At 32.9% G+C, this 1,153,433-nt stretch overlaps 1 protein-coding gene and 4 pseudogenes across 4 annotated transcripts; 3 read left to right on the forward strand and 2 right to left on the reverse strand.

Annotated features, from left to right (window-relative positions):
• Positions 1-57,291: 57,291 nt before the first annotated feature.
• Positions 57,292-58,283, reverse strand: LOC124102772 (cofilin-1-like; annotated as a pseudogene).
• Positions 58,284-117,943: 59,660 nt separating this feature from the next.
• On the forward strand, positions 117,944-124,519 carry LOC124102708 (long-chain-fatty-acid--CoA ligase 6-like; annotated as a pseudogene).
• Positions 124,520-132,503: 7,984 nt separating this feature from the next.
• Fstl5 (follistatin like 5) lies at positions 132,504-913,701 on the forward strand. 4 transcript variants are annotated; one of them, XM_058583868.1, is made up of 16 exons: positions 132,504-133,173; positions 177,271-177,412; positions 258,744-258,777; positions 409,347-409,595; positions 536,207-536,403; positions 559,807-559,927; positions 671,394-671,560; positions 728,224-728,344; positions 775,880-776,041; positions 780,323-780,457; positions 803,830-803,856; positions 812,687-812,805; positions 828,926-829,075; positions 843,879-843,986; positions 847,817-847,941; positions 911,097-913,701. In XM_058583868.1, the coding sequence occupies exons 2-16, from the start codon at positions 177,287-177,289 to the stop codon at positions 911,797-911,799; spliced, it is 2,544 nt and encodes an 847-aa protein (XP_058439851.1). In that variant the 5' UTR covers positions 132,504-133,173; positions 177,271-177,286; the 3' UTR covers positions 911,800-913,701. The 4 variants fall into 4 exon arrangements, with proteins under 4 accessions (XP_058439851.1, XP_058439852.1, XP_058439853.1 ...); XM_058583869.1 differs by having other exon boundaries at positions 258,747-258,777; XM_058583870.1 differs by lacking the exon at positions 803,830-803,856 and having other exon boundaries at positions 132,505-133,173.
• Positions 397,025-400,431, reverse strand: LOC124102667 (thioredoxin-dependent peroxide reductase, mitochondrial-like; annotated as a pseudogene).
• On the forward strand, positions 592,082-596,651 carry LOC124102668 (small ribosomal subunit protein RACK1-like; annotated as a pseudogene).
• Positions 913,702-1,153,433: the final 239,732 nt, after the last annotated feature.

Genomic DNA, 1,153,433 nt, shown 5'->3' on the forward strand with positions numbered 1-1,153,433 from the left:
AGCTTGAAAAGTATTGGTATTAGTTCCTCTTTAAAGGTTTTGTAAAATTCTGCTGTATACCCATCCGGTCCTGGGCTTTTCTTAGTTGGTAGTCTTTTGATGGTTTCTTCTATTTCCTCAATTGATATTGGTCTGTTTAGGTTGTCTATATCCTCCTGACTCAATCTGGGCAGATCATATGACTTCAGAAATTTATCGATGCCTTCACTATCTTCTAATTTATTGGAGTATAAGGATTCAAAATAATTTTTGATTATCTTCTGTATTTCTGAAGTGTCTGTTGTGATATTGCCTTTTTCATCCCGTATGCTAGTAATTTGAGTTCTCTCTCTTCTTCTCTTCGCTAGTATCGCTAAGGGTCTGTCGATTTTGTTTATTTTTTCAAAGAACCAACTTTTAGTTTTGTCAATTTTTTCAATTGTTTCTTTTGTTTCGATTTCATTAATTTCAGCTCTGATTTTAATTATTTCTTGCCTTCTACTTCTTTTGCTGTTGTTTTGCTCTTCTTTTTCTAGGATTTTGAGATGAAGCATGAGATCATTTATTTGTTGGTTTTTTCTTTTTTTAAGGAATGAACTCCAAGCAATGAATTTTCCTCTTAGAACTGCTTTCAATGTGTCCCACAGATTCCAATATGTTGTGTCTGTGTTTTCATTAATCTCTAAGAATTTTTTAATTTCCTCCTTGATGTCTTCTATAACCCATTGATCATTCAGTAACCTATTGTTCATTCTCCAAGTGATGTATGCTTTTTCCTTCCTTCTTTTATCGTTGATTTTCAGTTTCATTCCATTATGGTCAGATAGGATGCATGGTATTATCTCTACTCCTTTATATTGTCTAAGTGTTGCCCTGTGACATAATATATGATCTATTTTTGAGAAGGATCCATGTGCTGCTGAGAAAAAAGTGTAACTGCTTGATGTTGGGTGGTATATTCTATATATGTCAATTAAGTCTAGGTTATTAATTGTGTTATTGAGTTCTATAGTTTCCTTATTCAACTTTTGTTTGGAAGATCTGTCCAGTGGTGAGAGAGGTGTGTTGAAGTCTCCCATGATTATTGTATGGTGGTCTATTAGACTTTTGAACTTGAGAAGAGTTTGTTTGATGAACATAGCTGCGCCATTGTTTGGGGCATATATATTTATGATTGTTATGTCTTGTTGGTGTATGGTTCCCTTAAGCAGTATGTAGTGTCCCTCTTTATCCCTTTTGATTAACTTTGGCTTGAAATCTATTTTATTTGATATGAGTATGGACACTCCTGCTTTTTTCCGAAGTCCATATGAGTGATATGATTTTTCCCAACCTTTCACCTTCAGCCTATGTATGTCTTTTCCTATCAAATGCGTCTCCTGTAGGCAGCATATTGTTGGGTCTTGTTTTGAGATCCATTCTACTAGCCTGTGTCTCTTAATTGGTGAGTTTAAGCCATTAACATTTAGGGTTATTATTGAGATATGGGTTGTTGTTCCAGCCATATTTGTTTATTTATGTTACTAAACATGGTTTGTTTTCCTCTTTGATTATCCCCCCCCCTTTACTGTCCTACCTCCCACTGTTGGTTTTCATTGTTATTTTCCATTTCCTCTTCCTGTAATGTTTTGCTGAGGATGTTTTGAAGAGATGGTTTTCTAGCTGCATATTCTTTTAACTTTTGTTTGTCGTGGAAGGTTTTAATTTCATCTTCCATCCTGAAGCTTAATTTCGCTGGATACACAATTCTTGGTTGGAACCCATTTTCTTTCAGTGTTTGAAATATGTTATTCCAGGATCTTCTAGCTTTCAGAGTCTGTGTTGAAAGATCAGCTGTTATCCTGATTGGCTTGCCCCTAAATGTAATCTGCTTCCTTTCTCTTGTAGCTTTTAAAATTCTCTCCTTATTCTGTATGTTGGGCATCTTCATTATAATGTGTCTAGGTGTGGATCTCTTATGATTTTGCACATTCGGCGTCCTGTAGGCTTCTAGAATTTGGGATTCTGTCTCATTCTTCAAGTCTGGGAAGTTTTCTCGTATTATTTCATTAAATAAATTGCTCATTCCTTTGGTATGGAGTTCTATACCTTCCTGTATCCCAATGACTCTTAAGTTTGGTCTCTTAATGTTATCCCATATTTCTTGGATGTTCTGCTCATGGTTTCTTAACAGTCTTGCTGAGCTGTCTATGTTCTTTTCAAGTTGAAATACTTTGTCTTCATTGTCTGATGTTCTATCTTCTAAGTGTTCTACTCTGCTGGTAGTACTCTCCATTGAGTTTTTAAGTTGGTTTATTGCTTCCTGCATTTCTAGGATTTCTGTTTGTTTGTTTTTTATAACCTCTATCTCCCTGTATAGTTGATCCTTTGCTTCCTGGATTTGTTTGTGTAATTCCTTGTCGAAGTGATCTTTCATTGTCTGATTTTGCTGTCTAATTTCTTCCTTGATACTCCAGATCATCTGAAGCATATATATCCTGAATTCTTTATCTGACATTCCATCTGCTGCAGCTGTTACCTCTTCTAAAGTTGAGCTGACCTGCATTGCTTGTAGTCCTTTCTTTCCTTGTCTTTTCATACTGCTTGCGTTTCTTTCTTCTTGGTGAAACTGTCGTGTTTTTGAAATTTTCCCCCCCCCTATATATTTATGTTGCTCTTGTATAGTTGAAAATTCTCCCTTGCAGGTGCGGGCAGGGGCTCTGCTCTGCCCCTCCTCCAATTGGTGTGAGGTGTCTACCACGCCCGCGGACCCCTGGGCCTGATCCGCTGTTCTGTCGCAGGTCTGCCTACCTTGCAGGTGGGGGCGAAGGCTCTGCCCTGCCCCTCCTACCACGCCCGGGGACCGCTAGGCCTGATCTGCAGGTTGGTCGCAGGTCTGCCCACCTTGTGGGCAAGGGTGTCAGTTCCGCTCCGCCCCCACTCCAATTGGGGTCACTTGACCACCACACAGGCGAGCCGCTGGGCCTGATCTGGGCGCGGGCTAAGGCTCTGCTCTGCCCCTACTCCAGTTGGGGTGAAGTGTGTACCACGCTGGCAGGCCGCTGGGCCTGATCCACAGGTCTGTCGCAGGTCTGCTTACCTTGCCAGCGCGGGCGGTGGCTCTGCCCTGCCCCTCTTACCACACCTGCAGACCGCTGGGCCTGATCTGCAGGTTGGTCGCAGGTCTTCCTACCTTGCGGGCGTGGGCGGCGGCCCCTCTCCTTGCCTCTGGCTCGACGACAAAGCGAGAGAGACTCGGGTATCTGTGACTCACCCTCCCTACCAGGGGACCAACTGTTTCCGTCGCCGCTGGCACCGATGAAGTTTTCTCCTCGGCTGCTCTCCGATGACATCAGATCTCTGCCATGCTGGCATCCCCTGTTCTATGGCTGAATCCCATTTTCTTCTCTTCCAATAGGCGGAGCTGTGCCCTCTGAGCTGAGCTTCTGCCCTCTATGTGCTGACAGAAATCCCTGTACGGTGGCTCCTGGGAGTCTCTCAATCCTGTTAGTCCAGAGCCCTTTCACTTATCCGGCCCCTCCCCCTGTTCCTCCTCCCAGCCAGCCAGCCAGGTCCTGTTCACCAGAGGCGGTTCCCCAAGGATCTGATTACACTTGCAGCCCCACCGCGTGTCCTATATCCCGAACGATGAACACCCTCTCTGTCATTCAATTAAGCCCCAGTGCTGTGGTGGGGTGATCTGGGAACCAACAGTTAAATTTTTCAGGACCCCTTTGGTGGGCACGCCCCCAGAAACTGGCGGCTAAGATCTTGGGTGTCGCCGCTGGTGTTAAGGGGAGGTGGGGATCTGGAGTCCCCTCTGCTTCCCTACAGACACGCCCCCGGTGGTTTCCTGGCTGCTTGTATCTGGAGGGGGTGGGAGTCACACACCTGGTAATGTGGATTCCGCTGGGAAGGAATTCTGTCGGCAGAACTCTGGTGATGTCACCACTCTGCTATGGCAGGCCCCAGGCTCCTTGCCAGAGTGTCCGAAGGGAGGGGTGGGACTGGTCTGTCTCTGGTTGGTTTCAGCTCCCGGTTTGCTATTTCATGAAGGCTTGGCGAGAGACCTCTTCCTAGAGTCCCTGCACCGCTCCTGCTGCGCTGCGCTGCGCCTCGGAGGCTATCCGCCCTGACGCAGGCCGCGTGCAGGCAGCCGACAGTCGCCGAGTCGCGCGGGCAGCGGCTGGCGGGTCTGGACCTCTGCGCTGCGTGGCGGAGATTCACTCGTCTAGCGCAGACTGTCACCTCCAAAAATCCTTCCAATTCCCGGCCGGTCTCTCTTTAGTGGAATTTTGCTAGGAGTTTCTCAGCAGGTCATATCTAAGCGTATCCATGCGTCTCTCTGACCCCTTTGTTGAGGAGGTACTGAAAGCGCTGCCTCCCCTCTCGCCGCCATGTTGGATCCCCCTCAAATAGTGCATTTCATAAGTTCCTGGATGGCTGAGAAGTATACAATTCTTTTGAAAAGTGGGTGAGTACCTACTGTGAAAGGGGAGGGGAGCAGATGAACACATGAGGTTCTTCTTTGCCAAGCTTCTTTGGGGAAATTTAAAAGTTTTGAATCTAAATTAGTTTCTTACAAGTTTTTGTGGCTGGGTTGGTGTTGTAGTTTAGTGGTACAGCACTAGGCCATCATACATGAGGCCATAGTTTTGATTCTCAGCAGCTCAAAAATATTTATATGTGCCTGTATACACACCAGAATTTTCTTAGGTACCTCCATTGTTTTGAAAGCCCAAAATTAAGGTCAACCAATTATAAAATATCTGATGTATTCTTTATACAACTAAGAGCAGTTTTTCACTACAGATCCTGTTTTTACTTGTATTTTGTTATCATCTTTTTAAAATTAATTTTTAACTGGGATAGCAATACAAAAGCAGATGTTAATAGAGTAGTGTGATGTTTTGATACAACTACACATTTTATGATGTTTAATCAGGCTAAATGTATCTATCTTCTCAATTATTTATCATATCTTTGTGGTAAAACATTAAAAATTCTTTAATTTTTAGTTTTTGAAATGTACAGTACATTATTTTTTTCTATGTCATTCTACTGTGCAATAATGCAGAAAGGCTTCTTCTGTCCAACCATAATTTAGTACCTATTGATCAACTTTTCTCCACCCCACCACTCAGTCTCTTCAGCATATTATAATCCCCATTCTTCTCTCAACTTTTATGATATCAATATTTTGTTATTAGAGATGTTTGTTTGTTTATTTATCTATTTATTTTTATTTGTTTTAATTAGTTATACTTGACAGTAGAATGCATTTATGCACTTTGATATATCATACATAGATGTGGTATAATTTCTCATTTTTCTGAATGTATATGTTAAAAGAATCATATTGGTTATTCAGTCACAAATATACATACAGTAATAATGTCTGCTTTATTTTATTATCTTTTCTATACCCACATCCCCTCTCCTTCCCTCCTATCATTTCCCTCTACCTAATCTAAGGTAATGCTATTCTTCCCTAGTGCCCTCTCGCCTTACTGCGAATTAGCATCCCCATATCAACATTTTTATATTTCACACATGAGCGAAATTATGAAATACTTGTCCTAGGAATTTTAATTATGTTTATTTAATTGCTGCCTTTCAAAATTATATTTTGCTTTTCCTATGAACTAAATTATATATTGTATCTAGTGTATTAGAAAGACAGTTCTTATTTATCTTGTTTCTAGTATATTAGAATGACAGTTGAGCTGTCATTCATTAACAAACAAAGGTATGCACTTATTGTAATTATCATTCTAACTTTCAGATGTATAATATCCCCCATTTTCTTAATAAAGAAACTGAATTAGAGACGTTTTGGAACTTGGAAACTTGTCAAGTTCACAAAGTCATAAAGTACATCTCATATTTGTCTATCTCCAGCATATCTGCATACTTTGTCCTATTTTTTAATTGATTTTGTTTTAAAATATATGTTTAATTACTAGAGCAGCAATTTAATTTTAATAGAACTGGAAATCTTTATCTACTTATTTATAGACATTAGGTTTTTCTTCAAACTAAATTTAAAGATATGTTATTAAATAAATTTCCACATAAAGGTTTTTAAATCATTAGGAACTAAAGATGAATCATTTTAAAATAAAACTAAATTTGGGTTGTATATATATTTAAAATGTTACCTGTTTATTTGAATTACAGTGAATATTTTGTGTTTTTTGGGAGAATGATCATATATCTTTGGTATAATTCTCTCATTTCAACCTAAGTTATGTTCACCCACGGTACAGTTAATAATAGGATCTCCAGTTTTCCTACTACTGAAACCAGAAGTATAATCCTTATACTTTGTACTATAATATTATATTAATTTCTATAGATTGAGGGTAAAAGTTATTAATATTTTAATAATCTGAGAGTGAGTAGAAGTAATTCTATACTTTGCTGGCATAAGGTAATTGTGTAGTGATTTAAAAGGTGTTGGTCAAAGTGACTGTGTTTTTCAATGGGATATTATTTGTGATCTTCCAAATATACATTAGAGGAAAGTTTACAGCAGTCTGCTCTGAATATATCCTGTGCTGTGGTTAACTAAGGAACCAATAGAGGAACAAACATGGTCCCTATACCAACTGGGCTTAGATATATTATGATCTGAGTTCACCCTCAAATTCAATTAAAAAATATAAACAAACTATAGAAGACAAACTAGAGAGTGGTATTCTAGCAACTTAAAAATTCTGTCCTCTCAACAAAAAGCCTATTTTGCTTTTTTTTTAATGGTGAAAATACTCCTACATAAACAGTTTTTAACTATAATAGCAAAGTTATGTAGGAATGTACAACAGCATTCTATTATATATTTCTTTCTCCCTTATACATTCAATAGACGAGATAACCTCAAGAGTTTCCATAATAGTAAGTTCATTTTAAAACATGGAAAGTGCTATATGTAGAATATGATATACCTTTGTGTTTTACATCATTTATTTAATTTTAAGTTTATGAAATTACTTATTTTAAAAATAGTTGTATTTTACAACCAGTCTGTAAAATTTCCTAATTGTGTAATTTTAAGTTTGATTACTAATTGGATGATACTGCTTTACTCAATGGACACTGATTTAGTGTTAATCATGTCTAAAAGACAACATTTGAACTAGTGTTTAACCAAACACCCAGGTACCACTGTTATAGTCTAAATTTGATCAATACAGGTTATAGGTTATAGATTATAGATTAGACATTATAGATTAATGAAATATTAATTAGTAAGAGTAATAGGATTATAAGATAAGTGTAAGCTTATGGGTCTACTATAGTTACAGGTAGTTACAGATTAATATAGAGATGGATATATGTTATTAGAACAGTAGTTCAGTATAAAAAATAGCTATCGACCTGTATAGACAAGGATAAGTATAGCCATGGTGAGTTCATATTTACGATTCCTGTGTGAAATTGTTGCACAAGTTGTGGTAAATGTTAAAAAAAATGTTTTTCTGTACTTTGTGTACCCACAATTGGGGGTGTGCACCCACAATTGAGGATGTGAAATGAGGATATGGTTGTCTGTTTCTGCTCTGCCAATGGCCTTAATCAGCCCCTTTACTCCACTTGCTTGTTATTTACAAAATTTTGAAAATTTCATAGGATGTGGTCTTCTATCATAAGTATTTTGGCCACAAACAACTCAATGTTGTTCATTCAGAGAGTCACTTGGACTCTGTTAGACACAGCCATTGGCTAGGAATAATTGGCAAAGTAGGTAAAATAAAAATTATTTGATATGTTTCCAACTTGGACTTAGAGTGTTTTCTGAGCAGTCTTCCCATAACATCATAATATAGCTAAGTCAACACATAAAAATTATACATTGAAGTCTCCAACTGAGAACATCTTAAAATCAAAACCTAGTGACTGTATTTCCCAAGAATATGAGATAGTTTTCCACAAGAGAAAGTCTGACTGAAATTATTTATCTCCATTTCATCTACAACCACAAAACTAGGATCTTAAATAGAATAAGATATTCTCCATGTTTGTATAAATATGTCAAAATATGCTCTACTTCCATGAATAGCTATAAAGAACAAGAGTGTCACCTGTAGTGACTGTGGAATTTTAATGTAGCTTCTGAGAACAGTGGATTTCCAAAGAGGCAAGAACAGAGTGGAGCAGGATGTCAGATGAAAAGACATTAGTGATGTTAGCCAGGAACAAGCTCCTTGAAGGAAAATTCAGGTGTTAGTCTTTTGTCAGAGCCAAAGAATCAGTAGTAAGTTTATGAAAGAACCAGTTACAAACTTCCCTGCTTCTGTTACATTTCCCCTCTACTTTGTTGCTTCCCAGAGGGTCAGGGACTGAGAGAAAATAAATAATGGAGGGTAGAAATGTGACAGTAAGAAAAATGGAGGGACCGAAGCTGTATTCTTGAACAATGAATTTGTGTGTGTGTGTGTGTGTGTGCGCGCGTAAAGCAAGCTCTGTTTAGGTGAGATTAAGCTACAGCCTTGAAATCCTCCTATAGAGTGTGGCTGGATGCTCAGATAGTCATCAGATCCATATCTATGCCTTAAAGTGATCACAAACCACTTTGTGTTTAAGCAAGTATCACCAGGGAAAGAAAAAGCCTTTGCCCAAGTGAAGGAAATGGACTTTCTTTATTTTATATCTGAAAAGTAAGGTAGGAAACCAAAACATTCCAAAAAAATTAAATTAAAAAAACCTTTCTGATTATCATTTGTTTAAAGAAAGACAAACTTAAATCAGGATATTTTAAAAATCTGAGTCTATAATGCCATATTATGTACTTTACAAGTATATGAAATAACCAATATTAATCAAGAACAAGAAAGGGTTTGGAAAATAAAGTTAATTTAAGAAAAAAAATGAGGGGGATAAACAGCTGCATTTATAAATCCCTTAACCCCAAATCATACTCATACATGAAAGAATATAAAAAACAATTATGATACTTAATTATTCTAAATGATGACTTCTATTGCTCAGGCTAATTTTAAGTGCTACTCTATTTCTCAAAATATTTTCCTTTTATTTTGTAAATACAAAATTTGATATTTTATGTGGAATGATCATTTGTTTTGTGCCTTTATTTCAATGGGATCAAATAATTTGATTGAAAGAATACTGCAGAATTCATTTTTAGGCTGAGGATATATACAGTTTGATGGTAAAGCATTTGCCTAATGTGCACAAGGATCTGAGTTCAATCTCAAGCACTTACACACACTTATTTATATTGTAAATAACAAGGTAAATTGCAGTAAAATTTCACCAACATGCTGCTTCTTATTAGAATGTTAATTCTATAATGCAACTTTCCATAGACAAAATAGTAAAAGAGAGGGTGAGGGTGTAGCTGATTGGTAGAGTGCTTGCCTTGCATGTGAGAAGCCCTGGGTTTTATCTCCAGGGTTGCACAAAGATAAAAGTAAACAATACTGAAAAGAAAGAAGAAAGGAAGCAAAAGAAAGAAAGATAAGTAATAGAGATTTGGGACATAAAATACCACTAAAAACATAGATATATGAAAAGACCCTATATCCCACATGTCTTACTTTGGAAGAACATGATTGCATATAATCTCCAATAGCACATATTGTAGTTAAGTTCATTATAATACTCCATGCCCTGGTACTCGGCACACAGGAGTGCTTACTTATTTCCAAAGAACAAATTTAGCTCTTTACAGCAAATACATATAAGTTTGAAAACATCTCTAAGTTTGGAAGTTGTAAATCTTCCTGAACTTTGTCCTCGAAGTCATTTTCTAGAAACTCATATGCCCTATCAGGATGTGATTATTCTATCATGCTGTTAAGATAAATTATTCCTATCAGCTTCAGTGAGTTCCTGCCTACCATTTATCTTCTTGATTTCCACCTTCAATGCCAATGTGTGATATACTCAACAAGCTTAAAATTGGTCAAGGTCACTAAATAAATGGTCTTTGGAGATGGGATGGACAATCAGATTTTTACAGCAGTTAAATAAAGTACTTCAGATTTTTGACAAGTGACCACTCATCGTCCAGATAAAATTCTCAAGGTATTAAACTGCTCAAAGAGTATGATCAAGAGAAAATCCAATCTTGATCTTAAGATCATTATTACTACTTTCAGTAGACACAATACTATGCTTCTACACTGCAAGGAGCACAATTTTGAAGTAGAAAAAATACCACTATTTCTACGAAGTACTCAGTGCAACATACTTTCTTATGTAATTGTATATGTGTCTGTTTTTTTTTTCTCAATTGACTTAGAGAATCTCATTTTTCTTTTCCATTTAGCTCACATAATTGATTACTTAATTATGATAATTGGGAAAATAGTATGTGTTTCTTATCATAGTATTCTTCCATTCACAAAAAGGATACTATGTCATGGATTGATTAGTTTGAAGAACATTCTACTGGGCTAAATATTTGACTATTAAAGTTTTTAACATGATTAGACTATATATTCAGGCAATTTGTCCTCTTTATTCTTAGTTTTTTTAAATAATCAAAATGGTTAATTCCACTTGTAGTTACTGAGGAGAAGACAGTAACTTCTCAATTAACAAATGTTATTTATTCTCACTCTCAGCATCAAGAAATATTTCTGCTATGATCTGAAAAGGTCTAGATTGTGCAGCTTCAGCCTACTCTTTGTTAGGTATCAGAGACAAATTTTACTGTATTTGTTGCTTCATATTTTTGTCAACTGGTAAAGAAGTTGTCACTATACTCTTAATTTATATTGTATGAATTTATATGTTTTTGGTAGTAATAAATTATAGGTGCAAAAAGGAGACCTGAGCTACATGAGCTAGCTACTGAAGAAAAGCTAAAAAATTAACTTGTCTCCCTGCTTTCCCATTATTCATTTCTATTCACTTGAGAACAGCCTTGTGTGTAGGATCAATATAGATTAGGTATTCCTCATTTTCTGGCTTGTAATACTTTGCAATATGTTCTTATTACCACACATAATAACCCAATTCTTATCAGTATAACATTTATTTATATATTGGGGCCTCTTTCTCAGTAGCTAATAAGAGTTCTTTAATTTCCCTAGATTCAACTTTTAAAGAATATCTTAATAATTTTTATATAGATTAGAAAATAACTTTATTCTATTAAACTAATGTATAAACCTCAAAGGATTTAGCACATGCTTATCATAATAACAACCAGAGGCTTAGTCAGTGGGGTTAACTATCTACAAAATTTTGGTTTATGTATGAAGGCATGTTTTTTTTTTTTCTAGAAGGTCTTCTTTCTTTTTATTCAATTTTATCTCTTTGAAAACATGTTATAATTTCAGCTTAACATCTTAGCACTTACTTTCTCCTCTTGGGTCCAAGATCAATATCTCAGATAAATTATCACAGATACAAATGTTTTTAACATACCAAAAAAAGTGAACAATATTCAAAGACTTATAATAAGTTTGTGGGTTGTTTTCTTGAATTAGTCTGTTTATTAATTTAAAAATCAATTGACTGAAAAGTATATTACATAATTCAGGTAAATGATGAGAATGAAGCATTTATCACAAGATCTTATAATTCCAGTAATTTTGTGTCATTTAAGTAATTGGTAATTTTGTGTCATTTAAGTCAGAATTGGGTCGGATCTGTCCTATAAAGCTACATTAACATCCATTGTATACACAGAATGATCCTGTGTATACAATGAGGATGGATATACAACTTGAGGGTGGATGAGTGGATATAGGTTAGTAATCCATAATCCTTTGTGTTATGATGGAGATATAAATTTATACTGATTAATTCTGTTTTACATGGTACCTGCTGCGATAAGATAGGCAGAGAAAGGGTAATTGACTCAGCATGAAGAAAATGAATCATCAAGGAAGACTCCCTATAGAATCTTCACCTTGAGTGAGTCTATAATAACTTAGAAGAATTTGCCAACACAAGACAAAGAAAAGTTTAGGAATAGAGGGTGCTATTGTTTTGTTCTTAGAGGTCACCTAAAGGCTCATGTGTGGTGAAAGCCTCATTCCCCAGAATGGTGCTACTGGAAGCTTTAAGAGGTGGGGTCTAGTAGAAGGTCTTTGAGTGGTTAGGGGTTTTTCAGAGAGTGAATAGTGGGGACCCCAGCACTTTTGTCTTTCTCTCTCTTTCTGCCTAGGCTTGAGATGACTGGATTTATCTGGCATGTAATTCTTGTCATTATGAGCTGCCTTGCTACAGGCCCAGAAATAATGGGGCTAATTGATCATGGGCTGAGATCTCCAAAATTCTGAGCCAAAATGAACCTTTGTCTTATAAGTCAATTATCTAAGGAATTTTTTTGAAGTGACAGAAAGCTGACTAACAGAGGTAAGGAAGAAGTCATTCAAATAAAAGCGAGAATAAAGACTGTATGAAACACAATGGCCTGTACAAGATATACAAGCAGGGTATGTATTACTCTAGTGACCCCAGAAATTATAGTAAGGTTTGAGATGGATTTCAGAAGAACAGTTTTCAGGTCTTTGGTATCAAACTATAATAAATGATCCTGAATTAAATGAAATGAACAGAAACCCTAATTATCAAAATATCTTTATGCTTTTACCCATATTTCTGACACAGTTCATTATATATGACTTTTATGTAACATAGAAAAAAATATAAAGTATTTTGCAGAAGACAAATCTTCATCAATATGTTTAAATACAATATAAAATGAACTTGTTGAACAGTTTTAAAACACAAAATAGCTAAATGTTTTTTAAAGAAAAGAAAACACTGCTGGAGTTTCTGTTTTAACAAAAGTGTACAATGTACTGTGAGAATTTTTCCTTAGGTATTCCCAGTATATCTTAGTGAATACTTAAATGTCAATATTTACTAATTATAAAATGATGCAATATTATGAAACAAAAGAATATGTCAGTCATTAAATTTCTTCAATAAAGTCCTCCAAGAAAAGGACTCTGAGGCAGAAGTTTGCTTAAAGGTGATTTTGGGTAGTGGCTTGGAGAATTATTTTTTTCCTTTTTATTTAACAAATTTTTTAGAAAAAAATTAGTTGTTAATGGGCCTTTTTATTTATTTATTTATTTATTTATTTATTTATTTATTTATTTATATGTGGTGCTAAGAATCTAACCCAGTGCCTCACAAATGCCAGGTAAGTGTTCTACCACAGAGCCACAACCCCAGCCTAGGGAACATGTTATAAAGGAGATGAAAGTAGGACAGGGCCAAGGGAGTGGGTGATCAGTATGGACTTGCAACAGAGGACTCAGCTAAGCTGGAAGCTGAGAATGGTTTTTCACAGTAGTCCTGAGTGTAAGCAAAGTTGCCAGACTTTAAACCCTCCTATGAACCAGTGTTGGGCTATACTGTAACAGTAGTTCACCTCTGCTCTGAGTATAGTCCTTGCTGATGTACCAGTGAGGCTTCTTTAAAAATTGATATATATTTTCCTCTTTTCCCTCTCCCCATCCAAAATCTGAAGGAAATAGGTTGACCTTTCTTTCCCATCCTAGGGAGAGTTATCAGTCCTTGAGCACACCATCCCCCACAGGAACAAAGTAATTCAGACTTGAGCGATGGTACCAGAAGATCTAAGAAATTAATATCTCCCAAATTAACAAGTGAATCACTCTCCCCAATCTCCTCCAACACATACAGAGAACACCTGGAATGGAGCCTTTGAATTACCTCTTTAAAAACAAAACAAAACTCTTTTCCCCCTGATGGGCAGAATCACAAACTCTAGGAAAAAAGTCCCCTGTGTTTCTCCCTTGCTAGTGATAAAACGTTTTCCTTTTTCTCAAAACCTCCTTGTTGGATTGGTATCATGGGAAAAGGACAGAGTTTTCAGTAACAATATCAATTTTGTTAAGGAAAAATTAAAAAGAACTCAGCTGAGAGTCATTAGCAACCAAAGTTGCAGTGCTAAAAACAAAACCAAACACACACAGGCAGGGTTCTTATCCATGAGTGGGGAATTTGACAGTTTACTACCTCAGTGAGCACACTGTATCCTTGGGTACAGTGAACCACTTTATGCTTTGAATATAGCCATTGCTGCTGTGCCACTGCAACATACTTTTTTTAAATGGACACATTTTTATCTCTTCCTCTGTCCCTTTTCCTCCCTAATCTCTCCCACTCCCTAATCTCAGGGAAAACAGAATTACCTTTCTTTCTCTGCCCCTAAATACACACTCACCATTGGAAGGAAGTAATAGAGACTTTGGGATGGTACCAGAAGACCTCTGAAGTGACCATATCCCAAATTAACAAGTAAATTACAACTCCAACAGAGAACACCTGCAATGTAGCCTTTGAGTCACTTCTTTAAAAGCCCCCTGCACCTGCTGATGGGCAGAATCACAGCCTTTGGGACAAAAGTCCCCTGTGTTTCTCCTTTGCTAGCAAAGCAATAAACTTCTTTTTCTTTTCTCTCAAAACCATGTCTTCATTATTGGATTGTCATACAAATGAAGACAGAGCTTTTGGCAACAATTTTGGCACTCCACATGGATCCAAAAGCAGCCCCCACTTCAGTTTTCCTGGGAAGGCCTGGATTTCCAAGGAATCCCACTTCCATGCTGAGGATTCATGGAGCTGGTAAACTTGTTAAGGCCCAACTGCAGGAGAGTTAGGAGACAGATGAGTTTGCCTTGGGTTAAACCAAGGAGCTGTTTCTGTGAGTGAAAGGAGAGACTATAGAGACCATCTCAGTGAAGCCAGAATTAGACAATCAGTATAGATAGGTAAATCAAGTCAGGTCAGATCAAGGAGGCCAATTTGAAAGAGTCAGAAAGTTGGAGACTGCCCCCTGAGGGATTGAAATATTAATTCCTTCAGAGCCCATCCTCCACCCTCATCAAGAATCTGCCCCTGCTCCAACCTGTTGCTAAGGTAACCTGTCTCAGGGATTGTCCCTCCCTACAGAGAGTAGTAAATTATTCTCCCTTCCTCCTTGACCCCTCCAGCCTGTCTGCTTCTCACCTTTTTGTCATCCCACTGAGAATTTCCTGGGTCTAGTCAACTATGCAGGAAGAAGAGAGATAAGAGGAAGTGAGTCTAAGACCTATTAATAAAAAATGCAGGCCTGCCTCATTTCATGGGATACAAAGATTCCAGCTATGGCCCCCTTCTCCCTTCTGGGAGATGTCTATGTTACCCCTTTTTAAACAAACACTGTTTCATATGCTGGCCTTGGTGTGCTTCTCTAATGTTATACTTCAATATTTGAGGGAGAAGGACTCATCACTTGTAACTGAAAGTATCACCAGCAGCTGCAAAAGTTCCTTTTGCTTTGAGAAACTCCTGTCTTTTCTTCCTGAATAGTATAGTTTGCTCCATCATGGTCCACTTTGAGAAAAAATGAAAATAAACTCAGAAAAATATCAACAACTTGAGCCATTCAGTAAGTCCCCTGGTGTCCACACTGAGACTCTTAATTCTACACACCTGGTTTCTCTTTGTGGAAACATCTGTTTGGGGGACATCTGTGGCCCACTGGTGTGAGTAAGATTCATGTTGAGTGGGACTCAAGAACCTAAGGATATGTAATTCCTTTTGATCTGTCCTGGGTTCTCACTTCTTTGTTGGCCTTGGGTTGAGAATTCCCTCTGGCTTTCTGCTTTTTTTGTTCTATAGTTAGTCTCTTGGGAAAGATTTTGGCTAGTCAATTTAAAGATTCTGTCTGTTGGCATGGTTTGGGGGGCTCTTCGTACAATCTTGCAATTGCAGTCTGTCAGAGGTAAAGTGAGTTTCAGAAACGGCCACTGTTAGGTGGAGGGGGCTAAAGAACAAAACACCAAGCAACCTGCTTGCATGAAAAAAACACCAATCAGGCACCAATGGAACCACCTGTCAATCAGTGGGATCTCCTGGCCAATCCTAGAGGATGGGCTCTGAAGGAATTAACATTTCAATCCCAAACAATCCCAGTAGGACAAGGGACTCTAAAAACCCTTCTTCCTGTTCCAAGCCCTCGCTTTCTGGCCTAAGCCCAATAAAAATTCCAATGCAGTCCAGCCCCAGCATGCTTCTCTTAGATCCACTCTGCTGGTCTGAGAGTTCCACCCAGGAGTGAAATGTTAATAAAGTCTTGTTCAGCAGCCCTTTTAAATCTGCCTCCTTTTGGTCACCACTGCCTGACCTTACATCTGGTGCCAAAACCTGGGAGGACTTTTTGGGCCTTCCCCATATCTCATATCTGGGGTAGAGGTCACCCTCCTCTTCAAATGAACCAGGAAATTCCTAAGCTGCTCTTTCTTTTCTTCTCCCTTCATACAGCCTGACAGAAGTGGGTAAGTTCCCTCATTTTCCATGACCTTCCAGCCCCTCTCCATTTATGGGGGGAGCTATCCAAAAGTCATGCGTGTGCCATAGACCCCCACCTGTTCCGTTCAAGGTTCCTGGGAACTGTGGAGATGTCCCTATTGTGCAAGCCACTTCAATCTGTTTGGGACCCCCATGGGTTGAAGGGATGCCTCAAATACCACCTGGCCACTATTCGTTTCTTGGGTGAGTGCTATCAGAATTTGGGATGCCTTTTTCTGCTCCCACCCACCCCAAGGGTGCTGGAAGGTCATGGGAAACACCGAGTCCTCCTTAGACCCTAAAACTCTTTTGAGTGTCTATATTCAAATTTTGCCAAGTTAGGACTCATTGAAGGCCTACACTGTAGCCACCTGGTCTTTTACTCCACTGTGGCCTTGCCCCAGTGTGACTTAGACAATGCATCACAGTGGCCCCCAGAAGGAACATTTGATTTTAAACCCTCACTGAACTGGACAATTTCTTACATCTGGACGCATGTTCAGGCTTTTTGAGGTCCACTCCCATCCCCCCCCCCACCTGTTCTGCTAAATTTTCCTTGCTAGGGAACTCCTTTCACATTGTTCTTCTACTTCTCCTTCCTCATTCTCAGATCCACCCTAGCTGCTCTCAGCCCCACCTTCCAGTCTTCCCTCTCCCCTCCCAGGCCAATCCTCTCTTTCTTCCCCTCCCTCACCTGAACCCCTCCCCTCCTCCCCTCCTCCTACTATCACAGTTCCTCCTCCCCTACTCCAGGACCCTCTTCCTCTTTTCCCTCCTTTTCTGTAGCCTTGACTCCTCTGGCCACTTCTTCTACTGATAAACCCTTTCCTCTCCCCACACTCATTTTGCTCTTCTCCTGTCAGTGCCCACACCTGGTCCCACCAGATCCTCTTACCAGCTAACCCAAAGTTCCTTTGTCCTCCCAGGGAAGTGGTTGGTGCCAAAGGGATTTTCCGAGTACACATCCCATTCTCACTTCAAGATCTTTCCCAGATGGAAAAGTGCCTTGGATCCATATCTGCTGACCCTTCTCCTTATATTAAGGGATTCTGATACCTCTCACAGACTTATGATCTTACCTGGCATAACATTTATGTCATTCTCTCTTCCACCCTTACCCCCTGATGAGCGAGCCCACATCCAGCAGGCCGCATGAGATCATACTGATCAAACTCATCAAGCAGATATGATTCTCCCCACTGGTGAAGCAGCCATTCCCCTACCCAAACCCAACTGGGAGTATCAATATGGCCAACAAGAAAGATGGGAACTGCAACCCTGATGAGTCACCTGATCTGCTGAGCCAACCAGTGCATGTTTTCAAAAAAGACTCATTTGAGATAGAAATGTCCCTGATGAATATGGTCAGCCAGACCCCAACCAATCCTGGCAAGTGGCACCACTGGTAGAGAAAAGCTAAAGAAGGCAGGAGGTGTCACACATGTCCCCAAGAGTGATCTGTGAGGAATCTCAGCTGATTCTTAAGAGTAGATAGGAACAAGGTCAGTTTTGACCAATTTTATCTTAAACACCTGGCAGGTGTTTAAGACCTAAAATATAGCCTAAAAACAGGAGAATATAGCCTAAAAACACAGTCCTACATGTACATTTAAAAGGAAAATCAATGAGTTTTTAAATGTTACTTAAGATGTACACTTGTGTCAGCTCTACCAAAAGTAAGTAAAGCTGAAGGCTATAAAGAAATGGTTCTTGTGTGAGAGTGCCTAGTATTAATGAGCACAAGAATTGTGAATTTTTCCTGAGTTAATTTGAGTTTGATTTCATAGACCTACCAATCTTCCTAACCTTCTACATTGATCAACTTGATCTGTTTTTCTCTGATAAGATTATGAGTCACTGTCTTCATGGTTTTCAGAGACTGGCTGAAATTATTTTCAAAAAGGTAATGCTTTGCTATCTTTATTTTTGTCTTAGCATAATCCCTACCCTATGTGTACCCTGCCAAGTAACTTGCCATTGGCCACTCTGGACTTTTGAACTGCACTGATACTGAATGCCCTTAACTTTCTACACCCCACCCTCTAGAGAACAAGGACTTTAGTTTACTTCCCCAAACTTTGCTCCCTTTCAGCAGGAAGAAGTTGGGAAATGCCATCACCCATTTTTCCATAGAAATGGAATGTCAAAGTTGATAGTGAGAAAATTTAACAGTGGTTCATTTTATGCTTTGAATATAGCCATTGCTACTGTGCCACTGAAACTTATTTATTTATTTAAGTGGACACTTTTATTTCTCTTCTTCTCTTCCTGAACCTTCCTAATCTCTGTCTGTCCCTAATCTCAGGGGAAATAGAATTACCTTTATTCCCCATCCTAGGCAGAATTATCTGTCCCTGATCACACACCCACCAAAGTAATCTAGACATTGGGATGGTACCAGAATACCACTGAAATGACTATTTCCCAAATTAACAAGTGAATTACACCTGGACTGTAGCCTTTGAATCACCTCTTTAAAATCCCCCTACTTGTACTGATGGGCAGAATAATAGCCTTTGGAACAGGAGTCCTCTGTGTTTCTCCTTTGCTAGCAAAGCAGTAAACTTCTATTTCCGTTATCTCATACCTGTGTTCTCATTATTTGATTGGCATCAGGGACAAGGACTGAGGTTTCAGCAATACTTGTACTGCTTCAAAGAGAAAATTCACACTATCAGAGAAAAGCTAGCTGTCTCAGGATTTTCATGTATTTCTTTCCCTGGAGAAACTCACTAATTATAGGTTCCTGTGACAAAACTACAGTTAATGGCATTAAAAAAATGGCTTTAAGACCACAACTAATAAACAGTGCCTCCTCTCTGTTCTAAACAAAATCCCATAACACTTGATTAGCACTTTTTATGGTGTAATATGTTTAACTTGCAGAATGACCTAGACTCTCATCTTTGAAAGTCCCCAAATTCCTGAAAATCTTGACTTCTCTGGTGGTAATGTAACAATGGTGTACTCTATGCTTTGAATTTAGCCCTTGCTGCTCTTCCATTGTATTTTATTTTTAAAATTGACATGTTTCATTCTCTTCCACTTTCCCCACTTTTCCTTAATCTCAGGAAAAAACAGAATTACTTTTCTTTTCTATTTTAAGCAAATTTGTCTATGGTGGATTTATCACCCAAAATAGGAACAAAGTAATCCATACTTTGGGGATGGTACCAGATCTCAGAATTGACTGTCTCCAAAATTAACAAGTGAATTACAACTCCAACAGAGAACATGTGGAAGATAGCCTCTTTTTTCTGTTTCCTTGGCATCCATTTAAAATACAAATTTAACAGTCTCATGTCAGACTGATCTCAATCATCCTTGAAACAGTTTCCTGTTCTTTAACTGTGGTCCACTTTATGATTTGAACATAACCCTTGTTGCTCTGCCACTGAAACATATTTTTAAAATGGACATGTTTCTCTTGCTCTCTCCCTGCTTCTCCCTAATCTACGGCCTCCCTAATCTCAAGGGAACAGGATCACCTCTACCCCATTGTAGGCAGAGTTTTATGTCCCTTGAGCACACACCCACCACAGGAATGAAGCAATTCAGACTTTGGGGATGCTACCAGAAATTTTCAGAAATTACTATCTCCTAAATTTACAAGTGAATTACAACTTTGAGAACATGTGGAATGTAGCCTTTGAATGACCTCTTTAAAAGCCCCTTGATCACATTGATGGACAGAATCATAGCCTCTGGGATAGGAGTCTCCTGTGCTTCTCCTTTGCTAACAACGCGTATATCTTCCTTTTCCTTTTTCACAAAACTGTGTCCTTTTTATTCAATTGACATCAGGGAAGAAATACTGAGGTTCCAGTAACTGTTTTACTCCACAACCAATGGCTAAAGCTGATGACTAGTGATAAAACCTAGTTTCTCCTGCCTAGTGGATTGTACTACCTGGTATTACCATCTCTTAGAAATAGGCATTAAGTTATTTGTATATAAACTTACAGTAGCTTGCATCTCTTGTTATGTGTTCTCCTCTGCTTGACTCTTCATTCTGCTTCACATGGCCAGACATAGAAGATTGCCTTCTTGACTTGTAAAAACTTTTTTACCAAGGTTCAGTAGTAAAAATCTTTGAACTTGTTGCCTGCCATGGTGCTGTATAAAATCTCTGTCTTCAGTCTAAGGGACTAGAATCTATTTCAAGACGGTTTTCTCTGGGATTCTAGGGAATACAGAAAGTCAGCTTCTAGCATCCATTTAAAATACAAATTTAACTGTATAAGGCTAGAAAAATCTACTAACTGAATATATTCCATGATGTATGCAGGAAGGCATCCTAGAACAATGACTAAGAACAATGGCTAAGTTATGTGGATATAAAATGAACCTAGGCCAGACCAGGGCCATAAGTATGTCTGCCAGTGTAAATAACTTTTCCATGTTAGATACTCCCTTGTCTTTGTTTGGACAACTAGGCATCAAGTCTTGGTCCAGATAAAGAAAGTATCCTGTGAAAGACACTGTGTCAGTACCTACATCCAGCTCCCTTTTATTTCTCCTTAGGGCAATATTCCTAGCTTCTCTGATATTGGAACCCCAATTTAGCTGGGACCTCTCCAAACTCTCCTCTCCTTGCCTGCTGATCTTTGGTACATGAATTCTGAAGTGATCAGGTACCAGTCATACCTTAAGTTTGAAAAGATCTTTCTGTATCTTCAGGTATAAGTTAATAGGAATACATGTTATTGGGGTTATATACAGCCTCACTTTGCTTTTCCCTTTATCCTCTGCCTTCTGTTATTTTACTGTGGTATCATACATACTCACTGTAATCATAGAACTCAGTTCTATGTTTGGTGTCACCTACCTAGAGAGTCACCATGAATTCCTTAATAATTATTTTATCACTTTCATTAATACAATTTCTATTGCTTTGTAATTGGGATGCCTTCATGGATATAATGTGAAATATATTCAGTTAGTAGATTTTTTGACCCTTATATATTTAGATATTAGTACATAAATATTTTGTATATTTTCTGCTGACATATGTGTGTCTTCTGATCTCTTCTACCATTTGTCCCAAGAGGTCTACAATTTTTACATCTCTTGGCATGGGCATTACTTCTTTAAGGTTTTCTGTTGTTTTTGTTCTACTTAGTTGTACTTGACAGCAGAATGCATTTCATACATAAATTCATCAGACACAAAAGGAGTCAACATTTCAGTTCTCTGGTTGTATATGGTGTAGAGACTCACCATTCCTGCAGTCATACATCTACTTAGGGTAATGATATCCATCTCATTCCACCATCTTTCTATTCTTTTTTTTTTAAATTTTTATTGTTGGTTGTTCAAAACATTACATGGTTCTTGACATATCATATTTCACACTTTGATTCAAGTTGGTTATGAACTCCCATTTTTACCCTGTATACAGATTGCAGAATCACATCGGTTACACATCCACTGATTTACATATTGCCATTGTCTGTTGTATTCTGCTGCCTTTCCTATCCTCTACTATCCCCCCTTGCCTCCCCTCTCCTCCCTCTTCTCTCTCTACGCCATCTACTGTAATTCATTTCTCCCCCTTGTTTTTTTTCCTTTTCCCCTCACTTCCTCTTGTATGTAATTTTGTATAACCCTGAGGGGCTCCTTCCATTTCCATGCAATTTCCCTTCTCTCTCCCTTTCCCTCCCACCTCTCAATCCCTGTTTAATGTTAATCTTCTTCTCATGCTCTTCCTCCCTACTCTGTTCTTAGTTACTCTCCTTATATCAAAGAAGACATTTGGCATTTGTTTTTTAGGGATTGGCTAGCTTCACTTAGCATAATCTGCTCTAATGCCATCCATTTCCCTGCAAATTCTATGATTTTGTCATTTTTTAATGCAGAGTAATACTCCATTGTGTATAAATGCCACATTTTTTTTATCCATTCGTCTATTGAAGGGCATCTAGGTTGGTTCCACAGTCTTGCTATTGTGAATTGTGCTGCTATGAACATCGATGTAGCAGTGTCCCTGTAGCATGCTCTTTTTAGGTCTTTAGGGAATAGACCAAGAAGGGGAATAGCTGGGTCAAATGGTGGCTCCATTCCCAGCTTTCCAAGAAATCTCCATACTGCTTTCCAAATTGGCTGCACCAATCTGCAGTCCCACCAGCAATGTACAAGTGTACCCTTTTCCCCACATCCTCGCCAGCACTTGTTGTTGTTTGACTTCATAATGGCTGCCAATCTTACTGGAGTGAGATGGTATCTTAGGGTGGTTTTGATTTGCATTTCTCTGACTGCTAGAGATGGTGAGCATTTTTTCATGTACTTGTTGATTGACTGTATGTCCTCCTCTGAGAAGTGTCTGTTCAGGTCCTTGGCCCATTTGTTGATTGGGTTATTTGTTCTCTTATTGTCTAATTTTTTGAGTTCTTTGTATACTCTGGATATTAGGGCTCTATCTGAAGTGTGAGGAGTAAAGATTTGTTCCCAGGGTGTAGGCTCCCTATTTACCTCTCTTATTGTTTCTTTTGCTGAGAAAAAACTTTTTAGTTTGAGTAAGTCCCATTTGTTGATTCTAGTTATTAACTTTTGTGCTATGGGTGTCCTATTGAGGAATTTGGAGCCCGACCCCACAATATGTAGATCGGAGCCAACTTTTTATTCTATCAGATGCTGTGTCTCTGATTTTATATCAAGCTCCTTGATCCATTTTGAGTTAACTTTGGTGCATGGTGAGAGAAAGGGATTCAGTTTAATTTTGTTGCATATGGATTTCCAGTTTTCCCAGCACCATATGTTGAAGATGCTATCCTTCCTCCATTGCATGCTTTTAGCCCCTTTATCAAATATAAGATAGTTGTAATTTTGTGGATTGGTTTCTGTGTCCTCTATTCTGTACCATTGGTCCACCCACCTGTTTTGGTATCAGTACCATGCTGTTTTTGTTACTATTGCTCTGTAGTATAGTTTGAAGTCTGGTATCGCTATACTGCCTGATTCACACTTCCTGCTTAGAGTTGTTTTTCCTATTCTGCGTCTTTTATTTTTCCATATAAATTTCATGATTGCTTTCTCTATTTCTACAAGAAATGCCATTGGGATTTTGATTGGCATTGCATTAAACCTATAGAGAACTTTTGGTAATATCGCCATTTTGATGATGTTAGTTCTGCCTATCCATGAACAGGGTATATTTTTCCATCTTCTAAGATCTTCTTCTATTTCTCTCTTTAGGGTTCTGTAGTGTTCATTGTATAAGTCTTTCACCTCTTTTGTTAGGTTGATTCCCAAGTATTTTATTTTTTTTGAGGATATTGTGAATGGAGTGGTTGTCCTCATTTCCATTTCAGAGGATTTGTCGCTGATATACAGGAATGCCTTTGATTTATGCGTGTTGATTTTATATCTTGCCACTTTGCTGAATTCATTTATTAGCTCTAGTAGTTTTTTTGTAGACCCTTTTGGGTCTTCTAGGTATATGATCATATCATCCACAAATAGTGATAATTTAAGTTCTTCTTTTCCTATTTTTATGCCTTTAATTTCTTTTGTCTGTCTAATTGCTCTGGCCAGTGTTTTGAGAACTATGTTGAACAGAAGTGGTGAGAGAGGGCATCCCTGTCTTGTTCCAGATTTTAGAGGGAATGCCTTCAATTTTTCTCCATTCATAATGATGCTAGCCTGAGGCTTAGCATAGATAGCTTTTACAATATTGAGGTATGTTCCTGTTATCCCTAGTTTTTCTAGAGTTTTGAACATGAAGGGATGCTGTACTTTGTCGAATGCTTTTTCCGCATCTATTGAGATGATCATATGGTTCTTATTTTTAAGTCTATTGATGTGGTGAATAACATTTATTGATTTCCATATATTGAACCAGCCTTGCATCCCAGGGATGAATCCCACTTGATCATGGTGCACAATTTTTTTGATATGTTTTTGTATCCGAGTGGCCAGAATTTTATTGAGGATTTTTGCATCTAGGTTCATTAGAGATATTGGTCTGTAGTTTTCTTTCTTTGAAGTGTCTTTGTCTGGTTTAGAAATCAGGGTAATGTTGGCTTCGTAGAGTGAATTTGGAAGTTCTCCCTCTTTCTCTATTTCCTGGAATAGCTTGAAAAGTATTGGTATTAGTTCTTCTTTAAAGGTTTTGTAAAACTCTGCTGTATACCCATCCGGTCCTGGGCTTTTCTTAGTTGGTAGTCTTTTGATGGCTTCGTCTATTTCCTCGATTGATATTGGTCTGTTTAGGTTGTCTATATCCTCCTGACTCAATCTGGGTAGATCATATGACTTAAGAAATTTATCAATGCCTTCACTATATTCTATTTTATTGGAGTATAAGGATTCAAAATAATTTCTAATTATCTTCTGTATTTCTGAAGTGTCTGTTGTGATATTGCCTTTTTCATCCTGTATGCTAGTAATTTGAGTTCTCTCTCTTCCTCTCTTCATTAGCATGGCTAAGGGTCTGTCAATCTTATTTACTTTTTCAAAGAACCAACTTTTAGTTTTGTCAATTTTTTCAATTGTTTCTTTTGTTTCGATTTCATTAATTTCAGCTCTGATTTTAATTATTTCTTGCCTTCTACTTCTTTTGCTGTTGATTTGCTCTTCTTTTTCTAGGATTTTGAGATGAAGTGTGAGATCATTTATTTGTTGATTTTTTCTTTTTTTAAGGAATGAAGTCCAAGCAATGAATTTTCCTCTTAGAACTGCTTTCAATGTGTCCCATAGATTCCGATATGTTGTGTCTGTGTTTTCATTTATCTCTAAGAATTTTTTAATATCCTCTTTGATGTCTTCTATAACCCATTGATCATTCAGTAACCTATTGTTCATTCTCCAAGTGATGCATGATTTTTCCTTCCTTCTTTTATCCTTGATATCCAGTTTCATTCCATTATGATCAGAAAAGATGCATGGTATTATCTCTACTCTTTATAATATCTAAGAGTTGCCCTGTGACATAATATATGATCTATTTTTGAGAAGGATCCATGTGCTGCTGAGAAAAAAGTGTAACTGCTTGATGTTGGGTGGTATATTCTATATATGTCAATTAAGTCTAGGTTATTAATTGTATTATTGAGTTCTATAGTTTCTTTATTCAACTTTTGTTTGAAAGATCTGTCCAGTGGTGAGAGAGGTGTGTTAAAATCTCCCATAATTATTGTATGGTGTTCTATTAGACTCTTGAACTTGAGAAGACTTTGTTTGATGAACATAGCTGCACCATTGTTTGGAGCATATATATTTATGATTGTTATGTCTTGTTGGTGTATGGTTCCCTTGAGCAGTATGTAGTGTCCCTCTTTATCCCTTTTGATTAACTTGGGCTTGAAATCTATTTTATTTGATATGAGTATGGACACTCCTGCTTGTTTCCGCAGTCCATATGAGTGATATTATTTTTCCCAACCTTTCACCTTCAGTCTATGTATGTCTTTTCCTATCAAATGCATCTCCTGTAGGCAGCATATTGTTGGATCTTTTTTTTTATCCATTCTACTAGCCTGTGTCTCTTAATTGGTGAGTTTAAGCCATTAACATTTAGGGTTATTATTGAGATATGGATTGTTCTTCCAGCCATATTTGTTTATTTATGTTACTTAACATGGTTTATTTTTCCTCTTTGATTATTTTTCCCTTTACTGTACTACCTTCCACTGTTGGTTTTCATTGTTATTTTCCATTTCCTCTTCCTGTAATGTTTTGCCGAGTATGTTTTGAAGAGATTGTTTTCTAGCTGCAAATTCTTTTAACTTTTGTTTATCGTGGAAGGTTTTAATTTCCTCTTCCATCCTGAAGCTTAATTTCGCTGGATACACAATTCTTGGTTGGAACCCATTTTCTTTCAGTGTTTGAAATATGTTGTTCCAGGATCTTCTTGCTTTCAGAGTCTGTGTTGAAAGATCAGCTGTTATCCTGATTGGTTTATGTTGAGAGCCACTGCCAAAGGGGCCCCAGCAAAATTCCAGCTGCCAGCAAACTTCCAGCTGCTGGCTGATGATTGGCTCACAGCGGCCCCAGCAACATCTAGCTGATTGGCTCCTCGGCCCCAGCAACATCTAGCTGATTGGCTCCTCTGCGGTGATGCTCATTGGGCTGTTTCCCTGCCCTTTCAGACCACGGAGCTGCTCATTGGGGGACTTTTTTGGCTCCGCCCACGTGACCCAGCCAATCGGCCTCAAGAGCAGGAGGATTGTGGGAGGTGGGGAGAAGCTTGTGGGGGAGAGAGAGGCTTGTGGAAAGCCGGTGGTGGCAGTTGAGGCTCTGAGGGTTTTTCCTGAGAGGCTGTTTTGTTTGGCATGTGTGGTTCTAAAAATAACGTTAGTTTCTTTTGACAAGTGGCTCCTGATTGTGCCCAGCCAGACTGCGGCATTTGGTGGCTCGCACGGGGAGCGACTGAGGGTAAGTGAAACTGCTCGCCCCTGAGGGCAGGGCGAGAGGATGGGTAGCCATTTTAAGATTCCTCTTTTATTTTGCTTCACTTTTGTTTTAAGTTGCCTGTCCCTGGAGATGAGTGAGACGGAAGAAAAACCGCTCACATCTGAGGAAAAACTATTTACATCTGAGGAACAGATAGGGAGAAAGGACGGATGCCCATGTCAGGAGGATAGAAAGGCTATAATGACTTTTTGTTGTTCCCTTTTTATTTCATTCTGTCTCGGTTTTGTTTGGCGTCATCTTGTTGGGTTGTATTATAGTAGAAATATGGGATCAGAAATTAGTAAAAAACAAACTGAAAGAGTGTTAAGTAAATTGTTAGAGGAAGGAGGCATCCCAGTAAAATCAAGAGCAATCAGGGCATACGTTGATACAATACAAAAATGTAGCCCATGGCTTTTTAAGGAGGAGTTGTTAAATATATCACAATGGAACCATCATGGTGAAGATTTAAAAAGAATAGAAAAGAAAAGCCCAGGGACTCTGGCAGTTGGCACATTGCCATTGTGGACATTCGTATCTTGTTTGCTTAGTCCAAAGCCTTCAGTTCAGACAATGGTAGAGGAAGGAGAAGACATAATGATTCAAGTAAAAGAGAAGGTCTCTCAAGTTAGTCAGACAGAGGAAAAGATTCAAGTAAAAGAGAAGGCCTCTCCACCTAGTCAGACAGAGAAAGAAAGTGTAAAACAGAAAAAGCCATCAGGGGGAAAGTTACAACAGGAGACTGCTACTAACACCTTTCTATCACCAGAGGGTGTAAGTGTCCAACCAACAGCACCACCTCTACAGGAGACTGCTACTAACACCTTTCTATCACCAGAGGGCGTAAGTGTCCAACCAACAGCGCCACCTCCATATGCTGGGAGGCCCCCAACCCCCGCAGTTGATAGTTGGGATCCTGAGACAAGATCTCAAATATTAACATGCCCTGTATTTGAGGCAGGAGGGCAGCGATTTTACCAAGTTTTAAATTTCAAAACAGTGAAGCAGCTACAAGAGGCTGTAACAACCTATGGTCCTCAAGCACCCTTCACTGTAAGCATGGTCGAATCCATTAACAACTTGAACATGACGCCAGCAGATTGGGCTAATATGTGTAAAGCTGTGCTAAATGGAGGACAATACCTGTTATGGAAGGTTGCCAATGAGGAATTTTGCAAGGAGACGGCTAGGCGAAATGCAGCAGCTGGTTATCCTCAGAGAAATCTAGATATGTTGTTAGGAAAGGGACCTTATGAGGATCAGCAGCAACAAATTGCATATGATCCTGGCGTATACGCACAAATTGCTGCAGATGCAATTAAGGCATGGAAGACTTTACAAGGACATGGAGGTTTACAAGGTCAATTATCTAAGGTAATACAAGGAGCTAATGAACCTTATGCTGAATTTGTAGATAGGCTTATTCAAACAGCTACCAGAGTTTTTGGGAATACAGAACAAGCAATGCCATTACTAAAACACCTGGCTTATGAGCAAGCGAATCGTTGGTGCAGAGATATCATTAGACCATGGAAACATGAAGATTTAAACACATATATTAAATTATGTAGAGACATTAATGAACAAGAGCAAGTTGTGGCAGCTGCAGTAAAACAGGCTTTAGATGCCAGAGACATTAATGAACAAGGGCAAATTGTGGCAGCTGCAGTAAAACAGGCTTTAGATGCCAGGCCAAGAACATGCTACAATTGTGAACAAACAGGACATTTTAAAAGGAATTGCCCCATTGGAGGAGGGTTTAACAAAACTAGGTATCAAAGGAGTAGAATACCAGGTATTTGCCCACGATGCCGTAGAGGGAGACATTGGGCTAATGAATGCCGTTCTCAAACCACCATAGAGGGTACTCCATTATCAAAAAACAAACAAGGACCAGGTGTTTATCCACGATATCGTGGAGAAAGGCATCGGGCTCCATTGCCAAAAAATGGATAGGGGGGCCCACTGCTCCGGGGCCCAAAACCACAAATATACGGAGCACTGGAGGAACCCAGCAACCCCATCAGGGTAGTGCCCAGGACACATTGTCCATCAGATCCCTCATCAGACAAACCAGAGGGAGCGCAGGGTTGGACATCTGCGCCTCCGCCAGAGCAGTACTAACTCCAGAGATGGGAGTTCAAATCATTCCCACAGGGGTGAAAGGACCTCTTCCCAAAGGAACAGTAGGCTTATTATTGGGACACAGCTCTTCTACTCTAAAAGGACTTATGATAAGTCCTGGGGTAATTGATCCCGATTATGAAGGTGAAATAAAAATTATAGCCAGTTCTCCAAAGGGTATATCAGTAATTTCACCAGGAGATAGAATAGCACAGTTACTAATAATACCCAGCCTACATGATAAATTTTCCAGTCGTACTGTAGAAAGAGGTTCCAAGGGATTAGGCTCCACAGGTGTAGATTTGGCTATGCTTTCTTTAAATTTAGATTCTCGCCCCATGCTAAAACTAAATATTCAAGGACATGAATTTAATGGGCTACTGGATACAGGTGCAGACCTTAGCATCATCTCTCGTCAAGAATGGCCAAAACATTGGCCATTACAACAAGCCACTCAAACGCTTCGAGGCCTAGGAGTGGCGACTAATCCCCATAGAAGTGCAATGGTATTAGATTGGAAGGATCCTGAAGGATGTGAAGGAACTATACAGCCATATGTATTGGATCATCTTCCTATAAATTTATGGGGACGAGATGTCCTAGATCAATTAGGTTTGACATTAACAAATAACATCAACCAAAATGCACCCACTATTATGACTAGACAAGGTTTTAGGAAAGGAAAAAGATTAGAAAAACAAGAACAAGGTATAGCAGCACCAATACAAATAGATCAAGGAACAGACAGACATGGGTTGGATTTTCAGAAAGGGCCACTGAGACAATAAAAATTACTTGGAAATCAGAAAGACCAGTATGGGTTCCTCAGTGGCCCCTGACTAAAGAAAAGATACAAGCAGCCCATGACCTGGTCAAACAACAATTAGCAGAAGGACATATACAACCTTCTGTATCTCCCCATAATACTCCCATTTTTGTCATCAAAAAGAAATCTGGTAAATGGAGATTATTGCAAGATTTAAGAGCCATTAATAATGAGATGGTTATTATGGGACCTGCTCAATCAGGGATTCCTCAGTTGTCTGCTTTGTCAAAAACCTGGTATGTTTTAGTTATAGATATTAAAGATTGTTTTTTTTCAATTCCAATTCATCCTGAGGATAGTCCACGTTTTGCATTTACTATCCCTGCACTGAATCCTGAAGGTCCTGATCAGAGATATGAATGGAAAGTACTCCCTCAAGGGATGGCTAACAGCCCAACTATGTGTCAAATTTATGTTAACAAAGTAATCCAGCCACTTAGAAATCAAAATCCTGAACTACAAATATTTCACTATATGGATGATGTATTATTAGCACACAAAGATAAAAACACATTGCTAGAATGTTATGCCACACTTACAAACTTATTAAAAAATTATAATCTAGAGATAGCAATAGATAAAGTACAATTAAATTTTCCAATTAATTATTTAGGAGTTCTATTATCCTCAACCATGGTCCGTCCACCAAAAATTCAAATACGAGTAGATCAACTCAAATCACTTAATGACTTTCAAAAGTTATTAGGAGACATAAATTGGATAAGGCCTTATTTAGGTATACCAACAGGAGAGTTGGGACCTTTATTTGATATCCTAAAAGGTCCATCAGATGCAAATTCACCCCGAATGTTAACGCCTGAAGCAAGAAAGTCATTAAAAATCATTGAAACATATATGGAAAATATGCATTTGGATAGAATTGATGTAAGTTTGCCTTTATTATTTATTGTACTACCAACAAAAAATATTCCTACAGGAGTATTTTGGCAAGAAGGTCCATTATTATGGATACATTTATCTTATTCTCCTAACACTATTCTTACTAGGTATCCTGAGGCTCTAGGACAATTAATACTCAAAGGAATAAAAGCAGCAAAGGGAGTGTTTGGAATTTCTCCCAATAAAATTATTACTCCATATACTATGAATCAAATTGATGAGTTAGCTAATGAGTTAAATACTTGGGCAATAATCATGTGCAAATCTAATGTTTCATTTGATAACCACTTACCATCTAATCCTTTATTGTCTTTTTGGTCATTGCATCCTGTAATTTTTCCAAAAATGACAAGAAAAACACCTATCATGAATGCTCCAAATATATTCACTGATGGGTCAAATAATGGTACAGCAGCAGTAGTTACCCCTGATCAAACTTTTACATTTTTAGTACCCAAACAATCAGCTCAAAAGGTAGAGCTTAATGCAGTTTTACAAGCTTTTGTGATGTTTAAAGATTCTGTATTTAATTTATTTTCTGATAGTCAGTATGTAGTTAATGCTATAGTATCTCTTGAAGATGCTGGTAGGATTTTCCCTTCTTCTACTGTTTTCTCTTTGCTTTCCACTATACAAAGTCTAATCTGGGACAGAAAAGATCCATTCTTTATAGGACATATCAGGGCACATACAGGATTGCCTGGAGCCCTTAGTTTGGGCAATGATTTAGCAGATAAAACTACACATGACATACATATTTTCTCTACACTAGAAGAAGCTATAAATTTTCATAAAAAGTTCCATGTCAATGCTAATACTTTACAAAAGCATTTTAAAATAACTAAGGAACAAGCTAGACAAATAATAAAACAATGTCAAAATTGTGTGACCTTTTTACCACAAGTTAATCTTGGAGTCAATCCTAGAGGATTGATACCTAACCATATTTGGCAGATGGACGTCACACACTTGCCAAAATTTTGGAAAATTAAAATATTTGCATGTTACAGTTGATACTTCTTCTGGATTTTTGATGGGCTCCCTTCATGCCGCAGAAAAAACTAAAGATGTTATAGCTCATTGCTTACAAAATTTTGCCACTGTGGGTGTTCCAAAACAGTTAAAAACAGATAATGCCCCTGGTTATACTTCTACCTCTTTTAAACAATTTTGCTCAACATTTGGCATTACTCATATAACAGGAATCCCATACAATCCACAGGGACAAGGCATAGTTGAAAGAGCTCATCAAACTATTAAAATGTACTTATTAAAGCAAAAAGAAGGAATTGGGAAGGGGTATATATTCCCCAAAGATAAACTTAAAATAACCCTTTTTACTCTAAACTTTTTAAATTGGGATTCATCAGGACTTAGTGCTGCGGAAAGGCATATGTGTCCAAAAAATGTACATAAGCCCAAGGTACTTTGGAAGGATATTCTAACAGGACAATGGAAAGGTCCTGACCCAGTAATTGTCTGGAGTCGGGGGTCTGTTTATGTGTTTCCACAGGGAGAACAGCAGCCGATTTGGATTCCAGAAAGATTAACTAAAGCGATTTCTACAGACCAAAAAGAAGATGATTTGGCTCAAATCCATAACAACTGATATCCAAAACTCCAGTTTGGCTATTCTTACATCTGCAACAGAACCAGGATGCTTTTTTCAATATCTATTTTATTATTGCCCTTTGCCATATCATGAAGTTCTATTTTGTTTTTTGAGCTCATACAGACCTAGGTTAATGTTTTGCTGATCAGTTCTATTTTTTGACTATAGAGTTTTTAAACATTGCAATGGAGATTTCACCTGTAAAAAGTTATAAGGCCTTTACTATAATGTTATGTGTTGTATGTATTATATTATGTGTGCACACTTGTGTTTTGTGTTATATGTTTGAATGTATGTATGTCCATATATCATATAAGATGAGCGCTCATGATAAAATGGATCCAAATATTTTTTTTTTCACGTGATTTATATGGTTTAATTTAAATTGGGTAAACAACTGTTGAGGATTGTTTTAATATGTAAACAAAAAAGAAGGTTAACAGATCTGTTTGTTTACTTTCACCTTTCCTTTTCATTATATTTAATAATTCTCTTAAAGATAATGTAAATTGTTAAGAAAATTGTTTTCTTTTAATGCCTTCTGTAATGTTACATAATTTTTTCTTTAGCCATTATTGCCAGAATTCCTATCTTCATCCCAGTGCCGGTGAAGACAATGTAAATTGTTAAGAAAATTGTTTTCTTTTAGTGCCTTCTGTAATGTTACATAATTTTTTCTTTAGCCATTATTGCCAGAATTCCTATCTTCATCCCAGTGCTGGTGAAGTCAAAGATAAAACCAATCTACAGCTTCTACAATAGCCATCACTGAACTGCTTGCAGAACTTGCCTGGACACATTGTGAGCTCACCTGTATGCATTGTGAACTATCTGTTGGTACAGCGAATTGTGGTAGTGCTGGAGTATTTTTGCTGATGGTGTCACCGGTGGTACAATTTTTCAAAGGAGCCCTCAATTGGCTTAATGTCATGGCATTTTGCATCCTCCTCTACTAGTGATGGTCTAAAATTTGGGGGCCAACAGAGGTGAGGCAAAGAACCTCACCCCCCCACAGGTACAAAGGCCTATCCACAAGTATGGCTGTATGCTGGACCGGTAGTCAGTGACGGGTATGATCCAATTGCAGTGGTACCAACCTAAGACAGGAGGCTGACGCCTAGAGGTCAGTTCATCCGATGACGGGTAAGGACCATATGTTGAATTGGACTGCCTAACAGACACGGTCCCTAAGCCACATGCTTGTTGTTTAAACAGAGAGGGGGAGATGTTGAGAGCCACAGCCAAAGGGGCCCCAGCAAACTTCCAGCTGCCAGCAAACTTCCAGCTGCTGGCTGATGATTGGCTCACAGCGGCCCCAGCAACATCTAGCTGATTGGCTCCTCGGCCCCAGCAACATCTAGCTGATTGGCTCCTCTGCGGTGATGCTCATTGGGCTGTTTCCCTGCCCTTTCAGACCACGGAGCTGCTCATTGGGGGACTTTTTTGGCTCCGCCCACGTGACCCAGCCAATCGGCCTCAAGAGCAGGAGGATTGTGGGAGGTGGGGAGAAGCTTGTGGGGGAGAGAGAGGCTTGTGGAAAGCCGGTGGTGGCAGTTGAGGCTCTGAGGGTTTTTCCTGAGAGGCTGTTTTGTTTGGCGTGTGTGGTTCTAAAAATAAAGTTAGTTTCTTTTGACAAGTGGCTCCTGATTGTGCCCAGCCAGACTGCGGCAGGTTTACCCCTAAATGTAATCTGCTTCCTTTCTCTTGAAGCTTTTAAAATTCTCTCCATTCTGTATGGTGGGAATCTTCATTATAATGTGTCTAGGTGTGGATCTCTTATGATTTTGCACATTCGGCGTCCTGTAGGCTTCTAGGATTTGGGATTCTGTCTCATTCTTCAAGTCTGGGAAGTTTTCTCATATTATTTCGTTGAAAAGATTGCTCATTCCTTTGGTATGGAGTTCTATACCTTCCTGTATCCAAATGACTCTTAAGTTTGGTCTCTTTATGTTATCCCAAATTTCTTGGATGTTCTGCTCATGGTTTCTTAACAGTCTCGCTGAGCTGTCTATGTTCTTTTCAAGTTGAAATACTTTGTTTTCATTGTCTGATGTTCTATCTTCTAAGTGTTCTACTCTGCTGGTAGTATTCTCATTTGAGTTTTTAAGTTGGTTTATTGCTTCCTGCATTTCTAGGATTTCTGTTTGTTTTTTATAACCTCTATCTCCCTATATAGTTGATCTTTTGCTTTTTGGATTTGTTTATGTAACTCATTGTCGAAGTGATCTTTCATTGTCTGATTTTGCTGTCTAATGTCTTCCTTGAGACTCCAGATCATCTGAAGCATGTAAATCCTGAATTCTTTATCTGACATTCCATCTGCTGCATCTATTACCTCTTCTAAAGTTGAGTTGACCTGCATTGCTTGTGGTCCTTTCTTTCCTTGTCTTTTCATACTGCTCATGTTTCTTTCTGCTTGGTGAAACTGTTGCATTATTGAATTTTCTCCCTATATATTTATATTGCTCTTATATAGTTGCAAAGTCTCCCTTGTAGGGGTTGGCAGTGGCTGTGCTCCTCCTCCAATTGGGGTGATCTGTCTATCTCACCCGCGGGCTGCTGGGCCCCTTCTCCAGGTCGCGTGGTCTGCCTACCTTGCGGGTAACAGCTGGGCCCCTCCTCCAATAGGGATGATCTGTCTACCATGCTGGCAGGCCGCTGGGCCTGTTCTCCAGGTTGCAGGTCTGCTTACCTTGCAGGCGCAGGTGGCGGCTGTGCCCCTCCTCCAATGGGGTGATATTTCAACTAGGCCGGCATGCCGCCGGGCCCCTTCTCCGGGAGGCGCAGTCTGCCTACCTTGTGGGCAGCAGCTGGGACCTTCCTCCAATTGGGGTGATGTGTCTACCACGCCGGCGGGCCGCTGTGCCTGCTCTGCTGGTCGGTTGCAGGTCTGCCCACCTTGCAGCCACGGGAGGCGGCTCTGCTCCGCCCCTCCTCCAATTGGGGCGATTTGTCTACCACGCCGGCGGGCCGCTGGGCCTGCTCCACCGGTTGGTCGCAGGTCTCCATCTTTTCTATTCTCATAACCCTTCCCCACCCTCCCCTTTGCCCAATCCAGAGTTCCTCCAATCCCCATTCCCCCATCATAGATCAGCATCCACTAATTGAGAAAACATTTCACCTTTAGTTTGGGGGGTAGGCTTACTTTGCTTAGCATAATATTCTCCAACTCCATCCATTTACCTGCAAATGCCATACTTTCATTCTCTTTTAATTCTGAGTAATATTCCACAGTTTCTTTATCCTTTAATCTATTGATGGGCATAGAGCTTGGTCCCACAGTATAACAATTGTGAATTCAGATGCTATAAACATTGATGTGGCTATGTCACTATATTATGCTGATTTTAAGTACTTTGCATATAGATGGAGGAGTGGGATAGGTGGATCAAATGGTGGTTCTGTTCCAGATTTTCTGAGAAATCTTCACACTGCTTTTCAATGTGGTTGCTCCAATTTGCAGTCCCACCAGCAATGTATGAGTGTACATTTTTCCCACATCCTCTTTAACACTTATTATTGGTTGTATTCTTGATAACTGCCATTCTGACTAAAGTGAGATGAAATCTTAGTTTTGATTTGCATTTCTCTAATTACTGGAGATGTAGAACACTTTTTAATATATTCATTAATCACTTGTATATTTTCTTCTGAGAAATGTTAATTTATTAATTGAGTTGAGTTTGTTATTGTTGTTGTTGGTGGTGGGGTATTAAGTTTTTGAAGTTCTTTATATATCCTGGAGATTAGTGATCTATCTGATGTATGTGTGGTAAAAATTTGCTCCCATACTGTAGGCTCTCTCTTTACCTCAATGATTGTCTCTTTTGCTGAGAAGAAGCTTTTTAGTTTGAATCCATAAATCCATCCTACTTATTGATTCTTGATTTTATTTCTTACACTTTAGGACTCTTGTTAAGGAAGTCAGGGCTTAATCTGATATGATAAAGATTTGGGCCTAGTTTTTCTTCTATTAGGTTCAGGGTGTCTGGTCTAATTCCTAGGTCCTTAATCCATTTTGAGTTGAGTTTTGTGCATGATGAGAGATGTTTAATTTCATTTTGCTACATATGTATTTCCAGTTTTCCTAGCACCATATGTTGAAGAGGCTATTCTTTCTCCAATGTATGTTTTTGGCTCCTTTGTCAAGTATGAGATAATTGTATTTATGTGGGTTGGTCTCTGTCTTTTATTCTGTACCATTGTTCTACATGTCTATTTTGGTGCCAATACCATGATGGTTTTGTTACTATTTTTCTGTAGTATAGTTTAAAATCTGGTATTGTGATGCCTCCTGTTTCACTTTTCTTGCTATTTATTACTTTCGCTATTCTGGGTCTCTTACTTTTCCAGTTAAATTTCATGATTGCTTTTTCAAGTTCTATGAAGAATGACATTGGGATTTTAATAGGAATCACATCTTCAAGGTTTCAATAAATACTTTAGAAGTACGTGGACTGACTTTTCTAAATTATTATATATGTTTGAAGAATGCTTCCATAGCAATATCCTCTTGGTTAATTAAATTTATATAATAAATTTATGATTCAGAAATTTTAGGATCCAGTTTCAAACATTTCACATACTCATGTGTTAGATATGTCTCATATCTCCTTTCTTGTATAAACTCTTACCTTGTTTAGACTATTCAACACTTCTTGACTAGGTTATATTATGACTTGCTCCTAGTTGCTGATTTGGTAGTCGACAAAAGTGAGGTCATACATTTTATTACAACCCATCTTCCCACATAAAGACATATACTAGTTTTTAATGTGGATCAGAAGTTGATTTATGTGGACCCAGAATGTTTGGAAAAATTTAATATTTTACTCAGCTTTTATATTGCTGTAACCAAAAGAGCTTACATGGTCAAATTTAAAAGAGGAAAAGTTTATATGGCATGTGTGGTTTCAGAGGGTTCTGTCCATACATGTCTAACTCCATAACTGAGGCCTGAGGTGAAGAATAACATTATGGTGAAAGAGTTTGGAGGAGGAAATCAGCTCTGGGAATGGCAATTGGAAGGAGACAGAGGCTGCTCCTCAGGTACAAAATATAAATCCCCAAAGTATGCTCCCCATTACATACCTCTTCTAAGCTCACAATACCTGCCTACAGTTAGCAGACAGTTAATCCATATCAGATTAATGCAATGATTTGGTTAAGACTGTCATAATTTAATCACTCATCTCTAAACTTTCTTGCATTACCTCACATGAACTTTTGGAGGATAACAAATATCCAAACTGTAACATCTATGGATTCAGGAAATTTAAATAACTAAGTGTCCATTAAAATTTAGTCTCACATTTAAAAATGAACTTGTTCTGTATATAACAGAGTATTTTTATATGACAAACTTCCATTTTCAGTCTTTCTTTACTTATTCTCAGAAAGTTTGTTATATCCAAATATTAATTTGGTTTAATAAATTAATTAAGTCTTGGGCTTGAGTCACATTTTCTTTTGTTTACTTTTCCCACCAAAGCAATATTTAAGAGCCTATTTTTATTCTGCTTAAGACACCTTCTGTTTTCACATCATATTAAATTAATGATTAAGTACTATAAAATTTCATTGTCTTTCTGTATCACCAAGACCAAGAAAGATCTATTTTATTTCACATCCATTATAATTGCTATTTTCCCCCAATCCTCTAAAACAATTAAGACAGTGTACCACTTAGTTCTCTCCTACCAAACTCTATGACATTCAGCTTACCACCAGTGAAAAATGTAACAAACATATGGCATATTGTGTCAGGAATACAGCATGCCATCATGACTCCATCATACCCAGTAATTACAAGAACTTCATTGCTGTATGACCAATGCATGATAAAACAGAACCTGTAATCCTATTATGGAATGTTTTTTAGAACTGTCTTAAGTAAGAATGTGTCCTTAACAGAACACACATTATGAAGCAATATTTTGTGTGAAGGAGAGTTCTGTTAGAGATGACACTGAGAGAAGAATGTGGAAAAAAATGTCTGGTGCAACTAAACGGTTTATCTGGAAGAAACTCACAACAAAACACTTGGTTCCATGGGGAGTGCTAGTTCAGAGATGGCTTTCTAGAGATTTTGTCTGTTAGGGAAAGCCTTTAGCCTTTGTATTAGTCATTCATTTTGGCTTCCCTAGAAACAAGTATAATCTTTAATAAGGCAGCTCCCTTTCACAAACATTAGTTCCCAGAGGTGAAGTAGAGTGTGAGTCATTAAGAGCAAACTGTGAACAGCTGGAAAAAGGAAGACCATGGTACTAAATGATATAAGGTTGTGTAGCACAACCTCCATATTTTGGGATTTTAGAAGAGTTAATATAAGGAAATGTAGCATATTTAAAAAAAATATAACTTTTCATAGTTTCCTCTTTTTTTTATAATTACCATATAACCTTTACTGGAATTCTTTAAAATACTTCTTGTGTACACATTCTATTAGGGCAGCTTTTACAAAGGGTAAGACAGAGGGCTTATCCTTTTCTTTTTTTTTAATTGATTTTATTATTTTTAAAAAATACAATCCTTATTACACATATAGAGCACAATTTTTCGTATTTCTGTATATAAAGTATGTTCACATCAATTTATGCCATTGTACAGGTACTTTTTTTGTATTACAATTCTTAATACACATATATACCACAATTTTTCATATCTCTGATTGTATATAAGGTATAATGACACCCAATTCAAGTCTTCATACATGTACTTTGTATAATGATGACCATCATATTCCACCATCCTTGCTAATCACCTTCCCCCTCCCTTTCCTTCTCACCCCTCTTCTCTATCTAGAATAATCCAATCCTCCCTTGTTCTCCCTCCCTACCCCCCATTAGTCACCACCCTTATATCAGAGAAAACATTCGGCATTTGTTTTTTGGGATTGGCTGACTTCACTTAGCAGTATCTTCTCCAACACAATCGATTTACCGGCAAATGCCATGATTTTGTTCTTTTTTAATGCTAAGTAATATTCCATTGTGTATAAATGCCACATTTTTTTTTATCCATTCATCCACTCAAAGACATCTAGGTTGACTCCATGGTATAGCTACTGTGAATTGTGCTGCTATAAACATTGATGTGGCTGTGTCCCTGAAGTATGCTGTTTTTAAGTCCTTTGGGTATAGTACGAGAAGAGGAATAGCTGGGTCAAATGGTGGTTCCATTCCCAGCTTTCCAAGGAACCTTCATACTGCTTTCCAAATTGGCTGCACCAATTTGCAGTCCCACCAGCAATGTATGAGTGTACCTTTTCCCCCAGATCCTCACCAACACTTCTTATTGTTGTCTTCATAATAGTTGCCATTCTGATTGGAGTGAGATAATAACTTAGAGTAGTTTTGATTTGCATTTCTCTGATTCCTAGAGATGATGAGCATTTTTTTAAATATATTTGTTGATTGATTTTATATCCTCTTCTGAGAAGTGTCTGTTCAGGTCCTTGGTCCATTTATTGGTCGGGTTATCTGTTTTTGTTTGTTTGTTTGTTTGTTTTGTGCTTAGCTTCTTGAGTTCTTTATATACACTAGAGATTAGTGCTCTATGTGATGTGTGAGGGGTAAAAATTTGCTCCCAGGATGTAGGCTCTCTTTTCACCCCACAGATTGTTTCTTTTGCTGAGAAGAAGCTTTTTAGTTTGAATCCATCCCATTTATTGATTCTTGATTTTAATTATTGTGCTATAGAAGTCTTATTAAGGAAGTTGGAGCCTAATCCCACATGATGAATATTCGGGCCTACTTTTACTTCCGTTAGATACAAAGTCTCTGGTTTAACTCCTAGGTCCTTGATCCATTTGAGTTAAGTTTTGTGCATGATGAGAGATAGGGATTCAATTTCATTTTGTTGCATATGGATTTCCAGTTTTCCCAGCACCATTTGTTGAAGATGCTATCTTTCTCCAATGCATGTTGTTGGTGCCTTTGAATAAAAAAAATATTTAATTTGGGGTGTAAGTTTTTGTGTCCTCTATGCTGTACCATTTGTCTATCAGTCTGTTTGGTGCCAACATCATGCTGTTTGGGTTACTATTGCTTGGTAGTATAGCTTAAGGTGTTTTTTTTTTTTCTTTTAAGGAATTAACTTCATGCAATGAATTTTCCTCTTAGTACTGCTTTCATAGTGTCCTAGAGATTTTGATATGATATGTTGTGTCTGTGTTCTCATGTACCTCTAAGAATGTAAATGATGTCTTCTGTAACCCATTGTTCATTCAGTAGCATATTGTTCAATCTCCCTGTGATGCAGAATTTTTTATTCTTTATTTTGTGATTGATTTCCAATTTCATTCCATTATGGTCTGATAAAATACATGGTAGTAGCTCTTCTCCTTTGTATTTGCTAAGAATTGCCCTGTGGCATAGTATATGGTCTATTTTTGAGAAGGATCCATGTGCTGCTGAGAAGAAAGTGTATCCACTTGACGAAGGTTGAAATATTCTACATATGTCAGTTAAGCCTGTTATTAATTATGTTATTGAGCTCTATAGTTTCTTTATTAAACTTTTGTTTGGAAGATCTGTCCAGTGTTGAGAGAGGTGTGTTAAAGTCTCCCAAGATTATTGTGTTGTGGTCAATTTGTTTCTTGAACTTGATAAGAGTTTGTTTGATGAACATAGCTGCATCATTGTTTGGGGCATATATATTTATGATTGTTATGTCTTGTTGGTATATGGTTCCCTTGAGCAATCTGTAATGTCCATCTTTATCCCTTTTGATTAACTTTGGCTTGAAGTGTACTTTATTTGATAAGAGTATGGACACCCCTGCTTGGTTCTGCAGTCCATGTGAGTGGTATGATTTTTCCCAACCTTTCAACTTCAGTCTGCATATGTCTTCCTATTAAATGAGTCTCCTGTAGGCAGCATATTGTTGGAATTTTGTTTTTAATCCAATCTGCTGGCCTATGTCTTTTGATTGGTAAGTTTAAACCATTAACATTTAGGGTTACTATTGAGACATGTTTTGTATTTCCAGCCATATGTGTTTATTTCTGTTTTTTAACTTGACTTGGTTTTCCTCTTTGATTAGTTTTTCTGTTAGCACACTACCTCCCTCTGCTGATTTTCATTGTAGTTTTTTATTTCCTCTTCATGAAATATTTTGCCAAAGATGTTTTGTAGTGCTGGTTTTCTAGCAGTAATTTCTTTTATCTTTTGTTTATCATGGAAGGTTTTTATTTCATCTTCAAATCTGAAGCTTAATTTTGCCTGATACAAGATACTTGGTTGGAACCCATTATCTTTCAGAGTTTGAAATGTTGTTCCAGGATCTTCTAGCTTTCAGGGTCTGTTTTGAAAAATCTGCCATTATCCTAATTGATTTACCCCTATATGTAATCTGATTAATTTCTCTTGTGGCTTTAAAAATTCTCCCCTTATTCTGTAGGTTCAGCATTTTCATTATATTGTGTCTTGGTGTGGATCTGTTCTAATTTTGCACATTTGGTGTCCTGTAGGCTTCTTGGCTTTGGATTTCCATTTCATTCTTCATGTCTGGAAAGTTTTCTGATAATATGTCATTGAACAGATTGCTCATTCCTTTGATTTGGACCTCTATGCTTTCCTCTATCCCAATTACTCTTAAATTTGGTCTTTTTATGCTATCCCATATCTCTTAGATATTCTACTCATGGTTTTTATCATTTTCACTGTGCTGTCTACTTTCTTTTCAAGATTATATACTTTGTCTTCATTGTCTGGTGTCCTGTCTTCTAAGTTGTCTATTCTGCTGGTGATGCTCTCATTTGTGTTTTTAATTTGGTTTATTATTTCTTTCATTTCAAGGAATTCTGTTTGTTTATAACCTCTATCTCCCCATAAAGGTAATCTTTTCCTTCTTGGATTTGTTTATGTAGCTCATTGTCAAAGTTATCTTTCACTGCCTGTATTTGTTGTCTAATGTCTTGTTTGAGATTCAAAACATCTGAATTATGTAAATCCTGAAATCTTCCTCTGTCATTTTTTCTGCTGTTTCGGTTAATTTTTCTAATGATATGTTGTCTTGAATTGTTTATGGTTATTTCTTCCCTTGTCTTTTCATGTTGCTTGCATTTCTTTTCTGCTATGTAAGACTGGTGTGTTATTGTTTTTACCCTATAGATTTTTAGTGCTCTTGTATAGTTCCAAGATCCCTCCTTTGTGGGGAAGGACAATGTTGACATCACCTTTGAGTAAATTATTGTTATTAAGACATTATTAGTTAATCTCAATGTCTAGAAATGTTGGATTCAATTATATAAAATATAATCAGTAGTTTTATAAATGAGGTACAGTTTCTGGTGGCAGAACTGGGGGTCCGGTGTATGACATTATGTTAAGGGGGAAAGATGTGTGGGTATGGGGTTAATATAACTTAGGAAATTTGGAGGAGAACTCTAATAAAGAGGGTTATTAGCAGGGAAATAGACAGGAGGTAATTTAGGGTAGAAAAATACATGGGAGGACAATAGAATGCATAAAAACAAACACATGTATTTAAAAAATTACAAAAAGTAAAAATAGTAAAAATTAGGAGGTTGAAAGGGGAAGAGAGGGAAGAAGAAAAATAAAAAGGAAAGAAAGAAAGAAAAGAGAGAAAAAGATTTTGAAAAGGGGTGGCTTATGCAATTCCTCTATTATATTATTCTAGTGACTCAGTTCTTAAAGTTCTATTTCATGCAAAGCTCTTGGTTTCACATATGTTGGGGTTGTGAGGACCAGAGAAGGAAGGGTAGAGGAGAAAGAAAGAGGATAAAATGGACGAGAAGAAAACAAAAAAAAAACAAACTAACAAAAACAAACAAACAACAACAACAACAAAATACTCTTAGAGTTCCATTTTCTTCTCTTCTCTTCCAATAGGTGGAGTTGTCCATTCCAAGCTTGAATCTCTGCCCTCAGGGTGGTGTAGGTAAAGAGTGTGAGAAGATAATGCCATATTAGTGACTGTGTAACCGATGTGATTCTGCAATTTGTATTTGGGGTAAAAATGGGAGTTCATAACCCACTTGAATCAAATGTATGAAAGATGATATGTCATGAGCTTTGTAATGTTTTGAACAACCAATAAAAAAAATAAAAAAGATTGTGAGAAGACTGAGCTCTTCCTCTCTTGCCTGGAGCTTCCCTAATCTTGGTCTCTCTGAGTTGCTCCCAGTTTTTAGACCCCTTTCCTCTCTTGCTTATCAGGTCTCAGCTGTGGGGCCTCTTGCCCTCTGCCCTCGGATCACATCAGGTGGGCAGAGCCCTGGTCGCACTGTGCTCCTGTTCAACTGAGAGCTGATTTTGTGCTGATAGTTACTGTACCAAGTTATCACAGCTGGGAGTAGGGGGAGTTGGAAACCAGGTACCTATTCAGTCGCAGATCCACATTGGTAGACACACCCAACAAAAGATGGCGAGAAAGGTTTTCCAAGATGGGGTCCATCTATTTCCCCCATGTGGTGTCTGGTGAGGTGGGGAGAGCTGGGATGTCCTCGTGCTGTGCCTAGAATGCAGTCTGGTGAACTGTGTGGGAGGGGAGCATAGTCTGGAATTCTGCTGTTCTGCAGAGGTGCTGATTTGGTGTTTCTGCTCCGTAGCTTGAGAGACATGACTGTGCTCAAACTGCAGGCTTTGAGACCAGAGTCTGGAGTCTTACCTAAATACAGAGGCTCAGAGTTCTGCCCGGTGCTTGCAGCTCTGGTGAATTCTGCGAAAATCCGCTGTATGGGGTCCCGTCACATGCTCTGGGATGTTGTATTCAGTTAATGGCGAGACCCTGTGGAGAAGCTGCCTGATAGCTTTCTCGGATTTATGCACAGAGCAGCCAGAAATGGTATCTCCTCTACTCCACCATCCTGGGTCCTCTAGGTTCATAGTTTCTTATTCTTGCTGGATTATGGTTTTTTTTCAGAGCTAAAATGAAAATTTTTTTAATATTAAATTGCTATTCATTTCTTTGAAAGAGAAAAAGAAAATGATAATTGAGTCTTAGATTGTGTGAAAGTGAACAAAAAGCAAATTGATTTATTTAAGAAAGAAATATGACATAGTAAAAGAGAAAACCATGACTCCTCTTAATTTATAATTTTTATATTTCCAACTTTATATTCATGACACATATGAAATGAGTTTACAATAATTTTGAAACACACCTAAGAAATGCAGACAAGTATAAATAACATAAGCTATGGAAAGGTTTTCTTAAGAGGATGGACATCTAGAAATAGGTGTAATATATTATATCCAAGTAACAATCCATATATATCAAGCTTTTTTATACAATTCTATTTGCCTATAAGTCCTTTCTAGAAATGTAAGCTCCTTTAGAAGAGACCACATGTCAAAATTGTTCCTATAACCACACTAGCACATTCTATGAAGGCTTGCTCTTCACTGTTATATCTTGAGTGTGTTCAGGAATAAAACATATAATATTTCCAAATATCAAAGATGAAAGACACCCTCTGTTAAACATAAAAATGGTGAAATATGAATAATACAATACAATATATATATATATATATATATATATATATATATATATATAACCACAAAGAAATTATAGTTATCTAATGGTATCTATTTTAAAATAGATTTGGAAAATTACATCAAAAACATACAATTCAGGTCATCACAATCAAATTTACTTTTTATAAAGCACAAACATTTCTTATAGCATATATTTGAGATTATGTATCTCACAAATTTATTATGAATGTTAGAATGCTATACAGTTATTTTAAGATCAACTAGGCAACTTATTTTAAACTTGAATATTGAACATTATGTAAAAATGTAAAGTTTAAAAACAATAATAGTGTTTTAGGCACTCCTATTCAAAAATTTATGAGAAAATTATAATAATTTTAGTATGGTGCTAAATTCATGTCTTTTAACAAGACTGGGGAATTTTACTGAATTACACCACTCTTATTACAATTGCCAATTCACATTATTTTTTTTCTCAGGTTGATGTGTACATTCATAGTTATTGCCAGACTTTCATTACTACTGTTCCCTGTCATTTTTCATCAGAGTAGGATAGAAAACCAGAAAAAAGTACTTACCATGATAAGGAATACATAAAAGCAATATAGCCAATAAAACAAAATGCTCCAACTGGTGTCCTTTGCATATTCCTATAACATTAGAACTTAGAAGAAGAATATCATTTTTGTATTTGTTCTCCTTCTGTTATTATTTTAACTTAAACCATATGAAAATATGATCATGATCTATGATTAAACAATGTATGATCATGCAGAAATTTATTAACTAATATAGTAAATTAAAAATCAGCCCCTAATTTTATTCCCCTTTTCATAATTCACAGAAATAACAGAAGTCACAGATATTTGACTTTGGTGAAGTTATGCCAGGGGGAATTTTAACCTAATATTTGACATTGTCTATTGGTGAGACCCATTGTCTTATGTGTTAATTCTTTTAGTTGATAAAGCTTCCCATATAGAGTCAAACTAATTCTTGAATGTCTGGAGTGCAGATGTATTTTCTGAGTACATGCAACTATCAAAGAACCCACTTAGCAGTTTATGCACTTAAGAGTGGTCAATATCATTATCAAGTCTGTTGGGCCATTCTGTCCTCCAAGTGAAGTATTCAGTCTTTCCATATCAGTAGCTATCAACTTATGGAGCTATGTCAATGATTTCTATAAAACCACCAAAAGTGGATGTTAAGGAAAAATGCAATGTAAGACAATAAATCTTATAGATTCTCTCCTTAGTATATGTAAAAATACCCATTGGTTATTAGAAAATAATTATATGATGAATAAGAGGGGCATATCATAAAAGTAAAAATAAGATTGAATAATCTGAACTGTATTGAAACTTTCATTGGTAGTCATTGGTAGTTTGAATTAAAATTGTGAAAGTGTTGTGCATAAATCAAAATATAAAACTAATCACAAACCCCTAAATTGATGGAACACAGTCAATGATATTGCAATTGGAATATGATAAGAAACCTGACAGTTATACTAAAGATCAAAGTAAACTCAAATCAAGGTTTTTCCCAATATGTTTATTACTGAAACATATAATGAAAAAAATCATCCACAGTGTGCTTGTTTCTTCCAAGATTGAAAAAAAAAAGAAAAAAGAATACCATTTTTTTTTGTCAGCATTACCCCAACATGATCTGTGAAAAGTTAATATTTCCCATTAACAATAGGGGAGTGAGAGCAATCAAATTATGTTATTTTCATACACAAATATGGCATAATGAATCCTACCACGATGTATAATTTTAGTGTGCCAATAAAAATATAATTTAAAAATTTTAAAAATAAAATTAATGTTTTGATCATGTGAGATATGTTTGCTTAGATCTTGTATCTAGCTGTAACAATACTTCATGGTTTCTTTTAGTAGATATATAGTTGCAAATTAAATTCTACCAGTTATATGAACTTAAAAGATTTGTAAGTTAGGAGGGAAACCAATGCTGTTTTACTTGAGTTTTCTGTTTTACATATAATAGCAGCTTGTGAGAGACTAGGCATCTCCCTATGTATCCAGCAGCTTCATGGACATTGTAGATTAAGTTGCAGCTTTATTATCCTGGTTTTAGTATCCTCAGCTCAAGAGCTTCTGCAATGACATTGATTCTCATTTAGTCTTTCTAATAATTTTAACTCATTGCTATTTTAAAAGTCTTTCTGTTTATAACAATAAAGTAATTTTGATTTTTGGAACAAAGCTCATTATCCAAAGTCCTGGCTTAATATTGATAAATCTGTGATAAAATTCTTGGATCTGAATTTTTTTTACTCAATTATTAAGTGAACAATTGAAATATGTCTTCAACATAACCCCTCATAAGATCCATTCTCTAAATGTTGGCAAAATGAAGGGACCATTAAAAATTGTAGAGAAGAGTATTATATATGTTTCAATAAAACATGTATTTTTTTAAAAAAAGACAGAAAACTTGAAATCACTGATTGTATTCCTTATATGAATCTTTGGTACATAGTAACAGATGAACATTTTTTTTCATAAAAAAAAATGAAAATAAAAACATCATGAAAAATATCATGAAAAGAAAAACATCATGAAAAACACTGCTAAAAATTTTTTCAGATACAGGCTAATTATTCACCCACTATTTCAATTTATTTGAATAATTTGTAAAAGAGAGAGAGAAAGAGAGAGAGAGAGAGAGAGAGCGAGCAAAAAAGCCATACAAGTCTTACTGATGTCAAATAAATGCTCTGTTCAGTAATAATATTCATACTCTTTGTACACTATCCTCTACAAGAGCTGGAAGAGAGTGCTTCCTAAATGACAGGGAGGACCAAAGTACTCTTCTTCCATAAAATTGACAGAGGCACAATAAGGATTATGCAGAAAAATTCAATTTAGCATCAGGCACTCTACTAGGCACTGTAAACATTCTTTTATATGTAAAATAGTTTAGAATTAATTTTAGTAGGGCTCTATTGCTGATAATTTTTTAAAATATTATTTTAGTTGTAGATGGACACAATACCTTTATTTTATTTTTATGTGGTGCTGCGCATTGAACCCAGTGACCTTCACATGCAAGGCAAGCACTGTACCACTGAGCCACAACTGAGCCTGAACTAGTGTTCAGGACCTAGTGTTCAGGGATTTTTATCTTATTTTCTTTCAGCTTTTGAAAATATGTACTATTTCTTCTGTTGAGAAGTAAATTTTAAGCTTATTACTTCTATTGAACTTTATTCTTTCAAATTTATTTTCTCAACAAATTTCATAGGACATAAACATTATTACTTGTCTTTGAGTAGAAGTGAGCTAGAAAGCAGACAAAAATAGCTACAAAATATTTGACATTTCAAAATTGAGTAATATACTTCTATAAGTCAAAGAATAAATCACAATGAGTATCAAATAATACTTTGAAGTTAATGTTAATAAAAGGAATTCATGGTAAAATTTGACTGTTTCAGCTAAATAATGCTTAGTGGAAAAGAAATTTCTTTAAATGTATATAGTAAAAAAAAAAAACTAGGCTAAAAATCAATCAACTAAGCTTCTAATTTAAGTAAAATTGTAAAAAAATGAAATAAAAAAATTTTAGAAACTTAAAAAATAGGAAAAAATTCAGCTATTAATCAAAAATTGTGTTTAAGACTAATAAAAGTTATCTATCTATCTATCTATCTATCTCCAGTAAAATATGGGAGAAATATGTACAAATTAATAAACAATATTATTATTTAAAATATTACCTATATTCTAAGTGCAACAGAGTAACATATATCTGTAATTTCAGTGGCTCAGGGAGCTAAGTAAGGAGGATCACAAGTACAAGGGCAAACTCAGCAATTTATGGAGACACTCAGAAACTTAGTGAACCCTATCTCAAAATAAAAGTAGAAAGGGCTGGGGATGTAGCTTCACTGTAAAGATCCACTGGGTTCAATTCCCACTACCTAAAAATATAAAATAAAAAAGATGTAGTAAATAAGCATGAGCAATTTTTAATTCATTTTTTATTGATCTTTTAAAAAATAAATGTCAGTGGAATGCATTACAATTCTTATTACACTTATACAGCACAATTTTTTTATATCTCTGGTTTTATATAAAGTATGTTCACACCAATTCATGTCTTCATACATGTACTTTGGATAATGATGTCTATCACATTCCACCATCCTTGCTAATTCCCTTCCCCCTCTCTTTCCCTCCCACTTCTCTGGCCTATCTAGATTTCATCTATTTCTCCTATGGTCTCCCTCCCTACCCCATGATGATTCAGCTTCCTTATATCAGAGAAAACATTCAGCATTTGTCTTTGGAGGATTGGCTAACTTCACATAGCATTATTTTAGCTATTGTGAATTGTGCTGCTCTAAACCTTGGTGTGGCTGTGCCTGTAGTATGCTGTTTTTAAGACTTTTGAGTATAGACTTAGGAGAGGGATAGCTGGGTCAAATGGTGGTTCCATTCCCAGCTTTCCAAGGAATCTCGATATTGCTTTCCATATTGGCTCCACCAATTTGCAGTCCCACAAACAGTGTATGGGTGTACCTTTTTCCACACATCCTTGACAACAATTATTGTTGTTTGTCTTCATAAATAGCTGCCATTCTGATTGGAGTGAGATGGTATCTTAGAGTAGTTTTGATTTGCATTTCTCTAATTGCTAGAGATGATGAACATTTTTTCATATATTTGTTAATTGATTGTATAACCTCTTCTGATAAGTGTCTGTTCTGGTCCTTGGCCCATTTGTTGATTGGGTTGTTTGGTTTTTTGTTGCTTAGCTTTTTGAGTTCTTTATATACTCTAGAGATTAGTGCTCTATCTGATGTGTGAGGGGTAAAAATTCGCTCCCAGGATGTAGGCTCTCTGTTCACCTCACAGATTGTTTCTTTTGCTGAGAAGAAACGTTTAAGTTTGTTTCCAACTCATTTATTGATTCTTGGTTTTAATTCTTATTCTATAGGAATGGTATTAAGAAAGTTGGGACCTAATCCCTCATGATGAAGATTAGGGTCTACTTTTTCTTCTATTAGACACAGAGTAAATGGTTTAATTCATAGACCTTAATCCAATTTGAGTTGAGTTTTATGCATGGTGAGATATAGTGGTTTAATTTCTTTTTTTTTCTTTTCTTTCTTTCTTTCTTTTTTTTTTTTTGCATATAGATTTCCAGTTTTCCCAGCACCATTTGTTGAAGAGGCTATCTTTTCTCCAATGCACATTTTTGGCACCTTTGTTTAATATAAGATAATTTTAGTTTTGTGGGTTAGTCTCTGTGTGCTCTGTTCTGCATCATTGATCTACCAATCTGTTTTGGTGCCAATTCTATGCTGGTTTTTCTACTATTTCTCTGTAGAATAGTTTAAGGTTTGGTATGGTGATGCAACCTGCTTCACTCTTCCTGCTAAAGATTGCTTTAGCTATTCTGGGTCTCTTATTTTTCCAGATTAATTTCATAAATGCTTTTTCTGTTTTTATGAGGAATGCAATTGGAATTTTGATTGAAATTACATTAAATCTGTGTAGTCCTTTTGGTAGTATGGTCATTTTGATAATATTAATTCTGCCTATCCAAAAACAAGGTAGATCTTTCCATCTTCTAAGGTCTACTTTGGTTTCTTTCTTTAGGGTTCTGTAGTTTTCATTGTATAGATCTTTTACCTTTTTGTTAAGTTGATTCCAAAGTTTTGTTTGGTTTTTTTTGGTGTGTGTGTGTGTGTGTGTGTGTTGTTGTTGTTGTTATTGTAAATGTGGTAGTTTTTCTATTTTCTTTTCAGAGGATTTGTCACTGATATACAGTAAGCATGAGGAATTATAATACCGCAAATGGAATATAAAAATAGAAAAATTGTAACTGTGATAAAGAAAAAACAGTAATATATCCTATAAATATATATACTATCTTGATATTATATATAACATATTTATATAATTATATTAAAACATATTTATATGATAATTATATATAATATCAAGGTAGTATATTATTTTCTATATAAACTGTAGTTTGTTTTTAAAATTAAAATTGATAGCAATCTAAATTCCAAAAATAGAACTTCATAAGTATTATGCATTCATTACAAATAAGAACTATTAAAGTATAAATTAAAAAATGTTTATAAATTTATAATAAACTTTAATGTTACTTTTATGAATTAGCAAAACATTTAAAATAGATAAGTATTGAATAAGGTAGCTACTTCTTAAGAATCAGTGCATACCTAAAACTTTATCTTCCATAATTTGCTGCTTTTTGAAATACGTTCAAAGGCTACTTTCTTATTATTTAATTTAGAAAAATTGCATTTATTATTTAGAAACATCTCATGTAGTAATACATATGAAAACTTTCTCTGAATTAAAATAAATTTTATAATTTCTAAAATAAACAATAAAATGACAATATCAACTTTATAATCATAGAGCCCTTACAATATGACAAATAAGATATCAATACAACCATATGAGGTAGGTATTAATAATATTATTAGCATGGAATTTAAGCCTTTTCATGTTTAATTTTTAATTAGTTCTGAGTTTGATGCTATTAATAGCTTCATTTTACAAATATGAGAACTGAGTCACATGGAAAATAGCTAACAAACCTAAGATCATAATTATTTTTAATTGTCATACACAGTCCTCAAATCTAGATATGTTTGGCTCCAAAACTTCTGTATGTCACTGCCATAGTATGTTGATTTGCCCACTTATATTTTATAGTTTTTCTTAGTTTTTGTGATAAATATATAAGACTACATTAGATAACAGCTTAGTTATTATTGAAGAAAAACCTTTATTTGAAACACTTTTAGAGAATTTGATAAAATAGGTATATTTATAAGACAAAGTATATTACTATGATGGTATACCAGGTCACAAATTATGATTTTAGTATTTAAGATGAAGATACTTGATAAAACTTACTTCTGATTAAACTGGTGACCTTAGAGATAGTCTCTATGGTTCTGCTTTAGACTCTTAAAATACTTTATTAGAGATATTTTTTAAAAATCTGTTGAATTATGTAATAATCTTTGACTATAACAAAATATACCAAATATACTTTAAACAGATCTGAATATTAGAAATATTAGATCTGAATATTAGAAATATTAGAAGATGGCTGGGTGGAACCAAAAAGGAATTTAATATTTTTTTTTAGTACTAGCAATAAGCCAGGCATGATATTGTTCTTTATAAATGGCACTTCACTTAAGCTAATGACGATATGAGATATGTTTTTACTGTCTTTGTTTTATGAATAAAGGCATAGGATTTACAAAGTAAAGAGAATTGACTAAGTCCACAACCAGTTTAACAGTTAAATTTATATTTAAATCTTAGTCTAATCCAAATATTACTTCCACTAATGTACTGTAATATACAGAGGAAATGTATATGTAGGACTCAAAATTAGTTTAAGGAAAAAAAAAAACTACACTTGATTTCTTTAATATTAACATGACATTGAGAGAAACAGACCTTAAGACTAGGTAGGATAACATGGGTGACATTCTCAAAATTATTCTACTTCACTAGATCATAAATGTCAAACAGTCCAAATTTCTTTTTATTATGAATTTTGTCACAACATTGCCTTTAACAAACCAATAGAATCACCACATGGTAAATTTGCTCTAGTTTTTGATTTAATTTTTAAAATTTTATTTTAATTACTATTAAATACTACCACATGTTAACATTCAATTAAATAGATCACCTGAATGAAAATAATTTAATACTTGATGTTGAAAACAATAAAAATGTTTGAGGCAAGATAGAAAAAAATTAAATATGATGTCATCTAATTTCCAACATATTAAATCTTTTTCATTGAATTTAATTTTGTACATTATTAACATAAGAAAATCATACAATCAAGAATCACAATGCTACTTTGCATTTGACATGGTATGTAATAACATCAGATAAAATGGTGGCAAGCTAACAAATATTAAGCCTATTTTAAACAATGTAGCAATTAAAAATCAAGTAATCACTTTGGTCAAAGTCTTCTCCAATATTATTTCCTTGTACATGTACATAGTGAGATAAAATATGAAAAAGAAAACAAAAATATAAGGAAAAAAAGATTTAGCTCCATAAAACAGTACAGAAATGGCTTCATTTTATGTTTCAATTATGTATTTTTTAATTTGTTGTAATTTGTTATACATGACAGTAGAATGAATTTTGACACATCATACAAAAATGGAATCTAATTTTTTATTCTTCTGGTTGTACATGATGTAGAACTACACCAGTCATCTAATCATATATGGACATAGGGTAATGGTGTCTGGTTCATTCTACTCTTCTTCCAAACCTCATACCCCACCACTCCCTTCACTCCCTTCTGTCTAATAAAAAGTACCTCTCTTCTTCCCTAGCCCTCCCCCATTGTGAATTAACATCCACATATTAGAAAAAATGTTTGGCCTTTGTTTTTTTGGAATTAGCTTATATTGCTTAGCATGATATTCTAAGAAGCTCCAACCATTTACCTGCCAATGCCAAAATTTCATTCTTCTTTGAGGCTGAGTAGTATTCAATTGTGTATACATTCCAGTTTTTTTAATCCATTCATCTGTTAAAGGGCATCTAGGTTGTTTTCATAACTTAGTTTTGCAAATGGAGCTGCTATAAACATTGATGTGGCTGCATCACTATAGTATGCTGATTTTAAGTCCTGTGGGTATATACTGAGGAGTGATATCTGGGTCAAATGGTGGTTCCATTCCAAGTTTTTTAAGGACTCATACTGCTTTCCAAAGTGGGTGCACCAATTTGCAGTGCCACCAGCAATGTATGAGTTTTTCTTTTCCCCTACATCCTTGTCAATATTTATTATTTCTTGTATTCTTGATAATTGCTCTTCTGACTGGAATGAGATGGGATCTTCGTTTTGCTTTGATTTGCATTTCTCTAATTGCTAGGGATGATCATTTTTTCATATATTTGTTGACTGAGTGTATTTCTGCTGTGAAGTGTCTGTTGAGTTCCTTTGTCCATGTATTGATTGAATTATTTGTTTTTATAGTATTAATTGTTTTGAATAATTTGTTTTTATAGTATTAAGTGTTTTGAGTTCTTATACATTCTGGAGACTAACACTCTATCTGAGGTGCAGGGGGCAAATATTTTATCCCATTTTGTTAACTCTCTCTTCATGTTCTTGATTGTTTCCTTTGCTGTGAAGAAGCTTTTAGTTTGATAGTGTCCCATTTATTGATTCTTGATTTTACCTCTTATGATGCTTTAGGATTCTTATTAAGGAAGTCAGTTTCTAAGCTGACATGATGAAGGTTTGGGCCCACTTTTTCTAGGTATGGGACCTCTATCTGGTGCCTAAGTCTTTTATCTACTTTAAGTGGAGTTTTGTGCAGTGTGAGTAATAGAGGTCTAATTTCATTTTAATAATATGGATTTCCAGTTTTCCCAGTACCAATTTTGAGGAGGCTATATTTTCTCCAATATGTTTTTGGCACATTTTTCTGGTAGGAGATAACTGTATTTATGAGGGTTTATCTTTTTGTCTTCTATTCTGTAATATTGGTGTATCTGTCTGTTTTGGTGCCAATACCATGCCATTTTTTTGTTACTATGGTTCTGTAGTACAGTTTAAAGTCTGGTATTGTGTTGCCTCCTGCTTCACTCTTCTTGCTAAGGATCGCTTTGACTATTCTGGGTATTTTATTTTTCCAAATGAATTTTATAACTGCTTTTTTTGGTTCTATGAAGAAATCATTGGGATTTTAATAGGAATTGCATTAAATCTGTGTAATACTTTTGGTAGTATGGTCATTTTGACAATATTAATTTTGCCTATCCAAGAGCATGGGAGATCTTTCCATCTTCTAAGTTCTTCTTAAATTTCCTTCTTTAGTGTTCTGTAGTTTTCATTGTAGAGGTCTTTCATCTCTTTGATTAGATTGATTTTCAACTATTTTATATTTTGATACTATTGTGCAGGGGTACTTTTCATAATTTCTATCATTGGAGGCATCACTGATATATAGGAACCAATTTGATTTATGGGTGTTGTTACTTTGCTGAATTCTTTTGTGAGATTCAGAATTTTCCTGGTAGAGTTTTTGGGATTTTCTAAATATAGAATCATATTATTAGCAAGTAGTGATAGTTGAGTTGTTATTTTCCTATTGGCATCTCTTTATTTCTCCTGTGTAATTCCTGTGGGTAGAGATTCAAGAACAATGTTAAATAAAACTGGTAAAAGAGAGCATTTTTTCTTTTTTCAGTTATTAGAGGAAATGCTTTCATTTTTTTTCCATTCAGAATGATGATGGGCTTGGGATTATATAGATAGCTTTTACAATTTTTAGGTATATTCCTTACTATTGCTAATTTTTCTAGTGTTTTGAACATGAAGTGGTGTTGTATTTTGTAAAATGCTTTTTCTGCATCTATTGAAATGATGTCTTGTTTTTAAGGCTATTCATGTGATGAATTACTTTTATTGTGTATGTTGAACCAATCTTGCATCCTGGGATGAACTTCACTTTATTGAGGAGTTTATATTTTTAATATGCTTTTGTATGCACTTTGTCTGAATTGTTGAGAATTTTTGTATATATATTTATCAGGGATATTGATCTGAAGTTTTTTTTCCTTGTTATATCTTTTTTTTGATTTGGTATCACAATGATAATAGCTTCATACAATGATTTTGGAAGGGCTCTCTTCTTTTCTCTTTCATGAAATAATTTGAGGAGTAGTGGGGATAATTATTCCTTGAAGGTCTTGTAGAGCTTGCCTGGGAATCCATATGGGCCTGGGCTTTTACTAATTCATAAGCTTTTGATGGTCTTTATTTTAATTGCTTAAATTTGATCTGTTTAAATTGTGTATGTCCACATCAGTCAGTTTGGGTAAGTCATATGTCTCTAGCAATTATTTGATGTCTTTGAGATTTCCTATTTTTGTATGTGGAGGGGTTAGCAGGGATTGAACTCAGGGGCACTAGAACACTGAGCCACATCCCCAGCCCTATTTTGTATTTGATTTGGAGACTGGGTTTCACTGAATTGCTTAACACCTTGCTGTTGCTTAGGCTGGCTTTGAACTCATGATCTTCCTGTCACAGCCTCCTGAGCTGCTGGAATTATAGGTATGAGTCACCACACCCAGTGAGATTTTCTATTTTATTAGAGTATAAATTTTCAAAATAGTTTCTGATTATCTTCTGTAATTCAATAGTGTCTGTCATGATATTTCCTTTTTCATCACAAATTGTAGTAATTTGAGTTTTATCTCTTCATTAGGATGGGTAAGGATTTATCAATTTTATTTATTTTTTAAAGAACCAATATTTTTTTCAATTTTTTGAAATGTTTCTTTTGTTTCAATGTTATTGATTTCAGCTCTGATTTTAATTACTTTCTGTCTTCTACTGCTCTTGGTGTTAATTTGTTTATCTTTTACTAGGGCTTTGGGATGTAGTATTAGGTCATTTATTCATTGCATTTCTATTATTTTAATAAATGAGTTCAATGCAGTGAACATCCGTCTTAGCACTGCCTACATAGTGTTCCAGAAATTTTGGTATATTATATTCAAATTCTCATTTACCTCTAAGAATTTTTTTTTTATCTCCCCTTTGATATCTTCTGCTATCTATACATCATTCAATAGCATACTATTTAGTCTCCAGGTATTGAAATAGCTTCTATTTTTTAATTTTATCACCAATTTCAAATTTCAATTCATCGTGTTCTGATAGAATGTACAGTATTATCTTTATATTTTTGTATTTGCTAAGAGTTGTTGTGTGGCCTAAGATATGGTCTAATTTACAGAAGGATCTATGTGTTACTGAGAAGAAACGGTATTCACTTGTTGATGGATGGAATATTCTATATATGTCTGTTAAGTCTAAATTATAGATTGTATTATTTAGTTCTATAGTTTCTTTGTATAGAAGATCTATCTAGTAGTGAGAGCAGTGTGTTAAAGTCAGTATTATTGTGTTGTGGTCTAATTGTTTCTTGAAATGAGAAGGGTTTGTTCAATATATGTAGATGTTCCATTGTTTGGGACATAAATATTTATAATTGTTATGTCTTGTTAATGTATAGTTCCCTTAAACAGCATGTAATGTCTTTCTTTGTCACTTCTGGTTAATTGTGACTTAAAGCCCACTTTATATGTTACTAGGATAGACACCCCTGCTTGTTTATATGATCCATGTGATTTTTTTTCATCCTTCCATCTTTTATCTTTGGATATCTTTTCCTAAGGTGGGTCTCTTTGAGACAACATATTGTTGGGTCTTTCTTTTTTTCAATCCAATCTTCCAGCCTATATCTTTTTATCAGTTTAAGCCATTAATGTTCCAATGTATATTGAAATATGATTTGTATTCCTAGTCATTTTTTTTCTGGTTTATATTTTGAATTAGTTTCTCCTTTGATTGAATATTCCTTTATTGTAGCTCCTTCCTTTGCTGGTTCTCTATCTCTCTCACTTTCTTATTTTTTTTTTCATTTCATCTTCTAGGAATATTTTGCTGAGAATATTCTATAGTGCAGGTTCTCTAGTTGTAAATTCTTTTAACTTTTGTTCATCATAGAAGGTTTTTATTTTATCTTCAAATCTGTAGCTTAATTTTGCTGGACTTAAAATTCTTTTTTTTTTTTTAAAAAAAAAGACTTTTTATTGTCTTTTTTTGTTTGTTTGTTTGTTTTTTGTTTTTTTTAATTGAAGTTTGCTTACTGGTCCTGCTTCCATGAATGGTCAATTCCAAGAGAAAAGGGAAGGGAACCAGCCGGCACAGGGAGGGATCATCTCCACAATATTCCATTTATACACAGAACTAAACAGACAAGCACAGAGTCAATACTGTGGTTAGAAATTGGCAGCCTGGGATGGGGGAGGAACAGGTGGGAAATAGGGGTGTCATTAAAAAAAATACAGCCCCCCCAAACTGGGTGCCTGGGGGAAGACTTGGTCTGTTTCAACCCACGAGGAAACAGAAGATCAAAAGCAGTTTGGGAAGGCCAGAACTGTCAGGGATGGAGGGAGGAGGGTGGTCCAGGGGGTGGGGGAGCTGTTTGGCAACTGGGGTGAAGGGAATGTCCTCCCCCTGTGGGGATCCCACCAGCCCCTCTGGTCTGGCAGGAAGGGGGCAGCCTGCAACCCCCTAGGGCAGGTCTGGGGCTGCCAGATGCTCCAGTTATGGGGCTGGAGGGGGCTCACAAAGGCTTGCCCTCCAGAGAGATGACAGCAGTGCCCCCCAGTTTTTCAGCCAGGTACAGTGGTGCTTGACCTCCTCATAGCAGTTTGCTTGTAATTCGTGCTTGATTCTTTTTGATGGTGTCCTTGGAACTGGCATAGATCATTTTGCTCTTAAGGGGTGCAGATTCAGGGGCCCAGAAAATAAACACCAGGTCCTCCTTCTTGCTCTCCTTGGTCTTGGAGGTCGCGTCACATAGGGCATAGCGGCAATCCTTGTCTGGCAGCAGCTTGACAAAGGTGGCCTGGGGATCATCCACAGTCTGGCCCACATCACCTACAAGGATCTCCTTGCCCTCCTCCAAGATGATGTTCTTCTTGTCCTCACTCAGGCAGAAGAGCACTGTCTTCTTACGTTTCTTCACTATCTCTGGTGTTGAAGACTTGCGTACCTTCATATTATTGAATACCTTGATGACACCATCAGAGACAGTCACAGCAGAAGCCATGTTTCTAGAAGTGAAAGGAAGACTGCAAGAAGAGCCTGTGAAGATGAGAGCCGCCACAGCTGCTGCCGGGATCCAACTGAACCTGGATTTAAAATTTTTGATTGGCACATATTTTCTTTCTGAGATCAAAATTCTTAGCTTTGAGGGTCTGGATTGAGATATCATCAGAGATCTAAATTGATTTCCCACTAAACATAATATAATATTTTTCTCTCTCAGCTTTTAAAATTCTATTCTTATCCTATATGCTAGGCATTTTCATTATAATGTGCCTTGGTGTGGGTCTGGTAATTTTGTATACTTGAGATACTATAAGCTTCTCATATTTGATTTTCCATTTATTCTTTAGGTTTGGGAAATTTTCTGATATTTCATTGAAAAGATTGTTCTTTTCCTTGGTTTGTATCTCTCTGCCTTTATCTATCCTGAAACATCTTAACTTTTTTTTTCATGTTGTACCCTAATTCTCAGAAATTCTGTTCATCATTTTCTACCATATTCTCTGCATGGTTGACTTTATTTTCAAGATTATATATTTTATCTTTGATGCTTAGGGGTCTGTATTTCAAGGGTTCTAGTCTGTTGGTGATGTTTTCCATTGATTTTTTTGTTTGGTTTATTGATTCCTTCATTTTGAGAATTTATGTTTTTTTTTTTTTCTTTTTCAGAATCTATCTCATTATTGAAGTGATATTTTACCTCCTGAAGTTTATCTCTGATTTTACTCCTTGCACCATCCTCTATGTCACAGATAATTTTAACTATGTACATTTTAAACTTCTTCTCTTACATGTCTTCTACTGTATTGTCAATGGATCCTATTATTGGAACATCTTAGTTTGTTAGTGGCACTTTATTCCCTTGTTTGTTCATCTTGTTTTTAATGTCTGTCCATTTAGCCTTGTGGATCTGAATCAGTATAGCTTCTACCTCGTAGACTCACAGTGTCCCTGAAGGTTTCCAGTATCTCATGTTTAAGGGGGAGAAAAATAATAAGAATACCTGATGCAAACAATATACAGCCTTAAACTTAATAGCTCCTATTTAGATTTTTATAGTTTGTCAAATTAAATAGAAATTATGTGTTCAATTATTGTCTGCAAATGTTTATAAGGAAGGAGGAGAGAAGATAGAAGTAAAAAATTATAGGAAGAAGGAAAGAGGAGTTAATAGAGATTGACTGTTAATAGGAGAAAAGAGAGAAGGAGAATCCAGGGAAACAGATAAGAAAGAAGAATATATATATATATATATATATATATATATATATATATATATATATGAAATATTTAAAAATAAAAATAAAAATAAAAGAATACACAATAAAACTATAATAAATTATTTAGACATCCCATTCCTCACTAAACTGATGCATGAAAAATACTTGATTTCAAAAATAATAAAAAATATGAAAGAAGAAAAGGAAAAGAAAAGAAAAAAGAAAGGGGGAGATATCTGTGCACACTCAAACAATTTTTTCCACTAGCGTTCAAAAGTTTTTCAGCTTCCCTTCTCAACATTTAGGTGGTGTTGTCTGAAGTTTAATGTTAGTTCCACCCTCAAGACGGTTTGTGTTCTTAGGTTGAGAGTGTTAGTTCTGGAAGCAGAACTTGTAGAGGTGGGATGTAGGCTTAGTTGTACTCCAGTCTCTTGTTTTTTTGTTTTTTTTTATTAGTTGTTCAAGACAACACAATGATCTTGACATTTCATACATTTGCGCTAAAAGCATGCAATGGAGAAAGGATAACATCTTCAACAAATGGTGCTGGCAAAATTGGAAATCCATATGCAACAAAATGAAATTGAATCCCTTTCTCTCACCATGCACAAAAGTTAGCTCAAAATGGATCAAATAACTAGGAATCAAACCAGAGACTCTGCATCTAATAGAAGAAAAAGTTGGCTCTAATCTCCATCTCATGGAATTGGGCTCCAAATTCCTTAATAGGACACCTATAGCACAAGAGTTAAAACCAAGAATCAACAAATGGGACATATTCAAACTAAAAAGTTTTTTTCTCAGCAAGAGAAATAATAAGTAAGGTAAATAGGATGCTCCAGTCTCTTCACTGGGAGCCTATTGTTCTAGAGATTTTAAGTCAGCCTACCTCCAAAGCCCAAAACTTGCTTGTTCATTTTGGAAGACTGCAGCCAGGAATTTCCTTTGGTTTCCACTCATGTGGTATAGGAGCCTGTTCTTAGCCCACTGCTCCACCTGCAGGCCCTGTGATTCCTGGTCTCTGATTCAGTATCCAGTCTTTCTCACCCCTGTCCTTATAAATTTCCAGTCAGGCACTGCTCTTCCAGTTGGTCCTGCAAAGAGCCAGACTGGAGGGGGAGGGTTAAACCAGGTGGGTTTCTAAAACCAGTATTCCCCTTTGTAAACTTGTCTTCATGCTTGATTTTCTTCTGGTCACTTAGGCACACTCTCTGTCACACAGAGTGGGTTTGACCAGCTCATTTTTCAGTCCATACTCAGGTCTGCCAGAAATTGGCTACTTGAACTGCCAGCCCCCATGCCATGGCTGCAAAATAGTTCTTTCTGCTGTCCTCCTTGCATGCCACTAAGAGGAATGGTGGCTTTCCTCTTGTATATGGATACGGTGTAGCACAACACACTGTAATTTCAAGAATTGTCTTTGATCTGTAAGCTCTCTGTACCCTGACATGTCTAAGTCTTTCTGAGAATGGAGGTTCTTTTAATTCCTTTTTTTTTTTTTTTTTTTTTTTTACTGTGCTCACATAGGGAATGTTCTGTTTTGTGAGTTTAGCTGCTGCTGCTGCTTCTGGGGGGCTGGGGATCTTTCCCCTTATTTTTTTATACAAGATCTCCTGAGCCCCTGATTTGTTTTAATGTCCAGTATTAAATTCCATCAAAGTTCTCCCTATTCTTGATCATTCGGGTGATCTTGTTGAAAAGCTGCCTGTCTGCTTTTCTTGGTTCATGCCACAGACCCACCTGGGAAGTGACCCCTCTATTCCTTTATCTTCCTGTTATCTCTCTAATATATTTTTTTCCTGTAGTTTACACAAATAAAAAGAACAGCTATGCAGGAGAGTGCCAATTATTTTTTATGGTCTTTTTCTTATGCATCCTACTTTTAGACTACGGGGAAAACAACTGGATCTGCAAACATCAAACTCACATTAGAGTTCTGCATTTTCTTCCAATTACTGTTTATTTGCCTAAAACTCTGGTGATTCATAACTCAATTTATGCATTGTTTACCAGCCTTTCTCTCATCATTCTAATTTATTCTCTAACCAACATCAATTGTTTTCATTCAGTTTACTTACTCCAGGTGCTAGGGATTGTTCCCCTTTTTGCTTTATTGGACATAGAATGAAATAACAAACTTAAAGATATTTTCCAGTTCACAGTTATTTCCCCTCACATGAGAGAGAGACTTGTACATGCCTGAACGATTGTGAGATCTAATTTGTATTCCTCTTGTGCTGAGCAATTCCCTGCAGAGTCCTGAACAATCAGTTGTATATCACAGCACTAAGACTAGCAATACTCCACCCATATCTGACATTCATTTGATTATTTCAAAAATGTCCTTGTATCTCTTTCTATTCTTCTTGATGAAGAATAGACACAATTTGATGAATTGTGCTTCTGTTCTATGTGTTTGTTTTTCTCATTATTGTTTAGATTAGAAACAGAAGATGACTTAAATTTTACTCATCATTTTCTCTTGATTTTCCCTTTTGTGTGTGACATTCCTAAATATATTTAGATTCTGTCTAAACTTGTAACTTGTTGTGCCATTGATGAAATCATATATGTAAATAAAGTTAGTCATATGAATTATTAATATTTTGAGTAATATTCTCATGGGATAATTATCTCCTCCTTTAAATCAATAAAGATTATTAAATTGATAACAAAGTATAAATATATTTTTGTGGCTTTTTGGACTTCTGTTTCTAGTTACATGTTAATAAATTTATTTAGCAGGAAAGATGTTTACTTCCCTTAAGAATTCCAAAAAATTTCAATATTTTTCTTACAAACATATGTCAATATTTAAACTAAAAAATATTAACTTTACTATATAATACCAATTAGTATTTATGAAGTGAATATGATTAATGTTATTTCACTGATTTAGCATATACTCTTAGAATATATACTAAATTAATACTCTAAAAATTATACATGAGTGTTTATTTGAAAATGCTAATTGTCCCTATATGTGGTCAGTTCATATAATGAAAATACATGAAAAATTGGAAAATACAACTTAGTCATTTAATAAAATCTAATGGGCAGTTACTTTGCGTCTGATACTTGATGAAGTATTTGGAATGAGAAGATGATGTAACAATGACAAATATGAACAAGTAAATATTTTTCAACTATTATAATAAATGGTTTCATAAATTTCCAAAGAAACACATATATGAGCAAATAATTCTGCCTAACTAGAGTCATGGAAATTTGACCAGGTTTAAAATCTGAGGTATGCTGTAGAGAATATAAAGGATGACATTTTTAGTAGGGTGACCAGAAACAAAGACATGTAAGTCATCGAACATAACTTAGGTATTGGCTTCCTTGAGCCACCGTAACAAAACATAACAAACCAGGTGGTTTAAAACAACAGAAACTGCACACAGAACATTTTGCTGGAAATATCAGCCTGAACTTTAAGAGACGGGAAGAGGCTGAAGTGATGGCATGAGATATAAATGATGGATGTGTCCTTTGGGTTAGCTGACATTGCTTACTATGCAACATAGTAGCCACTAATCAACTTTTCATTCTCTCTTCTTCCACTGTGGTCTCCCCAGCTTCTGGCAACTGAGCTATATCTAAAACAAAATAAACTTGAAAAACCAACCCCCTCAAAAACAAACAAACAAATTTATTTTTCCAGTTTTGAGATCAAGGCAAGGACATAACCCATTTGAAGCATCTAGAGGTGATGCCTTGCTTGTCTCATCTAGCATTAAATATTTCTGGAGTCCTTGATGTGCTTTTCCTTTAGATTGTACTACACCAATGTCCTTCATGGGGCTTCTTCCCTCATATACTTTGTTTATTTTAATCTTCCTAATCTTTTGAGAGTACTGGACACTGGAACTAAAATGTACTCTAATCCAGTTCATTAGAACTTGATTACATCTTCAAAGTTTTAATTTCCAAATCAAATTGTGTTCTTAGATACTGGGATTAGTATTTGAACATATTTCCAGATGATACAATTCAACTCACAACAAAGTTCCACCAAGGGGTCTTTGGAAACAAATTTAAAGCAATTGCCAAGACATACAAATAAGGAGGAAAATTATGAAATCAGCAAAGGTTTTAATCCAGATATCTACTGAAGTGCTAATTTTTGCTTTACAAAGTTGAATGTTAGACAGCTGTGGAAGATGAATTGGAAGGTGAGAATGCTCTGATGTCAGTAGAGAAGAACTACCAAAGACTGGCAAGAGGAGAGAGAGGGGGAAAAGAGAAAAAAATAAATAAAAAGATGTGCTTTTAGTGACAAAAAAGATTGTGTGGAGGGAGAAGAGAGGAGAAAGTGAACTTGATGCAAATATTGGTGGGCAGGTGATTCAGTGAAAAGTAATTTCACACACAGTAAGAGAAAATAAGAGGAGTCTTGGGACAGTGAATTAGGAAGAAGAAAGCGCATTATGTTTCAGTTTTCTACAAGTAAACCTTGAAACTTGGGGAAGATATTAATGAAAATATGTTCCACTGGCAGCTGGCAATATTAGCCTGAATCTGAGAAACAGAGAGAGGCTAAAGTGATGGCATCAGATATAAATGATGGATGTGTCCTTTGGGTTAGATGACATTGCTTAGATTTATTCAAACAAGAAAAGGAGAAAACACTGTGTCAAATAAGGCATTAGTATAATTTTCATGAAGAAATCTGTATTTAAACTATTTTAAAGTTTAAACTAGTTAAACTGTAAAAATTTAAATCACTTAAAACTAGGCAGGAATTAAAAGTATCTCAATAAATGTTATCATTATAATCATCATCATCATTATTGCTCAGATAAAATATACTTAACTTTCTATAAGTCTGTCAGGAAATTGAGTTGCTAGACCATCATAATTTTAATGAAGCTTGTATTGTAAAGATGTATTAGATTTACAGAAAAATGTGGAGATAGTATAAAAAGTTTATATATTTTTTATTCAGACTTTAAAAAGTCTAACATTCATATGGTACATCTGTTACAATTTGTGAAACAATATTGTCACATTGTTACTAATTATATTCCAAATTTTTTATTTTATAATTTCTTAGGTTTTTACCTAATATATTTTATAATTCCAGAATCCCATCCAGAATACCAAGTTATATTTAATAGCTATACCCCTGGGTTTCTCTTAACTGTGACAGTTTCTGACTTCCCTTGGTCTTGATGAACTCCTTGGCCAGTAGTAAAAATACTTGTCAGATATTTTGTACACAATGTTCAGTTGGGAATTTCCTCTTGTATTTCTTATGGATTATGGGAAAGAAGACCACAGAAATAACTTGCCATCTTCATTGCATCACACCAAAGATACATATTATAAACATGATTTTCACCTTTATTGTTGACTTTGCCTGACTAGATAGTATTGTCAAAATTTCTCCCCTGTAAAGTTAAATTTGCACCATCACCATGAACATCCTGAAAGAAAGTCACAATGCACATCCCATAGTGAAGGAGTGGAGAGTTTTACTCCCCTTTTGATAACGGAGTATCCATAAAGAATTATTTGGAGTTGTTCTGTGTGGGACATTTATCTTTTCTCCCATGCTTACTTATTTATCTAATCATCATTGATATCAGTATGGAATCAATTATAGGGATTTTTTTTAAGACAGAGAGAGAGAGAGAGAGAGAGAGAGAGAGAGAGAGAGAGAGAATTTTAATATTTATTTTTTAGTTTTCGGCGGACACAACATCTTTGTTTGTATGTGGTGCTGAGGATCGAACCCGGGCCGCACGCATGCCAGGAGAGCGCGCTACCGCTTGAGCCACATCCCCAGCCCCTATAGGGATTTTTTTAACAAGTTCTTTTGAAAAGCTCAGGGAACTGGTTGCTCATCTTGTATGATTCATTTTTATTGTTGTTGTTGTTGTTCTAAAATCAACCATTTGCCAAGGATCCCTGATTCCTTCTATTTAAAACTAGCAATATAAACAGATTCTAGTAGGTAAGTAAGATTATTGCAATGGAGTGCCATTGTTTCTGAATTTTCTTCAGATGATAGAGCAAAAAAATATATATTTGTGTACATTTTCTGTGTTTATGCATATGCTTATAATATTTTCTACATAAACTTTATATAAAGCTAAGCATGAGTATTTGTTGATTTCTTTATCTTTAAACCATCACCACATATATTATTCTAGCTTCTCTTTTCCCATAACCTCCTAATCCAACAGCAAAATGCTCAGCTCCCATTATCCCTCATCCATTTATTTGTTTGTTAAATTCCAGGATTAATAAATGTACAATAGTATTAGAATTGTTAACCCATATCCCTGTGAAAAAACATTGTTACCCACTAGAGGGCAGAATTTATGTAAGTTCCTTTTGCTTTTACTCTAAAATTCTTCAATCATGTCAAATATTTTTTAGGTTAATACCTTTCACATTTTCAGTAAGGCCACTTTATATATTCATATAGAGTTTAATATTTTAGCAAGAAAACTTAAAATAATTATTAAATCCACCCACAATTTATATTTTATAAAGAAAAGGAAAAGAGAAAACATCATTCATCAATAGTTTTGAATAATAGCAGTTCTAAATGAACCACTTTGCAACAGCAAAACACAGTTTCTAATGGTCTTATGAGATGTTCATTTAGTATTGTTTTAAAATTGTCTTTGTTGTGGTGAGAACATAGTTTTATGATTGCTTTACTTAAGTGGGATTATCCACATGATTTTTCAGAAAATTTAGGAAGACAATAGTGACATATTTATTTTAAAATTTCTGTGCAACTATATTTCTAATATTATAATAGTTAAAAATAACAAGCTAACAACTTGGAGTAAAGCAAACCAATTTGTAATGTCTTCCGGTAAATTCAATTTATCCTTTTGTTTATATTACCAGTAAATATTTTAGAAAATTCAACAGACTGAATCTCTTGAGTTTACAATACCAAAACGCATCACACAACAACCCAACGTGTAGAAAAATCTTATCCTAATGAACAGTTTATGTAGTCGTAAATTGGAAACATGCTCTGTCATTTTAGTATTTTTAATACATTTCAAATATGTTTTCTGTATGTTTGTTTTTTGGCACCAGGGATTAAACTCAGGCTAACTTTACCCCTGAGCTACACTTCTGGTCCTTTTTACTCTTCATTTTAAGAGAGGGTGTCACTAAGTTGCTGAGGTTGGCCTGGAACCTGCAACCCTCCTGCCTCAGCTCTTAATTACAGTAGATGAGAGCTACCATGCCTGGCTCAAATATTTTTTTAAAAGAATAATTTGAATTTAACGACAATAACAACTGAGGATTTGGGGCATACCACGGAATATGTTGTGGGGCAGGGACATTTATATCCCCAAGGCCATGCCCCCAGTAACCTACTTTTTCTTTTCTGTCTAAATTATCTTATTTTTATCGAGCACCTATTGTTTATCAGGCACAATGTTAAATTTTGGAAACACTATAAGTAAGACAAAATCTTGTTCTCGTGGAATTTATATTCTAGTGATAGAGACAGAAAATATACAGGAAAACAACTTAAGTACCATCTCTTTATTTTTCTTGACAATGCATCTCAATTATTTTTTTTCTGTATTTCTATACTGATGATTTGTCTCAAAAAATTGCATGCTTACTTATACATTTTTTAAAAAGGAGAATTGTTGAAGGGATACAGCACTTTATTTTTGAACAAAGAAAGAAAGATTTGATGATATATCACTGCTATTTTCAGTATCATGAGGATGAAGGCAGTGATTAGTGATCTTAAGGAGAATTTGTTGGTTACTCCAGGAAAGCAGATTTGGATTCTACCTAAGCAACTGTTTTATTTAGTCAGCTATCTGAATACCTAGATTATAACTTCCCTATTGATATGGGTAGTCAGGCAAGTTTCAAGGAACTTCTGGACTGGTACAGTACAGGAATATTAAACTATCAAAATGTTTTATAAGGGTCTTCAAGGTTCTAAGAATCAATAAATTTTGTGTTTTGATCTGTATTTTTATGTATAAGTCATTCCCCATTACACTAGAAGCTAATTGTAAGAAGGATCCAACCTCCATTCCCCTCTTGTGTTTATTTTATTTATTTATTTTTCATTAGTTGCACATGACAATACAATGATCTTGACATATCATACATTTGAATCAAATGGGGTATAATTTCTCATTTTTCTGAGTGTACAGGTTGCAGAATCACATTGGTTATACAGACACGTACATACATACGGCAATACTAGTGTCTATTTTATTCTGCTGCCCTTTCTATTTTCCCTTCCCCTCCACTCCCCTCCCATCACTTCTCTCTACCCAATCTAATGTGACACATTTCTTTTTTTTTCTCACATCATCATACATATATTCTGTATAACGATGAGGGGTCTCCTTCCCTCTTCCGTGCAATTCCCCTTCTCCCTCCCATTCCCTCCCACCTCTCTGCCCTATTTAGTGGTAATCTTCTTCTCATGCTCTTCCTCCCTACCCCATTTTGAGTCACCCCCCTTATATCAGAGAAGACATTCGGCATTTGTTTTTTAGGGTTTGGCTAACTTCACTTAGCATAATTTGCTCTAATATCATCCATTTCCCTGCAAATGCCATGATCTTGTTATTTTTTAGTGCTGGGTAATATTCCATTGTGTGTAAATACCACGTTTTTTTAATCCATTAATCTATTGAAGGGCATCTAGGTTGGTTCCACAGTCTAGCTATTGTGAATTGTGCTGATATAAACATTGATGTGGCTCTGTCCCTGTAGTATGATCTTTTTAGGTCTTTTGGGTATATAGTTCAAGAAGGGGAATAGCTGGGTCAAATGGTGGTTCCATTCCCAGCTTTCCAAGGAATCTCCACACTGCTTTCCAAATTGGCTGCACCAATTTGCAGTCCCACCAGCAATGTATGAGTGTACCTACCCCCCCCCCCAATCCTTGCCATCACTTGTTGTTGTTTGACTTCATAATGGCTGCCAATCTTACTGGAGAGAGATGGTATCTTAGGGTGGTTTTGATTTGCATTTCTCTGACTGCTAGAGATGGTGAGCATTTTTTCATGTGTTTGTTGATTGATTGTATATCCTCCTCTGATAAGTATCTGTTCAGGTCCTTGGCCCATTTGTTGATTGGGTTATTTTTGTTGTTGTTGTTGTTATTTAACTTTTTGAGTTCTTTGTATACTCTAGAGATTAGAGCTCTATCTGAAGTGTGAGGGGTAAAAATTTGTTCGTAGAATGTAGGCTCTCTATTTACCTCACATATTATTTCTCTTGCTGAGAAAAAACTTTTTAGTTTGAATTCGTCCCATTTGTTGATTCTTGGTTTTAACTCTTGTGCTATAGGTATCCTGTTAAGGAATTTGGGGCCTGACCCCATGTAATGGAGATTAGGGCCAACTTTTTCTTCTATTAGACGCAGAGTCTCTGGTTTGATTCCTAGCTCCTTGATCCATTTTGAGTTAACTTTTTGTGCATGGTGAGAGAAAGGGATTCAATTCATTTTGTTGCATATGGATTTCCAGTTCTCCCAGCACCATTTGTTGAAGATGCTATCCTTCCTCCATTGCGTGCTTTTAGCACTTTTGTCTAATATAAGGTAGTTGTAATTTTGTCAATTGGTCTCTGTGTTCTCTATTCTGTACCATTGGTCTACCAGCCTGTTTTGGTGCCAATACCATGCTGTTTTTGTTACTATTGCTCTGTAGTATAATTTAAAATCTGATATCACAATACCACCTGTTTCACTCTTCCTGCTTAGAATTGCTTTAGCTATTCTGGGTCTCTTATTTTTCCAGATGAATTTCATGATTGCTTTTTCTATTTCTGCAAGGAATGCCATTAGGATTTTGATTGGAATTACATTGAATCTGAAAGTGGTTTTGGTAATATGGCCATTTTAATAATATTAATTCTGCCTATCCATGAGCAATGTATATTTTTCCATCTTCTAAGGTCTTCTTCTATTTCTCTATTTAGGGTTCTGTAGTTTTTGTTGTATAGAACTTTCATCTCTTATGTTAGGTAGATTCCCAAGTATTTTTTTTTTTTGAGGATATTGTGAATGGGGTAGTTGTCCTCATTTCCATTTCAGAGGATTTGTCACTGATATACAAGAATGCCTTTGATTTATGGGTGTTGAAAGGTACAACAGCAAATCTACTTGGAAAATATTGACACAAGAAAAATAGTGTTACTGTATCATTGATCTCTACTATTCTTATAGATTTAAATAATATCTATTCTGGGAAGACCAATATAAGCTCAAATTCTCCCCTGAACTCTGTATTCATATATGCAATTGCTTATGCAACATTTTTAACAGGATACTACCTTAAATTTAGTAAGTATAAAACAGAACTCTACTCAGCCCTCTTTACATTAAAATCATATTGATTTAAATAAGCATCAATATTGTCCCTCTCGAAGCATAGCCAAATCTTCAGTCATCTTTTTCTCTTCTCTCTTATAAAACCCATAAGAAAATTCAGTCGGATCTGTCATCAGCCACTATCTAACACTGTCTCTACTCATTTTTATGAACACCATGTTTGCAGCCATATGATCTTTCTCTGAACTTTGGTTTATGGTTTGTCATTCTTCTTCCTATATATCTTCAGTCTACAATCAACATAGTGGCCTGGCTGATATTGTATAGTGTAAATTATAATGTCATTACTTTTTGCTCCAAACTATCTAATCCCACCAGTAACACACTTGCAGTCAAAGCTAGGTTTGTTTAGCTTACTGCAAGCAAGAGAAGGTGTACATAAAAAGAAACCTGGGGAGTCTCAGTAAAACAGAACTTATAGGGAGGCACTCATTAGAAAATTATAAAGATTGGGTAAAGCAAAGTCTGTTATTGATTAAGTATTGTCAAAAAAAGAGGGCAGTTCATCAACTGGGCATCTCATTGTCTTTGTTCAGAAGGCAAGAATGGTGTGAGAGTGATAAGGAAGCAGCAATCACAAATAAGAAACTAAAATAACTGATTATTTTTATTTATTTTTTTACTTTAGTGACAACATTTGTGATCATTTAAACAATGATGGACTTTTTCAGGATTACATTAATCCTAAATTTAGAATGTCAAAAAAAAATCAAGGCAAATGCAGAATATTTAAAAATTGTACAAAATTATGCCACAAGTCTTATAAAATTATTTTGGGTACAGGCATTCAAGTGGAGAATGGAAATTGTACAGTGTCTATGTAAGCATGTTTAGTGAAATTTTTCTTATTTAAGATAACAAATAAATCTAGGTATCTAAGTTTTAATTTTGAAAATATTATCATAATATAATATCCATTCATTCAATATAATTATTGTTTGCTATGAAAATAGCAAAAATCTAGTATTTTAAATATCCATATTTTTATATTGTAAAATGAATAACTTGGGTGGTCTCTTTCAGGTTTCCTAGGATAGAGTTTTCAACCTCTTTAAATGCTTCTATTTATGCTAATGAGGGGACTTATGGTGAGTACCTCATAGTTTTGAGGTGTTTTCTAGCTGTGTTGGCAAGAAATGTGGCTATGGTGTTTGTATTTCAAGCCAGATGATGTGAGCTTGACATCTGGGGAAGAAATGATGAATATTGATTCAACTGTCATGGGAGAAGAAGTATCTCTGAAGAAGGGTCTGAGAAGTTTCAGAAATCAACTCAAGAACAACAGGATTCTTGGCTAACATGAACAAGAATTTCAGCAGGCACCAGTCAGAGACACAGACAGAGGTTTCTTCAGGAAAGTAGATAGACATTAAAGGGGAATGAGAGTCATATTGAGAGTGAGGAACATGTTCTGGGGGTTCCCAGCATTTTTTTTAAAGGAAACTTGGTGAGGTTGGGCATGGGAAGGTAAACAGGAATAAATATCAGTCCATTCATCTCAAGAGAGTGTCTGATGGTCTGGTAAATCTCAGGATCCTTAGGTCGACATGATCAATAGTGATGGAAACTCTTAATTTATATACTTCTCAAGATATTGTATCTCTCCTTGAATAATTTATTTATTTGGGTTGTTAATTAAGAGGAAAAGGTAGATTTACAGATTTACAGATTTTCCAGGAATTTGGGAGTAAGTGGCCTGGAAAAAGAGACTGGCTTATGGAATAACAGATCTAGAAAAAATGCAAGAAAATTTTGAATTAAAACCTTATTTTCTTGTCCATCTTTTATGTCTCTTTTCTACTTGTTTCTTAATTCTCCTATCCTATCTCAAAATAACATGCAATATTGCAATCCATCAAGGTTACATAATGAAACTTCACTAAAAGCATTGGAAACTTAGTTAACTAAGTTCAGTTAACTTTTCTGGTAGGTGAACACTTTGATGTGCCAAGATAGATACATCCTCATTCTATGAATATTTATTACATTATATAATTTAGCCACAGGATATGTTCCAAACATTGTTACTGCTTTGTATTAAAAAATACACATGTATTTTTTCATGTACTACATAATCCATTATCATGTGTTAACTTTTTAAGTACCTGAAAGTAAAAAAAAAAAAAAAAAAAAAAACTTTAAATCATAAGAGCTTAAATGATTACTCATGCACATTTGAAACACTGATTTTAGTTCTTAATAATTACTAATTAAATGTGTGTGTTTTAATAAATGAATAACCTCATTTTTAATCTTTACTTAATTCTAATGCACTAAAATTGGTAGATTAATGATATATACATTTGCAATCCATTAATAAGTGTAACTCACAGAATTATCAGACAAAGAAAAGGGGAAAATAACAGATTCATAAAAGATGCTTGCATTACAATAAACCTGGGAGCATGAGGAGCTGAAATAAGGCCTTTAACATGTCAAATAAAACACCATCTCAGAAAGATCAATATGAGCAAAACACTCATTAGGTGAAATAAAATCCTTGTGTAAACAACTTTAAATAAAAGAGAATGGCATTAAAAAACAAGGAAAGAAAAGTTCAATCACTTTCCTACATACATCACCACGATTCAGTTTTCCTCCTGATCAAAATGAATATATTGTTCTCAACTTTATTTTTTCCACTCTGAAGAATTTATTTATATAAGCAGTTAAAACTTACTTCATTTCTCGGAGCCACTTCATTTTCCAGAGTCAACAGTTCTTAGATTATGTTTTTGTTTTTTTCTTACTGCTTTATTAAGATACAATTTACATATGATGAAATGCTTCATTTTAAAGTGTACAGTTAAAGTGTTTTTGAGTATGTATATTCAGAGCTGTGCAACCATCATCACACTCCAATTTTAGATATTGTCTTCAGTCTATAAAGAAATTTTGTATGTAAGAGCAGTGTGTCCTTATTTTCCCCTATCCTAATACTTGGCAACCACTAATATATTTTCTATCTCTGCAGACTTTTCTACTCTAGGTATATATTTGCGCTTTTAATATGTATATATGTGTAGCATATAATTGTATGTGCTCTTTGGCTATTAGTTTCTTTCACTTAGCATTCTTTCAACATTGTTGCATACTCAAATCTTAATTCTTTTTTTTATTGGAAATAATATTCTATTAGAGGATGTACTACATTTTCTTTATTAATAAGTTATGAACAATTGTTTTGATACCATTTTCAGATTATTATAAAAAATAAATAATGCTTATTTAAACAGTTGTGTATGAATGTTTACCTGTGCATATTTTTAATTACCTTGTTTACATACTTAGGAGTAAAATTGATGGATCATTTGGTGACATTATATTGAACTTTTTGAGTAATTGTTAAACTATTTTTCAAAGTGATTGAGCATATTATTTTCTTCTCAGCAATGTATGAGGTTTCTGCTTTCTTCACAAAGTTGCAACACTTGTGGTATAGTTTTTTAGAAACAAATAACTCATCCTATTATGTAGAAAATGTTACCTTAGGTAACTTAGTGGTACCTAGTGACTAATTATATTGAGTGCCTTTTTATGTGCCTAAATGTTATTTTCTGTTTTGGAGAAAAGTCTACTTATATGTTTTGCTCATTTGTTTTAGCTGGATTGTCTTTAATTTTTGAGCTGTAATTTTTTTTTTTCAAATATTTAAGGTATGAAATTCATAATAGATATATGATGTACGAATATTTTTTCCACTATGTGGGTTTTATATTTATTTACTTTCATCTTTTAAAGGCAATTTCTTTTAAATTTGATGAAGTTAAATTGATCTATGTATTTGTCACTTGTACTTTGGTTTCTTAACTAAGATCCAATTGCTTTAGCTTCTACATTTTAATTTAATTTTTACATGAAAGAAAATATGGATCCAGCTTCATTTTTTCACATATAAACATACAGTTGCTGAGCATTATTTCTTAAAGGGAATAGTATTCCCATTATGAATTACCCAATTACCCCAGCTAAAAATCAACAGATGTTAATTGTAAGAATTTAATTATTGATTTTCAATAGTGTTTCACTGATTTATATTTCAGTTCTTAATCCACAGTTACATGGTCTTGACTACTTTGACTTTATACTGAACTTTGTTATCAAGAAATACAAAATAGTTGTGTTTCTAAAAAGAAGAAAATATAGGGCCAATACTTCATCTTGTCAGTTTAGGAACCAAATTTCACAACAAGACTTCTAAAGCACAAGAAGTAAAATTAAGAATCAATAAACAGGATGTTATCAAACTAAAAGCTTCTTATTTTTCTCTTCTCACCAACTTACAATTATAGTCTTTAATTTCTATTCACTAATGTTAATTCTACACATCTGGACCTATGTATCATTCTTTTATGTTGAGAATATAGAGTTTGGGAAGTGTGGAAATATTGGAATAAGTGTGTAGTATGAAAATTTAAAAGGCTGTTCTTTAAATTTTCCCTCCTGGTTACATTGGTGGAAATATTTTCAGTGACAAATACAAAAGGAAGAAAAATAGTTTAATTGTTCTGCCAACAAATAGGATAGCTCATAAAAATGACCTGAAAAAAGTTTACCTTTTTAACATTTTATAGTTTTAACAACACATAGGCATGTGAGAGTCACAATTACTTCTAAAGAACTGATAATGTTGGTACACCATGTTTGTTAAATTACAATTTTCCCTGTACACAATCAAAAGAAAAAAAAAATACCTTTTCATTATTTGGCAGATAATTAATGTTTTGTGTTTAGAAATTAGAATGATAATATATTTGAGAAATTTTCCTGAAAGCTGTTTAGTAGAATTTTCCAAATAGATATATCAGTATTTAAAAAAAATTACAGTAAAACTTTAATTCATCTCAGTATGATACCTTTCATATCCAGAAAAAAAACCTTGTACACAGTGCTTTTAAAATGGTGAATTACTTTTTGACACACTAATTCTATTTCTATCAGTAGTATAAATATATCCCTCTAAAATTACAAAAATGGTGACAGGCATAATCATGCCTGTTACTTTGCAACATTGTATGGAATTGCAAAATATGGAAAGCAATCTAAATGCCCATTCATAGGAAATGGTTGAGTAAGCTTTTCTACATACTCACACTAAGCACTATGCAGTTTGAAATGGAGTGAGGAAGATTTTTGTGATGTGACATCCAGTGATTTCCAGGACATGTTGTTAAGTGAAAAAATAAAATCAGAATATATAGTCTACTCTTTCATATTAGAATAAATTAAATGTAAAAACAAATGGTGGACATTTAGGTTGTTTTGAGGGTTTGGCTATTGTGAATAATGCTGCAATAAACTTGGGTGTGGAGATATCTCTTCAAGATCCTGCTTCAAATTACTTTGCTTCAAATTATGTTCAGGTATATGATTAGTAAATCTTATGCTAATTCAATTTTTAATTTTTTGAGAAACTAACATACTTATTTATCCTGGCTGTACCATTTTACATTCTCACCAACAAAATAAAAGGGTTCCAAATCTTTTCATATCCTTGCTAATATTTGCTATCTCTTAAAAATATAACAGCCAATCTAATTGGTGTGAAGTGATAAAGTATTCATTATAACCTTAATTTTCATTTCCATGGTGATTCAGAAGATCAAGTAATTTTTATGCATATGTCATAATTTGTATATTTTATTTGGGAAATGTCTGTTCATGTCTTTTACTCATTCCGATATTTTATTCATTTTTCTATTAATTTATGAAGTGCCTTATATATTTGGTATGCTATTTCCTTTGATTTGTAAATACTTTCTCCCATCTCATAGAATACTTTACACTCTGTTGATTTTCTTTTGTTGTAAAGAAGCATTTAAGTTTTATGTGGTTTCACTTTTCTAACTTTGCTTTTATTGCTCAAATTTTGATATCATGTCCAAGAATTCAGTTCACAAAAGACAAGATATAGAAACAATCTAAAAGTATACCAACAAATGAATGGATTAATCAATTGTAATGAGGACATATAGTGGAATATTATGCCACCTTAAAGAAAGAAGACATTTTTTCCATGTTTGGAAATGTGGATAAACCTGAGGACATTATTGATTGCATAATAAGCTAGTCACACATACACAAATACTTAATGTTTGCACTTGCATAAAGGACCTAAAGTAGTCATACTCATAGGAACAGCAGATTATGGATTGCTGGGACCTGAGGAAGAGGAATAAATGGGGATTTACTGTTCAGTGAATATAAGATTTTGGTGCTGCTAAAAGTTCCAGAGATCTGCTGTACATTATTGTTTCTACAGATGACAAACACCATAGTGTGCACTTAAAAATTTGAAAAATAAGTGGATCTAATTTAAATGTTTTATTACAATTAAAAAACACTTTTACTCAATTGTGAAAAAAATTAATAAAGGAAAATATAAATGAGAAATTAAGAATTTTTATCCATAAAGGATTATTAGAAAATGGAAAGAAAGAGGGACAAATGGCAACACAGTAGCAAAGATGAGGAGAAAGCAACATTTTTCTCATTATATCTTTTTTGTAGAGTTCTACCTCAGAATCTTAGTAAGGTTTTATACATGCTTCACATACTCCAAATAAAAGCCATTCAAACCCACCACAATATGGAAAGATTTAAAATGGGATACAATCCCTCGCAAATGAATCTAACCTTAAAATAAATAAGTAACATGACCACAATGAAGGAGTTGGGAAAAGGAAGGAACTAAAGCTAAAGATAGTATTTTCAAGACTCTATGGTAAAGCTTAAACACAACCTAATTATAAATACTGCAATTTCATTGGTAAAGATATTCATATTTCTAAATTAATCATGTACACACTAGAATTGAGCAAATAAGTAAAAATACTGAATATAACAATTAGGCTCACAATATTATGGAAATTACAATATTAGATCAAAAAAAGGAGGGAGTGGGGTAAAATTAACCCTGTGGAGTTGAATTGGTATCCAAGATGTCACTATGTGTGCCTAGATCTGGATAGATAGATAATAGCTAGATAAAGGAAAGAATAAATATGTATATGAACAAACAAATATAGAATTATAGATGTGTGGATATGTGTGGGTTAATATATATGATAAATTTCCTAGTCTTAACAGTGAGAGGAAATTGAAGTGAAATTTCTCATAGCCAAAGTCATGTTTAAAGCCTATTCTTGGTTTATAAATTGTGTTCTTAAAAAAAAGAAGAAGAAGAAAAGAAAATCTTACAAATCTTGCAGAACACATTGATTATAAAGCAGGGGAGAAAAACTATCACATGAATATGAAACTTATTTTGGTGTCACATGAAAGGAAGTACTAGAGAAGGAGGGAGAGAGAGAGGGAAGAAGGAAAGTATGAAAGATGGAAGGAAGGAAGATGTATGGAAGGAATTAAGGGGAAGAAAGAAAAATTATTAAAAGAACACAGGAACTAATTTGAAAGAGTCTTTATTGGCTAATGGTGGAAGAGTTTGTCACTGTAACATAATTAAATACTAATGGTTTTAGATTATAATGGATACAATAAAATACATATGCATATGTCCATATTGACAGTAAATAAATGCACAGGGAGAAAGCTCTCACTTATACTAGAATTATAGTTAACAAATGTAGAACAAAAAAGGATTAAAAAATCACGATGATACCAAAATTTCAGTTACAACTAAAGACAAGATCCAACTATAGATAGTACTATTAATAATTAATACTTTAAAGAAAAATTCAAATTCATAATGGCAAAGTATCTCCCTCAAGAAGTTTATTAAATAAACAGGGAGTCACTTCAGAACAAATAAACAAAACCAAACCACATTAGCACAGTGATTGAGGTCAATTTACCAGTAATAGTATGAACAGAGGATCCCTGACTTAGAATCGTTCCACTTAACGATAGAAACTAAACTCTTAATTCTGAATTTTGAGTTTTTCTCATAGTAACAGTATACAGTATGATTCTCATGATACTGCACAGAAGAAGCAAGCTACCAAGAGATCAGGAAGTAATCAATGGATGCACTACAGTATAGAGTGCTGCTAAGTTATGGTAAGTTAAGTGTAGTAAATGTATTTTTGACTTACAGTAATTTCAACTCTCTATGGGATTATTACAATGTAATCCTATCACAAATAAAGTAACATCTCCAGTGACATCTTAAACCTCATAATATGGTGCATAGAGATGATGCAATATATTCCTGATGTTCATATCCAAAATGCATAACCTCACTGCATCATGGAAAAAATATCAAACAAACCCAAATCAAAGAACATTGATTAAATAATACACTGTTCAAAAGTTTAAAAAAGGAAAGACAACAGGAGACTGGGAAATATTATAGACTACAGGAAGCACAGGAATGTGTGGTTCTGATAGAATTCTAGAATGGAAAAAAGGATGGTAAATAAACTGGTGAAATTCAAACAATGTTTTTGTTTTGTTATTAACTCTAATATCTAATGTTAATTAACTCTAATGTTAGTTATTTAGTTCTAATAATTGTACTATAATTATTTCAATGTTAGTGGATAGTTGGTAAAGTATATATGAAAACTTTTTCACTATTATATTATTCTTCCATAAGTATAAAATTAATTCAAAATGTCAAGTTAAAAAATAAAATCAATTGGGGCTGGGGATGTGGCTCAAGCAGTAACGTGCTCACCTGGCATGCACAGGGCACGGGGTTCAATCCTCAGCACCACATAAAATAAAGATGTTGTGTACACCGAAAACTGAAAAATAAATATTAAAAAATTCTCTCTCTCTCTCTCTCTCTCTCTCTCTCTCTCTCTCTCTCTCTCTCTCTCTCCCCCCTCTGTCTCTCTCTTAAAAAAAAGAAAAGAAAAAAATAAAATCACTAGACTAAATTACATGGCTAGACAAATGATAGATTAGTGGATATCTGTAGAGTTTAGAACAAAGAAAACACAAATCTAGGGAGGAAATTGCATTTACCATGATGTTATTTGCTGTCTCCAGGTAGCCTAAAGCCATGTCTTTAATGAAGTCTTACTTAAATGGCACAGAATAGCCTGAGTAAACCTCCAAAACAAGGAAAAGATCAGACATTATATCTTTAATCAAAGGTTACACATCTAGTGGGAATAGTGGGAATGCTAGATAATTTCTCAGAATGTATCTGGGACACTGGAATGCTCTAACTTTGTTTTGGGGTGGTTGAAAAGTAGAAAAACCACAAAATGAAAATATAAGTAACACACATGAAAAAAAGGAAAAACAGATTTTTCACAATAGACCTCATAACTAATAGAAATGTGATCCTGGGTTGATGGTATTCAAAGCTTATGGCACAACCAGATACTTAAAAAAAAAAATGGACCTGAAAGAACTACCAATGATCAATATACATAGACCACACTAAAAAACAAAGGCCCCCCCCCAAAAAAAAACCTTACAAATTAACGGAATTGAATAAAAGTCAGCAGATAAACTCACAGAATATATCTTAAAAATGTATTTGATTTGTTTTAAAGACATTAAATAAAAATAGATATAAAAGTGACAAGAGTATTTTGAAAAAACTAACCAAATAGAACTATATGAAACTATAATAAAAATGAAAATAAATACTTGAGACATGAATCCAGAAGATTAGAGGAAGTGATAACTAATAAACTGGAAGAAATTGCACAAAAATAAAGATGATGTGATTTATGCATAACTAAAAATGAGTTTAAGCAAAGCCACCAAAATATTGCATAGTTTATGAAATATAATGATTAAAAAGTGAAGTACAGCTGTGGCATGTAGTTGGAATAGAAGACTATAAAATTGAAAAGAATCCTATTTATGTGGACTACCACATAACTCAAAAGTGGAGAAAAACATCACAGTAGTAACCACAGAAGTGGGATGGATGGACAGAGTATAAAAATCATTTTGAAAAAGGCACATGAGAGCTTGATGGTCCATTAGTGAGGTTTTAGTAGCATTTTTTTTCTGATTTTTTTAGTTTTAATGAAACTATAAAAATTGGTGGGCACTTTTAAAATTAAAAAGTATTTAAAATTATACTAGATTATCTTCTTTTTGTAAACTACTAAGTATTAAGTGTCAGAAACTTTACAATAATTTTTAGCAATTAAGAATATTTGGATAGAATAAACAACAAGGGCATAACAATCATAGTACATTAATAGGTGAAAAAGACTACAAAATGTCAAAAAAGAGAAACTAATTATTAGTTCTCATGTCATGTCTTATATAGCCACATAACTAGATGTTAGCCACTGACTAAAGTACTAAGGATAAAATATGAATAAGATAAAGTCCCCATTCTCAGAAAACTAAGGAACTTAGATGGGAAAGTTTACACATAGAATGAATACATAACAAAACATATGAATACTGTGTAACTCTCAACAAAATGCTAACCTAGTATGACGCATTTTGTCATGTATCTCTCATCTCTCTAGCATTCAGCTGTGATCAAGTCACTGATACAGAGATGTCAGTGTTTTAATATATGTATTTTATACACATTCACTCTGGAAATAAGCAACTTTTAATGTGTCTTTACTGAGAAAATTTGTTTATAAATTCACTAAAAATATTTTGGATGTGAAAAAAAACAATCTTATGCACTTCCTTGACAACAATTCATATACAGTATCACTTTGATGTTCTGGTATAAGCTATTCAAATCTGTACTTTCCTTTTACATTACTAAATAATATTGGAAATAGGCGTTTTTTATTTCATACACTCTTGAAACAACTCATTGCTAACATCACTCACTAAAGAAAAGAACCAGAGATTTTATATTATATGAGTATCATATTGTTTCCGGACCAAATGTGAAGAGATTAATCCGTCTTAAAATATTTATTTAGAAAAATTAAACTTTTAAGCTGGACATAGTGGTGCAGACTGTAATTTCAGCAACTTGTGAGGCTAAGATAGGAGAATCACAAGTTTAAGCACAGCCTCAGCAACTTACAGAGGCCCCCAGCAACTTAGTGAGACCCTGTATCAAAATTAAAAAGGGGTGGGTATTTAATTCACTGGTAAAGTGTCCTTTCATTCAATTCAAAATTCAAATAAAATAAAATAACATTTAAGAAATATTTAATATAGTCAGACCCTATTTTGTATAGTAGCAGGGGATCATAAAAATGATCATTGTAGCAAAGCCACATATAGGAATCTTAATAATCAACATGAGAAATTATGACTCGGTTATGACCTTGAAATTTTTAATCAAAATCTTAAAAATTCTTCTTTGGTCACTTATGATAAATGTACTGGAAAATGAAAAAAGAAACATAATTATTTATTCATACTTTAAAATATAACCAGAGATGTGAAAAATTGTGCTCTACATGTGTACTATGAATTGAAATGGTTATAATAAATTAGAGTAAATAAGTAATTTTAAAAAAGAAATGCAAAAATGTAAAAAAAAAATCAAAGCCAGCCTCAGTGACTTAGTGAGGCCTTAAGCAATTTAGCCAGATCCTATCTCCACTTAATAATATAAAAAGGGCTGGGGATATGGCTCAGTGGTTAAGTTTCTCTGGGTTCAATTCCTGGTACCAAAAAAAAAATGAAAGAAAGAAAGACAGAAAGAAGGAAGGAAGGAAGGAAGGAAGGAAGGAAGGAAAAAACATTGTAATTGGAATGGCCTTTGTAAATTATATTTGAAAAAATAAAGGAAAATAAAGTTATATAATATAACATTGAGAACTAACATTGTATATTTCTTTGTAAAAAATGTCAAGAGTAACATCAGCCGTGTTGGTTTCCTCTTCATTGTATCACATAGTGTAAAACAAGTCTGTTTCATTTGCTTTTCTGTTTGAATCAGTTTCTAACACCTTGTCCCTTGTGTTTTTATTGTTATGAAATATCTCCTAGAGTTCCCTTATCATGGAGGTTCTCATCCTCTGGGATGTCCCCATCCTTTTCTTCGCTGTGCATTTCCTAATTATGTCAACATGATGACTAGGACTGTTTTTCTGGCTTCTCATCTACAGTCACCTGAAAGCTGGCACTGCTGACACCCCTAACCCAGCTATTTCTGCCAAAGTTTCACTTTTGTTCAATTTGAATTTCCTTACCAGCATTTGTCACTTTTCATTGTTATGATAAACTTTCATCATAGATGGCCACTCCCTTTTTCTTTATCCACTTCAGGAAAATGTCACATGGGTTTATCATTGAGTAAATAGAAGGCAACACAACTAAGCGCTTTCTAGTGTGTGACCTAAATTTAACAGAAGAACAGAGACAAATCCCTATAAAAGTTTGAAAACAAGTGACATGATATATATCTGTTATTTCCTTAATGTTTGCTTACTGAGGATTTGACGGTGAAATATGAACTTCACACAATTATTGAGAGCTAATAGTCCATAGTAATTGAAAATCAAGTCATGCTGTTGAGACTTATATACCTAAACTCTGGTAACTAAAATTCATGCAAATTGGAAAATGAAAAAAAAAAAGCTGTTGTTTCTACAAAACAAAGTATATGAGATGGATAAAAATGTTATTTTTTATGAACACTTTCCAAAAAGGGCTAATAAACAAGATATCCATAGAATCTTGTTGAGACAGCTACAAAAAATGTGGCTTTGTGTGTCTATAAAGTTTAAAACATTCATTTCAAAGCCTGAATATAGTTAATATTATGTCCTTTGATCACCTTTTAATGTAATAATATTATTTCAGTTAGTATCTAATATTACTAAAAATAGCAAGCACCCAAATTTTAACAAAGAAGTGAATTGACTTGAGAAGAATGAGTATTCTGTTGTTGGCTGGAAAGTTTTCAATATGTCTCTTAGCTCCAATAAGAAATCAAGTTCAATAATTTCTTATTGAATTTCAGCCTGGATGGTCTATCTGTTGCTGAAAGTAAGGAATTAAAATCCTCTACTATTATTGCTTCGTAGTCTGTTTCCCTCCAGTCACTTACTTTTGCTTTATATACTTACATGCTCATATGTTGGGTGCATGTATGTTTACAAATATGTTTATATCCTTTTGACTAATTGTCCTCTCTTTTTTTAAAGTACATAATTATATTGTTTGTTTTGACAGTTTTTGACCTATAATCTAATTGTCTGAAATAAGTATAGCTGTTTCTGTTCTCTTTGGGTTCCCATTTTCATGGCATATACTTTTCATCCCTCACTTTCAGCATATAAATGTCCTTGAAGGTAAAGTGAATCTATTTTAGGTGGCACACAGTTGAATCATGTTATTTTATCCATTTAGTCATGTTACTACCTTTTCCTTACAGAATATGCTACATATACATTTAACATAATTATTAATAGGGACTTGTACCATTTTATCAATTGTTTTCTGATTATTTTATAGATTTTTTTCTTTGTTCCTATTGTCCTCTCTTGCTTTTTTCCTAGTATTTATTTATCTATTTATTTATTTTTAATTCTTCTTAAGTTCTTGGGATTAGACAGGCCTTTGCCTGATAGATGAATGTTCTACATGGAGTTATATTCCAAGCAATTTTTAAAATTTTGAGACAGGTGCTCTTTAAATTGCTAAGGTTGGCCTCAAACTTGCTATTCTCCTGTCTCAGCCTCTTGATTAGCTGTGATTTCTGACTTGCACCACCACACCTGCCTCTTTCAGGATGTTCTATGCTTACATAACACACATAAACACATAATCTTGTTTAAAAAACAAAATTGGGATTATAAAATACTGGATATTGTACTTGTCTTCTAGCAGTTCATAGATAGTTTTCCAAGTCAATTAAATAAAAGTCAGTCATTTTGTTGCTGCACAAATCTTCATTTAATTGATATTCTTATAGGCTGAATTATGTGCTTCAAAACATTCATTGAGCCCTAACCTCATTATGACTGTATTTGGCCTTGAAGGAGGTAATTATGGTTAAATGAGATCAAACACAGGGCCCTATCAGGTTGGAGTAGTGTCCTTTATAAGAAAGGGAAGGTCCAGGTATGGTAGCATATGCCGGTAATTCCAGCTATGTGGGAGGCTGGCAAGTTGGAAGCCAACATGGGCAACATAGAGACCCTGTCACTTATAAGAGAAACACTGGGAGTATACCTCAGCAGTAAAGCACATGGTTGAGGCCCTTAAATTGATCCTCAGTATTCAAAAAATTTTAAAAAAATCTTATTAAGATCTTATTCCTGACTCTATTTTTTCTTTTCTAGGTTCTCTGAAGACTTCACATTAATCTAATGCTTTGGTGACACTGGAGTACTTTGTGTATCCTAAAGATTTTATTATTTATTTTACCTGGATGCCCTTGCTAACAGGATTCTTTGATTTTATCATTTAGTAGTAGCCACTCAATCCCCTGAACCCCTGTAGTAATTTATGCCTTCTCTCCATCATTTCATTCTTTTGACTTCATTAAATTTTGTCTGACATCATCTCTACTAGATGCTAAGTAAACTACTTGAGGGCAAGTCTTTAATCCCTGCTTAGCAAATGACAAAGAGCATGCTCAAATATCTGCTCAGGGATCTCTCTATATCTCACATAAAACAGAGCCAGGTCCTGTTTCAAGTGGTAATAACAATTTGAATAAATAAATTATGTTCCACTTCTATCCATATCCCTCTGACAATGTAGAGAAAAAGAAGACTAAATACACTTATTTTTTTTTTCTTTTTCTATGAGATTGGGTCTCACTACTTTGCCCAAGATGGCCTCGAACCATTTGCAATCCTCCTGCCTCGACCTCTCCAGAAGCTCAATTATAGAGACATACTACAGTGACTGGAAAAGAAACACATATAAATGGGCAAAAGAACTAAAAAGACAGTTATCAAAAGAAGATATATAAAGGGTTAAAATATGTGAAAAAAATGTTCAACATTTGCAGCAATTGCAGAAATGCAAATTAAAATTGCATTGAGATTTCATCTCACTGAAGTCAAAATGGCAATTATCAAGAATACAAATTATAATAAATGTTGGTGAGGACATGGGGGAAAGGGTATACTCATACATTGTTGGTGGGACTGCAAACTAGTACAACCACTCTGGAAAGCAGTATGGAGATTACTAAAAAAAAAACTAGGAATGGAACCTACATATGACCTATCTGCCCCATTACTTGGGATATATTCAAAAGATTTAAAATCAGCATACTATAGTGATACAGGCACATAAATGTTTATAGCAGCATAATTCACAATAGCCAAGGTATGGTATAAATCTAGGTGTCCTGCAACAGATGAATGATTAAGAAAAAAATGTGGAATATAAAAATAAAGATGGACAACACATACATTAAAAAATACTCAAAATCTCCAAGTATCAGAAAAATGCAAATTAAAATCACAGTGACATTTCAGTTTAAACCTGTTAGATTGGCTATTATCAAAAAATGAATGATAAAAAGTGTTGGCAGTGATGTGGAAAAAAGAGGAAGCTTGTATACTATTTCTGGTATTGCAGATTGATATAGACCTTTTGGAGAACAGTATAGCGAGTCCTCAAAAATATTAGCAATAGAATTACCAAACAATCTATAATTTCTATTTTGAACATACATCCAAGGTAATTGAAACCTGCATATAGTTTCAGCATGGTAACTATAGTAAAAATGTATATTTGAAAATGGCTTAAACAGTGGATCTTAAATACTATCACAACAGAGAAATGATAAGTATTTGCCTTAAAACCTAAGATAGTATAATATATAGAAGAGAGATTTATTCAGCTCATAGTTTGAAGGTTCGAAAGTATATAAGATCGGGTGACCTCAACATTCAGCCTCTGTTAAAGACCTCATGGTCAATGGCATCAAAATAATGGTAACATCTTTGGAAGAAATGACATGGTGAGACAGGAAGCCAGCCTTACTCTTTTTATAACAATACACTCTGTGTGTGTGTGTTGCTGTTATTGTTGCTGTTGATATAACCTATCACCTTTCAAAGGGAAGGCAAGTATTTTATTGCTAAACTACAACCCAGCCCCAACAGTTGACTCTTGGAGGAACTAATCCAGGTCCCAGGAAACTTACATCAATCTCTTCCAAATGTGGTACCCCAAAAGACTTAAGCATCTTCTGTTAGGCCCCATGTCTTAAAGATTCCACCACCTTTAACATCAACATAGTGAGCATCTATCTTTCAGCAAATGAACTCTTGAGGAACAAGCCATAATAAAACCATAGCAGTATGTAAAATGATAGCTATGTTAATCAGTCTGATTTAATCACTTCATATCATACAATAAATATACAAAATTATTTATTTATGCTATTTTCAATCAAAATAGCATAAAACTTACATGAATTAAGACTACAATTGTAACTGCTTGCTAATTCTTAATTAACCAGAAAATATTGGTGACAGCATCTAGTTCTTTAAGTCAGAGAACATTGACACTAGAATATTAATGTCTTTCAATTTGATATACTTTATTAAATAAATCACATGGCTTATACTCGAAAATTCAGTTTAGTTCATTGGCCATATAGGTTTTTGTTGCTGTTATTTCAAAACTTACAACAGCTGTTATGTATTCTTAATTAAATTTTCTTGTTTTCCTCTCAAAACTACTCAGCTCCAAGAACATTGGCATAACATTGATAAATCTTCACATATTTATCTTTAGTATTAAAAAGTCTTTTTATCTGTCTCTTACAAAATAACACAGAGAAATGTTCAATAAAAATATTTATTTCAGTTAAATGCAGTAGAATCATGTGTATAAAATTATGGAATGGGACTTGGCTTAATCTCAAGATGACATATGATCGCATACTATTTATTTGTAAAAGAAAAAAAAATAAAAGGAAACCAAGATCAAGAAGAAAATGTATAGTGTTTTATTTTATTTTTATTATTTTTTAAAAAATTTTACCATTATATTACAAAAGATGTGACATAATCAGGAACTGCTGTTAAATGGACACTCACGGATTGGCATTAATTTAACTCATTTGGTCTACATTTTAATTTATGAAATTTTCAGGTGGCTATAACTAGAATACTTGTGTTACATTGTCATGCTTCAGGTGCTACCTCTTCAGAGGTGCTACCTCTTTCTAAATTCCCTTTAGAAGGATTCATAGCTTTCCCTTTTCTTTTGTTTACGGGAGAAATTACAGCCTTTATGGCCGGTGGGAGTGAGCCAGTGTTGCTGCAGTAGGATGACTGCAGGTCATTCTGGCAGGTGGATGAGGCAGGGTGGTCTAACAATGTTTATAAATAGAGACACAAAGAAAACTGAAGGCAGAAGAAACAAAAAAGCACCTCTTGCTTTTTCTTATGTTCTTCTTTCTTTAGCATCAACCCAGCATCACCACTTTACCCCACTTCCATCATCATTTAGAGTACCAAATTCTAGGGTTTCCAAAACGTTTTTAGTAGACAATTCAGGTGTTTCATGCTCCCTTTTCAGATGTCTAAATTCCTGATTCAAGAGTATTCTCTGAAATTCTGAATTACCTGAAGATGACCTAATCACTGAACTTCAATCTAATTAATACTATACTTAAAATATATTGAGAGAATGAAAACTGTATTTTTGATGTTGAGTAATGGCAAAATATTGTATGATAAAAACATATACAAAATAAAAAGTAAAAAGTAAAAAACAAAGACAAAATCTAAAATGGAGAGAAATTCAACAATAGCAATATTGGTATATGTAGAGTTACATAAGTAAATGCTAAAGCACCTGATAAAAGAGCAGAAATAAAATTCTTAGAGCATTTATAAAGGGAAAGGGGAAAAGTGGGCATATTTTAACAAACCTTACTTAATTATTTAATAGTTTAAAGTAAAACGTACTTTATACTTTGATAAAAATAAAAACTAAAATATCAAGTCAGGACACTAAGTCTATAACATAAAGTATACTTATCCTAAAAAAGAGAAAACTTGATATTAAATTGGAACTTTAAATTTATTTCCACAGTAATCAAGACATAAATATTTATAGGAAATTTTATTAATATTTTCAATGCTAGGGGCTGGAGATGTGGCTCAAGCGGTAACGCACTGGCCTGGCATGCGCAGGGCTCTGGGTTCTAGCCTCAGCACCACATAAAAATAAAATAAAGATGTTGTGTCCACCAAAAACTGAATAAAGTAAATATTTTCAAAAATTCTCTCTCTCTCTCTCTCTCTCTCTCTCTCTCTCCTCTTCTCTTCTCTCTCTCTTAAAAAATATTTTCAATGCTATTTTAGCTAATATTATAAGAAAATTTAAAATGTGTATAGGTTGTGCATTACAATAATGGGCTCAGAATCATGGTCAATTAAACAGCATTCATAATGCAATTTCAAATTCATATATATCCTGGTCAGAGCTATTAATTCTAGTAAAGTTTACTTTAATTGAGTGACATGTATTTTTGTAATTACATACTGAGCTGAATTTTCACATATTGTCCTTAAAGAAAGTTATTATACCATGGTTTGACATTGACATGAAACCTCTATTTTGTGCACAGAGATCCTGGAAAAAGTAGTGAAAGAAGTGCATTTAATGTAGATAAATAAAACAAATATGTGTTGTTTGAGAAATGTCTAAAATTTCATGTTTTCTTTTAAGAAAATAGCAAAATGGTATATAAGACTTGAGAAAATAAGAAACACAGAAGTATTTAAAACTATGTAATATTTGGTCATTTGTGATCAAATGAGTAAAATTGTTTCCTATTACAAGTTGTTCAACTGAGAGAAATTGCCAACTCTTTAGATAATAAAATCTCAAAATAATGAGACATGGATTTGACCAATTTATGATTTGTGTATTACTCTCATCAAAGAAAGAAATATTTTGTTTTTTTAAATTCTGCTAATTTTTAAAAGATAATACTTAACTTTCAGCAATACATGGTCAATGTGAGAAAAAAAATAGAACTTTGATTTAGTCAAAAATGAAATGCTGTGGTTGTGTTTTGGATCTGGAATGAACTGTATAAAGCTCATGTTGGACGCATGATCTAAAGTGCACAGAAGGGACTGGGGTTGTAGCTCAGTAGTAGAGAGCTTCCCTAGCATGTGTGAGGCGCTGGGTTCAATGCTCAGTATCACATAAAAATATATACAACTTAAAATTTTAAAAAAGTGCAGGAAGGTCCAGTGATGGGAATTGTAGGCAATCACCTAGGCTGTGAGAATGGATTGATAGCTAAATAATAGACTAGTGGAAGGTAGCTGTAGGTAGGTGGCACTTGGCTAGAAGAAGTAGGTTACTGGGGCAATGGCTTGGGGGATTATTTATGTTGTTCCTGGCTCATTTTTTTTCTCTCTGCTTCATGTCTATCATGAGCTGGGCACTTTTCCTCCAACATGCCCTCCCACTATGATTTTATAACTCATCTCTGACCCAGAGATAAGGGGAGTCCTGAGATTTCTGAAACCAGGAGTCCAAAATAAACCTTTTCTCCTCTAAATTGTTTTTTTGTGAGACAGTTTGTTCACAGTGATGAAAAATTAGCAAAATTAATAAAACATCAGTGTACTTCAACATGCCTAAAAATTATATAGTCAGTCCTAAAGCTGCTAAGAAAGTCAATAAAGACAATTTGAGCTGTTTTTTTTTTTTTTTTCTTGTTTGTATCCTTTTAACTTCCTTCTCTTGCTTGGTTGATCTGGCTAGAGTTGCTAGGACTATGATGAATCGGAGTGATGAAGGGGGCATTCTTGTCTTGTTCCTGTTTTTAGAGGAAATAGTTTCAGTTTTTCTCCATACAGTATAATATTGACCTTGGGTTTGTTATGTATATATTTTACAATGTTGGGGTGAGTTTTTTCTTTCCCTAGTATTTCTGGTGTTTTAACATGAAGGAGTACTGTGCTTTTTAAAATGTTTTTTTCTGCATGTTTTGAGACAATCATGTGTTTCTTGTCCTTTAGTCTATTTATGTTGTGAAATGCATTTATTGATTTCCATGTGTTGAACCAAAGTTGCAAACCTTGGGATGAAACTCATTTGATCATGGTACACTTTCATTTTAATGTGTTTTTATATGATTTTGCCTAATATTTTATTAAGAATTTTTGTATCTATGTTTACCAAGGATATTGGTCTGAAGTTTTCTATCCTAAATGTGTTTTTGTCTGGTTTTGGTATCCGGGTGATACTGGTTTCATAGAACAAGTTTGGCAAAGTTTCCCCCTTTTCTATTTCATCAAATAATTTTAGGAAGATTGATATTTGTTCTTTTTTAAAGATGTGGTAGAACTTGGTTGAGAATCCAGTCTACCCAGTCCTGAGCTTTCCTTTGTTGGAAAACTTTTGATAGATGCTTGATCAGTTTAAGTTTTCTATATCTTCATGATTCAATTTGGGTAGGTCATGTCTCTGGGAATTTATCAATATCTTCAAGATTTTCTAGCTTATTGTAGTACAAATTTTCAATATAGTTTATGATGAACCTCTGGATTTCAGTAATGTCTGTGGTGATATTTCCTTTTTCATCTCAAATTTTGTTAATTTGAGTTTTATTCTTTCTTTTGGTTAATTTGGCTAAGAAGGTTTATCCATCTTGTTAAATCTTTCTAATTTTATTCCATTATCATCTGAGAGAATACAAGGTATTATCTCTAATGTTTGTTTATTTGCTATGATTTGCTTTGTGACCTAAAATATGGTCTATTTTAGAAAATTTTCCATGTGCTTTTGAGAAATAATTGAATTCATTCACAGATGCATGAAATATTCTATGGATGTCTGTTAGATCCTTTATTTAGAAGATGCAAACACCTCCACCATAAGACTTCTAGAACTCATAAATGAATTCAGCAAAGTAGCAGGATACAAGATCAACACTCATAAATCAATCATGTTCCTAAATTTCAGTGATAATTCTATTGAAAAGGAAATTAGGAAAACTATCCAATTCACAGTAGCCTCAAAAAAAAAATACAAATACTTGGGAATCAGTCTAACAAAAGAGGTGAAGAAGGTACAATGAAAACCATTGAATACTGAAGAAATTGGAAAAGACTTTAGAAAATGTAAAAATCTCCCATGTTGTATAGGAAGAATTAATATTGTCAAAACTGCCAAACTTTCAAAAGCACTATACAGACTCAAATGCATTTTTCACAGAACTAGAAAAAGCAATAATGAAACTTATTTTGAAAAATAAGAGATCCATATTAGCCCAAACAACTATTAGAAAAGTGAAGCAGGGGGCATAACAATATTGGATCTAATGTTATACTCAGAGGTATATTAACAAAGATAGCAGGCACTGGCACCAATAAAGACATGATGATCAATGGAATAGAGTAAAAGATACAGAGACAAACCCACATAAATACAGTTATCTCATACTAGACAAAGGAGCAAACCATACATTGGAGAAAACATAGCCCTTTCAACAAATGGTGCTGGGAAAACTGGAAATCCATATGGAGAAGAAGGAAATTTAACCCCTATCTCTCACCCTGCACAAAACTCAACTCAAAGTGGATCGAAGACTTGGGAACCTAGGATTTACAGAGAGAAATCCTATAACTGGAAGATGAAAATGTAATATTAACACCCCAACATGTTGCCACAATAATTAACTTGCTTAAGAATATTCCTAATTGCAAGAAATAAAATAAAATATCAATAAGGGGGATGGCATGATATTAAAAAATATTCTCTCACAGAAAAGGAAACAATAATGTGAAGACAGAGCCTACAGAATGAGAGAAAACCTTTGCCACCTGCTCCTCAGATAGGAAATTAATATCCATAATATATGTAAGTCAAAAAACTTGATACCAAAATAATAATAATAACAACCCAATCAAAATATAGGAAAAAGAATTAAACAAACATTTCTCAAAATAAGCAATATGGATGGTCAACAAATATATGGGAAAATGGTGAACATTTCTGGTAATTAGGGAAATACAAATCAAATCTACACTGAGATTTTATTTCACTCCGGTCAGAATGGCAATTATCAAAAAGTGCAAATAATAATAAATATTGGCAAGGATGTGAAGGAAAGCATACACTCAAATGTTATTGGTGGAACTTCAAATTAGTGCAAAAACTCTGGAAAGCAGTATGGAGATTCCTCAAAAAACTAGGAATGGAACCTTCATATGACCCAGCTACCCCATTCCTTGGTATATAACCAAAAGATTTAAGATCAGCATACTGTAGTGATGCAGCCACATAAGTGTTTATAGTAGCACAATTCACAATAGCCATACTATGAAACCAGCCTAGGTGCAGGTCAACAGATGAATGGATAAAGAATAAAGAAATTGTGATACACACACACAAACACACATCACATCACATACACAATGTAGTTAGTATTACTAAGCCATAAAGAAGAATGACATTTTGGCATTTGCTCATGAATAGATAGAACTGGAGAGCTTGCTTAAAAAAAAAAAAAGGAGTCAATTTGATCAGCTTTAGTTGCAAAAGCCATTGCTTCATTGTGATTCTATTACCTTGTTTAATTTTAAATTGTAGCATAAGAAGGATGATTACACCATGAAGAGAAAATGTTAGTATAATAACTGAAAAGAAACATTAGGGTAGGTAGATAAATATAACTAAGAACAGGCCTACATAATGTTACTAGAACCATACTTAATTCATAGTTGAATTTGTACCCAAAGTTCTTCTTGGATGAAAATGTTTCCAATGCTGATTTTTGTTCAAAAATTAATGATAAAAAAGTTATCCTTAGACAGACTCATCAAGTAGAGAGTAAAACAATATTAAAAATTCCTATTGGGTAACCAGTATCACCCTTTCAAAGCTGGAAAAAGCATTACCAAAAAAAAAAAAATCACCACATAATAGTAAATCTAATTCAGCAATACTCAAACATGTGAGAAAGCAGGGCAAATGAAATTGAGTGTTATATCAACACTTAAATCTTATTAAATATTTTATCATGTTAACAGAATTAAGAAAAAAATCCATGTAATTCTCTCAGCAAATGCACAGAAATCTTGTGAAAAATCCCATATTCATTTTTTATTTTAAAAAAGTTTCAACAAAGTTGAAATAGAAGGTAGTTACCTTAATTTTCAAAAGGACACCTACAAATATCCAATAATGGAACATGTCTAGTGGTACAATGTCGCACACTTTCCATATATGATCAGGAAAACAAATAATTCTGTGATGCTTATCTGCCCATCTTCTATTTCCCAATTTACCAGAATTAACTCAAAAAAAGAAAAATAAATTGAGTGCCTAAAAAGCATAGAGAAATTGTAGATGAGATGGTAGTTTATACAGAAAATTCTAAATTTGTGTACACTTTGTTGCAACATCAAAGGGAATTGCTCAATTTCTTAGAATTCTGAGATATAAAAATATCAATTGCACTTCTATGTATTATGAAAAGTTGTAGTTCTGAAAACCAAGTAATACCAAAAATTGACAGTGAAGTATCAAAAACTAGGAAGAAGCAAACAGAGATTAAAAGTAGCCTGGCCTAGGTGACAGAACCCTGATTTCAAATGTGTAGCCTCTAGAACTGTGGCACAATAATTTAGTGTTTTAAGCCAACTGGTTATTGTGCTTTGTTACAACAGCCATAGGAAACTAATACAGTGCTTGAGAAATAAAAATAGAAATATATGTCCACAATCAGACTTGAACAAGAATGTTGTTCACTTTCTTTCTTTTTTTTTTCTTTTTTTTTTTTTTTGGTGGCGAACCTAGAGGAAACAATAAGGAAAAATCATGAACAGAAAAATAGAAAACAAATCATGATGCAATGCTACAATAGGACATACCAGTCAAGATAAGATAACCTCAAAAACATTATGGTAAAGAAAAAAATCCAGATGAAGAAATGAGATGTTTTATGATCCCGTTGATATGAACTTTAATGTCGGATGCATGGGAACTTTCTTGGTTGGGAAAAATGTTCTGTGTCTTAATTGTCTATGTACACCCTCCCCACTTCCTAGTATTCACATCACAGTTTTTGTCACCTTCATTTTGCTCACCCCCTGCATTCCTGTCATACTGACCTCTTCTGCTTCTAAAATTTATTGGGCTGATTCTACATCACAACCTCTGCTCTCACTATTCTTTCTGGAGCCCTGTATTTTATTTTATTTCATTAGAGATGCGTTAAATTGTTGAGGCTGGCCTTGAACTCACAATTCTCCAGCCTAGGCCTCCCAAACTGCTGGGATTACAGGCATGCACCACTCTGCAAAACCAGACATATTAATTTATAAACAATTTAGTTTGGTGGTTTCTTTTAGAAAAAATTAAGACAATTATTGGTAGCTTTATAAAGAAAAATAGTCATGGGTTAAAAAAAATAAAAAGGTTAACAAGTCTTTGATAGTGCTGGCTACTATATGATTGCATACTTTTTAAAATTACTGCTTTGAACTTGCTTAGCATATAATTTTAACAAATTATTGTTTACAAAAGGAAGCTACTACTGTTTATTTCATATTCTTAGTATTATAATACTGCTAGTAGAAAAGTTGAATAAAATATGATTAATCAATCAACAAGTACATGAAAAAACGCTCATCATCTCTAGCAGTCAGAGAAATGCAAATCAAAACCACCCTAAGATACCATCTCACTCCAGTAAGATTGGCAGCCATTATGAAGTCAAACAACAAAAGTGCTGGTGAGGATGTGGGGAAAAGGGTACACTTGTACATTGCTGGTGGGACTGCAAATTGGTGTGGCCAATTTGGAAAGCAGTATGGAGATTCCTGGGAAAGCTGGGAATGGAACCACAATTTGACCCAGCTATTGCCCTTCTTGGACTATTCCCTGAAGACCTTAAAAGAGTGTACTATAGGGATACTGCTACATCGATGTTCATAGCAGCACAATTCACAATAGCTAGACTGTGGAACCAACCTAGATGCCCTTCAATAGATGAATGGATAAAAAAAATGTGGCATTTATACACAATGGAGTATTACTCAGCCCTAAAAAACGACAAAATCATGGCGTTTGCAGGGAAATGGATGGCATTAGAGCAGATTATGCTAAGTGAAGCTAGCCAATCCCTAAAAAAACAAATGCCAAATGTCTGCTTTGATATAAGGAGAGCAACTAAGAACAGAGCAGGGAGGAAGAGCATGAGAAAAAGATTAACATTAAACAGGGATGAGAGGTAGGAGGGAAAGGGAGAGAGAAGGGAAACTGTATGGAAATGGAAGGAGACCTTCATTGTTATACAAAATTACATATAAGAAGATGTGAGGGGAAAGGGAAAAAAAACAAGGGGGAGAAATGAATTACAGTAGATGGGGTAGAGAGAGAAGATGGGAGGTGAGGGGAGGGGGGATAGTAGAGGATAGGAAAGGCAGCAGAATACAACAGTCACTAGTATGGCAATATGTAAAAACATGGATGTGTAACCAATGTGATTCTGCAATCTGTATATGGGGTATAATGGGAGTTCATAACCCACTTGAATCAAGTGTATGAAATATGATATGTCAAGAGCTTTGTAATGTTTTGAACAACCAATAAAAAATATGATTTAATATTTACACTACAACACAAAGATACAGAAAAAAATGATTTCTTATTTAAAACACTCATATTAGTAGTGTTAATAGTGCATTGTAACCAAATATAGGAATTTGGTTACAATTAAAAAATAATAAAAATTAATTTTTTAAAAGCAACAACTATGACCATTAAGAACACAGTGAATAGTAACTAATTTTTAAATTTATAACCATCTAAGGGGAATATTTTCTCTTTTAGTGATTCAGTTTTTGTTTCTATTTTGTGTATGAGTGTGTGTGTGTTGTGTTGCTGGGGATTGAACCCAGAGCTTTACACGGGTGTGCATGTATGCCCTGTTAAAATTAAATATTGGCTCTAAAGCCAAAATTAGACAGGCAGCCAGTATAGATAGGTAAATTAAATCAGGTCAGATCAAGGAGGCCAATTTGAGCCAGTCCTGGAAGTTGGAGACTGCCGCTGAGATTGAAATGCCTTCAGAGCCCTTCCTTCATTCTATCAAGCAACCTACCCTTGCTCCAAACTGTTGCTAAGGTAATCAGTCTCAGGAAATGCCCTTCCCTACATTGAGCTGTAAAAGTTGTTAATTAATGTGTCCTGGGCTGCTTCATCCACCTGTTTCCCACTTTTTGGTCATCTCATGGAGCATTCCTGGGCCTACTCACCTGTGCAGAAAGGAGAAAGATAAGGGGAAGAGAGCAGGAGAACAAAGGAAGCCTAAGACACATAAAAAGACGTAACATGTCACTTCTTGGAATACCAGGATACTAGCTATGGCCCTCTTCACCCTCTTGGGAGAAGTCTATATTACCCCTTTTTAAATAAACCCTGCTTTATATGCTTGCCTTGTTGTGCTTCTCTGATGTTGTACTTCAACACGTGATGGAGCAGAGAACTTGTCACGTGGCACCAGTAACCTTTGGTATCAATCCCATACATGTCTCCTTCCATTGTGCACATTCCTTCCATTACAAACTGTTCTCTTCTGCTTCTTTGTGTGTATACACACATACATACACACACACAACCACACACCCATACATTTAGAGAATTAAAAATTACATTTTCCACTGTCTTTATAAGTCAAAATATGTTGTTCTGAAATTTGTATTTTATTGTGTTTACATTCATCTAAGTTAAATAGACAACCACATATATTTACAGTTATGAGGTTCCTTTTCAGTTTGGTAAAAAAAAAATTTGTAATTTAATTCATGGAAAATGGGCTTACAACTCTGCTCCACATTGTTGCATGACTTTGGCAAAGTTAAATCATTCCCATGACTCAGCTTCTGCATTGGTATAATTTACATATGTGAGTCCCCACAAATACATACTGAAGTCCTAAATAAACTTAAGTATTTTTAGGTTTCAATATATGCCTCTATTGTTTAATAAATAAGTTGTTGTTATTTTTTTCTTTTCTGACTGAGGGGAAAAAATGTATCTTCTTGCTTAGAAAAGAGAATGCCTTTGTTAAATGTCAAATAAAAGGTTTATCAATTCTTCTGGGTGTATTTGTTCTCACTACAGAGAAGATGACAAGATTTGGGTTCTGGATATTAGATAACAGGGACAATCACACCAGGGATAATCACACATCATAACAGGACAATCACCTCAGAAGATTTTAAATTAATGAACTAATGTCTAAATGCAAAGTCTGATCTCCTTACTCAGTATAGCTCCTTAGTGTCAAGCTGGCAGGTATGGGTCCACTTACATCACAAAGTATACTCACCCTGACACATTTTCTAAGTAAACCTTAAGTTAAAAGAGTAGGGGAGGGGTTATGGGGTGGTAGAAGACCATGAAATGAGATGGGCATTATTACCCTATGTATGGGTATGATTGCACAAATGATGGGATGTTCTATTATGTACAACAAGAGAAATGAAAAGTTGTGTTCCATTTGTGTAAAAAAATAAAAATTAAAAAAAGAATATTATAACATAAGCCAAGAAGAGAAACACTATCATAGGTTTCTGTTTTTCAAAGTTCAGTAATCATTTTGCTAGATACATCATCACCAAGAGATCTCCAAAGTGAATAAAATAATCACATAATAGACATCAAAATAAGTTGAAACACTATTTTTTGACATTTAAGTGAAAAAGGAAGCCTATAATAACATATATCACAATTATCAGTAATAGATAATGTGATAATAGATATCAGAATGAACATATTTATAGAAAAAGTAACACTAATTACTCCTCAAATTTTAATGACTCATTTAAGGTATTAATTACTTTTCAGATATTCAGTATATATTTTATAAAATCCTTATATCCTGAATTAGGATTCAGTAGACTATACATATTTTGTGCAATTAGTGCTGTTTTATGTATAAAATTGAGAATGAAAAAATGATATGCTAAATGTGACTTTTTATATTCATTAAAAATATCAATAGCTACTAATTTTGATGATAACCTCAACAACAGATTTTTACATGCTGATTCTTTCTCAAATTGGTTATGACTGATAAATTAATATAGGAAAAAGTCATCGGCAACATAAAATTCTTAGTAAATACCTTTCTCTTTACTCACTAATGGAAAATGTCTTAGTATGACAATTACAAAGGTTTACTGCAATTTAGTATATAAATTTATGCATAACACTCCAAATTATCCACCTCTATCCACACAGATTATTGTCTATCCAATGGTGAGTCTCCTAAATTTCATCTTCTTTGAAAAGTATCATTACAGTTATTTTCTGAATATAAACTATGGAAAACTAATAATATTACTTCTCTAAATCGGTTTTTAAAAATATGAAAGTGTATTTTTATTCATCATTATGTAAAAAGTTAGTAACAAATCAAATATATTACCAATTTCCAAGAGGGAATTTTTGATGCCCTTTACCAGGAAATGCCTGATGAAGTGGTTTGGGTTAGTCCATTTGTGAATACTGTGTTGTTTCTTATCAGATTCTGGGCTCTTTGAAGAATGGAATTAAATGCCAAAATTACTTACAAAACAATGTTTGAGGTGGAGCATGATAATGTATACAAAATTCCATTGGAAGTGTTGAGGAGACAGACAAGAGACTTCTAACTTCCCTTTGAAAATAAAAGGATTATTTTTCTAAATAAGACAAAATAGAAGCAGTCTAATTGATGTGGTTTTCAAAAGGTCAATAATAATATTTTTCTTTTTTTACAATTTTTTTAATATTTATTTTTTAGTTATAACTTGACACAATATCTTTATTTATTTTTCATGTGGTGCTGAGTATCGAACACAGGGCCTCGCACATGCTGGATGAGCGCTCTACCGCTGAGCTACAACCCCAGGCCCAATAATAATATTTTTTCTATCTTCTATTATCATACACTTTTGTAAAATTTCTGATTGTTATGGGGAGTTGATCTATTTCAGTGACTAGAATGAAATAGACCAATTCACATGACACAAAGTTTATCTCTAAGAAAGAATGTCCATGTTCTTAACATTCTAAGCATCCAAAAGTTATCTTCAGGTTCCAAATCATTTGAATTACTTTTTATAGTTACTTCAGTAATAACATTTAGATGGTTTAATCCCAAATCAAACCATCTTGGGTAGTGATTCCTTAGCTATGTCTGTAGAATTTTGGGTGGCCATACCTCAAGCATGTGGGGTAAGAAATGCTATTCTACCAAGATCTCAAATACTGTCATCACTACTCCTAATAACAAATCAGGAATTCTACAATTACATAAAATTGGAAGTATTAGGATGAAACCTTACTTTCATAGTTATTATTATGTACATGTTTATTATAATAATTATTAACATTGATTCTGATTTTGTGTCAATAATTCTTAATTTGAAAAGACATAACAGTAGAATTCTCATAGAGCATACTGATTAATAAATTTTCAAGTTGTAGACATTATTTTTATACTCATTCAGGTTTTTATGCTAAGTTAAACCATTACTTAAAGAAGGCAGAATTTCAAGATTACAGTTTGAGCTGAGGGATTTTAGGGTTTTAAAAATATGACTAGAAGGGTAAGATTGATAATTAAGCATTATTAATTTGGAACTTGTTATAATGCAGAGATGAAAAGGTTAAAGCTTCTTTGCCAGTAAAAGATGGTTCAGAATAAATAAAATGTATTTCAAAATGGCTGGATACAGTGATCAACTGACTTTACTGCACAGTGTTAAAATCCTTCCAATATTTTAAAATATTAGTCACAAAAACAGCTTTGCATGCTTATGTGTAGGGCATGATGTAACATGTGGGGCATGTTGCATCAAAAAGGAGGAAACCTGACTTGATGTAGGGCATGCAACATGTGGGGCATGTTGCATCAGAAAAGAGGAAACCTAACTTGCTACCTGCTTCCAGGTTCTGGGGCCACATGTGGCTAAGAGAGCGCCTGGTGATCAGCCAGAAGGCATTGCCTGGGTTGTGACAAAAAATCAGACCACCTCTAGGTTAGGCTCAGAACCCTTCCACCCTTGTGGACAGCTCCTTCTCCTATTACTGCCTGTAGGATGGGTGTACATGAGCTCTCCCCACCCTGCTGACCTTTATCCTGATTGGCCCCTGTACATTATATTAGCTGTGTGTGTTTTCTCAATAAACTGAGATCCTGCTTTGACTGGTCTCCCTGACGTGTCTGATTGTCCTCCGGTGGGGGAGGGCTGGGTGCAGGCGGTCAATCCTTCCAGGTCGGGGCATGCTCTTCCAATCTCCCGCAGGTCAGGAGGGAGACATGTGTGTGTGTGTATATACACACATGTGTGTATATATACACATATACATACATGCATGTGTATATATATATATATATATATATATATATATATGAATATATAAATATGTGTGTGTGTGTATATATATATATATATATATATATATATATATATTAGTGGTGGCATTTGGTGTACCCTTCCATCACTTACATGTTTAATCTTTATTAGGAAGTAAACAATGATACCCTTGCTTACTGATATAAGTAAAGATATATATCAAGAATATGTCTGGTATATGTTTTATATATGTATATGTAAAAGTCATGTATATAAATATAAATTTCTCCATATTGACTGTGGCAATTTGACAGGGAAATACAATAGATTATACTTTTTTTTAGGAAACAAAAATTATTTTTGAGCAAAAGTCTAATTACTACATATAAAATATATTATTTGCAATTTTGAATGGATATCTGTGAAAGAATAATCATCATGAGAATAACAGTGATAAATTCCTCTAAATTAAACACTTTATTGAATCATTAAACCACAAAAACAAAGATTGTTGAGATAAACATAATAAAATAAAGAAATGCAATGTGATAGGAAATTAATAATCTATTCACATGTATATTGTAAGGTAAAAATTTAAAAAAGGAAAACAAGACGCTAGAAATAAATTTTATTCTGCTGGATCAAATGTCTAAGGAAACAAACATGAACAAAACTAACATTACTACCATCAAATGTAATTTGATAATTTTAAATACAGGAAACAGACTCTTGCTGTTTTGATTTTAAACTGTGGAAAATGTTATCTAAATATAAGCTAGATTCATTTCACATTGATAATATTATTCAAATTAGATATTTTTTCAATGTAGACTATTTCAATAAATTCTTTTATAAAATAATGAATTGATTTTAGCTTAAGTAGTAGAATATCCTTTCAATATATGCCAGAGATATTCCTGTAGGCAACAATTCATTTTTTACTTCCTAATCAAGATGTAATTTAATGTGTCTGTAATCTTTTGATGAAGAACACATCAAGTGCCATCTCTAATTATAAAGCAAGTCTTCAAAAACCCCAAATTCTTAATTCTTAAGGAAAACATGATGATATGGAAATTTAAATGAAAAATCAGTTATACTTTATGTGCATAGCACTTAAAAATAATGTTGTTTGTGTGTTTTCCAAAGTTGTAACAAAAATTCCCCACTGAATTATAATCATTTTATATGCACATCCATCTGAAAGTTCCTATTTTATTGGTTCAATATTATATTCAAAATTGTTAAATAGGAGAAGTAAAAATTGAAAATTTCCACGGAGAGTTATGCAAACAATTTTAAGTGACATGTTGATTAACTATTGTGTGTCAAAGAGAATAAAACTACTACATTGTATTGATTGCCAGTTTTCCAGGTTGATAGCATATATTTTGTTCAATGACATTAATAGTACAAGAAGGTCAGCAGCATTATTTGATAGCTTAATATATACCATGTATCTGTGTTTCCTCTCATTTTTTTCTCACAAAACTTGAAAGCAACAATCCACAATTTACTGATGTGAAAACTGTGGTGAATAGTCAGTACATAAAATAATTCAGTTTTTATGAAAAGGATCATTGGAAATTTTAAAAGAAATAATAGAAGGTTCTTGTCAACGCATGGAATGACCATACTTTTCCCATCCAGCCAAGGCAACGCTGGCTGACACTTGTTGCCTGAGAGTAATTAGTCATGATTCTTTCATTCTCAACTCTTTTTAGTTGGCAAATTCATGGTCACTGGAGTAATGGGACAAGATTTTTAGTGGATAATGACATGATATGTGTAAAACTTTAGAAAAATTCACCTGAAGGAGATTGTAGAAAGGAGTGAAGATAAGAAAGAACTAAAGCAGAGAGATCAATTTTCTACTTCAATCTTCAAAAGAAATACTAAAAAATTTGAACTAGGACTGGGACAATGGAAGAGAAAGGAGGATATATTTGTCAAACTTTCCAAAGCAATGTTATAGATATGGATAATAGAAAATGGACACTAAACAGTTCTTAAGAGAAAGGTTGAGAAGTTAATGGCAATTTTAAGGTTTGGCTCCTGAGTCACTGATGATATCACATTGCCACTTTATGAGAAGGCTTTTTCATTAGGTTTTGGAACATTTTTAAAGTAAACCATTTTAATTATTATGAGTTCAAGTATTAGGATGCCAATTTCCTGAATTTCTAGCATCTATGTCACTTTTGTGTATGGTTAATTTTTTTTTAAAGAGAGAGAGAGAGGAGAATGAGAATTTTAATATTTATTTTTCAGTTTTCGGCAGACACAACATCTTTGTTTGTATGTGGTGCTGAGGATCGAACCCGGGCCACACGCATGCCAGGCGAGCGCGCTACCGCTTGAGCCACATCCCCAGGCAATTGTGTATGGTTAATTTTAAAGACTGGATTAACATAGAAATCCAGATTCTCTAATATTTTAAAAATTGATAATTGTTTCCTCTTTGCTTATGTTCCTCTGTACAACACTCCTTCCAGAATAAGCAGTATTTTACAGTGTTAAAGTGGTGGATTACCATGGTGTCTGTCACACCTTCCCATAGCATCAGCATTATTCATAATGAAAGTTAGAAGTCCTAGATTACTATGATCAAATTTATTCAACATAAACAGTGCTGATGTGCATTGCATTTCATGGTAAAATCAGAAAAAATAATACTAACAAGTAAATATCAGTGAAAGACTAAAATTTTCATAAAATAATTTTAATGTAACTTTGAGAATAAATCATTGTATTGTATTTTTCTGAATAAAATGTTTAAAAAATTTACCTAGAAAGTTAATACTTGAAGAAAATTACACATAATTAGACAGTAATAGTGGGGTCAATGAAAAAAAATAGATGGGATGTAAAATAAAGGGGCCTTATTAGTGCATTCCAGGGATTGGCATTATTCTTTTATTTGGAGATTCTGAATGGATATGTAACATTTGGGATTTTATAAGTCTATCACTAGCTCTGCTTATATTTTCCAATTATGATTAGGGATTTGAATTTTAACTTACAAATGGAATAAAATGTGATACCAAGGATAAAGCCATTGGGTATTTTCTTGAGTTATCTGTGCAGAGGGCAAAGGCAGAGGGAGTGATTAAAAAGAATACCTTTATCTCCGGGAAAGAAAATATCTACAGTGGGTCCCAGTAAGGTATGAACAAGAAAAATCCTATCAATAGTTATCATAAAATCCTATGTACAAGAAAAAAATACTATGGGGAAACTCAATCAAAATAACAAGTGGTATCATCATCTTAAAACAGCTTAGCTACAATTGCTCATGGGTTTATGAAATGAGTGAGAGATAGTACACAAAGAGATTTATAAATCCAATGTTTATAAGCAACCCAAGTCATAGGTAAAAATAATTGCACTACCACCCTTATTATAGCTGTTGTTACTAGCATTTTAATGTACCAGCTTACCTGCTAAGCAATTTACTGCATCACAATGACACTGAATAATAGTAATAAATTTTCCATTTTACAGATAAGTGAAGTGAGGCTTGCAGGATGACACACCTTGCTAAAGTCAACTCTGCTCAAGGAAAGTTGGATAGGCAATTCTATGGTTTCAGACAATTAATATTATATCTTTAAGATATATCACATTCTGAACCCACATATTTTCTAAAATCAGTAAAATTCTGGATCTTGAACTCCAGAGAATCTCTACACTTTAATAATTGAGTATTTAATAAATAACTATTTTATCAGACATGTCTTGCTTATACTTCGAAAGGTCTGGATTGATAAGCCAATATCCACTTTTATCTTTATCTTTGGATAATTAAAGGCCTTTGTTCCCCCAGCTATGATCAAATCTATTTAACATAAACAGTGTTGATGTACTTTGCATTTCATCGGAAAATCAGAAAAATTATAGTAACAAGTAAATATCAGTGAAAGACTAAAATTTTCATAAAATAATTTTAATGTAATTTTGAGAATAAATCATTGTATTCCTCTGAATAAAATGTTTATGAATTTTACCTTTTGATCATAAAATTGGAATTTTATAAGGTAAAACCAAAACAAATAAGCACATATTTTAAGGAAAGTATCTTAAGATGGTAACAAACTGATGCACTTTTGCTTATATGTTTTTAAACTGCAAGTCCTATTTGTTTATTTAATTTTTAACTTTTAAAACTTTTCATCTTTTAATTGATATTTGAATTATTCTTGATTGATATATAATATTTGTACATATTTACTAGGTTCAATGTGATGATTTTGATTGATAGGTACATTGGATAATGATCAGTGCAGTGTTCTCTCTTAATTTAATTTTATCTTTCAAATAAAACAAATATTCTCTAAGTATTTGTATAAAAACTACTTAAATAACAAACACCTTTCTTTGCAATTTCTTAATAGTATATTCCTAAAAAAAATTCTATCTTCTATCTCGTTATGTTTTCAGATTAAAATTTTCTGTGGAAAACTTTGGTAGGGAAATGTAATTTGACTAATCAAAGTTTAAAAAAATACCTTTTAATAAAAATCACTTTAAATAAAGCTCTATCATAGAAATTTAATAGTAAAGCACACTATAAAAGTTGCTAAGGATGTAGTATATCTTTTCCTTTGACACTCCACATGTGTCTCTGCCCATTTTCAACTTGTTCTTTGTCTCCTGGGGCTGAGACATGAGTTGTATTAACGGGCTTTTCAGTTGATTTCAGCAAATGTGGTACCCTGAAAGAACAATCTAGAAATGGGAACTGGCAATGCCAATTTAGTCTGAGAGATTTCAATGGCTGGCTGCATACACCTAAGGTCTCCTCTCCCTAACTCTCTCATATGTGGGAAGTAACTCTTCTCCATCTCATCTACCTCTTCCGCACCATGAGAGTCAATGGATGAGAAAAGACACAGGACATGCTATTCCTGGTTCATTTCAATACCATTTGTACTAAGGTTGCACTAACAAAGTACTAAGTGTGAGGTGGCTTAAACAACAAAGATGTTTTGTCTCATGGTTCTGAAGGTTAGAGGTCTAGGATAAAGGTATCAGTGGGGTTGTTTCCTTCTGATGCTATGAAGAAGAAACTGCTCTGTTTTTAGCAATCACTAACATTCCTTGACTTGTAGACATGTCATTCCTCTGTCTGCCTTCTTGTTTACATGGCTTTCTCCCTATGTATGTGCATGTCTCAATGTTCCAACTTCTTTTCAAAGTCATACTGGACTGGATTCCACCTGATAACATCATTTTTACTCCATTATCTCTGTAAAGATCCATTCACCAAATAAGATTATATTCTGAGGTACTGGGTGTAAGGACTCCAACATACAGCTTTTAGAGATTACAATTTAACTCCTAATACTTTTTCCTCAACTTTATAAACAATCCTTTTATTAATCCCTCCTCATTTATGAAACTTTAGTATACTACTGATTCCTTAAAACAGAGTACTTACTGAAGTAAAATTAATGCTATAATACCTTGAATATTCTTTAAGAATAAAAATTCCTATTCTAAGATCTAGGAAGTTTAAGACTACATATTTATTTCCTATGGACAAATATGTGTGTAGAACATAGATCATAATATTTTGATTACAGAAATCCAAGTATAAGAAATCAACATTGATTCCCCTTGTCTTAAAGTATAAACTCCTTTAGGAAATTATATGAATTTTCATAGCAAAGCTTCTGGAATTTTGAAGTAGACAAATAAGTATAGTTCAAATCATACTATGAAAAATTCTTATATTTTAAAAATATTAGTATTAAATAAACTATTAGTTATTTTTGCATAATCAAAGACTAATGAAGTAATGTGATTTATTTATGCTACATCAATTTATAATTTTTATCACCTTTCTCATTATCAAGACATTTATTGAAAATACAGTAAATAGAGAATTAATCAATTAGCAAATATAAAACAAGTGCTGGCTGTTTCATGGTACAATACTCCACACTACAGTAGTCAAACAAATGTGAGAAAGGTGGCAATACAAAGAGTTTAGATGGAATATAATAATTATCAAATAGTGAGAAAGTGTTCTAGTTAAAAACAGAAAAACTTGATCACAGAACAGGAAGGTAATTTTATGATGGAAATGCTTGTAAAGTAGAAGTGAAAATGAGGATTATTCCAATGTAAATAAATGAAAGCAGGGCTGGGGATGTGGCTCAAGTGGTAGCACGCTAGCCTGGCATGCGTGCAGCCCAGGTTCTATCCTCAGCACCACATACAAACAAAGATGTTGTGTCCGCCGAAAACTAAAAAATAAATATTAAAATTCTCTCTCTCAAAGGGAAATTGCATGGTAATGGAGGGAGACCCTCATTGTTATACAAAATTACATATAAGAGGTTGTGAGGGGAATGGGAAAATAAACAAGGAGAGATATGAATTACAGTGGATGGGGTAGAGAGAGAAGATGGGAGGAGAGGGAGGGGGGATGGTAGAGGATAGGAAAGGTAGCAGAATACAACAGTTACTAATAGGGAATTATGTAAAAATGTGGATGTGTAACCGATGTGATTCTGCAAGCTGTATTTGGGGTAAAATTGGGAGTTCATAACCAACTTGAATCTAATGTATGAAATATGATATGTCAAGAGCTTTATAATGTTTTGAACAACCAATAAAAAAAATTAAAAAATAAAAAAAAATAAATAAAATTCTCTCTCTCTCTCTCTCTCTCTCTCTCTCTCTTTAAAAAAAATAAATAAATGAAAGCAAGCCAACTGGCTCACTGAATGCTTTGATACACTTTTCAACTTTTTAACAATCAGATGTCTTGGAGGATGTATGTATGGTAAAAACATTATGTATTAGGTAATGTTATTCTTCTAAGATATCCCACATCATAAAAAATAAAGATAAGTTACCTTATAATTGCATATTTGGGAGTAAAAAAAAAGAATAAAAAGGAAAATAAGAATTACCTTTAGGTCCTATAATGCCTGGAATCATAGAAAAAGAATGAGTATGCAGACTAATGTTTGCAATAAGAAGAATATTTTAATTCTTAGAGGACCTTACCATCTCCTCTATGTTTGTTTCAGTGTCATGCTTCTAGGAAACAGGAAGTCAGCATGTGTGAAAGCAAAGGTGGGGAGAAGGCAAGCTTACATTATCAAGGAAGGGATGATGAAAGGGGAACCAGAATTTATGAAGGTTATGGTTGAATCAGAAGAGACACAGGGGTTTAATTTCATTTTGTTGCATATGGATTTCCAGTTTTCCCAGCACCATTTGTTAAAGAGGCTATTTTTCTCCAGTGCATACTTTTGGCACCTTTGTTTAATGAAAGATAATTGTAATTTTGTGGGTTAGTCTCTGTGTTCTCTATTCTGCACCATTGGTCTACCACATTGTTTTGGTGCCAACACCATGCTGTTTTTGTTACTATTGCTCTGTAGTATAGTTTAAGGTCTGGAATAGTGATGCTACCTGCTTCACTCTTCCTGCCAAGGATTTTTTAGCTATCCTGGGTCTTATGCAACAAAATGAAATCAGATCCCTATCTCAAACCATGCACAAAACTCAACTCAAAGTGGATAAAGGGCCTAGGAATTAAACCAGAGATTCTGCTTCTAATAGAAGAAAAAGTAGGTGCTAATCTTCATCATGTGGGATTAGGCCCCAACTTCCTTAATAAGACTCAGATAGCACAAGAATTAAAACCAAGAATCAATAAATGGGATGGATTCAAGCTAAAAATTTCTACTCAGCAAAAGAAACAATCTGAGGTGTATAGAGAGCCTACATCTTGGGAGCAAATCTTTACCCCTCACACATGATAGAGTACTAATCTCTAGGGTATATAAAGAACACCAAACGCTAAACACCAAAAAACAAACAAACAAACAAAAAAAAAACCCTACAAATAATCCAATCTATAAATGGGCCAAGGATGTGAAAAGACACTTATCAAAAGAGGATATTCAATCAATCAACAAATATATGAAAAAATGTTCATCATCTCTAGTAATTAGAGAAATTCAAATTAAAACTACTCTAAGATACCACCTCACTCCAATCAGAATGATGGCTATTATGAAGACAAACAACAATAAGTGTTGGTGAGGATGTGGGGAAAAAGGCACACTAATATATTGCTGGTGGGACTGAAAATTGGTGCAATCAATATGGAAAGCAGTATGGAGATTCCTTGGAAAACTTGGAATGGAACCACCATTTGACCCAGCTATCCCTCTCTTAGGTCTATACTCAAAGGACTTAAAAACTGTATATTACAGGGACACAGTCACATCAATGTTACACCAGCAAAATTCACAATAGCTAAAGTGTGGTATCAACGTAAATGCCCTTCAAGTAGATGAATGGATTTAAAAAATGTGGCATACATACATACATAATGGAATTTTACTCAGCAATAAAAGAGAATAAAATCATCGCATTTGCAGGTAAATGGATGCAGTTGGAGAAGATAATGCTAAGTGAAGTTAGGCAATCCCAAAAAAACAAATGGAAAATGTTTTCCCTGATATAAAGTGACTGACTCATAGTGGGGTAGGGAGAGGGAGCACAGGAGGAATGGACAAACTCTAGATAGGGCAGAGGGGTGGAAAGGGAAGGGAGGGGACAGGGGGTTAGCAATGATGGTGGAATGTGATGGACATCATTATCCAAAGTACATGTATGAAGACATAAATTGGTGTGAAATACTTTATATACAGAGATATGACAAATTGTGTTCTATATGTATAATAAGAATTGTGATGCATTCCACTGTCAAGTATTTAAAAAATAAAAGCAATTTAAAATTTTTTTAAAAAAATTATGAGTTATTACATTGAAAACACATGGCTGTGACATGAATGGAACATCAAGAAAATTAATGTTTATTTAAAATACTTATTTTACTTTAAATAAAGAGACACAGGAATCTACAGTACTACAGACTAAGGGAAACATAACTTTAAAGGTACAAAGAAAAAGGAAGCGAGAATGAATGAAGATAAAAAAGTTGAAAAGCAAAAACATTGTATATTAAATTTCAATGGAGGGAATAAATTGGGACCAAGTGAAGAAAAGGAAGCAAAATTAGGGAAGCATGACTTTTTATTTCCCAGTCATTCAAATAAGGAGTTGCCCTCATTTTATAGTTGAGGTTGACTGGATACCAAGTCTTAGAAGGAAAGCATAATAGGTAAAAGAAGGATTTATTAATTGAAGTGATTATTAATAATCATAGAGATTACCAAAAACTCAAGCAATAAATTTGGTCTCACTGGTCACCCATGAACTTTGCTTCCCTTAAGTCCTCCCACATGAATTCAAACGTATTTCACATCTACCCACCTCTCTTTGGGAACCAGTTCTCCTCAGATGACAGAATATAGCAATAATATTGACCTCTTCCACTGATGACATGGAAAATCAATCTGTATTATCTAGAAATAGTTTCTGAAAAATCTCTTCTACAGCATAGCTACCTATAAACCTTAGGAACCGCATTACTCAAGCCAATGTTCCCATTCTTTTCTCTAGAAAGAAACAAACTAAACAAACAAACAAACAAAAAAGCATTGGTCTAGGATATAAACCTAACATTTTGCCTTAGAGAGACATCTGCTGGCAACCATCTTTTTGTTTTCTGCTTCTGAATTTGGATACTGAAGATACTTCGCATAAAAAGATTCTTGTGTTTCAATCTTTCTGTGATTGGCTTACTTCACTGAGTGTAATGTCCTTAGGTTCATCCATGTCATAATATTTTACATAATTTTTTTCTTAAAGCTGAATAATATTTCATTTTTGAACAATCCATAGTTATTTGCTCATCTCTAGATCAACATTTAGTTTGTTTTCACCACTTAGCTATAGTTAATCATCTGTGATAAACATGAAGAGTGTGCAAATATTTTCTTTAGATCCTGCTTTTAATACTTTTGAGAATATATCTTAAAATGTAATTGATGGATCATTGAATTATTTTATTTTTAATTTTTTGAGGAGCCTACATACTGCTTTCCACAGTTGTTAGTCCATTTTGTGTTCCCACCCAAGCCAGCATTTGAAATGTGTGTATATATATAATATATATATATTATCCTCAGTGTCTATTATAGCACCCTGCCAAAAGAAAATGATCAGTGAGTATTTCTGCAATGATTACACTAATAAATAAATCAACAATAAAATTTTTCCTTTGTTTTCCATAGCAATATTTTAGTCTAAAATCTGCAAGTGGTTTATTTCAGGTACATTTACATGACAATGATAATCTAATTCAGACACATAATTTATGTACATATGCAAATGTAATTTGAAAGCAAGTCCTGTTTTTGTGAAATATTATTTTTTCATATTTGGAGAATGGACATGAAACATGGTTAAAGTTGATTCACTCTACAGTAATCCATCTTTGTCAAAGTATTTTATGAAAGTGTGGAGTTAAAGCAAATGCAATGGGGCTTTTTAAAAAAAGTAAACTTCTATAATAGATGAGGTGGAAAACATTGAGAATCTTCAACTCTTCTTTAATTAGGATTGATTAAATGTTAAAATGATAATGAAACAAAAGAATTGGGACCATGAATTGAAGATATATATAGGTAAGAAGGAAGGTTATCTGTGAACTGAAACTGAAGGAACAGCCCTTCTGAAGTCATCTGAGACTGTCATGGGGTATATTATGCAGCTGAGTGAACCTTGTCATTTGCATGTAGTCAATATATAAAACAGTGTACCAAATAGGTCCTGATTAATGTAAATATGTATAAATAACCAAACAAAACATTTCATTATGTGTGCACTGAATTGTTACACTAAGTCTAAGGCATCTGATCACTTAAATGTTTTTAATAAATTTTCTATACTGGTTTGTCTTGATATTTTATGCTGAAATAGTAAACCTAGCAAGTACAACATATTAATCTACAAGACCTATTTTAAAATGTGTTATTTCTCTTTGTTTATAATTTTAATTTCTTTCTTATATTTTTCTGGCTAACAGAACATTTTTATTTATTCAGTATAAAATGTCCTCATAGAACTATTTTCAGTAATTTAAGCAGCTTTCTGAAAATAAGTGATGCTATAAAACTCTTTGGGCTAACATTTTATAAAATAACTTAGTAACATTGCGTTTTTATTCATAATTGCTCTGCACCATTGAGGATAATTTAAAATCTAATTGATTTTATGTATGACACCTACATTATATTTGTTCTACATTTCTTCTTCTACAGTGATTACATTACCTTAATCTCTGTTTTTATGTAAAATAACTGGACCCTGTACATAATATTTAAATCTTATAGTACAGAAATATTTATCCTATTGCCACAGATTTTCTCCTGTTTATAAGTTACAAATGTCATATATATGTCATTGTATGAGACTATTGTTATTTAAAAAGATATACTATTTTAATATCTTGTTTATTAATTAATTAATTTTTTTGCCTATTCTTTTTTATTATTGGTTGTTCAAAACATTACAAAGCTCTTGACATATCATATTTCTTTTTTTTATTTTTTTTTTAATTTTTTATTGTTGGCTCTTCAAAACATTACATAGTTCTTGATATATCATATTTCACAATTTGATTCAAGTGGGTTATGAGCTCCCATTTTTACCCCATATACAGATTGCAGAATCACATCAGTTACACATCCATTGATTTACATATTGCCATACTAATGTCTGTTGTATTCTGCTGCCTTTCCTATCCTCTACTATCCCCCCTCCCCTCCCCTCCCCTCCCCTCCCCTCCCCTCTTCTCTCTCTGCCCCCTCTACTGACATTCATTTATCCCCCTTATATTATTTTTCCCCTTCCCCTCACTTCCTCTTGTATGTACTTTTGTATAACTCTGAGGGTCTCCTTCCATTTCCATGCATTTTCCCTTCTCTCTCCCTTTCCCTCCCACCTCTCATCCCTGTTTAATGTTAATCTTCTTCTCATGCTCTTCGACCCTACTCTGTTCTTAGTTACTCTCCTTATATCAAAGAAGACATTTGGCATTTGTTTTTTAGGGATTGGCTAGCTTCACTTAGCATAATCTGCTCTAATGCCATCCATTTCCCTGTAAATTCTATGATTTTGTCATTTTTTAATGCAGAGTAATACTCCATTGTGTATAAATGCCACATTTTTTTAATCCTTTCATCCATTGAAGGGCATCTAGGTTGGTTCCACAGTCTAGCTATTGTGAATTGTGCTGCTATGAACATCGATGTAGCAGTGTCCCTGTAGCATGCTCTTTTTAGGTCTTTAGGGAATAGACCTAGAAGGGGAATAGCTGTGTCAAATGGTGGCTCCATTCCCAGCTTTCCAAGAAATCTCCATACTGCTTTCCAAATTGGCTGCACCAATTTGCAGTCCCACCAGCAATGTACAAGTGTACCCTTTTCCCCACATCCTCGCCAGCACTTGTTGTTGTTTGACTTCATAATGGCTGCCAATCTAACTGGAGTGAGATGGTATCTTAGGGTGGTTTTGATTTGCATTTCTCTGACTGCTAGAGATGGTGAGCATTTTTTCATGTACTTGTTGATTGATTGTATGTCCTCCTCTGAGAAGTGTCTGTTCAGGTCCTTGGCCCATTTGTTGATTGGGTTATTTGTTATCTTATTGTTTAATTTTTTGAGTTCTTTGTATGTTATGGATATTAGGGCTCTATCTGAAGTGTGAGGGGTAAAAATTTGTTCCCAGGACGTAGGCTCCCTATTTACCTCTCTTATTGTTTCTCTTGCTGAGAAAAAACTTTTTAGTTTAAGTAGGTCCCATTTGTTTATTCTTGTTATTAACTCTTGGGCTATGGGTGTCCTATTAAGGAATTTGGAGCCCGACCCCATGATATGTAGATCGGAGCCAACTTTTTCTTCTATCAGGCGCAGAGTCTCTCATTTGATATCAAGCTCTTTTATCCATTTTGAGTTAACTTTTGTGCATGGCGATAGAAAGGGGTTCAGCTTCATTTTGTTGCATATGGATTTCCAGTTTTCCCGGCACCATTTGTTGAAGATGCTATCCTTCCTCCATTGCATGCTTTTAGACCCTTTATCAAATATAAGAAAGTTGTAATTTTGTGGATTGGTCTCTGTGTCCTCTATTCTGTACCATTGGTCTACCCGACTGTTTTGGTACCAGTACCATGCTGTTTTTGTTACTATTGCTCTGTGGTACAGTTTGAAATCTGGTATCACTATACCTCCTGATTCACACTTCCTGCTTAGAATTGCTTTTGCTGTTCTGGGTCTTATATTTTTCCATATGAATTTCATGATTGCTTTATCTATTTCTACAAGAAATGCTGTTGGGATTTTGATTGGCATTGCATTGAACCTATAGAGAACTTTTGGTAATATCGCCATTTTGATGATGTTAGTTCTGCCTATCCATGAACAGGGTATATTTTTCCATCTTCTAAGATCTTCTTCTATTTCTCTCTTTAGGGTTCTGTAGTTTTCATTGTATAAGTCTTTCACCTCTTTTGTTAAGTTGATTCCCAAGTACTTTATTTTTTTTTTGAGGATATTGTGAATGGGGTGGTTTTCTTCATTTCCATTTCAGAAGATTTGTTGCTGATATACAGGAATGCCTTTGATTTATGCATGTTGATTTTATATCCTGCCACTTTGCTGAATTCATTTATTAGCTCTAGTAGTTTCTTTGTAGACCCTTTTGGGTCTTCTGGGTATATGATCATATCATCCACAAATAGTGATAATTTAAGTTCTTCTTTTCCTATTTTTATGCCTTTAATTTCTTTTGTCTGTCTAATTGCTCTGGCCAGGATTTCGAGAACTATATTGAATAGAAGTGGTGAGAGAGGGCATCCCTGTCTTGTTCCAGATTTTAGAGGGAATACTTTCAGTTTTTCTCCATTTAGAATGATGCTAGCCTGAGGCTTAGCATATATAGCTTTTACAATGTTGAGGTAAGTTCCTGTTATCCCTAGTTTTTCTAGTGTTTTGAACATAAAGGGATGCTGTACTTTGTCGAATGCTTTTTCTGCATCTATCGAGATGATCATATGGTTCTTATCTTTAAGTCTATTGATGTGGTGAATAATGTTTATTGATTTCCATATATTGAACCAGCCTTGCATCCCAGGGATTAATCCTACTTGATCATGGTGCACGATCTTTTTGATATGTTTTTGTATCTGATTTGCCAGTATTTTATTGAGGATTTTTGCATCTAAATTCATTAGGGATAATGGTCTGTAGTTTTCTTTCTTTGAGGTGTCTTTATCTGGTTTGGGAATCAAGGTGATATTGGCCTCATAGAATGAATTTGGAAGTTCTCCCTCTTTTTCTATCTCCTGAAATAGATTGTAGAGGATTGGTATTAGTTCTTCTTTAAAGTTCTTGTAAAACTCTGCTGTATACCCATCCGGTCCTGGGCTTTTCTTGGTTGGTAGTCTTTTGATGACTTCTTCTATTTCCTCACTTGATATTGGTCTGTTTAGGTTGTTTATATCATCCTGACTCAATCTGGGTATTTCATATGTCTTAAGGAATTTATTGATGCCTTCACTATCTTCTATTTTATTGGAATATAGGGTTTCAAAATAATTTCTAATTATCTTCTGTATTTCTGTAGTATCTGTTGTGATATTGCCTTTTTCATCCTATATGTTAGTGATTTGAGTTCTCTCTCTTCTTCTCTTCATTAGCATGGCTAAGGGTCTGTCGATCTTATTTATTTTTTGAAGAACCAACTTTTAGTTTTGTCAATTTTTTCCATGGTTGTTTTTGTTTCAATTTCTTTGATTTTCGCTTTAATTTTAATTATTTCTTGCCTTCTTCTACCTTTGCTGTTGTTTTGCTCTTCCTTTTCTAGGGTTTTGAGATGAAGTGTGAGCTCATTTATTTGTTGGTTTTTTTCTTTTTTTGAGGAATGAACTCCAGGCAATGAATTTCCCTCTTAAAACTGCTTTCATTGTGTTCCATAGATTCTGATATGTTGTGTCTGTGTTTTCATTTATCTCTATGAATTTTTTGATTTTCTCCTTTATGTCTTCTGTAACCCATTGATCATTCAGGAACATATTGTTCATTTTCCAGGTGATGCAGGATTTTTCCTTCCTTCTTTTGTCATTGTTTTCCAGTTTCATTCCATTATGATAAGTTAAGATGAATGGTATTATCTCCACACCTTTATATTTACTAAGAGTTGCTCTATGGCATAATATATGGTCTATATTTGAGAAGGAACCATGTGCTGCTGAGAAGAATGTATACCCACTTGATGATGGTTGATATATTCTATATATGTCAGTTAAGTCTAGGTTTTGATTGTGTTATTGAGTTCTATAGTTTCTTTATTCAGCTTTTGTTTGGAGGATCTGTCCAATGGTGAGTGCGGTGTGTTGAAGTCACCCATAATTATTGTGTTATGGTCTATTTGATTCTTGAACTTGAGGAGAGTTTGTTTTATGAATGTTGCAGCACCATTATTTGGTGCATACATATTGATAATTGTTATGTCTTTTTGGTGGATGGTTCCTTTTAACAGTATATAGTGTCCTTCTTTATCCCTTTTGATTAACTTAGGTTTGAAGTTGATTTTATTCGATATGAGTATGGCCACTCCTGCTTGCTTCCGACGACTATGTGAGTGGTATGATTTTTCCCAACCTTTCACCTTCAGCCTGTGAATGTCTTTTCCTGTCAGAGGAGTCTCCTGAAGGCAGCATATTGTTGGGTCTGTTTTTTTAATCCAAGTTACTAGCCTATGTCGCTTGATTGGTGAGTTTAAGCCATTAACATTTAGGGTTACTATTGATATATGGTTTGTACTTCCAGTCATGTTTATTTATTTATTTATTTATTTTAATTTGGCTTGTTTTCCCCCCCTTTACTGAGTTACCTCTCACTGTTAGTTTTGGGTGCTGTTTTTCGTTTCCTCTTCTTGTAGTGTTTTGCTCAAAATGGTTTGCAGTGCTTGTTTTCTGGCTGCAAATTCTTTTAACTTTTGTTTATCGTGAAATATTTTAATTTCATTGTCAAGCCTGAAGCTTAATTTTGCTGGATACAGTATTCTTGGTTGGAATCCATTTTTTTTCAGTGTTTGAAATACGTTGTTCCAGGATCTTCTCTCTTTCAACGTCTATGATGAAAAATCAGCTGTTAACCTGATTGGTTTACCCCTGAATGTAATCTGCCTCCTTTCTCTTGTAGCTTTTAATATTCTCTCCTTGTTCTGTATGTTGGATATCTTCATAATAATGTGTCTTGGAGTTGGTCTATTATGGTTTTGTATGTTTGGGGTCCTGTAGGCTTACAGAATTTGGCAATCCATTCCATCTTTCATATCTGGAAAGTTTTCTAAGATTATTTCATTCAATAGGTTGCTCATTCCTTTGGTTTGGACCTCTATACCTTCTTCTATCCCAATGACTCTTAAGTTTAGTTTTTTTATGACATCCCATATCTCTTGGATGTTTTGGTCATGGTTTCTTACCAGCCTTTCTGCCTTGGCTATAGTCTTTTCTAGTTGATAAACTTTGTCTTCATTATCTTATGTTCTGACTTCTATTTGATCTAGTCTATTTGTAATATTCTCATTTGAGTTTTTGATTTGGTTTATGGTTTCCTGCATTTCTAGGATCACTGTTTGATTTTTTTAAATCTCTGTATCCTGGTAGAGTTCATTTTTTGTTACTTGAATCTGCTTAAGTAATTCATTTTCAAAGTATACTTTCATTGTTTGGGCTTGCTATCTAATGATTTCTTTAAGATTCCATTCCATCTGAGTCAGGTATGCCTTTTTTCTGTCCATTTTTCTGATGCCTCTAGGTTCTCTTGTAAATTTAAGTTATCCTGCATTGTTTGTAATCCTTTTTTCCCTTGTTTTTTTCATGGTGCTCACATTACTTTCCAACTCTTTGACTGTTATGTTTCTGTTTTCTCCTATAAATTTGTTTTGGTTTTGTATAGTTCCAAGATCTCTCTTTTGTGTTGGGAGACAATGTTTAGAGATGTTGGATTTAACTGTGATTTAAGGTAAATTCATTAGTTTCATTAAAGGCCTACAGATTTTGATGGCATATAGAGAATTGAGGCTTGAACTTAGGATTTTATGTTGAGGTCGGGCGATTTGATGGTGTGGAGGTTAGTATATCTTAGTTTCTTTGGGGGGTTGTTCAAATGCAGGCGGATATTAACAAGAGAATAGACAGGAGTACTTGGGGGCTTAGGCGGACTATAGACCGTCTCCTAATATTCATCTATTTACATTTAGTAAATTACATGTAATCAGAGTGGTCATGCTTGGGAGAAAAGATAGGGAAAAGGTAAGGAAGCAAACCAAGAAAGAGAGAGGGAGAGAAGAAAGAAAGAGAAAAAAATAGAAAAGAAAAAGAAGAAATGATAAAAAAATAATAAAATAAAGTAAAATAAAAATTACATTTTTTTTAAAAAAAAGCACTGTTAGGCTTCTATTTTCTTTGCTTCCAGTAGGTGGTGCTGTGCCTTCCGGACCAAGATTTTGCCCTCCGGCTGTAGGAAACAATCCATATGAGGCCACTCCCTCCTCCCCCACCTGGTGTCTCTCCAATCCTGTTCACTTAGGTTTATTCCTGGCCTCTAGTCTCCTTGCTTCTCCCGCCAGACAGGCCTTCCCAAGTGTGATACCTCTCCGCAGTTCAAGCTACACGCTGGGCCTGCAGATTCCTGGATGTGGAGTGCACCTATTGGGAACCTGTCCCCTATTGTTTTGATTCCCTCTGATAGCCACTCCTCCGAGAGCTGGCGAGACAGGTTTCGTTTCGCCGCTGGTGGGAGGGGGGAGTTGGAGTCAGGTTGCTTTACCTTTCCCCACACCTTTATTCATGCTCACTCTGATAATCAAAGCCCCAGAAAGCCAGGGAGAGATTTTATGCGATTTCCCCATTGTATGGGAGAAGGGCTAAATGTCACACACCTGTTCTATTACTGAACTTGCTGCGATGAGGTCGGATCTGTCGGAAACTGGCAATGGTGACGTCAGCTCTCCAAGATGGTGGCTGTTGGCTTCCTCAGTGGGGTGTCCGGTGTGGAGGCAGATCTGGACTGTTTCTCTCCCCCATCTCAAACCCAGAACTCAGCCTGGAGTACTGTGAGGGCACAGTTGGCAGGACCCCACAGAATCCGTAGCACCATTTCTCTGCATTGCTGGCACGTCGGCACGCAGGCTCCGGCTGTGGGGCTGGCCGCTGATCAATCAGCCTGAATTTCCAGGCGCACGGTTCACTCATGATTGAGCCGCAGATACTAATCCTCAGGTGTTGGAAATCCTTCCTCCAGGTTTCAGTGCACCCCAATTTTGCTGGAAATTCCTAACAAGATTGCTTCTGGTCGCTCTAAACTCGCTATTCCCCTGTGCAGTACATGGGGTACACGGAGGTGATGCACTCTATTCGCCTCCATCTTCCTTCTTTGTTTATTAATTTAGTTTTTTTGTGGTGCTGAGGATCAAACCAAGGCCTCTTCACATGATAAGCACACACTTTACCACTGAGGTGCCACAGAAGGGCTATCACATTGATAGCAGCTAGTCAATTTCTTTACAGTTTGGGCCTTTTAACAAATACCTTAAATAAAATTCAAAATTGTTAATTTTCATATGTTTGTCAAACCATTCCACCCAAACATTACTATTTAGTTATTTGACCTGAGTCTATATGTTGTCATTTTGTAATAGACATGTGTTCTACATCAGTTTGAAGACTCACGCAGGCACTATCCCACATTTTTTATTTTATAAATTGATAAACATTTGTCCCAGTAACAACATATTGCTAAAAAGGAACTGAATTTGGGTCTATATAAGGCTAACAAGTATTGGTTCTTCAGTGTTTTCAACTTACACTATGTAACTTTCCATTTAATTTAAAAGTTCTATACCTCTAAGTTTCACTATAAATATCTAATTTATCCTCATTTCTTGCTCTCTCTCCCCCCTATCATTTACCAAGGATAAACATACACTAAGACCCAACAGAAATCTTTATAGAGTAAGCTGAGATAACTAAGTTCTTGCCAGAAAGTTGAAAGTTATTAATCAGAGGGAATATTCTTTCTCTTAGGTAGTAAACTTTCCATCAACACTACTTCTGAAACCTGGTGTATCTTTTTCTCCCAAACATTCATAAAATATTAATTTAATAATTTAGATATAATTGATTATAAAGTTGCAGTAATATTAATGCACTGATTAATAAAAAATCAAATGATTAACTAAAATATATCAAGCTTCAAATATATTTAGCAAATGATGATGATACTACTACCCTTACTGACAACAAGAATTCAGAGGAACAAATATTGAGATATTCATGCTTTCTGAAGTTATTGATTGGACTTGTATTTGCCAATTCCAGTGTAGGAAATGAAAATATGGCATTGAGGAAAAAAAAAGTCAAATTCTCGTTCAGTAATTAAAAACAAATAAATGTATATATTTCTAGATTTATGTTTACTATGAGCCAGAACTTCATACATTACATATGTCAAACTTTATGAGGGGCTGGGGTTATGACTCAGTGGTAGAGTGCTCACCTCACATGTGCAAGGCCCTGGGCTTGAGCCTCAGCACCACATAAAATAAATAAATAAATAAAACAAAGTTATAAAACAAACAAAAAATACTCTTATAAAAAAAACTTATGAATGTAGTTATTTTCTCTGAAGTGATCACTGTGTAGTGATTAGACAAAGGGAGTTTCTAAAAATTCCAATAATGTAATAATAGGCATCTTGAAAGAATTCAGAAGTGGTTCAAAGGAAGGAAGTTTCACAATCAGTTGTCAAATTAGTTTAAGTTCCATGAAAGAAATGACATTTGATTATTTGATTGTTATTCTAGCTTCTTTCTGATTCAAGTACTTTAAGTTATAAATATTCATCTGAGTATTGTTTCATCCCAGAGAGCCTTACATTTTAAACTGTTATTATCGCTTAGTTCTCAAATATTCATCATGTCGGCTTGGGGTCTGACTTCCTTAACAAGACTCCTAAAGTACAAGAAATAAAATAAAATAATCAATAAATGGGATGGATTCAAACTAAAAAGTTTCTTCTCAGCAAAGGAAACAGTAGATAATGTGAAGATAGAGCCTACAGATGGGGAGAAAATGTTTACCACATGCACATCAGATAGAGCATTAATCTTCAGGATATAAAAAGAACTCAAAAAACTTAATACAAAGAACAAATAACCCAATAAATAAATGGGCTAAGGAACTGAGCAGACACTTCATGGAAGTTATACAATCATCAAATATATGAAAAAATGTTCAACATCTCTAGAAATTAGAGAAATGCAAATCAAAACTATTCTAAGATTTCATTTCACTCCAGTCAGAATGGCAAGTATCCAGAATACAAGCAAAAGTATGTGTTGGCAAGAATGTGAGGAAAAAGATTCACTCATATATTGCTGGTGGGAATGCAAATTGGTACAACCACTACGGAAAGCAGTATGGAGATTCCTTAGAAAACTTGGAAAGGAAACACCATTTGACCTAGCTATCCCACTCCTTGGATTGTACCCAAAAGACTTAAAATTAGCATACTGCAGTGACACAACCGAGTCAATGTTTATAACAGCACAATTCACAATTGCTAAACATAAAACCAATATAAGTACCTTTCAACAGATGCATGGATAAAGAATTAAAGACTATTATGCTAAGTGAAATAAGTCAATCCCAAAAAACCAAAGGTCACATGTATTCTCTGGTGTGTGGATGCTGATCCATAATGTGGGAATAGGGGGCTAAGAAAGTTTGGATTGGGCATAGGGGAGTAAGGGGTTTGGGCTGGGAAAAATGGTGGAATGAGATGGACATTATTTCCCTATATACATGTATGATTGCACAAATGGTGTGACTCAGCATCATAGACAGTAGGAGAAATTAGAAGCTGTGCTCCATTTGTGTACAATAAGTCAAAATGCATTCTGCTGTCATGGATAACTAATTAGAACAAATGTGTATATATATATATATATATATATATATATATATATATATATATATATATGAGGATGTTTCTTGAATGATCCATATATAGGACAGCCAACTGAGGGGAAAACCCACCCCAAATATGGGCAATAGGTTGGAGGCCTGATAGAACAAAAAGATTTTTTTTAAAAAAAAGAAAAACAACAACCAGGAAGCAGAAGCAGATCCAAACTCTATTATTCTTAAACAGTGCTTAGGTTGATGCTGCTACTACCTGGGAACATCTGACTCTAGCCCTTCAGTCTTCAAAGTGGACTTGACTCTCCAGAGAGTTTCTTGGCCTTTGGTCCTGGACTAGAGCTGCATCATTGGTCCCACTTGTCCTGAGGCTCCAGCTTCTTGGACTGAGCAGCAACTGGTTCCTCCAACTTTCCCGCCTAATGTGGAGGGAGAGTGAAAGGGAAAGAGGAAGTACTGGGGACTGAATTAAAACAAATTATATTCCATGCTTTTAAAATTATGTAAGAATGAATGTTAATGTTATGTACAACTAAAAAGAATCAATAAAAAAGAACAATTTATTTTTTCTCAATTTTCATTTCCATTCATATTTACCTTGATTCTGATATGTTTCTCCAGTTTGTTAATTTCTTATTTAAAATGTATTTTTCATTCTTGAGCATGAAGTTCCGAAGATAAATAATAATTGATTTTGTATACATTTATTCTACAATTGGAACATTCTCTTAAAAATGTAACTTATAAAATGGTATAAATCTTGGGAATGTATTTTATCTTACTTCTTCATATCAACTTTACTATAAAGCTAAACACAAAATATTTTCAATAAAACCATGTTAAGTGAGAGAGATATATTTTCATTCAATTTAAGGGTATACTTATAATTATTATTATTTTTTAATTGGTTTTCAAATAATTTTTGCATATTGATAGTCTCTCAGATTTATCTCTTTTTTGCTTGGGTCATAGGTGGCGTTAGTAATATTACTTCTATCCTAATAGGAAGTCATATACAGAACTGTAGAACCAGCAAAAAGGTTTGCATTTTAATTTTTCTTCAAGAATCCTTCCAGTATTTTCTCTTGCCATAGTAACTTCACATTTCAATACAATACCTATCACATAAAGGAGTCAATAGAATAACTCTTGATCTTCCAAAGGAAATTTTCATGAACATTTTTGTTAATATCTTATTTAAATCAAGTTTTATGAAGTTTATGCAATTATTTTGAATCTTGATGTTATTTTCTCTGAATTTTTATTAGTTTAGACATACTTATGATAATCAATTTCTTTGCCATTTCCTTTATTATCTTTGTGTTAACTATCATTTGTTTTTATCTAAGTTCCATACCTTTTGTTTCATCTTATCCCCCTCTAGCATGTCCTCAACCTACATGTCACTTCCCTACAAAATGTCATCATTCGGAAACTCAAATTTCTATTTTTTTTGTAATTCATAATACTCAAATTAATTTCCATTAACTGCTAATTCTATTACTATAAAAAAATTAGGATTAATATTTGTTGAGATTAAATCCCTGAGAAATACCATGTCAGAAATGCAGAGGCAGAGGAGTCATAGAAGGATGGAAGGAAGAAAAGGGGGAGGGAGGGAGGAAAAACAAAGGGAAAAGTAACATAAAAGAATAGATAAAGGAACAGACTGAAAATGATCAGGCAATTTGATTATGACAGTAGGATGTGTGCCAGAGGCACCAAAAGAAGAACGTCTTTCAAGTCAGAAGTGTTCAACAGCATTAAGTGGCTCTCTTGTGTGTGTGTCTCCTTCTTTCCCTCTTCCTCTCTCTCTGTTTCTCTCTCTTCCCAACCACCAGAAGCATTTGTCTTCTCACCTCTAGAGAAGATTTCCCACTTTTGGAGAAGAAGCACAGGGGATCCTGCATACACTGCAGCTTCCTAAGCTGGGTGACTTGGGCTGGTTTTTCTGCAGCCTCTCAGCCACCACCCTCAGCATAGGTACACTGGCTGCCATCCTAGCCACTGGTTCACTCACAGGCCAAAGGCCCTGGAACCACCATCAACCTCCTGATGCAGTCAGAAGAACTGGAGGACAGTGGCAGGGCCCAGTGATCTGTGATTGGAGGGAACTATCTTACCCACTTAGCTACTACTATGATGATGCCAGGATCATGTACCAGGTGTTCTGCTGTAGGCTTAGTATCTCAGGGAATGAGCCCTGATTTGGCTTCAGGAAACCCAAGCATCTGTATCAGTGGCTATACTACAGGAGGTGGCCAATAGAACTGAAATTCTGAAGTCCTGACTTCTCCAGCACAACTGTAAAGCAAGTACAGATCAGTTTATTGAGTTTTTTTGCACAAAATAAACCAGAATGGATCATTGCAGAATTGTCTCATTATATGTATTCCATGGTGGTGCTGTAACTTTATGACACCTTGGGCCTTGGAGCTATTCCTGCATCACCAATACCCTGGATATAATACCATGGTTTTATGGATAATACAATGATTTTATAGATAAGCCTCAGAAAAATATGCTTCTACTAGAGCATGTGGAGAACAAGGAGACTCTAGGGCTCAAGATGATTGCCCTCATGGAGTCATTTGTGGATGCCCTGAAAGAAAAGAGTGCAGAAGCTGGAGGTGGTCATCAAGTCTATTCAAGCTGTGGAGGACTGTGATGGAGTGAATCACCATGCTCTTGTGATCCCATAGCCTGATGACCTCTCCTTAGTGTGTTTCACAAATGGTGCAACAGGGAACCCTGAAGGTATGATTCGCATCCATCGGAACATGGTAGCTGATTTCTCAGGCTTTCTGAAAATGACAAAGTGATTTTTCTGAGGTAGGATGATGTGCTCATGTCCTTCCTGCCGCTGGCTCATATATTTAGAGAGTAATCCAGTCCATTCTCTACTGCCAGGGAAGGTGTGTTGACTTCTTTCAGGGAGACATCTACCTCTGATGACATGAAGGCTCTATACTTTACCATCTTCCTGGTTGTCCCACAACTGCTGAAATGGATGTACAACAAGATCTTCAGCCAGGCAGACACTTTATTAAAGCACTGGTGTTGGAGTTTGCAGCAAAATGCAAGCTGGCTGAAGTTCAGAGTGGAATCATCAGTAATAATACTAACTGGGATGAACTATTCTTTAATAAGATTCAGACCAGTCTTGGTGGATGTGTGCGGAGGATTGTTACTGGAGCAGCTCCTCAGGTAACTACATCAACTACCTCACCAGCAGCCCTGGGATTTCTTCTGGCAGCTCTGGGGTGCCTGGTTTCTGAAAGTCATGGACAAACCAAGTATACTGCTAGATACGCCTTCACCACACCTGGGGACTAGACCTCAAGGTATGTGGGGGCACCTATGCCCTGCAATCATATCAAGCTTGATGTGGAGAAGCTGAACTACTGCAACTGCAAAGGAGAGGGAGAGACCTGTGTGAGAGGATCAAATATGTTCAAAGGCTATGTAAAAAATCAGGACAGAACAAAGAAAACACTAGACACTGACAGCTGGCTTCATATTGGAAACATTGGAGAGCCCAGGACAGGAGAAGTGTCCTAAGACTTATTGAGAAATAATCATTTTGACCCTGACTAGAGCAGTTTTTGAACAATATTTGGAGTGGACATGTTAAGCAGAAACAATTTATGAAGTGAAGGGAAAAGGGGAAAATGAAGAAAGTAATTGGAAACATGACTGTCTTCTATAAACATTATGAACATTATGCTTTTCTAGAGTAGATTACTTTATGAACAATAAAACAAGAACATTTATTTTCTGTTGCCTGGAATGCCTTTTTCTTTTCTGCCAAGTTATCCTTTGTTTGTTTGGATAGAATTCGTTATCCCTATACCCCCTGCTGTGATTTGGATAAGTATATTGCAAAGACCTGTTTGTTGAAGGCTTAGTCCCCATGCTGTGGCACTGTTGGCACGTGGTGGAACCTTTAGGAGGGAGTTTGGACCTAATGAGAGCTCTGTAAAATAAATAAGCCTATCTTAGGAAATCAGTATACTTCAAGAAATCAGCAAACATGTAACTAAGTTGCTTGTGGAGGACTAATGCCTATACAAGTATTTCAAAATCAATTACATAGCTTGCAATATAGCAGTTAACTTAAACTATTTATGCTATGGTAACAACAAATATCTAAACTCAAATCTCAGTTTCCTAAAACTAATTTGAAATCACAGAGCCCTAAAACAACTAAAATGCATTTCTTGCGTGTGCTCCTTGACCATAATGGGTCTGCAAAGGTCTCTTGGTTTCTGGTTGTTCTTTAAGTTCCCAGCCTGATTGAGCTGCCATATTCCCAAATACTACATTTTATTTTTTTTTTTGGCAGAGAGGGAGGAATCTACAATTGCCCACCAAAAACTAAAGTGGACTTTTATGTATACCCATAATTCTTTCCACAAAAGTGGGCACATGACTGTACTCATTGGAGACCACAGAGTATGATTCAAACACATTCACAGAAGGGGAGCTGGTATTATTTGTTGATCAGCAGTAACAAATACCGAAGAGATGTATCATGTTTGAGACTCCAATATATTGGAACTGTTTTCAAGTTTCTTCCTTGGCATTTTTTGCTCTTTCCAGTTCAAGTAATTTCTGTGTAATATCAACAAACAAAAATAGACACTGAAGAATGAAACTTCAGGAAAAGCAGCAGAAACATATTCGTTTTATCCCTTAGCCACATTTCCTCTAGTTCTCTTGCCATTCTTGTTCCAAAAGTGGGACAGCTGCTTTAAGCCATATGCTTTGGAAGGATCTTCTATACAGGAAAAGCTAAAAAGAATAAAGAAAAATCAGTGCTATTTGCTCACTTCGCTAAATAGTTTTCACTAATCGCTTTCATGATTATTTGTTTTGTACATGAAATTTTACTAGTTTACACCTGATATTTTATTATGAATTTTTATTTTAACATCATATTAGAATTTTAGGGATAGAACTGCTGATATATAATATTTTATGACTATATATATACATGTACACATGCATCTATGTATAATATATTAGAATATAACATATTACATGCATCTATGTATAATATATATTAGAAAAAAATGCTAACAAACTCCAGGTCCTTTCTCATCTTTAACTTTCCTGCGTCTTTTTTTCTAGCAATTAAATATCACACTTTGTGCAAAATTATCTATCTAGCCAAATATACAGATTACTTCCATTTTAACATTATTTTTCCTTGTATGTTATCTTTCTGAACTCAAGACATAGAGCTATATTCTTCATATCCTTGTACATTCTGCTCTCAAAAATTATAATGTAAAATATTAATATGTGCTGTTTTTGAGATCTGAAAGGTCAATTATTTTGTTTCTCATAAAAATTGAAAAGTTCAAATAAGATATTGATGGCAACTAGTTTGAACGTATCAGATTCTAAAACAATTAACATAGATTTTTAAAATGTTAAAATGGTCAATATTACATTACAAACATTTTGTAAGATCTATTTCTATACTATATTTGTTTTAATGTACTTGCTTAATACTTTAAATCCAATAACAAACATGAGAGATTTCCATTATAAATCTCTTCATCATCTTGCATATTAATCATCATTTCTTGGAAATACATAACTGTGGAGTTGTGTGAAGTCAAATTTCCATGTGTAATACTAACATTGGCCAATAGATGCCCTAAGAGTTCTAAACACAAGAACTCTCAGAATTAAAATTGCGTATTTGAACATCAGCAATTTCATATGCTCTGTTTTCATAGTTCAGTTACACTTGTGAAATGGCACCATATTTTTAGATTTTAAAGACTCTTAAGATTACCAAACCCCAAATTACTTCCCCAAATTTTATTAAGGTAATAGAAGAAAGAAAAGGAAACTTTTACAGAATTGATTTTAAAAACTAAATGAAGGCACCAATGCATCTGATCCATTTAAATTATTACTTCTGATTTCATTAATGCAGCCAACACTATTGTTACTCTGCTACTAGCTGTTATATAAAATGTTTAAAATTATACTGAAATCAGAATACACATGGAGCTTAATAATAGATGTCATTTTAATTATAGGTCTCAACTTCTGGATTATTTTAAGATTAAAATTTGTTCATAAAGAATAAAGGTTACTCAAGCATATTTATTATATAATTCTAGCAAAATAGAACTATGTTTTTCAATTTCTACCTTTAGTTCATGAAAATTTACTCTCAAGTGGTTTTCTCTGTTAAGCCAATGACTAAATATTTTTTTCTGTGCTTATCTCCATGTCTAACATCCTCCTAATGAGGCTATCTAAAATTACGAAGATACATACCATATAATGATATTTTGAACCATTACTTAATTATATTTACTATAAAAATATTTCCTTAATTCATCATTTCAATTTACATTTCATTTTATAAAGCAGCATTTTTTGAAACTACACAAGCCTAAGAATTCTGTTCATGAACAAATTAATAGATGCCAGCAGTTATTGAAACTTATAGTTTACAAACTAGTATAAAAAAAGAAAATATTATTTACCAAGACAAAACAGAAACACAGAATATAACTTTAGGGGGAAACTCAGAGCAGTATCACTTGGAAGGTAGGAGAGTGTACCTGTTAAAGAGATGATTAAATGAGGAAGATGAAAAGTTTTACATGTAATCTAGAAAAGGTAATTTAAGCCTGAGTCTGCCAAATCTGTCTGTACATTTTCTTTTCTCATGATATGGTTATCTAATAAGCAGGGTTATTTTTCCCTCCAATTTAGAAGATAGACATACTTTATCATAGAAAATGTTAGGCTTATCATAAAGAAAATATTAGGCACACACACCAACCATAGTACAAACTTTTGATTACAATCTGTAGTGGTCTTTTGCATGGTCCATCACTACGTTTAATTATGAATTTGCTTTAGTCCCTTATAGTTGCTGATAATGAGCAAAGTTATTCCTTAAAGCTTAATCTACATATTTTTATCCAATGTGCTAGGTTTTATCTTTCTGATTGAACAATATTTCTTAAAGCATGTTTAATTTTTTTCTATTTAATATCACCTCAATGAAGATTAACATCAATGAATTCCTTGAACATCTATATTCATACTATGCATTTGTCCATGTGCTTGTAGAGTTTGAAAAGTCTATTTACACAATGGAAATTAAAGTTCATATGTGCATTGATCTGAGAATTTGAATGATAGAATAGAGTTATATCTAACATTTAGCATGGTATTTTTGTAGAGTACCTCAACAATTTTATGAAATGAACCATTTAATGGTGAATTCACATTTACAAATCAAAAGCTTTTTTTTAAAGTGTATGATCCTATGTGCTAAGGTAAATATTAGTGAAAAAAGAACTGTATTCCCCATGATTAAATTTAGCAGTCTGTTATATGAAATCAATGTAAATGTCTGGACTATGATAGAAAATAGATACAATTAAAAAAAAACTCAAATTGCAACACGTGTTGAGAGTTTTAAAAATCAAACTAATATAATCTCAAAAGATGTAATTATTGCAAATATTGTTTAGATCACATATGTCTAATTGTAATGAAAGTATTCTCTATATCATTAGTATTGGAGTTTTAATTCTGAAATCCTACATTTTATGTCCATATTTTGAAGAAAATGCATTTGAAAATTCTCATTAGAACATGCTACCCCTACACACACATTTGTACAAAGATATGTCTAAGGTCACAATTCTGGGTTAGCTAAGAAACTCAGACATGATATGTATCCACATTCTACCAAAAGTATTATAATATATTTAAATATTCTATGAAACAACAGATAGCTAGTAAACTGTTAAAATAGAACATTAAGATAAAATAAAATAGATAAAATGCATGAATGAAACTGAAGTATCAAGAGATAAAAGAAAGAAGGGAAAGAAGAAGTAGAAGGAAAAAAGAAGAGGAAGTAAGAATTGGAAAATCTATATTTTCAAATGTCAAATATAGAATTTATATTTAACATTGTATATTTAACATTAGGAATCTCTACAAAAAGGCTAAAAGATGAAAGCATAAATTAAATTTCATCCATTTTTTTCTTAATAAAATTAATCTTTAAATGCTCTATCTATTCTTTAAAAGCATTATATGCATATGTATTATAAGGAGAGAGCACCAGAAGTTAGATTGCAAGCAACTTGGGATTTCTAAGAATCATATTTATGCTTATGTTACAATCATTTTGCTCTCGTTAATTAGAGAAGATTTGGGGGATTCAATGCTATGAATTTTTTTCTGGATTTGCTTTATTTTGAGCCCCCCAAATTACCTAGCAAAAGTACTGCATCTTAAAAGCCAGGCTCTGTGCACATGCCTGTAATCCCAATGGCTGCGGAGGCTGAGAAAGGAGAATTGTGAATTCAAAGCCAGCCTCAGCAATGTGGAGGCACTAAAAATCTCAGTGAGACTCTGTCTGTAAATGAAATACAGGTTGAATGCCCCTGAGTTCAATTCCAGGTACTAAAATAACAACAAAAACAACAACAACAATAATAATAATTAGATATATATATATATATATATATATATATATATACTTCATCTTTGCTTTTAAAAATAAACATGTTCTTTGTTTGCAACAAACCTCATAATTGCCTCAAAAATTAAATATACATTTATTATCTTTACCATATAATTCTAATATACAAATACATAAAATAATTGTAATTTAAAAAGAAGTTTATAGAGTCTGGTAGCACTACAGAAGTCCAAAAAAATATGCACACTCAGAAAGCCACAATGCAATGAGTTTCATAATTTCTAAGTGTTACAGTCTAATATGTTTATGTAAATTATCCAAGTTAAAATCCTTATGTATATGTTGGTTTTGTAGCTTTTAAAATATTTTCCCTGAGTATATTTAATCAATATTTTAATTGGGGGCTGGGGATGTGGCTCAAGTGGTAGCATGCTTGCCTGGCATGTGTGCGGCCAGAGTTTGATCCTTAGCACCACATACAAAGATGTTGTGTCCGCTGAAAACTAAAAAAAAAATAAATAAATATTAAAATTCTCTCCCTCCCTCCCTCCCTCTCTCTCTCTCTCTTTAAAAAAAAATATTTTAGTCATCTTTGCAATGATCATTTGAAACTAAAATGCCACTATCTTTTTAGCATTACTTAAATTTTATTGTTACAACTGTTTTAAATATCTGAACAGTAATTAAATGCATGACTGCCTGTCAAATATCGTAGTATTTGACTTATATAGTAAATGACTACTTAAAGAGGCCCATTCTGACTTCTTTTCATTTCAAAGGTTGCAAGTGAAATTTACTTGGTACCTCTCTTAGCCTCCTATTTGCTCCTAGTCACCCCTCCTCTCTTCCAACCTAATTACCTTAAGATATTTTTTTCCACAGTCAGAGTAACCAGTAACTAAACACCAATTTATTTTTCTTAAGAGGAAAGATCTTAAGATTTTGAATTTTAATTGAATTTTCAATTGTAATATAGAAATTTGAGAAGTTTTTAAAATTCTAATATGGGTTCACAGAATGACAGATATATAGAGAACTGTAGAGTTAATTTGATATCATCCTCATATTCTACAAAATGATGGACGTGATGAAACAGTTAAAAAAAAATGCCCTTAGTCACATTGCCATTTAGGACAGAACAAAACCCAGATTCCCCTAGGGCAGGATACAATGAGAGCTCTCTATGCTTTATCTGCATTTATGCAAGTTTGTGCATGCTTCCACAAATAGTTTATTTCTTTAAATTTTTATTTCTTTTCCTCTCTTTCGTTCTTTTTAAAGATGGTCTGAAAGTGATCTCATTTCCCTTTCATGTTTGGAAGGTAGTTTCATGTTACAGTTTCATCCCCAAGGCTTTTGAATAATAGTATGACTGCTTTGATTGAACTCATTGCCCCAAACACCCTGATCACTGGAGAAAATGGAAAGATAGTGTCCACTAAACAAATGATAGAGATTTTGGCAGAATTTTTTTAATGAATGTGTAATATACCCTACATATCTCTACAGTATATTTTTAAGTTTTCTCTGACATTTTGGCATAATGAAAATGAACCAGATAAAAATACCATGTGTGCCATAGACTGCCTACTGAATCACTCAGTATGTGTGATGTGTGTGTGTGTGTGTGTGTGTGTAATGAGTAAGATAAAGATGCATGGCACTTGTCAATTATATATTAATATGAAATCAGTAGCTGTCAGAGGAAAATAAAGAATTGCAGATTACCCAGAATGTAAGAATTATGATCTAACATTATTAAAGTGACATTCCTAGGAATTTGTGTATTTGAGAAACAAATGGCAAGTTCTCAAATAAAACTGCAAAGAATGGGTTATGTAGGTGCAAAGCAGAAAAAAATGAAAGTTCCCTTAGAAGTAAAATTACTCCATTTTTTTCTCATTTAATAAAGATAAAGTAAGAATTTGGGGCTAAACGGCCAAAAAGTAAGTTGATTAAAGACCCTGAGTACACTAATGAGCAGGTACAGTGTGACATTATATTAGACTTCAGAAATATCATGACTCATATCAGTATGTGTGCCTTCTGATGGAAAACAATGTGTTAAATGCTGGTTTTTTTTCTTTTTTGAATAAGCAACTTTATTTTGAAAAATGCATTATCTAATTTAAGACAAATTAGACTTACATTTATATGCCCATTGCATTGTACAAGTAAGTCATGTTAGCTGTAGTTGAATTGTGTGGACGGTATGTGAATAATGACCCTTCTGGATGATTGATTGTTTCAGTTCACTAAAAGTGTTTGTTTACAAGTTTAAGCAGTCTGTGGAATCTGGCATGGCAGGCACCCTTTCTCTTGCTTGTCAAAGCTCTTAGAGCTTCACTGGGACAAGAAACATCACATATACTGAGAGAATTGCTAAAGGCTATGAAATGCTTCCAGCATATCCCATTTTTTCGTAGAACAATTGATATATTAGACATAATAAATATTGCATAACCTTCAGAATTTTGGCAGTGGAAGTTGAAGCTGGGAACTTTTTTTTTCCTCGTTATTAAAATGATTTTTTTATAACCCCGGAATCGCCAACTGTATACTGTTTGATAATATATATAAATCATAAAAATAAATAAGGACGGCTCTACGGGTTTTATAGAAGCGTATATGAAGTCTGATATGTACAAGGTAACATTCATGTTAATTTCTTTTTAAAATTCTCTTTTCAAACGGTGATAAACATTGCAAGTGTTCACGTCTTCTCCTTGGGTTCGGAAATGTTTTTTTTTCTCCACACAAGTTTCTGCAGCAGCTCCCCACAGCAGCTCCGTGAACCGAGAGCAGGAACCCAAATAAAGATCCTTTCCGCTAATCCAAGGTAGGAAGAAAAAGCAAAGTTTGACCAGGAAGATCAAAAAGGATCAGGGATTTGGAGAGGAACAGATTAAAGAATTCATACCAATTTTCAGTCTCCTCCCACCCGCCTTACCCCCTCCTCTTCCACCCTCTCCTCCACTGCCCTCTCTCTCCGTTCTGTCTTCCTGCTAGAGCTGTGCCAGCAGCGATCCTCGGAGTGCACAGAAACGGCGGTCCCAGGGAAGGCAAAGACTCAAGCGACGCGGAAAGCCTTTAGTTTCTGCTGGACAGATTGTGAATGAATCTTGAAGTCCAATGATGCCCATGCTGATTTTAAGCTTGGATTTTGTGGCCTTGATTGCCGCAGCTGACCCCAGCAGAAGCCCAGTCAAAGGGGCGGCCCCTCACCTCTCAGCGAGTTGATATGCAAAATAGTTACGTCAGAAGGTGGGGGCGGGGCTCCCCGGGCTTGAGTGGCAGCAGCTTTTGCCTGGGAGGAGGCGCGAGAATCAGCCTGGTTCAGTGACTGAGACAAACTGGAGGTGAGCGGAGCTGGTGCTGTCCACTGTGCTGTCGGTGCTGAACCTGGGACGCGACGCCAGCGGACCCGTTGCTCCAGCACCTGGAGGCAACGCCCTCTTGCACCCTCTGTGTCCTGTGGGACCTGCTTTACCAGCAGGACCCATATCAACTTGACAAAGGAGTGTATCGGACGTGGGAGAGAGTCCTCCGTTTTGCAACCAGGGCGCCCATTCAGGCGTGACTTTAGAGATTTCTATAGTTTTAGAACAAACTATTTTGGTTTTTTCCAAGCTAAGACGATCTTTTTAATCTTTTTTTTTTTTTTAAACTGTGATTCACACATCCACATCCTTTAGGAATCTTTCTGGGGGACTTTTTTATTACTTAAAATAAGGTAAGAAAAGAATATTGCTATAAATGTTTACAAGTGGGTTAGAAATGCAGATTGTTATAATATTAAAAATAAGTTATGCTTATTTTTATAGTTTACATTAGGACTTTGGAAATGATTGCAAAATATATTTAATAATGCTATTTTCATTATTATTAGGAGAGCATCCGTTGATGGTTATGTATCAAATTCTAGAGGGGAAGTTGAGAGCTTTGCTTTCTGTGAAGTTCTTATCATCATGTTATATCTTTCTTTATGAATGCAAATATTTTAGAGCAACACTCCCAGTGTGGCTCAAAGGACAGAAAACATTTAATGCAAGTTCCCCAAAATGTAAGCAAATGACATTAAATCCACTAACAATTTGTTCAATTTGAATGCACTGATATCTGTTTAATAAATATTACTTCCCGTATTTGAAGCTGGAACTGCAAAGTACAGAGCTCTCTTCAGATTTTTCTTGGAGGGGAGGAGGTAGAGATAAGAACATTTATACTACTGCTGGGTTCATTTAGATGTGTTGTTATGCAGTAGATCCAAATAAAACTTGCGAAACAGTCTGTGAAAATTCAACACCCAAGGTCATGTGTATTTTCAAGTTGGGGGCTGTTTTTTTCTGCTATTGACTAGTAAATGTCATCCCCTCCCTACCCCCTCAGGTTAGAGGTGGATGTAAATGGGAAGCTCTGATTTAATAATACAGTATTAGCTTGTATTATAGTCTCTACTGCTGTTGGTAATTGAATGGAACTGGGAAGCATGGGTTGAGAAAATGTCTTGCTATTTCAGCAATGTTTAACCTCTTGGATGCTTAACAGAGAGCTTTTCTCTACTTAAGAGATTTTTCTTTTGAAGCTATGTTGCTTTTGTCAATGGGCAGTATGTTCTGAATGTGTATGGAGAAAGAATTCAGTGTGAATAACCACTTAACAGTATTTCTCATAGTGAGAAATTATTAAATGATAGAAGTTATCTTATTCCTTGTGTTTGTTATTATAATTCATGACTTAATTTAACAGGCATAATAAACAGAATTCTGATCTTTCATTTAGGTCATTCCATGGCATTAGATTAATTGATGGCTGGAAAAACATGAGGATTGTGTGACTATACAGTCCATGGATAGAGTTCAGGTTGCAATTAGATGTCCTATATTAATAGGAATGGGTTAAATATCACTCTGTTCCATGTTTAAGTGTCTCTAAACTATGTTTTTCAGCAACTAGAGAATAGAGTAAGTTTAAATATTTTTGTATTTTAAATAGCATAAAAATTTTATTCTACTTACATAGAGTTACTAGAATGGACTCTAATTTTAGTGTTTTTTATTTTCAATAATTATCTCTTTGGGTAGATTTTTAAAATTTTATTTATAACACAGTCCTACATGACAGAGATTGCTATAAGAAATGGATAGTGTTGTAAACACTAGTGGTCAAGGGTAATTTCTAAGAAAAGGATAGTGTTGTAAACACTAGTGGTCAAGGGTAATTTTCTAAGTTGTTCCCATGTTTTACCCTAAACTAATACTCTTTGTGGGATTCATGTTGGTCATGTGATCTGTGTTTAAGTATTAATACAAATTATTAACGTTCATCAAGAGAGAATAAATAAATAAATAATAAAAGAGAGGAGGCTTATAAAGCATTCAGCTACAGAGTTCATATCAAGCAATCTCCTGTAAGTATATATAGAATCATTCCGTACTACTCTTCATTTTTAACTTTTCTTATAAAACATTATAGTGAAATAAATATTCAGAGTGTAGGATTTTGAACAGAACTATTGGTTTTTTAATTTAATTTTATTTATCTTGAATATTAATGTCATCTTAATTTTATAACTTACTTGTAAAGCAGTAACATATGTCCACATTATGTTGTTTTAAATGTACATTGTCTTCTGTTTGTACAAAGTTTTTCAAGATATATGCATAAACTGTTACCTTGAACTATCAGTATCTGAGATTTGTTCACATGAAATTTAATGCGACAATGAAACATTAAAACATCTGAATGTTTTAATTAAACCATTAACATTAAAAACAAAATATGATATTGACAACAATAATGCTATACATTGATTCAATGACATTGAAGAACTATAACATTACATACATTTTTTTTTCTGATTTTCCTACACATTTAGCTTTGTATATTTTTGCAGTAGATAAAATTTAGTTCCCATAATAAGCCAAATTACTATGTAAGAACATTATTTAGATAGAGAATAAAGTGCCAACTCTATACTATTAAATTACAAACTTTGAAACATTTATTGAAGATAGTCAAATGTAGTAATTCCTTAATTATTTCAGAAAATGACCAAATTTTGAATACATAACTTCTTAATGTAAAATAAGAATGAATATTTACTAACACAATACTGGGTAGCTTGTTGAAACATTAGTTTAGTCCAGTGACTCTATAAATGTAGCGCTGTTTGCTTCAAAATGATGAACTTTGACAAAGTGTGGTTAGAAAATTATCGATATAGTTTAATTATATGTCAAATGACATACTCAAGTTGTTTTTTGTAGTTGTTTCTCAGTTTCTTAAATAAGCACATCAATCAAACCAAAAATTTTAAACTCAAAAATGAAATTACTGAGTAGATTTATATTTTTTCCTTACAAATAAGATAAATTCTTACATATGTTTTATAAATTTAAGATAATGATAAATAAATTTAGGTTTTCTGTTTTCAAGGCTATGTTTTGCTTTATCTTTTTCTGTTTACTAACATGGCCAATGGAAAAATGCAACAAGTAATAATAAATAAAAATACTCTAAAAAGTTTATAAGATATTTTGAAGAAATTTTGAAGTGATATATATGAGATAGTGACTATAGTTTATTGAGAATTTTCTTTGAATAATGGATATTTATTATGTTTAAGTTATATTTACCAAGGAGACCCAAAGGCCTTAAATGATATATCCTATCAATCTTTAATTTCTTTGCCCAATTGCTGTAATAACTCTAGTACTTTTTGTTATTCAATATATTGTAAAGCTCAAAAGACTATTGAACTAATAGGATTGGAAAACATTTCCTGTTGTTAGCATCATTTTAACAGCCAGGTGACCAATTACCCTTTATCAAACAGACTTAATCACCTTCTGCTTCAATGCTTCCAATACCCTTTGGGTGTAGTCTACTTAAGGTGAGCTTTAAAATCCCTTGTGGAAATACCTCAGTGTTCCAATTAAATTGCTAACACACAACCAAGCAATTGGTCCCTTTGTGCTTTAAATCCCATTAGTATTGAGGAATTAATATTATTACAATGGATACACAATGTTTTGGTAAACTCAGTGTTCCAATGAGGTTTAATGTATATTTTCTAAAAGAGGAAGAATTAAATATTATCAATAGTCAATGAGAAACTGTGTGTGTGTCTATGTGTATATGCATTTTGGGTAGATTTTTACAGCTTTGGGAATGATCTAGAACATACAAGTTCAAGAAATGTTATATAAGCCATAATACAAAATAATTTTTAGTGGCAAACATGTCTTCTAATTATTGTTTTTTTTTAAATTTAGATTAGTATGCTTAATGAGATATCAGTTTGTTTGGTTTTGCATAAAAGTGCCATTGAGAAGCTATCAAACTCAGTGGCAAGGGAAGGGATTGTGGAAATGAAAATTTGCAGGAAAAAGAAAATAAAGTGTATGTGTGCACAATAAAAAGTGTAGAGTACCATGTAAATACTGAGGAAAATATGAGTTTCAATAAAGGATTTGAAGATTTTTGCCTATAAAAGAAAGACCTGTAAAAGAGATGGGGTGGTTCCTACGTATCTTCTGGTAATAATCCATACATTTCTCAGGAACAGAGCCTGGATATGTCCTACACATAAAATGTTTTTATTCCTTCTATATCAATGTTTTGATACATAGATGTAAAACACGGGAAGAAAAGCAACTTAACATTGAACTTTCTTCCTTTAAAACCAAGTAATTAATATTACTTTAATGTGGCTTTTGGTATCATATTATGTAAATCTCTAAAGCAAAGTGGTTGCTTAGTGAGTTCATTTGCATGTCAATACACAGAATATTATTCTCATTCCTAACCAGTTCACAGCACTGTTTGCAATTCTAAATCCAATGCAAAAGATTTAGAAATACTTTTTTTATTCAGTTTTATTTAAATCTATTCATCATAATTGACCATTAAAAGAAACTATCTTTAGCATTATATTTCCTTTGTGAAGTAGCAGCAAGTTACCAATTAAAATATATACATCTGAATGATGGTCCCCAAAGATAATGATGAAATGGAAATATTTATCTTTCATCATTGGACCACTTATTCAAAACTTGACCACTGAGTCACAACCCCAGCCCTCCTCCCCCATTCTCTCTCTCTTGCTTTAGAAATATGGTCTCTCTAATTTGCTTAGACTTTGCTAAATTGTTGAGACTGGCTTTGAACTCACAATCCTCCTGCCTCAGCCTCAGGAGCTGCTTGGATTACAGGCTTGCTCTATTGCACCTGGCTAGATAGTGTTTTAATGACAATAATGATTTTATTTTTTATAAGTTCCTTAAGCCATAAAAGTAAAGGTCCTTACATACTTGAAGAAACAAGTTCCTATGTGTCCTCTGTGATTATATGTCTATTTTTCTCAAATCCTCAGAAATTAACAGATTCCTTGATGTAGTCAGCCTGAGCTGCCTTGTTCAGGAATAAGGAGGATAGAGCCTTTCATATTTCTAAAGACAAGGGTCATCGAGTTGCTACCAGTGAAATATATACTACATAATACCAGAAAACCTACTCATATTTGAATATTTGATCTTTTAGTCTGGATTTGCTTGTTCATCTGTGAATAGAAAGCAGACAGAAATAGAAAACATTCTAAGTATTAATAGTATACGGAATATATTTTACTCATGTTAGGTCATTTTATTCATATTAAGACATTTAACATTTACAGAACTGTGTAAAGTTGGTATTCATTGTAGATTTAAGAAACCAGAGCTCATATCAAACATTTGTACCTCTCCATCTATGTTCACACAACTAGGATTAGGTGGACCAAAAAATCAAAACAAGCTCACCAGTCTGTACAGACCTTCTGTCTCCTTTTAAGTCAGATATTCAACTGGGTCTGCCTTATTCAAAACTATTTTTCCCCTTATGCTTCTCTCTTTGTGAATGTCTCCTATTACTTCTGCAAGACTTTTCCTCAATCATTAACTTATATTAAAGTTATCTATTGCATATATTGTTTAGTATGTATGCTTTCAAATATATGATGTCAGAGGTCTAAGGATTTTCATATTTATATATTGTTATAAGAGAGCTGCATTTTTTGATCTCATAGGCCATTCAAAATATTAGTAGCAGCCAATGTTTTTCTTTGTAACTCAAACAGAACAAGCAACAGTAGAATAGAGAGGTTAGTTCCTAAGAGTTCAAGTTTTATTTTTCCCCTAATTGAACACCACTTTCAAGAACAATAAATACATGGTTAACTTAAGCCCACTTCAAGCAATCAGTACTTGTGTTACCAACTGCCACTCAAATTGAAAACTTCAGATCAGATAGCTGCTAAAGTATTGAATAGACTGTGAAATTAAATAAAAGAAGCAAAATAAAATCACAGGCCTTGAAGCCCAATACCAAAAGAGGTGGTTTAAGGTGGGTAGTTGACTCTTTAGGAAACATAAAGTACTTCACTTTACTGTTTCTAGTTCTATTTGAGGTAAAAAGAAATATTGACCACTGGTTGCTGGTCTTCATTTTCATCTAACATTTAGGCTGACTGAGAAGAGGTGACCACAGATGGTGGTAATTATAATATAGCTCCCAAGGGAACTGCAGAGTTGCATCAGATTCCCCAGTGAATCCCCATTATACAAGTTTTTTGTTGTCTTACAAAATGGATCCCAACGGAGATAGAAAAGTTTGATTTTCTGGAGAAACTTTAAAGTGGCGTGTTGATAGGGACTTTTGTTTAATATATTACCTGGTTAACAATACCCACAGTTATCACTTTTAAATGTAGTTTGATATAAAAAGTTGATACTTCTGAAATTTTTGCACCATTCTGTCTTCTGTATTCATTTTCCTTATTCTCTGTAGAGTCCTCTAGGAAGTCCTTTCAGGCATCAACCACAATTATGTTCTATTCACAGATACTTTCCTAATCTATAGCTGTGGATGAGACTGGAACTCCATTAATGTATTTACAAAGATGTTCTGGATATTTAACTCTGATTTCATCATGATAAATTCCATGAATTCATCATCTCATCTCTAACATGATCCTCCATCCTAATTTTTTTTTGTCAAAGACATATTCTTTTTCCATTTACCTGTTTCTGAAAATTCATAGATATCTTAAACTTACAACCTTTTTTTTCTATACTACATGAAGCAAAGTCTCCTAACTTTTGACATCCATCCCTTTGTAATATAGTTTTATACAGTTTTACATTCTGTATTCTTTCATCTTATCACTTTTACCTTGGCTAAGACTGTACAAACTCAAATGGAATCATTTTGACATTCTACATTGACCTCTCTTATTCTTGTTTCTTCCTGCTGGAAAATTAATTAATAGTAATAATAACAGTTAAAATTTTTGATTATTCTAAATATACCATGTATACTGTTGATTATCTACAAACATGAATTTATTTTATGTGTACAATATCCTAGATGTGGATATTGAGAAACCAAGGCTCGAAGAGTTATGTTGTCTACACAGCTGGGACTCAGATCAAATTTTGTCTGAAACCAGCTGCATGATCAGATCATAATCATTATTCTTTGTTGATAGAGATGTCATACCTCTTCTATATTTCTCCTGATTAAAGTAAGCTTTCATATGCCTCTGTGTTCCAAGATCATCAGTATATCTGTAATTTTTATTACATTGAGTCGAGATCTCCACTGGCTTTTAATTTATTTCTGATTGGTTTTATATGTTGGGAGTAGTCAGTTTGATTTTTAATTGACTCATATGTTCTAGAAACCTCTGTAAAACAAAGATAAATCAAAACTATAACAGAATTTCCTACCACCATATATATTCAATTTCCTGTCTGAACTGATTGTATTTTTAGTAATTCTCACTTAGAACACACTCCTTTATATCCAGTCAACTTTTTTTACAGTTATAAGAGCAGATTGTGTTCACATGTACTTTTCAGAATCTCTGAAGTTGTTATGGAAGTAAATGTCATGTCAGTGTCATGGTATCACCAAGACATTCATTTTTGAACAAACATATTTGTTTTCCATTGTTAAAATAAAAATTACTGCAAGCTTAAGGGCTTAAATGTGCAGTTTCTGATGGTTCCTCTCATGTATATCAGGAATTTGTCATGATTTAGGGTATCTGTTCATGATTTAGGGTTCTCAGTTCAGCATCTTAACAATCTAAGTTTCAACCAGGGCAGGGTTCTTGTGTGGATCTCAAGTTTCTCCTCCAAGATCATCTGTTGTTATCAAGATTCATTTCTTAGATCCAAGAAACTCATGAAAGCTTGTTTCTTCAAGGGTAGCAGAAGATTTCCCTATTTTCAGTTTCTGATCTCTAGAACCACTTTTAAAGGGCTGGAACAACTAGCATAATATTCCCTCTAATACACAGAGTCCACTCATTTGAGACTTCACATCTTTAAAATTTCTTTCTCTTGGATTCAGAGATAGATTGCATCACCTTTACAGAATACTGTAGTTAAAAATCAAGTTATTGGTCCTCCCTACTCATAAGGTGAGGTAACTATAAGAATCTGGATTGTCAGAATTCCTGTTACAATTCTACCTACAGTATCTGGTGAGAGTTCTACTTGAACTGCAGAGTCTTTTTTTCATTGCTATAATATTGTGAACTCTTCTTTCTGGGCCCAAGATTTGTGACCTTCACTATGCAAAGTAGAGTCTGGACTTGCTTTTGTATTTTAAAACATATCTAACACTATTCTTCCTAGTTAATCTCTTTATAAGAAAAAGTTTGAGTGTTCTTTTCATGTTTAAAAATTGTGCAATTTAAAATTATTGCATATATACATATATGCATATATATATATTTATACATAATTTAATGTTTATTTGAGTTTATTCTTTTTTGTTTTTTTTTACAATGTAGTATATTGAAAATGTAAGATCATACTGCATTTGTATGGTGCTTTGTGCATGGATGACTATAATAGATTTATGCTGTGGGATTTTGTTAATGTTTTTAGATTTTAGATTTTGGTAGTGTACCATTTCCCTATTCTTGACTTTGGTATCTAATTGAAAACCACACAAAAAGTGTTTTATTATTACCTTATTTCATGAAACAGAATCCTCTCATGTATATCAGGAATTTGTCATTAACACCATGCTTTAGAGATAATACAGAACATAAATAAAAGATAAAATGATATCTTACTTTTGGTATTTTGAGAAAGTACAAGAAATTTATTTTATATTTACTTTGAAAGAAAAACTTCACATTTCAAAAGAACATCATCTTCAAAAGAATATTACATGTATGATAATAATAATTTTCCTTGTTTGTTTAGACTAAAAATTGGTAAGTAATTAGACTATTATATTTATGAACATTGAGTAGAAAGGAAAATGTCACTATACTGGCATCTTTTATAATTTATACATAATTAGGTAATTTAATATTGACATAAGCTAAAGAAGATTAGTTCAAATTCAGTTTTTAATTTTCATGTAAATAACAACTTACTTTAAATAATTAACATCATATTAATTGTAAGATTGTAATAAAAATAAATTTAATAAACATTATGTACACATGCTCTTTCAGGTGCTAGGATTGAACACTGATGAGAGAGGTAGAGAACTGGTGTATTCTTTCTGCCAAAAGACACATTAAGCAAACAAAAAAGATCACGTGTAATGCCTGACATTCTCAATCTTTTTTTTTTTTTTTCTCTCTTACTGGGTATTGAATCCAGGTGCGCTTAGCCACTGAGCCATATCCCCAGCCCTTTTTTATTTTTTATTTTGAGACGGGGTCTCCCTAAAGTGCTTAGGGCCACACCACATTGCTGAGGCTGGTTTTGAACTTGCATTCTTACTGCCTCAGCCTCCTGAGCTGCTGGGAGTAAAGGTCTGTGCCACCTCACCCAGCTGACACTGTTAATTCTTTTTTTTTTTCTTTTTTTGGAGGAGGGTAACAGAGATTGAACTCAGGGGCACTCAACCACTGAGCTACATCCCCAGCCCTATTTTGTATTTTATTTAGAGACAGGGTCTCATTGGATTTGTTTAGTGCCTCACTTTTGCTTATGATCTCCTGCCTCAGTCTCCTGGGCCACTGAGATTACATGCATGCACCACTGTACCTGGATGACACTATAATTCTTAATGTGAAAATTAAAACAGGTAAAGATTGCTGAGGGATAAGAGAGCTACCTAAGATAGTGATTATCTTAGGCATGATTTTGTGCTATTCTAAACTAACATTACTTATGGGGTTTTGTTTGGTTTGTTTTGCTTGGATTTTGTGTTCCTGAGAGTCAAACTCAGGGCCTCCAGCATTCTAGGTAAGTATGCACTCTATCACTGAATTGCGTTCTTCACTTAATGTTATTCTAAAAAGTATCAATACTTTTATTCATAATTATAAAACTGATAAAAAAGGATATTAGTACACCCCAGGGATTTCAGAAAAGAACTTATCATTCATTAAGCAATCAGTAATTTTAGGTTGGAAGAATGTTAAATACTAAATATTCACTCATGGAAAAAAATATTATGATTATCATATCTGGATTTGATCTGATACCTTAAAGTCCTCCAGAATGAGCTTTAATTTGTAAAATAGCACTCATTCTCAAGTGTCAAATTGTTGGCAAAACCCACAAGGCTTATATCTTGAAAAAAAATAATTATTTTCTGAAATTTGTAATTTTCTCAATGAAATTAGCTTCCATTTTTGGCAATATAGTATATTTAAAATAGGTTTATGAGGTCATATTCTTTTCACTTTTAAACACACTATTCAGGGCATTTTGCAACTAAATCTATGAGTTAAAGCCAATTTCTGAGAATAAGTTTGTACTCTTTGTAAGTAGTACAGTTTACTTGTTCAGACCTTTATATTTTTTTCATAGAAAGTTTAAGTGCTCTAAAATCTATGTTTCTTCAAGGCAGTGATTGAGTGAGCTGGTATTTATTTCAAATGATTCACTATCCAGACAGTATGTCATTATTAGGGAAAAGAGAAATGTTTAGAATGCTTTTTTTAGTCTGTACATACTCGAGAAACCCCAGTGTTTATCATCTTTATGCAATTGTGTTCTTTTTCCAAAACATATTACATCATAGGACCATGTAAGGCAACAGCAAAAGAAAATAATAGCAACAAAAATGCATCTACAACTTTACAAAAAAAAAAAGTAACAATTAAATCCATAATATCTCAATCTTTTGGCAGAGTATCAAAAGTTAGTGCATTTACAGAAAAGTAAGGCTTTATAGAATTTGTACAAATTGTGCCAAAGCCTTGCATAAATTGTTTCTTTTAGTAAGATTTTTTATACTGCTATAATTAATTGAGCTAAAAAATAAAAGAGAAAAAAAAACAAAGGGAATAATTTCTATAAAAGACTTTTCGTTTTAAGCCTGTATCTTTTCAATTTGTGATAGCAACAATTTCAAATAAATAATCTTTTTCAGTTATTTATTTGCTTTTTGGCAAGTGCTGTATTTCCTCATGGTTCCTGAGGCCCAAAGAAGTTGAAAGAATTTTACTGAGTGTGTTTGCCTGTCTATGCACAAATAGTATGACTTAACTGAGAATATCGAGAGGAGAACTGTGTACCCAGCTGTAAAAACTGCTCTAGATGCTAGCACTCTACCAGACTCTCATTAGTTATATGTGTTTTGCTGAACATCTCAGTAACAACTGGCTAAATATCAGTAGAGGGAGCTCAAGAAGGCATAAAGAATATTTTGAAACTGGTTTTTGAATGCCACTGTGTTTTTCCTCAAAAATAGTCTTCAGGTATAGGAAAAATATATGATTTTTACATGCAAAATAACCCTTATGGAGTTGTGAAATTCACAATTATGTATATATTTGCAGAAGCTACACCATCTTTCTTTAAACGTCTGTGTCCTACTTGTTATTGACTGCAAATGGGTTTGATTTATAAATTTTTTAAACACTGTAAAAACCCTACTCTGTGATTGAGACTTTTATTCTCCTAGTTTTTCTTAGAAGTGGGTTCTTGATACAGAAAATAGAATGTGAAAAGAAGGAAAAGAAGTCTCCTGTCCTGAAATACAGGAGACATCTTTAAAACTTCAAGAGATTTAAATCTGTGATAATCATGACAGGTCACATTCTAAAACTTTGATGTTTAGCTTAACTGTATTGGACTTAAACATTGGTTTTGTTTTATGCTAGTACCTTCTAAATTTTTTAAAGTGGTACAAGGCTAAGTACATCAATCCTCAGAAACTGGTAAACAGATCTGATGTTTTCAGTTAGCAACAACATATCAACAGCTGTATCTCAATTTAGATAGCTTAGAAATTTGAATATAGTAGCTATCTCAGATTATTTATGATTGGGACTATGCTACATAATTTTTACAATCTTGCTCAAAATGTAAAACTTGTTAATTTAGATTACCTTTTCAACTAAAATTATTATTGATTTCTATTTATCAGAAAGTATGAAATTATACTGTAAGAGTTCAGTTGAAAATGAACAATGCTGTAGAATGAGCTATTTAATAGCATTTTTTTTAAAAAGGTAAAAAAATTATTTCTAATGTTTTAACATAGCTTCATTGTGATAGTATAATTTACTCCTGATTCAGTAACCAATTGATAGATCTATTTTTGCATAATAATGTTTTTTAAATTAATTGACTTTTTCAATATGATATTTAATTTAGTAAAACCATGTTTACTGAGATTAGATAACAAATATAACAAAATTTTTATATTAATTACTATTATTTGACATGAGGTTTTTATTTGAATGTCTGGAGATCTATAACTTTAGGGGGTTGGGGGGTTACCAAGGATTGAACTTAGGGGCACTCAACCACTGAGCCACATCCCCAACCATATTTTGTATTTTATTTAGAGTCAGGGTCTCACTAAGTTGCTTAGGGCCTACCTCACTTTTGCAGAGGCTGACTTTGAACACGAGTTCAAAGTCCTGCCTCAGCCTCCTGAGCCATTGGGATTACAGGTGTGTGCCACCACACCCGGTTTGAGATCTATAATTTTATAAAATGTATCTCTGAAATTCAATTTATACTTCTATGCTTGTTATAACATTTACCCAGAAGTTGAATTACTTGGTAAAAATCACAGGACAACTTTAAAAAAAAAATAGAAATAACGATTGTTGCATTATTTTCTATAATGATTACATCAATGCATTTAGACTAGTTATTGTTGAGATATTTGACCATATTGTTGTATGCTATGATTTTATTAATTCAACAGTGCAGATGCCCTTTCTAGATTTTATTTATATTTGCTGGTTAGTAGATATGATGTTTTAACACTTTTCATAGAAGTCATTTTTCTGTTGTAACATTTCATTTTATGACTTTGTCCATTAATCCAAGGGAAACTTAATCTGATTGTACAGAATCTATGGAATTGGATTCTATGAAATAATAACAATTTTATTTAGAATTATTGTGCCTTAGGTACATTTCTAGACATCACATGCTGTTTCATTAAAACTTTAGAAGAACTTTTAAGGTAGAAGCACAGTTCAGCCCAAGGCTTCCGGGAGATTATAGGAGACAATATTACAGATAAGATACACATAGGTCTCTTGGAATCTGAAGGCCCCAAACTTGCTTTGTATGTACATATTAAGACCCCTGCAACTGTAGTGGCATGTAGTCCATGAAAGTTTTTTGTTTTTTTTTTTTTTGTAATATCTAAAGTGTTCATTAAAAATACATTAGGTCCAGTAAATTTTTCCAGAAAGTACTTGGGTTTTCAAAAATACAAGTAATTTTATTGTGAAGTAATTTTACCTCTTACATGTCTAATTCTAAGCAATATATTATTCTGATATGATACTGATCATTCAATATTCTTTAAGTATAAGGTTGTAAGTTGTTAGCAAAAACCAAAAACACCATGATGTAAAACTTTCCCTAGAGGGAAAATAAAATTAATTTTATTAATTTAATTAAATATCTTTGCTTTTTTCACTCAGGTATTTTAAAAATACCCTTTCTGTATAAATAAATACAAATATACAAGCTAATTTCCATATAGTTTTTAAAAATTGATACATAATAATTGTACACATTCATTGACTATAGTATGATAATTTGATACATGCATGCAATACATAAAGACCCAACAAGTATAATTCAAACTTTCTCTCCTTAAACATTTACTATTTTTTGTGTTGGTAACCTTTAAATACCTCTCTTCTGGTTCTTTATAAAATATATAATAGATTGTCATGAACTGTAGTCACCCTACTGTGCTATACCATTTGAGTTTGTCACCAAATGGTGAAATATCAGAACTACTCTTTCTGACATATTGAAATGTTTTATCTTAATAACAGATGCCAAACTGAGCATAATATTTGAACTAATTTAATACTTTTAGTAAATATTTACTTATACCTAATACTATAAACTTAATAATACAATACAGTAGCATTTTTACAAAGAACCAAAATATTATTAAAACCATTTGTGTATATATATATATATATATATATATATATATATATATATATATACACACACATGTATACACACACACACACATATATATGTACACGAAAGCTGACTAAATGGAAAATATAAATAAATACAAATATACAAGCTAATTGAATATACATTGACTTATAATTAGGAAGAAATCTGTTACTATGTAATTCAGTAATAAGATAACTAAGATGAAGCTATTTACTTTTACTTAGAATTATAGTCAATTATATGTGGATCTCATTTTAATTACTACACACTTTCATATTTATAGACAATCTTAAACAGATATGTTCAGTCATTTCATTTGGGGGGTGTATTTTTATATTAACTTTTGAATATTTGAACTCTATTTCCAAGCCACAGTACAATGACCACAGGGTGAATGATAAGAATCAAAAGTTTCTGGTTCTGAATTTCTAGTATTTTTTCTCAAGTAATCTCGAGTAGAGTGACCACTATCATTGTTTACTTGCTTGCTTTATGCTTTTGAGAATACTGCAAAACGTGGTTCTTCTTTCAAGAATTTACCTCATTGTTATCATTATAGCAGTTAAAATGCATTTTACATTATATAAGCTACATTCATTTGTAAAGTGGTTTGACAGACCATTCCGTTTTGAAATGCAGGTTAATAACCTGACTCAGAAAGCAAAAGTATAGTCATAAATCACATAGACTTCAAGAAATTCCATGTCTTATTTTGAGCTACAGTATAAAATACTTTTACATGTTTAAGATGAACATCAAAATCTTAATTACTATAGTGAAATTGTGAAATAGTTTAGTTTACTTATTGAATATACCTCCATTTTAAGGTATGGTCCAAAATTTTTTTAAAATAAATATTCTACTTAAATAAATTGATTGGTAAAAATTTCAGGAAATTCAACCTAATCTCAGCACTGGCCTTAGAGAGTATCCATTAGTATATTCTAAGCTGCACAAAATTATAAATTTTGAAGATAGTTTTGACTCTTCTCATTATAAGAACATACAGAAAGATTTTACTGTCAGGTTCTCTTGAAATTAGGTGTGGTCCTGCGACTTTGACCAGAGGAAAAATAACAGAAAGACAGGGTTACCTTCATCTGGAAATAAAGAGCTGATTCATTATTCTGTGTCTTCCCTTACTATGGTGTATTCTGCTACCCAAATTGAAGTGAGCCTGTTGAATTTGGATACTGTTTATTAGATTTTTGTTTTAAAAATAGCTCCATTTAAAGAATTTTTCCCAATTAGAGCTCAGTAGATGTCTAATACCAGCAAAAGCACAATTTAAAAAATTTTAATGTTCCTGAGATTTTGAAATTGCTCTGTAACACAGACAGTCCATACATACTGAATAGGAAACTCTATAAACTTTCATTTTATAAATATTAAAAAAAGAATTTTTTTAAATAGAGTTTAAATTGTTTCTTACTAGTAATATCCTAAGAGTATTCTGTCCTGTTTTTAAATATGCATCTGATTCTTATTTTTTAGTAGTTGATAATTAAAATATTTCCCTTTTACTATTTGTTAAAAATAAGCTCTCACATTATTTATGCTTACCTTTCAAATAAATATGTATGTCTATATAGATTTACATTGTGTATGTGTGTATGTGTGTGCTGGTAGGGAATGTGTGTCTACTCAGGAATATATTATATATCATGGAAACTTTAAAAGATTATTGAGAATTCTCACTTTTTAATCTAATGCCATGAAGAAAAATTTGTGTAACTGTTTACCATTTAGAAATAGCTTTTAATTCTAAAGTGTACATTTTTATAAGAGTTTTATAAGGAAATTCCAAAATAAAAAATAGATTTTGAAAATAACAATTAAGCCTACTAATTAAGAGGCCCTGGATTCAAGAAAAAATAAATTAACTAAGTAAAAATTGAAGTAGGTTCAATTAATATGTATATACCATACTTAATTCGTTTTTGCTTTTCTATATTGATTCTTTTCTGGAATAATGCATTCACTTTTTTTTCTTGTTGCTAGTTATACTTGTTCTCTTCATTTTATTTTTCCTATATAGTGACAAATTAACTTAGTCTGTATTGATGAGGTACAATGTGGTGTTATGACTTTTGAATACACTGTGGAAAGATTAAATTAAATTAGTTAATATATATCTATTGCCTTAAATATTTAAAATTTTATGATGAAAACATTAGAAATTTACCCTACTAGCAAAATTGAAATGTATAGAACTCAATTATTAGCTATATTTACCATGCTGGACAATTGATATTAGAAATATCAAATTTATTCCTTCTAACTGAGGCTTTGTACTAATCAGTTTTTCAAAAGAAACATGATGTCCTTGATGTTTACAATCCCATTGTTAAGAAAGAAGCACAGCTTTTACATTTGGTTTCATCCGACAGCATTGTTTAAAAAATTAAGTTGAGGTTGATTTCATACTAATCATGCACTCTGGTTTTGAGTGATTGTATACAACATAGCCTATTCTGACATATTTGATTGTAATGAATGGAATATAGCTCAAATAGTAACTTAGAAATAAATTCCATTTAGAATAGCCTCGTGGGAGAAAAGTTCAAATTAAATCCTCTTAGTGCATTAAAATGCAAATATAAGAAGGCAATCCAATTGAGTTACATCGATAATAGAACATATAACACAAATGGAAATTCCTCCCAAATAATTAAGTTATAGCTATATAAATCACTGATGTGTGCATTTGAATTTTATTCCTTTTGTGCATGCTTGAGAGTTCATTAACTTTGGATCACATTCGAATATGTTTTGTTTATCTCTCACAGACCATTCTCTAGGCAAGTCCTTTTCCCAAATGAGGCCAGTGAAGACCCTAGACTTGCATTCACATACTACTACTACTAAAGCTTTAAACTCTTCCAGCTGGTTTTGTTTTAGACATACTTATGGAAGCTCTGCAATTGGACATCACCCTGGAATGATTAATATCTTAACTTTTTCCAGTAAATAATTTTAACTGTAAAGTACACAATATCATGCAAATAGTAACATTCATACTTTAATACTGAAAGGAACAAAAACTTTACAGAAATTTCTGTTTAGAAACTCTTCAAAAGCATGCTTCTCCTGGTGTGTGTGTGTGTGTGTGTGTGTGCGTGTTGTCAGGTATGATGTCATCTTTGTTGTTCAGATTTGAGATTAAAAGCCTTAGTATTTTAAGCTGCATATAACGATATAAAAATCCAGACACATATTTTTATTTATATTTTTAAATTTTTTATTTTATATTTTTGTTGTAGGTGGACACAATGTTTTTATTTTATTTTTATGTGGTGCTATGGATCGAACCCAGTGCCTCACACATAGGCAAGCACTCTACCACTGAGCCACAACCCCAGCTCCTTGGACACATATTTTTAAATGTAAAACCTATGCAATTTCAATGCTAAGCTACTGTTACTGAGAAAAATAGAAAATACTGTGCTTTGAACATTTAAGTTGTCAATGATAACAATTGTAGAAGAATTTTTATGGAGCATTAATAATTGTGTTGACCACTAAACCTGAAAGATCTTTAGTATACTTATTGATCTTGAAAAACAATCATCTGATCTCTGACTTAACTTATATAAAGGACACTGGGGACAAAATAAATTCATACAATATTAACAAAATGAAATTGAAATATAAAAAGTTAAAACTAAGAAAGTGAATAGTTTTTCGATGTCATTTTTTATCAGTGACATGAAAAACTAAATAACCCACCATAAGGAAATGACAAATGTTTAAGGAGATAATTTTACCCTGATTTGAATATAACACAAAGTACACATGTATTGAAACATCAGATAGTATCTCATAATATGTACAGCTTTCATGTATCAGTTAAATTTTTTAAGTAAATATAAATTGCAGATTGTTAATGCTGAAGTGATTTTTCTAATGTTATATATAATGAGATATCAGCATTTTTTAGCAATGTCTTATTTTAAGAAATTGCTAAACAATGATAGACATTACCTATGAAGCTTTAAGTGATTATATCAGAAAAATATTTCAAAGATACAAGTGTTTCATTTTCTCATTCAACAGTCACAATAGTAATACTGTAGCTATCATTTGAGAGACCAGTGTGTGTCGATACAATGTGTTAGGTGTTATTCCTGCATGTAATGGTTTGGATATGAAATGTTCCCCAAAGATCTTGTGTTGATACAGGAATACTCAGAGGTGAAATGATTAGGTTATGAGAGCTGTAACCTAATCAATCCATCCTTGTTTGCATGGATTAAGTAGGTGGTAACTTCAGGAAGATAGTTGATGACTGGAAAAGGTAGGTCACTGAGGGCATGCCCTGGAAGGTTTTTCTTCACTGCAGCCCTTTCATCATTCTCATTCTCTCTCTCTCTCTCTCTCTCTCTCTCTCTCTCTCTCTCTCTCTCTCTCTGTGTGTGTGTGTGTGTGTCTTTCTGCTTCTTGCTACTGTGGGTGGAGCAGAGCTCCTCTGCCATGCCCTTTAACATAATGTTGTGCTCACTGAGGCTGAGAGAGCAATTGAGTCTGATGACCACGGACTGAACTTCTGAAACCACAGACCTCAAATAAATTTTTCCTCCTCTAATTTGTTCTGGTCAGGTACTTTAATCATAGTAATGAAAAGTGGACTAACACAATACATAAACTTATTTGGTTCTTGAAATAGTTTCTTACGAAGGAATGATAACAGAAAAAGGCTGAAGTAGAGCTTAAATAATTTGACTAAAATCTGATAACTAATAATTGAGAATCAAAATAATATTTGTGCAAGTATGCATACATACCTAAAGAATGCTTATTCTTTGATCTTTTACTTTTTAAAAAGTTTTAGAATATATCAATTACTGTCACACATCTTCCCATAGTACTCAAGGGAATTGCTCCCAGAGTTCTCTGCTCTGTTTTCTGCCTCATCAATTTGTTCAGCTCTGCTGGATCATTTTCACAAGCATAAAAGAATAGAGTGATTTTTTCTCTCCTTAAATGCAACAAACAAGAAAACTCTCTTCATAATGATAATTCTTCAGCTATCATTTCATTTCTATTCCTTATTTCATAGCAAACTTTCTTGAAAAACTGTCTCTGTACACTCTTTCAAATTTCTCTTTATGCATTCTCTCTTGAAACTACCCTACCTTCCTTTCAAGGTCAGAAATGACCTACACATTAGTGAATATCTTGGTTAATTTTTAGTTCTCAATTTGCTTCAACTATTAAGTGATTTACTGTGGTTGATTATTTTCTCACCCTTCAAATATTTACTTCCTCACCTTTTAGGACATTGCAATTTCATTTTCTTCCTGACTTGAAAATCACACTTTCCATTTCTGTTGTAGCATATCGTTTGGCCCGTACTCCAAAGCAGGATTTCTAAATAGAGTTTCCTAAATTTGATATTTTTAAATTTATTCTGATTAGCAGATTACATGAAAATAGACTGCATTTGACACATCACATATAAATGGAGTATAACTTCTCATTCTTTTTGTGTATATGATGTAGAGTTACACAGGTCATGTAATCACATATGCACATAGGATAATAATGTCCCATTCATTCTACTGTCCTTCCTACTCCTATACCCCCTCCCCTCCTTTCACTCCCCTTTGTCTAATCCAAAGTATCTCTGTTTTTCACTATCTACCCACTTCATGTGAATTAGCATTCACATATCAGAGAAAACATTCAGCCTTTATGGATTCAGTGATTCTTCATTGTGGAGTTGTCCTATACATTGTAGAATGTTCAGTAAAATATTTGTCCTCTACTCACTAGATACAATAGTATCTATTTGCAGATAGTATATTTGTGTGAGTGTGTATATATATATATATATATATATATATATATATATATATATATATATATATATTTGTGTGTGTGTGTATATATATGTGTATATATATATATATATATATATATATATATATACACACACACACACACACACAAATATACTATCTGTATAGTATGTTTCCCATTGTGACAAAGAAAAATGTCTTCAGATATTGGTAAATGTTCCATAGAGGACAAAATTGCTCTGGGTAGGAAACCACTAAATAGTGGAATATTGTCAAAGTACTACTGGAAATTCTTTTTTTTTTTTCTGCATGAGTATGCTTCCTTGATACTCACATTAGAATTCATGACTTTGAAAGTCTGCTGCATAATTGGGGCTGGACTTTTCTCTTCACCTTCAGACTTGCATAACCAATTACCTCCCCAGATCTACATTAAAATACCTATGAGTCCCCTTCATCTTCATGTTTCGATAACGGAGCTGCTAATCTATGTTCCCTCCCCCTACTATCATAAAAATTTGCTTTTGTTCAGCTCTTGCTTTCTGTTCAGTCTTACAGATTTTTTCATTTTTCTAAATAATTATGCCAACCCAGCATCTTGAGATAATGCCAATCACCTCTTTTTCTGCTAGTCTTTCTATCAAATTAATAATTCTTTTAGGTTAATTGCTCTGTATGTGTGTATAAATATATGAATATATATATATATATATGCTTTACACTTTAGATATATATGTGTGTGTGTGTGTATATATATATTATTTTAACAGAACATTATTTTATCATCTCCACTTCTGTTTTCCTCTTCCTCTCCCCGGATTGTTACTCTTAATACTAATTGCTTTGCTTTTATCCCTTCTCTCAATGTCTCATAGATATGTTAGTCTGGGTAATCTTATAAAATTGTAAGGCGATGTCCCTCCTGGGTCAGATCCTCAAGAGACTTCCTATTTCACTCAGAGTAAAAGTCAATGTCATTAAAATGACCTGCAGTGGCTTACCTTATTAGTTGTACTAAATAGTTTTCTAAAGCAAATGCATGGATTTATGTTTACATCAACAGTGTTTGATTTTCTGGTAGCTTCATATTCTGACAATATATGATATAGTATCAGACTTTTTAATGAAATCACCAACAGCTTGTAGTATAATGATATGTAACTAATGTTACTTTACATTTATATACAATAGTAAAATGAATGCATTTTAAAATATCAACTGAGCTTTTTTATTTTATTTATTTAATTTGATACCAGGGATTGAACTCAGGGGACTCGATTACTGACCCACACCCCCAGCCCTATTTTCTAGTTTATTTAGAGACAGGGTCTCACTGAGTTGCTTAGTGTTTCACAGTTGCTGTGGCTGGTTTTGAACTTATGATCCTCCTGCCTCAGTCTCCTGAACCTCTGGGATTACAGGCGTGTGATGGTGCCTTAGCTCAGGTGGACTTTTATATATTATTTTCTATAAAATTCTTATTCGTGTCTGTTAATTTTTTTAATAAAATTTTTGATGTCATGCTCTGTATAGACATCTTTTGCTATTGACACACAAAGCAAACAATCTTTCAGTTATAATTTGTTCATCTTCTGTTAGTGCCATTCTTTCATTTAGTGAAAGTCTTATTTGATTTATAACTGAATTTTGTGATCTTTTACTTTATAATGCAAACTTCTTTCTATTTGTTTTAAAAATTTCCTCCTTACAAAAAGTCATAAAGAAAATTTCCTGTTTTACCTTTTAAGATTTTTTTCACTGTTTTTTCACAATTGATGGGTGTAGATTAGTTGTTGTGCATTGTGTGGAGCAGGAATGAACATAGTTTTTTATACTGCTATTGAATTTTTCTACTGCAATTTGTCAAGGAAGTAATACAACTATGTACAAAGTCTGGTCTGAAAAAGAAATTTCTGTGTACAGTGCATTTGTCTTTGTCAATGGTGTGTATGTTTGTGTGGTATAAACACACACACAACAATTTCTTCATTGATATATCTTAAAATCTGATTGAGAATATCTCCTCACTGAGTCTTTCCATGAATATTTTGACATTGGTGACCCTTTTGCTTCCATGTGCAATTTAAAATCAACTTTATAAAGTTCTATAAATAAATTAATACATTGAAATTCAATTAGACTGGGATTTCAATTAGAATTGCATTGATTCTATAAGGTAGTTTGAAGAATATTGACACATTTATGCTAGAGTTCTCTTAAAAAACAGAGTCAGTGTCTCTATTTATTTTAATACTGCTTAATGTTTTTAATAAAATAATGTTTTTTTTCCATGAAGCACTTCTGTGTATTTTTATTGATAATTTGTCATTTAAAAAATGATGGAAATGAATAGTGTAGCTAAAAGATTTATAATACTTGTTGTATGTTGAAATTAATTCTCTTTTTCTTTTAGTTGAGTTTTATTTGTATTAATAACAAAAATACACTAGGAATTTCATATGTAAACAATCACTTCAGCAAAATCAAGTAGTTTTCCTCAATTTTCTAATTATTATAGATTGTATTTTGTTTTTCTTTTGTAAATTGTACCAACTAAGACTGCAATACAATTCCAAATATAAAGAAAAATAATGAACATTTTCTCATGTTGATGGTCTTATTAGAAATCATTTTAGGAAATATGACATTCGATAAGTTTTAAAAAAATTTTTAAATAGACATGCTTTTATTAGGTTAAACACTTCCTTTCTATTATTAGTGTGCTAAAAGTTTTTATTATGCATCATCCTTAATTTTATTAAATGAATTGTACATGTGTATGCTGCGATGAACTCCAATATCAGTGCCATTTTAATCAATAAATGTCAGTTATAATCAAATCAGTGAATTTCATTAACTACTTAAAGTTCTAAAACACTGAAACATTCTTTCCACTATTCTATGCTTTCTCAATAAAACTTTTTAAAAAAAAATTATTTTAGAAAACTGCTCCAAAATCATATCAGAGGTAGATTTTTGAAATTCGAACATTACTTAATACATCGAAGAAAAGAAATTCCTTTGTCATTTTATATCTATGGTATATCGGTGTATATAGTATACATATATATTTATATGTCATTTTCTTATCATTTCTGTTTTCATAATGCTGCTTCTTGGCAATCAAGGAGTTAAACAAAACTTTGGAATTTTCTGTGGCCTTTTCTTTTGCTTCCCTTTCTCAGACCCCACTTCCCATGGCCCTAGAATAAGTTGCAGTTAGGATTAAGAAGCCAGGATACTGTGGTCATGGACAAATGCTCAAACTTCCATTATCCCTAAATCTAATCTTTATCCCACTAGAAAGTTTATATTGATTGATTCTACTTGATTTACAAATATATTAGTTTATGATAAATTATCTATTATCTAAAAAAATATACTAGTATTATTTACAAAAAACTAGGGATATCATTGGAAAACAAAAGCTGTTTTTCTTGTAAGTTTTTACCTCATTAGTAAGCATGCTAATTATCTAATAAATGCTATCTGTTCAAGAGTTTTTATTGTAAATTTGTAAATAAAATCAATAACTACTGCCAAAGAGTAACTCACTTTCTACATTAATTATAAGACACTTATTGTTACAAATTCTGAACTAGTCATTGAGGGAAAAAAAAAAAACAAACTACCTTACAAAGATATCCTAATGTGGAAAGTACAAAAATTTAAGATATGATTCCAGATATCATGAAAAGTTAAGGTACAATGCATCTCTGATATATGATCACTAGCCATTTTAGTTGTCCATGTTTTGCTGAAATTTCTTGCTCCCAAACCAGAATTATGTTCTAACAATGATTTTTATGATCTTGGCATATTTAATCCATGGATATTTTGGAATTTTGCTTTTTAATTTATTTAAATTGAATTTAATTTTAACTGAAACAAACATAAAAATTATACATGTCAATGGGGTGTAATGGAATGTTTTGATATATATATATATATGCAATGGGCAATGTTTAAGTCAGGTTAAACATATCAGTCTCCTGAAATATTTATTATTTTCTTATTGTGAGAACATTCAAAATTTCTTTTTCTAGCTTCTGCTGTACAATAGCACACCAGAACTTCTTAATCTAACTGCAATTTACTACTCATTGATGAATCTTTTCCTCTTCCTCCCTCCTCCAACCATCCCCAGCCTCTGGTAGTCCTCATTCTGTGCTCACCTTCTATCAGCTTTTTAAAATTACACATATGAGTAAAATCATTCAGTAATTGCTTTTCTGTGCCTGTTTTATTTTACTTAATGTAAGGATCTCCAGATCCATCCATTCTGTTGCAAATGACATGTGTTCATTCCTTTTTATGGATAGACAGTATTCTACAATGTTTATGGACCACATTCTTGAAGAATTAACTATACATTAAATATGCATTTTATTATTAATTGGACCATAAAAAAGTATTTTTGAAGAAAATAGCTGAGAAAATTTAAGTGCATATTAAATAAACTTTCTTCTTTGTTTGCTATGCTGCATATTTCTTTTTAAGTTTTATTTTACTTAGTGCTTATTGTCTGTAACTGGGCTCCTTGCATTTATTTACAGCAGCCTATTTCAAACTTTAATCACAGGTCTATTCATCATTAATGTGTTCTTTTATAAAACAGAAATTGTTGTTAAATATATTTATGAAACCCTGCATTCTATGACTTTCTCTTGGTATTTCCAATACCTTATCATAGTGAGGTCTCTAAGAACTCTTCTCAGAGAACTTTTGTTCTCTCAGTTTTCCTAAATTTTATTTGACTAAGTCTGTTTCTTCCTATATGAATCAAGTTATTGTTTACTGCTCTGAAGAATGCAGTTTGGAAGATATAGTTTTAGGAAAGAAATGTGTAATTTTGCAATAATACTGGAAATTGAATGACTTCCCTTTGGTATATACATGTCTATATTTACAAGAAAATAGGGTTTTCTTGTAGAGAGTTACAGTTTTTCTAACTTATTTGAACATTGATCTAGCCTACTGCTATGAGTCCTATTTAGGCTTATTGGTTAATACTCTAACTAATGCTATAAACCCCTTCCTTATCTCAACCCACTTTGCAGGAAACTTATGTCCTCATTCTCCAATTGTAAAATGAACACTTTTAATATATAATTTTTTGGGGTGCATTTTTCCTTAAAATTAAACATTATAGCCTTGTTAGTTCTCCAGAATAGACTTCAGTTCCTTTCCTTTTCCACTAATTAGTGGGATATCATCAGTCTTCACAGTCAAGCTCAACCATCTCAGAGATGTGGTATCATTTCTTTCTTTTCTATTCCTTCCTCCCTCACTCCCTCCCCTCCTTTCTTTTTCTTTCAGCTTATAACATGCTGTTTCTGATATACTGTGTTTGTATCAAAGTGGAAAACAATAGTAAGTGGTCACATTTACAAATCTGGGAAGAGAAGATCTATGAAGAATTCTGATTGTGGAAAGATTAGCATATGTATATCAATCAAAGTCAATAGTGCATGGATATTCAGGTAGAATGGAATAGAAAATCATTAGCAATAGAGAAATAGAATAGCAACAAAAGAGAGGGAGAGAAACTTTAAACACCACTCAATCTGATACTAGTGAATCATGAATATGAATCCTTTATATAATGAGAAAAAATGAAATATATTATGTAACAATAAATAATTGTTTTAAATAAAAATAAAATTGAGGTATTCTATTTTTAGGTTATTGGTATAATAAGTATAAAATGTTGAACAAAATTGTTCAAATAAATAATAACAATACCTGAGTAAACCCACTTTGAGGGCTTCACTATTCTGATTGGCACCATCATGTTCTAATTAAGTACATAATTGTCAAAACTCCACTTGTACTCTGCTGACGATACACAACCACCAAGCTAAGAGCTAAAAGAAGTTTTAAAAAGTAGAAAGCAAAGCATTAATTTATGTAGCTTCTAAGTTGGCACATGCTAATGCTTTCAAAATGTAGAATAGCTTCAATTCCCACCAGTTTAGCAGCTGACATGATTATGTTCATGAATCCTCTAGGAAATTGAGGAAACAGTAATAACAAGCCTAGTTAACAAGAGAAGAAAAAGACTGCCTGGCTGGCTGTGTAAGTTTCTCGTGTTAACACTGATTATAAACATCAGTGGTGGTAAACACAGCCATTCCATGAGATTGAGCTCTGAACATTTTTATAGGAAAATGAGATCAGCAGCCATGATTCCATTTTATTAAAACAACTCTTCTGAGAACTCTGTAGCATAATACTTTTGTTCTCCCTTCTTCTGGCATGTGAACGAGACTATGGAATTACAATCTCCAAGAGCTAAATGGGAAAAATTAAGTTGCTCATTTTTTCCCCAATGTTATTTAATTGTTAAAAAATACACTTTGGAAACCGTGAACTACTAAGTTTTTTTTTTTTTTCTTTTCTCCTAGATACATTTCATACACACATTACATCATTTTAAAATATTCTCAGGTGGTCCCCTATGTCATTTAAGAGAAAATAGTGTGTAATTGCTAGCCTGAAGGCCATCAACCAATTTCAGATTAATCTCCATCTTCTAACATGTGAAACTTCAGGAGCAGTGAAATCACATATTTTAAAACTGATGACTTTGAGTTACTGAGCATATCTCTAGGCCCCTCTAACCAAAATTATTCTTCCTCACTATATTTCCACCAAGTCTCTATAACTTAACATGCCATCATGCTTGAAATTTTCAGGATTATTCTTATTTTTCAACGTTTTAAAAAATGTTTGTACTAGGAGGTTGAACCCAGGAGGGCTTAATCACTGAGGAAAACCCCAAGGGTCCCCCGTGGTTTTTTTTTTTTTTTTTTTTTTTAGACAGGGTCTTGCTAAGCTACCTAGAACCTCTCTAAATTGCTGAGGCTAGCTTTGAACTTTCATCCTCCTGACAGCCTCCCAAGCTTCGGGAATTACAGGTTTGCACCACCTGTTTCCACCAATAATTATAAAGAGTCTACCATATGACTAGTCCCAGTTGAAACACTGACCCTGTCTGAAAAAGGGCTAAATTTTAAAGTCTCTAAGTATTACCAATATGTATTTAAAATAAAATGTTGTGTATAATGTCCCCTCTGACACCAAAAAAAAAAAAAAAAAAGAGCAGAAAACAGGGTGAGAAGAAGAGAAAGGATTTGAGGAAGAGTTAATTAAAAGCTGCCAGTAAAGACTGGTGTAAGTCTATCTCATCTTATGGATGTGCTGTAGAAAACTATTAGCAAGAACCATAGAGCTGAGTTTCCAGAGTGTCCTTGTAACACACTCTGTGACCATGAGACAGACCTGCTTCAGTCTCACTTCCTTGATGTGTAATGTTAACCAGACTTTAACTCCTCTCTTATTTTCTATGTCATTTAGAATCACATGCATCATGAAAAGCTCAAATGCCTATGAAAATACTAAGATTAAATTCAACACTATCAGCTTCTGAATAACTAGAATCCCATTACTACCACTTTTTCTCTGTTACACTTTGAAGTGGATTTGAATTATTTCTAATAATAAACAAAATTTAGATTTTACAAAACATAATTGTAACCAATTAACACATGCAAGAGTTTACTGGTTGATAATCTTGAGAATCACCTTCCTCTTCTAGAAGATGGAAAAAGCTCCTCTGAGAAAGTAGACAGCAAACCACTCAAAGAAATTTAAATTCCTGGAATTTTCTTGAGTTCATCTTCTCATTTATGTTTCTGAAGATTATTTCAAATCTCACCAATAGCAAATATACTCTATTGCCAAACTCTAAGAAACCATTTACAGGGTAACTATTTTAATGCCAGTAACAATTTCATCTCCATTGGAAAGACTAGAATTTTAAAATTCTGAAGCATACAGAACTTTGCATCTGATGGAGCAATGTACTCTCTACAATTTTTTTCTGACCCTTAATATTGTAAATGAGGGTACTTCCATAGTTAAAAATTCTGCCACCCCCTGTTTAAGTAGAGAGGGTAAAACAGAATATAGACACTGAAATTCCATTATTTCTTAGATTATATTCAGTCTACAATGTAATTACTCACAAATATTTTTCCAGAACTTGGTATTCAGGTTTTAGTTCATGTGAGCTGAGTTTAATCACCCCTATCCCACCCCCAGGAGTTTAGATACTACAGATCAGTGTTTCCAGTGGGGCTTGCCTCCTCTGTGTTGTAATCACCTGTAGTCCCTGTGTAAAATGCAGATTCTTAAATTCATCTAAGACCCCTGAAATCAGAGTCTCTTTTTTTGAGCATAAGGACTGTTAATAAGCAGTCTGTACCTTTAATTCTCTTACCCATCAAAATCTGAAAATGTAAGTAATGTTCTAAAATCCACTAGTCTAAGAGCACAGAGAAAGGAACAGAGAAGACTGAGAAAGACAAGAAGGTGTGAGCTGGCATAGAATAGTGGCAGTGTTGGTGCTGTCACCACTGGCCCTCCCGATTTGTGCCTTCATAAAGCTTCTGAATTTAATTCTGCTTGTATCCTTCCAGCCCAGGGAATCTTCTCTCAGTGAGACATCCCTGCTATTGTAGGTACTATCCAATTCCATGGAATAATTTTATATCATTGTGACATTTGATTACTATAATCTCTGAACACAGAGTTGAAACATTTATCTACAATCTCCAGAGAACCAAAGTTTATCTTTGAAAACGTGTATGCACTTTGAAATGATGCCACCAGATGGCCAATTTTAGAAAAGATCAATGAACTTGTTTGTAAGTGGTCAAAGGTTTCCAACATTTTGAAACTCATTGGTTTTTCTATATTAAGATTATTTTTTATGTTGTTATAACTACAATCCATGTATTTTTACTGGGTAAGTGTAAACAAAATTTTTAATTGACTACTGCACTTAATACAAAATATGCAGAGATCTTTAATAGCACCTCACAAGTAACAGGGCACGCTACTCTCCCCAATGAGAAACTGTATCTTAGAACCACTGAAGTGAATGAGATGATACCCGAGATTCAAATTCTATTCCATTTGAGTGGCGACTGTTTTGTAATGTGTTCCTCTTTAAGTACATCTCAAGTTTTCTAAAATGTACTTAAACATCTTGGTTAACACAGCAGACAATGGTATATAAACCCACTGGACTATGACATTTTCAATGAGCATAATGCAAATGCGTTGTTAATTCACATGCTATTTACGTAGTCTATACGATTTTGGGGTAGAAAATGTGCCTTTAAAATAATATGTGCTTAAAAGAAAGTTTCCTTTTAATTTTAATATATCTAATGAACAATGAGGTCTAAATTTACTGTTATTAGGACTGGAATGAACATATTAATGAAGAGTATTTTACATCATAATCATAATGTAATACATGTTCAATTCAGAATCATTAGTAATATTCAATATTTAATTCCAGGTCTTTATTATGGAAATACAAATCAGGTAGATATTTTTAAAGACATACAGCTATTAATATTTTACTTAGTGAACTGATAATTAATTAGAAAATCTTTATTTTTGGTCATCATGTATAGCAAGGATCCAAATTCCTTGTGAACATGGTCATCTTCTAGGTCTCAGTTTGAGATTTTTGCGTGTATAATATTAAATTTAATTATTCATATAAAGTATTTAATATGAAGCCTGAAATAAAGCAATCATTTACTAGTAGTGTGCTATTTCTGTTAGTATATTATGTTAAACATTACAAGACTTGATATATGTGTAATTTTAAATACCAAAAGCAAGAATTATAAGAAAACCATACTCATATAGATTTTTTCTTATTTAATGTAGACTATTAGTCATTTGGAAAAAAACTTATTTTTATTGTAAGAATAAAAAGCTTTTTTTTGTATAGGTGATAAATATTTGTTTCATGCATTTTTTCTAAATAGTTACATAGAAAGTAATTACAATATTTGGACTCAAATAAACTTTTAAAGATTTATACTTTGCAAATCCATGAATCTAGTTATGCATTTGATGAGGGGTTAATTTATAGTTATAATGAAACATTTTATATACATAATGCTAAATGTATGGGGATGCCATTTCAAAATATGGACTTAAATAAGTAGTGAGAACAAAGAACAAAAGGAAGATTTTTCAACTGTCAGATACAGATGAGTTTTTCCTAAACTCTTTGTCAAGTGCTCAGGGATAGCAGAATATGATCATTTTACAAGACCTTCAGTTTGTTGCTTAAAATCGCAGTGATTTCAGGAAATGAAAAATGCTCAGTATCTGCAGACTATCCCTTTAGCTTCCTTAGAATTTTCTTGCTTTTTATTTGTAATCTCACTATGTTGTCTTCCTAAAATATATTTATAGTACTAGCATGTTTCCTCTTTTGAAAAGAACACATTTTCAATCTTGTGAGGAATTAACTATCAAAGGATTTGATGGCTTTGTCTGATTAAGCTCTTCCTCTCCTCTCTTCAGAGCATATAAATATCTGAATACTATCTCTAAAACTATAAATTTTGGAAAACTTTGTTTTATCATTTATTTAAATTTAAGCATAATATGCTCACTCATCCAATACAATGGATTATTACTTAATTTATACCAAATTAATGTGTAAGACAAATATAAGATACTATTTTCTTCTTCTATTCCCCATTTTATTCTGTTTTCAACACGGAGTTATGAGATATCTTGTCTAACCAAAAAATTTTTATGGTAATTTTATGGTAATTTCAAACTATTTCACATTTACCTAATGCCACATTTGAGCTTTTGTTCTAGTTAATCCCTGAGTGTTTAACTGTAATATTTAGAGTTGAGAGCTTTGGAGGTGAATAAGATTAGAGAGGTAATGAGATTGGAGTCCCCATGATTGAACCTGGGAAGTTTATAAGAAGAGAGAGAGAGAGACCAAAAGATTCAAATGTGTGCTTCCTTCTCTTATCATGCAATGTGCTATGCTTCCTGGAGGCTTTGCCACCAAGGCATCCATCCCCAGATTCAGTCTCTCAATTTTGGGCCAAACCATAAATAAGAGCCAAAATAATTCTCTTTCTCTATAACTCACCCAGTCTGTACAATTGTGTTATTAACAATAGAAAATGAATTAGTACATAGCAATTTTTAAATATCTTCTCTGGGATAGAAGGTAAACAGTATTATATTGATAATTTTGATTAATATGTGTTTACTGATTGCTGTGCTTTAAAAATATGCAATGTAATACCAAGTATACTGTTTAAAAAGTTTTTTTGCCCCCAATTATTACTTATGTAAGGAATCCAGTAGAAATTTATTTGAAAATCTCAAATCTCCAATGAGTTATCTCAGAATTGTTTTAAAATTTTAAAAGACATTGAGAATTGCAGAATTACAAGGGTAATGAATCAGGTCTTGCTTGGGTTGCATGTTGTTGCTGGATTGCCATTATTTGGCTTTAGTTTAGAAAACAGCATCTTGATGCAGTTACCTGCAAACTCTAATTCTATGTAGTTAAATTTTGTGTCAAGTCTATCTCTAAACTTGATTAGAGAAAATAACCCCCCAAATATCTTCTGCAACATTCTTGGAAATCAATTGGTTACCCATGTTTTGCCTTTATTAGGCTTTAGGGGCATCTATTTAAAAAATTTATATTAGTCATATATGAAATACTTAAGGTAACTCATTTATTAAAGATGAATGGTTTATTTAGCCCATGTTTTTGGAAGCTCATGTTCATAGTTGGGCAGTTCATAACCTTGAGTTCAAATGTCTGATGCTTCCTCCATCAGGCTGAACCACCAAGTCTCGGCCTTTTCTCTATTTCTGTGCCTGTCTTTTTCCTAATCTCCTCATTGACTGGATTGGTTACCCCTGAATAAAAGTGTTGTGCAGGGCGTGACAAGAGAGATCCTACAATCCCTTTGGAGGGCAAAATGACCTAAGGATTTACCACTAGGCTTTACATCTTAGAAGTCCACAGCACCTTGTTGTACTGCCACACTGGGGCCTAAGGCTGTACAAATATGGACTTTGATGGGACACTCAACCAAACCATAGCAATCCACAATTTAGACTGAACTGGCATGTGTAATGTACCTAAATGAAAGTATTTGGAGTTGATTGTTATCAAGAATGTGAAAGCACATCTATAACTGCGTGTGAAAGCTGTAAATATCCAGTAAATACTTTTGTTATAAAAAACATATATCAGTTTTTTATCTTTTGTTTTTCTTTCATATGATATAAAATATCATATCATATGAAAATATGATAGAATTTGGTTAAAGTGTGACCTTTTATCTGTGGTTCATGTTTTTAAATTTGAAACATTGGTACAAAATAAAATTTAAATTCTCTTATGTTGCTTGCTGAGAATTAACTGTACTTTTGTTGTGCTAGTTGTTCCTGAATTGTATATGACAATTGGCCACTACTGACCACATAACAGCATACAGCAATTCCAACAGCTTTAGCTTTTCTTGTTAAATTTCAACAACTCTTGTCTGCTTTGGTTCAAACTTACAAATAATGTGCTCAAGTCCTCAGTTGACTGACCTAACTGAAGTTTATCTGGAGGGCTGGTTTACAGAAAACACATTTTCTGTATTTTTTTGTGATAACATGGAGGTTTTCATCTGAGAAACTGTGAAAATCCTCATTGTGGAACTAGGTAATATTAAATTTTCTTCCCTATTTGGGCTGCACACCAGCATGGACAGCTCTCTTCTTTTGAGATACTTCTGGGCAATTTCTTGGGTCACAATGACTTCTACCAACTGTGGACTCCATTAGATTCTCTGCCTGGTTTTCTGAGAATGAACTAGAATACCTCTGGGACCCAGCTAACCCTAATGAATGGACAAATTTTTCCCATGACATTTCAGTTTTAAATACAGAGGAAATTAAGTTGTTCCCTGTGTAGCACTTCATTGTTAAACAGTGACAGATTTTTTTTTTCCTTGTACAATAAACGTAGTCCCAGATATAAGGAGCACAAGCTGCTAGAGACCTTAGTATGGAACAGGTTGAATTTAAAATCTTCCTGACATTGACAAAATTGTAATGATTTTTTTAATAGCAAATAAAATTTGTAACATAGTACCTTTGGGATTTTAGGCAAAGTCAGTTCTAAGAGCTCCATTCTTCCTTAATTTACATTTTAAGTGCTCGTCAAGGTAGAAGGCAATGAATTCAGGAGACAGATCCTATAATAATTTCTTATCTCTTGGATCAGGGAAGGGTCTTCAAGGTCATGTAATATATTATAATTTTAAAAGTATTAAGACAATATTTTTCTCATTATATCAAACACACAGTTTAGATACAGACTATGGCAATAGTCTTTTATGTACAACAAATATGACATTATAGTGAACTACATCCATAATGTCTAGTAGAAAACAATTAATCAAGAATCAACATGATTGATTACTTTCAGTTTGCATGATAACATTCACTTTGTACTTAGTCTAAAAAGAAATACAATTTTTTTTTTTACAATTTTCAGTATACACATATATTCCTTAAACACTTATGGAAAATAATGAGAATATTGTGTGTTTGAAACTAAAGTGAGGAAAGGTCAAGTAATGTGAAAACTCCTAAGCAAGTAAATTGTTTCAATGAATGTTTTGGTGGTAGAGCCTGTATTATCCTGGGATGAGAATAACAATGCAATGCAAGTGTCAAGTTAATCTATTTTTAAGCAGAGCCAGAAACAAAATCATATCTTTAAACTTTTAACCTATTGTTCTTCTTACTATATCATGTTGCTGTTCAACATTAAAAATATTTGTCCTGAATTGGTATAACATTTAGAAATAAATATTTTCAGTTCACCAAGCATAAGAAGAAAGTGCCTGGTGTCAGACTTCTGTGAAAATAAATTAAAACTTGAAAATTTAATACATAAAATAAACTTCAAATAAAGATATAGGAAAAATATCGAAGTCACTTTTTTCATAATGTCACACATAAGACAGGTTAGTATATAGCAGAGAAAAGCTAACTGCACCATAATGAATTATAACACAATTTTGGTCATATTAGGGCATGATTTTAACCAGTCATTGTACAACATGTTGCAGACCTCAGCATTTAACACATGGGAGATTGGTGATCCATAAAGTACATGTACCAATTTACATAATCTAGAATATTTATTTTAAAATAACTCAGAGTGCTCCTTGTGAAGAGAAAGCCAACAGCAGATGAATTGAGCCATCTAAAGAACTGAATAAAATTTGATCTCATCTTAAAATAGTCATACAGAATTAATTTCACTCGAGGCTACACATGATGCATATTTTGACCCTTGTAGCCCACAGACCTATTCTTAGAGATGGAAAATGAGTCACTGTATGTTGTGTTGCTTTTTTTCTGCCTAATCTTGAGACACTAGTGTATATAATTTGAAGTCCAAAATTACTGCAAATTTGGACAACTTTAAGAAATTCGTTGGTTGAATCAGCTAAACACAGTTTCACTTTGTTTCACAGCTGTTGAAAGTATTTTAGAAAGATCCAACCTGTACTATATATTATCTATATGTACTTTAACTGTAAGCATCTACATAATTATGAAACTATATTTATCTACCTAAATATCAGTAGTTATAGATATATTCATAAACAATTTTTATATATTTATAAGAGGTAGTTAGGTAATTATAACTATAAACATCTATCTATAACTCTAACAATAAACGTATATAATTACATTCTCAGTTAAGATCATTATGATGAACCAAAGGTACCGAAAGTATCTTTTCCAAAATTTGTACTTAAAGTCTGTGTGATTCTCTGAAGATGTTTACCTATCCTTTCAGTTGGATTCGAAAACTCCAATGAATAGTAAATGAAAAAAAGTCAGAAATTTAACATTTAAAATAAATTTCTTACAAAAATATTGAATATCCAAACCTCTTGTGGCTCAAAGAGATTTATCATCTAGATAATACTTTAGAAACAAAGGTAACTGTACATGTACTTCCTAATCACAGTGAGTAGGTTCTAGCTAAGAGAAGGGTATCTAGAGTTGTAGTGTTTAAATGATACAGTACTGGGAATCAGGATTGCTTTATCGTATACCTGCTTGTTATCATGGGGACACCATGATAATTTCACTGATTGTTATTTCACTCATATAGCAAAAGCAATGGTCTCTCTTTTTTTTTTTTCTGTTGTTATCTTGTGTACTGTGTTGTACTATGGTTCTATGTTTCATTTAGATATTTGCCTTTACCAACCTTTTGAGTGCCCCAGAGAATTTACTAAACTGCAACATAAGTTTTGTAAGCAAAGATAGTATTGAAAAACAATACTAAACAAAACCAGGTTAAAACCTAACCTGGTTTTAATAATGTGGCATTTTCATTAATACCATTTGTATAAAACAAAATACACATAGCTTTTAAAAACAAGCAGAATTCAGCATGAAGTTTCTTTTAGTGAAAACTGAAATTATTACACATTTTACATTTCAGTCCCTCTAAAATGGCAATGAATATATTGTATCTATATTTAGCTTCATTTTTCAGATTCAAATTAAAATAGTTATTGAAAGATATAATTGATTATAATCTATAACTGTTTTGTTCAACCATATTAATGAGTGAATGTCATTGAAATAAAAGTTCCTTCTTCTTTGAAAAAGTGGAATTAAATCAATGGTCATAATTCCTTTTACCTAAAACTTAAAGTTCTATACTGATCCCATATTCTAAGAAAAATGTGTACTGAAGATATAGTAATTTTTCAACATACATCATTAGAAAGAAAAAGGTTTGGACAACTTCACCATGTGAAATAGGCCATAGAATTAAGAATTAAATACATTTCAATGTTTGTTTGCATACATATAGATTTGAAAGTCTTCCCTGTATGATCTGAACACTGGAGTCCCAAAGCTATTGCACTCTTTTTATCCTAGCATGTTTATCATGTATATTATTTACCTTTATTTTTTTAACCTTTATTTACACTTGCAAGGTAATTATTGTCTACTGCAGTACTATTCCGTAAGAGTACTTATTTGTTTTTCTCTACAGCTACCTCTTAAATAGGAGATCTTATACCTGTGTTATCATAGGTGTCTCTTAAGAAAGGAGAAATATAGAACCGAACTGTGAGTCAAATTTGATTGATGTCAGCTTGGCTCAGATGAACACTTTCCCTCTTTAAGCAACACACACACACACACACACACACACACACTCACATACATGTTATATTACATATGAGCACTAATACCTTTAAAAACATATTTGGAGAATAAAATACCATATGGCACTTTCCAAGTATGTTTAGTAGTATATTTGTAGTCTGGTTTTCCTTTCCTGCTTTGTCCTATGGCTATACAAAATGGAAAAAAAATATATATTAGTTTTGTTCTTGTTATTTTTAAATAATGCTTGTTAGAATGAGGAACTGAAGTTCGTAAATAATAGAGTATCTCCATTGTTCTGACAAGGAGAATCTACTTGACTAATGAGAAGAAACTATTGTCTTTTGTAAGGCTGGATTCTTTGGAAGTCATTTTAGCATCTTTAGACAGTTAATCAGAACTCAACTACAGAATTCAGAGTAGTAGGTGTGAAGTTAAAGTGGGTCAAAAGATAAGAGGAACTGCTATAGTAGACTTGCCTAGTGAATATGAGATAAGTCTCTCTGGTCCTTCCAATTTTAGGTAAGCCAAGGAATGAATGGTTTGTCTGGATTGACAAGTGAGGCTTTTTCAAAGAAATTTCTCACTGAAACCTCAGTTTTGATCCAGGCATAAAAGAAAAGTGTTTTGTGACAACTGCAACTTAATTTCTAGGCTTATTTCAGAGTTGATTTGAACAAGAGTTTCCAGTGGAAGAGAATAATGATAATTTCCTAATGTATACCTACTATTTCAAGTTGATCACTTATCAGCATTTGTTTATTCATTCATTTATTAATCCAAAAATATTTATTGAGCTCATACTATGTGCCAATACTGCTCTAATTTACAAAAATTGTGAACAAAATCCTGTCATTATGGAATTAACATAATTGGATACAGAATTTTTTAAAAAATAACCAATTAACATGTAGCATGTCAAACAACAATACGCTTTGTGGTTTATAGTCATGACATCCCAATGAAAATTTCTGTGTATCATTTTTCTAAAATTACCATTTTACCAACATCATTTTCTCTATCTCTTAGAATATTCAACTTTACATTTCAACTTAACCTTCCTGAGAGCTTCATATTTGGATCCCTTGCCTCTCTAACCACATCCTCTATCTCATACCTGGATTAGATGATTTATAAATGCTAAGAACACTAGGTGACTCTTTTCTGAACTTTAGGTTCCTATGTCCCAATGCCTTATTAATATCTCCATTAGGACTGCTATAAGACATAACAAAAAACAAATTATAACTTTCTCCTTAAACTTGTCCTTCCACATACCTTTGACAATTTTATGAATCTGCTCAGAAGGCCTGACAAAGAAAGGATTGAAATTGTCTCTTGAAACATCTACTGCTGTTTGGCAGCAGTTTTCCAAAATAGAGTGAGCAGTTTTCCAGGATGGAATGAGATGCTATCCAAGGTACTCCAGGAAAAATCCTTCTAACACTCGACTTCTCAAAAACATTTGTTTATCTTAGAGATACTGCTTCATCTTGATACTCTTTTCTTTCATAGTCATTTCTTTCATCATCTCAGATGCTGCATTTTGTTCTTAGACAATACTTTAACACTTCTTTTACACATTCAAATCCAAATCTTCCAAATTTGAACCTAATAAATAATGCAACTTCTCTAAATCCTACCACCACCAGCATTGTGGCATGCTATAGCATGTGGTGAAAAGAAAACAGTTTTATTCTGAAAAAGTAATGCTAGTTTTTAAAAAAGAGAAAACATTTTTGATGTTCTGTGTCATTTTAAAGTCTAACTTTGTTTACCCAAAGTTAGGCAAATACTTTTTAGATACATGCACTTTTGTTTTCTCTAAGTTAATAATGAGAATGCTTTCTGACGGTTCATATAATTGTGGAGGTTATAAGGAGAAGGCACAGGATCATCATTTTGCCAGCTGTTCTGGCTACTTTGTTTTACTCATATGCTTTTCAATGTTGCCAGTGAGTGGTCAGCAAACTGCCAATTAATTGTGAAAACCTATCAGGTAGTCAGAGGTTACTATACCAAGAAAGTGAGATCATGAATCTGTTCATCATGAAATCTATTACTGCTAAGCTACAAGAAATTTCCAAAACAATTCTGTGGATAACTTAACTTTTCAATGTATGATAATGACATTCTTAGATCCTATAGGTGGAGAGAAATAAGATGAAGAAATTTATTTTGTGAGTATCCATTAAGAAGAGCTTTTTGTTCAGTATGCTATTTGATAAATATTTAATTGGACTTAGCTTTTTTTTTTAGTGATATTTCAATAAAGAATGCATTCAAAGTACCTTTTCACAAAACATAAACACAGAAACTAGTCTGGTTCTCTGCTTCATCTTTTAACTGTTCACTCTACACTGCTGAGCTCAAATGACTATCTGTAATACAAATCAGAGTTCTTCTAAGGAAGGACAAGTTATATTATTATTTTTTAAATTTTTAGTTGTATATGAACTCAATGCCTTTACTTGTTTTTATGTGGTGCTAGTATCAAACTCAGTGCCTCACACTTGTGAGACAAGTACTCTACCATTGAGCTACAATTCCAGCTGCTGATTTTTCATACTAGTTCTAGTTAGCTTTATTTGTGATAGTGAGTAAAATAACTTCAATTATATAACTTGCTGAGATCAAGCATATGTATTATTTTTACATAACTTTTTATTATTTCATTTTGTTTTTATATATGTTATTTTTAGACTTGAAAATCATAGGAATATCAATGAAGATAATCATGATAAATAATATAATAAATAAGAGATAGATTAAAATAATACAAATAAGTTGTAGGTACATTCATCCAAAACTTAACCATTGAGATATATTCTGAGAAATGCATCATGTTATATTTTCATACATGTTATATGCTCATGTTATATTTTATGTTATAATAATACATGTTATATTTTCATCATGTAAACATCATAGAGTGTACTTACACAACTAGACAATGCAGCTTACTACAATACTGGTTATATGGTGCCTATTGTTTCCATGTTACAAACCTATATACATGTAACTGTATTGAATACTGTAAGCAATTATAACACAGTGGTAACCATTTTTGTATCTAAACATAACTGAGCATAGAAAAATACAGTAAAAATAAGGTATGAAAGATTTAAAAGTGATACACTAATATAGAATGGATCCTGCAGTACAGGATGTTATTCTGGGCATGTCAGTAAGTGAATCGTAAATGAATGTAAAGACTGAGGACATTACTGTGCACTAGTGCAGACTTTTTTTTTTTAAGGTGGTAACTTTTTATATAGCTTTATTTTATTCATTTATGTTTTATGTGATGCTGCGAATTGAACCCAATGCTTCAATGTGCTAGGCAAACACACTCTACCACTGAGCCAAAACTCAGCCCTAGTGAAGACTTTTTAAGTACTGTGCACTAAGATTATACTAAATGTTTAAATTTGTTTTCTTTTTTCAATAATAAGTTAACCTTAGCATAACATAACTTTTTTTTTAACTTTATAAGCTTAGATTTTTAAAAAAAAAAAATTGACTCTTTTATAATACTTCCCTTAAAACATGCTCATTGCACAGATGTACAAGCATATTTTCTTTCTTGGTATTCTTAGTCTATGACATTTATTTAATTGTTTGTTTGCAAAAGTTTTTGTTAAAAAACTCAGAAACACATATTAGCCTAGGCCTCCTCAGTGTCAGGATTATCAATATCACTGTCTTTCATCTCCCACATCCTGTTCTGTTGGAACGTTATTGTATGTGCTCTATTTTGATAAGAATGGCAGCACAGTAGATATGCTTACACAAGAATCTCCATGGGCATGTGCGGAATGCATTTCATAAGATCTCTGTGACATCACTAAGCAATGAAAGTCTTCTGGTTCCATTATGATCTTGAAGGAACACCATGGTGTGTAAAGTTCATCCTCGACTGAAACAGTGTTAGACAGTGCCTGACTCTACACACCGACATTTAGTCAACTTTTAATGAGATTTAAGGCATATATTTCCATATTACTGCTTTTTGTAGAAAAAATATTATAGAGGAAAATATTACAAGATAATGTTTTTCTAATTATTAATGTATGAAAGTTTACTCACCGAAGATTAATGATGTCTTTGGTAACCTATTAAATTAATTAATTATTAATTTGCTTTGTGTTTTATTGTGGGTGAAATATTTGTAATATATGTATGTATGGATGGATGAAAGAAAAAGAGGACAGGAGGGAGATAGAAAAAGAGAGGACAGAAAAAAAGAAATCTTTAAATGAACACTTTTTGTAAGTTTATGATCACATCTGTAACCCAGAATCATGCTGTGATAGGATTGGTTTCTGCCTCTTGCTTACTCCCCTGGTGGATGACAGAAATCGTAAATGTATTCAGAGTCCTGTAGAAACTATTTCTTTCCTTGAGCAGGTCCTTTTTGTTTTATTCTTGGGCTCTATCTTCAATTTAATATATTCCATTCAATTGTCTTCTAAATAAATATTTACCTCTGAGAGAAAGATTAGACTATACATCAAAATGACAGAAAAGAGATGGATTGCAAATGAAAATATTTCGTTTTCTCAGGTTAGTTTTCAGATGCTTTGTGGCAGTAATGCAAATAGGAATTGCATTCAACATTGTCCCACTGCAAAGATACATGATCTTAACTCTTGCCCTCCAATACCAGATGACATTCTCTTATGCATTCATTTCTTGAGTGTCTAGTGAGTGCCAGGCTATCTGCTAGGTCCAGAAGATATAATGTTGAAAAAAAAATAGAATTTCTCTATTCATAAAATTTGAAGAAGACATATACATAATATAGTGAAGATAAACATAGTTAAAATAATTATATTAATGAGGTGTAGTAAATGCTCTCAAATGAATGAAAATTGCTCTAAAGAATGAATAGTAACTCAGTCCTGGTGTTATGAAAAGAATTCCAGAGGGAGTTGTTTGTTTTGTGAGGCATAATAAACAGGAAAAGAAAGATATATTCCAAGTGAAGTAAATAGCTTATAAAAGCCTTATAACAGAAATAGCCAGAATGACTTCAAGAAACTGAGTAAAGGATTTTATGAGCAGAAAATATTTTGAGAGAGCGAGAAAGATACACATGAAGAGAGGCCAAACTCTGGGGGGAAAGATCAAGTCCACTATTTATTTATTTATTTATTTCATCTTAAGAATATATGGGATCCCAGTGACATTTTTCATAGAAATAGAAAAAAAATCATTAAATTTATTTGGAAAAATAAGAGGCCCAGAAGAGCCAAAGCAATCCTTAGCAAGAAAAGTAAAGCAGGAGGTATGAGAATACCAGACCTTAAACTATACTACAGAGCTATAGTAACAAAAATGGCATGGTATTGGCACCAAAATAGACTTGTAGACCAATGGTTCAAAATAGAGGACACAGAGAGAAACTCATATAAATATGGTTATGTCATATTAGACAAAGGTGCCAAAAACTTTCATTGCAGAAAAGATAGCCCGTTCAACAGATGGTGCTAGCAGAACTGGAAATCCATATGTAGCAAAATGAAATTAAACCTCTATCTCTCACCCTGCACAAAAATCAACTCAAAGTGGATCAAATACTTAGGCACTAGAACAGACACCCTGCACCTAATAGAAGAAAAAATAGGCCCAAATCTTCACCATGTTGGCCTAGGATCTGACTTCCATAACAAGACCCCTAAAGCTCAAGAAATCAAATCAAGAATCAACAAATGGGATGAATTAAAATTAAAAAGCTACTTCTCAGCAAAGGAAACAATAAATAACATGAGGAGAGAGCCTAAAAATTGGGAGAAAATCTTTATCACATACACCTCCGATAAAGCATCAATCTCTAGGACATATACATATAAAGAACTCAAAAAACCTAACACCAAAAAATCCAAATAACCTAATCAATAAATGGGCTAAGGAAATGAGCAGACACTTCACAGAAGGAGAAATATAATCAATCAACAAATATATGAAAAAGCATTCAACATCTCTAGCAATTAAAGAAATGCAAATCAAAACTAAGATTTGTCCTAATGGAAAAGATATAGAATACAGGAAACAATAAATTTTGGTGAAGATGTGGGGGAAAAGGCACAATCATACATTGTTGGTGGGACTGCAAATTGGTGAAACCACTATGGAAAGCAGTATGGAGATTCCTTGGAAAACTGGGAGTGGAACCACCATTTGACCGAGATATCGCACTCCTTGGTTTATACCCAAAGGACTTAAAATCAGCATATTACAGTAATGCATCCATATCAATGTTTATAGTGGCTCAATTCTCAATAGCTAAACTATGAAACCAACCCAGAGGTCCCTCAATAGATGAATGGATAAAGAAAATGTGGTATATATACTCAGTGGATATTACTCAGCTTTAAAGAAGAATGAAAATATGGCATTTGCCAGTAAATGGATGGAATTGGAAAATATTGTGCTAAGCAAAATAAGCCAATCCAAAAAAATGAAAGGCTAATGTTTTCTCCAATGTGTGAAGGCTAATTTACAATAAGAGAAGGGGCACTAGAGAAGAATAGTCTTATCTTAGATTAGGTAGAGGGAATTGATGAGAGTGAAGGGGAGGGGATATGGGGATAGTAAACATAGTAGAATGAAACATGTATATATGCGACTACATGACCAACATGATTCTGCAACATGTACACTCAGAAAAATGAGAAATTATATCCCATGTATGTATAATATATCAAAGTGCATACATGCATTCTATTTTCATGTATAACTAATTAGAAAAAATTAAAAATTAAAAAAATGGGAATGTGCTTTTTATTCATGGGCACCTTAACACGGTCACTTGGACTTTTGTGGAGGATGTATTTAAGATACCAGAATGCATATGGAGTGCTAATAAGTGTACAGTGGAAAGTTTAGGTGAGACATGCCCAGATATCTTGACCTACAATGCATTTGGGAGGGACTAAAGATGGGAGATATATTTAGAAAGGACATCTAACAGACCTCAGTGATAATTTTAATATGAAGAATAAGGGAGAGGAAAAGGTCCAAGATGACCCCTCCTTTTTTTCTGGCTTGGGTAAGTAGATGAATGACAATTTGGGGATGCATGACTTCATGTGAGGGTGTGCATACAACGAAGAGTTGTTTTCAAACATAATACTTAACTTTTGAACAGACTACTTATGCCCATCTAGAGATTGAACAAGAAGCTATATATACAATTAAAACCATAGACTATGTTGAGATAAAACTATGCTGAGAGAATGGAGTAGCAGTGAGCGGTTAGCAGTGAGATTTGGTAAACCACAATACTTAATGAAACAAGAAAGAAGAAGGATAGAACAACAGAGGAAAGAAGGAGTTTCATGAAATCTACAGAAACACAGGGGATCAAAGGCTAACAGGTGTCTAATAAGAAAGGGATTAAGAATGCCCACGAGTTTCCGTAATATTAATAGTATTGGTTATCTATGTGAGAACTAAAAGGTGACTTTATGAAGTTATGGGAGCAAAAGCAAAACTGAATTGGACTAAGTGAAGAAAATAAGAACAATACTTACATGGCTTTCAGAAATCTTGGAAAGAGGAGAGAAATAATCTTGAATGATTTCAGTATGTTTAAAGGTAGAAGAAAATAATTGAGATGGAGTTTAGGAAACAGTTAAGAGCAGTATTAATCAATTGGTTTAGTTTCTCAAGAGGTTAGTCTTATACCATGACTTAGGTAGAAAAAAAGAAAAAAAAGAAAAGAAAAAGAAGAAGAAGAACTTTTCTACTGTCCTCACAGGAAAGTAGGTATCTTGATGAAAAGTGGTAAAGTAGAAGACAGTTGAACTCAGAGCATAAACTTGTGGGTTTTGAAAAGGGCTTAGTATTTGGATGATAAGATTATATCATTCTACAACTCTTCTGGTCTATTCTGAAACATATGATTTTTAGTTTAAAGCATTTATAGAGGGATATTCTAAGAAATTTCCTTTTAAATGCTACTAGGAAAAATTCATTAATAACTAAATATAATATAAATTCATTAATAACTAAATATAACCAGTATAAAAATTCTGTTGTACTAAGTTTATTAAGTACCTATCATAGCAGTCTATCTTATTAACTTTCAGTATTTATCTGTAAATTCTAATAAGTAAAACTTTTTGAGACCTATTCATCAAATACATTCAAAGAGGAGATTAAGATTTATAAGTAACATTGGTGATTGTATTAGTATTATGTAGAGATACTTGGAAAATTAATCATAGCTTAATATCTTTTCCCTTTTTTTTCAACCGTTTATTAACTTTTTCAGTGGATTTTTATTAGGTAGTGTATTTCTTCTTATTTCATGTTCTGTAAGGCTGAGTGAAAAAATAAACAGCACTTGTTGTTATCAAAGATATAACCTTATAGAGATGCTTATCTATTATGAATTCAACTGGTAACTTCCAGAAAGTTTTGATTAGATCTATGGAGATTTCTACATTATACTGAATATTTCTTAATATACTTCTTCACTATATAATAAATTTTCTCTGATTATTGCAATTCTAATTTTGACAGGTGAAAGTCAATAAGGATGTTTAAGCACTGGTCAGCTGTTTTTGTTCTTTGGTGCATTTTTCTGGAGTCAGAAGGAAGACCAACAAAAGAAGCAGGATATGGCCTTAAATCCTACCAACCTTTAATAAGATTGCGACATAAGGTACTGTCAACATTCTGAATCTACTCATTGTGCTTACCAATTATGAGCTAAGCTATTAGTTGTTACGTTTAATTTTCATTTAGGACCATTTATTTCAGGATATGCTTTCAGTAATTTCCATTTTAATAAAAAAAAAAAACACCATTTAAAAACAGAAAATTGAAGTAAAGTTAGAAATTTATCATTGGGGAATTAAATACTTCTTAATGAAGACTAGAAATAGGCCCTTTAAAAATATATTATTGAAATTTTTATGAAGTAATAGCAATGAATTAATAAAAATAAGTAAATGTGTTAATACCTAAACAACCAGATAATATTTTTATTCTTTTAATAACAATTTTAAGACATTTTTAGAATAAAAAAAATAGTGATATGGTCTAGAATTTACCAAAAAGATAAAATAAGATGTGTAAACCACCTTCAGAAATATAGGTTAGCAAAATTTTAGCATTCATAGAAAATATTAGATATTTTAATTTAATTAAAAATCACAATATTAATTTGTTAAATTTAAAATTAAAGTTAAAAGTATTCTATGGGCAAATACTGCTTTATGTGATACACTTTCAACACTGAAAAAAACTATATTTAGGTATACTATAAATTATATAAATACAATAAAATAAAATACAGCTTTTTTTTTTTCTGGTACTGAAGATTTAACTCAGGGGCACTTAACCGCTGGGCCACAGTCACAGCCCATTTTTGTATTTTATTTAGAGACAGGGTCTCACTGAGTTGCTTAGCATCTCACTAAGTTGCTGAGGCTGGCTTTAAACTTATGATCCTCTTGCCTCAGTCTCCAGAGCCTCTAGGATTATAGGCATGTGCCACCATGCCCAGCCAAAATACTAATTTTGTTTTAATAATTGCCCATGATACTGCAAATAACAGACTAAAGGTATTTCTTTATTAACTCAAAGAAAAGTTTATATATACTTGTTTAGTTTTCACAGAAAGTATAAAAGATCAAGAAATGTCATGCTAATTATGGGAGAAATTTTTTCTATTTGTGAAAAATTTGTTATGCTATTGTCTTTATATGAGACTTTTGAAAGAAACAAATATAGATTTTCTTCCTTATACTCAATACATGATATTAGCATTTTATGTTGTGTACAATTTGTTGTAATTTTTTCATAATTATCAAAATGTTTTGTTAATATGGCTTCTACAGTGATTGTTATGTTCCAAACACCAAGTTAGGCTCCTAAATATATTATTTTAATTAATCTTCAAAACAATCTGTAAAAGATAAAACATACCAATTTTTGTTTTGTAGACAAGACATTAAAAATCTTAGACTAAGAGATTTTCGGAATGCACACTCTATTAGATATACAAATTGACTATACCATGAAGGATAGATTTGATGACCATAGAAATAAATAAAATGTAAAAATATAATTCAGTATCACAAATTATTGTGACCATTTATGTGAAAGTAAATACATCTTAGTCTCTAGTGTGGATAGATAATTGGCTATATTCTACTGTTTTTAATTATCCATGCTATCCCCTACCTCATGAACTTTTAATTAGATTTATCTTCATCCAAACTTTAAAACAAAATTACCACTTTCTGAAAGCTTCCAGAACACATTACTGATACAACAGTTTGGCTGACACTATTACATAATCACTGAATAAATATTTATTCTGTGCTGTTTGTCCATCCTAAGTTTTGTCTCTTGAGGTTAGGAATTAAACCTCTTTCATCTTTTTGTTCCTGGTATCTTGAGCATATTAAATACTATTGAATTAAATTATTGACAGAAAAAGGAGAGGTAGTATGTATAACTACACTTTTCTGATTATTTCTCTACAACATAATACCACAGGTTTTTATGCATCTGTAAAATTTATACATTTATAAACAAATTATTTTAAGTTAAATTTACATGTGAAAATATCAACATGCTGTGCTATATAAACTCACAAATATTTTAAAAAAAGAAACAGCACACTGAATTAAACTTATTTGAGAAGCACTGATACCCACCAAAAATGATCTAAGTTACCTTTCAGTGTTTTTCAATCTGTGTGTCTTTATTTCTAAACAGTATTTAAAAATATACAATGGTTGAAAGTTAAAAGCACAAGAGGCAGAAATTGTCATGTTAATATCTTACTTTCAAAGAACTTTGGATAGAAGTGAGATTAAGCTATAAAAGGCAACATGTCTGTGTGTGTGTGTGTGTGTGTGTGTGTGTGGTGTATGTGTGTGTTTATGTGTGCGGGAAAGAGAGAGAGAAAGAAAGAGAAAGTCAAACAGAAATTGGATATTCAACTGGAGTAAAGAGGATCCCTGAGATGTACAAGTCCCTGTAATCCCTACCAGATTCCTTCCATTCATCATCAACATACCTTCTTGCTCTGCTAGAACTACCTTTTCTTTTCAGGGACTTTGAAGATTACACTATAACCTTTATTTTTGCTTGTGTCAATCACTATAAGGAGTCTGGGACTTCCCAGTGATTGTTTTACCACTGCATTCCCATTCCCGTTAGTCTTAGGTCACTTTATCAGTGAGGCTTTCTCCAACCATGACTGAAAATAGACAGTCATAAATATTCCCTATCTCACATTTATTATTCATTTACATTCAGAAAGTTTATCACCATTTGCAACACATACATTTTATTTATTTTTAGTTTGTGGGATGCTGCTATGGTTTGGATCTGAAATGTCCCCCCAAAGATTATGTATTGAATGATTGGTCTCAGTGCAGCTATTGCAAAATGATGGAAACTTCAGGCAGTGGGATCTAGTTGGAAGAATAAGATCATTGGAGCCATGTTCTTTTATTTATTTTTTAAAGATTTTTTTTTTTGCACAATACCTTTATTTATTCATTTATTTTTATATGGTACTTAGGCTCAAACCCAGTGCCTCATATGTGCTAGGCAAGCACTCTACCACTGAGCTGCAGCCCTAGTACTGGAGGCATGTTCTTTAAGTGCGTATCTTGTCCTTGACCTTTGCTTTATCTTTCTATTTTCTGGCTTTCATGCCATATGCTCCCTGTTATAATTTTCTACGTTATCATGGACCTAAATCAGTGGTCTATGGAATAAAACCTTTGAAACTGTGAGCCAAAATAAATCTTTCTTCCTTTAAGTTATTTTCTCAGGTATTTTGTCACAGTGAATAAATGTGAAATAACTAACTCTGATAACTAGCATAATGCTAGTTAAGAATAAGATTATATATTTATTACATATTCATATTTGTATTGATGGAATTAATAACTTCTCCTTTTCTAATATGTATCAGAATAAAATAAATAGAGTGATACTTGAAATTCTAAAAATCAATGATTTTAATAGTTTTGTATAAATTAATTTCCTTCAACCTTTAAATTTTGTACAGTTTTATTTTAATTGCAACAGATACAAATATCTATAATTTTGTAAGACTGAGAGAATACATAAAGAGATTTTCCATTTAGCTTAAATTTCTTTAATTTTAAATTTAGTTATTAACTAGAAAAGCATAAAATAAATAGTAGACACAGCTAAAACTTTAAGTCTGATTAGTCATTTTCCACATATTTTGCTAAAAGTGTCAGTACTTGAATCTGAAAAAGTATATATATATAGAACTAATTTCCACAAGATATTTATGTGCCACTTATATAATAAATTCTATTTTGAGAGTAGAATGAAATGTGGGACTTATTTGTCAGATTACATTGAAATACTGCAGATTTAAATGTAAATATATGCATATATATTTACATCATTTACAATTATATGTACACAAAAATGTGATTAAAATTTATTTGTCTATATCTTGCTAGACAAATGATTAACACATGAATCTGTCATATTAATTATAGAGATCTTAATTATTATCCACAGATATATGTCTGGGGGAATTAAAACACATGTGTTTTACCCAATATGTTTATCCAACATCATTTATAGAACATGATATGAGGTAATTCATTAGCACTCTAGACTTATAAGATGCAATCATGATTCCAAATCCCCAACGTGATTCCTTTTCTTATTATTATATTAATTTAAACATTGCATACTTATAGAGTGCAAGGTGTTTTCACATACATTAATTATTTTAATTTAATCTTGAATAATATTTCTGGGATGCAGGAAATACTATTCCAGTTTATTCAAATGACATCATTAAAACTCAGGGAGGTAAAGTAACTTTCCAAGGACAAGAGAGGTCAATAGCTGGAACCACTGAGATAAGGAAGAGGCAGGTAACAGCAAACATAGGTCAGAGGTGGGGGGGCGAAAGACCAGAAAACATAAAGATGATGATAGTAAACTGTCTGACAATTGTCTCAAGAAGAATTATCTTATGTTCTTACAGATTGTGTTTCTTTTACCCCTTCATGAGCAAGCTAAACTGCTCTCATATTCATTTCTGAAATAAATATCTTCTCTTATTGGTTGCTATAGCCCTTTATCAGACCAATTTTCCTGTGAGATCTCATTAGGAAACTCTAGTGACCACCTTATTTACTGACTTGTTACCAGGGACCTGGCTGTTGAGTAAGGTGTAGTAATTCTTACTGCCCTGTGCATTTGGGAGAAAGATTCCCAAAATCTTCCCAAATTTGATCTATCTCTAGAATTGATGTAGTCAGAGTAGTTGATATTTAACTAGACTTAACTGCGTCACCAGGCACTACTAGCTTTATTATACACATTAGGTCCTTTAATTATATTGATATTTTCATAGGGAAAAAGGTTTTATCTGAATTTTATAGATTGGAGAACAAGAGTTCATGGGTGTTAAAAATCATGTAACTAGAAAGCAAGGCACTATTATTTCAAAACATGGAGAATGTAAATAATTTAATGTAGATTACAAAATGAGTATTGTCTATAGGACCTGTGTGCCAAATATTTCTTGTTTTTTTATCCACCCCCACCACCACATTCTGGCTAAATGGTGATAAAGTAGGATTACATGTCTTAGTCACTTAGTGCTTGGATGGGACCATGCATATAGTCATGGCCAAGCAGTTGAAAGCCCAGGAGCCATGAAATGCATTGGGATGAATATTTGACAATAATTTTAAAATATTTTGCAACTGTTTTTTCTTTAATCTGACAAATAGCATCTGTTCAAGGTGGTGGTTGCTAAAACATTCAAAATGTCTAAATGACTATAATGAACAAAAACATACTGTCAACTAGAGGTTGATCTACAATAAGAAACGAAGGAAAAAAAACCTTGCTATTTTAAATTATTGAGATTTGGGAATTGTAATTGAAGGTAAAGCGAGGAATGAGAGACAGGTAAGCGAGAAATGAAAGACAGAGACCAGACAGAGATACACACAAGAGTTTATTTGTCAGAGCTGACAAATAAAGTCCATCTCCTTATAGCAAAGAGAGGCAAAACAAAGCTTGGGTTCTGGGACTTTTATGGGAGCAGGCTCAGAAATCAGAGCCTGGCAGGTCCTAATGCAGGTGTTAGGGGTTGGGTTGGTATGAGAGAGTGGTGAGCCTTTCTCAGAAACACCCTTGTGTGGGAAAGCGAAACTTTTTCCTTAAAATGGTAGTTGTCACTTAAGATGGCCATCCAGATGCTAAGCAAGGACCTTATAGTTATCTTAAAATATCCCCAGTTTATCTTCACAAGTAAATATAGCACTAGTATTTAAGCCAATATCACCACAATTCTTGTGTTGTTGTTTTTATGTACATTTTTTGTTCCCCATTTCATTTACTTTGTTAGGCTTTTCTTACCTTTACTTCTCTCTTCTTTCTTTTTTCTTTTCATTTCTTGCCTGGTTGTAATTTCCCAACACATTTTAACTCCCTGTTGTATTTATAGTACTGCAGCATGTAGGCACTAATATTTCAGCTTGCCAACATGCACCCTAATTGGTTGACGGTACATCCTCTCAGGATCAGTACCTTATCTTACAACTCTTTTCTTACCTACAGCACCAATCACACTGCTACATTGTTTGCTGATGAAGACTTATCAAAGTCAGGCTTGGGGGAAGATCTTATGAGGGCAGAAGGAATGTTCTTTGAATATACCCAATGGAACCACTTAAAGTCTTTTAAATTCTTCTATGTCTATTTGCCCAGAGAACATTGTGTCCAACTTTATAGTGTAGAGCTCTCCTGCACATGTAAATTGATTTATGATTCTTTTACTTCATAAATCAAAATGTCTGCCAGTGAGGGTAGTTACTGTGTAAATGGGGCAAAGATTATGCATAGTTTAGTAACTCCAGAAAGCATTGCTTTTCACAGTGGTACAGTCTACCACAAAAAAAATGATTTGTGGGATATGATTTTTTTTTTCTTTTACTTTTGGTAGTCAAAGAGTGGTAGATATGGCTTAGTGAAGAATAGTAGGAGAGAACTCTAGGGAAAGAGACAGACATTAAAGGAAACATCAAACTCTCACTGCTCAGAGGCTATGCACTTTCAGGGAAACAAAGGAACATTATTTCCTGAGAAAAAGTTGTCATATCCTTTTTGAAATAGCTGACTGCTTGTAGTGTGTTCCAGGGAAGGGCCTTTAAAATGCTAATGCATTTTGCTGAGGTCAGGAAGCAATTTGGACCACCATCTGAGAGTGAAACTATAGAGATTGATAGGAGTTAAAAGTAATAGTTAGGGGCTAAGGTTGTGGCTCAGTGGAGTGCTCCTCAAGCATGCTTGAGGCACTGAGTTCGATCCTCAGCATCACATAAATGTAAAATAAAGATATTGTGTCCACTTAAAATTAAAAAAAGAATAAATATTTTTTTAAAATAAAAGTAATAGTTAAAAAATTTAATAAATTAAACGTTAAGGAATATTCCAACTAATCTATATTGATAGGTTCATTCTTTATTCTAAACAACTAAATTGCTTTTGAAAATAAGAATGTTTTTAAATTTTTTAATAATTAAAATCCCAGTACTCATACTTTTGATTGTATAACAAGTATTAAAAAACAATTTAAAAATCTGAGTCTGTGACAAATAAAATCAAAGTACAGATAATAATTCCATATTCTTTATAAAGGAGAAATAATCTAAGAAATCTCATGAATTTTTGCAAAAATGTTCTCTTAGTCACTCAAGAGGTCTACATAATAAACAAAAGGCAGATGAGTGCAAAAGTCTCAAATACACAAGACAAATCACTCTGCATATCTAATGCACAGCATGATGACTACAATTAACAATACAATAGTGTATGTTTAAATTTTTAAGGGGTTAGACACACAGAAAAAGAAATGATAAATATGTGATGTATATTTTAACTAGATTGATGGTGATGATATTTTCACTACGCATATGGATATCAAAACATCAAGTCCTACAACTTAAATGCATACAATTGTTGTCAATTATACTTAAGTAAAACTGAAAACAACAACAACAACATTAAAAAGAGAAACTCTTTCTCGACTAAAAATGGCCTTTTCTTGAACTTTACTTGATAGGCAAGATGTTTTCTTAATGCTGTAATTCTTATGCTAAAAGCCTGAAAAGAACTATTGTAATGAGAACTCTGTTGACAAAGGACCTTTTTTTTCTGAGCTCCTCTACTTTCTCTGTCTTCCAAACACTGGTAGGATAGGAAAAGATATACTAGTGAATAACTTTGGCAAGAATTTGTGGGTCTGAGATTTTATCCTCTTTGTAGCTAATAAATTCCCCTGATACATGTCAACTGGACAGTGACAGAAGATACAATACTGCTGGTTCAGAGACAAAGGATATTATATTGTTCACAACAATGGCAGAGTTCAATATTTGAGCCAATCATCTGTGCCCAATTTTCAGGGGATAATGTAAAGAGAGTCATTTTTCCAGCATGCACCCTCATATATTAAACAAGAAGATGCATAAGTTGAAGAACACTACATCTATTGTTTGGGCCATAAGCCCATATCTGTCCTCTCAAAAAGAGAGACATTATCTCTATTATACTGGACAGTATTCATTCTTGTCCTTTGCCCTAAATAAGTATACAATCTTGGTAATATAAGAATATATACACAGTATACAACCAGAGATATGAAAAAATTTGCTCTATATGTATAATATGAATTATAATGCATTACATTGTCATACATAACAAATTAAATTTTTTAAAAAATGAGATAATGGTTAAAAAATAAAAAGACATACACCCACTTGCATTTTGCTTCAGAGGGAAGCATTTTCTCAATGTTCCAATACTATTTGCTATATAAAAATTCTTGAACTGGTAGTCTAGAGCAAACATTAGTGTCTCTGCTTATCAGATATGCATAAACACCAGAAACCCATGGTTGAATTATCTTCCAGTACATACTGAGAGTATCATCTGTAGCAAAAGAAGTCAGAACTGCCACTAGGTAAATCTGAGTTCCAAACTAAACGCTGTGTGGGGAAAGTTGATTTTAACACTAAGTACGTGGTTATAGTTTCATTCTTCATACTACCTTTTTGACATGGTAACTTTGTTCTTTTTTAAAAATAAAAAGTTTTATTGACTTTTAGGTTTCTTGTTTATATATTTATTCTTTCAAACCAAGCTGTATTTACTCATTCAGGAGAAAACTGGCATTTTGCTTAAATAAAACAAGTAAATAAGGGATATACCTGGGTTCTAACATATTCAGGGTAAGAACCTACTGGAGAAAATTGTCTTTTAGTCCCTTTGATAATTAAAATTCACTGCAGTAGTCTTATTACAGTTCTATACATGGATTAAAAAAAGGATGCTCCTTTATAATCTCTGTGACCCTACATTAAAAATTTTTGCTTAAAGCTTTAAAAGTAGTCCTAATTTTAAAAAATTAGAGTTGCTTTCCTTTGAACAATTTTAGTTTTAAAATGCTAAAAATATGATAATTTATCACTCTATTTATAATATTTCAACACAAATGTACCAAAGTATTTAAATAAAGTCAAATTTATATAGTACATTAGAGCCAAACTTCTCAGATTCCAGAACATTGCAATACCACTAAAATATGGATTTTCTGGTGAGATGAGGTATAGTGCTTTCTCTTACCTCATTTCTCTCTCTCTCTCTCTCTCTCTCTCTCTCTCTCTCACACACACACACACACACACACACACACAAACACACACAATCTTTGTAGTTACAAAATATATGGCTTTTCCTCTATTTCCATAAACAATCATTGATGCCTTTTCTGATAAATCAGCACCCAAATACTAGGTTGTAATTACCATTCATTTCTCTCTGGTTAACTTTTAAGCCTTCTTATCATTAAATCTATTTGTCAGTACCCACACTTTTTGTAGAAAAGAACATGTGCATATTGGTTTTTTAAGAAAAAAAAACTATTAATTCACCTAGATCTACATAGATTAAGTACATTTTCGTGACTCCTATTTAAAAAATAAAATAGAGGTGTTGTTGTTTGTAATAGGTTTCAGCGTCAATACTCTAAACATGTACTTGTAAAAATAAAAAGGTTATGAGTTAAGAACAAGTGAGAAAGATACATTTATCTAATCTTTAAAATTAACATATTGGCAAGCTGCTATATTCAGTTACTACTTCAATGTGTAAATTAATTATAAGTTGTTTTGCACATCTTAAATTATTAAAAATTCTATCATGAATTCAATTAGCAATGCTCTGTGTTACAAATGAAAGGAAATATCCTGATTCATGAGCTTGACATTCAACATGTTTAGTGATTAAATCCCTGTGATATATAAACCACAATAAAAAAGGGTGGTATTATTTTTAGACACTATTATTCACTGACATATTTCTTGCAGGTAGGCTGAGTTAAGGTTTTTAGATCTACAAGATAATATAAAATATTCAGTCCATTTAATACACACACACACACACACAAGTTACAATGAGAAGACTGAGGACCTAAAAGTAAAGATTTTTGCTAAATGTTACACAGCCAGGTGCTGTTCAGCTGAAATTAGAAGCAGGTTTTCTTTCTTGCAGAAGAGTTATTTGTTTTCTACAATCTGTACTCAAATTGACAAAGGTACAGTTTTTATCAACAAAAATATACATTCAGCAACTATTTATGATATACCTACTATACACAGAATGTTGAACAAAACATCAAATTGAATTCTACTTAAATACACAACTTAGTTTGCACTATGACTATTGGTGAAGCAAACATCTCAAATACATTGATTAAAAACACAATTCAAATACTTGCTTACATATCTAACAAGAAGACTGTCCAGGGAGAGCCAGTGCAAAATTTGTATTAGATGACATAGTCCTCTAGGAAAATATGTAGAGAGTAACTAATTATATTTGCTATACTAAGCACAAGAAAAACTTAGTTTAAGAAGTTTAACTAGCCACCAGGGTCCCCTTCAAAGAAATGAAGAAACAGATAGACATTATTACCCCATATACATGTATGATTACACTACTGGAGTGACTCTGAACCATGTACTGTCAAAGGAATGAAAATTGTGCTTCATTTGTGTATTATATGTCAAAATGTGTTCTATTATAAAATAAATGAATTAATTAATTTTAAAAACCCAAAGAAATAAAAATATATTCAAAGATATATCTGTCAATCATTATACAACCAGTTGGTGGAAACATTCAACAATAAATGTCTATTTTCTACACACAGTATGAAGTTTGCTTCTACCAGAAATCCTGGAAGTGATGTTTTCTTCTGAGTTGGGGCCCTCTTTTCTTTTTTTTTATTTATTAAAAAACAGATTTCAAAGTTTACAACTGTTCAAAGAGTGTAAAAAGAGTTCCCATATACAAAGACACTTCATAATTAATATCCTGTACCACAATGGTACTTTTTTTCTATAACCAGTGAACCTAAATTGATACATTATTATTGCCCAAAGTCCAGAGTTTGCAATAGGGTTTACTTTTATGTTTTACACTATATCATGTTAGATAAATATATGATGACATTAATCTGCCATTATAATATCACAGAGTTAATTTCACTGTCCTGAAAATCTGTGCTCTGATCATTTCTATCACTTAAAAACTCAGGCAACCACTTCTCTTATTAGTTGTTTTGCTTTTACAAGAATGTCAAGATAGCTGGAATCCTATAGTGTTTAGCCTTTGCAGATAAGCCTCTTTCACATAATAATATGTATTTAAGATTCCTCTGTGTGTTTTCATGGCCTGATAGTCCATTTTCTGAATGTAATGCAGTTTATTTATATATTCATGTACTGAAGGACATTTAGTTGCTTCCATGTTTGGGCAATTACAAAGAAACATGCTATAAACATCCATGTATAGCTCTTTCTGTGTATATGTTTTCAGCTCACTTGGATAAATATCAAGGAGTTTTGAAAGAAATTGTTAAACAGTCTTCCGATTTTTGCATTCCCACCTGCAACAAATGACAATTCCTGTTATTCTACATCCTCATTTATATTTGATATTGTCAGTGTCTTTTTTTTTTTCGCTGTGTTACACCTGGATATTTTGTTTATACCTGGACATGAGTATAAATGTGTGCCAATATTAATACTCACAATTTAAAACTATAAAAACCTTAAGTATGTATGACACAATAATATAATATTTTACTAAAATACAATTGAAGATTGTTTCATATATGAATATAAACATGTAAACATACACATATGTAAGCACATATATTTGCACATATCTCTCTATATATCAAATTAATTTCACTAGTGCTTCACTGTTAAAAAAAATTTAGGAATTTCTATCTTCCAGTATAGTCAATTGCTGAGCTATGAAAGATAATCAGTTACACTTAATTTAAGATCTAAGATGGTATTTCCCTAGTATGTCATCTCTGTAACTCATTTCCTCAAGAAAATTAATTATATACAAACCAGAAATACAGAAACAGCATTGCAAGAGGATTAAGTCTCCAAATAGACAAAGAAGTAGTAAACAAATATAACTATTTTAATGACAAAATATCTCTTATTTTTTATCTAATATTTTAGAGTTTTACCAACTTTTAAAAAATGTGTGACTATTTCATTTTGAAGAATATGACAGTAGAATATATTTGATACTAAGTTCTAGCTTCCTATTAGTACTGTTAAGTACAAACAGATACTAATAGAGTTTCAACAATAAAGCATTCATTTGTTGATTCTATTTTATCATTTGAATATTATTAACTTTTTATAATTTCTATATTTATCTAAATTTTATTTTGGATTTATGGATATATGAATTATATGTGAATAAATTTTATAAGTCAGATTATTTCTTCTTATTTAAGCAATGATAAATTAAAAAAAATATTTAAGGCTGTCTTTTACTTGTCCTTATATGCTATTCCATGACTTTTAATGAGCATGCTTTTTGACTTAAAAGGAAAGGGAAAGTAGACATCTCATTCAGAGCTATAGATTAATATTTTCCATACCATTCTGTGCATACCTTTAAGGTCATTTGTCTATGACCAAGAAACAATGTTGAACATGGAAAACAACCAGAAGTTGAACAGAAAATCTACTTGATTCCCTGCTCTTATTGCTCTTAAGTACATTTCTGACTATAAGTGATTCATTAAAATTTTTTCCTGATTAAATATTTCTGTGTTTAAATAAAATTAAATCATTGGAGGGATGTTCTTAAATCTCCTACCAATATTTTAAAATTTGAAAATAAGTGACTGGGGTTATAACTCAATGGTAGAAAACTTGCCTAGCATGTGAGAGGCCCAATCCTCAGCAATAAAAAAAAAAAAAAAAAAAAAAAAAAAATAAGGATGATTGTGAAACTCTATTCCTGGAGAGAAAATTAAATATTTGGAAGCACAATTGCATACACTAATATTACAAAAACATCAATGAGAATTAAAATTGAAATATGACTTATCTGTATGAGGTTACTAACATTTTACTAATGAGACACTTATATCCTAATTTTCATGTGGCCAACTTGCTAAGATCAAGTAGCATAAACTTGGAAACAAAACTCTGATCTTTAAGCAAAATAAGACAATCTCCAAAAAACAAAGGCTGAATGTTTTCTCTGATAAAAGGATACTGATCCATAATGGTTTTGGGGGACTAGGGAAGAATGGAAGAATTTTGGATTGGGCAGACGGCAGTGAGAGAAGGTGAGGAGGTGGGGAGTGGGAAGGTTGGTGGAAAAAGATAGACATTATTTCCATATATATATATATATATATATATATATATATATATATTTCTGATTGTGGGACCAGTGTGACTCTGCATCATGTACAATGAAGAGGAATGAGAAGTTGTGCTCCATTTGTGTGTACAATGTGTTAAAAAGCATTCTGTTGTCATGTATGTATAATTAGAACAAATAATAATTAAAAAAAAACCCTCTGGTCTTTTCACAAAGAAAAGGCAATCATTTCACATATTAGGGATAACTTTCCTAATACATTTGTTTAAAGCACTTTCATATTATTTGCACACATGTGCTTTATGTTTGCATTTTATATATAAATATATTCACCACAAGCCTATTTACATTAATTGTACTAAATTTTCAGGTATTATATAGAAATGATTTCTTCAAAATTCTTAGTTGCATAGAAAGTGTGTTCTCAAAAAATAAGGCACATTGAGTAGAGTCACACCATTTGTGTCTTCATACATGTACTTAGAGTAATGATGACCATCTCATTCCATCATCTTTCCTATATTCATGTCCCCTCCCTCCACTTTGCCCTATATGAAGCTTATCTAATCCTCCCATGCTCCACCCCATCCCCATAATGAACTAACATCCTTATATCAGAGAAAACATTCAGCATTTGTTTTTTGGGGGATTGGATTACTTCATTTAGTATCATATTCTCCAACTCCATCAATTTACCTGGAAATGCCTTGATGTTATTCTCTTTCAATGCTGAATAATATCCATTGTGTGTATATATATATATATATATATATATATATATATATATATATATATATATATATCACATCTTCTTTATCCATTCATCTACTAAAGGACATCTAGGTTGATTCCGCAATTTAGCTATTGTGAATTGTGCCGCTATAAACATTGATATGGCTGCATTCCTGTAGTATGCTGTTTTTAAGCCCTTTGGGTGTAAACTGATGAGTGAGGTAGCTGGGTCAAATGGTGGTTCTAATCCAGTTTTCCAAGGAATCTCCATACTGCTTTCCATATTGGCTACTTCAATTTGCAGTCCCACCAGCACTGTATGAGTGTACCTTTTCCCCCACATCCTTGCCAACACTCATTGTTACTTCCATTCTTGGTAATTGCCATTCTGACTGGCATGAGATGAAATCTTAGAGTAGTTTTGATTTGCATTTCTCTAATTGCTAGAAATGATGAACATTTTTTCATATTTGTTTATTGATTGTACATCTTCTTCTGAGAAGTGTCTGTTCATGTCCTTGGCCCATTAATAGATTTGGTTACTTATTTTTATGGTGTTAAGATTTTTGAGTTCTTTATCCTAGAGATTAGTGCTCTCTCTGATGTGTGTGGCAAAAATTTGCTCTCATTCTGTAGGCTTTCTATTCACCTCACTGATTGTTTCTTTTGCAGAGAAGAAACTTTTTAGCTTGAATCCATCCCATTTATTTTTTTTAAATTTTTTTAATTTTTATTATTAGTTGTTCAAAACATTACATAGTTCTTGACATATCATATTTTATACATTTGATTCAAGTGGGTTATGAACTCCCATTTTTACCCCGTATACAGATTGCAGAATCACATCGGTTACACATCCACTTTTTTACATATTGCCATACTAGTGTCTGTTGTGTTCTGTTGCCTTTCCTATCCTCTACTCTTCCCCCTCCTCTCCCCTCCCCTCCCATCTTCTCTCTCTACCCCATCTACTGTAATTCATTTCTCCCCCTTGTTTTTTTTTTTTATTTTCCCTTGCCATCCCATTTATTGATTCTTGGTTTTAATTCTTGTTCTCTAGGAATCTTATTAAGGAAGTTGGGGCCTAATCTGACATGATGGAGATTTGGGCCTACTTTTTCTTCTATTAGGTGCAGGGTCTCTGGTCTAATTCCTAGGTCCTTGATCCACTTTGAGTTGAGTTTTCTGCATGGTGAGAGATAGGGGCTTAATTTCATTATGTTGCATATGGATTTCCAGTTTTCCCAGCACCATTTGTTGAAGAGGCTATCCTTTCTCCACTATATGTTTTTGACACCTTTGTCTAATATAAGATAACTGTATTTATGTGTAAAATGAATTGAATTGCATTCTGATTTTATACATAACAAATTAGAAAAAAAAACCCAACAGGATCCTTGTGATAATAACTCAAATGTGTATGGAGATACCAAGGGGTGGGTGTTGTTCTAAAACCTTATTTAATCCTCACATTAGTGCTATCAAGCAGATGCTATTATCATCTCCTCCTTATAGATAAGAAACAGAGAGGTCAAGTGACCTCCCCAAGGTCACAGAAGTTAAATTAAAGTGGCACAGCTGGGATTTGAACCCAGGTAGTTTGACTATTGAGTTCAGGCTGTTAATCTAAATACACCGATGAGTATTTTAGTATCAGGAACTTGTTAAATGGTTCCATGAAAGAAAATGTTGCTTCTCTCCCATGACTCTATCATTGAAGCCTGGATCCTGGGCACACTCATCCTGGCCTGTCTCCCCTCAGAATCCTTTGCCGTCCAAAGGTGATGGTCTGAGTCCCTGTGTTGAGAGCCACAGCCAAAGTGGCCCCAGCAAACTTCCAGCTGCCAGCAAACTTCCAGCTGCTGGCTGATGATTGGCTCACAGCGGCCCCAGCAACATCTAGCTGATTGGCTCCTCGGCCCCAGCAACATCTAGCTGATTGGCTCCTCTGCGGTGATGCTCATTGGACTGTTTCCCTGCCCTTTCAGACCACGGAGCTGCTCATTGGGGGACTTTTTTGGCTCCGCCCATGTGACCCAGCCAATCGGCCTCAAGAGCAGGAGGATTGTGGGAGGTGGAGAGAAGCTTGGGTGGGAGAGAGAGGCTTGGGGAAAGCCGGTGGTGGCAGTTGAGGCTCTGAGGGTTTTTCCTCAGAGGCCTGTGCTGGGGACACTGCCATGGCTCCTCTGGGCCAGTTGTCAACTGGGCATCTGGAGACCTGGGCACAATTCCCAGATGCTCCATTAGAGGCCCGTCTGCTCATTGGAGCTCATAGAAAGAAAGAACCTATGGGCCTCCTCTTCTTCCTGAAGGAGCCTCCAGTTCCAGGGTAGAGTTTTCTGTTGCTAAGGTTAGCTGGATCACCCCTAGGTTTTTACACAAACCCTTTCTCCTCTTCCACTGAGCCCTGTAGAGCCTAAGGTGGAAGACAGCTCGGTGAAGGGAAAGACATTGGACCTGGAGGAGATGACGTGGGAGGTCCTTGTTAATCTACCTGGGCCTGGGCCTGTACCCGGGAGGATGATCTCCTCAAATGCAGAAATATGTCCCCCATCCCTGCCATGCTGTGTGATGGCCTAACCCTAACCCTAACCCTCCTGCTGCTACAAATCCTTTGAAAAAGGAGGCCCTTCATAAAATTATGTTTTGAAGAGACTCGAAATTTAGAAACATATGTATATATGTGTGTGTGTCTATAATACATGCATATATGTGTATGAAATATGTGTTTATATACATGTGCATATATAATATAAACAAATATTTGTATTCTAAAAATATGTCTTTTATCTCTCACTGTTTGGGACCATCGTCATAGTAAACAACAATCCCTTTAGGAACGTACATTGGATTAGTTTATGTGCGATAAATACCCAGTATTGTGCCCGGTATCCTTCTCTTTGGAAAACTTTTCCTTGAGATCTTAGGATTTATCCATTTGATTGACATAATAAAGCCTCTTTATTGTCCTCCCAGAAATCTATATTCATTTCCCTTGAGAACATTATTTTTGTGAAAAACTCATGGTCAAGTCATTGGGAGAAAACTGCCTATGATACTTCTGTGGAACCTGAATGCACAAGAGCACATTGAAGTCGGAGGGCAATTCTAAACTTAACCTAGTATTTCCTAACTGAATGGACTATAAAATTTTTTGAATACCTCCTTATATTCTGAGAAACACAATTTGGGAAAATACACTCCAGTAGCTTGAGAATTAATCACTGTTACATATATTAGAGTGATGCCTTCTCTTGAAACTGACTGTGTTAAAGATATGTCTTAATATTATTTTACACTTTTAAATAATAAAATACAATAAGTGCATTGTTCATTTATAGAAGTTCATATTTAAGGGTTTTTGTTTTCCTAAAAAGAAAATATTCACATTATATATTAAGAATTATAGTACAGATTTGAACCATGTGCTGGCCATGTAGAGAATGCCATTCCTGAAAATATTTTTATTAGTACCCAGTATGTATGTTATAGAAAAAAAATTGAAATACTCGGATTTTTAATTGGTAATTAAATTATCTTAGGTGTAGTTAAGTACATAGCTTATCATAGTACATTTTAATAAATTTTATATATGTATGGCCTACATATACATACATTGCCACCACTCAGATTATAACACAAAACATTTCCTACAATTCATTTTTTTCAACTTTTGATCAATATCATTTTGATCAATATCATTTTGTGAATATCACCACTGATCTGGATTTTTTCACCATAAATTTGTTTTGCCTTTGCACTTTTTACAAATAAAGTCCTACAGAATGAATTCCAACATGTTTAGCCTTTATTTATTTTTTTTCTAAATGCTGAAGTATTTTTTCATGGTGTCAAAAGTAGCAGAAGTGTATTATTTTCATTACTCCTCAGTGCTTCATTATACTAAATTTACAATTTCTTATCCCTTTTCACTTGAAAATAAATTTGAGTTGCTTCCAGTTTGGGGCTATTATGATATCCTTGAATATGCATTTGTTGAACATATGGCCTCATATCACTTGGAGTGAAATTGTTAAGTCATCGAACCAGCATTATGTTTATATTTGGTGGATAATTTTAAATAATTTTTCAAAGTGTTTGTATCAGCATATTTGTTTTTATGAAATATTTCAAAATGGATTTTAGAAGTTTTTTTCTTTTAATTTTAGCACTTTCTTTTGTTTACTTAAAAAGAGAAAAATGAGATACATAGGGAGAATTGTTATTGCTGCCAAATGTTGAGCAAGCCAAATTAGAGCATGATTAAATGACTTAATACTTATTAGTCAAGTGAAAATATGCTGAAATTGAGGCTCTGGAATTCTTTTTTATTGTGTCTGTTTTTGAAAGCACAGTGAAATAAAAACTTAATGCACATTTTCTGTGATATTTGACTCATAAAAAAGTTATTCCTCAGTTGTAAATTTACCTGAAATTATAAGCAAATCATAGTGCTTCATAGTTCAAAATTTTCTTAAAAATATTGTGTCTTGTATTGGCAAAAACATGGCCTCTGCAACAATGGTGCTGGTAAAACTGAAAATCCATTTTCAGCAAATTGAAATTAAACCACTGTCTCTCATGTTACACAAAAATCAACTCAAAGTGAATCAGGGACCTAGGAACTAGGAATTAGACCAGAGACTCTGAGCCTAATAGAAGAGAAAGTAGGCCCAAATTTTCATCTTTTGGATTAAGTTCTGACTTCCTTAACAAGACTCCTAAAGTGCAAGAAATAAATTAAAGAATCAATAAATGGGATGGATTCAAACTAAAAAGCTTCTTCTCAGCAAAGGAAACAATTAACAATGTGAAGAGAGTGCCTGCAGAGTGGAAGAACATCTTTACTACATGCACATCAGATAGAGCACTAATTTCCAGAATATATATAAAAAACTCAAAGACCTCAACATCAAGAGAACAAATAACCCAATTAATAAATGGGCTAGGGAAATGAATAGTCACTTCACGGAAGAAGATAAACAATTAATCAACAAATACATTAAAAAAACGTTCTATATCCCTAGGAATTAGAGAAATTGCAAATCAAAACTACTCTAAGATTTCATATCTCTCCAGTCAGAATGGCAATTATCAAGAATACAAGCAACAACGAGTGTTGGCAAGGTTGTCAGGTACATTGCTGTTGGGAATACAAATTGGTACAACCACTATGGAAAGCAGTATGGCGATTCTTTGGAAAACTGGAATGAAACCACCATTTGACCAAGCTATTCCACTCCTTGGTCTATACCCAAAAGACTTAAAAACGACATACTATAAGAACACAGCCACATCAATGTTTATAGAAGAATAATTCACAATAGCTAAACTATGGAACCAACCTAAATGCCCTTCAATAGATGTATGAAAAAAGAAACTGTAGTATATATACACAATGGAATATTACTCAGTCTTACTCTGGCATTTGCAGGTAAGTGCATCCAGGTGGAGAATATCATGCTAAGCCAAGTAAGCCAATCCCCAGAAACTGAAGACTGAATGTTCTCCCTGATAAGAGGATGCAGATCCATAATGAGGTTGGGCATGAGAAGAATGGAGAAAGTTGGGAAAAGAGGAGTGTGGAGAGGGGAGGGGATATGGGGTAGGAAAGATGGTGGAATGAAATGGACATCATTACCCTAGGTACATGCATGACTATACATATGGTGAAACTCTTATATTATACTACCAGAGAAATGAAGAGCTGTGCTCCTTTTCTGTACAATGAACGAAAATGCATTCTGCTGTCATGTATAACTAATTAGAACAAATAAAAAATAATATTCCTGTCTTTTAACATGGAAGAAACAGTGGTTATTTATTTAAATCTTACAAATTTTTGTACATAATACAAACACTGAAGTTCTTAACATTATTTATTTAATTATTTCACATAAAATTATCTTTTGGGTATGAAGCTTCATAAATATGAATTATAAATAACTTTTTAAAAGAAGGAATATGAAGTTGCTGTCACCTTTCCTCAATTCCTACCTGTATTACCTTCAGTATTATATTTTTGAAATATTTGCTGATAATTCTATAATTTAATTGAATTCTATAATTTAATTTTATTAAAGTGTTGTGATTTTTCAGCAGATCTTTAACTTGTCAACATATTAGTTCTTAAACTATTTCAAATGTTAAGAATCTGATAACAGTGAAGCAATTACTAAATCAACAAAGCTAATAAACACATATAAAAATGAGCACTGTCATATCTTGGCGATTTTCATTTCTTTTTTAATGAGAACACCAAAATATTATGGCTACTGTCATAATTCATACCTATATTTCTAGTCATTCACATATTGAATGAAACTTGATACTCAATTTGCCAATTATTTTTCTCATAGTATTGATAATGTTACTAATGAAGACATCTGAATGTAGCAGTCATGGAAACTATCTTAGTTTATAAAGCATAACCCCCTACACCACTAAAAGACTTAAACTCAGCTTTCTTTTGAATTATGAGCCAGATTCCAGAGCTTTTAAATAAAGCTAACATTTTATTTCTTTCTTACCAGACATAGGAAAACTACTTCTAAATCACTTACTTACATTTTTGTACTATTGCTGTTATGAAGAATATAATTCAGGAGAAATTATTTCTGGCAAGAAAATGAACATCTATTGGGAATTTTTCTACTTACATTATAAATGATAATAAATACTCTTGACTATGGACAGAAAATTTTTGTTTAGTATCCTCAAGATTGCATATTATGTAAACATGTAGAAAGATATTTTGTATTTATGTTCAATTTGTTTCTTTTTAATGATTTAAGGGTATTTAGGAAAAAAAATTACAAGAGTAGAACAATTGTACGGACCACCAAATAGGTTGTTTTCAATTTTGACTGCATGTTAATATCGCATGGGAACATAGAAACATACAGATGCATGGGTCTTTTAGAAATTTAAATCACAGTTTCTAAGTCTGGACCTAGACATTTATATTTATATAAAGCTTCCTGTGTCATTCTATAGTGCAGCCAGAGTAGAAAAGCCATTGTAATAATGGCCCAAAATCAGTATCAAAGGGTGGAATGCAAAGAAAGCTTTAAGAATACTGATTTGTGTTTAAAAAACAATTATAAGTATTAAATTTAGAAATATTGATAATTCTGTTATATATATGTACATATTCTATATATAAACTTATAGAAGATTATGATAATAGAATTAATAACAAAAATGGTGTCATGTGAAAGTAAATCCACTCTGATGAAAACATTGTGCTAGTTATAAACACCTTTCTTCCTTCATTCCCTCCACTTTCTTCCTGTCCATTACCCTCCCCTCCCCTTTCCTGCTTTTCTTCCTACCATTTTTCCTTCCTTCCTTGTTCTGTTTTGTTTTTACTGCTACAGTTGTTGACAGACCAAATAAAATAATGGCACAACAATACTGAGCAGATAGAATGTGAATATATGGTACATAGAGCAGGATGGCTATAATATGTACATGATATAAGTAAATGGCAATAAAGCCTTTAATATATCAGGCTACAAGTAAGCCTGAGATAATGAACCCCAAGCAATAATAAGAACAGAATTTCCAGAGGGAATGGCTGTATAATGTCTCCAATTAGTGCAACTATTTTCCAGGTTGGCTGGGGACAAAGTCCAGGAAACATTTAATGACAATCTATGGTGAAAGAGATCCCAAAGGAGCCTAACACCCGTGGGTCTATTCATAACTGAGTGAAAATATACAGGTTTATGTCATAGCTCATAGCAGTTAGAGATTTTGCAAGATGCCTATTTGAGACTTATTTAAAATCTTTCACTATTAATATAACTTTCTAAAGTATGTATTGGTGTAGATATTTCAACTGTAGGTAGTAATAATACAGTGATGGAAATGAAGAATCATTAAGCAGAAAACCTGAGGTAATTGCAGAATGCAATGCATTACATAAGATGGTCAATTAACCTGGTTTTGAGGGCAGGGTAAATGAAGGAACAACTTAGTTGAAACGTGAAAGTGAGATATTGGAGTCACTGAATAAGATGAAAAAAATAAAAGTGTTTTAAATAGAAGAGAAGACAGACCCTGAGAATCAGGTCAATATCTTCAAATAATAAAACTATATGTACTTGCATATTGACATGGGGAAAGGAACAAGTATTTATACTTTTTAATTAAAAAATACATAATTTTATGTATGCTGCGTAATTAAAAATGTAAATTCCTTATTTCAAAATGCAGAGGGAAAAGGCAGAAGCAGAGACTCAGTTTAAAGACAGAGGAGGCAGATAGATAATGGGCCATATATTAATCAATAGTACAAGATATATTGATAGAAAATGACATTCAAGGGACTGGGGTTGTGGCTCAGTGTTTGAGTGCTCGCCTAGTACTTGTGAGGCCCTAGGTTCGATACTCAGCACCACATAGAAATTGATAGATGAAATAAAGGTATTGTGTCCAACTACAACTAATATATATATATATATATATATATATATATATATATATATATATATACACACACACACACAAAAGAATATTTATAATTTGTCAACTAATTTTAAAAATCATTAAAAGCAAAGAGTTCGATTAAAATTCTATAAAATTACCTATAAAGGAGATGAATTGAGGCATACAGTTAAGCTAATATTTATTAGATACTCCAGAAACCTTAGATTTTAACAAAATATATATTAATTCACAACTTGTCACATCTGTTTTATTTTGAGTTTATACTTGTCATGATATTTGAATATCTTAACTTGCATAATTTATGAAAGATGGAGGAGGAGGAGGAGAAAAATAAGCTAGAGGTTAACTAATACTACTATTCATGTTTTGGAGACATTTGTAAAAATCAAATATTATCTTGGGAGTATTCCCCTATTCCATTAACAAGGAAGAAACTTTGGTATATTATATCATAGTCCAATAACAACATCAACAATAACAAGTGTAGGGAGCTGCAACTGAACGTTTCTGAACTGTCCTGTGGCAAAGGTGAAGGTCCTTGTGGAGAACTCTTGGGGCTAAGATGCCAGAAGGGGGTGGTCCAGTTGCTATGGTGACGCCCTGTTCAATAGGTGATTTTGTGCTACAGAGCTATTCAATTCTTGACCTGGAGTTCCAGATGCCAGCTGCTGGGGATACAAAGTTGTGGGCACAAGCGGACACTCATAATTGGGCTGCTCATACTCGTGACCCTGGCTCTGCTTGCTTTGAAGATAATGATAAAACTTCTATAATAAACGTGCTGAGCTTGCTTGTTGTCCGTCTCCCTCCAACAGAGGCAGGCTGAACCACCAAGCCCCAGACTTCTCCTCTACTTCTGTGTCTGTTTGTCTCAATCCTCCTCATAGCCCAGTTCATGTAACCCTGAATAAATTGTCCCACTGGTCACTACAAACAACGATTTTTTGGCTAATTATTGATTGATTGATGCTTCCGAGGATTGAATCCAGGACCTTGTGCATGCTAGGCAAGGGCTGTACCACTGAGCATCATCCCCAGGACTCTTAGCCTTTTAATGGTTGTAAACTTAGCTGAATATATTTCAATGCCATAGAAATTTTAATAGTGATGCTAAGTACACATAGTTTGATTTAATGAGAGATATGGGATTGTGGATTTAAACTATCCAATACTATTTTGACACCTACAATGCAGCACACTAATAGGAAGATTCATAGCAACTCTAAAAGGTTTTTATTAAGGAATATGTTGACGTGTCTACAAAGCAAAATGACAATGGAATACTTAACTTATGTCTACATATATATGTTCCAAAATTCTAGTGGCTCTAATGTTTTCTGCAATATTTGAGAATAGAAGTTTGGATCATTAAATAACTTTAATCAGAGTGATATAGAGCCTCTGTCTTTGTTTCAAACATAAAATACTTTTTCTATCTTATATTTTCATTTTCTAAATGAAAGGTGTACCCATCCCTTCACATTTCCTCCTCATTCCTCCTCATTCCCTTTGTCATTATAAAAATGTAGAATTATTTGATCAGACATACAAATCATAATTAATGTTTCAATGTTCTATAGGTCAGTACAGAACATGATAAACCAATAAAAATGACTGAACATGTTTAGGTATGATTTTCATTTACTGGATAATCTTATATAAGACACATTCATAGAAAATGCCTCTGTGGTGTTTCATGTGGGCAGATTTTGAATTTCATTTTTATTGCTTTACTCAAAGACAAAAAAAAATTGGTTTGTTTCCTTTGGGTAGAAATAAAGTAGTCATGATGGTGAAGAACATAATAAATCTGGAATCAAGTTCTGGAATCTGAGTGGCTGCATTTTACACATTAGCATTGCAACATTTCTTCACATATTTTCTCAAATTTGATGCATTGGTAAATTAAATTTTTATGGATAAAAATAAAACAATTTTTCCATCAGAAAAAGTTATCACTTTCAAATACTCAAATATTCCAGTTGATATTCAGAGAATAATGTGTATCTTTATATTATGTACAAGCTTGTATTTAACTGAACCACCAGATATATTACATTCTATTTGCCTTAAATATTGAACACTGCTAAGGTATTAACTTCATGCTTATAAATCTAAAATTATGTTATTATTTTCCTAAATGGAATTTTGTTGAGTACATAGGAATGACATTTCAGCTCTTTGAAAAAAATATAAAAATCTATAGCTCTCATAATGATGAACAGTTGGGAAATCAAAAGAGGAAAAATAAACCCTCAGGCCAACTGCACTTGGAATAAACCATAAAAACTGCCACAATTCAACATTAAAAAGGTAATAAACAGGAAGCACATTTCAGATGGTGTTGATTTTCTCAATCATCCCACAGAGATATGAGCCTTAATACTAAAATAATAAAAATAGCATACCACATTTTCATTACACCAGAATTGAGAGTTTTACAAATGTAACACATATTGTTAATATTGTCATAGATTACAGAGTCAGAAAAAAACTGAGTAAATAACACCCATTATCAAAACTGAAGTTTGAGAAAATAACAGCAAAATAAGGGGATGATGAGAGATAAGAGAAGGATGGGATAAGAAAGAAAGAGAGAGAGAGAAAAAAGAGATTATAAAAATAACAGCAGTGATATAGGGGATGGAAATTATGTAAAAAAAAAAAACTGAAGTATATATTATATGCAGCCTGAGTTACAACAATTTTTGATTTAGCCTGGACTCTTAAAAAATTTGTATTTAAATGTATACTTTAAATGCACTTTGATGATTGTGTAAAAACCACTTTAAGTTTATTAAGTATGAAGGAAGAGAGGGAAACAAATATTAAATATTACATTTAGCTCCTACCTTGACAAAGCTATATTGCTAATAACAGAGTCAACTTTAGAGACCACCTATTAACACACTACCCATTTTTTAAAACACTGCTTATTTTTGCAGTTTGTTTTGCATTGCTTTAGGACTTCCTGCTTACTGTAGCTACATGTGCAACTCTGTGATGTAAATTACATAGTGACATTTATAGATCAAAATCACATAGCATGAGTCTGATATCTCAATGGTACCACATCCAAATCCCTGTATTTCAGTATCCTAGAGAGTGCATCCTTGGAGATATGGTGAATCATCACCCAAGTGCAGAACTACTCAGTGGCAGGCCACCACATCACAGTAGGAGTTAGGAGTGCACCAGTCTACACTATCACAAGAATCATTATCTTTCTTTTCCACACTACTCTTGATAACATTTCCTTTTAAGAGCCTGGTGCTTTAATGTGTGGATAATTATTATACATGGATGTACTGGATATGCAATGGATACTGAAGACAAATATATATTTTACATAAACTTACATATATATTTAAGTTATAAATTTTATACATTAATTATCAGACTTGAAAGCATACTTGTAAGCAATTGAGAAATGTTAAATATTTTATTTTTTCATAAATTATTATATGAAAATATTATCTTGCTGAAATCTTATCCTGAAGCTAAAATACCCTTGTTATTAAATATTATTTAATTTTAGTGAATTTAAGAATTTTTTAATACTTATTAGATATTCACATTTTTACAAGTATATAAGGAATAATTAATATGCTAAAGACATTAACACTTTGGTCCTACTTTTAAAGAAATCTCCCAGTCTGTTAGATAGCCTCAAAAATTATTAGTGAATAGTACTAGTGTTTTCAGGGATGAAAACCTATGTTATTTGGCTGGGGTTGAGGCTCAGTGGTAGAGTGCTCACCTAGCATGCATGAGGCACTGGGTTTGATCCTCAGAACCACATTAAAAAAAAAAGATATTGTGTCTACCTAAAAAAAAAAAATAAAAATAAAGAACAAAAGAAAATCGAAGTTACTGAGTCAAAATAAATTTCTCCATTTTATTAGCCTTTACAATCACTATTATTTTTTAAGAAAACTCTCTTTACCTCATATTCATGGTGTGCTAAAGACAAAATGCTCTCCTAAAATATTTATTCTATAATTTACACAATTGAATAATTTCTTTTTATAGTGAATAAATATGCATTGCAAAATGTTTGGAATACATTTTATTGTTTTTCTTTTATTGATGATTGAGTTATAAATCTCTCTCTCTCTCTCTCTCTCTCTCTCTCTCTCTCTCTTTTCCCAGTGATAAGCCAGTTTTTCAAATGTTATTTGAAAAATTTTCAACTTCTTTAAATGCTTTTGAATAAGTTAAATGGCAATGTAAAAATATAAATGAATCTAGGAGGTAATACTCTAAATATTTAAGAATAACTATTCCATGGGCATTGACCAAATTGAAGGACTGTTGCTGTGTCCATATAAGCTAAAAATTAATCCAGTAAAATTCTGTGTGTGTAATTTATATCGCTGATGTATCTATTTATTTCAGTATACATAATACAATTTTATTGAATATTGTTTTATGATAGTCTTTAACACTTAATATATACATTTCACATTCTAATTACTCAGAATTCATTTGTTATAATACTTTTCCACAAATGCATTGAAAAGTGTATCTAAATTATACAATAATTTATTGCATTAAAGTTATTGATCATATCAAAAGTTTGTTGTCATACATACCAGTCAATTTTGCTTTGATATAAACTTATAAAATATCTGTCAATTAATTTTCCCCTTGTGTCTCTCAACTATTCATAGTTCTCCTGATATTGATTTCCATGTTTTCTTAGGTTGATTCCTAAGACTTTTGCATGTTATGTTATTATAAATTGTAGTTTTTACAATATTGAAAGTTCTTCCTTGTAGGTATATAAAAAATATGCCAGATTTTTAAAATTAATTTTGCAACTAGCCCAGTTAATGGATTCTCCTCTAGGCCCTCATATATTTCCAATTTATGATCCTGTGTTTTCCAGTGAGAAAACTTCTAAGATTTTTTTTTCTTCATAATTTAATTATCTCCTTTAAACAAAACTCTATAGTCTGGCACAAGCTATTTGAATGAGAATATATGTTTGGTTGTATTCTTAGAAAGAAGCAATATTTTGTCCCAAAGTTGAACTATCTCAGTTTTTGTCATGCCTTGAATAAAGTGATGTACATATCATTTATCTTTGTGGGAATTAGAAGGTGTCAATGATGATTGTTTACTGGCTTTGATAATTCTTCATTTGAAGATTTGCATTATACTTGCTAACCCATGAAAACACCAGGCAGTCATCATGTGTTACCCTACATGTGTTCTCTATATTTTTCCAATTAGTCTATATTAAATCAATATTGTAAAAGATTATGTCCGGCTATATTGTTTGAAATATAAAAAGTGGTAAAGTAGTGTTTTATCTCTATAATGAATATTCTCTTTTTGAAACAAATGTCTCTCTAAGCATTTGGCATTGTGTAAACACTAAACACTGTCAGCTGCTTTAATTGATAATGCCTGTTTAACAAACTGATAAAATTTCACTATGAGCTGGCTTTAAAATTACCATTTACTTTGTATTTCATAGTGATTTACTTTGTGTTATGCACTGAGGCATTTTTTGAGGTTTTTTTTTTTTTTTGGTGGTTAGTTTCTGTGTGTTTGGATGCTAGACAAGATTCAACAAGAATACATATACAGGGGAGTATGACAAGTCAGGACGGCTAAAGTATATCTTGTTAGGAATTTCCAGCAATAGTGGGGTGCGCCGGAACCTGGAGGAAGGATTTCCATCGCATGAGGATCGGCTACGGGGACTCAAACGCGAGAGGTTTGTCGCACGGAGGGTAACACTACTTATTCAGCAAATCGCCCCGCGTCTAGAGTCTGCAAGGCGCGCTGGGATAGAGACGCAGGGTTACAGCGCTGCAGTTTCTGCCAGACGCGCAAGCACCGCACTCAGGGCTGAATTCTGGGTTCGAGACGGGGAAGGAAGCGGTCCATCTCGGTTCTCCACACCGGTCAGACCACAGAGGAGGCCAGCAGCCACCATGTTGGTAAACTGACGTCACCACACCTGTTTTTGACTGACCGCAGCTCATTCAGCCATAGAACAGGTAATTTCAGGCTGCAATTCGCCTGCGGCTTGCAGACAGATTGCTAGGGTTCAGCGCCTGGGGGCTTCTTAAAATCTGATCTTATCGGAGTGAACACGGAGCGCGGGGCGGCCGAGTCCCGGCTCCCGGAACCGTCCCGGAACCGCCCTGGCTCCGGGCTGCGGAGCCTGCGGAGGCTGCTTCTTGGACCCTGCTAATATCAGAGCAAACACGAAACACCAAGAAGCCGAATTCCAGCTCCCGGAGCTGAGCCCGCGGGGACTGCTTCTTGGAGCTTACACTTATAGGAGCTTACACCGAGCACAGAGCGGCCGAGTTCCGGCTCCCGGAACCGTCCCGGAACCGCCCTGGCTCAGGGCTGCAGAGCCCGCGGAGGCTGCTTCTTGGACCCTGCTACTATCAGAGCATACACCAAACACTAAGCGGCCGAATTCCGGCTCCCGGAACTGAGCCCGCGGGGGCTGCTTCTTGGAGCCTACACTTATAGGAGCTTACACCGAGCACGGAGCGGCCGAGTTCCGGCTCCCGGAACTTCCCTGGACCGGGGCTAGGAGCCCGCGGAAACTGTGTCTCGGTCCGGGTCCTGCTGAGGGCAGGTCAGGACTCACCCATTGCTTGGGTTGCCTGGCAAGGGGAACGAAATGCTGCCATTCGCATAGGATACCAACATGGCAGAGATCTGATGTCAGCAGAAAGTGGTGGAGGAGAGATCTTCATCAATACCAGCGGTGACATAAGCAGTTGGTCTCCTGGTAAGGGGGGTGAGGCTCAGTCACCCGAGTCTCCTCAATTTGTCCTCGAGCCAGAGGGAAGGAGCCGGGCCGCCGCCAGCCCCCGGAGCAGGCCCAGCGGCTCGCCAGCGTGGTGACCGCGTGACCCCAATTGGAGAGGGGGCGGAGCGGAGCCGCCACCCACACCCGCCAGGTGGGCAGACCCACGACCCAGTAGTACATGGGCGTGGTAGGAGGGGCAGGGCAGAGCCGCCCTTCGCGCTTGCAAGGTAAACAGACCTGTGACAGCCTGGCGGGTCAGGCCCAGTGGCCTGCCAGTGTGGTACACACGTCACCCCAACTCGAGTAGGGGCAGAGCAGATCCTTATCCCACGCCCGGATCAGGCCCTGCCGGTGTGGTGGTCACGTGACCCCAATTGGAGTGGGGGTGGAGCGGAACCGCCACCCGTGCCCGCAGGGTGAGCAGACCAGTGATCAACCTGCAGATCAGGCCCAGGGGTCCGCAGGCGTGGTAGGAGGGGCAGGGCAGATCCGCCGCCCGCGCCTTCAAGGTAGGCAGACCTACAACAGACCGGCGGATCAGGCCCAGGAGCCTGCCGGCGGGGTACAAACACCACCCTAATTGGAGTAGTGACAGAGCAGAGTCGCCTCCCTTGCCAGGAACAGACCCAGCATCCTGCAGGCGGGGTAGTCACGACACCCCAATTGGAGTAGGGGCAAAGCAGAGCCTCCACTCGTGCCCGAAAGGTGGGCAGATCTGCGACCGACCAGCAGGACAGGCCCAGTGGCCTGCTGGTACGACAGACACGTCACCCCAATTGGAGTAGGGGCAGAACAGAGCCGCCACCAGCTCCCAGAACAGGCCCAGTGACCTGCCGGCGTGGTAGCCACGACACCCCAATTGGAATAAGGAGAGAGCAGAGCCGCCGCCCGCACCTGCAGGAAAGATACGCAAGCAGTATGAAAAGACAAGGAAAGAAAGGACCACAAGCAATGCAGGTCAACGCAACTTTAGAAGAGGTAACAGCTGCAGCAGATGGAATGTCAGATAAAGAATTCAGGATATACATGCTTCAGATGATCTGGAGTATCAAGGAAGACATTAAACAGCAAAATCAGACAATGAAAGATCACTTCGACAACGAATTACGCAAACAAATCCAGGAAGCAAAGGATCAACTATACAGGGAGATAGAGGTTATAAAAAACAAGCAATCAGAAATCCTAGAAATGCAGGAAGCAATAAACCAACTTAAAAACTCAATGGAGAATACTACCAACAGAGTAGAACACTTAGAAGATAGAACATCAGACAATGAAGACAAAGTATTTCAACTGGAAAAGAACATAGACAGCTCAGCAAGACTGTTAAGAAACCATGAGCAGAACATCCAAGAAATATGGGATAACATTAAGAGACCAAACTTAAGAGTCATTGGGATACAGGAAGGTACAGAGCTCCAAACCAAAGGAATGAGCAGTCTATTCAATGAAATAATACAAGAAAACTTCCCAGACTTGAAGAATGAGACAGAATCCCAAATCCTAGAAGCCTACAGGACGCCGAATGTGCAAAATCATAAGAGATCCACACCTAGACACATTATAATGAAGATGCCCAGCATACAGAATAAGGAGAGAATTTTAAAAGCTACAAGAGAAAGGAAGCAGATTACATTTAGGGGCAAGCCAATCAGGATAACAGCTGATCTTTCAACACAGACTCTGAAAGCTAGAAGATCCTGGAATAACATATTTCAAACACTGAAAGATAATGGGTTCCAACCAAGAATTGTGTATCCAGCGAAATTAAGCTTCAGGATGGAGAATGAATTTAAAACCTTCCACGATAAACAAAAGTTTAAAGAATTCGCAGCTAGAAAACCATCTCTTCAAAACATCCTAGCCAAAGTATTACAGGAAGAGGAAATGGAAAATAACAATGAAAACCAACAGTGGGAGGTAGGACAGTAAAGGGGGGGGGGAAACAATCAAAGAGGAAAACAAACAATGTTTAGTAACAGAAATAAACAAATATGGCTGGAAGAACAACCCATATCTCAATAATAACCCTAAATGTTAATGGCTTAAACTCACCAATTAAGAGACACAGGCTAGTAGAATGGATCACAAAACAAGACCCAACAATATGCTGCCTACAGGAGACGCATTTGATAGGAAAAGACATACATAGGCTGAAGGTGAAAGGTTGGGAAAAATCATATCACTCATATGGACTTCGGAAACAAGCAGGCGTGTCCATACTCATATCAAATAAAATAGATTTCAAGCCAAAGTTAATCAAAAGAGATAAAGAGGGACACTACATACTGCTTAAGGGAACCATACACCAACAAGACATAACAATCATAAATATTTATGCCCCAAACAATGGTGCAGCTATGTTCGTCAAACAAACTCTTCTCAAGTTCAAGAGTCTAATAGACCACCACACCATAATCATGGGAGACTTCAACACACCTCTCTCGCCACTGGACAGATCTTCCAAACAAAAGTTGAATAAGGAAACTATAGAACTCAATAACACTATTAATAACCTAGACCTAATTGACATATATAGAGTATACCACCCAACATCAAGCAGTTACACTTTTTTCTCAGCAGCACATGGATCCTTCTCAAAAATAGATCATATATTATGTCACAGGGCAACTCTTAGACAATATAAAGGAGTAGAGATATTACCATGCATCTTATCTGATCATAATGGAATGAAACTGAAAATCAACGATAAAAGAAGGAAGGAAAAAGCATACATTAATTGGAGAATGAACAATAGGTTACTGAATGATCAATGGGTTATAGAAGACATCAAGGAGGAAATTAAAAAATTCTTAGAGATAAATGAAAACACAGACACAACATATCGGAATCTATGGGACACATTGAAAGCAGTTCTAAGAGGAAAATTCATTGCTTGGAGTTCATTCCTTAAAAAAAGAAAAAACCAACAAATAAATGATCTCATACTTCATCTCAAAATCCTTGAAAAAGAAGAGCAAAACAACAGCAAAAGAAGTAGAAGGCAAGAAATAATTAAAATCAGAGCTGAAATTAATGAAATCGAAACAAAAGAAACAATTGAAAAAATTGACAAAACTAAAAGTTGGTTCTTTGAAAAAATAAACAAAATCGACAGACCCTTAGCGATGCTAGTGAAGAGAAGAAGAGAGAGAACTCAAATTACTAGCATACAGGATGAAAAAGGCAATATCACAACAGACACTTCAGAAATACAGAAGATAATCAAAAACTATTTTGAATCCTTATACTCCAATAAATTAGAAGATAGTGAAGGCATAGATAAATTTCTTAAGTCATATGATCTGCCCAGATTGAGTCAGGAGGATATAGAAAACCTAAACAGACCAATATCAATTGAGGAGATAGAAGAAACCATCAAAAGACTACCAACTAAGAAAAGCCCAGGTCCCGATGGGTATACAGCAGAATTTTACAAAACCTTTAAAGAAGAACTAATACCAATACTTTTCAAGCTACTTCAGGAAATAGAAAAGGAGGGAGAACTTCCAAATTCATTCTATGAGGCCAACATCACCCTGATACCTAAACCAGACAAAGACACTTCAAAGAAAGAAAACTACAGACCAATATCTCTAATGAACCTAGATGCAAAAATCCTCAATAAAATTCTGGCGAATCGGATACAAAAACATATCAAAAAAATTGTACACCATGATCAAGTAGGATTCATCCCTGGGATGCAAGGCTGGTTCAATATACGGAAATCAATAAATGTTATTCACCACATCAATAGACTTAAAAATAAGAACCATATGATCATCTCGATAGATGCGGAAAAAGCATTTGACAAAGTACAGCATCCCTTTATGTTCAAAACTCTAGAAAAACTAGGGATAACAGGAACATACCTCAATATTGTAAAAGCAATCTATGCTAAGCCTCAGGCTAGCATTATTCTGAATGGAGAAAAACTGAAGGCATTCCCTCTAAAATCTGGAACAAGACAGGGATGCCCTCTCTCTCCACTTCTCTTCAACATAGTTCTCGAAACACTGGCCAGAGCAATTAGACAGACGAAAGAAATTAAAGGCATAAAAATAGGAAAAGAAGAAATTAAATTATCACTATTTGCAGATGATATGATTCTATATCTAGCAGACCCAAAAGGCTCTACAAAGAAACTATTAGAGCTAATAAATGAATTCAGCAAAGTGGCAGGATTTAAAATCAACACGCATAAATCAAAGGCATTCCTGTATATCAGCGACAAATCCTCTGAAATGGAAATGAGGACAACCACTCCATTCAAAATATCTTCAAAAAAAATAAAATACTTGGGAATCAACCTAACAAAAGAGGTGAAAGACTTATACAATGAAAACTACAGAACCCTAAAGAGAGAAATAGAAGAAGATCTTAGAAGATGGAAAAATATACCCTGTTCATGGATAGGCAGAACTAACATCATCAAAATGGCGATATTACCAAAAGTTCTCTATAGGTTTAATGCAATGCCAATCAAAATCCCAATGGCATTTCTTGTAGAAATAGAGAAAGCAATCATGAAATTCATATGGAAAAATAAAAGACCCAGAATAGCAAAAACAATGCTAAGCAAGAAGTGTGAATCAGGCGGTATAGCGATACCAGACTTCAAACTATACTACAGAGCAATAGTAACAAAAACAGCATGGTACTGGTACCAAAACAGGCGTGTGGACCAATGGTACAGAATAGAGGACACAGAAACCAATCCACAAAACTACAACTATCTTATATTTGATAAAGGGGCTAAAAGCATGCAATGGAGGAAGGATAGCATCTTCAACAAATGGTGCTGGGAAAACTGGAAATCCATATGCAACAAAATGAAACTGAATCCCTTTCTCTCGCCATGCACAAAAGTGAATTCAAAATGGATCAAGGAACTTGATATCAAATCAGAGACGCGCCGTCTGATAGAAGAAAAAGTTGGCTACGATCTACAGTCGGTGGGGTCGGGCTCCAAATTCCTCAATAGGACACCCATAGCACAAAAGTTAATAACTAGAATCAACAAATGGGACTTACTCAAACTAAGAAGTTTTTTCTCAGCAAAAGAAACAATAAGAGAGGTAAATAGGGAGCCTACATCCTGGGAACAAATCTTTACTCCTCACACTTCAGATAGAGCCCTAATATCCAGAGTATACAAAGAACTCAAAAAATTAGACAATAAGAGAACAAACAACCCAATCAACAAATGGGCCAAGGACCTGAACAGACACTTCACAGAGGAGGACATACAGTCAATCAACAAGTACATGAAAAAATGCTCACCATCTCTAGCTGTCAGAGAAATGCAAATCAAAACCACCCTAAGATACCATCTCACTCCAGTAAGATTGGCAGCCATTATGAAGTCAAACAACAACAAGTGCTGGCGAGGATGTGGGGAAAAGGGTACACTTGTACATTACTGGTGGGACTGCAGATTGGTGCAGCCAATTTGGAAAGCAGTATGGAGATTTCTTGGAAAGCTGGGAATGGAGCCACCATTTGACCCAGCTATTCCCCTTCTTGGTCTATTCCCTAAAGACCTAAAAAGAGCATGCTACAGGGACACTGCTACATCGATGTTCATAGCAGCACAGTTCACAATAGCAAGACTGTGGAACCAACCTAGATGCCCTTCAATAGAGGAATGGATAAAAAAAATGTGGCATTTATACACAATGGAGTATTACTCTGCATTAAAAAATGACAAAATCATAGAATTTACAGGGAAATGGATGGCATTAGAGCAGATTATGCTAAGTGAAGCTAGCCAATCCCTAAATAACAAATGCCAAATGTCTTCTTTGATATAAGGAAAGTAACTAAGAACAGAGTAGGGACGAAGAACAGGAGAAGAAGATTAACATTTAACAGGGATGAGAGGTGGGAGGGAAAGGGAGAGAGAAGGTAAATTGCACGGTAATGGAAGGAGACCCTCAGGGTTATACAGTGGAGGGGGTAGAGAGAGAGGAGGGGAGGGGAGGGGAGAGGTGGGGAGGGGGGAGGGTGGATGATGGGAAAGGCAGCGGAGCACAACAGACACTAGTATGGCAATTTGTAAATCAATGGATGTGTAACTGATGTGAATCTGCAATCTGTGTATGGGGTGAAGGTGGGAGTTCATAACCCACTAGAATCAAAGTGTGGAATATGATATGTCAAGAAATTTGTAATGTTTTGAACAACCCACAATAAAAATTAAAAAAAAAAAAAAAAAAAAGAATACATATACAGAAAGAAGAAAGAAAAGAAGGATGGAAGGAAGAAAGGGAGGGAGGGAGAGAGAGAGAGAGAGAGAGAGAGAGAGAGAGAGAGAGAGAGAGAGGCAAAAGTTTTATTCCCCGACTTAAGTAGCTAAGGTTTACATTTAATATGATCCTGCTGTGCCCCAAGTTCCTACCATTGCTGTGTTGAAGTTTAGAGATTCAAATGATTCTGGAAACCAAAGAAGTAACATAAATGAATGAATTGGGCTTAGTGAGTACTGCAAAAAAACTGTGATATTTAGAGAAAAAGATAAATGCTTAAATGCTTTCATCATTAAGGAATTTGAAGAAGTGAAAAGCTAAACCAACTCGTTTATCATAAAATTGAACAAAAAATAAATCAGATAAAAGCAAGAATAAGAAAAGAGTAAAATATAAGTAAGCCATAAAATTAGCAGAACTAGTAAATATATCCTAAAGCTATTACCTTAAGTTAATAATAATAAAAAATAATCCTCTTTTTAACCTGACCAAAAACATATCTGAACAACAGGAAAAACAACATCTCTCTGACAGGAGAGATGACAAGAATCATAAGCAATTTTTGCAGCAAATCAATAGCATCAATTTAAAAATTTAGACAAAATAGATGATTTCCTAGAAAAATGCAAAGTCTGAAAATCAATCCAAATGAAAGTGGAAATCTCATTCTACAAACAGTGTAGAGAAGATTGGAGAGGAGATTAAAGATCAACATTGATAAAGGCACCTAAACCAGATGGCTCTAGAGCTGAGTGTTATCTATCTGACATTTAAAAAAAACTAGATAAGTCCAAAGGTATCACAATTCAAAAAAGAAGGCCACATTTTCGCACTGGTATAAAATAATTCAATCTATAACATTGATATTAGTTCAAGTTTTATAAAATACTCGGAAAGCAAAATATTTTTTGCAGAATATATTGTCCACTTGTATGAAGTGTCATTAGGACTAAAGGTAGTGTGGGGAGTGGTGGTGCTTATTGTTTACTAAACTCTAGAATTCTCTGAAATATCCATTCTTAAACACTCAAGAAGTTGGTGTGTGTTTGTGTGTGTGTGTGTGTGTGTATTATGTGTGTATGTAAGTGGGAAGGGAGGGAAAGGGAGTTAGAGTAATTTTCTAATTCCATTTTCATATTATATATTTTCTTCAGTTTACACTATCTGTGAACAAGGTGCTATTCTATAGATGAGATCTTATATCAACTACATGGTGTTGTTAAATAACAAGTAGTATGCTTTTTTTCTGTGTCCTCCACAGAAACAAAGGAAGAGTTTAATCACTTTTCTAATGTCTAATGCAAAAAGCATTTGCTCTTGTTTCCCACCTATGTGTATTTGCCTTTGGAAAGACAAAGACAAATGATTATCTGTGTTTCGTTTTCCATACATTGTGTGATTTATCTGTGTTCTATTCAATGATGGAGAGAATCACTTCACAAATTGGCCTTTGACTAGGCAAATACCAGGCCAAAAATAAATGGGAATTAAATCTTTCTGACTGAATTTTTGCCTCTGATCCACTTCATTAGCAGAGGGTCCTCCCCAAGTGGCCCCTTGAACTTCTGGTTTCACTGTGATCCATTATATCATGTCAGTTTTGATTTACTCGAGACGTTGCTAGTTAAGAGCATTCGGTACTGCTGACCCAGGAAAACTTCAATTTTGTGTAAAGCCCAGCATCACTAGTCCTTCACCAGCTGGATATAGATGAAGTGTGATTAAATATTCATTATTAAATTATTATAATGCTTCCTAAAGTGAAATTTATTTTGAGGGCAGGGATAAAACTATGCCCTAAAATGAACTTTACAACTCAATCAACCTAATGGCATATTTCAATCTCAGAATTTTCAATTCTCATTTTGGAAAAAATAAAATAAAATCCCATGGATATGTTTGCACAAAATAATAATGTTTAAGAGCAACAAGTCTTATTGATATTTAGTTAAAACCTTTAAATTTGAGAAATTTAAGTATACCAGAGTCCATTTATTTAATTTATACAGGACTTGTTGATTTTTAATTCTACAGCCATGATATTTAATTCTACTGTACAAAGTTTGTTTGTTAATTTCACATCAAAATCCTTAACAAGAAACATAACACGTGAGCAAACATGATAGCATGGGAGTTTTGGCCAGAGTCAGTTTCAAATTCTTGACTCTCAAGTTAAAATAAGAATGCCGTTTTCTAAAATAATGAAACAAAAAACTATATTATAGAAGATACACAGGGAATCCATCAAATAAAATATTCTTTCAGCACTATGTTGTTTGAAGAGATGTTTCTTGGAACATGATGGACAATGTAGAATATTTAAAGGTTCATGTGGAGCAACAAAGAAATACTGTGCATGGGAGAGTAGCATAGTTTTCCTGAATGTAATTTATATTATATTAGTTTTTGAAGAGTTGTAATACTTTCAGTTATGCACACATCGCTTTTTTTTGCCACTTTAATCTTTTAATTGTTTCTCTGAAGTGCATATCATGCAATGATCTCCTTGACCAATAATGATGTGTTCCTAAAACCAATAATAGTATCTTGCCCCTCAAACCACACTCTAGTATTACATCAAATCCAAAGACAGTTAAACATTCTAAAAGATCTTAACAATTTGGTAGTTTAAATAATCTTATATAGTTTTTCCTTCTGTTATATCATTATTACAAATGACTTGGACATTCTAAATTTATTCATTTTCTCATTTACATGAGTTTTCCTTTTGGGAATTAAAGTGTCTTGAGGATGCCCTTGTCCTACTCTGAATAAGAGGTGATTGAACTATAGCTCAATAAATTAAACATTATTTTTTACAATATCTAAAAATTTGCACATGTAGGTAAAATAAAATCAAACATGAATCTTTACTTAATATATTTATTTTATTGAGTTTTAAAAACCCTTAGTATCTATAATAGTAATATATATATTATATATATATATATATATATATATATAAAATAAAAACCCATGTGCTCATAGCCATTTACAGAAACATTAATAATTTTCTATTCCAGAGTTCTATTAATAGTTCTATTTATAAAAATGAAAAAACAAAAAGAAATAACAAAGATCTTATCTCTACTTCTTCCTTCTTTCTACCTTGTCTCCAGAAATCAATTTCTTTATTTTAAATTTTTTTTTAGTTGTAGATGGACACAATACTTTTAATTTGTTTAATTTGTTTTTATGTGGTACTGAGGATTGCACCCAGTGCCTCACATGTGCGAGGCAAGTGCTCTACCACTGAGCCACAACCCCAGCCCCAGAAGTCATTTTCTTTGTAGTTGATATGCCCAGAATTATACACACTGAACTATGTTAGTTATAGGATGTTTCTTGGAAAAGATATTAATTGCATCAATTGAGTCATACAGTCTTAACTGGATATGCCCTAACCTGAAAGTTAAATTAGGAAATTAACCACCACCTTTATACCTTATGTAAAACTTTAGGAGAAAAGTAAATTAATATAAGAAAATTTATTAATTGTTTTTATAAGAATAGAATATAGAAAGGAATGCAGAAAACACAGTTTCTATGATTTAAAATTCTCAACTGATCACATTATATTTAATGTTTAAAATATCCTTTCTCCACTAATCACAAAGTTTTTGGAATCCTTAGGTAATATCTAAGTCATTTGAATTTTGTTGTTACTATTGCCGTCACTGTTGTTGAGTTTTCTTCAGTAAAGTACATACACAAATTTCTTTCCTGAAGCTCCTAAGTTCCTAAGTGATTTTGTTGAATTAGACTGCTATAACCTTTCATCAATATTTACCAATGCATGTTGAAAGATTATGAATTACTTCTGAGAATCTTCTGAGTTCCAGACAGACACATGTGCCTTAATTCTCTTTCTTTACTAATCACAATCAGTATCCCTACTTGCTTCTTTCTGCAATTGCACAAAGGTATAAAATTATCAAGTGGCAATTTAAACATCGGTACAGCAGAAGCTCTCTTCGTGGCCTAATGGGAGCATTCCTCTCCTGAATACTAAAGTAACATAATTCAAAGTCAGAAAAAAAGGTTAGCAAAACTTGAGAATAGATTATTAAATGTAATAGTGAGAACACTTCTCCCAATTATTCCTTTGTTCCCTGGTCTCATGAGATATAGAAAAACAATTTATTGGTTACCTACTTATAGTATCTATCTCACTGCATACCATGAAATCACAAGAATTATTTCCTGATGGCTGGTGATATAACTGAGTACTTAGTAAAATAAACTATTACATATCGCTGTAAAGCCAGCTGCATTTAGATATCGGGGTTCATGATAAAACCAGTGAATTTTATTATCACATTGATCACTTCAGTAAGCAAAAACATTGCTTACTGAAAATATAAATCCACATCCAGATTATTCTCTAATCCAGAGTGGAAAAATCTTACCAATTCCATTACAAAATATAATCAATACAATTAACCTACAATAGGTAGTTAGCTAGTCCCTGTATGTACAGGTGCTATATCAAGAATGTAGAGTTGGGCTGGGGATGTGGCTCAAGCGGTAGCGCGCTCTCCTGGCATGCGTGCTGCCGGGGTTGGATCCTCATCACCACACATCACCACATACAAAAAAAGATGTTGTGTATGCCGAAAAACTAAAAAATAAATATTAAAATTCTCTCTCTCTCTCTCTTAAAAAAAAAGAATATAGAGTTGGCACTAAGCAATTCAGTGAAACCCTATCTCTAAATAAAATATAAAATGAGGCTGGGTTGTGGCTCCGTGGTCGAGTGACTCTGAGTTCCATCTCCACAATGCCCCCCCCCCCCCAGAATATAGAGTTAATTTATGCTATTAGCATAATTTCCATGTGTTTCAAGAATGCTAGTGATCAACTCACCAATGCCTTTAAAAAGATTTTGTGGCCTAGTAGTGCAAGGGACATGATTAAACACCTTGGAGTGTAGCTAAAAGGAATTCTTTTTACTATCACCTTGAGTCTTTTATTTAATCTTTCACACTATATCACAGAAGTTTAGGACACACATTATTCAATTTAAGGCACTCTTGATTGTAGTACTGTTGTTCAGTAAATCAAGTAAAAGAATCAACAGTCATATTCAGAAACTAGCCTAATAAATCCAGAATACTCATAATTATGTCCATAGTGATAAATATGGTCTAATCTAAAGTTATTTTTCTTCCTTTCTAACCCATTATTTTTACTATCATGCCCATATAAGTCTTCTGGGTTTTCACTGATATAAATCACCAATAGTTTACAGTATTAGGGATTTGTTTTTCTGTCAGATTTTGTATTTTTCCAACTAGGCCATGCTGGATCTGATATTAAAGGGTCAAAAAAATACTGTTATGAGATTTTAATGCAGTTACCTTGAGTGAGGTTATTACAATATGTTTAAGCAAGGTCAGAAGTAGTTAGGTTAGACATGTTGCTCTGTTTATGTGTTGGAAATTTGATCCCTAATACAGTAGTGTTGGGAGGTATTTGGGTAATGAGGGCACTACTATCGTGAATGGATTAATGATATTATCTAAGGGGAGGGGAGGGGAGGGGGGATAGTAGAGGATAGGAAAGGTAGCAGAACATGACAGTCACTAGTATGGCAATATGTAAATCAATGGATGTGTAATTGATGTGATTCTGCAATCTGTATATGGGCTAAAAATGGGAGTTCATAACCCACTTGAAGCAAAGTGTGAAAGATGATATATCAAGAACTATGTAATGTTTTGAACAACCAACAATAAAAAAAAAGAAAATAAAATAAAAGCAAAAAAAAAAAAGAATTAGAGAGAACCAGTTGGGCACGATAATGGTCTCTCATTCATTCTTGTTCTTCTACTAGGAGATAATACAGCAAGAATGCCTTCGTTGAATTCTAGTCTTTTAATATTGAACTTACCAACCTCCAGATCCATGAGACAATACATTTCTATTCATCATAAAATACTCAGATTCATACATTCTATTACAGTAGCATGAGAAGACTAAGACAAATAGAGAACTGATTCAAAGGGAGATTCTGTAGGCTATATCTGAAGGTATATTAAATGGGTCCTTCATAATTTTCAAAGACTTCTCCCCAACAAGCACATTAATTCAGGTAAGGAACAAGTATAAGTAATAAATTCATGCTGCAATTTAGTCACCTGTAAATTAGATTCAATAACTGATTTTTGACCACATCAACCCTATGTCTACAAAATATGTTATTTTAGAGCAGTTTATAGCCCTGTAGGTTCTCTCATATGAACAAATGAAGGCCTTGTGTTTTATATTTTTAAATTTTTTTTTCTGTAGCCAGAAGCAACCAGTGTCCCAAATACATACGTGCATTCTTCCTTTCCACCACATATTATATTCCAATGGTCACTTCACTTGCTGAAGATTTGCCTTCACTGGCATATTTCATTGTGTGATCTCAGGTGATAATATATATAACCATTTGCTACGGAATATTTGTGCTTCTCACAGCTGAAGAAGCAGAGCTTAAGAATTCATATGTTTTTGAAATAGCCTACACCAAACCTGTTGAAGCTTTTCTTAAAGGAAATTAATGCCATCTTTATTAATACTGAAAATCAAACAAACCTGCTCTCTATTCCAAATGTAAAAATTATCTTCATCTTCCAAAACTGTGTACTATATAAAAATCTGTCCATATTATCTGGAAAAAGGCAATGAGTTCTTTGCTCAAAAAGAAAAAAAAAATGTCACAAACATCAGATATTCATAGAGAACTATATCCCCAACAACAGATTTTGAGATTTTAGTTACAGCATCCTGTTTCTGAATTTAGTAGTCTAGTTGAAACTTCATTTTTTTTTTGGTCAGTCCACCCAATGATTTTGTAAGTATGTATGTAAAATCTGTCTTCAAGTAAAGAAGGTCCCTGGATCCCTGACATAGGATTTTTTTTCTTTACCATAGTGCAAAAGTGATACATGTTCAGTAGAAATTCTTTAATTTTATTTTTTTTAACTTTTCATGGGCTAGTGATATGTAATATGAATACTGTCTTGAGGTGCTGGGCAGCAATGGGGTATCACAGTTTTCAGATAGGTGATCGGAATTCTAAACAACTGATTAAATTTCAGCATAATGTGTTGCAAGGCTATGATGTTTGGTGGACAAATGTGTAAAATGCATTTTCACAACAAATTTTTAAGTTAAAGTGGTTTTCTTGTGGTGGAAAAACATCTTTAAGTCAAGGAGCAATGTGTTTGTGATTATACTACCAAGAATCATTTTTTTCCTTCCTGCTATAGTGTATGTTTTAAGTTGATTTCCCAGAAATAAATGTTGGGTAGAGATTTGCATGCTGTTGGTCATTTTGAGGACGCCATTTAAATAATGAGGAAAACAAATCTGTTTAGAGAATGAAGTTTAGTTAAATGAAATTGCAACAGAGACCATAATCATTCCTGTAGACAGTCATGGAGTTGTGACTGTCTTCAAAGATGGCCCAATGTTTAGAAACAAAGTGACGGCCACTGTAATTCTCTTATTAACCACTAGTCACTTGTTGCTACATATACATAAAAGATATGTAATAGCATCTGCATGGATGTCTTATCACTGCATTAGTGAGGTGGTACGATATGATCACAAAAAGAAAAGCCTGAGTCTCAAGTTTTTGTTCTGGTATTAATAATAAAGTTATGATCTAGGAGACTGTTGTCTTCTACCAACATCGGTGAAACTGTGGAAGACTAACTCATTAGTATGCTAGTAGATTTTCATAGATATCAGGAAACTATTAGAGTTTGCTACCACAGGAGATGCTCTCCTACCCCTGGGACATGGCTGTTTGGATTCCTTGACTCAGATCCTCAGAGAGTTGATATCTGAACCTTGGAATGATCATCCTGGCCCCTTGGCTGTATTTAACAGTGTTCTCACATGAATTTTATGCATCAATAACCTCAAGAAAATGGTCTATCTCAAACTACTCGAAATCTCATGTGAGTTCATCTAATAGGGAAAATCCAATGCATATTTAATCTCTGGTGGACAAGAAACTCAAGAAGTGTAAATTTTACTTTTTCAGTCTATTGAACCAACAGTATGGACAGGAGGTGAAGAGATCAGAAGGTGAAAGATACAAGCTGTTGAGATGTATCCTAGGGCGTTTCCCTTTGAAAAGCTTTAGCTTTTGATTCTACTTGAGCCCTCACAATATATTTACCCAGAGTCAAGTTGTATGTTTTCATCCTGGTTTTCCTAAGGCACAGATATTGTATATTTGAAACCATCTTTGTGAGCACAAGATTATGGGTATGTGCTTTCAGAGAGCTCCCCAACCCTCAGAACTAAATCAGGTTGATATATATATATATATATATATATATATATATATATATATATATATATATATATGTTTTATATATATATGTTTTATATATATATATATATATGTTATATATATATATATTAACTAGGTTATAATCGAATATTTATTACATTTTAATTGTTTGCTATTGTGTCAATAATTAGACTATAACTACATTATTTAAAATGTTTCTACTGGGAGGTACCTGTATTTATCATGACTTAAAACTTGATTTTCTCCAAAGAACTACTTCCACATTTTGAAACAAATTCAAGTAATGTTTTCATTTATTAGAGTGTTAGTAGATAATTACTTTTGAATTCATTTGTTGATGATTTTTCCTTATACTATTTCTAACAGATTTTAGAGCAATGCTATCTTTATTGATTGCTCCCTATTATTTATTTCAACGCTATATTTTTAAAAATATTCATAATTGAATTTCTGTTGTTAACATTTTATTATTGTTCTATGTCTGTGGTGATGGCAAAGGGAAGATATACTTAAATTTAAAAAGCACTTGGACTTGGACTTTGCACATGTGAAGAAATATTATAATCTATGATTGGATTTTTTGTACTGTTATATACTGTTTTGTCTGTTGAACTAATGTCAATTAAACTGACATTCATGATTGAAAAACAACAAGAATACCTGCTGTGTCATTTATTTCTAATAGGACACTTTTGTTTCAAAGTTCCTTATATCAATTTCTATAGATATTCATATCATTTCGATATCACATAAATTAGGGCAACCATGCCAATCTATGATAAATGAGGCCAATCCGCATTCAATATTTGTGTCATGAATATTTTACTGGTCTCTTTCCATTTTGGTATATTATAAGAATATTATATATAAAAGGTGTAATGAAATTAATGCACAGGGAAAGGAGTTCCAGTACTGACACCCTTCTTAAATGATTATTTCTTATATACCATTGTTATATGGGACTAACCATGTGGCATGCAAGCCTTTTTTTCATTCTTGAAATAGCCTTTTAACATCACATTGCTTTTTCACCAAGTTCAAACAGAGGATTGTGTTCTTTCTCAGTGTATTATGCATGTGATTCTGTAGGAGGAACAGTAAAAGTGAACGTTTCCAAAGATTCTAACTCAGTGTTTATTTCCCCAATATTCCTCTTATCTTATGCAACTCTGGGAAAAAATGCCTCCTTTTTGAAAACAGAAAACACTGTTAAAAACTGATAAATATTTACACATGCAATAACCATTCCTTTATTTCCAAGAGGAATAATTTTCTTTCTGCTGACAAAAGACTTAGATTAATATTTCTGATAATGGATTTCAGTATAAAGATTAGGAGAAAAATACAATGACATTGAACAAATCTTGTCTTTGTTTTCTGTTCCTATAACTGAATTTCTCATGATGGGCACTTTATAAAAGTGAAAGTCCACAGTCTGGAAGCTGCAAAGTCCAAGTTGAAGTGGTGCATCTGGTGAAGGCCTTCTTGCTGTTAGGAATCATCCACAGTATCACAAAGAGGAACAGGACATCACATGATGAGAAGTGTGCCTATGAGAAAATGAGACCAACTGAATTTTATTAAGATTCTCCCTCAAGATAGCTCATTGAGCTGTTAAACCATTGTTTCATGAAAGGATAATCAACTTATGAAGAAAGAGTTCTTAAGATCTAATCACCCCTTAACAGTCTCCCTTGGTTATACCTCTTAATAATTTACAATGGAGATTGCATTTCAACATGAATTTTGATAGAGATATACTAAGAACAACAATTCTCTCATATAAGATGAGATACAATATGATTTGGTGGTGGACACAGAGAAGTTAAAATTGTATTATTGTAACCCTCAAAGAAACAAATAATAATTTTTATGAGGTGAAAGTGTTGTAGCTAGTAGTAAAAAAAAATCTGAAAATGGACCACAGATTTAAATAAATGTTAACTGTAACAAACTTTCAAAAACTATGAAATTCCTAGGAGATAACATAAGAGAAAATCTGGATGACTTTGGGTGGTTGAATCATATTGCAGTTGTATTTTTTATTTTTTTAAGTATCCTCCATGAATTTTTTCATAGTAGCCAGACCAATTTACAGTTTTACATATCACCAACAGTGTACAAAGATTCAACATTTATTATCTCTTATCTTTTACATAATAAGCATGCTATCAAGAATGGGTTGTTCTCTCATTGTAATTTTGATTGAAGTTTCTCTAAAAAATAGTAATATTGAACACTGTTTCCTGTTGTTATTTGTATTTCCTCTTTGAAAAAATAAAATGTCTGTTCAGGTCCTTTGCCCATATTTTAGAAGTAAATTATATTGTGTGTATATGATACAATACTGTGGGAAAAATATAGATAACACAATATTTATTAGAGTGAATTAGATTAGCATATATACCTTCTCTTTTACTTTTTTTTGTAAGAAAAGCAGATAAAAATATACTTATTCAACAAAAAATTCTAAATGCAAATTCTTAGCAAAATGTCCTCCAGGAACCCCTCCCCGCATGTTGCTTCAAATAGTAGGGTCCACTGTCCTTTTTTTTTTTTCAGGCTGAATAATAATTGTAGGTATACACATAATCACATCACATTTTCTTTATCTATTCATAAATCTATGGGCATTTAGGTTGTTTCTATTTCTTGGCTGTTATCAATAATGATGCCCTGAACATGGGGCTACAGATACTCTTATGAAGTAGTGATTTCTTATCCTTTGTGCATATGCCCCAAATAAGCCACAGGGTCACATGATAGTTTTATTTTTAATTCCTTTAAGAACCCCCATACTCTTTTCTATAATGAATGTTCAATCTACATTCCCACCAATGATGTCTGTGGTTCCTTTTGCTCCATATCCTCATCCATGTTTGTTTTCTCTTGACATTTGGATAACATCTGTGATTATTAGTGTGAGGTGATTTGTCATAGTGTTTAATTTGCATTTCTCTGATGATTATAAGGTGTTGAGTAATTTTTCATACACTATTAGTGATTTTTGTAATTTCTTTGAAGAAATGTCCATGTCTATTGTCCACTTTTTTTCACCTTAGGAAAAAAACCCTTAAATTGTTACTTGTTTTTCTGCTTTTGTGATTTTTACTACTGAGTTTTTTGGACTTTCAATATATTTTGGATACTAAACCCTTGTCAGACATGCAGTTTACAAACATTGTCTCACATTCTTAGTTATAATTTTATGGATTGTTTTCTTTGCTGCACAGAATCTTTTCAGATTGATGTGGTTTTACTTGTTTATTTTTTTGTTTTGTTGCCAGTGAATTTGGTGTCACATTCAAAATAATAGGAAGGAAGGAAGGAAGGAAGGAAGGAAGGAAGGAAGAAAGAAAAGAAAAGAAAAGAAAAACTGTCAGGGCCAACACTGAAGAACATGTTTCCTACATTTTTTTCTTGAGGAATTTTATTCTTTAGAGCTTACACTAAAATTTTGTGGATAATGTAAAAGTCCAATTTGATTCTATTCCATGTAGATATTTAGCTTTCCCAGGACCATTTGGTGAGAAGTCTTCCTTTCCCCTTTTTTGTATTCTTAATTCCCTCAAGATTAATTGAATACACACGTGGGGCTTATTTTTAAGCTCTCTATTTGAGACTTTCTTTTAGTCTATGTATCTGTATTTATGACAGGACCATACCATTTTGATTTCTATAAAATCAGAGAGTAAAAAAAAAAAGTATACATGGAACATCTAATGTTATAATATTTTGAATCATAAAAACATTCTTATAAAATGTCATTCTATTATAAAAATGTGCAAAGGAGACTCAGTGGAGAAAGGATAGTGTTTTTAACAAAGAGTTTTAGAAAATTGTTATTCTCACAAAGTGGAGAGGTTTGAGGTAGAAAGTGATCTTTTTCGCATTTTTTTTTCTAAAGGGTGTATAGCTCATGGTATTTCTTGTATGCTACATTGGTCAAGATTCTCCAGAAAATCAGGACCATATATGTGAATGCTATGGATAAGCTAAACACCATGCATGTATATATGAAATTGGCTTACACAATTCTGAAGTCTAAGAAGTCCCAAAATTACAGTTGGCAAATTGGAGACACAGAGTTGATGCATATCTGTAGTCTGAGAGTTGGTGGACTCCAGATCAAAGATAGCAAATGTTTCAGTGCAAAACTACAGGCAGCAAAAGACCCCCGTTTGAACTCAGTCTGGAAGACTTCTTTATTCCTTTCTTTTTATTATTCTCAGGTCTTTATTTCATTGGATGAGAATTTAATTCACTGGGTTCATTCACACAAGAGAGATAAATCTGGCTTACTCAGACTACCAATTCAAATGTCATTTGAATTAGAATCCAGAAAACATCAGAGACACAAAGAAAAATATTTGAACAAATGTTTGGGCATTCTGTGACCCAATCAAGCTGACATATAATTTTAAACATTGCATGTGTCCTCTTTGATAAAACTTCACACTCTTATAGTAATGAGCTCCAGAGGTATTCAAAGGTCTCTTTGGTAAATAAATAAATAAATAAATAAACAAACAAATAAATAAATAAATCGGTGTAAGATATTATCCCAAGGAGAAAACAAGAGGCATAAATATGAGTAGGAATATATATGATTATAGTAGAAACTGTTGAACAAATTCAAGCAGGGTTACCAAATGAAAATAGAGTGAAATAAAATACTAAGGAAAGTGTATTTATTTTTCTTTTTTCTTTTCTGTGGCAGGGAGTAGGAGGGGAATGCTGGAGATTCAATCCAGGGCCACTTAACTGAGACACATCCTACTGGCTTGGCCTCTCCTGTCACTGGGATTACAGGCATGCACCACCATGCCTGACTGAACAGTGTTTTATTTTGTTTGTCTGTCTTTCATTAAATTTATATGAAGATAGATTTAGGAAGTTTATACAAGTCTCTGATAGGGAAACACAGGAATGAAAAAAAATCACTTAAAGTTGAGAATTAGCTTCATAAATAGTAAGAATAGTTGACTAGAAAAGAATCATGACATGGATACCTTTATTAACATAAGAAAAACTCATTAATGGAGCATAACTCTTCTAACTCAAATCTCTCAAAATAAACAATTTGTTTTGTTATAAAGGAGCACAGAAATTAAATTTTTTAAAGTGACCACAGTTAGTTTTGGTCAAATAAAACTCAGATTTTAGAGAAGAGATTTTTCTATTATTTAACTATTCAGGTCAAATTTAACCTAGCTCATTCTCACATATAATGATATATATTGTTTTTCTTTTAAAAATTATCATATGGATTTGGAATTTTCACTAAGATTTAAGAGGAGTGTAGTTTTTACCATGATTTTCATTCCAGGACAAAGAATTCTAGTTGAAGTACACATTAATCAATATAGGCTGTCAGCAAGAAGCCGGAAGTCATTAAAATAGGTGTTTTGAAATTAAAATGCAATCACCGGAAAACAGAAATGTAAATGTTTTTTATAGGTGGAAAACAGGAATATAAATGTTCTCTTGTATAAGGAAAGTTTATAAAAACTGCAGTGGAAGCGGACTTTCAAAAAGTGTGTACATTTGAGGATGAAAACTGAAGGGAAACAAGTTCTTAAAAATAGCTCAAAATTTCCTAGATGAGAAAAATTAAAGAAGAATGATGGATGGTTGGCTAGGGGACAGCACTAATGAAGTAAAATAACAACAAATAATAATAATAAACACATGATAATTAAAAGACTCTCTCCAGAAGAATTTAGGACATATGAATCATTAAGTGATTTTAAGAAGTAACAAGAGCCAGTTATGTGGTGCAGGCCTATAGTTCCAGCAACTGGGGACACTGAGGTAGGAGGATCGAAAATTGGATATCAGTCTCAGCAACTTTGCGAGGCCCTAAGCAACTTAATGAGACCCTATCTCAAAAAAAAAAAAAAAATCAAAAAGGTTTAGGATGTGGTTCAGTGGTTAACCACCCCTAAGTTCAATTACCAGTGCCTCCCCCCCAAATTTTTTTTTTATTTTTAATATATATAACATAAAGGAGAATTTTGAAAGTTTTGCTTAAAGTGAGCAAAAAACTCAGTTAAATTAATGTGAATATTTATATGTATGTCATATATATATATATATATATATATATATATATTTGGTTTTTTAAATATTTTAAACTACGTTCATTCTACCCTTTAATTTCAAAGACCAATAGGAGAAAGATAACAAATTATTGTTAAATAATTGATTAAATTATTAATCAATCCAACATTGGCTTTTTATTTAGAATATTATGACTAAAAAATAAGTTTGGAAGATATCAGGTTTGTGAATGCAAGCTGTTCTAATGAAAGAGTATAAGGGAAAATAAAGAAAGTGTGTGTTATCTACATTTATGTAAGTAAGGCCAGTACTGTGCTTCATAGAAAAGACTACTTTTTAGGAAATCCTAACCACAATTCTTAACCAAAGGCAACATATTAAAAATTAAAATTAAAGTTAGAAATTCCTATTTCTGTATACACTGTCTGCCTTATGAGTATATGTTCACTCTTGAAATGAAATTTCTTAATTGCTACTTAGAAATTCATGCCATTGAACAGAAAATTCATGAATAGGTGAAATCTTGGTTTTTATTTGTTTATCTATAATAAAAGTTACACCATTTGTATAAATGTTTCTAATCAAAAATAATATTTCCTATGTGTAAATTAAAAATTTTGATGTCATTGATATAATTGAGGTCCCTTGAAAATATTCCTTGATTCATTTTAAAATTGAAACTAAAAAATAAGTCTCACAACTGTTAGCCATTTATTAGATTATTAGAATATTAGAAAGTTTAATATTCTAATATGTATTAGAATATTTAATGATATATATTTAAAAAGATGCTTTTAATACATTCACCATTTGAATTTTTTAAATGGAAGGCAGTCAAAAAAAAATAAAAAGAAATTACAAAATTTCAATATCAATCATACTAAATTGAGGAATTATAGAAAATCCATTGCATATTTAACCATAATCTTATTGTGTTGATTATACTATTGCATATTAGTCTTTACCTCTATGTGTTTATGCACTAATCACCTCCAGATAGAGCTGCCTTCATGGTCAAGTAGCGTAATCTTTTGCATACAGTCTAGTGTTTAGAAAGGCTTCAAACTTGGATTTAAAACTCTGCTGTTACCATTTTGGAATTCTCAGTTTTTGAACAAGGTGCCTTGTATTTTCATGTTGCACTAAGACCTACAAATTATGTAGCTGGTTCTAACTCTAATCAATAAATATTTCCTTTAGTTATTTCTGGAGTTCTTAGAGTGGTAGTACTTCCGGTGTGCTTTTGCCTTTCCGTGCAAGCATAATGGCAGCACTAAGTTCTGAATGCTTGCTGTTCTTAACATCATCTCCCAACACTCTGGATGCCTGAGGCATTTTTATGCACTGACCTAGAATGAATCATTGCACATGTCACCTGTATTCCAAAAAGCAGTAGAATCTCAAAAATAATCCTTCAGCAAAGCAGTTTTTTGAGATTCATGATTCTCTTTGTGACTACCAGGAAGGCTGGACAGGGAAGTGGCCTCCTTCAATTCTCCTCCATCACTCAGTGACTACTTATTTGACTCCTGTTATTTATCATACTTTACTTCTTTACCCCCCTCATTGTGTTTCTTTTATTTTTTCTTTCTATTCTTTGTATTCTAGAATCTTCTAGCTTTTTATCTTCAAAGTCCTTGATTTTATTTTAAGCACATAAATAGTAAGTAAGCAAACAAAGATCATTTTTAAACCACCAAAACATGGAATAATAAATGGTGAAATACATATTTAGAAGTTGAGGAATGTTGCTGATCTAATTTTCAAATACACTCATAACTCAGTTTAGGCAAATAAATGTTACTTTGTTACAGAGGCATAGGTGGAATTTTACATGATTCCCTACATACAAAGAAATCAATAGTTGGCTTATAGGTGTTTAAAGGGGAGAATTGATCAATTCTCACTAATATATTTTATATCAGACACAATGTTGATTTTTTACTTGAGAATTTATTGGTATCAAGTAACAGATACCATTTAAACAAACTCAAGTCCTAAAAAATGGTCACCTGTTATCTAATTTAGCTAGGACTGCTCTAAAAAAGTACAATAAACTATCAGCTAGAGCAACAGGTATTTACTGGCTTGTAGAGTCTAGACATCTGAGATCAAGGTATCAGCAGATTTGGTTCCTTCTGAAGGCTATGATTAAAGATTTATTCTAGGACTATCTTCTGGTCCCTAGTAGCTTGTTTACAATCTTTGGAGTTACTTGTAGATGTTTTTTGCTCTTTGTCTTCATACCATATTCTGTCTGTATGTATCTTTGTCTAATTTTCCTCTGTTAGAAGGACACCAGTCTACTTGGATTAGGGCTCATCCTAATGATGTCATTTTAAATTTATTACCTCTTTAAAGACTGTCTCCAATTATGGTTAGATTCTGAGGTACTAGGGTTGCACTCTTACCTATTTTTGAAGTGACACAATTCAACCTGTAACACATGTCTAAACAAACAAGGAAAGGAACCCAGAAGAAAAAAATTATAGAAAAGACATTTCATACCTTATTATTGTGTGGATTGTCACTCATTTTAAAAGAATACTTATAGAAAGAAGTAGAGGTTTTCAAACATGAAGTGAATTATTTCATATTCTTGGTATCTGATTCATAATTTTCATTCTGAGGAATTGAATATGGCTATTTTGAGGCATGAGAACCTTTTTTAGAAATTTCATTTTATTATGACAGTTATTAATAAAAGAACATATTTTTAAATTTTTCATGGCATAAAAGCATGTGATACATTAAAATTGTTCTCAAATAAATCTGTTCCAGAATATATGTAAAAGATTATTAACAGGATATGTGATATAATTCTTGAATACATAGTTTCTCTTGGGTTGCAAAAACAGGCAAAGAGTAAAAAGGTAAAAAAATGATAAAGATCAATCCAGCATTGTAATACACACCTGTAATCCCAGCTACTTGACAGGCAGAAGTAGGAGAACTACAAGTTTGAGGCCAGCCTGTGGAACTTAGCAGGATCTTGTCTAAAAATAAAATTAGAAAGGGCTAGGGATATATAGCTCAGTGTGAGTGCACTTCTCTAGCATGTGCAAAGCCTTGGGTCTGAAAAAAAAAAGGTGCAATCCAGAGAAAGTCAACCATGCAATGGGTGGCAGGCTAGAATGAAACAGAATAAAAGTGGGCAATACTAAAATATAACATATACAATATATTATATGAAATCAACATCAGAATATGAAAACTGAAGTTGATAAGAGTTTTTGTAAAACAAAAGTAAAAATAGACTATTTACTAGCATATATATCAGAGATACCCAAGCGTTTGTGTTAGGTTTCCCTCTTTGTAACAAAATTACTGACTTACACAAATTATAAGGAGGAAAATTTTATTTGGGCTTATAGTTTCAGAGGTTTTATGGTTTCTGGACCTACTTTGGCCTATGGCAGCACAGTACATCATGGTGAAGCACATAGCAAAAAAAAAAAAAAAAAAAGGAAGAAAGAAAAGAAAAAAAAAGAAAAGAGCAGGAGTCGGGGTCCCAATTTTCCTTTCATGCTCATGCCTCCCATGACCTAACTTTCTTCCATTGAACCCCATCTCTTAAAGTTTCTGTCAGTTCCCAATAGTGCCACACGCTTGGTATTAAATCTTCAAACCATAGCCTTTAGGGAACACTTAAGATCCAAACAAAAATAGTAATATTTATCTAATTTTATTCTTATAAGAAAATAGGAGAATGCTCTAAATTTGAATTAGAGACATAAAATCACAATTCTATAATTCGAAGATTCTGTGAATTATAAAGTTTCTACTATGCTATGATGCTTATAGTCTGACCATTAATCTGCTGATTTGACTATAGATACAATGTAAGGGCATTATTAATTTTAAACTTTATAATGAAATATCTCAGCTAAAGTTTTTAAGAAAGTAATATATCAGGTTATAGAAAGTAAAAATTTAAGGATTAAAATTAACAAAACTAAAAATACAAAATTAACTTAATCCCAATAAACACAATTCAACTGATTGAAACTTTCAATCATGATTTTATTATTTGTATTTACTAATATAGATTGATTTATATTTGCTAATATGCTTTTGAGAGAAATGATAAAGAATGGCTCCCTCGAGGAATTTATTTGAGAGATATTTTAGATGAAATATATTGACTCGATTCATTCTCTTTCTGTAGATTCCAAGAAAGTCTTCATTTTAATAAGTTCCCCTGTGATTCCTAAGCACAGTAAAATTTGAGAATTTCTGTAAGATGTTTTCAAAATTTGACCTTTATCCAGAAGTCAGACATCTGTGAATAAGTTTCTGATCTTTTAACCTTGATCTTCTTTGCAACCCATCTTTCTCCATGGACTCCACTTAAAATTTGAGTGTGATTTTCTCCTGTCTTCCCCACGTTTATATTAAATGTTTCTCTTTTGTTGGAGTTCTAGATTATGCTACTTATAAACCATTATTAGCCTTTCTATTTCACTGTGATTCTTAACTTTTTCTGACCTTTGTTATTGTTTGTGCACTGGCCTGGCAAACTAATATTACAGTGTTTTTAAATGGAATGTGAATTTCACATTGTGCTTGAAAAATACTGATGAAATACATAGAGCTAATAAATAAATAATAACTTATTTTTCTATCAGTTTTCTTTTTGGTTTTCAATACGATGATGTAATTAGAGCTCTGAAACTCATTATTATATTGCAATTTAATTTTTATTTGACTCTGAACTAATTTTAAAATTTGAATGTTTTTACATAACTATAGTACTAATATGTAAGAATGTATAAGTACACCACGATGCTTGATGTTTTAAAAGAATTTTTTGAATTTATTAGTATAAAAGCTCTGTACATGTCTCCTGATTCTTGTTTTCTCTTAATTCTGTTTTATTACATAAGTCATTTGACACCTTTTGGGATTGAAATACCAAATAATTTTAGATTTCCTGAGTTCTTTTGACATTTTCTCAGGTTTTTAGGAATTTGTACTGATTTTATATATACAGTTTTCTAGCTATTAATCATTTAAAATATTCTTTATTTAATCATTTTAAATATTGTGAGATTTCTAACTTATTTTTACAAGTTTTCCATTATTTTAAAATATTATTTCTTTTCTTATATTTGAAATTGAATCATACTTGTTCAAAAATCAAAGGATTATTGAGTTTTCATTTCTGATATGATCATGCCATTAGTTTGGATGTAATAATGCATTATATTATTAAAAACTTTTAGGTGTACTGACTTTCTTTCCTAATTATGGGAATACTGTAAATGGGCCTCACTTTCTTTTGCCTATGTTTTTTTTTGACTCAAAACAAGCACTATCTCCTCTTTGCGTTAGGTCACAAATCATACTCATTGTAATTTCTATGTCAACATGATAAATGTTCTAATTGAGCAGATAACAAATTGAAAATGTAAAGCTGATCATGTTTATGCTCACTTTTTGAAAATTGATATCAGGTTCTGATATACTTTTGTCTTATTTGATATTCTTGCTTTCTTATGGGAAATGATTCAGATGAAACCTCTGTATTCCCTACTTAGATTTGTTTCTATCTTTTGGAAAATGAACTTTTGCTTCCTCAACACAAATATCAGAGAACATAAGTTCCTCATCTACCATCATCTCCATCTTCACCTACCTCATTTCCCGGGCTCAGCCTCAAAACCCTTGTTTTATACCTTATCTAGACTATAATTACAAATGGAATCAATCAAGTATCCACACACATGTATAACAGATAGATAATAAATTTTTAAATATATCACACTATTCCAGATGTATTTATGGCATATTACCTTGCTATTGTCCCATATCCTCCAGCATTACATCTTTCAAACAGAAAAAAAAATGTATTGCTATATCATAAAATTAATGCTGATTTTAAAGAGCAATTGTAGGAATGTATAATAAATTCACAGGTGCATTTTTATCGTCTCTTTAAGCAAAGTAGTTGAAGTAGTTGTAAATATATTTAATTTTTATACTGTTACATTATGTGGAATGCAAGAACATTATAATTAATGAAAAATATGAATACATAAATCTGTTGAAATAGCTTTTACCCATATGAATGATTACTAAACTATCCTTAGATTTTTTTTGTTTTAATTTTGGCTCAGGGGATTTTATTTTCAATAATGTAATGGCAGGGAATATGGAGAGTTTATCATAAGAGTAGCCTTCTATAACTAAAGCTCTGAAGAGAAACCCAGATTAAAAAGGAATAAACAGAGGGAAAGCTTTTGCAATCATAATAGAAGCTCTGATTTAGTGAAATGAGGTTCTTGGAATTTAAAGATTAGATAAAAATAGAAGCTGCTTGTCAGCTCCTTTCAGCCGTGGTGCTAATCGGGCAGATGGGCTACACACTCCAGCTGGGATGTTCTATCCCCTCTGGACCTATTTGCAACCTGCTGCACACAGGTCTATTTATGTGAAGCAGCAGTTTAAATCATATCCTGTGAAGATGCACAAAATCAAATGTCTCAATGTATCAACATATTTGCTTCTGTGATAATGAAATTAACAACAGACATTTGAAGTTAAATAATTCCTTTTATTGATTTAAGAGATGGAATTTTGTTTTTAGACACATGTCTTTTTTTCTTCAGTTTATTGGAAAATATTTCAGATACTGAATAAAATACAAAAATGAATTAATTAAGCCCTGTGAGTCCAACACAAAAATAAGAAATAACATATTAACAATAATGTTCAATTTGCTTTGTACTTCTCTCCAATTACATTCTTTACTGGTGCACTTCTGCAAAACAAAAATATTTTATTTTGAGTTAAACATTCCCACTTACATTCTTTGATGTATGTTATATCAATAAACAATGAACATGATTTTGCATGTTATAAAATGTTACATAATATTTTCTTTATCCATACTGATTTCCATAGCTTTTACCCATTTATTTCCTCTATAATTAATATCACAGATACAAATATGCTACAATGGTCGTGTGAAAAACAGGTAGTTTCAAATTTTTGATTACTACAAACAGTGCTGATAAAAACACTCCTATACATTTTTTCCCCAAAGTACATATTTAGAAATCTATAGGATACTTACTCAAATGGGATTTGATATCTCATAGGATATGAGCATATTCAAATGTAGTTGATATTCAAACGTGATTCAAAAAATATGTTAACAATTTTTTTCCAACAACAATATAACTGACCATCTGGTGAAAAATCATCTGCATTGATTTTGGTTTCTTTGTTGATCCTATTTATATATTTAGCTGGTTTTTGTTACTATTGGATTCTTTTTTTTTTTTAATTTTTTATTGTTGGCCGTTCAAAACATTACATAGTTCTTGATATATCATATTTCACAATTTGATTCAAGTGGGTTATGAGCTCCCATTTTTACCCCATATACAGATTGCAGAATCACATCAGTTACACATCCATTGATTTACATATTGCCATACTAGTGTCTGTTGTATTCTGCTGCCTTTCCTATCCTCTACTATCCCCCCTCCCCTCCCCTCCCCTCCCCTCCCCTCCCCTCTTCTCTCTCTGCCCCCTCTACTGACATTCGTTTGTCCCCCTTCTATTATTTTTCCCCTTCCCCTCACTTCCTCTTGTATGTACTTTTGTATAACTCTGAGGGTCTCCTTCCATTTCCATGCATTTTCCCTTCTCTCTCCCTTTCCCTCCCACCTCTCATCCCTGTTTAATGTTAATCTTCTTCTCATGCTCTTCGACCCTACTCTGTTCTTAGTTACTCTCCTTATATCAAAGAAGACATTTGGCATTTGTTTTTTAGGGATTGGCTAGCTTCACTTAGCATAATCTGCTCTAATGCCATCCATTTCCCTGTAAATTCTATGATTTTGTCATTTTTTAATGCAGAGTAATACTCCATTGTGTATAAATGCCACATTTTTTTTATCCATTCATCCATTGAAGGGCATCTAGGTCTTTATCTCTCTATCCATGTTGATTTTTTAGTGCTTTCTGTACTCTGAATTTTGTAAGTGACATTCATTGCAAATGTCTTTTTTTCCACTATAGGCCATGGTTTTCACATTATTATTTTTTTTTGAATATTTATTTTTTGTAGTTGTAGTTGGACACAATAACTTTATTTTATTTATTTATATGTGGTGCTGAGGATCGAACCCAGGACCTTGCATGTGCGAGGCAAGCACTTTACCGCTGATCCATAACCCCAGTCCCTGTTTTCACATTATTAATAGGTATTTTGATGGACATATTTCAAAATTTGATAATTATAACCAATATTTTAACATGGTTTTGTTTTTCATATTTGTTTTTCATTATTTCTTCTCCTTACCTCATGGGGACGCTTACACATCTTTTAAAAGTTTCAGTTTTGCTTCCTATATTTTGATATTTAAACTAAATGTAATTGTATTATTTGTATTATTTGAAGCACATTTCGATCCTTATCTTTAGCTACATGATTATCCAGAAGCCCAGACAATATTTGTTGTGTAATCTATCCTTTCCTACTGATTTGCAGGGTCACATTTTTCACATACATACACCTTGCTGTATTTCTTGTATCTCTATTTAGTTTCATTAGTGTAATTTTCTATCCCTATTCCTGGTCATGAAAATTTTACAAAGTTTTGACACACATTAAAGTAGCTCTGTCCATCATTTTTTTTCCAAAAAATTCTTAGTAATTCTTGATCATAACATTTCTAAATGTTTCAATAAAAATCCAGCATTTAATTGAAATAGATTTAATGAAAATTAAGAAGTTTACAATGTTGACTTTCTATCACTTGACATATATGTATGTATTCAAATGTTTTCCAATTGAGATTATTATGCTTTCCATAAGTTATATTTATATAATAATATTACAGATAACTTGCTAATTTTATTTCCATATACATTACAACAATTAAAATGTTATTATTTTTATAGCTATCTATTCCTTATATGAAATAATGCAACTTATATTTTTATATTAATTACACTGTCCTTTGAGTGTCTTATTAATTGTGATAATTGTTAAGAAATAAAATTCTCAAAACTCTTATAACACAAAAAACTTCTATACAAAAAAGAATCAAAGTGTGAAATATGATATATTAAGAACTATGTAATGTTTTGAACAACCAACAATAAAAAAATTAAAAAAAAGTAGAAGAAAACTATTAGTCTTATTATTGAATATGAACTAAACTACAATTGATACATTTTATAATCCATTAAGAGATTTCAAAAACAGAAAGAAATTTTATCCTTTTAGATAGCCTAGAGGATATAACCATATAAAACCTCTGTTTTCCTGAAGATATACAATAACTAGTTTCCAAGAAGATTTGACAGCACTGTTTTTCACATAGTTTATCCACAATTCAAGAGGTAATTGGGTGACTATCTGTGTTAGCTAATTGGTTTTACCAACAAATAAATAATGACTTCTATATAAATGCTAAGAAGTAGTTTTGCCAACTTGTAGGTAGTTCAACTTGTGGCTGAAATTAGGCTCCTATTCTCCCAACAGAACTCCCCAATATAGGGATTTTCTCAGATTTGATGATCTTACTTCAAAGAGATGGTGCTCAGGTCCTTAAGAGAGATTACTGGGTCTTAAAGTTGGATTATTTAGGTTTTTAAAGATTTATATACATTTCAAAGATACAGAGAAAGGAATTTATAATTAAAAGTTTTCTAAAGTAAATGCTCTAAGAAAAGGGTGTGATGGGTAGTCTGTTCCCTTATTCTCAGCAGGAAGAAGTAAGACTTGTATTTTACATTTTTACTTCCTATTATATTTCCATTTTAGTTCTATTTTGTATATTGAAAACTACATAGTTATTCAAATAATGGTAGTGTGAATCAATTTTGCCACTATTTATTTATTTTTCTTTTGTCATTTTAATATTCACTCCTGCCAATAAATTAATAGAAAAGCAGATTGTGAATATCATGGCTAGGTTCTAGATTTTAAGTAGAATTCACCTAATATTTCATGATAAAGTGACATGATTCTTCCAAGCTTTTAATTACTAGATGGCAGATATTCTCTATAGAATGACACTAGTTTTGCTGTATACTCAAATTTTATAATAAAGTAGATATATTCTATCTATATAATTTCACATATATTGATATGATAGAATTTTCTATGGCCTATTGAACAGTATTATTAAATTTTCTAATGTATATTCACCCTGAATACTTTTAATTAACCCAATAACAGCTTGGTGTAGACATGTGTGTATGTGTGTAATCAAATGTACTCATTAATGACTTGATTTTGCTAAATATTTTATCAATTTTGTATCTATTTTCTAATTAAAGTTGATCTGTATTTTTATGTTGAGGTCTGTTAATACATCAAGACTAGATAAAACTGTACTTCACTGGTTTATGTATAGCATTATTTATATTATAAGTTAGTGCTATATTTCCCATTAATTTTCATTGGAAAATGTTTCCCCTTCCCTATGAGTTAGAAATGAGTGTAAAAATTGTTTACTTTGATAAAAACTACCAGTCATTTCAAATTAATTATACTGTACCTACAGACTAAATTCTATATGTCACTTATTCTTTGTTATCAAATGAAAATTATCTTTGGTCTATGACAGGGTATGTTTACAAATTTTTATCTGCACTCCAGAACAATGCTAATTTGTGCAACATTTTTCATGTTTATTAAACATGTTTTAAATTATAGTTTTCCAGACATCTCTGTTTTTATACATGAACATTAATTTACATACCAGTACTCTGTTAATTGAATGCAGAATGTCTTATGATTCAGTCACAAAAAATGTGTTTGCCTTTGATTTCCAAAGCTTTATGTATTGTATATCAGTTTCAGAAACAGTTGTGTCGAAATTTCTCAAAAAATTGTGGCTTGGAATTTTGTTTACTTAGATGTGCAAGTCTAGTCAATATTTTTATTTGCACAACTTAAAATAAGTTGATTGAATGCATTTTAAAATATTTCAAAAAAAATGTAATTGTTTTTAGATTCTTCTGCCTAGTATATTTCCCCCCCTGAGGTCTATTTTTGCTGCTGTATATTGGGGTTTGATTAGTCAAACTTCTGTGTTTACTATTTGTGTATGCTCTGGTCTCTTAGTTTAATTACATATTTAATGTTTTGATCAGTTTAAGGTTAACTTTTCAAAATTCATTATGAAAATCTCTATTAATCTACAAAATTTAATACAGTAGAAAAAAAGCTTAGTTATATAGAGAATGACTTTTCTTTCTTTTTCAGTATTTTTTTCTGTATTTAGGCAGTAGTAATTCTAACTTTTGTTTAAAGGCTCTAAACATTATTTTTCTGTCTCCAAAATTTTAAATTACACTCTATTTCTATTACTGAAATAATTTAGCTCAGATATTTAAATGTGTACTTTTATTTCAATTTTATTACATTCTCCATTCTCTTCTGTAGCATAAAAAGGAACTTAAAATATTTTATCCCCTCCAAATACTCTGTTTTTGAATTATTGTTGTGAGTTTGGGTCATTCCAAAATATTATTTTTGCTTTATCCCCTTATATTACTTTTATTTGTTTTGTCTGCTTTTCAGATTATCTGCATTAATTTGTGTGTGTGTGTGTGTGTGTGAGTGTATGCACTCATATTTCCTTTCCTACCCAAGCTTTTCTTCTTAGATTATTTTTCTTTTTCTGAAGTTCTCAGAAGTTCCTCTCTTTAACTTTTGCCCATTTTCTCTTTAGTTTTTCTGAAAATATTTTCATTTATTTATATTTTTTCTTTACCACTTAAAATAATAGGTCAAATGGGGAAATATTTTAGTATTTAAAGTTCATTTCTCATAGAATACTCTTTTGGTACAATATCCCAGCTCGCAACATTATCATTTGAAAGTCCCCAAATTTCTCATGCATATAAATTGTTCTGTGCATCTTCTGGTTATTTTTTAAATTTCTATTTATATTTAATTTTGGAAGTTTCTGCCCAATGTGTTTAGTAGTGTGTATCTGTTTTCATGTTGTTGGCATTCTTTTTGCTTTCTAAATTAAAATGGTATTTTTTGTCAGTAATTCAAAATTTTCAGCTATTACATTTTTAAATATTTCATGACACATACTCAACTACACAATTTCAAAACATGATTTTATTAAATAATTTTTAATCTTGTGTCTGTGTGGTTTAAAATACCTTCCATCTTCTATACTTTTTACATTTTTTATAGGTCCTTCAGAATTGTGTTACAGTTCTCTCTTTTCCTTAGTTTAATCTGTAATTTTTCAGGAAATTTTCAAACTACCCTAGTTATATGTATGACAGGGTTTCATGTTTCATGCATGATTTTGTAATTCTCTGTCTCCTTTAGCATTTTAACCTCTTTAATTTTTATTTTATATCCAGTAATCCTTATGTTTGAAATTTGGGAAACATTTTTTGTGTTGCTTCCACTAATATTCCAGTATTTTTTTGAGCACAAGTATTTTTTGTCTGTCTGAATTCTTTAGTGGTGTTTCATTCATGTCTATCTTTGGAAATCCTATGAGGCATGAGACCAGGTTGCAAATTCCCACAGATGAAGTGCTTCTCTACTGCAAAGGATCTTAGGGTACTATTAAAATTAAAATAAATTAACTGATTTCTTGGGTTTTTATGAATGTCAGTAATATCAATTTGTATTCCAATTATTATGAAGATGTGCCCTTGAATACAAATTTGAAAATATTTTTCCTATACCTAGAGAATAGATTAAAAATGACACCTTCTCTTGTTACCTCCAATTGTATGTCTTTGGTTTGACATACAAACTGGTCCAGACTCAGTTGACTGAAACATATTTTTAATACCTAATATCATCAGCCTGCAAAATGAATTATGCACTTTCTTTTTATCTATTTAACTAATCAATCTGTCTTATCTATCATTCTACCATCTATCTACCTTATTATCTTACTGTTCTTGCTCCATTTATTAATTTTATCGTCATTCTCTATGTAACTCTTCTCCTCCATTGCCAAGCATTTTAATGTTTGATGACCAATTTTTATTTGTATTATGACAAGTCTTATGTTTGTTTATGTATGTGTTTGATACCAGTCAGAATGAGGAAGTTCAAGAGTTTGTGGATACCTTCTTCATGTTCACTATACTTAGTAACGTTAGATTATATACTTGAAAAATAGAAAGTAGATTTTAGGCGTATTTACCACAAAAAAATTACATATATCGGGCTGGGGATGTGGCTCAAGCGGTAACGTGCTCTCCTGGCATGCGCGGGGTGCTGGGTTCATCCTCAGCACCACATAAAAATAAGATGTTGTGTCCACCGAAAACTAAAAAATAAATACTAAAAAGTTTTTTCTCTCTCTCTCTTAAAAAAATTACATATATCATGTGTGTGTTAATTTACACAAATAACATTTTTTTTGTCTTTATGTCATTGCTTAATATTTCCCTCAGCATTTTAGTTTGAAGTCTTTCCATGTTTGATGATTGTTTCTAATTACTGTATCTTCCTATATGAAACCACTGCTCATATGATTAGTACTTCTGTTGCCACCTAAATCTGTTATCACACACAATGGTAGTTTGTTTATCCTCTCACCTAAGCACTGATGGACTTATGAGAATTTCTCAGCTTTTATAATACAAGGCTTGCTGGAGGTTGTTCCTACTCAATTGCTCTAGTCCAATTGCTCCAGTCTCACACAACTAGTAGCCTACCTTTTGCTTTTCTATATCTTCTTGAAAAAAATTGATATCTAGAAATCATTTATTTCCTGTCTAAAATAATTGATCTATGAAAGCAATTGGGTATAGGTATTTTGAAAACAAAGATGTTTTATAGTGACTTAAGGCATTTTTTGTTTTTGTGTGTGTGTGTTTGTTTTTCAAATTTTATTCACCTCTGTAAGCTTTCTTTTTCTTTTCATGCAATTTTGGTATTTTATTCTTTTCCAGAAATGCATCATTAGCTTCTAGTTTTCTTAAATAGTTTTATTAGAAGGTAATGTTTAATTGTATTTTACCTTAAATTTCTATTGTCTGCATTTCAATTCATATTTGGTTTAAATTTATTTTATATATTTATTAAAATATATAAAATTTATTTTTCCATTCAGTCTCAAAAAAGTTTATTGATATTAATTAACATAAACCCCAGTTCAAATTTTGTTCATATTCATTTTTGTTTTCTATTTCCATGATGTCTATCTTGCTTCTTTTTGTTTATATTTTTACTATCTTTCAATCTCTTAATTTGAATCCATAGTTCCTATTTTATGACCTTTCTATTTTCCAGGTAATTAAAGCTGTAAATTCCCCCACAGATGTTGCTTTGTCTGTGTTCCATGAATTTTGTCATATGGTGCTTTCTTCGGATCAAACTCAATATTTTATAAATAGTTTATGATGCCCTTTTTAATCAAAGGTTTATTTAGTAATGTTATTAAGCTAGCTCACCCTGGGTTTCAGGGGGAGCTCTTATACCGCTGCAGCCATGGTAGAGGGGACTCTCCCCTCCTTCAACCTGGGTGTCCTGGTGGAGCTCCTATAGCGCTGAAGCCAGCGTAGATGTAGATGGGACTGGCACCACTAGGCGGGAGACTTGCCCTTTCAGTGGGGAGACCCCTCCCACCTGGGTGTCTGGGTGAGCTCCTATACTTCCAGAGCCAGGGTAGAGGGGACTGGCCACTACAGGCGGGAGACCCCTCCCACCTGGTGTGGGGGAGTTTGTATACTGCCAAAGCCAGAGTAGAGGTTGTTCATTGCTCTAGGGAGGAGACCCCTCCCACCTGGGTGTCGGGGGAGCTCTTATACCCCAGCAGCCATTGTAGAGGGGAATCACCCCTCAAGTTAGTAGACCTCCTAACCTGTGTGTCAGGGAAGCTCCTATACTGCCAGAGCCAGGGAGAGGGGACTCCACCCTCCAGGCTGAAGATCCCTTCCACCTGGTTGTCAGGGGAGTTTACATACTGCAAGAGGCAGGGTAGAGAGGACTCCCTACTCCAGGCGGGAGACCCCTCCCACCTGGGTGTACGCGGAACCTCCTATACCATTGCAGCCAGTGTAGAGGGGACTTGCCTCTCCAGGTCGGAGACACTCCCACCTGGGTGTCACAGCAGCCAGAATAGAGAGGACTCACCCCTCCAAGCAGGAGATCCCTCCCGCCTAGGTGTCTGGGAGAGCTGGTACACCCTTCAGCGTCCTTTTGGTATTTATTCTAATATTAATGATATTTCATAAAAGGTATAGTAACAGGGATTGAATCCAAGGGTGCTTAAATATTGAGCTGTATCACAGCCTTTTTTATTTTGAGACAGGGTCTTGGTAAGTTGCTGAGGACCTCACTAATTTGCTAAAGCTGGCCTTGAACTCCAGGTTCTCCTGCCTGAGGCTCCTGGGCCACTGGAATTACAGGCATGCACAACCACACCAGGATTTTTCAATTGGTTTTCAAGAAGCTTCCCTTATAGTCTAATAATACACAATTTTTGTAAATTTGTACTTTAAAAAAGAATGCTATGTTTTCTCTATTCTTTATTTACCAAAAATGATTTTAAGATGGTTCTTTCTCTCTTTGTATGTCTAATAGTGTGATCTGATTCTTTTTTGTTTGTTTTATAATATTTCTGGTTATTCTTCTCTTGAACTTTTTAATTTCTATAAAGGATGTCAAAATCTAAAAAATAATTTGTTGATACTATCATTATTATTAGTATTTGGTGCTGGAAATTAAATCCGGGGCCTGACACATGCTGAGCATACTTTCTGATGAGCTACACTGAGTATACCTCCAGCTGTAGTATATTTGCATATCTAGCTGTCTTTTTTTTAATAATTAATTTTCTGGGGGTGGGGGTAACGAAAATTGAACTTAGGGGCACTTGACCATTGAGCCATATCCCCGAGCCTATTTTGTATTTTATTTAAAGACAGAGTCTCACTGAGTTGCTTAGCATTGCCTTGCTTTTGCTGAGGCTGTCTTTGAACTTGCTATACTCCTGTCTCAGCCTCCTGAGCAGCTGGAATTATAGGCATGTGCCACCATTTAATAACTCTTTTTTATATATTAAGTGTTCCAACTCTTATTAGGTGAATGGATGTTAACGACATATCTTCTTTTTCTTTTATTCTTATTAGGGCTATATTTTTTTCTTTATTTTCTTTACAACATTTTTAAGCTGCATTTTATTTCAGATTAAAGTAGTGCTATATCAAAAATTTATTGTGATTCCTATGTAGGCCAACCACCTACACTTATGTACAACTTGGTACTTTGTTTTAAGTGTTTCTTAAACACCATGTATTGCTAGTTCCTGTTTTTTGAGCCATTAATGTGTTTTAAAAGGTCAATTTAAACCATTTGTAGTTATTATTACTTCTGTCACACTAATTTTTATTTCTGCCATCTGCCATGTATGTTTCTAAACTACTCCAATGTTCCATTTTTCTTCTTCTCTGCTTTCATTTTAAGAATTGATTTCCTTTTTTTGGTCTGAAAATCACGTTTTTGTAACATTATTTTCATTTTTTATTGTAACATAACTATTAAAAATTCATATTTATATTTTTATTGATTAAATTCATTAACATTTATGCCATTCTATCCAATGACAATTATTTTAGAATAAACTAAAAATCTCCTTGTTTTCTACTTTCCTCAACCTCAAACTCACCAAGTTGATATTATGTATATCTTTCTCATTACCTTAACATGAAACTAGTTTCCCTGTTCTTATTCTATTTTGTTCTGATTATTTAAGTAGTAATACAATTGAAATCACGTAGTTGTTTTCTTATCAAACTCTCCTGGAACTTTGTTTGTCTTTTTAAAATATTTTATACAAGAATGATTTTCAAAGTGCACCACCACCACCAACAACAAATCATACTGATAATAGTGAAGAGCTCTGCTGAGTTATGAAAACCCAAAATATTAAAACTATGTTAATTCCTCTAAGGACATCTATATTATTAACTACAATATACATTTTAATGTATTTTATGCACTAATTATAAAATAATATTCCATTTTGTTATTGTAGTCATGTTGCTGTGAGAAGACTAATGTCAAAATAATTGTTGTGCTGTTATGAGTACTGATCTTTTTTGGAGCTTAATACACACACACACATACACACACATATATATCTGTGTAAATACATATATATTAATATATTTAAATATTAATTGTGTATATTATATACATTTCTATATTTATAGTTGAGCTTTCCAAATTTAATTCTATGAATATAATTGTGATTTTTTAATGATTTCTTAGGTGACATTTAAAAAAACTCTTTCAGCTGGGCATCTTGGGTGCATGCCTATAATCCCAGTGATTTCAGAAGTTGAGGTAGGAGAATTGCAGGTTCAAGACAAACTCAGCAACTTAGACTCTGTCTCAAAATAGAAAATAAAATAAAATAAACAAATAAAAAGGGCTCAGGGATGTGTCTCAGGGTAAAAATTCCTGGGTTCAATTCCCATATCCACCACAAAACAAAATTAAATTTAAAAAATTTAAAAATAAAAACCTGTTTCAATTTTAGATTTATATTTACTTGTGGAAAATTTGTTTTCACAAGTTCTTTAACTCTTTCCTAATTTCCATAGTTAGGCTTCTTTTTTGTCTGGAATTTTTCTTTTATTTTTTTAAAGAGAGAGAGAGAGAGAGAGAGAGAGAGAGAGAGAGAGAGAGAGAGAGAGAGAGAGAGAGAATTTTTTAATATTTATTTTTTAGTTATCAGTGGACACAACATCTTTGTTTGTATGTGGTGCTGAGGATTGAACCTGGGCCGCACGCGTGCCAGGCAAGCATGCTACCGCTTGAGCCACATCCCCAGCCCCATGGAATTTTTCTTAACATTTGATTTTTGTTTGTTTGTTTTTGCTACATAAAACTACCCTAATGTCCTTTAGCTGTTCTTATATAAACTCTTGCTTTCTTTCTAGAATTCTTTGCCATAAGTCAGTTTTCAAATTTACTGACAATGTAGCTTCATTTAGTTTGTTGTTTAATTCATTTATCATATTCATTAAACTATGATATTTAATGCCTGATATTTTCACTTAGTTTTTCTTCATTTTTCTTGTTCTAACTTCATATTACTAAAATATTTTAGAGTCATCATGCTTATTTTCAAATTATAATTTTTCCATATAATTTATGGTAGTCATTTTGCCTTTCATTTCTATAGAAATTTTACTTCTGAGTTCTTTATAGTTATTTTCATCTGCACCATCTTGTTCCAAGTGGAAGATGAGCTATTTAAATTGGGAAGGATGAATAATCAGCCACTGTTGCTATTAAAACTTGATTTCATTTAAGGGAAAGGAAGAGTCAACTGATTTGAGGTTCGGGTTCATCAAAAATTCACTGAGATAGAACCCCACTTGATGAAACTCTTTCATGAGCTTCTTTATGTTGTAAAGTTTATATTTGATTTCTTTTTAAAACATAGCATTTTAATTATGTTATGCCTTTCTTTAGTTTGTTATTCATTAATCATGGCTAATTTGAAAACTTCTTATTATTAAACTCATTTTCCTTATTTAATATTTTAAATAGTACATTTTTAATACCTGATATTTACTTAGACTTTATTTTTCCTATTCTAATTTCATGTTGTCAGAATGTCTTGAGTATACTCATTATGCTTATTTAAAAATCGTAATTGCTTTAAATAATTAGTAGGTAAGTGTAGGAATACAACAAGTAAATAAAATTTGCCAATTTATCCTACCTGGGGGTTTGGTTTTCATTGAAATTATCCTACTGACATTAGGCTTCCTAGTTTCTGTACAAAACATGATGTGTTACATTGCCAATGATGACAGTCAGTTTTCCATCACTATGACCAAAATATCTGACAATGACAATTTAGAGGAAATAAAGTTTATTGGGCCTTTACAGTTTCAATTTGATCCATGATGAGCCAGCTCCCTGCACTGAGCTTGTGGTAAGACAGAAAACCATATCAGAAGTGGTGGTGGAGGAAAGCTAATCAACTCATAACAGATAGTAAGCAGAAAAAGAAGTCACAGATAAATATATTATTTCCAAATCATATCTTTCTACTGTTACCACCCTGTATAGTAGACCTTTCAAATTATTAAACCAACAAGTGGATTAATTTATTTTTATGTGATAGCTCTTAAAATCTAATCATTTCAGCTGTGACCATTCCCACATTAGTACATGAGATTTTTATGATTATAATTCATACACAAACCATACCGCAAATGGAAGGGGAATTTATAAGTTATTTGGAGTTGAATAGATATAGAGTTAAGAATAAATATTAAAAGTGTTCTCTCATTCTAATGTCCAATGATTTATCATTGGTTACCCATACCAATTACAAAAGCCTTTGATCTTCCCATGGATTTATGACAATTTTTATGATAGTACTACAGTTGCATGTTTTTACCTTGCTTTTTGTAGATTTTTTAAAAAAATTAGTTAAGTGAATTAAGTTCAGTCTTTTTTCTCAGATCAATTCAATGGTTTAGTGTTATAAGCCATTTCTTTTCCAAATCTTCATTTTGCACAGTTGCAATACCTTCTCCACCCTTTCCATAGGATGTACTAAGTGAAACACATTTCTACAGTTTCAGCATCAGTAAAAGACTTTTACTTTCAGCTATCTCTTTTAATTATGGAAACCACAAATCTTAGAAGATGACATTTAATAATATCTAGTTTATAATGTTACCATAAATTAATAGCTGAAATATCTTTCCATTATTCATTACTATTATTTATGTTTATTTATTTTCTTGGTGATTTTAAATACTTAAAACCAGTTAAAGCTTTGGGGAAATATCTCATGGATATTAAATGTACTTGTAAATCTGTCTGCATTTTCCTAAAGAGGAAGAAATTAATAATGACAGGGGAGGAGAATTCAGATGAATACTTGACAACCATAATTGTATCTTTGTCTCTAAGATGTTATTGAGTGTCATGCATATAATTTATTCTGAGATTTTCCTTTTCAATAAATCTTTCACATATTTTAGTCCTTCAAGTTGATTATATATTTTTGAGACAGAAGCTTTAACATGAACAATTATAAGTATAATGATCTAGGTCTCATTTGCCTTTCCATTAAAATTAGACTGATTTTATGATAGCCATTTCTACCTACCTGCCAAAATAGAATTGGAAATCCTGTCAAACATTTCTCTACTTATTTTAAGAAGATCCCAGATACAGAGTTCATGATTTTTAAATGGTAGTTAAACTCACATTTTGTTCTGATATCATGAAATCATGTTTTCTGGAAAGTGCTACTGTATATGCCACAGTCATGGTTCCCTTAAATTTCCCTGTACATTTGAGTTGTAAGGATTTAAGTTGGGAAAACTACAGCATGACATTTGGGCACCTAAAATGAGCTAATGTATGTAAAGAATTTAAAAATTGGGTTGGGGATGTGGCTCAAGCGGTAGTGTACTCCCCTGGCATGCTCTGGGCGCTGGGTTCGATCCTGAGCACCACATAAAAATAAAATAAAGATGTTGTGTCCACCGAAAACTAAAAATAAATATTAAAATATTCTCTCTCTCTTTAAAAAAAATTTACAAATTGCCTTCTGCTTTGTAAGATGATGTGTCTTAATCATTATTGTTACCTTCATTATTCTACTTGTCTTAATTTTATTTTATTAGAGATATGAAATCTCTTCCTCTGCCTTCTGAAATGGGCAGTGGGGATATTTGTACTTAGACCCTATTATATTGATTTCCATTGGGTTGATCTTTCCCATTAAGACCCTTGGTTGCCTGAGAACAGAGTATCTTATATTAGTTAGGGATTAACTGAGATATCTGACAATAAAACTCTTTTCTACATTACAGAGTGCATGTCTTTTTGATAGTGATTTATTGATAGCCTCTGTAAATTATATTACTAGATAAGACACATTCTACTTCAAATCACTTTAAACTCAAATATAAATCATTATATGGCCATAAAATTATTATCCATAGACTCTTTAGGAGACAATAAGTTACAAATGTAAATCTAGTAATGGATAAATAAGGTTTAGAAGGAAATATAATATAAAGGTCTTCACTCAAATCATGCAACCTCACTAATTTCCATAACAAAATCATTAAGTATTAGTGACTTATATTTTCATTTATTAAAAATCCCTTTATTAGTGATTTGTGTTGAAAAATCATCATTATTTTTCACACTTCATTGTTAAACTATTATAATATTTGACAGGTTTATTTCTGTGGATTTTTAGTAAGTAGTTTCAGCTATACTACTTAACTGGGCATACATTTTCTTTAGGAAATAGAAGAAAATCATTTTATCAGTATATATTAATATTATATTTCCTCATATTTCAACTCAAAGTTAAATCTGCTTATCCCTTTAAGACCCAGAGTATTCATTACTTTCATGAGTCCATCAAGGAAAAATGTCCTTACTGATACTTTGAACAAATCCTTTTTTATTGCATTTGACACATGTACTGGTTGTTTATGCATATGTCTCGTTTATTTACTAAACATTCGTGATTTTTGTAATAAAATACAAATTTCTGATGTTTACATTTAATTTAAATGAGAATGATTATTTATTTCTTATAATGAATATTTATTTTATTCTAAATTTACATGAACATAAATTTCCATCTCAGAGGACTTCTAAAATTAATATTAAAACTAAGAATATATGTAATACAACCACAATACAATTATTATTAAGTATTAAAGATATTTGGTGGATAAATTTAGTTATACTTTGTTTTTTGAACAACAGCCCAAGATTTTTGACAATGTGCTTTTGATCTTCAAAATCTGACTTTCTTTTTCAAGTTTTAATTTGAATGAATGCACACACACACACACATACATATGCACAAACATACAGATTGTAACAAATATTCCTATTACTTTTATGTCTGCTGAGTATTAGATAATTAATAAATCTAGTGATCTTCCTTGTAAGTATAAAAATTATTTCTTTATGAATCACTGAGACATACTAGTTTTGAAACCCTATTTAATAACTACTATTTCCTATTCTGCACTAGTAACCTGGATATATAACTTTATAATGTTTTTTCCTCTGTATAGAATGGATTTCTTCCCTTTTCTGTGGAGATAAAATATTTTTCTCTTACCAATCACATCTTCTCTTGTAGATTTCTCAGTTTCTCCCTTACCTCACAAATTCCCTTCATCTGCCCCAGTTAAAAAAGACTGAATTTCTCTCCTGACTGTATATTCTAGATTCAATCCATTATTTTACTATTAAAAGTCACATCTTATTGTAAATATTTTGAATATCCTTCCACTAGACTATATTCTAGAGTTCAGAGACTGTCAGGAAAAGTGCCCACTCTGGCAGATGTTCTTTCTGGACACTGAGGCTATTTGGATAAAGACTGTAAATTTCTATTGCTCATGGAGTATTCACTTCAATTAACAAAACAGACAATGCATACCTAAATATATATTATTACAGGAAGTAGTAACTTCTGTGAAGAATGGACAAATCTTAAAGAAAATCAAATAGTAATAAAGGTATATTTGAAATATAATATCCAGGAGGGTCCTCATTGAGAAGGTAACACTGGATCAGGAACATGACTCAAATTCCAATACAAGTATCTTAAATAAAATATGAGAAAACTGTGATTAAACTAAATAAAACTGAAAATTCAGCAATACCATTTATTGACAATATATGTATGTCACCAAGATTGAGTAGGCTGGATACACTGCAAGTGTTTGCCTATAACTTTCATTTTGCAGGCATTTCTATAATGAAATTGCCACCAGGAAAATAGATTTTCTGAGAAAATGTGTGGGTGGGGGCTGGGGGGTACTCACATATTCACTGGTATTTATGGGTCAGAATGGCATGGAAGACATTTGTTATGAGATTATAATAAGGTGATTCTACTCAGTCTCCTATTCCCAACTTTCATGAATGTAAAATCCGTATTACTTAATACCTCTAATAAATACTTTAAAAACTCTTCAATATTTTATATTTTCTCCATTTAGCACAGGGGAACAAATATAGATGAAATTGAGTATTCTACTGCTATTAGCATTCATTTTTACCACTTTGAGTTGATGGCATTTGTCTGGGAAATAATAATTATATCAAAGGAAAGAGTTATGAGAAGAAATTTAAGTAAGGTAGACAGCCTGCTCTGTTAATAATTGTCATGCCATAAATTCGAATTTGGGATAAAAGTTTTAATAATACTACCTACTCCAAAATGCTCAGTACTAGCAACTTCTGTATTGTCCTTATTTGTCTACACTCTAGTTTACTGAGATGTTTTAGGAGTGCTTCCCCTTATTTATAAAATTACTGTGCATCCAAACTTTACTTGGTTTTACACTTAGTTACATTAAATTACTATATAATTTTTAAAAATAAAGAGACCATTTATATACTCCTGTATCTTTTCTGAATCCAACTTCTGCCCAAATTACCTTTGCTAGTCTTTATCATACTGTCTGCAAAGTCTATTAGTCCTCTTTAACCATGGGGCTGTATTTCATGAAGTCTATTAGTATAATTAATATGTAGTATTTTGGAAGTTTTCCAAGAAATATTGTAGTACAAAGTAAAACAAGAATGGTTGCTATTATTTAGTTTTGATACATGGCCAAAATATATTTCTTATTTTAAGACACGATTATGATATCATTAAATCTTTGGAAATAATATTAAAATTGAGTTATATCATGAAATATTGATGTTCTTCTATTAGAGAAGACATAAGTTTTCCTATTGTAAAATGTTTTTCAAATGTATCATGTGGACAAGATACAAATCTTTCTGATTTTTTATGACTCTCACATAATTAAATAGTCACAACTTTCTACATAACCTGTCCTCATTTTCAAAATTAACATTTTATTTTATTTTTTTCAAGGTTGAATGGGACTTTTATTCTTTAAAGTACTTAAATAACAATTAATCCAAATCTTCCTGATTGTCATGTAGTTTGTTTTTTTAAATTTTTTTTATTATTAGTTGTTCAAAACATTACAAAGCTCTTGACATATCATATTTCATACATTTGATTCATTTTAAAAATGAAGTATTAGTTCGTAAAATAAAACAATGGAAAATACCATTGTTAGTTGAATAATGCATTATTTTAGTGATCAAAGCAAAGCAAGTAGAAATAGTTAATACTTGAAAATCTTAAATAAGTCTCCACTAAAGGAATCTATGCAAGGTTGCAGTGAATGGAGTAATTTATGTTTAAGTCCCTCCTCACTTGTCAAGTCTGTTACCATTCTTCCTAGTTCAGTAAATCAATGGCTAAGTTCTCTTCCCCGAATTCATGCTTTGTAAACATTTCTTATTTATGGAGTATTTAAGCATGTTTATATTAGTAATTTATAATTATATACAATTGTACAGAAATGGGTTTTAACATTTACAATAAATTATAATATCAGTGAATTTCAGATTACTTATCTATAACTAAACTAATGTTAATATCATTTTTATAAACTTATTATGGCACAACTTGCTGCAAAAGACTTCACAATATCAAGATTTATTATGTGAGATTCCACCTACTTATAAATCATAATGGATTGAACATGCTTAATTGTATCAGACTTATATACACTTTGTGTTGTTACCTTTCTATGCCCAACTGTACTGTTAAAAGAACTGGTTATCCTATGAAATTTCTCTTTTTGTATATCATGTCCACCTTTTCAATAACCTTATAAAATCTGTTACATTATCTCTTCTCTTTATCTTAATCCTCTCTATTTCTAATATGTATTCATCAACACTTAAATGTTCTGAAATCCCATCAAATGATGGCAAGTCCACTGATATAAATTTCTAGCATATTTAGAAAATGACCCATACATATTTGGTGACACAACAACAACAAAAAGCCCAAATGAGCTAAAACAAACACAATATCTTTATGAACTTGACTTTACATACCATCTGAAGGCTATCATTTCTAGCTGTGTTTTTTATATTCATTGTTTTACTGCTTCATACTTTTCTCAATCTTCCTTTCTTTCCCTAAATAGCTTGAAATTTATTTGTAAACCCAAAAGAACACCAAAATTTCTTAATGCAATGATTCCATCCAACACAATAACCCTATGATCATATTGTTAGACACAAGATTGTTGACCTCTGACAAGAATTCTGTACTATTGAAAAATTTAGGTGAAATAATATAATACTTTGGAGTCCCCGTAGCTCTAGTTTTTATTTCCTATAATTATTTTTGTCAGGCAGTTTCTGTGGCCTTTTCCTTTTCCTTTTTTTCCTTTTTTCTTTTTTTTGGTTGTTGTTGGGTAATTTGCCCTTACATTTTGCTCATCATTTTTCTAGTACTTAGTTGTATATCATACACTTCTACTAGATGTTCTCTAATGATTTGACACATGTGTTGGTTATTTCAAAATTTACTTGTCTGATTGAAATATTGCTCATGAGTTCTAGACACAATAATAATCTCCCTTCTTTTTTTTATTTATATATGACAGAAGAACGCATTACAATTCTTATTATACATATAGAACACAATTTTTCATATCTCTGGTTATATACAAAGTACGGTCACACCAATTCGTGTCTTCATACCTGTACTTTGGAAAATAATGATCATCACATTCCATCACCATTAATAACCCCATGCCACCTCCCTTCCCCTTCCAACTCTCTGCCCTATCTAGAGTTCATCTATTCCTCCCATGCTCCCTTTCCTTATCCCACTATGAATCAGCCTCCTTATATCAAAGAAAACATTTGGCATTTGGTATTTTGGGATTGGCTAACTTCACTTAGCTTTATTTTCTCTAACTTCATCAATTTACCTGGAAATTCTATGATTTTATTCTCTTTTATTTCTGAGTAATTTTCCATTGTGTATATATGCCACATTTTTTTTGTCCATTCATCTATTGAAGGGCATCTAGGTTGGTTCCACAGTTTAGCTATTGTGAATTGGGTTGGGTTGCTATAAACATTGATGTGGCTGTGTCCCTGTAGTATGCTGTTCTTAAGTCCTTTGGGTATAGACCGAGGAGTGGGACAGCTAAATCAAATGGTTGTTCCATTCCCAAATTTCCAAGAAATCTCCACATTGCTTTCCATACTAGCTGCACCAATTTGCAGTGCCACCAGCAGTGTATCAGTGTACCTTTTTTCCCCACATCCTTGCCAACAGTTATTGTTGTTTGTCTTCATAATTGCTGCCATTTTGTCTGGAGTAAGATGAAATCTTAGAGAGGTTTTGATTTGCATTTCTCTAATCGCTAGTGATGTTGAACATTTTTTCATATATTTGTTGATTGACTGTATATCCTCTTCTGAGATATGTCTGTTAAGGTCCTTGGCCCATTTATAATCAATGGGTTATTTGGGGTTTTTTTTTTTTTGTTTGTTTGTTTTTTGATGCTTATCTTTTTGAGTTCTTTATATACCCTAGAGATTAGTGCTCTATCTGATTTGTGAGGAGTAAATATTTGCTCCCAAGATGTAGGCTCTCTATTCACGTCACAGATTGTTTCTTTTGCTGAGAAGAAACTTTTTAGTTTGAGTCCATTCCATTTATTGATTCTTGATTTTAATTCTTGTGCCACAGGAGTCTTATTAAGAAAGTTCAGGCCTAATCCCACATGATGGAGATTAGGGCATAATTTTTCTTCTATTAGACACAGGGTCTCTGGTTGTATTCATAAGTTCTTGATACATTTTGAGTCGAGTTTTGTGCATCGTGAGAGACAGGGGTTTAATTTCATTTTGTTGCATATGGATTTCCAGTTTTCCCAGCACCATCTGTTGAAGAGGCTATCTTTTCTCCAATGCATGTCGTTGGTGCCTTTGTCTAATATAAGATAATTGTAGTTTTGTGGGTTAATCTCTGTGTCCTCTCTTCTGTACCATTGGTTTACCAGTCTGTTTTGGTGCCAATACCATGTTGTTTTTGTTACTGTTGCTCTGTAGTATAGTTTGAGGTCTAGTATAGTGATTCTACCTGCTTCACTCTTCCTGCTAAGGATTGCTTTAGCTATTGTGGGTCTCCTATTTTTCCAGATGAATTTCATGATTGCTTATTTTATTTCTATGAGGAATGTAATTGGAATTTTGATGGAATTGCATTAAATCTCTATAGTGCTTTTGGAAGTATGTTCATTTTAATAATATTAATTCTGCCTGTCCAAGAGCGAGGTAGATCTTTCCATCTTCTAAGGTCTTCTTTGATTTCTTTTTTTAGGGTTGTGTAATGTAATTTTCATTATATAGATCTTTCACCTCTTTCATTAAGTTGATTCTCAAGTTTTTGAGTATTTTTGTTTGTTTTTTGTTTTGTTTTGTTTTGTTTTCGAGGCTATTGAAAATAGGGTAGTTTTTCTCATTTCCCTCTCAGAGGATTTGTCACTGATATACAGAAATGCCTTTGATTTATGGGTGTTGATTTTATATCCTGCTATTTTGCTGAATTCATTTACTAGTTCTAGAAGTTTTGTGGTGGAACTTTTAGGGTCTTCTATGTATAGAATTATATTATCAGCAAATAGTGCCAATTTGAGTTCTTCTTTTCCTATGTGTATGCCTTTAAACTCTTTCATCTATCTAATTGCTCTGGCCAGTGTTTCAAGAACTATGTTAAACAGAAGCAGTGAAAGAGGGCGTCCCTGTCTTCTTCCAGTTTTTAGAGGAAATGCCTTCAATTTTTCTCTGTTTAGAATGATGTTGGCCTTGGGCTTAGCATAGATAGCTTTTATGATATTGAGATATGCTCCTGTTATCCCTAGTTTTTCTAGTGTTTTTAACATAAAGTGGTGCTGTACTTTGTCAAATGTTTTTTTTTTCTGAATCTATTTAGATGATCATATGATTCTTACCTTTAAGTCTGTTGATATGATGAATTACATTAATTGATTTCCATATGTTGAACCAAACTTTCATCCCTGGGATGAATCCCACTTAGTGGTGCACCATCTTTTTGATATATTTTTGTATTTGATTTGCCAGAATTTTATTGAGAATGTGAAAATGTTTGCATCTATATTCATTAGAGATATTGGTCTGAAGTTTTTGTTGTTTGTTTGTTTGTTTCTTTTAATGTGTCTTTGCCTGGTTTTGATATTGGCCTCATAGAATGAGTTTGGCAGTGCTGCCTCTTTTTCTATTTCCTGAAATAAATTGGAGAGTATTGGTATTAGTTCTTCTTTAAAAATCTTGTAGAACTCAACTGTGTATTTACCTGGTCCTGGGCTTTTCTCGGTTGGTAGGCTTTTGATGGCCTCTGCTATTTCGTCACTTCAAATTGATCTGTTTCAATTGTGTATATCATCTTGATTCATTTGGGCAAATCATATGAGTATAGAAATTTGTCGCCTTTGGTATTTTCTATTTTATTGGAGTACAAGTTTTCAAAATAATACTAATTATCTTCTGTATTTCTGTAGTGTCTGTTGTAATATTTCTTTTTAATCAGTATGTTAGTGATTCATTTTTTCTCTCTCCTTCTCTTTGTTAGCATTGCTAAGGGTTTGTCAATTTTATTTATGTTTCAAAGAACCAACTTTTGTTCTGTCAATTTTTTTTCAGTTGTTTCTGTGGTTTCAATTTCATTGATTTCAGCTCTGATTTTAATTATTTCCTATCTTCTCCTGCTTTTGGTGTTGATTTGTTCTTCTTTTTCTAGGGCTTTGAGATATAGTGTTAAGTCATTTATTTGTTTACTTTTTCTTCTTTTAAGGAATGAACTCCATGCAATGAACTTTCCTATCATAGTGTCCCAGAGATTTCAATATGTTGTATCTGTGTCCTCATTCACTTCTAAAAACTTTTTGATCTGATGTCTTCTGTAACCCATTGTTCATTCAGTAGCATATTATTCAGTCTACAGGTGTTGAAGTGGATTTTATTTCTTATTTTATGATTGATTTCTAATTTAATTCCATTATGATCTGATAGAATGAGGGTAGTAGTTCTACTTTTTTATATTTGCTAAGAGTTGCTTTGTGGCATAATATGTGGTCTATTTTAGAGAAGGATCCATATCCATGTGCTGCTAAGATGTATTCTCTCATTGAAGGATGAAATATTCTATATATGTCAGTCAAGTCTAAGTTATTGATTGTATTATTGAATTCTATAGTTTCTTTGTTCAACTTTTGTTGGGAAGATCTATCTACTGATGAAAGAGGTGTGTTAAAATCAACCAAAATTATTGTGTTGTGGTCTATCTGACTCTTGAATTTGAGAAGAATTTGTGTGATGAATGTAGTTGCTTTGTTGTTTGGGGCATATATATTTAAAAGTGTAAAGTGTTGTTGGTGTATGTGTCCCTTGAGCAGTATGTAGTGTTCTTCTTTGTCCTTTTTGATTGACTTTAGTTTGAAGTCTACTTTATTTGATATGAGGATGGGAACCCCTGCTTGCTTCCACAATCTGTGTGAGTGGTATTATTTTTTCCAACCCTTCACTTCAGTTTGTGGATGTCTTTTTGTATGAGATGAGTATCTTGGAGTCAGCACATTTTTTTTTTATCCAATCTGCTAGTCCATGTCTGTTGATTGGTGAGTTTAGGCTATTAACATTCAGGATTATTACTGGGACATGATTTGTGTTCCCAACCATTTTTGTTTATCTTTGTTATTTAACTATTTAATGTGACTTGGTTTCTCCTCTGATTAGATTTCCCTTTTGTGTAATCCGTCCCTCTGCTGAATTTTATTATTGTTTTGCATTTCCTCTTCTTGGAATATTTTGATGAGCATGTTCTGTAGTGCAGGCTTTCTAAATTGTTGTAAATTCTTTTAACTTTTGTTTATCATGGAAAGTTTTTATTTCATCATCAAAATAAAGCTTAGTTTTGCTGGATATAAGATTCTTGGTTGGCATCCATTTTTTTTCCAGAGGTTGGTATATGTTGTTCCATGATCTCCTGGCTTTGAAGATGTGGGTTGCTGAGATACGAATTGGTCTCCCCCAATATGTGATCTGATTCCTCTCTCTTGCAGCTTTTATAATTCTATCCTTATTCTGTATGCTAGGCATTTTTACTATAATGTGTCTTGGTGTTGATCTGTTGTAATTTTCTCTCTTAGAATGTTTTCACCATATATATGCATACATCATAGGCTCATATCTCTTTGAATTTTATTCAAAAATCAATTTATCTTTGCAGCTATTTCTTTAATTGCAGTCACTCCATGCCAACACTGTCACCTTCTGTGGCATATCTCTTTCTGAATAGAAGTTACACCATCTATGCAGTATGTTCCACTACATCCTAATTGATTTTTTTGTGTTTTGTTCATCTCTTAAAATCTTAATTACCCAGAATATGGCTTAGTATATTTAGAAAGCTATCTGTACATATTTAGTGAGAGGGGATGAATGAAAGATCAAATGAATAAATGAATGTCAGAGTGAGAGCGGGAGCAAGAGCGAGAAAGAGAGAGAGAAAGAGGGAGAGAGAGAGAGAAAGAGAGAGAGAGAAAGGAAGAAAGATTCATTAACAAATGTCCCTGTGGAGAATTTAAGACTGCTAATCCTATACTGATTAATTAATAATGTATTTAAAAATACTTTGTATTTAAATTTTAGTTTAAGTGACCAACAGACACTGAATTAAAAATAAATCAGAACTAGAAAAATCAATTAACTGCTAAAGAATAGACAGAATATAAACACAGATATTAAATATGTTAGTATGAGAGAATTAGAAGACAAAGTCTCAAAGTCTAAGAGCACTGGGTTAACTGGTTCAATAAATGTATATTTTCCAATATGCAGTTTTACTCTCAAGCTCTGAATCTGGAATTTTTTATGATAAAATGCTTTCTCTCTCTCTCTCTCTCTCTCTCTCTCTCTCTCTCTCTCTCTCTCTCTCTCCTGTTACCAAAATTCATTGGCATTTATGCAACTCTGTAGTTCAGTATATATGTAATTTCAATTTCTTTTTTGAAGTATATTTGAAATTATTTTCAGTGTGAGATCCTGAAACTTTTAAACAGAGTAAACTGTTCTTGAATCTTAATTGAGAAGTTAGAAAGTGCATAATATCTACTTTAAACTTGAAAGCAAGCTAATTCTTTTGGGGTTGCCTGGTAACTAATAAGGAATATGTCAAATTGAGAGACAGGTCTGACTGGAGCAGCCTTTGAATAAATAATAGAAATGTTGTCAATTTAACCTTAAATAACTGAGACAGGGTCCAATTCTAAGTTAAATCGAAGAAAAGACAGTAAAATTGTACTTTTTGTCATTTTAGTGGAATTTGCCAGTATGTTTGCCATTAAACTATTACTTTTACCAACAATTAATGATCAATATAGAGCAGTTGAAAGCAAATTCTGAAGACATTATTCATTATCTGTTGAAATTAAATGGTATGATTTAAAGCATTTAAGAGGTGTCACATATATATATATATATATATATATATATGTAATTTATTTATAAATTAATATTTATGTAACATATAGGTTTCTTAGAAAATTTATATCCACCAAGAATTATTACTAATGCAATAAAAGATTTTAAGTAAGTAAATTTTAAAGTGAGAATTGTATTATAGTGTTTCCTGGGTATGTGTAAATAAACTTTTAATTAATTTTAACAATGATATTTTATATCAAACTGTTGACTACATACTTACTTAAAGAGTTTTAACTACTTCTGTTTTAATTCCAGCAGGAAAAAAGTCAAGAAAGTTCAAGAATCAAAGGTAAGGAATGACTACTTTAAAATAATAATTATATAAATTCATAAAACAAAGGAAAAAAAGATGACATGCTATTTAGAATATAAACATGAAAATAAATGATAATTCTAAGTCTTCAATGTGATTTTAAAGTCATTTGAGCTATTAGGAATGTTCCAGGTCCAAAGGCAATTCTTTATTAAGATTTATTTTTTCCTTTACATGTTACCCTAGACCACTTTTACATTATTTTCTGTTTATTCCCTGTGTTGTTCTAATGAAATTACCCCATCAAGCATTGTCCCTATGAGGTTGTATTCTGTTACATTTATGGAATTTTAAAAAATATATCTCATGGAGAACTCATTATTTAGTCACTGTCATTTCATTTCATTTTTTATTTTAATGCTTGAAAATATTTATTTATGTATCAAAAGTTGGTAATAACTTACTATGAAATAGTATACTCTAGTAAAGTCATAAAAAGACATTTTTACTTTGTTAATTTTGAAGTTCACTCATTTATATTATTAATTACTCATAGTTTTTTAACAAAATGATTCCATCAATTTGTGCTCTTGCTGATCATAATGATGGGACTTCACAGACTTTGGAGGTTTATCCTTCAGGCCTCTCCATGCACATGCTCATCTTTAATCTGCATTGTGGGCTTCCTTGTTTCCTTCCCTTTTCAAAGGAATCAGTTTCCCAATTGAACTCCCTCTTGAATGGAGTTCAATTGCTACGTTTTCCTTCCAAGCTTTTGGAAAAGAAAGGAGTATTTATTTTTTCTCAGAGTTCTAAAAATATTAAAATATAATAATTATGCAGTAGTTACTGAGCTTATGTGTGCACCTGAATTGGTGAAAGGGCAGTTATACTGTGACCATTTCTAGATAGGTGAAAATGCCTTACTTTCTTTTAACCAGTCTAAATAGCTGCCGCCTAGAAATTCATCTATACCTCATTAACTCCTAATCTATTAGTTTTCTGAGTTTCAACATCTCTGTATATCTGCATTACTGAAGAATAAAAAAGTAATGCATTTAAGAAAAAAAAAATTTGTGAGATTCTATTTTATTCAAATGAATTATGTTAAACTTCCCTTGTAGGGATTACCAAACTATATATGTTCATTTTCAGCAAACTGAAGTACAGCTTGTTATTTTACATGTTAAATTAACATACATATTTATTCTCAAAACACTACTTTTATATTTTAGAAGGGAATTGCTACTCCAAAGTGTGTTGTATAATCTGCATTTAAATTATATATACATTTGAACATACTGTACACATCTTCCTTCTCATGAAAGATCCCAGTGTGTCAAGTTAATTTTAAATCATATTTGTAACTTAGTATCATATAAATAAGTTTAGTGTAGCTCTCTTTTTATACTTTATTGCTTTTGGATATGTAAATCGTGTCCTCTAAAGTACTGTAAATTATTTTTTCCAATAACTATCTAGAAACATGTTGTATTTTACAATGTAATACAATGGTTGCATCTGGACTTCTTGCTTAGGTCTACTGAGAAAAGCTCTACATTTTTCTTCAGTTTGGGAATCATCTTGAAATGATATCTTATTAGAAAATGCATTTTAAAATATCAACATTGAAAAAAAAACTTTAAAAAGCTGTTTGAGCCATGAAAACAATAGTTAATGTATTGATGGTAAAGTTTCTAAAAATTAAATGTTATATTTCTCAGAAACTAATTAATGAAATGTGAATTGTGTCTTTGTGTGATGTTATTACCCATTTTCAACTATTAATTCTCTGGACTTCCTGAGTAATTGATAATCTCATGTATCTGAATCCAGGTATTACACAGTCAAAAATTCATCCAGAGGGTATTTTTAATCTTACAATTTCCTGCATTGTGTGTCTATTTCTATTTTTGCTTATGACAACAATCCCACCTTAATCATTCAGTGACCTAAAATTACATTAAGGTAAAAAGCACTCCTATGAAAACTGATCTCTTTTCTTCATGTACATAAATATTGAAATGTGTGGAAATATTCAACTCTGCTTCTAACTGGTTTACCTCTGAGACTTGCACATGCTCTTATTTTGAATCACTGTCCAAATCCATATTTTTTACACATTTTAAAATTTTAATTACATGAAATTTAACTGAAAAAAATATACTGACATTGGTTTCTGAATAGATTTTAGTGTCTAGACTGAATTTTATTAAATGAGCAAAATCTACATCTCTATTTAATATGCAGTGTTGGCTGTATTGCTACAGGCTTGAAAGAAAGGGTCAGTATTCCTGGCTGCTGTAGTTAACACTAATCTTCAGTAATATTATGGATATAACATATTACAATATTATTCATTGTGTTGAAAATACATTAACAATTTAAAAATTATTACTAGGAAATATTTCCATTTGAGTAATATTAATAAAATAGGAAGGCTAATAAATTAGCACCTGCCAATATATTTTTTTTTAATATTAACAATTTTATTTCACATATGACTCAGATTACATAATTAAACATAAACAATATAAAGAACTCCATTAAACATGTCCCATTCACCCCCCAATATATTCTTTTTTTTTTAATTTTTTTTATTGGTTGTTCAAAACATTATAAAGCTCTTGACATATCATATTTCATACATTAGATTCAAGTTGGTTATGAACTCCCAATTTTACCCCAAATACAGATTGCAGAATCACATCGGTTACACATCCACATTTTTACATAATGCCCTATTAGTAACTGTTGTATTCTGCTACCTTTCCTATCCTCTACCATCCCCCCTCCCTCCCCTCCCATCTTCTCTCTCTACCCCATCCACTGTAATTCATATCTCTCCTTGTTTATTTTCCCATTCCCCTCACAACTTCTTATATGTAATTTTGTATAACAATGAGGGTCTCCCTCCATTACCATGCAATTTCCCTTTTCTCTCCCTTTCCATCCCACCTCATGTATCTGTTTAATGTTAATCTTTTCTTCCTGCTCTTCCTCCCTGCTCTGTTCTTAGTTGCTCTCATTATATCAAAGAAGACATTTGGTATTTGTTTTTTAGGGATTGGCTAGCTTCACTAAGCATAATCTGCTCTAATGCCATCCATTTCCCTGCAAATTCTATGATTTTGTCATTTTTTAGTGCTGCGTAATACTCCATGGTGTATAAATGCCACATTTTTTTTATCCATTCATCTATTGAAGGGCATCTGGGTTGGTTCCACAGTCTAGCAATTGTGAATTGTGCTGCTATGAACATCGATGTAGCAGTATCCCTGTAGTACGCTCTTTTAAGGTCTTCAGGGAAAAGTCCAAGAAGGGCAATAGCTGGGTCAAATGGTGGTTCCATTCCCAGCTTTCCCAGGAGTCTCCATACTGTTTTCCAGATTGGCCGCACCAGTTTGCAGTCCCACCAGCAATGTACAAGAGTACCCTTTTCCCCACATCCTCTCCAGCACTTGTTGTTGTTTGACTTCATAATGGCTGCCAATCTTACTGGAGTGAGATGGTATCTTAGGGTGGTTTTGATTTCCATTTCTCTGACTGCTAGAGATGGTGAGCATTTTTTCATGTACTTGTTGATTGATTGTATGTCCTCCTCTGAGAAGTGTCTGTTCAGGTCTTTGGCCCATTTGTTGATTGGGTTATTTGTTTTCTTATTGTTTAATTTTTTGAGTTCTTTGTATACTCTGGATATTAGGGCTCTATCTGAAGTGTGAGGAGTAAAAATTTGTTCCCATGATGTAGGCTCCCTATTTACCTCTTTTATTGTTTCTCTTGCTGAGAGAAAACTTTTCAGTTTAAGTAAGTCCCATTTGTTGATTTTTGTTATCAACTTTTGTGCTATGGGTGTCCTATTAAGGAATTTGGAGCCCGACCCTACAATATGTAGATCGGAGCCAACTTTTTCTTCTATCAGACGCAGAGTCTCTGATTTGATATCTAGCTCCTTGATCCACTTTGAGTTAACTTTTGTGCATGGCGAGAGGAGGGGATTCAGTTTCATTTTGTTGCATATGGATTTCCAGTTTTCCCAGCACCATTTGTTGAAGATGCTATCCTCCCTCCATTGCATGCTTTTAGCTCCTTTATCAAATATAAGATAGTTGTAGCTTTGTGGATTAGTCTCTGTGTCCTCTATTCTGTACCATTGGTCCACCATCCTGTTTTGGTACCAGTACCATGCTGTTTTTGTTACTATTGCTCTGTAATATAGTTTTAAGTCTGGTATCGCTATACCGCCTGATTCGCACTTCCTGCTTAGAATTGCTTTTGCTATTCTGGGTCTTTTATTTTTCCATATGAATTTCATGATTGCTTTATCCATTTCTACAAGAAATGCCGTTGGGATTTTGATTGGCATTGCATTAAACCTATAGAGAACTTTTGGTAATATCGCCATTTTGATGATGTTAGTTCTGCCTATCCATGGACAGGGTATAATTTTCCATCTTCTAAGATCTTCTTCTACTTCTCTTTTTAGGGTTTTGTAGTTTTCATTATATAAATCTTTCACCTCTTTTGTTAGGTTGATTCCCAAGTATTTTATTTTTTTTGAGGATATTGTGAATGGAGTGTTTTTCCTCATTTCCGTTTCAGAAGTTTTGTCGCTGATATACAGAAATGCCTTTGATTTATGCGTGTTGATTTTATATCCTGCCACTTTGCTTAATTCATTTATTAGTTCTAGTAGTTTTTTTGTAGACCCTTTTGGGTCTTCTAGGTATAGAATCATGTCATCTGCAAATAGTGATAATTTAAGTTCTTCCTTTCCTATTTTTATGCCTTTAATTTCTTTCGTCTGTCTAATTGCTCTGGCCAGTGTTTCGAGAACTATATTGAATAGAAGTGGTGATAGAGGGCATCCCTGTCTTGTTCCAGATTTTAGGGGGAATGTCTTCAATTTTTCTCCATTGAGAATGATGCTAGCCTGAGGCTTAGCATAGATAGCTTTTACAATGTCGAGGTAGGTTCCTGTTATCCCTAGTTTTTCTAATGTTTTGAACATAAAGGGATGCTGTACTTTGTCGAATGCTTTTTCTGCGTCTATTGAGATGATCATATGGTTCTTATTTTTAAGTCTATTGATGTGGTGAATAACATTTATTGATTTCCGTATATTGAACCATCCTTGCATCCCAGGGATGAATCCTACTTGATCATGGTGCACAATTTTTTTGATGTGCCTTTGTATCCGATTCGCCAGAATTTTATTGAGGATTTTTGCATCTATGTTCATCAGAGATATTGGTCTGTAGTTTTCTTTCTTTGAGGTGTCTTTGTCTGGTTTCGGAATCAGGGTGATGTTGGCCTCATAGAATGAATTTGGCAGAGCTCCTTCTTTTTCTATTTCCTGAAATAACTTGAAAAGTATTGGTATTAGTTCTTCCTTAAAGGTTTTGTAAAACTCCGCTGTATACCCATCCGGTCCTGGGCTTTTCTTGGTTGGAAGTCTTTTGATTGCTTCTTCTATTTCATCTATTGTTATTGGTCTGTTTAAGTTGTGAGTATCCTCCTGACTCAGTCTGGGCAAATCATATGACTTAAGGAATTTATCAATGTCTTCACTATCTTCTATTTTATTGGAATATAGGTTTTCAAAATAATTTCTAATTGTCTTCTGTATTTCTGTAGTGTCTGTTGTGTTATTGCCTTTTTCATCCCGTATGTTAGTGATTTGAGTTCTCTCTCCTCTTCGTTAGCATGGCTAAGGGTCTGTCGATCTTATTTATTTTTTCAAAGAACCAACTTTTAGTTTTGTTAATTTTTTCAATAGTTTCTTTTGTTTCAATTTCATTGATTTCCGCTCTGATTTTAATTATTTCTTGCCTTCTGCTACATTTGCTGTTGTTTTGCTCTTCCTTTTCTAGGGCTTTGAGATGAAGTGTGAGCTCATTTATTTGTTGGTTTTTCCTTTTTTTGAGGAATGACCTCCAAGCGATGAATTTCCCTCTTAAAACTGCTTTCATTGTGTCCCATAGATTCCGATATGTTGTGTCTGTATTTTCATTTATCTCTAAGAATTTTTTGATTTCTTCCTTTATGTCTTCTGTAACCCATTGATCATTCAGTAACATATTGTTCATTTTCCATGTGATGTAGGATTTTTCCTTCCTTCTTTTATCATTGATTTCCAGTTTCACTCCATTATGATCAGATAAAATGCATGGTATTATCTCCACCCCTGTATATTTACTGAGGGTTGCCCTATGGCATAATATATGGTCTATTTTTGAGGAGGATCCATGTGCTGCTGAGAAAAAAGTATATCCACTTGATGATGGTTGATATATTCTATATATGTCAGTTAAGTCTAGGTTGTTGATTGTGATATTGAGTTCTATAGTTTCTTTATTCAGCTTTTGTTTGGAGGATCTGTCCAATTGTGAGAGAGGTGTGTTGAAGTCACCCATAATTATTGTGTTGTGGTCTATTTGATTCTTGAACTTGAGGAGAATTTGTTTTATGAACGTCGCAGCACCATTATTTGGTGCATAAATATTGATAATTGTTATGTCTTGTTGGTGAATGGTTCCTTTTAACAGTATATAATGTCCTACCTTATCCCTTTTGATTAATTTAGTCTTGAAGTCAATTTTATTCGATATGAGGATGGCCACCCCTGCTTGCTTACGAGGACCGTGTGCATGGTATATTTTTTCCCAACCTTTCACCTTCAGCCTGTGTATGTCTTTTCCAATCAGATGTGTCTCCTGGAGGCAGCATATTGTTGGATTTGTTTTTTTAATCCATGTTACCAGCCTATGTCGCTTTATTGGAGAGTTTAAGCCATTAATATTTAGAGTTACTATTGATATATGGTTTGTACTTCCAGCCATGTTTGATTATTTATCTTCTTCTTTTTTTTTTTTTAATTTAGTTTGTTTCTCCATGGTTAGCTTTCCCCCCGCCCTCTGTCTTTATAGAGGCACTTCCCACTGATGGTTTTGGTTATTGTTTTTCATTTCTTCCTCGTGTAGTGTTTTGCTCAAGATGCTTTGCAATGCTGGTTTTCTGGCTGCAAATTCTTTTAGCTTTTGTTTATCATGAAAGATTTTTATTTCGTTATCGTACCTGAAGCTTAATTTTGCTGGATACAGAATTCTTGTTTGGCATCCATTGTCTTTCAGTGTTTGAAATACGTTGTTCCAGGATCTTCTCGCTTTCAGCGTCTGTGATGAAAAAAATCCGTTGTTAACCTTATTGGTTTACCCCTGAATGTAATCTGCCTCCTTTCTCTTGTAGCTTTTAGTATTTTCTCTTTGTTCTGTATATTGGATATCTTCATAACAATGTGTCTTGTCGTTGGTCTACTGTGATTTTGTGTGCTCGGTGTCCTGTATGCATCTACAATTTGTATATCCGTTTCCTTTTTTATTTCTGGAAAGTTTTCTGTAATTATTTCTTTCAGCAGGTTACTCATTCCCTTGGTTTGAATCTCTGTACCTTCTTCTATCCCGATGACTCGTAGGTTTGGTTTCTTTATGTTATCCCATATCTCTTGGATGTTTTTCTCGTGGTTTTTAACCAGCCTTTCTGAGTTGGCTAGGCTCTTTTCAAGATGATATATTTTGTCTTCATTATCTGATGTTCTGGCTTCTACTTGCTCCACTCTGTTAGTGATACTCTCAATTGAGTTTTTAATTTGGTTTATCGTTTCCTTCATTTCTAGAATTATTGTTTGGTTTTTTTTTATAATCTCAATCTCCTGATAAAGATGCTTAACTTCTTCTTTTATCTGTCTATGTAATTCATTTTCAAAGTGTTCTTTCACTGTTTGGATTTGCTGTCTCGTATCTTCTTTAAGGTTCCATTCCATCTGTCTAAGGTATTCCTTGAGTTCTTTATATGACCATTTTTCTGCTGACTCTAGGTCCTCCTGAATATGTAGGCTGTCCTTCATTGTTTGTACTCCTTTTCTTCCTTGCTTTTTTATGCTGCTCATGTTACTTCTTGTTCTGTTTGACTGCTGAGTTACTGTTTACTCTTATAGATTTATTTGATGCTTGAGAGGAAAGATATTAGAAGGGAAGGGAAGAAGTCACTAAAGAGAATGAGAGTAGGCAGGTAGAATTCAAGGAAGGGGGAATAAGAAGATTGAAAAGAAATGAAAAGACAAAAGAAACAAGAATAACAAAGATTAGATAATAAAGAAAGAATGAAAAGACGAAAAAAAATTTAACAAAAATAATAGTGATAATAAAAAATGAAAATTAAAATTAAAAAAAATAATAATAATAAAATAAAATAAATTAAAAAAAATAGAAACATTGAAAAAAAATTAAAGAACAACAACAAATAAAAATTGAAAATGAAAGAAAAAGAAGAAAAAAAAAGAAAAAGAAAAAGAAAAGAAAAAAATGATAATAATAATAATAATAAATGCAGTCCTAGAGTTCTATTAACTTCTCTTCCAGTAGGTGGAGCTGTGCCCACTGGGCCAAGCTTCTCCTCTCAATAGGTGGGAACCATTCACTGTGCAGCAGCTCTTTCTCCTAGACTGGGCGGGTCTCCATACGCAGCGGCCATCTTCTCACCTGCCAATATTTTTGAGAAAAATACATAAATTTGTGATTGGTTTATTCATTTATATCTAAGAGTATCTGTCCCGAGTTATCAGTGATAAAACAAGAAGATTTGTTGAAAATTTAAATGTGTTGTTTTACAAATAGGAGCAAATTTCCATCAACTTTGTAAAGTTTAAAATTTCTAAATAGCTTAAAATATCTTTTGGAATCAGAAGTTTAAAAGTTTGTTAGTTTAAAATACCTGTTGAGATCAACCTCTCCCTCTCCCCTCTTCAATGAGCACTCTAAATTCTTCCCATTTAAATGCGATACAAATAAAATATGTTTCCATTTATGTTTGGGTTATTCTAAAACTCTTCAATTAAAGGACATTGAACAGCAAAGTTATTTCCCTAATGGCCACATCTATGTTGAAACTTTAATATTTGCATTTTGTTAAATGTCTAATAGATGTCATACACTGTGTTGAACATTTTATGTGCCTCATTTTAACTCTCAGTTATAAATTCAGTATTAATACACACTGAGAAATCACATGCAAAGTATTTCGGAACCAAATATTGATCTTTATTCTATTTTGAAATGGGTCACCATTTATTTAACCAATTACTTATTATAAATTAGGAAAATTTGGTGTACTTTTATTAGGAATGCTTTCTTCTATATTCATATATTGTGCAGACATGAATTTTAGTATTTTAATGTTACTCTTCTTTAATGACTTGGCTACAGTATTGTCCCTTTTGACAATTTATATAGATACTGCTCAGTGATTTGTAATTCTAAGGAAAAAAAAAAACAAGAATAAATGTGGCATGCCTGTGTTCTAGGGGAAATATTTATGTTTTGTGCCAGGTTTATTTACTAAGTACTTGTGATCTTTGACAAGTAACAATTCCAGGTAAACTTCATTTTATAGTAAATGTTAGCATAACATACACCATGATATCAAAAGTCTTTCACATATCTGAAATTCTGAGGCTTTTAATTGTATAGGGACACTGGACAATGCTATTATTGCAAACTTATCCTTCAAAAGTCTATAATTCTCTATAGATTCCAGATGACAATTTATATTATATACATTGATGTATATGAAAAAGGGTAGCTTGCAATTGTTCTAACTAAGGAGTAAATGTATCTTATATAGTGAACATTAGAGGAAGTCATACCTAAAAAAGTTAAGTGTGTATTTTGGACAATAAATAACATTAAAGAACTATCTCAGATTTTACACACACACATGCATATACACATACACATGATATTTCATTTACTTTTATACAAACGTGGTCAGATTCTCGTTTATTCTTTAATGAATATTAAAGAATATTTAGCATTCCAACCTTGTATTTCTTATACAGGAAATATCCTGTATAAGAAATACAAGGTTGGAATGCTAAATTCCTAATTCACATTTACTAAATACTCAGAGTTCTTTTCGCTGGAATATTTTCACAGAGTATATGAATTTGGCTGACTCTTCATGGTCTGGTAGCTTGTCAGGAATAGTGACTAGATAAGAATGAACCTTTGGATTCTTATTGCATAAAGTAATTGGTTACATTACTTTAATTAATGTTTTTATGTTTTAAAAATACAATATAACTAATGACATCTGTCAAATCTAAAATGGAGATTATTAAAATTACCTGAAATGCAGTCAATTTAGTTTTAATGGCTTTCAATATCATACATTGCATTATCAGGCTTTTTGTTTTTCAGACTAGAAAGTTGTTTGCTGACAATAAAATTATTTGCAGGACTTACAAAAATTGTGGCTTTCATGTTGTAATCAATATTTATAATCCTTAGGAAGCTCAAGTAATGAAAAGACAACAAAATATACTACTAGAAAATGTCAACCAAGGAATTGATAGTTTCTTTATTTGTACATTTTTAGTCACCAATAATTCCTGGTAAATTCCAGACAGTGTAATTATGGAAGACAACAATTTACATAATTGGTTATATGCTTTTTGGGCCATAACAATTTTATTATGTAGGATCAATTCTATTTTTACAGATTTCCACTCCAGTCTGCCTATGCAAATGAAGGATGAAAATATGATCAATCCTGATTGGTCAGTTTTATATCAATGAGGGCTACAACCATTCCTGTTTTAAATGGTTGATACTTATATATGACTTTTGGTGGACTTCATTGGTCCAGTCTTAGCAGCAAAATGAAACTTTCTAAGAACTGTTTTCCTATTCATTGAAAGAGGAACATTCCTCAGCAAGAGCCATTAAACTCAGTTTGTGGTATTCAGAGGAACATAGAGTGTTTTTGTGACCCCACAAGTAGAAAATGGCTATCAGGTTTCATTTTGAATTTTAGACCCAGTAATACACTTAGGAACTATTCAGGAGATTCAGTTTTTCTTAAAGTTCTCAGTAATATATAACTTCATAAAAGAAAAATAAATTAATTAAGATATATTCACTATCAATAATCTAAACAATGCTGCCAAATGCCTTGCTGAATTAAATTCAAGAGGTATAGATTTCAATGATGATTTTTTTTCATTTTCTTTAGGAATTAAGGTAATATTCTTATTCTTCTTTTAATAATACAGCAAAATAAATTGTTGCAATTTTAAATGATCTTGAAGAATGGCCTTGTTCCACAACAAACAGGAAGACAAACATCCTTCTCTATGTAAATGATTCTGTTATCATCCAGCACAAAGTTTTCCTAAATTAACAGATCATGTTTCTCCTTTATGCCAGGAAGGGATCAATTTACATTATGCCAAACACATCATTTTTTTTCTCCATTTTTCTTACATTCTTTAGTTTTCTACAAGCTTCCAATAACTCATTTCATCCAGTGGGTAATTTACTTTAGTTTCCAAATGATTTATTGTGCAGGTCAGTTGCACAGTGCTATTTAAAAGATGATAGGATATAATTGAGATTTGGTGATGTTGGGGGAAAATAACTGGATTTAATTTTTTTTCTAGTAAATAATGATTTAATGCTATGATATCAAATTTTTTAATAGTATAAAGGTGCTTAAGAAGGTTTTTCTTCATATAATACGGAACTTTTTTCAATTACAAGCCTATATTATTAATTTTTCTTTTAATCACCAAAACTTTTTTAGAATAGTCTTTTAACAGATAAATGAATATACAGCAGAGATTTTTTTAAAATTATAAAATGTCTCTTAAAATATATAACTATTTCATTTCAAGAAATACCATTCTTGGTGGGATTGTAAATTAGTATAACCACTATGGTAATCAGTATGGAGAATTCCTCAAAATATTAGGCATGGCACCACTGTATGACCCAGCTATACCTCTCTTCGGTATTTATCCTTAAGAATTAATCATTGTACTATGATGACACATGCATACCTATGTTTATAGCAGCACAATCCACAATAGCCAAACTATGGAATCAGCCTAGGTGTTCCAACAAATAGATAAATGGATAAAGAAAATGTGGAGTTTTGTTCAGACATAAAGAAAAATGAAATTATATCATTTGCAGGGAAATATAGAGAACTAGAAACCACCATGTTAAGTGAAATAAGCCAAACTCAGAATGTCAAAGCTTGTATGTTTTCTCTCATATGTGGAAGCTAGAGAGTAAAAAAGAAAAAAAAATGAGAAATCAGGGATCTCATGAAAAACAAATGGAAAAGAGTAAAGGGACCAGAGGGTGGAAGACAGGGAGGAAGCGGGTAAGTGCTGGGGAGTAACATTGGCCAAAATTATATTGTTATATTCTGAGCATGTATAAATATGTTGCAACAAATTCCATCATAATATATTACTATAATGCACCATTAAAAATGTGTGGAAAATATAAATATTAAGTATGTATGATTAAATCGATTGATGTGGGGGTAAAAAGCAAATATTATTAGCTGAAATTTGATTACTTCATATATTTAGCTTGAAATAATAACTTTACTTATGATGGCTAACTTTTATGAAAGTGCTCTTCTTAAAATGCTCATATGACCTTTACTTTTTTTTAACAAGAGCACCTGAGTAAAGGAAAATAGATGTTTCATCAAAGAATATACTCCTTTTCCAAAGGCCACACCACAAAAGGCCCCTTTTAATTTTTTTTTTCATTTACTAATGAAAAAAATATGGTCTATCACTTTTCCCTTTTTGAGTATTCAGGCACTTTAACATAACTTTTTACTCTATTAAAGAAAATATATTTACTTGGGTCTTTGGAATACAAATGTCTAGCTTTTTCTCCAAAGAACTTTGCATTAATTTCATTAACTTTAATTTCATGTTATTTGAAATTTTGCTTTAGAAATATGTAGAATAAATTTTATATAAGTTGTTTTGGAATTCTTTAAGTAATACTATATATACTATATTCAGTGGTTTCTCTGATTGTAAGTATACATATACTTTTTTGTCTAACATGGTGCATTAGGTAGTTTTACCTATTATGTCAATTACCAAGTAATTTTCCTTTAAAATAATTGTAAGATATATTTCACAGCTTTAGTTCATTACATAAACATATATATTTTTCAGTTTCTTAGATTATATATAAGTACTAATAATACGCATGCCATTCTACTAAAATTGATATTAAATTGTTGGTACATGCAGTACTTATCCATAAGACAGAGTAGAATTATTGTTCAAATTTGTACTGTGCTACTGCAATATTTCTACATAAGCTTATAGTGTTGCTTGACTTTGCTTCATCAAACATTTCCAGTGTATTTAACCAAGGATCCCTTCCCCTATCAACCACCTTTCAGAAAATATTACCTTTCAAAGCATTAGAATAACAAGAACCACATCTTCTGAGCAGCACTGATTTTTACAACACCTTTCAGGATATATCATGGTGTTTAGACTTCACATACTTAGACTGAATGATTTATCCTTCAGTTAAGATCTCAATTATCTTTTTCCCCCTACAATATAAAAAAGATATATTGGCAGAGTGCTGATTTTAGAATTAAATGAAGTAAAACATCTTTTGAATATAAGTAAAAGCACTTGGTTTATGTGAGTTCTTATTTTCATATGTTTAGAAATGTTTGTGATCATTTTTTAGTATTCAGTTGTAACAGTGCCACACTACATAGAAGACTGAGACTGATGTATAGGAATAACACTGAGCAGAACTAGGAAAAGCTAAGTGGTTTTCCAGTTTAATAAACTGCAAGCATTTTCTTCCACCCTCTGTAAATATTATCCCATTGTTTTCTGAACACAAACAGAGCAATGACAAAGAACTACATATGGATCAACTTGAATTTGCTTGGTGCTTTAGTGCTCAGGCTCTACATCCAGAGTACATTTCAATCCTGAGTCAAACACTCAATATCCATGTGAACAGAAGAAATCATTTGGTCTCAAAGTACATAATGTCTTCATCTGTGAAAAATGGTTAAGAATAATTCCTCCTTGGTAGGCTTATTTTGATGATCAAATACAAAGCACTTATTAATAACTGAAGATTCTGAGATTTTTATCTTCTTCACAAATTAACAAGTTAGCCTCACAGTTTCAGGGATGCTGGCAGAAGAAATGATGTTCCTATGTCAGAGACAAAGAACTATTTTTCACTCATAACTGTAACAGTAGCCAAAGTATCAGCATTTGTGCCAATTCCACAGTGTGATGAGAAGAGAGCCAGATGATGCCTGCATATGTGGTAGTTTGCTTTAGAGAAGAAAACATCCATTCTCTCCAATCTAGCTTAAGAGACCAAGATATGCTTAAATAGACAAGAAGTATACCTGATATTTACCCTGTGGGGAGAAATAATAAATATCTATGCTAACAAAACAGTAGATATAAGTGGCAAATTATGTGTCTATCTAAAAATAACCATTAGTAGCCTTTTGTATATGAAAATTCCACAAATTTTTAAACATATTGCTATAGTTTGAATCTTGAATGACTCTCCAGAGGCTAATGTGTTAAAGCATTCTTTTCCAGGGTGATACTATTATGAGGTGATGTAGCCTATAGGGGGTGGGGCCTAGTGGGAGATATGAGGTCCTGGGGCCTACTCTTGAATGAGATTGAGACCTCAGACTCTTCCGCTTTCTGTTTTGCTTAATGGCTTGTGATGACAATAGTAGTGATCTACTAGGCCTCCTGGCCTTATCACAGGTTAAAACAATGGACTTGAACTTCCAAAACCATAAGCCAAAACGAACCCTTTTAAAAAGTTTCCTTATTTCATTTCCTTTCTTCATCCTACCCTCTTTCTTTTAGTGATACTAGGGATCAAACCCAGAGACTCACATGTACTAAGCACATTTTTCTTTATAAATTAATTATCTCAGACATTTTATTATAGTAAAAGGAAGCTGACTAGGGGCTGAGTGGTACAGTGCTAGCCTGGCACATGTGAAGCACTGGGTTCAATACTCAGCAAAACATAAAAATAAATAATTAAAATAAAGGTATTATATCCATCTACAACTAAAAGTATGTTTTTTTTATTGGTTGTTCAAAACATTACAAAGCTCATGACATATCATCTTTCATACATTTGATTCAAGTGGGTTATGAACTCCCATTTTTACCCCACATACAAATTGCAGAATCACATCGGTTACACATTCACATTTTTACATAATGCCATATTAATGACTGTTGTATTCTGCTACCTTTCCTATCCCCTACTATCCCCCTTCCCCTCCCCTCCCATCTTCTCTCTCTACCTCATCTGCTGTTGCTCAATTCTCTCCCTTGTTTCCCCCCCCCTTTCCCCTCACAACCTCTTATATGTAATTTTGCGTAACATTGAGGGTCTCCTTCCATTTCCATACAATTTCCCTTCTCTCTCCCTTTCCCTCCCACCACTCGTCTCTGTTTAATGTTAATCTTTTCCTCATGCTCTTCCTCCCTGCTCTGTTCTTAGTTGCTCTCCTTATATCAAAGAAGACATTTGGCATTTGTTTTTTAAGGATTGGCTAGCTTCACTTAGCATAATCTGCTCTAATGCCATCCATTTCCCTGCAAATTCCATGATTTTGACATTTTTTAGTGCTGCGTAATACTCCATTGTGTATAAATGCCACAGTTTTTTTATCCATTCATCTATTGAAGGGCATCTAGGTTGGTTCCACAGTCTAGCTATTGTGAATTGTGCTGCTATGATCATTGATGTGGCAGTATCCCTATAGTACACTCTTTTAAGATCCTCAGGGAATAGTCTGAGAAGGGCGATAGCTGGGTCAAATGGTGGTTCCATTCCCAGCTTTCCCAGGAATCTCCATACTGCTTTCCAAATTGGCCGCACCAATTCGCAGTCCCACCAGCAATGTACAAGTGTACCCTTTTCCCCACATCCTCTCCAGCACTTGTTGTTGTTTGACTTCATAATGGCTGCCAATCTTACTGGAGTGAGATGGTATCTTAGGGTGGTTTTGATTTGCATTTCTCTGACTGCTAGAGATGCATTTTTTCATGTACTTGTTGATTGATTGTATGTCCTCCTCTGAGAAGTGTGTGTTCAGATCCATGGCCCATTTGTTGATTGGGTTATTTGTTATCTTATCATTTAATTTTTTGAGTTCTTTGTATATTCTGGATATTAAGGCTCTATCTGAAGTGTGAGGGGTAAAAATTTGTTCCCAGGATGTAGGCTCCCTATTTACCTCTCTTATTGTTTCTCGTGCCGAGAAAAAAATTTTTAGTTTAAGTAAGTCCCGTTTGTTTATTCTTGTTATTAACTCTTGGGCTATGGGCGTCCTATTAAGGAATTTGGAGCCGGACCACACGATATGTAGATCGGAGCCAACTTTTTCTTCTATCAGGCGCTTGATTTGATATCAAGCTTCTATCATATCTTGATTTGATATCAAGCTCCTTGATCGATTTAGAGTTAACTTTTGTGCATGGTGAGAGAAGGGGATTCAGTTTCATTTTGTTGCATATGGATTTCCAGTTTTCCTAGCACCATTTGTTGAAGATGCTATCCTTCCTCCATTGCATGCTTTTAGCCCCTTTGTCAAATATAAGATAGTTGTAATTTTGTGGATTGGTCTCTGTGTCCTCTATTCTGTATCATTGGTCCACCCGACTGTTTTGGTACCAGTACCATGCTGTTTCTGTTACTATTGCTCTGTAGTACAGTTTGAAATCTGGTATCGCTATACCTCCAGATTCACACTTCCTGCTTAGAATTGCTTTTGCTACTCTGGGTCTTTTGTTTTTCCATATGAATTTCATGATTGCTTTATCTATTTCTACAAGAAATTCCATTGGGATTTTGATTGGCATCGCATTAAACCTGTAGAGAACTTTTGGTAATATCGCCATTTTGATGATGTTAGTTCTGCCTATCCATGAACAGGGTATATTTTTCCATCTTCTAAGATCTTCTTCTATTTCTCTCTTTAGGGTTCTGTAGTTTTCATTGTATAAATCTTTCACCTCTTTTGTTAGGTTGATTCCCAAGTATTTTATTTTTTTTGAGGATATTGTGAATGGAGTGGTTTTCCTCATTTTCATTTCAGAAGTTTTGTTGCTGATATACAGGAATGCCTTTGATTTATGCGTGTTGATTTTATATCCTGCCACTTTGCTGAATTCATTTATTAGTTCTAGTAGTTTCTTTGTAGACCCTTTTGAATCTTCTAGGTATAGAATCATATCGTCCGCAAATAGTGATAATTTAAGTTCTTCTTTTCCTATTTTTAATGCCTTTAATTTCTTTTGTCTGTCTAATTGCTCTGGCTAGTATTTCAAGAACTAAATTGAATAGAAGTGTGACAGAGGGCATCCCTGTCTTATTCCAGATTTTAGAGGGAATGCCTTCAGTTTTTCTGCATTTAGAATGATGCTAGCCTGAGGCTTAGCATATATAGCTTTTACAATGTTGAGGTAAGTTCCTGTTATCCCTAGTTTTTCTAGTGTTTTGAACATAAAGGGATGCTATACTTTGTTGAATGCTTTTCTGCATCTATCGAGATGATCATATGGTTCTTATCTTTAAGTCTATTGATGTGGTGAATAACATTTATTGATTTCCGTATATTGAACCAGCCTTGCATCCCAAGGATGAATCCTACTTGATCATGGTGTACAATTTTTTTGATATGCTTTTGTATTCGATTTGCCAGGATTTTATTGAGGATTTTTGCATGTAAGTTCATTAGAGATATTGGTCTGTAGTTTTCTTTCTTTGAAGTGTCTTTGTCTGGTTTTGGGATCAGGGTGACGTTGGTCTCATAGAATGAATTTGGAAGAGCTCCTTCTTTTTCTATTTCTTGAAATAGCTTGAAAAGTATTGGTATTAATTCTTCTTTGAAGGTTTTGTAAAACTCCGCTGTATACCCATCTGGTCCAGGGCTTTTCTTGGTTGGTAGTCTTTTGATGGCTTCTTCTATTTCTTCCTTTGTTATTGGTCTGTTTAAATTGTGTGTGTCTTCCTGACTCAATCTGGGCAGATCATATGACTTAAGAAATTTATCGATATCTTCACTATCTTCTATTTTATTGGAATATAGGGTTTCAAAATACTTTCTAATTATCTTCTGTAGTTCTGTGGTGTCCGTTGTGATATTGCCTTTTTCATCCCGTATGTTAGTGATTTGAATTCTCTCTCTTCTTCTCTTCATTAGCGTGGCTAAGGGTCTGTTGATCTTATTTATTTTTTTGAAGAATCAACTTTTAGTTTTATCAATTTTTTCAATTTTTTTTTTTGTTTCAATTTCATTGATTTCTGCTCTGATTTTAATTATTTCTTGTCTTCTACTATATTTGCTGTTGTTTTGCTCTTCCTTTTCTAGGGCTTTGAGATGAAGTGTGAGTTCATTTACTTGTTGGTTTTTTCTTTTTTTGAGGAATGAACTCCAGGAAATGAATTTCCCTCTTAAAACTGCTTTCATTGTGTCCCATAGATTCCGGTATGTTGTGTCTGTATTGTCGTTTATCTCTAAGAATTTTTTGATTTCCTCCTTTATGTCCTCTGTAACCCATTGATCATTCAGTAACATATTGTTCATTTTCCAGGTGATGCAGGAATTTTCCTTCCTTTTTTTATCATTGATTTCCAGTTTCATTCCATTATGATCAGATAAGGTGCATGGTATTATCTCCACACCTTTATATTTACTAACAGATGCCCTATGGCATAGTATATGGTCTAACTTTGAGTAAGATCCATGTGCTGCTGAGAAGAACGTGTATCCACATGATGATGGTTGATATATTCTGTATATGTCGGTTAAGTCTAGGTTATTGATTGTGTTATTGAGTTCTATAGTTTCTTTATTCAGCTTTTGTCTGGAGGATCTGTCTAATGGAGAGAGCGGTGTGTTGAAGTCACCCATAATTATTGTGTTGTGGTCTATTTGACTCTTGAACTTGAGGAGAGTTTGTTTTATGTACGTTGCAGCACCATTATTTGGTGCATACGTATTGATAATTGTTATGTCTTGTTGGTAGATGGTTCCTTTTAACAGTATATAGTGTCCTTCTTTATCCCTTTTGATTAACTTAGGTTTGCAGTTGATTTTATTCGATATGAGTATGGCCACTCCTGCTTGCTTCCGAGGGCCATGTGAGTGGTATGATTTTTCCCAACCTTTCACCTTCAGCCTGTGTATGTCTTTTCCTATCATATGAGTCTCCTGAAGGCAGCATATTGTTGGATCTGTTTTTTTTCAATTCAGGTTACTAGCCTATGTCTCTTGGTTGGTGAATTTAAGCCATTAACATTTAAGGTTACTATTGAAATGTGGTTTGTACTTCCAGTCATGTTTATTTATTTATGTATTTTAGTTTGGCTAGTTTTTTCTCTTTGGTTATTTTTCTCCCCCTTTACTGAGATACCTCCCACTGTTAGTTTTGGGTGCTATTTTTCAATTCCTCTTCTTGTAGTATTTTGCTCAAAATGCCTTGCAGTGCTGGTTTTCTGGCTGCGAATTCTTTTAAGTTTTGTTTATCGTGAAATATTTTAATTTTATTGTCAAATCTGAAGCTTAATTTTGCTAGATACAGTATTCTTGGTTGGAATCCATTATTTTTCAGCATTTGAAATATGTTGTTCCAGGATCTTCTCACTTTCAACATCTGTGATGAAAAATCAGCCATTAACCTAATTGGTTTACCCCTGAATGTAATCTGCCTCCTTTCTCTCATAGCTTTTAATATTCTCTCCTTGTTCTGTATGTTGGATATCTTCATAATTATGTGTCTTGGAGTTGGTCTATTATGGTTTTGAATGTTTGGGGTCCTGTAGACTTCCAGGATTTGGCAATCCATTCCATCTTTCATCTCTGGGAAGTTTTCTAGGATTATTTCATTTAATAGGTTGTCCATTCCTTTGGTTTGAACCTCTATGCCTTCTTCTATCCCAATGACTCTCAAGTTTGGTTTTTTTATGACATCCCATATCTCTTGGATAGATTGCTTGTGAGTTTTAAGCATTCTTTCTGTGTTGACTATATTCTTTTCAAGTTATAAACTTTGTCTTCATTATCTGATGTTCTGACTTCTACTTGATCTAGTTTATTTGTAATATTCTCGTTTGAGTTTTTAATTTGGTTTATGGTTTCCTGCATTTCTAGGATTACTTTTTGATTTTTTTCTTTAATCTCTATCTCCTGGTAGAGCTCATTCTTTACCATTTGAATTTGTTTGTTTAATTCGTTTTCAAAATATACTTTCATTGCTTGGACTTGCTGTCTCATGTCTTCTCTAAGATTCCATTCCATCTGAGTTAGGTATGCCTTGAGTTCTTTCTCTGTCCATTTTTCTGATGCCTCTAGGTCTTTCTGTAGATTTAAGTTGTCCTGCATTGTTTGTAATCCTTTTTTCCCTTGTTTTTTCATGTTGTTCACGTTACTTTCCAGCTCTGTTTGACTCCTGTGTTTCTGCTTTCTCCTATAAATTTGTTTTGGTTTTGTATATCTCTGTTGTCTCTCCTTTGTGGTGGGAGACTATGCCTAGAAATGTTGGGCTTTATTGTAGTTTAAAGATGATTCATTCGATTCATAAAAGGCTTCCAGATTCTGTATGCATATAGTGATTTGTTGTCTGTTCTTAGGACTTTATTTTTAGGTTAGGTGCTATGATGGTATGAGGGTTCGTAGGTCTTGGCTACTTTAGAAGATTTCTCTACTGAAGGGGGATACTAACAGGTGATTGGATCAGGGTGTTGGTAGTAGCTAGGTATTTAGGAGCCCTATAGACAGCCTCGAAACATTCACCTATTTGCATTTAGACAATTACACGTAATGGAAGAAGTAATGCTTGGGATGAAAGTTGGGGGGTAGGGGAAGGAAGGCGCTCTTATAAAGAAAGAAGGAGAGAGAGATAGATAGATTAGAGGAGAATGGAAAGAACAAAAAACTTGAAACAGGAAAGAAAGAAAGAAGGAAAAGGGGAGAAAGAACAAAGAGAGGAAAAAAAATTGAAGTCTTAGAGATCCATTTTCTTCTCTTGCAGTAGGCGGAGCTGTACCCTCCGAGCTGAGCTTCTGCCCTCTATGTGCCGATAGCAATCCCTATAAGGCGGCTCCTGGGAGTCTCTCAATCCTGTTAGTCCAGAGCCATTTCACTTCTCCGGGCCCTCGCCCCCTTCCTCCTGCCAGCCAGCCAGCCAGGTCCTGTTCACCGGAGACGGTTCCCCAAAGATCTGGTTATACTTGCAGCCCCACCACGTGTCCTATTTCCTGAATGACTGAGCACTCTCTCTGTCATTCATCTAAGCCCCAGTGCTGTGGTGCGGTGATCTGGGGACCAACAGTTTAATTTTTGTGGACCCCTTTGTTGGACATGCCTCCGGAAACTGGCGGCTAAGACCTTGGGTGTCGCCGCTGGTGGTAAGAGGAGTTGGGGATTGGGAATCCCCTCTGCTTCCCTACAGACACGCCCACGGAGAGATTCCCGAGGTTTCCTGGCTGCTTGTATCTGGAGGGAGTGGGAGTCACACACCTGCTAAAGTGGATTCCGCTGAGAAGGAATTCTGTCGGCCAACCTCCTGTGATGTCACCTCTCTGCTATGGTGGGCCCCAGGCTCCTTGCCAGAGTGTCCAAAGGGAGGGGTGGGACTGGTCTGTCTCTGGTTGGTTTCAATTCCCAGTTCGCTACTTCATGAGGGCCTGGCTAGAGACCTCTTCCTAGAGTCCCTGAGTCGTTCCTGCTGAGCCGCGCCTCAGAGGCTAGCTGCCCAGTCGCAGGGGCCGCGGGCGGGCGGCCGACAGCCGAGTTGCGCGGGCAGCAGCTGGCGGGTCTGGACTTCACGGGTTCTTTAGCACTGAGCCAGAGCAGTTTGTCTGCGAGACGCGGGCAAACGGGAGCCTGAATTCGGCCCCTACCGGCTCGGTGTGTGTTCTGAGAGGCCCAGACTGTTCGCCCCAGATCCACGTTAGCTCAGCAATGCCTAGTGATCTTGAGCAAATAGTGTTTACACGATTTAAGACTCCCTATGCCCGCGCAGCTGGAGAGGTCAGAGACTTGATACCTCCATGCCCGCCGCCATGTTGGATCTCTCTAAAAGTATGTTTTTTTAAAGAAGCTAACTTATACACATCTACTTAAATATTTACGATAGACATTCAGTATTATTCTTTTGCAACTGTTAATGAATATTCTTAGTTTTCAAGAATGTGTGCACACTTTGTGGTGGATTTTGTGAATTTATGGTTTACTCAATAATCCTTCAGAAGAAAAATTGCTATGTTTAGTTCTTTATAGACTTTCTTTATAATCTGATGAATTAAAAACTACATTTCCCAGATGCCTTTGCAATTAGTCTCCCATATGTTCTTTGGGTTTTTCCTATCAGAAGTATGTAAGAAGGGCCTTTTATGGTATGGCTTTCGGGAAAAGGAGTACATTTTGGAGGGGTTAGACATCCAGTTTTCCTTTCACAGGTAATGGCAAAGGCAGTGTGGTTCTGAAGTCAGAAGATAGGATGGCAGCTTCCTTATGTAGTTTAGTTCTAATAATGCAGAGGCAGCAAATCCTTTGATGTCCCAGTTCTGATAGGGCTTTAACGTCTGTTTCTAACAGCTTAGTAAACAGCCTTTTCTTTAATCCTGTGAGCTGTTTTCTATACCTTTTAATAGATCTCTTTTACCAAAATTAAGGAGTGTACAATCTATTGCCTGTGACAAAGAACTTTAATCAATTCATTGCTTACTCAATTATTGGATTATAGCAAACAGGGATCAGGTAGGAAAAAGTAAGTAGCAAAGGTAATTTCAGAAATTTTTTACTTGATCTTTGGCAAAGACTCTGGGAAGAAAACATCTGCAGGGCTGATGCTTGCAATGTACAGTCAGGAAGTATAATATGTTTATTCTAAAGAGTAGAGCAAACATACACATTGTTCAGACTCATATTAAACTAGATTATACAATCTAATGTGAAAGTATAACATAAGAAGCTCTTAGGGAAGATATGATGTCTAATAAAGTATATAATTTAAACTTACATGTTGATTGTCAACTATGAGCCAAATTAAGTACCAGGCTCTGAGGATATAGTAGTGAACATTATAGGAAAATTTGTCTGCCTTCCTTGATCTTAGATTTCAGGTTCTAGGCAATGTGCTCATATCAAAGAAGATTTGCTTCTTTCAAAATTAACTAAAATTTCATAAAAATAACAGGCAATTTTTCTCATAAACACTGAAGCCACAAGAAGTATGTTAAGTTTACCCTCAAATCTCTTCTTAGTGTTTCAAAATCATAAAAATTAAACAGAGTAATTTTCATAGAAAGAAAAGAAGTGATGTCATCTATTGTCCCTATTTAGTCTTCATTAGTGCTTTATTCTGTCATAGATATGAACTGCCTTGGCTTTAGTGGGATTATTTAGAACACATAGCAGTCTATCTTATGGTTTACCCCCCAAAGTGCCATTACTTTTCATGGTTTCCCATTCAGTAATCCTATGTTAATATACAAATTGTTATTCTCTCAGGAATACAGAAGGACATTATCTACTAGAATATGCAATAAATATTTAAATTTTTTTTCTTTAAAAATCTGATTTAGCGGCTGGGATTGTAGCTCAGTGGCAGAGCGCTTGCCTAGCATGTGTGAGACACTGGGTTCTATTCTCAGCACCACATATAAATAAATGAATAAATAAGGGTCCATTGACAACTAAAAAAGCATACTTTAAAAAGATATCTGATTTAGCCAGGCATAGTTATGCATGCCTGTCATCTCAGGAACTCAGAAGGCTGAGGTAAGAGAATCACAAGTTCAAGATCAGCCTCAGCAACGAGACCCTGTCTCAAAATAAAAATTAAATGGGCTGAGGATGCACCTCATGGAACAGCACCTATAGGTTGAAAACCAAGTAGCACAAATACAAAAAAAATTTGGGTATAAAGAATATTTGTAAATTTATATATATATATATATATTCACACACAACATATATATAATTTTTAAATATTTGTAAATTTTTATATATATATATGTATATATATACTCATATACTCACACACAACATATATATAATTTTTAAATATTTGTAAATTTTTATATATATATATATATATATATATATATATATATATATGTATGTATATATATACTCATATACTCACACACAACATATATATAATTTTTAATAAAAAGGTCAAAATATAATGGAGTTACCATTTTTGTTTGCAGTGTTAGGGTTTGAACCCAGGGCCTCACATATGCTAGGAAAACATGCTGTCACTGAACTACTCCCCTAAACAAACGTAGACACTATACAAAGTAATGGTAGGGGATGTAGTTGTTGCTCTGTAGTAGAGTGCTTGCCTAGCACATGTGAGGCACTGGGTTTCATTTTCAGCATCACATAAAAAAATAAGCAAAATAAAAGCAATGTGTTCATCTACAACCAAAAATATTTTTAAAAGTAATGGTAGGTGTGATTTATTTACTATTTTTTATTAGTGTTTTTTATTGTCATGTATGTTGTAAAGAGAAAATACAGTATTTATCGCTACCTTAGAATGTATCTTCAACTTAATTTTTTCACCTTATAAAATCTTGACAAAAAGCTGGGAGAAGTAGGAATCATTCTATATATAAGGATAATGAATCTTGGCAATTAAGTAACTTGCCTAAGATCATGCAGCTATAAATACTTAAGCTAAATTTAATTACTTACTTTACTTGGAATTTTAATTCTCAAAATAATCCATATGCATCCTTTTGCATATGTAATGCATTTAAATCTTTCTAAATCAGAATAAACCTATATGAAAGCATTTTAATCATTTAAAGTTATAGCAACCAAGATAAACTACATTGTAATATAGAGATGTCCTATCTTCTAAAGATTTATATAAATAAGCTAGTGATTATTTTTGGTTATGTAATACTAAAGTTTATTTTTGAAATGTTTTAGTTTGACACAAAATTGTACATATTTATTGGATCCTATATGATGTTTTAATAAATGTGTACACATTATATAGTGTTCAAACCTTGGATATATTTATCCTCAAATATTTAACTTTTCTTTGCAGTAGACTCTTCTGATATCTTCAAGTTTTTGTGAAATATAAAGTCTATATCATTTGTCTATAGTATACATTGTGAAATGGCACATCAGAACTAATTTGCTATCCTAATTGCAGCTTTGTACCTGTCAACCAACATATCTTCATTCCTCTCCCTGGCCTACTCTGCCCAACCTGTGATAACCACTGTTCTATTCTTAATAGTAAGGCATAAGATTTTATATATATATATATATATATATATATATATATATATATATATATATATATATACACACACACACACAGACAAATACATGCATAAGATATATAAAATCATATATATCATATCATACATATATGATGCTCAAGAATATGAATGTGGAGATATATATATATATATATATATATATATACACACACACACACACACACACACACATGTAGGCATCAGATGTATAGTTTATCTGATGAATAGTTTGCAAATATTTTTTATCATTATAGTTTATCTTTACACTCTTGTTTCCTTTGATTTCTTTTTAGTTTGAGTTAAACCCATCAGTTTACTTGTGGTTTGGTTTCACATTTATGGGGTCTTGTCCAAAAAATCCTTACCTATCTCAATTTCCCAAAATATTTTCCATATAATTTCTCCTACCAGTTTCATAAATCCAAATCTTAGATTTAAGTCATCAATCTATTTTGTGGCAAGAGATACAAGTCCATAGTTTCCTTCATGCATATGTGAAGGGCCAGTTTTTTCAGCACCCTTTATTGGAAGAGCTGTCTATCTGAAGTGTGTTCTCTTAGCACTTTTGTCAAAGATCAGTTGGCTGTAGATACATTTTCTTGTTGATTTTCTATTCTGTTCCATTGTCTCTGTGTATATTTTTATGCTACCATCATGATGTTTTTATTTCTTTTGTTTTATATATTTTGAAGTTAGGTAAATAGTATAATGCATCCTTTTTTGTTCTTTCTTCTCAAGAAGCCTTGTTCATTGGGTTTTGTTTTTTTTGATTTGGTGGTTAAATGCAAATTTCGGGATTGACTTTTCTAGACCTGTGACAAATGTATTTAGTATTCTGATAGGGATTGCTATGAATCTGTAATTTCTTTGGGTAATATGAACATTTTAACAATATTGATTCTTCCAATCCAAGAACATGGGATGTATTCTCCTTTGTTTTGTGTCTACTTCACTTTCTTTCATCAATGTTTTATGGTTTTCATTCTAAGATATTTCACTTCTTTGGTTACATTTATGCCTAATTTGTTTTTTCTTTGTAACTGTGGGAAAGGGGTTATGTTCTTGATTTCTTTTTCAGATAACTTCCTATTGGCATATAGAAATGCAACTTATTTGTGTATGCTATTTTTGTGCTCTGGAATTTTATTTTATTTATTACTTCTAATAGTTCTTTGGTAAAGCCTTTGAGGTTTTCCATATATAAGGTCATGTTTTCTGCAGAGAGTGACAATTTGACTTCCTGTTTCAGTTTAGATTTCTTTTTTTATTTATTTCTCTTGGCTAATTATTCTGACTTAAACTTCCAGTTCTACATTGAATAGAAATGACCAAAGTGGGCAGCCTAGGCTTGCTCAAGATCTTAGAGAGAAAGCTTTCAGCTTTTTTTTCCCCATTTATTATGATGTTAGCTGTGGGCTGTTATATTTGGCCATTTTTATGTCAAGTATTTTTATTCTGCACCTGTATTAGTTAGCTATGTATCACTGTGACAAAATACCTGAGAAATGAGCAGAGAGGAGGATTTATTTTGGTTAACAGTTTTGAATGTTTCAATCTATGGTCAACAGGCTCCACTGCCATTGAGACTGTGTCAAGGCAGAAACATCATAGCCAAAAGGTTTCGTAGAACAAATCTTTTCACTTCATGTAAAACTGGAAGCATAGAGTAGGGGAGAGAGAGAGAGAGAGAGAGAGAGAGAGAGAGAGAGAGAGAGAGAGAGAGATAAAGAATGAGAAGAGAGAGAAAGAGAAAGAAAGAGGGAGGATGAGGCTGGGGAGAAGACATTGTCCCCATGGGCACATCCCCAAAAATCTATTCTGTTCAGCCAGCTCCCATTCCAAGTTTCCATCACCTCCCATTCAGTCAGAGCCCTAATTCTACAAAAACTTCCCCCCAAACCTCACCTCTAAACATTGCTGCATTGGGGGCCAAGTCATTAACATATTGCGGAACATTGTAGATACAAACTACAACAATATATAATTTATTTACAGTTTTAGTCATGAAAAATGTTGATTTGTATCAAATGATGATTTTCATCTATTAAGATGGTTATATATATGAATTTTGCACTTCATTCCTTTGAAGTTGTTTGTAACATTTAATGTTTTGTGTACATCAGAACATCACTGTATTGCTGGATGAATCCCACTTGATCAGGATGAATCATCTTTTTAATATGCATACTGTTGGTTGTATCATATTGTTAAGGATTTCTGCATGTATGCTCACCAGGGATATTGTCTTATGGCTTTCTTTTTTTGTTTTGTTTTTGTGTCCCTGTCTGGTTTTTATATCAGGGTAATGCTGATAGCTTGTCTGTGAAAGAATTCATTTTTTTTTAATAATTTGAGAAGAATTGTATTTCTTCACATGTTTGGTATAATTTAGCCATGAAACCATCTGGTCCTGTACTTTGCTTTGATATTATTGATTGAATTTGGTTTATTTTATTAGTCTGTTTAGGTTTTCTGTGTATTTGTAATTTAACCTTAGTAAGGTTTATGTGTCTAGGAATATGTTCATTTCTTCTTGTTGGATTATATTTTCTCACAATAGTCTTTTATGATTTTATGTCTTTGTATGGTGCTAGTTGTAATGTCTGTTTTTTTTGTTTGTTTGTTTTGTTTTCATCTCTGATCTTATGTAAATGGGTCTTCTCCCCCTTTTACTTAGTTTGATTTTGTCATTTTAATTTATCTTTGCCACAAAACACAATTCATTATTTAATTGATCTTTTGTATTATTTTTATTAGTCTGGTTCCATTTATTTCTGCTCTTATGTTTATTATTTCTTTCCTTTTACTAATTTTGTATTCAGTTTATTTACTTATATTTCCTTGATATGCAATGGTAGATTGTTTATTTTACATCTTTATATTTTTCTGCTATAGATGTCATTGTTATAAATTTCCTTGTTGGTACTATTTTTGCTGTATCCTGTAGCTTTTGTTGTATTGTCTTTCCTATATCATTTTCTTCAAGGTTTTTCTTTTTTTAATTTCTGTTTTAATTCATTGATCTACTGGTTGTTCAGAAGAATATTAATTTTCATCTACTGGTACAGTTTTCAACTTTTTCCTTGTTATTGATTTCTAGTGTTATTGCATTATGGCCAGAAAAGATATAAGATATGCTGCTTAAAATGTTTTAAAATTTTTTGAGACTTTAAGTTAGTTATTTAAATGTCAGAATCAAAATAAAAGAATTTATGCTTCATAGCAAATTAAGAATGTAGACAGGCTAAACAGTATCATATGGGAAACCAAGTTAACATTTTCCTATAAAACAAAAAACACAACTTCTCTGTAATTTAAATAAAGGGTAATTTTAGTGTTTTAATATAAATTTATGTAGCAAAAATTAACTTAAAATATGAAAAGAAGTGTCATGTGCTAACTGAGTAAGGCAGTAGTTATTTTAATTAGTAAAGAGTCTGTGATAAATATTTATTGAAAAAATATAATGTTTAAAGCTCTTCTATGTTTGCTTGATTTTGTTGTTTTCTGAGTTTTTAAAATTTTAACAAATGAGAACATACTTTATTCTACTATAACCAGTTAAGCAGAGTCAAATAATAATGCCAAGTGATGAAGACCCACTCATCTTGGGTTAAAAACTGTTTTTTCCTTTAAAGGTAGATAAAATTGAATTCTTCATGTGCAATAAAATGCTTTGAAATATGTTTACATTGTACAATGACTAAATCAAGCTAATATATGCATTATTTTACATAGTTATTATTATTATTATTATTGATACCGGGGGTGATGATGATGATGATGATGATGATGATGATGATTTGGGATACTGGGGCTTTAATTCAGAGGGACCCAACCACTGAGCCACATCTCTAGCTCTATTTTGTATTTTATTTAGAGACAAGGTCTCAATAAGTTGCTTAGTACCTCACTTTTGTTGAGGCTAGCTTTGAACTTATCATCCTCCTGTCTCAGCCTCCCAAGCTGCTGGTATTATAAGTGTGCACCACTGGGCCCAGCTCATAGTTACCATTATTGTGGTGAGAACATTTAACATTCACTCTCTGAAATTTTTCAATAATACAGTACATCATTATTAATGACAGCTCCTTTGATTTACAATAAATCTCTTTGATCTTATTCCTCTTATCTAATGGAAATTTTATATCTTTCATTCACTATGTATATGGATTAGGCATTGTCTGGTCATAGGCAAATTGTCCCATTAGTTTAACTCTTAACTTTCTTCTTTTTTAATTAGGCACAACCAATAGCTCTCATTTTAACTATTGTGAAGATTGTTGATAACTATATAATAGAGAAATATTTGAATCAATTTCAGTTCACAATTAATAGCTATTATCTTAAATGATATTGCCATTTACTGAGTGACTTGACATGTGAACTAAGATTTAGGGAATCATTCAATTACTATATTAAGCATTTCTGTGGATGGCAGTAGGCAGATATCTGTAGTAAGGAAAAGGTTGCCTTTCAGCATGAATATCATTTGTAGCACTGAACTTAATCTCCTAATTTTCTAAACATTGGATCTAATTTTGACTAAACAGATTTACCTTGAATTTGTTTTACTCAATAATACCAAGTTGCTTAATTTTATGTACAGTTTATCCATAGGACCTCTATCCCATAACTTTCTTAATAAAAAAAATGATGGTGTAGTTCTATTTATTCAAATTGAGAAGAATGAGTAAATCATGTATTTTTATTTCCTATAAGTTTTTTCATTTATAATTTTTTGTTATGGTCAAATTAGAGGATGAGCTTGATAATTTATATAAGATTATATAGAAATGAAATTCATTAAATATATTTGTATATATCTTACATTTATACACAAATATGCAAAGGCATGAAATTAAATCATTTTCTACCGTTTGAAAGCTACTAGTTAATATACTTAAGTGTGTGTGTGTATATGCCCACTCACATAAAGATACACCCAGTTTATGTCTAAAATCAAGATAAATATTGTTTTAAAATTTCTCTAAACACCCCATCTCCTGGCAAGTGCCTTTCTCATAAGTTATTCAGAGAATATTTTGAGCAGTGGATGAATGATACAAGAAGATACACTCAAGTACAAAATGTTAGTATTCTGTAATACAAAAATATTTAACATAACCCACTATAAATTACTTAGATTGTTTCAAAGTAGAGGTGTACTATATTTTTTTATCAGAATTAATCGTTTTTCACAGTAATCTATGTTTAAACACTAGCAAAAATACTTCCAGTCATTTTTTAGAATGTATAATCTAGGAGAAATATCATGGCATTGTCTGTGATCAACTATCTGCATTTATGTCATTTTTACCATTTATATTTATTCTCAAGAGCTGCAGTTTGAAAATCAGGAATCATATTTTTCATTAAGAATTTAAAAAGTGGGGCTATGGTTGTGGCTCAGAGGTAGAGCACTCCCCTAACACATGCAAGGTCCTGGATTCGATCCTTAGCACCACATAAAAATAAATAAATAAAGGTATTGTGAAAAAAAATTAAAAAGTAAATTGGCATCTGGATCATGTGTTATGTTTAGGTGAATCTTACTGAGTAGCATATATACTTTGTGATCAGTGCAAACTTTTAATTTCATAAGAAGATTTTCAGATTATACATGTATTACCAAACTCTCATTTTCCCCAATTTAGGAAAATTGTGTTTCAAATGACACAAAGCTACCAAATTTCAGATACAAGGACAAAGATTTTTTTTTTTTAATGGCTGAAAAGCTATGTCAAATTTGCAAGCCCAAATGATTTTTGTAATACTATGACAGTGCTACAGAACCCACAATGGGAGGTTAAATCTTTGATTAGGATAGAGGTATGTGGATAATCAATGGATTCATTATTGTAGTCATACAATAAATAATGTGTGGACAACTTAGATTTTCAACAAATTGTTTACCTTTTTGGCGTTTTATCATTAAAATTTTATTCTATATAACGCTGACAAGGACTGTTAGTAAACAGATCTGTCTAAAATGAAATGAAAGAAAGGAAAACTGGTATCTCTTTGGTTCAAAAGTATTAACTGTGGAGTCCAGAATAATGGGAACTGATTTCGGTCTTATTTAGGTAGAGCATTTTTTTTTTTTTTAGTTTTGTGGAACTTAAGAGGGAACACTGAGTGGCAGATAGCATTGAGTTATAGTTTAAATTTTTCTAACTAAAAAATGTGAAACTCCTGGACACTATACATGGAAATAAGTCCACATATATACACACATACACAGAAGAATATACACATTAAGTAGGTTTTAGTATCAACAGTGGTAAAGAGGAAACTAACCTAACTGTACTTTTAATTTTTATGATATTCTTAAATATTACCAGCAATTAGAGAATTGTTAATTGCTCTTAACAACATATGTAGCAAAATATGAAATTATCTAGAAATTTATATTATCACCAATTAAACTACAACGTTATCAATCAATATGACTTTTGAAAATTAAATGGAAAGACATATTTTAACAATGTGAACTCTATGAAGCTTGGCTCAACCTATCTATACTAACTTGTATGGTCTTGTTTAATTCATGTTTTAAGCAGCCCAAACTCCAAAGTTTTTTTGGTGCCTGAACCAATAATGCAAATAAAATACTCCAAAGACCACATAACTTGATTTGCTCTTTTCTATATATAACCACTACTCCTTTCTAGACTTTTACTTTTTGTGAAAATTAAAAAGAAATGAGCAACAGTATCTGTCCTGGGATGCAACATGTCCTGGTCCTACAAGTAGGCTCAAGGTGATTAGGGAATTCTGGGGTCTAATCACCCTGAGTAAAATTGAGAAAAGAGTAAGGAACAGCCTTTTCTTTTTTGCCCCAGGAATTGCTTTCCTTGACAGGAGGAGTCAACCAAAGGACGGCTGGAAGGAATTCACTAAATCAAGGGGCCTTCATAACTTAGCCCCAGTCAATATGGTTGTAGAAGGTATAATGAGTTGGAAAATAAGATTTAAGAAAAATACAATAAGCAGCCTTCATGGAAGCTTAATAAAAAGGATTGCAATTCAGAAAAGAAACAAACAAACAAACAATGGCTTGCTTGAGATTAGAACACATTTTGAAAATCTTGACTTTAACAAATTTGTTATCAAACATTACATACTAAGAAAAAGTGACACATATTGTTGTTACACTAACATATTTTATAGCTCTCACTGTGCCCATCCTCCACTAATCCTATTGCACTGATTTAGTAACCAGTGTGCTAGAAGTAAGAAAGCAAACAAATCATAAAAGGTTCAGAAAATCATATGCTTTCCATTTGAATGATTTAAATTACTTTTAAAAATACCTTGTGTGGCTGGGTTTGTGGCTCAGTGGCATAGCAATTGCCTACTACAAGTGAGGCAGTGGGTTTAATGCTCAGCACCACATAAAAATAAATCAAATAAAGGTATAAACAATGCCTTGCACAACCCTCCTTTGAGTTATAGAGCCACTTTTGCAAAACTAACACAGTACCCATTTACAGGGTCATCTCTTAGGTAACGGCTAATAAGTATTACAATATTTCCATTGAAATCCAATAGAACTTGAAAGTATTAGAGGATCACATTTAAAGGAAAATGTTTTTATTTTAAAGCTCAGTTTTTCAGATAATTAATCTGAAAAACAAAATCAAGGTCAGGTAGATTTGTAGAATTTGGCTGTTCGGTTATTCTGGAGGGTACAAACTGGCTGATAACACTATGTGATGACAGCATTCAGCCCATCTGTTCTGTGGTGTGCACACCACAGTTCCTATGATCTCAATTGCAGCAGATTGGACTTGCACAGTGGAATACACATACAACCACATTTGCAAAGATTGACTCTAAGGGACAATTTTGTAGAATAAAAGCAGATGGAACTTCCACTTTCTCCATTCAAGTTTTCTAGACCTTATTTTTATACCTTTAAATAAACAGTTAAGCCAATGTTCAGTCATCAGAGTACTCATCCTCCTCAGAAATTATCAGAATGGCTATAGAACTTTGTAAATTCACAAATATTAAGCAGTTTTACTAGTGTATTACTCATGGTTAGTATTTCTTTTTGTCTCTAAAATGTGCCAAAATATGTCAAAAATAACTTTAAGATTACCTCTCTAAACCTGAAAACCACTTCAAATTCTCTCACTTCCCAAATTATGCTGAGCTATGTTGTGAAGTACATTTTATCCAAAGTTCCATATTAAGATTATATAACATTATGAAGATACTAAAAAATGCCAAGAACACAGAGATATCCCAAATAGAATTATAAAGCCGATTTTTATTTGAAGCCTTGGGAAGCCATTAAAGAAATTTAATCTCTGTAAATCCCATGTACATTGAAATCTGGAGACACTAAAGTCCAAAGGAATTAAAAATTTTAAAAAAAAATCAAAAAAATCAATTTTCTAACCCTGTTAAGTCCAAAGAAAATAAAATTTTCCTCATTTCCTCTCTGCTCAGTATGAGCCCTAGAGAGTGTTAGAGCCTGGTTGTAACATTGCTTTCTTTAGCAGCTGCAGCCCAGGCAGCTGTTTTCCATGGACTTGACATAGCTCTCTTACGAACTCAGAATTTGAATTAGAACAATACCAAGTTTAATGTGTCTCTCTTTCAAAAGTCCAAAGATTATCACCATCTGTCTTTTATCAGATAAATTTGGAAAAGAAGCTCATTTCCAGAACCAAAAGCAAGTTATCCTATTTAGAATTATAGTTTCACAAACTAGGATGCAGTTTTGACAAAGACTAACAGAAACTCAAGCTCTTGAAGACAATGAGATTATAAAGTAAAAATCCCCAGCCACTCTGGGATGCCAGTTAGTCTATGCCACTTGCCCATATCCATGAGCTTTTTGAAAGTAATCTCAACCAGAACATTCCCAACAAAGAGGTTAATTAATGGCACCAATGTTATTGTATTGGGAGAAAAGGAATCTTGGTAAAATGTTGCCTTTTATCTCAGACAGTGAAACAAAACCTCCTTCTTTTTGAAGCTGAGAAATCTACAATAACAACTTAGCCCAATCTTAGTTTAAATATTAAACATCTTTTAATTTCCCATCTGAACTGAATTTCCTTTAAAAGTAAAGCTTTTGGAAAACTTATGTGTTATTATGGTGAGTCCAAACCCAGGAAATGAAATGGAAAGAATAAAATAGAGAGGAAGAGGATGTGGAGAACCACAGGAGCAGTGTTCTACTAACCTGATCCTCAGCCTTGATGATTAGCAAGCTATTTGCTCTCATAGGAATTTATCTGAATTCACCCATCACCCTTCAAAAGCATTAAATGCTTATGAAATACTTCCTGGATACATGCTGAGTTGTATTTGTGCCTCATTGTGTTGTGTGTGGTGTAGTGTGTCATGTTACTGGGGCATGCTTATACAAATCAGGGAACAAGAATTTACCAAGGATTGCTTTGGTGCAGTGACAAAAATTCAGCTGCATGATTGAGCAAGCAATGAAGCTATTATTTTAGTTATTCAATCAGGAAGAAAAGCAATCAAGCAGACCTAGGATGATGACTGAAACTCAATCCAGCACCCTTCCCTTTTATCTTTAGTCCTATGATTTTGCCACAGCAATGCTGCACCAAATGTGTCTCTGTTTTAGTGAACCAGCCCTCTGTGCTTTCTTGTGGGCTAAGATTTAGTACCCTTACCACAATAGCACATTAATATTGCCTTGTTGCTATAGACTTGTTGAAATCTATGAATTCTACCTCCTGGAGAAGGGTTTTTTATTTTGATTTTAATATCACTATTTTGATTTTAATACCAATTTAAGATGATTAATTAAGTGAGCTAATAATGCTTTACACTTTGCACTAGGAATCTAGTAAGGTCAAAAAGTCTGCCATGAGTTTTTCACATTACTGTCCTTCCTCAGATTTTGAATGCCTTAGATGGTATTTCTAACTGGCTTTTTATTTTTTAGTGCAATAATACAATATTACTTGTAGGGTTTTGCTTTCCTACTCTTCCTCTTTTCTGTTTTGAAAAATCTGTTGATGATCTGCTTATGTTCTCTTTCCTTCTTTCTCATGTAAGAAGTTAGCTCTTTCCTGGATCTAACTACCTTATCCCTTTCACCATCTTTATATTTTTGTCCAGATATATATTTTTGAAGATTTTTGAGTGAATGTATCCTGATTCTGTGAATTACTTCCATTGACTTAACAAATCTTGTGCACCTTCAGATTCTTGGTTTGAATAATTCCACTCAGAAGATAGCTTTTCTAACTACAATATGAACTTAATCTATCATCGCCCCATCTGCCTTCTTGTTTTATGCCTCTTTTTTGCTAAACTTGCTTTCATGGTTTCCATTCCACAAATATATCTAACACATTCTCTCAAGGAACACAGAGTTCCTGAGTAGCTCACAGAATGTAACATTATCAACTAAAATTGACATATTATTTTTATATCTTAAGTATTTATATTAGCTCTATGACATCAAAATACTTTTTTTTTTTACCATTTCTTCTTTATGTCATAAGGCAAAGTGAAATTTGAAGCATCAAATCTAAGCTAGACCAAATTAATAAAAAAAACCAAAACAGAATCTTAGTAATATTAGGCAGCATGCCTTGAAATATAAAATTAATTCCTTGCAGTCAAGGTTGTAAGGTATAGTGAAACTAGCAAATAACTGTTCTGCTCTTTAAAGTCTAAATGGTAGACATATAAGGAGATTCTCTTTTCCCTGCAAAGGAACTCTTGTTTCAGGAAAACTGGATGACTATGCTCTCTACAGCCTACTGGCAACATCTACTGAGGTTCTGACGGCCCTCCCATGTGCACTGAGCATAGTACACATCGCGTTGCCAACAGACTAAATTCTAAGATCCTGTTTTCCTCAGGCCTTCAAGACCCACCCCTTTGCTGAGGTCCATGAGGGCTTTGAGTGTGTGCCATGGCTGTTGTTGCCCACATACAGAGCATTTTGGTTTCTCAGGTCCATGTAGCTTCCACTTTGCTTAAATTTAGGATTTCCAGTACCTTTGTCAAAGTCAGTGCATCACTGTTATGGTCTGGGTTTTGCAAGCATGTCTTTAATATCTTTAAAAGAAATTGTCTATAAGTCCTTCAAAATCTTCAATGACAGCCAAAGTAAGGAAGAAAAAAAAAACTCATCCATACTTGATTTAAAGCTGTTGATAACCTAAAATTCATTTAAGTTTTATTTAAATAAAGTATTTTAAATCTTTATAAAATCAAACAAACACAGAATCTTGTCAAATGTAGGGGCACTCAACTATTGAACCACATCCCCAGCTCTATTTTGTATTTTATTTAGAGACAGGGTCTCACAGAGTTACTTAGCATTTAGGCATTGCTGAGGCTGGCTTTGAACTTAGGATCCTCCTGCCTCAGCCACCTGAACCTCTGGGATTACAGGTGTGTGCCACCAGCCTGGCTAGAATCTTGGTTTCTGGTGTGTGAAATCAAACCATGTGCAAGAATTCCAACCTACAAAACCAAAGTCATCAAGAGCAGAGAGTAAACATCAAGAAAACAAAGAAACTAAAAAGTTTACAAGTTTTTTTTTTTTAATTCCAGTTATAACTCTCAGCTAACTCTTGTCTTTACATAAGGAAGAATGAAGAGAGCAGACAAATGGAAAGAAATAGAGTTCCTCCATGTGGTTGGAAACATTAGGGAGGAAGACTTTTCCTCTACCTATCTCCAGGCCCTGATTTACAACAGTCATTCCCAGAAGCTTGGGTGAATGGATTGACTATTAACGTGATCTTGGGGAATATTTAAACATTAATAAACATTTCTGAAGTTATTCTGAGAAGTTGTATTTAAATGACTAAAATCTATAATGTTATCATATTTTAAAAATTCTAATAAAATATATAGGAAAAAAACAAGTAAAAATCATGATTGGAGAAAAAAGTCTATATATCTCCTGCAATTTAATATTATAAAGCCCTCAGATCTTTGATATTTACTTGTCATGAATTTGAATGTATAAATTTATTCTGGTATAATTTAACTAAAAGCTGTAAAATAGAGTTTTCTATGACTTTTGTAAGTATTGAAAGAAGGTGATTTTTCTCTACCAAAATTCATTAACAGATTAGAATTACAATTCACAAGCTTAGTACTATTGGCTTATTTTTTTTTAAATTTTAGAAATTGGAATGTTTTGAGATATGATTGAATTAAAATTTGTGTTTCACCATTTCATTTTTACATGATTTCATATTTCTCTTTTCACTAATAATCAAGTTTTCTGGAATTTATATATTCAGTTTAGATATCTAAGATTAAATCAAGATAAGAAAATCAAATTCTAATAACCTGAAGAGTAAGAACAATAATTATGAAATCCAGCATTTTTTTCTCAAAACTCATCAAGATTTCTGTAAGTGACACATTCCAAAGGATAAATCATATTTTTCATTTCCAGCACCTGAAAGGTGATTATGAGACTTTATGTTTTACCTCAATCTGCTGCCCTCTAAGGATTACAGCAATGGAGGGCTTGTAAGAGTTGTATATCAATTTCAGTTGTGAACTAAAGAGAATATCTCCTTGGCTTTGACCTTAAAAACAGCCCATCATATAGGGATTTAGAATGCTAAGCATTTAGTGAACATCAAAGTAGATAGAAAGTACTCACCTAACCATATCAAGGAGATAAAATCATAAATTTATTAACTTTCTTCTGGAAACAAATGATCTATTGGATAAGTCAAAAATACATGGTGTGAAAAATATGATAACAAACAAAACTTGAGAGGAATAATAAATAGCAAATGTCTTTTGAAATAATAAGTTTTGACATAGAACTTGATAAATGGGCAAAGTTTGGAAAGTTCTTTTAGAAGAGACACAAATTCTAAGTAAATGGTATAACATAAGCAAAATCTAAGCGTTAAAATAGTAAAATGATAAGAATAAGTTCTTCGAGAAACCTGAACCTGTGTTTCCTTTCTGGAAACACAAAAGGAGTATGTCTTCAAAATTTTAAATATATTTGTGCAAAATATTCTGTCCCACTGTTAGGGCTTATGTTAAACCATATGTTCTATTCTTTGCTTTGGAAAATCTGGTCTCGGGCTATGAGCCAATTTAAGGAAGCTCTTATTTTGGAATTCAAGTCATAGCTTGATGATGAATAGATAGTAATGCTTAAGCAATAGCATTAAATATCTGGTGCGAGAGCTCTCCAACTCTAAAAACCAATCTCCAGGCATCATTGAACCCTACTTTTTACCACTATAACTCTCTTCCAGCAAAACAGACTTGTTCTGCCTTTCTGAGGTTATCTATAAGCTACTCTAGTGTAGCTGGGATTGTTGTTTGTTTATTTATTTATTTACTTACTTATTTATTCTTGCTAGAGAACATCTATCAAAATATAATAAGGTTTACACATAATTTCCACATGAATCAATTATTCAGCTCTTAGGTATATACCCAAAAGAATAAACACATGTCCACATAAAACCTTTTACATAACTGGTTTACACCATAGTCCCACTGATTGAGATGCAGGAAGAGGATTTCAATTACAAGTCTCACAACTTTGTGAGAACTTGTCTCAAAAATAACCAAAAAGGACTGGAGATTTAGCTCAGTGGTACAGTGCACTGGGTTTATTTCCCACTAACACACATACACAACTTTTGAACAAATGATCATATCAACATTATTAATAAGAAAAAAATGGAAATCTGTTCATTAACAGGCAAATAGATAAACACACTTGGTACACTAATACAATACAATATTATTCTTCAATAAAAAGGAAACGAAGTTCTGATGTATGTGGTAATATAGACAAACCTTAGAAACATTACACTAAATGAAAGAAACCAGACAGACACAACAGGCTGGATGTTATAAAATTGGATTTATATGAGATGTCAAGAATAGGCAAATATATGGAGAGTGGCTGCTAGTGGGTTTATGGTTTCTATTTTGTGGTAAATGAAAATGTTCTTAAATTAGGTTATGTTGATGATTCTACAACCTGTGATTATAGCAAAAAACATTGAATCATCCACTGTAAATGGGTGAACTGTAGAGTATGTGAACTGTTTTTCTCCCTAGCATGCTAATCATATTATTATGCAGGACTATACATTGTATTCAACTTTTCTGATCTTAAAAATAATGCATAGTTATGTATCATTTGTAAAAAAATATAAATGAACTTACATGATATTTTTCTTTTTTTATAAACGTTTTTCTATCTCACTCCCTCAAAGTTCTGTGATAAATTTGTAACTTTATAGATATACCCATGCACTAGAAATGGAAAAACAGTTTGAGATATACTGCATGATACAACCCTTTTATTTTGAAATAGTGTTGTCTCTTGAACTCTTAAACTCAGTATCTTGAACTCTATAAAAAGCAAATTAACCTAAAAGTAGGAACAAAGCATTGAGAAATCATTTAGAAATTCCACTTATGTTTATATTCTGCACTAGCAAAGGTATAGAAAAATTGTGGAAAGCTGTAATATGTTCCACTTCTTAAAACTAAAACAAAAAATAAACTAAGAAACAGGTTAAATTTGCATATCAAAACCAAGCACCAACAATTACAGGCTACTTTTCATCTTTATTGGCTTCCACAGCTACAGTTAATTTGTAGAAAACTGGTCAGAAGTTTACTGAGTTGAAAGATTATTTATATAATATACATAGATAGAAACAGAAAACATTAAATGATGTTGAATTCTTTATGCATGCACAGAATAAGTGGGAATAAAAAGTAATCCTTATTTCCTGTGTACAGCAGTTTTATTATTTTTATTTTATGCCACCTATTAGCTTCAAGTCCATGAGTTACTATTTTTAAATGTTATTAATTATATATTAAGATGTATTATTGTCTCTTATATTGTCTACTAGTAATACAAAGGGCAATCAGAGCTCATATAACCTTGAAATATGAACTCAAGGAATGCTTTTTTGGGTGGCATATTTTATAATTGAAGCTTTTTGCATTATGCAGGTTTCTTCTGAAACAATTACTGTATTGTATTCATTTTGTGCTTTTGCCTTTTCATAGAAGTACTGCATTTCATTAACAATTAAGGTCATGTTCTGGTTCACTCCAAGTACACTCCTTTGCCCCTGCCCCACATCCAAGCATGCTATTAATAGTGCCAGCTCTGGTTAACATTTATATCAGAGTTGAGCAGAGATATTATAGTGAAGTGCAAATTAAAGCCTGCTAAAATGCTGCTGCCAACAATTATACTGGGGCACTAGTACATTTTTCATTTATTTCAATGGGTCAGATTAACAAGGCTGCATGCCACATTATCATAAAAGGTGGACCAGGCTGTCGGTTCTGATTACTTTTAAAGGAATGACATTTCTAAGAAGCCTTTGCTAAGTAAAAACACATCAATAACTAACCAGTAGCTTATATGTATGTAATTATTGAAACTTTTTATAGAAAATTGGATCTTCTATCTTTCAAAACTCCCCCATTTATTTATATATTTATTTTAATTTCAATTGAATTTCTCTACAAAATGAAACATCTTTATGCAAACTAAATGGAAGAGACACATTCTTGCATTTCAATAACTTCTTGAGAAACAACCCTGTTTAATTTAAAATACCATAAAGCAAATTATTGTCCTAGAGGAGGACTATGTAAATCAAGCTGAAGGAGTCAGCAATTCATCTTCCATACTAAATATTCAAATCAAGGATGACCAAAAGACATTTATGTGAAGGGAGATCAGAGCCCAATGATTTTCTATCTAGTCCATTGTGCTTTGGGTAACAGTATCTATTTCCTGGAACACAAATAAAAATTGTATTTAATAATTCATTGTTTATTCCTGAATAATATGAGCAAACATCACAGCAATTATATTTTTTATACAGAAAATAAATATCAAATCAGACTTTTTTGTCACTACCTCAACAGAATGGTGTGAGTTATATATTTCATCTAGACTGAGCAGTTTTAAAAAGATATCTTTTCTATCAAATTGTCCTTAATCAAATAACCATCCATTATTAAATATCAGTGTTTCTTACCAAAAATTAGGGTGTTTTAAAATAAGTATGGGCTATTTTAAGTAATTTTTTAAATATAAGGATAATAAAATACAGTTCAATGATATTAAGATGGAGAGTGGAATGTGGTTTGAAAGAACACCTTTAGTGTGTGTGTAGAAATAGGACTGGAACATAATCATGGGGAACAGTTTAGAACACAGCATGGAAGCTAATGTGAAAACCAGTAGTGTTTACTGGATTCTTATGGTGTGTCAGGCACAGTTTTAGTCACTGGAGAAATAATGATTACTATTACTACTTTTCTAAGTGCTATTTTATAGTGTAATGAAATAACTTTAAAATCACCCAAATAAACAAGTTTACTTCAAATTGTGATATATGTCCTATACAGACAAAAATGTATTTAATAAAAGTTATTGAGAAAATAAAATATGTGATACTTAAAGAATATACTCTGATGATACTCACCTGATGTAATAATATGTAAGTAGACCTAATGCTAATCACTTGAAAGAAGGTGCTGTCAGATTGAATGGCAAGAGCGAAACTCATAGATCAATATGTATTCAAAAACTGGAAAGAAGACAAGTGTGGCTGGATCATTGTGAGTGAAATGGAAGTTCAAGAATGAGGTCCAAGGAAGCCACGATGATTATGCTTGAGTTATAGCAGTAGGTATGACAGTAGCAACAATCGTAATGTTTATAGTTTATAATAGTTTAGTTAGGAAGAATGAGAGCAATGGAGTAAAAATAACTCTTTATTAACCATGCTGCATTTTTTGTTTGTTTGCTTTTTCAATTTGTTTTTGTGGTGATGGGGCTTAAACTCAAGGCATGGTGCATGCTAGACTGAGCCTCACTCCCAACCCTACTCCTGAGTTTCTAAACAGAGAATCTTGGTGGCAATTTTTATGGTGGGCAACACAAAAGGATAAAGATTTAAATGGAAGAATACAAGTGCAATGTTTTATGTTTGGGGTTGTGCTGCTTATTATCCACATTAATAAATATGGAGAATAAGGAAATTTAATACATTGGCTTGCAGTTTTAAAAAATATATAGTAGAATCCATCTTTTTAGACAAAAAATACAAGGTGTGGAGAGCTCACTTAACTTGTCCAGGACTATAGATATTAAGTGGTAGAGAAAGGGTAACAACAATAAATTTTTCTTGACTTTTGATATAGTTTAAAACTACCTTCCTTGATTCTGCTACTTAATTGTTTTTGGAAGACTCATTTCATGCATTCAAGAGCATCCTCATTTGCTAGAAAATAACAATAACACTTGAACTACCTATAGCCATAAATTTTATGGCTATAGGTAGTTCATAAAAACATAAAAAACCTTTTTATTCACATAAGATTTTAAAAGAACAAATTACACAATTTGCATATACATAATTCATTCAAAATTTTAATATTTATCCTAAAGCTAATGCAGTTATGCCACCTATTATACACATATATTTACACACAATAATATTAAATGGGTAATTCTATGAATAGTAATGCTATTTATTCTATTTTTATCATGTTATACATTGTAAGTAAAATATTAATCTCTCCTTTTTACCTTTTTTCTGCCTGTCATTCTCACTCTCTTTTTCCTTTCTTTTATTTCTTATTGTATTTCTTCCTGCCTGCATTCTCTACCATTATTCATTTAAGCATTTTTTATTTAGTATCAACTCTGTTAAGGTTATATAATATAGTGATTGAGAATTCAAACTTCAAAGCCAGGCATGCAGGATGAATCTGGAAAGGTTGTTGTATTACCTCTTAGCTGCCTATCTCTTCAGTGGTAAAGCCAAAAAACTGCCTCGTAGTGTTGCTGGGTTTGGGGATGAATAAAGCTCATAGAACATCTGGTACACAGTAAATGTCAGTATAAATGGAATATATTATTATTCCTTGCCAGAAACTCTAATAGATATAAACAATTTGAAAAGAGTAAAATAAGGAATGACCCCTGCTAATAACTTTTGATAACAAGATCGATGGGAATAAAGTCAGAGTTGAGATCCATGGAAACACAGAATAATAAAAATAAATGTGATAGCTGATTGCCAGCACAGCCAATACAGTATGATTAGAAGTTTAATAGAAGTTACATGATATTATAAAGAAAAAGTTTCACATAAATTTACTGTATTTGGGTCTATATAGTAAATTGAAGTTATTTTATCTGATTTTATCAGAGTCTATTTATAAGTATGGGAACTAAAAACTGTTATCCCCCTATTTGACTACTATGAAACATAGCATGAGGCAAACTAGCTATACATTTAATTTTGCATTTATTCAGCCAATTTTGTTGTGAAAAAAGTACATATAATCCAATAGTTAAACTAAAATTAACAACTATAATTAAACAGTAAATAGGATGTGATAAGATGACATACGAACACAACAAGGAGGAGTTTCAGTTCTGTGAATGAATTCAGGGAAGACTTACTGGAGGAAGTAATGGTCAATCAGTAGGCTGAAATAACAGCAGGAATTAACCATAGCCAGTTCTGCTTTGGAGGAAGAATTTTACTGATTTTAAAGTAAGTCTCTTCTGCCCAAATTATTTTGATACTTAGTACTTTTATGTTAGGGTACTGTTATAGCTATGCAATGGGAAAGATATTCTCAGAAGTTTTAGAGGGTGCGCATGAAATAAAAATCTCTTTGGGTGTATTTCTAGAGTTGTGTGTATGTGATCATAAAAATGTTGAATTTCTAACTTAAAATAGTTCTATATTTTTGAGAAAATAAAAGGTAGATTTAACTATATATTGCAATTTTGTAAAGTTTAGGAATATCTTCATAATTTTAAAAACTTTCCCTAAGGAATAAGCAAGACCTTCTTATATTTCCTTAAACCAACACCCCATTCGAAATGATACCCCCAATCAAGCATAGAATTTTAAAGAAAAATAGAAACAAAAAAGAAACCACAGATTCTCTTACTTTGCAACAAAGTCATTAAAGAATACACACATTATTCTCCTTTGCCTGCCCCCTAAACCCTGCCTTTGTTGTTTCCTTATTTTGTACTAAGACCTGTGGTTCTTATTTTAAATGTCAAAATCCTAATAGGATAGTTTATAATTATGACCTTCTTGGGGAGGACAATAGTATTTCTTTTAGTGACACAATTTCTCAATCTTCCCATGAGATTAGAGAGGTTATTCAATATTCAGATTTGATTTTTCATAATTATTCAAGAATACTATCTTGGCCTAGTTATTTTATTTTGTATGAGTTTAAAGAACTAATCGCATATGCAGGAAGTTCAGCATTTTAAATTCTTTTAAGACTATAAGTGGTTAAAAAAATTAACTCTTCAGTTTTAAAGCATGAACATTTCAACCTTTTGGATACCTGCGTCTTTGTGCCTGGCAGGCATGAGCGTAAGCACAGATTTTGGCTGATGTTTCTAAAAGTCAAACCCCTTGACATCTGTTCTCCTGATAGCCCTTAAGCAAAAGAACTTCAAATCCAATATATCAGATCAACTCATCAAAATCAATTTCAATCTTCAATCGTTTAGTACAGGCTGACCTTATGATGCCTGTAGAATTCAGCAAAAATAGCTACTAGTGTTTTAAAATCTACTTGTGTTTTACTTGGGAAATCAGAGGGTCATTTGACCTCTCAAGTATTTTCCAACTTTTGAGTTGAGTAGAGCTCACTTTGATGGTTTTGTGAATTGTCAAAGGAAGCATGGCAGAAAGTATGCTTTTCACAGATTTTTATGTAGAATATTTCTTTATTAAACATGGATTATATTTAAGTTATTTCATTTATAAAATTAAGATAAGAGTGAGGAATGAATAAAATTTATTGGCTATCATGGTACTAATTCAGCTAGATTAAAGAGTCTTATTCAAATCATTATTTGGGCATACATAACGAATTGTAATTTTTCCAGAAGAGAGTAATTCTATTTTTTAAAACTTTTTTTTTTTTTTAGTTTTAGATGGATACAACCCTTTATTTTATTTATTCATTTTTATGTGGTGCTGAAGATGGAATCCAGTGCCTCACACATGTTAGGCAATTGCTCTACCAATAAGTTACAACCTAAGCCCAGGGTCATTCTCTTATTGAACAGTTTTAGACTACCTATTTGCTGGTGAATACAAATATATTAGTGGTACCATGAAGTGTTAATTGTACATAGTTCATTCAAAGTTGGAATTGCTATATACAAAATGAGATAATATTAAAATAATTTTTTGTTAATGGTATAAATGTATATTACCAGATTAGATTAATATTCCATTTTCAATGTTTAACTTCACTTTAAAGAGATTGTTTATTTTCTCTAAGTATATTAAATATAACAAGTATTTTGTGACTTTTGGTTCACTTGGCATGGTATTTTTTCCCCATAGTCATATATTCTTTCTTTACAGGAACAGTAGGACAAGGAAGGAAAGATAGACATGATCAAAGCTCTATCTTTCTCTTAGATAGCTAGCTTTACATTTCTTTTAATGTGGGAGTAATAAATTTATGTCTTTGTAAATAATCTGTATTAAAACTTGAATATATCTAAGGATTTGAGATGTAATAACAACTTGTTACTGATAACTTGGTCTTGGATATAATTTTAATAGGACTCTTTAACTCACTTAATAAATGCTATCTGTTCTTTTTGTAAACTACAGAAAACATATACTCAGAAGTCTCTTTTAACACACTTTATATTAATTTTGTAGTGCTATAAAAATTAAAATATCTAGGCTTTTTGTCATGATATTATCCAAAACATTTCTAAAATCATCTTTGTCTACCATTTAACCAATATATTCAGCCCATATTTATTCTTTCTGTATGATTGGTATTATTTATTCAGGCCTGAGGCCCGGTTCCTTTACTAATGGCAGCATACAGCATCACAGTCATAGCAGATTATTGTTACTGATTATTGACAGGGTAATATAACACGTAACTTGAATTATTTCAGAGACTAAGTAGAAAGTTTTCAGTTATTGTGGTTGCCAATGGTGTCAATTTAACTATAGGTTGTTTCTTTCTGAGAGTTTTTCTCAAGTACTTCTCATTACATTTGATCTGTCAGGTGATATCTTATTCTCCTCCCTATGTTTTTAATGTAAATTAACACATCCACTGTAAATAACTAACCTCATGGAGATTTCTCAAAAAGCTAAAAGTAGAATTATCATACAAGCTAGCTACATTACTTCTGAAGGAAATGAAGTCACCATGCAAAAGAGATATCTACATGCACATATATTGGGGCAGTATTCACAATAATCAAGACATGGAATCAGTCTAGGTGCCAGTTGATAAATGGATAAAGAAAATATGGCACACATGCACAATGAAGTATGATTCAGCCATAATGAAGAACAAAACCATGACATTTGCAGGAAAATAGATGGAACTAGAAGATATCATGTTAAGCAAAATAATTCAGACACAGAAAGACAAGTATCATATGTTTTCTTTCATTATATGGAAAGTAAAAAGGAAGAGATGAATTTAGAAGATGAATATTAGGGATTTTGAGGAGGATTAGGGAGGGCAGAAGAGGAACAGTAAGACAAGGGAGGAAAGGTAGACATGATCAAAGCTCAATATATGCAGTTACAGAAATGCCACTGTGAAACCCAGTAATTTATGCAATTATGTTAATATTTATAATAGTAAAAAAGTTTTCATAAAATGAATATGGCTATAATAAATAGAATATGTATTTTTTAAGATTAGATGATTTTAAATCTTTATTTATTTTTACTATTTTAATTGACAATGATTAAATGTATATATACATGCTATAATTTGATGCATGTATACAATATATAATGATCAATAAGTATGATTAGCTTTTCCCTCTCTTCAAATATTATAATTTCTGTATCAGTGATTTTTTTTAATGCCTTCTGTGGTTTATGTAGCTTACTGGAAGTTTTACCTAGTTATATCACATTATGGTAATAAACATATAGTGGAGTAAGTTCACAAAATCCTATCCCTTAAATAGAATATTTAAAAATAGTGTAATTCCCACAGAACTATAAATTAAAATATTTTACCTAACAAAAATAAAAATGTATTAACAGAGTCAGAATTAATATTTTTTAAAAAATAGAAGATCTAACACCATGTCTAGGTAATCATTTTAGATAATATATTTGAATATTGGGATTGGAGAAAATTTAAATATATACCCTGAAAGGTAAAACTTTTTACAAATAAAACAAAGTAACATTTGTTTAAAAGTACACTTGCATAGCAACAACAATATAAAATTTATTTTAAATATTTTCCTTAACAATTAGATGTTCAAATTTTATTTTATTTAATAATACCTTAAAGGTACTTATTTACACTATCTTGGTAAATTTGAATTCACAAAATTATTTTCTTGTTTGCCATTCTTTATGAAGCAGGCTTATTTGTTAGCATTTAACTTCATGATTTAAGATGAATATGCTAATTTAAAAAGTCTTAAAATTTGAAATTAATGAAATATTGTTGCTCTCTGACACTTGTTGAGATTTTGTCACTCACATTTTTGACAATAAATTTTTAAATATTCTCTTTGAAAAAACCATAATTATTTAATGTACAAATATAATAGTCTATATTTTTATCAGAATAAAAACTATTTGTAACTTAAAACCATATATAAAACTATATAATCATTTATTTATGTACATATTCATATATATGTATGACCTAACTAGATATACTCTGACCCTCCTATCTATATTTAAAACCTTCCATTCTTATAAGACTTCCCATCCTCTACCCATGCTTTCTTACCACATCACTTTTATCTTCTAACAATTTTTTTTCCATTTATCTCGTTGTTTGGTTCCTCTCTAACTAAAATGTGATCTGAGGGTAGGGATTTCTTCCTTCTTGATCATTGCTGCACACCCTGTCTATGAAGTATTGTTTGGTATGTAATTTGTCTTTGAAGAATAATTTTGAATAATGTAATAATATGAAGACTTGTATTTTGATACTAAAACATTAGATAGAATTCACTAGGATGTTCCTCCAATTCATTACTTTTCAGAAGAAATATTGAACTGATGACGTGAGAGAAAGGAGATACTCCGTTGGAGATGTTGATGCTGTAGGAACCAGAATGGTTTCATAACTTTGGTATTCCCCAGTTCTGTGGGAGCTCATTTATTGCTTTCCAAAGTTGAATTATCCCAAGCATAAAACCAGATGCAGAATATAAAAAGACGCTAATTATTTAGAAGGTGTTAGAGAAAACATTAAATTATCTAAATTAATTTACTCTAAAATTAAATACAAAATTATGTAAAATTAGAACATGGTATTTCCAGTATGACTATCTTAACAGTCCTTTCATTTTTTTACATCTTGATGATGTTTCTGAATCAATAACTATGTAATAAATTTTGTTAGGAAATTAGTGCTGGGATTTGGTTTGTGTCTAGAGAATATTTCTTTTAAATGAAGTCTATTTCTATTCACTTACTTCTGGGATTCCATTGTAAACATTCCTTTTAGTGGCTGCTGTATTTTAATCCTCAGGTGAGTGAAGACAGCAAGTTTGGACATGCACACCTAACACCTAAGTAAAGAGAATAATCATTAGGTAGCTATGGTTTACTTTGAAACTTTATGCACTGAATCTCACTTATTTACTGGAAAGACTTCAGAAGTGGGTTGTTTCAGGAAATTTTAAACTAAAGTTAAGATACTTCATAAGAAATTAAACTGAATATATTTACACCAAAAGAGAATAAGACTGAGCAATGAGATAAATTCCAAATAGTCTTTCAGTGTAACATCTATTTTCTTATTAACTTAAAGATTTTCATATCTAGTTGTATGTCTCATTATGCTATCCTATGTTAACTTTATAAGAAAAGTAATTGCTATAACTTATTACATTTCAGCTATGTTATCAAATTTATTATTTTATCATGTTATTCTTTAAAAGTAGTATTACTAAATAGTTCATTTATATTTGAAAGTGATTAAAATTCATATTAGCATTTTTTATTCATGAGATCATAACATTTACAATATTATTTGAACATACAGAGGAAATGTTCCAAAATTGATTCAGTTTCTTTTCAAGGATGTTACAGGAAGAAGACATTTAATATGGAGTTTTATATCATTCTGATCTTATGATATGAGGAAGATCACATAGAAATAGATTTAAGATTGGTTTCAGTCTCAATTTCAAAAGTGGAGTTGACTAAACAAGGACCTAGCATTGACAGTTTCAACACAGCCACCAGACTATGTAGAAGCTGGATTTCATCTTGTCTTCTAAGTACTGGATTTTTTGTTTTGAACCTAATTGCATATATTGGAAAATGCTTCCCTAAAGTTGCTTCCTATATATCTAAGTTTATTTAACATGATTTTAAAAAATTCACTAAGGTATAACTGCATTGAAAATATTTTGTGAGTTTTGGCAGTGTATTCACACATGTAAACACTACCAACATAATGAACTGATACATAATTATATATCTGTGTTTATCTACACACATGCACATGTTCTGTCAGTTTTAGACCTGTAAAACATCCTGTATTCACCACAATCAAGGTACTGGTCAGATCAATCACCTAAATATTGTCCTTGATGCTTATTCTTTACAAGCAAGTGCCCCCATCCAACCTTTACTAAACACTCTTTTAGTTTCTGTTCCTATACTTCTGCAGAGTATCATATAAATAGAATCATGCAGTGTATGCTCTTTTGAGACTGAATTCACATCTTTCACTCTAGCTAATATATTTGATAATATAATAAGTAACTTTGATCATATAACTTACATAATTTAATAAGTAGCTTTCATTCAATAACTATGCTTCAGCAAGCATTGGAATCATGTAAATTTTATGGTTATGGAATGAAAACATCTTCTGTAAGTCATAATATTTTTAATGATACCTTGATTGAAAGGAATTAAAATATTTTTTTTTCTTAAAATAAAAAATAATTAAACATAAGTTGAGTGTTGAATTTCTGGGACATATTGATTACACTATTTGGTAGGCAATTGGCTTAACTTTCCTATTCTCCCTCCAACACTGGGAAAGGTCAGCCAAGGAAGGAAGTTTTCCGTGTGCTAGTTTGTCTTTTTGAGAAGTCAATTGCAACCTTAGGCTTTGTCGGGTTGAATCTCCTGAGTAGCATTATGAGATACAGGTGCCTGTGTATTTCTTCCCAGCCTTTATTGTACTGGAAGAGATTGCCCTTTCCCATATGTCAATTTTATATCTTAAATTGTGGAAACAGTTTAAAGCTTAGCAGAATCAGAGATTCAAGTAGAATAAGCACTTGGCATAGGGGGCATGGAGGTCATTGCTACATTCCACAAAATGATTATAGTTTCCCATCAGACACTTTTTCAATCTGCTCCTCTTGCTATCAGAAAAGTCAATATTTGCATTCTGTTGAATATGCATGACCACTAGTGTTTGAAGAAAGGGCTACTTGATATATGCACTTCTATGATTATCTTGTTTGCATTCACAAGAAATTATCTGAAAATCCTCTAATGATTCAAAGACTTTCTGTAAAAGGGTTGTTTCATTATTAGAATTAGTTCTACTGCAACTTTAAATTAAACTGACGTAGCATTTTAAATTTTTTAATTTAAAATAAATTACCAGGAAAGAAAAAAATTAAAACATCTAAGAAATAACTTCTTTCCTTAAAAAATGTTTGATTGTGTGTATAAATAAATTTTCAAATTTTCATCATATTCCTGAATTCACTTAATCTCTAGTATGTATGCAATGAAGGAGTTCATCTTTCCTTAGGGTTTCTGATGTTTTAATAGGATTCAACCAGCTTCAAATGAAAATTGTAATGTGGTAGTTTTTAACTGTTAATTTCCAAGCTTTGCTTTCTTCAGAAGTTTTTTGTTTGTTTTTTTATGTTTAAAGCTTTAGAATATCTTTGAGAAGTATTGACTGCTAATTACTATAATTCCTTTATATATTTTATTCTTTTGTTGTTACTTTGTCCTGTAACAGCTTTTTTTTTTATTACCCATCTTCTATTTTCAGTTTTTCTATTAGCTTAAATGCTGCCCCTTCTGCCACGGTCACTTGTGTGAATTTGGGGTGATGCAAAATACCACAGAGACACAAAATACCTTTAATATGAGCTTCAGGATGGCTCCTGTCTCCCAGCCTCAGGCTTCCTGAAAGGGGGCAAGAGAAGGTCAAAAGAGGCTGACAAGAGAGAGAGCAAGCATGTTCAGAAGTGGGCTTTTATTTGGGGGGATGCTGTTTTTTAGAACATTCTATCCAAAAAAGGCAGAAGGGGTAATATTACAAATGAACAAACAGGTGAGTGTAACTCAACCCCAGTGGGTGACGCCTACACCTGGAGCCACACCTTGTTATACCATCTGGGGTAACATCCAAGTTTCTCAAGAAAATAATAATTGTTCAGGACCCCAGGGCATTAGGACTTAAAGGCATGTTCATCCAGCCTGGGTCCCCATACTTAAAAAACATAGAAATGCCCTTGCTCCCTTGGTTATCTGTCTTTTGCATTTGAACCTTCTTGTTTTGTGGTTTGCAGGTTAAATAAGCAAATAAATCTTGCTAATTACTTTGAGGTCAAACTTTTCCACCTCTTGAAGATCATATTTAACTTGTCCAAGTCTGAAAAATAAAGAAGTTTAACTAGGTAAAAACTTAAATTCTGTTAAGATTCGGTAATCTGGTGGAATTTTTTCTCTCATATATGGAAGTTAGAGCCTCAAAGGGAATACAGAAGGGAATCTCACAAAAATAGAGGGGAGAACAGTAGCATAGCAAAAGGAACCAAAGAGCGGGTAGAAAGAAAGCAAAAGAGAAGGCACTGGGGAATGAAATAGACCAAATTATGCTATGTGCATGTATGAATATAACATAATGAATCCCACTTTTAGGTATAATTAGAGTGCACAATTTAAAAAATAAATAAATAGAAGGGAGAGCAGTAGGTTAAAGAAGGAGATTGGGTCAAGAAGGAGGAGAGGACAAGGGGAAGTATTGGGGAATGAAATGAAGCAAATGGTGTTATGAGCATGTATCAATGTATCATAATGAATCTCACTATTATGTATAATTTTAGTGCACAATAAAACATAAATACAAAAAAAAAAAAAGATTTGGTAGTCTGTCTCTTTGTGATTGCTCAGCCAAGTTAACGGTAACAGCTTTCCAGCCCAGGCATCATTTTAATTGAAGGTATGCTCAGGTATTGATCTTATCGTTCATTGAGAACTTTTAGCCTGATGCTTAAAATTTGCTAGATTCACAGACTTTGGAATATTTTTCCTGAGTCTGACCTCCTGTATTGAGCTTGGTAATCTCACTATATTTCTTTTTATATAGTAAAATTTGTTTTGTTTTGTTTTGTTTTAAGTTATGAGCTTTCCCTAGTTGAAAAGTTTCCTCTCAGTTCTATATACCCTCTCTCACTCCCATATTAACTGTCTCTGAAAATTCACTAAAAGTGATACATATTTTGAGTTATTGGAGTGCTTTTGCTAAAAATATACCAAAAACAAAACAATAATCAACACAACAAAACCTCACGAACTATGACAGAGTAAGATATCACTATATTTGAAAAAAAAAAACTGGGATTATTTTAAAAACTTTGTCTACATGAGCACTAATGAATTGGATAAGGGTAAAACTAGAGGTAGAAAGATGTCAGATTATGGTAGGAGTGGGAAGTTTAGGGAATGTGTCTATCTTAGAATTACTGCAGGTCTAGGGAAGAGAATCTCTTTGTTTCAAAGCACAGCATAACAATTCTGTATTGTAGTCCTTCCATAGTTTATCAAAGTCAATTTCACAACTATTAATTTTCAAATATAATATTTTTATAATTTATTTTTCAAAGCCATGATAAATCTGTGGCATCAAATGTTCATTAAGTCTGATCTTTTAATTTCAGCTGATATTTGATCAGGAATGTCAGAAAACAAATACTGGAGTCATTAATGTCTATCATAGAAGTTCATGGCTATCCAAGGAATCTAGATTATTAACAATTGACTTGATTATTCTAACATACAGCCACATTTTCAGAACTCCTGTTATAATTTAAAACACAATTACAAATATTTTTATCTCATTCTTAGATGTTAAAAGAAGTATACATTGACTGTTATTAGTGTGACTATAATTCTTTGGAAATGACTGAGGATTGGGGAACTAAAGTTAATTAAAAAATTAATGCATTAAAACTAATGCATTAAAAGCATTATAGAAATCAAACTTATAAATAAGATTATTTCTACTATATTTTAATTCCTTATTTTTTACTTTCTTGGTTCTTATACATAACAGTAGAATATAGCTTGATTATTTCTTCTTGTCAAGTTTTTTTCTGAAAACAGGATAAAAAGTAAATAAATGTTTAACATTCATTTAGTAGATGATAATAAAGTCTTTGTAATATAAGTAAGCTATATATAAACTTTGCAAAAAATTAAGTGAAACCTAATGAAGAAAAACTTACAGCAGAAAAATAAAAAGTAAAGTTCTATAGCAGATCAATGTGAAAGAATGTAATTCAAATTAATTACAATTGCTCTCATGTTACATGTTTCTGGAATAGAAAAAAAGTTTCCTGGTAATTTTGGCTATGGATATTTTCTTAAATGTAGAAAGAAATCAAATTTAAAGTAGTATGATATAGAATATAAAATAAAAATTAAAATACATTAATAATTTTTAAAATATTGTACTTAGTATTGCCATTATAAACTATATTATGAAAAGATGAGGAGGAATATACTACACAAGAAAGCACTTAAAGAAATATGGCTGGGATACTATGTTGAATAAAAATAGAAGATAATACAACAATGATTTCATATAAAATAATTTTGTAGAAAGTTTTCTATAGGTCAATAGTGTAATGTAGTATGGACAGACATGGAATTTCTTTGTGGCATTATTAAAAACTCAACAGAGGCCCAGTTAGAAACAAAGAAATACAATGATCATATCTACAGGACACAAAACAATGATAATATAATTTAATCCTAATCACATAGTTTTGTGCTATGTGATTTTTAAGAAGTTTGATTTGCATACCTCAAGGCTATCTTGGTGAAATCTGTGATAGTAGAAAACATACACTGATAAGATATGTCTCATGTTTTATCAAATATAAATGAGTATCTTGGGTTCTATTTTAATCAACCTTTTGTCATTTTCATGCAGTGCATAGATCTTTAAAACTGTAACAGAAAATACATATTTCACATTAATGCTGAAATAACAAATATGAATCTCACATCACAGACGTGCTTTAAAAATGTGTTCTCATAATTTATAGTTCAAAATCACTATTATGTTTGGTTAGCAAGAAATATCACAAGTCCTTGACTCTCAAGAGTTCTAATTCTTGTTCTTATACTTAAATACTTTCAGTACTTTATATACTTGGAACCAGAAGGCAGGAAGGAAAAAATTTTGCAGAAAATTTTTCTATCTCATCTGCCTCAAAAGTAGATTGGGACAAGTAGGCTTTGTTTGCTACTTACTTGAATGAAAGTCATAAAAAAAGAAAAAAGCAGATTTTATACATACTTGCCTATGACTTAGAAAATTATTCTGTCACTTTCTAATATATCACTTATAATTGATGTGAATGATAGATGGTTTCCTTAAGATTTGTCTTTCTCCATTCTACTACTTGCAGTATTTTTCCTATTCTGTCCAAATTTTTCTGTGTAATGTGTACAAAAATGGGAATGTTTCTCAATTCCTTTGAAAAACTTATCACTTCCTATAGTAATACCTTTTTTATCTCTCTCTTTGAAGATTAACAAAGTGTTGAGTTAGGTTTCAGTGATACTATAAAATACTATAAAAGCTTCTAAAACTTAGAAAAAAATTATATATTTTCATGTTAATTAAGTTTAACCTATAATGTTATCTAATGTTAAAAAGTAGTTAATGTATTATAAGCATTACTAAAATCTTAAATTTCTTAAATTTAAAACAATATTACATAAATGTTTTAATGAATCAATGAATAAAGTAAATGACAGTTTCTTTTGTAAACTTTTCTTAATGTATCATCAAAATGAACCAAAGAAGGATATTACAAAGAACATAATTGCTGCGCTTTTAAATGAACACTATACTTCCATATAATTTGTTAATTCACATATTGTTAAAATATTATTCACATATTCAAAAACTGCTCAAGAGAGGCAGTCCTTTGCAAATATATGAATGACTTTCTCCTACCTGGGGTAATATGACCAGGAATGTGTAAAGTGGCCAGTCAATTTAGCAAGACACAGAAGTAGAGAAGGAGAAAGTTTTTGAAGCCCAACTTTGCTCTTGTCAGGAACTGTGTGTTGCAAAATAAAAGGCAATTATATATATGGAAGCTTCCCATTTCCTATTGCTAAGTGCCTCTTTATCCTTGAAAAGACATTTTTAGAATTTGGTTTTCAACATCTCATAAATACTGTTGAAAAGAGGGTGGATCACAGCATTTTCCAGTGAACAATCACTTGGGCAAGTTCCTTCTGTGCAACTCATTATCATAAAATGACATCCTAAACCTGATTGACCAGGTCTAATCTCAATTTATTGTTGTCGTGTCTATAGTCATTTATGAAGGTATGAATAATACTTGAAAATCATCGCCTACACTTCAATTAATCCACTGTGGTTCAGATTTGATCTTCAGTACATACTAAAGCCATAAGCATCATAATAATTATAATAATGTAGTTCAATTCTTCCTGGCTGTATATCCTTACCACATTGTTTTCTCATTGTTTGTGTAGAACCAAGCTTAAACTAATTACTGAATATAGCCAGTATACATTTTTGTATCATAATAAATAAATAAATAAATAATTGACTCTAAAAGTTCACAAATCAAGGAGAAATAAATCAGAACTAATAAACTAGATTTACTGAAGTTTTTATAATTCTTAATCATAACTTATTCCAAATTTATCAATTGCCAACTGAAGAAAACTGGGATGAAATTTATGGTATCTGTAGATTTCTATGTAAATCAATTAAGTTCACAATTATTATATACAGGTACAATTTACACATATGAAGGAATTATTAATTTTAGAAGTTTGTAACATCCATTATTTTGATTTAATATTTACAACAAATGCCCTAACATAAAGTTTAACAAGGAAAACATGTGCTTAATGACTAAAATTTCAAGTTGAGGACTAAATTCAAGAACCAGACACATAAAATTCAGATATATTTGCTATAAAAAAATTTCAAGATAAGTTAATCATGTGCTGTAAGGTTAAAATATACTTATAGGACTTATTTAAAGAAAAAAAATATATGGCAAACATTATTATATACCAGTTATCCACACCTCCATAATTAAATAAGTAATCCTGAATTAAACAATGTCATTATATTGCAATAGTTTTATATTTTTGATTATAGCACATCAAAAGTCAAAGAGTTTGTTAGAGAATCCCTGGAGGTATTTTCACTACTCTGCTTTCTTATTGTAAACTTGATATAAAATGCATGATCATCATTATAATAGCAAAGCATTTTCATTATCTTTTAATGGATCTAACTTCTGGTATAGAATGTGTGCTGTGCATGATATTGCATTTCAATTGAGGAAGCCAGGATTTTGTATCTGTGTTTTAGTAAGGAGGTAGCACATGGGATTTAGTTGGTTTTGTTATCAAATCTTTTCCTGCTCAAAGTTTTCAGAAAATATAAGATTTGTAACATCCATAATGGTTTATAGTGATTATTTTTATTAGTATTACTATTATCTTATTATTTTGCTTTTCACATAAAAAAGCAAAGGATTTATGTGTGCTAAGTTTTCCAAAAATTACTGGAAACAATGCAAGTATTTCCTTTTTACTATTTAATTCCATTTGTGTTTCTGGATTTTAAGAGAAGAGATTTGTACTTTTTAATAGATAAATTTATTGATCAAGTTCAAGGATAAATACACCCCAAACCACCCACTTTCCTATAATTTCCAAATGATACAGATAAAAAATAATAGGCAAAATACTAACAATTATATGAAGAAAAAGAAGAAAATAAAAATGAAAATTCATAGAGGGAATTACAAGAAGCAAAGAAAACGACAATTGGGAGAACAAATAAAAGCAAACTCCTATGATTAGGCATACGGAAAACAAAAGAACAGGTGCTCTGAATATAACTTGTCATTTTTTCTTCTGTCTTAAGCAGCTGCTTCTTCTTTCCCAATGTTTCTTTTTAAATCCATCTGTGTCTTGGCAATTTATTCAGATTTTTTTTTCAGATAGTTTGTTAAACTATCTCCTTTTTCCTTTTTCTTTCTTCTTTCTTGGTATATTTTTATAGAAAATGTTTTGGTTTTTGGACAAAAAAATGCACAGTGTTGAATTTGCATTGGAGACATCTCTATAAGATCACAAATTTAATATATAAATTTGTATGTATTTTTATGTATTTTATAATTATTTGTCAATTAATCTATCTATCTGTAGTCATGTGTTGCTTATTGGTAGAGATACATTCTGAAAAATGCATCTGCAGAGTAGTTCATTGTTGTACAAACATAATGCAGTGATGCACAAACCTAGATGTTGTAGATCAATAATTTGATAAATTCATGAAGGCAAATCAGGTGACATAGTAAAAGCATGTAGGAGGCTGCTGGTAGTATAACATGACATACTGTTCTATAGTAAAAACTTTGTAAGTAGAAGGATGTACACTAAAATAAGGACAAAAGATGTAGTATAGTAAATCCATAAACCATCATACCATCATTTATTATTATCATCATCATCAAGTATTATATTTTGTAATTATATGTGCTCTACTTTTATATGAACTGCAGATCAGTAGGTTTGTTTACACCACCATAAACAAAGATATGTGGTCAATGTGTGTTGTGTCATGGCATTTAGATCACTACAGGGTCACTAAGTGATAGAGATATTTTAGTTCCCTTATAATCTTGTGGGACCACTGTGGCACATGTGGTTTATCATTGTCTAAAACTCTCTGTATATACATGCATGCATACAACTTAGATATTAGCTTTATCCTCCAAAAAGGCCTATGTCCAAAGAGCATTAAATATTATGCTGCTATTACAGAATATATGCTCTTTTTACAGAAATCAATGAAAATGCTTCAAGATAATAGAATTATGTTAAAAGATCATAATGACCAATGTTATGGGTCCATCCCTGAAAGAATAATGCTAGAAATAGCTTTAAACATATTGAATACAAATATACATTATTCAATAGTGACTCATAAGCATAAGGAGAAAGGGGAGAGGGGAGAGAGAGAGAGAAAGAGAAAGAGAGAGAGAGAGAGAAAGAGAGAGAGAGAGAGAGAGAGAGAGAGAGAGAGAGAGAGAGAGAGAGAGATTTTTAAAAGGCAAATTAATATAAAGGAAAAGATAAATTTAAAAATCATTATTTTTGCTAGCCCCAAAGTAATTAGTAAATCAACTAAAAGTCATTGGTGTACATTTCATCCAGTCTCATGCTATCTTATATTATGGCATACACAATTAACATTCATTTTTTTCTTTACATTATCTGTGGCTCAACTGAGATTGCCATTTACTCCAGGTTGTAAGTTGGGTTCAGACCAATCTCATGTGTTTCTCATTCTTCTAAGGCCAGCCATTTTCCATGTTACAGTATTTTCATAGTGAAAGGCACTTGTGCAAAAGAATAAGTCAAACTGGTCAAGGAAATTTCAAGCCACTGTTTTCATCTCATCCCCAGATATCCCATTGGCCAAATCAAGCCACAAGGTCTAGTCCAGTCTTCTAGACTATTCTAGAAGACAAGTGATCTATTTACCCCACAAAACATTCCCTTACAGACAGAGGTACTATTCTATAAGATGTGTTGTGATAGATAAATTCCATATGTGAAATTCAATTGGATTCTATAATTTAAAAAAACAAAACACTGTTGATAAACTGAAAATCTTACATTCAAACTATTAGATAAAATTGCTAAATTAATGTTAATTTTATATAGTGTTAAAATGTTGTGTTATATAGACCATCCTTGTTCTTAGAAGATCCATGCTGAATATTTTTAGGTTGACACCTCATGACATCTGCATCTTACTTTTAAATGGTTATATAGCTAGATGGTAGATAGGGAAAATATAATAAAATATAAAACTATTCTTGAATTGTGAGTAATAAGACACCATGAATAATTAATTTGCATCTGGAATATTTCTCAAAGGCCCATGTGTGAAGGACTTGATTTCAGCTTGGTTCTATTGAAAGGTGTTGAAAACTTTAAAAAATATGGGGCCTAGAGGGACATCTTTATGTCATTTAAAGGGAATAAAGGGACTCTAACCCTTTCGCCTCTTTAGGATCCATTCATGAGGTGAATGGGCCTCTGCCACCACATACCTCTCCCATGATATGACATCACAGGCCCAAAGCAATAAGGCCAATGTATCATGTAGAAAACCCTCTAAAATTATAAGCCAAGATAAACCTTTTCTAAGTTGAATTATTTCAAGTATATACAATGGTAATAGAAAGCTAGCTAATATATTGAACAGCATCATTTTGGGGATAAAAATAAATCATATCAATCAGCTTAATATGAATATTTAGATAATAAAGAAGTATCTCTGAATAGACATAAGTGCTGAAAAAGTTTAACATTTTAGAAAGTATTAATATTTTATAATCAATAAGTTATCAAGATAGTGATAGAGTATATGAATATAAATTTATTAGAGTATTAAATATTGACATTTACTTAAATGAGATATTTTAGTTATAGAAAATTATCATTATTTTTGTATAATTAACAAGAACACTTAGCCATTATTTTCAATGACTGTTACACATGAAATACATCAAACAAGCATACCAGTTGTCTTTGGGTTTTTACAATTTAAATGAGGGTGGAAAGGCCAATACTATTAACATCATTTTAATACTGTCACAGTAGTGATATAAGTAATAAATGGATTCTATATTTTTATGAGAGGCTAAATGAAACTTGTAAATTTTGTTTGGTAATCCCTTGTGATAATGTGAACAACTGTATAAGAATCATAAATTGTTGATTACTGTATTGACACAGAGATTAATATAGAATACTGTAGCAATGAATCCTTTGGTAAGTCCAATTCTACTTTGGTGAACTGTGGCTGATTATAAAGAGATAATTGGTTTACTTATAATTGAATTAACATTCACATTTCCTCTTTTTAATCCATTTATGCACTTAAAACAACTTAATGAAACCAATCATTTCCAGTTAAAATTTTCTTAAAGCAATTTACTTTTAAATTTGCAGTAATATAAATATAAAATTAACTATTTAAAATATTTTAAATTTGGAGTTCCATTGTTTCAAGTATACCTATCACTTTTCTCTTTCTGAATCTCACAAGTATTTTAGCTTTTGAGTTACTGTGATCAATACACTTGTCAAGATCAACTTAGGGCCTGGGGTTGTGACTCAGCAGTAGAGTGCTTGCCTGGCATGTGCGAGGCCCTGGGTTCAATCCTGATACCACATAAAAATAAATAAACAAAATAAAGGTACTGTGTACAACTAAAAAACAAATATTAAAAAAATATCAACTTAGAGGAGGGAAAAATTATTTGGGTGTCATGGTTTCAGAAGTTTCAGTCTACAAATGACTGAATCCTTTGATCTATGCCCAAGGTAAGGTAGCACATCATGGGTAAAACACTCAGTACAGGAAAGCTGCTTGTGGTGGGGTCTAGAATCAGAGAATGAGAGAAGAGAAGAGGAAGTGGCTGCAGAAAAAATAATACTTACTGAAAATATACCCAATGATCCACCTCTTCCAGCCATATCCCCCACCTGTCTACAATTACCACTAGTCCATTCAAACTAGATGGTAATAAGTTTAGAGCTAATTAGGTCAGAGCTCTTATAATCTAATCCTTTTACTTCTTCACAAAAGGTATTATTGGGAATGTATTGGTTTTTATTCTCTATTTCAAAATTTTCAGCTCTAATCTTAATTATTTACTGTCTTCTATTGGGTTTCAAATTAGTTTGTCGTTGATTTAAAAGGGCCTTAAGATAGATCAATTAGATTGTTTATTTGAGATCTCACTCTCTTTCTCTCTTAATGTGAACATTTAATACTAAAATCTTTCCTCTTGTTACTGACTTCAGTCTGTACTGGAGATTTTTGGTATGTTGTATCACTATTCCCATTTGATTCTAGAAAAATTTTTGAAATTTTTCATTTCTCCTATAATCCGTTCCTCAATTAAACGAATACTGTTTATTCTCTAAATGTTTCTCAGGTCAGATGAGGAAAATATCAGTTCCTTATAATCAATGAAAAGCCATTCAGGGAAGAATTTTTAGCCACACAAGTGGTTGGAAAGGAATATTCTTGCATTAATAAGAATTTTGGGTGATATCTCATATCCAAACTATAATAGCAAGCATAATACATGTATATGTCTTATTCATGTATAAATAAGAAAATTTTGTTCTAGCACATCTTATTTTTAATATATTTTTATAGTTTTTAATAATATGCCATGAAATGCCTGCATCATACCAATTAATTTTCTTCTCATTACTTTATACCTGTTCTTTTTTGAATAAATAAATAAAATGAGGAAATTCATAATAATCTGTGGGAACAAGTGCATGGAGTACTGCATACATGGCATACATTAAGGGTGTCAGAGTGGCAGGCCACTCTCTTTGTGCTAGGTGCATGAGCAGCAGGCTACTTACCCTGTAGGCACAGCCCTGGGCATGAGGTCATGTGTTGTAGTCCTGGAGCTTACTCCACTGCCTGATCCTTGATTGGTCGCTGCAAGGAGAATTAGTAAGAAATTGTATTGGTGGCTGCCTATAATCTGCTTAGCTACTGCCTGAGTATATATACATGGTAACTGTGCAATAAAATCAGACCTGCTTCCTGCTTGGTCTCCAGAGGTCTTGATTAGTGACTCCACAGCCACATGCTCCTCTACCATGTTCCGTGGACCTCCTTGCTGGACAAGAGAGAGCTCATGCAATAATTCCTATGGAAAATTACAATGGTGGTGTTTATTTCAGAGAAAATTGGTTATCTTCATAGTAATAAAGTTTTAATTTAACAAACCTTGTGTTGTATAAATTTGTAATTCTCATGTATGTGGAAGACTTTCCTGTTGGGTTCCGTACCTTCCTGGAGTTGGCTAGACTCCTACATTTCTCAAACCTGATTGTACCTTAACATCACCTGATGAACATTTAAAATATAATTACTCATGCTTAGGTTCTACACAAAGAATGTTGATGTTTATCAGTTGGAAGGAAGATAAACATTCTTCTCATACTAGCTACTATGCATATTTTGAATTCATCACTCGTACACAAAGATCATCAAGAAAAAATCTTTATGATTGGAGATAATGAACAAAGAAATATTAATACAAATTTTCCCTTTTCCAAAATCTGCTATCTTTATCTCAGACAAATAAAAGCATTCTATATTCTGCGGTTTTCCAATTGAAATGAATGTGGACAGAAATTAGATGCTCGCAAACAATTGTTAAGTGATGCTCATTTGCCTCTCAGCTTTCATTGTTCCATGTTAGACAGTGGGTTTCAGTGTAAACAAAACTCTAAGATTCCGCTATACTCATCAAAATTATGAGGTCTTTCTTCAGTAAAGTGGGGGTACTCTCATTGGATTGAATTATACTTTTTAACACTTACACACTGTAATAGGTATGTGACAAAATTCTTTCCACAAATTAACTGTGTTATTTGGTTTATAACCTTATAGGGTTATATATAACTATAATGTTTATAATGGTAGCGAAGAAATGCATACTACTAATAAAGAAACTAAAGCACGGTTTTATTGATTTCAATTTTTCAATATTTTGAAACACTTTCCATGTGTTAACTATCCCCCTTAATTTGTACTATCTGTAAATTAAATGAATACCACTATTCATTTCTCTTACACTTGTGATAAAAATATTTAACAAAATGGGGCTATCATAGAGCACAGTAATATTTTTACAGACATCATAACTTAATTTGACACTATTAAAATATTCCCTAATCACACTTAGTTGTAGTTGTAACTGTTCCATCAAGGTTCTCAAGTCAGATCAGGAAAATACCAGTTCCTTAGAATCAATAAAAAGCCATTCAGGGAAGGATTTTTAGTCACCTAAAGGTGGAAACGGATAGAATGGATATGGTTAAGTTTGTATTTTGAATGAACCATGATTGAACTATGGAGAAGGTTTTAGATAGTGCCAGAGGAGGTAATACTAAGAGTAGTGTTCCATGAAAGAATGATAATGACTGTATTATTATTTCCAGTTATGATTTACCATAAACATGGACACTTAAAATGAAGTACATTATATGTAACTTATTCCACAAGTCAAAGACAGGCCAAGTTTAGCTGGGCTCTCCGTTAGATCTCTCATGTGCAAGATGTCAACTATGGCTGGAGATTCCCCAAAACCTCACCTTGGGAAAGATCTACCCATGTGCTCACATGCTTACTGATTTGTGCAGAATTTCCTGAGTTTCTTACGTCTGTTCTAATAAAGGTCTTGGTTCTTTGCTGGGTTTTGGCCAAATGCTATCCTTACTTTTTTTCCATTTGGACTCTCCATACAATAGCTCATGACATGGGTGCTTTCCTCAGTAAAGCCAACAACAGGAGGAGTTGGAAGGACATGTAAAAATGTAATCATTTCCCGTTGCATTTTCTACATTTTGTTGTTAAGAAGCAAGTCACAGTTTCTTTCCAGAATCAAGTAGAGTAATGGGCTGGAAGAATAATGTAAGTTGAGTGGATACCAGAATGCAGAGGTCATTAAGACCCATCATAGAACATGTGCACACAGTAGTTTTGACTTGGTATAGTTATTTATGATCCAAATAAATTAACACTTCTTTAGATAATTAGAAAGTATGATTGACTTGTCAGTGGATGGAATAAAGTAGGAGTAGAAAAACGATTTTCAGAATATTCAGCAATTGACTAGAGGAAAATGTTAGTATTTACCAACATGAAATAGATATTTGTTTATGTTATTGTTTATTGGGGTTATGGCATGTTTGAATTAAAGTGTCAATATAGCCAAAACTAGGGGGATCAATTGATACACCCAATTCATCCCTTTGTGTTTTGACATTTAAGCTAAAGAAATTTATAATTTTAAAGAGGAAACCCATATTATTTTTTAAATATTTTTTTCTAGGAATCTTGAGGAAATTACAATTTTTTATTCCATACATAGTATGGAATACTGTATTCTATCATAATTGTAATGCCTAGAAATAGATCTACTTCTTAAAGAAAGAGAACTTTATGTACCATCAGGGAGTCTATAGGTTTGTTTCAGGGAGGAATTATGAGTATAGTTTATATGTGTATATTATTTCACCCTAAGAGTTCATGAAATGTGTCTGAATTGATAAAAATGAAGTCCTAATATGGAATTTGCAAAATTAATTTTCTGATATTTAAGTAGAACTATATAAAAGTTCTGGTATTTCAGTTTTTAACCTATTATAAAGGGCAATTACACATGATTCAATGTAATATTACACTATTGGAGGTGACTGATGATCTGCTATCAGAAATCTGATTTGAAAACTGGTGTCCACATATCCTGTGGAATCTCATCATCTGAGTCATTTTATATGAATTAACTATTAATATACATAATCATTAATATTTACCAAGACTATTTTGATATGGTAGTAAAGGACATATACATTATGAAGAAATAAATATTGTTTCCTAGTAAAATAATCTATAGACTCAGATGGAAAACATTTCTTAATGATAAGTCTGCCCTGTTTTTATGTAATTACATCACTGCCAGAAAGTACACAAATGAAATAGAATTCATAGTAGGTATTAACTCTAATTTCTGCATGATTCACTTGAATTTCATTGTTCAAATATAACTGATACAGTCACAGTTGCTTAGAATACAAATTAATTTCCAACTGTCTATTGAAATCATATTATTCTTGCTGCATTTCAGAGACTATATTCTGCATAATCGTATACTTTGCCATGGGGATTTTATTTCTAATCTTCTGTTTTTAATGGCCTTTTCCTTAAAGAAGGATTAAACTTTTACACATTTTAGAAAATTTCCTGATCAATATTCTAGCCTCAGAGAATTTTATGCAGGATAGAAAAATCTCTATTTTCCATTATATGGCTGCCTTCTCCATAGGGCAATATTTTGCTTTTTATTTTTTCCCCCGCTTAGTTCAATCTGGACACCACTTTCCCGAAAACTTATAATTTTAAGTGAATTAAGTCTTCTTAAAGTTTATTTCCTCAATATGATGTAATGTGCTCTAATAATACATTACATGTTCTAATATCAATCTTTTATTTAAAAAATTAAGTACAGTTCACAAATCTATCTTGGTCTCCATTGCTCTTTTCTTTATAGATTTAAACTCTCATTGATATTCAGACTCGAGATGTTCTATACTGCAGTAGGTACCTTCAAATCCTGGACAATATTATTACTGATATATTTAAGATAAATATGCTAAATATATAATACAGTTTGTGACTTTGAATCTTTGGTTTTCTAAAACCCATTTCTTATTGTTGCTAAGGTTGTTTTGTCTTTATTATCTCCTTCTGAACTATTTTAATAGTGGAAAGTCACCTTTAAGTTTACACTTTCCCTCTGGAAAACATCTATTATTGTATGTATTCTTAAACAAAAGACCTGAAAAATTACATCATTTCCCTCAAGGAAAAAGTCAGGTGAATCTGCATCAAACCACATTTTCATGTTTTGACATCAAAAATAATAATTGGTTCCACCAACCTCACCTCAGTCTCTGCATGAAATTCTACATTACAATAAAAATAAACTAATTGCATTTTTTTCAAATACACAATATGTCTTTTCTAATTCTCCTGTTTTTCTTGCATAATTGTCATTTCCGAATTTTATACATTTTTTCCTACTTTTTAAAGATTGGTGTCTTCAATCAATTTCTGCAAAAAATATGTCCTGACTCATCTTGAGACTATGTTCTTTCTTCTCTTTCTCTTCAGCATCCTAGGATGCACCAATATTAGCGGTTTCTACTTTCCTTAGGTGCACAGGAAACAAAAGTGTATCATCTACTCCCTTGTATTTTAGATTCATAAAATACTAGAATATTTTGTTTTTTAAATTATTCTTGAGAAATATTTTATACCACTGTATTTTCCTTCCCGCTAGTCTAATTTGCTACTCAGTGAGAAGAGTAATAACTTGATTTCTCCTAAAACAAAATACCTAAATTGATATTTTGATCACTATGTGTTCTTTTCATCCATCTACTTTTAATCATTTTACATAATTCTATGATCAGATTCCTGCCCACATATATCTAGTCTTATTTTTTACTTTTAATTTCTCTACAATGATGAAAATCATAGCCAGATATGAGAGGTTCCACTTTTATTGTTTGTCTGTTTATTGCTATGGGTATGGGAACCTATTATTTTTGTTCTCTCCTTTGCCCTTCTCAGTACATTTCCCTTCAAACCATAAACATAATCTTAAGTATTATCATTTAGTCTACATTCTGCTTGGTTGACTCAGCACTACTCTAATGAAAGCTTTTGTTAGAACAGAGAAGTACTTTGAGTGCTATATGGATCATTTTTTTTTCAAACTTTAATAGCTTCTTTTACTTCATAAACATCTATCAACTGTGTATCTCAGTCAGTTCCTTCCTCTTTCACGTCTTTATCATTTCTTATCATAGAATTGCCTGTTGTCTTGCAATATATTCCCTGCGTATATATTATTATTTTATTCTTTACAAACTGAGTTATTATTTTCTTAGTTAAGATTCTAACCTATGTCTCCCAATGATAAACAGTATTTCAATGCATTAAGCTATTTCTTTTAAAATTTATGTTTTTCAAAGTAAAAGCAAAAATAATGATATATGGACATTTGTCACTCTATGTTGTTTCTTTATAAATTGCGAAATGAAAATCAAATTTGACTATATCATGCATTTCTAGGAGATTTGACTTGGGTTTTATAATAAAATATTAACTGGGAAGCTTACAAATAAAAATTTATTTGTCACAGCTATGAAGGCTGAGAAGTCTAAGATAAAGTCACTTACAGATTTATGATCTGGCGTGGTGGGTACACTTTCTCATTCATAGGTAGGACCTTCTAACTGTCCATATGTGGTGGAAGGGTCAAGGAAGCTGAGTTCTCAGTTCTCTCTCTCTCTCTCTCTTTCTCTCTCTCTCTCTCTCTCTCTCTCTCTCGTATATTTTATTATTTATTTTATTATTTTTATTAATTTTTTAAAATTTATATATGACAGCGAAATACATTACAGTTCTCTTTTTTAAGTGCATTATCACGAGAGCTCTGTCCTCATGACCCAATTACATATCAAAAGCTCAACCTCCTAATACCATATGATTGGCTGATAGATTTTATAATGAAGTTAGAGGTGGCATAAACCTTCATGTACCAATAGGTATTAAACTACATAAATATTTTGTAACCTTAAGTATGTCAATTTCCTGCAAACTAGTTTATTATAACCAGATAAAATGTGTTATTTCTAACATTTGAGTGGGCAAAATATATAAGAGATATAGGAAAAGGAAAGAGTAAATTATTGAAGTTCAGCTTACTTACCCATATTTAGTAGGTTGTGTGGCAGAAGGCATGAACTGGTAGCTGAACTCTGCCAAACCAAACACGCATGAAGTAATTTTTCATATATAGGTAGGGCCTGCACTCCCCTCAAAATAATAGAATGCCAATATATTCAGAGTAGACCAGTCAAATTGTTAAAAAAGACTAATAGCAAGATAATGAGTCCATTACATTTGGAAATTTCTCTTAAAATATGGAAAGCCTCTTGGAAGTGTGTGTGTGTGTGTGTGTGTGTGTTTGTGTGCATGCTTGCACAGGTGTGTTAGGGTTGGTGGGAGTCAAGATAATCATAATTGCTTATTTAAAGTCTTTTTCTTTTGTGAAAACAGGAATTTCTATCTTAAAGTCCATAGCATGGATAATTAGAAGCTAAAGTAAATATATTTACCTCTATTTAAACCAAATAAGCTTTGCATAGCAGAAGTTCTTGAGTCAGTCTTGTCAGATAGTATAGGGGTTGTGTGTCACACAAGTGTTCAAGTATCCATGAAATGATTGCTGGGTTAGAATGCTGTTGTTTAGAATGTCTCTGAGTCCTTTCTAAGCCCCACATTACCAGTAATTTTAAAATATCTTCTTCCCAAATGGACAGTTTAAATCTTAAGTGGAAGATGATTGTTCTACTTCTCTTCTGTTAGAAAAATGGCATTTCCTATCTTTTCGCTGTGGATTGAGCAATGTACTTATTGGATTTCAAATATACTGCTTTCAATTCTATAGATTTTTATTTCTTTTATTAACTTATATGAATAATAAGGATGACATTGCTTTCAGAGATTATGTTTAATTGTATAAATGCATTTAATTTTACTTAACTGATACAGAAGGCACATTTCTTCCTAAAAAAATATTTTTGTAACACTTTTGTCAGACATTGAGCTTTGCTTGTATATTATTTAACTTTCAGGACAATATATTTTCAAAGACAAAACTATATGTAGCATAATAAATTAATTAGTCTCATTACATACTTAGCAGGCAAAGGACCAGGATATCTAACAGAATCAGAAACACACCAAAGTCTTTATCTTTAATAACCACAATATATATATAAAATAAAAAAATAAATAAGCATTTATTTTCTTTTTTAAAAACTTGAAATGGGTATATTTCTAATCAACCATATACAACTAATAGCTGTTAAAATATACAATAAATAGAAATAATTTAATACTTATAGTTTCATATTTACAAAATAAATAGTGTCCTCTAAAATTTATGGTTTCAAAATATATTTGTGACAGACCAATATAAGTTCATCAATAAAATGTTTTCAAATATAACTTTGTATTACCTTAGGGTAAAAGTTGTGAGGGAAAGGAATGCAAAAACTTTAAAGAGGCAATATATTGTTTAAAATGTCTAGTCATGGGAAAGCATGTCCATGTATTTTTGAAACAGGCAGTAGTGTATGTTTTTTTTTAGATGTGTGGTCTCCCCCAAAAGCTCATGTGTGAGAAAATGCAAGAAGGTTTGGAGGATAAATGATTGGTTTATGAGAGTCTTAACCCAATCAGTGAATTAATCACCTGAAGGAATTAATTGTGTGGTAATTGAAGGCAAATGGGTGCAGCTGGAGGAGGTAGGGCATTGTGACTTTGAGGCATACATTTATATTTGGCAAGCAGAGATCTCACTCTCTCCTTCCTGATCACCATCTGAGCTCCTTCCCTTTGCCACACTCTTCCACCATGATGTTCCACCTCACTGGGAGCCCTGAGGAATGGAGCCAGCCTTCTATCTACTAAGAACTTAGTATTGTGAGCCCTCAAATTTTTCTCTCTACAGATGTGCTGGTCAGGTTTTACAGTCATAGCAGTGAAAAAAACTAACTAAAACTGTGGGTGTCACCAGAAAGTACTGAGGAAGTACTGAGGGGGACTTCCTCAACTCAAGACAATAGGGTCCTTGGCATGTGCTGTAGAGAAGACATTCTTGATGTGTCAGATCTTGAGGCACTAAGATTTATTTAGGAATTCAAAGAATACACATTCAAGGAAGAATGCAGACTATCTCAAGAGTGTGAGACACTTTTTGAGTACTCAGGCTCTTTTTTCAAAGAAAAATTGGTGAAGGGTGAGCACCAGAGTGTATGTGGACTGACATTGGTTAATAGGGGACTGGCAGTTCTCAGGATCTTTTGGTTGATGTCTCTCCATGATCTGATAAATAGAAACATTGGAAAAGTACCCTATATTGTAGGTTTCTGGGGGAAGTGTAAGTGTAAGTTTCCTATCTCTTCTTGTTCAATCTATTCTAAAAATGTGTGTATTAGTAGACTCATTAATAGTGCACAGGACAATTTTCAGAAATGTATAAACTTCCAATAGCTTTAATATTGTGAGTAAATATTTGAAAATTTCCCCAAAATTTGAGAGTGACAGTCCTAGGAGAGAGAAGTGGCTTGGGAAATGACAGGTGTGGGAGGAATACTGGCTTTGAGAGTGATTGTATGAAGAACTTTAGCACAGGGTTTTCAGATTAAAATTATATTTTCCTTGTCTTTCCTTTAGTTTCATTTCCACCTATCATTTTTTTATTTCTTCTATCCAACCTTGGTGGGTATCAAATTATTTTGGTATTTAGATTCCATTATATTTAATAATACAGTGAAATAGTTCCTATTTATAAATGTGAATATTATAATATGCTAGAAATTGTGTTTTGCAACTATTTAAACTAATATTGACATAATTTTTTAGTATATGAGGGGTACTTAGATTTTATATTTATTCTAGGGGACACATGAGCAAGAAAATTTGAAGAAAACTGACATAGAGAGACCAGCAAGTAACCATTATGGAATATCTAATTCAGTTTTTACATACTGAATGTGCCTATACATCAAGAGATCCTGCATTTGGTAACAAGGGATCTTTTACAGATTTTTTTCCATTGAGGTGGTAAAAATAGAGGACAAAAATGGATGTTCACTGCCAATACCATACCATACTACTTTTTATTTCTTATGGTTCCCCTTAGAGAGCACAAGATCTGAAGGTTGTTAAGATTCATGTTCTTTCATTTAGTTTTCCTTAAGCTTCCAGCTGGAGTGGCCTGGAACCAAAGCTAGTTGTAATAGCTCTCAAGTTCCTTTCTCACCAGTTTCAGGTAGGTATAAAAAGAAGTGATAATTGGAGTTATTTCCCTGAAAACTAGATAGATGTACTCCTTTTTGTGGTTGAAATACAGTTCTAGATTGTGGGAGGCCATCCTCACATGTGATTTGAGTTACCTCCCTGGCTGGGTGAGAGGCACTTAGACACAGCTGTGTCAGAGCTTTCCCCACCCTTCTCTAGGTCCCAGGGCTTCTCCGTGCAGAGGTGTGTCTGGCCACTACCCGGAAGACCCAATCGTCGCCCCTGACCTTGGGATGCTGCCCCCCTTAATCTTCATTGGATGGGATTTTCCCCAGAATTTTTTGTTCCCCAACAAAAGTCCACTCCCTGGTGTGTTCTCTCTAGCTAGCCTTTTCAGTAAACCTCACTACCGCATTAGGTGGCTGGAGGCTGGAGTTAGGAGGAGCCGTCCTGGAGCTGGTTTTAAAGGTAATTAGAGTCTTGCCTCTTTAATTTAAAACTCCCTAGCATTTTCTCATGGTTCGAACCTTATTTCATGAAGCCAGCGTGAGTCGCCTGCTAGACTAGATATAAACTATTTTGTTGTGACTGGATCTTTGGAATTTTGTTGTAAGATATCTGCTCTAGAGAGAGTAATTCCACACACCCAATTTTCAGGAAGATGCTAAACTCTACTGGGTGTCTGGATCTCAGGGGCATCTTCAGAACTTCATTCTTTGGGCAAAGCAACCAAATTTCCCCTGATCTCACACACTTCACTAACCAAAATTGGCTTGTACTGAGGAGCAGATGCTGAAAGTAAATGTATCTGTCTCTCCAGTTTCTGTGTTCTTTCCAGCTAATCCTTCAAACCACTAAACCAAAAGGGAAGGTGAGAATCACTCCCATCTATATCCTTGACCTGAGTTTTCCTGATTGCAATCCCTTCTGTGTCCACCTCAGTTGTATCCCATCAGGTGGACTCTAGATCTTATGGTGGCTATATGCAAGGACAGTCAACTAATTATTATTATGAACTCCCAAGCTCCTGCTCTAGAAAGCTGCTGCCTAGCCATTCCAAGAGGACTTCTTACCTCAGCTCTCTGCTCACCAGCAGAAAGACATGGCATACATTTCAAACACCTGCTTCTCGCTTGCCTGAATCCTGTCCCACTAGTTGGACTTTAGATCTCAAGGCAAGGACAGTTAGCTAATGCTTATTATGGATTTCCCAGCCTTCTGCCAAAGAAAGCTGCTAGTGGTTCCCGGAATCAGCACTCCACTTTCTAGCTGAGAATGGAACAATTTTGTACAGATTACTTTGCCATGCTGCCTCTGTATCATTTATGTTCAGACTGACTCTTCATGGATTTCCCTGTGTCAAGCATTTTTTTTATAGATTTTGTCTCTCTTTCTGACTGTGTCACACCTTCCCTCTGTGGTAAACTGGTGCTGTTAGACATATTGGATAGATTCTAACCTATGTTCAAAGTGCTCAAATTTCTTTGAATCTTAATTATTATATTGAATTTTGGTGTATCCCTTCTGTCATCCACCTTACTGGGAAGCAGTATTCTCATTGCTGGAATCCCAAAACGTGGAGCAATAGGAATAGGAAATCAGACCCTTCCTCTACTCTACCATCTCTTCTCCCTGTTTTCTCTTAATTTTAAAACACTTTTTTTATGTACACTTTTTTTGTATAGTACAAAAAAGTAACATTAAGTATATTCAAATTTTTATATCATTTAACAAGTAAAAAAACTTGCAAAGTTACTTTGTAAGGATTTGGGTTTTTTTCCAATACTCCTTTCACTTATCCCCTCCCCCCATTTTTTTCATTTCCTTGTATTTACTTATTTTTTGTCTCCTTTCTTACTCTCATTTTTATCTTCTTTTATTTATCTCTATTGTTTTTGGGTTTTGGTTTAATTTTTGTTGTTTGTTTTTGTTGAGGAAATTGTTGGTTTTCTTTAAGGTATGTAGAGACAATCTATTGCTTTGTTTCTAGCTCAATAAATATTCAAGTTGTGTTAAAAGGAATTCCTTATGGAATGTGGAGATTTCCAACAGTAAACCATAAGAATATATCAAATTTGCTTCAATGGTTGTCACCCCATCCTAGAGAATTTTCAGATGAATGTAACTAGTGACTATCTTAGACAGAATAAATTTAAACATAACTTTTCAACAATTTTCACATGTAAGCAATGCTGTAATGTTGTAGTTCTATGAAAGAAAAGTTTAATCTATGTGAAATATAAACCCCAAATCATTAAATTAGTTAACATTGTTTGAAATCTTTTTCATAAAAATTAAAAATTGTGGAATGATTACTCAAATCAATAGTTTTGATTTTAAAATAGTTTATGTGTGTCACTTATAGAAGAATCAATATTCTATTTAGAAACTTACAAATTGCATTAAAAGTCAAGAACATTTGTCTGTAAAATACTATATATTTATATTCTTATATATCTAAAGATTTTAGTCCAATCAGATTATTCAGAAAGAATTTTAAAGAAGAATACTAGAACATACTCTGCTCTATTGTGGATTGATATTATTGATTCTTAGAGAGCAATTTCCATTTGTTCAAAAATGACTTTTTGAACTCATGATACTTAGCTGGTAACTGATTCTGTGTGTAGAGTAAAGGCTAGAGGAAAATAGAAAACAACTGAGTAAATCTTATTACTTTGAGAAATTTATCAAGTTGGCTATAACTAAACTAGTAGCACCCTGGGTATAAGATTAATGAAGAGGTCATAACTGATACTGGATGGCCTTATCAATAGAAATGTATTTTCTCACAGTTCATAAACAACCATCATCTTTCTGTGTCTTCAAACTTTTTTCTGGTCTTCATTTTATTCAAATTTCTTTGTACAAAAATAACAGTCATATTGTGTTAGGGTTCACCTCAGTGACTTCCTTTAAATTTAATTACCTGTGCAAAGATCCAGCGACAAACATAGGCATGGTTCAAATGACTACACGTCAGTGTGGTCAGTGTTTCAACACCTGAATTTAAGTTTCCACAATCTCACCCGCCTTTTTATACTGATGTATGAAAATTGAGTATGGATCAAAATAAATGTTATTTTCTTACTATAGCTCTATTTCCTATCACAAAATTTCACTAAAGCTTCATTAACACACACAAAAATTTTCACACAAAATTAGAAATGTACCCATATGCACATGCATAATACAATATCTTACATCCCAGTTGTTGAACATATCACCTATTTTTCCTGGCTATTCAAAAATATTTAATTTAATAAACCAAGTATATGGAAAAGTTATTACATGTGACAGATTATCCACAGTCTACTGATAAATGGTAAAAAGAAAAACAATTTCTAAGGTATTAAAGTTGAATTTCTGAATATACTCATAATGGGTTCACCAACAGAAAATGATAAGCTTGTCATTCTCCTTCCTAAATACCTTAACTGAATACAGAAAGAACAAGGACCTTATGAGCACTATGGTCAACTATAAGCAAGTTGAGAAGCAACTTTAAGCAAGTTGTCACTTTCTGATGGATTTAAATTTTTGTCATAGAGAAATGATGAATTTTTACAAAAGACAGATATGTTTAGCCTGCATTAAAACTTCATAAAATATATACATGTATTGAAACCTCACATTGTAAGATATTAAAACACTTTGAATTTCTTATGAGCTTATTGTAAAATGGGGTTTCCATATGATCAAAGACATATTAGGCTTCCCAAAATTATCTAATCCTAAGAATTTTAGGCACATAGAAGTGTGTGTGGAAGGTGGTCATGTGCCTGAGATTAAAGATACATTTTAAATGGAACCATGCATTCTGAACTAAAGTTAAAATCAAGTATAAGGAGAGTGGGCCCACTAGAGATATAGATGATATTCAGATATACAAAGGTATAAAAGAACATTAATTTTCCATTTATAAATTATTTTTAGGAAAAATATTCAAAACAATTAATAATGTTTTAGTTGTGATAGGCTTTAAGGAAATCTTAATGTTTTAGATCAACCCTGAAAGTTTTACTTTTACTTAAGTGAGCATTACCTTATTCTAGAATAAAGCAAAGTCATGAAACAATGATTCAACAATTAATGAAGGTCTTATTTATTACAAAGAAATTATTCTACACTTCTCAGTGCTCAGGGGAAAAAAAGTCCTACAGAGTCATGACCATGTGTGCTATAAAATTAGGAAGCATTTTTATTCTAAAATGTAACTGTTACAAATAGAAGCCAAGAATCATTGTTCACAAATTTCTATTACTATCATGCTGTGTCCTAGAAGGCAAACATAGGAAGTAATTAATATTTATAGACGAAGAATGAAGCAAACATTATAAATTAAATATTACTTATTTTCATACAAGAGTACAGCCAACTAACCAAAAATCTGACAAATGATTTTCTTTGGTTAACAGAAAAAGAAAAGAGAAAGGTAGGTTTTCAAATAGGCTTTAATGTTATTAAATCTCACATTTTACTCCTTGCAAAATTCCAAGATTTTCTGAGGTAAATAATAAACAACTACTCTCTAGTATCTTATTAAAACTTTGTATCCTTCTATATAATGTAGTTACGTGCAAATTGTAAACCATGTTTAAGGAGCTTCTGCCAAGCTATGTAGAATCTAATGCAGTATTTGACAAACTGATTGCTAATTAAAAAATCAAAAAACAGTACCAGTGAGCTGAAGTGTGAAGATGTCATTTTCTGCTAGAAGTAAAATCTGACTTTAGATTTTCCAAGTCAGTCAGATGACTGCTAATCCAGAACATACTCTCAGAGAAAGTCTTCAAGTTACAATAAAAACCATCTTCAATTTAGTGTCTTTTTTTTTAATAGCCATGGTATTTCAGGGTCACATTCAAATTCAGGAGAGTCACAAGTTGTTGTAAATGTGAATACCTAGGATTTATCATCCATAGAATTTAAATAAAAAGAAATTAAGAAAAAATGTATTACTGAAAACTATTCTTTGCAATCTTTCCTGAAATCCTTTGTCCCAGTAATACAAATCCATATATAATTCAGAATTCATGGAGATCTATTACTAAATTCAAGTACTCTAATAATATCACTACTACAACATTTTCCAAAGTGTTTTAGTAGGTTCAGGAATTAAGTGATTGCTCAGTGTATTATGTAAGTATACACACAACACACACACACACACACACACACACACACACACACATATATATATATATATATATATATATACACACACTTATATACTATATGTATAAACATACATCAAGCATCAGCCGGAAAAATTCCTTTTGAATTTGTTCAACATAGTGTAGTAGCTTATTGGTAATAATAAGTATGTGCATTATGTTGAAAGCAACAATAATTGGACAAACTTTGTGAAAAAAGTAAATTTTAGAAACTCTTTACTAAATAGAATCAAATTCTCACAAAATACCAGACATGTTAAAAATGGAGAGTCCATAGGATCAAACAGCATAAAAATTCCTATATTTTATGTTATGATTTTCTTTATTTATCTGAGTGTTCAGTCACATGTGCTGATTTAGCTCTCTTTCAAGAGGTTCTTGGGTCTCTTTAAATTGGAAATGCTTTAGAGGAGAATTAAATTACCAGAGGAGGAACCAAGGTTACAAGTATTTCAGGAAAACATTATTCACAATAAATAACCTTGAAATTGAGGAAAATAGCTGAGAATACTTTAATTGCTTTGATTTATATTTTTAAAAATTCAACTTCTTAAAAGTAATCTTCTTGCAAGGACATACAATATATGAGAAATTTCAAAAAATATATTTTTTAATAAACAGCGCTATTGTGTCTTGAGGGTAAGTATATATGAACTCTCTGGAACAAAGGGAATCACTATTTCAGATATATTTTAAATCCAAATACAAAAAAAATGGAAGAAAAATAAGTATCCTGTATTATATTTTTGTTTTGTCTGGTATTATTCACAAAGTTTTACTTAAATAATTTCATTTAAATCATAGCAAATATGTGAGATAATATTATATTCTCTACATTAGTAGAAAATTAGTGCTAAATAAAATTAACAAGTAAGATTGCTGGGATTCATATTTGATTCTAGCCCCAAAGCCTTTGCATATGTACACTATTTTCTTTATTCATCTGTTGACAGGATCCTTAGTTGGTTCCATTTCTTAGCTATTTTGAATAGTGCTGCAATAAACATGGCTGTGCAGTTATCAGTTTTTGTATTCTGATTTTATTTGCTTTAGATAAATAACCAGAAGTGGATTGCTGTAGTATATGGTACACTCATTTTCAATTTTTTAAGAAATTTCCAAATTATTCTTAGTAATAACTATTCTAATAATATTTAAGATTTAAGATTTCTTTTACTCCATACCCTTCCCAGCATTTGGATATATGTGCATATAAAAGATGCTATTTATAGTATGTAATAATATATACTGTATATAATACATAGTTATTATATACCATTAATATTACATAAGGCATATTATATTATATACTATTTTATATATTATTCTAATTGAGAAAAGAAGGTAGATATTATTTTAAATTAAAATCTTCCTTTCCTGGCTTCTAAAAAAAATTAAGTAGCTTTTTGATAGCTATCTAAAATAGCTATAAAATATACATCATTGCCATAATTATGTGTATAATCAATTCAGAGGTGTGCTATTGAATTATCAAAGTTATTGTATTTGTTATTTTTTTGCATTACTATAACAAAATATCTAGGACTGGATAGTTTAATAAGGAAAATAATTTTATTAGTTTACAGTTTTGGAGGCTGAAATTCCAAACATCAAAATTCTTATTCAGGACAGGGCCAGCCAAGCTGCATAACATTATGGTAGAACTGCAAGAGGGAGAGATTATATGGTGGGACAGGAAGCCAGAATATGATTAGATCCTACAAGAACTATGTTAATACCTTCTAAAGGCACAACTCCCTGTTAAGGGTCTCAGTACCTATTTTAACATTGCCAACCTGAGGACTTAGCTTCCAATACATAAAACTTTGGGGAACACATTCAAATTATATCCACACCACTACAGTTTGTTTGCTGCTTTCTTAAATATGAAAAACAAAACAGAATAATTAAAAGGCATAAATAGTCAAAAGACCATAAATGAAAAATTATTCACCATGCTATTATACTTAATGAGATGATGTTTAAAGAAGACTAAATTTAAAATTTTCAAGTTGATTACAAATGAACTCATGATATTCCTTGATTTATCTTCATCATAGATTATGACTGTTGTCACTCTTAAATTTTAACCAAGTTTTTCCATTTCTATCAGATATTTTTGAAATTATTTTATTTATTTCTGAATCTCCTTACTGTTTTAATGCCACCAAGCTTGTGTGTGCTAAGCAGAATGTTTAATAGGGAATTCATTATTATTTTAAAATAAATAGCAAGAATTGGTGTACATAACAACAATTAAGAAATTTGAAATACATTATTACTGATGGACATATGTTTTCATTAATTTGGGGATATATTTAAAATTTCATTGGTTACAATTATATTAAAATTCCATGTTTCTCAACTTGAATATTTTTAGCATAGAAATATGAAAACAAAACAACAAACTAGGCTCAGTGAAAATTTAATTTCCATACTTTTAAAAATAATATTGTAAATACTCAATAAATGTATTTCTACTTAAATTTTTTGAATGGGTATTTCAATGTGGTTTTAGTTTGGTGCTGGGAAAATGTTCAAATATTTGCTCTGCTTGTATGAGCCATCAACAAGTCAGAATTGAGCTTCTATTTAAACTACTCCCTGGATGTATATTTAAGGCATACTTCATTCTTCTTGGCAATCAAGACACCACTTAGTGAATTACTGTTTGTGTTAAAGGGTAATTCAATAGAACACCTCTGAATTAGCTTCCTCTGATAACCAATTCTCACCCAATAAATTGTAAAGCTTGAAACTCTGGAGGGCAGAAACATTATTAATAACAATCTCCAAAAGCATTTGGATACCAAGAAATATCTCTAGTCTAATTATATGGCATTTCCCACACATATGTTACTTTTTATTGATATGGTTATAATTACTGATACTCTTAAAATACATCAATTTGAAAACATAACTGATCCTTAGCCATAATTAACATTATTACCATATCAATTTAATGTTATTAGAACTCCTTTTATGTAACAGGTCTGTATATTTTAATATGAAAATGCAGCCATTACACATTAAGTCATTAGGAACTATTTTCCTGCAATATATGCAATTATTGGAGGTAATAAATTATACAGAATTTGAAATTACATTAGTTATAGGGCTTTATTTTCATTAAAAATAAAATTCCAAATATTAAAATATTACATTAATTATTAAAAGTTTAAATAGAAAAACTTTCATCTTAGAATAGATGAAATGTTTATATTACTTTGAAAGTTATAAGGTTTTGCTGATCTTCATATAGTAAATGTTTTTGTCTCATTGTAAAAAATAATTGTTTTATAATAATAAAAATTCAAGCTCTTGCAAGACTTGCAATTCCATCCCACATATATTTACAAGGAAAGAATTTCTGCTCTTACTGAAACAGTTTTTAAAAATAAAGACAATATGTATGAAAATATTTTTTAAGACATTAGGAATCAGGGAAGGAAGGACAGTGATATCTGAGAGATGGAAACCATAATTGTGACACCTTTGCTTGCCACAGGACATTGGCTGGGAATTGTTCAGACTATCAGATAGGGTGTGGGATATTAGGAAGAGTCCAGCAGTCTCTCTCAATTGAAGAGTTAGGACTGAGATTCTAGGGAGGCTTAGACAGACAGTGTTCAAAGAACAAAGTATTGGAAAGGAGAGAATTCCATAACAGAAAAATTAAGGACATCTGCAGAAGTTCTTCCTTAAGTCTTACTCTAAGTTATAGCAATCTTTTCCTCTACAATAACTGACTTACATGAGTCAGGGTGATTAGAAGCAAGTGAGAAATTTATCTGGGCAGGGACGGAACAATCTGAAATACTGGAAGGAAAAATCATTGCAGCGCATAGAGAACTAGAAATAGTTCCATCAAGAGGGTAAAATTTCACAATTCAAGGAGGAAATTGTTAGAGTTCATGAGAGTCTTGCCTCAGTAGAAGGACAAATTTTAGCAGTTGATTAAGCACTACTCTGATCCCTGTTAACAAAATTTAAAAAAACAGTTTCTCAGTAACTTAATCACATCCCAGAAAAAAGTAAACAGTTTTTAATAGAGATGCAAATATATTAAGTGTCCAGAAGGTAAAATTCACAATGCTTTCTATCCAGTCTAATTTCACGAGACATGCAAAAAATCAGGAATAAAACACAAAATTAAAAGAAAGACCAATTAATTAAAATGAACCTAGACATGACAAACATGGTAGAAGTAGTAGACAAAAAAACTTATTTCATATGTTCAAAGTACTTAAGGAAAGATTTAATATTTTAGTTAGAAATATAGAAAATTCACCTAAAATGCAAGCTGAACCACTAAAATTGAAAGCCATAAAGTCTGATATTAAAAAAACAATAATAGAAAGGTTAACAGCAGATTAGACAATACATAAGTAAAAATAATTTCTAATATTGAATACACATAATAAAAACTATCTAAAATGAAACACAAAGAGAAATAACAGTTAAAAGAAAAAAGTATTATTGAGATGTGAGCAGATGATATTTGCAATTGGGATACTGAAAATGTTAAGGAGACATAGAAAGAAAAAAAGTTTTCAAATTTGATAAAACTATAAACCAACATATCCATAAAATTTAATAATCCCTAAAGACCAGAAAAATAAAGATATATCTCAACAATGAAATTTTAAATTGTTAACTTTACAATGTACAAAATTGAATGTTGTGAAATATTTAGTTGTACCTTTAAAGTTATGTAAAAATTGCGTATCATTTATACAATAAAGCTGTTAAAATTTCAAAGAATATTGAGAATGAAAATTCACATAATGCTTATCTCATATATGTCATTTAATATGAAGGACTTAATCTACTTGGCTGGTCTAGAATGGCCTTGCTCTCTCCACATGTCTCTTTCATCCCTTCCCCTGGCTATTCTGAGCATATTGCATGCTTCTCTCATATTGCATGAGAGAATAAATGGGTACATTAACATTTATTAAGAAGCAAGAATAACAAAAGAGCTAGAACTTTTCAAGTTTCTAATTGCATCCTAACTTTTAACATTCTATTAGCTAAAAAAAATAAAAATTGGAGAGGACAACTCACTTCCAATGGGAGAAGCAAAGAAAAAGATTGATGAAACATACTACACACTTGCTATGGTTGGAGAAGTATTAAAACCATAATACAAAATGTAAAAATAATATATTTTTTCAAGAGTTTGATATTTAGTTTACATTAAACTCTAAGGTATGATGATATACCGTAGGTATAACATATACATAAGAAAATATAAATTATATTTTTCAGAGTTAAAATTGAAAAAAAAAAAAACTTCATCCAATAAAGTCCAAACATATATTTCAGAGTTAAAAAATAATGTTTTACAACCAAAATATATCTTTACATTTTTCAAATCAGTATATAAATATTATTTTTATTATCATCTAAATACTTTACATAAATAATTTTCATAAATATTTTTCACTACTAAAATTCCCAGTTATAATTATTGCTATGTTAATTAGCTGAGCTATATTTTGCCAGTAGATTTTTTAAAATATGCTTAGTTTTTGACTTTATACATCTAAAAGTTCTATGTCACCTAATAAAAACCTTTAAATTAAATGTACATTATCAATCAATATTTGAGACTTCCCATTTTAAATACATTTTCTTCAATGTTAAATTTTTACACATTCTGAAATTTTAACCAATCCAAAAGAATTCATGTTTTATGTGCCTATGTTAGAGAATTTCAGCATTTTTCATATTACCTGTGATTCTTCTGTGAAGTTATATATCCATATAACTTGCTTATTTTTCAAGTAAATTTATTGGCTATGGAAATTTATATATTTCATAGTTTGTCTCATTTAGTTATATTATTCAAATAATTTTATATCAACATGGCATAAAATTCTTGTAAATAATGTTAAAATTTTTGACAGTCATCTATTTTTTTAAATGCTTGCGTTTTCCATTACATTTGATTCATGAATTTTATAATTATTGTTTGTCAGTGGAGAAACATGTATTATCATTGTTTTTATTATATATTAAAATTTTATCATTGAATTTTTCCATTTAACATATGGCCTTTAATTTCACTTAATATTGACATCTTCAATTTATGCTTTTTTTGTTGTTGTTTTTATGACATTTGAGTCATATTTTAAAGGATAGGATAATCTGCTTTTTTTTACTTTTGGCTCTAGGAGATACATGTAAAACATGTTTGGTGAGATAAACACAGTGAGAATGGAAGTGAGTAACAACAAATCAGGCTAACTAGAAATTAAGTATATAGCATATGATATATTAGAGATACGTATATAGATGATAGATGGGATGTACAGATATATTTTATACACAAACATTCAAACACATATACTATTAACAAATACATACTTACTTTACATATATTCTCCAACATGTAATATATGTTTTGAACAGATGAATGGACAGAAACATTTTTTCATTTTAAATGTTATTTTAATATTTACCTATACTCCTAGAAAAATTATGCAATGTATTTTTGACACTTTCATCTTTTAATACATATTAAACTTATGTACTTCTCATTGTCTTATTAATCTAGGAGCTTAAAGAGCTTGATTGGTTCATGCTAAGTTCCCTCACCCCCTCAGTTACATGCGCTGGACCATTAGATAGACATCCTTTTAAAAACCCCTAGGCAATTTGCAGTTCCACCAGCAATGAATGCATGTGCCTTTTTCCCCACATTCTCACCAACATTTATTGTTGTCTGTATTCTTTTTTTTAAATTTTTATTGTTGGTTGTTCAAAACATTACATAGTTCTTGATCATATTTCACACTTTGATTCAAGTGGGTTATGAACTCCCATTTTTACCCCGTATACAGATTGCAGAATCACATCAGTTACACATCCATTGATTTACATATTGCCATACTAGTGTCTGTTGTATTCTGCTGCCTTTCCTATCCTCTACTATCACCCCTCCCCTCCCCTCCCCTCCCCTCTTCTCTCTCTACCCCCTCTACTGTAATTCATTTCTCCCCCTTGTATTTTTTTCCCTTTTCCCCTCACTTCCTCTTGTATGTAATTTTGTATAACCCTGAGGGTCTCCTTCCATTTCCATGCAATTTCCCTTCTCTCTCCCTTTCCCTCCCACCTCTCATCCCTGTTTAATGTTAGTCTTCTTCTCATGCTCTTCTTCCCTACTCTGTTCTTAGTTATCAAAGAAGACATTTGGCATTTGTTTTTTAGGGATTGGCTAGCTTCACTTAGCATAATCTGCTCTAATGCCATCCATTTCCCTGCAAATTCTATGATTTTGTCATTTTTTAATGCAGAGTAATACTCCATTGTGTATAAATGCCACATTTTTTTTTTATCCATTCGTCTATTGAAGGGCATCTAGGTTGGTTCCACAGTCTTGCTATTGTGAATTGTGCTGCTATGAACATCGATGTAGCAGTGTCCCTGTAGCATGCTCTTTTTAGGTCTTTAGGGAATAGACCGAGAAGGGGAATAGCTGGATCAAATGGTGGTTCCATTCCCAGCTTTCCAAGAAATCTCCATACTGCTTTCCAAATTGGCTGCACCAATTTGCAGTCCCACCAGCAATGTACAAGTGTACCCTTTTCCCCACATCCTCGCCAGAACTTGTTGTTGTTTGACTTCATAATGGCTGCCAATCTTACTGGAGTGAGATGGTATCTTAGGGTGGTTTTGATTTGCATTTCTCTGACTGCTAGAGATGGTGAGCATTTTTTCATGTACTTGTTGATTGATTGTATGTCCTCCTCTGAGAAGTGTCTGTTCAGGTCCTTGGCCCATTTGTTGATTGGGTTATTTGTTATCTTATTGTCTAATTTTTTGAGTGATTTGTATACTCTGGATATTAGGGCTCTATCTGAAGTGTGAGGAGTAAAGATTTGTTCCCAGGATGTAGGCTCCCTATTTACCTCTCTTATTGTATCTTTTGCTGAGAAAAAACTTTTTAGTTTGAGTAAGTCCCATTTGTTGATTCTAGTTATTTACTCTTGTGCTATGGGTGTCCTATTGAGGAATTTGGAGCCTGACCCCACAGTATGTAGATCGTAGCCAACTTTTTCTTCTATCAGATGGCGTGTCTCTGATTTGATATCAAGCTCCTTGATCCATTTTGAGTTAACTTTTGTGCATTGCGAGAGAGAGGGATTCAGTTTCATTTTGTTGCATATGGATTTCCAGTTTTCCCAGCACCATTTGTTGAAGATGCTATCCTTCTTCCATTGCATGCTTTTAGCCCCTTTATCAAATATAAGATAGTTGTAGTTTTGTGGATTGGTTTCTGTGTCCTCTATTCTGTACCATTGGTCCACCCGCCTGTTTTGGTACCAGTACCATGCTGTTTTTGTTACTATTGCTCTGTAGTATAGTTTGAAGTCTGGTATCGCTATACCGCCTGATTCACACTTCCTGGTTAGCATTGTTTTTGCTATTCTGGGTCTTTTATTTTTCCATATGAATTTCATAATTGCTTTCTCTATTTCTACAAGAAATGCCGTTGGGATTTTGATTGGCATTGCATTAAACCTATAGAGAACTTTTGGTAATATCGCCATTTTGATGATGTTAGTTCTGCCTATCCATGAACAGGGTATATTTTTCCATCTTCTAAGATCTTCTTCTACTTCTTTCTTTAGGGTTCTGTAGTTTTCATTGTATAAGTCTTTCACCTCTTTTGTTAGGTTGATTCCCAAGTATTTTATTTTTTTTTTTTTGATGATATTGTGAATGGAGTGGTTGTCTTCATTTCCATTTCAGAGGATTTGTCGCTGATATACAGGAATGCCTTTGATTTATGCGTGTTGATTTTATATCCTGCCACTTTGCTGAATTCATTTATTAGCTCTAATAGTTTCTTTGTAGACCCTTTTGGGTCTGCTAGGTATAGAATCATGTCACCTGAAAATAGTGATAATTTAAGTTCTTCTTTTCCTATTTTTATGCCTTTAATTTCTTTCTTCTGTCTAATTGCTCTGGCCATGTTTCGAGAACTATGTTGAACAGAAGTGGTGAGAGAGGGCATCCCTGTCTTGTTCCAGATTTTAGAGGGAATGACTTCAATTTTTCTCCATTCAGAATGATGCTAGCCTGAGGCTTACAATAGATTGCTTTTACAATATTGAGGTATGTTCCTGTTATCCCTAGTTTTTCTAGAGTTTTGAACATAAAGGGATGCTGTACTTTGTTGAATGCTTTTTCCGCATCTATCGAGATGATCATATGGTTCTTATTTTTAAGTCTATTGATGTGGTGAATAACATTTATTGATTTCCGTATATTGAACCAGCCTTGCATCCCAGGGGTGAATCCTACTTGATCATGGTGCACAATTTTTTTGATATGTTTTTGTATCTGATTCGCCAGAATTTTATTGAGGATTTTTGCATCTAGGATCATAGAGATATTGGTCTGTAGTTTTCTTTCTTTGAAGTGTCTTTGTCTGGTTTAGGTATCAGGGTGATGTTGGCCTCGTAGAATGAATTTGGAAGTTCTCCCTCTTTTTCTATTTCCTGAAGTAGCTTGAAAAGTATTTGTATTAGTTCCTCTTTAAAGGTTTTGTAAAACTCTGCTGTATACCCATCCGGTCCTGGGCTTTTCTTAGTTGGTAGTCTGTTGATGGTTTCTTCTATTTCCTCAATTGATATTGGTCTGTTTAGGTTGTCTATATCCTCCTGACTCAATCTGGGCAGATCATATGACTTAAGAAATTTATCGATGCCTTCACTATCTTCTATTTTATTGGACTATAAGGATTCAAAATAATTTCTGATTATCTTCTGTATTTCTGAAGTGTCTGTTGTGATATTGCCTTTTTCATCCTGTATGCTAGTAATTTGAGTTCTCTCTCTTCTTCTCTTCGTTAGCATGGCTAAGGGTCTGTCGATTTTATTTATTTTTTCAAAGAAGCAACTTTTAGTTTTGTCAATTTTTTCAATTGTTTCTTTTGTTTCAATTTCATTAATTTCAGCTCTGTTTTTAATTATTTCTTGCCTTCTACTTCTTTTGCTGTTGTTTTGCTCTTCTTTTTCTAGGATTTTGAGATGAAGTATGAGATCATTTATTTGTTGGTTTTTTCTTTTTTTAAGGAATGAACTCCAAGCAATGAATTTTCCTCTTAGAACTGCTTTCAATGTGTCCCATAGATTCCGATATGTTGTGTCTGTGTTTTCATTTATCTCTAAGAATTTTTTAATTTCCTCCTTGATGTCTTCTATAACCCATTGATCATTCAGTAACCTATTGTTCATTCTCCAAGTGATGCATGATTTTTCCTTCCTTCTTTTATCTTTGATTTTCAGTTTCATTCCATTATGATCAGATAAGATGCATGGTATTATCTCTACTCCTTTATATTGTCTAAGAGTTGCCCTGTGACATAATATATTATCTATTTTTGAGAAGGATCCATGTGCTGCTGAGTAAAATGTGTAACTGCTTGATGTTGGGTGGTATATTCTATATATGTCAATTAAGTCTAGGTTATTAATTGTGTTATTGAGTTCTATAGTTTCCTTATTCAACTTTTGTTTGGAAGATCTGTCCAGTGGTGAGAAAGGTGTGTTGAAGTCTCCCATGATTATTGTATGGTGGTCTATTAGACTCTTGAACTTGAGAAGAGTTTGTTTGATGAACATAGCTGCACTATTGTTTGGGGGCATATATATTTCTGATTGTTATGTCTTGTTGGTGTATGGTTCCCTTGAGCAGTATGTAGTGTCCCACTTTATCCCTTTTGATTAACTTTGGCTTGAAATCTATTTTATTTGATATGAGTATGGCCACTCCTGCTTGTTTCCGAAGTCCATATGAGTGATATGATTTTTCCCAACCTTTCACCTTCAGTCTATGTATGTCTTTTCCTATCAAATGCGTCTCCTGTAGGCAGCATATTGTTGGGTCATGTTTTGTGATCCATTCTACTAGCCTGTGTCTCTTAATTGGTGAGTTTAAGCCATTAACATTTAGGGTTATTATTGAGATATGGGTTGTTCTTCCAGCCATATTTGTTTATTTATGTTACTAAACATGGTTTGTTTTCCTCTTTGATTATCTTTCCCCCCTTTACTGTACTACCTCCCACTGTTGGTTTTCATTGTTATTTTCCATTTCCTCTTCCTGTAATGTTTTGCCGAGGATGTTTTGAAGAGATGGTTTTCTAGCTACAAATTCTTTTAACTTTTGTTTATCGTGGAAGGTTTTAACTTCATTTTCTATCCTGAAGCTTAATTTCACTGGATACACAATTCTTGGTTGGAACCCATTTTCTTTCAGTGTTTGAAATATGTTATTCCAGGATCTTCTAGCTTTCAGAGTCTGTGTTGAAAGATCATCTGTTATCCTGATTGGTTTACCCCTAAATATAATTTGCTACCTTTCTCTTGTAGCTTTTAAAATTCTCTCCTTATTCTGTATGTTGGGCATCTTCATTATAATGTGTCTAGGTGTGGATCTCTTATGATTTTGCACATTCGGCGTCCTGTAGGCTTCTAGGATTTGGGATTATGTCTCATTCTTCAAGTCTGTGAAGTGTTCTCATATTATTTCATTGAATAGATTGCTCATTCCTTTGGTTTGGAGTTCTATACCTTCCTGTATCCCAATGACTCTTAAGTTTGGTCTCTTTATGTTATCCCATATTTCTTGGATGTTCTGCTCATGGTTTCTTAACAGTCTTGCTGAGCTGTCTATGTTCTTTTCAAGTTGAAATACTTTGTCTTCATTGTCTGATGTTCTATCTTCTAAGTGTTCTACTCTGCTGGTAGTATTCTCAATTGAGTTTTTAAGTTGGTTCATTGCTTCCTGCATTTCTAGGATTTCTGTTTGTTTGTTTTTTATAACCTCTATCTCCCTGTATAGTTGATCTTTTGCTTCTTGGATTTGTTTATGTAATTCATTGTCGAAGTGATCTTTCATTGTCTGATTTTGTTGTCTCATGTCTTCCTTGAGACTCCAGATCATCTGATGCATGTATATCCTGAATTCTTTATCTGACATTCCATCTGCTGCAGCTATTACCTCTTCTAAAGTTGAGTTGACCTGCATTGCTTGTGGTCCTTTCTTTCCTTGTCTTTTCATACTGCGCGCGTTTCTTTCTGCTTGGTGAAACTGTTGTGTTATTGAAATTTTCCCCCTATATGTTTATATTGCTCTTGTATAGTTGAAAAGTCTCCCTTGCAGGGGCGGGCGGTGGCTGTGCTCCTCCCCCAATTGGGGTGATCTGTCTACCACACTGACGGGCCGCTGGGCCTGTTCTGCCGGTCGGTCGCAGGTCTGCCTACCTTGCAGGCGCGGGCGGCGGCTCTGCTCTGCCCTTACTCCAATTGGGGTGACGTGTCTACCACGCCTGCAGGCCGCTGGGCCTCTTCCCCCGGTTGGTGGCAGGTCTGTTGTCTGTATTCTTGATAACTGCCATTCTGACTGGCATGAGATGAAATCTTAAAGTCGTTTGGATTTACATTTCTCTATACTAGAGATGTTGAACATTTTTTTTCATACATTTGTTGAAGTGAATTTACATTCAATCATATAAAACTTACATACACTTATATACACTATTATAAATCTTCTACATATATAAAATAAATGCTTGTAAAATATGTTTTCTAGTATTTCATATTTATTTCAAATTACTTAAGCATAGTTTTCTCACAACTCAATTGAATGTAGAGTTAAATTTTAAATATATAAATTTAAAAGTTTCAGTATATATATTTATATAATTTTATTTTTATCTTATCTACTAAGAGTCACATGAGTTAATGAGCAGACTCATATTACTTGAAATTCTTTAAGTACTATGCTTGAATTAAATCCATAGATTCACATATTATTTTGCAGATTGGCATACCAATGCTGGAATAGAGAGAAATTAGCCATATTTTAAAATTATGCTCTAAAGGCCCTTAGATTGCCTGTGATAATAATTTACTGTTAACTGGAGAAATGGAACTAAAATAATCCTTTGATCCAGCTATCTATCTTCAGAGCCTTCAGGCACATAAATGTCTAAAACATTTCTAAAAATTGTGTCTTGTATTCATGATGATAGGAAACTTTGCCTTGGGCCAATTGTAAATGGTCATATAATTTAATGTATGTTTAGTTCTCTATAAACCCATCATTATTTTTGTATCTTCAGAATGTTTTTAATGATAAACTTTATGTTTTTAAGAATAAAATGATACTCTTAAAATTATTGTGACCATGATGGCTACATTTGAGTTATGTATTCATATTTTTTAGAAGTAGTTAATAGTGAGATTTCTCTCACCTCGTCTGATAGGCATTAAAAGCATCGATAAACATGTTCATCATAATTTTATTCCTTGTTCTAGTACCATGTCTGGACACTCCTTATGTATTTGCTAAATACATGAACAAATCTAATTAAAATAGTGTTTAAAATTTTAAAGTAAGATATTAACTTTATGCAGCAAAGTAATGCCACCCGGCTACTTTCAAAGCCGGGTGGCATTACTTTGCTGCATAAAAATGTTGTAAACCTAAAGAAGAGATTATTTCTTATGATTTCTAAGTCACTAAGTAGTGCCTAAATCAAAGTTTAACTAGAAGTTTCAGATATATTTTTGTTACCTGAAGCAAATCTGGGGAATCTGGGCTGACTAGATTCAGTTGCCTGTCCACATAAGAAATAAACAAATGATGTAAAAAGGAAAAGCAAATTTAATGACAGTCTGGCCAAAATTGTGAAGATAGCAAACCTATTTCCCTAGCCTTACAGAACACTTATAATTTATAGAAACAAAAGCCAGAAATATAGAGTGTAGATTTGCTTAAGTTGAGCTACCTAGAGAATATGGTACAATTCCAGTTTTCTGGTACTTGCTGACATGGGCCTCAGCTTTGGGTCAGTTCCTCAGTTTGCACTCTCAGTATGAGAAAAAACAAAATTTAAAAATAACTTTTACTAGAAAATGGAAAGAATAAAAGCCCATTCAGGACTTTCCATTTAGAAGGGGCTCTGTTACATTTTGAGTAGTTATAATAATGACAAAGTGTTATCTAGCTTATTGTTTTAGAGCTTCTTTCCTTCCTTCCTTCCTTCCTTCCTTCCTTCCTTCCTTCCTTCCTTTGGCTAAAAGTACTCTGAGGTATTTTTTTTTCTTTCTTATTTTATAATGAATTAAACTGTTTTCCACTGAATTTAAATTGGTTTATAGTGGTCACTTGAAAACCACTGCATTATATTCTATGCTCTTTCTTTTCCCTGTCCAGAGTTTTATCTTCTCTTTTACTTTCATTCTAGAGTTCCCCTGAGGCAAGTTTTTCAATAAAGTAAAAAATAGAATTATTGATCCTGTCTGACAAATGTCAAAAATCTTTTCTGTCAAAAACAGAATACCTAAGAGTCTGATCGAAGCTAGTAAGACTCGTGGTGTCACATTAATAGGGAAGATCCATAATTTTACCACTTAACTCCCTTTGTTATCTGTCAAGTTATATTTCTTTTTTAATATTTATTTATTAGTTGTAGTTGGACACAATACCTTTATTTATTTCTTTTTATGTAGTGCTGAGGATCAAACCCAGGGCCATGCAAGTGCTAGGCAAGCGCTCTACCACTGAGCCACAACTCCAGCCCTTGTCAAGTTATATTTCTACAATTTTTCTTGTACTCAAAACTTATTTTTTATTTCTCTTTAGGTGCACATGACAGTAGAGTATATTTTGACATAGTATGCATTCATGGAGTATAACTTATTGTAATTAAGATCTCATTCTTGTGGTTGTACATGATGTGAAGTTATACTGTTGTGTATTCATATATGAGCATAGGAAAGTTATAGAAGTTCAAAAGTTAATTTTAATCACTGTTTTATCAAGGGCTTTGTATTTTTCATTTATAATATTTCAATTACATGATGATACTTGTAGGTTATATATTTTAAGTATATAGGAATCAGTGAATCTGGTTGTACTATTAATAATAATCCGTAGTTATAATAATGACAAAGTGTTATCTAGCTTATTGTTTTAGAGCTTCTTTCCTTCCTTCCTTCCTTCCTTTCTTTCCTTCTTTCTTTCTCTTTCTTTCTTTCGAGACTGAGGATAAAACCAGGGCATTTTATCACTGAAATAAGTCCCCAGTCCTTCCCACTCTCTTCCTTTTTTCTCCCCTTTTGAAATTATCTTAGTTACTGAGGCTGGCCTCAAGTTCCTGACCCTTATGCATCAGCCACCTTAATATCTCGGATTATAGGTGAGTGCCACTGAATCCTGTATGTTTTAGAGTCTTGAAGGGCCCTGATGTCTAAGTAAGTGCATCATTCTGCCATCCCTTTCCTAAGTTTCTATTGTAGAACTAAAGGATGGAGCAGTGGGGAGAGAGAAATCCAAGGAGAACATTGGAGTACACTAAGAACTAATCACAGGGCAAGATATTTGAGAGGAATAAAATTGAGACATTCTAGAGCTCCTTTAACTTGAATCCAAAGCTTCTAAATGCTGAAGGTTAGCAGACCAATTAATATAAACCTGTTACAAGTAAACATTTGGATCCTTAGTAAATATCAGGTATGGCTGTTATAATAAGGCCAAGAACAGATGACTGAGAAAGATATCTATGAATCAAATCATACCTTCCCAGGGTTTGAAGAACTGCAGCCAAAAGAGGGTGGCAGGATGGGAAAGTTGTGAGGAATATGTTCACAAGATTTTCCCGACATTCACTAAATGCTAGATTGCAGACCTTCAATGGTGGGTTCAGGGCAGCAAGGTAAAAGGGGAACCTACGTTGCATGAAGCCAGAAATGGGAGAGGATAGTGAATTAAAAATTCCTCAGAAACTCAATTAGCAGAGTTATTTAATCCATGGTACAGATTTTAGCTGCTGTGCTGTAAAGCAAATATATATATATATATATATATATATATATATATATATATATATATATATATATATGTTGTTCAAGTATCCTTAATAGTAATATCCTAAACCCAATTAAAAGGAATGTGCCTCATCAGTACTAAAATCACCCCAACCAAAGCAACAGTCTTAAAACTAGCTCAACAGCAACTCTCTGGAGTCAGAAACTCACATTATCATGTCAATTCAAGAATGGATATGTGATTTTTGTGAAGGTAATAGTATTTTTCTCATTCTTTCATTCATGAATTTCATGAAATTATGAGACATAGGAAATCTTAAAATATAAACCAAAACCATTAATAGAAGCAAATGTAGAAATGTTTTGGATGTTTGTTTAACAAATAATTTAAAATATCTGTAAAAAATATATTAAGTGATACAGAAGAAACAACTTGAGTGATCAGAAGAAGAATTAAGACTCAATATTTTTAAAAATCCAAATGTAAATGTTATAAAAAAGTTTCAACTTGGGGTTTTAATAAAAATGGGTACAGGAAAGGAAAAATCAGTGAGATTGAATACTGATAAATAAAAATGACTTAAGAAAACACATGGAGAAAATAACAAATAATAATAACTGAAAAAAATACATTTGCTCTCTGCAGAATAGTTTCCAACACATAGAAATTGAAATCCATGAAGGAGAAAAAAAAAGATTTAAGTAGGAAAAATAACTAAAGACATAATTGAAAAGATTTCCACAATGTGGTAAACTGTTACCCTTTAGACACAAGTTGTTCAACAAACCCTATGTAGAAAGAAAAAGAAGTAACTAAAGCCACATACAGATACTTAAAATAAATCTGAAGAAAATCAAAGGAGAGAACTTTAATAAACTTTGGTAGACTGAATAAATAGCTTTTTAATGATATTTCTATGTGAATCCCCAGAATCTATGAATATGTTTCCTTACCTGGCAAAAGAAACTTCCCAGATGTGAGTAAATAAGGGATGTGGAAATGAAGAGATTATCCTGGATCATTTGGATGGGCCCAATATAATTACAAAAGTTTCTATAAAGGAAAGAGGAAAATAAAAGAATGACCATCAGAGAGGTAAACAACGAAAGCAGAGAGCAGAGAAGAGGGATATTTGAAGATGTCATGTTACTTATTTTGTATACAGAGAAGCCATAAGCCAAGGAATTCAGGAATTTTCTAGAAGGTACAAAAGGCCAGGAAACAATCTCCCCTAGTGAATTCAGAAGGAACCAGACTTTCCATGGTCTGGATTTTATCCCCAATAAAACCATTTTGTACTTCCAATTTTCAGAATTGTAAATATCGAATTTGTCATTTTAGTTGACCAAATTTTATTGCAATTAGTCACAGCATCAACAGGAAAACAGTATAAGCTCTCAGAGAAAGTACCCAAAAGGTATAATAAAAGCTAATTCAAAAACAGCTCTTTCTTATCAAAAGAAGGTAAGTCAGAAAAAGAAGGAATGAGATCTTTACAATGCTAAACAAATATAAATAAATGAAAATACAATTATTAAACTGTCCACTGAGAATATAATATACAGCAAAAATGTCCCTCAAAAATTGTAAATTACAATTAAACAACACTTTTCGATGGATAAAAGCTGAAAAATAATTTCTAGAAGACTCTCATTATAAAAATTACTAAAATGCATAACAATAAAAAGTTGGACAGAATGAAGCATAATTATTTTAGATAAAATCCTAAAAATTTGGCACAGTGTGGCACACCTGTAATCCCAGCAACTCAGGAAGCTGGCACAGGAGGATGTGAAGTTCAAAGCCAGTCTCAGCAATTTATCATGGCCCTAGGCAACTTAGGGAGACTCTATCTCAAAATAAAAATGAAATGGGCTGAATATGTAGCTCAGTGATTAAGTGCTGCTAGGTTCAATCTATAGTTCAAAAAAATTACAAAAAAGAAAAATGAAGAAATAAAAATCTTAATCAAACTCTATTTTTCTCAATTTTAAAAAATAAGATAAAATAGCATTGAAAATAGTTGTAACATAAAATAACTAAATGAAATATAATCTAAGAAAGTTGTTAAAAACCTATCTCTATAAAATCTAAATTGATGCAGGGGCATAACTATTAATGAATTAGAAAGCTCAATGTTGTGATGAGGCTGATTTGTTGCAATTTATGTATAAGTTTAAATGAATTCCAATCAGAATTACAGAAGACATTTTTTCCATGTGGAAATTTGAATATGATTCTAAAAATGTGAAAATTCAACAAACCTATAATGGTCAAATCTATTTTGAAAGAAAACAAAATGGAGAAAATGATATAACTCTCAAAGTATCTAATTCCAAAACAAAATGAAATCATGGTAATCAATAAAATAGACACTTATGTAGGAAATATGATAATGGATATAAAACTAATCTTACACATATGCAATTTAGGTGAATGCTCCAGCTTAGTAACATAGTTAAAGAAAATATATTTAAAAAAGGTCTCTGGAGAAGAATATCATCATGGTGGTGGAGGGAGAACATCTATGCTTCAACTTATAGTCCTAAATATAAACATTAAAGCCTCTAGAAGAAAACTGTATGAAAATAGCTTCACCATATCAGCATCTGCAGAACACACAAAAAAGCACAAAGCACATAAAAACACATTTTCCATAAAGAAACAATATAACTTCATAAAAATAACATTTCTGCTTATCCAAATTCTCCACTAAGGAAATTATTAAATAGGCAAGCCAGAATAAGACAACACACACACACATACAAAGAAGCATGTGAAGAACTTATAAAAATCAGTATAGATTGATTGTCATATAAATATGGACAAACGACTTAAAGAGAACTGAAACATTGAAAATGAGAATATGAATATCTAAGAACATTATAATTATTATTTGATAAAATAAAATGAACACAATGAAATACCAGAGTAAGTATACCTAGCAGAGTGTCTCAAATCAAAAGAGATGATAAAAACAAAATTTAGCTTTGATGTATGTGGAACTTACACGTTGGAGTGTAACAAAAGGAGTGGCTTTCAATAACAGTTTGGCAGACTTTTATAAAATTAAGCATGGATCTATTTTATTGTGTTAACTGTTCATTACTACAACAAAATATTGACATGCTCAACTAAAAAAAGATGACTTTTTAATTCACAGTGTTGGGTATTTCAGTCCATGATCATTTCAATTTGTTGTTTTTGGCCCCGTGGTGAGGAGGATATCATGATGGGGAAGGAGCTGCTCATATCATAGCCTTGGAAGTGAAAGAAAGAAAGAGTGAGCAAGGGAGAGAAATTAGTTTCTTGCAATCTCTTTTAAGGTCGTAACCTGAAGACATTCCACAAGGTCCCATTAATGGTTCCCTCTACCCTCCAAAAGCCCCAAACTGAGGACTAAGTCACAGGACTAAGACATAGGGTCTTAGGGGGACATTCTAGATCCACACTACAAAATCTATGACCCAGAAATTCTCTTCTGAAGTATTTACTCAATAGAAATAAAACAAATTCCCATAAAAATATTTGTCCATGGATTTTCAGAGCAGCCTTATTTACATATTAGGCCCAAGCAGGAAATTATTAAAGTAACCATTAAAAGGAGAATAGGTAAGCAAATATTGAAAAATGTTGTCATGCATAGCATGAATAATTGTCAGAAACATAGTGAATATAAATAGTTCAGAAACAAAGAGAACATTCTATATGATTGATTTCATTTACTCAGAAGTATAGGACAGGTACAAGTTTTTTTTTTCCAATATCTTTATTTTTAAAAATTTTTATGTGGTGCTGAGGATCAAACCCAGGGCCTCTCACATGCTAGAAGAGTGCTCTACCACTGAGCCACAATCCCAGCCCCAAGTACAAATTTTTTATGGGGGTAGAAACCAGGGCTTGATTATGACTTTGAGAGTCTTATGCTTATTTGATTTGTTGGTATTTTACCTCCACATTTGAAAAAATAAAACTTCATGACACTCATGGTATGAGGAAAATAATAATATTATATATTATAGCATCTCCTTTGATATAAAGTTTGTTTCTTTTCTAATCTTGATGCCTAATTTATAAGTTAAGCTTTATCATATGTAAATAAGTATAGGAAAAATAGTATATGTAATATTTGGTACTATCCAAAGGCTCAAGCATCCACTACAGGTCTTGAAATTTATCTTGTGGAGTTGATAAGGGGAACTACAATAATATATTTCTACAGGTGCCAAAGAGCGCTGTAGTCAGGAAGTACTGTGCCCTGATAGGATTTAGTGTGGCACTGAACTCTGAGGTGAGGAGTTGAGATTGTATATTAACAAAAAAGCCTGAATTGAATTTAATGTGGTAATGAAAATATTTTCATCTTGTTTTGAATGCTACTTCTTTGGGGGATATATGAATGTCAGAACTGAATAATAGCAATCTATGGATTCACTATTATATAAATTCTAACTCAAACCAAACTAACAATATAAGTCAAAATATACAAATCCAAATCTATTACATCCCCAAACATATGTTTAGAGAAAAGATAAAACCCTAGATGACATGAGAAATCAATCTGCCTTCCTGAAATATCACTGCATCCCTTCATTTTCACTTCTCTTTATTTCCGATCCCATATCGCCCAAGAAACAGTAAAGCCTCATAATGTCCCCAAACTCTGGCCCAGCTTACTATTGTCTTTATTTTATGTGCTAATTAGAAATCTTGAAGAGCCATATCCCAGTGTCATGTGCAAATTTGAAGTGAAAGCTCCTAGACTTGGTGCTTGTACCCTAAAGACATAAAATTTAGTGTCAGAAACAAAAAGCCAAGCAAGAGAATTTTATTGTAAGTGAAAATAAGTCTTAAGCAAAGAATTCTCAAGAGAGAAAGAGAGAGAGGATCATCTTCAGGCAGAGAACAACAAAGGAAAATTAATGCTACTTCCAAATTTATTATGCTGTTATGTTTGCCAGAAGTACTGGGGTCTACCTTTTGCAGTCTTCACCAATTTTTCACCAATTTAATGTTTAACTCTTCCTTCACATCAGGTTGGGAAGATTTTGACCCTATTTCTGGAAATGTCATGGAAATCATCCCATTCAGAAGGGTTTTATCTATAAGTCAATCCTGGGGTCAATGACCTGGCAAACTGTATCATAGTGTGCCTGTAATACTACATCAGTTTCCATTCTGATAAACATTGAGAAACCTATGATCATAAATTCTAACTTTACAATTTCAGTAGAACCTTTCAGGAGTTAGCTCTATACATCTTTCCTTCTTGACATGTCTCTTAATTGGTTCCCTTTGTTTCTAGGTGTTTATTCTCAGGATTGGCATACTTGTTGTTTTCCTAAACAAGTAACTCAATTCTTTGTCTTAAAGGCAATTTTAAAGAAACACTGTGACATTATTACATCATTGGTTTGTATTCCATTGCTCGTAACTAACTACTACCTTATACTAGTATATCCTCTTTTCAGATAAAGTTCCATGTAAGTCTGGAGTAAGCTGGAATCATCACAGTGGGTGGAAAGACTATTGAGAAAAAGAGGGAAGGGGGCACCAACAGTAAGGAAACAGTTTTGAGAGTAAAAATAATCCAAAATACATTCATGATGACAGTGATGAGCCCCAGAGAAAAAAGACATGCCTAAGAACAGAATCAACCCTAGAATTTGAGTTACAATTATGAGATACTCTATTTTGTATATGACTAGTTTATGTGTGGTTCCCATCTGTTACAAGTAAAATCAGTCTTATTAACACACTTTTTATGGGTTGATGATGAAGCTCAGTGGTTTAGCACTTGCCTAGCATGCATGAGGCTCAGAACTTGATCTTCAGCAAGGAAAACAAATATTACCTTGGTTAATAAACTACACTGACAACACTGAAAACCTCTCTATTCAGTTCTCAATTTCTATTAATGAACTGCATCCTTAAAATGCTTTTGTGCAAATGTCTTACACATAACTATACCATGTGGCTTTTCTCTCCTTCTTTCTTGCAGTAGCATTTATTAAATTCTAGATAAATTACACTTTTCCTCCTCACAAATGCCAGTAAGCACAAAATCTCATTTTTAAGGAGTAAAGAAAGGTTCAGAAAGGCCATGAACATTTCCACATTATATTTTTTCTTTTTTATAAGAATTATTAGACATATAATTTTGTTAGGGTCTGTAAACAAGTCAAGATGGCGATGGCGCCTGACATTTTGCCAGAGGGAGTGGTTTGTGAAGTAACGCCAGCGAGCCATTAAGTGTGGAGATTCCTTATTGGTTGACTGCTGTATCTAGTTTATGTTAATTAAGATAAGCTGTGTGGAATGTATATATACCCCTCCTGTCCTACAATAAACGGCTCCCACTCCAGCTGTATCAATGTACACAAGTTGCTCGTCACCCCCCAGTTATTTTGCTGCAGCCGGACTGCGGCATAATTTTATTTGCATAGTTGTTTATGATGAACTAAACATTTTAATAAAAATCTGACATTGCATATTGAATTCTAGTTTTGATAATAAACCCTAGTTTTTATAATAAGTACAAGAATACTAATGAGGAGAATCATATGTATATTCATTTTTCTATATATTTATGCACTTTAAGTATGTATAATCTATTTCTAAGGTATATTGATATTTTTTATTTACATATTGTTTGTAAAATTAAGTTTTCTCTTCTCCTCATAAGGAAAATTACATTTTTACTTTTCTGGACAGTCTAAAATACTATATGATGTCATCTATGAAACATTGCATGTTAATTATTAAAACAGTATAAATCTGTGATAAACAATTACATAGTTATATACTTACCAGAACTTAACAGATATGGCAAAGTGATATATTGAAGCAACATTGTTTTGGCAAAGAGAACTGAAATGTTAACCATTATTCCTTAATTACTGTGTGTGTGTGTGTGTGTGTGTTTGTTTGTATATGTTACATAATTCCACATTCATTATATGTATTGAGTGGGGTTTAAATAATTTCTTTTTACTTTATCCTATGTTCCTGTTGCTCTGCTGAACTCAAATTAATGGTACACATGTCTATGATAAGAAGAATTTTCCATAGTTGTGTTAATATCTTTTGTTTATTTATAATTATATTTCCAAGAACATAAATCAACTCAAACTTTTCTAAGTAACAATGGCAACAGAATTTAGCATCCAACTTGTCTTATAAAGCCAGTAAAAGGTATGGTGTAGAACTGTGTCTACTCTGTAGGCAGGGACTGGAACCAGGACCCCTGGAGTCTTTGGAAATGCAGATAGGAATTTCTTTCTCACTATTCTCTTAGCAGAAACTTTTTCTCCATATGGAAACACTAACTATCCTACATTCTTCATTCTACATATCAAAATTCCTGAACAACACACAGGAACAATTAAATAGTCTCTTCCTTTCACCTCCAAATTATAGATAAAAACCTAATAGAATTTGGTTATGGTGTCCCTCCCTCTAGTCTGTCAGCTATAATCACATTGTGCATGCTCTTACTTGAAGGCCTTTGTGAAAAGCCATCTATTGTTTTTAAATCATGGTCTACAGATTAGATCACCTTATATTAGAAAAAGACAAAAACAGCAAAGTAGGATAAACCTACTGTTTGTTTTTAAGCAATAATGCTATATTTTGTTTGTTTTATATGAGTAGCAAAACAAAAATATATATCATAAAAAGGAAAGTACCCACTTGAGAATGGGGATGCAGGTGATCTCAGAGAGAGGTAATTGCCTCAACTTGGTCTATGATTTTAACTTTTATATGGGGCAATAGCTATTGGGCAGAAGATGGAAGCAGGCAGGACTATGCAACCTGTACTTTCCCATTGTCTTCCCATGTTCTTATCATGCTGTTTCCTATATTGCATGTCTAATTAGCATTGTAAATTTCCATATAGGATTGTGCATTTTACTATTATAATGAGTGCAAGGCCCTTTCTCATGCACTAAAGTATCTAATATGCATGCTCCCTGAAGAACAAATTCCTCCAGATACCTCACCGTTATCTTATGGTTTGTTGCTTTTTCATCACACACTAGGCAAGCTGCAGGTAAGGACTGGGATGCAAGGATATGGGCTGGGTTGTGCATAAGTTGTTTGTTTTGCATTCCAATAGTTTGTAAGCATTTGTCTTTTGAGACTCAGTGTTCTCTCTGTATCACTAAATGCCTGTTTTACCGCCTCATACACAGGTCTTCAGATCCCTGATACCCATGGGTTCCTAGAAGATGGATAGTCCATCTATATAAAGTTCATCTATATATAGTTTATCTATCACTTGTAAGGGATAGGTGCTTCAAGCTGGAATGGGGTGTTACTTCTAGCTCTTGTGATTTAATGTTTTAGCCTGTATGATGTAATGGGTTCAAAGAGAGACAAATGTCAGTAGTTGGGATGGACTGGAGTCCTTGCATTGCCATCATCTTAACATGAAATTTTGCAACCTGGAGTCTGTTGTCTGAAATTTATCTCCTGCATGGCTCCAATAAAAAAGATGTCATAGTCAGGGGTCTGAGGAGGTCTCCAGAAACAGAGGAGATTTTGACTAGGATCCTCCAGGTTCTCGACCATGTCACTAAAAAGACTGAAGGAACATGTCAGCATGAGTAGCAGAGCAAAATATTTATTATACCAAGAAAGTACTCACTTGAAAGTGGTAGTATATGTGAATATTCTCAGAGAGATAGAGTGGTTACCAATAATGCTAGGTATGCTACTGTTAAGATTTCATAAAATATGGAGTTCAAAATTCAAATGTATTTCTAATAGTATGTGAAAAGTATAGACTAAACACTTTTCTCGTTTTTACTGATGTGCATACAAAAACACTAACATTTTAGTATTGAATGAAAATAAAATCACAAATTGAAGAATGGATCCTACTCATTTAAATTGCTTGACCTTAAAATTATTAAATTGTTACAAGGAATTATTGAGTTGAAAATATACGGTAAGATATATAAGTGACTCATATAAAGTAATGGTCTGCTTTTGTCAAAATATATCTAATTTAGGCAATATCCTGTGTTAGATAACTCAATTTTAAAAAGCATAGCAACTTTTAAGAGAATGTATTTGTGACTTAAAGAAATGAAAAACAGGTGACCACCGACAGAAAAGGCCCAGTGTCCCGCGGTGGGACAGAGCTTCCAATCACTCCTGCAAGGTAGGCGGGCCTGCGACCCACCGGCAGAAGAGGAGCAGCGGCCTGCTGAGAGGCTGAGCCGCCCCCTCCCCCTGCGCCGGCAAAGTAGAGGGAACTGTGACCACGCACAGAGCAGGCCCAGCAGCCTGCTGAGGGGCAGAGCCGCCCCACACCCCCGCGCCTGCCAGGTAGGGGAACTGTGACCACCGACAGAAAAGGCCCAGTGGCCCGCGGCGGGACAGAGCTTCCAATCACTCCTGCAAGGTAGGCGGGCCTGCGACTCACCGGCAGAAGAGGAGCAGCGGCCTGCTGAGAGGCAGAGCCGCCCCCTCCCCCTGCACCGGCAAGGTAGACGGAACTGTGACCACCATCAGAACAGGCCAGACCTGCAACCGAGAGACAGAACAGGCCAAGTGGCCTGAGGAAGGGTAGAGCCGCCCCCCCCCCGCGCCTGCAAGGTAGGCGGACCTGCGACACACTGGCAGTACAGCCCCAGAGGCCTGCAGAGGGGCAGTGCCGCTGCCTGCGCCTGCAAAGTAGACAGAACTGCGACCACCGACAGAACAAGCCTAGCGGCCCGCAGAGGGACAAAGCCGCCGCCCGCGCCTGCAAGGTCGGCGGACCTGCTACCGACCTGCAGAGCAGGCCCAGCGGCCTGCCGGCGTGGTAGGCACATTGCCCCAATTGGAGGAGGGGCAGAGCCGCCGCCCGCGCCTGCGAGGGAGACTTTGCAACTATACAAGACCAATATAAATATATAGGGGGAAAATTCAATAGCACAACAGTTTTACCAAGTAGAAAGGAACGCGAACAGTATGAAGAGACAAGGAAAGAAAGGACCACAAGCATTGCAGGTCAACTCAACGTTAGAAGAGGTAATAGCTGCAGCAGATGGAATGTCAGATAAAGAATTCAGGATATACATGCTTCAGATGATCTGGAGTCTCAAGGAAGACATCAGACAGCAAAATCAGACAATGAAAGATCACTTCAACAATGAATTACATAAACAAATCCAAGAAGCAAAAGATCAACTATACAGGGAAATAGAGGTTATAAAAAACAAACAAACAGAAATCCTAGAAATGCAGGAAGCAATAAGCCAACTTAAAAACTCAATCGAGAATACTACCAGCAGAGTAGAACACTTAGAAGACAGAACATCAGACAATGAAGATAAAGTATTTCAACTTGAAAAGAACATAGACAGCTCAGCAAGACTGTTAAGAAACCATGAGAAGAACATCCAAGAAATATGGGATAACATCAAGAGACCAAATTTAAGAGTCATTGGGATACAGGAAGGGACAGAGTTTCAAACCAAAGGAATGAGCAATCTATTCAATGAAATAATACGAGAAAACTTCCCAGACTTGAAGAATGAGACAGAACCCCAAATCCTAGAAGCCTACAGGACGCCGAATGTGCAAAATCATAAGAGACCCACACCTAGACACATTATAATGAAGATGCCCAACATACAGAATAAGGAGAGAATTTTAAAAGCTACAAGAGAAAGGAAGCAGATCACATTTAGGGGTAAGCCAATCAGGATAACAGCTGATCTTTCAACACAGACTCTGAAAGCTAGAAGATCCTGGAATAACATATTGCAAACACTGAAAGAAAATGGGTTCCAACCAAGAATTGTGTTTCCAGCGAAATTAAGCTTCAGGATGGAAGATGAAATTAAAACCTTCCACGATAAACAAAAGTTAAAAGAATTTGCAGCTAGAAAACCATCTCTTCAAAACATCCTTGGCAAAACATTACAGGAAGAGGAAATGGAAAATAACAATGAAAACCAACAGTGGGAGGTAGGACACTAAAGGGGGGAAAATAATCAAAGAGGAAAACAAACCATGTTTAGTAACATAAATAAACAAATATGGCTGGAAGAACAACCCATATCTCAATAATAACCCTAAATGTTAATGGCTTAAACTCATCAATCAAGAGACACAGGCTAGTAGAATGGATCACAAAACAAGACCCAACAATATGCTGCCTACAGGAGACGCATTTGATAGGAAAAGACATACATAGGCTGAAGGTGAAAGGTTGGGAAAAATCATATCACTCATATGGACTTCGGAAACAAGCAGGAGTATCCATACTCATATCAAATAAAATAGATTTCAAGCCAAAGTTAATCAAAAGGGATAAAGAGGGACACTACATACTGCTCAAGGGAACCATACACCAACAAGACATAACAATCATAAATATATATGCCCAAAACAATGGTGCAGCTATGTTCATCAAACAAACTCTTCTCAAGTTCAAGAGTCTAATAGACCACCATACAATAATCATGGGAGACTTCAACACACCTCTCTCACCACTGGACAGATCTTCCAAACAAAAGTTGAATAAGGAAACTATAGAACTCAATAACACAATTAATAACCTAGACTTAATTGACATATATAGAATATACCACCCAACATCAAGCAGTTACACTTTTTTCTCAGCAGCACATGGATCCTTCTCAAAAATAGATCATATATTATGTCACAGGGAAACTCTTAGACAATATAAAGGAGTAGAGATAATACCATGCATCCTATCTGATCATAATGGAATGGAACTGAAAATCAACGATAAAAGAAGGAAGGAAAAAGAATACATCACTTGGAGAATGAACAATAGGTTACTGAATGATCAATGGGTTATAGAAGACATCAAGGAGGAAATTAAAAAATTCTTAGAGATTAATGAAAACACAGACACAACATATCGGAATCTATGGGACACATTGAAAGCAGTTCTAAGAGGAAAATTCATTGCTTGGAGTTCATTCCTTAAAAAAAGAAAAAACCAACAAATAAATGATCTCATACTTCATCTCAAAATCCTTGAAAAAGAAGAGCAAAACAACAGCAAAAGAAGTAGAAGGCAAGAAATAATTAAAATCAGAGCTGAAATTAATGAAATCGAAACAAAAGAAACAGTTGAAAAAATTGACAAAACTAAAAGTTGGTTCTTTGAAAAAATAAACAAAATCGACAGACCCTTAGCCATGCTAGCGAAGAGAAGAAGAGAGAGAACTCAAATTACTAACATATGGGATGAAAGAGGCAATATCACAACAGACACTTCAGAAATACAGAAGATAATCAAAAATTATTTTGAATCCTTATACTCCAATAAATTAGAAGATAGTGAAGGCATAGATAAATTTCTTAAGTCATATGATCTGCCCAGATTGAGTCAGGAGGATATAGACAACCTAAACAGACCAATATCAATTGAGGAAATAGAAGAAACCATCAAAAGACTACCAACTAAGAAAAGCCCAGGACCGGATGGGTATACAGCAGAGTTTTACAAAACCTTTAAAGAGGAACTAATACCAATACTTTTCAAGCTACTTCGGGAAATAGAAAAAGAGGGAGAACTTCCAAATTCATTCTACGAGGCCAACATCACCCTGATTCCTAAACCAGACAAAGACACTTCAAAGAAAGAAAACTACAGACCAATATCTCTAATGAACCTAGATGCAAAAATCCTCAATAAAATTCTGGCCACTCGGATACAAAAACATATCAAAAAAATTGTGCACCATGATCAAGTAGGATTCACCCCTGGGATGCAAGGCTGGTTCAATATACGGAAATCAATAAATGTTATTCACCACATCAATAGACTTAAAAATAAGAACCATATGATCATCTCGATAGATGCGGAAAAAGCATTCGACAAAGTACAGCATCCCTTTATGTTCAAAACTCTAGAAAAACTAGGGATAACAGGAACATACCTCAATATTATAAAAGCAATCTATGCTAAGCCTCAGGCTAGCATCATTCTGAATGGAGAAAAATTGAAGGCATTCCCTCTAAAATCTGGAACAAGACAGGGATGCCCTCTCTCACCACTTCTGTTCAACATAGTTCTTGAAACACTGGCCAGAGCAATTAGACAGACGAAAGAAATTAAAGGCATCAAAATAGGAAAAGAAGAACTTAAATTATCACTATTTGCAGATGACATGATTCTATACCTAGCAGACCCAAAAGGGTCTACAAAGAAACTATTAGAGCTAATAAATGAATTCAGCAAAGTGGCAGGATATAAAATCAACACGCATAAATCAAAGGCATTCCTGTATATCAGCGACAAATCCTCTGAAATGGAAATGAGGACAACCACTCCATTCACAATATCTTCAAAAAAAATAAAATACTTGGGAATCAACCTAACAAAAGAGGTGAAAGACTTATACAATGAAAACTACAGAACCCTAAAGAGAGAAATAGAAGAAGATCTTAGAAGATGGAAAAATATACCCTGTTCATGGATAGGCAGAACTAACATCATCAAAATGGCGATATTACCAAAAGTTCTCTATAGGTTTAATGCAATGCCAATCAAAATCCCAATGGCATTTCTTGTAGAAATAGAGAAAGCAATCATGAAATTCATATGGAAAAATATAAGACCCAGAATAGCAAAAACAATGCTAAGCAGGAAGTGTGAATCAGGCGGTATAGCGATACCAGACTTCAAACTATACTACAGAGCAATAGTAACAAAAACAGCATGGTACTGGTACCAAAACAGTCGGGTGGACCAATGGTACAGAATAGAGGACACAGAAACCAATCCAGAAAACTACAACTATCTTATATTTGATAAAGGGGCTAAAAGCATGCAATGGAGGAAGGATGGCATCTTCAACAAATGGTGCTGGGAAAACTGGAAATCCATATGCAACAAAATGAAACTGAATCCCTTTCTCTCGCCATGCACAAAAGTTAATTCAAAATGGATCAAGGAGCTTGATATCAAATCAGAGACACGCCGTCTGATAGAAGAAAAAGTTGGCTACGATCTACATACTGTGGGGTCGGGCTCCAAATTCCTCAATAAGACACCCATAGCACAAGAGTAAATAACTAGAATCAACAAATGGGACTTACTCAAACTAAAAAGTTTTTTCTCAGCAAAAGATACAATAAGAGAGGTAAATAGAGAGCGTACATCCTGGGAACAAATCTTTACTCCTCACACTTCAGATAGAGCCCTAATATCCAGAGTATACAAAGAACTCCAAAAATTAGACAATAAGAGAACAAACAACCCAATCAACAAATGGGCCAAGGACCTGAACAGACACTTCTCAGAGGAGGACATACAATCAATCAACAAGTACATGAAAAAATGCTCACCATCTCTAGCAGTCAGAGAAATGTAAATCAAAACCACCCTAAGATACCATCTCACTCCAGTAAGATTGGCAGCCATTATGAAGTCAAACAACAAGAAGTGCTGGCGAGGATGTGGGGAAAAGGGTACACTTGTACATTGCTGGTGGGACTGCAAATTGGTGCAGCCAATTTGGAAAGCAGTATGGAGATTTCTTGGAAAGCTGGGAATGGAGCCACCATTTGACCCAGCTATTCCCCTTCTCGGTCTATTCCCTAAAGACCTAAAAAGAGCATGCTACAGGGACACTGCTACATTGATGTTCATAGCAGCACAATTCACAATAGCTAGACTGTGGAACCAACCTAGATGCCCTTCAATGGATGAATGGATAAAAAAAATGTGGCATTTATACACAATGGAGTATTACTCTGCATTAAAAAATGACAAAATCATAGAATTTACAGGGAAATGGATGGCATTAGAGCAGATTATGCTAAGTGAAGCTAGCCAATCCCTAAAAAACAAATGCCAAATGTCTTCTTTGATATAAGGAGAGTAACTAAGAACAGAGTAGGGTCGAAGAGCATGAGAAGAAGATTAACATTAAACAGGGATGAGAGGTGGGAGGGAAAGGGAGAGAGAAGGGAAAATGCATGGAAATGGAAGGAGACCCTCAGAGTTATACAAAAGTACATACAAGAGGAAGTGAGGGGAAGGGGAAAAATAATATAAGGGGGACAAACGAATGTCAGTAGAGGGGGCAGAGAGAGAAGAGGGGAGGGGAGGGGAGGGGAGGGGGGATAGTAGAGGATAGGAAAGGCAGCAGAATACAACAGACACTAGTATGGCAATATGTAAATCAATGGATGTGTAACTGATGTGATTCTGCAATCTGTATATGGGGTAAAAATGGGAGCTCATAACCCACTTGAATCAAATTGTGAAATATGATATATCAAGAACTATGTAAGGTTTTGAACAGCCAACAATAAAAAATTAAAAAAAAAAAAGAAATGAAAAACATATGATAGGATTGATTAACTAAGTCATATAATATTTAATAATTTTGCTAAAGGTTTCTCTCTTCTGAATCCATATGAATAGAAGTAGGTAAGAGAAGGATATCAATTCATATTTAAAAAACTTAATCACTTGTAACTCAAAGTTCAAATGTCAGCTAATGAAATTGGAGACCATGCAATTTAGAAATAGCCCTTGTTAAAAATTAAATAATAAACAAATTAGACTCACATAATTATTCAGACAAAGGAAATTGGCATATGGTTTACTGTATAACACACAGGAAGAATTATACTGTGAGTTGATAAAGAAACTAAAAATAAGCAGGTTACATTTTTTGTGAGAATATATGCTCTAAATTATTCAATCCTAATACAAAATATTTGTAGCATTGTTAAAAACAGGAAAAAGTTGATTAGAGAAATTTAAAATTAAAATCAGATTATGTATTTTTATTATAAATTATTTTAGAAAATAGTCAGAGTAATCTTTTTCTTTTCCTTAGAATCCTTAATTTTATTATATTTTTCTGACCCCAAACTTTAAGAATTTTGTGCCATTCTTAAGGAGAATTAATTTCTCACTTGTACTGTATGATTGAGAAAAAAGAAAGAGATATGGGTAGACTTCTCCCTAATTAGAAGCAACTAAAGATTTAGAATTCTATTGTTTGACCTTGTGTGGATTCCATTAGGACATATTTAGATCTACATGTAGATATTATTGTCTTTAAAAAAAGTAAAACATTGCCATTCATTACTAGTCAGATTTCCTCAGTTTTTGCAGAATTTTTTAACAACAACAACAAAATCATTAAATATAAAACAAAATCATCGCAGATAAAATTAACACCTCAGAAAAATGTCCCTAAGCTTTTGGGAATTTCCTCCATCATTTCGAGGGGAAATATGACTGCTGGAGTCATGTCTATCTTCTACAGACCCTCTTGTTTCCTTCTTTGCTTAGTCCCCCAAGGTAAACTAAGAAACAAATAAAGAAAAAGAAAAAAAACTTTTATTTTCCATACTCCAGTAGCATTGGTGATAAAAAGTAATTTAAAATTAAAATCTGATGATTTAGGAGTTGAAAAACAAATTATATATCAAAATATTTTATAAAATACATGGAAGATACATTTCCATATTATAATATTAAAGGTAAAATATTTTTTTTAAAAAAAGAGTTTGTTGCCTCTGGAGACAGTCTATGTGTTTCAATAGACTCAATAGTCAATAGTTAAAATTGCATGGCCTCTTCGCTTTGTTATCCAGTTCCCCATTGGTTCATTTTGCTATGGCATTCCTTTTTGCTATATTTATTGTTTCTCAATTAAAACCTCAAAAGTAAACATTTTTTCACTTTGATTTAAGTAAATTTTCTCTACTGTAATTTCTGTCCACTTAATTTTTTGAATGTGGGAAATATTATATAGGTTATGTTATATTATGTGTAATGTGAAATAAATAAATAAATACACACACACACACACACACACACACACACACATACCTTCCTCCAAAAGATATTAAAGTGTGTCAGATTCTGAAAAATCTCAGTTTGCCCCATACAGGAAAAATAATTTTTCCTTCTGCTATCACACCACAATAATCAACTCTACACTTACGTAAAAGAAACAAGCTCAGATTATTTATCCTTCTATAGACTCAACACCTATCCCTTCTCTGACACCCGTTTGTGTGTATTTTTTCCCTACCAGAAGCAAGCACTTAATTCTGCAATGGAAACCATCTGTGTATCCTCTAATCAAATGACTTCTAACACTATCTACCTTTTCAGATGCCACATGTGGAGGACTCAGTCCTTATAACATATCAGGTGCCTCATGAAAGCCACAGGTTGTTTTATTTGTGTTTGTGACCAACTGGCTGTAAATTGGAATTCAAACATCCTCATAATTAGGGTTGATTAATATGCTAGAGTAGCTCACAAAACTCAGGGAAATGCATTTATTACTTGTTATTAATTTTACAAAGGCCACAGGAGAAGAGATGCACAGGACAAAGTATGTAGGAAGGGGACCAGAGATTTCTTTCCCTGCACCATCTTCCCGGCAACTGCACATGTATAGTTATTCTGAATATCTCTGAGCCGTAACCTAAGGTGTTCATGGAGACTTCATTGCTTAGGCAAATCTACAAGTATATGCTTGCTACCATTATTGCATGCTGTAACATAATGTTGTCTTGTTTATATTAAATAAATTAATTTAGTTAAATTAATCACTTTATGTCTAATTGGCCAATTATCAGGTAATTGATTACTCTTCACTATTTTATTATCATGAAATAACCTGAGACAATTAACAGTTAACCTTTTAAATTGCCTTCCAATTTTTAATTATAATTATTAAGTAGAGTTTTTGTTTTGTTTTGTTTTGTTTGTACTAGCAAAATATTTCAACATGAATCTGAATCCAACAGAGACTACTGGCATTTTTTGTTTGGATATACTGGTATAATGATAATCAAAATTAAAATTCTGTAATTTTGCACAATGGTAGACTGCATTTTGTCAACAAGAAAATTTTAGATATAAATGTGTACATTTTGAGAATTAAACACAAATTAAAAGTAGTGAACCTAACAGTTTAATATCTGGTAGAATTTGAAGGCTGAGCAATGGCATTTTCAAGAAAGGAGTAATTTAGTGTTCAGGAGATTGGAAAGTAAAAGTCAGAACCCTCCAGGGACACAGATTTTAGTTGTTTATCTGCCTTTTAAAAGAGAACTAGAAAAATTTCACCAATTAACCCAAGGCAGTTGAAAAAGAAAGTCAGACATCTGTCTGAGGATTTATGGAAAGGGAAAAAAATGTCATTTACATAAAATTTAATATAGAGGTTTTGAGGAAAAAAACAACAAAAAATTATAGAACTTTTGTAAATGCAATAGAAACAGTAATCCCTAGAGAACTAATCTATAATTTTCCAGATTTAAAAATATCTATTTTTTAAATAATCATCAACACAACTTGACTAATTGATAATTTTCCGGGTTTAAAAAAATATCTATCCCTTTAAATAAATCTATCCCTTTAAAGTAACTTGAACAGAATAAATAAAAACAAATCCAAAATTAACCATAGTATGCTACAACTACAAAAATAACCAAAAACCTTTAAAATAATTGCAACTACACTATCCATAAACGTGCTTCCAAAATATAAATATAAGAAAATAAAGATAGCCATAATGAAATTGGATAGTATTGCAGTCTTCACAGTATTTGGACTTCAAATTCATGAGCGTGATATGTTCTTTTTATTTCTAAAGCTAATTCAAATTATTTTTACAATGTGTTGTGGTTTTCATTGTACAAGAATTATAATTTTATGTTAAATTTATTCACAGGTATTTTATTCTTTTCATATTATTGTAAATGTAATTTTTAAAATAATCATTTTCTATTTTGCTTTCTGATTTCCAGTTTGAAAATATGTAATAGATTTTTCTGTGGTGATATAATATCCTGCAATTCAGCTCAATTAGTTCAAGTTTATTTTTCCATGGGATTTTTAGCATTTTATTACATAATATCATGTCATATGCAAATAAGAATTATGTGAATGAGGATTCTTTGTGAACAGTCCAGTTTTCTTTCTGTTACATGTATCTAGTTTTATTCCACTGTGATTAGAAAAGATACTTTGGAAATTTGAATTTTTTAATGTATTGAAACTTGCCCAGTAGCCTAAAAGACAATGTATTCTGAAAAAGACTACATGCACATTCATAAAAGGCATGTTCTATTTGGGGTAAATAATTTCTTTTATATGTATATATATTAGACCTATTAGGTTTACAGAGTTTTCTAAGTCCCTTATTTCATTATTACGTCAATTTTTTCCATTATTCAATGTGAAATATTACAATTATTATTGAAGAAATCATCTTTTTTTTAATTCTCTAAAATTTGCTTTATGTATCTTAGGACTTTAAAGTTTGATTCACATATGTTTGTAATTCTTAAATGTTCTTGGCTTTAGCTTTTTATTACTATGAAATGTCTTCCTTTATCTCTCATAATAATCTTAGATTTTGTCTATTTTTCTTAATAATATTATCCATACCATCTCTTTATTGATTACTATTAACAGAATATTTTGTACTTTTTTACTTTAAGCCTCTTTGTGTTTTTAACTTAAATTAAGCTTCTCATTTATATTTGTATTTATATTTGCTAGAGAATATCATGCTAAGTGAAATAAGTCAATATTATATTTTATTTTAACTTGCCTCAAAATATTTCCTAACTTCATTTTTTATTTCTTCTTTTACCTATATATTGTTTAAGAATGTTTTAAGATTATATATCTTAACCATTTTTAATTTGTTATAATCAGTTATACGTGACATTAGAGTGCTCTTCAATTCATTGTACACAAATGGAGCACAATCTTTCACTTATCCATTTTTAAGTTTCTTTTTATTGAAAGATGATCTATTTAAATTTAAAGTAATAAAAGATAAAGGTGGATGCATTTTTAAATTTTTTCTGATGTTTTCCACATGTATAAATTTCTTTATTTTTATTTTTTATTGGTTGTTCAAAACATTACAATGCTCTTGACATATCATATTTCATACATTTGATTCAAGTGGGTTATGAACTCCCATTTTATCCCGTATACAGATTGCAGAATCACATCGGTTACATATCCATGTTTTTACATACTGCCATACTAATGTCTGTTGTATTTTGCTGCCTTTCCTATCCCCTTCCTATCTCCCCTCTCCCCCCCCCATTTTCTCTCTCTACTCCATGTACTGTAACACATTTCTCTCTCTTGTTTTTTTTTTTTTTCCTTTCCCCTCACATCCTCTTATATGTAATTGTGTATAACAATGAGGGTCTTCTTCCATTTCCATGCAATTCCCCTTCTCTCTCCCTTTCCCTCCCACCTCTCGTCCCTGTTTAATGGTAATCTTCTTCTCATGCTCTTCCTCCCTGTTCTGTTTAGAGTTGCCCTCCTATGCCGCAGTCTGGCTGGGCACAAAATCACGAGCCACCACACAGCTTGTAGATTCAAACAGCAACTCTTTATTCCCGAACTCACACCAGCCGTCTACAATCATGTTCTGGGGAAATCCACGTTCTCTGCCCAAATCCACATCCACTGGGCTTCTGTCTCCCAAAAAATACTGTCTGAATCCCGTGAGAACTCAAGGGGAACTCAGGCAGCAGGATATGCCCTATTCCCAGCAGGAATAACCTTAAACCTGGAACCACCCTAAACCCGGATAGTCCTAAACCGTGAACACCCTAAACCCGGATCCGCCCTGGTCCTTGAGCAAGGTCACCTTAGATGCAATGTCACTGCAAAATGTCCTATTTCCAGGAGTCCTTCCACTAAGCAACATGGGGTACGCTGGCAAGGAAATTGTCATACCTACTTGGCTAATGGCTCCCAGCATCCTTATATCAAAGAAGACATTCGGCATTTGTTTTTTAGGGATTGGCTAGCTTCACTTAGCATAATCTGCTCTAATGCCATCCATTTCCCTGCAAATGCCATGATTTTGTTATTTTTTAGTGCTGAGTAATATTCCATTGTGTATAAATGCCACATTTTTTTTATCCATTCATCTATTGAAGGGCATCTATGTTGGTTCCACAGTCTAGCTATTGTGAATTGTGCTGCTATGAACATTGATGTAGCTGTATATTTTTAGGTCTTTGGGGAATAGCCCGAGAAGGGGAATAGCTGGGTCAAATGGTGGTTCCATTCCCAGCTTTCCAAGGAATCTCCATACTGCTTTCCAAATTGGCTGCACCAACTTGCAGTCCCACCACCAATGTATAAGTGTACCCTTTTCCCCACATCCTCACCAGCACTTGTTGTTGTTTGACTTCATAATGGCTGCCATTTTTACTGGAATAAGATGGTATCTTAGGGTGGTTTTAATTTGCATTTCTCTGATTGCTAGTGATGGTGAGCATTTTTTCGTGTATTTGTTGATTAATTGTATATCCTTCTCTGAGAAGTGTCTGTTCATGTCCTTGGCCCATTTGTTGATTGGGTTATTTGTTTTCTTATTGTTTAATTTTTTGAGTTCTTTGTATACTCTGGATATTAGGGCTCTATCTGAAGTGTGAGGAGTAAAAATTTGTTCCCAGGATGTAGGCTCCCTATTTACCTCTCTTATTGTTTCTCTTGCTGAGAAAAAAACTTTTTAGTTTTTTGATTGTTGTTGATTCTTGATTTTAACTCTTGTGCTATAGGTGTCCTATTAAGGAATTTGGAGCCCGGCCCCACAAGATGGAGATTAGAGCCAACTTTTTCTTCTATCAGACACAGAGTTTCTGGTTTGATGCCAAGCTCCTTGATCCATTTTGAGTTAACTTTTGTGCATGGCGAGAGAAAGGGATTCAGTTTCATTTTGTTGCATATGGATTTCCAGTTTTCCCAGCACCATTTGTTGAAGATGCTATCCTTCCTCCTTTGCATGCTTTTAGCACCTTTGTCAAATATAAGATAGTTGTAATTTTGTGGATTGGTCTCTGTGTCCTCTATTCTGTACCATTGGTCCACCTGCTGTTTTGGTACCAGTACCATGCTGAAACTATATAATGAAATTTATAATAATACTACAGAGCAATAGTATAAATGTCTTTATATAGTTTGTTGGATTCATTTTTATTTTCCACCATTTTGATTTTTTCTAATTTCTTTTGTTTTATTTTTAATTATTTTCATGATGGTTCCCATCATTATTAAAATAAACATCTTACATTTTGTAAATTTGTTCTAAATAGTTATACATGACAGTACAACACACTTTGATATATCATACATAAATGGAGTATGATTTTTGATTGTACATGATATAGAATTTTACCAGTCGTGTAGTCATATATGATATAGGGTCATAATGTCTGATTCATTCTATTACCCTTCCTCCCCCCATACCCCATCTCCTCCATTCACTCCCCTCTGTCTAATCCAAAGTACTCTTTTCTTCCCTAACTCCCTTATTGTGAATTAGCATCCATATATCAGAGAAAACATTTGGCCTTGGGTTTGGGGATTGACTTATTTCCCTTAGCATGATATTCTCCAGCTCCATCTATTTACCTGCAAATGCCATAATTCCATTCTTCTTTAAAGGCTGAGTAATATTCCATTGTGTATATATAGCACATTTTCTTTACCCATTCATCCATTTTAATGCACCTAGGTTGATTCCATAGTTTATCAATTGTGAATTAAGCTGCTATAAACAATGATGTGACTGTGTCACTATAGTATGCTGTTTTTTTAAGTCCCTTTGGTAAAACCAAGGAGTGGGATGGTTGGGTCAAATGATCGTTTCATTCTAAGTTTTCTGAGGAATTTCCATACTGATTTCCAAAGTGGTTGCACCAATTTGCAGTCCCACCAGCTGTGTGAGTGTTCTTCCCCCCCACACACATTTATTTCCACCAGTATTTATTGTTGCTTGAATTCTTGATAATTGTTATTCTGGCTGAAGTGAGATAAAGTTTTATAGTAGCTTTGATTTGCATTTCTCTAATTGCTAGAGATATTAAACATTTTTTTCATATATTTGTTGATAGTTGTATTTCTTCTGTGAAAAGTCTGTTCAGTTCCTTAGCACACTTATTAATTGGCTTATTCATTTTTTTGGTGTTAAGTTTTTAAAAATTAAACCCCTATATCTCAACCTCTTAAATTTAGAATAATTGATTTGAATTGATATCACTATCCATTTAAAAGTGTACAAAACATTCTCGTTAGAGTTCCATCTTTCCTCTTTTGTTATTGCTTTCATAGATTACATCCTAAGTGTGTGTGTGTGTGTGTGTGTGTGTATGTATGTATATATGTATGTGTGTGTGTGTGTATATATATATATATATATATATATATATATATATATATATATATGAATATGATTATTGGGTACAACTTAAGCCATATAGAAAAATCGATGATATATGAACCCTAAAGACAACAGTACTTACTGGCTTTATATTCACAAGCGTAGTTACCTTTATCCCTGTTTTATTTTTATTTTTCTTCATGTAAGTTTGGATTATTTTCAAACATCTTTTTGTTGATATCATAAGGATGACTCCCCTTAGCACCTTCTGTAAGATAGGTCTGCTAGTATTGAATTCCCACAGCTTTTATCTGGGAATATTTTAATTTCTCTTTCATTTTTAAAAGATACTATCATCTAATTTAGACTTTTTATTGACATAATTTTTGTTTCAACACTTTAATCTTATGATTCCATTGCCTTCTGATGTTCATGGTATCTACTTGGAAATCAAATGAAATTCTTATTGAGAATATCTTCTATAAGGAAAGTACTTTCTTTCCTGTTGATTTTAATTTTCTTTATTTTTCATTTTTAAAAATATTTTTATTTATTCTTTTTATTTACATAAAACACCAGCCTGCACCCTGACATAAGTCAAAAGCATGGAACACAACACACTCCAATTCAGTGCCCAGTACTCCCCTCAATCCCTGCCTCACTCCACTGATCTCTCTTCAATTCATTTACAGTTTATTTCCTTTTTCTTTTTGTTTGTTTCTTTTCTTTTTTTTTTTAATTAGTTTACTATGGGTAAAGTGATACTGGGACCCAATATGCCACATCCATGCATGCACATACAAAAGTTCAGTCAGATTCATTTCACTTTTCCCCTCTTTCCTGTCCTTTCTTCCTCCTACTCAATTTTCTTTCTCTACTCTAATGATTTCCCCTCTATTTTGATGAAATTCTCTCTCTTAAGGTTTTTTTTTTTTTGTCTTTCAAATTATAATTTGTTTCCATGTGAAATAGTTTTGTCTCTCTTGGAGTTCCTTGTATAAACAAATTCATGAAAGGTATCAAATATGGGAAGATTTTGGTTACTATTTCTTCAAACTTTTTCTCCCCCTCTCTCCTTGTCTTATATTTTGAAAAGTACTATTACCTATATGTGGTATACTTGATTGTGTCCCAAAAGTATTATAAGCTTCATTTTTATTTGTTTACTCACTTATATTCAAATATTCTTATTAGACTAGATGATTTAACTTGGTCTAATTTCAAGTTATTTCATTCTTTCTTTATTTTACTAACACCTACTTTTGAGAGCCTCTAGTAAATTTTTCATTTAAGTTTTGTAATGTTCAGAGCTATCATTTCTGGAAACATTGGCTGACATCTTCACCACTACCAGTGAAATGGGAAAAGAAAACAGAACAGGGGCAACTATAAATGCACCAAAGTATTCCTACCATTTTTAGTTACTTTTTAAAAATTAAACATTCTCTTAGTTTATATAAAGTAGATTTTGACAATTTATGATCATTTCTGAACATAATTTTTTTTTCCTGAAGTGAAACTTGTCTGTTGATCTACCTAGTCCACTCCTATTGCTGACAGTACTTTGTCCATAGCTTTATCATGAATATGATTCACTGCTCTTCACAAATTAGTGCTTGATCAATAATCCAGAACAAGAATTTATTTCCTGTCAAATGCAATCAAACTCTCCAAAATGGCAGTAAGAAATACTGTACAGGAAGGGTTGAATTTGGTTCCTTATGAAATGGAAAAGTATAACAATTTTTTCTGCATTTTGGAGAGAGTGGCTCCATTTGATAGGAATTAAAGAGTCATTGAGCACTACTTATACAGTATTTCTTACAAGTTCATATTTATGCCCAAGGAAAGATGTTTATCACTCATCTTAATAAGTCCAGATGAAAACTAAGTAAGAATCAACAAATGGTTATTAAGAAGAAAGCCTACTGAAATCATTGCTTGTCTAACCTTAAAACAGATTGAATCTTGAGATTGAAATAAGAAAGAAATATTCTTTAAAAAGTACTGTACCTATAGTACAAAAAAGAGTTTCATAGTCACAAATATTTCCAATATGGTTTAAAGTTATAGTGCTATAATAGCAATGAAAATATTCAGTTTAATAGGGGCTGGAGATATAACTCAGAGGTACAGCACATGTTTAGCATGCACAGTGCTCAGGGTTCTGTCCCCCAGACAAAAAAAGAAAAAGTAATTAAGGTTTATATTCACTTGAAGAATTCATTACTATTCTTGCTTCCTGTTTCACTGTAATACAAAAAATATATTTTTGTATTTTTTTCTAATGTCATAAGTTAAGTTTAATTTAAATGCATCCTCCTTATTATTGACCTAATCCACAGTTTTTCTATTGCAATATAAAAAGCATAGTATTTAATAAAATATAATACTTAAATTATACCCTTAATTCTCTTTGAAATTCTTAGATGATATAACTAATGATATCAATTAAAATCTGGAATTCAAATATCATGCTATTTGCCATTCTCTTTCTCTGTAAATATCATCTAAATATATTTTATGTTGCCAATTTATCCCTTAGTTGAGAAATGAAGAAGCAAATATAAATATTTAATCATTTAGTTAATCAAAATTAACCACTAGAAAACCTATTCTATATCACCAATTAAAAAATACTAAGATGTAAGGATAAACTATTTCCTGTAGAGAAGAGTTTAAAACAAAGATAAAGCTTACTCATAAGGATGATATATTAAATTACTAAATGGTCTTATAACCAAAATTCTGACACAAAATAGAAATCAGGGAAATAAATTTGATATTTTATATACATTACAGCATTTCTTTTGTTGTCATATTTCTGTAAACCATATTTCATTTAAGCAATTTATAAATTTTCAGTATGGGTTATGTTACCTTTCCAACATCCCAGTGCTATTATATTTTGATTGATCATTATACACAAAATAGCATTTCTTATCATACATTTTCCTATGTAAAATTCTCCCAGAAAAAAAAATGTTCAACTTGTGGGATTTTATTTTTTAAAGTGATAATTTTTTATTCGTGCAGGTAATACATAAAGCTGAGTCTTATTTGTGGCCTATTTGTGTCAACATAAAAGCATAATTTTATATACTTCACACCACAGTACCTTCTGTACTTGCATTCCTCACTTCAGCTGATGCACTTCCTTTGCCCTATTGGTCTCCCTTCTAATTTCATGGAGTCTGGTTTTTATTTGCTAGTTTTTTTTCCTTCTAGATTTTTTATATGAGAAGAAAACATACAATGCTTTCCTCTCTCAGAATGACTTTTTGTTCAACATATGATCTACAGTTTAATGTGTTTTCCTGCAAATAGCATGATTTTATTCCTCTGAAGAAGCTAAATAAAACACCATCATATATTTATATATACATAAATATACATATATATTATGTATATACATATATTTATATATATATATGTATATTAACATTTTATTTCTCCAATCATCTGTTAATACACACCTCAGGTGATACCATAAATGAACACATGAATTGTACTTCAGTTAATATGGGTATATGGGTATGTGGGTATACATATGTATCTCTAAAGTAAATTGACTTTAATTCTTTTGAATAAAAACCAAGGAGTTGGTATACCTTGATTATATGGTAAGTCTATTTTTAAGTCTTTGAAGAACCTCCATACTTATTTACATAGTGACTACACTAATTTACAGTTCACTAGTAGTTTATAAAAGTTCTTTTCTCCCTATATATTCACTAGCATTTATTGAAGTGTGCATTCTTGATGCTTGCCATCTTTAATGTAAGGAGGTGAAATCTCCATGTAGTTTTTATTTGCATTTTATGAATGGCTAAAGATCTAAAACATTTTTTTTCATATAGCTCTTGGGCATTTGTAATTCTTTGTAAAAGTGTTTGTTCATTTAATTTTTTCATTCATTGATAGGGCTACTTTTTTCTTATATTTAGGTTTTTGAGTTCTTTATACATGCTATATGCTAGTCTTCTATTAGAGGAGTAGTTGGCCAAGATTTTCTCTCCATATCTTGGTTTTCATATGGTTACCCAGTTTTCCCAGTACAACTCGTTAAAAAAAGCTGTCTTTTCTCCAATGTTTGTTTTCAGCACCTATTTCAAGAATCAGATGACTGTAGTTGTGTGAGTTTTTGTGTGTGTCTTCTGTTCTATTGGTTCGTGTGTCTATTTTTAGGCAAGTACCATGCTCTTTTAGCTATTATGGTTTTGTAGCATAATATTAAATCTGGTATTGTGATGCCTCTAGCATTGCTACTTTTGTTCAGGATTTCTTTGGTCTGGGGTCATTGGTTTCACAATATGATTTTTTAGATTATTTTTTCCAGTTCTATGAATAATAACATTGGTATTTTGATGAGGAGTGCATTGAATCTATAGACTAATTTTGGTAATATGGCCAAAAATTTGGTAATTGATAATAGTATTAATCAACATGGGAAGTGCTTCCATTTTCTTTCTTCAGAATTCTCTTATTTAGATTTATTCCTATGTATCTCATTTTAAGCTATTTTGAATGTGATTATTTTCCAGATTTTTAAAAAATTAATTTACTTGTCCTAATTAGGTATATATGACAGCAGATTGCATTTTGGATCACTGCACACAAATAGAGTACAAGATTTCATTTCTCTGGTTATACATGTGCAGTCATATATGTACCTAGTGTAATGATGTCCATCTTATTCCACCCTCCTTACTTCCCTCCTGCCCCCTTCCTTTTACTCCCTCCCCTGTGCCCAAAGTTTCTCCATTCTTCCCATGTCCCCTCCCCCATTATGGATCAGCATCCACTTATCAGAGAGAACATTTAGCTTTTGTTTTTTGGGAATTGGCTAACTTCACATAGCATAATATTCTCCAAATCCATCCATTTACCTGCAAATGCCATAATTTTTATTCTCTTTTAACACTGAGTAATATTCTATTGTGTATACATATCACAGTTTATTTTTTCCATTTATCTATTGAAGGGCATCTAGGTTGGTTTCACAGTTTAGATATTGTGAATTGAGCTTCTATAAATATTGATGTGGCTGTGTTATTATAGTATGCTGATTTTAAGTCCTTTGGGTATAGACTAAGGAGTGGGATAGCTGTGTCAAATGACGGTTCCATTCCAGATTTTCTAAGGAATCACCATATTGCTTTCCAGAGTGGTTGCACAAGTTTGCAGTGCCACCAGCAATGTATGAGTTACCTTTTTTGGTACATCCTCGCCAGACTTATTATTGCTTGTATGTTTGATAATTGCCATTCTGACTGGAGTGAGATTATATTCTAGAGTAGTTTTGATACGCATTCCTCTTATTACTAGAGAAGTTAAACATTATTTTCATATATTTGTTGATTGATTTTATGTCTTCTTCTGAGAAGTGTCAGTTTAGTTCTTTAGCCCATTTATTGATTGAGTTATTTATTTTATTCATGTTAAGGTTTTTGAGTTGTTTATATGTCCTGGAAATTAGTGCTCTATCTAATGTCAGCAATTAATTATTGATAGATAGGAAAGCTATTGATTTTTGTATATGGATTTTGCATCATGTTATTTTGCTTAATTTATCAGATCTTTCTGTTGGAACTTTTAGAACATTTTTTTTTCCATAAGTATAGGATAACATCATCTGCAGATAGTGACAATTTGACTTCTTCTTTTCTTATTTGTATCATTTCATTTTTCTCTTGCCTAATAGCTATAGATAAAATTTCAGGTACTATATTACATGGGAATGGTGAAAGTGGACATCTTTGTCTTTATTTTAGTGGAAATGCTTTCAGTTATTTCTCATGCAGTATGATATTGGGTGTGATTTGGGTCATATGTATCCTTTATGATGTTGAGGTAAGTTCTTTCTGTTCATAGTGCTTCAGAGTTTTCATAATAAAGAGGTGGAAATTTGTTAGCCAGCATTTCATTGCTGTGACCAAAATATTTGAAAATATTTAGAGGATAAAAAAGCTTATTGGTGCTCTCAATATCAGAAGTTAAATCCATTATTAGTAGGTTCCATTGCTCTGGACATGAAGTGAGGCAGAACATCATAGTGGAAGGTCCTAGCAAGGAAAAGTTCCTCAACTTATGACAGCTAGGAAGGGGACAAGGGGATGGGAGGCAGGAGAAAGAGGGCATGTATGCAAAGAATGAGGGATAACATATAATCCCACAACATATAATTCCCAAGGGCACATTCCCAATGATCTACTTCCTCCAACCATATCTCACTTGCTTACTGTAACCACACGGTTATCCATTCAAACAATTAATCCATTAAATGAATTAAAGCAATTATGAGGTTACAGCTCGCATAATCTAATCATTTCACCTTTGAATGTTCCTGTATTGCCTAACACATGACATTTTGAGACAGAGAGCTCATGTATAAACCATAACATTTTCTGAAAGGCTTTTTCTGCATCTATTGAGAATATTGTGTGACTTTTTATCTTTGGTCCTATTTATGGGGAATATTACATCTATTGATTTGGATATTAGGATCATCCTTGCATTCCAGGAATGAAACCAATTTTACGTCAGTATAATTTTTTAAATGTGTACTTAAATTTTATTTTCTAATATTTTGTTAAGGATTTTTGTATATATGATCATTGAGAATAATGCCTTGTAATTTTCTTTACTTGAAGTATCATTATCTAGTTTTGGTATCACAAGGCCAGGCTCCACTGCATGTGTTTGGAAGCATTCCCTCCCTTTCAATTTTGAAGAATAATTCGAGGAGTATTAATCTCTATTTCTATTGAAAACTCTGGTACAGTTCAGCTGTGAATCACTAGGGTCTGACTTTTCTTTGTTGGGAGGCTGTGGGGAGGAGTGCATGGAGTACTGCATACATGGCATGCATTATGGGCCTCAGGGGTAAAGCACTCTCTTAGTGCTAGGCGTGTGACTGGCAAACTGCTTACCCTGTAGGCCCAGCCCTGAACATGAGGCCACGTATTCTGGTCCCAGCACTTGCTCTATGATCCACTCCTTGATTGGTCACTGCAAGAATACTTGGCCAAAACTGTATTGGTGGCTGACTATAATCTGCTTAGCTATTGCTTGACTTTATATACATGATAACTGCGCAATAAAATTAGACCTGTTTCCAGCTTCGTCTCTGGAGGTCTTGAATAGTGACTCTACAGCCACACTCTCCTCTACCCTGTTTGGTGGACCTCCAAGCTGGATGAGAGAGAGTCCTCGCAGGAGGCTTTTAATTACTACTTCTATATTTCATTGTTGTTGTTGTTCTTTTTAGGTTTTATATACCTCTTAATTCAGTTTTGGTAGGTTAAATGTTATATATGTCTATAAATTTGGGCATTTCTTCAGATTTTCTATTTTCCTGGAATATGAATTTTCAAAATAGTCCTTAAAAATCATCTGAGTTTCAGTTGTGTCTTTTGTTCTCATTTTAATCTCTAATTTATTAATTTGGATCTTGTCTCTCTTTCTTTTGGTTAGCTTGCCTAGGGTTTTATCCAGATTGATGATTGAAACTATGTTTCATTGATCTTTCCTTTTCTTTTAATTTCTGTTTTATTTTCAAGTCTAATGTTTATCATTTTGTTGCTTTCTACTAGTTAGGATACTTTGTTCTTTAAGATGCATCTCTAGGTTTTTATTTAAGATTTCTATTTTTTTATTTCTTCTTATCACTGCATTTGTAGCATCTCAGTATTTTGATATTCATTTAATTCTAATTGATTTTTTTTATTTCATCCTTAATTTCTGCAATGGTTGACCCATCATTCAAAAGTATTTTGTTTAACCTCCCTTTATTTGTATAAAAAAAATTCCATGTCTGGCCTAGACCTTGCAAGTCCCCTCATATTGCAGAGAAATTTGTGTTGGGACATTTCCTTCCCAGATGAACAAACCCTGTTAGATGTGGGCAGGGTTCTTTTTGTGCACCCAGGAGTCTTCAGGGCAAAGGGAAAAGCACCATACACCTTTTCGGTGAGGAGGTCCTCTTCCATTCCTTTTGCAGGCCAGTGGGTTTTGCTTACTTTAGACAGGCAGCAATATTACTATATAAATTATTCAGATGGTTTACTATCAGGGCATTCCTCTGTAGTACACTTTGCTGCAATATCCAGGGAAAATAAAGATGAGTTGCAAGGAATTATGTTTCCCTATTGTTTAGACTTAGGGAATAAGGCTTAGGAACCTACCAGAGATGGCTCCCTGCTGCTCTGCTTATAGTTTGAGAAAATCTGATTCCTTCTCACACAGATGCACACTATGCATTTCCAGATTCAGCTAAATTTAGACTATCTTTTCCCTTTGCCACTGTTTCTGTATAATTTTGTAAGTTATATCTCTTTTTCTCCCTTGGTGTGATACTTCCCCACTGACTTGCCCTGGTACAAGCCAAGGTTATAGATTTAGACCTATACAATTTTTTCTTCTTCTTCTCCATATTGGTAATGAGACTCTCTGGGTCTAAGTCTCTGATTGTTCAATATTAAGCCTCTGTACATTCCCTCAACCATGAATCTCACTGAGTAGCTATTCTCCAGCTATTTCAACTCTAAAGAAACTGTGTCATGCAGACTACTTTTATGCCCAAATATCTGAGGCACCCCAATCCAATTTATGGACTTTAAAAAGAATATTTTGATGACTATTTCTCCATTTAAATAATATTTATCCATATATGTTTATATATATATAAATATCAAAACTGTATATATATTATATATATTAAAACTATAGGTATATTACATATATCTATAAATGCATAAAACCTTTAAAATATTTTGTTGTACAATTTGATGGTACATTTTAAAAATTCTTGTATAAATTATTAATTAGCATCTTAAACATTTACTTATTCAATTATCAAGATTGAATAGTGATGGTACTAAATCATGAGGACAATTACCCTTACAAAAAGACAACATCTCTTTTCTTATGGAACACAGATCTTTGAAACATTAGTATTAAACAAATATTGAAACAAATAGCTGTATAATCACAATTTTCCTCACATGTTATGCAGGAAAGACACAGTTCTGCCAAAGTGCAGAACTTTGACTTTAATGGGTAGTAGTGGTGGTGAAAGAAGATCTACTTTTGTATTAAAGAAATGAAACACAGTGTATAAAGGAAAGATAAAAAGGGAATTCTATTACATGGGAAGATGTGTAAGGCAAGAACTTTATAAAGATTAGAAAGTAGAAAAAGACTGAGCATGTTTTAAGGGAGGTGAGATGATATGAGAAAACTCCATATTTGAATATTTTCAAGTCCAGGAATTTCACAATAGGTAGGGAACCTTAAGGGTGCTCTATGAACCAGGCACTAAAAAGTACTGAAGACATATGTAAAGAAAAAAGTTTATTATTGCCTGCCTCCAGTTCTCAAGAGCAAGCGAAAGCATAAATATCTGTAGGGTGAGAAATAAGTGCCCTACCTTACACAGCAGCAGGGCTTGGGATGGGAAGTTCACATCAAGATATTTTTCCTTTAGAATGCTGTTCTGATTTATGGCCCTCTTGCTTTTCTGATGCTGCTGAGAAGTCAGAAGCAATTCTAATTCCTAATCCATTTTGTGTGACTGAACATTGTATTTTCTTTCTGGAAGGTTGGAGAAAATTTTCTTTGCCTTCAATATTTTTAAATTTCACAATATGTCATGGTATGAGTCTATTATAATTCATTTTATGGAGTGCTGGTTGATCTCTCTAAATTTGGCAATTTACGTCCTTCAGTTCTGGGAAATATTTTAATAATTTTTAAAATTATTTCCTACCATCTGTTTTTCTTCCTTCTCCATCTGGACCTTCTATTATTTGGACTTAGGAATTCTGTAAGTGATATCTATGTTGTTCTAAATTTTCTCTTTATTTGCTATCATTTTTGTATTCATTTTCTATGAGTTTTCTTTATTATCTAGGCTTATTTTTTGTTTTTATTTAATTATTATACTTTTAAATTCCAGTAGCACATTCAGGTTTTAACAAAGTAATTTCAGGATTTTATTATTATTTTTTTTATTTCAGAGATTAGCTATTCTCTCATTTCTGGAAGGATATAAATTACAGGTTTGGAGTTTTTTTAACAGTAATTTTTTTTCTCTTTTCTTGGTAACATTTTCATTGTTACTATTTCTTTGTTTTCATTTGTCTTATCTTCCTGTTACAGAGTTTGCTCAGATGACTAATTCATGTTGGCTTTCTGATCCTGAGTAAGAGAGGGAGAACAAAACTATGACTTATAATTTCTGAGCAATGAATAATTTTCATCTTGTGAGCTTCCCTGAAGATGGATGACATGATATTATTCTTTTTAGATAATTCACAACATTATGTCAAAAATTCATCAGAGAAAAGTCTTTCAAGCAAGTGCCCAAAGGCTGCTGACATTCTGATGGGGTGCTGGGTACAATGTACTGGGTGGACCTCTCACTGGATAGAAAGCTGATCTTCACTGCCTTTAGCACTCAGTGTTCAGATTTGGCGTGGTCTGTGTCCTGAGTCCATATACCTCCAGTCTTTCACCTATGTTATGCAGGAGTGGGAACCTAAAAATTTAGTGACTTACCAAACAAGGCTTCTGTATGCATGTTATTAAAAACTATCACACTCATGTCCTAAGATAATTGATAATTAATGTACCTTTTTGGAGAATCTGCACAGTAAATAAAGTTTCCTTCTTGACCTATCACAACCTTGGAATTCAGTTGTCTCAGAACCGCTAAGTCCATTCCCACTATCCATATGCTTTCAATAGTTTTTTTGTGATCACTTCTTCAGTTCTCTTTATTCTTTTATACATCATTAAAAAAACCCTTGCTATTGTAGTGCTTTTTATTAAAGGATTTTTTATTTTTTTAGTTTTAGATGGACACAATAATTTTATTTTATTTATTTTTATATGGTGCTGAGTATTAAACCCAATGCTTCACACATGCCAGACAGATGCACTACCACTGAGCCACAACCTCAGCCCTATAGCGGTTCTGAAGTGCTTAACAAACAAACAAAATGGTATTCATGTCTTCTATATATCATTGTAAACTAGAAGTTCAATGAAGAGAAAATCATTGGTATGGCAGTGTATAGCTTCAAACACATATTTATGTGTATATGTAAATATATGTATAAGAACATTCATCACTTTCTAAATTTCTCTAAGGCACCAAACTATTTTGGGGGAGGAAGTTTTATATTAAATAAAGTTAATTCCCATTGTTTTATTTTTTATCTTAATAAAAAATAAGGGAAGGCACCTAAAGCCTGTTTTTCATAAAACTTTGAAGAATGTGTAGATTTATCCTATTGATTACCATTAAGAGGAGAAAATCCTTTATTTGAGCCTCATTTGATTAAAGTTGAAAATGGATTAACCAATATAGGGCAAAAACTGATGAATTAGAAGCAAGGAACACCGATGCAAAGGTGTGGGAAAAATGATACCCAACAAAGCTTGGAAAAATTATTTACCTTCTCTGGAACAGTTCTGTGAACAGTCTTACCAAGATACCTAACTTTTAGATACCTCAGTCTGGTGATTGGGAGATGCCGCTCGCTATACAGCCCTAGAGGTCAAATGGAATAACTGAAAATGAGTAGCACTTGTAGGATTGATATACCGATTGAATGATGTAAAATGCTTAGAGAAATGCTTTAGTCAGTATACATAAATGGTAATTATTATTAGAAGGGAGACTTAGTTTGGAGATCTGTTTTCTTATTCTTTTCTACTTCAGAGCTTTTACTCAAAGAGCTAACTACATAGAAAAAGATATATATATATATATATATATATATATATATTGCTGCAAATGCAATTAAAATATACATGGTCATTGATAACAAAAATAAACCAAGAAGAGATCTACCTTTCCTTTATTGGGACAATTGTAAGGATCATCTTATCAACTTATGGAATTTTTACCCTGAAACTAGGTAATATAAACATGATACAAGGGTTGAGTTTTAGGGACAAAGAGTATTGCCCTTCTGTCTTTCCATGTTCTTTTTTCTACTCAAATTTTAACTTTCAAAATCCTAACCATGTTCTTTAATATCCCTGATCAAATCTGACTTTTATTAGAAAGTTTTATTTCTTTCCCTCAAAATAAATATCTCCCTCCTCCAAAATTTCATATCATTTTGTATCTTTCATGTGACAATTGTTTAGCTCATGAAATGTTTGTTTTAATTATCTCATGTTAATAGTACAATATAATGTTCTTAAGCACATGATGTGCATCTTAGTATTCTTTTCAGAGCTACAGGTGATAACTTTTCTCTAGAAACTTCAATAGCAAACCTCTACATGCTCCAAGAAGAATATGGGCAGAACAAAAAAACAAGGATAGTTATCAAGTTAGACCCATTGTACAATGGCAGTCCAGCCAGATCCTGTGTCTCTTCTTTTTAAAAGGCATATTCTGAGGCATGCCTGGAATGAAAAGTTATGCAGATATAAGGAGGTGCCAGACCATGTAATACTTTCTTCTAATTGTAAACCTAAATTGCCAGGCATATCTTCCAGCAATGTGAACTAGATAATAAAATAGATATTTCCTTATTTAAGATAATTAGGTAGGATATAAAATTATACAGAGAGTAGCAAATTTAAGCATGTATAAAAGTTGACTTCTTTTATATTTTGTTTCAATTTAAGACTTCTAGAGAATTTATCACTAATTTGAATATGACTGAAAGCCAGTGATGAGAAGAACCAAAATCAAAATAAGAAAATTATTTAATTAACTAATAGGTTGACATAGTAATATTTAAAAATAACTGAAAATGTTTTATTTATTTTTTTCTGTTTTTTTAAATTTTTATTTGTTTTGATTAGTTATACATGACAGTACAATGATCTTGACATATCATACATTTGAATCAGATGGGATATAATTTCTCATTTTTCTGAGTGTACAGGTTGCAGAATTACATTGGTCATGTGGTCACGTATATACCCACAGCAATAATAATGTCTATTTTATTCTGCTGTCTTTCCATTCCCTCCTTCCCCTCTCCAAAATGTTTTATTTTTTATTATGTGGTGAATTTGAAAATATTTCCTTAGCTTTGTAGATGAATGAAGATTCCAAATACACAGATATCATAGTTATGGAACAATATGAGATATCAACTTGCTTTATTGGAAAGTTCCAAATCATAATTACAGTAAAATGGGGAGAAATAAAATTCATAGGACTATAGAATAGAGATATATTGTTAAGACCAAAAAGACCTAGAAATTAGACTTAGTAGGCTATGGTCTTACTGTAGTATTCAAAAATAAACATATATGAAATTTATAATTTTACATTTCTTATTAGGATAATTACTTTTAAGAAATATAGACTATATGTCTATATTTCTACTACTACTATATGTCTATATTTCTACTATTAAGCTACTAGAGCTTAATTTTTATACATATGAGAAAGTCAGATAAGTTTCAAAGCTATCAATAAAAAGATGATCAAAATATTTTTTAGGTGTAGAGATCTTGGCAAATATATGTATATGCATTATTATAAATTATTATTAGAATTATTATAAATTACATTATTAGTATTTGAGAAACCATCACAATAGATTGACATTTCAGCTAAAAATTACACATTGGACTTAATTCTTGTGCAAATGACCTTAAAGTCACTAAATCGACTTACCAGAAGAGAATTTGGCATTTTCTGTTTATCCAGATTGTACTAAATTCTTTTCAGTACTTTTTTTTTTGAGTTCTGCTTTTCATCCAATTTTTCTACCACACCAATGAAAATAAAACCAATATTTTGGATAGTTACATAATCTCCACTCTTTTCTTTAAGATGCTTAGTTTTACTGAAAAATAACACTACTTTGTAGGTTGATACAATTAAAGATATTTGTACTATCCCTTTGGCTATGTCATTTTAATATAGAGTCAATTATTTATCATCCTTGCACTAAAAATGGCTATTTCAAAAGGTCATTGCTTTTAAGAAATGACTTATCTGTCACAGTAGGTACCAAAAAGCTAATCTCCTACTGAAAGAAAAGCATATAACATGGTGTTTAAAAGCATACCTAAGTTTTAAGGCTCATATATGTCACTCTCTTTCTCTGTATTTCAAGAACTTAGAATTGTTGATCATCTTTTTATTCATATTAATATGTGAAAATAAGATTTTCATAATGACTTTTATATTCCCTTGTCTATCAGAGACTGGGAAGAAGGTGAAGTGTTAATGGGAAGGTGAGAGGGTGGAAGGGAGGGTGGACATGATCAGTTCATATTATGTGGGTACATAAATGTCAAAAAGAAATCCATTAATTTGTACACTTAATATGTGCTGAAAAACAGAGAATTCTCTTAGCTGCTTACAAAGTCATTCTCAAAATTATCTTTTCTTATAACCATTCCTAACTACCTTTCTTCAATGCAAAGTTACCCTCTTTACCTCTTTTCTTTAACTAATACTACATTGCTCTGTAAATTGGTTTCGTATAGCTGCCCTTGCTCTGACACACACTATTTTCAAGTAAATCAGAGCAGTAAATTCCTAATTCATAGCTTCTTTTCTATCCAGAGACTCCTTCTTCAAACTACTAAATATCAGCTCCCACTGTCTCAAGGACAGAGCCTTAACATACAGTGCAAAGCTATCTACTATCATCCTCTTTCAAGTTCTCAAACAACATCTTCTAACAATCTCAGCCCCAATCTGCACACTAGGCAACATCTAATCAACCTGCCCATATATTAGCATCTTTGCTTTAAAATATCGTTTTATGCTTCTCTCAGCCACATAGCTAACTCCTATCCAGTGCCAGCCTTTATTCTTTAGAGTGCCTTCTGGGACTCTTGTTAGATTCTAGGTCCTTTTTTTTATAATAGTGACAGAATGCTTTTGAGGTGATATTTTAATATTTCCCCATTAGCCTTTGTCCAATTCAAGCAGTGTATGACTCTATGGCTTTTTCTCCAGGGAAGAAGTGTAAGAGCATGGAAACCAAAATAAAGAAAGCCTGCAATTATCCTCAGCACCTAAGCTAGGGGGATTGAAAGGATTCAGGGGATAAACAAGTTTCTGGAGAAATTAGATTTGAGATGGATTTAAACCACAGCTGTTGGAGAGGTGAGGCAGAGGGTAGGAAAAAAAATTATGAGAATAGAGAGAGTGGTTTGCATCCTATTTTTTCACACACAAAGAACTTATATGACCATGTGACTAGGAATCAGAGTTGTATCAAAATAAGTTATGTGTTCCAAACCTGAGGACAATCTTTTTACCTATACCTTGCTGTATCAAACAGCCCTACTTAACATTAGTTGAAACCCTCAAAAGAAAAAAAAGAAAGCTTCAAAAAGGAGTAAAATTAAAATCTTAAAATTTACCTACACAAGAATACGGAAGGCTCAAGCTTCAGCTATAACAATGAGTTATTCTTAGGAAATTAATTATCTTTCTTTGACCAACAGTATATACTTGAGGTTAGTTGCAGAAATTAGTAAAATAATCAGTGCTTTAATTCAACTATAGAAAGTTGGGGGGACAGAGATTTGGCAATCATTGAGGTTTATGAAGCTGAGTTGTACTGGTTTATAAGAGCCAATTGGGCATCTCTTTTTAAAATACAGATTCGGTGATGTCTTGGTTATAGCTTGAAATTGGATACTGTGGGAATATTTTGCACCACAGAAACTGGCAAATGCTACAAACAGTGTCTTTTGTTGCACATTAATCATTAAATAACTGGTTCAGACTCAAGGTCAGAACAACTGAGACATTAAAGGACCTTCCCTATAAATGATACTATGACAGCTATTCTAGATATGGCTCCTAACCCTGAAGTTGTTTCTAAAACATTAAGTAAAAAGAAAACCTTGAGTAAGTATTTCCAGCCACATATCAAAATTCATATATTTTTAGAGGAGAAAAATGAGATATCAGTTAATTTGTGTTCTGTGGAAATTCTTCCACTTTCCTCTTGCTGAGCCACCAGGATGAAGAGAATTGTATCTGAGACTTTCACCATTGCTGTAACCCACAAGGTGGCTCTTTGATTTCAATTTATGTATTGGATTTTCGTAAGATTTTCTGTAAGCAATGATTTCCAAGTTTAAACTACACACACACACACACCACAGACACACAATTCTTCTTACATCTCCAATAGTAATATTTAAAATTATAATTGAATATGTTTCCATTAAGTATGCTGGCAATTTTCAGTCATTTCAGAGTATCAACATATTACATAAGATCTGATCAAAGCAAACATTTCCCAATAAAAAGTCATTTTATAAATACTGAAAACCTGATTGTAATGGTTATATTACAATATAACTGCTGGCTGTAGCTCAGTGGTAGAGTGTGTGCCTAGCATGCCCAGGGACCTGGGTTTTATCCCCAGCACAAATAAAATAATATAGGTTCCTTTTAAAAAGCTTACATACAGAGGAAAAATACTCAAAATAACCAACACAATATGAAAGAAAAATTCAAAGTAGAAGAGTGAAATGATCGTTGACTCTGACTATGAAGCTACAGTAATCAAGGCACTGTGTACCTGAGTAAGAATAGACCAAAAGACTAATTTAAAAAAAATATATATATAGAATCCTAAAACAGATCCATCAAGTTGAACAATTGTCTTGTGAGAGAGGATATTGTGTTCTAAAACTGGTGTTAGAACACTGGACAACCACATGTAGGGGGGAAAAGAGAGAAAACAAAAGGATCTTGACACAGATCTCATATCTTTCACAAAAATTAACTCAAATAGATTAAATTTAAAATCAATATATATTTAATTTAAAAATTCTAAATAGATCTAAGTTTAAATATAAAACTCTTAGAAGATAATATAGGGGAACATTTGCATGACCTTGGGTATAATGATGACATGTTGGTTACAAAAATGGTAAAACACATAATAGAAAAAATTAATAACTTGGACGTCATTAAAATTAAAAAAAAATTCTCTGCAAAAGACATGGTCAGAAGATTGAGAAGACAAGTGGTATATTAGCAGAACATATAAGGAAAAGAACTATATTATAAAGGACCCCAAATACCCAATATCTTAAAAACTCTACAATAAAAAAAAAAAAACAAAGGAGATGGAAAGTGTGGTTAATCGGCTGGTGGCACTACAAATTGGTGTAACCACTCTGGAAAGCAGTATGAAGATTCCTTAGAAAACATGGAATGGAACCATCATTTGATCATTTGAACCAGCTATTCCACTTCTCAGTCTATACCCACTTAAAATAAGCATACTATAGTGACACAGCCAAATGAATGTTTATAGCAGCTCAATTCACAATAGCTAAACTGTGAAACCAACCTAGATGGCCTCAATAGATGAATGGATAAAGAAACTATGATATGTATACACAATGTAATATTACTCAGCATTAAAGAGAATAAAATTATGGCATTTCCAGATAAATGGATGGAATGGGAGAATATTATGCTAAATGAAGTAAGCCAATCCCAAAACACCAAAGGCTGAATGTTCTCTCTGATAGTAGACAGAAGAAATGAGTTGTCGTATTCTGTTGAATATAATATATTCTGTGAATATAATTAGCAATGATGCATTATGCAGCTCAAATTAGAATAGGAGATTTTAAATGTACTCCCCATAAAGAAATGATAAAAGGTCAAGGTGATGGATATGCTAATTATCCTGAGTTAATCATTACCCAATGTAAACAGAGATCAAAATATCAAAAATAGGAAAAGATGCTATATCAACAAAAAACATGAATTAAAAAATGTTCAAAAATCCTGAACACAAACCTCATCAAAGAAGATATAAGGATGTTAAATAATTATACAAAAAGGTTGCTTACCATTTTGTGCCATCAAACATTTGCAAATTAAAACACCCAGATCCACTAATACATATTTGAGCAGTGGAAATACCATATATTGATGACACCAAATACTGGTTATTATGTGAAGCAAAAAAACTTATCATTTTTTGCTAGTGGAATTTCAATATGACATAGCCACTTTGGAAGAAATTTAAACAGTTTCCTTGAAAACTGAATGTACTCTTACCATCATATCTAATAGTAGTATTCCTTGTTATTTTCCCAAATAAGTTAAAACTGTAAATCTACACAAAAATCTGCATATCAGCATTCATATCAGTTTTATTTATAATACAAACACTTGGAAGAAACACAGATGTCCTTCAATGGATGAATGGAGAAATAAACTGTAGTAATACATGCAATGGGATAATAATCATCAGTGAAAGAAGAGCTATGAAACCATCACTAAACATAAAGAAAGTTTAAATATCATTAAATGAAAAGTGAATGTCAAAAGACTACTGACTATATAATTTCAACTATATCATATTTTGGAAAGACAAAACAATAGAGACATTAAAAAAAAAAACAGGGGTTTCCAAAGGGCTGTAGGGAACAAAAGTAGAAATGTAGGGATTCTGACCATGGAAATGTACAAGGAAGTGTTCCCCTGGTGAGAAAACACCCTGTTACCCACCCTTAGAATGCCCTGCAATCTCTCTTAAGATCTAATAATATAGCTAATATATGTGTTATGTCTAGCTGGTATGGCAATGCCCTGAGATGCCTCTGTGTTAGATCCTCATCAAGCTGTGACCTTGATTGCAGGCACATAGCTCCTACAAATTAGAAGAACTTGTTTTATATATAACTACAATGTTTCATCAAGCTCAGGTGCTCCTGGAGCTGCCTGCCTGGCAATGGGCTTTCTTGAAAACTGCATAAAGCTCCTAACATTGCATATTGCAGCTGTGAAATTTAACTGCAGAATAAGCAACTTTACTGATAACTTAAACAATAATGTGGTTATGGTACTAATAACCTAATGTAACCTATTGATATAAATAAATGTGACCACTTGGACAAAAGAGCCACTCTGTCACCTTCCCTGCCTCTGCACCCTGTTTCCTTATTATTGAGATTCTTTACGTAGGGATTAATAGGACAGAGTTAAGCTTACCAATGATGATGAATAATGATGTGGATTGTTGCTCCATGGATTATCAACAGACAACCTTGTTGCAGGATGCTAATGGTGAGGGTGGTCCTGTGTTCTCAATGGAACATAGATAGGCAATAAGAAAAATTATGGCTTATAGATAGGATTCAGAAGGAAAAATTAATAGTTAAGTGTAACTTTTGTAGTTTTTGTAATCAGGATCAAAAACTGAGTTGAGATTTGATCATCATCTATTACTGTTGTGCTATCATTACAGGAAATTTTCACATCATTTCTTCTTCAGTTGAGAACATAATTTAAAAAAAAATCTGTTACCATGTTAATAACTGATCTCAAAGTCATCTAATTTCTTGAAATGTGACATCAAAAATTATACACCTGGGGCTGGGGCTGGGGCTCATTGGTAGAGTGCTTACCTTGCACATGTGAGGCACTGGGTTCGATCCTCAGCATCATATAAAAATAAATAAAAATATTGTGTTCAACTACAACTAAAAAAATATTTTTAAAAATTCACCTGGAAAACATTCATTGACATTGTACAGAAACTATAATTTGGATGAATGCTATTTACCTGAATCTTTAGCTTTTTATGTATTTATCTTTTCATTTTTACTTTTTAAAAAAAATCATATTGTAAAATTATATGAGGGTCCAATGAACTGTGTATAATAAGATATGAAAGAGGAGTCCAGATCAGCTGAACTACAGATGATATGACTGCTCAAATGGATTGTCTTTCAGTAGTGATGCACATACAGCCTGGATGACTTGTTTTGACCAATTTCACAAAGTAGCAGCAGGAAACAGATTCCAATCATTAAAGGTCATGAAAAGATCATATTGTGCTCAATCTTCTGTGAGCATTCCAGTGTTTACTTGAGTTGCCACTTACCATGAAATCTGTGGGGCCTGAAAGCATTTTGTTAAAGTTTACAGTGTGCAATAAAAAATTGTATTTTGGATTTACAATTTTTCCATATGTGGGTAACAAACTGTCACCAAATATTATGCATAATTCTAAATCAAAATGTATAATTAAACAAATGTGAACATGTTTTTCTTTTCCAAAATTATTTTTTCTCCTTTTGTTTAGCTGAGAGAAGAAAAATTCTTAAACAATGGATGCTCTTCAAAATTTTAGGGATGCTATTTGGAAATACACATTCTTCCAAGTATATTCCACCTCCCTAAGTATATTTCCAACAGATTTTTAAAAAAATAGACCTGTGAATGCAGTTATTTATTTACTTCATTGATTTCTATATAATATTGTACTAAGTCCATAATAATGATAATTTAAATAAGTTAAATAATGATAAATAATAAAGTTTAAATAATAATTATCAAAAAAGTGTGAGTGCCATTTTCTAAAATTTTTCTAGAATATTGAACTTGTAATATTCTAGTTAGTTGAGGAAACTGAGGCCTGACAGTTTAATTAATTTGCCAAAAATTTCATTTGTGTTTGCTATACTGACACTCCTAAAATGAAACAAGTTCATCTTTTTTTTTTAATTTGTTGTTCAAAACATTACAAAGCTCATGGCATATCATCTTCCATACATTTGATTCAAGTGGGTCATGAACTCCCATTTTTTACCCCAAATACAAGTTGCAGAATTACATCTGTTACACATCCACATTTTTACATAATACCATATTAATGACTGTTGTATTCTGCTACCTTTCCTATCCCCTACTATCCCCCCTCCCCTTCCCTCTCATCTTCCCTCTCTACCCCATCTGCTGTTGTTTAATTCTCTCCCTTGTTTTTTTTTCCCCTTTCCCCTCACAAACTCTTATATGTAATTTTGTGTAACAATGAGGGTCTCCTTCCATTTCCATAGTTTCCCTTCTCTCTCCCCCCACTCGTCTCTATTTAATGTTAATCTTTTCCTCATGCTCTTCTTCCCTGTTCTGATCTTAGTTGCTCTCTTTATATCAAAGAAGACATTTGGCATTTGTTTTTTAAGAATTGGCTAGCTTCACTTAGCATAATCTGCTCTAATGCCATCCATTTCCCTGCAAAATCCATGATTTTGTCATTTTTTAGTGCTGCTTAATACTCCATTGTGTATAAATGCCACAGTTTCTTAATCCATTCATCTATTGAAGGGCATCTAGGTTGATTCCAAAGTCTAGCTATCTACACATTGTGGGGTTGGGCTCCAAATTCCTTAATAGGACGCCCATAGCCCAAGAGTTAAATACAAGAATAAACAAATGGGACTTACTTAAACTAAAAAGTTTTTTTCTCAGCAAGAGAAACAATAAGAGAGGTAAATAGGGAACCTACATCCTGGGAACAAATTTTTACCCCTCACACTTCAGATAGAGCCCTAATATCCAGAATATACAAAGAACTCAAAAAATTAAACAATAAGATAACAAACAACCCTATCAACAAATGGGCCAAGGACCTGAACAGACACTTCTCAGAGAAGGACATACAATCAATCAATAAGTACATGAAAAAATGCTCACCATCTCTAGCAGTCAGAGAAATGCAAATCAAAACCACCCTAAGATACCATCTCACTCCAGTAAGATTGGCAGCCATTATGAAGTCAAGCAACAACAAGTGCTGGCGAGGATGTGGGGAAAAGGGTACACTTGTACATTGCTGGTGGAACTGCAAACTGGTACGGCCAATATGGAAAGCAGTATGGAGATTCCTAGGAAAGCTGGGAATGGAACCACCATTTGACCCAGCTATTGCCCTTCTTGGCCTATTCCCTGAGGACCTTAAAAGAGCATACTATAGGGATACTGCCACATCAATGATCATAGCAGCACAATTCACAAGTTCATCTTATGGAGAAAAAAAACCTTTAGAAAATCTAAGTCAAAATAACTTCTCATTATATATAGTTGAGGCCATTTCTAGAATATATAAATTAGATAATTATACATATATAATGCAGATGAAGCATTCATGGTAAGCCTTCTAAAGAAAATTTATTCAGTGTACTTCCAGACATTACCTTTCATCAGATATTTTATTAAGCATCTTTAAATAAATGGAATATTTTGATAAAATAAAATCTAAACATAATATGTTAGTTATCTCTTATTTACCACTAGAATATCAGGCTCAAAGAGATCATAGCCTGGCTGATATCAGATAGACATACAATGATAAGGCAAAGATTTAAATCTGTTCTATAAATCTGTTGTTATTTTAAACATATTGAAGTTCACATACTCACATTTTATGTTTGCTCTTTTTTAATATTTTCAAATGTTATTTATTATGATACATTTTACATTAGGCACTACAAGAAAGCAAATAACTACAATAATTTCAAAACAATTCCTGGATTTAACAATTCAATATATGTCCTTTACAATTACACCTCATGGATATAGATATAGGAATAGCACTGGGCATGTGGCTTAGTGGTAAAGCACCTGCCTGTCATGCTTGAGGTGCTGGATTTGATCCCCAGCACTACCAAAAACAAAAACAAACAAACAAAAAAACAAATAAATCTAGATACCAATTCAGCTAAAGAGTAAAATAACTATGTACATGGTAAATATAGGGATTGTACATGATCAGTTAATTCACTCTGCTGTTATTTTTTAAAATAATATGATTCATATTTCTTTCTATTACTTACACATCCATTTTGAGAGTTAACTTGGACTGCTGAGATTAATAGTGTAAAACTATGATCTATGTTTCCTTATAAAAAAGCAGTTTAATACGAAGAAATTCAAGAAGAAATTTTCAGGATCTTTGATCAGAGACTCTCAGTGCTTGTTATACTACTTATGTATAGACAAAGATTCAAGTAAGGCTAAGAAACTGTATTTCCTTTATACACTAAAGATATGATCTAAGAAACAGAGAACCAGGCCTTTTATGGAAACTTCCTACCCATCAAGATGTTCTTAATTAATCCTGATGTTAGCAATTACTGTTAGAATATCTTAGCCAGTGTTACAGAAACAAAACATTTAGAGTAATATGTATAGATACAAGCTTAATTAGACTTGCCTTTTATATATAATTATTTTTAAATGCTTAAAAGTTTCCAGCTGTAGTTCTTTTCTGACATGAGAAGCTGCAGGGGCACAGGGGATTATCTACGGACTTATCTTCTCGAAGTACTCTTTGGAAGCTGTTGGAATTGTATTGATTGTAGGGGAGTCTTGTGTCCAGTTTGCTGGGCAGACTTCTCCATGAGTTTCCACAAACTGGAATGCCTTCACTAGACAGAGGGTCTCTTCCATGCTCAGGCCACAGGTAGATCTTTGATACTCAGATGCTTGATGACTCTATGGGAGTCAATTATGAACAGACCTCTGAGAGCAAGACAAGCACCTTCAAAAGCACACTGTAGTCTCAAGAAATTTGTTTGGTTAAATCCCAAAAGAGTGCAATGTTCATGTGGCACAAACAGTAGAACTTCCACTGCATATCCATCAAGGCAAGGTGGCTGAGGTGGGAGTACACAGAGACTGCAACCACTTCACAGTTCACATTGTGAAATTCATTGGCTTTGACACTGAAAGCAAAGACTTCTGTAGGGCACAGGAAGGTAAATTACAGAGGGTAGAAGAAAAGCACCAAGTATTTCCTGTTAAAGTCATCAAGGCTGGGCTGGATCCAAGCAAGGTGGTGGGTCAGAAGGAGGCAGCATTCTGTGTAGCTCTGTTACCCAGGTCTCGACAAAGGGGAATAATGCTTTGCCGACAGTGATAGAGGATCCTCCACAGCTGATCCTGCGCAGGAATCACGGCCTCCATGCTGTGTGAGGCCCCAGGCCTCAGCATTAGAAAAGGACTCCCAATTACTGACTACTCACCCATGCAGGTCTCCTGGGTTCCTTAGTGGGACCATTGGCATCAGCATGGGTGCAGAATTCCCAGATGCTGCTCTCACCAACGACACTCAGCCTCTACCCTCGCACAGGAACTCCAGCCATTACTCCTGTGTGAACCCCCATTTACCAACTTGGGGCTCCCCAGGTCGCCTCCATCTTGAGACTCTGCAGCTACTGCCAAAGTTCCTTAACCTGCGGTAGGGGCATCACAGGCTCTGAAGAAAGCCAAGAGCCACAACACTGCATGTCACAGAGCTCATCTCTGAACACTTTGCACAACGCCATCACGTCGTTCCCCCCATCCGAACGGACACCTCATCACTGAAAGCAGCTGCCTCAATTTTGTGTGACCTCCATCACCATCTTTAGTTGGGGCAACTACCAGTTTGGAACACCAGATAGCCAGGTACCCATAGTTTTCTAATTCCCCCCAAGCCCCAGCAGATACTAACTCCGCAGAGTTATTGCCCAATTCAAAATGGCCCTCCACAACAGGTGCACAGCCACCAGAGTGCAACACACAAGACCCCTGGAGAGAAAGATTCCTAATTAGGAAGTAGAAAGGAACAGGGTGAGGGAGATAAACTTTAGAGACCAATTTAGAGGGCAGGAACTATGAGGTCTACAGATGAGATGATGAGATCAAGACCCAGCACCTACATCACAGGAGCAGACCCCAAAGGAGATCCTTGAGGTGCAATCTCCCAATGGGATAGACAGGTGCCATACCCACTTCCAGGGACCCTGCATTCAAGACCTACCTTCACACCCTGGTAACCTTGAATGTCCTGAGGGTGGAGATACCAACTAAGAACAGACAACTCCACCTATGTGATGAGAAGGGAAGTAAGAAAGATACTGATCTCCAATCAAAATAATCTTTGTTTCTTCTTTTGAGATTTTTTTCATTCTTTTCCCTCTTTATTCTCTCTCCCTCACATCCCCCAACATATGTGAAACCAAACACTTTGCATGAATTAGTCTATTGAGGACTGAGATGATTGAATAGTAAATTACAGTGTTGTATATTTTTTGTTTGTTTTTCCTCTCCAATTTTTACTATTTTAACATTTTTTAAAATTTTTCTTAATATATATGTGTTTGTTTTATGTATTCTACTATCATCCCTCTTATTGTCTACCCAAAATTACTATCTCTCTATTCTCCTGATACTAACCACCTTCTTGAGATTTCTCTTTCACGCTTCCTAAAATATAATACTCATCTCATACCTCCTGAGCATATCTTCCTATACCTCACTCCTAGTTCTTTGTCCACCATCAGAAACTGTAAACCCTTTTACAAACCTACTGATTATATTGTAGATAATAATTAAATTTGCCATTTCTGTACTTTGTGACAAAACTGTAAAGTCTTAATAACAACTATTTGTTTTTAGGTGGTATTTTGTTTATATTGGGATCTGTTAATATTATTATTCCGTTCAATGAAGAGGTACTGGAACCATGCAAGGTCACAATAAGCCTATGGGTAAAAGCAGTAATGCCTCTGATCCACAGAGCTAGATAGGAAGACATGTGAGCAATATGAAAAGACAAGGAAAGAAAGTGCCTCAAACAAATCAAGATACCACATTATTAGAATCCATGGCCAGCACAGCAGATGAAATGACAGAGAAGGAGTTCAATATGTACATAATTAAAATGTTCTGTGAATTAAAGTCATCAAGGCTTAGCTTTTGGAACTCTCCTTTGGCAACAGCTGTACCTTTAAAAAAGGGTGTGTGCTGAGTGGCAGCAGGAGCATGGTAGGAGGAATTGGTACTAAAAGTCAATTTTGAATGAGAAGAGCCATAATACTGTACGTTTGTCAAGTGTGTTCTTCTAGAAGCAACAGGCCTATTGCCAGCAGCACTATTAATAATTACTTGGCGGTGGATTGTCTTTAAATGCAATTGTATATTCGATCATACCAATCATCACATATAAACAATTAATGCAAAAAGTGTTGGGTGTGCTGGAGCAGCCCAACTAGTATTTAATGCATATTAATTAACACTACAAGCAAATCACACAATCCTAGGGCAATTAAACACTACACACAAATCACACAACCCTAGGGCTACCCAAGCCTCCAAATACCTCTGATGCTAGGCAACTTTTCTTAGCCAAAGAGCAGACATTGTTGTTGTCCGGTGGTTCTCTCCAGCAGAGTGCTGGACATCAGGAAATGGTGGAATCCATTTGGGGATGGACAGCAAAGCAGCCAGTCTCACTGATGTCTTTGAGCAGGCTCATTGTTGTGGCAGGACAAGTGATTTAAATATAGTTCCAAGTTGGTGGGTGTACCTTGGTGATTGGTGGTTACATTCAGTAAATGTCAATGACCATTGGTTCTGTCCAGTGAGATGATGTAATCATAACAGGACATGTACTTTGCACACATCCATGGAGCTGTGCTCCCTATCGATTGTAACCAGTCATTATTAAGTGTGCCTATGGCTACTGTCCCTTAAAGCTCCTTATCAATTGCAACCAGACATGACTAAGCAAGCATGCAGATTGCTGCTATTCCTTATGGCCAGCAACTTACTTTGTCTCATATATCCTAACATGTCTGTGGCAAATGCTCTTTATGAGGCCTAAGGACAGCAGAGAAAGAAATGTCCCAAGAAATGGTGCTCACATGTCCAGCAATGGAGGTCATCATCTCCAGTGCATAGGGGAACTGCAGGGTGGGCGGCTTAGATTTTATATTTAAACATAATGCATTTTCAGTAAACAACTCCTCAAATAACTTGACACTATAAATCAAATTATGTTTTTATTCCACAATAACAATTAAACGTAGTTAGCTAATCAGAATCTGATTCCTCCTTCTTCCAGCTATTATCCTTCTAAATGTAGTATCAGTCTTTATTCCACGGGTTGTTTTATCAACAAATCAGCCTTCTGAACTGGCATTCTTTGAGAACAAACTCAACTGTAATGTGATACAATGTCTTTGAGGTTTTACCTGCTGTTATTCATATCAATCTATTTCATGCCCTCAAATACACTTCTACATCCTTCTCTCTCTCTATTTGGGCATGGTGATGTTCTTTCTCATCTCCTTTGCAAGCCTCTTGAAGAAGTTGTCAAAGACCTCTCTTTTTATGTATCCCATAGCAACTAATATAGCACCTTATCCATTAAAACAGTTTTATTTTTAACAGTTTACTTCCATTTAGATCCACTGAATGTTAAGTACCTGATAAAATTTATCTTCTATATACATAGATTGAGATGACAGATATAAATATAGATATGCTTTAAAGACAATTGCTTTGTGACTGAGAATTTGTAAAGACCATCTTTAGAATAATGTAGAATTATTTTACTTTTTGATTTTATGCTTTTAATCACTTAATGTTTCAGCTTTGTTTGAAATTGGTTTGAGCAATTTTTGTAATGCTTGGAAGGCACAGAAATTTTAAGCTGATGTACTTATTAAATGCAAAGCCAATTTTTGGAAAAAAATGCTATTTTATAAAACTATAAGATGGCAGACTATAAGTTCTTGATTAAAATTCATTTAGTATGCTATCTGACTGAATGTACTTTAAAAAAAATCTTTGACATGTTGATCAGATTAAATTGATTTAATCTCAGCTGAAACTTAAGTTCAGCATTAGTCATGGTTAATTAGTGTCAGAAAGGATATGTTCTAGCTATTCATTTACATAATATGAGATTTCTTTTTGGTGGAATATGAATTAATTAAATTTCCTTTAATTGTAGCAGCTATATGCAACACACAGCTTCTAGCTTATGTAAAATTCTTAATTAACTTCTACATTATGGCCAATATCTTAATACAAACCTCTCAACTAGAGTACAGGATTTTTAAGGAAGAATTTTAGAGAAGAAAAAATATTAAAAAAAGGAAAAAAGAAAAATTTACACCAACATAGAAATAGTGGATGATGTAGAATTTATAGTAGAGCATTTCTACAAAGTCAGGGAAACTGTACTGATTCAGTAAGCTACCTTAATTTCTGACTAAAATGTAAAATGACCACATTCTCTCAATAAATCTGAGTTTATTCCTTCATCATAAAGAATAAATAAAACACTCTCTTGGCAAATATTAACCTGTTTCTTGAAAATAATAAGAAATATAAGAAATACAATTATAGAAAATATTTGTGAGTCAAATTCCTGTGTTTAAATGGCAGTAGCATTTTTGATTCTGTAAACATTACATTGACAATTTGCTGAAGTACTGCTTTAAGAACAACAAAAAAATATTTTGTACATTCAAATCAATTCTTATTTTCTAATCATAGTTGACTAGAAATTTTGGACCTTCCTTTTTATGTAGTATAATTGATAAAAGAAAAATTTAAGTCCAATTAAATGCATTCTTTATTATTTGGGCAAAAAAACAATGCATGAATTGGGCTGCACTCAAATCAAAATAATGTTCAGAGAGTTTGGTCTATCAATATTAACAATGATTTTTTTTTTAAACCAGGAACTGAATCCAGGGTTGCTTAACCACTTACCCACACCCCCAGCCCTTTTTTTCATTTTCTTAAAATTTTAAAACAGGTTTCCCTAAGTTGCTTAGGGCCTGGCTAAGTTGCTAAAACTGGTTTGAACTTGCCATTCTCCTGCGTCAGCCTCTGGAGCTGCTGGAATTACAGGGGTGGGCAACCACACCAGGCATCAATGAGTTTTCATAGGCCAACTGCAAAAACAAGGTAGAGAGACTCTTTGATTGGCTACAGTGAGAAATCTATTTTATTTGGGCATGATATTAGGAGGCATTTGTCTTAATTGGACATAGTTTGATCTGTTGGGTGTTTCTGATCTGCTGAAGCTTGCCTGTTTGTAATTGGCTGAAACCTAACTTTTGTTTCAAAAATATGTACTCATAATTTGATTTTGGCTTATTCATGTACCAAATTAGGTTGCGTTTTGTTACTTAGGCTCCTGAAGTATGGAGACAATCTCAGGTTATTGGCCCCCTGCTAATTTAATTTAACCTATTGAACTTTAAAAAGTTAAAAAGAACCAAATAAAAACTTGTTCTATACCATATCAATAAAATTAATCACTGTGGTAAGTTTTCCATGCCTTTTTCCTAATATCTTCCAAATATTTGCATTATTTTGTTTGGTTTTGATCACAGCATTATTTTTTCATCTTTTCCACTTAAAAGCATTTCATACTTATTTAGCTAGTCTTTTTCTTAGTCTTATGTTTATTTTGGTTAAAAATTATGATTATAATTTATAATCAGTGGCCCTAAAATGTGGTCCCAGAAATAGCAGTATCTCCGTCACCTGGGACCATGTTGGAAATATACACTTTGGACTGCACCACAGATCTGACTGATAAGAAACTCTAGGGTGGGGTGTGTTGATTGGTGTTTTGTTAACATCTTTTCACTATTCTAATTCATGCCAAGGTTCAGGGACTACTGATTTAATTATGTTTTTCCAAATTTATTACACATTTACATGAGGTATTATTAGTTAATTAAAATAATAGAAAAGGTATTCAATAAGTTATATTTCTATTTCAAACTTTATGGAATGTTTCACAAAAATTAGAATATTATATTAAAAATGCAAATATTAAAAAATATTTTCTAGAATTATTCTGATTTTCACTTTAAATTTGCTTTTTTAAAAACCATGCTACAAATGATGTTGGCCTTTCCCATGTAATTTTAATTTTGCTAATTTAAATTTTATTTGGAGAGAGATCAAGATGTTGGAGTAGAGGTAGGTAACAAATCTCCATTTCTCAACACTTTTGAATTGAAGCAGTGAAATAATAGCATATTAGAGAGGACAGTGACCGAGGGAATGGACAGGAACAAAATATTATACATCAGAGACTTGGAGGTACTTAGAAATTTGTGTTGCTGGAATAGAAAACAGAAAAGAGTTTGGGGAATTTCTCTGAAGTGTACCCTCTGAGTAGTCTGTGTAATGAGACTGCTGTGACCTAAAGGCTGCCAAGCTTTCGCCATGTCCCTAACCACTGACAACAGGACTGGGATGGAGCAGACCAGAAAGTAGAATACTGAGAGGAAGAGTGTGGCACCTTGGGAATAGAGCACAATTCTGATGTGGGACACAGTTTCATAATAATGTTTCATGCCTCAGCTGTGAGCCATTATTTCATAACCCAGCTAATGCTCCAACATGTGCTGGAGTTGAATGTCCCAGCCACAGGATCATATGAAGTGCCCCTGCTGTCGGCCATCACCATATACTCCAATTATAAAATGCCTTGTGCCTGTTCATCCTGACTGGCATGTCTCTATTGTGGATTGCCATACACTCTACAACCCGAAATCTACCCAGACAGGCTCACATATGTCTTCATAGTTCTGGGCATATGTAGAAATTTTATAGGCAGCCACAAAAGACTTCTTATCAACTAGGGAGAGATTAGATTGATAGACTTCAGACAATTAGGGTATTTCCTTTGACCCTCAAAATCACTCTTAGGATGCTGGACACAACAAGAAATGACAAGAGCAACCTAGATTCTCACCAGAGAACTTAACCTGGGTAGATGTTAAGACCCAAGTTCAGCACAGTTTTTGAAGTAGCAAGCTAAACTAGGGGACAAAACGCAAATATACAGCTCTCCAATCCAGCTTGGAAATGGCTGGTGTGGTTGCTATCTGCATACCCAGAGAAACACAGAAGACAAACTGAGGAGATATGAGTATTTACTATGTATTGCAAAACCTGGTGTATTGCAAATATGGAATACTCAATAAAAATACATCTCTACATCCCAAAGAGTACAACAAGGAGTAGTTTAAAAGTTCAGCAAGAAATAGTTTAAAAGTAGTGATATATATATTTTAAACTGGTATTTTCTTCTGTGTTGATTTGGCAGTTTTGCCCATCATTTGATATTGCATATACTATTCCAATTTTATGCATTTTTAATGTCTTAATAAATTAATTGGATTTTTCTTTTCTTTTCTTTATTTTTTTTAGGCTCACTTTTAGGCTCTCTACTGTTTTGCCTTTTTTTTCTTCCTGCATTATCTACTTTTTTCTCTTGCCCCCTACAACTTTTTCCTTGACACTTCTTTTTTATTTCTTTTTATGTACTATATATTTTAACAATTATTGTACTTCCTTTAATACCTAATTTTCCAGCCATCTAAAGCATTACTTCCTTTTTCAATTTCAGACTTGAGAGTGGTAAAGATTAACAATAAGTTTTTATGGTTTGTTTTTATGCTATTTATTCTGAAGTGGTTGCAGTTAACGATTATTATTATCTCCTCTAAAAGTGATAATTTTGGGAATTAATCATAGCACCAGAATCATGTTGAGTGTTTTGACATAGAGATATATCTTCAGTCTGGTGCACATAGTAAAGAAAACAGCAGCTCATAAAAGAACATCACAAAATAATAAAGGATATAGCTATCCTAATAGCTATGCAAATATCAACAAAAAATATAGGGAACATGAAAAAACAATGCCATAAGACACATCCAAACATACTTAACACTCCAATAACTAAACTCACAAATATCAAAGTAGAGGAAATAATGTAAAATGAATTTAAAAAGTTAACTTTTAAATTACAAATAAACTAAAATAAGAAGTAAGAAATAGACTAAGGAAGAAAATGGAGAATATGAAAGAAAATTTAAATAAAGACATTTTTTAAAAATACGAGCAGAAATTTTGAGAGAATTGCCAACTCACTTATCAAAGCACATCAATGTGAATGACAGTAGATTTCTTAGCAGAGTTCTAAAGTTCCGGAAGGCACAAAATAATCTATTTCAAGTCCTAAAAGAAATAGTTGCCAACCTCATTTACTGTACCCAACAAAGTTATCCTTAAGAATCAAAGAAGGAATAAAATCCTTTCAAAATAAACATAATCCAAAGGAATTCATGAAAACAAAGCCAGCACTGCAAAGTATACTGAAAGAAATCATGTACACTGAAGAGAAAGATAAAAAATACTAAAAAGAGACCATGGTAAAGAATAAATCAAATTAGAAGAATAATTAAGCAAATAAGAACTAGGACTTCTTCAAAAATTGTAAAAACAACAAAATGGCAGGAAATAACATATACCTGTGTATAATAACACTGAATGTAAATGGTCTTAATTTTCCAATTAAAAAATCTAAACTAGCAGATTGGATTTTCAAAATCCAAAATCAATTGTTAGTTGTTTCCAAGAAATATACCTCAAAGCAAAGACATTCACAAACACAGTGTAAGAGAAAAGAAAATGAGATGCCCTGCAAATAGAATCCAAAAACAAATAGGATGAATCACTTTCATATCAGTAAAGCAGAATTTGAACTCAAATTAGTAAGAATAAGGGCTGAGGTTGTGACTCTGTGGTACTGTCCTTGCCTTGCATGTATGAGACACTATGTTTGATCCTCAGCACCACATAAAAAAATAAATAAATGAATAAGCAAATAAAATGAAGGTAAAAAAAAAAAAAGTTGAAAAAATTGTAAGATGGGACAAAGAAAATTGTTCAATATTGGTAGAGAACAATCCAACAAAAAGATGTAATGATTGTAAATGTTTATACTCCAAATGTTGGTGCACTAAATTACATAAAACAAATATTACTAGATATAGATGGATTGATAAAACCCAATACAACACTTCTGTACACCAGTATCATTAACAGATCATCCAGGTACAAAGTCAACAAAGACACATCAAATTTAATCTACACAATAGATCAATTAGACTTAACAGACATCTACAGAATATTTTATCCAATAACAACTAAATAAACATTCTTTTCATCTTCTCGTGGACATTACTACAAACTGATCATAAGATTAGTTCATAAAACAACTATTAGAAGATACAAAATATCTTGCATTATTTTCAACCATAATGTAAATAAATTAGAAATGAACAACAACAAAAAAACTACAGACTAAAGAAATTGTATAAATACATAGAGACTGAACAACACACCTTTGATCAATAAGTAGAACATTGAGGAAATTAAGAGCAATTCAAAAACTCTTAGAATCAGATGGAAATGGAAACACATCATACCAGAATATCTGGGTACAGGGAAGGCAATTCTAAGAGAGAACTTTAGATCTATGAGTGCCTATAAGAAAAAAAGAGAGAGAGAGAGAGAGAGGAAGAGAGAGAAAGAGAGAAAGAAAAAAAGAAAAAAGCAAAGAAAGAATGAATGAATCTCAAACAAACAACCTAGTGGTAGATCATAAGATCTTGCAAAAGCAAAAACAAACCAATCCAAAATCTAGTAAAAGAAAGAAGTATTAAAAAATCATAGCTTTAAATTAAAGAAATAGAAACAAGATGAATAATACAAAGGATAAATGAAACAAAGAATTGGTTCTTTGAAAAAATAAATAATAATGAAACCCTTTTATCCATACTAACAAAAGAAAGAGTAACACAACTCAAAATAAAAATAGTCCCTAATGGGACTATTTTAATAAATTATTAAATATAGAGAAAATGGGCAAATTTCTAGGCACATACAAGCTACCAAAACTGAACTAAGATGATACAAAAAACCTTAACAGACCAGTAATGAAGGATCAGATGGTTTCATAGCTAAATTTATCAGATATATAAAGAAGAACTCATACAAGTATTCATCAATTTATTCTGGAAAATTGATAGGGAGAGAACACTTCCGAAGAGATTCAATGAAGTGTTTATCACTGTGATACCAAAACTGGATAATTATACTTCAATGGAAGAAAATTACAGACCAAAAATCATTGGTGAACATAGCTGCAAGCATGCTCACTAATAATAGCAAATTGAATTCAATATACACTAAGGCCATATACCATGATCTTGTTGGTTTTATCCCTGGAATACAAAAATCAATTAACATTCACAAATAAATAAAAGTAATACACCACATAGGTAGAATCAAAGATACAAATCTCATGATATCTTACTCCAGTGTGAATAGCAAGCATCAATACTACAAATTCCCACCAGGTTCAGTGGCATACCCCTATGCTCTGATCCACTCTGGAGGCTGAAGCAGGAGGATTGAAAATTGAAGGCCAGCCTCAGTAATTTAGCAAGAAACTCAGAACTTATCAATATACTGTCTCAAAAATAAAATAAAAAGGGCTCCATAAAAATATAAAAGAAAAAATTAAGAATAAGTATTTGGGAGAGTGCTAGGCAAAACAAACCCTTTTACACTTTTGGTGGGGATATAAATTAATACAACATATTATATAAAAAATAGTATGGGGGGGTTTCTTAAAAAGCTAAAAGTAGACTTATGATATGATACACCTCTTCCTGATATTTATCCAGAAGAATTATAGTCAACACACTTTACAGATACATACATACCTGTGTTTATTGAGCAAAATTCACAATATCCAAGTTATAAAATCAGCCTACAAATGAGCAGGTAAAGAATATGTGGTGTATATATACAATAGAGTTTTATTCAGCTATACAGAAAAACAAAATTATGCCATTTGCAAGAAAATGCATGGGACTGCAGATTATAATTTTGAGTGAAATAAGTTAGACTCAGAAAATTATCATGTATTCCCTCATATGTGGAAGCCACAGGGAAAAAGAACAGAGGGAAACGGGATCACCATGAAAGTAAATGAGTGGCCATTAGCTGAAAGGGAAAAGATTATAGGGAAAGAGGAAGGTAGGAATGACGGGTATTAGTGAGTAATTTGATCAAATTGTGCTCTTGTGAATATGCAGATATTCTACAATAAAAGCCACTGTTCTGTGAAATTCGATGTTCAATAAAAAACTGATGTCAGAGTACATGCATGCATCAATATGAAAATAAATTTAATGTGTGGGCTTTGTTTGTAAAAATGAAAATAAAGCTGATCTTCATAATGTGTTTTTTGGTCCTGGGGTTGTAGCTCAGTGGTAGAGCACTTGCGATGCATGTGTGAGACTGGGTTCAATCCTCAGCACCACATAAAACTAAATAAATAAATAAAGGTGAAAAAAATGTTTCTTTTCATGTTTGAATTATAAAAATTATTTTCTGAAAGAGGAAATGACATTAACACTAAATAGAATTATATATATAATTCTATAATTTTATAATAAAAATATATAATCATATATATATATATATATATGATTATATATTTTTATAATATATATATCACACACACACACACACACACACCAAGGCCTTTAATCCTCATAACAATACAATACATTATTATTATCCCTATTTTACAGGAAAGTGAGTGACAGATGTGTTAGGTGCCTACCAATATCCTGAGATTGACAGGTTGTGAGATTGTATTTTAAACTTCATCAGAATCTGTTAATCATTATGGTGCCATCATGTAGGGAGATAGTTTAAAGCTTTACACATGATGGTACTCTGAGAAGGGGGAACAGGGTTCAAGCAAAGGAGGTGTGAAGGAAGGCTGAGAGCATTTTGTAAAAGTTCATCTCTGTGTTTTGATATAAGCCCTTTGAAACTACAGTGCAACAGATAATATTGAAATTATATTGGAACACATTTTCTTTTTGATACATTGAAATGCACAGATTATTTGAACATAGGAAACTAATGGTTTTCTATTCTTTATCTTCAGGATTTCTGATTCAGGATGGCCCTTTTGGATCTTGTGAAAATAAGTACTGTGGCTTGGGAAGGCACTGTGTGATCAGCAGACAGACAGGGCAAGCAGAATGTGCCTGCATGGACCTTTGCAAACGGCACTACAAACCTGTGTGTGGATCTGATGGAGAATTCTATGAAAACCACTGTGAGGTACACAGAGCTGCTTGCCTGAAAACGCAAAAGATTACCATTGTTCACAATGAAGACTGCTTCTTTAAAGGTAAATACCGGTGAACCTGAAGTGTCATTTCTATTTCTTTCCTAGTCTCTACTAGTCACTTTTGCTTAAACTCTAGTATGTTTTTATATCAGCAAGATATAAATAGGGAAAAGAAAAAGTTAGCTTAATTATGCTGATAAGCAGCAGTGTGTAGAAATTTACATGGAAACAGTTCTGATACTACATTATGAGAATAAAGCTAGCCAAAATATGACTCACAATTTAATATAGCTTTCAGCATTGCACCATATGGCTTCCCAATCATGGAGTTATGTTAGGGACCCAAGGTGGCCAATTCAGTCTACAGTTAAATCCACCCAATGAAAAGCACCTGGAGTGGAATTGAGGGAATAATGAATGCCAAGCCATGCTGTGATAACATCTCATTTTTTTCCCTCATTAAAAGTGATACTTTCAGTTTGTACCAAATAATTCAAATTTTATGGAATCTGCAATTTCCCACTAAAATAAGTATGAAGAAATCATACTAAACTCAATTAGTGAAACTGAGATGACAATAGTTAAAAAAATTTTAGGGATTAGTATTTATTTTCATGTACTTGAAATTATTGTTTTATTGAAAGATATTTCTAAATTCGTAATTTGATATGTTATTTTAACATGCTGTATAATAAATCATCAAATATATTAACATTTATTTACTTATAAAGAAATTCATTGTTTATTTTATTCTGGAGAAAATATTTTATGCTAATAATAATTATGATCCAGAATGAAATTTTAGAATTAAATGTATAGAACTTCCTCCTTCTAAAAATTTTAATGGTCAACTTGATTCCTAATCTTTGGTTGGTTATAAGTTCCAGTTTTTCAGAATGTGCCTGTGTTTATAATTGAAAAATTATGTGACACTTTTATTCTTAATTAAAATTTATGGCTGAAATATGCTATTGCACTTCACTACACATTTGTTAAGATAAAATAAACACTACTTTGTTTTTTTCTTTTTTTTTTTGATCATGGTAGAATAGACTATTATTTTTAAGGTAATAAAAATGATAAGATTGGGGATGGGGTTATGGCTCAGCGGTGGAGAGCTTGCCTAGCATGGGCGAGGCCCTGGGTTTGATCCTCAGCACCACATAAAAATAAATAAGTAAAATAAAGATTAAAAAATGATTAGACGTTTCAAATAATACATGATATAGTACACCTTAGTATGGTAACTAGGAGTCAAACATAAGAAAACACATAGTATTCTTTGTGTAACTTAAATGTGCATATAGAATATTTCATCATACTACATTCACTTCTTTTGCCAAATCAATAGCAGCAACTTTAGTCTTTGTTCATTACCCTTTTGTATAAAGTCTATTTTACAAAAACTTAAAAATTTTAAATTGGTTTTATTAACATTGTACTTTGGTGTTCATAGAAAAATATTTTTCTGTGATTTTGACCTCAGATGGTACAGTGGAAATTATATTACTGTTTTGAAATGTCATATAAAATCAGTAAATGATATATAATAATGTAATATGTTAACTTAGTATCATATTTCAAGTTAATGTTTTGTTTACCTGATGACCTAATTATACAGACACATATGATATTAAATATCATCTAGGAAAACAATGCAGTATACTAAGAGTTTTACAGAAGGATACAGTAAGCATGAGGTCACTCAATATATCTAAATCAGCTTGAAAGAGATGATGTAAGATAGATTATCTTTCTCATAAGTCTCCTTCATAAAAAAAGTATTTGAAACATTTTTTACTTCAGACATATATTAAGCATATTTATTAGATCTGTATTTCTTTTATGCATTCTCATCATAGATAGTATTGAAATTACATTTATATTATCTGAGTATTTACCAAAGTTTAGCAGTTCTCAGAACCCATGGATTTTCTCTTTGTTTGTTTTGATTATTTGCCTAAAAAATAGTTAACTCATAAAATAACTTTACTTCAGCAGAAGAGAAGTAAAAACTATAGAACAAAGTGAATTAACTGTCTTATTAGTATGTATTTTACCAAGTATATGATGTAGCACATTCGGTACAACTGAAATCCTAGGATTGTTGTGATGACTAAAATTAATTTTGTGATTATGGAACTTCACTTGTTGCTTCCCATAATGGTCCAATTGAAAAAGAAAAATCTTTAAATTCAAGAACTACAAAACCTTGTGTTTAATTACATAGTTTTTCAATAGAAAAACAAAACAAAGGAAAACAAGCCAAATAGAAAAAAAAATTGCTACTTCATGACTAAAAAAGACTGTAAAAACCTTAAATGGACGGTCAAGGAAAAGAGCCAAATCATGTTATGAGCTATTTTGTTTTTAATAAAACTGTACTGGAACAAAGCCACATCCATTTGTTCAGTAGTTTTGCAAAAGGATAGTTCAATACTGTAGTTGTAATCAATTTATTTCGGCACATAAAGCCTAAGTAATTTTTAATTGATCTTCAGAAAGTTTGTTGATACCCACATTAAAAAATTGCTGGTACCTTAAAATTCAATAAAATCTACTTTAATAATATTACCAGATATTTATTCATCTATATTCTCTTGACTATTGTTTTGACTGCTGGGATGGATCTGTGTGGTAAAATTGAATAGAATTAAACACACAAACACAAACATATAAATGAATGTAAATAAAATGGATAGAACCAAAGTCAATATTCTGCTTGTAATATAGTACTATAATGTTGCAAATATTAGCATTGGAAGAAACTTGTCCAAGGATTCATGGAATGTGTATTATTTCTTAAAAATGCATATGCATCTATAATTATCCCAAAATTTAAAAACAACTAGTGAAAGGGACATAAAAAATATTAGAAAACACTTAAAAATGTTTAAAGAAGGTAAAATTTGTATCATCCATTACTTATTTGCAATTTAAGGTAAGTCCTATTTGTTTCCTATATTGAATTTATCAGATATATGTTTTTTATTTATATGTAAAATTATTTAAATAGATTATATACCCATAAGTAGTGATTAATTGTTTTAAGATTTTAACTCCAGGTTTAAAGCATTTATCTGTATAATGAAATATTATATATGTAACCTATATTTATAAATCTTCTTCCTGCTATTTATATTACATGCTAAAATGCCTATCAATTGCAGCATTGGCCATTATTGACTTTTAAATGTATACATGAATTTAATAAGCATTTTCTTTAGTGATTTATGATTTGTAGATTTACATAAAACATATAATGCAGCTGGGACATAATATTTTTTGAATTAATTTTCATTCATATTTGTGTGATCATGAAATACCTGGGTACAATATGATATAGAATATTGTGGCATCAAACACTTTGTGACAATATTCAACATAACATAAAACATTCCATTCTTATATGCTGCCTAGCTATATATTTTTTGTGAGAAGAGAATTTGACCTCAAAGTCATTTCTGAAGGGATTCCTAACCCCTGCAATTCACATCAGCACTTACAGCAAGCACCATTTCCTCTCACTCTGACACCAGATCATTCTGTCAAACAAAACAAAATTTACTTATGCAGTGTGTACATGTAAGCTGGATTAAAAAAAAAAAAAAAACTCAAGCTCGAACCTATGATAAAATGAAGAGGGAATTAAACTTTTTATGAGAAAGTCAATTGAACAGAAACCCTTTTGCCATTTACTATGCTGAGAATAAAACTGCCATCAAGGCAAATGTTCTGTGCACTTAACGTGCATCATGAACAATAACAACTTTAGGAATATGGTTGTTAAAGCTATTTGCACATTCTTTGAATGAGTTTCGACATCCTTTTTCCTTGGTATGATCTTAAGAATCATTTGTATTTCACTTTTTAATTGCTTCTTTAACCTGATATTTTTAAAAGAGAATTGTAGAAAACTTAGGCTAGAATCTTATATTTCAAAATATATCAGTAAATATGTACTAATCCATGTGTACTTTTAGGTTGCTTTTTTTGTTTTGAAAGGACATCTTTGTAAAGATGGGATTTTTTTCATGTTTAAATAGACTTCCATACAATTTCAAGAAAATAAGTCTGAATAAATATATAAGCTTTGATAAATGATCCCCAGATTTTAATTTGCTCATTTTCTGTTTTTTTTTTTTTTTTACCTGTATTAGTAAGCTGAAACTGCAGGATGATAGTGAAGTTAACCCTCAGCCAATGTGAGACAATGATAAAAGTAGTTTTCCAGGTCAGAATATAAGCACTCAGAAGGCTACAATTTCTCTGAATTCATTCACCACTCATCAATTTCATTAAACACTTTCACAGTAATTTTAAAAATGAAACACAACTCAATTAATTTTATGTCACAAAATTCAGAAAAAGCTAACAGAGATCCATCCAATATTAAGGAATTAATCAAAGAGTTTTGCTGCTTTTCTCCTCACTAATCAAAATGGGTACTTCAGAATGCTACGAAGAACCCATTATCTGATATGCTTTAGGGATCATTGTAATACATACACTTGTTTATTCATCAGTTATTATTAACATCATACCAAATATTTTCCTCTTCTGATTTTTAAGAACGTTGTAAAGAATTTGCTAAAATTTATGTGTTTTGTATGTTTATATGCCATTTGCAAATAGGTAGCAGATAATAGATATACAGATTATGAAAATGATAAGAGGTTATTATACTTTGGCTGAATTATTACTTATTTAGGGTTACTAAGTATATGTATAAATAATATAACCAGAGCTTGGGATATGGATCAGTGGTGGAACCCTTGTCTTCCAAGCATAAGGCCCTGGATTGAATCCCTAGCACCACTAACACAAAAAAAGTTTGACCAGAGTGAGAAGGGAGCAGAGGAATCAAGGAGAAGGAGAATGGGAGAGGAAGAGGACTAGTAATAATAATAACAATAATAATAAGAAGAAGAAGAAGAAGAAGAAGAAACTAGGCATTATAATCACATCACTAGTTATAAAAATAAAGCCACTATACTGTAAAGAAGGCAACAAGCCCCAGCTTTTTAAAATGTTTTTTTCAGCATTGTCACAAAAGTTAATTCCGAACTGGGATAGGAACTTAGAGTTATTTCAAGCTTCTCATTTAGTATGTACATGCCCCAAATATCTCTGCTTCAGTCTGTCACCATGCCCTCTGTGGTATTTGTGGCAATTAAATTATGCATTTAGCACAGTTCTTGGCCAATTAAATAATGCAATAACAGACAATTATTGGATTTAAGACTGGAACTTCAATAACTGTATATTTGATTGTAATAAAATTTCAGGCTTAAATCTGAAGTCATACCTATTTTTTTCTAGATATAAATTAAGTAATAGTCTTGCCTCTGATCATAATATTATGGAACTGAATTGGCCAGATTATAATAATTGATGGTAGTTGATTTTCTGAGTTGGGATAAATATATTTAAAGTAAATAATAATTTGAAAATATATTTGATATTAACTTCTTAAAGTTTTATTTTTTATTATATTTCTCATGGATTATAGCTTTTCTTATAAATATAATATCTATTAGATCTATATAATGTCATTTTGCCACCATATCATTCTTTCTCGCCTCAGAATAATGGCAGAAGTTAGGAATTTACTGTGTTCAGTTACTGTCAAGCTATTCTATTTTTCACAGAGAAATTAGATTTAACTTTCAAATGTGTTTGAATGGCTAATTTTGTCTTTCTACATTGGCATACTAAATCATTTTTCCCAATTTTGAGTTGTAGAGTTTATATTTGAGCTTACCATTTTATTTCATGTTTTCTATGGATGTATAAATTTTCCATTAACATTTATGAACACAATATTTTAAAAAATGACAATAAGTATCATTTTATTAGTTCAAATAACTTTTCTTCTACCTTAAGGCTATTTAAATATTGTATCATTCATTACCTCTCACTGACACCTTCACTTATCATGTTCATTTCTCAGTATCATATTTTCAAATGCTAAATATGATATTTCTATAACTTCACAAAACATTGAAGAGTAAAGAAGCTTTTCTAACACTATTACTTTTCCTTGATATTGATTTTTCCTCTTCCATATTTTTGTAGAAAAACAAATGATGAAAACTTTTTATTTATCATACTTAGCATATGTAATTGCAGAAAACTGCTCTGGAAAATGCATTTATAAATTGGTTAGTATTAATTATATTTCTTTTAAAAATATTTTTGAAGAGCACTCATAGACATTTCCGAGAGTGTTTGAAAATTTACCAGTGAAAAAATTTAACACCCAAGTGGGAAAAATGAAAATATTTGCATATTATCCTCCAGATAGTTATGTGAAAAAAATACTTGCACAGAATCATGGTGAATAAAAGAAACTGGGCACTTTCTAGCATGATTAAAACAGGATGGATAATTAGCAGTGTTGCTTTTTTTACTACTGGCTAAGCATAGTAAACATGATATATTCAAGCCAATTAATAAGAATTTAAATTAATTTAAATCAATAATATGTAGTTTGTTTTGGTTTAAGTTGCTGGGAGCCATTAGCCAAGTAGGTATGACAATTTCCTTGCCAGCGTACCCCATGTTGCTGACATGTTGCAGTGACATTGAATGTAAGTGACCTTGCTCAAGGACCAAGGCAGATTAGGGTGTTCCCGGTTTTAAGATAATCTTGTTTAGGGCGTTCCCAGTTTAGGTTCCAGGTTTAAGGTTTAAGATTATTCCTGCTGGGAATAGGGCGTATCCTGCTGCCTGAGTTCCCCTTGAGTTCTCACGGGATTCAGACAGTATATTTTGGAGATAGAAGCCCAGTGGAGGTGGATTTGGGCAGAGAACGTGGATTTCCCCAGAACGTGATTGTAGACGGCTGGTGTGAGTTCGGGAATAAAGAGTTGCTGTTTGAATCTACAAGCTGTGTGGTGGCTCGTGATTGTGTGCCCAGCCAGACTGCGGCATTTGTGCCCAGCCAGACTGTGGCATTAAGTCTCCATATCATCTACATGTAACTATTTACTACTCCCATTGTTACACAATTTATTGAGAACTGTGCATTCAGGCAGATATTCAGGTATTACATATTGCATGTCTCCTCTTACGTGATAACAATTTTAAGGAATTTTTCTGTTCCTCTAATCAATATATGAATTTCTAATGAATGCCCCCCCCCTGAAATTTGGATATGAGCTATGATTACATGTTTTCAACACATTTTCCTCTTGGAAATAGCACATAAATGTTTGTGTTCCAGACCATTGTGAGCCAACCTCCACAACATCTAAAATGGTATTGAACTATTATTAGATTACTGTTTGAAAAACTGAAGAAAAAAAAATATGGATCAGCCTAGGCATAAAAGTTTATGTTTTAGATAGATATTTTCTTTTTTTGTTGGCAGGGGGTACTAGGGATTGAACTCAGGAACACTCAACCACTAAGCCACATCCCCAGCTCTATATTTTGTATTTTATTTAGAGACAGGGTCTCATTGAGGTGATTAGCATCTCACTTTGGCTGAGGCTGGCTTTGAACTGTTGATCCTCCTACCTCAGCCTCCCTAACCACTGGGATTACAGGTGTTCACCACTGCGCCCTGCTATTGATAGAGATTTTAAGTGGAAATTTTCCACCTATTTGTACCATAATTCAATAATGTCTTCCAAAATTCATAATAATTTCAATAATCCACAGTCAATAATGCATTAAGAATAATCATATCCAAATATAATTTGCCATTTCATGTTCAATTCAAACAAGAATACTTTTTGCCAAAGATTCCTTCCTAATGATTTAGCTTTAGTTAGGTCCCAGATAAGTCTTCCTTGGTGAGTTTTATTAATTTTAATTGTTATTGTGTGATATAGGAGCCAATGGGCAAAATTTTGAAATATCCTAGTATTTAAGAATTAAAGAACGGGGAGAAAACTTGGTAATTTCAATCAAAATGATGAGAGTGTTAGTGGTAAAAGTTGTTAGGCTACCCTGACAAAATCTGCTATAGATTGAATACGGAATTCTTGGTAACTAAAGAAATTAGCTAAGGAAAGATAATAGAGGATACATTTACTGAAATGTGAAATACTGGGCCTCATACATTTATAAATATATTTAAAAAGACTATATATGAATATACATGAACACTTAAGTTTAGTTAAAACTGAATGTCTTTTAGGCAAGTTAAAGAAAATGCCACTTGTACAAGTGGATATGAACCTGGACATCAAGGGAGAACTAGGATCAGGGAACATAGAGTTAGGAATTATAGCGTTAAGAATCATGTATATTAGTAAGGAACAGAAAGTTGAGGAATTCTACAGCTGGAATGAAATAGAGAATGCATGTAGACTTGGAAGAATGCAGAGCTGAGGGCAAAACCCTGGTGTACTTTGTTCATCAGAGGTCATAAAAAGGATGAAAAACAAGCACAGGAAATAATTGCATGCTTGCTAATGATAAGGCATGAAAACCAAGAGAGTATAAATGCACAGAAGTTAAACATGAAAGTAAGGAGAAGACAATAATCAGCTGAATTACATGTTGCTGGAGTCAAGTATACTGAGGATTAGGAAATGAATATTGATTTGAAAATATTAAGGTCAAAATTGACTTTTGTTAAAGTGGACAAAATAGAAAATAGGAGCTGGGAAAATGACATCTTGTAGAAAGCTCATTAGAAGAATTTTATTCTAAAAGGGAGAAGGTATATGCATTTGCTTGTGAGGGAGAAAACATTGGCTGCAATAAAGAAACAGTTTTAAGGAGAGAGAAAATATTGTGAAACAATAAATAAGGAAAGAGAAAAGACTAGGGAGCATATAGTAGGATTTCCAACAATGCTAAGGGATTACATGATATCACTGCTTGTGAATGTAAAGTGAGGATATTCTTTTATTTATATGCATATTTTTTCTCCAAATACAGTTAGCTGCTTACATCAAGGCATTGAGCAGGTGGATAATTAGGTTTAACTGGGATTTTAATACTTTGAAAAAAGAAATATACATAAAGAAAGGGTCCAAAGCCATATTTTCCACCTCTCTCTGGGAGTAGGATTATAGTATTTGCTTTATTGTGGATACCAACTCTAGTATACAGAGAGCTCCCTGGGGGCATCTTCAGGTACAGTTTGTAGTATCCCTCTTATTTGTGGTTTCCCATTCCACTTTTACATACATTTAGTCATAGTCTGAAAATATTAAATGGAAATTCCAGAAATAATGATTCATAAGTTTTAAACCAAGCACCTGTTTGAGTAGCATGATGAAATCTTCCCCATCCTGCTCTATTTTTGACATTAGGTGAATCATTCCTTTGCCCACCGTGTCCACTATACTCACCTATTAGTCACTTAGTAGCCATATTTGTCATCAGGCTATCAAATCTAGGTAGAGGCATTGCAGCTTGTGTTCAAGTAATGCTTATTTAACTTAGTAAATGCCCCAAAGCATAAGAACAATGATGCTAGCAATTCCAAGATGCAAAAAAGAACCCATACAGATTTCTTTAAATGAAAGATGACAGTTATTGGATTAAAAAGAAAAAAAAGTTATACTGATGTCACAGTACCTATCCTACTCACCTCACCTTATCTCATCACATAGGCAGTCTATCATCTCACATGAGCACAAGAAGGATGAAAATAATACAAAAATATTTAAGATATTTTGAGAGAGAAGACAAAGATCACTTTAGTACAACTTTTAGTACAATGTATTCTTTGAATTATTTTATTGTTAGTTGTTAATTTTTCACTGTGCCTAATGAAACTTTACCGCAGGTGTGTATTATAAGAAAAAGCACAGTATACAGGGTTTGAAAGTATCTGTGGTTCCAGGCATCCATTGGATTTCTTGGAGTTTGTGACCCATGGATGGACCACTGTAGAAAAAAATGACGTCCCTAACCATCTCTTCATCCTGAATATTGTTACATATCTTGGCATAAATTTCTAAGATTGGCATTCAGTTTACATCTGTACCTCTTAGTTATGATCATTAATAAAGAAATCCATTTAGATAAGTAAGCCAGGTCATACCTCTCCTAGGTATTTGGAAAGTATAGAGGTCTATAATAGGTGTTTCAACCTGTGGATTTCCATCTCTGGATAATTGTTACTCACAAAGGTGAGCATACTGACAAATTATACAAATTCTGTCCATTTAGGGCTTTTGACACCTAACATTCCAAATCAGGTATTGATGGGCAATTATCTTTAAATATATCTAATAAACATCACTTTATCATTAACTTCATGGACAGGATGAAAGTCAATATTTTTGATAAAAGCCATTGTGCTGAGGTTACACATTGAAACAGGAAAAAGCTCTAATTAGTTAAGTAAATATTGGAATTTTGAGGCAGCTAAACTATTTTCTACTAAAGATTTCTGTAGTTGAACATGTTTTATTTTTGTGTTTTTTAATTAATCTGACTCCCAATCATGTTGTGATAGAATGATTTAATCAATATGAGTGTTCTGAGTTTTTTTCTTTTCTTTTTTAGTACTGGAAATTGAGCCACAGGTGCTTAACCACTGAGCAACATTGATAGACATTTTTTATTTTTTATTTTGAGACATGATCTCACTAAGTTGCTGTGGCTGGCTTTGAATGTGAGATCCTCCTCCCTTGGCTTCCCAAGCTGCTGCAATTACACTGCAATGACTTCAAATGTTTGTTTGGTGTTTTTGTCTAAAAAATGAAAAAAGTACACAAAAAATTGAAAAACTTCTTTCTAAAAACTTAAGAAAGATGCATGAGAATTTGATGACTCTAAGTGAGCATTAATGTGATTAATTGAAAGGAAGAATAATACATATGTTTGACTCATTTTATACTGCTCAAAATGCTGCATGCTTGTCAAAGAGTTTCAGGCTCATGTAATTTATATATATATATATATATATATATATTATATGTATATGCATACCATGTATAAACAAATGTGATTTTAATTATTCACTGATGACCATTTATTGATTCCTTAATAGTGTGACAGACACATTTCTAACATTTTATTCAAAGATGAAAATATGATACAGCTCTTACTTTTTCCCACTAGGTAAGGATAAGTAGCTTGATGAATAAATTAATAGCCAATGTTTTTCCCCCCATTAGAAGAATCTGATTCTCTTAGATTAGATTAGCATCTGCCTGTGATATTCAGGGACATTGAAATCAGTCTATGTCAAACCACACCTATGTCACTTTTGTATAAATGAAAATTTTTTTTCATATATGTATTGCCACATTGTATTCAGAGATTATTTGTGGACATTCAGTTTTTCTATTGGCAGCATATTATTACTATGTATGTTGTCAAAAGAAGGGAACATTGATTTATGAGAATCATATATAGCAAGAAGTCAGATAATTAACATAAGAAATTATCATAATTTCATAAGAAAGCAGCAATGTGGAATGTGTAGGGAATTAATTATGCCTTTCATAATACATTGGAATTCCTATAGCTTTGACAGATACTAAACATTGATACTACACAAGTAAGCAGTGCTTTATAATAAGAATGTACGTCTTCAAATTTACTAAGTATACTCTAGGAACGTAGAGAGAGACTAATCATTCATTCACCCTAATTTTCAGGTAAGGATGGTACCAGTAATGATGCAACAGGCTGAAGTTCATATGTGTATTTTCAAACTTAGAAAACCTAGTCTAATATGGGAGACTGACTAAAGTAAATTTTTGTAATATTTATTTTTTTAGTTGCAGTTGGATACAATACCTTTATTTTACTTATTTATTTTTATGTGGTGCTGAGGATCGAACCCACGGCCTTGCACGTGCTAGGCAGTTTCTCTACCGCTGAGCCAAACCCCAGCCCTTTTAAAGTAAATTTTTTTAAGAAGGGGAAAAACTTTTCTAACTGCTTATCTGCATTGTAGCTATGTGGTTATTATATATTTATTTACTTTGAAAGAAGCACAAAGTAGGAACCGTAGAGATATAGCTTTGAGATGTTTTATTTCCTATCTCAATCCATTATTTCCTTTATATATCTTCCCACTTATTTATTTTCAAAATGGAATCATGTGTGAAACTTGCATATATAGGGAAATAAAATAATTATTAATTTTTGCTGCAAAAATGTCTATAGGCTCATATGAACCACACTATTAGTGAAATATTAAAGATTGCCTAAGTTTGACTAGGTGTGTTTTCCATGATTCAAGATAGTAACTATGGCATTTAGCTGTGATGACAGTCTACAAAACATAAGAGTTGGATTTGGGGGTTTAATTAAATTTATGTCAAAATTCCTTTCAAACCTAGAGAAAAATATGCTTGCATAATATTGCACATGTTTTGGCCTTTAAAGATTTTAACAAGTGGGAACATTTACATGACACATCAGCACAATCTTCATGGCTCAAAAATAGCTAGTCTATGACATAGCAACAGCTTTGTTCATTAACGCCATAGTAAACATGCACACCAACTTCTCTATAAATTTGTCACTGCTGTGTCTACAACTACAAGAAGCAAATAGGCATGGAAGTGAGTTTCATTTAAACATGTCTATAAATATATGAAATAAATATCATGTCTTGCCCATTCCATGTAATTCTAATTATTTCAACATCAGAATAGTCATTGAATAAATAAATACAAAACTTTCTAGACATCTACATATGATTTTACAAGCAATGGTTGCTGTGTTTGGCTCTAAGTCATTGAAAATAATTGTAAAACTTACTTTCATATAGTTTTCTTTGCTGTTTAGAGGCAGAGCCTTCGTTATTATGGCACTTGCTGCCCTCACCTAGTCTCTTCCCACCAGCAAGGACCAGTTCATTGCTCTCTAAAATTTGAAAGCAATATACCTGTGTTAGCTTTCTATCACTGACAAAATACCTGAGCTAATAAACATAATAAAAGAAAATGTTTACTTTGGTTCAGTCTATCATTGGTTGGGCCCTGTTATTTTGAGCCTGTGGCAATGTAGTTCAGCATGGTAGGAGTGTATGAAAGAGGGAGCTACTTAGTTCATGAAAACAGTGAAGTGAAGACAAGCAGGGGAAAGGGCAAAAGTCTCTTTATCCTCTTTAAGGGCATAACTTCCTTTCACTAGGCCCTACCTTCAAAAGGTTCTACTGTCTCTCAGTAGTGCCACAGGCTGGGGACCAAATCTTAAACAAATGGGCCTCTGCAGGACATTCAGGATCCAAACTGTAGCAAATCCTGGCAGAATAATTCATTACACTGTGACTTGGGAAGGAAGCCCAGAGATGAACCCATTGACAACAAAATCTTTGGACCTGTTTTTCAAGAAAAGTTTAGGTGGAACAACCTTAAGTGCACAAAAAGCAGCCTTTGTTCTAACCTTATTTCCAATCAAATTAGAGTGATTGGATCAATCTAGCTATTTCGACCTCTATCATCCTTTTGCCAAACTACTTCTTCTGAATACCTCAGTCCTTGTCAACATACTGCTGCCATTTGCCTAGAGATTGGTACAGTTTATTTTTTTCATCTAAAGTCTACTAACTTTTGATAAAGGAAAGCATGGTTTTTGTTGGAGATGTCCATGAGGACCGGTAGAACTAAACTCTACTTGGTTTCCTGTTATGTGGTAGAGAAACTTGGATATGCTTTTTCCCCAGGACATTCAAGTATCTCTTTTCCATTCTTCTATCACAAAATGCACATCTTTTATACTGACTCGGGTGTTGGGATATTTTATTTTGATAATTTGTCAGAGGTTTGAACAAGTGGGGTTCTAACTTCAGAATTCAGATACAAAAGTCCTAGGCTAAAGCATTGCTCTCCAAAGTTGATCTCTAAGAAACATCAAACTCAGCCACATTGTGGGTCAGAAAAAATCCTTGTCACCACCCTGGCCTCTCCTCCTTCTCTTGTGCTGGATTGCATTTTGAATGCTCAGGGTCCATTATGGCATAATATGTATGGTTTCCTTAGCTTTGTGTCATAGAGTGGCAGATGTTATGCTCTCATTCTTACCTGACTGTGGATCCCCAGAGGTGTTCACATCAACAGAAGAAATTGTAGATTTTGTTTCAATCAAGGCACATGTATTGATAAATTTTGGTTACAATCTTCTTCCAATATATATGTGGCTTATTCATTTTATATTCACATAAGTAAGAGGTGATTTAAGGGACCTCTCCTTGAACTCAGATCATCAGTGATGTGACATTACTAGGTAATGTCTAGGTAAGCACAAAACATTTCATTATTTCTAACCAAGTATCACCTATTATTATCTATGAAATTGCATTAGAGATATTTCCTATCACCCTTCAAAGACAATATCATGTACCGATATTGTCTTTTTGACAATTATTCATAAAGTATTATTTAAAATATTTTAAAGCTATGATGTGAAAGAACATTTTCCATAAAACAAAAATTAGGACAATTATAACATTTTTAACTTTATGTTATTAAGTGAATTTTTATACATCAGGTTTGTTCAAGCAATATCTACTCAACTACTCAGTAGTAATAACAAACTTATGAAAGTAGGTGAGGTTTAAGTAATTCAGAAATACAAACTTAATAAGGTATGCATATTTATATATAATACACATTTTAAGGAAAATTTAGCACTTATAATAATATTGCTAATCATTATTTTCCCACAAATAAAAATACTTTTTTAAAAAGAATAGTATTCAGTTAAATGAATATGCATTCATATTTGGCTGTTTGAAAACCTTATGATTATAATGTTAAAAAACAATTTACTTGAACAAATACTTTTATTTTAGTATTAATACTCAAATTATTATTTTTTTATTTTTTCTTTGAGTAAAAATGTATGTGTATTTTATGGGGCATTATTGTGGTTAGTTTTTTGATTTTGTTTTTGTGAGTACATAAGTACATTTTATGATCTAAATACTTGCTAAATACCAAAAATGTCCTTACTCCTAAATATAAATAAAGAAATAAAAAAAGACAAACCAGAATTTTTAAGTAAATTAAACACTACCAGTGTTACTTTGCATAAAATTATTTAAAATATAATCAAGTTTCAGTAATATTTTCAAGAGAAAAAGAGAATGGGATATTTAACATATTCTCAGCACTTATTAATAACGGGTTGAGTTATTGAGAATATAGCATCCATTTCTAATTATCAAATCGTAATGCATTTGAATGAGTAAAATTGTGATTCATTTTAAAAAACTATTCTCTTGAATCTTTAGCTGTGTTTTAACACACAAAATCATCACATTAATGGTTTGCATATGCAATTTCATACTAAGATTAATATTTATCTGCCAAAGACTATGAGTTAGGAAGTAAGTGTCAGAATTTCTTAGAATTTTGTTTATTTGTGAATCTTTAAATCACATGATTATCTCAATAGATGAAAAAAAAAGCTTTTGACAAAAGTACAGTACCCATTCATGTTTAAAACACTAGAAAAACTACGGATAGAAGGAACTTACCTCAACACTGTAAGGCTATAGATGACAGACCAAAAGCAAACATTATTCTGAATGGAGAAAAATTGAAAGCATTTCCTCTAAAAACAAGAATGAGAATTCTCATTTCACTACTCCTATTCAATGTAGTCTTTGAAATCCTAGGCAGAGCAATTGGGGAAGACAAGGAAATTAAAGGGATACCAAAAGGAAAAGAAAAATTGTTTGTCAATGGCATGATCTTATATTTAGAAGACCCCTCCCCGCAAAATTCCACCAGATTTCTAGAGTGAATTCATAATTGAATTCAGCACACTAACAGGATAACAAAATCAACATCCACAAATCAATTCCTTTACTTCAGTAATGAGTCTGTTGAAAAAGAATTTAGGAAAAACTATCCATTCACAACAGACTCAAAAATAAATACATGTATACATACATGTATAAAATCTTGGAAATCAATCTAACAACCTTTATAATCAAAATTATAGAACAAAAAAGAAAGAAATTGAAAAAAAAACTTAGAAAATGGGAAGACCTCCCATCTTCTCGGATGAGAAGAATTAATATTGTCAAAGTTATCATGCTACCAAAAATGCTATACAAATTTAATGTGATTCTCATCAAAATTTCAATGATATTCTTCATAAAAGTAGAAAAAGCATCTATAAAACACATTTGGAAAACTAAGAGACCCAGAATATCCAAAGCAATCCTTAGCAAGAATAGTGGAGCAAGAAGCATCATCATAATAATGGACTTCAAATTATACTACAGAGCTGTAGTAAAACAACAACAAAAACAGTACAATAGTGACACCAAAACAGGCATGAAGACCAACAGAGTAGAAGATACAAAGACACCCACATAAATACAGTTATCTCATACTAGACAAAGGTGCCAAAAATGTGAGTTAGATAAAGGTAGCCTTTTAATAAAGAATGCTAGGAAAACTGGAAATCCACATGTAGTATAATGCAATTTAAACTCTGTGCCTGACCCTGCAAAAACTTAACTCAAATTACATCACCTATCTAAGCATTAGACCAGAAACCCTGAACCTGATAGATAAACATGTTAGCCCAACAGTTCAAGATGTCAGCTCAGGAAATGACTTCTTTAACAAAACTCTTAAAATGCAAGAAGTAAAATTAAAAAAAAAAATAGATGGGTAGCATCGAAAGAAAAAGAAAGAAAGAAAGAAAGAAAGAAAGAAAGAATGAATCAAGAGTGTGAGAGACAGTCTACAGAATGGGAGAAAGTACAAATGGAGTGTTAATATCCAGATCATGCAAAGAACTCAAAAACATAACACCAAAGCCAAAAAAGAAAAAAAAAAAAGACACCAAATACCCAATCAATAAATTGGCAAAGGAATTAAACAGGCATTTCTCAAACGAAGAAATATGAATCGCTAACAAATATATGAAAAAATGATCAGCACCTCTAGCAATTAGAGAAATTCAAATTTAAACTACATTGTGATTTCATTTCACTCCAGTCACAATGGCAATTATCAAAAATACAAGTAACAATAAACATTGGTGATGATGTGGCAAAAAGGGTTTACTTGTACATTACCGGTGGGACTGCAAGCTGGAGTAACCACTCTGAAAATTAGTATGGAGATTCCTCAGAAAAACTAGGAATGAAGCCAGCTTTTGAACCAGCTATCCCACTCCCTTGTAAATGTCCTAAGTATTTAAAATCAGTGACACACCCACATCAATGTTTATAGCAGCAGAATTCATGGTAGCCAAGCTTTGGAACCAACCTAAGAGCCTTTTAACAGATTAGTGGATAAAGGGAATATATATCCATATGTGTGTATGTGTGTGTATATATATACACACACACGTACACACACACATATATACATACATACACACACACACACACAAAGGAAGATTACTCTTTCATAAAGAAGAATGTCTTTATAACATTTGCTGGAAAATGAATGAAACTGGAGACTGTCATGGTAAGTGAAATAAACCACTTCCAAATATCAGATGTTTTCTCTGATATGTGGAGGTTAATACAAAATAAGGGAATTGTGGAGATTAAGAAATAATAGAAGAAAGATCACTGGAGTAGACAAAGGAGAAAAAAAAAGAAGGGAAGAGGAATGATATAGGGAGACTGGAATGATTCTGGCCAAACTTTCCTTTGTACATATTTGGATATACAGTGAATTTTACCATCATGTATATCCACAAGGCACTAATTTAAAAAAGTAATTAAGTAGCAGAAAGTTCAACAGAGTAGAGATGAGTAAGGGATCAGGGTACAGGAGGATGGTAGGAGAAATGAAAGTATCATGGACTGAATTAGAACAAAGTACCATGCTTTTATCATTATATAAAAATGAATTCTTTTGTTTTGTATAAGTAAAAAAAGAAAAGAATAATAACTTGCTTTAGCATACAGAATATAGCATACAGAATCTCATACAGAAATATGAGATTATTTCCTCTATAGGGCCTTCTTAATATGTTTTAGGATATTCAAAAATTTTTTCTTGATCCTAATACTTTTCCTCACTGGTTTGCCTAAACTTTTTTAGTTCTGTTGCTTTTACATCTTTTAATTTCAACTTTTGTTACACATGATTAAGCCAGAACTGAAGACTTTGAAGATTAATGGGGGCACAGAATAACAGAGTATGGGCTTAGGTGACAGAGGACAAACAGTGTCTGACTTTCAATCAATTATTAATTGGTTTATGAATCCTATATTTTTAGAGAAAGGCAGGTTATAAACACTTCCAAAAATATATACATGATTTCCCGTAAAGAAACTTATTATCTATAATTAAAGTGCCTAAAATGCTCCCTGAGTTTTAGTTAAAAAAAAAGTTTGTCAAACTTGGGGGACAATTGAATAGGATTTCTATACTTGGGTTGACTTTCAATAGTAATTAAAATATAATCTTGGGGGATTATGCATAAGATTCATGTTGCATGACTTTAGTTCTGGACAATACACAGTTTAAGTTCCAATATAACTGTAATAAGGACATTTTAATAAACCATATTTAAAATGGTGTAGAGGTGAACAAAAATTGAGTGTCTTCATGTAATAATACTTGTAGAAATGAATAAAAAAGCATTTCTCACTTTTCTGATCTTTACTGGAGAAAGGTGTAATGGTTTTTGATGTGGATTAGGAAAAGATTTTTAAATTATCTCTTTAGCCCAGAAGGAAATGAAAATTATATTTGAATAGAACACTTGGGGCCAGTAACATCAATAGTGCCTTTTAAATTTGTTAAAAGTGATGGCACATAAAATGAAGAAAGTGATTTATAGAGGACTTAATAACCTGGCTAAAGGAAGAAAATAGTGAATGAAAAAATTGAAAAAAATGCTAATTCTTGGAATTTGACACCCTTTAGTTATAACACCTGTTAAAGAAATATCACCAAAAAGTCTTGAAAAGGTGTTTGATACAATCTGACTTCAATTGTCTCTCTAGGCTGAGTAACCTGATTGTGCTGATTAAACAGATCTCACCACTCAAATATTCAAGAGTAGTTATCAAAACCTTAGTACTGGGAAAATTAGCAAAATGTCAGAGAGTATGTGTGAGAGTAGGCATTGATTAAGTCTACCCCAAAAAGATATTCTTTTCAAAATTATTGATAAAAAGAAAAGTATTAAAAGTATAATCCTTTAATCCTTTCCTCCTCACTTAAATCAAACATGAATTTAATGAAGATTAAGAAAAAGGGAAGGATCTTCTATATTCAAGTTTAGCCATTTTGCCCTCATCTCTTAATTTAATGTAGTTCTCCAGACCTAGTAATTTAAAACATTTTGAACTTAAAAAAAAAAATTCTCTTCATTTCTATAGCAGAGAAAAATGGTATGACTAAGGTTTAGGTGATACTTAGAAGCATGTCTGTGGAGTATCCATTTTTGCTTAATGAACTTAATTGAATATGGACTATTTTGTCAGATTACATGCAGTCTTTTGGGTAGATACATCTTCACAAAACTAATTCGAAAGTTTAAAAAAAAGCATTATAATAGATAGTTCATAATTGGTGACAGCATTAAGTTTGTAAGTATTTTGTGGAACTGAATTAAATTTATCAGGATATGTATAGTATGTAGATAAAAAATACAAACAAGAAAAAAAAGATGAGGTACAAAATATTCCACATATATACTATGATTTAGGTTTTAATTTATGTAAACTCAGTCTGGCCTCTGTTTTTATTCCAAATTACCCATTCATTTAGGGGATTTAAGTGAAACTTATAAAAGACAAATAGGATTATTGACTGTCTCAAAATAGTCAATTTGAATTTCATAACCCAAAATTAAATTCAGTATTTTAGTCACAACTTAGAAAGCTTAATTTTATCTGGACAATAACTCTCTCATCATTACTCCATGTTCTCAGTCCTTTCTGCCCTCACTAGTTTGCCTAAACTTTTTTACTTCTGTTGCTTTTACATCTTTTAATTTCAACTTTTCATAGATATTAAAACAGGCTCATTCTTATCTAAGGCCCTTGTTCTCCCTGCTAGTAAGGCTGTTTCCCAGGTCAGCACATGGCTTACTCTTTACTTCATTCAGACATGATATATTCTCCTTTCAGACGTCCCTACATAAAACACCTGCTCTATTTTCCTTAAAAATACCTACCACTACCAGAAATATCATGTAAAAATTTATGTCTTCTGATTTTTGATGAATTTACATTAAAAATGTAAATTTGAACTCGTAGAGTCATTGTCTTTCTTGTAGACCCTTCATGCTCAACCTCTAGATTTGAAGCCATGACTCAGTAAACATGTGATGAATAAATATCTGAATTTTAGAAAAATTTCTTTAAATGTCTTAAAGAAAGACATAAAAACAGCTTAGCAAAATAGTCACAGACCATAAACAACTGACATTGCCAAAGAATTTAAGCAGATGGCCATAAACATATTCTTAACCACTCTAATACTCTCTTGTGTTTAAAGGTAAGGTTTTCTAAGCTGTTCTACAGTCTACAGCCTTCTTTTTCTAGTCATGAGTTCAGAACTTCAGGGCCACTGCTGGCCATGTGTTCACTAAAAACAGTCTGTTTTGTGTAGGGTACTTTGTTGGTTTCATCACAAATATTTGGCTGCACTGGAAGGAATTTGTCTTTGGTTTATTTACTTGTTGACATATATTTCTGTTTTTCTCTGCTCCCCCTTCCACTACTAACACCAAATAATATTGCATGAAATCAGGGATGTTCTTTGATTGTGTTTTCATCACTGCATCTTCAAATCCTGGAACAATATCTGACATATACTAGATATACAGAAAATCAGCACTGGTATCACAGACTACTGAATGGATAGGAAGAGAGTATTTTTTTAAGACCAACAGAAGACTTTTTTTTTTTTTTTTTTGCCTTTTAATACAGTGTGTGACTATACCTGTCAGAAGATTTGAGATTGTAAATGACAAAAAATCCAAAGAATTTAATCAAACATAATTGGTAGATTTGATGGTGAATATACCTAAAACTCTTACGATTAGCATACAGGGCCTTAAATGATGTCTTATGTGTGTGTGCTCCCCATCTCCTGTTGTCTTCTCTGCATCAGTTCTACCTTCAGGCAGATATTTGCTCAGGGATATTCCTTGTTTTAAAGATATGTAATATTAATATGTTAATTTATATTTAGTATTTTGGAAAAGACTTGCTTGTTAAAATATATTAATAGGATTCTTAATCACCAAAAGGAAAAAAAAAACAAAAAATAATGTATTGCATATAGTGTATATGATAGATTTTTTTAAAAAAAATTTAAATACTTTTACTTTAATAACTGAATTAAAAATGTAGAATCTCAACATAAAAGTGAATTCCCTGTTTTCCAAAGAGCTTAAGGAAATAGAAACGAAAGATTTTGGATTTTTATAATTCTTTCTGCAGAAAAATGTAAATGTTCAATTATTAAATTGTAGCAATTTAATAGTTCAGGTTTAAGATATTAAAGATTTCTTTTGTTATCCGATTCTTCAGGGGTAGCATTATTAGATGTGGACTCCATTTTTAGATTATAATCATTGTTATTTATTGAGGAATTAAAACTACTATCTAATATTCCATAAAACACAATTGAAACTTTGACCATTTGCCTTAATCTTCTTTAACATTGTCTAATTTATGGTGAGGGGGCATTTCTCCAACATTTAAATTAAATTTCCCATCTAAAAATTAATACATTGGTAGAGGTCAATTAAGAAAATATGACCTGACAACCAAGGTTAGTATGATCACTTTGGGAAATAGAGCATTGTTAGTTCAAAGCATGAGAATGTGCTAATATTAATCATTCTAACCTATAAAACAATAAATTTATGTTTCACTCTGACATGTAATCTATCATTTTTATCATTAATTAAGAAATGAAATAGTTTATTCAGGCAGTAAAACAATGAAGTTAAAAAAGATGATTGTTGGCAGCAGTTTTCAGAGTGTAGAAACACAGAATTCAGAAGTATTGACTTCATATCAAAATATTAATATTCACCTGATATTTTATTGTAGACAAAATATAATGATCCTATATGCCAACTCTGTATGCCTATGTCCACCATAGGTGGAAAGAAAAAAAAAACTATTAATCTCTTGTTCTATGTTACTGATAAAGCTCAGTTTCCTCAGGTATCTAATGGTTAAAATGATACAGGAGGAAAGCAGTAGATATGCTACTTGATACTTTAGTTTGCAATGAAAAAGAAAACGTGATCTCTGGAGTTCCAGATGCTATTTATGAACTACCACTTTGAAGCAAGTTTTCTTGTTAATGACTAGAACATGCAAAAGTATTTTGAAATATAAAAAATATCCTAATAATCTTTTGTGAAGATTAAACACTGCTATAGTTTGGATCTGCAATGTTCCCCAAAGGCCCAAGTTATGGGCTTCTTTCCAGCATAGCACTATTGGGAGAGAGTAGAAACTTCAAAAGGTGGGGACTATTGGGAGGCCTTAGGTCATTAGGGTTGTGATCCTGAAGGAGATAATAGAATCCAGTTTTCTGCCTCTAACTCCTGAGTGCCATGAGTAAGCTAACTCTCCCATCACAAGATACTTATCCCTGGCTCAAAAGCAACTGGTCAACTGTCAATGGACTTAATCCTCCAAACTGTAAGCCAAAATATAACTTTTCTCCTTTAAGTTGATTATCTCAGGTATTTTGTTAGAATAATGTAAAACGACTAACACATTAACTAGATATATAATAAACACATTTATCACAGTGACTAGAACACAGTCAGATATACTTTGAAGTAAATTTTAAACATTGAAATTATTATTTTATTTTTCACTACTTGCTATTATATATCATGCATGACATCACATTCACTGCTATTCATAGAACCATAGTGGATGATCCCCAAAACCTCAAAGTCCACCTTAAAAATCTGATTCTCTGCCACCACCTGCACAGATGAGACAGACTGGGTTTAAACAGGCTGGCTGCAACATTAAACTAAGAAGGCGACGAAAAATCACGCAACACAGACATATTTTTCAAATTGTGGTTGGGATTGGCTCTTTGACCTTAAGGGTCAGTTTCCAGGCTGGAAAAAGAGAGTTCTGGAAAGAGAGCTTGAGAGGCTTCCTTTATTTTACAGGTGGAGACATCAGAAAGAGATAAGGTTTCAAGAGTGGAGTCTTGCTTCAGGATATCTTGTAGTCAGCAGATTGATTGACATCTAACCCTAACCCATCTCAGGTGCAAGGTGGGATCTTAAGGCAGAGCTAGAGGGTGAGGTGCGCCTGCATTTTATGATCAATCCCTGACACGGAGTTTGCAGTGTCAGACGTATCTCCTCATTTGGCTACTAGGAGCAATAGTTCACAAACAAAACCATGGATGGCTCCTGACATCTGATTATACATTCAGTTCCTTTTTTTTTTCCTAGTTGAAATAGTTCTGGACTTAACATTTTAAGATTGGAGCAGGGCATGGTGTACCAAGCCTGTAATCCTAGCGGCTCTGGAGGCTGAGGGCTGAGACAGAGAATGCGTATTCAAAGCTAGCCTCAGCAAAGGCAAGGCACTAAGCAACTCAATGAGACCCTATCTGTAAATTAAAAAAAAAAAAAAAAAGTAGGGCTGGGCATGTGACTCAGTGGTTAAGTGCATGCTCCTGAGTTCAATCCCCGTACCCTTTCCCCGCCTCCCCGCAAGAAGCTACAAGATTGGGCATAATTTTTGTTCCTAATACTTACTAACAATATGGAAAGTCTTGTAATTTAATTGAGCTCATCGGTTAAATGTAAATCATAAAAATATGACTCCAATAAAAAAGGATGCATCACATACTAGTGTTTAATTAACTGATGTTTTTTGCAAGATAGAAAGAACAGGAAGAATAGCTTATTGTATAATTTGAAATATAATAATGGAAAACAACTCAATAAAGTGGTGAAAAGAATTGGCCCTGGAAGCAGATTAGATCCAGTTATCCAGTGTGTCCCTGCTACTCTCAGCTACATCTAATTAATTTAATTCTGAATTTTCTTATTGGAAAAATGAAAGTCTAAAATGCCTACCCCACAGGGAGTTGTGTTGATTGAATACCCTATTTTTTTTCTAACAAAGTATAATTCTTGTAAATAGTAAGTATATGTTAGCTATTATTATAATTTTTTTCTGTAAGCTTGATTTGCTTTCTACAAATTCTGATAAAGTCGAGAGAACTTTACTACCAATAATCTACATTCTTTTTTTATAATTTTTTTGTAGTTGTAAGTAGACAGAATGCCTTTATTTTGTTTGTTTATTTTTATATGGTACTGAGGATCAAACTCAGTGCCTCACACATGCTAGGCAAGTGCTCTGCCACTGAGCTAAAGCCCCAGCCCTAACATACATTCTTGAAAAAAATAATTCCTTGTCTTATGGAATTTTCATGTATAATATGAGATATGGCACAAATATGTACACAAATTCATGTGTGTCTATGCAGGGGTGTCTACACAAATACATCTTGAAAGAAAAACAATTACCCATACATAGAAGTAACCAAAACAAACTCTTCTTAATTGGTTTTTAGTTTTTCAAGTACCACACAAAAATGAACATTGTTGTTTCTGTAATTATATGAGTACGAACTTAAAGGAATTGCAGAATATAAAATTTGCAAACATCTGTGCTTGTTTTTCCTATATTAGTACTAACAATAATATATTGTGGTGGACAGGAAATGAAACTCTGGCATCAGAGGTCTTTCCTTAACTTACATTCTACCTCTTACTGTGTGACTATCCATTCACCTTAGATTTACATTTCCTCATGCTTGGACAGGACACTGAATTACATGAATGGTAATACCCTCCACATTTAAAATTACAAACATAGAAGTCTATACTATCCCCTAAATCCAATCATTTTATAATATAGCCTGGAGAAATATGATAGATACCACACCCATGTCTTTTTACAACGACTAGAATTCCAGATCTTCAGGCTTGCAGAAGAAAAATTGTGCACTGACCTGACAGTCTGGAACACAATTAAAATATCTGGTTATTGGGCCAGGTGCACCTATAATCCCAGCAGCTCTGGAGACTGAGGCAGGAGGATCACAAGTTCAAAGCCAACTTCAACAACTTAGCCAGGCCCTAAGCAATTTAGTAAAACCCTGTCTCAAAAAAAAAAAAATAAATAAATAAATAAAGGGATTGGTGCTGTGGCTTAGCACACCTGGGTTCAATCCCTGTTATGAAAAAAAAAATAGGTATTTTGTGGGGTATTATTGAATCTTTAGAGAAAGGGGAAAGATGCCTGTTAATAAAAACTGTTCACATCATTTTAAAGCCCTGCAAATTCTTAAGGATGATTTCTGAGGGATTACTGCTGATACTGCAAATCAGTCAGCAGTGTGCTGAGCTCATTTGTTCTGTTTTAATAGAACTTATATAGCTACTTAGGAATTACCCTGTTAACAAGAGACAGAAATAAATATCCAATGTTCAGAAACAGTTTTGAATTACCTGATAAGAAGGAAAAAGCAGCTGGTTGCTCTTTTTTTTTTCTTTTTTAGACAAGCAACATTTAGTGATTTTCTTTCTATTGTTCTGTTAATTGGAAATGGTAAGAAGCATTCTGATAATTCCAGTTGTTTAGTTCTTAAGGATGATGTGATGACTTTAGTTTGAATTGATGACAGCATTAGAAAAATGAAGCAAAACAACAATCAAAGAGTTATGGTAAGATGACAAGTTTAAAATATTAGTATGGGATATAGAACTTGAAAATAATCTTACTGGTGTTAAAAGCTAATTATGACTTAGAAGTTCCATTATCTGTCTTAAATTTACAACAACTGCTAAATGGATCATTTCTTTGTTATTTAGCCATTTGAGCTTCTCTTTGATAAAGGTCCTCGCCATTCAAATAGAACATAAAGATTTTATTGGTCCCTAATGATGCCAGCTACAGCTGTACAATCATCATTTTAGAGCTCAAACTCTGTTTTTAGATCTTTAGTCACTTGATCACAATTGTAAAAGTATCCTTAAGTGCATTTGCTTAACCAGATGGTAGATGGCTGTACAAGGAACACATCCATCTTTTTTACAGTATGACTAAGTGTTAAAACAGAAATTTTAGCTATGATGGGAAAACACAGACTTGCATCCTCCTAAAAATACATATTTTTTAATTTATTTATTGCAAAAACAGATATGAACATATGCACCAAGCAAATACAATATTATGGCAGACATTTAAAAACTGTGTACTTAAATATTTTAATAATACTTTTAATTAAAAGGTAAATAAAGAATAAAATAATGATATTAAATGGTATATGATTCCTATTAACTTTTCCCAAAAGAAATACTGAAAAAGTCTCTGTCAGAATATTCTCCTTCAAATGTTAGCTTAAATTCTTAGAATAAAGGGTCTAAAAGTCATGATGATATTCAGAGCTATTTTGATTCAGTGTGCATAAATATAATTAATGTATTTTACCTACGTGAAAGTTAATAAATCAGATTATAATGTGATTTGAGAATTATTGTGCTCATATAAAACACTGTGAGTTAATTTTGGGGTTATTGCCTCAATTTTGACAACCTGTCCAAAATATATTGATAAATATATTCAGTATATATGTATTTGAACCTATAGGCTGCTACAATATTTTTACATAGAAAAAGTAAAATTAAATTTTCTTTAGCACAGAAAAGCTTTGTGGTGTTTCTATGTTAATATAAACCGAGGAGAACAACAAAATATAAAACCAAATTACAAAATTTTACCTTTGTTTTTGGAACAGGAACAATTAGAAGTATAGTGTACTGGACAAAATTGAATTCCCCTTGAGTTATCTAAAAATTAAACTAATATTTCTAGTGAATTTTACCCTGCATAACAAAATGAAAAGGCAATTTTGATGAGGATTGACACTAGAAATGTAACCAAACAAAAGCAGGAGTAAGTTGAAAGTTAAATAGAAAATGAAAAAAATTATTGGTGGTCATATTCTCAAAGGACTAAATTTCATTTTATTCAAAACAACACTGAAGAATAGATATGTTACTTTTAAGATTTTTTTCCACATTATCAGTTAAAAGAGACATAAAGACTTAGTATTATTACCTATTCAAATTTGAATTTTTGATAATTCCATATGGGTAATTTATCTTTTGCATCTAATATTTAATACATCATTCATCCAGAGGTACACCTGCTATGTACTCACTGGATGCCCAAGAGGCATTGTAATGTGAATTTCCTTGTTTTTTTTCTTATATAGTTAATTTAAACTGATTTAAAATATGCTATATATACAGAGGAAAAAGAAAAAAAATGAATATGTACCAATTTTGTAAATCTTGCATAATTGAACACCATATCAGATAGCTGGAATTTTCTCATCAAAGTCTGTGTTATTTTGGCAATGATTTTCTAATATGTTAAGGCTTTTAAAAATTATCAGATCAGATTACAAAATATAATAGCATTCATTAAAATGGAAATAACATTTTAAATTTCTTTTTATAAGAATCTTATGACTATAGAAGACAGGCAGTATAAATCACAGAAAGGCTAATACAGAAAATCACTGTGTAAAGGTGCACTGTGTCATTAGGTCATTTAACTTACAAGAATCTATCAAATTTTTCAACTGGTTATATTATAACCATATGCAGCAGAAATAGGAATAAATATATACAAAAGTGAGTTTCTTTACATTTTTTGATAAGGTTATCACAATATTTTGAAAACATGTAGTCTATTTCTCAACCTGTGAGCTATTGATGCCAGAATGAATACCAAAATCCATGAATACTCAGTTTCCTTATGTAAAATGGCACAGTGCTTGTATGAAACCTACCTCACATATAATTTAATCACACATACAATATCTAGTACCATATAAATACTACATAAATAACTGTTGTACCACATTATCAGGGAACAGTGACAAGAAAATTTTTCTTTTTCTGAATATTGTAGATCCATGAATTGTTGTGTCCAAGTGCATACAAAAACTAGCTGTATTTACTTCATTATTTTAAAATAATCTTCAACAAAACCATATATTGAGGCAAAACAATCAAACCTTCTCTACATGACAAATGGATTTAGAAATTATGTTACAGAAAGTAGAATACTTGACTAACAAACTTGAATTCATGTGGTACTTAAGATTTTTACACTTTGTGAATTTCAGGAGATGTTTTGGTCAAAAATTCTGCTGATACGTTCATTATTGCCAATGTAAACTATTAAAATACAATGAAATTCTGATGGACAATTGTGAGAGCACTGAACTATTGTATTTAATGTAAACTTGGATTTTTGTTCTCATTTTTTTTATGTTTTAGGTAGACAAAGTTAAAAATCAGTGATGATTTGATCTCTCTCTGCCTCTTTTTATGATTCCAGCTCATAATTATGATTATTTTGAATAATAATAAATTATTATTCAAAGCCTTGTTAAACCTGATATACTTAAATTTCTATTCTAATTGTGGATAGAAAAGGAAATGTGTGTAAATTATTTTGTCACTGTTCCTAGTAATAAGCATTAAAAATGAAGTGGATTAACTAATTGCTAATATAATTAATATCAGAAATTTAAATAATAATTTCTCTGGTAACATGGGCACAATTCTCTTTCTGAAATGGTTTGAGAAAAGGTTAAAATAAAGAAAAAGAGGAAAGATAGTATGTTGCATATAGATATAACGTCTAAAAAATTCTGTTCTTTGTTTTGTAAAAAAAATATGTATTATCAATAAATATATTTTAAATTAATGGTTATTTTCCATTGTTTGTGGCTTACACACCTCTTTTTGTCTTATTTTTCCCTTCAATTAAAGATACGATAGTTGAAATATAAGAGTGAAATATAAGATCTATAAAAGAAATTAGAGTTCTATTCCTCTTTTTGAGTCATTCTTTTTATGAGTATACACAAAACAAAGAAATAATTGCCAAATGACTGTACATCTCAAGCCAAAAGACTTCAATAGCACTATCTTGCTATTCTGGGCTTTATTACTGAGCTGGAATCATAAAAAGAGGCAAGGTCTCTGTTGTTTTGAGAGACCTAGACTTCTTCCATCTTGGGCCTCTGCTGCATCTTAGGTCCTATGGGTCTTCTCCATTCAGCAGTGAATGGAAAAATTTAATAGACCCACCTTAAAGTTTCCCACATTACTCTACCACAGTGCATTGGTCAGAACTCAAGTCACATGGCTCTAACTTCAAGAGGCTGGGAATTACAGTTTAGTTAGAAGGGAAAAAAATGTGCTTGTTGAATACCAGTTTATTCTGGAACTGCCATATGCTTTAATCTGTTTAGAGAAGTACACTGACCACTTCCTCTTGGAAATTCGCTGAAATCAGTGTCCTAATAAGTAAAAGTAAAGATGAATAAAAAAAAATAGACTTGAGTGGGTATTAGAACACAGGAACTAAATGAGACTTGATTTTCATTTGTCAACATGGTATTATTATTTCTGGTCTTCAGTGTCTTCATCTATAAAAAGAATGATTTATGATAGGTGTAGTCTTTACTGGACACTTTTCTGTGGAATAGCATCTATAGTACTCAAACTTATGATGACTATATTCGTGAAAATACAAACTAAGAAGAATGACAAGAATGAGTAAATATTCAATCAATAAATGAGATTTCTCATCTTTGGATTTTACTTTTACATATGAATATATTAGAAAAATACAGGACTAAATAATAGAAATTATGTAAAAGAATTATCTAAAAAATTAAAGATGCTTAAAGATTTTATAGCAAACTACAAAAAAGTCTGAGCGGCAATTAAATGGAAAATAAAAAGACCCAATAATATAGAGATGATACTTGTGTTGTGAGCCCAGAGATTCCTGAACTGCTTAGAAATATATGTGATGTGTTTCGATATCAAATTCAGCATGTGCACTTTTTACTAGAAACACAACACTTGAATATATTACAAAGGTGGTGGACCTTTCAGAAGGTACTGAGCTTTCTGATAAATGAATTATTAATGTTGACTTTCTGATACAGATGAAGGTAATGAGGATATGGAAATGTCTTTTGTTATTGTCTGCTTTACAGTCTATTCATAACAGTAAAAATATTGGCTCCTTGGGTATCTAAATATAATTGAATAATATAGAAGATATTTATCTTAATGCTTCTTATTTATTAAAATAAAATAAATTTCTTCTAATGTAAACCAATTTCCTCAGATACTCATGAATATAAATTTATGTAGAAAGTACTAGACTTCCAGTCTCTGAAGATTTTGGTGTTTACTCAGACTTAGTTTAAATCACCTTTAAGAGGATTATGTTATATAAAACTGCTGTGGTTTGGATATTGAATGTTACCCAAAGTCCCATGTGTTAAAGAGATCATCTCCTGATGCTATTTTTTTGGAGGTATTTGGACCTTGGTGAAGTGGGGCCTAATGGAGATCCTTAGGTCATTTAGGGCATGACTTTTAAGGAGATTGTGAGACTCTGGCCCCTTCCTCTTTTGCTTTCTAATCACAAAGTGAGTGGTTTTCTGTGACACACATTCTCTGCCATTGCTGACTGGCTCTCCATCAAACACCTAAAAGTAATGGATCTGGGCTGGGGATGTGGTTCAAGCGGTAACATGCTCACCTGGCATGCAATCCTCAGCACCACATAAAATAAAATAAAGATGTTGTGTCCACCGAAAACTGAAAAATAAATATTAAAAAATTCTCTCTCTCTTTCTCAAAAAAAAAAGTAATGGTTCTGATTAATTACATACTAGACACTCTTAAATTATGAACCAAAAGACTCCTTTTCTCTTTTTGAGTGAATCATCTTAGATATTTTTTTTAGTGACGGGAAGCTGATGAACACAATAACTTTTTTTTCTAAACACCACACACACTGCAAATTGACCTCTTAATTTCTTTGTCTATTAACACCTTTCCCCCTGCAACTATCATTCATCTTACTTGAGATATTAAGTCTTCCAGGAAGACTTCAGTGTTCTTTCAGGTTTGAGTTAACAGATCCTTTTGTGCAGCATAATGAAAGAGGAAGTTGCTCTCTAGAATGTTTTCAAAATGTATTTACTTGTCACTATCCACAAACTAGATAGTAATTTCCTTAAGGAAAGGGCTTTTATATTTTCAGTTGCTTCAACAATGTCTAGCCTGAAAGCTAGAACATATTATGATTTTATCAAAAAAATGTTGATTAAAGGAAAATAACAGGAATTGGTTAAGTGTACTAGCTTATCAGTTATATGGTTACTTTTCAATAAAAATATCATCCTTCCAATAACATCATTTGTACTATGATGACAATTGATTCAAATAACAGCAGTTGAGACTATTCAATTAATCCAAACTGAAGTTTTGCTGCCAAAGGAAGACATACAGACATAACATATAAACACATCCCCAGTACACTTAACATATCCCCAGTACATACGTAAAACTCACAGTAAGAAAGGAAAAAAAAAAGCAGGATAGTATTTTTTTATTTAGAGGATTAGCTGGCAATTGAGAAATGTCTGGTTAATAGTCATTAAATCATCCACTCTAATCACTCTTTCAATCATAGAAATCATTGAAATATTTTAAGTTGCAATCAGTGGAAAAGATTTTCACCAGAATAATTTGTCTAAAGTTTTCTTTCAAATTTTCAATTGGAGAACATTAATTGGACTATGTTTATCAGGTCAAGGCAAGACAAATATCAATTTTACATTTTAAAATGAACAAAGTGCTAGGCTTTCTGTAACATTCTTGTAGTCTCAGTTACTTGGGAAGCTGAGGCAAGGACATTCTCTTGAGCCTAAAATTTGAGAACAGCCTGAGCATCATAGCAAGACTCTTGACTCAAAACAAAAAAGAGAGAGAGAGAGAGAGAGAGAGAGAGAGAGAGAGAGAGAAAATGAAAGGAAAAATGAGTTATTTATTCATTTTTCTGAAGATATTTCTATCTTTACTTTTACCTTTAAGAAACATTAACTTAATTGCAAATTCACCTATTGTAAAATATTTTTTTTAATTTGTCATCTAGTTGTTATGGTTTTTTATATGAGGAGTCCCTCCAAAAGCCCATGTGTTAGGCAATTCAGGAATAAATTCAGAGGTGAAATATATAGGTTATAAGCTAAAATCTCATCAGTGTATTAATTCATTTTATAGATTAATAATTTAAATGGAGTACTGGGTAGTAACTATTGGAAATTGGAGTAATCAGGAAGTAGTTCACTGGAGGTGTGACATTGGACTATAACTTGTCCCTGGCTCTCCACTGTGCTTCTCGGCTATCATCAGCTGATAAAGTTTTCTGTTTCATGCCTTCCACAATGATGTTCTACCTAATCTTGGACCTAGAACAATGGAGCCTGCCAATAATGGACTGAACCTCTGAAACCCTGAGCCCCAAATAAACTTTTCTTTCTTTAAGTTATTCTTGTCAGATAGTTTGATTTCAGCAATGAAAAGCTGATTAACTTGATACTATATTTCTGTTCATCACAGCATCTCTCAAGCACAAAGTAATTTTAAAACAAAAAGTAGAAACATAATGAGTACTTTAGGGATTTTTTATTTAGATAAGAACACAATATTATCTAGATAACTTTTTAAATAATTTATCTATTGAAAATATCTTTTATTGATTTTACTTATAGATTTGCCTCATTTCTAAATCACAAAGTTTTACATAAGAAGTATTTTACAGAAAATAAACCTCAATTTAATTAAATTACAGTTTATAATTTTAAACAAACAACTGTGTGAATTATATTATTTTCATTGTTTCTATGTTCTTTAGATTTCAATAAAGCCTGAATTCCACTGTATTTTCCATTCATTCTATTGAGTATCGAAAATAGAAGAGGAAAACAAGAAAGGAATAATTTGTTGTTAAATAGATTAGTTTACACACAGTACTGGTCTCTTGCCTTTCACATGTTACCTCATTGGCTATGATTTGTATGAATGTCTCCCAAATATTTTTATCCCTGTATTAGAAACTTGGTCCTAGGATACTGATACAAAGAATTGGTAGAACATTTAGGAGATAGATCCTAGTGGGAGTTTCTTAGATCAATGGGGTGTGTCCCCAGAGGGGAATTGTAGGACCCCCTCAATTGATAATTACTCTTTGTTTCTTGGTCCATGATTTAAGCAATTTACTTGACCAGTTGCTCCTGTAAATGAGCCAAGGAAATGAGGTTGCTCAGTCATAGACTGGGTCCTTCAGAACCATAATAAAAAAAAAAGTTTTCATAAACTAATTGCTTCTGGTATGTCGTTATAATACTGCAAAGCTGACTAATAACTCATTTAATCCTCAAAATATCTCTACCATTGTACATAAGACAGAGAGAAGCAGCAATGTCACAGAGCTCAAACTTTGTCCTTTATTCTTTATCTTGTAAATACAATGTTTGAACTAAAATCCTTGCCTGTAGCTTCTAATTTGTCATTCTTCCCTTTAGTCTTTCCCTTCATATTATTCCAACGTATTTTTCTTTTTCTTTTTCCTGAGGGCTAGGGATAGAACTCAGGGCCTCATACACACAAGGCAAGTGTTCTGGAATTTAGCTGTGCCCCCATCTCTTACTACAATCTCTTTTAGAAGAGATAATTATTTATGACAAGAGTAATTAAAATACTTAAATAATTATGCATTGAAAATAATTTATAATATTCAGAACCCTAAGCATAATTTCATAGAAAAATATTGAATACATTTTGAAATATGCACAATTTCCTGTTCATAAAATGTTCCAAGAGGCAAGGATAAGATTTATGATGCAGATTATAGAATAATGCATTCATGACTGTGAGAAAACTCTGTCAATCTTTGGGTCACCTGCTGAACTGGCAATGTGATCACATAACTTTATGTAGAATCTCAGACATTAAAGCTCCTCTCTCTGACTTTAGCAAGCTTAATATCTCCCTTTATTTTCCAGCATCTATTTTCAATGTATGTTAACTTTTCTATCAGTTTATTTCAGTTATTAGAATGGGTTCCTGATAACCAGATTTAAATATTATAAAAAGTACATGTCTCTGAAAACATCACATGATACCCCACTAGTTTAATGAAACTTTTATGTTTTTAAGTATGTTAAAATTAACTTAAATTATAGCATATGATTGTTAAACAAGTGATTAGTCATTGTGAATTATTGTCATTATGCCAGAGGGCCAATTTTCTTTGCTCCGTTCCTTTCAGTAAACACAGTGACACATCTTCATTTCACTTGAATTTTAAATTACATGGGGAATGATTAAGAAAAACAGTGGATAAAAGATATAATTTATACATTCTTATTATAACATTTTTTTTATTGATGTTAGGCACCAAAGAATGTTTCCTTACTGACTGCACTTAAATGAATAACACTTGGTCAACTTAATGTCCTTGATTTTATCTGAGACAAAATACACCCTAACTGACAGTCTCAACAGGATTTGAAGAGTTTATGGATTAGAGATTAAGTATCATTATTAATTATTTTAAGCTTTTACCTGTGGATTTCAAAACTGTCTTATGGTTTACAAAGCAAAAAAAATAGTCCCCAGGATATTATGTGCTTTCCAAGCAAACAAACAAATAAACAAAAACATAGCTGTAATTGATTTTAAAATTAGATATGTATATATAACATATGATATATATATATATGCAGATATATATATAAAGCTTGTATATGAAATAATAATAATATATGGGCAAGGCAGAGGGAATATCTTTTGGAATTAAAATAAATCCAAATTTTTAGCAATAATCCTCCTATATGTATGACAAAAAATTCTTTTGATAATACCGCCTGCTCTACTATGTGTGAAGTCTATGGCTCTATCCTCAACTGGAAAGATAATTTAAGTGGTTTAAGTGATTGTTTCATTGTAAATAAAAAGTAAATGGAGTGTAGAAGAAGAAAATGAGATGAAATATGTTCTAAATATAATTTGTATTTGACTTAGATTTTAATCTTTTAGAATTGGAAAATCCTACATCTAATATTTGTATTCATCACTTAAATTTTATTTTTCCTTAACAAAGAGTTTATTATAGTTATTTCAGATTTGTGAATAATATAATTGGATTTAAATATTTATTTTGCATTTTTAAAGTAATATTACTAGAATAATCAAAAGTAAAATGTATAAAAAGTAGATAAGAAAAGAAAATCTCTTAGCTGAAAGAGGTGCCAAAGCTCTATGAATCTTTTCAATTTTCTAAGTATTACAATTTTTCTTGGTACAACATATGAAGTTTTCAAATAATCCTTTGTGTGAGGAATTAGTTGGAGATTTGTGGTTTTCAAGTACTAGGTCAGTAGTGATTTGAGAAAATCCTGAATTAAAGAGGAACAATTTAAGATAAGACGGGTGATCAGCTTAAAGCCCATTAGTGCTGGCTTAGGTTTTATAACAGGGAAAAAATATATTACTGGTACTCACAGAGTCTGGAAAAGGTTTGACCAGAGGATCGGAGAAAAGTAGAGCTAGAAAAGAAGAATTATATAATTGAATATTATTTAATCTGAAGGACTGAATACCATTTAATAAAATAAAATAAATATTGAACCAATATTTTGATCATCTGTAAAGTTCAGTGTATGTTTAGGAATTCTAATTGATTAAAAGAAAAGTATCTGACCCATTTAGGAACTTATATAAAATGTTAGTTTGAGGCCATATTATAAGATCCACTGGATGTCTGTTAACAAGGTTAATAAATACTCTTTGAGGGTTAATTCTAAATAATCTTTTAGAAATTGTACCTTCAGAATCAGAGAAACAGGGACAAGGAACAATTCATATAGAGGAAAAACACCTTTTCTGACTAACTCTGCTGTGTATGCAACCCCTCTTTTCACTACAGAGTAGCCAAACAGCCAACACACACCTATGCAAGAGAAAGCAGTTTTCTTTCATAAAAGCAAAACACAGCAAAAGTGCAATGACCCAGGTCCTTTCTTGCTATTTGTGGAAAACCCCAGCATGTGTACTGATTTTACCCTAGTATTACAATAACAGGACAATGCTGACTCTCTTAAGAAGAAAAAATAGCAATAAATGTACTATAGTTTAATTGTTAAAAATAAGAAAAATCAATCTTAAGTAAATAGTGATTTCTATAATTTAAATTTAAATAAGAATAAGAATGATAGTTGTTTATATGGCTATTTGGTTTCCATTTGTTATTTATTGTATTAAATGGTGCCCTAGGTCATTAGTATAGCATATTTTAAAAAATATATGAAGTTTTCCAAATAATATTGAATCCTATGTCCCCAATTTTGCTGACAATGATGTTATCTAATATAACTCCACTCCAAAAAAAATACACACATACGTGTATATATACACACACACACACACATATATATATATATATATATATATATATATATATATACATGTGTGTATATGTATATATATATGTGTGTGTGTGTGTGTGTGTGTGTGTGTGTGTATATATATATATATATATATATATATATATATATATAAATTTGTGTACACACCCTCTGTTTTAGGTAGTGTATTTGCTGCTGTGACCAAAAACACTAACAAGAATAATGTAGAGGAGAAAAAGTTCATTTGTGGATCATCATTTCAGAGGTCTCAATCCATTGATGGTCAACTCCATTGTTCTGGGCCAAAGATGTGATAGAACATCAAGACAGAAGGGTGTGGCAAAGGAACACAGGTGACAACATGACAACAAGGAGACAGAGAGCTCTACTCACCAGGGACAAAATATAAACCCAATGGCATGCCTGGGATGACCTACCTCCTCCAGCTGCACCTTTACGTTCACCACCATGTTAATCCATTCAAGTGGATTAATACATTGATTAGGCTAAGGTTTTCATAACCCAAACATTTTATCTCTAAACTTTCTTGCATTGTCTCACACATGAACTTTTTCGGGATGCCTCAAATTAAACCATAACATCATCTTTATCTAGAAACAGAGGAGTACCTTAACTCCCCAAAGATTCCCTGTAGTGATTTAGGTCACATCCTTACCCTTTTCAACCAATGGCAATGGCTGATGATCTAGTTTATGTCCTTACAATTTTGTGTTTTCTAGAATGTCATTTGAGTAGAACCATACAGTATAGGGGTGTATAAAAGTGGCTTCTTTCACTAAGCATGGTTCCTCTGAGATTAATCTGCTTTGTGTACATATCAACAGTGTGTTTCTTTTCATTGCTGGGTGGTGTCCTCTTGGATGGGTGTTGCACAGTTTGTTCGTTCACCTTAAGAAGATCAATTAGGTCATTTCTAATTGGTGAGGAAGAATTAAAAAGTTAAACATTAAGAATAAAACAGTGATAAACATTAGTATGCATAGTTTTGGATGGATATATATTTCTATTTCTCCAAGTAAATACCTAGGGATGTTTATATTAGGTCAAATAAGTGTGTCTTTGGTCATGGAAAGTATATATTTAATTTATTTTAAAAGTGCCAAGTTGTTTTCCAGAGTGGCTTTACTATTTTAAAGTTAGACAATATATAAGGATTTAATTTTTTGAAGACAAATAGATAGGTAAGAGTCAATGTTCTGTTATGTTTAGTATTCATGGCTTGTGATTAATTAGTGTGGTAAACTTCATAATGACTTCTTCATCCAAAAATGATATCAAGGACATACTCCATGGAAAGTGTGAATGTGACTGTATATGAATAAAGGGGTTATGCTTATTTGATTAGGATCTTGAGAGAGAGCCAGGTGACATGGTATATAAATTGTCTTTAAGTATTAATGGAAATTAACATTCAAGAAATTACTATATTCAAAATTGGGAGTCAGGTGGAAGAGACATTTGTCTTGTCACTATAGAGCTAACATTCTAGTAAGAGAGAGTAGATAATAAGGAAATAGATAACTATACACTGGTGAGGGCACAATATAAGTAAGAAAAACTGCAACAGAAGTGTTCCAGGGTTGCAGGTAGATTTTTTGTTTTGTTTTTAGTTCTTGGATTGTTTTTCATGTACAAGTGATATTAGAGCAGAAAATTGAATGAAATGAAAGGCGCCTATCATGTGACAATACAGAAAAACAAACTTCAAAGCAGAAGGCAAAGGTTTTTCTCGGAATAACTTGTTTGGCTGAAATCCTAAGGAAGGAGTAGTTGGATAGAGATAGCAGAGAGCCAGCAGAGGTGAGGTCTTGCAGAAAGTTAGTGTAAAAATGTTGGTAAACAGTCTGGATTTTATTCTTTTATGTGAAAGAAAGTCACTGGAATGTTTTGCATGAGAAAGTTCTGTGAATAGGTTTGTATTATAAAATGTTGCTTGGGTCCTGTATGATGAATATATTGCAAATTGAGGATAATAAAACAAAGAGGCCAGGAATAAAGCTAAGATAGTAGTCTCTAACATTAGGTGACAGATAAGGATGACTTCAAACACTGGTTGTAGTAGAAGTATGGAGGATTTCTTGTATTGTGAAAATAATTTGAAAGATTATATGCTACTGATCTGAAGAAGGAAAAAGTAACAAGAGTAGGCAAGAGTAACATCAATGCTAATACTGCAGTTCTATATCTCAGAAATTGTCATTCATTAATCTAGGAAGACTGAATATGAGAAAGTTCAGGAAAGGGAGAAAATCATAGTTAATTTTGGGGTTTTTAATATTTAAGTGAAGATTCTAAATGGGAAATTTAAAATATAAATGTGATACGGGAGAAATCAAAACAAAATTTCTGAGCTCTGTAACTTCATTATAAGCTTGGAATGCAAACATCCATGTGAGAGAATGGAAGACAAACTGCAATTTTATATGGGAAAAAAGTTCCTATTATTTGTTATTTTTAACATTTTGTTTTATTTAAAGTTAAATCATTGGAACAGTCATGTAAATTGGTTAAAATGAAATCTTTTCAGAACACTGCATTGTCACTAAAACTGTTCCTACTTTGGTATTGACTGATAAGATACACTATTCACAATTCATATTCTTTTCTTTTTCTTAAATTTCTAATCCTCATTTTGTCATTTTTATTACTTAGTTTTACAAACATATGTCTGTATTTATTAGATATCCTAGTTTGTTTTAGAAGGATGCAAAATGTAAATAAATAAAAAAGATTGTTTCACTATAAAATTATACAATGAGATTATACTTGTTGATCTGTACTCACCTGCTCCAGTGTTGTTTATTTAATCCACCAAATAAAGAGCAATGGAGAAATTATATAGGCTTTCAAAGTAAAACTAACCTCAGTAATATTTGAAATATAATCAGTTTTTGGTTTGAACTTCTTAGCTCCTCAAACCACACTCCATGTACATATTCACTATTTTCAAACATATAACCAAAATAAAGGTATTTAAAAATTGTGAACTATACAAAAGTTAAGTATTTATTTTAAGGAAAGTTAAAATTTTTCAATTTCCTTGGTAAAAATATACTATTTTACATACTACCATTGTAATTCTTAACGTAAATATAAAAAATACTAAATGTGATTCCTAGTGAAAAATAATATTATGCACATTTTATGGTAATATATAGAAGGAAGCCAAAATACTATCATTAGAAATATAAATAAATAAATACCTTTTTTAAAAATATTAAAATTAGTGTAAAATGGATGTTTTGAATATTAGCACCCTTATAAAACAACAAATTAAAACACTGCTATATAATATAAACTTTATTTAATAAGAAATTATTTTAAGATATTAATTATTTAGCTGCCCAACAGTGCTACTCAAATACAGATAATCATTGCCTTCACATAAATATGGTACAAAGACACACACTGCTACTCTAAATGTCTCTTGAAGATTTCTTCCTTACTTAATGCTTCTTCATTGATAAAGCCCAATTTAATATTTCCTCTAGATGATAATGTAGAAAATAGAAGCAAATTTTTATTTAAATGATATATATATATCTCTGTATCATATTCAAAATGCAGCCATAAAATTTGCCTACAGAAATATCACTATAAATATGTTGACAGTTTATTTAGTAATTCAGAGCCCACTTTTTTTTGGGGGGTAGGTGGGAATTTTAGGAGTCTGAAGAATAATTTTAGTTATCTTTTAAATGTTTTTATTCTAATTTGTTATATATGACAGCAGAATGCAATACAATTCATATTATATAGAGAGAGCACAATTTTTCATATCTCTGGTTGTATACAAAGTATTTTCACACTATTCATGTATTCATATGTGTACTTAGGGTAATGAGATCTATCTCATTCTACCATCTTTTTTACCCCCATTCTCCCTCTTTTCCCCTCCCCCCCACCTAGAGTTCATCTAATTCTCCCATGCTCCTCCTCCCAGCGCCACTATGAATCACTCTCCTTATATCAGATAAAACATTTGGCATTTATTTTTTGGTATTGGCTAACATCACTTAGCATTATATTCTTTAACTCCATCCACTTACCTGCAAATGTCACGATTTTATTCTCTTTTATTGCTGAGTAATATTCCATTGTGTGTATATACCACATTTTCTTTATCCATTCATCTACTGAAGGATATCAAGGTTGGTTCCACAGTTTAGCTATTGTGAATTGTGCTGCTATAAACATTGATGGGGCTATGTCCTTGAAGTATGATGTTTTTAAGTCCTTTGAGTATAGACCAAGGAGTGGAATAGCTGAGGCAAATGGAGGTTCCATTCCCAGCTTTCCAAGGAATCTCCATACTGCTTTCCATATTGGCTGCACCAGTTTGCAGTATCACCAGCAATGTTTGGGTGTGCCTTTTTCTCCATATCCTCGCCAACTCTTATTGTTGTTTCTATTCTTAATAGCTGACATTCTGACTGGGGTGAGATGAAATCTCCTAGTAGTTTTGAATTGCATTGCTCTAATTGCTAGAGATGTTTAACATTTTTTCATATAAGTCCACTTTTTACAATCTATATGGCACTCAAGGATATAAGACAGTCATTTTTACTTTCATTTATGCCTAATATATTTGTTGTTTTATTAAAATATTTAATTTGCAACAAATTTATTTCTGGTTTTATAAACAGGGAAGTAGTATTAGAAGATGCATAGTTAGATATTTTCTAAAACAGGAAAAAAAATCACTTCAAGTGGTTGCTGAATGATGCAGTAAATACCATAAAAATTTCATAAAAAACATAATGACACATAAAACCCAAACATTTATGTAAATCAATTATTTTAGTGGTAAAAAAGGGAACTCTTCATAGGTCAAAAAAAGATTCATAGTGGGAATCAAAAATAGAAAAAACAAACAAATTCTGAAAGCACCCATTTGTATGCTATCTTTGATCAAACCTGGTGATAAGGATTTTATATTTGCAACTATGCTAAGCTAAAATTAATGTAAAAGAGAGAGTTTGATATATCTGAGTAATATCCTTGATGAAATAGAAATACATATCAGAGGATGCCACAAGTAAATGGTTTATCTTAATCTTGACAGTAGTTAGCATAAGAAGAAGATATTCTTAAAAATAATAATTATTAACTTTCACATCACTATGATTTCAGCTCTAATGTGCAATGTATACACACTCTGAAAACCTTCACAGTTGCTTTTATTTAAAATGAGATTTGGGATGATGGCACTTCCTAGACACCAGGAAATATCAAACAGCATTAATGTTTTCTTTGTGTTCTATTGTAGTTCTACAGAAAAAGAAAATAAACAAGAGTTTCATAAAATATTACCCAAATTAAAAATAAATAAATAATAATAAAAAAGAATCCAGGAGTGGTGGTGCATGGTTCCAATCTGAGCAGCTCAGGAGGCTGAAGCCAGAGTATTGCAAGTTTGAGGTCAACTTTAGTAATACAGAGAGGCCCTAACCGAGAAATAAATGTGGCTTAGTGGTTGAGCACCCGTGGGTTAAATACCCAGTATCAGAAAGAAAAAAAGAATCATATTTTACATACTTTTACAAGAGAACCTGAGAACAAGCAGAAGAAAAGACAAAGTAATCATATCTGCAGATATATAAAATCAAATAAGAAATATAAAATAATATGAAAATTATCATGTAAAATATAAAATAATTTGAGAAATATCATGTATATAAAGGAAAAAAATATTAAATGTGATGAAAGAATGAAAGCCTAAAAATAACCAAGCAGATATAAAAATTAACTTAAAAACTAGCATTTATATCATGAACAGGAAAATGTTTTATCATTATTCAACTATATCTGCTTTGAATAATGAATTACGTTCATCAGCTAGCTTCCCCAATTGTGAATTCATTTCCTTGAACTCATGCCTGAAAAAAATTAATTTGTATGAAATATATTTTGGAATACACACCATAATTACATACAAAAATTAATGAAAGATTAAATGGCAGATTAAACTCACTTGAAAACAAGATTCATCAACAGAAGGCTGAGAATGTAACTTAGTGTAAACCATTCACCTATAATGCACAAGATCTTGGGTTGCATCCCCAACACCATATACCCTAAATTTTTATCCAGAATGTAGTGAAGAAAAAGAGATGGAAATTTTGATAGAAAGATTATGAGAGATAAAAAAAAAACAGTGTAAGAGAATTCAACAAAGATATAATGAATTAATGCAGAAGGAAATTATAAAGAACCTGAAGAGATAATATTCAGAAACACAATGACTCAAAGTTTTTCAGAATTTAGAAAAAGCAGGGATCATCTATTTGAGTACCAGAAAATTTCCCAAAAAGGGAAAAGAAAAATCTACCTTAATACAGATAGTGAAAAAAACAATATATATATATATATATATATATATATATAAAATATATAATAATATATAATATATAATAATATATTATATATATATATCCATATCTATATGTATCTCTCTGTCTCTATATGTATATAAAGAGTCAAGACACACTAGCAGAAATCGAACAGAAATTATTGAATAGACTATTATCTCAACAATAAAGACAAAGCTAGTAGAAAAATACCTTAACAATGCTAAGAAAAAAATAGGAAAATTATCTTTAAAAACATAAATCTCACGTAGATAAATCAGTTTACCTGAATAACTGAGGATATATTATTAGATGTCAATAAAATTTTTAACTCTTTGGAACATTAATAGTATTGCTCTTTAGAGACAGAGCATTAAGTTTAGTATGACATGTAAAATAGTCTGATAACAGCAAGTGCTTGAGAGAATTAGATAACAGATATATCATATTTATTGATGATGGAGGCTAAACTGAACAATAGCTTTAGAAAATTTCTGCCATCTCATAAATTTAAATATACTCATATCTAATAACACAACAGTCCCACCTCTAGATATACATTACAGAAATAACACCTACCATATACTAAGAAGAACATACATAAATGCTTCTAATAAAATTATTAATTCAAACAACAGGTACCTAAAAACAGTCCTAATGTAATTTTGCAACACAATGAACTAATAAATTATAATACAAACATACAATTGAAAAACTATACTAAAATAAAAATGAACTATAGACACATTCAAAAGTAAATAAGTGAAAGTGATGAACAACAGCAAAAATATTGTGGAATAATGCATGTGATGATTTCTTTTTATATAATTAAAAATGCAAAATTAGAACATATTACTGTCTAGCATATTTGTAACAATAAGTTACAAATAAGTAAGACAGTGAATTAAAATATATATAATAATAATTGAGATATTGAAAAGTCTTCAAAATATGGAGAATATTTTAGTGTTCTATTTTTAAAAAAAGAGTAGAGGATATACGGATATTATATTTACATTGCACAGACAAGTATCTAGTATCTTAATATCTTTTAGCAAGTATTTAGAATTTATTTATTTTTTTAATTGAGTCAAATAGTTCTAAAAGTTTGTAAAAAGAAAATAGTTAAATATATTCATCAGTTTGCTTTCATGTTTGTGGATAAATCTAAGAATTAATTTCTCCATAAGCTTAAATATGTTAATTAATTTTATATTTTGCATAAGAAATTACTGATAATTTAGGAAAGCTTTTATTATTTTTGATTTTGATGTAATATATTAATCTAACTTCTTGTAATATTTAAAGGAAATCAATTGTTTGTACCTATTACACAATAAGAACCGTTTAAAAAGGAAATCTGTGTGTACAATGATTCCTGATCTATTGGATCGTATTGTAAGTGGAATAATAAACCACTTCAAAGTAGAAACTCTATTTTCTGTATTTTTTACATCAACTTATCTGTATCTCAAGTAAATATTTATAATAGTGCTGATAAAATAAGAAGGTAGGATAGTATAAGGAAAGCAAAGAAAGGAAAAGAAGGAGGTAGGAAAATATGAAAGAAGGAGGGATGGAAGGTAGAGAAGGCCAGACTTATTTAAAATTTGTCATAATTAGTTGATAACAATATGTCTTTCTTGTTTATGTCTATTTTTTTTTCATTTTTACTCTTACTCTAATGAACAAACTGAGAATGAGTTTCTTGGACTTTTCTGTGTGATGTGTTTACTGCTATCGTTCATTGTGGTAACATCTGCACACAGATATTTATGAGGACCATTCTATCATTTTTTCCAAAGAGGCCATTTAGCTTTCCCAGGCTCCAGCTGACCAGGGCAGTGGAAAATGCCTGACATAAAGCCAAGTAGGCTATGTTCCTTGATTCTAAGGATGAGTATGGTTATCTTTCATATCGTATCAGTAGACTCTTATAAACAGGTAAGAATATTCTGGTGAACCCATGTATTTGTTTTTATTCTCAATATTTACCTAGATTCCAAAATTCCTCTTGTCTTTTTACTACCTCTATCTGTATTTATTACACATATTCCAAATAAACATTGTCTAAAACAGAGCTCTAGTTTTTCTTTTGTATTCAAACCTATTTCACTCTCATCTTTTCTGTATCATTAAAATATTATTTACATACATATTATGTATACAAATGTGCATATATTGTGTAAACAATTATTGTCTGTCAAACAATAAACAAGAAAACTCTTTATTTATTTTGTTCTTCAATTTCTCTCAAACTCTCATACTCAACTCTATGTGCAAATGTAGCAGATTCTGTTTCTTTCCATTTTCTTTCATCTCTTATCTAACTTTAATCTTCTGATGAAGTTAGGTTTTCTCCTGTCACTCTTGATATTCCATGATACATTTTGTTTGTCTTATTCACTAGTACCATCACCAGGGCTGTGCATATACTAAGTGTGGCTTTACATTTACTGAGTTATAAATGAACCTGAAAGTTAAGTAGCATAGATATAAGTTTGTCCAGCACTTTCCAAATCAAAAAGAGGAAATGTGAAATTTTGTGATGGTCTCCAGAGGTTCCTTCAGTATTATTAAAGTCACTGCAATATGCTGTAAGAACCTTATTGATTTAAACAAACATTTTTCTACTAAGCATGCTACTTTAGCATTACAAAAAAACTACAATTCTAAAATGTACAAACAATACTAGCTAAGTGACTAAAAGGTTAGTTTTATTATTTTCTTGATATATTAATCATGATAATTATAGCTTTTATGATTGTGCATTTATTTCATGCCAAACATATTTCTGTGTGCTTTTCAAGAAGCAAGTGATTGATTTCATACAAACACCTTGTGAGACAGACATTATAATTCTCCACATTTTACAAATGAGATAACAAAGATATAGTTATGTTTGTTCTCTATCCAAAGTCACACAGTTAATAGAGACAGCAGTTATGACTCAAACCTGTTGTCTCATCATAACTTCTGCATACATATGTCCAATAACAAATTAGTTTGGAAAATGGAAAATCTGCTTGCAGCACATCAAGGCTTTGAGAAGCATTTGGTCAAAACTTCATAGCGTGTTTCTTTCCTTGAAAATAGAGAAAATTAAATATTGTGTACCTCATAATATATTATGAGACATTATGATTATTATAAATGGAAACATGTAGGATTATGATATTAGGTAACAGTTGGTTTTACTGCATTGCTTTTTGAAAATTGTGACAACTAGCAAATTCATTACAGTTTTCTAATAGTTAAAAATGCCAATAATAAAAATGTAAAATACAGATGCTTCTCAATTCATGATGGGTTTACATCATGATAGACTCATCATAAACTGATAATATGATTAAGTTGAAAATATATTTGATACATCTAAGCACCCAAACATCACAGAGTGGCATCACAGAATACTATAAAGTATTGGTTGTTGACCCACATAATGATGTGACTGACTGGAAGCTGGACTCAATGTCATGGCCCAGAATCATGACCGAGTAATCTACCACATATTGATAGCCTGGGATAAGAGAAAAACTTGAAGTACTATTTCTACTGAATGCTTATCACTTTTCCAGCATTGTAAAGTTGAAAAATCATAAGTCCAATCATACCTCATGGACTTTCTTTTTTAATATATCCATAAATTAATAATTTTTTCTATAAATAAACACAGGAATTATTCTATATTTTATTATTATATATTATTTTTCTATATTTTATTATTATATATTATTATTCTATATTTTATTATTATATTATTATTCTATATTTTGAAATATTACATCATTAAATAAGTCTATGAAAATTTTTCATTATCAAGACTGCAAAAATGTGTGAACTCATTAGCTACCATTTATGTACCTTATATCCTAATTATTTAAGATAGAACTGTATTAAATAAATCCTGTACTATATTCTCAATTCATTATGAAAATTATAAAATCATATTTATAAATTCTATTGCTTCATGTGATGGACATTGTGCACTGTTTGAAAAGAATGGTAAGATATTTGTATGCTACACATTCAATTGTTCTTGACTTGGAAAAATAAAGTACACATGATGCTTGTTTACTAAGCCTATAGCAATGGCTATTTAAAAAAATAAATTCTAATTATTTTAAAATAAAGTTACTGATTTAAAATAATCTACATATTATTTAGGTCTTTTGAAGTCATCAATAAGCATCATTCTTTCCCATGCCTATCATGCTGTTTGAGCTTATTTTTATTATGAAGAGAATTTGACCCATTTAGCACATTTGATTAGTATCCAGCTGTCTCAGACATTATTTCATTAGAAAAATGCTTGGAAAATAAAAGCAGAAAAGGAATTAATATGTATTAAGCATCTGTAATGCATCCAACACTTTACTCAGTGTTCCTTTATTAAATTGAATCCTAATAAAACCATAGGTAAATATTATTAACCCTTATTTGAAAGCAGCAATGTGACTTGGAAAGGTTAAGCGATACTTATGGATCCATTAAGAATTTATTGAATACTGTGGTGTGTGTGTGTGTGTGTGTGTGTGTGTGTGTGATATCATATATATTATATTATATTTATATATATATATATATATATATATCACATATCTCTTACTCTAGATACTTTGAATACATTACTAAACAAAAAATTAATAAATACTGCATGCTTTAAATACATCATGAAGTGATATAAGAAGCACAGTAAACACTAGAAGCAAAGATAAGATTACAGTATTTAAACTCTCACTATTACATGACATGCTTTCTCTTTCTTCCCCATGTGTTTGTGTGTATGTGTGTGTGAATAGTGAATCTATATTGCATGCATGCATATATACATATATATTAAACAATATATTTTCTTTATGATGGACAAAGAAAAATTCTTAAGCAACTTAATTTTTTTGTGACAGGCATGCAAACAAAGCAAGATGATAATTAATATTTATATGTGTCAAATACTTTGCTATGTGCCATGTAGTGAACAAATTTTACATGGTCAGTCTTATGGCATTCATATTCTGTAAAAAATTCAATTCAGTCATTAAATCCTGGAAACAGCCCATCATTTTACTCTACCTTAAACTATTTCTCTTGAAATCTTAAAAAGAATGTTGATATTAGCCAGGGATAGTGGGGCATGTCTGTAATCCCAGTGGCTCAGGAGGCTGAGGTAGGAGGATCACAAGTTCAAAGACAGCTTCAGCAAAAGCAAAGTGCTAAGCCACTCAGTGAGACCATGTCTCTAAATAAAATACAGAATAGGGCTAGGGATGTGGCTTAGTGGCCAAGTGTCCTTGAGTTCAATCCCTATTACCAAAACAAACAAAACAAAACAGAAAAAGAGGAAGCAAAATATTGATATTAATCACAAGTATAGACTTTCTTCTTCATCTTCAGTCACAGGGTTGAAAATGGGGAAAGAGAGATGAGATAAGGAGGAAGAGAGAGGGAAAGAGATTACAGTTGTGGATAAAGGTAAAAAGAGTGAGAAAGAGACTTTACTCTTGTATATTATTTTTGCAGTCAAGTCCTATTTTATCATTTTAAGTCACATGCAACCTAGACAAATCACTGTGTAGAAGAAAGCCACATATTATGTTTTAAGCATTATTTTTCAGGATCTGTTACCTCTAACCATTAGGTGCTAGTAACACTTCCAAGTTGTGACAACTAGAAATGTCTTTAGACTGGTAAATATTTCTACATTGCTGATAAATAAACTGAGACTCAAAGAGATTAAGAAACTTATTTGTCTCCACATAGCTAATGTTATGGTTTAAATATTATGTGCCCTGCAGAAACTAATGTGTAAGGAAATACAAGAAGATTTAGAGGTGAAATGATGGATTTTTTTCCATCATTTTTTAGGAAAGTCTTAACCTATTCAGTACATTAATTCCCTAATAGGGATTCATTCCCTGAGGGACAGTAACTGAAGGTAGGTAGGGTGTGACCAGAGAAGATGGGTCACTGGGGGGATGCCTTTAGGGTATATATTTTATCTCTATGAGTAGAGTCATCTCTCTTTCTCTTTCTGCTTGTGACTTGCTTTCCTCTGCCACATTCTTCTTTCATGATATTTAGCCTCTCCTTGAGCCCTCTGGAATGGATTGAGACCTCTGAACCTGTGAGCCCCCAAATTAACTGAGTTAATTAAATTTCAAAATATTCATGCACATCACCGTATTCTTATTCTTAGGTGTTCAGTGAAATAACCAGTGTTCATTTTCTTTCCCAACTGAGCTTTACTGATGCATGAGGTGACTTAGAATATGAGTAGGATGTAAAAATGTGCCCAAGAGACTCAAAGAAGGTGGCTAAAGAGTGTGATAGTTTTTGAGACTTCAGAAATTAGGGTGTCTTGGAATATATCCAAAGAAAATGCACCATGTAGAAGGACTATCTTTATTCACAAATGAACAAACTTTGAGAGTGTTGCAATAAGAAATAAAAATGGTTTCAGTGTTGTCCTGGATATAGTGGCTAGTAGCAGCAGAATTCATTTATATCATGATAATTGATTGATACTATCCAGGCAATGTAAAGAATTTTTTGAAAGACTGTGACCACAAAATGAATAAGTACGAAATTGTGAATCAAAAATTTCTCTGACAATATTGTGGAGAGATTTGACTGACAAAGAAGGATATTTACCTAGGACAGAGAAATGTATAGAGTTGTGATTATAGTAGGACCAGATCCAATTTTGTAATTAAACCTAATGAAGGTAGTAGGTGTGTCCCAAATAAGAGAGATGTTAATAACAGGGCTCTGCTACAATAGCACATTCACAAAAAGATAGTTTTTCATTCCTCCTCTTCCCCTCTTTATGTACTTCTCTCCTCTTCTTCCACCTCATCCTTTTCTTTCTTTAACATTTAATTTTTTGGAAGTGGTCATAAATAATACCTTTATGTTATTTATTTATTTTTATGTGGTGCTGAGGATTGAACCCAGGGCCTCACATGTGCTAGACGAGCACTCTACCGCTGAGCCACAACCCCAGCCCTTCTACCTGTCTGCTTCATCTTCCTCTTCCAGCTTTTCCCAAGGACTTTAGTGGGACCCTTTGTACCATCAAACTTTCCTTCAGATGTAATTTTAAACATCCTTCTTGTATTTCTCCTTACGTTTGCTGATTCAGGGCTTCTTTTCCTTTTCCCTAAATTTATTCAACATTCCACAAGTAGATTTAATCTGAGGGCAAATTTCTGAATAGAACAGGAAGAACCCAGAAAATTTTGTTTGGGGAGCTTTAGAGTCTTTTTTATTCTTGCCTCCTTTAGTGAGTCCATCATTTTTCATTTCCTGATCATAGTATTAATTTCGTCAAATTTAGATTTCCCAGACTGTGCCTTCCAAGTCTAAGACTGTTTCTTGAAAAGTTCAGCAAAATTGGCAGAGACCTTTGGGTTTTTCTCCTAATGTTCTTTTCTGCACATCAACACAAAGAAAGAATAAGCAGACATGCACTTTGGTTTCTTGGGGTGTACTTTAGCTATCCAGATTCTATTGTTTGCTGGTTTTGAGCCCAGCCTCAGGATACCTTTCCCCAAGAGAGTGACCTCATATTGATAGTTTTGAAGAGAAAGTTAAGTTCAGAGAGATTTAGAAAATAAGATCTATTAGAAATTAAGGTTATAAAAGATTTTAACCTATTTGAAATATAAAAGAAAGAGAAGGGTACAGTCATAGTTCTGGCATTGACACCTAATTAGTATAATAGCCTGAAAAATAGAAAGCCAGGAAAAAGATTCTTTTTAAGAGCTGGAAGATTCTAGAAGGCACTGGGATTGAAGATAAATATAACAAACACCAACAAATTGTCAACAGACCTCAAGATATCTTGCCCATTTCATTTAAAAACTATTTATTTAACTGTTTCCCTAATTTTTTTAAAAAAGTTAAAATTGCACTGTTTTACAAATTTTAATATATTTTACTAAATTTTGAATTGATTATGTTTATGGAAGTTTGCATTAGAGTGACCTAACTGAATTAAGTCCCATTTGTTTGACAGATTATTTTTCTTTAATCTTTGCATTTAAAAACTGAAGTGCAAGTCTTTGAGTGTGAAATTTTTATTGTCTTTACATAGTAAACTCCTTTGTAAGATAAGGTCAATTTGGTAGTTTACAAAATCGAAATAAGTGGATATTTAATATTTCTATTAGGTGTTGTTTTTTTCCTTTTCTAAAAGACTTTACTAAAGTTTTTTTTTTTTTCATACAAAAGATATTTATGTTTGTCTACTGACTTTTCATTCTGTCAAACATTAACAGAATTACTTTCCACTGTCAATATAATTTACAAATAAATTTATACTATATATAATTTTTAATGTATTGCATTTGTTCTAGAGTTGAATATAATTCACATACATTCTTAAAATATCTTTTTTAATTTTCCTTTGTTTATCTATGCTTTTTGTGCAAATATCTGTCACATGGATAGTATTTTTTAAATTAATGATTTGATACATTTATAACTTAAGCATATTAATACCTTAACTTCCTTAAGACATTAATTTTAAAAGTACATATCATTTATTTAAGAAGCATATTTTAATTAAAATAGTTTTAAAATAGCAACATATACTTTCAAAAATATTATGTAACATGCCACTTATATATATAGAATATAAAATATATATGCATGAAACTGAGACCACTTGATAAAAGCTCTCAACAATATAGGAAGGAGTTGATATTTAAACTAAAGCCCAGAATATCTCATTTTGTGAGAGAAGGAGAGAGAGAGATGCCATTGTAGTAACCAAATCCATTTCATATTTGATGCCTTCTTTCCTGATCTTCTATGGACGACTTTAATGGTAGAGTGAAAAAGTTACCTCTTAGTTACAGAACACAAGTTACAAATTCTAGATTCTCTTTCTTTGCTTTTCAAGGGCATATACTTATAAATGAGTTTATCTTTCTTTGGTTTTTATATGGCAGAAAATAACAGTTTTATTTTAAAATGTTATAGGAAAACACAGCATATAGGAAGGAAAATATAAACTTAATAAGCATATTTTATTTTTTAATTTGATCATTAAATATATCAGGTTTAAGTAGAATTTCATTAACACCAATGTTAAGACTACACTGAAAAATTTTATTCTTTGTTCAGGTAAAATGTGCTGAGTTCTACCATACTGAACAGACCCAATTCTTCTTTCTTTTCTCCCAATACTGGGGACTGAACCCAGCAGCACTATACCATTAAGCCTTATCTCCAGCTTTTATATTCATTTTTATTCTTAAGGTAGAGTCTCACTAAGTTGCCACAGCTTGCCTCAAACATGTCACCCTCTTGCCTTATCTTCTGTAGTAAGTAGAATTATAAGTATGTCCTTTTAGAGGAGTTGAGCTGATAGTAAGAACTTAAGGCAGCAGGTTTGAAGACCTAAATAAAGAATTAAAACATGGGCTGGGGATGTGGCTCAAGCGGTAGCACACTCGCCTGGCATGCTTGTGGCTCGGGTTCTATCCTCAGCAACACATACAAACAAAGATGTTGTGTCAGCCGAAAACTAAAAATTAAAATTCTCTCTCTCTTAAAAAAAATAATTAAAACAACATGCATGTGTGCACCAATTTCAAACATCTAAATGTAAAATGTAAATACACCACAACACACCAAAACAAGATACATCTCAAATCAAAAAATATTTCAAAGGACATGTCAATAAAGTACACCAAGCCCCAAAGAGAAATGCAGAAAGATATAAAACAAGATCAGAAAATGTCAAGAGACAAATAGATGTTCAAGAATTTAAAATACTTCTACAAAGGTAATTATGGTATATACCCTATTGGTAAAACAATCTATATTGAGAAGTTTACATACCATTATTTTCTTACAAATAGTGATTTTCCTATATATTATTAGACAGTTTAAAAATGAGTTATAAAATTAGTTGGAGCAAGTGATATATGTTAAAGAGCCTCAGTTACACTTATTGTAAGGGAAATCAAATAAGGAATGGATTTTAAGAAGGAGGAAGAGTATCTGTGTGTTCAATAAAATAAATAAATATTTCTGGTAAAATTCCAGGAAGTAGTTCCACTAAAGTTGCCTTATATTCTGAAGAATATAGTATTGGCAAATTTGGAACTCTATTTTAGAATGCCCTGAAAAGTTTTGGAAAAGTTTTATCCCCATATTTCTGGAAACAACTAGGAGTGACTCCTATGATTTCCTTCAGGTACTACATGGACTAACATAAATCCTTACTTCAGTAGCAAAAAATAATTTTTGAAAGACCTTTGAATACTTAGGTAATGTGAGTTAGTGAACAATTTGATTTCCCCCTTTTCTGAGTACCCTATTTTTTCTGATGTATCTACAAATTGTGGTGAGAACAATCCTTTAACATTGTCAGCTAAGAAAAAAATAAGAGTTAGAAATATAGATTTATTAACTATTCTTATAAAATAAATTTTGTTTATGGATTCAACATGTTTCAGGCAATAACAGCCAATGTACTTGAAAAGATTTTATTGCAATTCTGATGATGGCAAATTTCAACATAATATCGAAATCTAAAGAGTAAGTGTTTCGGTAAAGATGACACCAGACTGGATTTTCCGCTTGAAATTCAAATTAAATCATAGTACTTATATTACTTTTTAAAAACAATCAAAATATCTTCTAAAAAAAGTAAACCTGGATACTGTGATATCATAATAACAAGAAAATATTTTATTAGTTTTATGTCTTATTTTGACTTTTGATAACATGATATATTATAATAAAATGTTTTCAAAATTATACTGAAGTTGTAATATTATTAATAGGTTAGAAAGTCTGTGCTTTGATGCACATCATTTATTGTATCAGTTTACTTATTTTGATAATTAATTCAAAGTGAAGATCTTTGACCTTGAATTTTGTCCAAATAATTATATAGATCATTTGTAAATTATCTATAATCTTTAGAACAACAATTACTTTTAAACTGAATAAATAATATGTAAACTTCTTTACGTAATTGCCCTTGTGGAAGTATTATAAATACTTGATCATCTTTTCATCTCTCTCTTTTTGTTGTAGTTGTTGTTACTAGGGATTGAACCCAGGAGCATTTAACAACTGAGCTACATAGTAGAGGATAGGAAAGGCAGCAGAATACAACAGACACTAGTATGGCAATATGTAAATCAGTGGATGTGTAACCGATGTGATTCTGCAATCTGTATACGGGGTAAAAATGGGAGTTCATAACCCACTTGAATCAAAGTGTGAAATATGATATGTCAAGAACTATGTAATGTTTTGAACAACCAACAATAAAAATTAAAAAAAAAAATTGAGACAGTGTCTCACTAAGTTGCTTAGGGCCTCACTTCGTTGCTAAGGCTAGCTTTGAAGTTGTAATCATCCTGATTTAGTCTCCTGAGCTGCTGGGATCACATGCTTGAACCTCCATTCCCGGCTCATCTTTTCATGTATTGATAATCACTGATTTTTCTCTTCTGAGGTCTGGGTATTTCTATTTTTGTGTAGAGGGGTAGGGAGGATTGGACACTTAACCACTGAGCCACATCCCCAGCCCTATTTTGTATTTTATTTAGAGACAGGGTCTCACTGAGTTACTTAGCGCCTAGTTTTTTGCTGAAGCTGGTTTGAACTCATGAGATTACAGGTGTGCACGACTGCACTGCAGGTCTGGATATTTCACTAATGTAATTTTTGTTTTCTAATTATTACATGTAGAGTTCACCAGGGAAATATTTTGACACTCCCTTGGTTATGCTCTTTTTCTTTATCAATTTCTATATGTAAATCCAGAGTTTTTAAAAAATTATTACTATCATTATGCTTCTCTGTGTTTCTCTGTATACCTGTAACATCCTACACTGTACCTTTTATCACATTCCTGGGTATCTATTTTGAAATAATTCATTAACATTAAAACATAATATAGCCAAAATTGAACTCGTTTTTCATTCTCATGAGGCATTTCTTTTGAGACTTAATATTTGTATATTTTTATAGAGTACATTATGAAAATACAATACATGTATACATGTGTAATAAGCATTTCCATTTCTTCACATTTATTATTTTATGTTTTAATACTTTCATACTGTTCTTTTATGGTCATTTTGAAATATAGATTGTTTTACCAACAGTTGCCCTACTTTTCTAAAGAAGCAGAAGTGATTCCTCCTCTCTGTTTGGTTGCTCCCTATTGGATTTTTTCACTCTTTCTTCTCCCTGCATTTCTTAATCTCTAGTGATCACTGTTCATTCCACTTTTTTTCTTCAAGACTGGTTTAATAGGTTCCCCAAATGAGTAAGAACATGACGTATTTGTCTTGCTGTGTCTGACTTTTTTCACTTACTGGTCTTCAGCTTCATCCATGCTGCTACAAATGATAGGATTTCATTTATGACTTCATTTTTTTTGAGCAGATACAGGTTCACAGCAAAATTAAGAGGAAGGTGCAGATATCTTATATATTCCCTCCCAATACATGTATAGCTTCCCCTATTACCAACATTTCCTCCAGAATCATGTGTTTGTTACAACTGATGAACCTACATTGACACAGAATAACCCCCTGTATTTTACATTTGGGTTTGGCCTTGGTGTTCCATATTCTTTGAGTTTGAACAAGGATGTAATGACATATATTCACCAGTATAGTATCATTCAGAATAGTTTCAGTGTACTAGAAATCCTCTTTGCTTCACCCATCCATTCCTCCCTTCTTCTAATCTCTGACCACTGTGATAATTTTATTGTCTCCAAATTTTTTCCTTTATCAGGATGTCATATAGTTGGATTCATTCTATATACACCCTCTTGAGCTTCCCTTTTGAAGTTCCCTTTGAGCTTGTCTGAAATTTCCTCTATAGATTTTCATGGATCAATACAGCTAAATAATATTTCATTTTACAGCTAAAAAATACTCTGTTATTTGAATACAACAATTTATCCATTTACCTATGGAAGATATTTTAGATGCTTCTAGGTTTGGGATATTATTAATTAAACTGCTGTGAATAGCTACTTATGTGTTCTTAGTGTGGCTCATTTAATTATTTTTATTTGGTGCATACTGATTATCCAAATTTTGAATTTTTATCATGGCATATAGGTATATGCATATAATTTGATCAATTTCACAACTAATACTTCCACTTAACCTCCCCTTCTCTTCCAACTTCTCTGAGCCCCTTCATCTACACTATTAGTATTTCTCCTACTTTCATAATTTTCTTTTTTTCCTCCCTTCTTTTCCCATTAGGTTCCATATAGGACAGAAAACATATGGTGCTTGCCTGTCTGAGGCGGGCTTATTTTGATTAATATGATGCTCTCCATTTTCATTTATTTTCCTGAAGATGGCATAATCTCATTCTACTTTATGGATGAATGAAACTTCATTGTGCATTTATATCACACTTTCTATACAACTAATTTTTTGATGGACACCCAGACTGATTCCACATATTGGACATTGTGACTTGTGCTGTCCTTAACATATCTATAAAGTATGCTGACTTTAATTCTTTTGGATAAAGAATTGATAGCTGGGTCATGTAGTAGTTCTATTTTTAGTTTCGTAAGTAAAAACTCCATACCAGTTTCCATACTGGTAGCACTAATTTACATTCCTACCAAGAGAGTATAAGAGTTTGTCCCTCCCAACACACACCCCACCACCTCACTAGCATTTTTATTTGTATTCTGGATGACTGCCATTCTGATAATAGTGGGATGGAATCTCAATGTGGTTTTGACTTTTACTTTCCTGATGGCTAAACATTTTGAACATTTTTTATAGAGTTTTAGGCCATTTGTGAAAGAACCACCAGACAAGGCTTGTGGTTGGAGAGGTACCCGTTTATCAAGGAACAGCTTTGCACATTTATACAGCGGGGGGCGGTTTAACAGTTGGCATGGGGCACTTTCTGATTGGTGGGTAAGGATTATGAGAGTCAGCAGGGCTCACCATTGGGCGGCTCTTCCTGCCACTGTCTGGGGAGGGGGAAGTTAGTACCAGAGGAGAATTGCGGTCGCGGTCAGCGCCATCTTTGGAGCCTGGGTGACTCCCAACAATTTGTATGTCTTTTCTTGAGAAGTATCTGTTTAGTTCACTTATCCATTTATTAGTTGGTACATTTCCTGTTTTAATGTTGAGATTTTGCATGATAACTTGGATAATATTTTGGATAATATTCTGAGTATTAATCCTCTGTATGAAGAATAGCTGGCAAAGGTTTTCTACCATACTGTTGTATTTCTCTTCATACTTTTGTTTCTTTTGTTGGGCAGAGGCTTTTGTAAAAAAAAATTGGTACATTGTAATTATACATAATGATGAGATTAGATATTCATATATGCAAATAACATAATCTATTCAATTTCATTCCCTAGTACATTCTTTTTTTCCTCCCCTCCTCCCTCCTGCTTGTCCCCTTCTTCTGTACTAGGGTCCCTTCTATTTTCATTAGAATCTTTCCTTTTTTTTCTTACTTTGTTCAAGCTATAGGAGTTTTTAAATTTCATGTATATTTTTGGTGTCTTTGTCATGATTCAGATGATTGTACCTATGTGAGTTTGTCTTTGTTTTTTTTTTTTTTCAACCCTATTTCATTGGCCTATGTGTCTTTGTATGCCAGTATGATGCTGTTTTAGTTATTATGTTTCTAGTATAATGTAAATGAGGTATCTTAAATGCTCCAGCTTTAGTCTTTTGTTCAGAATTGCTTTGGCTATTCTGGGTCTTTGTTTTTCCATATTAATTTTATAATTTTTTATTCTAGTTTTGAGACAATACCATTGATATTTTGGTGAGTATTGCATTCAATTTATAAATAACTCCAGATAGTATGGCAATTTTAACAATATTAATTCTATCATTGAGCACAGGAGCTCTGTCCATCTTTTAGAGTTTTCTTCAATTTCTTCTTTCAGTATTCTGTAATTTTTGTATAGAGATATTTCACTTCCTTAATTAGATTTATTTCAAGGTATTTTATTTCGTTTGAAGCTATTGTAAATAAAAGTGTTTTACTTATTTCTCAACAGTCATCATTAAGATGAACAAAAGATATTAATTTTGTATGTTTACTTTGAATCATGCTACTTTATTGAATGTGTTTAACCATTCTAGAAATTTTCTGGTGGAAAATTTAGGGTGTTCTAAGTATAGGATCAAATCACTTGCTAGTTGGGATAATTTGATTTTTTTCATTCCTATTTATATACCTTTATTTCCCTTGTTAAAAATGTTCTGGCTACATATACAATTACTTATGGAATAGGAGTTATGAAAGTGAATATCCTTATCTTTTTCCTGACTTTACAGAATTACTTTCAGTTTTTTTTTTTTCCCATTCAATGATTTTTGTTTGGGTTTGTCACATATAGCCTTTACAGTAAATCCTCTCTATCCCATATTCCTTCAAGGTTTTTATCATGAACAGGTGTCAAATATTATCAAAGTCTTCTTTTTCATATATTGAAATAATCATCTTATTTTTGTCTTTATTTCTCTTAATGTGGTATATTGTATTTCCTGAGTTATGAATGTTGACCTTTCTTGCACCTTTGCAGTGAAATCAAATTGCTTATTGTATATGATAACCATAATAATTACCATAATGATTATTATGGTATAGAATTTTATTTGATAATATTTTATTAAAGAGTTTTGCATTTACCCTCATCAAGAATATTTGTAAAGTGTCTTTACCTTGTTTGGTAGGACTTAAGTATGTTTTATGGCTAAAGAGGTTTTCATTGTATAAATATACCTAATTTTCTTTATCCATTCATCTACTGGTGAGCATTTAGGTTGGTTCCACATTTTAAATATTGTGAACAGTGCTTCAATAAACATGGGAGTGCAAGTATCTTCTTGGTATAATAATTTCATCTCCTTTGCATAAATACCCATAAGTGGAATGGTGTATCAGATAATGATTTTATTTTCAGTAGCTCTTTTTTAGGAATCTCAAGTATTTTTCCTAATTTCTGTTTTAGTGTACATTCCCACTAACAATGTATAAAAAGTCCCTTTTCTCCACATTCTTGCCAGCATTACTTATTTTTTGCATGTTTAATGCATTTAAACATTTTAACCATAGCCTTTTAATCATAGTGTCATAGTGTGATGAAATATACCCTAGTGATTTTAATTTACATTTCCATAATTAATGAAATGGAAGATTTTTTTCCATGTACTTTTCATGAGTTTTTTTTAATTCTGAATATCAATTCCTTGTTGGATAAGTATTTTGCAAATATTATCTTCCTTCCTCTAAGTATCTCTTAATTCTGTTGATTATTTTCTTTGTTGTGCAGAAACTTCTTGATATAATAATGTCTCTTTATGTTGTTGATTGTGCCTTGGAGTCCTATGTAAATTGTCATTGACTACACCGATTTCTTGAAGTGTTTCTCCTGTTTCCATATAACAACTTTTTGGACTAAGATTTGGACTAAGATTTAACTCATGCACTTTTATTTGATTTTGTTTTATTTTTTTGTGTGAGAGGAAAGGATCTAGTTTTATTCATCTGCATATACATAGTCAATTTTGCCAACATCATTTTTTTAAGATACTGTATATTTTCTCCACTGTATATTTTTAACAACTTTGTCAAAAATCAGTTGGCTGTAGAGATTAATTTCTGGGTACTCTATTCTGTTCCATTACTCTGTAGTCAGTTCTTCTAATACAGGTACCCTGATAATTTAGTTACTATTACTTTGTAGTATGGTTTTAAGTGTGGTATTATGATGCATTGATTTTTGTTGTTCTCATTTTTTTTTCTTGCTCAGGATCACTTTGGCTATTTTGAATTTTGAGATATAGGTCTGTTGTTCACTTTCATTTTTGCAGGCTCACTTGCTCTCTCTTCAGTGGTTATGGCTTTTCCTGGTTTTGTTTTCAGGAAAATGCTGGCCTAGCAAAATGAGATTGGCTGAGTTTCTTCCATTTCAGTTTTTTCAAACAGTTTAAGAAGAATTGGAATTGGTTCTTCTTTAAATATTTTGTGGAATTCAATTGTAAATTCACTATGTTCTGGAATTTTTTTAGGTGGGAGATTCTAATTAGAGCTTCCGTATTATTATCCATTATTGTTCTGTATAGATTTTCTATTTTTTCTTGATTCAATTTGGTAGGTTATATATGTCTAGGAATTTCCTCATTTCTTACGCTTTTCCATCTTTTAAGCATATAATTATTTTTTTTTAATGTTTTTATTGTTGGTTGTTCAAAACATTACATAGTTCTTGATATATCATATTTCACACTTTGATTCAAGTGCGTTATGAACTCCCATTTTTACCCCGTATACAGATTGCAGAATCACATCAGTTACACATCCATTGATTTACATATTGCCATACTAGTGTCTGCTGTATTCTGCTGCCTTTCCTATCCTCTACTATCCCCCCCTCCCCTCCCCTCTTCTCTCTCTACCCCCTCTACTGTCATTCATTTCTCCCCCTTGTATTATTTTCCCCTTTCCCCGTAGTTTGTTTTGACCGTTTTTTTATTTCTGTAGTATCTCTTGCAATGTCTACTTTCTCGTGTCTGATTATATTTATTTGGATCTTCCATCCTTAGTTGATCTAGATAAATTTTTTTCTTTTTTAAAAATCTAAAAGAAAAAACAACTCATTTCATTGACCTTTGGTTTTGGGGGTATTTTTTTCTCTTTAGTTTCAATTTTATTTGTTTTTTCTCTGATACTTATTATTTCTTTCTCTGTACTAATTTTTAATTAGTGTGCTTTTATAAGCCTTTGAATTGTATTGTTAGGTTGTTTATTTGACATCTTTCTTGTTACTTCCCTTCTTTCATTTTCTTTCTTTTATTTTAATGTATGCTTTTATTGCTATAAATCTCCCCCTCCCTCTCAATTCTGTTTGTGAAGATGTTGGTAGGTCAGGTTGTCATTTTCATTTGTTTCTAGGATTTTTTGCTTTCTTTTAAAATTTAATTTATTATTGAACATCTAGGCATATGTCTGTTATGCACAGAGTACCTCCATTAAACCATCTAGCTCTAATCCCCTCTCATTCATACTTTTAAAATATTTTCACTCTGATCTGTGGCAGTTACTAACTTTCTTCCTACATTCAGCTTGGCACTTGCCATGCATAGAAAATAACTGTTTTTAATTTAATCTAGAGTCCAACTCTAGACTAAATGCTACATTTTCTTTATGCTATCTAATCCTCAAAACAACCTATGTGGTTAGTTATATCTTTATCATATAAAAGGATAAACTTAGCTTTACATGGATCAGATAACTTGCTTATGACAACACAATTAGTAAAAGCCAAATATAAAATTTGATGTCTGGTTCATCTGACTCCAAAGTCAGTAAATAACTCATAAATAGAACTTGACCACCTCTACATATTGCTCTAAGAAAGAGCCTGAAATGTACTGTTAGTCTCCTTTATAACAGTTTTCCACAATTCTCCTCAGGATACTATTGTAACTGATTAGATTAAAAATATTACAGAATCTGATGGATTTAAGATGTGGCTCAGTGGTACAGTACGTGCCTACCATGTGTGGGGCCCTGAGTTAGATTCCCAACACCCCTTCCCCTCAAAATGTTACTTCAGTATCTAGGTTAAAGTGGTCTGTTTTAAAGGAAAGGGTCTAAAATAATTTGCCCAATAGAAATCTAACCTACAATAAAAACAAAATTTGATAGTTTTCTTGGAATCCTCAGGGTATTAACTTAATAGAACTCCTGGAATAATAGCAAATTTCAACAATAAATAACAAGATCCTATACTCACTTTTTTTTTCATTGATAAAATCAAGGGTGGAAGACATGGCTTTAGATTTGTTAGCCTACATATAAAAAATTCTGAATACAAAAATGGCCATTTCCATCTCAGCAATGCTGAAGTCCTCCAATAAAAACAAACTGCTGGCAGATGAGCAATCTTCAAGGAAATATTGGATAGAATTCTGAGATGAGGTTGCAGAATTATATTTTATGTTCTCAAGTAAGAGAGAGAAAATGAAGCAAATTGCTTTTAGTGGAAGCCAAGAACTGGAAAATGAAAATGTCTTTACTCCGCTTAACTAAGGCTGAATTTCTCAAATGCAGCCTCTTCTCTTTGCCACATCCTATTCAGTCTGTCTGATCCACTACCATGGTGCCTTTCACATCTCATTCATCCTCTCAGTGTCTCTGTTTCTGCTGTAACTAATGCAACATCCTCTCATTGATTCTCCTGCTTTTTTTCCTTTTTTAAAAAAATTTTGTGTGTTGACTTTCCCCATGACTTGAGTACAAAAATTCATCTTATTGTCCTCCTGCACAGCTTTAATGATAAAACTTCTTTGCTTGAAACTGACCTGTTAGTACATATGTTAAGAAAGAAGTCAGTAGCAGAAGGTCTTCTAAACTTCTGACATAATTTGAACTTTTCCATCATTATTTACTGTTTGTGTCTAACAAGATCATTTGTTTATCCCTAAGCATTGATCACCCATTCCCTAATACAGTACCTTTTTATTTTGTTTCTTTTATAACTATGACAAAGATAGTTATAATCAGAATTTACATTTTGTGGAAACAGAATTGTTAAATCTTGTAACATAAAAAAAGAAATACCATTTTGTTATAGATAAGATATAAAAGTGGACTTACCATATATTTCAGCATTAATAAATATGACAGCCAGTTTAATCAAATCAAATTGTGAAATTAGTGCTGACATTTAATAAAAAAATATTTTGTCATTTGTGGAGAATTGATGGTACACACCTTCTTTATTTATCCATAGTTTGAACTATAACAAAATTAAATATCTAGATTCTGTACCTTATTTCAGGAAAAAAAAAGGACAAGCATGCAGTATCTTTAGGATCTTTATAATTACTTTTTTTCTTACAGTGACTCTTGTAGATAATTTAGAAAGCAATCCTTTCTAAAATCAAGACATTGTTTTCCTGATTTTTGTAATGGTGTTGCTACTGCTTTAAAGTTGAAATTATAATAGAAAATACTGAACTTATTTTATATACAAAAACTAGTAATCACACAATAATTAGGGGTGAAATTCTTTCATATTTATTGATAAATTAATTAATTGTCTTCCTATTTATTGTATCCCGTTTAACTACAAAAAGCAAAGGTGAAATGCCATTACTTTAAAAAATAATAAATTTTGTAAGATTATCAAAGATACTTTATCTATACATAATTAAATGGGTTAGTTTAAATGTTTTCCTACAGTTTATTTATCATATTGGAATATTTGCATAAAAATTCATTCACAGCGAGAGATAATTTAATTTCAACATTAAAGTTCCTTCCAAAGATGGAAATCAAATTCTCCCCAGTATGCTATATCAATTTCACCAGGTGAGGAAAGACTAATGATGCTAGATTACTTTCAGCAGGATGGAATAAACTAAATTTGCATCAAGGGAGAAATGATTTCTTAGCCACAGACATATGCATTGATCAGATTGTCTGTTAGTAGTAGATTGTATGTATTTATATTTTTTATTTCCATTTGCTGTCAACTATTATTATACCACATTTATCATTATAGAATCGAATTGAGAATGCAACTTCTAAGGACTACTTAAAATGAGTTGAAGTTTGCCTGCTAAATCTTTAGCTGCTACTCTATCAAAGTACAAAAAGGTATCCAATTTTAACCATCAAAAATGTCTGAATTTCCTTTTATCCAAAATTGGCCTATTGAAATTTTTGCATCATGTTTGAATGAAGATAAATATCTCAATAATTTTTCCATTTTAGTGGTGTCACCTAACAAACATTTAGGATTTCCAATAAGAAAAGAGGATTAAATACCCTCAAGTGGGGCTATTTAAGGGGATAATATCAACATAGTAATTTACAAATTATAACACAAAAAACTGTGTGTAAAGATTTGATATTTAACCATGTTTGTTTGTATATTGACTTAAGTATTTGATGATTACCATATGCTATGTATTTCTGTTTAGCAATGCATATAGAATATTTTTCCAAGATCACTTAGTCTATGAAATGAGTACTTTTATTGTGAATGTACATGAAGGCATTTTTTAGTGCAATACTTTGTTCATCATTTCTTGTAGTAAGGGACATGAAAATATAGTGCTATGAGATATTTTGTAAAGAAAATTATTTTGTAAATAAAATGAAGACACACACATATAAAAGATGTTAAACACTCCTTTATTAAAGATTCAGCAGATGAAAATAAATGAACATATCTAGGGAAACTACTAAGTTAATTTATATCTCCACAGGAGAAGATATTGTAGACCACCAGTGTTCATACCTACATTTGTGCTTCTATCCTTTACATGAATTCCCTCTAACTGAACTTCTAAATACACATTTTAACTTCCTAGAAACTTTCTGCATCCTGAAGCCAGCTCACACAGACCCCATTACCTCTGAGTTCTTCAAAGGTTTCCCGTGATTTTGTTATAACACCCAAGCTTTCTAAAATGATTTGATATTTAAAAGATCAAAAGTTTAGATGGCATACAGTGGCGTTATTACCTGCTTAACTTCAATTCTCACCCATATTTACCTTTAGCTCTGCATTTCAGCCACACTTGCTTTTGATTTTATTGTTTCTTTCATTTCTCAGAGAAGCATTGTATACATGATTTTTTTTCTTCTATTTAAACCATTCTTCTCATTGTATATCCCTTAATGTATTATGTAATCTTGAAGTCCTTCCTTGACACCACCCACTCTGAATGCTGTTTTCTCTAAACATGTTTTAATAGGCCTCTGCACTTTAATGTAATAGCACTTAATTCATGGTATGTAAATATCTGCTTCTTTGCATGATATATAAGTCTAATAATGGTAAGGGAAAGCCTGGCTTATTCAGGAATTGATTCCAAGTAGTTATTACTATACCTTTTACATAGCTGACCTCTTGGTCATTTTTTTTAAAAAAATGAACAGTATATTTTTTAAATAATAAAAGATAAAGAATGTTGGAAAAAATAAAGTGTCAATGAAGTAGGAGTTCATATTTTAGAGTTAAAATAGTTACCATTGAGTTATGTTATAGGGAGTTTTAAGTAACTAAATGAAGAAATTGGAAAATATATTAAAGGCTTAAAAGTGTTCATAAGATTTGGAATTAGATATTAACTCAGTAAAATATGATTACTAAGGGTAATCTAGTGGAAAAATCATATGGATCAAACATAAAAGATCAAAAGTTGAGATGGCATTTATGAGTTGTGTAAATTAACATTTGTTTAAACCATAAGAATAATTAAAACATATTCAAGTAAATTTGTGGCCACAGGAACAAGAGGACCAAACTAAGGGCTTAATTTTTGATCGATTTCTATGGAAATTAGAAGCAATATTAGCCACTTAAGAACTAGAAAGCAGCATTGAGAGATCTCTCCCCAGAGAACAGAAATAGAAAAGGAACCTGGCAGTAACACAGAAGAAATCTACTGAATAACCATCCTAATGGAGATAGGAAGCCACAAATTTGCAAAAGTCAACTCTTTAAAACTTTCTTGAGATTTTTTTTTCCACCAGTGTTCAAATATTTCCATTAGCATAGAGAATATAAGATACATAAATTCATCACAGAGGGCTGAGGGATGTGGCTCAAGCCGAAGCACGCTTGCCTGGCATGTGTGTGGCCCGGGTTCGATCCTCAGCACCACATACAAAGATGTTGTGACCGCCGAAAACTAAAAAATAAATATTAAAATTCTTTCTCTTTCTCTCTCTTTAAAAAAATAAAATAAATAAATAAATGCATCACAGAATAAAATTTTAAAATAATTTGTGGCTAAAGAGAGTTGAAAGACATAAAATTCCAAGCAAGAGAAGGGCTCCTTGGGATATGAAGGGAAGAGACATTAGGGAGGAAAGCTCGAAACAAGACACTGATCATGGAGTAAAAGGGATATCATGTTCTAGATGTCTCAGTGTACACTCTTTATAGAACTAGTAAAATGAGATTGGTACAGGAGATAGATTTATGCTCTGAGAATAAGAATGAGAATTAGCATTTCAGATGTGAAGAAATTCAGCAAGAAGTCCATAGGAGAAGATAGCTAACTGAACTGAAGTTAAGGTATTTGGTAGGCCTTGTTAATGTTTGTCACCTACATTAGAATTTGATCTACACGAAAGCAGGGATCTTCAGTGTCTGTCATATCATCTAGAAATAGAAAGGGCTCCCTAAATATATATGAACATTACTCATACTAAGTAAATCAAGGATTTTCATGGTTGGAATCTTAGTTCATTTGGGATGCTATAACAAAATATAATAGACTAGGTGACTTATAAACAACAGAAATTTAATTATCATAATTCTACAGGCTGTTACTACCAATGTTAGCATGCCAAAATGAGGATTCTCTTCCAGGTTGCAGATTACTGACTTTTTATTGTATTCTTCCATAGTGGCAAGGACTTATGGAGAATCTCAAGCTTCTTTTAATAATGACACTAATTCCAACTTCCCCACCTCCCAACTTCCCCACCTCCTTAATACCATCATCTTGGGTTAGAATTTGAACATATAGTTTTTTTTTATTTGTTCTTATTAGTTATATATGACAGTAGAATGTATTTTGACACATTATACAAATATGGGGTATAACTTCTCATTCTTTTGGTTGTCAACAAAAAATTTGATAGGATTCAGATATTTAGACCACACCAGTGTTATATTTGAATACTTGTCCAGATGGACTTTGAATTTGATAGTTTGTCCAAAGGTAAGCTAAAATGCACATCCACTTCTTAACTAATTGGTAGTTGACAGAAATAAGTAAAACCATGAGGTCACAGGAACAGATTACTTAACCTCCTATATAAAGAATAGGGAAAAATATAGATAAGAAATAAAAATACTTATTCACTCAATAAGTATTCATAGAATTCTATTTTTGTAGGGGACAGGGTACCAGGGATTGAACTCAGAGGCAGTAGGCCACTGAACCACATTCCCAATCCTATTTCATATTTTATTTAGAGCCAGGGTGTCATCAAGTTGCTTAGCACCTTGCTTTTGCTGAGGCTGGCTTTGTACTAGCAATCCTCTAGCCTCAGGCTCCCTAGCCACTGGATTATAGGCATGTGCACCATTCCCAGAGATTTTCTACTTTTTGCATAGCTGTAATATTGTGAATTCTCTGTGAATATAACAGTCACAATAAAGGTCTTTCTTGAGCTTCCATAATGGAGATGCTAATGTTAAATTAATGAGTTAAAAAATAAGCGATTAAAGTTGAGATAAATGTATTAAAATATATTCATGTTTCCCTGAAAAGAAATATTTTATAGAAACATATTTAGAGTGAGTAACAAAGAGTGAGAAGTGGCTTGATGAAAGGGATCCATTTGGACTGGGAGGAGGCAGCATTTCAGGTAGATATGTATAATGAATTTGTTAAGAATTATATAAGTAACTACTCCCCCCAAATCATTTGAAGAGATTAGAAAAGGTAATTCTGAATAGATCAAAATAATTCTACTGAGCTGCTCAGACCAAAACACAGAAAATATTATCTATTCCCTTTTCCTTTCCCATTCAATCCATCATGGGTTTCTGTAGTCAACACTTTCAAAATACATCTCTGCTTTGAGAATCTGATCAATTCTCATCACCTGAACCACAACCTTCTTTTCCAGAGCACTTTATTTTTCAATTCTACTATAGCAGTGTCTTCTAACACTACTCCTCTGCTTCCAACTTTGCAATTAGACTAACCTCATAAAAAACTCAATAGAGCATTTAAATCACACTTTTGAACATACCAGTTTACCACTTAGAGTGAACTGAAAACTTTGTGCAATGCAGTACAGACTGTCTATCTGCCTTCTACAGCTATCTCAGCATTCACTGTTGCAAATTTACTTTGCTTTAGTTAAACCAGCTTGTTTTCTCTTTCCTTCTGCATACAAAGTTCAGTCTGCCTCAGAGCCTGGAGTACTCTGCCTCACTATCTTACTCCAATTTGTTCCAATGCTCATCTCTTTAAATCATTCAGGTTTTTGGACTATTTCATGACTTCCCTCTCTATCTCCTATCCAAGCCTTCTGTACTTACTACTTCCTGACTTTTTATTATAATTCTTGATATTCTTTGTATTTACATTAGTCACTTATTTGCTGATATGTGAATAAACATGCATACATGTATATGTACATGAATGCAAAAATGGAGATGGGGGTATTAATATTGTTCATTAGAATATAAATTTAAAAAGAGAGACAGGCAATTTTTTGTTCAATCTTCTCTCTTTATTTGATAAGCAATTTCTAACCCAGTATATGATTATCAGTGTTTGATGACTGCATAAATAAATCACAGAGCTTCAAAATGGCTCTTTAAAAATGACAGTTTGATGGCATGTAGACCTCCCTGAGAAAAAAAATCATTATTTCATTTACAATTAAAAATGTCATCAATATTTCCCTTGGTATCTGTAAAAACTGCAAGCTTCTTTACTGTGATATTCTTTACCCTCTTTACGTACACATATTTGCCAAACTCTGTGTGTTTCATTGTGCTGTTTCTTGGAGGTTCAAGTTAAACAAATTAGGCCTGAGTCATCTCTAAGGCAACACAATTTTCCTAGTTATACGTAAGAGTCATCCCATTCTCCAGATGGAACTAAGTTCATTGTTCCCTCAGCTTCAACATAGTTTGCCTGTACTGTCCTCAGTAATTAGTATTCAGTAGCATGTCTGAGGCGCAGACTTGATACCCAGCACTAAAAGTAAAATTAGTATTGTGTATCAAAGGCATGTAGTTTATTAGATGTGTATTTTATCTCTGTAGAACTATAACCTCTTTAATGGAATGATGCATATAGACATTTAAAAACAAACAACAATTTAAAAAAATATTTTAGTTTTACTCTGTTAAGCCTTATTGATTTTTCAAATATAAATGCTGTTTCTTTAATGGCGTCTCCTTCCCTCTGTTGAACTACCCATTTAATTTCAGCAAAAGTTATACACACTTTTATAATTTGGGAAAAAATATCCATTAACTGAAATTGCATTTAATTTTGAGGTGTACATTTTACCAATCTGAGAAAGTTAAATGTGTTATTAAATTAACTTTACTGCAATATGATTGGTGCCTCTAATAGCACTATATTAAATTTCTCATAAAATTACCAAGTTACTAAATTCACAGGGAAAAAACAGCAAATATCTGAACAATTTTCAGAGAAATAGAATGCTTTTACATTTTCCATAAATTTCAAATATATTCATAGGACTATACATTTCTATATGTCCTATGTTTTTTGACATTGATATAATGAATAATTAGGAACAGATTTCTGTGAATTTCTGTGAATTTTCAATTTAACTGTATATTTTATAGCAAATGTGATTCAGCACTCTGATTGCAAACATGCATACTGACATTATATTGAAATAAATGAGTCTGTTTATGCTCAAAGGAGAGGTTTATTTTGTTTCTATGTACTCCTTATGGACTTGAATATACAATTTGCTTCTATTGTGAAATTTCAAGGGAATACAGTCTAGCTCTGAATGTATCAGTTAGAAAGCTCTCCAAAGATAGCTTTTGGCAATGTTGCCCTATGTTTACATAGCCCAGAACATAAAACTTTGCTAATCTTCATCTTTATATTTATTGCAATATAATTAATTTACCCTAAATAGCACCATTAGAGTTTAATCAGAGTCTCTTCTCTTTAATATTACCATCTTGAGTCACATTTCTGAGAACATTCTCAATCTTTGTTTTCAAACTGTAGAACTTTGCAGGAACCCAGCTAGGGCAAAACACAAAAACAGAACTCAGTTCTACTCCTCAGAAGAAATGTGAATATTGGCCACGCCAATACTGTTATTTACATATTAGTAGTATCATGGTTAGGTTTAGAAAATAGTTTTTAAAATATTATTGAAATAGCATTTGAAGTTTTAGCAATTTTTCTATATATACCTATATGATATGTGTAATACACATTTAATTTTTTATGTTATGGTTTATGGAGTACATTAAATAGTATATATTTATTCAAACATTTCTCATCACTCCTTCATTCTAATGAAAGGAAGCCATATTTTATGCAGTAACTTAACCTTCATTTTTTCTAAATATTTCTCATTTGAATCATACTCTCTTACTAAAGAAATGCATCATTATCATAAAATTGGTGGGTTTTTTTTTCTGATAACAGTAATCTTCATGGATAATCAAAAGTCCCCATCATCCACTAATGTAATCCCATCCTTTGTTGTCTTAGACCATAACAGAGACATGCAATCAGTCATTCCCAATGAATGTGAACAGTTACCACCCAAATCCATGTCAAAGGAATTGTCATGTAGTGACTCTCCAAGTAGTCAGTCCACAGCAATCATCTGGAGAACTGAGTTTACCACAAAAACTCAGTCCATTTTCAAAATACATTATTTAGCTTTAAGTGAAAAATTACTTGGGCTGTAAGAAAGGCAGCTAGAAGGGAGAACAGAATGGAAAGTTATAAGCAGCTAACATGGACTATAAAGATTCACAGTCCCTTGACAATCAAGGGATGAGAAGGAAGGGGCCCACAAGACCAACAGAAATTATACTGTGCTTGTGACAGAAGGCACTCAACCCAGGGCTACTTTCTCTCTGGAAGAAAACAAAGAGAGGTAGATACAACTAAATGTATATATTTCTTTAATAACCCAATAGGAAATACCTAAGTCGGCCCCAACCAATAAGTAATGGTCAAGTATCCACTTTTTTTAATAGCTGTTCTTCCAAAGATTGTGAGGTCGACCAATGGACAAATACCAGTACTCTTGCATCAGGAATAAAAACAGATCAGACAGCATGTTCAGCACACTTGCTTTGAGTTTTGATTGTGAGCCATCTGTAAGTGGAAGTAAAATTCTTGTCCTACAGACAGAGATGATTTGTCTCTGAGTGCTTATTTTGGCTCCTGGGGTGCCCATGATCCCCAATATTTCCACCACTCTCCTGTGCAAACAATATCTATGCCAAGGGATAAGACTGTTTCAATAAGACTCAAAAATCCCTTCTAAGAACAAAATATCTTCTATAGATCAATGGTTCTTCTCAACTAGATAGTGGATGTTAGTCATTTTTTTTTCTTTCCACAGAGTGAAGTGCAACTGACCAATTGATCCTAATTTACTCTTCTCCCACCAGTTCTATCTAGGATTCCCATAGAAGGCTCTCCTCTCTCTTGCTAGCCACGCCCACTCTTTTGTAACTCATAGTTTCAGAGTAAGCTTGCATTTAACTTTGATAGAATTACTTCAAGTTATTATAAACACACATACTCTTTATGATAGTTAATTTTATTATGTATAATCTTGATAGATGGACTACTTTATTCACCCTCAAATTGCACCTGTAAAATAAAGATTGGTTCCTTTATTGTTTGAGCAAAATGAGTCTCACTCTGTACTTCCTAATGTTTCTTAGCCAAAATCCAGTGTTCCTATTTCTATCAGAACCTGGATGTATGTTAAAATGCATAAAAACACTTGAAATCAATAATCAGAATAAAGAGAAGATAAATTACATGTCTCCCCATAATTAACTCTGTTCCCTTGACTATATATTTAATACCAGATCATTTAAAGTATAAAAATTCTAGTAAACAGTGTTGTTTACCCAAACAAAAAGAACAAATAAGTAATTAAATGAAAGACACCTGAATACCCCAACCACTTGAGGCGTGACAGTGAGGGAACACACCAGGTCGTCCAGAGATCAGTTTATTCAGCACAAGCTACAATAGAGGTGGAAGCATCTGCAGCAGCAGCACTGTGGTTTTAGGGACTTATCACCACAATGGGAAGTGTGTGTGGTTATGACTGGCCAGGGGATTGTAGGTGCCTGTAGTTAGTTCCCTATTGGGATCCTGAGCCAATGATGGCCCTTTGGTGGGCTCCTTCTCTTAAACAGGAAGAAGAACCCTGAAGCCTAGAACCTAAAGCCCTAGGGGCCATCACCATTGTTGGGCAGTGGCTCAACCCTGTTCTGGCTCTGTGCCCAACATTCTTCCCTTTGTGGTTTATTAAAAGGAAAGAGGGCGTCTTCAAGTCCTCTGGCTACTTCCTGCTGAGTCAGGGGCATCCTGGGGTAGGAGGATGGGTGTTGGGGACAGAGGGCTAAACAGGGAAGGTAATAGGGCAGTGGTTGATGACTAGCAAAATCAGCAGGCGCCTGCCAAAACCAGCGATTGGGGGGGGGGGGGCAGAGAAGTCTATGAAAGTGCCCTGTAACCATAGTTCCTTGAGGGCCTGCTCCCAGCTGGATGTGATGAGAGGGTTAGTGAGCAGCATGCATCTTTATGGGTCACCTCAATGAAGGACTGGAAGCGTCCCTGATCAGGGGTCTTGGCATTATTCCTCTCTTCCATAGATGACACAGGCCACAATTATGGGGGCTACATAAAGAAGGGTATAGATAATCACTTTGTAGGATTTGTGGAGGATGGACTGAGAGCCATAAGAGACATCTACCAATCCTGCTATAAGCAGTAAGATTAAGAGGCTGTAACTGCTGATGAATCCCAGGTGGCATAATAGACACTGCAGACTGGTGGTGTCATTGATTGAAGTGAAGAGCCCTCCAGGTGGGTGAGAAGTTGGTGAAGTGCATGAGGAATTACAGCATTGGAAGGTTCCCTCGGGATGGGTCAGCGTCTCTCAAGAATGGCTGGTACTGCCTAAGAAGGAGCTGGTTGAAAGTTTGGTTAGAGATTGTAGAGATCTGAGAGTTGAGGCACCTGAGAATGCAAGGAATGACAAATAAGATAGCAAAAATGGCAACAAGGGGCCCCAGCAAGTGTAATAGCCAAGGAAGCAGGCTATCCCATGGGCTCCATGTTCTCTGTGGGGGTGGGGTGGGGAATGTTCTCTCTTTTCCCTGAGGTTCTTAATGAATTGCTTTAGCTTGTCCATGTTGTGGTCTATCACCCCACTCTGATTGACAAAATAACAGCAATTCTCTCCCAGGAACACACATGTGCCTCCCTTTTCAGCTGTTATAAGAACTAAGGCCAGTCTATTTTGGAGGATGACCTCTGCCAGGGAGGAGAGTTGGGCCTGTAGGGAGTGGTTGGTGCTGAGGGAGGCCTCTGCTGTTTGTGTTTGTCTTCTAGGTCTGCCAGCTCTTGAGAGAAGGATTGAGTAATGACCAACAATTGGGTTACCCCCCCCCCCCCGATTGCTACCCCTGAAGCTGACTCCCACCCTGATGGCTAGTGAGGCTGCTCTCCTGTGGTGATTACTCATAGGAGATGTCTGAATTGAGGCAAGGATGTTTTAAGCTTCTGCCCATGTATATAGGATGAGGCTGGGGATAAGGATGACTGGGTAACAGGGCCCCCGGAGTGATAGGGGAGATGCAGGAGAACAGGTAGGATCAGCAGAGGAAAAGTGCTGGAGAAGGAAGAATGACATTGGCCTTGAGGGTATTGTGGGTCCCCAGTGGGCAGGATGAGGAACTAGTTGCCTAGCAGGCAGTGATGTTAATGAATGGAGGAAGAGGGGGAAGTGGGATGAGAGATACAGGGTTGCTGGTGGCTGGGCAGGGCGGAGTGGATGAGTGGAGGGGGTGGCATTGATAGCGATAGGGATCGCCAGAGAGGTGCCCAGAGAAAGCAAAAAGAGAGGTTAGAAGTAGAAGAGGTATGAAGGAGTTGAAGAGAGAGTATTAGTATCCTATCCCATGAGAAGGTTAGAGAGTGGCTTAAGGATCTGTGTTGTGCCTTGGTGTGAATTTAGGTGGCATTGAGATGTTGTAGGGCCCTTTTTAAAGAAGAGTCAGTAATAAATTTTTTATAATGATTTTTACTCTACCACTGTATTTGTTGGGGTTGTAGAAGCCTACGGCTGCTATCCTGTTTTGCCAAGAGGAGGGATTGGAAATCTGAAATGTAACATTATGAGACTCACTGGTTGACTGTAGGCGGCCCCACCTAATTCCCCACTGGGATTTTCCCATGGTGGGATGGGACCAAAGACATTCACAATTCCAGGAAGGGCAGCCCACCCAGCCCAAGCAACCCTTGCAATTGTTCCTGTTCTGGTCCTCCTGAAAGCATAAACACTTAGGTTGGTTGGCCAAACCATGGCCACATTGATGGGTGGCGCAAATGGAGACTGCGTAGAAGGAGAGGGTGATGCAGGGGCAGCTGGTGGAGCAGGAGGACTGGTTGAGTAGATGGGTTTCCTGCCCATGGTTATTAAGCTGCCAAACTTGAAAGTGTATACATTTGGCGGGGTATTGCAAGAGATTGGGGCAAGCCCGGGAAGAGGGAGGAAGAAAATGTGTAAGAGGGTTGTGAGCAAGGTTAGCATGATGTCTGGGAGATACACAGCTTAAGAGGCCAATCAGGGTTGGGGTGAGAGGTATAAGTGGGTTTGGGAGGTAATGCCAGCGAGGTGCTGGAGTATTATTCCTCCTTAGTAGGGGCCGGGAGCCGGCTTCAATCGGGAGATGTGAATCCAAGGGGACAGTGCAGTTGGTCCCTCCAAGAGTCTGGCCACTGTCGTGGTAGACAGGATAACTTGTAAGTATTCTTCCCATTTTGGGGGAAAGGTCTGTACTCTTGGAAAGGGGGGCATAATAGACCCACATGCCCAAGGTTAAAGGGAAGGGTAGTGATGGATCAGATGCATCAGGCAGTAGGAGATCTTGGTGTTTCCAAAATCTGGAGTGGAGGAAGGAGAGAAGGGGAAAGGAAAGGTTTTCAGTTAGATGCCAGGGGGAGAGGGTGAGGCCAGGAAGCAGAAATGGGCATCTGTAGAGGACCTTGAAAGGCAAGAGCTGTGAGGGTTTCTTTGGAAGGACTCTAATGCAGAATAAGGCCACAAGAAGGAGCTTGACCCAATCATGGAGAATTTCGAGGAAATGTTTGGTTAGAATCTCTTTAAGAGTCTAATTGGAGCGTTCAACTTTACCTGATGGTTGTGGATGGTAAGGGATGTGGAAGCGACAGAGTACACGTGACCTGAGAGATAAATTCGGGTCCATTGTCTGACTGGAAGGACCTGAGTACCCGAATCTTGGTATGATTCCAGTCAGTAGGAGGTGGGCCACAGTGGAGACCCTCTTGTTATATGTGGGGAATGCCTCAACCCAGTGTTAGAAGGTGTCAACAAAGACCAGAAGGTACTTATAATGTCTCACTGTAGGCATGTGTGTAAAGTCAACCTGTCAATTGGCTCCAGGGATGTGGCCTGGTGCCTGAGGAGTAGGAAAGATCCCTGGTTTTAGGGGGTTTGTGAGTTGACTCACAGGCAGACTTGGCAAGCTGCAGTTCATGTCTTTGATGACCTGTTTGCCTGTTGGGGACAGGGTAAAAAAGGTGGAGAGAAAAGTCTGTAGGTTTCAGGGGTTGGGGTGGAAGATAGAGTTTAGGTAGTGGATAGTTTCTGTTTCTAGCAGAGGAAAAGGAACACTGTGTAGTTGGGATACCAGGAGGCAGGTGGCCAAAGTATCCAAGGAGAGTGCAGCTTGCCTGGCTGCTGTATCTGCTCAATTGTTTCCCATGGTTATGAAGCTGCCATCCGACTGGTGTGACCGACAGTGGACAATGCTGATCTTGGTAGGGAATAAGGATGCCTCTAGTATCTGAGAGATTAATTGTGAATTGACTGTTGAAGACCCTTTGGTGGTGAGGAGTCCCCTTCCCTTCCATGTGGCTACATGTGATAGGAGGATATGGAAAACATACTTGGAATCAGTATATAGGGTCAGGGATGCATCTGTAGCCAGCTGAAAGGCAAGGATAACCGCAATTAAGTCTGCCTGTTGATTGGTAGTATTTTTGGGGAGAGAGTTGGCCTTTATGGTGTGGTTTAAGGATACTATTGCATATCCGGCCACTTGGTGTCCATTCCGAAGGAAGGAACTGCCATATGAAAACCAGGTGTGGGCAGGGTTTTTGAGGGGCCCTCAGAGAGATGAGCCATGCATGGGAGGATCTGTTCCAAGACCTCTCTGCAGTCATGTAAGGGAGGGGTAGATAAAAAGGGGAACAGGGACACAAGGAGGCAAGCCTGGAAGGAGACAGAAGTGTTATATATGAAGGTCACCAAGAGGGAAAGGATGCAGCAAGGCGGGAGGGTCTGGCGTCCCTTGTATGTTCAAAGTTCTTTGATATGATGGGAACTGGCTATCATTATGGGTGCTCCAAAGGTTAACTTCTTAGCTTCCAGGAGCAAGATATAGGCTGCTGCCAGGACACGGAGACATGGCGCCCACTCCCGCACAGTAAGGTCTAATTGTTTAGATAAATAAGCCACAGAGGCAATCGAGGGGCCTAACATTTGACCTAATACTACTAAGGCTAGATCCCGGTTATCATGGTATTATAGAAGGAATAGTCTTTGAAGGTCAGGCAATTGCAGTGCTGGGGCTTGCAAAAGGGCTTGCTGGAGTTTTTGCAAAGGCTGAATGAGGTTCCCTGTAGGAACTTTGGAGGGAAAAGACTTTACAAGGTCATAGAGGGGTTTTGCTAGGAGAGAAAAGTCAGGAATCCCTGTCCTAAAATATCCTGCCAGTCCCAGAAATGAAAGAATTTCCTCTTTGGTTCTGGAAATTGGCAGTTGCTCAATATAAGCTTTGCAGTAGGTGGTGATAGCCTTGGAGTGGTGAGACAGGAGTACACCCAAATAGGTAACCTGGGCCTTTGAAAGTTGGACTTTAGCAGGAGAGACCCAGTAGCCCCTTTCAGCAAGGAAACTGATAAGAAGTGAGGTGTCATTCTGTGATTGTTCCAGGGAGGGACTGCAGATGAGTAGGTCATCTACATATTGCAGTAATTGGGAGGGAGGGAGAGGGACAGGTCATCTAGATCAGTGGCTAAGGTTTGTCCAAAATGGGGGCTATCCCAGAAGCCCTGGGGTAAGACTGTCCCAGTCAGTTAGCAACCCGTATGTTTCAGGATCTGTCCAGGTGAAAGCAAAGAGGTCCTGGGACTCTGGGGCCAAGGGAATAGAAAAAAAAATGCATTCTTGAGATCTATCACTGAGAAGTGACTTGAGGAAGGAGGTACAGAGGACAGGGATGGTGATTAGCCAGATATCTTGGACTAAATGAAAGGTGCCATTAGGTTTCTTAACTGCCAGAATGGGAGTGTTGAAAGGTGAGTGGGTGGGTCTGAGGAAGCCCTTGCTTAAGAGGTACTAAATTATGGGTGTAAACCTATCAAGTTGGCCAAGGGAAGTGGATATTGGGATTGACATGGATAGACATCTGGATGTTTTAAAGTAATGACAATGGGGGAACAGTGTGCAAGTGATGGGGTTGTGGTGTCCCATACCTTGGGGTTGACTGTTTTTTGAAGTGGAAAGAGAAGAGATGTTCCTCCTCTGTTGAAGGGAACATGAACAGTGAGAGAATGTAAGAGACTGACTTGTCGAGATTGAAGGTGATGGATGTCTCAAACTTGGAGAGGATGTCTCGCCCTACCAGGGGAACTGGGCATTGGGCCATCACCAAAAATTGGTGAGAAAGCATGATCCTGAGGAATGAGCAGGAGATTAGGGAAGTGACCTTAGGTATGAGGGTTTAGCCCCCTACCGTGACAATAGAGGACTGGAATGGTGAGGTGGGGCCCCGAAATTCCCTCCGAACACCTATGATGTTATGATGATCACCTAAATTCCCCATTCTCTCAGGTATTAGTTAATAATCCTGAGGTTTATTAAAGTTAAAGTTTTTAAGCTTTAACTTTTCCCATGTGTAGATAATGGGAATGATATGTACAATAGGCCAGATTTTGCTTAATTTATTTGTGCTCTTGGTGGTGTGAATTAACTTATCCAAATTCACTTTCTCCCCTGCAAATTTATGCAAATTTCTGCCTTTATTTGTTTACCATCATCTTAGTTTTGTCTGAATTAATGAAGAGGTCATAGCTTTCTTTTGGTAGGTTAATCAGTTAATGGAGAGCTGTGAGTTATGTAGTGTGCAACCAACCCCCTTTCAGACTTAGATAACACTTCCTTCTGTCATTTGTGAGGATTTCCTCACAATTCCACAGCCTTCCAGAAGTCCTTGGGCCAGACATGTGATTCTCCTCCACTAGGTTGAGCATAGCTGGGTTACTTTCTCTGGCCATAAATGTGATAAATACACATAAACATGCATATGTACTCTTTGCAAAAGAAAATTCAACTGTGTTAAAAGTCATTTTGTCTTTCTTTATCACATTGAATGGATACTGTACTAATTAGTATGGCTGTTACTTTCAGAATTCATAATAGCACATGGGGTTTTACTTCCCTTCAGATACTGCAATTTTCATTCAACTGTATTGACTCAAAAACACACTATTATCAATCTGTCCAAATAGTAACTTCTATCATTTCTGACTAAAATCTCTAGAAACCATATCATCCTTTTCCCTAAGATACAGACTACTTATTCTGTGTTTGAAGCCAGTGATGAAAGACATATGTAGTATTGTTGGAACTAAGACTTTGCATGCTGAAAGATACTGATAATTACAGCCCTAATCTCTATAATCCATATTGTTGGCAGACATTCCAGGGTCTAACTATTGTACCATTTATTATGTAAAATTGACCTTTTCTTTATGATCTCAATTATATCAAACAATTCAATTTTAATGGAACAAAAAGTACTTTTTTAAAACACAGAAATTGATTTCCTTGGTTTTTGTCAGATTAAGACCTCAAGGATCTTTCTTTGTCATTGATAATCTATGACAGAAGTGCTGATATCAAAGAAAATAGAGATAGCATCATGATCAATAAATGAGGAAAATTCTAGAAGATTATAGATTATATAGGTTAAATTTTAGTATGCTGACAAACATTAAAACCATTGAAACAATATTTCACAATATTAAAGTTTTATTTGTTTAATATCCCTTATGATTTGTATAAAAATTATGCAAATTTTATTTTGTATCACTAATGAGTTCCTTTTTTATTTATCAAATAAGAAAATCAAGATAGAAGATCAAAAGAAAAAATATCAATAAAGTTTGAAAATTCTGTGTGAGTCTGTGTGTGTGTGTGTGTGTGTGTGTGGTTTTACAGGTTTGAGAGCAGTGATTAAATTTCTTTTTTTTTTCAGTGATTAAATTTCTAAAGTAAGAAATCTAAAGGATAAACATTTTTGGCATTGTTGTAGTGTCAATCAACCACAAATGCTGCTAACCTAGAAGGCATATCAAAGTTTTAAAGATTATTTTTATTTCCACAGTTTTAACCAGCATGATAGCTTCAATGCTATTATTGTGGATAGATTAGAGGGAATGTTCTTTGTATCTCTCAGGAATCACATAGATCAAGCCATGTGCTGACCACAATCCCATTACCACTGATATCATAGGAAGCAGGGAACCAAAGCAAATCATGCTACTGGTGGTCACTGGGGCTTCTTTCAGAGGAAATGTTCTGGTTTCTTTCTGCTTTCCTGAGATTTAAAGGTGAATATGCACTTTTTCTAAAGTGCCTGTCCAAGAAAAAACAATTTAATACAAGTAATTTTACATTATTCAACATTTATTTAAAAATATCTATCTAGTAATACTTACATTCAGTCTAGTACTGGCTTGGCAAAATCCTTTTGTTGAAATCATGGTAGATAGTGGTAAATTTCTGTTTTTCTCATTCCTTCTCCCAGGGAGAAATAATAACTCCTCATGCCAGTATTATTTTTTCCATGTGACTTAAAAGATTCTCCAATTATAAATAGTCATAGTTTCCCATGCTAGTGGTCTCAGAGTGGCTACGTTGACTTAATTTTATAAACTGAATATAAGCAAAAGTAGCATCTGTGTTACATTTCAGCAGATTAAAAACTGGATCATGGTTTCTAAAATTCTCTTTTCCTTTTTTCATGAGGATTATAAAATTTTCATGTAGAGGTAGCACCCAACAGAGTATGTCCCAAAATGAAGATGCCATGGAGCATAGCTTTGAACAACATACTGTGCCAGTGAAAGTTTACACTACAGCAAATGGATTCATTGCTATTTCATGAAGACATAATGTTACATACAATATTTAATATATAATATATGGTATTAAATTTTCAAGATTTTATAATGCATGCTTACATCAAACTTGAAGGTTTGTTAAACACTGTAAATATCAGTGGGGTTTTTATTATTTTTGTTTATATAATAATAAGATTCTATGATTTTTTTGTAGCTGCCATTACAGATAAATTGGGGATAATATTAGTTCAGAAGAGTGATAAAAGGCTTGGTGAAACTATAATTTGAAAATAAGAACCCTCTGTCTCCTAGATCAAAGCTAAAGTAATCAAGAGACAAGGATGCTGCAAATTACAAGGATGATGATCCTTTCATTTTAGCTATTATATTTATAAAAAGTCTAATTATAATTCTATGGATTATTCTTAAAACATGATATATTTTGATAAATAGTAAGTCATTTGGGTGTTCTAAAATTACTGTAATTTTGCAATAATGCAAAGTATTTCTTTTTATTAAAATATCAGGAAAAAAATTAAATTTTATGTGCTGATAGTTTTTAAGATATTTTAAGTAAAACATGATTTCAATATTATGTCAAAATTAAATATAAATATGTAATATATATATTTCATTATAAAATATGCTAATATACAAACATCTAAAATATACTTAACAATTTTTGCATTTTTCTTGTTTACTGAAAAATATTTTAAAGATTATTCCTCCAATTAGATTTTTTAAAAATACCTTTATTTTATTTGTTTTTATTTTTATATAGTGCCCTGGGATAGAACCCAGTGCCTCACAGATGCTAGGCAAGCACTCTACCACTGAGTCACAGCCCACCTCTAGTTAGATTTTAAGCCAGAAATTACTTGTCCTTTGGTTCAGTATACACACTTGCAAACACATACACACACTACTTACTGTAATAATAGCAAACACTTAAAATACCTGAAAATAGTAACACATTTGTAAGGTAATTAAGTAATGAGCCATACTGGAAACTAAATATTTCTGAACTATCTACTGAAACTCTAAATAAACTGGCATTTCTGAAAATAGGTCTTGAATTTCTCTATTGCAATTGAATTTGGATACCAAGACCAAAGCTTCCACTCTCTTCAGTAGTGGTAAAGATGCCAGCTTTACAAGTAGAACACATTCATACCTGCTTCATGCAATGAATAATGAAACTTGACAACATCAACTACTGTCACAAATCAATTATCTATTATAGAGTGAGATAGATTCTGAAATGTGACTTGTAAAATGCTTCATAAGGCAACTCCTAAATACTCTGATTCCTGAAAAGAGACTGTCCATGCTTGTTTTAGAGGTGTGTTTTATCCCCATATCAGGAAAGACAGTACAGAGAGGCAGCAGTCCGGGATAAAGGAAAATTTAAAAGAAAAAATAATGTTTTTACCTGACTTTAGAGATATTTATCAATCAATTATAATTGAGAATATTATGTTTATTTAATAGCCAATAATAATAATAAAGTATATTACATGCTTTTCAGGCATGAAATTTGAAGATTAGGTACTCCATATTTAATATCAGTGGGCAGACGGGAAACAAACAATATAACATGATTGAACACTTAAGAACAGCCTTTATTTTCTGTTCTACTCTTTCTTTTTAATTATATTCTTTAATTTAAAAAAAGCAACAACTTTTCAGGCACATTATTTATCACACATTTTTTAAAAATCTATGGAAGGAAGAATAACTTTATCTGAAAACATCATAATTATTCTGTTCAGTAAGAAAAAAACTCCACTGAATGTACAAAAGAGGTCTCTGGAAAAAAATGATACTGCTCAACAAACAATAAAGAATTAAGCTTAAAGGGGGAAAATGCACACAAAAGAATCAGGTTGACAGTATAATAGCTTAATAATTTAAGAAAGAAACTTTAAATAACAGGAAATAATTAACAAATGTTATATATGTATATATGTAATATACATATATAGTATAGCAAATACAATAAAGCTAGCAAATATGAATTCAAATTATTATTATTTTCTTAAGGTGATAAACAAAGAATTATTAAAAACATTAAAAGGTACATTCTGCTGGAGAACGTACCTTAAGATAGATCTCAAAGTATTGTCATGTCTTATGTGTCTATGTTTTTAATGACAACAGTGGAACTTTAAAGCAGGGGCAACTTAAAAAAAAGAATTAATAAAATGACTACTACTGATTTTAGTGGAGGGATACATTATATTGAGAATCCATTTGGACATGAAAAAATAATAGCAAATTATTATTTTTTATGCATAACTATTTTTTAGAGAAGCAAAACAGACTTTTTAGGCTTGTTGGACATAGGAAATTATTAAAGGAATACATAATCATTCAACTTAGTAACATTAGGAATAAGTTTGAAGTTCAATTCAAAATATATGATAGACATGAAATAAAATAGATGGTAGTTGTTCAGTAGCATATGGAGTATATCATTTATCAAATATAAAAGGGTAGAGATATTATATTATGTGAAGACAGTTCTATTTCATTTGTGGTCATTGTAAATTGAGAAACAACCTCAAAGAATGATTATTACTATTGTTCATTTTTGGAAGATCACTTTTAGGCTCTCATTATTTCTTTATAACTACATAAATGAATTGTATAAAACAGATGTTGTAAATTATATAAGCAAATATGGAAACTGACTTTATAAAGCCATAGATAAGGATCTGAACAAACCTATTGTGTTTATAATGCAAACTGCCTTTCTGATTGCACACAGGGAAATCCAGACTGTACTTTCAAAATACAATAATCATCATCACATTCAGTTCAAATTTAGCCACCTGTTTCTGATTACTTGGTACCAGCTGTCAATTTTCAGCTATTTATATTGATGTCACAAGGTGTCCTAGCTCTGCTGGAGTCCTTCAGTTGACACAGTGCAGAAGTTCCTGAGTGTTTCCCCTGAAGCTCACTGTAAAGACACATAATGCCAACACACTCAAATCTGAACAGACATGCAACACAGCTTGGATCAGACTTAAGGCCAATTGAGTGGGTGGCAAAGCCTCATCAGCATCAAGAAGAGTTATTAAAGAGCCAAATAATTGAATAAACAAGATATTGAATATGTTCTTACTCATTATTTATTTGCTATACTACCAAAGTTCCTTAAATGATTAGTATCAGGGATTAATATTACATAATTAAGTACTTAACATTAATAAATTTATACACACATATATAGATAGATAGATTTTTAAATATTTTAAAACACAGATTATTAGGTTGGAATAAGTTTAGTTCAGTAAAAATATTCAAGATGAGGCAGAACACTAAAATAAAGAGTTATGTGACAAGTTCTCACTTTTCCTACTTATCTCTTTGGCTGACACAAACAGAGCTGGGGATGCTAACTGGTGCTTAGTCTTGAGAATGGAACTCTTGCTATTCACACTGTTCCATTATTTTAATTTTTTAAAAAATTTATTTAATATTAAGAAATAAGCTCTATACTCACTCCTCTAAACAAAATATAACAGATACTTGGTTATATAGATACTAGAAGTCAATCCAATTTCTTCTATATTTTTTCTAAAATCTGAGGTTTTTAAAAAAATTTCCCTCTCGTTCCCATTTCAATCAAACACTTTGAAAATATGAATGTCCACTGACTTCCCAGAAACACCTCAATGTGCTGTAATTTGATTCTTTTGATAGATAGAAATCACTTTCCTTTATTCCATCCAATACCTACCAATACAATAGACACTTATCACTCATTTACCTAAACTTTCTATAAATACCACTATTGAACAATCAAAATGACAACATTATTAACAATATTAGAACTGTAGAATCCCTTATCTTTTTCAATGCCATAATTTTCTTGTAAGCATATTTTTGAACTGAAAATTTTTAGCCATCTACTCTTCCCTTAAATGCTGAGCCCATGACCACTGCTTTTGATTTACAACTTCCCTGAAGTAAGCTCAATTAATCTCATGTTTTCATTTTTTATTGTTCATAACATAAAATTTAAATATAATGACATTGTTAGCTTCAAGTGTTTATTTCCTTGAGTTTTGACAAGTGTATATGCCATGTAATCACCACTTTTGCCTGTCCATATATAGGAAATGATCATTTTTCCTTTTCTAGTGAAGCCTCTTTTCTCAGCCAGATATGCCACCACAGTCTTAATTTTGATCTTTTTTTTTCCAATTGTAGATGGGCACAATGACTTTATTTTATGTATTTTTATGTGGTGCTGAAGATTGAACCCAGTGCCTCACACGTACTCTACATTCTACAACAACCCCAGCCTGGGTTATTTTTTTATTACTTGAATTCTTCATGAATGCATCCTAGACATTTGTGATATGTGGCAGAATTATTTTATTTAATATATTACCTATGAGATTCATCTATGTTGTTGAGTGTATCAGCCCCCACCTTCGTTTACTGTGTATTATATCACAACTTGTTTCTTCATTCACCTATTGATAGCTACTGTATTCAATCCCATTTTACACAGTTACAAATGTGATCTCTTTAAAACATATAAATAATCTGAGTAAAGTCCAGTTTGTTTGCTAAATATTGGTAATTTTTTTTCTCTTTTTTCTGTCATTAACTTTATTAAGAATTAATTACTTTATTAGTGCTTCAAATAGAATTTGGTTTTTCAATTCTATTGTATGAGTCTCATTTTCTTGATTTTTAAGATCATCATTTCCTCCTTTCTATATATTTTAAGTTCATTTTAAATTTTTTTCTAGCTTTTTTCAGATGGCATGATATCATTTAATTTAACCTTTCATTTTTTCTCCTGTAAACATTAAACATCCATTTTTCCTGTATTCCCCGCTTTAGCATTGTCCGAAATTTTTGTTTTTATTATTATATAGTTTGAGTTATTTTCTGCTTTTCCTTTGTTCTAATTTTGACTTGTGTTTTAAATTAATATGTGTTAATTTTTAATTTGTTAGTCTTTCCATGTCATGTTGTTTGTTTCATTTAATTCCTTTGTAATTAGAATAAACTCACTATGATTTCTAGCTTCTAAAATTGACATTTCTTTTATAGCTCAGCATTGTTTGTCTTAATAAACATTCCATGTGCTCTTGGAAATAATATTTTTACATATAGAATTTTAAAAATGCCTATTTAATATAATGATTTATAACTTTGCATTTAAGTATAATGTTCTACTTTTGACTTCTTAATTAATTCACTCACCTATTTTTTTTCTTTTGCCATCTTATTCTGCCTTTTTTTTTTTGGTATTTCACTGCTTCCCCTACTAGCTGTTTCACTAAACATGTATGTTTCTTACTTAGAGATAAGATACTACTATGTACAATATAATAATTGTACAATAATAATATGGTACTCTAAATTTGCACTGTTATCAGAATTCATTTTGCCAGATTAAGCAAGTAAAAATATAGATAATATATATGTAATGCAGGGGACAAATTAATTCTCCAAAATCATGCATTTACAATATGTAATTCAAATGTAAATTATTTCCTGTGTTTTTCTTGGGAATACTATAGTTATTGAATTTTTTTGGCAATAATATACATGTGGTTATTTTTAATATGTGAAATCACAGGGAGACAAATACAATATGTGCCTTTCCCAATTTTACTATTATTTAATTTAATTTAAGCAGAAGGCAGTATTATATTGGTAGTTTTTTTTTTTTGCTTGCTTATATAATTTTAGTTTAAATTATTCCCTGAATGTTTAACTACTATTGTTATGAATTTGTATGTGTGCATTAATTCTTGATATATTTTTAATACCCCTTTGTCAAGATAAATATATAATGCCTTAACATTAAAATCATGTAATGAAGACAGTTCCTTTCTTCCATAGGTCATTAAAATATATTTTTAAACATTCAAAACCTCAGGAGAAGTTAAGTAGTGTCATTTAACACCTCTATAACATGTCTGTTTTTCTTTATGGTGTTTCTAACTTTAGGGTTATTGTATAATGAGACTTGTTTCTTCATAAATCATAAATGCGCAAATATAGAAGGAACCTCATAGACTAGTATAATTCTTTAATTTTATTAATGGTATAAAGTGCCTTATGTCATCTAAATACCTTGTCCAATTTCATTATTTCAGATTCTCTGCTTTCTCTTCACCTAAAACCAATGTAATGACATCATCTACCAAATTTACTGAAAGTTCTTTCCCTGATTTTAATGGCTTCTTAGTTAATTTACCATATCCTATAGGAAAATTTCAGGGCTGATTTAATCATAACATTCATAATATTTGGTATTTGCAAACTATTCATGTATCTTAAAGTCTTCACTGGTAGTATTTTCTAAATTTCCTTCAACACATCTTTGGCAACATCTGGGTGTCTTTCTTGGGCTCCTATTCTCTTCCCTTGATTTCAAGAAATTGTTTTTCTCAGATCGCATTCTTAATGCTCTTCTTCCCACAAAACTATCTCTGGAGTCTTACCAAGAATATCCTATTCATTCCTCACCCTATTTTCAATAAAAAATTACTCTTCTCCATGGCTTCAACTTATCACTACATTTTACTTACAACTGAAGTTGGAAATCTGTCCTGGGTTTTCAGATTCATTGGTACCACTTCAATATTTAGTTTTTTACTAACAGATGTCACACATATGTCTCAAGCTCAGTAGATATAGACTTACTGCATTACCTTTCACAAAAAGTTCTTTTCCTCTTTTTTCTATCTCAAAAAACTAGAATCAATATCCACTTAATTATTCAAATCAGAAAATAAATATTCAAGATTTTTTTAAGAACTGTCTTTTTGTCCTCTTAGATATTGCATTGTACACTTTTCTTTGTATATCTATCCTTTTTTTGTTTAGAGACCTGAAAAATGCTTTTGAAAATCCAAAATTTCACAATATCTCAAATATTACTCCTCAATGACTTATTTTCAGAGTCCTATTACTAATATCCAAATTTAGTTATAAAATAGCATTGTTAAAATATTGCCATCATTTGGTTAACTATCTCCCAAAGATACATGTGTTAATGACATGTTCCCCAAGGTGAACCAAGGTGAGAGGTAGTATTATATTTAGGAGGTAGATCCTCATGTAGGTTTTTAGGTCATTGGAAGTTGGCTCTCCAATAAGATTATGGGAATCTACTTTTATTTTCCTGACTTTTGTTTTCTGATTGGTAAGGTAAGCAGTTTGTCACACCACATGCTCCCTGCTACTGTCATCTGACACCTCACCAGAGGTCCAAAGCAATGGGCCTGCTGATCTTGGATTGGGCCTTCAAAACCATGAACCATAATAATCTTGTTAATTATCTCAGGTATTTCATTGTAGTAACTGAAGAGCTGACCAACAAAAATAGCTTCCCTGATTTGTTTATAAAATAGCCTTGCATAAAATAGCCTCTATAATATAGTCCAAACTACTTAGAACAGTATATAAGAGCCTGCATGACTTGCTCATCATCTGGTAGAATCCTTTATCAGTTTTTGCCTGAGGGATGATGCACTATATGCAGATAAAGTGCTATGTTTTACTTATAATGAATTCCATACATTTAATTGAATATTCACTGGCTAGAATTACTTTCTCTCCCTACAAATGACAGCATAGCACTATCCTATTGTATGACTGCTTTTATTTCAGTTTCCATGTAATCTATAAATACTTCCCTTGTCTCAGCCCTGAGAGTTTGATTAATCATTGCCCATATGAAATGTCCTTAAGCCTCGAAAATATACACACAAATAAAACACTTATCATGTTGTATTATAATGGTTTGCTTATATGTTGGAATTTTGCGTATCCTCTATCAGACATATTTTACCTTTTCTACCAGTTCTGCTAGGGAAAAATTGAGGTACTTTGAATTAGGCAGAGGGGAGTGAGGGAGAGGAGGGGACATATCTGTAAGAAAGATAGTGGAATGATTCAGACATTATTACCTTATGTACATATATGATTGCACACCGTTATGATTCTATATCAAGGACAACCAAAAGAATGAGAAACTATACTCAATTTATATATGATGTGCCAAAATGCATTTTACTGTCATGTATAACTACTTAGAACAAATAATAATAAAAAAGAATCTGCATAGTCATTGCTTTCATAAGCCTTTTAAAATATAGTTGCTATCAAATTGTCTCTAAAATTCCAGCAATAATATTTTTAGAATGGCATAGTATATGTATATACAAATATGTCTGTACATACATATATACATGCATACTATTATATAACATGTTGTTATTCAGAAGTATAATCTAAATAAAATAGAAAATATTTAGTGATATTACTTTGTGTGATATACTTAAACAGCTGTTAGTTTTCGAAAATAAAACTTTGTGGAAAAACATTCAGATATAATGTTTTTTTTTAATATTGAAAAAAGAAGAAATTAAACTTTGTTTTAATTTCAAGTATAATATTATATTTCTATAACATTTTTCTAAAACAAAACAAAGTAAACTTGGAAACTTACATATTCTAATATTGCATTGAATTTGCATTATTTCTTCCTCAAAAATGCTACTAAAATGTATTCAGGTGTTGAAAATGTTACAAGCCCAATAAGTGGTGATTGTTTGTTCTATCAATATATGAGGCATGTTTCATAGAGAAAATAATCAAATTTAAATATTTAAGCAAAAATTTGCAGTATATCCATTGATTAGAATTTTTGGAAAAAGTGAAATATTTTTCTCAGTTGTAGAACAAAACTTCTGGGAGAACATGTAAGATTATGACTCACATATTCTAAGCATTATAGCTTAGAATTGCTTCTGGGGACTCACACGTCCTCCAATACCACCATCTCATACTATCGTGCAGTCAGAGAAATGTGAGTGCATTCTAAATTTAACCTTTTGCCACAATTGTTTCAAAAATAATTTGGTCAAAAAAAATTGAGGAAATTCTGGTTTATATATTTACTTTTGTAATTTGGATTTATTGCAAAATTCTTGAAGTCCTTAATATTCTAGAGTTTATGGTATTTCTGGTAAGAGGCTATTTCCCAAATATATCATCAAGGAACATTTTCATTTAATTATATGATTTGTGAAATGGGCAGGAACATTTTCCATTTGAAGTGTTGCTAATACTAAAGCCTTCATTTAGCAGCTAGGGAATTTCAAGCCCAGAGATTTTAAGTACCTTTCTTAGGCCACAAAACAAATGAATGGGGCTGTTAGGATTTTCCTCACTCACAATGAAAAGCCTCCTATAAGTGTGTTCTTGGAATCACAATTGCATTTTTAATCAGAATCTTTAAGTAGGGCAACATGAGTTTGGTCAAGTTAAATGTTAAAGCAATAAACACTCACATTCTTTAAAAACCAATTATAGAAATCCGTACTGTTAATCCTTACTATCCAGTTAAGAACCTGGAAATTATATCTCTGGAATTATTTGACAGTATGTTCATTTACTTTCAATGTAAACCCTCTTTGAAATATACTAGGTGTACCACAGATTTTTAAAAAAAGTTTCTGAAAGTGATTGTTCTCTGTAAAGACCTTAAATAACCATAAAAAAGAATTTTGTACAATAGCCAATATTTTTTACCCTATTAATGTTATTACAGCAGCCAGAAAAATACAGAAATATCAGTCCTTTATTTAATCAGTTATTTTCATCTGATACTTGGTATAGACAATGATTCCTAAGTTCTTCTGGATGTTTATGTTCTGGTCTTTTCAGGTCTGAAAATATTCTAAATTTTAGCCTTTCAGTTATAAGCTTAAATGTCGTTCTTTCCTTGAGAACAAAATCGCATAAATTCCTCTGTTTCTTGTCATTGATGCATGCAATCATTTAAGGGAAATTGGCAGGATATAACTGAGATTTTGGCTCTAATGTTTTGAAGACACACTGTATCTGCTTGTTCAAAGGCAGGTGGCAAAATGTGAGTCCAAAACTATATCCATTATGTTCATCTACTTTACATTTAGAAAGCACAGATGTTAACTATATAACAACAAGGTGGTTTTTATTGTAATCACCTGCTGTTAGGGTCCCTGTTGGCACAGTAGCCAAATGGATTCTTGTTTCCTTCATATTTACAAGGTGTTTGTTATTTGATGGCTCAAAACAAAGCTGGAAATTGTTTTCATTTAGCTCCTTCTCCCACCAAGTGAAAAAGTTAATTTCTTTCATAACTTGGTTCTTAACCTGAGACTTGGTTAAAAACAGGGCTTCACATATTATCCTATCACAACCTTAGTCAAAAACTTGAGATTACTCTAGCATTATCCCTGTGTTTATTATACCACCCACTTCAAAGTAGTCTTCACTCTCTGTTAATCTCTTTTTGTGTACATATCACTTTTATAAAACTCCATAGAATAAGGTACGTTTTATTAATAATATGTAATAAATATCACAATGGTTAAAATAACATTAGACCGTTACATAGCTTTATTTCAATAATTCTATTTAAGTGAATACACATTATTTATTAAATATAACTAAATACTATTCTAGGAAAATTATTCATCTATGACTCTAGTCCCAGAGGAAGAATAAGTAGAAGAAATCTGATTCTAAAGTTTTCAGATAACTTTTTAAAAATGTCAATGCATTTTTTCAATGTAGAAAATAAGTTCCTCCCAAATAAAACATTTTAAAAAGTATGACTTTTATCATAAAGAGTTTTTCAAATCTTTCCCATATAACTTTTCCTTGTTCTTCCATAAAATTTATTTTTAAGTAAATATCATTTCTTAAAAATATTTGCAAATATTTACATTTTCCATTTGTAAAGATTTTTTCTTTCAAAATCACTCTTTGTATTTTAATTAAAAATCTTGGAAATATTATAGTTTAATCAATAAAAACCTGGTGTTGTAACAAAAATTTGAGATAGCTCAAAGATGATAGATTTTTTTTTTTTTGTGCTCCTATAAAAATCAAAACACATTTATGAAGGGCCAGTCATTTTCCTCCAAGTAGAAATTCAGGCATTCACATTCTTCCATTTTATAGCTTTACATTTTCTACTTAGTCTTGTAAAGACTCCTGTACTCTGTGCATCAGATCCTCAAAGGAATGAACCTGAACAATCACTTTCAGAAGGTTTTCCCTGTCCAGGGCTTATCTTTGCCACTCAACCACATCCTACTACAAGAAACACTGAAAAATGTCCACCCCGAGAAAGGAATAGTGGCACATATCTGTAGTCTTGGTTACTTAGGAGTCTATGATAGGAGGATCTCATGTGCCCAGGAGTTTAGGGACAGCCTGAATAACACAGCAAGACTCTGCCTCAAAAATTAAAATAATAAAATAAAATAAAACAAAATGAAATATAAAAAAAATGAAAAGCACATCCTTGTGATTCCAGGAATGAAAAGAAATGGATTTGGTGAATAGCAATTCACCATATATTTCAATGAACGAGTTTTTCAATTAAAATTTGTATGTGTGGGTATGGGTGTGTATGCTTGTATTGGTAGCATCAGATAACCTATATATTAAGTTAATTGTTAAAATACATCTCTTGGAATCCAAAGAATAACAAAAGTTCTTAATGATGATTTTGAATGATCATTTTTTCTCCCTTCATTGTTTTTATTAATGTTCCACCTTGATTATAGGGGAAATATGTACTAAAATACTCCCTATATCTTTCATCTTACAGCAAAGCTATTCAGTTTTATTTTGAGATGAGAAAGCATTTCTATCAATAAATGTCACCTGAAATACTTAGTAATATAAGAGAATAATTCTAGTAAATTTACAAAACAATTTTGCTCCTCTTTATTATTGAGAACAAATTTTGGACAGTGTCACAAGATATTCTTTTCCACCTAAAAACAGCCAATAATAAACTTGAAGATTATATCAATTTAGTGTAACTAAAATAGTCTTTAATATGTCTTTTAGAGAAAATTATTGAATAAATTTAAAAGTACTTAAATAACATTTTATTTAAATGTTTAAATGGCCCCAGTTTTTTTATATAGGCATAATATTTTGAAAAGATATAATTGACTCAGAAGATGTGAACTAATGGGCTGGGTTTGTGGCTCAGTGGTAGTGTGCTCGCCTAGCATAGGCACTGGGTTCAATCCTCAGCACCACAAAAATGTAAAATAAAGATATTGTGTCCACCTAAAACTCAAAAAGAAAAAGATGTGAGCTAACATTTTCTTGGAATTACTATTACGGAAGAGTATAAGTTAACTGCATTCATCTATGCCAATTTTATTAGAATATGTTGTTTGTACTTAAATTTCAAAGTATATTACAAAGGAGATAAATTTAAAATTATCAGAACTGATTTTAGCTCTTATTCATGAATTTAGAATTGGATTGTATTTCCTAGTCCAAAATTTTCCTCTCTAAGCTAAAAGAAACTTCTGATGCCTTGCCCTGGAAATAAACTACAGTGTATCTGATTGATATACTTTTATTGAGATGATCATGTTCTATAGCTGTATCAAAATGCAAATACTGCATTTTGGAATGTTTTAAATCTACACAGACAAGTAGTAGATGGAAACTGGATGCTGAAGACTAATTTTGTGAAACTCTAAGCTCTCTTTATGTATATGTTTTACAAATTAAAATTTCAGGGAAGTATTTTGACTACTACTGCATAAAGCAGAAAAAAAAATACTCAGTGAACAAATTGCCTCTTGTTTGCTGAGTAAGTAACTTGACAAGGAAAGCTAGTGTTCATTTCCACCTTGAGTACAGATGGAAATGACATTTTTACCTTTCCAAAAATATTGAGAATTTCTAGTCTTTAAGTTCTGATAATGAAAAATGAAAAAAAGTATTTGATTATAGCATTATCAATTTAGTAATTATTGTTACATACATAACTTTATACATTAAGATAGCAGAAATCAAGGTTAATGGTGTATTTTATTACATATACAAATCAACAGATATGTGCCACAAGCACTGATATCTAGAATGTATAATAATCATACTTTTAATTATTTTCTTTGTGTCAACTTATGTATTTCTTTTTACTTATTTTAAAATCAACAATTCATTAAGTATCAAGAGTGTGAGGAAGAAAGTAATTATGCAAAGTGATTTTGAGAGAAAAAGTTTTAATACTTCTAGGAAATCAACTATGTCCAACAAAAATGGCATAAACATATTTTTTCAAGGCACCTGTCTGTAGCTTCCAAAATTAAACAGTGAAGGTGGTTTTAATTATTGAACAGATGTTCTTTAGTACTGGACTATTCCCCATGTGTTCTTTAGTATTTCAAAATACATTGAAACCTTAGAACAATCTCAAAGAAAAAGAAGATGGTTGATCCTTGAGTTAATTATCAAGCATTACTGAAAATTTCACAGTGCAAATTAATCTGTTTTGAGAGAATTGAAGAAACTTAAGAATCCTTATGATCTTAGAACTTCCATCTGAAAATAAATTGTGTGCATAGCCGCAGGCAAGTGTGTGTGTGTGCGCACGCGCTCGCACACACAAACACACACACACCCTCACCGGCGGGCTTCACATTCAATTTTAGGTATACTGGGGTAGCCATCTTAATTCCATTATACCTTGAAAGTCATTTGTAAAAACAGTATTTTATTGCTGTAAAACCATCAGGCTCAATCTCAGGCTATTGTTAAAAGGCTGTGCATATCTGTGGATCTAGTTGGATATAACCTTGCTGCTAAGTGGGACATTATGCAACATTTCGCCCCAGTACTCCCTTTTTTGAAAGAATTTTCAGACTTCTGGATAAAAGTTTTCTGAGTATTTTTTATCTGAAGTCTAATTTTTAATCAGCCCCTTTCATTGACCCTGATGAGCTATTAATTTCTTTTTCTGTAAAAACACGTTTTAACTTTCGCATGCTTGCCCTCCCTATAGATGTTATTGAAAGCCTTTGAAAGAACAGCTCAAGAAGTGCCTTCTCTAATTAGCTCTTGGATTCTAAATCTGTTATTGGCTTTGAACTTAATATTTCCATTTTTTTCAATTTCTGTGTCGATTCTGAATATATTTTGTCTTCTTTTTATGATCTGGTCCTTTGATCTAATTCTTTAATTTGTCCCGTATGTATGACTCATGAACTCTTGGTTATAAATACATACCCTTTTAGCTCTGATGGCTCCATTCATTTATTTTAATATTGTAATTTTCACCTGTCTTCTTATATAACTACTCAGATTTGATATCAACATAATTATAGCATCATCCTGCATAGTTCAGATCCATTAATGGTATGTGTGATATGGTAAACTAATTATCAGATATTGTGCTCTGCTTGATATATAAAATTATTTATTATAACATTATTCATCTCTATGAAATTTCCATCATTCAAGGTGTTATTTACAGTGCACTGCAAAAGGAACTTTGAGATGGCACTGAGGAATGGAATAGACATAAATGAATGATGTATAACATAAGAAATCACAAATAATGGTAGAATGATTGTTATTCTTTTTCCTTATCACACTCTATATGACAATATTGCAAAGAACCGTATAGATTCCACCAACATTTGAAACTCAGTAATTGCACTCTGACATTGTCCTGTGCTTCAATTCCTTAGTAGGCTATTGGACTGGAGGATTAATTTTCACTTGCATTGTCTATATAATTTCTAAGATTGTCTTCTAGTCTAAGCTAAAGTTTTTGTATATCATTCCCATTTAACTGCAATGAACACTCTTAAAGAGTTCTTTCCCCCTCTGTACAATGGAACCAAGTGAGGTGCATCATATCATGTTTAGATTATATTTAAAATATATAAATTGAAAAATTAATTTCAAAGAAAGCTTGATATGGTTGTGAGTAGATGGTTCAGTGAATGGTTGTGAAAACAGATGAATAATACTTCATAAGCTACCTGAAGCTTTATATCATTAAGATATAAAATTATGGAAATTAAATTTTAAACATTAATATTAATAACTTATTTATAATTGCTTTTCACCCAAGGAGAAATAAATCTAAAATTAAATGTATGCTGTTTATTGAGACTAAGTGCTCTATTAGGCTTAAATGGTAAAAATTTTCAATATGTACCCATCTCAACCTGCATATGAACAAATACTCCCTTGTGTGGAGGTGAATGACAACTTCATGATATGTCATACCCACAGTTTATTTGCCACAGTCCACAGTCAGTGCCTACACTGAAAGTTATCTACCTTATTTAGCACTACATCCCAATGAATTCAAAAATAAGAAAATAATTTACAGTAATCAAAACCATAGGACTAATGACAAATTTATGATGGTCTGTGTGATTAACTGTCTGTTCAATATAATCTCTTATTTCAGGGAAAACATTTGTTTCCAATACCCAATATTAAAGCATCTGAATTATTGAGTGGCTTGTGCATTGTGATAGCAAAAGTACGTTGAATGTTATGATTAAATATTTAGATTATTATAGAATATGAAATTTGATTTAACACAAAATAATGGAATGTAAGTGTAGAATTGTGTTTTCCATGCATTTAGCATGATTGATGATTTTTTTTCAAGGCTTATTTTGATTTGAACAGCACGTAGGCTTTCATGTAAACTATTTGCTTGTCATTTCATCTCTGCTTTCAGACATATTGTACACTATGCAACAGTCACTCCTTTTTCAGTGGAGTTACTTTAAGATTAACTCTGTAGCTTGCTTCAGCAAAAGCTGAATGAGGGAAATTGTAATGTATGCAAAACTTGTATTAAAATGCTATCACAATGTGTAAGTCATTCGATAATTCAAATGCTTGGTGTCTATGTTAAAGGAAATTTTTAAAAATTTCATTATAAATTAATGCTATAATTTTATTATCTTGCAAACACCTTTATGTGGTTTGCATGTTTTATCTTCCTCCCTGCTTTCACTTCAGTGAACTTATACTTGCTTTTACTTCCTTTAAGCACTGTGGTTGTCTCTTCCATGAATTATTTTACTTCTCTCATTTTTCTTTTCATCAGCAAATATGGTGTTCTGCAAGACTTGGACCATATTTCTCATCATCTCTCCATTTGATCACTTTGTGCTACCTGTTTATAAAAGTAGTTTCCAGATGTTTTTATAGATTGGAGGAAAAACTTCATGTGAATGTTTAGAACATAATGGACAATAGTAATATAGTATGTGCTCCATACCTTCTAAATAGTACTCACTGTAAATGGCATTTTTTAAAATTGTTGTTGTAATGGATTTTGTTGGTACTTTGAGTGCTTGAATATAATATCAATGTCATCTGCTCTCAATAATCATAATTATTGTTGTTATAGCTTCAATGTGTGCCTTCTGTATGTTGATTTTTATATACATTATTATTGTTATAATATATATATAAATTTTTTACTGAATAATATTTTCATAATTAAATTATAAAAATCAATTTAAAAACAAAGCTATGAAGTATTATCTTTCACTGAGATGTTAAGTAGCATACCCAAGTCCATGTTGTTAATAAAGTTAGAAGCCATAATCTCTATCTGTATAGCTATACAGTCAAGCTTTGTAGGAAATGGAAACATTTTACTAACCACAAAACCAAATCAATGTCTCTAGCCAAGACATTTTCTGACAACCTAGTCCCCAATTTCCTATTAAATGTCTTCTCAGCTCTTTAAAGTAAATGCACCTATAATTAGAACTATCTTCTTGAATATTATTTATTTTTCTCATCTTGTATTTTCTATAATAGTTTTCTTATGCATCTGTTATCTTAGGCTCAAAACCATGAAACAATAATTATAATAACAATTAATTTTTATTGATAGATTTCTATATGCCACATTGTTATACGAAGTATTTCATAAATGTTATCACATTCTATTTCCCAACACTATCATGACGTAGGTTTTAATATAATTTCCATTTTCAATTGTAATAACTGTGTCTTAAGAAGACTAACAGACTTCACCAATTTCTAAGCAATACAATTTTGATGTGAACCTAAGTACCCTGGAACTTATTAATATTTAACTCTATAATTCTTGGAGTTTTTTGTTGTTGTTGATATAAAACATACATAACATAAATGTTTTAATCTGCTTTTTGTTGTTTTTGTTGCTGTGACCAAAAGATCTGAGAATAACAATCAGTGCAGGAAAAGTTCATTTTAGGACTCAGTTTCAGAGGTCTCGGTCCACAGAGGGCCACCTTCATTCATTGAGGCCTGAGGTGAGGCAGAACATTATGGTAGAAGTTTGTAGGAGGAAAGCAACTAGGGACATAACACCAGGAAGCAGAAAGAGACTCCCTTCACCACAGACAAAATATATATCCCCAAAGAATACCCTAATGACCCACCTTCTCAAGACACACTCTTCTTGCCTACAGTTACCATCACTGGGTAGGTTAAGGATCTCATAACCCAATCAACCTCTACACTTTCTTAAATATTATTACACATGAGCTATTGGGGGACACTTCATATCTAAACAATAACAATAAAATTTACAATTTTAGCTATTTGAAGTGTAAAATATGGTGGCATAAATACATTCACATTATTTATAACCATCATCACCATACATGTCCAGAATTTTGTCATCTTACCCTGATGAAACTCTATACCTATGAACACTAATTCTTTTTTATTCTAACCTCTATAGCATAGAAACCACCATTGTGCTACAGTAATGGAAGGCAATTACTATAGGCAGTTCATATAAATGGAATCACACAATATCTATACTCTTATTACAGGAATTTTCACTTCATATGTTTTCAAGAATCAACCATAGCATAGCATGTGACAGAATGTCTTTCTTCTAAGGTTAAATACTATCCTATCCTATGGATATATCACATTTTCTTTATGCATTAATCTGTTTCCATTGATTGTATTGACCTCTTGACTGTTGTGAATAATGCTACTATGAATGTGGTAGTACGAAATTATGTCTTTGAGACCCAGCTTTGGCATTGTTGGATCATTCAGTATTTTTGTTGTTGTTTTTTTTTAGGAATTAAAATACTCTTCCATAGCATATCCAACATTTACGTTCCCACCAACACCACACAACGTTTTCAAGGGTTATAATTTCTCTACACCTTTAAAAAAAATTTTCAACTATCCCAATGTGTGTTAGGTGATATCTCATTGTGGGTTCAATTTGCATTTCTCTAATGATTAATTTGTGCAGCATCTTTAGAAATGCTTGTTGGCCTAGCAATTTTTTTTAGGTGTTTATTCATGTCCTTTTCCAATTAAATTCTTGGTCTTCGTATTGATTTGTTAAGTTGTATGTTCTTAATATTAATTAGTTATAGATGGTTCACAACTATTTTCTCATACTCGGTTGGATACCTTTTCAATCAGATGTTGTGTTATGGAAATAATCAAATTTATCTATTTTTTATTTGTGCTGCTTGTACTTTCTATCATATTCAAGAAATCATTGCCAAATCCAATATTGTGTTTTTCCCTCAATTTTCTTCTAAGAATTTTAAGTTTAGTTCTTATATTGAAGTCTCTGATGCACTTTGAGTTAATTTTTTTTAATGACATAGTTTAGGGTCAGGCATTTTTTCCATTTATTTACTGAGGACGTTTGATTTTTTTCCATGTTTTGTCTATAATGATAATGCTGTGAACAAATATGTATACAGGTACAATTTACCTGTCCTTACTTTTTTTAAATTTTTCTTTTTTTCTATATACCCTGAAGTGGGGTTGAGTCTCTGGATCTTGTGACAATTTTTTTTGTATTTTTTTTGAGGAATATCTAAGTCTTTTAACTTGCAACTCTTTCTATCTATCTTTCTTACCTTTTGCTATTCTTTTCTGCCAACATTTTAATTTCTTAACAATTCTTTCTCTGAAAGATATGTCACTTGGATTGTTTTCTACATTGTCAATAAACATAACTCATTTCTTTATTTACATACATAAAATTTCTATAGCTTGCTCTTCCTAATTCTATTTTAACCAGTTATTTTTTTTTTCCTTTTATTCTTTCCAGCAGTTTCCACTCCATGCTGTTTATCCTCTTTACTTTTTGAATTCTCTAATTTCTCCCTAATAGGTTCCAGATTTTAACACCTTTCACTTATAGGAAAATCCATTCAATATAGCTCAGGACTTAAAGTAGTCTGTTGAATTTTCAGTCTTTATATCTTATTGGTCATACTGTTTACTGACTACAAAACTCTACTTACAGTCAGTATGAATTTGTTTTGTTGTTTACAAACAAATGAATGCTCATTTTGCAATCAAGTATCTCTAAATTATAATTTATGGGCCTAATCCAACTCACCACCTATATGCATAATAGAAATTTTTGGAACATATCCCTATTTATTCATTTTTGTTTTGTAAGCCAAAACATATAAACAAAAACAGTTGTTTTCACATTAAAGCAACAATTGCTACAGAGACCTATGACCTAAAAAGTCTAAAATATTTATAATCAAAACAGTGCAGAAAAATATCTGCTGACCCCTGCGTCTGTAGCATCACAAATATTGCGAAACAAGACTATCATAAATTCAAATACAACTTGAATCTCAATTCTGCCTAGCTAAGCTTCCACATTATTTCCCAAGTCATATCTAACTTCCCTATTTAAATTGTTTCTCTGTCTTCACACATTCCTAGTAAATGGCCTTAATTCATTTTTCAAATTAAAATCATCATCAACTATATGCCTTTAAAGCAACTGATTTGGCTTGTATCCAGATTCATTGTTTCTGATTACCTCTTCTTATAATAGGAGATATACCTCTTATCCAACCATAGTTTTTCTACCTGTACACAGACTCACACCTCTTTCTGGTTTGTCATTAACTTTATTCATCACTCCATCCCTCCATTAATTTATTCTATTTCTTGTCCCATTAATGATTGAATTAATATGTGTCTCACAATGTGGGATGTGTAGGTATGCATGTATGTATGCCCTCCTTTCTACCCCCCCAATTCTCTTGATTACCAAATCTTCTTTATCCTTTTTTGAAGCCACTGTCTATGGGTTCTACTGTCTTTATCTGACTCAGGAACTAACTACAATTTGGTCATATTTCCATCATTCCCAAGATATTAAGATCATCAGTGGCATGCCTGCTACTATATTCAACAGCCATTTTCAGCCTTTCTCTATCTAGACTCCTAATATCTGTCCCTCACTGTTAGACACTTTTTCATTCAAGGATTCCTCCCTTCAACTGACACATATCATACATTCCATTTCAACCCCTTTTGATCCTTCTTCAAGTTCTGGAGTAATTTTATGCTCCATATTGATATGATGGTATGAGAAATGGACACATAACCTAAACATACAACACAGACACATTTTACATAACTTATTCATAGTACTGCGTAAGTTTTGCTGTTACATACTGTGTAACTTGGTGATTTCTCTAAACTTCTCTTTAGCTAATTTTTCTCTTGTATAAAATATTGTTAAGTAATCACACCTATCTCATAGGTATTTTTAAAATTAAGTTATCTAATATGCATAAAGTGTTAAAACATTGCTGTAAGGATTATACTGTTGGGTGAGGTAACTGTTTCTTGCTGAAGATACTTATTAATGAAGTAGCCCACTGAAAAATCAGGATTCAGAAATTGTAGAAGTTGAGAAATAATGAGTATTTCTAGTTGTGGAAATCTGTTGGCCCCCAATATCAGCTACTACAATTATAATTTAGATAATATCCAAAATATTTTAAGTGCTTTATAAGTCCTTCATAATCACATATACTTTCTTTTTGGTCTCATATTGTACTTATTTGAATGAACAATTAACATTTCTTTCTTTAAAGAAATCAAATTTGTTTTCTGAAATTTATTTTAGGCACATCTCCTCAAAACCTTCCAGCCATCTACATAAGTAAAATAAAACTTATTAAATATCTATTAATTTACATTTAAAATATGATTAAAAATCTATTTATATTCTTAAGATTTATCTTATGAATAGGGTAATATAGCTGGTTTTTGCTTTGAAGGAAAATAATGCTGGTTCAGAACATATTTGATTATATGGGGAACTGCTCAAAACAAATTTTGCAAATAATTTTTTCAAGGAACATCAATGGCTAATTAGAGTTTGCAAATAAAATGAAATTGAAATAACTCAATAGTAAAAATAATAGGATATGTAAAATAACTTTTAAAAATCTGTGGTGTGCAAAAACTGTACCCTTCTCCCAATGATGTCCACATCTCAAGCCCTGAAATATTTTAATAAGTTATATTACATGGCAAAACAAATATTGCAGATATAATTATAGTTAGGGATCTTAAGACAGAGAGATCACATTGTCTTATCGGTATGGGATTAATGTAATCACAGAGGCTCATAGAAAAAGAAAATTTAGTCCTGCTGTAGTCAGATGGGATTTGAAGGATGAGATGGTTTTGTTGTTCCATTGCATTTTCTGAGATACAGGGATAGATACACAAGATCCACAGAGAAGCCTCTAGGGTGAGCTGACAGCCAGCTTCTTATTACAACAAGTTTTACATAAAGTTTTTGTTAGTATCTTTGCAAACAGAAAAATTCCTGCTCATACAAACTTAACTTGATATAATATTTTTAAATATTTTAAAATTTGAATATTATGATGAGTCAGTAACAGAATATTTGATGTTCAGTGTTTCGAAGACTCATAGATTTTAAAGACCACGTAGATTGTGTATTATTTACCGACAAGAAGTTGTAACTGATGAAATGCTAATGTTTTATTTATATGGAACATTTTATATTGATTCCTAGCATCAATTTGATACTTATGCTGGAAGATTTATTTTAGCCAATTAATAAATCACGAAGCTGGTGATAAACACTGAGTACTACTATGCATAAAAATAGAATAATTAAATACTTTTCAACTTCATGCAAAAGATAGGTTGTATTCCTTTGAACAAAGAAACAAATTAATTCACTTTTAAATTTGCAGACAAAGAATTATAAATATATTAGATACTAGTATACCAATAAAACTCAGAACTGAATATATGTGTTTTAAACCTCAAACCATAATAATAATAAAAGAACCATTCAAAGAGTGTAAATTATTGAATTCCAAAAAATATTTTCAACCTAATGCCACAAAACAGATTCTACTCTGGCCAGATGTGGTGGTGCATGTCTGTACTCCCAGCAACTTGGGAGGATGAGTCAGGAGAATTGTGAGTTCAATGATAGCCTCAGCAGATTAGTGAGGCACTTAGCAACTCAGAAAGACCCTGTCTCTAAATAAAATATATAAAAGGGCTGGGGGATGTGGGTCAGTGGTTAAGCACCCCTGGGTTCAATCCCTAGTACCAAAATATATATTATACTCAGGTTTCTTAAAATACAAAATTTCTGGAGGAATACTCTATTTTATAACATGATGAACACCATTATTGATGGTACAGAATAATTGTGTTCAATCTGCTCATGCACATATGAATTACTCTGTATTTATATTCTTTAAGAAGTAGTATTTAGCAGTATTTATATTATTTAAGAGCATCAATGCATGAACTAAAGACAATCTTTGAGACACAGTTACCTGCCATCTATCAAACATTAAATCTTAGAGTACAGAAAAGCATCTTGGGTATTGACCTAATAATAAAGAAATTTAATACCATGGGATTTAAAACATAGAACACACAGCCTTAGTAGGCTGCTCATGATAATATTTTGTTTTTCCCTAACAAGATGAATGGATACCAGAATAGAGCAAAGTGAGAGTTTCATGTCATTTACCAGAGCATACTCCTGATATCGCTATTTGCCACTGTCTTCTTGATTGGAAAATTGAAAGTGTACTTATTGTGTTAGAGTCACACAAATACTGTCTAGATGCATGCACTACTTTGTACTGATGATTAGAGATATACTTGGACTCGAATGACTGTTACTGAATCTCAGAATGAACTCATGGGGAACAGTTAACCTTCATTGAGTTCATAACCAATGGCAAATGAAATCACAGGCTGTATCTTCAAGTATACATGAAGAAGGAGTCCAAGGAAACTATAACTTCCTAATAAAAAATACTAAACTAAATATTCTTCTAAACTAAAATCATCTTGTATTCCTGTATAGAATACCACATCATCAAAAATTTTTTTAGAAGTATACAGGTATGAGACTTGTCCATGACGGCATAATTTTACCTACTGCTGTGGCTTAAGTATTATCATAAAGTAGGATTTTTTCCCCCTGAGTACTGTTCAAACAAGGGGAAAGACATATTCGAAGAATGCCACTTCCTATATTTTATTTGTGGAGGAAAAGGAAGTGTATTAGTAAGAGAGACACAACAGGAACCTCTTTTTAATCTGTCTTTCACACATTTCAATCACAGCTCATCAGGAAACTTGATGGAATACCTGCTATGTAGAAAGATTTTTTTCTCAAAAAGCTTTTATTTTTTTTTAAATTATACATACTGTATTAGCTAGGTAAGATACTTATAAATATTTATATATGACACAGTAATAAATTGGTATATTCCGCTACAGTTTCACAAGTATGTATCAGTCATATTGAAAATTCTGATTACAGTATGTTTAAAACTGAGCACTGTGCTAGATAAGAGAGAAGATTTTGTTTCCCAATAGGACATGATAAAATAAAGGAATCTCTTGAGATAATTTTTTTCATATTTTTTTGAGGAGATTTTCCTTTAGAGAACATTCCAGGCCCCAGGAAAGCATAACACTGAGAAGGCTTTGTCAGGCTCCAGAGGAATGAAATTGTTTATAAAGAAAATATGGAGTTTTTTTTTATTTTTTCTTGTCCTTCCAGAATTATCTTTCCTTTAAGAAAAAGCATATGAAGACCAACAAAAACAGTAGAAACATTCTGATATTTACAACAATTTTTATTTTAAGCCTGGGACTACATATTGCTGCCTTATTTATTTTTCATCTTCATGACTTGAGAAATGTAGCACTTTTAATCACCTAATACCATTTTCTGTAGCTGCTTATGAAACATATCCACTATCATTCATCATGATTTCCTATGGGTCTCAATATTTCCAAACTCCTATCAAAAGAAACTGAAATTATTGTATTCATGCAGACTATGATAAGCTTGTCAACTACTTAAAAGTATGACCAAAATATATTTTCAATATTCACAGACTCTGTTATATTATCAGGGATTAAGTGGACTCATAAGTATTAAATAAAATATCCATGTATATTTCAAGCTATTTCTACTACCTGAATAAAAACCTAGTATAGCCAATGCTTACTATTTATTGTTAACAGTTTTTAAACTAACAATTTTTCATGACTCTTTTTGAATTAAAGCATCAGTACCTTAAAAGGAATTAACTTCCTAAAATTCCAATTATGTTTCAGTCACTTAGAAGGGCTAATTTATAAAAGTTACATTCCAACAGAATGTACATTGAAAGTTAACATTAATTAAGAGATAAAGAAATCAGGACCTTAACTGAGAAACAAAGGATGCTCTGTGTATTTGCTCTGTGTATCTGTCAGCTACAGGAATATTTTCTTATTTTAAAAATTCTTAGTTTAAATTTTGTTTGTGGAAGGCTCCTAGAGAGCCTTTGATTTAAATATTGACAGTTAAAATGTGGCCAGGTCATGTAGAGAAAACTGCTAACAGTGGCAGATTTTCTAGTTTTTGTATTTTGAAGAAGGAAATGACAGTCCTGTTCCTCTTTAAGAACTGCTTTCTCTCTGATTTAGACTGGTTTTGTGTGTTAGTTATTTACCTTATCACATGAAATTACTCATTAGAGGCAAGATTTATAACGCTTGTTTCTTCTAACCATTTGCTTAACTGTAAGAAATTAAATCTTTTCAGATACCCAGGGATGACGTCTGGAAATTAAACTTATAACAAAAGAGTCAGGATGAAGATGAGAAAAAGATTTTATCTTGGTGATTAAAATAAAGTGTATAATTAAGGCAGGACATCACTGTTTGAATAATCAGTTAGTCAAATCTAATCTTAGGCCATCTTTGGCCTTCTGTACATCTGTATGATATGGTAATCTAAATTTGAACAGATGTCTGAATATTATGTCAATATTTTAAATGCTATTATGGCTATAAATCAATATTACTTTGTAAACATCCTATTTCAAGTGGGTTGAATCACATGGCCCAGTGGTTAAATACACAGACTTTGGAATTTAACTGCCTGATTTTATAACTCAGCTCTAGCGTTCACTTAACCATCTCTTTTAGAAAGTGACACAACATTTTTTTTCCCATCATGATCATTTATTAAAAAGAGATTATAGTCCACTCATACAATAGGAGCAAAGATTAAAGATACTAATACTCAGCTTTAGAACACGTAACACAGTGAACAATCAATCAGAATTGGCTGGTGTTATCCATTTATATACTTTCTTCATCATGTCTTTGTTGGAATAAGACAAGTCATGCATTATACTAAAACATAGACTGTGAACAAGATGTCCACTGGAGAACAGGAATAGAAAGCAAAGTCATTTTTTTTAAAGTATCTGTGCTTCTACTAACAAAATTGTTGACAAAAATACTTGACGTTTTCCCCTGTATTTTCCCTTTGCAAATGCATCCAACCATCATAAAGGATATCTTTAAAGAGGATTGATGTATCACTAATAATTCAAAGCACTAGTAAATAGAGCATTGATTTTTTTATTTGGTCTCAGAACTCCCTTATCACATAATGATTTCTACTGTTTGCATGAAAACAATAATTTAATATTTTCATCTGAGGAGAGGACAGATTGATTATATCCTACACCCTATGGTAACATCTTCACAAATAATTTAATCCTTTAAAAAATGTACAAATTCTCTCTTACATTACTATATAACTGAGAACCAAAAAAGCAGGAAAAGGTAAAATGATTTAAAATTAATGATTTTTAAATTAGCACTTTAAAGTTAGAACATATTATGGTTACCTTCTAAATGTGGGCACCTTGAAAACAGTCATTTAGTAATTAATAATCCCAATGTTAGACCTAATCTATGGATTACCTCTTGAGCTTCCATTAAAATTTTATTATAATGATGTTAAATTTCTCACCAAGATTTGGGTATATTCTGCCACACTTTCAACTTTACATTCCATGTCACCTACTTTAGTAATTTGAATATTTTAGTTCTTTCTTCCATTTATTACATCAGATTATTAAAAACAAAATGCATTTACTTCTTGGTCTTTTGGCTAAGATCAAATGGGAAAACACACATACATACATGCACACACACTTTTGAATTTGATATGCAATGCTAAAATTTAGGCTTGCCTCATTTCTACGAATTTCAAACTTTTGTCTGTTTATGAATATATTTTTATATTCTGTAGAACTGGAGACTGTAGTAGATTTTTAGTTACATTGACCAATATTGTTCACTTTGTACTGGCAGGTATAAAGTAGCATAGATGTGTAGCCAAATAACTTGAATTCAAACTCCAGCTCTACACTTTCTTAAATTTATTACCCTAATTAAATTACTTACCCTCTTCATGTTATAATCCCTTCATTTTAAGAAACACATAGGTAGTTTTAGTATTATATAGACTTATATATATGTAAGACATTTATAAGTATAACTCAAATGCAGTGAGTGATATATGAGTTTTAGATTTTACTTTGATGATGAATATTAACCTTTAGATAATGTGAAATATTTTGCTTTGAGGGTTTATTAACTGATAAGGTATGATGGACATAATAATTAAGGGTCAGAAGGGAATTCAAATCTCAGCTAAACATATTTTCACTGTTTTTGTATTTTTAAAATTTACTGAAATATAGCTGACAGCTTTATAATTGAAATATTTCCAATAAAAAACCTTCAAAACCAACATATTAATGAAGCATCAAATAGACTTTGCTGTTTATGAGAAAATGTCATCTTCTTCAGTGCTTTCCATTCATTAAAAATCTATTTGAATCTTTTAATAAATGAAGTACTTATAACACAGCATACAGAATCCACCTTTTGGTTTTATAGTTTATGGTTTTCTAATTGTGTTCTATATACTTTATAATTGAAATGTAATTATCAGAACAGAACAAATGTTTGCTGCATATATTTAATTCCTAAATTTAAAGAGATATTGTCATTTTCATGCAAGAATAGCTAAAAGTGCAAGTGTGATAAAGAGTAGTGTTTTAAGTAATTAAAATAAATTAACATAAACAAACTATTTTAAGAAAATTATGGTGCTATACTGAATGTCACTAAGTGGTTCCCAGTACACAGCAATACTCAATTTGCAATATTTTTAATATATATATGGGTATTTGACCAATTGGAGTGAAACATAATGCTTACTATGCAGCCTCAATAAGCTTTTCATACCATGACCCAGCTGAGTACATAGTATAAAATCTTTATTAAAATAATACAGTAGCCAATGAGCAAAGACAACTTTAAAAAATGTCAAAATACCAAAATATATCATGTGCATTAGAAATGAAGAGTATGTGGATAGGTGAAAGGAAATATTGCATCACACATTCAAGTTTGGACTTATGATTTGTTCAGATTGAAAGTCCGAAGATATCAGATATTTGAAAATATTAATTTATAGATGGATTACTTTCACAATATTCTGGGAATAATTGAATTAGTGGTACTGAAAATAAAGAGAGTTAAACTTTAGCCATTTTGCAGATTAATTCTAGAATTGGGTAAGTATTAAAGGAGTCGTGAGTTAACTTATCCTATTAGCAATTAGGATAGAGAAAAAATATGGAACACACTTAGAAGGTAGGCTAGAAAACAGCCAACTGATGCTTAGGACTCATTTCCTTATGTTCTTTGGACTCCCATAAAATGAGAATAAAATAACAATCTCATAAAATTTGGGGGCTATCTTTAAATGGAATTTCAAATAAATTTCTCAAAGACATAGGAAAAATTAAAGAAATTTCTACAATAGATCAGATAAAATGCCCAGGTGAACACTATAATAAGCAAAAAAGAGTACATACTTTTCAAAATAATTAGTTAAAAAATGATAAACTCTAACAAATAAACAAACTCTATATAGGAAGAAAACATGTACAGAAGACAACAGGTACCACAAAATAAGGCTATAGAAATTATTCCAATAATATTGATCATTATGAGTATAAGTGGTTGTCTTAATTTAAAGACATAAGTCAGATTTTGAAAAATCAACTTGTGTAAGTTTAAGATAACATAATTTATAGCATAGCAATATCTTTATTCTGTCTTTTTAGCCCAGAAAATATTCCCCAAATTGTTCATGCCTTACTTAACATTCAAAACTCAAACCATAGTCAAATACCGAGAAGACTTCATAGAGAGTCTTGAGATTAACTTTATTCTGCAATAAAATAATTCCATATTTCTGTTTAGGAATTATGACTTGTGATTTCAAGGGAGTATAAATTAAAGGAACTTTCAACTGAGAAGTGATTTAGAAAATATATACTTTATCATCTTAGTGGAAACACATAGAGTTCTATTCTATATTTTACTGATTTATAATTAAATGCAAAGGATTTTACCTTTTCTGTTTCCTAAATTTCAGAAGTAGCTCTTGCTGAGAATATCTTATGTTTTCTTAGGAAGGCAGACTCAGATGGTAGAGCTGTCTGTTGAAATACACAGGGAGAACTCTGCAGACTCCCATATGGAACAACCACTATCCCTGAGGAATAAACTCTAACTCAGTCTCCCCAAACATATGTTGGAACCTGAAATGGAAATCTCAATATACTTACTAGATAGCTCATTTTGGAAATCTTAAGCTTCTTACATAAAATCATGGAAAAGATGTCCTATTAATTGCATCTACCAATATCTGAAATTCTTGTATTTTATAAGTAAAAATATTTTGTTTTATTTCTTCTCTCTTCTATCATCTCAGAGATATAAACAATATAAATGTAATATTCTTATAAATTATTTATTGTCTCTAGGAAAAAGAATTTTGATTAAGTTAAACCTTATCAAAGTTTGAATTAAGTTAACATTAAAATGGAAGGATATTCGCCTTCCAGAATCATCAGATTAGTTACAATGGATAACCTCATAAAATAATTCTAATTCTAAAAGCATTAAAAATGTTAGAAGAACTTGAAAGGTCTCAATATTTTTATAGTGGTATTTTTAGAATTAGTTTAATATGATATTAATATGTTGCTATTTCTATGAAGTTCCCAATATGAAATAAATACCAATAAGTGATAAATTTTCTGAATTTTATATTAAAATAGTTGTAATTTAAATTGAAATGATATCTGTACACACATATGGGTAGAGTACTAGAATTTAGTATATTTATCCAATATGTAATGATCAAATAAGGATAATAAGTATTTATATTTCCCACATTTATGATTTCTAAGTGTTAGGAAATTATGGAATCTTCTTTTCTAGTTATTTTGAGATATTTGATAAATTGTTGTAAACTATATTTACCATACAGTACTATAGAATCTCAAAACTAATTCCTCTTGTTTGGTAATATTTGGGAATTCACTCTCTAGTCTCTCTCTAGATCCCCTATCATCTGCCCTTTGTAATCTCTAGTAACCACCATTCTACCTATTATATGATATTAAAATTTTTAGGTTGCACAAATGTTTGAAAACAATTGTTATTTATCTTTATGTTCTTGACTGATATTAACTTAATATGATGTCTCAGTTCTATCCATGTTGTTACAAATTACAGAATTTCTTCCTTTTCATAGCTAAATAATATTCCATTGTGCCACAAATTGTGTTCTAGCTATTCATAGAGAAGACTTTATTGATTCCATATTTTGGTTATTTTGACTAGGGCTGCAGTGAATATGGGAATTCAGATATCTCTTTGATATGATGATGGTATTTCCTCTAAATATATTCCCAGTGGTAGAATTGCTGGATTATAAGGTAGTTCTAATTTTAGTTTTTTAAGGATTCTCCATCTATCTTACAAAATGATTATAATTATATTATAACTATAATAACTGTTATTAATTTGCATTCCCACCAACAGTAAATAAGAGTATACTTTTTTCTGCATTCTTACCAGCATTTGTTATATTTTGTTCTTCAGATAATAACTTTTCTAAATAGGGTGAGATGACATCTCATTGTGACTTTTATTTACATTTTTCTGATGATCAGTGATTTTAAGAGTTTTGAATATACTTGTCCATTTGTATGTGTTATTGTTATTGTCTGTGTAGATCATTTGACCTTTTTATAATTGACTTAATTATTCATGCAACTGAGTTTTATTAATTTCCTATATATTCTGGAAATTAATGCTGTGTCAGAATGGATAGTTTGCAATTATAAATATATCCTCCCATTTCATAGATTATCTCTTCTACATTGTTAATTGTTTCCTTTATTACGCAAAACTTTTTTGTTTGAAACAATCCCATTTGAGGGATTTATTGTTGTTGGTTGCAATTTTGGGGTTTACCTAAAAAAAAACTATTGCCTATGTCTTGTAATGGTAGTAAATATTATAATTTTATTCAGTCTTCCATTTACAATCATTATAAAGTATGGTTTTGTAAAAAATACAAATAAAAGGAAAATTGAATAAGCAAATTTAAATAAAACATTGTTTACTTTTGTGCTAAAATAAAACAAAGGAGTATATATTTTAAACTATGTCCTCAAGAAATGAGGTGAGACTAAATTGATTCCTGGTTAAAAAAACTGATTTTGTATCTTTTTTTCTGCACATATGTGGGTTTTCCAAAAGAAGTTACAATATGAAGAATTCTAAAATTCCCATGGAATTAAAAAAGACCCTGAATAGTCAAAGTAATCCTAAGAATAAAATATGTAGTTGGAGTTATTATACTTTCAGATTTCAAATTACATTATAAAGCTAATCTTAATCAAATCAGTTTGGTATTGAATAAAAAAGAAACAGACACTAATGAAACAGAAGATAGCACTCAGAAATAAATGCAAATGTTAGAGTCAACTAATCTTTGACAATATCACCAATAGTATACAGTGGGAAAAACTTTCTCTTCAATAAATGTTGCTGGGAAATTTGAATTTTCACTCACAAAAGACTGAAAGTGTACATGTATCTTTCGCTGTACACAAAACTCAACTAAAAACAATCAAAGATCTAAAAGTAAAACCTGAATTCAAAAACTTGTAGAACAAAACATAGAGGAAAAACTCTTAAACATTGTCAACACTTACTAATATATTACTATCACACAAAAAGCCCAGGCTACACAAGCAAACATAAATGAGAATATATCGGACTGAAATTGTTCTGCATGGTACTCAAAAATCAACAAAATGAGAAGGCAATCTATGGAATGAGAAAAAAATACTCACAAATAATGTCTTACAAATGTTAATACTCAGAATATGTAAAGAACTCACACTATTGAATAGCAGAAAAACAACTGACTTGATTGAAAATTGACAAAGTACAAATGGACATTTCTTCAAAGAAGACACAAAAATGTTCAAAGGTATATTAAAAGTTGATTAGCATCACTAATCATTAGGAAAATGCAAATCAAAGCCAGGATAAATCATCACCTTATATCTTTTAGGATTATTATAATTAAAAAGGTAAGAGGTAAGTGTGAGTAAAAAGACAAAAGGGAACCTTGTGTATTATTGATAGGAATATAGATTGGTGATGCCATTGTTGGAAATAGTATGGAGTTTCCTAAAGAAATGAAAAATAAAATTACCATTTGACCCAGAAGTCCTTCTGGCTTTACACCCAAAAGAGATAAAATCACTGCCTCATAAAAATTTCTGTAGTCCCATGAGTATAGCTGCATTATTCACCATAGCCAAAACATGGAAACAACCAAAACTTCTGTCAGTGGATGAATGGGTAAACTGTCATAGAGATGGACAAGGGATTACTATTCAACATTCTTAAAAGTGAGATTTAACACCACATGGATGAACCTAGAGGACATTATGCTGAGTGAAATAAGCCACACTCAGAAAGAAAACAACCTGCAAGATGTCACTTATAAGGGTGATCTAAAATCAAACAAGAAACACAGAAAGAGAATGAATCAGTAGTTACCAGGGATGGAGGTGAAGCGGGCAGAGCAGACAGAGGGAAAAGAGAAGAATGGTAAGATACAGGTCAAAGCATACAAAGTGGCAGTTAAATAGGTTGAGAAAGTCTTAAGCTCTAAAGGGTAATATGAAAACTAAGGTTGATAAGATTGTATTCTGTTGGGGAATTTAACTAAAAGAATAGATTTTAGGTGCTATTGCCACAAAGGGTTAATATGTTAGATGATGGGTGTGTTAATTTGCTTGACTATAGCAACTACTTATCAATCTGTCCATATACATCAAAACACCATTTTCTGCACACTAAATATATGCAATATTTTAAAAAAGGATACTGATCTAGTGGATATAAGGAAATCTCCTTGTATCTCATCTACTTTATCCTCAGGAGAATTTTCCTCAGAAGGAATTGCTCAGCTTGCTTATGCCTCTCTTTCTATTCCTTTCTGGACTCCAAATTCCTTAGTGGTTTCACATATAGAAAACGTAGCAAAATCTTAAATAACATTTTGGAAAACATGATAACTAAGTTTGTCAGGTAAAATACAATGCAGTATTTGGAAATATTTGAAGTACACAATTGTTCGTTGTTTAACTATAATAATTGCATTTTCTTTTTGTGAATCTGGCAACCCTGGTAATTGAAATGCTCACTTACTGAAATTTTCAGTCATTTCTATTTTTTTTTCTCTTATAAAAATATTTATTAGTATGTTAAATAAATATCTAGTAAGCACATAGGTGCCAGGCACTGAAATAAGCATTTAAAAATCAAATATATTGTATACATAAAAATATTTATAGGCATGTGCATTTGAATAGATATCAGATGTTTAGATTCAGTTTCTTCAGTAAGCTGATCAACATATTTATCATGATAATTAAAAATTGATGATGGGTATGTTGGGAGAATAATAAAGTAGACTTTATCCTGTATTTCATTTATGACTATTTATTAAACCTTATCATGTGCAAAACCCAGTTAAAGAACCTGTGTATAATATAAAAATAAATCATAAATGATTTTTGCCATTAACTTATCATTGTCCAACATAAGGGACAACAAGGACACATTCAAAAACAAAGTGAAATGAAAAAGATACAGTGATATAGAAAGCCAGACAATGAGAGAAAGAGAAAGGGAGGGAGGGAGAGAAAGATCGAGAGGGAGGGAGGGATGGAGGGAGGGAGAGAAAGTGATTCAGGCAAAGCCCTATTAGAAGTTAAAAGAGAAAAAAAAAATCTGTAATCTATTAAGGCCTCTGTTTCTGAGCTGAAATGTGTCGAAACTGTGAGAAATAAAAAGTCCAGTAATCGATTTTTCAGAATATAGTGTTTTATCATTAAAAGTAAAATTGGGTTGTAGGAACGATAGCCAAAGGGGAAATTGAGCAAAAAGGAAAGTTATATAATAACACCTTAGCCTATGGATATGGCAGATACAAAGCCCATGTACCTGAACAGCCTCTAGATAAGCAGCTTGGGGATAGGATTAGGCTACCAGTAGAAATCTTTGTGTTAAGAAATAGTAACTTAGGGGCTGCGGTTGTGCCTCAGTGATAGAACGCTTTCCTAGCATGTGCAAGGCCCTGGGTTTATTCCTCAGCAGCATATAAAAATAAATAAATAAAATAAAGGTATTGTGTCCAACTACAACTAAAAAAAAAAAAAAGAAAAAGAAAGAAATAGTAATTTAGGCAAAGAAGTAAAAGCTGCATACATGTCAGAATGCATGCACCCCCCCCCCCAAAGCTTTTCTGCTAAAGGAGAACAAAGAGAGGTGGGAACAACTACAGGAATATTTCTTTAAATAATTGAATAGAAAAGGTAAAATTGAAGCAATGTTCGGGTAGACAGCACACCACATAGTACTCAGCCAATGAGGAACTGAGGAAGAGACCTTGTGCTTTAGGGAATAAAATGCTGGTTACACTCATTCTGTGCAAGCTTGCTTGCCAGACGTTGTTTGGTAGCATACCCTTCTGCAGAAGTAAAATTTGCCTTGCCAAATAATTTTTGAACATGTGCCTGATTCCTTGCAGCGCCCCTATATTTCTAACAAACCACTCACTGCCTTTGTACCTATGCAGGGCATTAAAAGTGGACGTTACTTGGGATTCAATCCATTGATAAAACTACATTTTTCTTCAGCTCCTCTAATTCAATTTAGATTTTCAATTACTACAATACATATAAATCATAGGAATCCCTGTCTGCCCAATGAGTTTTCTGATACATTATATACCATGTGAGTTAAGAAATAATTTAGAGATCAGGGCCTAGATTTAGCACCTGAACTAATGTCCAGTCTAAGCTCTTTCTCTTAGAAGGATATGGTCTTAATCAACTTATTTAAACACTGAAACTCTGGGTCACCTACATCTATAAATCACCAGCAGTGCTTCGAAAACATACTGATGCCAAGGCCCTACCACAAATCAATTAAATCATGATCAATCACAGGGAAGTACCCCTTGTTTTAAAGCTCCACAGGGGACTAACACATGACACACTCCTTAAGAGCCTGTTTTTGACAGTCCTATTTTCTCACCAGGCATGTCTTGAAAGCAACTTCAAGCTGTGCTAGTAATACTCATTGAGGTATGCATTAACCTGTTCATCTAAGTTTCTTGTGCATTCTCACTAAGTATCTGATAGAGCTTTATTATGTACACCAAGTGATTTAATACCCATTTTATCCTGATTGCATTTCTAAAATGCATTCACCTCAGAAGACTTCATTTGACTAAGAGGCTAGCTCAATTTTAAAAATCATTTACATCCAGTTCACTTTTTATGACGTAAGAGAAAAATCACTCACTTTCTTTGGTATCTGTGTTGCTTCATCCCTCCTTTGTTCTGAAACAAGTGTCTCCTGTATTTACAAAAATTTGTAAACTTCTCACACCTTCATTTAACATTTCAATATTATATATATATATATATATATATATATATATATATATATCCATGTATATATTATAACTGATATTAAATGATGTCTAAAGATAAGATAATACCAGAACACTGGTACTTTTGAATTCAGTGTTGGATATATCCTTTTCTATATTTTTTCTCACATTCTCAAAATTCTGTACTTAAATTTCAGCAAACTAGAAAAAAATTGATGTACATTAATATCCCAGGAATAATGTAAGTGAGTTTTACACTGATATGTATCTATACTTTATCAATGCTCTAAAGATTATGGGTCAGCAAAATATGGCCCACAGCCTGCTTTTTTAAGTAAAATTTTATGGGTATACTACCATGTTCATTTATTCATGTATTGCCTATGGCTATTTGTGTCCTATAGCAGCAGAATGGAGAAAAGGGAACAGATTGATTAAGCCAGATATCCTAAAATATTTACTCTCTAGACCTTTACAAAAAAGTTTGCCAAAATCTGCTATAGATTAATTTTTGAAAATCAACAATTCAAGATAACTTGAATTTACTAATTCTTTCTATTTTTTGTAACACACCTAATAAAAAAATAGTATTTATGAACAAGTCTATTTCTCAATGTGAAAATTATTTCTTTGCTTTTTACCACTCTCCTTATTCCCCCATTCTCTTTTGTTTGTTTGTTTTGTTTTATTCTATGATAAAGTTTTCTTATCCCCCTATTTCCTTGAATGTTTCAGACCCTCTTTATGTTTTTACAAATCAGGTGCTAAATTATTCTTTACTTCATTGGAGCTAGGTCTGGAAAAGATCATTTGAAGATTATTTGAAGGGTCCTTAAAATAAGGTAGAAATGCAGATCATGTCTTACATATCTTGCAATTTACTTTCTGAGTTGGCAAACTTTCAAAGAGATGACTTGTACAGAGGACCCGGTCCTGAATCAAATATTGGGTACCAGCCAAATCCTGTCTGGTTCTTTTTTTGGGGGGGTGCAATGATCAGATAATAGAAGGAAGCCATCAGTGGGATCAGGAACTTCTATTTCCATAATGTTAGTACAAAATAAATGCTACGAATGAGAAAAATGTAAAATACAAAAATGCTACCTTCTTATGTGAGTAAGATATTAACTAAATAGGGCACTATTTCATTTAAACCAGTATTTCTGGTTTGCTTGTCTATTAGATATTTTTTCTTTAATAGCTATTTTATAGCAGCATGTACACAATACTTTTTAATCACTATTTTAAATACTATTAGGTGATTTATTTACATTAGATATGAAACATTATGGAAAAGCAAAATATACATGATAGCATAAAAATATATGCATCCGTATGCAAAAGGTTCTTGTTAAAATTAAAAATAGAATTCCTTTGGCTTAGTATAAAAACAATGAGTTTAGGGTTACCCTCACATTGTACACTACACAAAGACACCCAGCCAAGGCAGTAAGTGGAGCCCAAATCCTGCCTGTACCTCATGTGTTCAGTCAGGCAGGCTAGGGTAGGACTGTATTCACTAGAAGGTAGGGATGCTTTCTTCTTTCCACAAACTTACTTGAAAAGCTTTGTTGTATTACTTCAGATGAGTACCTTTTAATTCACAAGCAGGTGCAGTAAAGTCTAAGTTACCCCACTAAAAGTGCATACTAATGTGAAGTCTTTTGAGTTCAACCAAAAATTTTTATGTGCAGGAAATAATTAAAAACTCATACTGATATTTTTGTTTATTGTATGGCCTTGTAAGAATTCCTACTTTTTAATTCTTCCACCATAATCCAGAAGTGATAGTATTTTCCCCTTGAAAGCATGTTGCAATAACTAAAAATACTAAAATAACTACCTATGTAGACTACTCTGTATGTGAATAATACATTTGTTGATACAGAAGAGTTTTAATTAAGTTAGTGAGTTCTATCTTTTAAAGCTTATTTTGTATAATATTAAAGAACAGAAAAATTAAAACTAAAATATATTCTATTTGTTTTCTTTGGAATACCTTTTCTTGTTACATTTTTGTTAATCTGACTGAAGATGTATTAAAATTGATCCATATGAATTTGCTTATGAACATGTGCTTATATATCATAAATGATAGGTATCACTTATGCTTGAAACAATCATAAACAGGTTGAATTTATATTAGGATTCTGCCCTTTGCTAAGAAGAAAGAATGATATAATTGGAGAGATAAAGGATAATTTTTAAAGGTTAAGTCATGACTACCATTGATATATAAAGTGATCACATTAAAATTTTATTAACTATTTATGAGGGAAATGGGCAGATGTTATAATTAGTTCAAAAACAGTAGTCACAAATATACATGGAGCTAATGATTATGGAAATAAACTTACAAATAAGGATAAACCTAACTATTTTTTCCATAAAACGGAGAAGTTAATTGAATCTCTTCCAGTCCGAATTTATTTGCACAACTACAGACAAGAATTATTGTTCATTGCTATCAGTTATCTAAAATTTATAGGGCAGTAAAATACCTCAAAGGCAGTGAAAGGCTAGAATCAGATAGAAGGCTAGAAACTAAGTCATGCTATAAATGATGAATAAATTTTCATTAGCAACACTTAGTAATCTCTTTCCTTATTTCAGACTTATTTACCAAACTATATTAGAGATAACTATATGGCCTGAACACATTTGTGCCACATAAAATGGCAATTAGTACACATACATAATATACTATTATTTATTTTAATTATGAAGACAAATAAGGAATACACATAATTTTAAAAAATAAAATCTTACATAAGTATCATATTTTTGCATTAGTATATATATGCACATACATAAAATTAGGCACATGAAAATTAATTTGTATCACTTTCAAAGTAAGAGTGATTTTGTTCCCATTGTCTATGAACAACAACTAAAACAAGAAGTGAAAAAATAAGACTTTTAGTTTATTTATAAAGGAAAAATATTGGTTTTTCATTTACCATAGTTACTTGAAATTCAATATTGTTTTAAAATGTACTTAGTAAATAATTCTGAAACTCACTCATGAAAATGACTGACTTTTCATCTGAAAACATACATGAAAAAGACTACTAACGTTAAGTCTCTTCTGCTCTTTATTTTTGTAATATGAAAATGAGGAATTTTGTGTCTATTAACTTTAGAAATTTCACACATTTTAATGATTTTTTCTTAAGTAAATATATTCATAATCCATACAGTTTTAGATTACAGCAAAATTTACAAGAAAAAAGTCACATTAATGACACAGAAATGTTTCCCCATATAAGTTATCTTGAATCTATTTTGAAAATGTAACCCCTAATGTCTTCTTTTGAACATAAGTCAATACTATATCAAAGAAGTGGATCTCTACATGCACTGTTATTATCTTGATTAATATAACTACCAGTTTTGATCTATGCAAACATGTGCATGCACACACACACACACATCCCATACATGGTGACAATCAAAATGTCAGTTGGATTTCATAGAAAATATTTGCATTTCAAAGAAAAGCAACATATTCTTACTCATATTCTTGCAACTACTTTTTAGCAGTTAGATATTATTTTCCCTGGATCAAGAAATTTGACTTTAGCACATAAATTTGTGTAATTAAACTAAAATCATTTCTTATTCCACCAAACTAATCACTATTTTAGCAACCACATTTTTAGAAAGTGCCTGAAATATTATCCCTTATAAATGTCTGTGTTCACAGTATGAGCATAATGAACTTCACTTCACACCCTACAAATGCTTCATTAGTCTCATTTATAATCATGCACTCACCAATGGCTCACATGTCCCATTTAATAAAGCCCTTTCTTTCTTCTGAACTATACAGATTCAAACTTTTTTAGGTCTGTTTCTTGTTCCCTTAGCAAGGACTCTACCAAGATATCCCACAATGACAGAAAATTTATCTAATTTAAGATATAATTTATCAATTTCTTCATATTTATCTACTATTGTATTAATGGTTTCACATCACTTAGTCACTTGAAGTAAAAACATTCAAGAATGAATCTATCTTTTACTATTCACCTCCCACATGTTGATAACTTCTGCATTTTCTACTTCCTAAATATCTTTGGTCAAAGTCATGATGAGGTATTGTTAAAATATGATGCACACTCATAAGAGAGTATATATTAAATAGATATTTCTTATTTACCCTATGTGAGTAAAAGAAAATGTCAAGTAGTGTCTATTTCTATGGCAATGTATAATTCTGAGGAATTGAAGTTAGCATTTACAATCTCAAAAAAAGTACATTATAGGTTAAAAAAATACTGGCATATGGTTTATATGCAACTAAACAAGCTAAACATTCTTAATATGCAGTATTTTATGTATGAACGATATTTGAAATTCAGAGAAAACTAGAGATCAAACTATTTGAAAATATTCCAAGGAATTATTTTAGAGTAGAAACTGGCAGATACATGTGTAGCTGAACAAATTTTTCCCTAGAACATTTAAATTATTTAACTAATAGAGCCAAGACTCCTTTAACTAGGTAATCCTTTTTCTGAGGTGGGCCAATGGGGTAGAATCACCAGTATTTATTTGGTTGGCTGAAGGACAGTGAGGAAGTATTAATGCTATCACACAAGCCTTGACTAATTAAAATATGAAATCTGATAGCATTATAGGACATTGTATCAGTAAGGTCAGTAGTACTTAAAAGAAATAAGCACAGGTTACATGTACTTATAATTACCATAATGACATGTTTTTTGGCAGACTACATCTATTCAGATAACTTGTTTACATGTTATCATTGTATTGAGATAAAAAGATCTGATAAGACAACTTTGCCTACCTACACACAAAATCTTCCCAAGTCCAACAAGCTATAAATTCTTACATATATTAATCCACTTCAAGAATGAACCTCTTTTAAAGCATCTAGTTAAAATACAATAATGCTATAAAGATTGTTGTTATTACATTTCTTATGATATGATGGTATTTGAATCTTAAAGTTATCTAGACTAAATTACATTTATTTTGAAAAGAAGTTCTCTTGATGATAAATCCTGTAGGATAATCATGACAGGGGTCAGTGCATGTTTTTTAACTCTATCATCTCTTTTGTTTGTTTGGCAAATAGGATGGCTATGCACAGAATATAGAGGTAGAATACACAGAATATTTTTTTTCTATTTTTACAGTGCCACTTTTGCATATTTCTTGTGATAAGAAATATATGAACTCTTGACTAAGGTATTCAGTAATCAGAAAAAGACATAATTATGCATGTAACTGGGGACTTTTAACCCCAAACTAGCCAAATAACCTAGAGATCATGGAAGAATGTCAGTAAGAAAATTTACCTTAATCTCAGTCCTCCACTGTATGTAAAATTAGCATTAAACTTCACACTTAACTAAGAGTAGTACATTCATGTAAAAGCACATGTTGGGGTTTGTTCCAGACCACATGTCTATGTCTAATGGCATAGACATAGTTTCATGTATCTGCATTACAATTTTTCTTTATAATGGTGGTTTACCAAGTCTGCTTTGTAACTGAGTCACCACTTGGTTTACAATTTTAAAATTATGTTGTTAGTTACATACAAAAATCATTCTATTTAGACAATATTGGTGAGCCATTATTTTTGCTGTTATGCAGTTGTCTCAAAAACTATTGGAGACATTAAAAATCATGTCAACCAAAAGAGCTTTCTGTCCAAATAAAGAAGAGAGAAAATATTATTTATTGTTCAGAACACATACCAGGTTTCACGAATGCAGCAAGTTTTCAGGACACTTTAAGTTCTGGGAAACATTCTACAGATGCTTGTGGAATAATCTAGAAGAAAGAAAAATTATGATAGTGTCTTCTCATGAGACAAATAGATTTCTCTTATAAGTTAGAGATACCTTGTGAGAAACTTCTGAGTTAATTTCTGAGATATGTGTGGTAATTACATTTACTTCTTAGGTTCTTTATAGAAAACAAATGAGTCACCATATATAAAATACTTAGGATGGTGTTAGCACACAGAATCACAGTATAAATATTGCCTTAAAAGTAGGTTAAAAGCTGATTTTTTTTCCATAGGTGTGCAGAGCATATCTTGTGTAGCATAGATATAAACCAATATTTTATTTGAAAGGTACATTATATGATGTGACACAATAAATGAAAAGATTATGTACTATTTGGAAGTACTAAGGGAACTGTTCTTAGTAGAATCACATGAGTTTTAGTTTGGCCATATTTAATACAGTGATAGATTTACTTATTTGTAGTCTGGTTAATTTTTTAAATGATTTTTGAAAAATTCCTAAAAAATAAAGTTCTTTTATATATCTTTACTTCCAGCAGAAACAAAAATCCAAGGAAATATAAATACAAATGAACAAACTCTATAAAGCACAGGATGCTATAATGAAAACAATAAGATCTATATGGTATAATATACAAGACTGAATGAATTCATACTTCTAAAAGCAATTGTAGGATTTTATATATATGGAAGTCCTTGCATTTTCTGTACAAGGTATTTATACATAGGAGGTTATTACAAGGAAAAATGATTAATTAGAAGAAAACTTAATTTATGACCTATTTAACTGCTCTGACTTTCATATATTCTATTGAAGGCGTATCTGTTTGTATGGTTTTTACTGTAAGGATAATGATTTTTAAAACTATTAAATTTGCAGATCATTAAAGCAATACATCTCACCAGTTATTTTAGTTAATATTAAAATGCTGTAGTTGGTTGGAATAAAATATGTGTATATTTTTCATTTAGTTTCTCAAGCATTCCAGATTATTAATTTAAACTTTGTGTTGGGCTGGGGATGTGGCTCAAGCAGTAGCTCGCTCGCCTGGCATGCGTGGGGTGCTGGGTTTGATCCTCAGCACCACATAAAAATAAAATAAAGATGTTGTGTCCACTGAAAACTAAAAAAATAAAATAAATATTAAAAAATTCTTTCTCTCTCAAAAAAAAACTTTGTGTTGTGCTCTATTTTGCTGTTTTCTGTCAGAAATCCTTGCAACTTTAATTCATGTTTTTGTGTTTGTGAGGATGGTGGGTGGGGAGGAGGAAAGGAAGTGACAGCTGAGCAGCCCACTTGCTCCAGAGCATGTCGCACTTGATGAATGTAATAAGAACACTAAAAAACACTTTAATTAATGTTCTCTTAGGGTTAAGAGAGCAAAATGACCTGGATAACAGAACACCTGTACTGAAATTCTACTACTTAATTACATCTACCAAAATACAAAATCAGACCTTTTTTTTTTTTTTTTTTTTTTTGTTATTGCTTGGATAGATTTGAAGACAGTTGTCAGTGGCAGAGGGGTTTGTAATTTTCAATTTATATCCTAAGTACCAAAATGTTTGCAGAATGGATTTTCAACTCATAACACTGCCCTCTTACTTCCAAGAAGATTAAATTTCAAAATTTATCAGTAAACATGCCAGTGTAATTAATTGCATTTTTAGTCGCTTTTCTTTAACAATTTCACAATGCTTAATGTGGTATTAAATTTAGTTTTCCAAAACAATCAATTATTTTCTAAATAGAAAATGAGAGAAGAATAAAGAAACCAAAGTCTTTTGTAAAATATATGATTATTTATGAAATTTAAATTTAACTCTAAAACAACGCAGACTACTACACATCTACAAAAATGATAAAAAAAATAAAACATTGACTATATTATCCTTGCAAGGATGTTGAACAATAGGAACTGTCATTCATTGGTGGTGGAAATGTGAAGTGACATAGCCCATTTGGAAGACAGTTTGGCAGTTTTTTACACAAATAAACATTGTGTTACCTTTGTTCCAGCAATCATGCTTCTTAGAATTTACCAAGTGAGTTAAAAACTTATGTCCATACACAAAAACCTGCAAACAGATATTTATAGAAGCTTTATTCATATTCACCAAACCTTGGAAACAACCAAGGTGCCCTTCAATATGTGAATGGATTAACTGTAATACATCCATAGAATGGAATATTATTTAGCACTAAAAATAAATCAATTATCAAGCTCTGAAACCATAATGGAGACTTAAATGCATACTGTTAAGTAAAAAAAAAAAGTCAATCTATAATAGCTACATACTGCCTGATTCTAACTATATGACCTTCTGGATGAGGCAAAATTATGGACACAGTAAAAATATGAGTGGCTGGTAAAGTTCTGTTTTTAATTCTGTTCCGATTATTTTCAGTCAAGATAATTTTATTTCCTTTATGTGCATAATTTATTAATTATATTTAAACAAACATTATAATTTTCCATATTGAATCTTATTCATATATGAGTATTAAATCAATCAACTAAAATTTTGATATATTCTACATATACCACAAATATAAATTTGCTACAAACATCAAATATTTATCTAAAATATTTTTTAATGTGTTCTGTTAGCAATTGTTAATTAGTTTGAAGAAAAATAGCTCCAATATACTTTTTAAAAATTTATTCTAATTTGTTATATATGACAGCAGAATGCTCCAATATTGATGTATGAATAAAATTGACACCCAAATTAAAAGCATTTCACTTTTGTTTTTTTAGTTTTCTTAGATTTCAGCTTATATTGCAATCAAAGTATGACAATAAATGTTTAAAAGAGAAAAATTATATTAATGCTTTTGATTAAATATTTTGTTTTAAAAGGAATTGGTACTTTTTACTGGAGGATGGCAGGGAAGGATAAAATTTAATTTCAAAGAGATAAGAACAAATCACAGCCTTTGCAAAAACCTATTATACTAAGCATAATTGATATAATCTATAATTTTTAGCACTTATCATGTACACAGAACTGATGGTTGCACTATCAGATATGTAAAATGTAATTATCCACAGTTCTGTAGAGACTTGGAGAGGCACTGCCAGCAACACAGGTGCAGCCATTTGTGTGTCAGTGATTCTACATCCTTCCAGGCTCCGCAAAGCCAAATGAATTCTAACTGCCCTTTGAATGACTCTCAGTCACGAATCAGCACATTCCCAGTGTCACTGCATCCACAGGAAGTAAGAAGATGTACAGATCAAAAAAAAAAAATAGGAACTTTGTCTTGTTTACCAGAATATTCTCCACGTCAAGGACAGGAATAGCAGAGAGAATTTCTTACTGGTCTCTAGTAAGGAAATGAATCCAGGAAAACATTTTTCCCCAACCCTGCCAATCCAACAAGGGTAGTTGATTAGGTTTTGGAAAAAGCATGCTGCCAACTCAACCAAATAAACAAAATTTGCTTACCTAACTGATTGGAGTTATTCGGGATAGGAGCCTTAATGTTGAAATATCTATTCTTCAACTGCACTAGTTCTTTTGTTTTCCCATCAATCATTGTTAAAGTGTTTATGTGATTAAACACTTATTAAATTATTTAAAGTGTTATGCTTAATATTTTAATTCCTCACTTTGTGTTTAGTCTTTAACCCATTGTAATGTGAAATATGCTTAATTTATTCACTTAAAATCGTTAAAGTCACCTATTAAAGACTCCAATTAAAGTCTCCAATATGAAGAATACAAAGGACATACTTTACTTTTTCCCCTATTTTCACTCTGAAACAGTAGACATTAGTTATAATCTCTTTCTTGAAAGGTTTTCTTGAATTCACTCCCCCTCAGTACTTCCTCATAATTTACTTAGTACCTCTCATGTACTCTTTTTTTTTACTCTTTGTGGATTCTACTTTATCTACCTGTAGTATAAACAGGTATATTGCTGGAGTTTATTATTATATTCATTCTATCACTTTATAAATAATCCTTCAATAAATTCATTGAATCCATGTAAAAATTGATATTTCACTATTGAATGGCCATGTCAAACTCAGTTCTTGGGATCAGAGTAAATAAAGTTAGAGGGTATAGAAGATGATTTGTGCTTAAAAATCATTCTGCCCGAGATTCATACCCCTAGACCGATGCCCTGGAGTAAAAGATGCTTTGATCCTCTTCATTTCATCTGTTCATTTCATTTCATCTGCTTATACATAATCCTGTGAATAAATCCTTGTGATGTTAAAAATTAATCATTCTGACCCATTCCAACTCTGTAACCTTGAATATATTACTGTGTCTTTGTTCTTCATCTATAAAAGGTATGCGCACTTATTATATATAAACTTAATTTATATATATATATATATATATATATATATATATATATATATATAAGTTCTGGTGCATATAAAGTCCTCATTACATGTGACCTATTATTAATAACAGATACACCTATTTAGTATTAAAAGGAATTTGTGGCAATTTATATTAAATTTATGTATTTTACAAAGGTTTTCAGAATTTCATAAATGTTTATTGTATATTTCCATGGACTATAAATGTTGTAAACACTAGTTTGTATTATTATATCCTTTGGATTTCCAGGTACCACCCCAATGCCTGGAATTTAAAAGGAATTCACAACAATTTGGAGAATAGAAACATTAGTGTAAATATGATGATCCCATTCATTTGATTACATCAAAATTATAATATGACAACCCAAATTCTATTCCCTCTTTCAACCTTAAATATTAGTTAAAATGTCTTCAATGCTTAAATCCTGTTTCACATCTGCTTCCCACAGATATTCTGGTGTCCCCAATTCCTGTAGCCCCAAGCCAGTCCCCTCATCCCACCATCCTCTGCCCTCTGAAATGCAAGAGTAATCAAGGAGATATAGATCCAGAGTTACATACAGAAATCCAAGACAGGACTTTTGGAATGGTCTACTATTCCTTCCCCCTTTCTTTCACCATATATCCCTCTCCTTCCTGATGCATTTGTGTGCACATTTATAAGCACAAATACATTTATTTTAAGACTCTATTTGTGATCCTTCCCCAGACACCAAAATTGCTAGCTATGACTCCGGATTTGATTACTTCTCTCTTTTGTCAGCGAGTTCTTTGCTATTATGAAAACATATTCTTATTATTATTCTGCAGTGAGAACAAAATAATGTAAAATTGATTTAATCTTTAGCACCAAGTTTACACTTTGTTGTAAAAAGGAACTTCTTGACAGGATTGCTAAACACTAAAATTGCTGAACAACAGTAGTCATTTCACTGTCTGAAAAAGAAGATAGTCTCTCATTTCTCTAGAATAGATTGTTTTCCATCTTGTCTTGAAAGAGAATGAAACTTTGAATACTGTTTTTCAACCCCAGGCTTCTCTGACATATATTTAAGCATCTTTAGAAATCTTCCTTTAAAATTGTAGATGCTGTCAAACCCTAATTGTCAAAATCAACCACAATTATAAAGCTAGTTTTTTTTTTTCCTAAGAATATGTTGCTCAAAATTCTGAGCTAATATAATACCTGTTTCATTTGCAAATTATATTATGTGCCATATTTTATATAATATAATTTATATCATACTTGCTAACAGCACTATGATTTCCATACACTATTTATAAAGACCATTGTTAGAGGCCATTATAAGTAAAATCCTTTGTAAAATAATTATCTGATGATGCTAGAACATTTGTAGCAGTTTTATTTGTGTTTTTCCATTGTTTTGATTTATCTTTTGAGAGACTTTAAGCCAAACAATTATTTTCATTAATCATGATGCTTCCAGTATTGTGATGGTTTTACACTGAGGTACTGAAAATCTGTAATGTGCTGTTACTTCAATAGCTTATATTTCAGTTGAGAAATAAGATTTTCAAGGTCATAAAACTTCACATGACATGCAAATATATATAATGTTATGCACCATATACTCTAAAAGGACAGAAATGAAAAGCAATACATAAAATTTTGGAAGAAAAATTATATGATAGTATAATAATAATCTGAAGTCATATATAAATGAGTTTAAGCGCAATATCAAGTATAGCCTAACCTTAATTTCTGCATCTGTAAAATGATCGATATACAGATGTATGATGAGGATTAAAACTGAGAAAATGGATTTAAGATGTGGAGCCAGTTGAAGCTATCATGTTTTTTCTATGTCCTTCAAAGAATTAATGAGAAACCTCAGTAAACATGTTATTATTAGGTCTAACAGAAATCAAAGTTCTCTGTCCTACCTTGGAAACAGCCCCTTCCTTTTTATTTGTCCATGTTGTAAATTATGCAAAACTGAAAAGCAAATATTAGGTACTTCATACATTATCTGTATTAATCAGTTTCTAAATATTAACAAAGTAAATGATTTCTTTTCAATAATATTGCTTTTTAAGTAACTTAGTTCTTTTGTTACAGGAGATAACTGCAAGAGCACCGAATACAGCACAATGAAAAGCATGCTTTTAGATTTACAAAATCAAAAATATATTACCCAAGAAAATGAAAATCCTAATGGCGATGACATATCTCGGAAGAAGCTGTTGGTGGATCAAATGTTTAAATATTTTGATGCAGACAGTAACGGACTTGTAGATATTAATGAACTAACTCAGGTATGACTCATGATTAAACAAAAAAACCTTACTTGAATGCAACATACACAATATATTTACAGTTGATGGAATTTATAATAAATATATATTTAATCAATTTATCAAAGTGTGGGAATATAAATTTAAAAGCAATATTACTTTCTCATAAATATTATTTTTAATTAACATTGATGTGATATTTTATAGTTAAAAAAGGTAGCTACTTTTGATGAATTGTTATACCTTAAATATTGAAAACAATTACAATTTTTCTAATAGATTTCATAAGATCACTACTGATATATTCTGGAACCTATGTAATGTTTAATTTCTATCAATCAATAAAAGCTGATTTACGTATTAGTTAAACAACAAGTAAACATATGTGTTGCACAGCATATATAGATGCTATAAGGTAGTATCGAATACTAAGACAACCCAGTGTGTTTTACTAATCAAGGATCAGTTATAACATCCAATCTAGTTTTGATATTAAAACCAATTTGGACTGGGGGTATAGCTCAGTAGGAGAGTGCTTGACTTGCATGTACTAAGGCCATGGGTTCAATCCTCAGACCACACACATGCACACACACACACACACACAGAAAAAAAAACCTAAAATAATACTGTCCATTTTATGAAATTTCACTTCTTGAAAAATTTGTCATACAGATGATACATATTACAAATTATTAAAGAGAAGAATTTAAAAACAGAAGTTTGTTTTATTTATTTTTTCTACCAGGGATTGAACCCAGGGGTACTTAGCCACTGAACCATATCCTCAGCCTTTTTTTTCTTTTCTTTTCTTTTTTTTTTAATTTAAAGACAGGGTCTCACTAATTTGCTGAGGCTGGCTTTGAACTCACAAGCATCCTGACTTAACCTCCTGAGTCACTGGGATTAGAAGCGGGTGCCAGTGTGCCATGCTTTTGAACCATCTCAGCAAAACACAGTTTATACATATCAGTGATATCTGAAGGCTTGTTTAAAGGAAACAAACCACAATTTTATAATCCCGATTAGCTGTGTTGAGCAGTGAAGTATGATATATAGTAAATAAGATTTCTCCAAAAATGTAGACAGGTCCTAGGGAGTAATAGAGAGGAGAGACCAGTTTGGGAGATAGAAAAATGACAATAGAACCAATGGATTTTGCTAACTACTTGCTGATTCCTACATCATATTTTGAAGTGTATTTTGCACATGGTATTAACTGTGGACATGGGTTTCAGGGATAAAGTTAGGCAATTTACATAACATTATGCCATCTTTTATGGTTAATTATATGTTATATTTTTAAAACCTGATATTGTAGAATATAAAACTTATTAAACAAGTGTTTCTGAGCTTTGGTTTACTACAACAATTTAAAAACTTCATTTCAAAGTTACCTTGTGAGCAAATTGATTTTCTTGTCATCCACCAGTCAAAACTATATCACTTTTCTCATTTTCTTAATGTATTCTGCATTTACTGAATACTTATTAAGTCCCAGGTATCAAGTTTCAAGGAATTGAGTACTGTAAGTAAGGTAAAATTAGAAGATATTTTAATTTATATATCGTGTTCACATACTTCATGATTTATTTCTCAAGAATGAATCTGTTCTAAAACATGTTTTATAGCAATAAGAAGTTATTATTTAATTAAATTAAAATTAGCTTGGGTATGTTTTCTTAGCTACCTTTAATTTGGACTTATTTTGTGTTTGAAAAGAATTCAGTTCATGTGAAAGGTATGATGTGGAAGCAAAATGCTTTCCGAATCACATTTAGGTGATACATAGACAAGAAATCCATGAAAGCCATATGCTAGGAAGATTATGTTTACTGAATTCCTTTTGCATACATCATATTTTTCTGCAAAAGGATATCTTGGTTATTTTAAAGTATTGATAATTACTAATATGGCTGATATCAGTAGGCATGCCTTTTGTGTGGATATGTGCTTTCAACTAATTTGGGAAAATATCAAGTAGCATGATTGATACAGAGTATGGTAAGAGTGTGTTCAGTTTGATAAAAAAAAAAACAAAACAAAACAAAAAAAAAACACCACACTGTCTTCTGAAATAGCCATATCATTTTGTTCTTGTATCAGTAGTGGATGAGAGTTTCTCTTGCTCCATATTACTGCCTGGTTTGGTCAGAGTTGTGAATTTTGACGATTGTAATAGATATTTAACTGTATCTCATAGTAGTTTTAACTTGAATTTCTCTGATGACATATGGTATGTAGTATATATTTATATGGTTATTTGCAACATATATGTCTTTGGGGAGGTATATATGATTTTGGGTCATATATATTAACTAAGTGTTTTTCCCCCAATTTTTGACCTTTTTAAGAGTTCTTTAAATGCAGTGTTCTATCAGATTTTTTTTCATATTCTCTCACAATCTATGATTTGTCTTCTCATTCTCTTGATATTAAGTTTTGCAGAGCAGAACTTTTTAATGTTAACAAAGTTCATAAATTGTGATTTTGATATTGTATATTAAAAAGTCTTCACCATACCCAATGTCATGTAGGATTTCTCATATGTTGTATTCTAGAGTTTTCATAATTTTGCTTTTCACATTTAGATATATGAATGTTTTAGTCAGTTTTTTTTTTCACTGCTGCAAATAAAGAAACTGACCATAACAATTGTAGAGGAGAAAAAGTTTATTTGAATGCTCAAGGTTTCAGAGGTCTTAGTCTATAGAATGCTGGCTCCATTCCTTGGGCTTTGAGATGAGGCAGAATATCATGGCAGAAAATGTGGCAGAGGGAAGCAACTCACATGGTAATCAGAAAAAAGAGTGAGTCTCCACTTGCCAAATACAAATATTTACACCAAAACTATGCCCTAATTCCCACCTCCTCCTGCCATACCCTACCACTTCAGTTACCACTCAGTTAATGCCTATCATCGGATTAATTCACTGATTGGGTTAAGAATCTCAGAATCCAATCATTTCTCCTCTAAACCTTCTTGTGTTGTCAACAAGTGAGTTTTGGGTGACACCTCACATGGAAACCATAACAATTATACATTCTGAGTCACTTTTCTGAAGAATCCAAAGTCTATGTCAATTTTCTTTTCCTTCTTTCTTTTGTTCTTTTTTAAAATCATATAGATATCCAGTTTTCCAGCATCATTTGTTGAACAGATTAATTTGTGCCATGGTATGGCTATTGCCTATGTGTCTTTTCAAAGATCAGTCAAATATATTTAGGAGAGTTTATTTCTAGGCTTTCTATTCTGTTTATTGATCTGTTAGCCTATTTTTTCACCAGTACTACATTGTCTTAATTACTATAAATATATAATATGACTTGAAATTGGGTTTAATCCAACTTTGTTCTTCTCCTTCAATATCTTAGTGTCTCTTCTGGGTTTTTTGCCTCTTCATTTGAACTGTAGACTTAGTTTTTTGATATCCACAAAATTACTGGCTAGAATTTTAATTGGAATTACATTTACTCTATAGATCAAGTTGAGAAGAACTGACATCTCGACAACATTGAATTCCTTCCTACAAAGATGAAATAGTTCTCTTTGATTGATTCTTCTTTGATTTCATGCATTAGCTTTCTTTGGCTTTCTTCATACATATATTTTATATACATTTTAATATATTTGTAGCTCGGTATTTCATTTTAAAAAGAGATGATAATTTAAATTGGATTTTTTCAATCTCAATTTTACTTATCAAAATCTCTGGTATCTATGAAAGCAATAAACTTTTGTTTATTATAAATTTACTATAATTACTTATTAGTTATGGAATTTTTGTTAATTATTTAAGATTTTCTACATATAACATCCTGACATTTGAACAAAGAAAATTTTACTTTTTTCTTCCCAATATGTGTACCTTTAATTTTCTTATTTTATCTTACTGCATTAACTAGGAATTTAGTACAGTGTTGACAAGAACTGGTGAGAAGGAACATCTTTGCCATACTTGTAGTTTATTTAGAATTTCTATCACAAATAAATGCTGAATTTTTTCAAATGCTTTTGATATATCCACTTATATTATTATGAAATTTTTCTTCCTGAGACTGTTGATATAATGAATTACATTGTTTGACTCTTGAATGCTCATCCAGATTTATAATCTGGAAGAAATACCATTTTCTTAAAGTGTGTAATTATTTTTATATTTTTTATTGATTTTCTAATAACTTGTTGAAGATTCTTCCATGTATTTTCACATAAAAATATTTATCTGTAGCTTTCTTTTTGGACTTTGGTTTGGTGCTTGGGAAATAATGGAAGACCCATAAAATAAAGTAGGAAGGGGATCCAAGATGGCAGGCCAGAGGGAGGCAGCATTCTGTGTCACTCCGTAACCTGGGTTCAACTAGTGGGAATAGGAATTACAGCCACCATGCTGCACAGGGCCTTGGGCCTCAGTGTTAGAAAAGAACTCCCAACTCACTACTCATACCCACAGATCTCCCCAGTACCTCAGCAGGACCACCAGCATAAGAAATGGCACAGAATCCCCAGAAGCCCCCCCCCCCAATGAAGGACACTCAGTTGCTACCCCCACACAGGAACTCAAGCTTCCACTCCCTGTGGACCCCCATCTACTAACGTGGGATCCCTCAGTAGCCTTCATCTTGGGCCTCAGCAGCTACTACCATAGTCTCCTACTTGAGGTAGCCTGGATGCACCTGGGGATATCACAAACTCTGAAGAAAGCTGACAGCCACAACACTGAATGCCACAGAGCTCATATCTGAATATATCACACAAAGCCATCACCTGGCTCCCCAACCTAACCTGACACTCCATTGCTGAAAGCACCTGCCTCCATCTTGGATTACCTCCATTACCACCTTTAGTCAGAGCAACTACCAGTTTGGAACCCAGATAGCAGGTGAAGTATTGGAACTCTACAGGGGACTATAAACCTGTAGGGTAAAAACAGTAATGTCTTGGATCCACAGAGATAGAAAGGAAGACACCTGAGCAACATAAAAAGACAAGTGAGAAAGTGCCCCAAATGAATCAAGATACCACATTATTAGAATCCATGGCCAGCACAGCAGATGAAATGACAGAAAAAGAGTTCAGGATGTACATAATTAAAATATTCTGTGAATTAAAGGATGATATAAGAGAGCAAATAAAGGTAACAAAAGATCATTTTAAAAAAAGAGCTACATAAGCAAATACAGGAAGCAATAGATTACTTCAATAGGGATATAGAGATTCTAAATAAAAACCAAGCAGAAATCCTTGAAATGAAAGAAACAAGAAAGCAAATTAAAAGCCAATAGAAAGCATCACCAACAGATTAGACTACTTGCAAGACAGGACCTCAGAAAATGAAGACAAAATATATAATCCTGAAAAGAATGTAGACCACACAGTGAAAAATGATAAGAAACCATGAGCAGAAATTCAAGAATATGAGATAGCATAAAAAGACCAAATTTAAGAATAATTGGAATAGAGGAAGGAATAGAGTTACAAACCAAAGGAAGGAATAATCTATTCAATAAAATAATACTAGAAAATTTTCTAAACATGAACAATAAATTGGAAAACCAAAACCAAGAGGCTAACAGGACACCAAATGTACAAAATCACAACAAATACATACCAAGGCACATTATAATGAAAATGCCTAACATACAGAATAAGGAGAGAATATTAAAAGCCATGAGAGAAAGAAATCAGATTACATATAGGGAGAATCAATTAGGTTACGTGCAGATGTTTCAACCCAGACCCTGAAAGCTAGTAGATCCTGGGACAACATATATCAAACTCTGAAAGAAAATGGATGCTAACCAAGAATCTTATATCCAGCAAAATATGCTTTAGATTTGATGATGAAATAAAAACAAAAGTTAAAAGAATTTGTAGCTAGAAAATCTGCACTACAAAATGTCCTTGGCAAAATATTCTATGAAGAGGAAATGAACAACAATGAAAATCAGCAGAGGGAGGTATTACACTAAAGGAAAATCTAATCAGAGGAGAAACCTTGTCACGTCAAATACCAAAGATAAACAAAAATGGCTGGGAATACAAATAATGTCTCAATAATAACCCTGAATGTTAATGGCCTAAACTCACCAATCAAAAGACATAGTCTAGCAGAGTGGGTTAAAAAAAAAAAAAAGATTCAACAATATGCTGCCTCCAGGAGACTCATCTCATAGGAAAAGCCATTCAAGACTGAAGGTGAAATGTTGGGAAAAATCATACCACTCACATGGACTATGGAAGCAAGCAGGGGTTTTCATTCTCCTACCAAATAAAGTTAACTTTAAGATAAAGTTAATCAAAAGGGACAAAGGAGGACATTTTATATTGATCAAGACAAGAATACAACAATAAGACATAACAATTATAAAAATATATGCCCCAAACAATGGGATATCTATGTTCATAAAACAAACTCTTCTCAAGTTCAAGAGTCAAATAGACCACAACACAATAATTCTGGGTGACTTTTACACACCTCTTTCACCACTGGATAGATCTTCCAAACAAAAGATTTACAAAGAAACTATAGAACTCAATAATACAATCAATAACTTAGACTTAACTGACATATATAAAATATTTCATCCTTCAACAAGAAATCATAGTTTCTTCTCAGCATCACATGGATCCTTTTCTAAAATAGACCATATATTATGCAACTCTTAACAAATATAAGAAAGTAAAGATACTACCCTTCAGTCTATCAGGTCACAACGGAATGCAATTAGAAAGTTTCTTGAAAACATGGCTAACATCCACAAGGCATTATGTACTTGTTAGCTATAACAATACTTACAAATCTAAGATTCATAAGGATGCAATGGAATAATAATGGAGATTAAAGAGGACACATATGCTTAGGCTAGTGGAGGAATCATTGACCAACATATTTCCATCATGCTCAACCATCATATATATTTTTAATGCTTACAGTTGAATGATGGATAAAAACAAATATTCAAAAACTGTTAAAAGCCATTAAAACTCATAAATCTAAATGCACAGTTTAGAACATGTAAAAAAGTTTCATTATCAATTTTAGAAATGAAAAAAAAATCTTGCAAAGGAAGATAAATAGTTTTGGTTATTACAAGAAATTAGAAAAATGAGAAATAACATGTTATTTACTCTGTTCATCTCATTGTAGGTGCTCTATCTCATATAGCTAGCATTTTTTCTTATCAATCAGACTAAGTTTTAGGAAACAGTAAAAGCATTGTTTTAAACAATACAACACAAATTTATCATGAATAAGCTAAATATTTTAATCAAATATATTTTACAATTTAAATATTTTAGAAATGTATGGCTCAATAGATTTCCACTGTTCCATTTGTACTTGATTTTTAGCTTTAAAATACTTATCTACTTGCAAAATGCAACATGGACGAGACATATGAGGGAGATAGAGGGTGTGTTTTCACCACAAATTGCAAATTGAAATCCATTTTAGATTAAATATTTTCAGCACTTTTTCTTTCCTTTTGCTCTGTCTAGGATAAACCTCACATTTTGTATCCCCTAGATGTAGTTTTCAAGTATATCTCTCACTCCAGTACTGGACTTTTCCTGGTACTAGAAATTCCTTACCTTGCAAAACTTGTTTCTATTTTTCCTCTTCCTCCTAAATTTGTACAGCCAAATACATCATATTTTACTCTTGCCAATATCTAATTTGCATGAAAACTAAAAACAAATTACCAAGTATATCACTACCAACATCTAAAACTAGAATCCATCAGACTCTCCCTTCAGGGACCACATGTATAGGCAGTCTTACCACCAGTAGAAACCCTGCCTGTCTCATCTCTGTAAACTGGATCTCTCTCTTCCTTCTTCTAAATTGTCTCCTTCAACACTAAAATTGTAGAAATCTCTTTAAATATTTTATAAAAAAAATAAAATTTTAACTTCAATAATGCTTGCTTCTTGGATAATTGTCCTTGCCACACTATGCTCCAAATTGACTTAACTTTTGAAAGTATGTCTCAGGGAATAATAGCCCAGTACAGAGGTCACAACAAACATGTAAAGGTTTTTTGTTGTTGTTGTTGTTTCTTAATTCCTGGTCACAAACTTAACTGAGGTATCCTATTATTCCCTCTTAAGTATTGGATATATGTCTTTTTTTTTAAAGAGAGAGAGAGAGAGAATTTTAATATTTATTTATTTATTTTTACCTTTTTGGAGGACACAACATCTTTGTTTTTATGTGGTGCTGAGGATCAAACCCAGGCCACATGCATGCCAGGTAGGCGCACTACCACTTAAGCCACATCCCCAGCCCCTGGATATATGTCTTTTATGGTCAGGATCTTTGCCACATGCCACAAACATTTTAGATTATAAGAACATGTATTATTCCTAAAACAGACCTGGATGTGTGATGCTTGAAATGGAGATTTCAGGATGAAATTACCTAAGATGTATAGACACTTCCTCCTGGCAGGCTAGCATGCAGAAAATGGTCATTGGAAGGAAGAAAGATTCATGACAAGAAAGATTCATGAGTGAGCCAGAGTTCTTCTGAGTGGCTTTTTAAAATGGATAGTGAAGTCACTGAGGACATTGAAAGAGTAGGGTTGCATAGAAACATTCTGAACCAAGAGCTGAAGCCACTAGTGAATTGTGGTGAAGGGACAGGAAATAATTATGTAGCTGAATGGCTGAGATTCAAAAGGATGAGCTTGCTTGCTCTATCTTATCTATCTATAAATCATTTATCTATATTTCCATTTATCTGTCTGTAGAAGATTAGTTTGTAAGAGGAAATAATCCCAAAATGTTCAGAGGGAGCTGTTCAATTATCTACCATCTTTTTTATTAAGGTCAAATGGATGTGGAAGAAAAATCAGACTCCAATTAAATAATTGAAATTACTGGGAAAAAGGCTTTATTAAATAATTGCCAGATTTTGTTAAAGTCAATAGGGGATGAACATATTTTTGTAAGAAACTAAAAGCTAAATATTTTTTTAATCAGAGAGTGGGATTCCCAGTGTGAAAATTATGGGTTTCATTTGGGAGAAGTCGTGACTGGGTCAAATGGGGGTTAGGTCGAATTTGGAAATAATGCAAAGCAATACAGGGAGACTTGGACTTCATAAAGCCACAGAGGTAAACCAAGGAAAGAAGAAAAAGGAGATTTGTATAAATTTGTTGCTTCCAGCATAACCTTTACTCAAACCTGGCTGATGAGGGGATTGAAAAAGAGACACACAGAAAGAGGGACTTGGTTCAGCTGACCTCCTATAGTGGAGGACTGAAAATAAGCAGGCTCTACTGGTTACTTTATAGGGTTTTTACATCAAAGGATTCATTGTGAGAAAGTTTGTTGTGAGAAAGCCAGTCTCAGCAAAAATGAGGGGATAAACACAAACAACTCAATGAGACTCTGTCTCTGAATAAAATACAAAATAGGGCTGGTGGTATAGCTCAGTGGTCTAGTACCTCTGAGTTAAATCCCCATTACCTGCTCCTCCACCAGCCACCAAAAAAAAAAAAAAAAAAAACAAAAACAAAAACAGAACTGAGGTCAAAAGTTTGAATAGCCCAATTACAGTCATCAGGTTGCTCCTACAATTCTTCCTGGCCTGGGCAGGTAGTGCCTGAACGTTAGGTGCTGAACTGATAAACTCCATGGAAATCATGGAATTTACCTTTAAACAGGGTGTCACCAGACAACCAGGCAGACTTCTAGGGTGCCTTTGCACCTAAAAACTAACAAAGGAGGTGTCTCTGGGTAGTTCAAAGCAATGATTTATTCACTGCTCTTCACACAAATTGTCTCCTAAAAGAGAATGGACAATTATTTCTCAGTTCATATAGTAGTTCTCCCTTATCTGCAGGTAATATGTCCTAAGACTCCCCAAAATGCCTGAAGCAACAGATAATGCTGAACACTTCAGATATTACGTTTTTCTACATATGCACATCTATGATAAATTTCGGTATCTATTAATTATAGTAAGAATTTAATGGGAGTGAAATTGAAGTTTTGAGGTGAAACTCAATTCCCAGCTTCTGCTGGCAGGTAAGACTGGAGTTCCTCTGCTTTGGCTGGTGGATAGGGTTTGCGTAAGTTTGCAAACCTCTGCAGGGGAAAAGTATTGCAATTCTTATTGGAGGGCTATGCCCTTCAGTTTTAAAGCAAACCCCAGAAGCTCACCATCAATTTCTTTTTTTTTTTAACGGGTTCTTGCCTTGTGAATTTAAAGAATGAAATCCATAGAAGGCTTATGGAAGAATAAAACCAGGAATTCTTGTAATGCAAGAGGGGACCCCAGATTAGGTTTTCTCATTCCGAGTGTGTATATGTAGCACTTAGGCCACTGCTATTGGTCCAAATTTATGCTAAAACAGGGTGTTTAATAATGCTATTGGTTAGACCTGAATCCCACTCAGGTTTGCCTTACTTCCATTTTCCCCCTGCTTCTGGAAGTTAAAGTCATTGAAATGTGCATGCTCAGTGGGGTGTTTGGTGCTGCTGTGCTGCTTGGAGTGCACTTCTGCAGTGAACATCCACACTGTGCATAGGCCCAGTTGCCACAGGGTGACAGGTTGTCTTACCCAGCTCACCTTGATGCTATCCTGCTGAGCTTCTGGCCAGGGTTGCCCTGTCAGGCTTTGCACCACAGCAGGGTGTGGTGCTTGCTGCCTGTGCTTTAGCCAAGCCAGCTACCACTCTGCTGCTTCTCTGCTGGGAGCTTCTCTGCAGTTGGCTGGCTGCTCCATTTGATGGCTGGAGAGCCAAGTCAGTAATAACTAATAATACAATGGAATCATTTTTTTACAGTGTGAAGTAACTAAAATTTCCAGCATCATTATTTTTGTAGTTTAGGTCGTTATTGTTACTTGAACAAAAACACTGCAATATCACAACAGCCCATATGATAACCAAGTAACTAATGGGAAGGTGATTCTACAGCTTGAATATGCAGGGTAAAGGGATGATGCATGCCCCTGGTTCAGTGACCCTTATGGTGAGAAGTTTCATTATTCTACTCAGATAACAAACTGTTTAATTTTAGAGTTTTCAATTTAATATTTCTAGACCACAGTGAGTAATGAAGTTATGGAAAACAAAACCACAGAGAAGGGAGGATTACAGTATATTTAGTTCTACAAGTAAGAAAATCAGATATTCTGTAGACTTTACTGGGTAGAATGGCAATCTTGACTTTGTTAACAGTGTATGTACAGAATTTAAAGTAAAATGGTGCCAACAACTTGGAAAATCTGTTTCTCTGGCTTTTCCACGTTTGAAAATATGAAATAATGGCAGTAAGCAAAGTCATTCCCTTGTGATTCTAAGTTTAAATAAGCAGCTGCATCAAGTATATTCATTTAAGTTTTTCTCAAGATTCTGTCATTTTAATAAACTGATTCACATTAGAAATGCATATTAGGATGAAATGTTTTCCTAATGTGCATACATGCCACCTCTTTATTAAAATAATAAAAAAGAACTGCTTGTTCACAAGATTTAGATTATGTTATATATATTTGACTTAAAATGCCATTTGCTCAATGACTACTATATGTAAATACATTTACAAAATTAAATAAAAAGCAAGACTAAATAAGAGTTGAATTTTTCAAGCTAACAGGATGGGAATAGCAATCATGTTTTTTCAACAGTTGAATGTATCAAGTATTTGCAATTTATTATAATTGTTACTTAGAAAAAGGACACAGTTAATCTTTATTTTCAATTGATAAAGACTATTATGGTTTTAAAATTTTTTGAAAATGTTATATCTAGTCAGCACATTTATTTGCTATAAAATTAGTAAGAATTGTTTTGTCTCACAGATAAAAATCTGTTTCAGTGGGCACAAACTAAATAAAAATGAACAGAGATACAAAAATTGTGGTATATGTATTAATAATTGTAATGCAAAAAAAAAGAATAGCATTACTTAGATTAGGTAGAGGCGTGAAAGGAGGGGAAGGCAGGGTGTGTGGGGATAAGAAAGATAGCAGAATGAAACAGGCATTATTACTTTATGTATGTATGTGACTGTATGACCAATGTGATTCTATAATATGTATACTCAGAAAAATGAGAAATTATATTCCATCTATGTATTACATATCAAAATATATAAGTGCATTCTACTGTCATGTATAACTAATTAAAACAAAGAATTAAAAAACAAAGAAACAAAAAAATGAATGAGCACTCTATGGACACAGAAGTGAGTAAATGAAGATTTCCAGGGAATGCCATGGTAATTAATTCTATCTAACACAAAGGGGGAGGGCACAAAAGAATTTGTCTAAATAATTCCTTAGAGAAAAAATAGACAATTTTTTTCTTTTATTTATTTGTTTGTTTGTTTATTGTTTGTGTGCATTTAAAAGCCCATAATCCTATTATGCAGCTGAAAACCAGGTGCTTGACTTAGACTGGCATTGTCCATGCCAATAGATAGATCACACACACACACACACACACATGCACACACATATATTTATATAAAATAGCATCAAAGAATAAATTATTTACATATATAAATATAATACATTTATAACATATTATACATCATAAACATAATATATCTGTAATATATGGATATGATATATGGATATTATATATAAAAACACATTACATTGGGCTGGGGTTGTGGCTCAGAGGTTCAGCGTTTGCCTAGTATGCATGAGGCACTGGTTTTGATTCTCAGCACCACATAAAGTGAACTAAAGACATTGTGTCCACCTATAACTAAAAAAATATTTAAAAAACACATTAATATATATATATGTGCATATATATACATATATATGTGTATATATAATATATATATATATATATATATATTATATATACACATATATATGTGTATATATATATATATATATCCAAATCAGAATGTGCATATCAGTCATACTCAAGCATTTATCATTTATTTATCATGAAAACATTAAGTATCTTTTCTTCCAGTTCTTTGGAAATATAGATTACATTGTCATTCTCTGTGTGCAATGGCACATCAGATCTCATCTCTCCCTTCTTACTGTGACTTAGGACTTACTGACTAACCTTTCCCCACCCGTCCTTCTTCCCTACTCTTCTCTGCCTCTGTTAACTGATATTCTAAGTTCAATTTTAATGAAATCAACTTTTGTATATTCTACCTATGATTGAGATCATGCACTTTCTGGGCCTGTCTTATTTCACTTAATAAGTTATCTTCTAGTTCCAACCAAGTCAGGACAAGTGGCAGGGTTTTATGCTTTCTATGGGTGAATAGGATTTCATTGTGGTCATGCACCTCATTTTCTTCATTAATTAGCTGGGCATATAGATTGATTACATTTCTTGACTGTTAAATAGTTCTGCAATGAACACAAGTGTGTAGGAATCTCTTTGACATACTAATGTCATTTCTTTGAATATGTATCCACTAGTGGGACTGCTACATCATGTATAGAAGTATTTTTATTTTTTGAGGAAATTTCATACTGTTTTCTATAATGGCTCATTTACATTTTCTATAATGTACTCATTTACATTCCCACCCCTGGTGTGTAAAGATTTCTTTTCCCCTTATCTTTACCAGTACTTTTTGACTTTTTGATAGTAGTCATTCTAAATGGATTGTGGGGATTTTTCATTGTGGTTTTGATTGTATTCCATCATGATTAATGCTGTTGAGCTTTTTTCATATACCTGTTGACCATTGGATGTCTTCTTTTGATTAATGTCTTTTATCAATTTTGCTCATTTATTAATTGGGTTCTTTGGATTTTTTGCCACCGAATTGTTTGGGTACCTTACATAATCTGAATATTAATTCCTTCTCAAATATATGGTTTGAAAATATTTTCTCTTATTCTATTCATTGTATCATTTTGTGTTATTTTCTTTGCAGTGTAGAAATTTTTTACTTTAATAAAATCCAATTTGTCTTTTTTGATTGTTTGTTCCTGTGCTCTTGGGATTTTAACAAAAAATTCTTTACCATTTCAATATCATGAAGTATGTCCCCACTGTTTTTAGGTCTTTCATCTGTTTGGAGTTCATTTTTGGATATGTGAGCGATAAGGAACTATTTTTATCCACATATAGACGTCTAATTTTCCCTGCACCATTTATTTAAGACACTGTCTTTTCTTCTATGCATGTTTATAGGAACTTGTCAGAGATCACTTACTTGTGTATATGTGGGTTTACTTCTAGGCGCTCTACCCTGTTCCTTTGGTGTATGTGTCTGCTTTTATGCCAATATCATGTTGTTTTGATTACTTGTATGTTCAGGTTAGATTTCTTACTTTTTATTGCTTTGTTTGCTATTGTTTTTGTGGTTTCATGTGAATTGTAGAATTTTTTTTTCTTTTTCAGTTTTGTAAAGATGTCATTGGTATCTGAATAGGAATTGCCTTGAACCTGTAGATTACTTTAAGTATTAATTTTAAAATTTTGAGTATTCCAATCTATAAATATGGCTGTTTTCCAATTTTTAGCATTATATTCAATTTATTTTATCAATATTTTATACTTTTAATTGTAGAGATTTTATACATCTTTGGTTTTAATATTTTTCTTCAGTATTTTTTATTTCTAGCTACTGCAAATGGTGATTGCTTTGTTGAGTTCTGTTTCCAAAAATTTGCTCTTGGTGTACTGAAATGCAATTGGTTTTTGTATGCTAGTCTTATATCGTGAAACCTTGCAGAATTTATTCATTATTTCCAATTTTTTTTTGGTTGAAACTTCAGGATTTTCTTTATGTAAGTTCATGTATGCAAAGAGAGAAAGTTGGCTCCTTTCTTTATAATTTGAGTAACCTTGATTTCTTTCTCCTGATAATTTGGATGTATCTATTATATAATATTATTACATAATCTGAATTGTTCTGGCTAGATCTTGTATTACTCTGTTGAATAAAAGTAGTGAAAGTGGGCACTTTTGTTACATTCCTTACTTAGAGAATATATTTTCAGATTTTTCCTGTTCAGTGGGATGTTAGCAATGGGCTTGTTTTAAGTGGCCTTTTTTACATTGAGGTAATTTCCCATTATACCTTATTTTTTTAGAGTTTTTATTATAAAGTGATGTTGAATTGTATCCATTTTATCCATTTGAGATGAGCTTATGGTGGTTGTCCTTTATTGTTGTGGTATATCATGTTTAAGGATATGTCTATGTTGGACCATCTTTAAATTCCTGGGATGATTCCCACTTGATCAAGGTAAATAATTTTCTCGATGTGTAATTAGATTAACATTTTTTTTAGTATTTTGTTGAGGATTTTTGCCAAAGGTACTTATAAGAAATATTGTCCTATAGCTTGCTTGCTTTTTAAAAAAATCTCTTTGTGGTATCACAATAACACTTGCCTCATAGAATGAGTTTGCAGAATTCCCTTTTCTTTAGTTTTTTGGAATAATATGAGAAGTGTTCATATTAGTTCCTTAAATGTTTAGTAGAATTCAGCAATAGATTTTTTTTGATGGAAGACTTTTTATTACTGATAAATCTTATTGTTATACATCTGCTCAGCTTTTTTATTTCCTCATGATTCTGTTGTGATAAGGTGTATGTGTCCAGGAGTTTGTCCATTTCTTCCAGGTTATAAACCTTGTTGGGTTATAGTTGTTCTTAAAAGGCTTTGATTATCCTTTGAATTTTGGAGGAGTTAGGTTCAATGTGTCATTATTCATCTGGTATCTTATTTATTAGTGTTTTCTCCCTTTATTCTTCTTAGTTAATTTAATGGTTTCTCCGTTTTATTTAACTTTTTGAAAAATCAGCTCTTCATTTCATTGATCTTTTGCGTTGTGTTTTATTTCTGTTCTTATTATATTATTTCATTCCTTCTACTAATTTAGGGTTGGGTTTGTTCTTGGTTTTCTATTTTCATGAGGTTTAATAATGGGTTATTTACATGAGGTCTTTCGGCTTTTTGGATGTGGGCACCGATCCCTACAAAAGGTACTAACAAGTATCCCTTTTGCTTCATGGCAGAGATTTGGATATTGTGTGTTTCCACTCTCATTTGTCTCAAGAATTTTTAAAATAATCGATTGGTTGTTCATGAGTATGTTGTGTATTTCCATGTAATTGTCTACTTTCTGAGTTTTCTTTTTCTTTTATTATTCTTAGGTTTTTGTTGTTGTTTGTTTGTGTTATTGGGCATTGAACCCAGGCACTTACACATGTTAAACAAATGCTCTGGCTTTGAAATTCATCTCAGAACTTTTTAAAATTTTGTTTTAGAGGCAGGGCCATGAGGCAGGGTCTTCCTAAGCTTTCTAGGCTGGTGTTGAACTTCAGTGCTCCTGCCTCAGTCTCCCAGGTAGCTGGGATTACAGGCCTGTGCAACCATGCTTGACTGATATCTGGTTTTATTGCATTGTGGTACACTTTATATAATTTCCATTTTTAAAAAATCTATTGGTCCTTCTTTTCTGACCTACCATATGATCTATCCTGGAGAATGGCCCATGTTCTGTTGTGAATATATATTTATTTTGCAGCTGTTGGATAGAATAGATGTCTGTTTGGTCTAGGATCTCTTTTTACTATGTGGTTTCCTACTTGACTTTTAGTCTGGACGATCTGCCCAATCTTGAAGTTCTCAACTGTGATTATATTGGTGCTCTCTCTCTCTCTCTCCCTTTAGGTCTAGTAAACTTTTACTACTGCTATTTTCTTAATTTCTATAATTTTTTGCAGTTATTTTTTTCTTCCTCATTAATAGTCTTCCTTTGTTATTAAATGGTTTTTCTTTAGAAGTATATTTTAATTCCTTTCATGATAATTTGGATGTATCTATTATATATTTTTGCCTTGTGATTACCATGAGGCCTGAAATAGCTATCTTTTGATTATAATAAGCTATTTTAAAATTAACATTGATGTGAAAGACAAGAAAATAAATAAAAAGGAAGGAATATGAACAAAAACCTTTACACTTGCCCTCTATTTCTGCCCACCGTTTGAATTTTGATGTTGCAATTCACATCTTTTTGTATTGCCTATTACATACAACTAGGCAACAAATAACATGTTAATATAGCAATTATATTTCTAATTATTTGGGATTTTAGTATTCATAGAAAATATATAAAATATTTTGGCACCACATTTACAATATTAGAGCATTGTGAATTTGTATAGTTACTAGTACCAGTATGAGTTTTATGCCTTCTTGTGTTTTCTTCTTAGTCATTATCATCTTATTTTTCAGTTTTTAGAACTTCCATTAGCATATGGGGACATCACCCATAACTGCCAGTTTATCTCAGTGTGACTATCTCATAGCACTCTCTCTTTGCCTCTAAGGTGATGGTATGAAGACTGCAGTCAGGCAATTTGAAACACTCTTTTGTGTTACTTGTATATTTTCTATTGCTGCTTTCAGAATTCTCTTAGTCTTTGACCTTTAAGAGTTCAAATATAATATGTCTTAGGGTAGACATAAAGAATGAGTTAAAATCTGGTGTTCTTTGCCTTACTTTACCTGGCTATTTTCATCCTTCTGTAGCGAAGTTTATTCCAATAATTCAAATATTTGTTCTTTTCATCCTGCCCCACAGTTTCTGTGAGCTTCCTTCATTCCTTTTCATTCTTCTTTCCTTTTTAAAAAAAAAAAAATTTCTTCTCCAATTGTGTTTTTAAGTAACCTGTCTTCCAAGCTTACTTCGTCTTTCTTCAATTTGATTGATTCTGATATGGACACCTTCTTTCATGTTTTTCATTTCACTTAGTGTACTTTTTAGCTTCCAAATTTCTGCTTCATGTTTTAGAATTATTTCTCTTGTTCTTCTGATATATTACAAGATTGTCTCTTTTCCTTTTCTTAAAGTTTATTGAGTTTCCTTAAAATAGCTATTTTAAATTGAGAGTTTTTACATACCAATTGCTTTATGGTTGGTTTTAGGTGTCTTATTTCTTAGGTGATATCCTGATTTCTAGAAATTTTTGATGTTTGTTGATGTACATTGATGTATGTGCATTGAACAATTAGGTATGTATTTTAGTCTACATAATTTCTCTTAGTTTTTACCTATCTTTCTAGAAATTCTAAGCAGGATGTCTATCATTTTCTCTGAACCTGTGTTAACCTCTGTACAAAATAGCAGTACATGGTCCCCTAAGTTCAGTTTTGCTGCAAGACTATGATTGATGTGTTGTCACTGTTTCAGAATTAGATAGTACCTAAAACCCAAGTTTGTTTCAAATTTGCAACTGTTATGTTGTTTAGGACAGATTGAAAGAGTTAGTAAAAAGTGAAGTTGGTCCTAGTAAGTATCCAACTGTGACCATTGTTGATGCAGATTTTACATCCAAAGTCACTAGGTTGTGGTCAGATACTGCAAAGTTCTACTCAGCACTGAGCCTTACAATAGAAGGTTGGTTCTAGACTTGAAAGCAATTAGTTGTGCCTACTTCCTGTTTTTTTCCTCAAATCACACACTAACTCTTTCCATGGTGTGCATCCTGGAGTTGGAAGGGGAATGGAGCGTGCAATCCCCTGGTCACTGAAGTCATTGTAATGCTAGGTTGTGCCCAGATCCCACCGATCTTTAAGAGCAGCACAGCACAAGAGAAGGACCAAAGTCTACACTGCCATGACATTCCAGGTATTGATAAATAGTTGTGGTCTGAGACTCCTTTAGTCAATCAGACATGACACAGGCCAGAATACACATCTCTACCACCAGGGCTTCAGGTCTCTGTCTGTTACCAAGGTAAATCTAGAAGCTCTTTTCTCAGACACTGGCTTGGATTCATTTAGCTCTGCCCTGTGTTGGATTTCCTCCTAACATGTTGAACACTGAGTTCCAAGATAAAGTTCTAGACTTATATTCCTCTCTATTACACACAATAGATAGTGCATTTCTCCAAAGTGTTCTCCCAAGTTCAGAAAAGGAATCAGTCTTATGGTGGAGTCAATTTTCTGACCACCAAAATTCATGATTGGCATGGTTATATGTGAAGCTTATAGTTGCAGGTCCTTTACAATCTTAAAGGTATACCTTAGGCCTATACCACAGCTGGTAGAAATTTCAGCTGATTTGGCTGAAATAGGAATCCTCCCCATTGTGGTGTAAATCTCCATCTGGCCAAAGGGCTAGTCCAAAGGCTTCATATATAAGAACTGGCCTGTTTTTCATTTCCTCCTGGTGTTATAGTTCACTATGTGGGCCTGGAAAGGAGTTTTGAGGCAAAAATTCTGTTTATTTACCTACCCTATCCTTCAGTGCATGGGATCATTTTCTGTGCTGTGACATCCAAACTCAGGAGAGAAATAGTAGAGTCAGTCCCTTGACTGCCAAGGCTAACTGGAGTCAGAGTCTATGGTGCTCTGCACAGTACTGGATTTCTCAGTGCCAGCTTGGTACTGAATTCTGAGTCTAATGCCTGCTCTTTATTCCCTTTCTCTTTCCCATGTCCAAGGCATTTTTCTTCATTTCATGTTACTTGGAGTTGGGCGAGGTTAATGTGGTTAAGTCTTTCCTTTCTGAGTGTTTCTTTGCTTATGATTATGCCAAAATCAGTTGCCATTTTGTCTTATCTGGTTGTGTTAACTTTTGTGAATGGTTTATTTTCTTTACCATTTTTTGTTATTGTTGTTGGTATGAACAGTTGCTTAAATTGGGAGAACTTTCCTTGGTGGTCTTATTCCACAATCTGCTTTGCCCCTCCCCACTGGACACAGTTTTTTTGTATATCTTCTTGCCTTCTGTGTTTTCAGAGCCTGGGACAGTGACTGGCATGTAGTAAGGAGTAAAAAATGATATCTTATATAGATAGTTGACCAAATGATTGAAGGAGAATGGAAAGGAGAATACTTTATCTTGGGGAGAGATAGTTGGGTTTTGGTCTTGTTGTTTATTTTGGGATGGAAAGAATACAGTCTCTAAGCATTGAGTCATCTCTGAGTTATGACAGTACTTATGCAACTTTGACAGCTCTGCAATATTGAAATTAAATATGCACCCTCTCTGGAATGCTGAGTGTTTGAGCTGTCCTGATGCAAAACATTCTGCTAATGCTTCAGCCTTGTCCTAACCTCCATGGAGTCAAAGAATCATGCAGCCTGACATCAGGTCAAGAAAATAATGGATATTTTATTTTTTTTTACCTTGAAAGAGTTTGGGATTATCTTCTCTATTTTACAATGTGCACTAAATGCAATTATGATTGGCCTCCTTGACTGAGGCATGATTAAAAATTATTTACATTTCAATAAATTCAGTGTATCTGGCTCTGTTATCAATTGTTACTTTAGAAAGAATACATGCATTTTGAGGATCCTCAAAATGAGAAGTTTTTGGAACCAGTGCCCAGACAATAAATGAAAGAAGTGCAGGAAGTTACCAAGGCCCTACAAATTTGGATTGCTATGCCAAAGAGTTATATTACATACTGGAGAAGGAAATATACTAATATATTCCATCGTACTTTGTTCTCAACAGTCAGGCAAACACTTTACAGCTATCAAAACTCAAGCAAATTAAAGCAATTTTTCCCATACTGATTAAAAGGTCACACAAACTCATCGAACTGGATACATTAAATATGTGCAGCATTTTGTGTGTATCAAATATATCTCAACAAAGTCATTTTAAAAGAAGGAAAATTCATAGGAAATTATCTCCTTCATTAGTATTACGGCAGACTATGCCAAAGCTTCCCATCAAGAAGCCAAAGGAGGAAAATAGTTTCAGAAATTATGTTTTAAGTGAGTTGTTTCATTCACCAAATTTAGGATAAATGAACAAAAATAATCACTTGAAATATTAATGAATGAGAGAATGTATTACTCCTGTCTGTGCATGGACATGCTCCACTATCGTTTTCCCAAAGCTTAATGACCAGGACCATGATCTCTGGGGTACATTGTGTTAGTTATCTTCTGATCATGCTAGCAAACACCTGATATAACCAACTCCTAAGGATGAAAGGTTTATTTTGGCTCACAGTTTCAGAGGTTTCAGCCCATGTTCCATTGGTCCATTGCTGTTGGAAGAGTATTACAAGGCAGAGAACACATGATAGAATAATGCTGCTCACCTCATGGTGGTGGGGAAGCAAAAGAGGGAATCATTTAGGGGCTAACGTACTGTTATCCACTTCAAGGGAATACCCCAAATAACCCGATTTCTTTCTGCAAAGCCCCATCTCCTAATGTTCTACTACCTTGTAATAGCACCATAAGCTAAAGACCAAACTTCAATAATGGGCCTTGGGGGTACTTTCAGGAACCAAACTGTAGCATACATTCATCAAAATAGTATGCCCAGCTACAGCAGTACAATCATGACCAAATCAAGATCAAGATCAGAATAAGACCTAGTTAGACAATGCAAGATCCACCAATCAAGGAAGAATTTAGAGGTTTGTTCTCTTGGTTTAATGCATGAATTTAATTTGAGTAATACGCTATTAGAGAAAACTATGAAGCAGCAAATGAGAAAAGCTTTTCCCCAACTCTCTATTTTATCCCCATTTATAAATAACTATGAAAATAAAGGCCACTAAAATATTAAAATACCTGACCAAATTCTGGTATCACTACATCTAATTATTACCACAGTTTCAGCACTGCAGATCTTTAGAAAGAGCAGAGTGAGGTAAGATCAAATATAATGGCCCCACTCCCAGTCCCCAGGAAAAGTCATTTTCTGTGATCTAACCAATAACAGATGGAGAATGACTGAAAGCTCTGCTGCTTTCTAAATAGAAAAGCAGGATTTTGTTTTCCCAATAGGCTTATTGGAGAGATGGCTTCAGTCATTAGTAGCTTTGCTAATTCTTCCAGTTGGACTATGTAAAAATATGTGGTTTAATACTCACCATCCACAGTATCTCTTTACAACGAGCATTAAACCTGAAAAACCTTTTGCATTTTTCCCCTATAAGGTAGAAAGTATCAGCCTAGTCAATAGAATTTTAATATCATATGCAAGAATAGAGAATTCAATTTGTATGGGTTCTATTTAGCAGTTTATCTGCTATCAGTACTGATCACAGCTTAAGGGACTCTAGTGACTCATATGCTGAGCCTCATCCCCAAAGATTCCTTGACAGTTTGTGCACACTCAATGTGACTTGTGTAAACAAATTTTCAACATGGAAGTATTCCAAAAAGAGTTAAAAATTGTTTCACAACCATTAGAGCTTCTTCTGAAAAATGGCATCAGTAATTTTCTATTGATATTATAATGTCTGAAATGCTATGCTTTACCCAAGGAAATCATAACCCATTGTGATGCACAGCCACAGCACACACAAAGTGGTGTCTGGAAGTCTGCAGTGAGTTATTTCAAGATGCTCATTCTACAAAGAATCATTCATTTTAATTTTAAATAATCACTTTTGAGTGTGTACTGTATGTTGTCTTAAACTTGATTTTTTTTGTGCCTGTGGGTATGTGTGTGTGTTGGGGGGGGGGTCATCTTCACATTCATTTTCTAATTAAGGAAAGGTCAAATAATTTGCCAGAATTTAGAGAGCTATTAAGTGACATTGGCATGATCTGATTACAGAGGTGACTGACTTCAGAGACTTTTTTGACTACACAGAACCACCTTTAAAACAAAACAACAACAACAAAAAAACCATTGTGATGCACATCTCCAAGCAATATGAATTACTGCCTCTATGTGGGAGAATATGAAAGACGGAAAGACCATGAACACAGCTATGCAGCTACCCACAATGAATAGAAATGTCTGAAAAGTCTAGGGAAGCTCTGTAATATGACAGGCAATAGTCAAAATCAGCAGAGTATAAAAAAGCTACAGCCTCAGTTCATGGGACTGAGCACAGAATAGAAAGGCAGTTTGATGATTTTCTTCACCCACGCTTGGATAGATTTTCATCATCAATTGGTGCATTAATTCTATCTTGCTCCTGGAAACAGTCATTTGCTTAATAGCTCTTTTGTGACCAAGGGAGTCATGCACAGTCCCAAATGACTTAACGTCTAGCTGGGGAGGAGTTTAATACAGAGAAAAAAAATCTAACTTCGTTTTCACAAAAAATATGAGGAAGAAAGTTGGCACAAACTGCCTTGCTATTTTGTTGAGAAAGAGCACTGTTTTATTTTGACATAGGTCACCAAGACACAGGGTGTGATTTTTTTGTGTGTGTTGGTATTTCCTTGAGTCAGTAAAAATGCACCAAAGTAAATGAGTGAAATACAAAATGTTCTGATTCATTGGGTCCTACTGTGAAACTTTTATACTAGAAAGTTTACAGAGAATTATAAGTATGCATCTTAACTTTAAAACTTTGAAATGGTTTAAAATAAAATTTCAGTAATTGATAATGGATTTTTCATAGGTTGATTAATTTGCCCTACTACATATTTAGAGTGGTCTATGATGTGATTATTAATATAATTAATTCTATAGAAATGCAAGAGAGATATGAAAATATGGTTGTACTTTGTTTGTCAGGTGATAAAACAGGAAGAACTTGGCAAGGATCTTTTTGATTGTACTTTGTATGATCTACTGAAGTATGATGATTTTAATGATGACAAGCACCTGGCTCTTGAAGAATTTTATAGAGCATTCCGTGAGTACCAGATTCAATCTTTAATTTCTTTTTGTTCTTTTTCCTGTTGTTTTACACAATATGGTATGTTAGCCTGATCTTAGAGTACAAGCTGTTTCTTAAGAGATGTGATATAATTGAGAGAATTTAAGTTTCTGGCTGTACTGACATAAAAACTAAAGGACTTAGTAGCTGAAAAAATAAACAGTTGGAAATAGTTGATAACCTTGGATACCACCAGTTCTTAGTGATTCCAGTTTAAGACACTGGGTAAACAATGTTGATTTCAAGATTATCTGGGAATAGGAGCAGCACTTGACCAATTGTCACCATATGTCAAAACAATTTATTTATACAGTGTCGTATTTAAACTGCATTTAGAAACAAAATGTATTATCAGATTTGGTTTGTATGCATTTGAAGATATATTGCTCTTTAGAATTGCTTATTCTTTTATAAGAATAAAATATTATATTTACATTAAAAATTTGGAATGATTTACATGTTTGTGTTGTTTAAATATGTCTTAAAGTATTCTTTATGAAAAGGAGTTATGAAGATAGGTTGGATAACATGGATTTCTTATCAAGTTAGTCTTTAAAAATAATTCAAAGAGAAAGGATTAAGAAACAAACAAAACAAACAAACAAATATAAACCAAATAATCAGGAGCTTTATACTAGAGAAAGTAAAAAGAAAAGTAAATTAGCTAGTTGGTATTTGAAAGTCACCAAAGAAGCACAGTTAAACAGGAAGCAATTCAATCCAGCATCTGATATCAATATGAGATCTCTCTCCATTTCTTCCCCCCCGTCTCTTTCTCTCTCTCTCTCTCTTTCATATATATATATATATATATATATATATATATATATATATATATATCACTATCTATATAGATATAGAGAGATATAGATATATAGATAGATAGAGATATAGATACATACACACATTTACACATCAACAATGGGTGCATATATATCTTTCCAAAAAGACATGAAGCAGGAAGTAGTATATGTATTTTGCCTTTGCTATCTGGCCTATCAAGTTGATTAATATTGTAAAGTTTAATCTACTACACTTAAAAATTCATATAAATGATTTCTTATCACATGATGAATTTCTATTTGAGTTTCTGTTAAAACATATTTTATGAATATTGATACCAATATAATAATCAAAATAATATATGAGAAATAGTTGATGGTTATAAAGTTTAAGACTAGGTATCAACATGCTCTTGGAATTTAATAAAATTGCATGTGTGCATTAAATTAGAAGACAGAATACAAGACAGGGTGACTCAGGAAATTGTTGGGCCTTTCATAGGATTTTATAAGACTAGAATATTTTTAAATAGCAAAAATAAAACAGTATGAGCCTCCTATGTTTATATAAGGAAATTAAAATACAGATTAAGAAATAAATTGATAAATTTATAAGCAAACCTTTGTCAAGCTAATAATGAAGTCTGTGTTTTTCACAATCATTGAACAATAGATGGAATTATTTTGTATGCTCAGGAAGGGAAAGGAGCAGAAAGAAAATATTATTGTTTATCAAGGAAAAAATTATGTACACATACAATACAAATGCTGTAGTATATATCATATAATAATATAACTCAAGATAGAAGGATTTAAATGTTATAGAAAGACCTACATAAAATATTGAGTTGAGAAAATAATCTTTAGTTTTGGGAATTAGGGTGTCATTATGGAGGGGGCAGCAATTGATTTAGTCCTCAGGATAAGTGGCTGTGAAATTTGGAAGATTAGTAAATGGTATTGGGCAGCAAGAACAGCAGATATGAAAAGTCAGGTGCCTGACATTCTGGGGCATTAAAAACAAAACAAACAACAACAAGAACAAAAACTACTCCAAGTGCAATACAGTCCCAGTTTGAAGTTCTATTAAAATAGATAAATTATTTTTGTTATTTTACGACATATTTTGTTAAAATAGCAATATAATCTTTCAACTATTATTCTAACTTCACACCAAGGCAATACAAGAATTATAATTAATAATTATAATTCTGTACGTTTAAAGTGAATGTAGTGAATCTCCATATCATGTACAACCACAAGACTGGGATACTAATAAGATGTACTTCATGTTTGTTTAAATATCTCAATGTATATACTCTACTGTCATGTATAACTGAAAATAACAACAACAACAACAAAACCAGTTTAAATCCATAACAAAAAGTGGAAATAACTTCCATGATATAGAGTTTATTCAGCATCAACAAGAGTATTAAATGAAAATTTGGTGAAAGATTTTTATTCAAAACAGAGTTATTAGTAGTGAAATAGTAAAAAAAAAAAAAACATAACAAATGTGGATAATATGTTAATTTCATGATAACAAGCAAAGTTTGAACAATGACTCCTGACCACATCAGTAAACAAGAATCTTGCCTAGAATGCTGCTGTTTTGTATCTTTCCTGGGGAGAAATGATACTATGTTTTGGGAAATGATTTGATGTTGACAAGGAAGTACACTGTTCTGATAAATTAAAATTTACAATTTCAAAATCATAAACAAATTGGTTGAATAAAGAAATAGTAAAGCAGAATATTACAAGAAACCAAAATCTGGTCATGGTGGCATACCACTGCAATCCCATAGATCCTAAAGCCTGAGGCAGGAGAATCACAAGGTTGAGGCCACCATGGGCAACTTATTGAGACCTTTCCCTTCAAAATCAAATGTGCTAAGGATGTAGCCCAGTGGTCGAGTACCCCTGACTTTAATCACCAGTACCACAAAAAAAAGGAAGGAAGAAAAGAAAAACAACCCACTGATATTATAGGAATCTATGATTTAAATAGAAGAAAATTTATGTAAATTCATTAACTATTATAAAGTATTGTAACTATAATTTTATGAAAATTATTACACTAAATGCAATGAATTTAATGAATATTTTAATGATTTTGTGATTGTTTTAAAGATATGTATGACATTAAAGGTTAAATTTGCAATATTCAGAGAAATAAAGAGATGTTAGGTAACAAACGTACTTGGCAATTAGCAATCATTGCTGGGTTTTATTTTGTTTCTAGATAATTGAGAGCAAATCCCATAAATGTTCATATAGTTATGTAGAGGACATATTTTTCTAAGCAATGTTACAGTTAATAGGGATATTTCAAAATTCCTGGTGGTTTCAACAAGTACAAGCTATATTCCAATTTCAGTGTTACAATGTTATTTAAATCAAGTAGTAAACTATGTAATATCCCCTTAGATATAAGGATTTTGACTTGTGTGGATTGTGTCTGCATTAGTGAATAGGTATTTTTACTGAAATATGAATTTTAAATACATCTCTATTTCTTTCTCTCCATCTGTAAAGATCCCTTGTAACTGAATACTTGGATTTTGTAAAGTTTAGCAACAGGTTTTATTTAAGAACATTATTTTAGAAAGCTACCCAATTCCAATATACTAACACATCATGAATCAAAAATATATAGCAATAATGAAAAGCAATCCATTAAAAATCATGTATTAAGTAAGTACCTTTGTATATAGAACATTGTGATAGTCAACCTAACTTAAAAGATAGGTGCCTTTCCCCCTAGGAATATGTAATTTCAAACAGATGATAAAAATGACATGTATGCTAAGAATAAAATGTAAGCATTTTTTTCACATTTATGATGCATTCTTCCACATAATTCATAACATGAAGCATAGAGAATTTAGAAAGCACTAAGTGAATATCCTGAAGAACAAAATAAACACAGGCAGATTAAGAATGCTTTTTATAATCCACTAGTTGTTTACTAGTAGATTCAGACTTCTTGAGTTAGTATATTGTTTTGTCTAACATAACATAAAAAAAGAAGTAAAGCATAGGTTGCAAACAGAAAAGAGTTAATGGTAAAAAAAAGGCACAATCAAGACTATTATTACATAATCACCATGTTATTATAATAATAAGGTTTTTTTATAAAATATATTTTTTCTTTGTGTAGAAGACACATTAATTTAGTAATATCTTATAGACATTGAAAGGTCAATTATTCTTAACTTTTGCCAGGATTTTTGGCAATTACTAAAAATCTTATGAATTTTACTAAGATATTTTAAATAAATACTGAGGGTGAACATCAAGCACTTCATACCATGCCTAGTTTGATTATCAAAGTTGAATACCAATTTAATGAGATCCAATAAATAGTAAGTGAGGTCAATGACACAGTTTTTAATATTTAGAGGAAATACTAATTCTTCTGGTTAGGTGATACGTGCCCCTCACCCTGGCATTTTATTGTCATGAAATTTTTTTGAAAAGTGTGCACAACTTATATTAAAAAGTTTTTTTTTACAGAATTAAAAATGAATTATTTCAGCAAAATAGTGTTTTATTTTTTCCCACATGAAATTAGGGACTGGGTAAGATTGTTATCTGCATAAAGTACCAAATTTCTGATTTAAATCAATAGAGAAATGTAAGTGATTTTTGATCAGACAAGATGACTACACTAAATTGACAAATTTCCTTTCAGAAGTGATGCTCCAATAAATGTCTACATTTACTTATTTCTGGCAGTGAGACTCAATTAAGATAATGAAGTGATGTTACATAATTATTGATTTTAGAAATGAAATGTTTTCACTTGGATTTTCTAGATAAATAGGAACTGTATAATTACCTATATGGATAAGGAATATTTGTTTTGGAAATGCTATTTATGTACCTTATTTCCTGAGTTCAATAATAAATGTCTTTGTGGTACTAAATCAAAATATTAAATGGAATTAGAAGTTTGGGTAATTTGTATCAATTCCCAAGTTCCTATTAAACTGTTATAAATTGTTATAAATTCCCTAGACCAGATGCATAAACTTTAGGACATGTAAGTATTTTAGAGTGTTCAGCTTTTAATGTCACACCTAAGTAAATCCCTATTATTTCAAAATGATCTTTATATGTAGAAAAATTCAAAAGAAGATGTATTTCTACTGAGCACAAAAATAGGTTATTGGAAGAATAATACATCAGCTGTGAACACTGTATTTACACTAATTGTATAATAGCTCTATTGCTTTCCTTTCTTAAAAAGAAGAGATAACTGAGATTTTAAAATTCTAAAATGTTAAAAAAACATGCTACAGTTATTTAAAATCACATAATTATTCATAATTATATCCAAAATGTCAATGCTCTTTACATAATACACTTCTTAGTAGAATATAGATTTGATAATCACATTATAAAAAAAGAAATTCATTTTTTCTAGGAAATCAAAATTTCTATACTAAAATGTTACTTACTGGAACCATGTAATAAGCAGAGCAATAAGAAATGAATATTACATTAACCTTCATTGATATTAGATCATTAGTGGATGAATAAATCTTCTTGAGAAAAATAGCAGGTTTTAGTGAGCAAAATTAAGAATACTTCCATTAAAGGTTAAAGGTGATGGGGGCAAATCTAATGCAGAGATAGCAAAAATAGCAGGAGGTGACCATATCTGTAAAACATTTAATAAGCTCAATCATTTTGAATTGGTGAGTGGTTAGATGTAGATGTTAGAAAGAGGGTTAAATCAAGAGTATTGCCTGATTTCCTAGTATGCATATTAAACTGAACAGCGATGCTATTCATTATAAAGACACAAAAAAAGGTTTGGGAAAGGCATTGAAGTAAATGTGCACATACTGGCATATTAAAGAGAAAGATCTGACTGGAGAATATTGTGGCCCAAAACTCAAGTAGGAGACCTGGGCTAGCAATAGTGATATGGAGTACAAAGCTACAAATTGAATTGTGTTCCTCAAGTGAGAATGTAAAGAGAGAAGAAATGAGCAAAAGCGTAGTTGGGTACTGTTTTAATGGGCTGCTAAGACAAAATATTATAGATTAGTTAGAGGATACAACAGAAATTTGTTTCTCACAGTTCCTAAGGCTGGGGTATCTAAAAAGGGAGGACAGGGGAGGGGAAGTTAACATAAGTCTCTTTCAAGGGCTGTCTTTCCAGGTTCTCAATATATGGCTGCCTTTTTATTGTATCCTGAGGTGGTAGAGAGGGAGAGAAAGCCCTCTGGTGTCTTTTTTCATAAGGACACTATTCCTATTGGATTAGGAACCACACTTATGTTCTCATTTAACTTTAATTAGCTCCTTACAGGATCTTGCTACACTTGCAGTCACATTGAGGGCTTATGCTTCAGCATAGGAAGTTTGGACAGGAGGGAACACCATTCAGGATTTAGCAGGAATTTAAATTGAAAATTACATAGATTTGTAGGAAGCGAGTCAAAAGAGTGCACTATCATGAAGTTTCAATAGGGAGGAATTGACCAGCAATTTCCACAGCCAAGTCTACGATAAAAATATATACTTTTTCTTGGCTATTGAATTTTTCATTGAGGAAGTCATTGATAACTTTGGCCATTAGCACTTTTAGTAGAAATATAAGGATAGTAGCAAAAGTGATGCTGGTTGGGAGTCTGGATGTGACACAATCAAATGAACAATAATTTTGGATGAAGCAGCATATATAGGTGTCCATCAAGTTATGAATTATTTAGATAAAATTTAAAACAACTAAGCCTCATGTATAGTCTTATAATTTTATATGATCATAGCCTTTGAGGGAGAAGAAAAGAGGACAGAGTAGAAACAACACAGGGGAAAAAGGTCATTTATGGTGCTGATAACTTCTTCTTCTTCTTCTTCTTCTTCTTTTTTAATTAATTTAACTGCAAGTGATTTCACACATCTTCAGTTTGTCATAATTTATGGATTTATACATTATGATTTTTCACTTTTACATATCTTTACTATATTTAACAACAGAGTTTATCAGGACAAGTAAACTAGTCTCTGGGGACAGTGTTCATATATTATCCCTGAAAGAGAAAACACCTACATACAACTGCAAGAACCATGAAAAATTCTAGGCTCTCTCTGATTTGGGAAACATGTTAGATTATGTTAGATGTTAATACAGTACTTACCAAATACCCCAGACACAGATCTTTGCAATGTGAAAACCTGCAGGAACTTTAATTAACTGAAAAATTTAAGGAATAATTCTTATACTACAGAATTGAATTATATAACTAATAATGCACATTTTGTCTTCTGATTATAACTTACTATGTTAAGAGTCTATAGAAATTGCCTGACCATTTTGGTAAATACCACAGTACCATTTGCACCATTGGCCTGTGGGTAGTTTCCACTTTGTTACTGCTGCTCTGTGAAAAAAGACTGTTCAAAATAATTGCTGAGGTCCAGCCTACAAACATGCATTACAAAAGAATAATTTCTTGCTTTGAAACAAAATAATTTTATACACTAACTGTTAATAGAAAGGAAGCAAGAGAGGCAGTACCAAAATTTAAGAAAGAAAAAAAAGTGTTAGATTCTTTCCATTTAAGATGGCCCAGTTCTCTGCCTAGTCTCTGACTTTCCATTGTTAAAATGACCTTTATCTGCTGTCACAGTTCTGCCCCTACATTTCTCATTATACCTATAGCCACTGGCATTCTCCACACACTTATCTTTCAATGGCAAATTCTGCCTACTGATCTAATTATATATAATTCTAAAAGGAAATATGATTAGACATTTCAGCTTCTCTTTGATTTCCAGTGAAACATTTATATTTAGTTCTTAATGTACTTGCTCTTTTGTCAAACAAATATAGAGTAGGTATTTTTTAAGACTCAAAGTAAAATTGAAATAAAAACAATAAACTGGGAATCAACCAATCACTCTTGTTTTCTGCACTGTAACATGTCTTGTCAATCATAACAGTGCATCTGACTTAATCTACTTCCTACTGATCACAGCATAATATTCTGCAGTATGATCTGCCTTAGGCTTTTGTTTTCAGACTCTTAAATCATTTTTGTAAATCACTGTTACTTTGGCTTTAATAACCCCATGTTCTTTATATCAATTACTCAAAGACTCCTTGAACTGAATCTTGTATAGCCCTGTTGTGTGGTCCTGATTCTATCTGGATGGCATCTTCCTGCCAGAATGTGTAAGCCACCTAATTGCCATGTGGTCTTGTTTCTATTTCCCCAACAACTTCTGTTTCTTGGCTGTACTGTACAGGACACCAGCGACACTGTTGCCTCCAACTGATCTCTTTGGGAATTACAATTGCTATAGTGTGGCACAAAGATTTAGCTTTATTTTGTTTAATTAAAAAAATTTAATTTTACAAATGTATGTGTTCAAAGTTATTAATTGATACATTGTATACAGTGGGCAATGATGAAATCAGGGTAATTAACATTTCTTTTTCTTTAAACATTTTAAAAAACACACATTAAATAATTGTACTTTTTTATGGCACAGTACAATATTTCAATGTAAATATATGTCCTGATCAAATCAGGGTAATTAATGTTTCCACCTTATTATCATTACTTTGTGTTTGGAGACTTTAAGCTCCTCTCTTTTTGTTATTTAAAATCTATATAGTAGATTTTTGTTAACTATAGTTACCCTATTGTGCTGTAGAACACTGGAACTTATTATTTCTATATAACTGTGTTTTGATATCCTTTATCCATTTCACTCCATTCCCCCTCCCCACCACTTTTCTCAGGCTTTAGAAATTATGTTATGTATTCTAATTGACTTTGGAATTTGAGATCACTAGGCTAAGTAGAATATGTCAGATATAAAAAGAAAATACTGCATCTTCTTTCTTAGATTTATTTTAAAGTATCTCAAATTTCCAAAAGGCATTTCTACTAAAGGAGTTTAATTTTTAATGAGCAATTATTTCTTAACAATTAAAAAACCACTTGAATATACTATGTCATGTTTGTACTAGTTTTCTGAGTCTTCTTCTCCTGGTTTTTCTGGGAGAATGCATTATGTTTACATTTTTCAGGTATAAGGTTTTTTTTTTTTTTAATGAGAATTTGTTCTGCCCAGTGATCTTTCAGGGAGGCCTTTAAGATTAATATTATTTGAAATATAAATTCAAAACTTTTTCAATATATGAGATTATACATGTTTAAGAAATTTTAATACTTTTAAAGAAATTGAAATCGAAGATAATACTTAAAAACACAGTTGCATAAAATTTGAAATATATTGTTTCATTGCTTTTTAAGCTGCTACTGATCTCCTCCCTCATTAAAGCAATCTTTTATCTCTACCACTTTCAAAAAGTTACATGCACATAATCATGTGATAATATAAGTATTATAGTATAATGTAATATATAATGTACTAATATATTATCTATATATTCTCAGGCTCTCTCTATGCAATACACATATTTATTCTACATAAAAGGATACTTCTTTTTAAAATAAATCAAAGGTCTAGAGTTTTAAGTAAGTGATAGACTGCTTACCTAACATTCATGAAATCCTGGGATGTAATCCTAGCACCAAAAAATCAAAACCAAACAAAACAAAAAATTGAAAAAAAAAAATAGTTCCATAATACAACATATAATACCACCATATTCTAATATTTCTCAAATATTGTGTTATCTATAATCATTTAAATAGCATATATCCTGTACACACCAAGTTTTAAAATATTTTTCTGAGTTTTTAAATACTTTTTCTGAATTAACCAATGATTAATTTGTTGTTGCTTACATAAAAAAGGAAAATGCACCAATCATATAAGTGTTCTAGTGCAAGACCCTATTCAATCAGGGAGTAAAGTCACTCTCACTCTTGAGTTATTTTAGTCCAAAGGTTAGCAGTGAAACAATATTTAGGGAACTTGTTCAACCTTAAATGCCACAGGGACTGATATTTTTATATTCATTTTTTCTGAAATACTAAAAGTAGCTTCTGACTTTTGTTACCTCTGAGAACCCTAGAGAAATTAATATAAACACTCAACATAACCTAATAATTATTTAATACTTCTAAAAATACTGACATGTTTGCAATGCATCAGAATGGCTACAATGAAGATAAATATATGTACACTTATGTTAGTGTTCAACAGGGTGTGTGGCAAGTACATAAACACACTTACAGAATTCAGGGCATGTTACTTTGATGGCAGTTCCTTTTATAGATATTTTAAAGCCAGTAACAAGAGACCACCCACACCAGCCTGTGCGGAACCCAGGCTCACAGGAGGCCCAGGTCCACCCGTCCATTAGTGGGGAAGACACCTTCCAGAACCTAGCCTCTGGTGCAGGATTGCCCCTTCTGACCAGCGCACTACTGCAAGAGCCAAGGCCAAGCCCAGATCTGCCTACCTAGGTCCAGAGTAGGTCTGAGTTCACCCCCAACACATTTAGGAGCCTAAGTCTAACTTCCTTCTTGGGACACTGCAATCATCGCCATAGCCTTCCCCACACAGCAGCCCCTAATTTTTTGACAGTAGACAGGGCCTAGAAGCAGCTACATCTCAGAGCATGCATCCCAAAGGTAGTGTGAGGCCCACCCTTTCAGCCCCATCTCTGTAACACATTGCTTCCATCTTGGGACACCTTAACTATTATCTCGAGTTACCTCGGCTATTGCTGCCACAACCTTTAGATGCAGTAAAATACATTGAGGGGCACCTACAGAGTCTGGAATCCCAACATCAAAGTGAGGTGCAGACAATCAACATGGTTACTATAAGAATATAAAGAAACTGTAATATCTCAGATCCATGCTCCAAGAAAGGAAGACACATAGACAACATGAAAAAACATGGGAGGAAAATGGACCTAATAAGCCAGGATACTATAATAACAGAACCCAGGGACAGCAAAGTTGATGAAATGACAGAGAAGGAGTTCAGAAGGTTCATAATTAAAATGATCTGTGAATTAAAGAATGACCTAAGTGAGCAAATACATGCAAAAATTGATCATGCCAACAAAAAGATAAGAGAGCAAATACAGGTAGCAAAAGATTACTTCAAGAGAGAGATAGAGACTCTGAAAAAAAAAGTCCGAAATCATTGAAATGAAAGATACAATAAACCAAATAAAAACTCAACAAAAAGCATAAACAACAGACTAGATTACTTGGAAGAAAGAACGTTGAGGACAAAGTATACAATCTGGAAAATAAAGTTGATCACGCAGAGATGATAGTAAGAAGCATGAACAGAACATCCAAGAATTATGGGACAGCATCAAAAGACCAAATCTAAGAGTTATGAGACAGGGGAAGGAACAGAGTTTCAAACCAAAAAAAAAAAAAAAAATGAACAATCTTCTCAATGAGATAATATCAGAAAATTTCCCAACATGAAGAATGAATTGGAAAACCAAATACAAGAGGATTACAAGACACCAAATGTACAAAAGTACAACAGATCTACACCAAGTCACATTAGAATGAAAATGCCTAGCATACAGAATAAGGATAGAATCTTAAAAGCCACAAGAGAGAGGAATCAGATCACATATAGGGGGAGACCAATTCATATCTCAGTAGATTTTTCAACCTGGACCCTCAAATTCAGAGGATCGTGGAACAACATATACCAAGCTCTGGAAGAAAATGGAGGCCAACCAAGAATCTTATATCCAACAAAACTAAGCTTTATATTTGATGATGAAATAAAAACTTTCCATGAAAAACAAAAATTAAAAGAATTTACAAATAGAAAGCCTGCACTACAGAACATCCACAGCAAAATATTGCAAGAAGAGGAAATGAAAAACAATGATGAAAACCAGCTGAGTGAGGTATTATACTAAAGGAAAATCTAATCAGAGGAGAAACCAAGTCTTGTTAAATACCAAAAATATTTGACTAAGAATACAAATCATGTCTCAATAATAATTCTGAACGTTAATGGCCTAAAATCACCAATTAAAAGACATAGACTAGCAGATTGGATCCCCCCCACCAAAAAAAGACCCAACAATATACTGCCTCCAAGGAACTCATAGGAAAAGACATCCACAGACAGAAGGTGAAGGGTTGGGAAAAATTATACCACTCACATGGACTGCGGAAGCAAGCAGGGGTTTCCATCCTCATATCAAATAAAGTAGACTTCAAACTAAAGTCAATCAAAAAGGATAAATAAGGACACTACATACTGCTCAAGGGAACCATACACCAACAAGACTTAGCAGTTATAAATATATATGTCCCAAACAATAGAGCATATATGTTTATCAAACACACTCTTCTCAAGTTCAAGAGTCAAATAGACCACAACACAATAATTTGAGTGACTTTAACACACCTCTTTTATCAATAGATAGATCTTCCAAACAAAAGCTAGACAAAGAAAATATAGAAATGAATAATATAATCAATAACTTAGACTTAATTGACATATATAGAATATTTCATCCTTCAATGAGAGAATACACTTTCTTCTCAGCAGCACATGGATCCTTCTCTAAAATAGACAATATACTATGTCACAAAGCAACTCTTAGCAAATACAAAAAACTAGAGATACTACCATGAATTCTATCAGATCATAATGCAATGAAATTAGAAATCAATAATAAAATAATAAATAAAATCCACTCCAATGCCTGGAGACTAAATAATATGCTACTGAATGGACAATTGGTTGCAGAAGACATCAAGGAAGAGATTAAAATATTTTTAGAGGTGAATGAGATCACAGATACAACATATCAAAATCTATGGGACACTGTGAAAGCAGTTCTAAGAGGAAAGTTCATTGCAGGGAGATCATTATTTAAAAGAAGAAAAAGTCAACAAATAAATGACTTGACATTACATCTCAAAGCCCTAGTAAAAGAAGAACAAATCAACACCAAAAGAAGTAGAAGACAGGAAATAATTAAAATCAGAGCTGAAATCAAAGAAATTGAAAGAAAAGAAACAATTGAAAAAATTGACAAAACAAACAGTTGGTTCTTTGAAAAAATAAATAAAATTGGCAGACCCTTAGCCATGCTAATGAACAGAAGGAGAGAGAAAACTAAAATTACTAACATACATGATGAAAAAGGAAATATCACAATAGACACTTCAGAAATACAGAAGATAATTAGAAATTATTTTGAAAACTTGTACTCCAAAATATAGAAAATATAGAAGGCATTGACAAATTTCTAGAGTCTTATATTCTTCCCAAATTAAATCAGGATGATATACACAATTTAAACAGATCAATTTCAAGTGATGAAATAGAACACCATCATAAGTCTATCAACCAAGAAAAGCCCAGGATCAGATAACACAGACGAGTTCTACCAGAACTTTAAAGATGAACTATTACCATACTCTTCAATTTATTTCAGGAAATAGAAAAAGTGGGAGCACTTCCAAACTCATTCTATGAGGCCAATATCACCCTGATTCCAAACGCTGGCAAAAAAACAAAAAAACAAAACAAAACAAAACAAACAAAAAAACATCAAAAAAAGAAAACTACAGATCAATACCTCTAATGAACATAGATGCAAAAATTCTCAATAAAATTCTGGCAAATCGGATACAAAAACATATCCAAAAGATCATACAACACGATTAAGTGGGATTCATCCCAGGGATGCACAGTTGGTTCAACATACAGAAATCAATAAAGGTAATTCATCATATCAACAGACTTAAAGATAAGAATCATATTATCATCTCAATAGACGCAGAAAAAGCATTTGACAAAATACAGCACCCCTTCATGTCCAAAACACTAGAAAAATTAAGGATAACAGTAACATATCTCAACATCATAAACACTATCTATGCTAAGTCCCAGGTCAACATCATTCTAAATGGAGAAAAAATTGAAGGCATTCCCTCTAAAACTTGGAACAAGACAAGGATACCCTCTTTCACCACTTCTATTTAACATAGTTCTTGAAACACTGACCCTAGCAATTACACAGATGGAAGAAATTAAAGGGATACACATAAGAAAAGAAGAACTCAAATTGGCACTATTTGCTGATGATAGATCCTATACCCTAGAAGACCCTAAAAGTTCCACCTGAAAACTTCTAGAACTAGTAAAAGAATTCAGCAAAGTAACAGGATATAAAATCAACACCCATAAATCAAAGGCATTTCTGTATATCAGTGACAAATCCACAGAAAGTGAAATGAAGAAAACTACCCCATTTATGATAGCCTCAAAAAATAAAATAAAATACTTGGGAATCAACTCAATGAAAGAGTTGAAAGATCTATATAATGAAAATTACAGAACCCTAAAGAAATAAGTAAAAGAAAACCTTAGAAGATGGAAAAATATACCTTCCTCTTGGATAGGCAGAATTAATATTATCAAAATGACCATAGTTCCAAAATCACTATACAGATTTAATGCAATTCCAATCAAAATTCCAATGACATTTCTCATAGAAATAGAAAAATCAATCATGAAATTCATCTGGAAAAGTAAGAGACCCAGAGTAGCTAAAGCAAATTTAGCAAGAAGAGTGAAACATGTGGCATCACTATACCAGATCTTAAGCTATACTACAGCGTATTAGTAATAAAAATAGCATGGTATTGGCAGCAAAACAGACTGGTAGATCAATGGTATAGAATAGAGGACACAAGAGACTAACCACAAAATTACAATTATCTTATATTAGACAAAGTTGCTAAAAACATGCATTGGAGAAAAGATAGCAGCTTCAACAAATTGTGCTGGGAAAACTGGAAATCCATATGCAACAAAATGAAATTAAATCTCTATCTCTCACCATGCACAAACTCAACACAAAATGGATCAAAGACCTATGAATTAAACCAGAGACTCTCCATCTAAGAAGAAAAAGTAGACTTTAATCTTTATCATGTGGGATTAGGCCCCAAATTCCTTAAAAAGACTCTTATAGTGCAATAATTAAAACCAAGAATCAATAAATGGGATGGATTCAAACTAATAAGTTTCTTCTCAGCAAAAGAAACTATCTGTGAGGTGAAAAGAGTGCCAAATCCTGGGAGCAAATTTTTACCCCCCAACATCAGATATATAATCTCTAGGGTATATAAAGAACTAAAAAACACTAAGCACCAAAAAAACAAATAACCCAATCAATAAATGGGCCAGGGACCTGAACAGACACTTCTCAGAAGAGGATATACAATCAATCAACAAATATATGAAAAAATGTTCATCATCTCTAACAATTTGAGAAATGCAAATCAAAACTACTCTAAGATATCATGTCACTCCAGTCAGAATGGCAGCTATTATGAAGACAAATAACAATAAGTGTTGGTGAGGATGTGGGGGAAAAACTGTATGCTCATACATTGCTGGTGGGACTGCAAATTGGTGAAGCCATTATGGAAAGAAGTATGGAGATCTTTGGTAATCTGGGAATGGAACCACCATTTGACCTAGTGATCCCTCTACTTGGTCTATACCCAAAGGACTTAAAATCAATATACTACAGGGATACTGGCACATCAATGTTTATAGCAGCACAATTCACAATAGCTAAACTATGAAACCAACCTAGATGCCCTTCAGTAGATGAATGGATAAAAAAAATGTGGCATATATACACAGTGGAATATTACTCAGCAATAAAAGAGAATAAAATCATAGTATTTGCAGGTAAATGGATGGAGTTAGGGAAAATAATGTTAAGTGAAGTTAGCCAATCCCAAAAAACCAAATGCCAAATGTTTTCTCTGATATAAGGAGGCTGATTCAGGGTGGGATAGGAAGTGGGAACATGGGAGGAATAGACAAACTCTAGATAGGGCAGAGGGGTTGGAGGGGAAGGGAAGGGGCATGGGGTTATTAATGATGATGGAATGTGATGATCACTATTATCCAAAGTGCATGTATGAAGACACTATTTGGTGTGAATATACTTTGTATACAACCAGTGATATGAAAAAATGTGCTGTATATGGGTAATAAGAATTGTAATGCATTCTGCTGACATACATAAATTTTTAAAAAGTAACAAAAATTTTTGTAACATCTTATGAAGCAGCAGATTAAATTGAGAGTCCATCTTTTTTGGCAGGGGGGTTATGGAACACTCAACCACTAATTCATATGCCCCCAAGCTGCTGGGATTATAGGTGTGCCCGACCACACCCAGATAAACCTTATATTTTTATACAAGTGGTGAATTTGATGATTAGATATTTAAAATATATGGGTTGGACACTCTGATAATACTTAATATTTTGATATTTACTCTATTTTACTCAATAAACAATGAGGGAAATTCTGTTAAGCAAATTCTATTTTACACTTTCTCCTTTAAAGTCTGTTGACAAAGTAAGTGAATTTTTATCATAATCTTCCATTGCTATCACTCTTAATAAATTTTGAAATGATAATTTCCCATAACACAATAAAAATATTTATCTTAAAATTTTAATGAATATTTGTTATATATGTAGGTAATGACTTTTTCAAATGGTTAGAAATTAAATAAAAATCTTAATAAAAATGAAAACAAGGCATCTACCACATGAGGTGCTATTGACTGATTCACCATGCCATCAAGTACTATATGTCACCTACAATGTGCTCATTGTAAAATGTTTTTTTATATGAAAATTATTTCTACAAAAGAAAAAACTTGAAGTAAACTCAATACTGATTATTTAAGCAATGCACACAAATGCTTGTTATTGATGACCACATCAGTCTAAGGAAAAATATCTATGATGCTTAAAGCATTACAGAAGTTACAGATTATAAATCATATTGAGAGAATATGCATTTTATAAGTACTGTCTAGAGAACATCAAAAGATTATTCTCTTTTTTCTGAATGTTGTTTAAGTAATCACTAATATAATGCTTTATTGAATAAACAATAATAGTGGGCATTTAATGAATGCTATATTGCACTTGTATAGTCCAAAAGAAATAATATTTTCAAATAAAAAATTAGAAAATCGAAAGATAAAGCAGAGTGGAAGGAATGGGGAAGAAAGGAAAAGAAAGAGGAATAGAAAGAAGAGAGATTGAAAAGATGAAGAAAAATAAATGCAATACATTTATGTATCTTATAGTATAATTTTTATCAGCTATGCAATGATCCAGTTGCTCATTTTTTCACGTTTGAATTAATGGTTCTACTCACAATTATTAATTTCACACTCAACATTTATGTTCTTAAGACAATATCAAAGCTACCACAAATATAAAGATGGATTAAGGGCAGTTTCTCATATTAACTGCAGGAAATTAAACATTAAAAGGCAATTTCAAAATAATACAGCATAGGCTAAAAGGGGTGTACCAAAATACCACAAAACAATGAAAAAAGAACCATCCTCAAAAATGGAATGGAATAGGGAGATGATGTTTGAATGGGAGTCCTTGAGGACAAAGTCAGAGGCACCAGGAGTTTTTTCTGATAAGGAGAGGATATCATCCAAGAAGGAAGATGGGAAATGGCAAGCTTTTGAGGAATTGAAAGAGATGGACATGCAAAATAGAATGTAGCAAAAGAGACTTAGAAGGAATGAAATAGTTTGATCTTGAAACTTCATGAATCTAATCTTGAGAAACTGACAGGACCCCTGGAACAGGCAAGACACTGCCAGCAATATGGAGTTCTCAGATTTAAACTCAGAAATATGGTTGCAGAGCTATTAAGAAACAAAATGCGAAGCCGAGAAGCAGCAGATCAGTGGAATGAATCAGTGGCATTTGGGGGTTCATGATTAAATTTTCTGGTGTTTTTCTATCAAGTTGATGTCAGTCACTTTAGTAACTCCAATTGGTCTATGGTGGGAAACTTTACAGTACAGATAATGTAAAAAAATATGGGAGCTAGGGTTGTGGCTCAGTGGTTGAGTGCTCGCCTCACACTCGGGAGATCCTGGGTTCAATCCTCAGCAACACATAAAAATACATAAGTAAAAATAAGGTATTGTGACCAAATACAACTAAAAATATATATATTTAAAAAAAATACTGATCACTTCCTACCAAACACACCATTTCCCAAATTCAAAAAACCAGTTTTTTTTTGTTTTTTTATAAACTAGTTATACATTCAACAGAGCACTACTGACCCTGAGCTTATGAAATGGTAAGTTTTGAGAAATGGAACAATGGTAATTGGGTAGATAATAGGATGTGGATTTAAGGAACATTTAGGAAAAAAGTTTAAAGAGATTTGTTGAATGATAAAGCAGACAACTTCCCGATGAGATTCTTTAGAGTATAAACATCTTACAATCCTAAAAAAATTCAAAGTTAGTATCAGTAATCTACTAACAAGTTTTTTTGTTTTGTTTTGTTTTGTTTTTTAAAGAGAGAGTGAGAGACAGAGAGAGAGAGAGTGAGAGAGAATTTTTTTAATATTTATTTTTTAGTTTTCGGCGGGCACAACATCTTTGTTTGTATGTGGTGCTGAGGATCCAACCCAGGCTGCACGCAAGCCTGGTGAGCGCGCTACTGCTTGAGCCACATCCCCAGCCCCTACTAACAAATTTGCTAGACTTATGAAACAGATATCTAAATAAATTAGATGGTAACAATTTTGAATATCAGATTTTATATTAAAAAAAATAATGGCCTTCTCATCATTTCCCAAAATATTCTGTAACAATTAGAATAGAAATAATTTTTATATGTTCTATGATAGCTTGGTATGATAATGAAAACATTTCCTGACTGATCTTTTGTGAAGTTTATGTGCTATGGTTGTAAAAAAAATTCTTAAAATTTAAAGTGACATTTATTTATTTATTTATTTACTACTGAAGGTGAAGATTTAAAAAAACATCCAACTATATTAGATGAGCAAACAAATGTCTGAACCAGTGATTTTGTTGGGTAGTATATAAACAATTCATACTACTATTGACATCATTAATATTGATAGAAACATCTCTTATGAAAAAACTATTCATATTAACATTCTGAAAACCACATAGATGACAACTAGTTTTTTTTTTTATAATTGTTGCATTTTCACTGGAATATATGAAGACATTTTGTTATGTGATTAGGTGTTTATTTTATTGCTATACTGACAGAGATTTTTTGACACATTTCTTACATAAAGGGTATTCTTTTTGTGAAGTTTCACTAAAAGTGCAGAAGCATTTCCTGCCCTTTTAAGACAAGTTGACACTATAATAAAATGAATGATTAAATATTTTTACACCTTTTAACTATGTTTAAGCAACAGGAGAAAGTGATATATATATATATATATATATATATATATATATATATATATATATATATATATATATCTCCACTGTTGTTACCACCCCACACTGCAATTAAACAGTTTTATCTTAAATTTGTGTTTGAAAAATACTTTATATTAGCATCATGCTCCTGGTATTTATATCTAAGTTGCAGAACATTTTTATATGTAGCTATAGATGTACAAAATTAATAGTTCCAACAATACCTTTTATATGAAATTATTCTGTCACATTAATCTGTTTTTAAAAATGTTTTGGTATGTGTAAACAATTTTTTAAAATTTTTAATTGTAAATTTAACTCGTCAAGTTACTATAGTTCTCAAATGTTAGGAATTTTGAGGTGTTTAGGTAGTGTATGGAAGTGGTGAGTTTTATCAGTTTTAATTGAACTTATCCCCAGAGGCCAGGCTACATGTTCATATTTTTTAACTTTATAACTCAGTGTTTTCTTTTATTCTCTCCAGCAATTATTTATTCCTGATGCTAAATCCAATAAAATGAGTCTGGGATTTCCTATTTCTAATATTTATTTTACACTTTGTATTACATGGTCTTTTATCTTTTTTGAGGGGGCAGGTACTGAGGATTGAATTCAGGGGCACTCCACAACTGAGCCACATCCCCAGCCCTATTGTATTTTATTTAGAGACAGGATCTCAATGAGTTGCTTAGCACCTCACTTGTGCTGAGGCTGGCTTCGAACTTGCAATCATCCTGCCTCAGCCTCCAGAGCTGCTAGGATTACAGGTGTTTGCCATTCATAGTCATACTCAATACCAACACCCTAGAGTATTAAAATTTTTCTACTATTTGTAACTGTCACAACAAAATCAAAGTATCAGTTAATAATGTATTCTCATTTTTGGAGAATAATATAGTTCTAAAATTGTTAGTGGGTTTGAACTGAAAGACCTTAATGAACAAATAATATTAGATTTTTATTTTTATTTTAACCAAAGCATGATTTCACAGTGCTGAGAATGACCTACACTAAGTTGGTAATTATTAATTCAATGATTATGAGACCACAGATAAAGTTGGTTGAATTCCTTTGTGACCTCCCAAACATAAAATTACTTTTGGTTCCAGGTTGTGATATATGACTATTTGTATACATAGTGGAATTTAATGTAATCTTGCCTTCATCATTCAGCACATTTTCATAAATATATAGACATAAAATTATGGACAGTGGCATATCACTGTTGTTACCATTTTATAATAAATTAGAGAATAAAACTCTACATTATAATGAATGAATAAGACTCGGATTTGATCTACTAGATCATTGAATGCTCATAATTATCTTTAGGAATTGTTGATAACTTGAATTGGTCTATGGTGAGGACCTTTATACTACAAATACTGTTAAATTCTAGAGATTACTCTTAAAAATGCACCATCTACAAAACTTGAAGAACTGTTTTATAAACATTCACAAGAATGCTATTGACTGTGAGCATACCAGATGGTAAGTCTTGAGGACCAGAACATCGATAACTGGGAAAATAATAAGATGTGTATTTAAGGAAGAAAAATTTCAATACATTTGGTGAAACTTATCTATCAATGGAAATTGAATAGATAGTTAATTCATTGCCAGAAATTTGTGAAAAAATACATTTAAGTTAGTTGGATATGGTTTTAAGAAAATGTTATCACCCAGAGAATTCTGCAGAGTGATTTATTGTAGAGTGATTGTTCCTGACCATACGGTTTTAATGCTCTTGTTTGTAATATGCATAAAACATCTATCAATTAAAGAACAGGATTATACTTTAACAGCTTCAAAAACTTGTATTTGTCATGAGCTTGGGATGTGGTAGAATTTTTAGCAAATCAAGCTGTTAATTTATTAACTGATTCTGGACCTGTCAGTAATATAAGCAAGTAAACTCATAAATCGGACTCCACCAGAAGTAAGAGTAGAAGCATGTTTGACTGTAAAATGTATGTTATATTTGTTATATTTTATTTATATTTCATCTAAAATATTTTCTTGGTGCAACTTCCTCATTTTTCTTGTTGAAAACTTGTGAAGCTTATTACATTAATCTATCAGTTTAAGATATAATCAGTGAATAGCCATTTTATTAACAAAAGATATTCATAATTTTTTATTTGTAAGCATTTCTGAAGTTATAGAGAAAGAAGTTGCAAATATGATAGATTTTAAATATATTTGCAAGACTTAATATTAAGATGCCAATAATACTTAATCTACTGACTCAACACAGTCTCTAGCAATATCTCAGTGGCATTTTTGTATCATAGAAAAAAACACCATAAATTGATGTGGCATATCAAGGAATGCTGAATAGTTCAAACAACCCTGAAAAAGAAGGACAAAGATGAAGGCCTCATTTTTCCTTATTTTAAAACTTATGACAAGACCACAGTAATCAAAATAGTATGGTACAGGCAGTGAAGACATGAGTAGAGATTTAAGAAATGAAGTCTCATATACATGTTCTAATGATTTCATCATGAGTGTCAACATAATTCAATTCTCTGCATCAATTAGTGTGGGGAAAACTGGACATCAACATCCAACCTCCAAATAAAGTTGGACTCTTAACTATATGCAAACTTTCATGCTCAGTGTTCTATTGCTTACATTACACTTTGATTTACCACTCCTGGGAAGCTACTCTTGCCAATTATTAGCCTTCTTGCAGCTAGACCCAATGGACTATTTTCAGTCCTTATGTTACTTGATTTCCCTTCACTGTGTGAAATTTCTCTCCATCCCCTCCAACTTAAATACTTATTTCCTTTGATTATTCAGTCAACATATTTCCTGGAAAACTAACATTTATTGAGTCACTCCTCGGTTTCCTTTGCTGAGTTCCTTTAGTTATTACCTTAAGGTTGAAGTTCTTCAGAATTATGACATATGACCCCTTTGTTCTCACTTAACCTCATCTCCTTGGTGATTACAATCCATATTCTGCTGTAATAGGATTCCTTTTTTGACTAACCCTCTCACTAAACTATAACCCATCCTTGCTCCTGTCTCATTTGGATTGCCTTCTAGTTCATTAATATAATTTTTTGAACCTGATTTCACTGTTTATCTCGTGTGAAAAACTACTCCCAATTCTGTTTCTAACTCAGAGAATCTCCTCACTACATACCTAGTAGCAAAAGAGATTACAAATATATGTATTTTTTCTCAATTTCTTTGTTCCTGGAAAAAATAAAAATATGTGTTGAATCTCTCCCTTAAAATACGAAGTCTGGTACATTTTATCTATCTTCACTATATGAGTATTCCAAGTTAGTCACCATCACTTCTAAGTAGACAACATAGCAAGCAACCTTCTACATGATCTACCTGCATCCATTATTGCCCCCATCTAAATCCATTCCCTTGCCTGGAAACCAAGAATATTCTTTCCCCAAAGCAAAGTTCAATAATTTTAAAATAATTTATTGGCTCCTTAGCTTCCTCAGGATATCAAATGCACAAACTGAGTAACATAGATGCAAATTTATTATCTCACAGTTTTGTAGGCAAGAAGTCGAAATTAATGGTTCAGTGGGGGTGGTTTCTTCTGAAGTTTGAGCCAAGATCTATGGAGGCCTCTCTCCTCAGCTCATAAGTGTGCAGCTTTATGTTCACATGGCATTCTCCTTATATGCATTGCTCTATGCTCAAAATTTCCTTTTTATAGAGACATCATTCATATTGCATTGGGATACAGACTAATGATCCTGTATTAACTAATTACATCTTGCAACAACACAACACTATTCCAAATAATGTCATAGTTGAGATTATTACTGGTATTGAGACTTAAGCATATGATTTTGGGGGTGGGGGTCAAAATTAAACCCATAACACAAATAGTCATATTCAACACATTTTAAATAACCAGAGTGTAAATTATGCATCATAAATAAGATGAAACACAGTTGATAGAATTTTCCTGTATAAATAATGTCATGAAATTTGGACAATATTTTCTCTGTAATTTTCAAAAACAATAGAACACTTATGAAAGAGCTTGATTGCAGCTTATATCATTATGGAAACTGTGCAACCAAAATATGTAAATAAATGAAAATAGTCAGAAGAAACAGTGAAGTGTTTAAATTAATATCAAAATATATGAAAATAATCAAATGTTTATTTGTAGTTTAATATTTTGTTAAGCCAAGCAGTTTTGATATCACACATAATTTTCAAGCAGGTAAAGTATTATTATGTGAGTTTAGTCAACATCATTAATTTGGTTATCTTTCAACTAGGTGTCCCTATTATAGTTTTTATTGCTTTTTAAATAAAATTTTGCATAATTTGAACTGCAGTCTGATTACAGATTTTTATATTAATTAAGCTTCTTTCTGAATTACTTTCAATGCTTGTTTTTCTAATTTTATTTTATTTTTTTTCATACATTGCATTTTTTCAATTTTTTTATATGTGATATCAGAAGAGTGAATGGGTATGTTTTCTGCCCAAACATTCCTGACTCTTTTTATTTTGTCATTGAGAAAAATTACTACTAAGTCTATAATGAGCTGTTATTTTACAATTTTTGAGCCAAACCACATGTATTATGAAGAATCCTTAGGCCTTCCAAAGTCAGCACCATAAAATGATGCATTGTTAGGAATATTTATAGGCTATTGGATACTTCTGAACAGAAGAACTTTGTTCAATGAAAGTCCCTTTTTATGTTTTTCGATAAAAGAGACATTCAGAAGAAAATTAAATGTGATCTAAGAAAAGACTATAAGTCCTTATTCACTTCAACAAGAGATAATTTGTAGCATAATTATTATTAGACAATGGCCATCTCCTCTCAAATATATCCACAATCACTTAGAAAAACATAAAAATATGATTCATTTTTTTATTCAGAATCTTAATTTGTATGATCAGATACTTATCTTTTTCTTAAAAATACTAAAATTCTACAAAGTGTTGGTCTTAAAGATTTTCTTTCTACAATTAGTCAGAATCATTATTGTTTTTGTCAGCCTAAAGTAACATTAGTCACCAGAACAACATAGAGGAGGAAAAGTTTATTGGGTCTCATGGTTTCAGAGGTCTCAGTCCATAGACTGCCAAGTTAATTTGCTCTGGGCCCAAGATGAGGAAAATATCATGGCAAAAAGCCACAGATGGGAAAGCTGCTCATGTCATAGCAGCCTGGAAGCAGAGAGAAAGAAAAGGGTACATGGACTCTTCTAGAGCATGCCCCCAGTGACCCAGTCATGCTGTGATGGACTTATTAGGTTACAGCTCTCATAGTCTAATCATTTCATGTCATTTCAGTCATGCTGTGATGGACTTATTAGGTTACAGCTCTCACAGTCTAATCATTTCACTTGCAGAGATTCCTACATTAATGAGCAAACTTTTGGGGACCACCTCATAACCAAGCCATAACAATTATATTCAAATTCCTCATAGTTGATCGCTTTTTATTATCAGTTATAAAACAAAGTAATTGACTTAGAAAAGGTTGAATGTTACTCTGTTTTTTTTGGTATCTTTATCACAACACTCAATGAATAAAAGTCATCAGAAGATGTTGCAAACAAAAAGTAAGAGGTTAATGATATTTCTTAGTTTAGAAATCTTTTAAATATACAAATTTTGCTTATTTGCAAGTCAGGCTTTCTTTTACTCTTGTTATTCCACGTTTTCTTTTAATTTAACATAAAATACATCAGTAATAATATTTGAGAGCTACCTTATACTTGTGCCTAACTGGTAATAGGAAGTCAATTAAAAGTATTTGTTTTTTAAATTTATGCCATTGTTGTGGAATGAGGTTATGACGTATTATACTCATTGTACGAGAAGATTCTCCACAACTTTATATGAATCTTCCTTCTATTCCTACCCCACTATAGTATCTAATTCTCATCTCACACTATGATTTCATGAATTAACTTCTATGAGATCGTAAGGACTGACTGACTGTAGGACTGCCTTTATTTCTTGACCTCTCTGTCTTCATTTTTTTTTCTTTTTAGAAAACCAAGCACCATGCTTTATAGAATATGTAAGATATTAATAAAGGTTTGATTTACTAAAGGCAATGGTAATTAAAATAGAAATAACAAATACCTGAACTTTATGACTGACATTTTCCATAAATCAAAATACCCACAAAGTTAACAGTAAATTCCTCTGAATTTCCATTCCCATAAATCATCTTTGTTTTTCCTTTTTCTAAGAGATATCTCTCTAGGATATTTGTTCCTTCTTAAATATGTTTTATTCATCTTTGCTCATCTTTGGGAAATCTATAAATCCTTATTCACTTCAACAAGAGATAATTTGTAGCATAATTATTATTAGACAATGGCCACATTAGACAATGTCACAGTTTCATTCAGGACAACTATGGACACTGCAAGTCCAAGTTTCTTAAAGAGTACTGTTGAACCTTAGATTAGATTTGTCTGCTTATTATTTAGATTTTTCAGGAGTAAATTGTAAGTTTATTCCAACACTCCACACATAAACACACACACACACACACACACACACGCACACTCACACTGGACCAGACCAGCTGAACCCTGTACACAGTGAATGAATAATGATGCAAAGGGAAAGTTGTATGATTTAGGTGTCAGGGGACTTCACCCCAGATGAAGTCCTAGGCTGACTGGCCCCTTCTTTTATTAGGAGGAATGAAGAAAGTTGCATTGTTCATAGGAACATGGAACCAGAAATATGAGTAAAAATTAACCATGAGTACTGAGATGCTTGATTTTATTATATTAACAAGCAGTTCTTCATGCAAGCAAGCAGGAACTCTGTAAGACTAAAAAGGAACAAATACATTTTCGTCAATAGTTGAGGGGCACAGCCTTTTACTTCCTGGTCTCTCCCGAGGTTCCCTCAGTCAGCCTTGGCAGAATACTCTCTTGCAGGTTAGCAGTTTTTAGCTTTTTCTTCCAAAGAATTCCCTCTAAGCTGGCCAAGGACCTACACACACACACACACACACACACACACACACACACACAGCAGGCCCTTATATTCATTCTGTCAAGTGCAATATAAAACCATAGAGAGGAATCTGTACCTAACTGCCCCTAATTTGCAGGACAGATTTCCCCATAATCCCCTCTGAATTATGCATCCCCCATCTCTTACCCTGTAGAAATAGTGAAAGATTCTTATAATACCTATTCCCCGAATACACTCCATGGAAAACAAGAAAACTAGTTTGCATGATCATTCTTATCTCCTTTTCTTGTCTCCTGGAGTACAGTGTGAGGTCACTTGTTCATTACATTTGATTATCCAATACCAATTTAGAAATCCCCTTCCCAAACCTTGTAGATGGGGAATAAATTTATATATTTTATGTATGACAAAAATATACTGTATTGATGAAGCCAAGATTGTTAAGTTGAAGTCTCACTCCATTAAAATTGATAGTTGTTTGGGAGCTTTGTTTTATCTACATAGTAAATTTATGGAAAAAAAAGTACACTTGTACATTGCTGGTTAGACTGCAAATTGGTGCAGCCAATTTGGAAAGCAGTATGGAGATTCCTTGGAAAGCTGGGAATGGAGCCACCATTTGACCCAGCTATTCCCCTTCTTGGACTACACCCCAAAGACCTAAAAAGAGCACACTACAGGGACACGGCTACATCAGTGTTCATAGCAGCAAAATTCACAATAGCTAGACTGTTGAACCAACCTAGATGCTCTTCAACAGATGATGGATAAAAAAAATGTGGCATTTATACACAATGGAATATTACTCAGCACTAAAAAATAACAAAATCATGGCATTTGCAGGGAAATGGATGGCATTAGAGCAGATTATGCTAAGTGAAGTTAGCCAATCCCTAAAAAACAAATGTCTTCTTTGATATAAGGGGGTGACCCAAATGTGGTAGGGAGGAAGAGCATGAGAAGAAGATTACCACTAAACAGGGACGAGAGATGGGAGGGAATGGGAGGGAGAAGGGGAATTGCATGGAGGATGGAAGGAGACCCTCATTGTTATACAAAATTACATATAAGATGGTGTGAGGGGGAAGAAAAAAAAAGAGAGAGAAATGTGTCACAGTAGATTGGGTAGAGAGAGATGATGGGAATGGAGGGGACTGGAGGAGAGGGGAGGGATAGGAAGGGCAGCAGAATACAACAGACACTAGTATGGCTGTATGTATAAACGTGGCTGTATAACCAATGTGATCCTGCAATCTGTACATGTGGAAAAATAAGAATTCATACCTCAATTGAATCAAATATATGATATGTCAAGATCATTGTATTGTCTTGAGCAACTAATAAAAAAATTTATGAGATGGATTAATATATTTTCTGATGCTAATAACTAAATGGCACAGGTTATATACATTTGTAAAGAAAAGGAATTCATTTTGACTCACAATTCTGGAGGTCCAACGTGAAGAAGCTGCATTTGGTGATGGCCTTCTTTCTGGTAGAGGTCTGGCAGGTGCAGGACAGCACTTGGAAAGAAAGATGTGGGAAGTGTGTGTGTATCTCTTCTGGTCCCTGTCCCTCAGCAGGATTTGACAGTGTGGGTTTCACTCAAATTATTTCATGTAATCCTAACTGCCCTTTTCTTAAGAAACAATGATTTTAATGTGTGTGTGTGTGTGTATGTGTGTGTGTGTTTTCATTAATGCCAAATGGTAGTAAAACAATGAGGGATATAACACAAGTAAACTATTTTCTGAAGAGTCTCATTTATTTTGGTAATTACAAACAAATAAATTTCTGTAATCAAATGTACTATTATAAAGGTTATGTTTTTTAAACTTTTGAATATCTTAATTTTCCTAAAGAACAAACCACACACACACTTAACTCTTAAATTTACCAAGAGAACTTTAGTTTCATAATTGTAGAAGTTTGATATTTATAATTTCTGAAAATGGAAGTAGAAAGACCCATATAACAATGACTTCTGTCAAATTATTTTCTTTTCCTTATTTGCCTTTTCTTCTCTCTTTCTTTCTCAGGTTTATTTTCCTCTATTTCTTTCTTTCATAATGTTAAGTCTGGTGTAATCTATTCTATTAGAAAATGAAATTATTTTAAGGAAAAATAACTATATAAGAATAAATATATAAATTCTAACTTTATAACAAGTGTACTCGAAAATCTGTATACTTTGTTTGACCCAAGCAAACTATATCTTTTTAATAAGTTCTCATAAACAGGTAATATAAAAATATCTTCTTGATATTTTTGCTGAAATCATCCCTAAGTTAGAACTCATTCTCTATAAAATATAAAAAATGAAAAAATAATAAACCGAACTAAATAAAATAAAATAGAAAAGTATCTTAATTTAAAAATGTATTGCTTTAACTAGTCCAATTAGACTTTTGCTAATTGATCTTCTAAAAGAAGCTGATGCTTTTAGAAAACAGAATTACCTGCTTTTTAAAGTTCTATATTTAATTTCTGTCATTGTTTGAATAAGTACCCTCCAAAGGCCCTTGTGTTAAAAGGTTGGTACCAAGGGTAGTGCTAATTAGGAGGTGGTGGCAATGTTAAGAGTTAGGGACTCATGGGAGGATTAGGTCATTGTAGTATGCCCTTAAAGAGGATTGTAGAATGCCAGTTCCTTCCTCTCCCTCTTCACTTAATCTGTGCCAGGATGTGAGCAGTTTGTTCTGTTATGCACTTCCACCATGATGCATTGCCTTGCCTTCAACAGCAAGGCCAATCAATCATGAACTGAAACCACAAGGCAGAATAACCTTTCCTCTTTTTAAGCTGAATATCTCAGATATTTTGTTACAATAATGGAAATCTAAAACAATTTCATTCATCTAGATTCAATATTGTTTACTTGGACACCTATGTTTAAATAGTAAAACAGTTAAATCCCAGAGAGGAAAAGCTCTAAAGCTTCAGAGACAATTAGTATCACTACTGAAACTTAGGTACAGCTGTCTGGACCCTAAGCATTGATTTACATTGATTCTAAGAGATGGCTTACAGGTAGTGTATGTTTTACTTATCTCTATTGTAAACAATTTGAAATGTTTTAATTAGAAAGAGGTTTAATTATTTTGTACCACATTATTGACATCTAAATTTCATTTCTTTTGTTAACTAAAAATCTCAGTAATAATAATAAAAAAAACCTATGAAAGTGTTCATATTCAATATGTTCCTTAAAAGAAAAATACTTTCCACCTGTTAAAATGCATTCATATTAATGTCATTTAATTTTTCAAGATTTGTTTATATTTTTCCCATTGAGTATAAAATGTAGCATAGTAAAAACATTGTTTCAAGATTTGTTCATATTTTCCCCATTGAGTATAAAATGTAGCATAGTAAAAACATTGAAAATAGATTATAACATATTATTCATGTATTATAAAGAAAAGAGAAAATAAAGAGAGAAGGAAATTATTTGAATCTACCTTGCAATTCTGAGTGAACTTCAGGAAGTCAAATTGAAAATTACAATCTAATCTCTAAATGCAGACTTTAGATAACTCTTTACCTCCTTTCTCTAAAATAGGTGTCGACTTTATATATACAAAAATGTAATCATATGTTTTAAAACATTTTACTATAATATTAATAAACATGGTAAGTAAATTTGATATTTTATTTTAGTACTAGATATAAAAATACTTTTAATATGCCAATATACATTATTGATAAAATTTCATCAATCTTGGAATCAGAGGGTATTTCATCCCTTGACAAAAAGCATCTATGACAGCCCTCCAGCAATTCTTTTACTTAAATTTGACACATTAAATAGTTTCTTTCTATAATCAAATAGATGTTTAGTGGATTAGACAAAAGGGAATGGAGGGAAAGGAGAGGGTATAGGAAAAGGAAAAACAGTGGAATAAATCTGATGTAACTTTCCTATTTACAAAAAAAAAAGTAAGTTTGTTCTCACCACTTCTTTTCAACACTATAATAAAGGTTATACAAAGTACAACAAGGCAAAGAATGCATATGAAAACATAAATTATATGTAAAGTGAAACTCTCCATATTAAAAAAATTATTATTCTAATGAATTGATCAAAAATAAAAATAAAAGCTACTAAAACTGATAATTTCTGCAAAGTCACAGTATACACTGTCAATACAAAAGTCAACTGATTTTTATAAACTAGCATAGAAGAATTAGAAATTATTTAAGAAAGTCAAGAAGACTAAAATGAATGGGAAGTTTATCATGTTCAAGAATCAAAACACTCAATATTGCTAAGAGATTAATTCTACCAAAATTGGTCTATGTATACAATCCAAAATGAAATTTCAAGATGAATTTTTAGGAAAAATTAACAGTTTATAAAATAACATGGCAATAATGAGTATATAGAATAGCCAAGGCTTTTATAAAAAATAAAAACAAAACTAGAGGATATACACCTCATTTTAAATATTTATTCTTATAAAGCCACAGCTAAAAACAACATGGCACATGCATGAAGATAAACATATAAAACAATGAAGTAGAATGGATTCAAGAAATACAACATGTGATGTCAATTTATTTTGACAAAAATGATAAGGCGATACAAAGGGAAAATAATTATACTTCTTTCAACCAATGAAAGAAACAGATATGTGCAAACAGAACAAACAACTTCTTATTATAAATTAAAATCAACTCAAAGTGGATCATAAGTCTGAATAAGAGTTAAAAATATCAAATCAAAAAGAAAACGTAGAATATAATTTTACTTGCCTTGCATTGACAAACTCTCTTAATTATAAGGAAAAATCATCAACTCTGAAAGAAAAAGATCATTAAATTTGTTTTCATTAAAAATCAAACGTCTCTTTATTAAAAAATATGATTACAAAGATACAAAGGAATACACGTTTTTCAAACTACATATCAAACATAGAACTTTATCTGGAAAGTATAAATTATTCTTCCACCTGATAAGAAGAAAAATAATTCAACTTTTAAAATGAGAAAAAATTGACAATTAAAAAAAGATGATATTAATTGAAAGTATACATAGGAGAAAAGTGTGCAAGGCTCTTAAATATTAAGAAAATAGGAATTTAAATCACAATTAGTTACCACCACACTCCAACTAAGATGGCTATACCAAGGGTTAGCAAAGATGTGGAAAAACTGAAATTCTAATATACTGCTGAAGATAATATCAAATGGAAAACAGGTAATTTCTGAAAAGTTAAACATATATAACTGACCAAGACACAGTCGATGTATTCTTAAGTATTACAAAAGAAAAACACAAAATCATGTAATGTTTGTAATAGCTTATTTGTTGTCATCAAAAACTGCAAATAATCTGAACGTCTAACAACAGATATATGAATGAATAATTTGTTGTAGATCCATATAATAGAATACTAAGTCAGCCAAAAAGAATAAAAAACTACTGATGGAACACAACAAAATGGATTAATAAAAATTATTATATTGATGAGGCCAGACAAAAAAAATAGAATTTACTAGATTCTATTTATAAAAATTCTAAGGAACCTCAAGTAACAGAGTATCAATGTTTATCAGGGAAATGTGTGAAGTTGGGAATGATGAGTGAAACGAAAGGATTATAAAGAGGCATAAGAAACATTTGGGGTATGTTTTAGTCATGTTTTCATTGCTGACTAAAATACCTGACAAGAACAACTTAGAGGAAGAAAAGTTTACTTTGGTTCATGGCATGAGAGGCAGAACATCATTGGGAAAAAAATATGGCAGAGGGAAGCTGCTTTCTTAATGCAGCCATGGAGCAGAGACCAGGAAGGTGCTGCAGGGAAGATGAGCACTTCCAGGGCACAACTCTGTGACCAGTCCCTGCCAGCTATGTCCCACATGCCTACAGATCACCTACTCAGTTTATTCAAACTAATTAGGTTATAGCTTTCACAGTCCAATAATTTCATCTCAGAATATTTCTGCATTAACACAGGGGATTTGGGGGATACTTCATATCCAAACCTTAACAGAGTGACAGATGTGATCTTTGTCTTGAGTGTGGTAATATTTCATGGGGGTATACATACTTCAAAATTCCTCTGTTTAAACATATGCAAATTACTGTGCATTAAACTTACCTTAATGAAGGTATAAAAATAGATATGTTGAAGTGTGGTTCTCATCTGAGTTATGTGGTGTCATCCTTGTTGCTGTGGTGATACCACCCCTGTCATCACTGAATAGATGACACTTTGTGATACTCTCAAGGGCGATAATGATTGGCTAACTAAGAACATGCTTCCTCAACATGACACTGTCCACTGACCAGGGATGAGATCAAATGTTACATGCCACAGCGTGCTCTGCAAAGTCATTCCCACTTTGTTAGTGACGTGTTGATCTCCATGGAGGGCCAATTTGTTTTCTCAGGTCCCTGGGGTGGAACTCTGCACCTCTGAGATCTCACAATGGGCATCACCAGGAGAAGAATTGTGCACCATACCAAAGTTATGTTGAGTGTAGATTTCTAACAATTAGAAGAATGTCTCTGGATCCCAAGACAAAGCCATTAAGTTATAGAATACTTTGGATATATGGAAATGCATTGCCTAGAATGAGAAACCCATCGAGGGCATGGCTTCTGTTCACTTTATACCCAACAGCAGCTACCTGGTCACTATTTCTTGTGGCTGGGACAAGCTGGTTCAAGGTGTGGAATTTGCCCCACTGCAAGTTAAAGATCAATCATATCAACCACACAGGCTATCTGAACATTGTGACTGTCTCTCCAGATGAATCCCTCTGGGCTTCTGGAGGCAGGGAGGGCCAGGCCAGGCCATGGGCTATCACCAGAGGTAAACATATTTATACACTAGATGTGATGACACTATCAATATCCTTTGCTTCAGCCTCAACTACTGCTGGTTCTGTGCTTTCAGACCACAGCAACAAGATCAAAGACTTGGTAGGCAAGGTGAACCGAAGCAAGAACCTATCAGTACCAGCAGCAAGACAGAGAAGCCCCAGTGTACTTCTCTGGCCTAATCCCTTGATGGCCAGACACTGTTTGTGAACTACAGGGATGATGTGGTATATGTGGCTGGTGACCCAGTAGAAATTTATGGCAGAGCTTTAGAAATTTTAAAAAATCAACTTTTCTTTTTGAAAATAACTATACTGTTAAAAATAATAACAGTAAACAGAAAATTTCATTTGATAGTGACTACCAACTATATACATTTTTAAAACTATAATAAGTAATCTTAAAATCTTCTTATAAATTTGTATTTATTCACATCATGTGGGCAAAAAACAACAAGCTTTTGTTTAATTTGGTGTAGTTATCCCATCCCCCTTACTATTTTTAATTTTGATGTAAGAATATTAGTGTTTCCTTTAATAATTTTATTTAACATAAGATCCAAGTAATTTGATGTTTATCTGTAAATCTGAAATCCTTTCAAATCTCTGTGACTTCTACATTTATGTGCAAACAAGAAAATGTAAATGAGTGTTGATTCAAAATTTATGGACAAGTAGACCCAGGATTCTGGCTAATGAGGCAATGCATCATTTCAGAGAAAGGACAAAATTTGAGAGAATCTGTAAGAAAGGGAAAGTGAAAGGTCAACAACTGAAGATATATTCTGACAGCAGCAAACTTTCTACACTATATTTTTATATGAAAAGTAGAGGCCATTTTTTAAGGACGCCATTATAGGAAAATTTTGGTATGTATAATATGCTTTTTATGAAGAATTATTTCGTATTTAAATAAAATAAAAATTTATTTAAATTAGCAAATAATGTTGGAAAGAAATGAATCTGGAATTCAAATAAAATATCCCCTCTGTAAGAAATTGCTTTGGATCAATTTAACAATATTCCCTGTTTTACGTTTTTTGTAAATGGTTCTGAAGATTACTATATATACTTGAAAAATGTCTCAAAATTACTTACATTTATAATTAATTTAATACTGTATCCTATATTAAAGTTTCCAATATCATAGACACTTTATAATTCTGAAAGGAATATTAGTTTCCTAGAAAACTTCTGTGAGACTGTTCAATATGTGCACACATACATACACACACACACTCAGAAAATGAAGCCATAAAACACATTAACAAATATGAATAAGATTGACATAATAATAATAAAAACATTTGTCTTGAAATACAACACCTATACATGAATAAAACACATATACAATTCTAGTGAATGCTAGTTAGAACATTATATGCTGAAATTATTCTTATGATCTCATTAAAAATAAACATAGACAGAAAAAAATTAAACTACACCTTTACATCTACACAGAGGTGGAAGAAATGATCAGCATTGCCTGTCTTGTAACAGAGTCTATCACCAGTTTATTTCTCTGAAGTCTAGATATACTACAGAAAAGCATATGAGGCCCCACCATCTTTGCTATCCGCCTATACCTGAAATTCCTTGGAGTTCAATTTTAATCATGATCAACTGTTACTGCCCAACTTCATCATAAATACCTATGGAAATAAATGAATAATTGTACACAGAAGAGAAAAATTTTGTTTGCACTTATTTCAAAAGCTGAGGCAAAGTAGTGTCTTCCATATTTTTTAATATATTTTCATACTTCAAAATTGCCTTTGCCTAGAATACCTACTTTTGTTCTTCCTTCCAAATCTTTAAATCACTGAAAAGAATAAAAAAGAGACAGAGATAATATATCAGTGAACATGATGAAGTGGTAATTGCCATCTTTTTTTAAGACTGCTGGGCTAGAAAGATCAGGTATGAGGGCAAAGCTATTCAGAAGTGTGTGTTTAAAACCCATGAAGCTTAAAATCTGACATGCTCAGCATCATAAAATATTCTCAACTGCTTATGCCTCCTGGCCCCACACACTTCCAAACTTTCACTTACAGAAAAACTGATGGGAAGAGGACAGTAAAACATTTTCTTTATGAAAGTTGTTGGGGGAGGCTGTTATTAAAAAATGAAGGTGATGGGTAGACTAGGCACTAAAGCTTTCTGTGACCTAAATTGTATAAAAAGATTTTGGTATTCTGTCCACACTCTCCACTAAGAGGCAATATCAGGACTCTGTCTTATTTAAACTAAAACAAAGGAAAGCCTAAGTGGAATGCATATTCTGCTCCCTGAATTGAGAGCTGGAAGGATAAGAGTCAAACCCTGAGGATCCTCCTAACGTGTTGGCACTGTTGCCAGGCTTCCAATTGTGAATGAAAGTTCACCACATTCTTGTGACTGATTTCCTGGACTTTTGAGGACATTTTCAGATTGAGAAGGTGCATTAATCTGCAATGAATGAATTATAGCAGTAGCAATGTTAACTGAAGGTAGCAACACATTAAATCTCACATTGTTAAAGAAGATTTCTGAAATCTGTTAACTTTAAAATGTTACTAAGAGATCTGAAAGGACATCAAGTAAGGATACCAGTCTTGGAACATGTCCTTATTCCCCAGTGCTGAAAATTAAACACCCAAGAAGCCAAGGCAAGAAAGCTTAGAAAGCAAATTTTTTTTAAGAAAGGGACAGAAACAGACTTTTCTGCAGAAAAGGGACCCCAGAGCTGCTGTCCATGGGAGCGGGTGCATCTTGCTCTTTTATAGACCTCAGAACCCCTCTTTGTAAATATTGTCTTCTCTTTCTTCTCCATGTATGTGACCAAGGGGAGGAACAAGGAGGTAAATTTTCAGCAACCCAGAGTGTCTAGGAGAACAATCACAGAGGTTAACAACAAATTGTTCTCTCTCTGATAACCAGTAGTCATCCTCTCTAGACCCCCAACATTGCATTCATTACCTACATTGACTACCTGACCTTAACCCCACCTCAGTTTGTTAAGGAATATGATATAACCTGTCTACTTAGGCCAAGCAGGGGTGCGGGTGAATTGCTTTTTAGCAAAGAAAGTATGTGGGGGTCAGCACAGAGAACCCAGTTTATAGAATTATTCTCTTAACCTTGTGTTCCCACCATTCTCATGTATCTAATACAGGAGATATCTAAAATAATTTTTAGGGAAAATTTTTGATTTTATTACATTTACTACTAAATCATGTACATAAAGTGGTTGTCATCTGAAACTGAGATAAAACACATATGCACATACACTTATGACTAAATTACATGTTTCCTTTAATGGTCCTATAAGATTTCAAATCTTTAAATCAGATTAGAAAACATTAGCATAATCTCTCTGAATGGTCATTTCTCCTTTATTTCTTCTGTGAAATAAACACAAATTTTCCAGGCCCAAATCTTTGCCCTGCCCTTAATGTCTTTTTCTTCTTCTCCTTCTCCTTCTCCTCCTCCTCGTCCTCCTCCTCCTCCTCTTCCTCCTCCTCCTTCTTCTTCTTCCTCCTCCCCTCCTGTCTCCTCCCCTCCCCTCCCCTTCCCTTCCCTTCCCTTCGCTTAATAATCAGTTTTCAACATTTTAGGAAGCAAAATTCTAGTTCACTAACTCTCAAAAACATCCCTTTCACATTCACATTTTTACTAATTGAGTAGGTTTTGAATATTTTTACCTAGATTAATTGCAAAGTCTCCCAACTACTGTTTCTGTAGCAAGAACTCTTAACATTTTTTTCTGTTCTCTAATCTGGTAATCTGATGATATTTCTATATTTCGAACCTATGTTACTATCAGGCCGTGAAGCTCCCAATGAATGCCTATGACTTTGGGAATTATGCTCAGACTTCTTATAATCCAGACTCTGTTTGCCTTTTGAGCATTATTTAATTCATTTTCTTCTTTTCTATTGCACTTTTCATCCTCTTAGACTGACTCTCAGGATATTTGGAACTTGCCATTATTCTTTAACTTTAACATTTTATTTTGTATAAAAAGGGGCAAATTTAGTGAATTATTTTCATCTTGTACACAATGCTTTTCGCATCCATGCTGAAAATTTGCAACTTGGTAAAAATGCAAGGAACATAAATTTCTCCAAAGGAATTTTTCACACCATTGTATACTCTTCATGAGATAGTTTCAACCCTTTCTCAATGATCACAAGTTACTAGAAAATAAAAGACTAAATGTATACAGATATTGATCTATATATCAAATAATACAGAAATGATGTAAAAACCTTATGCAGTTTACTTTGATCTCTTTCCTCAAAATATTTGCCCAGGAACAAATGCTTTTCTTTTGTATAAATATATTTGTATAAATAAAGCTGTGGCTTTATTTAAAATATGAACATAAAAGGAAGAAACCCAGTTTAATCGTCATATTTTTAAAATCACTTCCCAAAATCAAAGGATCATTACCAAATATATAGCACCCTAATACAAATATTGATTGGAAAAGGTAGTCACATCATGTAAAAATGATAATAAAAACAAATACTGAAATCCCATATTAGTATCCATACAATTTTAAGAAAAATCTACTCTTTTTTTCCTTGAACACTCTTTTTCTCTCTCTCATTCAAGTTTTGTGAAACTTAGACATCACTTTTCCAAAAAGCCTTCTCTTATATTTATAAATTTTATTTGTGCCTACTTTTCTCTAGCTATTTTAAGAGCAAGAAGAGGCTAATGCTCAGGAGTTCAAAGGTAGGGACATAAGCTAGGAAAGGCTGTACATTTCAACACACAGAAGACAATATTTTTCATGTTAGGAAAAATTGCTCCCAATTCCATGTAAAGGTACAGGGCAGAGCCTCTGACCAAAGCTGCCCAGGGAAAAATGAAAACTTTAAGAAACCTCTTCAGCAGTTTGGCAGGTTGGTCATTCACTTATATGTCTAAAGTGAAATGGCATTTGGCAAATTGGTCAGCTTCACTCTGTTCAATAATTTACCATCCTTCCAAAATTACTGAAGCAGAATCACATTTGTCTGCCCCGGGGATACAGAAATATAATGGGCTCTGGTTGAATGTAAATTAGAAATAGATATGTTAACACTTGCTTCTCTCTCTCTCTCTCTCTCTCTCTCTCTCTCTCTCTCTTTCATTTTGCTTCCCAACTTGTGAAAAAATAGCAACAAATCAAATTATGTCAAAAACTGTTCATAAGATCAAGTAACAGCAGGATTCCTCACCTGGGTAAAACACAGCCAAAACAATTTTTAAATTTGATGCTATACATATGTTTTATATTCATTTCCCAGTTCAAATTTGCTCAAGCAACACCTCTGAGCACCACAATATCTCTTTAAAATCTCTTTTTTTATCCTGGAACTTTTAAACTAAAACATATAAACATAAAAAACTTCATTCTTTTATTCTACTGTAATACTTTTTTCATCCATAAGCAATTAAGATTACTTGATTTTTTTTTTCTGTGTAATGATATCTTTTTGAGATTGATTGGCTCATGATAGGTTAGAATCTCTTAGTTGTTAATAACTTTTTCTTAATATGTAACCTTTGAAGATATCACCTGCCAAATATTTTCTTTATGTAAATGTAAACAGGTTAGCTAGTTATTTGTGTTTAAATTATCTACCTGTAACATTTCTTGAAATGAAAGACTTGACTGTACATTTTAGCCTTTATTGAAAAATAGTGTTGAGGGCTGGGTTGTGGCTCAGCGATAAAGCACTTGACTCCTATATGTGAGGCACTGGGTTCAATCCTCAGCAACACATAAAATTAAATAAACAAAACTATTTGTCTATCTACAACTAAAAGAAAATACTAAGTGCTAAAATAAATTCTAACTATTTAAAAAAATAGTGTTGAAAATAAACTGATGCCATTAGAGTTAAAAATCTCTACTAATATTTTCTTCCAGATTATTTTGTGTGTAGCACACATGTATTTTTTCTAAAATTATTAGGTTCAGATTATTTATTTACAATTGCATTTTATTTTTCAATTTTTATTTATCAATTACATTGATACATTCCATGTCATTAAATAATCTTTTTAGCTTTAATCCACTGTAGAAGCAGAATAGCTTAGTGTGCCATGGGGATATATAGCCTGTGTTTTCATTCTGACTCTGCTCTTACTAGCAATTTTACCTGTGTATAGTACTTATTCAATTTGTGTTCCTCTTTCCTTGACTTTGAAAGTGGGATTATAATACTACCTACTTCACAGGGAGTAGCAGAATTGTTTGAGTCAATCCACAAATTGCTTAGAACACTGCACATGTAGTTCAATCAGCAACCAATATCATTATGTCTATGATTTATGTAACCTTTTAAATTGAATATCTAGTTGACTCCAAAGTTGAAAATATCAACTACTTTAAGTTTTTTTTTTTTTTTTACTCAAATAAGGATGTTCATCTTTTCACAAGTGCACTGAAGCAGAATTTCAAAGTGGCTAGCTGTCACTGAAACTTTTTTTTATAATTTTTTATTAACAAGTAAAATTGTATGTATTACTGAGTTTCAATGTGATATTTCTTTATATGACTACAACATGCTTGCTGAATTTTATGAATTAAATATATTTTTAATATATAATAATATTTTAATCCTGTATCATGATGCATTTTCATGTATTTTTATTGTTTTTTCTTTCATATAGCTTTGTATAATAACTATTTCTAATATTTTTTAGTTGTAGGTGGACACAATGCCTTTAATTCTTTTTATTTATTTTTATGTGGTGCTGAGGATGAAACACAGTGCCTCATCCAGGCTAGGCAAGCACTCTAGCACTAAGCCACAATCCCAGCCACTATAATTATTTTTAATTCGACATCTAGATGAAACCATTCTTTTTAATTTTACAGTACTAAAAATATTATATTCTCAATGTGAATGGTTTTTATTGGTTTCCTAAAAAATTAATAACTATATAAAAAATGTACAAAATCAATACTACTGAAAGTGTGTAGGCTAAGTGGTTTAGAAGAGCCTTGCCTTTAGGCATTTTCCCTAGATCAAAATTTACCTCCTTTGCGGCATCCATTTCCAAACCACTGAAGTGAATTTTCAGAGTTACTCTAAACATGTACAAGCAATTATGAACTGTGAACTTAGGATGTACACGGGTTTATACCTTTTTTCCTATTAAGTACATTTTAAAGATGTTTCAAATTAAATCTTACATTTCTACCTCATTTTTAAAAGTGCTTAATATTCCTTTGTCTCAATAACTAAGCATTTAATTTTGATTTGTTTCATTTTTCCTCAATATTACTTTAGGAAAGTGTTACCAATAGGAAATGTGTTTGATATCTTGTCTGAGTCATTAGAGTGACTGTCTATTGCTTTTAGACATAAAAACTAAAGCAAGCAAGCCAACACATAAAGACATAAAACTATACATCCTGCAATGATTTTTGAACTTGCATATTCTCAATGAATTCTTTAAAATAATTGCAATTCTATTTCTTCACATTGTGCATGTCTTCACATATAAATATATGAATGTGTATATAGTATATACATACACATATGTGTACGTGTGTGTTTACTCTGTATGTCTTTTTACTAACTTTTCTATTTTAATTGGAACCTGATGAATTTTCTAATCTATATACTATACATAGGTCTTCTTTTTTCAGTTCCAAAAATATTGTTTTCCATTAATACTTATATTAATTGCTGACAATACAGCTTTGATTTTTTTCACTCAAGAACATAAACAGTGTTGGAGATGTCCTTTGTAGCTATCATTTGCATTTTTCTTCAATTCTAAAATTTAAGGAAATTGTATTATGCTTTTTCCCAGCATCACTCATTTGATTTTTACTTTATCAAGTTTACTCCTGTTTCCTTGAATATAGTTTTTAATTCTGATAATAATTTTTTACTCTCTTTATGAAGCTTTCTTTCTAAACACTATTCATTTGTCTTCATATAGTTTTGCTGTCATTGCAAACTTCTCACTCTTTCTAATAGACTTTATACTTCTTGAAGTGTTCAGTATCTTTTTCATAGATTTAGTATTATTTTAAATTTTATTATGTATTTCAAGCAATAAATTACTTTTTCCTGTAGAATTACTTCCAAATGTATGTTTATCATTCTTGGATATCTTTTTCATACTTATTAAGCACATTTTAAAATTTAATGATAGTTTATTTTGTTGATTTTGTTCTTTCATTTCCTCTTTTTAATAAAGATTCCTATATTAAAATTGGTATTATGTATTGAGCAATGGGAATGTTAACTTCCATTGTCCAGTTAATCAGTGTATACATTGATGTTCATACCTCTAAGCCCATTTCTCAGTTTACTGGGCATTCTTCTGTCCTTTTTAAAACTATTTCCTATTCCAACATTCAATGCACATTGAATATTTCTTTTCTCAAATTTCAAGGATTGATTCATTCATCTCTTTCTTTCTTCCTTCATTTCTTTCTTCTCTCTCTCTCTCTCTCTCTCTCTCTTTCTTTCTTTCTTTCTTTCTCTTTCTTTTTTTTGTGTGTATTGTTGGGTAGAGGTGAAAGGGTGCTGGGAATCAAGCCCAGATATGTTGATAGGCAAATGTTCTACCACTGAGCCATATACCCACCCCAGTTGCCTTTATCATACATTTAATGAAGAAATATCAAAAGATAAGTGACCAAAAAGAAATAAAGTAGGAATGACTGTGATGTACTAAAGACATTGCACCCTGCCTAATATTCTGTTTGATATAAACCCTGATGTCATAAAGAAGAGAAATTGATAGAGGAGCTGACTGCCTATTTTATAAAAGCCTAAGTTGTTCACTAATTCATTTTTTTCCATCGAGCTCAACAAATTTTTCAGTTAATAAAAAAATCTCTGATCTCTGCAAATACATTGCTTATCTGTCCAAATTTTGGATTAAATGTTTAACTTCACAAATATTTCAGTGAATAAAGGGAGCTTCTGGTCAAATGTGTTTATACAACCTGATATATAGCTAAATATTTTTATATACATGTGTGTTTGTGTGTGTGTGTGTGTGTGTATATATATACATACATATATATATATATATATATATATATATATATATATACATATACATATACATATATATACACACACACACAAACACACATACACATTACTTCCTCTCTTTATAGATTTCAGCAAGCAAAAATATACTTTGAAACTTTCACATTAACTATAAATATGCATTCTTATTTCACAAATATATTCCTATCTGCCCTCTGGATGACTTGGCCTTGTTGTAGGTTTCTCTTCTTGTAAAACTGTATATTCTCTAGAAAGCAATGTCACTGGTCCCTTGTAAATGTGAATGTGACATTATAAAAATCCACTTACAGCTCTTACTGGGTATTTTTAATAAAGGCATGTTTTTACAATAGCTATTCAAGGCCCAGAAGCTTCTTCGGCATTCTAGTGGCCCAAAAGGATTGACATACCCCCATGATTCCCTTCCAGTGACATTTAGCATATTTAGTTTTAAAAGCTAATCAATCATGCCTTATGAGATATGCCATTTAAAAAATAGTTTGGCTAAGAATATAATTCAATATATTTAAGGGAATAAAAGCTGTGAGAATGATTAAAATGGAAATTGTCTAGATGGAGGAAGTAGCTAGTTAAGTGCCACAGGGTTAGTTCTGCATATAGATAGATCAGCAGTGCCATTATAAGGAAATACATCTTTGCAATTTACATACATCAGAATATTCAAGGTGCTGGAGACACACCGGCAGGGAAAATCACCTAAAATAAGTGAACTAAAAAGAGATATAGAAAATGTGAGCCGAACACCAAATGAGTTTCATCTACAGAGTATGAGAAAAAAGTTATTTGAAATTCAGTTATTTTATAACCAAGAGATCCTAGGAATCAACATTCTGAAAAGACTTAGATGACCTCACTATTCATTTTGAATCCAATCCATGTTGTGAATTAATTAAAACTTAATGACAAATGTTGAATAGAATTCATCATTAAAACAAATAAATGTAAAAGCGTTCTAAAAAGTAAAAGGAATTTTGCTAAGTAAAATGTTTGCATTTAATTCCCCAGCTGTGTTTTCACATCATTGAGAGGATGAAAATAAAGTAATATTAACATATCTGGGAACTAATCCCAGACACCCACATAATCCTTAAGGCAAGGAAATAGAAGCTAGGCATGTCATTAGGAAAAAAAATGAAAGAAAAATACATTTTAAAAGTCTTTTCATTTACATTTGCATCTATATTATGCCATAAGAAGATATTATCTCTCTCTAATTATATTGTAATTCACCAGATATCTGTTATGTCTTTTTACAAATTGAATTACTTTGACCTCTGGATCATTACTGCAGTGATACCTAGTTAAACTAAATCTTCACAAATTGTTTTAAAATTACTATTTTTTCCCAAATTTCTACCAGAGGAAGAGTATGGAGAATTTCTACTTAGCAGCTTTATTCCAAATAAAAACCTGCCTAAATATAATGATATTTTTATTTGTTTGTTTGTTTGTTTCACTTTCTTTTTTGACACAATAGATCTGAGTTCTAGAAAATAGGAGGTCAAAGTTTTCAAAATATGATTCCTGGAGACCTTGACATTGCAAGTAAATAACTCAGTTTGTTTGGGTAAGTAGGGCAAACCTGGTTTGTGGGGCTTTGGCCCCCATTTCCTGATTCAATGTGAGTAGTTCAGATTGTATTTTATTTTTGTTTATCTACTTTAATGAGGAAATATTGACATTCAAGAATCTGTACAGATTTAATGTATATGACTCAGTGGGTTTCCAAGTAATATATTTGTGAAATCATCATGCCAACCAATTTTATAAATATTTTCACCACATGCATAAGTTTATTCTCAGGCTCTTTATTTATTACTTTTAATTTTATTCATTAATTTTTTTCTAATAAACATTCATCATAAGATCTACCATCTTAGCATATTTTAAAATATACACTATGGTATTATTGACTACTGTCGATACAGTTGGTCTCTTAGAGTTAATATCTTGCATAATTCAAATTTATGTCACTTGACAAATACCTCCTTATCTATTCTTCCTCTCAATCTGTGGTAACCACCATTCTACTCTCTGCTTCTACAGATTTACTTTACATTCTTTTATAAGTGAGATCATGTAATATTTGTCCTTCTGTGTCTGGTTTATTTCACTTAGCTTAATGTCCTTAATGGTCATGATGTTGTTGAAAATGACAGAATGTCTTTTTCTTTTAACTTTGAATACTATTCCAAAATGTGTTTGGGGGTGCTGAGCTGCATTTTTTTATCCCTTTATTCATTGTTGAAAATTTAAGTCACTTCCATGTCTTGACTTTTATTTATAATTCTGTAATAAACATGGAAATCAATCCTTTTAATTTTTATTTTACTTTTTGTATCAGACATTGAATCCAATGCACGTAACTACTGAGCCATATCTCCAGCCCTTTTTTAATATTTTATTTAGAGATGGGGTCTTGCTAAGTTGCTTAGGACCTCGCTGAGCTGCTGAGGCTGGCTTTGAACTTTCAATCCTCCTGCCTCAGTCTCCAGAGTCACTGGAATTATAGGTGTGTGCCACTGCACTCATTAAAATCAATCCTTTTATATATATTGTTATTTATTGAAATCAATCATTATTTTTTATTTATTAAAATAAATCCATATGTGTGTATATATGTGTGTATACACACTCACACACACACACACACATACAGAAATGGGATTACTAAATCATATGGTAGTTTGACTTATAATATTTTTGTGGAAACTCCATGCTGTTTTTTATAGTACTTGCATCAGTTTTCATCTCTACCAAGAGTTTCCAAGGGTACTATGTTCTTTGTGTCCTTGCCTACACTCACTATCTTTTATTGTTTGATAAATTCCATTCTCAAATGTGTTATATCTCGTTATGGTTCTAATTTGCATTCCCTTGATGTTTAGTGATCTTGAGCATCTCTTCATATACCTCAAGGACATTTGTCTTCTTTTGGAAATATCTTTGAGACTCTATGCTTATTTTTTAATCAGATTATTTTTTGTTGTTGACTTGTTGGTATTTCTTACATATTTTGGATATTAACTCTATTTCATGGTTACACCTATACAGTTTGTGAATATTTTCTTCCATTCTGTAGGTTTCCATATTCTTTCATTGATTCATTCTTTTGCTGTACAGAGCTTTACAGTCAATCCCATTTACATATTTTTGTTGTTGTTTTCTAAACTTTTTAAATCATATTCAATAAATCATCACCAAAGTCAATTTCACAGTTTACCCTATGTTTTCTTATGGGAGGTTTTATGTTTCAGGTTTTACATTTAAATCCTCAAAACATTTTGAGTTGATTTTTGTATATGGTCTGAGGTTGGAGATGAGTCCCTAAGATTCATAATAGCTAAGCTATGGACCAAAACTAGGTGCCCTTCAACAGATGAATGGAGAAAAAAAATGTATTTACACACAATGGATATTACTCAACCACAAAAAATAGTGAAATTATGGCATTTGCTCGTAAATGGAACTGGAGACTATCATGCTAAGTGAAATAAACAAACTCAAAAAGTCAAATATTTTTTTCTGATAAGTTAAAGCTAATCCAAAAAAAAACAGAGAGAGGGGGGAAAGTGTGGGGACAAATTCCATCAAAATAGAGAAAGATCAGTGAAGTAGATGAAGGGGATTCATAGGGAGAGGAGGCAAGATGGAACAAGAAAATAATAGTGGAATGAATCTGACCTAACTTTCCCTAACATATATGAATATACCACAGTCACTTTTCACCATCATGTGTATCCATGAGACACTAATTAAGAAAAACAAAACTATAAGAAGCAAAAAGATTAGTTGAGGAAAGGGAACAGCAGAGGGGTGGGGGGCTGGAGAGAGGGAATAAGAAAAGGGATAATACTGGTCTTTTTTTTTAGTCAATTGTTTCAGTGCTGTGACAAAAAGACTTGATAAGAAAAGTTAGGAGAGGAAAAGTTTATTTGCAGGCACAGAGTTTCAGATGTATCAGTCCATACATGGCTGACTCCATTTATTGGGGCTCCAGGTGAGGCAGATCATGGCACAAGGATGTAAAGGAGGAAAGTACCTCAAGACATGTCACCAGGAAGCAGAGAGAGACTCTAGTCACCAGATACAAAATATTTTCCTCAAATACATGCCCCCAATGACCCACCTCCTCGAGCACACCCTATCTGCCTTCATTTACCACTTAGTTAATCCCTACTACAAGATTAGTTCACTGATTGGGTTGACGTTCTTATAACTCAATCACTTCACCTGTAAACCCTCTTGCATTGTTTCACATAGGAACTTTTGGGGAACCCACCTCACATCTAAATCATAACAAGACTGAGTTAAAACAAATTATTTCCATGCTTTTATAATTATATCAGAATGAATTCTACTATTATGAATAACCAAAATGAACCAATAAAATCATTCTTACAACTAATAAATGAATTCTAAAAAGTTTCATTATAAAATATCAACATGTTAAGTATCAGTTCCCTTTCTATACACTGATAATGAGCTATCAAAATGAAAATTAAAAATCCCATTTTTTCCAGACTAAATTGATCTGCCAACTAAGTTGTATTTCATTATTCAACTCTATATTGAAAATAATTTAAGTAACTATAACTTATAAAATATGAAAAATAAGTGTGTTGTTATTCAGATTGGTATGACATCCATGATTTTTTTTGACATCCTTGATTTTTAAAAAATCATTTAGCCATACAGAAATATAAGTAGATTTTTCTTTCAATTTTATCATCTTTATCAAAACTGGAAATAATTTTATGATATTATGCTGATTTATAATAAAAACACATTTTTAAAAAATTTCATTATCATGAAAGACTACTCTTTTACTTCAAAATTATGCCTAACAACCCATACCTAGCGCTAGTAAGAGATGTTTTCTTCCCCTTCAGTGATGCCCTTTGCTCAATCCCACAATTCACTTCTCTCAGGAGGTTAATCCTATTTACTTGACCCTACTAAAATTTGGATATAGGAACAACAAAAAATATTTTCATTTAAAAAAGCATGACTTTTTACTATATGGTTGATGATTCTCATATCCTGTCTACTGTGTATACCCAGATTACCTTGGGGTTGCTGCCACTGGAAACTGCATTAACTTAAGCACACTACTGCCACTGAAATTACTAATAGTCTCACATAATGAAAGGGAAGACATTGCCTTTTCTACTGATAAACTCAGCTGTGGGAGCTCAACAGTCTAAATAGTCAACACATCTAAATGTTTGTTTAGGAAATTAAATTTTGAAAGAAAACATAATCTGCACGCACATAGATCTTCCGATTTCCATTATTAAAAAGACCATTTAACTTCTCCTTTTGAATTATGGACATTTAGGTCATTTCACTACATTTATGTCTTAAGCCAAGCATCAAAAGGACTACTAAAATCAATTTTTTAAAACAAAGGCAATTCTGTCTCAGATCACAAATTAAAATTTGAGATAAAAACAAAAATTTACTGATTTAAACTGGTAGCTTTTCTGCATTCTCACCATGTAGTTTTTCAAACCACTTTGAAGTGAAATATATGGCACACAAATTTTTAATCATTTCTGTTTATCCATTTGCACTGACCTGAATAAAATCAGAATAATCTCTAAACTTCTTCAACTATCTCATTCATTCATTCATTCATTTGACAAATATCGAAAATTTGTTGCTTCAGAGGATTGTTTTGGCACTGAGAATACAAGAGTGCATACATAGATCTCTAAAGTCTCACAGAGCTTCCATTCTAAAGGCAAGTGGAAAGAGATAAATTGGTATTTAAAATATCATATGGATGTACTATGGACAATTATCTAAGGTAGAATTCGAGAAGATCTGTTGAATGTGGAGATAAACAAGAGATGCCAGAATAGAGTGAAAAAGGAAGGAATTGTAGGAAGTAGACAATTGAATTAGATATAAGGAAGAACAAGCATATAATTCCCAAGGTAGGAGTAAGTACTCTGTAACAAGGATCAGTATGGAGATAATTATACCAAAAAGAGTTGTAGGTAATCAGGTCACAGATGTAATCAACACTGAATTATGTAGAACTATAGGGTTTTGGATCTGATGTTGAATGCTTAACTAATTACTTGCTTTTTAATGTTTTTTTTCTGGCTGTTATATCAAGATAGCTGTGTAGTAGGCAGACAGCAAAACTAGAAGTGAGAGATCAAAATGTGTTTGTGCACTAATCCAGACTAAAGATTATATTTTGAGTGGATGTATAATGGGTAAAAGGAAAATCATAAATGACTCTTGGAATTTTTCTTTGAACACTTGGATAAGTGGAGTTGCTATCTCCTTAGTTGGGGGAAGAATAAAGGAATAGTTTTCATACATATTATTTTGCATATAACATTTAGGTGCTTATAGACATCTAAGGGAAGGTGTTGAGATAGCATGTAGATTTAGGAGATGAGAGTTTTTAGAAAAGAGATTGACATTGGAATTATAAACTGGAAACCAATGAATTTACAAGTACTTTTATTTAAAACCATAAAACATGAGTTAGTAGAAAATGAAAAGTTCACTCAGCTAGTCCTGAGCACTCCACTATATAAAAATCAGGATGATGAAGCTTGGCCTGACTGTACACACTTCTAATCCCAACTGCTCAGGAAGCTAAGGAAAGAGGATCATAAGTTCAAGGACAGTTTGGTAGATTTAACAAGATAAATCTCAAAATAAAAATAAAAGGGCTGGAGATGTAGCTTAGTGGTAGAGTGCTACTGGGCACAATCCTCAGTATAGCAAAATACATTTTAAAATTGATAAAAAAAAATTCAAGAAGATGAAAAGCATCCATGAAAACAATTGAGAACAGTGAAATTTGGAACATAAGCAAAACTACGTGGTGTGTCATTTAATAACCCAAAAGCATAGTGTGGCCATGCACTGTATAATAACATTTTGGTCAAACAATGAACACAGCTTACATGACAGTGCCACATAAGGTATAATGGAGCTAAAAATTTTATCATTTAATATTTTCACCGTACTTTTTCTATGTTCATAGATGTTTAAACACATAAATTCTTATTGTGATACAATTGCCTGCAGTATTTAGTACAGTAACATTCAAAGCCTAGGAATGTAGTAAGGCATACCATTTAGGTTTGATGTGTATATATTCTAGGACATTCACACAACAAAACTGCCCGACAGCACATGTCTCAGGATGTATCTTCATCAATAAGTGACTCACGACTATCTTTCCTTATAGATAATGATGAAATGTTTTTGGATACTTGGGGATTACAATATTTTAATTTCTGAATTTTGTAAATGAAATATGGGTCTATATACTTTGTCTTACCTGGCTCATCTGAATTCCTTTATGCCCATTGGCTTCCATTTTCAAATGGAGAGGAAAACCACTATATATGTAAAACGTCTCACAAGTAACAGGTTCTCAGTGTATGTTTTATTTTTCCCTTTCTCTCACTATCTTCTTTTGTAAGCATTTTCTTCTCATGGCCACTTTAGTTATTTTAAATATTTTTTAAATATTATTTTAAATATCTTAAATATTTGTTGGCCACTTTAGTTATTTTAAATTTTTATCTATTATATTATCAGTTGTTGAAATAATTTACCTATATAGTTTTACTCTGACATCATGTAGCTTTAAAATTTGTAAAACTTTTAAACTACATTATATAAAATTGGCTTCAAACTTGGAAAGCAAAATATATGTTAAGAGTGACAATGAAGTCACTAGTCTTTGTGCCTATTACATATTAGATGAGAAAGTCACCACAAGCTTTTTTCTTTTTTGGCATTAAGTAAAAATAAGCTGCATATATTTGCCTCTGTAATCAACACAGTATGAATTAAAGCTTCTTTTTTTTCTGTGTAGGAACTATGATTAAAGCTTCTTTTTTTTTCTGTGTAGGAACTATGATATCTAAAACAGATATTTTAATGAAAACTGATATTTTTCTGTATTTTCTTATTTCTAAAAGAGACTGGTTAACATGTAAGGGAGACATTGAGATAGAAAAAACTAAGTGGTTGTCAATGTCTGACTGAAACTAGGGAGCAAGTATCCAATCAGTGGTACAATGGATTCTGCTTACAGAGTGAGCATTCATTACAGGAGACTGGCTGGTGGATTAGAAGATTTGTTAAAGGATTAGGAGATTTTAATACCATTTTGTTTTTCTTCTCTTTCTTTATTCCTCACAATACTGCACATTGTGTATGTTATTTCTAAAATAGTTTATGTCTGGATATTAATAAGTAATGGTTGTCAATTACATAAAATAGGGTTCATTTTTAAATGAAAGAATCAAAGAGGACCTAGAATATAATATTCCTTTGTGCATCCTGGTTCTGAGTAAATTGAATATGAATTTCCGGTTTTGATTTACATTTTCTTTGTGTGAGAAAGTGTGTTGTAAAGTGACCTCAGACCATTTCACACACTTTAATGAGAATCTGCATGCCCTCCAAGTTGTCCCTGTGGATGGAAAGACCTTGAAATAGCTTTTCTCAAAGCATGTAAATGACCAACAAATAGGAAAACATGTTGAGCTTACTAGTAAGTAAGCAGGGAAAGAAAATTTAAAGTATTAAGGTTATATTAAATATTGACAAGTAGGATAGGTTTTTGAGATGGGAATATAATACAAGTTTTACAAGTTTATAGGAGAAGTATATTCACTAGGTGCATACAGAATATATTTCTAGGGAACAATTAGTGATTGATTGTCAAAAATCAAAATACAAAATCTTTGCCAAACAATTCCAGGTCTAAGTAGAATAAAAATGAAAACCCAGGGCTGCGGTCGGCTCAGTGGTAGAGTGTTTGCCTAGCATGTGTAAGGCACTGGGTTTGAATCTCAGTACCTCATATCAATAAATAAAATAAAGGTCCATCAACAACTAAAAAATAAATTTAAAAAAAATGAAAACCCAACCCCAATAATTATGGGGTAGTTAACATAAAGTTTAATTTTGAAACCTATGTGGTTGCTATAAGTGAAAAATATTTACATGAAAATGGGCCTATTTTATAATCGTAAGATGAAAATTAAGAAAGATCATGAAGAGAACGATGTAATTAGTGGTTTTACTGTAGGGACATGTGTATGTTGGAATGCATAATCAATATGTTTTTGTCACTATTGGTATGAGATTTAACTTTTTAATTTCTTCTATAAGGAATGCATTGTTTTTACAGTTTAAAAATAATCTGTATTATGTGAAAGAAACTTTTATATTTTAAAATACTACTTTCCTAGAATATTATGGTGATATTAGCTTTTTCAAAGTAAAGTCTTATAGTAAAAGAAACATCTGCCCTTCTGTTACCTAAATTTTCCCTGTTTTACTTCACCAAGTCTGACTTACAACTGCTTCAACTGAATGTGAAGTAGAAAATGCTCTCTTTGAATCTTCCACACCTCAAATGTACAGTGCAAGTCACATTTCTTGGCAAAACTATCAACAGCATTATGCTAATTAGGTTTTAGTCTCTTTGACCAAAATACCTGGCAACAATACCTTAGAGGAGGAAAAGATTATTGTGGGCTCCTGGTTTAAGAGGTTCAGTCTACTGTCATCCCCATTGCTTTTGGCCCAGATGAGGTGGAGCATCATGGCATGAGGGTGTGGTGGAGGAAAGCTCCGCAGCAGCAAGAGGCAGTTGAGAAAGCAGGGTGGGGAGGAATTGGGCAGCAGGGAAGATGGACCCTTCCAAGGCTCACCCAGTGACCACCTCTTCCAGCCAAGCCCCATCTGCCTACAGTTACCACCCAGTTAGTTCATTCAAACTAGGATGGACTGATAATGTTCCAGCTCTCATAATCTGGTCATTTCACCTCTGAATATCCCTGCATTAACACCAGAGCTTTCAGGGGATACTCATATTCAAATTAGAATAGGCACTTATATGTGTAAAATATGCTTTGGTATATTGTTTTTTCACACATTGGTAAACTATTATTATTTATAACTTACTCTACTATTATTTCTTACTTACAGTAAATTGACCAGAAAAGAGGCAAAACTGTAAATAACAATGTTGTTCAGGTGAAGTTCAGACTTATGACCTAGATTCATTCACTATGTATTCTATTACTAAAAACTTATTCACTTGGACATGGCAACTGTGTTTGATGTGAAACACATTTTCCTAGTATTTAAAAAGTAATATAAGCAACTACTTGGCATTAATTCTGTTTTTTGTTTTCAGAACTAGTCGTTTTGACCTACTTCTGTGGTATGACATTGATTGCTTTTTTATAACATAGTCATCAAATTACTTGAACTAGACGAATTTCAGAATGTTTACAGTCATTTATTTTTTTTCTGCATATCAGCAAATTTTGGTCCTATATTTATCATTTTTTAAACATCTTTATTAGGATATAATTGGAAGCCATATGATTTAATGTATCTGTTGATTTATTTGCCTATTTATTTATGTATTCACTGGGGATTGAACTCAGAGAAGCTTTACCACCAAACAGTTCTTTCTTTATTTTTTGCTTTGAGATGGGGTCTCACTAAGTTCCTGAGGGTCTTACAAAGCTACTAAGGCTTCAAACTTGCAATCCTCCTAACTAAGCCTCTTAAGTCATTGAGATTACAGTCAGATATTATAGTGCCTGGCTTAATTCATACATTTAAAATGTATAATTTGATGTTTATTTTTTTCTTTTTAGCATATTAACATAGTTCTGGAACCATCCTCTCAATCAGTTTTAAAAGAGCCCCATTACTCAAAAGAAAGAAAGAAAGAAATCCTTCCCATTAGTAACCATTGCATACCCACCCCAAACTTTTGTGTAATACTAAATACTAATACTAATAATAATAGAAAAAAAAAGAAATATCCTTTCATTTTCCTGATCTTAGAATACATTCAGTCTGTCAAAGTTAGCATGACATTAGCTTTGGGTTTTTAATAAATGTCCTTTGTTGCCTTTATAAAATAGCTCTCTATTCCTCATTTTTTAGTTTTTTGAATCACAAATGTGTTTGAATTATGTCAAATTTTTTATGCATCTTTTTACTTGTTTATATATGTTTGCTTTCCACTTTATTTGTATGGTCTATTATATTAATTTAGTTTTATATTTTTGGACCAACATGGGGCTTATGAGATAAATGACATTTTATAAGAATGCATTTAATTTTCTATATTGTTCTGGATTAGGTTTATTTGTATTTTGTTAAGCATTTTTGTGTTGACATTTATAAGGGATATTATTGTGTAAATTTCTTTGTTTGACTAGTTTGGGTATCAGGATAATATTAATTTTATAAAATGAGTTATAAAAAGTTTTGTGAAGAATTAGTACTAATTCTTATTTAAAGATTATGTAGAATTTATAGGAAAAGTAATCTGGGCCTGAGCTTTTCTTTGTGTGAAGTTTTTGTTCTAAAAATTTAGTTCCTTTCCTTTGATAGATCCACTAAAATTTTCTATTTCTCATTTGGTCTGTATCTATTGTTTGTTTCTAGGCATTTGCCCATTTCACTCATCTATATAATTTATTGACATAAAGTTGTTCATAGTAGTAGTACTCTCTAACACTCATTATTAATCTTTAGGATTATTAGTGATGCCACTTCTTTCCTTTAGTAATCTGAGCCTTCCATTTTTTCTTGGTTATTTTATGTAAAGGTTTACATATTTTATTAATCTTTCAGAAAGGCCAACTTTTGTAAACCACAGTGAATCTTACCATCACATACAAGGCTGGGGTTCTAATTAGAATAAGATATATTCCGTGCCTGCATAATTATAACAAAATAGATTCTACTGTCACGAATAACTAAAAAGAAGCAATAAATAAAAAAGAAACGACAACTTTTGATTTTGTTGGATTTTTCTATAATCTGTATCATTTATTTTAACCCTATTCTAAATTCCTCATGTCTAATTTTCTTTTTCCAGTAGCTCTAGGCAAATGATTGCATGATTGATTAAACACACACACACACACACACACACACACACACACATATCAAGGGCTACATAGAAGGGGTGTGTGTGTGTGTGTATGTGCATGAAACAAACATTTACACCTATAAATTTCACTGTAAACACTGTTTAAGCTGCATTCTATAAATTTTGATATGCTGGGTGTTTTTATTTTTATTCTTCTTAAATTATTCTTTTAAATTCGTTTTGAGGCATTACCAATTTAGGACTGTGTTAATATCCACATATTTGCCAGTTTCCTAGAATTCCTTATGTTGTAGTTGTCTTACTTTTTTGTGTTCAGACACCATACCTGTATTGCTTCAAGGATTTTGAATTTATTAAGTCTTAATTTATGACTAGCATATGGTGTACCATGGGAAATTTCATATGTGCTTAATAAAATATGTAGTCTGCTATTATGAGTAGCTAGTTCTATTAGATGTGTTAAGTCTGCTTTGTTTATGATGATATTCATTTCTTCTGTTTCTTGTTTGTCTTCTGCTCTGATTGTAGGTGTATCTGTGTTCGTAACTGTTTTATTTTCTTGGTGGATTGACCCTTTGTGATTCTAAAGGCTCTTCCTTATCTCCAGTAACTTTTTCTAAAATTTTATTGTCCTTTTTGGTATTAGTATAACTGCTTAAGCTCTTATGGTTGCTCTCTGAGTGGTATTTTTGTCTCCAATCTCTTCACATTCCATCTGTTTCAGTCTTTAAATTTAAATGTGCCTCATTTATACTCAAATATTTGAATCTTGCTTTTTAATTCAGTATGTCTCTGCCTTTTAATTGTATGTTTGATCATTTACACACAAAGTTGGATTTTCATGTGTCATTTAAATTTATTTTTTCTTTATGTGTCACATCCCTCTCACCATTACTATTTTGTTTTGAATTATGCAAATAGTTTTCAGTGTTATATTTGAAAATTTTTTACTATATTTTTAGAAATCTTTTAGTGGTTGTTTGTAGTCTTCTCATACACATATAAATTTATCAAATATGTTCCAAATTTATATAATTTTATTTCAGTGAGTTAAAGTTGTGAAATTCTTTCTCCATAGTGATGGAAACATAAGTCAGAGCCATTGACACGATGGAACTATTATTTTTTTTTCACTATTAAAAATGAGGCAAATGTTCTCCTTCTGCTGTATCTTCTCAAACTAGGAATGTTGTTAATCTGGAGCTGCTGACACTGCATAGTGAGATTGGTAAAGCAGATAATACTTAAAAAGGGAGAGCTAAAAAATAGAACAAACTGGGTTTCATAGCATGATTTGTGACTTTTGACTATGCAACATCCAGCCATGAGCTTCTTTCTACAGAGTAATTATTACCATTTGGTCTTAGCTATTCTGAGTTAACTTTGTTGTGGAATCAAAAGGGATATGACAATTTTCTTAAGCTTACTAACTATTGCTTACTCATAGTACTGTAGAAAATATGATTTAGACTATCAAAAGTCCTATCTTCTTAAGTAGATATTAATAAAATGTTCTTCATTGTAGCTACCACTAATATTCTCTGAACAATGTTAATATTATTTTGTATTGCCTATTCCACTCTAGTTCAAAAATCCATCAATAAAATACCAATAGTTTTAATTTTGTAATTAATCATTCAATCATAATGTATTTGGGAAATTATTGCATATGTAGTTGATTTTTTTTGTTTCCTGAACATATACCTTTAAGAGATCTTTTACACAATTTAAATGTCCCAGAGTTTACATAATACAATTTGATGATGCAATAAGATTATATTAAAAATAAACTATACATAATTCATTTGTTACTTTAGATTTTAAATAATCAATATATACTTCTCATATAGATGATACAAGTTATGACATATTGCACTATAAGTAAAATTAGCAAATGTTGCCATTGTATATGGCATTTCATAAATATTTTGAATAATAATGTATGCTAATTTGTGTGAATGCAGAATATACAAAAATATATCCAAAAGAAACACCTTTAATATATGTTCCCATAGAACTATAAATTTCCTCATCACTGGCCCTTGTAGGAAAACAATAATAAGATAAAAACTATTTTATTTTCTTTCTACAATTTCTATCTCCCTGATTTTTAAAACAATGATCCAGCTACCCCATTTTGGTTTATACTGACAGGAAATGAAATCATCATATCAAGAGATACATACCCAGGGGCTGGGGATGTGGCTCAAGCGGCAGGGCGCACGCATGGCATGCGTGAGGCCTGGGTTCGATCCTCAGCACCACATACAAACAAAGATGTTGTGTCTGCCAAATACTAAAAAAAAAAATAAATAAAAAATAAAAAAAGAGATACATACCTGCATGCTAATATTTATTGCAGCATTATTCATAGTATCTTAGATAGGAATCAGCCCAGGGTCATAGCAACAGATAAATGGATAAAGTGTATATGGCATATATCTACACAATGGATTATCATGCAGCCAAAAAGAAGACCAAAATCCTAAACTTACATCAAAATGCAAAAAACTGGAGGACATTAAGTTAAGTGAAATAACATAGGCACAGAAAGACAAGTGCTACGTGGACTTGCTCATATAAGCAAATGTAAAAAAATGTCTACATGAGGGGCTGGGGCTATAGCTAATGGTAGAGCACTTGCCTCACACATGCAAGGCACTGGGTTTGATCTTCAGCACCACAAAAAATAAATAAATAAATAAATAAAGATATTTTTAGAAAGTCTACATGAAAGTAGAATAGAGATTAGAAAGAATGTGAAGTGGAGGAAAGTGGAAAATAATGGTTGTTTTTATCAGTGCACGCTGTATGCATGAATGGGAATATCATTCTAAACACCATAAATACGTATAATGAATACATGTTAGTAAAAAAAGGTATTCAGCAAAATTTTGGTCACAGAAAAGAGGAAAAGACTGGCTAACTTACAAATGCCAAATGTTTTCTCTGAAATAAGGAGACTGATTCATAGTAGGGTAGGGACAGGGAGCATGGGAGGAATAGACGAACTCTAGATAGGGTAGAAGGTTGGGAGGGGAAGGAATGGCGCAGGAGGTTAGAAATGATGGTGGAATGTGAGGAACATCATTATCCAAAGTACATGTACGAAGACACGAATGGTGTGAATATACTTTATATACAACCAACGATATGAAAAACTGTGCTCTATATATGTAATATGAATTGTAATGCATTCTGCAGTCATATATTTTAAAAATTAATTTAAAAAAGAAAAAAGAGGCAAAGATAATATGATAGAAGTTTTTATTTGAAAATATTAAGAAACAACTTATATAACTGATCCTATTTGTTATAAAGACTGAAAACCTAGTCATTGAAGGATTTTTATGGCATGGAACAAATTTAAGGGGGATATTAAAAAATAAAACTGTTTTTCTCTGACACACAGAGTAGGACTCAGAGTTGTTCGAGATTTTATGGGTTATTAATTTTTGATAATTTTGTTATTTGTTAATATATTTAATGCTAAATTGTAGTAGAACACTGCCTATTTGAAATACTCTATTAATTATCATTGTTTCAGAAAATATTGACTATAAATATAAATTATTTTTGGTAACTACAAGTGAGACAAGATCTTCAATTTTTTTTTTTTTGCCTGTGAAATGGGGCATTGTCTTTGATACTGTTAGTCCCCGAGTTTAAATGAAAGAGTTAGAGAACTTTCAATTTTCACAATATATAAAAAATTCCACACTTAAATAATGTGTATTCATGTGAACTTTCTACAAACTGGAATTTTTTGAGCAGTCTTTCATTTTTTTTGATTGATAGACTACATATTTATGAAAGCTAGAAAGTGTTTTCATGGGATAAAATAGTAACAGTTAATTTCTTATGTTTATATTCTTGTTTGGTATATTGCTCCATTTCTGTGTTATCAAGCTTAAATTCAAAATGTCAATGAAACAAATGCACTGTCTCCAGATCAAATCCTGTTAAAGATTTTTTTAATTTTCCTTATTTGTAATATGTTCTCTTATTTTATATCACCATTAAAGAATAATTAGTTATGCTTTTTTACCATTATGTAATAAAATTTAAATGCACAATATCAGGAAAAGAAAATGTGTTTGCAAATTAAGCATTTGCATATATCAGTACAGTTAGTATAATGAAAAGACATGGTTTTGTCTAGACATACTAAATGGCTTCATTTTCATTAGTAAGAATTATTAGTATGTTTAGAAGGATTATATGCATACTTGTACATTTTCATCTTTATGCTTTAAAAGTTTCATGGTATTAAGACATTTGTAGCATAATAAATAATATATAATTTAGTCTTGTAGTTATTCCTTTTCAATTCTTAAGTCTTCCAATATATGTATCATAAAAATTTTTCAGTTTCTAATAACAAAATATTATAGTCATTAGTTTATTGAACATTATTTTTCTTTTTTTTTTTTTAAATTTTTTATTGTTGGCTGTTCAAAACATTACATAGTTCTTGATATATCATATTTCACAATTTGATTCAAGTGGGTTATGAGCTCCCATTTTTACCCCATATACAGATTGCAGAATCACATCAGTTACACATCCATTGATTTACATATTGCCATACTAGTGTCTGTTGTATTCTGCTGCCTTTCCTATCCTCTACTATCCCCCCTCCCCTCCCCTCCCCTCCCCTCCCCTCCCCTCTTCTCTCTCTGCTCCCTCTACTGACATTCGTTTGTCCCCCTTATATTATTTTTCCCCTTCCCCTCACTTCCTCTTGTATGTACTTTTGTATAACTCTGAGGGTCTCCTTCCATTCCCATGCATTTTCCCTTCTCTCTCCCTTTCCCTCCCACCTCTCATCCCTGTTTAATGTTAATCTTCTTCTCCTGCTCTTCGACCCTACTCTGTTCTTAGTTACTCTCCTTATATCAAAGAAGACATTTGGCATTTGTTTTTTAGGGATTGGCTAGCTTCACTTAGCATAATCTGCTCTAATGCCATCCATTTCCCTGTAAATTCTATGATTTTGTCATTTTTTAATGCAGAGTAATACTCCATTGTGTATAAATGCCACATTTTTTTTATCCATTCATCCATTGAAGGGCATCTAGGTTGGTTCCACAGTCTAGCTATTGTGAATTGTGCTGCTATGAACATAGATGTAGCAGTGTCCCTGTAACATGCTCTTTTTAGGTCTTTAGGGAATAGACCGAGAAGGGGAATAGCTGGGTCAAATGGTGGCTCCATTCCCAGCTTTCCAAGAAATCTCCATACTGCTTTCCAAATTGGCTGCACCAATTTGCAGTCCCACCAGCAATGTACAAGTGTACCCTTTTCCCCACATCCTCGCCAGCACTTGTTGTTGTTTGACTTCATAATGGCTGCCAATCTAACTGGAGTGAGATGGTATCTTAGGGTGGTTTTGATTTGCATTTCTCTGACTGCTAGAGATGGTGAGCATTTTTTCATGTACTTGTTGATTGATTGTATGTCCTCCTCTGAGAAGTGTCTGTTCAGGTCCTTGGCCCATTTGTTGATTGGGTTGTTTGTTCTCTTATTGTCTAATTTTTTGAGTTCTTTGTATACTCTGGATATTAGGGCTCTATCTGAAGTGTGAGGAGTAAAGATTTGTTCCCAGGATGTAGGCTCTCTATTTACCTCTCTTATTGTTTCTTTTGCTGAGAAAAAACTTTTTAGTTTGAGTAAGTCCCATTTGTTGATTCTAGTTATTAACTTTTGTGCTATGGGTGTCCTACTGAGGAATTTGGAGCCCGACCCCACAGTATGTAGATCGTAGCCAACTTTTTCTTCTATCAGACGGCGTGTCTCTGATTTGATATCAAGCTCCTTGATCCATTTTGAATTAACTTTTGTGCATGGCGAGAGAAAGGGATTCAGTTTCATTTTGTTGCATATGGATTTCCAGTTTTCCCAGCACCATTTGTTGAAGATGCTATCCTTCCTCCATTGCATGCTTTTAGCCCCTTTATCAAATATAAGGTAGTTGTAGTTTTGTGTATTGGTTTCTGTGTCCTCTATTCTGTACCATTGGTCCACCCGCCTGTTTTGGTACCAGTACCATGCTAAAAGTATACTTTGAAGTCTGGTATTGCTATACCGCCTGATTCACCCTTCCTGCTTAGCATTGTTTTTGCTATTCTGGGTCTTTTGTTTTTCCATATGAATTTCATGATTGCTTTCTCTATTTCTACAAGAAATGCCGTTGGGATTTTGATTGGCATTGCATTAAACCTGTAGAGAACTTTTGGTAATATCGCCATTTTGATGATGTTAGTTCTGCCTATCCATGAACAGGGTATATTTTTCCATCTTCTAAGATCTTCTTCTATTTCTCTCTTTAGGGTTCTGTAGTTTTCATTGTATAAGTCTTTCACCTCTTTTGTTAGGTTGATTCCCAAGTATTTTATTTTTTTTGAAGATATTGTGAATGGAGTGGTTGTCCTCATTTCCATTTCAGAGGATTTGTCGCTGATATACAGGAATGCCTTTGATTTATGCGTGTTGATTTTATATCCTGCCACTTTGCTGAATTCATTTATTAGCTCTAATAGTTTCTTTGTAGACCCTTTTGGGTCTGCTAGGTATAGAATCATGTCATCTGCAAATAGTGATAATTTAAGTTCTTCTTTTCCTATTTTGATGCCTTTAATTTCTTTCGTCTGTCTAATTGCTCTGGCCAGTGTTTCGAGAACTATGTTGAACAGAAGTGGAGAGAGAGGGCATCCCTGTCTTGTTCCAGATTTTAGAGGGAATGCCTTCAATTTTTCTCCATTCAGAATGATGCTAGCCTGAGGCTTAGCATAGATTGCTTTTACAATATTGAGGTATGTTCCTGTTATCCCTAGTTTTTCTAGAGTTTTGAACATAAAGGGATGCTGTACTTTGTCAAATGCTTTTTCCGCATCTATCGAGATGATCATATGATTCTTATTTTTAAGTCTATTGATGTGGTGAATAACATTTATTGATTTCCGTATATTGAACCAGCCTTGCATCCCAGGGATGAATCCTACTTGATCATGGTGCACAATTTTTTTGATAAGTTTTTGTATCCGAGTGGCCAGAATTTTATTGAGGATTTTTGCATCTAGGTTCATTAGAGATATTGGTCTGTAGTTTTCTTTCTTTGAAGTGTCTTTGTCTGGTTTAGGTATCAGGGTGATGTTGGCCTCGTAGAATGAATTTGGAAGTTCTCCCTCTTTTTCTATTTCCCGAAGTAGCTTGAAAAGTATTGGTATTAGTTCCTCTTTAAAGGTTTTGTAAAACTCTGCTGTATACCCATCTGGTCCTGGGCTTTTCTTAGTTGGTAGTCTTTTGATGGTTTCTTCTATTTCCTCAATTGATATTGGTCTGTTTAGGTTGTCTATATCCTCCTGACTCAATCTGGGCAGATCATATGACTTAAGAAATTTATCTATGCCTTCACTATCTTCTAATTTATTGGAGTATAAGGATTCAAAATAATTTTTGATTATCTTCTGTATTTCTGAAGTGTCTGTTGTGATATTGCCTCTTTCATCCCGTATGTTAGTAATTTGAGTTCTCTCTCTTCTTCTCTTCGATAGCATGGCTAAGGGTCTGTCGATTTTGTTTATTTTTTCAAAGAACCAACTTTTAGTTTTGTCAATTTTTTCAATTGTTTCTTTTGTTTCGATTTCATTAATTTCAGCTCTGATTTTAATTATTTCTTGCCTTCTACTTCTTTTGCTGTTGTTTTGCTCTTCTTTTTCTAGGATTTTGAGATGAAGTATGAGATCATTTATTTGTTGGTTTTTTCTTTTTTTAAGGAATGAACTCCAAGCAATGAATTTTCCTCTTAGAACTGCTTTCAATGTGTCCCATAGATTCCGATATGTTGTGTCTGTGTTTTCATTAATCTCTAAGAATTTTTTAATTTCTTCCTTGATGTCTTCTATAACCCATTGATCATTCAGTAACCTATTGTTCATTCTCCAAGTGATGTATTCTTTTCCCTTCCTTCTTTTATCGTTGATTTTCAGTTCCATTCCATTATGATCAGATAGGATGCATGGTATTATCTCTACTCCTTTATATTGTCTAAGAGTTTCCCTGTGACATAATATATGATCTATTTTTGAGAAGGATCCATGTGCTGCTGAGAAAAAAGTGTAACTGCTTGATGTTGGGTGGTATACTCTATATATGTCAATTAAGTCTAGGTTATTAATTGTGTTATTGAGTTCTATAGTTTCCTTATTCAACTTTTGTTTGGAAGATCTGTCCAGTGGTGACAGAGGTGTGTTGAAGTCTCCCATGATTATTGTATGGTGGTCTATTAGACTCTTGAACTTGAGAAGAGTTTGTTTGATGAACATAGCTGCACCATTGTTTGGGGCATATATATTTATGATTGTTATGTCTTGTTGGTGTATGGTTCCCTTGAGCAGTATGTAGTATCCCTCTTTATCCCTTTTGATTAACTTTGGCTTGAAATCTATTTTATTTGATATGAGTATGGATACTCCTGCTTGTTTCCGAAGTCCATATGAGTGATATGATTTTTCCCAACCTTTCACCTTCAGCCTATGTATGTCTTTTCCTATCAAATGCGTCTCCTGTAGGCAGCATATTGTTGGGTCTTGTTTTGTGACCCATTCTACTAGCCTGTGTCTCTTGATTGGTGAGTTTAAGCCATTAACATTTAGGGTTATTATTGAGATATGGGTTGTTCTTCCAGCCATATTTGTTTATTTATGTTACTAAACATGGTTTGTTTTCCTCTTTGATTATTTTCCCCCCTTTAGTGTCCTACCTCCCACTGTTGGTTTTCATTGTTATTTTCCATTTCCTCTTCCTGTAATGTTTTGCCAAGGATGTTTTGAAGAGATGGTTTTCTAGCTGCAAATTCTTTTAACTTTTGTTTATCGTGGAAGGTTTTAATTTCATCTTCCATCCTGAAGCTTAATTTCGCTGGAAACACAATTCTTGGTTGGAACCCATTTTCTTTCAGTGTTTGAAATATGTTATTCCAGGATCTTCTAGCTTTCAGAGTCTGTGTTGAAAGATCAGCTGTTATCCTGATTGGCTTACCCCTAAATGTGATCTGCTTCCTTTCTCTTGTAGCTTTTAAAATTCTCTCCTTATTCTGTATGTTGGGCATCTTCATTATAATGTGTCTAGGTGTGGGTCTCTTATGATTTTGCACATTCGGCGTCCTGTAGGCTTCTAGGATTTGGGGTTCTGTCTCATTCTTCAAGTCTGGGAAGTTTTCTCGTATTATTTCATTGAATAGATTGCTCAATCCTTTGGTTTGAAACTCTGTCCCTTCCTGTATCCCAATGACTCTTAAATTTGGTCTCTTGATGTTATCCCATATTTCTTGGATGTTCTGCTCATGGTTTCTTAACAGTCTTGCTGAGCTGTCTATGTTCTTTTCAAGTTGAAATACTTTATCTTCATTGTCTGATGTTCTGTCTTCTAAGTGTTCTACTCTGCTGGTAGTATTCTCAATTGAGTTTTTAAGTTGGCTTATTGCTTCCTGCATTTCTAGGATTTCTGTTTGTTTGTTTTTTATAACCTCTATTTCCCTGTGTAGTTGATCTTTTGCTTCTTGGATTTGTTTATGTAATTCATTGTTGAAGTGATCTTTCATTGTCTGATTTTGCTGTCTGATGTCTTCCTTGAGACTCCAGATCATCTGAAGCATGTATATCCTGAATTCTTTATCTGACATTCCATCTGCTGCAGCTATTACCTCTTCTAATGTTGAGTTGACCTGCATTGCTTGTGGTCCTTTCTTTCCTTGTCTCTTCATACTGTTTGCGTTCCTTTCTACTTAGTGAAACTGTTGTGTTATTGAATTTTCCCCCTATATATTTATATTGGTCTTGTATAGTTGCAAAGTCTCCCTCGCAGGCGCGGGCGGCGGCTCTGTCCCTCTGCGGGCCGCTAGGCTTGTTCTGTGGGTGGTCACAGTTCTGTCTACTTTGCAGGTGCAGGCAGCGGCACTGCCCCTCTGCAGGCCTCTGGGGCTGTACTGCCAGTGGGTCGCAGGTCCGCCTACCTTGCAGGTGCGGGGGGGGGGGGCGGCTCTACCCTTCCTCAGGCCACTGGGCCTGTTCTGTCTCTCGGTTGCAGGTCTGGCCTGTTCTGATGGTGGTCACAGTTCCACCTACCTGGCAGGCGCGGGGGGTGGGGGGCGGCTCTGCCCCCCAGCAGGCCCCTGGGCCTGCTCTGTGCGTGGCCACAGTTCCCTCTACCTTGCCGGCGCAGGGGGAGGGGGCGGCTCTGCCTCCCAGCAGGCCGCTGCTCCTCTTCTGCCAGTGGGTCGCAGGCCCGCCTACCTTGCAGGAGTGATTGGAAGCTCTGTCCTGCCGCGGGCCACTCGGCCTTTTCTGTCGGTGGTCACTTGGCAGGGGCGGGGGGTGGTGGGTGGCTCTGCCCCTCAGCAGGCCGCTGGGCCTGCTCTGTGCGTGGTCACAGTTCCTTCTACCTTGCAGGTGCAGGGGGAGGGGGCGGCTCTGCCTCTCAGCAGGTCGCTGCTCCTCTTCTGCAGGTGGGTCGCAGGCCCGCCTACCTTGCAGGAGTGATTGGAAGCTCTGTCCCGCCGCGGGCCACTGGGCCTTTTCTGTCCGTGGTCACAGTTCCCCTACCTGGCAGGCGCGAGGGGTGGGGGGCGGCTCTGCCCCTCAGCAGGCCGCTGGGCCTGCTCTGTGCGTGGTCACAGTTCCCTCTACCTTGCCGGTGCAGGGGGAGGGGGCGGCTCTGCCTCTCAGCAGGTCGCTGCTCCTCTTCTGAACATTATTTTTCAATAGAGCATATCTTGTTTCTACAATAAGAATTTGGCCAAGAAATTGAATCCAAAATTCATTTCAATATAATGTCCTTCTGACACATAGAAAAAAAATTTTTCTTAAGAAGTGAAAATGGCCATTAACTAAAAGTTATTAAAATAAGTTTGTATTGTCAGAATATTTCTTTCTGAAAAAAAACAAATTCAAGAAATATAAAATAATCTTTTGGGGGAATGATTTTTTTTCTTAGATAAAGGCATAAGTACAGGTACACAGTGTCTTGTTGTAGTAACCATAATCTGTAAATAAGTAATGGTAATGCAGGAATATATGTTGAATAGCAGTATGTGTAAGTACTTTAATGTTTTATGTTCATTTTCAATGAAATATTGTCCTAATAGTTGGATTATTTTGCTAATAAAACAATCTTAATTTGCAAACACTAACTTTAGAACCTTGTTCAGAATGGCCACTAGATTACTGTGAGTGATGGAATTGTCGTTCTAATCTAAATTAGTTCATCCAGATTTCTTTTAATGTTAATAGTAATATAGTGAAAACCAGCTACATATACAATTACTTACTTAAACTTTCTCAAACACTTTTGTTTTAAAAATTGCATGTCTGTGGGCTAGGGCTGTAGCTTAATGGAAGAGCCTTTCCCTAGTATGTGTAAGGCACTGGGTTCTATCCTTAGCACCACATAAAAATCAACAAATAAAATTAAGGCATTCTGTCAAAAACAAAAGTGCATGTTTGTAAGCCACATTTAATGTACACATTATTTCAAATGATGTACCTTTTAAAGAAAGAATAAAAGACACCTCAGCATTAAACAAATATCTTGTAATATCTTCCACTAAATTTAATTTCTTATTTAGGGTTAATTATCCTAATGTAAAATGTGTTAGATTGTAATTGGATAATTAGTTTCCAGTTTTCTTTCCAGGACCAATGAAGTATACATTGTTGACTATTTCAACAATTTTAGACATCACGTGTATCACCTGCATTCTCGATAAAAAATAAAAATCAATTATGACTCATTTTTGCCTCTAATAATAAATAATTTTGTTAAGAAATGGAAAAATAATAAAGATTATTATTCCTACATATACAATAAAATAATTATCACTATTTTTATTACTATCTGAAGCATCTGAGCAGTAAATTTTTTGTACCTACTACAAGTTAATAGTTGTTTCAACTCTTTAAGGTGTTTGTATAATGTTTTAATACATATTGGTAGTTAATTCTCAACAGGTAGTGATAGAATCAGATATTGGTTTTTTTTGTCCATGTTATTTGATCCCAAATAGTCTATGTCACTGGTGTACTGTCAGCAACTCATGCTAGACAATCTCACAAACTTACCATTTATAAAAGCAAAAAATATAGCCTGTTATCATGTATTACAAAATAATTACAACCATAATTATCATTTAAATATCTGAAAACATTTATAATAGTGAGTCTTTTCCATTAAACTTTTGGGATTCACAACAAATATAGAAATTTTGACAAGCAAGGATTATCTTTTTCTTTTATTAATAGTAGCTATTTAGTAATTTTTCCATTGGCAAACTTAAAAGATTTTTTTCATTTTTTTTTAGATATACATGACAGTGAGGTGTATTTTGACTTATTATATATACATTTAAGTGCAACCCATTCTAACTAGGATCCCATTTTTGTGGTTGTACCTGATATGGGGTTATACTGGTCCTGTATTCATATATGAGCATAGGAATATTATGTCCAATTTATTCTACAGTCTTTTCTATTCCCATTCTCCCTCTCTTCCCTTAATCCTATTTGTCTAATCCAATGAGCTTCTGTACTTCTCCTTCCTACCGTCCCTTGTTATGAGTTAGATCCACATATCAGAGAGAATAGTAGCCTTTGGATTTTTGAGATTGGCTTATTTCATTTAGCATAATATTCTGCAGTTTCATCCACTTACTGGCAAATGCCATGATTTCATTCTTCCTTATGGCTGACTAAATTTCCATTGTGTATATGTACCACATTTTCTCTATTCATTCATCTGTTGATGGGATGGGGTTCCATAGCTTGGCTATTGTGAATTGAGCTACTATAAACATTGATGTGGCTGAGTCATTGTAGTATGCTGATTTTAAGTCTTTCAGTGTATAAGCTGAGGAATGGGAAACCTTGATCAAATGGTAGTTCCATTCCAAATTTTCTAAGGAATCTCCATACAGCTCTCAAGAGTGGTTTAACCAATTTGCAGTCCCACCAACAATGTATGCATGAACCTTTTCCCCCCACATCCTCACCAACATTTATTGTTACTTATATACTTGATAATTGCCATTCTCACTGGAATTAGATGAATCTCAGTGTAGTTTTACTTTGCAGTTCTTTAATTAGTAGAGAGCTGAACATTTTTTCTTATATTTGTTGACTTTTCATATTTCTTCTTCTGTGAAGTGTCTGTTCAGTTCCTTTGGCCATTTATCGATTGCATTATTTAAAGTTTTTTTGTTTATGTTTTGTTTTTTATTTTTGGTGTTAAGTTGTTGGAGTTCTTTGTATATCTTGAAGATTAATGCCATATCTGAGGTGCTGGTAGTAAAGATTTTCCCCCATTCTGTAGGCTCTCTGTTCATGTTTTTATTGTTTCCTTTCTGTAAAGCTTTTTATTTTGATGCCATCCCATTTATTGATTCTTCATTTTACTTCTTGTACTTTGGGAATCTTACCAAAGAAAATGTTCCTGATTCAACATGATGGAGTATTGGGCCTACTTTTTTTTTTTTTTCAGTAGGTGCACTCTAGTATAATGCCTAGGAACTTGATCCACATTGAGTTGAGTTTAGTGCAGGATGAGATCTACTAAATACAGATTTCCAGTTTTCCCAGCACCATTTAGTAAAGAGGCTATTTTTTCTCCAATGTATGTTTATGTGTAATGTATGATAACTGTATTTATGTGGGTATGTCTCTGTGTCTTCTATTCTGTTCCATTAGTCTTCAAGTCTATTTTAGTGCCAATACTATGCTGTTTTTGTTACTATACCTCTGCAGTATAATTTAAGATCTGGTATCGTGATGGCTCCTGCATTACTATTTTTGCTTAGGATTGTTTTGGCTATTATAGGCCTCTTATTTTTCCAAATGTATATAGAACTAATAAATACAATTTGTAATTCACACTTAACAGACATATATATAATAATTCATCCATAAAGGACTGAATACACTTTGTTTTTCAGCAGCACACAGATCCTTCTCTAAAATAGATCTTATTTCACAAAGCAACTCTTAGCAAATACAAAAAAAGTAGGGATGATGTCTTGCATTCTATCAGATCATAATGAAATAAAATTAAAAATAAATGGTAAAGTAGAAAATAGGAGATACTCTAACACTTGGAGACTAAATAATTATTGAATAAATATTAAATGACCATTAGATAGAGAAGAAATCAAGGATGAAATAAAAATACTTAGAGATAAATGAGAATTGTGACACAACTTATCAAGATCTCTGTGACACTATGAAGGCAGTTTTAAGAGGAAAGTTTATTGCACTGAATGTATTCTTTAAAAGAATAAAAAGTGGAGCTGGGATTGTGGCTCAGTGGTAGAGCACTCACCTAACACATGTGAGACACTGGGTTTTATCCTCAGCATGACAAAAATAAATGAATAAAATAGAAGTATTCTGTTTATCTATAACTAAAAAAATATATATTATTTAAAAAAATAGAAAGTCACCAAATAAATAATCTAACAGTACATCTCAAAGCCCTTCTACTAAAAGCAATAGAAGACAGAATATAATTAAAATCAGAGCCAAAATCAATGAAACTGAAACAAACAAAAATTCAAAAAATAGACAAAACAAAGAGTTGGTTTCTTGAACAAATAAATAAAATTGATAAACCTTAGCCAAGCTAAGAAAAAAGAGAAAGCTGAAGTCACTAAAAATTCATGATGACAAGGAAATATCATCATGGACACTATTGAAATATAGATGTTGATTCTTGTTATTAACTCTTGTGCTATGGGTGTCCTATTAAGGAATTTGGAGCCTGACCCCACAATATGTAGATCGGAGCCAACTTTTTCTTCTATCAGACGCAGAGTTTCTGATTTGATATCAAGCTCCTTGATCCATTTTGAGTTAACTTTTGTGCATGGTGAGAGAAGGGGATTCAGTTTCATTTTGTTGCATATGGATTTCCAGTTTTCCCAGAACCATTTGTTGAAGATGCTATCCTTCCTCCATTGCATGCTTTTAGCCCCTTTATCAAATATAAGATAGTTGTAACTTTGTCGATTAGTCTCTGTGTCCTCTATTCTGTACCATTGGTCCACCCTCCTGTTTTGGTACCAGTACCATGCTGTTTTTGTTACTATTGCTCTGTAGTATAGTTTGAAATCTTGTATCGCTATGCCACCTGATTCACACTTCCTGCTTTTGCTATTCTGGGTCTTTTATTTTTCCATATGAATTTCATGATTGCTTTATCTATTTCTACAAGAAATGCCATTGGGATTTTGATTGGCATTGCATTAAACCTATAGAGAACTTTTGGTAATATCGCCATTTTGATGATGTTAGTTCTGCCTATCCATGAACAGGGTATATTTTTCCATCTTCTAAGATCTTCTTAAGCTAAAAAGTTTTTTCTCAGCAAGAGAAACAATAAGAGAGGTAAATAGGGAGCCTACATCATGGGAACAAATTTTTACTCCTCACACTTCAGATAGAGCCCTAATATCCAGAGTATACAAAGAACTCAAAAAATTAAACAATAAGATAACAAATAACCCAATCAACAAATGGGCCAAGGACCTGAACAGACACTTCTCAGAGGAGGACATACAATCAATCAACAAGTACATGAAAAAATGCTCACCATCTCTAGCAGTCAGAGAAATGCAAATCAAAACCACCCTAAGATACCATCTCACTCCAGTAAGATTGGCAGCCATTATGAAGTCAAACAACAACATGTGCTGGCAAGGATGTGGGGAAAAGGGTACTCTTGTACATTGCTGGTGGGACTGCAAACTGGTGCGGCCAATTTGGAAAGCAGTATGGAGATTCCTGGGAAAGCTGGGAATGGAACCACCATTTGACCCAGCTATTGCCCTTCTTGGACTATTCCCTGAAGACCTTAAAAGAGCGTACTACAGGGATACTGCCACATCGATGTTCATAGCAGCACAATTCACAATAGCTAGACTGTGGAACCAATCCAGATGCCCTTCAATAGATGAATGGATAAAAAAAAGTGGCATTTATACACAATGGAGTATTACTCTGCACTAAAAAATGACAAAATCATGGAATTTGCAGGGAAATGGATGGCATTAGAGCAGATTATGCTAAGTGAAGCTAGCCAATCCCTAAAAAACAAATGCCAAATGTCTTCTTTGATATAATGAGAGCAACTAAGAACAGAGCAGGGAGGAAGAGCAGGAGGAAAAGATTAACATTAAACAGAGACATGAGGTGGGAGGGAAAGGGAGAGAAAAGGGAAATTGCATGGAAATGGAAGGAGACCTTCATTGTTATACAAAATTACATATAAGAGGTTGTGAGGGGAATGGGAAACAAAACAAGGAGAGAAATGAATTACAGTAGATGGGGTAGAGAGAGAAGATGGGAGGGGAGGGGAGAGGGGATAGTAGAGGATAGGAAAGGTAGCAGAATACAACAGTTACTAATATGGCATTATGTAAAAATTGAATTGAACTCAGGGGCACTGGACCACTGAGCCACATCCCCAGTCTTATTTTGTATTTTATTTAGAAACAGGGTCTCACTGAGTTGCTTAGCACCTTGCCTTTTGCTGAGGCTGGTTTTGAACTGGAGATCCTCCCCAACCTCCCCAGCTGCTGGGATTATAGGTATGTGCCACCATACCCAGTCATTTTTCCCCATTTTTTTAAATCTCTAGCTTCCATGTCTGAGTGAAAACATATAACACTTGACTTCCTGAATCTGGTTTATTCACTTAACATAATGCTCTTCACTTTTATACATTTTCCTGAAGATGACATAATTTTATTTTTCCTTATAGATGAATAAAAACTCCATTTCTGCAAATGATGTAGTTTCATTCTTTATACCTGAGTAAAACTCCATCATATTTATACACATTTCCCTTTAGACATTCATCTTTTGATGGACACCTAGATTATTGCATAACTCAACTGTTATGACTTGTGATACTATAAACATGGGATGCAATGTATGCATCATTATAGCATGCTATCTTTAAATTTTTTTTGGTTTAACACTTAGGAGTGATATAGCTGGGTCATATGGTGGTTCCATTACTAGTATTTGCAGGAGCCTCCATATTGTTTCCTATGTTGGTTGCATTAATTTACAATTTCACAAACGGTATATGAGTTCTGTTATCAAAATAGTAAATTTATCATTACCAGCAATTTTTATTATTTGTACTCTTTATGATCATTATTTTAATGCAAGTACGATTAAATCAGTGTTGTCTTGATTCAAATTTCCAGGTTTGCTAAAAATATTAAGCATTCTTTCATATATTAGTTAATTATTTATACTTCTTCTTTTGATAAATGTCTGTTTATTTCATTTGCCCACTTATTGTTTGTGTTATTTGGGATTTGGGGAAATTTTCTTTTCTTTTAATTTTTTAGGTGTTATGTTTATTAATTCTCTGTTAGACAAGTAGCTGATTTCTCCCATTTTGTAGTCTCTGTCTTCGTCTTTTTTTTCCCTATTGTTCTGCAAAGTATTTTTTTTTAAATTTGACATCATCTTATTTATTAAATCTTGGTATTATTTGCTAGCTTTAGGAGTCCTATTGAGAAAGTTGTTTCCTGTGTCTCAATGTTGGAGTGTTCCCCCTATGTTTTCTTATAGTTGTTGAAATTTATGGTCTATTTTCTAGGTCCTTAATTCATTTTCACTTGATTTTTGAAGAACGTAAGCTACATATCTATTTTTTTAATACCTAAAAATACTAATTTGTAAGTATAAATACGGTGTTATGTCTTTATCTGAGGAGTATGGAACTTATTGAGAAAAGTCATTTCAAACTCATATAATACAATATAAAAATACAACACAATGATTTAAGTATTATATAGTGATGTAAATAAGATTCTATTGATCATTGAAAATGTATTAACCATCTAAAATTTAAGAAAGTATTTCTCAAGTAATGGATGACTGAGTTTGAAATGTAAGTGATTCGCAAATTTTTTTACATAATTTATTTTGTTTCTTTTTATTAAATTATTTATTTATTCTAATTTGTTATACACGATGGCAGAATGCAATTCATTTCATATTACATATATAGAACACACTTTTTCAAGCCACCGATTGTACACAATGTATTTTCACACCATTTGTGTCTGTATACATGTACTTAGGGTAATGATGTCTAACTCATTTCACCATCATTCTTACCGCCTTGCCCCCTCCCTTTTCCTCCCTCTCCTTTGCCCTATCTAAAGTTCCTCCATTCCTCCCATTACCCCCACCCATTGCCATTATGAGTCAGCATCCTCATATCAAAGAAAATATTGGGCCTTTGGTTTGGGGGGATTGGCTTACTTTATTTAGCATTATGTTTTCCACCTCCATCCATTTATCTGCAAATGCCATGATTTTATTCTCTTTTAATGCTGAGTAATGTTCCATGTGTGTATATATACCAAAGTTTCCCTATCCATTCATCTAATGGAGGGCATCTGGGTTGGATTCACAATTTAGCTGTTGTGAATTGTGCTGCTGCAAAAGAAACAATCAGTGAGGTGAATAGAGAGCCTACAAAATGGGAGCAAAACTTTACCACAAGCACATCAGATAGAGCACTAATCTCTAGGGTATATAAAACCCTCAAAAACTTTAACATCAAAAAACAAATAACTCAGTCAATAAATGGGTCGAGAAACTGAACAGACAATTCTCAGAGGAGGATATACAATCAATCAACAAACATGAAAAACTATTCAACATCTCTAGCAATTAGAGAAGTGCAAATCAAACTATTCTAAGATTTCATCTCACTCCAGTCAGAATCGTAGCTATTAAGAACAGAAACAACAATAAGGGTTGGCAAGGATGTGGGGGGAAAGGCACACTCATACATTGCTGGTGGGATTGCAAATTCATGTAGCCAATATGGAAAGCAGTATGGAGATTCCTTGGAAAACTTGGAATGGAATCACCATGTGACTCAACTATCCCACTCCTCGGTTTATACTCAAATGAATTAAAAACAGTATACTACAGGGACACAGTGATTCCTGAATTTTAGGGATAAAAATCACTAAGTCATATAAGAAAACAAAGCACAGAGGAATGAATTATTTTCTGAGCTTTAGAGTTATACTGAGGTAGTTGTTTCCTGTGCCTTTATGTTGGAATGTTGCCCCTAGGTTTTTTTAATAGTAATTGAAATTTATGTTATGATTCCTATGTCTTTAGTTGTTCACTATGAGAAAGGAAATGGTTTCACAATGGAAAAGTATTGAGGAGTAGAATTCTGTTCTCTCATTTGATTAAAAAACCTTCCAGAAGCCTGGTAGCACGTCTGAAAACAAGAGTTAAAACTGGCCGATTGAATTGATCTTCAGTTTCTTGTAAATCTGTAACAAGGGTAATATTCATGTAGACTTTTTTTTAATACCTAATTTGCCAGTGTTTCAATCCAGTGTCAGTTGCCCTATTGTTTCTGGGCTTGTGGTAAGGAAACAAATCATAGCAGAGAACACATGGTGGAGCTAAATCTCTCATTTCATGATTGGGATGCTTAAAAAAAAAAAAAAGGAAAAGAAAACATAAAGTAAATCAGAGAGAGGGAGGGAGGGGGGAGAAAAAGGGAGGTGAAGAAGGAGGGATGGAGGAGAGAGAGCAAAAGAGAAAGAGATACATAGAAAGAAACTGAGATGCCACAATCCTCTTCAAGAGTGTACTCCCAATGACCAGAAGATGTCGATTAGGCCTCCCCTCTTAAACTTCCCATACCTCCCAATACTGCCAAGGTAGGGATCAAACCTTTAGCACATGGTCCTGTGGGGGACATTTAAGATCCAAACTATAGTAAAAAATCTGGCATCCTTGTTTCTCAGAAGATAATCTTTTCATGAAAGTTTGCAATAAAACTTTATCAAGAGCTAGTAATCCATGGTTCTAGGATTTTAAGATTCTCAATGTATGTTTTTAGAGGTTGTTAATATATAATAGGTGGAGAGGGTGAGCCAATGTTTAGAAAATTAGAAGTTGGATAAAAGTAAAGGGGCTTATTTCCCTGAAAACAAGTTGATGATTTTAATGTAGAAAGATAATAATACATATTCATGTTCTAAGAAGGGGATCAGATATGACTGGAATGAAAGCAGAACTAATTCATAGTATCCATTCCACATCTTAACACCAAGCAAGTAATTGAAAAATTAACTGATGTTTTATGACTGTTTCGTAATTTCATCTTGGAATATTAAAAGGTTTATAACACCGCTCCTATAAGTTCTCAATACCATCAGATCTGAGATTTTCAGAACCCAATTTCATGCATGGAAAATAAAGTAATTGCCAAATGATGGTCAGTGTCCCATAAGGCAACCAATAAAAAGCTATTATTATCAAGGTCTATACATATGGAGGGAATAAAACTCTGTCATTGGAAAGGGAGAGAGGATATAGGCTTTTTGTATCAAGGTGAGTTTCTGACCTCCTGAGATTTTGAATCTCAGGAATTGGATTATAAAGCCCATCATATAAATATTATCAAGAACAAACCCTGGTTGAAACAAATCTAGGTTTATTAAGTTGCTGCAACAATGGAGAACACATTAAAAAAACCTGCATAGTATCAAGTAAGGAGTGGGGCATGGTTTGCAAAATTTGTGCTTAGGCTGAAAGATATTGAAAACAGGCTGGGAGAATCAAAGATCAACTATTGTCATAGATAGCTAGGGGTGTCAAAACAAAGTGCCACAGACTGGGTCACTTAAACAACATAAATTTATTTTCTCCCTATTTTGAATCTTGCAGTCCAAGGTCAAAGTGTCAGAGGTTTGGTTTCCTCTTGAAGCCTGTCTACTTTACTTGCAGATGGCTGTCTCTTTCTGTGTCCTCAAATTGTCTTTTCTCTAGTTGTACATATAGCTGGTGTCTTTTTGATTTTTTTTTTTTAATTCTCTTTTATTTATTTTTTATTTTTATTTTTTTTATTTTTTTTATTGGTTGTTCAAAACATTATAAAGCTCTTGACATATCATATTTCATACATTAGATTCAAGTTGGTTATGAACTCCCAATTTTACCCCAAATACAGATTGCAGAATCACATCGGTTACACATCCACATTTTTACATAATGCCCTATTAGTAACTGATGATTTTATAACTTCCCATAAGATTTGATTCGGGCATGCCTTAATGAAATCACTTCAATCTAGTAATTTCTTTAAAAGACCTATTTCCAAATACAATCATATTGTATTGTATGTAGGGATTAAGACTTCAACAAAAATTAAAAATAAAATTTTGAAAGACATAATTCAGTCCATATCAATTGATAGAGTTTAGATAAGTGTCCCCAAAATGACCATGTTTTAAAGGCTTGGTCTCTAGAGAAGTGCTGTTGGGAGATGGTGAGACCATTAAAAGGCTCTCAGGAGGTCTTTAGATCATTGGGGAATGCCCTTGAAGGAGATTGTGGAACCCCTACCCCCTCCTTTCTTTTTTGCTTCCTGGTCTTAAGTGAGCAGATTTTGATCCAACACCCACTTATTCCATGAGTTGTGGCCGAGCCACAGGCACAGAGTAAAACAGTCAATCAACCTTGGAGTAAAATCTCGAAAACTTTGAGCTTTTCTTAATTGTTTTTTTTAGGTATACATTATAATGACTGAAAATTGACTAACACTAGGTTTTATTGAGGAATGGTTTGGTTGGGTAAGTTCAGCTTCCTCTTGTTTGCTGACATAAAACAAGAGAGGCTCAGCAGTTAGTTAAATCAATAATCTCACAGAAGCCAGAATGTCAAAGTGGATCTGGGGACATGATGCTATGGCAAGAGAACTCAGTTAACAGTGGATGACTGTTAACAGCATTCTACTGTGGTGGCGTGTGGGACCTCAGGAATTTAGGTTGAGGGGAAAGAATGTTTGTTAACTTTGGAGCGAGTCTGATTATCAGAAGGATTGGTTTTCTTCTTTCCTTATTGGGTGTAGAAGGTAAAGAATCCCAAGTTAACTCTAAAGTGACATCCTGGCATGCCAATTCTTTTGGGGGGAAGGTTGTATGGTTACCCATAGATAGTCGGCATTAACACATACATCACTGTGTCTATGGGAGCCTCCTAAAAGACTCCATGACCTAACTTGAGTCAGAGGAGGTAGATTTAGGAGAGAAATCTTCAAAACAACTTCAGATGAGCTGTATTGACCTGGTAATAAGAATTAAGTGTTTCTCATTCTGCCATGTTCTCATTACCCTTCTCATAAACATCATGCAGACTTAAAACTTTAGTTTCACTCAAAAATAATTTTAAACTTTAACATGGTTTTACCTGTATTTTTTTCCTTTTTAAATATTTTATTGTTTTTTTTATTTATACATGACAATATAATTCATTTTATTTCTTTTATTTTTTGTTTTTGGGTACTTGGGATTGAACTCAGGAGCACTAGGTCAATGAGCCACGTCTCTGGCCCTACTTTGTATTTTATTAAAGAGAGGTTCTCACTGAGTTGCTTAGCACTTTGCTAAATTGCTGGGGCTGGCTTTGAACTTGCAATCCTCCTGTCTCTGCCTCCTGAGTCACTGGGATTACAGTTGTGCGGCACCACACCTGGCCTAGAATTCACTTTTTTTTGATATTTATTTTTCATTTGTAGTTGGACACAATGACTTTATTTTATTTATTTATTTTTATGTGGTGCTGAAGAACAACCCAGGGCCTCTACTGCTGAGCCACAACCCAGCCCCTAGAATTCATTTTTATGTAACTATACAAGCATGATATATATCTTATTCTAATTAGGATCTCGTTCATATGGATGTACATGATGGTAGGATTCATTATGATATATTCATATAAGTATATAAAAATTATTTTGGATTTATTCCACTATCATTGCTTTTCCTCTCTCCCTCTCTTCCCTTCATTCTCCTTTGTCTAATCTACTAAATACATATTTTTCTACTGTTGTGTTAGCTTCCACATAACAGTGAGAACATTGACCTTTGCTTTTTTTGGACTAGCTTATTTCACTTAGCATGATATTTTCTGGCAAATGTCATAAAGTCACTCTTCTGTATGTCCAAGTAATACTGCATTGTGTATATATACACCATGTTTTCTTTGTTCACTTATCTATTGAAGAGCACCTAGTTTGGTTCCATCACTTAGCTATTGTTAATTGAGCTGCTGTAAACATTGATGTGGCTATGTCACTGTACTATACTGATTTTAAACTTTTGGAAAATATACTCAGGAGTGAGATAGGTGGGTGAAATGGTGGTTCCATTTCTAGAGTTTTGGGGAATCTCCACACTGCTTCCTAGAGTATCTTTCTAGAGAACCAATTTGTAGTCTCACTAGTAATGTCTGAGCATTCCCTTCTTCCACATTATTACCAACAAATATTGATGTAATAAATATTGTTACTTGTATTCTTGATAGTTGTCATTCTGAATAGAATGAGATGAAATCTCAATATAGCTTTATTTTGCATTCCTGTAGAGATGTTGAACATCATTTTCATATATTTGTTGACAATTCATATTTCTTCTTCTGAGAAGTGTCTGTTCAATTTCTTTGCCCATATCTTAAAGTGTCATGAATCAGTTAATTCCAATTATGGAATTTGCTTAACTTGTATTTCACCTTATAAATCAAGACAATCTACAGAATGGGAGAAAATTTTTACCACATGCACCTCAGAGCATTAATCTATGAATCTTCAGAATATATAAAGAACTCAAAAAAATTAACATCAAAAAAAAATTTTGAATTTTTTTAAAAAGCACTCAATTAATGGGCTAAGGAACTGAAAAAGACACTTCATAGAAGAAGAAATACAAATGGTCAAAAAACATATGAAAAAATACTAACAACTCTAACAATTAGAAAAATGCAAATCAAAATTATTCTAGGATTTCAACTCACTCCAGTAAGAATGGCAATTATCAAAAATGAAAACAACAATAAATGTTGGCAAGGATGTGGGTGGAAAAGGTATGCTAATATGATGGTGGCGGGACTGCAAATTAGCACAACCATTATGGAAAGCAGTATGGAGATCTCAGAAAACTTGGAATGGAAGCACCATTTTACCCAGCTATCCCATTCCTCAGTTCATACCCAAAGGACTAAAAATCAGGTTACTACAATGACACAGCCACATCAATATTTATAGCAGCTCAATTCACACTAGCTAAACTATGGAACCACCTAGATGTCCTTCAATAGATGAATGGATAAAGAAAATATTATATATATTATATATATATATATATATATATATATATATATATATATATATATATATATATTTGAATATTACTCAGACTTAAAAAAGAATGAAAATATCACATTTGATGGTAAATGGATGGAACTGGATAATATCATGCTAAATAAAATAAGCTAATCCCAAAACACCAAAGGCCAAATGTTTTCTCTGATATGCAGAAGCTAATAAGTGGTAGGAAGAATAGAGGTACTTTGAATTTCGGAGAGGAGTGAAAGGAAGGATTGATTATTGGGATTGGAAAGATAGTAGAATGAATTCAGCATTTTTGCCCTATGTGCATATAAGACTATATGACTGGTATGATTCTACATCAAGTACAACTAGAAAAATGAGGATTTTTTACTCCATTTATCTATGATGTGTTAGAATGCATTGCACTGTCAAGTATGATTAATTAGAACAAAAAATTAATAGTAACTATTAACAGCAGCAGAACTCTATGGTCAATTTTCAAGATCTTACTAGTACCACAAATGTCCGACTATATATGTGCCTCCTTTGAAATGTGTTTAAATATGTACTAAAGAAGGATATGATATAGCATCCATAACCACATAATACCTAATTAAACATGTATCATTTAAATTAAGCATGTCAACATATTTGAATGTAAGAATTGTACTACATAATATAAATCTAATGACAAACCATTATAACTATTACTTATGAAGCATGAAAAATGAAAATATAAATAAAATAACTTGAATTGCTTCATAATTACTTATTATTCTGTTCACAGTGTATTCAAACATAATTTTAATGTTATGCCAGAATAAATCACTTAAAAACTATTTAAACAAAGGGGCAGGGATTGGGATTGTGGCTCAGTGGTAGAGAACTTTCCTAGCATGTGTGAGGCATTGGGGTTGATTCCCGGCACCTCATAAAAATAAACAAATAAAATAAAGGTATTGTGTCCATCAATAATATAATATATATGTGTGTGTGTGTGTGTGTGTGTGTGTGTATATATATTTAAAACTTTAAAAAAAAAACTTTTTAAATCAAATTGGTAGTCTTTTAGCCCCATTATTTTTATGATGAAATTCTTAATATATTTTGAATAAAAATGACAGTAAGGAGCACTTTTAGAAGATTATCATTTGGAAGAATGAATGGTTATTATGTAGATATAGACAGTGAAATTTCTTATAAAAGTCACATTTCGTTTCATTTCAAACTTTTGATTTTATGTGAGATGATGAAACTATAATTTACTAGTTTCTTCTCAATTCTTATAACCAGATATTAAAATAGTCCAATTTTCTTTTGAGAAAAAAGAAATCTTTAATTTTACTTGTGAAAGTTAGGGAAGATATTTTAACATATTTATTTATTTTTCTAAGTAAGAATAACATTTGAGACAACATTTAAGAAAATGCAAAAGATGCAAAAGTAACATTGTTATACATGTGATGGGAAATTGAAATCCTGAGAACAAATATTATCCCATTAAAGTACATAATAGTTATTTCTTTTTTGATGCTTTTATGCATCAAAGTGTATAAAATTATGCATATGCATAGAGTGAAATACTCATTAAATGTGAAACATAGGCTGTAGACTAAAGGATGTTTTGTATGGGTTTAAAAGGTGATTGCTTTAAAATTACTTTCTAAAGAGAGAAAGCAAGTGAATGCAAGCTTAATTCAGTCTTAATTTAAGATATGAAGAATATGCCTTCATAAGGTTTATTAGTTTAGAATTCCAGTGTAATTTTTTGAGAAAACTGTGAACTGAACTGAAAGAAGAAATGAGAAGCTCCAAACTATACAATATTCTATTGTTAATAGAATATATAATTGCAATATACATTTTAAGTAGAAGTCTTTCTGTCTTAATGATTGAATAATTTGTAACATGTTATATTCATTATAAAAATGCAAGCATATAAATGTACAAATTAACATAAATTCATATAACTGTTTTCCACAGAAATTCAATATGATTTTTTAAGTCTCCTTTATAAATTCTTGGCAGGTTGTCTTAAATTTTGTTACAGATAAAATTGTATTCTCCTTCTTTACCTAAAATTAATACATTTGATGTCTAAGTAGATGACTTTTATCTTTATATCCCATTTACATCACTTTTATCACTTATAGGAAAGTTTAACACTTAGAGAGGAATCATATCATGGGGTATGCACGCAGTCTGAGGAGCTGAACTACCTGGATTTGAATTGTGGTGTCAACATGCACTAGACATGTGTAATTTAGGGATTTAGGGCAGGATACTTTACCTCTCCTACCATAGGATTAGTAGAATGGCCATACGAATGGGCTACCTCCTTGGTACTATTTTGAAGATTAGAAATATTGATATTTGTAAATATTAGAATGCTAACTTACAAACAACAGTATATGTTTATAAAATATTATAAATAATATTATGATTCCATGCAGCAGGAACTATGTTGTCTGTGTTTGTATAAAATTTCATAAAGTGCCATAAAGATAATGACTCTGGGGCTGGGGTTGTGGCTCAATGTTAAAGTGTTTGTCTAGCATGTGTGAGGTACTGGGTTTGATTCTCAGCACCACATAAAAATGAATAAATACAATAATGGTAATGTGTCCATCAACAAATTTTAAAATGTTTTTAAAAATGACAATGACTCTGTTATTGGGAACTGTAAAAAGGGTTTGAGAAACTGGAATGCTGAACAGGAATCTAGGGACAATGAATAAGCTAGGTATTCTGAATGTGGTAGATTTTAATATTTTAAAAGCAAACAAACTAACACAGAACACAAACACACACAGTTTGGTAAATAATCTTTACCACTATTTCATTTATTGTTCCCAGTTCAGAATCATTCTTTATCCACATAAAATTTGACATCAAGCTATGAGTCTCCCAGAGACAATAAATAAAAGTAAAATTGCAATGCTCTAAGGCTACATAGTTTTTGATGGAAAAATGGGAAAACTATTTTTATACCTGAAGTTAAAACACAATATTTTATGCTTCATAAATGGTTAAATCTACATTCTTATTGTAAATTTTAAATGAAAGCTTATTAATATATTTATTATGAAGTTGTGTTAAATTATTAAAAGTAATATGTGTGAAAATATCCTGCAAACTCACACAACAATTATCACTCCACTGGCCTTTTGTTTGTTTGTTTGTTTTTGTTTTTAAGACACTGGGAATTGAACCCAGGACACTCAACCACTGACACACATTTCCCCACCCTTTCTTTCAAGACAGGATCTCTCTAAGTTACTTAGGGTTTTGATGAGTTGCTGAGGGTGGATTTGAACTTGCAATCCTCCTGCTTCAGCCAAGAAGGCTGTGATTACAGCTGTGTGCAAACATGCCTAGCTATTACTTGGGATACACAGGGCTCTTTATAGAAAACATAGTAGTTTAGGTTGGGGAAGAAAGAACATGGACACTTTTTTCTTCAAGGTGAAAATAGTTTATAATCCATGTGCCTAGCACTGATGAGTGCAAATTAAATTTTTAGCAAATATTGAATTTTGTGTGATTGACAGTGAAAATATGTCTGTAAACCATGTCCATAAAATATCATCGGTTTTTATATATCAATCACAGATTTATAGTAAGGAATGATTTAAAATGAAAACTGAAAAATCTAATTTTTAACTTCTATGTAGTTATATTTCAAAAATTTTAGAGGCAGGAAGAATCACAAAAGTCATATTAGTCTAAAAATAAACAAGAAATTCAAATACTAAGAAGTCAAAATCATTCCCCTGTAAGAACTGCTCAGATCTTGAAGTTGAATCTCTTGTTTATTTTGTTCTTCCTAAGCTTTTAGCTTTTGGCTTTTCTTTCATTGCTGTTTGGTACTTCAAACTTTATCAGATTAGTTCCTCTTCTTTGAACTCATTGTTTCATACTCCCCATCATCCCCTGATACTTTCACTGCTACTGTGAATTTCAGTGAGACATTCTCATTGGCTATTTTTCAACTTGAGTGTCAAAATATCCCTCTACAATGTTACAGAGAATGGTAAGATATAGCTCTTCAGGACATTTTTCCTTCCACTGAAACAACTACTGAACTGAACTGAAATTTCAGAGTCAATTATTTTGGAATTCTAGAGACGAGTTCAATAATTGTAAAGACCAGGCAATGTTTGACAAATAGGGAACTCCTTAAATTTTGAAACGTTTTGGCATTTAAATAGCTACTGCCAACCACACGTTCCAGTCTCAGTTCAGGCAATCTGAAGCGGTACACATTCCTGACTTGTCTTGCCTGTGCCAGTGTGGACAACAGGACTCTCTCAAGCTTACAGAAATTGAGAGATCAGGGCTGTGTTTTAAAAACGCTTATTCATTTGTTGATACAATTTTTTTCCAAGGAGCTGAGACCAGCACAAATGGCTTCCCAGGCAACATTTACAACACATTCTTGCAGGTCAGATTTATTCTAATGCCAAAAACCAGACAAAGAGACAAAATAAATGAATGAATGAATGAATGAATAAATAAATAAATAAATAAATCTCCAAATAACTATCCCTTATAAATATAGATGTGGAAATCTATAGAAACTAGCAAACCAAATGTAAAAATATGTAAAAATGATTGCACATCATTGACCAAAATAGGATTTATCACAGGAATGCTGGGGAGGTATGAATTTGCTAGGGTTGCCATAATACTACAACAGATGGAATTTATGGTTTCAGCAGCAAAATTTTATTTTTTCACCATTATGGAGGATAAAAGCCTAAGATAAAAGTAATACAAATGGAGGATTTTTTTCTGAAACTTGTCTATGTCACTTGTAGTTGATATCCCCTTAGTTCATTCATATATGGTCATCTTTCCATGCACACCCATCCTTGGTTCTTTCTGTGTATCTTGATGGTCTCTTCTCATAAGAATGTCATTTGAATTAAAGTGGAACCCACTTTAACAGTCTAATCAGTCCAATTTTAATTTTTAGAGTCACTCTTAAAAACTTTAAAAACCTCTTTAAAGATATTATCTCCAAAATGAGGTTATATTCTGATGTACTGAGGAGGGTTAGGACTTAAACATTTAATTGCTTTTTTTTTTTTTTTTTTTTTTTTAGTACTGTGGATCAAACCCAGTGGTGCTTTACCACTGAGCTGCATCCTCAGTCTTTTTTAAATTTGAGACCAGGTCTTGCTAAGTTGCTTAGGGCCTTGCAAAATTGTGAGAACAGCCTTCCAAGTCACATTGTATAAATTTGGAGAGGATCTAATTCAATAATTCAATAAATAGAAAAATCATAGGAAAATAAATTAATGTAATATACCATGTTAATAGAATTAAGGAAAAATAACTATATACACAGTCCTACATATCAGTAAATAGGGAGAAAGCACTTGACAGGATTCAGCATACACCCATGAAAAAATATTTGGCAAACTAAGATGAGACCGAGCTTTCTAAAGATAATAAAGAACATTTATGAAACTTCCATTTAATATCATACTCTATGGTGAAAGGTAAAAAGATTTTCTGCTAATATCAGAAATAAAACAAAATTGCCCACTTTCACTACTGCTATTCAATATTACACTAAAAGATCTACATAGAACACTTGGGCAAGAAAGATAAATAAAAGTCTTGTAAATAGAAAATAACTAAACTTTTCTCAATTTGCAAATGATTTTATTCTATATATGTAAATTTCCAAAGAATATGGACAAACATTTGTTGCAATAAGTCAACAAATTCACATAGATGTAGGATAAAAGATTAACACAGTGAAATTAGTTGTATTTCTATGCACCAGAAATGAAAACTCCACAAAGGAAATAGAACTCTTCCATTTGCAACAGTATTAATAAAATACCTGAAATTTTTTTTCCAAAGAGCTGAAAAACTTGTACATGAAAATATATAAAACATTGTCAGAGAAATTAAAAACTAAGCAAATGAAAATACATAAATTATGACTGGAAAGTTTTCATATTGTTGGGATGGCAAAAGTGCTCAAACTACTCTGCAGATTTAATGCAATTCTATCTGAATTCAAATGGTCTTTTTTTCAGAAAATTATTCAAATTTATATAGACTATCCACTTTCCATTAATAGTCAAAACAATGTTGTAATCAGTTTGCTGTAAAAAACTACAGCAATCAGAAATGTGATACTGGCCTAAAGACAGGCATACAGAACAACATATGGAATTAAAGTCCAGAATTTATACCTATATATCTATGGCTAATTGATTTCAAGCAAGTATGCTAAGGCCATTCAATGGGACAAATAATTATCTTAATGGTTCTGGGACAACTGGAATGCAAGCATGGAAGAATATTGTTGGAACCCTATTTCACTGTATATTGACTCAAAATGAGTCAAATGACTCAAAATTGACTCAAAATAAGTCAATGAGCTATATCTTTAAAGTTATTAGAAGAAAATATAGGGGCCTATATTTATGACCTTGAATTTCACAGTGTACTTTTTGCCGCAGTCTGGCTGGGCACAATTCAGGAGCCACTTGTCAAAAGAAAACGAACTTTATTTTTAGAACACACACCCGCACCACACAGCTCTTCAGGAAAACCCTCAGAGCCCAACTGCCACCACCGGCTTCCCTCAAGCCTTTCTACCTCCCCCACTCCTCCTGCTCTTGAGGCCGATTGGCTGGGTTAAGTGGGAGGAGCCAAAAAAAGTCCCCCAATGAGTAGCTCCATGGTCTGAAAGGGCGGGGAAACAGCCCAATGAGCATCACCACAGAGGAGCCAATCAGTTGGCAGCTAGAAGTTTGCTGGGGCCACTGTGAGCCAATCATCAGCTGGCAGCTGGAAGTTTGCTGGCAGCTGGAAGTTTGCTGGGGCCACTGTGAGTCAATCATCAGCTGGCAGCTGGAAGTTTGCTGGGTCCTTTGGCTATGTCTCTCAACACTTTTCAATTTGACACACAAAAAAGCATGAACAATAAAATAAAAAGAGAGTAAAATTAGACTTTGTAAAAGTGAAAGAAAAACAAAACCACATCCAAAGACTTTATAAAGAGAAAAGCGGGGAGCTTCCATCAAAATAGAAACAAAATCAGTGGAGTAGACATGTGAATAATTGGGGTAGGGGGACAGGATAAGGGAAGAATAGTGGAATTAATCTGACCTAATTTTCCTATGTGTTATACGAATATATTATAGTGAATCTCACCATCATGTATATTCATAAGGCACACACACACAAAAAGTAAACTATAAGTAAATAGCCAAAAGATGGCCAGAGTAGAGGCAAGGTAACATGGGGAGAGAGGATGAGAAGGAAAAGGAAATACTGGGGAGTAAATAAGAGCAAATTATGTTTCATCATTATAGTTCATAATTATATCAAAGTAAATTCTGATGTTGTATATGAATAAAAAGAACCAATAAAAATAAAATTCATAGTAGACAGGCAAAAAAAGGTTTTTAAAGCCTACAGAAAAGGAAAAAAAAAATTTGAAAATCATATATTTGATACATACAGAACTTTACAACTCAATAATAAAGGCCAAACAACTTAACAAAATATAAAAGGACAAAGGATTTGATTAGACATTTATCATTCCAAAAATAGCAAATGGGTAGCAAGCATATAAAAATATGTTCAACATCATTTATTTTTAAAGAAATTCAATTTAAAATTACAATGACATACCATTTCACACCTGTTGTAATTGCCATAATCAAAAACTAGAAAATAATTATTGGCAAGTATGTAGAGAAACAGGAGCCCTGCCACATTGCTGATAGTAAAGTAAAATGGCACAGGCATTGTAGAAATGTTTGCTTGTTCCTCAAAAAGTTCATCATGGAACTGCAATCTGCCCCAGCAAATCCACTCTCATGCCTATAATCCCAAGAATTGAAAAGAGGTACTCTAATAAACACTTTTTTCATAACTGTTCATCACAGCACCATTCACAATAGCCAAAAGTATACACAATCCAAATATTCACCAAAACTGAGATAAAGGAATTGCAGTATTTAATCATAATTGGCATATTATTCAGCTATACAAGCAAATGAGATACTGATATATGCTACAACTGAAATGAGTCTTGACAAAACATTATGGTAAGTGAAATAATGAAGATGAAATAATCATCTATGGAATGATTCCTTTTTTATGCAATACTAAGAAGAAATTTTATACATGTAGAAAGATTAGTGGTTGCTAGGAGATGAATGGAAGAGGGAATGAAGAATGACTGCTTATGGATACGATGTTCTTCTGGGCTCATAAAAAGTTTGAAATCATAGAGAGTGGTGGTTGCACAGATTGTAAGTGCACTAAATGCACTGAATTGTACACTTCTAAATGGTAAATTGTATGTTATGTGAATTATATCTCAGTTAAAATGAAAAATCACTCTAGAATAGTGTCGTAAAGCAAGCTACAGTGGGGTTTTTTTTCAGATTTTCTAGAAGCCAGTTAAAAAATGTAAAAGCTAAGATTAAATAAAGAATATATTTTACGTCAATCCAAAAATATTTAAATATATAATTACTATTATGATTGTTACCGCTATACAGTATTTGTTTTATCTATAAATTCAAGCATGTGTTTTTTTACTCACAGCACATTCAACTCAAACCAGCCAAATTCCATGTGCTCCATGTTCACATGTGACTTTTGCCTGCTGTCCTGGAATGTGTTGCATTAGAAACTGAAAGCACTCTCTATGGAATTGGGCAAAAGTCACCTTCTTATGAAGAAAGGAAAATAGTTTATTCTCACAGGGTTTATTATGTTAAAGTTTTTTACACATGGAAAATGAAAAAATCAGTTCTTCATGTGTTGGAAAGTAAAGAGCAGTTTCTTAAGCAAATATTTTTTTCTACTAAAAATTGTTGTTGCCCCTTTCCATAATCTTACCTTTTAAAACACTAAAGTGCTTTGTTGTATGAACAAAGTATATTTGGCTTTATGTAGTGACATAAATGCTCACCAACAAAACATTATGCTGCATGAAATAAGGTAGTTCATGATTTCAAGTAATTTGTTTATTCTGAAATTAACTAACCATAATAAGGCCAATAAACTGGGTAAGAAACAGAGCTAGAAAAAAGTCAATTACTATTTGCAAATGATGTAATTGCATTTCTAGAGAACCCAAATACCTCAACTTGAAAGCATCACAATAAAAAGAGGAACATGGTTTAAAGTGGAACATACAAGCAATATTATTTTTAATTCTAACAATCAACATTAGAAAACACTATGAAAGGATGGCATTCATTGAATTTAGAGTATAATTAAACATTTTGTATTAACTTAACCATAAAATCGTGTCAACTATAGGAGAAAATTTTCATAATTTGTAGGAATATAAAAATATTTATATAAATTAGAAACCATAACATACTTTTGAAAGATGCATTCAAATTCAACTGGCCATAATATCTTTACCAGTCTTTCTTAAAAGAGATATAGCCTAATTTTTTTTTCCCTAATTGAGTAGGGCTAGCTCTGTGACTAGATCTGACCATTAAAACATCCTTTAATATCTTTTCTCCATGATCAATTTTGTTTTCAGGATTATATGTTTTGTTTCAATTGCCTGAATCTCTAACTAAGTGATCTAATGTGCCAGTGATGCTTTCAATTGAAGTTTTAATTTGGTTTATTAATTCCTTCATTTCAAGGATTTCTGTTTGTTTGTTTCAGAATCTCTATCTCTTTGTTGAAGTGATCTTTCATTTACTTTATTTTCTGATATCACTCCTTATATTGTTGTCCTTTAACTTGTAGATCAGTTTAACTATATACATTCTAAAATTCTTCTTTGACATTTCTTCCACTGTGGTGTTGATGGAATTATTGGGCTATCTTGGTTTGTTTAGACCATGTTGTTTTTGTGTCTTACCCATCAAACAGTATGTTGGCAGCAATGTTGGCAGCCCCATGTCAACATGGAATTTGTCCAGTTTATTATATTACAAACTGGTCCTTTAATTTTGAATGATCAAATTTTAAATATGAATTAAACTTAAATTTGTCACAAAATTTACTTCAAGTAGTCTACTTCTAGGAATTTAGCCCAATAAATAATCTATTACATCAAAACAATGCATCTATCTAACACAAGTTGTGTTTTGTTTAGAAAAAAATATAGCAGAGATAGAAATAACAAAGATATGCAAAAAAATAAAATTGAATAAGTAATGTGTATTTTGCACCTGTAAAATGTAATATACTGCAATTATCAAAAACAGAAAAATCAAAGGTAGTGATATGACATGTATCTGACATATGGTTGAAAGGTTTTACAGTTCTACAGATATACTGTCCATAAGTTTTATGTTACTGTAAGAATGTAATACTTATATAATGATGTTTTATATAGATAGATAAATAGATATACACATATTTAGCAAAATTTAAAACACTCTACATAATTATATGATATGTATATCAAAATAATTCAGAGGATTGTCAATGACCTTTCTTATATGTGTTTTTTTCTCAAGTATGATAAAAATCATATATAGAATACACTTAAGTTGTGAAATTATCAAAATGCCATAAGAAGTTACAAATAGTGTTCCTTTTAGGGAAAAAACAAGTAATGCCAGTTCCAAAATTATTTAGACACACACACATATATGTATGTATATATTACAGAAATATATATATTATCATGTAACTTATTATATTTATTATGCTGAAAAGTATATAATTAAATACATTATATGTACTCCATAGAGTATCATCCAATCATTTTTAGGTGAATATTATGCATAAGATGTCTGTGCAAATTCTGATAGTTGCCAGGACTAAGATGCATATGGCATTTGTGGTGTCTACCAGTATGGTGTTTACTGCTTGTTCTTATTGTTCAGGGCCAATACCATACTGGTTGTGAAATTTGTTTAGTACACCCCTGTTTACAATGATGCAAAAATAATTATAAACATATTGGAAAGCCATAAACATCCATCCTGTCATAGGAAAACAGCCAGAAAGAATTTTGCCAGTAGCTATTGATGATTGCTACTTTGTTCCCTAATTAAATTATATATTTCTCAAATTTTCTGTGATGTAGTTTTTTATTTTTTATTTTTCTTTTATAATGGAAAAAACAACAACAAAAATCTATGATGCCTTAAGGTGTTTCTTTCAATCTCAGATTTTAAACATTTTTAGTGCACTAATTTCTGTTATATTAATATCATTTTCAAATCTCTCTGTCTTGCATACAGATACACACACACACACCACTAAAACATGCATACACACTGCCTATTTTTACTTGATTCATATGGTCCAAGACTAGATTTAACTGCTTCATTAATTGTTTTTCATAGTTGCTTTCTCACATAATGGAACTTTTGCTTTGACTCTATAATTTATTTTCATTTCTCCACTGCATTGTCACATCATTACCATTTGCAGTGTTACACTTCACTGAACTGAATGATTTCATGCATTTTTTTTAATGTCAGGGAAAGAAATAAACACTGGAGAGTAGAAAACAGAATTCTTTTGAATTTTGCCATTTTCAGCCTTTCAATGTCATACTTCTCAGTTTTTCATAGAGATACTACCAGCATATCAAAAATTTCACTTACTCCCTTGTAAATTTCTTATTTGACAAAGTGCATTTCCATTTTTCCAATGATAAATTTGGAAATACACATTAAAACATATATTTTAATATAATTCTTCCCCTTAAGTTATCCTTGAGTGATAGCAAGAAAAATGAAACAACTTAAAATAATGGTACACCCTATTCAAATGAAGACGGTAGAGGAAGAAAGAGAAAAATAAAACAGAAAAGTTAAAGCTGCTGCCACTTCTCCTCAACTGCCTTGGAGTTGCATTTATTAAGCAGATTAAATAATGCATTTTAATCTAAACTTCAGCGGACATAAAGGTGACTAGGGAATGACAAGTTTGAAAGAGTGAACAAATGTTTTTGAAAGGACAAAGAAGAGCTTGACTTGAGACCATAAACCCATAAGATGACTAGGTGCTCCCAACACTGATCACAGGAAGTACACTCAGGACTCAGAATGTAATGTGAAAAGCAAGATACAGGGCACTACACCCAGCATCATGGTTGAGTCTATTTTAGATTTCAAAGTACTATGCTGAAAACTGAGTTTTATTTAATACTTTATTATTTAAATTGTATCTTTCATATATTCTTGACATTACAATGAATTTTCCTTTATATCATGAAATTATGCTTTGGTACAAAGCTAACAGGAAGAGTTGTATTTGGAATAAAATTGTAAATGTTTTAATACTGGTATAATAATTGTTTTCTGGAAAACAAGCTTTGTGGGGGCAAAGCTTTTTTGTTTGTTTTAAAACATTTCTCACTCCAGATGAATATCTAGCAAATAGTGAACAGGAAATATTATGAAATTAATGAGAGAAGAGATCATACTGGTTTACTTTTTTTAATGAGATAATATTGATCTCAAATTTTCCTAAGTTCTCTTTGATTATTTTCTGTGTGTTCAGTATTTATTTTAATATTACTGTGTGTCACAAACCATGTATATTCAGTAATTGACCCCTTTTGCATTTTATTATTTCTGTACTTTATTCTAATATATTTATGCCCTTTCTTTCCAGCATAACATAATAGTAACTGTGCATCTTCGTGTAACTAGGCATGGGAGAATTGAATTCAAATCTGATCTCCACTGCTTAATAGTTTTATGACCTTAAGCAAGTTATATAATTGTTTCTGCTTCCGTGTTCCTGTATTGAATGAAACAATAATTCTAACTCACATTATTTTCAAGAGTTAAAGGAATCAAAACTAGTAAAACATGAAAACTGTACATATCATATAGTAAATACTCAATGGTATTAGGAAATATTGTTACTGGTAAAAATTATGTTTTTCACAAAACATAATTTGGAGACATATATATATATATCTTTATTTGGATATATTAATCTACCGTTCTTCTGTATACTTTCTTTTTATTTTTTCTTCTTTATCTTTTATACTGTAAGTTTTTAAAATTTTCATCATCCTTTATCCATGTTTTATAATGGTTTAAATTTATGATACTACTTAATCTCTTTAAAACCTAAACTCATCAATAAAATGGGGATCATAACACTATTTGCTTTAATATTTGTTTAAGTATTCAATACTAAGATGAAGAATTTAATATGACTAATACACCGTGTTCAGTAAATTTTACCTGTTATGATTTTGTTGCTTTTAAAGTTAATGCTTGCTAAAAGTGGAGCTTAGATGTATGAATAAAAGGTTAATAGTTCACTTCAAATATTCAAAACAATTTTATTTTATTTTTTACTTCACTATCATCTAACAACATTCTCTCCTATAAAAAGCCATGGTTAAACTCCAAGTAGTATTCTTTAACTAATACTCTTCATTTTATTTTCTTCTCTTGGCATTCCCTTTGTGTATTACCCTACATTTATCTAAATTAAATCTGATCCTGCTTTGCTATTTCCTCATTTCTCACTTTTCTTCACTCTGAAACTTTACACCTTCTAGTGGGTTTGCTTTAAAAAATTATATATATATATATATTTATTTGTAGCTCTGATGAATGCCTACTCTTCTTCCTGTTGATGAAATGTGATGATAGAGCTCTCTCCTAAATCCATCCTGACTTATTTAATTGCAATGTTCTCTTTCTATATTTTCAATGATTTATTTGTGTAGTTTATATAATCAGTAGTACTAATGGTAATGATGAAAACAATGTGCTGATGAATGTGTGTGTGCCTTACAAACTACACAGTTTAGCTTACCTTTTTTTCAATTGCTCAGAGCCCAAAAGTCTGGTAAGTGGGAGAAAAAATGGGAGCAATATTGTTTTCCTTATTTAAATTTTTCTTGAGAGAAATCATAGAGAACAGATTTAATTCCTTTTATCCCTTTCATCATATACACACCTTTAATTGATTTAATTGATTTTTATGCAGGTGGATTTGGTCATTGGGATATATATATATATATATATATATATATATATATATATATATATATATATATATATATAATATGTCGAATAAAATATTACCATATTTATAGATAATGTTATGCCTTTGCATGTATCACTGGTATTTATATTTATCAACCTGTTTCTGAAGTTGAAATTTGTTTTATGACTTTATTCATTTAATTGCTGTCTTTTTTAGTAATTTTTAAATTAATCATATTTCAAATTGACAAGGACAAATTACATAAATTTTTACATTGTGCAGCAAAATATTTTGAAATATACATACATTGTAGAGTAGCAAAATCCAGATAATTAACATACATATTACCTCATAAATTAATTATCAGTATGGTGATTTTGGGGAAGTGTTGATCAAAGGCTACAACATTTTGTTTAGGAAAAATAAATTCAACAAATAAGTGCTGTGTAAATTGCAATACAATCTATTGTATGTTTGAAATTCACTGAGAATAGACTTCAATTGAAGTCTTGTACAATCTTGAATACCTTTTCAGTTCTCAAGTGGGAGTTACTTGGACCAGAGTTCAGCACTCAAATACTTGGGACATTGTAGCTAAGTGTTTCTCTGCTTTGATCCTCCTTATATTAATGGGATTATGAAGATGACAATTAATTTTCAAAATATATGATTCCATATGTTAGTGGAACATTGCATTAAAATAAAGAATAGCAACATGTCATAAATTAGTAGTTATTAAATGCAATCTTAAAAAATTTTCCTGAGATAAAATATTTTGTAGATTTTTGTCATGCTTTGTTTGACTTTTCCTCCCTTTTTCTGTCTTCAGCTCTCTCTCTTCCCCTTTCAACTTTCATTCTTTGTTAATGTGGCTATGTATGCATTTGAAATAATATAAATTACAAAGCATTCCTCAAAGGAATATATTCCATAGTTTCAAAAGAACATTTTGTACTTTTGATCAAATTCAGTTGTTAATTTCATATAAATGTATTGCATTGAAGCTGACCTTCAATTCGAGAATCATTTGCAACACTTATAAAATTCTATTTTTTGAGAGGGGAATTGTGCTTACAGATTAATTCTGTAAAGGAAAATATTGCTATCAACATATTTATTTAAGCATATTTTAAATATACTGTTGTCTTAATATGTTTTTTAAATGAAAAAGTATTGTTAATGTTAAAATGAGCTAAGGTGTGTTATAATATGTAAATAAATTAATGCATAGTTTTATTATTCTTTGATAAACTGATAATAACCTTTAAAATTGCACTGATCCCAAAGAAAGCAAATGTTTTCCTTATATACTTCTTAATGTATGTGTGTGCTTTTATACATATGTGTTTTTCCAAATCACTGTGCAAGTAATTCTGTTTGTTTTCATAGACATTGTGTTCTACCATAAAGCTAGAATTACTTTCCTTTCTGATATTTGGCAATGTCATACATTAATCACTTCCATATATGGAGTGCTTACTATAAATACTTTGTGAATCCTGACCTTGTGTGTACATTACTCCTATTTTCCAGATGAAGAATGTAGTACAGCTTGCCAGTGTGGGAGGGAACTCAAAATCAGATTCACAAGCAGCAGCCACTTTGTCCTTATCTGATGTGGCTCAATCCCTATGATAATATCACACCTATTATTTATATTAGGTAATATTCATGTGTAATAATACATTAATTCAGTTGAACTCTAATGCATCTTTGCAAATTTTCTTTCTTTCAGAAAATAGAAATGTTTTACCATTCCATAGTTTCAAAAGAACATTTTGTATGCTTTACCACTGGGCTGCGTCCCCAGCCCTTTTTATTTTAACTTTTAAAGATCTTTCATCAGATGACATCTCATTGGAATAAAATATATGTTTCCAGATTTTTAAATGTTTTCTTTTAAAACACATCTACATTTATCAGCAATGTATAAAAATCTGATTATACAAAATGACTTCTGGGGAAAATTACAGTTTCTTGTCTAAAAGTTAAATGTTTGTACTCCTGAGGACATTAATATATCCAAATTAATTCTTTTATGATAATATACTAAAACAGTATCTCTTAAAACTACCAAATGAAATTTTAATAAATAAAGAAGTGGAGTACATAAAAATATTTTCTACTTAAGTGTTCTAATTACAGGGCTTTGCCGTTATTAGGATAAGTAAGGTTAGTCAAGGCTCTTAGTATATTCCTGAGTTAGTATTTAACAAAATGGAGAACAGAATGTGTCTGAATTATGCAATATTAAATTGATATTTAAGGAATACTGGAGAAATATTGTGTTGTGTTCATTTGTTTTACTTTTTCATAATAAATAAAATAGCAGTTAATGTGCATTCAGATAATATTGTGTGACATTTTTAATAACACAAATTCAAAAATAAAAATAAAGTAACAACTAGGTGAGAGGTAGTCTGACTTAAAATTTAATATGTCTTTTAAATGTGCAGTGAAATAATCATAACAGAGCCAGGTGTGGTGGCACATGCCTGTAATCCCAATGGCTCTGAGGCTGAGACAGGAGGATTCAGAGTTTAAAGCAAGCCTCAGCAAAGCTAGGCCCTAACCAATTCAGAGAGACTGTGTCTCTAAATAAAATACAAAATAGGGCTAGGAATGTGGCCCAGTGTCTGAGTGCACCCGAATTCAATCCCTGGTACCTAGATAATAAATAAATCATAATAGATATTGTTTTTCATTTGCTTATTTTGTTTGGTTTAGGTAATGGAGATTTAGCCCAGGGATGCTTTACCACTGGGCTGCATCCCCAGCCCTTTTTATTTTTTTGAGACAGGGTGTTGTTGAATTGCTGAGGGACTCACTAAATTGCTGAGGCTGGCCTTGAATTTGCAATCCTCCTGCCTCAGCTTCCTAAATTTCTGGGGATCACAGGTATGCCACCACACCCAGCCTATTTAATTTCATAAATGAAAATGTTTATAAAGTATGCTGCGGTACAGTCTAAATTTTACCCATTAAATCTATATGTATGATATTAATCTTCTAAGAGACTTAACTGAGTTAAACCAGATTAAAAAGTTGATCTCAAATACTGATTCATAGGCTTTTATTTGGAACCCCAGATGTGTAGCTCCACTTGGGGTAAAAGTTGAACTTTCCCAAGGAAAAGATTCTTATGCATCCCGCCTTAAAGGAGAATAGGATACATCTTAACTGAAAAGTGTCTTAGTCAGAGTTACTAATTCCTCATTATGTCTCCTGCGTATTGCCCACATTTGTTACTTGTTGCAAACCTTGCTCCTCTCCTAACCTGATCACCATCTCCCTCTTCCAACAATCAATTAAACAAGCTGACCCAGAAACACTTTACAGTGTGACACTCCCTGTAACAATACTGCTATAACTCAGCAGTACTTGAATAAATCCAAAATTTTTTCCCAGATTATACAACTCTGTTTACTTTCAGAGCATTTTTTTTCCTTCCTTCTAAGAAATGGTGTAAGTACAAAAGAGAAATCTCTATTATTATTTTTTTTCCATCAAAGGTTAGGACAAAAATGGTGAAAAAGAAACATAGGTGTGATAAGATTCTCTACAAGATATTTTTTTCCCTTTTGTTGTTATTCTGTATGTACTTTGAGTTAAAACAACTTTATAAAATCTTTTCATTTTTTTTCTGTTCCACTTACATTTTCTTCCCAAAGAAGAAAGGTGATATTTTAAAATTTATATTTTGCCTTCTTACCCAAATATACAGTTATGTCAGAGGCTTTTCATAATTGCCAAAGCAGGTGATCTTGATTGAGTGTGTCTGTCCATCATCATCTCAGGATTGGAAAACTGGAATCTTTTCCAGCATAAGAAAGTTGCTATTGCCTGGGGGTAATTTTCACTTATCACAAGATGTTTGTGGGACTAAACATTGTTCCTAGAATCCAAGGTGATTCCCAACAAAGGAGATGAATGCTTACTGGAAGCAGAAATGCCAAATCTTTAATCCCACTTTTAGCCACCCACTGGAAATTTGCAGGCAAAGGTGAAGTCTAAGTGCTTGTTAAAATTTAATTTTATTTAATTTAATATTAATTAATTTAGTTTTAATATAATATTAATATTAATTAATTTAATTTAATATTATTTAAAAGTGTGAAAAGGTACTAACAGACATACATTTAATAATTCAAAATATAATAATATGCAGATAATGTTCTCAGCATTATAATTGATATAAAGCTGTTGTAGGGCAATATTACTCTTTACTTATTCAAAGAAAATTTTGGTTAAGAAACTTACAGAATAAGCACAGAAAGATAGATTCCATGTGAAGTGGGACTCATTCAGAGAGGACTGGGCCTGTGTGTTGAGAGTCAGGATGATGCCTAGCATTTTGCCAGAAGGAGTGGTTGAGAGGTGACACCAGCGAGCCATTAAGATGATGATAATTAAGTGAAGCTGTGTATACTTGCTGTGACTGGATGGTGCTGGATTGAAACAAACTGTGTATTGAGTTGTATATATACCCCTGCTGTCTGGCAATAGGGCGGCTCGGTTATTTTGTGCCCAGCCAGAATGCGGCACCTGTGTCCTTCCAAATGGCAAGATTTTATATTTGGTCTGGGAGTCTCTGTCTTCATGTATTATATATTGGGTGGTTACTCTGGTTTGGGGGCCATCATGTGTAAGTCTTCACTGGTTTGGCCACATTGGAAAAATCTGCATCAGTAGTGTGTTTACACATGTTTCACCATGCTAGAGACTTTACATTTAAATCTAAGCGAAATCTATGTAGCATTAAAGTCATGATGAAAATTACAATGAACTGAGGTCCCCCAAATGATGATGCTTTAGTTTTTTGTGCCTGTTTTGAAAGTGGAATGGTCCCTTAAACTGGATCCATCCAGTTTATGTAGTTTAAGAAAGTAGTTTCTGAGCATAAAAGGGGACAGTTTATGGATGGGCTTTCTGTCACCCAAGATTCAGTGATTTTGCATCACTCACGATGAGGTGAACACTATTTCTTCTTCCTTCATCTGCTCATGTCTACCTATTGTACCTGCCTATTTTAATAAAGCTATCATGGTGTGGCAACAAGTGCATTATAGAGATGAAAATAAATGAGGACAACTCATATTTTTTTTAGAAATAGAAACCTGGTTTGAGATAGGATATGGGAAAAACAGATACCTGGTTTTGACATAGGAATTTGGCAGAAAAAAGAAGATATATTGAATCTCAAAAGAAAAATGCCCATGACCATAAACAATACAGAAAACCTTTTAATCCATAAACCTTAAAATGCAAAACAAGCAATTCATGAAAGACCCAGACCTCCTCATTGGCCCATGCCCTTTCCTGCAAAAGGTAATATGACAGGAGGGCAATTAGCAAATACTAGTAAAACTGGTGTATAATCACATAACTCCCCCTCTAGTCCATTCTCTAGCTATTATCTATAAATATTAACACCTTAGAATAAAGGGTTTCTGTCTCTCCTATTGTAAATGGCTCATATTCTCCCTTGAGTGTGTATTCCTTGATTTACCCCAAATGTTTCTCACTCTCTACATGGCTCACCTTCTCTACCTACTATGTATTTCTTGTTTTTCCCAAAAGAAATCTTTCAATTGAGATAGTGTGCATTCTTCCTTCATTGTATGTCTGGTTGCCTGAATAAATTTGTGTCTCTGATTTATGGTAAAAATTTTCCTTCATGCATGCCAAGAATTCTTTTGTCCTGAGTCAAATTCCCCTTCCTTGGAAACTTCTTCAGAGACAGTTTCTATCAGAGAAAACTTCCACCAGAAAAGAGGCTTAAGAGACTCTATTCTAGATAATTACAATAGGAGTCAGCACTGCTGAAGCAAAATACAAATTATTAATCACTGGGATTAACAAGTGCAAAGTGCTAGAAGATATTGTGGATTTGAGTGAGATTGGTTGACAGGATTAGGCCATTTGTAGTTAATAATTACTATTATTACAGGTGTTCTCCTTTCTTATCACAAATACTGAGATATAGGCTCTGTCTTCCTTGATGGTTAAATTTCAACAGGATAGCTCTTAGCTTCTTGATAAATACGAGTACTGGATTACAAAACTTCAAGGGTTTGGGGTAAGCTCAATGGAAGAGGACTTCCCTAGTATATTTGAGTCCTTGGGTTCTAGCCCTAGAACCACCTAAAAGTAAAAAATAAAATAAGGCAAGAGGCTGGACAAAGATTCACATCTCAAGAAGATATAGAAAGTTTTTAGGATCACAAATCTTCTAGAGTAAATGCTCTGAGGTTACAGGCCAAAAAATTACTAATTTTAGTAAATCTGCTCACTGTTTAGAGAAACAGGGAAAAATGAAGGCAGTTGATCAGATGAAAGTCTCTATGATTCCTAAAATGAGGTGCTAGACATACCAAGAGATATATATCCTGATAAGGATCACATGGAAGGTTTTCGTTCCTGAAAGCACTTCTGTTAAACTTTTTTGTGGATAAAGACACATTTGAACTGAAATGTTTGCTATTAAAATGTGTATACCATTGAGGAATCAAAACTGCTCAGATGAGTTAGTGATTTGCATGGGACAATTAGATTGCTTTCCTTCTGACTGAACATTAACCCTAGGAATTTGTATTTTGATTGGCTGTTAAGAAGAGAGAAAAAAAAATGATAATTGTTCTGTATGACAGGCTCAGAAGAAACAGACCTGATAGAATACTACTATCAGCGACTAGAAATACATTTAGACATGACAAACTTGACTTACTTTTTCGTTTGTGTTAGACTTTGGGAATAGCAATTGTCATAGTTATTGTAAAAATTCATCCTGTTCCATGATTTATAGAAGGCTCAAAGATGGTTTAAAAAATACACATGTAACTTATGGATTCTCCACATCTAAATGAGAGCAATTTTTATGTATGCTCTATGTAATTGTCTTATGTTTAGTGTCTTGAACCTGAAGAATGAGCAGAATTCAACAGATCATATTTAAACTAACTTATAAGTAAATATCCAAGTAGGCAACTAGAGTTTCACTGAAGAAGCAACTTCTGAAAAGTTGTACAGAAATATTTTAGGCTTTAAATATTTGGAGTGTCAGTAGCACTAATTCACATTACCTATCTAGCTAAAAAGCAGCCCTAGACAGTAGCATAGAAAATACAGGAATGTATGTGTTTGGCTGTGTTCCAATACAAGTTCTTTTACAAAAACAAGTGACAGGCCAAACTTGGTTCATGGGCCTAATTTGCCAAGCCCAAGATCCTGGGAATATTCACTGATCTGAAGAAAGTTTTAATAAACCCATTTTTTTTATAATTTACCTGAGTTAATGCTTTAATTGAACGCACACAGGGATATGCTTAGTGTAAAACAAAGGCTAAGGACTAAGAATTTGTCAATAAACTTGAAGGTGACAAGAAAAAGAATGGCTCACTAGACAGAAATGTCTTTAGAGTTGAAAAGGGCAATTCATTAGTTGATTAGACTTTGACTGCCTTGAGAATAGCCAACTCCCTTTTTTGTAATTTTCTGTTCATCAGTCTTGTGAAGCTTTTGACCTGTGCATTAGAAGGGAGATTCCCAGGCTCATAGCTGACAGTAGTGTCTAAACCTGATGCTTTTCCCATTATAGCTGGATAAATAGGTATTTCGGCACAAACAAAGGTATTCTGTGATTTTGATTAGCTCGGTCAATCCTCAATAGCCTAATTAATTCTGGATGAATTGTTAAATTTATTTCTGGATTTGCATAGCTGAGTGCTAGTCTCTGGACCCTGTGAAGAGCTGCCAAAATGAAAAGCCAGCTCTAATTCCCCATCTTTCACATCCATTTGCTGTAACATACTTGAGAGTTTCCAACTCTGTAAAATTTCATAGTGAAGACAAAGTCTCTGGATTCTAGTTTCAGTTTTATCTGTTAAAGCAGTGTGTTATTAGGCAAACATATATCTCTTTTAGCTGAATTATTTTAATTCAGAAAATAATATTAAAGTATTTTTTAATCTGATAGGCGCAAATTCTATTTCACCACATATAGGAAACAGTTTGTTAATTTAACTATGTCTGATGTTTCTGTCACCTAAATAGAGTGAAAAACTTTAAACTTATTAAAGACATAGCAAGTTATGTGTGATTTGATTGACTCCAACTCTAGTGCCCTAGGGTTTCCTTAGATAAGTTGCAGGAATGAACACAGGATGAAAAACTTTCATTTTATCTGTAATAGCTTTTTAACATAGTACCAAAGCACTTTTCTACTATACAGGAGTTGGGTATTGATTGACTGGTTGTTTACCCACACAGCAAATGAGTATTCATAGCAAGCTCATACTAATGTCTTTCTGTCAGATGTATATGCAATATATTAAATACCATTTGTAAGTGAACATACTAAAATTTAAAAAATACATTAAAGATAGCAAAGCAATTCAGTACTTTATATACTCAATAGTTTGTAAATTAGATAATATTGTCCAACTCTCTCAAATTGTATATGGTTATTTATGTCAGCAAATTATTTCAATATTTCACTGATATTTTTCATAATTTTAAAGTAGAAGAGTGATTATCATAATATTTAATGTACATATCTTTATGTGCAACCTCAAGGCACTTAGTTCCTTTTTAGATTAGAACTGAAGCAGATCATAAGCAGCCTTAGGGTTATGAGCCTGAATTTTCTTCTTGTGATTTATTAATATCTTTGAGAATGAGGCCATATAAGATACAAAATATGATAAATTATCAAAGTAATAATATTATCTTCCTAAATATGGTAAAATAGCACCTATCTGAACCTATAAACATATCAGTAGCTCTTCATTAATACTAACACCCTCAATATATTAATAATTTACTAAGGAACAGGCCTAGAATAATTATTTTCATAAGCATTTAGAAAACACCATATATAATCTTCATATTAATCTTCACAGTTAGGCACTATCTCTATTTTAAAGATGGAGAATTGAGATGAACAGACTTTTAATATCTTGATGCAAGTCCTCCAGTGGTGTGAATTAGAAATAAAATTGAAGAAGACATTGCTGTCATATTCAAATCCAGGTTTTGTTGATAATTCAGTTCATGTTTTCATTGTACACATTTTCCAATCTTCATTGTTGGTAGGATATATAATTTTTATAATAGATTATTTTTAGAGCACTTTTAAGTTTACCTTAAAATTACAGGTATAGAAACATTTCTCACAAGCTCAACTTTTACATATGCAGTTTCTCCATTATCAACATCCTTATCAGAGTGTTTTATTTGTAATAAATACATCCCACAAAGTCCAAAGATTGCATGAGGGTTTTCTCTTGGATTGATAGAAATGTATAATGACTTATGTCCATCATTATAACCTTAAAAGAGTAGTTTCACTGCCCTGAAGGTTCCCTGTGATTCCTCTGTTATTCCTGCCTCACCTGTAACCCCTGGCAACCTCTGATCTCTTTACTGTCTCCATGGTTTTGCCTTTCCAGCTGCCATGTAGCTGGAATAACACTGTATAAAATATTCTCATATAAGTTTTCTTACTTAGAAATATGTGCTTATTCTATTCCATGCTATTTTATTGTTTCATAGCTAATTTATTTTAGCATTGATATATTGTGTGGTCTGTATGTAACATAGTATCTATTCATTTACTAAAGAACATATTGGTTGCTTCTAAGTTTTGGCAATTGTGAATATATTTGTTATAAACTTCCTTCTTCAGGTTTTTGTCTGAATTTACATTTTCTATTCATTGGGATAAATACCAAGGAGCACAATTTTATCATATGACAAGAATATATTTTGTTTGGGAAGAAACCTCCAAAACTTCTGAACTGGTTGCACAATTTTGCGTTCCCACTAGCAATTAGTTCCTGTTGTTCAAGATCTTTATTATTTCGGTCATTCTAATAGGCATGCATTGGCAACTATTGTTTTAATTCACATTTACCTGATGAAATGACACATGACATATAAGATGGAACACTTTTTGTATGCATACACACACACACACACACACACACATACACCATCATCTTCAATGAAGTGTCTGTTAAGTTCTTTGGCCATTTTAACTAATCATTGGTTTTTATATTGTTGTGTTTTAAAGTTCTTTTTTGTATGTTTGGAAAACACTCCTTAACAGATATGTCTTTGCAAATATTTTCTTCTAGTCTATGGGTTTTATTTTAATTCACTTTATCATGTCTTTGACAAAGGAAAAAAGAATTTTAATGAGATAAAGCTTATAAATTATCTTTTAATATCATATCTTTGGTGTTCTATTTAAAACTACATTATCAAACCCAAGGTCATATAGATTTTTTTATTTCCTTATCATCTAGGAGTTTATAACTTTGTTTATTTTATATTTAGACCTGCAATCAAATTTTAGTTAATTTCTGTGAATAATATAAGTTTGAACTAGATTAATTTTTTTTCTAACTTGTGCCCTTTGGTTCCAGCATCATTTGTTGAAAAGATTATCTTTCCTACATATACTTTGCATATACTTTGTTCTTTTTCAAAAATCGGTTCACTATAGTGATGTGGGTCTATTTTAGGATCTCTATTCTATTCTATTGATATACTTGCCTATTCTTTCATCAATACCATACCATGTTGATGACTACTTTTATAGTGAGTCTTGAAGTTATGAAATGTCCATTTTCCAATTTTGCTCTTCCTCTTCAATGTTGTTGGTTGCTCTCCTAGATCTTTTGCTTCTATATAACTTCAGAATCATTTTTTATATCTAGAAAATAATTTTCCAGGATTTTTATTGGGATCATATTGAATATATGAAGTTGGGAAAAACTGAAATCTGCATAAGATCTAATGTCTTTCTCTCTATAAACATATAATATCTTTCCATTTACTTAGTCTGATTTTCTTAATCAGAATTATAATTTTATCATATAGATTTTAGATATTTTGCTAAATTTGAACCTGATTATTTGATTTTGGGGATGCTAATGCAAATGGTATCAAGTTTTTAATTTCAGGTTTCACTTGTTGCTGATATATAACAATGTGAGTGATTAACTTCATATATTAGCCTTATACACTGAAATGCAGGAATAGTTTTGTGGATTCTTTTCGATGTTCTGCATGGACAATTTGAATAATTTACTCTTCATTGCTAGTTCCCTTAGTATTTCTTATCATGAATGAATGTTAGATTTTGTTCAATGCTTTCTGAGGGCATATTGATAAAATTGTGTGATTTTTTTTTTCTGTAGCTCATTAATAGGATCGATTACACTAATTTTTCTGAATGCTGAACAAATCCTAAATGCCTGGAATACATTACATTTGATCATGGTGTATAATTTTTATAGGTTGTTAGATTTGATTTAGTTATATTTTGTTGAAGATTTTTCATCTATATTCATGAGAGATATTGTTATGAATTTTTTTTTAGTATTGTTCTCTGGTTTTGGTATTAGGGTGAAGCTAGCACCATCAAATGAGTTAAGAAATATGTCCCTTTGCTTTTCAATTTTGAAAGAAAATACAGAGAATTGGCATAATTTGTTCCTTAAATGTTTGGGAGAACTCACCCTTGAACTCATTTGGGCCTAGTGTTGTTTTATAGAACAAATTTATGATTCAATTTCTTTAATAGACATAGGCTTATTTAGATTTTCTATTTCTATTGTATAAATTTTAGCAGATTGTGTGTTTCAAGAAGTTTATCTATACCATCCGGGTTATCAAATTTAAGGGCATAGAGTTGCTCTATTCTTTATTATAAGATCTGTGGTGATGTTCCTCCTATTACCTCTAAGGTGAATAATTTTTATGCTTCCACTCTTTTCTTACTTATGCTGATTTAAGTCTTATTAATTTTATCTTTTCAAATAACCAACTTTTACATTTTTCCTATTAATTTTGTATTGTCAGTTTCAATGATTTCTACTCTATTGTTGTTGATTTAATGTCTTTTTTTCTGCTTGCTTACTTTGGGTTTAAATTTGCTCTTTTTTCTAATTTCCTAAGGTGAAGTGTTATATTATTGATTTTTGATCCTTTGTCTTTTGTAATATGTACCTTCAATAAAAAAAATATTTTTAGAATGAATACTTTACAAAATGTCCACAGGCAGGATCTTTGTCTTCTCATGCATTGTGATCAAGAACTTTTAATTTCCTGGTTTTGCATTTGATATTCATAAGGTGTTGGAGAAGATTCCCCATTATACTTATAAGATGTATATTGAAGTTTCATTTCTACCTTTCTCACATGATAAATTAGAAAAAATAAAACATAAAATCAGGATCAGAATCTACCTTATATAAGTTATGAAATTTTAATAAATCAAATATTTAAAACATGCCTGACAAATAATTTGTTCTCAATATATCCTCACATTTGTTTTTATTCATGTCCTAATTGTATCCCTCTGTGGGATATACTTTTTGTTGGGTCAGGTTTCAAAAGGAAATTATTCTACATAAAAAAGGAATTCTTTACCAAGTTGTTAATGTCATGCATATCACTACATGATTAGACTAAAATTTACCCATACAAAATTCAGTCAAAAGGGACAAATTAAATAAAATTGAATAGAAAAGTTGAATCACAATTGTACTATATTTATAAGACTATTAAAGTAATATAAAAATCACAAATTAAAAAGAAAGTGAGGCTTACTATTGTTGATATGTTTAAGTATTTGAAGTAATATCAAAACATAATCCTGTCTTTAATATAATATTGTCCTAAATACAGAATTGTAAACAGAATTAAAACTGAAATCCCAATTTCACAGAAGAATCTGTGTTTCATTGTTTTATAGAAAAGACAGTTTTTATTCATAGCTTTTCATAACATCTCAATCTCATAATGGTATTGGAATAAATTACTTTTCACTTTAGTTGTTAAATAATATTATTTGTACTTATGATTACAACTCCTTAACACATTAAGAAATTTTGCAAAAATAATTCCATTTGCAATTGCATCTTTGGAATTTTACTGGCTGTGGTCTTCTTAGGACACATTTAATATTCATTTATCTCATATCTTACTAGACTCTTCTCCCCATTAGATCTTTCCTCTTTTTTTCTCTATAGAGTATATGAAAATTTATGCATTATCATTACCATTTCTGCTTTAATAACACTGCCTATTCTATGTCTGAACTCTGAAAAAATCATATGGATAATTTGGTCCCTGGAAACATGAATTTCCCAGGTGATTGTGCATAGACAAGGCTTCATTTACTGATGGGGAAGGAAAATTTACATGTGAGTTAACTCTTGTTCAAGATACGTGAGAATGTTTTCCCATATTCTTTCCATTGTTTGTTATCACTAAACTTTTTTATTTATGCCATTATGAAAGGTTTTGGCTTAAAGTTTCATCTCCACAATTACATAGTTGGTTAAGAACTATTTTTTTTCTGATTATTGTTAGCCATATGTATTGACTAATTCATGGGGCATTTGTTCAAGTCTCTTCTTGATTATTTCCTTTAGTTTTTTTTTTTTTACTTTTTTCTTATTGATTTGTAGGAGATCTTTATTTTGCATATGAAACTTTATTTGATTTATGGGTCACAGTAACGATATCCTCCTTGCTGACTTGTGTTTTTGTCTCTTCTAGTATATTTAGATGAAACAATACTGTGAATTATAATGTAATCAAACTTATAAATTATTTTCTTTATATGAGTACTTTATGTGGTGTTTAAGAATCTTTTCCTCTACTATGTTAGAGGAAGTATTCATTATCAGTCATTCTTGAAATATCAAATTTAATGTTCAACTTCCACATTCATATTAAAGCACTTTTTTTTTTTTTTTTTGCTTTCTTTCCCTCTTGCTTCCTTGAATTTCAATCAAGCACCATTTCCCTTCTGTCTGAAGAACATCCCTCAGAGTTTACTAAGACAAATTTGGAAATGCATTTTCCCATTCTCTTTTCTTTCTTCCTTCCTTTTTCTTTCATCTTTTTGAAAAGATATTTATTTTAATTTTGTGTGTATACAATTCCAACATTGTTTTTTTCTTGTGCCATCATGTCTAGTTTATTATCTCACTGTCTTCTTTCTGCTTTTGTTAATGAAATATTTTCTTTCTAACTTTTCTTACTATATAGGTAATATGTATTTTTAATTCCTATTACTTCATTATTTCTCTTTGATTTTCTCTGATTTTACTCTAAGTGTGCATTAGTGGAGTTTTCTATTTGCTTTGCTTCAGATTTGAAAAGCTTCTTTAATATACTGATTGGTGTCTTTTACATTTATGAAAAACTCACAGCTACCATTTACTTTAAATGCTATTTTAGTACCATTTTATCATTTTGGGTTTCTACTGAAACCCATTTTCACTAGCTTTATTGTTTTGTTTTGTTTTGTTTTAATCTTTGTCTTTCTGCTTTTCTTCATGTAAAATTTCTTTTAGTCTCTTTTCCTTTTATTATTTTCCCTTTTCATTTGTTCTAATCTCATTTTAAGTACAATGGTTTAATAATTAATTTCACTTATTACAGTGTCTGCTTGGTGCTTTTACAAACCTGTAATGTGTTTTTTTTTTTTTTTTAAGATCTGAGTTCATTGTCAAAAACTTCTACTCTTTTTTTTAAATAAACATAGTAAGTTTTACAGTCTTATATTTGTGACTTCTATTTGATTTTGTTTTTGCTTCTCTAATCATGCTGTCTTCTCTCTTTGTGTGCTGTTATAATTGATAATTTGACAGGTATTAGAGATACATTTTTCATAGCAATGTTTAGATGTATGCAATGATATTAACTTACTCCACAATGGAAAGTTGCCTTTTTTATGAGACATCAAGATAAAGGTGGTCTACAAACCATACCATGTTAAAATCTTAGCAAGAGAGGGGTAATCTATTATTTTACATATCTCATATGCCTAGAAGAACATCAAGTCCCATAAAAGCACTTAGACATCACATAGCCACCTACTCAATATGGAAAATCCTCCAAGGAATGTATGATTTCAGGTATAAGCTCACTACAACATAGGCTGGGCAGTTAGTTCCTTACCATCTTGTTATTTCTTTCAAGTATTTAAGACTTGTTGCCTGTTTCCTGTACTTTTAAAATTCCTTTTGTGGATGAGTTTGTCTGAATTATCTAGATCACTGTTACCAAAGAAAATAAATTTCTAGATTATATTTTAATTGTTTTATTTTAATTTTATAATATATATTATTAGAAAATCACATAATATTTTAAGGATACATAATTAGTCTAAATTTTCAGTCATTTAATTATAATAAGCTAGTCTATATCTCAGCCTGTCCAAATTAGGTAAGCATTAACAATTATTTTTGTAGCACCTGTTTCTTGAATTTCTTAACATTCTTGAATGTCACCAGAATTTCCTAGCTAAAAGAGCATGTAATTGTGTGATAAAAGTTGTCTTATTATGAGAATAATTTATTCCATCAAAGATTCCTAAATGTTATCCTTTTTATAATCTATTTCTGGATTAAAATTATATTACTGTCTGCTTTTAATTAACAATGTTTTTTTTTTTTTTACTGGAGTAGAGGAAGAAAAAGTACATGTCATATGGAAATATTACTGTTAAATTTTTTAAATTCATTGCTAAAATAGGATTTATAAGCATAATCATGTCAATTAGATATAGGGCTATTGGACAAATTATACAATAAAATATTCAACATAAGTCCATAGGTAGAAATTTGAAAGTATATAAATATTTAAAATAGCATTATCCTGATTATGATAAGCTCTGTTATTGTTATTACAATAAATAAATAAAGCTTTACTTTAAAGATGTAAATCAAAGTTACAAGTCATTCTTTTTAACTCCAATGTGATTCACTCCTAATATTTTATTATTTTCTATACTATGTTAAAATCACTTTATATCTTCCCCCCAACTTGCTATCACCACATCCATTACCCAGGTGCTATTAAAATTAATTTTCCACAAGTGGTTCCTCTTCATGGATTAAGTTGTACTCATAATAGTTGTATTTGGGGCTTTAGTTTCTTCTGAAAGAAAGTTCCAATTTTTTGTAACTTTGAAAACGAATTATTAATAGTCCCCTAAGCCAAGTTGTGAAGATGAGAATATGTAGAAAAGAAAATAAATTTAGAATAGTCAGGAAACTATTCTGCTTTACTTTCCGTTTTCCTACCTAATCAAAAGCATAGAGATGGAGTAAAAATGGCATTAATAATATTTATATCAGGAGATCAGAGGCAACAGCAGAACTCTGACTTCTTTCCTTCTATTGTTTTTGGTACTGAGCATTGAATCCAAGGTGTTATACTACTGGGCTATATAGCAAGTCATTTTAACTTTTTGTTTTTTTCAAGGTAGGGTATTGCTATATCGTTGAGGCTAGCCTTGAACTTGCAATCTTCTTGCTTCAGCATTCTGACTTGCTGGGATTACAGGAGTGTGCCACCATGACCAGTTTCTTTCCTTGAGTTCTTGAGATGGCTTTTAATAAGATACAAAGTTTGTGAGTCATTAAAATACTACATTATTTCAAAACATTGAATACCACCTCTTAATTGACTCTGAACATTTTTAACTTTATCATTGTAACAAATAACACTTAATATCATGTGATACATGATTTTACTTAAAATCAATTTTAATGGGATTACAGCTCGATCCATAGTGATTGATCAATCCATATTATTGCTTCATGTTGTTAATAGATTTCTAGGCATATTGACCACTTGTGTATAACTGATGAACTTTACATGTTTATAAGCACATCATATATTATTAAAGCATTTTTAATGAAATTTAAAATTAAAAATGTTTAACATTTTTAACATTTGTGAGATAAATGTGTATTGGTTACAAAGGATCAAAAAGACTGGTTGGCACCAGGTGCCCTAGCACATGCCTTGTAATCCCAGCAATTTGGGAGGCTGAGGCAGAAAAATGGCACGTTCTAGAGCAGCCTCAGCAACTTAGCACATCCTGTCTCAAAACCAAAAATATAAAAGACTGGCGATGTCAACCCATGGAGAACTGCTTTATTGCGAGGAAACTCAGCGGGAACTGAGCAGGAACTCAAGGTAGCAGGCACCAAGGTAGTAGGAGCCGCTTTATTGTGGGACAGCAGAGGTATATATACCTAACTGATTACACACAGCTTGACTCAATTAGCATCATCTAGATACAGCAGTCAGCCAATAAGGAATCCCCACCATCTTAATGGCATATTATCTAATTATCATTCTGTCATATAACTATAAAAATAAAAATAATTCAAATAGCCAGAGACTTAGTTCCAGATGCAGGAGTTTAGTGAAGAGATTCCAGGGTGACTTAGTACCAACTATATTTCTAAATGCCAGAATAGCCAAGGTTATCATGCTGTTTTAAGATCAGAGTTCCCATTATCTCTCACATAATTTAGTGAGGAGCAAGAAGCTGTAATTCAGCAATATAGAAGCAAAATTATTGATAATTTGTATATAATGTTTTCCATGATGCTATTACTTTGTGTTCTCTCTGTAAGTTTTTAATTAAAAAAAAATATGTAAACTCTTAATCTGCAAATTTCAAATGGCTCCTAATCCTAACTAGTCAAATGTATTTCCTTTTTAGTCATTATATGTACTTACTCATGTATATGTATATATGCATGTGTGTGCAAGTATGTGACTGTGTGTATATATGTGAGTATAAATATATACATATAATAGAATGCATATATAAGAAAATATTCTCTGTACTTCCCATGAAGCATTAAGATAAAATGGGAATGTGGACATGTTATCACTAATTTCCATTAGTGATAACATGTCCACATTCCCATTTTATCTTAATGATAACATGTGATAAATTAATGATAAATTGTCTGTAATATAATTATACAAAGTTCTTATTGACCTTTTCTTCTTACCCATCTTCTATTTTTGCTTTTCTATGAACTAAAAAACAATTTGGGCCAACCCTCTCTCCAGTAGAATTTTTTAGTTTAATGAATGTTTCTGCCCCCTTCTTTGACAACAGAAAACAGTGATGACATAGATGTGTAGAGTAAACTGTGACTAAAAGAATATGAGTGGTCATTCCAGTTTTGCTTATTTTCATAACACATGACAATGTGTCAGCCAGTTGGGGAAACTCATAGGTCATTTAACATTAATACTTATCATGATCATGGGGTGACTGTTGATTTAATGTTCAAGCATGGCCTTCTGATGCAAAAACATGTGCCACTTTTAGCATTGTGATTTGTGATGGTACCAAAAAACAAAGAACATAGAATAGTTATATTCTATAAAACTCTCTTGATTAGCACAGGTCTTTTCCCTCAAAAAAATAAAAATAGGATTAAGAATAAGACAAAAAGAATGTAGAATGGTAAAAAGGAAAGAGAGTCTTTTGTGGAGAATATGGAAATGTTTTCATGTGATCTTTTTATTCCCAAATAAAAGACACCAGTTTCTCCACTCAGTTCCCATGAAAAATATTATCAACTATAATGAAAGGACAAAGGACAATTATTCCACCCCTTCATATTGAAATTTAAATAAGAATAATCATTTGCAATATTTCTAACCTGGCTAAAGCTGAGCAAAGTCAAAATGCAAGACTAAGTTATTGTGTAGACAAGTTAGAGTCTATGAATGTCAACAAGAAACCAAAGGGCGAGTTTCACATGGATCATATTTAATATTACTTCAGTCATCTCTGATGATTAATTGTCAATGACATAGCTGTTAATTTTCCCACATGGTAAAAACTGTATGAAAACAGAAAAGGAAAGCCAAATCCAAAATTTTCAGAATTTCAGGCTTTTTTTTTTCCAGTACACAGTATATTGAATACAGTATGTCCCACATCTGGATATGCACACTAACTCTGAGCTACATCCCCAGCTCAGATCCAAATCTCAAATAATATATTTATATTTCATAATTATTGACAGAAAGATATAATTTGGTAATTAAAAATATGATATTAACTTTAAAATTTAAGGATCAGGAAGTGACTCTATCAACACTAATGAGGACAGCTGACAGAGTTACACTCAATTGCTATTTTATTGGTGAACTACCGGTTTTTTTTCCCCTCTTTCAACTTCCCAAATAAATCTTATTTCTTCACAGTTAATTTATGTTTCCCAGCATACTGAAGCATTGTACCCATTCAGCTCTACTACTGTTCTCTGAAGCCAGCCAGAAATGATCTCACTTCACCTACAATATAAATCCATCAGTGAATAAACAACATCATTTTATTTCAATGCCAATGACACACTACATGTTGATTTGGCAGTTAATAATTTATCTCTCTTTTGGGTGCAATCTGCCAGGCTTATTATAACTCTACTTCTGATATTCATTTCATGTTTAATAGTTTTTGCCTCATGAGAATGCTTGTCAATCAATTAAATTGAAATGTCATTCTGACCTTTCGTTGGAAGCAGTTTACTCTTTTTTCATTTTATCACAAGCTTTTTTTATCTTTTATTCAAATTAAAAGCCCAAATCACTGGTATTCAGAAACTTTATGCCAATTAATGTTACAAAATTACATGCTCATCAATATACTGATGCTTTATCTTTACAGAGGTGATCCAGTTGAGTCTTCCTGAAGATCAGAAACTAAGCATTACTGCAGCAACTGTGGGACAAAGTGCTGTCCTGAGCTGTGCCATTCAGGGAGCTCTGAGACCCCCCATCATCTGGAAAAGAAACAATATTATTCTAAATAATTTAGATTTGGAAGACATCAATGTGAGTATATAAGTACAAGTGCTTTATTAAGTGTATATGCAGCATGATGCATTCTAGGCTTTGTGATGTCTAGTGAACTTTAATTAGTAGTGGATGTAGAATAGAAGAGAATCATTGGAACATTAGTGTATCCATCCTACTGGCTGGGAGGTATACCACAGATCATTTTTAATTATCCAAATTATTAGTGTGATACATAGATTATATGGCAATGTGTTAGTGAGAAAATACACTAAGAAATCTACATCTAGAAATTATTTCTATAAATATACTCATGTGAACTCAAGTATGTATGTATAAAATTGTTCATCTTCACGGTGTTGTGAGAAAAAAAAATTAGAATACCATCCATAGAAAACATGAGGGCATGTATGAATGTGTATATATCAGAGTTATTTTATAGCTTTTACATATGCTAATATGAAAATATATTCATGGGTGTTTATATAAAAATATATCCTGTTTTATTTTAGGATGCTTCTATTTCATATATATATATATATATATATATATTTTAAATATATATAATTTAAATAATACATAATTTAAATATATATAGATTAATTTATAGAAAATTTCTAGAGCCATATTATAAAATGACTCACAAAATGAAATGATTCTAGGGAAGAGGATAAGGTCAAGAATGGTATTCAGACTTGCTTCCAAGAGATTTCTTTTTTTTCTACTTGTATTTCTAACATAGGCCTATATCAATTTTAAAGAAAACAGTGTGTTAAAAATAATACCATGGGCTGGGGTTGTGGTTCAGTGTTAGAGCACTTACCTAGCATGTGTGAGGCACTGGGTTCAATTCTCAGCACTTCATATTAATAGAGTCCATTGACAACTAAGAAAATATAAAAAAATATATCATAGTGTGATTACTTATGAATAGTTTCCTGATGCCTATGGTACACATTCTAGAAAGCACCCAAATTTCTGTCTGGCATAAATAGCTTTCAATGAAAGAATTACTTGGTACAAATCTATAATACTCTGATTAAACAATCTGGGATTGGTTCTGGTTTCACTAGGCTGAGAGGCAGCAAAACAATTCATATAAAGTGATCTGGACTATTTTTAAGCAAAGGCAAGACAGTTTCTCAACCAGTGGGTAGAACAAGGAAAAATTTTTTAAAAAAGAAGATGGTTCAAAAAACTTTGTACTCTACTATTCTTGTTTAATCATTTCAAAATCATGTTTCTATGCCAAATGTCTGTCTGAATTACTATAATTATTAACAATTAATCTCTATCCAATGTGGTTATGGTTGAGTAACAGTTTAAAGGTCTTGAAGTTAGAAGAGGGTAAAGACATATTTTACTTCAAATATTTTGCAATGTATTAGAAACAAGAAATATTGATCAAAACAAATAAATGGTTTTTTAACAGAATGGAGGTACATGTTTCTTTATTGAGGTGTACATCCAGGGATATAGATTCTAAACTCCTTTCAACTGGGTATGCCCTCCAGGGTAAGGGAAGAAAAAAAACAGAAACCAACTCTAACCACTTATCTGTTCAAAAAGTGAACATCGCCCTAGGCGATAAAGTTAAAAAATTGTGCACTTACAGGATATCTGTGTAATTGAAGTATGGTGCAATCATTTGACTTATTGATCTTAAAATTTTATGATATCTGCATATTTTTGAGCAGTACTCAAAAAGCTATCATTTCCATTTAATTTTGTTTGCTTTGTAAAGAACTCAGAAAATAGACTGAATCTACAATCTCAAATTCCTATTTATTTTATTTCTCTTAATGTTCTTGTTTATTGTTTTAGAATCTATTTCAAAAATCAGGAGTCTTCTCCAATTTTTTTTTTTTTATTATTTTGATAGAAGTTCTCTAATTCGAAGAATTTTCCTCAAGGAGGTAATGGAGAATGATGTCTTATTCTCTAAGATATTAGAAACAGTGTGCCTTTCATGTCAAAGGAAGCAGTGACATATACAATATCCTTACTGATTTTTTAATATGTATATTAAGTAGAATTCAGTATGTTTTTACTTATGTTTACATTCTAATTCCAAACAATTAAAATAACTTAGATGCATTTTAAAAGCATAAGTACTTCTTATCTTTTAAATCAGCTTACTCCCATTTCCAAATGCAGAAAAAACTCTGTGAATGAGTACACTTTTAATCCCCCTTCCTTGAATTGCATAAGTAATTTTATTCCTTTAATAGGATTATTCATATCACGTCACATTGTCCAATTACCTCATTAGCTCTAAAAACAGCTCCATGAAGCAGAGAATCATATGCCCATTTATACATGTGAAGATTTATAGTAAGAGATATACTTAGTTGTTTACTCAAGGTCACCGAGGTAATAAGTAGTAGTAAGGATTGTGGTTTTTACATTGCCTGATTAATTCTAGATCAAGAGTTGTTTAACCACCTCATGAAACTGATCTATTCTGTAGTTTTCTGGTGCCCTTTGGAAAGCATATCTATATAATTCTGGATCCTATAGATTACAAATAGATTTGTCATATTCTATTATGTGTGAGACTAATTGAAATTCAATTGATGTTTGGAGTCTTTCATTTTGCCTGCCTTCATTTTTGCATCAAATGATCAAAAGCATACCACTGAACTACAGGAGCATGTATAACACTGGTTTGCAAGATAGGCTTTAGACTCATATTTTCTAGTTTGCAATTAATCTTCAGTCACTTAGGAGTGATGTGACCTCAAGCAAGTTGTGTAAACTTTCTGTACCTAAGCTCATGTATCTGTGAAACAAAGATAACAGTAGAACTAACTTATTTTTTGGTGAGAATTAATGAGATAAAACATTCTAAAGCTGTTAACACTATATAAGACACATTGTAAACTTTCAATTAAACTGTGTCTCATTTTTGTCTTCTCTTCCTTCTTCCTCTTCTCTTTTTCTTTCTTCTTTCTTTCTACATATTTCAAGAACACAGGTGCTCTGACCCTGCGTAAAAGAGGAGAAATTTATTTGTAGGGTCCGTATACTAGGAGAGATTAGAAGTTCCTAGGAAATGCTGGATTTGAATTTTTCCCAATTATAATAGCCATTCAAATAGGAGAAAAAAAAATTGATTTAATGTAATTTTAGGAATTGTGTTATCTTATTTTTTGGTTAGCAATCTTTAATTAATCCCAGCTCTAAAAATATGCCATTATATTCATTCAGCTGAATGAATTCATCTCTATGCATGACCTCAATCCTCTTTCTGCCCAAATTCCTGAAAAAAACTAATTGGATTTTTTTTTGGGGGGGTTCCTTGTTTGCAAGTTATTTTAGTTAGGGAAACTTATTGAAGAGAGATGGAGCAAGCATAGAGACAAAGATATATTTTTAAGACAAATGTGGGAAAAGAAAGTAGAATTGATTGACATTATTAGCAGTCAGGTGTGAAGAAAAGGGAGGAATTGAAAAATGGCACTGTTTTCCATAGGGTACCTTACTAAGAAAATTGTCAATAAGTGGTTGGATAGCCTAATTTTTTGTTTTGCTGCATTTTCACTTCAGGTAAATTAGTTCAAAAATCTAACACTTATTGTTTATGTCATGTTTATAATATCTATATTTATTCATCATTCATTAAGTTATATTATAATCTGGTGTAAATTCAACATTGAAATGAAATTGCATCATACCAATGTAGAGTCCAATTCTTAGCTATGTAACTAAAACAAATATATCAAATAAACTTAAATTTCAGTTTATTCACCTCTAATAAGAAAAATTTTTTATAATATTCAATAATATAAAATAATGTTATTTCACCCATTATTATAAGCAGCTAAATTCATTATGACATTGTTGATTATATGTAATTCCAACTGTCAAGCTCCCATAAAAATACAATGTATTTGTCAGGTTTAGTGGCCCATGCCTGTAATCCCAGTGGTGTTTGGAAGGCTGAGGCAGGAGGATCACGAGTTTGAAGTCAGCCTCAGTAAAAGCGAGGCACTAACCAACTGTCTCTAATAAAATACAAAATAGGGATGGTAATGTGGCTCAGTGATTGAGTGCTCCTTAGTTCAATATCTAGTACAAAAAAAATATGATATATTTGGAAAAGTCTTGTGCAATATATATTATTATGACTTTCAATGACTTTCCAAGTAAAGTTGCTAGGTAAAATACAATTTTACTGGAGAGTTCCATATTTTATGTACACTATAAAATTTTTATTTTAAATATGACATAAAAAATAATCCCTGTTTATCTGAACTTCAATTTATATTTGGTTATCTTATAGATTATTTGATAAGAAAATTGTCAGTGGTTGGATAGCCTAATTGGTATTAACATGAAACTCAAATTGTTTTCATTGTTGTATTAAGCCAGTTTTCAACAAATAATGCTTTATCTTATATCAAGTGGATGAAATGAACAGCCAACATATCTCTTGAATTATATCTATAATCTTTGCATATTTCTATTCTTTTAATATTTTGTTCTCTACACGTATCTAAGCAATGACAGTAGTTTTGTCCATCAATGAACACAAGAAACTAAAAAACAGTGACTTAAATATATGGGAGTTTTGGGTTTTGTAAAACATACTGTAAACATTTGGCATGATTGCACCATAAACATCTGGCACTCAGTGTTCTAAATCCATGGCTTTTATCCTCACAGTCATCTCAGGGTTCAGATTTGCTGCAAGGTTTCCAGCCATCAATCTATATTCCAGGTCCAAAGCAGCATATAAAACAGATGAAAGGAGAAGTCACTTATCCTTGCTTTTGTAGACTTTTCCTGGAAGTCTCGAAAGTGCTTATAGGTTACAGTAATAACTATAATAATTATACTAGGCAACCTGGTAAATATAATACTGTACCAGGTCACACTGCCCAGCATTCTGTTATAGAGGATGAACAAGATAATGGACATTTGGTGGCATCAAGAAATCTCTACTTTTATACAGGCCACCTAAGAAAAATATTAAATATTCAACTTCATACATTTTTTGTATTTGTTTATGTTGATAAAATATGATTATGCATCTACAAATATCACCAATTCTGAATATAATTTTTTTCCTTTGTTAAATTGAAACAGTCTTCAATTATTGGTTTTTTTTTTTTTTTTTTTGAGTTTGTTTGCCTTTCCTTACATGTTATTTTTCTTTTGCGTTTTGTCTGGAGGATTTTTCTTCTGATCATTCTTTTTTATTTTTTTTTAATTTTTATGTTTTTAGTATGAATTGAGCTCTTTTATGCTAACCAAGAAAAAAATAATGACAGGTTTAGCCAGGTGTACTGGTGCATGCCTGTAATCCCAGCATTACAGGAGGCTGAAACAGGAGGATCACAAGTTCAAAACTAGCCTCAGCAAGGGCAAGAAGCTAAGCAACTCAGTGAGACCCTATCTCTAAATAAAATACAAAATAGGGCTGGAAATGTGGCTCAGTGGTAGAGTACCCCTGACTTCAGTCCCTGGTACCAAAATAATAATAATAATGACAGGTTTAATGAGAATTTATACTATTTCCAAATGAAGTATAAACATAAGTTTTATGAACAATTTGAGGAAAAGAAAAATTTGCAGCTTGCTATTTTAGAGTTGAAATACTGGATTCACATACAGATTTCAAGATCTTAGTTTCTATCTTCCATTGTATAACTTTTAAGAGTTTGAATTATATCAATTTTTTTCTCTGGTTGTCTATATTGGGTTGTACAGTTGGCATTATGAATAGCTAACAGGGTCTCTACAATTTGCAATAGATATTTTGTTTATATATATGTGGCTCAGTAGCTTATATATAAGCTCAGTGTCTTCCTAAATTGCAGAGGCTGGCTTTAAACTTGTGATCCTCCTACCTAAACCTCATAAACTGCTGGAATTACAGGTGTATACCATAGCGCCCAGCTATAGCTAATATTTTGATTGACTCTCATTGGCCTGATTTCTCTGTTCCCCTCAGGTTTTTTCACAAATCATGGCAAATCTGCAGCATTGCCAGAATATCATATCATCTTTTAACTCTTTTTTTCCATGTAATATGTTGTCATGTTCACATAGAGAAGTCAATTAGTATATGAAAAAATAAGTAATATGAGAGAATTGTGGTCCTTAATCTCCAAGAAATAATAATAAACTATGGCAGATGGATTATAGTGTAACCAAATATAATCATACGGCCCTTCAATTGTATCAATAGTTATGGTATACACCTCAGAAATAACCCTAGCAATTTTTTTGACTCAAAGTGTGAATTTAATGGGGTGGAATGAGGGAAGCCAATTGATAGGGAAGACTTAGGGTTGTAGGAGTTTTAATGGAAGTTGGGCTTCATCTGAACTGACTTCCTGAATAGAGATGTGGTGTGTAGAATAAGGGATATAACAGTCCTACCCATGTCCGAACTACACTAGCTAGAATTTGAGGTCTGATCTGGGCCATTTGTGTCAAGAGGGAATGTTCAAACTGTAATAAGTCCCAACGATTATCATGGTCATGGCCCAAGATGGTCCTGAAACGAGGCCAACCAAGGCTCAGAAACAGTTGTCTTAAAAGAAATATTGGCAGGGACATGGTAGCCATCTTTAAACACTTGAAAGGTTTCCCTCTTCTTAAAAAAAAAAAGAGTTATTTATTTTTTAATTTTTAATGTATTATAGTTATACATAAGAGTGGGGCTCATTTTTACATATGTGTAAATTCATGTAACAGTTTTCTCAATTTCAATCCCCAGTAGCTTTTCCTCTTCTCCATCCTTCTGACCCTCTTCCTCTACTCTTTAGCCCTCTATTTATTTTTCAATTGATGCATTATACTTATATGTAAAACTGAAATATATTGTAGTACTTTATACATACAGCTAATATAATTTGGTCTACTTCGTTCCCCTGTTCTTACCCTTTTTCTCTCCACCTCCATCATCCTTGGTTCCTGCTTGATTCTACCCATCTCTCTTCTGTTTGTTTCAGGATCCCCTTTTTGTATTCCCTTTTCCTATCTTCCTTCTGCATATGAGGGAAACATTTGCTCCTTGACATGCTGAGTCTTCTTATATCACTTGTATGATGCTCTATGGGTATATTCATTTACCAGTGAATGACATAATTTCATTCTTCTTTATGGCTGAGTAGAACTCCATTGTGGACATATCTCAAATTTTTTTAATCCATTCGTCTATTGATGGACACATAAACTAGTTCCATAACTTGGTTATGTGAATGGTGCTTCTATAATTATTGGTATGTGTATATCACAATATTATGCTGATTTTGGTACGTTTGTATAAATACCAAGGAGGTGGGTAACTGGGTTACATGATGATTCAATTTCTAGCCTTCTGAGGAATCTCCATACTTATTTTCAAAATGTTCAAACTAATATGCCGTCCCAAAAACAATGTATAACTTTACCTTTTTCCCTATATCCTAACAGCAATTATCATTATTTGTATACTTGATAATTACCATTATGACTGGAATAAGATGAAACCTCAGTGTAATTTTGTTTTACATCTTCCTAATTGCTAAAGATGTTGAACAGTTTTCATATATTTGTTGGCTGTTTGAATTTCTATTTTGGGGAAATGTCTTGTTAGACCTCTTGTCCTTTAGTTGAGTAGGTTATTACATTTCTTGCTGTTACGTTTTTAGTTCTTTATATATTCTGCTGTTTCAGTCAGATTTTGCATCACTGTCACCAAAATACCTGGCAAGAAAAACATAGAGAAGTAAAAGTTTATTTGAAGTACATGGTTTCAGGGATCTCAGAATGTAGATGACTGACTCCATACCTCTGGGTCCAAGGTGAAGCAGAACATCATGGCAGAAAAGTATAAAAGAGTAAAAACAGCTCAGGACATAGTAACATGAAGCAGGGAGAGGGAGAGCTCTGCTCACCAGGGACAAAATGTAAACCCCAAAAGCATGTCCCCTGTGAACTATCTCCTCCAGTTACACCCTACCTGGCAACAGTTAGCACCCAGTTAATCTGTATCAGTGAACTGATCTACTGATTAGGTTAAGGCTCTCATAACCAGTTTTTCACTTGTGAAAATTCTTATATCATCTAATACATGAACTTGTGAGGGACACCACAAAATCTCTAATATAACATCTAGCTATTAATTTCCTGTAAGAGGAGTAACTGGCAAAGATTTTCACTCATTCTGTAGGCCCTATCTGTGTTGAAACTTTTAAATTTAATCCTATCCCACCTATTAAATTGGGGGTTTTATTTCTTGAGTTTTAGGAGTTTTATTAAATAAGTTGATGCTTGTATAAATGTGCTAAAGTTTTGCCCTTCTTGTACCATACCCTAAAACTAACTCAATTTGGATTAACAACTTAAAGACGGACAGTGAAAACTTGTATAAGAAAATGGGGGAAATATTCTGTGGCTTATTCTTGGTAGTGAATTTTTGGACATGACACCAAAAGCACAAGCAATGAAAGTAAAAACAGGTTAGTGGGACTACATCAAACTAAATCAAATTTCTGTATAGCAAAGGATACAATAAAGTAGAAGGGAATGTATGGAATGAAAGAAAATATTTGGCACAACAAATATCTGATAAAGGGATAATATCCAAAATGTAAAAGAAACTCTTAAAATTCAATGACCAAGATAAATAAAATAATAATACTTTGATTAAAAATTATCAGCCATAAAGTATTTCCATTATTACAACTTATTTGATGTGCTCCCACCATATACACTTGCTTTCCGATTAAAGTATTCTGTTGAAGAAAAATCACAGGGAAATAATTAAAAATCGAAATATACAGTTTAAACAAAATCAGAATCAAATTGTAATTGTGGCCGTCTAACAGTAAACCTCCAAAGAACAAACCAAACCAATAAAACCAAACCACCTCCACTACAAAAAAATTAAGAAAACCCACTGGATTCTGGATTCTAGTACATAGCAGGGAAAATCAATATTGGTGAATAATATGTCAAAATATAATAAAATTTTCATTATATAAATGGAATTTTGTCTGGATTTTTAAAACTATTAAGTGGAATATATAAGATTATATATATTTTAAAGAATGGATTCTAGTATATATACTATAATTTTAATTTCTTAGAAAATTTTCAAGTCATGTAGTTTAGAGGGACTAAATAAAATAATTTAGGTTATAGAGCACTCTAAATATGCTACTTAATTTTAATACTTAAAATAGTGAAAAAAAAGAGTAAATTTCCCTTTTAAGAGTTTGGGTTTTAAAGATATTATATGTTTATGAAAGGAGTATTTTTGTCCTTTGGGCTATTTATTGATAACAGAGCCCAAATTTATATCATTAATCAAATTAATTTAATTTGCAATATTTGACTTCATCATTTTAGAAGTCTATAGTGTTCTTTGAAACACGATTTTTAAAACATGGGACAATTAGATTATACCATTGAAACTAGGTATTTGAAAAAGAAAGCTATTTACTTGTTTCTTCTCTATACTATTAATAATCTATTTTGTTTTCTTAAAAAGTATACACATTAGGGCTGGGGATGTGGCTCAAGCGGTAGCGCGCTCGCCTGGCATGCGTGCAGCCCGGGGTTCCATCCTCAGCACCACATACAAATAAAGATGTTGTGTCCCCTGAGAACTAAAAAATAAATATTAAAAATTCTCTCTCTCTCTTAAAAAAAAAGTATACACACTAATTTTTGAAATAGAATACATCATTCACATGTAATTTTTACCACTGATTTGTTTTTTAATATAAGACTACCGAGGGGCTGGGGATGTGGCTCAAGCGGTAGCGTGCTTGCCTGGCATGCGTGCCGCCCGGGGTTCGATCCTCAGCACCACATACAAAGATGTTGTGTCCACCAAAAAGTAAATATTAAAATTCTCTCTCTACTTCTCTCTACCTCTCTTTCTCTTCATATATATATATTTGACTACCGCATTATTGTCTCTTAAAATTCAAGGAGGGGGTCTGACTCTAACTCAGTGATAGAGGGCTTGTCTATCATGTGTGAGGCACTAGGTTTGATCCTCAGTACAACATAAAAATAAATAAATAAAGGTATGTTGAGTTCATCTGCAACTAAAAATATTTTTTAAAAATTCAAGGACAATCAGAGAATGTTTATGATTCTAAATCGTCTAAGCCAAATAAAAAAAGGAGCCATGACGTAGATAAAAGAAGTTGAATTTCTAACACAAGTTAGAAATACATACATGAATTAAATTATACCTAAATATTTGTTAGTCAGGTTCAATACTAATTGTAAAGTAGGAACAATTAATTTTTTAATTAATAGCCTTTCTAAATTACATATTTCTCTGATATATCAGAACATTGAATATTAAAGCTTATTTATAAGAAAAATCTTAAAATGAGTAATTCAGAATGTATTTTTAAATGCCTTTATTCATATTCTTTTGGAACTTATTCTTACAGATAACAACATATACAACTGCAATGTCCAACTCTGATTAGGTGGCAAAAGTATTCAGTTTGTTGAATACTTGGTAATTTTAAGTTTAGTTCCTAAAATTATGAAAAGTCATGTTATTTAAATCTGAATGAGATATATTAATATGTAAACATTTGTTCAATTTGTAATTTCTTTTTTTAAAATAAGAAACTTGACTACGTATATCTATTCCTAAATGATAAAGGACTGTCTCTTCTAAGTTTTAATATTTTCTATGAATGTACAAAACTTAAAGGATAAATCTATCCCCAAATCTACAACGTTTGCACTAATTTCTAGTCAATGTAGACATTTCAGAAAACTGGGTCCTGCTAGATTTTTCCATCATTTTTTCTCTTAGCTCTAATCTGTCACAAAACCATGTAAATTGAACTTTTTCCTTATCTTAAATTCATTCTGTTCTCTCATTTCTATTGTAGCTGCCTTAATTTAAGGCCTATCATTTCTCACCTTCAAACTTCATCCTTGCCTATTACAAATGTGCCTTCACTTTGAATCTGCACTTCATATGACAGCCAGACTGATCTTCATCAAATTTACATGTGGCCATTCCACTTCCCTTTTTAAAATCCTTTAAAAGCTTTTTGTAGGTTTCAGAAAGGAAAATGATATTCTTTAGCTTATTTCAGAAAGCTATTTTTTCTATTGATTCTTCCTAATATAACTCTCTAAAACACTAGCAATTTTCTGATTGTGTTGTTTTATTGCTACGATTCTTGAATACATTCTCCTCTTCACTAGAAAAGCTTCTCTGGTTTCCCTGATCTATCTAAATCTAGTGTGTTTTTCAAAGACAAATAAATAAACACTATGCCTGAAAGCTTTTTAAATTCTCTGTCCATTAACAATAGTACTTGCTAAAATCTTGATAAAACTCTTATTATTCTTGTCTTTTTTTGCTGGACTAGAAACTGAACACCAAAATATTTGCTAGTTCAAACTTTATGTTATGATGTTCATAGTATAATGGCATGACGTAGGCATGTAATAAATTTTAAATGTGTAAATTAAAAATAACAGTGATATTTCTCATATTTTCAATTATGCATTGTTCAATTTTTTGTTGGATTTTTTATATTTAAAATCTTTCTTAAAGCTTTATTGTTATTATTACTATTTTACTGAAGCTACATGTAGTATTATCAATCAACCTGTCTATTGGCAATAAATCATTTAAGCCTAGGACAACTCAACAATATCTAGATTTAATTTATTTAATAACCGTTTTCATTAAGCATATTGACTTTTTACTACTATTGGCAAGAAAAAGAAGAGAAACATATTTGAACGTTGTTTAATCTTTATATATATCAAATAGTAATTTAACCACTACACTTTTCTAGGCTCTTGACTAAACAAGCTGAAATTATGTCTGTAAGAGACATCGTTTTCATTTTTAAACTCTCATTAATAGAAAAAGTCAAGAAAAGAAAGGAAAAGAAAATGCATTATATTTGAAGTACAATAGAAATGGTTACATAAATACTGAACCATTAATAGAAAAAGAAAGTCAAGTTTGAATTTTGAAGGTCATAGACCACATCTAAAAGTACACAAGTCCAGCAGCTTCCATGATAGGCAGGTGATGGTATGGTAGACAGGTGTCCCTGGGAAAGCAGGCCTTAGGTTTTGAGAGAGCATAGTATACTGAATGAACTTCAAGGCCCTTGTTATGTCTAAGAATAAACAAAGAAACTGAATTAAAAAAAGGGCTTGAATATGAGAAATAAAAGCAAAACTTGTATTTGATTATTAAGCTATACATTTACAATTATAACATATACCAAAACAATAGCATGAAATGCATACACAATATTTTTTCAAATATTGCAACTTTCCATTTTAAAATGTATTAACTCATTAGTTTATCAGAACAAGATATGTTAAGCTAATATATTGATACTCTTACATAAGTTGATGTTTATATTTTTCTACTTGTTTTTATTGTAACAAATGCACACAATGTAAAATTCAGCATCTTAAACATTTTAAGTATATTAAATATGTACATAATGTTGTGCACCCATCCACAAAATACACCTCTATAACAAAACAATTTTATAACTAAAACTTTATATCCATTACATAATAACTGCCGATTCCTCATTCCACCTATTCACTTGCAGCCACCATTCAAATTTCTACATGTATGACTTTGACTACTCTAAGCACCTCATATAAGTAAATCAAGTAGTACTTATCTTTTGTATCTAAGTCTATTTTGCTTATCTTACTGTCTTCAAGATTCATCTCTGTTTTAGAATATATATGCATTTAACTACTGTATCTTCTTGCAATACTGTCTTTTATTGATATGTAATATCTCTCTTATTGCTTTTTAAAATTAATCTGTTTCATCAGATATTAGCTTAGCCACTGTTGTTCTCTTTTGGTTATAATTTGCATGGAATGACTTTTCCCCAAGTTCCATTCTCTATTTGTTTCTAAAGTGAGTCTCTTGTAAAAAGAGTATATTTATTATGATTTTATACATAATGTACACCATAAAGATATACAAATATTATATCTCAGCAAATAAAGAGCTCTTACCATCCCTCCCCAAAAAACTACCTGAGATGATAGATATATTAATTGCTTAACTGTGGTAAATATTTTACAATATATACATATATCAAAATCATGAGTTATAATACTTTAATACATACAACTTTTAGTTCTTGGTCTATTATGCCTCAATAAAGTTGGAAAATTAAATGTAACTACTGATAAGAAGGATTTACTTCTGCCATTTTGATATTTGTTTTCTACATGCTTTGAATCTTTTTTTGGTCCATCAATTATTGTATTTTCTATTATGTGTTTTATTGATTTTTTTTTTTTGTGGCGAAATGTCTAAGTTTCTTTTTTCCCTTTGTATATATTCTTTAGGCATTATCATCCTAAAGTTGTAATAGTCTAATTTGAATGATTACCAGCTAAATTTCAATAACAAAAAAGAAAACTCTGCTCCTTTGACAGCCTTGTTTATTCCTTTTGTTAATGTCATAAAATTACATCTTTATACATTGTGCATTCCCAAATATAAACTAATAATTTATGTGCAGCAGTCTTTCAAATTATATAGAAAATGAAATGTAAAGTTACAAAAAAATTATAATGATACTAACTTCTAGAGTAATAATTGTTTTTTAATGTGTTCTCAAGTCATGTAGAAATCAGAGTGGATTTGCAAACCATTGTTACAATAACACTAGCTTTTATAATTACCCTTGCAATTACCTTTACTGAGATCTTTATTTCTTCACATGATTTTGAATTACTAATATCCTCTTATTTCATCATATGGGTCTCCCTTGAGCACTTTTTGCAAGGCAGTTGTGCAGATTAAATTTCCTCATATTTTACTTATTGGGAGATGTCCTAATTTTTCCTTCACTTTTTTAAAAATGTTTTATCACATATAGGTTTCTTGATCAATAGGTTTTTTGCATTTTTATTTTTTAGCACTGTAGGTATATTGGACATATTTTGCATTTTGGCCTTCAACGACTCTGAGAAATCTGCTAATAACCTTTTTATGATCCTTTGTATTTGATAAGCCACTGAGATATCTGCTGATAATCTTTGTTATGATCCTTTATATATGATGAGTTACTTTATTTATTTATTTTGTTAGCTTTCAAAATTCTGTACATGTCTTTGAAAATGTATTATAACATGTGTAGCTGTGTGTCTCTTTTAACTTATCTTATTTGGAGTTTGTTGTGATATTCAGATATTTATATTCTTGCCTTTTATCCAATTCAGGGAATGAATTTAAATATTCAAATATTCTCTTTGCCTATTTTTTTTCCTCAGATCTTCAGGGATTTCCTCCATGCATATGTTGTTGATCTTAATGGATTCCTATGGATATATCTCAGACTTGGTTAAATTTCATTCAATCTTTTTCTCTCTCTTTTTTTTAATGTTACTCAAATTTGAAAATTACCACCTTCCAATATTCAAATTAACTAACTTTTTTTTTCTGCTTTCCTAAATCTTCTTATTAATCTCTCATGATTTTTAATTTTAGTTACTATATTTTGACCTTCAGAATTTTTGGGGGGGTTTCTTTTTAGATTTTCAAACTCTTTATTGATATTTTATATTCCATTTATACATAATTTTCTTGAAGTTTTTCACATCTTTCTTTACTTCCTTAGCAATCTTTAAAATGCCTATTTTGAAGTCTTTATTCAGTACACTTGCCATCAGGTCTTTTTCAGAGACAATTTCTGGTGATATACAATTTCATGTAAGTGGACCATACTTTTCTGTTTCTTTTTTATATGTAATATTTTTTTGTTGTTGTTGAAAACTAGATGTTTGAATCTAATAATGGAAGTCTGGAAGTCAGAGTTTTTTCTTTTCCCTAGAATTACCTTTTTTAAAATTTTTGTTTATTGTTTTGTTTTTATTTGTTGCTATAGACTATCTCTGCCACAAGGATTTGCCTGAGGTATTATATACTTAAGATTTTCTTTGGTCTTTCTTGAACTTATTATTTTTCCTGGATCCATGCAATAACTTTCCAATTTTGAATTACTACATGTATACCAGCATATTGGTTGTTTTTAAAATTCTTTTTCTTTAATGTATTGCTTCAACAGGAGGGGGAAAATAACATGAAAGGTAGAAAGGAAGTGTGCTTGTCCTTTAAGTATAAGGCAGCCTTCTCTAATAGCCACTCATCTGCCTGTACTTCTGGCATCTGAAGCCTCAGCCTGCAATCAGATCACATATCCCCAAATTTGGAGGACAGGGTCCCTTTTGCCCAACCTGGACCCTTCATGTTGTGTGCAGCTGCTCCTAGATCAAGGGCACAGCTATTTTCCAGGAACTAGAAAGAGGGATATGTAGTTGCTGCTTTGCTGACACGAAATTGATTTAAATTAACCTCAGTTTATCTCCCAAGCCTTCCTATGGAAATTTGAAAGTCTCAGTAGACTCTAGAGTTAAAAAAGTAGTTACTTCCAGCAGATTCTGACTGTGCAATAGTCATCAAGGTGGGGAGAGAGAATTCTGGTGATATGATACCACATTCTCAGAATCCTAAATTGATTTTTAACTACGTATTTTCAATAACAATTTGTTTTTATAGCTTATCTTTGTCTAACTGAAAAAATCATTTATGTGTCTCACATTATAATTTAAACAAGTTATGCATCTATAAAGTTTTAAGCAACTTTTTAGTTGCTTTCTACTCTCCATGACCCAGGAGAATACAAAGCAGTATTCCAAAGATATATAACCTAAGCAATGTGACTTGGCAACTCCCTAAAAGGCCCATAACATTCATTTTACAGAAGACTTTCCAGTGTTCTCTAATTGCAATTAACCTTTTTCCTCACCTTTTAAATAATGTACAGTTTGTGAGGATGTATCTGCTCCAAGTTTATTTTCCAAAAAATAAAGGAAAGACTATAAAGGTGCAATTGCTTTACAGCTACCAAATCCTGTTTTATGATTAAAATAGTATTATATGACTTAAGACACAATAATGATGAATAATACAGAAGACAATCAATGACTTTGTTGGTAACTGAATTTTTATTTTTCTTATCTTGCTCCTTTGTGCAAGAGGAAAAAGTTTGACTCAAAATGAAGAAACCATATCATGGTTATTTCTATCCTCCCATCATATCCACACGCACTTTAAACATTATACTTCTCAGTTTTTAATATTTTAGAGAGAAAAATTTAAAATTGTGAGAGGTGACTAATCAAATGACAAATGATGTAATAAACTGTCATCCAATTTTACTGTTCCTTCAAAGATTTTTATTTGTCTGTTTAATTAACAGTGATTTGGCAGAGGATAGAAACTTGTAACATTGTTTTTTCCTAACTAAATTTGCTTTTAAATTTAGACAAGGTAATAAAAGCACAATTTGTGGAGGGAACTTTTTGTTTTCTTTTGCTTACTCAAAAAACTTTTTGATGCACAGATGTGAAACCAAAATTATATTAGTGAAGTTGGAATTTGCCTTTAAAATAATGTTTTTACTCCTAAGAATGAATTGTATTTTGGGCACATATATCTAGTCAACATCTCAAATTTATATTTTTACTAAACTATCACAATTCGTGAGCTTCTTTCAACAGAGAAGAACATAATATGATTGTATTTCAATTTTGTTCTAAAAAATATTGTTAGCTCTTGTGCATAAGGAAAACATCCACCCATTTCTTAATTTATTCACTTTTATTCTACCATGGGATAGTTAAGTCTAATAAGTTAACTTAAATGTACTTCTTTAATAACTCTATGTGTGAATGTTTACAAAGGGTCAACATATGTATGAGTGTGGGAAATTATTTGTATTGTGTGATTTTAGATTTTATAGAGGTAAGATTTATATTAGGTTGTGGTCAGAACAAACTCAACATAAAAAAATGATACACTCTTCAATGGATTGATGTTATGTATAGGAGGTAAATGAAATTTTGTACTGATAAATAATCTGTGATAAATACAGTTCCAATCACATATTACAACCTTTGGCTCCAGCTTTGTTGAATTATAATTGACAAATAAATGTTGTATGTATTTATGGTATTCAACATGATATTTTGGTAAACATATATATTGTAAATTGATTATTATAATCAAGGTAATTAACATATCCATCACCTCACATGGATATGATTGTGTGTGTGTGTGTGTGTGTGTGAGAGAGAGAGAGAGAGAGAGAAAGATTGAGAGAGAGAGAGAGAGAGAGAGAGAGAGATGAAAATACTTAAAGTTTATTCTCTTAGCAAATTTCTAGTACACAATAGGTTATTAAGTATAGTTGCCATTATATACATTAGATTTCCAGAATTTATTCTGTATAACAGAGGCTTTGTACCATTTGACCAAGTCTTTTCTTTTCCCTTACTCACCAGCCCCTGATCATCACTATTATACTCTTTGTATTTGTAAGGACAGCTTTTCTGGATTCCACATGTGAAATTACAGTGTGTTCTTCTGTGTCTGGCTTATTTCACTCAGTATACTCTCCTCCAGGTTCATGTACATTGTCATAAATGACAAGATTTCTTTTTTTAAGACTGAATAATATTTCACTGTGTGTGTATGTAAATACATATATATCATATTTTCTTTATCTATTTGTGTGTTGATGGACTCTTAGGTTGTGTCTATCTCTTGTGATAATGCTGCAATAAACTCAAAAGCACAGATAACTCTTCAAGATACTAAATTCACTTCCTTTGGCTATATACCAAATAGGGAGATTGCTGGATCATTAATTCATGGCCTGTATTAGGGTAATTAAAGAGTTATATTCTGGCTAATGTCTTATGGTGAATGGATTGAGAAAATTTCTCTCCTCATTTTTAGGAAGAAGGTTCTAACATTTGAATATTCTCTGTTGTTATCTTTCCTGTCCAATTGGGATTGTTATTAAAAGAAAAGATAGTAGCACTGGGAAATAACAAAAGGATGATACAACTTCACAAGTCATACTGGAAATTATCACAGTCTCCAAAGATAAATACCTTTTTTTGTCCATTAACTACTGATTAAGGCTTAGATTCTGTAAACATTGGTGCAAACCTATATATATGTTGTCCAACACAAATACAAATTTCTGTTTTAAAGAAAATACAACTCTAAAATAATTGTTTTATTGTATTACCAGACACTGTGCCAATTGTGTTTTTTAAATTAAATTAAATTTTTTTATTTATATATCACAGCAGAATGCATTACAATTCTTATTACACATAGAGAACACAATTTTTCATATCTCTGGTTGTATACACAATATATTCACAACAATTCATGTCTTCATACATGTACTTTGGATAATAATGATCATCATATTCCACCATCATTAATAACCCCATGTCTCCTCCCTTCCCCTTCAACCCCTCTGTCCTATCTAGAGTTCATTTATTCCTCCCATGCTCCCGCTCCCTATCCCAATATAAATCAGCCTCCTTGTGCTGTTTGGATCCTTTAGTTATAGTTATTTTGTATATTATACTTTGTGAACTTAGGCCAAGAAAAACAAATTTGTTCCTATAACTAAAGGACCCAAACAGCACAACTGTAGAGGAGGAACAGTTTATTTGAGGGCTCAGGGTTTCAGAGGTCTCAGTTCATAAGTTGCTGGGTCCGTTCCTCAGGGCTCAAGGTGAGGCTGAACATCGCAGCAGAAGTGTGTGGCAGAGGGAAGCAGCTCACATGGTGATCAGAGAGCAGAGAGAGATGTCTCTACTAGCCAGATACAAAATACACACCCAATAGCCACAACCCCAATGAACTTCTTCCTCCAATCACAACACACCTGCCTCTAGTTACCACTCAGTTAATTCCATCAAGTATCAGCTCACTGATTGGGTTAAGGTTGTGAGCTGATATTTCTCTTTCAAACCTTTTTGCATTGCTCATGTGTGAGCTTGAGGGGTACAACACATCTAAACATAACAGATCCATCCCCTCTTAAAAAATAATAATTCCATGTGCAGTGCCATCATCCAATTGAGAACTATTGTTTTGCTGAAATTGAAGCTGATCTTGCTACACATTAAAATAAATCTTAAATGAACCAAGTTCAACACCATTGGATTTCTACATTAATGGTAACTTTTAACAGGAAGCAGAAGGATAGTGCTTTTATCTGAGTCTGCACCTAAATTAAGATGAAGAAATTTATTACATAATTTTCTTTAATGATCAAATTTATTATGGTATCAGAGTAAATATAAAACTAGTTTTCTCAAATAAATAATAAAAGTGTACTTGAAGCATTAATTTGTTGTCTACCCAGAATGTTTTGGTATATTGTATGCCAAAGGAAACTGTCTAACATATTGAAAAATAGTTACACTATTTAATAAAGTAATATCATAGCATAAATGCTAAAATATTATAATGTGTTACATAAATAGCTGATAGAAGACAAATTATAAATTTATTGATTTTAAATAAAGGAGAAAGTTCAAATATTGGCCTTTATGCTTGAGATATGAAATAATTTTAAAGGATATAATAAATTTACAATCATATAGAAATTATTATGAAGGCAGAAATGGGCAAATCTTAATCAGGAGACACAAAATATTGTTATAGTGATTCTTGGCACCAGTGGGTAATGAAGTTTCCTGAACTTAAAGTTGTACTTCAAAATTCATATTTCATGTGACCAATTATTAACTTGGCTATAAGGAGCTAATTTGATTATATTTTGCTTGTTTGTTTGTTGTTAAGCACATGTGTTGTTGGAATATTGGGAAGATGCAAAGCATTTTTTGTCAGATCCTGGTTAAGAGAATATGTCTAGCGGATAGATGATGGTCTGTTTCTTCTCCAAGTTCATATGAAGCAATGTTCTCTCAATAGATGAAGGAAAAAAAATTACAACTCATAAGTATGATTCCATTACAGGTACTGAAACATTATGTGGCACCTCACTAATATGTACAGTTTTTTATGTTTTTGTGAATCAGCTAAACATAATTTATAGATATTTGGTTCTAAATAACCATACTGTTTGATAGAAATCAAAAAATCTTATAAATTGTTTTTTGTTGGAATTGCAATAGAGTTTTTTTGTTTTGTTTTGTTTTGTTTTTGTTTTTGGGTACCAGGCATTGAGCTCAGGGGCATTCGACCACCAAGGAAAATCTCCAGCCCTATTTTGTGTTTTGTTTAGAGACAGGGTCTCACTGAGTTGCTTAACACTTCGTTTTTTTCTGAGGCTGGCTTTGAACTTGCCATCCTCCTATGTCAGCCTCCTGAGCCCCTGAGATTACAGGCGTGCACCAACATGCCAGTTGAGCAATACAGTTTTTATATAAATATTCTGGCCTTCAGGTGATTTATTGGCATCCTATAGAAAATACGTGTACTTTGAAGTCATAAGATTCATTATCTGTCTTTATATAGAACATACTTAACTAATGTTTAAAATGATTCATATGTCTAAACACTCATTAATTGTTGTGCAGATTCGTCATTTTCAATTATAATTAGTTTTGGGATTACTAATTGATTGCCCACTTTGGCCTTAGGAAATCCAAAATTTTCAGCTACTATACTTAATATGAGAATGTTGCTGTTCTCTCTCTTTTGTAGACAAGAATGGCTCAAAAAGTGCATTCCAGGGTTGAGCTGATAGGAAGGTAGCTGAGCTGGCAGGTTCTATAATACTGAACACACAGTCAAGACTTCAATCACTTCAGTGCTAATTCCACCACTGTTCTAATTTTTCCCCTAGAAATGATTGAGTCAAGGGTCAGGTAGATCACCAAGACTTGTGAATGACTTTCTTGTCCAGAGAGGCTGAGCAATTGGATCTTGCAGTTTAGGTGTGTATGGGTATGTGGCGGGTGGGGGGGTGGGGGATGATAGAGAGTAGTAATGTTAAAGTAGAGGCTTGGTAGAGCCATATCTTCAAGTACCCTTCTTTCCCCTATTAAGAGATCTCAACAGGGTTTCCAAGGAAAGACTCTGTCAATGAGCACTCAGGCTAGGAAAGCAGATATGTGGGAACCTGAGTCCTTGGTTGCAATTCCCCCCAGGGATTGTAATGCATTCATTGGCTGTGTACCAAATCTGCCTTGGAGATGATAGCTTTCCTCCCTAAGGCCTGTTAGGTAAAGTCTTTCAAATTGACTAGGGTTAGACCTGAAGCATCATTCATGGGATTTTTTTCCAGGAACAAGACCCTTCAACAATTTTGGCACAAATTATTGCAAACCAAAACCCATATTGGATTAGATTAAAACAAAATCACGTTTATTTGAGACGCTTTCCTCATTTTAAAATGTTTGCTAGTTTATTATAACTTTATTAGTTTTCATATAATCTCATAATTTTTCTCTTCCTTATTAATGACATATGTTTATAAATATTCAGTGTAATGTCCAATAGAACACTCAGCTAGAGATACAGTTGTATATGATATTCTCATAGACCCCACAAAAAATAAACAGAAAACACTTGTTCTGAGTCTTCTGTCGGAAAGGCATAATTTCTACTATTGGAATATACTGTAAAGGTCATTGATTCTCTGGAACAAAACAAACTTAGATTTAATTAATAATTCATTGTTAAGCAATTCCTCCTACTTTTTCCAATACATATCTATGTAAGAGTTTATTTAGCTACTCTATTAAATTTCAAGCTCTGATTTTTGTAACCCTATAGTAAATAGCAAAATTGTATCTTAACAGGACATTCCTGATAAATATTATTGAATTGACATATGCTAAGCAATTAATAAAATATAAATCTTTATTGTTTCTGAAGATCAATGACTTATGGTACACACACTTAGCAGAATCCCATGGCTCTGCATTAGTAGTTTGAATCTTGATGCTAGAAACCAGTTAAGTGAAAAATTGTAACCCAGGGAATAAGATTGGCAAGTCCAACCTGACAGGAAGTTAAAAGGAATAAATTACTAATTGGGAATGGAGATTTCAGATTGAGATGCATTATACAATTTAAACTTCAATTTCATTGGGGTTTAATGTTAATGTCCTTTTTGGCATCTCTGTGTACATTAAAAGTAATATGAGTGTCATTTATCTTTGGTTAATCTGAGAGATAAAATAATTTTACTCAAATACTGCATTTTATATATTAATTTTTTGATAGATATAATTTTTTAAATGGAGCTGCAATTTTTGTGTTTCCTTTAAGCAGTTTTTACCATCCCTATCATATTTCTGGCTGGAGTAGAATATTTCCACCAAAAACAACTTTTAGATTCTTTAGGGTCCTGCTAATAATTTAACTTTAATATTTTTGTTCATTATCATTTCCTAAAATGAAAATTTTTAAAGTCAAAATAAAAAAGATTATGCATTTTCAATTTGATTGTATAAAATAAGAAACGTAGAGGGGAAATTAAGATTTTGGGGGGCTTATCAGATGCCATGAAAAATGCTAATATTTAGTGGCAATTGGCTCATTCTATTATGCTAGAAATTTAAAGAAAGGCTTTTCTTTACACATTTAGGTATGAGAAAACAAAGACCAGAAGAACAATTTAGCCAAAACAATGCAAAAGGAAGGTAGAAATGAAGCCAGAATTAAAAGCTAAATTTATTAGTGATATTATTTTGTCTGAGTGGGAATGTTTCCATTCTTGTCTATTTTTAACATCAGATTTGAATTAAAAATGAGTTATTTTGGAATATATAGCCATCATAAAGCTGTTCTTAAGTCTGAAGTTGTATTACAATACCAATAAAAATATAAAAATCCTTAATAATAATTTGTATTTCAAATGTAAAATTTTATAATATTTCATGTGTAGAACAGAAATGCTGTAATTATAGGCAATTTCAATTTAAATTTTCAAGGAAATTATTTAGCAATATCCAAAATTATCACATGGGAAATTATATGGTTATTCACTACTCATGCTAAGGACTATAGTAATAGGTATAAACATATGATGAGTTATCAAAAATTAACTTCATTTTGAGTTTGTGCATTTTGACGAGGGTCCCTGACAAAAACACAATTGCTAAAGTTATACTAAAATGCTGGTGTTAAAAACGGGTACATTTGGAAAAAGGATCACTTTATTAAGTCTGTATGTAATCAAAGGGAATGTTTTGAAAGGTATTACTTGCATAGGTGGATATCGTATTCTGTTACTCAATCGGTGAAAAATAGTGCATGTAATTGTGAGCATATGTATGTGCATGTGTCTATATGAATTTAAATATATTTTTGTACCTCTTCCTTTATATTGTTGGGGGTGTAAAAAGACTAAAAGTAAAATTAGGAATGGAAATGGTTTTTGTTCTCAATATATTCATAAATTAAAATAAATTCGTAAGTGTTTAATTTGCATGGTATTTCTTTCACCAAGGGCCTAATTGCATTTGCTAAGTGTCTTACATGCTACTTTCCTGAAAGTTTGTTATTTCATCCTAATATCTGTGAATATTCACTTGGCTGTTTCTTCCCTAATTCCATGCTTTTGTTTCTTTCCCGTTACATACTGCACCTCCTAAAAAGTATAATGAAATGCTGAAAGAAGTGATGCTAATGAAGTTTCTTTCTTACAGATCTTAGAGGAAGCTTTTGGAGTTTGACCCTTTAAGCTGATATTTACTCTGAATGTTTTGAATATATCTGTTGGCAGATAATGGGTGTTTCTTTTATTCTGAATGTGCTAAAAATATTGCCAGAGATTCTTTTCTACAGAACATACTTTTTCAGCAGTTATGGAGATAGTCTTATCAGATTTTCACAGTAGGTGGCTGCATTTTATAATGTATATGAATATTGGTTTTCTGGAGTAAACATTGTCCATAATGTATTACCATGGCCAAAACACCCCTTATTAGATACAGGAAGTTTGACTATCTTTTTTTATCAGAGTACAAAGAATGGTATCATGATACCTAAAAATTGCCAAATTCTTTGTCTTCATCTATTAAGGTAATCATACTATTCTGTTAACATAGTAGCTTATACTGTTTGATTTTCAAGCATTAAACTAACTCTTCATTCTGGGGATCATCCCACTTGGTCACAATATATTATATTGCCATTTATGTATTTTTATTTAAAAGTATTATCATGGCCAAAACACCCCTTATTAGGTACAGGTAGTTTAACTATCTTCTTTTACCAGAGTGTATTATTGCTTTCAATTGTTAATATTTCTTTAAGGATGTTGGGCCCCATATCCATGAGTTTATTCACAGAATCTATAATTTCTTTTCTTTTTTTTTTTTTTTTGTACCAGGGATTGAACTCAGGGTCACTCAACCACTGAGTCATATCCCCAGCCTTGTTTCGTATTTTATTTAGAGACAGGGTCTCACTGAGTTACTTAGTGACTCCCAGTTGCTGAGACTAGCTTTAACCTCATGATCCTCCTGCCTCAGCCTCTCAATCTGCTATAATTACAGGAGTGTGCCATTGCACCCAGCCTACTCTCACATTTTGAAATTTCATTTTTTTATTAATTTTCATTGGTACATTAAAATTTTTCAATACTATGTATATTGTGAAAATTTGTTAATACATATATTTGTCCAGTTTTATTTCCCTGTACTCCCTTATTCCCTCCTTTGATTTTTCTCCTGATCTCCATCCTCTACTCTTCTACTGTTTTCCAATCTCTTTTCATGGATAGCCCCCAACCTCCTGTTTTTTCCTTTTTTTTTTTTTTTGTTTCTAGCTTTCACATATGAGAGAAAACATACTTTATTTCCTTTCTAAGTATGGCTTATGTTTTTATTACATAGTTTTAAAAATTTAACTTATAGTTTGGTGCAGTGGAACACGCCTATCATACTAGCATCTCAGGAGGCGGAGGCAGGAGGATCTCGCAAGTTCAAAGCCAGCCTCAGCAACTTAGCAAAGTTCTAGGCAACTCAGGAAGATCTTGTGTCTAAGTAATATACAAAAAAAGGGCTGAGAATGTGGCTTAGTGGTAAATCGCCCCTAGGTTTAATCCTTACATATACATAAAAAAAATCTAACTTGTAATCAATTTCTCTTTTGGTCAATCAGTTCATTACATGTATATATTTTCCTAATATTGGGGGATTTTTCTCTGGAAATTATTTCTCATCCAATTTCTCAATGATTAGAAAACACAGTGATATTTAATTTTAAAAAATCTTTGGAGATTAGGCTTATATTATTTCATATCTTCTACCTGTGAATATCCCACTACTATGTATCCTCTAGTATTTTAGTACAGTGTTCTAGAAATAAAACTAAAGTCAAACTTGTTGAGATTATCATTCATATTTTTTAATATTTTATGATACATTTTGTTTATTGGCTTTTCTCACTTGTACAGTCATAGAGGGGGAGATACAGAGATACAGATCTCTGTGATTTTGAATTCATCAATAGTCTATGAATAGGCTCTTACATATTTATGATTGTCATGCCTTTTGATATATTAATCATTTAAATATTTCTAATTATCCACATATTTGCCACTTTGGGAAAATTTAATTAATTTCTATAGATCTAAATTGTTACCTGATTGTCACTTGGTGTCGTCTACATTCATCCTGAAGAAACTTCTTTAGCATTTCTTACAGTTCAGGCCAACTGGCAATGATTATGTGTTTATCTGAACATGTCTCTATTTCACCTTCGTCTATAAAGAATATTTTCATTGGATATATACTTATACGTTGCAGTTGTGTCTTAATTTCTTGCCATGATATAAAGATGTAAACTTTATTCCATTTTCCCCTAGCTTTTTATTTACTTATATATTTTTCATGATGTCAATACAGTCAGTCATTCTCACACTGTTCACTGTATGCAATGTGCCTTTTGTTTTCTCTGGTTACTCCAAATATTTGCTTTTCTTTCTTTCTTTTTTTTAATTTTAGCAATATATTGTGGTATACATTAGACTGATTTTATTTGTATTTATGTTTTTCAATTTGTTTAGCCTCTTGATCCACAAACTGAAATCTTCTTTCAAATTTGAATCCAAGGGTTATTTTTTTTAATCAATATTTCCTCTATTTTCTCCTTTGGCAATATAATTGTTTTTATTTGGAAGTGATGCTATTCCACATATCAACAGCACCCTGGTAACTTTTCTCTAATATTTTGCTCTTTGTGAAATTAATTTTTGAGGCATAATTTCTATTTATGTATCTTCAAGTTTACTGACACTTCCTTAAACCATTCCCAATCTGATGCTATTTAGTGATGATTGATTTTATTTATTGACTTTTCAGATCCTCAGTTTACATTTATATTTTTTCAGCTGAAATCTCCTTCTGCTCACTCTTCATTGTCATTATTTCTCAAGTCCTAAGACCTACTTATTATACCCTGTGTGCTGTCTTTGTTTACTCACTACAATAGCTAAGTCCCCCAGGTTTCAGTTTTGTACTGGCAATTTTTTTTTAAGTTTAATCACATTCCCTTGTTTGAAGATTTTACATGGGTGCTGAGCAATAAGAATAATATGTCACAGATACTCTGGATTTTATGATCTTCTAAAGAGTGTTCAGTTTCATTCAAGGAGGCAGATAGTTTCAATTCAAATTCCAAGCTTTCCTACTGTTTACTGCTGCTGTGGAAAAATCCTACTGTCTGCTGTATATTATATCATCCAAATTATAAGCTATAAAAGAGACTTAGACACAGGAAAAAAATTTTCAGTCACAGAATGCAACTTAGATGATGTAAGGGAATAATTAATAGAGTATTAGAAACAGGGAATTTAAGAAATATTAAAGTATTCCAGGCAAGTAGAGTGTGAAAAATAAGGCTGACCAGGTGCAGTGGCATGGGTCTATAATCCCAGCTACTCAGGAGTCTGAGGGAAGAGAATCACAAGTTTGAGGACAGCCTCAACTTAACAAGACTCTCTTAAATTGAAAATAGAAAAGGAATAGGAATCTGGCTCAATGATAGAGCTCCCCTGAATTCAATGCCTAGTATCACAAAAACATAAAAGTCCAAAATAAGCCAAAGCCATGTGATTTTTTTCCTCCTTTACAATTTTGCCTGCCCATCATTTCATCTTCCTTAGATTAACATCTCTCCATTGCTCTACATACATTGCTTTGAAAGAGGTTGATCTCATCCCATAGATTCAGAGGGACACATGTAACCAAGTTAATTCCATCAAAACAAACATTCCTCAGGCAATATTAATCACAAGATTTTTTCTCAGCTTTATTGAAGTATGGTTGATAAATAAAAATTAATACACTTAAAGTATACAGCATGATTTTTATATACTATACATGTGCCATGTGAAATCATTATCATAATAAGCTGATTAACATATACATAACTTCAGATAGTTACTTTTCTCTGTGTGTGTGTGTGTGTATGTTAAGAACATTTAAGATATTCTCTCTTAGCAAATTTAAACTGTGAAATAAGAAGATTGCTGAGTCATGACTGCATTGCCTAGATTTACACAGTTATATTTCTGGGGTCATAATGCTGAAGACTTCTGTAATGGAAGCCATCATTTTATTTTCCAGGTAAAAATAAAAATAGCATACAAAATGTCAGAACAGAGAAATAACAATAAGAGATAGATAAAAGATAAGATCTCGATGCTATCCATGGGATATTCAAGATCCTATGTACCCAAACCTAGAATTTTCAGGTTCTTACTTCAGTATTAATAAATGTCTAAGAAAAAGAAGCAATGGTAATACAATAAAAATGCCTAAGAATTGGGAATGTGATCAAAACAAAAATAAGTAAAAAAATAAATTGGAAGTTGTTCCTGGTTAAACTGACATATTAACTTTGTCTTAACTAAGGATCAAATATGACTAAAAGGAGTAGAAACAACACCCCTTCCCAGCATGAAAAGTCAATGTCTTAACTAAGAAAGGAAGGGTTTTGCCTCTTGAAACAGGAGTCAAGACTGGGCAGGCTCGAATGAATGGTCAGTTCTGGCATCAAAATCCAGGCTCTTTCTTTCCTCATGCTTTCCCTTCCTTAGCAAAGACTATTGTACTCCAGACATCATGTAAGAATTCCACTGTATACACATAAAATAGAGAAGCCAGTGTCATCTAACTTCCTCATGTCCACACATTTAACTGAATCTTTTGGATGATTATTAACTTTTGCTGCAAAAAGGAAGCTTGACCCGAGCAGTGCAGGAGCCAAAACATCTCCTCTACAATCAGCAACATTCACTTATTTCCCACTATGGTGGGTTGGTCTCCAAGCCAAAGGGGTGGGGTTTCTTTGGTCAAAATATCTATGTATAGCAAGTTTTTCAATAGAAACTGCAACATTGTACAAATCCCCTATACAATTGTGAATTCTCAGACTTATACTCAAGGGCATCTTATAGATATAAAGTAATATTTCAAGAAGGTTATTTAGCTATTCTGGCAGTGAGATGCAGGGGAGTGTAGTTAAGAGATGGTAGCTGGACCCTGTAGATTTTTGCAATAATTAATTTGTGCAGGAGGAAGTATTAGTATGCTATGAATGCTGGAGATAAAGGAGGACTTTTTGAAAAGAATTATGAAAGAGTATGATATGATTATTTTATTCTTAAAAGTGAAGGAAAGCTTTTTATTACTGACAAAGGCAAAAAGGAAAAAAGTTCATTGAATGGATTTCAACTATTAAAATATATTAAAAATCACCTTCAAAAATTTCGTATTTCGGTGCTTTGTCCCCTCTTCATACCTAATAAATACTTGAGTTGGAGAAATAATCTTTATTTTTAAATAAGCACCCATTGTGATTCCTATACAAGTGCTAAGAAGATTATACATAAAAAATAAAATAACAACAAAAAATGCCAGCAGGAACATATTTTAAATAAGAGAAAGAAAAGAGATTATACATTTTCTCAATAACATAAATTTTTAAAAATTTCTTTGCCCATCATTTCATATTCATTTTATGAACAAGCTGCTAATTAAGAAAAAGAAATGTTTGTTTTTTTCAGTTTTTTTGACCACCATGCTAGAAAATTCTCAAGATGAATATGAGTTCTGGTTAGATTTTTTGGTACATGATACCAAAATTATAGTAAGGGTATATATACATACATACATATTCATACATACATAAATATATATACATATATATGTACTGTAAGAAATAAAGAACATCATTTGATTTAATGTAATAAGAATAATTCAACCCCATTTTCACTTTTAACTAACTTTTCACTGTTCTATAGGAGGTGATATGTTTATGAACCATTAATGTTTTTAAAAGAAATATATGTCTTTAAACACTTTCACACTGAAAGATTTCAATATTTAAGTAGAAAAAATCAGAATTTTTTTTCTAGATAGTTACATCATTGATAAATACAACTTGTGTGTGTGTGTGTGTGTGTGTGTGTGTGTGCCTGTGTAGTCCTGTATATAAATCTGGAGGAAGGGAGAACATAAATTCTTAATTGTTTAATAGACTTTCATTTCTTTATTTGTTTTGAGGGATCATTTAATCTCTGATGATTGGCTGCAATTTCTACCTTCTGAATGAGTCCATTTGAGGTTCCATAGAGGTAGCAATGAACAACTGCTTGTGATTACAAGTTAAATTGACTTTGTCCCTTACTTCAGTGCTTTCTAGACTATCAAAGGAATTACTGATTAATTTTTAGTGATTTTGAGTACTTAGCAATTGATAATAAAATTATTTCAAATAAAATATTTTATATAATGGATGGAATATATAAATGCTTTGCTATCAGAGTATAAGTATAAAGTATAAGTAGAAGATATGCATTAATGAGAACAGATACTAGCAATTCATTATAAGTGACAATGATAGTGACTATTTGTAATTTACCAGAGACTTTATGCATGTGTCATTCAACATACCCATTTATTTTTAGTAATCAATTAAGTGAATTAACTTTGGGCATATACACAGTATGTGTGCAATAGAATCCAAATTTTTTTAAAATTTTTCTGCTGTGAAAGTCCTTGCTTTATACCACTCTGCTAAAATTACTTCTTATTTAATAAATGTGTATTTTGTAATAGCCAGTATTCTAGACAATTCACTGGTTGAAATTTATTTAATCAAAATAAGTATATGTCATGAGTCTTATAAAAGATGAGGAAACTGTGACTCAAGAAGTTCACTGATGTTCTTAGAATCATACAATGGTTAGATATCAGGTCATTTGGTTTATACTAGAGCAAGAGAGAATTTTATCATAATCTATACAAACACACATAAGCTTATGGTAATTTTTAAATTCTTAGATACAGGAATTACTATTCAAATGTGTCAAAATATGATAGAAGAATTTAGAATTGTCAAATATAACAACTATACTTTGAAATCCTTATTTAAGGAATACAAATAAATTGCAAGCAGAAGTGTATTAAATGACAATAATCCATTAATAGTCCACATTGGCTTTTTTATTTTCGTGGACCTAGAGATGAAACTTACTTCTTAAATTTTTTTTCAACTAATACATTATAGTTTTACATAATGTTGGGGTTAATGTTGACATAAGTTAAAATATGTAGTTTAATTTGCTCCAATTCAGTCCTCAGTATGTTCCATTACCCTCCCATCCTCTTTCCCCTGTTCCTTCTATTCTAACAGTCTTTCTTCTATTTACTTATAGTTTCTTTTTTAATTAGCACATTATAGATATACCTAAAGGTGAAATTTATTGTTGTCTATTTATATATGTAGATAGGATATTTTGGTTAGGCTTGCTTTTAAAATATGAACCCTCACATATTTCATTCTTCTAAACATAAAAATAATTTCAAAATATACATAGTGCTAGAATGATTAAAACAAAAATAATTTGCTTAGTCAATGACTGTGATACATAATTAAGCTACATTAGGAATTCATGTTTTGCATTCTTTATTTCAATGAAATAGTATTTAGCTGAAAATAAATTTTCAAACATGACTTTCTGAAATAATGGTATTTTCTTACTTTACATAGGTCAGTTTTTAGACTAGATATTTTTCAGAAAGCTGCTTGTAAAATAGAATTCATTATTTACAATTTAAAAGATGCTAAAGGAATGTGTTCTTTAAATAAGAGAAGATCAGGTGTATAGTCCTGAAATAGAAATATATGTTTATGTTTAGATTTACCTACATTTTTTTGAGAAGTAAATAATAACTGAAGAAGTTATCAGGAGTTTTTGTCTTCTTATTTCCCTGCCTTCTCTTCTTCATACTTCCTCCCTCTCCTCTAAGTACCTAAACCTACCTCCTTTTTGTCTCATCAACATCATCATCTAGTGAGTATTTATCATGTCATTAATCAAGTGTTATAGCATTATATTGTAATGCATTAGTGAATTGCATTGCATTGATTCTGGTTTCCAAGAAATTCTCTAGTTATCTTCTGGCTTTGGTAGATATAGTTCCTCTTCGGTTTGGTAACTACCTAGCTTGTTGGAATTTTCAGAATGTATCTAGTTTAAGTAATAACTATTAAACTAAATTAAAACTTTAAAAATACAACTTTATATTTTACTTATAGTGTTTCAGACACACTGTAGGATTAAATCACTATGTAGATTAAATCATTCAGCCTTATAACATGATAGATACCACTAACATGCCCATTTTATAGATAATTATGAGATAAAAAGTGGTCATGTGTTACACTGTGTCCCTGTGCAGATGTGCAACAACAAATCCCACTATTATGTACCATTATAATGCACCAGTGAAAAATAGGGGGAAAGTATTTCAGAAAAAATAAAATTAAAGTGATCAAGTGATTTCCCTATGTTATGTAATTCTTGTTTCTCCCACATATTATATTTTAATACCTTGTCCTAAGCACCACGCTAATCAACTTCAAAGTCTATAAGCATGAACATGCTGCAATGTTTTACAGCTTCACATGACCTCATTGAAATAATGTTCTAAATAAAGTTCTTGGCCCTCTATATTTCTGACTTCAAGTGAACTCCATAACTTTTTATGCTCATTAAAAGTAAGGTTAGAAAATCATATTGGGAGTCAATATTAATGTGCTAATGGAGCTAATAAAGATCACAGGTCAAATGCACTAGTGTGGAATTCAAGCACCAAATTAATTTATCCAGATCATACAATAGTTCTGTTAAAGGGCAAAATAGAGAAATTTGACTTTTCCAGCCCTCTAAAATACCATTGATTTAATTTTCCTTGAGTGAACAACATATTAATGGATATAAATCCTTACTTTTGTACTATTTTGTTATTGAAGTACATTCTTTTATCTTAAAAGTTAATAGGAATGCATTTCCTTTTGTAAATGTGAATATAAAACTCTAATTTAACTCAGAATTCCTTTTATAAACTTTTTTTTATTGTTTTCATTCTAAAGTAACATTAAAGATGAACCTTGTTCTTTGAATTCCTATTTATTATTTTCTCATGTTTTACAATCAGGTTAAGTTCTGTTGCTAATTATTATAAAGAACATAACATGAAAAAATTATTTTCTCTTCACCTTCAATACATCGCTGGTTTTATTTCTGCCCTGACTACTGCTTATGCATCTCTTTCACTAATTCCTCCAGAATTACCATCCTTTAGATTTTTCAGACATTCCTAGATGAACCATCTAGTCCTGAATTAAGTGCTGATAACATCCAAGTTTTTAAATTAATAATTTTCACTTATTTATTATTTATTTACTTCCTTACTTATTTATTGGTGCTGGAGATCAATCTACCCAATTTTAATTCCCACTGCTCTGACCTTTCCATTTGCTCTCATTGGTGTTCTGAGTTTATAGGTCCCTTTCCTTGTCATTTCTTTTTGACTCCTTTTATGGCTGGTTCCTTTTCAACATTCATATTTCTATTAGAAAATTACTTCTGGTGGAGAGGACTTTCATGACCACTGCAGTCTACACCATCTTTTCTTAAATTTATATTTCATCCAATGCTTTTCATATTCTGAAGTTAGCTTTTTCAGGTGCTTATATTTATGCATAGATGCAAACACTTCATAAAGAAAGTATGAAGCCTTTTGCTAATTTTTAACTAGTTATCCTGGGTTTACTAAAATAGTATTCATAATGTGTTACAAATAAATATTTGTGGGCTGAGGTTGTAGCTCAATGGTAGAGAGCTTGACTAGCAAGCGTGAGGATGTGGGTTCGATCCTCAGCACCACATAAAAATAAAGGTTTTGTGTCCAACTACAACTAAAAAAATTAATATTTTTTAAAAATAAATATTTGTAAGGTAAATTCAGAGTAGGTTAATTGGAGAAACAAAGGAATTACAAGCGTTCCAATTCTATGGATAGATCATTAAATTACCAAAAAAAAAAAAAAGCCTTTCTATAATGAATGATAATTTACTACAGATTTAGAAAGTTATATTTATATCTTTTCATTTCATGTGCTCTAAATCTTTAGGAATGTTATATCTTTCACGTCTCAGTTTATTCTTTGATGGGGTGGAAAGCTGAATTATGTTACAATGAATTATATATCTTTTACCAGCTTAAATTTTAATTATGGTATTCATTTTATCTATGACTGAAAAGGGTGCTCTGAAAAATAGATATAATAGCTTTAGGACTATAGATCTAGCACAGTCTGTTTTTCCTTACATCTGCACCTGAAATTATCACATATAAACTATGGTATATAAAATCTTCGCAGAAAAACATTTCATCCAAAACCAAAATATAAGTGAAATAAATTACAATGAAAATCAATTTAAGTATGTTAACAATTTCCATCAGTGTGTCACCAAGCTGCCTTATCATTCCTAGAAGGAAATTTTCAGCAGAGTCCTAATTTTCAATTTCAACTTCTCTTCATTTGATTTCTTATTTATGCTTCCATGGGAGAAGGAAAGCATTGCCCCCACTGTAATAGTCCTCCCCACTGTCTTGTTAAGAGAAACCCTGCATTATGTTGCAGAAACCTGGATTACATTTATTGACCTCAATTGTGCAAAAACTTCTGGTTTCTCAAATTTAGAGCACAGGTGGGCTATAACAGGAGAATCAGTTTTCCTCTTAGGCCATCAACACATGCTAGGAATGGAAAAGGGATAAAATAGATTTTTAATGTTATACATTATATGCCACCTTTGACCAATGCATCTTTATTCTGCTGCCAGTTTAAAGATTCTAGGTTTTGTGATTAGAGCATATCTAATACATCCAACAAAGTACTTTATAGGTGTGCAACATTAATGACTCAATGGAATACAATCTGGAAAAAGGGAAAAAAGTATTTTTAAAACCTCATCTTGTAATCCATTTTTTACTAGCAAGAAAAGATTCAGTAATACAGTATCCTTTTTCACTGGCACAGAATGTAGCAGGCGCAAATTTGGCATATTGTATTTAAAATTTTCTAACTAACACATGCGTGCATTGCTTTGATAAATTGATCTTTTCAAGTATAAACCTCAAAATTTACATTACAATGAGAAGAGTACTTTATGAGACAATTGTTATGGTTCTCTCATCCCCTTACATGTCTCCTGAGCAGAGGTACTGATAGTTTTTTTTTTTTTTTTCCTGTAATATAGTTATGGGGCCATCTGTGTAGCAAATCATCTTAGAAAATACAAATAGTACAGCCTGTGATAGAGGATGGGTTTTTTCACAGTCTACTATATTCACTAGGGCTGCTCTGCATTGCCCCAATGGGATTTAGTGGATATGGAGAATGATATACTTATGAGGCTCATGCTGCTTGCTGTACCATGAGTAGTAAAATCCTTAGTCTCTGATCCCTGAAAATCATGGCTTCTGACTATTCATGAAACAGTGGAAGTATGACTTATTAGCTGAAAACTGTGGAAAAATATCAGACCATTTATAGGTCTTAATAGCTTAAAGTGACTTAATCTAGCCAACTAACCACATGAGGTATCAACATTGAATTTAATTAGGATAATCGTCTCTAAATGACAATTTTGATACATAATGCAATGAAATAAATAAATTGAGGGTTTGCATATACTTGGTAGTCTTAAAACTGCAATGCTATAGTATAGCATTAAAATAATGATACAAATAATTACACAGCTATCAAAATAGGTGTTTTGTAAGGAATTCTGATAAATCTAAATGGCAAAATTAATGATATAATCACTTAGTAACTAAATAAAAATAAAAATAAACTTATTTTCAGAACTATATATTTTGAAAATGCTACTTATAAGGAATATTTTTTCAAATAATTGCCCAAGAGCTTAAAAAATGTAATTATAATTAGTGTATTTATTAATCCATTCAAAAGGACACTGAACACTGTTCATATGCCAGGCATTGTACAACATGAAAGAAAGTATCAGTTTCATAGATAAGGCCATGGGGACAGACAGTTAACTTGTTATCACACACACACATAGAAAAAGCGAAGTATAATCATATAAATAAGTAAGAATAAAATACGTACAGTAATATGATAGAGTATAAAAAGGGGATTTAAATTGTATTTTCCAACAGTAGGTTAAATGTACTATCTCAGGGGTATATTGGAGATATTCTAGAAAGTATATACCAGACAACAGGTCTGAGACTGCAAGGGGAAAGAACTTTGGCCTGCTAGAGATCTGAGAGAGGTCACTGTGAATGGAATCTATGGAAATGACAAAATACTGGGGAAGCAATCAAATATTTATTTTTTGACATAAGACTTAAAACTCTCATCTGTTATTTTCTATTATCCTACTATGTATTTTCTCCTTTGCAGATATCAACCTGAGACATAAAGCATTTTAAAAAAATATTTTCTAATTGTTTATTAATTTAGGTTGTAATGGATTTACTTTAGAAACCCATTATGTTATTTTTGAAGACTCACAGTTACTATTTTTTACTTTAGCATTTTTCATGATTTTAGAAATATGTAGAAAATATCTTTAAATACAAGCCTGTTTGCAATTACTTTTATATACTATTTTTCTTAAATGTGAAAGTCCCATCTGAATATCTTGGGCCTGTCTAGCCTAAAGAAAAGAGCCCATTCAAGAAACTGCCCATTAGAAATGAAGGAGCATCCACTTTCACTTATAAAAGAACTTCAGAACGTTTTAATTTTAATAATTACATGAAAAAAGTGACTATTGATATTAGGATGGAGTATTAGAATCAATTATAAAAATTTAGTTTTTGTCACTTTAGAAATTTACTCCTACTTAGAAATCTCCAATGCATTATACCCAAAGGACTTAACTATAGGGACACAGCTACATCAATGTTTATAACAGCACAATTAACAATAGCTAAACTGTGGAACCAACCTAGATGCCATGCAGTAGATGAATGGATAAAAAAAAAATGTGGCATATATACACAATGGAATATTACTCAGCAATAAAAGAGAATAAAATCATGGCATTTGCAGGTAAATGGATGGAGTTAGAGAAGATAATGCTAAGTGAAGTTAGCCAATCCCTGAAAAAACAAATGCCGAATGTTTTCTCTGATATAAGGAGGCTGATTCATAGTAGGGTAGGGAGGGGAGCATGGGAGAAATAGATGAACTCTAGATAGGGCAGAGAGGTGGGAGAGGAAGGGAGGAGGCATGGAGTTAGAAATGATGAAGGAATGGGATGGACATTATTATCCAAAGTACATGTATGAAAATATGAATTGGTGTGAATATATTTTGTATACAACCAGAGATATGAAAAATTGTGCCCTATATGTATAATAAGAATTGTAATACATTCTGTTGTCATATATAAATTTAAAAAAAAAAAGTTAAAAAAGTAATCTCCAATGCATGCAAAATCAGATGCACCAATATACAAATTATCAATTCATTTTCATTAAGAGAATTATGCCTAACATTTTATTGTAATTTACAAAATGCTTTTCAAAACACCATTTCCTCTGCTTTCATGAGATAAAGTAAGCAAATTTCACATATTTGGAAATGAACTTAGAGGAAATAAATAAACAACTTTCTTTTTGTTTCTTTTCTTTTTTTTAACTAATCAGTGAAATAGCTGGATTTGAAATCTAGGTCTTTATTTTCAAATCTAGATGCCCTACATAAGTAATTTTATTTGAATTGTTCTAAATTCTCAAAAACAACAAATTTCCTTTAAGAAGCACAGTTTTGATGGGGAAAATATTATGCACAATTAGAGACACAATATCATCCAACATAACTAAAAAAAAGAATAATAAATAAATATATATTTAAAGATGATCAATATTCACTGTCCTATGGTTCTGGCAAATATCTATTTTTTCGTGGCTATGTGTAACATTGAATTGGAGATTTGATGAAAATTTCAGATTAAGAGCAGTATAAGAACAATCTTATTTTAATCTATTCTTCAACACCAATTATCTTTTTTTAAAGATTTTTTTATGTTGTAGATGGATACAATACCTTTTTTCTAATTATTTTTGTGTGTGTGGTGCTGAGGATCAAACCCAGTCCCCCATGCATGCCAGATGAGCACTCTACCACTGAGCTACAACCCCAACCACAATTCTTTTCTTTGCAATAAGTTAAAAAGGAAATTACCCCAGGCTAGAGTATTAGTCAGTGGTACAGTGCTTGCCTAGAATGCACAAAGCTAGGGGTTTAATCCCCAGGACTGGAAAAAAAAAAGGAAATTATTTCTTTCCATTAACATATCTGGAAAAAAAATAGCCATTTAGTCTTTGCCGAAGATTCACAGTGGCTAGTATAGAAGAGCTGCCCAGTAAACTTATCTGAAAACACAAAGTGTCAGAGAAGGTTCATAATACTCTACATTTTTTTATTGTTATCTCTTCTTATTACAAAAACAGACAGCATAAAAAAAAATCATTGTTTTAGGAGATGACATATATTTCAGCTCTGGTGTATTGCAATGAGCACAAAACTTTCAATTCTGTGAAATGAAATTTGAAAGTCAATTTTCCCTTGACTTTCAGAAGACAGCTGAGCCAACAATGGTGGTATCATCTAACTGCACTCAGAAAAAAAAGTCATAAAATTTAAATAATAAATTTTTCATATGTGACATTTTTTGACATTTATGACATATTCTTATTAAGTCACAAGGTTATTTTCCTAAGTTTTTAGAATGATACAGAATGAAGTTCTATTCAGTTTTGTGCAGCTGTTCATTAAATTGCCTAACTTAGAGCCATCAAACACATTATACTACTTAAGAACAACTTACAGGTTAGCGTACTCAGCATATTTCCAAATGATTTTCAAATGATTTCTGTTTAAGCCTTGTACCCTCTTATAATAAGGAAGTTGGATTGCCAGTATTGTATGATGATTAATTTGTTGACAGGTCTACTTGTGAGCCTTCAAAAGGCACAGGGTGTCACACATGTTAAGCACATACTGTTGTGGGCAGGTCACTCAGAAAACAACACCAAGTCCCAGTTTTGTCCAAATCGTAGAGTCTTTATTTAGCTGACCAGCTGGTGACTGCTCCCAGCAGCACCCATAACTGTCTCTTCAAGGAACAGCTCAGAGCCTGAGCATTTTAGAATATTTAAAGGCAAAAACCACATCTGGGTTGACACAGCTGCAAGTTAAGAAGGTACAGAAGCTGAATTGGGCAGTTAGTGAGACAATGCAATGGGTACATTGGTATTTCCCATGGGACTTTGCAGGTTGGCATAGCAGCAAGCAAACAGAAGGGAAGAGGGTCAAAATGACCTTAGTTCAGTACAAACTTGAGAATGGTTACTGACATCTAGACAATCAATCTCTGACAAGGTACATTGCCCAAGAAAAATGAAAACCAAAGAGAACAATTTTACATTGTATAAGAATTGCTATTTTGTGTTGCCAAGTATGTTATGCTAGGTAACTATTAATGGATACAGAGGCAGGGCTTTCCCATGGGAGAAGCATTTCTTACATGATATGAAGTATCAGGGTAAAATGAAGTCTGTTGGTCATTGCCCATATAGCCTGGTCCATAACAATACTTTACCCCAGAGGTAGCTCTGCTATATTTTTTTATTTTTTATTGCCAACAATTATATCATTTGGTTGATTCAACTTTTATAGATTTTAAATTTTAACTCTTCTCACCCTAAACATTTGTAGTGCATAATGTTCTGCATTTTGTTTCTAATGCAGAGTAGATTCATAATCTCTTATTGCTGGTATGAGGAAAACTGGACTCTACCTTTTAAATCTGAGAGACCATCTCATATAAGAATCTCAGTTTGGCATTTGGGTTCTCATTTCAGTTTGTCTATGCAATAACTCCAGTGAAATGCTACAAGCACTATTTCTTAAGAGAACAAAACAAAATTAGACATAACAAAATTAGTATGATAGTGCAGATCTACTGTTAACAAATCTTGGTTTTTGTTGTTCTAAACAATGGCTTATTGTCTAACATATCTGAAACATATTTTTGCTATTTATTACATTCTGGGTTGATAGTTCATTAATGCCCTGCCAAACACACACACACACACACACACACACACACACACACACTGGTTAAAAGCTGTCACTTTGTTAACTTTCATATTTTCTGATAAAAGTTCTATTTTAATTTTTGTCTTTGGCCCTCTCTATAAAATAGTGTGTCTTTTCTCTGTCAGTCTTTAACATTTCTCTTTATCTTTGGTCTTCAGTATTATGTTTCTAGCTTTTTAAAATAAGAATTATTTTTATAAAATTATTGATCACTCATTTTTAAATATTTTTTCCTCATTTCCCCTCTCTTTTCCTTTGTTGTTTTGAATAGTACATAATTTAGACTAATGATAGCTTATAATTCTTTGATAGTTTTTTTTTTCAGAAATTTTTTCATTATGTTTCAGTGTGAAAAATGTCTCTTGACTATACACAAATCCTTTGTTTCCTGTATGTTTCAGGTCTACTTGTAAGCCTTCCAAAGGCAGTGTAGCCCAGTGTGTGTGTATTATTTCTATCTTGTCATTCAACACTTTCTTATTTATAAACTCAAACTGCAAATCTGACTTTTCATATATGTAAAAGACAGGATACTAATTCTAAACAGTGATAAAAATAATTTCATTTATTTTGTTACTATTATTGTTAAACAATGCTTGTGATTATATATAGGCCAGAAATTTAGAAATTCTGTTTTTATATTTTAAAGTAATCATAGTTGAATTGTCTGTGATAAATTGTCTTTACAATCTAATTGATCAGAATTCAGTCTATAAGTTATTAAATCTTTTGATCATTACTATAACACTTGTGAGTTGCATTTAAAATTTTCAAAATTTAAGACATGTGTTGTAGATGTTCTATTTTTTCTAGAGTCTCCATTTGCCATGCCTTAATATAAGCAATCAATTTAACAGAGTAAATTATTTTGTGTATTGTCTATCAACTCTTTCCAGATATTAGTGCCTTAAGGCAACTCTGTAATGATGTAGAGGCTCATAAAGATTTAACTACTGGAGAGATATTTATGGAGTGTCTATAGGCTGCAGGATTATAAATCAGGTACAGGGAGGATTAAGCATAAGATTTTGTTTCTGGATTATCTGTTCTCAGGCATTGAATCTCCTCTATGGTTGAGCATCAAAATCACACATTAATTTTGACCTATTAGATTAGAAAAATGTTGAGAAAATTAAATATTTGAAGATTAGAAATCTTAAAACAGGAATGAGGTAAGAAGTAGATTTGAGATATATAATAAAATCAACAGGTAATGTTGAGTCCTGATTAAAATTAATGGAAATCTAGAAAAGGAAATGTATGTTCAGAAGTACAAAAAAAAATGAGTGACCAAATTCTGCTGTTTGGATGCTAAGCTGAGAATACTCACCCTGTTTTGAGATTTTCACAAAATTATCAACACCTTATTTCAGCATTTTATCTGCAAAATGGGACTAAGAAAATTCCTTTTAAAGTGGTTATTTAAATATTAAAGTTATGGTTTTAATATATAACCTAGAACTTCAGATATTTAAGTACACAATAAATGTATGTTGGGTATTATTTTAAGTGCACTGAAAAGATCCACACTTTATTCAAAGTGGTGAGGAAATACTAAAGTCTTATTTTTTAAAAATGCCTGAAAAGATACTTATAAAGTCACATATAGAAGAAAATTGAAATGGGAAGATTTTGGTTCCACTTAAAAGAAAGAGAGAGAAAAATAAATAAAAAAAGAAACATGAACAGAGACATACAACTTAGGTGGGTCAGACATAAGCCAATTTAGAAAGGATAGTATTTTAACTAAAAGGAGCTTCATGTTATATAATAACAGAGATTGCCATTAGACACTTTATATAAACATTTTCAAGGTGTATTCATGGATCATTTTCACTTCATTGGGTGAGGAAATCTTAATCACTTTTCATGAATTCCATAGTACTTTAAACCACTATGTAAAATCCCATAAAACTCAACAGTCATTCTGAAATTGTAGGAAAGGAAGGATCATGGTCTCTAGGTAGCTATATAGACATGTAGAAAGGTTATTTCAGGATTTATGGAAATTCAAAATAGATTATATGGGATTATACTTTAAAAAGTTATATACATTTTACTATTATGTCAATATAAACATAATTATAAATATCAGGTATACTCTGGGCTTTAATATAATTTTAATTACTCTTGTTCCATGAAAGTTTGTGTCTTTGTTCTGATCTGGTCTCCATGATATGTTCTAATCATGGTGGATCTTATGTGTGTTTTTTCTGTTTGAGTGTGTTAAGTTTATGCACACTGGACATAATGTTAGATTTCAGGTCATCACTACTTACTGTTTGCTCATATTCATTTTCAAAATATTTCTTTGTTCTATTTGTTCTCAACTGATAGTCTATGTGAGTGTGGCCTTCCCATTAAATTCTGCAACATGTCAATTATCTGCCAAATATTGAGTTAAAGCACAGTCTGTCTTTTGCTTCCACATCTCAGTTCTGTTATCAGTGCTTTGCTGTCCCTGTGAGCTGTTCTTTTACTGGGAGCTTCAGGTGATGCAGGGAGTTCTATCATGGCCTTTGCATCCTAGCTATTCCTGGGAGTTCAAACTCCAGAATCTCTTGAATTGTGCAGATCATGAGGCTCTGCCTAAATGCTATTAGAGTTCCTCCTGAGAGTTGAAGAACCGACTGTAATCAATATTACATAATATGATGTTAAGGAATTTATATCTTATGTGATGGCTGTTAAGAAAATATTATCCATGGGCTTGGACTGTAGCTCATTGGTAAAATGCTTGCCTTGCATGCATGAGGCACTGGGTTCAATCCTCAGCACCACATAAAAATAAATAAATAAAATACAGATGTTGTGTCCATTTGCAACCAAATAAATATGAAAAAAAATCCAGTTAAATAGTCTGATGGCTAGAGTATTCTGTTTCTGTTCCTCCTTCCAATTTTTCTTGCTCCTCCTCTTCACCTACCCCATCCTCTCTTCTCTCCCTCCTCCTCTCCTTCTCTTTCTTCCTTACCCAATCACTCTCTTGCCCTCCCCCTCTATCATTCTTCCTTGATTGAGTTATTTATTTTTTCTGTCACACACATTTTTTTAATCATTTTCAAAGCTAGGTTTGGTAGCCCCATAGCAATTTTCCTGATTGCAATCAATTTGTACTGAGTATCAGTTAAAAAGAAGTTATTTTTAACAGAAATGCACACTGCATAAATATAGGTAACTACAAAAATATAAGGTATACTTCTGAGGCATTATTATGTGAGTATTGGTAAGTCATTGAGTACTATCGGATTTTTAATATGCAAGGATTTTTTTAAATACCAGTTGGGAAGCAAAAAGTTTCCTTGACAAAATAATGCTGATGCAACTGGTTATAGTTATAAAAGGAAGTAATAAACAACATTGAAATATGAGCAATACATCAAAAGTTTGAGCATCATGTTGATTCTCAAAAAAAAAAAAATTAAAAGTGAAAGGGGGCAATGAGCAAACAATTCTTAGAGGGTGTATTAGTCCATATGTTGTTACTATAACAAAATACCAGTGGCAGAGTATTTTGAAAAAAAAAAAAAGGTTTATTTATCTCACAGTCTGGAGATTCCAGGTTATGTCTCCAGCATTAGTTTGGCTCTGGTGGGATCTCATGGTAATCACAATGATAAGAGCACCTGTGAAAGAAAGAGATCTCATTGCTAAGCAGAAAGCAAGGAATTCAAGTGTCAGCCTCACACTATTAGGAAATCTCACTCTCCTGGGAGCTCACCTCCAATGACTTAAGAATCTCCCACATCTGACCTCCTAAACTTAACACATCATTTTCTACTCCCATGTTTGGGAACCAACCTTCATTCAACACATGAATCTTTGTGAAAACTCAAACCTTACCTAAACCATAGCAAAGGGCACCAGCACCTTCTTATTCATCCTCTTCTCTGCTCTTAAGAAACAGAAGAGACAAAAGTTTTGAATTACCTTTCAAAATGTTGTTGAATTTTCACTCAAAACCTCAATGGATCTATCCAGTTGTCTCTTCTTTTTCCACATATACTTTTAACCACATTACCAACCTCTTTTCCTCAGACCTATTATAGTTGACTCTTTTTATTTGTGCATTTTGTTTCTGCTGTCTTCTTTGTTCTAACATCCTTCACTAAACTTATGATTTACAAGGAAGGTGGCATGGTGTAGGATTGTAAAGCACAGACTGCAATAAGCCTATCTGGGATTCAATTCTAGTTCTGTGAATTAGGAGCTACATGAAACTAAGGAGCTTATAAAGGGGGAGGAATTTTAAACTATATTTACTGCTTACAATAGCAAAGCACAACAAACAATGTTCAAGTTGGTGAATAAACATAACAGAGCCAATAAACCCCCTTCCTGAGCCCATAGAGCAAAGCAAAGAAAACTTGAACATTTTTTGCAATACTTCAAGCAAGCAAGATGATGCATCATTGTCAGGTGAATCAAAGGGACAGAGAATGGCTATTAAAAACATAATGAGTCTTTACAAAAAGACAATAGGCTGACCTGTAAACATTTTAGTTGGTATAGATTTCCAAATATCCCACACAACTGGAGTCACTGTACTAATGCATAATTTTTGTTATGGTTTAGAGGTGGTGTCCGCCAAAAGTTCACACGTGAGACAATGTCAGTTTTAGAGGAGAAATGATTTGGGTTCTGGCCTTAAACCAATCAGTGGATTAATCCCTGATGGAATTAACTGAGTGGTAACTGGAGTCAGGTGGGGGTGGCTGGAGGAAGTATTTTATTGGAGGCGTGGCTATGGGGTTTATATTTTGTATCTGGAAAGTGGGGTCTCTCTCTCTCTCTGCTTCCTGATAATTATGTGAGCCTGCTTTCCTCCTCCACACTCTTCTATTATGATGTTCAGCCTCACCTCATTCCCAAGGAATGGAGATGGCCTTCTATGGACTGAGACCTCTGAAATCATGAGTCCCTAAATAAACGTTTCCTCCTTTATAGTGTTTTTTGGGGGTTTTCAGTGGCAGCAGCAAAAAGGCTGTCTAAAACAATTTTAATATATATATTTGGAAAGCAACAGAGCCCAAATCTACAAGAGTAATGCTAAGTTGTCTTTCCATGGGTTTCTTTTACAGCCATACATGGAAGCAGCTCTTTTATACAACAATGTAACTGAAAATTCAGTGACATTCAATCTTACTTTTTATATACAGACCATGATTATTCATTAGATATAAATACTGGAAGAAATCCAAGGCCACAATACCAAATGGAAAAGATGATAATTATTTTCTTCTGTTTCAGAAAGTGTTGTGTTAGTCAGCCTTGTGTCACTGTGACCAGAACACCCAACAAGAAGAACTTAGAAGAGGGAAAGTATATTTTGGCTTATGGTCTCAGAAGGTCAGAAACAGAGTGGGAGAGGGGAAGGGCAGTTGGGAAGGTGAACCCTTCCAGGACCTGGCCCCAGTGACCCACCTCCTCTAGCCATGTCCCTCTGCTTACATTACCACCCAGTAGTCCTTTTAAACTAGGAGGGACTGATTAGGCTATAGCTCTCTGTCCAGTTGTTTCACCTTCCAATTTTATTCCTGCTTTAATAAGGGAGCTTTTGGAGGACACCTCGTATCCAAGCATAACAAAGTTAAAAGCCAGTTTTTGCTGTACCAGGTACACAGTGGAGGGATGGAGTCCTGAGTCTAAGGCCTGATAGGACATACTCAGGAGCCCAGAGATCACTTGGGCCCAATTACTGAAAGACTTATTTTCTTTTTTACCTTTCAAAGAAGATTTTTCAGTATTTTTCCTTCACTTATACCTTTGCAAAGATTATAATTTACAATATTTAGGATTTCAATAAGCTGTACTTAAAACAAAACTAAGCAGAATTCTGCCCTTCCACACTATGCCACACTGAAGCACCCATTGCATCAACATGAGCACTCCACGTGATTAGGACAAGTGGCTCAAGGGGTGATCTCAGCTCCAGTAGTGAGACATGACAGCAGAGTGTATGACAGCGGAATGCATTACTCACTACATATGACATGACAGTAGTGAGTATATGACAGCAGAATGCATTACTATTCATACTACATATATAGAGAACAATTTTTCATATCTTCCACAAGTTTGGAAGAAAAAATGTTTTGGGAGGAGGAAACAAACAAAAATGAAAAGAAAAACATACCCTTAGCATCACAACTCATTTTTCCTAACTAAAACAAAACAAAACCAATCTGATTAACCCAATTTAAACTGACTTCTCATCAAGGCAGATAGTTTTGAGCTGAACTTTAAGTGCTTTGGAAAAAGGAGAATTCTTTTGGCGACTGTTAGGAACTTCAGCAGATTCCTCTGTGATCAGCATGATCCTACATTTACCGATTAGTAGCAAATGCAAGGACAATGCAGGGTGTGGGGAATGTACCACAGGAGGTAACACCTCCCATCTGCTTCTGGAAATTGTCAATGATGCACTCATCCTCCATCTCCAGCTGGGCTGAAATGTTTCACTAATTGGTTGCCCATCAACCCTGAATCTAACCTATCTCACTGACAAGCACTGCCTTCATCAGCTTTTTCAGTAGCAACGCCTCTTCATCTTGCATTACACCACTGAGCCATCCTGCTGATGTGGTCATTTTCAGGCTGATGTGGTCATTCTCTGTCTTCAGTTCCTCCTTGTGCCTCCCCTCTGACAGGGCTGCACAGCAGTAGAAGCAGCAGGATATGGAGGAGGAAGCCACAGGGAGTCATGCTCTCCACCCACCTCCCTCTTTCCACAACTCCAGTAGAAGGAATTTAAAAGATCCTGGTGTATAAGTTTTCCTATGAGGCTCAAATGTGTTAATATTTGTGCAGCGCCCAGAACAGCATCTGGTACATAATAACAACCATAAAAGGATTAAAATGTGTTGATGTTTTGGTTTATGTATTTTACCTAGAAAGTCTGCAGTTTATTGTGTTTGAATTCTTATTGTGTTTTGAAATATAGAAGTATTTCTTATGTAAACATATCAATCATTGTTTCTTGTTGATTTCTAAATTTTTTTCAAATAGTAAAAATTTTATTACCCAAAATAATATAGGTTTATTTTAGAATATTTAAGTTTTTATATAAGTGCCTCATATGGATTTTACTTTTTTAAAATTTATTTTAATTAATTTTTTATATATGACAGCGGAATGCATTACTATTCATATTACATACATAGAGAACAATTTTTCATATCTCTGGTTGTATACAAACTATATTCACACCAATTTGTGTCTTCATACATGTACTTTGAATAATCATGTCCATCACATTTCATCATCATTTCTAACCCCATGCCCCCTCCATTTCCTTCCCATCTCTCAGCCCTATATAGAGTTCCTATACTCCTCCCATGCTCTCCCTCCCTATCCCACTATGAATCAGGCTCCTTATATCAGAGGAAACATTTGGCATTTGTTTTTTGGGGGGGGGATTGGCTAACTACACTTAGCATTATCTTCTCTAACTGCATCCATTTATCTGCAAATGCATGATTTTATTCTCTTTTATTGTTGAGTAATATTCCATCTTATATATATAGGCCACATTTTTTTTTATCCATTTATCTACTGAAGGGCATCTAGATTGGTTCCACAGTTTAACTATTGTGAATTGTGCTGCTATAAACATTGATGTGGCTGTGTCCCTGTAGTATGCTGTTTTTAAGTCTTTTGTGTGTAGACAGAGGAGAGGGATAGCTGGGTCAAAGGTGGTTCCATTCCCAGTTTTCCAAAGAATTTTCATACTGCTTTCCATATTGGCTGCACCAATATGAAGTCTCATCAGCAATTTATGAGTGTGTCTTTTTCCCCCACATCCTCGCCAACCCTTACTGTTGTATGTATTCATAATAGCTGCCATTCTGACTGGGGTGAGGTAAAATCTTAGAGTAGTTTTGATTTGCATTTCTCTACTTGTTAGAGATAATGAACATTCTTTCATATATTTGTTGATTAATTATATATCCTCTTCTGAGAAGTGTCTGTTCAGGTCCTTGGCCCATTTATTGATTGGGTTATTTGTATTTTTTGGTGTTTAACTTTTTCAGTTCTTTAAATACCCTAGAGAGTAGTGCTCTATCTGATGTGTGAGGGGTAAAAATTTGCTCCCAAGATGTAGGCTCTCTATTCATCTCACAGATTGTTTCTTTTGCTGTGAAGAAACTTTTTAGTTTAAATCCATTCCATTTGTTGATTCTTAATTTTAATTTTTGAGCTATAGGATTCTAATTAGGGAAGTTGGGGCTTAATTCGACGTGATGAAGATTAGGACCTCGTTTTTCTTCTATTAGACACAGGGTCTCTGGTTTTTATTCCTAGGTCTTTGATCTACTTTGAGTTGAGTTTTGTGCATGGTGTATGTGGGTTCCCAGTTTTCCCAGTACCATTTGTTGAAGAGGCTATCCTTTCTCCAATGTATGTTTTTGGCACTTTTGTCTAATATAAGATAATTGTAATTTTGTGAGTTAGTCTCTGTGTCCTGTTTCTGTACTATTAGTCTACCAGTCTGTTTTGGTGCCAATACCATGCTGTTTTTGTTACTGTTGCTCTGTAGTATAGTTTAGTTTCTGGTATAGTGATATCACCTGCTTCACTTTTCTTGCTAAGGATTGCTTTAGCTATTCAGGGTCTGTGAGTTTTCCTGATGAATTTCATGACTCTTTTTTCTATTTCTATGAGGAATGTCATTGGGATTTTATTGGAATTTCATTAAATATGTATAGGGCTTTTGGTGGTATGGTCATTTTAATAATATTAATTCTGCCTATCTAAGAATAATGTAGATCTTTCCATCTTCTGAGGACTTCTTTGATTTCTTTCTTTAGGGTTCTGCAGTTTTCATTTAGAGATCTTTCACCTCTTACCTCAAGTTGATTCCCAAGTCTTTTATTTTATTTTATTTTGAGGCTATTGTAAATTGAGTAGTTTTCCTCATTTCCCTTTCAGAGAATTTGTCACTAATATACAGAAATGCCTTTGATTTATGAGTGTTGATTTTATAACCTGCTACTTTGCTGAATTCATTTACTAGTTCTAGAAATTTTCTGGTGGAACTTTTAGGGTCTTCTAGGTGTAGAATCATATCATCAGCAAATAGTGCTAATTTAAGTTCTTATTTTCCTATGTGTATCTATTTAATTTATTTCTTCTGTCTAATTGCTCTGGCCAGTGATTCAAGAACTATGTTAAATAGAAGTGGTGAAAGAGAGCATCCTCTCTTGTTCCAGTTTTTAGAGGGAATGCCTTCAATTTTTCTCCATTTAGAATGATGTTGGCCTGGGGCTTAGCATAGATAGCCTTTACAATGTTGTAATATATTCCTGTTATCTCTAATTTTTCTAGTGTTTTGAATATGAAGGGGTGCTGTATTTTGTCAAATGCTTTTTCTGTGTCTATTGAGATGATCATGATTCTTATCTTCAAATCTATTGATGTGATGAATTACATTTATTAATTTCTACATGTTGAAACAACCTTGCATCTCTGGGATGAATCCCACTTTATCGTGGTGCAAGATCTTTTCAATATGTCTTTGTATTTGATTTGCCAGAATTTTATAGAGAATTTTTGCATCTATGTTCATTAGAGATATTGATCTGAAGTTTTCTTTCTTTGATGTGTCTTTGCTGGGTTTTGAAATCAGGGTGATATTGGCCTCATAGAATGAGTTTGGAAGTGCTGCCTCTTTTTCTGTTTCCTAAAATAAATTAAATATTGGTATTAATTCTTCTTTAAAGTTCTTGTAGAACTCGGCTGTGTATCCAACTGGTCCTGGGCTTTTCTTGGTTGGTAGGCTTCTGATGGCATCTCCTATTTCATCACTTGAAATCGGTCTGTTTAAATTGTGTATATCATTCTGATTCAATCTGGGCAAATCATATGACTTAAGAAATTTGTTGATGTCTGCAATATCTTCTATTTTATTGGAGTGCAAGTTTTCAGAATAGTTTCTATTTATTCTCTGTATTTCTCTAGTATCTGTGTGATATTGCCTTTTTTATCATGTATGTTAATAATTTGAGTTTTTTCTCTTCTTCTCTTTGTTAGCATAGCTAAGTGTCTGTGGATTTTATTTAGTTTTTCAAAGAACCAACTTTTTGTTTTGTCAATTTTTTAATTGTTTCTTTTATTTCAATTTCATTGATTTCTGCTCTAATTTTAATTGTTTCCTGCCTTCTACTGCTTTTGGTGTTGATTTGTTCTTTTTCTAGAGCTTTGAGATGTATTGTTAGCTCATTTATTTGTTGACTTTTTCCTCTTTTAAGGAATGAACTCCATGCAATGAACTTTCCTCTTAGTACTGCTTTCATAGCATCCCAGGGATTTCAATATGTTGTGTCTATGTTCTCATTTACCTCAAAGAATTTTTTAAATCTCCTTCTGGATGTCTATTGTAACCCATTGTTCATTCAGTAGCATATTGTTTAGTCTCCAGGTGTTGGAGTAATTTTTATTTTTTATTTTGTCATTGATTTATAATTTCATTTCACATTATGATTTGACAAAATGCAGGGTAGTATCTCTACTGTTTTGTATTTTCTAAGACTTGCTTTGTGGCATATTATATGGTCTATTTTACAGAAGGATCCATGGGCTTCTGAGAAGAAAGTATAGTTGTTTGATGAAGGATGAAAAATTCTAAAGATGTCAGTTAAGTCAAAGTTATCGATTATATTATTGAGATTTATAGTTTCTTTATTCAATTTTTGTTTGGAAGATCTATCCAGTGGTGAGAGAGATGTGTTAAAGTCACCCAAGATTATTATGTTGTGTTCAATTTGACTCTTAAGCTTAAGAAAAAATTGTTTGATGAACATAGATACTCCATTGTTTAGGACATATATATTTATAATTATTGTGTCTTGTTGGTGTATGTTTCTCTTGAGCAGTATGAAATGTCCTTATTTATCCCTTTTGATTAACTTTGGCTTTAAGTCTACTTTATTTGATACAAGGATGGAAACTCCTGCTTGCTTCCACAGTCCTTGTGAGTGGTATGATTTTTTCCAACATTTCAGCTTCAGTCTATATATGTCTTTTCCTATTAGATGAGTCTTCTGGAAGCAGCATTTTTTTTTTTTTTGGTGAGTTTTAGGCCACTAAAATTCAAGGTTTTTATTGAGACATGATTTGTGTTCCCAGCCATATTTGTTTATTTTTTGTTATTTAACTTGAATTGTTTTCTTCTTTGATCAGTTTTCCCTTTAGGATACTGCCTCCCTCTGCTGTTTTCATTATTGTTTTTTGTTACAACTTCCTGGAATATTTTGCCAAGGATGGTTTGTACTGCTGGTTTTCTAGCTGTATATTCTCTTATTTTTTGCTTATCATGGAAGGTTTTTATTTCATCATCAAATCTAAAACTTAATTTTGCTGGATACAAGATTCTTGGTTGGCATCCATTTTCTTTCAGAGCTTGATATATGTTGTTCCTGGATCTTCTAGCTTTAGGGGTCTGTGTTGAAAAATCTGCCATTATTCTAATTGTTTTCCCCTTTATGAAATCTGATTCCTTTCTCTCATGGCTTTTAATATACTCTCCTTATTCTGTATGTTGGGCATTTTCATTATAATATGCCTTCATGAGGATTTGTTGTGATTTTATACATTTGGCATCCTGTAGGCTTCTTGAATTTAGTTTTCTAATTTATTCTTCATGTTTGGAAAGTTTTCTTATATTATTTCATTGAATAGATTGTTCATTACTTTGGTTTGGAACTCTATGCCTTCTTCTATCAATAACTCTTAAATTTGGTCTTTTCATTCTATCCCATATTTCTTGAATGTTCTGCTCATGATTTCTTGACATTTTCACTGTGGAGTCTACATTCTTTTCAAGATTATATATTTTGTCTTCACTGTCTGATGTCCTATCTTCCAAGTGGTCTACTCTGTTGGTGATGCTTTCAATTGAACTTTTAATTTGGTTTATTGTTTCTTTCATTTCAAGGATTTCTATTTGGTTTTATTTTAGAACCTCTATTTCCCTGTTGAGGTGATCTTTTGCTTCCTGTATTTGTTTATGTAGCTCCCTGTTGAAATGATCTTCTGCTGCCTATATTTGCTCTTTTATATCATCCTTCAATTCACAAAAATTTTCAATCATGTACATTCTGAGTACCTTCTCTGTAATTTCTTCTGCTGTGGTTGCCATGGATTCTAATAATGTGGTATCTTGATTTGTTTGGGGCAGTTGATTCCCTTGTCTTTTCATTTTGCTTGTGTGAATTCCTTTCTAGCTCTGTGAGTCTGGGGTGTTATTGTTTTTACCCTATAGGTTTGTAGCGCTCCTGTAGGGTTCCAATACCTCTCCTTTGTGGGGAAGGACAATACTAACAGATCCCAATATCAACAATGTATCACCTATGAACAATTTGTCACTATTAAGACGTTTACAGTTTGGTCACAATGTTTAAAAATGTTGATTTTGATTATTATCTATAATATAATCAGTAGGTTTGTAAAAGGGTTTATAGTTTCTGACAGTGAACAATGAACTAGTTGTGAGGCGTAGGATGATATGCTGAGGAGGCAGGATGTGAGGATGTAGAGTTAATATATCTTAGGAAGTGTGAAAGAGAAATGTAATGAAGAGGGTTAGTAGCAAGAGAATAGACAGGAAGTAATTTGGGATAGACAAGTACATGGGAAGACAGTAGAGTGCATAAGACAAACACATATGTAGTAAGAAAAATAAAGATGTTGAAATAGTAAAAATTAGAGGAGAAAAGATGAATTAAAGAAAAAAATTAAAAGGGGCATATACAACACACCTATAATATATTATTCATATGTCCCAGTCCTCAAAATTCTAATTCATACAAAGTTCTTGGTTTCACATATATTAGGGATGTGAGGGCAGGAAGATGGAAAAGGATTAGAAAAAGAGAAAATAAAAAACAACAAACAAACAAACAAACAAAAATTCTCAAAAGAAGAAACCAGAATTGTTAATAGCTTTAGCGTTCAGTATCTTTCCTGCTTCCCTTCTCATCCAATAGTTGGGGTTGTCTGTTGTTAGCTGATATCTCTGCCCTCAGGATGGTGAAGGTAACCAGGGTGGGAAGGCTTGTCCTAGTGCAGGGTGCCTGGAAGCAAGGTATGGCACCAGCCAGTCCCTGCTGGTACACTGCACCTCAGTGATCTCTTTTTGGATCTTCTCTCCCTATCTTGCCTAAAGATATCCCAGTTCCTGGTCTCACTGTTAGTCTTCCAACTTTTGCCTTGTTTCCCTAACCCGTAGCAGTTCCTAATTAGGGACTTCTTTCATTGGGGCTCCCATGGGTGGTACCCTGATCACACTGCATTCCTGTCCCACTGAGTGCTGTTTTGTGTTGGGAAGTTACTGTGCTGGATTACTGCTACTGGGAAGAGAGGGGAGTTGAAAACCAGGTACCTGACCATCTGAAGTTCCAATCTGGGACCTGCCGCCACAAAATATGGCGAGGAAGACGAGCTAAGATGGAGGCAGTCTTCTTCCAGCACAAGGGTTTCAAGTGGGCAAGTGAGGTGCGGGGAAGCTTGGCAGTGGCATTGTGTGGTGTGTTCAGAGATGAGCTCTGTGACATTCAGTACCATAGTACTTTGGCTACTTCCAGAGTCTGTGAAATGCCCCCAGGTACAGGTAGGTTCCTGTGTAGGGAACTATGGCCACAGCTGCTGAGTTGAGTGGCAAGATGGAGGCAACCAGGGGATCTCCTCATTGGTAGATGGGGTCAACAGGGGAGTGGAGGCTGGAGTTCCTGTGGGTAGGTAGCAGCTGAGTGTCCTGTGTGGGAGTGGAGAGGCTCTGGGAGTTCCGCCACAGTGCTGACAGGTGATACTGCTAAGGCACTTAGGAGCCCTGTGTGGGCTAGAACCTCAGGAGTTGGGTGTTAGGAGTCTGGAGTCCTGCTTAAATGCTGAGGCCCGGAGCCCTGAGGAGACACAGCACCAGTGATTTCCTGGAGAGCAGCTGTATAGGGGTTCTCTATCACACTCAGACAAGCAGTATTCCCACTAGTTGAGATCCACATCACAGAGCAACACAGAATGCTGCCTCCCTCTGGCTGGCCATCTTGGATCCTCTGAATTTTACTTTTAATAACGGCTTTATTGTGACTTAATCCACACACATAAAATTAAGTTCATTAGCATATGCAGTTCAGTGGTTTATCGTATATTAGAAAAATCATGTCACCATCTCGACTATCAAAGTTTAGAATATATTAGCCTTCTTCACACCTATTGTAGCACAGCAACCACCCGCCAAGACGCTGAAGCTCAATAAGAAGTTTCAGCTCATTGCAGGAGCCAAAACTGGCTACAAGGGGCAAGGTCTGACCTCCCCACTGAAGTGCAGGTTCTAAAGACTGCCAGTTCTTTGCAATCTTCCAGGAAGGATCTGAATAAGAATGAGTTTATTTGAGAAAATGAGATAAGAAAGATAAGTGTACAGTATGGTACTGCTGAGCAGCTGGGACCATCTCAGGAGTGGACAGCATGTTTTTCAAAGAGCATGGTGTTTTTAGGGAATTGAAACTAGGTGAAGTTGGCAACCCCCACCCCTTCTGATATCCGGAAATTACAGATGTAGGCCCCAGAGAGTCTTGCTTCTTTTTGATGTGATAAGGAAGGCTCCAGGGACTAGGAAGGAGCCCAAATCTGTGAAATTCTGCCCTTTTTTTTGAGTCCTGGAATCTTTGGTCAGTATAAAGGTCATAAAAGTTCCCCCTTCAGGGTAACTTGTGGTCTTGTTATCCATAGGGAGTAGTCTTTGGGCCTGCATTTTTCCTGTGAATAATAGGTTGTTTCCTGAGAATGTAGCATATCCTCTTTGCTTAAGCTAGGACAGGTAATTTCTTTTTAAAAGAAAGCCCGTGGGGATCAGCAGAGTAGGCCCAGTCTATAGGATTGTCCCCTTAACCTCTTGTTCCCTTTACATATAATTTATTAGCAGTTATTTTCATGTGCCTATCTCCTCAGTCCTTAATTATGGATAATCTATTTTTTATATTATGCATGTGTCCATTCTGAACATTGCATAAATGGGCTGATACAACTGTGTCTGGCATTTTTCCATGTATCATAATATTTTCAAGATTTATCTGTGTAGTAATATAAATCAATACTTTACTATTTTTTGTTATCAAATAATATTTCACTGTGTAGCTATAACACATTTTGTTTATTCATTATCTATTGGTAAATGTTTGTTAAAACATTGGTAAAACATTTGGATATACGTTATGTGTGGATGATTATTATTCTTTTTTGGCATATACTTTGGAGTGAAATTTCTAGTTATTAATACTTATGTAACTTTAGGAAAAAACTGCCAAATTTTACCTGAAGTAGGTAGATCACTTAATGTTTCATCAGCAATGTTTGAAGTTTCTAAATTTTCTATCTACTCTCTCAGGAGGTGTTATTTATGTTTTTATTTTAGCTGTCCTAGTGAGTATGAAGTAAGATTTAATTGTATTTATTTATATTTCCTTCTTGACCAATGATGTTAAACATCTTTTTATATGCCTATTGTCCATTTGTGAAAAATGTTTATTTGAATCATTTACCCACTGTTTTAACTAACTTTTTGTTTTTCTTTCTGAATTGCAATAGTTTTTATATATATATATAAAATATATATATATATATATATATATATATATATATATATATATATATTCTGACTAGAGGACCCTTACCAGATAAATAATTTGCAAATATTTTCTCTCATTCTGTCAGTTTTTTTTTTTTTTCATTTTCTTGATACTATCCTTTGGGAAAATGGTTTTCATTTTCATAAAATCTGATATACTTGTTTATTTATTTAGTTTGTTGTGTGTGTCTACTAAAATGCTAAAATCTTTGCTTATCTGTCTTAGTTTTGAGCTAAGGTTAGAACAAATATTTTAATTAAATTTCTTGAATTGGTATATTCCCTTAGGCTTTGAGGTATTTTGTTGCTTTTGTTGGTTTATGTCCTATTTCCCACATCAAATATTCCTACAGGCAGTTTACAACTCTGCCTTAGCCTTCACTCTGCTTGTTTAGAGATTCAAAATTAACCAGAGAGGAGAGATTTAGTAGGTTGTATGTTTTCTGGGCATGAGTACATTCCTGCACATATGACCTTCTACATTCCCAGGAATATGTGTGGAGTTTTACAAATCACTCTATGTATATCCCATTCCCCAGTTTTTCTTTCAAGTTTTTTGGCTAGCCTACTTTAATTCTTAACTAAATCTCTATCCCAGGAAATTGTACAGCTAAACAACCTCTGTTGTTTCCTTTCAATAGGACTGCTTACACAAAGTGAGTTGTAAATCTTGCTCAAATAAAAATAAGTCATGTAATTGTATGTATTCAAGGAGCTTCCAGTTGAACCCAATAGCTGTTAGTTAAAGACTACTGTAGAGCTGTGAAGAGAGAGGGGAAGTCAAGTTAAAATACACAAATATTGCCACTCTTATTAATAGTCAATCACTTGTTTTTATAAATAATCTGCAAATTATTGAGAGCATTTTTCTTTTCAGAATTCTGGAAAAAAAATGAATTAGACATCCCCCCCCCAGTGTATCCATTGCCTTTATAAAAAAAGAGAAAAAGAGATTTTCCAAATTTTATTCTGTTGTTCTGAGGTACTTCCTGAATTTTATATTAATAAACAGTGTAAATTTTCTTTCCTTTATCTTTTCCAAAGTTTTTATGGATTTGTTTCAACTGAGTTTGAAAAGTGTGGCTATTTTATTCAAATGCCTTGCTCATTTCTAAGCTTCAAAATATAAATCAGGGCTAAGGGTATACTTCAGTGATACAATGCAAGACTGTGTGAGGCCTTGAATTCAGTCCCGTGTGTGTGTTTGTGTGTGTGTGTGTTCATATATATATGAAAAGAAAGAAAGAAAAGGAAAGAAATCCCCATTCAATGATATGGCTATATGTTTCTTTCTTTTCCCTCTTCTTCCTCCTCCTCCTCCTCCTCTTCCTCCTCCTCCTCTTCTTCTTCTTCTTTTTCAGAGATCACACTGTTTTAATAACTATTTTTAACACACTTTGGACAGTATGAAAATTAGTGAGTCATTAAAAGTGTGAAAAAATGTAATTAACTCTTTTGGCTATAAATAAGATAGAAACATGTTATAACTTTATTAATGTAAAAAAGTAAATTAGAACAAATATTTGGGAGCTAAGTTATTTTATGAACTCTTATACCTAAAATAAATATGGAAAAGCTATATTTACGAGTGAGATAACACTTTTTATACAAAATATACCTTATGCAACTGTTAAACCAAAGTCCTCCACATTCATAATAACAATTTTGATAATTTTAAAATAATATTTTAGTCTATCTACTTTGCTTAATACTACACCTTTCAAGAATGTGAAGTTGTTAAAATAAAAACATCTTATTTTATATTATATTTTTTTTCTATAGGACTTTGGAGATGATGGGTCCTTGTATATTACTAAGGTTACCACAACTCACATGGGCAATTATACCTGCTACGCTGATGGCTATGAACATGTCTATCAGACTCACATTTTCCAAGTGAATGGTAAGAGAAGTGTGTGCTGCTGTAATCATTTTTTAGCTTCATTTAATATTCAAAGATCATCATGTAACTGAAAGCTCGGTCCCTGTCCTCAATGTCAATCAGTGCCAATTTAATAATGAGGACATGGTTTTGAGAAAAAGAAAAAGGAAGGTTTATTGCTTACCAGGGACTCCTGTCCCAAAGTCTGTGACTCTTCTGATCAGGAGGGACAGGGGTCTTTTAAAGGAACTTAAAGGGTTATATTCCAGGTGTGCTCTGGCAGGGAGTCCCAGGGTACCCTGATGGCATGTTAGGATTCACTTGTTAATTTGGGAGATATTCATTTCCTTGATCCTCAGCAGCCATCTCCTCCCTACAGTGGGTGTGTTCAAGGGCAATTAATTGGGAGAACAAAAGATAACACTGTCTCCCCAATCTTGTTAGGGAGTGGGAGGGGGAGAAGAAAGAAAAAAAAAACATTTTTAAAAAAACAAGCCTTAGAGAAATGAGGGATGCATTCAGGAGGTGAGGTTACCACTGTTAAAACTACAGTTGACTAGGCATGTAAGGCTTCAATTTTTAAAACTTTGCCAATTTGCTAATTTTTGTTTTGAGACTTAGCATTAATGTAAAATCTTTTTAAATTAAAAAAATTCACAAATCAATAAATACTATCAATTCTTATTTTGTCACCATAAAATGTTATAAAGTAACTCAATTTAACTGGAAAACAAAAGCATTGAAATTTTAAATTACTTTTTCAGGTTAATATATCAATAGTCAGATGAATATACATTTAAGATATTGAAAAAGCCTGTTTTAATTCAAACTTGAGTATAGTGTTGCATGCATTTTATTAATAAACACTTTTTCATTTTATAATTTATCATTACATAATGTTAATATGTTATGTGATGTATAAAATGGATATAGAATTTTTGTCATCTTTTTTGTAAGAACAGGAAGATGGCTGGTGTGATTGAAATGAATTGAGAAGGTAACCTGGAGTCAGATTACATGTAACCCTGTAGACCTAGCTACACATTTGAATTTCCATCCTAAGAGTAAATGTATCAAGTGGAACGTTCTGTCTTGTTTTAAAATAAATGAATAAATTAAAAAGAGCTATTTTAGTCATCTGACAAGAAATGCAGGAGGTTTATAATATACAGTTAATGATGGAGTTATATGGAAATGATGAAATTTAGAATGTATTTTGAAAGTAGACCTGACACCATCACTGAGTGATAGCATTTGAGAGGGAGAAAAAGAGAGTTAAAGAATTAGCCCAAGGAAATTTGAAAGAAGCATTAAGTTAAATGACTGGCTGTCATATTTACTGAAATGAAGAAGAAACTTATTTAGGGCCTGGTGAGATTAATTTTCAGCATGTTAATTTAAATGAAATTATTGATGGAAAAGTCAAGTATTCAATTGAGGAGAGTGACAGCCCAAAGTTGTATATTTAGATAATATCACTGATCACTGTGTATAAATTGTATGTGAAGCCAAGTATCTGAGCTTGATTAGATCACCTTAGAATGACTGTAAATGGATGTGAGGTCAGAGAAAGGAGCTGTGGATATGAGAGTCAAAGTAGAGAAAAGAAGTCTTAGAATGAGTATCCTGTAATGGAAAATTTATGTCCCCAAAATTAATTAAGACAATTGTGAAAAACTTGAAAATATTGGGAGTCTGGTCTGACAATTGTTGACATTCAACAGACCAGATGCAGGTCTAGGGTTTGTTTTTAGGTGCAAACACAGTTGGTAACTAGATATGGTTCAAAGCTTTTAATCTAATTTCCAATGAAACCATTGAAGAAAGCAGCAAAGATGAAAAGGACTTACTGCATACAATTGACCACAGATATTTGGTGTTAGACATTCATACATAGCAATCGTACCTGCTCAGTTTATTGGGGATGTTTCCTGTGTACATACTACATCCATGGGGAAATTATTAATGCATGACTGGCCTCTGTTTTCCTTTTTGTGCTATTGTTTATTGACTTCTTGCCTATTTGACAAATTCAGTGGCTTGAATTTTTTATAACTGTATTTAATTTATTTATTTATTAATTTATTAATGTGGTGCAGAGGATAGAACCCAGTGCCTCACACATACAAGGCAAGCATTCTACCCCTGAGCTTCAGCCCCAGCCAGCCCCTTTTTATTTTTATTTTTTAATTCAAGGAGAAATTCTTAAAATTTTTGCTAACATGAAATTCATTTATCTCTTAATTTCATTTCCAGTGGTAGTTCTTTCAGTCTAAGTACTTGGTAGTTTTTCTTAGAAGTACGTAGTTCATGTTCCACCTGCATGAGATTCATCTAAGAAAATTATCAAAAATTCAAGACCTATGTTTCACCAGAGCTATCTGAAGTTTCATTTGAAATCTGCATTTTAACAAGTTTCCCAGGCAATTGTCATGCATGGAGAGTATGAAAATCATTCTAAGTGGTTGCTCTTCGGGAGTTTTTGCTCCTCATTCATGTCTGATGCAGATTACTTCCATAACTCACTTATATGCCAGCTCTACCTGGGAAACTCAGGAAAGAGACTTTCTGCCAAATTTCAGGCTTTTATGTTTCAAAATGTATGCTGAGAAGCATTGGGGAAATAGAGCTTCTTATTCCACCCCTCCTGTGAATGAACTGTTTACTCTCTGATGTCATGTTTTTCTGAAGATGGAATTCAGGAATGAGATCTCAGACATGGTGCCCCCCTCCATTAGCCTCAGATATATGAATTAATTAGGAGGAATTTAGTATTAGCAGTGATGGTCGGTGTGCAAACTCTAATGATACCCCTTTCCTAGGAACCAATCTCTAAACCAGTATCTTACAAGGAAAAACAGCTGTCTCTTTGTGTTACATTCTACTGCATTTAAACTACTCTGAATTCCTTAGTATCAGGTATTACACAAATAGATGGGGTTTGGAGATATGAACAATGACATTGCTAAGAGGGTAAGCAAGATGAGGAATATAATTTAATATAATAAAATATAATTAAAGTATTAAATTTGAGAAATTGTAATTACTAGCTTTTGTAAAACAACTTTTTGTCACATATTGTGGATAAGATTTTAGAATAAATTCAAGAGAATTTACTTCCATTTTGAGAATGGAAGGTAAAAAAAATAAAGAACATTATATTGACAACTGCAAAGGAGAATGAATGTTGGCTAAAATAGAACAGATAACTGCAAAAGCTGGAGAGTGTGTGGGATCAAGGGTGGGAATTTTATAAAAATTAGAATCTTTTAATGCTGCTGTGAATACTCCAGTACAGATGAAAAGGGATAATTACAGCAATAAATCACTTACATTAAAAAGTGGACATGATCTAATACACAAATGGAGGGACTGGTCTTTGGAAGATGAATCATCTATAGAAACAGGGAGAAAGACTATTTCCAAAGAGATTTGTCGTGTGGAAGCATGAGGAAATCCTCTTTTCATTGCTTGGATTTTTTTTCCTAGTAACATGAGGAATAACAATAGATCAAAATGAAGAGGTTGTAAGAATGAAATGGTTTGAGGAGAGGAAGTAATGCAAAACCATTATCTTGCAGAGGAGGAGGGTAATGGAAATAGCAATGTGTCACTGGTACATTGGACATAGCTTGGATGTAATACGAGGTGGTACACATTAGTTTGTTTTCCTTCTATTACACTTGACTGTGAAGTTCAGTCAGAGGAAAAAGGGTTAATGAACATTTTTGTTTGTTAGGTTAATAATTAGGAGAGAGACAGGGGTAAGGTAAGCAGGTAACAAGGCGATGATTACACTGGTAGACATAGAATTAGTGGCAGGTAAGGACATATGAGGCCATGAGGAATGTGATTTGAAGTGAACAATTAACTAGAATTCACAAATTGATCAAATATTACTAGAATTAGGTATTAGAAAAATATGCAATACCTTCATTCAAATAATTTTCTCAAGGTATCTGGCAATTTCTGTTCATAACAAATGCTCTAGTCTACATAGAGGGTTTGGTCTACATAGAGAAATTTATGCCCCATTAAAGTTTCATATATGTTTAGACAGCCTAACTTTTCTTTTAAATTTATTGTATCAGTTTTACATTTAGCCAATAGGAGAAAAATATTAATTTATCAAATACAACCATTATTGGTCAAAAACTTCTACTGTATTTGTATCAAGATGGGAAAACAGTAAGTACCTCTCAAGGACAATTTTTAATGTTTAAACTATTTGAAGAATCCAGAAAGCAAAATAGAAAATGTATTGTAAGAGAATCTGTAGGCTGAAATGTAAGATTCTGTCACAAAGGTCCAAAATAATGGGAATTCAAAGAAGATACAGGTGTGTTCTTCTTACACATAACATGAAGTATAAATAGGTTTATTTTGGCCTGGTAGCTATGATATCATAGTAGCAAAAATGTTCCATACTATGATTAGCTCTTTGTTTCTACTCTCTGTGGCATACTGTGTTTTCAAAATGGCTGTATAAATTCTGCCTGCATCTCAACAAAGGAAAAGGAAGAAGGAGGAAGGGAAAAAATAGAACCTGACATGAAGAAGTTCTTTTAAGAAGTTTTAATAAACACACCATCAAAAACCTTTTTTTTTTTTGGTGCTGGGGATCAAACCCAGGGCCTTGTGCATATAAGGCAAGCACTCTACCACTGAGCCACAACCCCAGCCCACAAAACTTTTATTGACCCTCCCCAAATACAAAATAATTACAAAGTATATTTCTTTGATCTTTGTATATTGCAACAAACAACAATAGAAAAGTCCAACTAATGAAAAGATAGGGAGAAATAAATCATGGGTGGCTAGTTAGCCATTATTGCAATTAAAATCTCTGGGATGCCAATGCATTTTGCAAAACAGTAATAGAATAATGATTCTTTGTAATAAAATATCTAGAAATGCTAATATTAGTTATAAAACAGCAGCACTAAATTTAATTTTTTATACCAAGCCTTTTTTGTTTTTATTTTTGTTTTTATTTTTAAATCAGTTTCCTCTCCTTTGGTTTTATGATGTTTTGCTTTTGACATAATAACTTGAAACATATGTTGTATATAAATAAGTATAGCAAACTTGGGATTAATCAGTTGTTATAGCACAATAACAAAAAAATAGCTGGGAATGAGGAGTGACACTGGAAAATACAACAAGATGCAAATTAGGTAGCACACTTATGGACCCAATAAATCTCTAAAACTAGTTTAAGTTATTTTCCATTTCCTTTTAGAAAAGGTTGAAAGGACCTTAGAAAATCAGGTTTTAATATGGGATTTAAAATGTTTGTCTTAACAATTTGTCAATTAGTAATAGAAATAAAATATATATTTGATTACCATGACAATCCCTGAAAATACCACAAGATATTGGGATTCCTAAGTGTTTTGAAATGCAGAGTTTATTTAACATCACAGGGTACAAGCTAAATAAATGTTTATCAATAACCCTGTTTCCTTCTAACAATATAAAATTAGATTATTGAAATATGGAAGTGCTTCTGTATCCTTCTTTGAGGAAATATTGTGTATAAATCAAAGGAGTTTGAGTGTACCAGTGGGATTCATTTCATGCTTTTTTTTCTTTTTATATAAAGCAAATTGTCTTTAGATCTCAAGCTTATGATATAGAATGTTTGAAATTTTTAAAAGTCATTGGCTGTTCATACTACCCTGTGGGCAGAAGGCTTATCAGTATTTCACAAAAGACCCATATGTATGTTCTTACTGCTCTCCCATTCAAATTATTTAAACCCTAACATATAATATAGAATAAATTGTTTTTTTCCTACTCATGTTAAAAACTGAATAATAATGTTTGTTTTATAGGATGTCTGTATAGAACAGTTTTATTTTTCTCCCTCAAATTTGGAAATACCTAAACAAAAAAGCCAAACATAAAACAGTCATATTTTTCTCCCTCAGATTTTAGCAATACCTGAACAAAAAGCCAAAACATAGAGACGTCAAAACATCACCTGCATTACTAACAAAGTAATTTAGGTAAAGTGTCTGAAGTATAGGGCAACAGTAAATTTCTTTCTTGCATCATGAAATTAAACTTCCTCATCTATCACAGACAGCACAGTATCCTCTGCCCAGACTCTGAGCCTTCTATGCTTAAGCGTTCTGCATGATCAAAGTGCAGAGGACAATAAAACCTTTCAGTAAGTAGTAAGATGCAGAGAGCAGGAAGACCATCTCTCTCCTTCACTCTCCACCTCTTGCTGTGGACTCTCCCTATACTGGATGGGAGAGTGAGAAGCTTTTCCTTACTGCAGCTTTAGTGATTTCTCTGTGGTTCCTGAATAAGCAGGACCAGCAACTTGTTTTAAATGAAAATTCTCAGAGTCTCTGAGCATGGGGTAGATAGGACAACCTGTGTTTTAGCAAACCTTCCTGGAGATTCCAATGATTAAGTTTATGAAATTTATTCCTTAGAAAGATGACAAATAGGAATATATCACTTCCTCATATTCCCCAGCTTTTTATTATTTTAACTTTCACTGAATCTTTAAGTTCATGGTAGTCTAGGGGATGATATCTGTCATAGTTAGTTTTAGTCTTCTCCCTCTGTGGCTCTGAGGAAGCCAATATTCATGACTTGCTTCATATCCCACCCATGGCTACTTCAGCTAGGATGGAAGTTCCCTAATAGCGTCCTAGTGCAAGAATCTGTCTTCTCTGCCACACTTCCTAAAGATCTGTCAGTTTTGTTCAAGACAGCCTAGATGTACCAGGGATTAATGCCCCCTAGGAATAATCCTCAACTCCCATGGACTCAACTAAACTGGTGGAAAGCATTTTTTTTGCCCATAGTGATAACATCTCAAGAATAAATCTCAGGAATGCATAAATATTTTCCTTTTATTTGTTGTTATTTTTGTTATTTTCCTTTTGTCTCAATTTTCCCACTATCTCACTTGCTCCTTCCCAAATCAACTAGTTTGTCCTAAATTATTTTCTCAGAACTGCTTTTGGAGGCACTCATAGTTAGAAAAATCATTTCCTTAATATTTATTATTGTTTTTGTGTAGCTCCTCCTGAGAGCTACTGGTATGCACTATTTGTTTCTTTCTGGAAGGTTTTGAAACATGATAGAACAGTCATTAATTTTGAAGCTTGAAAATTATTTCTATATTTTGTTTTCCATGCTAAATTGTGTTCATTTATACCATTCAATAGAACTATCTAGAGGTTCTGCAATTAGATTAAATCATGACATCAAGATACCCCAGTTATGTAATAACAAGAATACAGAGATGCGTTTTAAAATACAATATCTAAAATTTTTAATTATTAAGTTTCCAGAGAGAAATAAAACCCGAAAAGAATAATGTCCTAAAGAAGTTATTTCAAGGTAATTAAAAATAAAAAAATTAAATATTTCTGCCCTTGTAAGTTGAAGTCTAAAGAACGTCCAAAAAATTAAAGTACAAGTAAAGTACAAAGAATCCAGTTTTAAATTCCTTGTTTCCTTTCAGTGAGTTGAAAACTTCTAACTTTGTGATGACTTAAACATTTGTATTCTGAGTTCATTCTCACTGATTTTTAGCATACCAACTTTCTATTTGTTTTCAAATCATTACATTTCTATTCACTATTCTTTCTATTGCCTTCTGTTGGATTGTGTAAGTTTTAGAATTCCATTTCATCTCCACTATTGACATATTAGTTTTACCTCTGTTTAATTTTGTAGGTGTAGCTCCAAGTTACATTTACAAAGTGAAACTCAATATATTGTCAAGTATCTAAACTAATATTCTACCATTTCATGCAAAAATAAAACAGTATGCTTGATCTCTCCCTTTTCCAACCTTTGTAATAATATTGTCAAATATTTTACTTCAATCTTTGTTCTAAAGCAAATGTAGTTTAATTTTACTTTAAATAATTAGTGACATAGCTCCTTCTAGCTAGAGGCTATGGTATTACAAAGGAAAAAGTACTCCATGTTCTTATTCCAGTCTCTGAACTATTTGTTACTGTTCACGAGATAAAATACAGAAATTATACGTAAGCTTTAAAGCAATTTCATGATAAGTTCAAATTTCTGTCATATATGTAAGGAATCTGATTTTCTAGAAACTGCAGAAATTGGGATAGAGGGGTGGGGGGATTTCTGGCACAGATCGTTTTAGAATCATTTTCCTGAGGCCTTGAGGCCCTCCACTGAATCCTTTGTGTTCTATTTGCAAGACAATAAAAAAGACAAAGTTTGTGTGGGACATTTTTATAGGGCAGACCTTGTGTTGGCCAATAGCACTTTTGCTGACTTGCCAGGATGCTAATCAATACATTCTATTGCAAAGAGCTCTGAGAAGGGTAAGCTTGCTATGTGTTCAAAAAAGAACACATAACATGTTTAGTGTGAATCTAGCCTGATTTTGCCATAAGAATGCAATGCTTGTAAGTTTTCTGGGAGAAGGATGGAGAGAACCACTTCTCCACGAAAAAATTTAAGACATTTCTGATGTCGCCTGGGACAGACAATTTTTGGATCCAGTGCTGCAACAGAATTACCTTTATCTGTGATAGTATTGTTTATTGGTATCTTAGCAAGCCTCAACCTGTTTCACCTGGTATGTATCTTTAACTGATTCAGAATCTAAAATTGAGTTTAATGTTTCTGAAAACTGTATTCTTATGGGATTTTGAGAAATCTGCATCTTACTGAGAGCAAAATAATGTGTTATTACTTCAGTTTATAAAGTTTCTTGATCTTCTGCCTGATTGATTGATTGATTGATGCTTACATTTCCCCCTCTTTATTATGCTTGAATTTTCTTAGTTATTGTATTCCTCCTTTCAGAAGATATCTGTCACTTTCTACCACTTCAACTATTGCTTTGGTAAAATAGATTTATCTTTCTCCTTTATTTTTTATTTTTATTACTTCTCTGCTTTCAGACCCAAACATTTTTGTACTCATATATTCCTCTCTGTGTTGTACTCTCTGGGATCTGTCACAGTGAAAGATATGAAAATATTACATCTATCTGCTAAAATCATTCTCAGTTCAAACAAATATTTTCTACCTTCTCCTTAGTGATTTGGATGATCCCACCTAAGGGCTATTCTTCCATTAGAACAAGACCTAACCTATGTCCAGTTATAATCCATTATTTTCCTCCCTAGATTTCTTTTATAGTTTAGTTTCATCTTGACTGTGTCTTCCCTCAGAGTCTTGATTCTATAGATTTCTTTATCATGTTCCCTTAGGTCCATAGGATAGCTTCATGCAAACCTGAAATTTCTATCACTGAAATGCATTCCAAAATGCTATGAAATTGTTATACTGCTCTTCTTTGTTTTTCTTCCACATTTTTCCCCTATAGTTTGTGTAAATGCTTGATAGAGATTTTTGAAAAAGCAGGGCTTTTCCCCACTTATGCTGATTTTGTGTATCCCCAACTTTACATTTACATGGTCAAATTATGTGCCTCCTCTGTTTAAAATCATGTAGAGCTCTCTATATCTCTCAGATTAAAAGCCAGCTTTCTGAAAGCACTACACAAAAACACATGTTCTGATATCTCAGATTTCCCTGTATCTTCTTATCCTTCTACCCTCTTCCTTTGCAGTAAGAAAAGTTGAATCCAGCTGCCATCAGCTCTCCCCTTCTCTTTGACCTTTAGCATAACAAACAAGTGCCTATACTTGGCTGTTCTCTCTGCATAAAGATACTTGCCAGATCTCTAGCGTGCTTGGTACTAAATTCTATATTTCGCTTAAATGTCACTCTCTTGTTGAAGCCTATACAGATACACAATTTAAAATTGCAACTACTCTCACCCACACCTTCATGTACTTGTAATTCTTTCTCTATTTATCCAAAATACCATTACCTTCTTACAAAATGCATGCCTCTTAACATGTTATTTACAAACATTTTAATCATATTTTACCATTTTTGAAATAGGTATATATTCTCATGTGTTGTTTAAAAAATCAAATTATCTGTTAAACTGGCAGCTGTATTTCCAGTCTTGTATAAATAATAGCATATTTGATGTATATTATTTGAAGACATACTTTGGAGACCTCTCTTTCTTTCTCTCTTTCTTCCTCCCTCCCTCTCTCTTTCTCCCTCTCTCATTTCTTTTAAGTACAGACAACAGTGCCTTGCACCTAGTTATGACTCAAAAATATGTCTTGAAATATCCATGAATAGATAATTGGAGCTGAGTGGGGTGTTACATTCCTGTAATCCCAGTGGCTCAGGAGGCTGAGGCAAGAGGATTTTGAGTTCAAAGCCAGCCTCAACAACTGTGTGTTACTAAGCAATTCAGTGAGACCCTGTGTCTAAAAAAGAACTACAAAAATAAAAAATACAGTTGGGGATGTAGCTCAGTGATTGAGTGCCTCTGAGTTTAATCCCCAGTACCAAAAAAAAAAAAAAAAGAAAGAAAGAAAAAAAATAATTGGATGTTCCTCATTCATTCACTACTAATTATGGATATCTTTGCAGATTCTATTTTGTCTGCTCCTGAAAATTTAAGCTCTCCTGTGCTGTCAGATTAGTTGGCCCTACCTATGGCTTTATTATCTAATAATTAAAACATGTCCTCCATTTCTGATGACATTTTCCTTAAGAAAAGTAGTCCTCAGAGCCACACAGGGTGTGTATTTGTATTGGATTTAAAGATTTAATTTTCCTTTCCTATCTGGTTGCTTTGTCTGTAAAGATGTGTTCTTAAGTAACTTGGATTCCATTATCAGCCTTTCTTCCTTTATTTGTATTCATTTTCATGTACTCAAGTTCTGATGGAAAAATAAAGTACACATTTTTAAACCACTTCCTTTTCCACTTGATATCCTGAGCAAATCTAATTCTTTAGAAGCAGTGAAAGAAAAGAACTTTCATTGCTGTCTCAGGCATTACATTTGCAATGCTTTCCTTTCTATATCTATCCAACCCTTCAAATTTCTTTAAAATAAGGTTTGCTTTTCACAGTATAATAAGTGGAGACAATCCTTGACTGAAGGTACACATTTTTAAAGGCCCAGTACCCAGATATTAGATATGGCAGAATTTTTATGGCAGTCATGGCATTTTGCTTTGTAGTTGCTTTTAAATAAAATACATAATCTTGGGTTGGGGTTGTGGCTCAGCAGTAGAGCACTAACCTAGCACATGCAAGGCCCTGGGTTCGATCCTCAGCACCACATAAAAATAAATAAAAGTATTTTATCAAAAATAAATAAATAAAATAAAATACATAACCTCTCCTTGGTTGAAGACACACTCTAGATCTATGCAATCTAAAACCATGATCAGACTTGTAAAAAGTTAATACTACAGTGCTTGTTATTACATAGCAGTAAGCTGGTGCTTAACAGCCTTTGAATGCCCAACAAGAGCCTGTCGACATAATGAAATTTGGGTAATAACTTTGGTACTATCTCGGCCTACTATTAATAATTTAAAGCATTAACCTATACTTTGTGTTTTGAGCATTAATAGAATTTAGCTGCCTCTGCAATAGTATAACAAAGTAGAAAAAAAAATCTGTCATGGCTATCAGGTAAACCTGGATGAGAAACAGCAGAAGCCACTTACTGACACCTAAAAATGACTTTTTTTCTGCATCATCCTTGATTAAAATACCAGACAACACTGCATCTGTGTAATTTGAAGCTGAACGATGACAGCCTGTACACAGGATGACCTGCTTTCTAAGGTCTGTATTGGTTAGATACAGCTCTGCCTGCATAAACACAGCTATTCCCTAATGACAAAAAAGTAGCCCACTGGGATCAAACCTAATTAGCCTATATTTATTAAGGCTTAAAACCACCTGCTGAGGCTGCAGCATATAGAAGCTAACTTCCCTACTATAAAAAGGATCTGCTCCAAGGCATATACCATCAGGGCTAAGTTGCTCACTAGAGCTATTTCAACAGCTTTGATATGTATTAGTATTACTGTCAATCACATTTTACTCTCTCAGTTTCTCCACATCTCCCAAAGCCCCACATGTTGGGCTTGTAGGAGATCAGTTAATAACACAACTCTCTTCCCCCTCCTGATTCCGACTTTAGAATCAGAAAGGACCAGTCCTTCTGTATTTAGAACCAATGCAGAGAAACATGTAGTACTGAGTTGGATAAAATATTACCTAAATTATTGATTGAACTGCTTAGAGGCTCCAAAAATGTACCAAGTCATTGGCAGGCATCACCGCACAACCACAGACTTCAGCACATAGGGATAGATCCAACACTAGGATCTGGCGTTTTCAAGAGAGGAGGGCATTATGCATCCTCTTTGCAGGCAGATCCAAAGTGGGAAAAAGGGTGGGCTGTGCTCAGCCTTTCCAAAACACACCAAGCAGAGGTATTCTTTCCTTCTCCTACTTTGAGGACTTAATAAAGGCTAAGGAAATAGTCTTCTGCATGAATCAAAGAGGTGTGCAGAGTCTTTTGTTACTATGAGCAAATAGTTGTTTTTTTGTTTGTTGTCACTGTGACATACACTTGAGAAAAATAATTTAAAGACGGAAGGCTTTATTTTAGTTCAAGATTTCAGAGTTTTTAGTCCATGGTTATCCATTGATTTGGGCCTACAATGAGGTTGAACATGACTGTGAAATCTATGTTTTGTTGGAAAGCTGTTCAATTCATAGGGTTTGGAAGCAGAGCTGGAGAGTCAGGGACAAGAAATATCCTTCCTGGGAAAGCCATCAGTGACCTACTTCTTTCAACCAGGTCCTACCTCCTACAGTTTCCACTGGCTCCCAGTAATCTATTCAGCTGCCTCCCAGTAATCCATTTATGAGGTCACAGCCCTTATAATACAACCACGCTTCAAAAGCTTCAACTCAGACCAATGCTGGATTGGGAACCAATCCTTCAACACATGAGTTTTGGGGGACATTCCAGATTCAAACCTTAACAGTGACCCATTATCAGATACTATTACTTTGTTTTCACCTATGATTGATTTAAACTTAAATCCATTCAGCCAGAACTTTTTTATATGGGTAAGTCAAATTAATGAACGTGTTTAGGTATTTTGAAACTTTAAAATTATTTTTTTCATAACATTATAATCTGATTATATCTATATATTTAGATTAGCATGTCCTGGTTTACTGAACTAGTTGATAGGAGTCATATTTCATAGATTACAACTTTTGCATATAAGTACTGAGAAATGTTACAAAACACTTATGAGGTGGCCCGCACTTAAAGAACAGTATAATGACTAATTAATATAATGATACTTGTATAACAAGAGAGTGGAAAGAAGGTTAACGTGATAATGAGGCTTATTTGATCTTAAAGATTTAGCATGAGGGCACTCTCATGATAGCTTAATTAGATTTTAAGCACCTTTTGCAATTTGCGTGTATACTTGTTAATCCATATGTTCTCAAAATAAATTTAACTTCATTTAAAGTAACAAATTTACCTAATATCCTTCCCTGTGTTGTTTTACTGTTTTTGGTTGGGGCATTTTTTCAATCTTTTTTATTCAAAGTATATAATTCGTGCTTACTTCTCCTGTATTATATTTGAATCATACTTCACATCAAAATAGTATCATGACATCTTTAAAGTTCAAAACAATAAATTAATGTAATGCAGGCAGTTACTACAATTTATGACTAGACTAATCTCATTAATCTTTATGTTAGCTCATTTTTGTACCATATATTAGTAAATTTTATTTCATTCTTTGATATGTTTCATTTTTTAACTTGACCAAATAGGAAGAATGCTTTAGAACTTTTTAGTAATAAAAACAGAACATCATTTGTAGTAGTAATTCAGCCAAGAATGTGTTGCCTTCTGGTAGAATACATTTTCATATTATATATATTGGCTTTTATGATTTTTTTTTTGGATTAATACTTTTTATGCTTTTCTTATAATTATAAAAATTTGTTTCCTTGATTTTTACTCTTCACTCCCTACATGGCATATCACTAGACCTAGGCATTTTTCAATATAGTTTGCTCTAGTTTACTTTTTTCTTTTGTTCCCCCCTGCAATACTGGAGGTTATACCCTGGGTCTCTGATAAAACTCAGGGGACATAGTGCTGAGCTTCATGCTCAGGTCTTGTTACTTTGACTTAGTCTCTTAAAATTGCTGATATCATCCTAGGATTTATGACCCTCCTACCTCAGCTTCCCAATTAGCTGGATTATAGGGGTGTGCCACCACAGTTAGCTTCAGTTTACTCTTGTAGCATGTAGTTCTTAAATCATTGATGCATGCTGTGTGCAGTGACTCACTACTGGCAATCCCAGTGACTTGGGAGGTTAAGGCAGGGAGATTGCAAATTTGATGCTAGCCTAGGCAATTTAGTGAGGCACTAAACAATTTAGAGAAACAATTTCTTTAAATAAATAAAAATGACTCTGGGTTTATCTCTGTGGTAAAGCATTCCTGGGTTCAGTCACCAGTGCCAGTAAATAAATAAGTAAAATAATTTCAAAAATTAAAATTAAGTCATTAGTGTATAAGAACTGGCATGCATGATTTTCTGACTCTCTCTGGTTTAAGTCAGACCATTTTTCCAAGGACCAACTAATATTTTATGTACTACATTGAAGATGCCAATGAACACTATAGCTCAGGGTAATTTCTTCTACCTCACACACTCTGCCTTCCTAGATTTTTAATTAAGTAATTAATTTGTTATATATGTCACCTTTCCTTTAGGTTTTTAAATGTATATATAGACTTATAATTAGATAAAATGGGCAATAAATGGCCTGGTCTCATACATTCTTTGTTTTCTTTTGTAGGTTTAATATTGTATCTTGCAAATAGTAAACAGTAAACAAAATTTAATCTGTTTATTGAATGGAAGCCTTTTTATTTTTAATATGACAAAGTAAATAATCAACTAAGTGGATTGTGGAATGTGAAAATTGGCCTCTCTACACACAATCGTGGTATTTTTGTTTTAAGATGTACACTCTTAACAAGGATGAAATCAGCACTCAGACTAATCCTATAACAGGTTAGGTTTTCAATTAAATGTTGTGGTGACCTAAGCAACAATATAGCTTTTATCTATATAGGATTTTTGACATTTGTGGTGTCAGATAAATTTAGAAAGTTGAGTGCAACACAGAAGAGCAAAACTGTCTCAAAATGTGTGAAGAATACACCTGGTTTGCTTCAATTTTCTTTAATTGAGTAAGATTATAACTCATGCAGGTAAATGTTGTGGTGACCTAAGCAGCAATATAGCTTTTATCTGTATAGGATTTTTGAGATTTGTGGTGTCAGATAAATCTAGAAAGTTGAGTGCAACACAGAAGAGCAAAACTGTCTCAAAATGTGGGAAGCATACATCTGGTTTGCTTCAATTTTCTTTAATTGAATAAGATTATAACTCATGCAGGTAAATATTACAGATGACAATGTAATATTGGTCATGTAAGCAGAATATGTGAATTTATTTCAATATACTTATTGAGATTATGTTAAAGGTAAGGGATTTGGGTTTAGTGGAGTTCTTTATATTAACTTATTTCTAAGTGTTAATTGGCAAAGACTCCATAGAGATAGTACAAAAAGATGTTCCTATAGCTAAATATGGTGAATATGATGATGCAGATGATGACAGTCAGGATATGCCACAAGAATATGAGACATTAGTATAGATTAGAGGGCTCTGATTATTTTGTTATTAAGAAGGCCCAAGAAAACATTATAAATTCCTTTCTTTTGCCTCCAAATTTCCACTAACTCAAATTTATTTAAATAAGCTTTGCCACAGGGAAAGTAGAAGGTTTCCTATATTGTGAATCTAGAATACGGATTTGAGAGTTTGTTATAACAAAATATATATAACTTTGATGATTATTTAGTTGCAAAAGGAATTAACAATAGAAAATACAGGTGCAGGCTACCTACTACCAAAACCTGAAATCCAAAGTGCCTGAATCTGAAACATTTTAGGGCACAGTATAATGCCACAAGTGGAAAATTCCACAAGTGACTTCACGTGATTGGTCTGTCAAAAAGCAGGCACAGAAAATTATTAAGTAAAATTAGGTTCAAGCTATAGGAATTAGGTGTATATTAAACATAAATGGAGTTTTCTATTTAGAATTGGATCTCATTCTCTAAATATCTCACTATATATATGAAAATTATCCAAAAACTTTTTAAAAATCTAGAAACCAGAAATACTAAGATCCCAAGTTTTTGAATAAGGGATGCTCAATCTGTGTATCATTTGTGACTATTAGCAGTACTCAGTAGTACTCTATTAACAGATAATTTTTACTATTAAATTTTGAGAGTTTCCTCCAAAACACTTTCAAGACCACTGATTACTTTAAAATAAAAATAGTCAAACAAGAAAAATACCCAATGATAATACCATTTCTACAAACATCAACAATTTATCTTTCTATAAAAGTTACTCAGCATCAAAATGATGATGATGATAATAATAATAATAGTAATAATAATAGATGTCTAAGAAAGTATTGAAATTGGGGAATAATTAAAATGGCTTTTATACTAAATATCATGTTGTACTAGTGAAAGATTATAAGTATCCTTTTTGAAAATGAATATTTTAGACTAATACATCAATATGTCAAGGGAAGAATAAACTGTTTATGGATAGTAAATTTTTAGGAAGACAAATTACATGTTAATTTTATTATATTATTTAATGAGATGAATTGTGTTATTTTATGTTTCTTAAAACACAAATGAAATGTATTGATATATTTCAGTAAATACTTTGTTTTATTAAAAAAAAGAAATATGGTAAATAGTAGTGCCATCTATTGATAAAATTAAAAACTGCAGTTTCATCTTAAGGAATACTAACACATATTTATAGGAATGTTTCCATAGCTAGAGATTCCTTATTGTAATGACTAAATTATAATTGTATCAAATCAAATACTGGAATAATGTTTAAAAATAACATATGTATTTGCATATGTGTGTATGTAACTATATGTGTATATGTATTACACACACATATATGGTTAATAATATATAATAATCTGATAGTAATATTAGTTTTTGTTTTAGTTTTAATTAAGTTTGCTCTGATTAATTTTAATGACGTAATCTTGAATAATAAAAAACTTAATCACATTGAAGACAATTAAATTGAATACTAAATACTTATTTTGTGCTAAAAATTTTAAGAAATAAATCCATCTACATGGTGGTAATAAATCATAGTTTTATTTTTATTCCTTCTATTTTAACATGCAGATAATATTTTTTTAAAGAGAGAGAGAGAGAGAGAGAGAGAGAGAGAGAGAGAGAGAGAGAATTTTTTAATATTTATTTTTTAGTTTTTGGCGGACACAACATCTTTATTTGTATGTGGTGCTGAGGATCGAACCCAGGCTGCACTCATGCCAGGCGAGCACGCTACAGCTTGAGCCACATCCCCAGCCCAATATTTTTAAATGTAAAAATTTTCATATTTTCTCTTTAGTACACTACTATGACTTTTCTTTTTAATTTTAGTTTTATTATATATAATAAACTACTATTTAGAAAACTCTCAAATTAGGACGGTGCTTCCAACTAATTTATTGTAAAGTTATTCTCAATATTTTAAAATTATACCTTTAACTTTTCTAAATGTATTATAGAACAGCTGGCAAAAAAATAATATGTGTGTTATCTGGTCAAAATGTTGGGGACCAACATTTGAAGAAGAGTTATTTTTAAAAACTACATGCTAATAAAGGGACACAGAGAAGAAAGATACAGATAGCAATGGTAACATCTATTGACTCCTAGAATGTTGAGATCACTTGTTGGGAAGACACATGCCTGATCATTAATAGATATGGTAGAGAAACCAATGTGATTGAAAATAACAGAACTAGTAATTCTTAAAAACAGCTTTAATAGGAAGAAACAAAACTGGAGTCTGAGGTGAAATGAGGACCAAGTTTGAGATGCTATGAAGGTGACAGAATATTAGGCTGTTCTCAGGCTTGCGTTCATTCATTTACTAACATATCTGTAATTAATTTATTTCCTAAATGCAGGAGAGAACTATTTTTTATTATGCTGGGTGCCAAGAATACAATAGTCATCACATGATATTGTGTTCTTTGAGGAGATTACTGCCTTCTTACTGCCAGCCCATTTTTTAATATAGTGGATGAAGCTCCCTTTTCTGCAAAAGACTTTGCTGCTATCTGACAGATATTTTAATAAATATAGAAATTTATGATGAGCAAAAATAATGGAAGTCATAGTTATGTGGGGTATATAACCCACACTGTCATAAATAACAATACTGCTTGGAAGTGAGTGAAAGACAAAATCAGCAGACTAGACTTTGGGTCTCAGGGGAGCCATGGAAGGGAGAACAGGGGGGAAATCATAGTTTAGTCAATAAAAGGGTGTACTCGAGGTGTTTTCAATCAGAGGATGGATGCACCATATACAGTGTCTTGGCAACAGGGGACAGCAAGAGAGCAGAGACATGGGTCCAGATCTAGTATGTAAAACAGACTCGAATAGAATCAAATAAGTAGACACAGAAAAACACTTGGCAAAATTCATAACCTTTCATGATTAAAAGAAAATCAGTAAACAAACTTTGAATAGAAGTTCCTCGACCCGATAAGAAGCATAAGTAAAATCCCCATGGCAATATGGTGGAAAGACTTAGTAGTAAAAGACTAAAAGATTTCTTCTTAAGATAGATAACAAGCCAAAGATATCTGCTCTTTCACTTCTGTTCAGCATTTTACTGGAATTCTTATTGGGACAATTAGAGAACAAAATAAATGACATAGAAATAGAAAGGATAAAGTAAAATTTTATCCATTTGAAGATGGCATGACATTGTGCCTAATAAGTGTTAAAGAAATTATACAATAAGAAACTATTAAAACCCATAACATGCTAGGAAACATGCTCAAAATATGCAAATAAAATGCATTTTTAATAGTCAAAATGATCCTTAAAAGAAGAGCAAAGCTGGAGAACTTATACTTCTTGACTTCAAAGCTTACTACAAAGCTAAAATAATCAAAACAGTATGGTACTAGCATAAAGACAGACATATAATCAGAATAGAACCCTTCTATTTTTACGATGCTGCCCAGATCCAATGGGGAAGAAACATCTTTTCAACAAATGGTTCTAAGGAATTCGATATCTACTTGTAAAAATAATAAAGATTGACTGTTATCTAACACATTCATAGAAATTAGCACAAAATGGATCAAAGACCTGAATTTGAGACCTAAAATAATACAACTCAGAAGAAAATTTAGGGGGAAATAGTGGAATTGTATTTTGCAATGATTTCTTAAATATGACACCAAAAGGACAGCCAGTATTGGGGCCAGATGCAGTGGCATACACCTGTAATCCCACAATCAGGAGACTGAGGCTGGATGATCATAAACATGAGACCAGCCTGGGCAAATTAGCAAGACCTTCATGAAACAGAAAAATAGCTCACTCATAGGCAGCCAGGAAAATGATTTCAGAGAAGAAAGGGAGGAAGAGAGTATTGGGAAATCAAGTTTATGACTTCAGCTATTCTTAGCCATAAGAACAGTTCCTTAGAAGTCCCTAGATAGAACCAAACAATAAAGGTACTTCCTCTTGTTCCAAATGACCCTCACCCCCATCCTTGTGCTAATAAAGGCTTAGAAATCACTTTTCTCCAGATTTTCTAAAGAAGGCAAGACAAAGAGTTTTGATTGCCTGTCCCCTTTCTTAATCTCACCAATAACCTACAGGGAGAGATTAAGCTCATAAAAATCCCTAGACAACAGACATTCATTGGCAACCCTCTCTTGGGACACCCCCCCCCCCCCCACACACACACACACATACACATTCACACACCTCTGGGAGCTCTGTTTTCTTTATCTAGTAAATTTTGTTACTTTGCTCTCACCCTTGTGTCTGTGTCAAATTTAAGACAGTGAATCCACCCACATCCAATAAATCCTACACTCTGTATTACACTGTCTTAAAATAAAAATTTAAAAGGAATGGGGATGTAGTTTATTGGTACAGAGTCCCTGGGTTCAATCCTCAGTACAACAATAACAAGAACAGTAAAGAAGAATGAGGAGGAGGAGAGGAAGGAAAGGAGGAGGAGGAGAAAAAGTTCAGGAAAAAAAAAAGAAAGAAAAAAATAGGTGATTCAAAAACTGTGTGAATCAAAAGAAACCTTTGGGGGAAAAATGACAACTAACACAACAGAGAAAAATCTTTATAGAACATATAGTGTTTGTTATCATTATCCAAATGTCCCATGTCCATGGACTCAAACAACTGTGGATTGAAATTATTTGAAAAAAAATTAAAAATTTAGTCTGTGCCAAATATTTCCTAATCTTTTTTTTCTGTCATTACTCTCTAAACAATGCAATATAGTAACTGTTTATTTAACATTTATATTGCATTAGGTATTATAAGTAATTTGGAGATAATTTAGAGTATAGGAAAGTATGTAAGTACATTATATATAAATACTATACAGTTTTTATATTGGACTTGTGGATATTGGTATCCACAATGAGTCCTGGAACCAACCCACCATCAAATACAGAGGGGGTGACAAACTGATAAGGGATTAAAATACAGAATATATAGAAAACTCCTAAGATTCAACCAAACACACAAAAGACAATCAACTTTGCTAATTATCAGATAAATGAAAATCAAAACTACAGTGAGATATTACCTCACATTCATTAGGGTGATTACTGTTTTTTTTAACAAAGCAGAATGTAGAAAGTGTTGCCAAGGATGTAAAGAAATTATAGAGTGTTAGTGACAATGAAAAATTGAAGATATGCTATGGAAACCTGTGTGGCTGCTTCCTAAAAAATTGGAAACAGAAGTATTGCATGATCCAGTGATCTCACTTCTGAGTATACAACATAATAATTCAAAACAGAATCTTAAAGAAATATTTTAACACCCATGTTCATAGTGATACTGCCAGTTACTGGTGAAGAGTCTTCTTCCTCACAAGTTGAAATATAACTAAATATAATTAGAGAAACATGTCAAGGCAAGCATATAAAATAGGGTTTATTTAAAAAGGCATAACATAGACTTCTCCCAGGAGGGAGAAAGGGACCACTGCTGGTCTCCTGGTATCCCAAGAAGTGAGAGCATTCTGCCTTTTTTATATGTCCTAGGCTTTATTTGTTTTCCTGTTCTCTTCCCTGCATACAGGACTAGGCTCCGAGATGCTCAGTGGGATGGCCAAAAGGTGAGAAGCAGATGGACTAGGGGAAGGGCCAGATGGAGCAGCCCAGGACACATTAATTAACAATTTTTATAACTCTTCTTAGGGAGGGATAATCCCTGGGACAGGTTACCTTAGCAACAGGTTAGAGCAGGTGCAGGTTATCTTGATAAGAGTGGAGGAAAGACTCTGAAAGCATTAGCATTTCAGTTCTTCAGGGGCAGTCTGCCTGGATTCAAATTGGCCTCCTTGATCTGGCCTGACTTGATTTACCTACATATACTGACTGAATGTCTAATTCTGGCTTGAATAGCAGTATCATTATAATAGTACAAAGGTGAAAACAACCCAAGTGTCTACGACAGATGAGTGGATGACCAAATACATGTGTGTATGCGCGCGCATGCACACACACACACTTATAATAATGAATATTAGCCTTCAAAAGGAAGGATGTGCTGGGTGAGGTGGCACACACTTATAATCCCAGTGGCTTGGGAGGCAGAGGCAGGAGGATTGTGAGTTCAAAGCCAGCCTCAGCAATGGCAAGGCACTGGACAACTCAGTGAGACACCCTGTCTCTAAATAAAATACAAAATAGGGCTGGAGATGTGGTTCAATGGTTGAGTACCCAACTTCAATCCTTGGTATACAACCCCCTCAAAAAAGGAAGGATATTTTGGCTTATGATATGATACAACATAAATGAATTTTCAGGACTTTATGGTAAGAGAAATAAGCCAGTCACAAACAGACAAATATAGGATTCCATTTATTTTAGATACTAAGAACAGTCAAAATCAGGGACACAGCAGAATGGTGTTTGCAGGGGTCAGGGGGTGAGGAATTGGAAGTCATTGTGTAACAAGTATATTAGTATATTGTTTCATTTTTACAAGATGAGATATGGAGATTGATGATCATGATAATTGCACAACATTATGGATGTACTTAATACTACTGAAATGTTAGCTTAAAATGGTTAAGATGATAAATTTTATGTTATACCCATTCTACCACAATAAAACATTTTAAAAATTAATCAGATGTTTAAAGACTGGTAATGAATCCAAGATAAAATTAAGAAAAATCAATTTATATTAGTATCAAAAACAGTACTTAAGAGTAAATTATCCAAATAAGTGGAGGACTTTTACACTGAAAACTACAAAACATCATTGAAAGAAATAAAATAAGACTTAAATGGAAAGACATACTGTGTTCATGACAACACTAGCCCAAATGATGGACAGATTCAATGCAATTCCCATCCAAACTGCTTACTGTCATTTTTCAGAACTCGACAAGCTAATCCTACAATTCATGTGAAAATTGAAGTGATGCAGAATAGTTAAACCATCTTGAATATGAGGAACAAACTTGGAGGCCTCACACTTAATAGCTTCAAAACTGACTACAAAGTAGGACAATCAAGCAGTATAATACCGACATAGAATAGACATATAAATCAATGGAACAGAATTAAAAGAATTAGAAGGAGAAATGGACATAAAGGGGGAGAGTAGGGAAAATTGCAAAGCTGTGAGTCTGAACTGTAACCCAAGAGATTAGCTTAATACAAATGTCAATTCTCATTGACTCCAACCTTGAGTGAGTATCCAGAGCTGGTCCATTTAGTACAGAAGTAATATCCACAAAGCCCAGGAATCGGCAAAGCTAAAGAAAAGTGGAGCTGTTGCAAACTGGGCTGCTGCCTCATACCATTATATGAAACCTTATAAAATCACAATTATTATTTTTGGCTCTTTATTCTCACAAACAAAAATATACTATGTTCTTCCTTTTTTTTCTTGCTTTTATTTTTTTTTCTCCCACTTGAATTTTAGTTGGTATTCTGTAAAGTTAATTCTTGGAAAGTGAATAATTTAATGTTTCATTTTAATATTCCCATATTTGTGCAACCCTCATCAATATTTAAGTCTACAACATTTCACCACCTCAAAAAGTAACAATAAAATTAGTAGTCACTGGGTGGTGACCTCTCAACATCCAGTTCCTGACAAACCCTGTCTATTTTCTGTTTCTATGGATTTACCCATTCTCTCCCTTTTCATCTATCATCCTTTCTTTTCTGGGTGCCCTGTAGTCTTGAAGTTCTAGAAACTTCAGACATGAGGGCATCATTGTTAGAATGTTTATCCTGCTTCTGCAATTGAATTTTGCTCAAATTCTTGCAAAAATTAATAGAACAAATCATATCTATGTTTGTGTGTGTGTGTACACGTTCTTCGTGTATATGCATTCTATACAATTTTACACATATGCTCCTCAACTTATGGTGGGGTTACATTCTGATAAAATTATTGTCAATATAAATACTATAAAGCAAAAATGCATTTAGTACATCTAATCTACCAAGCATCATTGTTTAGCAACCCAGTACACTCTATAGCATAGGTTGTTTAGTGGTGAGTGGGAGGTCCAACATTCTGGAACTGCTCAGCATTGCAAGAAAGTATCACCCTACTTATGTCTAGCCCAGGAAAAGAAAAGATCAAAATTCAAAGCACACTTTCTACAGAATGTATATTGCATTCCACCATTGTAAGTTAAAAAATTATAAGTCAAATTAACATGAGTTGGGGTACGTATATATGTGTGTGAAGGTATGTGAACATATTATATCTCTGTTGGAAGGCATGAGAAAGTGTTGATATTTGTTAGGTGCTTTCACAAAAAGGGAATTAGAAAACTGGAATATCATGAGGGGGGAGAGAGACTTTTCACGGTATGTTTTTGTATGATTTGAATCTTCAACCATGTAAATGCATAATCTGTTCAAAATAATAATACCATTTAAAAAAATTAAGATGAATAGAAAGAGGGGGAGGGGAGGATGAAAAAGAAAAAAGACAATAAAAAAGAGGAGAAAAATAAAAGAGAAGACAATAAGAAAGGGGCAGCAAATTTTAAAATAAAGAAGAAAGGAGAAGGGCGGGAAGGTAGAAAATGAGAATGAAAAGTAAAATGGGGGAGAGGAAAGTGTTTAGAATGATAAAGGAATCTGTAATAATTCATAAACACATATTGATGTTTAAGATAGGATTAAAAATATGTTTTGGTAGGTCAGTGCAGACCACATAATAAGGCCATCACATGTCATATAGTCTGGATATTATTCTGAAAAAATAAAAAGAAAATAACAGGATTTTATGTAGATTATTGAACATAAAACTTTCAATTAAAAAATAATTTTTGTAGCAGTGTGAATAATGGATTTTTTCAGGATTGTAGAAAAGGGTGATAAACTGTGTGTTAACAAAGGCTAGAAACAGTGGGCTTAAATTCAATGTAGAAAATGGGGGAAATTGAAAAAAAATTAAGAACAAGTATTTTATGATTAATAATTATATTGTGGTTTGGCTGGGGAAGTTGCTAATGAGTTATATCGAAAAGTCACAGAAGACTCCTAATTTTCTACATGGCTACATAAATGATGACAACATTACTTTCAGGGAACTTATAGGAAGCATGTCATTTTTGACTAGAACATGGCATTATCTTGAAGGCCAACCTTATTGGTTGTTGGTGCTGGCTGCTTCTACTAACAGTGGAAAAAAGGAAAACATATTCTCCTGCCTAGTCAGGACACACACTAGCAGTGACACAGCTTGTAGGGAAGTCTGAATAAATCAGAATGGTAGGGATTCAGAGTACAGGAGAGACCAGGAGTAAAGGATTGCCTGAGAAAGTCAGAATGTCACTGTGATGGCTCCCATGGGTGATTAATTTCTTTCCAATTATCCCAGGTAGACTCTTTTTCCACTACTGAAATAAATCATGTTTTATTGAAAATGGATAAGGGATATTTTAATTGAATTTTTAAATTTTGAGATAACTGCAGAGTTTTTAACCAGTTTCCTGTTTTCTGTCATTGGTAACATCTTGTAAAATTGTAGTACACCACCAGAGTACTATTATCGGTTCAATAATAACATAGAACATTATGTGACCAGAGTGACTTCCCCTGCTCCCATGTCCTCATTAATCTCTAGAAACCACCAATGTATTCTCCCTTCATACAATTTTCTGCTTTAAGAATATTTTACAAATGGAATCATAGAGGGTACATGCATTTTCAATTGTCTTCTTTAAAAAGCTTCTCATTCAGGAAAACTATCTGGAGATTCATCTGCATTATTTTATGTATTTATACTTCATACTTTTTTTCATTTGAATAGCTTTCCCAGTGTATATGTACCAAGGTTTGTCTAACCCTTCAGCTGTTGAAGCACAACTCTGCTAATTCTGGTTGCTATCTATCAAAAAGCTGAAAAAAATTACTTGCATGTACAGGTTAACATATGAACATGAATTTCTATTTTCGTGAGATAAATGTTCAGGAGTGTGTTAGATGGTATGGTAGTTTCATGCTTTGCTTTCTTTTTAAGAATCTGACAGAATATCTGTGCCATTTTACATTCCCACTAGCAATGTATATGTGATTTAATTTCTCTGCATTTTCACCAGAATTTCTGCTATTTTATTTTAGCTCTACTGATATGTATGTAGTAACATTTTATTCACATTTTTTCATTTACACAAGAATTATGATATTAAACATCTTTTAACATGATTATTTACCTTTATGTATCTTCTTCAATAAAACATCCCATCATATCTTTTGCCCAAGTTCTAATTGGATTATTTGCTTTATTTTTATAGTAGAGTTTTGGAGAATACTTAAGGTATTATAGTGTTATGGTTTGAATATATAAATGACCATCAAAAGCTCATGTGTTAGACAATGGAGCAATGCTCAGTGATGAAAAAATTGGATTATGAGATCTGTAAACTCATCAGTGGATTAATCCAGGTGTTGGATTAATAATTTGAATGAACTACTAGGTGCTAACTGTAAGCATGACTGGAGGAAACACATAACTGAGGACATGGCTTTGGATTACATTTGTCCCTGACTCCTTCCTCTCTCTATGATTGGAACAGCTTTCCCCCACCATGCTCTTGGGTCATGATATTCTGCCTTACCTCAGGCCCAATACAATGGATGCAGCCATACAGGGACTGAGACTTCTGAACTGTCGGCCCAGAATAAACTTGTCTTCATCTAAGTTTTCTTGTCAGGCATCTTTGTCCCAGTGAAAAAAAAGCTGACTAACCATCTAGATATTAGTCTTTTGTTGCATATATGCTTTATAAATATTTTCTCCTAATCTGTAGTTTGTCGTTTGATGAAGTCCAATTTATCATTTTTTTTTCCTTTGATGGATAATAGTACATTTGTTATCAGTCTAAGGATTATTTGCTGTGTCCTAGATACTGAAGGAGTTATCCTATGTTTTACCTTGAAAGTTTTATAGTTTTTACATTTCCATTTGCAGTTCATTTTGAGGTGAGTCTTTATAATATGTAAGTCCTAAGTCTAAAATAGGGAGAAAGCTAGCATATTAACATGGTCAAAAGATAAATACAAAACTTCACCCATGAGTATGATTTTATAAGCAGTAGGTGATGGAATGCATGGTACAAGTCTGTAATTTATAAATTATAAATTGAGTCACTTTTCATATATTTACCTCTGCAGTGTATAGCCTGTAGACTTCTAAGTCTCCATCCTTAAGTAGGTCAAGAAATTTTGAGAATTCCCAGCTCTATACTGTATGATCAATTCAGTTTTGGAGGTTGTATTTTTATATTTCCTATATTTAGTGATGGGTATGGCGGGTAGAAAGAAGCAAGGGAATAAATATGAAAGCTATATTTTGGATGGAGAACTTCCCATATATTGTTAATTAATTTTTCAGTATACAATGGGCCCTCTGTATCCATGGATTCTATATCAGCAGGTTCAACCAACAAGTGAGTGAAAATATTCAGAAATATTTGTGTTAATCCTACAAATATATAGACATTTTCTTTTTTATTATCCCCTAAACAAGACAATAACAACTATTTATTTAGTATTTTCATAATATTAGCTATTACAACTAATCTACACATTATTATCATAAATGGAAGGATGTACACAGACAATGCAAACGCTGCACCATCTTATATAAGGGACTTGAGTATCCATGGGTTTTGGAATTGCTATAATTCTATAACCAATTCACAATAGATACCAAAACACATGCATTTTTTTCTATTAACAAATAGAAAATTGTTTAGAAAACATTGGTATGAAAGATTAAGGCTCTAATTTAAGGAAAACATAACATTTTGTTGAATGACTTTGGAAATAAATGAAGGAAACAGCATAATGCTACTACCTTTGTAGATTTGTGTTGAAATAATAGCAGAACATCTTAAATGATACAATTAATAAATCTCAATCAATTCCAAGGAGTCTGTTTTTCCCTTCTATTTTTTTGTTTCCCCCTATTATTTTCTGCCCTCTTCCTCTTTTTCCTTCCTTAGATGAAACAATAATTGTGAGAAAGGAAAACTGATAAAATAACACTAGTTTGAATGAGTTTCTTGAATGTAATATTGAAACTTATTTAAAACTATGTTCATGAAAAAATGTGGTATAAATCCATGGTGTGGGTAGAAACTTTACCCAAAATGAATGTACTTTGTATTTTTATAAACCATTTTACATGTGAATATAAATATGTATACTTAATATATAAAATATACACATAAACATGATGAAAATATATATTTTCATTATAAAATTGATGTTGAATAGAGAATATTAAATTGGTGATAATATTTTATTCTTGGGTGTTATAGAAGCTAGCTGGTTCACATTAGTGAAAGAAAATTATAATTCTTCATGGAGTATGCAAATTTTTTAAAAAATTTAATGGACATTCAATTTTAGATTGTAATCTAATTTTAAATATGAATATTAAAAATAAATTCATAAATTACATAATAGTTTACTATTTAGGAAGTCATTAATATTACTGTGGGTGAGGAAAGTATTTCTTTCGCAAGACAAATAACAATAAAAGGAAATTTTATCACTAAGAATGTTTCATCAGTAGTGATAAAAGTATTGTTTGATAACTGACACTATATTTTCTTTAATGATTCAAAAAACAAGATTACATAAAATATGTTTAACACATAAGGGTTAAAGAACCATTATACATTTCTATATTTGAGTAAGTTTGACTGTTTGGGAAAAGCCTACAAACAGTCAATTCAAGAAAAGAATCATAATGGCTAAGTACCTGAAAACATAATCATCCAGAAGTAGCAATCAATGAATTTCGAATTTTTAAAATTAGTAATCATTTTCCAAAGTTAAAATATAAATAAGAGCTATTTCAGGTGAATTGTAGAAAATGGATTTTATCAGAAAATAGTATTGAGAGAAGGGATGACTTTAGGGTAGTGATATGCTATTATCTACCCACTATTAACTGCACGTCCTTTCTAATGAAGAAGTTTCTGTTTGATTAAGATAATCTAAGGAAAGGAAAGCACCAGCATAAAAGCACAAAAGATGAAAATTAACATAATTGTGTGGAATATGAAATCTGAATTATTAGTATTGAAATCAATGAATAAATTATTAAACATGCATATTATAAAATATAACAAATATAATGACCAACTCAAATAATTAGTTAAGTTACATATAGGTCTCAGATATCTTAATGTATGAAAGAATCCATTTCTCCACAAATTCATTGGCAATGGTTCTTACTAATCTTTTTACTTTGGGAAAATATTTTCTCATTTACTAATATTGAATTCTACTGATGACTATCAGTAAAATTACTGTGGGTAATTTATAGAAAGTAAATCCAGATTTTGAGAAGCAGAAATATGTACATATTTTGCATTATATATATGTAGACTTTAATTATATTCAAAGGTAAATGTCTGTTATTTCAAGAATGAGTGACTGACAGAGATAGTATTTTATGTACCTCTTTATAGTATCTGTTTGAATAAAATATGCAGTACATTATGAAATTAATAAATTAGAAAAAAGTTGAGAAGAAAAAGTGATACCCAATATGAATTATTTCTATTTTTCAAAACTGTTTCAATAACATCTCTCTATATATATGATATTTTTTCCAAAATCCTTTGGGCTGATTCCTAGTATTATACTTATTTTATGATTGAAGAAATTGGGACCCAGAAAACTTGGAAAAATTCCAAGTGTACATGGTTGTCTGTTTTGAACATGAAAATCAAGCCCTGATTGATCTGATTTCATGTAGCATAGGTTTTAGAAGAAACAGGAAAACAAATTAATCTTTGTTTCATGCCTCTATGAGATAAAAATAATAATTTGTTATTAGGACAAAATGTGCAATGTCTATTACATTTAGGATATTCTAAAAATTATCAAATTCATTAAGTATAAATTAACATTACTTTTCCTACTTATGGTTAGCTAATTAAGTATGTTTGCTTTGAGTGCTTTTATAGAAATAAAAACAGAAAATAAAAATTCTAGTTTGCTTAACAATGAAAAATGAGAAAAATTTACATAAATATATGTAGACATATTTTCTCTTGGTTTTAGGTTTAGTATATTTGTATTTATTTTAAACCACTCTTATTTGTAGTTTAATTTTAAGCCATTCAGATTTGAGGATCTTTTGAAATTATGGTTGGTTAAACTATAAATAAAACAGTGTTCAGTCAAACAATGTTTTCTGTAGCTTTTTTGAAGAGAACATTATCAAATTAGATATACACATGTTTTCACTAATATTGTAGCTATTTCTAAGTACAAGTACATTGCATTTATAATTGCTATTAAGAAGCTCATTTTGAAATTAGGAATCATATTTGTAAATCTAAATATGTTAACTTATATAAAAATTGTTTTAGGTGATTTAGGTAGTTTTTTTTTTTTAATTATGTCGATGAGTTCAACTCTTAAGAAAAAATAGGGCTTATATCTTGGAATTATAGACTAGCTAAGTGTATACAAATACAAATAAATTGGACCTTCTAAACCTGTAGTTTTTTTGTTTCATTATTTAAATTATTTTACAATAAACATCATGGAACAAAATTATTTAATATTAGTAATTTTTATCACTTGCTCTTCTGAAAAGATCTTCATCAACATCAGCACTAACAATACCATCATGATTTCATTACTCTCTATCTTCACAATATTTTACGTTTACATTATTTCAGTACAATATTCATTTACTAATGAAAAAGTAGGCACCAAAAGAGTTGGAGTGAGTCTTTCCAAATCATATTAGTAGTCAGTTTTCTGTTGTTATCTAAAATCAGCTTATAGAGTAATCCTGTCTGACAGAAACTGTTTAATATTTTATACTTACATGGTTGTAAAGTTCTTTGATTCTTTTTTCAAATGGAGGAAGAAGATACCGCTTGCTAGAAAACTAGCTGTAAGAAAAGATAATTAGCAACACCTTCCAAAATCATATAAATTTTGGCATGCATTTTAATGTAGTACTGAAAGATATACTTTATCTTTTTAAGCCCTAGTTAATGCAATTGTACCTCCTAGTCACAAAACATACCTGTCTACAGGGCATATATACATTCATTAGTAAGGTGCAAATGTGAGAAAGAGTATAAAATACATTTCTTCTGTTCAGAACTTCTTTTAGAGACCACTTTAAATAAAATCTAGTCATATATTGTATTTAGATAAGTAATCTTTACATTTGAACATTGTTAGTTCTGAAAATGTGTGACATGCTTCTGCTTCTCTCTCGTTCTGGCAGGTATTGTTAATTGATTACACTTTTCTTTCCTATTAAACTCATTCATGGGATTAGAGAGTCTCCATTCATTTTTCTTAAGTCCATTTCTACAAATCAGTTATACCCCCGTACACATACAAATACACATATATGTGTATAGATAAACATATGTGGTGTATACATGCAGACATGTACGTGTATGTGTGTGTGTGTGTATGCATTCCATGCTTTCTACAAAGCAAAGGGTGTGGGTGAGATGCCCAACATTTTCCTTTTGATTCCAATTTATAGGCCTAGCAGTAAATCAGGAGTTCCTAAGAAAGTATGCTAGTCAGCTTTCTGTCACTGTGATAAAAACCTGAGAAAAACAACTTAAAAGGAGGAAAAAAAATATCTTGGTTCACAGATTCAGAGGCTTCAGTCCATGGCCACTTGGCCACATTTCTTTGGTCCTTTGGTTCTTCAGTGGCACAGTACATCATAATGGAAGCACGTGGCAGAGGAGCTGCTTCATCTCGTGAAGCTGGGAAACAGAAGAGAAGGGTCATAGTCCCAATATTCCCTTCAGGGACGGAGCCACAATGGTCTAATGTCTTTCCACTAGGCCATGCCCCTTAAGGGTTCCACCATGGTCAAATAACAGCAGAGGCTGGTGACCAAAAACACTGGGGCATATGGGTCTACGGGTGACGTTTAAGATCCAAACTATAACAGAAAAGTTTCAAATTTACAAATGACAAGAATATAGACTCAGAAATTGTGTATTTTATATTTTAGAACATAAAGAAGTTTAAAAGATACATTCACATTTTCTAATTTGTGGGCAGTTATTATAACAACATCTACTGCACAATCACTCTTCTAAATAACTAATTTGAGACCTCCTTACAAGTTATTTAAAATATGTACATATTAAATCCAATCTAAGACTATAAAAAAGCAAAAACCAAACAAATAAAAATAGCATTTACCATGTGCCAGGCTATACATGTCTTTTTCTTACTTATTCTTGTTTTTTTTCATAGCTTTTCAGAAACAAAATCTTAGATATTATTCTGAACACTGCTGTTGTGTGTGTGTGTGTGTGTGTGTGTGTGTGTGAGAGAGAGAGAGAGAGAGAGAGAGAGAGAGAGAGAGAGAGTGCGTGCCTGTGTGTTATTTCAGGTAACATTTCTGAAGGTAATGGCTTTTGAGAGTTTAAAATTGGGAATTAAAAAGGGCAGTAAATTTTAAGAATTAGTAAAGTAGAACTAAGGTAATTAAATTTGATGAACTTTGCCATTCAAAAAAGTTTAAGAAGTTGTGATTTCTCACAATAGCTTAGGATAAATAGAAGGACCTAATAAAAAATTCATAAAAAAGTTTATGACCACAGGTATGTTGGTCTTAATTTATATTTTGCCTCCAACATTTGTTAAAGCCTCTACACTTTCATAAAGACTGCAATAATGTGATCAGAGAGTTTTGTAATATTGACAAGAGGCAGCATGAAAGTCATGAATATAAAAAGACTGCTTTGGGACAAAGTTAAAGAGAAATTGATGGCTTTAATAATGTCAGAGACAAAAGGCATTGGACAAGCTCAGTAGCATTTAAAATATTTATTAAACCCAGTGTGTAATTTTTCACAGGAAAGTTGCTTTAATGACAAAGGAAGTCATAACACAAACAGAACAATCCAGATGCTGCTGTGAGTCAGCACTACTTCAGAGACATTTATATTCCTACCCTCAAGCTTTCTTCGAATCTTTCCTAACAGTTGCAGCTGTGTGAATAATTTGTGGAAGAGCCATGATAGAATTCTTCAAAAGAATACAAAATAATGGCATCAAGAAAATGAAGAAATTGCCAGTGCTTCATTGTTTACTTACCAGTGACCTGACTAGTCACCTTAAATTCATTTTTGTTTTCAGTTAGAATGAAGTCACTCTTTTGGGTCAGTGATCTCTGACTCTGATTAAAATCAGGCTTCCAAATATCCAGGCTAGGCTGTTTTCATATTTTCTGGCAATAGTACAATTTCTAAAGAAAAGCCACAGTATGATAATACAGGGTTGAGAAGAAACAGAGTTTTGTGTTATAGAGCTGTTATTTTTCATTGGATACTTCTTAGATTAGAAGAATAATGAGATTAAAATAATTTGATTAGTTCTTCCCAAATATAGGGGAAAAAACTGGTTTATTGTAATGCAATGAAGTTTTCTTGGGCCTCTGAGAAATGAACACAACAGCATTTGCAGTTTTATGCCTGTTAGTATTAAATTCATTAAGATTTTGAGTTAATAAATGTTTGCAGTTGTTCCATGTAGACAGTGAAGTTTCCAGAAAGACCTAAGTAAATGTAATTATACTAATTATATTTTATTTTCTTTGCTTATCTACTCATTTTAATTTTTAAGTATCTGAATGTAGTCTCTATTTTTAAATATCTATAGCTCTTTAAAACAGGTCAACGTTATATATTCTTGGAGCAGTTGGTCATTCATGTATAGCATCTGATTATTTATAGTGTATGCTATAAAAACTGTTAAACTAAATACAATTTTATTATATGTTCAATACATATAAATGGAAGTATCATTTATTTTAACCAAATAATAGACTGTATTTCAAGTTTTTTGAAAGTTACATCTATTTGAGGTGAATTATTAATAACTCACCAAAGTTATATAAATGTACTAGTTTATTTGAGCTATACACTTTAAAATACAATTCTTCAAGTATTTCAATCTTTCTTACATAATACAGATAAAAATGTCATAAGGAATTTAAATTTGTATACAAAGTACTCAAAAGTCCAGTAGAAACTTCTATGATTACATTTATTTTATGAGTAGAACCGCTCTGATGATACAAGTTAGTTTAGGAATATGTTTTATTTTCAAAAAGTGCTCTATTTTGCTAATTTCAAAATCAGCACTTACCCAGCATGTTAATGTGGAAAATCAATAAAACATACTATAGCAAGAAATTATTCAATGAATATTTATTTGTATGTTCTCTTAAAATTAAATACATATATATATCCAAATTTATACATTGATTAAATTTTATTCACAAGTAAAATTCATATATTATACATTCTTTTGAATCCTCTTCCATTTTAAGTAATAGAAATATTTAATTATATTATGTAGAATAAATTCTAATAATATGTAATCTTAATATTAACATTTTTACATATATGTAATATTACATTATTTGATAAAGACATTATTTTACTTTACTTGATAATATACCAAATAGCCATCCAGATTAAAACAAATTTCATTTGAAGACAACTATTATACATCAAATATTCTTAGGGAATACTCAATCTATAGAAACTCACCTTTAAATCTCACCATTTGTATGACATATTAGAAAGCTTTTTAAAGATATTTATGATAGTGCTTTCAAATAGAATTTTAAATTCAGTGTAGTAGTGGTCTTTGTCAATGTCTTTTCTCCTGCATTGCCAATAAAAGGAAAAGACAACTTCATAAAGTGCACTTCCTAACTAAAAATGACCATAACAAAATGATTTGAAATGCTGAGGGATTATTGACTTTTTAATTCAAACTGCCATCAGTACTCATTTATATTTCATAATATGTAATCAAGGAAAAAATACCCTACGTTTAAAAGTTTAGCTTGTCTCTGATATTAAATAGTTGTTATGCCAATCTCTTATCTCTCAGTTTTATATATCAGACCATCATTTAATACTGATAGACTAAATGAGACATGCATTTGATGAGTGAATTAATATTTTCCAATTATTATGTATTTGAATATTAGAGTTATATTTTTTGATACTGTGAATTAGGGCTCAGTTTAACAAATTTATTGTTCAGGGATTTTTTTTCCTGTCCATTCATAACTATATCAATTAAAAAGAAGCAACCGGGAATGCAGAAGAAAATTTAACTCTTATTTGAAATGTTTGCCTTTGAGGAATATTAGAGAATATGTGGCTCATATATAATCTATATTTTCAAATATAAATAATATAGAATGTATTGGTTGCATTGAGTTGATTAATGTGCTTCTTTCAAATAAATTCTCAAATATATTTAAGTTGTCTCAATTTTTTGCTATTCCAAAGACTATTGCAATCGATCCTTTCTTTGGCCATAAATCCTGTGATAAGAAAAACTTTTTGTATTAAACATTTATTGAGAGAGTTGTTATCTATTTTGGTTCTTTACATAAATCCTTTTTAAAAACTGATTTCCTACCTCAGATATTAGAAATTGGAATTGAGTACTTGATTCTTTTTCACAACAGGTCTTGTTAATATACCAAATAGCCAACCAGATTAAACCAAATTTCATTTGAAGGCAACTCCAATACATCAACTATCCTTAGGAAATAGTCAATCTATAAAAACTCACCTTTAAATCTCACCATTTACATGACAGAAGTCTTTTTAAAGGGATGTATGATAGTACTTTCAAATAGAATTTTAAATCCAGTGTAGTGGTGGTCTTTGTCAGTGTCTTTTCTCCTGTAGCTCAGTTGGTAGAGTGCTTGCATAGCATGTATGAGGCACTGGGTTTGATCCTCAGCACCACATAAAAATAAAATAAAAGCTATTGTGTCCATCTATTACATAAAATATTCAAAAAAAAAGAAGTCATCAAGGGAAAAAAGTGAGAACTTAATGTTACTTCCTATCATTGTGTGTGTGTGTGTGTGCACGTGCTACTTAGGAGAGGGGTTTTGGGTGCCTCAGATGTCTTTTGGTCTTTAGACCTTTGAGGGTATATTACTTTTCTACTCCAAAAAATATTAAAGGCAATACATAAGGTAGACTGGCTGTAGACTCACAGAATTAATGGGCCATTCTGAGGACCTGTCCCGTCTCCTTTTTTTTTTTATTTTTTTGTTTGTTTCATTTAATGTAAGCCTACTTTATGATCTCCATAGTGTCACCAAGAATAAGAACTAAGGAGCAAGAAAGATGACAGGCACATCTGTAGTCCTCGCCTGGTAGCTTCAGCTATTGTCTTGATTGGCATTGCTATTATAGTTTCAGTAGATTTGTGAGACTGATACATTCTTTAGACAATCACATTTGTATATTCAATGTATTGTCCAGTCACTAGAAAGAAGAGTGATGAAATTAACTTTGTGCTGAGTCTCAGATGAGTTGTATCTGTGAATTTGGGGTATTGTGATGTGTAAAGACAATTCAAAATATATACATTAACCAAAGAGAAAGCTTCTGGGTAAACTAAGATTTTGTCTGTTGCCTTTTGCTGAGATATTACCTATAGTAATTTTAACTGAGAACTAGAGTCATTTTCCCTGATTACTAAATTAAATTCTTGCTGAGACAAAAGTATGATCATATATATATATATATATATGATCCTACTTTTGTCTCAGCAAGAATTTAATTTAGTATCATATATATATGATCAGTACACAAGAATGGATATATATATATATATATATATATATATACATACATATATATATATGTATGTGTATATATATATATATATATATATATATATATATATATATATTCTGTGAGTCTACAGCCAGTCTACCTTATGTAATATACCTTCAAAGGTATATATTTTAAAGAGCAAATGTTAAAATGTTAATGTGAAGAAGGAATAGATAGGATAAGCCTGAAACTCATATCATGTGGGTGTGAACCTTTTGTCCAGGCTATTGGGGCTTCAGTCTCTCAGTTGTGTATGGGGATGCAATGATTAAATAAGACAAAATCCACTCCCCTCCCACACACAGCTTATAGCTTTATAATATACAGTTTTCTCACTTTTAGTAATTTCATTCAATTTTTTAAAATCTTAGCATGTGACACAGCATTATTTTATGTATAAGACAGAAAATACTTAGAAAAGTTTAAAAAGTTGCCACATATATAATTATTGAATAACAAAATGAAAATTCAAATTCATATCTATCAGCCGAAATGTCACTGAATGACAAGTAAGATTGTTTTTATTATATTAGAAGTTTCAAAGTCTGAGATCCAGAATTTAATTGAGAAAGACTTCCAAAAACAAAAATAAAAGTAAACAAGCATCTTAAATATTAAGTATACAAAAGGATCACCAAGTACAATTAAGAAAATTCAGCTAATCTGGAAGTTTTGTTTTTAATGTGAATATATTTAAAATTTATTTTAGAGATAGTAAGAAGAGTAGACTTTTGTACATTAAATTAAAATAACTAGAGCAGTTTTTCTATTGTACTCAAATTCTCACCTTGCATCAAAAATCTAAGTTGCATAGTCTTAGTCCATTTTCTGTTAGTATCTCAAAATACTTATAGCTGGATAGTGTTAAAAGGAAAAAAAAAAAAAACAAAAACACTTATACAGCTCACATATTTAGAGGCAGAAGTCCAAATAGTCTATCATTGCATAATTCTCAGACAGTTTCCACAAAGTTTAATGCATTGAGGTTTCCATTTTTAATATTTCTGGAATGACTGGCACTGGTAGATATTCAAAACACACATTCACTGAATGAACACAGGGTTTCTTTCACATTACTGTTGATTGAAAATTGAGTGATTGTCTCTCAGTACAATCACATGTGGCATACACCTTACTATCTACAACACAATTCAAGTTTAAAAAGTGTATACACACAAAAGTAATGCAAGGTACTCAGCATTTTCCCTTGGCTGTCGGTGCCACACCCACATGCACTTGTGTACTGAAATACTTTAGAACCCAGTGCCAACTCTCTCTCTTAAAGCATCCTATGTTGATAACTTTTTTCTTTCCGTACCCATCATGCCTTTCTTTCTTAACTCTGCTGAAGCACATGGAGTGCTAGGTTATAATTATTTGTTTCTTGGTTTCCATTTTGAACAGCACATACTTTGAGATTATGAGCTGTGTATTGTCCATCTGTATCAGCTTATCGTTTTAAAGTTTTTGACAGATATCGGGTAATCCATATGTGACTGTTTAATAAAATGAGTAAAATTGAGCACTTATGTAAGAGGCAAAATATTTAGAAGGTTGCTATATAGATTGGCTTAACTGATCCCAACAAATGGGAATGCAAATGAATAAAGAACTTAGGATAGCTTAAATCAATATAATAATGACTGGAGGAAATAATAACTGAAGGTTTTTTGTTTATTCTTCCATTGATTTAAGTCTTGCATCAATTTTTCTCAGTAATATTTTCTCAATAATATTTTAAGATATTTTCACAAAGGGCTTGAACACCATTTGTTCTTTAGATATATTTGCAGATATTTAATGTTTGTTGCTTCATCAACTGCCTTTTCTTAAACTATTTTAAATGTTTGTGACTGATACTGATAAACATACAGTTTGTTACATACAAATGTGCTAAATTTACTGATTCTAACAATTCATCTATAGAATCTTCTACTCAATCATGCCATCTTAAAACATGTGAGATGTTCTTTATTATAATAAAAAGATGGTCCATTCTTTTTGCTTGTTGTCTTCAAATACATGACTTCTCTGCAATTTATGAGATCATACACTTGTTCCCTTTTAAACTCTTTATGTGGTATATTATAGTGGGTGATATTTGAATGTGTGTAATAAATCTAGTATGTTATGTTGTGTTTCCATTTTAATATCCCAGTGAATTTGTTTTTATAATGTTTTATTTGGGATTTTTGTTCATTTTTATGAACAAGATTGACTCATAATTATTCTATCTTATAATGCCCTTATCAAATTTTGGTGTTAAGTTTATGTTGGCCTCATAATACAAATGGAGAATTTTATTATTTATATTGCACAATAAATTACCCCAAAACTTAATAGCTTAAAAATAGATATTTGTTATCAAATAATAAAAGGAAGATGGATATAAATAAGATAAGAAACAGAGAAATGAGACAATAAAATTGAGACTAGCTTAGGTGGGTGGTTGATATATAAGGTCTTTCCCAAGTTTGCCTTCAAATTGACCAAAACTGCAGTCATCTGAAAGCTTGGGTGGAACTAGTGTATCTGCCACCAAGATGGCTCCCTCACATTGTTATTGTCAGGAGGCCTTAGTTTCATTCTGGCTGTTTTCATGGGGTCTCACTGTTCTTCTACATATGAATATCTTCACAATGTTATTTGAGTGTCTTTATGACAAAGCAGTTAATTTCTCCAAGAGCAAGAAGGATCATATAATAAAGTACTCATATTATCTACAGTGGGTACATCATAAAATCCCTAGGGGATGCCAGAAATTTCAGACAGTACTGAGATACCACCTCAGTCAATTAATAACCAATAATGGTTATTGAGTGACTAATAGGTGGATACCATATAATGCATTGATACACTGGACAAAGGGATAGTTCACCTTCTAAATGGAAAGGAATGGGATAGCATGAGATTTCATCAAACTACTTAGAACAGTATGCCATATACCACATAGATATACCCTTTATTCATCAGATTGTGATAAAGGTGAATGGGGTAAGGGAAGGAGGATGGGAATGAGAAAGACAGTAGGATGAACTGGACATAACTTTCGTATGTTCAGATATGAATACATGACCAGTGTAGCTCCATGTTGTGTAAAACAACCAGAATGGGAAGTTATCCTCCATGTATATATGATATGTGAAAATGCATTCCTCTGTCATGTTTAATTTAAAAAGAACAAAAAAAATACATTCTGTATTCACTTATCTTCTCATATCTATTTTCCATATTTGTGTACTTCTATACTTTGTGGTAGATTTTTGTCTCAACAAAATTACTATTAGTTATTTTTTCTGAAGTTGTATCTAATCAAGAGGTAAATAAAAAATTGACACCATAATTTCTTTTTCAACCTTTTTTACATATCTAGCTTTTCTTTTTGACTTTTTAGCTGCAATAACATGTTTTATACTTTTCTAATTTTCCTGGTGTGTTTGTTTTCAGCTATTTGCTCATTAAATATATGAAGCAAAGATGAATATATGATAATTTCAATTACTGAAATGTTGTGGTTTATTTCAGTTAAATGTTATTCGAGTATTTTTAAGTATTTTTTGAGTTACAGCCTTGAAATACTTTGTTATATGGAGAAAACCTTTATGATAAATCATTTTAGAAATTATTTGAAATATAGAGACAATAATTTCTTCAAGTGAGGATATTCATTTACTTCTGCTAGACACTTGTGGGTTCCAAAAGTCCTATCTTAAGTCTCTGAATATTTTGTGGTCACTTCAAAGTGATGCATCCAGTGATCTAGTCCAACCAAAATTAGCATAGGAACTCATTGTTTACCTCATTTCCTTCAGCCTACCAAAATACTTTGTTTCTCATTTGATTCACAGATATTGACAAGGGTTGGATGAATGGATGCATGGCTAGCTAGATGAATAAGTATTTCTGGCCATCAAGAAGTTTGGGGACTTCATAGGAGTAGAAGAGGTAAACCAGCATATGTGAGTCAATGCAGGAACAGGACCAAACTTAAAAAAAAAATGCATGAATTAATACATGGTTAAAACCCAAAAACTAAATCCTCTCAATAGTTTCAATTATGTCTTTATATAAAATTATGTTTATTAATAATATACACATGTATATGTGTATTCATGCACTGCATAGCAATGTTTTAGTCAAGAATGAACTTCATATATGATGGTGGTTTCATAAAATTTTATCACCTCATGACTTTGTACTCAATTTGTGTAAGTAAACTCTATGATGTTAAGACCACAAAAACTTACGTAATGATGCATTTCTCAGAGCAAGTCCCCTTGTTAAGTGGTGTATGCCTGTGAGTGTATGTGTGTAGAAGGGGGGATATTTGATTGTTAATTAACTCTTACTTTCAGAATCTTTGCCTGTGTTAGAAGATATTCTTGAGGCAGAAAAAGCTCTAGGTCCTTCCCACAAGCTTTGAAGAACCTCCTATTTCTTCAATTCTTCATTTTATTTTCTAAGTTACTTATATTTCCAAAAATGCTTTCTGAAAACTTTTCAAGGATATTAAGTTCTACTCAGGAAGATATATGATTGGAGCCAGAGTCTACTTTTCCATTACTGGAAATAGGAAGTTCTCAAGTGATCTAGATTCTACTTGTAGCTATTGATTCTGCCTTTACTTAATGATTAACATATGTTTAACTCATCTCATTGTTAATGTCAATGATTTTACATGTATAATGGTATATAGCTTAAGACTTTTTCTTTTAACAATTAGTTAATAGAGTGTTTTTTAAAGAAAATTGATTCACCCAATCAAAATATATTTCATTTACCAGGAAGTATAACATTAATAGAATCTCATTATTAAATACACAGCCCATATCCAGGTTTTGTCATTTTTCCCAGTATTATGTTCTATACCTCATTTTTCCTGTTTCAGGATCCAATATGGGCTTCCTCGCTATAATTAATTATCTTGATTCTCTAGGTTTTTAAAATCAAGAATCTTTCTTCAGTCCTTCTTTCCTATTTTTATTAAGGTAATGTTCACAAACTATTTAACCCTTTTCAAAGGTACAATTCAGTGGCTTATAATACATTTAGAGTGTTGACTAGCCATTACTACCATCTAATCCCCACAAAATGTCTTCACCTAAAATAAAATTTATACCCATTAAGCAATTTCCCCCCATTTCTATCCCCTCTCAACCCACAAATCTCTCTGTCTTGATGGGTTTACTCATTCGAGACATTTCATATAAATGGACTCCTTCAATATATGGTCTTTTGTCTGACTTCTTTCAGACAGCATTATGTCTTAAATATTCACATTGTGCCATGTGTAAATATTTCTTTTTTATTTCCAAAAATAGCATGTTGTCTGACTAAAGCCATGTTTTAGTTTTCCATTATCATTTGATGATCACTTGTGTTGTTTGTACGTTTTAGCTTTTAAGTATTCATGTGAACATTGTTTGGATAACCTTTTTCAATTCTCACGTTGTATAGAGGTAGATCTGGAATTGCTTATTAATATGACAATTCTGTGTTTAACGTTTTGAGGACCCATCAAATGTTTTTCACAGTAGCTGAGTGCTTGCATTATTTAACACTCCCCTCAGCAATGTGCTTAAGAGTTCCCATTTCTTCAGATCTCCTTCTTTATGTATATAATTGTCTGCTTTCATTTCTTCATTTTAATAACCATTTGCAATAAGCAACTCAGTGAGACCCTATCTCTAAATAAAATTAATTTACATCACTTTTTAAATATTTTTCAGGTGTCCATCAGTCATTTTCATTTCTTCTTTGAAGAAACATCTATTAAAATATTTGTTTTGATCGATATTTTAATAGAGTTGTCTACTTGTTTTTGTTTTGTTGTTGTTTTTCTGAATTGTCACAGTTCCTTTTATGTACAGGAAACTAGTCTATTATAAAATATAATTTTCAAATTAATTTTTCTATTCTGTAAGTTATATTTACTCTTTTCAATAGTGTCATTTGATGCACACACACACGAAAAATTAATTTGGATAAAATTCAATTTATTTTTTTGTTCTTGATTATGCTTATAGGGGTCATATCTAACAAATTGCTGTCAAATCTAATGTCAACAAAATTTATTCCTATGTTTTTGGAAGAGTTTTTAAGTTTTATCTCCTACATTCAGAACTTTGGTTTTGAGCTAAATTTTATATTTTAAGTAGGTGTTTAAATTCATTTTCCTACTAGAGATTATCCATATTTTCTTGAAATATCTGTTCCTTATCATTGTAATCAATTGGCCATAAATGTATGTGCTTATTTATGTACTCTCAACTCTATACAATTGTTCTGTATATTTATCCTCATGGCAGTGTCACACTTTTTTGATTATTGTAGCTTTTTGTTAAGTTTTGAAATCAAGTCCTCCAGTTTTTTTTCTTTTTCTTAGGAAGTTTTTTTTTTTTAAATCATTTGAGTATCTTTGTATTTGTTTGTATTCCATTTGAATTTGAGAATTAGCTCTTCCTTTTCTTTATTTTTAATATATTTTTAAATTATTTATGACAGCGGAATGCATTACAATTCTTATTTCACATATAGAGCCCAATTTTTCATATCTCTGTTTGTATACAAAGTATATTCACACCAATTCATGTCTTTATACATGTACTTTGGATAATAATGTCCATCACATTCTTCCATCATTTCTAACCCCATACCACCTTCATTCCCCTCCCACCTGGCCTTATCTAGAGTTCCTCCCCTGCTCCCCTTCTCTACCCCACCATGAATCAGCCTCCTTATATCAGAGAAAACATTCAGCATTTGGTTTTGGGGGATTGGCTCACTTCACTTAGCATTATTTTCTCTAACACCATCCATTTACCTGCAAATGCCATAATTTTATTCTCTTTTATTTTGCTGAGTAATATTCTATTGTGTATATATGCCACCATTTTTTTAATCCATTAATCTATTGAAGGGCATCTAGATTGTTTCCACAGTATAGCTATTTCTTTCTTTTCTTAAAAACAAAATCAGTTAAAATTTTATGCTGGCTGTGGTGATGTATGTCTGTAATCCCAGCAGCTCAGGAGGCTCTGGCAGGAGGATTGTGAGTTCAAAATCAGCCTCAGCAAAAGCAAGGCATTAAGCAACTCAGGGAGACCCTGTCTCTAAATAAAATACAAATTAGGGCTGGGGAGGTGGCTCAGTGGTTGAGTGCCCGAACTTTAATCTCTAGTACCTAGAAAAATAAAAGAAACAAAAAATTTAATGAGGCTACATTGTATCTGTGGATTAATTTGGGAGTACTACTAGCATACTAACTGATTATTTCTATTCACCAACACAAGATGTGTGTAAATATATTTAATTTTTTCTTTAAATCCTTTCAATATTGTTTTGTAGTGTTTATTATAAAACTCATTACTTTTTTGGCAGAATATTATTCCTTTTCTTTCCTTTTTTTTCTTTTTACATATACATGACAGTGGAATGTATTTTGACATATTATACATTACATGGAGTATAACTTATTCTAATTAGGATCCCATTCTTGTGGTTGGACATGAAGTGGAGTTTCACTGGTGTTGTATTCTTATATGAACATAGGAAAGTTATGTCCGATTCATTCTGCTATCTTTGCTATTTGTATCTTTCCCTTCCTTTCCTCATTCACATTTGTCTAATCCACAGAATTTCTAATCTCCCTCATTCTTGTTGTGTGTTAGCATCTGCATGTCAGAGAGAACATTTTACCTTTAGTTTTGGGGGATTGCTTATTTTACTTAGCATGATAGTCTCCAGCTCCATCTATTTACCAATGGCTAAGATATATCTGCTGTGTAAATATACCACATTTTCTTTATCCATTCATTTGTTAAATGGCACCTGTGTTGATTTCATAGCTTAGCTATTGTGAATTGAGCTGCTATGAACATTGATGTGGCTGTGTCACTGTAGTATGCTCATTTTAAGTCCTTTGGGTATACAGTGAAGAGTGAGATAACTAGGTCAAATGATGGTTCCATTCCAAGTTTTCTGAGGAGTGTCCATACTTCTTTCCAGAGTGCTTGAACCAATTTGAGGTTCTACCAGCAATGTATGAGTGTACCTTTTCCCCCACACCCTTGCAAATTTTATTGTTACTTGTATTCATGATAATTGCCATTCTGACTGAAGTGAGATGGAATTTCAGTGTAGTTTTAATTTGCATTTCTCTAATTGCTAGAGATGTTGAACATTGTTTCATACATTTGTTGACCATTTGTATTTCTTCTGTGAAGTGCCTGCTCAATTCCTTTGCCCATTGAATGATTGGGTTATTTTGGTTTTTTGTTTGTTTGTTTTGGTATTAAGTTTTTTGAGTTCTTTATATATCCTGGAGATTTATGCTCTATCTGTGGTGCAAGTGACAAAGATTTTCTCCCATTCTGTAGGTTTTCTCTTCATATATTTTATAGATTACTTTGATATAAAGAACCTTTTTAATTTGGTACCATTCTATCTACTGATTCTTGATTTTACTTCTTGTGCTTTGGGATTTTTGTTGAGGAAGTCAGTACTTAAGTCATCATGATGGAAAGTTTTGCCTACATTTTCTTCTAGTAGGCACAGTATGTCTGTTCTAATACCTAGGTACTTTGAGTTGAGTTTTGTGCAAGGTGAAAGATAGAGATTAAATTTCATTTTACTACATATAGATTTACCGTTTTCCCCAAACCACTTGTTGAAGATGCTATCTTTTCTCCAATAAATGTTTATGGCCCTGTGTCTAGTGTGAGATAACTATATTTATGTGTGTTTGTCTCTGTGTCCTCTATTCTGTTCCATTGGTCTCCATGTTTGATTTGGTGGCAATACTATGCTGTTTTTGTTTCTCTAAAACAAAAACAGTTTAGTTTAAGATCTGTTTTTGTGAGGCCTTCTGTTTCACTTTTCTCACTAAAGATTGTTTTGGCTATTTTGGGCCTCTTATTTTTTCCAAATGAATTTCATGACTGCCTTTTCTATTTCTATGAAGAATGTCATAGTATGGTCATCTTGACAATATTAATTCTGCCTATTCAAGAGCATGAGAGATCTTTCCATCTTCTAAGATCTTTTTGAATTTCTTTCTTTAGAGTTCATAGTTTTCATTGTAGAGGGCTTTCATCTCTTTTGTTAGATTTTATTATTTCTGTTAGACTTTATTATTTATTTTTTTAGACTATTGTGAATGGAAAAGTTTCCTTAATTGCTCTTTCAGTGGATTCATCATTGATGTATAGAAACACATTTGATTTATGAGTGTTAATTTTATATCCTGCTACTTTTAGATGTTTTCTGGTGGAGTGTTTGTTTGTTTGTTTGTTTGTTTTGTCTTCTAAATATAAAATCATGTTGTCTGCATAGGGATAGTTTAAACTCTTCTTTTCCTATTCAGATCCCTTTAATTTCTTTCTTTTCCTAATTGTTCTTGCTAGAAGTTCAAGGACTATGTTGGACTTATTTAGAATATTTCATCCATCAATGACTGAGTATACTTTCTTCTCAGCACCACATGAATTCTTCCCTAAAATAGATCATAACTTATGTCATAAAGCAACTCTTACAAATACAAAAATAGAGATAATACCTTGAATTCTATCAGATCATAATGGAATGAAATTAGAAAACAATAAAATAAGGATAGAAACTACTTTAATACCTGGAGACTAAATAATATGCCATTGAATGACCAATGAGTATCAGAAAAAATCAATTAAATTAAAAAAAAATAGAGGTAAATGAGAATAGCAACACAACATATCAAAATCTCTGGGACACTTTGAAGGCAGTCCTTAGAGAAAAGTTCATTGCATTGAGCTCATTCATTAGAAGAATAGAAAGCTACAAAATAAACAACCTAACATTATAGCTGAAAGCCCTAGAAAAAGAATAACAAATCAACAACAAAAGCAGTAGAAGGTAGGAAATAATTAAAATCAGAGCCAAAATCAATGAAATTGAAACAAAAGCAAACGAATGCAAAAAAGCAGCAAAACAAAAAGTTGATTCTTTGAAAAAATAAATAAAGTTGATAAACCCTTTTGTAAGCTAATCACATGTAATGAAAAGGAAATATTACCATGGACCCTACTGAAATACAGATGATAATCAGAAGCTATTTTGAAAATTCATGCTCCTAAAATAGAAAGTTTGGAGGACAACAATAAATTTCTAGAGATATCTGACCTACCTAAATTGAATCAGGAGGACATAGATAAGTTTTCAGAAAAGAAACTGAAGATTCCATAAAAGCCCTACCAGCAAAGAAAAGCCCAGGTCCAGTCAGATTCTCTTCAAAGTACGCCATGAAAAATAAAGAGAGGGAACACTTCCAAACTCATTCCATGAAGCTAGGATCAACCTGATACTGAAATCAGACAAAGATATAACAAGGAAAGAAAACTTCAGACCAATATCCCCAATGAGTGTAGATACAAACATTCTCAGCAATATTCAGGGAAATCGTGTACAAAATTGTGTTAAGAGGATAGTGCACCATGATCAAGTGGTGTTCACCCAAGGGTGCAAGTTTGGTTCAACATATGGAAATTAATAAATGTAATTCACCACATCAATATAATTAAGAATTATATTGAGAAGAATTCCATGACAAAATACAGTGCTTGACAAAATGCAGCACTCATTTATGTTCAAGACACTAGAAAAACAGGCATAGTAGAACATACCTTAACATTGTAAAAGCGGTAGACCTTAAACCAAAGGCCAACATCATTCTAAATGGAGAAAAATTGAAAGCATAACCTCTAAAACTGAAAGAAAAAAAATTCTAAATGTTTATGTTTTGTATTCAAATGCAAATGGAACTATTATCTCAATCTAAATATGATTTAGTGAGAAAATGCTTTCCTTTCTCTCTCATTATGTATTTATTTATTTAGATACTTCAATTCATTGAGATTTAATTCCTTATAGTCCTTTATGACAATTTATTATTTTAATGTTAAAATTGTTCCATATTTGGAAAATGGAAAGCTCTTTGATTTTTTTCCTGTGAACTTTTGATATGTGTAGTTTGTTCTTTGTGAACTTTTTTCCTTTTTGAAACAAGTTACTAGATTCATATTGCAATAATCCAAACACAGTCCCAGAATTACTTATTTTCTTGGAAATATTTTAGTGGATAATTAGTGGATAATGGTATTTGTAAATTAAGATGTTATATAGATGTGCAAATCATTAAAATATACAGTTTATAATTTCTCATATTGCAAGTTTTATTTATTTGTTTTGGAATATCAACTGATATATATCTGTCTAATTCACTTTTTTTTACTTTTTTTAGTTCCTCCAGTCATTCGAGTATATCCAGAAAGTCAGGCTAGGGAACCTGGTGTAACTGCAAGTCTTAGGTGCCATGCAGAGGGCATCCCAAATCCTCAGCTTGGATGGCTGAAGAATGGAATAGATATTACACCAAAGCTGTCCAAACAACTCACTCTTCAAGGTACCTTTTCCTTGCTTTCCTTCACTCTCTTAAATTATCATGCAGAAGTTTTATACTAAAATGTTAACACATTTTATATTATTTGAGAAGAAAAGAAAATATGACAATAGAGTATCTATGGCAATAGAATGTAATGGATCTGAAATAACGGTTATAATTAGACATATTTGAAAGAGCCCTTTAATATTTTTTATGGTTTAAATAATAGTCTTGTCATAATGATTAATTATGCTATCCTTTTGTTGATAAGTAATGTATTAAATTACATATCTTTTAAATACTTTTGAATTATAGCATATATGCTGAACAAAATAAATGGAACTCTTCATAGAAATATTTGGAAGTTACTTTTTCTATGCTCGAGTAATAGATTAAAATACATATTGATAGATGGTTTTAAAAATCTTGATATCTTTAGTGAAGATTTTCTAGCATATTTTTTATCTAGCATATTTTGTAAACAAAATAATTCATGTTACTAAATGTATTTCACATTTACATTGAATTAATTATTAATTTATTCCATTCTAAACAAAATATTATGCTAATTTTATTATTTTGAAATATATATATGATTAAACATTATTATATAGATTACAAACGATCACAAATCCACATTTCATAAATGGAAAATAGAAAATAAATTGTTTTAAAGGTCAAATGTGTCAAAGTAATTTCATATTATTTATTAATTATAGTAGCATAAAGGAAAGTTTAAATCCAACTTTCATTGTTAGATGTAGCACAATAGTCACTTCATTTAAATACAGATTTCATAGGCATTATATTCCTTATTTCATGCCTTTAAACTTCTTCAATTGCCGTTAGTACAAATTGTATTTTTTATTATTTATATAAGCAGATGTTTCTATTATTATTCTACTTTGTTAGTGAAGAACTTCAATTAGTAAACCTTTTAAAATAAAGCTTTCTCAAACTCTTACTTATTTTTGCAAGTCAATATTAATGAGTCTGTTAAAGTATCATTCAACTTTCTAAACATGAATCCTAGAAATCGATATACTGATAAACTTAGATCTAACAAATTTATACACATAAATTACTGCTTATATCTCAGTGTTTATAACATAGAGATTAGATTAATTTGATTAATATAAACTAACAAAGTCTAAGTAGTTTCTGATTTTGTCATCTCTGACCCACTTAATAACAGTAAACTGTACTTACAAACATATATTTTGTTTCCAGAGTAGTGGGAAGACATAGTTGGAGGTTCTTACAAAATAGTTTATTAATTTTAAATACATAAGAAAATGGATAAAATTTTGAAAGAATAATAAGAAAAAAATTAAAAAGTAGGAAGGACAACCCAAGAGAAAAATCTGTGCACATACTATGGATACTATAGTGTCCCACTATGTTAGATACTGTGATTATATAATTTTCCAATTGTTCATCATGTGTTTCTTTAGTCTTTGTGTGTGAAGTTTAAGTCTAGGCAGTAATTGAATAATTGTGGTAATGTATGGGATAATATGTGAATAAGAGGAAGTAAAATTTCAAAACAACACAAATATTAATCCTGAACAGATTAGAATAAATAGAACAAAGAGAGTAAAAAGTCAGCAGATTCAGGAGACCAAGTGATAGATACTAAAGAAGAAAAGAAGAGAAAGTTAAAAGTGGGAAAGAGCTTAACAATGTCAGGACACATAGGAAGGTTACATAAGGTCATTAACATGTGTTTATCTGTTAAGCTTGTCTTTATATCTCAGTAGCAATCAGTCTTCAATGTAAAGGCTGAAACAATAAAAAAATGTCCTTCCAGATTTTGAAAGTAAGAAAACAAGTAGCTGCTTGTGGGAAAAGTTAGGACTAATGGATAATATCTGAGGCAAGTGTCAGTAGAGAGAAACAAGTGAGACAAAGATTATAGAAAGAGCCTTGGAATCAATGAGAAAGGCTGGAAAATTTTCCGTGAAAACAAACAAACAAACAATATTTATTACAATAAGAAAACATAAGAGAGTAACCATCTAAAGTAACAGCATAGTAGGATATGAAAAGATAAAATATCTAAGTTAATATCTAGTTATAAATGTTAAGTAAAATGGATTTCAAGTAGTACTGAATATCCAGCAAACTGAAAACTGAATTTGAAAATTTATAAACTTACTTAAAGAATAGAAATGTAATTTACTCCCAGAACCAAGTACAGGGACTTCATGGTAGTGCCAGGATAGGTTTGCATATTCTAGTTCTAGAAGGTAGTAATCAGACGTGTTAGGATGATAAATAGACAAAGAAATTGATAGTTGTGGTAATAGAATGAAAAACCTCCAGGAATGCATGTTTGGAAGATATATAAGATTATTGGGAAAGAAAATTTAAAGAATGAACAAATTCAGTTGAACTTGTGATGAAAATCTAGAGATTTTAGATGTAAGTCTTCAAAATAAAGGTATGATTTTTGGAGGGAGCCATATTTCATGTAAAACAAGAGGTTGACTCAGGTTTCAATGTACTATTAATTCTCTAATATTTAGAAGCAGGGTTTGTAATCCAAGGTCCATATACCAAAGTAAGATAGCTGTCAATTTTTGTAGATAAAACGTTGAGTTTATTTTATTTATTTTTAGAATATAGCTGCATTTATTTCTTTAAAAAATATTGTGTATGGCAACGGCTTTTATACTGCTATGTCAGAGGTGACTCATTGACACAGAAACTGTATGGCCCACAAAGCCTAAAAAATTTACTATCTGGCTTTTTTCAGCAGAACAAAACAAAAACCTGCCAATCTTTGTTTTGAAGTAGTGTTTCTCAAAAAAGATTGGGGAAAAGAGGGTATGCAGTAATCATTTCTAAGTAAAGAAAAAGTTTAAATTTATTCAAATGATTACTATTCCCCAAGCATTCAGTCCCTCTCCGTATTTTATTCACATCCATTCAGAACCACTAACTCCTAGGAATGGCATTCAAGTTTTTGCCATTGGTTATCTATTCTTCTTTTCCCAAACTTAGATGCACTAATGGTATTGTCCTCTTTCTGTCAAAAACAGTCCTGTTCCAGACAGATGCAGTGGCACATAGCTATAGTCCTGTTAGCTACTTGGGAGGATGAGGCAGGAGGGTTGCAAGTTTGATGTCAGCCTCAGCAACATAGGGAGACTCCCAGCAATTTAATGATATCCTGTCTCAAAATAAAAAAAAATAAAAAAGGACCAGGGATGTAGCTCTTTGGTTATATGCCCTGGGTCCGATACCCAGTACCCCAAACAAACAAAGCACCATAAGAAACCATGTTCCATTCTACCACCCATCATATTCTTGTGATTGGATAACATGGAACACACATGCACAAAACACGCAGAGCTATGCACACAGACGTGTACATGAAAAGATAAAGGAAAGGAGGGAGGGAAGAGAGAAGTAGGGAGAGGAGCAGAGGGGACAGGAAGGAAGGAAGCCTCAACAAATGAGGACAATAAACAAAGAGTTTTAGAGGCAGATGGAACAAGTGTCCAGTCCTCGTCCTCAGAGTTGATGATCCATTCTATGAAGCTCAGAGACTTTATTTGCCTACTGCCAGTATATTGTAAATTATTAATTAGCCCCTTGTTTCTACATTGGGGAATATAGCTTATTATTCAAGGTTTAACTTAAAATATTATCTCCTCAATATTTGAAAGTTGTGTTAGTCATTTCCTTAAATCTTTGGTCTTACATTGATTCTATCAACTTCCATCTAATACTGTATTTTAGCTAAATTTCTGGAAAGAGACTGAAATTCTTAAAGACAATCTTTGTGTCCTCAAGCCCTAAAAATTCCAGATATGTAATAAGAACTCAGTAATAAGTTTGTTTAATGACAATGGTACACACACATATTCTCAATATCCTTTGAGTGTATTTTCATATGTGTTTTCTTGAAAATGAATAGCACAGCTAGTTAAGTTTCTATAAAAGCTTGGGAAAAAAAGTGATTTCTAAATAGATTAATAAATTATAGTTACCAGTATGAATCACTTGATATGCAATACAGACAAAGAAATGGTATAAAATATAAATATAAATATAAAATATAAATCATGTGCATTTGATACAGAGTTATTAGGCTCTTAGTAATAGAATGACAGCACAGTTTACAAAACTCTCAAATGCTTCTGGAAGAATTTGGCATGCTTCCAAAGTATGGAAGTAGGAAGGAAAACAGTTTAATTAGGACAAGCTAAGTGAACTGTTTGACTGTGTAATCGGAAAGCACTGTACCAAAACTGAAATTGTAGTTTACAAGTTGCATTTGCCTTCTGTTCTCAGCAAATGGCAGTGAGGTTCACATAAGCAATGTGCGCTATGAAGATACTGGAGCATATACTTGTATAGCGAAGAATGAAGCAGGAGTGGATGAAGACATCTCTTCTCTTTTTGTGGAAGATTCTGCTAGAAAGACCTGTATGTATTGTGCATGCAAACACACACACACAAATATACACACCATACTTAACTTTATAGCTTTTGAGAAATATATTCTTTTATCACTTTTCCCCCCCAGAAAACCAAGGCACCAGAAAACTATGAAATAGTGCATTAAAGCAATTTTCATATTTAGGAGGGATGGGATCTTGAAATACTAAAAGCAAATTTAAAGATTTTTTAGAAAGCTTGTGAAATTTTCACCTCAGTGCTGGAATTATTTTCTTTTTTTCTTTTTGCAAGCATATGTAAGACATTGGGGGGTCTTAACTTCCCATTTTCTCATGTAAGAATTTAAATTCCTTGCAAAATTCCTCTCCTGAACAATATTTGGGGAATTTGAAGTCCTCAAATATTTAAAAGTTATATCTTATAGGTTGAATAAATTCACATATTTCTTTATTCATCAGTTGCATTACAGTCACAGGCCCCTTGGCTGTAGAGTAGCTCTTCTGTGCAGCAGATACTGTGGTTACTGCCTCCTGGAGATAATTACTGTCCCTGGCACTGACCCTACTTTGTGGCTGTTCTTTTAAATTTACTTTAATTTTTTTTCTTTTTATTGTGATTTACACATTATATATGCATATTTATGAATTACAATCTGATGTTTTGTTCCTCATATACATTGGACAATGATTGACTTAGGATAATTAGCATATCCATCACTAAGCATTTTAATTTTTTATGATGAGTACATTCAAATTTCTCTCTCCTAACTAGTCTGAGGTATGTAATGCATTATTGTTAATTATATTCACCCTGCTGTTCCATAAAACACCAGAACTTAATGGATATGGATGGGCCAGGGATACCGAAGACAGATTACTTTTTATTGTGGCTGAATTGCCTGTTATAGTGTTTAATCAAGTAAACTGTCAGAAAACACAGCCTTTTCTTCCTCTGGTGTACACATTCCCTAGTGCGGTGTTTTGGTATAAGAACTGGGTGTTCTTGAAAGAATGGTTTTCTTTTCTCTATGCTCTCTGTTTGACTTTTTATGCTTCTTACTTACTAATATAATTTTTCTAAAAGACTGATATTGTGAGAGCCTCTAAATTGTTAGGCCCATTTCTCAGAAACAAGATTTTGAACCTAGCTAAACCACTGTCCCAGGAGTCTTCTTATTCCTTCTTAAATCAATAAGTGCATATAGAGTGGATCTAATCATAAAGAGAAAAATACCCAGGTCCCAGCTGCCAATATACATTTATCTACATTTTGTCTGATTATGACAAACATCATTATAAGCAAATATTTAAAAAGAAAAGTTGTAAGATAAAAAAGGAAAAAAAAAACATGCAAAAAATGACTTCATGATCTAAATATGGTCCATAATAATTACTTTACTCTTTTTCTACATTTCTATTGAATACCAATTTGAAATTCGTTTTCTGTTAAAAATAATTTTAGGTAACTAGTAATTGAAAACTCTTGTTTTCTTTGCCATTTATAATATGTTTATGAAATATTTTTATTTCAATTCTTTATTCTGATTTTCTTTTAATGCTTATCATATATTTTTCAATATATTTTTCTTGTTGCAGTAGTAAAACAACTAGTCATAATTTCTTTAACCAGTGACACATACAACCTTTCAGCATGTAATTCTAGAAAAGTTTTAGAATAAGCATTAATGAAATTTTAGTCATAATGTACATATGAATATGAGTAATTGTAAATAGCTTCTAAAATTGTGCTTTTATTTTAATTGGTTTGACTTATTCTTTTAAATTTTAAAGATCAAAATAATACTTTTAAATAATTTTTGGAGACTATATGTTAGCAGTATACTGTTAAAATCAGAAATAATATATCTGAGAGGTACCAGTGTAGACCTTGTCCTGGCTTGTTGTGTTCATCAACTTTTTGTCATTATGATCAAAGTACCTGACATACAAAATTTTAAGAAGGAAAGATTTTTTTTTGGCTCATAATTTCAGAGGTTTCAGTCCATGTTCGACTGCCTCCATTGCTTTAGGACTGAGGTAAGGCAGAATACCATGGGGAAAAGGCATGGAAGAGCAAAAGAAAAACTACTTACTCCATGGGGGCCAGGAAGTGAGGGGCGGGAAGGAGAAACACAAAGTAGAAGATAAGGGAGATCAAGGACAACCCCTAGTGACCTACTTCCTCCAACTTTGCACCCTATCTACAGTTCTCACCATCTCCCAACAATGCCATCAAATTACCCATCCTTCAGTAGATTAATCCATGGATGATATCAGAGCCCTCATGATCTAATTACTTCCGAAGAACCCCACTCTTTAATTATATTGCTGCATTGGGGACCAAATCTTCAACACATAAGCTCTTCAGGAACATTATAGATACAAACATGATACATGTATTGTTGTAGAACTTTCAAAATCACTTATAAGGTAGAAACAATACAATTGAAAGATTCAGAGATGTTTTTCTAAGTCTGGAAATAACATATTTATAGGTTTTACTTGTGCTTTTCAATTATGTGAGCTATCCAAGGAACAAAAGTAGAAACTAATGGGTTTCAGCAGTACAAAAACCCCAAGAATTCTTAATTCAGTTCTACTATAATCTATTATGGAGGTACAAATTTGGTTTATTTGGAATAACTAATTTTTTGCTGATTTAAAAAATGCTCTTAAGTTTTGCTAAACTTTCACTCTATTTACTACACTAGTAATTAAGAATATATCATATATGTTATTGATGTAAAACTGCCAGATTTTAGAAAGAATGTAAATAATTAAAATCAAGACAATACTATATAAGAAAACTGAGTACAAAATGAATAGCTATGGAAGATTAAAAACTGAAATTTTGGGGGTTGGCTCAGTGGCAAAGCATATGCCAGGTCTTAGGTTCAATTCCCAGCACCAAAAAAAGAAGCCTCAGTGGAGATTCATGGTGCATGCCTGTAATCCTAGTGGCTGGGGAGGTTGAGGCAGAAGGATCGCAAGTTCAAAGACAGCCTTCAGCAAAAGCTTGGTGCTAAGCAACTCAGTGAGATCCTGTCTCTAAATAAAATAAAAAATTGGGCTGAGGATGTGGTTTAGTGGTTGAGTGCCCCTGAGTTCAATCCCGGTACCCCATCACCACCACAAAAAAAGCCCTAAAAATGTTATAATATTTGTGTGGTAGAAGACTGTTTTCATTGGATTGTTTCATAATGTGAAGTAAATTGTTCAAATTCCATATAACAAAACAAAACTTAAATTAATTGGAGATCACATTAGGGAAAACTATTGTCTTTTGTAACTGCCAATTAAGAATTTCTCTACATTCTTCTCTAGTAATTTTGTGGCCACAAACCATACTAATTATATATGGCACGTTTGTATTTTGATAGATATTTTCAAGGAATTTATAAGAACCAATCACAGACCCATCAGTAATAACTTTATGATTTTATTTGCACATATTTTTAAAAAAACTCAATGGATTATCCAAATACAACAAAAATAACTTTTTCAAAAGTGTTTTCCTTTTAGTGGTGATAGGATACAATATTTGTCAACAAAAAGAAGACTGGTATAATAGAAAAGTATGATTTTTGCAGTAAGATGTGAATCGAATCATATAAAGCTCTGAGTCTTGAGACCATTGTATAACCTCCCGGAGCTTTGATTTCCCCATCTGTAATGTGGAATAAATACTAACACATTAAGGGATTTCTGTTCAGCTATTACATATAAAGCCCTTATTAGAGTTGCCATACATACAGTAGCTCTTCTCTGACTCAGGCTTATTTTCTGAAAATAGCTTCCTATTCCTTGCTAGAAATATTGGCAGTTTTCTTTTTATATACAAAAGCCTGGAAAACCCAGTAATTGCTGGAAATCAGAGGATTTCAAATTGAATGATGCTTATGGGTATAGAAATAGATAAATAGTTGTAGACACTGATCTAGACTGATATGTGTGTATGGACATTCATGATATGTATACAAATACAAAATATTATTTCTCTTTATACTTTAAAAATGATTGATTCAACTGATTGGAATATACATCCTTTACTTAACGGAAATACTAATATATTTTAAATAAACATCAAAATATCTTGCCCAAGTTCATTTTTGCCAGAGTGAAAGCAAAATCTACACTTCTTTTCCCCTTTATACTTATCCAATTTATATTCTTATTATATTTTTAAAATACTATAGCACACATTTCCTCTGTTTTCTTTTTGAAAGATGCAGAGAAGAGACATGTTATATTCATAATTAGAGTATAACAAGAAGGATTTACAAGTTTCACAGTAAATGACATACTTTGTTTAGCTATGGCTTCAATATAATCATTCATCTGTTTTCTACATTATAGATCAGTTGTAGGTAGAATTTTTTTACACTATGTTTCCAAGCAATATAATACTGTTGAGAGAATGACTCATTCAGAGCATCATATGGCTGAAGAGTCTGTGTTTTGCTTCTACTGTGATCTTTGAATTGGAAAACTTTTGAGTTACACTGCCCAATTTTGTCAACAGAGCTCAGTGGAGGTTTTCTCATGAGACAAATTGAATCAGAAAAATGTGCTTCAAAATAATTTAATCTACAGTTATTTTAGGGACAGAGTTGGATAATTAAGACTTAATGGAGTGATGCACAGGGAGGACTTAAATGCAAAGAAGAGTAGAAATGAGTCATAAGGGATTCTGTGGTACTTAGAACAGGGAATAGAAAAAGATGATATGAAATATGTGAGGCAGGTTTAGGCAGAAGTATAATGTTGTTTATGTGAAAGCATCTTGTATATAGCATAAATAACTGATACACTTCCATTCCCAAGAGGAGTCAATTTTCAGAATGAAATGATTCATCTTCAAGGTTAAAGTAAATGAAAAGTGATAAAAACCTAGATTGCCATAGAAAGCTTTTAAGCTACTGACTGCATTAAGCACTGAGCACAGATTGTATCCTATTATGCCAGGATATTAGTAAGGAATATGGTTAATCTACTTTCTTGAAAGTATTATAATACAATGTATAAATATAATAATACATTATAGTCATATATTATGATCAATGTATCATAACTATACATATGCCTTTCTTTTTATCATTGTTACAAGCAGAGTTACCCTTGGCATTATTGTGCTATTTCAACAATCTTTACCTTGGAATTGATTTTAATAAATTAATTGTAATTCAGTATATTGTTAACAAAAATGATATAATTTGTTTATAATTGGTCAATGTGAACTAAAATCTACTTGTAAGATTCTTTAAAATAATATTTAATTTTATACTTTTTCTTAGAGATAAAATGTCATTAATTTCAAAGTGGACATCCAGTTATTCCAGTACCATTCACTGAATTGTTTATTATTTCCCTATTTATCCGCAGTACCAACTCTGTCACAGTATTTGCAACATGTTTGTAGGTCTATTCTGAGATCCTTCCTTCATTCCATTACTAATTTTCCAATCACTGATTTTACAAGGTATCATGATGGAGTAAAATTTTAATACTTGCAGCAGTCCGACTGCAGCAAAATAACCGAGGGGTGATGAACAACTTGTGTACGTTGATACAGCAGGAGTGGGAGCCGTTTATTGTAGGACAGGAGGGGTATTTATACATTCCACACAGCTTATCTAATTAACATAAACTAAATACAGCAGTCAACCAATAAGAAATCTCCACACTTAATGGCTCGCTGGCATTACTTCACAAACCACTCCCTCTGGCAAAATGCCAGGCGCCATCCAGACTTGTTTACAGACCTTAACATTGACCACTCCCTCTGGCAAAATGCCAGGCGCCATCCTAACTTGTTTACAGACCCTAACATTTGCCAGGCGCCATCCTGACTTGTTTACAGACTCTAACAAATACTACATAAAGAAATACTTTCCTCCACCACTTCTCTTTCTCCCTGTTACTCTCTCCTTAAAATGTCTTGACAATCCTTGGCTTTCGTCTTTCCATAGGAAATCTATCACAGTCACATGAAAACTATATTTTAAATGGATTAAATTATATAACAAGATACTTGAATAAATTTTATAAATGTGTATATATTGTGTAACTGCAATATATGTAATTCATACAACAGAGATTTAGACATATGATAGAATTCATGTACTTGTACCCACAATTTCAAGCAATATACAAATATTTATGGTGTACTTGGTCATTATAGAAATAGAAGAGTTTTAAAATAGATTAAAGCATAGTTTTTACATAAACAAAAAGTTTAAATGATATTGAGAACTTTGAAAAGAGAACAGATTCTGGTAGTAATGGCAGATTAATTAACTTCACTAATCCTCATTTCCTTCTTATTTTTAAAGAAACAAAACAAATACTTCAAAAAGAGATTGTATACATTTAATAAGATCACATATACAGTTCATAATAATGTTTCCAGAGGCCAGGAAGATAAATTTCATATTTCTTTCAAATTCATATTTCTTTTGCGAAATTCCCCAAACTCTTTGTTTAACAATTGTCATAGGTATTTACATATTAATAAGCTTATTCTAATAAAAATACACTTACAATAATAATTCATGTGCAGTTAATCATACTTGATAAGCATTTATTACTTTCTGAGATTTTATTTATTATAAATTCTACTTTTCATATTTCTTAATTTGACCAATGACATTTTCCCATCTTTGAACTACGTTGTTACATAAATCATTTCATCTTCATCTGTTGACCCAGAATATGCTGAAATTATCTGCCTCATGATTTCCATATCTGAATACTATATTTTTTAAAAACAAGAACCTTTCCAATATCCTTAATTATATCTGTTTCTAACATGTTGCCAGTTCTGCACACTAGTAGAGCTTTGTTATACTGCAAGACAATATATGATCTGAATGTCACTAAATTGACAGGTTTACAGGCATTCCTGTTTCCTACATAGCAAAATAAGACTTAAAGCTTTCTATATTAATTTATTGTGTGAATTTCCATCATATCCCATTAGTGGACCATGTCAATTTGCCTAAATTGATTAATGACAAGTTGATAATGAAATTTTATTTATGTTACTATAGGCATGCAGACTAAATAAACTTCTATGTACTGACAGTATTGACTATAATATCTTTGTGAGAATGTGGAAATAAAGAAAAAATAGATGTTATAAAAGGTTCATGTGTTGAAAGCCTGCTCCCCATCCAGTTGCTGATAGGTACTGTTGGGAGGTAGTGGAAGTTCTAGGAAATGTCCCTAACTGGAAGAAGTAGGCCCTGGGGATTGTACCTTTGAATGGTAGGTTTTTGTTCTTGCCCCTTTTTTGCTCTTTTATTTTTATTTTTTATTTTGCTCCTAGCTGCCACTACATGAACAGCTTTCCTTCAACAGGTCCTTCTCCCAAGATGTTCTGCCTACCAAAGTAAGGGGACCAAGTGATGAAACTAGACCTCTGAAACCATGAGCCAAAATATGTTTCATCTTTTAAGTTGACTTTCTCAGATATTTTGTCATAGTAAACAAAAATTGATTTATTTTAAGAGTACTAAGAATAAGCCCAGCTTTGTTTATAGTAATACAAATATGTATATAAATATTTATGTTCATCAATGAGGAATTGAATAAATAAATCTACATGGCTTAAAATGGAATATATTGAAACTGTTAAAATTAATGTTGTAGATATGTTTATCTATATTTAAAAATACATATATTTTATAGCACAGAAAAGTATATAGTCTCATCATTTGATTAAAAAGCATTCTGAAAGATATTATATACCAAAATGTTCATAGTAGTCATGTCTAGAAGCAATTAAATTTCCATTTTTATTTTAAGATTTAATGCTATTCACTTCTTTTCCTAGTCAGTATTAACAAACATTAAACTTTTAATAAATGGATATACAAATCTCTATGAGACTTTAAAAATATATACTAATATTTTGTTGATGGTGTTGAGGAGAAACGAATGAACATCACTCCAAAATTTTCTTAATATGCTGAAGTTATCTGCCTCATGAATAAATTATGTCCTCTGAATAAAGAAATTCTGTCAGATAATAACATACATTTATAAAAAATAATAAAACAAATATGCTTCTGAAATGCCAAGCTTTTGGGTGAGGAACTGAAATGAGGAGTTATCTCAAAGTTTTGTGAAGTCTAATCTATGCCACACATTTATATCAACTGTGCAAAGAGCTCAGATTACACATCTCTGTGTCCTCTGGACCTCTGTTTTTTTCAGTTATCTGAATTAGGATAATGGCTGATTAGGAAATAAATATTCCAGAGAAAGTGATCCAGACAATTTGATTATTTTTCTGCATCTGTGTTTTCCAGCTCTGTGTACTTTTTCATATTTATGTTACATATGAAGTGTTAAACATAGAATGTCTTAAAAGATATTTTTCTGCTCTCATGAAGTAAAATAGTATGCCAACTGGAAAAATCTTTCCTCCCAAATCAATCCTACCGTCTGTCTAACACATATGTTTATATTAGTCTCTGCTGCGAAGAATAAAAATCTTTCGGAAAAAACATTCATGCAATGATGAAATTTTAATGGAAACTAAATTTTTAATGAACAAAATATGTTTTCATCTCAAACAACCTATTACAGGGTCAAAATGTGTTTCTAACTAGAATTGGGACTCAGAAAACTGAGGTTACTACAAATAAAAAACATATTTTCTAATTGAAAATATATTTTCTAATTTCATTATTACATGATATTCTACTGAAGAGTCTCTGTGTATGGGTATACATAACATGTATAGTATAACCATTATTTTACTGTTTATGATTATATTAATATTAACATCAGAAATTAATTTCAGTGTATCATTCATAGAGCAAACTAAACATCAGAAAAAACAATTTGATGAAGTTAAAAGTAAGGAGTTCTTTATGGTTGGTTGGTTGGTTTTTGAGATGGGGTCTTGCTATGTTGCCCAGCCTGATCTCAAACTCCTGGGTTCAAGTGATCCTATATACTATTGTTCCTGGCAAGATGTTCTGATCACAAAAAGTTGTCCTAAGGATATTGTCAGCACAAGTTAATGACAGAAACTTATTATCCTAAATAAATAGATAAGAGTAGTCAAACAAGCCAAAAGCAAACTCACCTGTGGTTTTAAAAAGACATCAGAGACAAGGAAAACTGAAGGGCCAATCTAGATTACTCAAAGATATTAATCCACATAAGTTATCAAGGAGACACACAGAGAAATCCTATTTCACATCAACTAGAATAACAAAAATTTAAAAGCTGCATAATACCAAGACAGTGAGGTTTGGAAAAATAATAATTATACATTGCTAATATTATTGTCAATTTTACCATCTTTTGAAAATCATTTTGTCATTATCTGTTAGACTTGGTTTTGCATATTCCTTTTGAGCCAGAAAACACACACATTAGAAAAAACACTGAATTGCCAGCCATTCAGAAATTATATAGAAAGAACTTACCATATTATGAATATTTTGCTCTTATTTTAAAGCTTGTTTTAAATTTACCTTTTAATTTCTTCTAGTCCTCCATTAAAACCAAGTCAATTAGCTATATAATCTTTAAAATGGCTATATTTTTATTTGGGTAATTTAAATTTGTGTGAAGCTAGTTACCTTGCAAAGTATATGAATATTATGATAGTAATACTCCAGACTTAATTATTTGTTTCTTAAATGACCATTAGAAAAGGGACATTTACCAAACTTCGGAAAGTGAAAAAGAGCTTTTATTACAATGGAGAAAAAAATATCTAGAGTGAGCAAAATGTTTGCTCATTCATACTGTCACCTGTTAGAAACACGCAAACATGTTACTAGCATGTGGTAGTAACATGAATAAATCAATTTCCCACATTCAGAAAGGTTCTATTTTAGGTCAAGTAGAACTACAGTACATAATTAAATAAAATAATTCTCATAATAGACATAGAAAGCAGGAATGACAGGATCGCAGACACAGAAAAGACTTTCAAGTTGAATAGTGTAGTATCTTTTGAGGTGGTGAAATATAAACTGTTCATTGGTGGTTGTGGTGATACTTCCACAGCTAGAGACACAGGAGAATATCAGACCTAAGGAGGAGTCATGAAGTATGTGGTGTATTTGGTTAACTTTGTGGTCATATTCTAATAAGATTATAAAAATATTCACTTGGAATCTGCAATAATTGTTTTAATTTAATTTAATCAGATTCTAATTTTAACATATAGTAGGCATTTGAGTACTGCATTAAATTTGAATTCTCAACATTTCATAAAACAAACTGTCTTTTTTTTCTCTACATATTCTCTACATTCTACATATCATAGAAATTCATTACACCATGCTGCTGGAATATAATTAATGTGAACACTCAATATGAGATTAGATTGGATACTTTATTCATTTTTTGAAAATTAATTGGCATAATGGAATTTCCCATTATCAGTTTATCAGATTGCTTGAATTTCTAAGGAAAAAAATCTCTTCACATTCACAAATTATTTTTTCATAATAAATAACTATATTAAAATAGTCAAGGACTAAAATTAACTAAACTGTTTGTTTATTAATTTGCAAACATTAAATTGGAGCTAAATTGACAATAGAAGGAACCTATTATGATAATAGAAGATAAGCTACTGTCAACTTTTCATGCTTTTGTGGCTCCATGAGTATTCTTTCATTTCCATATCTACATATGGTGGGTAGAATGTTGTCCAGAAAGGCAATTTCAGCTTCAGAGCCTAATGTGTAAACATTTGGAGTAATATTTAGGATAAATGGATGTTCTACTAATCAACTTGTTTTAGAACATTAACTTGTTTCAGATTATATAGTTACCCTCTTATATTTTGAGCACATACTTCCTTTATTTTTCTTTTTTAGATTACACTAGTATAGAGATTAACTCAATTATAGACATTTGTCCAAATGAAATGTTAGTGGATTCAATGCTCTAAAATCCTTGGCAGGTTCTAGCACATAATGAAGTCTCAACAAATGTTTCTTCTAATTACTATCATTGATATTTTCTGGGTCAATGATTATTGGCTTCACACTTTTTAAAATGTATTAAATAATGAGTAAAATTTATTGAAATGAGTAAAAATGATAGCACTATATTCTAGATACAGAATTTTAAAAGGGTAGCAAGTTAGAACTTTTATATTTTGTTTGATTAAATAGTAGAATATTTTAAGTTTCAATAAATATATTTAGTAGTTGCTTATCCCTTCATTAGAAAATATGATAAATAACTAACTTTTTCATATTAGTGTTAGTGTTCTCTTATTCTTCAGAGAAGCCAAATTTCATATACCATCTCGTATTCACACAAGTCAGTCCTTCCTCAAGTTTGAAAAAAAAAATGTTAAGATCATAACATTTTTAGTTGTATTAAAATCTGACAATTTCCCCTTGTTGTTCGTGCCAGTAGAGTGAGTATGGGAAAGATATGCTTTTAGAAAAATGTTTGTAAACTCCCACAGCTAGAGACACAGGAGAATATCAGACCTAAGGAAGAATCATGAAGTACGTGGTGTATTTGGTTAACCAACACGTGTATGTGTATATATGAGGGAAAGTGTGTTTATATCATATCTCAAAATTTTACCTTACCATGTTTTATGTTCAAGAGTGAGCAGTAATTAAAAATTCCAACTGTGTGAAGTGTCTGTGTTTTCAGGAGTCTTTTGCTGAAAATCCTCACATTTTACTGCCAGCATTCATTCTTACCACAGCCATGGTTGGCTAGTCTGCTGCTACTTGGCCTAGTTTCTTTGCTCTCTCTGTCACTTCTCTGCTGAGCATCTCTGACCCCATTCTCTTTTCTCTGTGCCAGTAACTGCAGCTGCTAGAGTGTCACTACTGTCTGTTGTTTGCCCTTTTTTCAATGTTTACAATGGAAGGAAGAAGAGCAGCTGGCATTGTTATCTCTCCTTAATATAGAAACTATGGAGGGGGAGTGGAGATGGGAAAGAAGGGCAGAGAGGCAGAACCAGAGGGAAACAGAGCAGTATTTTCCTTTCTTTGTTATTTTCCAGCATTTATGTTCTCTGTTGATACAATTTGAAGTCGTAACTCAACTCCTAGTAATACACATATATATGCTTCAAAGAAAAAAGAGAAGAAGCAATAAAACAGTATCGATAGAGCTTCAAATAAATAATGTTTGTGGGAGTGGTGCACTTTTTTTCTTTACCCAGGCTTAATATAGATACCTGCTATGGTTTGAACATCTCCTTTAAAACTCTTTTGAAATTTAATTACCAATATTTGTGGATTCAACTTGACTTGACTGCAGTCATCTTGAGTTGAAACTGCCATAATTAACTCTCAGTAACCCTGCTCGGGTTTTCCCGCATAGTTTCTTAACATATTTTAAATGGACAAACCCATTAGAATGGTGTGTGGACTTTTATGACAGAATGCTAGTGCCAGGAATGTTCTTATTTGACATTTGCTTGAGATAAACCAAGTAAAATCTGTCTTGGATGAAGTCATTTTTTGTCCTCAGCAATATAATTCAGCCCCCAATAGCATGCATCTACTCCATCTTGCTTCCACTCAGGAGCACACTGCTGTCAGTAAGTTCCCCAATAAATTGTGCTCCATGCAATCTTGGTTCTATCTGCCTTTTTTAAAAATTATTATTTTGGTCTCACAATACCTTGTAACCAGTTATTCTGTATTGGGACCAGGTTTTCCAGAACACAGAATAATGGTATTGAGAACTGGAGCCTTTTAAAGTTGGCAATGAATTAAGATGCTAACAAGGAAGTGGGTTAGTTATCCTGGGAGGGAGTTGTTATAAAGGTGAGTTAGGCTTCATTGGACTTCTCTTGCCCCCTGACCATGTGATACCCTTCTCCCTGTTATGATATAACAAGAGGGACTGCACCAGATTCTGGTACCTTGGACTCCTTAATTGCCCAAATGTGAGAAATCTTTATTGCCTAGTGTGCTGTTTTCTGTTCGAGCAGCAAAAATCAGACTAATACAATGTCATTCCGCCATGCTCTAAAATCCCACTTAACCTCATGAGAAAAAATAGTGGTTCTCAAACTTATTTACAGATACTCATCACCATTAATGACAATACTGCAACAGAGAAGGCTTTAGGCTCCCAAGAGAGTTTTATAATATTATAGCATAATGACTAGAGAATTTAATGTAGCAATGTAAGAAGCATTGTTAATTATGACAGGAAAAACAAATCAAAAAACCTGGGGGTGATGAAACATTTTTCCAGTTTCATATACATTCCTCTGTCTTTAAATATCTTATGTAGAGTCTGGGTTATAGCTCAGCATTAGAGTGCTTGCCTCACACTTGTGCAGTACTGGGTTCCATCCTCAGTATCACATAAAAAATAAATAAAGATATTGTGTTCATCTTTTAAAAATGTTATGTAACTCATTCTTAATTTATAATATTAAAAACCATGAGTTTCATGTAACTCATATGATCTCTTTTATAAAGGAAAGCAAATTCTAATAGCTAGAAACATACCCATCCAGAAATTTAGAGAAAAAATATTAGAAACAATTTCACAATGCAAATTTAGGATTAGCCATCTAGATCATGTTATGTCACATTAAGCAGAACCTGTCCCTTCCTTTTCACTAATGCAAGCAAAGCAAGAAAACGGATATTTCTTGAGTAAGTACGACTTTAAAATTAAGAAATAAAAAAATTCCAAGGAGAAAAGTTTAAGAAAGAGATTCAGGCTAATGTTGAATTGGCTGATGTGAAACAATGCTTCAACAATAAACAAATGACTCTATGAACAAATTGGACAGACATTCTTAAAATGAACTCGTCCAACTGGGACCTTCAAAATGCCACTAGTTCTGCCATGATGAAATTAAAATCCTTTTGAAAGAGATTACTACTTTTAATTATCCAATTAATATTTTACATCAAAATTCTTACTGCCTAACAAATATCTGGATTAAATGTCATAAAATTCTATATGAACTAAGGTTCCTTGGGGAAGAAAGCTTCAGTTCTATAGTTAGTCATCCCTTTGATCCAACTACACATGGCCTTCTTAGTATATGATAAGCTTTTAGCAGGCTGAGATGTCAAGTTTTACATTTTGCTTATAAGGGAGTGCCAAGTGTGGTGTTTATTTTGTCTAAAAAGCAAATCAAAAGAATATGGACTTTACTTTAATCAACTCAAGGGAGCACTTGAAACAATCATAAGGAAACACAAATTAGAGTTTGCTGTAGAATTGCCATTGATCTATTATAATTAAGAAATAATGTCTGAGGAACATCTTAAGGATCTCTTCATCAACAATGTGCATATTAAAATTACATTAATTTTCATCTTCATATAATAGGATATAAGAATGCAAGTTGCTTCATATTTCAATCACAGCATAAAATTCTGCTCTTCAAAGATGTTTCTCTATATATTTAGTAAAATCTTTTTGTTTTAAAATATATATTCACATGTATATACACAAATATATTGTGTGTGTACAATGTATTTATATGTGTGTGCACATGTATTTATATGTGCATGCAGTATATAGTGTATATGCCAGGCACCATTATAAATATTTTGTCATTTTTAACTCATGCAGTGCTCATGAAGTCTTCATGTGAGTTCATTTGTCTGTTATGGTTTATGTAACAAATTTTCTTTAGAAATTTCTCTAGGGTGAATTTTATTCTTGTTACCTTGTAACAAGCTTGTTTTATGAAAAATTATGTCATGTTCTACATGGACACCTTTTCAAGCAATATGATGTCATATATATACACATACATACATATGTAAATGTATATAATCTCGTGGCTGGTATAAATCATATGTATGTGTGTGTATATATATATATATATTATATATATATAAATATATATATATTTTATATATATATATATATATTTTATATATATACATATTTTTATAGCTGCTATATATTTCAGAAACTGAATTTCATTGATTATCCTATTCATGTGTCTGATACCCTTATGATACTGTTACTCTAATCTGTTTTTTATCTTTAAACAAAACCCAAAAATTTGACAGAATTATAAGCTGTGTGTTTACTAAAATGCCTAAATATCAGGATAGTTAATTTGAGCTTTTAAATTATAATTTGTAAATAGTAATTTCTCATACAAAATATCTAACAATCCTTATTTATCTTAAGGACAAATGTTTTAAAGTATTCCATTTCTTTCGAAGATAGTATAGTCATTTAATTTATACTACATATAATTGTTTATAAGTTAAAATTACATATGTAAGATGAATATATTAAATATACATTTACGTACATGTTAAATAGAAGATATAAGTGAGGAGTAATAAAAGTATAAATAATGTCCTTTTATAAAAAAATTATATAGTGTGTTGTAACAGAATTAAAGAAAGGTTGAAAATATATCTTCCCAAATTTCTTCCAAAGTCAACATATGCTAATTATTAACTAAATATTTATAATAATTCTGTTCTCTTGAATCATATTAAGGAGAATTCTTTTATAGCCTTAATGATGTGTCAAGTTATAATTTTATGTAGTGTTCTCTTTGTCATGCATTTTATTAATTAAATTTTACGCATTTGCTCATGTTGAGTTCTGTTTAGGAGATATATATATATATATATATATATATATATATATAGAGAGAGAGAGAGAGAGAGAGAGAGAGAGAACACACACCAATATCTATTGAGAGACTGTTTATATTCCAAGGAGTGAAGTTATTTTATAATCATTTCCTTTTTTAATTCTTCAGTATGCCTGTGGAAGTCAAAACAAAAGAGGAACTAAGTTTGCCATCTATGTTCAATTATAGCTTACACAAACAAGGTAGAAGGCAACATTTTTGCCCTATTTATCTGCAGCCATTTATTCTGCCATATTTATCTGCCCGATAGTTTACTAATGTCACTGTTTATTGTTCATCATATGAAATCCTTAAACAATCATTTGTATGAAGATTTTTAAAAGACAAACAACTTCCTAAAAATTTCAAGTGTAGAATGTCCTTGTAAAGAGAAGTTTAGGTGCTGGCATCTGGCTAAGAGGTTGTTAGCTAGAAAAGTTTTCTTGAAATTACGTTTTCTCAGGTTCCGTTGTCTCTTACCTCGGACCTTGTGGGATCCATCCTCATTCCTATCACATACACCCCTTTCCCCAGTTTTCCAAAATGAAATAGAAAAAGTATCTGTCATTTGGAAAGCAGGAAGGAAATGAAGGGAAATGATTTCAAAAGCCAAGTCATAAAGGCCTTTCCCTTGTTTTGTCAATCACTCATTTGAGGGAAGCCCAATGCTAGGATCTGAGGACTCTGAAGACCAAGGTCTCCCGCTAGCAGCCATCACCAAATTATTGCCAACCATATAAATGAACCACCTTAGAAGTGGATCTTCCACCCCAACTCGAGAATTTAGATGAGTGTAGCCTAATGAAATACCCCCACCTGAAGCCACAATCCTCTCAGTCAAGCCACTCCCACTGTTTTATGCCATCAAGTTTGAGGTAATTTGCTAGATATGATTTAATCACTGTACATGGTGTGCTCACTTGCTTGCCATTGGAAGGAAAGATGGATGTTGTCTGTTTTGTGTGGTTGCTTTAATCTTCTGACATAGCCACGGTTTTTACCTTACCATGGATATAGTTAGACTCATTCCATTATTAGAAGTAGACTCATTCTATGTTTAAACCAATGGTGACTTTGAAACTTATGTGAACTTTGACAATGTGAAACAATAAGGTATGTATCCGCATTCAGAACCCAGAAACCTGAATTATTTCACTGACTCACTTGCTTTTCTCACGGTTTGCATAGACTGTTCTCTTTCATGTCTTTGTGAGCCTTACTCTGAATGATCACAAGTTATCATGACCCTGATTGTGCCTCATGGTGCCTTTTTGCTGTGCATTCTTACAATTCCTGCTCTTTCTACTCTACCTTTTCCAGCATAATTGATTCCAACTACCTGCCAAAAGAATCTGATTATCTTTGTGGGAATTAAGACCATACTTTACTGACCAGTTTCTGATCATATCCCCTAATGTATGCTAGGCACTTTGGCCTAAGTAGCTATTGTTAGACACTAGATTTAGACTCTGTGTAGTCACAGGGAGAATCATCTTCAATCAGTGCTAAAAGAGTGACAGGTTCATTTAGAAGTGGCTTTGAATTAGGCATATGGCAGGCAATACTCTTGACATATCTAATACAGTTTCCAGCCTAAAAATAGCATGGTTAAATGTCTCATTTCATTCTCCATATGTGCAGTCAAAAAAAGTTTCAACTATCATAACACTAACCATACATTTTTTCAGATACATTAAATTTGTATCTGCATTTTCTTTTAACATTGCCCTCTTTCATTTGTCTGCTGAAGTTAAGTCATTTTCTTAAATCCAACAGGGAAGCAGTCAATAAGACATCTAGCTTAAATGTTATGCTTACATAAATGCACTTTATCAAAAAATATCTCGCAGTGGCAAAAAGCTTAAGCTTTCAGGCAAGGAGAAGGACAAGCAAAAAGCCCATGTAATTGAAAAGTCAGGCACCTTACAAATGAGTAGCCAAGGAAAATAGCTGTTCAGTACTGTAGCATGCTGTTATGTGGTTGACTATTTTATTGCTATTACATATATAATATCATACAGTCTCCAAATGTATCTCCATATAGATAGCATATTTAATGGTACGTCTATCACTTTTAATATGATCATAAGGTCCTAATATATAAAATAAAGAATTTTATTGAAAAGCATTAATAATAAAGATCAGTAACTGCAATCAGGCATCTGTTCCACTGAACCATATTTTCATTAGAAGGTGTATGCTATTTTCAAAAAGAATTTTTACATTCCAGTTATGTGCTAAATGATTATTGAATTATGAAGTCTATAACTTTGAAGTTTTTATAGTCCAATTATGAATAAAAGAGATTAGAACAGATAATTCTTATTGTATATTAAGGAGTAAGTTAGGTGTTTCTCAGGCTTCTAAACGTGAAGAGAAAGTAATTTCAAACTCTTGGTTCTGGACAGGCGAACTATAAATAAAATACTATGACTTGGGGGAAAAACTAGGTGAAAAGTTCTGGTAAGAGATTCATAAAGACTTGATGTTTGATATGTGAGTGTATATGGTGAAAGGCATTTCATCAAATTCCATATGGATATACTAAGGATTTTGAGGATGTATACATATATGTGTTTTTAAACTAATGAATAGCATGACCAAAACTGCATTTATTATTAGTATTTATATTGTATGAAGTATATGTTAATATGATGAAAGAGCCATTCTTTTTATATTTAAGCAAGTGTTAAAATTTTGAAATAAATAGCAATACTATTATAGAAATAATGAGTTAAGACATGAGTGGATTTTTAAATATTTGCAATCATATTTAATATTCCTTATAATCAATTTAATTTTAAAATATTATAATTTATATTCCTATTTACTAAGCTTGTGCAAACTTTCATGCACACACACACTTACACAATAATAGTCCACCTCAAATGTGGCAAGATAAATGATTTCACAGGCTCTTAGTGTAGTGCTTTGGGGAAATTTTGGAATTTAATTTAGGAACATATGTTTAAAACTTTAAATCTTCTCATACCTCTTGGGGAAATGTATAATAATGGAAATTCCTAAATATAAGAGTGAACATCATAGTAAATACACAGCCATATAAATTCATACATACAACACATACATGTATAAGTTAGAAGTCAACACTATTTATTGTGCCCTATTACTTGTAGTAGTCTCTGATCTAGGTACTAGGTTTGGATTGATAATTAAGAAATAAGGCATTTTTAAAAGCTGAAATCCATATTGTGGAACAGTTATTAAAATTTTGTTTGAACACTAGATTAGACATCTTAAAATGAATGAACAGAATGCAATATTATATGTATATATTGTATCAGAAATATCCTTGTTATATATACTTTATATGAAAATCAGAAAAATAATGAAGACATATAAGAAAAAGGCTTCATTATTATGCCAGGACAAATCAATTCAACTTTGTTTTTAAATTTTGTGCAGTAAAATAGAATATGTTGTAAAAAGACAATAACAATATGTGTGAATTTTTTGTGTGGTGCTGGGGCCTAATTCCAAGAACTTGTGCATAGTGGGTAAGCACTCTGCCCCTGATCTATGGCTCATGTTCCACACACATACAATTTTTAAATTATATCAGATCTGAATAAATTTTATCTATATAATATTTTTCTTTATGAATAATTTATCTATCTAGTATATATTTAGTAAATATTTTACTTGGTTTGTTATACTTTTTAAATTTTACTAGACCATCAAAGAACATCATACTTTGTATTATTTTTAAGCCACTGTAAAAAATATAAAATACATCTTCTTATTACAAAATAAGATCATAAAACTGGATATTTATCTTGTATCTTGCTACCTATCTGACCTATCTTACTAACTTTTCAGGACTTTAAATTTCTGTGACTTTTTTTTTTTTTTTTTTGTTGGTAGTATTTTATTTTATTTTATTTTTTTTACACATCCATTGATTTACATATTGCCATACTAGTGACTGTCATGTTCTGCGACTTATTTTATCGTCAAAATTAGGTTATGTTATCCTCTAATTGACACTTATTATATATTTGTTTCTTGCTTTAATTATTTGTTGACTTCATTAAAATTAATTTAAGTAGTTATTCAAATCTATTATTTTGATTCTCCATTTATCATTTTGGTTATTTATTATTGTTTTATTGAATTAATTAGGCTTCTAGTCCCAACTTATTAGTTTACTAAGAGTGTCTATATTGTACTTAGTAACATTCAACACACTTTATCAGATGACATTTTTGTTTATTCAAATTATATTGATGATTCTCATTTTCCATTCTAATATGACAGGTTGTATTGATTTCTTAATTATGTTTCTACCAAATTATTTTCTTTTATTTCAGAAACATTTCTGAAACTTGTTAATATCTTGAAAAATTCTGCCTTAATTTTATTTACAATTTTGGTCATTGTAACATTGTCTTATAGTTCCTTTTCCTCTTCTACTATTATCAGGTATTAGCATCTATTTTGTGAACTTTAAAAAATTAATATCAATGTTTTTATCTTGAATTATATTCTAATAATATTAAATGTAATTGGAGTTATAAGATTTTTAAAAATCAATAAATATTTATGACAAAAATTGAGACTTTCAGAGAATTTCATAAGGAAATTATTTTTTAAAATATTTTAATCCTTACTATGGTTAATTTTATTCACTTTTCTTCTTTATATTGTGCTTGGGAACTTCCATTTCCTTGAAGTTTTTTATGATATCCTGATTTAACAAACTTACTAGTAAAAAAATTCTGAATTATTTTTAAATAATCATAACTATAGTTCTTTCTTTCTCTCTCCTTCCCTCTCTCCTAATCCTCCTTCTGTTCCTTCTCATTCTCCACCCCCACCCCCCACCATCTATTTTGCTTCATAAACAAACTGAGTCTATGCATTATCCTTTATCTGAAACCCTTTGGGTCAGCATCTTGAGTTCTCCTTTTTGTTATGTTTTATATAAAGTGTGGTTGTATTTATTATTTAAAATATTCAACTTATTAATGAATTTAACATGTGTATTTTCTTTCTTATTGTCTGAAATTACCTAAACAATTACTGATTATTGGAATATACCTATAGAATAAAGAGGTACTTTGATTTTGTAGTTTACTTTGTGGCCACACTTAAAAATTTACAGGAAAAATTGAATACACTTTTTGTGTCATAAACATTTATTATAAACCTGATAATTCAATCTTAATAATTATAAAATGTTTGTCTTTCATTCTCTTTGTTGTTCAAATACTAACAGTGATGTGATAAGGAGTCATGCTGTAATTTGTCAATTTCATATCTAGTCCTTAGAGTTTTTACCATATATTTTAATAACATGCTTTTAGATTATGTAATTTTGAATTTAATGTGCAGTGCCTTAATTTTTAGCTTATCTGATATTAGTATCACAAGCTCTGTATATTTGGTATTTTCTTATAAATGATTGTCTATACTAAAAATCTCTCTGAGCCCTAATGTTCTTAATTATTATTTTTTGTCGGGAAGGGGGGGTACCAGGAATTGAACTCAGGAACAGTCAACCACTAAGCCCTATTTTGTATTTTATTTAGAGACAGGGTCTCACTGAATTGCTTAACACCTCACTTTTGCTGAGTCCAGCATTGAACTCACAATCCTCTTGCCTCAGCCTCCTGAGCTGCTGGGAATACAGGCCTGTACCGAGGCTCCCAGCTGTCCTTAATATTTTAAAGTGACTGTGTTTTGTCATACTACTAGGATTTTGTGCATGTCTTTTCCTGTATCTGTAAATCTAATCCTTACAATCTTCATTTATTACATTCTCACTCATCTTTCAATCTTAAAGTTTATCATTAAGGAAGTTCCCCACAGTTTCATCTATGTCTAACCTATACAACAAAATGATTCATGCTTTTGTATTCTGCTTTTCTATAACACATTAATATGGAAAATTTTCAGTTTTTCTGTCATGATTTGAATACCTTTTATCTCCACAACTAGGAAATAAGCTCTGTCAGCACCGAAAGGGAGGTCCATCCTAATCTATGGATTGTTAGCACTGATTATTAATGCCTAACACATGCTAGATAATCAATGCTTACTAAGTAAATGGGTAGAAATATCAGGAAACCTGTCTACTTACCTTTATCTATAAGTAAAAACACAAGACGGATATTCGTTCAATTTTTGTTGAGACTATAGAATAAATTTTAATTACTTTTCATTGTGCTCAAATTCTGTAGCCTCATCTTCTATTGATTTTACTCTCTAATATACAAGATTACTTGATATTCTCTGAATATGTCATGATGTCTCTCATGGTATGCCTTGCACATAATGTTTCTTGTGTGTAGATACCATCTGTATGTCTTTATGCCCCACAACCTCCTGAAAGCTTGGATAACATTTCCTGGCTTGAGCATCCTGGCCAAGGTGCAACCATTCTTGCACTACCCAACTTCTGTGCCTTGGGGATGACTGTTCTATTTATATTTACTAGAATATATATCTGTAATTATTTCCATGATTCTGTTCCCTCCCAGGTCTATAGTCTCTCCTTCAGAATAAGATCTGTCTTTTATTTTATTATTTCAATATATTTAATTGGCAATCGGAGCTAGCCTATGTTCAAAGTATACAACATGATTGATACATGTATATACGTGTAATACCATGATCAAATGAAATCAATATATTCATCACCACCCATGTGATCACCAGAACTTGTTCATCTTAAAACTGAAAGCTTGAAAAGTGTTTTCATATTTTTTTCAATCACATGGTATGCAACAATAACAACACTGCAAAGAATGCTGAAGGAATATGCACATCATTTATGCATGTTTTAATTAATATTATGAAGGAATTGGAAACACTGAAAAAAAAGCACAAAAAATGTTCACATTTAATGATTTATTTTTTAAGGGAAATACAGCAGGTGCTGAAAACTTCATGACTTAGACCTTAAGCCTCAACTAAGGAGTGCTAGACTGGAAACCTTCTTGGCTTTGCTGAATACAATCATGTGTTTAGTTAAAAATAAATAATATGGACAGAATATTCAGGGAATAATTAGATGTGGATAATTTTTCCACTGTGACCCTTTTTTTTCATTTATATTGTTTTACTTTGAAAGTATAGGTTTTGTTTTATTTTGATTTTTTTTTAAAAATGACATTTCCTTGAGAATATTTTCAATTAGTATTTTTTATTTCTGTTTGAATAGTTTAACTCTCTACTGAATAATCCTGCTATAATATTTAATAAACCTATTTGTCTAGAGATAACTCATTATCTCTGCATTGAATAAGAAAAATATTTTAGACATATTTTCATTCGATGTGGTGTAAATTTGTGAATACTTATAGCTACATTCTGTGTTCCAAATTCTGTATTTACAAGAATTATTATTCTTCAGGAATATTTAGGTAGGAATATTCCATATAATGATTATTTAGCATTTTAAAAATTACAAACTTTTCTATCAGCAACTGAATTGTCAACTAAATACTTTTAATGATCAAAGCTTGTTCTAAAATGCATTTCAATAAAATATTATGTTCTTTTCAATAATGCATGAAACTGTCTTTGTATATTAGCAAAATCTTTATTCTAAAGAAAAAATGATTATTTAAAGGAATGCACAGAGAACATTAATAGTGGACTAGGAGCTTTTTGTTATTGTTGTTTTGTTAGTTTAAAGTAATTTGTAAAATTTACTGTCACTATTATTACCTATATGTTCTATCCTAGAAACTTTGTCCTTTTTAATGTTTATTTATATAACATGTGACCAAAAATATCTTTATTCATTTTTCTTTCTCTTTCTTTTTAACATGCTGCAGTAGCTAACATATTATGGAGAGAAGAAGGTATTAAATTCCACTATTTATGATATGGTTGTAACTATTTTGCTTGATTTTCATTATGTTTGGTGATTATCATTCATTTTGATAATTAACATATTATTTTTGCTTTGATTTAATTATTTGATTTAATTACATTTCAATATCTTGTGTAAAATTGCTAACATTATGTTTTTTCACTTTGTATCTCCTTGAGTAATATTGGTATGTAGCCAGAAAATTACACTATAATATATTGAAATGATTTTAAGAATATAAATTTCAGTCAAAGAACCACAACAATTGCAATTAACATAACTTGCATAATAAACCTTGATTAAGTGAGAATTAGAATAATTATAAAATTCATTGCCTTAGCAAGGGAATATAATAAATTATATAAGAAAATGGGTTGCAAGCTTGCAGGACCTCAATTCAAATGTCTTTGCCACTGCAGAACATAGAAAAAATGGGCAGCCTTTTTAAGTCACAATCTTCTTATCTCAAAAATAAGAATAGTTGTTGGTTCCTTAAACATAGTCAGCACTTAATAAGTGGTGTTCGCAAGCATTTACAATGACCATTGTTGTTTTTTTTTTTTAACCAGTTAGTAAAAAATCCTGAAAGAATGTGTTTGTCCATGTACTTCAATTAAATTATTAGGAGATAAATGTCTGTGAGCCATAATTTCACTCCTGTTAAATAACAGCATGAACTGTCTTCACAATCCACTCTACAGACACTTCCTCTTCCCCAGTTATAGCTTCTAAAGGAAATGAAATTTGCTGCTCCTGTGAGAACCAGACTAAAATAATTCTGGAATGTTGCCATCCACTTCTGTTCTCAATGATGAGCTATTCTACCTATTTTCCCTGCGTAATATTTGTTGCTCCTTAGGTCTTTTGTTGAAATTCCTTTAAAACTGACTTAATAAAGAGGTTCTAGTGTAACTCCATGGTATCCTTCTATTTCACTTGGATATCTCACATTTCAGTGCTCACAATTCATTTGTTATTGAAACCTGTATCAACATATCTTTTGATATACTATTTTCCCTCTTGAGATCAAATAAATATTTCTATAAATTGTCTTCCTTCTTGAGATCAAATAAATATTTCTCTGGGCATTTAAAAAATTCATTCCATTTCATCATTGTAATAGAAGATATAACATCTACGGAGTCTGTGGTTGAGTCCCTCAGATATGGCTCTAATGGCTTATTGTTGGGAAAAACTGGATGAATAATTTAGCCTAAGCCAGATCCTCTACCACAATGCTTGAAATACAATTGGTACTCTCCTTACAAATCTGTGATAGGTGAATCAACTTAAGGTATTGGAAACAAATATTGTCATTACATTTTGAATTTGCATCACAAATGTTATGAACATTATTACTTTATAATAATCTTAGTGCATAATAACAATTTAGTAATATTCTTCAAGCCACTCTCAAAAGTAAACAAGGCCTTCAGATTGAGTAAAAACACACTGAAATTTATTGTATGAAACCAATTTATTGAAACATTTTTTCTAGTATGTTTGGGAGATATAAATTCTCAGTAATTAGTCTCCATCAATTGATCATGCTCTCACTCTTAATGATTTTCTTTGACACAATAAATGCTTGGGAAAAATATCTATTTAGATACTTTTCAGATAATTTCAAGAAACATAAGAAATAACCCTGGGAAAATTTAACTTTTTAAAAAATTTTATGTGTGATCATTGTCATAATATATTATTGTTCCTTAAACAAGATTTTAAAAAATAGATCCCAGAAAACTACATTTTTTATTTTGATTCATAGACATATGTAAATTATTCTTTACTCTGCCACAATTATTGGAAAGGCATTGCAGTTAGAATAATGATTAAATGTAATCACAATTACATATAATGGTAACCAGAGAGACAGATGAGTTTGAAGAATCATTGAATCTTCACAGTGTATATTAAAAAGTAAATTTCTATCACCATTTTTGAAAATTCGAATAATATCTAATATTTGTATTTTGCATAATATTTATATATATTATATTATTTGTTATTATTCTATTTTTCTGAGATTCAATTTTATTATCATTCTAGAATTGTTTGATTTGGTTATGTTTGCATCTTTATTATGCTGCAATCATGTATCCCAGAGAACATCAACTGAAGAATTTCAGACACTTTAAGGTCAATAATAGTGAAAATGACAATACTTTGCATAATTTCATTTTATGCATTGGTGTTAAAGCTATATAATCTTAGGCTAATAATTATATGATAGATTTTTTTTAACATAAGCCTTGGATTCTAGCTTAACTAAGAGTAATCTAAAAAAAATTTCCCGATTTTAGAATGCATTATCTACCACTTCAAGTTGGAATAATGTCCTCTATTTCTCTGTGTTCTGGTTTCAGTTCTTTTCTACTCATCATTATAGCTTATAAGAATGTTGAAAGGCAATGTTAAGAGAAGAAATATCTCACTCATTTGTGAACAAATATTTTAAACTATCCATTAAATGTTCTCTAAAAACTTTGGAAATTTAAGCATATATAAGACAATATTGGCTCCCAAGAAATGTTAAATCTACTGGATTAAAGCTCAAATCATTCTTCTGCCAGTCATTTCAGTAGATTTTTAAAATGCAAATTATTGATTTTATTCAATAATATATTTATTATAATCAAATAGAATAAATATAATTTAACAAAATATTTCCTAATATTTATTTAATAAGCAAGTAGTTTGGATGTGTATTATTAAGTCTAAGAATAATAAATGCTGTGTATAGCATAAGCACTGGATTAAAGGAATTTAAAACATTTTATTCACTGAAAGTCTTATCTTATATACTTACTTAAAGATTGGTTTTAGGTAATATTGTTTAACCCAATTTACCTAATACTCAGAAAACCCACTTCCTGGATTACTAGTGCCTGTAAAAAAGGATGGCACAATTCTTTCCAAGAAACTTTGTAGTAAGGATGAAAGAGTAAGCAAGTCATGAGTATATGTGTTTATTGGGGATAAAACACAGGGCTCCATCCATAAGCAAGTTTTATTTCAGTTGAGCATACCATAAAGACCTTTTTGAAGTTCATTGATATAATTTTATTGTGTATATGAAGATGTTATAGCTTCAAAGATAAGGTACAAACAATAGGAACATTTATGCACTAAAAATCTATCTCTGCTGAGTTATTTAAGGTGATAATGCAATGTTGTCCATCTATTCTTGTTACTCCTTAAGTTTAAAATTGGAATTTCTTCAGTATTTCTTTTTTTTTTTAAAAAAAAAAGGTAAAGCATTCTTTTTTTTAAGCTTTATTTTATTTATTTACTTTTAAGTGGTGCTGAGGATCGAATCCAGTGCCTCATATGTGCTAGGACCACTGAGCCACAACCCCAGCCCCTTCTTTTCAATTGCAATAAAGCATATATGTTAAGGGTGACAGGAAAGTCAAATGATAATAGCATCAAGGAAAGATTTTGTGCAACATGAAAACTAGTAAAATACCTTTGATTCCCAAATCACAACATCATAGAATTGTCACTTGCTATTGACAGTTATATAATTGCTAAAGCAATGACAATTTAATTCAGAGGAAGAAAAATGTCACCATAAACTCTCTTCTATGGGTAAATAATATATGCATCTACCAGTCAGAAAGAAACCAAATTTTATCATTGTATAATCATTATCATTATATGGTCTGTATGCTATGTATAATAAAAGGTGCAATTATCTTACCACAATATACCATTGTTTTTGAACAGATTCCAATTTCCAAAGGATTGAGATAGGAATGTGCATTATGAAAGAAAAGTGACCACAACACTCAGAGCAACCAAGAGATCTTTATTGCAGCAGTGCAACAGAGGAGAAAAGAGAGAAAGAAAAGAGAGAGAGAGAAAGCGCGTGCAAGAGAGAGACAGAGAAAGCAAGAGAGAGAGGCCCAGCAGGAGGGAGTTTTTATAGCCCAAATCTAATGGGGTCTCTGGGTCTGCAAGCTGCCTTGTTGGCACACAAGGGGGTTAAGTGTTAGGCCTGGAGTGGCGAATTGAGTGTTTAGCCTTGAGCGGGGGCTTGGACATTTGGGCTTGAAGCAAACAGGTGATAAAGAACCAGACGGAGGGTTAGAGAAGCCAGGTCATCCTGCAGCTAACTTGGTTTGGCATGACCTGCAGACAGCTTACTCAGCCTGTCCTGCACCTAACACATTACATCCATTTTTTTTTTCCCCTCAGTCCAATTCATGCATTTAAAGGTGCAATATTGATTAGAAAATCCTCTGGGAAATATTTCTTTCTTATAAGACTTCAAATAATTCTTGCTTATGTCTCTTCTCTGTATAGAAAAATAAAAGCAAAAAGAAAGCTCACGAGCAACAAATAAATTATGGATTACTTTCTAGAGCCTCTATATTCCATTACATTAACAATCGACCTGGAAAAGACAAAGTATATGTGTCTGTCTTCGCTAGGGTGAAAAACAAAAAACAGCCGTCATGTATTCCCAATCTTGTGGAACTAGAATGACAGAAGATTTCACTAAATTTGTTAATGTTTTTAATTTACTGCAACAAAACTAATTAAAGGAGAGAGAGTTTTAGTTTAAATTGACATCATATACTTGAGATCCAGGACTCCTTAAAAACTTTAAATATTATTGAGAACTGAAGAGGTTTTGTTTGTTGGCTATCTCTATCAGTATTAAGATATTAGAAATTAAAGCAAGAATTTTTAAAAATTGGTAAAATTTTAAGAACATGCATAGTATCTGAGAGGTGTAACTCTATGACCAAACATATGCTTAGCATGTGCCAAGGGCCAGGGATTGATCCTCAGCACCAAAAAAAAAAAAAAAAAAAAAAAGTATAAAATAAAACCATAATAAAACAATTACATGTCACCATAGATCATACTTTATATTTTAAAATACACATTTTCAAAAAAATAGCAAATTCCCATTGTTTTACATTTTCCAAATTTTCAAAAAATTTTAATGGAAGATGCTAGATTCTGTGTTTCTTTCTGCATTTGTTAGAGAATTAGAGAAAAAATGCAAATGATTTTTGGTATTATTATGAATATAGTTTTGACTTGACAGACCTCCTGAAGGAATCAAATCTAGAAAATGTTTTACCAGAAAAACAACATAAATTTTAACAGATCGGGCTGGGATTGTGGCTCAGTGGTTGAGTGCTTATCTCGCATGCAGGGGGCACTGAGTTTGATCCTCAACACCACATAAACAAATCAAATAAAAATATTTTTTAAAAAATTTTTAACAGATCATGGATACTGGGAAAACAGGGCTTAAAATAAGATATCACAGAAAATGGAAATTTAGCATGGAAAACTGAAATTTACCAAGCAAATGATCATACAGACTAATTAACACTCCCATGTTAAAAAAAAAAAAAAGTTAAGTACTTATTCTGTGATTTGCCTCTGATCTGTCTGAATGAGAAGAAGGAAATTTATCTTCTTTGCCACATTCTCTTATCCTTTCCCTTCATAAAAGATATGGAAACCAAGTAGTTAATATGAATATACACAAATACATTATTGTAATGTTTACACATGAAACTAATGAATGCACAAATGAAAATTCACATGATCCTTTAACTTCTAACATCTCTCTCAGGTATTTTACATTACTCTCTCCTGAGTATATTTTTAACAAATTTACAAAATGATAATGTTGTTACCGCTGTTGACCGGTGACAAGTTCTTGCTTCCCCAATGTTGAAGAATAACACCAAAGAAGCATGCCGAGGCAAGGTCAGAGTAGAAATTAGAAGTTTATTAAAGGACAGCAGAAAAGACTTCTCCTGGAGGAAGATGGGGACCCAAGAGGTGGAATCCGTGGAAGGGATGTTGTCTCCCCTTTTTATAGTTCTTTCAGTGATGGAATGTAGGTGGGAAGGACCTAGGGGTGGGACACAGGTGGGCCAAAGAAGTAATCTGGTCAGGAAGGACTTCTGAGTCAGCACCTTTTTGCTGGGGGCTGTTCATTAACATTTCTTTGAGGTGGACTTTGGCCTAGGGCCTTTTCGGACCTCATTAACATTCCTTGAGTTGTCCTGCGTTTCCCTGAATCATTGCCAGCATGGCCTCCATTTTAGATTTCACTCGGTATTAGACCCAATTTACCTAACTACACTGACTACCTAACTTTAAATCTGGCTTCAATGTTGTAGCAGCAAATTTAAAAAGAAGCACATCTTATTCCTATGTTCAGATAATAAACTCTGCTGCTAAAAATCTAAATAATACTTTTGAGGAACAAAGTAAGCTTTAGGAAAAACAAATGGCCTAATAGTGCCTCTCTTGTGTGAGGAGGGGAGAAATTCACAGAAAGCTCTAAAAGCATAGATAAAACATCATGTCACAAGTGGTATGATTAATACATTGGTATTTATTGTATTATTATAACCAATATATAGTATTTGCTGTCATTATTTTTTAATAAACACTAAGGAGTTATATTTCCACTAAAACAATCAAATAAAAAAACAAGAACTCAGCCTTGCATAATGTATTTATATTTCATCTTCTATTTGTAATCTCTATTTTATACTTTATAAAAATGCTTATATGTATTTCATACATTTAAAAGCAAGGAGTGGACTTTGAGATATAAAAGAATGATTTGAGTGGATTAAGTGGTTTTTAAAGGAAAATATAACTCAGAAATTTCATTGGTGCAATGAATCACAGTGGAATCCCAATGATTCTGTTGTGCACAAATTGTAATAAAAGTAAATAATATGCTAAAAGTATCCAGAGGGCTGGAGGGAAATATATCCAGAAACTTTGCAAGCAATCTGGACTCCATAATTCTTAATTTCAAACATACTCAAATTCATGATTGTAGGGAAGAATTTTATAAGATCTATTAGAAGGCAGTTATGTTCATTCAAAACTAGGAAGAGCTTTGTGATAAATATCAACCATAGTAGGTAACTGGCACAGTTGAAAATCAGACACCATGTAACAACTTTCTTATCTTCATAAGTTTCAACCAGAAAACTCAGGGCCCAGTAATGTTAAATTGATAGTTATTGATATATAGGACATATCAATCTAATGTTAATGTTTAAATGCAGGTTTTGCTGATACAAATCAAAATTTTTGACATAAACACTGATAGTATTTGTTATGTTTTATCCTTTAGGAATGGAATTTACATTTCTTTATGCACAACTATACTTACAAATTACAGCTGATAAGTACTAAGTTTTATTTTATAAATAATATGACTTGAATTTAGTTCTTGCCACTTCTGCTACTGTTCAGGAATATTCTATCTTAATGCAGTGCTCTCTGGAAACATAAAGCATAATTAACTGATAAAGACTGCATTATTGAAATACGAGTACTGTGAATTATTTATAAAACAATAAAATGTGTCAAACAATCTGAAGCTATTTAAAATGCATATATATTACTAGATCAAAATAATGTCATATTCTATACAAAAATGTATACACACTTTATGAATCTGAATATGCTACAATTAAGTTTGAGTACATTTTTCTCTGAATCGTAAGAATAGATACACATGGCTAGATGGAAGAAATCTGTGACTTTTTTATTTACTATGAGCCTATTTAGAAGATTAAATATGACTTAAGTTCAATAAACAAATATTTGCACAAATCAATAAGCTTTTATTGTGATGCTCCATGGATTTATGCCTGAGGTAAACTTAGTGGTAGTCTTATATGTGGTCTCAGCTGAAAAAAAAAATTATGCAGAAGGAATTTATTTGTATTTAAATAAATTATCTTTCTCCCTATAGATCTCTTTAACATTTAAGCATTTTAAGCAACAATTGCTTGTCTTTCCAAGTTATAAGATTTCAATATTATCCTCAATCTTTCAAAGAGCATGTACTATCATGAAATTATGTAAGATATAATTAGGCTGAATAAATTTGATTGAACTAATCAGTACAACTGGAGAAAGAAGCTATGCAGTCTAGGATCAGAAAAGGAAGACTACATGGGCTCAGAGCTGAGCACATGGAAACAGAGCCAAAGCAGAGAAAACAATAGAACAGGTGTGCATGAATATGTGGAAGCTCTCTAGGCTCAGTCCTTGGTTAATCCCAACTACACTGCAGGTGTCAACCTTGTAGCCCCCTTCCCCCACTAGGTGTGGATAAATTCTGTGATGCCACACAGCCAGTTATACAGTGGGGACAAAATTAAAAATATGATTTAAATCATTACACTGAGATTCTTCTAGGGCTTAATATTAATTCATTCTAATTACAGAAATAGAACCTCAAAATTGCCAGTATAAAACTAATATGTGAATACCTATATAGGATTATTTTGACAAAAATAGATTGGAAAATATATATTCTCTGAAATCAAATACACTTGGTATTTTGTCCCTAAAAATCTTTATGTGAATTAAACTCACACAAAGAATGAGGTTTAATTTACCCCAGTGAACTCTAATAAAAATAAGAGAATAACACTGATTCTTCAGTGATTATTTTTACCCCCTAATCAACACCTACATTAAGCGAGGTCGGTATCCAACAGAATGTATGTGTCAAAGAGTTTATAATTCCATTTATAGTTCTTTTAAAATGCATGAATCATTTATTGAATTATATTTAAAAAGATCACTGAATTGCAGAACAGGAAGAATAAAGCAGAATGTCTGCATAATATCACAAAGTGGTTCTAGCATACAGTGAAAGTCCTATGTGGTTTGCTTTATTAATGTTACACAACTTGACGAATTGATCTCCTGTTAGAAATATGAGGGACACTGAATTTTTGTTGTAAAGGTTTCTGATAATTTTATTTTGAACTTTTGAATGTGTTTTTGTTCTTAAGGTCTGGGAATTGGGAACATGTTCTATGTTTTTTATGAAGATGGAATCAAAGTGATACAACCCATAGAATGTGAATTTCAAAGGCACATTAAGCCTAGTGAAAAGCTCCTTGGATTTCAGGCAAGTATCTAAAACATTCCTTTGCAGTTTTATGTAGCAATTTTTTCAAGTAGAATTATGTTTTGAAAATACAGTGAAACTTATACATATGTGAAACTTGTGTTAGAAGGAAAATATTAAATCTGTGATATTGACTGTTGCTCTGTGAATCTTTGTATCTGAAAAGAAAAATAAAACAACATATTGTATACTCATAAATACTTGTTTGTAATTACAGTGAAGGTGATAAAAGCAAAATTTCAAGAATAAACAACATGAAATAACTTCCCCTAACTTCTGTTTTTAAGATGATTATTATTTTAATAAAATGAAGGAAAGTGGCATGTGAATAATTTGTGGGAAGTCAGATTATATTATATGCTTTATGAATGTTGATTTTTTTCATTATATTCATGGGGTCTCAATGAATGGGAAAATTTAGATTAAGTTAGAGGATATCAAATCCTATATTGATTCATTTTTTTTTAACCATAGAAATTTTAATATACAAATTTGGGTATCAAATTCAGAAAATGAAAAAAATAAAAGCTCTGTAAATATATGTATTGATTATTTATATTAAGGACATTCTGTTATTTTTATAAGTACTTATTTTTTTTTCATTGTTGTGGGTATATATATATATATATATATATATATCCAGATAAATTTTTGTGTACACTACAATATGGAATACTAAAATTGTTCATGCTATGTATGTGTTCCTACACAAGTACTATAAACACCCAAAATAAGATTAGCTATAAGGAACCTTATCAAGGAATCCTCTCCTGAGAGTCATATTTAAAATTCACATGGCCATGGTATATGAGTAAAAAAAATATGTTTGTTCATAGATTAAATGAATAAATAGATCTACCCGTTTTTTGTTATTATATCTTCTCAAGTACAGAAGCATTTTAAAATACTGATGTAACTTTCTTTTATATTCCTTATAATTCTAAATTCATTTTTAATAAGTTATGTTTATGTGCATATATATGAATAATAAACACATGAATAAAGATATACATTTTTGCTTCTCAAAAAGTAAATACTCCTTATCATGCAACTGTGACCTCATGAATATGATTTGCAAATTTGGAGAGAATATTTTTCCTTCCTATGTGTGTGCTATTCCAGTGTATTATGACTCCATATCATGTATTTTGGCACCTTTTGCATTGCTGTGACCAAAATATTAACAAGAACAACTTAGCAGAGGAAAAGTCTATTTTAGCTCACTATTTCAGAGGTCTCAGTTCATAGATGGCTGACTCTATCACTAGGGGTTCAAGGTGAGACAGAACACCATGGCTAAACCCCAAAACAGAATATAATCCCCAAAGGCAACCCCCTCTACTTCCTCCAGCCAAACCCTATATGACTATATTTACTGGCCAGTTAACTCATGAGTGGATTAATCCATCAATTAAGTTATGCCTTTCATAATGTCATTATATCACTTCTGAAGGTTTTTATTTATCTCAGAAATTAGCTTTGGGGTGACACCTCATATCTAAACCATAACATTATGTAATGCATTTCTTAAAAAATGTTTTTTTTTTCCATATCATTTTTGATGACTCTGGATAAGATAATTTAAACATTAGGAATCTAAACTTGAAAAACAAGCTAAAATTTGATGTGTTAGTTTTGTCACATGTCTGATGCAAAGGAATGTGAACTTTATTTACTTGAATTTCTGTTCCCTTGAAGACTTAATGAGATATCATTCTGAAACAGTAAAACAGAAAAATTATCCATATTTATTCATTTCAATGTATACAGACAATTCTGAATATGGTATCAATTAATTATTTAAATCAAAGCAAAATATGTAAGCAGGAAAAACAAATATATATAATGTACATATGAAGACCTATATACAAAAAGTTTTATACGATTTTCTATAAAATTAAAAATTAAAGAGAAGCTGGGCATGGTGGTACATGCCTGTAATCCCAGCAGCTCAGGAGGCTGAGGCAGGAGGATACCAATTTCAAAGACAGCCTCAACTACTTAGTGAGGTTCTGTTTCAAAAAAAAAAAAAAAAAAAAGGTGGAGTGTGCTATGGCTGTGGCTCCATGGTTAAGTTCCTTTGGGTTCAATCCCAGATAACAACCCCCCCCCCAAAAAAAAAAAAAAAAAAAAAAACTGAAGAAGAGATTAAAATGATGGCAAATTTAGCTTATTTCTTCCCATCAGATTACTCTTATTTAATGTACACATTAATAGTGACAAAGCAGTGACAAATTTCTCATTACTACAAACTAAGTTACTACATCAGCCAAGTCACAGCTCCTGGAAATATAGAGTCCAAACTGCACAGGTCAGAGTAGGATGATAAAACATGAATGAATGTAGCCTTCAGGTTAAAGTTTGTAGATCAGTCTAAAAACTCAAGCAGAAATTCTATGTTGAAGCCTTGAGGGAGATTCCCCATTTTTGCTCTTTGGAGACCCATGTTCACTATGGAGGGTAACCTGTTTCACTTGAAATTAACTGATGTTAAATATTAACCACCTGCACAAGCACCTTCACAATAAGAGCTAGAAGTATATTACCAAACAACTGGGTATTATGACCTAGGCAAGTGGATATACATAACCCGCCTTTACCTCTCCTCTCTTGCATTCAAGGACTAGGTTTAATTCATGTTTGTGTTCCTAACAAGTTCAGTACAATGCCTTAGACATGACAAATGGTCAAAAAACATTGGTTAAAATGACTTTAATAAGTATTCTCTTGCTTATGGTCTTTCCTACTCATTTTCTTAAGCATTCTCTAAGTTTAAAGATGTAGATGCATACATCTAATTTCTTACCCATGATAATATTTTATCTTACTTTACAATTCTCACAAAACCATTGTCTTCTGTGTTAGTGGTAAATGTTTCATAGAATACTTCATCATTGAATTGTTTCAGGATAAATTAACCTCATGGGTTTATTAATTCAGAATCACATGGTCAAATGGTCCTGTGTGGATATACTGTAGAAGACAATTTCTAGTATAGGAATAAAGCTAGTTTATCTGATTGTAGAAAATAAATCTCTTGAGTCCAAGTAGGGAAAATGAGGTTTTTTTGGAATCATTTTCCCCACAAAAAAGAATTGAACATGGATATAGTATTTTTGACATTTGCTTCAACATTAAGGGAATTGTAGCACTATTCCCATTATAACTTGTTGATAAGTAAATTTTAGATAAAAGCTGATATATTTAGAATATAGAATCTTCCAGCAAACCTCTCAGAAGATGCTAATGGTTTGCTCTAAATAAAAATTCAATTTTGGTGCAATGTCAGATATCATTAGGTTTCAGCTTTTGAGAGTGATTTGGTGAGGATTCATAAACAAGCTTTCAGATATTCTTTCACTTTTTCCCCCTTTTTTGTTCTGTGGTTTTACTAGATAGGATTCTTGCTATATTTATCTTAGCCTTATACAGGATTTCATCTTGTCGCCTAGAATATGAACTTCAAGAAAATAGAATTCTATGTCAGACTTATGGATTCAGAACTCAAACTGAAATGAGTTTGGAAAAAGATGTTTAAAATTACAAGGTCAACAATGACAATCTTTTCCAACATTGCCTACTTTTTCACTCTTTTGGTTTTCAACTATGGTGTCATCCTTATCTGTCACTCTCTTATTGTTTAATGGTCTTTAAATACAGTCACCTTCTATGCTTATAGATCTGGCTTATTATAGATCTAAATGCTCTTCTTCACAAACACCATGGTGTTATGTATTCTTAATGTCCTAGAAGAGCTTTAAAGAAAACCACCCCTGTCTTATTGTACATAGGTTCTATATTATAGAACTTAAAGGTTCTATTCCCAGTTTGTTTTTTTGTTTGTTTTTGGTACTGAGGATTGAACTCAGGTGTGCTAAACCAGTAAGCCACACATACCCAACTCTTTTAATATTTTATTTAGAGCAGAGTCTCACTGAGTTGCTTGAGGCCTAGCTAAATTGCTGAGGCTGACTTTGAACTCACAGTCCTCCTGCCTCAGCCTCCCAAGCCACTGGGATTACAGGAGTGTGCTACCATGCCTGGCCTATTCCTAGTTTTAATGGTAATTAGAATGATATCAAAGAGTATCAACTGAATTCACTATCCTTATTACAAGAAGTCTGATATGAATCTCTAAAATGTTTTTATTCTGATTTTAGAATTTCTGCATTTGAAAATTAGTACTTTATTAGTATAAGATTTGTATATAGGAATATGCTGTCCGCAGTGTCCAAAATACTTAGATATTAAAAAACGGACACTGAAATTAGAAATGGGGAATGTGGTAGTCCACATCTTTTTCTCTGAGGGTGTTCCCTCCTTCTCTGGAGGAAAACAGCCTTGGGGGCATGTGTGAATTCCCTTAGTAATACTTCCAATTACCATTTTTCCTTCATTCTGTTTCTAATCCAATTATTACTTTTCCAAACTTGGTCCACAAAAATACTTGTTAAAACACTAACCCTTTCTCACAATGTGGACAATTCCTTTCCCCATGAATCAGTGAACAACTTTTTCATTCAGCATGCCAGAAAGGTAATCAAAATGTTTCCCCACTTAGTCTTTTCTCTGTGGGTCTCTATTCAAACATGGCTTAACTTAGAAAGAATTATAGAATGATAAAAAATTAAGCTTTTGTCCCTTTGTAGTTACAATGATATCCTATGAAGAGTTTCCTAAGGAAAGTAATGTAAACTGCTTATAAATATTCCTTAGAAGATTATTCTGTAGATTTCAAAAGAAATAAGTTTATGAAATTAGTCATTGAAGTGCTAGATTTAAAAAGGTCTTTTAATGTTTTATTTAAAATCACACTGTTTTACAATTCTCACTTTGCATTTCTATCAGACTTCAGCATATAAGCTAAGCATTAGGAGATGCAACAGTGGCAAAAGCTTATAAAGTGTGCAACAGCGTCCAATGGAGTAATACAGCATTATTAAGGAAGTCCAGAAACATTATCTAAAACAGTAAATGAAATCCTTTTCAGAGGTTTGTGCCAAATACCAAACAATGTGACAAGAATCGTGTGTCTCAGATAATCCATGGCCAATATTTACAAACATTTTTATATGACTAATAATCACCCACTTATACACACAAAAAGGTAACTTCCACATACTTTAGAAAGAAATGTAGTTAAGGTTACCAGAATTTTTCAAGAATTACTTTTTAAGGGTAATTTGAAGAGTTTTAACTGATAGAAACACCATCGATAACAGATATCGTTAATCATAAAAAAATTGTACTTGAGATTTACAAAGTGACACAAATTTATCTTATTGTATGTGACTTAAACTGTAGTATTCCAAAGTATATTTTGTATTCACAAAAAAGTGTCTAATATTTTTATATTAATATATTTATGGCAAAAAGAAAATGAAAGAACTTATCATAATAAATAGTTGTTTCTTCTGTCATGCCTGCCTAAGCCAGTTTCACTCCATGCAATCAAGTTTATCACTTTAAATAATTTGCTTTGCAGTGATATATCTTGAATTAGCAATATTGAATATTTTCTATTGGTGTTACTGTGGGAAAGCTGATGTTTGTTTACATAATTCCTAATTTTTCTTTTTTTATACTATGTTTAACTTTAATTTCAAAGTTTTCTGGGATATGTTTATTATTTTAATGATTACTTAACCCTATAGTCCTTATATTTTTTCAGAATTTTTATTTCTCTGTAATTTTTGAACACTTGTTTGATTCCTCGTTTACTTTTTAGATCATGAAAATAGTTCTGAAAATTTAATGGTGAAGGCATTTGTTTATTTAATTATTTTCTGTATTTCATATAGGTCACCAATAATACTTTTAATTATTTGGGAGGTAGAAAGGAAAGGAAATCATGGTTCAGTAAATTATCAGCTTTTAGAGGAGATATTATACATTATTTAGCAAATTAATGGGGAAGTCAATAGTTGTTTAGGTCTTACCCACCAATATAATGAACTACACTAAATAATTATTTCTAAATTTTAGAAAACAACAGAATTCTAGCAGCTACCAATGTTTATACAATTGCACATGTACAAGTCAGCACACAATTATATCATAACACACACATAAAATTTATGTTTCTGGCTATATTTTAGAATAAATATTTCATATTGAATAACTCATAAAGGTGTAATTTAACACACATATAAAATTTATGTTTCTGGCTATATTTTAAAATAAATATTTCATATTGAATAACTCATAAAGGCAATATGGAGTTATTTTTAATGGAATCTGGTAGTTTCCTTCTGCAGTAGTTTAATTATTTTATTTAAATTTATTTTAAAATTATTATATATGAAAACTTGTACATATTTATGAGATGTCATGTTTTGATGTATATATGCATTGTATAATGTTGTAATCAATGTAAACAAATCTACTCAATTATCGGTTATTTATGGCAAAATCATTACAAATCCTCAAGCTTTTTGAAATGTACTATACGTTATCATCATCTAGAATCCCCCTATTTTGCACACTAGAGAGTCTCACTCCTGATTATAATTTAGTACCTAATCTGCCTTTCCCCACCTTTTCCTCCCCCCACTCTGATAACTACCATTCTACTCTCAACTTCTCTGAGATCAATATTTTTATATTTCCTGCATGAGTGATATCGTGTGCTATGTGTCTCTTTGTACTTAGCTTATTTCACTTAACCTAATGATCTCCAGTTCCACCTCTGTTGTACATGATGGGATTCCCTCCTAATTTGTGGCTGAATAATATTCTATTGTGTATGTGTACATTTCTTTTTTCATTCACCATGATCTAATTTTGAACTACATAACAGTGATTATCCATATTACCACTCATGCATTTCTTAGATGAGGTTTGTTTACTTGTTAATCCACAGATCTTTGTCGGGAGTTATTCCTGCCAGGCTTTGTGATAGGTAGGTCCTAAGGAGGGAAAAAAGACAAGAATGCAGCAAGTCTATAAATCATAAACTCACTCATATGTGAAAGCTCCTTTTATAGACATAGGTACAATGGGGGGCACAAAGGAGAGAATAATACTACTGCATTTCCTCTAACTTAAATACCTTTCCCAAGATCAGCTGAGTTGCCTTAAAGACATAAGTGTAGATTTACACATGACTGCCTGTACAGCATTCTATTTTAAATCTCATCTGTACAGCTTTAAAGAAAATGTAATGTGAGATGCATATGGAGAAGCACAACTACTGGCAGTATCACTGAGTTGCCTGAAAACACTACCACAGTGTTTCTGTGGAAACTGGATCTCTGTGCTGGCTCTCTCCAAAGTGTAATTCCTTCCATCATGAAAAAAGACAGCAGCAATTGGTCCTATTTCACTTCTATTTTTAATATGAAAAATTTGCTCTTTATGTAGGAACAGAGGAGAATGGCATATCATGTTAAAGATCCTCTATCTAGTATCATTTTCATTAGAAAATAGTTAATCTTTAATTTGTAACTTTAAAACTACAGGTATCTGCTAGCATATTTTCACAAAAATTTAACTACATTGGAGAGTTCACATGTGAAATTATTTGAAAAATTAAAAGATAGTAGTACATAGCATCATACTGATTTTATAATCTATGAACATTTTTTAAGGATTTGAATTCAACTAAGTCACAAGATCAGTTTTAGTTAATTTTCTTTTAATCTTGTTTTCATGTCCTTATTCTAAGGGATTTTCCTGAAATGGATGATGTAGCTGGACATTATTTAATTTGTCAGGTAAAAAGTGAGAAAGAAAAATAAATTCTTTAGAAAATGTATAATAGGTATATAATTTTACAGAGGGTGGACAAAGAAAATGTAACTTTTATCTTAGAGTTTCCACCTAAAATGAAGGTAGGAGCAGAGCAACATTTTTCTATTAAGATAATACTTATTTCTAAAGATTTAAAAAAGATGCTATATCTTTTCTCATGATTCCTCTCTGACAAAAATGTAGAAAATACACTTGTATATAGATTATCTAGTGTCCTTTCACAATATAACTAAAAGAAATCAAATGTTTATTTGTAATAGCAACTAACCATTAAATAATATAAATTATGTTAAAATTATTATCAAAGAATGTTACTTTGTTTATAAACTATCAGTGGCTTAATTTATAAACTAAAAAGTGATAAAAGTACTTTAATCTTAGCGCCTTTAAAAATGGTTAAAAGGGAAGATATCCATCACTGTTAAATTATTTAATGTAGTATTGTAAAGTCATTTTTTTTAAATAAAATAAAACATTATATCCTATGTGTTTGTGAATAACTCAGCCTAGATTACATACACACACATCCACACCATGCACACGTTTCTACAAAGCTATGAGAAATATGGAAATCTAGACCTAAAAAGTCTGATCCAATACAAATGAACTCCTGTTTTATCTGCCATGATTTGTGACAAACTGAATAAATGTTCATCCAGAACTATTATTTAAACTATATTGTTTTTGATAAAGTATTCACTACTTTTTCTAAGTATTCTATTATTCACCTTTTTATTTATACCATGGACTTAGGCTGTAAAACCTTTTGGGATATAGATAGATAGATAGATAGATAGATAGATAGATAGATAGATAGATATAGATATATATTTCCATATATATAAATATATAAGAAAAATTGAGAGAAAAAAGATAGCTAGAAAAGAAAGCTTATTCAGTGTTTCTCAAATTCTTTGTGGGAAAGAATTACATTGTTTTTGGCTCAATCTACTTTTTTTTAAAACTAGTAGTTAGTTTTTACCATATGAAATCCTTCAGTTAAACTTCACAACAACTATACCGCTGGTTATTGGTGAAGAGTTTTACTTTCTCACATGTTTAAGTTTGAACATTAGAAAAGCACGCTGAGGTAAGCATATAAAGCAGGGTTTATTTAAAAAGGGGTAACAGACTTCTCTGGTAAGGGAGAAGGCAGCCATAGCTGGTATCATGGTATCCCAAGAAGGGAGGTGTTCTGCCCTTTTTATGTGTCCTAGGCTTCCTTTGTTCTCTTGCCTTCTCCGCCTTATCTTTCTCCTTCCTGTGTTTGTGACTAGGCATTTGACTAGGCTTAGGAAATGCTCTGTGGGATGGCCAAAAGGTGGGAAACTGGTGGGCTGAAGGAGGAAGGGCAGGATGCAGCAGCCAAGGACACATTAATTAACAACCTTAGAGCTTCCTGTAGGGAGGAGCAATTCCTGGGACAGATTATTTTAACAATGGGTTGGAGCAGGAAGAAGTTCTTGGAGTAGGGCTCTAAAGGAATTAACATTTCAATCCCTCAAGAGATAGTCTCCAACTTTCTGGGACTCACTCAAAATTGGCCTGACTGGATCTGATCTGACTCGATTTACCTATCTATATTGGCTGCCAGTCTAACTCTGGCTTCAACTATACCCCAACTGGCCTAAATCCTGTTCAAGAAAACAGGTCCTCTGAGCACATACATAGATATTGTATAATATCAAATGGCTATAAATGTTGGAGATGTCTATTTGCCATTTCCATGTTATTTTCTGCTTGACAACAAATGGTACACCAAATAACCTGCAGTCCCAAGGTCACATTTGGATTGGCATTGTTCTTGACTTTATTTCCTCAGTGATTCTGGATAACAAGACATAGTGTTTAATGGCATGATTGAGGATTGTGCAGCACTTCTTGTGTCATGTCGAATCTTTGGCTAAAATAATTGAGACTTAAGCACATATTTACTGAACAAATATTATACTTCACTATTACATTTAGAAAATATGGACTTACAGGAATAGCCAAGAGTAACTTTTTAATTGTGAATGAAAGGCTAACAATCAAATATGAAATAAGCCAAATTGAATGGCAATTTGATTCAATTTAATCAATTGATTAAATAGCAATTTGATTACATGCTGAACTGTGTGTCACAAATATAAATTCTATTAGAGTTCAGAGAAAAGAAAAATCACTAAGACCCATAGTAGTTAGGGATGCATTATATAGAAATTGGAAATATGTCTGCCCACAGTAGATTGAAATTTTAATTTAAAAATGGGTTGTGTGTTTTCATTGGCTGTGGAAAATCATTTTTATGAAATAGTAAGGAGATAGTCTGGTTAAAGCACATGACATATGTTTGAGAACAATGGAGATTAATGTATAAATTTTAAGTTGTTAAAATTAATTCTTAATTAATTTTTTTTTTCCCAAAAGAGACACACTACTAAAGAATCATTGAGGGAGACTCTAGAAAAATAGAAGGAACTTGGTGATTAATTCTTCTTTATCCTATGCAGCAACCTTATTTATTTTTTTGACATTAAGAAACCAGGAGAGCAATTGACTCACATAATTGGCAGTCATAAGAACAACCATCCCAATCAAATTTTTAATTGCTACCAAGAGAGGGAACTCCCTGCCAAGTTCAGAGGTAGAGTAGCATAAAAAGGTAACAATGAAAAAAAAAACTAAAATAGGTCTATTTTCAATATGTAATGACTAAATCAGTGAAAGAACCAGATCTGCAATATTTTTTCAAGTTTTCCAACATAAATGCCTCTACACACATATTTATTAAACATCAAACTTTCTTTCATTTCCTTTATCAACATACCTTTCCATTCAGTATGTATCTGTCCAGGAGTCTCTATGATCTTGGGTGGCTCCACAAAATTGCCTAATTCATTGCCCAAGCTGAGTGCATGTATCTTAAGCCATCTTATTTCTTGCATATGTATGGTTGTGTTCTTTGTTGTACTGATTCCACTGGTTTTCATTTATAACTGAGTACTTGCATAACATGTTGGCAATACAAATTATCATAGAACCAGAGATTTGCTTTTTTCTATCCAACAGAACCCTGACCCATCTCTTTTCCTTCAGTGCCACAGTCTGGCTGGGCACAAAATCACGAGCCACTCACAGCCTTGTAGATTCAAACAGCAATTCTTTATTCCCGAACTCACACCGGCACTCTACAAACACGTTCTGGGCAAAATCCACACTTCCACTGGGCTCTGCATCCCAAAATACTCTCTGAATCCCAGGAGAACTCAACAGGAACTCAAGGAGCGGGCAGGAGCTTGAGGCAGCAGGATACGCCCTATTCCTAGCAGGAATCACCTTAAACCTGGAACCGCCCTAAACCCTGAATGCCCTAAATCCAGATCCGCCCTAAACCCTGATCCACCCTAAACCTGGATCTGCCCTGGTCCTTGAGCAAGGTCACCTTTCATGCAAAGTCACTGCAAATGACCTGGGTCCACCATGGAGAGTCCTTCCTCTAAGCAACATGGAGTAGGCTGACAAAAAAATTGCGATGCGTCATTCCTACTTGGCAATGGCTCTCAGCACTTCAGCACTGTGTAGTTTCCCCATCTTCCTAGTTCCACTGATCCTTAGTTAAATTTGTTTATATTTTTCCTTTTTTCCCTAAAAGATAGAACAAACTATGTTATTGTCCTATATGCAAATTTAGACATTATTTTTATTGTCCAGTCTATTCTGTTACTTTATATCTAATAGTCTAAACAACTTTGATCTTTTTAACTTCCCTGATGTAAACCAGCTCTGATCATCTGTCTGTGCTGATGCATACAAATATTTCACTTTTTCTTTGAGTTATTTCTTTGTTTAAATTTTGGATCACCTTTAATACTTCCTTTTTAATTTTTACTGTAAATTTACTTAATTTTTACTTTATATTTCTATTTTAATGAACCCATATAACATTTTTTTTCTGGAAAGAGATGGAAAGGAGAAGCCCTGATGAATGGGAAAACAAGAGATTACTCTCTGGATGTCATCTAATTATAATAGTAATCAGATAATCTGAATGAATGAGCCTTCAGAGGTATTTAATGTAACAGAAATAGAGCAGAGAACTGAAGTCTAAGCTATCGAATTTCTGAAGCTTCAATTAGGGAACAGAAAATAAAGAAGTCACCACATTCAAAAGAATTTAACTTAGAAGACTAAAATAATACCTAGAGAAGGAATGTATACTAAAACAGAGGTCAGCAACATTACTTCTGCTATTGGCCAGAGTAAATTTCTTAGGATTTATAGTTCTTATGGTGATTATCTTTGCCGCATGAAAGTATACATGGACATTATTTAAATAAATGAGTGTATATCTGTGTCTGTATAAACCTTTATTTATATAAATCTGAATATCACACACTGTTTATATGTCATGAAATTGTGACATTCTTTTATTTTTATTTTTTTTCCCAATCGTTAAAACAATGTTCTTAGCTGCTGGATCACACAAAATAGATAATGGACCAAATTTGTTTTGGAGGCCCTTATTTGCTGATTCCTGCCTTACAAAAACAAAAGAACATTTCACAAGAAATCCAGTAGTTGAAACAGCCCAAAGCAGCAACTTGGAATCATATTGCAGCTCTGAGGCACATTCATAATTCACTTATAGACATGACGTTGCACAGTATCCTTCACATAATAAGTACTCAACTTCTAGTTCCCTAGAGAACTAAAGGCTAATGATTGGAAATTCTGAGCCCACTAGTGTCTTCGAAAACATCTCCTTTAGAATAAATAGTATAATGAAAGCAATTCAAGGTAAAATGTGTTTAGAGTGAAAATTCAGGAAATGGAAGTAACATTCTAGAAAGCTTTTCAACAATGTGAAGAGAATGAGATGGATGGTTGGAAGGGAAAGCAGATGAATCCAATTAAAGTTGTATTATAATTTTTTAAGTTTGGAGGAAAGGTGCATGCTTGAATTCTTGGAAACAAAATAAAGTTGTAAATAAAATGTAGTGTAAGTCTTTCTAAAAATAGGGAATGATGCACAAATTTTCTAAGATTGGAGAGAATCAGAAGGGGTTATATCAGGAACTTGTGGAGTTGGATGCAAGGAAAATAGAGGTGATTATTCAAATTATATTTGTCTTCTCCAAGAGTGATACAGATATACCAGGAGGGGATGGATTAGGAAAAGGAAGGGAAAGTGGAAATTTGAGGACAAAGCATTTTAATGGGTAATAAGGATAACAAGTAAAAATGACAAGATTCTAATAGAAGACAAGTGGATATATTTGTCTCTTTGACACAGTTAGGTTTAACAAAGCAGGTACATTAACACTACTGTAATTGTAAAATTAAAATTTACACCACCAGTTGAAATATATCTTATAGACCTTTAAAATTTGGGAAAAACATAATAAATCTGCAGAAAATATGTGACTTAATATGAAAAAGGCCCAACAGGAATAAGTCCTCATATAGAATTGTATTTTTTTTCTTACCAACTTTCATCCTCATTAGTTCTAATATCTTATTAACTCTTTCACTCTAAGTGGTAGTATACATTTCATAAAATTCTTCTCAATAATATTTTGATATAATTCCTGGTAATTTTCTTCTTCATTATGTGTTATTTAATCTTATTTTTATCTGTTATTTTTATCTTCTTTTTTTTTCTTTAAATGCCTAATGCCTGTGAAAAACATTTCTCTACAATTCCCATCCATATAAATAAGTATTAATATATGTAATCTGAAAAACTAAGAGTGCTATTATGAAGTAGGTCATAATTGGCTGTAATCAGAAGTAATGACATCAAGAAATCAAAGAAAATTCAGTATGACTATCAGGAAAAATTTAATGGCTTTGTAAAAATGATTGTAGGTCTGGTCAGGAATGTCTTATGGGGACAATATACTAACAGAAAATAATTCCCAGAAGAGCAGTTTATTTTACTGTTGAATAGTTTTGCAGAAAAACAAAGGGGTACAAATTGCTTCTAGTTTCAGCAGTTGTTTGTCTGACAGCTATGTGTCAGGTCAGTCACACTTTTCTCATTATTTTGGCAGGTTTGTTTGGTAGTTTTTACACAACAGCAAAGAACTTATAAGCAATTTCACTATATTCAAAGCCTTTCATCAACCTTATATTTCACTTTTTCCCCACTCTTCATATCTCTCAAGTACATATTTTATGTAGTGTTTGTTCCTAACAAAATGAGCCCTTGTCAACAACATCCAGCATATTTTTGAAGCAAAGTTTTCCACAGGAAAAAAAATGTTTTGTAGGAATTAATAAATTAGATTTCAATGTTGTACTCTATTCTGAGCAGGTTCTGAGGACAGATTTTTGCTCTCAGGTTTATGTTATTGCTTAAAGGATGCCATGGATGTCACTTGTGTTGACCCCACTTATAGTCACACTGCAATAGTTATGGTGCACTCTCTAAAATGGAGTTCATTTTACAAATCCAGAGCTACCTGAATCAGTCATACATTAAGTGCTTTGGTTTGCAGGGTTTCTGCTTGTGTCCAGGAAGCCTGGAACAACTTTTGCTGTTTCGAGGACAGCACTATTGTTACATGTTCCTGAACCGTGCAGTGCTGGACTAGATCTGAAAAATAAGTAGGTCCACTATGTGCTTCCTGAATTAGATCGGATATTTAGAAAACATAAGCAACAGATCACAACTATCTCATTTAAAAGCGCTATGTTATTCACATTATTTTCTATGTAAATAGGAAAACCTCTGATAATGATCATGCTGTCCTAGAAAGATTATATTATTAGATATTTAACTTAATTTCCAAATGTCAAATGTGGTTTATATCTTCCATCAGTATCATTTTAAATAAAAAATACATGTTTAATGATATTGACAAAATGTGTTTTCTCTTACTTGAAAGGGGGTCTCACTATATTGTCTAGGCTGGTATGAAACTTCTGGGCTCAAGTAATCCTCCTGTTTTACTTCCCAACTAGCTGTAATTACATGCATATACTATCATGTCCCTGGCTTTCAAAGTGTTGTTGATTGTTTCATGCATGTTAAACACAAATGGTAAATGGGATCTCTAAAGAAAAACTGTTTTTACAAAAATTAGGGGAAAAAAGGGTATTATTGTAACAGCTAAGCAAGTAATAACTGGAACATACAAATCAAATAAATTAGACATTAGTTATTAATGATAAGAGCTAAATAATAAGTCAAATGAAACTCTGGAATAATTATCATTATATAAATACATGTTTATTATCACACATATATTTTATGAACAGTCTTAGTGACTTTTCTAATTTTTAAGTAAATTGAAAGGATCATGAGTAAATTAAAGAAACACATGGAAATGTAAATCATGAGCTAAATGACATTTTTCATATACTTATGATTTTTCTCCCTGAATCACAGACTTATGAATTCCCTCAAAAATCATTTGTGAACAAAATTAAGGACAGAAGGAAATGGAGGGTTTTCTTTTTTTTTTTTTTGTCTCATTTATGATCATCTCACACAAAGCATACAATCTTCAACCAGAAAGCAATTCTAGAGCAAAAGAGTAAAGTCAAAAGACATGGGTAGTTTAGCCGGGTGCAGTGGCACATGCCCATAATCCAAGTGGCTCCGGAGGCTGAGACAGGAGGATCACGAGTTCAAAGCCAGCCTCAGCAAAGGTGAGGCATTAAGTAAATCAGTGAGACTATGTCTCCAAATAAAATACAAAATACGGCTGGTGATGTGGCTCAGTGATTGAGTACCCCTAAGTTAAATCCTGGGTACCCCTCCCCCCAAAAAAAGACAAAACAAAACAAAAAGATGTGGGTAGATTAAAGGATTTTGTAAAATTTTACTGCTATATCAAATTGAATAATAAAATAGCCATTGTGAATAACTCCTTTACAACAATTTTTCTAAGCTTCTGATTCACAACAAATTAGAAGATTAAAACCAGTTAGGATTTTTGACAAGACTATTCAAATGCCTTGGTGGGGGTAGTCATCAATATTCTGAGAAGATTTGAATATGCATTAATGTGATATTTTTCTGTTAAAGCAAGTAAAGACTCGGAAAATTGGAGAGAAAATACTGGGCTTACTATGTTTTTCTGAAGTTGCTGAGTTATAACCAAGTAGTAAAAAATGAAAGCACTGCATTGAACTATAAAAATCAGTAATTCAGGACGTAAGATTTATCTTAAAGGAACCAATTTCACATTGATTTCCATACATATTTAATGAAGTGAAATACACTCTACATGCTGTTTTATTTAATACTTTCTATAGACATGTTTAACATTTGATGCTGAAAGCAATAAAGCACAAAACATTAATTTTATCCACGAAATTCTCATGCCTATTCTATAATTTAAGATGTGAATTTTACTACCATTTCCCTAAATTACAGGATGAAGTCTGTCCCAAAGCTGAGGAAGATGAAGTTCAGAAATGTGTGTGGGCCTCTGCTGTTAATGTCAAAGACAAGTTCATTTATGTTGCACAGCCAACTTTGGACAGAGTCCTTATCGTTGATGTGCAGTCCCAAAAAGTTGTTCAGGTATGAATGATTGCTATGTTTGAAAGAGAGTTTTGGAAATCATTTACATTAATCGAATTGTCAGCTACGATGTAACTTGTACATTATCATTTTGATTGTCATTAATAATGTGTTTTTTACCTAGATAATTGGAAAATACTTACATTTTCTGGAATCGGTCTTCTCCTTCAATTCTTTGAGAAGCATTCTGTTCTTAAGGAAGCTATTTAAATATACTTTTAAAAAAAACATTAGGTTCATGAGTACATTATAGCATTAACATGACTGTTTCCACACAAATCATCTTTGCAAGTTTCTTATTCTGTCCTAAGTAAGGAAAGGCCCAGTTCAAGGTCTAATAAAACATTCCTAATTATTATAGAACTAGAAGAAAATCTTTATTTTTGTATTCTTAGCAAAAGCTGAGACAATAGTCTCTTAATAAAAAATAGAAATGTAGAAGAATTTACTAGATAGTTAAAAAAATAATAAGTATCTTCATAGGCCAGTGATAGGAAAAATAATCTCTAATAAACATTGCCATGGTGATCTTTTCACAATCTGTTCAATTCACACTTCCATTTTCAGTCACCAACTGCTTCAGCATTTGCTCTTTCTAAGGCTGAACTACTTGGGCAATTTACTTGAATTCAAAATCATAATCATCATTGGGCAGTATAGGTATCCAAATGACCTGCCTCCAAAAGTGGGCCCTGGAATGTCTTGATTTATTCCTTCTCAGCTCAGAGGAAAGAAACTTAAAACAGCTTTAGATACATGTAATGTGCTAAATAAGAATAATGACTATATATCTTATAGTTATTTTAAGAATTAGATGAATTTTTAAGTGTTATATGAACGGAAAACAATAATAGCAGATGTAGAGATGTGAAGTGCTATATATACCCATTGAACATCAAAATTTCTTAAAGACAGCGGAACCATGCATTCCTTCACTTATACAGAATTTTTAATAAGTATTGGTTGAAATTAATCCTCTATTTTTGAAAAAGTAGGACTATGAAGATTCTAATATTCATAAACAGCTTTAAGGGGATTCATCCATACATCTATCCACCAATCCATCCAAATATTCATCTTTCCATCTTACATTCACTTATTGATTGTCTATTATGAGGTGTGTTGAATATCATAAATAAAAGAAATAAAAGGATGAAAGTATTTCTACTAGAAGGCTCTAATAATTCCACGGTTAGGAATTCACAGTGGATAATCAGTCTAATGGTTCAATTTATAATTTTAAAATAAACTGTACAATTATAAGTAAATTTATGAAAAAGTATTCTGCTAGAAAACTATAAGGCTTCAAAGCTTACACATTTATCATGAATATCTGAACTAATGGTTCCCTATCTACTATAAAGTTAAATATTGCTATATATTTCACCTGTTTTGTATGTGATTCTAAGACTTCTGGCTTTTGACCTTTTTTTTTTTTTTTTTGTTGTTGTTGTTTTTTTTTTTTTTAATTTCCATTGTAGTATATACCAGCATAAATCAGAAGCATTTAGTTTAGGATGATCAAGACTCTCCCAGCAATTAAGAATTTTATGTACATTTCAGGAATTATCAAGACTGGTCTTTAAGTTTAATTTTATCTGGAGACATACACCCAATGAATATATATTACCTACTAGATAGTTAAAAGTGGGAAAAGTTAACATCACTTATTATTAATAGAATTCCACCTTCAGACAATGATGTCAAATTTAAAATTAATAGAAAGTATTGATAATAAAAATGTTCAAATGCTATGGTAATGATCACATAAATTATATCATTTTTCTAAGTACCTATTATAACTATGAAATACTCAAGAGAACATAGAAGACCTTATACATTGATAAAATGGGTAAAAATTATATTCTGATACAATATGACTGTAGAGATTTGGCCTAGAATCTAGCACTTACATTTTTCTTGGTTAGAGAATTAGGCCTCAGGCCAAACATGTTCTCCTTATGATGTTGTTATTAAAATAATAATATTGTATTATTCTTTCTAAATATTGCCTATCCAGAAGTAAAAATTATGTAAATGTTTGTCACTGTATTTAAGTATTGCCAGATTTTGAACATTACCTACATGGAAACATATAATTTTTATTAATTGAATTAAGCTATTTGTACCTAATGCAAAGTTTTGCTTTTATGTGTCTTGTGTATAATTCTTTCTTTTGTTGTTGTAGGTAAACTGGCTAGCACTGAATATTGTTATTTCAGAATTCTGAATTTATAAATCATATACTTAAAATTTCTTATAAAATATAAATTTCTTATAAAATATATTCATAGTCACAAAAACTTGATTATTGGACATACACATTCCCATCAGAATTAATTTGGTGACTTGTTTTGTTTTGCATTTTTATGCTATTGGGATAATTTTAGTGTTCAAAATGAGCTTTAACTATAGGGTTGAAATACTGCCTAGTATTCCTAAATGTAAAGCTGTGATATACCTAATTGTAAGTGTTGTTCAGGTATGAATTATAGTATTGTTGGTGATGAGATCCATTTTAATTGGTCAATAATATATATTAAAGAAGGTATGCTTAAACATATATCTTAGCTATATCTCTATATATTATGTTTCAATTTGTTGATTAAAATATTGTGGCCAGAAGCTTCAAGGAATATCTATTTTCCTTAGGAACAATAGTGTAATATTCAGCAATTCAGTGTTTATGGTGATTTTGATAATGACTTTCAGAAATAATGAGAATCAACTGAATTTTTATATATCATTCTGCTGTTAATGAACACTTAGAGTATATAAAAATTTGGAATATTATGAATAATATCTCTCACCAAATTTTTGTATACTTATTTTGGTGGGCATTGATGTGCAGCTTGTCTATGTGCATATACAGGAGTTAAAAGTTGGAATGGAATATTGTATAAGTTTATGTGATAAAGTTTTAATTTGAACTAAATTTAATCTAATGATAAAATTAAGAAGTTCTGTTATTTTATAATTTTTTTATGTTTCTGCAATGATGATAATTAAGATTATTTTGGGTTTTTCTACATGATTTGAGAACAATAATATTAAAATATTAGTTCATAAACTAATAGTATAACTTCCATTTCTATGTTATAACTTTTACATAATTTAAGAGAACAAAGCATTTAAAAGAATTATTGGTTTATATATTAGACATATAACATATAAAATATATAGTTGTGATATCCTCAGTTGAAAGGGATAGGGATGGAGCTATAAAGAGAGTAGTTTCCCATCTTAATTAAAAGTGCTCAAGAAATTAGGGTTAGATGGAACTTGTCTCAACATAATAAAGATTATAATATATGACAAACCCAAAGCCAACATAGTGAATGGAGACAAACTGAAAGCATTCCTTCTAAAATCAGGAATGAGGCAAGAATATTCACTCTGACCATTGCTATTCAATATAGTCCCTGAAACTCTAGACAGAGGAATCAAGCAAAAGAAGGTAATTGAAGGAATATAAATAGAAAAATAAGTAAAATTATTTCTATTTGCTGATGACATGATCCTATCTAGAAGACCCAAAAACTCATCAGAAGATTTCTAAAGCTGATAAATAAATTCAGCAAGATGGCTGTATACAAGATTAACATACATAAATCAATAGCTTTCATTATTCCAATAGTGATTCTACTGAGAAAGAAAACTATCCATTTCACAATAACCTAAAAAGTAAAATAAAATAAAGTACTTGGGAATTAATCTAACTAATCAGGTGAAAGACCTCGACAAGGAAAACTACAGAACACTGAAGAAAGAAACTGAAGAAGACTGTAGAAGATGGAAAGACATTCCATATTCTTAGATAAGCAGAATTAATGTTGTCTAAATCATCATATTACCAAAAGTGTTATATTTATTCAATGCAATCCCCATCAAAATACCACCAATAATATTCTTCACAGAACCAGAAAAGAAAAACAAAAGTCCTATAACTTGTTAGGAAGAATAAAATACTGAGAATAGTTTTACTGAGCAATAAGAGCAATACTGGAGGCATCACTGATTTTTATAATAGTAACAAAACCAGCATGGTAATGGCATAAAAACAGACATGAAGACCAGTGGAATAAAATAGAAGAGCCATAGTCAAACCCACACAGTAACAGTTATTTCATACTTGAAAAAGGTACCCAAAATATATGTTGGAGAAAATGTAGCATTTTTTAACAAATGGTGCTGTGAAAATTGGATATCCATAAGTAGAAGAATGAATCTATAGCCCTTTCACCTGCACAAAATTTAAACCAAACTGGATCAAAGGGTTAGGAATTATACTAGAAATTTTTCAAATTTTAGAAGAAAACATAGGGTCAAGACTCCAACATATTGGCACAAGCACCAACATCCTTAACATGACCCCAAAAGTGCAAGAAAGAAAACAAAGAATCAATAAGTGGTATACCATCAAATTAAAAAGCTTCTCTACAGCAAAGAAAATTGTAAATATTATGAAGAAAGAGCCTACAGAATGCTAGCTACTCTTCTGACAGTAGATTAATATCCAGAATACTTAAAGAACTCAAAAAGCTTAACAAAAACAAAGAAACAAATAACCCATTCAAGAAATGGGCAAACTAAAAAGATATTTCTCAAAATAAGCAAAATGAATGGAAAATAAATGTAGGAAAAAATGTTCAATATCCCTTGCAATCTGGGGAAAGCAAATCAAATCTATACTGAGATTTCATCTCACTCTGGTCAAAATAACAATTGTCATAAATACAAATAATAATAAGCATTGACAAGGATGTAAGGAAAAAGTTACACTCATACATTGCTGGAGGGACTGCAAATTGGTGCAACCACTCTAAAAAACAGTATGAAGATTTGTCAAAAAACTAAGAATGAAACCACCATATGACCCAAAATAACTATCATCAACATACTATAGTGATATAGTGTCACTATAATAAAAGGCACCAAAACTTAAGAGTAAGGTATTTCTTCTGGTTCTTCCTTAGCACAGTAGGGTAACTATTGGTTTAAACAATCTATTATGTATTTCAAAATGACTAGAAAATAAGATCATGAAATTCTTAAAAGATTAAAGTTGAAGAGCTAGAAATGTCATTGTCCTATTTGATTATACCCATTGTATACATATATGAAGTACAACAAAGATGTACAAATATTATGTCTCAAACAAATTCAAGGAACAAAAACATTTGAAAAGTATTCAGTGTGAAGAAAAGAACTTATAAGCACTGTCTTACAGAAAACAAAAGCTAATAAGAAAATGTTCAAGTAAAAATCCTGCTAGTAAATTTCAAAAACATGGAGGGAAAGACTAAATTAAAAAGAAAATATTTAAGCTAGAACATGTAACCCAAGAAGCAGAAAAACAATACTTTTACAACTGTACAGACTAAAAAGTATTGAATCAAACAAGTATATTCTTGATAACTTAGAGTCAAAAGCTCTACCAAACTTTAAATCAACCATGCTACAGGCAATTTGATAAGATATGGTGAACTAAAAATGTGCATCTTCATTAACTTGGTGGTTGACTTTCTGTTTTGCCTTTCCACCTACTCAAGGAATAGGACTGTATTCCCAAAAGTACTGAAGGGTAGGTTTATATGTGCCACAATAATTCATTTTTTTTTCTATAGTCATTGTATATAATCAGACATTCTATTACAAGTGGTAAATCTTAACCTTGTTTTGATACATCCTAGATCTCTCCCTAGTTTGTAAGCTTTATTACCTCATTTTGGGAAGCGGCCTTCTCTTTGGAGAACAGCAGGAACCCAAACCAATATGTCAAATATTTTCCTATTGTGCAAATAATGTGAGAAACACATTCTTGAAGCAAAAAATGCAGAGAGCAGTAAAATATAGTAGGGGTTGCTCATACCACTCCAGAGAAGTGTGAGATGTTGTTTATCATTATCCTTCCTTGTAATAAAAAGGGAAGAAAGGGCTTTGAATTATGTGGACTACTGTGTACTTTATTAGGAAGAAGGAGAGTGAAATAACAGCCATAATGATACAGGCTTACCTAAATTTTTATTTAGCGATCACCTTGGTGTTTGAAATGAAATGTCTAATATATATACTTTCTGATATTTTTGAAATCTATTTTTTACTATAAATACCAACTTCAAATTTTAGATACATGCCACTAAAACATTTCTTGGTTTTAAAAATTAAAGTTTTGGTATTTTTGAATTTATCTAAATTTTCCTTTTGATAACCATGCATGATTTCAGCCTGTTCAACTCTTTAAAGAGTTTCAAAACTCTACTACTGACTGGATGAAATAATACATCCTTATATTTGCTTTAACATTGCCTTAACAGTATGTGAATTTTAGTCCTCAAAAGTATGTGCTTAAAGATGAACTATAAATTCCCTAATGATTGTATGTCTATACTTTAATGAAGTACTTCAACTTTTATAATTATAAATTATTTTATGGTTTTTCATGGTTTTAAAAAATATAAAATGATATCTTTCACAAACATGGATCATGGTTTATTAAGTAATCATCTTAGAAACTCAAATTATAAATCTATTTGAAGAAAGAATATTTATACCTAGTAAAAACTAGATAAAAAATATTTTTGACTCAAAGATTTTTTAATAATCAAGGATGCAACATAAAGTCATTGTGAGTTGTAAGGTGGGAAGCTAATTTTGTAAAAATATAAGCACCTTTCTGAATTTGACCACTTTATTCAGATGAGGCCAAATTTGAAATTAGTCTTTTCTTAATAGGCAAATGTTTTACTTCCTTATTGTGTACTTCTGTTACGTTCTGTTTCTAAGCTGCATATACTATATTGGGGCAACTAAGGATCCTAATTATAATTAAAATTTAATTATTTAACAAAAAGTATAGAAAAATATTTGTTTTTTTCAAATTCAAGGTAAGTCTTATACTTAATAAGCTATACTATATTAAGTATAGCTTAATACTTCAGCTATTGAGTCATATTTCTGATATTTTCTTTTGCATTATTTGACTACATAGCCTGGTGTCAAATGCACATTTTTTGGATTGCGTATTTTAAGCTTAAAACTGCAGTGCTGTATATTATTTTTTAAATGTCAAGTATTTTCTTGTCAGTGTACAATATTCCAGATTGTTCTTGGATTTTTGGCATGAGGGAAACATTTGTATATTTGTTTTTAATAGATAACACCAATATCATTTTTATCTGAAGCTGAAAATTAAGGGTCACAATTTTTTAATGTAATTTACAAACCTATTGCTTTAAATATCACATGATTCAAATTATTGTTTTCCTACTATTGAATTTCTTTTAACAATGACATACAGATGATGTTTTGCTACAGAAAAGATTAACTAGTAAACAACTGACCTCATTTTGTCTTCTATGGAGCAACATCAGTTTCCACTTGGATGCAGAAGTGGCTTTCTCAAACACCTCAGGAGTATTTTTAAGTATCATTGGCAGTCTCCTCTAGCCATTAGCACATTATCTTGAGAATCTACATCATTAGTTTAAATTAGGTTCACTTAATTAGCCAGCTGGTACTTTCCTTGTCAGACTGATAAACAAGCTGTGCTTCACTGTTCATTCATGTCAAGTCTCAACCCCAATTCTGCATATCATTGTTGCTATTTTCAGTATTTCATCTTTAAAAATTTTAATAAAGCTGGTCCACAAACTGTGTACCATGTATTTTACAATTTTTGTATTTGTTGAAGTGCAACAAATGTATCTTCCTCAGGATACCTTGATGGATTTGTACAACTGTGTGAACATAGGGATTATAAGGGAAATTAATGTTTACAGATCAGGAAAGGTATAAATAAATATCAACCAATAAGTAAGACCTCCTAGTACATGTATATTGTGTCTGTAAACAATGCCTTGAAAATATTAGAGAAAATGCTATTATTTTATCTTTACAAACAATAACAAGTAAAAACCTTACTTTTAATCATTACACTTTGTAGTTTACTTTAACCCATTTTTACCAAAATGGAAGAAGACGAGATTGTTTCATTATGGTAATATAACATTCTCAAAATAGGTTTGCATGGGAAATTAAGAAATTTGGACTCTAGAACTGAATATATAGATCAATACTCTCAAGTACAATTACAAAATATTGCTATTTAAAAGATATTTCAGAAAATATTCAAGAACTCAATAGAACTTGAGATGATAGACGGGGCCTAACAATCTAAATATCATCAGATCAAGAAAAGGGATAGTTTGCACACAAAACCTAATACTACTTTTATGTCAGGGAGAGAAATTTACAACATATACTACCTGAACACTTTATTTAAATATGACAGAATCATTCAATGGTTTAAAACTGATCCCTTTATTTCTATTGTAATGGGGATACAAATCACCAGCTATGAGCAAAGTTTATTTTTATAGTCTTCTTAAGATAGTGTGCAAACAATTTTTGTACCAAAATGATATTCATAGACAAATGTATAGTACACCACAAATGATATTCAATCTAGTTTATTTTAAGGTAAAGATAAGCATATAGTTGATTTATATTTTCTAAAATCATATTCCTGAATACTGTTTCTTAACTAATATCATTTTTCCTGAATTAAATGAATGTTGAATGACAAAACAAAAAATTTTATGTAAACCAATGTTCTCTAAAGCAGAGCAAGTGCCACACAAATGAGGTATAACATTTGTTTATATTTCTTATTATCTTAGAAATTAAGAATAATTTCATTTTAGAAACCTTTAATATACAGATCAATCAATATTTGAGGCTGAATTCATCTTTATGTTGAATGGTCATTGTTAAACTCCAGGGCTGCAAAGCCTCCAGTGTGCTACTTTCTCATCCCAAAGAAAGAACTTAGGGGACTCAAAGGAGAGAGTTTAGATGTTTTGTTACACCTGTGCTGCTCAGTGATGGAAGGCTGGGACAAAATGGCATTCCAGCCTGTGCCTAAAAGCAGTGGAAAATATACACAGGATAGATTGCATGCCAATTGTGCACATGGGTTTCTTCAAATATTTTATGAGTATATGACCACAACCAACATTGTCAGGCTTTGATCCCACCTAAAGATTGGAGATAAGTGAAGTGGCCAGTTTCCCTCCTCCTTTCTCCTTCAACACATTTTGGGAATCCTTTCCCAGAATTTTGTGTTCAATTCACAAACGTAAAGACTTCTAGTCATTGACTTGTGTTAACCCCAACAGTCATATAATATAGTATGGACACAAGCACTTCAATGGGAAAATGTGAATTTTGTAATACAGAGGGGTTAATATTGGTGTCTTTAGTCTTTTGTTCACTTTTATCTATACAAAGGAGGTAATAATAGTATGTACCCTCATAAAAGACTGTTATGGGGATTAAATTTTTAAAATATATACTTGTAAACACTAGAAAAATTCTGTATATAGTAAAATTGTTTTGTTATACAAAATAATTATAATAGTCCTAATAGTTGGAATAAGTTTTAGTGTCTAAGACAATTTCGTACTTTACTTTTCCAAGTTAAGTAAATTTAGGGGTTAGTTATAAATGATTATCACTTATTAGGTATCACTGACCTAAACAAATACAAAAAGTCTGCCTTTTTAAAATCTAGAATCTATTGGATGGAGATAGACAAAAAGTACATATAACAAAATAAATTATACAATATGTCAGGCAACTGGAGAAAGTAAAGTGGGAGAGCAAGGCCAAGTGAGATTGAGACTGAGATGCAGGGGGAAGTACACAGGCAAGGGTGGCTACATCATCACTGAATGGAGTGGTCACAGTGACCTTGAATTCTGAGCAAAGATCTGGAGGAAACAGGCATCAGGATATCAGGAGAAGAGCTGCCAAGGGAAATGCTTCCAAAAGACAAAAGTGTGACTTCTGTTCACATTAGGTAAATGTACAGGAGTCCAAGAACATCTACATCACAGACAGAGTAGGGAATCTAATAAGCAAGGAGGTTGAAGAAGCCAGACCAGGGACTGTTGTATCAAGGTCAGATCTTCATTTTAAGGACCTATGGCCTATACTCTAAGGAAAATGATGGGATTCTGTAGTGTTTTGAGTTGATGAATGCCATAATTTGTGTAATGACTAATAGAAATCACTGTAACAAATCTGTTGCAAAAGACAAGGGAGTATGTACTTTGAAGCAAAAACCAGGTAATGAGATTAAAGATGATAGGTACTCTAATCATGAAAAAAGCAGGGGTGGTGTCACAAAACAGCCTTTGGATGATAGATATAACCCTATATATTTATAAATATGATTATATTTATATATACATATTATATATATATATATATATATTAGAATATGAGGTGTGGTTGAAGATAAATAAACAATAATGAGAAGTTTTGAAATCCTTTTCACAAAATGTGAAAAATATTTAGATTATATTTTGACACAGAGGCTTGCAAGTTTTCTTGTAGCAAATATACTACTACTACTTAAAGTGTCAAAAATACTACTTGTCTACTGCAGGGAAAGCAAATATTCTAAATGTACTGATCCTTTAAATTTTAAAAGTGTTACAAATCTGAGGCTTTTCAGGAAACTGAGACAGTGTAGAGATACCCATTTAACCCCAACTTTGGAGACCAAGTGAGAAATATTTCAAATAAGCCACTCAGAGTAATATGCATGGATTTATTAGAAGGGATATGAAAGTAGGAAACAATCTCAAGGGAAATAGTGGATCCTTTCAGAAAGGAGAGAGATAGTGCATCACTCCTGCTCTTAAGTTTTATAGGAATCCCAGGGATGTTTCCAGAGAGGTCCATACAAGTCCACTTGTTGGCTTCTGACTAACAGCAAGACGATATCAGAATTTTGAGTCCCCAACACCATGACAACTCTAGGTCACTTTTACCCATGCTCACAGGTTCTAATTGGAACATTGTTCTTACAGATGTTATGGTTATGGGGAATTATTCTTATCTCCCTGAGTTCCAGGATCTTGTCACAAGAACCACCACTTCAGGGTACCTTGGATTCTTTTTATTGGCATTTCATTTTGAGCCTGCATTTCTCCTGCAGATAACAGGTAGTTTGCTGAGAAATGTAATGCATTCTGTTCACTTATGCCAGTCAAGACTGCAGGTAAATTGTTTCTCAATAGTGACAGTATGTGGGGGTCAGCACAATGGAACAATTTCCCCAACCTCATGTTCCCACTACTCACATCTGTCCATCTCCTATCAAGAATATAATAGCAGATATCTTGTAAAATTGAATTCATGATTTATTACTTTCAAAAGCTGATGTTGTAAGTAGGAAACTATTTGCTGTATTGACTGAAAATTAGGTTAAGAAAAGATTAACATGAAGGCAATCCTGTGGAAATATTTCTATCACTGTTTCTATCATTGTGATATATTCTGTTTCTGAAAGCCATGTAAATGATCCCTCTGTAAAAAATGTACTATTTTATATTTAAAAACTGATAAGCATGCTTTTTCCTAAGAATTAACATTTTTAAAAATACAATGTCATATTTCTTTTTGTTACTTTGATCTGCTCTCCCCTCTCTGTACTGATAAATTTTTATAACCAAACATTAAAATTACTAAATTTAATGGCAAACTCTTGAAATGCTGACACACAAAATATTTAAAACTTTTATAGATCTTTGATAAGACATTTTTCAATTTCTGAAGTTGTTTTGAAATTTTGATTGATATTTCCCTACTCCAAGTACATATCTTTTAATTTACCTGAAGGCAATTAATCATGGACTGCCTTCTGACATCTCCTGTAAAATACCCTCATAAATTAACCTTAAAAAACAGTCTCCGTTTTCCCATTCATAAAAAAAAATCATACTTTAAGGCTCAAAGCATGTCCTCTGTCCTTGTCCTTCATCCTGCATTATACTTCCTCTGAGTTTTTATAGTAATTGTTCTTTGTATTTTTTTTTTCATGTTATAAGCCACATGGAGTTATTTTAAGTGCCTTTTATCTGTAAACTCTTCAAGCAGAGACTGTGTTTATTTACTTACTTTCCTAGGTTTCCGTTTCTTCATTAGCTAAATAATGGTCTTTAATTTCTAAATCTTAAAGCATTAAAATGCTAACAGTCAAGAAAATAACTGGTTCCCTTAGTTTTTTTTTTTTTTTTTCCCAGGGGGCATGGGCTTCAGAAGTGCTGGGATGGAACCTAGGAACTTGATCCTCTCTGCTCAGCCCTAGTTTTTCTAACAGTAGCAGCAGTAATATAAGTAGTATATCAGTATTGCTTAGAATTCAGCAGGCACATCCTAAGGCTTGATGCACCTGTTGAATATTAACTACTATTTACTAACTCATGTAAAATTCAAAACAACCTTTTGAAGTGGGTATTATTATTTTTCTTTTTTTTTGGTATAAAAAACCAAACCAAAAAAAATTCAGTAACTTCTTAAGATATTGTATTGTAATTTTAAGAGGTGGAGTTATGATAAGCATCAGCTTCTGAACACAAGCTCATAAGCATATGCATACTGCCTTTCACTGATTCACCATTAGGATTATATGCTTCTAGAGAGGAAACTGCATTTATTTGTACCTCCAGGAGTTTCTTTTAATCTCCCAAAAGAGAAAATCTCCAAAGAATGTTTTCTTATACAGGAGGTATAAATTGGAGGGCAATAGATCTGTAACTTTTCGGGAATTAATCATTCTACCTGGAGGGAGGGACCTTCATGCACAGAGAGGTTCTCATAGGTAAGGAGCATAGACTATCAAATTCTAGCAGTCCTGACCATGGGCTAGATGACCACTGACATGACTGAGCTTCAGCTTCCTTACACCATTAAATAAGAATTAACAATCTGTGGATTGTGATATACCCATAGAAAATAACACTATGAAAGGCTTGATGAAAAGAAAAATACCTGTACAGCTGGCAAACTAGAAATTTTCATTAGAAAATTCCTTGATACTTAAAGTAACTTCTAGACCTTTGCTCATTTTATCACTCTGTTCTTACCAGTGAATAACAATAAGCTTTTTATTATTTTTGCTTTGTTTACATTAAGCTATTCAATCCTTAATATTTTGAAGACTTACTGATTATTCCATTTCAAAATACATACAAAATAGGCTTTTATAATTACACCTAGATCAAGTCTAACACGTAAAGAAGATAATATGAAAATTCAAAGGAATTTTATTGCTTTGTCATTAGTGTAGTGATTGATGATAGCTCTTTTGCTATATATGCATTGAAATTATTGATTAGTGCATGAAGAAATTCAAATGAAACATCTGGCATTCATTCAAATACAATTAACAAAATATCAGGCAAACTATTCCTTAAGCAATAAAACATTTAATTATGTTAATTTCATCAAGTCTAGGGATAATTGTCCTAGATTTGTCTCAAGGTTATTATCATGAATTCAGTCTCCTTTTATTTTTCTTCTGCTTTACTTTTCTTTTGGCTTCTCCTCCTTAAACTATTTTTTCAAAACCTCATAATGACAATGGAACTTAAGACCTAATAGGCTTTGATGGTAACATTCAAAGCAGACAAAGGGAAAGCATGGTGCAAGGAGGCTCTTTCCAAGACCATGTGGGTTGATGAATTGTAATGTCACTCTCATAAATCTTGTATCATATTTTTACAATGCAGAAACTTTAATATGCCATGTAACTACTACTAGCCTTTGAAGAGACTGGAAAGCTTATTATCTGTCAAAGGGGAATAATGGAATTAGTTCTTGGTGTAAATTGGTGCTTACCAACACTGTAACATTTCTGCCCTGCTGATAAATCTCCAAAAAATATATGCTTTGTTAGCCAGGAGAAAAAGTAAGAATATCAAAATAGAAATGTTTAAATATTTTTATTCCAAAAATTATTATTTAAATAATCCAAAAATATTGAGCATTTTAAGTAAGCAAAATTAATGATAAGATTTTGAAGAGATGTACCAATTAGTGTTGACTTCCAATATTTTACTTAAGTTATAAGTTTCCATATGTCCAACTACAAATGTAATTTACCTTTTCTTAATCTACTGAGAAGAGCATTTCATTGTAAATTAGAACTTGGAAAATTTGCTAAGGATACTCAGCAGAGCTTTGAGAATAAATGCTTTCATTATTAGATAAAGTCTGTTTTATTAAATTCATTTTATGTTATTAGAAAAATATATAATTAAATTAGAAAAATATATAATTAGACAACTACAGGAAACTACTTTTAAAAAGTATTAGCTTATAAAATAAATGGCTTGAAATTATGGTGAGTAAAATACCTTCCTGGCAGTAACTTGTTTCCTGGGAATTGTGTTTTAAGTAAATGTTTAATATAAACATTAGCAGAAAAAACATATTTGTCATACCAAGTGTGGTTAAAAAAATGCTTCTTTTTCTTTCTGTGGTTTTGGATTTCTCATTAAGGAAATTAAATTAGGTAGTCAGTTATTAAAGTTACAACCATATATCAGATTTTTGACATTTTTACACAGGGTCAAGTCCCATATTCAGGATAAATATGAAAAAACTCTGATAATATAAACATAGTTCTTACCTATATTCAACACTTGATCAAAATGAGCATATTAATCTTTTTTATCTTCATTTCTAAATATCTTTGTTTGACTCACAATTTATGTAAATAATGAATGACATAAGAGTATATAAAATTGTGCAAGTAATGAACAAAATGTATTTGAGTTAAGTATAATATTTCCAAATTAATCAAAAGGGGTCAGAATATTAGACAACTGTCAAACTAAATTTTTAATCTGACATCTAAATTCTTAGAATCATTCATCATTTATGGCATAGCTTTAAACTAATAATTTAGTCTGAAAGTTATTCTTTTATTTACTCTTCTTTATTACAGGCAGTGAGCACAGATCCTGTCCCAGTTAAATTACACTATGACAAATCACATGATCAGGTTTGGGTCCTAAGCTGGGGTACCATGGAGAAGACCTCCCCAACACTACAGGTAAGTACATACCAGTATATTTGAGAAAACAGTGATTTCAAACTTTTAGATAGCTCACTGGATAATGACCATTTGCCGATGTTATGCTTCCATCTTAAAAATGTAGTTTTAATCACAACTAGATCTTCATAGTAAAAGGAAAAAAAAAGTTGAGAGTTTTGAGGACATCATGGGTCATATTCATTAGAGTCTATATTTATATATAAAAAGAATAATCTATAGTGACAGAGTTGATGTTATTAGGAAAGTAAAAGTAAAAATTCAGTCTACCTTTTTGCTGCTGAATTCCAAAGACTAGGTAATTTATAAAGCATAGAGGTTTATTTTGGTACATGGTTCTCAAAGCTGGGAAGTCTAAGGATGGTGGCAGATTCATGGTAAAAAGCATCACATGAAGAGATAGAGCATGCATATCAGAGAGGTATGATTTATAAACAAAGCCACTCCTTAATAACCAATTAATCTATGAATGGAATTCATCCATTTTGAATGGCTCAACCAATCACCTCCCAAAGTTCCCACCTCTCAACACTGCTGCATTAGAGTCCACCCAGTTTCCAACACATGAACATGAATTTTTGGAGGACACATTTAACCTGTAGCATTACTGTTTAACAATTTCAGTGGTGCATGTAAGGTAGAGACCAAGAGGATTACAGTGCAAGAGCCTCAGAGCAGATCACCATTTTCTCCAAAAGTATGGTATTTTATTATATTAGACTGCATAATTTTTAATTGGGGGATATGTGTGCTGTAGTGGTGAGATTTGCTTCTGTTTTGAAGTTGTTTATGTGAGCACTTCACAGATATAGAAAAAAATATGCATTGATCTTGACCCTTTAGTACAATCTTTAGATTTCTGGACTTACAAGTTTAAGAGGAAGCAGAGAGGAATTGGAAGAAATATTTAGCCCTGGCAATATGCTTTATACTATTTCTTAAATTACCTTGTGATTATACTTCTGCCTTGAATGTGCTTCTCCTTACAAGGCCCTAAATCATTAACCTTCAGTCATTTTTCAATGACGTATATTGAGTGCAATAGTTTTACTTCTAGTCTGTTTTCGCTGACACTATTTTTTTATGTTTCTGAGTTATTGTCAGTGTTACAATATTTAACTCACAAATGACAGATCTCTTGAAACGAAATATTTTACTGAGCAATCATAATGATGGCTCATTTGATATTCACTGGAAATATATGACATTTGAAACATCTGAAATACTATTTCAGTTATCTATTGTACAAATCAAACCACATCAAAATTTGTTGTTTAAAGAGTGACACCCCTCATAATTCTGTGACATGGCCAACTGGGGAGTTCTGGTGGTATGATCTAGGAGCACTAGTGTGGCTCCAGTTACCTCAGGGTCCAAAATGGGATCACCTCATGCCTATCACAAGGTTCTAGTGTTCATTTGGGTGCCTCCTGCATGCAATTTCTTATTCTTTAGACAAGGATTTTTACAGGACAATTCTTGCAAGTGATAAGAGTGGAAGCTACAGATCTAGTTAATGTTTAGTTCATCAGAGTTCACATAAAAAAACTTCTGCAACATCCTTATTAATCAAAGCAAATCATACTGCCTGCCCAGATTTAAGGAGACTGACACAATTTCATGAAGGGAAAAGCATAATATTCCTACTGAATGACTGTCAGAATGTCCTATCAAAAAGATAAGTAGGATATAGTTATATATATATATATATATATATATATATATATATATATACATTTTATATACATATATTCATACATATATTTTCAATATACTATATTCTTCAGAATCAAACCTTGGTGAAAGCTACTTGGATAGGTTAACAACTTTCCAACTGTTATAGTAGTTACACACAATTGCTTAAGCAAACTTCCTTAATATTGTACACACTCAAAGGGGAAAAAAGAGCTTTATAGAAGTCCTGTGTAACTTCCCACACATTTATTCAGCCATCTGAAAGTGTTTTTTTTTTTTTATTTTTCTCTGAATGCTTAAAACCATTGTCATGCTAATAGAATATAGTGAATTTTTAAAATATTAACTAAGTGAGAGTCAAAGGTAAGTCCCACCTAGAAATGTAAAATAAAATATAGAAATTGAGAAGTACCATTCAAATAATACATATAGAAACATATATAAACAAATAGGACATATTCTCTAGAACAGAGAATTTTTTTTCTCAAGTAGTATGTTAGTGTTTATTTCTCAGCTATGTCAACATTAGCCATGTGTTAAGAGAAGGATGTTACCCAGCACATACTTTATAATTGTACCAGGAGAAGAACCTGGAATTATATCTCTGAGTTTTGCTGGGGCTGCTGGCATAGGATAAATATTGTTACTCTGGAATATATGAAAATCTTCTCCTAGGATGGGTAATTCAATGCCCTAGAATGTCAGCATTTGGCTCAAATGAGATAAATCTCTAATCTCTCAGGAGCAATTTGCCATGAATAGCCTCCCAAGCATTTGTGTTATGCCATAATCCTTTAGCCAGATTTGCCAGTTCCTTTGCTCAGAAAAACCTGACTCTGCAGAAATGTCAAAATATGCATGGATAATTGTCTCCCAACAGTATTATCAGAAAACATCCACAGCGGAAATGGGATTTAAGATGCATTTGAAAGGGGAAACAAATAGTCCTGTGGAGAAACTGAATTCACAAAATCAGAAGAAACATGGGCAACTCCTCATTTTGACTCTAGTGTTCCCTTGTGATATTGTTAATAGACTGGGAAGGGAAATTGATGCTTGAACTAGGAGGGACCTTGTTTTGCCATAATACAGCATATCTTATAATGGTAACTACTGAATCATGAAGGCACAAAAGTATTATCTCAATGATGGTGGATGATTTGGGTTAGGTAGGGCTGTGTGATGAGTTCTGTGTGATAGGGGGTACTGTGAATGAAAACACTGAAGATAGGCACCTCTCCTTCAACTTGGATTACTCAGTGAAAACAGCAGATATCCTGCCAAAGTCCTTGGGAAAACACTATGTGTGAAGCAAAATTTTAAATTTCTAAGTCACAAAGTCAACAATTTAAACATGGTGATCCTTCATTTAATGGGCTATAAAAGTTTAAGAGCCAGCAATGAAAAGAAAAACTTTTTAATTAAAGCTTAGTTTAGTTGATTATTTTGAATTTATAGAAAGCAAAGTTAGAAAAAATGATGCTGTGATTTTTTGAAAGTTAAAGTGTTTCATATGATTTTGGAGTTTTCATGCTTGTTTTGACAGTTTTGTTCTTTTGGGAAGTATTTTGTCCTAATATCTGATTTGTAGCAGTTGTAGACTTACTTTTATTTTTCTCATAATAGCAAAGTTAACATTTTTATAAAGTAGAGATTGCTTATATGTATATTTACAAACATGTAGCTCTTAATGATGGGCATGTTTTGAAAGCTGCAGAGTTATGTCTATTTCTTTCTCATTCACACAGTATAGAGTGTACTGACAAAAACTAAAATGGCTACAATGTTATTAGGCAATTTAATCTTAAGGGACTGTCTTTGTATTTGCAGTTTGTTGTTGATTGAAACTGTTATGTATGGCATAACTGTATTTTGTATTTTAAGCAGAAATTGCTCAAAACAAATATCTTTCCTTTTCCCCCTCTTATTTATAGAAACAAAGGTTTCCATATTGAAAATTAGAAAAACAATCACAAATTTCAGTTTGCCTAACAATATTGCTAATTTTGAGGCAGGCAGTAAAGATTCTATGCAAACAAGTGTCAGAAAAAAGTATTTCATCTAAAAACATAGCAAAGTTCATAGTATTTAAGAAAATGTATTTCCCAGATCTAAACATTGTGTAATCTGTTTAGGTAATAACCCTGGCCAGTGGGAATGTCCCTCACCACACCATTCATACTCAGCCAGTGGGAAAACAGTTTGACAGAGTGGATGACTTTTTCATTCCCACCACAACACTCATTATCACCCATATGAGGTAAGTGTTGAGTTTTTAGATTTCCAATTGTAGTAAGTCACATAAAATTATTTTTAAAATTAGTTATAAAGTAAATATACACAACTGGCTTTGTTACATCAGCTTGATGAAATTCTATTTATCAACATTAGTAATGAATTTCATGCCTAAGAAATGAATTTACAAATGCAATTATATTTTGTTATTTTTATCAATTTAAAAGCTAATATTTTCCATGCTTTCATTAGTGTTCTTCTTAGGCTCTTGAAAAATATTGGCATTTCCTTAAAAATAAATAATTTAAGTGATAGAATCACTTCTCAAATGGAGAGAATATTCATTTGAACTTTGTATTAGAGAGTTATAGTAATAGAAATCCATTCAAATTTTTTTAGAATTATCTTCAATTAATATAATATTGTATAAAAGTATAGTAAGTTGATATGAAATGTTTACAGTCTGCTCGTTGATAAGACATATCAGCGTTTTCTGTCTCTCCATATATTTACAAGAAGAGAAAAAATAATATTAACCTCTAGTGATATCACCCCAAGTCTTCATGGTAGTGTTTAAACGGATGAAGAGGAGAAGTGAAAGTATATTCTTTACATGCATGCAATAGGTTCAATGTGTGATTCTGCATTCTTAGATTTAGTTGACATATTGTCAGATCTTTGCATCTCTTTAGACTCTAAATGACAAATAGCTGGGCTGGAGTTGGAACTAATAATAATTAGAAAAACATCCAAATAATGTGAATAAATTGAAGGCACAATTCTAATTAGTTATACATACTGTGAAAAGATTTAAAATTATGCTTGAGGATTTTTAAACATCTTTATTCCTTTTAGGGATGAGCAGTGGCATAGTGTGTGTGGTACATTTTTTATATGTATTTAATTTAGTGAGAATAAAAAATGAAATTATATCAATCCTACCTGCACAAGAATCTAATTTTAATGTACAAGGGGAATCATCAAATTTCCTATTGCTTTTCAAAGTAATTATCCTTATTACTATAGTGAATGGTAAGAGTAAAAATTAACATGCTTTTCCAAAAATAAACTGTTACATGTAAAGTATTTTTAACATTATGAAGATTCATTCTACATAGGAACCTAAGCGATAGATACATTCTTTTCTCCTGCCAATGTCATGTAATATATTTCTAACCAAATTTAGCGTGCATGTAAATTCATGTTCCTGAGATTGAATTTTATGAACTGTGTTTTTCAGAATTTGGCACTACTTTCTGACTGCTGTTTTTGGTAGATATTTCCTTAGCAAGTAGACGATCTGTGTTTAATTAATGTTAGATTCCTTCTTCTGAACTTGCATCACATGAATGTGCTTTTCTGATAGTTTGTAGCATCGTTATTTCAAGTAATATGTATCTTCAATGTCTAAAAGACCCTGTACAAGTTTTAGGATTTTATATCCTTAATACCTAAAAAAGTAATAGATAATTAATTGAAACTTCTCATGGTAATGGAAATAAAGAAGGAAGAAATTGCCACATTGTTTTCTCTAATCTGGTTTAGGAAAGAACTGTAGCTACTTCTAATGTACTGGATTTCCAGTGTTCAACACATTACTGGCTCTGTAGCAGGTTCTATTTCTAGAACACATGACTTGTGTGGAACTGCTAAACAGCAGTAATAAGAATTTATTTCTCCTGCCAGACAAATCTAACCCTGAATGCTCTAGCAGCACCATTTGTTATTGGCGGTGGTGACCTCAGCTATTTTACTTCCTTTACTTCTGAGGATTGGAAGAAAATAATGTTGGAGTATTAACTTTCTCCATAATAATTGTTATGTAGCCTATCCATAATGTTTATAAGCACAGTGGTTTCTTTGTAATTAGTTATAATTTTGCTGAAAGTCTCTATTTTTATGTTTTTATTCTCATTTTTCATTCAGTTCTTTTATTTTTATTATTTTTTGGGGGGAGGGCTATAATCCTTAGGTTTCTTTAGCCTAGATTCTAAGGTAGATCAGAACTGAGGAATTAAGAAAATTCAAAAATGGGTATGATAATTTGCTTTACTATAGTAAAGATTACTACATTGTGTGTGAGTGGTGACTATGCTTGACTATAGTAATGACTTTCTTGTGTGTGTGTCTTACAAACTGTGAACACATATATACATGTCTATATATGCATATACAGACTTTCTTGATATTTATAAACATATATAAAACATAATCTCACACACCTTAAATATATGTAATAAAATGCCCAAATAATTTTCTAGGCTTACATTAAACTTTGTTAAATATTTTATAAAAACTAGTCAGTTTCACAAAATTCAGGAAGTTCACCTTTTGAAAACCCTTGAAACTCTCAACACTTCAAAACTTCTAAAAAAATAAAAATAAAAAATAAAAAAACTTTCTTAAAGTCCTAACTCAGGTTCTTTTTGAATTCCTTTAGGGATTGGAGTTTCAGGAAATTAATATTCATGCTCATAATATTGAGAATGAGGGACTGGTGTCATTCATTCATTCATCTTCTCCACTGAACTCGGTCCCATTTCCTGAGTGTTTCAGCCTAAAGCATATGGTCATTCCTGTTTTATACTACAGAGTAATAATTTATCAGTGAAAATACTCTGTTTTGGTCTAAGTAAACTGAAAGAAAAAACTTTTTTTCTACCTTTGCCAATGAAATAAGATTATGTGACTCCTAGGCTTGGGATAATCAGATATAGAAATGCCATACAATATTTGAGCTTAATGAAAATATTCCTCAAGGTATTATGTTCTAGACTCTGCATCAAGCTTTAGTCCCTGAACTTTTATTTCCTGAAGAAGTTAAATTGAATGAAACTTCCTTGAAAATGAGAAAATTTATCATACTTCTGTCTCTTCAAAAGCTTCCATTATTTATTGAGCTTTTGAAATGGACTGACTTAATATTGACTAAAAGTTTATTTTTATAAGATCAATAAAACAATGTAGAACATAATTTTACTACAAAAGAGTGTGAGTTGGTTAATTTACTTCCTAATTATTCAAGGGAAATTTTTAGTTAAATTTTTAGTTAAAATAGGTTAATAACAGAGATATTTATCGAAAATCATATTTATTTAAATCATTCTCTAATTTTATCCCTTTTTGTTTTTAAGTAAAAGTAAAATTTTATAGCTTATGATCTATTAATTCATATCAAAATAGTTCCATTGAATACTTAACAAATAATGTGATTATTAATTATTATGTAACATTAGTAATTCATTCCACATTTCAGTATTAGCTAGTCATTTTTAGAATTGCAGTTAGTAGAAAATTTCCTTTATAAACCTCCAACTTTGACAAGAAATTAGCAAATTATGTACTATAGTTCTATAATTGAAGAGGTTATATAGTACAAATGAAATATATTTTGCACTGCAATGAGAAAAATTAATTGTAATATGAAAAAACAGAAGGCAAAGTTAAAAGAGAAACTTAAAACTGAAGAGGTATGTAATCCTCCTAAGAATCAGTTGTGTTTACTTAATGTAGCAAACATTGAAATAAAAATTCATTATCTTTTTTAATCAAAGGTATTCTACAAATAAGAAAAATGTTTCATTATTCTATTCATAATTTGTATCCCAAGAAGTAAATTATCATACAACCCTGTTGTCAAATTAAATGGAAATTATCTTTTTGTGTAAATAGATATATTTGAATAGTATGGTAATTTCACTCCTCAAATGGTATGGCTAATGAATGGGAGCTTTAGTAATTCTTACCAGCAATCTTTTGAAATAAGTCAAAAAAAATTCAAAATAATTAAAAAATAAGTTCATTAGTTTTCAGAAACAGTTGTTATAATGCTTGCATTAAACTTCAAAGCAACTAAATCTCATAAAGCATAGACATTTACATAATTGATTGTTTTATTTTTGGAACCACTCTAAAGAGAGAAAATTTTAAATGTCAATTTCTCATTGTAGTAAGAGTAAACATTAGAGCTTGCTGTGCAGGTGCTCGTAGAGCTTGCATAAAAGAAATGAAAAAACAATAGGTCTACAAATAATATGTCATGTTACCATAGTTTCTGTTAAGGTCTACCAAAGAATTAGAGGGGTGAGGAAAACTGACATAATAAAAGAAGCTAAGGAGACAGCAGATAGCAGGGGGTGAGGGATGAAATTTTTTCATAATGTTTTCCTTTAAAAAAATCTTCAATAATTCTTCCTGACAATGATATATATTTTGGTTGTCAGGGGATAAAAGTGAGATAGACATGGAGGCCAATGTGGAGCAGAGCAGGGAAATGTGATAAAGCTTAATTCAGAATAGTAGAAAAGGCCAGAAAGAGTAATCTACAAGTGCAGGAATTAACAGAAGGCTTTCTTAGGTGATTTTTATAAATACAAAGCATGTTAAAAAGAAAATAACAGCAAGATATTTCACCTCACTAACATTTGGGCTGGATGGTGTTATCAGTGGAAATTCTTTGTGATTTATGTTGACTAAAATCATACTGTTGTTACAATTTAAAACAGGTACCATTGGATGAAAGATAAAGATATTATTTATAGCTTGTCTTTGGAATCACTTGTAAATCATGCTTTTTTCCTTTTCCTCTCTTATACCTCCAGATTAGAATTCAAGTAGAAACAAATTTAATTCCACCGGGCTGAGATATGCCAATGTCAATTGGCACAGAAGACACAGTAAATACAAGGAGGGGAGGATTTTTGAGTTGGGTGTCTAATCCCAGGACTAGTGCTATAAGTAGTCAGGAATGGTCACAACTAGGGTGTTGCTATTTGAGATGCTTTGAAGCGTTTGCCTTAAAACCATTGCTCCACTGCAATTTGATCATGTTTCCTGGAATTTCAAATCACATATCCATGTCATTGGGTTATATTTATATGGAAATAGATTTTTAAAGTGTTCCTATTTCTTGAGAGGGAGAATCAAGTAGATCAGTAAACCTCCAGTGAGAAGGAGATCTCGTAAGCCAACACATTAATATAAAATCCTGAAAATGCCAGTTCCTACACTTTTCTTCTTCTCTGGACTTGACCTGTTAAGCAAAACAAGTGAACAAATAGACAATTACTGTTCAAAGTATTTTCTTATAACATTACTCCTGTCCCTTCTACATACCCCAAAACAATGTTGATCTGGACCAAACACCTGAGATTGGGTTACTCTTCCAGTTGATGGGCTATAAAGGACAAGGGTAGCTGAAAGGCACTCCTTTAGGATCTCCAAAGCATAAGGAGTACTGAGTGTAAAAGTTCTTGCTGCCAAACAGGGCAGAAAGATACTGCATACTTATCTGGTCCCAGATCCATCATAGTCCTAATACATCCAATGGCTATGGCTGCACTGCAAGTGATGCAGTAAACCCAGATGGGAAGCAGTAGCAGACACTTCTCACTTCTCCAGAGACTATAGCACATTTTTTCTCTTATAAATTATAGTAAGGAAATGATTAAGAAGGGACTGGGTTTGATATATGTTTCCTTAAAGCTCCTTCAAGGGAAAATAAACACTCTGTGAAAGTGGAAGTTGAAGCAAAGTATATCATTCCCCCTCATATTTTATCAAATCTGTTAAAGCAAAAATTATATATATCGCTAGTCATATATCAAGACAACTCTACTGTTGCGACTTGATTCATGGTTAGGCCAGGTGGATGGAAATACAATTTTAGCACTCAAAGTGTCTGTTTACATTGAAATTTTAGCACATCAGCAAGTGAAAATATCAGTTGTTCGAAGGTATTTTTTTTAAAGTATAATTCCAGGATGCTAAGCATCAAAATTAGTTTTAAAAAATTTAAAATAAAAATTTTACAAAAACTACAATTCTTTGAAGTGCTCCCCCCCCCCCTTAACCTACGTTCATCCTTGTATGATAATTCAACTCACAAAGAAAAATTAACAAACAAAAAGAGTTCTAAATATTTCAGGAACCAAAATCTGTCTTTATGCTATAACAATTTTAATTTATTCTTCAGTCTCTTGTCCATTCCAGACCAAAGTAAACTTTGGATTGACAAGATCTATTATCTCAGGGGATCCTTACATCTTAGAACCGGGTGCACTGGCTGGAAAAGAAAAAACGTTCATAAATAGTTTATTAAACAAAAAATACGCATACATTTTTATGTCTGGGTGCACATGCAACTGCAAATCACTACTGGCAAACATTTCAATATTCTTATATGGGTGCAAAGCTCAGACTACCTAAACATTTGTTGACTTTTTCCATCTTATTTCTAAAGAAGTAAACACACTATACTCTTCAAGCTTTGATCTATGATACTATTCTCATTCTTTTCCATTATAGTTACTGGATTTGCTGTTATTTTAAGCAGTGTTTTCAACCTTCTTTAGCATATTAATGCAGCCCACACATTGAGTGTAAAATGATTAGAAATAGAAAAACACTGAGTGCTTGCAGAGAAATTGTGTATGCAAGTTGTTTGTTATCTTCATTACTTCTTGAATTAAAAAGCACCATCAACTTTACTTGTTAGTCTGTTCTCTGTATTATCATGGATCTTCTTTATCTGAGCCTTGTAAAAAAGAGTACAGTGCCCAAAGAGGATAAACCAAATAGACCAGCAAAAGTTCCTATAGATTTTGTTAGTCAGATTAGTAGCTGTATTTGTTGTGGAATATTTTTGTTGCACATGAAAAAAAAAAGTTGGATTTAAAGAGCACACTATTATTGAAATACAGAGATTTAAAGGAAGCATTTTATACAGGTATTATTAGTAGACTCTAAGATCTAGGATTTAATATAGCCTTTAAGTAGACTCACTCAACAGCACTTTTACTGAAGGAATCAATGGAGCACTAATAACATGTAATTTAGAAACACTTCACATTGAAGATCTGACTCTTGAGTTTTATTATGCAAAGTGAAATCACTCTTATTTCTTCTCTCAGAGGTCCTTAAGCTAACTCATCAAAGTGTTCAGTAAAACATAGAACCTTGTGTTTGACAGGAACTAGTATTCTACTTAAGAGACATCTGTAGTGTAAGTAAATAATAAATTTCTGATTAATTTTTCTCTTTCTCACATGATTTTGGTGTTGCTAAAAATGGTAAATCAAACTTATTTTACAGGTATATTATTTGGTTGCAGACATCACTTGTTTATGTTTGCTAAGCAGTGCAAATACCCTCAGATCATTTAAGATAAGGGAATAATATAGGTGCTCTTCAACTTATGCCTAGTTTATTTCCCACTAAAACTTTGGTAAGTTGAAAATATCATAAATAAAAATTGTGTTTAATACCCTCAAAACTATGGAATATCATAGCTTAGCAACACAGGGCACTGTAGCATGTTGGTTGTCTTACCCTTGTAAGCATGGCTGATTGGTAGTTGGGGTTCACTGATATGTCTAGCATCATGAGAATTCATCAGAGCACCTGCAACTAGCCTAGAAAAAGATCAAGATTATAAAATTTGAAGGATGGTATTTCTACTGAATACATGTTGCTTTTGCACCATACTAAAGTTGGAAAATTGTAAGTCTAACCATCAGGAGTTAGGGAGCTCCTGTATATCAGAAGTTTAGATGTTTTGTAATTTGTACATCAAAAAGGAAAAAAAAAAACAGAACTCACTGTGAAAACTTGAACAATTTCTCATATGAATTTAATTTGCATGGTGCATGGCCTATTTCATACTTTTGCTTATTAGAGTAGCTATAATATTATTAATCAAGCATGTGAGTTTTAATAAATTCTCATAAAATTTGTGTAAAGAAAAAGAAAAAACTGAAGTTCTAATTCTTTATATCATTAAGTGGATATATATTTTTTCTTTTTATGAAAAAGTACATGATGTACTTCACTATAGCATCAGATTATTTATGTTCATGAATTTTTTTATTGAAGCAATTTTCATTTAAGTGTTAAATCTTTAAGGGTTGGATGTGTAGCTCATTGATGGAGCATTTTCCTATCATGTATGAGACCCCAGATTATATCCCCAGGAATGAAAAAAATAATAATTTTAAATACATATAAAACATATAAATACATATAAACACACACACATATATATTTAAAATACATATATACATATATGTATATATACATATATACATATATATATATACATATAATTCAGATTTTTTCTTGAATTAAAGATTACTACTGTGGCTCATCATAGCAATAGAATTAAATAAAATTTTTCTTTCTGAACACATGTGTAAATTAATGATAAAAATCAATGAAATTTTGGAAAATTTCTGTGGATGAGGCTATATGTTCATATATATATGTATATATATATACATATAAATTTAATTATATTTGACTATAAATGCAAAATTTAATTAAATAAAAAATTAGTGTGATGGTGGTTGTGTATGGGGTGTCTTTGGATAGGCAAAATTGGAGGGATTGAGATCCAATGATTTGAAACTGTTAACTATTCATTGTGAATTCAACTTAGTTAACATTTTGCTGTATTTTAATGTAATTATAAATCTGTGGATGTAGCCTCACTATAGTTATCATGGAGAAAAAAAAAATGTAAGTTATTTTGAGTCAATCAAGAATATTTAGACAAACACATGCCTTTTTATCCTAAATGTCATTTCATTCAAGCATATTCATTTGTTAACATTTACTTGTAATGTTATAGTCTTTTTATTTCTTGCTTCCCTTTTTGAAAAAACAATTAGGCAATAAAATGTCAGGTTTGGAGTTCTTAAGATTTGGTTAAAATCATTAAATACATGAAAATATGTCCATGAGCCTTTAAAATCAACTTATTAGGGTAAGTTATTCATATGGAAAAATTGTCTATTAAATCTAACATGACATATATCATGAATAAACATACTCAACCTAACCACATGAATCTATTAAGAACATTAAACAACATTAAACAGTCACAGTATTATCCTTTGGTGGGTACACAAGCACAATATCCACACAGAATGAATAGAAGCAGACAGCTTCAGAAGAAATAAAATGAAAGTTGTAAAGCACTTCTTAAAACTGTTTAAGTGGGGCTAGGGATAAAGCTCAGTCAGTAGAGTGCTTGCCTCACATGCACAAGGAGTTGGATTCAATCCCCAGTACCACACACACACACGCACACACACACAAACACACACACACAAACTGTTTAAGTGGGTGAGTTTTCCTTAAAGATTCCTTTGTATTTATTTGGACTGAAGTTGATTCCATTTTTTCTGTAGTATGGAAACTTTTCCTTTCTTATCTAACCCCAGTTGTGGTGGGGAGGGTTTTGGGGAGTGTGACAAAATATTTATAGATTGTTTTCTCTATATTGAAAGGTCTTTTAAAATAAAATGGTATAAAATTACACTAATATTTTATGGCATATGCAACGAAGTAGTTACTAATTTAACTGAAGCCTAGAAAATCCTAAGATAACACACACACACACATATATATGTATATGTGTGTGTGTGTGTGTGTGTGTGTGTATATATATATATATATATATATATATATATATATATATTTGATAGTATAAATCAAGAGAATTCACCAATTTTGAGTGATGGTAAACGTTGTTTATATTTTAAATTAATCAACACCTCTGTTGCTTAATTTCCATTTTAAAACTGTTATATGTATTAACATCAAGTATATAGAATGATTTGAAATTCTAAATAATTTTTTATTGAAAAATTTGATTAAACAATGTGATTGATATATGAGAATAATTTTAGGATAGATCATGTGGGAAAATAATGAAAGAAATACTTTCAGTAGATCATAGATTTTCATATCTTTACATTGGCTTCTCATTTCTTGACTATAGGCTTTGTCTGGCAATGTTTAACATCAAAAATCTATGCCTCCATTTAAATCTTTATTCACACCAGGAAATAGTTTTATCTAATTTGAAGACATATTGTTGGACAGTAATGACTTTTTAAAGATACAAGTAGGCAGGAATAGAAACCATTTAGCAATATATAGTCCTTTTGAAAAGTACATTATTTTACTAACTTAGTATTTTATGTTTTGTGAATTTTTTAAGAGATATCCTATAATAAGCATCATCATTATCAGAAGGAGCCTTGTGAAATGGAGGTACATTGACCTATTTATTATCTCTTTTGTCTCCTGATTTTGGCTAGTTTACCCTACCAAAATGAAATGAAAATATGTTGATAATTCTTTTGATACTTACTTCTACCACTAATCTAATATTAAATTGATTTATGATATCATCTCTTAATATTTTAAAATACTGAAAAAACTATTTGTGGCCAGAGCAACATTTGTCTTTACAGAAGTAAAATAAATTATACACATGTATTCTTCCAATTCAAAGGGTCATTTTTTAAAATATCAAATTCATTTGAAAACATTTATTTTTCCTGTATTTTGCAAGCAAAACAAAAATAATGAAGTTCAAATCTTATTCTAAATCTATAACATGAATAATTTAAAGAAATACACTTTTTATTATGAAATTCAGTGATTTCAGAAGTCATGTATCAAAATAAATCAGGAATTGTAGCAGGAAATAAATGAATGAAAATATTAAAGTGAACCAGATATATGAGGAATTTAATGGATATACAGGTAGTGTACAACTGTTTATTGTTATTATCTAATGTTGAGTTTCAGCAGTAATTTCTAATTTTCTTCCTATTTACCATTGGTTTTCTCTATAATTTTCTTATTTTTATATATAATTAAAGTCTGAGCTTACTTATCTGAGCTTAAGTATCTCACATCCTTATAAGTTGTATTGTTCAATTGTAGAATTTTTTCTTATCACTGTAAGTATTATATGTGTTAATATTAATTAACATACTTTGAACACTTTATTCTAGGCACTGAGCTAAGCAATTTTAGAGCTCTACCTCCTTTAAAACTAGCAGCTACATAGATTTTTATCCCTCTTCTGCATATGGTGAATCACTTATGAGAGCTGGACCAGCTATAAACTCAGTTCTGTCTCAATGTTTTCTCAATACTTACTACATTATAGTATTCAAGGTCTTTCTTCATTTCCAGAGCAAAACCCAGTGACTGATGCACTCTACAAATTATCTAAAAGCAATCTTTGCAACTTCCCTACTCTCCCTTTCATGTAAGACTGCTACAACAAACTCAGCTTCTCAAAACTGTACTGCACCATATTTTCTTGCGTGTTTTTATGTACAGAGGGCATTGTTTCTTTATTCTCTATTACTGAATTCTTTAAGGCCTATTTTGAAGCCACCTTTGATAAAATTTACCATTTTCCTATTCAAAATCCCCTTGGTATTTGCATTATTTCTAAACTGTATGAGTTGCAATTGGTAGTGAGGATATAAAACCATATTGATATAGGTTGGCTACTGATTTTTTAGCTCCTTTGGGTCCTTTAACAAGGTATTTAATATCTCTTAGATCAGTTTGATTTTCCTCTTCCAAAAGTAAATGGCTTTAGAAGGGACAGTGAAAAAAAAATATGCTATGATATCTGTAGTCCCTAAAGACCCTGCAGTAATTTTTGTAGTCTGCTCATGTCGAACTTCATAAAGTTTGTTTATTAATGTCTCACAGACAAAGCACTTAGGTGAACTTCTTTACCTCTCACATTGTTAATATTATTAACTCTTTTCTGCTTTTCCATACTTCTCATTTTTCATACTTCAATTTACCAAACATGGAAACACTAAGTTTCTCTTCATTTGCTGTATCTGTGATACTACAACACCACAACAGAAAGAAAATGAATACTTCCTACTGTATACACGTTTAAGTGAGAACTACATTGGTCACCTACTTTGGCAGTCTTATATTCAAATATATGGTACAACCAAGAGGACTAGAAAAGCTCCTATATTTTCCTCTTTTCACTTAACTACTCATTTTATCTAACATACTCTTTCTGATTCTCATTTAGCTCCTCTTAATTTATATCAACTTCCTGGCCAAACTCAAATGCATTCTAATTCATAAGACTTTTCCTGTTCATCTAGTTGATCATGATAGCATTCTTCTTGGAACTTACTCTTGTTGAGGGCATCCAAATCTCATATCAACTGTGATCATACTTAATTAATTTATTCAGTAAGGTTGCATTAAACATTTATTATTTACAAGCCAGATGCCATTCCAGTTTCCAATAATAAACTGAGTAGAGATTTTGTGTTATTTTGCTATAGTGCTATATCAATATCATTGTAGTTTCATAAAAATTTTAAAATAAAAGTTTCTTTGGAACTCTAAGGATACAGATCTCAATTTATGTGACAGTGTGATTTCAAGCAAATAAAACTGTGGAATGAACTCATTTTTACAAATGTGTGCTAAGGATTCAGCCTTCATCTTTGTAGGTCTGTGACTTTTGCATACTTTTTCACTTGCTAATGGACTAAGTAGAGCTCCTAGTAAAGGCCTTGGCTAGTAAGTCCCTAAATTGCCTCTGACCCAATAAGTAATTGGTTCAGGCACAGGCATATAATCCACCAAGGGCCCTCAGGTTGCAATAAGACTTTTGGAAAGAGGTCCTTGTTTTAGACCTTCAGAAGATGGCAATCCCTAGCTGAGCAGCTATTTTCACCTTACATTAAAGCTGATTTTGATGCCAAAAATGGTACACAGCCAAACTGTAGATCAAAATTCAAGTACGATTGAGTTGGTCCCACTTCAGAGTTTCTACTTGTGAATCTCCAGATTCCTTTTGGTTTAAATGTTTGAATTTGATTTTTTTATTATTTACAAAATAAAGAGTATAATATTGGGATTCCATATGTGTAAAACATCCATATTATCCACTATACACTTTTTGCAATGTCTGGCACACAATAGATTAGTTCTTTGCACAAAATAGATTACAAACAAATGCTATTGCTCTTTTTCCTTGAATTGTCTGTTGTAGTGTCTTCTATAGTGATCTTAGTAATTAAAACTCAGTAAATTTTTATTAAAAAATAGTATACCTAGGATACTTTCTGAATATCTGGCTAGCATGGTGACTTTCCACAAAAGAAAAAAAGTACAGTAAGCTAAATCACAATTTATTGCTAATATAAAATTTCTCCTTGGCTTTAGGTGCTATGGAGACAGGGAATTGACACTTATCAGTCACTTATGTAACATCATATGCTGGCAGCTCATGTAAAACATACTTGGGTCACTTGATTCAGCTCAAGAGTAACACTAGACCTATAGAGTTGCCATCTGGGAAAAAAAAAGTCTTCTCAGTGTCTAAAGTATAACAGATATAGATTGGGGTTGCTGGTTTACTCAATCTGAGTATCTAACCCTATGGCTTGTAAAAATCCAGCTTTTCTTCTAAGTTCTGTTTGAAAATGAGAAAAATGAGTTTTTCAGGTGAACTGAAGCACACTTATTTTTGTATAGCTTAAAACAGTGATTTGTGAATTGGGAAGTTTCAAAGGGAAGGTGGTTTTCTATGTTGTTGAGGAAATACAAGGAAAAGGCTTTTACTGGGTGAACAGGAAACAAAGAAAATAATTATATACATGCCTTCTTCGGTCTGTTCCTTTGCAAAGTTCCTCTTTAAGTTGGTCGGCATCTTCTTATTGGTTGATCTTGAGCTTTATTTTTGCCTAACACAGCAGATAATATAGTTAATAGCCAAAGTTAGGTTTTATTTATGTTAGTAGCCTAAGTTTTTTTTTTTTTTTTAAAGAGAGAGAGAGAGAGAATTTTTTTTTAATATTTATTTCTTAGTTTTCAGAGGACACAACATCTTTGTTTGTATGTGGTGCTGAGGATCGAACCCGGGCCGCATGCATGCCAGGCAAGCGCGCTACTGCTTGAGCCACAACCCCAGCCCAGCCTAAGTTTTGATTGTCTGCAAAGATAAGAGGCATTCATGGCATGACTGGCTTTGTCTGCTTGGGGGGTCTTAAGCCTGGTCTCTATTTTATTTTAACACTGCTAATAAGAGAAAACTTACTAGGATTTTCCTCAAAGGGAATTTTGTTTTTAATTTTAATTTATGATTTGACTTAAACCAGTAATCAATCAAAACCTTTGACACTGGTAATATTAAGCTTTAGAGAAACTATTTTTTTTCCACTCAGGTAGACTACATTATAAGTGTTCCATATTGCTTGCACATGATTTTTGTCCTTCATGCAATTCTGAAAATGCTCTAGGAAACATTTACTCAGTGAAATTTTATTTCATTCTTTTCCCTAACTCAAAGCAACATGTATTTGAGTGAATATTTCATTGGCTTCTCAGTTTGTTTTTTTGTCATCAACCTAGTTTACAGAATTTTCAACAGATTAAGGTTATAGGTTATTTGGAAACTCACCTCATATTAGCTGCCTCATGGATAATGAGGAAAAAGAACAAAATCATCTGCAATTGACATTAACTACATTTATCAAACAATCTATAACATTTAAAAAGTCTTGCTTGATAATTTTAATTTGGTGTTTTAATATTGATGTTATAGAAGAAGAGATTAATATTCTTTAGCAAACAAGATATGAGAAGAGGTTCAAAACCTAGGGTTCTTTTTGTTCCCTTCTTACCAATCACAAACACTCACATTCAAATTCTGTGATTACTTCCATCAAAGATCTTATATCGTTCAGAAATATCCAGAGATAAAGCATTCTATAACAAAGATGGCATGGAAAACATCTAAATAAATTCCTGTTAAATGGAATACTAGATGATTTCTTAAAATATCAGTATCAAAGTAATCAGATAATAATCCTGTATACTTGTTATGTAATAAATATCATTAAGATAAAGTCTTGAACAGTCTCAACATTTATTAATCAGTGTATTAGGAGTATGTTATATACTCAAAACACAGAAGAAAGGGGTCTCTCCTAGTTGCATCTGTTGTGCTCAATGTGTGCCACTTTTCTACAACTGTAAACATCAATTCTGTAGTGTAATTCGCCTTAGTTCCTTTGAAGTTAAAAGCCATTAGTTGTTGAAATCACAGCTATGATGGAGACCTTTATTTCCTCAAGGCTGAAAGGGAAATATGGCAAAAATAATAATCTCTAAAATAAGAAGCCATTGAGATGTGAGTGCTGACAGGTCCAAAGGCAGGTGAATGTTTAAAAGAGAATGACCAGGTCAGCAGCATGGTGAAAGATCATTAGGAAACTCAGAACAGCATGAGAGAAGTAAGACAGAACCCTATTATGCTGGAAAATGAGGTTGTCAGAGACTTTCTGTAGGTGTTAGGAGGAAAAATCTTAGTCAACAAGACCAGGTATGTGATATTATTCTCATCGTTTTTTCAGCAAAAGTAGATGTAACAAAGACCTGTTACGTTAGTGGATCCCTTACATGCTCAATAGTGAAATGTTTCATTTCACGAGCTTTCTTTGGAACGTTATAGCCATTCTCTTTTCTGCTCAAAAAGGAAAATTAAATAATAGTCTTGAACTACAAAATCAACTTGTAGTACTCCATGATTCTAATAATGTTAGCACATATTGCATTGTTTTATATTATCTATTTTTGTCAGGACCTGTACCTTCAAAAAATCATAATAATAGCCAGGGGCGGTGGCCCATGCCTATAATCCCAGCAGCTCAGGAGGCTGAGGCAGGGGAATCACAAATTCAAAGCCAGCCTCAGCAACAGACACCTACAGAAAGTCTCTGACAACCTCATTTTCCAGCAATAACTCAGTGAGTAACTCAGTGAGACACTGTCTCCAAATAAAATAGAAAATAGGGCTGGGGATGTGACTCAGTGATCAAGAGCCCCTGAGTTCAATCCCCGGTACCAATAAATAATTAATATTATTATTATTATTATTATTATTATTATTATTATTCATCTTCAGTCATTTATAGGAAATGCATCTAACCAGGAAATGAGACAATGCTGAATTCAGAGAAAGCTCAGTTTGGCCACTATGCAGAATTTACCTGAAATTCTCCTTATATTCACAAAAGTGTATCTCTGCAACTTGGTTCATGAATGATTTAATTTTTGAGTAATAAAAATTAGAAACTTTTATTTCATTTCAAATTACCTTCCTTCTATATATATTTGTATATCCTTACATATGTATGTATATTAAGTAATCAGGACTTACATTGACCACCAAGTTGTCATACATTCCAGTTGATTGGTGATTATAACTTACTGATTGTCTCATATTTTTAATATCACTTCACAAATAACTTATTTTTATTAAATGGTCATTCTTTTTATGTATCACATGATTTAACTCATTATTTATTATAATAGCCATACTACTCCATTTCATGAACTAAGAAAGACATTCAGAGAACTTAAAAGGGATTACACATATGGTCATGAAATTGTGGATCTGGGAAACAAACTTTTGTGTGTCTTTTTGTCTTCTAAAGTACTTTGTTCTGCTGTGGCCACTTTGTGCCTCTAACGTGGCCACCTGTAACAAAAACAAATTGCCTTTTTAAATTTGCCATTTGGGGAATTTTTTGTTTGATAATTTGTTTGTTCCTTTGTTTTGTGGATACATGTTGAAACTATTATTTGATCAAAATATTTCTGAAGCTTGTCTTATGCGCAGTCTTATAAGATATGTCCATTGTTAATATGCAACAAATTATCATGTGTCATATGACTAAGTTTATTAAATTATATTGATAATATTTTTAGGTAATACTTGGGCAGTTGCAATGTTTTTGCTATTTTCAATGCTTTGGAAACTTCCATAGAACATAAACATGTTAATTCATTATTTTCACCATCATCTAAGAGCATCCTTCAAAGCTGTCAATATGTTCATAGAGAATGCAACCACCCCTACTTGTATCCATTGTGCAACAATATCAGCATTGGCTTTAGAAAGAATACTAGCTATATCTCAATTTCATCTCTTAAAGAAAAGAACAACTATGAAATAGATTTGGGGTTTTAATCTATTATATCAAAGCGGATCACTTGTGTCTTTCAAAATGTTGTTTCATATGTATGGGATAATTAAATAGTCTGTAAAAAACTCAAGCGTAGTTTAGTTATTAATTCATTACTTTAGTTTTATTGATTTAATTTTAATTTTGAATCCTTGTATAGTAATGACATACTTTAATCAAATTCAATTATATTTTGCTCATTTATATTGGTGAATTATAAAACTGAAAAATAATCCCAGGTGTTTTTTAGAACTTTATAAATATTTTTAACATGGGCATTGTAAAAAAAATACCATCCTATAACTATATAAAAAACTAATTAGGTTTCCTATTTTTTATCATGAGCAAAAGAGAAAAAGAGAAATTAAAAGATATGAAAAATTTTAGATAAAATGCTTTTGTTGAGTGGATATTCATTTTCTCCATCAATGCATCTAGTACAATGAGCTGCTCACTTATTTCTAAGTTGCAGTTGTTATTTTCTTTCTGGTACATTACGTACATAAAAAAGCAAAAAAAAAAAAAAAAATAGTAAGTCTAAGTTTTGGCCCATTTATATAAATGGGAAAAGCCTCAAATGGCCAGATGGGCTCATCGGCAGAGAATCACTTCAGATGGCTCAACATTATCTCTCCTTTATAGATAGCTATTTCACCTAAATTTCCTCGCATCCACAGATTTTTAGCAGCATTTTTCTTCACCCTCCTTATCATTAGAAATCCATTCTCCTTATTGAAGACTTCTTTCGAACAGATGCCTGGTATTCGCCTTCTAGAAAGCCTTGACATGTGTGAGGACGTGAGAGGGCACTGTTTGCTTTGTATTTTTTTGCCTACACTGTTTTTAATAGACCAAGGGTCCTCCACCAACATGAACAAAACCCAAAGCCTTCTCTTTAGAAATACACAGTCCTCTGTCTCAGTGGTATCATTCTCAACTCTTTGCACTTATTGTTATTTAAAAGCAAACTAAACTATGTTTTGTCGACTTATAGTTTTCAACAACCTCAGCTGCCACTTTTCTTTCCATGCTCCATCCTCCCAGGTGACTTCTCCCATGTGTACAGTCCACCAGCCATCTACTTTGCACATTCACAAGTCACCAAATGCTAAGGATTCTGTCATCAGAATATATTTTGAATTATTTGTTTACTTCTATTACTTATATTTTCCATTTAAAATCAAGTTATTGCTTCATATATGACAATAGTACCATTATCTTTAAACTAAGTAACAAAATTTTTACATCCTAGATACTTTCTGTTTTTCCACCCTCACCCGCTGTTATTTCCTAGCATTCATTTCTTGTTTTTAAAACACTGTCAAGGGACTACCATGCCAGTTTCTATCATGCTACAAAGTGTCAACTAGGTTGGACACCTCTGTTGAACCTGTCACAAATGCTTGCTTCTCACTTCTGCATTTTCCTGTAATTCTATTCAAGCTCCTCTGATAGAATGAATCATTTCCTCAAATATTATTTGTTCACATATTTATCATTTTTAAAAAATTTATGTAGTACTCAGGATTAGTCCCATGGACACTCTACTACTGAGCCACATCCATATCCCTCACCTTTGTTTGTTTGTTTGTTTTCCAGAGACATAAACATAGGATTATTTAGGAAAGCAGAGTCAAATTTATGGGAGAAATGTGTGCTATCAGAAGAGTGAGAAGCTTTGGGGATAAAGCAAGGACTCCACAAAGAAAGTGGGCTATTTTTGGAGGAAGAAACAATCCCATCCCTTTAATTTTAATTTTAATTTTGAGACAAGATCTCACTAAGTTGCTGAGATTGTCCTCAAGTTTGCAATCCTCCTGCCTCAGCCTCCAGAGTAAATGGGATTACAAGCATATGCCTCCATGCCTGGCAAATATTTGTCTATTTCATGAGAATAGGTCCCTTAATTACACATTCTTAATCATGGCATTGTTATTCCCTCTATGCGGCTTACTGCCTGGCACATCGTACAAATTCAAAATGATAAATAAGGGAAGGATAGAATACATTTAGTAGAATTTACTTGCAAATTCCTTCAAAAATTTCTTATGCAATTTTTAACTACTCAGGATAATATTTTGTTTTCTCTATATCAAGAAAGAATTTCTGGGCATAATGATCTATTCATGTAATCCCAGTGTCTTGGGGAGGCTGAGGTAGGAAAATGCCGAGGTCAGCCTTGGCAACTTAGTGAAATCCTGTCTCAAAATTAGAAAAAATGAAAATAAAAAGGGCTGAGGATATAGCTAAGGGTTAGAATGCCCCTTGGTTCTATCTTCAGTACTGCACACACATACAAAAAAAAAAGGAAAGGAAAGAAAGAACTAATATTTCAAATTAGTATGAAAATCTAATCCTTCCAATTTTCTGTCAGGCTGCATCTGATCATCTGAAATAAACATAGATATAAATGGAATATTTAATAAAGAAATAATTAACACAATATTGACACATTCAATGAAGACGGTCTCTCAGAATCTTTAAAACCTAGTAAAATAGTTTCATATAACAACATACCACAATGCATTATGACAAGTGTTATAATAGAGGTAGCTTTGATACACTTCATATAGAGGTGAAGTTGCATGTTGCATCCATTGGGAGTCAGAGGGGCTGTGGCAGAAGTGGTGGAGTGATATATACAGTAGATTTTGAAGAAATGGAAGAAATTAAATCTGCGTATGTGAAAATGTTATTGGATAAACTGACCACTTGTTCAACCTGTTTTAGTAAGCACTCAGGAATTATTACAATTTTTTTTGTTTGTTTTTGTTTTTACATTTGGCAAGCAAGCAGGCAATAACCAAAATTTCCCTGGGATAACCTAGGTGGACATGCAGATCACCTGAGAATGGGAGAAACACCTCAAAGAACATGATTTTTTAAATATCTGTATTCTGTTTAAAGGTTATCATTAGCAGTAGGATGCTCTCGTGGGGACTTGGGGGCTATTCAAAACACCCCTCTAACTGGGAGCATCTGCTGTTCCTCTGTGTGATGCTCTGACTATATATAGATCTGTTCTTAAATATTTCACCTCCTTTGAAAGAATCAGTGTCTTTTTTTTGGTGTCTGCTGAAAATTTCTAGTAATCACTGTTACCTTGTGACAACTACAAAAGTATCATAGTAAGAGCTTGTCAGCCAACGAAAGCAAGACATGAAGAAATTTGTAGGTATAGGAAATAGCTCTTACAGAAGCAATGCAATGAAAAAAGTAAGACATGCCTACTCGTATAATCAATAAATAAAATACACTCTAAAAAACTATTTTTGGTTCTTTTGGGGATGTCCAGCTGTTTCTCTATGATAGAAATATGAAGAGCTACATTAATTGACCAATTTGAATAGTGCTTTTGAGAGTTGTCAAGAGACAGACTGGTTTTGATTGCTTACTATAAAGACTGAATTTCTTGATTAAAAATAATTTATTGCTTCTGTTGAACATTTGTCACATTCATGATATAGTTTATTAAAATCAGACATTGTCTTTATGCATAATTTATATACATGTGTCATATTCTGGGAGCTCTGACAATCAGACATCAAGAGGAGTGCAAGAAATTTAATAGAGGAAAAATCTATAAGAACAAGTGGGGAGGCAGCAAGGCAAGGCTGGGTCAGCTGTCTGACCATGGTGAATGGTTGACTTTGAATGAAGAATAATGGTAAGAATGAAGTTGAGTTGGGGAGAAGCATCAAATTGCCAGAGGAAGAGATTTAGCAATGTTGTTAGAAGTTGTAGAGTCAAAATCCTTATTCAGAAGTTGCAGAAATGTGCCTACTTTAGTATGAGTCCTGTATTTGGTCACTGGCTCTGTGCAGCCTGTGGAAGACATGGTCATGTCTCAAACGCAACTACAGATTTCAGAGCATGGAAGCTGGGACCGTTGGTCAATTAAACTCCCACAGGAGAAGATCTGATATGCTATTACCTTGGTTGATACACCATGTCATGGAGAAACTGATATTCAGTCACAGTTTAATAAAATTAATTATATAAGTTTAAATTTAAGCTAACCATCAGAATAAGTGGAACTCTTCTAAAAAAGTGATGTATCGGCAAATTTTTAAAGTTAACATCTTATTAAACATTTAGAGTCTACTAATTTAGGGCTGCCTAATTCTAGCTAACCTCTATTTTGCATATTTGGAATATCTATTATTAGTAGCATTTGGCTCTCTATAACAATATGTCATTTACACTTTAATAACAACAATTAATATATATGATTTTAAAATCTTGTCAGAAAATTGATTTAACATGATCTTCAGTAATAAATATAAGTCTTTTTAAAAACCATTTTTTGTTGAGATTTCTGAGACAGTAGGAAAATAAATGTGGCTAGAAATCATTAGGTAACTAATTAAATATATAAAATTATTTTTAAGTCACTCCATAGCTAAACATTAGACAAAGTAATGTTTTTTTATTTTTTTCTCAAGTAAAATATAATTTACCTTCTATTACATGATTTGTGCCCTCAGGCTTGGAGACTAGGGTCAAGTGCTGCAGTCACACTAACTTTATGGTCTATCCTTGGCCACCTCACTCCTGAGAGAGAGAGAAAGAATAGAATTTAGGAACACAGGATCTAATTCAAGCTCTTCAATAAGAGAGCTGTGAGACTTCAGGGATAACCTTTAATCTCAGTGGGTTTTGATATTTTCATCTGTAAAATGAAGGGATTGAAACAGATCATCTCCAAAGTCCCTCCAGCTCCAAAGCAAACTCTAAGGTCTTAAGATGGCCTCAGACCAGAACGGTCTGGCTCTCTGTGCTGCTCCTTTCTCTAATGTCATGTGGTATCATCCAAGAACTGCCACGTGTTAAGCATTCTCTTAGAGGAGGAACACATTCCTTGGAATAGAAATGACCTGGGCAATAAGTAGCTTTAAAAATGCAATGTATGTCAGCCAGAAATCTATGATATCTATAATACAATTCAGTTTACTACAGTGCTACGTATTCATTCCCTTAACTATAGATAAACTCAGGTTAAACTTGTCCCACTGATATCCTCTCAGGAGTACACCCAGATTCTTTGTATCTGGTGTCTTTCATATTTTGATATGATTAAAACCTAAATGTGAAAAACATGGACATTAAATCAAGATAGTCGTATTTTCTGGTATTATTCGTTTTTCTAATTCTCAACATCCCTCTACCTCTAGTGTTTTCTTCTAAAAAATTCAATCACATAAACTTTGTATCATGTTTATTTTTTAATGGGATTCCACTTGCAGACTATTTTATGATAAAGATCCAAAGCAGAGTTCTGCCACTTTCTTATGTGACATCCAGTTTCTATAATAATGAGTTGATTGTTTGCAAAATCTTAACAGCATTCTGAGCCTTTCAGAAAAGTAGGAAAACAGCAGTATTTTCTTTTTTTTTTTTTTAATTAGTTGATCAAGACAAACAATAGCGTTTTCTTTATGTAGGGAAAAGTGAATAAAAAATAGAATAGCAAAATAATTCAAAAGAAAACAAATAATTCAAAGATTAGAAGAGGAAGAAAAGTAGATATAAGACTTTCTTTCTTTAAATAAAAGGGTATGAAAAGCCAGATGCTGTGACAAACGCCTGTACTCCCAAGAGGCTGAGGCAGAAGGATCATTAGTTCAAAGCCAGCCTCAGCCAAAAAGCAAGGCACTAAGCAACTCAGTGAGATCCTGTCTCTTTAAAAAAAAAATAGAAAATAGGGCTGGGGATGTGGCTCAATGGTTGAGGGCCCCAGAGTTCAATCCCTGGTACCCCACCCCCACCCCTGCCAAGAAAAAAGGATATGCAAGTCTTCCACAAAAACTATTTAGCAAATTATCTTTGTGCTCCTCAAAAATTAAAACCTTCAGAAAAGAAAATATATGTCTTCTTACAGTTATATCATTTAACACCATGACCAATGTCCTCAGTAAACTAAAGTATTTTGAAATAATTAGTAATTTATTTCCAAAGACTAAATGATTTTTTAGAACTACTTTGGGTAGTCTGTACAATCTTTTGAATTCAGTATAAACCTTATTTCTGCCCTCCCTTCTATCTGACAGAAAGCAATATAAAATACTAGAAAGGATCAAGGACTGTCTACTGCCCCAAACCACCTCAAATTGACTGAAATAGTCTAGGAGAAGAGGATATTTTCGTTACTGACTATGCCCTGTCCAGTTCTCTCAGTGATGGAATTAAGTACTTATTTTTAAGGAATTCAAACTCATACAAAAGGAAAAATGTAGACCTTATGTAGTAGTCTTTAATATGAAAAACAAAGCAACAAAAAAGCAAAATTAAGCAATCGTGAAAAAGACACAGAGAAAAATGGAACACATATATATGTATGGATTATTCCACTTCAAAATCATAAGCAAAAACAAAATATATAAAAATTCAAACAGTCAATAGAGGTAATTGACAGGGTAATTAACATTATTTAAATACTCAGTTCTTTCTTTAGATATACAGCATTTTTGGAAAACATGATATATTTTATTAGAAACTATTCTTCACATAATTTTTCATGAGAATATTTTCAGACAATTTTTAAAGTAAGATTGTAATATTTTATACTGAACTCAGTGCTGTTTTTATTTATTTATTTTTAGTAGCCACGACACGAGCTTGGGAAGAACTTTCTATTTGAGGGAAGTAGGGATTGCCCCATATGCTTTTAAAATCTGTTTCATGTAAAAAAAAAAAAAATGGAGTTTTGAGCCTCATCAATTTTTAAACACAAAGGAAGTACTTGACATACTGTAGTGAAAAAAAGTTATAGGCTCTCATTATTAATTCACAGATCAGCTGTTCAAGCAAGATTGTTTCCGAATTTATAGCAAACTAAAAGGAGCATAAAAATTATTTCTTCCTTGTGGTCTCCATAAACAGCTTTAGCAGGTACTAGGTAATACTTGTAATATAAATGCCTTTCCAAATAGATAAGTGAAGCTGTGATCGGATTGTAATACACTATAATGTGTTTTCAGTCCACCGGTTCATTCCAAGGCAACACTCTGGCTTCTTTCAGACTCTCTTTTTCTATGAAAGAAAAGTGTTGCATTATATTATGACTTATTTCAGAAAAATAAAACAAACTCCCTAGGGCACTTTGAAGAGCAGCATTTAGGCATCCTGCAGGGATGTTCAAATCGCTTGCTATTTTTGTTGTTGCTGTTCCACAGTCTGCTAGAGGAAGGCAAGGGCAAGCAATAAAGGCAGCCCAGAGACCCACTGAAGATGCTCAGGTTCTCTGAGATGTGCTAGTGTGCCTACTACTTTAGACCCCTTGTCTTCACTTTCTCTGCAGTGATTTAAGCCTACCTGGTTTCTACGATATTCTAAGGCAATTCAAGTAAGAAAATTGGTTCTAGACTCAGGATTCTCATTAGTTTATGAAAAACAAACAAACAAAAATAACTAACAAGTAAGTGTTCCTGTTCAGAAATCTCATAGACTTCATTATAGTATCAATAGTAGTCATAGTAAGTACTCTTCATTATTTTGTAATAAACAGTTTACTGGGTACCTTTATATAACCCAGTTCTAGTTGCTTTTCAGAATAGAACTTTATAGATATTAATAGAGAATTAAATACATAAATCATACAATACCAACTATGGTACTGTAAGGTCTCCAGAGAAACAGAACCAATAGCAAATAGACAGATATAGGTAAAGGTATAGAAATTGATAGAGATATAGGTAGAAATGTGAATTATTATAAGGTATTGGCTCTTGTGATTATAGGGGCTGAGAAGATCCATAATCTGCCATCAGCAACTAGAGACCCAGAAAAGCTCATGGTATAATTCAAAAATCTGAGTACTAGAATGCTGACAGTGTAGATCCCAGTCCAATCAGAAAGTCTTCAAAGTCAAGAGCATTGAAGACAATAGACAACTCAAGCTGAAACTAAATTTGACTTTCTTCTTTTTGATCTATGCATGCCCTCAACGGATAGATGATGCCCATCTACAATGAAGAGGGCCATCTGTTTTACTCAGTTCTTCCAGTTCTAATCTCTTCTTCATTCTCCCAGACACCCAGAAAAAAGTGTTTTGTCAAATATTTGGATATCCTGTGGCATAGTAAAGTTAAATATAAAATTGACTATCATTAAGTCAACTCCTTGTCTACTCGGCATCCTAAAGAGTACTTAAAGTTCAGTTAAGATGACAGCAAGGTTCTGTGTAGTTAAACCTAACACAGCTCTCTCACACAAAACTGAAAACCCACTAATTCCTTCCCCAGAAGAACTGGTAATGTCCTTGAATGATGTTTACTGTTCTCATTGATATTCTGTAATTTAATCCTATGAGGTACAGTCAATAATACTTAAATACTTGTTACTATGATAAAATCAATAGATGTTATGTTATATAAGAAAATAGAAAAGAGAAGAAAACAAATATTCAAAAATGCTTGCTCAGTACACACATACATTCATGACAAATTAAGGACAAATTACTCATGACAATCACAATCCTCATTTGTGAGGATGGTCACATGGTCACAGCTGCTATTTTTAACTACTTCCTTTCATTGTTCATTCTGCATTTCCTTTTTCCTTCAGCAAGGACCTTGGCTGGCCATGATTCTTTACCTAGTGCAATGACTCAAATTTTATTTCAGAAGGATCAGGATCATTAGTAATCCTGCCTGGATTATGTTTTGGAAGTTTGTCTTTGGCCTTAATCCTAGGGCCTGCTGAGGCTAAGAGATGCCCCAATGTATTCCAGCTATATTCTTCCTTATCTCTCCTGTGTAGTGGCAGCTATTTCCTTTTGGTAGTCAGTATCAGTCACCTCCATCAGCCAGCACCAGAACTCCTTTGTTGATTCAGAGGCATGAGGAGTCCTGAAGTGGTCTGGTGGCCGTTTTAGCTTTTATTTCAATAGAATCATTTCTGTGCCTCCTGGTAGGAGCATTCCTTTCTAAGACCTGCAGTCCAGCAGAGCATAAAGTGGCAGCAGTATGAAACAAACATTTTTCCAGGGTGTCACTGGGCATAATAGTGTGTGTTTTCACCCCCTGTTTCTACCTCTGATTCCCGAAGCTGAAAATCCTGGCTTTATAGTTAGGAGATTACATTTGGAGAGGTAGAGCCAGTTGCATCAAGTCTGAGTGAGGTGAATGCCTTCGGAGGGCTTGATGGGAAACGTGATTGGACTTGATTTTCATTGGAAAAATGTCACTAATGGTTGTGGATATTAGATTTTAAGAGAGTGGGTGGTGAACAGTTAGTAAGCTAACACAGAATTTCCATTCGAAGGGCAGGACCTTCAGGACACTGAGTCCTCAAGGATAAGGTAGTAATAACTAATCAGTATTCATGAATTAATTACTTTCCTGCAGGAGTAGTTTTTTTGTTTGTTTACTGGTACTTAGCCTGCTTTACAAAACGTATTTTTAAAAATGTCCATATATAAAGAAATGCTACATAAAAATACATGTGCTCTTATTATACACATACACATATACACACTCATATATGTTTGTTCCACATGGATAGGCAAATGTGTGTGATTTGTATAGAAGAGGAGGGAAGGTTCAGTATATAGTAAAGAGGGCATAAGGTATGAAAAAGTATAACTAAGTACTATAAGAGGAATATATCTTCAGTTCAGTTGATAACAAGCAGCAACAGGAGTTCTTCACCCTCTTCTTCTGAAGGATTATATATGTATCACAGATTTTCCTGAAAGCTCTACATGAAATAGATTGAAATGTGATTGGTAAGAGTGTCTGAGAGTGGTTTGGAAGCTGTTACAGGAATCACGCATGGGGTGATGAATGCCTCTTATGTTAGCTGTGCTAGAGACAAGCATTGCAGATATGCCAGCCCAAGGCTCACCTCTCAAGGAGCTTAGAGACAGGAATGAAATAAATTTTACACACTTCACCTGTATAACGCAAGGAAGCTTGTATTTGCTGTCAGACATGTTGTTAATTTTGTTCCCTACATTTGGAATGGGTTTTCTGTCTTTTTCATCTGATGAATACTTTCTGTCACTTAACTACATAGTCTTAATCTTCAACTACGGACACCTGAAGAACAGTGATCCATTCAACAAAGTATTCCTAGTCTCTAGGGCAGTTCTTGAACAGGCTACAATAAGAAAAAGAAATAAAAAGTCAGGAAAAGATAGAATAAGTTAAATAAAATAATAACTATGTAAAATTTACCTGAAATGTAAGTTTTGCATTATTGAAAATTTATATGAAATAGCATGCACAAATCATTTTATAGGTTGCATGATTAAGGGTGAGAAATTCACTTAACATGTATGACCATTAAGAGCTGTTAGTAGTTGGCTGGGCATTGTGGCACATGCCTGTAATCCCAGTGGCTCAAAAGCCTGAGGTAGGAGGATCACAAATTCAAAGCCAGCCTCAGCAATTTAGCCAGGCCTTAAGCAACTCAGTGAGACCCTGTCTCTAAATAAAATATAAAAAGGGGACTGGGGATGTGGCTCAGTGGCTGAGCGCCCCTGGGTTCACTCACAAATACCAAAAAAGAAAAAGTTGTTGGTAGGTGAGCGAAATAAGCAATAGTTAAGCAAATACACCTCATTAAATATCTATTAGATATGCCATCTCAGAATTAGAATGCCTTTAAAATTTAAAACAGTCACTGTTTGCTGTTTGTTAAACTACATAAAAGAGGTGTTGCATGCACACATTTTATTTTAATATATTGAATATTGAAAGCAGGGATGAAGTTCCTTACACAGAAGAGAAAGAACACAAAAACTGGGCAATGGTTTCATCCAGAGCATTGTTAAAATTTACAGAAACTAATTTTTAAAAAGGACTGGTAAATTGACACTCTATGTAACTGAAGCGATCACATGATGTGAGCACAGGTAGAGATTTCAATGATCTTTAAAATAAAATCGACAAATAATGAAGAAGTGTTATGGTTTGAATGATTCATCTCCTCCAAAATTCCTGTTGAAATTTAATCAACACTGCAACAGTATTGGGAGGTATTGACTTTGGAAGGTGATTGAGTAATAAAGGCTATGACCCTATGAGTGGGATTAGGTGCCCTTGTTAAAGGGCTTGAGGAATAGAGTTTGCCCCTTTTGCCCCTCTAATCTCCCTCTATGGAAGGATGCAGCAAGAAGTCCTCACCAGATACTAGTGTCTTATTAATTTTGGACTTCCCATCATTCAGAATTACACAAAATAAATTTTGGTCCTTGATAAATTCCTAGTCTTAGGTATTCTGTAATACCAGCACAAACTGAGACAAGAACAAAAACTTAAGAAACAAACAAGCAAAGAGAAATACATCTTGAGAAATATGACAATTTCAAAGTTGCTAAGGGCACAAGGAAATTAAAGGAGCTGAATGAAGCATCACTGTATCTGTCAGTTTTCTAAACTAAATTGTTTTCTCCAATGAATCATGTCAATCAGACAATATACTTAACTTTTCATGGATATCAGAATGAAAGAGCAGCATGGGTTGACCCCACTATCAGATAAAGCTTTTAAAACACCATTATGTATGGGTTTAGATCATGGTCACATTCTGTATGTTCATGATGGTGAATTGGCTTTGAAAAGCTCATAAAAGAACATAGATTCAGACTTAAAGTAAACATGATCTCATATACTTCAATATGCCAAGCAGAAATATTTCTCCATATGGCATTTGAAAATATACGAATTCTGTGAATATTAATGTTCAGTGCAGGGCATCCATCATCACCCGCCCATTGTAGACATAAATTAAAAAACAACATCAAAACAAATTAGCAGCTTGTGCTCTGAAAGGCTATATGTGTCATCTTTTTAATGTGACATGTCTCTTTTGAGTGAATAAAAGATGAGAAATTATTCCAAAATAAATAAATGAGTCTCAAAAGTGAACAGACACTGAAAACTGGCCCAAAGGAAAACATTGTAGCACTTAAACATATTTATCTATATGCCTTTCTCAGGGAATTGATCTAAATTCTTGAGAAGAATAAACTGTGACTGGTATTTGCATTCTTTGTAATTTTAATATATTTTCTTGACATCTTACAATTATCCTTAATGATAATAGCTGTTATTTTTACTAAGCACCTACAATATATCAGACATTGTACATCTTTCCCTAATCTTCACTCACTATGGGTCATTAGGAAAGAACCAAAGAAACATTACTAAGAAATAAAAAAAAGGAACATATTCAAACACATTACAAATATATCCAAACATGTTATAAACAAAAGTAATGTATTCTAAATGTCATGAAATAAGACATAAGAGACCAAGACTCAAAGCTGGGCTTGGCACCGAAACACACCTTTACAATATCTGAGCAATCATTAGGACCTTGAATCAGAATATTGAGTTAACATTAGAATTCATATAAATATTAAAGAAAGAAATGAATTGCCAGTCAAAAGGCTTTTTAGATTACTATTTTTTTTTAATTTTCATTTTTAGTTTTTCTTAATTCCCTCATATTCTTATTGTTTCTTTTTCTATTGTTTTTCTCAGCTTCTTTGATGATGTTAATTAATGAATATTAGAAAACCATCTAGAATAAATTTCTATTGATGCTTAATATAAATTATGAAGGATAAAATAATTCAAGGCATCTAGCAAATAATCTCACCATGAATAAAATGGCCCATTTGAACTAAATTCTACAATTATACCACTCTAGAAGTATGCCATATGCATTATAGTAGACTCAGAGAACATATTAAAATGTGTTCTTATTTCTTTCAGGACAATGGCCTAAATTACAGATTATATTTTATCTTGGTCTTTTTTGACATCTAATGGCAACTATAGTACACTACAATATGATTATGCTTTCCATTTTTTTGTTAATCTACTAACTAAAATAAAGGATGGACCAAGGACAGGTAAAACTACTCCCTATTTGTTCTATAAGGCAGAAGCAAGCATCTTTGATTTAACGTGTATTACCTTGAGTTTACTTGGTCATCTACTTTAACTATTCACTATTACAATTTTGGCTAAGTCATCAATTAATATTTAGAATTAATTTATTTAAACAATTCTATTGAGATATAATCAACCCATTTAAAGTGTGCAGCCCAATAGTTTTTAGTACATCCCATACTGTGTAACCATCATCACAATTTTAGATAATTTTCTTTTTTTATTATTTTTTTATTTATATAAGATAGCTTAATGCATTAAAATTCTTATTACACATATAAGAGGACAACTTTTCATATCACTGGTTGTGTACAAAGTATATTCACACCAATTCATGTATTCATAAATGTACTTTGGAAAATAATGTCCATAACATTTCACCATCATTTCTAACCCCATGCCCCCTCCCTTTTCTTCCCACCCCTCAGCCCTATCTAGAGTTCCTCTGTTCCTCCAATGCTTCCCCTCCCTATCCCACTATTAATCAGGCTCCTTATATCAGAGGAAACATTTGGCATTTGTTTTTTTTGGTATTGGGTAACTTCGCTTAGCATTATGTTCTCTAACTCCATCCATTTACCTGCAAATGCCATGATTTTATTCTCTTTTATTGCTGAGTAATATTCCATTGTGTATCTATGCCACATTTTTTTTTATCCATTCATCTATTGAAGGACATCTAGGTTTGTTCCATAGTTTAGCTATTGTGAATTGTGCTGCTATAAACATTGATGTGGCTGTGTCCCTGTAGTATGCTGTTTTTAAGTCCTTTGGGTATAGACCAAGGAGAGGGATAGCTGGGTCAAATAAGTGGTTCCATTCCCAATTTTCCAAGAAATCTCCATACTGCTTTCCATATTGGCTGCAGCAAGTTGTAGTTCCACCAGCAGTGTGTAAGTCTACCTTTTTCCCCACATCCCCACCAACACTTATTGTTGTTTGTCTTCATAATAGCTGCCATTCTGACTGGAGTGAAATGAAATCTTAGAGTAGTTTTGATTTGCATTTCTCTAATTGGTAGTGATGATGAACATTTTTTCATATATTTGTTGAATGATTGTATATCATCTTCTGAGAAGTGTCTGTCCAGGTCCGTGGTCCATTTGTTGATTGGGTTCTCTTTCTTTCTTTCTTTCTTTCTTTCTTTCTTTCTTTCTTTCTTTCTTTCTTTCTTTCTTTCTTTCTTTCTTTCTTTCCTTCTCTCTCTCTCTCTCTCTCTCTCTCTCTCTCTCTCTTTCTTTCTTTCTTTTTGTGCTTAGATTTTTTTGAGTTCTATATATACCCTAGAGATTACTGAATCTATCTGATGTGTGAGAGGTAAAGATTAACTCCCTAGATGTAGGCTCTCTACTCACCTCAGAAATTGTTTTTTTTGCTGAGCAGAAACTTTTTAGTTTGAGACCATCCCATTTATTGATTCTTGATTTTAATTCTTGTGCCAAAGGAGTGTTATTAAGGAAGTTGGGGCCTAATCCCACATAATAAAAATTAGGGTCTACTTTTTCCCTCTATTAGATGCAGGGTATCTTGTTTTATTCCTAAGTCCTTGATCCATTTTGAGTTAAGTTTCATGTATGGTGAGAGACATGGGTTTAATTTCATTTTGTTGCATATGGATTTCCAGTTTTCCCAGCACCATTTGTTGAAGAGGATATCTTCTCTCCAATTTTCCAAGAAATTTCCATATTGCTTTCCATATTGGCTGCAGCAATTTGCAGTTCCACCATTTTTTGGCACCTTTGTCTAATATAATATAATGTAATTTTGTGGGTCAGTCTCTGTGTCCTCTATTCTGTACCATTGGTCTACCAGTCTGTTTTGGTGCCAATCCATGCTGTTATTGTTACTATTGCTCTGTAGTATAGTTTAAGGTCTGGTATAGTGATGCCATCTGCTTGACTCTTCCTGCTAAGGATTGCTTTCGCTATTTTGGGTCTCTTGTTTTTTCCAGATGAATTTTATGATTTCTTTTTCTATTTCTATGAGGAATGTCATTGGAATTTTGATCGGAATTGCACTAAATCTGTATAGTGCTTCTGGTAGTGTGGTCATTTTAATAATATTAATTTTGCCTTTCTAAAAGCAAGGTATATCTTTTCATCTTCTAAGGTTTTCATTGTCTTCCTTCTTTAGGGTTCTGTAATTTTCATTATAAAGATATTTCACCTCTTTCCTTAACTTGATTCCCAAGTTTTTGTTTTTATATATTTTTTTTGAGACTGTTCAAAATGGGGTAGTTTTTCTCGTTTCCTTTTCTGAGGATTTGTCACTGTTAATACAGAAATGCATTTGATTTATGGATGTTGATTTTGTATCTTGCTACTTTGCTGAACTCATTTACTAGTTATAGAAGTTTTCTGGTGAAACTTTAGGGTCTTCTAGGTATAGAATTGTATCATCAGCAAATAATGCCAATTTGAGTTCTTCTTTTCCTATGTGTATCCCTTCAATTTCTTTTGTCTGCCTAATTGCACTGGCCAGTGTTTCAAGAACTGTGTTAAATAGAAGTGGGAAAAGAGGGCATCCCTCTTTTGTTCCAGTTTTTAGAGGGAATGTCTTTAATTTTTTCTGCATTTAGAATGATGTTGACCTGGGGCTTAGCACAGGTAGCCTTTATGATGTTGAGATTTATTCCTGTTACCCCTAGTTTTTCTAGTGTTTTGAACATAAAAGGGTACTGTATTTTGTCAATTTTTTCCTGTATCTATTGAGATGAACATATGATTCTTATCTTTAAGTCTATTAATAAGAAGAATTACATTTATTGATTTCTCTATGTTTAACCAACCTTGCATCCCTGGGATGAATCCCACATGATCGTGTTGTACGATCTTTTTGATATGTTTTTGTATTTGATTTGCCAGAATTTTATTGAGAATTTTTGCATCTATGTTCATTAGAGATATTGGTCTGAAGTTTTCTTTTTTTGATGTGTCTTTGCCTGGTTTTGGAATCAGAGTGATATTGGCCTCATAGAATGAATTCAGAAGTGCTGCCTCTTCTTCTATTTCTTGAAATAAATTGGAGAGTATTGGTTTTAGGTTTTCTTTAAAGGTCTTGTAGAACTCAGCTGTGTATTCATCTGGTCCTGGGCTTTTCTTGGTTGGTAGGCTTCTGATGGTGTGTTCTATTTCATCACTTGAAATTGGTCTGTTTAAATTGTGTATATCATCCTGATTCAATTTGGGCAAATTATATGATTCTAGAAATTTGTTGATGCCTTTGTTATTTTCTATTTTATTGGAGTACAAGTTTTCAAAATAATTTCTAATTATCTTATGAATTTCTGTAGTGTCTGTTGTGATATTTCCATTCTCATCATATATGTTAGTGATTTGAGTTTTCTCTCTCCTTCTCTTTTTAGCATGACTAAGCGTCTGTCAATTTTATTTATTTTTTCAAAAAACCAACTTTTTGTTCTGTCATTTTTTCAATTTTTTTCTTTTGTTTCAATTTTATTGATTTGAGCTATGATTTTAATTATTTCCTATCTTCTGCTGCTTTTGGTGTTGATTTGTTCTTCCTTTTCTAGGGCTTTGAGATGTAGTGTTAAGTCGTTTGTTCACTTTTTCTTCTTTTAAGGAATGAACTTTATTCAATGAACTTCCTTCTTAGAACTGCTTTCATAGTGTTCTAGAAATTCAATATGTTGTATCTGTGTTCTCATTCACCTCTAAAAGTTTTTAATCTTCTTCTTGATGTCTTGTGTAACCCATTGTTCATTCAGTAGTATATTATTTAGTCTCCAGGTGTTGGAATAATTTTATTTCTTATTTTATTATTGATTTCTAATTTGATTCCATTATGATCTGATAGAATGCAGGGTAGTAGTTCTCCTTTTTTAATATTTGCTAAGAGTTGCTTTGTGGCATAGTATATGGTCTGTTTTAAAGAAGGATCCATGTGCTGCTGAGAAGAAAGTGTATTCTCTTATTCAAGGATGAAATATCTATATATGTCAGTTAAGTCTAAATTATTGATTGTATTATTGAGTTCTATAGTTTCTTTGTTCAGCTTTTGTTTGGAAGATCTATCTAGGTAAGAAAGAGGTTTGTTAAAGTCACCCAAAATTATTGTGTTGTGGTCTATTTGACTCTCGAACTTGAGAAGAGTTTGTTTGATGAACGTAGATACTCCATTGTTTGGGGCATATATATTTATAACTATTAAGTCTTGTTGGTGTATAGTTTTCTTGAGCAGTATGTAGTATCCTTCTTTATCCTTTTTGATTGACTTTAGTTTGAAGTCTGCTTTATTTGATATGAAGATGGAAACCCTTGCTTGCTTCCACAGTCCATGTGAGTGGTATGATTTTTCCCAACCCTTCACCTTCAGTCTGTGGATATAGTTTTCTATGAGATGAATTTCTTGGAGGCAGAATATTGTTGGGTCTTTTGCCTTTTGGATCCAATCTGCTAGTCTGTGTCTTTTGATTGGAGAGTTTAGGTCACTAACATTCAGGGTTATTGTTGAGACATGATTTGATTCCCAGGCATTTTTGTTTATTTTTGGTATTAACATTACTGGGTTTCTCCTCTGATTAGATTTTCCTTTAGTGTAATCACTTCCTATGCTGATTTTCATTATTGTTTTTATTTCCTCTTAATGGAATATTTTGCTGAGGATGTTCTGTAGTGCACACTTTCTAGTTGTAAATTCTTTTTAACTTTTGTTTATCATGGAAGGTTTTTATTTCATCATCAAATCTAAAGCTTAATTTTGCTGGATATAAGATTTTTGGTTAGCATCCATTTTCTTTCTGAGGTTGGATATGTTGTTCCATGATCTCCTGGCTTTGAGGGTCTGGGTTGAAAATTCTGCTGAGATACAAATTGGCTCCTCCTATATGTGATCTGATTCCTCTCTCTTGCAGATTTTAAGATTCTATCTTTTTCTGTATGCTAGGCATTTTTATTTTAATGTGCCTCAGGGTAGATCTGTTGTAATTTTGTACATTTGGTGTTCTGTAATCCTCTTGTATTTAGTTTTCATGCTTGGGAAATTTTCTGATATTATCTCATTGAAGAGATCATGCATTTCTTTGGTTTGAAACACTGTGCATTTCTCTATCCCAATCACTCTTAGATTTGATCTTTTGAATCTGTCCATAATTCTTGGTGTTCTATTCAGGGTTTCTAACTTTCTTCACTGTGTAATCAACTTTATTTTCCAGATTGTATACTTTGTCTTCATTATCTGATGTTCTTTCTTCCAAGAAATCAATTCTGTTGGTTATGCTTTCTATAGAGTTTTTTATTTGGTTTATTGTATCCTTCATTTCAAGGATTTCTGACTTTTTTTTTCAGAGCTTATATATCTACCTTGAAGTAGTCTTTTGCTACGTGTATTTGTTCTCTTATCTCTTTGTTGGAGTGATCACTTATTGCCTCTATTTGCTTATTTAGGTGATTCTTTAATTCACAGATCATTTTAATTATGAACCTTCTGAACTCCTTCTCTGACATTTCATCAACTTTGCTGTCCATGGGTTCTGTTATTATAGTATCCCGATTTGTTTGGGGCACTTTCCTCCCTTGTTTTTTCATGTTGTCTATGTGTCTTCCTTTCTTGGAGCATAGATCTGAGATGTTACAGTTTCTTCACTATATTCTTGTAGTACCCATGCAGATTGTACCTCACCTTGATGTTGGGCTTCCAGACTCTGCAGGTGCCCCTCAGTGTATTCTACTGCATCTAAAGGTTGTGGCAGCCATAGCTGAGGTAACTCAAGATAATAGTTAAGGTGTTCCAAGATGGAAGCAATGTGTTACAGAGATGGGGCTGAAAGGGTGGGCTTCATATTTCATTTGGGATGCCTGCTCTGAGATGGCAGCTGCTTCTAGGCCCTGTCTACTGTTGAAAACTTTGTGGCTGCTGCATTGGGAAGGCTCTGGTGATGACTGCAGTGTCATAAGATGGAAGTGGGTTAGACTTAGACTCCCAGGTAGGGGGAGGCAAAGTCGGACAAACCCTGGACTTGGGTCCTGCACAAGTCTTTGTGGGCATATCTGGGCCGCATCTGGACTCCTGTGGTAGTCTGCTGTTTAAAAGCGGTGGTCCTATGCTGGAGGCTAGGCCCCGGCAGGTGTCTGTCCCTCTGGTAAAGGGGTGGACCCGGGCGTACTATGAGCCTGAGTCCTGTGCAGGCTGATGTGGGTGGATCTGGCTGGGCCTGGGCTCCTGTGGTAGTCTGCTTGTCAGAAGAGGCAGTTCTGTGCTGGAGGCTGGGCTCTGGCAGGTGTCTACCCCCGCTTCCATAAAGGCGTGGACCCGGGCCTACTCTGAGCCTGGGTCCTGTGCAGCCTACGGTGAGCAGATCTCAAGGCATTTTCTTCACTCAAAAAAGAAACTCCAGAAACAGTGTCCATTGTTTTCAATTTCTCCTCTCCTTTCTCCTCCCCAAGTCTCATGCCCAAAAATCACTTATCTACTTTCTATTTCTACTTACTTGCCTATTGTAGACTTTACCCTTCATTGTATATTTTTGACATCTCCCATCTCTTCTTCTTACCTCCACCCACCCTACACTCTGATAAACATCTTTCTACTCTGTTATGAGGTCAGCTTTTTTAAACTCTGCATGATTGAGATAATTCAGTATTTGTCTGTAGATAGCTGCTTTATTCCATTTAGCACAATGTTCTCCAAGTTCATTCATGTTATCACAAATGACAAGATTTTGTTTATCAATGAATAAACTAAATAATATACTATTATGTATATGTGCCCACATTTTCTTTACTATACATCCATTGATAGAAACTCAGGTTCTATATCTTCCTGAATAGTGCTGTAATAAACATGGAAATGTAAGAATCTCCTCAACATGCTAATTTTATTTCCTTTGGATACACCCTCAGTATTGAGATTGTTGGATCATTTGGTAGTTTAATTTTTACTATTTTGAGATAACTCAACAAAGTTTTCTGTAATAACTCTATTAATTTACATTTCTAACAATAGTCTGTAAAGATTCCCTTTACTCCACATTCTCAATAATGCTTACCATTTTTTCTTGATAAGGGCCATTCTAACAGTTGGGACAAATCCATTTAACATTAAAATTGGCTTTTCCATTATTGCACAAAAAGGCCACTGGAATCTTTTTATAGGGGTTAAATTGAATCTGTGGAACCCTTTGAGGAATATTTCTATCACAGAAAATATTAAATATTTTATTTCATTAACAGGCAATGGATTTTAAAATTTAATTTCATGCATGAAATTAAAAATATTTGTGAGTTTTATATAATAAAAAAGTTAAATGTACATTAACCATTTTTAAGTCAGGTTAAAAATATTAGTCTCCTCATTTACCATTTTTTAGTTAGATATTCTTTACTGTCTTTTAATAAATTTTGATTTGTTTTTTTTTCTTTGTGCATGTGTGAAAGTCTTGCCATCTGTTAATTGAATTTTTTTTAGTTTAACATGTAACCAATACAATCAATATAAAAAGCATTTCTTTTTTTTAAATTTTAAATTATGCACACTGTTTCCTGCATGATTACATTAGAAATCAATCACTTTAAGACATGAATTATTACAAAATTAAATGGCACACTTATAAATATATCTGAAGTCAAAAAAGAAAGCACAAGAAAAATAAATGTGCTTTAAACTAAGTGATAATAAAAGCTTAAAATGTCAGGATCTCTGGGATGAAACAGTATTCCAGAACATTTATAACATAAAGTACTTATATCAGAAAGAAGCTAGAATAATAATGAAATTATTTTTATATGTAGTAGTAGGAAGGAAAAATAAGAGTAGGAGCAGAAATATATGAAATAGGGAAGAAATAACACAGCTAAAATTTGATAAAAATAAAACATATCTAATCAAGTAGAAAGCAGGAACATAAAAATTAATACCATTGGAAAGGGAGCTATCAAAATAACTGCACAGAAGCTAAAAATATATTAAGATAATACTAGGATTGTAGGCCAACCTGTGTCATAGCTTACATAACATGATCTATTTTAGAGAAAGATCTGGTGCTGGTGAGAAGAAAGTGTATTCAGTCATTGATGGATGAAGAAATAGTCTTAAGTATGTCTGTTAAGTCTAAAATAATGGTTGTATTATTTAGTTCTATATTTTCTTTGTTTACTTTTTGTTTGGAAGATCTATCCAGTAGTGAGAGATGTGTGTTAAAGTCATCCAGTATTATTGTGTTGTGGTTTGTTTGATTAGTGACATTGAGAAGGGATTGTTTGATGTACATAGATGCTTCATTGTTTGGGGCATGAATATTCATGATATATCTTTTTGTTGTTATAGCATACTTTGTGTGTGTGTGTGTGTGTATGTGTGACAGTCTTGTCATCTCTTAAGTTTTTCTTTTTTTATTTTTGCTATATCATATACTTCCCTTAAGAAGTATGAAATGTCCTTCTTTGTCCCTTCTGATTAACTTTGGCTGGAAGTTCACTTTATCTGATATAAGGATAAAAATTCCTGCTAGTTTACAAGATCCACTTGAATGATGGGATGTTTTCCCATTCCTTCTCCTTCAGTCTGTAAATGTTTTTTGCCTATGAGGTATGTCTCTTGGAGACAGCAAATTGTTGAGCTCTGTTTTTTTAATCCAATCTGCAAGTCTATGTTTTTTGAATGATCAGTTTAGACCATTAATGTTCAAGATTATTATTGAAATATGATTTGTGTTCTTTGTCGTTTTGGCTTTCCCTAGTTTTTAATTTGAGAATTAGTTTCTCCTTTGATTGACTGTTCCTTTAGTTTAGTTTTTACCTTCACTGGTTTTCACTATTTTTTTCATCTTTATGGAATTTTTTGTTGAGAATATTCTGAAGTGCAAGCTTTCTGGTTGCAAATTCTTTTAATTTTGTTTATCATGGCAGGTATTTTTTAAATTTTTAATTTCATCTTCAAATGTGAAGCTTAATTTTTCTGGATATAGCATTCTTCATTGGCATCCATTTTCTATCAGAGGTTGGTATATGTTTTTCCAGGATCTCCTAGCTTTAAGTGTCCAGGTTGAGAAATCAGCTAAGATTCATTTGGTTCCCCCTATATGTAATCTGATATTTTTCTCTAGCAGCCTTTAAAACTCTATCCTCATTCTTTATGCTAGATTTTTTCATTATAGTGTATTTTGATGTGGGTCTATTTTAATTTTGAACATTTCATGTCCTATAAGCCTCTTGTATATGATTTTTTCCAGTTTAGACTTGGAAAATTTTCTGATACAATAATATCATTGAAAACATTGTTCATTCCTTTGGTTTGTATCTCTGTGTCTTCATCTATCCTGACTTCTAAAAAGACCTTAAATTTGGTCTTTTTTATGTTATCCTATAATTATAGGATATATCCTATATCCTATAATTCTTGGAAGTTCTGTTCATGGTTTCTTAGCATCTTCTCTCTATGGTCCACTTTATTTTCAAGATTATATATTTTGTCTTCATTGCCTGAGGTTCTGTCCTCTAAGTGGTCTAGTCTTTTAGTCATGCTTTCTACTGAATTTTTAATTGGTTTATTGCTTCCTTCATTTCCAGAATTTTTCTTTTTTTTTTCCGAGAATCTCTCTTTTTTGAAGTGATCTTTTGCTACCTGTATTTGTTCTCTTACATCATCCAAATATCAATTTGACTATGTACATTCTAAACTCCTTCTCTGACATTTCTTCCACTGTGGTGTTGATGAATACTGTTATTGGAATATCTTGGTTTTCTTGGGGTGATTTTTTCCCTTGCTTTTTCATGTTGTTTGTGTGTCTACCCATCTAACAATATGGATCTGAGGCAGTAGAGTTTCTACCCTGTGGACTTTTAGTGTCCCTAAAGATTTCTAGTACCTCACTTTTCAGGGGGAGACAAATAATAACAACCAATGCAAACAATTTATAGCATTAAACGAAATAGTTCCTACTATGATGTCTACAGTGTTAATTATCACAATTAACAGAAAATGCACGATCAGTTATTGCCTATAATAAAAACAGCAAATTTGCAAAAGGGTTTACATTTTCAAATGGTGGACAGTGGAAGAACAGAAGTGACATAGGATGTGATGATTATGAGAGAGGAGGAGAGAAGTCAGAGGAAAAAGATTAAAGGAAGAGTGAAAAGACAATAGAAATTGGAAGTTAGAAGAAAAGAGTAAATCAAGGGGAAACAAGTAGGAGAAAAATATATATATATATATATATATATAAAGCAAAAATTGAAAAAAAAAGAATACAAAACTAAAATATGCTAATCAAACATCCTAGTTCACCAAAAATTAATCCATGTAAAATAACTGGCTTCAAAAATGCTAGAGATGACAAGAAAAAAATAATAGGAGAATGTATCAATGTACATGTACCATTAAGGTCACAAACAGTGAAAAGGATAAAAAAGAAAAGGAAAGGAAAAAAATCTTGATGAAAATTTAAAGAATTTTTATCATTGGAGTTCAAAATATTCTCATCTTCTTTTCTAAGCAATTTTAGGTGGGGTCTTCTGGAATATGATGCTCCACCCTCTGGATTGCTGGAGCAAGAGAAATAATCCCATAGACAGAGTTCCTGGAGGCAGGGTTTAGGTTTAGGTGGGTGTGAGGTTCTGTGCTGAATGCTCATTGGTCTGTAGATTTTAAATCAGTACACCTACAGTAGCCAGCACTTGCCAGTCCATGCTAAAAGACTTTGCCCCAGAGATCTCCACTGGGTTCCACTCTTGTGATGGGGGACCCAATCCTTAGTCCCTTGTGTCACCTGCAGCCCCAGTGTTTCCTGGTCTTGGGTTCATTCTCTAAACAATCTATTCTGCCCAACCCTTCCACATTCCCAGCCAGATTCATCTCTCCTAGGTGGTCCTGAAAGCAGGGGGAAGGAGTAGAGCCAGGTGGTTTTCTGTGACCAGTTGTGCTCAATGTAAATCTCTTTCCCTGTTTGATTTTCTCCTGGTCATTTCAGCACACTCTATATGTAGTGTAGCGTGTGTTAACTTGTATTTTGGGCCAAACTCGGATTTTCCAGGACTTATCCCCCTCAGTTGCTGGCCCCTCACACAGCAGCTATGCAATCCTTCCTTCCTTAGTCCTCCACATGCTGCCTGTAGAGAAGATGACTTCTTTCCCCACACACAGATATCATGCAGTTCATCTTTCAGGTTTACCATCAATATCCTTGATGTCTAAATGTTTTGTACCCAGACATGCCTTGGGCCTCCCCCAAATGTGGATTCTTTTAATTCCTTTTTCCCTCACTATTTTCATGAAGGGACCTCTCTGGCTGGAGATTCCAGCCCAGTTTTGGCAGTGGCTGGGCGGCTGAGGATTTCTTTCTTTCTTCCTTCCTTTCCTTTCCTTCTTTCCTTCCTTCCTTCCTTCCTTCCTTCCTTCCTTCCTTCCTTCCTTCCTTCCTTCCTTCCTTCTTTCTTTCTTTCCTTCTTTCTTTCTTTCTTTCTTTCTTTCTTTCTTTCTTTCTTTCTTTCTTTCTTTCAATTGTATCCAAACTTCTGGGGGCTGATCTGCTTTGAATGTCCAGTTTTAAATGCCAGTAAAGTTCCCCTGCTTTTTTTTTTCACCCACCTTGCTGAAAAGCTGCCTGACATTTTTCTTTATTTCACTTCACAGACAGGAATGCAAACTCCTCTATTCTGCTATCTTGAAAACCTCAAATGTATTCTTAAGAATTGTTTTTTTATGTTGTTGTAAGTCCAAAACTTTTATTAAATTTAATTTCAGGTTTTTAATCACTAGTGTATAAAAACACAACAAAGTTTAGTGGGTTAATGCTATATCCTATAATTTTGCTGACTTTTAAAATTATTACATATATATTTTTTTATTTTTAAAAACTTTTTATACATAACATTATGTGGTCTTTGAATTTTATTTTTTAAGTTTTCCCCCATCCAATTTGGATGTCTGTCATTTCTTTATAGAGAATGTCTAAAATTTGTGTTGCTAGAACTCATAGTATATGCTGAATAAAAATAGTAAAGGTGGGCATTCTTCTCTTATCTCTAATCTTTGGGAAAAGGTTGTCAATCATATTGACTGTGATGCTATTGGTAGATTTTCTTACAAATGTTCCTTTTGTTGAGAAGGATTCTTTCTCTTCCTAGTTTTCTGAATGTTGTTATCATGAAAGTGTGTTGAATTTTGTGAAATTTTTTTTTCTGCATCAAATGTGATGATGTGATAACCATATGTATTATCTCTCTGATTATCCTATTAATGTAGAGGACTACACTAATTGGTTTTCCTATGTTGAACTACCCTTCCATTTCAAGATTAACTACCCTTCGTCATGGTGTATAATCCTTTTACTATGCTTCTAGATTTACTTTTCTAGTATTTTGTTAAAGATTTTTAAATATTTATGTGCAGAGACTTTGGCCTATGGTTTTCTTTAAATATCTGGTCCTGGTGTCAGGATAATATAACCTCTTTATAGAGGCTCTATTATATTTGTGGAAGAGTTTTAAATAAGTTAGCTAATGTATTAGTATTGATGTTTCCTCAAATATTTAGTAAAATTCACCAGTGAATCCATCTGGTTTTGGACTTTTTCTTCCCAGGAGTTTTTTTTTTTTTAATTATTTTTTTAAAAATCTGTTTTAATTAGTTATACATGACAGTAGAATGCATTTATGCACTTTGATATATCATAAATAGATAGGATATAATTTCTCATTTTTCTGATTGTACATGTTGCAGAATCATATTGGTCATGCTGTCATATAGTACTAATGTCTATTTCATTCTACTATCTTTCCTATCCCCACATCCCCTCCCCCCCCATCACTTCTCTCTACTAATCTAAGATAACACTATTTTTCCCTAGTGCCCCCCACCTTATTGTGAATTAGTATCTGCATATTTGAGAAAATATTCACCCTTTTGTGGGTTTGGCTTATTTCACTTACCATGATATTCCCCAACTTCAACCATTTACTGGCAAATGCCATAATTTCAGTTTTATCTAAAGCTGAATAATATTCCATTGAGTATATATATTGCATTTTCTTTATCCATTCATCTATTGAGGAATACCTCAATTGGTTCCATAGTCTAGCTGCTGTGAACTGAGCTACTATAAACATTGATGTGGCTGCATCACTATAGTATGCTGGTTTTAAGTCCTTTGGGTATAAACCAAGTAGTGGGATAGCTGGGTCAATTGGTGGTTCCATTCCAAATTTTTCTGAGCACTCTCCATACTGGTTTCCATAGTGGTTGCACCAATTTGCAGTCCCACCACCAATGTATGAGTGTACCTTTTTTACCACTCCTCATCAACATTTATTGCTGCCTATATTCTTGATGATTGCCATTCTGACAGGAGTGGGATGAAATCTTAGAGTAGTTTTGATTTGCATTTCTCTAATTGCTAGAGATGTTGAACACTTTTTCATATATTTGCTGATCAATTGTATTTTTTCTTCTGAGAAGTGTCTGTTCAGTTCCTTAGCCCTTTTATTGATTGGTCATTTGTGTGTGTGTGTGTGTGTGTGTGTGTGTTAAGTTTTTTGAGTTATTTATATATCCTAGAGATTGATACTTTATTGGAGGTGCATGTAGTGAAGATATTCTCCCAATTTGTAGGCTCTCTCCTCACTTCATTGTTTCCTTTTATGAGAAAAAAAGTTTTTTAAATTGATTCCATCCCACTTACTAATTCTTGATTTTACTTCTTGCATTTTAGGAATCTTATTAAGGAAGTCAGATCCTAGGCCAACGTGGTGAATATTTGGGCCCATTTTTTCTTCTATTATTTGTGCAGGGTCTCTGTTCTAGTGTTTAAGTCTTTGATTCAATTTGAGTTGATTTTTGTGCAGGGTGAGAGATAGACGTTTAATTTAATTTTGCTATATCTGAATTTACAGTTTTGCCAGCACCATTTGTTGAATAGACTATCTTTTCTCCAGTGAATGTTTTTGGCACCTATGTCTATCTAATATGACATAACCATATTTATGTGGGTTTGTCTCTGTGTCCTCTTCTGTACCATGGTCTACATGTCTATTTTGGTGCCAATACCATGCCATTTTTATTACTATATTTAAGGTCTGGTATTGTGATATTCCTCCTGCTTCACTTTTCTTGCTAAGGGTTGCTTTAGCTATTCTGGGTCTCTTATTTTTCAAATAAATTTTATGATTGCTTTTTCTATTTCTATTAAGAATATCATTGGGATTTTAATAGGAATTGCATTAAATCTTTATAATGCTTTTGGTAGTATGGCCATCTTGACAATATTAATTCTGCCTATCCAGGAGCATGGGAGATATTTTCATCTCCTGAAGTTTTCTTCAATATTTTTCTTTAGTGTTCTATAGTTTTCATTGTAAGGGTCTTTCACCTCTTTTTGTTAGATTAATTCCAAGTTTTTTTTTTCTTTTTTTTCTTTTGAGGCTATTGTGAATGGAGTAGTTTTCCTAATTTCTCATTTAGTGGATTCATCATTGATGTATAGGCATGCATTTGATTTATGGATATTGATTTCATATCCTGCTATTTTGCTGAATTAATTTATTAGTTCTAGAAGTTTTCTGGAAAAATTTTTGGATTTTCTAGATATAGAATTATGTCATGAACCAATAGTGATAGTTTGAGTTCTTCTTTACGTATTTATATCCCTTTAATTTCTTTCTTTTGTCTAATTGTTCTCACTAGAGTTTCAAGAATGATGTTTAATAGAGGCTTTTGATAATTGATTCAACCTGTTGTTGTGTATGTTCAGATTTTTTTTTTTCATTGTACATGGTAACTTTACTTCTGACATTTTTGTGTTCATACAAATTGGGCAAAGGTTTTGTTTTTAAATGGAAACAAAAGAAAGGACCAGGCACATATTATTTTAAGTGATTTAGCTGCACGAGTATTATATTATAGTAGCGATTAACAAATCATGAGGGACAGTACTAAGTACTTTAGGAAGATTAAACAAATGACCCAACAAGATTTAAATGCCATAATGGCCTGATTCATGGTAACCCCCAAACCTCCCCTTGTACATTAAATAGCCTCCATAGAGTATGGTCAAACTACTGAGAATAACTGCTTTTCCAGGTCTAATGCAATGAGCACCTGGATGTGGAAATTTTACTGATAAGGAAAAGATCACATAGCTTTTGTTTATTAACATCTAAACCACATGAAATATCATATAATGAATAAAGAGATTCAATGTCTTAATGATCCTTAATAAAAATTAAAAGTCCATAGTCTCACTGTAATTATGTTCCTAAGAGAAATCTCACTAATTAAATATATGACCTCCAAAAATTTCCTTGAGTATGAAATGAATTTTTAAATCAGAAAATTTGCATTTTAAACAAATCTGTAGATCAGCATTTTTTTTCTTCATTTTAAAAATATATGACAGTGGAATGCATTACACTTCTTATTACACATATAGAACATAATTTTTTATATCTCTTTTTATATACAAAGTATATTTACACCAATTCATGTCTTCATACATGTACTTTGAATAATAATGATCATCACATTCCACCATCATTTCTAACCCCATGCCCCCTCTCTTCTCCTTCAACCCTCTGCCCTATCTAAAGTTTGTATGTTCAGATTTAATTTTTTTCTTTGGTGAGTTTTACAGCTGTGTTTTCCTGGGAATTTAGACATTTCATCTATCACCTAATTTTTGTCATGCAGTTTTTTATAACTTTCTCTTTATTATTTTTTTCTGTAAATATCTATGAACAGTAGTGATATACTCACTTTTATTACTGATTATAGTAATTAAAGTCTTCCAATTTTTGTTCTCATCAATTCAACTAAAGGTTTATTATCATTTTTGTGGCTATTTCCACAGGATCAACTTTTTTATTGTTGATTTTCTACTGTTTTTCTGTTGTCTATTTCCACTGTGGTTTTCATTATTTCCTTCTATTGGTCTTGGATTTAGTTTACCTTCCTTTTGTAGTTCTTTGAGGTGAAATATTAGATTATTTTTATATATTTCTTCTATTTTAGGTATTTACAGACTTAAATCACCTCTGTTCACTACTTTTATGGCATGTAACAATTTTTAGTTATTGTACTCGATGCAATATGTTTTTTGCTTTTGTTTGTCTGAAAGTATTCTTAACTTCATATTGATTATTCCTTGACTCATAATTGTTTGGCATAGGTTGTTTAATTTCTGTTTATTTGTGAATTTCCAACCTTCCTTGCAATTGATTTTCACTTTAAACCCATTGTTATTGGAGGAGATACTTTGTATAATTTATATATTTTAAAATTAACCAGAGTTTCTCTTTGCCTGAACATATGGTTCAGCCTTGAGAATGTTTTTCAGAAGAATGTGTAATATATTTTTGTTGTTGTTGTTAGTAAAGTTTTCTAAACATGTTTGTCAGTCTACTTGAATCATAGGGTTAAAACTATTTCTTAATTGATAATCAGCATGGTTTCTCAACTTATGCTTGAAAATGAAGTTTTGAAGTCCCTCAAAATCATAATAGACTATAACAGAATGGTCTATTTCTCTTTTCAGTCTATTGAATATCAATACTATAGAGAAACATTTTGTGAAACTTTTATATGAGGAAGAAAATAGAAATAGAAAAACTAAAGCATGTCTAATATTTCTGTTGTATTTGTGACTATTATATTTTCATTAATTTAATTTCTTTTGTTTAATGGTGATTATGCTAGTGATTATGCAAAATATTGCTTTGCATATTTTAATGCTTTGCTATTTTGTGTGTATAAGCTTATCTGTTTAAATCTTTTTGAAGAATTTAATTATTTACCTATAATACCTTTTTTAGTGTCTTGTAATAATTTAAAACTTTATAGTGGTATTAGCATAGCTAATTTGTCAGTTGTTTTTGTTTACTATTTTCATGTAATATCATTTTCAATTCTTTCCCTTTAGACATATTTGTGTATTTGTAGCTAAAGTGAGTCTTTCATACAAATTATAGAGTGTAGAAAGTTTGTTTTTATTATCTTGTGCATATGGATCTTTTAATAAGAATGTTCAACCAATTTATATTTTTAAAAATCTGTTTTGTATCAGTTTGGTTTCTTGTTTCTTCTACCGTTGACTCTTCTATTGATTTTTTATTTTTAACTGGTAAACAGGTTTGATAGTCAACTCATTTCCTTTTCTAAATACATGTAAAAGCATTTAATTAGTGGAAGCCCTTGGGATTTTACAATAACCTCATAACCATTTAGAATTCAATATTTTTGAGCTTCAATAATATGCAAAAACTCTGCTCTCATATTACTCATTCTTTTTTTTTCTAATGTAATTGTTTATATATTATATCTCCTGTTTGAGACTACTGTAATCTTTACAACAAAAACCAATCTTTTTAACACCACTTTAAACAAGCTAAAGTGTAGCCTTGGAGCCATTCTAACATGGAGGGAGGCAGGAGATAGAGCCTTATCTCAAGTAAGGTGGGGCTTTTGATAAATGACACAATACCACATTACATCTGAAATATGAATCAAAGAAAGGCTAAGAGAGCTTTTAACTTTCTTTTTGTGGAAAAGTGTCAGAATGCTTCCATGTTTTACAATGTCACCTTTAAACAAATCAAGCTCTCCTTATTATCTTTAAAAAATGCATTTCAATTTCAATTTCAATGTGAAGAGTAACACAAAATTATAATGTAACTTATTGATAAAAAGTTACTTTATCCATCTATAAGATATCAAATGACATGAATAAATACCAATCACGTTTGTTATTTCCAAACAAATCTGAGACTGTTGCTACAGATAATTTTAATTTGGAGAACACCAACTTGTCAAAGTGTTCTCCTAAACTTTACATTTAACTAACTTTAACTTTTAAAGTACAGCTTAGAATACAGAGTGTATGGTAATAATAATCACAGGTCTGGGTGGATTAACAAAAATCAAAGCATAGTCTTAACTCTTTTATACATCTAGGAGACAGTATTAATGATCAGAAAGTTGTTTAGTCAAAGCAAACAGATATGACAGGTCTTCAAATGACAGTGTGGCCCTTCTATGTCAGATACAATGTATAAAAAAGAGAGCACTATTGGTTATCTTGCCAGTAAACTTACATAAACTTTCATTTTATAAACTTTTACATAACACAAGGCTTAGACAGATAATAGTTCTCAGATGCATATACATAACTTTTAGGTACAAAACTTTCTTAAATCCCTGATATACATTAGACTTTTCCACAATTTTATTTTTTCAAAGTCGTCATAGTACCAGAATTGTAGTAGTACCTAACTGTAATCTTTTGAGCATATTTCAAAAACTTTGTCATTTGCCTTTTTCTATATTCCAGTAATAACCCTGCTTAGCTACTTTTTCTGACTGGGAGTTCTGTTTTTGTAGGCAAAAGAAAGGTAAGTAGCACTTTATGTTACTCCTGCAGAGAAACCTAAGACTGGTCAAAGTACATAAAAGTAATCACTTAGGAACATGATCCACTTTGCTCCCTCCAGAATCAGGTTCTCACCCTGGGAATATAGGCTGTCATTTTTAATATTGTCAGCACTAGGACAAGGTAGAATAAAGTAAAATGCCATAGAGCTTTCCTAAAGTATTAATCTTTTTCTTCTTCTGTCTCTAACCATTTTTCTAGGTTCTAACAAGGTTATTTCTTTCAGTCTATATTACATCTATATGGAAGTATAGGTCTTTGGACGTAGCTACTATATCATTCTGCTGATGACACTAAATAAAACCTGCAAGTTTATTTTAAAAACTAGAATATGTAGTGATGTGTTTGTCTTTAACCATGTTTCCCTGGCAAATGATTGTCCAATAACAAGACCATGAAAAATATTTTAGTTCAAATACAAGTTTTACATATCCCTGTTGCTTAAGAGGACATGCATATAATTTGATATTACAAATTCTGAATTATTTTTCTCACAAAGAGAGAAGTAGGTGAAAACATTTTATTCTCAAACATAGATCAGAAATGAAATAAATGCAGAAAAGATTCTGGAGAATCTCCAAGCAAGGAAGTATAAGGAACTAGCCTACTTTTAATAAATCATTTTGACATAAATAAATTAGGTCACACCTACTAGCATTAACAGTTCTTTTAAGTTTTAAAAGATTCATGATTTTTTTTTTAAATTTTAACAATTTTATCTAGGCTTTCATCTAAAAATAAGTTGTGTTAGTTTGGGGATGACAGCAAGAAAATATAATGCCCTCAAAGTTGAAAACCTGGAAACTTTTAAAACAATTAGGACAAATGGCAGTATTGTTTATGGTATGGAGTGTTTGAAGCTACAGTCACATTGATTCAATATTTTGACTGCTATTTGCATTAATTAATTATTATTACTCTCTGGAAGTACTAATACTATTTTACTATTTCAGTGTAATAAATGTGGTTCAAAGGAGAGCTAACTTACTCAATCATGATTGTATTATAAAAATAAGAAGCAGTATATGAATCTGCTTTCAAAGCTCTTTAAAAGGAGGTAGTTACTATGAAGGGATCAGACAAGGATTAGTCAGTCCAACACAACAATGCATGTATAGTATATTAAAAGCCAACAAAAGGAAACACTCTAGACTGAGATATAACCAAATAGTCCAAGTCATTTCCTCACAGAAACAAACCTTACTGAATCCCACCATTATTCAAAACACAAGAAGTTATATAATCCATAGATGCTAATATCACACTCTGAAAACACAACACAGAGTAACAGTATTTCAAAAACTTCCTACTCAATTCCCAATGTTTTAAGTAGAATCAGGTAAGTATCAAGTGTTCAAGATCCTTCAAAGAGTCAATCCAAATAGTCAAATAATTAATATTATTAATAATTTAGATTATAATTGTTGGGAGTCTCCCTGAGAACTCCCTGGGCCTTTCAAACATGGCGATGGGCAAATTGCCAGTGGGCAGCTAGAACTCCCTGGGCCTTTCAGATAAGGAGCCCCTAATGCAACATGGCAGCGGGCAAGTTGCCAGTGGGCGGATAACAAGTTGTTTTGAAAACCTTCTAATTGGTCCTCCCGTCTTCCGCGCTCGTGGACAGTTTGTGATCTCCATGAATCTTATGCAGGGTGGACATGCATGCACCTTAGGTGATGTCCTGACCTTTACTGTGATTGGCCCTGGGAGCTTCCTGGTTTAAGATAACTGACTCTCACTTTCTATATAAGCTAGCACCAGTTTGCAATAAAGTGCTTCATCTTTGTCACTGCTATCTCTGTGTGTGCATTTTAATCTCCGATGATGAACCTTGGCCTTTCAATAATGATAATTCATATTATTGTTGAGGTAAAATTTTTATTTGAAATAATTTTAAAAATAATACACATAATTTTGTATACAATTTGTTAAAATGTTCCCTTTTTCTTGTTAATATATTTTTTGAAGAGTATATCTGTGTTTGTATGTGTGTTTCATCTCCTTTTCAGCCAGGATAGCATCAGAAATGTTAGCTACATCCTTCTAGCTAAATGCCTCTAGTAATAATTCTTTTGTGCTTTTCATCTTCTCTTAATTAACTCATGGTCATACAGAGACATGAAAATCACTTTAAAAGTCCTTTAAGCAAAAATTAAGATCAAATAAAATAATAAGAAGATTTAAAATCAATGTACCAAATCAGAAAAAACACTGTCATTGAATTTTAAATTAATTAACAATAGTTATGTTTTGTAAATGAGTATCAGCAGTATAATTTTTATCCAAGTGAACTATAACCACTTTTTAGTGGATTATTATAAACATACCAGTTATTCTGTACTTTATCATTCATAGGGATTTCATGATTTAAGGCAATGAGATTCTGAAACCAGATTTCTTTTCAGGATATTCTGAAAATCAGTTAGCATAATCACCATTAAATAAAAGAAATTAAATTAATGAAAATACAATAGTAACAAATACAACAGAAATATCAGACATGCTTTAGTTTTTCTATTCTATTTCTTCCTCATAAAAGTTTCACAAAATGTTTCTCTATAGTATCATTGCACTGATTTAAAAGTCACTAAGAAATGTCACTAAATTAAATAAGACTAAGATTTCAAGAAGAATTATGTAATGTTCACTGCTTCAGCCTTGTTTGCCTTCACTTCTGTGGTTTTCTTGATTCAGTCTTGAATATAATTATGTATTTTGAGATTCATATTATTCCATTCGGTTTTAAATTTTGATGTTCAATCATCAGATTGCACATGGTAAACTTAAAAATGAACTTTTCTAATTATTTAAAATGATAGTTTAGACAGCTATCAAGAGTGCCATTTTGAGTACAGAGTTGTGAAAAAACTAGTTAATGTCAGGTTGAATTTCCAAAGAGAGAATACTTTAGAGAACTACAGAAAATAATCTCTGATGAACATTGTGGATAATGTCTTGAGAGGAGAATGCATTTCTGTTTCCAATTTTGCCATGTTGTTGTCTTCTGATGTACACTTCTATCCATTGGAATCACAGCTGCAAGTGTTTTCTCCTGGCAAACTTTTACTTCCATTCTACTATGAAAATTGTTTGTTGAACTGGGGATATAGCTCAGCTTGCTAGCATGCCTGAAGCTCTGAGTTCCATCCAAGGTACTACATAACAAAAATCAAAAAACAAAGCCCAAAAATAAAAAATAAAAAGAGAGAAACTAAATTGACATCAGAACTTAGAACATTTCTTTTTGGTCCTTTTCCTCATGTATTCTTACTGCATACTTTCTTATCTATATCATTAGGTTTTTTTTTCTTTTTCTGTCATCATGGATTGTAATCACTGTATCTACAGTTCCTTTTCATTTTAATTACATATGTGTCTTGATTTTAAAATAATTCAATATGTCTGATGATGAATTTTTACATAGATGAATCTTTTTACTATAGCACAATGTACATTCTGTATATATGATTATAATTCTTAGAAAAGCATATCAAAGAATAAAATGATAATCAGAAATTATTTATGAATTATCTAAAGTTTATTTAGATCTGACATATTTTTGTATTTCTTTCAATATAGGGTTTATCAATTTATGCTTTGTATATTGTACTTATGTGTTTATATAGATTATATTTTTTTCTTTTGACAGAGTAGACTATGCTCATTAAATAAAGATTACAATAAAAATGCAAAACATAACATAATAAAGCAAGCTTAATGTAGTGTTCTACATGAACATAGTTAAATTTTGAGCACTTATCCTTTCAGCCCACTTATGGGCTTTGAATTATTTTTAATGGCTTTAACACACAAATCACATGATATTGTATTATTTTGCACTATTTTCATATGACTTTATTGAGTAAGAATCAACCCAAAGTTAGTGTTTTATATACGTCACTTTGAATTTGTATTCACTGAATCAAGTGATTATATTAACATTTACGTAAATATTGACTTACATTTGGGCATTTAAATTGCTTACAAATTTTTGCTACTGAATATTATAATTTTATGAATGCATTTGTGCATGAAACAACCCAATTTTATTATTATTTTTTCAGAATAATTAACCAGAAAGAAAATCATTATCACAAGGAGCAGAAATATAGGAAAGATCCTTGATGCCACATAGTAATTATTTTCTACTTGTAAATTACATTGCCATTAGCAATATATAAAAGTGCCAATTCCACTGAACACTTTTTAGCATTATGCAGTCCTAATTTGTGAAATTAATGTGATTCTGCTGGAAAGAATAGAAGTGAAGCACAGAGAATAAGTAAAAGTTTAACCGAGGGAGAAGTGAGGGTAATGTATAGCATAGGCACTGCACAGACTACCTTGAAGTGAGGAAGATCTTGTGCCACAGAGCTGGAGTTTTTAAGAAAACTGTGTCCTTGTTCTGCTTTCTTTGTGAGGGCTCAATGTTCTGGTTTATAGGGTGATTGTGACATTGTTTTGGTAAAAGGATAGAATCGACTGCAAGAGAAAATGATAGCATTTTTCTGAAAACCATAGTGCCCCTGAGGGACTATAATTAGTTGTAGCTGGGGAAGGGGTCTGGTTTTACCAGACTCCATTCCTCTGATGCTTATCTGTTTGAGTTAGGGCTCCAAGGATTTTAAGTAATAATCCCCTCAAGGGGTTATAATTCTCCACAGTTTGGGGAAGGTTGGCTATTCCATATCTCATTCCTAAATGCTTGCCTGATTGTGTAACATTTCCTGATGTTTCTGTTTTATGAATCTCTAGGGAATTGATCCTCTCAGCAGTCTCACTTTCCTCCTCAATGTTGGTGATCCTAGCTATAAGGCTGTCTTGCTGGTAGACTTTGTACATTGGGCCTGAACTATGCTCTGAATGTGCTGGCTGAGAACAGTTTGGAAGTGCAGAACTGAAGCAGTTTGTGCAGGTAGCTTCAGCTTGCAGGAGCTCACTTGGTTCTCAGTGAGTACTTTGAGGTTTGTCCCTGGTTGAACTAAGCCTCATTTCCGTCTACCTACGTGTTTATGTCTAACTAACCTACCAAATACAATGAATATCCTTATTTATGCAACTCTCTTGTCCTTTATAAATATTTATTAAAGGGAAGATACTAAGACATCCTCTCTACTTTAAAGCAGAGTCATATTTTAACTTTTAAGACATAATACCAAATTAAGAAACTTAGGAAGTTTATAAGCCATTAATTTCATGAGGATTTGTTTATTTACTAACTTTACTTTTTAGGGGTTTTTTTCTTTTTCTTTTTTTTTTTTAGTTTCAGTAATTCATGATATAATCAGAATACTAATATTTTCCTGTCATATTTTCTATCCTTTTATAGATGGCATTAAACATTATTTAATGTAGTCACCTTCATCAAACTGTTGATTTATGAAAGATTGCTGCTTAAGAAGATCTTTTCTTCTTCAAAGATTTTTAGTTTTTTTAATCCTCTGATAATACTGCTTAATACTGTTCATTTAATATTATTAGAATCTTATTTTAACTTCATTTTTTCCATCTATCCAAATGTTGTTTTGTGTAAAAATGAAATATATACATATATCCTGTCTACTAATGTGAAGCAGAACATTTACTATGTTATTAATTTTCCACATATGCCATGAGTCTGCTTCAGAAACCTTTATTCTATTTCACTTATACCACTCTATTTTGTGGGAACAATCCCACATTGTTTAAATTTGTAATGGTGGAGTATAGGATATATGTGTGCATATCAGTTATGTGGATGTTAATTTGCATACATACATATTTATGATATAAAATAGAAAATGTGTATTTTATTCAGGGAAAAAAAAACATCTAATAGTAATCCTTTATCCTTGGTTCCTAGAAAACAACTTGTTAAATGGTAAGAAATTTATGTGGTTAGATGTCTAAATACAAAAGATATGTTAGAATATATATCTCTTGTCTATATTTCTTATTTGCAGTTTCTACACTCTTACAGTACCCTCCCTTCCTCATAAAACTAATGTTCTTAGCTAAGCATGGTGACACATGACTGTAACCCCATGACTAGGAAGGCTGAGGCATGAGGATTGCAAGTTTGAGACCAGATTCAACAATTTAGAGAGGCTCTAAGCAACTTGGTTGGACCCTGTCTCAAAAATAACAAAATAAATAGGGTTGAGGATATAGTTCTGTGGTAAAGCACTCTAGGTTCAATCCCCTATACCAAAGACAGAGAGAGACAGAGAGAGAGAGAGAGAAGAAAAAGAAAAACAACTGCTATTCTGCTCTTCTTTTGAATTTTGGTTTGGGAATGGGAGAAGGTAAAGAGAATTGAGTTAATTGTTCATACTTCCTAGTTCAACAGTAATTATTAATATGAACAACATCCCTTTTTTCTTTTATTATTTCACTGATTCCTTTTATTCATGTTTGTACTTTAATTCCCTTTTCCAAATATTACAGTGAAAACATCTCACATATTTAATGTGGCCCTTATTTCACTGTAGGATTTGTGAATTAGACATTTTATTTCATATTTTCATTTATATAAATGTCCAAATAACATACAACTCAAATTTTATCTTTTTTTTGTTTGTGTTTCTACATGAATTTTAAAGACATGTTCATGTTTTCCTATGTATATCTAGTACACTGCTTTCTAATTACAATTATCCATAGGAATCTATAACTATAGTCCATTATATTTGACTTAATCACATTAATGTGCATATTCATGCGGCTTTTTTTAACTTTGTGGATTGGTTGCTGGTTGAACTCAGATAGGATGCCAGCGATGGATGGTAATCCTTCTAACTGGTATGCTCCAGAAGGCTGCTGGCTGACTTCTGGTTGGTTTGGCCAATGAGAAGTCTGATGGAAGATTAAAGGAAGGACTGAGAGCTGAGCATGTAGCCTCCACCATGAGCTCCTTACCTGCTGATTTGTGAGAGACCAGCTATTTCTATATATAAGAGTTCACAGATCAACACAAAACATACCTCCATAAAATTCCATACTTCCAGGGTCTTAGCAATGGTTGAAGCTTTATTGTTAAACTCCCCATATTACTACAACTATCCTTTCTCTGTAAACCAACCCTTTATTGTGTTCTCCTTTTTTTATTCTTGTTGTAATTTGCTGTTTTTCTTATGGGATACAGACTAATATAAATTGTCTTCAAGTGAAAGTCTGGTGTAATAAATATGTAAATTAATAGTCAAATACATTGCAGCAACATTTATTCCTTCTCCCATCTTTGCAGAAGTTCCTAAAGACCCTTTTCGAAAGCACTCTGCTTCACTATAATTCACATTGGGGATAGAGAACATTTATTTTCTCTCCATTTCCTTCAGAAAATTTCACATAGTGTACTGCAACTAGTGGATTTGGTCATGTAGGGTCTAGAACCCAAATTGTATAAAACCTGACTCCTCGTCGAGCTGCTTTTTCATTCATTATTTTAGTCTTGCAGGCATAAAATGGACAATTTGATAATAAGTTTTGATTAAGTAGTGTGTTTTTTTAACCTACTTTTTTTTCTAATTCTTATTCTGTATTCAATAAACTGTATCTCTTTCTACTTACTCCATTTCTTCTATATCATCTTTGATCCATTTATAAATTTCTGCATAAAACACGATCTATGAGAAAAATGTGTAAAACTGAGGAGGCTGCTCTTTTCAGATGTTCATGTGATTTTTACAAACCCAGTTAGGAAGAACAACCAGTCTTTTAAAATGCCATCTTATGGTTTAGTTGTCAGTTTAATATCCTGAATTCTTAAGCTATTCAGAAACAGGTAGAGGACTTCCGCATGTGAAATACAACCTAAAGTATATACTGTGTTCACAGGATTTTTAGTAAATCTGATTTTTTCATATATTTTAGTTGCTAGAGATCAGATTATTTACTCTGAAATACTATAATTAAGTTATCTCAATTTTTACTGGAAGAATCAGTCTTGCTACATATTAGAATGATAGAATACAAGAGAAGAAAAACATAAGGAATTTAGTATTCAGAAACATATTCTAATTTTTTATGAAAAAATTCTGGAAATGAAAGCTGAAAAATAAATTAATGTAGCTACAATCTTCAGTGTAAAATCCTAATAATATGTCTACAAAAGTCAGGTAGAAAAGTATCATATTATTTATTTTAGCTTTAGCTTTTTTTATACTATGTTTTGAAAGCAGCAACTCGAAAGTGTCATAATTTTGCAAACACAGCTAAGCATCGAGATTACTCAGAAACCATCCTTGTTCTAGTTATAAACCTTCACTAAATGTGGCAATTCTAGTTCTCTGTGCTTGGCCTCTCCAAATACAAACACAACAACACTTTATGAAGAGGTGTGTTTTACTGAGATATTTATGTGAAGTTCACATAAAAACTAAATCACCTAGTACTTGAGTAGAAACAGAATTCAATCGTTTCTTACATGGGTCAGTGTGGGATAATAGAAAACAACTAAATATAAAGGAATTTATAAACTGGTGAATGATGGTTCATGTCAGATTTATGGTTTGTGTCCATGAAAACACTGTCAGTTGTTATAGAATGGAGCCATCATTTTAGTGACATATTGTGTGTAGGTTTGTATTAATATGTATTAGTAGTTTGTATTAATATGTATTAGGTGTACATATTAATTATGTATGGAAAGGGGTTGTCATTTTAGTATCTTCCAACTGGAAAAATATATAATTTTTTTTTAATTTTTTATTGTTGGTTGTTCAAAACATTACAAATTTCTTGATATATCATATTTCACACTTTGATTCAAGTGGGTTATGAACTCCCATTTTTACCCCATATACAGATTGCAGAATCACATCAGTTACACATCCACTGATTTACATATTGCCATACTAGTGTCTGTTGTGTTCTGCTGCCTTTCCTATCCTCTACTATCCCCCCTCCCCTCCCCTCTCCTCCCCTCTTCTCTCTCTACCCCCTCTACTGTCGTTCATTTCTCCCCCTTGTATTATTTTTCCCTTTCCCCTCACTTCCTCTTGTATAACCCTGAGGGTCTCCTTCCATTTCCATGCAATTTCCCTTCTCTCTCCCTTTCCCTCCCACCTCTCATCCCTGTTAAATGTTAATCTTCTTCTCATGCTCTTCGTCCCTACTCTTTTCTTAGTTACTCTCCCTATATCAAAGAAGACATTTGGCATTTGTTTTTTAGGGATTGGCTAGCTTCACTTAGCATAATCTGCCCTAATGCCATCCATTTCCCTGCAAATTCTATGATTTTGTCATTTTTTAATGCAGAGTAATACTCCATTGTGTATAAATGCCACATTTTTTTAATCCATTCGTCTATTGAAGGGCATCTAGGTTGGTTCCACAGTATTGCTATTGTGAATTGTGCTGCTATGAACATCGATGTAGCAGTGTCCCTGTAGCATGCTCTTTTTAGGTCTTTAGGGAATAGACCGAGAAGGGGAATAGCTGGGTCAAATGGTGGCTCCATTCCCAGCTTTCCAAGAAATCTCCATACTGCTTTCCAAATTGGCTGCACCAATTTGCAGTCCCACCAGCAATGTACAAGTGTACCCTTTTCCCCACATCCTCGCCAGCACTTGTTGTTGTTTGACTTCATAATGGCTGCCAATCTTACTGGAGTGAGATGGTATCTTAGGGTGGTTTTGATTTGCATTTCTCTGACTGCTAGAGATGGTGAGCATTTTTTCATGTGCTTGTTGATTGACTGTATGTCCTCCTCTGAGAAGTGTCTGTTCAGGTCCTTGGCCCATTTGTTGATTGGGTTGTTTGTTATCTTATTGTCTAATTTTTTGAGCTCTTTGTATACTCTGGATATTAGGGCTCTATCTGAAGTGTGAGGAGTAAAGATTTGTTCCCAGGATGTAGGCTCCCTATTTACCTCTCTTAAAAATATATAATTTGATTAGAAAACCAAAGAAAATAATCCTGCCTACTCTTAACTTATTAGGTAATCATCACTTGATCATGTTTTAGAGGTAGGTTTTATATGTAAAGTATACATACAACTAATTCTTGGGACCAAATTCATGAGTTCTGGAATTTTATTTGAAAGAATAACATTTCAATAATGGTCATTAGAAAAGTTTTGAGAAATGCTTTTGTTTTTTATGTGGATTGTAGCACCGTTGATTTTTATGACAGGATACAGTGTTTGGATAAACCAATTCTCAAATACACCCCAACTTCCTCTCACTACTTTCCATTTTCATTTGTCGATATGTATGCAAGGTTTGGAATTGATGTCTGAAGTGGTGCAGATGATGGTGTTGAAGAAGAATATCATGGGGGAACTGAAATGAAATAAATGAAATAGCAGTGAAATAACGTGGCAGATGTTGTGGGGTGACTGTGACTGAAAACAGTCTTGTGAGATTTGGGGTGAACAGACCCATTCAAGAGCTGTCTGGGGGAGGGACAATGGGAAACTCGTTCATTACTAAAATTTCAAGAAATGAGTAAGTCTTTCCTTATGTCATCTGCAGATCTTGGAGCACTTACTTATATCAAGTTTCATAGTGTTTCAACCGACCATGCTTTTCTCTAAATATATATATTTTTTATTCTATGCCAAATGGCTTCCTTTGCAAGACTTCTCAATTGCCATGACATAAACACTAACAGCAACTCTCCAGAAGATTTCCTAGATTTCTAGGTCCTAAAGTCAACCACAGGATTTTCTGTGATTTTGAAGGGAAAAAAATATATTGAGTAAGTCAAATATCTATTCCAAATCCAATCATCTGTGCTAAGCTTAGGTTTACTCAGTACATCATGGCCCAGTGCACGATATCCTCAGCAAGTACTCAGGCAGAACCTTTAACAGAGGTAGAGTGAGAGTGAGGAATGGTAATGAGCATCTGTAATTCCAGGTATTTGGGAGGCTGAGGCAGAGGATGGCCAGAACCTAGCAATTATAGAGCTTCTTGAGCATTATAGCAAGATCCAATTTCAAATGAGAAAAAGCAGTGGAGTGAGCTAGACTCTAATCTTAACAGTGTTAGAGATTTTGTGGTTGGATAAGGTGTGAACTGGACATACATAGTGTGGATAAAAATGAGAAGAAGAAGAAAAACATGAATTTGTATTGTTAGTAGGATCTCTCTAATATTTGTCAATGGAAAATACATTCATGAGCATTTGTCGATTTTTCATTGCTATAAAAAATGCAAGAGTCAGATAACTTTATTTTAAAGAGAGGTTTATTTAGCCCACAGATTTGCAGGCTGGAAGTCCAAGATCTGGTGGTGAGTCATATTAGTATATGACACTACAATGACAGGAATGTCTTTGGGAGGAAAAAATCACATGACAAAACAAGGAGGCCAGAGATATTGGGATCCCACATTCTCTTATGAGAGCATACTTCCAGTGACTTTCCATTAGGCTCTGGCTCTTAGAATTCTACATCACCAGTAGTATAGTACCAAACTAAAGACTAAGATTCATACACATGATCCCTTGGGAAACAAATGACATCCAAAGCATAGCATCACTCTTTGGTTATGCTATATGTTTATTTTTAACATCTGGAAATACTAGCTATGCAGAAAAGTTGACAATAAGTTTGCTTTTGTTTTTCCCATCCATGGTTTACAATATTGTGTTGTCCCAAAGAAAATATTTTATGGTATTTATAACGGGATAATAATGCTTTTTAAGATATAAAGAACTGGCAATTTTCTGTTTGGTGATATATAGGCATTTACTATTATTCTCAAAGAAAGGTATTACTTTTATCCTCTTCTGCTGATGAGTAAATTGAAGACTTTTGAAGTCAAGGACTTCACATAAGGCCATATTTACATATGGTCTATTGTACTGAAAAACTGATCATGAAACGAAGTCAGCCTGGAATGAACAGTCCTTACTGAGTCAAAAACAGGAGTATTCTGTATATGACTTGTTTCAAGACCATACTTTGAAGCATACAAACAGTAATTAAAATTGAATCTTCTTATACATTATATAATACACTATATGGTATAGACATACAAATAAAATTGGAAAAGAAAATAATTCACTGAGTCTGACAATCCACACAATGCTACGCTGATAGAATACACTTTTCTAGTGGCAATAATTTTTTAGTAAAAGAAGTGGTCTTTGAGGGTAAGTTCTAACTCTCTCATTTCTCAGCATGCATATACATTCTGATAAATATTAGACAAACTATGTTAGGACTAGTACTGTGCAGAATTTTATTATACTAAGCAGGCATGAAAGTTGAGAGCCTCGTAAATATTAATCACAGTCTAATGAACAGTGGGAGACTTCTGAATATCAATCTGTACTAGGGGGAAATTTTGAATTAGAGACACACTTCCTAACCAATAAATCAGTGGTAAAATATTGAAGACATTCTCATGCATCTGCTTATGTAGCTCCTCTCTAATCCTAAAGGAACAGAGTGTGTGGATGCCAAAATAGATGCAGTTTTATCACCCCACATAGAGCTTCTGCATTTTTAACTGGACTGGCTTTTTCTTTTCTTTTCTTTCTTTCTTTTTTTTTAAAATTACCTCCAAAAGAGGCTGGATTGTATCACAGAAAACTTACACACATTCTTTATTATCAACGTTAAAATAGTTCAGGAGTACAGTGAGCTTGTCTCATTCTTTCTCATTAGCATTCAAAATTCATTGCCCAAAGGGACAAGAATATTCAAGGTTAAAAGGAGAGCTGAAATGCCAAAACTTGATTGGCTTATGGCTTTTATTAAATGAGCCTATTACTGCTTTTCCTCTGAGCTCATGTACAATTTATATCAGAAAAAAGAATTATGTCTTCCATTATAACTAATAATTTTACAACTAATGTCAATACATCTACACACCTACATATTCTTGATGATTATCCATTAATGGAAAAGTATCATTTTTTTATTTTACAAAAGCTGGAAATAATTACTTGTTAAGTCTGATAATGGACACTGACACTTATGATTTTATATTTTTTGTGCTGGGAAACAAAAACATGGGATTCAGTTCCTAGATTAAGGTTCTTTTACTCAATAATATTTAGAAAATATTTAAAATTTGCAATATACTTCTACACTAGACATTAATACCTTAAGGAGAATATTTAGAAGATAAATTAATATAGAAACAATATGAATGCTTCTTAATACTCTCATAATTTGGATAAAAATTGCATTCTGCATAGGTATGGTATGAGCTGTGTTTACTGAAGTAAACACATTGTGTTAAGAACAGAAAAAAAGAAATTTCAGAAATAGTGGATATTATTAAGAGATACACTAGAATTAGTATTTTCAAGTCTACCATTACAAAATGCAGAAAAAATAATCACTACTAGATTAAATAATGTGAAGCAGAATGCTATTATTATTAATTACTGATAGTTTTTTGATTTGTTTAATCACTCAATTGATTCTCAATATACTCCCAACGCCTTGCATTTAGTAGCTGTTCAGTAAATATTTATGAATGCTTTTTAAAGGGGTAGCAATACATTGCAGTTTTCCTTTCTTATAGACGAATGTTTATTGTTATCTTGACAACACATAGTCTTGTCACACATGTTCAAATACAGCTGAAACAGGAATATGGTTTCCTAACTCTAGAAAACAGTTATAATTTGTCACACAAAATTACATTACTTTAGTAAATTTCTGTGCTTATGTTCTTGCTATCATCCACAATGATATTTATTGTTTCTATACTATTAAATGTGAATTTATTTTTAAATGTGAATATTTACATTTGAAATCAAATGCAACATATTTTGTTTAATATGTTGAAATGACTTTTCTCATATGACCTTCCTGTGATAATTAGCCTACAGAAATGACACAGGGTACAATAAAATGATTGACTATCCTTAGAAATTTTATTGTTTTGTTTTATTTCATCCTGGTACACACAATAAAGTCATCTTAGTTTTTACTTATGAGCAAAATCGGTAGAACACTATTTCCCTGACTCTTATTGTTAGGAGCTTTTTGAACCATTAGGGAGTAATCCAATCAATATTGTTAACACCATAAATAAATAAATAAACCTTCACAATCTTGATGGTCAATATCTGCTTTCAATGTAATGTTCTTAATACTCTCTCATCATTTCATTTCCTGTTTAACTTATTTTTTCCTGGTAATCTGCTTGTGTTATTGCTCTGAATTTCAAAATATATGGCTATTTGCCACAGGACTTTGATAATTTGTAGCCAATATCCAGAACTGTAAAACAGAACTAATTAAAGAGAAAAAAATTAATTGGCTTTGGTAGAAAAATACCAAAGTTTTTCATTATTCAATATAAGATAACCAGTACAATGCAAGTACACCATTAAAAATGATAACAATATAAACCTGGCAAGGGTGAAAAATAAAACTAGTATTTAAAATTTATAATAAAACTGAAACCAAAGCAATTCTAAAAATTAGTAAGTAGAAGTCAAATATTTTAATACCTCAAATTGCATCTATTAAGATAGTTCTTTGATATAAATTAAAAGTATAAATATGTGAATAATTCTTGAAATGTGATAAATATTTATTTAATAGTCAAGAGACAACATAAAGTAAATGACCTGTAGTTGTAGCTAAGTGATGAAATAAGTCTTGCCTATCATGCACATGGGTTTGATTCCCAGCAGTACAAAGAAAAAAAAAAGATAAATGAAGTAATTTTTTATGTGTGTGTGTGTGTTCTGTGTACACACACACAACACAAACATATACACATCCATACAAACACATTTTCAAATCTTTTATTCTTCTTGAGTTTATAGTTATTTGACCTGATTTATTCAATATCAGATTTAGAGATATATAAAATAATGTTTGATTTCCCTCTCTAGGTTTAAAGCAAAATTTGTTGTAGTTTCAATTAACTGTACATATATTGATTGTAATTTTTTTGCTTTCTACAGCATGAGTGAAAATTATTTGTTTGTAATGTAAGAATGACCCAGAGAAAAGATGGCAAAGATACTAAAGATCAGTTCTAACATGATTTTGACATAAATTTCTACCATAGTCAACAGTCAAAACCTGGTCTTGTGATGGACCTCCCCCTAATCCATTTTCTTCTGGTAACCATATTATAGCTTCCTGTCTAACTTTGGTTTTCAATCTTTTTAGGTTTGGATTTATTCTTCACAAAGATGAAGCTGCACTACAAAAAATTGACCTTGAAACCATGTCATACATCAAGACAATTAACTTGAAGGACTACAGCTGTATTCCTCAGTCTTTGGCATACACACACTTGGGAGGATATTACTTCATTGGCTGCAAACCTGACAGCACTGGAGCAATCCCACTGCAGCTCATGGTAGATGGTGTAACCGACTCAGTCATTGGGTTCAATAGTGATGTGACAGGCACTCCATATGTCTCTCCAGATGGCCACTACCTTGTCAGCATTAATGATGTGAAAGGTGTCGTGAGGGTCCAGTACATCACCATCAGAGGAGAAATTCAGGAGGCTTTTGATATTCACACAAATCTGCACATATCTGATCTGGCATTTCAGCCGTCTTTCACCGAAGCCCACCAGTACAACATTTATGGTAGTTCAAGCCAACAAACTGATGTGCTGTTTGTGGAACTCTCTTCTGGAAAGGTCAAGATGATTAAGAGCCTTAAGGAACCACTCAAGGCAGAAGAATGGCCTTGGAACCGGAAGAATAGGCAAATCCAGGACAGTGGCTTGTTTGGTCAATACCTGATGACACCTTCCAAGGACTCTCTCTTCATACTAGATGGACGACTCAACAAGTTAAACTGTGAGATCACTGAAGTTGAGAAAGGAAATACAGTCATTTGGGTTGGAGATGCCTAAGGAGCCCTATTGTATAATTATTGAAGGAAGAGTTTTACAGTACATTGCACTTAATCCATTGTTTAAATTACAGCTTAACTTTTCAATTTTATATCCTAGTAAAACATAATTTACTTAATTGTCCCAAATAGATTGTTTTTAACCAATACATACACGATAATGTTGGTTGATGAGAAATATTTAACACAATATTTAATAAGAAATTACATCAATCAGAGGAATCAAAATTATAATTACATTTTAAACAATAAAACAGATTTTAAAACTTAAAATATAATCTGCAGGGAATTTCAGATGACTTAAGTATCATTTCATTTTGAGGGTAATTTATCTAATTTTCTCTTTGTTCATTTGGTACTCTTAAACCAGAAATAAAAGGCTTTTTCGAAACTTAAAATTCTTAATTCAAAATATTCTGTCCCGTCCACTGTTTATAATCTTTTGTGCCTTGAAGGGAATGTCACAGGAGGAAAAGGAAGGCTAAACGCTGCATACGAACACCCTCATAGCTATAAATCTGTTGTCATTAAAAATATCTAATAGCTCTTATGCCAAATTCTGCCTTCAGTTATTTGTTTGACCCTCAGTGAAATGTCATTTGAAGGCATAAGTTGGCCTTAGGTTGTATACAGGTGGCAAATTCTTTTTGACATTTACTGTATAATCTGCAGCATGCTATAGAAAATGGGGAGGAAGGGAGGAAAAATAATTATGGTAGAAATGTTTGTAATGTTTTATCTGATCATTTTGCTTTCAGTCACTAGAGTGCATTATATTTTTAATGCAAGTTTGTCTGGGATTTTAACTGCTTACAAATGTTTTCTTCATTATTAGAAGGATTGATTATTTTCATGTAGCCTGGTGTTGGTATTGCATAATCAGGAAATTTCACTTCTAAAAGAAGCATTATTTTGTGTCTGCTTCAGCGTGAACCACATATATGGAAACTAACAGGAGAAAAAAAAAAACCAAAAACTAACTAGCAAACAAAAAACAACAAGAAAAAAAAACCTGAGGAGAACTAATGAGACATTAGTGGCTTAGGAGAATTAGTAATAGGAGTTAGGAATAAGGGCACAGCCCCACAGTGGTGAGTAAAGATGTACTTCTCTATTGCTTTTGCTATCTAAATATAACCCATCAAATAACTTCATTCATAATCATTTCCCTAAATGACTTCTGTTCAACTCCTACAAAATTCCCAAAAGACCTTCTCGCTAACTGTGTGGTGTAGTTGAAAACCTAACTAATCCTCTTATTTGAAACACTGAAGAAAAGTAAAATTTAAAGGGTTTTTTTTTTTGTTTTGTTTTGTTTTTAAAGGGGAAAAAGGAAAGGTCAGTAGAAGTGCATAAACAAACTTAAGAGTTGGCTTTTTGAAATAAGCAGATAATTATCCAGGATTGAAGTAATAGCTTACATGTTTTGAGATCTTTTTTTACTTATTTTTTATTTATTATTATTATTGCTAAAAATGCTCCTGGGCTGTGGAAATGACCTCCATTTACTAAAGGTAATTCAATAAGGTCTTTTTTAAATACAAATTTTACTCAATTTTACATTGTGTAAAACTGCATAGAAACCTGAAATTTTATAGTGTGTAATATCTTATGTGTATATAGCATCCTGAGCTGTGTAATACAGTAGATTTCTTCTTAGCTTAAGGAAACATTATGGGAGGTAGATTAATAAGCAACAAAAATCAGCTTATGTTTCTACTTATTCAATCTGCTTTATTTTTAGCAGTTTTTCTCCCCTGTGCACATGAATCATATAAAATATCTGTAACTTAATGATTTAATGTAAGTCTGTCCCATACATCTTTCTTTGGTAGTTTACACCACGTGGATGCTCTGTCTGTAGTCATTGCTTGATAAAAGAAGAATAAACCTTACATTTTAACCCTTGTGTGTTCAGTGAATGATTTACTGTGCATAACATTTGTTAAAATTTCTCTCAAAACTGTGAACATAAACTGATTCTCTGCATTATTTTGAAAGTGATGTGATAGGGTAGAGTTAGAAATTAAAGTGTGATTTGCTTGAGGGAAAATATTTAATTTTCCTTAATGTTTAAAAAGTCTAAATTGTTATACCCCTTCATTATTCAGTGTTTACAGAAAAGCATATATTCTATGATGCTATATTTAGCATCTCTGGTATATTAAAGGAATAATATCAGAATAGAATGTCAAAAGAATAGTAAAGTCACATGATTGTCTACCCACTTCCTTACATAATAACCACACAAATATTGAACTTTTTCTCTGGCAGTGCTAGAGAAATTCCCAGCCTGATCCACTTAAAACAAAACAAAACAAAACAAACAACAACAACAAAAAACATTGTAATGTTAAAATAGTGAACTGTGAACCTAAACATTGTAATGTTAAAATACTGATCTATGAACCTAAAAGGAAGCAGATGCAATAATTATGCTACAATTATTTCTGAAACACATATTTATTTTTTTAAAAAAATTGAAGGCTAGAGAAAACAATCATATAAGATATCAGCTCTTTTTACATATATTTTGACTAAAAGTGTACAGCAAATAAACATCTTGTTAATAATAGCATAAATATGTGTGAAAAGTGAAAGTGATAAGTAGTGTACTTTAAAAGGAGACTATAATATGGAGGAACATATTTTTAACAGGATAAATAAACAGTGTGAAGTGATAGCAATGAAAGGCAAGAAGTAAGTAAAGGTGTAAACAGCAAAGTGGGAATAGGACGCCGGAAGGTCCCTGAGAAAAACTGATTGGAGGAAATACAGATTATTGGAAAGATGGTGATATAAATAAGAGTAGAAAGTAGGTTATGATCAGGCTCTGGAGGAAGAGAGGTAAAGATTGAAACCAGTTAAAAGAATCTGGATTAATAAGAGACCTAAGTATAAACTAAAACAAACAAAAAAAGTAATGAAAACATTTTAAAAGTTTATCAGTTTCTTAATGGGATGGAAATTTAACTGAGACAGAAGGAAATCAGAGGAAAAGGTATCAGTTAGGCAGCTTTGGCAAAAACTGTAAGTTTATGATGTTTGTTACATGATATTTCAATTGAAAGTATATATTAAATATAAGACTTGTTGAAGAATCATCCCTGAAATGATGACAAATATGTATCATACAAAGAAATGAAAATGACAGGTCTCTAATATGCCATCTTTGACAAAAGTAAGAAAGCCATGAAGGAGAACCAGATTCAAAGGAGAAAGAGGGACAAGGTAAAAGGTAAATTAAGTTAAACTATAGAAAAATAGATTCTCAGAAAAGTTGCAATATGCATAGCATATCAGTGTAATTTTTAGGAGTCAGTCCTCCATCTGTTTAATTATATATATATATATGAAGTTGAAACACTTTTTAAAAATTGCACTTTAGAACCTTACCACCTTTTAGCCTCCCACTCAAAAGTTCTTCACAGAGTTTTCTTTTAAGAAATAAATTAATTCAATTGAATTTCTTATTCACTTGTTAAGATTTTACAGGGCGAAACAATATGTTTAATCCTAACTGACAACTTATCATATTATATAAATTTTAAGAACAATTTTGCTATTCATGGAAATCAGTGTAACTCTAAAAAGTGACAAAACCAGTTGCAATCTTAAGATTGAGATCTTAAGGGTTCATTCTTTTTTTTTTTGTATTTTAACATTTTTTTCTTGGTGCATATTAATTACACAGAATAGTGGGTTTCACCGTGGCATATCTGTACATGCACATAACATAATTTAATCCATTTAATTCTCCATTTGCCCCCCTCTTTTCCTTTTCTCCTCCCTCTCTCTGGTCTCTTTTCCGTATTCTGATGTTTTCTACTTTAATGAAATTCTCCCTTTTTTCCTCTTTATTCTCTATTGCTCCCACATATGAGTGAAAATTTAAGACACTATCTTTCTGAGTCTGGCTTATTTTGTTTAATGTGATGTTCTCCCATCCCATCTATTGTCCTTCAAATGACATAAATTCATTCTTCCTTATGGCTGAAAACTCCATTATGGATATAAGACCATATTTTCTTTATCCATTCATCTGTTGACAGATACCTAGGCTGCTTCTATAACTTGGCTATTGTGAATTATGCTGCTGAAAAATCTGGGAATCCATGTATCTCTAAAATATGTTGTCTTTAACTCTTTGGGGTAGATACAGAGAAGTGGTATAGCTGGATCATATTGTATTCCATTTTTGGCTTTTTGAGGAACCTCTAGGCTGATTTCTCTAGTGGTTGTACTAATTTACATTTCAACCAAAAATGTATGAGAGTTACAATTTTCCTTCATCCTGGCCACCATTTATTGTTATTAGTGTTCTTGATGATTGGCATTCTAACTGTAGTGAGATGGAATCTTAGTGTAGTTTGATTTGCATTTCTAAGGGACCATATCTAATATTATTTGTCCATATGTTTACCATATGAATGTTCCTGTATGTAAAGGGTAAGGATAACAAAGTATAAACAGCTGTTAAAAAGCTACTTTTAGTTTTCTTCCAACCATATTCTGAATATCATTTACCTTTCATGGCCAAAATATAATCTGAAAGTTATCCTGTAGGAATTCTCACCCATTGTTTTAAGTCATAGTAAAAGTTCTCATCTTTCCTGAAGACTAAGTCTTAGTCATATGTATGTTGTTTTTTAATTTTCATTTATTAAATTACATAGTCCCATTATTAAATGAAAAAGCACTCAGATTTTGTAATATTCAGCAGCAAACTGAATGTGTCTCTATGATGTTTAATGGTATTGCAACTATTTTATAGCAATTTACAGCTACCATTGGTGAAGTGAAAAAGTTTTAACATTTGATCTTTTATACAAGGGTTTAGTAATGATAAATTTCTCAATGCTTTGGGATTTGTATTCAAGTACATAATTAAATTTTGTTTATAGTACAGTTTTGCAGAAATCTAGAAAGAGTACATTGAAATACCAAACATATTCTGTTTTAATGTTTGGAAAATGTTTTGAACGACTATATCTAACTTCACATTTTTCCTTTTTAAGAAGAAAAAATAACATAATTTCAGAATCAAAGGAATGTATTGCTATCATCCGGAAAAATGTGCATTATTAATGCATATAATTCTTTGATTATATTTCCATGAAAAAGTGCAGTATCACCCCACACCTGAATTTACAAACTTGTTCAAAGTTACAAAGTCCAAGTGAAAAATCTCATAATAATTAGGGCGGATATATGAAAATATTTAGTTCTTAAAAATAGTTAAATACTGATTTATTTTACTACACTTCTGTTTACCTCCCTGCTTTTAAACCACTGTTGTTCTTAATTTGGTCTTTGACCTCTGATCAGAACTATCAGCAAAGGAAAGTAAAACAGTCCAACCTTTTATCTTGTGAATAAAACATAATTCATCACTTTAGATAGGTAAACATTTTGAAATATTACTTGTCCTGTGAGGTGATATTTACTTTGAGAAAAAGTTAATGTATGAGATTATGGATACTAAAATATAACATGTTAATTTTACATTGTTTATGAAAGTTGATTTCTAATGGAAATACCATATTGTTTTTGTTCTATATTTATACAAATCTGTCATATACCGTAGAGTTTTATGTCATACAGTGACAATACCTATTGAATTTTTGTTTGTCTTAATTTGTGCATATGCAGAAATGAAGACATACCTGATAATACTGGATAATTTATTTTTAATATTCAAACATACCAAATTACTGTTCTGGAATGTTTATTACATCTAGAACCTCAATATCAATTTAAATAATAAGTATTAAAATATAAGATCTTTATGTAAGTTTGCAGACTATTTCTAAATCACAGAATCTCACATCTACTAGAGAGATAAATATAAAACAATGGTAAATTACAGGCAGGTAAGTATAAATAAAAATAATAACAATGAGTATTGACTCTAAAGACCCTGTTACATCAATTCTTTTAAATATGTGAAATTATATATACATCTGAATAATGTAATAGTAAGCTCTAATGAATAAATGCATATCTGTATATATGTATAAAAACCATTTCCTTGATGTTTCAAGATTACTAATATGTATTTTAAATCAATTACAAATTCAATAGAGAAAAATACCAAAAAAATTCTCAATTTATTTCATTGAACTGAGACATTAAAAATTCATCTCAATAAATACATAAACTAAAATGTACATACATTTAAACAAAAATTTACAAACAGAATTTTAAAGAAGAAATCAAATTAAGATCTGTCTGAATTACTGATTCTCTGTATTATAAAGAAAATGAAAAAAAAATGCTGCAAAACGTATGTGGAGCCAGATGTAGTGGCACATGCCTATAATCCCAGTGATTTGGGGGGTTTGAGGCAGAAGGTCACAAGCTCAAACCCAGTCTCAGCAATTTAGTGACATCCTAAGCAACTTGGGGAGACCCTGTCTCTAATAAAATATAAAAAGAGGCTGGGAATGTGGCTCAGTGTTTAAATGCCTTTGGCTTCAATCCCTGGTACAAAAAAAAAAAAAAAAAAGAAAGAAAAGAAAAGAAAAGAAAAGAAAGAAAGAAAGAAAGAAGAAAGAAAGAAAGAAAGAGAAAGAAAGAAAGAAAGAAAGAAAGAAAGAAAGAAAGAAAGAAAGAAAGAAAAGATTATTACATTACTTAGAAAGCAGGAAAAAAAAAATTCCTCCAGATTGCAAATAATCTGGCTCTCACATTTAGAATGGTACTAGTAACACTCTAATAAAAATCAAATGTTTTACATCCACAGAGTCATAATTTTCTCTGATAACTGGGCTTGAAGGTTCATCAGGTAAACTAATCTCCAGTGAAATACAGGAAATATTCACTTCTTGGCATAATATAGGAGAAAGAAGTGCCCTACAGTGGGCTACACAAAAACCCGTTGGAGGAATTCAGCCAATATTTTAACAAATTCCTGAGGGCTGTGCAGAAGCTAACTTACTTGTTTGAAGAGGCTGTGTCTTAAGACAAATGAAGAATTTATGCTCATTCTCAATGTTTTTTATAGACTGGCAATAAATGCAAACAAAAGAGATCAGAGGCATGACAAGAGATCAAGGATATCTAATGTCCTTTTAACAGGCTGTGAGAACACCATCAGCTCCTTTGGGGAGACTGACCTAACTCCCTTGCTTCAATTCTTCTCTCCAACAAAGCAAAACTATTAAGTAATTAATTAGGGGCAATCATCTGCATGACCCTGGGGGAACTGTAAGGATCTCTTGCCTCTAGGAGGAGTAAAAACAAACTTTGTTGCCTCTGAGGAAGGACTAGCAAATTCTCATCCCCATTGTCTATACACAGGTCACTATAGATTACCAAAACAGGACAGAAGACAAGACTCTGGAACAGAAGGAAGTGTCTTGTCCCTGGAATTTGTGCAGAGAAATCTGGCTCTCACATTTAGAAAGGTACTAGTAACACTTCTTTTGAATTAAGTGACTATTTTCTAGTAAAATTTCAACTCCTATAATAATTTTTTCATATCTTAAAAATTGTTTTTTTATATATATATATATATATACCTTAACTTATTAGAATCAAATTCAGATCTATATTAACTTAATTTTAGTGGGGTATAGAAAAAACTCGTAGCTATTCTCTTTTCATTTTGTGCTCTGTCCCAGAGCACATGATAGTAATTGTTACTTTATATCACTTATGTCTTCTAAAGAAACAAAAACAATGAGAATAAGTACATATTTTTGTTCTTACAAAATTCTTATTTACTATTTCTGGATATTTTTTATAGTTTTCTGTTAACATAAATTTCCTCATTTCAATACAATTTTGCTCTTACTTTGCTTTTTGCTTTTATTGCCAAATATGTGATACACTTAACAAAAAATATGCAAATTACTCAGACACATGATTTTTATATTAGTTAAAAGAAGAAAGGAGAAAATGTAAAAGTGTATAGTGTCTATTTCAATTGACATTTCATTATTGGTGCTTTATGTCTTTGTGTATGTGTGCATAGATGCAAACTAACTAACTATGGTCACTTGAATTCAGCCTGAAAAAATTTTTAGCATTCTTGTAAAGTGAATTTGGTATAAGAAAATTTCTCTCAATTTTTGTTTATCAGGGAACGTCTTGTTTTATTTTCATTGTTGAAAGATTTTTAATCAGATATGAACCTCTATACTAAAATTTCTTATCTCTTTTAGCAATTTGAATATGTCATCCAATTATCTTCTATGCTTCACTGTTTTTGATGAGATATCTGCTGTAATTTTTACTAAGGTTGTCATGAATGTGTTTAGTCTCACATAGTGTTTAGTCTCTTGATGATTTAAGATCATTTTTCAAAATTTACCTTTGTCTTCCAATATTTTACCATATTATGTCAAGGTTTAGATCATATTTTAAAAATACAAATGGAAGGATCATGGGACTATTGAACTTTTTAATTTTTTATACTTTGTCAGCTTTTTTGCTGCCATGACCAAAAGACCTGATAAGAACAAGTTTTGTGTTTTTTTTCATTTTATTTTTTTCTTGACTTTTTTCAGTCATACATAATAGGATTCATTTTGACATACTTATGAAAACATGGAATATAATTTGTTCTAATTCAGTCCCCAGAACAACTTTCCCTTTCTCTCTCTTCTTTCCTCCCCTAGTTCTCTTCCATCTACTCTACTAATCTTTCTGCAATTTACTTTTTTTTTTTAAATTTTGTCCTGTGGGTGTACATGGTGGTAAGATTCACTCTGGTATATTTGTATATGTACATAGGAAAGTCAGGTCAGATTCATTCCATTGTCTTTCCTTACCCCATTCCTCCTCCCTTCCCTTCATTCCTCTCTGTCTACTCAAAGTGGATTAACAACCTAGGTATTAGAACAGAAACCCTGCAACTGCTAAATATAGGCCCAACACTCCAACATGTTGGATCAGGAATTGACTTCCTTAACAAGATTCCTAAAGTGCAAGAAGTAAAATGAAAAATCAATAAGTGAGATGGTCTCAAACTACAAAGCTTCTTTACAGCAAAGGAAACAATTAAGAGGATGAAGAAAAAGCTAACAGAATGGGGAAAAAAATCTTTGCCACCTGCTGTTCACAAAGGGCATTGATGTCTAGGATATACAAAGAGGTCAAAAACCTTAACACCAAAAAAATAATAAAATAATTCAGTCAAAAAATGGGCAGAGTAACTAAATAGACACTTCTCCAAAGAAGAAATTCAAATGGACTAGAAAAAATTTAGAGGCAGAAAATTTATTGGAGCTCAGAGTTTCAGAGGTTTCAGTCCATAGACACCTGACTGTTGCTCTAGGCCCAAGACGTGGGCAGAACCTCATGGCAGAAGAGTATGGCAGAGGAAAGCAGCTCAGGACTTGGGACCAGGAAGCATATCAAATCAACATGGACAAATGTATGTGTGTGTGTCTATGTACATACACACACACATAGATATAGATAGATAGATAGATAGATAGATAGATAGATAGACCCCAAAGGCACACCATCAGAAACCCATAATCTTCAGCCACAGCTTAACTACCGACAGTTACCACCTACTTAATTTCTATCAGGGGATTAATACACTAATCATCAAGTTTAAAAAGCCTTCATAATATAATCACTTTACCTCTAAACTTCTTTGCCTTATCTCATACATGAGCTTTTGGGGACACCTAATATCTAAACTATAACATTTATATTATTCTTTTTCAACAAGTTTTGGAAGTAGCCATTATCTTAATCTGTTTATTTCTGTATCCCTTCTTCTTCTGTGGCAATTACACATTTCTGTGAAGTTTACTGCCTTTCAAAATATTTTTTTTCTTTCCTTGGTATGCACATGTTTTTGTAATTCATGTATCTTCAAGTTCATTGATTCTAGTTTCATACCTACTGGTCAACCACTGTACCAAATTATTTTCCCTCATGATAACGTCCAATTTCAGAATTTTGATTTGCTTCTCTTTAACAATTCTACATTTTCAATATAATACTCTGTTCTTATTTGTAAAAAGACATTGTCATCATACATTTCTTTAATCTTTAAACATAATTTCCATTAGTTTTTGTACCTATTTATAATGGCTGCTTTGAAGTTTTCATCTATTAAGTCCAACTACTAAATCCTTCAACAAGCAGGTTCTATTGTCCAGTTTTTTTTTCCTTTGATGTTTCCCATCATTTTTGCTCTTTTTTTGCATCTACCACAATTTTTGTTAAAACCAGTACATTCTAGCCAAGATATTGTAACAACTCTGGATAGTCTCTCTCCTTGGTAGTCTTAGTTTTACTGCTTCCTTATTTATTTGCTGATTGACTTAACTGAACTACTTCAGTAAGATATGGATTTCCCCACAGGACATAGAATCCCATTTATTCTCCTATCCCCTATTCATCTTGTACCTTCTCCCTCACACTTACCCTCTAGTTGCATACCTCTCCTCTTCTTATAAGATCTGAGTTGGATCTTAATACTTTCCATTTATCCTACCCAGGAAGCTCCCCTTATAAATTATTTCTTTACATACTTCAAATACCTGAATTCCAGAATATATCACACTTTTCCTATGAAAAATTAGAAATTCCTCTTCACATTATCCAAAATATGCTTATCCAACTACTAATTCTTCATTTCCATTTTATGGACATCTAGTATGCTATATAACCAGGTCTGTTTTTATTTCCTGTATCATGCCATTTAACACTTATTTTTTTATCTCTTTATACCACATCCAGAACAGAGCCTAGTATACAGGAGGCATATATTAGTCAGTAAAAATACGTGGTGTTATTAAATGGCTATTTTTATAGACTCTTGTCCTTTATTTATTTACTTTAATCTCTGTAGACTGTATATTTAACTTTTTGAAATTTCAAATCATTAGGGAAAAATGGATGTTATTTAATTGTGATAAGAAACCCACAGATGTGGGTTTTCTTCTCATTCTCTAATGTATCAACAGTAATAGACATAAAAAGAACATTTTGATAGATGGTATAATTTTTAAACTTTTGTTATCAATTTAAAAGTAATTGCTTATGTAAAGATAAAGTTTACTTTGTTAAAGTTTATTCTCTTTCATATATAATTGAATCAAGATTAATATACAACATATTGTAGTTATTAATACATGCAGCTAACAACTTTCCTGTAAGAAGAATGCTTATATGAGATAGACAAAGAACATTACACACATGGTATCCTATAGAAATATCCATATAAATTATTATGCCAAAGTACCATTTGGGCATAATAATTATTATTTCTGTCTTGATATTAATTTATCAATTCAAGGGTTTACTATTGAGTGTTGAAAGAACTATTATATTATTTCAACTTATTTTCATTGTTTAGAATCATGTTTTCCACCACATCTAACAGATATAGCTTACCTTTGAATTCTTTTACTCTTATGTTATATGCATAAAATTATACACTGTGTTATCCAACTATATCCAATCTCTTCTTCCACTATTAGCACACATTCTGTTTTTGTTAATATTGTTAATTTTGATTCATTGGACTGAGAAAGAATTTTCACAAGGTCATACTATTTTAAAGAAGATATAATACAATGACAAATAAATACATTGATTCTTATAGTGCTGAGATATACTATTTAAAAATTGTGTTTTTTTTAATTTTCTCAGAAAATTACTGTCAAAGTTTATTCTTCAAAACATTTATATACTTAGACTTTCAATTTAGGAAAATCTTTTATTTAACAATGCTTCATAGCAGGAGTGGGAGCCGTTTATTGCAGGACAGGAGCAGTATTTATACATTCCACACAGCTTATCTAATTAGCATAAACTAGATACATCAGTCAACCAATAAGGAATCTCCACACTTAATGGCTCGCTTTTGTTACTTCTCAAACCACTCCCTCTGGCATTTTGCCAGGCACCATCCAGACTTGTTTACGAACTCTAACATTCCCCTGGCAAAATGCCAGGTGTTATTTTGACTTGTTTACAGACTCTAACAAAAGTCAACAACAAAGAGAAAAATCACAATAACAGCAACAGAAACAAGATTTTTCAATTATAAGAACAGCAAGATTAATAGTAGATGCATTATCATAAGCAATGAAGGTGAGAAGGCAGTGGGATTGCATATCAAATTGATTAAAAAAAAGTTAATAGAACTTTACATCCAGAAAAACTATTTTTTAAAGAATAAAGAAAAATAATATAATTTTCCAGCCAACCCAAACGGAATGTACTACTTGAAGATGTGACTTAAAAGAAATTATTTTATATATGTAGATCCTCCCAAAATTTTTGTTTCTAAAATCAATGATTTTCATATATATTTTCATTTGTCAAAACCAAATCCAGATATATCTATTAGTCTGAATCTAGGAGAAATATGCTTTTTGTAGGAGGAGAAGCATCCATAAGAACAGAGAATTCCAATATTAGCTTTAAAAGAGACTACTTGAAAGTCATCCCATCTTCATGGATCAGAAGGCTTCACATTGTAAAAACAGAAATAATCAGCAATTTGATCTACAGTTTCAATGTAGTCCCTATCGAAATCACAACTGGTATTTTTCAGAAATTTACAAGCTGTTTTAGTTTTATAAACAAATTCAAGTGACTAGGAATACTCAAAATTATCAGGAAAAGCAAATCAAATTACAATTATGGTTTTAAACTTAGTGTAGGGGTTGGGGTTGTAGCTTAGGGCTAAAGTGCTTGCCTAGCACTTGTGAGGTACTGGGTTTGATCCTCAACACCCTATAAAAATAAAGTTAAATAAAGATATTGTGTCCATCTATAACTATATATGTGTGTATGTGTGTGTGTATACACACATTAAATAACTTAGTACTTACTAATCCACATTGTGTAAATATTCACCTATAGATCAATGAAACATAAAGATAATCTTTAAATAAACTTTCAAATTTATGGTGAATTTTTTTTGACAAACATTTATACATAACTTCATGGTGAAGGCTAATCCTTTCAATGAACAGTGCTGGAACAACTGATGTTTTTATGCACCAGAGTGATGCTAAACTCATTACATATCCATACTAAAAATTAACTCAAATTGAAGTATATGACCTAAGTGTAGAAGTTGTAGTTATAAAACTCTTAGAAGAAAATACATCAGTAAATCTTTTTGAACTTAAATTGTACTATTTTCATGATACCAAGTGCAAAAACATCAAAAGAAAAAAGTAATTAAATAAAATTTCTTTCATTTAAATAAAAATATTTATTGCTGCAAGGGATAACATGAAGAAAATGAAAACATGATTCACAGAGATACTATTTACAAATATTACCTGATAAAAATTATATTTGTGTTACAAAATGGCATCCAAGTTTACAAAAACTCAAAGAATCCCAATAAATAATTCTCTAAAAAAAATTAGGCCAGTGAGCCCAGGAAAAGTTGCTGTACATCATTAACGACCAGTGGAATGAAAATAAAAATGAAACGAAATCCTACCTAACACACACTAAAACAATCAAAATTACAGAAAATAACAAGTATTAGGCTGGATATGGACAATTTGGAACTATACTATACTCCTCATGTGAATTTAAAATATAACATCTAGTTTGAAAAACATTTGATGACTTAGTTTGGATCTAGAATGTTCTTCCTAAGTTTTGAGTGCTCAGAGATGAGGCTTTGGGATGTGATTAAGTCATGAGGGCTCTCATATCATTGGATTGATTCAATGATGGCTGAATGAACTATTAGGAGGAGAGACCAAGTTTTGAGTAACTAAGTCCCTGTATACATGCCCTGAAAGTTTTTATTTTTCTCGGTAGCCTCTTCCTCTCTTTGTCTCTACTTTGTGACTGTCATGAGCTAAACACTTTTTCTATGCTACGCCTGTATGCCATGATGTTTCTGCTTGAGGGACCATGGATTAAAACCTCTGAAAGCATAAGCTCAAATAAATCCTTAATTTTGGGGGCTTCTTCATGTCAGGTAATTGGGTAACATAAAAAGCTTGAGTAACACAGTCTGGGACTTCCTTAAAATATTGATCATGGACTTACCAAATAATGCAATTTTTTTCACCCCTTGATATGTACTCAAGACGCCTAAGGTACAGGTTTACACAAAATATGCACACAAATACTTATGGCAACTTTATTTATAATAGAAAAATTTGGAAATACGTAAGTCAGGTAAATGGACAAATATAATGTCTAAATATAATATGGTACAGTAATAAAATATTATTCTGTAATAAAATAATGTAGTATTTCAGTATGTTTAACATGTATAAACCTTGAAAATGTTATGCTATTTGAATGGAGACTGTTGTAAATAACTGTATCTTATATATATATATATATATATATATATATATATATTTATATATTTATATTTATATATTTATATTTATATAAATTTTTTAAAGAGGCAAATCTATGAAGAGAATGGATGGGATTTGAGGGAAGATTTGGAAAAAAGTGACTGCTAATGAATGTGAACTTATTTTACGAGTGATGAAATGTTTTTTCATCGATTCTGAAAAGAGTTACACATCTCTACTATGTGCTAAAACAAATTAATTATATCCTCACATGGCTGAATTTTATGCCATGTGAATTATATTTCAATATAACCTTATAAAAAATTAAAACATGAATAAAAAGAAAGAAATTTTCAAGTATACAAATAAAATATGGAAAATTCAATAGTTTATTCTAAGCAATATTTAAACTTCTAAAGAGAAAATCAGAAAGAGCACAGGAACACTAGCCAATACCACAAACCAACCTATTCTCATTGACATAGAACAATCCACCTAACAACAGCAAAAAATATGTACTAAGATGCATGAAATATGTACTGAGATTAAGTATTCTGGGTAATAAAACAGATATTAACATATTAAAGGAGTTGAAATTTTAGTAAAGAATACATCAGTAAATCTTTTTGAACTTGAATTAAGTACTATTTTCATGATACCAAGTGCAAAAACATCAAAAGAAAAAAGTAATTAAATAAAATTTCTTTCATTTAAATAAAAATATTTATTGCTGCAAAGGATAACATGAAGAAAATGAAAACATGATCCACAGAGATGCTATTTACAAATATTACCTGATAAAATTTTTCATATATTGAATATTTTCAATATTTCATCATTGTGAATCAAACTAGAGAATCATAGCAGAGAAACACCAGAGAAATCACTAATTAAATTAAATAATATACTTGTGAGCAACCTGTGAAAGAACTAAGTCTCAGGAAAATTTTAAAAATATGATGCATATAAAAATAAAATACACAAAATTTCAAGAACAGGTAATACAGTCCACAAATAGAAATTATACATGAATAGAGGAAAAATTATCAAATTAAGAATCTAAACACCCATCTCCATAATTTCTTAAAAGAGCAAAATAAACACTATGTAGAAATAATAAAATAAATAGAGCATAAAGAAATGAAATTGAAAATAGGCAAGTGAGTAAAATCAATGCCAAAAATTGATTCCTCAATAAATATAGAATTGATAAATCTCTAACAAATTTGAGAAAGGTAAAAAAGAAAAGACATAAATCAGCAATATCAAAAACAAAACATATAATGGATCCTGTAGTTATTAAAATATTTTCAAAAAGCACTATAAACAACTTCACAATCATAACAACTTAGAAGAAATATACAAATTCCTCAAAATTCACACACAAGAAGCTCAACTCAGATAAAATAGACATTCTGAATAATTCTATGACCTCTGAACAAAATGAATTTATGATTTAAAAGTTGCAAGAAAGAAGATTCCAGACTATAAATACCTCACAAACATTGGAAGAATTAGTACCATGATTGCATAATATCTCCCAGAAAGTAGAGGAGAGGTGCCGCAGTCTGGCTGGGCACAAAATCACGAGCCACCACACAGCTTGTAGATTCAAACAGCAACTCTTTATTCCCCAACTCACACCAGCCGTTCTCTGCCCAAATCCACCCCCACTGAGCTTCTGTCTCCCAAAAAATACTGTCTGAATCCCTTGAGAACTCAAGGGGAACTCAGGCAGCAGGATACGCCCTATTCCCAGCAGGAATAACCTTAAACCTGGAACCACCCTAAACCCGGATAGTCCTAAACCGGGAATGCCCTAAACCCGGATCATCCTAAACCGGGAACACCCTAAACCCGGATCCGCCTTGGTCCTTGAGCAAGGTCACCTACATGCAATGTCACTGCAAAATGTCCTATTTCCACGAGTCCTTCCACTAAGCAACATGGGGTACGCTGGCAAGGAAATTGTCATACCTAGTTGGCTAATGGCTCCCAGCAGAGAGGGAACCTGTTCATCTGACCCTATTTATTTAGAGGACAGAATTATCCTTAGACCAAGAAAAAAATATGTTCAATTCCCACATTTGACAGAGAACCATGTAGAATTTGTAAAATACTTAAATTCAATGTTATTAAATTAAACAATTAGTACAATCAGGAAACCAGCAAAGACCTGAACAGGCATTTCACTGAAAATGATATGAGAATGAAAATTAAACACATGAAAAAAATTTTTCAGCATCAGTAGCCTTCAGAAAAACAAATTAAAAGCAAAATAAGAAATCAGTATACAATTATTAGAATGTCTCTGTTATGAGTAGTGATAATGACAATTGCTAGCAAAGATTTGTTAAACCTCAGGAAATCACATTACTAGTTTGAATAAAAAATGTTATGGTAAACTGGAAAAGAGCATGATACTTCCTTTCAGAACTAACAATAATCTTAACTTATGACCCAGGAATTGAACATTTGGTATGCATTCCAGAGAAGTGAAAGCTTTTTACATGTGGAAACATACACATGAATGTTCACTGCAATTTTATTCATAATTGACAAAAGTGAGAAATTTTAAAATGTGATTTAATTGAGAATGGTTAAAACACATATTGGAACTTCCATATCATGGAATATTCCTCAGCAATAAAAAGGAACATTTGTATATTGACATATACAATTTATATGAACATCATGAAAATTATGCTGAGTAAAGGATACTAACCACAAAACACTATGTACTGCCTGATCGCGCTTATATAACATTCCCCAAATTATAAAATTATAGAAATAGTGATGAAACAGTGGTTTCTGGGATGGAGGGTGGAGTAGCTGGAGTCATAAAAAGGTAACACAGGGGACTTTTATGACAGTGCAGTCAAACTGCTGAACATGTGAATATGTAATAAAATTACATACAACTATATACATGCACATGCATACATGAACACATACATGCACACACACCCATGAGTTCATGTGTAACTGTTAAAACATGAATAAATTCTGTATTTTGAATATAATAACTCCCAGGATTTGATATTGGACTATATGTCAACTTTAATGGAGGCTTAGTAAATAGTACACAGGGCCTTACTACATAAAGTGAACCTCCAGTGAACTATGATTATTTCAAAGTAAGGAATTTATAAAATTTCTATTTTTATTGATAATACTATATTTATATTACTGCAAATATTTATAAATGTAGTGAATAAACCATATATTTTCCAGTAATAGAAGCCTTATTTATGATGCAGACTTTCATATTCTTATTTTGTGATGTAATCCTGGGTAAAAGAAATTTATATGTAAGTATAAAAGTCTATATGAAATTTTGTATGGAACTCTTATGGATTAATTTCACCCCCCAAATATGGCAATCTCAGGTATCTCAGAACATAAATTCATTTGGAAATAGGATCATTGTTTACAGAATGATTTAAGATGATGCCACTCTCAAGTAGGAGGAGCCCTTAATTCACTATAACTCAGTATTCTTGCAAGAGTTGAAGAGACACTAATAAGAGAGGGGGAAAGGTCATGTGAAAACAGGGAGGCACTGAAGTGTTGGCGCTGTAAGCTAATGAATGCCAAGGTTTGCTGACAACCAGTAGAAGTAGGAAAAGGTGTGCCATAGATTCTTCTCTGTAGATTGAGAGGACGCACGGTGAAGATTACACTTTGATTTTGGAACTGTAGCTTCCAGAACAGTGAAACTATACATTTCTATTACTTTAAGCCACTTAGTTTTTTTGCTTTGTTAATGTAGCTCTAGAAAACCAATCTTTCAACATCTTAAAGAATTAACTAATGCTGACGAGATAATGTGCAAGCAGAATTGTGAGAATATTCTGAGAGTAAAGGAAACAAAGTTAAGAAGTTGCTGGGATATTTAGATAAACTTAAATAAAATTTTTAAAAAATCATTCTGAAAATGGTTGTAATTATAATTTTTAAATGAAATTCTGAATGAATGTCACACATGTTAGGTAGAAAGAACATGAAGAAGCGCTCAATAGTTTGGTATTTGGATGAAATCTGGAGCAGCAGCCACTGGGAAGCAAAATGCTTAGAGCTCAATATTCAATAGTACTTTCTGCACTGATGAAGAAGTTTTAAATCTTTACTGTCCAATATATAGCCACAGTCACATATGGTTATTGGACACTTAAAATGAAGTTAATGTGACTGAGTTCTTGAATTTTAAATGAAATTTAATTTAAATTTAATTTTTTAAAAATTTAGTTAAATTTCAGTTTCAACTACATGGGGGCTCATGTCTACTATGCTAAGGAGTAATGAACATTTTAGTTTCTTGTTAATAAAACCCTTAATAAAGTTGGAAAATTTTTTTTTTATTTAGCAAGTATGATATGTGATTTTAAACTCAGTTTTATTCTTACCACTTCTCTATGTAATTGTAATTAGGCTACCTTCTCTTATGAATCGCTTAATTATATTTGGATGGAAGAATCATCATATTTTAATGTCGCACGTTTCTATGTATTCCCTAACATCCAGGTATTATTTCTTTGTTTAAAATACTTGTGTCTGCTTCCATTGCCTGGTGTTCTATTCCTCCCTTTCTCTATAGATAATATTTTATCAACAGAAATCAAATTATAGCCCAGGGGAATAGAGTACAGGGCTCTCATTATGTGGAAGCTGTGCCCCGTTAGAAGTGGTGCTTTTCTGAAGTAGTTGATTGAATCATCAGAGGTGTAAATGCTCTTTCTCTGGCAAAGCCACACCATCTTCTGAGAGGCTGACAGGCAGTGGGTGGCAAAAAGCTGTCTGACAAGACAGATTTGCAGTGCATGCTTCAAATGATGGGATTATATAAAAGAAAACATTTAACAAATCAAATTAGTGTCGATGCTGTGGTTCTTTAAAACCAGAGAAGGATTTTCCTACTGTTACGTGTTTTACAGAAGATTTAACAAAGTAATACAGATAGTATTCTTTTCTTTCAGGGATTAGGACAGGCCTTATTGGATCTGGAAGGATGTCAGTTTTGCTGAGAAAGTTTCTTAGAATTTAGCTCAATTAAATTAATGAATGCATGCTTACTGTGCATGAGAATCAGGTAATCTTATGCTAAGGAGCAGAGATAAATGAGGTATTATTGCTGTCCTTAAGAAGTTATTAATCCATTTGAAACAGAAAACTTTTTAAACTTCATCAAGGTGATAATTTTCATTTAATTTTTACAGCACTGCTACTTTGAGCTCTTGTATGTGAAGTGTTATATGTGTGTAATAATATAGTGCTTAACTTAGTAACATAGCTTCACCAAATTTAATAATATTTGTTTTAGGAACAAATGAGAATTTCTTGTATTAGCAACTCCACCCTTTGCAGGAGAGTTCTGTTTCCTTAACTACATTGATCCTCGAATCTTCAAAATCTTCTTTTTCTCTACTATTTTGTTGTCTTATCCATTCACTTAAGAGATGATTATGAAGTAGCTATCATAGGTGATTTCTATACACACAGAAAAACACACATATAGGAAAATTCAGCAAAACAAGGAAAACTGGCTGAGACCTTACTTTAACTCTGCTTACTTTCTAGCTTAAGTGGGGAAAGGGACAAGAAGCCAGGAGGTTATCATTTCTTCTTCTCTCCTAACTCTTTCACTTAGTACTCCCTGCCCTGCCCCAGTGCTGTTCTTGGTGATTTTAAAATCTGTGCTTCAGCCAATTTCCAATTTTTGTGCTTTATTATTTATCCCTTTTCAGATAATTCTACCATTTTAATCCCTGCAGCTCTCAACCCACCTTTCTCTGAGGAAAGAGAAAAAAGAGAGACATCTATGAATACAAAAATACTAATGTTTCCAGGCATGGTGTCACATGTCTGTAATACCAGCAGTTTGGGAGGCTAAAACAGGAGGATTGCAAGTTCCAAGCCAGCATCAACAACTCAGTGAGGCCCTTGGTAAATTAGTGAAACCCTGTCTCAAAAATAAAACAAAAAACAAAAAGAATGTCTGGGGATGTGTCTAAGTGGTTAAATAGTCCAGGGTTCAATCCCCAATACCCCCACCCCTTACCCCATCAAAATCCTGATGTGGAGTTTAAACATGGTTAGAGGAAGCAAGACATTTATTTCACATAGGTAGTCTGTAACTGGTTTCCATATTTACTACCAATGATCTCTTCATCAAGTTTGTCATGCCACATTCAATTCAATTTTTAGTCACTGAACACCCCAAGTGCAAAAGTCATATCCAAAATTATTGAACAATAATGACTTTCCACTTTATAGCAAACTTTAAGAAATGATGGTATAAATGCTTTATTACAAAAATTTGATAATTTTTCATCTCTCATAGACTCAAAATTTTACATTTAATTTTAAAATGTGAGCAATAAATAAAGGACATGTAGGTTGCCTAGGGGACTGTTAGCTTGAAGACATTTAGATATGTGATCCTTGTTCTAATTCTAAAGCTCTGAGTTCAAGAACAGGGTATGCTGAGCTTCATTAGCCTGAGGAGGATGTAGATAACAAATGAAGAATGTGTTCAGACTTGAGTGGTCAGTGCCCATCCTCACTCTGTGGCCATATTGATAAATTACCACCCTTATATATTTGAGCTACATAGCCTACTGCCAATCTAGTTGTGTGCTACAACAACTCTAGCCTTATGTATAATCCAACTCACCATGATTTGACTTGAAATTTTCAACTTTACCATGGTGTGAAATATATGGATTCTGTGGAAACATATACTTCAAGTTCTGAATTTTTATCTTTTCCTAAGATAAGTGATATAATCCCCTCTTATAAGGTAGGGCAGTGGCAGCAAATTGAAGTTCTCATTCAACCATATTTTCATGAGGCAAGACCACAGATAGTCCACAGTGTACTAAATTGCTAATCCATAGTCTTCTGGAGAGGTTAGGCATTGTGGACTTTAAGAAAAGCTGAATCTCCTAGAATGGTTGGTCCCAAGTGGCTATCTGGCAGAATGAAACCTGACGGTCTTTCGTGCTTGTCGATTCACACATATACTGTCTGATCCTTCGAGAAACACAAACTGAATTTGAACCCTTACAGAGATCTGCTCCTGCTCCAACTACAAGATGAACAGACCCTGAAAGTCTCATTTGGTGACTGGATTTGACCAAGAAACTACAACCTACAGTCCTACGTAAATATTGACCTATTAGGAATGGGCATAGCTGCATCCCTGATTTACATAATGCTGACCAATCAGGATTGAGCATGTTTCCATTCATCATTTGCAAAATCCAATCAGAGTGGGAACAGTGTGGGAACTTTTTCTCTATATAACTCCCTTTGTTCCTTCTGGGCACTTTCATTTTGTACCAAGGCTGCCCTGTTCTTGTTTGCGATTTTTTTTTTTAATAAAGCTTCCCCTTTTTCTTGGAATCTTTTCTAGTGAATTTTTTGGCATCGTATGAAATGCATATTAAATCACAGCAGTTACAGTTGTGGGGATATAATTTCATCATAAATTATTGGGATGTAACAGTTATTGGAATGTAATCTCATCATAAGTTGAGGGACATTTGTATAAGACTTATATACAAATGGCTTATTTGAGCATCCAGGAGATCAGATATGACTCTTAGATTATTGATTTTTGGAGCAGATGAGGATTTTTAAGTTTCAGAACCTGGTACCTTTATTTCTTATGAAGAATGTTGTTTCTATCACATATTTTGACTGTATTGATTTCTATAATATAGTTTAGACAGATTTCTAAGGAAAATAAAATCCATTTAAGGCAAATTTCAGTGAAAAAATTCTGGAGTAAATAAAAGGTTTTGTAGGACAGCAAAAAATGTTATGGTTGATTGGACTGATTATCTCCTGTGACTCAGCCGTTAAGATATATCATGTCAAGCTGAATTCTCAGGGGAGCATAAAGACTATACTTTTATCTCATAGGGGTCTCATTTATTGATTATATTAGAATTTCATATGATTGCTCGGGAGAATATTGAGACAACAGAATTTGCACAAATACTGAGGAATAGACTTCTTGGTTATGTGGTTTATGCCTTTAGTTCTAAACCATGAAACAAGGAGCTGTTGTAACCTTGAACAGACACTAGGCAAAAGTTGTAAAAGGTCAAAGATGAAGGAAAAGTTTAAAATGTGAAGCGTGAGATTTGTTCTGAGTGATATGGTGATTACTATAATATGGTGGTATGTAAATTATGACTAAATGCTAAATCTTGCTGATATATGGGGTATCAGCCCTTTTCTAAGGATTAAGAGGGCAGACTTAACAGGAAACTCTGATTCTTTTTACAAACACCGAAAGCAGTAAGAAATTTGAAATAATGTTAGTTCTCAGGGAGACATCATGAAATGACTTTTAATGACCGAAAGAATAAATAGAAAAATTGAAAGTATAAAATAATGCTAAACATAGATAGTCCTTTATATTTTCAAATACTTCATTTTGTGCTTTATTTATCTTTGAATGCTCACAACAAAAATATAAGGTAAGGGCTCATAAAACTCACTTCACTGATAAAAGAAAATGTAGCACAGACAGGTTAAACAATTTGTCCAAAGTCACACAGCATATAAGGGGTAGAGCTGGAATATTATCCTGAGAGATTGGCTTCTAGAATCTATGATTTAATAATGAAAGAACTAAAAGTTAAGTGGTTGGAGGAGAAAAATACATTGTTCTAATGTTCTTATTGCTGGCTTTTCCCACTCTACTTCAAAACAGTTAAAGAAGAGTTTGTAGTTACTGGGGAAAAAAATTCAGTGTAACTTTGTTGTATTGTCTTAGTCATAGGTGAATTCTACTTTAATGATATTACTATTGCATGAAGAGGTGCAATATGTCCAGAAAGATCATGACAGTCGCCACTTGTACAGTGATAAATTGTATTGATGATTTAATGTACTTGTCAGGAGAGAAATGATTTCTCAATTTGAGGAGACATATGGTCTACTATGATGGGCTGTTCAAGACAAAGTGGAAGAAATGATTAAATCTAACCTGAGGTGATATCTCAAGAAGGGAAATTATTTGTATTTTGATAAAGTCATATCCTTAAACTGGATATAATTTTGGGACACAGATGTCAAATCACACAATAAAATGATATTTCGGAAGTGGTTAGCATAAATTCCTGTGTACTCTGTGATATTTACAGTGTCAGCTACAAAGACGCACACGGAGCCAGGAGCCTCCAGAATAATGTCAGAAGTTACTCTGTAGTGTTCATAGTTTTTGGAAACAGTTATTCTTTGCAAATGATGTTTATCCCCCTTTTAAAAGATAATTATTTACCTGCTGCTTGGCCCTGGTTGAAACTAATTACAATACTAGAGAGTAATAAACAACTTGATGAAAAGAGGTCCCAATACTGTATTAGACGATTTCATAAATGTATTCAAACAAGAAGTTCTCTGCTCAAGAGAGCTGTGTTTACATGGAAAGGTTATATGCAATAATATGATAAATAAAGTAGAGAAAAAATACAGAAGTTCATTCCAAAATATTGTGTGGGTGGATACCTGAACTTGGCCCCCATCAGCTCTTATCCTCTTTGATGCTTGTGTTATGGGAGGATGGCCAGTATGATCCGAATTGGCAATCATTGTGAGGCAATAGAACAGAAGTTCTTTAGAAAGAGTGTGAAATCAGGATATGCACTGTTGTGGTTGGATCTGGAATGTCTCCCCTGAAGTCTTGGTACAACACAGTAATCTTCAGAGGTGGAGATTTTGAAAAGTGATTGGATTTTGAGGACTCGGATCCCATCAGTGAATCAACTATGAAGTTAAATGGATTATTGGGAAGAACTAGAAGCCGTAGGAGGTGTGAGCCAGTTTAAAGATATGGGTCTTTGGGAGCATACACTTAGATGTCGCGACCCCTTGCCCTCAAGGAAGACGCAACTCAGGAATCTTCTTTCAGCAGTTTATTCAGGCCCTTGATATTTCTTCTTCTCTCTCTTGGATGCCCCTCCCAGCCTTAATAAAGCATCCCAAGCCCCAATGCAAAGCTGCCGCGTGGAGCTTTCTCACAGGGTGGTGTACAGGGTGGTGAAAAATCATGTGCCAACTCTCCCAGATAAGGAGTTGTTTGTCACAGACCACAGCGGAGCCAGCGTCATCTTGTAATGGCGACCATAATCTGCAGAAACGGCAGAAGCGGCTCACCACAGTTCCCCCTTTTCTGTTTTCTTAAAACAATACAGGCGAGAGTAGAGGTCCTATCCCACTGTGCAGAAGTGGCTGCATAGTATGACTCAGTCCTAAGGAGGCGCCTTCCCCAGACCTGAGGCCATATCAGCCAACGCCTTTTTTCGTGGGGCGGGGCGTGGACGCGTCTAACCCGCATGCAATAGGACATGCTCTCCTTGAGGTCCACGTCAAGGATCACTCAAGTGCAGTGCCTTGCCTCGCATCCTGTATCGTGACAATGGTGGACGAAGGGGGATAGCTGAGGCTGAACTGTGGCTGTTTATAATGACAAACAAGTTGACAGCACCCTGAAAGAAAGGCACGAACTTCAAGGCGATAGAAAAGTACTAGTGTGGAAACCCATCTGCGTGCAATGGCAGTAATACCGGCAGAGTGCAAGGGCTTTCCAACACTAAGAGAATAACAAGGAAAGTCATGTCGATCCCAGTGCAATGTTATAATAACTTGGGGTGTAACGACCATGTCAAAGGTTTACTGTTTAAGATGCGCAAGCCAGACTTGAGGCGAGTTGCCATTTTCTAAAGCTGCAAGAGCTTGTATGATCATAGCCTTTTCTTGTGCATGGCGAGTTTTAAGGCGACAGAGAAGCCACAAACAAAGTACAACACTGAAGCAACACATTGCACCAAAAATGCCTACTCCCACCCACTCTTTGAATAAGGAAAAAGCAGAAGATATCCAATCGGTGAATTGACCCAAAGTCACGGGATAGACACGGGTACTGTTCAAGACAGCTATCTGGGTTAGTTGAGACTGGATCATGTTTTCTGCTTCCATGGACCAGGTTTCGGACGGATACTCCCCGATGATGTGGGAGGCATTTCTGGAATCAAAAAATCTGACAGAGGTTATACATAAATGTGCACGTTGATCAACACAACCCAAAAGCACCAAGTCGGCCAATTCTTCTACCTGAGCTTGGAGTAAATCTATTCTTTGGTTGGCAGCTAAAATCCCTGACAAAATATGTTGATTAATTGAATTTTGAGATTCAAGTATGGTGGATGTTTGTCGAATAACCTGATTAATAGTGGCAGCAGTTTGAACCTGGCTGGCCATGGCTACTCCAGCTGTAACTGCTGCAGCAGCAGACACCACCACAGCTGTCACTATAGCTGCCGTAATTCCAAAATCTCTACGGGCTCTAATCAGTTCAACAATAGGAAAGGATTCTGGATCTGCAGTAACTGGGATCGGGACAAAGGTTGGAAATTTCATAACCATTGCCATAGTCCAGGAGCCATTCCAACACTCAGACAAATAACAGGTAATATTAGAACAATTAAGCATCCCCTGTAATGTAACATTAGCCAAAAGAAACAGGAACGGAGATTGGAGACAGACTGCTGCGGAGGTTAATGTAGCATTAGATAATTGTGAATTATTTGCAGAAATTTTAAGCCTCCTACCTCGCTCCGAGTCTTGGGTACTGCCAGAAACATTAAACAGCCAACTTTGGACTCCTAATATTTCCCTGGGGAAACACAAGCGCGGACTAGACTAGCCCAATCTGAGGGAGTCATGCAAAATCTAGTAAGTCCCTCCACCTGAGTGAGAGTGAAAGCGGCATCTATGCCATAAGTGCGGACAGATTCTGCCAAGGTTTTAATTATCTTAAAGTCTAAAGGCTCATGATATCTTCCCCTGTTATTGTCCTGAAATACAGGGTATGCAAGTCCCATATCTGTATTAACTGTCCTCCAAACTTGTGCATGAAAAGATCTCCTGGAACCTTGGCTCCCCCCCACATATGGAGGTGGGGCAATCCGCACCATATCTTCTTCTAGATATTCTACCTCCTCCTTCTCAGAGTTTTGTTGACCGATGTTAACTCCCTTCCCCTTCTTACAGTAGGCCTGCGTGCCCTGTGTCTCCTTTTTCTTCTTTTTCATTTTTATCTTATGTAGTTGTTGTAACAATATATCAAGGTCCTCAGAACTCTCTGAGTCGCTTGTGTTCTCAGGCGTTTTTAATTCGGTCAAGTCTGGGTAGAGCCTTCTCCTATTTTTATCTTCAGGCTCTTTTGCCTTCTCACTACTGTTACTTTTAATACTCTCTGCCACTCCACTACATGATCCTTCAGATTTTTCCTCATGCAGTTGCTCAAGAATAGCTTGACCCTCACTCACAGCTTCCTGGCATTTACCATCTGTTATACATCCTCTAACTAACTTCCAAAGTGGTATAATGCCACCCTGCAAGGTACCTTGCTCATGAGCGAAATCTAGATCTTTCCCTAATTTGTCCCAGCTGGGAACCGTAAGACTCCCTGAAAAAGCAAACCAAGGAGCCGCTATATCAGCTTCTCTTAAAAACATCTGCAAAGTACTCTGCTTTATCTTAAGTCCTTTTGAATGTAACAACCCATCTAGGGCCAACAAAATTGGGCTTGAAGAAGCAACGCCCATAATGTTTTTAGAGCTATAAAGAAAGTGAAAGTACAAAAGTCCCCGCTCTCTTCCTTTTACAGGGGAGCGTTCCGTTCTATGAATTCCCCGCTCTCTTCCTTTTACAGGGGAGCGTCCCTGTCGTCACAACAACAAAAGAAGCACAAAAAACAAAAGCGAAATGACACAACAAAAGAAACACAGAAAACAAAAGCGAAAGTACACAGTGCAGCTGCAATAAAATGTAAGGCTCTCTCTGTGTTTACAGAGGAGCTACCCCGCTTTGGTCGCGGATCCCACTTACCAGGGACTAACCCCGCTTTGATCGCGGATCCCACTTACCTGGGACTAACCGGTGCACCACCCCTGACTGCTGAAAGTTCTGGTTCCCGGGTCTCGGCACCACTTGTCGCGACCCCTTGCCCGCAAGGAAGACGCAACTCAGGAATCTTCTTTCAGCAGTTTATTCAGGCCCTTGATATTTCTTCTTCTCTCTCTTGGATGCCCCTCCCAGCCTTAATAAAGCATCCCAAGCCCCAATGCAAAGCTGCCGCGTGGAGCTTTCTCACAGGGTGGTGTACAGGGTGGTGAAAAATCATGTGCCAACTCTCCCAGATAAGGAGTTGTTTGTCACAGACCACAGCGGAGCCAGCGTCATCTTGTAATGGCGACCATAATCTGCAGAAACGGCAGAAGCGGCTCACCACACTTAGAGACTATTCCCAGCCCCATTCTTTGCTTGCTAGTCATCCAGAGGTGGGATGTTTGCTCTGTCATGCCCTTTTGCCATGATATTCAGCCTCACCTCAGGTCCAAAGCAGTGGAGCCAGCTGAAGAAGAACTAAAACCTCTGGAATTGTGAGTCAAAATAAATATTTTCATCTCGAAGGTGTTTTTTCTCAGGTATTTTGTCACAGCAATGGGAAGTTGACTAACACTTTTACTTCCCTGGATCCCCATTTACTACAGCACTGTGGCATTATTACATTGCTCTGTCAAAATGTATTCAAAAAGCCTTCTCCATTGAGCTTGCTCTCAGATTCTAAGAAATTCTCCCTGCCTATTCCTTGAGGCTAGGTGTTAGTGATATTTCCTGATGTTGTTAGCCTAGGAACACTGACAGTTAGCTACAGTACCCCATCCCTTCCAGCTATTTTTAAACCCTTCCCCCACTTTAGGAAATGGTGCACATTTTCCTCAAATAAAGGAATATTTATTTTCTGTCATATCCTGTCTAATAAGAGTGTGCTCTAAATGCCATGAAAAGTGTCTTAATATGGTAGAGCTAAAGAAAAAGAGACATAATAAAGAGAAAGTGATGTGAGAATGCAGACAGAGATTAGAGTAAAATGGCTCCCTGCCCAGGTATACTAGAAGGTAGAAGATACAAAAGTCAGGTTTTCCCCTAGATCTTTCAGAGAGAATGCAGTCTTATTCTATTTCAGACTTGTAGGCTGTGGAACTATGAGAGAATCAATTTCTGTCATCAGCCACCAAGTTTGAAATCTGGCTATATACAATTGAACTGTTTTCATTGTGACTTTTTTTTCTGTTTCTAACTTAACATGGTTACTCATTAATTATGTAAATCATTGGAAATGAAATACACATATTTAATTTACTTACTTATTCCACATTTATTTATCAGTTATTACAACTATGACTCTGTACTTTTTAACATTCAGGGGATATGACAATAAACCAGAGCATCTGCTCTTTGCCAGTTGACAACCTTGATGAGAAACAGAACAGAGATATTTCATACAAAGAAACAATTTCCTGAGTGCTAAAATAGCTATGTAAACAAAATTCTGTGAGTGGCAAGAAAAGGTAGTGATTAAAGGCCTTGAAATTAAACAGCACCCTGTAGATTTCTTGGCACTGTCACACGCATCAGTTTGTTTAATCCTAGAACAACCCAATGAGGTAGTTAATGCAGACATTATTTTAAGACCTTGCTTACAAAGGAAGAAAATGTAATGTAAGGCTCCAAAGGCAACTGTATTGAATCTCTTGATTTCTACTAAAGGCTTTGTTATAATTTTGGGTTGCCTCCCTTAGTTTATCTTTGGTTACTAGACTAATAATCTTATTTAAATTTAAAATAGTGAGTAGTGCAATATGTTTATCCTTGCCATGTGAACACTTTCAAGCAGCAGAAAAATCATCAAACACAAACATTCTACCCAGGAAACCTCAGGAAATGAGCAGCATCTTAATAGCGGATTTGTATAAATTTAAAGAGAAGAAAAAATGAATACTGATTCTCAGAATGATAATTAGAAGATGATCTATCCTAGATTACATCCGTGTTTGCCAGCCTGAAGGCAGGGGGGTGAAACAGATGATGTCCCAGGATACTGTCTTATCCTTTTGTTTTTTTCTTATCCCCTGGTACCAAAGTAAAACCTGGTAAGTATCTTTTGCATCAGATATATACTTTTGTCAGTCACTTGGGTCCTATTTTGAGCATTATGCATGCACTGCAGGTGTTAATGTTCTTCTCTAAGTGCCTAATTCCCTTCTTAGGCAGGGACTAGAGACCACAGAAGGGCAGACTGTGGTTGAAACCATTTCAACTTGTTCTCATAATGCAAAGAAAATATGCAAAGGAAAAGAAAAAGGGGGAGGGGGAGAATCTGTTCAAAGAAACAGAAATGAAAGAAATTAACTGTACTAACAAAAAGTTTACAGTTTTTGTAGTGGTCTAGAATTTTAAAAAGTAATGATGAAACAGAAAAAAAGGTATATTATGTTTGAAGTGAATAAAGGGGGATGAATATTAAAAACTTGCATTTGCTTTTGAAGTTATTTTGCATGTCCTAACTTGAGATAAAAACTTTTGCAACACATTAAAGAAAGGATAAATTTTACACAGACCATATATGGAGGTTTCAGTGAAACATCTTGATATAAAGGAAAAATGCAAAGGTCGAAATTTATATATTCTAAGATACCACTATGGGTGGCATGGATATCATTTAAATAGTGACCCTGCTGAATATTAGTAATACTATGTCACTAGCTACCTCATTGGATAGCATTGAGTTATTAATGCAGACTTGGAAGAGAGTCAAAAATGAATAATACTATTTGGAGTGGAAAACATTGTGGATTTGAAGTCACTGGATATGTGAAATATTATCATTAGAATATAAGATTAAGAATTGAGATATTTATGTTAGCATGACACATATATACTAAATGCTTTAAATTGTGATATATTTTAGAGGATTTTATAATGGTAATTATAGATCTTTATTTTTTTTTTTTTGTGGTGCTGGGGATTGAACCCAGGGCCTTGTGCATAATGCATGACTTTTGTAGATAGGCATATAAGGAAAAAACAAATTCAATATTCAAAACAAATACAACTGAAAACATATGTTTTATGCAAAAAAAAAATAAATAAACCAGTACCTTACAAAAGTTTTTAATTAACAGGACAAAAAATAAAAAACTTATTTCAAATATTTAAATTGAAAAATTGTGAAATTTGTTCAATAATAATTTGTTCAATAATAATTATCATAATAAAAATGAACATTATCAGTCCTCAAGAAAAATGTGTAGATAGTATAAAACTATTTACAAGTTTCAAACTAATTGTAAAAAAATTACCTTAGAGGTGAATTAATAGAGAAGATAAAGGCAGAAATGTCCTGTCCTTGAGAGGCTTACAGCTTCACAGGCAGAGAATAGCATTTAATACTAAATCTAGTCAGTAAATTATATCTTGTGATCAATTTCTATGAAAAATTTAAACAAAACAGAGGTGATTGAGAAGTCTGTGGACTTCTGGTTATAGATGTGGTAGCTAATGCAAACAGGGCAAGAAGGATTTTCTTTATGGAGAAAATGTAAATGGAACAACAATTTGAGTAAAGTAAAATCTTTGGGCAAGTGTATGTCTTCTGAAAGATTCTTCCAGGCAGAGAAAGTAGAATTAGAAGCTAAGGCAGGCTTTTGCCTGGTGGTGTTAGAAAGAGAAAGAAGGTTCTGTCTAGAGTAAAGGAGATTAAAAAAAAATAATTCAAAAAGTTAAAAGAGATATAGATCAGCTATAGCTGCTATAACAAAACATGGTAGAATGCATGGCAATAAGAAAACTGTTATGTTTTCACAATTCTGGAGGCTAGAAAGCAGTCCAAGATTGGAGCACCTGCCTGCTTGGAGTTCTGGTGAGTGCTCTCTTCCTGTTTTGCTGATACTTCTGATTGCATTGTATTCTCACATGACAGAGAAAGCAAGAGGCAAACTTTATGGTATCTCTTTTTTGAGACACTAATCCTGTCATGCAGTCCTCACTGATTTGACTTTATCTAAACCTAATTAAGTATTAGGGGGTCTCATCTCCAAATGTCATCACTTTGGGATTAGAGCTTCAACATAAAAATTTGCGGTAGGGAACACATTTCATTTCACAGCTTGCAAGGTACTCATGACATGATCTTTGAAATTTAAAAGAAATGGAGTTGTTGTTTTTGATTGGAGAAGAGACAGGACTTGCCCCATGTCAATATCATCAATGTTTAAGAGCAGATAGGCAGCAGGAGTAGAAAGCCTAGCAGTTATTGCAGCAATCTAAAAGTGGCAGAATCATGGTTTAGGGGAGAGGTAAGAGATTAAGAGTTTAAAAGATGAAGATAAGTTGCAGAAATCCAAGAATATGGTAGGTGAGAGAAACAATAGTATCTAGAATTACTAGAATTTTTCTCACTGAGCAACAGGAAAGTTGAAGTCATCAACAACAGAGATTGGGAGGCTGTGGTAGCACAGGATGGCAAAAAATAGGAGTTGAATTTTGGATGTATTGGGTTTAAGATGTTTGTTTGACATAACGCTAGAGATATAAATATTAATTACAGGGCTAGAAGTGTGACTCATGTAGAGTTCTTGCCTAGGATGAGCAAGGCCATGAATTCTATCCTTGGAACTGAAAATAAGTAAATAAATAGATAGGTAAATTGTAAATCATCAATTTCTATACTATTTAAAACCATTAAACTCATCTTTTTCCTGACATAATCAGGAAATTTTTTAAAGAGAAGGGACCATGGACTAACATATTGTGGTGTTTGGAGAGATATAAGGAACCAGAAGAAGATATGTGAGCTAATTGAAAACTAATGCAAAATAGTATCATGAGAACCATTTCAAGAATGTCTATCAATGGTATCAAATATATGAAACATGGCTAATGTGTCATGTAAGAAATTTATTGATAATTGACTGTATGATTTATCAACAAGAATAGTGTTAGTGATCTTTAGGAAAACAGTTTTCTTGCAGAAATGGATTTTGAAAACCTGATTTGGGCTTACAAGAGACTAGAAAGAGAACAATCAGAGTTAGCAGGTCTCTTATGGAGAGTCAATGGTGTGAAATGGGGTAATATCAAGGATTGGAAAATTTTATTGTTTTAAAAGCAGGGTGATTAATCAGGTACTCTATGTAATGAGCTTGATGACTAGAATAATCTAATTTCTTTTAAATTGTAGTTATAAGAGACAAAAATTGCTAGGGACATATCCTTGAGAACTTGAAAATGAAAAGGATCTAGAACACAGTGAAAGAAATTAAATATTAGGACAAAGATGGAGAATGTGTGCATGCAGATGTTGAAAATGTGCTGGACTTTTGAAATTTCTCTTCAAAGTGTTTCAATTCTTGGTGACATTGTTATTAAAATCATAAAAATAAACACAATTAGAGGATCGATAACACAGTCTTACTGGATTTACCTATGGAAATAAGCCATATTTATAGAAAAAGTAATTGAATAATATCATACTTATTTAAATAAGTATAAATGTTAATTATCCAGTAATATTCCATACAAAATGCATTTATACACTTGAAGAAAAAATAAAATCTAGACAGTAAATCTGACAATTAAAATATGAAATAATGTCGGAAAAATTGTATGGACTCATTGATGTAAATATTGTATACTCAATAAAGGTCTATTTTTCAACTAGAATGTCATTAGTTACCAGAAAAAAGTATTTATTGTAAGTTATTTGAAATGTAGCATTGAATTTGGGTATAGACAGATTCTCTGTGGTTATTAATTCAACACACTGTTGAATGAGTTAAGAAGCAAGATACTAGGTGGAAAAGAGGGAGTGTTGATAGATCTTATTCCTGTTATTTCTACTCATCAATAATGTCTGTTGCATTGGATTAATTTGCTTCTCTTTTCAGCCATTAAATAGGAGAAATATATTTCTTAGGCGTGGCCTCTCAACCTTTAAGCTTATTATAAAATGATATTAACTTATCCTTTGCATATTATCATTAGTAATATGATACCCAAATAAAAATCATACATATTCTGTAGGCATTAAAATGGACTGTTTACACATTCAGGACTTAGTGTATTTTCAGAGCTATATACATATGTAAAGATAGCACAAGTATAAAGTCTCTCTCTCTTTTCTCTATCATCCAGACAGCATTTTTTGAGAGCATCACCCCAGAAAATTCACAAATACCCAAACTTCCACAGTTATCTATTACAACTCTTTCAACAGATGTTTCCCAAACCTCTTCCTTCTCAAAATTAAAGCTTCTGAAACTTTGCATCTCCATTCTTTCTCAAATTCATCACATCCCTAATAATAATAAAAATAGCAGCAATGTTTCTTCGAGCACCTATTGCCTATCAGCTACTATCTTTGTTAATAGACTCACAGAAATAACTAAAACCACTATCCTATAACCTGTATTACAGCTGTGAAGGATAGTGATAGAGAAAACTCAGGTAACATAGAAGACCAGGAAAAGGAGATGGACACTAGATTAAGTATATCATGACAGCTTCAAGTAGAAGGAAACTCTTGAGAAGAGCTTTGAAGTGAGCAATTAGGAGGAACATGGCAAGATTTCCTGGCAGAGAGGAGAGTTACAGGTGAAGAGATTGACAAGACGATCAGGTCATATTTTTAAAACTGCAAGAAATTTGAGCTGGGTCTGGTGCAGTGTGACTATGTGTATGGCAACAAAGAAGTTGGATAAAGCCAGCTAATGATTTGAATTGTAATCTGTAAAATGTGATTACTATTGTAGAAATATATTCCAATTAGAAATGAATCTAACCTACTTATATAGTACATATAGCATATACTTTGTATGATCCAGGTATATATTAATATTATTCATTAACATTAATTCACTCTAAGAAAAAATACTAACAGGTGCCTATAAGTAATTTTGTACATAAGACCTTCTTCTATTCCCTGAGATATTCCTTATTATCACTTTAACATATTGAGCTCATATCCGCAGCAAGTTAAATTAGAAAATGGGAAAAAAAAGAGCATCAGAGGCAGAGAGATCAGAGTTTGAACATCATCTCATTTTGCAACATTTTCTGCTTAAGACATACCTACTAGAATTGTGGTTATTTCCTTTTATATACAAAAATAATATTAATACCTGCAAAGTCACTAGGTATGATGTTATAATTAATTCAGTGAGTCTTTCACTAATCTCTTTTGTGAAGTAGTTTAACCTCACAGAAAATAAATATGACTATTTCTAAGGTAGGAAATTTATTTATGAAAAGAAAAATTTTGATCAGTGTGAAATATTGGTGTGGTAATTATAATGCTAAAGTGCTGTTAATATTCAAATATTTTAGTTTATTCAAATTATATGCATTTGTGTATATTTAAAAGAATACATACTATTCTCACTTGTTTTATATCAACTGAAACTAAGGAGAGGAATCTTTTCCCCTTCCAGTTAGTTAAAAAGAAACTGGGAGTAAATAAGGGGAAAAGTGATTTTTTAAAAGAATTAATAATGGAAGGTTCAAGAGAGCCTACATCCTGGGAGCAAATTTTTATGCCTCACACTTCAGATAGAGCACTAATATCTAGAGTATAAAAAGAACTCAAGAAGCTAAGCACCAAAAAAAAAACAAATAACCCAATCAATACATGGGCCAAGGACCTGAACAGACACTTCTCAGAAGAGGATATAAAATCAATCAATAAATATATGAAGAAATGCTCATCATCTCTAGCAATCAGAGAAATGCAAATCAAAAGTACTCTGGGAATGGAACTAAATCTGGGAATGGAACCACCATTTGACCCAGCTATTTTTCTTTTTGGACTATACCCAAAGGACTTAAAAACAGCACACTACAGGGACACAGTCACATCAATGTTTATAGCAGCACAATTCACAATAGCTAAACTGTAGAACTAACCTAGATGTCCTTGAGTAGATGAATGGATAAAAAAAATGTGGCATTTATACACAATGGAATATCACTCAGCATTCAAAAGGAATAAAATCATAGCATTGGATGGCATTACAGAAGATAATGCTAAGTGAATTCCAGCCAATCCCCAAAATACAAATGCTGAATGTTTTCTCTGAATTAAAGGGTGGGGTGGCTCATAGTGGAGTAGGGAGGGAGAGCATGAGAGGATTAGATTAATTCTAGATAGAGAAGAGGGTTGGGAAGGAAAGGGAGGCGGAAGGGGATTATCAAGGATGGTGGAATGTGATGGTCATCATTACATAAAGTACATGTATGAAGACTTGAATTGGGTGTCAACATACCTTATATACAAACAGAGAGATAAAAAATTGTGGTATATATGTGTATTAAGAATGTAATACAAAAAAAGTACATGTATAATAGCATAAATTGATGTGAACATACTTCATATACAGAGATACAAAAAATTGTGCTCTATATGTGTAATAAGGATTGTAATGCATTCCACTGTTGTCATGTATTTAAAAAATAATAAAGTCAATAATAAATGGAAGTTTCAATATATACAAGTCATACTTTTATTAACTCATCCTCTACAGCTAATATACTTAATGTAATAACTATATTAATAATATACTTATTAATGAGGAACTGGTCTTAGCAACTTTAAGGTTCATTTTTTATTTAATCATACAGGAATGGTTTTGAGTACCAAGTATAGATGTACTCTAGTTAGGGCATATTGGGAAATGAGGGCATGTGATACACTATGGACTTCTTCAAGCAGCATATTCTCTAATTAAGCAGCAACAGAAATAAAAGCTGACAATCGACAAGGCAAGCTTTCATATAATTTCATAATTGAGATCTGTAAAACGGCCAAATGTCAGGATCGTAGAAGAGGTAGGTGTTAATCTGGATTTTAGTAACATTTAGGGTTGGAATAGACAGAACACTTTAATCAAGAAGTGGGTCCAGGGGAATCTGGCCTGAGCATTGACGTGGAAGGATGGATCCACTGGGAAAGGCCCATCCACACAATGGAGAACTTTAAAAGACTAGTTGATGGGGTTACATTGAATGGAATAGAAAGAACACAGTGGGTCTGATTACAGGTGTGAGGGAATGCCTTCAGAAATTTGTGTTTTTCTAGCAATGCTTTACTGTGTACACTGAGGCAGGATTCAGAAAGTCCATGTAAGAAGCTATCTCTATAACCAAAAAAAAAAAGAAAGAAAAGAAAAAAAAAATCTGAGACTATTATGATTTTTAGAGATCACCTAGCAGGATATAACCTGAGAGAGTGGCAATTCTTAAATAAACACTTTTTTTTTTGTCTCTATTTCCAAGTTTACCCTATATTGTTTTCCCTTCTTATTGCTTTACATCTAACAATGTTTACTTCATTTTGCTACAGCTTTCCTATTTTGACTCTTACTGTCTCAAGTTTTTATTTTCAGATTGTAGGCTTCAGGGCAAAGACCATCAACTTTTCATTTTCTACGATGTTTGGTGCACTGTATCCCCAGTGACACATAGAAAATAGAAACTGACAAAGTAAACTCAATGAGAATTGAATTTCACCTTCCAAGGCATTACAGATCATTACTTTTTGTACATAACAAAAATTAATTTATTTAATTTAAAAATATTCATTATTCATATTTTATTTGCCATTATCAATAATAGTTATTGGAACATGTAATTTATATCTTATAAAAGTAAGTAGAAGTAAGGTGAGAAAACTCGCCAGAGACAGATTTTTCTAACTGAATTTGTATAGCGTATGTGCAAGTGAAATAACTACAAAATAAAAGAAAGATTTCCTTGCAAAATAACTGGATTTGTGCAGGTTTGTAATTTGTCATTCTCCCTTTTCTTCATACATTGTACACACCCATTAGCAGCACACTGCAGTGGGACAGATTTAAACACAGTATGTTTTGCCACACAGAATGCATTGCTACTTTTATGATTCTAAAATGCACTGTGCCCCCCAAACTGCAAATGTTGTCATATTAAAGCGCTTGTCATTTGGATTTGCTGAAACAATAGCTTTTGCCAGAATTTGCTCTTTCGGAAAATGATTGCCTTTTAGGAGTTCTTGGCGAATAGATTTATTAGCTTTCACACTGAATAAACAACCAAGAGCTTGCTATGCAGATCGGCCCCAGAAGCTGTTATTGAGGATATATTTCCAACTTTTATGGCAACATCCTTTACTTTTATGTTCTACCCTCTCTCAAATTGATAAATTGAGTTTTGTTTAAAAAATAAAAAAAAAAAGAAAACGAATGAAGCAGGACAATTTCTTCTGTTTTTATCAACTCAACTCTTGGAGTCTCCTTGTTTTAATATATATACAAGCTTTTACAAGAGCAGAAGTTTTCATGGCAAAGTTGTTAGAAATGAGGATTCAAAAGGGATGGACTGAGGCAAATTTAGGAATTAGTAGTAGACAAGAATTCAAATATCATTTAGGATACTTAGCTTCCCTGTAACTTCCTCTTCCCATTGGATTTTTTGTTTATTTGTTTTTCTTCTGAGGGTGTTAGTTGATGTTCTTAAGAAATATATCAGCATATAAAAATTTTATGTCTTGAGAGAGAGCATGCTGTTTTGTCAATTAAAATATTGCTAAATTTCATGAAACAAAGATGGTTTTAAAATATAGAGAAAGCTTTGATATAGAGAAAGAGGAGAAAGGGGGAATAAATGATAATGAAAAGAAATGAAGGTTAGAGACAGAAGAAAAGAGACAAGAGATTTCTGGAACCACAAAGACGTAGTGTAGCATGTCATATATTTCTTTGCAGTATGCTTTCCTCCATAGAAACTAGCACTTTCATATAACTACTTTCGGTACTTTTTAGTAAAAACTATATTTTAATTAAAATTAAAAAGTTGCAGTACCCTGTGATTAGAATCAGATTAGCAAAGTTGAGAGGTTTTGATATCTTTTCACTAATCTCTTTTTTTTAACCATAACACTCTAAGATTATAATACCAATCTTCAACTAGATATTCAGTTCTTTCATCCTCAGAGAAGTACTAGCTAGAGAGCATCAGCACAGATGTGGAGAAACAGAAAAATAAAAAGTCATCTTTAACATGCATTGTTTGCATCAACTTTACAGGATCGAGAAAATTTATCTAAAGAGACAATAAAATGGCTTCACTAAATTTTCTACAAGTGGTATCAGAATTACATATGCATTGTCATCTGTCTTCACATTTCTTTTAAGAATATATTGGGAGGGAAAAAATGAAATGTAGGAAGATGCAAAAAACATTTTCACACGTCCTTTTACCTGAGGAGTTCTCATTTCCAGAGGTGTGAAATAGAAATTTGAAGGCCAGCTTCACTCTATTAGTAAACCAAGCATAAGGGAGAAATAGTCTGACAACTTCATACATTCTACATTTTTGAGCAAGCTATTTCTAGTTTGTAGAATTTTCCACATATATGTTTAAGAATATTTGATTTTTTTTTATAATACATATTTCCTCAGACTATGTAAGGGTACATTAGAAATAATAAGAACAAAAGTAAAAGATATTCATTTAACAATTTATATACAATACTGTCTTCTAAGCATTTTATATTTATTAACTTGCTTATCTTCAAAATAATCTTGAATAGAGTTATTTTACATCTCCATTTTAGAGATGAGAAAACTGAAGCATTGGGAGTTAGAATGATTTATACAAAATCTGAAAAAGAGTAAATGGCAAAGTTAATCCTGTTTAGTATGCTAAAGTCAGGTGGTTCACCAGGGTGGAGTTGACATTAGAATATTACCAGTCATGTGGAATTATCATCACTACATGCACGTGTATAACATGCACACACACGTAGACACACACACACATACACCCACACTTTCTACAATATCTGTATGAGTTAGTAAACTTGATAATGGCTATTTTTTTAAAAATCTTAGAAATGGATTTAGATTAAAAAAAAAAAAAAACCTAGTTGGGAAGAATGATAAGAGATTGATGAAGAGAATGTTGATATTGGCATGATTCTGATTGATGAAAATTTGCACTTTTGAAAAATAGTGGTAGATTCTATCTACAAGTAGAATTGCTTCAAAATCCAGAAAGATAGGAACCACATAGACAGGAACACTGGGTCCAGTTACAATTTCTAGCTTGCATGGATTTGGCACTGTGAGATCTCAGAGAAGTCACTACAAGTGATATCTTTATTTATTTGGGCATTATTTTCATCCATAATCTGGGAAGAAATTGTATTTGTTTATTTATACCAAAAATATTCATAAATACTACAAAATATGCAATTTCATTTTTAGCAACCAAGAGATGGAGATTAAGAATTCAAATTTTGCAAAGAAATGAATCAAGGTAGTTTATTAACCACAGGCCTGACAGGGATAACAGAAATCATACTGTGTATTTGAAATGAAGGAATTTAAGAGATAGTTGCTTATATAGGTACTCAATGAACTAAATTAGTAATAACAAAGGCAGCACTGAAATTAGATAACTGCAAAAGAATCGATTACTCCTCAGTCTGGGGGAATCAAGGACAAAGCCTGAGATTACCAATTCAGAGTGTGAGAACAGTGGTCCTGCAAAACAGGAGCTCAGACCTCCCCAGAGAGGGTGAGAAACTGTTGCTCCTAGTTCTAGAAGTAGTTTTAATGATGCTGGAACTGGGAAGGGAAAATGGATTTGGAGGCTGGAACCAACTTCTACTGCTGGGGTAAAGTGCAAGTGATGAGGTGATGATTAGAAGAAAAGCATGCACTCAAGAGGAAATATAACCCTTCCCTTTGTTTGCCTTATAATTTTGTTCTTGTGTTGCACCTATTATCAGAATGTAACAAGAAAGATGTTGCCATGAGAAATGCTGTTTACCATGTTTCCAACTGAGCATCACAAAGTAGAGATTAGCAGAGTAGATGCAGTAAAAGTTTAATAACCAGGAAAAAATAAATGTATTGAGTTAATAAATTTATTTATTAAATTATTTAAGATGTACATGAAAAATTAAGAAGAAAATCTTTTTTAAAAATTTTTGAGGAGTAGATCAGTATTAAAATTCTCAGCCAACTCATAAAGTATCTTTGAACTTAAAATTCCTATATTGTGGAAATCAGCCATCTTCTTCAGTTATGAGTATTAAGCCAGGCTGGCAAAAAAATCACAAGCATTGAATCTGTTTCTGAGTTATTACTTATTCCGGAAGATTCTGTTAAATTCCTGGAAGAATGCTTATATAACTTTCCTGTTCCAGTAACAACTTACCTACTTACGCTTTTGATTATTTCTATTTATTAAAATTTATTAAGTACAACTCATATTATGTTTTAAAATATAATAACATGGTTAAAAATTATACAATCTCAATATTGTTTTCAGTCATATTTATTTTAAAGTACTTATTTAGTGTCCCTAGAATAAACAGGGAGACAACTTATATTCATGAAACCTTACACTTTATATAAGTTAATGCATTTAATTATCACAATAATTTTACAAAATAAGTGTTATTATATTTTATAGATGTTTTCATCAGCTTTTTCACTGCTTTGACCAAAAGACCCGAAAAGAACAATTTTAGAGGAGGAAAAGTTTATTTGGTGCTCAGACCAAAGTGAGGCAAAACATCATTGCATTAGAGTGTGGTGGAGGAAAGCAACTCAGGACATGGCCATCAGGAAGCAGACAGTGCTTTGCATACCAGGTACAAAACATATACCTGAAAGGCATACCCTGAGTAACCCACCTCCTCCAGTCACATTCTATCTGCCTCTAATTACCACTTAGTTAATCCATTCCCGTGGATTAATGAACTCATTAGGTTAAGACACCAAACTCAATCATTTTACCTCCAAAAGTTTTTGCATTGTTTCACATATGAGCTTTTGGTGGACACTTTATATCTAAACCATAACAATAGATTAAAAAATAATTTGACAATTTTCCCAGTATAATTATTTTTAAGTAACAAAAACATTTCTGACTGAAGTCAATTATCTTTGTAGTTTAACATTCTGTTTTAGTTAGATTATATTTTAATATATTTTGCATAGTCTAATTAATACTATGTAACAACTATTGGCACAACATTTGCATTTTATTAGCTATCATAACTAATATGAATATGACTTAAATGATATAAAAGTAAATAAATAGGTTACATGCAAATACTATACCATTTTATAAGGTTCTTTAACATCTATAGATCTTGGTATTTGAAGAGATGCCTGAAACTAATCCTCTATAGCTATTGAAAGACTATGAAGAAAATGGACTAAATAATACTAAACACCAAAGTAGATATATTTATTCTCTTGGTTATAGAATTTCTGACTATCAAAAGGGGTAGAGACTGCCATTGAAAAATTTAAAGCATAAAAGTAATGCTAGCAAAAATAGCAGAGCAAGGACTTCTAAGATTTTGTTATCCATAAAGTAAAAAGCACTGGCAAAAACAAACAAACAAACAAACAAATTAATAAATATTCAAAACCAACTTTCAGATCTTTGGAAATTAGTCAAAATTTTAAGTTTGTGATGTTTTAATTTGCTGTTATAGTTTAGATCTTGAATGTCTCCCAAAGTTGAAAACTCTGTCTCTAACTAGTTTCACTTTTGGGAGGTTGTAGATACATTAGAAAGTGGAGCTCAGTTAGAAGAAGTAGCTCACTGTGGATGGCATACCTTTGAAGAGTTTCTTTTGTCCTTGATTCCTTTCTCTTTTCTTCATTCTACCCCCTCCCCGTCCCCCGCCCCCCCCCCCAAAGCAATGGAGCCAAGAAACTGTGGACTAAAACCTTTGCAATCTTGAGCCAAAATAAATCTTTCCTCCTCTAGGTTGATTTTCTTAGGCATTTTGTCAGTGATGGAAAGTTTACTAACATAGAAAATTGTTACCAGAAATAGGTTTTTTTCTGTGACTATACCTGACCACGTGGTTCTGAAACTTTTGGAACTGCTTTATGGTAGTTTGGAAAAAATTTTCTAGTACAGGCTAGGAAAGCCTTGGAATGTTGCAAGCAAAGCTTAAAGGACTATATTGGTGATTTTGGAAGACTGAAAATTGCTGATAGGCATGCAATGTTGTCCTCATTAGTTTTCAAATGGATATGAAGACTCCTGTCAATTTGGGAAGAGGCCATTCATACTACATTTAGGTAAAGAATTTGTCTACATTTTGTCCATGACCTGAAACTTTGTGGAAGGCTGAGTTTAAATGTGATGGACTAATTAATCTGATGGAGAAACTTTTATGGCAGTATGCAGATGGTGTCATGGGTATTTCTGTTTTTTGACAAATTTTATTGTGAAAAATTGACAGCAAAGAGGAGAGGAACAGAAAGATTTGACAAATTTGAAGTCTGGCCAAAAAAGAAGTATATGTTAAGTTGAGGCTGAGGAAAGTATGATTGCTGAAGAAATGAGTGCCATTATAGAGATATCAAGTATTTTGGATTGGAAAATAGAAAAGGTGTCTTAAAGAAACAGCCAGAACTAAACCATCGCAGAATCAAGGTCATAAAAGTGATGCTAGATTTCAGGTGTGCAGAATTCGAGAGTTAATAGGGTATTGGAGGCTTTCACTAAGATTTCAAAAGGAAAGCCTGGGAGGCCAAGTAATATGTCAAAATCCCTGTGGACAACCCCTGAAAGGACAATGTATGAAGCTGCAAGAGTGAAGTTGAAATTAAATTGGAGACCCCAAGAAGTTAGAGATGCAGAAATCTGGAATATTTGCTGAAGAAATCTGCACTCAGTGAGCAGAACCATCTCAAGAGAGAGGTCATGCAGGCTGCAAAGAGCAAGACCATAGGAGGAGGACTGCCTAAGTCCTTTTGGAGGCCATGTCATCACCATATTCACCAAATCCAGACAGGGAGCTATAGGATTTAATGTTAATCATGCTATATTGGGTTCTACTTTGGTTTATACCTTTTTCTATGCCCTCATTTCTCCCTTTTAGATTGGAACAGTTTACACTGTGCCTGTTCTACCATTATATATTAGAATGATGTATTTTTCTGTTTTGTTTTTTAGGGCTCCTAGCTAAGAGTTTGTCTTGAGTCTCAGAGGATTTTGGACTTGGACTTTTGAGCAATGCTGAACTGCTAAGACTATGAGGAATTGGGAACTGGGAAATCTAAGGATTCTTGACCCTGAATGCATTTACATTTTGAGGTAGGCATAAATTTTTAGAGACAAGAGGCAGAATGTTACAATTTGAATATGGAATGTCCTCAAAAGATATTCTGTTAAAAGCTTGTTTCCTAGCTCAGGGTGCTATTGGGATGTGGACACTTTAGGAGGTGGAGTTTAGTTGGAAGAGGTAGGTCAATGGAGTATGCCATTTCTTTCTCTGTGTTTTCCAATTACCATAAAGTAAGAAGCATTTCTTCACCACGCCCTTTTCTGTCTTTTCATATGCCCAGAAACAATGGAGCTAGTTGACCATAGACTGAAACCTCTGAAACAATGAACTAAAATAAAGATTTTTCCTCAGATATTTTGGTTTTCTCAGGTATTTCATCACAGTGGTGAAGAGCTGACTAAAACACTTCCCCTTTTCTCACCCTTATCCCCAAATCTGCAGCTGCCTTGAAAAGGAATAACCCACAATCACAGTAAAACTAATAGTCTGGCATGCCCTGGTAGTCATTGGGATAACGTTAGAGTCCCTTAAAAGTTCTATTTACAGAAGATTTTCATTATTTTGCATGGTTACTGTTCTCCGGAAGGCTCAATTCACAAGCCTCTCTTTACTAATCCAGATTGAGACTTGTTCATGGTTAACAAGCTTTATCCCAGGGTTCCTTCATGAATACAATCAGAAGCAAGTTTATAATATTGTAGCTGCCTGAGGTGGTAGATAACACAAATGGAGAACAATATTCTATTCCAATGTTTCAAAGGAAGAAATAAGGAAAGAGATGTTCAAAGGAAATATGCCATATTGTAAGAAAAATGCAAAAATGTTTAACTTTTCACCATGAAATAGAACTGGATACTGGCCATGTTAGTCAGTGCAAAGGAGAGATTGAGAGCTAGGAAAATATCACTAAGTTAGAGTGAGAAAAGCACTTCAGCCAAGGCCTGAAGTAAGGCCATCTCAGTGATGGTGTTTGGGATGTCCCTCTCTTGAGGTCTCTACTGAAGAGGCCTCTGAGTGGAAGTTCCTGTTCTTAGAGCAGTGATGCCTACTTACCTCTGGATGTGAGTGGAATGATGTTCCAAGATTTCTTAAAGAATTTTTTTTCAGTACATTTAATGTGGTTTTAATTTTTTATTTAAGCAGATGATTCCTAAACAGCAGGAGGTCAAACATAAAAATAATTATTCCTTTTAAAATAAAGCAGAAGAATAAAACATCTTGAAAGCTGAATTTTAATGCATTCAAGTACAGATATTTACCTTTTCAGTATTTCAGCCTATTTTGCATCTAAACAAAAATAATGACAAACTTGATGATACAATCTTTTAGATAAAGCAAATTTCAATGGTGAAATTTTACTACTGAAATATTTAAAGGCAGTAAATATTGTAATATCCCTTCTAGGCACCTTATTCAACTCCTTTCATAGAAGTACATTTGTTTATATAAGGATTTTTATTCATAGCACAATTTTAAAAGTTGTATAAACAGTACATAAAATACAAAAACAAAACAAAAAAACATGACCTATTTAGATAATAAACAGAAACACAGTAGTCAGCCACATATTGTAGCTACATTAGGAAATATTGATTAAGATGAAAAACATTAACTCTGGTCTAAAACAGGAACAGATGTGGTAGACTTGATATTTCTGGAACAATTATTGCAAAATATAAAATTCCTTGCTTTGGTACTTTTTAATATATGAGAGGAAAACTATTGGTTATAAAGAAATGAGACACTGGAACATCGAAAACTCAAAAAAGTAAAAAGATTTAAGCATCAGAGGAAAAATTTTACATTTTTAAAAAACTTTTAAATATAGTTTATTTTAATTTAATAAAACTCAGTATTTATCAAGTACTGAGAAAATGGGTGTGGGGCAAGTGAACTTCATTTTTTTTTAATTTTTTTCATCAACATAAATCTGCCTTCAAGAAACTTTCTATGAGGAAAGCCTTTTAAAGTGAGTGCCCTAAGGAGAATAGCGAAAGTGATTTATGAGAGACAAAATTCAAGAGGGTTTCCAAAGCTAAAGGTCATATCCAGAAGGGTAAGGGAAGTCTGTAGCAGGCAGGTATTAAATAAAATACTTTGAAAGGTCTGTGATTTTACTTATTTTCAAATTAGCAAGTAAGGCCTCCACAGTTTTATGTATGTATTTTTAATCAAAATTTAAAGACCAAGATATTTCTGAAACAAAAGTGTTTTATTGAGCTGTTACAAATGCTGGCAAAAAAAGAAAAGAAAAAAAAATGGAACAAATTTCCAAAGCCACCAGCATAGCAGATAGGAAAAATGTTCATGGGATCTAAGAAGCCTGAGTATTTAATAATGAAACTTTTGGAAGAAGAAGGCATCAATTGTTTACATTGAATCTCATTGGCTATGACAAGAGAGACCAAAGAATGCAAAGCAAGCAAAGTCTTGTAATAGAAAGATAATGGACAAGAAAAAGTACTTGCTTCTTGGTTGGTTGACTTTGCAAGCAGAAAGCAGAGTGGTCTTGATGGCTAATCTTCAACACATGTAGAACTGTTTATTCTTTTCTCTTTGTTGGCTTAGCCTGAAGCTGAAGCTGTCAGCTAAATAAACTACTTATATGGCTTCCTTTCTTTCATCCTCTGGGCTGCAACAAAACTTAGGACATTTCTGAATTCTTCTCTTATCAGTTTGCTGAGAAAACATGAGAATCCAAGGCCGGAGAAAAAGACCAGTTGTAACTCATGATAAAGTCAGCAGCAAGAGCAATATCTTGCATTGGTTTCCTGAGTCCCAGTTCACAGTGAGATAGTAAGGGACAGATGGCACCTACATATGCAGTGGGGTTCAATCAAGGGAAAGGAAGCCAAAAATTATGAAATGCTATTAAACTAACCATCCTCTCCTCAATGAATTAGAGAGGTCTCATCTTTAGTATGCAAAATAAGCAAATCCTCTTTGGGGAAGAAGGGATTTTACTGTTCTGAAATTGTTGCTGGAAGACATACTCTATCTTTTTTATACTGATCAGAAAAAAAAATACCTTCTTTCTTGGGGGGAGACAATTTCTCTAGATTTTAGAGAATATTTTCTGTATCTTTTGCTCAGAAGATCTAGACTACGTAGTGTTAGGATGGCCTTAGGCCTGAGCCTAAGCAACTCCATTTTAAAAACTCCAGTTTGAAACCAGCAGTCTCACCAGGCAACACCCACAGATCCTTCCAGTATGGTTCAAACAAGTTACTTCCCCTCATCTTGGTAAACAGAGTGAAGCCCCTGGTAGGCTGTCCTCACCTGATAAGAGGGAAAGGCAGAAGATCAGGGTGGAGACCACCACACCAGATGTTCTGACCCAAGGGTAAATGATGTCATTGAGAAATCTGGTGGTAGCTGATAAGGATTGTAAAGGGGGGTCAAAGCCCCCAAACTTAGTATAAATGATAGAGCAAATAAACAGGGATTCAGCCAGTTGAAACAAGGATGCACTCAAGCTGGAGAGCCTGATGAGGACCTGGCATCCCACCACTTGTCATTATTTCCTGAGCCTCTGCATGATCTTCACCACTCTCAAACTCTGCTACCTCTTCTGGACCTTGGTGAGAACTGCAGCTTTTCCCTATGCAACTGGTCTTCCACTCCATTCCTGGAAAAGTCTGCCTTGGTTCTGTATCTGGTTACCACGGTCTGAGTGAGTGTGCACCTGTTGGACATAAAGCCTAAGGCTTAAGACTTTTGAACTTAGCATGCAGAGGAAATGTCTGTCATTAGCCTATCATGATTAAGTGTGTTTTGCAGTTCTTAGAATTAATCTAGAACTGTTTGCTGTGAATGAATTAATCTAGAATTGTTTGCCATGAATTTATTATGTTTATCGCAGTGCCTAGCATTAAAAATTGTCATTTTCTTGATTAAGAACCTATAGAGTGAAATTGTATTGAGTGATTTGAGTGAATAAAGCATTGAAAGGGGCAGAAGTGCAGGGACATTCTTTATTTCTCCCCTAGACTTGCATATGTTGCGATTTTACCCCCTTGCGACATGTAGAAACAAGAAATATTCACGAAGTTCTCTTTTCCAAAACACAGCATCTTCAGATGGTATCAAGTTTATTAGATTGAACCTTCTTATCCTAGAGGATTACTACTGTTCTACCACAGAGTTGGAAAAATATCTCAGGTATAAGTATTTCTCCCCTTTCTGTAGAGTTTCTGCCACTATGATGAATCCTTACTAATTGCTATGTTATAGGATACAGATTCTTTGTGTTCAGGAACATTTTGTATAGAGTATGGTGGCAACATTATGTTCAGAGATTTTACTATTTATACTGCATGTTATTCACCCATAAGCAATAGCCTTGTTCTAGTCAATCAAAATCATGTTATCTAATAAGCCCTGATTATATATAATTTTTGCTTCAAGAATCCTATCACTCACCATATAACAAATTATAACCCCTGAGTAAAAGATTCCAATCATATATAGTTAAGTCCTAATTTTCCCTCACTTGGCACACTGACATTTTAAATATCTACTCTACAATTTAGACATTAATAACTAATATCTTACTTGGAACTCAAATTCTTCCTGCTATGATATTTTTGTTTGTTTTAATTTAGGGAATAAAAAATTATTTCCTCTAATACTTCTGGATCTCATTGGCCACAGAAAGATCTGATCACAGTCCCAAATATGAAACAATTTATTATCTTGCTCTCTGAATCCTCCAAAACTCTTTCAATTTATTTTCCAAAAATCAAATCATTTGTTAAGCATGAGCTTTGAAAATTATTTTATATTCAGTGTCTTCATTATATCACTGAATTATGATTTAAAGTATTATTGCTTTCCTATAATGCATTGGTTTACAATTAAACATCACCTTTCTTTTTTAAAAAACTGCAACAGTGAACAGAATAGAGTTGCCTACCCAGGGCAGTTTACAATCTAACATAGATATTACATAAATAAACACACAATTAACAAAGAATTAAAAGTGCAGAGCTAGGGTTAAACACAAGTGTCTAGGACTAAGAACCTAAGTGAGTAGAAATCAGTTCTGACCTATAGAAAATTTGTACACTATTGAACTTTGTTGTATGCTCTTTAGTTTACCACTGAATAACCATGAAGCAGATTCACTGTGTTTTAGTACTTTGCCCAAGTCCAGAGAGACAGAAACTCACACACACACACAAGTTATGTGATTTATCACTCATAGATTGGCAACAAGGGATAACTATGATAACTGCGATACAGAGTTCAGAAAAGCTACCACAGGCAGATAATCTCTTTAAGCATTCTCTTCTGGGAGTAATTGCAACAGAGCCTGGGCTGTTCTGGTCTGTCTCTCTCTAGCTCAAGGTGTTGCCTTTCCACAAGATAGGTCGAAGATTGAGAATTACAAAAGAGAAAGGAGAGTGAACTGGATTGGTCCAAGACCACCTGGAGAATGATCTAGAAATAACCTCTAATTCACTAAACAAACATATATTAATATATGTGTATACAGCAAATACTGTATATGTGTCATGTTAAGGACAAACAGCTATAGACAGACTGAGATTGTGACCTCAATAAAATTAAAATCTTACATAGAAAACAATCTTAGTAAAAAAAAAATTCAACAGCTCATATTTAGCTTTTATTATTACTGTGCCTATAATAATCAACAGTCAAGAAAACTACATTTTTAACTTATGTTTTAGTGGGTCTCAATCTCTCTATATTAATTTTAGTACCACTTAAAAAATAAAATTACCATAAATGCTCTCTTAACTGAAATTGTATTTGGATCTCCAGAGATTTAATGGTAGGTATTTTACATTATCTCCTATTAACATTCTTGGGACATTTTACCCTTTGGCTAAACAGTATACCATTTAATTTCTGGAAGACAATCAAGATTTTTCTTATCAATAGTCCCCTTCCTGTCAAGTTCTCTATACTGCCTCCTTTTACTTACTTCTTAGGCAAGAATAAATAACCTAGATTTTCTATGCCTGTAGTGGTTTGATATTGTACCTTGGGTTCCCTCTGAAAAACTTTTCTGACCTTAACAAAGTTATCTTATAATATTTCTATTATACTGTTCTAAAAATTTAAGGAGGGAAATCCCATTGTAAAAGAGCCATTCTACACATTGTATGATAACTTAAGAAAATGGTGTTTTTAAACAATTTGAGAATGGAGATAAAAACAGACTTAGAAGTTTTTGAGAGGAAAATTTTATTCCAATTTTGTTTGAATACTATTTTAATTTTCTGATCACTATCAGGGTTTAGACTCATTATCTCTCTTCAACCTTAAGTTGTTGATACCCTTATAGTCACTGCTTTTTTAACACAGACTGAAATGTTGTCTCTTGCCATCTCTTTCTTATGAACTTACACCATGGAATAGGGCAGCAAGAAGGCCCTCAAAAATGCTAGGCAGTGGAGGGGAAGGAAGATGGCGGCGAGGGGAGTGCATTACCCCCGTGTGCTGCTTCACTGTGTGGGAGTATGACAAGTCAGGACGGCTAAAGGATATCTTGTTAGGAATTTCCAGCAATAGTGGGGTGCTCCGGAACCTGGAGGAAGGATTTCCATCGCACGAGGATCGGCTACGGGGACTCAAACGCGAGAGGTTTGTCGCACGGAGGGTAAAACTGCTTATTCAGCAAATCGCCCCGCGGCTAGAGTCTGCAACGCGCGCTGGGATAGAGACGCAGGGTTACAGTGCTGCAGTTTCTGCCAGCCGCGCAAGCACCGCACTCAGGGCTGAATTCTGGGTTCGAGACGGGGGAAGGAAGCGGTCCATCTCGGTTCTCCACACCGGTCAGACCACAGAGGAGGCCAGCAGCCACCATGTTGGTAAACTGACGTCACCATACCTGTTTTTGACTGACCGCAGCTCATTCAGCCATAGAACAGGTAATTTCAGGCTGCAATTCGCCTGCAGCTTGCAGACAGATTGCTAGGGTTCAGCGCCTGGGTGCTTCTTAAAATCTGATCTTATCGGAGTGAACACCGAGCGCGGGGCGGCCGAGTTCCGGCTCCCGGAACCGCCCGGGCTCAGGGCTGCGGAGCCTGCGGAGGCTGCTTCTTGGACCCTGCTACTATCAGAGCAAACACCAAGCACTAAGAAGCCGAATTCCGGCTCCCGGAACTGAGCCCGCGGGGACTGCTTCTTGGAGCTTACACTTATAGGAGCTTACACCGAGCACGGAGCGGCCGAGTTCCGGCTCCCGGAACTTCCCTGGACCGGGGCTAGGAGCCCGCGGAAACTGCGTCTCGGTCCGGTTCCTGCTAAGGGCCGGTCAGGACTCACCCGTTGCTTGGGTTGCCCGGCAAGGGGAACGAAATGCTGCCATTCGCATAGGATACCAACATGGCAGAGATCTGATGTCAGCAGAAAGCGGTGGAGGAGAGATCTTCATCAATACCAGCGGTGACATAAGCAGTTGGTCTCCTGGTAAGGGGGGTGAGGCTCAGTCACCCGAGTCTCCTCAATTTGTCCTCGAGCCAGAGGGAAGGAGCCGGGCCGCCACCAGCCCCCGGAGCAGGCCGAGCGGCTCGCCAGCGTGGTGACCGCGTGACCCCAATTGGAGAGGGGGCGGAGCGGAGCCGCCACCCACACCGGCCAGGTGGGCAGACCCACAACCCAGTAGTACATGGGCGTGGTAGGAGGGGCAGGGCAGAGCCGCCCTTCGCGCTTGCAAGGTAAACAGACCTGTGACAGCCTGGCGGGTCAGGCCCAGTGGCCTGCCAGTGTGGTACACACGTCACCCCAACTGGAGTAGGGGCAGAGCAGATCCTTCTCCCACGCCCGGATCAGGCCCTGCCGGTGTGGTGGTCACGTGACCCCAATTGGAGTGGGGGCGGAGTGGAACCGCCACCCGTGCCCGCAGGGTGAGCAGACCAGTGATCAACCTGCAGATCAGGCCCAGGGGTCCGCAGGCGTGGTAGGAGGAGCAGGGCAGATCCGCCGCCCGCGCCTTCAAGGTAGGCAGACCTACAACAGACCGGCGGATCAGGTCCAGGAGCCTGCCGGCGTGGTACAAACACCACCCTAATTGGAGTAGTGACAGAGCAGAGTCGCCTCCCTTGCCAGGAACAGGCCCAGCGTCCTGCAGGTGGGGTAGTCACGACACCCCAATTGGAGTAGGGGCAGAGCAGAGCCTCCACCCGTGCCCGAAAGGTGGGCAGATCTGCGACCGACCAGCGGGACAGGCCCAGTGGCCTGCTGGTACGACAGACACGTCACCCCATTTGGAGTAGGGGCAGAGTAGAGCTGCCGCCCGCGCCTGCAGGGTAGGCAAACCTGCAACCGACCGGCGGATCAGGCCCGGTGGCCTGCCGGCGTGGTACACTCGTCACCCCAATTGGAGTAGGGGCAGAACAGAGCCACCACCAGCTCCCAGAACAGGCCCAGTGACCTGCTGGCGTGGTAGCCACGACACCCCAATTGGAATAAGGAGAGAGCAGAGCCGCCGCCCGCACCTGCAGGAAAGATACGCAAGCAGTATGAAAAGACAAGGAAAGAAAGGACCACAAGCAATGCAGGTCAACGCAACTTTAGAAGAGGTAACAGCTGCAGCAGATGGAATGTCAGATAAAGAATTCAGGATATACATGCTTCAGATGATCTGGAGTATCAAGGAAGACATTAAACAGCAAAATCAGACAATGAAAGATCACTTCGACAACGAATTACGCAAACAAATCCAGGAAGCAAAGGATCAACTATACAGGGAGATAGAGGTTATAAAAAACAAGCAATCAGAAATCCTAGAAATGCAGGAAGCAATAAACCAACTTAAAAACTCAATGGAGAATACTACCAGCAGAGTAGAACACTTAGAAGATAGAACATCAGACAATGAATACAAAGTATTTCAACTGGAAAAGAACATAGACAGCTCAGCAAGACTGTTAAGAAACCATGAGCAGAACATCCAAGAAATATGGGATAACATTAAGAGACCAAACTTAAGAGTCATTGGGACACAGGAAGGTACAGAGCTCCAAACCAAAGGAATGAGCAGTCTATTCAATGAAATAATACAAGAAAACTTCCCAGACTTGAAGAATGAGACAGAATCCCAAATCCTAGAAGCCTACAGGACGCCGAATGTGCAAAATCATAAGAGATCCACACCTAGACACATTAGATGCCCAACATACAGAATAAGGAGAGAATTTTAAAAGCTACAAGAGAAAGGAAGCAGATTACATTTAGGGGTAAGCCAATCAGGATAACAGCTGATCTTTCAACACAGACTCTGAAAGCTAGAAGATCCTGGAATAACATATTTCAAACACTGAAAGAAAATGGGTTCCAACCAAGAATTGTGTATCCAGCGAAATTAAGCTTCAGGATGGAAGATGAAATTAAAACCTTCCACGATAAACAAAAGTTAAAAGAATTCGCAGCTAGAAAACCATCTCTTCAAAACATCCTCGCCAAAGCATTACAGGAAGAGGAAATGGAAAATAACAATGAAAACCAACAGTGGGAGGTAGGACAGTAAAGGGGGGGGGAATAATCAAAGAGGAAAACAAACCATGTTTAGTAACAGAAATAAACAAATATGGCTGGAAGAACAACCCATATCTCAATAATAACCCTAAATGTTAATGGCTTAAACTCACCAATTAAGAGACACAGGCTAGTAGAATGGATCACAAAACAAGACCCAACAATATGCTGCCTACAGGAGACGCATTTGATAGGAAAAGACATACATAGGCTGAAGGTGAAAGGTTGGGAAAAATCATATCACTCATATGGACTTCGGAAACAAGCAGGCGTGTCCATACTCATATCAAATAAAATAGATTTCAAGCCAAAGTTAATCAAAAGAGATAAAGAGGGACACTACATACTGCTTAAGGGAACCATACACCAACAAGACATAACAATCATAAATATTTATGCCCCAAACAATGGTGCAGCTATGTTCGTCAAACAAACTCTTCTCAAGTTCAAGAGTCTAATAGACCACCACACCATAATCATGGGAGACTTCAACACACCTCTCTCACCACTGGACAGATCTTCCAAACAAAAGTTGAATAAGGAAACTATAGAACTCAATAACACTATTAATAACCTAGACCTAATTGACATATATAGAGTATACCACCCAACATCAAGCAGTTACACTTTTTTCTCAGCAGCACATGGATCCTTCTCAAAAATAGATCATATATTATGTCACAGGGCAACTCTTAGACAATATAAAGGAGTTGAGATAATACCATGCATCTTATCTGATCATAATGGAATGAAACTGAAAATCAACAATAAAAGAAGGAAGGAAAAAGCATACATCAATTGGAGAATGAACAATAGGTTACTGAATGATCAATGGGTTATAGAAGACATCAAGGAGGAAATTAAAAAATTCTTAGAGATAAATGAAAACACAGACACAACATATCGGAATCTATGGGACACATTGAAAGCAGTTCTAAGAGGAAAATTCATTGCTTGGAGTTCATTCCTTAAAAAAAGAAAAAACCAACAAATAAATGATCTCATACTTCATCTCAAAATCCTAGAAAAAGAAGAGCAAAATAACAGCAAAAGAAGTAGAAGGCAAGAAATAATTAAAATCAGAGCTGAAATTAATGAAATCGAAACAAAAGAAACAATTGAAAAAATTGACAAAACTAAAAGTTGGTTCTTTGAAAAAATAAACAAAATCGACAGACCCTTAGCGATGCTAGCGAAGAGAAGAAGAGAGAGAACTCAAATTACTAGCATACGGGATGAAAAAGGCAATATCACAACAGACACTTCAGAAATACAGAAGATAATCAAAAACTATTTTGAATCCTTATACTCCAATAAATTAGAAGATAGTGAAGGCATCGATAAATTTCTTAAGTCATATGATCTGCCCAGATTGAGTCAGGAGGATATAGAAAACCTAAACAGACCAATATCAATTGAGGAAATAGAAGAAACCATCAAAAGACTACCAACTAAGAAAAGCCCAGGTCCGGATGGGTATACAGCAGAATTTTACAAAACCTTTAAAGAAGAACTAATACCAATACTTTTCAAGCTACTTCAGGAAATAGAAAAGGAGGGAGAACTTCCAAATTCATTCTATGAGGCCAACATCACCCTGATACCTAAACCAGACAAAGACACTTCAAAGAAAGAAAACTACAGACCAATATCTCTAATGAACCTAGATGCAAAAATCCTCAATAAAATTCTGGCGAATCGGATACAAAAACATATCAAAAAAATTGTACACCATGATCAAGTAGGATTCATCCCTGGGATGCAAGGCTGGTTCAATATACGGAAATCAATAAATGTTATTCACCACATCAATAGACTTAAAAATAAGAACCATATGATCATCTCGATAGATGCGGAAAAAGCATTCGACAAAGTACAGCATCCCTTTATGTTCAAAACTCTAGAAAAACTAGGGATAACAGGAACATACCTCAATATTGTAAAAGCAATCTATGCTAAGCCTCAGGCTAGCATCATTCTGAATGGAGAAAAATTGAAGGCATTCCCTCTAAAATCTGGAACAAGACAGGGATGCCCTCTCTCTCCACTTCTCTTCAACATAGTTCTCGAAACACTGGCCAGAGCAATTAGACAGACGAAAGAAATTAAAGGCATCAAAATAGGAAAAGAAGAACTTAAATTATCACTATTTGCAGATGACATGATTCTATATCTAGCAGACCCAAAAGGCTCTACAAAAAAACTATTGGAGCTAATAAATGAATTCAGCAAAGTGGCAGGATTTAAAATCAACACGCATAAATCAAAGGCATTCCTGTATATCAGCGACAAATCCTCTGAAATGGAAATGAGGACAACCACTCCATTCAAAATATCTTCAAAAAAAATAAAATACTTGGGAATCAACCTAACAAAAGAGGTGAAAGACTTATACAATGAAAACTACAGAACCCTAAAGAGAGAAATAGAAGAAGATCTTAGAAGATGGAAAAATATACCCTGTTCATGGATAGGCAGAACTAACATCATCAAAATGGCGATATTACCAAAAGTTCTCTATAGGTTTAATGCAATGCCAATCAAAATCCCAACGGCATTTCTTGTAGAAATAGAGAAAGCAATCATGAAATTCATACGGAAAAATAAAAGACCCAGAATAGCAAAAACAATGCTAAGCAAGAAGTGTGAATCAGGCGGTATAGCGATACCAGACTTCAAACTATACTACAGAGCAATAGTAACAAAAACAGCATGGTACTGGTACCAAAACAGGCGGGTGGACCAATGGTACAGAATAGAGGACACAGAAACCAATCCACAAAACTACAACTATCTTATATTTGATAAAGGGTCTAAAAGCATGCAATGGAGGAAGGATAGCATCTTCAACAAATGGTGCTGGGAAAACTGGAAATCCATATGCAACAAAATGAAACTGAATCCCTTTCTCTCGCCATGCACAAAAGTGAATTCAAAATGGATCAAGGAGCTTGATATCAAATCAGAGACGCGCCGTCTGATAGAAGAAAAAGTTGGCTACGATCTACATTCGGTGTGGTCGGGCTCCAAATTCCTCAATAGGACACCCATAGCATAAAAGTTAATAACTAGAATCAACAAATGGGACTTACTCAAACTAAAAAGTTTTTTCTCAGGAAAAGAAACAATAAGAGAGGTAAATAGGGAGCCTACACCCTGGGAACAAATCTTTACTCCTCACACTTCAGATAGAGCCCTAATATCCAGAGTATACAAAGAACTCAAAAAATTAGACAATAAGAGAACAAACAACCCAATCAACAAATGGGCCAAGGACCTGAACAGACACTTCTCAGAGGAGGACATACAGTCAATCAACAAGTACATGAAAAAATGCTCAACATCTCTAGCTGTCAGAGAAATGCAAATCAAAACCACCCTAAGATACCATCTCACTCCAGTAAGATTGGCAGCCATTAGGAAGTCAAACAACAACAAGTGCTGGCGAGGATGTGGGGAAAAGGGTACACTTGTACATTGCTGGTGGGACTGCAGATTGGTGCAGCCAATTTGGAAAGCAGTATGGAGATTTCTTGGAAAGCTGGGAATGGAGCCACCATTTGACCCAGCTATTCCCCTTCTTGGTCTATTCCCTAAAGACCTAAAAAGAGCATACTACAGGGACACTGCTACATCGATGTTCATAGCAGCACAGTTCACAATAGCAAGACTGTGGAACCAACCTAGATGCCCTTCAATAGACGAATGGATTAAAAAAATGTGGCATTTATACACAATGGAGTATTACTCTGCATTAAAAAATGACAAAATCATAGAATTTACAGGGAAATGGATGGCATTAGAGCAGATTATGCTAAGTGAAGCTAGCCAATCCCTAAAAAACAAATGCCAAATGTCTTCTTTGATATAAGGAAAGTAACTAAGAACAGAGTAGGGACGAAGAACAGGAGAAGAAGATTAACATTTAACAGGGATGAGAGGTGGGAGGGAAAGGGAGAGAGAAGGGAAATTGCACGGTAATGGAAGGAGACCCTCAGGGTTATACAGTGGAGGGGGTAGAGAGAGAGGAGGGGAGGGGAGGGGAGAGGTGGGGAGGGGGGAGGGTGGATGATGGGAAAGGCAGCGGAGCACAACAGACACTAGTATGGCAATTTGTAAATCAATGGATGTGTAACTGATGTGAATCTGCAATCTGTGTATGGGGTGAAGGTGGGAGTTCATAACCCACTTGAATCAAAGTGTGGAATATGATATGTCAAGAAATTTGTAATGTTTTGAACAACCCACAATAAAAAATTAAAAAAAAAAAATAAAGTGTTAATTCTAAAAAAAAAAAAAAAAAAAAAATGCTAGGCAGTGAATCTGAGACTTCTCATCCTCCATAATCACGAACCAATACATTTCTGTTTTTTATAAAGCACCCAGTTTCAGATATTATGTTGTAGTAGCACAGAATGGACTAAGACACTTCTTCTCCTTTCACCAAAACACTTTCCCAAAGATTCTTGTATGGAAAACATCTATTTGAAGCTCAAAAATTATCTTTTCCCTAAAATATTTTCAGAGATTTAAATCATATTTGATCTCAGTTTTGTTTGTTTTCAGTACAAATTATAGGGGATGAACATAAAATAACCAATATATCTGCATTTTTGTTATTGTGTTGTGTTCCCATATTTATTTCCTGCTACAGTAGCAATTTCTTGCATATAGTCTAAATTTGGTTACATTCTCCTCATCTTATACTTCCTCATACACATAATTTTGTTTGGAAGTGAAATAATTGCATAAAAGTTATAGTACAGAATAATAGGTATCCTTACCTAAAAATATTATCATTTAAGATGTTAATATGAAAGTAAATATAAAAATAAAAATAATAACCATAATTTGAAAATGATGAATATTGTTTATAAAGTTGCAGATTAAAAACAAATGTGTGGAGAGTGCCTATCAACAGGAGTAAAAAAGAACCAAGGAATTGGAAGGAAACTTCATGATGATATAATGATGAATCTTTTCTCAATTCCACTAATTCTTCCTGTCATTTTACAGAAGAGCCTCAGCAAAGAAGAAAGTGCTCACTTAAGACACTGATAATGGTTAGTACTTGGACCTATGGCTTTTGATTTCACATTGAATTTTCATTCTAATATACATAATCAAGATTGATAGGAGACATATAAGAACTCTGTCTATAGATTAGATAACAAATAATAATTGATATTCAAAAGAATTATGAATATTTACACTATTGGTTTGAAAAAAATGCTGAATGGATATTCAATGGCAGTTTATTAATTTATAATAGGGACATTTGAACATTGTTATAACTTCTGAGTTTAGCATCATCTCATAAATATAAAATATATAGTTACAACCCCCAAATTGATTGATTATTGTTCCAAGTTTAATACAGTCATCTTTAAATTTGAAATATAGTTCAGGACAGATAATTCAAAGGCAGAAAGAATTACAGACTGTACAGCAAAAAATAATAAATCTATATTGATGATTGTAGCTCTCAAAGCAATGTTTCAATTACTGTACTTGTCTTGCACAGAAATTAAATATGAACTAAGTACAAAGTGTGACATACAGATTTCTGACTTTTATTCTTCATTTTAAAATATGACAAACATTTATAATTTTCACATTTCCTGCCATCTTTAAAGAGTATAATAGTCCTTGAATTTGTTTGTCCTGCAATTATACACAATGTGTTGACATGCTGTTATTTTGATTAATGGGGATTGTCAGTAAAATGTTATAATTCATAGGCACCCTTGATGATGAGTTATAAATAAATAGTTTGTTATCCATTCCATTAATGCAGAGGTGTCTTCCTATTCCTGAGGGATAGAAATAAAAAATTTCACTAATTATATAACCGAAGAAATCTATTATTTTGGTAAATACTATATGTGAAAGATCCCAGAGAAATATAGTATGTGCAAAAGCACAATTAAATAATAATAAATGTATAATGGTGTACAAAAATAAATAAGTGATGAAATACCATAGAGTCACTTAAAAAAAAAAAAAACAGTAAAAGCTTTTTTTTTTTTTTGCTTCTGCATTTGCAAAGAAGGTTACCAAACAATAAGTCAACATGGTCCTGCTTAAACTATCTGAAAATAATAATGTTGCCAAAACTTTTGTATTACCTAAGACACACTGCATTTGAATTTTTACACAGTGTCCCAGTAACATTAAATAGATTTTTATATAATATGATAAAACTACTTAATGAATGAAGCTTCTTTTAATTAATATCTATTATATGCATGGATAATTTATATTATATAATTTAGATACATATTGAAGTATTTCTGCTTTTTTTCTTTTCAAATCAAAGTACACTTGTTACCATTTGTTACAATGGAAATGTCACTATTTTTTGAATATTATTTAATTTGAGAATTTTTTGAAACATGCAAATTGTGGCACGACCAATTACCAAGACTGTTCCTGTTGTTTTAACATAAATTTCATAATATAGAAAAAGGAAAGAAATATGTTTCTTACAATTCTGGAGGCTGAGTAAGATGAAGGCACCAACAGATTTGGTGTCTGGCCAGTGCTTCTCTCTAATTCCAAGATGTACCTTGTTGCATTCTCACATGATAGAAGAGAAGGAAAGTCCAGGTAGCTCTTTGAAGCTTCTCATATAACAGTGTTAATCTCATTCATGAGGTCTCATGACAGATGGTTCTCAAGATACCCTAAGTCTTAATAATGTCGTACATAAATTTTGGAGGGACACATACATTCAAACTATAGAACCAGGTATATCCAATCAGTGGCATTGTAAATTTTAGCATTCTCATGGGATAGAAACTGTTCCTCTATTGATTTTTCTCTGGAAGCTGTTATGAGATGTATTGCATCATAGTCTTAGCAGATTATTCTGAACCATAGTTCAAGAAATAGAAGACGTGGATGCAGGATGAGGAAGAACAGCATGAACCCCAAGACCAGCACATTTTAGGACTTAAAGTAGTAATAAATAATGCCAATTGAGAGTATTTAATGAATCAATTTATACCAATGAAAACAAAAATACATAATTTTGTAATTCTCTTTGAAAATGTTCTCTCTCTCTCTCTTAAATCTTTGGTGTTTTCAAGGGTGTAAGGTCAGAAGAATAAGGAATAAAATGTTAAATTTAAAAGCAAACAACCTCAGTTGCAGTCAGTTGTAGTTTTGGTTATGAGGATGTCATGAATATCACATTATGGCATACTATGTTAAGTTTTTCTATAGTGTTTTCTCTGACCTCAATATACCTGTGTCTAGTGCATAGTTATTTTCCATCAATATCAATTTCTGAGTTCCAGATAAATGATGAGTAATTCCATTTAGCACATCCACATTGCTAATGCATAACTCCACTTAATACCTCCCAGACTCCACTGTGTTTTCTCTAATTCAATAAACAATACCAATTCTAAACCAAAATATCTTAATTATGTACATCCAACTCCAAGCATCAGTCATGAAAAAAAAAAACAGCCTTATCTTATTGATATTTTTCCTTACAAATCTTTTTTTTAAAAAAAAATACTTATATTTTTAGTTTTAGGTGGACACAATATCCTTATTTTATATGTATGTGGTGCTGAGGATTGAACCCAGTGCCTCGTGCATGCTAGGCAAGCACTCTACCACTGAACCACAACCCCAGCCGCTCCTTACAAATCTTGATGAATACTGCTACTTCTCTTTTTTTTCCAGTGTACTTACCTTTGTTCAAATATACATTCTCTTGCTTGAAATTTTTAACTTTTCCATAATCTTAATTCAGACTTAATCCCTTACCATACTTCATTCAGGCTGAATGAAGTAGATTATAAACAATAGAAAGTTCTTTCTCAAAATTATGGAGATTGGAAGTACAAGACCAAATTCCCATTTGGAAAAGTGGAGAATGAGAAACCTACTGAAATCACTTTTCCAGAGCAATGTTGCAACCCTGTAGTCCAGGAAAAATAGGAACTACTGTTCTGACAGCTGAAGAGTAACCTTCAGAAGATCCACTCTAATTTTTCTCCTCATACACTGTTCTTCATTAATTTTGCCTCCTTTTTTAATATTCTGGAATTCTCTAAAAATTTGAAAAAGTGACAGGTGGCTTTTTTCAACCCCTTTATTTCCATACTTTTTCTATTTTTGTCTATGTTTGAAAACTCATCTATTTTTGCTTCATTTCTTCTTCAATACTTTGCTAAAATTTGCTAACTATAGTTAATACACAATATACTTATTTTAACTTATTTTCCCCAAAGTTAAGTTCAGTAGACACAGAGTACATTTTCAAGTTTCAACAGTTATACTGAATATTCTCTATAACAAAACATACTTCTTCAGCTTTACAATTAGTAATATGTATGTTTTTTAACCACCTACTATCTGAGAAGTAAGGGCACACAGTTCAGAGGCATGTAAAGGCAGCATGCCATTTCCAGTTACCAAGATTTTTGTAAGCTGGGTAATGTTTTTTGCTAAAATAAATAAATGTACAAAGACTCAAATATGAGAGAAGTTCACTTATCACTGAGATAAATTTTGAATCTACTGTTCCTGACTAACTTATGTCTTTCTTTTTAGTGGTGATTTACAAATATAGATTTCTTTATCTTGATGTTTTGTGTTTTCAATACTTCAATGTTTGTGATTATTGGGTCATATCCAAAGAAGATGAAAAAGCATGGAGAATTTTATATAGGAAGTTTTATGCATCAAACCAACATATAACTTCCAGTGCTTCCACTCAAATTCTGTTGCTCAGTCACACCTAACATCATCTGGTTTTACATCAGTCTCTCATTTGATGATATAGTTTGGGTTTACATGCGGGAGGCTGGAGGTTATTCTTTTCTAAAAAGATATTGTTGAATAGCATTGGTAGTAAAAACCTGAAAGTTTGGAAGGATATTTTTATGTTACAGAATTGATGCCATTTGTCTACAGCTTTATCCTGAGGAGGGGGCAGATAACTGATAATATTTGAGCAAGTTCTTATGGACATATAAATTACATCTTTAGGCAAGAAAGTGTCAAGGAGAATCAGCATATTTCTTCAAGATGATATTACAATAAGACATGTCAATTAATATGGAATTTTTTTTAGAAAAAAATAAAGCATTAATTGAGGAGAAGGTATACTTTTGGATTAAACTGAACTTAGTTCTATTTAGAATACCCATTGCATCATACATGCATGTATTTTGGTAACTTGAAGATGAAATGGGTAGTTATAAATTTGAATTGAAATGAGTGAAAAAATGTGTGGAATATTGTGATATAAATCATACAGACTTTAAAAATTTATTCATTACATGTTTTCTAAAAATGCAAGATGGCATGTATGGAAAGGATGATTTTTGAAAAATATTTTTCAGGAAAAAACAATTCAGTATCTTTTGTTCCAAAATAAATCCTACTTTCTCCTCTGCTTCTGGGTAAAGTCATGAATGTACACATTGAAAACTTGTGAAAGTATTTTTATGCTTCAGAGTCTTTCATTTAATGTTATGAATACTCATAATTTGGAATCATATAATCCAACAAACATTTTTAACTAAAAAAAAAAAAAAAGGTAAGAGATTGGGCTTTCTGGTTTCCAAAAAAAAAATATGTAAAGGAGAATAATTTTGACCATAATAAACTACAGGTTGCCCAAAGCAATAAGAGAAAATTAGTTTTATTGTAAATATTCCTTTTTATATATGTTGTATTTTAACTTCTTTAAACTTTTTAGTCTTGACATTTAATAGAATAAACATGATTAGTATGCAGCCATTGCTCTCAAAGTTTAAATTTCCTTCAGATACATTTGGAATTAAAATATGTCCTGAATTTTCTTAGAAATAAAATGAACACCTTGGCATTACAAACATTGCTATTATTATTATTGTGATAAAAATTAGCAATTATTGGTAACTATTTCTATTTTAGGCCAATTAAGGTAATATAGTGAACACTTTGTTTTTAAAGTTAGTAGTTATTGGCCTTTGGAAAGAACATGACCAAAAATTAAAGCCATAAATGTAATCCCTGTAGAACTGACAACACTTGACGATAACATGATAGATCAGAACCAGCTGAGAACAGAACAGAACAAAGAAAGTCTTCCTTAGATATCTTAAAATTGGAGGGAAATAAATGTGTAAATAAGATAAAGATAATATGTTCCAGGTCACCTAAGACATCTTAATGTTTTGTTATTTTAGGAAAATGATAAGTTTAAAAAAGGGTCTGTCTTTTTGCAATCTGAAAACTGTCTTTGTAAAAAGGAGGAGGAAGAGGAAGAGGGGAGGGAGAAGGAGGAGGGGAGAGAGAAGGAGGTTGGGGGAGGAGGAGGGGAGGGAAAAGGAGGAGGGGGGAGGAGGAGGGAGGAAGGAGGAGGGGAGGAAGGAAATGAAAAGAGAAAAAAAGAAATAAGTAGAATGACCTTAAGCTTAGAAATCAGAAATAAGGTCAATTTTATCAGCCCAGGTACTAAAACCCTGTTGACCTCACAATTATTTATTCAACTCAGTAGTGACTTTATTGTTCTTTAAAAATCATATACTTTCTGTTATTTGCAGGCCTATTGGCTTTTAGGAGCTCAGTGCAAATGTATTTTGTGGCATTTTTCAGATTCCACAGCAATATATCATTGTCTCCCATATTTGAAGATTACATGTCGTCTGACCTTGTTAATTTTCTTCAGCAAAGTCCTTCTTGCAACAGGTTTTACTTTTGAATAGTTTAGAATTGTCATGCCAATAAACTCTTTTTTTTAAGGCAACTAAGCTTTCAGCATTTAAGAATTAAATGACACTACTGATGCCATATTAAAACTAAGCACATACTATATTTCAAAATGCCCAAATAAAGGTGGAAAAGGAGGCTTTGACTAGAAAACATAAAATCTTGATCAATGTCAAAAGATGTACAGAATTCAACATTCAAATAATTACTGTAATTCAATTTTCAGCAACTATTTCTTCCCCATAATGCTCTAAAAAAAAGATTGAGGGATTGAAAGAAAATAAGATTAATGTCTTGCATTGTTTATTTCCTGATTCTTTATATATTAATGGAGTGCAGACATTATCTATATAAATATATTTGTATCATGTCTTCATATTTATGCCCTAAAAACACATTCTATTTTACCTCTAACTATGAAATTTGAGTCTTAATCTAGCATTCAAGAGGAAAAGCCAAAGCAGTATGGGAATATAAACTTTACTAACTTTAAGATAATAAAAATATAACTTTTACATTAATTTCACATTAGTTGAAGTCCATATTGTTATTCTAAATACCAAAATTAGACAAAATTTATCTCATGAGTTTTACATAATTTCATATAAAAGGATCACTGCATTGTGTTGTGGCTAGTATTATAATATGAGGGCAAAAGACAACATATTGAAAATATAACTTATATAATGAAATAACTAAGGTAAAGAATACATGTGTACTGATATTTTTAGTCAAGTCAGCCATCCTAAAACACAATTCTCATGGGAAAAGTTTCTAAATTCACCCACATATACACATATACATATACACATATTCATATAATACATTTTATTGATGGAAATAGAATGTACAGGTTTACACACTGACATATTTTCAAACGTACATACATATTCATATAAATGGAAGATAATAGAAATAAAAATATTGAAAATTAGTGAAGATTTAAACATGGAGCAAACATAAATTATTTTATTATAACACAATGTACACTTTATTGTGATAATAAATTCTTAATTTTTGCTAATTTTTTAAAGTGCTTATTAAATGCAAATAAATATTTTATTATAACACAATGTACACTTTATTCATATAAAATATGAATATGAATAAAATGTACATTGATTTTTGTGTATTTCTATTATCTTCCATTTATATGAATATTCAAAATTCTACTACATCTAAATGTTGGTGGCCACTCTACTATAATGTAAGAAAAATTAAAATGTATTAAATTTTTGATTTGTGATTTAATTACTTATCAGCTGTACCTATAATTTAGAAACACACACACATTTCATACATATACATATATATATATATATATATATATATATATATAAATTTTTAGTACTTCCATTTATGTTTTGAATACTGAGTGTTAATAATCCATTTTACGTAAGTATCAACATTCTACATGAGGTCATATGAAATTTTATGCTTTGTTAAGAATTGAAATTTATTTGCATTTAATAAGCACTTATATTCCAGGTGTTGTTCTAAAAGTATTATATGTCTAACTCATGTATTTCTCATAACAGTGTTTTAAGTTTATTTACACATCCCTTTCTTAAAAGAGGAACTTGCATTACAATGTTCGCAACTTAACCAATACTATTCCATTAAAAAATGGTGGAATTGCAGTTAAAGCAAAACCAGACATGTCCAGAGCCTCACAGATTCTGTGAAACTTAAAAACCTTATTATCAAGCAATTGTGATAATTTTGTGAAACAATCCCTAAATTTCAAAAGATTAAAACAACAGATATTTATTTATTATATATTTATTTCTTTATTTTAAATAATTCATTTATTCTAATTTGTTATGTGTGACAGAAGAATTCATTTCCATTCATAGTACACATACAGAGCAGAATTTTTCATGTCTCTGGTTGTACACAAAGTAGAGTCACACCATTTGTGTCTTCATACATGTACTTAGGATAATGATGTCAATCTTATTTTACCATCTTTCCTACCTGCCTATCCCTTGCCTTACCCTCCCCCACCCTTGCTTTGCCTTACCTAAATTTCCTCCATTCCTCCCATGTTCCATGCCCCATCCACGTTATGAATTAGCATCCACATATCAAACATTCAGCATTTGATTTTTTGGGATTGGCTTACTTCATTTAGCATAATATTCTTCAACTCCAGCCACTTACCTGCAAATACCATGAATTTATTCTCTTTTAATGCTGAATAATATTCCATTATATAAATATACCACAGTATCTCTATCCATTCATCTACTGAAGGGCATCTAGGTTGGCTCCACAATTTAGCTATTGTAAATTGTGCTGCTATAAACAGTGATGTGGCTGTGTCACTGTAGTATGCTGTTCTTAAGTCTTTGGATGTAAACCTAGGAGTGGGATAGCTGGGTCAAATGGTGGATCCATTCCAAGTTTTCCAAGGAATTGCCATACTGCTTTCCAGATTGTTTGCACCAATTTGCAGTCCCATCAGTAATTTATGACTGTGCCTTTGTCACCCACATCCTTGTCAATACTTATTGTTGTTTGTATTCTTAATAGCTTCCCTTCCAACTGGAGTGAGATGAAATATTAAAGTAGTTTTGCCCCATTTATCGATTGGGTTATTATTTTTTTTTGGTGTTAATGTTTTTGAGTGCTTTATATATCCTAGAGATTAGTGCTCTATATGATGTGCTTGACGTAAAGATTTGCTCTCATTCTATAGGTTCTCTATTCACCTCACTGATTGTTTCTTTTGTTGAGAAGAAGCTTTTTAGTTTGAATCCATCCCATTTATTGATTCTTGATTTTATTTCTTGCCCTACAGGAGTCTTATTCAGGAAGTCTGGGCCTAAACTGACATGATGAAGATTTGGGCCTACTTTATTATTATTATTATTATTCAGCACAGTGTCTCTAGTTTAATTCCTAGATCCTGGATTCACTTTGAGTTTTGTGCATGGTACGAGATAGGGGCTTGATATCATTTTTCTGCATATGGATTTCCAGCTTTCCTAGCACCATTTTTGAAGTAGCTGTCTTTTCTCCAATGTATGTTTTCAGTGCCTTTGTCTAACATGAGGTAACTGGATTTATGTAGGTTTATCTCTGTGTCCTCTATTCTGTACCATTGGTCTACCTGTCTGTTTTGGTGCCAATACCATGCTGTTTTTGTTACTATTGCTCTGTTTAAGGACTGGTATGCCACCTGCTTCACCCTTCTTGATAAGGATTGCTTTGGTTTTTCTGGGTATTTTATTTTTCCAGGTGAATTTCATGACTGCCTTTTCTATTTGTATGAGGAAAGTCATTGGGATTTGTATTGGAATAGCATATTGGAATCGGTACAGTCTTTTGGTAGTATGGTCATTTTGAACAATGTTAATTCTGCCTATCCAAGAACAAGGGAAATCTTTCCATCTGCCTATCCAAGAATAAGGTAGATCTTTTCATCTTCTAAGGTCTTGTTTAATTTCTTTCTTTAGTGTTCTGTAGTTTTCATTGTAGAGGACTTTCACCTCTTTTGTTAAGTTGATTCCCAAGGCTTTTTTTTTTTTTTGAAGCTATTATAAATGGGGTAGTTTTTCTCCTTTCCCTTTCAGAGAATTTGTCACTGATAAACAGAAATGGCTTTGACTTATGGGTGTTTATTTTGGATCCTGCTACTTTGCTGAATTAATTTACTAGTTCTAAATAATGATAGTTTGAGTTTTTCTTTTCATATTTGTATCCCTTTAATGTCTTTTGTCTGTCTTGCTCTGGCTAGAGTTTCAAGGACTATGTTAAATAGAAGTGGTGAAGGAGGGCACTCCTGTCTTGTTTTCATTTTTAGAGGGAATGATTTCATTTTTTTCCATTTAGAATGATGTTGGCCTTGGGCTTAGCATAGATACCTTTTACAATGCTGAGATATGTTCTTATTATCCCTAATTTTTTGTGTTTTGAATGTGAAGGGATGCTGTATTTTGTAGAATTTTTTTTCTGCATCTATTGAGATGATTATATGATTGCTGTCTTTAAGTCTATTGATGTGATGAATTACATTTATTGATTTCTGTATGTTGAACCAACCTTGTATCCCTGGGATGAATCCCACTTGATGGTGGTTCACAATCTTTTTTTAAATATGTTTTTATATTCAATTTGTCAGAATTTTATTGAGAATTTTTGCATCTATGTTCATTAGAGATATTCATCTGAACTTTTCTTTCTTTGATGTGTCTTTTTCTGGTACTGAATCAGGGTAATATTGGCTTCACACCATGATTTTGGAAGTGTTCCCTCTTTTTCTATTTCATGAAATAATTTGAGTAGTATTGGTATTAGTCCTTCTTTGAAGTTCTTGTAGAACTGACTGTGTATCATTAGATCCTGAGGTTTCCTTGGTTAGTAGGCTTCTGATGGCATCTTCTATTTTATTGCTTAAAATTGATCTGTTTAACTTGTGTATATCATCCTTAGTTTAGTTTGCACAAATCATATGACTCTAGAAATTTGTCAATGCCTTCAATATTTTCTATTGTATTGGAGTACAAATTTTCAAAATAATTTCTAATTATCTTCTGTATTTCTGTAATTGTCCGTCATGATATTTCCTTTTTAATCAGAGATTTTACTAGTTTTTCTCTCTCCTTCTCTTTGTTAGCATTGCTAAGTGATGAGGGCCACAACCAAGTTAAGATGGCACCTGGCAGTATGCTAGGAGGAGTGGTTTCTGAGCCAATGCCAGCGAGCCATTAAGATGACTAGGATTCCTTAATGACTGACTGCTGTATCTGGATGATGTTAATTAAGTTAAGCTGTGTGTAATTTTAAGATGATGGAGATTTCTTAATGACTAATTGATGTATCTAGATGATGTTAATTGAAACAAGCTGTGTATAATGAGTTAGGTATAAATACCTCTGCTGCCCTACAATAAAGTGGCTCCCGCTGTATCAATCTTCACAAGTTGCTTGTCACTTTCCCAGTTATTTTGCCCAGCCAGACTGTGGCAGCTAAGGATTTGTCAACTTTATTTATTTTTTCAAAAAACTAACTTTTGGTTTTATCGATTTTTTTTCAATTGTTTCTTTTGTTTCAATTTCATTGATTTTAGCTCTGATTTTAAATATTTCCTATCTTCTGCTTTGGGTGTTGATTTGTTCTTCTTTTTCTAGGCTTTGAGATGTAATGTTAGGTCATCTATTTTTTACTTTTTCTTCTTTTAAGGAATGCACTACATGCAATGAACTTTTCTCTTAGTACTGCCTACATAGTGTTCCAGAGATTTTGATATGTTGTATCAGTGTTCTCATTTACCTCTAAGAATTTTTTAATATCTTTTTAATTAAGAAATTAAAAAGATATGTTGCAAAAACATATCTTTTGCAACCCATTGTTCATTCGATAGCATATTATTTATTCTCTAGGTGTTGGAGTAGCTTCTATTTCTTATTTTACCATTGATTTTCAATTTCATTCCATTATGGTCTGATATACTGTAGGGTAATATCTCTACTTTTTTGTATTTGCTAAGAGTTGTTCTGTGGCATAATATATCATCTATTTTAGAGAAGGATCCATGTGCTGCTGAGAAGAAAGTGTATTTACTCACTGATGGATGAAATATTCTATATATGTCTGTTAAGTCTAAGTTATTAATTGTATTATTGAGTTCTGTAGTTTCCTTGTTTAGCTTTTGTTTGGAAGATCTACCAAGTGGTGAAAGAGGTGTGTTAAAGTCACCCGGGATTATTGTGTTGTGGTCTATTTGACTCTTGGACTTGAGAAGAGTTTGATGAATGTACATGGTCCATTGTTTGGGGCATATATATTTATAATTGTTGTGTCTTGTTGATGTATGGTTCCCTTAAACATTATGAAATGTACTTCTTTATCCCTTTAGATTTTGTCTTGAAGTCTACTTTATTTGATATGAGGATGGAAACACCTGCTTGTTTTTGTAGTCCATGTGAGTGACATGTTTTTTTCCCTTTCTTTCCCCTTCAGTTTGTGGATGTCTTTTCCTATGAGGTGAGTCTCTTGAAGGCAGCAATTTCTTTTATGTGTGTGTGTGTTTAATCCAATCTGCCACTCAGGATTATTATTGAGACATGATTTGTATTCCTGGCTATTTTTGGTATTTAACTTGACTTTCTTCCTCCTTTGACTAGTTTTTTCTTTAGTGTAATACCTCCCCCTGCTGATTTTCATAGTTGTTTTTAATTTCCTTCTCATCCATTTTGTCAAGGGTGTTCTGTAGAGCAGCATTTCTAGTTGCAAATTCTTTTAACTTTTGTTTCATGGAAGGTTTTTATTTTTATTTTTATTTTGGTGGATATAGAATTCTTGCTTGGCATCCATTTTCTTTCAGAGCTTGGTATATGTTATTCCAGGATCTTCTAGCTTTTAGGGTCTGGGTTGAGAAATCTACAGACATCCTAATTGGTTTCCTCCTATACATAATCTTATTAAGTTCTCCTGTGGCTTTTAAAATTCTCTCTATTCTGTGTGCTAAGCATTTTCATGAAAATGTTCCTTTATGTTGGTGATTTTGTACATTTTGTGTCCTGTAAACCTCTTGTATTTGATTATCCATTTCATTCTTCATGTTTAGAATTTTTTTAATATTATTTCATTCAATAGATTGTTCATTCCTTTGGTTTGGAACTCTATGTCTTCCTCTATCCAAATAATTCTTAAATTTGGTCTTTTTATATTATCTCATAATTCTTGAATGTTTTGCTCATGGTTTCTTACCATCTTCACTGTGTGGTCAACATTCTTTTCAAGGTTATATATTTTGTGTTCATTTTCAGAGGTTCTGTCTTCCAAGTGATCTAATCTGTTGGTGGTTACTTATATTGAGTTTTTAATTTGGTTTATTGTTTTTCATTTCAAGGATTTCTGTTTTGTTTTATTTTGTTTTTAGAACCTCTATGATCTTGTTAAAGTAATCTTTTGCTTCCTGTATTTGCTTATGTAACTCTTTATTGAAATGATCTTTTGTTGCCTGTATTTGCTCTCTTATATCATCCTTTAATTCACAGAACATTTTAATTATGTACATCCTGAAGTCCTTCTCTGTAATTTCTTCTGATGTGCTGGCCATGGATTCTAATAATGTATTATCTTCGTTTGTTGGAGGCACTTTCTTCCCCTTGTTTTTCATGTTGTTTGTGTGTCTTCTCTTTTAGCCCTGAGGATCTGAGGCATCATCATTTTTAGAAATTAGAAGCCTATAGGCTTCTAATGTTCCTTCAGGGTTCCAATACCGTTTTTTTTTTAATGAAGAGAATAATGTTAACACATCCCAATACAAGCAATATACAGACTTAAACCAAATAACCACTATTAAGACGTTTACAGTTTTGTCACAATACAAAAAAATGGTGAGTACCAATTATTATCTGCAATATAAATAATAGGGTTGCAAAAGGATCTACAGTTTCTGATGGTGGACAAAGAGAAAACTGGGGGTGAGGTGTAGAATGAGATGTTAAGGGGGTAGGAGGTGAGGATATAGAGTTATTAGATCTTAGGAAGCATGAAAAAGGAATGTAAAGAAGTTGGCTGGTAGCAGGAGAAAAGAGAGAAAGTGATTTGGGGCAGATAAGTAAATGGGAAGACAATAGAACTAGTAAAAAAAGTAAATTTAAGAAAAATAAAAAGGTAAAAATAGGAGATAAAGGAATATAAAACACAACTGTAATATACTATTTAGCCATCCCAGTCCTCAGTAGACTAATTCATGAAAAGTACTTGATTTTCACAAATGTTGGGGTTGTGAGGGTGGGAGGAAAGAGAGAAAAGAAAAAAAAAACATCTTGAAGGAGGATGCAAGGATTGTTTTTGTTGCACTTCAGTATCTTTCCAACTTCCCTTCTCATCCAACAGGTGGGGTTTTCATTTGCTGTTATCTCCACCCTCAGGATGATGAAGGTTATTAGGGTGGAAGGGTTGGTATTGTGGGCAGAGCTCTGAGAGGTGGGGTATAGAATTTTCTGTCCCTGATGGGAGATTGTATACCAAGGATCTCCTTTGGAGCCCTCTCATGTGATGTGGGCACCTGATTTTATCTCCTTATATTGTCTGTAGACCTCATAATTCCTCGTCTCTAATTTAGTCTCTAAATTGTATCTTACTATTGCCTCCCTTTCTACTTCCCAATCAGGAACCTCTCTCTCCTTAGAGGTCTTGGGGACTGTGTTCTGGGGACTGTGCACCTGTTCTGGGGAGCTGTTTTGTATTGGGCATTTCAGGACCAGGTTTTATTGGTTATGGAGCAGCTGTGTAGCCACAAGCACTGTGCTGGGTTAGTGGCTGCCGGGGAGAGTGGGGGAATTGGGGACTATAGGTACCTTGATATTGCTTCTAAGCCCCAGCTGGTATCCCAAGCTGGGGGTTGCCCCAACTAAAGATGGCAACAAAGGTGTTCCAAGATGGAGGTGTCTGCTTTCAGGTATGGGGTGGGGCTGGGTGATAGCGTTGGACAGTGTGTTTAGAGATGCAGCTCTGTGGCATGCAGTGTTGTGGCTCTTGGCTCTCTCCAGAACCTGTGTGGTGTCCCCAAGTGCAGGCTACTGTGTATAGGGGTTGCAGTGTCTCAAAATGAAGACAACCCAGAGATCCCCACTTTGGTAAATGGGGGTCCACACAGGAATGGTGGCTGGAGTTTGTGCACATGGGTAGTAGCTGGGTGTCCTGCATGGATGGGAGCAGCAGCCAGGATTCCTATGTGTGTGGGTGACCAGGAGTCCTGAGCAAGTGCTGATGCCAGTGGTACTGTTCTGGCACTGCAACCAGGATTCCTGCAGGGAGCAGCAGTCAGAGTTCCTCTAATAACTTGCAGACAAACAGTAGTACCACTACTTGAATCCCAGGTCACAAAGAGAAACACAACGTAGCCTCCCTGTAGCCCACCATCTCCATATATTTATTTTTATTGCTTATGAATCTGCATTGGCTTTCTTTGAGCTTAGCTAGGCTCAAGACTTCAGTCAAGTTTCAATATCCTCTATAGTCTTCTTCATTCTGGGTACCAACAGTAATTAAAGGCATGTTGTTTATGTGGATGATGGACGTTCAAGTAGCTAAGGCAAACAATACAAACCCATTTTTAAACCTTGTTCACTTTACATCTGCTAACATTTTATTGTCCAAGTACATTACATGATCAAGGGAATAGTGATATATAAGTTGCCTACTCTACTGAGAGCCACTGTACAGCTAAATGACAAAACAAGGTAGGTGTATAATATATTCTAGAGAAATAGTAAAGGATTGAGAACAATTAAGAAATCAACATAAACTTTCTCATATCAACTCTACTTCCACTTCTGGCATTTAAATTGCTATTATTTTTGGTGGTTCTTTCCTCCTCCTCCTCCTCCTCCTCCTCCTCCTCCTCCTCCTCCTCCTTCTCCTCCTCCTCCTTCTTCTTCTTCATAAAAACAGAAACTATTCAGACTGTGTTTCCTCCCTCTTTCTCTCCAAAAAGGAGAGAATAATGATGGGTTTTTTGTTCTTTATAAAAAATTTTACTCATAAAGAAACACTTTTAAGTAAAACACTTTAAGAATATCTGTTTTGAGGTTAACATTATTCAAGTCTTAAAGGACTATAAAAATTCAAATGTGTTACATCATTAGACTTTTACAGGAATCAGATAAGAGTGAATGATCTCACTATATGGTTCCAATGGGAAGATCCTTTATGCTTTGTTTCTTCTTCATATTCCAAATGAAATTTAAGAACCATAATAAATGTGTTTATTTACATTAAGTTTTCTTATTTTAGAAGATTCATATCTATATTCTTTATTTTATATGTCGTTCTTTTAAACACTGTAAGTTATCTTAAGCTCTATTTTAAAAAACAAACATATATCATATCATGATAAACTGTTTCTTGCAGAAAATTCCAGTTACACCAACAATCTAAGTTTTGCTTGTGCATTTGAAACTTATGTTCTTCTATACCATCTATAGAAAATAGAAAGAATAAAAAATATGTCTATGGAAATTGTTTAAGAATTTCTGTAGATTGAACATTAATGGATTTAAAAGTGTTCTTATTTATAATTTGCTGTAGATTTTCCCAATTTTTACATTAATTTGTATATGCAATTTTTTTCTTTTGAAAAGTTTTTAAAATCTTAAATGTAGTTAAGTCATGTGACTGCTATTTCATGTATAATTTTCTGTTTAATTGTCAAGTCTTGATTAACATTTATTAAAAAGAATTTTGTTTTTTAAATAGTAACCCTCAATGGAAAATATTTTCCACTCTGAAATATTTTAAAATTTCTATTATATCATAGAATGTTCAACTATGACCTAAGCTAAAGATAAGCAAATAAATATCTTTCAAACTATTGATAATTTAGAAATAGAAGTGAAAAGGTATAATTCTCAGGGAGAAATAGAAATTCAAACTAAAACATTTCCTAGCATACACCTCCTGAAGATATTTTTAATATATGGGTAGAAGAATAGCATATGCTTTCACAAGAATGCATTTTAAGAATTTTATTCAATCATCAAAAATACTTACTTTCCCATGTGTTCTTTATAGACAGGTTTGACAGCAGGTATCTGCTAAGCAAAGGTTCAGAATCAATAATTTGATTTAAATGTTTACATTACTTATGCCATCCTGCAGATTTAGAAGACCTGGGAAAGCATTTGGATGTTCTTATTCTGGTTTTATATTACAAATTAAGCTAATATCCTCTATATTTTCTTTAATTTGCTGTGTAAATTTCTCATAGGAAGAGTGATATTAAATTTGACTTATCATTTGTGTACAAAGAAAGGTGTTTCAGGCAGTTAGGCCCTGAGCTAAAATAAAGGTCCTTTAGGAAAATACTCAGCATGACAGTTTGAGAGCACTACTTCTCCTTTATTCTAAAAACCACCTGAGAGATTGACTTTCCCAAATCACCCTTAATGCTTATCAGTGTAATGATAGACATTCTTAAATACTCGATGGAGCAAGATGTTAGACTTTATTTCTTTCCAGTAATCCATTTTTAGATGCTAGAATTATGATAGGCAGAGCTCTTTGTTTCATATGAAACCTCTTAGAAATACCTCATTTTGGCTTCTTCTGTGTGTTATGACAACAAAATATTACCTTTTAGAAATTGTAGAAGAAAAAGAGTGTTGGTTTATTGTCAAACTGATTTCATCTAACATAAACATGCTGACCTGAATTCAAATTTTCATTTCATAATGGCATTAGTGTTTATAATAATCAAGATTTATAAATATCATGATTCTGATCATAATAGTACCATAGTGGAGAAGTGACAAATAATATTCTTAAATGGGGAAATCATAGAAAACCTGAAACAGGTGAATATGACAATATTAGTATATGATATTCAGTTTAGTAATAAATTTATCCTAAAGATAAAAATTATAAAATTAAAATTAATCTGAAAATCCATTTAGGCATACAAACACACACACTCAATAGTGGTATTTGTCTTAAGTCTAAGCATCTTGTATAGACCTATACAAACCACACAATTTGAGGTAAATCTTGAATTTTAACAGAACTTTTTGTTTTGAGTCCTTTTTGTTTTGTTTAGTTTCCTAGAGAAAATGATGGCAAAGAGAAAATTCATTAAGATTATCCTTGGTCAAACTTTTGTTAAATGTGGGTTTATTTATTTATTTGTTTATTTATATTCTTCGTTGCCCATATCCTCTGTTGCCTTTTCTTAAGGAAAAAAAAAAAAAAACAAAACTAAAATTTCAAATCATTTTCTTTCATGTTCAATGTTTTGTTCATATTATTTGTAATGTTTTATGTCAACATAGAAGACATCATTTTAGGTATCAATAAGTTTCCAAACTATTTGTGAGAGTTCCCTATTCTAGAACCTGTGTTAAGGAAAGAAATTGAACCTTTTTACTTCTTTATTCCCAAGGTTGCAGGTTCTATAAGTAAGATTGATTTATCAGTCAAGCATTTGTTTTGTTACTTGATTTAGTTAAGGTCATTTGATTTATTAAGTCAGTGAGCTTTAATTTTCTATAAATAATAATAATAAACTTTCAGGACATCTACACTTTCTTGTCAAGGTTTGCTTTAAATCCCTAAAATCATAAAGAAATTTCATGGGCTTTGACACATGTAACTTTTTTAACAGCACAATATAATCCTAAATGAAAGAATATTGCTATGGCATTCCAACTCCCTAATTGAAAATGGAAAATTCATATGCTATTTCTCAGAAATAATGTGATGCAAGTCAAAAGACGAGACCCAAACCATAAAAGTAATAGCATAATACATAAAGAAAAAGCTCTCTGAGATGGGTCTCAGCAAAGATTTTTCTTTTTTCTTTTTTAATATGAAATGGAAAGTATAGGCAACAAAAGCAGAAGTATTTAAACTGCATCAACTAAAAAGTACAGCACAGAAAAGAAAAAACAAAAATCAACAGAGGAAAGAAATAATCTATGGAATGGGAGAGAATATTTGTAAATTCTACATTTGATAAGGTGCTAATGTGAAAAATATGCAATGAACTGAAACAACTCAATAGTAAGGAAACAAAGAACCTGATTTTAAAAGGGCAGAACAAAACATGACAAATGGCCACCAGGTTTCTGGGGGAGGGGGGGAAGTTCCATATCACAAATTACCAGACAAATGCAAATTAAATTACAGTGAGCTTTCACCTCACATCTGTTAGAAAACTTTTATCTAACAGGCAAAATGATAACAGGTACAGGTGAGGTTGAAGAGAAGATGGTAACCATGTACAATGTCTGTAGGTACATGAATCAGCTTTCTGTCACTACAGTGAAGTATCTGAAGCAATTAACTTATATAGAGAAAATATTTTTTTCATGGATTAGGAAGTTTAAATTCACAATATAGCAATGTAGCAAGATTGTGTGGTGGGACAAAGCACTTATCTCATCACATTCACCTCATCATCCAGGAAGCAAAGAGAAAAGATGAGTCTGTATCCCACAATCCTCTTTGAAGACCTGCACCCAAGGACCTGAGCACTTTCCATAAACCCCATCTCCCAAGGCTGCAAGGCACCTGCCATTAGTGCTGCCTGTGGGTAACACATTTATCACATAAACATTTAGGGAACAGCTAACTTCCAAACTCCAACAGTGGGAATGTAAATTAGTACAGACATGGTGAAAAATAATATGGGGATGTTTCACTAAAAATTTAAAATAGAAACTACCATATGATCCAGAGAATTCACTACTGGTTATATATATCCAAAATAAATCTATGTATCAAGGTATATTCTCCACACACATATTTACTACAGCATTATTCACAACAGCCAAGATATAAAGTCAACCAGTGTCCACCAATGGATGAATGAATAAGAATATGTGGTATATGTACATCATGGAATACCATATAGCCTTAAAAAGAAAAAAAATCCTACTATTTGTGACAATATAAATGAACCTTGAAGATGTTATGTTATACAAACATTAGCCAAACAGATAGACAAATAGATAGACCGAAAAGAAACAGAACAAACAGACAGACAAAACAGCTGAACTCATAGAAGTAAAAGGATGATTAACAAGCTGGGATATATAAGACATATGAATGTTGGTCGAAAGGTATAAAGTTTGGGCTAAATAGGACGAATAATTTTTGGAAATTTACTGTGTAGTATGATGACTATTAACAGTAAAAATGTGCTATATACTTGGTATCTGTTGAGGGAATAGATTTTAAATATTCTCACCACAAAAAATAATAAGTATGTCAGGTGATGCTAATTATCTTGATCTAGTCATTTCACAATATATGAATTTATCAAAGCATCACTTTGTACCCAATAAACACAAAAAAGTAAAAATAAAAATGTTACATGAACACAAAAACATTTAAAAAATCCCACATTGCTGCTATTCATAAGCCGGGACTTAGTTAAAAGTTCTGATGTGTAAAAAAATAATAATAAATTATGAAAATTCAATATCATCAAATTATTTTTAGGCAGTTTGAAATATTTCTAATTGATGTGAAGCAGTTAAAAGTATTCAAAGTTTGTCTTACTAACTTTAAAGGGTTTAAACTCTAGGATTCATTTACTAGCTCTCACTACTAGATGAGCTGGGATGCTTTGCCAGCAATTGATGTGGATCCCCACCGAGTGCCCTGCTGGCAAAGTCTCTTGAAGATGAACATTCAAAACAGCTGACTAAACTGCCGAATTGCTGCACATAGAATGTTTCTTATATTGATGTTAAAACACGGAGGAATTTGATTCATCACATCATTTTTATTCTTAAAATGCTTGCTTGTAATAGATTTTATTTAGAATTTATGAATCTTGTCTTTAAAAAATATTAAACATACAACAAATGGGATTAATGAGATGCTTTATATTTTTATTGGACATTAATTTCAAAGTGATTGTTTTACTTATTTACTTACATTTTGGTGTAGTATTTTAAAGTTAGTTTTCATTATGCTGAAGTCACTTATCTACATCTAGTCATCTTATTAAATTGTTTTCATTTTGAGAAAGACAGTTACAAGTAACTGAATATGTGTAAAGTTCTCCCCATACAGATTTCTTAAGGGCCCATCTGATGGTAGAAAAAAGCAGTTGTAGCTTGTCTCAGAATCAGGGGAAGGAACACAAGGTAGCACCTAGAGAACAGAACTGGTAAGTAAAGTGCAGTTTGCATCAACTTAAAAATACTTTTCTCTTTCTCCTCTTAAGTTATACATCAAGAAAAATCTGACATTTTTTTTTCTTTTTTTCTGTTTGCTATGGATGAACCCAGGGCCTTGTCCATACCAGGCAAGCACCCTAAAACTGATCTATACCTCCACCCCCACTGACATCTTTAACTCAAAAATTTCTTATAGTAAGAATAATTATTTAAAACTTCATTTTAATTAAATTGATCCTTTCCACTGATGTTGTCAAAGTCAGGTTATCATATATAAGTTGTTTAGAATTATAAATTTTGCATTCAATATTTCTGTAAAAGATTATTCTTGCTACTTTTCTTTTCCTAAATATCATCAGTATGACCTTTAAGAGAAGTTTTAGTATTGTTTATCTCAAGCAAACTTTCTATGTAAACAATTTGTGTGTGTGCATGCAAAGCAGTTTTTTTAAATATTTATTTTTACAATAGATATTTTATTCAATTTTAATAAATATTTATTGACTTTAGTGCTCTTATCATAGCCAAATTATTATTATTTTTCTACATAAATGATAAAAATATGTAGGTGAGATTTTCATTCCTCCAGAAATAATGAAAAATTGACATTTATGTAGTGCATACACACATATGCAAATCAATTGCTATTGAAAGATTAATCATAAATTGGATAATATTAATTTTTAGGAACACTGTTTGGTTAATATTTGGGAGTAAGAATGAAGAAATAATTGTTCTAATCACATCTGGGTAAAGTATAGAGTATAATGGACATAACTGGTTGGTGATTAGCTATCTCTGTGAGAGAGTGTGAAGGCAATGTCACAGATAAACCTGAATGTTGATAAATTGAGTCCTATTTTATAAACACATTAGTGCAATGGACAAGAAGTTCTGATTTTAGAAATTTGCAAACATTTTTAAAATCAAACAAACCACAATAAGGCATTCTTCTGTATAAATTAATAAATAGGGTCAGAACTCTGTTGGGGGGCAAGGATTGGGGTGAGTAGTTGCATATCAGGAATGCTCAACAGGAAATTTTTCTCTATACAGCTGGCTGATTATCAGAAAGAGCTGTTGAGGGGGATATTCTGTACTGTAGTGCTTACGTGCTTGCATAATCATAGACCTATCCAAAATTTAGAGTTTGTGGGGAGAAAGGAAATCTGATTATACTTTGGTGAAGCCTACATTCAGAGGATAGATAAGGGCAGTTTTGAGATCTTGATAAACAGGTGATAAAGGGTCCAGGTCTTCAATTTTGTGTAAATATATATCCAGTCTGAAATTATTCCCATGAAATAAAATGTTGACATTCATGAATAGTGTGACCTTGACTGAAGAGAACAAAATGTCTGTTTCCTTGATTGAAGCTTCCAAAATACTAAATGCCTTTTTGTAGAATCTGTAACAACTTTTGCTTGACACATTTTAAAAAAATTTAAATTTTAATTAGTTATACATAACAGTAGTATGCAGTTTGATATATTATATATAATGGAGTATAATTCTCATTCTTCCAGTTGTACATGATGTAGAGTAACACTGATCATACAGTTATATAAGTACATAGGTTAACAATGTCTGATTAATTCTATTATCCTTTGTACCCCCATGTACCTCCTCTCCCTTCACTCCCCTCTACCAAATCTAAAGTAATTCTATTCTTCCCTATACCCCACCATTGTGAATTAGCATCCATATATCAGAGAAAATATTCAATTTTTGGCTTTTCATGATAGGCTTATTTTGCTTAGCATATTCTCCAGCTCCATCCATTTACCAGAAAATGCAATATTTCATTCTTCTTTAAAGCTGAATAGTATTATACCTGCATATATACCACATTTTTTTAATCTATTCATCTGTTGAAGAGTGCCTAGGTTGGTTCCATAGTTTAGTTGCTTGAGACATTTTAATTTCTTGATTAATACTTCTTTAAATGTATGTCAATGCTGAGTTAGTCTAAGAAACTTTCATAGAGACATATAAGTTACAGTAATAAGTGAAATAAATAAATGTAAAATAGTTATAATAAAAATTATTGCATATATGTGTACCTGTATTTATCATATATATCTCTATAACAATAGAGTTGAGTTATAGATTAACTCAGGAAATTGTTTTCCATATGAAAGAAAACAATGACATAATCTATGAACATGAAGAGATTATCCTTACATTTTTAGTTCAAGAACAATTGAAAAAAAACATTTATTTTTACTTAGATATCTGCTTTTTAAAATTTCTAAAATTAAACACTGATAGATAATTTTACTATATTAGAATCTAGATTTGAGAGCTATTTGAATTTTCCTCGAATGGAGTGCTTTCATATTCTCTCCGTGGAAATGGACACTAATATTTTAGCTTTTGAAACTGTGAAACTGTGGAACTAAAAATATCATCATCTATACACTGAACTAAAATGTGGTATACGTGATGTTCGTGCTTCAACCTTTTCTTCTCTATTCAGCCACTTCAACTTCATTTGTAGTCAGAATGTAGTAAAGATGCATGCTTTAGAAACCTTCAATTCAGTCAAAACTCAATACAAATTGGAGCTTCAGTGTTTGTTCTATTAATGCCAGTTGACCTTGTCTCTGCACTAATGTGTTATTTTTTAATACTACCATTGTCCTATAATTTAAATTTTGTAATTTGCAAATCTGTGAGTTTCACATAGTCATACATTTAGCTGATCCATGAAATCTCAGTTCAAATGAACACAATCAATCAAACAAAGTAAATAAATAAGGTGTATAGTGTTGGAATTGAGTTTTTTCACAAGAAGAAAAATCAAACATGATCTGACAGAAAGAAAATGGTTATGTTTCTTTCAAGAGAAATTATCATACTTATAGGAAAGCCTTATCTAGAAAAAAAAAGGATTTTTTCAGATTGTCTCTTTCACTTGTTGTGTAATGCATAGGAATTACAAGGTGCATGTACTTTGAATGTAAGGAGACATCTTCTGAAATAGTATAATTTTTTGATCAAAATATAAGGAAAAAGTAATCCAGATGGGAGAAATCAGCATCCAAGATGAGTTTTGAGTAATTACAAATGGTGAAAAAACTATATGTGTGTATGTGCATACATATATGTATACACACACACACAAAATCTAGGACTTTGGTATGTGTTGTGGAATTAGAAGAATTTGAGAAAGATTTATATTGTGAAATATCATGATTATTTTACTCTTGAGTCAATAATAATATTGTTTTGATTGGGGATTGTAGATATTGAATTTCTTTATGAGTAGACATAGATTTTGTGATGATTTGTCTAGCCAAATGTATATGACTGTAGTTATATGAACCGAGAAAGATATATTTAAAAAGTCTGGAAGCATAAAAAGAAATGACCTGGACCAAAGTTATTTGGGATGCAAAAGTTGGGATAATTTAAATGTGTGCATAAAGAAAAAAAAACATAAACAGATGAGAAAGCTTAAATGATAACTATGGTGCAACTATACTTATTGTTTTATCATATCAGACTTTTGTATAAATTTATCTTTGTATGTTTGATTATCTGTGTTAGTCAGCTTCATGTTGCTGTCACCAAAACACTAAAAAAAAACTTAGAAGAGGACAAGTTTATTTGGGACTTATGGTTTCAGAGGTCTTAGTCTATAGATGACTGACTCCATTGTTCTGGGCTCAAGGAGAAGTATAACATCATGGCAAAAGTGCCCAATGGAGAAAAGTTTCTCACTTCATTGGCAGAGTCAGGAAGCAGAGAGAGAGGGGAAGAGGAAAGGGCAGCAAGAACAACTCTTCCTGGGCATGCCCTCAGTGACCCACCTTCTCCAGTCATATCCCACCTGTTAACAGTTCATTCAAACTGGGATGTACTGATTAAGTTATGTCTCTTACAAAAACAGTTATTTTACCTCTGAATATTCCTACAATAACAGGACCTCATATTCAAACCATACCAATGTCTCTTTGAACAATTTAGAAATTGAGATAGGATATGTGTATGATACCAAATTGACACAAGGTAGGTTGTGATAATTAGATTAATGAGTCAATTTTTCTAGGCTGTAGTGTCCAGTGATTTGGTCAAACACCAACCTATGCATTGCTGTGAAAGTATTATGTATACATGACTCATAGTTTGCTTTAGTTTGTATCTTAAGTGGTCCTTAAAGGTCCATATGGTAAAGAATTAGTCCTCAGAGTGATGCTGACAGGTGATAGTGGAATGTTTCACAGGAGGTGCCTAGTGGGGTGTCTTTAAGTCATTGGAGTTGTGCCTATAAGTTTATTATCTTCATAAATTCATTATTTCAGGTGTATGTCATAGTGATACAAAGTTAACGCACAGCTACCATCAGGTGACTATAAGTAAAAATTATCCTATAATGTGAGTGGACCTCATCCTATCTTTCAACACAGAGTAATAGCAAAACTAGGGATTCACAAGGAAGTAAAGATTCTGCTTGAAGACAGCAATATTAACTCCTACTTGACTGCTTCTAGTCTTCTAGTCTGGGTACAGATTTTGAACTTCCCAGATTTCATAGTCCTTGGGCTAAATCCTTGTGATAAATCTATTTTTCATATACACACATGAAAACACACTTTGTTTTCCTATTGGTTCTGTGTTTCAGTTAAATCTGACTGATATTAGTAGTATTTAGCCAGAGCAATTAAGTGAAATAAATTTAAAAAATGGAATCCACATTTTAAATAAAGATAAAACTGTTTGCAGAAACATGATCATGAATACTAAATATTTTATGAATACTATAAAAAGTATTAGTGTATACTTTTAGTGTAAAGTGTTTTATTAAGTAAAATAATTTGTGTAAAGAAAATGAAACTAATAAACAATACAGCAAGATTAATGAATACAAAATCAATATACAAAAATGCATCATACATGTTTAATCTAGCAATGAACAAGAACAATGAACAAGAAGGAAATTAAGAAAAAAAACTTCAATTTATAATAGAATAAAAAATAATTGGCTATTTAGGTTTAACAAAAAAGTGCAAAAGTTATTTTCTGACAATTAAAAAAATGTTGAAGGAAATAAAGAAGTTGTAAATAATTGAAATGACATTCTATATCCACAGGTTAGAAGACTTACTATTGTTAAGATGTCAACACTCCCAAATTGTCCTTCAGAGTCAATTAAGTATCACATTATTTCAGCTGATTTTATCATTTCTGCATTTTCATCTCAATTTTTCTATAAACCAAAGTCTATTCTGAAAACAATTATTTTGAATTTCAAAAATATTTTCTTACTGGTATATAAATACATAAACTTGTACAAAATATTGAGGTATTGTCTTATGACATGTATATTTAGTGTAATGATTAAATCAGGTTAAACATAACTATCTCCAATTTCTTTAAAAAAACAAAGCTCAGGCTAGGCTTGTGGCTCAGCAGTAGAATGCTCACCTAGCACGTTGAGGCCCTGTGTTTGGTCCTCAGCACTACGTAAATAAATAACTAAAAAAAAAAAAATACAGGTTAAAAAAAAAAAAAACAAAGCTCATTTTTTCACTCTTAATGTGAATCCTAGAATATAAAACATGACTCTTAGAATATAAAGTTACTTTTGTATCTAACATTGTATTGCACCCTGCTGAACCAGAAGAGAATATGAACAAGATGGGAGACTTAAGCATCTGGGGTTTTCTGTATAGAATGTAAACTTCAAAGCCTGTTATTTCAAATTATTCCCACATAGGGGTGATAATAGAACAGAGGAAAGTGGGTTAAGAATCTGACAAAATTTTTAACAAAGATTTTTTTTACACATTGCTTATGTCTTCAAAAGTTAGAAGAAAAACAAGCAAGCAGATTATAATGGATTCTAAGATATGTAAAAGCCCACAGCTTGGATTTTACATAGGAATTTATTTGATTGTGTCATGTAGCAGAGTCTGTTCTTTTAGTAATTATGTCATTAAAATATCTTGTCTTAATAATCAAATTTGTCCAAATATTAGAAAGAGTAAAAATTATAATATTCTTTACATTAGTATTTTCTGATAACATCTGGTTACTTAGCAGATGAAAAAAATGCAGAAAAAAAATTCCTGAGGTTAGTTTTGAGGACCATAATTTATATATTTTTTCTCTCAGTAAATTATTAACTAATCATAACTTGTAAAGTGCAGGATTTTAACAAATATATATATTTTTCCTGTCAAAGTATGTTTTGGGTAATTTGTTGTCTATATTGTCTTTCCTTTAGAACATTTATTTTCCTTTTTATATATGTGATCCATGTGCTTTAGAGGTCAGAAATATTAATCATAATGTTTTTATTATGTGAATGTTTTATTCATCCATTCTGCAAACATGCAGTGGTTAAAAATTCATGGTGTTTGGTAAATGATTTATCTCGTTAATTTTGACAACAAATGAGACTCATTAATGCTAACTAGTTGTGTGACCCTTGAATTCTGCATCAAACTTTCCGCATATGCTATAAAATCTCCCTCTATCTTTCTTCTATAATCTTAACATATCCTTTCTCACTGTTTCCTAAAAGATCTTTCTTTGTCATTAAAATGCACCTTTGTTTTTAAACTAATAGTTCTTTTTTTATTAGCCAAAGCTTTTTATGGAAATAAAGTTTACTCTGAAAAAAATTAAAAAGCAAATAACTTTAAATACAGTTGTGCACCATATAGTGTCATTTGGTTAATGACAGATAACTTATAGGACCATGTTCCCATAGATTATATCACCTAGTGATATAGTAGCCTTTGGAGTTTGTGTACTCACTCTGTGATGCTCATACAAAAAAAAAATCTAATAATTTATTTTTCAGTATGTATCCCTAACATCAAGTGACACATGTCTGTAATTGTTTGATCTTATCAATATCCCTGACATAGGCCTAATATTCAGACAGATTAACAGTTGTTTTCTATACATATAGATTTCAGGTACCTTGAATTCTTCATCCCTGAGTTCACCAGCCAAACAATATACGATTTAAAAGATGTTCATTTCTTTTCAGTGTCACCTCATTACTTATCAGAGTGAGAATTTATATATATATATATATATATATATATATATATATATATATATATATATACACACACACACACACATACATATAATTTATATATATATCATGTTTACATGAAACATTTAAAAATGTAAAAATCTTGGGGTACATCAAACCAATTAGTCTTGGAATAATCAAGGAATGTAGCAGTCTGCTACATCTTCAACCATTTTTGCTTTCATTTATTCCTACTTAAAGGTTTTATCACCTTCCTCATCAGTTAAAACTACAACCACAGTAGTTAGAAGAAATAAAGTACAAGAACCTACAGTGTGTCATAGACACTAACCAGATCGTACAAGAGGGGAAATGGTAGTTCGAAAAAAAAACTCCACAGGTTTTCTAATATGCACCTAAATAGAGAGCATTTTTGTTGAGAATCACTTTTCAAAAGTGACCAACATGAAGTTTCATGAGTTTATATTTTGCTCATATGACATGCTTGTTAGGAAGTCTTTCTTATCAGCCAGATCAAATCAGTATTACTTAGGATTCCTGACAGTGAAGCAATCCTCCACTGTCCTCAGTACAGGGCTGTAATTAAGAAGTAAATATATGTATAAGTTTAAAAACAAACACCAAGCATAGATGACAATTAGACCAGGACACACAGATGTCAGTTTGGAAGACTGGGTACCATGGGCCAATGACAACATACAGACAAGCCTGCATATTTTTAAAATATCTTCTCTTCAGCATCACCCTGCCACTTTTTCCTCCATCCAAATTTATTGTTAGGGAATCATTCCAGTCACAGTGTGTAGATAGAGAGTAGAGAGGAGGGAAGTTAAATTTTGCTGAGTGCTTATTATGCTTGAGGCACTGTGGTACACTTTTCTCCCATACATCATGTTGGCATCTCAACTGCATCTAAACTCCTTCTCCTAAATGGAAGAAATACACAATTTCATCATGAGATCAAATGCCCTGATTTTGGGTTTACAAAGCAATTCCAATGCATCTGTAAGACTTAAATTCATATGAACATTGGGTTTTAGAGTTGCAATGGACTGTAGTTTATCTCAACCATAGTATAGAGGAATTGAGATCAGACTTGTTTAAAAACATCAGATTCATATAGGTAATTAGGAATGGAATCCAAATCAGATTTTTACCTCCTTACTCCACCTTTCACATCTCCTCAACTCATGTGACCCCTCCTCACCTAAAATTACTTTTGGATTAACCCAAGCCCAAATTACAAAAAAATTACATTACATTAAGAGTGTATTTCCTTATTTGAAATTGAGGTATGAATGAAAAAGGAATACAATGTATTGTGATCAACTCATAATTCTAAAGATTAGATTAGAGAATAAACATGATTTCTATATTTTATCTTAAAGTTTAAGCTGAATTTGAATTTAGTGAATCACATTCAAAAGTATCTGTTTTTCATTATATAGCACCATATATCAATTTTTATTATTTTTGTTTTTCTAAAATGTACTCGAAGTATTAACATTTTACAAGTTAGATTAACCTTTAAAGAATTTTAATTTTTTTTTTCATGAGAAGACTGGGTGCCATGGGCCAATGACAATTTTAATTTTTAGTATTTTATTTATTGTGTTGAGAATCTCAAAAGAAATTTCTATTACACTGGTTTTCAAAACAAAACAGCTCCAAGTCTAAACAAAATAGAGCCATTTATCATTTCATATTTGAGACATACTTACTGAATTAGTTATATGAGCTCTGGATTTGTCTTGGAGTTACAGAACTATAGAATTCAGGACTTAATACAACTATATTTTTTTCTATCTTTGAATTTTAGAAAATAAAACAAAGTTCCAAGAAAAAAGAATTTACACAGAATTAGTTTTAGACTATATAAATATTTATGTGGTGATGGAATATTGATGAATATTCATTCATGTATATTCTTATTGATGTGTCAGCAAATTCAACTCCCTGTATGGAAAATATAACTTAAACACATGTTACGTTCATTATAATGAATTGTCGTTTACTATATCATACAGGATTTTCCTTTCAAAAGAAAAAATGTGTGAAGCAAGCAGGTATTGTACACAGGAGAACATCTAACACTTCTTTATCTCATGTTTTATCTCTGTGTAAAACTTCAAGAAAAGCTGTTTTCATTGAAATAGAAGGTCAGGAAGATTCGCTGAGAAATCACCAACTATAAAGAGCGTTATGTGTTGTAAAACAGCTTGAGAGTCCGTTTAATCAATATTTCTTTCACTCCTAGAATGTGAAATAGTCTGATACTATCTGTTGATAATTATTTAGCTTCACATAAACCTCCAATTGTTCAAAATAAGAAGCTACACTTCAGAAAAACATGCCCAAATAAGTTTTTAAATGCTTGAAAGACGCTTATCTTGCTTTGAGTGTGAGATTGATGAGATCCGTAGAGTGTGACAGAAAGGGAAAACTGAAATGCTGTCATCAAATCCAGAAGAGAAAAGCTTGGCTTTAAGACTGCAATGTTAACAGAAAGGGCGAGAGAGGCACTGAAGCAGATGGAATTGAATAACACAAAGACTGATGAAGGTAACCTGATGAAGGAGGCCATGTTTGGCAGAAAAATATGGCACTTCAGAGCTCCACTGAATCCAAGAGGTCATGTTTAACTCTGGCTTGATTCCAGCAGGGCTGAAGTGCCAAAAAGGTGTATTAATTTGAGTGAGATATGATACAGTGAGAACACAATGACAAGCAATTCTTAGAATCTGACAGGTAATAGTGGACCAGTGTCCTGCAAGTAGTGCCACTGCTGAAGGACAGAATTTTAGGGGAAAGCTGGCAAAAGGAAGAATGAGTATCAGGCCTCCAACTAGATTGCCCTCAGTTGATGCAGTGCCAGAAGTTGAGCATATAAATGCTGAACAGGGAAATCAAGGCTGAATTGTACTTAGCTACACAGATGTGGCAAAATGGCAGTAGCAGAGGGCCATGATGAAAGACAGTGGGTTGACATGTAACCAGGGCTTTCCTGCACACTAAAATCAGAATTTCAGCAAGACTAATTGCCAACCACACCAGCTACCATGTTTAAGATTGCCAGTGTTGACTACGTTGCTCAGGAGATGGGCAGATGGAGTCTTACTTAAGAAACATTAATGAATTAAACTGAGGAATGTTGAGGAGTAAAAATTTTCTTGTTTAATATTGCAGATTCAAAAATATCTGCATATTTTGTTGGTGAGAAATATTATCCCATTACCTTTATATAACTGCAAATGCAATTATTAAACATAACATGGAATTGGTTTTGGAGTATTCTAATATATATACACATGTCTCAACTTATTTTATAAGTACAGGCAAAAATGATTTGGGAATGTGGTGGCAAAGTAAGTAAAATAAAAAGAAGATTTAAGATAAGTTCATCTATCCATATTTTCATGGTATTTTGATGCATGAAATGTATTACTATGCAGTCACTATCTTACAATCCAACAGGAATTATCCCAAATCAAACAAACGTTATGTTAGAACTTTTGTAATTTAGTTTCTCCTGTGATGATGTATTAGAACTCCAGTTATTGTATATATGATCAAGTATTGATTTTGAGATTTGTATGTAACTGTCAGAGTTTAATATAAGAAACCAGTATAAGAGCTGATGTCAGTTATTTCAACCAAGAAGATTTTAACAGATGGATTTTTGGTTACAATGTTGGTTGACAGACTATATACATAGATGGTAAGAAATCTTCATCTGTAGCTATCACCACTGCATCTTCTAAGTTTGATTCACAACTATAAAATTTTTGGCTAAATATAAAAATTTGACTCAGATACAAACATATATGTTCGTATATACTTCTCAGGCATTAAAAATGGAAGAAAATGTTTTAAGCTTCATGTTAAAACATGAGGATCCTATGTTTGTATAAAATGTAAATATATGTAGAACTCTACCTACAAGAAACTCTATCAACAAATATAGCAGTTAGCCTTTCAATCATTGTGATAAAATAGTGAGAAAAGAAAAGCTGGACATGTATAACATTATCTATGTTAAGTCAGTATTTCATCATCATGAAAAATTCCTAAGAAAATCAATGTAGAGGAAGAAAAATTTATTTTATCTTAGTTTCAGAGGGGCTGCTCCAAGGCAGAGAATGATGGCAGAAAGGCATGGTAGAGGAAAGCTCATGGCAGACATGAAGCAGAAAGGGACAGAGAGAAAAGGGTCTGAGAAAATAAATAGTTTTTTTCAGGGCATACTCCAATGACCTATTTCCTCCATCAAGACTAAATCTCTTAAAGTTTACACAACCTCCTATTAATGTAATCGAGTTTCAAGCCCATCAGCAAATTAATCCATTGATGAAGTTAGATCCCTCATGATCCAATTACTTCCCCAAATTCACACTTGTGACATTTCTGCTTTGGGATTCAAGGCTTCCACACATAGGCTTTGGGAGACATTCCAAATCTGTTATGGTTTGGAGCATAACAGTTTCCAGCTGACAATATCACGTACCATATATAAAATTTTTTTAGGAGAGATATTATAATCAATTCATGCTTAAAAACGATGAATGACAATGTACCAGTTGTTCAGCAGTTACCAATACATATATTAAAAGTACTTTGAAATAAAATAGTCTTCAAAAAAGAATTTCTGTTTTAACAAAACTAATTGCTTCAAATTGAATATACAAATTAGATGAAAATTCTGAAATAGCCTTAATTAAATGATAGATAAATAATCATAAATTAGCTAAAACATTGATGAATATAAAAATATTACATGTACACACACATACACACATATATATACATACATACATACATTATTTTCCTATTAATAGATCCCTTTTCATTTACTTGCTCGTTTCTCTCGATCAAGAATAGTTTATTTTAGCAAAAGGCAATTAGCTAGAGGTAACATTCTATGCTCTCTCAGTTTTCTGTTTTGCCATTCTGTTTTTGGAATCTGCATTGGCTTCCCAACTAGTAACTTTTTCCTGGTGCAATGATATTTAAAAGTATGTCAGTCCAAGTCCTCTCTGATTTTCCATATACTCATTTATTTAAACTACTGAGGTTGCTACATTTATTTAATTCCCAGTGCTAATACTCCTTCTAGAATTTTTCATCTACTTCAGTCTCTTTTTATTTTTTATGTCATTCTTCATGTTTCAATGCTAAGTTCAAGTCACTTCTTTCTGTCTAGTTAGAAAAATTGTTCTTCTTTAATCATTTGTAATTTTTTTTGTGACATTGACTTTTATTAAAATCAGTTTTTATAGGCCACCTTTTCACAGTCACAATCAAAAGCTGTAGGCATATAAACACCAAGATTTAGATAAAGATTGGTGTTCCTTAGTCAAGCTAAAGTGATGCATATTTACTCTACAGAATGTTTGCCATTCTGCATGATTTTCTCAGAGTTGTATACTCTCTGATTGATATCCTCCTCTGAAGGGAGGTTTTAAGACAACTTGATATTCTAAGGGTCCAGAAGTTTGGTCATGTTTTTTCACTATATTGATGATTTAGCTGGAAACATGTGTTTCAAAATGACATTCTCTTTCTAGTTCCAGATTAGAATTGGCCCAAAGAGGAATGTGCATGGCATTTGAAAAGCAGAAATGAAGCAAGGGTTATTATTCTCTTAAGTTTGTCATAAACCCTTGAATTTCAACTTCTCCTTGATCTTCTCAGCTTTTCTTTAAACTACAAAATCCATGGACCAACAGGAGCCCCTGTCTTGCATCTGTATGGTTGGTCATCAACCTACAGAAATGAAGCTATCCAGCAGAAGCAACTTTTCATGGTTCACACTATGAATTTCCCCTTCTCAGACCTATATTTGGGTCTGAACATGATTGTCTTTTCAGACTGATAACTAAGTGACTTCTGTATTACTCTCATTCCCCTTCTGGACTTTTCATTCTCAGCTGGTACCATAATCTGTATAATAAATCTCTCATTTCAAAACACCACAGTGACTCTGCTTCCTTGATTGAATCTGGACTGACATATTTGGCTGTATAAACACAGTATTGATTCTTAACATAGCCTAGTTTTTTCCACATCATATGCCTGAATCATATACCCAAACTGGTTTCGATTCATGACTATAAAAGCCTCTTTTAACAATTTTACATTCCATTGTGGTTGTGCTGTAAGTTCTCTCATAAAATCAGATGCCTAGTCCCACTGTTGTATTTTGTCTTTCAACAGTTTTAGAAAGTCAGTTCATCCTGATGTCATAGTTAGAGAATGAAAGGAAAAAATACTAGAAATATTAGATCACATTCTTTGTGATTTCATTTTTTCTTTTACCTTTATTCCTTAATATCCTATTGCTAAATTCATCCTTCATGCCAAGAATTGCAGATAAAATAAGTTATTTGCAAAAGCACCTATATAGGACATAAATTTGCATATAATAACCCCTCTTTTAAAGTTTTTATTTACTGGACTTGGTATTACTATTGACACTAGACTATCTTTAGTCCAAGCATTATCTCTTTTCTAAGAGAGAAGTAGCAGCAGAAGCAGCAGTACAAGTAATATTTGTTTTGTTTGAGTGTAATGCAGAAATCTCTAAGTTAAGCAATAAAGTATACAGCCAAGCTCATATTCAGTGAATATGAAACAATCAATCAAAGCCCTATGTTATATTTTTTATAACAAACTTCTCCAATACCATAAAAATGAAATGTCTGATGGTTGTTTACACTCATTTACTGATACACTGTAAATCTGCTATATCTCATGTGCCTTGGCAAAGCCACTGACAGAAGGTTAAAAAAGATATGTGTTTACCATCTATCTTTATCATCATCTGAAAGGAGTGCATTGGAAAATTTCAGATCAGAGGAATCAAATAGATATACAACTTATCTTTCACTTGCAACTTTTTAGAAGAGTGTATTTACACAACAGCTAAGAAGTACAAGGACAGTGGATTATCTGTGTGGGCTAAATTGCTTTTCTCTCTGTCTCAAGCTATTGTTATCAAAATATATGAGGTGCAATGGATTCTCCATTTGAAAATAAATGTGATGCAAAACAGAAGTGATAATTTAGTAACAAAATGTTTAAAATCCTTATCTGACATAGGAATAAAACAGTTTATGCACATTTATCTTTTAAATCAGAACAAACAAAAATATTAATATTTTCTAACTTCTCAAAGTTCCTGACATGGATTTTCACATTTAAGTTTAATTCTTATACTAGACAAAATTATCATCTATAAAAACCAAAATCCTGAATCAGTGTTGCTTATACAAATCAGGTATATGCTTATTTGCATAAACTGAGGAGTCTGGAAGTCTTCAAGCTTTAAGCACAGAGGAATTTTAGTCCAAATATTGGCATTAGGTCTAGGTTTAACTATGTCTGATCAAAAAGAAAGGAATACATTTCAAAAGTAGCCAAAGAGCAAATAATTATTTTGTGCTTTAACTCTTAGTTCTACCCCAGGGACAGCAATAACAGTCATAGTCATGGGTAGAGAATACTTGAAGAACTGTTCTGGATCAATATTTTTAGTTTTTTTGATTTGTTTTTCTCAAAATAGATTCTAAGAAAGAAGATATTTATTGGAATACTTAAGGAATCAAAATCTTCACATTGGAATTCAAGTATTTGATCCCTGGTTGACTTTGTACTTCTAGTATGGAAGAAAATAACTTTCTGATCTGGCTTGAGGAGAAAATAAGCTTAAAGCTCATTGATTTTTTAGCAAGGATTTAAGGGAAATCTTGCCCTTATCTCTAGTCTGTATATGTATAGCTAAAGGAATTCTTGTATGCTAATTTTTCATGGGACTTCTATGAACGTGATGGTAGCTAGGAAATGATTTACTGTCTCCTGACTTCAGATTCAGAATCTTTGTATTTTGTTTACGGAATTGATAAGAAGAAAGGGCCTCTCCTGGATTTTTCTTCCTTTGCTGTTTTATTTCCACTTCACCTTAGCAGAGATTTATCTGCAGGCATGAAGAGGAGTCAGGAATGTGAACTGCAGTGGTGCTTATCTCCCTCAGAGGTCACTGTAGTGCATGCCTTTCCTTCAGTAGCAAGAGAACAGTAGATTGATCATAGATGTATGATTGTCAATGGTGTTGTGGGTGAGGCTAGTTTTGTCAAAACCTATACTAAGTTTTCAGAAGGTCATAATTATCCCTGTCAGATACCAAAAAACAGTATTATATTTCAGCTGTAGGATACATAAACTTAAAATGTGAAATAATAAACATGCCCTATGCATTGCAACATCCCAAATTACCTTTGAATCACCTATGTCAAAGAAAGCTAAATTAAAAAAAAAAAAAAAAATATATATATATATATATATGGTCTTTAAATAAATGTACTGATAATCACATTTTGTGTTTAAATTATTTATTTTAACTTAGAACAAAGCCACCTCTTTGATCACTTAGTAAAATATGAAGAAGAAAAATAAGAAAGAAAAAAGTGATGAAGACTACTGAAGTCACTTCAGAATGTCCCCTCTCAGTTCTCAAACTCCATTATCACTTTCTGAATACACTTGTCTCTTATCACCATCAGATATAAAGTGTATGATTTCCTGAATTTTCAGACTTTTTTTTTTTGCACTGTCCTTTTACACTTCACACTTTTCTCTCCGTACCAAAGAAATTGCACCTCACTTATACTCTCTCATTTAATAATTTATTGTCTTTTCTTTGGAATTAAAGAAAGAATAAGAATAGCTCTTAGATGAGATTGAAAAACCAGCCTCTATCTCAGAGCAAAGCCTGTCCAAGGAAGGGACATGACCTTTGTCCTTGGAAAGACCCACAGAGCGCTCCTAGGCACATTCCCACCCTGCTAAGTTGTTTATCTACAAATAACAGGAGAGATCTGCTGCACCAGGTGTCCCTGACTCAGGCTAGGTGGGGACCCATAGCAACCCCCTAGCAGCCACCAATCAGCAAGAGACAGAGAAATACCTGGGATGCCAGATGACCCTCCCAGTAGTTTATGGTGGTTGATAACATGCTGGGAAACCATGTAGTTCAGCACGTACACCCTTCTTGGCTTAAACCAATCAGTTCAAATGAATACCCCTTTTGTACTGACCAATCACCCCTACCCAACTTGTTCCCTCCAGTGAATGTGCTAATCATGTTTTAGAGTTGTTATTTGATTTTCCCCGCGGTGGGTGATGATTGGCTAAGAGATGCTATGATGTATGTGGGGGTCCCTGCCTTCTCCAAAGAATGTATAAAACTGCTGCAAACCCTGGGCTTGGGGCCTCTCAGCATCACCAGTTGCTGTGTGTGCGCGCTGAGGACCGAGCTAGCTCGCAATAAACACCTCTTTGCTGTTTACATCATCGATCTTGGTCTCTGGTGGTCTTTTGGGGGTCCCGAATTCAAGCATAACAAGATTAATAATGTGTAAATGACTGTGATAGTCTGGAGCATCTCTGTTTTATATTTCAAACATTATTGATGAGTATATTTAAATTGAGAAAACTTAAATATTCTTGTTTCTAATTTGGTGCACATCTGTAGTCCCAGCTACTCAGGAGGCTGAGGCATGAGGGTGACTTGAGTCCAGTAGTTCCAAACCAGTCTGGGCAACATAGAGAGGCCCTATGTCTAAAAACAAATAAATAAAGTATTTTTAGTTCTTGAGCACTTATATAACTAAATGTTGGAATCACACATATTCATGTCACTACAATAAAATATATTAAATAACTTAGGATACATATGCTTTTAATATTATGTTAAAACATCAATGTAATATAACTAAATTATGTGCATTGAATAAAAGACTCACATACTTAAAGTATTGAAAGAATGGAACAAAAATAATAAAATGTATTAAGATTAAAAGAATTGAATTTTTCTTTGTATGCAATTATTTTATTAATTTTACACAATGGAGAGACTTGAATTTATAAAGAAGGATAACTTAAGAATATTTTACAAAGGATAACTTAGTTTTTAAAATATTCTTACTTAAATTGTATTAAAACAGAAAAATCAGTTTTCAAATATTTTATTTTTACCATTTGTATGTTTTCCTCATTGTAGTCACTACCTTGATCATTAACATGTAGTGTTTTGATTTTTGAGAAAGTAAGGTCTAAATAGGAAAAAATATTAACTTACTTCTTTGGGACAACATTCTCCGTATCAAAGTGGTTGAAAATAGAGTTTTTGTTTTAAATTATTCAGAATACTTCCTAATATTTCCCCAGCATAATGTTTAATTTACTTTTTTAAAGTAACGAGCAATATCTGGAGATTTATTATATGGATTGTTATTTCCTAAAATATGAAAGACATCTCAGAGCTTACATTTTCTGTTTGCCATTTTATTCTCAATATAGATACAGAATTTTTCATTACATTATGTTGAACCTCATGAATATTAATGGGAATCTTAATTTAAAAAAAACTCTTGTTTATGAATTTTGATGGACATTTCCTTCAAAATTAAAGGTATAGAATCAATAAATCTAATTTTTGAAATTTCAAATTCTGTATTTTTCTTTTGATGGACTAACCCTAATGTATTCTAAAAGCTTAACTAATTATCAAATATACTTTATATGATTTTAGTTAGAATATTTTGTCTTGGAAATTTTTCACCATTGAAATGTTTTAATTAATAAGCTGATATTTCTTCTTCATAGAAAATGAGCCTGCCAAGATTGTGTATAGTGACAAGATAAATCCAGATAATAATCAAGAATAAATAATAAATAAATAATCCAGATAAAAATCAAGATAATAATCTCTTTACACAATAAATTATAAAAATCTCATGTATGTATCTATTCAAAGTAAAATGGGCATTGATATGTATGATTATATCAACTTTTGTATACTCATGCATATATACACATAAAATATATATATGAAATATATCTTGCATTTATAAATTAGTGTGGTTTACTATTTGGTTACCATTTCGAATTGTGTATTAATACTTCATAGACACTGTGGTAGAAATGTAAATGAAAATAGCAGATGAACGCATAACTGAAAGGAGTTTAGAGTGCAAATGAAGCAAATGCCAGCCAATGACCCTATACACAAATACCAAGTCAAACAAGAATTGTGCCCATGATGAAGCCAGTTAGACCTTATGAAATGGGTCTAACTGGATTTCTCACAGCAAGTGAAATACATTGAAAACAGACATGAAGGACTATGCCACTCAAGTGTTCATATTATAATATGCTGTGATTTATAGTTGAATATACATGATGTAAATGTTGAAGAGAACTTTAATTTATCTGTGTTAGTCAACTTTCCGTCATTTGTGAGAAAAAATATCTGACCAGGACAACATAGAAGAGGAAAAGATTTTTTGAGATTAGTTTCGGAAGTTCAGTCCATGGTTCAAGGGCTCCATCACTCTGGGCCTGATGAAAATGGATTTAGCCAAAGGGCATGGTGGAGGAAAACTGTTTGCCTCATGGTAGCCAGAAAATTAGGTGGAGGAGAGTCAAAAGGATGAGATATAATCCCCAAGGGCCTGGTCCCACTGACCCACCTCCTCCACGCCTCCAGTGACCCACCTTTTCTATACCTCCTATGACTCTCCTTCTCCAGCCATGTTCTTCCTGCTACATTCATCACCCAGTACAGTAATCCTTTCAAATTATTCATCCATCCAAAGGCTTCGATTATGCTCTCAAAGCTTAATCATTTCACCTTGGAACATTCCTGCATTAACATAGGCGCTTTAAGCTCATATCCAAGCCATAACATTATCTAAACAGATTACAAGGAATATTTAATTGAAATTTCATCTTTTAAAAGATTTAACTATAAAAAAGATATATGACTTTCCCAAAGTCATGTTGCTAGCAGATTTCCACATATAGGACTAGAAACATTCTTAGGACTGCTTATGCAATTTTGTGTGCAATGTATTCAATTTAATTTGATTATTAATTTGTAAGATGCAGTCTAGTGAATAATCCTGCATAACAAATAAATAGCAGAATCTATGTTAATAAGGGTAGATTGTGTGAAGCTTAAGGTATCTAAACATTTAATTCTGAAAATGTTACTTTCCTACTTGGAATGTAGCACAATGTCCTGGAAACAAATGGGCTTGAAAACCATTAAACTGTTTAACAGGAAGCTTGATCATGCTATGGAACAACAGTGTGACCTTGGGTGAATTACTAAGAGTCTCCGAACTTCAGTTTAATATTCAAATGAAAAGGAGAATTCCTATCATAGAGGCAGTTTTGAGGATTAAATGAATCACAAAGGTAGAATGCTTACCAAATCCTGGCATGCACTCCATAAAAGGCAGTTTGCTTCCTACTTCCCTCATTGTCCCACATGTTCTGTGATTCATTCATGTGTTTTGTTTATTCACATATGCAAGACATTTCAATAGGTTTTATGGATACCAACACAAATAAAGCACAGTTTCTATTTTCCTGGAACTTATATTCTGCTTTGATTCTTATGATGTGCTCTCCAATGGATTAAACTGTGTGGTTATTCTGAGTTTTCTTTATTTATCCCACTGTGAGAATAGAATTATAAATAGTCATTTGCCATAACTTGGGAGAAATATAATATTGGAAGCACAAATTAATTATACTGAATTTTAAAAATTGAGCAAAATTATGCATTTAGATAAAATCTGACCATTTAAACCAACAAATGTTAATATTTCTGGTAAAGTGGATACTCAAAATAATATATAATACTATATGATGCTTATATAATTTTAAAAGCAATCTACATTCAAGGAACTTCATAATTACTAGAAAAAAATTTCGAAGTACAAATATTTACAAATATAATTCAACTTTGTATCTATAGTCTCCTTGCCTCCCTATTTTTCTCTGAATTTATTTGTCCATAATTCAATTATCCTTGCTTTTATCTGACCTATTCTGTCAGAACCTACACAGCTGTTTGTTGCACATCTTTTCTTGTTTATATTTCTTATCCATTTCTCTGTTTTCTCTTCCTTTGTATTTTGTTCATTATAAAACTATATTTTTTCTCTGATTAACTTTCTTGCTATTCTTAATTTTCCCTATTCTCCCTTTTTATTTATGTTTGTACCTTTTAAAAAGTCATGGCAATAGTCATATCCCTTCTGTTAAACATTTACCAGATATAACACAACTAAGAACATTTATGAATCTTACACCACAATGTCAGGTATAAAATATACATTAATTGATTTTTTAAATTGAATGGAATCTGTCCCTGAATTCTTATTTCATCAAAGAAATGAAAAATTTAATTGTATACACTTCTTCAGGATTTTTTTCCACTTTCTAATGGATACATTTCATCTCCTTGACAGAGATGGACCATTATTCCAGGTGAAGAATAGTTTCCTCTCTCTCACCTCCCTCTTCTCATTGAGTTCCCTTTCTTTTGCACATTCATAAGATTGACCCAAAAAGCAGCCTTTTTTTTTTTATTTTGTAGCCATAAAGCTATCCTGAAAACACAAATAAAAGAGGAAAATTGGTAAGAAGCAACAATCGGATAAAAAATAAATTACTTTGGAACTTTAATATATTTACCACATAATTAATTGCTTATATTTCAACTGGTCATTTTTCTGATACTATATGGTGACAATTTTTACTTAATTTCTAACATTGTACCTATTAAGAGATAGTGAATTCATATTTATTGAACTTTGTTGAACCAAATAATAAAATGTAAAATTTTGATATATGTTGTAGTGTCAAGTAAATGTGGAATAAACAGAAAGAAATTATTTCAATGCTTTTAAAATCCATCTGTTCATCCAGGGACATCTCTAGGCTAAACCAATTATTTTCCATATCTAACTCAATACATACATCATTATTATTAGTGTGCTTATTCTTTCATGTATAATTTAAAATTATTTGCTACTATTATTATTTAAAAAGTTCAATTAAACATTTTTTAAGGCAATCACTCTCAGGTGTGATACTTCAAATGTTCTTTGATGCTAAAAGATGGTTTTTATAATCAAAGTCTGGCTTTATAGATGGGTTTAATTATAATAGCTCTTCCTTACTTAGTTGGGGTCCTTAGAATGCAAAGCCTTTAGGCATAATTTGTGTTTGACACTGATCTAAATTGCTTCTAGGCTTCCCTCCTAGCAACTCTGTTTATATGCCCTACTTCTATTAGAAGGCTATTAGGCCTAATTAAAGAAAAAGACTTAATTTTCCCTTCAACCTTAGAATCAGTGGAAACTCCAGGTGTTACTACTACTGAATGTCTCTTCCTGTTACTAAATTAGAAATAGAAAAAAAAAGGCTAGTCTCATAAACAGCATCTTTAGATTTTAGTTTATGATATGTTCGCAACTAAATTTTACCTTTTGAAAGAAGGTAACATGAGCCTATTTGTTAAAGAGAAATAGAATATCCTCCCGTTTTTATATTTCTTAAAATTAAAAAAATTAGTACTGTGGCTCATAAATTCATCATCTCTACAGAAATCTGTCTTTGACATCAAATGCTTTGAAATAATTTGTAGCTTTTATCATGGATCATTACTTTTTGAGCAACATTTTAAAACAGATAAAGAAATTCTTTTCAAGCAGTGATTTTAAATTGTTTTCATCACAAAGGCAAACTAAATATACTGCTTGGCATTGAATGGTTTGCTGATGATTCTGAATACCTTATCTTCCTCTGTTATATAATCAAGTCTACATTTGTAAAATCAGGGTGAGGAAATTGGAAATATTTCTTTTATTTTGGCATCAAGGTAATATTGGTCTCAGAATAAATGAAGAAATGCTATCTACTTTATATTTTTGCAAAAGTTTGCAAAGGATTCAAATTATTTATTTTTAAATGTTTGTTAGAATTGAGCATTGACGCCATTTATGCAAGAATTTTTCTTTCAAGCAATTTTTAATTTTATTCATTTAATCTATTGTTTTAGTTCATTCACAATTTCTATTTCTTTCTGATTTGAGTATTGTTAATGTTTTTGTGAACACATCTTGGTTATACAATTTTGTGGGGTTTATAGTTGTTCATAGTATTTCTCTGCAATGTTTTTTATTTTTATAAAGCAATTAGCAAGGTACCCTCTTTAATTTCCAGTGTGAGTAAGTTGAATCTTTTTTTTTTCTTAATCAACATAGCTAATAGTGTGTTAATAATTTAAATCCTTCCAAAGATCTAACTTTTGACTTTATTGGTTTTCCCTTTTGTTTTTCTAGTTCACTTACTTTTGCCCTAATATGTTTATATTTTCTCTGCTTTAAGTTTAATTTGCTCTGCATTTTGCATTTTGTTCAGGTATAACATAATGTTATTTTTAAATTTTTGGTTTTTTTACATAGGTGTCTTTAAGCTATACATTTCACAGTAAAATACAACTTAACTGTACTTCATAAGTTCAATATACTGTGTTTTCATTTTTATGTAAAATACCTGTGTCTTATGAAGTATTCATTCACCCATTAGTTATTTTCAAGCTTTTTAAAAAAAATTTCCAAGTATTGGGGAGTTTCTGGGTTTCATTTTTGTCATTGATTGTAACTTGCTTTGCATAATATCATACTTTAAATTTATTGATGTTTGCTTTTTTATATGATCTATCCTGGACAATATTGCATGTGGATTTGAAAAGAATATACATTCTGATGTTTAGTGTATTATTCAATAGAATTTTACTATGTATAATTAATTTATATGTTTTAAGTCTTTTATTTATTTTTCTAATGTTCTGCCTAATTTGTTCTACACTTCATTGGAAATGGAGTATTAAAGTCTCTATCTCATATAAAACAAAAACTGAAAAATGAAAAACAAAATAGTTAAACAATAACACTTGAAAACTTTAATAGGCAAATGTATTCTATATGAAAGTGATCATGCCTCCAATTATCCATCTCCTCCATTCATGCCCCACCTGTCTGCAGTTACCATCCAGTTGTCAAACTATAGTGATAGGTTATCATTCTCAAAAATCTAATCATTTTATCTCTCAACATTCCTGCATTAACACAGGGCATTTATAAATCTTCTTTTGATAAATATCTAATCAGATATTTTGCCCACTTCTTTAATATACCAAGTAGTTTGATTTCTTTATGTATTTTGATTATTAATACCTTATTAGATGTATAATGTGCAAATACTTTCATTTTATTGGTTCTCTTTTGAGTCCATTGATTATTTCCTTGCTTTGCAGGAGATTTTTACATGATATAATCTTATTGTTTGTTTTGTTTTTGTTGCTTTTGCATTTTAGCACATTTCTAAAAACATTTCACAGACTAATGCCATGGAGCTTTTTCCTGATGTTTGGTGCCATTAGTTTTATATATTTAGTCTTACATTTAAGATTTTAATTCATTTTAAGTAGCTGTTATCCTATGGTGAAAAATAAAATATAATTTTACAATTCTTCATGTGAATGTTTTTTTTTCCAACACCAGTTGTTGATGAATCTCCTTTCTCCATGTGTCTTCTTGGTATTTTCATTAAAAAACAGGTATCAGTAAGTGCATGAATTTCTTTCTGAGCTATACTGTCCCATTAGTCAATGTGTTCATTTTTATGACAGAACCATTTTCTTTTGATTAATAAAGATTTTTGGTGTCTTTAGAAGTCAAGTATTAAAATGTCTCCAGTTTTGTTGATTCTGCATCAGTTTGCTTTTGCTATTCATGACCGTTGGTTGTTTCTAATAAATCTATATACTTGTTTTTTCTATTTCTCTGAAGACTGTCATAGGTATATTAATAGGGATTACAATGAAATCTAGACTTTTGGACATTATGGATATTTATACAATATTGATTTTTTTTAATCCAGAAAAATAGACTATCTTCCATGAATTTGAGTTCTCTTTAATTGAGTAGTATTTAACCTTTTTGGTGGAGTCTTTAGGATTTTACATATATAAGACCAGGTCATTTGCAAACAGGGGTAGTTCTGTAATTGGATTATTTATTTATTTATCTATTTATTTATTTATTTATCCATTCATTCATTCCTCTTTCCCAATTGCTATGGCTAGGATTTCAGGTATATGTTAAATAGGAGTGACAAAAGTAAACATCCTTGTCTTATTTCAGATTTTAGAAGAAAAAAAAATTAAATTTTACTTGTTTAGGGTGATATTATCTTTGGGTTTGTTTTACATGGTCTTTTTTGTGTTGTGGTACATTCCTTCTATAAATACATTTTTAAGAATTTATGTCATAAATTGATGTTGTGTTTTGTCAAATGCTTTTTCTTCATTTATTGAAAGGGTCATTTGGTTTTTATCCTACAGATAAACAATTCTTGCATTCCTGCATGAGTCTCTGTTGGTCATGATATATTAGCTTTTAATGTGTTGTTGAGGATTTTTACATTACGTTCAGCAGGTATATCAGCAAGTAGATTTTTCCTTGTGTCCTTGTCTAGTTTTCATATCATGGTAATGCTTCTATCATAAAATGAATTTGTGATTATTCTCTTCTTTAACTTTTTAGAACTTATTTGATAAGAATAAGTATGTCTTCTTAAGGGGTTTGATAGAATATAGCAGATATTTTGGTTTGGATATGAGGTGTCCTCCAAAATCTCCTGTGAAAGCAGGGATACTTATAGGTGAAATATTTATAGGTGACACTATAAGAGCTGTCACCAAATAAGTGACTTATTCTATTAGATGGATTAATAATTTGAACAGACTATCTGAGAGGTAGGATGGTGGAAAATAACTAGAAGAGGTAAGTCACTTAGGGCGTGCCCTGCATTGCTTCATCTTCACTGTAGTCCCTCCCTACCCGACTTTGCTGTTGGGCACCATGAACTAAGCAGCTTTCTTTAACCTCACTGTTCCACCATGATGTTCTGCCTCACCATTGGTCCAGAGAAATGGAATTGGCCAAACATGGACGTACCTCTAAAACTATGAGCCAAAGGAAACTTTTCATCTTCTAATTTGGTCTCGTCAAGTAATTTGGTCACTGGGACAAAAAGCTTATAACATAGCAAAGAAGCCCACAAAGGTCCAGGCTTTTGTTTGATGCCTTTTCAAATACTTACTTACTTGTCTTACACATTATTGGTCTGTTTAGATTTTCTGTTTCTCCATAATTCAACATTGATAAGTTGGAGATGTCCAGGAATATTATGCAGTCTTATACCTTGTCCATCTTACTGGCATATAATTATTTACAATAGTCTCATATAAATAATTTGATTTCTGTGGTATAAGATGTGATGACTTTATTTTCTAATTTTATTCATTCAAGACCTTCTCTCTCTCTTTTTTTCTTAATTAGCAAAGGATTTGTTGATTTTTAATTTAATAAAAATAACTTTGAATATTTATTGGCATGTTCAGCCAGTTTCATCTTAATGAAAATACTGATAAATTAGGATTTCTGTTATATATATATATAAACATATGAATATATGTATATATATATATGTGTGTGTGTGTGTGTGTGTGTGTGTGTGTATGTGTTTGTGCATATATACACATATTTTGTGTGTTTCTTGATTTCTATGTAAATGGCTACTTTTGTATTGGATAAGGATATTTAGTCCTACATTTTAATTTCTTTGTTTTTCCCTTTATTTTCTATACTGAAATGTTTTCTTGGTCATTGATCTGGGATTATTATTAACATATTTAAACAAAACTATATAGTTTAGTTTATTTCAATAATATACAAAGATTTTTATCCAATGCACATCCATTTTCTATCCACCTGTTGTACTCTCTGTCATACAGATTACTTCCTTTTTTACAGTGTAACTCATCAACATAACTTCATATTAAATATTTTATGCAGATTTTTTTTAGTCAAAGAGAATGGTGTAAAAATAGTAACATATGTCTATCATATTTTCTATTTACCCTTATGGATATCTTTACCTACACACTTCATGTCTTTGAATAGTTTATAGTTAATTTCCAGAATACTTTCATTTTAGCCTTAAACATACTCTAGCATTTCTTATACCACAGCTCTCTTAAAATAAATTCTTCACATTTTTTTAAATTTTCATTTTGGGGAAAGTTTGTTTTATTTTCGTCTTCAGATTTAAAGGATTATTTTTTCTGGATATCAAATATTTGAGTGATGATCTTTTTATCAACAATTTTAAAATATCTTCCTGCTATTTGCTGGTCTCCATAGTTATTATTAGAAGTCCACTATCATTCAGAATCCATTGTATGTCATGAGCACTTGTCCTATGTTGTTTTCAAGAGTTTCCCTTTGTTTTTGGCTTCTGAAAAATTGACTATAACATGTCAAAGTGTGAATATTTTTTAATTCATATTATTTGAAGACTAGAGTTTTTTGGAATATGTAAAATCAGATTTTTAAACATGTATCTAGTTTTCTGACCATTTTTTTCATATATTCATTCTGCCTCTTTTTTCTCAGGATTCTTCTATTTTTATTTTGTTATGAATACATTGGGTATATGTTATGGTGACCCTCATTCTTTTTTATCTTTGCCCCTCAGACTTTAGAAAATTTATTGGTTTCAAGATTGCCAATTCTTTTTTCAGTGAACTCAAATCTACTATTAATTTTTTTCAATGATTATTTTGAATTTCAATTAATGTACTTTTCAAATTCATAATTTCTCATTTCTCTAAGAACTTCTCTCTCTTCACTTATATTCTGTATTTGGTGATATGTCAATAATTTTTTCCTTTAGTTCTTTTCACATTTAACATATCTAATTGAAAATCCTTGACCAGTAAGTCCAATATCTATTCTTACTCTATAACCATTTATAATAATCACTTTGTTTTCTTTTTATAGCTTTTAATTTTGTGTTGTTTGACTGTATTTTTTAAAATACTTTTCATTAAAACACCATCTTTTGGATAATAGAAATATAGTCTTCATTATAGGTGACTTAGTTGTTTTTATTGTTTGTGTAGTTATTTTCCTAAAATGATTCCATAGGTCTTCATTTCCTGACATTGATGGAGACTGAATTATCTACTCATTTAATTTAGTAAATAGATAATGACTGGACAAGGATCTCCTTAAATGCCATGAATTAAGAAATCTTCTGGTCTTTATCAAGGCCCTGTTTCTGGGTTTGATCGTTCAATCTGCCTTTATAAGCAATTTACAATTCTGCTTTAGTCTTCAAGTCTTCAAATATCACTTACACAGATTCCCAAAGTCAGGCAAAAGTAAGGGATTCATTATCCTTTGGGCTTTTCTGAGCATGCTTATGATCTTGTATGTACACATGAACTTTTAGGTCCTTAGGAAAATGAAGAAATTCAAAGCCACTATCTCACATATTCCTTCTAAATATTTTACATTTTCTTGTTTTTCCCAACAAGTAATATTGCAGGATTGTCACATAGACAGGACACCAGGGCCTTCAGCAGGAAGTGGTGTTTACTAATGCCAGCACTGCCTTAGCAGATTCTTATCCAAAGTCTGAGCACTCAAAGCAGGATGTTGCTTTATATGCCTTTTATTAGTTCCTCTCTTCATGCTAGTTATTTGTCTCCCATATAAGGTAATACACATTCTAATTGGGCATTCTATTTCTATACTATAGAGTTGCAACAGTGTTATGGAATATACACGTTGATAATAATGGTGTCATGTTATCTTTCCTTTGTTCTGAGAAAGTCCCTACCAAGGTAAAATTGTCTTATTTAACTACAATATTAAATAATTGCCAATATTTTTTCCACAATTGCTTGAGGAGTAGGTCTTTGTTGGGCAAGCTCAGAATAAGATCTATTAACAATCAGTTCTGAGAATAGTACTTTGAAAAATTGCTGTCACACATGTTAAAAAAGTGACATTTCTCTGTGGATAAGCCATTAAGTAAGCTAAATCCTAGACCTTTCCTTTCCAATGGCTACTAGGTTTGCTAGCTGTTTTTTTTTTTTTTTTTTTTTTTTTTGTCATACTACCATCTTAAAGGTCTAGAAGACAGGAGGATGAAAAAAGGACAAGCTAAATTGTCAAAAACTCATATAGTTTTTACAAAAAAATTGAGACTAGGACCCTGGGAATGTTTAACCACTGAGCAACATCCCCAGCACATTTATTATTTTTGAAATAGGGTCTCACTAAGTTTTTGAGGCTGCCCTGCAACTTGCTATTCTCCAGCCTCTGCCTCCTGGGTTGCTAGGATTAGAGAAATGCACCAGAGTGTTTGTCTGTTTCTTGAATAAGTATGCTTTATATTGTTGTAACCTTTTTGTTAAGTCTAGAGTTCTGAAGAAAACATATTTTGACGCTGTTTGAAAGGCCTTTGTTTGCCTTTATCACGGATATCTTATAACTGCATGTTGACTGAATAATTTCTATTTGTAAAAAAAAAAAAGCCAAATAAATCCCTTAAAGAATTATTTCTACATTAAAATTTAGACAGATTTATATTTTCCTAAGTAATTTAATGCTTTAATTCAAAGACTAATTTCTCAGGCCTTCTTCCAAATTATTCTTCATCAAGATTACATCTTATTCAGGAAAAACAATGTGTTTATATACAATGTAAGATAATTTGCCATTCACCTTTAAATATGTTCATCCTCATGTTTATATTAAACTAATATTATTTAGCAAAAAAAAATTATAGCCATGGGGGAAAATCATGATTGATAAATTATATCATCAGTATTCTAATGGATTGTACATTATATATTTTCATTTGGGTTGTCAATGATATTGAGAAATTCTTCCTTTAAGTATTTTTTTTTATTTTATACAAAGAACTAGATATGTTTTCATTTTTACTTGCAACACTGTAGGAGTTCAAAATGTAAAAGCCATACATACTCTTATCAATTAAAAGTATGATACACAATAACTAGATAACATATAATCTTTGTTGAGCTGATTTTTTTTTTTTTATGTTTCTTTTTTTTTTTTTTTTTTAATTTTTTATTGTGGGTTGTTCAAAACATTACAAATTTCTTGACATATCATATTCCACACTTTGATTCTAGTGGGTTATGAACTCCCACCTTCACCCCATACACAGATTGCGGATTCACATCAGTTACACATCCATTGATTTACAAATTGCCATACTAGTGTCTGTTGTGCTCCGGTGCCTTTCCCATCATCCACCCTCCCCCCTCCCCACCTCTCCCCTCCCCTCCCCTCCTCTCTCTCTACCCCCTCCACTGTATAACCCTGAGGGTCTCCTTCCATTACCGTGCAATTTACCTTCTCTCTCCCTTTCCCTCCCACCTCTCATCCCTGTTAAATGTTAATCTTCTTCTCCTGTTCTTCGTCCCTACTCTGTTCTTAGTTACTTTCCTTATATCAAAGAAGACATTTGGCATTTGTTTTTTAGGGATTGGCTAGCTTCACTTAGCATAATCTGCTCTAATGCCATCCATTTCCCTGTAAATTCTATGATTTTGTCATTTTTTAATGCAGAGTAATACTCCATTGTGTATAAATGCCACATTTTTTTTATCCATTCGTCTATTGAAGGGCATCTAGGTTGGTTCCACAGTCTTGCTATTGTGAACTGTGCTGCTATGAACATCGATGTAGCAGTGTCCCTGTAGCATGCTCTTTTTAGGTCTTTAGGGAATAGACCAAGAAGGGGAATAGCTGGGTCAAATGGTGGCTCCATTCCCAGCTTTCCAAGAAATCTCCATACTGCTTTCCAAATTGGCTGCACCAATCTGCAGTCCCACCAGCAATGTACAAGTGTACCCTTTTCCCCACATCCTCGCCAGCACTTGTTGTTGTTTGACTTCCTAATGGCTGCCAATCTTACTGGAGTGAGATGGTATCTTAGGGTGGTTTTGATTTGCATTTCTCTGACAGCTAGAGATGTTGAGCATTTTTTCATGTACTTGTTGATTGACTGTATGTCCTCCTCTGTGAAGTGTCTGTTCAGGTCCTTGGCCCATTTGTTGATTGGGTTGTTTGTTCTCTTATTGTCTAATTTTTTGAGTTCTTTGTATACTCTGGATATTAGGGCTCTATCTGAAGTGTGAGGAGTAAAGATTTGTTCCCAGGATGTAGGCTCCCTATTTACCTCTCTTATTGTTTCTTTTGCTGAGAAAAAACTTCTTAGTTTGAGTAAGTCCCATTTGTTGATTCTAGTTATTAACTTTTGTGCTATGGGTGTCCTATTGAGGAATTTGGAGCCCGACCCCACCGACTGTAGATCGTAGCCAACTTTTTCTTCTATCAGACGGCGCGTCTCTGATTTGATATCAAGTTCCTTGATCCATTTTGAATTCACTTTTGTGCATGGCGAGAGAAAGGGATTCAGTTTCATTTTGTTGCATAAGGATTTCCAGTTTTCCCAGCACCATTTGTTGAAGATGCTATCCTTCCTCCATTGCATGCTTTTAGCCCCTTTATCAAATATAAGATAGTTGTAGTTTTGTGGATTGGTTTCTGTGTCCTCTATTCTGTACCATTGGTCCACACGCCTGTTTTGGTACCAGTACCATGCTGTTTTTGTTACTATTGCTCTGTAGTATAGTTTGAAGTCTGGTATCGCTATACCGCCTGATTCACACTTCTTGCTTAGCATTGTTTTTGCTATTCTGGGTCTTTTATTTTTCCATATGAATTTCATGATTGCTTTCTCTATTTCTACAAGAAATGCCATTGGGATTTTGATTGGCATTGCATTAAACCTATAGAGAACTTTTGGTAATATCGCCATTTTGATGATGTTAGTTCTGCCTATCCATGAACAGGGTATATTTTTCCATCTTCTAAGATCTTCTTCTATTTCTCTCTTTAGGGTTCTGTAGTTTTCATTGTATAAGTCTTTCACCTCTTTTGTTAGGTTGATTCCCAAGTATTTTATTTTTTTTGAAGATATTTTGAATGGAGTGGTTGTCCTCATTTCCATTTCAGAGGATTTGTCGCTGATATACAGGAATGCCTTTGATTTATGCGTGTTGATTTTAAATCCTGCCACTTTGCTGAATTCATTTATTAGCTCTAATAGTTTCTTTGTAGAGCCTTTTGGGTCTGCTAGATATAGAATCATATCATCTGCAAATAGTGATAATTTAATTTCTTCTTTTCCTATTTTTATGCCTTTAATTTCTTTCGTCTGTCTAATTGCTCTGGCCAGTGTTTCGAGAACTATGTTGAAGAGAAGTGGAGAGAGAGGGCATCCCTGTCTTGTTCCAGATTTTAGAGGGAATGCCTTCAGTTTTTCTCCATTCAGAATAATGCTAGCCTGAGGCTTAGCATAGATTGCTTTTACAATATTGAGGTATGTTCCTGTTATCCCTAGTTTTTCTAGAGTTTTGAACATAAAGGGATGCTGTACTTTGTCAAATGCTTTTTCCGCATCTATCGAGATGATCATATGGTTCTTATTTTTAAGTCTATTGATGTGGTGAATAACATTTATTGATTTCCGTATATTGAACCAGCCTTGCATCCCAGGGATGAATCCTACTTGATCATGGTGTACAATTTTTTTTATATGTTTTTGTATCCGATTCGCCAGAATTTTATTGAGGATTTTTGCATCTAGGTTCATTAGAGATATTGGTCTGTAGTTTTCTTTCTTTGAAGTGTCTTTGTCTGGTTTAGGTATCAGGGTGATGTTGGCCTCATAGAATGAATTTGGAAGTTCTCCCTCCTTTTCTATTTCCTGAAGTAGCTTGAAAAGTATTGGTATTAGTTCTTCTTTAAAGGTTTTGTAAAATTCTGCTGTATACCCATCGGGACCTGGGCTTTTCTTAGTTGGTAGTCTTTTGATGGTTTCTTCTATCTCCTCAATTGATATTGGTCTGTTTAGGTTTTCTATATCCTCCTGACTCAATCTGGGCAGATCATATGACTTAAGAAATTTATCTATGCCTTCACTATCTTCTAATTTATTGGAGTATAAGGATTCAAAATAGTTTTTGATTATCTTCTGTATTTCTGAAGTGTCTGTTGTGATATTGCCTTTTTCATCCCGTATGCTAGTAATTTGAGTTCTCTCTCTTCTTCTCTTCACTAGCATCGCTAAGGGTCTGTCGATTTTGTTTATTTTTTCAAAGAACCAACTTTTAGTTTTGTCAATTTTTTCAATTGTTTCTTTTGTTTCGATTTCATTAATTTCAGCTCTGATTTTAATTATTTCTTGCCTTCTACTTCTTTTGCTGTTGTTTTGCTCTTCTTTTTCAAGGATTTTGAGATGAAGTATGAGATCATTTATTTGTTGGTTTTTTCTTTTTTTAAGGAATGAACTCCAAGCAATGAATTTTCCTCTTAGAACTGCTTTCAATGTGTCCCATAGATTCCGATATGTTGTGTCTGTGTTTTCATTTATCTCTAAGAATTTTTTAATTTCCTCCTTGATGTCTTCTATAACCCATTGATCATTCAGTAACCTATTGTTCATTCTCCAATTGATGTATGCTTTTTCCTTCCTTCTTTTATCGTTGATTTTCAGTTTCATTCCATTATGATCAGATAAGATGCATGGTAATATCTCTACTCCTTTATATTGTCTAAGAGTTGCCCTGTGACATAATATATGATCTATTTTTGAGAAGGATCCATGTGCTGCTGAGAAAAAAGTGTAACTGCTTGATGTTGGGTGGTATACTCTATATATGTCAATTAGGTCTAGGTTATTAATAGTGTTATTGAGTTCTATAGTTTCCTTATTCAACTTTTGTTTGGAAGATCTGTCCAGTGGCGAGAGAGGTGTGTTGAAGTCTCCCATGATTATGGTGTGGTGGTCTATTAGACTCTTGAACTTGAGAAGAGTTTGTTTGACGAACATAGCTGCACCATTGTTTGGGGCATAAATATTTATGATTGTTATGTCTTGTTGGTGTATGGTTCCCTTAAGCAGTATGTAGTGTCCCTCTTTATCTCTTTTGATTAACTTTGGCTTGAAATCTATTTTATTTGATATGAGTATGGACACGCCTGCTTGTTTCCGAAGTCCATATGAGTGATATGATTTTTCCCAACCTTTCACCTTCAGCCTATGTATGTCTTTTCCTATCAAATGCGTCTCCTGTAGGCAGCATATTGTTGGGTCTTGTTTTGTGATCCATTCTACTAGCCTGTGTCTCTTAATTGGTGAGTTTAAGCCATTAACATTTAGGGTTATTATTGAGATATGGGTTGTTCTTCCAGCCATATTTGTTTATTTCTGTTACTAAACATTGTTTGTTTTCCTCTTTGATTGTTTCCCCCCCCCCTTTACTGTCCTACCTCCCACTGTTGGTTTTCATTGTTATTTTCCATTTCCTCTTCCTGTAATACTTTGGCTAGGATGTTTTGAAGAGATGGTTTTCTAGCTGCGAATTCTTTAAACTTTTGTTTATCGTGGAAGGTTTTAATTTCATTCTCCATCCTGAAGCTTAATTTCACTGGATACACAATTCTTGGTTGGAACCCATTATCTTTCAGTGTTTGAAATATGTTATTCCAGGATCTTCTAGCTTTCAGAGTCTGTGTTGAAAGATCAGCTGTTATCCTGATTGGCTTGCCCCTAAATGTAATCTGCTTCCTTTCTCTTGTAGCTTTTAAAATTCTCTCCTTATTCTGTATGTTGGGCATCTTCATTATAATGTGTCTAGGTGTGGATCTCTTATGATTTTGCACATTCGGCGTCCTGTAGGCTTCTAGGATTTGGGATTCTGTCTCATTCTTCAAGTCTGGGAAGTTTTCTTGTATTATTTCATGGAATAGACTGCTCATTCCTTTGGTTTGGAGCTCTGTACCTTCCTGTATCCCAATGACTCTTAAGTTTGGTCTCTTAATGTTATCCCATATTTCTTGGATGTTCTGCTCATGGTTTCTTAACAGTCTTGCTGAGCTGTCTATGTTCTTTTCCAGTTGAAATACTTTGTCTTCATTGTCTGATGTTCTATCTTCTAAGTGTTCTACTCTGTTGGTAGTATTCTCCATTGAGTTTTTAAGTTGGTTTATTGCTTCCTGCATTTCTAGGATTTCTGATTGCTTGTTTTTTATAACCTCTATCTCCCTGTATAGTTGATCCTTTGCTTCCTGGATTTGTTTGCGTAATTCGTTGTCGAAGTGATCTTTCATTGTCTGATTTTGCTGTTTAATGTCTTCCTTGATACTCCAGATCATCGGAAGCATGTATATCCTGAATTCTTTATCTGACATTCCATCTGCTGCAGCTGTTACCTCTTCTAAAGTTGCGTTGACCTGCCTTGCTTGTGGTCCTTTCTTTCCTTGTGTTTTCATACTGCTTGCGTATCTTTCCTGCAGGTGCGGGCGGCGGCTCTGCTCTCTCCTTATTCCAATTGGGGTGTCGTGGCTACCACGCCGGCAGGTCACTGGGCCTGTTCTGGGAGCTGGTGGCGGCTCTGTTCTGCCCCTACTCCAATTGGGGTGACGTGTCTGTCGTACCAGCAGGCCACTGGGCCTGTCCTGCTGGTCGGTCGCAGATCTGCCCACCTTTCGGGCACGAGTGGAGGCTCTGCTTTGCCCCTACTCCAATTGGGGTGTCGTGACTACCCCGCCTGCAGGATGCTGGGTCTGTTCCTGGCAAGGGAGGCGACTCTGCTCTGTCCCTACTCCAATTAGGGTGGTGTTTGTACCCCGCCGGCAGGCTCCTGGGCCTGATCCGCCGGTCTGTTGTAGGTCTGCCTACCTTGAAGGCACTGGCGGCGGATCTGCCCTGCCCCTCCTACCACGCCTGCGGACCCCTGGGCCTGATCTGCAGGTTGATCACTGGTCTGCTCACCCTGCGGGCACGGGTGGCGGTTCCGCTCCACCCCCACTCCAATTGGGGTCACGTGACCACCACACCGGCAGGGCCTGATCCGGGCGTGGGATAAGGATCTGCTCTGCCCCTACTCGAGTTGGGGTGACGTGTGTACCCCACTGGCAGGCCACTGGGCCTGACCCGCCAGGCTGTCACAGGTCTGCCTACCTTGCAAGCGCGAAGGGCGGCTCTGCCCTGCCCCTCCTACCACGCCCATGTACTACTGGGTCGTGGGTCTGCCCACCTGGCGGGTGTGGGTGGCGGCTCCGCTCCGCCCCCTTTCCAATTGGGGTCACTCGGTCACCACGCTGGCGAGCCGCTGGGCCTGCTCCGGGGGCTGGCGGCGGCCCGGCTCCTTCCCTCCGGCTCGAGGACAAATTGAGGAGACTCGGGTGACTGAGCCTCACCCCCCTTACCAGGAGACCAACTGCTTATGTCACCGCTGGTATTGATGAAGATCTCTCCTCCACCGCTTTCTGCTGACATCAGATCTCTGCCATGTTGGTATCCTATGCGAATGGCAGCATTTCGTTCCCCTTGCCAGGCAACCCAAGCAATGGGTGAGTCCTGACCTGCCCTCAGCAGGACCCGGACCGAGACACAGTTTCCGCGGGCTCCTAGCCCCGGTCCAGGGAAGTTCCGGGAGCCGGAACTCGGCCGCTCCGTGCTCGGTGTAAGCTTCTATAAGTGTAGGCTCCAAGAAGCAGCCCCCGCGGGCTCAGTTCCGGGAGCCGGAATTCGGCCGCTTAGTGTTTGGTGTATGCTCTGATAGTAGCAGGGTCCAAGAAGCAGCCTCCGCGGGCTCCGCAGCCCTGAGCCAGGGCGGTTCCGGGACGGTTCCGGGAGCCGGAACTCGGCCGCTCTGTGCTCGGTGTAAGCTCCTATAAGTGTAAGCTCCAAGAAGCAGTCCCCGCGGGCTCAGTTCCGGGAGCTGGAATTCGGCTTCTTGGTGTTTCGTGTTTGCTCTGATATTAGCAGGGTCCAAGAAGCAGCCTCCGCAGGCTCCGCAGCCCGGAGCCAGGGCGGTTCCGGGACGGTTCCGGGAGCCGGGACTTGGCCGCCCCGCGCTCCGTGTTCACTTCGATAAGATCAGATTTTAAGAAGCCCCCAGGCGCTGAACCCTAGCAATCTGTCTGCAAGCCGCAGGCGAATTGCAGCCTGAAATTACCTGTTCTATGGCTGAATGAGCTGCGGTCAGTCAAAAACAGGTGTGGTGACGTCAGTTTACCAACATGGTGGCTGCTGGCCTCCTCTGTGGTCTGACCGGTGTGGAGAACCGAGATGGACCGCTTCCTTCCCCGTCTCGAACCCAGAATTCAGCCCTGAGTGCGGTGCTTGCGCGTCTGGCAGAAACTGCAGCGCTGTAACCCTGCGTCTCTATCCCAGCGCGCCTTGCAGACTCTAGCCGCGGGGCGATTTGCTGAATAAGCAGTATTACCCTCCGTGCGACAAACCTCTCGCGTTTGAGTCCCCGTAGCCGATCCTCATGCGATGGAAATCCTTCCTCCAGGTTCCGGCGCACCCCACTATTGCTGGAAATTCCTAACAAGATATCCTTTAGCCGTCCTGACTTGTCATACTCCCACACAGTGAAGCAGCACACGGGGGTAATGCACTCCCCTCGCCGCCATCTTCCCTCCTGTTGAGCTGATTTTTAAGCTACTTTATTTTATAATTGGGCAAGGACTGGCCTCTTTAAAATAATCAAATCATTATTAATTCTGTCTTTTAAATGGCATATTAAAATATTCAATATAAATGTGGTTTGGAAACCAAACTCTTATGATTATAAACTCTTATGATTATGGTTTCTAAGCAGCTATAAAATAAAAATAAATTTACAAATTAAATATGGGCAGAATTATTCCAATAATAAAATACCAAATAGCTAGTTAATTTAATGGGATGAATCATGTGTGTACCCAACTCCCTCATAGAAGCTAACTATGATGCTGATATTTGGAGGACAAGTGTCTCTTTTGAATATGTCATGTCTAAATTTATGAGTGACATGTCGGGCTTAAATTCTCCTGGATTTTTAAAATTATTGTGGAACCTTCGTTTGTATAGCATGATAACATCACTGAGGCTTCACTTGACAAGATGACATTATTTAAATGTCATATTTCCTCTGATCATTTCTCATTCACCTTCTTAGATTAAAGTACGACAACCTGTCATATTTAAAAAGAGTGCACCAAACACTAACTCTGAATTTTGTTGCAATGCTTAGTCGTAAAGATTATAATTAGATCACTGAAAATAAAATAAAAATAAAATAAAATAAAAAATAAAAATAAAATAAAAGCTCAGAGGGAAACTATATCTCTTTTCATGCTAAATACTAGTGTAAAGGTTTTTAAAAAGAATGAGCTATATTTTCATTCACAAACATGGAAATGAGGCAGTGAATTAATATTATTAAATTAATATTTAATTTCATAGTGAAGTGAAATTAAATATTAAATAATATTTTTACTTAATATATTTCATGATAAGCAGAAGTATACTATACTAAATATCATATGTAAATAATATGTTTATGATTATTAATATATTTACAGTTATAAATATTTGTATGTTTGTAGTTAAAAATACTCATATGTTTGTAGTACAAATACGTGAAAGAATAAAACCCAAAGTGTTAACTTTTTATGAATAAGGAATGAGAGGGAGGGGAAGCTAAAATTTTAATCTATTTAGTATTTATGTACTTTAATATAATAAAGTTATTACTTCTAGCAATAAAAATGTATGTCATAAAGATAACATTTTAATTTTATGGGATTAGGCACTTAAGATAAGTATTCAATAGAATTTTTGTAAATGTAAGTTGATTAGTAAAATTAACTCTCAAGTCAATGGTTAGGTAGTTGACAGCAGTAATGAGATTTTGTATCAAAGCAACCTGAAGTGGAAAAGTACCAAATATCTAAAGTGAATACATAACTATTGTCCATGTCTTAAAGTTGAAGCTGATGATAGAAACAACTGAAATTAATTTTAGATTTTTAGTCTGGTACTGTGGAGACACTCACAGTATGTGGTCCAAAAAATCTAAGCATTTAATCAATTCTAGGCATGGTAAAAATTATTCCATACAAAAAAATTTACTTATACTCTAACATCAAGATAACCATTTTATGTCTTTAATGATAATAAACAGTTTAATAGCTATCAGATAAACTAGTGACTCTATTTACAATTTTTTTTCTCAAACTTATGGTTCATACTGTAACCAACTATGGATCTCTTTGTTATAGACAGTGGCTATGACTGAAGTTGACAACTCTTCAAAACCTTTTTTTTCACAATGTTCTTCTAAGCATGGCTTGTTTACTAAAATACAATTTATAGACATGCTCCTCATGTTTGTGAAGCATTAATTCCTGGATATTGTTTTTTCTTGGAAAATCACTCTATTTTATTTTGAAATAATTATAATATTTTTACAGTAATATATTTTAAATATATACATGTATGTGCAGAAAAATTACCTTTTTATACTTGAAAGTTGATATTTAAACCTAATCCTCTGCATATCTGTAACCTTTAAAAGAGATACCATTATTTCCTATAGTCCTCATAATCACACAAAAGCTTATTTTAATGGCATATTATCATAATATCAAAGACAATGGTGAAGAACCCTGAAAGAAAAATGTAGCACATTAAAGTTTTTTTTTTTTTAATTATTCTCAGTAGAATTTCAATGGCTACTTCTTTTTTTAAAAAAAATGGATGGTTTACATACTCAACCCTTTCCTTTATGTGATCTTTGTGTGTTCTCTGTTAACTTAGCACAGAATTCTCCAGCTTGTACATTATAAAATAACAGTCCATAAGGTTACGTTTAAAATATACAGAGCAAATCTTTGTGTATAATTTAAGGTATATCTAGTTATAAGTTAAACACAATACCCAGCATTTCATGTTTTTATATTGTTTATCAATGTCTTATTACAAAATTTTCTGACATGTGATATATTGAAAGGATATTATATTAACACTACTTACTATGTCATGTCCATATCTCCACCTATATTTAAGAACAGTGCATATTAAATATAATAGATATATATTGCTTTTACACTACTTAAAACTAAGTTTGAACATCCTGATGTTTCAACACAATTCCTTCAACGTGTATTTCTTCTAATTAAGTATACAGCATTCCTTTTCCTACCTTTTATGCACCCACAGAGTACCAGATTGTGTCATCACCATGACTTGAACTATATCAGATAGTTCTAAAAGTACACTTAACTTTTTTCTTTTTACTCTAGAAGAAAACATCATGAAAGTAGATTGCATAACTCAAATTTAACAAAAGAAGAGTCAATTACCCAGGAATAAAGAGGCTAACTTGCAAAATTTCGTGTTGATAAATACATTTTTGCAAAACTATCACCATACTGTAAGATACAGCCACTACCATGTTTATAGCAGCACAAAACATAATAACCAAATTGTGGATTCAAACCAGATGCTTGTCAATAGATGAATGAATCAAGAGATACTGATATATACACAATGGAGTTTTACTCATTCATAAAGGAAAAGTAATAGAATTCGCTGGTAAACAAAATAAAGGAAAGAAGGCAGTAAGGAGGGGTCGATATCATAAAAATATAGAGAAGACCAGTGAATAGAAGTAGAATGTGAGGGAGGGAGGAGGGAAGGGAAAGGGAAAGAAATATGAAATGAATCTAACAGAATCATGTATACAAACCTCATATATATACTGATTATCAAAGTGTATGTATGTATATGTATGCATGTGTGTGTATATGTATATCTCAAAGGGAATATCTCCTTTGTTATGTAGAAAGTACAATCAAAAATACAAAAATACATAAATGAAGGAGTGAAGAGAAGATCAGTAGAGGAGTAAGAAAAGGGATGGAGGAGGGGTTGAGGAATGGGTATTGAAATCAAATTCTTTGTAAAAATTTGTGAAAAGAAACTCAAATACTATGCATAATTATAACACTCTAATTAAAAAAAGAAATGTGTATACAACTCAAGTGTAGTAAATATTGCAGAAAGAAGAAAGATGCCAGAATTTAGGGAGGCATCTGTTCATATAAGACTTTGTAAGATGTGATAAGCAATTTGCATTAAAGAAAAAAGGAAGTAAGCATTTATTTTTATGAGATTGCTTTGTAACTCACACTTGTAATTAAATAAAATTATCTTAGTAAAATGATTTTCAGAGTCTATAAGCTAATACTTTTCAAGAAAATAAATACATCTATATTAAACACTTCAGAAAATAATGATAAATATTCATTGACCCTATTTTCAAATGAGCTCAAATCAATGGCAACAGTATTTAAATATTTACCAAGTATCTTACTATATTATATTACTTTTCATGACCATATAATTATTTACTTGGGTTCAAGAATGTATCCCTTTCCTGAAAGGACATAATTAGATGATTTAATGTATAACTAAACTATGAAAGATATGTCATTAATTATGTATGGTAAATTCAGTGCAAGGCTATACTTCTCATTTGAAAATGATACCTAGAGAATCATCCTAGGGAGCAGGCCTATTATTTTCTCTATAATTTATAAACCTCAAATATAAGGTAGTAGATAATATTGTTTCTAGCAGGACAGGAATATTAACAACCTTAGAATTTCAGCATAGTACAAGCATACCTTTATAGCTATAGATACTACAGATATAGGCGAAATATGGACAAGTTGGATTAAATGGGTCTAGGATTCTGATCTCTACAGAGAAATTGACATGAGTAATAAAATAACTTAAAGCTCCTTAAATTACAACCATAGAGATTTTAGAAGACTTTTAAGTTCCAGTTTGTTTAACTAGAGTCTACTAAACAACTCTTCTTGACAAGTTTTGGTGTATATTTAATGTCTTTTGTTATGTAAAAGTAACCTGGACAATATAAAAAATGGTATTGAATTCAAAACATTGCAATATTATCTACTATGTTCAAATTGTGCCTTTAAAGCAGCAATTTGGCATGGGCAGGGCTAGGAAACAAAAAGGACATTTTTCTTGTCTGGAATAAACATAAAAATAGTTTACCAATGTTGGGGAAGAATGCGCCACTTTATTCCCTGAGATAAAAAAAAAAAAAAGGCAAAAACTACAGTTAAATAATTTCGTTCTGTGTAGTTAAGTAGTTTTAATCCTCCTCAGCAGTTTGAACACAGGCTTTATAAACTGACACAAAGGCAAAGTGAAGAAATCACCTGATTGGCTATAGTGAGAGATCAGCCTTATTTGAACATGGCATGATGAATTGGCTACTTGTGATTGGCTAAAACTGATGGCTTTCAGTCATCTGGAATTCAATGTTTTGTTATACTTCCAAGTTCCTTTACAGATTGGTTGCAGTTCCTTGTATAGAAACTTATAAGGGAAAGTTGGAAGAGAGAATCAAACTAATGTCTTTCTATTAATTTAACAGTTTACTCAATACCCCTGATAATTTTTCAACTTATTTGTCCTTAAATACTGTGTCTATGCATGTATTTTATTTGATCACATCTAAAATGTGACTCCCTTTGAAAGGAAACCTTTAGCAAGAGAATTTTCTTTTTCTCATCCTTTTGTCTTTGAATCTTGCTTTTATGTGTTAAGTTAGAGATTCTAATATGAAACATGAAATCTTAAGATCAGAAGACATTCTGTATATTACTCACAGAACATCTTAGCACTGGTTCTCCTAGCCCCAATGTCCATCAGGCAGTGAGGTTACAGTGAGACAGGTAGGAAGTACAGGTAGTCAGTGTAGATAGTACATGATTCAGCCTGAAAGATGAGGACTGATTATCAAAGTAAAGTAAATGGGTTGCTCACTTCTCCCACTTGATAGGTTGCTAACACCTCCCAGGGGAATCTTCCCAGCACAAGGAATTGCTAATGATTACCCTCTGAACTGCTCCTTCCTACCCTTAAGTACATATTCAAGGAAGTGAAGAGGGAGAGGAAATCTGAGATCTATAAAAAAGCAAGACACATTGCCTCCTGAGCATCCAGATGGGCCCCAATTCTCTCAGGAGAAGTCTATTTCTATTCTCTGTCTTCTTAAATAAAACTTGTTTTCTATGTTCGCACTTCTAAGATGTTTAATCTTCTACACCAGGGGAACTAGGACCCAGATTTCCAAGACTGGTATCAACAGCAAATAATCCTTGAGTGCAGTGGATTTGGACCACAGAGGCAGCATGAGGGAATGATGAGACTTTGGGATTTAGCTAGGGTGGATGGCACATAAATCCATCTTCTCTTATATAGCTAAAAACCCTGGCATGAAAACAAATCTCTGTGGATGGGAAAAGTGGCTTTCTGGATTCCTTACCCTAGATTGTAAACAAATGGGAAGGAGGTTAGAAACTATCAATTCTTTAAGGGCAAACATTATCACTAGCTCACAAAGGTATTTTTTTTTCTTTTTGCTATTGAATCAGATTTCAACACTACGTGTTGGTTTTCTTTAATCAGAAATCCTGGACCATTCAGAAACACCAAAATATTCATGGAAAATTATCTTTTAAGAACTGAATATGTCTTGTAAGCAAGATTACAGAAAAGAAGGCTTGAAAAACAGGGAGACTTAAGTTTTTTTATCTCAGATTGAAAGAAAAATATGTCAAGAATGTTGTTAAGTCAATAAAAATTGATTTTTCCCCACACGCATGATCTATTTACCTAATTAATCATTGTCCTTGTATAGATTTAGTGGAATATACAGTTTGGCATCATAAACTATTGAAGATAAATACCGGCAAGAGAGTGTCTACGGAGCAGGAGCCAAAATCTAGGTGTAAATATACTGCCAGCTTCTCCATGGCTTGGAAATGAAGCAGCTGTGAGCAGGTATTCAGTGAGATGAGTGGCTGAGGGAAAGAATTTTTGTTCAATATTGGATAGTCTAAGATATGCAGAGCCCCAGAAAGTCAGCTCTTTTGAACAGAAGGTGAGCAGCAGATCAAGGCCTCATATTAGATCCAAACTGGCAGCAACAGTGACGCTAGGCCTGGTTAAGGGGAGTGGTAACACAAGGGAGAAGAGAGTGAAAAAGTGGGAGAATTTGGCATGAAGAGTTGATTAAAACCAAGAAGGTAGTCTGAACTTAGCTGATTCAGAAGTTGCATAATGAGCTTATATAAATGCTCTGTGTTTCTCTACCTGTGAGTAGAGAGCTGTGGCAGAGAGATAACTTGTGGAGACTGTGCCTGAGCTAGATGCTGTGGGAACCCTGCAGATCTCAGCAAATATCGCCATGTTGACCCACTTGGAGCCTATCATATGGCTTAGAGTGGCCCTGGTGAAACACCATTGAAACAGGCACAGAGAAGATTGAATGCAGTGGGATTTAGGTAGGAGATAGGGAGTACAGCCAACTTTCCCTTTGACTTTGATGGCTCAAGTCAACAGTTGAAAAGGGCAGGGAAACTGAACAGGTATGCATGATTACATGTAGGGACGGGGCCTCAGAAGGCTGTGATTGTGTGAAGTTGAGTGCATGGAACTTGCCATGCCCCGTCCACCCAGGATGGTTGGTTGTTCTGCACTACAAGAATTCTCAGGTATTACCTGAGATCCTGACATGCATCCAAAATCAACATTCTCCTGTCTGTGAGAGTGTGTCAATCTAATCTGTCCAGAGTAGATTTCAGCTGATACAGTGTTCCAATTAGAGCTTGACATCTTACCAGAGCTTCTTGTGTTGAACTCTGCATCAGGCTTACCTGGAAGTATATCACACTAATCTGTCTAGAGTGAACTCCAGTAGAAGGTACTTTCCATTCCATGCTACATTGTTCTGGTGAGCAGGGAAACAGAGTGATTTCAGCTAGCTCTGATCACGAGGTCACTATAACTGGCAGCCTAGAAAGCAACACAAAAGGAGGAAGAATTTCTTATCCCAGTATTGCTCTCTCTAAATGGTGCATCGCCAAAGAAGACATGGAAATAAGTGCAGATTCACTCAGGTAGTGAATATACACTCCTGTTGAGTTTCAACCACCTCAGTGGAGACTAATCTTTCATTTTTCATTAAGATGCTTTTTTGTATTTGCTCTTGGTTCCTGTATGTGTCTGTGTCTCTAGGTATTCACTTTCTTTTTTTTTTTTTCTTTCATTTTGTTATCCTTTTTGTTTTGTTTCTTTTTGGTTACTATTTCCCTCTTTTTTTTTTTTTGATTATTCTAACTTTTCTTTTGCTTTACTCTTCCCATTTGCTTTTCTCCTCATTAATTGTATTTTACCATCTTTTTATTTTATTTTTTGGTACTGGAAATTGAACCCAGGGATACCTAACCACTGAGATACATCTCTAGACTTTTTATTTAATTTTAGAGCTAGGTTCTTGATAAATTGCTTAAGTCCTTGATAACTTGCTGAGGCTAGCCTTGAACTTGTGATCTTCCTGCCTCAGCCTCTTGAGCTGCTGGCATTACAAGCATAAGCCATGCCACATGGCTTGTGTTTTACTATCTTTTAAAGCTATTTAAACTGCTCACATTATTCCTACTATTTTGGCCCCTAATTTTGTGGATGTCATAGTTGGAATCCTTATACGCTGCTTGTGGGAATGTACTAATGTAAAGCCACTAGAAACCAGTATGAAGCCTTCTCAAAAAATACTACCAGCCAGGGGCAGTGATGCATGCCTGTAATCTGAGCAATTTGAGAGATTGAGGAAGGTGAATAACAAGTTTGAGGTCAGGCTTTATAATTTGGCAAGACCCTAAGCAATTTATCAAGGCTCTGTCCCAAATAAAAAAAAATAAAAAATAAAAAGGGCTAGGAGTATAGCTCAATGGTAAAGCCATACATATCCATTTGCTAATATTTTTGAGATCAAAATCACCTTTCCAGAATTTCATGGTGAAATAATCTGTCTTTTTGAGTGTAATATAATGTCAGAAATATACAACCACTATGGTAATGCATGAGTGTTGTCACTTTTATGACAAAAATTCTTCTGGTACATCTGCATTAACAATTGGTAAATACAATTTATGACATTAGCAAAAAACAACATATATTTTGGAGTCATATTTAAGATGACACACTACTATGTTCTTGTTCTCCCCAAATTCATGTTGAAATTTTAACTCCCAGGTCAGTGCTATTAGAAGATGGAATCTTTGGGATCTGATAAGGTCACGAGGGAGGGTCGAACCATTTCAATTGAAACTAGAACTCTTATTAAGGAGGCTTCAGTGAGATCTTACCTCTTTTCCTCTATATGAGTACTCAGCTAAAGCACTCTAAGCTATATGCCAGGAGGAAGACCCTCCCCACACACTGAATCTGCCTGCACCTTCCTCTTGTACTCACCAGTTTCCAGAACTCTGGGAAATGAATTTCTATTATTTATAAGCCACCCAGTCCATGATATTTTGTTGCAGCAGTCAAAATGGGTTAAGATCTATATTTTATGCCCTATATAAAAATATTGTATTTTGTTTTAAGCATCACTTCCCTTATTTATCAGTAAGAGTATTTTTCAGAATATGCATGTAAGTGTAAATTTAAGTAAAATTTCTTGAAGTCTGACAAGAGATAATCAATGTAATTCTGTATAAAATAGACTATGTTAGGCAATTTGCTGAGTTGTAACTCAAATCTCCTAGGATATTTTTAAGGTAATCTCAAGTCAAATCTGTATCTTTCTTTCAATATTACATACATAAAAATCTTGCTGAGTGATGACTATTGTGGTTCTTTAGGTTTCTGCACCTGCTTTGAAAAGATAGTAAAGGCTCGAGTAAAATTATGGTAGGCACTTGAAGTTTCTCACCTGTGAAAGACAAAATGCTGCAGTAAGTGAGAGTCCTCTGAGACCACTATAAAAGATTCATTTGCAAATAAGCTCAAGTGCCTCAGAGAACTTTTAAAGTGCAGGAAAATGTTTGATATTTGTACTTTTGTATTACTATAGAAAAGATTTTTCCTCTGTATGTTTTTGGGAAGTCACAATGCTGTGAAGATAATTAATACCTTAAAAAATCTTATATCTCAATAAAAGCTGTAGGTCAGATAAAATGAAGATGAAAGAAGAAATTAAAAACTAGATAGAGATTTATTCTATGAGGTCATAATTTTGAGTGCTTAATAGAACTCTAAGCTTCTTGACAATTTATAGTTCATCTCTCCTAATGCCAAACATCTTATTTTCATGGTAGGTAATATGTTTCATTATTATCTCCATCTTCACAATTTTTTTTCTCTATTCATCTTTCCAATCTCTTCCTTATGCTCTTTTCTCAAACCCTTACACTAACTCTAATTTTCATTTATACGCTTTTTAGCACCTCTTATTTATTTATGGGGGCTTATTAACATTAAATAATTAAATGCTTAATTATCTGTTCAAAGTCTGTTTCTCCCTAAGGAATATAATTTGCACGATGTTATTGACCTTTATTTACACTTCTTTCTTTGAAGTGTCAATCATATTCATATATAGAGAGGGGATTCCCAAGAAAGTTCACACCAAGAGGGAATAGTTGTTATATCATCATGGATTATCATATTTTAAAAGACATCCAGGGCTGGGGATGTGGCTCAAGAGGTAGCGCTTGCCTGGCATGCATGCGGCCTGGGTTCGATCCTCAGCACCACATACAAACAAAAGATGTTGTGTCCGCCAATAACTAAAAAATAAATATTAAAAAAATTCTCTCTCTCTCTCTTTAAACAAAAAAGACATCCAGAAATTTATAAGAATTAAGAAAGTGATAATGCCAAAAACCTATCTTTTTTTATAGAGATGTTAGTGAAAAGAAATTGGGTGCTTTCAGGATATTTTAAACATATATATGCATTGAACACAGGAAGTAGTCAATCAGTATTTAAAAAATTAGGGAATAAAAATACTTATGTCAGCCATTTTTCTTATCTAGTCCATGGAAATACCCATAGTTCAGGGTAGGGTCAGCCATATTACTATCCACAAGTTCTGATATATTGTTATTCAGGAAAAAAATATTAATCATGAAATAAACCTGACCCATTTTTATACTAGTGTATTTTTACCTATGTAATGTTTAATTGTATTTAATAAAATTTATATTTGTTAAGGATTAGATATTATAATTTTATTGGAAAAAATATTTAGTTATTTTAAATTAGCAAAATTATTTGAGCATAATTGTTTGAACAAACCAATAAGGTACCTATTGTTATGCAGATTATTAAATTTACAGAAAAAGACATTGTAAAATAATGAATGATCTAAAAAATTATTTTAAGTGAGAGATTGAAGTTCAAAAGATTAAATTTTAATCTCTAAAGAAAAATTCATCTTTTTACCTGGTCTTTTGCAAGGTGACAAACTTTGAGTTATATTTTAAAGTTTGATGATTAACTTCCTAAACTGAGATTGTGGATAAATAAGTGATTATATTTGAGTCATTTTAGGCAAATAATTCAAGAATAATACATATAATATGATTGTAAGGAATCTGGAAACCTTTATTGCTTTGTAGATTATCTCCCTGTAAGAATAAAACCTCATTGAAATTTATATTTTTATGAGTTACACTTGATGAGCATAGACACAAATATAATACAATAGTAGCTGTGCAATGCAAGAAGTGGTAACATGATGAGGCTATTCCTAAAAAGACTGTACCTGAGGTACTGAGCAATTCACCATGGCCCTCAATCACCCAAAAGGTACTAGATATTGATTGACAAATTTCTTTCTTTCTTTTCTTTTTTGACAGAGATTTAATTGTTTAGACCTTGTAAATACCCTCTCATTGTTACCAACAAAACATTTCTTTTAAAAAGAAAATCAGGAAATAAATGACATTAGCCTCAAATTTGAGAATGCATTAATAAAGACGTCTTTTGAAAAATGATATGGGTAAATATAATAGCAAATAACAGCAAATGGCAAAGGAGACTAAGCATACAATAAGGGAATCTACCCCATGCCTGAAGTTACCAGAACTTGGACAAATTAGTTGCAGCTTTCATTAAATGAATTTAGCCAATGTACAATCCCTTTGCAGGAATAGATTCAGAGGCAATATTCCATAACTATTCCCACCTGCTGGTTTTTGTTAGTACTTCTTGTTAGTTCAATTATGTGCCAAAGACAAGGAGTTTCTTTGATACTTTTGGTAATAATCAGTCTCTCTAGGCCCAGAGTATGGAAGGAAGAAGTGGAGAGTGCAATTGATGAGATAAAGAGGAAATAAATGACCCATGTAGATGAAATGTATTTGACTAAATTTTACCAAGTAAAATGTTCATGTAAAACATTAGGCACCTTGATTAGAATATGGATATTCAAAGCCCATTTTAATCAATGATTACAGATTATTATTTATTTCTAGTTACTGTTTTTCTAAAATTAGAAGGCAACTTTTATTCCAGTGTGCAGATTCCTTTATATCATCTCTTGCATACTGATTAAAAACCTCCACAGCTTTTGAGTGAGAAAACATGAGAATGCATACTCCTGCACACATGAGCTTGCAAGCATGCTTACGTACACACACACACACACACACACACACGCTACACAAAATTACAAAGCTGACACATCACAGATTTTATCCTTATGTTTTGACTGGACAAATGTCTCCTTACTGTGCTTTAGTGGTTTTCCTGTAGATTTGTGTGAGAATCTGTTAATTCAATCTGTCAGTCATCAGTCGCACACCTGGTAATATCTGTTCTTGTTGTAGTGACTTCATTTCAAACATTTAAAAAATAGCTGAATTTTGCTTTTCTTCATAATGCTTTCCACTTTACATTTACAATAGGCTCTGCAGCTGTATTGTTTCTTGGGCAAACAAGATGCTATTGTGAATATAAAGATAATGTTTTCAATTCCACTATTCCAAACAAAGGATCAAAATAAAATTTGCTTTTAATAGGATCTGAATGAAGCATTTTCTTGGGCTTTGTGTCCTGAAGGTGCTAGTTACCAACTCACAAATGCTGTCATTACTGATATAGTAGGTATTACATTCATCTGCTGCTATTTAGCATTTCAACATGGACAGTTTCCAGATAAAAATATATCTTTGCAATGTCTGAACACTGATAGAATGAAATGATTCAGACAACAATATCTAAAGAGTGCCTACTTATTTTTTAATTCTAGTCAACTTTTAGTGGCCTCTACTAAATGGAAATACAAAAGAAAAACTGTATAAGAATGAATAATAATCAATAAATTATGTTGTTTTTGGTTTGAAATGTGGTTCATAAAATCATAATAGCAATCTAAACTGGCTTTGAGAACAAGCATATCAGTTAAGCATTTTTATTTTGGTTACACATATAAATAGCTTATAGAAATTTTCACTTCACCTGACAATTAATTTCTTATAATTCAGTTAGATTCTTTTATTCACACATATATTTTTCCTGAATACTTTCTTCTAGCTTTTGTGAAATGTATGGCACATTATTGTTATATACAGTTGCCTTACTGTGCAACAGCACACCAGAGCTTCTTGATCCTGTCTGTCATTGATCAAACTTACCCCTCCCTTGCCTGCCCCCCAATTTTCCCACCGTTTGGTAACCACCATCCTATTCTTGTCTTCTATGTCATCAAAATTTTTAGATTCACATATGAATGAGATTATGTGGTCCTTGTTTTTTTGTGCCTATTTTAAATGCATGTGGCTTTCTTGTTTAGGTGACTATATCTATAGATTTTAGCTATTTAATGCTGATGGAATTAACTAGATTCAAATTAATATGCTAATAATAAACATTTAGAAAGAACAGTATTGTGTTCTCAATAATTACTTCATTTAATTTTCAACACAATACTCCATGGTAGTCTAACAATGATGAAAAGGGAAGGTGCTGAGGAATGAGACTGATCAAATTACATGCATGTATGAATATGGCATAATACATTCCACTATTATGTATATTACATTGCAACTGTAAAAAAAAAGTCACTCTCTGCTGAAAAATACACAAGCAAAGCAGATGTAAACTACCCTTTACAGAGCATTCGTGATTTTTAAAAATAAATAATTTCACCTTTTACATCACATACATAGAATAAAAATTCAAATGATAGAAATGCTTACTAAATGAAAACTACAATAATAATGAAATAATTTATTAATTTTGATGAAGTTAATTTTTGAAAGAGAGTGGATTTGTGATTTTCTGTTAGCATTTCTTATCCCCTGTTGTTAGGGGTCTACAGATACAGGACCCTTAAAGATTTGCTCTTTAACCAACTTAGTCACAAAAAGACAGCTTACTACAAATATGGCAGGGATTTCTTACTCATTCTGGTTTTCTCAGTCCACAAAACTAATGTCAACCCTTGGACCTTATTCCCAGATCTTCAAAAAGAATGGTATTTCAGTCAGATCTTTCACTGCTGTGACTAAAAGACGTGACAAGAACAATTTTAGAAAAGGAAAAGTTTATTTGGGGACTCACAATTTCAGAGGTCTCAATCCATAGACAGCTGGCTCCATTCCTTATGCTGTGAAATGAGCCAGAATATTATGATGGAAGAATATGGTGGAGGCAAGCCGCTCTCATGATGATCAGAAGATGGAGATTCCATTCACCAGATACAAAATATATGTCATAAAGTCATGCCTCCAGGGACCCACCTCCTCCAGCCATACCCTACCCACCTTCAGTTACCACTATGGTAATCCCATCAGGGGGATTGATTCATTGACTGGGGTAAGGGTCTCGTAACCCAATCATTTCTCCTCTAAACTTCTTACATTGTCTCTCACATAAGCTTTTGGGAGACACCTTACATTCAAACCATAACTAGTGATTATTTTTCTTCCCTGAGTATGCTATATCTTTTAGATAACAATATTTTATCAGATGCCTCAGAAATCTGAAGCTGCCAGGGTTTTCTTTAGCCTCCTTAGAGTTCTATTTCATCTTGTTTTGTTAAAGAAGGGTTTTATGTATCAGTTTCTCACATTCCTTTTGCTTTTTGTTCAGTTTATGAGAGAAGTGGGCCTTACCACTTATACTCTAGAATGTAAGTAGTATAAATAAAGATTTTTTATGTTGTTATTTTGTACTGAGTCAAAATAACCAGATTAATAAATTAAGACCAAACCTGAAAATAATGGAAAAAGAAATATGCATGCATAGAGTAGAAAAATATTAGTCACTATGCATTTTTTGTTACAGCAAATTATCATCCTATATATAAACTAGGGAAATCTAATTAGAGAAATAGGAAAGGAGGGAGAAGATTTGCCCTGTTGTAGAATAGAGGTGGCTCAGACTCAATTCACCATAACTCCATGTTGAGTTTGAATCTATTATTTTTATTAAGGTATAGAGTACAGTTTTGGTTTGTTGAACAAATAATTATTGTTTAGATATGCATGGCATAGAAAAAATAAAATAGAGAATATAAAATTGGAAATATAAGGTCTTCTATCTTTATGACATTGTAGTTAATAGGGAATGTAAGCTAATTTTTGAGGCATCATTTCCTTGTCATAAAAAAAGAGAACAGGTAAAATTATTATGAATCTTGAAGATGGAGAGAATGTTTTATTAAAGAACTGTTCCTTGAGAATATATCCTATTTAGAAAGAGAAGGAGTAAAATATTTCAGAAGAAGAAAGAGTATGGAGATGAGAAAATATACTGTGCATGCACAATAAGAAAGTAAATAAATTTGGCCAAACATAGAAAATGTAAAAGGTTATTAGCTGAATAAAAGCTTTAGAATTCTCATAGAAACTCTGAGGTACCAGGTAAAGTGATTTTATTATTTTTCCTTAGGCAATGTTAAAAAAATGCTATAAAATACAAAATCGTTTTTATCAATGAAGCAAATTGAGGGGGTGTTTTGTTTGAATGATTTTAAATTTCCCAATCATTCATGTATCTTTCAAAATTTTTTGAAACAAAACACACATGAAAAATATCTTAAATGTACAGTTTTATCACTCACAGAATAATAATTTCTACACGAGTTTTTTTCAGGAAATCTGACTTGGTCAGCTTTCCATGAACTAAAGAGAAAAATATTATAAGGTTTGACTTGCTTGCTAAATTGTTGTCAATTACTGAATGTATGAGAACGCTTTAAATTTTTGTTCTCACTGGGAATTTCAGCCTATACTTATCAAAATGCTGACCATGCTACACAAAAGGTATGTGACACTGAATTTTCAATTAAACTAACAAAACTCAAACTTTGGGGTTTTCACTTTCATGGACCTTTTCCAAATCCCAGAAAAGACTTCTACATACTTGTTCAAACAGTCCACATTTTTGTAAGATTCATCAACCTAAGATTTTAAATGGAATTGGGAAAAAGTGGTAACTCTTTCTGGTTCATCTTAGCATTTAACACTTTTTGTCTCATGCTGGATAAATCATGGCTACTTTTGTTTCCAACAAAGAACATGTTGAATTGGGGATTTTTTTTCTTTTGGGTTAACGTGATATGCCCTCAGGGTTACACAATATGGCTGGCCATTCAAATTTTAGGAATCGTATTTTTCTTTGTTCTGATTGACTGAACAGGGTGATAAAGAGATAGAAAACAAACAAACAAAAAACACAATACAAATATAACCTATAGTACCAGATGCTGGGATTATGTGTGTGTGGTATAGAAGGGGAATGCTAAATATATAGATCCAGAAATTATTTTAGGAAAAATGTATCTAAATGGAAGATATATTTATTATAAACAGTATTCATTTTACTGACCAGACATAATGAACAATGTGAATATATCCATAATTCAATTTTGTTATTATCAAATGAATACATCTGAGACACAGAAAACTGTATAGATAACACAGGAGAATTGTCAGGAATTATGCAAAATATGATCATCTTTGTTCATGGGTTTATGTGGCACAAACTGGTTTCCATACTTCAAAGAGCGAATGTGTCTATGTGAGAAGTTGCATATTAAATGTATCTCCATGCATCAGATTCTATTTTAGTGTGCTTCGTGTATTTTTCTAAAAAATTTGGCAGTCCCCAAAGAAATGGTATGCAAAATTGCCTCCAGCATAGCAAAATGGCTTGAAGAAACAAATATTGTAGAGACAAATTTCCTTCACATGTAGATAAATAAGTATATAGAGGTAGCATTTTAATCATTTAAATGTATATTTTTGTTGCCTAATACATGGTGGCAAATTATGTGTCTGAACTATTCCTGTGTATGTCTTGATTTCAGAATAATTTTAAATATTTTTTCACAGTCATTCATTCTATGAAAATTAAAATAACTGAGAGGAAGTTTCCTAACTGAAGCCAAAAATGTTAAAAGTAAGAGTGCCAAGAGCATCAAAATATCAAACATTTGTTTGATTTATTTATGTTTAGCAGGCAATTAACTTGCTTGGACTCAAACAGCAAACTCTCTTGTGTAGAAGTCCAAATCTAAATTCCGTTCCTTAATTTGTAGCTTTAGCTGCTTAGTGTCCTTCCTGCATATATGTGTTTTGAAAAAAATCTAAATATTTAGGCAGTGTTTGGCAACAGTTTTGGGGCTCTCTCCTTTCTGGATTCTTCTTTCACTCTAAAACCTTGTAGTTATCGTGAACTTTTCAGTCTTCTTCATGACAGAAAGACATCATATTTTCTTTTAAAAACATTACCATCTAAGTAGCATTGCCAGCAGCCTGCCTCAGGCCAAAGTCACAAAGAACTATAAAACCCACCAGGGAATATTCTCCTCCTCTAGCTGATAACCAGAGTCTGCCCATTTTATTCATCTTTCAGTGTCTACAGGTGATTGTTTTAGTATTTAGAGTTTCTTTTTTATCTGCAAAAGAGTTCTTACAGATTTTAGAAGATTCCATTCTATTCTCTAGAAGATTTTAATTTAGTTCATCCTACAAATTTTCATAGTCTGACTGATAACCTTGAGGGAGAGAATTATTATGCTTTGGTGGTCCACACTTCTGGCATCACCCACTTCCTGGACCACCTGGATCTTGTATTTTAAGCATTATGACACGATGTAAGTGGTGTCTCCTTATTCTTCTCTTCCAGGCATCCAGCTTCTTGTACCATGAATGAATTCATAATTCCCTAAAATGTTCCAGGTATGTATAAAGCCGTGTTCTATGCATTGACTGATGTCTAAATTTATGGCTAGCCTCCAATAATCTTGAAGACTTTGTACTGATCAGTTTCTCCAGTAGAGACTGTCATACTGCACCATTCCTGATTATCACTCACAAACACAACATTGTTAAATTCCTACATAGAAGAAAATTACTGCTGATTATATAGCTGTTTATGAAAAGTTTCCCTTCTATGAAAATATATAGTTCATATAATATCATTTTAATACTTATTATTTCTTTTTTTAAAAATTTGGTTTTTTTTAGTTACACATGACAGTAGAATCCACTTTGATACATTTATACAAGCATGGACTGTATCTTATTCTAATTAGGGTCCCAGTCTTGTGGGATACTGTACACTATGTTGAGATTCACGTGGAATATTTACATATGTGCATAGGAAAGTTATGTCAGATTCATTCCACTGACTTTTCTATTATTATCCCCCCTACATACCCTTCATTCTCTTTTGTCTAATTCACAGAACTTCTGTTCACCACCCACACCAGGTTACCCTCCACATGTTAAGAGCATTCAACCTTTGGTTTTGGAGAATTGGCTTATTTCTTTCAGCATGAGAATCTCCAGATCCATCCATGCACATGTGAATGTCATAGTTATTCTTTTTTATTGCTGAGTACTCATGATTTCTACAGTCCTCTTGTTATTTAAAAACTGATTTCTGACAATATCAATTACAAAAATATCTCTCAGAAAACGAGGAAACGACTTGCTCAACTAAAGTATGTTTGTGTACACACACACATACCCACACTTCCCTACAAGTAACACAACTAAAAATATCTTTATTCAATTCCTGTTGCTTGGAGTGTGATATAGTATAGCCACTTTGGAAGACAGTTTGGGAGTTCCTTGGAAAACCAAACAGATATTTACCATGCAATGTAGCAATTGGTCTCATTTGTATTTATCCATGAGAGAAGAAAAATTCATATCTCACAAGGATCTGCACGTGGATATTTATAGAGACTTTATTCAGACTTGCCAAAACTTAGAAGTCATCAAAATGCCTGTCAATATGTAAATGATAAGCTGTGGTACTTCCATTCAACGGAATATTTTCAGCAATATAAAGACATGAGCTACCAAGCCAATGAAAGCTTGGAATAACTTTTAAAAAGCATATATTGCTAAGTGAAAGAAGGCAGTCTTCAAAGTGTACATACTATATGATTCCAACTATATAATACAGTGTAAAGGGCAAAAACAAAGAGAAAATTATGCCAATAATACAAATTTCAGTACTTGCAGGAAAGACAGGTAAGGCATAAATTAATACAGCACAGGGGAAGTTTGAGCACTGCAATTATTCCGCATGTTTCTGTAATGTTGTAATCATTACAGATACAGACACTATGTATTTAGCAAAATCCAAAGACTTGTATAAAACCAAGAATGAATCCTAATGCAAATTGCAGATATTAAATAATATATCAATGTTTGTTTAGAAATTCTAACAAATGCATAGTACTAATGTAAGACGTTAATAATAGTGAACATTTGGCTGTTGGATGAAGAGTGCATGGAAATTATTGTTATCCAGTTTTCCCATAAATTTAAAACGACTTTAAGAAAAAAAGTGTTTCAATTAAAAAAAATGGTAAATGCAAAAAAAAAAAAGATATATTCTCTATTTTCAGCAGGAGTATTGGCCTGTCACAGCCTATTGTATCCTACTCATAAGTGGATGTCTCAAATAAGTGGACTTTTAAAGTACTGTTTGAATAAGTTACCCAGTGGAAGACTTTCAGTATTTGCTCTCTGAAAATCAAATGGCTCATAGGCAACTACTGTGTAAGTACTCTTGACAAAATGAGAATAGACATTTGGAACACCTGAGTGTTTCACTGTTCAATGTATTATTGCACAATTTAGCCAGAAAGATGACTTATGCTAATCTTACTCAGAGAATGGAGCTTTATACCATGAGACTAGTTGTATTTTGAGTGCTTAAATCTGAAGCAGTAGTTACAGAATGTATGGAATAAAGAACAAAATTTTTATTTTATTTTTGATTAACATGCATTAATTTTATGGGATTCAGTATGATATTTCATTATATGCATACATTTTTCATTAATCAAATGAAATTTCCCTTATTCTATATTCAGTTGACTTTTTTTAAACTTCTACAGAAGAGAAGATGGAGTACTTGTATTTCTGTGTCTGGCTTATTTCACCTACATAATTGCTTTCAATTCAATCCATTGTGCTGCAAGTGACAGGGATTTGTTCATTTTTTTGTAGCTAAATAATATCTTAGCTCTTTTGAATAGCATTGCAGTGGGCATTCAAGTATCTCTTGAATATGCTAATTTCATTTCCTTGGAACAATATTTAATAATGGAAAGCTATTATAATTCTGTAATTTTTAGAACAGTTTTAGATTGCAGAAAAAATATTGAGAAGGGAAACAAGAAGTTCTCATACACCCTATATAGGGTTTTTCCACTATAATTGATATATTTTTATTGTTATGGTATATTTGTTATAATTATTTAACCAATATTGGCATATTACCACTATCTAGAATCCATAGTTTAATTTATATATCTTCAGTTCTTGCTGAATGAACTACATCCAGGACACATTATGTTTATTTGTCCTGTCTACTTGGGATCGTTTTGGCGGTGACAGTTTCTCAGACTTTCCTCATCTTTTCTGATTTGACATGTTTGAAGAGCACTAGTTATATATTTTATTTAGGAGTCCCCTATTTAACATTTGATGTTTTTCTCATACTATACTGTGGTTATGGGGTTTTGTGAAGAAGACCACAGAGGGAAAGTTTTTATCAGGGGTTCATTTTAGCACTATCATTTGTAATTATTGGAGTTGAGCTTAATCCATAATTATAATAGAATTTATTAACTTTTTTTCTAATGTAAAGTTAATTTTCCTGCCTCCTCACCTTTGCCATACTGTACTCATTGGAAGAGAGTCATTATGAACAACTTGTACATGAAGAGTAGATAGTTAGGTAAATGCTTCATCTTGAGGATATTTTATAAATTCTTTGGATATGAGACATTTGTCTTTTCTCTCTCATTTATTTGTTTTTAAACTACTTATTTATATCACCATGGACTCATGTACATTTCTTTTATAATTTGGGTTACAATTCTACACTACTTGTTCTTTAATCAAATTACAATAGCTTTGGCCATCAGAATCTTTTTGCTTGGCTCTTGTGCCCTTTGTCACACTTCCATAAATGTGTTTTATTTTCATTTTGGAAAAAGAAATTACCCCTAATATTTAAAAATACTTTTGAAAACATTTAAACATTTAAAAATATTCTTGAAAATGAATATTTAAAAACATCTTTGAAAATAATTACCCCTAACATTTAAAATCATTTGTATAATTTTGGTGAAATACTTGTTTTTATATGACTTAATTTGAAAAAAAAATATTAGTATTTCCACTAAAAATGAAGCATCAATTTTTCAAATATCCTATATAAGGAGTTATCTATATTTCAACATAAAATCTGTTAAAGTATGAATTATCTGATATTATTTCCTCACTTGGAATAATTTTTATACTTAGAATCTTTAAGTACCATTGTTATCACATGATTTTTTTTTTTTGTTTCTAGAATTTCAATAACTAATTTAAATATATTTGAATAAGAAGAAAACACTTTCATTTTTTTAAGGACTAATTTGACCTCTAGAAGTCAATATTAAAATATAAGTTTATAAGGACTGTAGCAGGTCTATTTTTTATGCTCTAAATAAGAAAATGTAAACAACAGGATATTGAAACAAATAATTAAGAAAATATATAATATTTCTGATTTAGGTGACTTGAAACCAACTTAATCAGGCAAACATACATAGTCTAGTTATAACTAACAACATATTTTTTTTAAGTTACATACTTATTTTTATGATTTTCATTCTTATTTAGTGGAACAACAGAAATAAATAATTTCCCAGGTAATCTATTTTACAAGTTACTCAAAAAAGATTCTAAGGTATTTTTTTTGCAAATGCCACTAATTCAGGTTTTATTAAAAACAATATCCTTTAATATTTAATTTAATATTTCAGTATTCTGGGATAATTTGTGACCTTGATTTAGTTACTGATTTAACAGAATGCTTTCCATCTACATGTAAACATATGCCCAAAATGTTAAATTATAATTACTGCTTTATTTTTTCCTTTTAAATAAATATTTATTCATTTTTGTGGTCATTTCAGTTAAACATTCTTCTTTCTCCTTTTTAGATCTTAGCACTGCATAAAATACACAAGGTTTGTGGATTTGGACTTAATAACGTTTAGATAGAGACTAGTGTTTTCTTAAACTATTTCTAGAAAAAAGAGTTATTTTCAGAGTGCTTGGAATAACAGCCAAACCTTATAATAAAGACAATTATATTTTCTGAGAACATATTTTATTGGCAGTGGTTTCATGTAGCCATATGGGTAGCTTTAATTTCTCCTTGGCTTCAACAACAGTTTTTTCCCTTTTCTTCTTAAGGATGCCTAAATGTCTTGTTTATAATATTTCAAGAACCTTCACATCAATTAAGCTATTGTAACATGATGACCTTGACAAATAACTAAAAGTGTTCTCATATTAAAATGAAGGAAAACATGAAAATATATGTGTACATACACACACACACAGAGACATATATATTTCATGATCTAATGAATCTATAATCATTTTAATGTACCAGCTGTTTGCTTTTCCTAAGCTACTAAAATATATCTGGCCCTGACTTTTTTCTTGCTTTTTTATTAACTATTTTGGAAAAAGAAAAACTAAAATAAAAATAAATAAATAAATAAAAAGAATTCACAGATAATAAAACAAGTCTTATGATAAATTTAAAGTTCTGACATTATAATTTTTTAAATATATGTGCACTGTGATGAAATTCAATATCATACATATATAAAGTACTTCTGTCATATTTATTTTAGAATTCTGATTCTATAATTTTATATGAACATTTTAGTAAAATGAAATATGTGACTACAACTAGAACTAATTAGCACAAGGCATATTAATCACCTTGATTTTAAATCACAGCTCACAATTATAGTCTTTCTATATAAAACTTTTTAAACAAGTTCTTCGGTATATTCTTGTTTTGCTTTCCTGAATCTACCTCTCTAATTTTCTTATCTCAAAACTTTCATATAAATACACTTTCATATAAATGATAATATCTTAATAGAATATGTCAAACACACATTTGACGTGTTTAGAATTTAAATGACATAGAAAATAAAATAAAGGTATTGATTTATTTCTATTATGCTGAAGATTGAGAAAATTTCTATCAATTTTAAACTAAATATGGAAACTTACATGCCAGTTATTAGAAACATGCAAATTGCTCATGCAATTTTCTCTCCATGATTTCATGAATAGTGGAAGTGTCTTTTATTTAACCAGATTTCAGTAAACTTGAAGAGCCTAACATTTTCATGGCTGCCTCATCCTGTAAAATTGTGATGACTTACTTGAGAACTGCAGGCCATTCCTCATCCATTTCTCCCTGATATTCTCCCTATTCAATCTTATACAATTATTATCACAATCATAAGACTTACAAACAGAAAGTTTCAGTAAGTGAATGAAGGTCATGTGGAAAATTAATGTTGTAGATACTGGCTTTGTGATTCTAGAAACACATCTCCTAAACACCATGCTCTATTCTCTCTACTTTTAGGTGTCCTAGTACCCATCTTCTGCTCACCCTCCCCAGACCAAGATAGATAAAACAAAAAGAGCACTTTATTTCAATGGGACCTTCTTTTCTTATTTTTATTTTTTTCCACACATATTAATTGTACCTTTTAATAGGGTTCAGTGTGATATTTCTACACATTTGTTTGGTGTGCACTGATGGAATCCAACCTCCCATTTTCTAACCCTACATACAGCCACTTTCCCTAATTACTACAGAGTAATCAGTGTTCTATCTCTAGATGAACAGTTTTTTTGAAAGAAAAAATATGGTTCTTTCTGTGTCTGCTTTATTTTACTTAACATAATTTTTTCCATATATTTTTCAACTAATGGCAAGATTTGATTCTTCTTTTTGGCTAAATAGTATTCTATTGTGAGTATATGCCACACTCATCTATTGATGAGCACCCAGGCTGATTTAATATCTTAGCTATCTTGAATAGTTAGGTCCCTCTTCAATGATGGCTGTACAAATGTGTTCACATATTCAGTTATTTCTGCATAATTTGGGAAAGTAAAATATTTATCGACATTAATTTAAGACATGTGTCTTTCTACTTTAACTTTATTTATAATGCTTTAAAATTTATTATAAGTTTAACAATCAAAAATTGAGTGTTCCCCACTAAAAATCGCAAGAAGAAACAACAATACACTGAAGAATACTGAACAAATTCCAAAATGAGAGAAACCAAACCTTTATATATCAGCAAACAAAGCAATCAATTTCCAAATAGACTGGATTTTGATTTTATTTCGTAGACCATAAAAAGTCATGGGATATCTTATAATTGTGAGGTAAATAATCAAAATATTCAATCAGAAAACTCACCCTGAAAGCATAATAAAAGTGCATAAAAAGAAAATTAAATTATGAAAAATATTTATAGATTGTTGAAATAGACCAAAACTGTACCTAAAGAAATTTAAATGGGAATGTGATAGAAAAAAAATTGATATCCATTACATGTGGTAGCTAAAGCAACTATTAATAATATATAGCAAGGGCACTAGGAGAAAAAAATAAGCTATACAAACTTCTAGCTTGATTTATTAAATGAATGGTTGTTTTAAAAATAAAAAAAAAAAAAACATGCCACATATGAGAAGCAACATTGAAAGGAAAACAAATGCATTCATTTTTTTAACAGGCTGAATCTGAGATATGTAATAGTAGAGACACACAATCTCGAATTAGAAGCTTGTTATAATGTGAATTGTGATTCAGATGTGGTGTGAGACCTGAAATTTGACATTTCTAACAGATGCCCAGTTGATGCCATGTTGCTATTATCAAGTGACACCGCAGGAGAAGTGGGATATAGGCTTTGTGTATACAAAGATATCAATGCTGAAATTCCTAGAAAGTTTATTATGTTATGGAAGAAAATATATTATCCTTCTTTAGTATAAATTACAATTCACAAATACTCCTGAAGTTTACTCACAATCAATGAAGTAGCTTATTGACAGTGTTTCAGTTTTAAACTAAAGTACCTTCTACTATACAAAAAGGAAAATACTAATTCCAGAAATAAAGTAATAAAAATCTTTGTACTGGATAGTGTCTATGCTTGTCAATTAATTTTTAGTCATAAAAATATCTGTATAAGGCTATGTAATTACAGATGGTTTTGAAATTTTACATCAGCTTCAAGACCCTATCTTTTCAATGAGGTTTCATCAGTATTCTAAATTAAATTTAATAATTTTAAATTAAATTTGTAATATTTATTATTTTAGTAGTTATTAGAACAAAAAATACTAGATTTAAAGAAATATATTTTGACTTCTATTTAGTGGATAGAAAGCTCTAAAGAATGTTCATGTTTCTCACATCACCATCACTACCAAGAAAATATTGTATATGCTGCAAAATTATAGCTTCTCTTGAACCTGTCAGCTAAATTAACAAGGTAACCAACTAATCTAAAAGGGAGAGGTAGAATAAAATCAGAGCTATGGCTTATATGATAAGATGAAGGAGAAGATAGGATAACCATTTGTTTGTAAGAAGATTTCTACTAACTTTTAAACTTTATTATTAACTTTACTTTTGATTGACAAATCATAATTGTATGAATTTATGGAGTATAGAGTGAGGTTTTGATATATTAACATGTTGATCACTATACTTATATATCATTTTTATGATGTGACATTTGAAATTTTCTGAAATATAGAATGCATTATTATTAACTTTAGTCATCTCAATAGGCAGTAGATGCAAAACATATTCTATGTATATGAAAATTTGTACCCGTTGACTAATTTCTCATCCTCCACAACTTAACCCCTGGAACCATCATTCAACCCTCTACTTCTGAGTTCTTTTTTTTTTTTATGTTCCACATATAAGTGAGATCATGATATATTTGTCTATGTGTTTGGCTTATTTTCACATAGTATTGTCTTCTAGGTTCATCTATGTTGTCACAGTGGGATATTTATAGATAAATATTATTCCAGTATTTATATATATAACATTTTCTTAGCCATTCATCCATTGTTGCACATTTAGTTTGAGTCTATATCTTTTCAGTTATAAATAAATAATGATAAAATAAACATAGAAATGCAGATATCCCTTTGACATTATTCAATTTCTTTGTATATATATACTGTGAAGTAGAATTGCTGAATTGTGTGGGAGATCTAGTTTGAATTTTTCAAGGAATCTATATAGAGTTTTCCATAATGACTGTACTAATTTCATGATCAACAATGTTGTGTAAGGGTTCCCTTTTCTTTGCATCCTCAACAACACTTATCTTTCATCTTGTGTTTTTAATTTATATTTCCCTAATAAATAGAGAAATTGAACATTTTATCATGTACCTATCATTCATTTCTGCAACTCTTTTTTGGGTCATCTTGATTCAGGCCCTTTGACTATTTTTGAAGTTGCATTATTTTTTCACTTGCTGTGGACTTGTTTGGGTTCTTGATATATTTGGAATAACGACCCCTAAACAGACATAACTTATACAATTATTTTCTTTCTTTACTATTTACTCCCAATTATTTGGTATTTAAAGTGTTCATCTATTTTGAGGTCCCTTTTCTGTGGGATGATTCAAGGGCCCAATTTTATTCTTCTCCATTTGGATATTAAGTCTTCTCAGCATAACTTACTGAAGATATTTTCCATATTGTGTTTTTGGTGTGGTAGGGCAAAATGGGAACTTTAGCAGTTTAAAAGCTGAAAGGCTGTGGTTTTGCACACTGACACACAACAGCTCTGCTTACTGACATTTAACAGAGGCCTATAGCGCCTACAGGTACCTGTAACAGGTAATTACGGTAGCAGAAGCAGGAAACAAAGCCAAAGGGACAGAACAAGCCCTCTTTAGGCTTAGTGCAGTAAAAGTGCCTAAGTTGTATAAGCTGAGAGTCCCTAGGTTGTTGACAAGCTTGTACCCATATAAAGAAGGTAGACTGCACCCTCTAATAGAGTTGCACCAGATCCCTTGCCTTGAAATATCCAAAACTTGTTTATGTATACAACTAAAAGCTTTGCTGTGTTATTATGAAATGCAGGGGTTTTTTTTTTTCAAGGCTTTCTATCCTGTTCTTTTAGTCAGTGTATTTATTTAATGCTAGTTTCATTGCTCTTTTTTTTACTATTGTTTTAAATATATTTTGAAATTATTTAAAGAATCAATATTAATTTTCAAACTCTTTGAAAGGATGGAAGTTAAGATAATACTTCCAAACTTATTTTATGAGGCCAGCATTATCTTGATACCAAAGCCAGATAAGAATACTACAAGAAAAGAAAATTTTAGGCCAATATCCCTGATGAATACAAATTAAACAATCCTCAAAAAAAAAAAAAAAAATACCAGCAAATTGAATTCAACAACACACAAAAAAAATTGTTCATTATGATCAAATGATATTTATTCTCAGGTGCAAAATGGTTCAGCATATGTAAATCAATAACTGTGAGACACTACATTTACAAAATTAAGGGTAAATAATATGACCATCTTAGCAGGTACGTAAAAGGGCATTTGACAATATTTGACATCATTTTGTGATAAAAGTCTGAACAGATTATGTATAAAGAGAATGTATCTCAACACAGTAAAGATCAGACATAACAAGCACTCATATTCTCAGTGGTAAAATGTTTCTTTCTCTAAGATCAAAAGCAAGACAAAGATACCTATTCTTGCCATTTCCATTCAGCTTAGTACAGGAAGTCCTAGTCAGAGCACTTAGGCAAGTGAAAAAATAAAAGTCATACTAATAGGAAAGGTCGAAGTAAAATTTCTCTTTGATGAGCACAGGATTTTATATGTAGGAAAAAAAACCCTAAAGATTCCATCAAAAAACTTTTAAAACTGGTAAACATACAGATAGAACTCTTAGAAGAAAAGGTACAGGAAAAGTTTTTTAATATTGATTTTGACAATGATTTTTTAAGAACTTTATGTGACACCAAAATCACCAGCAAAAGCAAAAATAAACAAGTAGAATTACATTAAACTGAAAAGCACTAACAGGGCACCAGAAATAATCAACAAAATGAGAAGGTAGCTTATGGAACAAAAGAAAATGTTTGCAAATCATAAGAATATAAGAGATTAATATCAAAATATGTAAATTACACATAAGAATTAAGTACAAAAAACAAATAAACAAACCAAAAACCCCCAAATAAACTGATTAAAAAATAAACAAAGGACCTGAACAAACCTTTTCTGAAGAAGACATACAAATGAAAAACAGAACAGAAAAGATAGTCAATATTATTAATCATCTTGGAACTATAAACCAAAACCACATTAAGATATCAATTTAGCCATGTACAGTGGCTCATTCCTATAATCCCAGCAGTTTAGGAGGCTGAGGCAGGAGGATCGCAAGTTCAAAGTCAGCCTCAGCAAGAGCAAGACACTAAGCAACTCAGTGAGACTCTGTCTCTAAATAAAATACAACATAGGTCTGGAGATGTGCCTCAGTGGTTGAGTGCCCTGTGTTCAATCCCCGGTACCTCCCTAAAAAAGATATCCATTCATACTTGTTAGTATTGCTATTATCAAAAAGTTAAAGGATAATAAATGTTGGCAAGGATGTGGATGAAAGGGAACCTGGCACACTGCTAGTGGGAACATAAATTGATAACAGCTGGCAAAGTATGGAAGTTCATCATAAGAGTAAAAATGGATACCATTTGATACATTAATCCACTTTGGTGTGTTCATCCAAAGAAAACTAAATCAGTATCCCAAAGAACCTTCTGCCCTCCATTGTTCAATGCAACATTCTTCACCATAGTCAAGATGTGTAAAAAATATATCTGGTAATGGCTGAGTGGATAAATACATTTTAGTGAATTTATATTTGTATCTATTTTTATATATGTATAAATACTCTATCATCCATCTGTGTATATAAACACAATGTGTATATACATATTATATACTTAAGTAAGAGGGATAGTCGACTATTTGAGACAACATGGATAAACCTAGAAAACATTATGATAAGTAAAATATGCCAGAGATTGACAACCAAATTATTCATGTTCTTACTTATATAAGAAATTGAAAAGAAGTTGAACATATTAAAGCAAGGAAGACAATGGTATTTACAAGTTGCTAGAGGATGGGGAGAAAAGTTTTTGGTCAAAGGATAAAAACTTTCCATTGTAAGATTAATAAGTTCTAGAGACTTAATTACAGAATGTTAAATATAATTAATAACAATATATTGTGTACTTACAATGTAGCTGGTAAAGTAGTGGATATATTAGTTTGGTGAGTTAATCATTTCACAATACATACATATATCAAAACATCAACTTATGGGGCTAGAGTTGTTGCTCAGCAGTAGAGCACTTGCCTTGTATGTGTGAGGAACTGAGTTCAATTCCCAGCACAACATATAAATAAGCAAATAAAATAAAGGTCCTTCAATGTCGGACTGCCCTCCGACAGAGGTTGAGGAGAATCACTAGACCAGCTAGTGAGTGTCTCCAGGCTGAGCAAGAGGGTGTCACGACACAGCCCGCCACCCAGCCTGGCAAAAATCACACCAAGTCGGGAGTTGAGTCAGCCTAGATGGCACAGCAACTCAGTTTATTGTGGAGGGAGAAGATTTATATAGAGAGAGGAGAAGGAGGGGGCGGGGGCAAAGGCAGGGGCCAATCAGAGATCGGAGAGTCTCCCAGGTTGGGGTAGCCTAGGCACCCCAGTTACAGAAACAGAGCCCCATTACCCCAGTTACAGAAACAGAGCCCCATTACCCCAGTTACAGAAACAATACCCCACTAGGTATGTGTGCCCCGTTGCTGGGGAGTTATTCTTTGTGTTTGCGGAAGCCATATCTTGGGGCCGTTCAGGCACATATATGGAAGCCATTTCTCAAGCTCTAACTGTCATGTACATGGAGAATCACAAAATCAGAATCACAAGACTGGGGATTTATTTCCCCAGCGATTGCACTTCCGTGGTCAGCAGAGATCCCAACACTTCAACAACTAAAAAATATATATTTAAAAAAACATCAACTTACGCACCTAAAATACATATAATTTTAATTCACCAATCATACCTAAACTGGCAATTTTTATTTTAAAGTTCTGACTTTTTCAATAGGAAAGAAATTAAGAATAAGCAGAATTGAATATCTCCAAAGTTTTCCACGGTTAGTTTTGATTTAGGCATCCCAACACACAAGACTAGTCTGTCTTTAATCTTTCTGATCACCTCCTTCAGTGTATTTCCTTGGCACTGACTGATGATAAATTGCTATCATTGTTCCTTTTGTTATTTATAAATGGAATTAGATTGAGCTGTTTTTCCCAGTGGAAACCTTAATTGCAATGCAGTTTCCTTTTCTCCAAAAAATGACCTGAAGGCTCTCTTTTTTTTCTTAATTGAAGACTTCAAGAAGCCTGGTTTCATCTACAGTTATTGAAGCTGTGTGCTCAGATGTCTGTGGCTATTAGATCATAAAACAATCATCTGTTGTTTATCATGCAGTAAATCTTCATTCAGTACATATAAAAGACACTTTTACAATAATATGGATTTTTCCTATTCTATTCATTCACCAAATGTAATGAAAATTCATCACTATCTTATAATATCTGGGGAACACATTTCAATTAAAAAAAAAAAACACCAAATGCAGACTAAGAATATAATACCAACTTTCATTTATGCCAAATCTTTCTTTTATCTTCCATAAAATTAAATCAGATTAGAATTGATACTTGTGTTGATCAATTGAACTTTTATGCAATATGTTTCAAAGATACCTAGAGAAGGCAAAATGGAGTGGAGAAAATAAGCATTGCATTTAATGAGAGAATTGGTCAAAAAAATTTGGAGACTGGGTTAATAAAGATAGAAAAAAGTTAAAGCTAGTTTATAAAATGAAATGAAAGATCTAAATGATTTATTCAAATATATTTTAATGTCACTTTTAAATTATTTTCCTACATGTCATTGTGAAAAGCAAACTATTTGAAAAGTTTTATATAGATATAATATATATTATATATAAAGATATATATGTATAATACATACATATTAATTTATAACCATTCCAGATAGCTGTTCTAGAGGTATTCTATATATTTGTAGCAATCCAATGATTACATCTATATACTCACTCACAATGTATGTATCTATTCATATAAACATACAAATATATATACACACATGTATATATACCTCTATATACACTCATCCATATTGTATATTTAAAATTTGTATTATATATAATCATATGTTAAACTGTACATATAACAAATTATAACATTTGTAGCATTTAATATCATGTAAACCAAGTACTTATATTAATCATGACAAAAATTCTGTAGGATATTATTTTTCTCATTTCCATCATTTCTCCTAAAACTCTGCTATCTCTATATTTTTTCAGAGATTTGATGATAATAGTTTGGATTTGGAATGTCCTCCTAAAGCCCCTTTGTTAAAGTCTTATTCCTCAGGTGGTCACTACTGGCAGGTGGTGGAACCTTTGGGATGTAGGACCTCGTGTGAGATCTTTAAGTCACTGAGGGATGGTGGAGTCCACGACCATTTGCCTGCCTCTTTTTCACTTCTTGGGCATGAGGTAAGTAGTTTCTCCATTGTGTACTCCTTCTATAACATGCCCCTAAAGGCCTAAATCAATGATGCCATCTGATATGGACTGAACATTTTAAAACCTGAGCCAACTGTTTCTCTTTATAAGATAATTATCTCAGGTATTTGTAATAGTGACTAAAAGCTGAATAATACGGATATATAAACCAAAAGTACCAATAATTTTAAATTGAAGTTTAACTGTCCTTCGAGCCAAAGTGCATGTGGCATCACTTAAAATGTCTTACTCTAAGCTAAGATTAAACATATTTAATCTCCCCTTGTGCTTGCATGTCCTTAATTACCCTGCCTATGCCCATTCAGCAGCTTATAAACTTAGGAATCCTGTTTCCTCCTTGCCAGTCACCCACCCAATTATCTACCCATTGTTGTTAACTTTCCCATTATTACATTTAGCATTTTTCATCTTCTAGCCATTTCCCTTTTCCCTGGCTTTTTAATTCTCATCACTATTTCTGCCTAAATATCCAGATTTAGCTTCTAATTTGTACTTCTTGCTTTTTTTTAAATGAATGTTCAATCACCCTCCAGTATAATATTCTCAAAAGTAAATGTTCTTTAAATATTTCAATAGAAGTTCATCATTGTGCTTTTAAAATACTTATTTAAAATGTAAATCCTTTTATCATGTGACCAGTGTCTACTTCATATGCCTTACTTCTTATCATTTATCTTTACCTCTACCTTTTTTCTTTCTATTCATTATAGCAGAATGTGCTATTCTATCTTATGACTCCCTGACATTACAAATGGTCTTTCCTTTACCTACAGGACACCTTTTTCCTTCAATGAACTGACTTGTGCCATCTTTCAAAGCACAGTGTAAACAATACCCATTTATAAGGACTCACTTTGACCCAGTCTGATGGTAGATCTTCTTTTTTCTTTTCTTAACACACAAAACAGTCTTAACTTTTATCATTCTGTGCACATCATACTTCCCTACAGTCATTGACACATTTATCTATCTTTCTCATTGGGATATAATGCTCTTCACATCAGAATCTGTCTTTAACTCTCTGTATCTATCTAGAGTAACATAGTGCCTTACAGATAATAAGGATTTTAAAATATTGGCTACAGATTATAGATTGTTTGTTCTACTTTTTACAGTTAAAATTAAAGAGAGAAAAACAAATGACAACAACAAAATAAATAAATAAATAAACAACAACAACAACAAAAAAAAACTGAATCTCAGAGAAAGTAATAAGTTGACCAAAGACATACTGAAAATGAATCAAAGAGCCTGCTTTCAACCAAATTTTATCTGTGATGATTCCATAAAATTATTACCTATATATTTTTATGAAATATTAAATGATATGTCCAATTAAATGAAATTCGCCATGCACATATAGATTTAACTATTAAAAGTCATAATATTTAGCAATTGTTATTTTTATACTGAGAAAATTTACATTCATCTGTATGTGGCATGATTCGGGGTTCATTTATTGGTAGTCATTTAATACAAAAATAATAAAATTCAGATATCCTTTAAATCATTTTGCTTTTGACTTGTTTATCTTATTGGACTTAGTGTTGCAAGAAAAATTAGGACTCTCTATGCATGTTTTCTTGGATACACGATGATGTAGTTGACATTGATATTCTAGGTTTATGCTGCTTGTATAGAAATATGATGTTGGGAGAAGTCAGTTACTTTTGTAAAATTAATAATAATGATTATTAAACCTTTCTTTGCAGTCATCATATTAAAAACAGTTCTATAAACTCTTTGCTCGAATGGTTTGTCTCCTTTATAAGCATAAATGTTCTGTAAAACAAAATATAATTGTCTTTTATTTATTGATTTCTGCAATCAAAGTCAGAAAACAAAGTCCCATTGTCATAATTTTTAGTTGTCTTTTTTCTGTCAAAAATACTGGCCTTACAAACCCTCTTTTAATACACTCTTTTAACAATCATATGAGACAATACAGTTTTTATTTTAAATAATATTTTTATTCCTGTCAGTCCTATGAATATTGCATCTTTACTCATTTAGAAATGTTTTAAAACCATACTCTGTCTGATTTACTATGTGGTGATGCTGGCTTAAATATATTCATTTAGTGCAATTTTTCTTTCAGTAAAGATTTAACACTGTTATTTGTGAGTAGTAAATATTCTCTAATTTCATTAATTTTTAAAATATACCATCAGTATTGTTTTGATCAACTGATAAGAAAACAGATAAACCATTTTCTGAGGTATTTTAGAATATTTTATGGAATAAAGTAGATATATTTTTATCATTGGATGGATTTAGAAACAGGAAATAATTTTATAGAGAAATATTAATCATATATAAAATACTAACTATAAAACATAATTTAAAGGGGTTTAGCCAACAAAATTTTTCTGTACAACAATTTCAAAGCTAAGTCTGAATCTGTTTGAACATATTTTAGAAAAGTACTAGCTTAGTATTATGTTTATCAACTCTGAGTGATTAAAATCTCGACTGCTTGGTGAGTGTACAAAATAAGCTTTCTCAAGAGATTATATCTGCAAAAGAGGAAGGGAAATGTGTTAAAAATATAAGAACTGAACTTCACTTCAGAATACTGAGTGAGAGAATTGTGGGTAGGAGGCAATCTAAACAAATAAAAATGGCACCAGAACATTCTTGACTCTTCCATTTTTTTCTTACAGTTAGACAAAAACATATTAATTAATTTTATCCAGCAGAACTTGAATAGAATTTTGTGTGCTTGCATAATTGAATATCACTATTGAGCAATTGGGACTCATTCCATAGTGAATCCTTCAGAAACCAACTGGTATAAATGCTTCACTAGAGAACTTGTTCCATCTGCAGTATTGGTCATTCATATTGGTCACTTATATCTTGAGTTTCACACCCAGGATTTTTAGACATGTAATCCCACTGCCTACAGTCCAGAGTCAGCTCCCACTCTGCAGAGATACATGAATTCATGGAGAGAGAGATTCTAATTTCTGCATTTAAATAGGTAGAAATCCCATTCTCCATCTCCAAACTTCTGAATTTTGATGGACAGCCTAAGGTGAGTAGATGGATTTATCCCAAAGTTCCAAGTGGGTGCGTTCATTTTGCCATCCTGAATATACAACCTAGCTCTTTGCTTTGGTTCTCAGATGGTGGAAGTGAGAAAAAGGAAGCACAGGAATGACTTTAGAGTTTCACAAATCCAGCCTCATGTTAGTCATTGTGCCATATCTGATGGCAGGGAGTATAGCTTGCTGGATGGAATCCACATCACCAAATAAACATAAATTTTATAAAAGAAAGAAAGAAAACTTATTAAAAAAAAGATTGTAGGAAATAGATACAAATCAGCTAAATGATTATCAAAGTATTTATGCATGCCATTTTTTCCCAAGTAGAGCAATCTCACTAACTACTATAAGGAAGAAAAACCCACATCCTCTTTTTTCTGTATCTAGTTCATTATAAAGGATCTCTTGGACATTATGACAACTAATAAATTTTCCACTTCTGTGGTGAGCCGCTTCTGCCGTTTCTGCAGATTATGGTCGCCATTACAAGATGACGCTGGCTCCGCTGTGGTCTATGACAAACAACTCCTTATCTGGGAAAGTTGGCACATGATTTTTCACCACCCTGTGAGAAAGCTCCACGCGGCAGCTTTGCATTGGGACTTGGGATGCTTTATTAAGGCTGGGAGGGGCATCCGAGAGAGAGAAGAAGAAATATCCAGGGCCTGAATAAACTGTTGAAAGAAGATTCTCGAGTTGCGTCTTCCTTGCGGGCAAGGGGTCGCGACACACTTCGAAAAAGAAAGAATTTTATAATAGTTAATCTAATAAAAGGGCCCGAAATACAAAGGGTAAACACTGCCCAGATTTATACTTACCCTTTCTACATGTTGCAGCATGGCAAAAAAATCTGGATTATTACAAACTCAGGTGCTCTGCCATCTAAATGTAACCTGAGAGAAGCCACATCAGCAAGACAAAAGGGACAAAGAGCCTAAAGGAGTCTGTGGGAGTTTTCAGGAGTCTGACTTAGATGTTTTACCATCACTTCTGCTCATATTTTTACAGGAGAGGATCTAAACCAGGGCAACTCTAACAGAAAAAGACTGGCAAACATGGCTAAACTGGATACCTATATACTTAACTACCCTAGATGAATTAAAATATGGCCTATAGTATTTTATTGCATCTAAGTAGAAAACGTGTCAGTCCATTGTCTATAGCAGTCTGAAAACACTGCTGATCAGAAAAAAAAATTAAATCCCAGCTCTGGGAATAGAGTAAATACCTTCACAAACACCATGCTTATATTTACTAATTCATTAGAATATGTAAAGCACAACTGTATTCCTTGGCAAATATTTCCTTGAAGGCCACACCCCCAATGACCCACTTCTTCAATGAATTATGTCCTTTTTTCTTAAGTGTTTTTCTTAAGTGTTTTATCACTGTGTTGAATCCAAGAAATTAAACTTCACATAAAAAAGTATTCATTCTTATTATATATTAGTACTCACTTTACTGACAGTAGAGTGTGACAGTAGACAAATATAACACTACATCAAACCCCCTAAATTAAGAGGGAATGCATAACTAACATTTATGTCTAAGATGGTGAATGCAAGCATATCATATTAGTTTGTTTTCTCTTGAGTTTTCTTAGTTTTGTGTTCACATATCATGGATACTGGAGAACTGAATAACAGTGATTAACACCTTGGGTTGATTTTTTTGCTATATCCTTGAATGCTTCTCTGTTAATGACATCAACTTTTCAAAGGAGCAATGACTACATATATTTGTAATGTACAGAATTAAATATTTGCTATAGTAAAATGTCATTGTGTGGTATGTCATTAATAATTAGTGTACAATTTTCCCTGTAATTTCATGTCAGATTAAATCTGACACCATATATGTTGGGCCCACAAGCTGGAAAGCAGCCTGTGTTGATTATGTGAGGAAGTCTTAGGGCCCAGCACACCGGGTGTGGATATTTGTGGTTTGGAACACCCACCATGACCTAGCCCAATCACCATGGTAACTTACCTGGCCACCCTCAGGTACACAGCATGTTCCATTCCGTCTGCTTTTTTGGTCCACTGGTTGCTGCTCAAGGGTGTTGCTAGCTCATTGGATTATTACAACCCTCAGCTAAATGTGCCCAGTAACCGACTATGCATAAAAGGCTTGCCTATGCAATAATAAAGTGGATTGAGTTCTCTGAAATTGGTCTCTGAAGATCTCTCTTGGACTCTGTCACCACAACCTCCTCAGCTGCTTGGTGGGCTTCAACTGGACTGAGTGAGCCCACACATATATAAAACTATATATATAAAACATTTAAAACTGAAAACTATATTTGAATAAATTTATGATTTTAAATTATAACCAGAATAATGTCTTTAAATTATTTTATATAATATTTTTGAATATTTTTCTCACATATTATATTATAGATTATTAAAATATAGACAAAACGATAGTACATAAGGATAAAAGAGGTGATATGGACTTTGTTTTAAACACTGAACAGAAAAAAAATTCTGTGATCTATTTAAGGAAAAAAAATGGGTGATGATTTAGAACAAATTATGTCAGTGTGTTCCATATGCAGATGAGTATGATTAGAATGCATGACTCATGAATGCTTCAGACTTTCCATCTATAATTACAGCTCAAAAAATCCATTATCTGCTCTAGTTCCTAACCTGTTATGCTGTGTATCTTTTTCACAAATACCAAAAGAGCACATGTTTCACTTTCATTTGGTACTTTACTCCTAATTTATAAAACATGCTATTTCTTCTGATTTTCAACAACAAATCAATGACATTCAGCTATAAGTCTCTCAAAAAAATGAGTTTTGTTTATATGACTTCCTGATGAAACATTCAAGGTTTGTCTTATAGCATGTAATTTACATTATGAAAATGTAAGATGATATGTTTGCAAAACATATTATACACTCTTCCATAAATATCATTAAAAATAAATTTAGCACCTTTATAATTCTCTACTAGGTTTCTTTTCTTAACATAAAATTCTTAAAATGCACCTGCAAAATAAAATAATTCATTATAAAATATATACTTTAACTTTTAACTATGGACTTAGTTATCAAGTAAAAATCATTTAAGACAATACAAATATCTAACCTAGGTTGTGAATACTTGTGTGGCAGTAATATTTTAGAAAGCAATTGAAATGCACCTCCATCCATTAGTCTATTATAAATACCAAAAGAAATGGTCACTATTTTATTTTTAAAAAAATTTTGTAAGTGATATTTTCAATTCTCATTTAATGAATATAACTGATAAAATGTAGTCTCTTTTTAATGAAAAGACAAAACTATATGAGTGGGGTGCTAAATAGTAAATTCTCACACTCTTTTTTCAAATAAAAATGTTACTAATGGTAAAGCAAACAGTGATAACTACTATACTCTAAGAGTCGAGGCATATTTTTATCCTATAACTATGTGTGAAATATTTTAATATAAATAAGTAAATAAATACAACTTTATGTATTTCTTAATTTGCAAAACTAGTCATTATTAAGAATATCTAAGATAACTGCCATAAGAAGTCACATTTAATAAAAATACAAGCCTATCAAAACCCAAAAAATGAATAAGAAAATCCACTAAGTTATCAGAGTAATCCTAACCTATTTTAGCAGAGATTAATGGTTTCTATTATTTTATCTTGCTCAAATACACATATTTTCATTGTTTTCTATTTTCATTTTCCCTTCATCAAAATTGATATTCAGAATAGTTGTCTCCTGTTTTCTTGTCTTTTTTCTCTTTGCTTTACTCTTTATTTTGATCTAATGCCTTCTAGAAGTACAAATAATAAAAATGGAATTCAAAGTTTGTTTGTTTGTTTTTGCCAATGTGATATTCTGTGGTTTATATAGTAGTGAGGAAATTACTTTTATACACACACACACACACACACACACACACCCAGAGTTTATATTCTTGTGTGTCTCTTTATTTTACTCATAGACCCTCACAGATTGTCTTATGTATCATTTATATATCATACACATATATTGTATAAATACATATGTGTTTTAATGACATAATGATATAATATTAAAGTTACAATGATATAATAATATGTGTTATAATAATGTCATAATATAATCCTTTTTTTATACTGGGGATTGATCTCAGGGGCACCCAATCACTGAGCCACATCCCCAGCCCTATTTTGTATTTTATTTAGAGACAGGGTCTTACTGAGTTGCTCAGTGCCTTGCCATTGTTGAGGCTCGCTTTGAACTCACAATCCTTCTGCTTCAGCCTCCTGAGCCATTGGGATGACAGGCATGGGCCACATGCCTGTCAGGATATAATCCTTTTAATAATCATATATGTTTGTTCTTTTCTCAGCAAAGGTGTCTGATGCTAATGCTACTTCAAAATAATTATACTCCTTTTATCTCTTCTTTTTGTTATCTCCACTTCACTTTTTATTCAAGGTACTTTGTCCAAGTACTGTCACATAACAAAAAATAATTGCTACAGGTTAAGATGATAGAGTAAAAATTTACCTAGAACACTTTTGCTGTTATTGGCCCTGTGTTAGCATTAACAATGCTATATCTTTGAGGAAAAGTCCTTCAGGATTTCAAAAGTTCCATTTTTGATGATGAGTTTGTAAGTTGGGAAGTATAGAACCCATATGGTAGCATCCAAAATATGGGATAAAAGTGATACTGTCTTTTATGTTATGTGAATGTGGCATTAATTATCAACTTACTCTAGTCTCTGTCCCTGCTCTTGTCTCTGGCCTCTAATGTCATTAACACTGACATGTGTTTCCTAATAGTGGGTCAGACATTATTACATGCCTTCAATTCTTTGGACTTAATATAAAATTTAAGTGTGTTTTATTGATGAACATTAATATACCAGTTTGTTTTACTCATGGATTAATTGTAATGCTTTATACTATGATTACAATGGCTTTATCTTTAACATTATAAATTTTGATTAAATTTTATAAAAGTTAGCCTACTGAGAATAAGAATCAGCCTTTGTAACACTAAGACCATGATGAGCCAACATCATTGAAAAAGAGGACTGAACATCTGTGTTATTTTCAGGGCAGATGGAAGGACTCTTACAACTGGATTAGGAGGGTAAACAGACACAACAGTGCATACTGGACAATCAGCAGAAAAGAATTTATGACAGGACTTGGTGGAACAGAGCCTGTGAAACCACATATGGAGATGGGAACTCACAAATCTAGGATCAGGCACATGAGAACTTCTAAATCAATCAAAATATTTTTCATTTCCCCCCAAAACAATGATGTTACATTGAAAAAACTGGCTGCTGCATTAGCTTGAGTATAGCACAGGTGCAAATACACATTTATTTCTATTTTTTTCCTTGATTGTTCTAAGAAACTGATTTAGGTTATATTTCCTGACTCAGAATTTACCATGAAATGTCCTGTGGGCAAACATAAGGGGACATTTTAATAACAGATGCTTTAATTAACTACAGCATAGTGCTAATTGTGAAGATCTTGTTTATAACCAAGGTCTTTACAGTTCAAGTGTGTTAGATCGTGGTAAAAAAATTAAACAGCAAAAATGAAAGTCCCCTGCTAGCATTCAGGTATTTTGGTTTGAAAAGTAGAATGCCAATCATTTTCTTGACTTCTATGAATATTATAGTAAAACTGCAGAAAACATGAAACAAAAGATCCTTGACATGTTATTCAAGTTCAAACTAGACTCTTTTTTGCTCATTTATCTGAATGATTCATGAGAATACTAATGTAAATTTTATCAAAATTTATTTAACCTACTTTACTAAATAAAATGAAAGCAAACTACATGCTAAATGCACTACACTTTTTATACATAATACTACATTGCATTATTATTTGCTGACTTGGGAGATGAAACTTTCTTAATAAAGTTTTGCTTAATTTTCAGTTTTCTTAAAACATGTAGACACACTTAATGGCACTACAACTCACAGAAGTGGAAAATTATAACTTCCTTAGACATATCATATAACAAATGCTCATTACTATAAACAGCTAAGTAGAAAATTTTTAAATGTTGGTGTGCAAATAAGTCCTATTCTCAAAGTGTAGGAAAATAGGATGTCCTCATATAATTTGAGGATACATTGAGGATAGCAATGAGGAAATGCATTATAGACAAACACAAATCTATGTGTTATGTAAAACTACTTAAAATGGTTTGATGTTATTTAAAGAAGATATAAGAAGACCAGAAAATGCTGAAATGACTGAACATGAGTTGTTCACTGTTACATGAATGTTGTGGCAGAAATTTCACAGTGAAACAAATAACTAAGATTTTGAAAATAAGACTGTTCAAGAAAGGGTGGGAGGCATAGGGCATCAGATAAATGACAGCCAATTTAAAGAAAAATTTCTCATGTTCTAACTAAAACTAACTTGCTATAAATTTAACTTCAATTTCACAAGTTCAAAATTGTCTTAATTCATTAAAATTATGTTTTTTGATTTATAAATATTTAACTCATCATGATATCATTGTACCTAAGGACATTTAAAATTATAGATGTTTCAGACATGGGCATGAGTAGTCCGTAGTCACAAAGAAGCTGATGGACAAATATCTGATTTACCAGAACCAGCTGTTAGAAAAAGTGTGTGTGGGGAGTACTTTTGTAGAGCTAGGATATAATTTCTGGAGGTCCAAAAACCTGTATTTTCTGGTAAGCACAATTCTGTTTTATTCTCAAATGCTTTTATTGAGAGAATATTTAGTTTAACGTCAACTCATTGAATTGGACAGGAGAGAGAATGGCATGGAATATTCAGTGTCTCCAATTCCTTTCCTAAGGAGGGGCAAATGTTGCCTCAAGCAGGTGACTCTAAGCCATTAGTCAAAAAATGTCCTCTAATTGCCCTAATTCAGACTATGAACCAGTGTCCAGCTATCTCATTTCTGGATATGTATCCAAAGGAAATTAAGTCAGTATCCTGAAGAGATATCTCCACTTATGTGTTCATTGTAAAGAAGTGTCAACAATGGTTGAGATATGGAAACAACCTAAATTTCCATTAATAGATAAATGTATAAATAAATCTGATATGTAAAAAAGAAGGCAATTCTTTCAATTGTGACAACATGAAGGAATCCGGAGAAAATTAATATAAGAGAAATAAGTCAGGGAAAGAAAGAAAAATGCTCATGATCTCATTTACATGTAGAATCTAAACAAGTTGAAATCATAGTAGAGATTAGCATGGTGATTACCAGAGAGTGGGTAAAGTGAAGGGATTGGGGAGTTAGAAGATGTTAGTCAAAGGGTGTATTAGGGTTCTCTAGAGGAGGATTAACAGGAAGTATAATTATAAAAGGGCGACTTACTAGGTTGACTTACACTACCAGAAGCTGGATAGTCCACAATGGCCGTTTGCAGCCTGAGAGCTGGAAGAATGTGAAGCTGAGCAGTCCAAGAGCCTGAAGCCCCAGAGCAAGAGGTACCAAAGGAGCTACCCTAGTCTGAGACAGAAGGCTTGTGAAGTGAGAGTCCTCTATCCACAGAGGATTTCAACAGTAATCAAGAACCTGTTCAAGAAGGATTAAACTTGCATCTGCTGCTGCTTTCTCTCCTTCCAAATTTTATTCCATCCAAGCCATCATCCTATTGGTCAGTGCTGCCTATGATTTGAGAGGGTCTCCATTTCAATTGGTTATGCCACATGCCAATCATTCCTAGACACACCCTCATAGAAATGCCCATAAATAAGTCTCTTAACCATCATCATCATTTTTTTTAACATTTTATTGTTTTGTTGTAGTTGGACACAATACCTATTTTTTTATTCATTTATTTTTATGTGGTGCTGAGGATGGAAGCCAGGGCCTCACCCATGCTAGGCAAGCAGTTTACCACTGAGCCACAACCCCAGCCCCTCATCATCATCCCTTAATTCAATCAAGTTCACAACTCAAACTAACCATTAAAAGGGTAAAAACTTTCAGCTAGAAAAAAGGAATAATTTCTTGTCATCTAGTATAGAGCATAATACAAAGATGTTCAACATTTTCTCATATAGACTGTAGATATTGGTTGTTACATTACATTACAGAGCCTTAGTAAAAACATAGCATAGTACTAGCATAAAAACAGATATAAAGACTACTGAAAAAGAATAGAGCACAGAGACAAACCCACATAGCTAAAGTGTCTGATTCTTGACCCAGATGCCAGAATGATATGTTGAACACTAGATAGGCTTTTTAACAAATAGTGTTGGGAAAATTTTGACGCCAACATGTACAATAATGAAACTAGATTTCTATTACTCATCCAGAACATAAGTCAGTTCAGAATAGATCAAACATCTAGGCATAAGACCAGAAACTTTGCAACTGTTGAAGAAGAAGTTGTAAGAGAAACTCTTCAACATCTATGCAGAGTCAACAAGCTTCTGAATAGAACTCCTATAGGTCAGGAAATAATACCAAAAATTGATAAATGACATGGCATCAAATTAAAAATATTCTTTACATCCAAAGAAACAATTAATTGTGTGAAATGACAGCCTACAGAATGGGAGGAAATATTTAGTAATTACTTCTCTGACACGTGATTAATACCTAGAATAAATAAAAAATTCAACTTAAAAATATGCATCCATTTTTATTGCTGCATTAATCACAATTACAAAGATATGTAATTAACCAAGACAAAATGTAATATATGTTATATATTATATATATGTATTACATATATCATGTACATTACACATATATGTATTATATATATATATATATATATATATATATATAGAGAGAGAGAGAGAGAGAGAGAGAGAGAAAGGAAATATATATGTATTATATATATATATACACAAATACATTATAAATGTATATATATATATATCCATTTATATATATATATATATATATATATATATATATATATATATATACACACACACACACACACACAACCAAAAGGTATTACACTAAGTAAAATAGGACAAGCACATATACGTAAGGACAAATTCTGCATATATTCTCTCATTTGTGGAATTTAAAAAAGTCAATTACATGTAAGTTAAGAATGTAATTAGTGGAGACTACTAGAGTATAAGAAATGGAGTGAGGAAATGGGACAGTGATAGGATAGATAATAGGTACCAAACCACAGTTGTAAGTGGAAGTAATTCTAGTGTTGTACAGCACAATAAGGAAACCATAGTCTTAAACAATTAATTATACACTTAAAAATTCTGCAGGAGAAGAGTTTGAAGGGTCCTAAGACAAAAATGTTGATACACTGAGGGGATGTAAATTGTAACTACACTCATTTGTTCATTACACATTATATACATGTGTTAAGTTATGATGTTGTACTCAATAAATTAATTGAAATATGCCAATTAATAATAAAAATTAAAAAAATTAGACTCATGCTTCATTTTGGATAAGGACGAATATCAATTTAAGGTAACTATAGTATTTCTGCCTCACACTCAAGATTAGGATTTCCAGCATTTTGGACTGATACTAGGAAATTAAGATGAATTTTCTAGTATAGGCAAATTGTGATTAGAACCTTGAACAATTTTATTGTGATGTTCTATTAATTGGTAATATATATCAGATATGCCCTATGTTCATATGTCCAATGTTTTCAGAAAACATTTCCCATGCTTTTGATCTGAAACCTTTTTCTTTTCACCATAATTAAATTTTTTACTGAGTGGTTTTAAGAGACCAGTTAGATTCCTCCTAGCTGTATTATTAAAGTGGCTCCAGAGAAATCATTCAAACCCCAAGTAGAGAAGAAAAGGAAGAATTTGGAGTGTTAATGAAATAGTCTTTGGATTATGCATTTAAATATGGAATATCTCTGTTTGCAGACTGGCAAACTGTACTGATATAAAAATCAATATGACATTCAAATATTTAACAATTGTTATAATGTGAATATCAAAGTGCTAATGCTGATTCCACATGTCTCCTTCTGCACTAACCATTAACTATTGAGGAATACAAATATTAACTATTTCAAAATTTTTATTTAAAATAGACTAATTTAAGGATACAAGTGTTAGCACATCCAGAGAGAAAAATAATCCATGAAAATGAAGTAGTAATATGCATAACTAATTCTTATGCTGAATACTGAAAATTTTTTCTTATGAAAAACTGAGATATGAATATTTAAAAAAATAATTTTAAGCAAGAATGCAATCAGCCAGATATTGTCCCATGCCTTAGAAAATACTAGAGATTTGATAGAATTCAAATAACCTAAGAAACTTCTTGTCATTTTTGAAAAATATCATAAGAAAGAATAATCCAGTTGTTAGATTTTCTGGAGAGTTTGACTTAAAATAATGGAAGCATTTTTGTTTTAGCCACACATAATTAATCACATATAAAAATTGAAGTGCAGTTCATTCTCTGCATAATCTAAACACTGAAGAGATTATGCTTACCTTAAAATAAAAAATAAAATTGTGGATAACAGGATCCTCATTCATTTCAGTGGATATGTATGACTGTTTGCATTTTTGTCTTTTGTAGTTTAATTAATGTTAAACTTAGAGAAATATGGGCACAAAACATTTTTATGCATATAAAATATATTTTATAAATATAAAAACCTTTGTTATACTATTAATGCTTTCGAATACTTGAAATATTAAAACACTCTTTATATCTTTCATTTAAATTTCATTTTGTGTTATTTTTTGTAAACAACGGTAAATAATGTTTTATATAATGGGCATAAATAAAGTAACACTGATACCAGATAATTATATTGCAGTAAACTTCTTACCTCTTTGTTACTTTTTGCCATTGAATATGCCAACCCATTCTTCATCATGCTATTTTTGTGGTCATTTAGAACAAAAGGGTCAAATTGATACTATTGTCATTAAAAAGAATTATCTGATTAACTAATGGAAAAGAAGATATCATCTGCAATTAGTCTCATGGGAGTATATCCTAAATCATCAAAAGGAAGTTCCACCCAGTTTCCCCCCACTATAGCAACATCAAACTTCTTTATAATTTTCTTACTCTAACCAGTGGATCTCAATTGGTTAAAATAAGATTGGTGTACTGAGATGGATTCAACCTCATCATTTCAGAAGCAAAATTATTTGAATATGTATTATTTTCATGATGAGTTATTCAATTTTCAACAGATTCATTGCAGAGAATTGGGATATATAATTGTGGAATATGACTGTGTAAGTCCTGAATTTAGAGAATCGGAGTTTTGGATAGGAATGCAGGTTCTATTCTTTATATGTTATAGTGTTGTCTGTAAGTACCCTGGTTCTTGCTTTATATGAATAATACTTATTTGAAGATCTATAAGACTCAGCATGTCATGCTGTTTCCCTTAAAAAGCTCAGGACTAGTTTACTTCAAAGCTATCAAAAACTGCAACAGTACTCTGAATTCTTCTAAAAAAATCAAACAGAAAGAAATTGGTTTTTAATTTAACCAACTATTTAGTGTTTCTACAGGAACTGTAAAACGATAGAAGTTATGAGATTGTTTTTGTAAAATCCAACAAAATGTTTCTCAGAGTAGAGATAACTTGCTGGTAGAAGCAAGTCTTGAAATTATAAATCTGACATTTTTGCTGGCCCCAGATGGGGGGCAGTATTTCTATGTGATTACATCACAAATTTTAGAACATGATAGACATGGTTTCATGGTTACAAGAACGAATCTTCTTCTCTTTGGCAGTCTGATCTGAACAAATCATTCAACCTCTGTGACTTTCAGTTTCCTTACTGCATAATGAAATATATAATAGTACATTTTTTTCAGGATTCCATGAAAATTAAATGAAATGAATTTTTTTTATTCCTGTTCTGTGCTCAGCAGGTAGTGGAAGTGACCATTAAATGAGAATTTTGTTATGATATGTATTAAAAATTGTAAATTTTATGTTCTCTATATGGAAAATTTACTCATTTTGTAGATATTAACTGTACAATAATATGGACAGAACAATTGTTGCCAAACAAACACCCAAGTATGTGAAGTGGCCTAGAGTATTGACCAATGAAAACTTATAGGCTTTAAAGATTTGGGTTGAAATTAATTCAATGCATAACTCTGGCCAAGCCATTTTATTTCTCAGGATTTTATTCTTCCCATTTGCATAATGAAGATAGCAGTATATAATCATGCTTCACTTAAAAACAGGAATATATTGTAAGAAATGTGTGGTGGTGTGAATATCACAGTGTTCTTATATAAAGAAAGATGGATACAATGTCACCAAGTGAGGCAATTTTATGGGACCACCAGAATGTATGCAGTCTATTCCCAGTAGAAATATCCTGTGGCACCTATGGCTCAAGTTTATTGTGAATTTAGTCAAGATACTAATATAATGACACCAGACGTGTTGTGTTATTGAGTACATTTTAGGTTTGCATGTTAGTTTATTTTTTTTCCAAAATCACTAAAAGTCAATGACAATGTTATTACACATAAGTGAATAAAAGGATGGTGCTTGTAAAGAAGTAAGGAATTTGCCTGAGGTCATCATGGATTTTAGCTCAAATTTGAATTCTGTCAGACTCCACAGTGTGTCTATGTACACCCTCCACTAACATTTCAGGCACAGTACTTGATACTTGATAAGCAGCTGCATTTGGTAAGCACTCGATAATTTTTATTAGCTTTCCACTTTTTCTAATTAAGTTCATGTCCAGGAAAGGAAATGACTCTCGCACTCATTGGAGCAGAATTGATCTCTCATTATTTTGAGAAAAGAACAACACAACAGACTATTTTTCTGTGGCTGGATAAACATTTTCTTCATCACTAGCTTTGTATACAAATGAAAATATATAAACTAAATGAGTGACTTTAAACATCTATTTTTTTTTGCATGAAGGCAAATACTTGTTTAATTTTACTTTGCACCTTAAACGGTCTTTACACAGTCACTGTGTGAATATAAAGGGACTTTTCCACAGTAAAAGTCAGGAGTAGATATTTATAAGAGTCTCTGGGGGGTGGGGCAAGAAAATATAATAGCTCAACAATGTGGCTATAATAATTTTTCTGTCACAAATAAAATGTCATATAGTAGGAAGTACTTCACAGTCAACCTCCTTATTCTCAATACCTCACATATCAGAAAACCAAAAGTAAAGCAGAATATGAATAAGAATGAGATGCATTAAAAACTCATTCACAAAGAAATTCATTTTTATTTCTTTAATATATTTCTAGAAGCCAATATAAACAAATTTTCATGCTTTTTACTAACACACAGACAGCATCTTTTAAACCATAATAATATAGCAAAACTAACTAGTTTTTACATATTTAGTGGCACATTACCAAGTGTAGTAAATGAACAGACGGCATTGAAAAATAGGCAATTAGGAGCTATTTGACTCCAAACCTTCATTTAGATTTTAAAGCTGCTCTGTGTTTGACCTGAAGAAGTCTTTGGATGGATGTTACTTTGAAAAAAGAAGTGTTGACTTCTTATTTTTTTTATTTTTGTTTGGCTTTAAACATCACAAGTGATTCCCTCAAGTGAAGAGTGTAAAATTGCTGGACTCTCTAAGGATCCAAAGGAAATTACCTGTGGCATGAAGTGTGGTAGTAAAGCACTCTTTTTATCAAGATATAATCCAAGAAGTCAGTGGGGATACACATGTTTTCACCATTGCTTTTAAAACATAAAACAAAATATCACAGTGACCAACTATTTATATGCAACTCTATAAAGAGACCAAAAGAATAGATTTTTCTAAGGTCTCTAGATTTCCAAAATGCTCTCGATATATAATGATATTCCACAGTGCAATGATAAAGACTCCACTGAGATCATGGTATTTTAAAATGCTGATAATGAGTCACATTTGTCAAATTTTAGCTAAAATATAACTTTTGACATTTATAAGATTTTGCATTTGGACACTGTATTTTTAACTGAAATCAACTTTCTTCTATGACAACCCCAAGCAATTATCAATTTTATATCTACAGTTTCAGAGATTTATACTGCACTGTAGTATTGTCTCTACCAAGCTTAAATCTTCCCAAACATGCAAGTTTAGGAGGCATCGCAACTTATTTTTATATTTTAAAAAATAAACTTCAAAGAAATAACAGACTCTGCCTTAAAGTTTATTTAGTATGACTGATTTTCAGAAACACGACTTCAATTGGATGACCTTCTGAGGCATTTATGGATTTCAAAATATGTCTAGTAGTACAAAGATGAGGATACAAACATCACCAATTCTAATTAACCATAATATTATGGAGTTTAGATTTTATATTAATCATTTATGTAGTAGTAGACATGATTTTAAATCTTTTTTATGTTAACTTATTTTCCTCACTATGAGGTACACAGTATTATACTCTGCAGATTAAATACAATAAAACTAAAGCACCAGGATTTTAAGAAGTAAATCCACTGTTAAGTGAGTTCTTTTGATATTTGGACTGGTTTGACTCGTTTAGCCTACATCTCACTCATAGAGTGGGAAAAAAAAAAATACTTGTCCTTGTGGTGCCACATGCAATTTTTAAAAGACTAGAAATGACTCTGTTGAAAGGATTGCACTTTCTTCTCTTGTACTGAATGTAAGCAGAAGGCAAGGAAAATAGCTGGGTATTGCTTCCCTACCACTGACACAATGGGAGGTCATCAGATTATAAACTTAGTAACAAATAAGCTTAAAGAAGGAAATCATTTTGCTGAGCTGCAATTTAATGGAAATAGCTCAGAGCTGGTGGGGGGGGGTTAATCCTAGTGTTGTGTATGATTCATTGGTTCTAGCTTGGCATAGCCTAAATTAAAATAAAACCAACTGAAAATTGGTTGGCTTTATAATATAAATGATTCTGGCAATTTTAAATAAAGTCAGTTATAAAATACTCCAAAGGAAAAAAAGTTAGTCTGAGTTCCAAACAATTTTCTTAATTTAGAACATCTCTCTCTCTCTCTCTCTCTCTCTCTCTCTCTCTCTATATATATATATATATATATATATATATATATATATATATATATATATCTGTAAACTGGAAAACTCCCAGTTTTACAGTTAGTTTTTAAATATGTCCACATTTTTAAAAGTAAACTCACTCATCAAAATGCGAATCTATTTATGTCCACCCTAAGTTCATTTTTACCTCTAACCTGTATTGTGCTGAATTTTCTCTCAATTAAACAGTGAATTTGAAATGAACAATGATAGCACAATGAAAGAGAATACTTCAATTCTTTTATTCTATAAGGCACTTAGGATATGTGTTTTGAATTCAAAATCATGAATTAAATTGTGAATTATAAATTTCAATGATTTGGGTTAATAAGAGGAAATGCTAGACCATATATAAAATGTACTTATTTCATGTTATTACTTAAAATCAGTTTCCATATAAATAAAGGGGTTATTAAGAAATATTCATTTTGTGAATCAAGCATGCCACACATAATATTGGGGTGGTGATTGCTATTCTGAATCTACTGTCACATAAGGGGAATGTTATTCCAAGTGATATGCAATTATTCTATGAAGAGATACTTAGCACCTGAACCAAAATTGAGGATTAAGGTTACTCAAGTGGGTATTTAGTCTTGTAGACATTTCATTGTTATTTTACCTCATCCACAGAGATAAGGATTCAGTCTGAGCTATAAACTGGTTACTTGCATTTTTTTCCTGAATAAAATTGTCCTTCATTCAGAAGCAATACATTCAGTGCCATTATTACTCATTGTGATGGAATTCAATTACTTAGGTACCATTTTGTTAAACCTGTTAAGATTAATCTAGAACATTTATTAAATATTTTATATTGTTTACTTGCCAATGTTTCTTAGATATTAAAGACATTCTCCAATATATGTCCATAACATCAGGGAGAATAGAAAAGTACATTCTATGAGAAATAACAGGTCTGCATGACTGGGTATGTGAGGACAATGGATGTGTCAAAATATTTCTTGCATCTCTCACTAAATTTCTACTAAGTTTGTTTTGGGTGAATGTGGTAAGCCATTCTTATAGACCGTAGCCACCATTAGAAGATGGCGCCGGCTTCCACTGTGGCCTGTGATAAACAACTCCTTATATGGAGAATTGGCATGCAATCCCTTCCCACCCTATGAGAGAGATCCACGTGGCAGCTTGGGATTGGTATGCGGGAGGCTTTATTAGGCTGTGCTTGGGCGCTCGGCGGGGGGTCGCTAGAAGATGATACATGAAACAAGGCCTGAATAAACTGCTGAAAGAAGAATCCTGTGTCGTGTTTTCCCTTGCCGGCGAGGGGTCGCGACAGGTGAACATCAGAAATTTCCTCTAATATAATTTTTCCCCCAATGTCTAAGTTTCTAAGAACTTTGTTGTGTTTGTTTGTCAGTGTTTGTTTCAATTTCTCTGGGTGCCCTTAAGATCCAAATTCTCAGATATTCTTTTCTATTTACATCTTTCCTTGCAGAGCTCCCAAAAGAAATCTTTAATTCATTCCATTTTCTATTTTTGACATCCACAATTAGATATCCTCTGCCTTACAAATTTAAGGTAACATTATGGTCATTGTTTATATCACTTTTCCTTACCTCTCCAAAACCATTTGGTTTGTCACTCTTCTTAGACCTTAACTCCATATCATGCTATGAGTAAACAATTCCACTTTTTAACTTGTTACTCAGTTTTATGCATTTTAGCATGGCAAGATATGTTTCTACAATATATATCTCCAACTACCCATCATTTGGGTATTTGTGCATGCATGTGAGTTTGTGTGTGTGTGTGCGTGCGTGTGAGCGTGCATGCAATATTGTCTCATGTACTCCCTTCTATAACAATCCTTTTCTATTCATCCTCCTTCCTCCTTCTTCTTAAACAATTATCATCTTTCTATGTATTCATTATTTTATTCTCAACTAAGCTTTAAACTTCACAAAATCAGGGATCATGTCCATTTTGTTCACTAATTTATTTCCCAGAACATTACACAGTACCTACCAAATATCATATTTTCAATACGTGCTGGATAAACAATTAAACAAATGAGTGCTTTTTACTTCTTCCATGTTTCTAGCCTGCTCAAGTAAGACAAAATTCACCACAGTGCACTACTGGAACTATGATTATTTAAATTCACAATTGTTAAAATCTATCTTACTTTTGTGGGAATAAGAATATTTTACTTTAGAATACAATGTGATTATATAGTGAATCATATATCAGTGAAAGGCAAAGAGAACTAACATTTATTTTCAGCTTGTTATTTTTTAAAAGATCTATTATTCATTTTAATTTTCACTATAACATTAAGAAAGAGCCACTGTTATCCCCTTATTACAAATGATAGAACTGAGACTGAGCATAAAAATAAAAAGCATCCCATGTTTTCTCTTCATCAATTTTGAAACATTTTCTATAAAGAGTGAAAAAGTACAAAAGTACAAAAGGGGAAGTGAAAATGGTAAAAAAAAAAAAAAAGTAAAAAGAAAAAAAATTCTTCACCCAGAAAAGTTGATAAATACTTGGAACTTTCAAGTGAAAATTCACTTGAAGAAAAAGATGGATAGTTTAAATTGAGTACACAATTTTACTAGGACACTTTACTCCCTACACAATGCTTACTACTCCAGACTAAATTTCCAAGCTACTCATTTATAACTTGGTGAATTCTCTGCTCGCAAAATCATGTCATTCATGCAGTGAGAGCCTGGAAAAGAAAAGAAGTGAGAAGATCTGTGCTTGTCACAGAGCACAGATACTCCAAATAATTATCCCCAGATTTTAAGAACTATACTGGGAAATAGGAATACTCTTTGAATGTGGGTTTAGTTATAAACGCCTCCCATGTTAATTTTTAAAAAGTGAACACAGGGACCAGGTGAAAAAAGGTTCTGAATTTGGAGAAAGATTTTTGAGCTCATAAGCATTTGAATAAAAATGCTACTAAATGATGATTTAACTGTTCTGTATTTCTAAAATAAAATGGTACTAGCACAGTTGTGTCATTCATTTCCATACAATTTCTAATGTTAGTACCTATTTGGAATATTATCCACTTTTCTCCATGTACAACATAAAAATTTATGATGGGTACCCTCTAAATGTGTATCTAAAAGATTGCATTACAATAAAGCATGACTTGTGATGAGAATAAGCTTTGCATCTTCGTTTTTAATTACCTTTCTCTTGTAGATGAACTCAGGAAAATATCAAAGTAAAATGTATCCTATCACAGAAGAATACATTGGATGACTTGAATACTGTATTAAGCCCTCTACATATTAATAATCTGAGTTCCTCTGCTACAAATAACCATACTGGTCTGAGTATAGTCCTTTTTAAATACAGATGATTACTGAATTACACAATGTATATTCCCTTGCTCATTATACTACGGTATAGTATTCTATAATACAGAATTATCTGTAGGCTTTGAAATACGCCTGTTGAGTTCTGAGAGATTCTTTTATGTATTTTCTATTGTCTTAGATGACAATTATGTTAATATATTCTAGGACACTAAATGATTCATAACTCTGCCATCTTAACATATTTTATTTTGGGTCATAAAATGTGGAGTGGTGTGAAATAAAACTAAGCAGGCTATTTCATATTATGAAAATGAAACTTTCTAGTAAAAATTTGGAGCTATAATCTTATGAATAATGTGCAATGTCAGCAAGTTTGCAAAGAAATAATATACAGAAAATATGTAGAAGGCACAATACACAGAAAAGACCAGAATGTTAAATATACTTGTTCATTTTATTTTGTAGTATGTGTACAACCTATGGTAGAAGTCAGTGATGGATTATGTAAAGATAACAATTCCCTATTGTAGAACAAGTATAGTCACATAATCAGTCACTGCCAATTCACAGTGAAACAGGATTCAGCATGCCATCTTCCAGATCATCCTCTCAGTGCTCTTTTTGATTCCTTTTTCAAATGCAGAAAATCTGACTAAAGCAGAATGGTTTATCATATATTTAGTACTTTTTGGAGAATACTGAAAGGCCACATCATATTTCATGTGTCAAATCAGTCATGACAATGGAGAAGATAGGAATTAAAACCATACCAACTTCTGATTACTTGGATACCCTGGCAAGACACGAGAATTCCCAGTTACTAGATGAGTACAGATTCAGGGTAGCAAATATAAAGTAGGACTGAGATTGAAGGTTAAACCCTACCAAGTCAGTGAAGTTTCAAAAATACCTTGGAATTCCCATGAAGTGTTCACAAAAGTCTATATAGGGACAAGGTAATCAGTAGGTGACTGAAAAACCTCACCAGAAAAAGAAATAAATAAATTAATTAATGGAATCTAGAGTTTCTTATATCTTATCAAAATATTCAGCACAAAATAATTGTAAAAGAGTATGTGGAGAAACCTGACAATGTGACAAAATAAGCCAATGTCAATAAACAAGTTTAAAAAAAGGAATAGAAAGCAAATAAAAAATATCATGCATCTTAGATATAGCAGACAACTAATTAAAAGTTGATATTTTTCAGTTCAAAGAAATAAAACATGTGTTTGTTTTGTTTTCGTTTTTTTGGTACTGGAGATTGTATCCAGTGGGGCTTAACCACTGACCAGTAGCCCCAACCCCTTTTCATATTTATTTAGAGACAGGTTCTCCCTGAGTTGCCCAGTAGGATTTTTGAACTCTGGATCCTCTTGCCTCAGCTCCCAGCCTCTGGGATTACAGGTGTGCACCACCATACCTGGCTAAAACAGGTTTTTGAAATTATTTAAAATAAAATAAAATAAAGCAGTGCTACATTTCAGTACATGATGACTAGGCCCAACATATTTTGGGCATAAGGCAGCACAGTATATCACAGAAGGAACATATGGCAGAGAGAGAAAAGAAGGTCCTAGGGTCCGAATATCCCCTTTGAGGTCATGCCCTTCATGGACTAACTTCCTCACACTAAGAAGTTTCTCCTAAAGATTCATCCACCTCCCAAATAACACCACAGGCTAAAGGCTAAAACTTTAATACGTGGACCTTTATAGAACCTCAAGATCTAGTTAACAGTAAGTGCACAAACATGAAATCGTATGAGAGAAATGGAATCCACAAAAAATTAAAAATTCTAGAATTGACAATTATGATGATTGAGGTGAAAAAAATTCCTGTGATTCTCAGTACATCATGAATAAAGGAAGAGCCGGGTGTGGTGGGCTATGCCTGCAATCCCAGGAGTTTAGGAGGCTGAAACAGGAGGATGGTGAGTTCAAAGCCAGCCTCAGCAAAAGTGACTGAGACCCTGTCTCTAAATAAAATACAAAATAGGGCTGGCAGTGGCTCCATGATTGAGTGTCCCTGAGTTCAATGCCCGGTACCCACCTCCCCCATCCAAAAATACATGAAGGAAGAGGAAGTGAATGTGATGAGTTTTCACTAGAAATTATACTATCTAAATAACAGAGAGAAATATGATTAAAAGAAAAAGACAGCAATTGAGGGACAAAATAGAAGAGTTTAAAATACCTGTAACAAGAGCTCCAAAAAGGGAAGAATGTGTGAAGGTTGGGCTGGGGACATAGCTAAGTTGGTAGAGTGCTTGCCTTACATGTACAAGGCCCTGGATTCAATCCCCAGCACCAAAAAAAAAAAGAAAAAGAAAAAAGAAAGAAAGAAAGAAAGAAAGAAAGAAAGAAAGAAAGAAAGAAAGAAAATGTGAAGGTGGTAGAAAAGTTTTGAGGAAAAATTGATAATAATTTCCCAAAAAGGTTAGAAATGAATAAAATCACATATTAGAATAAATTTAGCAGGAAATCAAAGATAAACTGAAAATATTCTGAGAAAAATTAAAGCAAACATACTAGGAGACAATAAAGCATACCAGGAAAATTCCATATACTCATCAGAAACCATGCAACACACACACAAAAAAATAGAATGATATTTTAAAGTTCTGTGAGAAAGACAGGAAAATAAGCAAAATAGTTTTTGTCTACTCAGGGTTCTATATCCATGTAAAATACTCTTAAAGAAAGGTAAAATAAGAGAAGAAGAATAGGGATAGGAAAAACAGTAGAATGAATCAGACATAATTTTTCTATATTCATGTTTGAACACACCACCAGTGAAACTTCACATCATGTATAATCACAAGAATGGGATCCTATTTAGAATAAGTTATACTCCATATATGTATAATATACTCTACTGTCATGTATATTTAAAAAGGACAGGGTTGTAGTTGTGGCTCTGTGGCAGAGCGCTTGCCTCGCCCATGTGAGGCACTTAATTCGATCCTCAGCACCACATAAAAATAAACAAACAAAATAAAGATATCGTGATAAAGATATTGTGTATATGTATAACTAAAAATATTTTTTTAAAACAGGACAAATAAAAATGGTAAAAGTGTTTCAGGAAAATAAAAACACAGATTTGATTGATTGAAGACCTGCACTGAAATGTTAATGAACGTTTTCAAGTTGAAGGATTAAAACACCAAACAGAGGCATGAATATACAAGAAGAAGCATGCCAATAAAGCAAATTCATAAATGTATATAAATGATTATATATCTTATGACATCCTTTGGATATAATTGATTAAAATAAAATCATGAAAATATAATATGGAATTTATAATGCACATAGCAATGTAAAATGTCACAATAACACAGAGAATTATACTTCCATGTAGATATGAAAGTAGATATAAGGCATTATTCTACTCCTGGAATATCAGGATTTTTAGGAGGCAAAATCTGAATGTTGGAACTACAAATGGTAAGTATGAAGAATGAAGTACAAGATGTAAGATACAAAAACCAAAATTTAGGTAGTACAATACTGTGGTGAGCCGTGTTGGTAGACCATTGCCGCCATTAGAAGATGGCGCCGGTCTCCGTTGTGGATCTTGGTAAACAACTCCTTATTAGGAAGAGTTGGCGCGCTGTCCCTCAATACCCTATGAGAAAACCCCGCGTGGCAGCTTTGGATTGGACTTGAGTAAGCTTTATTAGGCTGTGTGTGGGGGCGTGGAAAGAGAGAGCGCTTGAGAGAAAACTAGAGTTAAGGCCTGAATAAACCACTGAAAGAAGAATCCTGTGTCGTGTCTTCCTTGCTGGCAAGGGGGTCGCGACAATTGGTGGCCCGCACGGGGAACCGAATACCTCTCAATCCCAGGATCCAGAACTTTTAGCGGTCAGGGTGGTGCACCGGTAGGTTCCCAGGTAAGTGGGAATCCGTGGAAAAATTAGCGGGTCGCTCCTCTGTAAAAAGAGAGAGCGGGGATTTTTTTTTTTTTTTTTGGACTTTCGCTTTATTTCTTTGCTTTCACTTTCTGCATTAACGCCATGGGCGCCTCTGCTTCTAGCCCTATTCTGTTAGCCCTGGATGGACTGCTACGATCTAAAGGTTTAAAAGTTAAACAGAGTACTTTGCAGATGTTCTTAAAACAAGTAGATCTAGCGGCCCAGTGGTTTGCTTACTCGGGCAGTCTCACGACCCCCAGTTGGGAAAAGCTAGGCAGGGATTTAGATTTTGCACACAAACAAGGGACCCTCAAAGGTGGGGTGATCCCCTTATGGAAGTTAGTAAGGGGTTGTTTATCTGACAGTAGATGTCAGGATGCCCTAACCAAAGGACAGGAGGTTCTTGAACAATTACATGAGGAGAGGTCCGAGGGAGCTGAAAGTATTAAGAGTGGGGGAAGTGATAGAGATGATAAACGTTCAAGTCAGCCAAAGACTAGACTTTATCCAGATTTGGCTGAATTGAAAGCTTTTGAGGAAGACAGTAGTCCAGACAATGAGGAAGTATTGGAATTGCTATCACGACAAGCTAGAGAAAAAAGGGAAAAAGGTGAAACTAAAGGGCGAAGTGATCCCCGTAAGGCTGTGTACACAGAACATAAGTACCCAAAGACAGATGTAGGATATGAGGAAGAGGGGGAGGATGATTTGGAGATTCCTCCTGACCCTCCACCCTATCCTAACCCAGGACTCAATAGGACGTTTCATGCACAAACATGGAGAAAGGTTCACTCGGACATGGGTCTAGCATTCCCTGTGTTTCAAGATGCCAATTGGGGGCGATATCATGAACCCCTTGACTTTAAAATTGTCAAGACATTGGCTGAATCAGTCCGAACCTATGGTGTGGATGCTGCATTTACACTTACCCAGGTGGAGGGCCTTTCTCACTTTTGTATGACTCCGTCTGATTGGGCGAGCCTAGTGCGCGCCTGTGTTTCTCCAGGGAAGTATCTGGATTGGAGAGCATTTATGTTAGAGGGGGCAGTAGAGCAGGCAGCCCAAAACCATGCAGCGGGATGCCCTGCCTGGGATAAGGACATGCTTTTGGGACAGGGCAGATTTGCCAATCAACAAACAGGGTACCCACCGGAGGTATATGAGCAAATCAATAACATCTGCATCCGAGCCTGGAAGTCCTTGCCTAACAGAGGGGAAGTATCTGGTAATTTAACTAAGATCATCCAAGGCCCCACAGAGCCTTTTTCTGACTTTCTGGCTCGGATGGTAGATGCAGCGGGGAAAATATTCGGGGACCCTGATAGAGCTATGCCCTTGATCAAACAACTTGTTTTTGAACAATGTACTAAGGAATGCAAAGCAGCTATAACCCCATATAAAAATAAAGGAATAGAGGCATGGATGAAAGTCTGTAGGAAAATAGGTGGGCCCCTTACTAATGCAGGGTTGGCTGCTGCCATTCTCCAGCTAACCCGAAAACCACCACCTCATACAGGAAAGTGCTTTAGATGTGGCCAGGAGGGACATTTTAAGCGTGATTGTCCCCGAACATGTCAGTTACAGGACAAAAAAGGGTCATCCTCAATTGTTCGACAGCCGGGACTATGTCCTCGTTGCAAAAAGGGTAAACATTGGGCTAATGAATGCAGATCAGTCAAGGATATCCATGGACAGCTAATATCAGATAAACAGGTGCCAAAAAACGGCCGAAAGGGCCCTCGATCTCAGGGCCCGCAAATATATGGGGCAATGGAGAATGGGATCATGGAGAGCGAAACATGGCCATCTCTACGACATCCCAAAGACCGCGGAGAACCACTACAGGTGCCGCGGGACTGGACCTCTGTTCCGCCTCCAGACTCGTATTAACACCTAAAATGGGAGTCCAGTTGGTGGAAACTGACTTTAAAGGACCTTTGCCACCTGGTACTGTAGGGTTGTTAGTTGGGCGTGCTTCTTCTGCTTTACAAGGCCTTCACATCTTCCCTGAAATTATTAATCCGGATACAATAGGAACAGTAAAGGTTATGGTAGAAGCTCCAAAAGGTGTTTTGTCCATCTCCCCAGGAGACCGGATTGCTCAATTGTTAATTCTACCCAGTCTACATACCCGTTTTCCTGCTGGCTCCCATTTGAGATTAAACGATAAGATTGGAACTACGGGGGAAATTGTGTATTTTTGTCCTTAGAAATGGATGACCGTCCCACATTGAAATTAACTATAGAAGACAAATCAATTTTAGGATTACTGGATACTGGAGCAGATCGTAGCATAATAGCAATGAAAAACTGGTCAAAGGGGTGGCCGGTGCAACTCTCGGATCAATCGCTGAGGGGTTTAGGATATGCTCAAGCTCCACAAGTCAGCTGTAGACATCTGTCATGGAAAGATTCTGAAGGACATTCTGGCATTTTTCAACCATATGTACTTGATCTTCCAATCTCCCTATGGGGACGTGATCTTATGAAGGACATGGGGTTTCAACTTAGTAATGAATACTCAGCAGTTGCCCAAAAGATAATGCAAGACATGGGATATAGACCAGGTCTTGGATTAGGTAAAAATTTACAGGGACGTAGACGTCCCATACAATCAATACCAAAACTTAACAGACATGGTTTGGGTTTTTCTTAGGGGCCGCTGAGGATCAGGTGCCCATTACCTGGAAATCAGGGGAGCCAGTATGGGTGCCTCAGTGGCCACTCTCCTCTGAGAAACTGACTGCAGCACATGTTTTAATTCAAGAACAGTTAAAGTTAGGACATATAAGGCCATCCACTTCTCCTTGGAATACACCCATATTTGTCATTTAAAAAAAGACTGGAAAATGGCGGTTGCTGCACGATTTACGGGCTATTAATGCTCAAATGCAACTCATGGAATCTATTCAGAGAGGGTTGCCTTTGCTTTCTACTATCCCTAAAAATTGGCCAGTGATATGTATAGACATTAAAGATTGTTTCTTTTCCATCCCATTGCATCCTCTAGATTCAGAACGTTTTGCTTTCACCTTGCCTTCGTGTAATCACGAGGAGCCTGATCAGAGGTTTGAGTGGGTAGTTCTGCCGCAAGGCATGGCAAATAGTCCTACCATGTGTCAAATGTTTGTAGGTGCGACTATTGCTCCACTCAGACAAAAATATCCATCATTAAGGTGTGTACATTATATGGATGATATTTTGTTAGCAGCAAAGACCCAATGTATGCTGGAGGCTGCTTATACTGATTTAATACATTTGTTACAGTTGAAAGGCTTGCTTATTTCACCTGATAAGGTACAGATGGGGGACTCCATTAATTATCTTGGTGCTACTATCTCTTGTAAGGCTGTCACACCCCAAAAGATAACTCTGAGGACTGATAAATTACAGACACTAAATGATTTCCAAAAATTATTGGGTGATATAAATTGGATTAGAAGTTACCTACATATTCCCAATGTTGAATTAAAACCTTTGTATGAAATTCTTAAAGGTGATTCAGATCTTACTTCCCCTCGACATCTTACTGAGGAAGCCAGGCCAGTGTTGATTAAAGTGGAAGAGGCTATACAACATGCTAGCCTTTGTAGGTTTCAAGAGGATAAACCTCTCCAACTATGTGTGCTCGCCACTGTGCGACAACCTACTGGAGTTTTATGGCAAGATGGTCCTTTACTGTGGATACATCCACGTATGTCCCCTGGAAAATCCCTTGAGTATTATCCTGATGCAGTTGCTTCCTTAGCTATGTTAGGGATACAACAAAGTGTACAATTTTTTGGTTTCTCTCCAACGTCTGTGATTGTTCCTTATACATGTCAACAAATTCTGGTCTTATGTGCTAACTTGGATAATTGGGCTATATTACGATGCTCTTTTCCAGGAGAGATAGATAATCACTATCCATCACATCCTCTTATTACATTTGTTAAGAAACATCCTGTCATTTTCCCTAAGATTACCTCTTCTACGCCTATTCCAGGAGCTACAAATATCTTTACAGATAGATCTAAGACTGGTATTGGAGCTTATGTGGTAAATGATCAGCCTCCTATCCAACATCAGTTTGCTCCTGGTAATCCACAATGGGTGGAGCTGCAAATTGTCATAAAAGTTTTTGAACAATGTCCATTTCCTTTTAATTTAATCTCAAATTCTGTTTATGTAGTTCAAGCTTTAAAGGTGTTGGAAACAGTGGGTCCCATACGCACATCAGGAGTAATGTCTTCCCTTTTTCTCCATCTTCAAACATTGATTTGGAATGGTTCCGCCTGTTTTTACCCCTTGCATATTCGAGCCCACACAGGTTTACCGGGTGCTCTTTCTGCGGGCAATGCCAAGGCAGATCTTGCTACTCGTCCTTCTTGGGTGTTCCCTATTTCCTCCTTAGATCAAGCTAGAAACTTTCATAGTAAGTTTCATATTAATGCACGAGCACTTCAAAAACGTTTTACCATCTCCCGTGCTGATGCTCGACAGATTGTGTTGGATTGTCCTAATTGTGTGATTTTACATCATCCTCCCTCTATAGGCATAAATCCTCGTGGTTTACGGCCTTTAACTATATGACAAATGGATGTTACTCATGTTCCTGACTTTGGTAAACTTAAATATGTCCATGTATCTGTAGATACTTGTTCTGGCATTATCTATGCTTCCGCTTTGTCTGGGGAAAAAGCTAAAAATGTTATCACACATTGTTTGGAAGCTTGGGCAGCCTGGGGATTACCACAGTCCATTAAGACGGACAATGGTCCCGAATATACTGGGCGACAATTTTCTTCCTTTTGCAGCAAGATGGGTATCCAACTTGTCCATGGTTTACCTTACAATCCACAAGGCCAGGGCATTGTAGAGCGCGCTCATAAGACTCTAAAAGAGATGTTACTAAAACAAAAAGGGGGAATTGGCTTAGGCCACTCCCCGAAAGAGCGCCTCTCCCTGGCTCTATTTACTATCAATTTTTTAAATCTGGACATTCAAGGGCGCTCTGCTGCAGATAGACATTGTTCGCCCTCTGCCCCGAATTTTGGGTATGTTAAGTGGAAAGATGTCCTTTCCGGACAATGGTATGGGCCTGATCCCGTGCTGGCATGGGCACGAGGTTCTGTCTGTGTTTTCCCACAGGACCGAACGGAGCCGGTGTGGATCCCTGAACGACTAACGAGAAAAGTCTCGAAGACAACTGACCAACAACGGGGGACCCTACAAGAGTCCAATGATGAGACCCTTCATTCTGCTGAGTATCCTGGCCCTATCACAGACGATGATGGTCCAGATGTTACCAATACAGTGGTGGGCGGTAGCTCGGACATGGCAGATGCCGATGCCGGTCCATAAAAATTCTAGTGTCCTCCCCACTCTTTTTTCTACTTCATGTGAGATGTCTGCCCCTTGTGTCTCCCCTAGAGGAGACGGGGAACAGGTTTTCAACCTTTCTCATGTTAATCTCACGAGAACTTTCTGCTTCAGTTTCTTGAGAACCCGTTGTATTCGCTTACAGCGCGGCAATTTGACCAATTGGGAGGACCCCTTACAGAACAGTAGGGTCTCGTTGGGAATCTTGTTTGCGGCGCTTAGCCAAGTGAGTGCGGGGATGAAGGAGGGCTCAGGAGAGACTACAAATTCGACAGAAATGAATATCACCACTTTGGCTATAATTTCCCAGGTGTCACTCCCGGTGGCTTTTCCTAACGCTAGTAATGCCACTTATTTTAAGGCCTCTCCTTATTGTACCCCGTACTATTCTTTCCCCCTGACATTCATGCCTTGTCAAGATCATTCTTGGGAGAAGCGCCAAGTTGCTGTGGGTTTCTCTCTTTCCCCTTCTCTTAAAAGGTATTTGTATAATTCTTCCAAGGATAATTCCACTACAGGAACAGGCTGGTCTTGGTTTCAATGGTTGATTTCCAATGAAAAGGGGGCCACAGCCGATATCTCTGCTCTGGCCCAATTGAGAGGAGTCCAGAGCTGGCTGTTTAATGTGTATGGCTCTGTACAGGACACTGCTAATGGTAGGAGACTTAAAAACATTTCATTCAATTCTCTGATGTCCAATGCTACACTGCCCTCTGCAGCAGTCTGTCTTCATTCTCCGTTCCTGTTCCTTTTGACCAATGATACCAATACTACAGGATCGGAAATGACTGACTGTTCTAATTGTACATGTGTCTTGTCTGAGTGTTGGAATGGATCCTGGAGCACGGCAGTTGTTATGAAGGTCCCGACTTTCGTCCCGATTCCGGTTACTGCGGATCCGGACTCCTTCCCTATTATTGAGGTGCTCAGGAGCCGTAGGGATTTTGGAATCACGGCAGCTATTGTGACAGCGGTTGCCGTGTCTGCTGCTGCAGCGGTCACTGCCGGAGTGGCCATGGCTAGTCAAGTGCAGACTGCGGCCACGGTTAATCAGGTCATCCAACAAACTTCCAACATCTTAGAGTCTCAAAGTAAAATCAATCAACATATTTTATCAGGAATTTTGGCCGTTAATCAAAGGGTGGATCTCCTCCAAACTCAGATTGAGGAATTGTCAGACCTAGTACATTTGGGTTGTGTTGATCATCGTGCACATCTATGTATAACATCTCTCAGATTTAATGATTCCAGAAATACCTCTCAAATCATTGGACAGTACCTGGCCGGAAACTGGTCCATGGAAGCAGAGAAGTTGATCCAGACCCAACTGACACAAATTGCCATGTTGAACAACACTCGTGTGGACCCTGTGACATTGGGCCAATTTACGAATTGGTTGTCTTCTGCTTTTTCTTTCTTTAAGGAATGGGTGGGAGTAGGCATTTTTGGAGCGATATGTTGTTTTGGGGTTGTCCTTTGTCTGGCTTTTCTGTCGCCTAAGAGCTCGCCATAGCCAAGAAAAGGCTATGATCGTCCAGGCTTTTGCAGCCCTAGAGAATGGTATTTCTCCACAAGTTTGGCTTGCGCAACTTAAGCAATAATTTCCTGGGTTTTGGCCATTGCACCCCAAGTCGTCTTTGACATTGCACTGGGTTTGGCATGCCCTCCTCTTCCTGCCTTCCCAGTTTTGGAAGGCCCATGCACTCTGCAGGCCTTGTTGCCATTGCACGCAGGTGAGCTTCCATGCTGGTGCTGCACTTTATGCTTTGGACCCTTCGTTTTCTCAGGGGCTGAGGGATGGTGTTGCCACTTCCAACCTCATAGTCACTGACCGGCTACTTGTAAAATCCCCTTTCTTTTTCACCGTCATCACGATGCAGAATGCGAGGCAAGGCACTGCACTTGAGTGATCCGATCTCTGGACCTCAAGGGAAGCATGTCCTATTGCATACGGGTTTGGCGTCCACGCCCCGTCCCACGAAAAAAGGCGTCGGCTGATATGGTGTCAGATCTAGGGAAGGCGCCTCCTTGGGACTGAGCCATACATTGCAGCCATGTTTGCACAGTGGGATAGGACCTCTACTTTCGCCTGCATTGTTTTTTAAGAAATAAGGGGGAACTGTGGTGAGCCGTGTTGGTAGACCGTTGCCGCCATTAGAAGATGGCGCCGGTCTCCGTTGTGGATCTTGGTAAACAACTCCTTATTAGGAAGAGTTGGTGCGCTGTCCCTCAATACCCTATGAGAAAACCCCGTGTGGCAGCTTTGGATTGGACTTGAGTAAGCTTTATTAGGCTGTGTGTGGGGGCGTGGAAAAAGAGAGCGCTTGAGAGAAAACTAGAGTTAAGGCCTGAATAAACCGCTGAAAGAAGAATCCTGTGTCGTGTCTTCCTTGCTGGCGAGGGGGTCGCGACACAATACTAACTTTGATTAATTAACTAATAATATATGCATTATTAATTAAGCCACTGAAAATATTAAAAAATATATGCTTAGCAAATACACACAAAAATAAATCATAGATGAAACAGTATTGAGTAGCAACTGTCATCCATGTTGGAGTAATTGGTACTCAACTTTTCCCATTTGCCTAAAAACTGAGCACTGGATAAAATTTGAAATCAGTTAAAATAGTTTTATTTAAACCTAAAGTTTTTCTTTTTGGATAAGAATTGTTTTTCTTTTCTTGCATATAAAATGAAAGAATTATTCTTGAAAAGTTACTCTCAAGTGCAAATATACAGATTTGCTATGTTAGAGTCATCTGAAGAATGTGTCTGTTTATCACTTTGTAATCCAGATTTCTGGTCTTCATACAGGTCTTACTCAATAACAACTTCTGGGGCTATAGTTGTAGCTCAGTAGTAGAGTGCTTGCTTAGCATCTATGAAGCCATAGGTCAATCCTCAGCACCACATAAATATAAATAAAGGTATTGTGTCTATCTATAAATAAATAAATAATCAATCTTCTGGAGAGCAAAGCATTTGAATGTGCAAACAGGAATCAAAGCTACAAATCTAAATGTACTTCATCCTTTCTTAAGGTTGCAATATTCTTACTCACTGAATAATTGTTTAAACTAATGTATATTTGATTTTATTTTCAACCATAGTATATCTTTGAGGATTTTTCTAGTACTTAAGAGCATGGCATTATAGCAACATTTAGAAAGGCTTGCTTATGAATTTAGATATTTAATGACCTTTTCAATGAAATGTTTCATCTTAATATCCCTTCACTATAATTGTCTCATTAAAGGAAGAATACTCCTAGAAGCTTATAGAAGTCCTGAATTTACAGGGTAACAAATACAAATGATAAATAGTAGCAATCAGAGAAATACTACAAAATAAATCTTCAGAAACCTACTAATTAGTAACACAGTTTTCCAAACCAAATAATGTAATTGCCAACATATACACATATAATTACAAGGCTAGTAATAATTGTGAAATTATGAACTACTGCATAATGAATTAGGGTCAAGAATGCTATGCATTAATCATTATTTTCCTTTTATTTTCCAAAACATTTAAGCTTATTTGCCAATAGGATACTACCTAAAAACCCATTATCTATTCTAAAAATTAATTTTCAATTAATCAGTATCTCCATGTCTCACCTTAGCCAATATGTATCTAGAAAACACTACTCACTGAGAATATTAATGAAATATTCATGAAATTTGATTAGATGACACTTAATGGGCTCAAACTGACACTCACTTTGCCTCCTCTGGACATGGTAATTACACACTTGGCTTCTATAAATAAATACAACTAAATATGTCTTTTAAGACGGTCTCATATCACTGGAAACAAGGTCTAGACTATTGGTGACATCATGAAAGACCTGTGTAAGTGCTAAGGACACGACCCATATAAGACTATTTGTTTCTTCCTCTCAACTTGGAAGCATCAAAAATGGTATGTAGGGTTACATTTTCTCAAATATAAAATTCATAGCCTATAAATGAGTTTAAGCAATAAACTTTGTTTCAATGAGACAAAATAAGGAATTAGAAGAAAATTATATATGCTGAATTACTGTTGTTTTCAACTCTGTTGCTATGCATCTCCTCCTATCCATAATTCAAGTGAACCCACATAGTGAGAACACAGCATTGCTACTCACAACTGGTATACAAAGTGAACTCGACATCACATTAAAAAAGTTATATAGATTGCAAATTTCATTGTCATACAATATGAGGACACAGCATGCCTCTATGATTAACCCATGGTTCTCTGTCTATAAACCATTTCTTTCCCCATCTATTTCTTGTAAAAGAGAAGGATTCCACAGATCTACAATCTCTTTTAAACATGATTTTTATTCAATAATTTCTCAAACAAGTTTTGGAGAAAAGTGGTTCCAATGAAGATTCACACCTTAAATTTATTCTTATATTTTTCATGCACATACAAAACTACTATAGGAAGATATATTTTGCCATTTTAATTTTAGTAATGGATAATTTAATTTTCAAATAAGCACAACTAATGTTTGAAATATTTATGTCTGAAATTGTAGAAAAATCTGAGTGCAGTGGTTTGAGCCTATAGTTGTATCTACTTGGGAGACTGAGGCAGGAGGATCACTTGAGACCAGGAATTCAAGGTAAGCCTGGGCAGCATAGTAAGATTCTTTCTGAAAAGAAACAAGAAAAAAAAAGAAAGAGAAAAAGAAATAAAATGTTTAATAACCAAATAACTTAAAAACTAGTCTTGTTTGTTGCAATTTTTATGATTTGGTAGCAATAATTTTGGGATGACATTAGGAAAATCTATTGAGTAAATTGGACTCTTTCAAAATCTCATGATTTTTATCATATATATTCCTTTTATATTAGTTCCAAACTTCAGAATAAATTATTATTTTTGCTTTAGAAAGTTAATTATAAGTTTTAAGGAAGTATTTATACTTGCCACACATTTTCCATCTTCATAAATCTCTTTTATTGGTGTGAATCATAATGTTTCTAAACTAACATTTTCTTTCCATTTGAAAATACTTTTTTATCATTCATTGTAGAAATGAGTTCTCCCAGCTATTTTTCCCCTAAAATAGCACAAATTCCTTTGGAATATTTTCAATGGATAGAGACTTCTAAATTGCAAAAGTTTATTACAACCTTTAAAAATGTCATGTTGTTTTATCTTCCTTACTTCCTGGACACTGTGAGCTAAATATTTGTCTCCAGACAATTCATATGTTGAAACTGTAACTCCTCAAATTATCTTGCAGTGAGACCTTTGGGAATTAATTTTTGGTGTTAGATAATGTCATAATGTAGTGCCCTGATGATGGGATCTGTGTACTTCTAAGAAGAGGAAATGACACATGAGTAGCTCACACTCTTTCTCTATCTCCTTCTCTGTTTGCCTCTTTTGTACCATTTAAGCACAGAGATAAGGCAACTGTGCAAGTTGGGAATTGGGCCTTGATTAGACACCAAATTTGTCAACACCTTGATTTTGGACCTTCCAACATTCATAACTGAGAAACATGTGTCTCTGCTTTGAGCTACCCAATCTATGGTATTTTTCATGGCAGCCTGAGTCAATTAAGGTAGTAATTAATACAGAGAAGTGGGGTGTTACTATAATAAGTATCTAAAAATGTGGAGGTGACTCAGAACTATGTTGAATATAGAGGCTTCTAGAATTTTAAATGTATTCTACAAAAAAAATCTTCTAATGGTGATTGTGGTGAGGGTTCAAAAAAATCTCAGGAAATAAATAATCATAAATGGAATATTGGCACAAATATTGCAATTTGATGAGATTTCACAGAGAAATGAGCATGTCATCAGAAACCGGAGAGAAGTTTTTTTTTTTTTTTTTTTTTTTTTATCATAATGGGGTTGAATTGTACCCTTTTTCTAGTACTTTGTGGAAGGTAGAGTTTGAGAGTGGTAAAATCAAATATTTAGCTAAGGAGATTTCTAAAAAAGAAGAGTGGCTTGGCTCCTTTTAACTTCTTACAGTAAACCATAATAAGAGAGAAATTGATTGAAGAAGGAATTGTTATTTAAAAAGGAACTATTAAAGCTGAAAAATTATCAGCCTGTTCATACTGCAGAACTTGAGAAAGTATATTTAGGATACCAAGGGTGTGGCTGACTGATCATTCCATAAGTAAGTCACTCTGAGAACCGTGTACCTATCTGTCATCCCAAAGAAGTCCAAAAATAGACATAGAATTAAATCAGAGAGGTTGCTGCAGGTTCGAATTACAGGGGACAGAGAATGGAAAACCAAATGAAGGAAGGCAGTTAGAATTCTTAGATCTTAAAGGACCAGAGCATAGATCTCTTCATCTGTAAGTGTGCACTGTTCTTAAAGACAGAAAGAATGACCCTGATCAACTGCAATTTACAAATTATTAGGGATTCTTCCTTAATTTAAAAGGCTTGGGGGAATCACTTCAGAATCAATAGGACAGGCATTAGTTGTATGGAGTTTGGAGACACAGAGTCACCTATGAGACCTTTGAGAAGCACAAGCTCTACCTTTGGAGAACTTGTGGAGGGAGAGGTGGGAAGTGTCCCTTCAGAACATAGGAAAGTATGACTCCTGCCCTACTGAGTCCAGAAGCCATTACTCTAGAGAGTTAGGACCTCATAGAATTTGCCTTGTTATGTTTTGGACTTGCTTATAACCCTCTAAGCTTTTATTCCTTCTGATTGCTCTGCTTGAAAACGAATGTCTCTCTCATGCATACTCCACCATTGTATTTTTTAAGCATCTTTATTCACAAGTTAACAGCTTGAGAGAAATTTTGCTTCAAGATGAATCCTGCCTGGAATCTCAACCAAATCTGATTCAAATGATATTTACGTGAGACTTGGACTTTATATTTAAATGCTAGAATGAGACTTTGAAGGAATTGGGATAGAATAAATGTATTTTGCTATTGAGAAGGACATGAATTTTATAGAGCCAGAGGTGACCCAAAATTCTTATGTTGATACTGTAACACCTAGTGCAATGGTACTTAGAGATGGGACCTTTAGGAGAAAACTAGGATTATATTTATTAGGCAATGAGGGTGGGACCTAAGTATGATTCATTTTTTTTTTTTACTTACAGATGCAAATTGAACTCCCAGATTTTCCTTTAACTTTCCTTAAAAATATTGTCCTCAAACTCTTGCTAATATTTGATCCCAATAGGATTTTAAAAATATGTAACCAATTGCTCTTTAAAACATATTTCCAAACCAACTTGAGGTTCAAAAAAGACAAGTTTCTTGCTCTGGAAAATGATTTATAAGTGGAAGTGATATATAATCTATATATGTATAACTTGCTTTTCCCCACTTTGAGCAAATACATCTATTTAATCTAAACTCTGTATGTGACTTTTATGTGGAACAGACCTCTTTCAATGACACTCAATAGATATGTAGCATGACTTAGAAGTGATTTTTGTTGTGAGAAACAATATAGAACTTAAAGTTAAACTTAAATTATTGCAGCATAGCCTATCTAATAATAACAAGTATACCCATACAAATTTTTAAGAGTTTAGACATGGGTTTTCACTAATACAGAGAATATTTAAAAATTGAAAAAACTAAATTAAGATGTAGATTAACTGTATTTTCAACATATATTTTATAATATAATATGCTAACAGAGACTTTAAATATCATTTCATAATATGCATCAAATCTGTAAAAATTAAATTCTTATAAATAAACTTGGTACATGGAATTGGCTATGTACAAATTGCATTTTCTATTTTATTCAGTGTATCTTAAAAAGACTGTTGGTTCCAGAAAATATTACAGTTGCATTTGAAAGAACTATTGTCATTGATTCTAGCAACAGACTAGCTGTTCTCCACACTTGACATATTATTTTGAGTACACATTTCAGAGAGTTCTTGACATTAGTTGTAGTTGTGGTTTCTGAATTTTGAAATCTACTTCAGGACAAGCCCAAAAGAAGTTTCACTTTCTTTCCAATTGACAGATATTTGTTTTCTTTCTTTCTTTCTTTCTTTCTTTCTTTCTTTCTTTCTTTCTTTCTTTCTTTTTCTTTCTTCCTTCCTTCCTTCCTTCCTTCCTTCCTTCCTTCCCTCCCTCCCTCCCTCCCTCCCTCCTTCCTTCCTTCCTTCCTTCCTTTCTTTCTTTCTTTAATCTAAAGTGATATGAGAAGTCAAATGTCAAAGAAAGTAGATTCTCCATCAGTAGGGGTGCCTGAATAACTCTCTTGAGTAGAACTCCAGTCACAATAAACTTTATGTGACAGTGGTAAGCCACAATTCTCAGGGTCAATAAACTAACTCATTTAATACACTAAAATGTCAGGGTTTATCTGTTACAACATTGAACTTATTTTAACTAATTCAATAGATATCAACCTTACACATGGCTTCAGCTATTTTCAATTAAGTTTAGTCAAACACAGACCAAATTGCATGCTTATTAAAAAAGCACACTGCACAAAGACAGAAAGCCCCAAATATGAAAGTATACCAGTAAACAATTTAAACCACTTCCAGTATAACCAATATTTCAAAATATCTATCTTTGAACTCGCCATACTCCTGCCTCAGCCTCGGGAGCTGCTGGGATTACAGGCATGTGGCACCATGCCTGACAAATTCTGGGTATTAATTCCTGTCAGAGGAGCAGCTGGCAAAGATTTTCTTCTAATTGTAGGCTCTCTATTCATGCTCTTTATCATTTTTGTTGCAGTGCTGAAAGGTTTTTTTTTCATATTTTTTTTTAGTTGTAGATGGACACAATATCTTTATTTTATTTTTATGTGGTGCTGAGGATCAAACCCAGTACCTCATGCATGCTAGGCCAGTGCTTTAACTCTGAGCCACAACCCAAGCCCCTGTGAAGCTTTTTAATTTGATGGTACTCCACTCATTAACTATTGACTCATGTATGCATATACACGTATGTGTGTATGTGCAACAACATTTGGGGCATAAATATTCCATGCCACAAAGGGATAATCTATAGAGATTATGAGGATGTTAAAGATACAATTCATTAAGTGTAAAGAAGTTGGGATATAAAGGCAAAAGGAGGGTTGGAATATACAAAAGTTGAGAGTAGAGAAATTAGAAGACAGGTAGTCCATGAAGTCCTGAAAGAGTGAGAAAGTTAGGAAGTAGAACAGAGAGAACACCATATTTTGCTATTAGAGGAAGAAATGAGGAGAGTAAAATCAATAAACCAAGCAAACAAGTACAACAAAACAAAACCAACCTACCCCAACCCAAACAGAAAATTTAAAAACAACAGAAACAACAACAACAAAATAAGCAATCATTTCTCCTTAGAAAAAGAAAAACAGGATAATTAAAGGATAAGATAATTAAAGGAAAAGGAAAGTAATTACAAAATAGTGAAAAATAACCAAAAATGTGTGTGTGTGTGTGCGTGTGTGTGTGTATAAAAAAAAGAAAATTTATTAAATAAAAATGCTAGAATTTTCCCACAGAGGAAGGTGAAACTGTGAATATTTATATCCTATTCCAGACTGTTGTTCCATCCTCATTTCTTCAGTAATGCACCACAAGAAAGCAAAATCCAGGTGTTATTAAACATATTCTCCTTTTGTGATATTTACTTTTCTGACTGCTGGAGTGCTCAGAAGTGTAGCTGGTTGAAATGTCTCTCAACATCTCTGCTTGTCAGTGTAGGAGGGATGAAACTAGAAGTACCTCCTCTTAGTGTTTTGTCCAGACATTTCAGATATGAAGCTATTTATTATGAATAGAGTCCTGAACTACCCAGCAAGATAATATACAGCTTTTCATGTTGATCCCAGAAATAGAAATAATCAGGTAGGAAAACGGTGTCCCTAGATTAAGAAAGTGATTTACAGTAATTTCTCTGAAGAGTCTGCTAACATAGTGTGTTTGAGTTTGAGTGATAGTTATCAGCTTGGAGCAGTCACCTCATAGTATAAGAAATAGCAGGATGACTTGAACAACTCATAAGACAGAGGGAAACATGCACAGAGAAATGTAGTGAGGAGCATAAAACCAATGAGCTTAGTAAGGAAAGGACATCCATAAGTGAAAAAAATCATTATAATTTGCAATGTGACATAATGATAGACTCTGAATGAAAATAACACATGATCAATATCCCTTTAACAATAAAAAAGGATAAATGAAACTAAGATCTAATAGAATAACTGTGGGCTTATATCAGGCTTTTGTTTTTGTTTTGCTTTCAAATTAGTGTTTCACCTCTCCCTTAATTAAATTGACATGAAAATTAATGAATCTTTTTGTAGGGTTTTCATTTTATCTTTTCTTTTTACTGAGAAGACATTTTAAAGTGAACTACTCATCCACAAATAGTCAAATCTACTTAAAATAACCAGACCATACAAAGCCCAAATATAGTACTACCTGCTTTCATTGTCATAATGTCCATATTTTCTATTTTTATGTGTGCTGTCTTTCCACTGACTGATGCATTTTTTATTGCTATCTTCACAAAATTGCTCTTCTAAATGCCTTTATAAACCAGAAAATTGACCAAGCTGGGTTTACCAAACTAATGATGATTTACATACATAGGAATACAGATAATTATCAAATGTTAAAAACAGATTTAAAAAAAAAATCAAGTCTAGGCAAATTGAATCTGGGGTGTGGTGAAAAGATAACATTTCAGCTGTTGAGAGCTACACCAAGTCAACATTGCGCCTGGCATTTTGCCAGAAGGAGTGGTTGAGAAGAAATGCCAGCGAGCCATTAAGATGATGATAATTAAGTTAAGCTGTGTATAATTATTAAGATAATGACTGATTGCTGTAACTGGATGATGATAAATTGAAACAAGCTGTGTATTCAGTTGTGTATATAAACCTCTGCTGTCCGGCAATAAGGCGGATCCTGCTACCTCGGGTGCCCGCTACTTTTGAGTTCTCGCGGAGTTCCTGTTGAGTTCCCGTGGTTCTCGCGGAGTTTCCGTGGAGTTCTGAAGAGTTTCCGTTGGGTTCTGGCAATAAAGTAGTTCCTGTTTGAACCTACAAGTGGCTCATGACCTCCTGGTTATTTTGTGCCCAGCCAGACTGCGGCATTTGGTGGTCCATTCGGGGAACGCCTGAGGGTAAGTGGTAGGGTAAACTGCTCGCCCCTGAGGGCAGGACAAGAGGATGGGTGACCATTTTAAGAGACAGTGTATTCTTCTTTTGATTTGTTATGTTTCTGTTTCAAGCTGCCTGCCCCAAGAAATAAATAGGATGCTAGAAAAAATGTTCGCCCCTGAGGAACAGATAGATATAGACCACGGATACACATGTCAAGAAAATAGAAAAACTGATACAACAAATTTTTGTTCCGTTTTGTTTTGGTTTTGTTTTGTGTTATCTTATTGGGTTGCATTATCTTTATAGCAGAAATATGGAATTAAAAATTAGTAAAAACCAAACAGAAAGGGTGTTAAGTAAATTGCTAGAGGAAGGAGGCATCTCAGTAAAATCAAGAACAGTTAGGGCATATGTTAAGACGATACAAAGGTGTAGCCCATGGTTCGTTAAAGAGGGGTTGTTAAATATATCACAATGGAACCATCATGGTGAAGATTTAAAAAGAATAGAAAAGGAAAGCCCAGAAACTCTGCCAGTTGGCACATTACCATTATGGACGTTGGTACAATCTTGTTTGCTTAGTCTAGGAGAAGACATCATATAACAAGTAAAAGAGGAAGTCTCTCGAGTTAGTCAGACAAGGGAAAAAAGTTTAGAGGAGGAAGGGCTATCAGGGTAGAAGTTACAATGGGAGGTTGCTACTAACACCTTTCTATCACCGGAGGGCGTGGGTGTCCAACCAACAGCTCAACCTATGTATACGGAGACAACATATGCTGAGTGGCCCTCAACATCTGTAGTTGATAGATAGGATCCTGAGACAGGACCTCAAAGATTAGCATGCCCTGTATTTGAGGAGGCAGGAGGGCAGCAAATTCACCATGCTTTAGATTTCAAAACAGTGAAGCAGCTGAAAGAGGCTGTAACAACCTATGGTCCTCAAGCACCCTTCACTGTAAGTATGGTCGAATCCATTACCAACTTGAACATGATGTCAGCAGATTGGGCTAGTATGTGCAAAGCTGTGCTAAATGGAGGACAATATCTGTTATGGACTGTTGCCAATCAGGAATTTTGCACGGAGACAGCTAGGCGAAATGCAGCAGCCGGTTGTTCTCAGAGAAAACTTGATATGTTGTTAGGAGAGTGACCTTATGAGGGTTAGCTGCAACAAATAAGATATGATCCTGCCATATACTTGCAAATTGCTTCAGTTATGGTTATGGCATGGAAAACTTTACAGGGGCATGGAGATTTACAAGGTCAATTATCTAAGGTAATACAAGGAGCTAATGAACCTTACGCTGAATTTGTAGATAGGCTTATACAAACATCTACCAGAATCTTTGGGGATGTAGAACAAGTGATGCCATTAATAAAACAACTAGCCTACGAACAAGCAAACAGATGGTTCAGGGAGGCCATTAGACCATGGAAACATGGAGATTTAAACACATATATTAAATTATGCAGAGACATTAATGAACAAGGGCAAGTCTTGGCAGCTAAAGTACAACAGGCTTTAGGTGCCAGGCCAAAAACATGCTACAATTGTGGACAAACAGCACATTTTAGAAGGAGTTGCTCCATAAGAGGAGGGTTTAACAAAACTGGATATGATCAAAGAGGTAGAATACTGGGTATTTGCCAACGATTCTATAGAGGGAGACATTGGGCTAATGAATGCCATTCTCAAACCACTATAGAGGGTACTCCGTTACCAAAAAATGGACAAGGACCAGGTGTTTACCCATGATATCATGGAGAAAAACACTGGGCTCCATTGCCAAAAAACAGACAGCGGGGCCCAATGCTCTGGGGCCCATGACCAAAAATATATACGGGGCATTGGAAGAATCCAGCAACACCATCAGGGTAGTGCCCAGGACACATTGTCCATCAGATCCCTCATCAGACAAACCAGAGGGAGCGCAGGGTTGGACATCTGCGCCTCCGCCAGAGCAGTACTAACTCCAGAGATGGGAGTTCAAATCATTCCCACAGGGGTGAAAGGACCTCTTCCCAAAGGAACAGTAGGCTTATTATTGGGACGCAGCTCTTCTACTCTAAAAGGACTTATGATAAGTCCTGGGGTAATTGATCCCGATTATGAAGGTGAAATAAAAATTATAGCCAGTTCTCCAAAGGGTATATCAGTAATTTCACCAGGAGATAGAATAGCACAGTTACTAATAATACCCAGCCTACATGATAAATTATCCAGTCGTACTGTAGAAAGAGGTTCCAAGGGATTAGGCTCCACAGGTGTAGATTGGGCTATGCTTTCTTTAAATTTAGATTCTCGCCCCATGCTAATACTAAATATTCAAGGACATGAATTTAATGGCCTACTGGATACAGGTGCAGACCTTAGCATCATCTCTCGTCAAGAATGGCCAAAACATTGGCCATTACAACAAGCCACTCAAACGCTTCGAGGCCTAGGAGTGGCGACTAATCCCCATAGAAGTGCAATGGTATTAGATTGGAAGGATCCTGAAGGATGTGAAGGAACTATACAGCCATATGTATTGGATCATCTTCCCGTAAATTTATGGGGACGAGATGTCCTAGATCAATTAGGTTTGACATTAACAAATAACATCAACCAAAATGCACCCACTATTATGACTAGACAAGGTTTTAGGAAAGGAAAAAGATTAGAAAAACAAGAACAAGGTATAGCAGCACCAATACAAATAGATCAAGGAACAGAAAGACATGGGTTGGATTTTCAGAAAGGGCCACTGAGACAATAAAAATTACTTGGAAATCAGAAAGACCAGTATGGGTTCCTCAGTGGCCCCTGACTAAAGAAAAGATACAAGCAGCCCATGACCTGGTCAAACAACAATTAGCGGAAGGACATATACAACCTTCTGTATCTCCCCATAATACTCCCATTTTTGTCATCAAAAAGAAATCTGGTAAATGGAGATTATTGCAAGATTTAAGAGCCATTAATAATGAGATGGTTATTATGGGACCTGCTCAATCAGGGATTCCTCAGTTGTCTGCTTTGCCAAAAACCTGGTATGTTTTAGTTATAGATATTAAAGATTGTTTTTTTTCAATTCCAATTCATCCTGAGGATAGTCCACGTTTTGCATTTACTATCCCTGCACTGAATCATGAAGGTCCTGATCAGAGATATGAATGGAAAGTACTCCCTCAAGGGATGGCTAACAGCCCAACTATGTGTCAAATTTATGTTAACAAAGCAATCCAGCCACTTAGAAATCAAAATCCTGAACTACAAATATTTCACTATATGGATGATGTATTATTAGCACACAAAGATAAAAACACATTGCTAGAATGTTATGCCACACTTACAAACTTATTAAAAAATTATAATCTAGAGATAGCAATAGATAAAGTACAATTAAATTTTCCAATTAATTATTTAGGAGTTCTATTATCCTCAACCATGGTCCGTCCACCAAAAATTCAAATACGAGTAGATCAACTCAAATCACTTAATGACTTTCAAAAGTTATTAGGAGACATAAATTGGATAAGGCCTTATTTAGGTATACCAACAGGAGAGTTGGGACCTTTATTTGATATCCTAAAAGGTCCATCAGATCCAAATTCACCCCGAATGTTAACGCCTGAAGCAAGAAAGGCATTAAAAATCATTGAAACATATATGGAAAATATGCATTTGGATAGAATTGATATAAGTTTGCCTTTATTATTTATTGTACTATCAACAAAAAATATTCCTACAGGAGTATTTTGGCAAGAAGGTCCATTATTATGGATACATTTATCTTATTCTCCTAACACTATTCTTACTAGGTATCCTGAGGCTGTAGGACAATTAATACTCAAAGGAATAAAAGCAGCAAAGGGAGTGTTTGGAATTTCTCCCAATAAAATTATTACTCCATATAATATGAATCAAATTGATGAGTTAGCTAATGAGTTAAATACTTGGGCAATAATCATGTGTAAATCTAATGTTTCATTTGATAACCACTTACCATCTAATCCTTTATTGTCTTTTTGGTCATTGCATCCTGTAATTTTTCCAAAAATGACAAGAAAAACACCTATCATGAATGCTCCAAATATATTCACTGATGGGTCAAATAATGGTACAGCAGCAATAGTTGCACTTGATCAAACTTTTACATTTTTAGTACCCAAACAATCAGTTCAAAAGGTAGAGCTTAATGCAGTATTACAAGCTTTTGTGATGTTTAAAGATTCTGTATTTAATTTATTTTTCGATAGTCAGTATATAGTTAATGCTATAGTATCCCTTGAAGATGCTGGTAGGATTTCCCCTTCCTCTACTGTTTAATCTTTGTTTTCCACTATACAAAGTCTAATCTGGGACAGAAATGATCCATTCTTTATAGGACATATCAGGGCACATACAGGATTGCCTGGAGCCCTTAGTTTGGGCAATGAGTTAGCAGATAAATCTACACATGACATACATATTTTCTCCACAATAGAAGAAGCTATAAATTTTCATAAGAGGTTCCATGTCAATGCTAATACTTTACAAAAGCGTTTTAAAATAACTAAAGAACAAGCCCGACATATAATAAAACAATGTCAAAATTGTGTGACATTTTTACCACAAGTTAATCTTGGAGTCAATCCTAGAGGATTGATACCTAACCACATTTGGCAGATGGACGTCACACACTTGCCAGAATTTGGAAAATTAAAATATTTGCATGTTACAGTAGATACTTCTTCCGGATTTTTGATGGGCTCCCTTCATGCTGGAGAAAAAACTAAAGATATTATAGCTCATTGCTTACAAAATTTTGCCACTGTGGGCGTTCCAAAACAGTTAAAAATAGATAATGGCCCTGGCTATACTTCTACCTCTTTTAAGCAATTTTGCTCATCATTTGGCATTACTCATATAATAGGAATCCCATACAATCCACAGGGACAAGGCATAGTTGAAAGAGCTCATCAAACTATTAAAATGTACTTATTAAAGCAAAAAGAGGGAATTGGGAAGGGGTATATATCCCCCAAAGATAAACTTAAAATAACCCTTTTTACTCTAAACTTTTTAAATTTGGATTCATCAGGGCTTAGTGCTGCAGAAAGGCACATGTGTCCAAAAAATGTACATAAGCCCAAGGTACTTTGGAAGGATATTCTAACAGGACAATGGAAAGGTCCTGACCCAGTGATTTTCTGGATTCCAGGGTCTGTTTGTGTGTTTCCACAGGGAGAACAGCAACCAATTTGTATTCTAGAGAGACTAACTAAAGCGATTTCTACAGACCAAAAAAAAAAGATGACTTGGCTCAAATCCATAACAGCTGATATCCAGAACTTCAGTTTAGCTATCCTTACATCTGCAACAGTGGTTCTCCCACACCTGGAGGCTAATGAATAATGAACACCATTAAAGCCTATTTCAAATGTGAAAAAAACCTTGGGGCTTGCTTGTGGGAATACCTTCAGACCCATATGCAAATTACAGGAAGAAGGATGGGATATCAAAAGAAGAGTCAAACCCAGGTGGTAACCAGGATGCTTTTTTCAATATCTATTTTATTATTGCCCTCTCCCACATCATGAAGTTCTATTTTATTTTTTGAGCCCATACAAACCTAGGTTAATGTTTTTCTGATCAGTTCTATTTTTTGACTGTGGAGTTTTTAAACATTGCAATGGAGATTTTACCTGTGAAATGCTACAAGGCCTTTACTATTATGTTATGTGTTGTATGTATTATGTTATGTGTGCACACTTGTTTTTTTGTGTTGTATGTCTGTATGTGCGTATATCCATATATCATATATGAGGAGCGCTCATGAACAAATGGATCCAAATATATTTTTTTTTATTCACGTGATTTAAATGGTTTAATTTAAATTGAGGAAATAGCTGTTGAGGATTGTTTTAAAATGTGAACAAAAAGGAGTTTAACAGATCTGTTTGTTTACTTTCACCTTTCCTTTTCATTATATCTAATTCTATTCAGGATACTAAATTGTTTAGAAAATTGCTTTTTTTTTTTTTTTTTAGTGCCTGCTGGAATGTTACATAATTTTTTTTAGCCATCATTGCCAGAATTCCTATCTTCATCCCACTGCCAGTGAAGACAAAGATAAAACCAAACTACAGCTTCTGCGATAGCTATCACAACAAACTGTATAAACTGATGCATCAATGAATAATGTAACTCAACAAGTGATACTCAATCAAGGAGTCGATTTACTTTGGGAGGAAATGGACATATTAATGGATTCCTCTGCTTTGAACTACTTGCAGAACTTGCCTGGACTATGCATCACTTGTATGCATTGTGAAATATCTGTTGGTGCAGCGAATTGTGGTAGTGCCGGGGTATCTTTGCTGATGGTGTCATCGGTGGTACAATTTTTCCAAAAGGAGCTGTCAATTGGCTTGGTATCGTGGCATTTTTTATCCTCCTCCCTTCTGCTTGTGATGGTCGTTATCCACAAGTATGGCTGAGTGTGTTGGCCCCGTAGTCAAAGACAGGTAAGATTGCAATGGTACCAACCTAAGACAGGAGGCTGATGATTTGAGGTCAGACCATCCAATGACGGGTAAGGACCATATGTAGTATTGGAAAACCTAAAATAGGCACAGTCCCTAAGCTACATGCTTGTTGTTTAATTAAACAGAAGGCGGGGAGATGTTGAGAGCCACAAACAAGTCAAGATGGCGCCTGGCATTTTGCCAGAAGGAGTGGTTGAGAAGTAATGCCAGCGAGCATTAAGATGGTGATAATTAAGTTAAGCTGTGTATAATTATTAGGATAATGACTGATTGCTGTAACTGGATGATGCTAAATTGAAACAAGCTGTGCATTCAGTTGTGTATATAAACCTCTGCTGTCTGGCAATAAGGTGGCTCCTGCTACCTCGGGTGCCTGCTGCTTTTGAGTTCTTGCAGAGTTCCCGTTGAGTTCCCATTGAGTTCTCGCGGAGTTCCTGTTGAGTTTCCGTTGGTTCTCGTGGAGTTTCCGTGGAGTTCTGGAGAGTTCCCGTTGGGTTCTGGCAATAAAGTAGTTCCTGTTTGAACCTACAAGTGGCTCGTGACCTCCTGGTTATTTTGTGCCCAGCCAGACTGCGGCATTCAGCCACATACCCAATCTCCAATAGAGACTGAGCCAGATCTTCATATTCCAGTATGTTACATAGAAAAGAAATTGACTGTCTAATTATAAAAGATGTTATTATTACCGAGGTCCACTATCTTCTTTTTTTATAACTTTATTTCACTTATTTATTTTTAAGTGTTGCTGCAGATCAAACCCAGGGTCTCACACGTGCGGAGGGAGTGCTCTACTGCTGAGCCACAACCTCGGCCCTAAGGTCCACTATCTTAAAAAATTCTTAATAATATAAAAGATAACACAGAGAGAAAAGTACAATAAAGTAAGAACAAGACAAATGTGGTAGCCTCCTTTCATCATTGTAACAAAATACCTGAAAGAACAACTTAAAAGAAGGAACAATTTATATTTGGTTCATAGTTTTAGAGTATTCAGCCTACATAACATGTCCTTATCAATCACTTTGTTCCTGGGGCAAGACTGAACATTATGGCAGGAATCATTGGTGGAGCAAAGATGCTCACTTCATGGTGGTCATCTTAGAAGAGAGGGGGGAGATAGAGAGTGAGAGAGAGCAAGAGCTCCCTTTTATAACAAAACCCCTTCTCCCAAACTCATTAAGCAATGAATTCATAAGAGGATTCATGAGGTCTGAACTCTCGTGATCCAATCACTTGCCACACTGGCGACCAATTCTTCAACATACGCTTTTTGGAGGAATATGGAGATCCAAACCATAAAAACAAAGAGAAAAGAGAGAATACTTTGTCAAATTAACAGAATCAAAGAGAAACGAGAGAATAGTTTCTCAAATTAATCATCTGTCCTAGTAATTGGAAGATAGAGAATAGATACAAACTTTCTGTATAAGGAATAAATTTTTAGGCTATACTTAAATCATAAAATTACATAGTTGCTTGTTTTATGGTCACATTGTAATTATCAAGCATTTCTCTTTGACAATCATCATCATTAAATTACATTAAATAACTACCAAGTATATTAAAAAGTAAGTTAAAATATGGTGAATATTGCTAAGCATGTTTATCTGAGGCTGAGTAAAGAATCCCTAAAACATTGCAGCATTAAAAAAGAAAGATCCTTTTCTATATATATATATATATATATATATATTTAATTTTAGACATAATTGTCCCTCAATATTAATGAAGAAAGGCTATTATAGGAAGGGTAAGCTTCATTAAGCTGCGTGATTAGATTTAACATGCTTTATAACAAATTATAACTTTTATGATAGAGTCAAATAAAACAACAGGTCTGAGGTAGGTTACTCTACCTGTAAAGCAGCAATTAGAATGAGGCTTGCTCATGCTAAATAAATGGAAAATTTTAAACAAATAATGAAATAGCTATGAGATATTAGAGGACCAAGTTGAATAGGACATTCTACCTGACCTCTCTGGCTTTCTACTTGTCTGTTTTTTTTTTTTTTCCTTACTTCAAAAGGTGTGAAACTGAGACTGGTGGAAAAGAACAGATAAGGTATGTGGTAATAATTCAGAATTCAGCCAAGGTGGGAAGATGTTCAAATTTGTACCAAAAAAAGTTGAGAGACATTGTTGCTAGGGCATTTGTAAATAGAACTGAATTAGCACAAGAATAAAGGATAATCTAAATCTGCACTCAAAAACAGCAAGAACAACATCAAGCTAATCTGTTATTTAAATGATTTAAATGACTGCCAAAATGTACTTCAACATCTGGAATGTACCCCAAAATCTCCTGTATTGAAAGCTTAGTCCCCATTTCAATAATATTCAGAAGTGGGGCTCTTAGGAAATGATTGGAACATGAAGGTTCTGAGCTTTCAGTAAGTTAATCTACTGATAGCTCAATGAACTACTGGGAAGGTAATGGAAACTGTAAGCAGTTGGGACATGTGAAGGAAGTAAGCAATGAGGTGGGCCTTTTGTAACTACATCTTGTGTCTTCCCAGGTTCAACACTTTATCCTGAAAGCTATGACCTGAGCATTTTCCACCAGAATACCCTTCTGTTATGGTGTTCTGCCTCACCTCAGAACAATGGACCTGGCTGACCATGGATTGAAACCTCTGAAACTGAGCTTTTCCTCCTTGAAGTTATTTATAAATGTCAGGTATTTTTGGTTACCGCAACAAAAAGTTGACTAACACAGATGTTCCTTAAATTAAGAGAAATAAATATTTCATGAACTCTCTTCTATATGGAAGCTAAAAACAAAAATGTCAACTTGAATGCAAGGAAGAGGTTGGAGAGAGAGAATAAAGGAAGGTTGAATTTGATTCAACTAACATATGCATGTATTATAATATCACAGAGCTCCACTAGTATGCATAATTAATATGGTAATCAAAAAGAGAGTTTAAATCCAAGATTTCAGAAACTTAATATCCCTTAAGACTGATATCCAGTGAGAACTCAGTAGTCAATTCAAAAAATAGGAAAATATGACTTATTATCTGGAGTAAAAGAGACTATAAATAGATTCATAAGTGGTATAAATTGAGGCAGTTATGAAAGATCTAAATAGCTATCATAATAAACATGCTTAAGACTTCAAATCAAAACATTAATATACTAAGAAAAATGTATAAAAAAATTTCAAAAACCCAAATGAAAATTCCAGAAATAAAAATACAATACTGAAAATTTATAAAAATATGTGTGTGAGTTTATATGTGTGTGTGTATGTGTGTAATAATGGAGGAACTTACTAGAAAATGACACTAAACAAGAAAATATTATTGAACTTTAAGCAGCTATAGAATTGATTCAACCCAAAACACAGGAAATGTGAAGATAGAAAACAAATTGTTGGAATTATTGGAACATCAGTAAAAATATTATGTGTTCCAACCTGTAGACCTGGAATCTGAGAAGAAAAAATAGGAAAAAAGGACAGAAAAATATCTGAAGCAAAAAATGTCCAAATTTTACAAAATTTATTAAACTTACTGATCTTCAAAGTTTAAGATTAATGCAGTGAAAATTATATCAATCAAACTGAATCAAATGAAAGTAAGAAAATTTTCTATCATTCAGAAAACAAACAAATAACACAGTACAACAAAGTGAAAACTGATACTGGACTTCAGAGAAATAAAAAAGCCAGACTGTAAATAGAATAGTACATTAAATATCTGAGAGACAGAAGTATATCACACTAGAGCTATAAAATTAGGGGAAAATTCCTTTCAAATATAAAAGTAACTTAAACACTTAAAAAATTAAAGGGAACCCATTTTTAGGATATTCAAAAAATGTCACATTAAAAGGAAATATTGCTAGATGGAAATTTGCAAATATTAATCAAGAGTGGCATAATGGTAAGTATGTATAAAATCCACTCTTGTTTTTATTTTAACTTTTGGAATGCAAAAATTGACCAAAGTTTAAATGTTTCATAACTTTTATAACACATATAGAACTAGAATTTTATGCATAAGCAAAGTATGTATTTTTACAGTGCACATGAAACAATCATAATTATAGACTGAGTAGTTGGTAATAAAATAAGTCTAATTGAATTTAATTGTTGAAAATAAATAGATTTTATTCTCTGATTACAAAATTATTATCAGAAATTTATAAAAATGGATGTTTAGAGAATCCATCAATATTGAAAAGTAGCACAATTTTATAATAAATATTAAGTATTGGCAAACACATTTATAAAATATAAAAAGTGAAATTCTCATATGAGAAAAGAATAAAAGTCTTAAGACCATAATTTATGCTTAGAGTTTAAGAAGCTAGTAAATGAAGTAAAAATCTGACTCAATAGATTTTGAAAAACAGTTAATACTTATGATAAGTTAATGCAATAATAAATGGGCAAAACAGAAAAAAAAAACATAAGATTACAAGGTGGTTTTGAAAAGATCAATGAAATGGTGAAAGCTGGTAAATACACAAAAATACATATGTAAATGTATTATACTGTTAGAAGAAATGATGGGATTTGAGAATAAATCTATGATAATTGAAAATGAAATGTTTGTTTAATTTGAAAAACAAAGTGATTTGAGAAGCACACAAAAAATGTTTCTCAGGTGATGACCATGTTCTACACCTTGATTATATAATGGTTACATGGATGTACTCTAGTTTTCTCAAAAGTCATCAAAGTAGACTCAGAATGAGCTTTTTGGTATATGCATGAACCAGATGGAAAATGTTAAAAAAATTCTTTATAGAAATATATATATATATATATATATATATATATATATATATATATATATATATATATATATATATATATATAGTGAGATTCAGTGATATATTAAGACTGACACTTATAAATATTGTGTACTTGTTCAAGCAGAAGTGGCATATTAGAATGCATGACATCCAAATGTATGATCTATACATTACATTAAAATTTAACTTGTCTGAACTTATTGCTCCTTGAATATAGAATTTAACATTATTATTTTATTTGTAATGATAGTCATTAATAATAAACATGATCATCATTATTGTATGAATGATTAGATACTACAAAATGTCATATGGCATATTTCATTGGTTGAAATGTCTTGTTTGGGACTTTAAATTCACCTGAAAAACATCAGGTCCTCTGTGTTTACTTGGAAAATGCATATCTTGGACAAAGTAAACAAGGTAAATCATTTCCTTTTCACATGTTGTCTAAATTGCTTCTCCATCCATTCTCACCTCAAGATTTTTCTTCATAGATAAGCACAGAATCTGTGAGGCCATGTAATTAAAATGCCAGAATATCTTTAATATTTTCTTTAGGTTTTTAATTCTTCCCTGTCATTTGGCTTCTGTGGTATTTCTCATATATAAATATATATATGAAATATATATATATATATATATATGTCATGTCATTATAGGCTTGATTAAGGATGAAGTTAAAACTAAAACATATTTGTTAAGGCAAACAAAAGTATATATTTATTAAGTTGAAATGAGATTTTTATTCATTTGACATTCAATGGATCACTTATTTTCTGCATCTCAGGCTCATGGACTTTTTCACAGTTCTAAATTTTCACAATTACAGCAATCTATATGTTAATGCATGGTATTATTTGACCTGTTAAGATTATCCGATGACATATATAATTGAGATTCTTCAAATAATAAATTTTAAAGATAAAAATATAATTATTCTATCAATAATGAATCCCATTTATATATAATTATATATAAAATTATACATTTTATGTTATGATATATTAATAGATTACATAGCAATATATACATAATATATTAATACATTAAATATATATAGTGTAATGTTAATTTTATATAAAATAAAATATATAATAATTAATGTCAATAATAAATCTCAACTATATGCCCAATAATGAATAAATGGACAATGAATACTCCCACTAATTAATAATGAAATCCTCTTAGAGTAATCCTAAATCAATAGTAAGAGATTATTAGAAAATAGAAAGACTAGAAAGAAAGCTGTACATTGGGAGAAAATACACTGGCAAAAGACTGGTATTCAGAATTCATGATGAAAATAATACAAATGCAAATTTCACTTTAACAATAAATATATACATTATGTTTTGTTTGTTGAAATTGGTTAAAGTTTCATTCATATTGGAAAGTGACTTCCCAAATACTTATAAGAATTCAGGTGTACATGCATATGTTTGAGTTAAGTTTGTATTTGTCATATGACTCTATCTGGGTTCTCTTTTAAACTCACTTTTCCTTATGCTATCCAATGCTACAGAATCTAGTGAGATTGGCGTCGAGGGGAGTGCATTGCCCCCGCGTGCCATGTCACTGTGTGGGAGTATGACGAGTCAGGACGGCTAAAGGCTATCTTGTTAGGAATTTCCAGCAATAGTGGGGTGCTCCGGAACCTGGAGGAAGGATTTCCATCGCACGAGGATCGGCTACAGGGACACAAACGCGAGAGATTTGTCGCACGGAGGGTAACACTGCTTATTCAGCAAATCGCCCCGTGGCTAGAGTCTGCAGCGCGCGCTGGGAAACGAGGAGATAGCGGCACAGGGATACAGCGCTGCAGTTTCTGCCAGCCGTGCAAGCACCGTACTCAGTGCTGAATTCTGGGTTCGAGACGGGGGAACGAAGTGGTCCATTTCGGTTCTCCACACCAGTCAGACCACAGAGGAGGCCTGCGGCCACCATCTTGGAGAGCTGACGTCACCATCCCTGCTTTCGACTGACCGCAGCTCATTCAGCCATAGAACAGGTAATTTCAGGCTGCCATTCGCCTGCGGCTTGCAGACAGATTACTCAGGCTCAGTGCTAAATAACCCGCGGAAACTGCTTCTTGGAGCCTGCTCTTATCAGAGCATACACCGAACATGGAGCGGCCGAGTTCCGGCTCCCGGAACTGCTCTGGCCCAGGGCTAAGGAGCCCGCAGAAAGTGCTTCTCGGTCCAGGTCCTGCTGAGGGCCGGTCAGGACTCAGCCGTTGCTTTGATTACCCGGCAAAGGGAACGAAATGCTGCCATTCGCATAGGATACCAACATGGCAGAGATCTGATATCATCAGAAAGCGGTGGAGGAGAGAACTTCATCAATACCAGCGGCGACAGAAACAGTTGGTCTCCTGGTAGGGAGGGTGAAGCACAGACACCCGAGTCTCTCTCGATTTGTCATCGAGCCAGAGGGGAGGAGCCAGGCCGCTGCCAGTGCCCGGAGCAGGCCCAGCGGCTCGCCAGCGTGGTGGTCCCGTGACCCCAATTGGAGAGGGGGCGGAGCGGAGCCGCCACCTGCGCCCACAAGGTGGGCAGACCTGCGACCAACCTGCAGATCAGGCCCAGCGGTCCGCAGGCGTGGTAGGAGGGGCAGGGCAGAGCCGCCGCCCGCGCCTGCAAGGTAGGCAGACCTGCGACAGACCGGCAGATCAGGCCCAGGAGCCTGCCGGCGTGGTATACACGTCACCCCAGTTGGAGTAGGGGCAGAGCAGAGTCACTGCCCGTGCCAGGAACAGGCCCAGCGACCTGCCTGCGTGGTAGTCACGACACCCCAATTGGAGTAGGGGCAGAGCAGAGCCTGCAAGGTGGGCAGACCTGCGACCGACCAGCGGGACAGGCCCAGTGGCCTGCCAGTGTGACAGACACGTCACCCCATTTGGAGTAGGGGCAGAGCAGAGCCGCCGCCCGTGCCCGCAAGGTAGGAAGACCTGCGACCGACCGGTGGAACAGGCCCAGCGGCCTGCTGGGGTGGTAGGCACGTCATAGCAATTGGAGTAGGAACAGAACAGAGCCTTCGCCCGCGCCCGGAACAGGCCCAGCGGCCTGCGGGTGTGGTAGACAAGTCACACCAATTGGAGGGGGGGCAGAACAGAGCCGCCGCCCGCGCCTGCAGGGTAGGAAGACCTGCAACTGACCAGCGGATCAGGCCCGGTGGCCTGCCGGCGTGGTACACTCATCACCCCAATTGGAGTAGGGGCAGAGCAGAGCCGCCGCCCATGCCTCAAGGTAGGCAGACCGCCGCCTGACCCTGCAAGGGAGACTTTTCAACTATACAAGAGCAACATAAATATATAGGGGAAAAAAACATTTCAAAAACACAACAGTTTCACCAAGCAGAAAGAAATGCAAGCAGTATGAAAAGACAAGGAAAGAAAGGACCACAAGCAATGCAGGTCAACTCAACTTTAGAAGAGGTAACAGCTGCAGCAGATGGAATGTCAGATAAAGAATTCAGGATATACATGCTTCAGATGATCTGGAGTATCAAGGAAGACATGAGACAGCAAAATCAGACAATGAAAGATCACTTCGACAATGAATTACGCAAACAAATCCAGTAAGCAAAGGATCAACTATACAGGGAGATAGAGGTTATAAAAAACAAACAAACAGAAATCCTAGAAATGCAGGAAGCAATAAACCAACTTAAAAACTCAATTGAGAATACTACCAGCAGAGTAGAACACTTAGAAGATAGAACATCAGACAATGAAGACAAAGTATTTCAACTGGAAAAGAACATAGACAGCTCAGCAAGACTGTTAAGAAACCATGAGCAGAACATCCAAGAAATATGGGATAACATTAAGAGACCAAACTTAAGAGTCATTGGGATACAGGAAGGTACAGAACTCCAAACCAAAGGAATGAGTAATCTATTCAATGAAATAATAAGAGAAAACTTCCCAGACTTGAAGAATGAGACAGAATCCCAAATCCTAGAAGCCTACAGGACGCCGAATGTGCAAAATCATAAGAGATCCACACCTAGACACATTATAATGAAGATGCCCAACATACAGAATAAGGAGAGAATTTTAAAAGCTACAAGAGAAAGGAAGCAGATTACATTTAGGGGTAAGCCAATCAGGATAACAGCTGATCTTTCAACACAGACTCTGAAAGCTAGAAGATCCTGGAATAACATATTTCAAACACTGAAAGAAAATGGGTTCCAACCAAGAATTGTGTATCCAGCGAAATTAAGCTTCAGGATGGAAGATGAAATTAAAACCTTCCACGATAAACAAAAGTTAAAAGAATTTGCAGCTAGAAAACCATCTCTTCAAAACATCCTTGGCAAAACATTACAGGAAGAGGAAATGGAAAATAACAATGAAAACCAACAGTGGGAGGTAGGACAGTAAAGGGGGGGAAAATAATCAAAGAGGAAAACAAACCATGTTTAGTAACAGAAATAAACAAATATGGCTGGAAGAACAACCCATATCTCAATAATAACCCTAAATGTTAATGGCTTAAACTCACCAATTAAGAGACACAGGCTAGTAGAATGGATCACAAAACAAGACCCAACAATATGCTGCCTGCAGGAGACGCATTTGATAGGAAAAGACATACAGAGGCTGAAGGTGAAAGGTTGGGAAAAATCATATCACTCATATGGACTTCGGAAACAAGCAGGAGTGTCCATACTCATATCAAATAAAATAGATTTCAAGCCAAAGTTAATCAAAAGGGATAAAGAGGGACACTACATACTGCTTAAGGGAACCATACACCAACAAGACATAACAATCATAAATATATATGCCCCAAACAATGGTGCAGCTATGTTCATCAAACAAACTCTTCTCAAGTTCAAGAGTCTAATAGACCACCATACAATAATCATGGGAGACTTCAACACACCTCTCTCGCCACTGGACAGATCTTCCAAACAAAAGTTGAAAAAGGAAACTATAGAACTCAATAACACAATTAATAACCTAGACTTAATTGACATATATAGAATATACCACCCAACATCAAGCAGTTACACTTTTTTCTCAGCAGCACATGGATCCTTCTCAAAAACAGATCATATATTATGTCACAGGGAAACTCTTAGACAATATAAAGGAGTAGAGATAATACCATGCATCTTATCTGATCATAATGGAATGAAACTGAAAATCAATGATAAAAGAAGGAAGGAAAAAGCATACATCACTTGGAGAATGAACAATAGGTTACTGAATGATCAATGGGTTATAGAAGACATCAAGGAGGAAATTAAAAAATTCTTAGAGATAAATGAAAACACAGACACAGCATATCGGAATCTATGGGGCACATTGAAAGCAGTTCTAAGAGGAAAATTCATTGCTTGGAGTTCATTCCTTAAAAAAAGAAAAAACCAACAAATAAATGATCTCATACTTCATCTCAAAATCCTAGAAAAAGAAGAGCAAAACAACAGCAAAAGAAGTAGAAGGCAAGAAATAATTAAAATCAGAGCTGAAATTAATGAAATCGAAACAAAAGAAACAATTGAAAAAATTGACAAAACTAAAAGTTGGTTCTTTGAAAAAATAAACAAAATCGACAGACCCTTAGCCATGCTAGTGAAGAGAAGAAGAGAGAGAACTCAAATTACTAGCATATGGGATGAAAAAGGCAATATCACAACAGAAACTTCAGAAATACAGAAGATAATCAAAAATTATTTTGAATCCTTATACTCCAATAAATTAGAAGATAGTGAAGGCATCGATAAATTTCTTAAGTCATATGATCTGCCCAGATTGAGTCAGGAGGATATAGACAACCTAAACAGACCAATATCAATTGAGGAAATAGAAGAAACCATCAAAAGACTACCAACTAAGAAAAGCCCAGGACCGGATGGGTATACAGCAGAGTTTTACAAAACCTTTAAAGAGGAACTAATACCAATACTTTTCAAGCTACTTCGGGAAATAGAAAAAGAGGGAGAACTTCCAAATTCATTCTACGAGGCCAACATCACCCTGATACCTAAACCAGACAAAGACACTTCAAAGAAAGAAAACTACAGACCAATATCTCTAATGAACCTAGATGCAAAAATCCTCAATAAAATACTGGCCACTCGGATACAAAAACATATCAAAAACATTGTGCACCATGATCAAGTAGGATTCATCCCTGGGATGCAAGGCTGGTTCAATATACGGAAATCAATAAATGTTATTCACCACATCAATAGACTTAAAAATAACAACCATATTATCATCTTGATAGATGCGGAAAAAGCATTCGACAAAGTACAGCATCCCTTTATGTTCAAAACTCTAGAAAAACTAGGGATAACAGGAACATACCTCAATATTGTAAAAGCAATTTATGCTAAGCCTCAGGCTAGCATCATTCTGAATGGAGAAAAACTGAAGGCATTCCCTCTAAAATCTGGAACAAGACAGGGATGCCCTCTCTCTCCACTTCTGTTCAACATAGTTCTCGAAACACTGGCCAGAGCAATTAGACAGACGAAAGAAATTAAAGGCATAAAAATAGGAAAAGAAGAACTTAAATTATCACTATTTGCAGGTGACATGATTCTATACCTAGCAGACCCAAAAGGCTCTACAAAGAAACTATTAGAGCTAATAAATGAATTCAGCAAAGTGGCAGGATATAAAATCAACACGCATAAATCAAAGGCATTCCTGTATATCAGCGACAAATCCTCTGAAATGGAAATGAGGACAACCACTCCATTCACAATATCTTCAAAAAAAATTAAATACTTGGGAATCAACCTAACAAAAGAGGTGAAAGACTTATACAATGAAAACTACAGAACCCTAAAGAGAGAAATAGAAGAAGATCTTAGAAGATGGAAAAATATACCCTGTTCATGGATAGGCAGAACTAACATCATCAAAATGGCGATATTACCAAAAGTTCTCTATAGGTTTAATGCAATGCCAATCAAAATCCCAACGGCATTTCTTGTAGAAATAGAGAAAGCAATCATGAAATTCATATGGAAAAATAAAAGACCCAGAATAGCAAAAACAATGCTAAGCAGGAAGTGTGAATCAGGCGGTATAGCGATACCAGACTTCAAACTATACTACAGAGCAATAGTAACAAAAACAGCATGGTACTGGTACCAAAACAGGCGGGTGGACCAATGGTACAGAATAGAGGACACAGAAACCAATCCACAAAACTACAACTATCTTATATTTGATAAAGCGGCTAAAAGCATGCAATGGAGGAAGGATAGCATCTTCAGCAAATGTTTGCTGGGAAAACTGGAAATCCATATGCAACAAAATGAAACTGAATTCCTTTCTCTCGCCATGCACAAAAGTGAATTCAAAATGGATCAAGGAGCTTGATATCAAATCAGAGACGCGCCGTCTGATAGAAGAAAAAGTTGGCTACGATCTACATACGGTGGGGTCGGGCTCCAAATTCCTCAATAGGACACCCATAGCACAAAAGTTAATAACTAGAATCAACAAATGGGACTTACTCAAACTAAAAAGTTTTTTCTCAGCAAAAGAAACAATAAGAGAGGTAAATAGGGAGCCTACACCCTGGGAACAAATCTTTACTCCTCACACTTCAGATAGAGCCCTAATATCCAGAGTACACAAAGAGCTCAAAAAATTAGACAACAAGAGAACAAACAACCCAATCAACAAATGGGCCAAGGACCTGAACAGACACTTCTCAGAGGAGGACATACAGTCAATCACCAAGTACATGAAAAAATGCTCACCATCTCTAGCAGTCAGAGAAATGCAAATCAAAACCACCCTAAGATACCATCTCACTCCAGTAAGATTGGCAGCCATTATGAAGTCAAACAACAACAAGTGCTGGCGAGGATGTGGGGAAAAGGGTACACTTGTACATTGCTGGTGGGACTGCAAATTGGTGCAGCCAATTTGGAAAGCAGTATGGAGATTTCTTGGGAAGCTGGGAATGGAGCCACCATTTGATCCAGCTATTCCCCTTCTCGGTCTATTCCCTAAAAACCTAAAAAGAGCATGCTACAGGGACACTGCTACATCGATGTTCATAGCTGCACAATTCACAATAGCAAGACTGTGGAACCAACCTAGATGCCCTTCAATAGATGAATGGATAAAAAAAAATGTGGCATTTATACACAATGGAGTATTACTCTGCATTAAAAAATGACAAAATCATAGAATTTGCAGGGAAATGGATGGCATTAGAGCAGATTATGCTAAGTGAAGCTAGCCAATCCCTAAAAAACAAATGCCAAATGTCTTCTTTGATATAAGGAGAGTAACTAAGAACAGAGTAGGGACGAAGAGCATGAGAAGAAGATTAAACAAGGATGAGAGGTGGGAGGGAAAGGGAGAGAGAAGGGAAATTGCATGGAAATGGAAGGAGACCCTCAGGGTTATACAAAAGTACATACAAGAGGAAGTGAGGGGAAAGGGAAAAATAATACAAGGGGGAGAAATGAATGACAGTAGAGGGGGTAGAGAGAGAAGAGGGGAGGGGAGGGGAGGGGAGGGGGGATAGTAGAGGATAGGAAAGGCAGCAGAACATAAGAGACACTAGTATGGCAATTTGTAAATCAATGGATGTGTAACTGATGTAATTCTGCAATCTGTATATGGGGTAAAAATGGGAGTTCATAACCCACTTGAATCAAAGTGTGAAATATGATATATCAAGAAATTTGTAAAAAAAAAAGAATCTAGTGTGATTAAATTTTGTTAAGCTACTTTATCATTTTATGTATTTTTTTGTGTGTTCTCAAGATTACAGACAAAAGACCATGAACACTTCTTGTAAATAATTTCTAATTCCTTAGTGCCAGTTTCTTACATTTGCTGCTACTCCTGCTGTTGAAGCTATTGATACGGGGAACCAACACCATCATATCACTCTTCCTTTAAATTATAGTTTTGGGACTGGGGATGTGGCTCAAATTTTAGCGCTCTCACCTGCCATGCGCGGGGCTTTGGGTTCGATCCTCAGCACCACATAAAAATAAAATAAAGATGTTGTGTCCAGCGAAACATAAAATATCAAAAAAATTATCTCTCTCTCTCTAAGTGTGTGTATATATATATATATATATATATATATATATATATATATAGTCTTATTTCTGTTGTCAGCATATTAAAACTACAGGCAGAGACTCTTGACTCTAGTTGTCAAATTATCAACATAAAAAGCAAAGCTAACACTTAATCCAGAAACCTTGCTTCATTTCTCTTATAATAGAAGGGATTTTTTGAGTGTTTCTTTTCTTAACATTGACTAGGGATTTAGGTCCAAACCTTAGAACTATAACATTTTTTTTCTTCTTACTATATAGGTTTGCTCTTGTTCCCCCTTGGATTTAATGATAAAAGTACAAATCTTAATCAAACACCTCCTAAAGAAGAGGAAATTTCTTACTTAACCAAAGGAATCTTGTTTCAGAAAGAAGTTAAACATCAATGGAAACATGCACTAGTGCTGTCTTTTCCTAAGGACACTGCTCCTATCTGCCAAACCAGCTACATTGTAAGTGACTGGAGAAAGAATATCTAATGTCTTTATTCCAATGATATGGTGACAATAACTCAAGATTCAAGTACCTCTAACAATTATTACTTTAAGCAGACTGGAGATCCTAAGTATCTGAAATGTGGGCACTCAGAAAACAACACATACTTATTGTATTAGCTGCAGTTTATACTTACAGTTAAACAAACATAAAAAAAATAAGGTGATTAAATCAACTAAAATCTAATTTAACACTGAGTCAAATGTTTAAATCAGACTTAAGACAGGTAAGATTTTAAACAGTAAGGTTTTAGGGGAAACCATGTATGCATTTCTGTTCCTTAGATTGTGTGTATTTCTCCAAGCTTTTTGTTTTATTTTTTATTTTTTGAAAATATATATTATTATTATTTTAAATCGAAGTAGTCATCAGGGAAAAAATCAGTATGTCAGGGACTTTCTCACTTATTTCCTTGTTAAGAATTTTTTAAAATTTTAAATTATACATATGGAACTATCTTTTTAGTGCTTTGGTCTGCAAATATCTCTTTTTAAATTTTTAAAATTTGTTCTTTTTAGATATACATGACAGAGTGTATTTTGACATATTATACATACATAGAGTAGAACTTATTCTAATTAGATGAATACATGAACAGTGCAACTATACATCATGTACAACCACAAGAATGGGATTCAATCTTTCTTTGAGGGCCACCTTACTCTTCTCAATGACCATGATGTGACATCCTGTGGGAAAACTCATTTAGATGCTAAATTTGTTGCTACTGACTCATGTATACGTCAAACAATATTTCCAATGGCTCTATAAAAGAAACTTTTATGAAACAACTTATAATAACCAGAAAAACTATGCTACAAACACCAATTGTAAATGAATTTAAATTACAATGTTATGGGAAGAAAAAAACTAAGTAAAATATTATCCATCACTCTCTTCATTTAGAAGTTTCAGCCAATATATTTAAACACATGTACACAACAAGAAAATGACACAAAGAGAATACTGATACTAATACAACTTTGTTAGTAAGAGACCTCCTTCCCTCCTTCCCTCCTTCCTTCCTTCCTTCCTTCCTTCCTTCCTTCCTTCCTTGACTAAGGAATGAACCCAGGAGCACTTAACCACTGAGAAACATCCCTAGCTCTTTCAGAGCCTCACTAAATTGCTGAGGCTGGCTTTAAACTCACAATCCTCCTGCCTTGACCTCCTGAGCGTCTGGATTACAGGTGTGCGCCATCATGCTGGGCCAAGAAACCACTTTTGTGACAGGGATTTTCATGTGAACACAACAAAATATTATATTAAAATATATTTCAAAAAATGTGTTATCAAACAAAGAAAAATCTCTTTCTTAACTGCAAAGGAAAAATTTAATTGTTTTCCAAATTTAACTTTACTGTCTTTTAAAATAATAGTAGAACCTAGGGAATTTTGGTTGTAGTAACTAGGTCGACACATTTAAAATATTTAATCTTCATTATATTAATTCTAAAAAAACAGTTTTATTCCTTCTAATTTAATGTAATATTGTAATTCAATATCATGGGAGTAGAGGAAAATACACTTGCTATTATTTAAATAAAAAAACTATCATATTGATGTTAATTTTCATAATAATAAAATATCAATGAAACAATAATTTCCTGCTTGTAAAGCTTAGATACTTTAAATACTGCAAAGTTGAACAAGTTTTCTTATCATCTCTGCAGCATTTTATTTTCCTTTCTTTATCTTAATAAATATCCCCATATATAAAACATCTCAAACCAGAACCTTGATGATTACCCATGAATGTTAACTCTCTCCCAACTTCTCACTGCAATGTCCATTTTGGCATCCCACCTATTTGAATCTTATGGTGATTCCTGAATTTTTGTCTTTGTTTTCTCTTATTTGGATCTATATTGTTCTCTCCAAGTTCCAGTCTTATTCCCTTTCAGTCTATCTTTGCACCATGACACAGTGATCCTTTCAAAATCCAAAGAATAAATGGGCTAATATTGCTTACTGGATTAATCATTTTTCAGCAACTCGTAAAAACCTTCAAAAAATCATTTCAAATCTTTAAAATCTATCCATTATCTATGTTTTTAGCCTCATCCCTTTTATTCCCTTTGTTCTGTGTCCAATGTTGCAGTTTCACTAAATCCAAATTACTCAAAGATGCTTCCCTTTCTCTTTCAATCCTGAGATATTTTCAGCCTTTTGCATGGAATAGTAAAACTCAGAAGTGGTCTGAATCAAGTTACTACCAATCCATCTAAGGCATTATAGGGAGCTTGCAACAGAATATAAACCAATGATTAACCAACCTACAATTTGGTTGAGATGGTAATTTTATAAATATGTGTGTATATGTGCAAACTCTCACACACATATAGATATATGCATTTAAATAGTTTTATTTCTATATATATGAGCTTATGTGAAATAAATTTTAGATGTATGAGTATGTGTGCACATCTTTGTGCATATATATACACATATGTGTATATATGCATATATGTATGGATAGAGTTTTCATGAGAAAAATAATTCATTTATATAGATTATAATTAATTTAGATGATAATTATCATCTCCACCTTGTTTCTCTTTAAATTTTTTTTAACGTTTTTCTTTTGGTTCTGAAGCTTAAATCTAGGGCCTTGCTTATGCTAGGAAAGTGCCTTACCACTGAACCACATCTCAGGCATTTTGTCTCCCTTTTGGTCAAAATGCCCTTTCCAATATTTTTCACTTGGGGAAGTCCTACTTAAATTGAGAGCATCTGTTAGAGTTGGCATCTTCCAAATCAGGCATGTTATTTATTGGTTCAGTATCTCTATGGCTAGTCTTACTCCATCTTCTCCTTTTCTACTTTTTTCTAACCTACATTTTACACCTTGTTTCATTTTAAACACTAATGATGTAACCTCCGTTCCAAAAGTTTTCTGATGTTAGACTACATTACCTGCTATATGATATGCAACATTTCATTACAAGTATGTAAATGAATCTACACTTTAGGTTTTTCATTAGAGAAAACATTTTTACATTTGTAATGAGTCAATATACAAGGTATGTTGTATCAAAAAAGAAGTTCTAGCAAACAGATTATCCAGGGGAAAATAACTTTCCAGTCTCACAATTTTTATGCTGTAAACAGTCCACTATGGCCAATAGTAAGTGACGGATGTGACATCACTGAACTTGGTCTTGGAAATGATAAAAATATCTCACCATTCAGAGGTAACCAGATTCAACTCATGATTTTGTTATATGGTGTTATAGCATTATTTATTGACTATAACACTTATTATCTCTAGGTATTGGTGTATGTTGAAGGTGAGAAAACTCAGATATCTGTAGACTTTGTGAAGTTGACTAAACTTACTTTATCATTAGCAGTCTTTAGTTTATTCTCATGATTGATTCTCATGCACACTTAGAATATGCTTTGCTTTATAAATTTTTTCCATAAACAAAGTCAAAACAATATATGAAATCATTAGATGCTTTTTGAGAAAACTATACCCTCAGAGATTCTAACATATATTTAATTTTTATGTTTTTTTTCCCTCTGTTTGGTTTAAAACATCTGTACTCTGCTAAATAATTTCTCTTGTCTTCAACAGACTTTAAATACTTTGAATAAAATGCTTCATTCTTAATTCAGATGAATTGGACTCTGATATCAAAAGTAGAATGTCACAAACAATTCTACACACACATACACACTTCAGACTCATGTTCAACACCCTTTGGGAAAAGAGAAATATGCATTTAGCAATGATTTATATGGAAAACCTATGTAAGTAAATTCTCATAACTGTGTCTTCCATCTTTGGCTATGTAGATGTAAAGGACAGAAATTCACTCAAACTGAATTTTTTTTCATAAATAAAATAAATGGCTTATGATAGGCCTTGTTCCATCTCTAACTGGTTGTCCAGGTCAGGAGGAGAGTAGCCATCATTCATGTCCTTTAACACCAGGAAGTTTTCCTGGCATATTACATTATCCCTTTCATTACGTGGATTCATCTTTACTTCTTTTCTTTGCTCCATATTTTATATGCTTCACTTATTTAATTATTAATATATTTTGCACCACTTTAAGTAGATAAAAAATCATATTCAGTTCATTAATTTGAACTAATTTATGAATGTAACTGATGAAACACTGCATCCTTTTAGTTCAGTATTTCATTTGATATTTAACTTAAAAGCCGCCTGTGACTCTAGTCTTCAGCCATCAAAAATGATTCTTTGATTAAAATGAAAATTTCTTCATGGTTGTTCAAGTCATATTCACTCTAGTATTGGCTATGACAATAAATATAGCAGTTCTTTTCTGGGTGAACTTAAGGAATCATTCAACTTAGTCTCAATTTTGTTACTCATGAATAGGGACATTAATTAGGATCTACCTTAGAGATAATATAAAAATGAAATACAATTCTGTATGTAAATGACTGAGACTAGGTTTACATATGCTATAAGCTTACTAAATGGTAGCCACATTCGTTATAGTGGAGATCTTCAAAAGGAGTAACCTATAACTAGAAATTGATATTTTATTTTCAGTTTGTTCACTGAACCCAGAGCTTCTCATATGCTAGGCAAGGAATTCTTCCATTTTGTTACACCCTCAACCAAAAGACTTATGTATTCTCAATGAAGAAATTAAGCCCTGGTTTTTATAGTAAAGTAGTAAATGGGAAGTGAGTAGTTTCATCTGAGAATAATAAGTGGTCCATAATAATAGGGAGGGATACTTGTGACAATTCTACCATGCAATTAATACTCTTTTTTTTTTACTGTCAAGTTTTATGGATGCTAAATTTGTAATTGCCACTCTGGAAACATCAAGTGTCATGATCTTTTGTACGTGACTGTTTTATAATAAAATGACTATGTGTGTTTATGTGTGTGTATCCATAATCATATAGATATTCTTAGTGACCAAAATTCACACAGCACTATATAACCTACTTTTAGAAATGGTACAATACAATTGCCTAGAAATATGCTTCTTTGGTAACACTTGGCATATATTTTAAAATGTTAGAAATAAATAAAGCATATTAACTGATTTTGGGAAATTTCAGGCAATGAAAATAATCAGTTCTAGTTATGCTCATATTAGGCCGAAAACAAATGTATCAGAGGTTAAATTTTAGTGGTATAATAAGAGATTTTCTTTAGTACAAAAAAACCCAATAAATATTACATTATACTAAATAAAGTCAAGATAAAGTTTTAGAAGTAAAAATAGCCAGTATGTAGCAGTCAGACAATAATAGGGAATTTTTAATTAAATGGAACATCATTTCAATGATATTTACTAGTTGATGAGCTATTGTTTACAATTTTAAGCTTCAGTGATCTAAAAGTGTCACCTAGTTAATAATTTGTGCTGAAAGTCTATATTTTTCAATAACTTTTAGAAATTTTAGCTTATATGCTATATTTCATTCTTTTGTTCTTTTCAGGTTAAGTAAACTTAATTTCAGATGAAATTAAAGTTAAATTATATTAGTAATTATAGCACAATTTGTAAAAACCCTGGATATTGATCCCAGGGATATTTGTACTTATTGTTTATTCAGCTTACCGTTTGCAAAATAATTTATTGTTGCCTTAGAACAGAGTTGATAAAATGAAGCTCTGAACTTTGGGTATCAACTAATACCCTTTAGAGTTTTGACTGAATATCTGTCCTCAGTATTTGTCATAAGACCATAGTAAATTCACTAATGAAGTAAAAACTTTCAAAAATTCAATTATGAATATTTTTCAAATAAATGGATGATCAAAAAACAAAAAAGAAGAAAAAATATAATAGAGGGAGAGAAGAGAAAGAAAAAGAAATAAGTAAAAGAAGAAAGGAAGAGAAGAAGAAATTGACAAAAAGGGAGAGAAGCATAAACTGATGAAACAAATGAATCAGAACAGAATTAGCAAAAGAATGAATAGAAGAAGGAGATGATGAGGAGGAGAAACTTTGAGATATATTAAAACCGGTATAGGACAATGCTATCTTTGCAACTAAACCCATATAAATGGCCACTTGAATATAATAATTGCAAATATATATTTTTCAGTAACACACATTTCCAAAGACAGATGAAGTTTCAAAAATTGTATGTATGATGAATAATTTTTTCACATATAGACAAAACCATCTTTTTATATTCAAGCTGCTTTTATTCATTCACTCAGATTAGCTGATGGCATAGCATTTTATCCCTCAAAATGTATCAAAATTTGTATTTCCCTAAACATATCCACAATTCCCTGAGTTATGATTTCAGTTCTGTGCAGTTCTCATGAATGCCAATCACTAGGATCTAAGATTCCCTTACAAAATGGGATAATAAAGACCATGTTATGGTTTGGATGTATTATGTTATCCAAAAATTCATGTGTAAAACAATGCAAGAAATGTTGGAGTTGAAATGATTGGGTTGTGAAAACATTAATCTACTTGTTAATTAATCAACTGTTATGGATTAAGTGGGTGGTAACTATAAGCAGGTAGCATGTGTCTGGAAGAGGTGTGTCACTGAGGGAATGCCTTTGGATTATATATTTTGTCCTTGGTGAGCAGAGCACTTTTGCTGCTTCCTAATTACTAGGTACTGAGCTGCATTTCTTCTCCACATCCTTCTGCCATGATTTTCCACCTCACCTTAGACCCAAAACATGGAGTTGGCCATCTATCAACAGATCTCTGAAACTGTGATTCCCCAATAAGCTTTTCCTCCTTTAAAATTGTTCTTGTCAATCATTTAGGAAACAGTAGCCAAAACCTGACTAAAACAGACCAGGATTTGAACACACACATGTTGAACAATGCCTGGCATGTAATATCAGCTCAATTAATATTTGTTATATATATTTATAAATAAACAAATGGAAGGAAGAAAATAAGGAAAGAATATGAGGTCTATTTTATTTTTAATCTATAGGGTAGAACATATTTTTATATTATTCTTTTTTGGTAGATATATACTCCAGCAGTATGATTTCCCTGTTATCTTATCTATGATAATATTTACACTTTAAAAGATAAGCTTCATATCTCAAAAAGAAGATAGAAATAGTGGGAATATAGAATTTGGATGTCATCTAATTACAAACACTTTTGTAACATGAGGTGACTTGCTATTTGTGATCCCACAGTTCCCATCATTGTTCACCAATCTTAGGTCATGAGTAAGTAGGAAGGATGTAGATATTAAAATAGTTGGTAAATAGAAATGTTGAACATCCTGTACAACTCAAAAAAATGTGGATTATGAAAAGAACTTGAAAAATCATGTAAAATATTTCTGTGGACACAATGGTTTTTATTTAAGTCTCAGTTTTTGGCTTACATATAGGGTGTAAAATTGCATTTTAGTTACATAGTTTTGAGGAAAAAAAGTACTTTATATATTGTTGTTTTTTCTACAACAGACTATTTTACTGAAGATACCAGAATACTTTGTTTATCATCCTGTTCCTCACAAATTGTAAATTTAAGCCAAGTAAACTTCTCATGAGAAATTTGTGCAATTCCTAGCTTAATCAATGATATTGTTAAGCACTGAGATTTGTAAATATAGCAACTAATATAGTGACCACTAATCAGAATAACAGTGATCAATTTTGAATTTCTTATGAATGTAGATTTCGGTCTCAATTCTAAAAAATCTTTAAAAATTACTAAAATAACTATAAAAGTAGTTATTGACATTTATTTTCTCTCTTACTCTGGCCCAAGATTAAAAATCACTCAAATTGTCCTCAGTCATTATTCTGTTGGATGATGGACAATAATATAAATCATTCAAAAGAGTAGGTTCTAGGTAATTTCTTCTTACTTTCCTTTTGATTTAGTAGAATAATGGCTGAGATCATTTTTTTTTTCTTTTTCAGTATTCACAGATTCTTGGAACTACTTTTTTTAAATTATGTAATGTTAAAAAATAACAAGGAATCTGTGAAGGAGTCCAAAGTTTCAGCTGGGCTTTAGATTTTATGAATCACTTTTATAGTTTTGCTCTTCTAACACAAGATAACAATACTTGCAACACTTTGTGTGTCTAGGTTTCTGTATTTTCCCTTTGTTATTTTTTCTGTACAGCAGCAAACAATAGAAGCCCCTTTCACCCAACTTGTTCTCAAGTAATTGTATGATAATAATTAGGAACTAAATTTAAAATAATTATAATAAACATATAGTCAAAATTATAATGCAAAACAAAAACAAAACATGGAAGGAGCAACTGTCATTAATTTTGCTTCTTCCTCTTTTTCTTAAATAAAACAAAATCAATACAGAAAATTCAACTTGATTTCAACAGCTCTACCTCCAAAAAGACAATTTTTTTTTTCTAGCTTTGCCATATGTCTTACTTGGATTGTTATGGTCACTATCTGAATCTTCTTGATATATTAACCTAGAGTACGGATTATTCTCAGTAGGTATCATCATGGAAGAAATGTGGTCAAGGGAATAACACCATTCCCTCGTATCATTCCTCCCTCGTATCATTAGCACAGTGTGTGTAATATATACATAATATGTGGACACATGCCCACTTTTACTTAATTAAGAGGATTATAGCATACAAGAGCTGTGACATCAAAAGAGTTCAGTGATTCACAGGAATTCCAGCTGGGTATACTCATGGTCCCAAGTCATGGATCATCTACCTCTCCTTCAAGTTTTCCTTGTCTTTCTTCATGTTTTCTTCCTATAAACATCTTTAAATGAATCATCAATTACTCTTTGCTAAATCCTGCTCAAAGAACATGAATGTGATTTGCTTGAAAACCACACTTGCTCACAGTACCATACTAGATATCTGAGTCTTTCAATTTGTAATTAAACTTTATAAGAGAAGAAGTCCCACAGAAAAGTTCAGCTGACTGCCTCTCAGTAAAGTACATATATATTTTTTTTCACTTTGAAGGAACTTAGCTGTTTTTATAGAGTTAGGCCTACTGTGTAGGGCCTTGGGAATGTAATGCAAGATGCTGCTACATTGTGTAAGATCTTGAGATTTTGTGACAAATTATTTGGAGTTACTGTTTTAGTAAAGAATACACTGCTTGTATTCTTTGATGATTGTCATTCTGACAAGAGTGAGATGAAATCTTATAGTACTTTTGATTTGCATTTCTCTAATTGCTAGAGATGTTAAACACTTTTTCATATATTTGTTGATCAATTATATTCCTTCCTCTGTGAAGTGTCTGTTCAGTTTCTTAGCCCATTTACCGATTGGGTTATTTGTTTTTTTGGTGTTAAGTTTTTTGAGTTCTTTATATATCCTAGAGATTAATGCTTTATCAGAGGTTCATGTAGTAAAGATTTTCTCCCAATCTGTAGGCTCTCTCTTCACATTATTGTTTCCTTTGCTGAAAAGAAGCTTTTTTAATTTGAATCCATCCCATTTATTGATTCTTGATTCTACTTCTTGCACTTTAGGAGTCTTGTTAAGAAAGTCAGATCTTATGCTGTTGTGGTGAAGATAAGGCCTATTTTCTCTTCTCTTAGGTGCAGGGTCTATATTCTCATGCCTAAATCTTTGATCTACTTTGAGTTGATTTTTGTGCAGGGTGATAGATAGAGCTATAATTTAATTTTGCTGCATATGGATTTCCAGTTTTGTCAGCACCATTTTATCTTTTCTCCAGTAAATGTTTTTGGCACCCTTGTCTAGAATGAGATAACTATATTTAAGTGGGTCTTTTTATGTGTGTGTTTGTCAATACCATGCTGTTTTTGTTACTAGAGTTCTGTGGTATAGTTTAAGTTCTGGTATTGTGATGCCTCCTGCTTTACTTTTTCTTTTATTTTTCTTTTTCTTCCTTTATTTTCTTTTTGTGTGTGGTGCTGGGGATTGAACCCATGGCCTTGTGCATGCAAGGCAAGCACTCATCAACTGAGCTATATCCCCAGCCTGCTTTACTTTTTCTTGCTAAGGATTGTTTTGGCTATTCTGGGTCTCTTAATTTTCCAAATGAATTTTATGATTGCTTTTTCTATTTCTATGAAGAATGTCACTAGGATTTTAATAGGAATTGCATTAAATCTGTATAACACTTTTGGTAATATGGCCATTTTGACAATATTAATTCTGTCTATCCAAGAGCATGGGAGATCTTTTCATCTTTTGAGGTTTCCTTCAATTGCTTTCTTTAGTCTTCTGTAGATTTCATTGTAGAGGTCTTTTACCTCTTTTGTTAGATTGATTCCCACTTTTTTGATGCTATTGTTAATGGAGTAGTGGTGAAAGAGACCATTGTTGTCTTGTTCCAGTTTTTAACAGGGAATGCTTTCAATTTTTCTCCATTTACAATGATGCTGGTATTGGGTTTAGCATATATAGCTTTTACAATGTTGAAGTATGTTCCTACTATCCCCAGTTTTTCTAGTGTTTTGAACATGAGGTGTGCTGTATTTTGTCAAATGCTATTTCTGCATCTATTGAAATGATCATATGATTCTTCTTTTTAAGTTATTAATATGATGAATTGCAATAGGTGAGGATGCAGTTAAAAACATCCACTCATATATTGTGGAACTGAAAATTGGTGCAACTACTATGGAAAGCAATATGGATTTTCCTCAGAAAACTGAGAATATTATTAATCACCATTTGACCCAGCTATCCCATTCCTTGGTTCATATCCAAAGGACTTAAAATCAGCATACTATCATGACACAGCCACAGCAATATTTATAGCAGCTTAATTCACAATAGCTAGATGATGGAACCAACCTAGGTGTCCCTCAGTAGATTATAGATAAAGAAAATGTGGTTTATATACTTAATGAAATATTACTCAGCTTCAAAGAAGAGTAAAATTATGGCATTTTTCAGTAAATGATTGGAGTTGGATAATATCATGCTAAGCAAAATAAGTCATTCCCACAAAACCAAAGGCTAAATGTTTTCTCTAATATATGGATGCTCATTCACAATAAGAAGGTGGGCACTAGGGAAGAATAGCATTACCTTAGATTAGGTAGAGGAAAGTGATGAGAGGGGAGGGAAGGGGATGTGGAGATAGAAAAGATAGTAGAATGAAACACATATTATACTGTATGTATAAATGTGACTACATGACCAATATGATTCTGCAACATGTACACACAAAAAAGGAATTATATCCCATCTATGTATAATGTATCAAAGTGTATAAATGCATTCTATTGTCATGTATAACTAATTAAAACAAATAAAAATTTTTAAAAAAGAAAACACCAAATGAACCTTTTAAAAGAAAAAAAAGAACACACTGCTGAAACTTCTGATCACTGATACTATGAAAATGACACAATTTAATGGATCTCTTGGAATTATGAAGGCAAAACTATCACATTTGCCTGTTCTGTTTTACTTGTTTCATACATTTTCCCAAACCTGTCAGATTTACACAGACTCAGATCAAAAGAAGGTGCCATCCATCAGGACCATAGAGAAGGTAGTTCTACAGGTAAGTCTTTGTTTTTATCTAATGTATTAAACTACCTGTTGAAGTTTTTATAGACTGTAGAAATACACAATAGGATAACCAAAGTTAGAGCATTTGAGTTTTTGTAGCAAAAGCATTTTCCTTCTTTAAAATGTTTTGTGGTTACTCTCTGAGGAAGATTAAAAAAAGTTGTCAGGAAATTAGGAGACTTGACCTTCCTATCATACATTTAGCATTATCTGATAGGACTGCCAATATCAAAATGTGTGCTTAGTAGCATTCTATTATCAAGTAGAAGACTTATACAAAAGGCCTAAACAGACTTGGAAAGTTCAATTGAATTTCAAGAACAATTTTCTCACCTACAAACATATCTTTCCAATCCTGTTATTTTGCTATCTCCATATATATACTCTCTCTCTCTTTCTCTCTCTGTCTCTCTCAAGGTCATATACATGACCTTGTGAGATTGTGCATGTGCATGTGTGTGTGTGTGTGTGTGTGTGTGTGAGAGAGAGAGAGAGAGAGAGAGAGAGAGAGACCATTAATAGACAAAAAGAATCCAAAGCATGGCTTATATGGCTTATATGTGTTATCATGGTGTTTATTCTGGCTTTATGTGTTCCTGAATGACTATGGAGAAGAAAAATTTCAAAGAAAGCACAATTGAGCCCTTAGATTACTTTTCCTCCTCTGTCTGAAAGACAGAATAACTAGAAAAATAGATCTATGTCAATTTATAGCAAAGAGTAAATGTTTGTGTTGAAATATTAAAAGTATATTTGTCCATGTTAAGCCTTATTAATGATGTCCAATCTGGAGGAGACCCTTTACCACCAGATAAAATCAAAACAATAAAACACTCACATATATCTACCTGACACCAAGAGCTTTTCCACTCTTGAAGTGGTTATGGTGGCAATATTACTGTTTATGCATTTAAACATGATTTTAAAATAGATTCTTCTACTTAACAGGGTTACTTTCATTAATAACCCTGCAAAATACCTGGTTTTCAAATAGCAACTATTAGCCTTTATTCACCACCTTTTTGAAAACAGGAGTAAACTGGGCCAGAGAAGTAACTGGATTTCTGGTCAACAAGAATTGATAATAATTTGAAATTATCCTTTTGGGCTCATTGCTAAGGTTTAATATGTGTCCCTCAAAGGCTTGTTACCCAGGATGGCATCACTTCAAGGTGGGAAACTTTTGAGAATGGGGCCTTGTGGGCGGTCCTCAGGTCTTTGTGAGTGTAGACATGAAAAAGATTGTGGAACCCCAGGCCATCCTTTCGGTCTTTGCTTCTATGCTCATTAGTTAAGCAGTTTTACTTTGTCATGTAATGTGCTGTGTCACCACAAGCCCAAAGCCTGGGAAAAAAAAAATTGATTATGGATTGCAAACTCCAAAACTGTGATTCAAAATAAACCTATTCTCTTTGTAACTTGGTTATCTCTGGTATTTCAATATTGAAGGGTTATGGAAAATAATATTCCTACAAGACAGCTCCCAGGAAAAACAGAAAGAAGGTGTGGATTGGGAGGAGGGGAAAAATAACCAAACATTAAAACTCACCCAGGAAATCCTTTTCCGGGAACAATTGGCTTTGTAGAAAAGAAGCAGATACTGAAACACTGGGCCCTGGACTTACCATTTCCCAAGGCCGATGAGTCCTGGAAGGGGAAAAGCAAATAGTGAAACTCTGGGAAACAATAAATCCCAGAGGAAGAAGAAAGGCAATGGGTGGGATTTGAATATTCAACCCTCAGGATCTGAGCTCCTATCTTTCCTAGTAATAATGAGCTTTAAACTTTTTACAACTATCTTCCTGAGTTAAAATTTTAACCTGCATAACTTGTTCCCTGACTGGCCAAACCAGCATGTCCCCAGTTTCCAATGATTAATTCACCCTTATTGTAAGCTATAAACTCAGAGTCCTTTTGTAAATCAGGGGCCATTTTTGACACAGAAAATGAACTCTTCCAGTGCCTGACTGGTTTACCCCACTGTGGAATAAAGGAAAACTTGCTCATCTTTTGGAGTTCTGCTTCCCTCCCAATTATTTGTGTTTTCATAATGTTGCCAATACAAAACTGTATTAACAAGCTCATATACAACCATTCCCTTCTATAAAGATCCCCATTTCTTAGAGGTCTGTGATTAAGTATGGGAGAGGGTATCTCTTCATATTTATGTAACATCATGTTACTGGCACCCAAATAATTTCTGCTTGGGTTACAAAATATAATAGATCTTATTTGATTATTTGTTGTTGTTATAGCAAAACAGTTGTTTAAAACAATTAATCTCAGATTACTTTCCTCTTGAGAATGAGTTTTTGTGCTTATGAGGGTTGTATAAAAATTGTGAGAACTATAGTCCAGGCTATGTTCACAATCTCTACCACATTTTGAAAACTGTAAAATATTTTTTGATTAGCTGCATTTTTTAGGCTATCTTATACTGTAGGAAAAATTTCCTCTTCCATATTTTTCAATTTCTTTTGTAAACAGAGTTGTTTAATTTTGCAAACTATGTTCAATCTAACAAAATCTTTAATGAATTTTCCTAGATGGGTAGGAATTTCAGAGAAAGCTGCTACCTCTGTATGAAAAAGAATGAGGTGTTCTTATTCTAAAAATAAAGTAAATAGAATGTCCATTTTTAAGTTTTTTTTCTTGTGAATAATAATTTTAATTCTCAAAAATTACCTCACATTAACTTATTAATCATATATTCAAATACTTAGCTTATAGTTGGAATGTTGTAGATTCTTGACTCAGATCAAAGATGGGACAAATATAAAATTAATATATATAATAAAAATGAGATATTTTCAAAATGAAGGTAAAGAGTAAAGTATGAGTGAAGTTTGAAGCATCCTTTCAAATTTTATTCTAGTGTGAATTCCTTTTCCTGAAGAAGGTGGAGAGCTATAGCAGAAATTTTCTCAATTCATTTTCAGCCGGTGATTCAAATGTGATTTAAGTTCCGCATCAGATGAATTTACATGGAACTTGAAATTCGAACTCAGATAAATAGGATATGGACCATATATTTTATCAATGTAGATTGCAGCAAAATGGCATGGTCTGGAACCAAAATCTGTGTCTGAGGTTAGCTAATTTAGCAGAAATTTCTTCTTCATAGTAGAAAGAGTGTCATATTGTGGGATCCCACAGCTTAATGTCAGCTTTCTAATTTTGCACATGATTATTTCCTGATTCCAGAACAGTGATGCTGCTTGGAAACAGCAACTGTAGCTAAATTAGTAGCTCAGAAATGAGATTGTTCTAATACTTATGTACTTAATAATGGATGCCTCTTGATTTAGCCAGCAGCTTCCTATTATAATAGGACCAGCCACTCCTCTAGCAGGCTGATTTTGCAGTATAGACTTGAGAGTGGATTCTGAAACATATCCTAGACTCTTCAGCCATCTCAACAATTCTGTAAGTGACTGGGCCTGCTGTAACAAACACATTTCTATTTGGATAGACTAGAATATAATCTGTTCTCTGCATTAAAATCTTGGTCAATACAAAATCCTCATAAGAATATGCAAAATACATAAAAGGAAGTGTGCTATTATTATGCTAAGTAATAATTGATCTGGATAATAGTGATCTCTCTCTCTTTCCTTTTTTAAAAAAAAAAATTCCAGTTATTTTTGCTTCCTTCTAGGCCATGGATTAGACTCCTAAAACTGCTAAAAATGAAGTAAAATAAAATAAAATAGAGGGCCAAAATCTCATTCTAGATCTAGTTTTCCCCCCTCTCACTAAGAAATGAGAATTCTCACTTTGGTTATAATATGTGTGGGGTATAACTTGGTTTTTAGTGAAACCACACAACATTCTCAGGTGGTGAATTAAAAATTAGACCCGTTGAATGCTATTGCTACTTTCGGCAGGTGGAATGTAGCTGTTGTACTTAGATGATAGAATTGCTTTGATAAGAATTGTTCTGTAGAAAATCTGCATTTGATGACATTGGGGGCTTGCAATAGAAACTGTTAGGTTAGAAAGTGTTAATTAGCACTTTAAGCCATGCTATGACAGTGAGTGTAAGAATGTCTACATGATGATGACTAAATGAAAATTCTTATCTTTTACAGAGAATGGACAGACCCTGCTGCACCCTTGCTTTCAGATCTAATTATAGAGGATGAGATAAAATCTAAAGTTAGGAGAATTATGATATGTCAAATATGGTTTCCTGATCTTGGAAGAAAAAAAAAACTTTAATCCTAGTATAACAGATTCAAAGTACTGAAAAATGAATATTTAAATCCCCAGTGAATCTTCATAGCTACAACTATCATTCTTTTCTTTTTCTAGATACCCATGCCTGTAGATTTCATAATGACCTCACCTGAAGTGGGCACCGTGTAAATAAAGCTTGTTCTTCTCAAGATCTATCAAACTAGCACTTACTGTTTTTGTGCAAATAATAAGGTCAGAAGTCAGCAACGCTCAAGTTGGGAAATATAGGCCCTGCTCTAGAACAAAGACAGGATCTCTGTCCTCCGACCATTAAAAGCAAAAATAATATAAATGTGTGTGTGTATGTGTGTGTTGTATGGAAATGTAGTTTTAGGGAGCTATAACAATGACATATTAAACACTGAACATAAAGATGCCTTGTAGAACACAAGGATGCCTTGGATGGCATCATATTTTACTATAAGGCCTCTGAAGTAACAGCGAATAGGGAATATGCGAGTGAATTTACTATGGAAGAAGCTGAGAAATTTCCTTCTTTTTTTAATGCTGAATAACATTGTACTTGTATATATCAATTTATTCACTAATAGACACTCAGTTTGTTTCATGTATGTATTATCATAATGGATGTGAGATCATTGCTATTATCTCTTTGAGAGGTATGTTCTTGTGCATGATTTTTTTAGTTTAATGTAGCCCTACTTTTTAAATTTTTCCTTTTGTTGCCTACACTTCTTGTTTTAGATCAAAATGGTCATTGCTTAGATGACTGTTGTAGAGCTTTTTCTGTTTCCTTTGATAACTTTTATGAAAACATGGATGAACCCAAGGGACTTTATATTAAGTAAAATAAGCCAGACACAATATACAAATACTGCATGTTCACTTATATGTTGAATTTAAAATAGTTGAACTCATAGAAACAGAGAAGAAAGGTGGTTATTTGGTGTTGGGGAGTGGGAGAAATAGAAACATTGATCAAAAGGGTGCACATTTGTAGCTATATGAAGGATAAATTTTGAAGGCCTCACGTACAGCATGATTATAGTTAATAAAAAAACATTATATACTTTAAATGTGCTGAGCAAATATATTTTGAACAATCTCACTACGAAAAAAGGAAACATGACTAGGTGAGGTGATGAATGTGTTAGTGGCATTCCACAATTACATGATGTGAAAATATTACATTGTACACCTTAAATACATATAACTTTTCTTTGTTAATTATATCTCAATAAAGTAATAAACATAAAAAAATGGAAACTGAAAAATTTCTACTGTATTATATTCCTTTAGAAGGTGAGAGATCTCTCTTCCATACAGCAAAATGAAACAGGAGAATACCACAGATCTTGCAGAGATCCCTAATTTCAACATATTTGTAGAATTGGAAGGGATTTGTTGATAACATATTTTTACCTTCATATTTAAAATATTTTTTTAAATATTTTTAATTGGTTATTTGTAATTATACATGATCATAAAATATACTATGGCACAATTATAAAATCATAGAATGTAATTAGTTTTAATTCACTTCCCAGGATTTCCCCTTCTTTTCCCTTCTTCCCAACTCATTGTATTCCCTCTACTATTTTGAGTATCTACTCTTATAGTTTTTTAATTAGGTTCTTGTGGATGTACATGATGATAAGATAAACTGTGGTATATTCACATATATACATAAGAGAGTTAGGTCAGATTCATTCCATTGACTTTTCCTACCCCATCCCTCCTCCTTTCCTTTCATTCCCTTATGTTTATTCCTCTAATCTTACTTCTACTCTTTTCTATTTATCTCTCTCCTTATTTTGAATTACCTATCTTCCACATATAAGAGAAAAAATTCTACCTTTGACTTTTTGGGACTGGCTTATTTCACTTAGCATGATAGCCTCCAGCTTCATTTACTATCAAATGCCATAAGGTCATTCTTCTTTATAGCTGAGTAATACTCTATTGTGTGTACATACCACATTTTCTTTATTCATTCATCTGTTCAGGGGTACCTAGGTTGGTTCCATAGCTTAGCTATTGTGAATTGTGCTACAGTAAACATTGATATGGTTACATTGCTGTAGTTTGCTGATTTTAAATCCTTTGATATATACCAAGAAGTGGGATAAATGTGTCATATGGTGGTTCCATTCCTATTTTTTGAGGACTCTCCATAGAGCTTTCCAGAGTGGTGTACTAATTTGCACTCCCACCAACAACATATGAGTATACCTTTTTGCCCCACATTTTTGCCAACATTTATTGTTACTTTCATTCTTGAAAATTGATATTGGAGGGAGATGAACTCGCAGTGTAATTTTAATTTGCATTTCTCTAATTGCTAGAGATATTAAACATTTTTTTCATATATTTGTTAACTGTTTATATTTCTTTTTTTTTTTGAAGTGTTTGTATAGTAGTTTTGCCCATGTATGGATTGGGTTATTTGTTGTTTTGCTCTTAATTTTTTTTATTGAGCCCTTTATATATTCTGTATACTAATTCCCTGTATTTGGCACAGGGGCAAAGATTTTCTCCCATGTTCTTAGGTAGGCAGAATTAATATTGTCAAAATGGCTATACTATGAAAATCACTATATAGATTTAATGCAATGCCCATCAAAATTCCAATGATTTTTTTCACAGAAATAGTAAAAGCAGTAATGAAATTCATTTGGAAAAATAAGAGAACCAGAATACCAAATTAATCCTTGGTGAGAAAAACAAAACAGGCGGCATCACAATACTGAATGTCAAATTATATTGCAGACTTATGGTGAAAAAAACTGCATGGTACTGGCCCAGAAAACAGACATGAAGACCAATGGAACAGAATAGAAGACATAGAGACAAAACCACATACATATAGATATCTCCTGCTAGACAAAGCTGTCATAAACATACTTTGGAGAAACAATAGCCTCTTCTAAAATGGTGCTGGGAAAACTGGAAATCCATATGTAGTAGAAAGAAATTTAATCCCTCTCACCCTGAACAAAACTCAACTCAAAGTAGATTAAAGACCTAGAAAGTAGACTAGAACCCCTGCACCTGCTACAAGAAAATGTAGTCTAACACTCCAACGTGTTGGCTCAGTAATTAATTTTCTTAACAAGATTTCTAAAATACCAGAAATAAGATGGCTTGACTTCCTTTCATCCAGGATGGATGGAGTGTTAGCAATGTTTTTTGACTCTCAAGAAAACATGCTTGACCTTTAATTGTTGATTATATTCAAAGATGTATAACGTGTAGGTAGGCAACAGGAAGATTGTTTGATCTGTGTCACTGAGGCCAAGGTGTCATCATCACAAGGAAAATAATTAACTTTTCATCCAGGTTCCATAAGTAATCTGGGTCACAAAACCAGAGACCAATGTTTTAAAAAATACATTCTGAAAAAATATTCTGTAATACCACCATAAATACTTAAAGAAAACAATCTTTGAATCTTTCCAAAATAGAACCTGTGGCAATTTTCTCAAATAACTATGCTCTTAGGAAAAAAAATACAGATAAACCATATAAACTGTAAGAAATAATTGAAATTCCCAAATGTGAAAAATACATAGCAGAAGAACATATGAATAATCAAAAAATGAATCCACACTTAAAATATCTGCCTCTCTGGAGCCTTGAAATTTAAAAATCACATAGGTTGCACAATGCAATTATTAGGATCATGTAAGGTGAGGATTTGAAGATGAGTTGGGAAAGACAATTTTGCTAATACCAGCAGCACTCCTACCCTATACTCCCACTTAGTTGAAGACTTTTTAAAAAATATCCTCAGTGAATGGATAGTCAGGGTGAAAATAATCTGTATATATAGGAATGGAAGCTCAAATGTGTATGCTTTGTCTTAGGTCTGAATGAATACAGGCCCATACTCATAGTGATGCAGATTTTGTGATTATCTCTTGGTAAAACCCATCAAAATCAAAACAGGAACATTAATTTAAATAGTTCCAGTGGGAACTACTTAGGGTGCTTAGCAGAAGCAAAAATCAATATCCATGAAGTGAAAAACCCTCAATTCAGCCTCACAGGAACCACCAACTCAGCCAATCATCAGTTCATATGCAAACTGTAAAACCTCAGAAAATGAGCCAAGTGAGAGACAAGTGAAACAACAAAACATTGCCTTAAAGGTAATCCTACTATGATCACAGATGTGAAACATCCTGAAGTCAAATATGCACTAGAAAAGTCATCAATTAATAGTAATATATTAACAGATTAAAGAATTGAAAAATTATTTCAAAAAATAAAAAAGTCCTAATTTCCTTTTCTATTTATAATAATTTCTTATTTTGTGTTTCATCTACTAATGGGCAGTTATTCGTGTTTTTAAGGAAACCCCAATCTTTTTTTAGGAGATACCAGGGATTGAACTCAGGGGCACTTGAACACTGAGCCACATCCCTAGCCCTATTTTGCATTTTATTTAAAGACAGGTTCTCACTGAGTTGCTTAGCACCTCATGTTTGCTGACACTGACTTTAAATGCTTTAAAAGCACAATCCTCCTACCTCAGCCTCTTGAGCTATTAGGATTACAGGCCAGGACTGCAGTGCCAGGCTAGAAACCCCAATCTTAAATCTAATACACTAGAACCATCTCTTGAAACTGGAAATGAAATTTCTTGATACCTAATGAAAGACATGTTATTTTTCATGCTTGTGTTATTATGTGAGTAAAAAAAAAGGTAATTTATACTAACAATAAAATTTAAAACAGTATTTTTTCACCCAAGTAAACATAGTGGTAAATTTTTCAATGACATAAAATTCTGCTTTCATAATTTTCCCTACAGCAAGTATTACAAAAACATCTGGGAGATTTTATGTCATTGCTAAAGCATATTCTTATTTTTTTCTATTTTACCTTCACCCTGAAGAATTTTCACTCACTAATATTCTATTATATACAAGTGATTTATATATTCAATGATTATTATCCCACAGACATAGTTGTGCTATTTACATTAGTACATAACTGAATGTTTTTCAAGTGGGAGTTCGAAAAATGAATAAATAAAAGATTACAAAATATTTATAACAAAATATCAAAATAATAGTCCATTATTATTGTCCTTTGTTCTATGGGTTAGCTTATTTATGCAATATATATTACATTATTTCCATCATTATTTTTACTGGGAATTCTATAAATTAGTTCCTTGAATGTTAACTAAGATTTTCCATTTTATTTCAATCATTTACATATACCAATGATAAATACTGATATGCCTTGGAATATATACCATGTAAATATAAATACAATAGACATTTTGGACAAAAAAATTATCTTTATTTTTCTGATAGATAGTCATGTTATCTTTGTGTTTGCCAATCCAACTAATAATTATAAATGAAGCTATTTTTAAAAAGCAAAAGTAGAAAAATCAAAGACCCCAATTAATATGATTTTAAAGTAATTTTTCAACATACAAAATTTGAGAGATATATTCAAACATATAACACATATTTTTGTGGAAAATAAATACAATGTTTAAATAATTTAACAATTTCAGAATTCAAGAGATTGAGGATACTTAATTATCTTATTACATTCAAGTTTTAAAATTCACCTTCTTTCTCTGTACTTTTTATTCAATATAGCACAGAAAAGTTAACTCTCAACAGCCAATTAAACCACTTAAGTAATATTGTAGTCCATGTTGTACAAGTATTGTGGATAATAAAAAAAATGCAAATTGTTTATGCCTCAAATATCTGTTGCTCCACTGAGATTTTTCTATTCATCATACCCAATGAATTTGCTTTTAATTTGTTATTGTTTTCTTTTTTAAAGATCTTTTTCATTTTCAATTGATTATTTCCAAATTTATCTTCTAAGAGAACTATTTATATTGGAGTAACAATACTGCAATCCTTTCTTTCGTGGGGGCTACCAGGAATTGAACCTAGGGGTGCTTAAAAACTAAGCAACATCCCCAGTCCTTTTTCTTATTTTATTTAAAGACAGGGTCTCTCTGAGTATCTTAAGGCCTCTCTAAGTTGCTGAGGCTGGTTTTGAATTTGTGATTCTACTGTCTTATCTTCCTGGGCCACAGGAGGCACGTGCCACTGCACCTAGCCTGCAATTTACTTCTTGACTAATTATTTTTCTTCACATAGATTTGCATTGCCACTGTTTTATTCTTGGACTACCGAAATTAATCTATGTTATGATAATTTTCAAATTTATGAAATTATGAGGTCAACATTATTATTTTATTATAACATGGAAGGTATTGATTTATTTTTTCTCTGACCCATTATTCATAAGAATGATGATACTGGTCAAATTATCTTCATTATTTGGGTGAGTTGATTTTGTCTGGGTATCTAATAAGATTCTATCTTCGTTTACAGGTCTCTGATATTTTACCATGATCTATTTTACTATGAGTCTTTAATCATTGGTTCTCTTTAGCAGACAGTGAATTCCATAAATCTAAATAGCTATACCCTCACCAGCTTGCAGAAAATATCTTATTAAAGTGCTTCATCAAATCTAAGGTATTGTTGACTCTAAATCATGCCATATTTTGTGTACTATTATGAAATGAAAACATTGGGAAATAAATTACCACATGCCAGTGATTGTAAAATCCCAATTTCAGAGGTGTATGAATATGTAAAAATAAATATATAAATAAATAAAAATAAGTACAAAAGAAAAAAAGAAAAATTATGTTCTAGAATCAATAAAATGATATTTGCACTATTATCCCCATTCTCTCTATGTCATCAGTTATATGTAAAGAAGTACTTAATCTTTCTCCTCATCTTTGTTTTTCATTGCCTCACATTTTTTCTTATGCTTAGTTATATGGGATTAATTTCATAATATGATATTAACAACATATTGTTGTGGTTTTTCTGTGTGAACATTTTATTAAATACAACACAAGTTCTATGTTTATTAATGGTTTAAATATTAAGAAAAATACTTAAAGAAAAATTATATGGGCTGTTATTAACTCATGTAAGAAAAATTTCTTTTTATTTCTCTTTTTTTGTTGGTGCATTATAAATAATACTGAGCTATTTTGTTGATTATTCACACATGCACATATCTTGTTGGATTTCATTCCCTAGAACCTCCCCTCTCTCCCTCACCTTCACTATCCTCTGTACCCCTTCACCTACTGGACCAGTGTCTCCTCAAATTTCATGAGACCTATCTGCCTTTTTTCCTTATTACCTTTTTTCTAGCTTCTATGTATCAGAGAAAAATAATTGACTATCCAAGTCTGGTTTATTTCACTTACCATAATGTTCTCAAGTTCTATCAATTTTCTTAAAATAGCATAACTTTGTTCTTATTTATGGCTGAGCAAAACACATGTGTGTGTGTGTGTGTGTGTGTGTGTATACGCAAACAGATATATCACATTTTCTTTATCAATTCACCTGTTAATGGACTCTGGTATCTTTGCATAATTAGACTTTTGTGAATTGCACTGCTATAAACATGAATATGCATGTGTCACTATACAATGTTGACTTTAGTTCTTTGAAGTACATCATGAGGAATGGTATAGCTGTGTTCCATTCATGGTCGTTGAAGAATCTCCATACTGACTACAAAAATTTCTTTTTTGTCCCATAGTTTATTGAGGTAAAATTGAAGTGTAATAAAATGCACAGATTTGAAGTATGCAATTTGATGAGTTTGACATATATGTAATTAATACAATCAATATAAAAAAATTCCCTTACTTTTTTTATTTGAAATCATTCAGACTGTGTTACCTGCATGATTTATTACATTAAAAATCAATCACCTTAAGATATATAGAACCTCACCACCACATCCACTATTTAAAAATTAAATGGTGCACTTATTAATATCTGAGGTCAAGGAAGAAAGAACAAGAATAGTAAGTAAAACTTACTTTGAACTAAGTGATAATAAAAGCTTTAAATATCAAAGTCTCTGGGATAAAACAGTATTCAGATGAACATTTGTAATTTAAAGCACATGTGTCAAAAGAAGCTAAAATAACAGATTATTTCCAAATTAACTAATAGGAAGGAAAAACTAAGAGTAGGAGAAGAAATATATGAAATAGAGAAGAAAAAATACAACTAAAATTTATGCAAATTAAACAAGTCTAATCAAGTAAAAACAGGAACACAAAAATTAATATCAATGGAAGAGAGCTGTCAAAATAACCCTACAAATGTTAAATATATTAAGTTAGTATTACAATCATATGCCAACATATGTGATAACTTACTTAACATGGTCGACATAAGAGAAGGATCCATGAGCTGCTGAGAAGAAAATATATTCAGTTATTGATGAATTAATATTTTATATATGTCTGTTAATTCTAAATTATTGATTGTATTATTTAGTTCCATAGTTTCTTTGTTTATTTTTGTTTGGAAGATATATCCAGTAGTGAGAGAGATGTGTTAATGTCATCCAATATTATTGTGTTGCGATCTATTTGATTTTTGAAGTTGACAAGAGTTTGTTTGACACTTCATTATTTGGGGCATAAGTATTTATGATTGTTATGAATTGTTAACATATAATTCCTTTAACCAGTATTAAATGGCCTTCTTTGTATCTTCAGATTAATTTTGGCTTGAAGAACACTTTATCTCATCTGAGGCTAGAAATCCCTACTTATTTATGAGATCCATGTGAGTGATGTTTTTTCCCCATCCTTTCATTTTCAGTCCTTGGATGTCTTTGTCTATAAGGTGAGACTCCTGGAGACAGCATATTGTTGGATCTTGGTTTTTATTCCAATCTTCTAATTTTTGTCTTTTGATTGATGAATTTAGGCCATTAATGCTCAAGATTATTATTGATATATGATTTGTGTTCCCAGTCATTTTGGTTTCTTTCTAGTTTTCCATTTGAAGTAGTTTCTCTCCCTCTCTCTCTCTCTCTCTCTCTCTCTCTCTCTCTCTCTCTCTCTCCTGGGAATTGAACCCAGGGCCTTGTGCATTTAAGGCAAACACCCTACCAACTGAACTGTATCCACAGCCCTGAATTAGTTTCTCCTTTGATCTACTGTTTCTTTTTTTAAAATTTCATCTTCATGGAATATATTGTTGGAAATATTTTGAAGTGCAGGTTTTCTGGTTGAAAATTCTGTTAATTTTTGTTCATTATTGAAGGTTTTTATTTCATTTTCAAATCTGAAGCTTAAATTTGCTGAACATAGGATTCTTGGCTTATATTCATTTTCTATCAGACCTCGGTATATGTTATTCCAGAACTTCCAAGCTTTGAGGGTCTGGATTGAGAAATCAGCTGAGATTTATATTGGTTTCCCCCTATATATAATCTGATGTTTTTCTCTTTCGGCCTTTAAACCTATCCTTATTCTGTATGCTAGGCCTTTTCAGTATAATATGCTTTGATGTTTGTCTGTTGTCATATTGCACACTTGGGGTTCTATAATCCTCTTGTATTTGATTTTCCACTTTATTTTTTATATTTGGGAAATTTTCTGATATTATTTCATTGAAAAGATTGTGCATTCCATTAGTATGTATCTCCATGCCTTCATCTATCCCAATAAATCTTAAATTTGATCTTTTCACATTATCTCATATTTTTTGGAAGTTCTGTTCATGGTTTCTTAACACCTTCTCTCCATGGTCAACTTTATTTTCAAGAATATATATATATATATATATATATATATATATATATATATATATATATATTGTCTTCATTGACTGAGCTTCTATCTTCTCTGTTGGTTTATTGTTTTTTAACTTGGTTTATTGTTTCCTTCATTTTAAGGATTTCTATTTTTGTTTGTTTGTTTTGTTTTGTTTTTCAGAATCTCTTGTTTTTGAAGTGATCTTTTACTACATGTTTTTGCTCTCTTGAATCTTCTTTTACTTCACAGATCAGTTTAACTATGTACATTCTATGCTCTTTCTCTGACATTTCTTCCACTGTGGTTTTGATGGATTCTGTTATTGTGGTATATTGGTTTGCTTGGGATGATTTATTCCTTTGATTTTTTCACGTTGGTTATGTGGCTACCCAACTAACAATATGGATCTGAGGCAGTGGAGTTTCTACCTTGTGGATTCATAGTGTCCTTGAAGGTTTCTAGTACCTCAATCTTTAGGGGGAGACAAATAATAACAACAACCAATAAAATTTACAGCATTAAACCAAATAGTTCCTACTACAATGTCTACAATGTTAATTAGAACAATAAACAGAAATAATGTGCTAAGTTATTGCCTATAATAATAACAGTAAGTTTGCAAAAGCATTTACATTTTCAAATGGTGGACAGGGAAAAAACAGAGTTGATAGAGGATGTGATAATTATGTGAGAGGAGGAGAAAAGACAAGAGAAAAAGATTAAAGGTAGAGTGAAAGGAGGAATAATAGAGATGGGCTTTTAATGGAAGAAAAGAGAATTAGGGAAACAGGTAGGGGAAAAATATATAAAAATCAAAAAAATTTTAAATTAAAAATAAAAATGAAGAAATACAACAGAACATTAAAATGTACTAACCAAACATCCTACTTCTCAAACAAAAAACAAAAAGAAAAAAAGCAAACAAAAAAATGAATCTATGTAAAATAACTTCTCTCAAGAATTCTAGACATGAAAAGATGAGTTTTGACATACATGTAATTAATACAATCAATTAAGGTCACAATTAAACAGTGAAAAAGAATTTTAAAAGAAAAAGAAATGCCTTTGATTTAATGGGTGTTGATTTTATATCCTGCTACTTAGCTGAATTCATTTACTAGTTCTAGAAGTTTTCTAGTGAAACTTTTTGGGTCTTCTAGGTATAGAATCATGTCATCAGTAAATAGTGCTAATTAAAGTTCTTCTTTTACTATATGTATCCATTTAATTTTTTTCTTCTGTCTAATTGCTTTGGCTAGTGTTTCAAGAACTATGTTAAAAAGAAGTGGTGAAAGAGGGCAACTCATACATTGCTGGTGGGACTGCAAGTTGGTGCAGCCAATATGGAAAGCAGTATTGAGATTTCTTGGGAAACTAGGAATGGAACCACCATTTGACCCAGCTATCCCTCTCCTTGGTCTATACCCAAAGAACTTAAAATCAACATACTACAAGGACACAGCTGTATCAATGTGTATAGCAGCACAATTCACAATAGCTAAAGTGGAACCAACCTAGATGCCCTTCAGAAGATGAATGGGTAAAAAAACTGTGGCATATATACACAATGGAATATTACTCAGCAATAAAAGAGAATAAAATCATGGCATGTACAGGTAACTGAATGGAGTTGGAGAAGATAATGCTAAGTGAAGTTAGGCAATCCCCTTCCCCCCCAAAAAAATGTTGAATATTTACTTTGATATAAGGAGGCTGATTCATAGTCGGGCAGGGAGTGGGAGCATAGGAGGAATAGATGAACCTTAGATAGGGCAGAGGGGTGGGAGGAGAAAGGGAGGGGGCAGGGGTTAGCAATGATGGTGGAATGTGATGGACACCATTATCCAAAGTACATGTATGAAGGCACAAATTACTTTGAATATACTTTATATGCAACCAGAGATATGAAAAATTGTGTTCTATATGTGTAATATGAATTGTAATACATTCTACTGTCATTTATTTAAAAAATCAATAAAAAAGAAAAAAAAAAAACTTGATAAAAGTTAAAGAATCTTTCTGACTGATTTCAAAATATTCTCAGCTTCTCTTCTGAGCAGTTTTAGGTGGGGTCTTCTGGAGTGTGATGCTACATCCTCTAGATTGCTGGAGTGAGAGAGGTAATCCCATAGGTGAAGTTCTTGGAGGCAGGGTTTAGGCTTCTGTGTGCTCTAGGCTCTTCAGTTAATGCTAATTGGTCTGGAGATTTTAAATCAGTGAACCTCCAGCACCCAGTACTTGTCAGTCCATGCTAGAAGATTACCCCAGGGATCTCCCCTGTGTTCCATGTGTGTAGTCAGGGAGCCAGTTCTTAGTCCCCTACATCACCTGCCAACCCCATATTTCCTGGTCTTGGTTTGTCTCCAAAAAATATCTCCTGCCCCTGCTTTTCCAAGCTCCCAGCAAGATGCATCTCTCCCAGTCAGTTCAGCAAGTAATTGAATTGAAAGTGAGGGGTAGGTTTCAACTGGCCAGGTGGGTTTCTATGGCCAGTTGTCCCCCTTGTAAACTCTCCCCACATTGATTATCTCCTGGTCATGTGGGCACACTCTGTGTTTTGCATTGTGTGTTTATTGGGCATGTATTTTGGGCCAAACTTGGGTTTTCCAGGAATTGGCGCCCTCAGCTGCTGCCCCCATGCGCATTGGCTGAAAAATTGTTTCTTCCTTTGTCCTCCACTCTCCACCTGGAGAGATGGTGGCTTCTTTCCCCACACATAGGTATTGTGTAGCAAGTCCTTCAGGCTTTCTAGGCAACATCCTTGATCTCTAAATGATCTGCATCTAGACATGCCTCGGGCCTCCCCCAAACAGGGGTTCCTTTAATTTTCTTATCGCTCTACTGTCTCATGGAGGGACCTCTCTGCCTGGACCTTCCAGCTCGGCTGTGGCAGCAGCTGTGCAACTAGAGATTTCTTCCTTATTTTATTATATCCTGAGTCCCCAGTCTGCTTTGAATGTCCAGTTTTAAATTCCAGTAAAGTCTCCCTGCTTTTTTTTTTTCCTCACCTTGCTGAGAAGCTGCCTGTCAGTTTTCTTGGTTTCACTCCATGGAGCAGCCAGGAACATGACCTCCTCTATTCCATCATCTTGAAAACTTGAAAAATTTCTTTAAAGAACATTGAGAAATGCAAATAAACAAATAAATAAATAAATAAGTGATAGAAGATATACAAGTGGCCAAGAAGCATATGAAAATATGTACAACATTGTTACTTGTCAGAGAAATGTAAATCAAAACCTCAGGAGATATCATCTCATACTTGTTAGAATAAAGAGAAGTAAAATGTGTTGTCAAGTAAGTGGAGAAACTGGAAACCTGGTCCATTTTTGATGGGAATATGAAATGATTTAGCTACTATGATAAACCGCATAGAGGTTCTTAAAGAAACTTACTGCTAGAACTACCATTAAATTCAACAATTCTACTTCTCAGTGTTGAGGAGAGTTGAATTCAGAGTCTTGGTGAAGTGTCTACAGTCCCATGTTGATTTTAGCACTGTTCACAATATTCAAGATAAAGAATCAACCTAAATGCCTTTCAATGGATGAATGGATAAACAAACTGTGAGATTGAAAAAAAAGGAGTCAAATTGTCAACGTTTACTGACATGAATTTACACAGAAAAACCTAAAGATCCCACAATTAAGTAAAAATTCAGGATACAAACTCAATATACAAAAAATGGTAAAATTTTCTTGTACATCAATAATGAACTTGCTGAAAAAGAAAATAGAAAAACAATTCCTTTCACAATACCTACACAAATATTTTTTTAAAAACCCTCTACAGTGAAAATTATAAACACTAATGAAAGAAATTATACAGGGATACACTAAAAAAAATGAAAAGATATCCTATCTTCCTGGATTAGAAGAGTTAATATTGTTAGAATATTAACTTACTATCCAAAGCAATCTACAAATTTCAGTGCATTCACGATCAAACTATTGATGACATTAGTTGCAGAAATAGAAAAAGTAATCCTAAAATACATATTAAAACATAAATGATTCAGAATAGCCAAAACAATACTAAGAAATAAAATAATAAAGCTAGTAACATTATAATATCTGACTGCAAAATATACTGCAAATCCATGTTTACCAAAACAACATGATAGTGGCTTAAAATCAGATGCATAAATCAGTGTAACAGTTCAGAGAACACAGAAATGAATCATATACATATTGCCAATCGATATTTAAATAAATACACCAAGAACATATGTTAGAGAAAGAACCATATCTTCAACAAATCGTTCTGGCAAAATTAGATATATGTGTACAGAAAAATGAAACTAGACCTCTACCTTTCATCATACGTAATAATTAACACAATTGGATCAAACTGCTTAATTTAAGAACTGAGTGCATGAAATTACTAGAAGACAGCACAGAGAAAAAACTTTATATTTGTGCAAATAAAGATTTTTCACACGTCTCCGGAAAGCACAGGCAACAAAAGGTAAAATAAACAAATAGGGTTATATCAAACTAAAGAGCTTCTAGACAGCAAAGGAAATAATAAACAGAGTAAAAAGACAACTGGTAGAAGGGGTGAAAATGTTTCCAAATTATCCATTTGGCAAGGGATTAATATCCAGAATGTATATGAAACTCAACAGAAAACTATTAAAAAATAGACAAATGACCTAAATAGACATTTCTCAAAAGAAGACATATAAATGGCTACCAAGTGTATGAAAAAATGATCAGTGTTACTAATATTCTGGGAATGTAAATTACATTGATATATAACCTCACTGATTTGAATGACTGCTGTGAAAATGACCCAAAATAACAAAGATTGGTGAGGGTTCAGAGAAAGTGAAACTGCTATACAATGTCAATGATAAAGTAAATCAATAAAATCACTATAGAAAGCAATATGGAAATCTCTGTACAAACCAAAAACTAGAACTACCTTAAGATCCAGCAATCTCTACTGGGTATTTATTCAAGTATATAAAATTATTATATCAAAGAGATACTTGTACTCTCATGTTTGTGGTAGCACTATTTAGGATAGTCCATATATTGGGTCAGCCAAAATGTCTATCAAAAGATGAGTGGGTAAACAAAATGTTATATGCATAATACAGAAGCCATTAAAATCACACACACAAAAAATGTTATTTGCATTTAAGCAAATGAAACTCAAAATCATTAAGTGAAATAATCCAGGCACAGATTTAATTTATAGAAGCTAAAATATTGATTTTACAAAAGACAAGAGTAGAATATAGGAAACTAGAGCCTGGGAAGGGGATGGATGGGGAAGGAATTAAAAGATATTAGGTAAGAGACACCAAAACACAATTAAATGAGAGGAATTAGTTCTATTTTTCTATAGCATAGTTGGCTAAACATATATTGCAATAATCTATGAAAAATTTTAAAATAACTAAAAAAGAGTCTACATTTTCCTAATACATAAAAATGATTAATATTTGAGGAGATAGAAGTGTCTATTATCCCTATTTATCATTGCAAAACACAGAAATATAGCAAATTACCATACTGTCTCTTAAAACTATATTACATAGAATGTCTCAATAAAAAAAGAAAATATGGTATATGCATGGAATATTATTCAACCTTTTAAAAAGAAGTAAATTTTGTTTTTTGCAACAAAAAGACTTGGCAAACAACAGAAATAAGCTAGTCACAGAAGGACAATTACTACATTATCCCAAAATTCTAGGAGTTATCTAAAATGATGAAACTCAGAAAAACAGAATAAAATTGCTATTTCAAAAGCCTATGGAGTGGTGCCTTGGAGAGTTGCTGTCCAAAGTCTGTAGTTAACTACAGTATACAGTTGACTTCTTTCTGGGCGACAGAGCAAAGATGTTAATGAGTAAGCCATTTGGAGATGTCAGTGAAGTGCAATATTTAGGCACTTGGCAAAAATGTCCAAGGTTATCCAAACTGTATTTTGCCAACAACCGTAATATTACACATTCTTACACAAACACATACACAAACACACCCCTACACTTTTCTCAGAAGACCATTTCTGCATTTTGTAAATTTTCTCTTTTGAGTCTTTTTATATTTTCTTCGGTGAGTCATAATTCTTTTATTATTGATTTGCAAAACACCTTTACATATTAAAAACTCTTTTCTATCAACAGAGACAGAAACAAAGAATAGTTTTCAGAATAAGCAAAAAAAATAGTTTTTGAATGGTGGCAAGGTCCACAAATCAATAGAAAAATGAAAAAGAATATACCAAAAAAATCCCATGTTTGGATATTAAATATTGCATAAAATTATTCATCCATCTTGGTAATCTAGGATATAAAAGTAAAAGCAATGCTAATTCAAGTTTCACATCATTATGAAAGCAGAAAAAAGGTATAACCATATCACGAAATGTTTGGGAGTATAGGAGAATGGAATTATCTGTGCATAGATGGTGGTAGACTTAGTGAATTAAACCAACTTGGAAAATACTTTTTAAATGTTTATCAAATTGAAACACAAATTTATTTTACCAGACATTATTTCTTTTCATAGGAAAGGCAATGTACATTAGCACCAGGAGTTTAAAATATATAGAAATTCTGGCATTATATCTTCTGTCTGCTAATTATTACTTTTATTGATTTCTTTTTTGAGATTTGGCCATATTTGCTGTTGGCAACTCCAACTGCTCAGTTTTTTTTCATGGTTTCTTGTGTACCATGACTATAAAATCATTATTTCATTTCCAACATTGATAAGTCACTGGTGAGAAGACTATTTTATCTTGAAATACTATATTAATCTTAACTACATTTATATGTAATATAATATAGCAAAATAAAACAAATATTTATATATATCACTAAATACCAACAGCCTCTACATTCAAAATTCAGTCTGGCTCTGTATTGCGTTTTTTTCTGAAATTATAATCATAGATGACACGTACTACCTCCTCCCCACTGGGTTTTACAAAGACAACTACAGATTTCAAAATGTATTAGCACAGCTTTACTGAGAAATCCTAGCATGGTTCATTTATTCAAAGTCAGTGTTGCAAGGCTCTGCTTGATATAAATAAGTTATTCACAGTTATTATTGTCCCTTGCTACAAAGAGACGTCAGTTAGAGAGATTTCAATCTTTAACAACCTGTGAATAGTAGAACAAATAATTTCCTACCTAACTTACTTTGGAAACTAATATATTTTCCTTTTACACTTATTTTTTAGCTCATTTTTTGAGAAAATAAGTTTGTAGTTCATATTATTCTGTAAAACTAGCCTGAAACTTGTCTCTATTTTTATTCTGATATAAAAATAAATAATAATATTCATTCTTATTTAAACAAAGGTAAGATTTCAACTGTGTCAAAAATTTATTGAGACTGTTTCTGAAAGTGAGAAATGTAACTGTGTTTGATAATTCTTTAATTTTTTATACTATCATATTCTCACCCTATCTGTTCATATTTATGCTAATCTTTCCACTAGAATGAAGAATCTTTTTTTCTCTTATTCTCTAGTATTGGAAATCATTTTATATAACATGGAATCATCAATAAAATTATCTAGACCTCAGATATAAGATGCATAATTACCTTCTGTTTCTGCGATCATTACTTCAATTGAGTTTTCCACTTCTTGGTCCAATTCTCATTATTCATAATTTCTTAGATAATTTCTCACTTCATTTATAATGCTTTGGCATAAATTAAATAAATTATGTAAGTAAGACTTCTGACTTAGGAGTTAACTAACTGTGGATTGAAACTAAAGAAATTAAACTTCTACTGAACATGTAAAGTATTTTAAATATCATTATTCTCTAAGCAATACAGTAGAACACCTATTTGCTTAGCATTTACACTATCTACTAGCTATTATTAATAATTTAGAGATGATCTAAAGTATATGAGAATATGTGGCTAGATTGTATGCAGGTATAACATTTTTATATAAAAGACTTGGGCACTCATGGATTTTGGTGTCTATGGGGGTTCTGGAATAAATTCCCCACTGATACTGAGAGTCAACTGTATTATTAATTTTATA

This window comes from Marmota monax, unplaced genomic scaffold, assembly GCF_021218885.2.
Source record: "Marmota monax isolate L192 unplaced genomic scaffold, Marmota_monax_Labrador192_F-V1.1 WCK01_AAM20220418_F8-fsc00002, whole genome shotgun sequence".
Taxonomy (NCBI): Eukaryota; Metazoa; Chordata; class Mammalia; order Rodentia; family Sciuridae; genus Marmota; species Marmota monax.

Bases quoted from the DNA above. Each gene is read 5' to 3' on its own strand.
- Fstl5 (XM_058583868.1), top strand. From the start codon at position 177,287: ATGTTTAAGCACTGGTCAGCTGTTTTTGTTCTTTGGTGCATTTTTCTG. The intron at 536,404-559,806 runs GTATGACTCATG...TTTGTTTGTCAG, and splicing joins ATATTAATGAACTAACTCAG to GTGATAAAACAGGAAGAACT. The intron at 803,857-812,686 runs GTATTAAATTCC...TTTGTTCTTAAG, and splicing joins CATATTATGGAGAGAAGAAG to GTCTGGGAATTGGGAACATG.